Genomic DNA, 954,497 nt, shown 5'->3' with positions numbered 1-954,497 from the left:
CCACTAAAGGTAAACTGAGTTAGAAGTGATGGCAATGTATTCAAGAAGAAACATCTAGCAGGTAGTTGGCAATATGGACACTGTGGCAGGAGGTTTTTTTTTTACCTCAAGACGGAGCGGGGGTTCGTTGTCTTGCTACTTTGAAGAATGTAGAGGTGGACACAAAATGACCAGCAGGCAAAAGTTTACTGGAGTATAAGATCAGAAAGGAAGAATAGTATGGAAACGCTCTATGCAGTGAGGGGGACTTAGAAAGTAAATACCTGCGACTATAGGCAAGGGTTTTGGTCATCGCCGCCTTCCCTTCCCCCTCATTCCTTCTCAGGTCATACTCTTACAGGCTAGACAACTCTAGGTGCTGGGTTGTCCATACCTAATTGGCTTGTTTCCATTGTATGAGGTGTGGTCGATGGCCATATGCTTCCTTGTGGGTCACACATTTTATTGTCTAGATATTTTTAGTCAGGTCTTTTGTCAGGTTCCTGAGGGAAACCTGAGTGGGAGCAGGTGGTGTCTGTTACATTCTTAAGAGGGACCTTAACGTCTGAGGTGGTTTGTTGTAATCAGACCCTCCCAGTATTGTTCCAAAATACGTGTTTTTCCCCACCCGGGGAACCTCAGGTACTAACCTTTCCTTCACTGCCTATTGTATCATATCTTTCCCTATTAGAACACTTGTTCTCCAGAGAGCCAGAGTTACAGATTTGGGAGATGGCTAGCGATTGCATTTAGAGTTACACAGGAGTCTGGACACAATCTCACACTTTTCATGTGCATATGAGGAATCTGAGCCTGAGAGTGCTTCATCACTATAGATGTGCTGCCCACCTTGACCCCCAACATCTATTAAATAAAAATGGAGAAATTCACATTCTATTAGCAGATATAGGAACAGACGACACTAACAGAAAATAAGTGGGAGAGTACTGGTGATTGTTGAAGTCCTACTGTGTACTATTACTTTACAAATAGTTATGTACCAACTATGTATCAGGCACTGCTACATTGGGTGGGTTTAATGGTGAGTAAAACTGGACATGTCCCAGAGGAAATGAAAGGATGCTGGGGTGCAGACAACTGAGGGAGTGTTCTGTGATGTCAGGCCGGAGGTAAAAAAGAGCCAGACTACAGAACTTGTTGAAGGATTAGAGCCAGACTACAGAACTTGTTGAAGGATTCTGAGCTTTATCCTAAAGGATATAAAACATCTAAAGATTGTAAGGGATTTTTCTACATGTATCTTCTCATTTAATCCCTATAACAACCCTGTAAAGTGGATATTATTAGTATCCCATTAACACATGAGAAAACTGGGGTTCAGAGAGATTAACTGACCTAAGAGCTACAAGGAGTAGAAAATGATGGGAGGGAGAGAAGGCAGGCAGGAAGGGCTATTCTTAGGGAAGAGTAATTCATACTTTTTAAGGGCCTACCTTCTGCCAGAAAAAATATGTTTCCCTGTACATTCACAACACCTTTGCAACGAAGGTTTAGTTACTATTTATTTAATCAGAGAAACTGAGGTTGCGCATAGAGAAGGGGAACCAGGATCCAAATCCCCAAACCGTCGGGTCCACAGCTGTTGTAAAGCGCTGCCTGTAACAGGCCTGGGCGTTTTAATGGCTCTTAGGAAGAGAGGTTGGTGAACATGTAAGGGACAGGAGGACGAATGGGGGGAGGGGGAGGGGGGGGGAGCTCAGCGTTGTCGGTGGCGTAAAGACCCAGGCGGTGATTTAAAAGGAGTCTTAATTAGGAAAGGAGGCGAGAAGGGCTTTGAAGGCGAGCCTAAGGAGCTTGCCTTTTGCCGGTCAGCAGACACAAAGCCATGCATTATGCCAAATACTAAAGAACAGCAAAGCCTCCTGCGGTATTTACAGCCCACGTGTGGCCGTCCCGCCCGTCCGGCCCCAGTTTCGGTCCAGCCCGAGGCGGCGGCCTAGAGGCTTCATAGGCACGGTTTACATGATCCTTTGTGGTCTTCCCACTCCCGGTTCGCGGCCGATTCCAAGTCCCAGAAGACGAAGGACGCTGGACTCGGCCAGCACCCTAGGTGGGGTGTGTGCGCCAGTGCAGGGCCGGACGCACCTGGGACGGCTGTGGCGCGGTGGGTTTGGGCGGGGAGGGGGGCCGGGCCTCAGGGAGGAAGCGCGCCGCCCGGTTTGACCCCGGCGGCGTTCCGTACCGTCGCGGATTCGGCGGCAGGAACATGGCGGCCGCGGCCCGGCCGGTAACGGAGAAAGTTTCCTTCGAGACTGGCCTGTACTAGTGCGTGTGGCCTCAGGCCCTCGACCCCCCTCCTCCCGCTCCCGGCGTGCCACCTTCCCGCTCCGAGTCTCAGGCTCAGCCCCAAGGACCCTCCCTTTTCTGTGTTGGCCCCAGAGCCGACTCCGTGGGTTGAGAGAGCATTGGTGGCGGCGGCCGAGTCAGGTAGGGGGGTCCGGGTGAACAGCGGGGTGGCGAGACCTGAGCACAGACACCGCCCAGGGCTCTGCATAGTTCGAGCCCCAAGCTCCGCCCAGCCGGTCTTTTGGGGCCGGGATTGCCATTAACTGCCCCGGGAGTAGTTGACGGTGGGGGTCGGAGGATGGAAGGTGGGGTGTGCCTTTCCGTATCCTCCGTGATTAACCAGTCAGCTGGGTCCGCAGTTGTGGTTGCCTTCTCCCAAAGTAGAGGGGTGGTAGAGAACAGGCGGGCTCTTTCTGGAAGAATTGCTGTTGCTGCCCCAGTACTGAGAGATTTAATATTTAAGGTGCCATTCTTCTCGTATTTAATGGGCCCAAAGAGTTAACATGAATTCATAGAAGCAAAGCTCTGGAATTCCCCGCCCCTGGCTGTTCAGTATGGTTCTTTTAGCTTTTGAAGCTTCCCCCTAGATGGGACAGAAATAGTTTCTGAGTCCAAAGCTGATGCAAATGTTAAAGTGTGGCTTTGACTCTAGTGAGCCATTCCCTAGAGGGAGGACATGGAAGAGAACTAACTGGTTTGGAAGAATTTGGATGAATTCAGCGAAGGATAGAGTAATTCCAAACATTTATGGAATCTCCCTTAGCTCTACTGCTTATGAGCCGTGGGATATTGGACAACTTCTTTATTCTCTTTGTGTATTAGTAAGTGTCCAATAACTAGCATTGTTATTATAGTTATTTCTGTATTAGACTTTATTTCTTCAGGTATTTGTTGAATACCTACTTGATTCCAAATTTCTGCTAGACACGGGTACACAGTAGTAAAGACAAACTTTCAGAGACCTTGTGATCTAATAGGAAATGCAGATATTAAATGATGATCAGTATTCTGCTATTATAGAGGAAGTGCAGGGATCATATGAATGGGTCAGGGGTGATCTCAGTAAGAAAATGATTTAAGTTACACCTGAACAGTAGGAGTGAGCCAGGTGTGAGGACTGGGTTGGGGATAGGAGGAGGGAAAGGAGTATACTTGAAGAGGGAATAGCAGTGGTGTAGTACAGAACTGAAAGGTCAGCGTGGCTGGAATACAAAGTTCAAGAGGAAGAGTGGTAAGAGATGAGGCAGGAAAGTTATTCACAGCCAATATGGCGAGTATTATAAGGCATTTTAAGGAATGTAGACTTTATTGGTTAAGATGATGGGAAGCCATTGGCAGGTTTTACATAACAGAGTGACCTAACAAATTTTTGGTTTTAAAAGGGATGCTTCTTGGAGCAGGCGAGAGTAGATACAAGGAGATATTTAAGCATGAGACAATGGTGGCCAAAATTGGGATTTTGACTTTGGGGATGGAAAGAAGTAGAAACATTTAAGATGTGTATAGGAAGAAGGATAAGACTTGGTGAGGATTAAATATCGGCGGTGAAAGAGAGGAGGGTTAGAGTAGTATGTGTGTTTTATAAAATAGGCTCTGGGAGTTATTAGTGAACTTCCTCTATGCAAATTGACTCTTCTCCATTTTTATCTGTCAAGTAATTTCTCATTGAATCAGCTAATCGCAGACAAGTTGAAAAGATTGTGATGCTTTGTTGCTTTACTCTCTGATTCAGCCAGCTTGTCTTTTGAAGAAGGTCAGAATATGGAAAGACTGTGTAAACTAGCCATTTAAAAATATGCTGCCATGGTGATTTTGGCAGTGTGGTTGCGTAAATTCTACAATATGGATTTATGGGTACAATTTACGTTTACCTTTTTTTCTAGGTTTTACTCTAAGAGCAAACAGAGTTGGTGCTTTTATTTCTATCACATAGATTAATATATGTGTGTAATTAGGGAGAGAGAATAATTGAAACATGGAAATAGATGAGATTGCTCATAGAAAGTATATAGTGAGAGAAAAGCCTAAACTTGGGATTGAATAGCCAAAGGATGGATTGAGAATGAAGAGTCTGCAAGAAGACCTAGAAGGAAAGATCAATGGGTTAGGAAGAAAATCTGGAGTTTAGTATTTGAAAGCTAAAGGGCGGACAGGTTTCAGAAATTGAGAGGAGTCAGCAATGTCAAAGGTTGTTTGAAAAAAGTGCAGGATAATAAGTGAAAAGTACGCATTGATTTTAGGAGCTTACCGCTCATTTTAGAATTTGGCAGAGCAATTTGTTGTATAGTGGGAACCATTGTTTAGTGGTGGGAGAAGTGCAGCAATCAAATAACATCTGTCAAGAGGACAGAAGACTAAACTTGGAAGAGAAGATGGGGATGAGTGAGGATTGTTTCTATTGTTTCTGGGTTTTGGTATTTTTTTTTAAGTAGTTTATTTTTGGGAGAGGGGGAGGGGCAGCGACAGAGGGAGAGAGAATCCCAAGCAGGCTCTGCACTGTCAGCATGGAGTCCCACGAGGTGCTCTATCCCATGAACCTGAGATCATGACCTGAGCTGAACTCAAGAGTCGGGTGCTTAACTGGCTAAGCCACCCAGGCGCCCCGGTATTATTATTATTACTTTTTAATGTTCTATTTATTTTTGAGAGAGAGAGAGAGAGACAGAGTACAGGCGAGGGAGGGGCAGAGAGAGAAGGAGACACAGAATCCGAAGCAGGCTCCAGGCTCTGAGCTGTCAGCACATAGCTGACGAGGGGCTCGAACCAACAAACCATGAGATCATGACGGAGCTGAAATCAAGAGTCAGACGCTGGACTAACTGAGCCAACCAGGCCCTCCACCCCAGTGTTATTTTTAAAAAGAGCTTTGCAGAGCCCCGGGGTAGCTCAGTGGGTTAAGCATCCGATTCTTGATTTCTGCTCAGGTCATGATCTCACAATTCATGGGTTCGACCCCTTCATCCGGCTCAGCGCTGACAGGGCTGAGTCTGCTTGGAATTCTCTCTCTGCCCCTCCCCTGTGCGCATATACTCTCACTGTCTCTCAAATAAACTCAGACATTTGCAAAGCTCTTTTAAGTGCTAATGGATAAGAGTGGGAGTTTGGAGAGAGAGGAGACAAGTTCTGGAAGAGGTAGAGGGAAAAACATATCTAATATGGCTGAAAGATTTACCCTTATATAGGGAAGGGACATCCTTCTTTTCTTGTATCAGGAGATGTAGGTTAGACATGGGTTTGTAGGGTTGGAAACCCAAGTAAGCTCTCTTCAGACACCTCTGTCGGAGGCAGTCATATAGTGAGAATGCAGTGAGAAATGGGTGTCAGAGATTTGACTAGAAGAAGAGAGGATGATAGTCACAGAGAATGGAAGAGTGATTTGAGTGGCATCCATTTAGCCTGGTGTGTAATTTTTTGTTTTTTTTCTCCAGCAGTGTTCAGTTGTCTAAGCCCAGACTGTACCATCAACTGAGGATACATATGCCAACATAGTCACTGAATGATTATATAACATACAGGAGTGATGTTAAAAAAATACAATGTATTCTAGATTTTTTTCAGTGTCTTAAGCTTAGGGGAAAAAAGGTAAAACCAAAATAAGGTTTTGTCCTTCCAAACAGAGGAAGACATTTTCTTTAGTGTGTATGGTATCATAAGTAAGAAATGATTGGATGAAAATGTAATTGAGGAAAATCAGAATACTTAAATAGGATTATCTGTAAAAAATATACTTGATGAAGTAGAATTAGTAAGAAGTGGAATTAGTAGTAGTACTTGGAACATCCCAGAGACTGTAAGATTGTCACTCATTGACATTCTTCTCCAGCCAAATGGATAATTAACATTAATTCCAGGTTATCTTATGTTTCTGTCAGGTCTTTTAGTGTCCTATGAAGAAAGTATAAATAAGCTGATCACAAACAAGTCATTTTTTAAAATTTTTATCCAGTTGGGTTCTCCATGGATATTTAATGTGACCGTGAACTGTTGAATGGATCAGTTCTTTTGAAACAGTGTAGTAGAAAATTTGAACAGTTATCTGGCAGATAGTTAAAGCATTTTTGACCACTGTCATGCTTTAAGTGCAACTTTTGGGGGGCACTCAAAGATTGAAATAATTATCTGGGTCCTTTAACAAATAATTGTTAACTTTTTAAAAGTAAAATTATAAGATTTTTAATTTACAATAAATATTGGTTAGCATTTCAAGTTGACAGTTTTAACTAGAAAGTTCAGGAATTGGTTTGCTACAGAGATAGTATCTAGATTTAGAAAGGAGGTTTGATAATCCAAGTAATTTAGTAGAGACAAAACTACAGGGAAAATTACAGATTAACTTTAGGGACTAATTTTAATACTTTACTTCTAATAAGTATATTCGTTAAACAATGTAAAGACTAAGATTTTATAGCATGTTAGAGCTGCCTTGTAAAAAGATGTAGAGGATTTTAGGCAGATAGTAATGGTTGCTATTATTGGGTATTAGTGCCTTTCAAATTAAAGATGAGGATGAAGTCCATCATTCTTTTTAGCTGCTGAGTAGCCTGTGATTGTGCCAAATCCATCTGCTACAACCTAAGCCAGGTTGAATATCTCATATTTGCCTGTAGTTGAAAAATCAAATATTGAAGCAAGAATGGCTTAGTCTCTGGAAAAACAGTTTCATTGGTGGTGATTTAGTCATACAGTCTTAGCATATGTTAAGTAGAAAGCACTGCCATTTTGGTTTGAATAAAGTGAATTTTTAAACCAGAGACAGTTACCATTAAGATACATGCAAGTCAAATTTAAAACTGGGTTTCAGAAGAAACTGTATATTTCATTTATTATTTTTTACAAAGAAGATAGGTGGAAAGGGTGAATTATATAAAATTAACACTGACATATATATTTTTTTCGTTTTAGATCACTATAAACAAAAATTCCACCAGAGGAAATGCGGAAATAGGAGTTACGGATACATTGGATTTGCTGGATGAAATACAAGCAGATAATTTTTGAAACGTGGGGAGAAAGCCCAAATTGCCAGATTACATGTGTAAATCACTGCGTTACTGCTTTAGTCATTGTCTCTATTTAGCAATGACAAGACTGGAAGAAGTAAACAGAGAAGTGAATATGCATTCTTCAGTGCGTTATCTTGGCTATTTAGCCAGAATCAACTTACTGGTTGCTATATGCCTAGGTCTTTATGTAAGATGGGAAAAAACAGCAAATTCCTTAATTTTGGTAATTTTTATTCTTGGTCTTTTTGTTCTTGGAATTGCCAGCATACTCTATTATTATTTTTCAATGGAAGCGGCAAGTTTAAGTCTCTCGAATCTTTGGTTTGGATTCTTGCTTGGCCTCCTATGTTTTCTTGACAATTCATCCTTTAAAAATGATGTGAAAGAAGAATCAACCAAATATTTGCTTCTAACTTCCATAGTATTAAGGATATTATGCGCTTTGGTGGAGAGAATTTCTGGGTATGTCCGTCATCGACCCACTTTACTAACCACAGTTGAATTTCTGGAACTTGTTGGATTTGCTATTGCCAGCACAACTATGTTGGTGGAGAAGTCTCTGAGTGTCATTTTACTTGTCGTAGCTTTGGCCATGCTGATTATTGACCTGAGAATGAAGTCTTTCTTAGCTATTCCAAACTTAGTTATTTTTGCAGTCTTGTTATTTTTCTCCTCATTGGAAACTCCCAAAAATCCAATTGCTTTTGCATGTTTTTTTATCTGCCTGATAACCGACCCTTTCCTTGACATCTATTTTAGCGGACTTTCAGTGACTGAAAGGTGGAAACCCTTTTTGTACCGTGGAAGAATATGCAGAAGACTTTCAGTTGTTTTCATTGGAATGATTGAGCTTACCTTTTTTATTCTTTCAGCATTTAAACTTAGAGACACTCACCTCTGGTATTTTGTAATACCAGGCTTTTCCATTTTTGGAATTTTCTGGATGATTTGCCATATTATTTTTCTCTTAACTCTTTGGGGATTCCATACCAAGTTAAATGACTGCCATAAAGTGTATTTTACCCACAGGGTGGATAACAATAGCCTTGATAGAATCATGGCATCCAAAGGGATGCGTCACTTTTGCTTAATTTCAGAACAGTTAGTTTTTTTTAGTCTTCTTGCAACAGCAATTTTAGGAGCAGTTTCCTGGCAGGTAAGTGTATATATAGTTTGGTTTATTATGTCAGTACCTATGATGTGTGGTTAAATCCTTCAAGAGCTAAATTATTAGAATTCAAAAGTCATGTCCTTTTCAAAAGGAGACTCTATTTCCTGGTGCTTATTTTTGTTCATGGAATTGAAGTACTGAATGAATAGACAGTATAATTTAGTTTGTTCTTTAGCAGAGAGGTACCAAGATGTTAGGAATACTCAGCAAGTGACACGCCTCCTACCTTCTAATTGTTTTTAAACACTGATAAAGATCTTTAGAATATTAACATTTGAAGGGTGCTTAGAGATTGCACTTTAATCCTTTCATTTCACGCCTGAAGAAACTGAAAGCCATTGAAGACATATCCAGAGTCACTGGTACTAGCCTTAACCATGTTAACTAGCTCCTGGTCTTTTTACTACAACACAGTTTTTTTTTATATGTATAAAGCCATTTCCTATTTAAGTAAAAGGTGATTAGCTATATAACATTCCTAAGAAAGAAAAAATGGGTTTCTTTTTTGCTGCCCATGATGTTAAAAAAAAATAAAAAGGTCTTTTGTAGACAAGGATACTCAAATTGCATGGTTGGAGTTTATATTAACAAGCCTAGTCTTCCGTTCTTTGAACATTTATTGACTGCAGTGTATGTCAGATACTCTACAGGTTGCTGAAGATCTCAAGGTCTCTGTCTGAAAGAAGTCACAATGTCTAATGGGAGAGGGAAGAGGCAGGCATATAAATGATTATTACAGTGAGAAATGCTGTAGTTTGAGTACATCAGATTAGGATGTAGGATAAAAAGGAAGGTCACCTGTACTTGGTGCAATTTTCTTCTTCGCTGCAGTTGCTACAGAGTGATTTTTGGATGTGAGTGTTTAAAGGGGGATGTAGAGACTTGCCTGGGCATGGTACCTTTTTGTCAAGTGTGGGCTAGGGCAGGGAGCCAGTGTGGAAGTCAACTAAATGATAAAAACATTGTGGGTGTTGCCTGAGACCATCTTCCTCATTTGCCAGTGCAGGGGACTATTAGAACCATGATCGTGATGATGATGATGGAGGATAATGTCAGAAATTCCTAAAGAGTTCTACTTCCTTTCCCTACCCTCTATCAGGTTAGCTCCTTTTCCACCCTTCCAGCGCTAACTACTTTGTTTTTGTTTTTGTTTTTGTTTTTGTTTTTGTTTTGAAGTCAGGCTCATTCATGCTTGACACCTTTCCGGATCATCAAATCCTGCTAACCAATTATTTTGTAAGTCACTGTACCTTTCTTGTTTTCTTATACCAGTGGTCTTCTTATATCAGTAGTATGTGTACCACTGGAGGTACGCAAAAGCTTTCCAAAGACTATGTCAGCAAAAATGATTTTGAGAGAATCAATTTCCATATTCTCTCCTTCCATTCTACTCTTTTTTAAAGTTGAATTACTTGAGACTGCTTCTCAATTTAGGCGTGGAGTGGTATCTCTTTGTGGCTTTAATTTGCATGTCTCTAATGACTAATATGTTGAGCATCATTTAATGTATTAGTCATTCACTTGTCTTTGTTGTTGAAGTATCTATTCAAATCTTTTGCCCATTGTAAATTGAGCTATTTCTCTTATGATTGAGTTTTAAGGGTTCTTTTTATATTCTGCATACAAGTCCTTTTTTAAGAAATCTATGATTTGTAAATGTTTTCTCCCAGTGTGTGACTTATCTTTTTTTCTTAATGACACATTTTGAAGAGTACAACTTTTAAATTTTATGAAGAACAATTTACCAGCTTTCTCTTTATGGACTGTGCTTTTAGTACTCTATCTAAGAAGTCTTTGGTCAACCCTAGGTCACAAAGATTTTCTTCTATAAATTAGTTTTCTTTAATGATTGTATTGTTTTAGCTTTGATATTTAGGTGCATGATCCATTTGGCAGTAATTTTTGTCTATGGTATGACGTAAGGATCTAATTTTTTTTAATAGGGCTTTCTAATTATTCTAGGAAAAGACTATCCTTTCCTCTGTTGAATTGCCTTGGTGCCTTTGACCAAAATCAATGAAATATAAATGTAAGGCTTTATTTTTGAGCTCTCTTTTTTGTTCCATTGATCTATGTGTGTGACCTTCTACTAGTACTAGGCTGTCTCACAAGGTATTTTCTAATTTCCCTTAAAATTTACTCTTTGACCTTTGGGTTATTTAAAAATTGGTTGTCTGATATTGCGATATCTGAGGGATTTCCCACGTTTCTTGGTTATTAATTTCTAATTTAATTACACGTGATGGGAGAACATAGTTTGTATGATTTTAGTCTTTTATTAAGACTTGTTTTGTGACCTGGCATGTGTTTGATTCTGGAGAAAACACCATGTTCACTTGAAAAGAATGAGTATTCTGCTGTTATTGGGTAGAGGGTTCTATAAATACCAGCTAGGTTAAGTTGGTTGTTATTCTTCTCTATCTACATCTTTGTTGATTTTTTGTCTGATTCCATCAGTATTGAGAGAGGGATATTGAAAATCCTCAGTATAATTGCCAAACTGTGGGTTTATCCTTTCAATTCTGTCATTTCTTTATGTATTTTGGGATTCTGTTCTAAGGTATCTATATTCATCTTTAATTACTATATCTTTCTAGACCTTTTTATCATTATAATAAACAGCCTAGTTGAATAGTTACAATACAGACCTCATAGCTCATAAAACCTAAAATTTTAACTCTCTGGCTCTTTACAGAAAGTTTGCCAACTCCTGTTGTAGGCCAGTGCTTCTCAGCCTTTAACATGCATTGAAACCATGTGGGGATGTTGTTAAAATTCTGAAGATTGAAATTGATTTTGGGAAAGAGCTTGAAAAAATTAAAGGTGATGCAGAAACTCCTGATCAAAAGTATACCCATTGAGTAACAAGGTATTAATTTAGCTATTTAAGAGCAACATGCATCTACCTGAGTTTTGTCTGCATTCCCCAATTAGTTACTATTTGGTCACTGCTGCCTATGATGTAGGCATTGTGTCTTTGATGCAATTAAATTTTTTAAACTTAATTTAGTATTTTGTGTATAGATTTCCCAAACCGTGCTCTGTCCAGTGTTCTGTGAGATGTTAATGAGTATACTCAGAGAAAAAGTGTTAGAAGAAAGAGAAACATTTCCACACTTACTTGACTGTGAAAATCTTGCCTCTACCCTTCATTAAGAGGTACCCCCAACCATACCTATAAACCTCTGTGTGAAACAATTTAGGAAACACTCCACTGGATTTATAGAAGTTCTAACCCTTTTGATTGATGAAAGCATCAGAAAATTATATAGTGAAAGGCAAAAAATTTGAGTTTTATAAGGCCAGGACCGCTTTTGGCATAACATCATTGTTAATCCAAGTAAATTTTAAGTCCTATATCAAATTCTTTAGATTTTAATTATTTTTTAAAAATTGACCTATGTTTAACATTCCTAAATGATATTGATACTGATAGCTTTGTAACAATATAATACAAACCCATTTTTTCATATCCTTTAGTGAATTTCCACTGAAAAAATAGTTCCATTGATTGGGTGGGGGCAGACCCAGTGTAGGAGGAAAAAAAAAAAAAAAAGGAAGAAACCTTTTGAGAAGATTGGTCAGCCAAAGATAGGATCAGTGAAAGTAGAGGTAGCTTGAAATCTAGTGTAGCTAGGAGCAAAAGATAAGCACCTGGACTAAGATGATAGTCTTCCCTTTAGCACAGCAATTTTCTCCTAAGATCTTGTTGAGAAGTAAAATTTAAAGAGATCTTGAAATAAGTTGATGAGATGTAGAGTTGAATAGTGTTCTGATGTGGTGGATAGTCTAAAAATGTTAAAAAGATATTGAGAGAATAAAGGGAGCAGATGGAAATGTAGGATGATGGGGTTTATTGAGTTAATGACCTAGGAGCATTTGGAATTTATAAAACAGTTTCTAGTAGGTTAATTTTTTAAAGCATATTTTTTAGGAGTCAAATCTGTGGTTATTTTACTACTAGAGGAGTAAAACCAAACAAAAACATGAGATTTAGCTTCCTAGTGGAGTACAATTGTAGCTTGGACCCTAATTTCCAAAAACGGGCTTGGCCACTTTTTCTTATTTTAAGCTTTTTTGCATGTTAGTTTTGGGTTCTGTTACTTTTACTTAGCTATAATATAAAAATTTTTCTGTTAAGGAAAAATTTGCATAGAGTATTATTCATCATTTTCAGTGTATAATTCTGCAGTTTTGACCAATACATATAGTTGTGTGACCACCACTACCACAGTCAAAATATAGAGGAGTTCAGTTACCCCCCAAAATTCCCTTCTGCCCCTTTGTAGTCTGTCCCTTTCTCAACCCCCAGGAGTTGACAACCACTGATCTGTTTGCTCTCCTTAGACGCTTTCCTTTCACAGAATGTCATATGATGAAATCATACAGTATATAGCTGTTTGAATTTAGCTCCTTTCACTTGGCATAATTCATATAGATTCATCTATGTTGTTTATATTTATTCCTTTGTATTGTATTATATTTATTCCTTTGTATTGCAGCAGTATTCCATTATATGGGTATCTCACAGTTTATTCATTACTCACTTGACTGATGTTGAAATTAGTTTTTGGTTAATATAAAAGTTGCTGTAAACATTCATAGGGTTTTTTGTTAAACTAAATTTTTATTTTACTTGGTGTGGGATTGCTGGGTCATGTCATAAATATGAATAATGGGGCTGCCACGGTGGCTTGGTCGGTTGAGCATCTGACTCTTGATTTTGGTCGGCTCAGATCATGATTTCACAGTTCATGATTTTGAGCCCCGCATCGGGCTCTCTGCTGTCAGTGCGGAGCCAGCCTCAGATCCTATGTCCCCCCTCTCTCTACCCCTCCCCTGCTCACGCACACATGCGTGCAGGCTCTCAAAAATAAGTATTTAAAAAAATAAAATAAACATGGATTATGTTTAATAAATTATCAAAATGTTTTCACAGCAGCTGTACCATTTTGCGTTCTCACCCGCAGTATATAGGAGTTCCAGTTGCTCCACATAAAAACCGGTGCTTGGTATTGTCTGTCCGTTTTTTTTTTTAACCATTCTAATAGGTGTGTGGTGGTAATTCATTGTGGTTTTATTTTCAGTTACCCCCGTAACTGTTGATGTTAAGTATCTTTTCTTGTGCTTGCTTACTATACTATGTCTTCTTTGGTGAAGTACCTGTTAACATGTCTTGGCAGCTTTTAAAATTGTGGATTGCTTGTTTTAATAGTAAGTTCTGAGAATTCTTTATCTATTCTAGATAGAAGTCCATTATCATATATATGACTTGCAAATATTTCTCCCAGTGTACGGCTTATCTTTTCTCTTAAAATGTTTTTTGAAGAGCAGAAGTTCTAAATTTTGCCACAGTCCATTTTATCAGTTTTTTTCTTTTAAGAATCTTTTGATGTCATGTCTAAGAAATCTTTGACCTCACTTGAATAGAATCTTAGCTAATCCTACATGGGTAGCTTGGTTTTTTGTTTTTCCTTAGTTTTACTGAGTTTAATAACATTGTCAGAATGAGTCAGTAGTATCATTCTAAGTCATTTACATTAAAAATCTGGAATTTTACCATTAACTTCTGTTGTGTTCTATTCATAATCTCATTCTAACTTTAAAATGGAACATTACAGCTGATGTTTCCTGCAATTTGTATTATGTTCATTGAATGTGCTATTTACTTTCCTCTTTTATCCTTTTTTTTAAAAAAATAAGTCAATAAGACAGACTTACATAGTACCACAACATTTGGTGCTAGTATTATTGCTCAGCTATAGGCTTTTCAGAAATTGTGATAATTGATAATTCACATAAGGATAAAAGGGGAAGAAAGCATCCAGATACCCAAGGAAGTATACCCCATGGATCACTCTTATGTTTAGAGATTCTCTCTCATTATCATTCACATGAGATTTTATGTGCCTTTCCTTGCCAACCATTGTCATTTGCAGATTCCATGGGAGTTTGAAGCAACTTTTTGTAGAAGCCTTTTGACTCAAATCAGAAAAACCATAATCATAGTTGATTTCTCTATAGGAGAAACAATGGCAATCACTGGGTGTGACAGATGGAACAAGATCAGCCCCGCATTTAAGGAAGGGATGAAATCCACAGATGTAGGTAGCAGTTTCATTTCTAGCAAGATGGCAGGATCAGCCATATTACTTCACTTGGCTTGGGGAGCAGGGAGTTTTCAAATCTTCTGCCAAAACTAGAAGTGCACATGTTTCATAATTTTTTGTTTTGTTTCATTTCTCTTCCTAAAGTTTTGAGCTATTTTCGTCTAGATGGCAAAGGGTGGGGGGGCACAAATTCTTTTTAGCTAGAAAGCATTCTTTTAATTTGATGTTTCATCATTTCTGCCAGAACATTGTGAAGCAGGAGTACTTTTTTTTTTTTTCCTAAAACACCAACAATGGTCCTAATTTTGTTTTTCTTGAAGTAAAAACAAAGTATTTCATCTTTCCCCTGGATGATATTCCAGCTTTGAAAAATCTTTAAAAATTTTAATGACCGGAGAGAATGTTTTCCATTTTAATAATAAGACTTACCATTTATTAACTGTTTTCTATGTGCTCTACACCATTCTGTGTACTTTGTGTGTTCATTTAATTCTCATGACACTCTGAGATAGGTACCGTTATGATTCCCATTTCATAGATAAGCATGATTGAGAGGTTAGGAAACTTCCTCAAGGCTGCAGAGCTGGTATGAATCCAGGCAATCTGCCTTCACAGCTCTTAACCACTTTACTTAGTTCCATATATTTTTAGAGTTGGAAATGAGCATAGAGATTATTTAATGTAATCTCTTTATTTTGCCCATGGGAAAAGTAAGATTCAGTAGACTGAGTTTGATTCCCATACCACTGTTGTTTCACCTTTATTAGGGTTGTAGTGGAAAAAATGTCTATTTTTGCTGTTTCTGTTTTGAGATACTCAAAAGAAGAAAAAATATAAGATTTCTAATGCATTTAGAGAACTTTAACTCTACATCAATATCTCCTATCAGCAATAGTCATTTAGTTGAAAAAATAATCATCTTTGAGATTTCTGCTGGCGTGCTCATAATGACTTGATTTCAATTTGAAAATGCTTCACTGCAAATTACAGCTACCATTTATTGTACTAGCCATATTTCACGTATTTCTAATCTGTAGTATAAGCTCACAAAATAAATATTAGTCCCCTTTTATAGATTGAGACTCAAAGGTTAATTAATTTGTTCAGGTACACACAGATGGTACATGGCTGAGCTAGGATTGAACCAAAGTCTAACTCCAAAGCTTGAGCCCTTTCCACTAGACCCTATTGCCTCTGTATAAAGAAATCACTTGACTTTAAAACTGTGAAGTAGCTTTCCTAATGTTCTTAAAATTTCCTGTACTGAACACATTTTTGGAGGTTGCCTATTATTTCTTAAATATGGGTTTGTCACATTAAAAAGCATAATACCTCTATTAATATAGTGTTTCTTAGTTGGAATTCCATTTTCCTTAGATTTCCATGTACACTGTTTACTAAATCTGGTTTACTTAATGTGGCTGCTACAAAAATACCTCTAAACGTTAATTTTATCTCTTATGTAAATGCCATATTTTTAAAAATGAAATTCCAACATTGATATCTGTATACTGCATAAAGAGATTTGGTTCCTATTATCTGAGAAATTTTATGATATGAAATGGTTGAATATTTTGACCATGACTTGAAAGCCTAGCTGAATAGAGAATAGCTAGTTACTATTTTTATACAAAGGATATTACTTACAGTTTATTGGTCTGCTAGTATGTTCAGATTCTATCTGCTTTAAAATTTGAATCATGTCCTATAGTTTGATAGTGTCCATAGGGTGATTCGGAGAAACAAAGCCTGAAAAGTACCTACACTTAAAAGTTTTGATTGGGTAAGTTGATCATATTTATTACAGGGAGTTGTTTAAAATATAAGAATATACCAAGAGTCACAAATGCCTTTTAGGTTGAAGCTGTAAACGTTTGCATGCCAGTAAAATTGAAGCTTTCTGAAAATGGCAAGTGGCTAAAACATCCTAAATATATTTTTTCTCCCCTTGGACATATTTGCCATCTGTGAAGACTGCTAATATTTTTGTGTTGCCAAACTGCTCACTTTTATTTGTGTATGTTATCTTGATAGTATATTTAATACTGTTTTTTTCTAAGCTTGCTTACTCAAAATAACCTAATAAAAATGTTTAATGGTTTTTTTGTCAAATTTGACTTTTAAAAATTAATGACAATATAAAATTACCAGTTTTCTAAGATTATAATAACAGATCATCTGTTGTATGCAAACCATCTGTGATCAGTAAACCTCTAAATATCTGCTTATTTAGCTCTATTATATTAAATATTATCAGTGTTGTATAACTGACATGAGAGTGTTGAATAACATCACTATCAGTTAACATTTTAATTGGAATTTTAAATTATTTAATAAGGCTTCCTACTTAAGGTATACACAGACTGGCAATTGAAGTTTATCATTACTGTAGTTCATTGTTAAATTATAAACTGTTCAATGCAATGCTTTTTTCTAACGGTAAAACTATATTTTAATTTCACAATAAAAATCTTAGATTTATAAAATTCTTTAAGGTAATTCAAAAGAAGTCAGTGATAACCATTGGTATTGTATACACATGAATATTTAAACAAAGGGTAGTCTCTACCCTTGACAAGATTTGATAAATAAGGCCAAACTTAAATATTTCTGGGTCAGCTTTCGGAAATGGAAATTTCCATTCTTTTTACTGTAGGAAATAGGAAAGATGCGGAGATAGAAGGTTAATAAGTAGCCTTAACTAAAGAAAAATGTTTTGATTAAACAAAATGAGAATTGAACAATTTTTTTTTTTTTTTTTTTTTTTTTTTTTTTTTTTTTTAGAGAGAGAGAGAGAGAGAGAGCTCCTGCAAGCCAGGGAGGGGGAAAGGGAGAGGGAGAGAGAGAATCTTAAGCCTGACATGGGACCCTATCTCAGGAACCATGACATCATGACCTAAGCCAAAATCAAGAGTTGGACTTAAGAGCTTAACCAGCAGAGCCACCCAGGTGCCCCAAGTTAACATTTTTTGATGGTATAACATTCTCTTACAATTTGCAGTGTCAAAGTTTAGTTCCCAACTCTAGAATATCAAATTCCTTATTTATGAATTATCTTTAATATGTATTTCTGTATGTCCTGAAATTTCCTAGTAACTTAGTACAAAAAGGCTGCTTACACACCTGAACTTCTCATCCTTCTAAAATCTATCCTGATTTTAGGAAAAATGTATAGGAAATTTTTTTTAAGAGGGTGATATTTTTTTCTAATTCTCTTTTTTAAATCCTTTAATTATGTCTGTATAGTAAAATAAATAAATCAACATACCTGCAAGAATTTTGAGTAGACCAGTTTTATTTGGCCAGAAGATCTTTTTTTTAAGATTTTTTTTAATGTTTATTTTTGAGAGAAAACTAGTGGGGAAGAAGCAGAGAGAGAGAGACAGACAGAATCTAAAGCGAGAGAGAGACAGAATCTAAAGCAGGCTCTGTATTGCCAGCACAAAGCTGGATGTGGTGCTCAAACCCATGACCCATGAGATCATGACCTGAGCTGAAGTCAGACAACTGACTGAGCCACCCAGTCGCCCCAAGCCAGAACATCTTTTAATATGTGCCTTAAATAAGTGAGACAAATACCGTATGATTTCACTTACATGTGGAATCTAAACAAATCAACAAAACTACAAGACTCTTAAATATAGAGAAAAAATTGGTAGTTGCCACAGGGCAAGTGAATGGTGGGGGTATGGGCAAAATGGATGAAAGGGATTAAAAGGTACAAACTTCCAGTTATAAAATAAGTAAGTCACAGAGAGGAAAAGTATAGCACGGAGAATATAAATAATATTGTGAAAATGTATGGTGATAGATGGTGACTACACTTACTCTGGTGAGCACTGAATAATGTATAGAATTGTCAAACCACAGTGTTGTACACCTGAAACTAATATAACACTGTAGGTCAATTATATTTTAATAAATTTTTTAAATGCCTCTAAAAAAAAGAAAATGTATGCCTTTAGGCAGCAATGCACTTTCCTTTAGAATCTTTACCACTATTTATCACAGCTGCTTCACATAATCCTGAAGGTGTTTATGACCCTTGCTATAAATGGTAACATAGTGAATTAGTTTCTTATATTACCATCTTGATCAGAAAAGTACGAGTTACATAAAGTTAAAGGTAGAAATAATAAAGTTGTCATATATTGGTCATGTTATTTAGTAATTCTTTTATATGAATGGCTGACAAAATGTAGAAGTAATCCTTTGATCAATTAAACCCCTGTACACAAAAGATTTTTTGTTATACCGGAGCAACATATGCAGTAAATGTTTGGAAAATAAGAAAGAAATGAAATTATTAGTATTTGTAGATAAGATGACTACCCGGCAAACCGAAGAGCAAACTGAAAAATCAGGTGAAAATGCTGTAGTAATAGTTGTGAGAATTGTACTGCATCTTTAACATCGTAAACTCTCTCATAAAAGGTTGATTTGGTTGATAGAGTTATCATTAACCTAGCCAGTATAAAAACTGTGTAAATTCTCTTGGAATTGTATAATATAAGTACTATAAGAAGAAATAAATGGTGTATAGTGAGAATATATATGTTTAATACTATTCAGGTAGCAAATAATAACATGTAAATATAAAAAAAACAATCAATATCCTAGAAGTCAGTAATCAGAAAATGCAATAGAAATCATTCCACTCATAGAACAACAAACATGTGGTGCCTGAGTGGCTCAGTTGGGTAAGCATCTGACTCTTGGTTTTGGCTCAGGTCATTATCTCACAGTTTGTGGGTTCAAGCCCCATGTGGGGCTCTGCACTGACAGCACAGAGCCTGCTTGGGATTCTCTCTGCCTCTCTCTGCCTCTCCCCCTTGCTCATAAGTGCTCTCCCTCTAAATTGATAAATAGGCTTAAAAAAAGAACAATAAACATAAAATGCCTAGAAATAGATTTAAAAGAAACTTATGACATTTTTACAAAGAAATAGAAAACTCCAGTGAAGGTTTTGAAAGAAGACTTGAATAAATGAAAATACACGTCATACCTTCTGGGATAGTAATACTCAACACTGGGCCCTGTGGACATGTTAGTGGAGGAAAGTTTAAATCTGAACTGCACTTCTATTTCCATCAAGAGGAGCAAGTCAGTCTAGAACTTCAGAGGTGGGGTCTCTGGTAAATTACCTCCCATTTTAAGATGACACACTGAAGGAAAAGCGTGAAGCTGTGTACATTACAGGGTGCTCATGAATTTGTATCCTGACCTTGTGTTCTGTTAGTGATGGGACCTGGATTAAGTGGTCCAATCTGGATTAAGATACGTAGTTGTAATAGCCCCAGCTCCCTGGAAGGAACCAACAAAAATCCTCTTGGAGAAAGTGGATTATTCTAGGCCTGAAATATATGTGTGTGTATTTTTGCATACAGTGTCCTGCTCAGAAATATAACCAGAGACACACACACACGGTATCAAGAGCAAGAAACAGCAGGACCAACAGACAGATGACCAAAAAGTCTTGTGATCATGGAATTCTCAAACACAGAAAACCATCATATTTACAAAGCTGGAAAAAGCAAAGATAGTACATAAAGTTGGAAACTATAAAATAGTGACAAGGCAGACTTAAAAATAGCAAGTTTTAGAATCCTAAAAATACCTGAAATTAATTCATTGCACAAGACTAACGTTAGATAAAGCTGAAGTGAGCATTAGTGAATTCAAAGATACATTTCAGAAGAAGCTATGCAAGAAGGAGCACAAAAGAAAAATAGGGAACACACAGAGGAGTAAGTCTCAAAAAAGGATACAATGAGAAGGTCTCTATTTTATTGGAGTCCCAAAAGAAAGGAGGAAATAAAGGCCAAAGGAAATATTTGAAAGGACAAAAAGACCAGTGGAACAGAAAAGAGTACAAAAACAAATCCCAGAATACTTGATTTATGATAGAAACATCACTGTAGAATAATGTGAAATTGTTGAGATTTTTTGGGTAATTCAGTGTACAGTTAGAAAAAAGTGAAGTTGATTATAATCAAACAAAAATCAATTACATTTGGATTACAGGCCAAAAAATGCAAAGGTCAAGATAATAAAGCCATTAAAGGGTAATGTAAAATAATCTTCTTGACCTTTGGGTGGAGAAAGATTTAACTTACACAAAATGACATTACAATTAAAAACATGCTAAGCAAAAAACAGCATTAAGGGGAGGAGAAAGGCATTTGCCATATATCCCAAAAAAGTCTTACCTAAAACATACTGAGAGCAAAACAAATCTGTAAATAATAAAAAGGCAGTCCCATGGAAAAAGGGGCAAAATAGTTAACACTTCACCGAAGATGAAACTTAAATTATCAAAGGGATTTAAAATAATAATCAGAGAACTCAATACTTATTCTGGTTTTATTACAATAGAAAATTAAAAGGAATCTAGCAATAGGGATTCAGCTAATTAAAATTTTATACATATGATAGTAATGCCATTTCTTCTTTATACATGATGTAGAATTTATTAATAGGCTTACAATATATTAGAAAGTTTACAGAATATTATCCTACGTTGGTAAAAAAAATGAATATATATATTGTGTGAAGTCCGATAATATTTTAAAAAGCATGTGTAGAGGACAGTATTTGCAATGATTTTAATCACTTATCCTTTTACTTATTTGTGTTTTCTAATGTTTCTAAATTGAGCATGTACTATATTTTATGTAATTGAGAACACACAATGTACCAAAAATAGGGTATTATATCTGTTTTTCGATTATGGGAATCACCTATTTTTTTATTAAAATTCTGATGGAATCAATCATCTGTTAGCATTAGAAAAATGTGTGTTCATGCACAGAAGCACAGAACCGTATATAATATGTCCAGCAGCAACATAGAAAGAATGTGGAATAATATCAGTGTTGTAAAGCTGTAGATCAGGACCCAGTGACTGTCATCCTTCCATTTTCTTTTCACTTAAATGGGTCCTTTATTTATTTGTTTATTTTTTATATCAGTGACTACCCAATCTTGCCTCCTCTTTTTAATATTTCTTACTGCCTGCCTTTTTCTCTTCGGCTTTTAGGATGCTTAAATACCCTTTATATATGACATATTATGTATATGCATATTTATAACATACGTAATATATATGAATATATTTTTAATATATATTACACTTTTTTTTTACAGTTTTGTATTTACAGTCTAGAGCTTTTAAAAGGAAAACTTAAAAAGTTTAAATATAAGAATGGGGTTCATTTTGATAGCTTTAGAATCTTAAGTTTTCTGTAAGATTTTACTCACTTAATTTTGAACTTTTCACAGGAAAAACAAGCCCTTTCTAAAGTAACTTTTCTGATAAAGTAATGGAGTATATTATTTGAAAGGCAGCTATGCTCAGCACTACCACCAATGCTTGAATATGTTATTTGAAAAGTGACTAAGAGCATGTGGTTTTTAACAGGAAGGGATTTGTTTTCTGGCTTTTTGTGTCATATCAAGAAGGTTACATTTGTGTTCTCTTTTTTAGTTTGGGTGGGATATTACCTGACAAATTAAAAAAATATGATGTGCCATATTTGCTTTGCCACAACTTCCAGGAAGCTTCAAGATTAATTTAGGTTTCATTGCTCATCCATATATACTTCTCTGCTTCAACTTCTAACTGTTTTTAGGCTATTGATTATTCTTTTAATCTTATTTGGAAATAGGGAAAATATATAAATATGCATGTATATAAATATATGTACATATGCACACACATAAGTGCAGTCACACACTGTATAAACATGCTGTTTTAAATTTCTTTTAGACAACAAATGGAATCTTCCTGAGCATGTTTCTGATAGTTTTACCATTGGAATCCATGGCTCATGGACTCTTCCATGAATTAGGTAACTGTTTAGGAGGAACATCTGTTGGATATGCTATTGTGATTCCTACCAACTTCTGCAGGTATAGTAATCTAGTATAATTTTCCTAATATTTGTATGAATATGAATATAAAATGTGATAGCTCATTTTTTCAAATGTGTAATATTTTCAAAATATAATACTCTTGCAGTTCTTTTTAATTTACCCCAAATGTTTAAAAACTTGTATTTATTCTTGGTAATGATATAATCTTCAGGGTCCAGTTAAAAAAAATTTTTTTATAAATGTGATTAGCTTATATTTGAGCTAAAAATGAGAAGATATGATTGTTCTAAGAAAAGGTCCTACCCTTTCTTTAGAAAAGGTCCTACCCTTTCTTGTTTAGGAAAATGTCCTGTGAAACAACATGGTGAAATTTAATAGATGTATACGGGACCTGAGAGCCCTAAATTCTAGTTCTGTGTTACCCTAGGCAAATCACAACTTCTCTGAACTTCAGTGTCCTTATCTAAAATGCAAACAGTAATACCTGTTCTTCCCATCTTAGAGGAATGCTATGAAGAGCTAATGAGAATATGAATGCAGAAACAGTATGCCCATTGGAAACTGGCATACAAATACCAGGAATTCAGGAAATTGGCAATGAAGTTAAACATATTTGTTTGAGGGGTGCCTCAGTGGCTCAGTCAGTTGAGCGTCTGATTTTGGCTCAAGTCATGATCTCACGATCCGTGAGTTCAATCCCCACGCCAGGCTCTGTGCTGACGGCTCTGAGTGTGGAGCCTGCTTTGGATTCTGTGTCTCCCTCTGTGTCTGTCCCTTCAGTGCATGCACATGCTCTCTCTCTTTCTCTCTCAAAAATAAGTAAGCATTAAAAAATTTTTTTAAACATACTTGATTGTAGTTTTATTCCAAACATAATTCTTGTCCCTAAATGTGTAGCAAATTGGTTTAATCTGTAAAAATTGCCACATTAAAATATTTTTCATAGTTAAGTACCTTGGAAATAGAAAAAAATAGTTCTTTGCTTTTTTTTTTAATGTTATTTATTTGTTTTGAGAGACAGAGTGTGAGTGTGTGTGCAAGGAGGGGATGGGTAGAGAGAGCGGGAGAGAATCCCAAGCAGGTCCTGTGCTGTCAGCACAGAGCCTGACCTGGAGCTCAGTCTCACAAACCAGTAAGATCATGACCTGCGCCCATATCAAGAGTCAGACTCTTAACCAGGCACCCCTCTTTGCTGTTGATGTGTTTTGACCACCAAGTATTCTTCATACTTTCCATGGTGGCTTTTAGGGTGGGGTAGGGGGAAGACTTGAAATAAAAAATTGATTTCAAATATTTGACATAAAAACCAAAAATAGACTATTTGTAGTAAACATTTTCCTCCATGTTAAAGGCTTTATAAAATTGCAAATTCTTGGGGCGCCTGGGTGGCTCAGTTGGTTGAGCTTCCGACTTCGGCTCAGGTCATGATCTCACGGTCTGTGAGTTCGAGCCCCGCGTCGGGCTCTCTGCTGACAGCTCAGAGCCTGGAGCCTGCTTCGGATACTGTGTCTCCCTCTCTCTCTGCCCCTCCCCCGCTCATGCTCTGTCTCTCTCTGTCTCAAAAATAAACATTAAAAAAAAAATTGCAAATTCTTTGAGAAGTAAAAGAAATAGATTTAAAAGGGTCCCATAAAGAAGTGACAGCTCAGCAGAGAGAATATGTGGAAGTAGTAATTTGCACAGATTTTTATTCTAATTTTTGTTAATGTGTTGCTTATTCTTTTACTTTTTGATTGCTAAGTGTTACAAATACAAAATAAGAACAAAATGCCTTATTATTTTAATGAAAACTAGTGTTATTTGAATATTATTGATAATACCTGCAGCAAAATGTAAAGTTTTCAAAATTACTTAAATTCCTTTTCTGGATGGGAGTGATGATTTTTTTTTTCCACTTCAATATTGATATTATTTTGATTCTTGTAGCCTTAAGACTTGGTTTATCATCTTTACTAGAGTACCATTTTATGTTTGTTCTAGGATCAGATCTGTCTTTAGTTAGTGTTCAGTAGTATAAGGCAATGGACCGAAATTTTAATAATTGTTTTAAAATGCCATTTACTAACAGATACTTTCTTCTGTCATTCATGTTCCTTAAGTTAGTAGAACTTGAATGCATTTTATAAAGACTGTGTCTTTTTTCAATATAGAAATAAAAAACATATTGCTTCCTTACTTTGTTAAAATTTTTTTCTCAAGGAAAAAAGTTCTTTCGTTATAGTTCCCATGTGGGTGTTCTTAAAACACAGGGTAAAATCAATATAATCTTACTTTTAGAAAGTCTTATTCAATTATCAGTCATTTGGGAAAAGGATATGACTATAGAACAAAGAATAGTATTGTCAACATTTGGATATCTTTTCCTAGCTTTCAGTTTGGTGATTATTTTAATCGTTAAAAATGTAACTTTTAGAAACTAGCCTTTGATGTTCAAGCTTAATTCTTAGCACTGTAGGAACTTTAGAAAAGATGATAACTAAACGGCACGATTTTTAAAAATCGTGCCATTTAGTTATCAGCAACTATTACGATTCTTAATTATAAATGAAGAATAAGAATGTAATATAGAATGAACATTCTTTAAACACCAAAATCATCTTTTTTTTTTTTTTTTTTCCTTCAGTCCTGATGGTCAGCCAACACTTCTTCCACCAGAACATGTACAGGAGTTAAATTTGAGGTCTACTGGCATGCTCAATGCTATCCAAAGATTTTTTGCATATCATATGATTGAGACCTATGGATGTGACTATTCCACAAGTGGACTGTCCTTTGATACTCTTCATTCCAAACTGAAAGCTTTCCTTGAACTTCGGACTGTGGATGGACCTAGACATGATACATATGTTTTGTATTACAGTGGGCATACCCACAGCACAGGAGAGTGGGCTCTTGCAGGTAAATGCACCTCTGGCAATTTCACTTTTAGGAAGATAGACCTATTTGTGGAAATATACCCTTCACACTCAAACATTAAATTTCCAAAATTCTTCATTTTCTACTTCACAGTTTACTAAGTATACATAGAACTTTTTTTTTCTTTAGCATACCTGTTTAGCATAATATTAATAATCTCTATAAAGGTTTTGAGAATTATGTCTTGTATTGATTAGGAGAAAAAAGATCTGCTTAATCTGAGACTTATTGTCAGTTTCCCTTTAACGTATTTTCAGAATTATTAAATACAGTTACATTTTTCAGAAGCTGATTAACTTGACTAGTAGTTCTAAGTCTTTAAATGTTATGGAAATTGATTTCCAAGTCTTTAAATGTTAGTTCTGCACACATCCAGTTTTGTTTATGTTAGAAAGCTCACCAGGATTTTAAATAACAGGCTATGTGATATGGTGGGAGTAGCACTTAGGTCAGGAGACCTTGGTTCTGGCCCTGATTTTGCCACAACAGTGTTATTTTTGACAAGTTACCTAACTTCCCTCAGTTTCAGTTTTCACATCTGTAAAATGAGGGAGTAATCCTAAATCTCCCTGCCAAGGGTAAAATGAGATCTATTTTATATGTAAATTTGTTCATTGGGCTTTCTAACTAGATTAGAGAGCATGTAAGTCATGGGCTTTGTTTTATGAATTATTTGCACCTAGCACAGATCCTTGCATGTACTAGGGATCCTTAAGTAACTGATAGATGGATGAAATCATTGAATCAATCATGAAAAAGAGTAATTTTCTTATTTTATGTTAGAAATAGTTCTTCTAGAACTTAATTATATCCTGCTTTTTCTCATAAATATTATAGATGTTTTATACTAAGAACATGTACAAATAGGAAAATAGTGGGGCGCCTGGGTGGCTCAGTTGGTTGGGTGTCCAACTTCGGCTCAGGTCACGATCTCACTGCTCGTGGGTTCGAGCCCCGCGTTGGGCTCTGTGCTGACAGCTTGGAACCTGGAGCTTGCTTTGGCTTCTGTGTCTCCCTCTCTCTCTCTGCTCCTCCCCTGCTCGTTCTCTCTCTCTCTCTCTCTCTCTCTCACTCTCTCAAAAACAAACAGCAAAAAAAATTTTTTTAAAAATAAAGTAGTAAAATAGACCTAACATAAGTAGAAACTGATGTTCAGATGCAGGACTTACATAAACAAGTATTGTGGAAGGACAAAGGCAGAGCTCCCAACACAACTCCAGAAGAAAGGGAACAAACTCAAGGTTTAAAATAGAGCTGATTTTAAACCATCATGGTCTTACTAATTTCATGCCAGATTTATAACCAGGGTTTTATCATAAAAGTATTGTTGTAATTTTTAGTTTTACAAGTAAATATTTAATAACTTAATGGCTGTCTAGGAGTAAAGGCAAAATTTATTGGGCACATTTGAAGCATAGTTACTATGCTTGGTACTTGATATACGTTAGATTTAATCTTTACTTGAAATACTTTGAGGTAAGTACTGTCACCTCTGTCACTTCGTTTTTCAAAGAATAAAATGAAAGCTTAAAGTTGTTACCTATCTCTGGTCATACAACTGGTAAGTGAAGGCACTATGATTCAAATCCAGACCTGCTTTGCCCATAAAATATGTTTTTCCCCATTGTACCATGTGCTGCCAGAGACAAAAACCATTAAGGTAGAGAAATTGCATGTTTTGGTTAAGTACGTATTTTTGTTAGCATCGTTCATCCATTTTTGAAATACTGTAGAAGAGGGTAGTCAACATCAAAGTTAGTTGAATATAGTTTGTGCAGTATTTTACTTGACCTTTTAACTTTTTAGAACTCAATGTAGAAAACCCCTTTTTAACCTTTATGACTATTTTAATTCTAGGGAAAGTATAGCATTCTGTGTACTTTCCTTAGAGCACAGGAGAAAAAGTTCTATTCAATTCAAAAATCTTGACAGAAATAGAATTTCAGAGTTAAAACTACAGATTGATTATTGAAAACTTATTGCAAGGCTTATAATAATAAACTCTTCCCAAATCAAATGAGGAAAAAGGCATAATTTTGGTGGTCATGCATGTATCCTTAGTTATTTTTAAGTATTTTAAAAAAGTAATATAAAAAGTAAGCTTGTATGTGTACATAAAGGATTTATTAGTAAAAACATTTTTCAGAAAGTTTCTATTTTTCCTCTTAAATCTTTTAAAATTTATTTCAAGTATCTTTTATTTTTTAATTTTTTTTGATGTTTATTTTTGAGAGAGAGACAGAGACAGAGACAGAGCAGTCGCGGGGGAGGGGCAGAGAGAGAGGGAGATACAGAACCCAAAGCAGGCTCCAGGCCCTGAGCTGTCAGCACAGAGCCTGACGTGGGGCTTGAACTCATGGACCACGAGATCATGACTTGAGCTAAAGTCGGATTTCAACTGACTAAACCACCCAGGTGCCCCTCAAGTATCTTTTAAAAGATGTCTTTAGAAATAAATTCTAGATGTTCAGTTCACTATTTATATCAGCTTTTTCTTTTCATAGAAACAATTATAGACATCAAGATAAATAACATAGTCATCAGTGTTCTTAAATTCATTATGAGTTAGCAATAATTTATGAAGACTTAAAAACTCTATGGTATGGCTTTATTTTAGTTAAATGTCTAGCAGTTACATTCTGGAATGGTATCTTTATAATATTTTTTAAATTATGTCACCAGTAAGTTAACCATTATAGAATTCCTTTCTTAGCCAAGATTTATTCTTGTATGTGTAACTTTCTTTGTTGGAGACATTATTGTAAAAAGTGGAAAAACACAATGGAGAAAGCACCACTTAAGATGGCTTTGCCTTCTCCAAGAGGGGTAGGTGTAGGTTCGTCCCTAATTCGGCAACTTTATACTCTCTCAGCTTGAGGCACCAAGCCCATAGGTAACCAGGTCGAACCAGGGGCAGAGGCAGAGCCTTCCTTTCAGTCACTTCCTGCCCTGGGCTGCCAGAGACATAGCACTCAAAAGCAGATAGTACTCAAAAATAGTACTGAGCACCCCTGCTCTGAGGAAAATGCTTTAATCCATTCCACCCCACGTGACAAAGAACTTTAAGCCCTGAGAATTTATTAATAGTTGTCTTTCTAAAAACCTGTAAAATAGGAAACATCATGACTGGATTTTACCTGAGTTAGCAAGTTAAGAGCAGGTCCAGAACTAAATACCATTCTGAAAAAGAAAATTTGTGTTTGCCCTTATATCACATACCTTTACTCAAAGTGCTTCTTAGAATATGTAGTCTTCTTACATTTATGGGGTTTCATAACATGAACCTGATATTTTTGCCTCTTTGTTTGAGGGTAAAAAACAATTAATATAATGACCAGAGAGAAATAAATGGAAAAAAAAAAGTAGGTAATCTGTAAAGCAGTTTATCACCGATAAATAAAGTCTTTAAAAAAACAGTCTCAATTACTTTAACCACATTAGATGGTTGTTAGCTGAGATAAATGTAAGTACTTTGCATCTGGGCCAAAAGCCAAATGCAACATAGATCCTATTTACAGGAGAGAGTAGAGCAAAAACAAAACAGAAGAGAAATATTCATTGAAAAGGCTTTAATGCTCCTTTAAATCTCTTATTGATATCTAAAGAGCATGTATATAAGAGAATTAGTGTAGAATGTGCATTTTAGAATATTTATTGAAATAGTTGTAGAAGGCAAGTTAGACAATGATGTTTTGTGGCAGATGGAATTTGTATAATAGCTCTTGTAATCTGTATCATTCCCTGATCTCTAGAGAAATTGAATAGAACTGGCAATAATGAAAAGTTAGTATTTCACCATATAATAAAAGGTATCTTCTGGAGCTCTCTGTGAAATAACACATTAGTAATATGTGGAGGGCATATATTGAAATAGTGCCTCTGAAATGATAAGCAGGAGTAGGATATCAATTCATGAAACAGCTTTTTCATTGTCAGAAGTCTAAGATACAGCAGGCTGAAAAGAAGAGTATTAATGATACATAAAGAATTTGTGCCCTGCGTCGGGCTCTGGGCTGATGGCTCAGAGCCTGGAGCCTGCTTCCAATTCTGTGTCTCCCTCTCTCTCTGCCCCTCCCCTGTTCATGCTCTGTCTCTCTCTGTCTCAAAAATAAATAAACGTTAAAAAAAAAATTAAAAAAAAAAAAAAGAATTTGTTATGCCCTGGCTTCAGAGGTCATATTACTCATGGAGTCCAAATTCTAAAGGATTCCCGCTCTCTCCAGTGTTGTCGTTTTGTTAGTTTAGCAAAGAGGATGGTTGCTCTAGGTAGAAATACGTATCTGAGGTTGTTGGAGCTTGTGCTAGTAAATTATACCATGTTAACATTTTTTTCTAATCATAAAAGTGACATATATGTAATGTGAAAATTGTGGAAAATACAGGAAAGTGTAACAAAAACCACCTAAAATCCAAACACCCAGCAATAACCACTGCAGCTATTTTTGTAGATAGACTTCCATGTCATGCTTTTTCTCCTAGTATCATATTTTCTCATTATTAAAATGTTTCTATAAATACCATTTTATTATAAAACTCCCTCAGACTTTATTTTCATTCCCCTGGTTGTTTCAGATTTTACACTGTCTTAGCAGTGAGAGGAAGATCTTTATAAGTAATTTTTGTCCCCCTTTCTGCCCTTTCCTTAGGATAAATTCCTGGAATTTGAATGATTGTATTAATATTAATGTACCATTGAGACAGAGCCAGGAGTAGGGTGAGTGAGGATGGCAATTGCCTAGGGCACAAAACTTTAAGAAGATGCCAAAAATTAAATAGTCAAGATAGATAGTGTTTTAGAGCAATCTATCTAAAAATCAAAATTAACAAAAAAACCTATGTATAATGAACCAAATGTAAAAACTACTAGCTGTAAGGCAAATTTGCTTAGACCTTTCTGGGTATGTACACATATATATTTAAATCCTGTGTTGTTTTTCAGGTATAAAATGAATTTAAAAATCCATTCTAAACACACTCTTGGTACAGGTAGGAAAAGCGTTTCTTTTTCCTTAGGTAGGTGCCTACATACGCAGCAAGGTAACATTAATTTATCAGTGATGTAGAACAAGGGTCGACAGACTTTTTCTGTAAAGGGCCAGGTGTTTTTGGCTTAGTAGGTCCCAAGGTCCCTATTGTAACTGCTCAGCTCAGGCATTATAGAGCAAAAGCAGCCATAGACAGAATGTAAATGAATGTTATTTATGGAAATAATAATATGAAATTTAAGTCTCCTATGATTTGCACTGTCACAAACTTTTGTCTTTTGATTTTTAACCATGTAAAAATGTAAAATCCGTTCTTAGCTCTCAGGCCATACACACACAGGTGGCATACTGAATTCGCCCAGGAGCCATAATTTGCTGCCCCTGATGTAGAAGATTAGCTTTTAATTCCTATCACTAAATATTAATTTTATCACTAAATTTTAATTTTTTCACTAAATTGAACCTTAGAAAACAATTTTCTTAATTATAACATATCCCTTCTTTTAATGTAATAAGGATTTTTTTTTTTTACCTGAAGTTGAAAGGTAAAACTTCTTTTTTTTTAAAAAAAGAAAAACTCCTCTAAAAGATACTTTAAAAGGAAGTTCCATCTATTTTTTTTTTTTGCCTACATATTTAATTTCAAGAACTTAAAAAAAATATACCAAGAGGAGCGTTCAGAAATTATTATTCTGTTGAATTTTCTTTTGTTCACAGGTGGAGACATACTGCGCCTCGACACACTTTTAGAATGGTGGAGAGAAAAGAACGGTTCCTTCTGTTCTCGCCTCATTATCGTGTTAGACAGTGAGAATCCAACCCCTTGGGTGAAAGAAGTGAGAAAAATCAACGATCAGTACATTGCAGTCCAAGGAGCCGAGATGACAAAGACCATCGATATTGAAGAAGCTGACCCACCACAGCTGGGCGACTTCACAAAAGACTGGGTAGAATATAACTGCAACCCCAGTAATAACATCTGCTGGACCGAAAAGGGACGCACTGTGAAAGCAGTGTATGGTGTGTCAAAACGGTGGAGTGACTACACTCTGCACCTGCCAACGGGCAGTGACGTGGCCAAGCACTGGATGTTACACTTCCCTCGTATCACGTATCCACTAGTGCATTTGGCCAACTGGTTGTGTGGTCTGAACCTGTTTTGGATCTGCAAAACTTGTTTTCGGTGTTTGAAAAGATTAAAAATGAGTTGGTTTCTTCCTACTGTGCTGGACACAGGACAAGGCTTCAAACTTGTCAAATCTTAATCTGGAACCCAACGTGGAATATTACTGAGAGTTCATACTACCGGTCATCACTAACTTGCCATTTTTTGTATATTATTTTTTTATTTGTGAAAAATATCTTGCTACTTCTGTAGCTTGTTTCACTTTGTCTTTTCTCAAGTAATTATGGTGTATGTAAGATGTTGGGAATAAGCATTTTATCCTAAAGTATGTAAGGAGTCATAAATGCCGATGCTGTGTACATGCATAAGAGATGTTAAAAATAACAATGCACTTTGAGGAATGTTTGCATATGCCTCCGATTAGAAAGAAAACACTTGTCGATGCTCTGCAGTGGCCAGTGAAGAATTACTAATGCCTTATTTTCTAGGCATAGGTTAGAGAATGTAGACCAGACAGTTTGTTTCCTGTTATAAGTAAACTTTGAATTTGCTTACAAAAGATTATTTTTTTGTGAACAGTAGGCTTGGGTCCAAGACCATTTAAGAATTACAAGCTCTTAAAAAAGAATAAAGGAAGAAACGAGTGCACAAATGTACTTAGGGTCTACCACATTCAGATGTCTTGCTTGTGGCCTCTTACCAGTTTAGCAGTGAAGCCCAGATCACTGTTTAAGATCAAAACATTCTTCATGTAGGTAACTGTAAGAAGCTAGATGCCTACAAATTGCTCCTTCCTGCACTACCGTGGGGGCTCCGAAAGCACTGGCAATTTTAAGAGTTTTTCTCAGGGTAACAGTGTTTTAATGAACAATGTTTCCAGCTACAAATTTCCTCCAAATAAATTGTCTTCCCTTTCAAAAAGTAAACATTTAAAAGAAATTTAGCAGTTTCTCACTGATTTAGGCTATTTTCATTCTTCAGAAATGATTCTGATCTCTGTGGAGTTAATGCTATGTCATGAAAAATTGTTTTTCAAATCTTCCATTAGTGATGACATTTTTTCCTACTGAAAGTCAAAGGATTGGAAACAGGTCATTTTTTTTTTCTTGTATACATGTAATGTATTATGTTAAAAAAAAGTGTTCATGTTGGCAATTTTAGTTATGCATAATGGTGTGGTCGTAATTTTTAAAACTTAATTCAGTGTTTTGTCTGATTAAAGCAGGCACTGATCAGGGTATCCCCTAAGAGGTAATTTACCTCCTATTCCCTTCCAAAAATTCTTACATTCTAAATTTTCATATCTGAGAAATAACAAGAGGGGAGTGGAATTAAATTAGGGGATAATCTAATCTTTGTTGTTTTAAGTAGTGTGACTTCTCACCATTGAAGCCATTTTTCCAGCCTCAGAGAGGGGAAATAATGCCTCTACCATTTTCTACCTGGTGACTTGAAAATTGAAGTTTTTGTTAGGTAGAAGTCACTTAGTGTCAGGGAACTTGTATACCACTATCTATGCAGCATTGTTACAGTCCGATTATTTCTGTGTTTAAAATAAGACTTTCCTAATGCTTTCAATAAAATATTAAAAATTAATTTTTCATGTAATGTGCAAAAACAGTTACTGAATGATTTTAATATATCAAAAGTGATAGTCATAAAAAATACCCATATATTAGAGTTCATGGTTGGTAGCAGGTTGATTTGAAGTTTTCCAATATTTGGTTATGTATTTGTATCAACATCCAAATGAAATAGTACAGCAGAAAAGACACGAATTAAAATTATGAGCTTATAGCTACAAAACAGTTAAATTAACGTTAAATAGAATCTTTTAAATTTCCAGGCCAATATTAAGCAAATTAACTTTAATTAAAGCTGTCTCTTTACTCTGAGAAAGCCAGATATAAAGGTATATATTCTGCATTCTTTATAACATAATCTCAAGATGGTACTAAAAATCAGATTCAAAAGGTAGCCTACAGATGACTTTACAGCCACAAAGATAATATTTTGATAGATAATTCTCTGTGACGAAAAAAGTTCTGAGCTAGAAATGTGACTTGAGCCAATTTGTTAACCACAAAGTTACAGAATATCCACTTTGATGAATTCTTCTCCTCAAACAAAAAACTATAAAATGACAAGAGGTAACATCCTAAATGAAAGCCACCATTTTAGAACATCAAAGTAACTGACAGTATGGAGAAAGTATTTATAGGAGGGATAGATTGATTGGTTACTTTAACCCAAAGATTAAAAACTAGATCTGACAATTAATAAAGCCAATTTTCTTATGGCTTTCATTTTATATACCATATGTTTATGAAGAAGTTACTTGGAGTGGTAGGAATTATTTTAGAGCAAAACCATACCATCCCACTAAAAAACAGTTAACATGGAGATGTTTATCAACCTAACAATGACTCACTTTGTCTCCTTATATGATACATTGCTAAAACCACAAAAGCACTATCCCCTAAAAAATGTCTTTTAAAAAAGTGTATACTGTTCTGTGATGAATTAAGGAGTCAAGTTCTTCCTCTTCCTATAATTTTCAGTTACGCTATTATTTCATTAAAAAATTTTCAGTTTGCTCTGACTAAACTCTTCTCTGAGATATTTGGATTTATCTTTGCATAGCTTTCTATCTTGCTCTTCTTAATAAATACAAAATTGTACAGAAGACCATTTTTATGACCATTGTTTTCATAAGTCTATTAAAAATTGCATTGCTGATTAAAATGCATTTATATTTAATGTGTTAGTGGGTAGATTTTTTTAAAGTAAAATCTTCATTAGAATCTATTTGTAACTATACATTTTGTTTGTAAATTTTGGTCTAAATATATTTGCTGTTTTGGGTACTGTCTTTTTATATGTATTCTTTCACATTTAGAGCTTAGGCTCCTCCAAAGTCATGTTCTACATTACCTTTCCACAGGTAATGTGACAGTTAACATTATGCCAGAAGAAAACGGTTTAAGAATGTGGTTAGGTATATTTCATAGAAAATGCTCAAAGGAGTTTGATATGTCAGTACCTTTGGGGCGCCTGGGTGGCTCAGTCGTTTGAGCGTCCAACTTCAGCTCAGGTCATGATCTCACAGCTCGTGAGTTTGAGCCCCACGTTGGGCTCTGTACTGAGGTCAGAGCCTGGAGCCTGCAGCCTGCTTTAGATTCTGTCTCCCTCTCTCTCTGCACCTAACCCACTAGCATTCTGTCTCTCTCTCAAAAATAAACATTGACAAATAAATAAAAGATATGTCAGTACTTTTGAACACCTCTATTGGAAACATACTAGATTATCCTCTCTTTTCAGGGAGAAGCTTATACATCTTGATATTTCTGGTACACAGTTAACCCAGAAGAGTGTCTTGCCCATAATAGGAGGTATTCAAGAAATATTTTTGAGCGAATTTAGAATCCTAAAGAGAAATTAGGATAACTTGATTGTATATTACTTAAGGTTCTTTACGATTTTAAGTGGATATTTTATCCAGATCCTCATTAAGTTGATAATTACTAAAGACTATTACAGAATCAGTGAAAGGAAAACATCTCACATTTTCTAAAATATATTTTTTCTTACTAAATAAACTCCATGCCCAATATGGAGCTCAAACTCGTGACCCCCAAATCAAAAGTCCCATGCTGCACTGACTGAGCCAGCCAAGTGCCCCAAACATTTCACATTTTTAAAGAGTAGTAAGTGTCAAGATCAGAAAAGGAGAAACTCAGGTTTGAATGAAAACATAACTGATGTCATAAAAAGATGGCTTTTTGTTGGTTAATTTTTATTAGGATTTTTATACGATTAAGATTGAATCTTTGATATCCCATTAGAAACATATAGATGGTCAGAGACTTCTCACAAATGGAAATTATTGAAAGAAAGTCTGATGAACAAAGAAATTTGGCTCTGCTCATCAGTGACAATTAGACGATAAAGTCAGAAAAAAATGGCCTATAAACATAAACAGGTTCAGAACAAGCTAGGGAAACTACAAGTGTCTCAATTTTGGAGTATCTTCCCTATTCACTAGTTGCAATATATAGATACAAAGTATGAAACAAGTAGTAATTGCTATGAGCAACTATTTTATTGACAGTAATTTACATTTATGTGTATTAGGAAGTATTATTCTTAGACCAAAGTTGATTCAAAATTGAAAACGATAGGTTAATCACTATGTTTTTAAATATTAATACATAAAAACAATTTTGATTGATTAAAAAAAATCAAACTGAGGGGCCCCTAGGTAGCTCAGTCAGTTAAGCGTCCCAACTCTTGGTTTTGGCTCCGGTAATGATCTCATGGCTCGTGGGTTGGAGCCCAGGACGACTCTGCACTGATGGAATGGAGACTGGGATTCTCTCTGCCCTCTTTCCTAGCATGCTCGCTCACTCTCTCTCTCTCTCCCTCTTCCTCTCCCTCTCTCTCTCAAAACTAAACATTAAAAAAAATCAAAGTGACCAGTCATCTTATGTGATGACCTCTCGGCATTTTATAAGTAGGAACTTAATTAGAATAAAACAATTTTAGTAAACTTTTGTTATTGCTTTTGATCTTTACCTAAAAATATTGATCTATCCCAAATCGAAGGTTTTAGTAGTGTGCCAAGGGTAGGTGAAGAACATGGTATAACTTCCTAGACCTCAATGTTTACTACATGTGAAGTAAAAGTATTCTTATATTAAAACAAACCAATGTGTTGATAAGCAAAATTTACGTTACTTTTTAGCATAAAACAGAAGATTTAAAAGTCTTCTTTTTAAAGAAGCAAAAATAATAAAGCACTTTTATTTCTGTAGCTGGCCATTTGTTCTTCCCACCACAGCACACTGAAGACTCTTTGAATATAATATTGGATGTTAATGACACTGTGTAGAGAATTTGTTTTAAGAAAAAAAATTCATCTTCTGGCTTAGAAATACCCACAGCACATGAATTTTCTCAAAACAGTGTTGTTTCTGTAGATTTGGAATTTCAGATGGATGCCATTTTAATACAATTTTATAATAGACATTTCTAGGTTCTTTGGAGTCTTTTTGTAAATTGATTCCTTCTACGTAAGTAGATATTGGTAAAGAAAATGGGGGTAGGGTTTTAATTTGTGATCCACATGCACTTACATTAATACCCATTCTCCCCTATTTCTTTTTACATAATTAAAAGAAGTACTCCTCTTTTTCCCCAACACCTAACCTTCGGATTCCTTTCTTTTCTACATAAAGCAACTAATTCATCACTAACAATAACAATGACAATGACTGTCATCTGTTGAATTATTTTTATGTTTGAGGCACTGTGCAAAAGCACTTGTGTTTACAAGATTTCTTTAAGTCCTCACAACCACCTTTTATGATTGATATACTTTTATAAACGAGGAAAGTGATGCAATGAACCTAAGTAACTTACCCCCAATGACACAATCATGGCTAAGAAATTGGGTCTCAGACTCAGCTTTGAGCCAGATTTTGTTCTGAGGATCCCCACATGCCAAGAAAAGGAAGGTTTTACTCTCAAGTATAAATATCCCAGACTTTCGAGAACTTTTTTTTTTTTTTGAATTTCAGTTAACATACAGTGTTATATTAGTTTCAAGTGCACAATATGATAATTCAACAGTCCCATACATGGCACCCTGTGCTCATCATGACAAGCGCCCTCCTTAATCCCTATCACCTACTGAACCACCCCCACCCTCATAACCATCAAATTGTTCTCTGTAATTAAGAGTCTGTTTCTTGTTTTGACTCTCTCCCCTCTGCCCTCCTCACCCCCCCCCCCCGTCTCTGTCTCTCATTTTTTTTTCCCTTTGCTTGTTTTGTTTTTTAAATTCCGCATATGAGTGAAGTCATACGGTATTTGTCTTTCTCTGACTGACTTTGTTGAGTATTTTGTCAAGGGGCCAAACACCTGGCTACAAGCACATAAGTATACCCAAGAAGGGCAGCTGGTCAATATAAAGACCTTTGATTATTAATTGCACTAATATCAGCCTCACTTTTTAGCCCCTTCCTTAATTTCTCAGCAATTTCTGATGCTGAAGTCTTTCTGGGGTTGACCCGGACTGATCAGAGTTCCTCCTCAGAAGTATTTTCTGTGGGGCTACTAGGCCACAGCTTGCTCCTCTCTGCCTCCCGGTTCACACTCTTCTATCACTCTTTGTCTTCTCAATGTGTACCGAAATCACTGGTCTGATGAAAGACCCTCCCTTTCTCTACATCTTGATGCTATCATGTTCCTTTACTATTAATTGTTCCTTTACTATTAATTTAATGGGAATTGGAGATGATATAAAGGCATGTGTTCACTATCTTGAACTTGAAGCGAATATAAATTTCACTTTCACTAAAACATGGTGAAATTGACTTCTGGTGAGGACATAAAATACAAAAGAACTCTGATCCACTGGAAACATGAGAAAAATTCCAGATAAAATAAACATACTCTTTATTGGAGCTATTGCAGAGTACTATATATAAGCAAGTCTAGATGAAATAAATCTTAAAGAGAGAGGAGTTCTTCATAAGTAAATACAGACTGAAGCCTTTTTTATACCTGGGGCAAATGACTGTCTGGGTGCTGGTGATTTAGAAGTGGAACTGCCATAGAAAAGATTTTGCAGAAAAGAGGAAACTGGCTGAACTTTTGATAACATTGTGGGCTGGTGAAATGGGCCTGAAAGGGCATTAAAAGCTTGACCCAACAAGCATGCCCCCTTACCCTGGAATTTTTCCAAGAAACTGGCAGTGGAGGAGGGCTCAGAAACAAAGAGAGTGTATGTAGCTTTGCACATGACACTTCATTGCCAGAGCTGGAACCACATTTGAATCCAAACTAAAACTGAAATACAACTCTCACTCCAGTTCAAACATTAAAATGATCAAGTTGCTCAGTCTCTTGACAGAGAAAACAGATAAGGCAGCTAGGGATTGGGCTTAACTGAAGGTGATCTCAGTCTAATTAAAGCTGCAGCCAAGCTCTAGCTCAACTGAACTTGTGGAGAATTCTGAAGGATAAGTTCCTCACCCTAATCACCAGTGAATGAAAGGCATGCACTCCCTCAACAAACACGAATTAACACTTTACTCTCCACTGTACTTTTATGGACAATACAGAATACATATTTAAAAATTATAAGACAGGAAGAGGGGAAGAATTGGATCCATTATCAAGAGTAAGCAATCAACAGGAAGTTCTAGCCACAGCAATCAGACAATAAAAAGGAATAAAAGGCATCCAAATTGGTAAGGAAGAAGTAAAACTTTTACTATTTGCAGATGGCATGATACCATATATAGAAAACCCTCAAGACTCCACCAAAAAACTACTAGAACTGATAAATGAATTCAGTAAGGCCACAGGATACAAAATCAATAGAAATCCATTGCATTTCTGTACACTAATAATGAAGTAGCAGAGAGAGAAATTAAGAAACAAGTCTTGGGGTATCTGAGTGGCTCAGTCAGTTGAGTGTCTGATTCTTGATTTCAGCTCAGGTCATGACCTCATGGTTTATGGGATTGAGCCCCACATCAGGCTCTGTGCTGAAAGCACAGAGTCTGCTTGGGATTCTCTCTCTTCCTGTCTCTCTGCCCCTCCCCAACCCATGCGCATGCACATGTGCTCTCTCTCTCAAAACAAATAAACCTTAAAAAAAAACCAAAACGGTTTCATTTATAATTGCACCAAAATGAATACCTAGGAATACACTTAACCAAAGAGGTGAAAGACCTGACAATTACAAAATGCTGATGAAAGAAATTGAAGATGACACAAATAAATGGAAAGATATTTCATGCACATGAATTGGGAGAACAACTATTGTTTAAATGTCCAAACTACCCAAAACAATCTACACATTTAATGTAATACCTGTCAAAATACTAACAGCATTGTTCACAGAACTAGAATAAATAATCCTAAAGTATGGAACCACAAAAGACTTCAAATAGTCAAAGTAATCTTTAAAAAGAACAACAAGGGTGCCTGGGTGGCTCAGTTGGTTGAGCGTCCAACTTCAGCTCAGGTCATGATCTCACAGTTTGTGAGTTCAAGCCCTGCATCAGGCTCTGTGCTAATAGCTCAGAGCCTGGAGTCTGCTTCAGATTCTGTATCTCCTCCACTTTCTGCCTCTCCCATGCTCATGCTCTGTCTCTCTCTGACTCTCAATAATAAATGTAAAAAAAATTCTTTTTAAAGAACAATAACAACAAAAAAGAGGGAAACAAACCATAAGAGTATCTTGATGATAGAGAACAAACAGAGTTGCTGGAGGGGAGGTGGGTTGGGGAATGGGCTAGATGGGTGACGGGTATTAAGGAGGGCACTTGTTATGATGAGTTCTGGGTGTTGTATATAAGTCATGAACCATTGAGTTCTACTCTTGAAACCAATATTGCACTGTATGTTAACTAACTAGTATTTAAATAAAAATAGAAAAAAAAATAACAAAACTTAAAGTATCAAAATCCCAGATATAAAGATATACTACAAAGCTGTAGTAATCAAGACAGTATTGTACTGGCACAAAAATAGACACATTGATCAACAGAACAGGATAGGGAACCCAGAAATAAACCCACATTTATATGGTCAATTAATCTTTGCCAAAGCCTGAAAGAATATGCAATGGGAAAAAGACCCTCTCTTCAACAAATGATGTTGGGAAAACTGGAGAGCTACATGACAAAGAATTAAACTGGGCCACTATCTTTCACCATACACAAAAATAAACTTGAAATGAATTAAAAACCTAAATGTGAGACTTGAAACCATAAAAATCCTAGAAAAGAGCACAAGCAGTAATTTCTCTGACATCAGCCAGAACAATTAATTTTCTTGATGTGTCTCCTAAGGCAAGGGGAACAAAAGCAAAAATAAACTATTGGGACTACATCAAAATAAGTTTCTGCACAGTACAAGATATGATCAACAAAACAAAAAGGCAACCTACTGAATGGGAAAAGATATTTGCAACTGACATATCCAATAAAGGGCTAGTATCAAAATTACATTAAGAACTTATACAACTCAACACCAAAATGACAAATAATCTAGTTAAAAATGGGCAGATGAATAGACAATTCTCCAAAGACAACATACGGATGGCCAACAGACACATAAAAAGATGCTCAACATTAGTTATCATCAAGGAAATGCAAATCAAAACCACACTGAGATATTACCTCATACCTATCAGAATGGTAAAATAAAAAACACAGGAAACAAGTATTGTAGAGGATGTGGAGAAAAAGGAATTCTCATGCACTATTGGTAGGAATCCAAACTGGAGCAGCCACTGTGGAAAACAGTATGGAGGTTTCTCAGAAAATTAAAAAGAGAACTACAATATGATCCACTAATTCCACTCCTGGGTATTTACCTAAAGAATATGAAAACACTGCTTCAAAAAGATATATGTGCTCCAGGGTTTATAGCAGCATTATTTACAAAAGGCAAATTATGGAAGCAACCTAAGTGTCCATTGATAGATGAATGGATAAAGAAGATGTTGTGTACACACACACACACACACACACACACACACACACACAGGAATATTATTCATCTACAAAAGGAATAAAATCTTATTTGCAATAACATGGATGGATCTAGAGGGTATAATGCTAAGTAAAATACATCAATTTAAAATACCATATAATTTTACTCACATGAAATTTAAGAAACAGGACAAATGAACAAAGAAAAAAAAAGACAAGAAAACAGACTCTTAACTATACAGAACCAACAGATGGTTACCAGAATAGGTGGATAGGGGAACTGGTGAAATAGGTATAGGAGATTAAGAATACACTCATCATGATGAGCACTGAGTGATGTATACAATTGTTGAATCACTATATTGTATGCCTGAAACTAATACAACACTGTGTATTAATCTTACTGGAATTAAAATAATAAAAAAATAGAAACAATAAAAGAAGGTAAATATTTTTTAAAAAGAGTACGCAGTCAACAGACACTTATAGGTTACTGGAAGACAAGAATGTTTTAAAAAATTAAAGTGTGTTGAGAAATTTATAGGGAATAATGGGTACAATAGGCAAAGAGGAAATTTCAGAACCAAATAGATATTCTAGGAGTGATAAATATATTAGAAACAAAAAAATACCTGGATTGCACTCATGGTGGGGTGGACAGTCCCTGGCATGGGATATCATAACATGTCAGAACCTCAAAAATGAGTGATCTGGCATGTGTTAAGAAGGATGCACCAGGGATAGGGGAGAGAGGATAATGGAGACAGGCTACACAGGAGAGATTTACCAAATATAAAAATTTATTAAGGATGATAGGAGCATATTTTTCTGTTGAAAAATGGAATTGCAAACATGGAAATGTGGAGAACTATAATAACCCTTAAGATCTTGGGTCGGAAGAGGAAGTAGTTGATAGAGAAATTAATAGAGATGTAAATATGTGTAAACATTTATATATGCATATTTTTCTACATATAATCCTTAGCTTTGTCTGTAAGAGAGCTTGAGATTACCAGTGCCCAAAAAGCAATGAATATACCTATATCCCATATTGTGGCTTCTGAATATTATTCTCCACTAAAAGAAACCAGGGCTCTTTGGAGAAATAACATTACTTCTTGTAACTTTTGCTGGAGTAGCAAAAGAACAAGATAAGCCTGGAATATCTGTTAGTTCCAGAAAGCAATCAATACTCAAAAAATAAGAGGTAGCTGTTAAAAAGGCACAAATGTCAGTTTAAGGTAACTCCCAATGGCCAGAGGTGGGACAGTTTGAACAATAGACAATGATAGTAACAGATTATATCCAAATGAGTAAAACAGGAAACTATGTGCCCATTCTGATATACATACATACATACATACATACATACATACATACATACATACATAAAAACTTTGATGAACAGGATAGTTATATTAAAACAAAGAGGCATAATAAAAAAAATTAATAGAGGAGATAGAATACTAAAAAAGAAACTGATTAATTCAAAAGAATGTAGGAAAGGAGAACAAAGAAACAAAGAACCAATAGGACAATAGAAAATAAATACCAAGATACCAGATTTAAAGTTAACATTATTGGAGCACCTTGGTGGTTCAGTCAGTTAAGCGACTCTCTTGGGCTGAGGTCATGATCTCACAGTCTATGAGCTTGAGCGCCGCATCAGGCTCTGTGCTGAGAGCTCAAAGCCTGGAGCCTGCTTCAGATTCTGTATCTTCCTCTCTCTCTGCCCCTCCCCCATTCACACTCTGTCTCTCTCTCAAAAATGAATAAACATTAAAAAAAATTATAAAGTTAACATTATTGATAATTATACTAAATGTAAATGGACTAATTTCTTCAATTAAAAGTGAGAGACTGTCAAACTAAATCAATTTCTCAGCTTCACCTCTATTGACATTTTGGACCACATAATTCTTTGTAATGCACCATGTGCATTACAGGATGTTTGATAGCATCCCTAACTTCTACCCACTAGGTGCGAGTATCATCACCCCTTTCCCTTCAGTTATGACAAAAAACAAAATTGTCTCCAGATAGGTGTAAATTTGCCCTGGGGAACAAATTCTCTCCTGGTTGAGAACCACTTCACTAGATGAAAAACAAGATCCAACAATATGCTATTTACAAGAAATATATGTTAAATACAAAGATACTAATAGTTTTAAAGAAAAAGGATGGTGAAAAGATGCAAATATGAATCCTAAGAAAGCTGGTATGACTACATTCATATCAGCCAATTCAGAATTGAAATCAAAGAGCATTTTCAGAAATAGAGATATTTCAACATGATCAAAAGACCTACCTATCCAAAGGGCTTAAATGTGCATGCACCTAATAACAAAGTTTCAAAATATATGAAGCGTAAAATGACAGAGACAAACAAAAAGACAGATCATAATCCTGTTTGGAGATTTAAACACTGCTCTCTCAGTAATTGCTAGAATAACTAGAGGAAAATCACTAAGGTTACAGAAAATTTGAACAACACTTTTAAAAAATTTGACTTAAATGCTATTTTCAGAATAGTACACCCAATAACTGCAGAGTATACATTTTTTTTCAAGTGCACCCAGAATATTCACCAAGATAGACCATATGCTGGACCAAAACACAAGTCTCATTAAAATGCAATGACTGCAGTCAAAATATTTTCTATGACCATAACAGAAATAAATTAAAAGTCAATTATAAAAAGCCATCTAGAAAAATCCCCCAATACTATAAAGTAACATACTTTTCAGTAACTCCTGGGTCAAAGTCACAAGGGAAATTTAAAAATGTTTTTATTATATGTCAAACTTCTTTAAAATACTTTGTTTTTTATACCCCTGCTTCGCTGGTACTTTAAACAAATTCTAGAGTAAAGCCAGCATTGAGGCAATATTATTTACATTGTCCAAACACAAAATATAGAAATTTATTTTTTACAGGTCAAATGATATCTGGAAAGAGTTTGTCAGTTAATATATGTGGTAAAGGCATATTTTAGGTAACAACCAAACCACAGAACTTTCTCCAAGGATATAGAATATATATAAGAAACTTGAAAACACTTTTCAAATCCACGGTTCCTGGGATCCCTCTTGTAGAGAATTATAGAACCATGAAGGATAAAACCTCTACCACATGAGTGAACTCAGACCTTCCTCACATAGAGCCATTCTCCCTATCTCTTGAAAGAAGACAATGTTTCAACAGAATACCTGGGCCGACTTTAGAAAATGATTCTTCCCCTTGCATACAGTTACCACCAAGAGATACAGTTTAGCTTATTCTGGAACTTAAATTTAGACATTCCTACCATAGGAATGACAGCTTTTTCCTGGCTGAGAAAAAAGGCTTTCAGGTAAGAATTTCAACAAAATCCATGATTGCTTTTGAAGCACTTGAACTACTTTGCCCCAGGTCTTTACATTTGACGCTTCTGGATAATGCATGAATGCAACCATTTAACTTTGGGGTCATAATTGCCAACACTTCCACTGGTCACACTTGCTACAGTAGATTAAAAAGCGATTTTTCAGGTCCAATAGGCTTTCCATAGTCAAAAACAGGGGTACATTAAAACCATTCAATTGCTTTGCTTGCATTTTTGGGCATACTTTAATTTTTTTTAGTGTTTATTTATTTTTGAGACAGAGAGCATGTGAGCTGGGTAGGGGCAGAGAGAGAGGGAGACAGAGAATCTGAAGTAGGCTCCACGCTGTCAGCACAAAGCTTACATGGGGCTTGAACCCATGAACCATGAGATCATGACCTGAGCCAATAGTTAAGGCTCAAACGACTGAGCCACCCAGGTGCCCCACTTACCCTTCATTTTTAACTTCCCACCTATAGGAATGGAAAGCTTGAGAAGTTAATAAGTGTTATATTTACATTCTGTCATTTAGAAGACAGGGGGAAAATAAATTTTAAAATTTCAATGATCCTTTATTTTATAAGCCAAGAAATTGTTTTCTTTGAGTACAGTGGGTATTATGATTGCAGAAAATTGTGGTTAACACTAGATTTTTGCAAACAGGGGGTTTCTAACTAGGAATTATCTTATAATTTCAGCTATGATGTAAAAAGGAATGATTTCAGTGATGGATCTTGATCAAGTAGAAATTTTATTTATTTTTTAAAAATATTTGTTTATTTTTGGGAGAGCATAAGTCAGGGAGGGAAAGAGAGAGGGAGACAGAGGATCCCAAGTGGGCTCTGTGCTGACAGGCTGATAGCAGTGAGCCTGATGTGGGACTCAAACTCATGAATTGTGAAATTATGACCTGAGCTGAAGTCGATGCTCAACATACTGAGCCACCCAGGTGCCCCAAGTTGAAATTAAAAAAAAATCTACATCTAGACTTTCATAATAAAATTGCAGGGGAAAAAAAAAAGAAATCTAAAGTAGTTACATTTTTTTTTAAAAGACTGTATCTTTAAAGAGGCAAAACGTATACAAATAGTCCATTTCAGTAACAGCAACAAGAAAAATCAAAGAACAAAAGAATTATGTAATCAACATGCTGAGAGAAAATAATGACTAACATCTATACCCAGCAAAAATATCCTTCAGGACTGAAGATGAAGTAAGGGCATTACAGGCAAAAATTGAGAATTTGCTACCAGAATATCTTCAGGAAGGAAGGAAGTGTATTTTGGGGCAGGGGGGAGTGCAGAAGAAAAGGATACCAGTTAAAGGACTAACTGTAGAAGGAAAGAATTTCAAAGAAAGTCAAGGGGTCCCTGGGTGGCTCAGCCAGTTAAGTGTCCAACTCTTAATTTCGGCTCAGCTCCTAATCTCATGATCATGGGATTGAGACCCGGGTCAGACTGAGCCTGCTTGAGATTCTCTCTTTCCCTCTCACTCTGTCCCTTGCTGCACATTCTCTCTCAAAAATAAAATAAAATCTTCAAAGAAAGCCATATAGAAGTGTGTAAATCTAAATGAACACTATGTTAAGCAATAGTAAGTCTTGTGCAGTATAAAATACAGAGAAAATTAAAATAAAGAGCATATGCAAAAATAATAACATACTGGTTGTGTTTTCCTGTGGGAGGGTTAAAATACTAATTACCTAGTAATTTCTAGGGTAAAAAGTTGCATAAATCTGTTCCCATAAAATAAGGACTATCTTCAGACTGATAAAAGGAAAAAATGGAGTAAAAACCATCACTGACTCTAAAAGAAACCAAAAAAGGGAGAAAAACAGAACATAAAATACGCATGATATATAGAAAGAAAGTAGATTTAAAGCCACATTTACTGTTTTAAGACTTTTGAGGAGAGAATCTGGGAGTATGACAGAAAAGAGAGTCATTGAGTTCAACAATATGCCTTGTTCTAAGACTTCCTTTTTACAAAGTTCCCGTAAAGTTTGAAAATCACCATTTCTTAAATATTTTGGGAGCCCAGAGCACCAGCAGGCCACTCTTGCCTATCCTTTTCATCACCACCATGAACCTGCAAGGTAGGGTTTTTTTATCCCCATTTTAGAGGTGAGGATTGCCTGAGGTTGCTCAAATAGTAAATGACAAAACAGGATTCAAACCAGTTCAAGTTCATCCCAACCTCAACACACTTCCCACAAAGACACAATTTCCACCATTTAATGAACATAGGTTAGTCATGTTATTTAAATATATCCTAAGTTCTTAATTGCCTAGAAGAAACAGATGGACAAAAGTTTTGCAACAAACCCCACTTTAAAAAAATTCAAATTCCTGAGATTTCTCAAGCTACAAATAAATAGATCCTTAAAACAAATGTGCCAAACTTAGGCTATAGTCCTGTGTGCAGCTACTCATATTCAAAGCATTTTGGAAATGCTATGCATCCTATATTTTTCCATTCTGTGCTCCACAATGCATATGCATTTTGGTTTCTATTTGGGTCTCCATTTAATTCTGCTAAGAATATGCATTCATTTCTTGTTAAAACTAGAGTTTTCATTTCTGAAATGATTTATACTAGAAGACAATGTAATTACATTAGAAGACATTTTAATTTGCAAATTCATTTCCAGCCAAGATTTGTCCAAAATAAAATCTAATTTATGCCAAAGAATATCAAACCTGCTAATCAATTCTCTTTTAATGACTTCCCAGGAAGAAACTGATGTTGGCTATGATTCTTTACACCGCAGTTATAGTCCAACCATATTGCTTTTTAAAAGTATTCAATCTATTTTTATACACTTTCAGAATTAGGAATGCTTCATCTATTTACCACAAAATGAGAACTTTGTTGCCCAAATGATACAAAAGGAAGATTTTGATCATTCTCCTTCAGGTCACTTATTTCCGGGTACATTCACTTTTATTTTCTTCACTTTTTTACTGCTTATTTCCTAATACCTTCTATACTGATCTGTTCACTGTATTTTAATATATAATATAATGCTGAAGTGACTGTAGCTTGTCCCAAGACTATTGTAAGAGAACAAGTTGGAGAAAGAAAAGTTGTCACTAGAAAAAATAAACAGATGACACACTGGCCCTTAAACTCTGTTTCTAACGGAAAATCCCGTGCAATAGATGAAAAATTACCAGAAAACATGAACTGCCTCATTAACTTTATGCCCAAGTTATATCAGCAATTGATTTTTAATGCCTATGTTCATCATATGAGCTTCTACCATTCTTTATATATGTATTTTAAATTAGGCTTTATAAGATGAACTAGTTACATCATCATGCGTACTACATTATCTATATAAAGCATCTCAAAGAATAATTCACAAAGAAGCAAAAACAAAACTGATGAGCAGTGTTGTTTTGTGGGACAAATTACTAATTATGAAATGTTGAATGTGGCAGCTATAATTGATATTTTATTTGAAATGACCTTAAAAATTGGCAACATATCATGAAGATACTTTTGGAAAATGAAGATACCATTGCTTTCTTTGATTGTATTTCTATGGTGTCTTTCAGCCAAGGTTTCTTCTGGCAATATCGCAGTGAGGCCATCTGCATCACTAGGTATTTGTCACTGGTAGAAAGATAACAGATTTGGAAATTGTTGCATGTCAGAACAAAGCAGATTAAAGTGAGCTGAATATATTAATTTTCAAAGTGGATTATGGAGATGCCAATTCCACAGACTTAATAATTCATTGGGCTTTGTAGAATTTCTTGTAATAATTTTTTTAAAGTCATTTTTTTTTAAAAAGGTAGAAAATGAGGTTTTAAACATGGTTTTGTAAGTTTGCTCTTACTGCCGGGCAAAACTGTTAAGGCTAGCTTTGCCGTTACTGGAACTAAGTTAAAAATAAATTTCCAGAAGCCAGATTGATTTGGGAGATATTTTTGAATTTACCACTAGAGAATAGCTTAACACTGACGAACAGCCAACCTCTGTTGAAAGCCTTGACATATGTTAGCCCATTTAATCTTTTCAACAATCCTATAAAGGAGGTACTATTATTATCGATATTTTGGTGGGGAGTAAATGAGGCAGGGAGGTAAGCTAACTTACATAGGTCACTCAGTAGGAAAAGGAGTGATTGAACCTGGGTGGTCTAGCTCTGAAGCCTGATTCTAACCACTGGCCTAAGCTGTTGCTCTTTAACTGAAGTGTTCAAATTGAGGGTAGAATGCTCTCTTTCATTAAAGGCAAAGAAGAATATGTGGGGAAATTCTAGTATATGCAGGAAACCTTGAAGAATCTGCAAAATGGAGCCAATCACAAACCCGATTAGTGCACTGTCAGTGGATTCTTCTCTCACAAAATACTCACCCTGTAGACTTTCAGCCTCTGACATTTGAATTCCTGGTCAGGACTGTGATCATCTCATTTAACCCTCACAATAACCCTACAGACCACAGTGGATTATCTTCATTTAAATTGACACATGACGGGGCACCTGGGTGGCGCAGTTGGTTAAGCGTCCGACTTCAGCCAGGTCACGATCTCACGGTCCGTGAGTTTGAGCCCCGCGTCGGGCTCTGGGCTGATGGCTCGGAGCCTGGAGCCTGTTTCCGATTCTGTGTCTCCCTCTCTCTCTGTCCCTCCCCCGTTCATGCTCTGTCTCTCTCTGTCCCAAAAATAAAATAAACGTTGAAAAAAAAAAATTTAAAAAAAAAAATAAATAAATAAAAATAAATTGACACATGACATGGACATTTTGCAAATGAGGGCAGAGGACACCACAGATATTCTAAAAATAACAAGGGTTTAATATATTTCTACATTCCTTTTAAATAGTTTCTTATGAAAACTTTTACCTTAAAAACTCAAGACCCCAGAGGCGACTGGCTGGCTCAGTTGGTGAGCATGTGACTCTTGAGCTCGGGGTCAAGAGGCCAGGGTCAAGTTTGAGCCCCATATTGGGAGTAAAGTTCACTTAAAAATGAAATTAAGTTAAAATTAAAAAAAAAATTGAGACCACAGATAGTAACATAAAGTTATTCTGATAAATAATTTTTTCTAACATGGATAATACAGGAGAAACATGGGATAATGATGTCAAGAAATGTGGAAACCCGGTTGGATCAGAGACTATTTTTCCAAGTCCAGGGAATCTGAAATTGCAGGAGTAGAATTACAAACCTCATCAGGAAAAGGAAAAGTCCTCAACTGGGCTGGTGACCTGGCAGGACAAACATTTTTAGCTGTTTTACAGAAAAATTAGAAACAAGAGCTTGTATCCAGGGCCCTGTCCCCAGAGAAGTGCCCCTTCCCAGAGCAGCTCTCCGTTCCTGGCACGTCTACTGTCTCCTGCACTCACCCTGAGGGCAGCACCACAGGCTGTGATCGCGGTCCCTTGGCCTTATCTCAGCATGACAAGCCCTTGCCTAATTAAATTTTGTCCTCATTCCCATTCTACTGTTTTGTGCAATCTAATATTCCCTGTGACAGATTCCAGTCACAGTGGGCTGCCTGCCTTGATAGGACATTTTAATCCCCAGTTATCAATGACTTTTTTTTTCTTGGTGGTGGTGGCTGTTAGCGCTCTGGTTATCATTATGTAAGACAGTTTATAATGCAAAATAATAAAATAATCATAAGCATCATCAGATGAAAAATCTTTTTGTATAGCGTAACATCTTTTCTGATATTCCAATTCTCTACCTCCATGATTCCTTCTTCCACTGGTTTTAAACCTGGTGTGTGGGGGGAGGGCAAATATCAAAGTCACCTAGGAAAAGTTTTAAAGAACCCATACTCACCTGCCCTGCCCTTCTGCAAGACTATATTACGTTGATAACCACCATTCTTGAAAAATATGTAGTACAGCCTGTATTTCCTATATTCCTCAAAACTCTTAAAGCCAAATGAGTTTCAATATCCTTAGGAATTTATAGACCATTTTTCTTTATGACTGGGAGGAGGGTTCTATGCTTAAAAGCATTTATGTAACAAGCTTTCCTTAGCATAAGTAAAAACATCCTGTTTTATATTAAGTACGATCACATAACAAGACGTATCAGTATATATTTTTACAGCAATTTTAAAGATTCTCTCATACCTAAATTAACAAAGCTGCTGTTAGTTTTTAAAATCTTGTTCAAAGGGAAAAAAGTAATTAAAATGTCCTTCTTTTGATGTACCAAAGATTATTCAACAGTATTCTCTGAGGGTTATAATAGTAAAATTATTTCCACTTTGCTTTTGTATTTTAAGTAGTCTTCCCACCCAGCACAGAGCCTAGTGTGGGGCTGGAACTCATGACTGTGAGATCAAGACCTGAGATGAAATCAAGAGTCAGATGCTTAACCAACTGAGCCACCCAGGTGGCCCATATTTCCACCTTGCTTTTAATTCAAGGATATCTTAGCTCTATTATTTTAGATACATAAGTCCTTTGTCATTTCCTATATGTCCAATATGGCTTTTCCATCCAGATATTGGAAGGTGCTACCATGCTTAGGCTGGTGGGCCTCAGTTGAATGACAAATGCAGGTGAGACTGAAGAAATGTTGTGTCTGTTTGCTCCAACTGTCATTTCTTTTTCCATTATCTCTTGCTATCTAATTTGAAATAGCCACCATTAAAATTGCACCTCTCTCCCCAGGTTAGACACTTAGGAAATTGTTGGGAATCTCTTTTATTAGTTGCGGCAGCTTTGTTTTATTTACTTACAACTTATACCCCATGTATCTCCAACATATTTGAGGTGGTAAACAATAAAATTAGGTCAATTATGGAAGTGAAAAGTAACCTTTCCCTTTTTTCCTAATAATCCCTCCAAATAATAGAAAGTCCTAGTCAACTTTGATTCAACCTTTGTTAAAATTATAGGAAAACATAAGCCACAATAACATTTGATTATTTCATGTTGGAATATTCCAGTGATCTCAAGCACATAGGAAACAAAGACACCGGACAGGTAAGGGAAAGGTTTTACTGAGAATTAAATGAATATGTCAGTTATAAAATTTTTGTTGCTCAGCACCAAATCCACCCTTTTTACTGTGTTACATGATGTCAGAATGGGGACTTTGCAAGCCAAATTTCTGCTTTGCCAGCTGGCTCCCTCTTAAGCTCTGCCAACTATAGTGTGTGGGTGTGTCTGTGTAGGTAGTGATGTTTGTGTATATGTGGTGTATGTTTGCAATGATTGATATGTATGTGGTGATGTGTGTGTGGTGTGTGTGTATATGGTGGCTTGTTTATATGTTTGGTAGTGTGTGTGTGTGTGTGTGTGTGTGTGGTATGTGTGTAGATGTATGTGGTATGTACATGTGGTGGTTATGTGGTGGCAGTAGTGATGTGTGTGTGTTTGTGTGGGGAGGTGATAGAGGGAGAGTGTAAGTTGGAAGGAGAAAGAAGGAACCACTTGCTTTCAGTGTGCTTTCTGCTCCTGGGAGCATCAACCCAGAAACACCTCCTCACCCCAAGATGACACTTCCTTCCCATGACATACACTTGCAAAACCCTAACAACACTTCCTATAACCACACTTCCTCAGAGATACCCAGGACCAGTTGCCTGGAGACTCTTTGGAAATCTGAGATTCAGCTCCATTTGGCTTCTTCACCAAGTCTTTAAGTTAAGTTTTAATACATCCACCTTTTCCCTTTGTTTACCTAGGCCTACAGGTGGAAGCTGCTTCCTATAGTTGCTTCCTCATTTTCTCTTTTTGGCTTTTTGTTCACTTAATTCACTTTATACCTTATTCTTCATGTATTCTCTCAGTTAAATGGCTAGTGTGACTCCTGTCTCCTGACTTGATCTTAATGGACAGAATGGATTCCAGCCATGTCTCTCATTATGTTCACTTACATGAAAGAGTACGCCTCCTAAGCCACTCATATACTTTTCCTGAGCAATTAATGCAAAGATGTTCCCATGATATCCATTTTTTTAAATAAAATGTTTCTTTTAACAAGGAAGCATGTAAAATAGTTTTATTCATTTTTTTGACTCTTGGTACTTATTGCAAAGATTGTAATTTATATCCTTTGAATGTATAAATGCGTTGAGTTAGACCCATGACTGCATGAATCATGTATGGGTCAGAAAAGCCCCACACCGCTAGGCTAATTTTTATATTTGATAGCTTGGAAAATAAAATGAAGACAATGGTCCTAGCAGCTTAAAAATTAAGCCTAACGAGAAGTCTGGTTTCTTTAGTAATTTGCTAACAGAGTATTTAAAAACCAAAGCTCTAAAAGGTTGGTAGAAAGATGGCTAGTTACATAAAGAAAAAGGTAATTATGTCAAGAGTCAATGATTATATTTTATCATGAAGGTTTTCTGGCAAGCCATGGAAATAGCATTTCTTTTATGAATAAGTAACATAAAGTTCATCTTTTCTTCCAAAGATTAGTCCATGTATAATGGGAGGGCACAATCACCTAGGCTCAGGAGTTTTTAGGACTAACAGGAAACACAGACCAAGAGTGCCAAAAATAGGACGATACAAAGGTCAGAATTTTAGGGTACAAAAGACTCAGATTTTGAGTTCAAACACAAAGCAGGAGCCAAATTTGCTTTTTGAAAATATAAACAAAATTGATAAACACCTAGCCAGGCTTCTCAAAAAGAAAAGAGAGAGGACCCAAGTAGATAAAATCATGAATGGAATGGATTTATTACAATCAATTCATCAGAAATATAAGCAATTATCAGAGAATACTATGAAAATTGATATGCCAATAAACTGGGCAACCTGAAAGAAATGGACAAATTCCTAAACACCCACACACTCCCAAAACTCAAACAGGAAGAAATAGAAAATTTGAACAGACCCATAATTACTAAGGAAATTGAATCAGTTATCAAAAATCTCCCAACAAATAAGAGTCCTGGACCAGATGCCTTCCCAGGGGAATTCTACCAGACATTTAAAGCAGAGTTAATACCTATTCTTCTCAAGATGTTCCAAAATATAGAAATGGAAGGAAAACTTCTGGACTCATTCTATGAAGCCAGTATTACTTTGATTCCCAAACCAGACAGAGACCCCACAAAAAAGGAGAGCTACAGGCCAACATCCCTGATTAACATGGATGCAAAACTTCTCAACAAGATACTAGCAAATTGATTTCAACAACATATAAAAAGAATTATTCACCATGATCAAGTGGGATTCACTCCTGGGCTGCAGGGCTGGTTCAATATTTACAAATCAATCAATGTTACATTAGTAGAAGAAAGGATAAGTACGTATGATCCTGTCAATAGATTCAGAAAAAGCATTTGACAAAATACAACATCTTTTCTTAATAAAAGTGCTCAAGAAAGTCAGGATAGAAGGAACATACTTAAAGATCATAAAAGCCATTTATGAAAAGCCCACAGCTAATATCATCCTCAATGGGGCAAAACTGATAGCTTTCCCCCTGAGATAGGGAACACAACAGGGAGGACCACTCTTACCTCTGTTGTTTAACATAGTGTTGGAAGTCCTAGCATCAGCAATCAGACAACAAAATGAAATCAAATGCATCAAATATTGGCAAAGAAGTCAAACTTTCACTTTTTGCAGATGACATGATACACTACATGGAAAACCTGAAACTCTCCACCAAAAGGCTGCTAGAACTGATATATAAGTTCAGCAAACTTGCAGGGTACAAAATCAATGTATAGAATAGTTGCATTTTTATACACCAATAATGAAGCAACAGAGAGGAATCAAGAAACTGATCCCATTTACAATTGCACCAAAAGACATAAAATAGCCAGGAATAAACCTAACCAAAGATGTAAAAGATCTATATGCTGAAAACTATAGAAAGCTTATGAAGGAAATTGAAGACACAAAGAAATGGAAAAACATTCCATGCTCATGGACTGGAAACATAAATACTGTTAAAATGTCAATACTACCCAAAGAAAGCTACACATTCAATGCACTTCCAATCAAAATTGCACCAGCATTCTTCTCAAAGCTAGAACAAAGAATCCTAAAATTTGTATGCAACCACAAAAGACCCCAAATAGCCAAAGTAATATTGAAGAAGATAACCAAAGCAGGAGGCACCACAATCCCAGACTTTAGCCTCTACTACAAAGCTGTAGTCATCAAGACAGTATGGTATTGGCACAAAAACAGACACATAGACCAATGGACTAGACAACCCAGAACTGGACCCACAAATGTAGGCCATCTAATCTTTGACAAAGCAAGAAAGAGTATCCAATGGAAAAAAAGACAGTCTCTTTAACAAATGTGGCTGGAAGAGCTGAACAGCAACATGCAGAAAAATGAAACTAGACCACTTTCGTACACCATACACAAAGATAAACTCGAAATGGATGAAAGACCTAAATGTGAGACAGGAAACCATCAACACCCTGGAGGAGAAAGAAGGTAACAACCTCTTTGACCTCAGCTGCAGCATTTTCTTTGTCGACACATCTCCAAAGGCAACGGAATTAAACGCAAAAATGAACTATTGGGACGTCACCAAGATAAAAAGCTTCTGCACCGCAAAGGAAAGAATCAACAAAACTAAAAGGCAACTGACAGAATGGGAAAAGATATCTGCAAATGACATATCAGGTAAAGGGTTAGTATCCAAAATCTATAAGGAATTCACCAAACTCCACAACCAAAAATCAAATAATCCAGTGAGGAAATGGGCAGAATACATGAATAATTTTCCAAAGAAGACATCCAGATGGCCAACAGACACATGAAATGATGCTCAACGTCACTCCTCATCAGGAAATACAAATCAAAACCAGATACTGCCTCACACCAGTCAGAGTGCCTAAAATGAACCAATTGGGAAACTAGATGCTGGTGCGGATGTGGAGAAATGGTAACCCTCTTGCACTGTTGGTGGGAATGCAAACTGGTACAGCCGCTCTGGAAATCAGCGTGGAGGTTCCTCAAAATATTAAAAATAGAACCACCCTATGACATAGCAATAACACTACTAGGAATTTATCCAAGGATACAGGAGTGCTGGTGCACAGGGGCAAATGAACCCCTATGTTTATAGCAGCACTTTCAACAATAGCCAAATTATAGAAAGAGCCTAAATGTCCATCAACTGATGAATAGATAAAGAAGATGTGGTTTATATATACAATGGAATACTACTTGCCAATGGAAAGAATAAATTCATGCCATTTGCAGCAACGTGGATGGAACTGGAGGGTATTATGCTAAGTGAAATAGGTCAGTCAGAGAAGGACAGATATCATATGTTTTCACTCATATGTGGATCTTGATAAACTTAACAGAAGACCATGGGGGGAGGGAAAGGGGGGTTACAAATAGAGAAGGAGGGAGGCAAACCATAAAAGACTCTTAGATACAGAGAACAAACTGAGAGTTAATGGGGGTGGGGTAGAGGGGAAAGTGAGTGATGGGTATTGAGGAGGCCACTTGTTGGGATGAGCACTGGGCATTGTATGTGAGCCAATTTGACAATAAATTATATTTTTAAAAAATATATTTTAAAAAAGGTTACCTTAACAGTGGAGGGAAGAAGACAGTAGAAGAACATATTCAAAGTGCTGGAGAAAAAAATTACCAGTCAAGAATTCTGTACCCAGAAAAGTTTGAGAAAATATATATCTGCCTAAAAAGAAATAATAAAGAAAGTCCTTCCTACTGATAGGGACTTACTTAGGATGGTAATCTGACTGTACAAAAAGAAACCAAGAGCACCGGAAATGGTAAATATGTGGATGACTATATTTGGTATATATTTATGTTTTTTCTTTTAATTACTTTAAGGACATAAGCTTGTATAAAGCAGTAATTATAACCCTGTGTTGCTGAGTTTATAAACTAAATTGATCTCTATGACAATAATAGTACAAAGAAGGAGAAAGGAAAAGAAGCTGCAATGGAGCAAAATTACTTTATTTTATCAGAATTAAGTTTATATTCACCTGACAGAGAGAGTGATACATTATGACATATATAATCTTTAGCACAACCACTAAGAAAATAACTCCACAAGTATCATTAAAAAAATTGGCAGAGAAATGTAAATATCATACTATACGATATTTGACACAGAAGGCCACAAAGGAGGAACATATAAATAAGAAATACACAAAACATCTAGAAGGCAAATTGCAAAATGAAGACATATTTCCAGCAAAAGCAATAATTACATTACTGTTATTACACTCTAATCAAAAGGCAGAGATTTTCAGGCTGGATATACAAAGCACCATCCTGTTATATACTATCTATGAGACAGAATACAGATTCCAAGACAAAAAAATTGAAAATAAAAGGATACTAAGGTAGTTGGAATAGCTACATTAAGACAAAATGGACTTCAAGAATTCTTACCAGAGACAAAGATATTTTACAGTAAGGAGTCTATATATCATAAAAATAAAGCAATTTTTAATTTATACTTGCCTAACAAGAGTCTCAAATCAGAAGAAATAAAAACTGACAAAATCCAAAGGACAAATAGACAAACAACTATAGAGATTTCAATGCCCCACTTTCAATAATGGATAGAACGAATAGACATAAAAATCAAAATGGATCTAAAAGATCTGAACAACACGATCAATCCATTTAGCCTGGTGTAGATTGTAATAAATTAAGATGCATATAACCACCCACATTCCACCCAACAGAGAAATACAGAGTCATTTCAGGTACACGTGGAACACTCTCCAGGACAGACCATATGGAGAACTAGTATGTCCTCTGACCTCAGTTAAATTTGATTATAAATCAATAGCACAAATAAATGAGAAATCTCCAAATACTTGGAAACTAAATAACATGTTTATAAATAATCTAGGAGGCTAAGAAGAAATCACAAGGCAAGTTAGAATTTTTTTGTGACCCAAATGAAAAAAAAAGCACACTTAAAAATGTATAGGATGTGGTTAAGGCAGTACTTAAAAATAAACATATAGCTCTAACTTACCAATATCTAAAAAGAAGTGTCAAAAATTAATAATGTAAATTTCTTCTTTAAGAAGAACAAAGAGCAAATTAAACCCAAAACAAACAGAAGAAAAGCAACGATGAGCAGGGAAATAATGAGGAAGGAAAATTTCTAAACTTATTCAAAGAGGTTAATTGTACCTTAATACCAATACCAAAGACTTTACAAGAAAGGGGAAAAATAGGGTAGCATAAACAGACACAAAAATTCCTGACAAAATACTAGAGATTAAATCTAGCAACATATAAAAAAGATGACCAGTGGGATTTATCCCAGTAATGTAAACTTGGTTAACAAATGAAACCCAACTAATGTAGTACAGCATATTAATAGAATAAATGCAAAAACACATGCTTATCTCAAAAGACAGAAAAGTCATTCATCAAAATCCAGCATCAATTCATGATAAAAACTTAAACTACAAGTAGATTTCTTCCTTAGCCTGATAGAGGGAGTCTACAAGATGTATTAATTGCCTCCTATTCACCCTATTGGTATGGGAGGGATTCTTACCCTAAGGTTCTGGGGATGACTGAACACACACCACCTGGTCTTGACAGATGACATCAGTGGCAGTTTATTAGTCACATATGCTCACTGCCCCAGAGAGGAGGACACTCCATGCCATTAAAGGCCAAACAGTACAGTGGAGACCAGAGTGAATACCCAGGAGCTATTAAGAGGCAGGCTTTGTAGTATTAAAAGGGTGAGTTGCCTCAATGTGCCTGCAAGAGAATGTGATTGGCTTGTTTGAATAATTCCATGGGCTGGCAGGGAACTGAAAGCTGAGACATAAGCATGAACTCCACCTGTTCTGTTTGATAAGGAGGACTGTTTAGCTGTGGGACTTTATCCATGGGAACAGAACAGGAAGGAGAAGTTGTGGTTAGGCCATTTGAGGTCCTCCTAATTTTATAGGATAAGACAGCACATAATGCTGAAAATTTTAGTCTTTAAATCACAAACAAAACAAAACAAAACAAAACACAAAACCCCACAACTCTCCCCACGCAAAAAAACAAAACACAACCAGATAGCTAACATAATACTTCCTAGAGGAAGAATGAATGTTTTCTTCCTGAAATCAGGAAAAAAGGAAGGGTATCCATTTTTACTACTTCTATTCAACATGGTACCAGAGGTTTAGCCATCATAACAAGGTAAGAAGACAAGTTAAAGTCATTCAGATTAGAAAGGAAGATGTAAAACTGTTTTTATTTGCAAATGACATCATGTTATATGTAGAAAACCCTGAAGAATCTATACACATGCACACACAAACTACTAAAACTAATAAATCAGTGTAGCAAGTTTTCAGGATACAATATGCACACAAAAAAATTATATTTCTATACGCTAGCAATGAACAATCTGGAAACAAAATTAATTCATTCACAGTATCATCAAAAAGAGTAAGATAAAAATACTTAGGAACAAATTTAGCAAAAGGGACACATACCTGTATGCTATGAACTTTGCTAAAAGAAATTAAAGACCTAAATAAATGGAGACACATGTTTGTAGATTGGAAGACTGAAAATTTTTAAAACAGAAATTCTCCCCAAAATTATCTATAGAGTTGAATCAAGTCAATGTCAACGCTATCAAAAACTCAGCAAGGTTTTGTTTTTGTTGTTTTGTTGTTTTGTTTTGTAGGAATGGACAAGTAAATACTAAACTTGTATGTAAATGAAAAGAACCAAGAATAGCCAAAACAATTCTGAAGAAAAAAAGTGGGAGGCCTTACACTTTATTTCAAAGCTCATTGTAAAGTTACAGTGATCACAACAGTATGGCGTCAATATGAGAATAGACAAATAGATCAGTACAACAGATGAGGAAGTTTAGAAATAAACTTTTGCCTTTATAGTCAACTGATTTTTGACAAAGTGCTAAGCAATTCAATAAGAAAAGTCTTCTCAGAAACAATGCACGAACAATTGGGTATTCACAGGCAAAATATCAGTTTAGACCCTTAGCTGACACCATACGGAAAAATAAACTCAAAATGGATCATAGATCTAAATATATGAGCTACAAATATAAAACTTCTAAAAGAAAACATAGGAGAAAGTCTTTGTGACACTGAGTCAGAAAAGATATCTTAGACGTAACAACCAAAGCATGATTCACAAAAGAAACAGTTGATAAATTAGACTTTAAATTTTTAAATTTAAAACTTTTCCTCTTTAAAAAGTATCATAATAACAAGATAAGCCACAAATTAGTAGAAAACATGTGCAAATCTCATATCTGATAAAGGGTTTATATTCAGTATATATAAAGAATCTTAAAACTCAATCATAAGTAACCCAATTTTAAAATGGGCAAAAGGTTTGAACAGACATTTTATTAAGAAAATATATGAATAGCTAATAAGTCCAAGGATATGCAACAACTTGTCATTAAAAAAATGCGAAGTAAAGCCACAATGAGATACCACTCCACACCCATCAGAATGACTAAAAAGAAAAAGACTATGAATACCAAGTATTAGCAAGTATGTGAAGAATCTGGCATCCTTTCAGGTTGCTGATTGGAATGTAAAATGGCACAGCCACTTTGGAAAACATTTTGGCAATTACTTCAAAAGTTAAACAGTAACTTACTATTACCATAATTAACTTACAATTATGTAGCAATTTTGTCCCAGGTATCTACCCAAGAAAATGAAACCTATCAGTATAAAGACCTATACATTAATATTCATGGCAATATTATTCATAGTAGCCAAAGAATGGAAACAATCCAAATGTCCACTGGCTAGTGAATGGATCAACAGATACAGAATATTTTCATCAAGGATCCCTGTGTTGTCTTTTTATAACCACACTCCACTCCCTATGCTACTGTACCTCCTGCCCCACCTCCTTCTTCCATCCCCTGACTTCCCCCAACCACCATTAATGTATCCTCCATTTTTATTTGGTGATTTCAAAAGTGTCATATAATGGAATCATATACATAGTATGTAACCTTTTGGGATTGGCTTTTTTCTCAGTATAATTCCCTGGTGATTCATCCAAGTTGCTGCCTATCTCAAGAAGCCATTCTTCTTATTTCTGAGTGGTATCCCATGGTATGAATGTACCACAGTTTAACCACTCAGTGAAGAACATTTGGTTATTTCCCAGGTTGTGGTTATTAGGAATAAAGCTGTTATAGACATTCATTTGTAAGTTTTTAAATATTTATTTATTTATTTATTTATTTATTTATTTATTTAGAGAACAAGCAAGCAGGGGAAGGGCAGAGAGAGAGGAAGAGAGAGAATCCTAAGCAGACTCCACACTCTGTGCAGAGCCTGACAGGGGGTTCCATCCCACCACCCAGGGATCATGACCTGAGCTGAAATCAAGAGCTGGACACTTAACCAAATAAGCTACCCAGGAGCCCCTAAGTTTTTATATGAGGAGTTTTTATTTCTCTGAGATAAATGCACAAGAGTGCAACTGCTAGATTGTATGGTAGTTTTAGGTTTAGTTTTTTAAGAAACTGCCAAACTATTTTCCAGAGTGGCTGAGAATTATCTTTCAAAGAGTAGTTCTGCTTATTGTTAACACTGACCATACAAGAGAAAGAAAAGGAAAGCACATTTTTATTCAAGCTTAGGTCTTTTATAGGAATAGGAAACTAGAATCCTATTCAGACCCTCTTATTATAGCTTAATTAATGAGAAAAGGTGACTGTACCATATTATGAGATATCTGTGAAAGAAAAGCATTTTATTCATAAACACAAATGAATATTTCATAAGTACTTTTAACATTGACCTAGGAGCTCAATATTGGTAGTACTTACATGGTATATTGATGTAATATTTGGCATTGAGCAGATTCTCAATGTTTAGCTCAACAATTTTTAAATCCAATATGGGAAACATATTCCATATAGTCCCAATATGTAAACCTGTTTATCTTGGTTTACTTTTACTAAAGAACAAGCTCTCAGAAATCTAGATGCATTTTATCTTCCCCCAAAAAGATAAACTGTAGCATGTGAGGTTGAAAAATAAAAATTTCAGATTTCTGAATTTAGAAGATTCTAAACCTTGAGACATAACATTCCCATTATGAAATCATTACTGCACAGAAAATGGCCCACTATATTCTTCTGAAATCTGAAATCAACAGGAGTTATGTGCAGAAGACATTCATGTTCTACCTGCACAAGGCCACTCCCAACCTTGAAGCTTTTCAGTTCATTAAGTATTTATCCCTTAAAAACCATATTTAAAAGTCATCATGGGAATCAACCTGCAAGCACACTATTCAGTATTTTCTTCTTTCTCCACTTACCGGCTGTTGAGTTTCCCACCCATTCCAGTTTAGCATTTTTATGCTATTCTCTACACAATTCTATCCAGCCACATCTAAATATCTGAATGCACAGAGATCACAGCTTCAAAGACATTTGGTACAGGACAGGTCCCTAGAAATCCTATTATCACTGTGAGGTCTGCTGGATCCTTTTGTATAAAGATCACTTCCAATCCTTAATGACATTTCCACCATTGGTCTTCCCAGGTTAGACTGCTACACTGTTTTTCTTTGTTCCTATCATCCTCATCCATTATCAATAGTAATTTTCCCCTGTAACATTTGTATTAATTCACTATTGTCATCTGAACAAAATTTTATTTACATTATTTTTTTCTAACTAGCCTACTAGTACTCCTTCCTTTTCCATAATTACACCCTTCATGGTGAATTTTTATTTCTCATTAATGTGTTATAATAGTGGCTTAAGTGAAGGAGTTATAGCTTTTCCTTATATTCAACAAATATAACACATACTCACAGAGTGGCTACTATTTCCACTGTGATCTCTCTGCAAAGTCTGTGGTAAGAAAAATGGATATCTTTCCTGCCCTAATGGAACCTACAGTCTAATGGTGGAGACAGTAAGCAGATCATCACACAGGTAATTAATTACAATGTTAGCAAGCATGTGAAAAAATATACTAAGAATGTATATATAAAGGGACTCATTGTGGTGTGGCAGGAATTATAGACTAGAAAGAATGACATTCATCCTGAGATGTGAAAATGATTCGGAGTTAGCAGAATCAAACGGAAGACAAAGGATATCACTTAAGTAAAAAGCTTTAGCATAGTTAAGAATGCACTGAAAGTCAATGGGCCTGGAACTCAGAGCCAAGAGTAAAAACCTGGGGAGGAGAACAGGAGCCAGATCATGCTGGGTTTTGTGGGCTCTAAGTTTCATTCAATTTGCAGGGAATTCGAAAAATTTTTAAGCAGGGAATTGTCCTGATCAGATGTGCAGTTTAAAAGGATCACTCTTAGAAAATGAAAAAAAAAAGTAACCATTCTAGCTTAGAATAGAGGAGAATAAAAGTAGATGAAGGGAGGCCAGTTAGAAGCCTTTTACGGATGCTCAGGAGAGAAATGAAGGATTTCTTGGATGAATGTGTTGGTACCAAAGAAGAAAAATACCTTAGAGGTAAAGCTAATAAGATGTGGTTTTAGCCAGGGGTGCCTGGGTGCCTCAGTCAGGTAAGCATCCGACTTCAGTTCAGATCATGATCTCATGGTTCGTGGGTTGGGAGCCCACATTGAGCTGCGTGCTGAGAGCTAAGAACCTGGAGCCTGCTTTGAATTCTGCGTCTCCCTCTCTGCCTCTCCCGCACTTGCACACACGCTCTCTCTCTCTCAAAAATAAATAAACATTAAAAAAAAAATTTAATGTGGTTTTAGCTAGAGTAATGGAGTGGCTTGGATAGATTTAGGGTTTATGGCTTCAGTTTGGGACGTATTGACTATGGGCTAGAATGTGAATTCCATGAGGACAGGTTTTTTGCCTATTTTGTTCATTGCTGCATCCCAGTGCCTTGGGAGACATTCAAGGGGAGATGTTGAATAGGCAGATTAATTATATGGATTTGTAGCTCAGAAGAGAGGTTTGGGCTGGAATTTAAAATGTGGGAGTCAGCAGAATATAGATGCTTTCAGCAGCCAGAATATCAAGCTCCACTGGGGAAAGCTGAAGAGTGGAAAAGGCAAGATCAAGGATTGGTGTCCAGCTGACTTGTTAACAGCTCTCTGCAACACTATGTGATTGCCAATTCATTTAGGGATCATTCTCATCATGTTGAGATGAGTGAGACCCAATGTAGTCCATGCTCTAAAGGGGGTGTGGAGGTGTTTAAGGTCACAGTGTCTCCCATATGCATTTAGGTTGGGCCTGTCCTATAGGAATACTAAGCTCTTTGTTCTGTATTATTATTCCTCTCTCCTTACTCCTTTTTTCAGGAGAAATGGGTGGGAATAAATTAGACAAATAGTTACAGTCTAAAATGCAAAATGATTGCATGGCTGAATTGTCATGGAAGATAGATTTTCTGCTTTAACCCTTCCAACAATCAGGTCCCAAGTCAGGCCAGTAGGATGTACTTTTAGCCAGAAAGGCGTTTCTATGTCCTTTATAACTGAGATATTTTCTCTACCTGTCTGCATGACAAAGTCCTTCTTTCTTCCAGTTTTTCTGGAAGAAGTCCTCTCTCCTATATATCCCTCTTCTTAATGCACCCAGAGCGGAAAGATGTTTGGCAATCTCCTACGTGCACTTGACATATCAGTTAACTAAATTTACTGTGTGTGTGTAGTGGGGTGCCTTTAGACATTTTGTGTTATTCTTTTTACATGACATAGGTGTCATCAGCATCTTTGATATACTACTCATCTAATGAGTTTTGAATGTCTGCATTTCCACTTAATTTCTCCTTAAAAATTGTTTAATAAAATTACATCGTTACATAGGATGACCATTGGTAAAGATGTAACACTTCTAAAACCCAAACTGGTTAGAATTAGTTTAGAGCTACTTTCATTTTTAGCATTACTTATCTCCTATAGAAATTAATTTTAAAATGTAATTTGTTTATTCTATCCATGTCTCAATGTCATTTTCCAAGACAATGTACTTGTTAGAATGTAAACTGTCCCAGGTAACCAATATAAATTATCACTAAAATGGAGAAACCAGAATCCACTAAGAGTTAAAAAAAAAATAGAAAAGGAAAAAGAAACAACCCAGAGAAACTTCTGCTCAATGTCCACAATTAAGCTTTTTTTAATAATCAAGAAAAAGGATTTTTTTCAAAAGAAAGAGATTACAGATACATTCTGTTTAAGATCCTCTCATCAGTACATGACCTCCTAAAATTTTCTAGTTAATAAAGTTCATGAAATAAATGTGACTATTATCATAACTGATTTTATAACATTAGTTGAACAGATTTTAAATGTTCTCAAATACTATTAACATACTCATTACATGATCTTTAGAAAAATACTGTTAGTCTAATGAATGCATTGTTAGCCCAGCGAAATGCCAATAGGTTATTCTATAAAATGGGAGTAATGATGCTTACCTCCTAAGACTTCCATCTGAATTAAATAAATTAATATTTAGAAAGCATTCAGAACAGCCTCTGACACATTGCAAGCCAAATTAGTGTCGGCTGCTACTGCTGCTGTGACTACTTACAAAGAAGTTCATGTTTATCTGCATTTGAGATACCCTCAGGGTGAGGATTACAGCAATGTTGGCATTACAATTATTATTATTTTGGAATAGGTTACGTTGGTTACCAAGCAGAAATTCTGCATATAAATCAAATTATTTTTAAGGGACTAGAAGAGCCACTATTGAAAAAACTTCCTTAAGCACTTAATTGCTTTTCCAGGAATGCTGAAGATGCCCCTAAGAAAGTTAAGTTTCTCTTCTGTCACAACATTCCTCCACCAGCTGTTTCTGTTTGCCTCTGTGACAGCCTGCTTGAGAATGGGTTCCAGTATGAGTTAGAAAGGAGTATGTGGCAAGACCAGAGGTGGCTAATGACCTTGGCTAATACATCTTTCAAGCCTGAAAATGGTTTACTTTTTCCATTATCAATCATTCTTACCTTTCCTAACATGATCACATGCTAGTTCTCAGCCTCCTTTCCCACCCTTATGATTATTCCCTGTGCCCACTCGGAGTTTGTCTACCTGACCCTCAGCCAGTGTTTGTCCTGGCCCCCCACAATGCTTCCTGGACTATCAGGTCAGGCTGACCCCTGGATTGTATCTCTGAACTGCTCTACCCTCTTGCTTGACTCCACACTCTTTATTCAGACCCTATGGTAGGTCTGTCTGTTGCTGGCTGCACCCTAGCATGAAAGATAGTTGAGGAAATTGCTATGGACCCACAGGTTTCTGTATCTTTGATGAGTTAGGAGTCCTAAACTCCTCATGCTTCCTGCCCTGGATCTTCTTTGCCTCCCTGAGCATTTTATATAAGAAATCCAAGGAGTGATGGACATGCTGGTGGGTAGTTATGAATTATTGCTACCCCCTTCAAAGTGGTTTTATCCCTCTACCTCTCTCCATGTAATATAATGTTCAGTGAAGAGCTGAGTTAGTTTCTTTTTGGGCTCCCATGATAAAAAGGGACCCAACCCCAGCCAGACTGAATTGACCAAGTTTTTCCAAAAAAATCAAGATGAAAAGCTCTCCAATGTGGTTCAATTCCCCATCATGCACACCAGGGCAAACACTGGGGAGCACAGCACACTGGCCGGGTTTTCTGCCTCACTACAGTCACAAACTAAAACAAGTTAGATCCACAGCCCCACTTCTAGTAAGAGCTTTACTCACTCCCATGGGATGTCCAAACTTAAGGATTATTGATGCTTCTGAATCCACATAGACCTATAGCTGTTGAGCCAAATCTCAAGAAGCAAGTAGAGGTCTTTTCCTCTCTTCCATTGCTCTTTAGCTGCAAAATTACTAGAGCCCACTCAACTGGAAAGAACCTACCACTAATTTTCTCAAGTGATCCAACCAATGGAACATTCAGCGATAAAAAGTAATGAATTACTGATACATGAACCGACATTGATGAATCTCAATGTAATTATGTTGAGTGGAAGCTAGACAAAATAAGAATATACACTGTACAATTCCACTTACATAAAATTCTAGAAAATGCAAACTAATCTATGGCACAGACAGTGGTCACATGAAGTTGTGGAGGGCCCACAGAAGGCAAAGGAAGAAAGGATAACAAGGTAATACAAGGAAGCTGTTGGAGTGATGGATATTTTCATTATTTTGACCTTGGTGCTGGTTTCATGGGTGTACGTGTGTCAAAACTTACCAAATTGTCCATTTTAAATATGTACTATTGATTGTATGTTAATTTTACCTCAATAAGACTATTTAAAAAGTGTACATCCATACCCAGCAATTAATATGGTATAGGATATTACTAAATTTCCTAATATTAAACGAACCCTATGTTATTAGAATAAATCTAATGTGGTCATGATGTATTAGTTTTTAATGTGGTATTGGACTCTGTTTGCTAATATTTCATTTTTGCATTTATCTCCCATTTCTTTAAATAGCTATTTTATAGTTGAACTATTGCATTCATTTTCTCAATTCTTTATGATCTAGACCTATTGTTTGTTGTATTTTCTGAATTTCACTCATTAGGGCTTGTTTTCTTATGTCTGGTGACTTTACACTGAGAATTTTTATTTGTTTTAATCAAATATACTGGAATCCTGAAGGCCTTGAGTAGGAGATGCTTCTCCGGGATGAGTATTTGCTGATGTCAGGCAACAGGGAGCACTTCCAATCCAGAACTAAGTTATCTTTCAGATTGGGATTTTCCTGCTTGTGGGTTATATAAATTCAATGCAGAGTGCAAATTCAAACCCCCAAATCACAAATCACACATAACCCTCTTATCACAAATGGATAAGGTTAAAAATTCTCAGAAGGGATGTCATTCTTCCTCTCAGCTTCTCTTCACTGCCTATTGGATTTTTTTTCTTACACATTATTCTGTGGAGGTCATAGCCCTTTCAACAAGTTATGACTGTATATGCATCTCCAGTTATGTTTCCTTGTTCTTCATGGACATAGTCTTAGCTTTTCATTTCCTCAACAATTATAAATCTCAACACACAAGATTCTAGGTATCAGCGTTTGTTCTAGGGTAGTCAGGCTTCTATGTTCACTTTCTCCCCTGATGTCAACTCACTGTTTTGTTTTTTTCTTTTGGCTTTTGAGAATTTTCTTTACTTTCTTGCAAACTCAGCCATTTTTAAAAGTATTTTTGTTGTTTAGGACCTATGTGTATTTCAGCAAAATGGCTTTTCAGAAGATTTTACCCATAATAATGCTAAACATGGATCCCCTACTCTTTCTTTGGTATGAAACCTTTCCACTAAAATGGACCTCTGTGTAAAATATAATCAGGTCAGAAAACCATCAGTAGATGAGTACAAGTTCCATCCACATTTCTTAAGGCTATGCCATTGGGCTTTGTAAGATCCTAAGGACCTTTAGATTTTGGTGAATACTCTTTCCATTATTTTCTGGACTGCTGATTGTGGCCAGTGGGGATGGCAGATACAAATATCAAATGCTGATGGTACTCTAGCATGTTACCAAGGATGAAAGTTGTGACGTTTACAGTTCTATGATTCTCCCCTCTTGCTCAGTTAGGTACTGGTCATTAGGATTTGCACACTTTATTAAATACTCATTCACTGCATCATGACTAGTGACCATAATCACTACACCATTGAAACAATGAACTCTAACTCAGAGGATCACGGAAGTCCAGCTGGCTTTCTCACAGCAAAACATAACTTTTGCTTTAGCATCACTGTGATTTCTATGAAATATGAAATATTCCTAAGAGGATGAACCAGATAAATCAAGTTGAGCTAAATAGTTCTCATCAACCTGCTATGAAGGATGCAGATCATGTGTGAGAAGCAACCCTGCTGGTTCATAGGCCAAAGTTTTCATGTTCCACCTGTGGTGGAAAACCCAAGCCAGAGAGAGGATCAAGACAAAGATCAAGGTGCTTGGCATGGTGCAATTACTAAGGACCACTATTAAGAGCCACACCTGTTCTTAGTTACTAGGTCTTGAATTTTTTTCAGCCATTCCCAATGACCTTTCCATGTGTGTGTGTGTGTGTGTGTGTGTGAGTGTGAGTGTGAGTGTGTGTGTGTGTATGTGTGTGTGTTTCCAGGCTAGATCTAACCAGAGACAGAATACTCCCATCTGGAAAAGAGGGGAATAAAACCAAGGAGAGAGGGCATGGGGCTTACTCAGTGCCTATGCCCTGACCCTGCCATTGCCACACTTCTCCTCCTCATTGCTGGCCTCTTCATCTAGTGGTACTCAAATTGATGTATGCATTAAGACCACAGGGGAACTTGCTAAAAATATTCTTTAAAGGTCCTTGTCCCACTTTAAAATTAGTGAGAAACTGAGGGCGGGGTCTGGAGTGGTTAGTAAGTTTCTCAGTGGCCACACAGGTGGTCCCAGCACCACACATTAAGCCACTCTTAGGTTCTGGGCTCTAGCTTACTGGAATTACTCTTGGCCCTCTGCTATTTGTCCACCTTGTTTGCCTGACTTCCTACTCATATCTGTTCAGACTGATCTATTTGGCTCCCCCCTCCATTTCCCCTCCAGCCTTTATCCAGGGTGTAAGTCCTTGCTTCAGTGGCACTGCTTCGGAGCCTGTCTTTTGCATGCAGGCTGGAACCACCCCTGCAGCTGATCCTATCTGTGCTGGCTGAGGAATCCAGCTCCTGACCCAAAACCAATGAGTGATTTTTCAGGCCTGGCCATAGGCAATTACAAAGTCTCTACCTGGCAGGCCTCCTGAGGAAACATTGCCCTCTCCACTCCAGACTTGGTGCCCAGCCAATGCATTAATGCCTCTGAAGGGAGCTTCAGTCAAGGACTCAAGTCCCTGTAGCTTGCCAGGCTTCTATGTATATTTGCAGTCCTAGCTCAGGCACCCTTCAGCCAAGGTGACTTTGTGGAGGGCTCCTTATTGGAGGAGGACCTTGAAGACACTTTCCTCCTCTCTCAGACCAAGTACTCTGTACTCCTCCACTCCTAGTCCTCATTTCCACCGCTTCTTCCCCTGTAAAGGCACACTGTTCTATGGAACAAAATGGAACCAGGGACAATCTTCACCTTCTCTGGTTTTAGCCTCTTACACGGTGGCCATAAGTGATTAAAGCCTTCGCTATTTCTTCCATTTTGGCCTATAGCCTTAACTGGCTACACTAACACCTAACAGCTCACTTGTCTCTTCAGTTTAGCTAAGCTCCTGATACTTGAGATCCTGAGCCAAAACAACTTACTTTCAGAAACTGAGAGATGATATAATTAATTTCTGCTGTGCCAGTTTTTAAGCTGCTAATTTGTTACACAGCATTAGCTAGCTAATACTATTATTTTTCTACTTCTTGTGTCCATTTTGACTTTGAACCATTTCAAAGTGTTTTTCGCATCTATTATCCCACTTCTTCCTAAATACAATAGCAAACACTTAGCTATAGGAAATTTAACTTGGTGCCAGGCACTACATTAAGTATTTAACAGACACTGAGTAAATTGCCACAACGCTGAGATGGCTCCTTTTACTACCTCTGCTTCATAGAGGAGACTGATACACTAGATGCTAAATAACTTGCCCAAAATTACATATATAGAAGTGCAGCTAGGATGAAAATCCTAGGTCCTACAAGAAACTAGAGCACAGAGAAGAGATGCTATTTAGACAAGGTCACAAGCAGGCCAGTATAGGAGGCAAAACCAGGACTCTGGCCCTGATTCCCCTCCATGAGGCTGGGATAACTGTTTGGGACCGTGAACAGACTTGGAAACCATTTGCAGCTTCCAGCTTGGCAGAGAGACCTGCCCAGAGGTTTGGCAGCAAACCACTCAGGTGGCAAAGTCTTCTGCACCTCTGTGTCTTCATCTATACCCCGGGGACAATAATCTGACTGATGACATGGATCAGGTCTTCTCATGTGTCTACTACATCAGACAAAACTCACTTCAGCATGGCAGGAAAGACAGTAAGGAATAAAGTAAAACAGACATAGAGTTGGGACTATTCCAAGCAGTGTCTCCATGGGAAGATATGCCACACGGAGATATGCTACAACTGCAGAGAGAAGGAAGATTTTAGGCAGGTGGTTTTCTGGAATTCAAAGTTCACTAACTTTAGACCTATGAAATGGGCATTCATGAGGATTCGGGGAAGCACTGAGCTAAAGCTGCACAACGTGGTATAATAAGGAACTGTATTTACCCATGTATTTACAGGATACTGTTGGAAGTGGGGTGCTTAAACTATTTTAGAGAACAAAGACTAAAAACTCTTAAATTTTTTATAGCACTTGAAATGCTCTCTGTGGAAATGAATTTGACAGGCTCTAAAGGGGAGTTTGCAGAAAATCAGATTCCTTGGGGCACGTGGGTGGCTCAGTTGGTTAAGTGGCTGACTTCAGCTTGGGTCATGACCTTGTAGTTTGTGTGTTTGAGCCACACGTCAGGCTCTGTGCTGACAGCTCAGAGCCTGGAAACTGCTTCAGATTCTGTGTTTCCCTCTCTCTCTGCCCCTCCCCTGCTCATGCTCAGTCTCTCTCAAAAATAAATAAACATTAAAAAAATTTAAAAAAAAAAAGAAAGAGGGGCGCCTGGGTGGCTCAGTTGGTTAAGCGGCCGACTTCGGCTCAGGTCATGATCTCGTGGTCCGTGAGTTCAAGCCCCGCGTCGGGCTCTGTGCTGACAGCTCAGAGCCTGGAGCCTGTTTCAGATTCTGTGTCTCCCTCTCTCTGACCCTTCCCCGTTCATGCTTTGTCTCTCTCTGTCTCAAAAATAAATAAAAAACGTTAAAAAAAAATTAAAAAAAAAAAAAAAAAGAAAGAAAATCAGATTCCTAGGTTTTTCTTGCACATCCTGATTGCATAAATTGTCTGTGGTCCTGGGAAGCTAGTTCTTAAAGCACCACCAAGTGATTTTGTTTGGGGATCTCTGCTAATTATAATCATTCACCTTATCCATTTATCGTTATCTATTAGTTATTAACAGATACCTTAAGGACTTCTGGTCCCCAAATAATTGAAATTTAGAAATGCTTTGTGAAATTTCTGACTACTAGTTGTTTTCACTGGAACTTTACTGATTTATCAGTACTGCAGTAACAGCAGATTAGTAAAACATCATCTGCAACTTGTATTCTCCCATTCTGCACAGAACTTATGAGGACAGAGCTCCTGCAACTTGAAGACTCAGCCCCAATGCAGGCTCTCAAAACAGTCCTTAATCAGTAGAATTTAAGAAATAAATGCATACACTACATTATATCTGGATGTCCTGGAAATGGTCCTTGCGCCAGGCTCATGCCTTGTGTCTCAAATCCAATAGCTAAAGCTATACATTCTTGTCCTGGCACAGCAGTCTTTCCAGGTTCATTTTCAATTTCATCAATGGTATTTTTTGTGTGTTCTGATCCCAAGGGCTGAAACTCCACCAGTGAGCCAGCCATGGATCTTTTGAGCTTTTTGGCTTGACCTCTGACCTTTACAGCTACAAGTTTCCCCTTTCTTCACTGATTACGTTTTATCGTCCATCAAGGTAACTTTCTGAATCAAATGCCACACTCTGCTGGATCTGACTATTCTCTATGGCCTTCCCCCACCCAGTTCAAGTTCTGACAGAGACCGTATATCTTACACTCTTGGAAATCCCCAAATATACAGGTTTTTTGAAACAGTATCTTTGGCATATTTAAGAGATACTAAATCTCTTTGGTTGTAATCACTTACCAAACAAACACTTCTGAACAAATTTAAGAAATGAAATGAGCAGGGTGCCTGGGTGGCTCAGTGGCTTAAGTGTCCAGCTCATGATTTTGCCTCAGGATCATAGGACAGAGCCCTGCAGTGGGCTCAGCACTATCAGTGTGGAGCCCACTTGGGATTCACGCTCTCCCTCTTTCTCTGCCCCAACCATGTGCTGTCTTTCTCTCTCTCAAAATAAATAGACTTAAAAAAATAAAATATTCTACTAAAATCAAAACCCTCACATTTTTAACAGAATTTTAATATTCTCTTTTTAGGGGAAAGCCCTTTGTATCTTATTCAAATTCATGAAGAATGGATGACATTTAAGATGTCTCATTATGCTTGCAACATACAAATATACAGTTTCTTAAAATGGCTTCCTGTCAAGTACATATGATTTCTCTTTGTCTGCTGTTAATGTAATTGACTAAACACTAGATTCCACTGATTATGCTTTCCCTTGTAAACCACTTACTTTATAGGCATAAGCAGCTGTGTTTATGCTTCTGTGATTTTCGGGTTTCATTATGAAGTTTCATCATGTGATTCAAGAGCCATAGGCAGTATAAGCACCCAAGCAGCAGCTGGCAACTTTTTACTGATAAAAGGAATATTCCATCAACACTTACATACATTGTATAGAAGGATACATATGTATCCAGATGCATATGTAAAACCATTGCAACCACGTTAACAGTGAGATGTGAGCAGAAAGAAAACACTATTAACTTTACAGGCAATCATTGATCAACAGTCAAAGACCTGAATTTAAACAAGAACATAAGCACTTCCTCTCCTTCCCCTCTCTCAACCGAGAACTACAGAGTTTTGTTTTTTAACCTGGGAGTTTGGTGTTAAGTATTCAATAGGGGTGGTATAAGAGAGGTAGGCAGAGAGACAGCAGAGGGAGAAAGGCTGACAGAAAAAGCAGCCATCAAGAGTTTGAGGTGGGGGGCCCATGCATGGTTCAGTCGGTTAAGCAACAGACTCTTGGTTTTGGCTCAGGTCATGATCTCACGGTTTGGTGAGTTCAAGCCCTGTGTCTGGCTCTGCACTGGCAGCATCGAGCCTGTTTGGGATTCTCTCTCCCTCTCCCTCTGCCCCTTCCCCAGACTCTTTGTTTCTGTCTCTGTCAAATAAATAAATAAACTTTAAAAGAAAAAGAGAGAGAGAGAGAGAGAGTTTGAGGAGAAAATTCATGCAGAGAAATATGGAAAGGAGTAGCAAGGAGAAATAGGGGAACTAAGGTACAGGAAACAGAGAAGCAAAGAGGCCCACACAGCAGGTGTTTGTTATCCAAGCCTCTATGACACTTTATTATTGTGTCTTCTCTTTTTTTTCTTTGTTAGCGGGATAGAGTTTTATCAGTTTTATTGATCTTTTCCAAGAACCAACTTTGGTTTTATTGATTTTCTCTATTATTTTTGTTTTCAATTTAATTGATTTATGCTGCAATGTTTATTATTTCTTCTGGTTGCTTTAGGTTTATATTACTTTTCTTTCTCCAGTTTCCTGAGGTGGAAGCTTACATTATTATTTACATTATTACTTACATTATTATTACATTATTGCATTATTATTATTATTTATTATTATTATTTCTTGTGCACTAGCCACTCAACACTATATAATGCCCTCTAAGCAATGCTTTCATGGCATCCCACAAATTTTAATAAATTATATTTTCATTTTTATTCAAGGTATTTTTAAAATTTCTCTTGAACCTTCTTTAAGCCATGTTTAGAAGTCTGTTGTTTCATCTCCAAACTGGGGGATTTTCCAACTCTTTCTGAAATTGATTTCTAGTTTAATTTCATTATAGTCTAAGAGCATACGTCTTTCAAATTTGTTGAAGTGTGTTTTAACTGGCTTACCAGAATGTCGTCCATCTGGGTTAATGTTCCATATGAGCTTGAGAAGAATGTGTGTCTTGCTGTTGTTGGATGAAGTATTCTATAAATGTCCACTGGATATACTGATTGATGGTACTGTTTACTTTAACTACATTTTTACCGATTTTCTGCCTGCTGGAACTGTCAACTACTGATAGAAGGGTGTTGATGTCTCCAACTATAATAGATTTATCTATTTCTCCTTGCAGTTCTATCCATTTTTACCTCATATTTTGATGTTCTGGTTGTTAGGCAAGTAGATAGTAAGGACTTTTAAGTGTTCTTGAAGAACTGACCCCTTTTGATCATTATATAATGATACTCTCTATCCCTGATAATTGCCCTTACTCTGAATTCTGCTTTGTCTGAGATTAATACAGATACTCCAGCTTTCTTTTGACTGGTGTTAGCTGTGGTATATCTTTCTCCGTTGCTTTGCTTTAAATTATCTTTTTATTTAAAGTGGTTTCTTGTAGACAATATTTAATCGGTCTTGTTTTTGTATCCACTCTGACAGTTTCTGTCTTTTAATTGATGTATTTAGACCATTCACCTTTAAAAAGATTATTGACAGATTAATACTGATCAGTTGTGTAACTGTTTTCTATTCATTGCACTTACTGCTGCCACTATTGTTGTTCTTGTTCTTTCTCTTCTTTCTTTCTTTTCTTCCTCCTCTTCCTTTCTCTTCCTCTTCCTCCTGTCTTTCTTTCCTAACTTCTATGGTTTCTGCTTTTAATTGAGCATGTTATATGATTCCCTTTTCTCTTTTAGCCTATCAATAATACTTCTTAAAATTTTTTTAGTGGCTACCCTAGAGTTGACGATATACATTTTCAATCCCAGTCCACTTTCAAATAATAATAGTATACTGCTTCATGGATAGTCTGGGTACTTTATAACGGAGAATGCTTAATCCCTCCTGTCTGTCATTTACTTCACATACTCATATACCATTATCATCAAACACATTGTTGCCATTATTATTCTGAACAAACTGTTATCTGTTAGATAACAGATGTCTATGTAATTTTCCTTCTTTCTGAGCAACTTTTTTTTACCATTTGCAGGCCAAGTCCATGGGCAACAAATTCCCCCAATGTTCATTTGTCCAAGAAGGTCTTTATTCCTCCTTCACATTTGAAAGGTGATTTCACTAGATACAGACTTTAAGGTTGGTGGTTTTCAGCTTTATTAGGATAGCTCTGGAACAGACTTTCGCTAAAAGCGTGGGTCTAATTCTTAAGGCCTGGCCTTTCTGACATGTCATCAGGATGCCTGGGGTGATAGCATTTTTTCTGGGCCACAGCTATAATGCCTCCCCAAGTTGCTCAATCTTTAGAATCTTTGTTTAAATCTCTCCCTCATTGTAAATACCCTCTGTGTAGTCTCACCTCATGCATGTTTAGGACACATAAACTTCTATGCCCCTCCCCCACACTGCTCCCTACCCAATTCCTACCCCACACATTGCAGTGATTTTTATCTTCCCCAAATTGAATTTCTTCCAAGCAGGACTTCCACACTCTGCTTGGACTTTATCTCACTGTGCCACAGTTGATTAATTGTTGCCAGGCAGAAAGCCAGGGTGATTATGAGATATTATCTGATGAGTTTTCTTTTCAGGGATCACAGTTTTATGCTGTTCATTGTCCAAGAACTGAAAGCAATGGCCTCATATACTTTGTGCAGTTATATGATTTCTTACAGCATGAAAACTAATCTAGTGCCAATTACTCTGTAATAGTTAGAAGCAGAAATGTTCCTTATTCAATCATCTATTCCCAGTACCTAGCACAGTTCTTGGCATTCAGAGGCAATCAACAGGAAATCAGTACATGAATTAATGTGTCCATCAGTGAATTCAGGGAAGGAAGAAAAGAGGGTGAGGGGGGGGGGGATTAATTTTGAGAGCATTTGGGAAACATTAACTGGACAGCACTGTACTTGAGCAAATTAAAAGTTTTAGTATGGACTCTGACTCAAACTCAGAAGAATCAAGAGTCAGACTTAATATCTTTTGGGAAATAACATATTCCATAATGGTTGATTCTTTATTTGTCAAATAATATATATTGAAAATCCCGAGTCAAGATTTCTGGTTTAAAATTCATCTTACATATCATGTAATCAATAAAGTAGTTCCAAGGTAAATGAAAGCAAAATGGATTTTATAATATTCTGATTTAGAAGAATTGTAAGATTTCAGTGTTCTACTGATAGGTATTTTTTGAATATTAGCAACTAATAGGCTAGTGTCACCTTTTGAAATCTTTTCAGTTTTGAGGAAATCCTTTTCGGGGATTTTTAAAGACTGCTTTCTATTTCAGATATATGTTTCTGAGTATTATAATCAACCAATTAATTATGTCATTAAAATATATTTATTATTACTACATGATGAAGTAATCACTTTACTTTTTTGAAATAGATTATAGACGAAGAATTAAGCAGTCTTATATTTATCCATTTATTTTTTTAATTTTTTTAATTTTTTAACGTTTTTATTTATTTTTGAGACAGAGACAGAGCAGGGGAGGGCCAGAGAGAGAGGGAGCACAGAACCCAAAGCAGGCTCCAGGCTCCGAGCTGTCGGCACAGAGCCCGGCGCGGGGCTCGAACTCACAGACTGTGAGATCATGACCTGAGCCGAAGTCAGACGCTCAACCGACTGAGCCACCCATGCGCCGCTCCATTTATTTTTACAAAATATACTTAGCCAAGACATGTATAAAGCCTTAAGTTTTCTGTTTAAAATCATTTTATCTTCAAGCTCTCTATATAATATCAGATGGTTTTCTGTTTTCAAGTGAGAGTTCTAGGTACTACAGTTCATTTAAATAAAAGCCATTTCATTTTTTCTGGATTTAATTTGATTTTTCAATTATCAAGCTTTGTCTTTTACATTGAAAATGCGATCTTGCTAATATTTTCTGAAAATGAAATGTATAACTATATTCCAGAAAAGTTTTAAATATGATACTGTTATAGAAGAGAATAGGCAGGATAACTTTTCTTATGCTCAAGCATAAGCTAGTGAACTATATTTAAGGATAATAAAAATATTTTATAATGAAGAAAATAAGATAAGGAAAACGAGAAAGATAAAGATTTGCAGATAAGGAATCAGGATAGAAGGGTAAACACCTCACCTGACTTTAAAGTCTTCAAATACTTACCTGTTATAAAATTTTGGGGCCCTAGTAGTGGGAGAATTTGTCAAAAACTTTTTTGCCTTGAATGATATTTTATTTTCAAGTGAAGATTGAAGGATACAGGGAAAAGTATCTTCACGTGGTCCTGAAAGAAATAAGAATTATTCATTGATAAAAAATAGATTTCAAGGAGAGAGTATATAAAGAAGAATAGCCTGGGGGCACTTGAGTGGTACAATCAGTTAAGCGTCTGACTTTGGCTCAGGTCATGATCTCCGGGGTTGGTGAGTTCGAGCCGGAGTCGGGCTCTGTGCTGACTGCTCAGAGCCTGGAGCCCGCTTCAGAATCTCTCTGTCCCTCCCCAACTCATGCTCTGTCTCTGTCTCTCAAAAAATAAACGTTAAAAAATTTTTTTTTGAAGAATAGCCTGAAGAAGAGAAGGTTAAATAGGAATGTGCAATATCCTTTAAAGGTATGTATATGTGTTAGAAAATCTCCAAAGATAGATACTAAGTGTACCAAGACAGAGTAAAAAGATGAGAGAAGCCTGACCCAGAGACCAGACATTTCATAAAACTGATAGCACAGGTAAACTTACTGATGTTGACACTCACTGTCTTACCTAATAATATTGCAAAAGCACAAGAAGATGTTTGATTAAAGCACTGAAATAATGCATAGTCTGAGACAAAACAAAGAAAACTGAAGATGCAAGCAGAGTCCATGTGTTGGATGTATTTAAACCATCGCAGCTTAATTTTTTAACCAAAAATGTTGAATACCAATATCATGAACACAATATTTGCAAAATCACAGTTGTTGTAATATAACTTGCCAAATGGGAGCAGCAGACTAGTTGTTTTTTGTTTGATTGTTTTAATATTGTTGCAGAAAAAGCATGAATGGCTCTCTTTTGGCATGCTAATACATGGTGGTCTTTAATTTCTCCTCTTCCTGCTTATTCTTTTCTCTTTTGTTTACTACTGTTCTTTAGAGTCTCCAAAAGGAAAAAGCAAAGAAAAAGAAAGACAAAGATGCTTGATTTGATTGTCTAATGGAAGTCTATTGCGGCTTAGAATCTATTTTCAAGCAAAATTTAATCAAAATATTGTTACATCTGGGTAAAGAAGTTATAATGATTTCTATTGTCTCTTTATTCTTTCTTGAATTTTCCACATTTTTTACAATGCTCATATACTAACTCTGTAATCATAAGCAAACAAACAGATTTAAGGAACTCATGGGTCTATTTCATTCCAGTTAGGCACTTTTTTTGTTTCACTCTCCCTTGGATATTAGATCATCACACCCTTATGAAAATCTAATATTAATTTTAAAATTCTTTAGAGCATTCTAAATAAATTGCTTGTCTTAAATACTCATTATAATCTGAGCACCTTTGGCAAACAGAGGATCAAACACAACAGTCTGTCCCAGGTTTGGGGGAGGAGGGACAAGAAGGCTTTATGCTAAAGAGGGATGGATACTTGTAAGGATCTTCCAAACATTTTAAGAATTCCAAAAATAACATGGATGGTGAAAAGGAGAGAGAAAACTGAGCTTAGAAAAATTCTGAGTAGAGTTGAAGTGGATTAAAGCTAATCAGCGGTTTTGTAAGGCTTTACATAAGGTATTTAGCATCCGAGGAATTAAGAAAATCAATTATATCCTGATATATTAATACAAGGTAAAGGAAAATGCTAAGTTGAAATGACTCTGGAATTTTCAGAACTTATTGTTATTTAATAAATAAATATATTTATATATTATAGAAATATTAAGGAATCAATAATAAAGGAAATCAATCAATAAGAGGGGAGATACAGAGAGACATGAAGACCATAGTTCTTGGTATACATATTACATATGGTGGATTGTTTCTATGTTTATTCTACTTTTTTTTTTTTTTTTTTTTAATTTTTTTTTTTAACTTTTTTTGTTTATTTTTGAGACAGAGAGAGACAGAGCATGAATGGGGGAGGGTCAGAGAGAGGGAGATACAGAATCTGAAACAGGCTCCAGGCTCCGAGCTGTCAGCACAGAGCCCGACGCGGGGCTCGAACTCACGGACCGTGAGATCGTGACCTGAGCTGAAGTCGGACGCTTAACCGACTGAGCCACCCAGGCGCCCCATGTTTATTCTACTTTTAATTAAGGATTTTTTTTTTTCCTGAAAGAGACGGTGGATGATTTTGTCACTGGTGAATCACAGAAGTCTTACTATTAAGACAAAGAACATTGTCCTGGAGTTCTATGTGCTGTCTTTGAAAATGTGCTCACCAAAGCATCAACACAAATTTTCTATATCATATCCTTTCTATACTCCAAAGTTTGTTGAGCAGTGTACAGTGTTAAATTGTGAATTTTTTCCTTTAGTAACCGAAATATTATTCAGGATGTGTTTTGTTGGTATTTTAAACAATGAATCAGAAACAGCATTCTTTTCTAAGAGTCTAATAGTTTAGCACTATTTTTTAGCACTTTTTCTAATCGTTTAGCATAATCTTTTAACTACTTGGATAGCAAATATACATGCAAATATACAACATACAAACACTACTGTTAATGATTTGACTGCTATGTTTCAGAGTAGCCCTGCTTATTAATACAAAAATACTAAATACAAAAATACCTAGATTATAAAATAGCATATTCAGACCAATACTTTCTAACCAAGGTTATTTACAGGTTCCATTAACTATGTGGTATACATGCACAACATTACTAACAATCTAATAATGACACATAAACAGAAATTGAATTGCTGTTACTATCTCACCAGATACTTCACCCACTAATGCCTAGAAATCTGTGTAAGTCTTGATTTCTCCAACTCACCTACCCATCCCAGAAAGCTTCAAGTATGTTGAAAGGAAGCTCAGGATTAATGGATTGATATTTATAATGGTTAAAGGCACATCTAAATCCTATTTCACCTACATTTTGTGTTAAATTGGCTTCAAGATTGGGAAGATGAATATGAATATGCCATTGTTTTGTGCTGGACTAAGTCTATTAATAGTAATGCTATTGGCTAGAAATGTCTGGGGGCACTCACTCACCTGGGCCTGAATGAGTTTCCCACAGACCTGTCCCCTTTCCAAATCAATGTTACAACTGGATCCACCCTTGTGGTTCTTATGCACACAATGGCCAGGGGATCTGGTTTTACTGGAGTTGAGGAGAGCAGTCAAGAGTTTTGTGGGCTTACTCTTTATGGGCAAATTTAAAGCATGAGACAGATATTTAACGTATAGGGAAAAGACAAGTAACCCAAATGGTCAATTACAAAAATCGACCAAGATCCCAAAAATGGTTTATCTTATATAGCCATCTTTGAAGTGGACGCCTCTTTGAAATGCATGTGTCCACAATCAAAGCTTAAGTCAGGCACTTGTATTACAAGATCATAAGAACTATGATCTCTTTAGGGCTCTTCACAAATATTCCTGTTCTCTCAACTTGTGGATAAAGGATAAGAATGCACTTCCTCTTGAATTCAGGTGTGGTGAGATGACTTGCTTCGGTCAACCAAATAAGATTGGAAGTGATCAGGTGATATTTTGTCACATTACGGTCTTCATCTGTCTTACTACTTTCTCTTTTTGGGGAGGAAGGAGGAGTGCCATGTATTATTGGGCCGACTTAAACAATGCAGTAAGAACAGTTTAGTGTATTAATTTTTTTCTTTAGTAATGAAAAATTTACGGTTTTAAATTTTCCTCTAAGTTTTCACTGGGTCTCAAGTTTTTGTAAAGTGTAATGAAGCATTCTTTTCATTGCTTTCTAGAAGTTTATAAATTTTCTTTTGATTTCTTCTTTGATGTAAGGTTTATCTAAGAATAAAATATTTACAAAGTTTCAAAAATTTTTTTAATATTTATGTATTTATTTTTCAGGGAGAGAGAGAGAGAGAAAGCAAGTGTGTGAGCAGGGGAGGGGCAGAGAGAGAGAGAGAGAGACAGTATCCAAAGCAGGCTCCAGGCTGTGAGCTGTCAGCACAGAGTCCGACCTGGGGCTCGAACCCATGAACTGCAGGATCATGACCTGAGCCAAAGTCAGACGCTTAACCAACTGAGTCAGACGCTTAACCAACTGAGCCAACAGGTGCCCCGAAGAATAAAATATTTAATTTCCAAGAGTTATATTTTTGGTCACTCTTTTTAACATATTTCTGGTTTTATTGGATGATGAGAAAAGAATTTGAACTATATTTACTTCTTTAATAAGGTTTTCCTTACAGTTGTAGCATAATCAGTTTTTATAAATCCCTTCAGGAATATATGAGACAAAATTTATTTTCTATTAAAGAGCTTGAATACAAGTACAGACTCTATCCACTACATCACATTTTAAAATTATATATTTCCAATCATTTTTTTTTTAACGTTTATTTATTTTTGAGACAGAGAGAGACAGAGCATGAACAGAGGAGGGTCAGAGAGAGGGAGACACAGAATCTGAAACAGGCTCCAGGCTCTGAGCTGTCAGCACAGAGCCCGATGCGGGGCTTGAACTCACTGACTGCGAGATCATGACCTGAGCCGAAGTCGGCCGCTTAACCAACTGAGCCACCCAGGCGCCCCCCAATCATGTATTAAAGTCTCACACTATAAATTTATTTTTAAAAAGGTCCCTCTGTATGTGATAGATTTTGCTTTATATATTTATCTATGTTGTTTGACTCACACAGAATTTTGACTGTGCATTTTTCATAAATTGTATCTTTTTCATTACAAATTACCTCTATAGTTTTAGTGTTTTTACTCTAAATTCTACATTATTTTATATTGTCTACATTTTTTAGTTTATCTAGTATCTCTTTTTCCACTCCTATATTTTCAACACTTCTTTCATATTTTAAATGTGTTTCCTGTAAAGAATTTACAACTAGGTTTACTTTTTAACTTAATCTGATCTTCGCTGCCCTTCAGTGGAGAAAGTCCACTTATATTTAGTGTGATGACATTTATTTTAGTTTTCTATCATGTATTCTACTTATTATTTATTTTACATTGATTTTCTATTTTGTTTTTATTTTTTATCAGATTGATCAATTTGTACCTCACTCAATTTTTTGTCTTATTAATTTGAAAGTTATTCTATTTATTTTATTTTATTTTATTAAATTATTTTCCTCTCCTCTGGTCTTATAAAAGGCATATACATCTTTACTTCTATTTGAATACAAGATGCCACAAAGACGCTATTTTTACTACTCCTCCCCCAATAAAATGAGATCTTTAAATAATTTCATTTTTCCTTATTACTTACTCTCCTCCCCCAATAGATAAGTACTTTGGCTTCCCCAGCCCTACCCCTTCCTACTCTTTACTAACTCTTGAGTTTTGCTGATATAACTTACTACACTTAATTTTAAACTATTTTTAGAATATCCCTTACTGTACATCTCTTCTGTGTCTATGGTTTTACTTACAATCATCTTATCCATTTGAATTTCAATTGAATAGGTAATGCTTATTTAATATATAAACAATTAGTGTTCATCACTGCATTCTTATGTCTTTGATTTCCCATATTTAGAATTTTGATGTATTCTATGGCATTTATTCTTTGTTTTTGTTAGTCTTGTTAATTTCCACTTGCATATCCTCAAATATCATTACTTTGCCTTGACAAGTGAATAATTTCTCAACTATATATAAGATTTTCAGATTGAAATTCTTTACTCTCAATAGTCCCCAGATACTATTCTACTGATTTTTAGCTTCTAGTGTTGCAGTTGAGAAGTTCAAAGGCAGTATAATTTTTCTTTACTTTATGGCTAGCCTGTTCTTTTTGACAGAAAGTTTTAAATATTTTCTATTTGTCTTTGAAACTCAGAAACTTTCTATGATATGTCTAAATATAGGTCTTTCCTTATCAATCTGGCCAGGAATGTGGCGAATATTTCAATCTAAAAATTCAGACCTTGGGTCACCTGGGTGGCTCAGTTGGTTGAGTGTCCAACTCCAGCTCAGGTCATGATCTTACAGTTGACGAGTACGAGCCCTACATCAGGCTCTGTGCTGACAGCTCAGAGCCTGGAGCCTGCTTTTGATTCTGTGTCTCCCTCTCTCTCTGTCTCTCCCCTGCTCATGCTCTGTCTCTCTCTGTCTCAAAAAGAAAAAAAATAAATAAACATTAAAAATTCAGACCTGTAGCTCAGGGACAGTTTTCCTCTTTAGCTTTCATTGTAGCCTTATCTTCATTTACAGATTTACTTCTCACCTGGAACTACTATTATTTCCAGGTTTACTTTCCTAGAGATACTAATTCTCTTACCTTTTCTCTAATGATTTATATCTCATTATACTTTTGTTTGTGCTTTGAAATATATTGTGGGTCAAATTGTGTCCCCTAAAAGATATGTTGAAGTCTTAATCCCCAGGACCTATGAAATGTGGACTTTTTTGGGAATGGGACCTTTGTAGATGGGACCTTTGTAGATGTAAATAAGTGAAGATGAGGTGGGCCCTAAATCCAATGACTGATACTGTTAGTGGGAGAGAAAAATTTGGAGACTCAGAGACACAAAGTAGAAGAAAGCCATGCAATGATGGAGACAGAGATTGAACGTCAAAGACTGGAAGCAACCACCAAAAGCTAAGATGAGGCAAAAAAGGATTCTTCCCACAGAACCTTCAGTAAAAGTATAGTCCTGTTGATTTTTTGGACTTCTAAGCATCCAAAACTATAAGAGACTACATTTCTGTTGTTTTAAGCTTCCAATTTATTGTAATTTGTTACAGCTGCCCTAGGAAATTAATGCAAGATAATTCTCCTTCTGGATATTCAAGGTCACTAATTCAAGTCATTTTATTTACTAAATCACTTAATTAAAGAATTATGTTTTGTTACCATTTACAAAATTCAGAGAGTATTTTTTTATGGTTTCCACTTGGATCTCCTTTAGTCATGTTGATATTTTATAACTCAAGTTTTTAATGTGTCTTATGTAACAGCTCCACTTCACTAAGCATTTGGTTTTTTGGCCCAATTTTCTTTTCTTTATACTAGGTTCCCTTAGATGTTATTTTTCTTAATTGACTGAGTTCAGGTTTGATCTGAAGGTACCCTAAGTGAATGGTGGCAGGCAAAGTGACCTCTACCCCTGTGGGCTGATGATCATGATGGAGTAGGCAAGGGGATGGTTCCCTGCTAAGGTACTGGTGATAACTTCTGCAGCTTAACATTCTTATATCCAAACTTACAAGGGCAGGATAGGTTTGGCTCATCCATTCAGCAACTGCTTAATCTCCTGGGAATCAGGAAGACATGATAGGTTCATGATGGACTAATGTTTCTTTTTCTACAGAGGGCTTAGCTTCTTGAGGTCATGCTCTTCTCAGGGTCCTGTGGTATTTGGTCCTTACCTAGGAGTCTATCCTGCTTTCTAGGTGCTTTCCCAGCCAAGAGGAAGAAAACTTCTCTTTCTTATACCCCAGCAGTATTATTTTGTACCCAAAGTATTTATACTGCTTTAGTTCTAAATTTTGAAGTAGTGAGAATAAATAGAGTCAAATAGACATATGGATATATAAGTTTAACAATAAATAACTTGCTACTTCTGGCATTCTAGAATGGTTATAAGCTAAAAACCTTGAACATGGAGCAAGGATAGGGAACAGGTTACAAAAGAACACAAACATCTCACTAGAAAATATATAGGAAAACGTAAGAGTATTTAAGCATCATTTGGTTAACTTGATGTTATCTTAAACTGTCTTATAAATTTGGCCTCTTGTTTAACATAAAATAATTTTAATTCTATACAAATTCAGTAGCCTCTTTAGAATAATATGATTTGTCACAGCGCTGGGTGGCTCAGTTGGTTAAGCATCCACTCTTGATTTTCGCCTAGGTCATGATCTCAGGGTTGTGAGATCAAGCTCCACATTGGGCTCTGCACCAGGCATGGAATCTGCTTAAGATTCTCTCTCTCCCTCTCTCTCTGCCCCTCCCCTGCTCTTTATTTCTCTCTCTCTCTCTCTGGAAGGAAGGAAGGAAGGAAGGAAGGAAGGAAGGAAGGAAGGAAGAAAAATATGATTTGAAAATAAATCTCTGGGTTTTATTAGCTGTGGTATTTATGACCTTGGTATATGGTTTCTTAGAAAACAGTTTTTGGAGATCCAAAATGGCAGAGAAGTAGGGGGATCCCTACTTCGTTCCCTCATCCCTCAAACACAGCAGTGTTGATGCCAAAGGACTTTGAACTCCAAGAGTTCAGGTAGCAAAGTGACAGAGATGCCTCCAGGTACCCACTGGGACAACCTGGCAGGCCATAGGTGCGTGATTGTGAACTGGGAAAGATAAAACGGGTGGTGAAGGAGTGGAGGAGAGGGAGCCCTTCTGCAGAGAGACAAAGGGAGGAGAAAGAGACTGGAGAAGTGTAGGACTGTATCTGCATGAGAGAAAAACCAAAGACTAAGATGGAGAAAGATCCAATCTCTAACTGTGGGGCTTTCCCCAGACTGGGACCGGTTGCCCTGTTCACACACCTGGGGAGGAGGGGAGCCAGCCCCGGGGTCAGTAACTAGTTCAGAGACGCAATCTGTAGTGGGAGAAAGCAATCCCATCCCTGGAAGGTATATAACCGACCCAAGGACAAAGACTGTCTGTATTCACCAGCCAGAGGCAATATATCAGCGGGGCAGAGCAGCACCTCCCCAAAACTAGGGCGGATGGAGTGGGAACCTTAAAGACATTGAGGTTTAAGCCCCAGCCGAGCACCAGGGAGGAGCAGGAGTCTGAGGAGTGGGACAAACCAACGTGTTCACACCCATGACACTGTGAGGACAGCCTGAACAGAGTGGTTTGGGACTCCCGATACGTGGAGCAGAGACTGGCGTGTTGCCATTTTTTTCCCCATCATCAACAAGGTGGGGCCTCAGGGAATGGGCAGTGGGCCCACGGTGGAGGTGGGACTTGCCTACACCAAACCATACCCTGGGCCTGGTAACTGCATATCTACTGGAGGAGGATAGATGCTGATGAAGAAGACAGCCCCTACCCCAGACCAGCTCTGCCACTGGTTCCAAGACACCCAGTGGTTTTGCATTGCCTGATTTAATTCTCAGACAATTGTTATTATAAATAAATATATATATTTCCCTTCCTTTTCTCCTTCTTATCTCTTACCTTCTCCAGTCTGGTTATTCTGGTTGTTGGTTTGTTTAAGCAGACATATTTAATCTATTCTATTTATACCTGTTCTACACCTCCTTCTTTGTTTTCCTTTCTCTCTCTCTGGATTAAGCCATATAGTTTCTCTGCTGGTCAATTTTATTTTATTTTATTTTCCTTTTCCCTACCCCTGTCATTTCTCCCTGTGTATGACATAAGGCCTCTTCCATCAGCACCACCTCTGTTGTTTATTTGTATCCGGTGTTACTGGTTTTTTGATTTTGGTTTGTGTGTGTGTGTGTGTGTGTGTGTGTGTGTGTGTGTGGTTTCTTTGTTTGTTTTCCTTTCCAGGGCTACTTCAATGAAAAAACCAAAAGCACACCTGATGGAAGGTCCAAAACATCACTACAAGTAGGGATATAAAGTAACCAAAGTCACAAGAACAGAGAGCAAGTAACACACTCCAAAAAACACCTCCTGAAGGGCCAGTTCCTAGATGTGTATGACCCCTCTTTAATATAGTAGTGCTTGCAGGTATAGGGCACACAGCAAGCTTTTAACACACATAAGAGACAGAAAACTAGCCTAAATGATTAAATGGAAGAGTTCTCCTCAAAAGAAATTCCATGAAGAAATGACAGCTAAAGAATTGATCAAAACAGATATAAACAATATAATTGAACAAGAATTTAGAATAATAGTCATAGGATTAACTGCTGGGCATAGAAAACAGAAAGAAAAAAGCATAGAATACAGCAGATAATCTATTGCTGCAGAGATCAAGGAACTAAAAAATAGTCATCATTAATTTTTAAATGTTGTAAATGAGGTGCAAAATAAACTAGAGGCAGTGACAGTGAGGACCAAAGAGGCAGAGGGGAGAATACGTGAAATAGAAGATAAATTTATGGAAAAAGATGAAGCTGAGAAAAAGAGAGATAAATAAATTCTGGACAACAAGGAGAGAATTAGAGAACTAAGTGATTCAATGAAATGGAATAATATCTGTATCATAGGAGTTTCAGAAGAAGAAGAGAGAAAGAAAGGGTAAGAAGGTGAACTTGAACAACTCATAGCTGAGAACTCCCCCAGTATGGGGAAGGAAATGGACACTGAAATCCGGGAGGCACAGAGAACTCCCTTCAGACGTAACTGGAATCGATCTTCTACACAACATATCATAGTGAAACTGGCAAAATACAAGGATAAAGAGAGAATTCTGAAAGCAGCTAAGGACAAACAGGCCTTAACCTACAAGGGTAGACACATAAGGGTAGTTGAAGACCTATCTACTGAAATTTGGCACACCAGAAAGAAGTGGCAGGAAATTTTCAATGTGCTGAATAGGAAAAATATGCAACCAAGAATCCTTTATCCAGCAAGCCTATCATTCATAATAGAAAGAGAGAGAAAAGTTTTCCCAGACAAACAAAAACTGAAGGAATTCATCACCACTAAACCAGCCCTACAGGAGATCCTAAGGGGACTCTCTGAGCAGAATGCTGCAAAGACCACAAAGGACCAGAGACATCACCACAAGCATGAAACCTACAGATAACACAGTGACTCTAAACCCCTATCTTTCAATAATAACACTGAATGTAAATAGACTAAATGCTCTGACCAAAAGATACAGGGTAGCAGAATGGATAAAAAAGGTAAGACCCATCTATTTGCTGTCTACATGAGACCCATTTTAGACCTGAGGACACCTTCAGATTGAAAGTGAGGGGATGGAGAACCATCTATCGTGCTACTGGAAGTCAAAAGAAAGCTGTAATGGCAATACTTATGTCAGAAACTAGATTTTAAACTAAAGCCTGTAACAAGAGATGAAGAAAGGCATTATATAATAATTACAGGGTCTATCCATCAGGAAGAACTAACAATTATAAATGTCTATGCACCAAATACGGGAGCCCCCAACTATATAAAACAATTAATCACAAATATAAGCAAACTTATTGATAAGAAAGTGATAATTGCAGGGGACTTTAATACTCCACTTACAACAATGGACAGATGATCTAGATAGAAAATCAATAAAGAAACAATGGCCCTGAATGATACACTGGACCAGATGGACTTGACATATATTCAGAACTTTTCATCCTAAAGCAGCAGAATACACATTCTTCTTGAGTGCACTGGGAACATTTTCCAAGATAGATCACATACTGGGTCACAAAAAGGCCCTGAATAAATATAAAAGAATTGAGATCATACTGTGCACACTTTCAGATCACAATGCTATGAAACTTGAAATCAACCACAGGAAAAGTTTGGAAAATCTCCAAATGCATGGAGGTTAAAGAACATCTTACTAAAGAACGAATGGGCCAACCAGGCAGTTAAATAAGAAATTAAGAAATATGTGGAAACAAATGAAAATGAAAACACAACAGTCCAAACCTTTTGGGATGCAGCAAAGGCAGTCCTAACAGGAAAATACATTGCAATCCAGGCCTATCTCAAGAAACAAGAAAAATCTCAAATACAAAATCTAACACACCTAAAGGAACTAGAAGCAGAACAACAAAGAAACCCAAGTCCATCAGAAGAAGAGAAATAATAAAGATCAGAGCAAAAATAAACAATATAGAATTAAAAAAAAAAAAACAGTAGAACAGATCACTGAAACTAAGAGTTGGTTTTTGAAAAAATAAACAAAATTGATAAAACCGTAGCCAGACTTCTCAAAAAGAAAAGAGAGAGAACCCAAATAGATAAAATCATGAATGAAAGTGTTTATCACAACCAATCCCTCAGAAATATAAGCAATTATCAGAGAATACTATGAAAATTTATATGCCAACAAACTGGACAACCTGGAAGAAATGGACAAATTCCTAGACACCCACACACTACCAATACTCAAATGGGAAGAAATAGAAAATTTGAACAGACCCATAACTAGTAAAGAAATTGAAACAGTTATCAAAAATCTCCCAAAAAATAAGAGTCCTGGGCCAGAAGGCTTCCCTGGGGAATTCCATCACCCATTTAAAGCAGAGTTAATACCTATCCTTCTCAAGCTGTTCCAAAAAATAGAAATGGAAGGAAAACTTCTGGACTCATTCTATGAAGCCAGCATTACCTTGATTCCCTACCCAGAAACAGAGACTCCACAAAAAAGGATAAGTACAGGCCAATATCCCTGATGAACATGGATGCAATAGTTCTCAACGAGACACTAGCTAATCAAATTCAACAGCATATAAAAATAATTATTCACCATAATCAAATGGGACTCATTCCTGGGCTGCAGGTTTGGTTCAGTTTTTACAAATCAATCAATGTGATACATCACATTAATAAAAGAAAGGATAAAAACCATATGATCCTGTCAATAGATTCAGAAAAAGCATTTGACAAAATACAGCATCTTTTCTTGATAAAACTGCTCAAGAAAGTCAGGATAGAAGGAACATACCTAAACATCAGAAAAGCCATATATGAAAACCCCACAGCTAATATCATCCTCAATGGGGAAAAACTGAGAGCTTTCCCTCGGAGATAAGTAACACGACAAGGATGTCCACTCTCACCACTGTTGTTTAACGTAATGTTGGAAGCCCTAGCATCAGCAATCAGACAACAAAATGAAATAAAAGGCATCAAAATTAGCAAAGAAGTAAAACTTTCACTTTTTGCAGACGACATGATACTCTACATGGAAAACCCGACAGACTCCACCAAAAGGCTGCTAGAACTGATACATGAATTCAGCAAAGTTGCAGGATACAAAATTAACGTACAAAAATCGGTTGCATTTGTATACACCAATAATGAAACAACAGAAAGAGAAATCAAGAAACTGATCCCATTCACAATTGCACCAAGAATCATAAAATACCTAGGAATAAACCTAACCAAGGATGTAAAAGATCTATAGAAAACTTATGAAGGAAATTGAAGAAGACACAAAGAAATAGAAAAACATTCCATGCTCATGGACTGGAAGCATAAATACTTTTAAAATGTCAATACTACCCAAAGCAATCTACACATTCTTTTTTTAAAAATATAATTCATTGTGAAATTGGTTTCCATACAACACCCAGTGCTCATCCCAACAAGTGCCCTCCTCCATGTTCAGCACAATTCCAGTCAAAATTGCACTAGCATTCTTCTCAAAGCTAGAACAAGGAATCCTAAAATTTGTATGGACCACAAAAGACCCTGAATAGCCAAAGTAATATTGAAGAAGAAAACCAAAGTGGGAGGCATCACAATCACAGACGTTAGCCTCTACTATACAGCTGTAATCATCAAGACAGTATGGTATTGGCACAAAAACAGACACATACACCAATGGAATAGAATAGAGAACCCAGAGCTGGACCCACAAATGTATGGCCAACTAATCTTTGACAAAGCAGGAAAGAGTATCCAATGGAAAAAGGACAGTCTCTTTAACAAATGATGCTGGGAGAACTGGACAGCAACGTGCAGAAGAATGAAACTAGACCACTTTCTTACACCACACACAAAGATAAACTCAAAATGGATGAAAGACCTAAATGTGAGACAGGAAACCATCAAAACCCTAGAGGAGAAAGCAGGCAACAACCTCTTTGACCTCAGCTGCAGCAATTTCTTGCTCGATACATCTCCAAAGGCAAAGGAATTAAAAGCAAAAATGAACTATTGGGACCTCATCAGGATAAAAACTTCTGCACTGCAAAGGAAACAATCAACAAAACTAAAAGGCAAACAATGGAATGGGGAAAGATATTTGCAAATGACATATCAGTTATATAAAGGGTTAGTATCCAAAATCTATAAAGAACTTATCCAATTCCACACCTGAAAAACAAATAATCCAGTGAAGAAATAGGCAGAGGATATGAATAGACACTTCTCCCAAAAAGATATCCAGATGGCCAACAGACAAATGAAAAGATGCTCAATGTCACTCATCATCAGGGAAATACAAATCAAAACCACAGATCCCACCTCATACCGGTCAGAGTGGCTTAAATTAACAACTCAGGAAACAACAGATGCTGGCAAGGATGTGGAGAAATGGGAACCCTCTTGCACTATTGATGGGAATACAAAGTGGTTCAGCCTCTCTGGAAAACAGTGTCGAGGTTCCTCAAAAAATTAGAAATAATCTATCCTATGACCCCGCAATAGCACTGCTAGGAATTTATCCAAAGGATACAGGAATGCTGATTCATAGGGGCACGTGTACCCCAATGTTTATAGCAGTGCTTTCAACAATAGCCAAATTATGAAAAGAGCTTAAATGCCCATCACCTGATGAATAGATAAAGAAGATGTGGTTTATATGCACAATGGAATACTACTTGCCAATAAGAATGAAATCTTGCCATTTGTAGCAAGGTGGATGAAACTGGAAAGTATTGTGCTGAGTGAAATAAGTGAGAGAAGGACAGATATCATGTTTTCACTGATATGTGGATCTTGAGAAACAACAGAAGACCATGGGGGAAGGGAAGGGGAAAAAATACAGAGAAGGAGGGAGGCAAACCATAAGAGACTCTTCAATATAGAGAACAATCTGAAGATTTATGGGGGGTGGGGGAGAGGAGAAAATGGGTGACGGGCATTGAGGAGGGCTCTTGTTGGTATGAGCACTGGGTGTTGTATGTAAGCGATGTATCATGGGAATCTACCCCAAAAGCCAAGAGCACACTTTACACCCTGTATGTTATAAAATAAAATAAATACAGAGAACTGAAGGTTTATGAGGGTGGGGGTGGGTTACATGGGTGATAGAAATTAAGGAGGAATGAGCACTGGGTGTCATATGTAAGAGATGGATTACTGGGTTTTACTCCTGAAGCCAAGACCACATGGTATGTTAACTAACTTGAGCTTTTAAAATATCTATGTCTTTATTTAAATATCTAGCACTCATGGATAAGATGATAACTTAACACCCAGGGTAAACAAGTGAATTTTGTTCTTAAAAACTATGATTTCCTTTTAAAAGTAACTTTTCTTTTTTTAGTTGTATCAAGATAGCAAGTTTTCCTATTCCTTCCAACTTTCATCAAAGTAAAAAAAATGTATTTCTAAAAATAATAAATTATTAACAACACTAGAAAACAATATGGAGGATCAAAACTGTTGAGAAACACCCAAAAAACGAAAAGTAGACAGGGTCAGATCTCTGGAGAAAAAAATAGGAAATGATAGCTCAAAACAAGCCCTAAAGAAAAGATTGCTGTGGCTATGGAGTTAGTTTTAGAAAAGCTTCAAGTTCAGAGTCAAAAGACCCAAGGGATGAAAAGGAGTCACTTTGTAAACTTCAAGGTGGCCAAGTGGGCAGCTGCAATTGAAACACTGTCCAGTCCCCTGCTTGCCCTTGCTGAGCAGAGTATGTCTTCTGGCTGTGGGACTCTGTTTGTTCTGGGATTTTTTTGATGGTGGATGGAATGGAAACTAGCTAATAAATGATATCTTCCCACAGGCTAAAATAAGAATTATCCCTCTAGTATCAGCAAGGCAAAGCAGTACCCCAGTTAGTTTTACTGTTTTACTACTAATTTTACTGTTTAACACACCTCCAGGAAATGAGTCCCAGAAGATAAATCATGGCACACCCATATCAGCATTATGCCTTGCTTTCTCCCACAATTACCAGAAGCAAGCTAAATAGAATTGCCAGATTGTCAGACTGAAGGATGAGAGGCAGTAGCACTTATTCACATTTCTATTGATTCTATGTGAAGTTTATCTGACTAGACTAACATGCCAGACCTCCTCTATACCAAATTGTCCTCACACTTTTCCCACAGCTTAGCTTATTGATAACATATCTGCTCCAGGATTAGGAATTCCTATTTGTTTCTTGTTAATAGTATCTCTGTGAATCTTGTAAAATAGAACAAAGGGATATCAATATCAGTGTAATCTGAAGTTAGTACAGCCTAGAGATGTTAAGAATGATGTTACATCAAATAGTAGAGTTAAGGAACAGTTAACTTTTGTTTCATTTTAAAGCAAGCTTGCTCAGAGGATATAACGAATCCAGACTGTTCCCATCTCTATAACCACCTCCAAAGAGGCGTATCAGTTCTGTCTATCTGTTACCATTTATATATATCTGGAGGATAGTGTTCTGTTTCTTTCTAGCAGGAAACTAATCTGGGTAATGCATTGCAGCAGTCCAGAAATGCTTGGGCACAGATCTTCAGCAGAGCTTTGTCTGACAAAGAGGTCTTTGCTCTCTCATAGGGAAATTGTTAGCCACAAAATCAATTAGGCATGCATGTTAAACATTTGACTTTATGCCCAATGGGAGCCCTAAAGGTTTCGCTGCAATCTTGTTATCAATCCTAACTGGAATGTGTCTACTGACCAGAAGACAAATATTATTTAAGACAAAGAACAAAAAGTAATAGAATCAAATTTTCAGTTTGAGTAATCCTAATTCCTGCTCTTTTGGTTTAGCAAATTCCTTTTTTGAATTAAAGAGTTCCTTCTACTATAACCACAAAAATGATAAATGTACATAATCCTCTATCTCCACTATATCAACATGTTTGTACAGTGCAATTCTCTAGATGCTTTCCCCATCTTGTTTTCAGTTCTTATCAAATGATCTTTTAAAAAGAAAATTTGTCTAAGGAGAGTAAGGAGATTGGGAGGGAAACTGTGAATCTTAAGAATTAGTAGTACAGGGGCACCTGGGTGGCTCAGTTAGTTAAGTGTCTGACTCTTGATTTCGGCCAAGGTCATGATCTCATGGTTCATGAGATCGAGTCCTGCTTTGGGCTCTGCACTGACAGTGTGGAACCTGCTTGGGATTCTCCCCGCCCTCCCCTGCTTGCTGTAGATATGCACTCTCTCTCTAAAAATAAATACATAAACTTAAAAAAAAAAACAGAATTAGCAGTATAAAGGAGGAAAATAAAACATAGTATGGCTACATTGCACATGTTAGAGATAAGTAATGCTCTGTGATGCATGATAATCATCTGGTAAATTTAGAATCTAATGACAAATTGTAAGTTTAATAAAAAACACTCTGTTAAATGGCTTTTTATTTATTGGCTCTCCAAATTCCATTTTTACTTTCCAGCAAGCACATCAATATTTTTTTCACACTGTACCAGACTTTATTAAATGCATACTGTCCAGGAGGATGCTGTATCTTGATCACTTCTCCAGAGAGAGCTGTGATGACTTCAAAGAATGTCTGAAAGGACAGGTCTGTGGTCTCCACTGGAGTGGCACCCAAGGTCATGAATGTCTACTCCTGCAGTTACGGCCACTGATGTAGGGAGCCATATTCTTTTTTTTTTTTTTTTTTTTTAATATATGAAATTTACTGTCAAATTGGTTTCCTTACAACACCCAGTGCTCATCCCAAAAGGTGCCCTCCTCAATACCCATCACCCACCCTGCCCTCCCTCCCACCCCCCATCAACCCTCAGTTTGTTCTCAGTTTTTAACAGTCTCTTATGCTTTGTGTAGGGAGCCATATTCTGATGTCTGGAGGATGCAAATGACTCTCACAAGAGGATACATGTGTGGCAGCGAAGGTTACTATAACAAAGAACCACAGACTGGGTGGCTTAAACAACACAAATTTACTTTCTCATAATTGTGAAGACTAGAAATCCGAAATCAAGGTGTTGGCAGGGTTGGTTTCTTCTAAAGTCCCCTCTCCTTGGCTTACAGATGACTATCTTTCCCATGTGCCTTCATCCGGTCTTCCTTCTGTATGTCTGGGTCCCAATCCCCTCTTTCTTTAAGGACATCAGTCATATTGGATTAGGGCCCAATCATATGATCTCATTTTACCTTACTTTCCTCTTTAAAGGCCCTATCTCCAAATACAATCATGTTCTGGGGTACTGGATGTCAGGAATTAGGGGGTGGGTGGGAGACACAATTTAGCCTACAATAGTAGTCTTTTCCTCTTTAGTGGAGGGTGTTCAAACAGTGAAATCTGCTCCATGTTGCAAAATTTGCCAGAGTCAAGATGATCATTTATTACAACATTTATAAGAGCTGGGAAGCTTGTACAAACAGAATTTGCATCAGGATTAACTCTAAAACTGACATGACATCAATTTCTCAATCCCTAACTCCCACTTCATCTTTTACGTTGGTATTATAAGGTTAGGAGAAGAAAACTATGTTAGCAGAAATAAAGACTAGTTGCTTTTCTTCATGTCCCCAAATTTTCCTTCACTTTCCTAGATTCTCAGTCTCAGGACACAAAGTCCTTTCCATGTTGGCTCCCTCAACTTCCCTTTTCCTACACTCCAAGTTCCTTTGTACCTTTATCCATCCTATCTCCTTCCCACCATCCCAGCACCACCTCCTCTACTGTGTCCTTGCTTCCACACTCAATCTTAACATCCAAAACCTTTTCCATCAATGATTGTTTCCCATCGCCCCTGTCTCTCCCTCACCAGGGAGGGACCACACGTCTCTCTTCTTCACTGGGTATTTCTCTTCAGATTGCCAAAACAAGCTTGAAGTTCCAGTATTTTTCAAGTAAAACAAAACACAATTTCCCAAATGATGTGCTATCCCGTCTCTTCACTGACAGAGCTCCCGGGATAACCGTATACTAGAATTCATTTGTCAGTCATCCTCCTTAGTCCTGGTTCAGAAACTGGCACTGTTAACATTTTCCTGAAGCACTTTCCTCCTGTGGTTTGTTCTGGCCCTGCCTGTTCTCACTCTCCCTCCACAACTCAGCTCTACATCCAGCCCTCTTGCACTGTGGCCTCTCAATATGAGATCTCATCTGCTCCCATGGCTGCAATATAAACCTTTGCTTAAATATTTACTGAATCAATATAATGTGCTTTGACCTAGAATCCTGACCCACACTGCCAGCCATTTCCTATGCAGCTCCACCTGGAAGTTCACCTGGCACCTTCAAAACAACATGAGCAACAGTGAATTGTTCATTTCCCCAATACCCACACCCATTTTCTAACAAAAAAAAAAAATTGCAATTTTTTAAAAACCAAGAGAGAAATGTAACAGAAACCTATAGATTAAAGAGATTTCAGACACATATCAACTTTGTGGATCTTACCTTGAATCTGATGCAAACAAATTGGGGGAAAAAATTATATTACAATCAAGGAAATATGAACACTGACTAGATACATGATAATATTATGGAATCTTTGCTAGATTTGTTTAGGAGTGATGATGGTATTGAAATTATGTTTTAAAACAGCTTCTCTTGGGGCGCCTGGGTGGCTCAGTCGGTTAAGCGGCCGACTTGGGCTCAGGTCATGATTTCGCGGTCTGTGAGTTCGAGCCCCACGTCGGGCTCTGTGCTGACAGCTCAGAGCCTGGAGCCTGTTTCAGATTCTGTGTCTCCCTCTCTCTGACCCTCTCCCGTTCATGCTCTGTCTCTCTCTGTCTCAAAAATAAATAAACGTTAAAACAGCTTCTCGTTTTGAGATATATAGTAAAATATTTATGGATGAAATTATGTGATATACGAGATTTTTCTTTTAAAACCTCTGTCAGAAAAAGGAGTATGGGGAGGCGCCTGGGTGGCTCAGTCGGTTGAGCGTCCGACTTCAGCTCAGGTCATGATCTCGCAGTTCATGAGTTCAAGCCCCTCATCGGGCTCTGTGCTGACAGCTCAGAGCCTGGAGCCTGCTTTGCATTCTGTGTCTTCTTCTCTCTCTGCCCCTTCCCCGCTCATGCTGTGTCTCTGTCTCTCAAAAATGAATAAAGTTAAACAAAAAAAAAGAAAGAAAAAGGAGTGTGGTTTCATAGATGAAATAAGACTAACCAAGAGTGGAGTTGGTGATGGTCACAAAGGAGTCCTGCACATAATTACCTTTACTTTACTATTTGTTTCTCATAATAAAGAAGTTTTACAAATCAAGAAAAGGTTTAAAAATGAAATTAAGTTAAAAAATTACACTCCCTTCTCACTCCCCTAATTTACTTGGCAGAGCTTTCCTCCATTGTTTTTGTCATTTTGTTATTCTTCACCTTCTCCTCCCCGCCCCCACCCCTCAGCAAACATACAGGAATGCATTCAACCCACTTTGCTTTCCTTCCCAAGCATACTTGTTATCTTCCTTCTCTGATTTTTCTAATCACCACCCGGGTTCACAGGGACTTATTTTTTCCCCCCATCTATAATAAATTTTGGGCTCCTGAACCCTGGTTTTCCCAAGAGCAAAGTTTATTCTAACCAGAATAAAATAATATTCTAATTCCACTTGTTTTCCCAGACCATTACCTACGGACTTATTTGAGAAAATAGAACCATCTATGGGGGACTTGCTACCTAGAATGAAGCAATTTTGACCTTGGAATTGGTGACAATGAGACTGGGGAAAGTTTGGAACTTGATTCGCCATTTGCATTCCAAACTTCAGTTCTACTTTTCTAATAACTGTTCAATAGGCAGAGACAGCTGAGTGTATTGGTTAAGAACCAAACAGCCTCCCAGCTCCAGGGCCTCAGTTGCCTAAGTGAAATAAGGAAATAGTTGCGCTTACTCCACAGGATCATTATAAGGATTAAATGAGATAACACGTATAAACTGCTTAAAATTGTGCCTGGTGCATACTAAGTGCCATATAAAATCAGTAAAAAAACATAATTCCTTTGCTAAGTTAGCAAAACCTTCTGTTAATAGGAACTGCTACATCTCATTGGTTTTTTGAATGTTCACATTAAAAAAAAAAAAAAAAAAACACTGGGTTGTGAGGTTTTTCCTAAGTTTCCAAAGATAGGTGCATGCCCAAGAGATGCCTAAGAAAATTTTTGAGAAACAAGAAAATCAGGACTGCTCTTAAAATTGTTTCCCTAAAAGTAATAAGTTAGGCTTTATTCATGTTCAATATTCAGAGAGACCCTGGAGTCCTTATTCCTTCCACTCATAAGTCCATCCATATGACAGTAAAATGTCTTAAAGAAGGAGTAAGCATCCTATAATGCAATGGAGGGTAATGGGGTGTAACTATGATATTCATCCTCATTCATTAGCTTTCAGGGTGATACAGTGTATTACAGCTATGTGTGTTGGGAAAGGGAGTTCACAGATTACATTCTATAATCTTGATGAAATAAACTTCACAAAATGAATAAACAGTTTAAAAAGATGTCTGCAAAGAAAACAGAGAATCAAGACAGAACTAATAAGGTAAATGCAGGCCAACAGTAAGAAAATGGCAGACCTGATACTTCTATTCCTGGTATAAGCCCTTGGCAGCCATATTGCAAGGTAAGAACAATGATGATGAAATTACATTTTCACAAGAAGAAAGAGAAAGAAGAAAGAAAGAAAGAAAGAAACCAAGAATATTATTTGAAATATTAGAATATACATCTACACTTGTTGAGGATAAGCCTCTAACTTCTAAAACACACAGAGCTCCTATTTTGTCAGTCAATAAAGAAAAAATGCATCAGAGAAGATAGATAGATAGATAGATAGATTTATTTATTTATATCCAAGTTAGTTAACATACAGTGTAGTAATAGTTTCAGGAGAATTTAGTGACTTATCACTTACATATAACACCTAGTGCTCATCCCAACAAGTGCCCTCATTAATGCCCATAGAGAAGATATAGTCCTAACAGTAAATGGCTTCTTAGCTTGAAAAAATGTTTTGTAGGAAAACTATGTTAGGTAGAACTGCTACTTTGACTGAAGACATTTTTTTAAAAAAATGATTCTAGGTCAATATTAGTACTTCAGCAAAATACTAAAGTTACAAGTGAACATTGTACTAAAGCATACAGCAAGGTATTTAATTATATAAAAAACAAGACATTGAAATACAGTATCTTACTAATATTTTGTAAAGGATGAGGAGCTGATAGTGAATTTTAAAATTGTAATCAGAAGTTCACTGGTTACCTCACATTTACGAAGGCTACCAGATTTAAAGATAGTAGACATTTCTCTTTTACAGGTACAAATTTGTTGACCACCTCTGTGATGACAGGTGGCTGTTAAGTAGTATGCTGGCCATCAAGTGTTTTCAAACACATAAACACACCTAATCTGCTGGTCCTTTAAAGGTTAAAAAAAGAAACAAAAGAAAAAAGAAAGGACCCGATTTAAGGAAACTCTTTCAAAATAAATTGTGCTATACAAATAGTATTTTGAAAATGTTTTCCATGCTCTGCACTCTTTGAGGCAAAACAATGTAATTTATCACTGACAAATTTTTATATCTGAACATTAAAAAAAATTATAAACAGAAATTTATAATTTGTTTTTAAATCTTTCAAATAAAGAATTTCATTGGCTTTTGAACCCCCATTTAAAATATATAAAAATGCAAAACTATCTAATTTAGTTTACAAAAGCAAGTGATGGGCATAACAGATAAAAATTCACTAGTCAAGTTTCAACAAAAGCCTTTGGTTCACTATTGAAAAGAAGTGAAAGTGAGTTAGTCAGTACATCCAATGATGTGCTTCTTCCATCTAGATCTAGAGTTCTTTAGTCAGTGTTTTTCCAGCTAAAGCACCATTAAAATGATCTGTCAAATAAAATGAAAGAGATCCAAGCCTTTAAAAATAAGGAAGCATTTCAATTACACTACTCTCACTAAAAATATTAATATAATTTTAATCACAATATGATGACATAATATTTTGTAAGAACAGTAAGATATTTTATACCATGAATATATATAAAGTATGTCTTAAAAATAGTTTATTTAAGAGAAAGACAGATACCGTATGTTTTCACTCATATGTGGATCTTGAGAAACTTACAAACAGAGAGGGAGGGAGGCAAACTGTAAGAGATTCTTAAATACAGAGAACAAACTGAGGGCTGATGGGGGTGGAGGAGAGGGGAAAGTGGGCGATGGGCATTGAGGAGGGCACTTGTTGGGATGAACACTGGGTGTTGTATGTAAGCCAATTTGACAATAAATTATATTAAAAATAGTTTATTTCAAATTACCTTATCATTTAAAAATGTATATATTAGTAAATTATGTATGATGTCCATAATATTAGTAAAGCACATGTATATGTGTATATATATATATGTGTGTGTGACTGTGTGTCTGTGTGTGTGTATGTGTGATATCCAATTAATTAAAATCAAATTCCACTTCTGGCAAGACACTGTGAGAAGTTCCACAGACCTACTCCCTAGTGAAATAGGTGAAAATTGTTTTAAAACAAAATTTAAGTTGGGAAATGGTTTTAAGGGCACACAGCAAATAAAGAAACATTTATTCAGGATTTCCTATAACTTTGTAACAACAGAATTTATGATATTTGAATTAATACCTCTGTCTCCCCTATCTCCTCACAGCTCAGTGAGACAAAAACTACTCTCCAGATGGGTACATAGGGTTCCCTCTCCACCACATCCCAGCTAGAGGGCTATCATCTCAGGAGAAGCAGGATGTCAACATTTCTCATCCTTCCCTAGGTTACCTACTACTGAAGCTAAGCTCTGGATGACTACAGTTGAGAGGTGAGGGTTCCCTTCTTCCACCTATTACCCGCTGGTGAGATATAGGCTCTATCTTGTGTGCAGCATGCTAGCAATACAAGAGCCAAGATCACCCTTGTCATGACTCATTTGTGGTTTTTAATCAGTGGTTCCAAGCCAGGAGAGGCAAGCTGAGAAGACCTGAAGCTATTGCCATCACCTCCATTAAGCAGTCAACTCCTACAGTGAAGGTATCAGTCTGAGAGAAACGCAAGAATGTCCACATCCCCAGATCAAGCTCTGACTCAAGAGTTTGCTCAGAGTGGGAACTGGGACATAAAAGAGCTCCAAATCTCTTCCTAAAGTAACTGACTTCATTTATAACAGACTGCAGAGAAGTTAAAGCCTAAGCATCCTCTCAAAAACATTGAAGGTGGTGGTGAAAGGCAATTGGGAAGAGGTTGATAGATTCATTAGAGATAAAAAGCTAAACTGCATATCACATAGTTTGTCACAGAGAACAGACAGCTAGGGTGAGATATCTGGGAGAAGCTCTCCTGGGCTCAGTAAAAATCTCAGCACTGACGTGGAGTATCCCTTCAAAGGAGCCTGAATTTGACTGGATCAGACAATGATGCAATTTATGCCCCAGGACATGTTGAAAATTTAGAGCAACCAGACAACAGTACTAGCAATTAATAGATGGGTATGGTCATAAAGAAGACAATCTAAGAGAACCATCCCAAAACCCAGGGTAACTATTGCCTTCTCAAGTCTGCACCTTCCCCCTGACTCCTCACCCTGTGGAACAACATCAGAGACTTCATACTGAGGGAGGAAATAGACTTCACTAAAAAAAAAAAAAAAAAAAAAAAAAAAAAATCTAGCCAGCCACTAAACAAATAAGCAAGTAACAATGAACAAGCCCTGGTGTTGGTGAGGGGGACTAGTATCCAGAATTGCTACAATATATTTTCTACAGTGTCTAGTTTCTAACAACAACAAAAAAAAATACATGATCAATATCTTTAAAAATGCATACGATACAAACTGCCTATAAGACCAACCAGATGTTGGAATTAACAGACAAAAACTTCAAAGTAGTTATTATAAATATGTTCCAAAACTAAAGCAAATTATGATTGATTAAGGAAGGTGGTGAATATGGAATAATATATAGAATTGTCAAATCACTATACTGTACTCCTAAAACTAATAGAACATTGTATGTCAATTATACTTCAATAATAAATATTCTTGGGGCGCCTGGGTGGCGCAGTCGGTTAAGCGTCCGACTTCAGCCAGGTCACGATCTCACGGTCCGTGAGTTCGAGCCCCGCGTCAGGCTCTGGGCTGATGGCTCAGAGCCTGGAGCCTGTTTCCGATTCTGTGTCTCCCTCTCTCTCTGTCCCTCCCCCGTTCATGCTCTGTCTCTCTCTGTCCCAAAAATAAATAAACGTTGAAAAAAAAAAAAAAAAAAAAAAATTTAAAAAAAAAAAAAAATAAATAAATATTCTTAAAAAAAGAAGTAAAGGAAGGCATGATAACAATGTTGCATCAAAAAGAGAACACTAATAGGTTAAAAATTATTTTGAAAAAAAAATAAACTACCAAATGGAGAGTACAGTTGAAAAGTACAATAACTGAAGTGAAAAATTCACTATATATAATAAAAGAAACCTACAGACCAGTATCTCTAACAAACAAAGTCAAAATTCCTCAACAGAATATTAGCAAAATTGAAACTAAAAATATATAATAAGAATTATACATCATGACCAAGTGGGATTTATACTGGGTAGGCAAGGCTGATTTAATAATTGAAAATCTATTGATGTAAGCCATCACCTCACACCATAAAGACTAACTACAAAAAACCTATAGCTAACATCATATTTGATGGTGAGGAACTAGAAACTTTCCTACTAAGATCAGGTTCAAGGCAAGATCTGGTTCAAAGTCACATCTTTTCAACATCATACCAAAATCCTTGCTAATGCAATAAGGCAAGAAAAGGAAATAAAAGGTATACAGATTTGGAAAGAAGATATGGAAATGCCTTGATTATAGATGACATAATCATCTTGGTAGAAAACCCCAAAGAATTGACCAAAAAAACCTCTCAGAATCAATAAGCAATTATAGCAAGGTTGTAGGATACACTATTAGTATACAAAAGTCAAATGCTTTCCTACATACCAAAAATAAAGTAGATTGTGAAATTTAAAACACATTATGATTTACGTTAGTACCCCCCAAAATGAAATACTTCAGTATAAATATAACAAGATATATATAAGATCTATATGATGAAAACTATAAAACTCTAATGAATGAAATCAAAGAACAATATAAATGGAGAGATATTACATGTTCATGGATAGGAAGACTCAATATTGTCAAGTCGTCAGTTCTTCCAAACTTGATCTATATATTCATTGCAATCCCAGTTAAAATACTAACAAGTTTCTTTTAAGGGATATCAACAAAGTGATTCTAGATCTCATATGGAAAGACAAAAAATCTATAAAGGCCAACAAAATATTGAAGAAGAACAAAGTTGAAGGACTAATGCTATCCAACTTCAAAACTTACTATAAAGCTACAGTAATCAAGACAGCATGGTACTGACTAAAGAAGAAACAAATAGATCAATGGAATAGAATACAGAGCCTATAAAAAGACATCCCATAAGGGTACTTAACTATTCTTTGGCAAAGGAGCAAAGGTAATACAATGAAGCCAAGATAGTCTCTTCAATAAACAGTACCAGAACAAGTGACATCCACATGCTCCAAAATGAATTTGGACAGAGACTTTACATCCCTCACAAAAATTAAGTCAAAATGGATTATAGACCCAAATTTAAAATGCAAAACTATAAAATTCCAAGACGAAACATAGAAGAAAACTTAGATGACTTTGAAATATGGTGATGCCTTTTAGATACAGTACCAAGGACATTATCCATGAAAGATTGATAAGTTGGACTTCATTTATGTATTCATAATTTATATATTTATACAATATATTCATAAAATGGGTTAATAGCCATTTTAACTAATTTAAAATGCGTATGGGCGGGGCGCCTGGGTGGCTTGGTCGGTTAAGCGTCCGACTTCAGCTCAGGTCATGATCTCACGGTCCGTGAGTTCGAGCCCCGCATCGGGCTCTGTGCTGACAGCTCAGAGCCTGGAGCCTGCTTCCGATTCTGTGTCTCCCTCTCTCTCTGACCCTCCCCCGCTCATGCTCTGTCTCTCTCTGTCTCAAAAATAAATAAACGTTAAAAAAAATTAAAAAAAAAAAAAAAAATGCGTATGGGCAAAAGATCTGAATATAGATTTCTCCAAATAAAATGGCCAATAAGCACATGAAAAAGACGTTCAATATCATCAGTAATATGATAAACACATACAAAACCACATACCATTTCACACCCACTAGGATGGTTAGAATTAAAAAGTCAGATAATACAAGTGTTTGTGAGAATGTGGAGAAGCTGAACTCTCATACACTACTAATGGAAATGTAAGATAGTGCAGCCAGTTTGGAAAACATTTTGGTAGTTCCTTCAACAATTATACATAAAGTTACCATTTGACCTAACAATTCTGCTACAGAGTGTATGCCCAAAAGGGATGACAACTGTACATTCATACAGAACCTCAAACACCTTCGTTTATGACAGCACTATTCATGATAGCCAAAAGATGGAAACAGTGCAAGTGTCCATCAGCTGATGAGTGGATAAATAAAATGTAATATATTCTTATGATGGAATATTATTCAGCCATGAAAGGAACAAAGTACTGATACATGCTATAACGTGGATGAATCTTGAACATGTTATGTTAGGTGAAAGAATTCAGTCACAAAAGACAAAATATTATATGATTCTATTTATAACAAACGCCCAGTAAAGGCAAATCTATACTGACAAAATGTACATTAGTGGTTGCATATGGCTGGGAGAAGTGGGAAAATGGGATAATTAAAGAATATGAAGTTTCTTTGTGAGGTGATAAAATTGTTTCAAAATTGACTCTGAAAGTGATTGAAAATATACTCCAAACTATTGAATTATACGTCTTAATTGGATAAATTATATGGTGTGTGAATCATACCTTAATAAAATTGTTTTTTAATAAAAGAGTGGAAATTATGTTTCATAAATTTTGTTGCTGATAGCACACAATCAAAAAAGATTGAGACCGCTTATTAGATGCTCTTGATGAATAGGTATACTAAAAATATAATCTAATTCTCGACAGCTCTATCACTCTTTACAAGTTATAAAGTAGCCTCACTCATAATTGTGGTTGTTAATGAGCCAGTACATGTTCTAGTAAAGAAAGGTGAAACTCCACAGATCAAATTGAAACCAATTCCAGTCTCATTATATACAAGAAATAAACAGAAATAAACAGTATAAACTCTAATCTCTTTCATTCTCATTTCCTTCACCAAATGCCAATCTCTTGGCCAGGCTGTTACAGATCAGTAAGACAGACTGCCTATTATCAGTTTATTTGTGTTCTTATCAGTCAATAGTTGGGCTTCCCCAAACTCCGCCCCCCCCAGCTCCTCCCTTTGTCCTTTGTTTAAATTATGTGCACATTTTGTGGACAACACTATCCTAGCATAGAGGTTGGCAAACCCTTTCCACAGAGCAAGCTTGTAAATATTTTAGGCTTTCTGAACATCAGGTCTCTGTCTCAATCACTTAACTCGCTGTTACCTTGTAAAAGAAGCAGTGATTTGTTAATGAATTAGCATAACCGTGTTCCATTAAACTTTAGAATGAACACAGAAATTTGAATTTCATATTCTTTTCAAGGGAAAAAATTGGGGGAAAATACTATTCTTCTTTTGATTACTTTCAACCATTTAAAAATATAAAAACATTCTTAGCCCATGAGCCTTACAGAAACAAATGACTGGCTGAATCTGACCTATGAGTCATAATCTGCTGACCCCTGTCTTTGACTAAGACTGAATAGAGAAATAACTAAACAGGAATTTCTCAAGTGATTTTTAAGGTTTAAATACATTAATTTACCTCACATATCCTACTTAGGCCTCTGGGTGGAGATTGGGAAGAAGAAATCAAAAGCATTGCACTGTGATTTTAATATTTAAAACCTCTTAAAAAAATAAAACCTCTTAAATCTAATTATGTACAATTAAAAATAATTCCAGCATTGTCTGAAAACATAAATATAAACAAACAAACAATCCCCCAAGCTGCTTGGTAATCTGCTTGACAAGCTTGTAAACTGAAAATTGATTCTCATCCTCTTCAACTGAGTGAATTTTATAGTCACTGTAATGTTGAAAACTAGACACGAGGGGAAAAGATTATCCAACCATTCCCAGGGGTCAATAGCAAACACTTTCTTCCCTTTCTCTCTCTCTCTCTCTTTGATTTATGATCATTCATAACCTTACACTTCCAATCACTGTTACAGAGGTTGTAGCTAAGTAACATAAAACGAATTGCTTTGAAAAAGGTGAAAAAGTCAACCCATCAAATTATAATTTTACTTTTTACAAAGCAGTTTGACTGAATTTTCAAAAATTAACTGACACGAATTATCCATCACACATACACGTAGCAGAGACCCAAACTTGTCTTTTGTTTCTGCCTGTCCTGGTAGCTTTGCTTCTAGTTGAAAAACTACATTTCCTTCTAAGGTCTTGGAAATCAACACAGATTTTCTAATTAACACTTACTCTCAACTTTACACATACATATCTAGATCTGAATGTATACTGCTAGAAGATAAAGTCTATCCTTCTGATAGTTTTACCACTGTAATAGTGTGAGGAAAGTCTAGGGACCATAACAATCTAGAAGAAAGACAATTTTAAGACAAATTTTGTTTACTCTTTTGGTTAACTTAATGTGATATGAACTGCACACATTTTTATTTAACGCAAAAAGATGAAATGTTACTCATGGTAGAAAAAAACATTAACACTAGATGAAATTGATATATTTTCCAAATACAATCCAATACAGCCATAAGAAGGGAAATCAGGGGCACCTGGGTGGCTCAGTTGGTTGAGCATCTGACTTCGGCTTAGGTCATGATCTCAAGGTTTGTGAATTCAAGCCCCACATCAGCTCGCAGCTGTCAGCACAGAGTCTGCTTTGGATCCTGTCCCCCCTCTCTCTGTGCCCCTACCCTGCTTGCACTCTCTCAATAATAAATAAACAATTTTTAAAAAAGAAGGGAAATCATATTGACATATACTGCAAGGCAATCAGATTATGAATCATGTCATATTTAGTTCCACTGAGGGACCCAGTACATTTACATTTCTTTGGTGTGATAATACCTATGCCTCTTTTCCATGCGTTTACTGAAGTGTATTTTCACTTTCCTGGTATCATTATCTTTTTCTATCTTCAGTTTTTCTCTAGGCCTTTTGGACAAATTTAGAACAGAATGTGTTGTAACCATGGTGAGTCAGGGGTATAATCAATGCAAAATGAATGATCAGAATGAGTTTTTTTAATGCTTACAATAATCCCTTCAGTATATTGTGATATCTTTATGAAAATGGTTAATGAGATTTTAGAGCTAAATGACCCCCAGTGGGAAAAATGCAAAATAAAAATTTGATGGGTATAAGCAGATGAGTTAAATTCAAGCTTTTCTGGGCTTCAGAAAAACTAACAGGGTCTACTGAATTATGAATTTCTTCCCTAGGCAAGTCAGGCTCTGACTTTAGGAATTTCTATAAGAAAACAACAATCTTGCATTATTTTCAGTCTGAAGCCAAAATATTCTTTTGAATTTGGGTTTAAAAACTTATATAACATCCCTACAGCCACCAGATACCGAGCTCAGGGATGTTGCACAAATTTAATGTAGATACATTTTAAGTACTCCAACACTGGCAAAGATACAAATGGGTGTACATTTTAGTAGTTAATTGAAACCATCTCCAACTGTTCTAGACATTTGGAAAAAGACCCAGTCTCTGTGATTTAGCCATCTAATATACAAATGCCTGGGTATTCACACCCTACATGTGTTCTCTCGACCCATGTGTTCGAGTCATTTATAGTTGCTAGCAGTGATGCACACATCATAGTTCTGATAATAAATCAAGGGAAATAAAACCATTTGATGGATGATGGTGTAAAATTATTACCAAGAGCTCTCAAACTCTTTCTAAGCAGGGAAACTGTATTTTCAAACAAAATTATATGTGGGATTCCCAGAGCAGAATGTAGATTTTTAAAAATAAGAGCTTACTGGGAGGTCTGGGGGACTTAGTAGGTTAAGAATCTGATTCTTGATTTTGGTTCAGGTCATGATATCATGGTCATGAAATCCAGCCCCTTGTCTGGCTCTGCAGTGACAGCCGGGAGCCCACTTGGGATTCTCTCTCTCCCTCTCTCTCTGCCCCTCCCTCGCTCTCTCTCTCTAGATAAATAAACTTAAAAAAATAAAAATAAATAAAAATAAGAATTTACTTTGTAAAGTACATAAGCAGGTAAGATAGAGTCTCTAAATTAGGATTTACCCACCAAGGCCCAGCCCACTAGCTGTTTTTATACAGCCCACCAATGAAGAATGGTTTTTATTTTTTTAAGTTGCTGTGCAGTATGAAAAGAAGAACAACATTCCATGAGACATGAAAAATATAGGAAACTCAGATTTCAGTGTCCATAAAGTTTTACTGAAACAAATTCATGGTCATTTTTTAATCTATTGTGTATGGCTGTTTTCACATTACAAGGGCAAATTTGAGTAGTTATGACAAACACATTATTGCCAACCAAGCCAAAATATTTTTATCTGGCCCTCTACAGAGAAAGTTTGCAAACCTCCTCTATAAAAGAAAACGTTTTAACTCATTTCCTAAAAAGATTTTACAACAATCTGCATTCCTCTTACACGTGGGTAAGTTCTCCACTGTGCCAGTTATAAATGTTCCTGAGAATTACTCATCCCATCTACTTGAGGGCAAGTTTCATCATTGGTAAGTTGAGTATGTGACTGCCCAGCTTTGGGCAGTTTGGCCCTGTGGAGAATTCTGAATGCCTAAAGAACTTACAATCTAGCTCAAGAGAAAACAGATGTTCCTGGGGCACCTGGGTGGCTCAGTCAGTTGGGTGTCTGACTTTGGGTCAGGTCATGATCTCACAGTTCGTGAGATCGAGCACCATGTGGGGCTCTGTGCTGACAGCTCAGAGCCTGGAGCCTGCTTCATATTCTGTGTCTCCCTTTCTTTCTGCCCCTTCTCTACTCACGCTGTCTCTCTCAAAAATAAACAAACATTAAAAAAAGAGAGAGAGAGAGAGAGAGAGAGAAAACATGTTCTATTCTACATTCAATCAAATGTGAAACAACTCTTTTCTGTGGTTTCTATCAGGAAACCCTCATAGTAGGCTTATATGTAGAGAGCTAATCAAAGGAAGTTTGGGGAAAATGGAAGAGGGAGCTTCCATTATAGCAAAGGAAATAATTTCAAAATGAATATCAAACCTCATGTTCTTAAAGCATTCTACATGTTGCTTGGCCCGTCCCTTTATTCTTCTCTGTGCTCTCCCTTTCCCAATTCTGTCTCTAATGCAGAGGCATCAGGTATTTTTCTTCTGCCTTACTGCTACTGACCCATGCCCTCAAAGCCCCATTTTTTCACTTCAACCAGCTTATCAAACGTTTGTTCTTTCCCTAAGAGAAACTTTGATGTCACTTAAGATAATACTGTGAAGGAAGGAAGGAAGGAAGAAAATGGAGGAAGGAAGGAAGAAATGAAGGAAGAAAAGGAAAACAGCATCTCAATTGGGAAAGGGAAGGGAGAAAACAAGCATCCTTAGTGAGAGCAGCATGAGCAAAGGTTTGGAGACAGGCATTGGGCAGTGAAGCAACAAGCTAAACAAAAATGGAGTTTGGATAATAGAAGTTAAAGGAAGTTACACCTGTCAGAATGGCTAACATTAACAACTCAGGCAATAACAGATGTTGGCAAGGATGTGGAGAAAGAGGATCTCTTTTGTGCTGCTGGTGGGAATGCAAACTGGTGCAGCCACTCAGGAAAACAGTATGGAGGTTCCTCAAAAAACTAAAAATAGAACTACCCTACGACCCAGCGATTGCACTACTAGGCATTTATCCAAGGGATACAGGTGTACTGTTTTGAAGGGACACGTGCACCCCCATGTTTATAGCAGCACTATCAACAATAGCCAAAGTATGGAAAGAGTCCAAATGTCCATCGATGGATGAATGGATAAAGAAGATGTGGTATATATATACAATGGAGTATTACTCAGCTGTCAAAAAGAATGAAATCTTACCATTTGCAACCACATGGATGGAACTGGAGGGTATTATGCTAAGTGAAATGCTTAGTCAGTCAGAGAAAGACAAAAATCATATGACTTCACTCATATGAGGACTTTAAGAGACAAAACAGATGAACATAAGTGAAGGGAAACAAAAATAATATAAAAACAGGGAGGGAGACAAAACAGAAAAGACTCATAAATTTGGAGAACAAACTGAGGGTTATGGGAGGGGTTGTGGGAGGTGGGATGGGCTAAATGGGTCAGGGGCACTAAGGAATCTACTCCTGAAATCATTGTTGCACCACATGCTAATTTGGATGTAAATTTAAATAAATAATAAAAAAATAAAACAAGGTAATAAAAAAAAAGAAGTTAAAAGAAGAAAGATCAGGCAAGCAAGAAATTATGGCCCAAGGATATGGCAATGAAGACAAAATTTAGCAAAGAAATAGAGAATCATTGTAAGTTTTTGAGCATAGGAGTGGCATGATGAAATGAGCACTTACTGAATGTGGATACTGAGGCTAGATTTAAGGGGACACACTTAAGAGTGTGATGAGAGAATGATGTAATAGTCTAAGCATAATATAATAAGAGTCTAAATGTCAGTGGGAACAATGGCAATGGAGAGAAAAAATGGCTATAAGGATTTTCTAGAGAAAAATTGATGTGACATAGCTTTGGGATTGGAGAGGAAAAGAGAAGATCATAAGATTTGGGCCTGGATGACTTGAAAAATGGTAGAGACATTATCAAACATATTACTATTTTTAAAATAAATGTATAATTTACAACTTTCCTACTTTCATAATGGAATCCAGTCTTCTTATAGAAAAGGCACATACATATATACACAGGGAAGTTAAATTAAAACAGAGATCTAAGTTAATAGGAAAAAAGAAAACTGAGGGTGATGTAATCCTCTTCCTGAGTACTAAATTTAGCTCTGAACTCCCTTGCAGCTGAGGCAGGTGGCTTCACAGCTGTGACTATCTATATCATTCTTTCCAGAGACCATCTCCTGCCTGGTAATAAATTCTGGAAGAAATCACACTGATCTTTACTGAGTATTATACAGGCATGCCCCATTCTATTGTATTCCACTGTATTGCACTTCTCAGATACTGTGTGTGCATATGTGTGTGTGTGTGTGTGTGTGTGTGTGTGTGCGTGTTTTACAGATATTGCATATGAAGGTTTGTAGCAACCCTCCATCAAAGCAAGTCTATCAGCACCATTTCTCCAATAGCATTTGCTTACTTTACATCTCTGTGTCACATTTTGGTAATCCCGCCCTGCCCCATATTTCAAAGATTTTTCATCATTAATGTATTGTTATGGTGATCTGTGATCAGTGACCTTTTTAAAAAATATTTTAACATTTATTCATTTTTTGAGACAGAGAGTAAATGGGGGGCGAGGGCGGTGCAGAGAGCAAAGGAGACACAGAGTCCGAAGCAGGCTCCAGGCTCTGAACTGACAGCACAGAGCCCAACATGGGGCTCGAACTCATGGACAGTGAGATCATGACCTGAGCTGAAGTAGGAGGCTTAACGGTCTAAGCCACCCAGACGCCCCTGTGATCAGTGACCTTTGAGGTGACTATTGTAATTATTTTAGGGTGCCATGAACCATGCCCATATAAGACTGAAAACTTAATCAATAAAGGTTATATGTGTTCTGACTACAGATGTGGTAGAAATAGCAAGAGAACTAGAATGAGAACTGGAGACTGAAGATGTGACTAATTTGCTGCAATGTCATGGTAACATTTTAACATTGAGGAAGTGCTTCTTATGAATGAGCAAAGAAAGTGGTTTCTTGATAGACTTTCCTCCTTGAAAACTCTCTGAAGGCTACTGAAATGACAACAAAGGATTAGAATATGACATGAACTTAGTTGATGAAGCAGCAGCAGGACTGGAGAGATTCCAATTTTGAAAGAAGTTCTACTGTGGGTAAAATGCTATCAAACAGCATCACAGGCTACAGAGAAATTACTCATGAAAGCATCAATCAATGAGGCAGACTTCATTATTGTCTTATCTTAAGAGATTGCCACAGCCACCCCAACCTTCAGCAACTACCACCCTGATCCGTCAGCAGCCTCAACACTGAGGCAAGACCCTCCACCAGTAAAAAAAATTATGACCTACTGAAAGCTCATTTGGTTGGTAGTTTTTAGCAATAAAGCATTTTTAAATTAAGGTTTGCACAATTTTTAAACATTGTTACTACACATTTAATAGATTACAGTATAGTGTAAACATAACTTTTTAAATTTATTTTTGAGAGACAGAGAGAGCAGAGCAGGGGAGGGGCAGATAGAGGGGACAGAGGATCTGAAGCAGGCTCTGCACTGCCTGACTTGGGACGTGAGTTCATGAACTGTAAGATCATGATCTGAGCTGAAGCCGGACGCTTCACCGCTTCACCGACTGAGTCACTCAGATGTCCCTCAACATAACTTTTACATGCACCAGGAGACCAAAACTTCCATTTGACCCACTTTATTGTGATATTCATTTTATTGCAGTAGTCTGGAACCCAACCTGCAACATGTCTGGGATATGCCTGTAATAGATATAGTCTCAGTAGTAGTTCCTTAAAAGCTATAGAAAAGGTTCTTTGTATGACTGATGAATTGATCAATACTTGAGAGCATCTATGGACTCAGTCTTAAGTCATAGTGCTGTGAAGTCTTTTCTAAATGAAATGAGGTTGATGTGGATCAAGTTGGGGGGCGGGTAACAGTCTGCTCATGGCCAGGACATGGAGCTGGGCTGAGGTGGAGAGGCAAGTCATAGCATATCCCTTCTTGCACTAGAGATACTCAACCTGAATTCTGGAGCAAAAAGGGAGATACAAAGACCAGGTCCAAGAGAGAAGGAATATGAGGACAAAGTCTAAGAGTGAAGCTAATTTGCCATGTTTCTTCAGGAATCTCTGGTCATTTCCCTGTCTTCTCTGGGGTCTCATTGACATAGAACAAACAGTCTGTTACCTTGACAAGATCCTCACCAGGTTAACCCAAACCACCTTTCATTGCAACAGGAAATTATCATATGTGTCCTCTTCCCAATCTGTTCCTTGGCATGTGGGACGTGAAGGAATGCCAAGGGTGTAAGTGTGGAGGGAGGGTAGACCTGGGCAGTCACATGCCCTACCCAGAGTTGGCCAGAGAGGAGCATGACCCATGGAAAATCTTAGAATGAGAGTGTTCTACAGTCACAATTTACCTCTATTTCAATTGTTACCATTAAAATGTTTTTAAACACATCCCTTCAAAATTTTCAGAAAAATACAGCAAACCCTAGGCTGAAACAGAAAATGCTTGCCCTCAAATCACCCTGTCCTTTCTTTAACAGCACTTATCACACTGTAATTGCTTGTTTTCTTGTCTGTCTTTCTGGCTGAATAATAAATAAGTTTCAGAGGGCAAGACCGTGTAACCTCATTCCTCACTGTATCTCTGGCACCTATCATTTGTGTTCAATAAATACTTGTTGATTAATGTTGAACAAAAGCCTTCCCACATCTCTCTGCTTTAGCTATTTCTACTGTTCTTAATCCTGACCCAATTTCTTCCTAGGCAAAGAGACTGTCTCTCATTCGGACTTCAGAGGCTTGAAGCTGGAGGTTTGGAATCAAAATTATTGTCTAGTATTTTGTTTTATTAATTTTTAGTAGAGTTGTATTAATAATAAGGGTATATATCAAATATTCTTTTCTCTCTAATCTTCTCTATTTCCTATACCCTAGTTCTTTCAAAAGAAAATTCCTGTGCTTAGTGGAAATCCCTACTACCCTTTTGCCTAAATTTTAAAGAAAACTAATGACAACATGGCATTTACTGAATGTTTACTATATGCCAGCTTCTGTTCTAAACACTTCATAAGTTTGAAACCATTTAAAACTCTCCCCAATTGGGAGGGGAGGGTGGGTGATGGGTATTGAGGAGGGCACCTTTTGGGATGAGCACTGGGTGTTGTATGGAAACCAATTTGACAATAAATTTCATATATTGAAAAAATAAAAAATAAAAAAATAAAAATAAATAAAAATTAAAAAAATTAAAGTCAATCATTTACTTAAATAAAAAAGCAATTTCCTAAGAAAAATAAAAATAAAAAAAATAAAACTCTCCCCAATTCTATGGGGTAGGTAGTTATTATCTCCATTTACAAATAAGGAAAAAGAGACAGAGAATAATTTATAATTTTTTTAATGTTTACTTATTTCCAAAGAAGAGAGAGACAGAGCATGAGTGGGGGAGGGACAGAGAGAGAGAGAGAGAGAGAGAGAGACAGATCTGAAGCAGGCTCCAGGCTCTGAACTGTCAGCACAGAGCCCGACACAGGGCTCGAACTCACAAACTGCGAGATCATGACCTGAGCCAAAGTCGGACGCTTCGGAGTTACCCATGGGCCCTGAGACAGAGAATAATTTAAAGAGGTGCCTAAGATCCAGGGCTATACATACAGCTGTGCAAATTGTACACCACACAACTCTAGTGGGCACCATTACATGCCCTATACTGCTGTATGCAGTTGCTTTGCCAAGGCCACAGAGCTGGTAATCAGTGCAGATAAGATTCTAACCCAGGCACTCTGGCTCCAGCCCTTACCTTTTTTTTTTTTTTTTTCAATATATGAAGTTTATTGTCACATTGGTTTCCATACAACACCCAGTGCTCATCCCAAAAGGTGCCCTCCTCAATACCCATCACCCACCCTCCCCTCCCTCCCACCCCCCAACAACCCTCAGTTTGTTCTCAGTTTTCAAGAGTCTCTTATGCTTTGTCCAGCCCCTACCCTTAACCATTACACTAATCTAGGGCTTTTTCCTTTCACATAATTTGAGCGAGCCCCTGTGGGGTTATGCTTGGAGTTGGCAATATCGACCCCTCAAAGCTCACTACTGGTGAGTCCCTGATTCCATCAAGGTCACTTCTTTTATATTATTTGGGGACTACTCATTATCATGCATATTGTTTTTATAATCTAGTTAAACAGAACCTCCAAGTAGCTAGAGCTATGATGGGTAAGTCACGGGTAGAAGCTGAAGAAATAAGAGACTTTTTTTTCTTTTTTACCTTCCCTCATACCTTATAAAACCTTTTTTTTTCTTAATGCTAGCAGGATGCCTGAGGTCTCCTGTAAGTTCTTAATGCCAGCGTAGCAGAGAATAAAAATAAGCAGAGTTAGACTGTTCCAGGCCAGTGGTTCTAAACATGTAGTTACACTAGCAGCAGCAGCATCACCTGGGAGCTAGGTAGAAATGCAGAATCTCAGGCCCACCCCCGATATACTGTATTTTAACAGGATCCCCACGTGATCGATGTACACTTCAGGTTTGAGAAGGACTACTCTTGTCTCTTATTTGCTGTGCTGTGATATAATCCCTTGTCTTCACCTCTTAAGTCCTCCATGCCCCCAAACCTGTGATACTACTCCGTTAACTGCAAGAGACTCGTATTCATATTATTTTGTGGGATTGCAGAAAAGCAGGCTGTTCCATATTTGTGTTGGTGTGGGGCAGACAGAGCAGACTAGCTGAAGGAAGCAAGACATAGAGGAAATCAAGAGCTTGGTAAAAGCAGGAACTCAAAGCAAAAGATGAGGAGGAGAAACACGGGCCCCCAAATTTCCAGTAATGTGGAAAGGGGCAGGGTTGCTGGTTCCGTGTATGGTATGGGATGATAGCTATTGTTAAAGGAAAAATGACTGTTCCATGCCATTCATGTTAAAGGAAGAAACTCCTAAAAAGTAGGAGAGGAGGACTCGGAACAGGTATCTCTAAATTCACATTCAATTCTCTGTATGTTCTATATGTCAAACTTGGTTACTTCCTCATTCTAAGGAAAGGCATAAATATTTCTAGAAATAAATCTTTTTTTTCTGAGATTTCTGGTTTCAGTTAATCTGTATTTATAACTAAAGTCTCCATATAATGAAAATCCTAACTTGAATAATTTTAGTAAAGATCTTTCCATTAACTTCAATATAAACAAGGGCAGAAGCAGGACAAGTGAGTGACATATTTGTGCTACAGCCCAGGCAATGAATGGATGCCTCAAATGGATAATGAGATTATATTTGACATATCAGCTCTAAATAGCTTGAAAAAAATCTATTGGAATAAACCTGAGTTTGTCAATCAGAAATTCTAAAACATTATGAGCTCGATCAAGACTCATTTTCATTAACTAATTTAAATTTTTTTTTAACATTTATTCATTTTTGAGAGACAAAGAGAGAGCATGAGCAGGAAGGGGCAGAGAGAGAGGGAGACACAGAATCCGAAGCAGGCTCCAGGGTCTGAGCTGTCAGCACAGAGCCCAACGCAGGGCTCGAACTCACGAACTGCGAGATCATGACCTGAGCCAAAGTCGGACGCTCAACCAACTGAGCCACCCAGGCGCCCCTTAACTAGTTTAAACAGTACCCTTCCTCCCACCCCCTTGGGGAATCAAGTGTCCTAAACAGTGCAAGTTTAAGTTTACGTTGAAGAAATGTTTGTTTTGTAAACAATCTGCTTGATTTCCATTTCAGAAAACAGTACTGCACTTTCTTAAATAAACATACACTTGCTATATGATCTGGCCATCCCACTCTTAAGTATTTACCCAACATAACTGCAGGAAGATAGACATACACAGATAGTACATAAATGTTCATAACACATTTGCAAGAGCCTGAAGTTAGGAAAAAGAAAAAACAAAAATAAAAACAAAAAAAAAAACCCACAAATGTCCATTAACAGGTGAATGAACAAACAAATCACAGACTATCCATACAATGGAATACAACTCAACAATAAAAAGCAAAGAACTATTTATATACATTAACAACATGGATGGATCTCAAGTTAAAAAGAGTACCCACTACATCACTGTATTTTATAAAACTCTAGAAAATGCAAACTAACCTGTTGTGATGGAAGGCACATTAGTGGCTGTCTGGGGAGCAGGGGCTTGGAAAGTGAACTACAAAGGGGCATCACTTTTGGGGTGATGGGTATATTATCTCTATTGTGGTGATGGTTTAACAGTATATATGTAAGTCAAAGCTCATAAAATTGTGCACCATAAATATATACCATTTTTGTCAATGAACCCTCAGCAAAACTGTAAGAAAAACATGAAACCAAAAACTGTTTTAAAAATAATTATCAGCCATAAATTAATCACAAAAACACTAAGTGCTACATATGTTCAACATTTTTAAAGCAAAAATGAACCACACCCTCCTATTTCATAGAAATCCTTCCAATCAATCTTACGTACCAATGGAGCCTGTTTTATTTCAGCATATTCCAATACTCAGTGGGTAGACCACTGTCATTTTGGATGCTAGAGTGCTTTCTTTGTGTCTACATAAATTTTTTATTGAAATGGGCCTGAGAACAGAGGTCGTTCTCTGTGGTTGTGAGAAAAGAGATGCCCCCGCTTAAATATGGCATTTTGTTTGCCAAAAGTCTGGTTGCATGTATGCTACATGCATTGCAAGCTCATTTATCAAATAAGATAAATCTGTGAGAGCACTTTGTAAATTGTAAGACACTAGAGAGGCAGAAGTTGTTACTGCCACTGCTTCTGTTGCTATTAATTAACCAGGATGGTGACTGGTGATTATGAATTCATTTGATCAATACAATAGCTAATTCAGCAGACTCAAAGGGCAGAGTGAACCGATTCATTAATAATAAAGTTAACATGAACTGATATAGGAGTAAATGAGGTATACATTCTGTAGGTACACACCGCAAATGGGTGTGACCAGAACTGCTTCTTTCTTCTCTAAAGGAGTTATAATATTTATACATATATATACAGGTATGTGTTTGGGAGGGTATGTACATATGGCAGCCCCAGGGATTATTAAGACTATAAAGAAATAATAAAGTTAGGTATAAGCTCTGGTCAATGAATGCCATAAACACCTAACAGGAGGTCAAATAAATGACTCTGAAATGAGAACCCCTCTCATTGGGGTGCCTGGGTGGCTCAGTTGGTAAGTGGTGGACTCTTAATTTCAGCTCAAGTCATGATCTTATGGTTAGTGAGTCAAGTCCCAGGTCGGGCTCTGAGCAAACAGCGCAGAGCCTGCTCGGGATTCTCTCTCTCCCTCTCTCTCTGCCCCTCCACCACTCTCGCCCTTGCTCTCTCAAAAATAAATCATAAACTTAAAAAAAAACACTCTCACACTTTTCCACACATTACAGAGGATCATCTTTTTATTTTATTTTATGATTTATTTATTTATTTATTTATTTATTTTGAAATTTACATCCAAATTAGTTAGCATATAGTGCAACAATGATTCCAGGAGTAGATTTCTTAGTGCCCCTCACCCATTTAGCCCATCCCCCCTCCCACAACCCCTCCAGTAACCCTCAGTTTGTTCTCCATACTCTTCTGTTTTGTCGCCCTCCCTGTTTCTATCATCTTAAAACAAAGATATCTCACAATCTCCTGTGTTATAGAAGCTTCTCTTTCTACCCCCTACATTTTACCTTTCCTGTTTTGTTCCTGACTTCCTCCCTTTAATTCCCTCCGGTCTGCTGTGCTCTTGTAGGATAAAATCAAAAGTTCAATTTTCTCTGCCTCTTTCTCTTCCTAGGCCTTTTCTTTCCTGCAGGGATAATCTATGTCAATCAAATCTTTACACATCTCCTCCTTTCACAAAGTTTTCTCAGAGCAATGTCACAATGCTAAGTTTTGCTGTTATTTGTTGTTTTTCTTGCTCATTTTGAGGACAGCACACACAAAAAGATCTTTGAGTGCTTCCTTATTTGCACATTCCAAAGAATTTGAAATGAAAACATATTTCTCTGCTTCTTAGCTGAAGCTTTAAAAACCTGGAATTATCCCTGACTCATGCCTCTCTTACATTTCTGAGCCTGGAGAAGGTCTGGGATTATCTTTCTTATACCTGATTCACCTTCTCAATTCACCATATAATGGATTTAAGAAAAAAAAAAACAATCACTATAGTAATAATTTAATTAGTGGAAGCCTTATAGACCCCAAATTATGAACAACGTAACATGATGATATAAATGTTGGATTTAGATTTTAAATAGCGTGAATGTTTGTATGGAGAAAAGAGTAAATGACTGGATTATCTGGTAGCACTGGTAAGAACCACAATACCCTCTTAGCCTCATAAAGATAGAGACTTCTCTCCCACAAACCTGTTGGATTAGCAGTATCTCTTTGGCCAGCCATGCACACTGCTTGCCGTGCTGGGAACTGATGACTGAAGAGGTCGTTGTGATTGAAGGAAGCATAACCCAGGGTCCTGGAGGACCTTCAGGATGCTGAGATCTTGGTCTCTATTAGCATGGACTGAAGAGCACCCAGCTGGAGAGACTGCAGGATATACCTCCCACACACAGGGGAACCCTCCCACGGATGGAAGGAACTAACAAAACTTCTATTTTTAACGTGAATGTCTACATATATGACTGCTCTTTGTTGTAAGATGCAGCCAAAAGGTAAAACATCTGACGTGACCGTGCCTGTCCACCATCAACACAATCCACAAACCAATCCAAATCCATGTGATTTTCCTTCCAAATATTCATTTCATTATTTCTCATTACTGTTATCCAGCCCACGCCTTGGTTTTATTCATGTGCAGACTATATAGCTATCTTAAGAAAGGCCTGCCATGTGACATTCACTTTATATACATTTTTATTAATTCTCACAGTAGCATTGCAAACCAACAGTAAAGCTTTTACAAATGAAAAATGGAGGAAAGCTATTATTTTTGTCTGCCTAACAACCCCTGTCTTTCCCTCATCATCTTTTGGGACACTGCTCCTTCCCCATCCATTTGCACAGTACTAATGGTAGTGCCCTTGCCCCTCCTCCCAGGCATGTTTAGGTCAACTACGAAACCACACACTCCTGGCCAGAGGGATGGTCCAGGACTGCCCTGAAAACAATGACACAACAACAACAACAGCTTTGCACTGGCAACTATTTCAAATGTTGTAACTATTTTAAGGCACTCAATCCTCACAACAACCCTATGACATAGATCCTAATATTTTGCTCCTCTATCAGATGAGGACATGAGACACAGAAAGGTTAGGGAACCTGCCTAAGATCACAAGCTAGCTCATAAATTCTTTTCTCAGAATTTAATAACTGTAGCTAAGGGAAGAGTCTGTTCTTGCTGGTGAAAGAACTAGGAACAGGTGAGTGGGCACAGTCACCAGTACCCACCTTCATTACTCCATAGTGGAAACCACCCTGCACCCTGCTCTTCCTCAGAGATGAAAAAAGTTCCCACAGGTTTTAAATCTCTAGTTCCATTTCTTGAATACCACTGCCCCCAGCCCCAGCTGCCTCAGTTCTTGTTTTCCCAACAGTTGGCTACTCAGCTCTCCCTTAGCTTTGGAAGTCAATCCAGTAATTGTCCAGTTTTAAAAATTCTGTTTTTAAACCTAGATTTAATTTTCAATCACTTGCTAGCAAATGATTATTGACCAACTGCCTTGAAAACAATGACATAGAAAAAGGAGCCTCAGAGAGGCTAGGCTTTTCTGATTTGAAAGCACCTGTCTATCCTGCCTGACCACATACACTCCTCACTGACCTGCTGTCCAAAGAATCACCACTGCAGCTTCTTCCACTCACCACTGCACAAGTAGCCTTTCTTAAATACTATTTTCATCACTCTTCAATTTCGCCAATAGTTTCCCACACTTTCTGATGCATCAAATGCACTGCCTCTGCCCAGTTTTCGATGGCCTCCAAATCAGGCCTCACTTAAATTGGAAAACCTTCCTGCCATCTCCCACCCATCAAGGACCTAGCCCAACCCATGTCTTACACACTTCTGTTATTCCTTCACTCAAGCCCTTTCAAATGACAAAATCAAACTCATTAATGACACAGTTCAAGTCTTGCTCCTTTCCAGAAATCCTGATTAATCATTAATAATTTCTTCAACCAAGAGTACTGAAACCACTTTGTTTGGAAGCTAATTTAACAAGGCAAGTGGAACCAGTGTATTTGTCTTCATATTTATAAATAGTTTTATTTCATTTGTTAGCTATTTCATGAAAATACTGCTGATTGGGAAGTATGAAATTGGAGTTATTTTAAAAAAGAACAACTGTAGAATAGATTCCATTTTAAGAAATTGTGAAGCTGACTTCCTCGATACTTTTTTCTTTCAGTGAAATGGCTCATGTTTTAGTTTCTGTTCAGTGAAAAACACACCAGAATTCAGATAAAAATCCAACTATGAAAAAACAGCACTATGACTTTCTCCAAACATCTATTTCTTAGCTGAAATATATTGCCTTTCCTACAAGGAAGGCGTTCAAAGCCCTTTCTCTGAGTAAGGTGAGCTGCTCCCCCTTATGGTCTTCAGGGAAGCTGGGTTTGCATCCCTCACATCCCAAAACAATTCATTCCTTAACACACTCAGGAATACTGCAATCCAATTAGTAGCAAATCACAAAGCCCGCTAATGCCAGGATCCACAACCACCATTGTCCTTCAAAATGCTATTTATATCTCCCTTCTTCTGAACTTCAGTCTATGTAATCTTTTTTTTCAGTAAAAGCTGCTTGGGTCCTTGCGTTGGAACCATTTATATTGAACTTAAGATCTCCACTTTTCCTAGATAACACTCTATACAAGCCTTGTTTGACTTGTTCTCTAATCCCCACAACATCCAAAAGTGATTTTTAAAAGGTAAATCAATAAAACATTTAGAAGATGATATAGGAAATACCCTCGTGCCTCCAGGATAAGAAAATGACTTCTTTAACAGAATGTAAAAAGTACTAATATTAGGTAGAAGCTAGATGTGAGCAGTGGAAGGAACACCCCCAGGCAGAGTCCCTCGACCTTGATGTGGGGGAGGGAATGATTACAGAGACAGGAGCGGAGGGGAGACAAGAAGAGTGATAAATAGGTTACACATTAGAAACCTGGGACACAACATCCAGATCCTGCTGCTTCCAAGACCTTGGGGCTGACAGACCAAGAGCCCCAGGTGCAGAGCATGGCCCTCCATCCCACTGGAGAAAGACTGCCATGACAGTTCTGGTACAAATCTTGTCAATGGTTGAAAATGATTGGAAACAGCCTCCATTAGAAACCACCCCCTTGTGTGCCACAGCTCCTCCCAGCCCAGAAAGTCCCAATAGTGTCCAATCCCCAAACAACCTCTGGGCTGGTACCGTGTTGGAAACCTGCCTGCTCTCCCACCTTGAGAGTGTACTTCTCCTTTAATAAACTGTTTTGTGCTTGCTACTTTCCTTCTGTCTTTATTCCACTGCAGAATCCTCGCATAAATCTTTACCTAGGGAATCCAAGAACTGAGACTTCCATTCATACAATGCAGACACTCCTACTGGTAACACTAACAGCAAAGGGAAAAATTGACAAATTTGATTTCATTGAAATTAAAAATGTATGTTGATCAAAAGACACATTTAAGACAGTAAAAAGGCAAGCCACAGACTGGGAGGAGATATGGGGATACATATAACTACAAAACAATAGGAAAAATCAGCCCATTAAAAAAAATGAGGAGGAGCCTTGAAACAGCACTACACACACACACACACACACACACACACACACACACACACAAAAGAAAAAAAGAAAAAAGAAAGAAATCCAAACAGAATGTTAAAAGTGACAAATTTCATTAGTAATCAGGGAAGTGCAAATAAAAATGCAGTGAGATATTACTAATCACCTACTGAAAGAGTGAAAAGTCAAGATTCAGAATAACGTTTGTATAACGAAGTCTCATATACCACTGGTTGAGGCATAAACTGTTACCACCATTTTGAGAAAAATTTGGCATTGTCCACAGAAGTTGGAATATTTATTCTACGACATAGCAATCCACTCCACTCCTTTTGATATCTATCTATATCTATCTATATACACATATACACATACACACACACACACACACACACACACACACACACACACACACACGCGTGTTTGAGCCCCACATAGGGCTCTGTGCTGACAGCTCAGAGCCTAGAGCCTACGTGAAATCCTGTGTCTCCCTTTCTCTCTGCACCTCCCTCATTTGTGCTCTGTCTGTCTCTCTTTAAATAAACAATAAAAAAAATGTTTTTAAATGCACTGTGGAGCAAAGAAGAAAGAGAGAATTGTATGATTGTATTTACATGAAGTTTAAAACTCAGGCAAAACTAAACCATAAAAGGTAAGGATAGTGGTTACTTTTAGATGAGAGAATTCATTGAGACGTACAGTTATGATCTATGTAATTTTCAACGTGTTATGTTAAACTTCAGTTAATAATATATTAAAAATTATTGGTACTAGCAGTTAAAAATCGTTGGATTTCTCACAACATTTTCAGTAGAACAATTTGGCTAAAACCAGGTTTAAAGTTTTTACAGAAAATGAAAATAAGGAAGAAATAGAGATAGATAAATGTTGAAAAGAGGGGAGCAACCAGTACCAGATCACCCAAACATAAACAATGGACCAGCCTATCTATGTGCATATTAAATTTGTCTTTATTTTCACGTTAGTGAGAATCTCCACAAAGTTGCTCTACTTCCTATTATTTAAATTAACCAACCATAGTTAACCATAAACTGAATAATGAACATTTATAGCCTTATCTACAGAGACAAGAAGCATTTTCAGTTTGAGAGAGAAATGGCCAATAATGAAGCAAAAATAGTTTTGAGTTTGCATTAATATTATATAACTTAAAAATTTGTTTTTAAAATAGTAAGTATTGAAAAGTGAGTTTTCATGATCAATACAGTTTATCTTAAGTTCCAATAGCAATATGTCTTCAGTATTCCTGTTCTGTTTTGCACATTCTGGATAAGATGATTCAGCAACACTTACTGTAATTAAAAACTTAATATAAATATAGGAAATATACTCCATTATAAAAGTTAATGCAGAGGCAATTGGAACAAAATAAATTTTCATTAAAAAAAGTAATTAATAAGAACTTTGCTGTCCGTGTTCCTAAGTCTGATTTCCTCATGAGAATTAGTTTTTCAGTCTTCCATTTTGGAACTTGCTTACTTTCTTTTTATATAACACAAAGAACCATTATCACTTAATTAAAACTATGCCATTAAATAAGTGACCTTTCACTTCATAAGACTTGGTGCTAAGTTTGATTCAAATTCCAAGTTTAAAGCAGTCTTAGCTGGAGGCAGAGGTATATTTGTGAGTCTCAGATTCAGGGAGCTGGCTTTAATGCAGCTCTTTGTGAATTAATGTTTTCTGCCTAAGTCATGTACTCAGACTGCACATCTTTAGGAATGGTGCCCCTTGGGAGGGATTGCTGAAACCCTAAGTCACAAATTTGATTGAGAGTATTAAATCAATCCCATGGTCACAAAGCTATCCAAAATATTTTGAAATGTTGATCAAATTTTCAATTCCATACAATCATAATTTATGAAGGTATTCTCCAAATGAAAGTCAAATCCATTTTGGAAAAATGCCAAAAGTGTAAACTTATTAACACAAACCTTTTTTTTTTAATTGTTATGAGGTTAAGACTACTGGATCAAAGGACATGATAATTTTCCAAGCTATAATTATACAGTCAGGTTGCCTTCCAAAAATATGAATAGTAGGTTCTTTTCTGTGTGCTAGATTCTTTTTTATTTGGATTTTTGACCTTTTTTTTTTTGGCATCTTGTTGGCGGTGGTGGAGAGGGAGAAAGGGAGAAAGGGAGAAAGGGAGAAAGGGAGAAAGAGAGAGAGAGCAAGGGAGAGGAGCAGAGAGATAGATAGATAGATAGATAGATAGATAGATAGATAGATAGATAGAGCGAGCCTTAAGCAGGCTCCATGCTCAGCACACAGCCCAATATAAGGGTCCATCCCACAACCCTGGGATCATGACCCTAGCTGAAATCAAGAGTCAGATGTTCAACTGACTGAGCCACCTAGGCACCCCTCTTTTTGGTATTTTAAATTATACTTACAATGTTAAGATGAAGCCATTGCCACAATACATTAATGTATTCATCTCTCAAACACGTGAAGCAAAGTGTCTCCAAAGCCCCCTGATAAGACTGCTACAGAGATGCTAAAATAGCCCTGATTCTTGTTCCTTCTGAAACCTGGTGAGCAAATTCTTCTAATACATTCATCTTTTATTGGTCTGTTACTTGCAACCAACAACCTCTAACTGAAATACCTCCCTACATGTAGGACATTTGCAGATAATTCACCTTTCCATTTGGACCTTAAGCCACAAAGAGTAAAGATTAATTAAGACAGACCTAAGACAAGGGAGTAGTTAAGATGCTGGAGCAGCATGGAGACCCTGAGCTTGTACTGTCCCTGAAATGCAGCTAGACCAGCACCAAATAATTTTGAACACATGGATATTGATCTGAGGATTAATGCAACAGTCTGCATAACTTGAGCCACAAAACTCAGCAGGTACACAGTGTAGAGAGGTGAACTGGGGGAGAGAAAATCCATGGAGGGTAGGGAGGTTTTTTTTTTTACAGAGAACAGAGAAAGAAAAAGGGGAGAGTGTGGTGCCCTGGGATCATGCAAGAAAATCACTCCCCCTGAAAGTAGCTAGAGAGAAAGAGAGATAAAGAGTGAAACCATTCACAGGATACTGAACTAGAAATATGTTCCCCAAGACCATTGATTGGAAGAAAGGAGAAGGTTTCAATACCACCAGGATTCTATCAACATTGGAGCACAGTGTTTGAAGTTTCAGAGTTCAGTGCCTGGGAGTGCTCTGGTGAGGAAGTAGGGAGAATCCCCAGGAGAAGACAATGTGGTCTGAGGAGTCCATGTGCCACATGGGGAGAAGCGGTTACCATGCTTGGAGTGCATTTGGTAGAGGCCATAGGGCCTCCCCACGGGCAAAGGTCCTAGTGACCCTGTGACCCTGGAGAGCAGCCATGTTTGCTGGTATTGAGACAAAGATGCCAGAGTGCAGGGAAATGTGGCACCAGCTGTGTTTTGTGATTTGCCTTATTCTTTGAACCTCTGCCACTGCACTATTACATCAATATTTTCTGTGGCAAGCAGGCACCCAGCCACTGCTCAGTGAGACCAACCCTCAGAAAGTCAGCATGGGTCCAAGCTGCAGGGGCTTCTGAAGTGTGGGGTTTTGTAACACAATGCCATCTGAGATAAAACTGTGGAGGGAGGTGATTCCTGGCAGACAAACAGCTTAGACACGGGTAGGGTAGAGGCAGGGAGTGGACAGAAGCCTAAGACAAAGGAGGGGTGCTTGATAGCAGGTCAATAAGAGTGCAAACTTCCTGTGCCAGAGACTAGGGAGCTGGGCGAAGCCATTTCTACCTCTCCCCCATCCCCACACACAGGGGTCCACCCCAGTAAGCTAAGCTAGTGGAGAATGGAGCTGTTACACCAAGTCCCACCAAACTGCACCCTCCAAGCACATCCCCCAGAAGACAAGCACAAATCACTCCACCTGCTTAGTGTACAGACTATAGAGTGTTTCATAGTTTCATGAGGGAAAACTGGATGTAACTTCATTTGGGTTTTATTCTGTTGGGTTCACTTACTTGTTTGTTTTCTTTGCTTCTATTCTTGCTTACATTGTTTTCTTTTTTCTTTCTTTCTCTTCTCTCTTTTTCTTGGATACAGAAAAAGAAAAATTTGTTTTTGTTTTTTTACTTTATCTTTTATTTTTAAAAATTTTTTACTCTATTTCATTTCTTTTATTTTATTCAATTTTATTATTTAATTTTTCAATTTTTTCTTACTTTTTCTTTCCTTTCCATTTTTCTCTATTGTATCAAGCTTCTTTCAACAAGAAGACTGAAACACACCTAGTATCTAGCTTCCTTTATTTATTTTTTTGTTTTGTTTTAAATTTTTTAATTTTATCATTTTTTTTTGCTGCATCCAAAATGACAAAATGAAGGAATTCACCCCAAAAGAAAGAACAGGAAGATATGACAGACAGGGACATAATCAACACTGATATACTAAATGTCTGAACTAGAATTTAGAACCACAATAATAAGAATACTAACTGGGGTTTAAAAAAACATAGAAAACACCTTTCTGTGGAGATCAAAGAAATAAACTCTAATCAGGTTGAAATTAAAAATGCTATAACTGAGGTGTAATCTCAAATGGATGCCACAATGGCAAGGACAGACAAAGCAGAGCAGTGAATCAGCAATATAAAAGATAAAATTATAAAGAATAATGAAGCAAAACAAAAGAGGGAAACAAAGACAAAAGATCATGGTATAAGACTTTGAGAGCTCAGTGACTTTTTAAAAAGGAAGAACATCCAAAACATAGGAGTCCCAGAAGATGAAGAGAGAGAAAAATGGACAGAAGGTTTATGTGAGCAATTAAACTGGAAAACTTTCCTATTCTGGGGAAGAATATCAAAACCCAAGAAGCACAGAGAACTTCCATTAGATTCAACAAAAACCTACCATCAGCAAGGCATATCAAAGTCAAATTCACAAAATACACAAACAAGGAAAGAATTATGAAAGCAGCAAGCGGAAAAAAGTCCTTAACCTATAAAGGAAGAGAGATCAGGTTCACAGCAGATCTATCCACAGAAATTCGGCAGACCAGAAAGGAGTGGCAGTTTATATTCAACATGCTGAATTGTAAAAATATGCAGCTAAGAATTTTTTATCGAGCAAGGGTGTCATTCAAAATAGAAGAGAGTTTCCCAGACCAAACAAAACAAAACAAAGCCAACAACAACAACAACAACAAAAACTGAAGGAGTTTAAGACCACTAAACCAGCTCTGCAGGAAATTTTAAGGGGGACTCTTTGAGTGTAGTAAAGATGAACAAAACAAAAAAGACCAAAAGCAATAAAGACTAGAAAGGACCAGAGAACATCACCAGAAACTCTACAGTTAACATAATGGCACCAAATTCATATATTTCAGTACTCACTCTAAATGTAAATTGACTAAATGTTCCAATCAAAAGACATGGGGTATAAGAATGGATAAGAAAACAAGACCCATCTATATGCTGCTTACAAGAGTCATTTTATTTTATTTTATTTAACCAAATATGAAAGATTTATTTTTAGAGGACTCCTCTGCAATAAAAATACCACTTGTTCGACTTGTCAGAAAATCATATTGTGTAACAAGAAAAATTGTATGGACTATCTAAAAGTCAACACTGTGGCATAACCTATTGTTTTATTTATTTATTTATTTTGGATTTTTTTTATTAATATGAAATTTATTGTCAAATTGGTTTCCATACAACACCCAGTGCTCATCCCAACAGGTGCCCTCCTCAATGCCCATCACCCATCCTCCCCTCCCTCCCATCCCCATCAACCCTCAGTTTATTCTCAGTTTTTAAGAGCCTACAAGAGACTCATTTTTTACCTAAAGACACCTGCGGATTGAAAGTAAGGGGATGGAGAATCATCTATCATGCTAATGGTCATCAAAAGAAAGGTGGAGTAACCACACTTATATCAAACAAACTAGATTCTAAAATAAAGACTGTAACAAGAGATGAAAAAGGGCATTATATCATAACTAAGGGATCTATCCACCAAGGAGATCTAAAAATTATGAATATTTATGCTCCCAATGAAGAGAAACCAAATATATAAATCAATTAATCACAAACATAAAGAAACTCATTGATCATAATACCATAATAATAGGGAACTTTAACACCCCACTTAAAACAATGGGCAGATCATCTAAACAGCAAATCAACAAGGAAACAATGGCTTTGAATGACATACTGGGCCAGATGGACTTAACAGATATATTCAGAACATTTTATCCTACAGCAAAAGAATACACATTCTCCTCGAGTGTACATGGGACATTCTCCAGAATAGATCACATACTGGGTCACAAATCAGCTTTCAACAAGTACAAAAAGGTCGAGATCACACCTTGCATATTTTCAGACCACAATGTTATGAAACTCGAAATCAACCACAAGAAAAAATTTGGAAAGACTATGAATACTTGGAGGTTAAAGAACATCCTACTAAAGAATGAATGGGTTAACCAAGAAATTAAAAAGTACATAGAAGTCAATAAAAATGAAAACACAACAGCCCGGAACCTCTGGAATGCCACAAAGGTGGTCATAAGAGGGAAGTAAACAGCAATCCAGGCTTTCCTAAAGAAGGAAGAAAGGTCTCAAATACACAACCTAATCTTACACCTAAGAGAGCTAGAAAAAGAACAGTAAATAAAGCCCAAAACCAGCAGATGAAGGGAAATAATAAAAATTAGAGAAGAAATCAATGATATCAGAAAACAAAACAAAACAAAAAATAGTAGAACAGATCAAAAAAACAGGGAACTGGTTCTTTGAAAGAATTAACAAAACTGATAAACCCCTAGTCAGACTGAACAAAACGAAAAAGGAAAGGACCCAACTAAAATTATGAATGAAAGAGGAGAGATCACAACCAACACTGCAGAAATACTAATAATAGTAAAAGACTATTATGAGCAATTATATGCCAACAAATTGGGCAATCTGGAAGAAATGGACAAATTCCTAGAAACATATAAAATACCAAAAATGAATCAGAAAGAAATAGAAGTAGAAAAGAAATGGAAAATTTGAACAGACACATAACCAGTAAAGAAATTGAATCAGTAAACAAAAATCTCCCAAAAAGACAAGAGTCCAGGGCCAGATGGCTTTCCAGGGGAGTGCTACCAAACATTTAAAGAAGAGTTAACACCCATTCTTTTTGAAGCTGTTCCAAAAAACAGAAATGAAAGAACCATTCTATGAAGCCAGCATTACCTTGATTCCAAAATCAGACAAAGATCTCACTAAAAAGAACTACAGACCAATTTCCCTGATGAACATGGATGAAAAAAATTCTTAAAAAAAAATTTTTTTTTAATGTTTATTTATTTTTGACAGAGAGAGACAGAGCATGAGTGGGGGAGGGATGGAGAGAGAGAGGGAGAGACACAGAATCTGAAGCAGGCTCCAGGCTCCGAGCTCCAAGCTGTCAGCACAAAGCCCGATGTGGGGCTTGAACTCACAGACTGCGAGATCATGACCTGAGCCGAAGTCGGACACTCAACCGACTGAGCCACCTAGGCACCCCTGGATGAAAAAATTCTAAACAAGATACTAGCAAACCGGATCCAACAACATATTAAAAGAATCATTCACCACAATCAAGTGAGATTTATTCCTGGGATGCAGACCTTGTTCAACATCCACAAATCAATCAATATGATATATCACATTAATAAAAGAAAAGATCAGAACCACATGATCCTCTCAACAGATGTAGAAAAGGAATTTGACAAAATACAGCACCCTTTCTTGATAAAAACCCTCAAGAAAGTAAGGATAGAAGGAACATACCTCAACATACCTCAATATCTCATATATGAAGACCCATAGCTAATATCCTCAATGGGGAAAAACTGAGAGCTTTCCCCCTAAGGTCAGGAACACACCAGGGATGTCCACTCTTACCACTGTCCACTGCTATTTAACATAGGGTTGAAAGTCTTAGCCTCAGCAATCATACAACAAAAAGAAATAAAAGGCACCAAAATGTACAAGGAAGAAGTCAAACTTATACTCTTCGTGGATGGTATGTTACTCTATGTGGATAACCTAAAAGATTCCACCAAAAAAACTCCTAGAACAGATACAAGAATTCAGCCAAGTCACAGTATATAAAATCAATATACAGAAATCATTTGGCTTTCCATACACCAATAATGAAGCAAATGAAAGAGAAAACAAGGAATTGATCCCATTTACAATTGCACCAAAAACCATAAAATACCAGGAATAAACCTAACTAAAGAGGTGAAAAATCTAAACACTGAAAACTATAGAAAGCTTATGAAAGAAATCGAAGACACAAAAAAATGGAAAAACATTCCAAACTCTTAGATTAGAAGAACTATTGTCAAAATGTCGATACTACCCAAAGCAATCTACATATTCAATGCAATCCCTATCTATCAAAATAACACCAGCATTCTTCACAGAGCTAAAACAAACAATTCTAAAATCTGTATGGAACCAGAAAAGACCCCAAATAGCCAAAGCAATCCTGAAAAAGAAAACCAAAGCTGGAAGCACCACAATTCTGGACTTCAATATGTATTACAAAGCTATAAACAAGACAGTATGGTACTGGCACAAAAACAGACACTTAGATCAATGGAACAGAAAAGAGAACCCAGAAATGGACACACAAATATATGGCTAACTAATCTTTGACAATCAGCAAAACTAAAAGGCAACTGATGGAATGGGAGAAGATATTTGCAAATGACATATCAGATAAAGGGTTTAGTATCCAAAATCTATAAAGAACTTATCAAACTCAACACTCCCCAAAAAAAAAAAAATCCAGTAGAGAAATGGGTAAAAGACATAGGCACTTTTCCAAAGAAGACATTCAGATGGCTAACAAACACAGAAAAGATGCTCAACATCAGTCATTATCAGGGAAATACAAGTCAAAACCACAATGAGATACCACCTCACACCTGTCAGAATGGCTAAAATTAACAACTCAGGCAACAACAGATGTTGGTGAGGATGTGGAGAATAAGGGACCCTTTTGCACTGCTGGTGGCAATGCAAACTGGTGCAGCCACTCTGGAAAACAGTATGGAGATTCCTTAAAAAGTTAAAAATAGAACTACCCTATGACCTGACAATAGCACCACTAGGTATTTATCCAAAGGATACACGTGTGCTGATTTGAAGGGGCACATGCACCCCAATGTTTACAGCAGCACTGTCAACAATAACAAAGTATGGAAAGAGCCCAAATGTCCATCAACTGATGAATGGATAAAGAAGATATGGTGTATGTATACACACACACACACACACACACACACACACACACACACACACTGGAATATTACTCAGCCACTAAAAAGAATGAAATCTTGCCATTTACAACAATGTGGATGGAACTAGAGTGTATTATGCTAAGCGAAATAAGTCAGAGAAAGACAAATATGTGATTTCACTCAAATGTGGAATTTAAGAAACAAAACAGAAGAATATAGCAGAAGGGAAGCAAAATTAAGATAAAAACAGAGAGGGAGACAAACCATAAGAGACTCTTAAATACAAAGAACAAACTGAGGGTTGCTGGCAGGGTGTTGGATGGGGGGATGGGCTAAATGGGTGATGGACATTAAGGAGGGCACTTGTTAAACTCAGCACTGGGTGTTAAATGTAAGTGATGAGTCACTAAATTCTATTCCTGAAATCATTATTACACTATATGTTAACTAACTTGGATTTAAATTTAAAAAAAAAAGACAGATGTAAGAGAAGTGTGAGTAAGTAAATATTTGGCTATGTTATTCCATTTCTTTGAAGACTTGACTAAGTAGGGATGAATGGACTTGCAGAGTAATATCCTCAAAGAAACTGGCATTTCTGATCCAGATGTATAAAGGCTGGGAGGAGGTAATACTAAAAATAATAAATAAGTAAGTAAGTAAGTAAGTAAGTAAGGATTTGGATTGTCTGAACATGAAAGAGATTGGGGCACTCCTTGAGTATAAAAGTAGTTCAAACATGATAAAAACAAATTAGTGTTTTATAGAGTAGGCACTAAAAGAATACAATCTGTCATCTTAAAAGGGACAAAATTTCAGAATGATCAAGGCAAATAGTATAGTAGAAATTTTCATTAGAGAAATAATTCAATAATTTTTCTGTTTTCTCAGTAATAGTACCTTTTTGGTCTCCCGTTGGCAATTATTTATTTTTATATATTTAAAGATTCATCATCATTTATTTGAAAATAAAAATAGATTTGACTATTGTTAAGCAGAAACAGCCCCAAAATGGAGTCACTTGCTAAACCCCACCTTCATACCTAACTTAATTGCAGTTTCAGCCTGTCCCAGCCTGATTTGAAACCAATCAGTGTGGAATTTCCTGATCAGCATTTGGGAGATAATCTGCTTGATAAGACCTCCTACCCTTTCCCCTAAGGGAAGGTGACCTTGCCTGAAACAATTCTGTCTTTTCTTTTGTTAGTAACTTTCTTGTCCTGCCCCATTTCTGCCTATAAAAGACTTCCATTTTTAGGTGCTTCTGGGAGCACCCTTCTGTTTGTTAAATGGAATGTTGCCTGATTCATGAATTGGTGAATAAATCCAAATAGGTCTTTAACTTCACTAGGTTGGTATTTGTTCATTAACATTGCACATCGATAATATGAAAAAGAAAGAAAAAGGTTAGAATATTTATGGAGGCTAAACTCACAGAGAATCTAGAGTCTTTGAGGCATGTTACCCCATTCCAAGGTGCTTTCTCCACACCAGCCCCTTGCTTAAATCCTTTCATGACCTCCCATTGCTCTCGTAATAAAACCCTAAATTCCAAGACCTTGATATGGTCTGGCCCCTGTCTGCATCTCTAGGTTCACATCACACCATCCCTGTCTGACCCTCTACACTCCAACCATGCTGTTTTCTCTCAGATCCTCAATCATCTTGCTCCCTCTAACCACAGTACCTTTATATATGCTCTCCTCCTTCCCAAGATCATCCTTCCTCCACATTACAATGCCCCATTCCCAAATTAACTTAGCATAGACATTATTGCTCAGGGAAGGCTTACCTGCTCCAGCAACCAGGATAAACTCTTTAGCTCCTCACCCTCATATCACTGTACTCAATCAGGCTGTAAGTACACAATTATTTTTGTAATTATTTGATTTCAATTCTTTTCTACTAGACTGTAAGCCACATGAGAGGAGGGACTGCATCTGGTTTTACCTGCCCTTTTATCCCCTGCAACTAAAGCTAGCTGTGGTATAATGACTTGACAAATTAAGGAAGGAACCAGTTCCCTTGGTACCAATGTCAGGAGCAGAATCCTGGGCTGGTGACTGGAAGTTTGAGTTTGTCTAACTTGCTCCTTTTTCCTGATACCCAGATATGGGGCTGAGAGAAATATGTGCAGGGCAGCCTTCCATGGGTTTGCAGTTCTGCAAAGATCTATAGGACCTGACATAGGTGTAGGTAGTGATGAGGGACCATAAGGCAAACCGAGGGCAAAGCACAAGCTAGCAAACCATCCCCTCACTCCCAGGTGGGATCTGTGTGAAATTCCTCAGGCACTCCTGGCTGCCCAAGAACAAAGGAAAGGACAGAAAACAAATGGTTAAACTGATGGTCTCCATCAGTTTACAAGTATCTCATCCATGGCCTAATCTCCAGGAACTCCCTACTGTCTTAATGATAATGCTTTGCTAGAGGGAAAATTTTAGCTTGACAATAGCTAGACCTCCAGAAATCTGGGAGTCTTTAGCACGTGGAAATCTCTTTAAGAAACTTGAATTTATCTCCTTCCATAGTATATAACTAGTCACTCTTCACAACCCCAGTGCAGCTCTTTCTGCCCACAGGTCCTGTTCCAGTGCTTTAATAAAGTCACCTTTTTTGGACCAAATATGTCTCAGGAATTCTTTCTTAGCCATTGGCTCTGGACCTCCATCACTCCAAAACCCCATTAGGTAGCATTCCATGCAGCCCTCTCTCCTCACAGGATTTAAGCAGATCCAGAGTGTTTGTTGGTAACATGTAGATGACCTTGAATTATTGCTTCTCATCTCTCAGAGAAAGCATTGATGGGCTAACAGGTACAAATAGAACATGCTTTGAACCTCTCTAGTGACACTGGAAGAAGGAAGGTGATGAGAAGCACTGTTTTGACATTCTTCTGTTTTCTAATTTCTTTAGGTTCAAGATCAAACATCTAAAAATATGACTACAGAACATGTACCCCAATGTTTACAACAGTACTTTCAACAATAGCCAAATTATCAAAAGAGCCTAAATGTCCATTAGCTGATGAATGGATAAAGATGTGGTTTATATATACAATGGAATACTACTTGACCATGAGAAAGAATGAAATCCTGCCATTTGCATCAATGTGGAGGGAACTGGAAGGTATTATGCCAAGTGAAATAAGTCAGTCAGAGAAAGACATATATATGTTTTCAATCATATGGGGACCTTGAGAAACTTAACAGAAGACCATGGGGGGAAGGGAAGGGAAAAATAGTTACACAGAGGGAGGGAGGGAGGCAAACCATAAGAGACTCTTAAATACAGAGAACAAACTGATGGTTGATGGGTGGTGGGGGAGAGGGGGAAATAGGTGATGGACATTGATGAGAGCACTTGTTGGGATGAACACTGGGTGTTGTATTTAAGCAATGAACCATGGGAATCTACCCCAAAACCCAAGAGCATGCTTTACACCCTGAATGTTAGCCAATTTGATAATAAATTATATTTTTTTAAAAAAACAAGTTAAAACAATAAAATAAAATTCATATGCTTTCATATATATACACATATATATGTGTGTGTGTATGTATATACATATGTATTTGTGTGTGTGTGTGTGTGTATGTGTGTGTGTGTATATATATATATGTATATATGTATATATGTGTGTGTGTGTGTGTGTGTATAGAATAGGTACAGAGACTGGTTCCAAGCAGGCCACCAAGAGCAAAGAAGATCACCAGTTTAAGGATGCATAAGTACCTTCTTTATCATAAAAAAATTGGATTAGCAAATGGAAAGGAAGAGAAGTGGAACGAAAAATGCTTGTTTTAAAAATAATAATGCACAATTTCCAGGCTGGGGAACATGTGGGGATTTGGGAGTGTGGCACCCCTGGAGAGGGCATGTAAGCTCCATGCCCTTTCCCCCTGCGTCACCCTATGCATCTCTTCCACGTGGCTGTTCCTGACTTCTATCCTTTTCTAATAAGCCAGAGATCTATCTTTTATGCTCTTGAATGCCTCAAAGTTGAAGAAGTCTAAGTTCATCTTATACATGACAGAACTGAGCCTTCTAGGATATTTTCATATCCCTAAGAAAATTTACATCTGTCAGATTCCAGAAATTCAAGCTACATTGACTCAGTCTCAAGAAGACATCTTCTTCACGGATATGACTGATAATAAAAAAGCAGTTGCCATACCATTTTACATCACCACCAGCAGTTTATGGGTGGATCATTTCTCTGCACCATTACCAACATTTGGCAGTGATTCCTCATTGCCCACCTTCCCGTCCACACTCCTGCCCACTGCCATCCACAAGTGACATACCTCTACCCCAGAAGAATCCACAATGCTTACATGATCTACCCACTCAGACATGAAGTGAGACCAGGGCCTGCAGGATGCACAGGTCTCCATGGCTCTGGAGGAGACCAGTCTTTCTTCCCATCCTCGAAATCTTCACAATTTGCAGGAAGCTCCTGATATTAGTGTAACTAGGACTCCTGAGAATCCTCAGACTTTCTGCTCATCTTCCAATGCCACCACAGCCACCTCATCAAGCAAATCAGGTGTGGGATCCAATAACCAAGAAGAACTAAGATAGCGCTTCACAGTCTGGGCCAGCCTCCGAGAATGCACCATAGATGAGAATGATACCCAGGTATCAAATGAAAGAACCAATGACAAAGGCAGATACATTGAAGATTATCATCAAAGAGTATGAAGACTGCTTCACCGAGATCCTCCCGGGAGCCTCTGAGCACATGGAGGTGATCTTTGGCCTTGCTGTGAAGAAAGTGGATCCCATCAACTTCTCCTATGACCTCCTCATCAAACTGGGCCTCATATATGATGCGGTTCCTAATGGTGAACAGAGCATGCCCAAGCCCAGCATCCTGGTACTTATCCTGGGTATGATCTTTGTGAAGGGCAACTGTGCCACTGAAGAAAATCTAGGAAGTTTTTAATTTGATATAGATGTATTCTGGAAGGAAGCACTTTGTCTTTAGGGAGCCCAGGAAGCTCATCACTGAAGATGTCATGAAGGAAAAGTACCAGGAATAACAATAGGTGTTTCTATAGTGATCCTACACAATTTGAATTCCTCTGGGGCCTAAGGGCCCACAACGAAACCACCAAGGTCAAAGTCCTCGAGTTTCTGGCCAGGATTCATGGGACTGATGCAAGTTCTTTCCCATGTCAATATGAGCAGGCTTTGCAAGATGAAGAATAGAAAGTCTGAGCCAGAATTTCAGCCAGGCCTGTCTCTACATCTGTGGCCACTGCACATTCTAGTGCCAAGACTAGTCATTGCTCTTGCCCCCAGTGAAGCCTGAGGCAGATTCTCCACTTCATTTGAAAAGGTCAGTTAGTGATCACAGAATTTAGGTCTGAGGTAGGGCAGAAAGGAACACAGTACATAGCCCTATATCTCCTATTTGAAATGTGTAAATTGAAATTTTTTTTTTTGGAAAATTTGTACTTTTTATTTTTTGATGTATGTATTTTTCAAATATTGTTTCTTTCAGTGTAGGTTCAATTAACTTCAAATTCTCCAAGGTTATGAATGATATTGGTCACACATTTAATGCTGTAATGAGCCTTAATGGGAAGAGTTTTATTTTGTAAAAGAAACTGTGAAACTATCCATCTTATTTTGTCATCTAGAATAAGAACATGGCATTGCTTTAGGCATTTCCTTGGAACTATGAAAAAATTCTGCTTTAAAATAGTTGGGATCAATAGGAAAAATAGAGAAGAAAATCTAAAAGATGCTCAAATCTTGGCATTCCTATTCTTTTTTTATTTCTTATTCCATAAAGTTAAAGGATACATACATGGATTCACTTAGCTCTTTCAAGAATGTATAATAAATAGATCTTAATAAATTAGAACCCATGCTTACTGGGGGGAAAAAAACAATGCAGAATTTTATTTTCTTTTGCAAAAATCTTGACAAAACATTGAAAATACAATCATGAAAAGATATTAGGTTAAGATAAACACAGCAAGTTTTCCTGATTCAGTAAATATAATAGCAGTTAATGTTCTTCCACGGTACAGCTATTTAGGTAGAATGCATTTTAACAATTCCAGACAGTACCATTTATGCCTGCACCTTTCCAAACGTACCTAGCAATTTGCATGCAGCATTTTTTTTCAAAGAGCAAGGGAAAAATAAACTAGTAGCTAAAAACAGAAGAGAAAGCTGTTGGATTCAATGAGAGTTTTGCATTTGAATAGTTGGGTGTGAATCTTTAAGTACTATACTGATGGAATATGAAAAGCTTCTTTCTTATTTTAAGTAAAGATAACTTAGGGGTGCCTGGGTGGCTCAGTCTGGTTAAGCATCAGACTTCAGCTCAGGTCATGATCTCAAGGTTTGTGGGTTCAAGCCCCACATCGGGCTCTGTGCTGACAGCTCAGACCCTGGACCCTACTTTGGATTTTGTGTCTCCCTCTCTCTCTGCTCCTCCCCTGCCCATTCTCTCCTCTCTCTCTCTCTCTCTCTCAGAAATAAACAAATTTTTTTTAAAAAAAGTAAAGATAACTTGGATTGCCAAATATTTTTTTTCTCCTTAAAGCCCAGAAATTTGATGCAAAATTTTCATTTGAATTTCAGGCAAAATTTCAATACCATTTTGCTTTAAAAATACAATCACCAATCTATTTCTCCAATCTGCAAGGTAATAACATGGAAAGACTTCTCTGAACTTTCATCTCTATTATCAATAATGACTGGATCCTGCAGGATGTATCTACATGAATGGTTTTCATCCAATCCATGAAACCAGGTTGCAAATGTATAAAATTTGTATTTACTTTCTTCTCTCACTAGATCACAGGCTCTGTGAGGGCAGGGATTATCCGAGTCATGACTGTGCTTGGTACTCAAGGCCAGGTGTACAGCAGGCAGGCCATGTACTTCCTTGTTTAGTCAATGCACAAGCAACTGTTCATGCTGAGAAAAATTATTAAATGATTGAGGAAAAACCTCTTCTGTATCTTCTAGAGAGGAACTGTATATAAGTATTTAATATTTAGCATGTAGCATTCATTTGAATCAGTCCAAGTGCCTAAAATGAAATTCATCCGCTGCAATTCTCAGGGCTGAGATTTGCAGATGTCCAGAAGTAGCCTTGTGTGGGGAGTGAGAAGGGCAGGAGAGACCATGGACTGGAAAGAAGGACTGTCTACCTGGACAAGGAGCTGAAGGTTGTGATGGAAACACGCACACACACACATACACTGATGCTTTAAACCTAGTAGGTCCACACCGCTCAAATGAATAGTTTCCAGAGCTGGATGATACCTGTTATAACCTGTCTGTCATTCAATATACCCTTAAAACTATTGTGGAAGACTCATTCTTCATTCCAAAATAATCTTGAACCAGGCTGATAGTGGATTATAAAATGAGATCCTGCCCTTGGGGGCTTATGTGCTACTAAGTGGCAGTTTGGTGCAGAATTTAAGAAGCCCATGCCCCAAGCCAAGGTGACAAAACAACAAAAGTAGCAAATAACAAACAGTCAGCACTGTTAATAGGAAAGAATCCCAAACTCAGACCTTACATTTTGAGAAATATTATCTTAAACCAGAACAATCTAGAACAAAGTGAAAAGAGAAAAAGCCAGGAACCAACATGCTGTAGAATAGAAGGAAACTGATGAAGAAAGGAGACAAAATTCTGAAAAACGAAACCAAAGCAAACTATTAACCGTACTTTGAGGTTACCAGGACGGTAGTGTGGCAATCCGTGAGAAAAATGAAAACATCCCAGGATGAATCCTTCTTCCCTACCATCAGAGAAGAGAGACTCAGCCCAGGCTGAAAGAATCACACAGACTCTTCTGTCAGCAGAAGAAAAGCAAAGAGAATGTAAGGAACAATGTTTTAAGGATAACAATCTTGACAACACACACAGGCTTGACCAGATGGGAGAAAAATGAGAATAAGGGAAAGTCCTGAGGCTACAGAACCTGTGAATCAGATAAGAAAGAGCCCTCCCAGGAAAAAAAAAAAATAGACCCCAAGTTACAGAGTGACCTTTGTGTGGTTTTGGAACATAATTTCAAGTTGAAAGAACACAGACTGGATATAGCTTTCCAGGCCTGAGTCTCCTTTCCTCCCCAGGCTCTCAGATCTTGGTGTGGGTGCATGTTTATCCCAAAAGATTGAAAAAAAAAAAAATTAATTAAGCCTATTTCATTATAAGAATGAATTTTTTTGGAGTAGCTTAAATTCTTCTCATCTGTTACAGCACTTACTTGCCACAGGAATCAGCCTCTTCAGGACTGTTGAAGTCTGTAACACCCACAAAATGCTTATTAGTTGGCATATTTTACAAACCTATTAAAGAAAGAAAATGACACCTCAACTGTATTATGTGAATTGCTAACACTTCATTAATGATGCCTAAATGCAATGATCACTTAGTGAACAAAGATGTAAGAAATTTTTATCTCAAAAGTCATTACTGTTTTAAGTTATGAGTTTGTTTATGGTGACTAATTGTATACTTATTATTATACAAACTCTATTTCCACGGTACAAAAAGCTGTTTTACAATTACAAGCAATCTAACAAATGAATCTGAATAATTTGATGGTAATGTAAGCATCCAACTATTAGTCTTTTTATCAGGCTCATTGCTTCGTTGCAGTAAGAAACCTAATTGTTCAGAAATATACAGCAGAAATGTTTTACACTCATGGTTACTAATTTTTTCAAACAATACCAGGTTGAATTTTTCTACTAATAACTCAATAAAAGCAAAGTAAGCTGCTTTATTAATTGAAGCCAGGATTTTAGCGGCCAGGGGTTATGACTGGATGGTTTTAATAACTCTCCACTCCACTGCATTGTCAGAGGGTATTCATTTAATTCTATTACTTTAGAGTGTGCAAAACCTACACAAGGGACATTTTCTCTTGTTTTTCCACATTTCTTTCTTCTAGAAATGTGAACGTTGTTGGTGGTATCCTATAACTTTCCATTCTGGCAATTATTAAATCTCAAAGTTAAGGTCAAATCTGACGCTCCAAGTACTCCTTAATTCAAATTAGAATGTTTCATGTTGAGGTGGCTTCTTATTCTTTATAATACTAATAGAGAGAGAGAGAGAGACAAAGAAATAGAACCTTCTTGTATGAGACATCTGAAATTTGGAGAGTTGGTTAGACTTTGAAGATAAATTTCAAATACTATAAAGTCATGGAAAAGGTCAATGTGTGTGTGTTGATATGGAAAGATCTTTAAGACAAACTGTTAACAAAGCAGTTTGCAAAACAGTATTATATCTTCCTGTTTGGATTTGAGTACCTTTAAAGAATATGAATCCTCTTGTATTAACCACCTGCTTACACCTCCTGGAAGGGTATATCCAAAACTGCTACTGGCAAGAGGACTGGAAATCAGCAGTATATGTAAGATTCACCTCTCATCCCTAACACCCAGGTTCTCTGGGTCTTTCTACCCCTTTCTCTGCCCCATGTCAGTTGCCTTTACTTTCCCTCTTACTGTTCTCACATGCTAAATATTGTTAAGCCCCAGAGCCTATGCTAAGCTCCTTTCTCTTCATTCTCCATTACTCAGGACCATGGCTATCGATATCCTCAAAAGCTGATGACTCTCAAGTCAAAATTTCTATTCTTTATATATTTCAGGAAATGTTGAATCATATAGCAAATTAGCCACTTAATATGACCACATGGTTCAGTAATGGCATCTCAAATTTAATTTGACAAAACAAAAAAATAGAACTCTTGCTTTTATCACTTAGTCCTTTTCAACTGAACAAATTAAACCACTCTTCCCCCAGTTACATAAGCCAAAGTCCAGGAATTATCCTTGATTTCTCTTGATTACACCCAATATTCAATTTATCAAGGATTCCTTCTAGCTTTGTTTTTAAATTCTCTTTTACCCATCCATTTTATTCTATCTCTTTGACTAGAGTTCATATCTAATCAACTATCATATGTCGTGTGAACTTCTTATCAGAGTCCCTCTCCTGCTCATTTCCCTATAGTCCACTTCTCCCACGGTACCCAGAATGACCCAACTTTTTCTCTTTCTCTGCTTAACATACTCCAATGGCTTCTCATTGCTCCTGGGACAAATCCTTACTTTTTACCCTGGCTAGAAGCCCACAAGCCTGGCCTTCGCCTCGCTCTATGACTTCGTCTCAGATTGTTCCAGCCCTTTTCCAGTAAGTTCCATTCACACTGGCTTTATTTTGGTACTCAAATAGACCAAGCATATTTCTACTCTTGCATCTTTCCATTACTGTTTCTTCTTTCCAAAATCTCTTTTTTTTTTCTTGTCATTCAAACCTGTAACAAAGACTAGTACTCAGAAGTGGAATGTTATCCTAACAACATTAGGACACTGTGGTGGCAAGAAGATTGGACACAAAATGTGGTGACTCTTGCTATGCTGCAACAAAACTTTTGGTGACAGTGTCTCCTGTGATAATTTGGAAGATTAATCATATGCCTATCATGCCTACAGCTCCAAGGGAAGCAGCTAAAAACATCCAGGATATCACTACGCATTTGCAGCTCCATGCCACTTTTTGGCAAGTTATTACAAGAGTGAGATGACATCAGGCAAGGACTGGCCAGTGTGCAAAAGGTAAAAGAATAGGGTATCCATACATCCGGGGCTTGACAAGGTTGGAGAAGCATAACAGGGTCTGCAAATCCCAAACAAGAGGAGACAAGATTGGTTTTGCTGACATCATTTTTCAAAAACTTTATATGAATGCAAACAAAGGAAAAAAGCAGCGATTCTCAAGTGGGCACAGTTTGGCCCACCAAAGAATAGTTGGTGATGTCTGGAGACACTTTTGGTTCTTGCAAGTGAAAGAGAGGGAACTACTAGCATCTTCTGAGTTGAGTCCAGGGATGCTGTTCAACATCCTTCATGGACATGAAAGCTCCACGTGATACAGACTTAACCAAGACCTGAAACCATAAAACTCTTATGAAAAGCATAGGGGAAATTTTCTTTGAAATTAGTCCTGGCAATGATTTTATGGATATGACACACAAAGCATAAGCAACAAAGCAAAAATAAACAAGGGAACTGCATCGAACTAAAAAACTTCTGCACAGAAAAAGAAACAATCAACAAAATGAAAAGGCAACCTAAAAATGGGAGAAAATATTTGTAAACCACATATCTGAGAAAAGGTTAAAATCCAAAAGTAACTCATACAAGCCAATAGCAAAATCACCATCACCATCATCATGGATAAAGGACCTGAAGAGACATTTTCTCAAAAAGGAAATTCTATGGGCACCTGGATGGCTCAGTTGGTTAAGCATCCAACTCTTGATTCAGCTCAGGTTGTAGGAGCCCATGATGGGCTCCGTGCTGAGCGTGGAGGCTACTTAGGATTTTCTCTCTGTCTCTGTCTCTTTCTTTTGCCCCCTCCCTTGCTCACTCACTGTAAAATTAAAAAAAAAAAAGATATTCTAATGGCCAATAAGTACATGAAAAGGTGCTCAACTCTATTAACCATTGGAGAAATGCAAATCAGAGCGACAATGTGACATCACCTTAAACCTGTTAGAATGACTAAAATCAAAAAAGAGAAGAGATAAAAAGGACTGGTGAGGATGTGAAGGAAAAGAAACCCTGTATACTGTTAGTAAGAATGTAAATTAGTACAGACATTATGGAAAACAGTATGGAGCTTCCTCAAAAAACTAAAAATAGAACTACCATATGATCCAGCAAACCCACTTCTGGGTATACATCCAAATGAAACCCAATCACTATCTTGAAGAGATACCTACACCCCCATGTTCATGGCGGCATTACTTACAATAGCTAAGACATGGAATCAACCTAAATGTCTATCAACAGAAAAATGGATAAAGAAACACACACACACACACACACACACACACACACACACACACACACACAGAGGAATATTATTTGGCCATGAAAAAGAAGGAAATTCTGCAATTTGCAACATAAATGAACCCTGAGAGCATTATACTAATCGAAATAAGTCAGGGTAAGATAAATATTGTATGATCTCAACTGAACTCACAGAGACAGAGGACAGTTGGTGGTTGCCAGGCATGGGGGATCAGGGTGGGGGAAATGGCTGAAGGTGGTCAAAAGGTACAACTTCCAATTATAAGATGGATTAACTCTGGGGACGTGAGGTATAGGATGGTGGCTATAGTTAACAATAGTGTACTGTATGTTTGAAAGTTGATAAGGGAAAAGATTTTTTTTTTGATAAGAGAAAGATTTTTAAAGTTCTCACCACACACACAAAACTGCAACTCTGTGAGGTGATAGATGTGTTAACTAACCTTCACATGGTAATAATTTTGCAATATATACATATATCAAATAATTACAATGTGTATCTTGAACTTATACAGTGTTATGTCAATTATATCTCACCAAATCTGAACTTAACTGATTCAAAATGCCAGTGGTGCTGAGATTGAGTAACCCTACATAAAGTTGTGTGGCAAAGATCAGATGAGGTTGGACTGCCTACCTAATAACACAGGTGCAAGAACTGTGTGGCAATAGATTAGACTGAAACTAAAGATCTAGAAGTCTAAGCTTTCTAAGTCGTTTCAAGAGAGCTCAGGAGAATCCCACAGGATTATATCTGATTGGTCAGGAATTGCATTTTCCACAATACCAAAAGATAGTTTCATATCCTGCAAAGTGGGTTTGTGGCAAAAACAGGACTATATGCAACTCATTTCATGCTTAATTAATGGTCAGGTGCCATTCATGTGACACTGATGTAACAGGTATAAAAATTAATGTTTCCTTTAGACATTTTCCAAATACTTAAAATTGAAAAGGCATGTTAGAGTATTATACTTTGAGAGTTTATGTGATACACCTTTACATCAATCATGTACTCAAGGTCTTCTTTTTCTGTTTTATCATTTTTGTCTAGGCTAATGCTATCATGAGGGAATGATTTCTAAATTTCTCCCCCCAAATTTATAATTACTAATTTTCACCTCACATTTCATATTAGGGTTAAAACTTTAGATAACAGGGGGTGCCTATGTAGCTCAGTTGGTTAAGTGCCCAACTCTTGATTTCAGCTCAGGTCATGATCTCACAGTTCATGAGTTCAAGCCCCGCATTGGGCCCTGCGCTGACAGTATGGAGCCTGCTTAGGATTCTCTCCCTCCCTCCCTCTTTCTCTTTCTCTCTGCTCCTCTCCTGCTCATCCACTGGCACTTTCTCTCTCTCTCTCTCTCTCTCTCACACACACACACACACACACACACACACACACAATAAATAAATAAACTTAAAAAAAACCTTTAGATAACAGAAGGAACATGTATTAATTTACAATTCATAATTTCAAAAGCTTTTTGAAAACTATATTTGCCTTTCCATGATCTTCACTCTCATCAAACTCCTTATTTTCATCTGTAATAGACTTGATGATGGCTTCTTTGAATATTAAGGTACAAATGTGAGAAGGATTTAACCCAAGGCCATAGTTCAAATAATAAAAGGCTCTTTTCCTTTCTTTGCATGAATTCCACAGGAAAGCCCTAACATAGCACACATCCTGAAAAACATAAACATCATGAGAAAAGTGGTTAATCATTAGGCTTTCTAAAAACGGAATCAAAACAAACAGAAAAAGACACCAGGAAGGCTAGTGGAACATAGGTGAAGGAGCCCCACTCCGGGATCTCACAGATCATCATTTTTGTCCCACGAGTTACATCAACTAAGAGGGCTGTACTAATTTGTAGTCATGCAGGTTGTGCCCTGGAAACTCAGGGGCACCATTCACATGGTCTAAACTTAGATCATGCAAATGATGCCTCTCAGTGTTGGTGTCCTTTACAATCTGATAGCCCTGGAGCCCAGATTAATGAATCAGTTCCCTGGATCTGAGGTTCCTCATCTGCAAAATGAGAGAAGTGGAACAGTACCTTTCAGGCTTCTCAAGCTACAGACTTAACAGTGACTTTCTCCAAGTGTTTACATTCCTTACATTCATTAGCTCTGCTTATCTTTTTAGAAAAATGCATACATTGGTGACAAATTGTTAATAATGTTAATATCACACTTTGTCAATCCATTTCAAGTGAAGTTTTTAAAGGCACAGTTTATGAAGTCAATGTATAGTATCATGTTATTGATTATAATAATTTTTAACTTACTCAGATCTCCCTAAATCTCGTTCTTGTATCCCAAGGTGCACCATTTCCACTGACTTAAAAACTAGTCAGGGAGATACACGGTGTCACAGACACACATAAAAAAGGAAGAAGTAATAACAATATCTAAAAATAGCAAGCAGAGATGCTAAGGAAAAGAATCATAGGAATCATTATAAGTCATTTATTTTACTTTTAAAATTTGTCAACTGTTGGGTTCAGAATGTCCAAAGAAATAGCTTTGCTTCTCTCACTTGCCCTAAATCAATATAGAGAATGTCAAGAATATTTTTCCATAGTCTCTCTGTACATTTTATTGTCAAGGACAAAATGGATAATAAATGCATACAATATTCTGATTAATATTCATTTACATAACATGTTCATAAATGGTTATAATTCAGTCAAAGTCACCACAGGACATGCTGAAATTCTCACACATTTATGAAGTGAGAAAAAGCTGTTAAAATGAAAATGGGCCACTGGAGTAATCTAAAAGCAATTGATGGCAGTAAAGGGCCTACTACCTGAAACCAGACCAGAAGAGGTGGCTTTGGACATAGTTTGCACTGGAAGTGAAGATGGGCAGATAGAGAAGGGCTAGAGAAGAAAGCAGATGATTAATCTGAGTGGAAAATAGGCTTTAATAACTCTTTACTTCTTTGAATAGAAAACTAATAAAATGTTTGAGAAGACTTTGACAAAGCTTAGTAAGATAAAATACAATTGTTTCCCCCTCAAAACTTAATACGTTAACTGTTTGTATTCCCTGGGGAAGAAAGTGAAGCTTGTCAGGATTTTTGCCTCCTAGGCTAAAATGTTAGGTATCTATTGCTGAATAACTAATTACTGCAATACAAAGATCCTGGCCTGGGCTGAGGTTCAACTAGGGAAAGATCCACTTCCCTGCTCATGTGGTTGTTGGAAGCATTCACTTCCTTGCAGCTACATGATTCACAGAGACTTACTTGTTCAAAAAGAGCAAGTGAAGAGACAGAGAGAGAAAATCTACTGGCAAGACAGAATCTAGTAAAATGTAACACAGTCATTATAGTGACATTCCATTGTTTTACCCTATTCTAATGGTTAGAATCAAGTCGTAGGTCCTGCAAGAAAAGGTAATAACACCAGGAAATGGGGATCATGGGGACCACCTTAGAGTCCATTTGCCACAGTCTAGCCTCTGGCCATCAGAGATTCATATCTCTTCCACACGCAAAATACATTTTCCTCTTCCTAAGATTCCCAAGAGGCTCAATGCATTAAAGTACGAACACAAAGTCCAAACTCTCATCATCTAAATCAGGTCCAGGTACAGATTAGGCTCCTGGGTACAACCTATCAAGTACAGCTCCTGAGAAACAATTCTTCTCCATAGGTACATCTGTGAAACTAAAGTTATCTGTCCCAACACACCCAACATGCCATGGTGGGACAGGTGTAGGAAAACAGCTCTAGACATTCCCATTCATAAAGAGGAGGAAATGGGAGGTAAAAAAAAGAGTTACTAGTCGATAGCAGTTCAAAAATCAGTCTAGCTAGACAAAAGTTGGGAGTTCCTTTATTTAGTTTCAACAATTCTCCATGGTCCAGTCATCTGGGATCTTGGTTCTGCCCTTTGAATCATCTTTCCTTTGTCATAAAGGATAGCAAATGTTTACAGCCAAGTAGCTTTATCAGTCTACTTGCTGACAGGAGAATGTTGGGAGTCTAACAGCCTCTTTTCATTTTGTACTCTCTCTTTCCACCTAAATGGAAGTGTGTCTGCTGAAATAATTTTCTCAAAAATTTTTTGTGTCTCCCATGGATTTCAATGGGGGCTCATTCCATAAGACAAAAGCTACACCCACAGATCTTTCCAAGATAACATTTTTTCTATCTTTGGCTTCCATTGAGATGCATGAACAACAAACTAAAGCCTCCTAGAGTCCCTGATCATTTCTCTACTGCTTCCTCATATCCAATTTTTCCACCACAAGGAAGTATTAGAAATTCCTCATCTCTGAGCCTGTTTCTTCCATTCTCTTTCTCCTAACTGGAATGTCTTTTGTCCACTTCTAACTGTTGGTGCACACATGCATTGGTTAAGCTGCTTAGTACTCAGGAGTGGAAGTCAGATCTGCTCTCAACTCAGCTGCCTGTCAAAATATTGGGTTCTACTCTACCTACACAGATTCTTTCTAACTTGGGATCTTAGCAAAAAATATAACTTTGGCCCATCTGCTACAAGAGAGCTATCTATGGGAAGCTTTAGGAAAGATAACACAGAATCTGTTTTCCTCTAATTATATTCAATTTTATTCTTGATTCAATTCATATCTTTGGTTTCTGGTTCCTGACCTCAAGTGCAGCCCTGACCATGCTCCCAATTTGGCTTCCCCCTCACTAACTTTAGAATACTTATCAGAGCTCAATACTTGCTTCTAGCTCAAATCTGGGCCAGATCTGAAGATAGCGCCCCTCCCAGTTTTTCTTCTCCTAAAGTCTCCCACCTATGAAAACCAAAACTCATCTCTTTGGAGCATCATGTCAGCTTTATCTGCACTCTACCCTATGTAGAGAATTTACTAAATCATTCATTCACTCAACTAATGTATCCTTACCTTCTGTTATGTGCTTGGTACACAGTGATGAACAAGACATGGCCTCTGTCCTGAGTGACTGACACTCTAGTGAGGGAGACAGATGTAAGCAGTTAACAACCAAATGTTTACAACATGCTACAGAGAAGATTTTCAAACAAAGGCTTTCCAGACTGAGGAAATTAAAATAGTTTGCTGTGTCTGAATCAGATGTGAAGTGCATAAAGTCTAAGTTAATAAAGCTAGGAGAATTAAAGGTGGGTGACCAGTTACTAGCTCTTAATTTTTCAAATTGAAAGAAATCTGGATCTTTTGTGGGCAGTAAAAAGCCACCAAAATTTTTTTATATGAAAGAAAAATTTTTCATTTTTTGTTTTAGAGAGAGCCTAAGTGTGTGTGTGTGTGTGTGTGTGTGTGTGTGTGTGTGTGTGTGTGTGAGAGAGAGAGAGAGAGAGAGAGAGAGAGAGAGAGAGAGGTAATCTTAAGCAGACTCCATGCTCAGCACAGAGCTCAACGTGGGGCTCAATCCCATGACCCTGGGATCATGACCTGAGCCCAGATCAAGAGTCAGACACTTAACCGACTGAGCCACTCAGGTGCCCCTGAGAGTAAAAACAGTTCTAAGTACCATTTGGGAAAGATAAGTTTGGTAGAAGACTGTCAAAAGCTAATACAACAGTCCAGGTGTAGAAATAAAGAAGGAATCAACTTAAGAAGCATTTTAGAGATTTAGTTGACAGAAGGTGATAGTCTCTGGATGAAGGAAAGGGGTGTCTGAAATAGTTCTGAGGTGTTTCTTTTAGGTAAATTCCTGAAAGATGAATCAAGATGAGGAACAGAGGAAGAGATGCAGACTTGAGGAGAAAGGCTCAGGAATGTGGGATCTTGTGTGAAATTGGATATAGCATCAGGGTTAGAGCTCAAGTTATTTACACCACTCTCTGGTTAACCCAAGAGGCAGATTTCTCTCCAAGTCAGGTTTTAGGAGATCTAGGAAGTGAATGATAGAAATAAAGTGAAATCTTCATTCATCCTCCAAGGGATGAACAACTTGGATTTAAGTGCATCTCTTTTGGCACACATAACATGGTTTTACTAAGTGGTAAAAATAAATAAAATAAAGTTAAATTTAATTTAATTTAATTTAATTTAATGCACTTTTAAGATTGCAGTGCTTTAATCAAGCTGATTGTTTATGAGTTATAAATGTAGAAAAACATCTTAGTATAGGAAACACTTGATATTTCAAAATAATGCCTTTTTGTTAATTACTGCTTATGTACAGTGACCATAAGGTCTCTTGTGGAAACTTAATTTCATAAAGGAAACAGGTTGAAAATACAGCCCAATTCAGAGGGAAATGATGCATACTGCATGAGAATATGCTATTCTTGAAAATATTGGTGTGTGGAAGAAAGTTTCATATTTACAGCCAACACTAGAGCTATTCTGGAAATAAGAATATCATTTATACACTATAAATTAAGAATTTTATTGTTAAAGCATTATAACAACATTGCAGAAGATTTGAAAAATAGAGGGGGAAATATGTAATCTTATTATCCTTAAATAAGTTACAAACTATTTTATATGTCCTCTTTTGCTTTTCTCTACATAAATGTATAGGGTATAACAGCCTACACTCTATTTCATATTTTCACTTTGTATTCTATGTAAGGAATTTCTGTGTTTCCTTTCCCTATCATTTCCACTAGTCACACAATCTTCTAACAAGTAGGTCTACCCTAATTTACCTAGCATGATATTATTGCTAGGTACTTTTTTCTTCCAATGTTTGTCATTATAGAGAATACTGAAATGCACATCTTCCTCAACAAGATTTTCCCCCTTATTTTAGTTTAGCTTTGTAAGGTAAATTCAATAAATTGGCTTGCTAGTTAAAATGCATAAAAGTATGCATCTTTTTATGGGTCTTGATTTTTACTGCCACATTGTTCCTTAAGAAGGTGGCATTATTCATCATCCCACTTGCACAGTATAGGAGTACCATTTTCAGGGTGCCTGGGTGGCTCAGTGGGTTAAGCATCTGACTCTTGGTCTTGGCTCAGGTCATGATCTCATGACTTGTGAGATCAAGCCCTGCGTCAGGCTCAGCACTCACAGAGCCGAGCCTACTAAGGATTTTCTCTCTCCCTCTCTCTCTGCTCTTCCCCCACTTGTACTCTCTCTATTAAAAAAAAAACAAAAAAACAAAAAACCCCACCATTTTTATTATACCTTCTCAATCCTTTTCTTTTTTTTTTTTTTTTTTTTTTTTTAATTTTTAATGTTTATTTATTTTTGAGACAGAGAGAGACAGAGCATGAACGGGGGAGGGTCAGAGAGAGGGAGACACAGAATCTGAAACAGGCTCCAGGCTCTGAGCTGTCAGCACAGAGCCCGACGTGGGGCTCGAACTCACAGACCGCGAGATCATGACCCGAGCCGAAGTCGGCCGCTCAACCAACTGAGCCACCCAGGCACCCCTCAATCCTTTTCTTTAATCTGAGTGGAAAACAACTTATTTTGCCTTTTAAATTTCATTTTATGACTAGTAACCACCAACATCAATTTGTCTCATGCTTACTGTCTGTATTATGCCACTAGAAAGTAATCTTGAGCACAGGGATTTTATTTTTCTCACTGCTGTATCTCCAGCACCTAGAAAAGTATATTCAATAGATACCTGCTGAATGGAAAAACTGTGATACCACTCTTAACCCAGGTTTCTCCTATCACTTTCCTCTACTATTTATAGTTTCCTTAAAAAATTATTTAATAGACAAAAATATAATCTACATAATATGACAAACTTGTTTATCTTTCATTTGCTATTTAATTCATAAATGAGAGAACATTTTTGACTGCGAAAACCTCAGCAATATGCTTGAATTCCTCCTACACAGTTTAAAGATGCTATTCTAGGCTGGAGTGTCCAATCTATCTTCCCAATTCATATAAAATTGAGATTAAACATTAAAATACCAAGACATTAGACTGTGCATTCAATAAAATCTTTGGGCCTGATGTTGAATCTGGTGGAATTCTCCAAGCTGGACATCAAAGTCTGAGTCAGCATGAATCTGTGGGGCTAGAGAGTCTTCAAATCCAGTTTGTATGTTATCGTGTATGAGTTTATTAAACAAGTCAACAGTTTCTATCTTCAAAATTCATGTGGGAAGAAGAACCATGAAAATAGTTTTCTTGTGTGGCTGGCTAGAAATAACAGCTTTGGAAACAGAAAGCTGAGTCATTTCCTAGCTCCATCACTGATCAGCTGTGTGACTTCTAATAAAGTGTTTAATCCCCCTCAGCCTTAGTTTCCACATTTGTAAATGACAATAATATTATTTGCCTTCTGAGGCTGTGAGGACTGAATGGGATCCACAGGGAAAGTAGCAGCACAGTGCCTTACATAATGGAGAAACTCAGTAAAGCAGTTAGTTCCCTCCCTCTGCTCCTTTCACCTTAAGGTAGTATAAGGATTTCAGAGGAGTGAATTTGAATCCTAGTTCCCTCACTACCAGCTGTGTGCCCTTAGGCATTTTATTTATCACTCTGTGCTTCCACTAACCCGTAGTGCCAGTCTCCTAGGTTTCTCGTGAGGACTAAGGGAGATAATTCATATGCAGTGTTTAGCACTTTGCCTGCAGATGCTAAGGGCTTAGCAAAAGAGTTTATTGTTAGTAGTAATAATATCAATGTAAGTAAAATGACAGTGGAGAACAGTGAAAAGGGCTAATTTCTCCTTAAGCTTATGATATTAGATACATATCTGATGTAAAACAAAAGAAAAATTCTGTTCTTAACAAAAGTCTCTCATTTACATATTTGAGAGTGATGTCATCACTTTAGGAAACACAGATGATGCTATGGTTGGTAGGATTTGTACCTTTCTTCATTTTCCAAATTCTCAACACACAGTGCATATGCCCTCTACAAGCTGAAAAATATTTACTTAACAAAAAAACATGAGGCAGCATAAAATATTCAGAAAAATGGTTTATCGTACTGCCTGATGCGAACCCAGCAGTGCATTGTTTCTGGCCTAGAGTATTTCATGTATTTTACATGATGTCCTGTACGGCTGCTGCAAACATATTGGCTGTCAGTCACCTTCAAATAAATGTGTTGTGATAAAAACCAGCACATTAGAGTGCCACAATGTGCACGTTTTTGAAAATTCTAAGCAATAGCCCCCCAGGTTTACCTTTGGTATGTAGGCAATTTTGCAGCGTTTAATTGCTGTATGGCTTTCTTGTGGAAATTCAGGTTTTAGAAAGCGACTGCCAGATGAAAATGTCTCACATAGAACAGAAAGATAAAAATGGTGTCAAAGTACTTAAGGTTTTTTTGGATTTGGTATTGTTTCAGTGTGTGTGTGTGCGTGTGTGTGTGTGTGTGTGTGCATGCTTAAGTAGCAAACTTTAGGCTTAGTTTCAACTACAAAACATATTTTTTGGGGCGCCTGGGTGTCTACCTTGGTTAAGCGACTGACTCTTGATTTCGGCTCAGGTCATAATCTTGAAGTTTGTGAGATCAAGTCCCATGTCGGGCTATGCGATGACAGCTCAGAGCCTGCTTGGGATTCTGTCTCCTCTCTCTGCCCTTCCTCTACTCTCTACTCTCTACTCACTCTCTCTCTCTCTCTCTCTCTCTCTCTCACACACACACACACACACACAAATTCTCTCTAAGATAAATAAACATTTAAAAACCCAGATATTCTTTCTGACCCTTTTCTAATGTCATCCACGACATCAGGTTTAAGTTGCATCAGTCTCTCCAATGCCACTGAGAACAGACCAGTCCAAAGACACACAAGCTGAAGCAAGCTTGCAGTTCTGTGATGACACTTACACAGACCCCTGCGCAGTGCAGCCCCAGCCTCGCTAGTCCAGGAGCTCAGTAGCTGGAAATTGCAGTCACATTCTTTTGTATTACAAACTAGCTTACAGTTCCTTCTTGAAACAGTGACACACACTTCCTACAGGAGCAGTACAGGTAGAAAAATCACAAGGCTACCTCCAGCAATGGGTCTCTATGGTAATGGGCTAAACCACCCCAAATTATACAAAAACTCATTCTTAAAATCTCAACCACTGTTATTTTCAATATTGTTCAATGCTGCAAGTTATGTGTCACAATTTTAAAGTCTTTAAATAGATCTCTATTTCCAGAAGGAAGATGTATTTCTTTCTGACACTAATGATTCTAAATATGCTCTTATTATATCTAACAGAGGCATTGAAACACCCAAAGCACTGAACCAAACAAACCAGGCACAGCTCATTGTACTCATGGAGGATTAAAACCAAACAAACCAGGCACAGCTCATTGTATTCATGGAGGATTAAAAACAAACAAACCTCTTCATTTGGTCTCACTCCATGATGTGGCGCTTGTGCAACAAGTCTATGGAAGTCTATGGAATCTATGGAAGTCTATGGAGTCTATCGAAGTCAGAAGACAGTGTAATGCTTTTAGCTGACTCTATCTGTTGTTCCAAACCCACAGTGAGACAAAAAATAGAGACCTATATTCAACTCAAACCTCCAGGCCCAACTTGGAGCCTCCCTGCTGGGAGTCACTCAAACACTCTGTGCCTCAATTTCCTCCCCAGCCCTCCCAGATAAGATGAAATGAGCCAGGATAAATTCCTGAGATCCTTCTCATTGTTGACATTCTGTGGTTCTCTGACTTTGCTGGTACAGAAGTTCTGGGCAAGATTTTGGGGGCTTGGCCCAGAAAGCAACAATTCACCCTTTCTGTCTACCCAAAACAAACAAAAACATAGCAGAAATGAAACAAAATAAAATTTAAAAACAAATAATACAAAATGAAGTGTAGGAATATTTACTGATATTTATACCTAATATTTATAATAGTTTGTGGAGGTCATCAATTACCACCTACTTCCCAAATCTGTTTTTCCTCATTCATCACTCTCTCCCATTTCTCTGAAAGACTTAACCATCTTTATTTTGTGTTCATCCTTTGGGCAAGTGGGTCTTAGCCTTCCTCTGATTCTCCTCCCACCTTTATGACTGTTGTTGATTTGTTTTTAACGTTTTATTTATTTTTGAGACAGAGAGAGACAGAGCATGAACGGGGGAGGGGCAGAGAGAGAGGGAGACACAGAATCGGAAGCAGGCTCCAGGCTCTGAGCCATCAGCCCAGAGCCCGACACCGGGCTCGAACTCACGGACCGCGAGATCCTGACCTGAGCTGAAGTCGGCCGCTCAACCGACTGAGCCACCCAGGCGCCCCATGACTGTTGTTGATTTTTGGTTTCTCTTCTTTTCTCCCATCTTTAACTGTGTATTTACCATAAAGTTCATTTTCTCTACTCTTCTTTCTGCATGTGCGCTTGCGTGAAAAAAATTATACTTTCTTATCTATTAACCTACCTTTTTCCTGTTAAGGATTCTCCAATCCCTATGCACAGCACAGGTTTCTACCCCAATCACATATGTAAATGTCTAGAGGACAGATATCTTTATATCCTGATGTACATCACTCTAATATTTTCTTCTTCTCCATTTGCCAAGAAAAATTCAGTCTGAATCATGTCCCCAGTTCTCTCATTTTCACTGATAACACTATTCTTATCTCAAGCCTCTACTAGAAAGCTTTGGCCACCTTTCTGTAATTCTGCTGTGGTTAAGGGGGTCAGGATGCCTGTGTTCACATTTCAAGGTGAACAAGTTATTCCACCTCTCTATGACTCAGTTTCCTCATTTGTAAGATGGGGATGATAAAAATACCTACCTCACAGGAGACGTGCAAGAGATAAAATGCTGCTGTATTGTAAAGTGTTTAGCACAGTGTCTGCCATATACTAAGTTCAGTAAAAAAAAAAAATAGCTAACCAAGCAAACAAAAACACTGAAGTCTATTAATGCCAGGAGAAACAACAAGCCCTACAAGAAAGGAAATGTAATAATCGTACACTATGCATGGGACATCTGTGAATCATAACTGTGTCCTAATGATGCAAATACTAAATAGGGACTTAACCAAAAACTGTGAAATAATTACATCGGGAGGACTGAGACGGGGCATTACATGCAGAGTACATGCAGCTGGGAGACTGAGTATGTGAGAGAGAGAGAGACAGAGACAGAGAGACAGAGGTTGTCTGTGTCTGAAAGAGATGATTTAAGAGAGCTAAATCATCATCTCCCAGGGTAGAAAGCCAATATGTAATGTCTATAAAAGAAACATAAAAAAATAGCAATATAAGCATGTTATTGAGAAATATACAGGTAAATTCCAGGAGAAATCATTAAATAGAAAGACTAGAAACAGGAATCAGGGTAGGGATGAGATATATCTAAAGGCTACTCTTTGTTCTTTAAAAATCTTATAGTAGTATTTTACTTAAACACTATATCCAAATATTACTTGATAAAAATAGAAAATTTTATAGTAATTCATTAAATCATGGATTATGTGTTTAGAGGTCATATGAATCTTGAGAAAATGCTGATATGTGAAGAAGGTATTTGTACATTTTAATTGCCCACAGTGAACTTGTAGTCTAAACTAAAAATACAAACTGATTCAGAAAATGGTTAGGAAAATTCATGATAAATTTAGAAACAAGGCATAAAAAAATGTATGGAAATCTGACTGCTTAGCCTTTTTAGGTATCATGAAAAGCATCATGATCTCTGAAAAATATCCCTTATCACTGTTAGGAACAGAAATCCAGATTTAAATCTGACTGGCAATTCAACAAGCAGTGTTTCTTCATGTGGTGGTTAGGCCCAAGATGGTTTTGGTAATAGTGTCCAAAATAATCTTTGCAAATAATCTTTTCTATTTAAGCATGAGACTTACCATTTTTATTGTTTTATAATATTCTATAAGATATCATTGCCACCAACACACTTGGAACAATACTTGGAAACCAATTATTTGTAAAGCATATTGAATCTCTTTCAATCTCTGATTGAAAGCACAACTTCAGTACACTTTAAAGATATCCTCTAAATATGTACTGCCTAATAAATTTAGATGGGTTTGCTATTCTTCCCTAGAAACACAATGAGATCAACAAAATTTACAGTAATTAGTAGAAAAGAGGAATTCAAAATCTCCAGTTAATTTTTAGTAATTAATGACTTAGAAGATGATTTGTTAAGATGGTTAGGTGAAGTTAAGATGGTTCAGAGGACTGGGAGAGCTTTAACTGGAAAATGCCTTGGGACTGATCTTTGCTTTGTTATGGTCTATTCCAATGAGCTTTTGAATATCAATCATATCTCAGAAGTCGAAAAACCCCATCTCTGCTATTGAGCTCTGAACAAGGAGGGTGGCTTTCTGAGGAGCAATACCACTAAGATCCTAAGCAAGTTCTGGTTGGCAAAATGGAGGGTTTCATCATAGAAGATACTCAGAAACAGTTCTTAAAATATACATTCAAGCACTTGGTGTAGTTTTTGTTCTATCTCTTTAGTATCTTCAGGAGGAAGAAAATAAGTTAATAAGAAGAGTTATTCTGACCTGAACATGTGAATGAATGAAAATCATCCGGAGGGCCTCAAAAAGGTGAGTGCTTCTAAAATCAACACTGGGAATGCCAACACAAGAAATACAACAGGACTTGATGTGATTTCTTTTCACACTTGGGTTACGAGGATGCCGGTGAGCACGTTTCCAGAAACAGCCATGAAACAAGTTTGTGTGCTCAGATGTTTCTTTCTTTTCCCCTAAGAGATGGAGTTTTGAAGTATTACAATGAACTAAGAATCGTTTTACACTTTGCTTTCTTGCCTAAAAGTCACACCATCTTGGTTCCTAACTCTCCCCTTTGTCAGACTGTGAAACAGTATTAAAAGAACTCTAAATCTGCCTCTGTAATCCCCACATTAAAATTTGCATTTGTTTTAAATTCAGACTCATATTTAAAAGGCTTTTTTCAAGGTTTAAAAGAATGAAATTCATTAACAAGGTGATACATCCATACTTAATTCTCCAACCTGACTCCTCGAGGAAATTGTCTGTGAGCTTTCAAAAGTGCTCATCCTGGGTCATAGCCCCAGAGATTCCAATGTACAGCCAGGGTATTCAAACTTTTATAAGCTCCCCAGAACAGTGTAACATGCAACCTCGCATGAGAAACCCTGCCCTGGAGAACGGTGCTCTCAACGTTACAGAGTTTGTATGCTTATCACTCTCATTCCATTGTACACTCCTTGAGCCGGGTGGATAGGTTTGGCTTTCTGTCTATGACTTTGAATTCTGTTTTGTTTTATTCTTTGTAAAGGTGAACCCAGTAGAATGATGCTGCATAAGTCATTTAAGGAAGGCCTACAAATAACACATCTGTTTGTGATCCAGTCTCACTGGTTTTTCTGAATTACAAACCAAAAAACCCTATTTTGTACCCATAACAGCTCTTAGTTCTTAGGAAATAGTTCTTAAGATAGTTAGGATAATAATAATCAACAAAACTCAATAATGAAAATCATAATATATACTTTGTACTTTTCATCCCAGAAATTCAATTCTATTTTCAAAGACCATCTTATTACTACCCCTAAGAAGACTCTTTGACAAGATAGTCAGAAATTACCAGCTGAACCTAAGGAATGTCAGGGTTGGATATCTGGTATATTTCTACTTGGTTTAGAATGTCCAGTCCTTCCTAAAATTGGAAGGAAAGGGGGAGTTTATTGGCTTGGACATATTAATTTTTAGAATTTTATTTTCATCCTTATAATTACATAGGAGAGCCTTATTTTAAGAGCAATGAAAAGTCACTGAAGTCTCTTTAGTAATGACATGATTTCCCCATAGGAAAACTGGAAGAGCACCAAGTAGAAAAACATGAATTCCATTTGGGCTACTGAATTTGAAATGTCTTTGAGACACCCAAGTAAACATGTTAGTCAGTGGCTGCTCTGTGAGAAGAGAAGGAAATTTGTAGGCTTCTACAAAGAGAAGGTAATAGAAATTATGGGCAAGGTGAAGGGGACTTGGGAAAGAGGAGAATTGGAAGAATGACGAACTCAGACAACTCAGCCATGATAAGAGAGCAACTAAAGTGTAAAAACCTGCAATAAATACACTTCTAACCCAATCTCTGGCCACACTTCTATTTACTCCCTGTATAAAACTAGAAGTGCGATTATTAAGTTAAAGAGCATTTGAAGCCTCTTGATTCAGAGTGACAGCTTTTCAGATATACCGACTTTCCTCTCCCCTCACCAACACTACGATCTTGGTCAACTTGGTTGATAAAAATGTCATCCCACTGTCTCGGGCAACTGTTTGAAATAATTCACATTATGAAGCCTAAATGGTGTTGCTACATAAATGCACCCAAGAGACTCCCAAATGCAGAAATGTATTTAAACTGGGACTATGTAGCAAACATCATAAATACCCAACAAACCTGCTGAATTAATTTGAAATCAAAACATGATATTTGTTTTTCCCAGTTTCTTTTAAGTGCAGGTTCCGGTATCTGCTTTCCCGGTTATGTTAAGGTCCCAAGGCTGCTCAGCTGGTTGGTTCAGGCAGAGCACCTCTAAGAATCTGTCCTCCAGCAGCCACTACCAGGATGCTGCTCAGCGGGACGGAAACTCAAGACTGGTGTGTCCCAATTTAGCTTGGAACTTCACAATCATCTTATTAAATATTTTTAATACTGCTTAGAAAATGTGTAAGCAAAGCCTAAGATATTTCTTTGCCAATCAATCAGTATAAATTCACATATAAATTTACTGATGTGTACTCGATTTTCTGGTTACCCCAAGATTAATGCATCACACTCCTGAATATACTGTGATTAACTTCAAAGCCTTCAGGGTTCGCTGTCTAATCTTAATGTGACTAGATCAGGGTTTATTCCAATTGACATCTTTCTGGTTGTAGTACATAAATTATTTTTCTTAAAGGAGATTGCAGTCTCTTGTATTTATACTTTTAATTGAGTCCTTTTGGGATAGTATAGACTGAAAAGAATGTTTTACATGGACCACGTTTTAAAACTGGTTCTTCCTCTGTTACCTGTGGATCCTGTTACTGTCACCAGCTCACTAATACTCTACTTAAAAGGTCAATATAACTCTTTGTGTAGAAACTGAGACCCTCCAATCTTCACTCAATCAAGGTGATTGGCTTGGCCTGTTTTGAACTTGTTCTAGTCACTATATGTTGCTTCAAGTTTCTACGTTCAAGTTACACATTTGCTTCTAGTTGCTTTCTTTGGGGAGTGGGTACAGACTTCTGCTTGGATTTGAATACTGACATCACCCCTCAAAACCCACATGATCCCAGGAAGATTCTTCAACCTCTCAGCTGCCTTAGTTTCTTCATTGGTACACAAGTGGTAAATACTACCTATCTCACATTAAGTAGTAAAAATATGAATTACTGTCATTTTGCATGGCTGGGGTTTTTTTAACGTTTATTTATTTATTTTGAGAGAGAGGGAGAGAGGCAGAGGGAGAGAGAGAGAATCCCAAGCAGGCTCTGCACTGTCAGTGCCTAGACCAACATGGGGCTTGAACTCATAAACTGAACTGTGAGATCATAACCTGAGCGGAAAAGAGTCAGAGGTTTTACCCACCGAGCTACACAGGTGCCCCACCTGTTTTTGCCATTGCTTGCTGTTGTTACTGTTTGTTTTATGGGTGATGGTGGGGTGGTTGGTGAGCAGCGTACCACTTACAACTGTATGCAGTTTACAAAACAGCCACAAGAATAGTGACCCGTCCTTTCTAATTTGTCAGCCTTGCTGACTGAGAGGCTGAGATCTTGGTGCACTCTGGCTTGCCAAAGCAAAAGCAAGGCTCATGGGACTCTCTGGCACTCATTTCCCAGAGACCATAAGTACAGCACATACCCAGGAGTCCTCTCTGAGTATACATACCAGTAAACACATGAATCTGGGCATATAAAATTCAGCTCCCTGCCCCCTACGAAATAGATAAGCCATAGAATCCCCTCCCCCTCCCTCTTCTCCCTCTCTCTTCTCTCTCTCTGTCTGTCTCTCTCTCACACACACACACACACACACACACACACACACACACACATCTGGTCGGACAATCAAGAAGGAATTTGAGAGCAAGTCTGAGGTTGGGAGGCCATTTGGAAAATTAGTGCAACCATCTCTGGACACTTGGAGGGGTGGGGATGGGGGTGGGAGAACAAGTAGGGAAACAGAAAACGATACATTTACAGAGGTGAAAAAGCATGAACAGTACATTTTTACATGTTTTTAACGTACCATTTCTAAAGCAGACATGACATTGGAAACAGCATCTAGGGTTATAACCATGATCTACAGGGCAGGAAGGGCTTTTCGGGGACTGGAACCACCTAGCTGGCCCAGCCTGCATCCCTCACTTCACTGGGAGCTCGACTCTGCAGCCCCTGGGGTCCGGTCTTCATGGGTTACCTTAGTCAGGAGCGTGTGCTGGCTGACCAGGGCCCCAATGCTGGCAGAGCAAGGACTGCCTCGCCCACTGCCTCGGGCCTGCTAGACAGGAACAGGTGACTCATATCTGACAGGGACATCTGCCCGAGGCAAGTGGCAGTGGGGGTGTGAGGGAGTCATAAGAGCCCTCCTGGGCACTTACATCAGCATCACAAAGGGACCAGCTCACCTGGGGAGGGGCAGAAGCCAGGGTGGGGGACAGCGCCCCTCTGGGAGGCCATGGAGACCCCAAAGGGCAGGCTCTGCAGGCGCAACCTGAATTCTAAAACAAGCAAACAAAAGCTCTTTACTTGAAGCACATCCATGCCAATATTGCCAGGTATAAGCCTTACTGCTGCCCCCATTCTATTAATAATAAAAGACAAAGCTGTGTTGTTCCACTTTCTATTTTTTTCCTTGCTAGAAACTCCCTCCACCCCTTCAGAGGAGACTTGTCAATGAAAGTCTTCTTCCCCACATTGCTTTCCCTGACCCCGCCCTGTCTGATCACCTTGCCCACTCATACCTTTGGGAACCTCTTTGAATGTCACTTTTGTTTCCGGACAGAGCCCTAATTGGAAGGCCCATATTTGCCTGAAATTCTTCCCTTTTATGTATACAGTCTGAAATTCACCTACTACCACTAAGCTACCTATTTAAAATGCAAATACTTCTGCATGGGTAGGCAGTCTGATCTACCCAAATTAGAAATGTTCCATCAAGTTGGGTTTTCCTAAAAAGCCAAGAGGGCAGTTTCAGAGGGAAGTTGTACAGAGGAATCCGTGCATCTTGGTGGACCAAGGTACTTGGGGAGAACAGCCTTGCCCGCCTACAGCCATGCTGTGCAGGGAATTATAGTTACTTTAGAAAGCATGGGCATCCAAGGCTCCAGCAGAAGGAAAGGAGTCCCAGGCTCAAAGGCTCCTTTCTTGTCTCACCAGACCCAGATTGTGGATGTGGCTTCTATGGTCAGGTAAAGAAACCACAAGTTATGATACAAACACTAACCTGTTACAAAGATTGTGAGCCAAAAATAATTATTGAAAAGCAAATTAAGACCTCACCAAAATCTGCAAAACAAAGAACGAAGACTCCATTCACAATATGCAGTAAAACATGATAACCTGTACTCCACCTGCCCTTTCCACACCTTACACACACATACCAGGAATGCCCCTTCAGATCTTCTCTCACACATCACACTCCCCCAAACTCGCACCCCAACCCAGAAAGAACAGGTCTTCTTTTGTTTTCTTCATCTGTATTCTCTGACTGGTCTGGATGAAAAGAAATGTTGGCTTTCATTGTAATTCCTTGATAATAAACTTTTGTCTAAACTGTCAAGAAATAAATGTGTCACTAGAGAAGAAAAGAGAGACGAGAGAAAACAGACTTTATTTTCTGATAAGACAAGGGTGTTGATTGTCCTGTCTTCCTAATGTTCTATTTCTTTATGGTTGGTTGCTTTGCATTTTTTCTAAAACGCAAGACACATATTCCAACCTCCTTGTTAACATCAGAACAGTTTCCATTTTCATTTGGAGAACTACACAATGTTTGATTTTTACAGTCCAGGAAGCTAGTGACCATATAATCATCTTCAGTTCCTAAAATTAAGCAGAAAGATAAACAAATAAGCAAAAACAGGGACTATATTTACTTGTGGATATATTCACAAAGTTCTAGAAGAGAGTGCAAATATGAAGACTTGTGGAATCAGTGGCAATGGCCCATGGGAACAAAATAGCTTTTAATCAGGATTTTTAAAAAACGCATTTTAGAAGGAAGTGACAGGGAATTCAGTCACTCCTGACTTGGAGTAAAAGACTGACTGAACTTCCTTTGGATTAAATAAGGCTGGCATTACTGGATAATCCTAGGACAAGGACCAGAACTGTACTTTCTAGAAGATCATGCCACGCTGGAAGGACATGATGGATGTCCTACCATTCCAAGCAGGTAAGGACAAGCAGGTACCTAACGTGTAGGTGCAGTTTCTCAGGATGTTCCAAACTGAAATCCACATCAATGACTTCCTCTATTCTCCACTGTCAGCTACCTCACTCACCCAGGGATCATTTTGGAACACAATACCATCAGTATTCCAAATTACTTTTTTCTCCACTGCTTTTCCTTTGTCTGAATCTTCTAATTATTTAGCTTAAAAAATATATTGTATTCAACTTGTAAACTACCTTATATATTCAGGAATGGGAAAAATATCTATTGAGAGACAGTAAGGTGGAGAGAAGAGTGAAAAGGAGAGAGAAGGAATAGAGAAGAAAAGAGAATGGTAGTTTTCTGTGTTGCCTTTGTCCTCCACTAACACACAGCACTTATCATCACCGTGCTCAGAGCACAACATGCCTGCGAGAAAGAGAAAGGAAAGAATTATCCTCAGCGTAGTAATCTATTCACATAACTTCAGCTGTCATATTTCTGTGGAAGATCCGTCACAAGCTTTCTCCTGGTTTCCTATCTCCGCTTGTCTGTCTAGTAGATTATTTCCACTTGGAGGTTTTACTGTCACTTCAAAGCAACCATTTCTAAAATCATATTAACTGGCTTCATTCCCAAACCAGCTTCATTTTCTTGCAGTCGCATTTCTATTAATGGCAACAAAATTTTCTAAATGACTCAGCCTAACCCCCTAGCACCATCATTGTTGCCATCTTCCTCCTTCTTCTCACCTCCACGTCATTAATGTTTTCATCTTCCTGATGAATATATATATATATGTATGTACGTGTATGTATATATATATATATATTTTCTCTCTCTCTCTCTCTGTCTCTCTCCTCTATTCCTTCCTTTCCATTCTTAACCCCATTAGCCCTTTATCACTTCATGGGCACCTGGAGTTCTAAAGATAAACAACTGCACAGTTCTATCTGGGCTCATCTTGATTCAGGATATTCTGAACTCAATGGAAAAAATTACCAAAGGGAATAAAGAAGAGGTAAAAACTGTCATGATGATGATAATAATGTTCTTGAGCACTTACTATTTGTCACGTACTTCTTCAAAGCTCTTAACATAGATTAACACAGTTAAGTCTCACAATAAAACTCTACAAAACGGATACTATTTGTACTTTCCTCATAATAGGTAGAGAAACATGACAGTGGAAATAAAATGTACATGGTGTTCTGGGAGTTAGAAGACCTGAGTTCAAGGTTTCAAAATCATTTTGTAAAATCATTTGGCAAAACAGATAAATCTATAAATTCTTTTTCTTGGAAATAATCTAAGATTCTATTTCATTGCTGAGATGTGAAATTTAGTATGACATAGAAAGGGAACCCTGGAATTCTCCAAATTCTTTTCTATTTCCAGGGTCATTCATAAAGAAACAATGATTCATTCATTCAAAACATTCTTGAGCACCTACAATGTACCATTACCAAAGAATGGTTGTTGTGTCATTACATTGAGCCTTCTCATTTGTATTAGCTTTTCCCTAATTATTGCTAAAGTCTTACCTGAGGCAGATAACAGGCCAAAGAAAAGAAGAGCTAAAAAAAGGAAAGGAATCTTCATAGCAAGTCCTCTCAGAAGCAACTAAGTGTCTCAAAAAGATAAACCAAGGTAAACGGAGATGATTTCAGGATCAGAATCCCTGTACTTCGAGACTTTCCTGGATGAGCTGGACCTTATATGACTTGGTCTTTCTTAGATTTGTGGGGATCCAACTCCTCATAACTCCTGTATACTTCCTATTTGTTTAATCATATTATGACATGCATAAGCCCTTATTACATCTTTATAACACTTTTTACTCATCCATGTCCCTCCTCACTGTCTCAGTGACCCACCAATAGGACTTAACTGGGAGGCCTCTTATCACTTGAAGGATCACTTGAGGGCTCCCTTAAAGTTGGCACTGCCTTTCCTGATGCCCACAGTACTCCCTCCCTACAGGAGCAGTGCTTTCCCTTACCTTACATATCTCTTTTCCTAGTGTGGACATCATGTTCACCAGTGGTGCCTTGAATATTCTCATCAGGTTGTTAGTAAATCTGAATCTTCACAGCCCCCAACCCACCTTCTGTCCTGCAGAGTCCAGCAAGCATTGCTAAAGATCATCGTGTGATTATGCTAATGTTTAATGTTCATATCCTTTCAACAGGGCCCTGGTGGTGGCTTTCCCATTTAGAGGGACAACCACAAGGAAAGGGATTATATCTTCTCTGACCCTGTGCCTACACAGTATCGTAACATAGTAGTACTCAGAGAAATTTGTTGAACTGTTGAAATGACCTATTTCCCTACTTTTTTTGTTAGTCTTTTATTCACTCCTCTCGCCCCACTGGAGCTCTTCATATCAGAACTAACCTTATCCCTCCCTTTTCATGAAGATAACTTAAAATTCCCCTCTTATTTCTCCCTTTACTGAAAGTACTGAGCCATCACTTGCCTATTCCTTCTCACATTCTATCCACATTAAAATATCTTTATCTTTACTTCTATCCTTTTTATCTTCTGTTTCACAAGAAATAATCACTTTCTCCTTCAAAATGGGTGTCATCTTCCCAGGCTCTTTCCCTAATTCTTTTCTATCATGTCCCTCAATCCTAAACTTCACAATCCTCCACCTGTTATGTAGACCACAAATACTTACAGACTGATATCATCTTGGGTCACAATGGCTTTAAGTACTTCTAAAGATGGGTGGGGAAGTTATGTTTAATGTTGGGCATAGGTGGTTATTGCAGCCCTTAGCACAACATAAGAATCTGTCACAAGAAATTAATGATGAATTCTTCAAGTTATAGTTATTATTTTTATCATATATTTTTCAAAAATAATATATACACAAGAGGTTAAAAATTAACATATTATAAAATTGGGTTGTGACAAATAAGATACAATTATAGGTAAACTAGATATGGGCCACAAATTGTGGTTGAATTTTATGCAGTAAAAATAAGAGAAACTTGGGGCACCTGGGTGGCTCAGTCAGTTAAGTTCAGGTCATGATCTCACAGTTCACAAGTTCGAGCCCCATGTAGGGCTCTGTGCTGAGAGCTCAGAGCCTGGAACCTGCTTCTGATTCTGTGTCTCCCTCTCTCTCTGCCCCTCACCCACTTATTCATTCTCTCTCTCTCTCTCTCTCTCTCTCTCTCTCTCTCAAAAATAAATTAAAATATTAAAAAAGATTTTAAAAAGAGAGAGAGAGAGACTTGATAATTACAGAAGTCATCAGGCCAAAGCAATCTTAAGAAAGAAGAACAAATCTGAAGCTATTACATTTTCTGATTTCAAATAATATTACAAAACTGGGTGGGGATGTGGTTTAAATAGGTGACAGGGATTAAGGAGTGAACTTGTTGTACACACTGGGTGATGCATGGAAATATTGAATCACTATATTGTACACCTGAAACTAATATTACACCAAATGCTAACTAACTAGAATTTGAATAAAAACTTAACAGAAACTATATTGCAAAGCTATAGTAATCAATACAGTATAATATTCGCATTAAAAACAGACACCTAGGGGTGCCTGGGTGGCTCAGTTGATTAAGCATCCAACTCTTGATTTCAGCTCAGATCATGATTTCACAGTTTGTGAATTTGAGCCACACATTGTGCTCTGCACTGACAGTGTGAGTCTGCTTGGGATTCTCTCTTTCCCTCTCTGCCTCTCCCCTGTCATGCCCTAACTCTCAAAATAAATAAGTAAACATTTTAAAAAGTTTTTAAAAAACCATAAAGATCAAAGGAACAGAATAGAAAACCCAGAAGTAAGACCATGAATATATGGTCACTTGATTTATGATAAAGGAGTCAAGAATATACATTGGGGAAAGAATAGTCTCTTTAAAAAATGGTGTTGAGAAAAGTGGACAGGTGCATACAAAAGAATGAAACTGGACCACTTTCTTTCACCATACACAAAAATTATTAAAAATGGATTTGCATGTAGTACCTGAAACCATAAAATTCCTAAAAGAAAACATAGGAGGAAAGCTCCTTGACATGGGTCTTGTTGATGATTTTCCAGATTTTAAAGCAAAAGCAAAGGCAACAAAAGTGAAAATAAGCAAGTGGCACTATATCAAACTAAAAAGCTTCGCACAGCAAAGAATATTATCAACAAAATGAAAAGGCAACCCACCAAATGCAGGAGAATATTTTCAAATCATAAATCTGATAAGAGGTTAATATCCATAATACAAAGAACTCACATAATTCAAAAGAAAAAAAAACAATTCAATTTAAAATGGGTAGGTGACTGGCTCAGTTTGTTAAATATGTGACTCTTCATTTCAGATGTGTGAGTTTGAGTCCCATATTGGGTGCAGAGATTACTTAAAAGTAAAATCTTTTAAAAAAAAAAAACAACAGGCCAAAGATCTAAAAAGTCATCTTTCCAAAGGAACATATAGATGGCCAATGGGTCCAAGGAAAGGTATTCAACATCACTAATTATCAGGGAAATGCCAATCAAAATCATGAAGAGAGATCATCTCACACTTGTTAGGATGGCTATTATCAAAGATAAGAAATAACAAGTGTTGGCAAGGATGTGGAGAAAAAGAAATCCTTATGCACTGTTGGTGGAAAGGTACATTGGTGTAGCCACTACGAAAAACATCATGAAGGTTCTTGAAAAAATTAAAAATTAAACCATATGATCCATCAATTCCACTTCTGGGCATTTTTCCAAAAGAACTAAAAACACTAACTTGAAAAGTTTATGTCACTCCATGTTTGTTGCAGTATTATTTACAATAGCCATGTGTCTGCATGTTCCTATTTACAATAGCAATCTAAGTGATCCTTGATGAATGAATGGATAAAGATGTGGTGTATACATAAAATGGAATATTAGTCATACATTAAAAAAAGGATATCTTGCCATTTGAGATAGCATGAAAGGACCTTGAAGGCATTATGCTGAGAAAAATAAGTCAGAGCAAGACAAACATCATATGACCTCACTTATATGTGGAGTCTAAAGCAATACAAGAGCATAACCAAACCAAAAAACTGAACTCCTAGAGAAATCAGATTGGTGGTTGCCAGAGATAGTTAGGGTGAAGGTGGTCAAAAGGTACAAATTTCCAGTTATACAATATATAAGTACTGGGAATGTGATGTAAAACTTGGAGACTACAGTTAATAATACTGAATTACATATTTCAAAATTTCTAAGAGAGTAGATCTTGAAAATTCCCATCACAAGAAAAATAATTGTAAATCTGTGGTGATGGATAGTAAGTAGACTTTTTATGGTGATTAGTTTGCAATATATACAAATATCAAATCATTATGTTGAACACCTGAAACATTATGTTATATGCCAATTATATTTCAATAATTTTTTTGTTTTAAAAAGCAATTCAGTAAAGGAAGGCTCTATGATGCCAAATAATATGTCCCATGTTTGCAACTAAGTATCTGACTCAGTCAAGTTTTAACATATGGAAAATCTTTAGGCTTTCGGAGTTAGAAATTCCTTTTAGAATTTAGTGAAATGCAGGCTCTGCCTAGAAAAAAAAAGAGAAATCCGCCCATGCACTTATCCATAAAAGTCCACGTATAATGCAAGAAGTTTTCACAGGCTCCCCCCATCCCCAGCCAATTCCTTAAGGATCCATGAATCCCAGGTTCAGGACCTCTGCTGTAGAAGAAACCAGATAAAACAGGAAATAAGAAATCTAAGAGATCAAAATTCTGTACAATACTAGAGACTCAGAAGATGGCCCACAAGCTAGACATCAAGGGATCATGAACCAGAAAACTCATTAAGACTGAAGGATAGGGCATGGCTATCATCTTACTCTCAAGATACCAATTTCACATAACCTATGACCACACAAAAAAATAATAATCCAAAAGATAAGAAGTGACAAAGATGCCCCACCTCCTTACCTCTTCCTTCTCCAAATAGACTATCCACCAGTCACAAGACAACAACAACAAATCTTTAATAATCAGAACACCTTACTATCCTATTCAAAAATCCCCTTATACTTTCTAAGACATCAGCCAAATCCAGGGCATGACCATTCTGAGGCTTTGAGGGTAGGTAAATGGACTGTAGTTAAAGTCTATTAGAAGTTTCATAAAAAGATATAATAGTGGTTGTTGACAAAGGGGAATGAAAGCAAATACATGGGCAGGTACTGCCACCAGGATAAGGGGTAGAGACTAGATTTAACTTACAAATGTATTAGTTAGGATTAGTTAGGTTTAGCTATGAGAAATATAAATTTAAAATAACAGTGACTTAAACTTGTTAGAATTTAATATGTTTATTATTGACTTATTTTGAGAGAGGGAGCATGCACGCATGCACCTGAGTGGGGAAAGGGCAGAGGGAGAGAGAATCCTAAGCAGGCTCCGCGCTCAGTGTGCACAGAGCCACATGCAACTCTCCATCTCATAACAGCGAGATCATGACCTGAACTAGTATCAACAGTGGGAAGCTCTAATGACTGAGCCACCCAGGCATCCCAATTATTTTTTCTCTCATAAAGACTGGAGGTTAAAACAAACAACTATTCAGGGCTAAATGGTGTTTTCATGATTGCCCATCTCCTCCCGTCCTGTTAGTTTATCATACTTAAGACATGGACCCACGATGGCCACTCAAGCTTCAACTATCTGCATTCCAGTTAACAGGAAGGAAGAAGTATAAGGAAGGACATACTCCTTCTCTTTGAGGATACTTCCTGAAGGTTGCACATAATGCTTCCACTTATATCTCATTGACTAGAATATAGTCATATAGCCATACCTAACTGCAAGAGAGGCTGGGCAATTTAGTCTTGATTCTGGACAGTCATGTGCTCAGCTATAAATTAGCAGTTTTACTACTAAGCAGCAAGGGGATAATGTATATTGAAGAAGCTAAGTTAAGACTACAGATACTTTACATGGAAAACCAGAAAGACTCCACCAAAAAAGCTGCTAGAACTGATACATGAATTCAGCAAAGTCACAGGATACAAAATCAATGTACATAAATTGGTTGCATTTCTATACACCAATAATAAAACAAGAGAAAGAGAAATCAAGAAATTGATCCCATTTACAATTGCCCCAAGAACCATAAAATACCTGGAATAAACATAGCCAAAGATGTAAAAGATCTGTATGCTGTAAACTATAGAAAACTTATGAATAAAATTGAAGAAGACACAAAGAAATGGAAAAACATTCCATGCTCATGGATTGGAAGAATAAATACTGTTAAAATGTCAATACCACCCAAAGCAATCTACACATTCAATACAATCCCAATCAAAATTGCACCAGCATTCTTCTCAAAACTAGAACAAACAATCCTACAATTTGTATGGAACCACAAAAGACCCTGAATAGTCAAAGTAATATTGAAAAACAAAAACAAAGTGGGAGGCATCACAATCCCAGACTTTAGCCTCCACTACAAAGCTGTAATCATCAAGACAGTATGGTATTGGCACAAAAACAGACACATACACCAATGGAATAGAATAGACAACCTGGAATTGAACCCACAAAAGTATGGCCAACTAATCTTTGACAAAACAAGAAAGAGTATCCAATGGAAAAAAGACAGTCTCTTCAGCAAATGTTGCTGGGAGAACTGGACAGCAACATGCAGAAGAATGAAACTAGACCACTTTCTTACACCACACACAAAAATAAACCCAAAATGGATGAAAGACCTAAATATGAGATAGGAAACCATCAAAACCTTAGAGGAGAAAGCAGGCAACAACCTCTTTGACCTCAGCCGCAGCAATTTCTTGCTTGACATGTCTCCAAAGGCAAGGGAATTAAAAGCAAAAATGAACTATTGGGACATCATCAAGATAAAAAGCTTCTGCACAGCAAAGGAAACAATCAACAAAACCAAAAGGCAGCTGATGGAATGGGAAAGATATCTGCAAATAATATATCGGATAAAGGGTTAGTATCCAAAATCTATTAAGAACTTACCAAACTCCACACCCGAAAAACAAATAATCCAGTGAAGAAATGGGCAGAAGACATGAATAGACACTTTTCCAAAGAAGACATCCAGATGACCAACAGACATGAAATGATGCTCAACATCACTTACCATCAGGGAAATACAAATCAAAACCACACTGAGATACCACCTCACACAGGTCAGAGTGACTAAAATTAACAACTCAGGAAACAATAGATAGTGGCGAGGATGTGGAGAAATGGGAACCCTCTTGCACTGTTGGTGGGAATGCAAACTGGTACAGCCGCTCTGGAAAACAGTGTGGAGGTTCCTCAGAAAATTAAAAATAGATCTACCCCATGACCCAACAATAGCACTGCTAGGAATTTACCCAAGGGATACAGGAGTGCTGATGCATAGTGGCACTTGTACCCCAATGTTTATAGCAGCAATTTCAACAATAGCCAAATTATGGAAAGAGCCTAAGTATCCATCAACTGATGAATGGATAAAGAAGATATGGTTTATATATACAATGAGATATTACTTGGCAATGAGAAAGAAAGAATGAAATCCTGCCATTTGCAGCAATGTGGGTGGAACTGGAGAGTATTATGCTAAGTGAAATAAGTCAAAGAAAGACAGATATCATATGTTTTCACTGATATGTGGATCTTGAGAAACTTAACAGAAGACCATGGGGGAAGAGAAGGGGAAAAAATAGTTACAAACCAAGAGAGAGGGAGGCAAACCATAAGAGACTATTAAATACAGAGAACAAACTGAGGGCTGATGGGGGGGAGGGAAGGGGGAAATGGGTGATGGGCATTGAGGAGGCCACTTGTTGGAATGAGCACTGGGTGTTGTATGTAAGCAATGAATCACAGGAATCTACCCTCAAAACCAAAAGCACACTGTATGCACTGTATGTTAGCCAACTTGACAATAAATTATATTTTTAAAAAAGTGAATGTCAGCTATGTCAGTCTCTACCATGCTATAAGATGCTTATCAATATTCTTCATCTCTCTACAATATAGAGATACCATGTCAACATGAAAACAAATGGGGAAAAAACACAGTGCTTGTCTGGGGATTTTAAGAAGCTTTATCTTTATAAGATTGGATTTTATATAAGCTTCTGGAGGGAGGAAGGGGTCATTCCCAAGGAAGCACATCCAAATCAGATGGGAGAAGACCATGAGGAGACAGAAGCATGGGACTTTATGTGTATCACAAGACTACATAAGTTAGGGTCTGACAGGACAGAAGGATACATGAGCAAATACTTTTAATAGAACATAGCCAAATGTAGTGAAAGAAATATACAGAGTGTGCTTTGTCAGTCCTGTCTGGTTCTCATCCCTACACAGATTCTCCCTCTGCATCTGGCACTATAATCAAGCCCTCCTTTAACCAATAGAAGATTGTCTTGGATCTTGACATTTTCTAGTAAAAATATTCAGATCTACATTGGCACTAGAAGTCTTATTTTGATTATGCATTTGGAGAAGGAAGGAAGTAGAGTCTGTACAGTGCAGTGGCTAAAAGCACAGATTCTAGAGCCAGACTACATGAATTTGAACAATGAAATCTCCAACCATGTGATCTTGAACAAGTTATTAACCTCTGCATGCTTCAGGCTTCTTCTCTCTAAAATGAGGTTAATAAGAGAACATCCCATGTTATTTGAATCTGGTTGGTTCCTGAATTAAAACAGAAATTAAGATACTATTTGTATCTACCTCGTGGGGGTGTGGCGTAAACAAGCTAATGCAAGTAGGATGTTATACAACATGGAACATTTTAAGTGCTATGAAAGTGTTTCCTATTGTTCTTAGGGCTGTATTTTACCCACTAGATGAGAGTCTCAGCACCCCAACATGCATCCGCCCTCCGGTGTCGATCTGGTGGCAGGGGGCAAGGATAGCTCACATTCTGGGCCTTCCCAGCTGGCTCTGTCTTACTGCTATTAACTAGGTCCTACTCGATGGGTCCCTCTTTGAAAGGACACTAAAGACAGAGGACATTTTTGACCTTTAAGAAGAAGACAAATGACATGTTTCAGATCTTTAATAGGTAAAACAGTAAAGTAGAAAGTAAAAACTTCAATTAGAAAGAACAGGTTAAAAAATAAAACCGATGCACCCAAACAAATTAAAGGCTTACACAGGAAGTCCCTTTGTGGTCAGGGACTATATCTATTCAATTTACCAATATACCAGAAGGTAGCACAGTGCTTAACATAAACATTTTAATACATTTTTCTTGACTAAATAAATAAATGGTGAATACCTTAAGATGTTCTGGCAATTTATTTCAACACTATGATTTAAGTCACAAAGAAGTGAGTAGAAACTTCAGGCAGTTTCCTTGTGTTTTCTCAGAGCTAGCCCTGCTCCCAAAAGGGAAGATAGTAAAAAGAATCCCACCTTCTCTACACTCCTCACCAATGGCATCTCCAATGAGGAACATTTATGAATGGCAGAGGTTTGCTTTCAATTCTTTGATACTCTTCCTCGGAGCCTAAAGTTTTCTTTTAAGTTTTGTTTTCAAATTTAAAATATAATGTAATAATATGTCTTAAAATATTACAGCTCATTCTTACTCTGTATGGGTCAACCATTTTTTCTGAGTCTTACACAGCTTTAGTAACATATATTTGGCACTTTTTTTTTACCCCTGTAATAACATGCCTAAAGCAAAAAAAGATAATCTATTTTTAATAATCATATATATATCTCTCAAATTCAAAATGCTTAGGGATGAAGAGGTGTTTGGGGATTTTTAAATAGATAGATAGATAGATAGATAGATAGATAGATAAGTAGATACAATTTTGATCTGGACATGGCAGCTGTTTTTAATGAGAGATTTGATGCCATGGTACAGACAAACCATCTAGCTTAGGTCAACCCTATAGAATGGAGCTTCTGTGAAACAATATCTAAAGCATCAATTTGAAGGGCTTTATTGTAGTTTCAAATGCCTTAAAACAGATGAGGACTACCTCTCTTCCATGCACTTTTTTTTTAATTGAGGCTTCTGACCTGAATAAAAATCCATCAAAAGGCAATTCTTATATTAAAGAAGAGTAAAAAATATTCTGCATTAAAAATTAGAACGGGGAACATCTAACTATTCAATATTTTATTGCTGTACCATATTCAGTTAAGGAGGTAAGATTGAGTGTGAAAGATGGGGGTGGAGAAATCTAAGACACAGGGTAGATGAAAATCCAATATTCATCATATTCTTAAAGAACAAAACTTGAGGAGATTCATCAGTATTATTTTATGCTATTTCTAACCTCAGAAAATCCAACTTTTTTTTTTACAATTATTTCTATTTTCCTAATTTTAAATTGGGGGGAAAAGCAGACTTTACAAAAATTTATGACCACTGAACGAAAAATGAACTTTAATATATTAATCACATTATCTAAGTGGTTTCCATTTGGGTCCCACAAAAAAAATTTCTGAACAAACATAATCAAAAACTTCTTGAAAAAAAAATTTTTTTGAGAGAGAGACAGCATGCATGAGAGTGCATGCAAGTGTGGGAGGGGCAGAGGGAGAAAGAGAGGGAGAGAGTGAGTGACAGATTGAGAAAAGAGAGCAGTTTCCACACTCAGCTTCACACTCAGTGCAGATCCTGATGCAGGGCTTGATCTCACCACCAGATCATGACCCAAGTCGAAATCAGGAGTCAGAAGCTTAACTGACTGAATCACCCAGGCACCCCTAGTCAGAAACTTTTAATAAAGAAATGGATGGGGCACCTGGGTGGCTCAGTCAGTTGAGCTTTCGCTTAGGTCAAAATCTTGCAGTTTGTGAGTTACAGCCTCACACTGGACTCACTGCTGTCAGCCTGTCAGCAGAGTCAGCTTTGGATCCTCTGTCCCCCTCTCTTTGCCCCTCCTCTGATGGTGCTCTCTCAAAAATAAGTAAACATTTTTTTAAAAATTGGGAAAGATGATAATTTCCAAACATGATGCTAGTTGAAGCTTTGGCTGCACTCTTGCAGCGATGTCTGAAGTCCAATATAAAACTCTTCCCACAGTCAGTCTTCTGTTCCTCTTAGCATTATCTTGGATAAAGCTTTTTTTCCTCCAACTCATCAACAGGATACTAGATAAATAAATTGTGACTCGTTCATCAAAAGAAGTTAGAGTAGTTAAAATTTATAAACTGAGGCTATATGTATTTTCACAGATAAATCTTAAGCATAATTGCTCAGCAAAAGGAAAAGCAATTTCCAAAAGGACACATATAGTGTGATCCAATTACATAAGTTTTAAAAACAGCATAAAGTCTGTGCTGCTTGTGGGCACATATAAATGTAGTAAATAGAAAAGCATTTCTACTACAATTTAGGGCAGTAGTTATTTCTGGTGAGGGATTCATAAGAGACTTAATACCTGAAATATTGTATCCCTTAAATTATCTGAAGCAAATTTGGCAAAATGTTAGGATTTGTCCAAGTTGTATGGAGAATATAAGCATATCCATCTCTACACTTCCCTCTTTGCTTGATATAGTTTATAATTTTAAGAAAAAATAAAGTAAATAAGTTAATAGCTCAGATCAATAAGGTAGAAAAACAATAATAAAATACCTCAAGAGAAAGAAAAAAAAAGGAATTTATAAAAGATTAAATTTAAAAGAATGGAATAAAAAATATAAAGGATTAAAATTGGTCAATAAAATCAAATGATCACAATCTACAAAGTCCCATAAAATAGGTAACAGCTTTGAATCTTTTTCTAAGAATAAAAGAAGAAAAATAAACACTATGCATAATGAGAAAAGATATATCTATAGAGGACATTGTTTAAAGTCTAAAAGAATACTAAACTTTCTAATACTGATTAACTTGAAAATACAGATGAAATTATATAAGTTATATTATATATTATGTTATATATAATATACATTATCAGACTGAACCAAATAGGAGAAGAAAAGCATAAATATAACAATAATTATAAAAATAATTGCAAGTGTTGTCCAAGCTCTCGCCCAAAAATAGGCTCTGGTCCCAGATGGTTTTATAAGTTTTACTAAAGATATAAAGGGCAGGTAATTACTATGTAATGCAAATTCTTTCAGAGCATAGAAGGCATGCAAATCTTTCCATATTATTCTATAAGAATAGCCTAGCTTCATATCAAAAATAAGGATAGCTCAAAAATAGAATATTATAATTTCATTTTTAAATATAATCATAAAATTTTAAATAAAATGTTATCTAATTGAATCCAGCAACTTATATTTTCAATAATATATCAGAACTATCAGGGACATTAGTCATCTTTCTGGCTTACTCAGTATCTGACAAACTTTCTGTTGTTCAGGGAATTCCTAATCTCCCATCAAAGAGGCTGCCCATGCCATGTATTTTCTTTCCCAGTTTCTCCTTAAGTTTAAGTAGGAGGTACATGACCTAAGCTTTGCCCATCAGATACCACCACTGAAGACTTTTGGTTGGACGCAAGTGACATGAAGAAGTAGGGACTGCTTAGAATCTGTTTGTTGGGCAGTAGAATCTATATCCAAGTACATCCAAAAATGATGGGGCCAAAGGGCATGTCTGCTGTCCACCTTAGGTAACAAAAGTTAGGGTGTCAGTGGTCAGTTGTTTCTGCAGTATGTCTTTGCTGGACCAGTTCTTGAAAATAATGTGAGACTTTGTTCTGGACCATGTAGCCTACAAGACTGATTCTTTTAACTTTCCAGAGATTCCAGGAGTTTCTTGATAGCTTTTAATAACTTGCTTTTCTACTTAACTAGCATGAGTTGGTTTTGTTGTTTGTAACAACCATATACTAATATGTTGACAAAGGATAATTTATTCAAGGATGCAAAGATAACTTAATAAATCTATTGATGTGATTCACTATATGAACAGATTAAAGAGGAAAAGCTAAAGATTATACAACCCAAGACCATTTGATGAAGTTCAACACCTCTTATTGACTAAAAACAATATAACACAAAATCTTACCAAGCTAGAAATAGGATTTTTTTAAATTCATACAGAATATTTACCAAAAACAGAGAACAAGAATCATGCTCAATGTAAACGCATTGGAAGTACTTCCACTGATGTCTCTAACAACATAGAAATGTCCAACCTCACCAGGGCTATGTATTTAGCCATGAACGTGAGATCCTGTCCAACACAATTGGACAACTAAATAAATGAGATAAATAATAGAAAAGTAGTCAAACTGTCATTCTTTGCAAAGGAATATGATTGCTTACTTAGAAAATCAAGAGAAACCCACTGATAAACTGTTAGATTTTTTAAAGGGGTTTAGTAACACAGGCAGATATAAAATTGGTGTATAAAATTCTATGGCACTGTGACATACTAGTAATAACCAATTGTTTTAATATGGTAGAAAAACTACCATTTGTAATAGTAAAAGAAATGTAAAATATATAGGATGTCACCTATCAAAAATTTTCAATGTTTATATCCTTAAAGGATATAAAAATATATTCAAATAAACACAGAGTTCCAACTTTTCTTGTATTGTTTCTTCAAATTGGTCTTTTCATTTAATATAGTTTCATTCAAAATCCCAAAAGGAATTTTGTTTTGTATATAGGTTGACAAGCTGATTCTAAAATTCATCTGGAAGAAAAAGTACCCAGTAATATTGAAAATGTTTGCACAGGAAAAAGAATAAGTGAGGAATGATCCTAACACTTATTCAAATATACTATGGATCCTTGACAATAAAAACAGAGTTGAACTGGCACTGAGATATACAAAACCAAATCAAGGAAATAGACTAAAGAGTCCAGAAATTACTCTTCAGATATATGAAATGGAATACTCAATGAAACTGATGTCTAAAATCCGTGTAGAAATGATGAACTCTTCTAAATATGGTGTGACAGCTAACTATACTTTAAAGTGGGGGAGAATTAAATCACTTTTCCTACCAATAGTAAATATCTAAGCAAAAAGGGATTTAAAAAATGAGAAAAATTTTAAAATCTTTAGAAGGGAAGGGACTTCTTAAGCAAGACACAAAACCCAGAAACTACAAATAAAAAGGCTGAAATTTTGGACTACGCTGAAACTTAAAACTTCATATGGTAAAAGGTACCATGAAGAAAGTTTTAAAAGGGGGGAAGCAAGGACAGACTATCACAGAATAATAATAAAGAACAGATGGGGATATGTATCTATAATACATAAAGAGCACATACTCATGAAAAGAAACTTACACTTTTTCACTTATTATTCCATATACTTCTATACTGTTTCCATTCCCAGCAAGAAATTTTTCATATACTGTTTCATAATCAAAAAGCTAAAAAGAAATTTTAAGGTGGGAAATATATCACTCTTCACCAAGATTGTCCATCTCAGCTTTTCTATTTTAAAATATCTCAAGTTTGAGACTTCAAAATCTATAAAAATATTCCATCTACTCAATTATTTAAGTTTAAAATAATCTTAATTAGAATGAGGAAACTGCACAGTATATATGTCTGTTCTTTGTTGAAACATTAACAAAGTAAAATAACATTACCATTACCTGCAGTCAAGATCAATTTGCAACTTGGGCTGCTTTAATATTCTTAAACTATAATTCACAAATTCTAATAAATAGCTTATAAACAGCAGTGCTAAATCATACAAAAAAAAACCACTTAGGATACCAGAATAAATTAGTGGCATTGTCTCTTATTAATATGACTGTTTACCACAAAGACAATCTTGGAAACAAATTCCCACACACTTGGTGTTTTGAAATAACAGAAATCTATTTTCCCACAGTTCTGGAGGACAGAATCTGCAATCAAGGTGATGGCAGGGTTGATTCCTTTTGGAGGTTCTGGAGGAGGACATGTTCCATGACTCTCTCCTAGCTTCTTATGGCTACTGGAAATCCTTGGTATTCTTTGGCATGTGGATACCCTCTAATCTCAGCCATTGTTTTCACATGGCCTTTTCATCCTTTTCCCTCCTCTGTATCTGTGTGTCTCTGGGACGTCTTTTTTTTTCTGTCTTTCATAAGAATATTTATTATTGGCTTAAGGTCTATCCCAAATTTAAGATGATCTCATCTCAAGATCCTTAACTTAATTATATCTATAAGACCCTATTTCCAAATAAGGTCACATTCACAGTTGCCAACCTTAGGACAAAGACATGTCTTCTGAAGATACATAGCTTAACCCAACTACAGGCATCAAGGCAGGATAGATCCCTGGGCTAAGAAGACTGGAGAAGGCTGAATGCATGAGATGACACCTGAGCCTTGAAGTATGTCCAAGAATTTGAGAACTCAAGAGGAGAACACAGGACTTTAGAGAAGGAGGAAAATGTTAGAAATGTTGGGTCTGGAGGAAGGGCAGTGTCAGGAAGTAGTATTTCTCGGGGAGATAGTTAGAGGCTCTACTAGCTTACTAAGGATGTGTCAAATTATGTTTGGATACTTAGCAGAAAGCCAGAAAGGTTTTCTAAAACACAGAATTAACTAGGTATATTATTCATAATAAAGTTATTTGTGTCTAGAAATAACAAAATCTCCACATGAGGGTTTTTTCTTTGAGATTTTTACTTCTATAAATTATTCTAAAATGTTTTAGATTATTATTAATGGGAAAAACGAATTTCCATGGAAAATTAGATAAAAACTGGTTGCACTGAAAACCCATTGCTTGAGCTAGAAGGTTAGGGTTGTACATTGCAATGATGTACTTGGTTAATTTGCATGAACAGTTCCATCTAATTAGCAGGTGCGGGCCAGTTGATAACCTTTTGGTAACTAGCAGTGGGAAGGACTATCAACTCTTAAATCTGTGGGAGACGTTGAGGGTGGTAGTTAAGGACAATAGTTATTAAACAGTCTTGCTTCAAATCTTGGCTCTACTCTTGTTCGTTTACTGGCTATGTAATTTTAAGCAAGTTGCTTGATTTTCTAGTCTCTATAATAGGAGTAATAATACCTAAGTCATATGTTTGTTGAGAGGGTTAAATGAGATGTTATGTTAGTTTCCAGGGGCTACCGTAACAAAAGACCATAAACTGGGTAGTTTAAAATAACAGGGATTTAGCATCTCACAGTTGTGGAGGCTAGAATTCCAAAATTAAGATGTTGGTCAGACCATGCCTTACTCTGAAACCTGTAGGAGAGAATCCTTCCTTGACTCTTCAAGCTTCTAATATTTGCTAGTAATCCTTGGTGATCCTCGGTTCACAGATGCCTCACTCCAATTTCTGCCTCTATCATTACATGGCCATCTTCTCCCTGTGTTCCTCTGCTCCTTCTGTGGAATCCCTAATGCTGGCTTAAGGCCCACCTACTCCAGTATGACTTCATTTTGGCTAATTATATTTGTAACTACCCTACTTGCAAAGAAAGTCACATTTTTAGGCACTTAGGATTTCACCATATTTTTGTGGAGGCACAATTCAACCCATAAGAAATGGTATGTGAAAATCCCTTTGCTCTCAACAAATAATCAACATTTGCTACTGTCTTGGAGGCAGAAGAAGGCAACAATTTTGATATAAACTGACATTATATTATCTTAGACTTGGCAGACATTTGGTAAATGTTGTTGATGAGATGGTTTTGTATGTATTTATATTTTTATTTTAGGAATTTAAATAAGCAGAAAGTATCTTTTTGTGTAAATTTTTTAATGTTTGTTTATTTTTGAGAGAGAGAAAGAGAGACCACAAGAGGGGGAGGAGCAGAGAGAGAGGGAGACACAGAATGTGAAGCAATCTCCAGGCCCTGAGCTGTCAGCACAGAGCCCAAAGCAGGGCTTGAACTCACAAGCCATGAGATAGTGACCTGAGCCGAAGTCCGACGCTTAACCTACTGAGCCACCCAGGCGCTCCAACTGAAAAAGTATCCTTAAGTACAAGAAGTAGTCCTCTACTTCTCTTGTGTGGTTCAGAGTTTACAAAGATATTTTATAAGAGTTTAAATGCCAGAGAATAAATAACATACTTTTTAAGCACAGTTCTAAAAATTTAAAGGCACATACAATGTTATAAAACTTGTTTATGTTTACAATAAAAAGAAATCTGAAAAAATAATCTGACATAATCCCACCTTCCTTGAGGTAAGAAGAGGCTTCTTCACCTTATTCAGTGACAATCTTTCTATTAATTCTTCTAGTAAACTTTTTTTAGTCCTAACAGATTCTTCCATAAGCTACCCTTCCCCATGTTGCTATATACTCAGTAGTACTCATTTTCCATTTCCAAAAATGAAAAGAAGAAGAACGCCATTCCTTGTAAACATTTTTATAGTGATTTTAAAATACAAAAATCAAGGGCACCTGGGTGGCTTAGTTGGTTAAGCATCTGACTTCAGCTCAGGTCACAATTTCACAGTTCATGAGCTCGAGCCCCACGTTGGGCTCTGTGCTGACAGCTCAGAGCCTGAAGCCTGCTTTGGATTCTGTGTCTCCTTCTCCCTCTGACCCTGCCCCACTCCTGCTCTGTCTCTCTCTGTCTCTCAAAAATAAGTAAACATTTATATATCCAATGGAATACTACTTGGCAATGAGAAAGAATGAAATATGGCCTTTTGTAGCAACATGGATGGAACTGGAGAGTGTTATGCTAAGTGAAACAAGTCGTACAGAGAAAGACAGATACCATATGTTTTCACTCTTCTGTGGATCCTGAGAAACTTAACAGAAGACCATGTAGGAGGGGAAGAAAAAAAAGAGAGAGAGGGAGAGAGCCAAACCATAAGAGACTCTTAAAAAACAGAATAAACTGAGGGTTGATGGGGAGTGGGACGGAGGGGAACGTGGGTGATGGGCATTGAGGAGGGCCCCTGTCGGGATGAGCACTGGGTGTTGTATGGAAACAAATTTGACAATAAATTTCATATTAAAAAAAAAGAAAACCAAAAATAAATAAATAAGTAAACATTAAAAAAATAATAAATAAAAGAATCAATGGGAGAAGTGCCAAAATTGAATTAAGTCATAAGATTTATCAAGATGAAAATCTCCCATTCAGAATTAAATGGCTGTAAGCGTTCCAGAATCCGTTGTTAAATACAAAGTCAGTTTAATTATCAGACTAGGAAATATATGTGAGGAAACTTTTGTATTGAAATCTTATTATATTTCCTTAAATGTACTACTTAATGTTATATCTGGGACAAACTGCAACTTTAGACCTGAAATTTTTTTCAAAACCAATAAATGGCAAGAGACAGACTGCAAAAATTTGGGAAAGGTACACTGATGAAAAAAAAATGTTAAATGAGCAAATTTAACCATATATGCTGACCTTAAGCAAATACATAATGGAAAAAAGCAAATGAAACTAAGATGGAAGGCAATGTGAAAAAAGAAGAAAGAATTACTGTCTTCTGATAGGAACAAATTAGGCATAAGAACTCAAGTAGAGGAAGATGGCCCAAAAAGTCTGGGAAAACCTTTTCCTAGCAAGATACCTCTCACAGAATGGGAATTCTAGGAATGTTAAAGGGGAGAAAGCCAGGCAGAAGGAGCTGGAAGATGAGGAAAGTGGCATCAAGAAGGAAAAATCAAGAAGGAAAAATATTTACATTCATTGGTTTTAGCAATAGTTAAGATACTAAGGCCAGTAAGGAGAACTGAAGCCTAGACTGAAAATGATTCACTCTGTTGAAAGGTAAAGAACAATTTTCCCAAATGTACCCAGAAGTTTATCTTTATTTAATCTTTGATGTCTGATAGAAGTTGTCAACACACAGCAGAGTGCACTTAAACCAGAGACTTGGCAGATCTGGGTTATAGGCTTGTTTCTATCTCTTACCGGTTCTCTCTTCTCAGCTAAGCCACAAAAGCTCTCTGGTTTCCAATGCAGCCATTAATGATTTGTTTCTCTATGCATGATTCAGTGTGCAAATCTAAAATCTAAAATTGTACGACTCTGAGTTTATGGATTTGTTCTTTTAATGGAGATGGATTCTGTGAATAGATACACACATGCATGCACACACGCACACACAAAGTGATAGTCAAAATATTTCACAACCAGTTCAGCATCAACTAATCATGACAGAGGCTGGATGCAAACAACCAATATGGCCAGACCAGTGCATGCCTCCTGCGTATCAGCTCTACAAGGAAAAAGATGAAAACATGGGTAAGCTGTTTTGAGTGTAAAGGTGGGTTGTTCATAAATTCAGTAAACCAAATCTATATTTGCACCCTAAAAATGCAATCCATGTGTAACTGTTCACCTGGCAGTATCCTTCCTGCATTGTAGACCTAGGGAGCAAGAGGAAATATATATAGCTTCTGGGAAGGGAGTGAAGGAGGGAGGGAGAAACTTCTGCATTTCAGGATCATGATTCCTACATGTAGCAAAGGTTCTGATTAGACCAAAGCCAGAACTTGGAATCGCTTAGCAAGCAAATACTGGTTCCCATCCTCTGACCTATACAGGCACTAGGGAACCTCTTGGGGAAAAAAAAATCTTAAACCATAAATCAAATTCAGATGTTCAGATTCCAAAGACTCATCTGATGAACCAGGCAAGAATGAGGGGAGCTGAGAGAATCTCCCCTTAGAGAAGGAAGAGTCTGGCATGAGGCCAGATTTAGCTAGAAGAGCAGAATGGTTCCAGATGCAGCTAGGTTCCAGTGTACAGCTTCAAGGCATTGTCCTGGGAGTAAGAACATGGCCTCTGGACTCTTCTGATAGGGGCTTCTGAACTGCCTCCAGCATCACCTCCTTTGTAACCTTGGCAATTACTTAGCGTCTCTAGACTTCAGTATCTTTACCTGTAAAACGGGGATGCTAAGTGTCACAGACCATGTATCATAGGGTGGCCATGAGGATAAATGGAGGTAATGCATATAAAGCCTTTGGAGAGAATTTAACGCATTTTAACCATTGTTACCCTGGAAGTCCAGGTACATTTGGAACAGGAAACATGAGTTGTTTGTGCATAAACTGAAAACCCAACAATGATAACTGCAACAATCATGAGAACAACCTCACTATATATTCTGTATCATTTAGGGACCCTGCTTAGGGTGTCCTACCCCCATTCTACTCAGTCATGTCCCTCCTTAAAAGAAAGTATTTTTCTTTTCCCTTCCAAGAAGGTAGCTTGGGGTTGGAGAATGTTTGGATTTCTCTCCCTCTGGGAGGAGAATGTGAAGCTTTTGATTTAAAGGCTGAAGCCCCCAGAGCTGGATTGTCTGAGGGAAAAGAGCTCCTAGCCTTGAGCGAGGAGGAAACGGCTGACCTGAGGGAGATGGGAAACAATGAAGGAGCAGAAAGGGGTGCTTGTTCCCCATTCCCATCAGCACTTCAACTTTTCTAATTAAACAAACTATCGTCAGAGAAGAACATCTTTATAAACAGGTTGAAGAACTGGTTGAGAGGTGATGACAGGGTTGGAAACAAGAACTATCTGGAAAACAGGTGAGGCTACATGGCACTACCTAGGGTCCAAGTCACAAGTCAAGGATGTCATAGATGAAGAAGGCCTGGATTAAGTTAGAAGATGGAAGGAGGATCAAGGTCATACAGAATCAGGTGCCAGATCAGCAACCCAAAACAAGACAGGAGACAGCTGTCGAACCCTAGGTGCATCTGGTCTGCTGGCTCCCCCAACAATGGAGCCAATGAAAGACTGACCCTATGAGAGGGGTCTAGCTCAAGTTGATTATTTTGAGGTTTTTTCCTATGTCATGAATTGATATAAAAAATTCCATTTAGCGGGCACTGGGGTGGCTCAGTCGGTTAAGCAGCCGACTTTTGATTTCAGCTCAGGTCATGATCTCATGGTTCGTGAGTTGGAGCCCCACATTGGACTCTGTGTTCACAGAATGGAGCCTGCTTCCTCTGTCTCCCTCTCTCTACCCCTGCCCCACTCATGCTCACTCTCTCTTTCTCTCTCAAAAATAAATGTGGAAAAAAAATTCTTTTAAATGCCGTTTATAGCCAAAAGCCACTAAATTGTTAAAAATGTCATAAGTAAGTTCTCAGAATTAATAAGTCAACTAGAAACAAGTGTATGCTCTTATCAAGAGTTAAATATGCAGTTTGGGTGAGGATTTGGGGCCATTAGATATATAATCACAAAGACACTTTTGTTTTTGGATGAGAGGATTCACTTTTGGTTTTGAAATGCAAAAATTGCCATCTTTATTTTTTCTAGTCTACTCTGTGTCCTTATGCGATACGAGTTCACAAGTAAAAGCAGTTACCATGGCAGCTAGAGACCTTCCTTTCATAAAAGATAAAAGTCAGTAGTAATGTTTTAGACCCATTGTTTTCAACTCTGTTCCTTCTATAGATGTGTCTTCCCCATTAATTTTACAGCATTAAGATGACCCACAACACACTTAAACCCTTTGCTTTGAATATCAAGATGACTCAGCCACCCTGTCCTGTAAATAATAAGGTTTCGACATTTACAGATTACTCCTGTCAACTAAAAAGCGGTTAAAGTGAAAATTACACAGTCCTGGCAGACATTCATGTGACCTAAGGTTTGGGTTTTTTTCTTGGGATTTATAACTCTGACAGTTAATTTTGTGGGCCTCCTTTAAAGCCTGTCATTTAGCACAAATTGACATTTAAGCAGCTTTTTAAAGCTCTAGTATAAAAATGTTAAAACAGCCTGGGTTTTTTTCCTATTAACATCACCTATTATTTATTATCATAGTCAGAGAAGTGAATCATCAATTTCTCCCTTTCAACATTTTTTTAGGAATTGGAGGCAGTGGGGAAGATAGGACATCCTCAGTCAATTTTATTTCCTTCTTTGAAAAGAAAAAAAAAAATAAGCTTCTTAGATTAACATTAAAATCTTTTGTACAAAAGACACCACAAAATGAAGAAAAGATACCACTGAGTGTTGTGGTGCATTTAACAGCAGAGGGTTAGTGTCCAGAATATATATAAATTTATATTGTATAACATATATTATATATATATATATATATACACAATTTTACATACAATATAAAATAGTACATTATAAAATATATATATAATATGCAAATATATATTTCTACAAATTATTAGAAAAAATAAACAACCCAATAGGACAATGGGAAAGAATATAAAAGTAGCAATTTACAAAAGAGAGTTTGAATAGCCACATAAAGGGGCGTCCGGATGGTTCAGTCGGTTAAGCGTCTGACTCCTGATTTCAGCTCAGGTGATGATCTCACTATTCATGAGTTCAAGCCCCACAATGGGCTCTGTGCTGACAGCATGGAGCCTGGAGCCTGGAGCCTGCTCCAGACTCTGTGTCTCCCTCTCTCTCTGCTCCTCCCCTGCTCGTGCTGTGTCTCTGTCTCTCTCAAAAATAAATAAACATTAAAAAAATTTTTTTAACTGGTCTCTGCTCTCGTATTGGCTGGCCCCACCTCCTATCCAAAAGCCATACCACTTTCCAGCCAAATGTCTCCCAGGCTTGGGCTTGGAGGGTGTGCGCAGGCTGTGATTCTCATCAGTCCAAACATGGAGAGATGAACCTACGGCTTACCTGGGGCCAGCAGGAAGGAGGCAAACCAGTAGCTGAGGGTTCTAGAGAAATCTTGGCCTGTGGAGATCCTTGCCCCCCTACTCTTTTGGCCGACTGGGAAGTTACAGAGGAGCCAGGCAGGTGCCCAAGTCTCCCTGTCTTGAAAGATGGGAGAATGACACCCTTTGCTACTATTTTGTTTTCTTTTTAGGGATTGTATTTTCTTTTTAACTCCAAGAGCATAGAGCTTAGTTAACCTGAAGGGATGCACATTTATTACAAAGGGCCACAGAGGGACTTCAGTCACATCAGTATAGAACTCAGTCTCCTGGGGCACCTGGGTGGCTCAGTGGGTTAAGTGTCTGACTTTGGCTCAGATCAAGAATCTCCCAGTTCCTGAGTTTGAGCCCCACAGTGGGCTCTGCACTTACAGTGTGAAGCCTGCTTGAGAGTCTCTCTCTCTCCCTCTCTCTCTCTGCCCCTCTCCCACTCACACTTTCTCTCTCATAATAAATAACTAAATTTTAAAATAAATAAATAAAAGTTTCAAATGCATAAAAAAAAGAAGAAGAAGAACAACAACAACAACAACAACAACAACAACAACAACCACCCAGTCTTCTTGGAAAGAGAAAGAATAAGGCCCTGGATGACAAATGTGGGGAGGCAAAAAGGAACTTGCTACATGTAGTTCCCACTACGTCATCATGTTAAAACATCATAAGGCAGCAACACTGGTCTTTCTTTACAGGATGAGGTCTCTGCATGCTTACTTCTCCCACAACATTGTGATTCAGGAGAATGGGTCTCTTTCTTTGTTAACATTTTATTTATTTTTGACAGAGAGAGAGAGAGAAATGGAGTGCAAGTGGGGGTGGGGCAGAGAGAGAGAGAGAGAGAGAGAGAGAGAGAGAGAGAGACAGAATCCTAAGCAGGCTCCAGGCTCTAAGCTGTCAGCACAGAGCCCAACATGGGGCTCGAACTCACAAACTGCGAGATCATGATCTGACACAAAGTCGATGCTTAACCAACTGAGCCACCTGGGCACCCCTGGGTCTCTTCTTGAAATCAGAAATTGCTTGGGTGGAAAACATATCCACAAGATTTGGGTAAGGCAGACCATTACTTGTTCAGTATTTCAAGCTGAGAAAGATGAGTTAATTCTTCAGGGAAATAATTCTATGCTTGTTCTGAATTCAGGTGCTTCCATTCAAAAAGCCCTAATAGTTAAAAACAAGGATATCAGAAAGGTTTGGGATATTCTCTGTCTCTGATAAAGGAACAATACAGTAGGCAGATTAATAACATCTGGGAGCTGCCCAGCTATGGAAACAATGAGATACTGAATGATACTTAAGACCCATCTGTGACAAAGAGCACAGTTGAGTTCATCTATCTTAAGAAAAAAAAAAAAAAAGATGTGAGGGTAAAATAAAGGCATTTTGAGACCACTTTTTTCTAAATAATTCTTGGGTTAAAGCAAAAATCCAAAATTACGAATAAAATGAACAGCAGAGTCCTACACTTCACATCTGTGGCATGCAGCCAAAGCAATACTCAGCAGGAATGTACATTCTAAGTGCATTTATTAGAAAACAAGAAAGACAGAAAATAAATGCATTAAACTTTCAACCTCATGATAATACAAAAACAACCAAACCAAACAAAAAATTAGGAGGAAATTTAAAAAGATAAAAACAGAAATAGACTGAATAGAAAATAACCCCAAAAGGCAGACTGGATTAATTAAAATAAAATTAGTTCTTTGAAAAGCCCAATAAACTACACAAGCCTCTGGTAATTCTGATGATAGAGAGGGAGAGAGAGAACACCAGAAATAAGAATTAAAACATAGCCAAAGGGGTTCCAGAGTGGCTCAGTCGGATAAGCGTCCAAGTCTTAATTTCGGCTCAGGTCATGATCTCCCAATTGTGAGATCAAGCCCTGCATCGCGCTCTGCACTGACAATGGGGCGCCTGCTTGGGATTCTCTCTCTCCCTCTCTCTCTCTCTGCCCCTTACCTGCTCACGCTCACGCGCGCACTCTCTCTCTTAAAATAAATAAATAAACTTAAAAAAAATTTTTTTTTAAATAGCCAAAGATACAGATAATATTTGTAAAATCCAAAAAGTTGTATCTAACACTTATACCATTAAACTTAAAATTCTAGAAAAAAAGAATTGTTTGGGACACATAAATTATCACAATAATATTAACGACAATGTAAAACTGAATAAACAGCCATAGAAAAACCTGAAAACCTAATTTTAAAAAAAAATCTACTCTTTAAAAAAGGTATCAGTCCCAGACCATTTTATGGGTGAATTCTACATAACCTTTAAAGGGCAGATTTTTTTCGCACGCTTTATTTAAATTGTTTCAGGACGTAGAATAGATATAAAATTCTTACTTATTCTATAAGGCTGGTATAACACCAAATTGAGTAAAGACTGCCCCAAATACCCTTTTCTAAATCTCATATAATGAAAGTAAAAATATTTTTCTTTTCTTTTTTTTAATTTTAATGTTTATTTTTAAGAGGGAGAGAGAGAGAGAGATAGCGTGGGGGTCGGGGGAGGAGCAGAGAGGAAGAGAGAGGGAGACACAGAATCTGAAGCAGGCTCCAGGCTCTGAGCTGTCAGCACAGAGCCTGACACTGGGCTCAAACTCACAAACCACGAAATCATGACCTGAGCTGAAGTCAGAGGCTTAGCCAACTAAGCCACCCAGGCACCCCTAAAAATATTTTTCAAAAATTACAAATCAAAACTGTATTAAAGGAATGATATCTCATGACCAAGGAGAACTTCAAAAGTGGCTAAATTGTTAAACAATGGGGAATGTATTAATTCTTTATAAATAGAAAAACAAAATCTATATAATTCTTGCAACAGAGGTTGAAAAGGAGTTAAAAAAAAAATCTCAAACCTATTTCTGAAATAATCTCACTAATCCAGAAATAACATGAGACTAGGGTGCTTTGTAAGAAATTAATGTGTCTTGTTCTCACTCCTCTAGACACATTAGATAGGAATAAAAGATAGTTTTACCCCTTTTCAAGAGGATAGCCAAGCCATGGCCAGGTTTTCCTTAACCCAAACTGGGATGGAGCTTTTGTGTCTCCAAGCTAGTAACGGAGAAGTTAGCTCTCAAGTACTGGCTACCCTGGAGATAATCAAGCTCTGATAAGGAGATCTGGTTTAACCAAGGGATTTAAACTAGACTATACAAGAGAAGACAGAAAAGGCTTTTGACTTGTGGAATTTGAAAGGCATGAACGGCTCTCCTGAAAACTCAAATGGGGAAAACACTGCCGTTTTTAAAGAGGTGATGATTTGAAGGGTGGGGAATGGCTTAAGTCAAATGGAATGTCACTCTGGCTCCGAGTTGGCAGGGATCCTGTTGTTGCAGGGATAGATGTCAAGGCTTGTAGAAGCTGAGCCAGCAGGACTGAAACCCTGGATGTTTGCTGAGGGTTCCAAGTGCTCTGCAACATACTGTGCACTCTCATGTGGTTTATGTGCACACGCACACACACTTGTGTGCATATACACACCCATGTGTGATGTTCTGGATTTGGCTTATCAGTTGTCATGATGAATGCATAGTTGTCATGAAATATTTTTAAGACTATGAGAACAAGAGAATTTTATCAGATGGCCAAATATAAGATTAACGTATGGAAGTGACTGGCTTTCCTGAATGCTGGCATTAACCAATCCGCAAAATAAAGAGAAAAATATTCACTGACACTAGCAACAAAACCTATTACACCTGTTGGAATAAACATCATAAAAAATTCCAACCTTATGAGAAAAATGGATTGGTAACACAAATTTCCAGCATATTTGAGAAACTTATTCCATGAGAAGACAGAGATGCATCTGATTTAACTGAGAGAGGTCCTCCAGTTGAAGGAATTATCTATGTGTAGACAATTCTTAATGCTTAAAAACTAAGTCATGTGATGGGTATCCGGGTGGTTCAGTCAGTTAAGTGTCCAACTCTTTGTCTCAGCTCAGGTCATGACCTCGTGTCTTGCGAGTTCAAGCCCCGTGTTGGGCTCTGTGCGGACAGCTCAGAGCTTGGAGCCTGCTCCAGATTCTATGTCTCCTTCTCTCTCTGTCCCTCACCCACTCATGCTCTGTCTCTGTTTCTCAAAAATGAACAAATGTTTAAAAATTTTTTTTAAAAATCTAAGTCATGTGAAATAGGTATCCTTGATAAAATTAAGAGGGGGGAGTAATTTGGTGATTAAGTTTTAAGGCTTAATTTCGTTTGGTGCTAAATGAAAAGTACTGGTCACTGTTATGTCCACTCTCCATTATTCCAACAGAGACTCAAGTGAGGGGTGTCAGATGAGAGTAAAGGTTAACTCAGTAGATCTCAAAATGTGGTCCTCAGATCAGCAGCATCAATATCAGGTAGGAACTTGTTAGCAGTAAACTCTCAGCCCGCACTCCAGACCTACTGAATCAGAAAGTCCACGGATGGGGTCCAGCAACTGTGTTTCAACAAGCCCTTCATGTGACTCTGACCCCCAGTCCACAGTCAAGTTTAAGAACCATTATACTAAGGCAAGCAGTCATTCACATGCAACCAGTTAATGGATTTAATTTAACCAGCTATTTCTTGTTTATGTACCAGCAGAAAGGAGGAAACATGGCAGAAAGGAGAACTTAAGAAAGTTTTTGCTATTTCTCAAATACGTTCATGTAAATAATATTTAATAGGGAGTACATAAGTGAAAATACTCCTTTTATTTTAAAGAGAACAGCCCTATTTTGGTCTCTGTTGCTTCTTAGGCTTCAGAGAATCAGTGGAAGGACCAGGACCAGTCTTCACAGTGACAAAGCAGGCAATTTTTGATTGGTTGTGACTTGAGGAAGATGCTCCTGGCCTCAAACACGTGTACAACCAGAGGCCACATAACTAAAAGTCCACTATCAGAGACTAACTTTTTCCCCCGTAAGTGAAGCACTTCTCCGAGTGTTCTTAAAAATTCAAATCCCCTCTGGAGGAATACACTTAAATTGTCACCAATCTGAATCAACCATGAATTCCTTAAAAATAGGCTTTTCTTCTGAAACCAGGGGTCTAGAAAGCATACGCAGTAAGGCCTTGTCTGTCTGGGTGGGAAATAAAGCTGATAGGAAAAGTGGAGGCATTAGTCTTTGGAAATAAATTTCCACCTTTTCATCCACTATGTACTTAACATTCTTCAGAATCTAATTCTGGTGCACCATTAGATAACTCCTCTATCCCCTCAATGCCTCAGATTCTCAGATGTTTAAAGTCTCATAAGTTTAGAGTTTTAAAAGTACTTGGCAGTCTTTAAGCGTTAAATATGTGGAGAGGAAAAAAAAATCACATCAGTGTATGGGAGATAATCATTCTGGCTAACTTCACTCATTACTCCTATTATTAGTGCCAATCTAAAGACCATCTAGAGTCCTTGGTGAGATTAGAGAAGTCATTTGCTGGCACCCAAGTATTGTCTCCTGGTGACAGCTTATTTTACCCAGTGAATGAAAAGGTTGATTAAGTTATAGCCAAATATTAATGGATGCTCAAAGCCCTGATTTATTATTGTGGAGACTGAAGCCATGCCAGGTGGAGACAAGTCTTATTTTTCAGTAACCTATACCACTCATACTGTTTGGTTTACATATGGTTGTTTTCTTCAATATTCCTTTAAGATGAGAAGAAAGAATTCCTTATATTTTGTTACAGAACTGAGTTAAGTGGTTAATTAATAACTTGGACAGCAGCTTTAAACCACTTTCCCTGCCGTCTAATGAAGAATAAGATGTCTCAGGATTTTCTTTCTATTCTTGGCAGCAGAGCTGCTGAAGAGATAAACAACCAGAGCAGCTAACATAAATCACGCTCAAGGAGATAAACTGCCTGACCTTTTGGGGGAACCATTTACACTTGTATAACACTGAAACCCAAGGCACTCAAAACACTTGGGGGAGGTTACTAGGCACACACATTTTTAAGTATTTAATCTTACCACTCATTAAGCGAGGAAATAGGAAGAAAGAGTTATGAATATACTCTCCTGGACCTAATACCACAGTAGGGAGAAATCAAAGAAAGCCAAATCTTTTTATACCCTGGTTTCATTCATTCCTCTCTCTCATCTTTTCCCTTTGTAGGCAGTTTTCTTGGTGGCAAAGGTGGTCATGGGCAGCAATTTTTTGTTCTCCATGGTCACCCACACAACACAAATCTTGTTCCTCAGAAGCTGGCACTACCATTCACCTGTTGCTCAAGGCTAAGTCCTAGAATCATCCTGGACTGGTCTCTTTTCCTGCCCCCCTCCTTAGCCCATCAGATCAGCCACGTCCTACCTCCAATGCATATACGTCAAACCCAACCACTTCTCAACACCCCTCTCTACCCAAGCGCCAACATCTCTCACCTGGATCCTGATTCTTCCCTTGCTCCCTACAGTCCACTCATCACAGAGAGTCTGATTCATCTAAAATATGTCAGATTTTATGACTACCCTGTTTCAAACTCTCCAGCAACTTCTGAGTATAATTACAATAAATTTCAAATTCTATCACAGTTCCTAAGGTTCTGTCTCTTTATCCTCATCATGTTCTCCTTGTCCCCTCAGTGCAGATACACCAACTTCACGGGTCCTCTCTTGGGTCCCTCAAACATACCTAGCTTATTAACTTCCAAGAGTCCTCTCCCAGAAAGCTCATCATCTGGATCTTTGCCCAGCAGGCACCTTTTTATTATTCAAATCTCAGCATACACATTACCTCCTCAGAGAAGAATTTTCTGAAATGCCTGCCCATGCCATAGCTCAGTCATTTTATCACCTTATTTGTTTAAATTTTCTTTGGATCACTCACCATACATGATGTTTTCTTATTTATTAAATCTCTATCTCTCCATACTAGACTAGAAATTTCATGAAAGCAGGGACCTTGTTCCCTCATGCTTTAATTCCTAAAGCCCAGAGCAGTGCCAAGGACAGAATGACATTTGATACGTATTTGCTGAAGTAATGAATAAATGAATAAACCCTTCTGACTCAACCCCCCTTATAAAAGTTTCAATCGTATATGTAATGCTAAGAACAATCAATTCAACAAATATTTTTATGTGTCTACAAGTGCCAGGCACTGTTCTAGGTGTTTTGTTGGAGCTGGCTTCCACATATCTACTAAAGTTGAATAAAACATGGTTTTGATCATAATAATATACCAGTTAAGTTCCACTTGAATAAAAGCCCAACTTGAGTAGCATAGGTTACTGACATGAATGTTGCCACTGGGCTGCCAAGGTCACCACTAAAAAGCACAATCTTATCATTGCTTCTGTAGAAACAAATCACAGAATGTCTTTCCTTAGGATGGTCAAGCAGAAGTGCATCTACAGATATGCAGCAGTAAGGAGACAAAGTTCAAGTCCTTGGTCTGCCATTTACAATGCATGTAACTTTATACCTCTGTGCCTCAGTTATACATCGTTTAAAGCTAAGAATATCAACAACTTTCCTGCCTACTTCATAGAGCTAACAATCAAAGAAATACTGTAGGTAAGAATACTGCATTCTGAAGACATATGTGGTTTAAGATTATAAACATGTATATGTTCATAAAGGATAACAATGAAACAATTTATGAATTATAGTTACCACTTAGACTCAATTAAGTCACATTCAATACAAACTATTACTCATGAGAAGTAAAAGTAGTTAGATCTTTCCAAACACATTTGTTTATAATAGATTTCCCCAACAGAGCCTCATTTCCAGGGCCCCTTCCTTGCACCTGTCCTTGTACATGAATCCACTACCTAAGAAGAAGTCTCCAGCATTTGGGATGCCCATAGTTATGAGCAATGTCTCTTCCTAAAGAGAAAAAACTGAGAATATAGTCCAGTTATGACTGCAGTGACACACTTAGTGGCCTAAAATTCCCCAAATTATTCCTTGCTGAAACTAAATATAAACCACCAAGGGTGAGACCAGTCAGAGAGAATAAGTCATGCCGAATCCCCAGTGTTGGCACAACATGCATATAGGCCAGGATAGTCCCCTTTGATAGAACGTTATCTATGTATCTATGTAGTTCTTAGGTCTCTTTGGATGCTGTGTAGATGCTCATAATCAATAAACTTCTCCTCCCACATAGTTTTGCCAGCTACAGATTTGATAAAATGGAGAGAAGAGCCATCTTAAAAGTCTAACTTTAGTGACTTTTTGACAAATAATCCTAGACAAAACTTAACAATATATTTTTAAGTGCTTTCTCTTGACTATCTTACCTTGGAGGCTCAATCTACTGTTGCTCTGTCTTTCCAGTTGAAAGTCATTCGTATTTCATCAATTATTAGGCACCTGTTTCATTTGACAATTTCTTGAGGCTCCTTCTTAATTATTTAAATACTCAGGAATATAAACTAAATAAACTTGTGTGAATGTCCAGCTTAAAAAGCCTTCTAGCAATTTTCTCAGATATGCAGTTTGAAGAATTGCACCATAAATGTGCCACAAATGTGTAAAGAGAACAAAAGTCTTCAAAGGGGAAAATAAAAGGTAATTCCAGTCTAAGTATCCATTAGAACTGCTTGAGAATATAATCTAGATATTAGGACTCACCCTTCTTTCTATCTTACGTAGTTCATCCCAAGTTCATCCTCTTTAGCCTCACTCCATCTAGACCTTGCAGGGGTCCTACAGTAATACTGGTTTCTGAGTGACCAGAGTGTATAAGGAGACTCTTGGTGAAAGGAGAGGATAACTTCAGAATCAAGAACCTTGGAGCCTACCGAATGCTGCCCCATTATGGTTTTGCAGGAGGTTTCAGATGTTGTCTCAATTTTGGGTCTGTATCCAAATTCCAGAGCCCGTGTTGGGTGTCTGTTGATCTAAACATCTATACAGATTGGCAATCCTATGTGGTCCAGAATATAATTCAGAACTATGCATGTGTGTGGTTGTGTGTGTGTCTGTATGTGTTTTAGGAAGGAGAACAAAAGGTTTTATTAGAAATTAAGAACCAACGATCTCCACTATCTGTGTTCTTCTAGTTCCTACATTCTTTCTAGTTTGACTCACTGCCTTGCTTCAAACTCAGTCTTCAGGGTGTACCCAGATATAGAAGTACAACCTCACTCTGGCCTGTTTGGACAGCTCATCTCATTCCAGTCATTGTCTATCTTTATCCATCATCCCTCTGGGCACCTTCCTAGCCTCCCACTTCTCCTGAGTCTACTTTCTTCTTTGCACACTTTGCTACAGCTTTTGTTCTTGATCCTAATGTCAATTGTCGATATGCAAATTCATGGCTCAACCATACATGCTTATCTTTGACCCAGTTCTTATGATCCTACTCACTGTAAACACTATTTTCTCTCACTGATTTTAAGTACATTATCCTAAACAGATTTCATTCACTCACCACTCAGATACTATGAAAGGAAAGAAAAGTATCCATTTAATAAAAATTTTAAGTTTTTGATACAATGTGCTCTGTGGCCTGTTGATTTGGTCAGGAAAAGGACTTTTCACTAAATGTTCGTGGTTTAGACATAACATAAACCAATCATGACAGGGGTTTTGCATTAGCTATCACGGTCCATAAATAAATGCTTGAAATTGGGCAATAGACTTAAGAAATAAGGAGCCCTCAGGCCTAACAGGTAACTATTGGGAAAAGCCCAGTATATTACAGCATTAGAGTGAGGATTTAGATGACCTGAAAGTCCTACCTGTACAGATGAACTATTTCATCCAAAACTCAAGAGGAAATGTACCTTTAAATTCAGTAAAAGATCATACATCCTCATAGTCTGATTTCTGGCTTTCATATAATATACAAATGGTGTTATATACTGCCATAACTAGTAACTTTCCTGAAGATAGCAGCCATGTTATTAGCCAATTAAAGTTGAATAATCTAAACTACATATATAATATAGATTACATGTATTTATAAATATAATAATTTTCTTATTTTAGATAATGTCCCTGTATGTTTTAAGCAGAACTCTCAGACTCCCAAGATTCCTGTCCCCTAGTTATTCAATCAGATGCTAATCTAGGTACTGTTATAAAGAGATTTTTAAGATGTAAAGCCCCAAATCAATTGACCTTTAGAGGCAGAGGCTATATGGACATTCCTGACCTCATTGCACAAGCCTGTAAAAGCAGCATTTTCTCTGGCTGGTAGTAAAGGGTGAAGTTCCAGAGATGTGAGCGTGAAAAATAATTTAATGCACCGCTCCTGGTTTTGCAGGTGAAGGGGCTGCATACAAGGACAAGAGAGCAGCTTCTAAGAGGTATGAGAGACCCCCCACACCCACCCAACAGCCAGCAAAGAAATGGCAATCTGAGTCTCATAGCTGAAAGAAACTGAATTATGTCAACATCCTAAATGAATTTGGAAGTATATTCTTCCCCAGAGTCTCTAGATTAGAGATCTCCTTTTCCACAGGCAAATCCCTTGATTTCTGCCTGTGAGACCCCAAGCAGAGAACTCACAGGAGCCCCTGTCATATTTCTGACCTGCCCAACTCTGCTAATAAATGGGTGTCATTTAAGCCACTAACTGTGGTAATTTGTTACACTGCAAGAGATAACTAATATTCTATCCTTCTGGGACCTTACATGCCATGCTTCTTTTGTATCTAATATTTTAGTGCAGCTTAACACAAAGACTCAAAATTTGGCTTACAAGGAGAGACAGCAAGGCCACCAGGTGACTTTCAAGAGAGGTCTGTTGACCATTCTGAAGAATGATCATTGGTTGAGTTACAATGAGCTATTGTACGAAAAGGACTGACTTGGCTTCAATTACAAGTCTAAGTAGAAGAATCAGCAGAACCAGCTAACTAAAATGACTCTAACAACCATTTTCTAGACTGGAATGCATATTAGGAAGTTTTAACAGAGTTGTTGGATGAAATTAAATGCTCAATTTTAGAGCAAAGGACTTTCTAATAAAAGCGAGTGATTGTGAAAACAAAGAGGTGGAACTGCATTGAATGATTCCATGGAAACATTCAGGTAAATTCATACCTAGGGGCATGCCAAAGTAGGTTTCAACATTGTCACCCAGCACATCTCAACATTGCTCAACTGTGTTTACCTTTCCCCAACTTCCTGCCTTCCTCTCAAGAGAATAAACATAATTGGGTGACGAGGAAATTGGTGGTCTACAGGGACCACAAAGAAAGTGCATTAATCAGAATTCCACTGGAAAAGCAGTACAGAGCTGCTTCAACTCATAGTCTGGAAATAGCTCAGCATGATTCTCCAATTAAAAATTAATCAAGTGAGTAAGACCCTGCAATACAAAACAGCAAAAGAAAATTAAACATCTCCCCAGGGGAAAGCCCACAAGTCATAAAAAATTAAAATGTAGAACTGTGAATATTTACAAACATAATTTACAAACTTAAGGTTGTTGATGACTCATGCCCAGGGCAAGATCACAGGTCCTTAGAGAGCTTGAAAACTTTTCAGGGGTCAAGACAACTTTCTCTCGCCTGAGTTTACACCAGAACCACCACCTGGAGGATGATGGGGGCAGTTAATAAAACAAAGACTCTCAGTACCCACCCCCAGAAGTGCTGACTCAGAAGGTCTGGAATGCAGATGGTCTAGCTTTGGTAATTGTGACAAGCAATCTGAAGGGATTCTGATGGGCATCTAATCTGAGAATCACTGTAATAGCTGCCAGCTTCACAATTGTCTACAAGTCTGGGGCCCTCACAGTGTAACACACTGTTTATTGCTCTGCTGCTTACTCAGAAAGTGAACTTGTATTTGTAAACACTCAGATGTTTTCCAATTTTTTTCCCAGTTACAAATGAGATTATCCCAAACAGAACTAACTTTAGGATAAACATTGGTGAATAAACTTTTCCCATTGCTATGTCCTTCATTCATTCATTAATGCAACAAATAATAAAAAGCTATTATATGCGAGGCACTGTCCTAGAGATTCAACACAAAGTAAGTAAGAAAGAGCCCCTGCTCTCAGTCTAATGACAGCCTAATGTCATTAATAAGCAGATGTAATATAGTTTGATGAATGGCAGGATGGGAAAAATACAAGCATCAGAGAAAGAGTTGTTGGCAGGAGGAACAACACGTTCAAAGCCTAGAGTTAAAAAGGAAGCCTAGTATGGTAGAAGAGAGTGTGCGTGTGGATAGATGTCTGGGTGTGTGGACATGCACAATGAGTGTTAGAGGGAATAATGAAAGATGATGTTGGGGAGAAAATGGGGCCATATTATGCCTCCTTAAAAATAATCTCATCTTGGCAAAGCAGGTTGGTAAACTTGCCCAGAGCCATTATCCAACAGACTCTGTACACATCAAGATAAAAACAGTAAGACTACATACTATTACACGGGGTGTTTTAAACCCATTAAAGTCTTCTAACAGCTCAACACTTCCTGATATAGCAGTTCCTGTGTAAATTCAGAAAGAATTAGGACATTTTTCCCCTTTTTCCATTTGCCTAACAGTTTTCAGGAAAAGTTGTCAGAGAAGATAATTGATCTACAAAGACAGTATTGTGCACATTGACATAGTGCCAATAATGTCATGCTTCTAACTGACAGTATTCATGGAGTTCAGAAGTCATGATCCAAGTGTCGATGAAAGAAAACAATGTCTTCTAAATTTTACATATTCTTGGGGGTGGGGGGAAGCACCAAATAGAGCTGCAATTCCCTTTGAGTGGCTTGTTCTGAATTTAGGAAGCCATCTCATCTCATTCAAGATAATGCTCTTCTGGACTAGAATGGAGATTTGAGCTGTAGTTCTAGAAATAAATAATTTGGAATGGGGAAAAGATAAGGCATATCATCCAATATTTATAAATGGAAGAGAAAGTGTGAGAGTAAATGAAACATTTGATATAGCAAGAAGGAAGTAATTGGTGTCACTCAAGGGAAGAAGTGATGCTGATATGCAGACCAATAAAAGTGAAGACCCCAAGTGAATTGACGTAAGCAAGAGATCAAGCTTAGTCCATGAGCTGGAAATATTTCACTTGCTCTTCCAGAGCAAATTCAGTCTTCAAGCTTCTCTTCCTTTCTCTCTGTTCTGGTGGCTGACTTATATGAATTGCATCAATGGGCTATTATCTTCTAGTTTCCGATTTGGGTTCAGCCAAGGGAAGGCACTAGTAGAAGATCAAAGTAAGGTAGAGGAGAATAAAACTAGGTATTTGATTGCTTGGCTATGGTTTGATTCTTTGCCTCTACCAAAGGCCACAGCATCTGTCAGACAGACTCACAGCTGCATTCTCTCTCTGGGGTTCTGGTAACTTCTATCTTATCTTGCTGTTTCAAGGCTAGGATGATATGGCTCCCTATTATTGTAAGCCCTGTAGTGCTTCATTCCTTGCTGGTTCACTTTGACCTGAAACTTTGTAAACAGTTCTTTCGTTGAACTCCTCTCTAAGTGAGTTACTTACTCATTACTCTAAGTGAGCCATTTATTTCCTGTCTATATCCTGACTGATACAACCTGCTATGGACTGCATGCTTTTTATATTGACAATGGAGAGTTATCTTGACTTTCAGAGGCAGTTAAAACAATAACTATTGTTATTAACAGTTACATAGAAATTATAGTTCACATATGCTCTTTTCTCATTCTCTACCCATGACTATTAAAACTGAGACCTCACCTGCTCTATACATAATGAACATACATAAACATAATGAATGGAATAATAATATACACAATGAATCTAGATGTAGATATTTTCTACCAGGTCTAATATTCTTAAGAATCCAAGAGCCCAGGGGCACATGGCTGACTCAGCGAGAAGAGCATGCAACTCTTGATCTCAAGGTCATGAATTCAAATCTTCAAATGCTGGTATAGAGGTTACTTAAAAATAAATGAGTAAATAAATATGGGGCACCTGGGAGGCTCAGTTGGTTGCATGCCCAACTCTTGATTTTGGCTTAGATCATGATCCCAGAGTCATGGGATCAAGTCCCGTGTTGGGCTCCATGCTGAGCATGGAGCCTGCTTAAGAGCCTCTCTCTCTGTCTGTCTGTCTGTCTCTCTCTCTCTCTCTCTGCACCCTCCAGCCCTTTCTCCCTTCTCAAGCTCTCTCTCTGTAAAATAAGATATAAATAAATAAATCTTTAAAAAAATAATTCAAGAGCCCAAATGTTGTATAGTCTTTTAAAGTTGAATGAATTACAATCTCATTATATAAACTGGCTCTATTTCCTTCTTCTGAGCTCCAGGTTCTTCAAATTAGCTAATACTCATTTTTCAAGCTTTCATACACACTCACCTTATACAGAGAGCCAAAGGGCTTAAATCATTGAATATAAAAAAATTAGATTTATGCAATCCAAATCTCCTTCTACTCTAGGTATATCAAAAATAAAACAATTGACCCCCTCCCCCCCCCTTAAATTGTACACAATAAAGACACTGTCTCCTTTCAGGAGAGGAATCATCATCACTGAAAGGGATATTCCATATGTGAAAGAATGAAATTTATGACCTGAAGATATGACTTATCATGAATAGAACCTCAACTTCCCACTGAGTGGCTTACCCCAAATTTAGCAAGCCAAGCTCACAAGTTCAAGATAAAACTTTTCTAACCAAGTTTCAGACAAAGTGTCTCTAGAATGGAATGAATATTTGAGCTATAGTTCTAGTAAGAAATAATTTAAGGGTAGGATGGAGAGATGAAGGAGACTGTCAATATGTACAACAGAGAGAAGAAAGGGGTGCCTGGATGGCTCAGTCAGTTAAGCTTCCGACTCTTGATTTTGGCTCAGGTCATGATCTCATGGTTCGTGATTTTGAGTCCCACAACGGGCTCTGTGGTGACAGCATGGAGCCTACTTGGAATTCTCTCTCTCCCTCTCTCTGCTCCTCCTCCACTCATGTTCTCTCTCTCTCTCTCTCTCTCTCTCTCTCTCTCGCAAAAATAAACTTTAAAAAAAAAGAAAGAAGAGAAAGCATGAGAGTAAAAGAAACATAATTTTTCAATAAGGAAGTAATGAGTGACATTCGAGGGTGTATCTTATGAGGGGGACAGGTATGTACCAAACTATTATAATGAGGGGACAGAAAGGAAATGAAGACAGTGATCAAAGCTCACACACACACAAAAAAAAAAGTGGGTGAAAAGAAGGAAAAAGATCACTGTAGTGACAGATTTATCTATAGGACACTATCAGCTCATTTTGCAGAATTTTATTTTTAATTGATTCAATTATCATAATAAATAATGGTTTTTGACATCGACCTACTCATGATTAGCTCATGATGAATTTCCAAGCATTCAGAAGTTTACTTATGAAAAGGAAAGAACTATAACTTGTGCTACTCTGCACTAATGCCTGGCAAACAGATGCCCAGACCATGTGCCTCAAGTCAATCACTAGTTCAACCAAGTGACAGCAAGGGCTAAAGACCAAGAGAAGGTTTTTCATGTTAAAAGAGACCTGTGTACTTTTGAGAGAAAAAAAAAAAAAAAACAATGGATAGAGGAAAGCAACCATGTTAAAACACCTGGATTAAAAGAGAGACATAGGAAAATGTTCTGAGGGGCAATGGCCAAAATGACACAGGAGCCTTCCCAGGACTTCTCCCCACTGTTTCTAGGAATTGTTTCCATGCCTTCTTCTCTTCATTGCCAACAATCTTCCTTCCCCTTCAACTTCCCAGTGCTTCCTTTCCATTTCTTCTTTTCCTCACTTCACTTATCTAGCCACAATTTAAAAGTGAAATAAAAATAATGCTAACTCTTGTAAAATTATATTAAGTTTAATAACTAGTCTTAAGGTAAAAGCAGTCAAATTAAATGTTTTATATTTATCTCAAAATTTTTTGTATTTTACTCTAGAATAAATGTTTTTCTTCTGTGCAAAAGGCAATATAAGAAAAACTTCATCCAAATTTAGACTCCTAGGAAAAGAATTTGATTTTTGGTAGACAAGGGTGCAGTTTGTGGTGAAAAGCATTATGATATAGTCATAGTAAAACATGTGCTCCAAAGTTCAACAGACCTGCCCTGAAATCACAGAGCCACCATTTACTGACTGTGGGACTTGACAAGTTTCCTCATCTACAAAGCGGTGCTATTACCTTCCTCTATAGAGAGGCCCTAAATTTTAAAAGAGGGTATGGTAAAATTTGAACCTAGTACCCAGCACAGAGTAAACACTCAATAATGGTAGCCAGTGCCATTATTAGCTACTTTATATGTCCTAAACTTCTTGGACGGATGAATTAAGCCAAGAAAATATTCACCTAGACATTTAACTTCTTACAGCCTTAGTTTGGTAAATTTGCCACCTGCGTTATTCTCATTATGCTCATCTAAGTTTAAAAAAAAAAAGAAGAAAAGAAAGAAATCGAATCAAATCCACTCTGTTGCTAATAGGCACAGAATTAACTACTGATTGCAGTCAACTGCCCCAAGATGTAGCAGTGCTGGAGAAGCAAAAGGTGCATGTATTGATTTGACAGTTTGAGAGGCAAATAAGCACATCAATTTTAATTTAACTTCCCAAGCATGTAAGCTGTCACTCACGACCATTGTTATGCCAATTATCTGGCATTAAATATTGTTATGATTTCTGACATCAAATCCATAGGAGAACACAGCTTTAGAGTGACATTTCAGTGGAAAATCCCCAGTACTTTCCCTCTGCAGTCTGGGCTGGTGAGGTTTAATTAAACAGCCAAATTACAAGCTGCCTCAGAAGATTTTGTAACAAAATTGCTGGCTGGCCTCTAGTGATAATGGTGCTACAGACCACTGCTTATTGTCACATGAGCTTACTTGGATATGAGAGGATTGGTCACTGATTCAGTAATAGAAGCCAAGACTTTTTATTGCTGTCATTTCTGCTGTTTACATTGACAATGAAAGAACGAGATTTAAAGTCTCAGTTGTTCTCACAAACATGCCCAAACATGGAAAAGCATGCATGGGGAAGTACCCATACTTAAAAGGTCACACATCTGAAAATCTACTAAAGGTTACATAATGTATAGTCTTAAGGAAATTGAATTCAATTCGAAATACTAATGAAAAATATCGTTTGGTCTGGGCTCAAGCAAGGCATTTTTGAGCCTCCCTGCCCCTGGTTGCCAGCTCAGTCCCAGATGCTTGTAGAACAAGAGAGGCCAGCCAGTTCTTCAGTTCTGCTCATGAGTAGGGATTTAAATGGGGCATCAGGCTCCCTGCTTCAGCAATAGATTGCTCCCCAGTGATTGCTCTGGATTTTTAGAGCTAGAAAAGCTTATCTGAGGATTCTATCATTCCTTTCCACCTAGTGACATGAGCTCACAATCTTCTCCTTTTTCTTAAGTTTACTTATTTATTTTGAGACAGACAGACAGACAATCCCAAGCAGACTTCACACTATCAGCACAGAGCCCAACTCAGGGATCAAATTCACAAACCGTGAGATCATGACCTGAGCTGAAACCAAGAGCCAGACGCTAAACCAACTGAGCCACCCAGGCGCCCTTAGCTCATAACCTTCTAATTAATATATATTCTTCAGCACCTTTCTTTATTCTATTTCACACATCTCTTTTTAAGTCTTTTGAGGCTTCAGTCTACTTTTTCAAACTAGTATCAGTCCTCTCTTGTCCCCTATTTGGTCCAACTCTGCCCTTCTTTTCTTTAGTCACAGTGCCAGCAGCTTATACCGCTCTAAAGTCTATAAGACTATATGAATAAGCAATCTCTGGTTCAGGTTAGAGTGTGAAAAAATAACCAAAAGCAGATTTCTTTGTATTATGGTTAATGGATTTAATGGAACTCCTTTAAAATATGATATCTGAGGGGCGCCTGGGTGGCTCAGTCGGTTAAGCATCCGACTTCGGCTCAGGTCATGATCTCATGATCTGTGAGTTCGAACCTGGCATCGGGCTCTGTGCTGACAGCTCAGAGCCTGGAGCCTGTTTCAGATTCTGTGTCTCCCTCTCTCTCTGCCCCTCCCCTGTTCATGCTCTGTCTCTCTCTGTCTCAAAAATAAATAAACGTTAAAAAAATAATAATAAAATAAAATATGATATCTGAAAGCTTCTTCTCCCACTATTACCACTCAGGAATGTCTAAGGTGGCATTATATCCTTCTATTTACTTGGCCTCTTGCCTTGCAAATCTTTAGGATTAAAATGTGAAGAAAAATCAATGGGATATATTATTACACCTCTTATTTTAAAAATTTATAATCATGACAGTGAGGATTGTCAAGATGGTCTAGAAAGAGAAAATTTTGTCCAAGAATCTTACTTCTAGTACCAAATCTTTCACCCAATATTCTAGTGAGAGTCACTCAATTATTCAAGCAATACATGTGAAATGATCTTTGACTGACAATGAACATTAAATTACCATAAAACTTTTACCCATTAGTAAAATAGTTGCCCATTTAGAGCTCCAATGACAAACCTCATTCCTATTTCATTTTCTCTCATAGTCATGAATACGTCACAGAGACAGCTCTGGAGCTATACTGCCTTGGTTTGAAACCACCAACTCTTTTTAACTGTGCAACTACAGGCAAGTTTCTTAACCTCACTGAGCCTCAAATTCCTTATTGGTAAAATAAAGATGGATAATAATAACATTACTGAATAGAGTTCTCATGAAGATTCAACAGTTAATATGTGTGATGTATGAGAACTCTGCCTAGAACAAATTAAGCACTCTATTAGGGTTAGATACTCTAGGATACCTGTACCACAAAGGTAGGAACTTGGTCTCAGTCCTGGGACAGTGCCCAGCATAGAGTACATGCTCAATAAATATTTGCTAAATGAATGAACTAGAATATTCAAGCACAAAAATAGTTCGTAAAAATCATTTTTATTGGGGTGCTTGGCTGGCTTAGTTGGTAGAGTGTATGACTCTTGATCTCAGGGTTGTGAGTGCGAGCCCCACGGTGGGAATAGAGATTGCTTAAAAATAAAATCTCTTTAAAAATTATTTTTATTATTTTTTGTTTGTTTACTTAATATTTATTAAACACCTATTATGTACATTTTCCAAATACATTTCTGTTAACGTAATCCATACGAACAAGGACAGAAAGTAATGGAAATATAGACTCCACCAACATTGGTTATGGTGACAAGTTGCAAATTCTGCCTGCATCTATTAATACTATAAAGAAACTTGGTCTTTAAGCAACTGCCTGTGGTTCCAAGTTGCAGACCTAATTAACCAAATAAGAAAACATGTATTTAAGATTTTCATTAGTTTTCACTCCTAATAAGTACAACCTAAATGCATTCCCCCCTATTCTTCCTTGAAATAAACTTGTAATAGATTATTTCTATCTTGCACAAAATTCTTGGGATATAAAATCTAGTGGTACACCATGATTTGCTCAACTATTGGGTAGTTCTACAGTCATATGTCAGTAAGTAAATAATTGTGTGCTGATCATATACAGTTGAGTCAGAAAATGTATACTAGTTCAAAAGCTCATAATTCTATATACCAGGTTAATTTAAGTATGCACCTTTAATCAGTTTGAGCCTCAAGAATATGACTTATAATACAATGTCCCTCCAAACTGTCAGTGTTTTCTATTCAAAAATATGTCAATTATTTCTCATGTTTTATTCACTCATTAGAGAAAATATTTGTTGAGCACTCACAATGAGCTAGGCCCTCTACTACATATTGGGGATAAAACACAAATATAGTACCTGCCATCGTGGGATTTATAATCTAGTTCAATTTATAGATGGTAGTTTCGTATTTGTATTTTAAATTTTGTTATTTTATCTCATAACATTATATAATTTAATTTACATTCTATTGTCATAAGAATAGTAAAATGAAGCCTTAATTAAAAACTTCAGTGTATTTGACAATAAATTTCATATATTAAAAAAATAATAAAAACTTCAGTTTATTCAACCATCATTTAATTATTTCAAATCATATCTGAAATCAGCACAAGCCAAAAGAAACTATTAGTTTTGATAACTCATAAGCCTGATTATCTGTGTCAAGATAGGCTCTTACAATAGAGCTCCCAACTATTTTTATATTTATGGATTTGAAAGGAAAGAAAAACTTAAAGTTGGATTAAACGTAACAAATTCACACAAACTGGAGGGAGGGCAAGTCTAGAGTTCATAGCATACAGACCTATAGTCACACTGCTGACTGGGGAGGGAGTAAAACGGGGCTGCAGGTCTTAGGAAATGTTCATGAGTTCTTTAGTAAATAATTAATCATTTGTCATTAATATATTCATTTGTACTATTCAAATACTATAAACATAGTTTATAAATAAGCTTTTGAAAATAGCTTATTGGACTAAGGGGTTCCATTCAAATAAGCTACCCATTTTCTTTATTTACATGATTAATATTCATATCAAACACATTTCTTTAAATGCAGAGTTATCTCCTCACTCCATTCTGCAGGTCAGAATTATCACCAATTCCAATGAAGTCTGTTAATGAGGTGTTTGTTTTTGCAAAGAGTGCTATTCAAACCATTACTATACATCCCAAGTAGTTTATAGAGATTTTTTATTACACAGTCAAGTATGTTTACAGGGACAACATGCCCTTGTCTCCTTACTATTTCTCTTTGCTTATTTACTCAATGATTTGTGAAGTGAAATATACTACAAAAACTCTTAGTAATTATGGGAAATTACTAAGGTTCCTCTGTATAGTATTTCTCATTATACTGTAACAAGAGTTCACAGAGAAGTCATTTATGTAAACTACAGATTAAGACTGTGTCCAGGTAATGACAAAAAGCTTGGTAAACCCAGTCTAATTTCAATTAGTTCAGAAAAAAAGAAAATTGCCCAATGTTTGGTTGAGTGTATAGGCCAATGATTGGAAATCTTTTGGGATCGAAGACCACTTTGAGAATTTAATGAAAGTTGTGGATCCTCTGACTAGAAGAACCGGGCAAAGTGAAGAACTTGGGGGTGGGGGGGTGGGGGGAGAACACATGATTTTTCACTTTTCAACCAGTGTATGTGCATCATTAGTCTTCAAATGCCAACACCTCGTTTTCCAAGCTCTAAATGTTTCTACCAGTATATTTATTAAATAAGTTCAACCTGACCCACAAATTCCTAATTATAACTTGAAATTAAGGGCATGCCCCAGAGTTGCTTTACTCCTACTCTTACCTAAAAGCCTTTACAATTCTAATGCTTAGAATAGTAAGTCTCCCAAGATATCTCATCACTGAAGTTGGTGTTCTGAGACCCTCTTGGCCCTTCTCAGGGTGGAGACCTCATATTAGTGATTCTATGTCTCCTCTTTTGGAAGTCTGCAGGTCTCCCATGGTCACTGCTCCCCACCCCCTTCTTGAATCTGACCCAGCACCCCCCACCACTTTCCCTTCCACATGATCCTCTTGAATTCTCTAAAATCCCTAAGCAGTGAACACTGTACCTTCAACATCTTCTCTGAACATACCCTTCTCCTCTTTGCCTTAAATGAAACCAGGCTATCTTCTAAGGGCATTACTTCCCCAGTAATCTTGTCAAAGAGAGGATGTTCTTCTCTCACACATCCACAAAGAAAAGAGTTAGAAGGTAGATTTTCCTCCATGCTTTCCACAGCAACCTCAAATCATTTCCCCCTCACTTCTATTGCTTTGAAGCTCATGCCAGCCAGCTATGATAACCACTCTACCTCGTCAATGTTATCACCTCAACTCCAAGTTATTGTCCTCCTTTCCTTGACAAGATTAAATCCTGGATTCTACATTCTAGATCAGAGTCTTTTTTATCACCCTTACTTTTGTAATCATTCTTAGTGATGGTAACATCCACATGGATGACCTATCTTACATCTCAGTTTAACTGCCTCTACTGCAGGGACTGTTTCTTCCACACCATCTCAGCCAGCCATTCCCATAACCATATTTTGGGTACTGTCATTATCTTTTCTGCAATCTCAGTTTCAAACATCCCATTTCTGGCCACTAACTTTCATTTCTTTGAGCTTACTTATTCTATTAACAACCTCTTCCACTGCTACAACGTTTAATCTTGGCCTTTTATCTTTTGCTGAAATACCCATCTCCTGTCTTCAATTACCTTTTTTTTCCAACCTTATATGCTATGGTCCACTGGCACTATCAATCCCTTGACACACTCTCTTTAAAGTATACTATTCTAACAAAACACTGATTGAACATGAATATCCATTTTTCCTGTGTCTTGAGTGAGGCTAGAGATAATCACTTAAATTCATGAATACAAATCTTATATGGGCACATAACACTTCTTGGAATGTCTACTATGTTTCCCTAGTAAGCTCACTTTTCCACTCTCTAAGACAATTATTTCAAACTTCCTCCCCTCACCAAAACCTTCTGTACTGTAGACATTAGATGGAAACTCTCACATCCTCACCTCCATATGTAAAACCTACCTGTGTCAACACCTGTTTCTCCTCCTTTCTTCCCATTACAATGGAAAATTTGTCACTCTGCTCCTCAAAGGTTAATCTTTCCTTTAGGTTCTAGAACCCTTCACATCACTCTTGCAAGTTAGTGTGCCCCTCATAAATCATACAGATTGGTGAGGATGCTTACAGGCTCATGGATTCCAAATGCCAGAAGAAGGATTGTTCTGTCTAAACTATAATGTAATCCAAACCCCACTATACTTCCCTTAAGTATCATGTCTGGATCCAATTATGGAACTACCCCAAGAAAAAATCCATATGAACCAGCCATGCAGCAAACCTGGAAACCTTGTTTCTCCATCTCAGGCTAGATACCTATTTTGTATAGGAATTAGCAAAGAAGCCCTGGATCCCCTATGACATGGGGATTGAGGCACCAAGCTTTCCTCCTTGGAAGGGACATAAAGATTTTGACCAACCTTTATAATATCCTATTCTTACTTTATAGCAAGACCATTCGTTCATATACTTTCTAAATTCTGCTGATACTTGTTAAAATCAAGAATTTTAGAGCCAGTGAGGAGATTAGAAATTATTCATTCATTCCCATTTCAAAGGCTCAGCAAAGCAGAGTTGATTAGGCTAACATCACACATTAGAAAGTGAACACAGTATCAGAATCATGTTCTCTAAGACAAACTATTTCCACTATGCTACTTATAATTGTGGGCTCCATGGAGTAATAATATTACCCTCAAAGTACTGTTTTGTGAGCATTTGACTAAGACTATGAAATAGATTTATGGATTCACCTAGTGGGTTCCATGTGGATATCCACAATAGCAGACTAGAAACCATTCACCAGTGTGTAAAAGTAACAATCCAGGAGTGGACCAACTTCTTATATTACTTCTTCTGAACAGTAATCTCTATCGTGTCCTGACTGTGAAAGAATTCCCAATTCTAGATAACTTCGGCCTTAGGAGTTGCATTTATATAGTTGGAAATATCTGGAGATGGTATGCCTCAGCCTCCTCTTTGTTTTTATGCAAACACGGGGAATTTTTACAAATTAATTTCATATTTTAAAAAATAATAAAATAAAATTAGTTTCATCTTATAGTTCATCATTCAGTCACCAATTAAACAAACACATACTGAGTACTTGCTATTGTTGAAAAGAGTGCTAGACACTGGATTTACAGACACAACTGTGATAAAGCTCCAACTCTCAGGAACTCAAGATCCCAAATAGAGGCCCTTGTAACACTGGTGTAGTGTTGCCACCTTGGAGGGTTAGCACAAGTAACATGCTATTAATAACAAAGTACTTAAGTTAGTGAAATAGTTACTTTGAAAGATTAGAAAGGATTCAGTTGTCCTTATAATAACTTTGTACTCATTAACCAGCATCATGATGCCCATTCCTGAGTAGGAATAGAAGGGGTAGCGTTATGATTCACAAACTGCAGATAATCCACATCTTATCTTGCCTTTGCTGTGGTCCATCATTTGGATAAATCCATGGGAGCGTGTCAACAAATGAAATTCATCTATCATGGGTCAAAGTAGAAAAAAGTGTTGACTAGCTCTAGCATGGAAGTCAAGTGGGAAAGAGAGACATGCAGACAACATTTGCAAGACAGTCTGTTAAGTGCAACCATATGCCCCTGGTATATGCACGGGAAGCTTTGGGCATGTAGACAAAGAGAAAAGGTCAGAGAAAATTGTACTGATAGGAGAGAGAGGTGTTAGGATTAGAGAAAACCATGCCAAGGCATAGCTAACAGGGTAAGTCTGATCAGGAAGGGCAGAACCAGGAGCTGGGTTGGAACAGCATGGACAAGGCACAATTTTAGAATTCTTGATTCCATCAATCTCAGAATGAGGCAGGGATGAGAATGTAGGCTATCTAGTTAAACTGGAGAGACCTAGCAAGATTCACAGTCCAGTATAGAGGCTGCAACTTCCAGAGATACAAGTCCAGCAGGGGCCAGGCAGTATGCACAGCATAGCCAAAACCTTGGTGGCACCATCAGATTCAAGATTCAGGTTCAGCGTTTGGACAGAAAATATGGAGAGGGGCTCTCTGCAGCCATCACAGGGCACAGGACCACAAAACAGCAGGGGCAGGATGTTAGTAAAATCAAGACAGGACTGTCTGATCTCTGTCCTAAGCTCCAATTTTGGTACATGGTAGGTAAGGGCTAGTAGGTATGTGCAACTCCACAGAGTCAAGGAGGGAGCAGAAAAAGAACAAAGAGATATCTCTACCACTGAAAATCTCACGGTATGAAAAAGGAGAAAGAAACATGCAAGCAAACAAGCACCAGAGATTCTGTGATAGAAGTTTGTATAAGGTGCAGAACAGAGTGCAAAAAAGAGGGAGTGGCCAATTCAGCCTGGGGAGTTTCGGTAAATGTTTCAAAATGGAGGTGACCAATGAATAGACTTGGAAGATTAATAGGGGCTTGCCTGGCAGACCTTGAAAGGAAGTAACAACTGGGAAAGACACTACAAGCAAACGAAGCATGAGCAAGAGTTAACTGGACACATGGAGCAGTCTGGAATGTCCAGGGACAGCATGTGCATGAAACATAGTCAGAACTGATTGCATAATTGGTGGAACCAGTGAAGCAGCCAGACCTGAAGAAAGTGCAGAATGGTGTGAGATTGGGGATAGGGCTTTACTGCGTAGATCACTAAAGGATTTTTTTTCTTAAATAAGGATTCTTAAATAAGAATTTTAATTCTTATTTAACAGCCTTATTAATACATAATTCACATACAATATGATTTATTCATCTAAACTATACAATTAATTTTTAGTATATTTCTAGATACTTCAAACTATCACTAAAATTTTATTGTGTGTGTGTGTGTTTACCATGTAATTTGGGTTTTTTTAATGAAATTTATTGTCAAATTGGTTTCCATACAACACCCAGCGTTCATCCCAAAAAATGCCCTCTTCAATACCCATCACCCACCCTCCCCTCCCTCCCATCCCCCATCAACCCTCAGTTTGTTCTCAGTTCTTAAGAGTCTCTTATGCTTTGGCTCTCTCCCACTCTAACCTCTTTTTTTTTTTTCCTTCCCCTCCCCCATGGGTTTCTGTTAAGTTTCTCAGGATCCACATAAGAGGGAAAACATATGGTATCTGTCTTTCTCTGTATGGCTTATTTCACTTAGCATCACACTCTCCAGTTCCATCCATGTTGCTACAAAGGGCCATATTTCATTCTTTCTCATTGCCACGTAGTACTCCATTGTGTATATAAACCACAATTTCTTTATGCATTCATCAGTTGATGGACATTTAGGCTCTTTCCATAATTTGGTTATTGTTGAGAGTGCTGCTATAAACATTGGGGTACAAGTGCCCCTATGCATCAGTACTCCTGTATCCCTTGGGTAAATTCCTAGCAGTGCTATTGCTGGGTCATAGGGTAGGTCTATTTTTAATTTTCTGAGGAACCTCCACACTGCTTTCCAGAGTGGCTGCACCAATTTGCATTCCCACCAACAGTGCAAGAGGGTTCCCGTTTCTCCACATCCTCTCCAGCATCTATAGTCTCCTGATTTGTTCATTTTGGCCACTCTGACTGGCATGAGATGATATCTGAGTGTGGTTTTGATTTGTATTTCCCTGATGAGGAGCGATGTTGAGCATCTTTTCATGTGCCTGTTGGCCATCCGGATGTCTTCTTTAGAGAAGTATCTATTCATGTTTTCTGCCCATTTCTTCACTGGATTATTTGTTTTTCGGGTGTGGAGTTTGGTGAGCTCCTTATAGATTTTGGATACTAGCCCTTTGTCCGATATGTCATTTGCAAATATCTTTTCCCATTCCATTGGTTGCCTTTTAGTTTTGTTGATTGTTTCCTTTGCTGTGCAGAAACTTTTTATCTTCATGAGGTCCCAATAGTTCATTTTTGCTTTTAATTCCCTTGCCTTTGGGGATGTGTCGGGTAAGAGATTGCTATGGCTGAGGTCAGAGAGGTCTTTTCCTGCTTTCTCCTCTAGGGTTTTGATGGTTTCCTGTCTCACATTCAGGTCCTTTATCCATTTTGAGTTTATTTTTGTGAATGGTTTGAGAAAGTGGTCTAGTTCATTCCTGGGACACAGGGCTGGTTCAACATTCACAAATCAATCAACGTGATACATCACATTAATAAAAGAAAAGAGGGGCGCCTGGGTGGCGCAGTCGGTTAAGCGTCCGACTTCAGCCAGGTCATGATCTCGCGGTCCGTGAGTTCGAGCCCCGCGTCGGGCTCTGGGCTGATGGCTCGGAGCCTGGAGCCTATTTCCGATTCTGTGTCTCCCTCTCTCTCTGCCCCTCCCCCGTTCATGCTCTGTCTCTCTCTGTCCCAAAAATAAATAAAAAACGTTGAAAAAAAAAAAATTTAAAAAAAAAAAAAAAAAGAAAAGATAAGAACCACATGATCCTGTCAACCGATGCAGAAAAAGCATTTGACAAAATTCAGCAACCTTTCTTAATAAAAACCCTCAAGAAAGTCGGGATAGAAGGAACATACTTAAACATCATAAAAGCCATTTATGAAAAACCCACAGCTAACATCATCCTCAGTGGGGAAAAACTGAGAGCTTTTTCCCTGAGATCAGGAAAAAGACAGGGATGTCCACTCTCACCACTGTTGTTTAACATAGTGTTGGAAGTTCTAGCATCAGCAATCAGACAACAAAAGGAAATCAAAGGCATCAAAATTGGCAAAGATGAAGTTAAGCTTTCACTTTTTGCAGATGACATGATATTATACATGGAAATTCCAATAGGCTCCACCAAAAGTCTGCTAGAACTGATACATGAATTCAGCAAAGTTGCAGGATACAAAATCAATGTACAGAAATCAGTTGCATTCTTATACACTAATAATGAAGCAACAGAAAGACAAATAAAGAAACTGATCCCATTCACAATTGCACCAAGAAGCATAAAATACCTAGGAATAAATCTAACCAAAGATGTAAAAGATCTGTATGCTGAAAACTATAGAAAGCTTATGAAGGATAAGTTTACAAGAATTGAAATTATACCATGCATACTTTCAGACCACAATGCTATGAAGCTTGAAATCAACCACAGGAAAATGTCTGGAAAACCTCCAAAAGCATGGAGGTTAAAGAACACCCTACTAACGAATGAGTGGGTCAACCAGGAAATTAGAGAAGAAATTAAAAAATATATGGAAACAAATGAAAATGAAAATACAACAATCCAAACGCTTTGGGACGCAGCAAAGGCAGTCCTGAGAGGAAAATACATTGCAATCCAGGCCTATCTCAAGAAACAAGAAAAATCCCAAATACAAAATCTAACAGCACACCTAAAGGAAATAGAAGCAGAACAGCAAAGGCAGCCTAAACCCAGCAGAAGAAGAGAAATAATAAAGACCAGCAGAAATAAACAATATAGAATCTAAAAAAACTGTAGAGCAGATCAACCAAACCAAGAGTTGGTTTTTTGAAAAAATAAACAAAATTGACAAACCTCTAGCCAGGCTTCTCAAAAAGAAAAGGGAGATGACCCAAATAGATAAAATCATGAATGAAAATGGAATGATTACAACCAATCCCTCAGAGATACAGACAATTATCAGGGAATACTATGAAAAATTATATGCCAACAAATTGGACAACCTGGAAGAAATGGACAAATTCCTAAACACCCACACTCTTCCAAAACTCAATCAGGAGGAAATAGAAAGCTTGAACAGACCCATAACCAGTGAAGAAATTGAATCGGTTATCAAAAATCTCCCAACAAAGAAGAGTCCAGGACCAGATGGCTTCCCAGGGGAGTTCTACCAGACGTTTAAAGCAGAGATAATACCTATCCTTCTCAAGCTATTCCAAGAAATAGAAAGGGAAGGAAAACTTCCAGACTCATTCTATGAAGCCAGTATTACTTTGATTCCTAAACCAGACAGAGACCCAGTAAAAAAAAAGAACTACAGGCCAATATCCCTGATGAATATGGATGCAAAAATTCTCAATAAGATACTAGCAAATCGAATTCAACGGCATATAAAAAGAATTATTCACTATGATCAAGTGGGATTCATTCCTGGGATGCAGGGCTGGTTCAACATTCGCAAATCGATCAACGTGATACATCACATTAATAAAAAAAAAAAAGAGAAGAACCATATGATCCTGTCAATCGATGCAGAAAAGGCCTTTGACAAAATCCAGCACCCTTTCTTAATAAAAACCCTTGAGAAAGTCGGGATAGAAGGAACATACTTAAATATCATAAAAGCCATTTATGAAAAGCCCACAGCTAACATCATCCTCAACGGGGAAAAACTGAGAGCTTTTTCCCTGAGATCAGGAACACGACAGGGATGTCCACTCTCACCGCTGTTGTTTAACATAGTGCTGGAAGTTCTAGCATCAGCAATCAGACAACAAAAGGAAATCAAAGGCATCAAAATTGGCAAAGATGAAGTCAAGCTTTCGCTTTTTGCAGATGACATGATATTATACATGGAAAATCCGATAGACTCCACCCAAAGTCTGCTAGAATTGATACATGAATTCAGCAAAGTTGCAGGATACAAAATCAATGTACAGAAATCAGTTGCATTCCTATACACTAACAATGAAGCAACAGAAAGACAAATAAAGAAACTGATCCCATTCACAATTGCACCAAGAAGCATAAAATACCTAGGAATAAATCTAACCAAAGATGTAAAAGATCTGTATGCTGAAAACTATAGAAAGCTTATGAAGGAAATTGAAGAAGATATAAAGAAATGGAAAGACATTCCCTGCTCATGGATTGGAAGAATAAATATTGTCAAAATGTCAATACTACCCAAAGCTATCTACACATTCAATGCAATCCCAATCAAAATTGCACCAGCATTCTTCTCGAAACTAGAACAAGCAATTCTAAAATTCATATGGAACCACAAAAGGCCCCGAATAGCCAAAGTAATTTTGAAGAAGAAGACCAAAGCAGGAGGCATCACAATCCCAGACTTTAGCCTCTACTACAAAGCTGTAATCATCAAGACAGCATGGTATTGGCACAAAAACAGACACATAGACCAGTGGAATAGTATAGAAACCCCAGAACTAGACCCACAAACGTATGGCCAACTCATCTTTGACAAAGCAGGAAAGAACATCCAATGGAAAAAAGACAGTCTCTTTAACAAATGGTGCTGGGAGAACTGGACAGCAACATGCAGAAGGTTGAAACTATCACTACAATTTTAGAACATTTCATTACCTCAGAAAGGAACTCACTACTCCGTAGCTTTCAACCCACATACCTTATGTCCTTCACTAACCTTAATCATCTGTTAGTCTATTTTCTGTCTCAATAAATTTGCCTATTCAGGACACTTTATAGGAAGTGGAATCATATAATATGTGGTCATTTGTGACTGGTTTCTTTCATTTAGTATTCTGTTTTCAAGGTTCATCCATGCTATAGTACATATCAGTATTTCATTACTTTTTATGCCCAAATAATATTCTATATTAAAGTGTGATATACCACATTTTGTTTATTCATTCAGCTGTTCATGCACATTTGGGTTGTTTCCACCTTTTGGCAAATATGAATAATGCTACCATAACCACTTGTGTACAAGCTTCTTTCTGGACGTATGTTTTCATTTCTCCTGAGCATATACCTAGGAGTGGAAGTGCTGGATCATATGGTAACTCTACATTTAATCATTCAAGGAGCAGCTAGACTGTTTTCCAAAATGGTTGCAGCGGGGCGCCTGGGTAGCTCAGTCGGTTAAGCGGCCGACTTCGGCTCAGGTCATGATCTCGCGGTCCGTGAATTCGAGCCCCCCATCGGGCTCTGTGCTGACAGCTCAGAGCCTGGAGCCTGTTTCAGATTCTGTGTCTCCTCGCTCTGACCCTCCCCCATTCATACTCTCTCTCCATCTCAAAAATAAATAAACGTTAAAAAAAAAATTAAAGAAAAAAAAACAAAAACAAAATGGTTGCATCATTTCATAATCCCACTAAGGGTGTATGAGGGTTTCAACCTTTTCACATCTTCATCAACACCTGTTATTATCATTATTTTTTATTATACCCACTCTACTAAAAGTCAAATGGTAAAAAATTTTTAAGTAGAGAATAAAAATTTTAGTTTTAGAAGGATAACTGTAACATCAAGATGGGAAAATAATTGAAATAAAGAGTAGGAGTAGAGATAAAGAATTCTAATAGTTATTGGCTGCTTAGGAAAAATAAATAAAAATGGTACTATTGCTCCAATACTTTCTCTACAGTATCAGAGTCTTGACTTCATGTTGTTTCTTTTAAGAATTTTTTTATCCTAATCATAACAATTATCATGAAAAAAATGGGGGTCACTTTTTGAAAATATGCCCCAAAGGAGCCAATACTTCCCTACCTACCAAGTTTCCAGTCTCTTCTCCAGCCTTCATATCGCACCCCACCCCCATGATACTTCTGGACACGACTAGAGGCAGTTTAGTTTAAAATGCAATTCCCAAGGATTAGGCAATTGATTGCCTCTAGAATGTGGGAAAGAAAGAGGAGAGGAATCTAACATTCCCTGGTTTCTGACTGGGGTGACTGGCTAGTAAAATAGCTCTTGTTACTAAGATGCAAAAAGAAGACCAGGGGAGGAGAGTTAGGGACAGATGAAGTATTTGGATTTAAGCACGTTAATATTGCTGTGTCGGAGGGTATCAAGGGGGAACGGCTTGGAGGTAGCTGGATAGAAGTCCCCAAGGTTGTAGTTCAAAACATCTGTTTCAAAAGCTTAAACAACATGGCACACAGAAGCTCAATATTTGCTAATTTAAAATGCCTAAAATACACTGTACAGCTGGCTTTTTGCAATGGTAAATTGAGTTTGAAATTAAGAAACTGTCCCAGGTACTCAAAGGAAATTTGGGGAGGTGTCTCAGTAAAAAATAAATTACAGCTATGTATTTCCCCAGTTCTCTTCTGTTCTTTACTGGTGATTTACACCATGTTTCAAAATCCAGAACCAATTACAGACTTCCCCAGATACCTGAATTCATTCATTCATTCAGTCATTCGACAGAAACTTACTGAGTATGAGGTACTATTCAGGGGCTCAAGATGGCAGTTTTTGAACAAAATAGAAATGGCCTCTACCCTCTCACTACCCCCACCCCCCATTCCCTGCCATGGAGTAAACTCCATGGTTTTTCTCACTCAAAAGCTATTCCTTTTTCTAGGAAAGGCAATCATCTAGCATCTGGAGTTGACCTAGGTAGGAAGATTTTAATTCCAGCATCAAATAATTTTATATATATATATATATATATATATATATATATATATAAAAATTATAATTATATATATATTTGAAGCATAATTGACATATAGCATTATATTAGTTTCAGGTGCACAACATAATGATTCAGAATAATTTTTAATAACTGTTTAAACCACCTTAGAAGAACACCTTTAAATGCCTGGCAGTTCTCGTAGGATATTAAGTTTCATGAACAGCATTAAAAAAATGGTTACAAAATGGTTTAAATCTCCAAAGGATGTATTTTTAATTTTCTAAAGCAGGTAAGAGGTGAAAAGCCTTGTTTAAAAAAATGAAATTCAGATAAATGTTACACACAAGACTATAAACACCACAGCAGTTTGCCCCTGGCTCAAAAAAAAAAAAAAAAGGAGAGAGAGAGCAACATTGATGTTTGTAAGATTTTTCTTTTATATAATGGTGCAGTTTCAGTGATAAAAATCACTAAAACTCTAGGCTGTTCAATTAACACCTTTTTAATCAAAAAGTAATAGCACTTTGCTAATTTTTTATTGAAGTACAATTTACATATAACAAAATTCGCTAACTCTGAGCATACAACTTAATGACTTTTTTTTTAAGTTTCTTTCTTTGAGACAGAGAGCCAGAGAGTGTGTGCAGGAGGGGCAGAGAGAGAGGGAGGAAGAGGGAGGGAGGGAGAGAAGGAGGGAGGGAGGGAGGGAGGGAGGGAGGGAGGGAGAGAGAGAGAGAGAGAGAGAGAGAGAATCCCAAGAAGGCTCCACTCTGTCAATGTGGGGAACTTTATGTGGGTGGGGTCTTGAACTCATGAACCCATGAGATCATGACCTGAGCCCAAATCAAGAGTTAGATACTCAGCCACCTGGGTGTCCCGCAGTTTGATGACTTTTGACACATGTATACAGTGATGTACCCTTCAAAAGAATCGAGATATAGATCAGTGCTGTCCAACAGAACTTTTGGCAATGATGGAAATATTCTGTATCTGCCCTTTTCAATATGGAAGCCACTGACCACAATGGCTATTCAATATTCAAAATGTGGCTTAGAGACTGAGTAAATGAATTATTACCTTTATTTAATTTTAATTAATCTTAATTTAAATAACTACATGTTACAAGCGGCTACATATTAGTGCATGGCATTTCCATCACCCCAGAAAGTTCCCATGGCTATCATCTAGCAATGTTGCTCCAGTACCCTCTAGTGACAAAGCCTAGCATTACACTAACTGGCAAAGAGAAATGTTTACAGTTTGCAGCTCCACTGTTAACATGGCCAAGAATAGGAGAGAAAATAGATGACTTATCTGAAAGGTGTATGTTTAATTGTAATGAATTCCAATTTATCCATTTTTTTCTTCATGCTTTTCGCATCTTGCCCTAGCAAACTTTGACTAATGAAAGATTGTAAATATTTACTGTTATAGAAGTTTTCTAGTTTTAAGCTCTTACACTTAGCCCTATTATCTAACTTCTGTTAAAAACTTTATACAGTGTGAGGTAAGGATAGAAGTTACTATTTTTGTATATGCGTATCCAATAGCTTCAGCATTTGTTGAAAAAAAAAACATCTTTTCTTCCCTCCAATGAATTATAATTAACACAGTTTTCAAAAATCACTTACCATGTATGTATAGATTTATTTCTGGATACTTTGGTTTCCAAGCCTATCCTTATACCAATTAAACTACCTTGATTATAAGTAGTTTCATAGTAAATCTTGAAAACAATTAAAATGAGTTCTCTAACTGTTCTTTTTCTTACTCAAGAGCTGTCGCATTTTGCTTACTCAAAATTTGGCTATTTTAGGTAATTACAAGTCCATATAAATTTTAGGATCAGCTTGTCAATTTCTACTGTTTTTAAATTTCCTAGTGAGATATTTATTGGGATTTTATTAAATCTATAAATCAGTTTGGGGTTAATTGACATCTTAATTTATGCTACATCTTCCAATCCATGAACATGCCATATCTCTCCATTTATTCTAATCCTAAATCGTAAATCCTAAAATTCCTCAGCAGTGTTTTGTACTTTTCCTCAGTTAGTATTCTGGGCATTGGAAAAACTAAAAATTCTTACCCCTTCAGGTTCATCAGGGATTAAACTCTCCCCTGGCCTTCATCTATTTTGGACCTTTTCCACAACTGTAGTAATTTTTTTTTTATTTTAACAAGCTTTTATAATTATCTGCTTGGAATTTGTGGGGACCACTTCACCTCTGTATTATTAACAAAATCAAAGTTGGTAACATTTTATTTCTTTTTCTTTCTTTTTTTTTTTTTAAGTAGGCTTCATACCCAACACAGGGCACAATGTGGGGCTTGAACTCACAACCCTGAGACCAAGAGTCAGAAGCTTAACTGACTGAACCACCCAGGTGCCCCGGTTTTGTTTCTAATTTTCCAGTCTTTTCATCTTCATTTATTTCTTTCTCTTTTTTAAGTTTTATTTAAGTAATCTCTATACCAAACATGGGGCTCAGACTTATGACCCCAAGATCAAGGGTTGAATGCTTTTCCGACTGAATCAGCCAGGTGCCCCTCCTTAACATTTTAATACAGAAATTAACCAATCTAGAATAAAAATTTGAGATTCTTTCTGGTCCAAGTTCTATCAACGTTTTCAGGGTTTAAGCTGTTGAATATTATCTATCATGTTATGATGTTTGCACTACTATAACCTCTTAGTGTTAGCTACAGTCTGAAATGGGAAGAAAATAAACAAAATAAACAGTTTCTACCAAAGTTCTTATATTATTTACAAATTACCCAGATCATAACAGACTCGCTGACCAGGAAACTGAAAAATTGTAGTGATACTCTTGAAATGCTAAATTATAAAGCATAGAAATATCATCACTGGGGGGCACCTGGGTGGTTCAGTTGGTTAAGCATCCCACTTTGGCTCAGGTCATGATCTTGTGGTTTGTGAGTTAGAGACCCGCATCTGGCTGTCTGCTGTCAGCACCCAGCTCAGTTCAGAGCTTCTGTTCCCCTCTTTATCTGCCCCTCCCCTACATGTACGCACTCCCTCTCAAAAATAAACATTAAAAAATAAAAAGAAATATCTGCAGTGGAAGATGAGATAGTGAGGAGAGAGGGGAGTCCAAGTAAATATTTTGAAATGTTATCTGAACTCTTTTATTTCTTACTTCCAGTAGCTCCTCTTGCACTGAAATTCCTCTCCTCTGTTTCCCCATTCAGAGGGCAGCAAGAACAAAGAACAAACAAATTGCCTTCAGGTTTGTGCTGTTACAGCAGAAATGAAGCTTGAAAGAAATGAGTTAACATACTCAGCTTTTGGGGTACAACTTAGACTCAAATATTCAGGCAGAGACAATATTCTTATTTAACTATTTCATTTTATTAAAAAACATTTGACTAGGTAATATATGCACCTAGTACAATCTTCATAAAGTACAAAAGAGTTTACAGTGAATAAGGTCTCCCTTCCATTCCCTCTTCCCCAGGAAGTTCCCTTTCATATTTTTTTCTGACTTTCATAGTTTTATTTTTACATTAAGGTTTGATTCATCTGAAAGGTATTTTTTTTCAGCTTTACTGAGATATTACTGACATATAATTTATGTAAATTTAAGGTGTACAACATAATGATTTGACACATGTATATATTGCCAAATAATTACCACAATAAAGTTAGTTAACACATCCATCACCTCACATAATGATCTTTTTTTTGTAGTGATAATATTTAAGATCTACTCTTCTAACTTCCAAGTATGTAATATGATACCTAATTATACATCTGCTGTACAGATCCTCAAAATCTATTCATCTTATAGCTCCAAGTTTATACCATTTGACCAACATCTCCCCCTTTCTCCTACCTGCCTAACCTCTCCCAAAGACCATTCCACTATTTCTGAGTTTGGCTTTTATACATTCTACATATAAGTGATACTATATAGGAGTTGTCTTTCTTGGATTGAGTTATTTCATTTAGCATAATGTTCTCCATCCATGTTGCTGCAAAAGTCAGGATTTCCTTCTTTTTATGGCTGAATAATGTTACCGCGTGTGTGTGTGTGTGTGTGTGTGTGTGTGTGTGTTTGTGTGTGTGTGTAGCATTTTCTTTATCTTTTCATCCATTAGTGGACACAGAGGATGGTTCCATGTTTTAGCTATTGTAAATAATCCTTCAGTGAACATGAGGGTGCAGATGTCTCTTCAGGATACTGATATCATTTCCTTCAAAAATATACCCAGAAGTGAAATTGCTGGATCATATTGAGTTCTATTTTTAATTTTTTGCAGAAACTTCATACGTTTTCCACAGTGGCTGTACCAATTTACATTCCCACCAACAGTGCATGAGGGAACCCTTGTTTCCACATCCTCACCAACGCCTGATATCTCTTGTCTTTTTGATGATAGTCATTCTAACAGGTGGGAGGTGGTATCTCCTTCGGGTTTAGGTTTGCATTTACCTAATCATTAGTGATGTTGAGCATCTTTTCATGTACCTGTTGGCCATCTGTATGTCTTTTTTGGAAAAATGTCTTTTCGGTTCCTCTGTCCATTTTTTAATCAAATTGTTTTGTTGCTATTGAGTTGGAGGGGTTGTTTATGTTTTGGATATTAACCCCTTATCAGATAGACGGTGTGCAAATATTTTCTCCCATTCCATAGGTTGCCTTTTCATTTTTCTGAGTGTTTCCTTTGTTGTGAAAAAGCTTTTGGTTTTACATAGTCTCACTTATTTGTGCCTTTATATTTTCAGTGTTAAATCCAAAAAGCAGTGCCAAACCAATTACAAGGAGATTTTTCCCTATGCTTTTCTTCCAGTAGTTCTACCATTTTCCCAATCTGACATTTAGGATTTTAACTCATTTTGAGTGGATTTTGGGGAGTGGTATAAGATAGGGTCCGGTTTCATTCTTGGCATGTAAACAGGAAGTTTTCCCAGGACGATTTATTGAAGAGATTCCTTTCCCCATTGAGTATTCTTGGCTTCCTTGTCAAATATTAGTTGACCATATATATTAGAACTTATTTCAGGGCTCTTTATTCTGTTCCATTGGTCTAGGTGCTTGTTTTTAGGATAGATAACACTATCATGCTGTTTTGATTCCTACAATTCTGTAATAAAGTTTGAAATCAAGAAGTGTGATGCCTCCCACTTTGTTCTTTCTCAGGAATGATTTGGCTAGTTGGAATCTTTTATGGTTCCATACAAATTTCAGGATTGCTTATCCTATTTCTGTGAAAAATACCACTAGAATTTTGATAGACATTGTATTGAACCTATAGATAACTTTGGGTAGTGTGGACACTTTAGCAATATTAATTCTTCCAACTCAAGACTATCTTTCCATTTATTTGTTTTCTTCAATTTCTTCCATCAGTGTCTTATAATTTTCAATGTACAGATCTTTCACTTCCTTGGTTAAATCTATTTTATTATTTTTGTTGCTATATAAACGGGATTGTTTCCTTATTTTTCAGATCATTTTAATGTATGGAAACACAATTGATTTTTCTATGTTGATTTTGTATCCCACAAATTTAGTGAAATCATTTATTAGTTCTAACAGTGTTTTGGTGGAGTCTTTAATATTTTCTATATATAAAATCATATCATCTGCAAAACAAGACAATCTGCTTTTTCCTCTCTGATTTGGATGCCCTTTTTTTTTTTTTCTTGCCTAATTGCTCTGGCTAGAACTTCCAGTACTGTGTTGAATGGGAATGCTAAGATTAGACATCCTTGTTCTGTTCCTGATCTCAGCAGGAAAGCTTTCAACTTTTCACTATTAACTATGATGTTAGCTGTGGTTTTGTAATAAAACATTTCAAATGAGATATACTTATTTTCCCCATTTTTATATCATGATTAATTTCATGTTGTTTTGTTTTTATGTGGTGAGCAAAGGGTAATTTTAACTTAGAAAACACTTTAATCACTTCCTTTAGTCACTCAAAGAATACCTACTATATAGCAGGCAATACATTAAGTATTGGAAAATGGAGATGCTTATTTTGATAAAATTTTTACTCAAAATTTATTCTATGACATATTATCTCTGGAAATAAAAAAATTTGTCAACAACTTTACCTATGAGGAGGAAACTTTATTTTTACAGTCTACACTTCTTCACTTTTTGAATTTTGTATCCTACGTCTGTGTATTACTTACTCAAAAAGTTTGGTTTGTAAAATCCTATGTATCCCATAAATCCTCTAGAAAATAATTTGTAACATGTAATGGGTTTTTATATCTCTTTAAAAGTTGTACATTGTAGCAAGTTAACAAAGGCTAACAAACTTTTCTGTTTATTCATCTTAAATTTTTTAAAGAAATGAGCCTGTTGTGTACTTTGATTTGCCAACCAGCAGAGTTCAGTATTGGTTACAGAGGATCTTATGACCCTTAAACTGTTCTTAATTAACCACGACAGCTCCAAGGGGAAGACTCTAGTGTGTAACATTCTCCTCTACTTGAAAATCAGCCTACTTGTATTTAGCATCAGTTCTTCCAAAGCTCCCCCATGGCTCTCCAGCAAGTCCTACTTCCCATGTTAATGTAGCATCTCATTCCCTATGTCGATAGAAATTATGAGGCCATTTTTCATCAAATCTCCTTGCCCTGCAGCACTCACCTCCATCAATGAGAGCTGTAGCTGGGAGGAACTCAGCAAGGTACTGAGGAAATGAATCTTCTGTGAATACTAAATATATTCAGACTAAGCAATGAAAGAACACCTGATTAGCTACTGTTTCAGTTGCTTAAAATGAATTAAAATGTTGATCACACTCAGGTTCTAAGAGAAAAGAGAAGACGGGTAAAATATCACACAAGACACTTGTTCTGAGGGTGGTATAAAGGGGTAGTCTAACACAGAGGGTTCAATGCCAAAGGCTTATTTGGTTTGTGATAAATCACAGAAAGGGGTTCAGATCTCACTGAAGTATGTTGAGGATTGAAAGAAGTCAACATGGAGCAAAGAGACTATTTAAAAGATTGGATTAAGGCAGTAAGAGTGGGATAGAAAGGACATGCCAACTATGTTACACATCAAGAAGAAAGATCTAAAATATAATGACCAGGAGTGCCTGGGTGGCTGTCAGTTAAGTGTCTGACTCTTGATTTCAGCTCAGATCATGATCTCACAACTTGTGAGATCAAGCCCTGTGTCGGACTGTGTACAATGACAGCACAGAGACTGTTTGCAAATCTCTCTTTCCCTCTCTCTCCACTTTTCTCTGTCTCAAAATAAAAAATTAAACTTAAAAAAATAAAATAAAAATGGCCAGTTAAAATAAATGAGACCTGAGAACTGACTGGTAGTTAAAGTATAGAGATTAAAAGCAGGACTCAGGAACCAATGAATGCTGGCTATTACTAATAATTTTGGCTTAGTAATACTCAGAAATATCAGCTATTAGTATTATTAATAATATTGTATGGGAACAATGAGACAGGGATGACTCCCAGGTTGCTGGATTGAATGCCTGGTAAACAGACATGCCTTTCACTGGGCTGAAGATACAGAAGGGAAACCAGGTGCGGGTGAGAGGAGGGAAAGATGAAAAGGATGCTGAGTTACAGGGGCCTGGGGGAGCAGCTAGCGAGAAAAATGCATGTGTGGCATATGTGACAACTGTGGTCAGGAGACGGGTTAGGATCTAGAAACATAAATTTATGAGCAGTCACAAATAAATGGTAGTTGACACCATCAGAGTAAATGAGAAGGAGAGGACAAGGAGAAACATGTAGAATGTAGAAAAGGGTAAGAAGGAAGACCAGAGAATTTAAAGGGAAACCAGGAGGGGACAGTGACATAGAATAAAAGAGGAGTCTTTGAGACAGAAATGTCTGATCAGGAGTTCCTTCCTCATCAGATCAATCCAAGAGAAGTTTTGCCTAGAAAAGCAGGGGTTTTGAGGTCTTCTCTAGGACCTCAGGCCCTAAGTATCCAAGAGCAACCTCTGGGTACACCTGAAACCACCCACCAGCCTTCCTGGAACTCTCCGTGGCAGCAATGGCCTTGGACAGAAAAGTCCTCCTGTGTTCTATTAGCTCAGGTCAGCCAGGGTTCATGGCTTCCATGAAGGAGAGAATTGATCCCACTGTTCAGCAGCTGGCCCAGGTCTGCCTCACGTCAGTGGGAAAAGTTTTAGAAAGCATAGAATCCTTCAAGGCTCACAAAACAACCTGCCTGTTAACAAATGAATTTGAGATTATAGCTATATGTTGAAGTACAAAGTTGACACTCTCAAACTCCTCTACATTATAGTAGTAGAGTAATGCCTTATTTGTATAAGTGAATTTTCTAGATAAAATTTACGGCTGTAGGAAGTAAACCTTTAATTATAGCCATTTGTTATGTATATCTCACTAAAATTTTCCTACTTTTCCAATACACAATATGCTGGACATAATATACTCTTGCTTGTAAACTCAAGATCGTTGCTATGATTATTACGTACAATTGTAAAAGATGGAAAGGATGAGAAGTAGCATTTATTATGTACTTGTTTTGCATTGTTGTGCATTTATTGCACTATGCACCAGATGTAAAATACTTAACGTTCTCAATGATCCTATACATTAGGCAGTGTTATCTCCATTCTACAGATAAAGATACTCAGAATTAGAAGGATAAGTTGTCCAAAATCAACTATATATTTTAGCCAGAATTTATATTTAGTTGTATCTGATTCTAAACCCTTCCTATTCCCCTTCCTATGCTTTCCCCTCCAACTTTTGGCAGTTGTTTCCTACAGCTATTTCTTGCTGGGGGCTCCCTCAAGGACTGTTTACCCCAATGACTAAACAGGCCAGGTTGTTGAGCTTTTACAAGAGGATTTACCTTCTCTCTTGTTACAAATGACCATTTTCAGTATATCAGCTTCAGCAGTTATCCCTCCCTGATCCTGGTATCTTTTTTTTTTTCCTGAAACCTAGGCAACTTGCCAGAGAAATTCAAATTACTAATTTTATTAAATGAGTAACATAATTTAACACAATACTTAAGAATGGCTTCACATCTCTCCTGTGAATTCTGTTTTCATTCCTTCTTAGACACTTTTCTTTACTGTCAGATTTGTGTCTGTGCTCAAGAAAGGTAAAGTTAACCAAGTCTAACTAACCAGGCAAGTCTAAATATTAGATAAATTAATGGGGCACCTGGATGGCTCAGTTGGTTGAGTATCTGACTCTTGGCTTCGGCTCAGTCATGATCTCACAGTTTGGTTCGTGAGTTCGAGCTCTGCTTCCAGGTCCTCACTGACAGTGTGGGACCTGCTTGGGATTCTCTCTGTCTCCTTCCCTTTCTGCCCCTCACCTGCTCATGTACTCTCTTTCTCTCAAAATTTATAAATAAATTTTTAAAACTTCAATGTTAGATTAATCACTTAGTGTGCCCAACAAGAATTCCCTGCAATCATTTGTCCATATGTGGGCCATAGTGATCGGTTCAGAAAAGGGCAGGTACCCAAGTCAAGCAGTCAGAGCCTTTCTTGGGCTCTCTCTGGCTAGAACTAGCAGGAAAGAGATGCCCCTGTCACTGGAGCTAATACAAGATGGATTCAGGGCTTTCAACCACTCTCTGGAGACAGCTCACTGCTGTAGTAGAGAATAATTGCCCCTCACAAAGAGAGCAGAGACAGACAATGGAGAGAAAGGGGATCCAGACAGCCTTAGTTTCTGGATCCAGTTATTCCTAGCTCTGCAACTGCCATGATCTTATAGACTTACAAACTTCCCCTCCTTTATCTCAAGCTAGTTATCCATGCGTTTCTGTCACACATTACTAACAGACTCTTGACCAATACATGCAGGCATTAGTCAACAATGGCAGTTATTAACTTAGCAAAAGTTGCACATTAGAAGCATCAAGAGAGTTTTTAAAATCCTAATGCCCAGGATGAATCCAAAACCAATTATATCAGAATTTCTAGGGCAAGGAACCAAGCATTAGTATTTTTATAAAGCTCCCTAAGGGAGTACAGTGTGGATCTAGGATAAGAATCATTGTTCTGGAACAGCTTTTATTCTAAGTAGTCTACCAAAAACCAACAACAAAGGGTGAAGCTTTGGAAACATTTTCATTGAAGTAAAATCCAAAAGAACAATTGTCATTATTCCCTGTATTATTCAAGGTATACTGAAAGTCATAATTGATGCAAGAATACTTTTTTAAAAAGTTGTGTGAAGTTTAAAAATAGAATGTGGAGAGACAAAGTTGTCACCTTTTGGAGAAAACATGATTTCCACATAGAAATACAAGAGACCTTATAGACAAACTGTTAGAATCAGAAAGGTGGCTGGATACAAAATCAACACATGTATGAGGTGTCAATTCTCTTCGAATAAATATATATAATCAATGCAAATCCAATAGGACTTCTCACAGAACCTGACGAGCTCAACCTAATATTCACTTAGAAAAATAAAAGATCAAGAAAAGCCAAAATGAGTTTAGAAAGTAACAAGTGAGGTCTTGCCTACCAGATAGAATTTTTTTTTCTCTTTTCAATTATATTTTACACACATGTGCCTGCACACACACTTATTTATACCATGTATATCTACTCACACTCCAGAGATGAAAGGAGTGTGCATTTACCAATACAGTAAATAACAAATTAAAAACAATAGAAAGGCTATAAATAGGTCAACACATATCCAAAAACATGATAGGTGACAGAGGTAGAATTACAAATCACTGAGGGGAAAAAAAGGACTAGTCAGTAAATTGTACTTTATATGGGGGAAAAATAGATCTCTGCTCCCACAATACACAAAAGATAAATTCTAAAAGGTTTAAAACACTCAATTTAACAGCAAAACTTTTGAATTTTAGAAAAACAAATAGAAAGTGTTTTCGTGGTCTTAGGAATGGAAAGAATTTCTTAAAAAGGATTTAAAGTACAAATTACAAAGAAACTCACTGGTAAATGCAGCACCATTTAAATTTATAACTTTTATACAACACAACACCCAAAAGAGAGATAAGTCACAAAATGAGAGAAAATATTTGTACTGTGGAAAATCAACAAAAGATTAATATCCAGACTATCTAAAGAACCCCTACAAATCAAGAGGAAACCCAACAGAAAAACAGGCAAAGGATGCCTTATATTTCTGTTTGTAACCGGATTGCTGTGGCTAAGACTCCCAGTACTATGTTAAATAACAATGGTAAGAGTGGACATCACTCTTGTTTCTGGCCATAGAGGAAAAGCTCGATTTCCCCATTGAGAATGATATTAGCTGTGGGTTTTTTATATATGACCTTTAATATGTTGATATGGTATGTTCCTCTAAACCTACTTTGTTGAGGGGTTTTTATCATGAATGGATTACTATGGGCAGAAGACATTAATAGGCATTTTTCCAAAGAAAACATACAGATGACCAACAGACACATGAAAAGATCAGCATCACTGATCATTAGAGAAATACAAATGAAAACTACAATAAGATATCACTTCACACCTGTCAGAATGGCTAAAAAGAACAATACAAGAAATAACAGGTGTTGGCAAGGATGTGAAGAAAGGGAAACCCTCCTGCACTGTTGGTGGGGATGAAAACCGGTACAGCCACTCTGAAAAACAGTATGGAGTTTCCTTAAAAAGTTAAAAATGGAACTACCCTATGATCCAGCAATTGTACTTACAGGTATTTATCCAAAGAATACAAAAATACTAATTCAAAGGGATACATGCACCCCAATGTTTATTATAGTGTTATCTATTGTAGGAAATAAGTTTGAGAATTCTGTATGCTTGCACCAATGGGTTAACAAGGCTTAGGGCAGAAAGCCCCCACAGGGCAAAAGTGCCCAGGGTTAGCTAATAAAAAGGTTGCCTTGTTAGCCTTGAGGCAGTGTGCTCCAGCAATCTTAAACTTTGGAGATAACAGCTAGTTAGCTGTATCACCTACAGAGAAACACTGTCTATCTGGTTTCTGGTGCCAGTATATCACTGTGGTTTAATCTCAATTTCAAACATTACTCACCCCCCAAACATTTTGCTTCTTACACACAAAAGTTAATAGTCACTACCTTATTGTTTCCTTCTGCACTTTCCACCACGTATGTAAAACCTTGAGAGCTTAATAAATACAGAGTCAAAACCCCTGTTGAAGGCTCTTTTCTCCTCCTGGACATTAGCCTTTCTCATTTTCATTTCTGAGTCCGCTCTCTTGCTGGACAAGAGAGAACTCCAGATTCAAAGTCTGCAACAATCTATAATAGCCAAATTATGGAAACAGCCCAGTACCCATCAACTGACAAATGGATAAAGAAGGTGTGGCATATATATCCATATAAAGAAGAATCCATATATATAATGGAATATTACTCAGCCATAAAAAAAAATTTGCCATTTGTAATTACATGGATGGAGCTAGAGAGTATTATGCTAAGCAAAATAAGTCAGTCAGAGAAAGACAAATACCATAAAATTTCACTCATATGTGGAATTTTAGAAACAAAACAAATGAGCAGAGGGAAAGAGAGAGAGAGAGGCAAACCAAGAAACAGACTCTTAAGTATCCAGAACAAACTGATGGTTATCAGAAAGGTGGGGGTGGGGGTTAAATAGGTGATGGGGATTAAAGAGTGTACTTGCTGTGATGAACTCTGGGTGTTGTAGCTAAGTGTTGAATCACTAAATTGTACACCTGAAACTAATATTGCACTGTATGTTAACTAACTTGAATTGAAATAAAAGCTTTTAAAAAAGTGAAAAACAGGCAAAGTTTAGTGGGAATGGGCAAGTCACAGATGAAACTCCATCAACAAATGTATGAAAAATATAAATTTAAAATGAGATATATATTACTCCCATCAAATTAACAAAAACTTTATAAAATGACAATCACAAATTTGGGGGAGAACATGAGAATAGGAAACTCTCATAAGCAAGTGGTAGCATAAATGGCCGAAACATTTTAAAACAATTTCCACTTGTCCTAAAACCCAATGATTCTATTAGGAATATATATGCTAGAGATACTATAGCACACATGGACTAAGAGATATGTGCAAGCATGTTCACTGCAGCATGATTTGTAATAGGGAAAAAAAGAAGGGAGAGAGAAATGTAAACTTATAAATTATGGCATATTTATGCTGGAAACTATACAACAGTTAAATGAATGAATTAGAGCCACATACACCAATATAGATAAAACTCAAAAGCATACCATTCACCCTTAATAATAAAATATTTAACAAACTAAGAATAAAAGTAAAGTTTTTCAAACCATTTCAACCCATGAAAAACCCACAGCTAACATTATATCTAATCATGATTGATTGATGCTTTCCCTTTAAAATCAGGGACAAGAGGGCACCTGGGTGGCTCAGTCAGTTAAGCGTCTGACTCATGATCTCAGCTCAGGTCTTGATCTCAGTATCATGAGTTCAAGCCCCATGCTGGGCATAAAGCCTACTAAAATAAAATTAAGTAAAGGTAAAGGTAAAAGTCAAAGAAGTGAAAGAAAGAGTAAAAGTAAAAGTCAAGTAAAGTAAAATAAAATAATCAGGAAGATGACAAAATATCCATTCTTGCTATTTCTACTCAACATTATACTGTAGGTTCTGCCCAAGGAAATTATGCAGGAAGAGAAGGAAGAGAAGGAAGAGAAGGAAGAGAAGGGAGGAAGGGAGGAAGGGAGGAAGGACAGATAGGCAGGCATCCAGATTGGAAATAAAGAAGTAAAACTATCTCTACTCATAAATGACATGATCTTGAATATAGGAAATCCTAAGGAATCTGCTAAAATCAAGTAGGACCAATAAACAAATTTAGTGGGGTTGCAGGATACAATATCAATATACAAAAATCAACTGTTTTTATATGCACTTACAATGAACAATCTAAAAATAACAAAACAATTTCATTTACAATAGCATCAAAAAGAATAAAATACCAAGTAATGAATTTAATAAAAGGAGTGTAAAATTTATAATCTGAAACTATAAAACATTCTTAAAATAAATTAAAGAAGATCTAAATGAACAGAAAACATCCCATGTTCATGGATTGGAAGATTCAACATTGTTAAGATGGCAATGGTCCCCAAACTGATATATAGATTCAATACTTACTAGAATCCCATCTGGCTTCTTTGCAGAAATTGAGATGCTGATTCTTAAATACATACGGAATTGCAAGGGACTCAGAGTAGCCAAAACAGTAATAAAAAGAAGAACAAAGTAGGATCACACTTCTCAACTTCAAAACTTACTACAAAGCAATGGTAATCAAGACAATGTGGTACTGACACCAGGATAGACACATAGATCAATGGCATAGAATTGAGAGTCCAAAATAAATCCATATGTCTATGGTCAAATGATTTTTGGCAAGGATGCCAAGACCATTCAATAGGAACAGAATGATCCTTTCAACAAATTGTGCTGAACCAAGTGGATAGCCAAGCGCATAAGAATGAAGTCAACCCCTCCTTCACACCAAATACAAAAACTAATTCTAAATGGATCAAAGACATAAATATGAGACCATAGATTCTTAGGAGAAAACAGAGATGAATCTTCATAACCTTCAATTATGCAACAGATTTTGAGTGGGGGAAAGGAATAAACAAACTGGATTTCATCAAAGTTAAAAATGTGTTTTAAAGGATACCATGAAGCAAGTGAAAAGACAAACTATAGAATTAGAGAAAATATTTGTAATTCATATATTTGATAAGGAACTTGTATCCAAAATATACATATAACTCTTAACAGCTTAATAATAAAAAGGCAAACAGCCCAACTTAAAAATAGGCAAAGTATCTGAACAGACATCTCTCCAAGGAAGACATAAAAATAGCCAATAAACACACACACACACACACACACACACACACACACACACACACACACAAAGATGCTCAACATCATTAGTCATCAGGAAAATGCATATCAAAATCGCAATGAGACACCCACTAGGATGGCTAACATAAAAGAGTTAGATAATAACAAGTGTTGGTGAGGATGTGAAGAAATCACAACTTTCATACAATACTGATGGAAATATAAAATGGTACAGACACTTTGGAAACAGTCTGAGACTTCCTCAAATGTTTAAGTGTGGAGTTACCATATGACCCAACATTCTATTCTTAAGTTCATACCCATGAGAAGTGAAAACATATGTCCACACAAAAATTTGTTCATGAGTGTTTATAGCAGCATTATTTTTAATAGTCAAATGATGGAAACAACTCAAATGTCCATCAATGAATGAATGGATTAACAAACTGTAGTATATCCATATAATTCAATTATATATGGCCATAAAAAGGAATTAAACGCTGATACATGCTACAACATTGATGACCCTTGAAAGCATTACACTAAGTAAAAGAAATCAGACATAAAAGATCATATATTATGATTCCATTCCTATAAAACATGAATAGGGAAATCTAAGAAACATAAAGTATATTGGTGGTTGTTTAGGATTGGGGGTGAGACTCTCATGGCTAGAGAGTTCGGTTTTACTTGTCATTTAAAATAAAAACAAACACATCACTGATTGTTATAAAATACTACTATCAGGGAAGCCTGGGTAGCTCAGTCAGTTAAGTGTCCGACTTCAGCTCAGGTTATGATCTCATAGTTCACAAGTTTGAGCCCTGCGTTGGGCTCTGTGCTAACAGCTCAGAGCCTGGAGACTGTTTCAGATTCTGTGTCTTCCTCTCTCTCTGCCCCTCCCCTGCTCGCTCATTCATTCATTCATTCATTCATTCATTCTCTGTCTCTCAAAAATAAAAAATAAAAAATAAACTTTAAATAAATAAGTCATAAGGATGGAAAGTACAACATAGGGAATCTAGTGAAAAATATTGTAGGGACACCTGGGTGCTCAGTCAGTTATGTGTCAGACTCGATTTTGGCTCAGGTCATGATTTCACAGTTCATGGAATTGAGCCCTGTGTGGGGCTCTGTGCTGAGTGTGGAGCATGCTTGGGATTCTCTCTCTGCCTCTCCCCGTGCCCTTCCCCTGCTCTCTCCCTCAATAAAAAGGAGAAAAAATATATATTGTAATTACATTATATGGTGGCAGGTGGTAACTACATTTACTGTGTTAAGTGTGGCATAAAATACAGAAGTGTCAAATCACTATGATGTATATCTGAAACTAATATAACATTGTATGCCAACTATACTTTGTGACAAAAAAAAATTTAATGATAATAATTTAGGCAGGAAGATACATTTCAAGATAATGGGTTAGCTTTGGGAAAGATAAAAAAGAAGTGAGTAAAATTACAAAGGGGGCTTCAACCACGTCTGCAATACTGTATTAAATATTAAAGCCAAAGCAGAATAATTATGTAAAACCATAATGGTCTTCTTTAAAATTTTTAATAAATCCTTTTTGTTAGCTTTAGCAAGAGCCAACTTACTAAAGCAGCAATTATTCTAATTGCTACGTTGATATTGCCAAAGTTTATCTTAAGAGAAACAGAAAGTCTATGAGATGCCTCTACTTTGTACCTTTTAAACAAAAATACGGACTTGGGTCTACAGTTAATGAGGATTTGCTGTACTTTACATCTTTTGATCTTCTTAATCTCTCTTTCAAACTCTTTGCAGTCTCTACCCTACTTTACTAAAGTCCTCTGACCAAAAATAGGTGTAATATAATCTTACAAATGTCTAACCAATGGAGTGATTTTCATATTATTTTTATCCAGTCCAGATTCTGACACTTTTCTCCCACAAGTAACCTGGACTATACAGGCTCAGGCTCAGTCTGACGATATTCTGCTAGGTTCTCTGGGTTAATGCTGAACCACAGACAACAACTGTGGTACCAGCATGCATCCTGATCAAAAAGCTGTAAGATTGAGAATTTATTTTGCTAGATTTCTAGGTCCCGCAATAAAGGAATTACAACTCTTCCAAGAGTATTTCAAGTGCCTCTTGCAAACAGAGTCAAAAATCCACTCCAGATCTCCTGTCACTATAATCCAATAGTTTTAATGGAGTTCTTCAAAACTTTGTCTCTTCTCTCCCTCCCTCTCCCTGCCCCTGATATGTGTGCCATTGTTCTCAGACAGAAGCCACAATGCCCTGGCAGAAGAGACCATCAGTAGATTATAGATAATGTCTGAAATGTCTTTGCAACAGATTTTCCCAGTTTCAAACTAATGAAAAAGGACAATTTTTTTTTTTTTAACTGCATTGGATTTCCATACAAAACCCACAAATTTGCCAAGGGACAAATATTTAGAAGATAATATTTGCTTTTAATAGACAGGATTTAAAACTCTTTTTAGAGTGCCACTTAAGTGTTTTTGAAAGTGTTTCTTTCACGGCCAATTTATATTTTACATGAATGAGTCCTTGTTTCTTTCCAGTGGCCAGAAATAAACCCCGGGTCAATCTGGAAACATAGAGAATGGAGTCACTGGGAGTGATTTATGTCACCATAAATATAATAGATATGAATTGTCTCCCAATTATCTAATACACATATTTCAAAATAAATCCCATTTGAGCCAACCCCTCCTCTGCTCTTAAGAAGACTGAAAACACATTAAATATTTGTGGATTATCAAGGTATCCAGGTCCGTCTAGTCAAACATTCCCTTTTTAGGGATGGAGAAAGGCCCTGGGAATTAGCTCTTTCCTGTTAAGAATTTAGCCACCAGTATCATACTCAGGCAGATTACTTTAGCTGATTTAAGCTAAAACTCCAGAGAGGACATGGGCCCCGAGGGAGCTGGATGAGATGGGTATAATTTGGTGGGAGGAGAAAGGGAAAGAAGGCTCCGGAACAAACCTTCTGTACAGGCAGTCCTGTGTGGACATGAAAGTAATCCTCATCCATCCCACACCTTTATCTCTCTATTTATGGGCAAAATGACAGTCTCACTGCCAAGGCCTTCCCCACTCCCTAATTAGCTGTCACATTCCTGTGGCTTCCACAGCAGCTCGTACAGATTTCCTTTGTAGCTACTAAGCAACAACGTATGCTGCAGAGACTCTGGCCCTTCTCCCTTTCTGAAAATAAAATAACTTTTAGATGTTAAGATCTCTACTGAAATAATCTTTGATTTAAAAATTAAAATCAATATATATACATGGTATAAATAATAGGCCCTGAACTTCTCATGAAAAGCAAGCATTTCAGGATGCCTAGCTTGCTCAGTCAGTTAAGCCTCCAACTCTGAGTTTCAGCTCAGGTCATGATCTCATGGTTTATGGGTTCAAGACCCACATTGGGCTCTGCACTGATGGTGCAGAGCCTGCTTGGGATTGCCCCCCCCTCCCTCTCTCTCTCTCTCTCTCTCTCTCTCTATCAATAAATAAATAAACTTGAAAGAAAGAACGAAAGAAAGAAGAAAAGCAAGCATCTCTCATCCAACCCCTTCTGATTTCCAGTCCTGTTCCACAGAGACCACCACTTGAAACCAATTCTGGTTTGAGTTATTCGGCTTATTACCTCAGTATCTTTAAAGAATGTTCACATACTGCTATTTCTTGATCAACTGTAGGCCATGTGAATCTGTGGACTTCCTGCAGCAAGCAGGAAGGATTCAGCTCATACCAGTACCCACCTTCCCTCCTCTTGTGTCCCCATCTTTTACATTTAGGTCACTACCTGTACTGCTTCTATCGCTTACCTTTATAATTTGAAAGAATTAAATTGCCATCTCTCAACTCCATAGTTTGTACAATGAAAATATTAACACCTCTACCCTAATGTCCACCTCATTTTCCCCTCCCCATCTATTGACAGCTACCTTTTTGCTTTTCTGCTGTTGAAGCTGATACCACTTATCTTTTGTTCCGTATCTCTTGTGTGCTCTACATTTTTTTTTCAACGTTTTTTAATTTTATTTTATTTTATTTTTGGGACAGAGAGAGACAGAGCATGAACGGGGGAGGGGCAGAGAGAGAGGGAGACACAGAATCGGAAACAGGCTCCAGGCTCTGAGCCATCAGCCCAGAGCCTGACGCGGGGCTCGAACTCACGGACCGCGAGATCGTGACCTGGCTGAAGTCGGACGCTTAACCGACGGAGCCACCCAGGCGCCCCTGCTCTACATTTTTTAAATGTGGTTGTTTCGAGTCAAGTGGTTGCAAAAGCAGGGTATCAGAGCAGGGTCGTTTTGCAATTGTGGTTTTGATTTAGAGCCAAATTTTGATGTCGTCATTTGGACACAGCTTTATCAAAAGGTAAGCATTCTCTATTTTTTTAAACAAAAATTAGAAATGTATACAATAGGCTTCCCTAAGCCTCATACCACCCCTGAACCTAAAAGGGTGGGAAGATCTATATGACTGCGGATTGCTTGATTTTAAGACCAATGCTTAGAGAGATGCCTATTGGGCCACCTCAAAATGTCATCAACCTTTTGTCTTCCCCTACAGTCATTTTGTCGCAGCCTATATCTAGAGGGGAATACTGGAAGATTCAATTATCTCCTGAATTTGGGACAGGGTAGGCAGCCAATCTAAATAAAAATAATAGCAAAAACTCACAAGAGAATATGTCTAGCAATGTAAATAGCCTTATGGGGAAATGTAGTAAAACTGAAAAGAAAAATGCTTTATAAAAACGAAAACTTGCCTGAAAAAGCCAGGACTAAATCCCCTTGACAAAACATAAACTGTAAAAAAAAAAAAAAAAAAAAAAAATCCTATAATCTCTAGTTCATCTCTGGTCTCCTTAGAAAGCTACAGAAGAGTTTTTGCCCTCTTTTTCACACATACTGGCCTACCATCAATTTAAGTGACTTCCTAAAACTCAGTAAGAGTGCCAGAGTCACCACCATAACCCAGTCCCATGAAGCTTGAAAATTAGTATAAGATAAAAATCAGTCTTGGATCCTGCACCACACGTTTTCATTCTGAAAAACATCACTGTGCCATATTTTAATGAACACACAATTCTGTAACACAGTTTCCAAAGTGTGTATCATGGTGAAGCTTCAGTGTACTTGACAATTTGTTAATTCAACTGGCCTCCTCTAATGTTCATTACTGTTTTAGATAAAAATGTAGTTTCTCCTCAGAAACGAAAGAGAGTGGACACCCCTTGTCAAGATACCCATCTACATATGAGTTGCCAGGATACTTTTGAGAAAGAATAGAAGAGGAAAAGGATATAAAACAAAGAGTACAGTAGTTGTTTAAACAAACAAAACAGAACCTGTTTCAGCTGGGCTTGAACATTTGAGGCAGTAAATTTGCATAAGACCTCTCAAACAGAACCTGCTGCTGCCTCAGCTTAATCTTAAAAACAAAGATTCCCGCCTAAATCTCAGCTGCCTTAAGATCACCTTGGCCAGCCAAGTCAGCTACATCATTTGGGTTTTAGATCTTGCATCAAACAAGAATTGCTTAACAGGCAATTCCATGACAGTCTCAATAGGACAGTCAACATAGAACTCAAGTGGGAGATGATACAGCAAACTCCAATTAGACTAAATATTCAACAACAAGAAGAAGGGAGCTTCTAGATCAGAAAAGCAGAAATGAAAATAAAGAGGAAACTGCTTTGGAGAAATGAAAGTCCGAGTGAGTGCTTGCAATGACACTGAGCTGCCATGAGGAGGCTGAGATGGAGACATGAATGAGGATGTCATTCCCTTTTGCTGGGCTGTGCAAGGGAAGTTGACCACTTCCAGGCAGCTGCTGAGAAACAGATGGAGAGGCTGAAGAAGATCCTTGGGGGTGGTCAGGAACTTTCAAGGAAAACAGTTCCCTCTGGATATCAGTGATGTTTGGCCTCTAGGTCAGGTAAGGTACCTAAAGTACTAAGACCAATTGATGCGGGAATTAAGGTGAAAGTAATCCTCTTAGTGACCCCAAGAAGCTGTATTATTCAAGAAAAAAAAAAATAAGGGCAAGCAGAAAGCTCTGGCATATTAATCAACATGTGTAAACCTTTTACAACCATATGAGTCCCCAAGGGACCCAGAAATGCATCCTCATTCTATCCTGATGCCACAGCTCAGGATTTTCTTTCCTTCTCAAAGGGTTGCTATGGGAATCCACCTTTCTTCTACTCTGAGTGAGATTAGATACTCAGGTTTAATTGAATAAACTTATTCTCTGCTATGTACAGTCTTGCTTCTATTCTCTGTTTTCAAAAAATTACCAAAAGCTTTTTTTAAATTTTTTTACATTTATTTTTGAGACAGAGAGAGAAAGAAAGAAAGCAGGGGAAGGGCAGGAGAGGGAGAGAGAGAATCCCAGGCAGGCTCTGCATTGTCAGAGCAGAGACCAATACCAGGCTCGAACCCACGAACCGTGAGATCATCACCTGTACTGAAATGAAGAATCCGACGCGTAACCAACTGAGCCACCCAGGCTCCCCAACCAAATGCTCTTATGTGCAAATTAACCCAACAAAGTCCGAGTGAAAACTGGAGGTTACAATGGAAGGAAAATATATAGGGATGCCTTTTATTCCCTCTTATAAAAAACTGAAAAGATGTTCACCCACACAGCTTCTTGCTACCTAACCACTTGAAGCTCCCATTCAGATCCCTCAAACTTCCAGAAGGAATGGGCAGAAACAATTTTTGGAAACAATCTGTCTGTCAAATATCCACTATATAGGTTTGTCTTTTGCAAATTTTAGTACTTCCATGTGTGATTATGGAATGAACATGGTGCAATGAAGTTGTGCAACATGGGGGCCCTGAATACCTCATACTCCAGCATTCATTTAATCATTCATTTAGCAAATACTTTTATTGAGCACCTACTATATGCCAGGCTCTGTTCTAGAAACTAAGAATATAGTAACACAAATGGCAAAGTTGCTATATTAATGTATTTTACATTCCCATGGGACACAGAGACTATAAAAAATATATATATAATTTCAAATAGTAGTAAGTGCTATAAGGAAAAACTAAAGTTAAGGAAAATTGCAGGTCAGTCCAGAAGACAAGCAGGTAAGACATCTCTAGTAATAACTAAGCAAAAACCAGAATGATATGAAGGAGCAAGCCAAAAGAAACATGAATTTTATTAGAAGTTTGATGGAGGATCACCTGGCTGGCTCAGACAGTAGAGCATGAATCTTGATCTTGGAATCCTGATTCAAGGCCCATGTTGACATGCAGAATACTTAAAAAAAAATGATGATGAGGAGGAGGAGGTTTGATGGAAAGTCACTGCAGAGCTTTGAGCAAGTGAGTGAAATGGCTCACAGGTTTTTTTTTTTTAATGTTTATTTTTGAGAGAGAGAGAGAGGGAGAGAGAGAGAGAGGGGAAGAGGGGCAAAAGGAGAAAGAATCTCAACCAGGCTCTGCACTGTCACCAGAGAGCCCTATGTGGAGCTTGAACTCATGAGTCATGACCTGAACAATAATCAAGAATCAGACACTCAACAGACTGAGCCATCCAGGCACCTGACTCACAGTATTTTTTAAAGGTCACTCTGGCTGCTACAGGAATAGAGTTTAGAGGGTCAAGGGAGTTTGCAGGGAAAGGAGTGAAAATGACAATGACTCAGGAAAATGGGACAGAGTGAAGGAGATATATGGTCAGAATCAGGATATATTTTGAAAATCAAGTGTAGGGCCGATGGATTGAATGAAGAAAAAAGAGGGAACAAAGATGTCTATTAAGTGTGTGACCTCAGCAATTAGATGGAAGGAAGTACCATATACTGTACTGGGGAATACGAGAAAGGAGCAAGTATTTGTGGGAGAAAGAGAATAGTCAGCAGTTTTGCCTAAGACATTTTAAGTTTGAGATGCCCATTAGACTTCTAAATAAAGATGTCAAAAGGCAGATGATACCCAAATCTGTAGCTTAAAGTAGAGGTTGGAACTGACTAGAGATACAAATTTAGAGATCATCAATAATGTGTAACATGTCAACATTAGAATGAAGTTTCCTACTGTATCTACTTGACCAATAAAGCTTTGTATTCTATTTACTTTCCTACTAAGAAAAAGTACCCAAGGCAAGTTTAAAGGCTTTCTGCAAAGAGTGAAGTTTACCAATGTCTGAAGATCTTCCAAAAGCCATCTTTTAAGGGACCATCCAGGGCTTTTCCAACTAACCCTACTTTTTGAAAAGTGGAAACTGCCTATGCCCCTGATCTACTCATAATTTTAGAAACGCCTTTGGCAGAACTGTCCTCAGCTCACCCGCTTACCTGACCATTCTTAGAGCTATGGCTCAGACGAGCTTGCACTGGTGCTGTGATTTACCTAGCTCCATTTGACCTCCTTTCCACTTTCTATTTAGTATCCACACAGAGAATAGATTTATTACAAGCATTCAGAGATCTTGCAAAGAAATCAAGGGCAAAAATTCAACAAAGACTCCAAGAATCAGGAATGGGAAAATCATCAGGACTTTCCATCCTTCTTCCTTTGTGGTTCTTTGTGTTTACTTTGTTCTTCCTTCTCAGGGAAGGAAACTTTCTCATGATTTACTTTGTCCTTCCTTCCTTCTTTTCTGGTCCATATGGAGGGATATGACCACCCCACAGATAAACCCAAGTCACTTGTGTAATTGACTACAGCACTGACTTTGAATCTTTTCACCACTTACCACCCACACCTCAGGCCTTATATTCAAGTCATGTGCCCTGTGACTGAAGTTCCACCAAGGGGCAGAGTGCATTTATCTACACTGTAATGTTAGGTTCAACCACTGGCTTATTAGGTCAACAGAAAGAGAGGTAAAAGCATGCCAGTTTCAAGCCTGGACTCTAAAGGCCTGCTGTATTTCCACTTGCACCCCTATGCTGAGCCATTGCTATACATCTTAATCTGTTCAGGCTACTATAACAAAACACTATAAACTGAGTCACTTATAAACAATGCACATTTATTTCTCACAGTTCTGGAGCCAAGGAAGTCCAAGAGCAAGACACCAGCAGATTCGGTATCTGGTGAGGACTCACTTCCTGGTGTGTAGGCCAGGTCTTTTTGCTGTGTCCTCACACGATGGAAGGTGCAAGAGATCTGTCTGGGATGTCTTTAGTAGAAACACTAATCCCATTCACGAAGTCTCTACCCTCATGACCTACTCACCTTTCGTAGCCCCTACCACCTAATACCATCTCCTAGAGGGTTCAAATATGAACACAGTGGGGATCACAAACAGTCACATCAGAGCACCAGGAGTACATGCCCAGCCTAAGCCACTGGTTCTGAGATGAGGAGTAAAGGTGCACATAGCAGAGCTGCTCATTAGGCCCAGATTAAATCAGTCAAACATAAGCATAAACAAACATTGATGGTCATGTGACTATGGGATTTGTGACAGTTTTCCAGCATTATTTTTTCCAAAGTTAACTGATACATGGTGCAGTTTATAGTCATTCACAAAGACTTATCTGTGTCTGAATCTCAACTGTACTTTCTGAGGAAAGAGACTACAGTAGACTCAGTTTGGGTTAAGTGTCCACCCCTCTGGCTAGAGGACATAGTTAAGGCTCTTAGGATAAATCTGGCTTCTGAGTGTCACCCCTATGGATCAGGAGATAGTTCTCAGATAAAAGTTGGGGGTAGAAGGGTTATTATGTACAGAGCAGGCACCCAAAAGGAGTCTATTCTATTTTCTGTACAAAGTGCTCCCTACAGCGAGAACTGCCTGAAGGTAAATGTTTCCTATGACAAAAATCGTCTCCTGCAAGAAAGTTTCACAAGAAACTTATCTTTGAAGAAAAAAAAAGAAAATAGCACTGTTCCTTGAAAGGGAAAGATAGAGAGCAAATAGAGATGTTTAAATGCTCTTAATCACAGGATTGAGGTAGAATTTGATCAATGATTGGCAAGGAAATCAAGCTTGAAATGTAAGGGATAGCAAATATTTTCAGCACTGAAATTCACTTCTGGGAATCCCATGGCCACTGGCCATTAGACGTGGAGCTGAGTGTGGCAATGGATAAAGAGTTGTCTCTTAATGAAGAAAAGGAACCAGCGTATAAAGGTCAAGTTGAGACATAATCACAACCATTTCAAATTTAGTGAGTACAGAGGTGATGGTGGTCCTTTACTTGAATGGTGAATTTTAAAGCAAAACTATTACACTATAAAAAAAATGGATTATTCAAATTAGCTTCATGGTAACAAGAAAATTAATTCGTAAGGCTCTAAGTTGTTTTTTGCCTTAAAGGATTCTGTTTCCTTTAATCACTTTTGGAGGAGATAAAAAGAGAACTTTTAGATTTTGAATATTCAAATAGAAATGTTTGTAATCGGGGCACCTGGGTGACTTGGTTGAGTGTCCAACTCTTGGTTTCAGCTCAGGTCATGATCCCAGGGTCATGGGATCCAGCCCCACATCAGGTCTGTGCTAAGTGTGGAGTCTGCTTGAGATTTTCTCTCTCCCCCCCTCTGCCCCTCTCATGCTCTCTCTCCAAAATAAATAATTTAAAAATGTTTATAATATGCACATAGCTTCATTTGCATCTAATATTTAAATAACTGTTATTTTCCTTTATATGTCACTTCTAGTGAAGAAATGGCTGATTATTTTACCTACTTACATAAATATAAGCAAACAGCCACATATATACATATATTTTAAATACTATGATTAAACCCACTATGTGCTGATATTTAAATTGTACAAATAACACCAGATAATAAATCATAGGCAAATGGATGAATAGATCTTTGAATACATGATGTAACTCTGAAAGCAATGCAAGATACTTGCCAAGAACCAATGCTTTATGAATGATTCCCTATTGGGAGCAATAAATAACAATCACTAATGATAATGAGGGCATTTGGGAGGTACATGGTATCCCACCAAATATTTGTCAGGCAAGCAATAAAAATTTGCACGAAGAATCTAACTTAAAGAAAGAGCTGCAAGAAAATTGAGAAGAAATAAAAAGCTGTTCCAAATACTTTATAAGATATCATATTGGGACCAGAGTCACCTAGCAGAAGCAGCTGTTCAGAGAGGTTAGGTTTTAATGAAAGCCTGGGACATCTGGTTTTTAGCTTCCTTTTTTTTCCCCTCAGCAAAAATCCCAGAGGCAAAGCAATTCAAATGGCTGCTACCTACTCTGAAGGTGGATTAGTTCCTCACCCCTTGACCTACTGAATCTGATATCCCAAACTAGACTAAGAATCTCTATTTTTAATAGGCTCCCCCAGTGATTCTGTTGTGAACCAGGTTTGGAAACCAGTGTTCTGGAGGGGAAAATTAAAGCTATTGTTGACACATTCAGTCCTCTGTCTATAGCAGACCTCAGAATCCTCAGGAAACAGGAATTGCCTTTTTTAACAGTTCCCACTCTTTTCCCCTCCCTCCTAAGGTTTAAGACTCTACCTAGAAACTCTCTTTCATCAGACACATAGGAGAAGATGTTTCTATTTTTCCACTGCTTTTTTTTAATTGTTGAAAAAGTGTCAAGTGAAAAAGTGGATCCATCCAAAGACAGGAGTGATTTGGGATTAAACTGGTACAGGCCCTGGACAAGTGAGTCTTTAAATTATTCATTCGGGACTATGATATGACCACAGACATGGTTTCCCTCTTAAATGTTTTTGTAAAACCATGCTGGTGCTGTTTGGGGTTTGGAAAAAATATACACACCACACTAAATTCATAACTCCTTCATTCTCTGTTTATTCACCTTTTAAATTATACAGCCCTAACTGCATCATGTTGCCTACCTAGGATTATGCTAATGACAAACTGCTAATAAGTGAAAAACTAAAAAGACCCACCATCTTCCTACGGGGCTTTCTGACGAGCAATCAAGTCCGCACTCACTTAAAACCCCACTCCAGCTGCACGACTCCCAGCAGCCTCTGCAGCCCCCAGGTGCCCTGCCAGCTCCAAGAAGGCTGGCCCTGGTGGAGAGTGCATAACTGAGGGGTGGACAAAGGCAAGCAGAGAAGTCCTGCTCTTTTGTAAGGCTCTCCTCTGAATCTCCTGTTACAATTTGGATCTTTCTCTTAATGTGAGCCAAGTCATTAAAGTCTGAAAAACCTATACTTGGGGGCCTAAGGATTTTTAGATTTCCAGCATGGTTCCAAGGATAAAATCTCTATCTCTGCAGTGCCTGCGTGGCTCAGTCAGTTGAGCATCCAACTCTTGACTTCAGCTCAGGTCATGATCTCACGGTTCTGGAGATTGAGCCCCATGTCAGGCTTTTTGCTGACAGAGTGGAGCCTGTTTGGGATTCTCTGTCGCCCTCTTTCTCTGTTCCTCCTCCTCTCACTCTCTCTCTCTCAAAAATAAACATTAAAAAAAAATGTCTATCTTTAGGGGCACCTGGGTGGCTCAGTCAGCTGAATGTCACACTCTTGATTTCTGCTCTGTAATTCCAGGGTCATGAGATTGTTGGGCGCACACTGAGCATGGAGCCTGCTTAAGATTCTCTCTCTCCCTCTGCCCCTCTCCCTTGCTTGCATGCACTCTCTCTTAAATTCTCTATCTCTGACACTTACACAGTTTTTAAAGGTAACTAAGAACAAATCAAGACAAATTCAGGACACTGCAAAAGGAAGAGGACAAAAAGAGAAGCCTACAGAATATCCACTCCTGGGTTTAAGACGTGATGCAAATAAAATGGAGAGAGGTAGATCTATCATTTACATAATACACACACACACACACACACACACACACACACACACACACACACACAATTTATGTCAATGTGGGGGGCAGGATATACAGTAAGCGGGAGGTTGGGTATATCCCAGGAAGAAAACAAGAAACGCCACTGGGAGCAGACCACCCACAGTTCTGTTTGTATGAGGAACAAGAAGCCACTTTCTAAAAGTCTTCCTCAAGGAGAGGGGAGTAAAATTATACAAACTTGACCCAAGAACATTAGGTCAGTTTAGGAAGGGAAAGGAGATTTAGGGACACTTGTTTGCCTGAGTTCCAGCAGATGAGCCTGAAATAAAAGAAATGAAAAATAAAAGATTTCACCAAATTTTCAGTTAGGAATAGAACATTAAATAAAAAAAAAAAAAAAAAAAAAAAGGCGTTCTGGAAAAAGTTAAAAAGGTCCTCTGACAGCCTGTATAACAGAATATAAAGGAGTTCAGGATCCCTTCATATCCCACTTCAGAGGAATGTGGAGCTCATTAGAGCAGGGAGATCTAGCAGCCCAGGCATGAAGTTGGACCCACCTCTTTCTGGAATAGAAGAGAGGTAGGAGAGAATGACGGGCGCCTGAGTTCCTCACTGGGTGACAGGTGACATTGCCACACCAGGGGAAGGAAGAGTAGGCAAGGTGACAGAGAGGGCTAGCTCCCAAGCACATGCAAAGCATCTCAGGGTCTTCCTGAACTAACTGCGAAGGTCTGAGAATCGTACGAGTTTCCACAATTATAGATGGGAGCAGAGCTAGACAAATACCTTTTTTCTCGTATGTTTTGGCCCCATTGTAACCTGCAGGAGGGCACAGCCTGGGAAATAGGAATCATCCCATTTTAATTTTTTTTTTTTAACGTTTATTTATTTTTGAGACAGAGAGACAGAGCATGAATGGGGGAGGGTCAGAGAGAGAGAGGGAGACACAGAATCTGAAACAGGCTCCAGGCTCTGAGCTGTCAGCACAGAGCCCGACGCAGGGCTCGAACTCACGGACTGCGAGATCATGACCTGAGCCGAAGTCAGCCGCTTAACCGACTGAGCCACCCAGGCGAATCATCCCATTTTAAAAGAATGTGATGACATCATCAAAGGTAACTCATATCTTGAACTAGCATGTAGCATTACCAGTGAGTTAAAGGAGACATATCTATGAGTATGTACGTGCATATACACATATGTACACATATGCATTACGACTGAGCTCATGTGTACTTAAGTGTATATACTCTTCTACGTACCTTCTTGGGCAGACATGACAGATCTTGCTGATGGATTTGATGACAATCCAGGAGGTAAATCGCGATGCCCTTTATGAAGAAAGGGATACCAGGAGAGGAGTCAGATTGGGTCAGTGGGGAGCTACAGACAAGAGTTCAGTTCAGGACATGTTCTGAGATAGAAATGCTAGTGGATACACGATGTATTCAGAAGAGAGGTTGGGTAGAGATGTCAAACTGGGTGTCACTGGCACTTAAAGTCATGGCCCTACACCTGTTGGGAGGAGCACTGGGTGTTGTATGGAAACCAATGTGACAATCAATTATATTTAATATTAAAATAAAATAAAATAAAATAAAATAAAATAAAATAAAATAAAAATAAAAGTCATGGCCCTAGATGAACTCTCCCATGTGGAGAGGACAGAAGAGGAAAAAAAAAAAAAAGTATCTGAGACCAGAGCCCAGGGGAACTCCAATTTTGTAGCTAGATAGATGCAGTGGAAGATTGAGAAACTAAGCTGTATGTTTAATTCAATAGAATTTCACAGTACTGTGTTTCTCCAACTTTAGTCCTTGGGATACACTGTGGAGAAGGGGTTTTCTGATCAAGTCATTGTGGGATAATGCCACATACAGAGCTCCCCCGGGGGACCTCAGAGTACCAGACTTACATCTGCAGATGAAAGATTCGAAGATGTCCTACAATGAACAGCTTGGTTTTATTTAACAGTATTTCTGAAGTCAGGGATTCTCAAATAGAGGCCTCAGATGAGCGGCAAGACCATCACCTGAGAACTTGTTAGAAATGTAAGTTCTCATCCCCACTCACCTGTAAGCGATCAGAAGCTCTGGCGGTGGGACCCTGCAACCTTTGTTATTATTCTGATTTGTGGTTTGAAGACCAGTCCTACTAAATACTGACCCTTTTCTATTTTTGGCAAATAACAGTGTTTTCCAAAGTGATTTTCATGGAAAATATTGTTATTGCAAACTCTAGTTTTTACATTCTTAGGTCAACAAACCTTAAAGTGAGGAATTACTATTGAGGATTAAATCCACTATCTCACCATTTACTTGTTTGTGGCTAAATCAACATGCCAACAAGTATTTCAGTATTTCAAAAGGCTTTATTTGCCAAGAAGTAATGTGTGGTTATCTACTGATCTAAGATACATCTAAAAATATTTTTTTACACACAAAAAAGTGATCTTTTTTGCCTCCCTCAACAGGTGACATTATCTAGCCCTGCATTATCCAGTAACTTAGCCATTAGACACATGTGGCTATTTACATTTAAATCGATTAACATTAAATAAATCAAAAATGCAGTGCCTGACACATTAGCCACATTTTAAGCACTATCCACACGTGGCCAGGGGCAGTGCAGATTAAAAAATGTGTTGAATATCCCTGATTTAGACACTAATTCCTTCCTCCGTTATCCTTCAATGTCTCGCCGTCAACAGTGTAGCAAGGAGAGCCACTGCGACGCCTGAGCGTGATCCTCGTTTCTCCAGACAACATCCGTCCTCACAGAGAAGACAGAGCAGATGACGATGAGCACACAAGAACGTCAGTGGTGTGGCACTTTAGGCTCGAAAAGTTCCCCTCATTTTTCTGCGCAGAATTTTAGTTGTCTCCCACTCCTAGTCCGTAAAAGTTCTCCACCTGCTGCCCAGGAAACCCTCTCCGCTCCACTCCTGCACCACCACCGCTGCTACTGATGTAAAGTCTTGTCAACCTCAGCACCCAAGACACCCTAGTCATCCAGCACTTTGGAAACCCTTTTCCAGGCTCAGGCACCCACACTTCCTGACGCTTTCTCATCCCCTTCCCAGCCTCCTTTGCAGGCTGCATGCAGTCATGTGACCTAGGCTCCACCAATCGGTGCACCTACGAGAGATTGCAGTTTGTAAGAAAACAATGCAGTTAGGAGGCAATACCCAAGGCCCTGCAGGACAATGTGCTGGCAAAGATGAGGGAGGGTGGCAGTAGAGACAGGCAGCTTTCAGAGGCCGCAGTGACCATGATCTGGAGGCAGTGCCCCATGCCCAGCGTCAGCAAGATCCCAATCCTGGCTCAGCATGGCAGGAGGGCCTCCAGTGGACCAACCCGCTGAGAATAACTCCTATCTTGTTCCTGGGTGTAAAACGGCCAGGTCCCATTCTCTGGTTTCTTGGAAGTCCTGTCAGTTACTTAGTATCTTTTAATACATTCCTTTTGAGCTGAAATTTTCAAGAGTGAATTTTGTTGCTTATAAATAGTGTCTGTAGCAGAAATTCCTACCAAAGTTGGAAAGAATTATCTCCACAGCATTTATTCATTGATTATATGACTTAGATTCTCTGCCAGAGAGGAGATACCAACACTTGCAGGACTCATTCTCCAAGGCCTTCCAACTCAGGGAAAGAGAATGATCAGCAAACCAAGAAGAAGGTGGCCATGACAAAGGTACAAATGTGGCATCATGGAGACCTAAAGGACAGGGAAGAGGAGAACAAGTTGAGAGAGTCTTCAAGAAGCTGAACCTTGAATTGTAAAAGATAAACAGGTTGTGCACATGCAGGCAGGCAGTAGGACAAAGGCAAAGACAAAAGCATGATGAAGGTCAAAAAGGCTATAAGAGTCTTCCTTATGACAAAGTATGGGGTTGGGTGGGGACAGGAGAGAGTCTCAGTAACCAGAAAAAAAAGGCTAGATAACCTAATAATAACAGCTAACATCACCTGAGTGCTTACTGTGTGCACTTCTCTAAATAGCTTACATGGCATTAACTCATTCACTCCTCGATACCACTCCAGGAGGTAGATAACTCTATCACCCTTATTTTACAGAAGGAAAAAAACAAAAAACAAAAAACAAAAACTGAGGCAGAGTGGTAAGTGACTTGCCACGGGAGCAGCAGAGAAGGACTTTTACCCTCTGATTCAGCTCCCGAGTCCACATGTGTAAGCACTCCATGTCACTAAAGTCAGGTGAGAACCAGTTCAGAGAGGAATTTATGTCCCATCCTAAGGATCTCGGATGTGACTTTCTAGCAGCACTGGAAGATTTTAAGCAGATGAGTGGAATGATCAGACTTGTGTTTGAGGAAAATGCAAAGTGTTTACAGAGGGGAGGGCAGCAAGAGGGAGGGCAGCTAAGTAGGAGGACGTTGCTCCACTCCCTACACTCACACCCACCCCCATACATACATTTACACACACACACACACACACACACACACACACACACACACCCCTCATCCTGGGGCCTGCCACACAAACCAAGACAACACAAAGGGGAGTTTTTGGGGACAGGATCCAAAACCAAGGAAGAGTGACTTTAAGCAGAAAAGTTCAAAATGGACCTTTTTTGGAGCCATAGCTCCCAACTTAGCAGCTTTGTGACCCCCAATAAATTAGTTAACCTCCTCAAGCTTCAGCATCTCTATAGAAGTAGAGAAACAAGATGAAAATCCCTACTGCAAAACTCAGCGTAGAGTCACATGTGTCCCCAGAATTCAGATTTTCTGCATCTTAAGACAGTAACATGTTGTCCATACCATATATTATGCAACATACCCAACGAGGTCTGACACAGTCTCCTACAATCAAGTCCATTAATATTTCTACAGCAAAACATATGAATATTCACACCAAGTAGGATAAATCGAAACTATAAATGGTCTCGCGTAAGTTCAAATTATGGTTTCTTATCAAAAGATTTCAAGTCATGTCCATTTCAAATAGAGTTGTGAAACACTTGAGGTTTTCAAAGCTTTTGGGATTTCAGAACTGCAGGTAATATTTGCTTCAGAGTTTCTGTAAGAATTAAATAAGTAATGCATATGAAAGCACTTAGTATCTGTTTTCCCTCACAAGTGACAACAAATGTGACCCAGTATCCCAGTTAGCCCAAGTACCTCAACTCTGCCATTTCAAAAACCCACCAAAGCTGGAGAAATCTTCACTCTTGCTTTTGATCATGAATTCTAATATTTATGGTCTATCAGCCCTACCACCAGTCACAATGCCCATTTCACCATTCTTCGTGGGAATCCTATCAAGTCTTCACGCCAAGTGTCCAAGTTCCTAAGGTGAGTGCTATAGACTGGCCCTGCCCTCCCACTCCCCTGCAAAGATCTGTCTGCAGGGCCACCCTGGAAGGTGTGAAGCTGGGGAAAATCACACTGTGGGAGACCTTCCCCTGTATCCACAATATTTTTTAGGGCAAAATATTATTAAAATCAACAAAAGTAATCGTGAAGTGTAAAAGACGGGGGAAAGGGCCAGAAGAACACATTAAACCTAAGTAAGGCAATGGTGAGTGAGGAAATCTTTTTGGACTGTATACCATGGACCGCACGCAGCACTGCTGGGCCACCGGCCCCACCGTAAAGACAGCATAGTTTCTGCCTCCTCTTCTCCAACTCTCCCTTCTGTTCCCTTGCCTCAATCAGAGTTTCGCTGAATCATCATCACTATTACCGTCATGATCCTCCCATGATACAGCACTCTAAAATTTACTTGGGACTCTGACATATATCACCTTACAATTGGGACCTATGTCTTTATCCTTCTCTTCTGCCAGGCACTGCCTCCTCAGCCAGCCAGCCTACTCACAGCAGGTAATTTCTGTGAAATGCTGGTTGTTCTGGTTAGCGGAGGCCCTGGAGACAAAACATCAAGCCACACATATCAATCAAGACACCCACAGACCAAACCACCAGCGCCATTTTGTGTGTTTGCCTGGTTGGATTTGCAAGGCCACCATGGGCTGGAGATCAAGCCCATCATGTGGAGGAATGTTAACAGACTGTCGGCAAAGAAAAGGAGAGAGGCTGTGTATTGGCAGTTCCATCGCCATTACCAAGAATAATGATCCCTAAACCTTGACCGAGCATCAGACTTACCCTGGAAAATTCTCTAAATCCAGATTTCCAGGCTTCATCCCAAAAGATTCTGAGACCACAGATGTGAGGGGAAGGCTGAGAATCTGTACTTTATTATGCTCCCCAGATGATTCTGATACAAAGGCAGTCTTGGGAACCACTGACCTAGAAAATCAGGAAACACAAATTACAGAAAAATCACTTGAAACATACCAAATTCTAATTTCTGGCAACTACAAAGTCTGTGATCGCACTGGAGGCAGAAAGGAAATGGCCTTGGAATATTAATACAAACAGCTATAATAACTATTCACTTTGGATAACCTTTAGATAAATGACATGGAGTCTCTGCAAAGGAAGCACAAAATGTTAAGATGTAAAGCCTAATATGAGGCAGAGTGACAAATGAATATTGGTTATCTAGAAGAGGCTTCTAGGCAGCTTATATGAAGGCTTGTTACTGGTTCTTCCCCTCAGTCTCTCTCTTTTTGCTCCCACTCCCCTCCCCAAGTGGAAGCTGCCTTCAGTTGCAGGATGACACTTCAGAAATCAAATGGAAACCGAAAAATTACTTCTCTGGTTAGCATCTGTGTGGCAATATGTTTACTGCCTCTATTCAGCCCTGAGCTACTGCCAGGGAAGCCAGAAAAGAGGGCAAGAGCTCTATTCATCTAATTACTCCAGCAGAAGAAAAATGTGTTAATTAACTGACCTTAATAATTCATATATATCCGAACCGAGGGATCATTAGACTTGCGCGAAAGGCCTGGCATCTGAATAAAGAATCCTCAGAATGATCTCAGGGACAGCCTCATTTTAGAGAGGTGATCTATTTTTGTTTTCTCAAGAACAAATCTACCACCTCCAAAATGATTGAAGAACCTTTCTGCAAATTATGGGTTTGCTGTAATACCTTGATTCCTCCAATTTCCTCAGCCCCTCCGGGGAATGTAAAATATTTTTAGAATCACAACAGCCTAACACATTAATTGGATTTCATTATGCTGGCTGCTGATTGGAATGCTATACAGTAAAGGGGAATGTGACTGTGTGTGTCCTCTACAGACTTTCAAATCAGCAAGAGGAGGGACAACGGGTCCCGCTTTTCTGGGGGGTTAATACAATCATTCAAATCACAGCCTCCTACCAAATATGCTGCTGCATAGAAACCAGCCATGAAATTAGTTCAATGAGCCTCAGCTCGTGAAGTCACCCTAAGAAAGAGAAGGGAAGCTGATAATCTCATTCTCGAAGATAGTGGAACACCCCCAAGCAGGTATATTATTGACATTTGGCTTTCTGGGGGCTTAGCAGGCAGGGGTGGAGATCCATCGTAAGTCCACATAGAAAGGAAGGGGGAAATGAATCATGCTGCATTTGCGATTGGGACATTTTCCAAAAGCGTTTATTAAACAATATACCAACATCATAGATGGAGGAGCATATAGATGGAGGCTGGCAGTCTGTGTTGCAGAGGACAAACAGGGATGGTGAATAAAGAATGACAGGAGGGTCTTCAGCGGGTCAGCAGGACACGGTGGTGATGACAAAGATGGCGACTGGCCATGGTGGCAGGGGAAGAAGAACACCTGCCCCTGGCAGCGACTTCAGCCCATCCGGCCAAGGCCAGCACTGCAGTGTGTGTGCTGCAGCTGAGCCCCAGAGCCAGCAGCAGGGCCAGGGGACACCTGCCTCACCAACCAAGGGGACCTTGCCAGAGGCCCAGCTGGAGGTGGGAATGGGCTGAGAGGATGCCAACACGCAGGACCCCTGTCCATGGGATCCTGAGTGTTGGGGTGTGTCGCCCCCCACAAAAATTCATGTTGAACTTCCAATGCCCAGTGCCTCAGGACGCGACCTTATTTGGAAATGTTGCAGATGTAATCAGTGAAGACAAGGTCATACTGGAGTCAGGTGGACCCCTAATCCAGTATGACTGGTGTCTTTATAAAAAGAACACCACGTGAAGAGACAGACAGAGGCCTGAGAATGCCACGTGAGGATGGAGTTCTACTGCTACCAGCCAAGGAGCTGTCACAAGCTATGGGACAGACCTGGAACAGATCCCTCCCTAGGGCCTTCAGAAGGAGCATGGCCGTGCTGACACCTTGATTTCAGACTCTGGCCTCAAAAACTGTGAAACAAGTTTCTGTTGTTCTGAGCCACCCAGTTTGTAATATTTAATTACAGAAGCCCTAGGAAACTAGCTAACGGGCCTGAGGAAGAAGGCTTAGAGTGGGTAGGAGAGGGATTGATCCTCTGGCACTAGAATCCAGCTGTCGTGGTCCAGAGCCCAGTTCAGGGATCTTGGACAACTTGCTAGCTCTTTGAACCTATTCCTCCATCTATAAAATAGGGTTGTGTAGACAGTGCCTGTCTGTAGCATTTTTATGAGAGTTAAATGAGATAATGCTGGTCACATGGCTAGCCCTGTGCTGACACATACTAAGCAATCGATGAATGTGTGCTAGCTCCTGTTAAAGGGCTACACAGTCAAATTAGCAAAGTGTGGGTGACAGTGGACAGCCATCTGTAATCTTTTTGCTCTTAGGCTTTACTTTGTACACTGCATGAACTGTGGTGTGCTTTTTCTAGCATGGCAGCTCAAATTATTTATCTACATGGCTGATCCACAAACATCACAACTCTCCTCAAATCCTTTCCCTATCACTGCCTCGCTAGACGACTCCTAGCTTGCAAATCTTCCATCAGTCCATGTCTCCGCATCTCCCTTCCTCCCTGCATCTCCATCCATCTCTCCCACAGCTTTCCCTCCTGGGAGGGTGCCTTTTCCTCTTTGCCCTTTCTGCTGGTTTCACCCACCTCCAGCTAGAAATCTTTCCTGCTCTCTAGCTGCTCTGCCTGGAGCAACCTCCCATTGTGGGCCCTCCCCCCTCCTTTTTTTAAGCCCCTTCTCATCCTACCTTCTCCTCAAAAGCACATCCACATCCAATTATAGTGAATGGAAATAGGAGGCAGGTTCCCACTTACACCTAAACATCATCAACTACCTTCTAAACCCAACCCACCCACTGCTGATAAAAATAAATCTTTAAAAAATAGAATGAGTCAGTTGAATCCAATCTCTCTTCATTGAACCAGAAAGAGCTCTGTCTCCACATCCTGCACAGAAACACGGCATGTGCAAGATAGGGAGGTCTGTGCGGGTAACTGTTCATGAAAGAAAGCTGCTGGGAGGTACCCCGGGCCCCCTCACCTTCCCTACCCCGCATCAGTGTCTACTAGATGCTCCCAGGAAAAAGGCAGAGGCAGAGAAGCCAGTAAGTCATCTGCAAACATACAGAAGGGAAGCCAAGTCACACAGGCAATCCCCTATTTTCTCCACCATGCTACTCACCATGAATCAACCTTTTGGGATCTCTACCCACCTGTTATAGAAGCATCATCCAAGATGTGGGCTGCATCAAGTGCAGCAGTGCACAGATTTGTGGTGAGAGAAGTTCTTCTCTTTACCCAACATCTTGCTATCAATTAACAAGTAGTAGTAGATGATTCTTATTTTTCTCTGACAGTACCTATTTCTTTTGGGGAACTATTCTTTTTCTGTTCCATATGAGTCTCATGATGCAATCAAGCAAAACCACACACACAGAGTGACAAAACTGACCTCATCCCCCTGGCAACAGTGATTAGTCAAGGAATAAGCAGATGATCTACGGTGGACTAACCAGAGTCCTCCCCTATGGTGGCATATACACACAGGGACAGAGAAGTGCCTTTTCCTACTGGAGTTGCTAAACAGGGTGTTTCCATGGGACTTTCATTATCTATCATCCTCACCACATTCAGAGACAGTCTGCAGGAGGTGGGCAACCTATAGAGCAAAGGTAGAGGTAAGAGACTGACAGAGATATACACAAAGACATAGCAACATCATTTGAGCCTCTGGATCCAGTCAATCTTCAAGCCATATCCCCCACCATCAGAATTACCACCACCAAGAGTTGCAGGAGCCCTTTTTTATTAAATTCACCTGGAGTTGGAGTCCTACCTCTTGCAACTAGAAATGATATTGAGCCTCTGGCTTCTCGTGAATATTGATCCATTTTCTCCCCAGATTTTACACACCAAGGGAGGGCTTGGTTCTTCCAAGTCAGACAAAAACTCCCCTCACCCCTTTACCCAGAGCAGGGGCCAGCTTACCTTACATTAACCAACTAAGAGGACCCACTCCAATGAATCTTCAATTAAAGATCTGGTTCCATGTGATTCCATTAAGACTACAGCTGTCAATTTTTCAAACACAACAAAACAAAACAAAACAAAACAAAGGCTCAGAGAAGGCACCCTATGGGGCACCTCGTTATACACCTGGAGGCAAATAGATGCATGAGGGGGAAGTCTATCATTCCATATGCCAGATACAGCCACATCTCTGTTCTAATTCAAGCCTTGCAACACAGGTACACAGTTTCCAATCTGATCTCTACTATGTTGAGGCCTATTGATTAAATTTCCACTCAGGTAATTCTGGGAGAAGAGTTGAAGGCAAGTGTGAAGGTAGGGGCACCTGGCAGAGCACAGGGAGGATATTAATAGTGGCCAGTTACCTGAAGAGTGTGTGAGAGTGAGACGGACTTTTAAGGACCCCTCTCAATAGGCTTCTCCCCCTACTGAAGACTCTGCCAAGGGTATGGGGAGTTCCGAGAACCAGGACATTTAGGAGGCCCATCTCCTTTCTGCAATCCAAGAGGCACTTAGCCAGCCCATCTGTGCAAGGAAAGGAGGGGGGACTTGCAAGCTTTCAGGAGAATGAAAACTTGGATGCATTGCTTCCTATGGCTCAGAGGTAAGGGAAGGAGAAGTCCCCAGTCTTGTGCCTCAGCTCATCCTGTTACCTCCCTGAGAGCCTGGACATGTTTGTTTTCCAGCCTCCAGGAACATCTTCTGAGGGCTTTATAGAGTCCCATTTACATCCCTGGTTTCACTCTTACTTAGCTTGCGGTTTGCCTGCCATCATCAGGAAAGCTCTGGGCAAAGGCAATTCAATGACTGTGTAGACAAGATGGCCCAGGGGTCTTGGGAAATTCTGCTTCGTGGGGAAAACACAGAAAGCACAAGCACACCCAGGGGAGGCATTTGTGCTCTGTTAATCCCCAAAACATCTTTACAAAGAAAAATTAAAGGCAAATTTAGACTAGAGTTAAGTAAAGGATATTACAAACAGAAAATGTTATGGGTGTGCTAGGAAAATGAACATTTGGAAGTTCCTTAACAAAGCCAGTCTGAGATCTGTGTATCGTGTGCTCTGAATTATCTGCCAGATAGCTCTGGGACTTTCGAAATTAAAACTGAAACGGGGGCAAAATACCCTAAGAGAAATAAACCTCAAAGATTTTTTTCATTTTATTAAAAAATAATCCACGTCCGTGTGGTATCTAAAACGGTACAGTGCAAGGGAATGGCTCAAAGTGACAGGTTTGTGATTGAAGGCATCTATGAAAAGAGTGATTCCCCAAAGTGCCTGGCAGGGGGAGCTGTGCAGAGGGCATTTTCCTAACCTGAGACTTGCCAGGCGGAGAAAGCCGTGGTTCCCGGTGCCCTGGAAACCCCATTCAGTCTTTCCCTCTCTCTTCAGGGCCTTCCCACGTTTGCCATTGGCCTCCACCTCCCATCCTACTGACACAGACCTGGCCCTGCCACTGCCACTGCCATTCTGAAGCCATTTAACATCCTTAGATAGTGAACCATCACCCCAAACCCAAAAGCCGAATTCATGACCATGCTCCCTTCTTCCTGTCCTCCCTACCTCCCAACCAAGTCTACTTCTTGGCTTTGTTTCTGATAATAGCACCTCTGTTCTCTCAGTCACCTCCACTGAAACCACCGAGTTACTTTTTACTTTCCTTCCATTCACCCTCCCCCTAAACCTACTGTGGAGTAAAGAATTAACCTCAGGCAAAGAGAGGTGTGACCTTTGCCTTCAGTGCCCAACAAGTGATCTCTAGGCCCTTCAGCTGTCCTTCATGATGAGAATGTCTTTGTTTACCTAGGGACCCTCAGCCATAGCAGATAATCTAACAGCATGATTGCAGAGCACTAGATAGGAGGTGGGTTAGGAAGTATTTCCCAAAGACGGACACAACAATATCTTTTACCCCACACTCTCTTTGGATCCCTGAGCTGACTGTGTAAGGGATCCAACTATTCCAAGGCTGTCATGTCGTGAGGAAACGCAGATCACAACAAGAAGCCCTGGGTTGGTGCTCCAGTTCACAGCCTCTGCCAGGTGCCAGACAAGTAAGGGAAGACACTGCCAGTGATTCCAGCCCCCAGCCATCAAGTTATCCCCAGCCACTCACGTCTTCTTGGCTGAGGTCCCAGACGTTGTGGAACAGAAGAGAACTGATTCCAATGTGTCCTTCCCAAATTCCTGATCTACAAATTCTGTGAGTGTAATAAAATGGCGGTATTATGCCACTAAGTCTTTAGCCAATTTGTTGCCTTACACCACTAACTGATACACTTTTCCAGCCACACAGGTCTGGGTTGGGCTTCCATTCTCTGGACTCCCATGGCATCTTGTACTTTTTTTATTCTACCTTTCCATACGGAATGGTCATTGCCAGCTTGCTCATCTGTACCCCACACTGGGCATCACGCTATGAAGTCAGAGACTGCATTTATCTCTATGTGTCTATATCTCCTCAGCATTCTGCAAGACGCCTAGCAATAAATAGGGAATAATAATCATCCAACAGATCCCCCAATAAGATGATGCCACAAGAGCACTAAAAGAGCTTTTGACGATTGGCCAAAAGCATCACACAACAGGAAAAAAACAGTCCAGAATATGCACCCGGTGAATCAGATGGATCATCTTCTTGTATGAAAGGAAGCACCCCAGGGGCACCTGGGTGGCTCAGTTGGTTAAGCGTCCGGCTTTAGCTCAGGTCATGACTTCAGCGTTCCTGGGTTCAAGCCCCGTGTCAGGCTCTGTACTGACAGCTCAGAGCCTGGAGCCTGCTTCAGATTCTTTGTCTCCCTTTCTCTTTGCCCCTCCCCCACTCATGCTCTGCCTCTCTCACTCTCAAAAATGAATAAATGTTAAAAAGAAAAAAAAAAAACAACTTAAGAAAGGAAAAGAAAAGAAAGGAAACACCTCAGATCAGTGTGAGGGTTGACAAGAGCCCAAGCCCAATTCCACCACAAAACCAGCTTTCAAGGTGTGAATTTTTCATAAAAGGAAGGCAAGTCTGCACTGGAAGATAGACCCAGATAGCAGAAAGGCTAAAGGGTCAGGGCTTTGATTCTGGGTGGAAAATTATACTGGGAGTTTAAACCACAAAGGGACCCAGAGAGAGAAACAATGCCTCGCTGACCTTTATCTAAGGCCTGAAATTAATTATTAATCATAGATCCTGACCCACATCTACTGAGCTGCATCCTATTTCAACAGAGGCCTTTATGGTGCTCAAAAGATTTAGGAAAAGGGCCAGGGTGTCACTCTGGGCAATAATGAAGGGATCAGGAAGATTCACTCCCCGGATTAGGAAAAATTAACGTTTGGCTAAACTGCCAAGATTTTATTTAGAAAAACTTGATGGGAATGAAAACATGTGAATTCCCTGGCCAAGTAAAAACCTGCAAAAACAAGGAATATTATCTGATCTTATTTCCTAAATAGAAGTAGGAATAACAGATTACAAGAATGTTGGCGGCATATGAAATAATGACCTGCCAACACAATAGCATGTAAACAAAGCAGACAAGGGAGGTTAGGTAATAGAATGAAGATTTCTTTAAAAAGAAAACTTGAAGTTCAATTTAAAAAACTATTTCCAGGGTTGTGTAGGTGGCTCAGTCAGTTAAGCGTCCCACTCTTTACTTCGGCTCAGGCCAGGATCTCAAGGTTTGCATTGTCAGTGTGGAACCTGCTTGGGATTCTCTCTCTCTCAAAAATAAACAAATGTTTAAAAAAAAAAAGTATTTCAACAGTAGAGAATTGTATGTTTTGACATTTTTCTCTCTTCAATGCTCTGGGCTTTCTTTCTCAAAACCACTAATATGAAAAGGAAGGCGTTAATAAAATAACCAATTCTGACAAATGGCAGAGCGGCACGCTTGCCAAAAGATATCATAATCAGAGAGGACTGGGGCCTCATCGAGGTCCAACTTGGTGCTTTAAAAATTCACATCCATGGGGGCGCCTGGGTGGCTCAGTCGGTTAAGCATCCGACTTTGGCTCAGGTCATGATCTCGTGGTCCGTGAGTTCGAGCCCCGCGTCGGGCTCTGGGCTGATGGCTCAGAGCCTGGAGCCTGCTTCGGGTTCTGTGTCTCCCTGGCTCTCTGCCCCTCCCCCGCTCACACTCTGTCTCTATCTCAAAAATAAATAAACTTTAAAAAAATTTTTTTTAATTCACATCCGTGTTTGTCTACGGGAGTCTTTCAAGCTGAGAACCATGTCTTTTCTCTTCCCTCAAGCTTGAAGAGTCAAAAATTTACTAACTTTTTAAACATGTAATACATTCACATGATATAAAATTCTATGGGTACAAAAGGGTAGAAGCTGCAACTAAGTTTCCCTCTAAGAGTGCTTTTTAAATGCCCAGTTTTATTCCGGAAATTTAGAATCTCTGATGCCTTATTTCGGACCCACAGCAAGAATAGCATCAGGAGTCATTTTCTGTGTTTGTACCAATAAAAGAAATCTATTCAATCGATTTGTAGTGTTATTATTACAGTCACTTTGTGTCTTAATTCAACTCTTCTGAATTTACTTTCCCTCCTCACCATATTTTGAGACTTATGACCATGGCAAAATCCTACCACCTAGTGGAAAAATTCTCCATCCTTTGCTCTGAATCCTTTTTACAATTTAGAACACATTAGCTGTTAGCCATTAGCTACGTATGTAGGTCACTTTGAAAACTTTAAAGGAATAAACTGTTCAGACACTTTTAATAAATGAAAGATGCTGTAGATTTTGGCCTCAGAGGCTTCAGCAATGTTTCCATTTCTGAGACAAACAATAGTTACTGGGACCTGCAGAGATCTACTTCCATTGTTGAGACTTTTTTCATTTTTATATTCATTTAGTGTTGATAACATCAAGATATAGGCACCACTGGATGACATCAGGCACAATATTAATCTCTTGGACATGTTAAGGATGGTAAATTCATCTCCACACCTGTCTAGCAGTCACTGAAATTGAGAAAGAAGCATGTCTTTCACAGACTTGAGGGAAAAGACATGTTTCTTTCTCAATTTGAATGACTCACAGACAGGTGAGTAGATGTGAATTCACCATGCTTTCAGTAGATTTTGAGGTTGTATTTCACAATGGCTAGACGAAAATTCTATGTGTATTCACAGACAGGGATTTTCCAATGCTTTATTTAGTTTGACTACCCCATCACAGGCAATAGTTTTGAAGGCACAAAAGGTGATGCAGAGATTATGTACTAAGGCTCCGACCAATACATCAGAGAAGAGAAGGGGAGGAGAAGAGAGAGAACAAAAATAGTTAAATTTTCCTGAAACTGCAGTCCATTCTAAATCGGCATGAGTTGACACTGAAAGAAAATAAGATCTTTTCTCTTTTCTCCTTCTTCCAGATGGAATCTTGGGTTCAGGTCATTCAATCACTTGCCTCAGACAGCAAAGAAAAAAACAAACAAACACCTGCCAATAGGGACAAGGAAGTAATACTCCCAGAAGTTCAAGGTCCTACCTTACATTTGTGATGCCTTGTCTGTTCATCTGTTTGAATATCCAGGTGCCTGCAAATCTCTTTTGGCATTTGATTCACTCATTTTGGGATTCCTACACCATGAGAAAGAGTTGTCCCATCTCCCCAGACCATCTTCAACTTTCATATTTCACGCTACAGAAATCATTCACCTCAAGTCCACCCCCCCCCCCACCCTATGAGTGTCCTTCATATAAATGTATGTCTTCCTTGGGGTGCCTGGGTGGCTCAGTCAGTTAAGCATCTGACTCTTGGTTTCAACTCAGGCCATGATCTCACAGTTCGTGAGTTTGAGTCCTGCATCAACTCTGTGCTGACAGTGTGGAGACTGCTTGGGATTCTCTCTCTCTCTACCTCTCTCTCTGTCCCTACCCTGCTCTTGCTCAGGCTCTCTCAAAATAAATGAATAAACTTTAAAAAATAATAATAAAAATAAATGTGTGTCTTCCCTTTTCCTCCTATCTCCTCAGTCAAGGAAAATATTGGTTATCTCCTGTCAACTCCCTCTCTCCCTTTTTAAATGGAGGCTTGATATTTTCTGGATTATCTTGTCTTAATGAGGAGGTAAGTTCACAAATACTTTCTTCTCTCTTCAGCTCCCATTTCCATACCACACTCTTAGTCACCAACACCAATGTCCATATTCAGAATTTATGTTCTAAAAAGTCTGAGCCAAAACTAACGTTATCTCTTCCTTCTCTCTTTCTTCCATCAAATTTGGTAATTGAATATCCATATTGATAACTCCTTGGCATTCCCATTTTTTTTGGCATTCCCATTTATGAATAAACTTTAGCATTCAGATTCAGATATCTCCAGGAGGAGTTCAATGGAAGGATGGAGAATAAAGCAGTTGGGAGGCTTGACTGAGGAGTTTTAGAGTTTATGACTGGCTCATAATAAAACCTTTTCTCTGAGAACCACCCTGCAAAAGCCATGTTCATACAATATGGTCCCACACCCCAGTTCAGTCATATGTCAATAGACCAAAAATAGTCACCTGGTAAAAACTGAGCCACAGATTCTCCTAGAAACTTGGAATGGAGTTCAAAGAGATTCAGGTTGTTTCTGGAACTGAGGACATATAAACTTACAGGCTACCACCAAGTTTTTACACAGTAAAAGATGGATCTGCAGAGAAAGAAGAATGAAGCAGAGACAAAAGAACCAGACCAGAGAAACTTCCCATCTGTTCTTCCTCGTTCTTAGGTCTTCCCACTTCCTATTGGAAAACAATTTTAATGCTTCATGTGGTGTGTGGATCTGTCGGTGGTGAATTCTTTCAGGTTTGTATGTCTGGAAAAAAAATGTATTTCTCTTGTTTTAAAAGTGATTTCTGCTGGGTACAGAACTTTGGGTTGACAGTTATTGTTGTTTTAATGTTGGTACTTCACAAGTATTGTTTCACTATCTTCTCACTTCTCACTTTGTTTCCCATGAGAAATCTGTCATCCTTATCTTTGTTCCTCTGTATTTAACATTTTTTATTACAGATTTTGAGCAACTGGATTACAATATGCTTTCTTCATGTTTCTTGTGCTTTGGTTTCACTGAGCTTCTTGGACCTGAAGATTTTTAGTTTCCATCACATTTGGAAAACTGGGACCCTGTATTTATTCAAATATTTTTTCTTCTCTCCTGTGGGGACTCCAATCACACAAAACTTAGACTCCTTGGAATCAAGATATAGTTGATGTTCTGTTTACTTCTGCTCTCTCTCTCTCTTTTTTTTTTTTTTAATTTTTTTTTAACGCTTATTTATTTTTGAGACAGAGAGAGACAGAGCATGAACGGGGGAGGGTCAGAGAGAGAGGGAGACACAGAATCTGAAACAGGCTCCAGGTTCTGAGCTGTCAGCACAGAGCCTGACGCGGGGCTCGAACTCACGGACCGCGAGATCATGACCTGAGCCAAAGTCGGCCGCTTAACCGACTGAGCCACCCAGGCGCCCCTCTCTCTCTTTTTTTAATGTTTATTTATTTCTGAGAGAGAGACAGAGTGTGAGTGGGGAAGGGGCAGAGAGAGAGACACACAGAATCCGAAACTCCAGGCTCTGAGCTATCAGCACAAAGCCCAATTCCAGGCTCAAACCCACAAACTGTGAGACCATGACCTGAGCTGAAGTCCCATGCTCAGCCAACTGAGCCACCCAGGCGCCCCTGCTGGTTTCTCTTTTTGTCGCATGTTTCATTTTAAATAATTTTGATGATTTTGCCATCAAATTCACTGAAAATTTCTTCTGCAATGTCTAATCTGCTGTTAATACATCCAGTGTATTTTTCATCTCACACCTTGTAGTTTTCATTCTAGAACCTTTAATTTGGGTCTTTTTTATGCTTTCCTTTTCTTCAGCTTTTTAAACGTATGGAATACAATTCAAGGCAGGAAACTGGGACAATGGTAGGGCTTACCTTGTTTGTTTCCACTCTCTAGAGATAATAGTCCTTCAGTGCCTGATGCCCATTATCTTGACACCACAACTGCATATATCTTGGGGGACAAGGGAATGATAAATCCAGTCCTAGCTACTTTGTCTTGATCAGAAGCAGAAATCCCTTCTTCCAGTGCCAAAGACCTCTTGTTTGGCTTTTCCTTGGATTTCAGCACACTAGCCAATGTCTTTTGAAAAAAATTCTCTTTTGGCCTAAGCAACAGTATCTGATACACTGAACAAGTAGAACTCGTGGAGTTTCATCATAACAACAACAACAACACCTGAAAACTATATTTAAATCTCTTCACTGGGAGGTAACCATTCTTCTCCTGATCTTGGAAAAAAACTCAGGGCAATCTATGTAGAAGTTTTCAATATTAGTACCCTCCCATGTATACATCACCCTAAGAAGGGACAAAGAAAGCTAATAGCAGAGGACATCTTACATCTCTAATATAGGTGATAGATTGGCAGGAAATTTGGGAAGTAAAAAATGAAAATAGGATATATAAATAAGTAGCTACAATGAATTTATATAATATCATAGGCTACACATAAATCTTTGATCTGACCTAATACATGTGGCCCTCCTTACCACAACACAACCATTAAGACCAAAGAATAAGTTGACATGGAATCAAAGAATGTCAAGAAATAGACACAAAATCAATCAAGATTAAACTAAAGGTGAGTGCTAATTAAAATAATTTGGAAGTAAAACTCCACCTAAGAAACTGATAATGAACAGATGTAGGAAAGGATTAAAAAGAGGAAATGCCAAATATATTTTAAGAGAGGAGCCAATTATGAGAAAAGAGTATGGATGTAATTTGGACCATAACAATGGATGAGGGTTGGTGAACCATCCACGGATAAGCTAGGTCTCTTAAGATAAGGCAGCCAAGTGCTGCCTACACATCCATGACTCCTTGAACACCACACTCCATTTTAAGCACTTTATTTGCTGAGGAACAAATGAAAATTGGAAAGAATCCAAGGAAAACTAAAAGTAATCATAGAAGAGCAGTTTTTTTAGGACAATCTAAATTAATTAAAGATGGAAAATCTGGTTAAAAGACAGTGAAAGCAAAGAAGGATGCATGGATGAAATTTAGTCATAAAACCAGTGCACAAATCCAAACAGGAAGAGAGTATGACAAGAATAGGAGGACAAAAGCATTAAAACTAGAAAAACCTATAATACAAAGACAGTTGGGGTTTGGGGCAAACAAACAAAAAGGTGTGAATTACAGGGAGCACAGCCTAGCTTTGTGAAGGAGAGAGGACTTACTGGTCAGGTATCTTTTTTTCTAAACTTCTTGAGTCAGAAATGGAGCTGAACACTGAATAAAATGCAGGAACACAAAGACTTTCTTGTCTCCAACACAGTTACAGTCTCCAAATCAGTTTCATTGGCAGTGAACCCAAGCAGTTGCACAGGAACCTGTGCAGGACCATCTTGAAATTCTCAATAATTTACAAAGGGCCTGAAATTTCATTTTGTGCTGGACCCCATAAATTAGAGAGCTGATCCTGCAATAAACTCCAGACTATAAAAAATTTTACCACTACTCACAAAATGTCTTTTCCCTCCACATCTAAAATTACAGATAAATCTAGAGAGAGAGTAACACAAGAACAAGGACCATCCATTCAACTCTTTGCTCTGCAAGACCTCTCCTTCTGTCATACCTGCCAAGTGAGCTTTCCCCAGTCTTCCTTCCCCAAAATAATAAGCACAAGGACAATGGATTCCTCCACAGAGGTCACTATGTGTTAATAAAGTCTTTCTTTGGTCAAGTGATACCTCTAATCTTTCCAGATTAAATCACATTTGTTCTTGCAGAATCCACACTCTGTTTCTGGTGAGTAAAGAACTACATTGGTAGAAAGGAGAGCAGGCCTGCAAGGCCTAAGATATTAAAGATTCCTTATCCCAAAATAGTATTAATAAGTAAGAAGTTGTAAGAAATACACATGCACATAAATATATTCTTATAGCTACAAACTTTGATTTATATATGCAAAAAGTCCCCCTCTGTGCCAGACACTGTCAGGCACTGGGGATTCAAGGATAAATAGAGCAAAGTTTCTAACCTTATGGCAGTTATTGTCCAGTCATATTAAATGTGTTCAGTTTATTTAAGTCCAGATACTGAACAGGCAGTTCGTTCTTTATCTGAAGCACAGTAAAAAGATCTGGATTGAACAGATATATGGAAATCATCTATATATAAATGGCATATGAAACCATAAAATAAGCTAACCCAGAAATAGCATGTAGAGACAGAAGAACAGTGGGCAAAGCCCCAGGGAATGGCAACTTTCAAGCGGGAGGCAGAGCAAGAGGGGCCTTGAATGGAAATAGAATGGAAACCCCAGGAGTATAGAAGGAAAATCAGGAGAGTGTTAACCCAGAGATCAAGGGAGTAAACAGTTTCATGAAAGGAGTGATCAACAATGTCAACTCCAACAAGAAGGTCCACTAAGAAAAGGTTTGAGAAATGAGCATTGGATCTACCAATGAAGTCATCTGTTATTAAACCTTAGCAAGGACAGTTTCCACAGATAGGTAGAGGTGAATGTCCAGTTGCAGTGGACTATAAAGAATGGACATGAGATCCAACTATAAAAGACAACGGGCGGAGCCCACCATTTTGAGAGCTCCAGACAAAAAGGAGAGTCAGAAACAAGGCAGTGGCTAGAGGAGATATCGGGAGAAGTATTTATTAGGAAAGGAGAGACTTAAATGGGTATCAGCCAGAAGAGGAGCTAGTGGAAAGGGACAGACTGACTACAGAGAGCAAGCTCCCAGGTTAGAAAAAGAGACTGAGATCAAGGACAGAAGGCAGTGCAGTGCACACTGATCTGAATCTTGAGGAAAAGCCACAGACGGGGTGAGGTTGTAGGTAGGCCTGTAGAGAGACAAGACAGTCATTCAGAGAAATTCTCCTGATGGCTTCAGTATTCTCTCTGAAGGTAGGGCAAGCAACCAACCCAGTTTCCTGGGAACAGAAGGCTTTCTTAGGACAGTTGGTCAGCCTATTGTCTGCTCGAGGGCATGCCTTCCCTCCCCCGCCAAACCTTTCTAGCTCTTATTCTCAGGGTCACAGAATTTGGGTTATGCCCCAAATGGTTATGCCTTTTGTCATAACCATGTGTGGTAATCATATCTTCCCACTTAGGAGTAAGCTCCATGAGGGTGGCATGTCTGCCTGGTGAAAAGACACGGAGTTTGATAAATTCTTACTGCTTTGTAGAGAGATACTTCCCAAAAGACCTGAAATAAGGTTACCCTGTGCAGACCTTCCTAAAAGTGAGATCAGAGAATTTGCCAAAATTCAAAAAAACTATGAACCCCTCACCAGAGCTAGGAGAAAATTCCTTGGCATCGAACCCTGCTCTCACCTTTTTGCTGTAAATAAGAAAAATAACAGCCACCCTCCTTAATTAAATGTTCCAAGTACTAGGCATCATTTTGTCCAATTATTACAGCAACCTTATGAGGTAGGATTATTCCCATTCTATTAGTAAATGACCAAAGCTCAGAAAAGGTAAGTAATTTAGCCAAGGTCACACAGCTGGTGAGCAGCAGAACCAGATTCAAAGGTAGGTTCTTCATCTCCAAACCACACATTCTTCACCTCCGTCTAGGTGGCCTTCTAGCCTAATAGCCATTTCCCCCAGACGTAAGCTCTCAGCTGTTCTATGTCCAATATAACCATTCACTGTCCCTTGGATATCACACACTGGATTTTAGCTCTTGCCTTCTTTCCTCCCTTCAAAGTGACCTCCTTCCTCTGAAATAACCTACTGCCACCAGGTGTCCCTCCTCTCCTGTTAGTGAGCACCACTTTGTTCTAATTGCAAATCAAGCAATGCAAGCAAACTGGAAAGACTTCCTAGCTTAATTCAATTACACAAATTCACATTATTGAGCAATATGCTTTCCCCTGAGGAAGCCCAGATGAAAGAGTCAAGAAAACACAAGTACATAATGACAAGGCAAAATCTGAGTGGTTCAGATGAAGTTCTAGGTTCAAAGGAGGAACAGATTGCATCAAGTTGATGAAAGATTCCTTTGTGACTTCTACAAGTAATATGGAAAGAACCTAGGTTTTCTACCATCTGTACTGAAGGTTTAAAAATAGGTCCTAGATTGTACCTCAAAGGCTACCTAATGTCTTTTCTTCCTTGTTTATTTCTGAGTCTATAAGAAACCATTTTTGAGCCCTTGGGTGATTCAGAAGTTGACCCCAACTCATCAATATTAAAGAAGTTTGGGAGAGCAAGGATGTGGAATAGAATTATAATTTACTCTGTGGTGATATTTAAAACCACTTTAGGACATGGAAAACCAGACATTTTTAGCATTTGAGGAGCCATAATTAAAGTATTAACTGCTTTTTCCATTGTTTGGCCCCTTTGTTGCTCCCTTTGTTCATCAGACAATAAATGCTCTGTGGCTGCAGCTCTCCACATTCAGAAAGAATATTCCTGATGGAACAAGCCTGTTACAATCCATGTCTTTGAGGATTCATGCATGAATAATGCATTATGCTTTGAAATTTAAAAAGGGACATGAGAGTCAGAGGAAGCCAAAAAAAACAAAGAAAAATTAGGATCATGACTTCCTTTCCCACAGCCCATGCCTTCTTATGTATCAGGGAAGACAGAACAGCCCATGTCTTCCTCCATCTGGGAAGACTTCAAGCACTGCCGCCTTGCAAGTGGGCTCCTCACTTCACACCATGGCTGCTTTCTCTGCCCTTATTCACCTTCACATCCTACTGCCCCCATTCCTGGTCTGAAAGCAAATGTCTACAGAAAAATCCTTAGTATTTTATTGGCAAGACCAACTTTGAAGGGAAGAAAGAAGTAAAGCAAAGCAAAGCAGAGCAAAACGAAACAAAGGTAGAAGTTTCCTGGGGCGCCTGGGTGGCTCAGTCGGTTAAGCGTCTGACTTCAGCTCAGGTCATGATCTCGCGGTCCGTGAGTTCGAGCCCCGCGTCGGGCTCTGTGCTGACAGCTCAGAGCCTGGAGCCTGTTTCAGATTCTGTGTCTCCCTCTCTCTGACCCTCCCCTGTTCATGCTCTGTCTCTCCCTGTCTCAAAAATAAATAAAACGTTAAAAAAAAATTTTTTTTAATAAAAAAGGTAGAAGTTTCTGGGAATTTCCTTCCAACCAGTTATGTGACTTCCTAGAGGTCCAGTTTGATTTCTTTTCGATGGTGGGGGACATTCAGGGGCAATACAAATTAACTCTTGCAAAGACAGAAAATTTAACTACACTTAAGACCAGTTGTACTGTCTTTGCAGTTTGAAGAGATGTATCGCGCTGAATTAACGGAGTCACTACTCATTCCCCACCGCTTGTTTTTGTTCCTCAGGTGCTCAGGATGGAATTCATCATTCACCTCACTTCATTGGCCATGACTATCACTGGTTTCAGTTAATTGTTGAATATTTTGGTATTCTCTTTTTTTTTTTTATCTCACCACCTCTGTAGAGTTGTTTCTAAGTCAGGTATAACTGTTACATCAAGGAGGAGGGACATCTGACCATTCCTCAGCATTAATGCTAATCCCTAGGGAACATCCATATTCTGTCAAAGGACCCATACAATGTCTTCAGCTGAATCTACTGAAGACAGGAGGTTCTCATTCAAAATGAAGACAAGGTGGACTCTGACGTAATGAGCGTGGATGGGGCAAGGGCAGGGCCATTCTCACGAGCAGCCGCCAGCAGCACTATCTCAAGCAAAAATCTAAAATCTGAATCCTTTGTGTCTTTAGATCAAGATCAAAGACACAACATTTCAATGTATGTGAAAAGACAAACTGCTGGACAGTCTACCAGCCTGTTCAGGTTTTCAAGTCTCACATTTCAAGTAAGCCCATAGGTCATGCTATCACAAAGCTGCTACTATAAGAATAATCCTCTTCTGATCTCCTGGGGCAGGAAGTGGCTTCTCCTCAGGTGCCTTACCTTTCAGGGTTCCTGAGTTCTTACATCTGCTATCAGGAAAGCTTTCAAGGGCTCTTCAGAGCCCTTAAGAGGAATAGCCTCTTAACCTGGAGCCTAAGCCAAGTGCAGTTGAGAAGGTCTGAACATGGATGGTGGGTGGAGAGGAAGGAAATGAAAAGTACAAAGTGTTCTTCTTAAGACATTTGTGGGTCATTTGACAAAAGATCATTAGTGTTCCCTGGAGATTAAAAATATTATCCAGGAGCACCTGGGTGGCTCAGTCAGTTAAGCATTTGACTCTTGATTTCAGCTCAGGTCATGTTCTCACAGTTGTGAGATTGAGCCCCGAGTCAAGCTCCATGCTGAGTGTGGAGCCTGCTTGACATTCTCTCCCTCTCTCCCTCTCTCTCTCTCTCTCTCTCTGCCTCCCTCCCCTCCACCCTCCCTCTCCCTCTCTCTGCCCATCTCCCACTCATGGTGTGTGTGTGTGTGTGTGTGTGTGTGTGTGTATGTGTGTCTCCCCCAAAATAAATTAATAAACACTTTAAAAAATATTATCCACAAATGATCATGTGGTCCCCCTTTTAAAAGTACAATTTATTAGCGAATTATAAACACTACAGAGCCTGAATAACTTATCAAATTTCCTGTTCTCACTGGAAGCAATACTCCTCTGTGTTACATAGGAGCATCCTAAAAATCAAGGAAATTGAGGAAGTGAAGAGAGGTCAAGACTACACTGTTACTCATGTGCAGGACCAGAATCCAAACCCAAGTTTACTCCAAATCCATGATCTACACAGCCACCAATCCAAACAGCGCCAGACCCATCACCACAGCAACTCTTTAAACACGTGAGCTTCCTATCCCACTCCCTGCCTTCTAGATCCAAATCTCTGAGAGTAGAGTCCAGGAATCAGGGGCTTTTTAAAGCCTCCCAGGTGCTCTCTCAATGGACACGCTGTGAACTGCTATCTCCTGTTTGTGGTTACAGGTCGATACTGGTTTCTTCCTCTTATTTGCACATTCTACCCTCCCCCCCCCCCCCCCCACCATTTCCAGTGATTACAATTTACTTGTTCTGTTGACCAAATAGAAAACAAGAGAGTATTTTTAAGTATTTTTTTCAGGCTGAAGTAATCATCTAACCCATTTTTAAGAAATCAGTCTCCTCTTGTGATTAAAAAAAGAATGTAAAGAAACCAGCCAAGCCGTTAGCAACACAACGCATTAAATGCTTCCGTCTGTTTTCTCTGGCTATTCGTAATTTAAAAGTAAGAAACATGGGGGTGTTAACCAAACCTTTCAGTTCAGGGAACAAAGTTTCCTTAAGAAGTCTTAAATGCCAAGGCCTGCCAGAGTAAGACATTAGGACAGAGTATTAGAATCAGGTGCTGAAGTATTGCTATTAGACGCAGTTGACGTGGATTTATTTGAACAGTTGTTCCTCATAAAATCTTCATGCTCATCAAAATGCCCTCCATCCCCAACCAAAGGTAATGTCCCATCTGACTTCCCCAGGCTGGAAAATAATTGGTTCCTAACGTACCATATGACATAAGTGAGAAGCCAATTTGCAGAAGGAACCGCACTTTGGCTCCTCTTGGGTCCTCTGCAGCACCGGCTCAGAGAAGCCCAGCACAGCCCACACTACTGGGTACGGCATATACTCTCAATTCCCACTTGTTCCAGGGAATCAAGTTTGTTCTCACTTGCTTTTTCATCACGTCTTTAAACATCATTTTCACCTTCAAAAAAGTAGAATATCTCCATAATGTTTTCCCCATAATTTTTTTTTTTACTGAAAAGATTTTATCGTCACCAAGAATAAGGGGAAGCACAGGTGCCAATAAGAATATTTTCATTTTTCCTCTGTTTCAAAAAATACACTTCCTGACTCTGTGAAAAGATAGCTCCTGGTCCTTTCTCTTTTTCACAGCTTCTTTTGCACAAACTCATTCACAAAAGAGATAGATTGCCAATCTTTTCTGATCTCTCTTTTGCTCATCCTCGACTGAATTTAAATTGGGGTCATTACGTTAAGGTGGAATAAAACTATTTTATACACCCTAACTCAGAGAGGTCCTGTTTCCAGTGCAATTATCTTTCTAAGCAATAACAGTGGGATAGAACACAATGTTTTGTGCCATATTTCTGAAGGCACCTCTGCATGACATGCACACCAATATTCTTCCCTTTTCCACAGGTTATTTTTAGTAAAACAATTGTTTTGTGTTATTTTTAACCCTCCAGGTTTGCTTTGTTCTTACCCAAAAGCCTTGCTTTGGAGATTGGTGTCCACTGGAAGAATCTCGGACAGATGACCTTGGTCTTTTCCGGAGAAATCAGTAATGTGTGTCCGCTCAATTGCAGCTCAGCAGCCACACTGGGAAGCTGGGGCCTCCTGGTTCCAGGTTACTCTGTGCCCCAGTGGCCTCCAGGTGTGAACAGCAGAGTGTGGTGGGAAGGGCTGGGCCAGGCTCACCTGCAGGTGGTTGTCAATGTAGAACAATTTGAGCAGGTGGTTGTCAATGTAGAACAATTTGAGCGGTATAGGAAGGTGAAATATAAAGTGCATGGCCCTGGGGGCAGAAGATGTGTATAATCCTTCCATCACAGTACAGCCCACTGTCAGGAAAAAAACTTCTCTCTTAGTCTCTTGTGAACACATACAGAGTCTAAAGAACGATACAAAATGTTCTTTTCCTATCATGGCAGGGCTCAGATCAGCTGTCTCTTCTGTTTCTTTTTGTCCTCCTTTGCCTCACATTAGTGTACCAGCTCCCTCCTGCCATTGAATCTTGTGGTCAGGTTATTAGTGCAGGGCAGACAGATTTCTGGCTTCAACTCAGGTAGGCAAATGTGGATCCTTACGTTCTTCAGACTAGCTTATTTGGTAAACAATAAACCCTCCTGCGTTTATTGATCACCTCTTATAGCACAGTAAGTTTTTTGCTAAAAAGCTCTTACCTTATCAGATGGGCCAGATGAGATAAGGATGCTATGGTCTTAAACAGTGCAGCAGAAAATGTATTTTGGCTTTAAGTCCCAAAGATTTAATGTAGAGGTTTAACTGTAGTGGGTTATTTCCACTATACGATACTTACTACTTTGAACATTAGTAATAATTACAGTAACAGCTAGTAGTTACTTTCTTTCCGATAGCTTTAAGTCCTTTACCATCTCTTTTAAGCCTCCCAACACTACTAAGAAATAGATTTTATAATTATCCAATTTTGTTTATGAAGAACCAGAGGTTAATTTTCCCAAACCCATGGTAAATAGTGGCAGCAGAATTTGAACCAGGAAGCTGGGCTCCCCAGCCCCTGTCCCAGCTGCCATATTTGACTGCTACGTAGGCACAGGGTACCAAGTTTCAGTAATGCAGGATGAATACGTTCTCAAGACCTTATGTCCAGCATGGTGATGACAATCAACAAAACTGTATTGTATACCTGAAATTTGTTAAGAGGATAGATTTTAAATATTCTCACCCCCCCAAATGTGCCCCCAATACACAGATGGTGACTGTACAGGTGATGAATATGTTAATTAGCTTAATTGCGGTGCTCATTGAACAATGCATACATATATCAAAACATCAAGTTGTATACCTTAAATACGTACAATTTTTATATGTCAATAATAGCTCAAGAAAGCTGTTGAAAAAGAAAGAAAAAACAGTTTCATTTAAAAAATTCTCCAAATGTTAACATGTACCATGGTTATTTTATACACACACACACACGCACACCTTTCTGAACCTTTTTGGGTTTGAAGACATGATGTCCCTTTGTCCTTAAATGCTTCCATGTATGTTTCTTAAAAACAGGCCAGTCTCTTACATAATCATGATATAATTATTAAAATCAGGAAATGAACATTGACATAATACTATTATCTAATCTACAAACCTTATTCAGATTTTGCTAGTTGTTCCAAAAACAGCCTTTATGGCAAATTAAAATCCCTGTGCTGAAGGAAAAAAAAAAAAAAAAAAAGCCTACATGTGGACAAATAGCCACCCAACGTTTCAAAACAGGGTCAATGAGGGGTGGGGCGGGGCACCTGGGTGGTTCATTCTGTTAAGCGTCTGACTTCGGCCAAGTCATGATCTTGGGGTTCATGAGTTCGAGCCCCATGTCTAGGCTCTGTGCTGACAGCTCAGAGCCTGGAGCCTGCTTCGAATTCTGTGTCTCCCTCTCTCTCTGCCCATCCCCCACTCATGCTCTGTCTCTCTCTCTCTCTCTCAAAAAATGAATAAACATTTAAAAAAATTAAAAAAAAAAAAACAACACAGGGTCAATGGAAATTGTTAATCTGTGAGGCCAAATATCAAGAGCTCTGGTGACTGGAGTTTTCCAGGCTGTGACCATGGCTCCATCCGTCTATGTTGTATAGACAGGCCAGTGCAGATTCCAAAGAACAGAGCCACAAAAGACAGGTGAAATGATTTATGAGACCCTACTTCATGCTATGAAAATTATAAATTTATTGGAACGAAGATCATTTGTTACTGGGCACAAAATACACCCACTGTAAATTGAAAGAAAAAAAAAACATAACAAGTGCAAACAGATTCCAGGGAAGAAATGGGCCTATATATATATATATATATATATATATATATATATATAGTTTGCACACAGTACATATATATGTATATATATATATATATATATATATATATATATAATGCTTATTTATTTTGAGACAGAGAGTATGTGCATGAGTGTGAGTGGGTGAGGGACAGAGAGAGGGGGATAGAGACAGAATTTCAAGCTGTGCTCTCAGCACAGAGCCCCAGGCAGGGCTCAATCTTATGACTGTGGGATCATGACCTGAGCCGAAATCAAGAGTCAAATGCTTACCCAACTAAGCCACCTATGCTCCCCAGAAATGGGTAAATTTTTAAAAAGTTGTTGCTTCACTTCTTCTGTCATTTCTACAATAATGTTACAACAAATCCTGATAAATTATTTTGCTACAACCCATCAACAATTCAATAAGGATTTCCCAGTGAACACAAATTTTAGATTATTAACATAGCCTATATAGTATCTATCAATTTAAGAAAGTGAGTATCCAGGACAAACGTTTTTGAGTGCAAAAATGTGTAAGTAAAATGTCTTGTGTTATTTGATTAATTATTTAGTGTTATAAAATGTATGTATGTGTATGTTTTTACCTTGGGGGTCAACTGACAGGTCTTTGACCAACCCAAAATGACAGAATCACAATACATTCATCAATAAACTTGTGCAATATATTTGTATTATATAAAAGATTTTCTAACACTGTGATTTTTGTAGTCAATTATTATTATTATTATTATTATTATTAGAGAGAGAGAGTGAGTGAAAATCCCAAATAGACTCCATGCTCAATGAAGAGTCCAAAGCAGGGCTTGATCTCAAGACCCTGGAATCATGACCTGAGCCAAAATCAAGAGTCAGATGCTTAACTTACTGAGCCACCCAGGGGTGCCAAGATTCATTTACTTTTTTAAGCTTATTTATATCACACCATGTTTTAGATCATAAACTGTATACATTACCTTTTGTGCTAAAACAGAGCAGGTTCCAAATATTCCAAATATACAATTTGCTACTATAGTTTAGTAACGACCACAAACCTATCAGGTTTCTTCAAAATTAATCAGCAGAACATTGAAGGAATATTTTTTTTCATGAGAAAGGAAGCCAACTAAGCTTATATAATTTATATATAACAATACATTCTGTTTGTTCCCAAATCGAACAGAAGTTCTTCTAAAGTAGATGGTTTGCACACAGTAAGAGCTCAATAAACATTAGTTGAATACATTAGTCTCTCTCTTTTGACCCCCACCCTACCATTACACATATAACTACTGCTAGCAAATACCAGAACGCAACTAGCTCTGAAATCCACCCACCCCCCTGTCCCTGGGGAAATAAGAGTAAAAGTTTAATCACCTGAGCAAATTTTCTTTTATTGAAAAGAGTTAACACCTGGTTCCCTTGAAAACACATACTTCAATGAAACCATGAGGCTGTCACAGGAATTCATAAAGATGCATGAGGCACCATGAACCTCACTGGCACAGGGAACTTGTTCTGGTGATGAAAGCTCCTTTTGTAAGAGAAGTTGTACGTACAGAGCCAAATTCTCTGGCTTACTATTGGTTCTCCTCCATAACGGCCACCCTTAACCCCAATAAAGCAGAAGGACACAGCATACAACGAGCCCTTTTTCTGGTTGCTATCCCCAAACCCCTTTGCCTTGGAGTCGCTCCCAACCCTACAGCATTAACTTGGCCCCAGGGTTGGGATCACTAACCAGATGGTCTGTTGCCTGCAGAAATGCGCATGCTCAGTTCATAAGCCCGTGCACACCCAATAAAGCGCGGAGCTCAGGTCCTGGCGGCTGCTTTTAGAAGCTCATTTCTTTAGTTTTGTTCCGCGTCCAGTTGATTGAGTCGCTTTACAATCATGCTGTTGATTTTCTTAAGATCGTCTATGTCCTTTCCCTCAGCTGTTAGTCTTCTCGACACATCATCCATCTTGTTTCCAGTTTGAACTTCAAAACAGAAAACAGACTGTGTTACATTGATAGCCAGTGTGTTCCGTCGGGACCCGCTAGTGCCTTGTGTTGGTGCTTAGCCAAGCGCTGAAAGGCCCCCTTGGCAAGTCCCCTGCTCCAATAACCCACGCAGCCCACAAGCCCGGGAGAGAAATCGCCGAAGACTAAAGCTGTCTACCAAAGCGCATTACTTTTACAATTTATTGTGCCCAGCCTCGACTACCTTTGGCAGCTCCACACAGATTTTGGCTGAGAAACTTCACTGTGAGCCACCAAAGGAAACCACCAGCTAGTCTCATTGGGAGCATATCAGAGAAGTGATTGTTACATCGTCTTCTTAGAGCGCTCTTCTCCAGAGGTTTTTGGCTCCTCGTTGGGAAATGAGGTTTTCTGGGTTTCAGCCTATTTTGACATAGCTCTGCTGGTTCTGAATTACCAGCCCATAAATGAACATGTAGTAATTCCCCTCGGACCATCCTAAGAACAGAGACTGTATTTTCAAAATAAACAGAACTCTTGGCAACAAAATAAGCTATGGAGGTTACTCCATACTCATCAGAGGTTAAAATTTCCAGGAAATGCAGCAAAAAAATCCATACTTAATATTTGAGCTTCTTATTATTTCCATTTTAAGCAAGTTTTTTTTCCCCCAACTAATGTTGCTGGTAGTATGCCACGAGGCTTAGTGGATAAACTAATGTGGGAAAGTAAACTAGATAGAAGAGCTTCCCCTTCCAGGCTTGGGACGAATGGTTGCCCAGAAGCTGCTTCTTCCCCATGTCTGCAAAACTATGCTGGATGAATTATGGTCTAAGACATGAAGGAAGGATCTTAATTGAGATTAACTACAGAGCCAGGCAGAAAAATCACTTGCTTCTGGGGAAAAATGTGAAACTGAAGTAAATTCATAACACATAATATCCTTTCCCCTCTTGGGAACCTCCTAGTGGAACATAAGTCAAACAGAGAAGGAAGCAGCAGCCGGGCTGGCTTGAGTGTGTTCCACGATACACTGATTCCAAATTAAATTCCAAAAAAGAAAAAGAGTTCCATGTGCAAAAATGTTAGAGAAAAATTTTGCACTGATCTGCCTCTTGGAAACTCACAAGAAGTAAAAAAAAAAACAATTTGAGCATTATCTAACTCAGCAATTATCAACCTCCTTTGACCATAGAATCCTTCCCTCAGGCAACAACAACATCCCAGGAACCTAGTATTCTCTGGAATAGACTGCTTGGCCACTAGAATTTGTTACCAGAGGCATGTATAGTAATCTACTCTTGTAGCCCATTATTCCTTTTTAGGAAAGAGATTATGACAAAAACATAAGGTCCAATGGTTTAATAAGAATGTAATCAAGTATAAAATAAGTCTTTTCCCTCTTACATAAAAATACCAGTTATAAAGAATACAGGTTCTTTCACGTCAGTGAAAAGACTACAAATTTGCACTAAATCCCACTGAGAGCAAAATGGTTTCTTTGTTAAAGATGAGCACAGGCCAAGTTCATTTCCAGAGGCCTGTGCCAACTCCACTCTGAGGCTGAGTTAAGGTTTGTCTGAAAACCACAGGAAGTCCTTGTTTTATTTCTTCAACATAGGCAATGGAGGGCAGGGAAGCTTTGGAGCCAGACAGGTCAGGGTTTGAATCTTGGTTCTGCCTCTGATTAGCAGGGTACACATGGAGAGGTACATTTCTAGGTCTTAGTCTCACGTCAGTAAAATAGAAATACTAAATACTATCTTAAGAGGTAAAGATGTAAGATAATGAATTTATGTATCTGGCACAGAGCAATAGCCCAAAGAAAGACATTCTTCTTGGGGTGCCTGGGTGGCTCAGTCGGTTGAGTGGCCGACTTCGGCTCAGGTCATGATCTCACGGTCCGTGAGTTCGAGCCCTGCGTCGGGCTCTGTGCTGACAGCTCAGAGCCTGGAGCCTGTTTCGGATTCTGTGTCGCCCTCTCTCTGACCCTCCCCTGTTCATGCTCTGTCTCTCCCTGTCTCAAAAATAAATACGTTAAAAAATAAAAATTAAAAAAAAGACATTCTTCTTTGTTCATATCTTCTTTTTCTTTCTTCGTATGACTTTGCTCTCAACGTAAAACACCAGCAGCAAATATAACATAAATCACATTTATACAAGAGGGGTATAATGACAGTAATAAAGTGCATGCTCTTTGAAGTCAGGCAGGAGTGTCTTTGGGCCCTGATTCGGCACTTATTAGTTGTGGACCTCAGGCACGGTGATTAACCGAAGCCTCAGTGTCAGCACCGGTAAAACCAGAATAATAGTAGATCGTACGACCTAGAGTTGTTACGAGGTTGTGAGCAAACAGACATCAAGTGTTACTTAGCACAGTGCCTGGGAAAATGAGTGCTCGATATATAGCACTTCTTATCATCATTACCTTTAACCTCATTACCCGTCGCTCCACAGAAGAGAGAAGTTCCTTTGGGTGGCTCTCCTGCCGATAGGGATATCTAAAATTTCCTGCTAGTTTAACTCAGTCATTACCCCAGATGGGTGTGGCAGAATGATATTTGGAGCATTAATTTTTGTTGGTATAACATTTCAGAATTCAGAGTAATGCATGGGCTTTTTCTGGCCCTGAAGATTCAGGAACAACCCACATCCAATGGACAGTCAGAGACAAGGGCACCATTATTGTAAGGATAGTTCCCATTGAAGCTTTTAAGTTGGAGAGGGCATGGACTGGGCCAGAGAGAAGCAGTTAAATATCCCACCTCCCCACCTGCCCCGACCCCAGGCTAGATAAAAAGCCAGAAGGAGAAAGGAGTTTGGGGAAGAGAAGGGGTCTGAGGCTGTAAAAGAGCCACACCCCCTGCCCACCTGTCTCCCCCCATCATCACCACCACTACCTCCTTTAATCCTGAATGAATTTAAATTAAAGGCCTTCCAAAGACATGGGCTCCACTTCTCACTGAAGATTTTTGAAGGCTACAGGGCCTGCAAAGCAGGAAAGGGCAGAAGAAATAAATGATGGTTCTCAGGACCCAGGGGAAAAGGCGTGGTTCAGGGCAGCAGGAAGCTGAAATAAATCCAGATAATGGCCCACAGAGGTTAGCTGAGAGAGAGAACTGATGGGCTTGAGGGGAGAGGGCAACCCACAGAAGGAAAGGACAGCACCCTGCCCCTGCCAAGGCAGAGAGGAGAGTGGCCCTGAGGTCTGGGGGGTCTCGCCATGTGGGACAGCCCAGCCACCACTCAATGGCAGAGGTCAGGCCCAGGCTGAGAGCAGGGAGGGCAGGTCGTCATACAGCCCCGGGGGAGTGTCAAACAGGAAAGAAGTGGCCTCATCACCTCCCCAACACAGCCTCTGGGACCTTGCACAAGCCCTCAGTGCTTCCAATAGATTTCTGGGAAGTGAGAAAACCTGGGAAGGAGTTTGAAACCTGAATGTGACTCTATGGTAGAGACCTGAATTAATGGAGCAATTACGTACTGGATTAAGAAAAACTAGAATCAACATTTGACAGCCAGGGACTCCCAAGTAAGAAAGGAAAGTTATAGAGACACCTGGGTGGCAGTTCAGGATCTGACCCTTGATTTTGGCCTAGGTGGTGATCTCACGTCAGGCTCTGCTTTGTCAGCCTGGGATCCTATCTCTCCCTCGCTCTCTGCCCCTCCCCCACTAATGTGCTTGTGTTTGCTCGCTTTCTCACGCTCACTCTCTAAAAATAAATAAATAAACTTTAAAAAAAAAGAAAAGAAAGTTATAGAAATATTTAATGTCCTTGTTTGTGAACTTGTGGCACTGTGGTCTTACGTCCCCAGAATCACAGGGTCAGGCACTTGCCGTCTGTCTTTCCAGTGTAGCAGCGATTGCCAAAAAGCATGGACTCCTCACAGGAGCAAAGTTAAACAACCAGCAACAAAGTAAGAGCATTTAGGAAACGAGAACGTGTCAGTGGTACTTACCTATTAGAAAGATCACGAAGGAAACCAGTGCCAGACTGACAATCAGCACAATTATCAGCCCCATAAAAAATAGACTGTGACTTCCGTTTCCTGAGTTAGTGCCAACGTCTGGGATTTTCTCCTGGAGAGCTAACATGAAACAAACAAAAATACCTATGACAAAAACTCCTCAGGATCCACCTTGCCAGCAGAACTGAACAGTCCCCCACTGTTAAAGACCCGAGTAAGGGATACACCCGTTTTTCCCTGTGATCACCCTGGAAAGTGACTTATGTCATAGGAATGTCTTTGGACTTATGTCTTTGGTGCTGTTTGTGAATTTTTTACCTTCTTCATCCTTGGTAGTCAAAAAAATAAGCAGGGTTTAGCACTCTCCTTGGAAAGTTCTTTGAAGATGGTGTTAATACTGAAGAGGCAGGACGTGGGTTTTCTTTGGATGGGTAGGAGAGGATATGTGTGTTAAGCTTTCAGAGTGATGGAGACTGTATTGCCCTCTTCTCTGAAGTGACAGGGGAGTAAAATACAGCTGGCTGGGACACCTATGCTGAGTGGAAGGCTGAATGCTCCAGGGTATCTCCCAGAAATGCCTTTCACCATAGGAGTAAGTTAAGCTGACATCCATTTAAATAGAAAAATGGCCCGGATGTATCTGGGTTTCTCAGAGCTGTCTTTGGGATGAACCTGCTTGGCAAACAAGGTTCTTTTAAATGTTGTGCAGTTACACTGAGACTGCAAGTATGCTTATAAAGCAGCTAAAGCATGAAGTGTCTGCATTTGGCCATCATTTTGTAAGGCCTGTTTGCCTAGGAACACCCAAATTAAATTAAATAAGCACTGTAGGAACTTGGGGTCATGGAGACCATTAACTTCCTTTCTGTATTCTCTCCTACTTTGCATCGGTCCCACACACTGTGCTACCTGATAATAGCTAGGTGGGTGGCTTAGGTCCTGGGCCGTGTAAATACATCATGCGTCACCCCGCAACAACTTTTGCTTCCTAATCAAAGCAATGGCATAAGCTGGTACCCAAACACCTATTCCTGCGGAGACTTGACTGCAGTAGAAGCAGATGAAAGTCTGAACCCATTAAAATGAAGAAAAAAGCAAGACCTCAATTAGGATTTAGAAGGGGAATAATAGATATAAATTTGGAATTACCTGAGTTTAGAATGGAATGGAACAAACGACTAGTAGAAAATTAAGGCCTGTGTTTGAAAGTCAGAGTTTAAACTGGAAAAATGGGGCTCAGAATGATCTGAGAGAGCTCATTCACAATATTTAGGGAACAAAGTACACATTTAGTATTTAGAGGATTTTTGTTTTGCCTTTCTCCTCCTTTTTTAACCCTTTAATTGGGACCATTTGTGATTTTTAAGTAGAAAATGAAGTTGACTTCATGCCCCCCCAAAATTTGATGACTTCTTGAAATCTGGATGAATGTGTGGAGCATTTTCTCAGCAATGCACTACAAAGTAAGACTTCTCCTGGAAAGTGGGCACCACCGTGACCTGGCCATGGTCTCTGGAAGGCACGACAGCAGCCAAGGGGGATGAGCAAACCTCTTGGAAGACCAGCACTGCAGTTTCCCTGCCCTTCCCGGGGAGAAACACTCCACAGAAACTTCTCAGAACTCTTGAAGACATATTCCAAATCTTGCTTAGGACCCAAGAAAGCCCATAAGCCTGTCAAATATTAAGAGAACTAACACAAAAGTTGACTAATAATAAAAAGCATTTCCAGCACTGAGCTGTTCCTAATGCCCACCCTGCCACCCACCACACCCACAGGTCCAGATTAGCCTTTACTATTTTTAGGGGGCCTAGAAGCCAGGAAGAGCCAGCAAGCCCGGGAGGCACACATACGGAGCAGATGCTGTGAGCCAGCAGGACAGAGGGTCAGTCTGTTTAAGTCATTTATGGAATCCACAATATAAAGCTTTCGATCTTCAGGCATGCCTCGAGAGCTGGTGTCCTGGGAATGATTCATAGTTCCTGGAAGAAAACACTGACACTAAACAGAAGGCCGGCTCTGGGAGCCCCCCTGCACAAGAATCAGAGGCCACAGGAAGCTGGACAGGCACGGAAAGAACCACCCACATGCATTATTTCCAGCTGAAGGTCTAGAAAAGCTGCGCTTGTCCAGAAGAAAATATTTCCCTTTGGGGACAACGTTGTACCTATTCTTTTTGCTTGGCTTGCCAGGAAGCTCAGACTCAATTGTGACACCCAATGTGAGCCCTTTATACCCTGCTTATCTGAATATCCTCTTTCCTTCTCCTCAGATTTCTTAATTCTCGCTATTTTCCCTGAGCCTGCTTTTTAATTTTGTAATTTATTTTATTTCATTAATTTTTTTAAGTTTTTATTTATTCATTTTGAGGGAGAGAGAGAGAGAGAGCACATGAGCATGAGTTGGAGAGGGGCAGAGAATGGAGAGAGAGAATCCTAAGAAAGCTCTGTGTGGACAGGGTGGAGCCCGATTCAGGGCTCAAACTTATGAGGAGTGAAACCATGAAATCATGACTCCGGCTGAAGTAGGTTGCTTAACTGATTGAGCTGCCCAAGCTCACTGAGGTGCTGCAAGAAAACTATTTTAAAATAAATTACAAAATTAGGGGCACCTGGGTGGCTCAGTCAGTTAAACATCCGACTTCAGCTCAGGTCATGATCTCACAGTTCATGGGTTCCAGCCTCGTGTCGAGCTCTGTGTTGACAGCTCAGAGCCTGGAGCCTGCTTCAGATTCTGTGTCTCCCTCTCTCTCTGCCCCTCCCCCACTTGTTCTCTGTCTCTGTCTCTCTCTCTTTCAAAAAATGAATAAAAATTGAAAAAATAAAATAGTTTTCTTTTATCACATTGTTTATATTCTGGTGAGATGCCTCAAATCCTTTGGACAAGAAAACTATGTATAAACATACGGAAAGGTAAAACTAAGCTAGTCGGCCTGTGGCCCAAAGACAGATTGTGAGAGGGCAAGAGAATATTACCGCAAACCATCCTAATTGCATGAGGCTTTAAAACATAACTGCGATTTTTACATTCTCGCTCAATATGGTATATATGAGTCTCCACCTTACATGTATTCTTTAGCCATTAGATGCTGGCAGGGAGTCCTCAAGACAAAAATCTTCGCAGGCTAGGGTGCTATAAAGAGGAACCGCGCAGCGGATTGGAGGCTAAACTCCGGGACGTCTGAGGGCTCTTTCCTCCGAATTTCCTTAGATTGAGGCCACTTCCATAGTAAAGAATTTTAAAACTGAGGTTGACATTTAAGGTAATATTTTCTGATGACAGCACTTCCAGCAAACCTGAAAAGCCCGAATGGGTTTCTTTATAAAGTCTGTTTTATTAGGTCTCTTCTAGCACAACAGAGAACGTGTGCCCTTTTAATTACATGAAATAAAGGGCTCTAGGAAGACAAATTCAAATTACCATCAAAACTGTCTCTTTCATGGTGGTCTCTCTTCATAAAATGAGTCCAATGGTGACATAGGGACTTTTTGATGTGAAAGGGACTGTAGACACGCTCTAGTCTGGCCCCCTCCTTCCCACAGAGGAGGAAATGGATGCTCAGCTGGTGAATGCCCAACACCACACATTTACTTAGAGGCAGAGCTAGCCGGAAGCAGACCTCTTGCTTCAGAGTTCACTGTGTCTTCCCTTTCCTCTCCACATCCCTCCCTCACCCTCTTCTCCTTTTATTTTTTAATGCTTATTCATTTTTGAGAGACAGAGCCTGAGTGGGGGAAAGGCAGAGAGAGAGGGAGACACAGAATCCAAAGCAGGCTCCAGGCTTCAAGCTGTCAGCACAGAGCCTGACGCAGGGCTCGAACTCATGGACCGCGAGATCATGACCTGAGCTGAGGTCAGACACTTAACCAACTGAGCCACGCAGGTGCCTCCCTAACCCTCTTTCAAGACTTGGCTCAAACCTCATCTCTCGAAGAATCAACCTGCCTTTCCTTTGTGCTTTTGCTGGATGCGGTACCTTCTTCCATCAGAACACACATTCTATTTTACAACATTTACTGCTTACATCTTTGACTTTCCTGGTTGACTGAGAACTCCTCAGGGTGGGCACCAATCCTATTCTTCAAATACTCAGTGTCAAATGTATAAGCCATGACTTACGTTAAGTTGGAACAGCTAAAATATTTTATTTACGATCTGAAGCTCACCATTTACAAAAGAATTTGAGGCAGTTAATAATAAATGCAATGACAGAAAGAAACTGAGGATAAAAATCCTCATGTGATATCTATCTGGACTCTGGTAAAGTCAATAAACTTTGTGCCTTCATTTATATGAAGCAACACACTGTTTACTTCCAGTTAACATTAAAAATCTTTCCTTTAATAGCAGTTGCAAAATGAAGAAAGATAGAGTTAGGAGAAAACAAATTCAGAAAAAAAAAAGTTGCGAACACCTACAGATCTGAAAAAGGATCAGCCATTTACTAAACAGGGTAAACTGGGGGCGCCTGGGTGGCTCAGTCGGTTAAGCTGCCGGCTCAGGTCATGATCTCACGGTCCGTGAGTTCGAGCCCCGCGTCGGGCTCTGTGCTGACGGCTCGGAGCCTGGAGCCTGTTTCAGATTCTGTGTCTCCCTCTCTCTGACCCTCCCCCGTTCATGCTCTGTCTCTCTCTGTCTCAAAAATAAATAAACGTTAAAAAAAAATTTTTTAAATAAACAGGGTAAACTGCATCCTCAAACATTAAAAACCAGGAATTCCCCAGTCATACCTAAAACCCACTAGTACTTGTAAAAAAATATGCTCCTGAAACCCTAAGAAAAACATGGACTAATTAAACTTTTTATCAGTCAAAGCTAATAACTAAACAAGGTGTTCCAGGTATCCTGAAATTTTAATTAACAAAAATATGTAATTCTCAGAGTATTTTAGATTAGATATTACTGAAGCATTGATATTGATATTACTGAATTCCAAATATACTTCATGGAATAGTCCTAAGGGAATGACATGAAGTGATCGTTTTTTAAAAAGCAGCAGCAGCATATAAAATAAAGGAGTCTTAGAGATCAATCAAGTCTTATCCTTTCACAGATAAAATCATAAGCAATGACTGATGCATGGTCACAGATTCTACTCTTCCAGAAATGCTTTGTATTTTATCATCTCTTATACTTTATTATCCCGAGTACTAATATTTGATGAGCAATAAAGGTTTGTATGTTACATCATAGAATCATCATTCCAGCCATGGCTTCTATTTTAGGCGTGGTGACTGGCACGTGGTTCATTTTTGGATCTCTGACTCAACGTCCTCAAGCCTTAGCTTCCCCTTTAGGAATGGAATTGCTATTGCTCAAATCTCATACAGGAGCTTCAACAACGGTTACAAAGTGGAGGAACAACTAGAAAATCATAGCCACAAAAACTAACCTAGGAGCAGTGCAGCTAATTAAATCTCCAAATGATCAGCCTTGCTACTCACTGAAAAAGGTGATTCAGTGCAACAACAAGTCCAAAATCACTGAGGCAACAACTTAGAGTAAGCTATGACGTGCCCGGAAAGTAAATTTCTTCCTCAGGGTAAAGTCATAATATAAATAGAGGCCATTTTCATGTACTTTTAAATGAACTACAACATGCAAATGAAAAATAACTAGCAAAGAAAATGGGATTGGGTGTCCGTGGTTCATGGCCACCAAGAGCCTATAAATGGCTCTGTGAGTAAATGGATCCAGGATCACATGCCCCGAAGCCAGGACCCACTGTTGTTGACACCAGTTGCTGCTATCTCTGGCATCTCCATATAAGGGCACCTGGGAACAAGCAGCAGGGCTGGAGAAGCCAAAGTGTTACTAAATTCTGCATCACAGTAGCTCAACCCTCCTCCCTAACTCTGGTGTGCAAATTTGCTCACTATTCTGAGATTGACCAAAGCAGTATCCTTTTAGCGGAGCCTTTTCTAATCCCTTGCACTGAAACATGTAAGTAATTTCATTTTCCTCCAGCTTAGATCACGCTCACAGCTCTTTTTATCATTTGAGAATTCTTTGACCAGCTACAAATAAATATTCCGACAAAAGAGTTGTCTATGAAAAATTGCTTTGCTCTTTATTTTTTCCCCTGGGTGCTTGATATCAAAGCACAGAAATGACACACCGGTATTGCTTGCCACAAAATCCAAATTGTTATAATAGGGTTTAATTCAAAGCTAATAGGAAGCTTTATTGAGTGAGTCATGGTAATTTGTTCTTTAATTCCATTTCAGAGTCAGTGCCTCTTCACATTCAGGAATTAATTTTTTAAATCAAGTCTAAATCATTTCTATCAAAAGTTTAAAGCACAGAGCACATGCAACAAAAAACATCCCAGCCTCAAGAATCATAATTCGGTGTCGGTAGAGTAATAGCATGCAAATTACTTACAAAAAATGTGAGCTTTGACTGCTAGGTTACCAGAAAAGAAAAGAAAGAAAAAAAAATACTATTCAGAAGCAACTACAGTAAAACTTTCTATGAATTCTGTAGTCCTGTCTTTGCCTTCCTTCAGCGAACGGGTGCTCCTACAAGGCCCATAAACCCCGGCATGATGTTGGTCTATATTTAGTGTTAATTTAGCCAAGCAGTGTAAGATTTCCAAATACTTTTTATGCAATGTCTAAGGTTTTTAGGGACTATATTACTGAAACTATGCTTTAAAAAGAAAAAGCCACCATGCCTTGATTCAATTGGTAACTGTTGAGGTTGTTATTGGACCGAAGTTAATGTCCTTATTTGGCTGATGGGACCGGGTAAGCAGACACATTTCTAGCACTTCTGCCACGGTATGCTCCCATATATAAATATCCAGTAGCGGACCGGAGCTGCCATTCTGACAGGACTCCAGACCAACCAGAGGACTGCAATAAAGAGCGACAGAGAAAGGTTGTGATACTAACTGGGATGATGGCACGTCAGAGAACTCCGGGTGCTTCCAGAAGCTACAAAAAAAGATTGCGAGTGGGAGATTGTATGGCTACAGACCCGCTGCAGAAGAGAGAAGCACTGTGTCTCATCAACTTCCCTTTCTACTCAAAGCCTTTATTTATTCTGAGTTTTTATGCATCCGCTTTCTCAGAAATGCCAGACTTTCTCTCATGGGGTTCCCGCACAGGCACGCCAAGGAGCGCCTGCCCTCTGGTGTACAGGAGAGGAGCTACAGTGAGGACTGCCATCCTGTGAGTCCCATTCGCAGGCTACAGGGACAAACTATCCTGGCAGGACACTAAGGGCTGGGCAGTAATCAGATACGCAGTCCTTTCCAAACCTACCTTCTTCCATTGCACATCTAGATGGACACATCTATGGATCTTTGAAACAGTTTGTACGTCAATCAGAAAATGTTTGCTTCACGGAACTTTCTTTACATTTATATTTAGTATGGACCTCGGTCTACATTTAGGGGAAAGGAATGCCATTTCCTTAAGCTTCATCTGTACCAGGGGACCAGTTCACGGAGGAAGCAATATAACTAGTAACTGTCTCCTCAGAGGTACGTTATACATTAAAAAGCTATGCCAAATTTCTTGAAAAAATGAAAATGTTTGTTTGCTGTTATATTATCAGCCTGTTTATAAATCTCCTAGCTACCTGATCAGTCTTAAACCATCAAACCTCTGAAGAAACAGCAGCCTCATTCTGAATATGTACTATGTACGTTTTTCTCACTCCTGTAACCTTACAACCCTATCAGTCCCCCTTCAGGGATGAGGAAAATGTAGCCTAAGCAATTCCTTACCCCAAAGTCTGAATTCAACCATATTTTACACAAGGGAAAGGGATGAAAAGTTCTTATGGCTTGCGATTAATTAGACTTCTGGAGAAGCACGTGAGAGCAAAGAAAGATGACATACATACCTCATTGTATCTATTACGTACTTGAAAGATCACATCAAGAAGAGTTCAGTCATAAGAAGAAAATAGGTATTCTCACCTGAAATAATCTGGGGGCACTTTTAAGTATTTCTTGATTTTTATATGAAACACTTTATTTTACCATATCTAGATTCAACTCCCAGGAAATTCAGTAAATGCCATCACAGCCTTGAATCATGGATGCTGGTTGCTTCAAAATTAATGCTTGAGCCTCAAAACATTAAGAACTGAGTAGGCAGGGACCATTTTAAATTCCTTTAAACCAGCAAGATTAATCAAGAACCAAGGAATGAACTGGTTCATATGATATGAACTATCATATACCATTTTGCTACTTTTGAGAAAACTCAATTATTTTTATACATTGAAGCCCCAGTAATCCTTGTCTAGCAACTATCCATAAATTTCATGAAGATGTACCCATCCATAAATTTAATATACAGATTAACTCATTTCTCTCTTCTTCCTCCTAAAACCCCATTAAAAAGGCAGAATAGGAATTAAAATTAGAAAACCACAAGAATGAAAATTGGAAGAAATAATACTGAACAAGATTCCAACAAATGTATTGAATACGGAAGAGAGTAGTCATTACCCGCATGTGTAGAACGGCAGAACTCAGGCGGGCTTAGGAATTGGAGGCAAGAATGAAGTATGGAGCTAAATCCAGGCAGGTGATTTCATAAAGATTGAAAAACTGCGTTATAGAAATCTACCCCCCCCCCCAAATAAATGATTAAGAAATAAAGCCAGAGGCTCAATTCAGCGGTTCTAGTTATTTCATGGAGTTCCAGGACAAAGTGTGTATGTGTGGGTTTTGTGTGTGTGTGTGTGTGTGTGTGTGTGTGTGTGTGTGTGTGTGTAGGCAGAGGGTAGGTGAGGGGGGCTGGGCGGGGTCAGGGCCCACCAAAGCACAGTTATCGCTGAATTTTTACAACTCTAAAGTACCTCCAGTAACAAAACAAAGAAATAAAAATTGCACATCACAACAGTTTTATTACAATAGAGTGAGGTCTTCAAAATTCTGAATTTGATTTTCTACCTAAAATTTTATATACCAAGCCATATTACCTTTCAGGCATGCGGTAGTCTAAGTAATTGAGCCTCTAGGCACCCCTTCCTTCACTGAAGGAAGTGTTCTCTACCAAGCAATCTAAGAACAAAGACACAGGGTCCAGAAAACGTGGACTCCAACCCAAAGGAGGAAAACATATCCCAGGATGATGAAGTCTCAGAAACAGTTGTACATATACATGGACAAGAGAGAAATTAGTTTAGACTGAAACAGGTATACGGTTGGGCTTTGACCCTGTGGAAAATTGATCTTAAAAAGTTTTATGTATTTGGGACTGTTTCGGAAGAATTAGTGATGTAAATGTAAAACCAACACAAAATGTTGAGAATGGTAAGGAAGCACAGGCAACTCAATTCAGGAATGAACATAGAGATATGGTCACTATAATCCGACGATGCCAATTTAATGGAAAAATACCAGAATGAGAAAAAAGGAAAAAGGAAAAATCATCTATCAAATAGGAAGCTGTCAGATGTCTAAACATAGTAAACCAGTAACAGTATAAGCATATTACTTAGAAATCTGAAACCAAGGCCCTAGGAAAAACACCAAAGGCTGAAACGGCCCCTGTGAAATGGAAAAGGATGCAGCAGGGAGCTAACTTTCCCCCTTACAATCCCTGAGGTACCATTCAACTATGTATATACATCATCTTAATAAAAATTTTTATTTAAAAATAGTATACATACATGAAATTGAAAATTTACGGGCAATAACTACTTGCAATCGTTTTTCCAGGATTCTGACCTACTTGGGAGCACAAGAAGGTGGCAACAGCGAACTCTGGTTCTGGATTCCGAGGCAGTTTTCCTCTGCACCAAAACTGAGAGATGGGACTCACGCTTGCCGCAGCTACAGGGACTCTACAGGCCAGATAATACGGTTTCAACAAGAAGCTACATCACACGTCCCAGGAGTTGTTGAGAATGTCGGGGAGGAAGAGCCCTGGTTTGGGAAGAACACCTTCACGGATCTGGGCTCTTCTCTTGTGTACAGGTTACCCCCCCTGAAGCCTCTTATTACTGTTTTCTGCACTAAACCCAAACAAATCAGTAACTAGAATCCCAATGAGGCGCTAAGTATTATTCTACAGTGATATACCCAATGACATTGCTACATTCTTTCATCTATCTTCATGCTTCCAAATATACAAGTGAGTTTTGTCTCTCTCCCCCTATCTAGGTTGGTTATTTTGAACTTTGTACCTCAAACCCATAAATGTTTCTTCTACTAGAAAAGAAGCACTTTTAGTGTGAAAAGATCTTTATTTCAAAATGTAAGACTATAGCAGGTAAAATGTGTTACTGCCCTCAGAGGTCAAGGTTGGCAGCCTTTCTGGCATATGCTGAACTCCTCGTGAACTCCCACTAGCTTTGGTCTCAAAGACCAAATGGCCTTTCAGAGTAGCTCTAAGGTCTCATGCTTCGTCAACCCCAGTGACAGAACTAAAATGATTAGGTCCCATTTAATAATTAAAATATAGCAGAATTCTAAAAGAATTAGCTCCCAAAATTGTATCCAAAACTCACTTGTCTAGTATATTAAGTACTTTGTATATTTACAACATTTTAGTCAATATTTTTGGACAACTACAGTATAAGAAATTTAAACTTGGGTGATAGGTTTCCTCATTATGAAATCAAGTACAGTAACATATTTTTGCTCTTCATAAATAGAAATGACCAAACATTACAAATACTTTATTTATGTTTACTGATTATATTTACAGAGAATATTCAATAACCAGAACTCACCATTTGCAATATTGTACATTAAATTATAACCCCTGCTACAAAAGCCATCTATGTTAACCCAAGATAAAAACTATCTCTAGTTTAAATACATTAGAAATTACCAAAAAAAAAAAAAAAATTAGAAAGTGATCTTCAAGTGCCGAAAATCTAGAAGAATTCTCCAACATCTGCTCTCTTATCTCGACATTTGCTTCGAGCTTTTGTTCGAGCTTTGAAGGCTGCAGAATTATACAGATGCTGAAATGAAGGAAAGGAAAATACAAGTGAATCACTAAAGCTTAAAATATTCTTATATTTTAACATTTTAAAATCATAACATTTTAAAATCATAAAAATGTTGTCAAATGTGTGTGTAATAGCTACATGCCTTCATTCATTACTGGAAACAATTACAAATGATACAATAACTTTAGAAGGTTATTTGGCAGTACATATTAAAGAGTCATAATCCAGCCCTGTATTCCCATGTAAAGATTTCGTCCAAGAAGGGATTCAAAAGAGAAATATATGTAAAGATATTAATATTAAAATACCTAATCATCAATTATGTGGCTATAAAAATGATTAACTATAGTCTATAAAAATATAGTTAAGCACTTCCCACCCACTAGTATGGCTATAAAACAAAAAAAGCCAGAATAAAAAGTGTTGATAAGGATACAGAAATTGGAACTCTCATACACTACTGGTGGGAATGCAAAATGGTTCAGTCATTGTAGAAAACAGTTTGGCAGTTCCTTACAAAGTTAAACACAAAACTACCCTATGACCCAGCAACTCCACTCCTATGTATATACCTAAAAGAACTGAGAACAGGTCCTCTAACAAAAACATGTACACAAATGTTCACAGTAGCACTATTCACAATGGCCAAAAAGCAGAAACAAGCTAAAAGTTTATCAACTGATAAAAGGATAATCACGTGGTGTATCCACATGATGGAGTGTTATTCAGCCACAAAAAGTACTAAAACACTGGGACATGCTAGAATATGGATGAACATTGGTAACATGAGGCTGAATGAAAAAAGTCACACAAAAGGTCACGTTTTAGGAATCTATTTACATGAAATATCCAGAATAGGTAAATGCATGGAGACAGAAAGCATATATCAGTGGTTGCCAGCAGCTTGCGGGGGTGGGGAGGGATGAGAAGGGAATGTTTAATGGATATAAGTTTCCTTTTGTGGTGATGAAAATATTTTGAAACTAAACAGAGATGACAGTTGCACAACATTGTTGAGTATACTAAATGCCCTGCATTGTACACTTCATTTTTTTAATGTTTATTTATTTTGAGAGTGAGAGACAAAGAGAGAGAGAGAGAATGCACACATGAATAGGGAAGGGGCAGAGGGAGAGACAGAATCCCAAGCAGGCTCCACAGGGTCAGCACAGAGCCCGACGCGGGGCTCAAATTCATGAAAGTGTGAGATCATGACCTGAGCTGAAATCAAGTTAGACACTTAACCAACTGAGCCACCCAGGCGCCCCAGTGAATTCTACACTTTAAAATAGTTTATTTTAGGTTATGTGAATTTCACCTCAATAAAAATATAAAAATATAATTAAGGATTTTGGAAATGTTAAGTGAAATTACATTAATTAGTATTTAATGTTACAAACTCTCTGAGCACATGTTTTCTCAGCTTGCAAAATGAATCTGGTACTTACTAAGTAGGCTTAGTTATCTGATACAAAAGACACTGTGTACTGATTCATAACTATAAAAAGTTAACAGAATAAAAGAAATCAAGAAAGGAAAATAATTTCTGTGCTAATAGGATTATAGATAAAAATTATTCATTATAACTCCCGATACTCTAAATAAAGTGTCTACAATTTTAATAAAGCGTCTACAATTTTAATACAGCTATTCTGTGTCTGAAACATCATAAAGCACTACAACCCCATAGACTCCGCTAAATACCTATCACCTGGTATAATCAAAGCCTCGGTCTACTTTTCTTTGATGCATTGAGTTCTGATGAAAACAAAAACAAAACCTACCCTTTCAAAACGTGAAATCTTCATGGTTTTAAGTGTTGCAGCATCAAGCATCACTGGGGGTCCAAGTTCAAATACATTACGAAGGAATTCATTTGACTTCGGTAAAACAGAAAGGTAAATAAAATCAGGCTCATTATCAAATATCAGCTCTTTTTTACTACATAAAGTGAAATCTGATTAATAGAAGTTATGTGGAGCTTACAAATAAGTACTTGGGTCACTTATTTTCCTCTCTTTATGAGACTAAGTTGTTTCCAATGCCTCGAATCCAAGAAAGTTACATAAGCAAAAGTCGTCTACAAAACTTACAGATGCTCCACCAAAAAGTTGCCTACTTATGAATTCTACTTTAAAAAAAATAAATGCAGCTCTGTACCATGCTGAAAGCATCTCCATATCCAACTAACTTCAAAAGCTCATTAAGTGAACTACATTCCAAAATGCTCCCTAATTTAAAAACAAACATACAGAAAAGAGGTCACTCACACTCACCTGCAAATGGTACTGCATTCCTGAACCAAGAACTTCCTTAAAGGTGTCATAGGTATGTTTTTTGACCCAGCAATCAATATACATACGTTCAGGACCAAATTTAACAGTTTCTGTTGGAAAATCCCGTTCCTAGCCAACAGAAGAACCAAAAATTTTAAGAGGAATGAAAATGGCTTCACAAGATCCTACAGAAACACAATTTCTAAACAGACACATTTACAAGTAAACAATATGGTTTAAACTGCTAACTCCGATACCTCCACCCCTGAGATGTGAACAGACTAGCAAGTATTATCCTAATATAAGGGTACAGAACTTGTCTATTTATAGTAGACTTGAAGGCACAACCAAGTTCGGATAAATACTATTGGCAAAACCACAGTGTTGTGAATGTCTTTAAATTTCAGTAACACTCAACAAACTTGAAGAAAAAAATCAGGTATCTATATTGGTCTACAAATACAGGGTGAGGTGGGGAGAGAGGAGAAGGATGCTGCAAGACAAGTCAGAAGACAAGATGCCCCCACACACCAGGAGTGAAACTGAGAAGAAGCGGGGGTCAACGGAAGGAAGGGAAGATAAATGGAACTGACATAACAGACCAACCAAAAAGTAGAGTACCAGCAACAAGAGGGCTCCAAGGGTCTCAGAGCAGACTTACTAAAAAAATGAGAGGTTAACAAATGGAGTTTAAGACTTCAGAGATGGAACGATTTTTCCAGAAGACAATTTCTAAAGTACAATCATGAGTGGGAATCTAGCGAATCAAGGAAATAAAGGAAATGGAAGTAAAGATCATTGAAACAAATACAGGAAAGGGCCCTCCAAATGTAGAGAGGAGTCACCCAGAACAGGGGCAGAACTTGGGATGAAAAAAAACTGGCTGCTCCATTCTTTAATGAATCATGATTATGAAAGAGTAACTAGGAAGAGAGCAGCTGATCACCACAGGGACAGAACAAAGGAGATGGAACTTGACCACTTCAATCAGCTCCCCGACATCTACCTAGCCCCCTTCCTTCTCAGCAGACACATTATATAATGTGATAGAAAAGAACATGAAATCTAGACTTACATGGGTGTGCCATTCACTGGCTTGTCATTTTGGCAACTAATTTAACCCCTTTGGGTCTGTTCCCTTGCCTGTAAAGTGGAGCCTTCAATACCTATACCACAGAGTTATGAGAAGTGTTAAGATAAAGCATGTTTGTGAAGCACAAACTGCCTGGTCTGTCACAACAACTGAAAAAACACCCAACAGGGTTCTACTATTTCAGCCGTTCTTATTTCAGAAACACTGAGACACCAGGAAAGAGCTCTGTCTAAACTCATCTGCATCATAACCTATTCCTCTCCTAAATCTCTCCGATTCAAGGCAAATCATACTCCTAATCTATCATCATACCCTCAAACTAAAATTATAAACTTGTATTTTCAAATGCTCCCTTCTCCACTGGTTCCTTCTCCCATAAAGGGAGTATCTAAAACACCCAGCATCTAAAACAAAACAAAACAACAAAACCCTCCCACAATCCAGTGATGGACCCTTTCCCCTTCCAGTTACAGCCACGTTTTTAAAAAGAACAGTCAAATGGGGCGCCTGGGTGGCTCAGTCGGTTAAGCGGCCGACTTCGGCTCAGGTCATGATCTCGCGGTCCGTGAGTTCAACCCCCACGTCAGGCTCTGTGCTGACAGCTCAGAGCCTGGAGCCTGTTTCAGATTCTGTGTCTCTCTCTCTCTGACCCTCCCCCATTCATGCTCTCTCTCTGTCTCAAAAATAAATAAACGTTAAAAAAAAAAAAAAAAAAAAAAAAGAACAGTCAAAACACAACATCTCCACTGCTTCACTTTCCAATCCCCTTCAGTCAAGCTTTCCTGACATCCTTCTACTGAAGCTGCTCTTATAAAGGTCATCCACCAATGACCGAATTGACAAATCCAATGGACAATTCCTTCACTCTCTCTCACTTGACCTATCTGCAGCATGTGGCCCTGTTGATGGCACAGTACAATGGGTTCAAATTCCAGCTGTGCTACTTACTGTTCTTTCTGCCTTTGGTCTCCATTTTTCCTTAAAAAAATAACTGTGTTGCTTAAGTGTTATAATGGAACAGAAATAAGAAAACTTTATATCAAGGCACCTAACGTATTAAATGCTTGCTGATTAAGAAATACATGAGCTTAAAGAAAGATTTCCAGATGAAAAGAAAGGATGGGCAGCAACAAGCACACCTAAAATGGAGAACTCTCCTCTATGGCAGTTTAATCAGCTTCATTGAAAAGATCCATCAAGGAAGCAGGGTCCTTCAGAGAAAGCTGGGTTCCAGTGAAAGTTAAGAAACAAGAACACTTAGCAAGGCTGTGAGGACAGACCTTTCTTCAGCAGGTACACTGAAGCAGAGCTGGAGAAGAGGGAACCCAGGCAAAGGGCAGGGGAGGAAGGGAAATCCTGAGGTGGAGAGGGGAGGGTGGAGAAGGCCTAAGGGGAGAGCACTGCAGGGAAGAATTATGAGGCAAAGAAAGGGCTTTCACTTGTAGGAGGTGCTGGGCAGGGGTTGGGGCACACGAGAGGCCTGTGAAGGCTGGTGTGCACTGTGATCTGCCTTGTGTCTTAGGACAATCAGTGCTGCGTGCTGTGGCTGCTCAGGTTGAGGGGCTTGTCAACAGGGTCTGCTCAGATCCTGCTGAGCCTTAAAATCTTTGATCCAGAAAGGATGCATCAAGACAGAAAATCTAACATCAGGTCTAATCCAGAAAACACAGAACACTCCATTATCTTATCTTTGGCGGTGACATTATCCAAATAGAGGAGTAGTTTGTAGTTATTCAAGAAAATGCCTTGCTTAATTTGGGGACACCACCACACTAAAATTGTAAGATCAAAAGGATCAATTTTTAATATAGATGTCTGCTCGAGCTTGGGGGCTTTTATTTTTCAGATTCTAAAAACCAGAGTAAATATAAAATATTACTATAATGTTAATTAGAGTTAGCATTAACTGGAATGCATAGATCCCTGAAGATCTCTATACTAATTTATACCCTAAGTTTTACTTGGATTAAAATGAACAAAGTTCTTAAGCAGGCTATGCATGAGAATCACTGGATTATTTCAAAACTGGACCTGAATGGGATCTTAGCATCTTTACTTTTTTTAATTACCATTCTAAATTTTCATATACACGCCAGGTTGAAGACTCTGGTGACACACTTATTCTTAAATGAGCTGCCCTATTGGATAGTAAGAACCTGAGATATTTATCCTTTATGTGCAAGAAATATTTCTTACCTGGTCAAACCAAAAAAAAAGGAATAAAAGAAAATGTTAATGACTTTGGTATTCTCCACAGTAAAACTGCCCTTAACCTGCAGTTCCTTTTAACTGTGCCTTCTAATCGAATCCCTGAAGGTTTCCAAATCAATTTATTTGCCAGGTAGATTGAAACAGGTTAGAAGACTGTAGAAGGTACTCAAGTAGCAGATGATTTTAAAACATTACTTAAATGCTGGGTTTTGTTATTTCAGTTTTTAGCACCTAGGCTTCCTAGGGAGAATACAAAGGTCTTTGCTTAAAAGTACTGACGGGTAGGCAATAATTCACTATTCACAGAGAACGCTGTACTAAATATGTATGTGCTAAGCACCACTGTTTAAATGATGAGAAGTACAACAAAGGGAAATACACTTTGTATTTTTTAAACTAAGAAAAAAGTAGCTTTATGCATCAAAATGAAATTTGCCTTTGTTTAAAAAATATATATATGTTTTAAAAATACCCTCCAGGCTTAAAATGAGGAAACTATTTTGATCAAAGGTGAAGTTCAACCAACAAAATGACCCTATTGCCAAGTTTAGCCTAAAACAATCTCATTCAAAATGAGTAGGCATTGTAGCATTGAGAGACCTACCTCCACTGCCCTCAGGATGTCTCTGAACACGGACCGCTGCTTTCTCTTGTCCACTTTGGCACGGTGCTTGTTTCCATCTGTAGCCAAAGCCCTAAGCATCTGAGTCAAAGACTCCATGTCTTCATAAAAAAAGTCCTGGTCAGGAAAAACAATTTTAGTTTGTTATTGGGTTCCTTTCCCCCGCCACCACCACCCCAACCTTTCCTAGCGCTAACAAAGAACAGTCCACTTTGGAAATCACCCAGCAGTGGTAAAAGGAGCACCACACATCTTGGAGCTCTTTAGAGATCTTGGCACACAGGCACACATTCACACATTTATAGCATCGTGCGAAAATTTTAATCCAGAAATGGTGACTACAAGATGATACACTACCACTAACCAATTAACATTCCCCTCCCAACTATATCCAGATACAGTCAACAAATACTTATTGTGTTCCTACCGTATTCAAGACATTCCTGGGATTTCAAAGTTCAGTGGAAGTCAGATACCACAAATATCAACACAGCTTCTATCCTTTGGCTCTTCAGTCCCCAAAGCACACAATCCCAGAATTCCAAATATTCTTATTCCCAAAGTACAAGCTATCAGTAATGCTTAAAACACCTAATTTTTTACTCTTCATTTTTCAAATAAGCAAGCATTTAAGTCAGGTGTACACCTCATGTACTTAAGTTACTCAAGCTAAGAAGATATTTTAATCCCTTCTGAAGAGAAGCCACAAAACGTACTACTATTTGCTACTGCCCTGATTTGACTGTGAGTTTCCTTGTTATAGTTTAACAATGGCTATACTTTTAAGAAGTACCTTTGAGTGTTCTTATTCCCTATGTACATTTTATAAACACATTAAAAAATGATTCAAAGTTATTTAGCTGACCAAAATTAGAGCAGACACTTAGAGAAGCCAGAAAGTAAACAATCTCCAGTTCCACTTATTAATGGCTGTTTAATATTTTTTGCATTAGCTATAATAATCATTTAACTTGTTCTATTAAAATAAGTAGATCTTATTCTGGATATTCTTCAAATTGTATATATAATTGTTTAAGCTCAAAAAGCATAAATGCAATTTCTTTTAAAATCTAAAATGAAAAAGATTATTAAACTGGTAGAGATTTTATTATTTAAAATTTATTATTACTGGTGGAAAATTACAACTGATACCCCAACTTTTAAGTACATATTTTCTTATCGTCAATATTTCAGAGATTGTGTATTATTAACTATTTCAACAAGTTTTCTTCAAATGTTCCAAATCAACCTCCTATGTCTGAGTAACTGGAACAATACCTTAAGATTTGCATCTAGAAAATCTACTACCAAAGCTGATGAGGTTTTATTAAAACAGATGAAAGTCATGTTTATCTCTATGTATATAAATTCCAATGAATGTGATGCTTTCATAAAGTTTTACTTGTAGAAACAAGTACATTTCAGACACTGGAAGTTTCCTACTCATTTCACTGGCTACTCATTCTGTTACAGTATTCTCAAAGAAAAATGTATGGAAAACCTTACAATACATATAGGAAAATAAACGAAATTAAGAAAACTCTAGATATTAACTTAACTTGTTTTAAGAACTGAGAACCACTGCTAGTCTGACCCACCGGGGACATTCGGCTATGTTCAGGGACATTTTTGGTTGTCATACCTGAGGAAGGAGCAGTTGCTACGGGCATCTAATGAGTAGAGGCCAGAGATGTTGCTAAACATCCTAAAATGCACAGGACCACACCCGTACCCTCTTCCCAACAGAAAATTACACAGCCCAACCTACCAACCATACAGACGTTAAGAAATCCCAGTTATTGATCTCTGCAACCGATAAAACTCAATCTAGTTACGGTATCAATCACTGAGTTCAATATAGTACTAACTTGGAAAAAACAAATGTTATATATTGTAGGGAAATGTCTCCAAAACATTTGGGCATTAAAAAGAAAGAAAATATAAAATAAAAACAGTCCATAAATAGCATCCGAAAGCCAACTTATTGGGGCTTAGGGTAACTATATAGTAAACTATATATCCAGGGACAAATGAAAATTGGACTCTTGGGGTACAAATAAACACTTTAACTCCTATCAAATATAAAAAGAAAATAGCAGAATCATGATCACACAAGGGTGTGCGTCTGTTTCTCTCCTGAAGCACTTCCTTTGTCAGGTTAAGCAGGGTATAAAAATGGGAGAATCAAGGAAGGTCTATGCTATATTTTGGTATGTCTTCCAGGGTCAGCATGTTATCTGGCTCCCAAGATCTGTAACTCTGCCTAGTGAACAGTCTCGGTCTTATTGTAAGTTATCCTAGAGAGCTCCTAAAAGGCCACTACTAGACCACTGCCAGAGAGGGGAAGTAATACTCAGTTTAATCAAGAGTTAACAGTAATAGCTACCACTTATACTGTACCTATCGTGTTCTCAACAACCTTATGAGGTAATTACTATTTTATTCTGCATTTCAAAGATACTGATACTGAAGCATAGAGAAGTTGCCCAAATTATCCAACTAGTAAGGGTAGAAAAGAGATCTGAACCTGGGAGTGTGGCTCCAGAGCACACACCTACCTATGTGGTTACAGAGCAAATATGCATAATAAACTAGAGAGAGAGCTCTCACAATTTCTAATTCGCCATGGAAACTTACATTAGCAAAGGCTCTGAATATTTCCATGCCATGCATTTGCTACTAAAACCACAATTTAAATCAGCCTATGTATTCATCAACACTTGGTTTAATTTTTTGAACGCCCTACATCTACTCCTACCCAATACCACAAACTCACTTTCAAAAAGCTTACTTAACAAAAATAGCAAACAAAACACTAGGTTCTATTCTGTAACTCAGTTCATTTTTGTCCTTAGATAGGGACTTATCCAAACATGTTTAATCTGACCTGAGTTCTAGCTCTCTCTATCTCCTACAATTTATCAAACCCGGAGAACAAAGAAGATATGTGAGTAATAAGAAATGTATGTTTACACAATTATTTTAAAAAATCCAACATGTATAATTTAAATTGTATTATTACTTTACTTTTAAGATACACTTCAAAGGAAAAAGCAAAGAAATTACCATTTATAGCCAGTAGAGTAAAAGAAAATTAAAAAACTGGGACATCTGGCTTCTATGCCTTGAGGTTAAGGAGCCATTAAGTAGCTCAATAAAATTAAATTGATTGCTAAGCTTGAGTCCAATTTCTCCTAAGTACATTCATTCGCTGACAGCATTAATAGCTTCTTTCCATTCTACCTGCTAGCTTTCAAAAAAAAAAAAAAAGGCAGGGGGAGGTTAGAGGAAGCCTAATAAAGACACTTCCTAGATAGAAGTTTTAAGAGCCTAAAACATTGTTTTGGGTTTTTTTCCAGTTTATTTTTATTTATATTTTGAGAGAGAGAGAGAAAGAAAGCAAGTGGGGGAGAGGCAGAGAGAGAAAGACAGAATCTAAAGCAGGCTCTGCACTGTCCGTGCAGAGCCCGATGCAGGGCTCAAACACACAAACCATGAGTGCAAGATCCGAACTGAAGTCAAGGTTAGATGCTTAACCAATTGAGCTACCCAGGCGCTCCAAGCCTCAACATTATTTTTAAACATAGGACTAGAATGAAATGTGAAGAACAAAGGCGACAGAGATATTATTAATCCTATTTGGAATTATTCACTATTAAACAACACATTTAATTCCAGAAAAGGTTTCATTCCAGAAGTATAGTTGTTGTCTTTACATTAAAGAGCACCTAGTAAGTAACCAAAGGTTCACAACAGGGGATACAAACTAGGGTGCCAAACATCCCAGTTAGCCAGAGACGAGAGGTTTCCTGGAACACAGGGCTGTTAATGCTAACCTTAGAACAGTATCAGGCAATCAAGTAAAGCTGGTCACCTATCACAAAATACCTTTGAGAGCCAAATTGAGTAACAACATGACAAGCAGACAGTGGATGGGGAACTACAAAGCACATGTCCCAGTCTAAAGGTCCATGCTTGTTTCCAGCTTTGGCTTAGAGAAGTTAAACAACAATGATTAAATTTATCTGATCCCAAACCTATGTTGACTTAGTATTTCATCCACTTGTCTGACATTTATTATAAGGCATCCATGCCTGAATCACCTGGATGTGTCCCATGCCTGAGAAATCCAAGCAGTTCCAAACAGATTGTAGTAAACAACTTTCTCCATGGTAACAGTGCCCCTAAACTTGAGTTCTATAGACAGCAAGGGTAAGTGCAATAACGCTCAAATGTTGCTCTACCAACCCCTACTGGTTTATGCTCTTAAAACTTGTATCATCACTGCCAAGAAGCAGGGCAATCAATCACTTGGTTTTCAAGCTGGTCATACTCCGAAGTTATCATCTAACTCTTAATTATGAAGATAATGATAGAATCACAGTCCTTGTGATATAATATTTTTTTCTCTATTCATCAAATACTTACACTCTCCATCCCTCTGGCCAATTCAAACATAAGTGCCAAAGATTCACCAGCAGCTATTCTCATGTTTACATCATCAGAAGACAGGAGGCTTGGAAGTTTATGGAAATGCCTAAAAAACAGTTAGTCATTACTATGTGAACACAGCCAATCATGTCAATGTATGTTTTCATAAAATATGAAACAAAGAATACATACATCTCAAGCTTTTTCTTCACTTCACTGATCGGGCATATGGTCAACAATAATGTCCATGCGAGAAGCGAGCTAATGTGAAGCACTGTATTAGGGGTGCTGCAAATAACATTAGTGTCTTTCTCTTTGAGGTAGGACTTGGTGAAGACATTTTCCAAACATTCCAGAGTTGAATACAGCTCCTAATGCATAAGAACATTAAATAAGGTAACCATCTTAAATTTGAAACGAGCAAATAACTGGGTCAAAGGTTTTCTACTTACAGTAATGTCATCTGTAGCAATAAAACAGCAAACACCAAAGCAAGTTGCACACTAAAAAAAAAAGTAAATATAGACATTAATGTTTGTAATTTTCTTACTATTTCTGTATCTTCCTGCTTTTATAATTCAATGTGAAAATTTTCTTAACTACATGACTATAATGTTCCCAAGCAGAGTATAAAAAGAGAGAATATAGAATCAAGAGTTAAGGGAAGTGGATTTCAGCTCAAACTATGCTACCAAACTGAGAGTATGGTTAAGTTCTTCTCTTTCTCTCAGTTCTTCCATTAATCCAGCAGACAGTTTTCAAACTTCCAACTCCAACTCAAAGAAAGAGATGAAGTTTGCACATTGGAGATTAAGAAGCCTACTCTACTAAAAACGTTTAAAATACATTAAGTTTGTTACAAGGCTTTTAAAACCATTTATGTTCATTTGTTTTTACATAGACTCTACTATGAAAACTTCCAAAAGAAATCATTTTTCCAGAAATAAGCACAGTAGGAGCAGAAATCTCCTCCAGTTTAATAACTCTCCTTGAACTTCCACTTAAAGAAGGATCTCATTAATCCAGATCCCATTGTTTTCCAAGTATACTGAAAAGCGGTCAGGAATCCTGTAACTGCCTTTTGTTAAGGGGGAAAAAGGAACGATATAGGACTACAAAGGTAAAGTTACTTAATAAAATGGACTCGGAAAACAAAACATATGCAACCATGTGCTTGTAGCATAAATGGGAGCCATTAATTTTCAGAACACTGCTCTAACAGATCATATGAAAACAATTTATGACTTATGACATTTTATTATTGTCCACTTCCCTTTTCTCCACGTTTTCATTAAAATTCTCATGTTGTTCCAAGTGCCACTAAAGCATTAAGTCTTTAAAGTCACCATTCGCACACCCAGGTTTCAGTTAGTTTGGATCTGGTAGCATAAGGACACTTGCGGCATTGATCTGCTTTGTGTCACTATTTTATTTTCATTATTTCATCCTGGTAAAAATTGGACATTGCTAAAGTTAAAAAGTAATCTAGGTATTATTCTCAGTAACAAAAACTTTCAATCTGTAATCCCTTGTCCTGAGCAAGCAGCACAGGCCAAGACCCATCTCTCCTTTCGCTGCCTCAAAGAGAAAAAAGGTATATTAACAATTAGAACTGCCTACATCCCTCTGCTAATATAAGAACTGTCAAGGAATTTTTTAATTCATGGCAAGCATCAAGCATATTTTTTAAAAAAATGACAACAAACTCATGCATGATGAAAATTAAGACATCGCTACAAGTACCCACCTAACAGGGTTTTCTGTCAAACATTTCAAAAACACCTCTCCAGTCCTGCATGACTTAAAAGTTGCATGAAACTACCCAAAAAGGGGGCAAAGAATGTCAACAGCATAAGCTTGTATAGCCATTTTGGGATCACTAAATGCTAGAGAGCAGAGATTCCTAGGAAGTCACCAAAATTCGATTTCTTTGCCTCTGGGGGAAACAGCCTCACTATACCCGGCTTCCATACAGCTGGTAGACCAAGGAACTGGCCGCTAAAGGGATATGCTCTGGCCTGAGCATATGTCCTCTTTTTCCCCTTCCAGCTACCATAGCTGCCATATGGAGGACCTAAAGGTAGGGCAGAGCCACAGGGTGGATGGATAACCAGGGTCTCTGACTACTTACTTACACAGTGACATGAGCAAGAAACTTTTATTAAGCCACCAAGATTTCAGGGTTTATCTGATATAAAGATCAATGTCAATTACTTTAAGTAATATTAAAGAGAAAGCTTGAAAACTCACTCTTAAAAGTATTAAAAACTTGAACTGGTTCTCGTTAGGAAAACAGCTTACGATTCAAATCTACTAAGATTAAATTCTTATGATGCATTAAGATTCTTAAGATCCATTAAGATCCAAATCTACTTTCTAAACTCAGAAACATGTTTGTGATAATCACTTAAGCATACCAAAAACAAACAAAAAAAAAACAATTTGAAGTCAACTGTTATATTTCAAACAATTAGAGAATGAAAGTTTTTCAAACCCCAAAACTAGATGAGGATCTCACAAGTTACAGATTCCTACATCAACCCAAATCCACCCATGGAAATAGAGCATTCAGCTTTTCACAAGGACTTGTCGGCCACACCAAGCCAATTTTTTTAACACCTATTACATTTCTTAAGAGTAAAAAATAACCACCCAACAAACACTGTTAGATCACTTCTTTAAGTTCCAACCAAAAAAACATTTTTTTAATGTTTTATTATTTAATGTTTTATTCTTGAGAGAGAGCACAAGCAAGAGCAGGGGAGGGATAGAGAGAGAGGGGAACAGAAGAATCGAAGCAGGCTCTGCACTGACAGCAGCCAGCCCGATGTGGGGCTCAAACCCAAGTCGAGGTCAGACACTCAACAAACTAAGCCATGCAGGCACCCCTCAAAATTACTCTTCAATCATCCTAAGTAACCCAATAGAGTATTCCCTATTAGTGTATGACCTTCAATTTCAAAGGTGTAGATATCTATCTGGGCTATTCTATGGCATCAAAGAAAATTTAAGAAAACAATTGTTATGCTAAGTCTGTTCACTCAAACTAAAAGACAAATGAAAATAAAATGTTAATTACAAACCTGCTAGTTTAAAAAATCTAACTTTCCTAGATCATTCATCAGAGTCACTGGCTGTCACGCCTAGATAAATTTATAAACTAAAAAAATCACATACTTACAGTTTGCCTAGCCTGGATACTAGCTGTTCCATCACAAATTATTTTCTTTAGGATTGGTCCAAGAGTTTTCAAAACTTCTTCACTTTCGATCCCAGGGCCCAACTGAATACACAGAACAGATGCTAGTGCTGCAGCCGCACGCTGCTCATCACTCTTACCTACAGAAAAAACAACGGTGCAACCGTGAAAAAAATGACTTTGAGAAGACTACCTTATTAAGACAGCCATTTCCCAAATCTGTACAATTCCAGAATATCATCTACCATTTACAAAACCCATAGTACGTTCCAAGTTTTGACCTGAGCAGCACCCTAGTGAGCTCAAACTCTGGGAACAGACCTCACTCAAATCCTATATCCACACCACTTACTAGCCAAATGACTTATTCTCAAAACATATTTCGTCAGAAGTAAAATGGAGATCAATACCTATCTTAAGCAAGTACTATAACAAAACGTGTTCTGTTTTACAAATAACGTGTTTCAGCTGATTTGACCTTCCAAACCTTTCATGTACTCACAGAACTGTGCTCAGGTAGCCTCTGCATTAATCTCTGAAGCATTTCAGATGTACACAGCCCGTGAGAAAGCCTAAACCTTCAGGGTCCCCCCTGCCCCATCCCAATTTTTTAAAAATAAACAAGGTTAAAACCATACAAAAACTACAGACACCAAAGGGTTTGGGCAGATTATAAATGCAAATTACTACCTGCCAAACAAAAAAATTATAAAATAAGCAGACTGGAATGGAATTTTTAGAAGTCATCTAATCCAACTATCATTATAGGAAAATAGTTTCAATGTAAACACCTCTATAAAAGCCTTTGTAACATCTCAGAAAAGCGGGCTCTGCTATCAACTATACCACTAAGAAGTTATATAACCTTAGACCAATCTCCCATTTCCCAGGCCTTTATTCTGTACAATGAGAGAGGTGGAATGGATGAAAGGTTTCCAAATACCCATTCATTGACAAAGCTTTCACGTAAGGTAAAATGAGAAAAACAAAGACATAAAGCTAATAAAGCTCACTCAATTTAAAAGAGCATGTGGGCTTCCCACATTCTGGTGCTAAAAATATTTTGTTAACAAAGAGATAATGATGAAGAGTCATTATCCTCACAATGTCCTCACTTGGCAAAATAATTAAGCTGGCAGCCCCAAGTCTTTTTAATTTTGGTGGTTCCTAAAGCTGAAGTCTGGTGATACTAGATTTCATCTTTAATGTCTCTCTTCATTCTTTTTTTTTTTTTTTAACGTTTATTTATTTTTGAGACAGAGAGAGACAGAGCATGAACGGGGGAGGGGCAGAGAGAGAGGGAGACACAGAATCGGAAACAGGCTCCAGGCTCTGAGCCATCAGTCCAGAGCCTGACACGGGGCTCGAACTCACGGACCGCGAGATCGTGACCTGAGCCGAAGTCGGACACTTAACCGACTGAGCCACCCAGGCGCCCCTCTCTTCATTCTTAAAAGTTCTAGGATTACAACAATATGAATTCCAGAATCTCTACTACAAAGTTCTAGAATTCAAATATCCCAAGGAATATCCTAAAAATGATGTCATCTGCAGGTATGATTGATGTTTTAAGTGCATGCAAGGGAAAATGAGCTATGTGATTATAATACTTTTTTAATTTCAGAAAGATGAAGTGGGATGGTTTTTTTAATAATGGCTTTTGTTGACATCTGACACAAGCTTTCAAGACTTTCTTCTTTGAGAATGGCAATTACTTCTTGCAATACAAAAAAAGGATGACAATCCACCACAATCCTAGTGTTAAGCTGCCTATTACATAAATAAAAACAAAGTTTCTAACAAGTCTCATTTTGAATTTGAATAAGCATAGTGTGTATTCCTTGACACCTAAAGTTAAAAGAGTGAGCCAGTTTTCTATTTCCATTAACAAAGGTTACTGCCAAGAGGTGGCAAATTCCTTTTTAGTTCTGTGACTCTGACTCAAAAATAAGGACAGTACCTTTTTTCAGGCAGCGTTCAATGCTGTCAGTCAAAGTCATTCTTCTTTCCAGAATAAATTCATAAAGCATTTTTGAAGCCAGTGCATTTTTAATACCTTCAAGAGCTGCCTGCCTGGTCTTCGCACTATTTAAAACAAAATCAAAGATCCAGCTGGAGTGTACCATAGGTCAATGACTTACAAAAACTCCACTAGTCCCCTCTACATTTCTATTGACAGACTTGTAAATCATTTTCTTATGTAATTGTCATCAAGCTCTAACCATTTTTCAGTAATTTAATTTTCATACAAAATTCATCTTATTACACAAAGATTTTGAGCTGCTTTATAGAACATTTTTCTGCTTATTCATCTAATAACCACAAGTTTAAATGACCATATAATATTTTATAGTTTCAATGTGCAAGACATGTTCTCTTGTAGTACATATTTAAGTAAAGTCACACTTTTTTTTTCTTTTAACACTTTTATTACAAAAGTCTAGAGTTCATGTTTGCATCTCCAGGGCTTTTTAATTCTGTGTGTTGTAAGTCAACTTTAGAACTACTATGAAATAAGAAAATTTAGCTTTGCTATTTTTCATGTAGGCAACAAAATTAGTGGACAAGAGGCTTAAAGCCGGGTTTAGCTGTTCTTTCAAGCTGAAAATTAACTGTTAATCCAATGAATCCATTTCAATTATAATCAAATACAGTTATGTGCTATTATGCTAGTATAATGACTAATCCGAGTCCATCTAAAGTCTACTGGTATGTTCCTATCCACATTAGAAGTCCAAAGGAACAAAAAACATTAAAACATCCAAAGTAAACAAATCAAGATCAGAGAAGTTCAGAGAAGTGGATACAATATACACGGTGGCTGGCCAGAATCCCTGACATAGAAAGAACAGTTTCCAGTAGTTCCTACCTCTTATCCAGGGTCAGGTCAATGAATCCCTTCAATTTGTACTCTACGTCTTCTTGAGTTCCTTCCTCATCAAGGACTTCTGGTCCTAAGAAATAATATAAACTAACCATTGTAATTTAAGTTAAAAAAAAAAAAAAAAGCAGATGGGGAACGGTGATAGTATGCTTTAGCTATAAGAATTCTTCCACCTAAAACATCCTTTATCTAAAGTTTCAAATTTAAATTTAAAACTCATACCATCTTCAGCAAAGCTGGAAGGATCGCTGTAACCACTGCAATGGCTCATTGTTTCAATCGATGCATCCTCATCACTAAAAGGTTGAACATTTCGATGCTGGCCACCTATTAGGTAAAAGAGGGTCAAAGGAGATGACTGTGTTGCCATATATACAAATATTTAAGTTGGGAATTTTAAAATTTACTTAGGAAAAATCCATTAATAAAAACCCAACCTTACTTAGGTGAAGAGATGATTATACTACAAAAAACATACTAAAATATTCCTAAAATAAGTCAATTCACCTGTTTTTCAGACCACCAACTGTTTACAATCTACATCAATTTCAGAAATGTCAAAAACTGGTATTATGGACGAAAAAACTATTTCCAAACATGACATTAAATCATGAAGACGATGAAAATAGATCCAGATAGAGTATGAGATCATAGATCATAAGAATAAGAAAAGTGTATTTTTCAAGGAGAATGACTGAGCTTAGTGAACAAATATGACAGTAAACAAACATGGTAAATGGATTAATTTTTAGGTTACCTGCCACATGAGGAAGAATTAAGACATTAAGGAATGGTAGTTTTAAAGAAAACGAGTTAAGAGGGAAAAACAGAAGTAAAATAGAAATTTTGGTATTTAATATAAAAGCCTGTTATATAGTTCACCTCTAAATAAAGGTTAACATATCCAACACTTTAAAAATATCAGGGCTGTTACTAGAAAAATCTTTTTTAAAACTAGGATCTCTCCTCAAATTAACTTAAAAAAAAAATAAATCCATAGTTAAGTGGGGTTTTTTTGGCAGGAATTTGATATTAATAAAAGTACTGCCCAATCATGAATTACACTGAGCAGTGAATCAAACTACATCCCAAATTCTGCCCCCAAAATGACTCTAAGTCACCTGATTTCTTTGAGCCCAAGTTTCCTTATCAGTAAAATTAAAGACTGCACCAAACATCACCAGGTGCATATGTTCAAGAAATTTACCACCTTAAGAAAAGTTGTTGTTGTTGTTGTTGTTGTTGTTTAAATCCTCTCTGACTAAAACTGCTAAATTTAGGGTTTTTTCTAGAGTTTTTTTTTTTTAATCAGAACAGAGATTTGCCTGATTTTTAAATCAATATAAAGTGGCAAGCGGCCTTCAAATTTGCTTGCTATCCCAAAGGAATAAACTTTGCCAATCAAAGTAGGAAAGCATAAAGAATAAGCAGTGAAGCCAAGATACCACAACATATTAATCAGAGTCCTTACGGCAGGAATAAACAAACACATAAACAAGGATCTATGACATCATTCTCTATTTCTGGATCTATCTTCATTGTCTTCATGATGTGAAGTCATGGCTATGGTTGAGAGTCATCTGAATAATACTAACATTTATTCAACAATTCGTATTTTTTTCCTTTTCATATTCAGTCTATTTCTAAACTGCCAAGAAACGTATTCTATACAACATTTACCCCGCTCTTTCTCTAAGTTTCAATCAGTTTCCAAGACTCCAGGGAAAGAGAAGTTAAAGAAAAACCAAGAAAAAGAACCATGTATGAATGCCTGATATCTAGATCAAACTCACCCACCTTGTGTTCCCAAGTAATTTTAATTAAGTAGCACTCTAGACACATATAGTCCTTATTTCTTAGGGGGCTGACTTAAAAGGTTTTGTTCTTTCACCAAAAAAAATGCTCTCTTCAAATTAAGTGCTATAACTAGTATGCATACTTGTCAATTTTATCAGCTTCCTAGAACTTTGCATGAACTTAGAATTTAAATGGGCAACCAATTAAAGTGATAGAAAAGTTGGTTATCTTTTAGTTGTACATGTTAAAATCTCATCTGAATCCCATCTCTTCTAGGTGTCATTTAAAAATACCAATAAGTAAGTGGCTTATAAATTAGTACAAGTTTGTGACAACTTTTTATCTCTTCTATTCGATTATTATTTATTCACTTGAGTAATACATTCACATGGAATCAAATTAAGGTTTTAAAAAAGTAAATCCCACCTGCATACTCCATTTAGCAGAGGTGAGCACAGTTAACAAGTTCTAGAGTAAATTTCCAAAGACATTCAAAACATGTACAGTTTTATAAACTAATCAAATAATTCTTTTCCACTTACTTAAACATGCTAAAATTCAGTGTTTAAATATACTTTTTTTTTTCCTGAAAATAATCAGGCTGATTAAAGATCAGGAAAGAGCCTAGAGGTAAAATTTGAAAGGCAATCCTCCACTGCCACTTGAGGTTATTCTGCTAGTACCACGAAGAAAGGAAGCTTAGACAGGAAGTTTCACAGGGAAAAAAAGGTTTGTTTACGATTCAAGGAAGCCATTAGTAACATCGTTACAAATTTTAAATGACTTTGGCTTGCAGCTCTGCACCATTTATTCCATCAACAAAAGTCAAGCTTAAAGGAGAATAAACTAAGAGCCTTCCAGACAGAATTGATTTACTTCAGAGGAGGAAAAGGTTAACAACAGAAAAGTACAGAGGTATCCTCAACTGACACAGAGCAATCATATGCCACACCAAACTAATTTTGTACTTTACATCTTGATCAAAAATGAATTTCACGAATATCGAAGGGATACAATCAAAATAAAGAGCGATATGAAGAAAAAAATTGCACTTATAACAATCCATTCCTATTGTCAATTATTAAATGTTTAATACATGAACACGAGTTTTCGTGCTGCTATAAATCCTATATGAAAGCGCTTTAAATGCTAGTTTCCAATCATCCTTCTTGTTAACAAGAAAATTGGGCTATTCAGTAATGAACAAAGGCGTATCATTCTGTGGGTCGGATTTGCAACTCTGTTGACAAATACATAACGGCTGGTAGTTTCGATGGGATAATGTCTGAGAATATTCCAGTATTTAACTTCAAAATCTCCATCAAAAAATTGACTTCACCCAATTTAACTTAATACTCGATTTGAGTTTAGTGGTGTCTCGTAGGACTTTCCGCTTTGAAGTCCTTTATTCTTACCCCTATAGTTACTAGCACAGAATCATTAATTCATTGAAGCACCTACCCATTCAGGAAAAGCTTCAACTTTGCTGTGAGAACACAAAAACCCAAACTTTTGGCCAACTGCAATCAGAGCTCCTCGCCACCCCGCCTATTCCGGCCTCAGAGCACAGAACCTATAGAACGCAGCACAAAGGAGAACGCGACTTCTGCCCCGGGGAGGAGGTCGCCTGGACCGTCTGGCCACAAGAGGAGGAGGGGGCTCGGGATTTCTGCAGGTGCCAGTCAGGGGTAGGAATAGAGCCTAGGCTGGGACAGTGGCCCCAAGCCTCCTACGCCTGCGCCCAGCCAGATGGACACGCGGGATGCCCAGGAAGGCAGCGGAACGGGATGCCACACGTGCGCCTCTGCGTCACGTCGGCCCCACAGCTCAAGGTCCAGGCCTCGTGACGCAAGAACCCGGCCAAACCCGCCGGACGTTTAGCATTCCCGAGAACTCCATGTTGGAGTCTGGGGGTCAAAGACGACCACTGACAGCCCAGACGCAAATCCTAACTCGACCCCACCCTCCGTCAGGGCGAGCTCTGAAGAGCAAGCACCAGCTTCTGAAAACAGTGCCTCTCCCGCCCAGCAACCCTTCACCCCCGACTCCGACCCACTCTCAGACCCTAGGACCTATTCGCCCCCCTCCCCGCCCCCACGGCCGGTGCCTAAGAGTTCGGCTCGAAAGCCAGATCCAAATCGCGCGAGGTACTGTCGCCAGGGCATGCTGGGAATTGTAGTTCGCCAGCCAACTAAAGCGCCCAGCCAACACAAATGTCTAAAGGGAAGGAACTACAAATCCCAGGCTGCCCAAGGCTAAGAGACTCGCTAGTCCGGCCGGCAACTGGGATGCCGGCGACGGGGATACCCCCTTACCTGCTGTCGCCGCCGTCGCTGCAGCTGCCCCTGAGCCGCTGCCACCACTGCCACCGCGGTGGGGAGTATTCCGCTTCTTATTCTTCGGCATCGTGGGACGCCCGGTGCCGCCTAAACTCAGGGCTTAGCAAAGATCAGCCGATGGAGCTGCACTTTTTACTCGTGCGTCTGTGTGGAAGGCGGCTAAGAGGCGAGTCTTCAGCTAACAACAGAGGCGAGAAGCGGCGGGGGTAAGAGTGGGCGGTGGCAGCAGCAGAAATCCCGGTGAAGAGCTGTGATCGGAAACGATACATGTTTCTCTCTAGCGCGGGAGCTAAGGCGGGGCGGGCTGGGCCACGACGCCTTAAGTAGCAAGACCGCCGCCTGTCGTCACCATATGTGGGCAGGACTCGAACACCCAGTAACCAATCCGTATAGATCTCCCGACCAGAGTCCTACCTCCGGCGGCTGACGGATCCTGACTACCAATCCCATGTCGCAAGTCTTCCGGCAGCGCCCAGGGAGTGACTCTTAGCTACCGCACTTAATTGTGGGAAATGTAGTAGGCCTTTGGGGCCGGGGAGGGGTTGGCCTTCTGTCTCCTCCCAACGGGCTTGCCTCCCACCTCATGACCCCTCCCCTGCTTCCCAGCAGCCCCGCCTTGGAAGAGACTGAGTTGATCGTGGGTGATGAGCAATGCAGGGAGTATGCATGATGACGACGGCCAGCTTCCAACTGGGAGCTACGCAATCAGCTTAGCTCATCTTTCTCCAGAGGCTGGAGTTCTTCTGTTTAACCTTTACCCTGCTTCTCTGCAGTCTCGCTCGGGCACAGCCATACCCCTGCTCGAGAACACCCCCAAGGTTTTAGTTGTTGGATTCGTTTAGCGATCACCAATATCTATCATTGAGCTGTGGTTCAGGGCTGTGTGCACCTCCAAAAAAGGTGTGCTTTAATTTACTTAGTCGTGTAGTTTGTGTATTTCTCCTATTACAGACTAGAAAGATCTGGCGATTCAGTGTCGCAGGAGTCGTATTTCTACACAAGAATGTGTCGTTTAACAATTATACCTGCCGGGTCAGTCTGGTTTCTGAGAATTTAACAGATGGTAAAACAAACATAAACTATAAATACCAATATTGCAGTGTTTTTTATTTTCCAAGGTGCTCCTAGATATGTCTTCCTTGTTACATTTGTTATTTATTTAGGACCTGTTATTAGTTGTCATGCTTATGACAGACCGAACTCACTGACTCACCTCAATATAGGTGACTCATCCCCCACTGCACCTCTCCTGAGCTCCTCTTATTTTCAACTGCCTGTAGCACATTTCCACCGGAATGTTCCACCTGCACCTCAATCCAGTATCACTAAAACAAGAACTGTTTCCCTCTTCCTGTCTGCCCTTTGTGTGTTCACAGTACTACTATCCTCCCATATGTCCAAAGTAAAAACTCAACTTCAGGGGCACCTGGGTGGCTCAGTCGGTTGAGCCGCCGACTCCGGCTCAGGTCATGATCTCGCGGTCCGTGAGTTCGAGCCCCGCGTCGGGCTCTGTGCTGACAGCTCAGAGCCTGGAGCCTGTTTCAGATTCTGTGTCTCCCTCTCTCTGACCCTCCCCCGTTCATGCTCTGTCTCTCTCTGTCTCAAAAATAAACGTTAAAAAAAATTAAAAAAATAAAAATAAAAACTCAACTTCATACATGGTTCCCCTCTCTAATTAATGCCCTCCCAAAACAATGGGCTTTACAATAAAACTCAAATTCATGACCCACTCTCCAGTCACACGTGGCCTCAGTTCATACCTGGACACTTAAAGATCTTCCAGTTGTTTCACCAAGGTTTCGTGCATGATGATGCTGCCAGGTTTATTTATGTATCCCTGTCTTACTAATTCACTAATTTAACAACTGTTCAAAAACATTCCTTGGTTCCATTACTAATATGTGAAATGCCAACCCTCTTAGCCTGGCCTGGACTCCCTTTCCAGCTCCATCTCTCACTGCTCCCCCCATACACATCCTGTTCTTCAGCCACACTGCTCTTGCTTGTCATTTCCAGGACACAACTCTGCTCTCCTATCTCCATTTTCTCTTTCACATTGTTCCATGTTCTTGTAACGTCCTTCCTCCCACCTTCACCTTACAAAATTTTAGCCATCTTTCAAGGTGTAGCTCAAATCCCCCACCTCCTTCACGAAGCTTCTAACCAGAATTGTTTCTTCCTCCTCACAACTCTCAGCACTCTTTGTAATGCTCTGTCACCACTAATTATATCACCACAGGCCACACAGCTTTTTCTAAGATGCTCTTCAGGGCGCAAGAATTCAAGGTAGCTTTCATTTTGCTTAACCCTGAAGCAGCAAGTAAACTACACAGACCTTGTAAACCAGATAAGGACGCAGGTTGGTGGACATAGCTCACACTAATTTCCCTCCCGATGACTACACATCTGAAGCCTGGTGGCCTGGGTGCACATTGAGTGAGATGACCCTAGGTTGGAGAAGCACAGAACTCCGTAACTTTTATAAACCCAGACTCTCCATCATCCGGAAACAACTAATACTACACATAAGGCAATAATCTTGCTACAGTGTGAGCCCATTACCCAGGCTTGATGTCCGGGTTCCAGACCTTGAACTTGTACTTCGCCTGCATGTGAGGCATCTTCCTATTATCTACATCCATATTCATGTCCACTTACAGGCTTTTCTTGGGCAGGCCCAGCCACATCATACACACACTTGTTTTACGTTTAGTGGTGAACACATCTGTCATCTAATAAAATTGCCAGGTCTCCAAGAACAAGAACCTTGTTTTCATTATTCCTACTCCTCATGGCATATAAAGAAGTGCTATCTTTGTAATTACAGTCGGTGTCTGTTAAATGAATGGTTAAGAAATAATTGTTGACTAGATTTCTCTAGTTCAAGAAAAGGGAGATACGTTACATGCATGGAAAATAACTTTCAAATTACGAACTCCAAGAAGAACTTTTGATAAAATCATCTTAATATATTTTTATATCTATAGTTACCTCAGATATGTACAAATACCAAGAAGATTTAGTCACTGTCCTCATTACACAGTGGTCCTTAACATATTGGTTTTACAACATATTTAAAGAAATTATGAGACTCCAAACAACATTAAGTGAGTCACCAAATGACTACAAATAGCAGGAAGAAAGGGGAACCCAGGACACAAGGGCTTTTTCCTAGCCAGGCTTTGCCTGTTTATTCAGGAAAGAACACCTTCCTTGGGGATTTCTACCTAGGTCTCACTGGCCAGACTTTTGTCACCTGACAGTCCCTGACCTAAAGGGAGTCTAGAAGACAAGGATTTTTAGCTGGAGTTATTGACAATCAAAACTGCGTTCTGTCGATAAGAACGAAGGGGAGATCCTGGATGTAGAGTAGGCATCTAGCAGTGTGTTCTTCATGTACTATGAGACAAAGTCTTCCCATGTTCTAACAAGTATCACATATTTGTTACCAACTTGACATTATGTGCTGTCTCTCACCTCTTACCAGTAGTAAGATGTATCCTCCTCCTAAAAAAACACAACCTACTACTCAGTTTAACATTCTGTCTAACAGATATCACTATCATGGTAAGCATACTCATTGTTGTAAAAATAGATTTTAAATTAATCTGAATTTGTCGGCACACCTGAGAAGAGTTCTAAGCTCTCATGGGGTCTATATCTTGAGAAATGTGGTTCAAGAACAATTAACACAAATAAGACTTGGGTATTCAAACCTCCCTTGAAGGCATAAACATAAAAGGTTTTCTTTGAATGTCTTCAGTCATGGCTTCCTTGGGATTCTTTGCATGGCATTAAGCAGAATTAAATGTCTCCCAGATCCAGCTAAGACTTACCATAACCTAGATCCTACCTATCTCTCCCAACTCACCTCTCAACACCTAACAACACAGTCCCTTCCCTTCTGCCACATGGAACCCCTGGCAGGTCTCAGAGCTCATCATGCTCAAGCTTCCAGGCCTCTCCCACTCCTTGCCCACTATGGCACATTGCCTAAAGTGTCTTCTTTACCACCTCAGACTACAAAGTTTATCCCCTGCTTAAGACTGACAGCCCTCCCTCACCCCTGAGCTTCCACGATTGCATTCAGATCTCAGCTTAAGTGACACATCCCTGAAGAGGCCTCCCCTACTCTCTGTTCTAAGGTAGCCCCCTTATCCCACCTACCACCACCCCACCTATGTTATTCTCCTAAAGCACATCTCACCACCTAAGGTTTCTCAAGTTCAGTTATTGTTTTCTCTTGTAGAGTGTTTTCTCTAGTACAATGTTAGAATTATAAGAAAAGAGATTTTGTTTTACTTACTGCTGTATCTTCAGTACTGGTACTTAGTAGATGTTAAATTAATGTTTACTGAACGAATAAATGGATAAATAACTGAATGTCACTCCCCTGGCTGAAACATCCTTCTCCACAATCTCCCTTCATCCTTTAAGTCACAGATCCTGGACCTCCCTCCCCTCCCCTGTCAGATTTAAATGTCTCTCTTCTATGTTCCTATAGTGCTGTTCCCTAGAACAGCAGTAATTATATGTATTATAATTCTTGGTTACTTGTCTGTTTCCCCATCAGACACAAAATGGGCAAAGTCCAAGATCATCATTACTGAATCAGACACCAGAGCTTTACAAGCATGTGCAGCACCTTTGTGCAAATTAGAGGCCAGGGCACCCAGCTTGATGAGTAATAATGAGCTGGAATTTAACCCCCTCTCTCCCTTCATCAGGGAACAACCTATCCATCTGTACACAGGGGCCCTGGTAGACAGTAGTTGTTTAATTCTGTGAGGGAGTGAATTTCCTCTGTATCTGGGCAATTTTCTTAAAGACAAAGAAACTAAAGTTGGGAAAAGGATGACACTAACAATTATCAGAAGTCCACTCTGCTGCTGGTGCTTTTCTGGTTTTTTCCTTTTTTTTTTTTTTTTTTACCACTTTATTGAGGTATGATTGACATACAAAAAGCTGTGCTTGTTTGATGGATACAACCTGACGAGTTTCGAAGTATGTATATGATAGTGAAACCATCACCACAATCAATGCCATAAACATACCCATCACCTCCAAAAGTTTCCTCCTACCTTCTGTGTGTGTGTGTGTATGTGTGTGTGTGTGTAATAAGAACACTTAATTCTAGGTTCATTTCACATCTTATATACTTCTTACACTGTATGCATGACAGATCAGTTTTAACATTTTGTGGATAAAAACTGGGCTCAGAGAGGTTTTGTCAGTTCCCCAACGTTGTACCATTATCAAATAGTTTGTGATTGAAACCCGGGCCCATCTGATTCCAAGGTTGTCCTTGGCTGACCTGGGCCACATGGGGCCCTGACTGCTTCTTCCCAGGAGCCACAGGTTATGTATGCTGTTCCGCTAGGACGGGCCCATGTGGGCACAATCTTGCCTTGTTCAGCCTTTTTTTGGTGTCCTTTGACCGCTACTATTTCTGATTGCCTGTTTGTTTGGCAGATTTAGAGTTTTCTGATATTTCTAGGCAATAGCAGAATTGTATTATCAAATAGCAATGTTATTCAATCAAATAATTTTTTTATGTTTATTTTTTGAGAGAGAGAGAGCATGCAAGCAGGGGAGTGGCAGAGAGATGAGGGGAGACAGAGGATCTGAAGCAGTCTCCGTGATGAGAGCAGAGAGCCCGATGTGGGGCTCGTCATGACCCACAAGATCATGACCTGAGCCAAAGGCCGACTGAGCCACTCAGACACCCCTCAATCAAATAATTTTTTAATGCATTATCACTTGTTATGTTTTAGGTTATGTTGCTTTCTTAACAGTTTTACAAGTTTTATTTTATTGCCAGGAATGGTGATAATGCAACATGCTAAATATGAAGTCCCTGTTTCTTTCTTTTAAGAAGAGATACAGTGGCAAAATTAGTTAAAGCTCCTAAGCTTCCAAATATATTTTGTTTGCTTTTTCTTTTTGTTATGTAGGAGACATTTCTTTGGGTTGTCAGTTTTGAAATTGCATACACTTTCTCTAATGAAATTTCTGAAAAATAAAAGATAATAAGGTTGTCAAAGGTCTTCTAAGAAGAGAATGTTGCTTATCTCACGAAGTTGTGCTAATATCAATAATACAGTATAAGGCTATGAGAAAAGAGGACAATGAGCTGTAAATACTATAATATACACGTGCAGACCATGTTTATCACAGGTTGAATTGAAGGGGCTTTGCATGGCAACAGCATATGTATGGATTTTCTTTTCTTTGAAGAGAGAGCTATCATTGGACTTTTTCATTTGGATGTCCTCCGATACTTCATACCCAACATAATCAAAATCAATTTTTTCTCTACTGACCCCTCTCACCTAAAATCCTCAGCCAGTTCTCCTTACCTCACTTTCTCTGTGGTAGCACCAATCTTCTGGCCAAATAACCAGAGAATCTTAAATTAAAAAAAGACTTGAGGTCATCTACCTCAAACTCCTATCTCATCTAGGAAACACTTTGGCAACATGACCAAGATCCTGATCTCTAACTCAGTCTAGCAGATCTCTAACTCAGGGTTTGAGTCCTGGCCACACTCCCTACTATGGATTCGTGAGCAAATCACTTCCCCCTCTGTGCCTTGGTTTCAATGAGAATAATACTAGAACCTATTTCACGGACTTATAATGAGGAATATGTGAAATAATACATGTAGAGCACTTAGCCCAGTGCTAAGTAACACACAGTAAACAATAAATGTTAGTCTTTAACATTAGCAAAAGATATTTATTCATCTTAAATTCTGCCAGTGCTAAGCATTGCACAACTTTCAAGACAGATCATTCCAGTATTGCACAGTTATCATTTTAAGAAGTCTCATATTTCTTCAACATTCATCAGGTGTCTGCTATGTGTAACATATAATGCTAGAACCTGAGAACAAAGAGATGAGTGAGAACAGTTATCTGGCCTCCTGAAGTTCCTAATCTATCAGGAGTTCAGCACCAAGTGGCCTGTAGCTGTCCTGCCATCACAGCCCTGTTGGAGGTAGTACTGTTACATTCCCCAGTGATTTGACCAATGAGATCCTTCATCTACCCCTGAGCAACTAGTCCACAGGCTCCCCAGGGAGGGCAATCCTCTCCTCTGCAGCAAATCACTTTGCCCTTGTGGACGTCCATTTCCTTAGGTATAAAAGGGAGTAAATAACCCTGCCTATTATGTCACTGGATTGTTGTAAAAATAAAATGAAATCATTATGTAGTCTTTGTAATCTGTCCAGTATTCTATAAGGATGAGATACTCCATGTGTTAAGTGAGAGAAAGAAAGGCTTCTCCTCATGATGCAATTGTAGACAACAATCAGCAAGGGAAGATCTTCTGGCTAGGAGCTGGTAGACAGGGTAAGAGGAAGAACTGCACCAAGCCTCCAAAACAGACTTCGTAACAAGGACAAGACTAGACTGAGTCAACAAGGCATCCGCATTGCTCCTGAAAATCTATTTGGTGGCCATGTATTTTGTTGGAAGGTCAACCAGGTTTTAGATCCAGACAGACCTAGAATCACAATGCTTATCTGCCACTTACTAGTCTAGTCGGATGACCTTATGCAAGCTACTTACTCTAAGCCACAGCTTCCTCATTTGTAAATTAGATTCTCTCTCTTGGGAATTCAGAGTTAGAATTTAGAGACATTAAGAGCCTGGACTAGTCCTTTCAGCAGAGGGGATGTGATGTCAAGGAATGTAAATTAGCTCTCTATCATCATGAAAAAACAAGAAAGCCAGTTCCCATAGAGAAAAGAAACAGACAGGACTATAGAGAGAAGCAGGGACAAGAGATGGGCTTCTACCTTCAGACAGCAGAACTTCCTAAGACTCAGCTGAATTTGGGTTCCGGGATCACCCCTGAACTTTTTTTTTAATGTTTATTTTTGAGAGAGAGCATGAGTGGGAGGGGGCAGAGAGAGAGAGAGGAAGACACAGAAACTGAGGCAGGCTCCAGGCTCTGAAGTGACAGCACAGAGCCCAACACGGGGCTCGAACTCACGAACAGTAAGATCATGATCTGAGCTGAAGTTGGACACTCAACCTACTGAGCCATCTAGGCGCCCCTCCCCTGAACTTTTAAAATAAACCCTTTCTGGGGTGCCTGGGTGGCTCAGTTGGTTAAGCATCCCACTTCAGCTCAGGTCATGATTTCGCTATCTGGTCCGAGTTCAAGCCCCGCGTCAGGCTCTGTGCTGACAGCTCAGAGCATGGAGACTGCTTTGGATTCTGTGTCTCCCTCTCTCTCAGCTCCTCCCCCACTCATGCTCTCTCTCTCTCTCTCTCTCTCTCTCTCTCTCTCAAGAATGAATAAACATTAAAAAATATTTTAAAAAGGCTGCAGAAACCTCTTACTCAACATGTCTCCGGAGGCAAGGGAAACAAAAGCAAAAATGAACTACTGGGACCTCATCAAAATAAAAAGCTTCTGCACAGCAAAGGGAACAATCAGCAAAACTAAAAGGCAACCGACAGAATGGAAGAAGATATTTGCAAACGACATATCAGATAAAGGGTTAGTATCCAAAATCTATAAGGAACTTATCAAACTCAACACCCAAAAAACAAATAATCCAGTGAAGAAATGGGCAAAAGACATGAATAGACACTTCTCCAAAGAAGACATCCAGATGGCCAACCGACACATGAAAAAGTGCTCAACATCACTCATCATTGGAAATACAAATCAAAACCACAAAGAGATACCACCTGACACCTGTCAGAATGGCTAACATTAACAAGTCATGCAACAACAGATGTTGGCAAGGATGTGGAGAAAGAGGATCTCTTCTGCATTGTTGGTGGCAATGCAAGCTGGTGCAGCCACTCTCAAAAACAGTATGGAGGTTCCTCAAAAAACTAAAAATAGAACTACCCTACGCCCCAGCAATTGCACTACTAGGTATTTATCCACGGGATACAGGTGTGCTGTTTTGAAGGGACACACGCACCCCAATGTTTATAGCAGCACTATCAACAATAGCCAAAGTATAAAAGAGCCCAAATGTCCATCGGTGGATGAATGGATAAAGAAGAACTGGAGTATTACTTGGCAATCAAAAAGAATGAAATCTTGCCATTTGCAACTACGAGGATGGAACTGGAGGATATTATGCTAAGCGAAATTAGTCAGAGAAAGACAAATATCATATGACTTCACTCATATGAGGACTTTAAGAGACAAAACAGATGAACATAGGGAAGGGAAACAAAAATAATATAAAAGCAGGGAGGGGGGCAAAACAGAAGAGACTCATAAATATGGAGAACAAACAGAGGGTTACTGGAGGGGTTGTGGGAGGGGGAATGGGCTAAATGGGTAAGGGGCACCAAGGAATCTACTCCTGAAATCATTGTTGCAGTATATGCTAACTAATTTGGATGTAAATTTAAAAAAATAAAATGAAAAAAAATAATAAAATTAAAAAATATTTTTAAAAAATAAAATAAAATAAAATAAACCCTTTCTTTATGCTTAAGTTATGTCTAGTCAGTTTCTATTTCTTGTAAGCTGGAGTGACTGATAGTTTCTTCTTGGCAATGCCCTGTTTCCTTGAGTCTAATATTTCTTGGAGACCCAAGAAACTGTTCAGGCAGCTGTAAATGGGACTTGCAAAACCTATCTTCTGCTCTCAGATGAAAGGCAGTAGGAAGTAGGAACAGATTCTCCAACACTTTGGAGGCATGTTAGCATTTTTCTAAATTATGGAGAATGAGTGAACTGCCAAATTTCATTCATCATCAGTGATATTTATTGTGAATCAATCCAGCCAAAAGAATTCTAAAGAGCTAGTTTAAAAACCTAAACCAAACTGAACTGGCCATACTAGGTTTATCACATTGAAATATTTATATTAATTAGTTCTAAAATTATAATTATTTTATTAAAAATAAGAGAAAATTGGCTATTGAACACATTGATAAAAGACTGAAAGTTTTATTAATAAGATACATTTGGTAAATATTTTTTCATTCCATTCAAGAAAGGCTTTTGTAATTAATTTGTAACAGACACCATTGATTGCCTACCCCAAATGTATCCAACCCTCCCTCCTCATTCACAAAACCCCAATTTTGTCCATTTTTCCAGCCTCCTTTGAGCGGCCATTTGCTTCAGGGAAGGCTGGACCTAGCCTCAGCTGTAGGCATTGGGTCATGAATGATCCCATGATTGATTCCTCTTACACATGGTTGGTTTAGTCTTGGACACACAATATAATTATAACCAATGAGGTGTAAAGGGTGAGGGGTTTTGCAGAAAGACTTCTCCTTCCCAAGAGAAATACAAACAAAGAGATGGTTTTCTCTTTCTCGGGATGTTGTCATTTGTGATCAATGAGGGCAAACAAAGCTAATATACCAGGAACTACAAGACAGAAGGATTACAGAAACTGGATGAGATTTCTGAGACACTCAGTTACCAAGTGGCACAACCTACTACCTCTAGACTGCTCATTATGTGAGATAATAAAAGTCCTGAATATTTAAGTCAAGTTTAACTGGAGATTTCTGTGACTTGGGGCTGAAAGGATCCCAACTGATACTGTTATATCTAACAATCCCTTTAAAATGATGGTAGCTAAATAAATAAATAAATAAATCATGATGGTAGCATTTGGCGATTTCTAACATTCTTTTTTTTTTTTTTTTTAGAGAGAGAGGGAACAAGCAGGGGAGAGGGGCAGAGGGAGAGAGAGAGATTCTTAAGCAGGCTCCACACTCAGTGTAGAGCCCAACACCATGACCCTGGGATCGTGACCTAAGCCAAAATAAAAAGTTGTACATTCAGCCAACTGAGTCTCCCAGGCACCCAGTTTCTAACATTCTTATATGTGCTTAAAAGTGAATTGAATAAAAAATAATCCCTCAACTGTTCCCCTACAACCCTTAAAAGTCCCCTATGTTCCAAGAAAGAAAATGTCTTTGAAATTCTCACTCCTGTCATCTGCTGTTTTGTACACAGAAGGTGTCAACATAGTGCCACTGCCCGCTTCATGCCACCTCCACAGAAGTCTGTCCAAGGACACCCGTTAAAACACTTTATTTGGAGAATTTCCTTTCCTTCACTCCCATTACTAGTGGATGTGAGTGTTTTCTGAGATTTTTTTTCCTAGTATCCTTTTCTTTCTCCGTCTTTACCATTCCGAATTAACAGCGACCTTCCTTAAGGCAAATCCCATCACCATCTCCATGAAGGCTTTCCAAACCCCACCTCTGTCCCTACAGATGAACTGTCCCCTCCAATATGGTAAAAAGGGCATTTTCTGGAGTCAGACTCTTAGGATTTGAACCTTGGCACCACCATTTACCAGATGCAAGTACTGAATCTGTGTGCTTCAGTTTCCTCTTCTATAAGGTGGTACTAATCAATAATGCTTCTAGTGTTATTGGGAGAATTAAATGAGACAATGCACATTAGCATTTAGCACACACCAGGCACATAGTAAATACTCCATAAATGTAATAATTATATGATTATTACAGAAAATCTGATTTCCATTGCACCACATTCTCAGTATTTTTCTTTATCAGGCTTTGAGTTATTTGCATCTAATTCATTTTTGAAGCTTTAGCACCTCGTACTTGCCTGAAAAGTACTAGGCACTCTATGAACACTTTCTGATTCATTGACCATGTTACTGCCTGGCTCATAATCCTTCATTGGCTCCTGATTGCCTGTAGTATAAAATCCATCCACTTAACATGATTTACAAAACTTCTGATGTCTGGCTCTTACATGTCTATTCTGTTTCATCTTCTACATTCCAGCTAAGCAAGACCATTGTAATTCCCCAAACATTTCCTTTAACTGAGAATGTCTTCCCAGGCCCTTTCTCCAAACCTGGTAGATGTCTTTTGATATTCAAGACCCAAATCAAGTATCTTTTCCCACAAAGTCTTTCCTGACCATCTTATAGGTGGCCACCAAGTCCAGAAACACAGGCAAATATGTAATAGTTTTGTTGGCATTATATTACATTATGGGATGAAATAATACATCTGCATTTCGAGACTTTGTGGGCACCCTGTAGCTAGAACTGATCCCTCCCTCCTATGTGCTGCTACGTTATCTTTGGTCTCTTTAATGAAGCACTGATCACCCAGGGTGCAACACACAGAGGCCCTGCCTTATTGATCTGTGCATCCCAACCACCCAATTCTGTGATTGACACAGGTGAGGCACTCAGCAATTATTTGTAAATAAACAAAATGTCAACAATTATTATAGATCATCTACGCGTTAAGCTAGGAAAACTGCTAACCACTGAATCATTGATAGTGCACATCTCTAACATGCAAATCCTACCTGCAATCACTTTCATCCTTGTTGCTTCGGATAGTAAAGCAAAATGCTTGGCATGTGCCCTGGTGATTTCATACTGCATTGTTTTGTTTTTGTTTTTTTTTTTAAATTTTTTTTTCAACGTTTTTTATTTATTTTTTTGGGGACAGAGAGAGACAGACAGAGCATGAACGGGGGAGGGGCAGAGAGAGGGAGACACAGAATCGGAAACAGGCTCCAGGCTCTGAGCCATCAGCCCAGAGCCTGACGCGGGGCTCGAACTCACGGACCGCGAGATCGTGACCTGGCTGAAGTCGGACGCTTAACCGACTGCGCCACCCAGGCGCCCCCATACTGCATTGTTAATATTCAGCTTTCACTTGTGGTTAAAACATGTCTCCTTTGAACAAATACTTGCATGTTTTAAAAAGGAAAAAATTATCAACAGAATAAACTGAATAGAACATTTCAAAATTAATGATACATTAATATATGAATGTTCTTATTGATAGGAGAAAATTAAAATTTTACAAAGAGCTATTACCTAAACTGACCACATAAAAGTATTGCTGTCAAGGTCAACTTGAACTTACATTGGTTAATGGGGCTCATGTATATACTTGCAGTCAGATCATGTGGCATTACAACTAGCGAACTAGCAGTCACCCACCACCTCCACCTGCAGCAGATTTCCTCCGGATTATGGTAAAAATCCCAAGCCAGTCTCCTCTCAGCAAACTCTCTGATGAAATAGTATTTCTTAAAGATGACATTTGGCCAGAAAAATCAACACTTAACATGACAGTTTCATGAGCTACTCTGTGAAGTGGAAGACAGCCCCCGGCTAGTGATGAAAACCACATTGTCAGATGCACGCTTTACAGTTGCACACTAGCTGGTCTAATGAGGGAACCCTTTAGAGGCTCTCTCTCTGCTTTAATAATGACTCATTGTCCTGGGAAACTTCACTATCTATGATAGTAGAGTAGTTTATAATTTCATGGTCACTATGACAATTCGGAACCTTTAAGAGGCTCCAAATCTGGAAGAAGTTATATTTTCAATTTGATTTTGAGTAATGCAGTAATGCCAACATCACTCACTGAAATCTAAAGTAAAATTATTGTCATCCAATAAAGAACTACTCTGTTCATCATTGATCCAACCTATAAAAGTCAACTTGCAAAGTGAGCCATAATGAATATGTATCCACGGCACAATAGCACCCCAAACTAAGACTGCCAAGTTGGCACTTAAAACCCCTGAGATGAAGTTGAGAAAACGACACAGGGTGATTCAAAAAGTATCGCACACTTCCAAAGTGGATTACTCAGTAACCAGGTAATATACAATCATGTACATGTTAAACTGTGGGTGACCTTTTAAGTGTCTGCCCATAGGGAAAATATTAGGTTTTGACCACATGTTATATCTGTTAAGTGTTCAATTCTTTTTGAATCATTCCATACAAAATTATGGTTATATTAATCTGAGGTCCAAAATGGGATTAGATGGGCTGTGAAATCCCTAAAATTATATTTTATTCCATATTACAACTTGTCTCTATGTAATAACAGAGAATCAATAAAATTTCTCATTAACAGATTTTACATTAATATTAGTAATTACTTAATTTAGTCTTTTTTTAATGTTTACTTCTTTGAGAGAAAGAGAGAGAGAGAGTGCAAGGATGGGAGGGGCAGAGAGTGGAAGAGAGAGAATCCAAAGCAGGCTCTGCGCTGTCAGCATAGAGCCTTATGTGGGGCTCAAACTCACCAAGCGTGAGATCATGACCTGAGCCAAAATCAAGAGTACCATAACTGACTGAGCCACCCAGGCGCCCTTAAATTTAGTCTTTTTCTTTTTACATAAAGGTTCATTTTATTTTATGTGTTTTATTAGATACCAAGACAGAATATCCCCCCCGTCTCTCTCCCTTCCCTTGCTTGTGCTCTCTCTTTCAAAATAAATAAATAAACTTTAAAAAATGTTGTCATATTAAGTACACTTCATTCAATACAATCCCTATCATAATACCAATTGTGTTTTTTCACAGAACTGGAACAAATAATCCTAAAATGTATATGGAATCTCAAAAGACTCCCAACAGGCAAAGCAATTTTGAGAAAGAATAAATCTGAGATATTATGCTTTTTGATTTCAAACTATACTACAAAGTTATACTAACCAAAACAGTATGGTACTGGCACAAAAACAGACTCACAGATAATGGAATAGAATAGACAGCCCAGAAATAAACCCACATTTATATGGCCAATTAATCTATGACAAAGGAGGCAATAATATATAAAGCAGAAAAGACAGTCTCCTCAACAAATGGTGTTGGGAAAACTGGACAGCATCATTCAAAAGAATGAAATTGGACCACTCTCTTATACCATATACAAAAACCAATTCAAAATGGATTAAACACTTAAATATAATACCTGAAACCATAATATTCCTGCAAGAAAACATACACAGTAAGCTCTTTGACAATGGTCATACCAATACTACTTTAGATATGTTTCCTCAGCAAAGAGCAACAAAAACAAAAATAAACAATTAGGACTACAACAAATTATAAAGCTTTTGCCCAGCAAAGAAAACCATTAATAAAAGGAAAAGTCAACCTACTGAATGAGAGAAGCTACTTACAAATGATACATCTGATCAGGGATTGATACCCCAAATATATAAAGAATTCAACTCAATAATACCAACAACAACAAAAACAACCTAGTTAAAAAATGGGCAGAGAATCTGCATAGGTATTTTTCACAGAAGGCATACTGATGGGCAGGAGGCACATGAAAAGATGTTCAACATCACTCATCATCAGGGAAATACAGATCGAAACCACAATGAGATACACTTCACATCTGTCAGAATGGTTATTATCTAAAAAGACAAGAAATACCAAGTCTTGGCAAGGATGTGTAAAAAAGGGAACTCTATTGCACTGTTGGTGGGAATGTAAATTGGTGAAGCTATTATGGAAAACAATATGGAGGTTCTTCAAAAAATTAAAAATAGAACTACCATTGATCCAGCAATCCCACTTCTGAGTATTTATCTGGAGAAAATGAAAACACTAATTCAAAAAAATACATAAATTCCTATATTCATTTCAGCATTATTTACAAGAGCCAAGATATGGAAGTACCCCAAGTGTCCATTGATAGATCATTGAATAAAGAAGACGTGGTATGTATGTATGTATGTATGTATATGTGTGTATATTCCAATATTACTCCACCACAAAAATAATGAAATCTTGTCATTTGCATGTACATGGATGGACCTAGAAGATATTGTGATAATAAAGTAACTCAGATAGAGAAAGACAAATACCATATGATTTCACTTATATGTGGTATCTAAAAAAAAAAACGCATGGATATAGAGAACAAACTGGTGGTTACCAGAGAGGAAGAGAGTTGGGGGATGGGTGAAATAGGTGAAAGTGGATTAAGAGGTACAAACTTCCAGTTATAAAATAAATAAGTCAGAGGGGTGATGATGTACAGCATTGGGAATACAGTCAATAATATTGCAATAACTTTGTATGGTCATAGAGGGTAATTAGACCCATTGAGGACATAATTTTATAATGTATAAAAATATCAAATCACTATGTTGTACACCTGAAACTAATATAATATTGTATATCAATTATATTTCAACTTCAAAAATAAAAAGTACACTTCAACCCTGGCTCCTGCAGCACCATTATCGTTATTCCTGCTGTAGGATCCAGGGTCACTGTTAGCCCACAGAGAATTTTTTCTAACTTATCCAAAATTTTAAAAGTCAGAGTGCCTGGGTGGCTCAGTCGGTTAAGTGCTGGACACTTGATTTTGGCTCAGGTCATGATCTCACCGTTCATGAGTTTGAGGCCCGCGTCAGGCTCTGTGCTGACAACTCAGAGCCTGGAGCCTGCTTGGGAATCTCTCTTTCCTTCTCTCTTTCTGCCCCTCCCCAGCTCACGCTCCATCTCTCTCTCTCAAAAATAAATAAACATTAAAAGACTTTTTTTAAAAAACTGTATTTGATTCTAGGATGCACATTTTTTAACAATTTAACAACTCTGGAATTGATATTTCTTACAGTGCTATCCCCAGTTAGCAACTTAATAAATTTTATATAATGGATACATTTGCTAAGGGAAAAAAAAGGGGGTGAAGTGAAATAATTCTAAATTCTATTTTTATATCTCACTCAGAATCACAGGTTATTTTTCACTAGAAAGAGGACACCTTGTAGATCTATCAAATCAAGCACTTTTCCTTGTCCACTTTTCAAGGAGTCATTCGACTAAAATAATTCCTCCTCAACCTCAAAGCACTTTGTTTATACTCCTCGTGTGGCCTCGTGCTCTTCTGCTTTGTACTGTGATTGTATTTTGCTTCTCTTGCCTATAAGCTCCCACAGGGTAGGGCCTGTGAACCTTTGTCTTCTCTGCTACGCAGGGCAATGACACAATCAAGTGGAAGCAGCCTGGGCTCTTGGAGACAGGCTGACCTGCATCCAGGTCTTGGTCCTGCTGTCCACTAGCTCTATAATCGTGAGCAAGTAATTTAACCTCCCAGAGCCCCATTTCCTCACTTATAAAATGGAGAGAACACTTAACCCAGGGGATTGGAATGAAGGCTTCAAAACGAGTTATGTTGTAAAGGACTGGCTTTTTGTAGGTTCTTTGCAACTGACTGTCCAGTATATTTTTTCAGAGGTGGAATGAGTTCTGGAAACAGGCAGATTTACATCCAGGCTTGGTCACTTATTGTGTCCCCTAACTACCCATTACTTCTTTACGCCCTGGCTTCTAAGCGCCATGAAGGTCAGATGCTGTCTGTCTCATTCACTCTTTGTCCTTAGCATCTAACACAGAGGCCGCTGTTGTTGAATGGACCAGTGAATGAATAGAAAATGAAAAATCATTCCTCACGGCACTATTGTGAGAATTACAGAGAATGTAATGTATATAAAGTGCTCATCGCAGTTACAGTGCCTGGTAGATGGCAGGCACCAAAAACTGAGTTTTGATTTTCAAAACAAATAGACACACACACAAAAAATAGGCTGTAAAAAATGCTGTGGACATTCATGCCTATGTATTTATCGTGTAATTACAGGAATAGGCAATAGAGGACATGGCTAAATGGCTAGCCTGATGACTAATACATTCTGTAAAATTGTGCTTATACCTCCAACACAACACTATTCTAGGAAGCAAGAGTCACTCATTTGTTTAGTAAACATTTATTGAGCACTTAGGATGTGGAGGACCCAAAAGAGATAAAATATTTCTGAACAAGTACATCTCTGTACTTGCTTTCCAAGAACCTGAGGTCTCAGGTGACTAGAGATCCCATGTAAAGTAAATTCAAAAAGATCCCAGTGAACATACAGGACACTTGCTAGCCCCTTTCCTCTTTATTTCAGATATTACCTTCATAACTGTGACCTTTCTGGTCCCACCCATTTAGACAGAGGGAGGTAGTGCCTGTGACCTTTGTCACAAATACAGATAGTATAGAAACTGTGAGTCTGGAGGTCAGGACGAGGGAGGTTCCTACTGTCCCAGATATTCCCCTCCCATCATTATAACTCCATGGGAAAGAGGGCTGTGTAGAAATAAAGTCTGGGTGGAGGGAGGGTAAATTGCAGCTGTGAGTCTAAAGATAAATGATTATACCTCACCTGTAACCTGGCTTCTTGGTGATCTCACCTAAAATATTCCATACTGATGTGTGTCATTCCTCTTCTCCGAGAATGATCATAAAGTAGACTCCATCAGCCATACCGGAGTACCATTGGTCCAAGAGAAGGAAAAAAGTCCAGGGTGGTCATGCTTAATTATCAATTTGAATTTTGTTGTCACCTATCTATATATTGAGATCCTTAATTCAAAATATAATGGGACACAGTATTAAAACAATGTTATAGGTCTTCATACAATCCTCTCTAGGCAAAAAGTTCTAGGCAGTAAACTTGAGGCCTAGCCTTAAGCTTCCTCAGCCTCCTGTGTGCCCTCTAAACCTTTAATGTAAGCAGATTTCTGGCTACAACAGGGAACACAGGACACAGTGAGTGGCAGCAACACTGCCTGAAAAATAATGAAATTTTACTACGACCAAAAATGCAACAAGGAAAGAAGGGAGGGCAGACAGAAGGTAGGAGGGAAGGGAGAAGAAAGAGAAAGGCAAGAGATGATAAATTAACCTGACAAGGTCCAGCCATATCAAGGATTAATTATGTAAAACACTGAACTGAAGGAGCTCTAATGTATGGCCCTTATATCCCTACTGAGCTTTGGGGGGCATCTGTATTAATTAGCTGAGGAATATGATGCTGAACCTATATGAAACGGGATGCTGGGAGAACCCTTTATTTCAGACACCAGACTACATGAGTGCCCAGGGTCACTTTTGGGGGGTACCAAGCTGCAAACAGGTGGTGAGAGTCTTCAACATCCTCCTTGGTCTCTATATATAAAATACCTTCTAGGGGCACCTGGATGGTTCAATTGGTTAAGTGTCTGACTTTAGCTCAGGTCTTGATCTCAAGGTTTGTGAGTTCAAGCCCCATGTCAGGCTCTGTGCAGAGCCTGCTTCAGATCCTTGGTCTCCCCCTCTCTGCTCCTCCACGACTTGCACTCTCTCTCTCTTTCTCAAAAAAAAAAAAATACCTTTTAGTCTACCCCTTCCACTTGGGCAACTCCAAATGGAAGACACAGAAGTGGCATGAACAGCAGCTGGGAGGGAGTGTGTATGTGAGAGGGAGCTAGGGAGTTAGCCCCTTCCTGGACAGATGCTCACTAGTGTTTGTTCTGGGTACGCCAGACTTCTCTCGTCTCCAAGGGCAACAAGGATCAAAACTCCTGTCATGTGTGACAAAAAGGGAATTTTTCTCTTAACAGGTTCTCCTTCCAGATACTTGTAAGAATCCTTGAGGAGTGCTTACTTGCTCTACATATCCGTTCTGGCCACTATCTGTCCCCAGCCAGGCTTCAGCTCAGCCCTCAGCAGGGCACCACTCCCTGTGTCCTAACCACCTTCCCCGGGCTGCTGCCCAGCTTCCCCTTCTGCTTTACTGCAACCACAACTCATTCCCCTGCCTGAATCCCTCCCGGCACCGTGAAGGTCAAATGGCTTACGCCAACAGAAGAAAATTACAATATAGAAAACAGTATTTGCCCAAGAAAGAACTGGGCTCCCAAGTCCTCCTCCTGCACCACGTTACATCTGTCCCACATTTCTTAGTATTACCATTTTTTGCTTTCCTTGGTTCACAACCCCTTCTGTGGATTTATGGCACGCAGACCTAAATCCATTTATCCAAAAGAAGTCCTTAGGCCTCCGCAGGTGCTGTCAACCCCACGACACCTCTGATTTGTATCTCCCAACATGGGACAGAGAGAGGGAAAGACTGAGAAAGTAGGAAGGAGCTGAGAAGAAAGGTGTTGAAAAATATCTGGTATGAAATATCAACACTGGGCTCTATGGGTCAGAATAATCTCCTAATATCAACATTCTATCTTTATTTGTTAAATATATATAACAACTTTTATCCATCATAAGTGATCTTCTTAAAAGAAAAACTGAAGGACTGTCTGTTAAAATTTAACAAAGCTGAAATTTTTGTAACATGAAGCCATATAGTATGTCCTTTTATAGAAAAAGGCTAGGCTTGCCTTATCTCCAAAGAAAAAAGGAACATGGTGAGACTGCCTTGTTTATGGGGACTGCTAAAATAATAAAATGATTATTATGAGTCCCATTTTGGTGTGTCTGGGTGAGAATTTGTTAAAGCAGAAGGGGCATTATGGGAAAAATGCTTAGGAAGTGAAATTAGACATTTCATACATGGAGTAGCAGCTGCTCAGAGAGCAGAGAAACCCTCAGAAATCACTTCTCAGGTGTCAGTGCAGTAAACAACAATGAACACAGCTCTTCTCTCTGATGAGAGGATGGTTCGGGATGCTGTGACTGCAGATAACAGCACATTATATTCCAGATATTGGAACGCTTGAGTGATTAATAGTCAAAGGTTTAGAGCCCAGAATGACCATTCTAGAGTGCAAACTGCCTCTGACTCAACATTATCAAAAACAGAATTGAAAAGCATAATCCCATGGTAGATGTAAACCAGGACCAAAATAAAAAGTGATGCTTGCTTACACAAGGAAGCTTTCTATAGGTATGAGATAATCCAAACACCAGCTTTTACTGGATAGCCAAGTCTGAGATTAAACAAGTGTTTAAGGAAGAAAAGCCACAACTGGAATAAAAGCAAAGCAGAAAGAAAGAAAGAAAGAAAGAAAGAAAGAAAGAAAGAAAAAGAAAGAAGGAAGGAAAGAAAGAGGATTGGTAGTAAGTAAGAAAGTTCAATAGAGGGGTGCCTGGGTGGCTCAGTCAGTTAAGTGTCCAACTTCAGTTCAGGTCATGATCTCACAGTTCATGGGTTTGAGCCCCGTGATGGGCTCTGTGCTGACAGCTCAGAGCCTGGAGCCTGCTTCAGATTCTGTGACTCTCTCTCTCTCTCTCTCTGTCCCTCCCCCACTCACACTCTGTCTCTCAAAAAATAAAAAATAAATAAAATAAATGTTAAAAAATCTTAAAAAAGAAAAAGAATATTTGATTTGAGAATACAAAACCACTGGGACCGTTCCCAGAGCCTTTGAATGGGCCCACACAGGTAAGGAGGGCTCAAGATTAAGCTTTCTTACCTTCAGAATAAGCTACCTTACAGGTAAGTGATAGCTTGAAGCCACTAACACTATTGCCCAATCTATCCGACCACCCAAGCAAGAAACCCAGGAGTCATCTTTGTTCCTCTTATTTCCTCTTCAGTCACCAAGTCATGTCCATTTTACCTCCTGAAAACGTCTCAAATTCCTTTCTTTCTTCATTCTTAATGCCAATACCATGTATCTAGCCATCTCCTTACTTACTCTACTGCAAATAGCTTCCTAACAGGTTCCCTGTTCCTATTTACCTCTCAGAAATTCTTGACCCTAACACCCAGAAAACTCTTGTCTATCTAAAACGTAAATCTACATTACACACATCTAGTGAGTACACTTCATTAAAGCCCCAGTCAGGAGAAAGGTCTAAGCTTCCTTAGCATGACAAGCAAGACCTCCATGACCTCATCTTTGTACCTCTCCACCCTTGGTTCTTCAGAGTATCAACAACATATTGCCTCTATTTCCTTGTAAACACCTTGAAAGTGTTCGCATCGAGGCTTTGGTTCCTGGCTGAGCTCTTAGCTTGGAAATACCTCCCTTCCTCATCTTCCTCTTTTCCACCCACCTCAAGGTACTCAGCACACTATGTTAAGAGGACTTGTTTCTTTCTCCCTTTTCCTCTCTGCTCCAGACTGTCATCAACTTGGGGGTAGGGGCCAGGTCTAACTCATTTTCGTATCTCTAGCACTCAGCAGAATTTGGTTCTCACTCGATTTTTTTTTTTAAGTAGGCTTCATGCCCAGGGTGGAGCCCAAAGTGGGGCTTGAATTCATGACCCTAAGATCAAGAACGAGCTGAGATCAAGAGTCAGATGCTTAACCGACTGAATCACCCAGATGCCCCACTAGATTATTTTCAAGCGAACAAATTAATGACTGAATCAATCACTAGATGAGTCATTCTCTGTAGACAAAGCAGAGAGAGACAAGAGAATAGAGAATTTAGTTCTGGGCTATGCCCATTACTGTAGGTAAGAGAAAGAAAAGAAGGCAGTTAAGCATCAGCTATATCAGAAAAGTATAAGGATTAACAGGAGTTGTGTCATCTCCTATTTATCATTAAGTTATAGTTTTTACAGGGAATGTGTACTATTGAAATAATAAAGAAGCTTATTAGGGTACATGCTAAGCTGCTTAAAACAAAGAGACCCCAAAATAAAATGATTAAAATACAGTACAAGTTTATTTCTCTCTCACGTAGAGATGAACAGGTGATCAATGCAGGGCTCGTGGAACAGCACTGCAGTGCTCAACATGCCAGCCCTGTCTCTTGACTGCCAGTTTCCAAGGCTGCTTCTAGTCAACAGTGAGAACGAAAGAGGAAGGACAGGACAAAAGCAATAAGCTGCAGGGTGCCTGGGTGGCTCAGTCAGTTGAGCGTCTGACTTCTGCTCAGGTCATGATCTCGCAGTCTGTGAGTTCAAGCCCCTTGTTGGGCTTTGTGCTGACAGCTCAGAGCCCGGAGCCTTCTTCGGATTCTGTGTCTCCCTCTCTCTCTGCCCCTGCCCCGCTCATGCTCTGTCTCTCTCCCTCTCTGTCAAAAATAAATAAACATTAAAAAAAAATTTTTTTTTTTAAAAAGCAGTAAGTTGCCCCCAGCTCCTGGCTAAATATCCATATCCAGCTGCAAGGGAGATGGGGAAATGCAGTCTCCAGCTGGGCATTGATATCCCCAGTGAAGATCAAAAAGAATGAAATCTTGCCATTTGCAACCACATGGATGGAACTAGGGTGTATTATGCTAAGCAAAATAAGTCAGTCCGAGAAAGACAAATATATGATTTCACCCATATGTCGAATTTAAGAAACAAAACAGGTGAACAAAGAGGAAGGGAAGCAAAAATAAGATAAAGACAGAGAGGGAGACAAACCATAAGAGACTCTTAAATACAGAGAACAGACTGAGGGTTGCTGGAGGGGTGTTGGGTGGGAGGATGGGCCAAATGGTGGATGGGCAGTAAGGAGGCCACTTGTTGGGATGAGCACTGGCTGTTACATGTAAGTGATGAATCACTAAATTCTATTCCTGAAATCATTATTACACTATAGGTTAACTAACTTGGATTTAAATTTTTTAAAAATGGAAAAATACATGCCCAGCTAAAACTCTGGGGAGTTTTATTCATAAAAGAAGGAAAAAAGGAGAAAGGAATATCAGGGACAACGGGTGGTCAGATGGAAAGTGTCCTGTTCTGTTTGCTTTCTACAAAACAGAGAAAAAGAGAATGTTTTAGTAAAGCAGTACAAGCAGAAGCCAGATTTCAAGGAACTAAGAGTTACTGGGCACTGGGCAAATGAAGAGAAAAAGTGCAGACCATTTATTCAAGGGTAACAGTAAAATGGAAGTAGAGAAATAGGGTGATGAGAGAGGACTTGAGAGTCAAATGAGATTTTGTTTTTGTTTTTCTTGGAGGAGGAATACCTGTGCTTGTTTGAAGGTGGCAGAAGTAAAGATCAAAGATGCTGGAGAAGCCATACACCTAGCGATGGCCGCCATGCTAAGTCAGAAGCTGAGGGAAGGGTGAGAGGCCGGTACAGAGACATGGACACTGAAGTGGAAGGAAGGCAGGTGGGAAGTGGACACTAGCCACCAGTTCACCAGCTCTCCCACTACAGAGTCCCAAGCCCCAGACTTTCCTGTCTCTAATCCTACCTAACCACATCCCCTAAAACATGACCCAGTCCCATTTTCTACTCTGCAAAGTCAATGAATCACCTAGACAAGAGTTTCAACAAAGATTTCAAGGGACACTGTGCCTCCTGCTCACCTCTTTATTTCACTGAGTTAATATTCTTAATTCAAACCGGACCGATTACCCTCTACATTCCCACAGCTAAGGATATAGAGGTGGACAAGACAAAATCCTTGCCTTCATGGAATGTGACTTTGAGCACGACATGCACATTTCAAAAATAACCTTCTGAAGACAATGCCCATCGTTTGCTGCCTGACCCAGTTACTGCCATATGAAATTTTCAGAGAGGGTAGAAGATGGGGCAACAGTATGACACGTGTGCACGTGACACAGAGTCACATTGAATATACACCTATCCTCTGGCGGCTAAAACAATACAAATGTAGATAATAAATCCGTATTCGCATCTACATAGAAAACGGAGATAACAAAGCAAGTCCATCTTGAACAGATGTTAATAGGTAAACAAGCCTTTAGGTAGGACCTTAAGTGGCCACAAAGAGCCAGTGGTTTTACCACCTTGACTTTCCACCAGCCGCATAGACTTCCCTCCTTCTGTCCTTCCCTTCTCATCACATTCCTGGCCCACTGTTTGCTTTCAATTTTCTTCAAGTTCTCCCACATATGATCACCTTCTGACTTTCCTTTAAACTCAGTGGGCCATTTCTAATCTCTGCCAGGCAGTAGAGGGTACAGGTTAAGAGGACACATGGACTCCTAAGTGAAAAGGCTTGAGTTACACTCTCGGTCCTCAGCAATTTAATAAACATACCTGAGCCTCTGTTTTCTCATCTGCAAATGAAGATAATACCTACCTGTGGCTTGCTTCTGAGAATTATAAAGGATGTCTATGTAAAGTTCGCACAATGTCAGCACCTAGCAATCACCAAAAAGGGTGATAGTAACAAGTAATCACTTGTTACTACGTGAGGATGTACCCAAATAAAGTAGCTGGCATCAGCCCAAAGCCTGACCAGTTCAGGCTGTTGCCCCAAGTTAAAAAAAAAAAAAGTAATAAAAGAGCATTAAATACTGGGATGAATTACACATCCCTCCTGGAATGCCCTATTGCTATGTAGACATAGAATGAACCAGAAGCCAGAAGGAGAACAGTCCGGTTTTAATAGGAGTCAGCCTTGCTGGGTCTCTGGGGTTGGCCTTATTAGTAATAATAGGGAATGCTGAATCATCCCACCCAGGGGCGGGGCAGGGGTTGCAGGGGACTGACAGCTCTCCTGGCTGGCCTCCCAGGGGAGCATTCCAGGGCCTACTCGTCCACTCTGATCTCCTGACCCACTTGCACCTGACCTTTTCTTTGTCTCGCCCAATTTAGGCTCTCATCTCTTGCCCACTGATCAACCTGGTTATTTTCCTTCTCTGGGCACAAGCCTCCTGGCTTCAGTTCTTGAGCCACAGCCAAATGGGCAGGTGCTCTTACTGATACCTGGGGATTTCCACCTGTGAATCAGGGGATTCCCTGAGCAGAGGTGCTCTCTTCCTGAAAACACCATTCAAGTTGTTCTTTTATAAGAGTTAAGTGAGAGGGAGAAGGAAGCAAATAAAAAACCTGCTCATAGCAGAAATGGATGAAAATGAAGCAAAAGAAAACAATTAGAGATGTTTTCCAGAAGACAGATGAACACAACTACTTTATCAATTTCCTAATCTTATCTGTGCAATCTAAGGGTGCTGCCAGAGTTGTAAAGATGGCTTGCCATCCATTCTCTGCTATAAATTCTCCTGATATTAAGCATCAATTTTGGTAACTGATTGACCCTTGCTCTGTGCTGTAGGAGTGTGAGATGAATGGTTTGTTCTGATTTCCAGGCTTCAGAGCGTCACAACAGTCTACAGGTGTCCTGAGTTACAGAACTGGTCAACAACACTCTAAAAAAAAAATCCAGGGGCGCCTGGGTGGCTCAGTCGGTTAAGCGGCCGACTGCAGCTCAGGTCATGATCTCACGGTCCGTGAGTTCGAGCCCCGCATCAGGCTCTGTGCTGACAGCTCAGAGCCTGGAGCCTGTTTCAGATTCTGTGTCTCCCTCTCTCTGACCCTCCCCCGTTCATGCTCTGTCTCTGTCTCAAAAATAAATAAACGTTAAAAAAATTTTTTTTTTTTAAATCCACATGGGAAATGTATTTCAGCATCTTTGTTACTGAATAATCTGTATTGGCAAAAGTCCCTGCCCTTCGAAGTCTTGGGTATACTGCTCCCAGCCCCCATGTTTCCTCCTAAATCCCCACTTCCTATTTTCTCAGTTGTGAAATGCCAGGTGGTTAGAAGGAATGGTTAGAAGTCTGATACACACGGACTGAGTGGTCACAAATGCCTCCTCTGTCCCCACTTCTCTTGCAACCCTGACCACAGTCCCTGCAAGTGACAGGAGGTGGGAGTGGCTGCCAGGTCCTAAGAGTACTAACCACCAACTCTACCATTTCCTTCCCTCTTGGGTTTCAATCTCTGAGAACTATCGCCTGTCCCCTCCCCCACCCTCAGGTGATGCAAATGTAGCCATCCCATCGTGGGGATGGACACTCGCAAATGTGTGGACATCTTACTCCAATCCACACTGATCACCAAGGGTGGCTGTGGCATGGGTGAGTGCTTCCTGCCTCACTCCTCTATGCCTGACTCTCCAGAAAGGCTATCAGAGAGGATGCCTTCCCAGCAGAGAAAGGATGGCTCTCGTGTTAGGAAATCCACACCCCCTGCTCTGCTCTCTCTGCTTCACACACAGGGCACTCTGTTGAGCCATTCGCTGACCTCCAGATTGTTCTTATTGGTCAACACTCTAAAAGTGTTGCCACCTGCTCACCAGGTCCTAAAAGTTCTGACTTCAACATTTGTGCTAAAGACCAAGTCCTCAGTTTTCATTCTTATTCAAATTTGTTTGCAGACTAAATTTTTTTTCAGGCCCTGGGTCTGTGTGTTTGTATTAACTCTCCTGGTTGTTAATGAAATGAACTGACACAACTCGTTTTTTTTACTTTGACTTTTGTTGTGAGGTATTATTGAGAAACAGCACAGAATCAAGGAAGGAGAACTGACAATTTTTTTTTTAACTATTAACAGTCATACAACTTGTTTTTGTTAATGTTTTCTGATCATAAAACTATTGTATAATGATTTTACAAGACACGGAAAATCCAGGAAAATTTAAATCACCAAGATAAAAAGCATAAAACCCTCACCACCCCACGGCAATAACAGTCCACATTTTCATAGATTTCCTTCCAAATTCTTTTCCCTACAGTTTTCAGTAGGACGAGGAAGCCTGTTTTTATTAATAGCACCCTTCAGTGAAGAACTAGGGTTTGCCAAGAGTGTGACACACATTTGCGAGTGTTTCCAACAACTCTGAAATACAGGTGTTGCTGAACTTGTGGGAACCGAGTCCTTTCTAGGACTAGGTGAGTTAATACTTTGCCTGCGTGAGGATTCCAATCTACGTGTCTCACTCTCAGGGCAAAACCTTTTAAGAAATGGATTCCCAACTGAAGCCTTTTAGTGGATCTTATGGAGAGAAGGAAATGCACAGAGAGCGATGTAGGAAGGCTGATGCTTTTCTTAGTCATATCTATCCAGTTTATTACTAAATCAGACCTACTGAAAGAAATCTCTTCATCTGGATATAGCCATTTTCAAAGGCAGGTTGATTTCTCCATGAATCCAAAATATCGCTGTTTGTCACTGTCCATGGACTAGAAAGAAACAGAGAGAGAGCTCTGAAACATCTACAAAGCAGCTCAGCTGGGAGCATACCGAAAGAGAAAGGAGAGTAAATCTTTGACGGTTTGGGCCACTTTCAACACAGAGTGAGCCTGGGCAGTGTCTTGGCTTCTAGGGACTTCCAGCTGCAGATAAAGTCATGGCAGCACTCTTCAGGGCTATTGGCCAGACATAAATAAATGACAGTGGGGACAGAAAGGTAGTTGTAGTTCTGCTAAAAACATTTGGACTTGGATAAAAATATGTATTAAGCAATCCCTGCGTTAGCCATCCCTGTATAAGATCTGGGGCATTAATAAGCACATAAATTAATAAGCACATAAATTAATAAGCACATAAATGGCTTCCCTGCCCACAAAGAGTTTCATTCAGTCAACCAATATTTATTGAGCACTTACTATGTGCCAGACACTATATAGAATGGATAGAGATCCCTGTCCTGTAGAGCTGGCTGTTCAGTGGGAAAATTATGTTGAGACAATAATTGTAACTGAGACAAGTTGTGCAAATTCCAGAATCCCATCATTTGGTTATGAAGTTCGGGCTTTACTGGGGAACATATACAGAGGGCTAAGAAGAAGAGGCATGGGGTCCCTCAGTCTGCTCTTCATTTTAAATTCATGTGTTTCCAGTATTAGGGTTTGCTTTTATTTTCCTTTAAATTTCATTGTATTATGATTTTTAAATAATTAAAAAAATTTTTTTAATGTTTATTTATTTTTGAGACAGAGAGAGACAGAGCATGAACAGGGGAGGGTCAGAGAGAGAGGGAGACAGAATCTGAAACAGGCTCCGGGCTCCGAGCTGGCAGCACAGAGCCTGACGCGGGGCTCGAACCCACGGACCACAAGATCATGACCTGGGCCGAAGTCGGATCGGACGCTCAACCGACTGAGCCACCCAGGCGCCCCTTAAATAATTTTTTAATGTTTATTTATTTATTTTGAGAGAGAGATAGAGAGAAAGAGCAGGGGAAGGGCAGAGAGACAGGGAGACACATAATCCGAGCTGTCAACACAGAGCCTGACGCAGGGCTTAGACTCGCAAACCTTGAGATCTTGACCTGAGCTGAAATCAAGAGTCAGACGCTTAACGGACTGAGCCACCCAGGTGCCCCTCGTTTTATTATGATTTTTTAAATTTATAAAATGTCTCCACTGTTCACTGTATTTAAAGAAGTGTCCCCTCCATCTCCATCTACACAGGCCTTTTTCCTGCTTCATCTAGAAAACCATTTTTACTAATTTTTTTACTTATCCTTCCAAGAGCTTTGTTTTTGGCAGAAATAAGCAAACATTCTTATTTCTCCTTCTTTATTACACAAAAGACTGTATCCGATCTTTATCTTTTATCTAGTCTTTTGTTCTGAATCTTGTTTTTAGAGAGCTGTTTCTTTTTAAAGCTTTTTTACACAGCTGCTCTGTTTTCTATTTTGTTTTATGTAATAAGTTCCCTATTGATGGATGTTTGGATTGTTTTTAATCTTTTGCGATTTTAAGTAATGTCACAATGAATAACTCCCTGCACATAGTGTTTCTAATTTCTAGAGATTCTTGAAAGTAGAATTGCTAAGTCAACAGGTGAATCAAATGTAGCTTTTATTAGTTAATTCCAGATTATTCTCTCTAGAGACTGCACCATTTTGCACTCCCAACAATTATGACAGCGACTGTCAACATCCTCACCAACAGAGGGTATCAGCAAACATTTTGAGTTTTGTTGATCAGAGAGGTGAACAGAACTTTTTTTTGGTATAATTGACAATGTTACATTAGTTTCAGGTGTTACAAGGTAGTGATTAGACAAGTTTACACAACATGCTGTGCCAGCCAGGACTGTTGTAGCTACCATCAGTGAGTAGTAACAGTTTTAAATACTTTTAAAATTCATTTTCCTCTTAATATAAGCAAGATGGAGTAGCTTTTCAGATAGTTACAGGCCATTTCCTTTTCAAACTGTTTTTTAATTTTAACCACCTGTTCATATTTTTTTGTCCATTGTGCCTCCTTTTCAGGAAAAGTACTTTGGAAACCTTTTTGACTCTGGGGAGAAAAAAGGCCTCTTTTAATGTGATCACAGTAAATCAACTTGGGGAGAATTGGCATCTCCCTGATGCTACAGTGTCTAAGCCAAGAAGGTGGGATGTCTTCTTATTTGTTTGTCTCTATTTGTGTTTCACAGAGTGCTTTAAAGTTTTCTTCCTATCTGTTTTGCACATTTCTTTGCATTCCTTTGGTAAAACCACAACAGGATGCAGCTGAACGTGACTGCAGAAAAACCCATGATCATGCTGACTGGTCTTGCTTTAAATTTATTACCACAGACCTCAAGTGGTGCCTTCTCATTCCTAGCCAGTCATGCTGCCCTGTCCTTCGGCCTCCAGCTCCCCCAGACAGCTATTCACACCCTCTCCCTTCTCCACCCCCACCCTCATTCAGCTGATTGTCCTTCTTGTACCTCATGGAGAAAACAAATCGGAACAAAACAAAAAATCAGAAGAGAACTTTTGCAGTTTTCCCTTAGGATAAAAATGCCAGCCACCAAATTCAAATCTTTCATACATCCTTCCTCTGTGGGAAGAGGGTGGAGGGTAGGGATACAGATTAATAAGGGGGGGGGGGGGAGGGAAGCAGACTTCCATTTAGATGTAAATGGGATAGTAGAAATCCAAGGGCAGCAGTCACTCAGTAGCCTACCCCAGAAGCCCAGACTGGTGAGAATTACATGGAAGAGGAGGCAGGGCAGTGGGGTCTCCATGGTAGCAGGACCTAAACAACACCAGCCCGGGGTCACCGCCAGCAGAATAGCGGCAGGATACAGGTCTAAGACCATGAGCTGGTTTGCTCTCCTCCACTGGGCCCACAAGGGAAGGGTGGACCTTACTCAGAGGTGTGTGCTCCATCCTGGCCACGGCAGGTGGACTGGAGGATGCCTGGGAATGCCAGTTTCACAGCAAGAACGAAGGCCCCCTCGTCATTCCTATTAAAGTCTAGGTGAGGACTTAGTTGCCATGACTGAGGTCTCTTTGGAATCCATCTGATGGGGTTGAAGGCCTAGAGACTGAAAGTCACCCTGAGAAAACAAGACAAACACCAAGCAATTAATAAGACAGAATGATACAGCTTATTTATATTTACAAACTGATCCATCGACTAAATTATGCAGTAGCAGCAGTTCAGAAAGAGAACAGTATTTAATAAGGTGCTGATCACAGATTGCTGTGGATAAATACAAAAGATGCTTGAGAATGGACAGATCTCGTAGCTGCAGCCATCTGGTCATGGATATCTTGATAAAAAGCAGCCGTCTAAAGCTGGATTTTTATCTCTGGCATAAGGATTGTTAGGGGCTTTTGCCACATAAACCTAGGAATGAGCAGGACAGAGGATGTACATTCCGTGACCAGAAGATACCGAATTGACATGTTTTTTAGGAAGGTCTCAATTTAGCCAGCAGAGGGCAAAAGAGCACAGAAACCATTCCAAGATTGACTTCCTGAGGAATGTTTGGAATAGAACTGTATAGGTCTCTCTGCAAAAATAAACAACAAAAGCCACCACAAGTGTGGTTCTTTTGAAAGAACATATTTAAAAACAGCATGTCCAAGGCAGTGACTGATTCCTGCTGACATTGGAACAAATTCTTGCTTTTTTAATAAAAAAGTTAGAATTTCTTTAAATGATGCATTTCTTTATGGATCCTTAAATGCCTGATAAAAACATAGGACTATGTCTAAATAATTTAACCTAAATTTTAAGAAATACTTTTATCTGAAGATCCCACAGAAATAAAGTCTCTGAAACATTACCTCAGAAATGGGTTTCTTTTCCTTTTTCTTTTTTAAAAATTTAAATCCAAGTTAGTTGACATATAGTGTAATAACATGGTCTCAGGAGTAGAATTTTGTGACTCATCATTTACATACAATACCCAGGGCTCATCCCAACAAGTGCCCTCCTTTATGCCCATCACCCATTTAGCCCATCCCCCTACCCAACACCCCTCCAATAACCCTCAGTTTGATATCTGTATTTAAGAGTCTCTTATGTTTTGCCTCCCTCTCTGTTTTTATCTTATTAGAAATGTATTTCTTTAAAGAATGTGATGCTATGGTAAATGTGCCATGCAGTGACATTTGTTAAATAAACTAACAAGCATCAAAATGTTAAAGGGGTTGTTTATTAAAGACAATTATGTATTTAGCCTACACAGCCTGTATAGGGTAAGTAAGAATAGAGGTGGGAAGGCGGAGAGAAGAAATTGTCCTTTCCAACAGATAGAAGGCAAAAGCAGGCTTAGACCTCAGCCAGATCCTGAGGCCAGTGGTCATGTGTCTATTCCTTCCAATAGCCATCAGCTCCTCCCTTGGTGCCGTTCACTTCTGTCATTGTAAAAAGTATATTTACTATTCAAATGCAACTTCAAGCCCATGGTTTCCAGACCCAGATAGAGAAATTGCAACAAGGCTTCACCAGGCAGAAGGTTAAAATACTTATTCTGGGCATGTCAACTGAGTATCAAAGTCACTGGGCTGGGAAGTCTGAGAACCAAGTTTCTGGCTCTAAGGTGGACATTATCTGCGTAAAACACTGAACCTCTCTGATCTACAGTATCTTTCATCTACAAAATAAAGGTATGAGACTAGGTGATCTCAAAGATCCCTACCAACTCACAGATCCTAAGATTCTGTTTATTTTGTCCCCATCTTATACTTCTCCATCTCAGTTGATATGTGAGTTGGTAAGACTATAGGATGCTAGCCTCTGCTCAAGAAAATATGTAATTTAATAAAGAGCTCTTAAAGACTCTGAGGAAAATAATCCCTACCAATAGAATTTCAGATCTGGAAGGAGGCTATAAGGAAATTTATCTGCTGAGTAGACGATTTTGGGGTCATTCAAAGCATACTTTTATTTTTTATTTTTAAAGATTTTCTTTTTTTTTAACGTTTATTTATTTGAGAGAGAGAGAGCGTGAGCAGGGGGGATGGGCAGAGAGAAGGAGACAGAATCTGAAGCAGGCTCCAGGCTCTGAGCTGTCAGCACAGAGCCCAATGTGGGGTTCAAACTCATGAACCACAAGATCATGGTTCTGATCTGAAGTTGATTTGCCAGCCAAATGCAACTGAGCCATTTAGGTGCCCCTTAAAGGTTTTATTCTTAAGTAATCTCTATACCCAATATTGGGCTCAAACTCACAATCCCAAGATCAAGTGTTGCATGCTCTACTGATTGAGCCGGGCAGGTGGCTCCAAACCACACTTTTAGAGGCCAGCTTTAGGCTAGACATATAGTCTGCTTTTACACATCACAAGGCTTACTGACACATAATCATTAGGGCTCCCAGGTCACTGAGCAATCAAGGCACTAACCAAGGGAACCGATAGAAGGCAGGATGGCCAGTTCTAACACTCCTCCATGCAGTGGTGTGAGAAGCATTACCTTCTGTCCAAACTGGAAACCATCTGTCACAGCTGAAAATCATTCAGCTCTAAGTAACAGAATATTCAGCCACAGAAGCTTAAACCACAAGGAACAAGAAGCTCAGAGCTAGGGTCCTCCAGGGATGGCCAGCAGATCAGTGGTTTCATTCACAGAATTAACACCTGATGGTTGCCAAGATGTCTGCCAGGTTCTAGGCAGCACAACCTCACCAAACAACTCTGTAAGCAGGGAGGGGTGAGCAGACACATGTAACTTTCTTCTCCTGCAGCTTTTGCTCTTATTAGGGAGGAAAATCTTTCCCCTCGCCTACTTACATCATTCAATGGTCAGAACTAGATTACATTTAGTTCTTAACAGTAATGGATGCCAGAAAGTGCCAAGATCAAAGTGCCAGCCAAATGCAAAAATCCTCCACAAAATACTAGCAAACCAATTTCAACAACAGCATAGTAAGTGGATCACATACCGTGATTAAGTGGGATTTATCCCTGGGAAGCAATGATGGCTGAACATACACAAATCAATAAATGTGATACACCACATTAACAGAACTGAGAATAAAAATCATACGATCATCTCAATAGATGCAGAAAAAAGCATTTCTTTTATAAGGCACTAATCCCATTCACACGGGCTACACCCTCATGACCTCATTACCTCCTAAAGATCCCACTTGAAATACCATCACACTGGGGATTAGGGCTTCAACATATGAAATGTCGGGGGGGGGGGGGGGGTCGGGTAACAGACATTCACCACCCACCAAAAGAGTTTTAACATTTCATTTTCTACTCTATTGCTTAGCTTATTGTGTTTCTCTTGTTCTTCTGTGAAAAGAAGGGTCTCTGTGTTGAATAAACAGCCAGATTATTCCCAGGGAAGCGATTGGAGACATTTCCTTGGGAAGACTCTCTTGGCAGACAAACAAAATGCACACTGTATGTTTCTGCAGCAGCCCGACAGAGTGCAGCACAGCACTGCTCACACCCTTCTGGGGACGGAGCTGTACCAGATGTCAAATTAATTTCTTCTTTCTGAAATGTATAACACAGTTCATTCTGGGCTTCTGTCTGTTCAAGAATTTAGACCCAGAACCTTAGACAAAGGGATTTTAATTGCACGCTGATAAAATGTCAAAACTATTGTGCATAAGATACACGTGCATTAAAACAACAACAACAACAACAACAACAACAACAATGCCTCCTGGATTACAAGATAGATTTCCCCCTGTGAGTGGAATCCATTTTGTAACTCATCAGAAAATCTTCAACCTGCAAGCAAATTCTTATAAATCATTTAGACCGTGTCTTTCTACTTTCTGGACTGCACAGTAATACAATGCACTAAAATGAGTGGTCTGCAAGTTTGGCTAACCTATTTTTAACTTTAAGTGGTAATTTTTACCTCCCTGTGAAAACCTTAATGATGAATAAGGGTTATTGTTTGAGAAAGTTGCTTATTCCGCAGAACACAGCTGTTATGCCTCATGTTAAAGCATGAAGAGCTGAATCAGAAGGTCACCTTCTCTAACAGTCTTTCTTCGCTTTAAAAAGAAACACCCAAAGACAAGGAAGTGGCTTGATTTTCAAGGTCATCCAATGAAAGAAAAAGAGTTGCTCTAGGTTAAGGGAGAGCTTTTCAACCAAAGCAAGGTCCCAGAATTGCACCCAGAATAGCCAGGGTGGGCTCTGGGGTTTACAGAACAATTGCTAGAATTACCTAGAAATACAGAATCATCTCCCAAAAGGGAAGTTTTCGTTTCTATGGGGTAAGACACATTCTTTGAGGGAGTGATTAATGAGGCAAGATGCAAAAGGTCCGAGGCATTTGTCTGTATCCTAAGTCTAGCACTTAAGCAACAGGCAAAAATGTATCTATACATTTCCATTTGAGGGGTTGGAGTGCCCTTTAGGCACCTGGCTTCCTCTGCAGTCCAACTGGCTCTTCTCCATTTCAACAAAACGGCTCATATATATCTCGGTTTATAAAAACCTGTTCAACAAGTCTGAAGTTACACAACAGGAACAGACACCCCACTATTTTCATGATCAAATTACAAGTCTCTTAGCTGCCAGGAGCTCTTTCACATGCAGCCTGAAGCGGAGAAAACCCCTCATTCCTCTGTTAGACCCTTCAGGGCCTGTGGCCTCCTTATTTTGGTCATTGGTGATTGCAAGTGAACCCGCAGGTCACACTAGGGGGCTCACCACTGCTTTCAAGGAACCCTGCGTCAGGCGTGGGGCAGGGGGAGAAGCTCCCTGGGTGCGAGCGTGTACTCCTGAGCTCATCAGAGGTTACAGCTAAGCACCTTGGAGCTAAGATGAGGTGTCACTGTCAAGGCAAGAGTAATTGCTAGGTGTTTAAATAAACTTTTCTGAAGGTCATCATGCAAGCAGCAAATTACAAAAATACTAGGAGTGCAGCTCAGTGGAGAATCACTATCAAGGGGATGGATCACAGGGGGATTTACTGAAGGAGCAGCCAGCCTACAATCAAAGGTTCTAGGGGGAGGGAGTGGCCAGTGAAAAGACTGCTGTGAAAGCAGAGTGCGAAAGCTTGACCCGCGTCCCCCAGGGTTTGAAGAACATAAAAACCGGAACTGACTCTCTTCTGAAAGGCGTGAGCCAGCGGGGGAAGAGAAGGGTGGTGGCAGCAAGTGGCACTTGTACAGCTGTGGACAGGGGCACTCATTTTCCAAACTGACATCACACAGGCTCATCACACTGTCATCATCTTCATGGGGTCCCCAAAGGATGCCCGTTGGGACGAGGAGAACCAGGCAAGGACCGGAGGGGGATTCGTAAGCAATCAGAGAGAACTGTACTTGAGGGGGGAAATCGTGTAATTGGATGGAAAGGGGAGAGGAGTCCAGAGAAAGTCCTCAGGAGAGAAAGCCCAGCATTCGGACCTCTCCATAACAAAGGGTATCTGCTCTCTAGGAGAGGACTGTGTGCAGCTCCAGCTAAGTTCAAAGGCAGGCCATTCTCCTCCCACCATCCTCTTGCACAATTAAACCGTGTGGGAGGCTGAGGTGTGGAGCAGAGAAGCGGATGGACAGACCCTCCCCCGCGCTGGTCTGTGGGGCCTCAGGTCAGCCTCGGGCTGAGCACAGAAGGTGGAGGTGGGGAGATGATGTAAAACTTCGACTTAGTCAAGATAGGAGTTTTTAATACCTGAAAACAGCACTCTTTTGACAACTGAAAGAGACCAGAAGCGCATGTCATTTGCCCAAGATGTCCACAGAGCCAGAAAAGAAAATCCTACGTGGTGTTTGAGGGCAGCTCATTACACAAACTGGCTACATAAGTTTGACCAACCATCGCCAACAGATGAAAAAAAAAGTCTACTGGCCCAGAGGCTTTGGATGTTTGGGGCAAGATAGAGGAGCCTTTTAACTATTATAAGAGGGTAAGAGCAAGGTGACATGAGAGTGTCCCTGGAACTTCAAAGCAGGAAACATTAAAATGACAGCTTGGACACCTTAACCATCCTAAGACTAGACACAAGTATTTGCTGAGTATAGCCCAGGTTTTCTCCAGAAGCTAGCAGAAAGAACCTCCTTCCCTGGTTATCCCTTAACTACCTGGCCCTGTCACACCACACCTGTGGTCAAATATTTCATTTCAGGGGCTTCACTTTCAGAGGCAAGTGGCCCAAAAGTAATATGAGAATTTTAAACAAAAGAAGGAGATCCAAAGGCCTGATGAACAAGCATGTGGAAGGAACCTGGGGTGCTGAATCTGGAGACTTAAGGAGTCCACTTCGAGGGCTGTGGCCTGCATCGTGGTGGCAGTCATCGTGTGTGCCTCTAGATGGCACACCTGCCACTTTGCACGCAGTTAGGGGGTGGATGGTTTTGTCTTCAGAACCTTTGTGTCAAAACCCCTCCCAGCTGTCTTTTAGGAGAGAGGGGTCATCTTAAGACCTAATAAGCAAGGCCATTCCCTGCTGGGGAGCTCCCTCTCCCTTGAAATGCCCAGTGTCAAGGAGAGAATTTTCTTCACACACGGAATTGGAACTCAAGGCTGAGAAGCAGGCGAGGAATGGAACTGGATACCGTAGGACTCGTTTTCCTAGGTCTGCTTCTCAGGGAAGAAGAATGTTCAGAGTTGGCTCCTGGGGGGCAATAGGAGAGATTCTGGCTTCTAATACATAGGGAGGCTGGTCAGAAAGTAAGAAAAAAATCCTAGCAAATCTAAACAGGTCATATAGAATTCCATTTAATAACTTCAAGTTGTTTTCAAGGCCCTCAAATTCCCATATTCCAATTTGGAATTGCCAAGGGGTGTGGGAGAGGGTTCTGGTCCGATGGCTCTTAGGGCATTGGGGGTGAATAGTGGACACTAGCAGAGAAAAGGTTCTGAAGCGCCAGGCAGAACTGCTTGCTTTTCTCATCAGCCACTCAACCAATGTGGGATGTCATCACGGAAGCCTATGGGAGACAATGTTGAAATATGTAAAGAAAAGGGTCAAAACTCTTTGGCGAGTAACATCTTAAATCTCACAGTCATCTAAGAACTCTTGTCCCCTACTTCATCTCCTCCTTTTTCAAAGCATCTATAGTATATTTCCAGAGCAGGCATGAAAATAAACAACAGTTTTTATGTCCTTTCAAGGAATCATTTTGAAACCTGAATGGTAGATTTATGATGGGGATTTAAAATGGACTATCCACCCTAATGTAATGCTAGTCTTTTGGTGCAAGGATGATGTGTACCGTCATTATCACAGGATCTTTGAACACTTTTATTTTTATTTGTAGTGGTGATGAGCTTAAACTAGTCCACTCAACACTCTCCTAACAAACACATTTTGCGAGGTAGCAGCTAAGCTTAGATGTGTAATCAATCCGTAGAGGGGAGCAAATACACATGTACAAAGAAACGATAAGTATAAATAATATTTATTGAATGCTTAATATGTGCCAAGCCCTGTTCTAGTATTTTATTCACATGCATCGTCTCATTTAATCAGCACAGTAGTCTAATAAGATATGAACCATGAGAAACTCCTTCTTATCCACAGGAAGTACATTCTAAGACTGCCAGTGGATGCCTAAAACCACAGATAGTACTGAACCCTGGATATACAATGTTTTGTCACATACATACACCTGTGATAAAGTTGAATTTACAATTTAGGCACAGTTACAGATTAATAACAATAACTAAAAATAAAGTAGAACAATTATAACAATATACTTAATAAGTTCTATGAATGTGGTCTCTCCCCACCCAATAGCTCATTGTACTCACCCTTCTTCTTGTGATAATATGAGATGACAAAATGCCTACCTGATAAGATGAAGTGAGGTGAACAACGTAGGCACTGTGACCTTCTGAGGCTACTCCTGACCTTCTGACGATTCATCAGAAAGGACCATCGGCTTCTGGACCACAACTGACCGCAAGTCACTGAAACGGCAAAAAAACAAAACTGCCGATAAGGGCAGACTACAGGATCATCATCTCTCCTTGCTATGGATGAGGAACCATCTCTGAGGCACAGAGTAGTTAAGTGACTATTCCAAAGCCAAACAGCTTACAAGTGTTGTCGTTTGCATACTGCCCAGCCGTGTCTGTTATTTTGTATCCATTCACACAATAACATAATAGTTCAACGCCCCTAATAATAGCACCTCCAGGACATGACCAATTTGCTCCCATATATGCAATTCTGAAATTTCTCCATACACCTCCCACCCAGCCTTTAGCCAATTTAAAACAGCTTAACACTAAGTGGGTTTGATTTAATGAAAATCTTAAGAATGAGTTCAAAGTTTCCAGTTAATATTTCTGAATGTACGCTGCTGTTGTGTTCGACATCTTAAAACTTTTTCTTAAGAATGGTTCGGTTATGCGATTTTTCCCTTTAAGACAAATGAAAAGTCTAGATATGTTCATACGTTATGGGCTGTAATTAATTTCACTGTTCAATTTCCTCTAAAGATAAGATACTTTTCCTGCCTTATAACACCCACTCTTCACTGCTGGTTTCAATCTTGGCAACATTTACATAAAATACTATACCAGTCTCCTCACTCTGTCCCCTGAGACCTCATTCCTCCCCGTCCGTGTGACCCAGCATGGGCCAGTGGCAGGGGTTCTCACACGGTTTTAAATCATTTGGGACAAGTTATAGTTGAGACTCGGATTTCTGAAACAACAAACTGGACACAAAAAAATAGGCAATTAGGGTCAGATTGCTGTACTTAGGAGAGGGAGGTTTATGTTTGAATAAAATGGAAGCTCAGTGGATCTTAATGTTTGTGGAGCCTAGGGCTAGAGTAAAAATGTTGGTGAGGGTGTGGAGAAAAGGGAACCCTTGTGCACTGTTGGTGGGAATGTAAACTGGTGCAGCCAAGATGGAAAACAGTATGAAGATTCCTCCACAGTTAGAATAGAACTACCATATATGATCCAGCATTTCCGCTTCTGGGTATTTATTTGAAGAAAATAAAAAACCGACTCAAAAAGACATATGCACCCCCATTTTCACTGCAGCGTTATTTACCGTAGCCAAGACATGGGAGCAACCTAAGTATCCATCAATGGATGAATAGATAAGGAAACTGTGATACTCCGCCATAAAGAGAAAGAAAACTTGCCATTTGTGACAATATGGATGGACCTAGAGGGTATTATGCTAACTGAAATAAGTCACAGAAACACAAGTACCGTATGATCTCACTAACACATGGAATCTAAAAAATAAAAGAAAACTGAATCCACAGATACAAAGAACAGAGTGGTGGTTACCAGAGGCATGGGTGGGAGTAATGGGTGAGGTGAAAAGAAGGCACAAATCTCCAGTTATAGGTAAGTTATGGAATGCAATGTACAGCATGGTGACTACAGTTAGCAATGCTGTATTGCATATTTGAAAGTTCCTAAGTTGGTAGATCTTAAAGGTTCTCATCACAAGAAAAATAATTTATAACTATGTGTGGTGATGGATGTTAACTAGACTTATTGTGGTGATCGATTCACAATATATACAAATATTGAATCATTATGTTGCACCCCTGAAACTAATATAGTGTTATATCTCAATCATACCTCAGTAAAAGAAGAAAACACTTCTTTCAAAATGTTCTATGAAAATGAAACAGCAATACAACAATTATAATGAATGACTATTAAAAAGAATTTATTGTATCAAAGAAATTGTAACATAAAATTTTACCATCCCAACCCTTTAAAATTTTTCTTTAAATGTTTATTTATTTTTGAGGGGGGGGGGAGGGGCAGACAGAGAGGGGGAGACACAGAATCCAAAGAATCTAAAGAAGGCTCCAGGCTCCGAGCTGTCAGCACAGAGTCTGATGCAGGGTTCCAACTCATGAATCGCAAGATCACGACCTGAGCCAAGTTGGGCACTTAACCGAATGAGCCACCCAGGCAACTGCATCTCAACCATTGTTTAATGTATTGTACAATATTATTAACTATATGCACCTTGTGCAACAGATCGCCAGAACTTTCTCATCATGCAAAGTTGAAACTCTACACCCATTGAATACGTTCCTTTTTGCCTTCCCCCCGTCCCTGGCAAATACCATTCCACTTTCTGTTTCTAAGAGTTTGACTACTTTAGATCTTCATATAAGTGAAATCATGCTCTATTTGTCTTTTTGTGACCGGTTTATTCCAGTTAGCGTCCTCAAATTTCATCCATGTTATAGCATGATTAGTGATATTTTAAGTTATTTTTGGAAATATTAAATCTCATTACATTGTTTTATAAAAATAAAATTATAATTTTTGCCAGCAATGGAGGTGAGCCACTCAGATCTCACTTCAAAGAGAAAAATGGCCGAGAAGTGTGCAGTTATCAATGGCCTCTCACCACACCTTCAGGATTTGCCTCAGTGTGTGGCCAAGGATGTGCCATCCCAAGGGAGCTGTCAGTTAGAGGCTGTAAGGAAAGAAGATGAAGGCTAGCCATTTCTGCTCAATCTAAGACTCCCCTATAGGCAATCTTTGCACCAGAGATCCCCACTGTGCTGGTCAAAACTTTCTCAGAAGTGTATTGAAGGCACAGGCCCTTCCTACCCAAACTTACTTCCTTTCCTCTCTTCTTTCATGGGTGTCAGACCTACATTACGGCCTGAAGGCTTTCTTGACCCACTCCTCCTCCCTTTTCCTTTTATCTTTAATAGACATTTCCCCCAGATAAATCCCTTGTACTTCTGCCTTTGACATCCGCTTCCTGAAAAACCCAAATTGGCACAATTTTCTAGCATTTAGTATCCATGTTAGTTGGCAGTGTATAGAATTAGTATTTCATTTTATTCATGTCACATCTCGGCCCACATAAATACAATAAATACAATAAATAAATACAACATTTAAAATAACATGGACACTTGGCAGTGCCGAAAAATGGTATTTTGTTGTACGAGATTCTATTACATTCAAGATACCTGAGAGGAGGCATTCAAAAATTAATTAATTTGTCTTCTCTCTTTTTTGTTGTTATTTCTTCTTTTTTCTTTTCTTAAGTTTATTTATTCATTTTCGAGAGAGAGGGAGAGAGAGAGAGAGAGAGAGAGAGAGAGAGAGAGAGAGAAAGGGGGAGGGGCAGAGAGAGAGGGAGAGAAAGAATCCCAAGTGGGCTCCATGCTGTCAGTGCAGAGCCCAATATGGGTCTCAAACTCACAAACTGAGATCATGACTTGAGCTCCAACAAAGAGTCAGCCGCTTAACCAACTGAGCCACCAGGCACCCCAATTTGTCTTCTCTTTACTAAACATTTCTGCTAGTCACATTCTCACACCAAAGCAGTATCTATCTCCAATGTCCATAGTGGTAAAACACACAGACCTTCAGGGCATTCAGAATGCCAATGTCTATTATTTAAAAGTACTATGGACAAAAGATGTGGATAAAGATTTCCCTGGGTCCTGAACAGTATTAGCCCTGAAAACAGACATGTAATATCACAAGTTGTACTAGATGAGAGCCAAGATCTGGATCTCAGTGATGGAGAACCTTATGTATTTACCATGCCTGTGAAAGACATGTGTCTAAAGCACAGGATTCAGGAAAGGAAACCACATTGCCTGGATCTAAAGATGGTGCTGGCACTTTAAAATGTGTGTCCAGACTCGTGGGGCAGATGGTGGGGTAGGAGGACCCTGGGCTCACCTCATCCCACAGATACACCTAGATAATACCCACATCAGTGCAGATAACCCAGAAAATAACCCAAAGACTGGCACAAAGTCTAAAAAATAGACTCTGCAGCTAAATGTACAGAAGAGGCCACATCGAAGAGGGTAGAGATGCAGTCGGGAGCAAACTGACCCAAGGGCACGACCACAGGAGGAAGAGATGCTGAAGGATCAGAGAGGGGAAAGGATCAGACCACACCCCTGGAATCCCAAGCACTGGACACCTGAAATGGGCTAATCATTCCCCATAACATTTGGCTTTGAAAACCAAAGGGACTTAACTTCTCAATTTCTTACAATGAACCGGGCTTAACACCTGGAACTTTAAACATCAGCACATTTGAATCTCAGAAAGTTGAGGGGTGATGGAAAACTAAGTAACTGCCTTCAAAGAGACAGCATAACAAACATCCCCACTGAGATACAGCACAGAAGCAGCAATTTGAAAGACAGCTGCGGTGAACTGGAGGGAGATTTGTTTGCTAATCTCAGGGCCCCTGCTGGAGGGACAGGGATATTTGGGAGACTTCCTTAAGAACAAAGTGGCTGGCAGGTTCCATTTCCATCACTCAGCCCCAAGCCTAGATACACAAATCAGCACAGCACAAACACTCCCTACCTACCTTGCTAACATTGTCCCCACCCTCGCACACTTCTGTGGATCTGCCCCCTCCAACCTGGCCCCCGCCCATAGCAGACCTGCCCAAACCTAGCTAACATTGCAGACCCCACCCCAGTGCTCTCCTGCATCCACCCTATCCAGTAAACATGGAAGTATGCAAGTAGCCCCAGTAGGGGTCAGCATCACTCCAAAGTGATTCCTGCTGGGGGGAGGGGGGGTACGGAGAAAGGGAAGATAGCCACACACACCAGTCCAACTGTGGCTCTAGCAGTAGGCTGGGGGCAGGCATTGGGTCTGACTGCTGGTCCTGCTTTCCACCAAAAGCTTTTCATACAGCAACACAGGAAAAGTGCCCTGTAGTTACGTGCTACTGCATCTTTGGCAAATGCCTGATCTGACTGAACTCAAGCCCATGGCAGCCCCAGACTTGTCCACTAACACCACAGGGACCAGACATCGCCCACGATAGGCAAAGACAATCACTGCAGATGACTAGGCTGAAGGAAAAAGTGACTCAGCTACAACAGCAGAGTGCATGCAACACATGTAGGCAAAATCCCTGAAATGCCGGGTTCTGGTAAACAGGGGATATTGCACTACAGGGCACGAAAGGACTTCTTCATAGACCACTACTTTCAAGAAAAGGATACATAGTTGACTTTCCTAACACATAGAAACAGACATGGAGGGTTAGAAAAAATGAAGAGACAAAGGAATATGTCCCAAATAGAAGAATAGGACAAAATCACAGCAAGAGCCCTAAGTGAAATGGAAATAAATAATATGCCTGATAAAGAATATAAATAAATGACAATAAAGATACTCACTGGACTTGAGGAAAGAGTGGAGGATATCAGTCAAACTGTTAACAGAGAGATAAAAAAGAACCAATCAGAGATGAAGAACATAATAAATGAAATTAAAAAAACATTAGATGGAATAAATAGTAGATTAGAGGAATCAGAAGAATGAATCAGCAATCTGGAGGACAGAGTAATGGAAAGAAACCAAGCTGAGCAGGTGAGAGAAAAAAATGTTATGTGTGGCTGTGCACTGCAGAAAAAGTTCTCAGACACTAGACTGAGCGGATGTGCAAGGCTGCCTCTGTGAGAGAGCAGCAGCACAGTAGACTGCACATAGCCTTTATTTCATATTTCCTTAGATATAAGTATCAAAGAATGTCAAAGCAGGGAAAGAGAACACAAAGGATCTTTAGACATTAACCAGACATATACCTGGTGGCTATGTGAAGGCATGCCGCGAATATGCGTAGTTTCAAGGAATGTCGGGGAGTTACAGCAGGTTTTGTATCTTAACTGTCCTTTGGGGGATCATGAAGCTCTGTATCTCATAGTGCTATTGCATTCAACAGCCTTGAGATCAGAACATTGCTGACATTTCAGCTATTGCCCCATTCACCTTCTAGGACTTACAATACCTTCTCTGGAAATAATTCCACAAGTATGCAAAATGAGAAGAGACTTAGGGAACTCAGAGATACCATCAAGTGTAATAACAGTATTATAGGGATCACAGAAGGAAAAGAGAGAGAAAAAGAGGAAGATATAATAGCTGAAAATTTCCAAAATGTGGGGAAGGAAACTGAAATCCAGGTCCAGGAAGTACAGAAAGCCCCCAACAAATTCAATCTGAGGAGGTCTACACCAAGACACATAGTAATTAAAATGGCAAAATGTAGGGGTAAAGAGAATTTTAAAAGCAGCAAGAGAGGAGCACCTGGGGGACTCCGTTAGTTAAGCATCCAACTCTTGATTTCAGCTCAGGTCATGATCTTGTGGTTTGTGAGTTCAAGCCCTGCATCAGGCTCTGTGCTGACAGCATGAAGCCCACTTAGGATTCTCTATCTGCCTCTCTCTCTGCCTCTGCTCTACTCACACTCTCTCTGCTTCTCAAAATAAATAAATATACTTTAAATAATAATAATAATGATAATAAAAGTGATAAATAGATAATCAGAAATGAAAAACATGATGAGTTAGCAAAGATATTAAACATTTATTATAAATATTATAAATATTCATGAAGGTAGAGAAAAAACAAGACCTTCATGAGGGGAGGAATGGAAGATATTAAAAAGGTCTAAATGAGACTTTTAGGGATGCAAAATACAATGTCTAGATGAAAAGTATACTAGATGATATTAATAACAGGTATGATGCTGCAGAGGAAAAGATAGCTGAGCTTGAAGAAATAGCAGTAACACTATCTATGATGGGCAGAATTCTAAGATGGACTCCCAAGATTTCATGCCCCTGGTGCACAATTCTCATGTAATCCACAGAACTCTGGTGATTATGTTATGTTATACGACACAGATGATCCTAAGCAGAGAGATTATCCGGGCAGACCTAAGTACATGGGTTTTTTGAAAGCAGTGGGTTTCTCTGGCTGATCACAGAGGGAAAGTTACAGATCCAAGCAAGAAAAGTATTCAAAGCACTGTTACTGGGTTGACAATGGAGGGTCACATGTGGTAAGACATACTGGCAATCTTTATCTGATAAGATCAGCTATGAGCTGAAAGACAGCAGAGAAATGGGGACCTCAATTCTACAACCCCAAGAAAATGAATTTTGTCAACAACCAGTGTGCTTGGAAATGGATGCTGAACTTCACATGACAGCCTCATCCCCAGTCAACACCTTGCTTTCAGCCTTGTGAGATCTTGAAGAGAGACATGTTGTGCCAGACTCTGACTTATACAACTATGAGTGAATAAACTGATGTCATTTTAAGCCTCAAAGTTTGTAGTAATTTGTTATATAGCAATAAAAAACTATCCATGAAGGAAAGAGAAAAAAGATTAATAAACACACAAGCATCAGTGACTGACTGTGAGCAATATAAGGGATTCTAGTATTTGTGTAATTAAAGTCCTAGAAGAAGGGGAAGGGCATATTTAAAGATGCAATAGACAAAGTGTGTATAACATATAGCCAAATTATGCCAAGTATATAATAAATGCAATTATTATTATGCAAAATTTACTTTCTATTCAATAGTTTAGCCTGGGTGCCTCAGTCGGTTAAGTGTCTGACTTCGGCTTGGGTCATGATCTCATGCTTTGTGAATTCAAGCCCCGCATTGGGCTGTCTGCTGTCAGCACAGAACCTACTTTGGGTCCTCTGTCCTCCCTCTCTCTTTCCCCCTCTCTCTGTCCCTCCATCCCCCCCTCAAAAATAAATAAACATTTAAAAAAACTGGGTGAAGTAGAAATTAGTTCCTATTTAATTTACTGAAAGAGAAATTACTATATGAAATGTATTGAACCTATAAAAAATAGTATGTAGATTTTATAGGCTCAATGCCTAAAAGTTGATCATGCGGGGCGCCTGGGTGGCTCAGTCAGTTAAGCGTCCGACTTCGGCTCAGGTCATGATCTCACGGTCCGTGAGTTCGAGCCCTGCTTCGGGCTCTGTGCTGACAGCTCAGAGCCTGGAGCCTGTTTCAGATTCTGTGTCTCCCTCTCTCTCCGCCCCTCCCCTGTTCATGCTCTGTCTCTCTCTGTCTCAAAAATAAATAAACGTTAAAAAAAATAAAAAATAAAAAATAAATAAATAGATAAATAAATAAAATAAAAGTTGATCATGAAACTTGACCTGACACCAATCATTTTCTAGGAGATTATCAGCAGATTCCTGGCCTCACAGAGCCTCATTTCATTAATAAATGTCCAATATTAACTACTATGTAAAAACAAAATAATTTATTAAAATCAAGACTATCTGCTAAACAACCATTTCAAAAATATAAAACTCCAGTGCCATTGTTGCAGGAAGCCTCTGTGATAATACCTAATGATCTCCACTATCTGATATTCATGCCCTTGCATACTCCTTCCCAGAATGGAATTATTGGCTCACTTGTAATGAATAGAATATGGCAGGAGTGATAACATGGTACTTTTGAGATTAAATTATAAGACTGTCTTCTGTTTTGGGTTCTCTCTCTTTCTCTCTCTCTCATCACTAGCCCACTAGAAAGCCAGTTGCCATGTTTTGAGGCAACCCTGTGGAAAAACCCAACTGGCAAGTGATTGAGGCCTGTCAACGAGCACATGTGTGGACTTTGGAGGGGATCCCAGTATTATCACCAGTTGAACTATTGTGTGAGACTACAACCCCAGCTGATAACTTGACTGCAACCTCCCAAGAGACCTGGAGTCCGAGGCACCACACCTAAGTACACTTAAGCTGTGCTCAGATTCTTGACACACAGGAATTCTTTTAAGCCTCTATGGGTTGGGAAAATTTGTCACACAGCAGTAGATAACTGATACAAATTAATTATTCAGCAGTTTAATCTTTTTCATAAAGAAATTCTGAAGATCTTTTTTAGATAATATAGGGGAAAATAATCCTACCTTCTACTTTGTGTACCATAGTATTTTCATGGATCTGTAAGCAAGTCAACATGTATCAGGTTATTACATGAACATTCAAAATCTGTAGTAATTTGACACCATAATGTATTCAACTATTGTCACCAATGAGTAGTGTGATACAGAGAACAGAGTTTACCAGGAACCAAAGTAACATTTCCACCATTTAACTCTTGTTATCATTTTCTAATCTTAGAGAATTATTAGGTTCTTTTAAAAGTGTTCCAGAGAGATATCTTTAATTGCTGGTGTTATGTTCAAGTTAAACAACTTTCTACCCACACAAATGGGTAGAATTATATGACTCACTAATTCTCCCACTGAACAGAGCTCCACAAAACCTTTTGGTCATCTGGCTCAGCTAGCACCTTTGGGGTTAATAACCTAAGGCTCTCTGGGACCTAATAATTATATCAGACAAATATATATATATATATATATATATATATATATATATATATATATATCTCCTCCTAGCTAAGTAATATCGAGGCTAGAGACACGAGACAAAGAAGATGATGATGAAAATAGCATTGGTAGAGCAGTTTAATGTTTACAATATTATTTGTCATTCACAGTTTTATTTGTTTCTCACCAAAAATCCTGTGTACCTAGATGTTTTGATCATAAGCCCTTTTCACCATGCTTATTCTTTGTTCTGTATCTAGGACAGGGTTTGATAACTCTGGAATTCAAAGACATTTGACTCAAACAGAGTAACTGTTAATTCCATAAGCCATGAAATGCCTGCATAAAAAGTAAATAGATCCATCATAATGAGAAAAATCCTATACCCTACTGTCTTCCCAACCTACTCTTGGCTGGACTTTGAAATTTTTTCTGTTCCATATTGCTTAAGACTTTTTTTTTTTTTTGAGAGAGAACGTTTACTCTGGCTTAATGAGCCAAATTCTTTGAGCCAACAGCTACCTTCCCTACAAGCCCATAAACAAAATTGACCATATTTGTTACAGGAAAAGGCAGTCCAATGACATGGTAATGACTGCCTACTGTGGAATTTTCATCTCCTGCAGAAATTTATGGCCCCATTCACCACAGCATCATATGCCTCCTAGAAAAAGAAGCAATGAGTAGTTTATTCCTGTCTAGAAATTGATGTGTAGCCAGGGGTAACATGTGCACATTCACATCTGCCTAAAGCAGGGTGTAAAATGTGCCCATGAATCAAAGATTCTCTAGTATTTTTAAATCACAGAAAGTCAGAACTAGCTGCCAGAGGGAGGCTTTGGTAGATAGGCAGCACTTTGCTGAAATATGTGCCTTGATCTGTTGTTCCATTTCCTGGACTGGATGTTCTGCACAGGTCCTTTTGACCCTAATGTTGTAATGCTTGTGGACCAGCTGAGTTCATTTAAGGAATCTTCCTAAGCTGTGCTAGTAATGTGTTGAATCCTTGATGTCATCTGATATTTTTCATGGGTGCTTTGGATGATGAGACACAGTATACATGGAAGAATATTACAATATAACTATGGCAGGCAAGGAGTCATCAAACCTAGTTGAAAAAAAAAAAGGAAACTGGTTGAATGAAAAAGAAAACATTACAAAATAACATGTTTGGCAAACACCACTAGTGGAGTCCCAATTTCCCTTCCCCACTATTTCCTTTACATTAGAACCCCTGATATGAAACAGCCATCTGAAACAAAGATATTTCTCAGTAGTTCATCAGTAGATAAAGTCATTTGTTATGTTCTGGCCAATGAGATATAAGCTCTAGGGTTATGTGCAATATCTTGGAAGAGTCCTGCTGGCTCAAATTGCAGACAAGATGACCGGAGTGCAAGTAGCCATCCTGAACCACGAGGTGGAACTTATACGCCAAGGATGGCGGACCAACAATACGGAGGGGAAGGGATCCCTGACACCATGCATGCTACCTCCAAACTTCATTTACATGACAGAAAAATAAATAGTTATCTTGTTTACATCACGACCATTTTGGGTTTTCTGTCACTCACAGCAGAATTAATACTGGTGACAAAGCAAGAATATTTGTATCCCATTTTAATAAAGTTATTTAGGTGTGTAGGCATGTGTGTGTGTGTGTGTTAGGCCCAGCCACCCAGCATCCAGTATCCCATTTTAATATCACTCCGATTTCCTTTTAGTGAACTACCCCTCTACTGCTGTGTGATGCCATGGTGGCTGGTCATGAATACATTCTCTGTTTAATAGATCCAAGGGGGTCTCTAGAATCTCCTTTCATCAAGTCCTTCTTCTCACTCCCCTGTTTCAGTGAGAGTGTTTTAAAGCTCACTCCTAAGTACTCTCCATTTCTTGATGGTGCTCCTCCACAAAGGAATTTATCATCCCCATCAGCATCTGCTACAACTATAAACAGATGGTTCACAAAATACATCTCTAGCCTGAACCTGTCCTTTGAATTTTGTATGCAGGTTATCAGTCAGGACCCTGGCAGAAATGAGTGATACACTCAGATTGCCACAACTTGAGTGGGTAGACAGGATATGGGGAAATTAAAAGAGGTAGTGCAGTGTTCTGGAACAAGCAAGAATGCAGCCAGACCCTGGAGAGACAGGATTTGGAGGGGAGGGCATCTCATAAGAGCTGTGATCTTTGGTTCTGGGATGCAGCCATCCCACAGCAACTTGGCAGGGGGGAAGCAAGGAAAACAAAGACCCACCTTACTCCGCTTTCTCCTTTGATCTGCTAGTGTACCCCACTAGACTAACCTGATCTGAAGCCAGAGGCAAAGGGAGTTTGTTGATGCAGCTCAGCTTCCCGGGGCTGCAAGCAGGGTGGAGAGGTCCAGAACATGTGTGGCACAGCCCATCTAGTCAGCTGCCTACTTAACATCTTTTGCTGTCTCAAGGCACCTGAAATTCAGCCTTCCTCACAGCACACCATTCATCCAGCCCCTTCCAGGATTTGGCCAACCTGCTCCTCTTTCATTGTTCCCAGGAAATGGCACCATTACCAATGTATTTCTGCAATCCAGAAACGTGGAAATTATTCCTGGACCCTCTCTTTCTCTGTCCATCCATACTCAGTCTATCACCAAGTCTAGGTACTTTTATGGAACCTAAATTCAGCAAAACAAAATCCATTTTATCCTAGGACTTTGAGTCTTGAGAACAAAGGTGCCGGCAAGGAAGGAAGGCCAGGCCAGGACCACTCGATCCCTGTCTATTATAAGCTCTGTTCTTTTTTGTTTGTTTGTTTGTTTTGTTTTGTTTTGTTTTTTTAATTTTTTTTAAGGTTTATTTATTTTTGAGACAGAGACAGAGTATGAACGGGGGAGGGTCAGAGAGAGAGGGAGACACAGAATCTGAAACAGGCTCCAGGCTGTGAGCCATCAGCACAGATGCCTGATGCGGGGCTTGAACTCATGAACCGCGAGATCATGACCTGAGCTGAAGTCAGATGCCCAACCAACTGGGCCACCCAGGCGCCCCATAAGCTCTGTTCTTTAGCCTCTCTTCAAACTTATAGGACTCCTATATTCTTCCAGTATAGCCTCTTTTTTTGGTCAATTTAGTGTGAGTTATTTCTGCTGCTTGAACAACAGTCTTAATGAATAAAGGAAAATGTTTAATTAGGAGGCTGAGAAAGTATGTGCTCCTCAAACATCTCATCACTCTTTACAACTTACAGGATGTCTGAAACTATTCTCTATTTTTACATATCTTCTCCAAAGAGAGGCATTAATGGATAATTTTGTTAATTAAAAGAATGTAAAGTAGAGCTATGTATAATTCAATCATAGCATGGGCCCATATGTCAGCAATGGGCATCTCCCAGAGGATGGATTAGAGGTGATTTGTGTTTTCCTCTTTGGGTCTTTGGTCACCATGTTTTCTACCATAAATACTTACTAGCTTTGTGGTTGGGTTTTACAAAGTAAGCGAACATCATCTTAAAAAACAAGCTAAATAAACTATAGTGTATTGATGCTGGAATAATAATAAAAATGCTTTAATATCAAGGCAAATAGCAAGAAAGCAGCTATTACAGAATCGTATCAAAAGACAAAACTAAGGTTTGGATTTTGGATGGGTGTTTTAGTGATACATACATGCACACACTTGAACATACACACACACAGTGGCTGAGGTCACTCACTCAGTGTGTATACAGTTATTGAGTGTCTGTTTGTACTGTCTTGCTTATACTTGAAACAAGTTAATTGTTTGACTAATAGATTGTACCTTCATTCTGTGTCCATATATAGCACAGAGCCTATACAGGTCTCACAAGTACAAATGAATGAAGACTTTCATTCTTGAAACACTTATGGTCTTGTGTGGAATTACACAGTGTGGCCCGTGAACCCCCTGTATCAGAGTCACCTCTGATGAAGACACCTAAGTTCCTCCCCAGGAACCAGAGAAGTTGACAAAGTGAAGATGAAATTTAAGCCTGATTTTTTTTTTAATATTTTGATTTTTCAAAAAATTTTATGTAATCAATTTTTTAAATTTACATCCAAGTTAGTTAGCATATAATGCAACAATAATTTCAGGGGTGGATTCCTTATTGTCCCTTACCCATTTAGCCCATTCCCTGTCCCACAACCCCTCCAGTAACCCTCTGTTTGTTCTCCATATTTAAGAGTCTATTATGTTTTGTCCCTCTCCCTGTTTTTATATTATTTTTGCTGCCCTTCCCTTATGTTCAGCTGTTTTTTCTTAAAGTCCTCATATGAGTGAAGTCATATGATTTTTGTCTTTCTCTGACTAATTTTGCTTAGCATAATACCCTCTAGTTCCATCCACATAGTTGCAAATGGCAAGATTTCATTCTTTTTGGGGCACCTGGGTGGCTCGGTCGGTTAAGTGTCTGACTTCGGCTCAGGTCATGACCTTGCAGTTCGTGAGTTTGAGCCCCATGTCAGGCTCTGTGCTGACAGCTCAGAGCCTGGAGCCTGCTTTGGATTCTGTGTCTCCCTCTCTCTCTCTGCCCATGCCCTACTCACACTCTGTCTCTCTCTGTCTCTGAAAAATAAACAAATGTTAAAAAAAAAGTTAAAAAAATAAATAAAAGATTTCATTCTTTTTGATTGCTGAGTAATACTCCATTGTATATATAAACCACATCTTCTTTATCCATTCATCCATCGATGGACATCTGGGCTCTTTCCATACTTTGGCTATTGTTGATAGTGCTGCTATAAACATGGGGGTACATGTGTCCCTTTGAAACAGCACACTTGCATCTCGTGGCTAAATTCCTAGTAGTGCAATTGCTGGGTCGTAGGGTAGTTCTATTTTCAATTTTTTGAGGAACCTCCATACTGTTTTCCAGAGTGCCTGCACCAGCTTGCATTCCCACCAACAATGCAATCCTGTGGAATATTTTAATTTTTTTCAATATTTACTTATTTTTAAGAAAGAGAGAGAAAGAGACAAAGCACGAGCAGGGAAGGGGCAGAGGGAGAGAGGGAGACACAGAAACCCAAGCAGGCTCCAGGTCTGAGCTGTCAGCACAAAGCCTGACATGGGGTTCGAATTCAGCAACTGCAAGATCATGACCTGAGCCTAAGCTGGATGCTTAACCGACTGAGCCACCCAGACACCCCTAAGCCTGATTTTTAGTGATATAAGTAGATAAAGAATTAACTGGCCAAAGAAACAAGAATCCAGCATTCTAGGTAGTATAAACAAAAAATATTTCAGAACATAATTCTAGAGCTTCCTAATTCAGTAACTTGTAAATAATGTGTCATAATAACAGCATTACAGACTTATACTTCTGCTACCAAGAAAGTGTCCATGCTCAAGTTAAAAGCTGAATGCTGGCACTGTCCATGGCCTGAATAAGTAATTAACATATTTATTAATTGTCCTCCTGTTTATACTTCAAACAAGTTAATTGTTTGACTAACATACTGCACCTTCATTGTAAGTTACATGTGACCAATAATAAGCTGGACTTTTATAGCAATCTTTGAGTTAGACACGTCCTATATTTTACCCCTGGAGCCAAGTTCAACAACACTATACTAACACTGCCTTTGAGTTCATAAAACATCCAGAAAACTTACATGTAACTTGTCTTTTAAAAATCAGCAACTGAAGTATTAACAAAATGGTTATTTCAAAATCATAACTCCCCAAGCTGCTTTTACTTTGCCTTAATTGTAGTTAACTCATTCAGCCATTTATCTATTGATTGATATATTCAGTCATTCATTCAAATATTCATATACACAGAACACTGTATACATGTGTAAGAAACTGGAGATTCAATGGTAATTAAATCCTTCCCTCAAATAAAAAAGCTCACAGATAAGTTTACAGATAAAACGGATATGAGAGATAGCATGTGATAAATGCCACAAAATTAAAACATACAAAGTACTAAGAGAGCTCCGAGGTGGGAAAGCTAGCTGCTACCTGGGTTTCACAGGACAGCTTTGCCATTTACAGGTCAGATAATGAGGGAATAAAGCTGACAGTCTCAACGTCCAGATATGGGAGTGGAAGAATCAAATAGATGCTTGGAGTCTGGGTAGCGATAATGGAAGCCAAGAGGAAGAACAGCTTTTGAGACGGGGAGTGATGAGTTCTATTTAGGGCTGAGTCTCATATGCTGCTGGGATATCTAAGGAGATATGAGAGCGGGCAGTTGGGAAAACTAGTCTCTGGCTCTGGAGAAGGTATAGGGCTGAGGGTCACATGGTCAAGGTTGGAATCAAGGCTCACTAACAACTCAAAATGCGGCCTAAGTTGTGTTGTTAAGCCTCTTTGATCTTCAGCTTCTTCCTCTGCAAAGTGAAAATACTGTGTTAAAGCCAAGGTCCCCAAAACCACAGGATTTTAGGTGGTCCACACAGAAACTTCGTTTTACTATTTTGTATTTATTTTTTATGTGTTAAGAAATATTGCGTAAGAAAACCTTGATTTCACTGATGTTATTTCTTTGGCTAAGTGAAGAAAAAAAAGCATGTTGATTTTTAAGGAATATTATACAGGCAATAGTCTGACAAGGTGGAGATTATAAAGATAGTTTGCAAATGCTAAGTTTGGAAAGCCAGATTTTAGTTGTCTAGAGGTGCTTGATACTAAATAGTCCTAAATTCTCTAGCAAATCATAGGTTTGATGGTATTTTCATAGGTGGAAATGGAGGACTAGATAAGATTGTCATGAAAAGGGGGCTCAGGGCAGAGCCTGGAGGATCCTACAATGAAGGAATGATGACAGGAGGTGAGACTGGGATGTGGCAGTCCTGTCAGCAGCCTCAGATGGAGGTGAGGGGTGCTGCAAGCAAAGAAGAAGGCCAAGAGGAATGGCAAGGAGCTATGCTTCTGTTCTTAACTCTGAGAAGTGGGAAGCAGGGAGGTTGCCCTGTGTAGAGGGAGCAGAAGGCTGGAGGAGACAGCCAGTTACTTGTACTTCACGTGCCGATGGAAGTACTCTGATCCTATGATTCAGTAAGCTGAGACTAAAGCATGGTGACATTAACTGCACCTCGTAGAACAACAAACTCAATCACATTCTGAATCAAATGTCCCACGCTCTGCGTCTGCACCTACTCTTTTAAGTGTGGGCAGTTCATTCCAACTGACATTTAACTGGTGTCTAACCAGTTCCAGACACTATTCAAGGTAGTGGGGATTTAGAAATGGACGAGATATATTTACTGCCTCAAAGAGCTCACAGTGTGGAAAAGAAGGCAGATATGTTTACAAATAAATTAGAATTCAGCATGAAGCGTCTCATTATAAAATTATGTGCAAGAAACAGCAGGAGGAGACAAGAGAAAGTGTAAAACTCTGCTTGGATGAGAATGGGAGAAGAGAAGGGGGGTAGTCAGGAAAGACTACCCATATACTGCATACATGACTCTAAGTCATAAAGGAAATTTTACATTTTCAGACACTCTAAGATTTATTCATTCAAACAATATCTACTGAATGCTTATTATGTGCCAAGCACTATTCTAGACACTAGGGATAAACAGCAAACAAAAGTGATTTTAAAAATCCCTGTACTCATGGAATTTACAAGCTAATGAGGGAAAACAAGTGACAGATCAGCAAATAAATAGTTTGTGAGATGGTGGTCAAGTGCTAGGAGGAAAAATAAGACAGGAAAGGAGGACGAGAAGGGCATGAGGTAGAGTGAGCTATTATTTTTAAAAGAATAGTCAGGAGGAAGTCTTAGTAAAAACAGGACCTTTGAGCAAATTCCTGAAGGAGGAAAGGAAGCAAGCCATGTGGATTAAGAGGAACAGTGTTCCAAGAAGAGGGAAGAGAAAACGCAAAGGTTCTGAAGTAGAAGCATGCCTGGCATGTTTGGAAAAGCTTGGAGCAGAGTGAGTGGGCACCAAGGAGCAACAGAAAAATAGGTTGGAGAGTTAACATAGAGCTGAATCAGCTTTGAACAGAGTGACAGGCTTTGGAAACATCATCCAAGTATGTATGTCCAGTGGCTACTGGACTCTTTGAATCTGGAGTTAAGGTGAGAGGTCTGAGCTGGGGGTACATGGTGGATAGATGGTATTTAAAGTCCTGAGCTTGCATGAGACCGTCAAGGGAGTGAATGTAGATGGGGAATACAGGTCTGTGTTCTCCTAGAAGCAAGGAGACCTCCAGTGTTTCGACATCATGACAATGAGGAGGAACCAGGGAAGAAACAAAAAGAAGAGAAGAAGGGAAGTCAGGTGAGTGCAGCATCCTTGAAGCCCAGTGAAGAATAGTTTCAAGAAGGAAGGAGTGATCACATATGTCAAATGGGTCAGATGTTGCTAAGGGGTCAAATAAAAGGAAGACTAGGAGTTTCCCACTGAATGAGCAGTGAATGTACACGTGCTTGTTGATCTCAATAAGACAAGTTTCCATAGACAGTGGGAGCAAAACCCCCTTCCTTAAGGGTTCAGGAAAGGAGAGTAGAACTGGAGCTGGGAAGCATAGACAACAAGAGCAACATCACTTCCAGGCATTCACCCATTTATTCATCAACCAGCTATCTATTGAGCTCCTGCTACATGCTAGACATTGGGATGAGTGCTAAGGACACAGATGGTGAACAAAACAGACATAGCTATTCTGTCTTCAAGAATCTGAAAATCAGACCAGTAAGCAAGTGTTCACAATACATATAAAACTACAATGGCAGAGGTAGGTACAGGGTGTTTGGGAGGGTGTAGAAGGGAGACACCTACCACAGATATTTCCAGTGAGAGGTCAGAGAAGTTTTCCTATAGAAGTAACATCTAAGCTGAGACCTGAAGTGAAGAAATTAGCTAGATACAGGCAGAAAGTGTCCTGCCTTCTCAACAAAGCATGAGAGCCACTGTGCTTCCAAGTAATTTACATAGACCTGCAATTAAAAAGCCCAGATATTTACACAAGGGTTGATGCTTCCCAAGGCACTATCCACGCATTATTTTATGTGACCTTTACAAAAATCTGGAGATGTAATCAGTGCTGTGCTATTATCACTGTATTACATGTGACCAAGTTGAGGTACAGAGAGATTAAGTAACTCCCTGTCTTAGTCTGGGCTGCTATAATAAAATATCATAAACTGGCTGGCTTATAACAACAGAAACCTATTTCTCACAGTTCCGGAGGCTGAGAAGTCAACATCAAGGCTCCGAAAAGATTAGGTGTGTGGTGGTTCATAAATAGCTACCTTTTCACTGTGTCCTCACATGATAGAAGGGGCCAGAGATCTCTCTGGGGTCTCTTTTATAAGGGCACTCATCCCATACATGATTTAAACTCCCCCATGATTTAATCGAATTCCAACCCCACCCCCCTCCTAATACCATCACATTGAGAATTAGGGTACAACATATGAATTCCAGGAGGACACAAACTTTCAGGCGATAGCATTCTCTGAGGTCATAAGACTGATATCTCAGAACCAGGTAATGAACTTGATTGACACATAGTGAGCACTCAGTATGTGCCTGACAATATTTTAATCACTTTACATGCGTTAACCTGTTTAGTCCTCACAAAAATCCCATCATCTCCATTTTACAGATAAGGAGACTAAGCCACTAAGTTAAACCTTGCCCAAGTCTTCACAGCAAGTAAGTGGCAGAACCTAAATTCAAACTCACATAGCCTGCCATAAGAGCACGCAGAAACACCCACCATACTATACTGTCCTCTGAGAGGTATCAGCTGTTACTGAGCCATGAAGAAATGCATTTGTATATGGATCAAGGTGGGAAAGATGCTCTTTCCTGATATCCCTATTAGAATGATCAAATGACCTCTATGAAATGAAGTCTGTGATAATTTTGTACAATCTTGTTCAATTATGTGAAATTCCCATTATCATGGAAGGGATGGATGTCTTATTTCTGTGACTTGGGAATTGTCTTGAGGTTCCTCTAGCTTTCATTGTCTTCCAGCACTCAGAAGCTCCCCAGAGCCTGCATAGCACGTACAGGGGACAGTCACACATCAAACACAACAAATGCAGGGATCCGACTGTTTGAGGAACACATTGGCAATGAGACATCTAAGTGAGGGTTGTTTTTTTTTTTCTTGTTTTTTTTAACGTTTATTTATTTTTGAGACAGAGAGAGACAGAGCGTGAACAGGGGAGGGGCAGAGAGAGAGGGATACACAGAATCTGAAACACACTCCAGGCTCTGAGTTGTCAGCACAGAGCCCGACGCGGGGCTCGAACTCACAGACCGTGAGATCATGACCTGAGCTGAAGTCGGATGCTTAACCGACCGAGCCACCCAGGCGCCCCGGGTTGTTTTTTTTTCAAATCAGTTTCTTCAGGAGAAATCTGATGCTACTCTTGGTCAAAATGTCTTTGAAACTTCTCTTCCACTCAGTCACTATGGCACGTAGAAAACACTCATCCTTACAGCAAGGAATTTTGGAAAAGTTTAAAGGAATTTACAGCCAATTCTGTTGGTCAAGTTTTTATTTTTAACAGTTTTATTGAGATCTAATTTATAACCATAAAATCCACCAATTAGACATATGTCAATGATTTTTTATAAATCTATAGACTTGTGCAACCATCACCAAAACCCCAGTTTTAGGATGTTTTCATCATCTCATAAAGCTCCCCAGTGCCTATTTAGATTTTATCCCCACTACCCTAGGCAACCACTGATCTTATTTCCATGCCTACATATTTTTGTTTTCTGATTTTTTTTTTAAATGGGATCATACGGTATGTGGTTCTTGTTCCTACTCATTTCACTTAGCATTATGTTTTGAGGCTCATTCATGTTATAGCATGCATCAGGACTTTGTTTCAGTATATCACTGAACAGTGTTTCCTTGTATGGATATACCACATTTTGTTCTTCCATTCACCAGCTGATAGACATTTGAGTTGTTTTTAGTTTGGGGCTATTATGAATGCTATAAACCTTCACATGCATGTCTCTGTGTGGATGTTTTATATCTGTTGAATGGGGGTTTTTAAGCATACAATTCAGTGGTTCTTAGTATTGGCACAGAGTTGTACAGCACTGCCACCATCTAATTGCCGGACGTCTTCATCATCCCCAAAAGACACTCTGTACCCGGTTAGCAGTCACTTCTTATTCCTCCTTCCTTCTGTTCCCTGGAAACCATGAATCTACTTTCTATGTATTTTACCTATTCTGGGCATTTTATATAAAGGAATCACACCATGTGGAGCTTTTCGTGACTGGCTTCTTAGCATAATGTTTTCAAGATTCACCCACGTCATAGCACGTATCAGTGCTTCAGTCATGCTTAGTGGCAAATACCGGATTCTGTGGACACCCCACACTTCATCCAGTCATGAACTGGTGCACATTGGGGTTGTTTCCCCTTTTTGGCTATTATTCATAATGCTGCTAGAAACATTTGTGCACAAGTTTTAGCACGGACGTGTGTTTTCAATTCTCATTTCTCTGGGGTATATATCTAGGGGTGGACTTGCTGGGTCATATGGGAACTCTATGTTCAACTTTGTAAGAAATTGCTTAACTGTTTCTCAAAGTGGCTATACCATTTTACATTCATTCAGCAATGCATGAGGGTTCCAGCTTTTCCACAGCCTCGTCAGCACTTGTTATTATCTTGTTTTTTTACTAGCCATCCTAGTGGGTATTGGGTATTGATGAGGTTTTGATAATATTGTTTGGGTAAAAGTAAGTAAAACTAACACCACCAATAAGAACTAAAAAAGAATACCAGAGATTGATAGCAAAATAAAAAAGGAACTTCTGTGTGGCACACATAATGTGATTGTTAATAATTTCCAAGCAGGTGCTTCCTAAGACTCTAGAGTAGCAGTAGCATTGTTTGCCTGAACATGGCTTTCATGTGGCTTTGAGAAGGACAACACTAATGTCTCCCCACATCTATCTGAGGAAGGAGGGGTTTGTGGATTTATACACTGCAGGTACAAGGGTCAATTAGTCTGACTTCTTTGGAGGGCAATTTCGTTAGTAAGTTTCAGAAGCCTTAAAGAGAACAATTTCAGCTCTCAGAATGTGTCCTGAGAAAATAATCAGAGACACACAAAATTTATGCACAAAGATGTTCATCACAGTATTATTTATAAAGATAATTACTGAAGGCTTTAAATTCTTATATTTTATATCTTCTTCTTTGTTCTTGTATTTTTCAAATCTCCTATGGTTCCTTTATATAATCAAAACAATTCAGAATAAATGCCATTTCTTAAAAACCCTACTCAGTCTTCAGGGTCCAGTTCAAGGCTGCATCTTTCTTCATACCTTTTTCAATCTACCAGTGGTTCCTCCCTTCAGGCATTCCAGGTGCAGGTAGGGCTGGGTCTGAGGCAAAACACACTAAGAGAAGGGTTGCTCATAATGACAGAGATACATCACAAAAAGTGACTTTTTAACCAGGTGTCTAACCATTTAAGAAACTGATTATACTTTTAGATATTCAAGAGTTAGTTTATTAATAAGAAAAATTTTCTTTGCCCCAATGGGTCTATGGAAATTCACTTTTAACAAGCCTAAAAGGGGTTAAGCATACTTTTGATGCCTCCTACTAGCATAAACTGGAAACATTCCTGGGTGAGTCTCCAGAGTAAACTGCTGGGTTACTCCAACAACTAAGGAGACAAAACTGTCAAATTCAGACAGTGATCCATGGCTACATTTCAGAAAAAGGACTCGTTTGTAGGGAGCTATCAAATAATGACTACTTCATAGTAATAACTATCCAACAACAGCCTTGCAACTTTCCAGAAACTCCTTATTAAACCTTGGGGTGTTATAAGTACTTCATGATTTCCCTACCCAAATGAGTAGTCTCACTAACAAGTTTTAACTGATAAGGTAGAACTTTTGTCTCATCCAGGGAGAAAATCTGTGAAAAGAAATGAAATGTATATGTATGTATACATACATATGCATATTACTATAGAATTTAGCATTGTTTTATCACCCACACTAAAATATCTAGGCAGGCAGCCAAAAACCTCAAAATATGCTTTCTTTTGGCCCAAATAAATAATAATGAATAACTTTAAAAAAAGTTCATTATATTGAATTATAATCAGCAACATGTAAGTATGAGATTATTGTGTTATATATTTACGCACTGTTCAATCAACTACTTTAATTATAATTTTGGTTATGTTTTCTACAATAATAAAAGAAAAATATCACATATCACTAGTGGATTATAACAACAGGCATAATAATGTCAAGTAACACCCTTGAGTGTGAGTCCATAAAGAAAATTTACATGTAGCATTGTCTAAGAACACTTTAGAAAATATCACATCAATACATATTTTTTTAATTTTTTTTTTTTTAAATTTACATCCAAATTAGCACATAGTGCAACAATGATTTCAGGAGTAGATTCCTTAATGCCCTTTACCCATTTAGCCCATCCCCCCTCCCACAACCCCTCCAGCAACCCTCAGTTTGTTCTCCATATGTATGAGTCTCTTATGCTTTGTCCCCTGCCTTGTGTTTATATTATTTTTGTTTCCCTTCCCTTATGTTCATCTGTTTTGTCTCTTAAAGTCCTCATATGAGTGAAGTCATATGATTTTTGTCTTTCTCTGACTGACTAATTTCACTTAGCATAATACCCTCCAGTTCCATCCACGTGGTTGCAAATGGCAAGATTTCATTCTTTTTGATTGCTGAGTAATACTCCATTGTATATATATACACCACATCTTTTTTATCCATTCATCCATCGATGGACATTTGGGCTCTTTCCATACTTTGGTTATTATTGATAGTGCTGCTATAAACATGGGGGTGCATGTGTCCCTTCGAAACAGCATACCTGTATCCCATGGATAAATGCTTAGTAGTGCAATGGCTGGATTGTAGGGTAATTCGGTTTTTAGTTTTTTGAGGAACCCCCATACTGTTTTCGAGAGTGGCTGCACCAGCTTGCATTGCCACCAACAATGCAGAAGAGATCCTCTTTCTCCGCATCCTCGCCAACATCTGTTGTTGCCTGAGTTGTTAATGTTAGCCATTCTGACAGGTATCAGGTGGTATCTCATTGTGGTTTTGATTTGTATTTCCCTGATGATGAGTGATGTGAAGCATTTTTTCATGTGTCAGTTGGCCATGTGAATGTCTTCTTTGGAGAAGTGTCTATTCATGTCTTTTGCCCATTTCTTCACTGGATTATTTGTTTTTTGGGTGTTGAGTTGGATAAGTTCTTTACAGATTTTGGATACGAACCCTTTATCTGATATGTCATTTGCAAATATCTTCTCCCATTCTGTCAGTTTTGCTGATTGTTTCCTTCGCTGTGCAGAAGCTTTTTATTTTGATGAGGCCCCAGTAGTTCATTTTTGCTTTTGTTTCCCTTGCCTCTGGAGACATGTTGAGTAAGAAGTTGCTGCGGGCAAGATCAATGAGGTTTTGGCCTGCTTTCTCCTCGAGGATTTTGATGGCTTCCTGTCTTACATTTAGGTCTTTCATCCATTTTGAGTTTATTTTTGTGTATGGTGTAAGAAAGTGGTCCAGGTTCATTCTCCTGCACGTTGCTGTCCAGTTTTCCCAGCACCACTTGCTGAAGAGACTGTCTTTATTCCATTGGATATTCTTTCCTACTTTGTCAAAGATTAGTTGGCCATACATACATCAATACATATCTGAATGGACTTATAATACTAGGCAAATACACTAACAAACAAACCAAACATTCCCCTACTTGATGAAAATAGCAGTACAATGTCAGTTAGCAAAAAACTTTGCAACAGAGAGAGAGAGAGAGAAAAGGAGAGACAGAGAATCAGAGACAGAAACAATATGAGAGAGAACAGAGGGAATCTAAAAAATAAAATTTCAGGTATCAGGTCCTGGAACAAAATAATCTTAAAAATGTTCTCTTCACTACATACGCCTCATAGCTCTTATTCATATTAATGTACAGTAATCTGTATTGCTATATTGTCATTCATTTTCATTGATAATTGAAATTATTAAACTTCTTTTCTTAGCTATAAGCACAAATTGAGCACTACTAGTGAAATGTTAGCAAATCCAACATTGAGATGTCACATATCAGAGAAATGGCCCATTTCTGACAACCATATATCCACAGTGCTTGTATCAGGTGACTGTGTTTACAAAGGAAAAAAGTGTTCCAAAGGTCCTCTAACCAACAGTATAACGTTGTGTGTTGTGTACCACAGGCCTTCAGTCGATAAAGAGGGAGAAAGATTGGAGAATTTGCTAAGCACATGCACAGAAATCAAAGATCTTCCAGAAATCTTGTGTTTTTTGAAAAATGAAAAGAGACATAAAGGGTTATCCTTTTTGAATCCTGTACAGTCAACCAGATACAGGATTTAACTAATCTTAGAATGTGTTCCTCTTCTGAAATAGAGAAATAGACCTCATAATAACAATGCCATTCATATCACATTATACCAGGACAACTGATGAGTCAACAGACGGGGCTTCTATACTATTTGAGAAAGGCCACGTCAAACCTGACCCAGCTCTTCATGCTTTCCCTGCAACTGTGTCAAGGGACTGCTCTGTGGTCGGCTTGGCCCGGAAGGCAGGTGGGAGGAAAATCAACTGCCATACCACCTGCTGTTTCTGCACAGAAGACCCCCCCCTACCCCAGGCTATAGGAGAGTCATCCAGGAAAAATACCCTACCCTCAGATCTGGGCATAAAGAAGGAGTGGGTGGCTATTCAAGGTCTTTCAGTTTGACTTACTGCACCACTAAAAGTAGTGTTCTCTTTTAAGGGATTAGGTGCTAAGAATGCTCAATTCTTTTATTACTTAAAAAAAAAAATTTAAGGTCATTTATTTATGTATTTTGAGAGAGAGAGCACATGCACGCACCAGCAGGGGAAGAGCAGAGAGAGAGGGAGACAGAGAATCCCAAGCAGGCCCCACACTGTAAGCTTGAATCCAGGAACCACGAGTTCATGACCTGAGCTGAAACCAAGAGTCTAACGCTTAACCAGCTGAGCCACTCAGGCGCTCAGTTCTGATGACTGCCAGAATTAAGACCTCTGATAATTAGGGAAATTGGGGTGAGCTGCTCCTGCTGGTACAATCCTGGAGTCCATCTACCAGAGATAACAGTATTAACGTAAGCTACTTGGTTCTAGCCTGAGGCTAGATTTGGGCATGTGGGACACAGACACTTGTGAAGGTCTCGTGTGGATGGACCAAAGTCTCTTGGGATATGGCCTGCTTTGTTTCCACCTTCCCCTTGACTTAGTGTGACTGACTCTCATCATCTTTCTCATTAACCACTTCTCCATGTTCCCCCTTCAGCTTCCTGGCCCAGGAATAATCTTTAAACAATCAGGTATCTCAACTATCTGTAATAACTATCTGTAATATATGCACTATATATTACAGTTGGAAGACCAAGTTGCAATGAAAATAGCTTAGCCAACATGAAGACTCCATGATCCTAAAAGCTATAATAAAATCATTCCTGAAATATTTAATGTACATTACTATTTGCTCGATACCGATCAAGATGCCAGGAATTCATCAGTCTATAAAAGAGATGAAATCCTTACAAGGGAAAAAAATAAAGTAGAAAAGAAGAATAAAGATAGGTGAGTGAGTAGACTACAGTAGTAAGGGAAGATTTCACTATGGAAGTGCTACATTTGAGCAAAAACTGGAAAAAGATGGGTGAGTCGCACGACACCCAGAAGAGTGTTCCAAACAGAAGGGCATCAAGTGCAAAGTCCCTGAGTATGGAGCATGTCTGGCATGTGCAAGAAGAAGCAGGGGGGCCCAGGTGCCGGGCTCAGAGTAAGCAAGCAAAAGAAAGGCACAGAGAATAAGGCAATGGGGGGGTGGGGGCAGTGCATGAGGGTCTCATAGGGTCATGGAAGGACCAGGGTAGAATGGGGACTCACTGGAGCATTTCAAAGAGATAAAGGACCCTGTTAAGAGCCCTTTGTCTGTGACTGGTCACTCACAGCACTCTCACAGTTGGCCTGATGGTTCCCAAACTAAGTACAGGTGAGCTTTCGAGAAGAGAGAAAGAAGAGGAGTAGGGTGAAGAGTAGAGTGGGCACAGGTGGTGAGGGATGTTGTGATAAGGAGCACAGAAAGAACATGGGGTCACAGGTGCTGCCAGTGAAGGAGTGATAGCCATCACTGAGATGGAGGGGTACATGAGCACAGGCGTTGGAGAGCATTCACACTGGAGCCAAACCCCTAACCCGGCTTAATAATCCAATATGTTCTAAAGGCTAGAAAAATCACAATTTTGGCTCAAAAAGTTAAAATATGACCAAAAGAGATGAGTTGTTTTTACTTTACTTGTACTTTATCATGAAGCTACACGATCTTTGGGAACATTCTGCCAGATGTGTCCCACCACTTATATTATTTGTGTCCCACACTGGTGGCTGCTCTCCATGACAACTGTAAGCTGAGTTACATATAACTATGTACCAGTTATTATGGGTGAGATATTAAACATTCATTTTATAATCAGCTGTTGGAATATCCCAAGACAGACAAGTATATAAAAGAGGACAAATTTCAAGGTCCAGTCCTGGGCAAACACAGAGAGTGAAAGATTTCTGTTCAGCAATGTCAGAAAAACTGACCAATCAGCACTGGCCCCTGTCCTTGAGGTAAAATAGAGGATCAAGGACATAAAGCCCCTGGGAGAGGCGGGGCGAGTGTCTTTTGTGGGGGGCCCTTACATCTTCTCTGCTTATTTGATTCCCAAAGGAATGTACATTGACTGCGATTTTTTGTCCTAAAAATGCTAAGAAGGATAAAGTAAAATATTCTTCCTCTCTAACTCCTCTAACTACATGTAGTCACAGTACATGGATGCTTTTCTTCTAGACTGTTTTCCTGCGCATATATAATTCCTTACTCATGAATATATATTTCCTATACTTTCGCATTACACACACAAAGTTATTTAAACAATGAAACAGTAGGTATTCTTTACATATTGTTCTACCCTTTCCCCCCTACTTAACTCTTCATTGTCTTCTCTTCAGATTAGGTTGTATAGATCTGCCTCACTCTTTTGTTTTTTTTAATAGATTTTTTTAATGTGTAAAATATACGTTCACATACAGTTTAGCACATTAACCTGTTTTAAGTGTACAGTTCAGTCACATTAAATACACTTATAATGTTTTGTGCCTAATGCTTAAGAGACAGGACAGCAGAATTGTCAGACATGGGCTTTGGAGTCAGTTGGCCTGGGTTCACCCCCTGGCTCCCATGCCAGGAGCAATGCAACAGCTTCCACATCTGTAAAATGTGGCTAATGGCCTCATCTATCTCACCGGAGTGCTGTGGAGATTAATACTTAAAGGACTCAGAAAAGGGCCTAGTATGCAAGGAAGTTTAGGTATAGGACAAATTATATTTAACTATAAGTATATATCCTACTTTATCCAACCAGTTCCCTACAAATGGCCAGCTAGTATATTTTGGTGGCAGCTGGAAGGCTGAGAGAGCACACCTGAGCGGACCTCTGTGACCACAGGGTACTGTTGGCACAGAGTGGAGAAGAAGGGTGAAGGAGAGCATGCTACAACCAACAGGGCAGTCGTAAACAAGGAAGGATCCCCCACCCCAGCAGAGAAACACTGCCTTACTTTTTCACACTACACTCCCACTTCCAGTAATTTTCCCCCACAGATTTACTTGCACACAAAGAAAATGATAAATGTAGAAGTCTATTCAATGTAGTTTTGTTTGTAGTAGTAACTGATGGGAAATAATCCAAATGTCCTTCTCGACATGGGACGAAATAATAATACACAGTACATTCATACAATGGAATGCTATGCAGCAGTTTTAGAAGCTTGAGAAACTAGGTGCCTGCGTGGCTCAGTCAGTTAAGCATCCAACTTTAGATTTTGGCTCAAGTCATGATCTCATCATCCATGGGATCAAGCCCTGCCTTGGGCTCTGCAATGATGGCATGGGGCCTGCTTGGGATTGTTTGTCTCCCTCTCTCTCTGTCTCTCTCTGTCTTTCTCTCTCTCTCAGAAATAAACTTAAAAAAAAAAAAAGATTGAGAAACTGCTCCACGTACTATTTTGAAAGATTTCCAATACATATTAAATTTTTTTTAATGTTTATTATTTTTGAGAGAGAGAGAGAGACAGAGAGCAAGCAGGGGAGGGGCAGAGAAAGAGGAAGGCACAGAATCGGAAGCAGGCCCCAGGCTCTGAGTTGTCAGCACAGAGCCCGACGTGGGGTTTGAACTCACAAACTGCGAGATCATGACCTGAGCCAAAGGCAGCCGCTCAACCGACTGAGCCACCCAGGTGCCCCTCCAATACATATTAAGTGGAAAAAGAAAGTTTAGAGTGATATACAAGGTCTGCTAACATTTCTGTAAAAAGGAGGGTGGTAGATAAGAAGCCACATTTACTTATGGTCTTATTTGTGTATGGAATACAAGAAATTAATAAATGGGGCTATCTGGGAAAGGCTTTGCAGGCAGAGATGGGAATGTGGTGGATGGGATTAGGGTGGCAATTAGAATTGTTAATTATGTGCCTTTTTCTAATTAAAAAAATTAGAATCTATAAATATTGCACTTTTTTCTTTTTTTAACTAAGGAATGAGGCATTTGTGGAATCTGGGACAAGAGTACCAATGCAGGCCTACATACTATAAGTCTATAAATGTAAAAACTATAAGTCAAGGTTACAAACTGTTAAAATATGTTCTCTTCCCCTACCTTGACAAATAAACTTTCTTCATGACAAAAAAGATAAATAAGTGTAAAATTTGAAAGTTGGCAAAATATAAAGCACAAAAGAATTACAAATTATTATTGTGTATATCTGCATGGCCAATTGATGGTTTGGTGATGTTTAAAAGAGTAATAAAGATATGCGTAATTCATAAGGTATTTTATATTTATTCCACACAGTTTTTTCTTGCTTTCATTTCAGTATAAACACATTATGTAGTTATAATAAAGATTTTCACATAATTTGAGTGCTACTGACAGTAATATCAAATTAGAAATCTTTCTTGGGTAATTGAAGTTTTTAGGTTTTTCCTCTTAATTAGTTTGAACTTGAAGAAACCACTCTGCTCAGGCAGAAACAACTGGAATTTTCAAAAATTTCATAAAGCAATACTTAGATTGGAAATAAATTATGAAATCTGATATCATGTTTAAACATGATAATGGGATCTTTATTGCAGAAATAATAATATTTAAATATCTCCTATAAATCAATACCATTCAATTGCCTTTTTCTTCATCTCTCAAAGCAATATCTGGATCTATGTAGTATTTTTTAAATTCTTCTCATTTCCAAATTTCCAATGCTAAGATATTATAAGGAAACTAGAAATAGTACACCTCCTGCAGTATCTTGCTTCAAAGGACTCAAAATCTTAGAACATGCCCATGTCTTCTTGAAGTATGAATACCATTGGTTTCTTTTAAATTGAGAGACCACATGGCGCCTGGGTGGGTCAGCTGGTTAAGCATCCAACTCCAGCTCAGGTCATGATCTCATGATTCGTGAGTTCGAGCCCAATGTTGGGCTCTCTGCTGACAGCTCAGAGCCTGGAAGCTGCTTCGGATTCTGTCTCTCTCTCTCTCTCTCTCTGCCCCTCCCCCACTCCTACTCTCTCAAAAATAAATGAACACTAAAAAAAATTTGTTTAATAAACTGAGAGACTACATAAATCAAAATAAAATAAATTATAAAAATGCAGCACCTGTAATCCTGAAAAACTCAATCACTATTACAGAGATTGATAACATGGTAAAAAAAGAACTCTGAAGTACATTGACACGGGTGAGGATGTGGTCAGTATAATGCATGCAGCAACAAACCATTATTCTTTCAAAGTATCTCAAACCATAATAGAACTGAAGAAATAATGGCAAACAATTTTCCAGATCTGCTAAAACCACACAGGAAAACCCAAACCAACAATCTAAGGCAGATGGAGACAGATGCATAAGCCTGGGCAATAAAACCTTCTCTAAGAAGGTTACTAGGGAAAGAAAAATCTCAAGTCTCAGAAGAGAGGGTAATTAATCCAATAATTTTAATGAATTTGAGCTTCTTGCTCCAATGTTTCCAGAATATTCATGTGACTGTGATCTGGACAGTATGATCATTTATTTATAATATAGCAGCAAGGATCTGATATAAAATTATAATATTCCAAGAGTACTTTATTAAAATGTTTTTTTAAAAAAAATGTTTATTTATTTTGAGAGAGAGAGACAGTGGGGGAGAATCCCAAGCAGGCTTCATGCTGTCAGCGCAGAGACTGACACAGGGCTTGATCCCACGAACCAAGAGATCATGACCTGAGCCAAAACCAAGAGTAGGATACTTAACCAACTGAGGCACCCAGGTGTTTTATGTAGAGTAAGAATTTTATATTCTTATTAACCACTCACTTATTACTCATCTTAAAGCTAACTGGGTAAAAAAAAATGGTTATTCGGAAGCAAGAGGAAAAAAGATAACTGAGGGAGGCCATCTATACAGAAAAAGGATTAGATGAAGTGAACACTGATTGGATTGATTATCAAGATAGACCCATATTCATTCATAACCCCTATGCTTACTTCTCATAGCATGAGAATCACATTGTGTTGCAAAAGGCTTTTTATGTAATTGCCTCATCATTATACTATAAGCTTACAGGTAAGGATGGTGACTACTCTGTTCTCCATTATGTCTCCAGCAATTACACAGGGTCTAACACACAGTAGATACTGGTAAATGATAACTGAAAAGGTGGATGGATAGAAGGAGAGAAGGATGGATGGAGGGAGGGATGGAAGGATGGATGGATAAATAGGTAGGTAAGCAGGTGGGTAGATTAGCTCATGCATCAGTGGTGTTAGGGAGCTATACATTCCTTGGCTACAGTAAATAGGAAAGTTTCTTCACATTCATGCGAAGTTGGACAGCCAATGCCACAGCCACAAACATTTCTCAGATACCATTAACCTCTCCACAATGGTTTGCTAAAGTTCCCAGTGTTTACTTAAAAGAAATTCCAAATATTAGAAGAGAAATCTTAGAAATCGAAACCTAAAAAGTGAAAAAAAATGTACCACTTTCTTTTAATTGGCAATACCTTTTAGAGTTAGCTCTGGTCAGGGTCAATGTAAAGGAAGCTTTTTTTTTTTTTTTTCCTTTTTTGAGGTAATCTTGGATTTTATTCATTTTTTTATTTTTTGCTAATTATTTATTTCACTGTGACTTGTCACACTGCTATTCAATAAATCACCTGAGTAGAGTAAGATTAACTGAGAAATAATTCACATACTATATGATTTATTCATTTAAAGTATACAACTTAGTGATTTTTAGTCTATTCACAGAATTATTCAACCACAATGAATTTTAGAACATTTTCATCATTCTAAAAAGAAATCCCATATACATTTTTTCCTTTCCCCAGCAACTGGAAACCATACATCTACTTTCTATTTCTATACATTTCCTATTCTGGATGTTTCCTCTAAATGGAATCATACAATATATAGTCTTTTGTGACCAGACTCTTCCATTTGGCATAATGTTTTCAAGGTTCATTTATATTGTAGCATTTGAGATGTACTTAATTCCTTTTTATTGTTGAATAATAATCCCATTGCATGAATATATCACATTTTGTTTATCCATTCATCAACTGATTGACATTTAGGTTGTTTCCATTTTTTGGCTATTAATCATGCTGCTATGAACATTTATGTACAAGTTTTTGTGTGGACATACGTTTTCATTTCTCTTGGGCATATAACTAGGAGCAAAGTTGCTGGGGCATATGACAACTCAATGTTTAACCTTTTGAAGAACTGCCAGACTCTTTCAAAGTAACTGCACCATTTTACATTCCCATTAGCAAGGGATGAAGATTCCAATTGCTCATTCATTCTTGTTTTCATCTGTTCTTTTTTTTTTCTTTTTAAACAAGACAATCTTGTAAGGCAAAGTCTGACTCCTGGGCCCTCCTATTCCCTTTTCTATTAGATTCTCTCTCTTCCTCTCCCCTGCTTGCACCCATACACACACACTCTCTGTATCTCATAAAATAAAATAAAATAAAATAAAATAAAATAAAATAAAATAAAATAAAGTAAAATAAAGTAAAATAAAATAAAATAAATAAATAAAATAAAATAATTAAAAAATAAGAAAACCCTAAAGACTCCACCAAAAACTACTAGAACTGGGAAATGAATTCAAGAAGGTCACAGGATACAAAATCATTGTACAGAAATCCATTGCATTTCTATACACTAGTAAGAAACCAGCAGAAAGAAAAATTAAGAAAACAATCCCATTTACAATTGAACCAAAGAAAATAAACTTAACCAAGGAGGTGAAATACCTGTACTCTGAAAACTATAAAACAATGATGAAGGAAACTGAAGACAATACAAAAAAATGGAGAGACATCCTGTGTTCATGGTTTGGAAGAACAAATACTGTTAAAATGTTCATTCCTACTACTCCAAATAATCTACAGATTTAATGCAATCCTTATCAAAGTACCAACAGCACCTTTCACAGAATCAGAAAAAACAATCATAAAATTTGTATGGAACCACAAAAGACCCTGAGTAGCCAAAGCAATCTTGAAAAATAAAAACAAAGCTGGAGGTATAACAATTCCAGTTTTCACATTATACTACCAAGTTGTAGTAATCAAAACCATATGGTAACAGCACAAAAATAGATACATAGATCAATGAAACAGAACAGAGAGACCTGAAACCATAAAAATCTTAGAAGAGAGCACAGGCAGTCATTTCTCTGACATCAGTTGTGACAACATTTTTCTAGATATGTCTCCTGAGGCAAGAGAAACAAAAGTAAAAATAAAATACTGGGACTACATGAAAATAAAACACTTCTGCACAGCAAAGAAAACAATCAACAAACTAAAAGACAAGCTACTGAATGGGAGAAGATATTTGCAACTGTCATTTCTGATAAGGGGTTAGCATTCAAAATATATAAAGAACTTGTACAACTTAACATCCCCTGAAAACCAAACAATCCAATTAAAAATAGGCAGAAGACATGAACAGACATTTCTCCAAAGAAGACAACCAGATGACCAAGAGACATGTGAAAAGATGCTCAATACGATTCATCATCAGGGAAAGGCAAATCAAAACCACAATGATTATCACCTCACACCTGTCAGAAGGGCTAAAATAAAAAAAAATAAAAAAAAAACAAAAACAAAAAACAAAAAAAAACCCACAAGGAACAACAAGTGTTGGAGGGGATATGGAGAAAAAGGAACCCTCATACACTGTTGGTGGGAATGCAAACTCGTGCCAGCCACTGTGAAAAACAGTATGGAGTTTCCTCAGAAAATTAAAAATAGAACTACCAGACATTCCAGTGGTCACACTAGTGGGTATTTACCAAAAGAATACAAAAACCTAATTTGAAAGGATATATGCCACCCCTATGTTTACTGTATTATTTACAATTGCCATATTATGGAAACAGCCCAAGTGTCCAAAGATTGATGAATGGATAAAGAAGATGTGGTACATATATAAATGGAATATTACTCAGCCATAAAAAAGAACGAAATCTTGCCATTTCAATGATACAGATGGAAGTAGAGAGTATAATGCTAAGTGAAAGAAATCAGTCAGAGAAAGTCAAATACCATATGATTTCATTCATGTGTGGAATTTAGGAAACAAAACAAATGAAGAATGGGAAAAAAAGAGAGAGAGAGAGAGAGAGAGAACCACAAAACAGACTCTTAACTCTAGAGAACAAAGAAATGGTTACCAGAGGGGAGATGGATGGGGGATGGGTGAATAGGTGAAGGGGATTAACAGTATACTTACCTTTTCTTTAAAGTGAGTTAGTTAGTTTGTTTATTTGTTTGTTTATTTATTTATTTATTTATTTATTTATTTATTTATTTATTTTGACAGGGAGGGGTAGAGAGAGAGGAAGAGAGAGAATCCCAAGCAGGCTCCACACTGTTAGCGCAGAGCCCGACATGGGGCTCAATCTAATCACCCTGAGATTGTGACCTGAGCTGAAATCCAGAGTCGGACGCTGAACTTACTGAGCCACCCAGGTGCCCCAACAGTACACTTATCTTGATGAGCACTGAGTAATATATAGAATTGCTGAATCACTATACTGTACTCTGAAACTTACATAACACTGTATGGTAACTATACTGGAATTAAAATTTAAATAAAAAATTGTATGTCCTGTGGTCAGGGGCATGCTGGATATCCCTTCCCATGAGAAAGACAAACTACTCCATCTTCACCAATTATCACAACGATGGATGCGCAATGGCTGGTAGGTGTCTTTGGGTTCTAGAGGCATAGCGTTCTACAGCTAGCAATACTTGTATGGCCCGTAGATTGAGTGTAGTGAACGACAGCTAGATTTGAGAGCTGTAGAATAGGAAAGGGCTCTGCAACAAGCCCAGACTGCAATGTAAGCAGCCCTCCTGTTTGAGTCACATGACTCAATGAATCCCTTGGTGTTGTAGGTGGCAGTGGGAGGAAAATATGCTGTGCCAAGTTTGTGGCAAGCCCCATTGGAAGAATCACAACATAGGCTCTTGAGGTTCAGGAGCAAGGCCATGCCTTCTTAAAAAAAAACAAAAAAACAAAACCCAAAAAACTGGTATGCTCCTGGGCACTGGTAGAGACAGAATGCCTGACATAGGACACCCAAGTGACCAAGCTTCTAGAGCTGCCCATCCTAAGCCCCATTAAGACATAGTATTGGACTGGCCTAATAAGTATCCTTCACAAAATGGAAATGGTATGTACCAGACTGAGCATGAACAGGACCAGAGGGCATAAGCAAGTTGCATGAGAAAGGAGACCAGATGTCATGGTACCCACTACCCAGGATCCCTCCCTCAACTCACGCTTATGGCTGCATGGGTGATTCTGTATGACTAACTGAAGAAAGAGGAGAGAGTAGTTGATTTATAGATGGGTCAGCTCAGTATTTGTAGGCAACCTGAAAACGGACAGCAGCTGCCCTTCAGCCTCACTCAGGGGTGGCCTTGCTAGACAGTGGTAAGGGGAAATTCTTCCAGTGGACAGAACTCTAGGTACATCTGGTTATTCATTTGGTGTAGTAAGAGCGATGCCTCAACATTAGACTATTTATGGATTTGCAGGTGGTAGCAAATAGGCCAGCCTCTGGTCAGGGGCCTGAAAGGAAAAATATCAGAAGATGGGGGATAAGGAGGTCTAGAAGAGGCATGTAGTTAGACATATGGGCAAGGGCATAAAGTATGAAGATTTGTGTATCAAATCTATGAAGATTTGTGGCTCAGTCGGTTAAGCTTCTGACTTCAGCTTAGGTCATGATCTCCTGGTTAGTGAATTTGAGCCCCACATCGGGCTCTGTGCTGACAGCTTGGAGCCTGGAGCCTGCTTCAGATTCTGTGGCTCCCTCTCCCTCTGCCCCTCCCCTGCTCATGCTCTCTCTCTCTCAAAAATAAATGAACGTTAAAAAAAAAAAAAAGATCTGTGTATCATCTGTTGGCATGTATCAGACAGTGTCTATCACAGAAAAGGCAATAAGCAGTCAAGTAGATAAAATAACCAGGCCAGCCAATGCCTGCCAACCTTCATTATCAGCTATCCCAGTGCTGGCATATGAATGAAGTAGCCACAGTGGCAAAGACAGAGGCAACACCTGGGCCAATAGCATGGCCTCTCACTTACCAAGACCGATCTTACAACTTTGAATGTAGGAGAAAAGGCCCAAGGTTAACTGTCGCCATTGCCGAATATCCAGCAACAGAGACCACCACTGAACCTCTGATATGGCACCATGCTCCCAAAGAGACTAACTAGCTAACCTAGATGGTTAGCAAATTAACTGCAGCAAACTGACTACATTGGGCCCCTGCAACTCGGGCAAAGGCCGGCAGTTCAGGAATAGGCACGTATTCTGGGTATAGATTTGCCTTTCCCACCTATGGGCCCCAGGCAACACTCTCAAGGCTTACAGAGTATTCCAACCACTGGTATGAGATCTCACATAACATTGCATCAGGCCATGGGACCACTTAACAGCAAAGGAGGAGCAGGAGTTGGCCCATGATCATGGGACTGCAGCACATGCACATTCCTCAGAAGCTGCCGGCCTGAGAGATGTTGAAACAGTGTGCTGAAGGCACCAGGTCAAAGGCATGATTCTGTAAGGATGGGGTGCCGATCTCTAGAATGCAGCATATTCACAGGATGAAAGACCTTTATATGCTGTCTCCAAGAGAAAGAATAGATGGACCCAGAAATAAGGGTGGAAGCAGGAGTGGACTCACACACCATCATCTCAATGATCCTGCCACACAGAGATTTTGTGATTCCTGGTCTCTGCAGGGTTAGAAGACCTAGCACTCCAAGCAGCCACACTTTTGCCAGGGGGTACAGGAAAAGTCTCACCCAGCCATCTTGAGCTCCCTGTGCCCAGGAACCATCAGGAAGAGGAGAACTTACCATCATGGCATGGCCTTTGATCATCAGGAGGAGGCAGGCCTATTGTCACACAATGAGGACAGGAAGGAACATGGGTGCGGCCCACTTGGGCACTTTTTGACATTCCCCTGCCCAGTTGTGATGGTACACGGGCATGTGTAGCAGCCCTGGCTTAAGAAGGGCACGGTGACCAAAACCTTACACTTCTTGGGATAAAGATCTGGGTAGGTCCAGCACCAGGTAGGCCACTGAGGCTGGGGCAAGAAGAACTTAGAATAGACAGTAAAAGAGGGAAGACAATGAAGAGTAGTTCGTCCACTCACCCCCCTCTTCCAGGTTCCCCTCAGCAAGAGAGGCTCAGAGAGCCATAGAGGAATTGTGCCGCCAATGGGTTCAGAAATGAGGCTCCTGAGCTGGGAGATTATGATAGTCAGAGAGCCATATCACCCGCCTCCACTTCAGCAGCCAGTCAATTCGGCAGGCAGCCTCCAGCTGTCCCATTTTACAGCCGCCCACGGAGACCTAGTGAGGCAGGAGGATGAAGGCATGGCCTTTGCAGACCGGAAGAGGTAGTGTCAGCCCAGAGCTCCGCACGTGATTGGCTGTAGCTGGGCAGGCCCGCCAGCTGCTTCCACCCACTTCCCTCCCCAGGTGTGGGTCACTAGTAAGTCTTTGGCAACCCAGACTCCATGTTAGCATCTGCTTCTGCAGAACCAACCTGAAACGAGGAGCCCAGCAGTATTCCTTTAGAGTCCTCTTTTTCACCTTCTCCCATCCACTTTCTTCCTAAATATTAACTGCACCAGTTTTCTCTTTTTTTTTTTTTTTTTTTTTTGGAACTTCTCCAAAACACTCTTTCTTAATGCTGGGACCACACAGCCCCAAGTGGGTTACAGGCTTCATGCCCACCGGGCAGAGAACCACCGGGTTCTGGGGCATAAAGCCCTCCTCCACCCCTCCATCTCAAAGTGCATTTCTTCTTTTTCTTCTTCCACAGTCACTGCCAATCTCCAGGGGAGGGAAAGCCCTGGACAACTATAACGCTCACAGGTTATCTTTTTGGGCCAATCACATCTATCCTATCAATGTAAATTAGTGCTAATAGTTTAATGAAGTACACCCCAAGAGGTATTTGCATTTAAAAAAAAGTGATTATCCAAAGAATGCTTCTCTAATGGAGAATTTCCGGCAGCAATTGTGTAATAATAAAGTTGAGCCTTCCCTGTATCTTTCCAAATGCACCATTACTTTGCCTGCCCTCAGCCCCTTGGCTCGCTGAAATACCAAAGAGCATTAAAACAACAAAAATAACAAATGACTGAGTCCTTATTACATGTTAGCCATTGGGTTGGGCCTTTTACATTCCTTTAAACCCCACACCAACTTCATTTCAGATAAATAGCCGAGGCTTGGAAAGCCTAAGTGGCTCCCCAAGGCATGCAGCTTGGAAGTGGTAGAGAGAAAATCCACTCAGCTATTTTGACTGCAAGTGCCCGGCCCACTGGAAGGGAAGGAAAGCCGCTCCCAGCTGGCACACGAGCGCGGTGCCATTAGCGACAGCTCAGCGGCACACCACAGAAATCATCACACACTTCGTTGTTGAGTTATGTCCAAAAGGCATTTTTCACCATTTAGGGTCTGAAATAAAATACCAGACTGTGAAGAAAATGTTTGGGTGGGACATTCTTAGATCAAATGTCTAAAATTTTCTGTTAATTTTCATACCAAGCTTTAAAGCAATAAGGAAGCCATCTATCTACATGTATGAGTGCTTTGAATTAGGGAAAAAAAAGCCCCATCCCCCCTTTTTGGGGGCGGGGAGCTGCTATTTAGGCAATTTCACTCAGAGATCCAAATGTAGATATTAGCGATGGCCAGTTATTTTAGGGGTGAGCTCAGATGGAACAAAGATGCTATGGCCTCAGCCTTCCAAGGACCACAGTGCTTGAGCCCCAGTGAACGGGTTTGGTTCAGTGAATGACAGCTGATGTGACAGAGGCAAAGCATGTAGAAGCCGCCTTCCCTCTAGTACAACATTGTCTTTCTTCATGAGTACCAGTTCATCCAGTAGTAAGCAAGGGGACTGTGGAAAAATGGTATTACAACCATTTCAGTAGGTTCAGACCCCTGGTATCTCCTTGGTAAAAATGGCAGAGCTTTAGGGACAGGGTAGAGTGGCTATGACCATGGGAATAGTCAGAATATTTCAACCATTATCGTACAGTAAGGACTAAAGAGGCCAAGTAAAAGTGATCCCTGGAGGTAGGCAGCAGGACACCACAGCCTTGGAGTGGTCAGGGAGGCACTAAGCATATTTCCCAACAGGATAACAGTCCCTCCCCCAGGCTGTCTGAGCCACTTGTAGCGTACACCTCCGTAGATGGGGAGAGGTAGAGGAAGGATGGGAGACATGCAGGACAGCCTCAGGCACGCAGAAGCCTTGGCCAGTTACAGGGCCCTTTCCCTCTAGCGCTGATCAAGCCTCCTTAGTGCCAAGGTGGCTGGCGTGGTAAAAGGGCATCCAGAGAGCTTGAGCCAACTGATATGGAGCTTTTAATGTTGTAATAATGCACATTGCTGTACTGGTAGCAGCTCTGGATGTGACACATGGGTACATGAGAGCTTCCTGAACAACTCTGGTGTTATGATCAGAAAAATCTCTGAGCTACTGGTCATTTCTTCCAGGGGCCAGTCTTCAGGAACTCCATGGATGCCTGGGGACTTGCTATACACACTCAGCTAAAGTTCAAAATATGCCTATGGACAGAAATACCCAGGGCAGATATAATCCAGGGCTAGGTCTTAATCCCTAAGTGAACCTGAACCTTGTCATGACCAGGAGATGCCTGTCATTATATCAGTTTCTTCTTATTGACAGAGTTAGTAAATAGATATCATCTCAGGTGCTTGATGCACTGTGTTGAGTAGGATTATAAAGTTATACCCAGTCTCTGAAAGAAAAAGTCCCATCAATAATGTAGTGGTGACATCCTCTAGATAGGGGTGTTTTGCTTTGTTTTTTTTGTTTTAAGCTTTTTGTGTGTGTATCATGGCTACCCTTTGTCACCTAGTAAAGACTATGAACACCTTTTCAGAGTAATACTTTTCAAAAAATAAAATTAAATACAAAGGAAACCAAATATGTTAAACACGGCTAACTAAAAGCACTAGAAAATATTTAAGATACAGTAATATATGTGCATTTTATTAAAGCATTCAACAAGAGCCAGTGGTGACCCGAGTAACTATTGAATTTTAACATACCAATGAGTATAAATGATATTTTGAGATATCTACAAGAGTTGAATGTGATATGAATGTATCTGTGGTTTCTGTCATCAAAAGCATTGCTGGGGCAGTTGGGTGGCTCAGTCGGTTAAGCGTCTGACTCTTGATCTCGGCTCAGGTCATGACTGCATGGTTCATGGGATCAAGCCCTGTGTCGGGCTCTGTGCTGACAGCACAGAGAGCCTGCTTGGGGTTCTCTCTCCCTTTCCCTCTCTCTCTCTCTCTCTCTCTCTCTCTCTCTCTCTCTCTGCAAATCCCCATGCTTGTGCACTCTCTCTCTCAAAATAAATAAAGGTTAAAAAAAAAAGCACTGTTAATTCTACAATGATGTGTTGCCTACATTCATAGTGGAAGGAAATGCCTTCGTAGTGGAAGGAAACATTTCAGTTTAAGGTTGGTGAAAATAAAGACATCATTTTTGCCCATTCGTGTTCAGAGACTCCTTGAATTCTAGCCATGGATCTGTTGGAGAGGGGAGATCCAGGGACCCCAGGTTTCTAACCTATAACTAAGACTGCAGCATAGACTTGACCTCTGATCTGTCATGTTGTTCTCTAACACATCCAGAACGGGTGGAGAAAAAGGACCAGGACCAGTCACTGAAGTCCAGAGTTGTGCACACCGGCATCTAAACCCTGTTTACCTAAATATACATCATCCCATGACTCTGATGGGGGGTGGTGGTGGGGCACACAAGTGTCCTTCCCCTATTGTGTTAATTCTCTAGAAAGTTCAGGTTGCCCCAAGGTCCACAGAACAGAATTGCATACACCAAGGATTCAGGCACTTGTGACCTGACAATTCCCTGTTGCGGTCTGTAAGTCTGGAAGTCATCGCCGACTGCTCTGGGTATGGTTGAGCCAGAAGAGAAGGGGACTCCAGATCTGCCCATCTGCTAGATCTGGCAGTAAGAGCACATGTCATGGAGAGGAATGGCTGACACACCCATCTTGACTATGTTTGTGAGAGTTATATCTTCTTGCAGGTTGATGAATTTACTCTTATCTCCTGGTAAAAAGTAAGACTGAAAACAGACCATTTTCCAGACAAGGACCTTTAAATAAAAAATCAGCAGTAGACTTTCACAGCGGCATGAGTGTGGTAAAATGGGATTAACACTTTTACAATATGATATAAAACTCACATTTGGTCACGACCATTTATTATATTGGAATTGTACCTATTATTTCAGGGGAGAAAAAAGGAAACGGCTTCCACCTGGGACATCAAATGATGTTGCTGTGAGAAAATGTCAACCCAGCTTTCTGCATAGTTGCCGATAAATGCTCAGAATTTTGTTGGCTTTTATTAGGCCCCTCTGAAACTCCAGAAATTGTGGAAAATGACCACAGACCTTGACCTCTGAGCTGTCTACCCAACATTTTATTCCTTGACCTCAGGTTTGCTCTGAAATCACCTGCACAATAAAGTTCCGTTTAGATCGTTCATTTGACTGTTCCCGTCTCTGTGTAGTGAGATAGCAAAGATTTACTCAGCAGTGTGGTGTTCAAGAATGCAAACCCCATTTGGCCTCCCAGCTCTGAGGACTCTGCACTAGTTACTAGTGACAGCCCCTAGAGGTCTATAATTGACTTGTGTGAGCTATGCTTTTGCCTATAGATCTGCTGACCGCCACTCCCCATCTAACAAATCCCAAGGATGGGACAAGGATAAGTCCCTTCATTTCTATTTAAAATATTGGAAGATAGAAGGGGCACTTGGGTGGCACTGTTGGTTAAGCGTCTGACTCTTGATTTCAGCTCAGGTTATGATCTCATTATTCATGGGTTTGAGCCCCATGTCAGGCTCTGTGCTGACAGCACAAATTCACTCTCTCTCCCTCTCTCTCTGCCCCTCCCCAGCTCACACATGCATGTATGCTCACTTTCTCTCTCTCTCTCTCTCTCTCTCTCTCTCAAAAATAAATAAATAAACATTTAAAACCTTGGAAGGCTGGGGCACCTGGGTGGCTCAGTCGGTTAAGAGTCTGACTTCAGCTCAGGTCATGATCTCACAGCTTGTGAGTTCCAGCCCCATGTCGGCCTCTGTGCTGACAGCTCAGAACCTGGAGCTTGCTTCGGATTCTATGTTTCTTCTCTCTCTCTCTCTGCCCCTCCCCTGCTTGTGTTCTGTCTCTCTCTCTCTCTCTCTCTCTCTCTCTCTCCCTCTCTGTCTGTCGCTCTGAAAAGTAAACATTAAAAGAAAATTGTAAAACCTTGGAAGGCAGAAAAAATTCTGTCAGGTGGAATCCTTGGGGCCTAATAAGATTGGGACTTGCTCTTCCTCAATTAATCCCTGCCTAAGTCACATTTCTCCTTGTACTCAGTCAATACTCGCCAAACTCTAAGTCTATAAAGAAATAAAGAAATGTACCTGAACTAAATGACTGAGATCAGTATGCAGTATATGGAGAAGTAGGCTGGGAGAAGATATTCCAGCTTAGTGATGATGATGCCATTTCTTAAGTGCCTCCACATCCTAGAAACAATTATTTCTGAGCTTTCTATTCTATACCATTGGTGCATAAGTCTGTCTTTATTCCAGTACCATGTTGCTTTGATTATTATAGCTTTGTGATATGTTTGGAGATTAAGAAGTGTGAGATCTCCAACTTTGTTCTTCTTTTCCAGGATTGTTTTGGCTATTTGGGTCCCCTGAGATTCCACGTGAATTTTAGGGAAGATTTTTTTTCTATTTCTGCAAAAAATACCATTAGGATTTTGACAGGAGTTGCATTGTGGAAACTATGTTATACATTTTAAAAATATATTCTCATTTATTTCTCATTATACCCTGCAAAATCAGTACTATTATTATTTCCAAAATACACATAATAAAGTGGAGGCATGTGTATATTAAGTAACTTGCCTATGGTTATACATTTAATGAGAGAACCAGGTTTTGTACCCAGACAGCTAAACTCCAAATATCAGATTTCACCATCATCCTGAACAGCCTTCTCACTGAGGATTTGGGTAATCTAAAAAGTTTCTGCACTTCTATATAAAAAGCGAGGAAGAACCAGAAGGAACCAGCTACTTGTTCACCAACATCCATTCTCCCTTTCTTTAATAATAGAATCCCGAGTTTGGTTGGCCACATGTCCACCCGGCTGGTGACCACATGTCCCAGTAGACCTTGTAGTTAAGCGTGGCTTTTGTGAATAAGTTCTGTCCAGTGGGATGGCAGTGGAAGTGATTTGTGCACTTGCCAGATGTGTACCGATAAAGAAACACTCCTACATTCTGTGGCTCTTCCCCTTCTTCCTCCTGACTGGGTTAGAAGCTCTGTGCAGAGAAGGCCAAGTGGCCCTACCACCGTAGAGGACCTCAAGGCTGTGATGAGAGAGACAAACAGACCCTGAATTAAGCCAGTGTATCCTTGGGTCTCTTTGTCACAGCAGTGTAGCCTCTATCTTAAATAATAGTCTTAGCTTTGGGGAAAGTTTCACTTGGAATTTTTGTGTTCTGGAGCATCTGGTTGGCTCAGTCAGTAAAACCTGCAACTCTTGATCAGGAGGTCATGCATTCAAGCCCTACACTGGGCATGGAGCCTACTTTTTAAAAAAATGTGGGGGCGTCTGGGTGGCTCAGTCGGTTAAGCGTCTGACTTCAGCTCAGGTCACGATCTCACAGACCGTGAGTTCGAGCCCCGCGTCGGGCTCTAGGCTGATGGCTCAGAGTCTGGAGCCTGCTTCCGATTCTGTGTCTCCCTCTCTGTCTGCCCCTCCCCCGTTCATGCTCTGTCTCTCTCTGTCTCAAAAATAAATGTAAAAAAAAAAAAAAAAATTAAAAAAAATGTGTAATTTCTGTGTTCAGGAAAATGAGGTTTTCAAACATTTACCTGAGAATAGAAAAGCACTTGCTGGTACTTTTTTTTTGAACTTTCTTGGTAATTTTTAAGTTCTACTTCCCAATCTACTACCTTTTAACAAAGATGTTAGCACCAAGCTATAGAAACTAGGGCATGTGCTTTGAATTTGTTTTCCAGTAGTAATCACGAATGTTCATCTAGCTAAATTATTTTTACTTTGTTCCTAGGATCATCTGCTTTTGTCTGTGGGGTGTCTTGGTTGGAGTTGGGGATTGGGTCCCAGAACCCAGGACAGGACCTAGCCAACTGGATCATCCCAGCAGGGAGATGGCAGTCTGCCTGGAAACACCCACTCTGACAGCTTTGACTGACATTGTATATGCTATAGGATGGTTGGTGTTCCTCACAGAGAATGCCATGCTAGGGTCAGGACCTTGTATGTACAGGTGTCACTAGCTGCTCTCCAGTGATTCACATGTAGTAGGAGTTCAAGAGACGGTGCCCTAAATTCACTGCCCAGATGTAAGTTTCATGTGATATCAGAGCTGTCCTTAGGGAGGGTAACGTTTAGAGCAGTTCATGTGAACAAAGACTTTAAAAGACTTTTTTTTAAGGAAAATTTCAAACATATTCATAAGTAGAGAGATTAGTACGATGAGCGCCCATGTCTGTGAATGTTTTTATGTAGATGAAGTCAAGTTAAAAAGAACATCAAGGACAGCTTTGAAGAGGGAAAGAATTTGAGAAAGAACAGACAAAGGAGGTTGTGATAAAAGGGAGGAGTCCTGCGCAAAGGCTCTTTATAAGTTGAATGATAAGAGAAACAGGGCGACAGCACACTTTGCCCTAAAAACACTTTGGATCCCTCCCACAGAGTTTAAGAGGAAATCAGTCATAACAAAATAGCTAATATTTATTTTATGTTTCCTATGTGCCGAGTACTGTTTTACAAACTTATTAGGTAGCCATCTGTATTATTTCCCTATTACAAATGAGAAATTTGTGACTTTGAGATGTTAAAGTTAACTTTCTTAAAGTCATGTCTTTATGGCTGATAAATGTCAGAATGAAGAGTTGAACCCAGGACCTTTTGACTCAAGAGTCTCTACTCCTAACAATATGTCTGTGTTTAAGTCTGGTCTATGGGTTTTTGACCCAATGCCACTTAGGGCACTTGTTAGAAAGGTAGATTCTTACTCCCACCCTAGACCTAGTGCGTTGGAAACCATGGTGCATGACGTCTAGGAATAGGCATCTGAAACAAGAGTTTGTTTTAAATGTTTATTTATTTTGGTGGGGGAGAGGAGAGAGAGAGAGAAAAATGAATGGGGGAGGGCCAGAGAGAGAGGGAGAGAGAAGGAATCCCAAGCAGGCTCATGCTGTCAGCACAGAGCCTGATGCTGGGCTTGAGCCCTCAAATCGTGAGATCATGACCTGAGCATGACCTGCTTAATTGACTGAGCCACCCAGGTGCCCGTGAAACCAGATTTTTATGTCCATCCAAGTTTGAGAACTGTGGCATCACGACATGTTGATGTATAATCTCCATCAGAGCTTCTCTGAACTTTTTTGATTCTACACCTTTATCTATAAGATGTTGAAAAGATATTCTCTCAGTATTCTCATTCTTTCTTCAAGTTGTATGTATTCTTTATAAATTACTTATTATAATTTAATATACAGATACTGTTGTTCCAATGTATTATGTATACCATAAATATACACAAATGAAACATTTAAAATATCCCCTGAATGCATGCCTTCTTCCCTTCTTGTAAGAACACTGGTCTATAGTCCGTGAAATACAAATTTGTTATCCTATTTTATTTTATTTTATTTTTATTTATTTATTTTTTAAAATTTTAATGTTTATTTATTTTTGAGAGAGACATAGACAGCGTGAGCAGCAGTGAAACAGAGAGAGAAGAAGACACAGAATGCGAAGCAGGCTCCAGGCTCCGAGCTGTCAGCACAGAGCCCGACGCGGGGTTCGAACCCACAAACTATGAGATCATGACCTGAGCCAAAGTCAGACGCCCAACTGACTGAGCCACCCAGGTGCCCCTTGTTATCCTATTTTATCATGCCATCTATATCAAGAGTCATAAATAGGAACTGGCCCTCAGACAGGAATTATAAATCAGGAAATTTCACATAAAAATACAGATTTCTGACTTCTTTTGAAAACAGCCGATATGGCCATGTGGGCCTGAGTTTGCCATGCTGTGATTGGCAAGGGCTGCTTAGGGACGGTGAGCTGGCCCCGAGCAGCGAGCCCCTTGCGGGGAGGGTGGGCAGGTGTGCCTCCAAGCACTGCAGTCTCTGCCTTGCCCACCTCCCCCGTATTAAATACAGACCTGGTGGACATTTAAACCTTTGATGTCAGATCTCCTGCCAAGACGTGAGGACTTTTTATTCTACCCTAGCATGAAGATTGTCTTCATCTTGGTGTGCTGTATACTGCCAGGTAATTTTTACCCCCGACTTTGACTTTTAAAACCAATCATCTTAGCTTGACCCATATGAATTTGCCATTTCTCTAGGTTTCAAATGCTAAAAATAAAGGAATTTTACGGGGTTCAAACTAATTATAAGTCTGCTTATTGAGTGCACCCCAGTGAGAGTTTGTTTTGATAGCGCAGGTTATTTTGATGGCTGAGGTAATGAAATATACTACTGAAAGAAAAAACTTCACCAACCAAGGCATTTATAAAACATGATTAACATTGTCACTGGTGATGAGGAAAACAAAGGCAAGAGAAACGTAGCTTAAATGAAATCTCCTTACAGCTTGCAGCCCACTGATAGACCTGAAACATTCAGAGTGTGACCTTCCCTCAAGGAACTCATGGCTGCCTTAGTGCATTAATGTTTTTGTTTTATTAAAGATGAAAAGTAAACTTATCCTAACAGCAGCTAGTCACTCAAGATCCTGAAAGCCTTGCTTTCAAACTCCTTAGAGACTTACACTATCCCTAACCCCCATTAACTTAAAAGTATATAACCAGTCACTCCTCACAATCCTGGTGCACAATCTTTCTGCCCATGGGTCCTGTCCCATGCTTTAGTAAAATCACCTTTGTGCACCAAAGACATCTCAAGAATTCTTTCTTAGCCTTTTACTCACAAACTCCATCAACTGGTTTCAAGGGAGATTTAAAATAACCACTATGTCACTTTCTGAGGAAAAGAATAGTGTGCAAAGATGAAAATTATCTTATACATTAACAAGCCAGATTCTCTCCAGAGCTGAAACCATTCATTGATTGTAAGGTAGGGACTTGAGAAGGCAAAAAAGACTCATTAGTGTCTCAGGATGTCATTAGTTAGGGTGCCTGTGTGACTCAGCCAGTTAAGCTTCAGACTCTTGATTTTGGCTCATATCATGATCTTGAGGTTTGTGGGATTGAGCCTCATGAGGGCTCCATGAGCCCCATGAGCATGAGGTCCATGCTGACAGTGCAGAGCCTGTTTGGGATTCTCTCTCTCCCTCTCTCTCTGCCCCTCCCCCACTCGCGCACATGCATTCTCTTCCTCTCTCAAATAAATGAACTTAAGAAAAAAAAAGAATGCCATTGGTTAAACGAAACACTAAGTTTCACCCTGAAGTTTGTTTCTCCATTTGTAACTGGGCTACTACAAGGTTGTCTTAAGCTCTGACTGCTTCTGGCACATCCAAAAAGAACACAGAATCAGCTCCAGAAGCCTTGACAACAGGTTTTTATCAAGAAATTGTTTTTCCTAGTCATAATGAATTTTATTAGAAGGAATAATTGCCTCAAAAAAGAACTGATAATGGTTAGAATTCCACACCGAACAATTAGTTAGAGACTAAAAGAGATCAAATTGTCTTGGTAAAATTTAGATCTGCAAATAATTGTCTAGGGAAATTGGATTTGACAAAAACAATGGTCACAAAGAAAAATGACAATGGCAGAAGTTATAATGGATACAATCTGAAGGATGTATTAAATACTTCCTGTACAATTTACACAAAACAGAATTAAATTCTTTTAAAATAATTTAAGTAAAATAAAAGGAAGTATTACAGAAAAGTTTATAAGACAGAACAGGAAACTGATCAAGGAAATGACCTGGCTTAATGGAACTCATTGCAGAAAATGTATTACATCTGCATTCATAAACATGGAATTCGAGGGACCATGGTCTAAACATCATCCACTTGGTGCAAATGGTCAGGGCCACACTCTGGGGACTGGTGGGAGCTGGGGAAACTGTCCCAGTTCCCACCAGTAGGCAGCTTCTCAAACCCAATGGAACTAGGGCACATGTGTGGAGACAGCTTGGTTGATTCTGCTCAAACTTCATAGCATACCACTAAGACAGCTATGTCTGGGCACTACCTATTTTCCAACCACCTACCCCACATTGCCCTGATCTCCATTTAAACTGGGTGACTTCCCCAGACTGGGTTCCCTGGCTCACACCATTTTCCCTGCCTGGCAGGTCATCTTCCAGTGTCATAATCCATACCATTCCTTCATGACTCAGGTCTAGCTCCTCCTCATTACCTTCTGTGTGGCCTTCATCTCCCTGCAATCCAGACTTTGTCCCTCTGAATAAACTCCTACTAAAGTCACCAAAGACTCTCTGTTGCCAAATCCAACAGAAACTCTCAGATTGCATTCTCTGCCCATCACTTCCTCCTTCTGGTAACCATTTCTTTTCAAGTTTCCATGACACCCTGCCCAGTGAAGCTCCATCCAAGGGCAATGCCCAGAAAGGGATGCAGCTGTGGGCCATTATCAATTTACACCCAGGTCAGCTGGGGGAATGAGGGCCTCAATCCGATAGGAGGGAGCTGGGCAGTGTCTACCACATGCCTCAAACTCAGCAGGTCCAAAATAATATGCATTTTGTTCCGAACATTCTACTTCCAAATTTTTCCTGATTTTTGTTGCCCTAGTTGAAGCCATCAGCTCCTGATCAGATTGATGTTCCAGCCTCCTTCTTGGTCTGCTTGGTCTACTCTAGTTCCTCCTTTCCACAGCCACTTTATTTCTTAAATGTTTTTCCCAGTTTTAATGAGAAAAATTGATATACATCACTGTATAATTTTAAGGCATATAGCACGATGGTTTGATTCACATATATTGTGAAGTGTTTACCACAATAGGTTCAATCAGCATCCATCATTTTATAGAATAAAAAGAAAAGAAAAAAGAAAAATTCTCCTTGTGATGAGAACTCTTAGGATTTACTCTTGACAACTTCCTATGTATCGTACAGAAAATGCTAACTATCGTTATCATGTCGTACGTTACATCTCTAGTACTTGTTTCATAACTGGAAGTTTTTACCTCTTGACCACTGTCCTCCAATTTAACATCGTGCCTCTTGTAATCACAAGTCTGATCTCTTTTTCTGAGTTTGTTTGTTTTAGATTCCACCTGTAAGAGAGATCACATGTTTATCTTTCTCTGACTTATTCCACCTAGCATAATGTCTTCAACATCCAACCATGTTACTGCAAATAGTAAGATTTCCTCCCATGCGCTTTTGGCTTTCTGATATTCCATTGTGTGTGTGTGTGTGTGTGTGTGTGTGTGTGACTATCTATCTATCCTGCAACTTCTTGATTTATTCATTCATTGATGGACACTTGGCTATTATATGGACACTTGGCTATGATGTCTTGGCTATTATAAATAATGCTGCTATGAACATGGCGATACAGATTTATTTTCAAGTTAGTATTTTAATTTCCTTTGGATATATTCCTAGAAGTGGAGTTGCTGTGTCATATGGTGGTTCTCTTTTTAATTTTTTTAAGCATTTTATTTTTAAGTAATGTCTACACCCAACATGGGCTCGAACTTACAACCCTGAGATCAAGAGTCACATGCTCCACTGACTGAGCCAGCCAGATGCCCCTTTCTTTAATTTTTTAAGGACCCTCCATACTGTTTTCCATAGTAGTTGTAGGAGTTTACAGTCCCAACAGTGCACGAGGCTTTCCTTTCCTCCACATCCATACCAGCATTTGTTCTCTTGTTCTTTTGATGATAGCCATTCTAACAGGTGATATGCCTGCACATTATGAGGTGATATCTCATTGTGGTTTTAATTTGCATTTCCCTAATGACTGGTGATGTTGAGCATCTTTTCATGTGCGTATTGACCTTTTGTGTATCTTCTTTGGGAAAATGTCCAGGTCCTTTGCCCATTACAAGCTTCATTTTTAATCTTTTTTTATTGTGGTAAAATATACATAACATAAAATTGACGATTTTGAATATTTTAAAGTATATAATTCAGTGGCATTAATTAAATTCACAATTAAAAAAAATTTTTTAATGTTTATTTTAGAGACAGAGAGACAGAGCACAAGTGGGGGAGGGGCAGAGAGCGTGGGAGACACAATCTGAAGCAGGCTGCAGGCTCCGAGCTATCAGCACAGAGCCTGATGCAGGGCTCGAACCTACGAACCATGAGATCATGACCTGAGCTGAAGTCAGACACTCAACTGACTGAGCCACCCAGGTGTCCCTTAAATTCACAATCTTGTGCAACCATCACCATTATCTATTTCCAGAACCTTTTCATTATTTAGACAGAAACTCTGTAATGATCAAACAGTAACTCTCCATGTCCCTTTCCTTCCAACCCCTGGTAACCTCCAGTCTACGGGCTGTCTCCCAGGAATATTTTTAGGGAGGACAACCATGTGTCTTTGTCCATGAAAATATCCTCCAAGTCCTCTTCACCCTCCCTCTGGTGCTGAGAAGCCTGCCCACTCTCTGAGCCCTGCAGTCCCTCAGGAACTCCTACCTTCTCCCTGTGCACCACCGCACCAGCTTCTAGCACATGGCCTTCTAGATTCCACACAGCTGGCAGCAGAGTGCAGTCCAGCTTTTGTCTCAGGGCGAGCAGCCTCTTGGCATTCTTGAGAGTAAAATTTTCCATCTTAATCAATCCCAGAAAAATGTGATGTCCCCACATATTTATCGTCTAATTTTCTCCTCAGAGGCGAGAGCGGGGAGACATCAAATGCACATTTGCTTGTGGTACCAACACTCTTTCCAACTCACAGCCTGGCCTTCCCCTAGTTCCTTTCTCATGGGGTGCTGAATTTGAAAGTGCACTGGCAGCAACCAAGTGAGGGTAGGACTATAAAGTGGAATGGGACAACATGTGGAGATGGTGAAACTGAGGCCTGGATGATAAGAAGACATTAATGTAAAGAGCCTGGGCAAGAATATACAGACAGAGAGCAGAACGTGTGTGAAAACAGTGAGGTGGGAAAAAGGGTGGTCTGTTCAAGGAGGCCTGGTTGACTGAAGAGTAGTGGGTGTGCAGGAGAACGGCAAGGGATGAGGTTGGAGATGCGGCTGGGGACAAATCATGAGGGCTGTGTCATCATGTATGAAATTTATACTTGATTCCATGTTCAACGGGAAATCATGTGTATTAGCTCAGACACTTTCACTGTATGTAATAGAAAACCACACTGAAAGGGTTTAAGCAATAAAGGGAATTTATTGGCCTGAGTAACCAAAAGTCCGGAGGAAGACTGCCTTGAGCTGAGGTCTCTGGTTTCATCTGGCCTTTCCTCTTTGAGAGTCCTTGGGCTAGTTTTTCTCAAGATTGCAAGTTGGTTTTGGCAGCAAGTAGGGTACCTATTTCTTTCTTTTCTTTTCTTTTTTCTTTTTACAAGGACAGGGAGAGTCTGTCTTCTGTTAGCCATTTAACAGAATCCCTCACTTCACTTTGATTGGTTCAGCCTGGACCAGTCACAGTGAGCGCCTCTCTTCACAACCCAGTTTCTGCAGTGAAGCTCCATTCCAGCCAGGACTTCCTCCTTCCCGAAGCTAGGGCTGGAGTCAATCCCAGCTGGCATGCTGCTACTCAGAGAGGGTGGAGTGGTTTCCCCCCAAATAATTTGGAAACAATTAGGAAGGAAAGAAAGGGGAAGTGGGTGCTGGGTAAGTAACCCCAAGAATCATTATACCATGGAAGGATTGTTAAAGATCACTCTCACTGCTATGAGGACCACAGACTGGAGGAGCCAGCAAGGAAGGACCGAGGCTAACTAGGAGACTGTTGCAGGGGCCAGTCTGGGGGTGGCGGTGGTACAGACTGAGATGCATTTGGGGGATAGAACTGACCGGACTTCATGATGGATTGGGTGATGGAGGAAGTAGTTTTGATCAGACTCTGAGGGGGCTCAAGTGCCAGGCTTTGGATCTTATCTTTGTAGGCGATGATGGAAGCTGTTGGAGTGGGTTGTCTTTTGTAAGAGGAAGAGACTAAGAATTTTTGGGTTTTGTTGTCTTTCATTTTCTCTTCCTCCTTTAATTTTGTCTTTAGTTTTTACGATTTACCACAACACATTCATTTGCTCTTCTGTTTTCCAAATGATGAAAATACCAAAATCATAACCTATGATTTTATTAGATTGATTTGTTGCTTACCCAGGATCCAAGTCCACTGACTGAGGATTATCTTCAAAAAAACTGTTTCCTGTAGCGTAATTTTCTAAGCCTAAAAGAACTTAGCTTCACTTGAATCTTAGAGCAGTGTGAAATTAATATTAACTTAGCTGAATGTTTTCAGTTTGAATTAATATGCTTGCAATGTCATTCAATCGCACAAATTGCTATCATCAGGAATTGAACATGCTTTAGCTTTTCAAAGTATCAATTATAAAGCCTAGGAGTTCAACTGCAGCTCCCGGTTTAATCCTGTAGCTATCCATCATCTAAAGCTTTTTGAAATTGTTGAATTAAATTTCAAGGATGTAGGGTGGCTATTTTTGCAGACCAAGCAAACAATAGCTGCTGTTTGATGCCCTTGATGGAAGTAGACTGGTGTGTTAATTTCTGCACATGAGTTCAGCAAAGCACTTACATTTTAAAGAATCCATTCTTGTTCTGATTCCAGTTCAAGTCAGTCCTTTCAAAAAGAATTGCTGCTATTCCTCTATTCATTAAAAAAGTTCACGACACATAAGGGAAGGGAAGCAAAAATAATATAAAAATGAGGAGGGGGACAAAACATAAATGAGACTCTTAAATACAGAGAACAAACTGAGGGTTGCTGAAGGGGTTTTGGGTGGGAGGATGGGCTAAATGGGTAAGGGGCACTAAGGAAGACACTTGTTGGGATGAGCACTGGATGTTATACATAGGGGATGAATCACTGGAATCTAGTCCTGAAATCATTATTGCACTGTATGCTAATTAACTTGGATGCAAATTAAAAAAATAAGCAAATAAATAAAATTTAAAAAACAGTTCACGACTAGGCTGTGTCTCATTTTAAATCCCCATATATTATTTTGTCCTTAAAATACAAAATACTTGGTGGAGTTTTTTTTTTTTTTTTTCTTTTGGACAAGTCCCCATCTCTCTGTTTCTCAGTTTTCTCATTATTTCTTTACCCTTGATGAGGATAAAAATTCCTGATTAGATAGCTCATAACATTGTTTTGAGGGTCAGGTCAGATGATACAGGGGAAAGTTGTGAGGATGGCTAAATTCTACATAAAATGTTTACTCGTGTGGTCATGCATCATCTATAGTTGTAGCAGCTACTGTTGGTGACTTTTTGCATTATGGCTTCCTCAGTCTTTGTGAGGGACACTAGACCAGAGTGCAAGGCAGGCCAGAAGTGCCAGGGAGTTTCTGCCCTGGGAGCAGTCTTAGATCGGTGACCAATGGGGGTCGGTGGATAAATATCTCAGCTTTTTTGCCCTTTGGTGGTAGGGGTGGCTGGAGGGCAGCTCTAAGTGTTCTATGTATTCCCCCCAGAGGTCCTCAGTAAGGTTGAGCTTCAGTTCTCATAGCAGTAACTTTTGCATTAATGCACACTTTTGTGTTCTTTCCGTTTCATGTTTTACTTCCTAAACTGAGTTTACCTCTCAAATAAATGATCTGCACTCAAGTGGTTTAAGGTCTGAGTTTGGTGGAACTCAACTAAGATCCTAGTTCTAATGGTCTTTCAAAGAATATACATGCAGCTAGCTCACCAACGATAACCTAGAATTTTCTGGCTTTGTTGCCTAGCCTCAGTCCTGGATTGGAACCAAGTCTATTTTTGCCCTAAGAGTATTTACCGGTAATTCTCTAAGAGGTGATTTCCTAGTAATCCTGACTATACCTACCATCCCTTGAGAGACTGTGTACCTTCGAGAGGGGTCAGCTGGTACATGAGTCACACAGACAGAGATGAAATATTGCCTTTACTACTAATAAAGATGCTGTTGGAGAGCATGGCTTACAGTTGTGGGCCCTAACAATGAACCGCAAAGTTAGGCAGATTTATCCAGTCACAGACAGTGTTGGATAGCTGGAGGCCTCCAACTTCACAGGCGGAGGCTGCCACTCTAAAGTTTGCCTAATGGAGGAGCAGAACAGGATGTGTTCTCTCTGCAGACAGATCCGAGAGAAAAAAGGAGGAGGAAGGGGTTGAATCATATGTGCCTAGTTCCTGTTCCAGTCAGAAAATTCATTCTCCTCCCTCACAGCAGTGACAGGGGGAAGAAAGAAACCAAGAAAGTTATTATAATGGGTTCCTTTTCTCATTGTAACAAGACGCTAGGGAAAGAAGTTCCTCTTTCCAACATTCACAGGGTTTTTTTCCTCTTAGCTCATTGGGCTTAACCATTAAGCTCAAGGCCATCCAAGAATGTGACCATCTCCTTGGCAGGAGATCAGCAGTCTATCCTAACAGTGCTGCTCCCACCACAAGCACATCCCCTGACTTTTCCCATCTGAATGGCTGAAGAGCATAGCTACGGCCCTCAGAAGGCGACTCATTGACTGAATTTCAGGGCCACGCTGAACCCCAGCTGAAAGCTCCCCCTTTCATTTTGCAGCCCTAATTAAGTCTAACCATGTTGTTTGGACAGTCTATCAGAGGTTCTAAAAAGAGATTATATGACAATGTAAAGATATTTCAATAACAAAATTTCAGTAAAATATTGATGCCCCCCAATTTAAATATAATTCCTCTACCATTGTGAATTTCCCAGGGAGGAAAAAGTTCAAAGATGAGATTCTCTTGCATGCTTGAGTTAAAGACAAAGACATTAGAATATAAAACTCATCCTTCTGATGATTCTGATTCTGCTCGTTCTGAACTGGGGGGTTCTTCATGCCTTGGATAGCACTGTGGTTCTATCAGCAACCTGGACAAGGTCCCACTAGAACCACTAGCGTGGCTTTTTTCAGAATCTCAAAAGTTAAATTATACACCAAGTTTCTGCTATGCCTCGCTTTTTTAAAGAGTATCAATCAAAACACTTAACACCAACATAGCTAAGCAAAAGAAAACAAATCAATACCAAGATCTTCAATTATCAATGAAAAATGATGCTCCCAGAACAGAACCCTGCAATTTCCATAGTGACCTTGATTTCAGCTTCAGCAGGAAGCTGAAGTCCTTGATCTGTAAATTTAAACTCAATTGGGAGGAATCTCCCCCAAGAGGTTAGCATTGGCAACATGCTTTACCATTCCTGTGGGAAGAATCGACTACTATTTCTCTCAGGTTGACACAGGTGACCGTAAGAGATCAGAATATGCCACCCCAATATTTGCCACTCTGGCATAAGGATTATTTTGAGCTGAAAGCAAATGAGAAAAAGTAGGCATAGGATGAGCTCTCTGTGGTATCCTGTCTACCTGAAAACAAGATGGTAAATTCCCCTCATGAAGGTATCTCTTCCCTCCCCCCACCATTCTCGTTTCCACACCAGGAAGGGAATGACAACCTTATCACTAGAGATGAGATGGCACCTTGAAGGAGTCTACACAAACAAACCTTACTAAGTACCCCTTACCTATCATTAATTTCCATATATTTGCCTTCCTGCAATATCCTGCCCCTAGAAGCTCAAAGTCTTTTTCATTTGTCTTGACACTTCTTTTGTTTAAATGGTACAAGAGCACCCAAGCTTAGCTATTTCTTGTTTCTTTTTTCTTTCTAGGGAGTCCCTTCACTGTGTAAAACTTTTAATATCAAATAACTTTGTATTTTTTCCTCATATGAATGTCTTATTAGTTTGCAGAACCAACTGAAGAACCCTAAGAGGGCAGAGAATTTCTCTTCCCTGTGATATTTGCATTCTTGCAAAGTCTAGAAATATGCAGCGATGGCAAGCCCTATCGAGGGTCTGCCTGGAGAGGTCTTTCTTTCCCATCTTGCACCTTAAGAACTTTTTAACTTTTCATTTCCCTTTTGAGCCCTTCGTCTCCAACATCTCCCACCTGATCCATGAGATGTGGGCTTTAAATAACCACATGCTTTCCACACTGGCTCCTGCTGTTGGGTCTTTGTTGTGGAATGACATGCCTGGAAAGCCTGTCCTGTAAGGGTAGTTTCCTCTTCATCCCCTTGTTTCAACTGGGAAATATCCTCAGCAGATTCCTGAACTAAAGCTGCTATGGACATTTCTGCAGCTGACACTCTAGATTCAGCTGTCTATGACAAAACCCCCCAAATAACAATGGGAAGGTAGACATTTATTTCATTCACATAAATGTCTAGGTCAGTGTTCCCGGGCTGGTGTAGCCTCCAGTCAGGGATTCCTTTGACACTGCTGCTCTCAACAGTGTCAAATGCATGATTTGACCAGTCTGTCCCGTATGCAGACATCTTTGGCAACAGGAGCAGGAAAGGATGAAAGGAAAGCAGAGGGTGCCATGTCTAGTATCTTAAGGCAGACTATTAGAAGCTGTCACAGTTGACTTTTCTGTTTACATCTCATTTACCACAATGGAGACACACAAGTATCCTGAGCTGCAAGAGAGGCTAGGAAATGTAGTCTTCATTCTAGGAAGCCATACACCCAACTAAACTTATTATTTAAGAAAGGGAGAACGAATACTGGGGGCAACTGGACTACCAGAAAAACTGCACTGGTGAAGACAGATACCACTGCGGAGCCCTCAGCCGTCCATCCCTTGCTTTTGATTGGTCCAGGCCTCCAAGAGTATTTCCCTCCCCTCTGCCTTTGTCAGCAGTAGTGGGTATGTCCTGGCACTTGATTTCCCCTCTATACCTTTCAAGGAGGAAGAGCTGGGTTTGTAACAATATAACTTACCTCTTAAGTCAACTCCTTTTCTTAATACTCCTTCCCTAATATAGGCCTAATATTTGTAGAATCTGATGCCTCCTTCTCTTTCTTTTTTCTTTCTTTCTTTCTTTCTTTCCTTTCCTTTCTTTCCTTTCTTTTTCTTTCTTTTCTTTTTTCTTTTTTTTTTCTTTCCTTTCTGTCCTGGACATGCACTTAACCTGACATTCTATTCTAGATTTTGTTTAATGGGGTCTTCTGTTTTGAGAGATAAATCACTAGGTTCTGGTTTGCCAAAAGCAACCATTGTTAAAAAAAAAAACCTTGGCCCCTCACTCTCACCTTTCAGAGTTTGATAATCAGCATGTATTTTCTCATTAGGCTAACGGCCAATCCAGGCTCAGATTCATTTATCACTGTTCTGCCTGGCTCTCTGATACGTTTCTTCTTTCTGGTTGGCTTCACTTAAGAGTCTTAATTCTCAAAACTTGTCAGGTGTGTTCCCTCTGGGCCTAGGGAGCACTGGTATCCCTATTTATAATTTTAGTGACATCTGGAAACCCATTCAGTATTCCCTTGAATAGTTTACTTCCACCTGACTGATCCTTTCCTTTTGAACTGTCCAACCTTTCAGGGTACACTTGGCTTTAGTGTCTCAGTTTTTAAGAAGGAGATTTCAATGGTTCTTGCCAAAGAGTCTCTTCTCTGTGTAGCTCTAAGAGAGTACTTTGCCAATAGTGGTCTATCATCTTGCTCCCTCTGAGAGTCAGCACAGTTGGCTGAGATTTTGCTTCTATTGTTGTTTGATTTTTTTGGGACCAAGTTATTATTTCTGAGCTAAAAAAAAAAAGTACCCTCCAAAACATCTTAGTCATTTAAAAAAATAACCTCTTATATGAATTAAACCTAAGTACATCATCTTTTCCCTTTTACCTGTCCTTCAATTTCATTTTTCCTTATATATCCATCTGATCTGTTCTCTAAGATCTCAACTTTATCTCCAAAAGAGCTTTCTCCTTCACACGCAAATTATTCTTAATTTTGTTCTTTCATTGCGCTTGTTCTAAGATTAAAACATATTCTAGAAACACTCTAGACATTCTCTGATTTCCTGAACAAATCTGATTCCTAGAGACATAAGGTTCTAGGCACAGACTGTCTTATTAATCTTTGATTTTAAAACAATTTAAATCATGGGCGTCTGGGTTGCTCAGTCGATTAAGCGTCTGACTCTTGGTTTTGGCTCAGGTCATGATCTCATGGTTCACGGGTTCGAGCCCTGTGTAGGGCTCTGCGCTGATGGTGCGGGGCTTGCTTGGGATTCTTTCTCCTCTCTGCACCTCACCCACTCACTCAGTCTCTTTCTCTCAAAGTAAATAAATAAACATAAACTCAATTTAGATCAATTGCGTCTTTAATTTAGGCATTTTCCATTATAATAAGGGCTTGCATTTCTCTGCTTGGTTTTTAATAAAAGCCTTGTGCAGGTGTCTGCAAAGCTGGAGGCTTGGAAATCTAAAGCCATGGTCAGAGCCTATATAACTTACAAATCCAGTCAATTTTGGATCATATGGTAGGACATTAGGCTTGAGACTCTGGACAGTCTATATTACTTCAAGATTAGTCTTTGGGCACTGCCTACACAGACTGGTACTAACAATTGAAAACTAGAACTTAAAACTCCAGTGCTCCATAGCACACATGCTGTGTAAAGAACCCACTGTAAAAGAAATGATAGAATTAGAAAAATCATCATTTTGCAGCCATTACAAAAAATAATAGGTAACAATTACCAATGAATACTAAACTGGTTAGATGAAAGACCGATGGGGAACTTTCTAAGAATCCACTGGCTGACAACACCTGAGTGGACTGTCAATTCTCACATCCCTAAAACTGGTACATGGATATTACGTGCCTGGTGTGATACAACAGGGATAGTACTTCTTATAAATTATCCTTGACAAAAAATAATTTTGAACACAAATTTACTGGAACTTCTTACATCTACCAGTCTGCAGGAGAATGGGTGATAGAGGAAAAAAAAACTTTATCAATAATTTGAACACTTCATTTGTGATTTGCATGTCTTCCTTATTAAAAAAAAATTTTTTTAAAGTAATCTCTACATCCAACATGGGGCTCAAACTCATGACCTTGCGATCAAAAGTCACATGCTCCACCAACTGAGCCAACTAGGCACCCCACATGTCCTCCTTATTATAGATAACCTAGTTTAATGAAATGAGATCATTTATAATGATTACATAGTAAAACGTTATAGCCCAAAATACAAAAAGTCCTCACTTTATTTTTTAAAAAGTACTTTTGAAAAAATTTATTTCACCAGGGTCTAATCCTTTGCTGATGTTCAAATTTAAACAATTTTTCTGAGTCTGTCTCATAAGCGAAAAACATGAAAAGTTGCTTCTGTGGCATTTTCTTCTAGTTTTTCAAGCCCTCATGTAGTAGCAACTGGTTCAAAATACTGGTTTGTTTCAAAGCATGCAGTTTAGATGTATCTTCGCTGATGATGGTGATATTTCCATTTTGTTCCTGAGCTGTCAGGTCACTTTCACTGTCAGACAGTGTACATAGTAGAATATCGTTTTCATAGGTTGGAAAATAATACCTGAAAACAACCAAAGACATGTTGAATAAATCCAGAAAAGTTTCTAGGCAAATGAACATACACGTTACTGTAATTCTGCCAGGTTTCTTTGTCAACAGTTTCAACAGCATTTTGCAAAGGTGGTATGGGGAAATAACTTGTGAATTACTTTTACTTTGACCTCTACTGGATGACATCATTCTTACTAGTATCCTTGCTAGCTGCCCATTTGGCCTGTGATTCATATTCCCACAGAAACTCACTACCTGAAAAGGCAGCTTACTCTAGAACCGAGCAGCTCTAGTTGCTAGGGATATCTCCATAGATAAGGCTAAAAATGACAACCCTTTCATTTTTACTCTAAGTCCCAGTTCCTCCCTAGAGGTTAACAAAATTCAAATATGGCTACTCTTTCGTACATTAATCCTTCATATATCTGATGAAAACAATTTCCCTTGAGAGTGTGTGTGTGTGTGTGTGTGTGTGTGTGTGTGTCCTTCCCAACCTAATCATTTCTGGTTCCTTCATTCTAGGTGAACAAAAATCAAACATCTACAGAATTTTAAGTCTATTATTCTGGTTCCTTTTCTGGGCACATTTAGGAGTTAGCTCTGGTGTATCTCTAAAGATTTCAACTTACTTAACGAGAATTATAGGAACAGGGTCTCAGGTCAATCCAGAACTGACTTTGTCTTTCACAAATCTAGGATTTTTTAAAGACGAAAATCTAGCGCTTTTCGGCTAGTGTTCGGGGGCAGGGGTGGAGTGGGGAGGGGGTGGTGGTGCAGATTTAACATTCTCTGAGAGGAACGTCCAGGTAGCTAGAACCCTATAACCTCTCAGAGGTTCCCTCAGCTGAGGTTGTCCAGACTGATATGAGGACCAGCCCAGAAGGCTGAACTGGCAAAGGATACCTGGCAGTCTGATACCACCTACAGAGGTATAGATCTGTGGGCCAACGGCTTAACATTTATAAAGTACTGAGATGCAAAGTATATACCAAAAGCCCTAATAGTTGGATGTTCTTTGACACAGTAATGTTATTTCTAGGAGCTTATCTAAATGAAAAATTAGATCAGTGTGCAAAAATGCAGGCGTATGGATAGTCATGGTGTTACTATTTATAAGAACAAAATGCAAGAAGTAATCTCACTATCTAACAAATTAGGTAGATCTAGTGAATGGGATATTTGGCAACCCTAAAAAATGATGCAATAGATGTATATTGGTATAGAAAAATGCTTACAATATTCTGTTAACATAATTTTAAAAATTGATACTTCTATATCTACATCTTTATCTATCTTCATACCACAAAATCTGAAATAGTTGGTTACATTTATAAAAGGGGGATTACTTTAAAAATCAGGTTTAAAATATATATATTTTTTAATGTTTATTTATTTTTGAAAGAGAGAGACAGAGTGCGAGTGGGAGAAGGGCAGAGGGAAAGGGAGACACAGAATCTGAAACAGGCTCCAGACTGAGCTGTTAGCACAGAGCTTGATGTGGGGCTCGAACTCACAGACCACAAGATCGTGACCTGAGCTGAAGTCGGACTCTTAACTGACTGAGCCACCCAGGCGCCCCTTAAAAATAAGGTTTTTGAAAATTTTTACTTTTTACAATAAACATACGTTTCTCTTTTATTTAACTGAATAAAGGAACAAATAAGGGCTATGGAGCAAAGAAGTACTGAAAACATAGGACATTAAGGATATTGAGCAAAGAATTACTCACTCTGGTTGATCCCATATCTTTCTTTCAGGAAGCAGTGATGTATGTTTAGTCTCTTCCATGTGAGTCCTTAACTCTGCTTTGGACTTGAATTTCACATGGCAACTATAACATCTACATTGGTGAATTTGCCTTCGAATGAAATTGACCAATTTTACTTGCTGATAGAAATTCAATCCTGAAAATGACAGTTTACAGAATCACTAGACAACTGGTCAGACCCATTTTTGCAAAAGAGCCACTTCCCTTTATTACCCAACCTGAAGAGGCAGTACAATTGTAAAGCATAATAATAGATATCAAATAACAACAGCCAATACTCATATAGGGCTTATGTGCTAAGCACTGTTCTAATCATTTTCCATGTATTAATTAATTAATACATTTAATTCTTGAAAAAGTCTACCACATAGGTAGTACTACCATGTCCACATTATGTGTTAGGAAACTGTCCACAGCTACACAGTTTGTAAGTGGTTGAGGTAGGATTTGACATATATACATAACTGTAAGGACAGCAAAGTAATGTAACACTTTCCAGAGTCTAGGAAAATAGTCAGTGAGCTGAGGTGTGGGAGGTAAACTTTCTAATCTTTGAGCCATTAGCAAGTCAGTAATTTACATCTTTATGCCCCTAATCTTTCTATCACAGTGACACTGAGGATGATGCAATTGGGTACATCTGTCTATGGTAAATAATCTAGCTACATTGCCAAACAGTGCAGTAGGTGTTTTGTATACATTCTCCACTCCCTGTAACAGTCTGTTGACCTGAGGCCTTATGTCACACAGCCATTAAGGGCTGGGGCTGGAATCTGAACTCTGACTTCCAAATCCATGGTCTTCCCATTAGCCCCTTCCACTTTATGAAAGATTCTAACCATTAACTTGTGTTTTATTTGAAGCATATTCATATATGTAGGAAAGAAGGAAGACCATATGAAACCAAAAACCATATTTGAACGTTACAGTTCAAAATGGTTGTGAATCACTGCTTCAGGCAGTCCTGCTGAGACCATCTGTGGAGAGACACATTTTGGCTGTGCACTCCCCAATCACGACTACTGAACGCAGGCATCGTCTACAGAATAGTGTATAAAAATGCAGCATCATGGAAAACAACTTCTGAATCAAACTTACCAAGTTCTGACTTTATTTTGAGGAGATCAAAATCGTGTGCTTCCTAAAAAAAGGAATGAATATCTGTGAGTATATAAATTATTTAATCTTTCGGGCTGAAGTTATAAACAGACAGCTTATTCATAGGAGTTTGAACACTGTTGAATGAAACTCAGTCTCAGTTCATCATCTTCTGCGTCTGAAGTAGTCGAAATGTAACTGTTTCCCTCCCCACATCCAACTACTTTTTAAAGCACAGTCCAAACAAGTCATGCCAATCAGCTAAAACATTTTAATTATTCACAGTTTGTATCTACAGTTTTCACAATTTACTATGTATGCATTCTGCAGTCTGACAAAAGTATCCCCAGTCTCTAGTAAGACGTGGCCCTACTTACCATACTGTGCGCCTGGACTCGAATTATGGATATAGGTCCTTTGCTACACAAGCAGATAGGTGATTTTGCAAATCTGCTTTTCATTTTATGCTGTCAAGTACACTGCTTAATGCAAATTTCCCTTCACTCACATCTTCCCACAAATTACATTTCTTTTGATTTTTACAATGCAGACTTATTTTATTCTGTTCCACTCCTGCAATCGTCCATCTGGGTAAATGTTTGAACTTAAAAGCTTACAGAGAATAAAGACCATCTAACTCCCTGTGAAGGCATTTAGTGTCACATCAGAGGCAGGATGATTAGGAACGCCATTGACTCTTTATCTCCGAAAGTGACTGAGCAGAGGCCATGGACACGGGTCAAGGGTGTTGCAAAGGGGATTCCTACACAGGGTGGGGGGCTGAGACTTCCTTCAGTTCAAAGATTTTAGGATATTATGAATTAATTTTAAATGCTAGAAACTATACACACAATACTATCAGCAACCTGTTTCAGAGAAAATTACTCTCTGCTTTCATAAGGTAAACGCTCGTGGCCTTTTGAATACCTTCTAAGTTCTTACTTTACGGAACTGAGAACAGTGCGTCTGAATGAGAGTGGGGAGAAGGTGGGTGAAACAGGATGCTCTGCATCACGGTTGGCAGAGACGGCCGGGGGAGGGTAGGGAGAGCATATGAGAATCATCCGGCAATATTTTTCTATTATAATCACCCCTCTCCCCCCAAGCTGCGCTACCGTCCTGAATCATTAGATGTCCCCCTTCCCACCCCCACCGTGCAGCTTAGGATCAGAGGTGTTGGGAGTGTGTCGTCTCTCAGATACACTGGCATGAGAAAAAGGTTTAGAATTATTACCTTCAAGCTTAATTGTAACATAAAAATGGCATCCAGAAAAGAACACACAGGCTGGAAACGCCCTCACATTTCTTCCCTCCAAATCGTTTTAACTGAAGGAGCTGCACAGCCACACCGTGCACCGTCTCTGCCTGTGTCCCCCATCTCATCAAGGGCTTTGTGAAGGGCAACTTTCTCCCTTCTGCTCTCCTTACCAGCACAGGAAGCAGTGGAAAAAGACTTAGAACGTGTCTGTATCTTGAGCACTGTTAATCATGGATACAGGTCCTGCATTCTAAATAAGAATTATCTACAAAGATCTGAGAGGAAGGACAGCACGAATGGTCTGCGAACTCCTATGCTGACCTTTCACATAGGTCCAGTGCCCTGTACTCAACTGTCCTGAGTTCTGGTTCTCCTTGACGGATCTGGCGGTCTCTTGTTTTGCTTATCGCATTTTTAGGAACAGGATGACAGAAATTAAACATAGAAACTGATAAGACTGCTACTGCTATCAGCCACCCTGCCAGAAGAAAACAAAATTCAGACGAATACAAGCATCTTACCTCCATGTGGACACATAATTTCTCAATTGTTTCTGCTTGCTTTTCACAAAATAGGCAGACAGCAGAGTCAGGGCGCTCTTCCCAATCAGACCAGTCGCTGTGTTAAAAAAGAAAATAGTAAATACGGAGATTCCCCTCACACAGTCACTTGGTATTACTTTCTCCTCCCTAGGAAACCCTGCCAATCTCTTTCAACTCTGACATCGCTGTAAAGATTGTCACATCATATTATGACTTTTTGATACAGCTTTTGAAATTCAGAGCAGCACCATGAAATTAATATAAATAGCGAACAGGTGCTGCTCCATTTTCTTCTATCTGCTTCTCTTCTGAGCAGCTATTTCACTGCAGAATCAGGATAATGTCTTTCTGACACAACCAGGTTTAATTTGCAAAGGAGGCCTATCAGAGATGCGATGCTTTCTCTCATTAGCCACAACCACTAAGTACACACGCTGTGAAGTGTGAGGCTGGGAGTATGTCTCTGCATGACAAACGGTGTGTTTTAAAAAGCAAATCATACATCCTTCATGTGAGAAATGCTGATCATTCAAATGGGACAAGTGTTAAATCTGGTGGTAGACAGAGAAGTTAAAAAATCATACAGGACCCATATTACCATTCCTGCCGACCCACCACCCCCTGCATTTATTTTTGGAGATACTGCCAACTTCTTCTCATTCCTGAGCCTGGAAAACTGAAATTCCAGGAGAGAAAAAAAGGCCAAACGGCTTTGAAGGAAAAGCGGATGAGTAACAGGGAATCCTTTTAGGTTGAAAAACACATGTCTCAAGCCTGTAACTCCAAGGAAAGGAGCTGTGAGTTTCCAGTGACTCGAGTTTTCAGTGACTCAATGGGATGAACATGGAACATGGTTAACTCCACTTCCATTATATTCTCTAATCATATCACTTCAAGGTCTGGGCACCAACCAAGTGAACAAAACACCAATGGAAGGTATTTTTCTCTGCACTGTATTTTACCTGTGTGTCCAATTAACAGTTTTAAAGGCAAAACACTATTTAGTTAGAGTAACAGTTGCTTTAATGATTTTCATGCCGAAGTTACTTTGAATTCAAGTTTTTGCACTGATACATGGAAGGATGGATGGCTTAAAAAGAAAGTCTTTTTTATTTCTATTCTCTCTTCAGAATGATCATTTTAAACCAACTGAAGAAATGTTTTCCTACTCTTAAAACAACCACAATTAATTAGCAGCAGTAACAAGTCTTACTCTTCCTGATGGTCTAGCAACTCCCGATCATCTTCCAACTGAACTTCCTCCCACGATTTTCCAAGTTCCTTTGTGGGAAGAACAGAAGGATTAGAGAGCTGGAAGAAGCGGGGTGAAGAGGAGAAAGGAGAGAGAAAATAGACACAGAACTTAAAAAAAAAAACCAACCATAAAAAACCCCCACAGAAACTCATACTCGGTGGTCTTAAATCAATACACGTAGGATTTATTAAAACAGTTATTTCGGTGACAAGGAAGGATGTATCCTAAAACATTTTTAATGTTTTTCTTTTTGGAGAAGCAGCAGTATTTTTTCAATCAAATTCCTTTCTCTTAAATGTAAACCAACATTTCTTAACCCTGGATGCACATTAGAATCTCTTGGGGATCTTTTTAGAAATCCAAAAATATCTCTGGATGGGGACCCTAAAACACTGTCCTAGCTGGACTGTTTCTCCTTGAGGTCCCCTACAGTCTATTTTTCAAATAGCAAAACGCCAATGATCTTTCTAAAGGACAGTGATCTTTCTAAAGGACACTTCCCTGTTTGTATAAACCCTCCCATGGCTTCTTAACCACATGGAGGACAAAATTCAGAGACCTTACCATGGCTTGTAAGATCTCCACGTTCTGCCCTGGCTTCTTCTCCATCCCTTAGGTCCCACCACTTTTTCTCTGGCTCAGTTTGCTCCAGACACATCAGTCTTTTTGCCTGAACACAGCAGGCTCACCTCTCCCCAGCTCCTGTACTTGTTGTATTCTCTGTCTGAACACTGCTCTCTCACATAACTGCAGGGTTCAGTCATTCTGGCATCTGCTTAAATGTTACCATCTCTTTTTCTGACTACTCTGTTAAAACTACACCCTTTCTCCAAGCTACTTTTTATTCCCCTATTATGTTTTTTATTTTCGTTAAAGCATTGATCACTACCTGAAATCAAGTTTGTGTTATCTATTTGTTTTCTTATTCGCTATTTGTTTTTTCCACCAGAATGCCCATGAGGACATGGACTTTGTTCACTGTTACATTTCCAGACCCAGGCATACAGTAAGTACTAGAAAGTATTTTTAAAATTAAATTATAACTGAAAAATCTAACAATTCAATGCCAATTTAGATTCTATCTCAACAGGTTTTTGTAAGGTGATTAAATAAATTAGTTAACGTATGGGTATACCTCAGAAATATTGTAGGTTTGGTTCCAGACCATCAATATAAGGCAAGTCAAATGAACATTTGGTTTCCTAGTGCATATAAAAGTTATGTTTATATTATACTGTAGTATTTTATGTGTACAAGCATTTTATCTAAAAAAATAATGTACACACCTTACTTAAGTACTCTGAGAATTACCAAAATGTGACCCCAAGACATGAAGTGAGCAAATGCTGTTGAAAAAATGGTGCTGATAGACTTGCTCAAAACAAAGTGGCCACAAATCTTCAATCTGTAAAAAAATGCCTGTCTGCAAAGTGCAATAAAACAAAGGACGCCTGGATATAAATACATGGTACCAGGCAACAGTAAGTACTCAAGTATCTACTCAAATCTCTTTTATTTCTCACAGTTCATGGAGAAGCTCTACCCATTTAGGGCTGTGTCTGGCAAATTGAGTCATAGTTTCAGCAAAACTTTATGGAGCGTTGAGTAGAAATCATTCCTTTTGGCCCAACCATTTCTCTTTTCTATTCTTGAGTCATTCTCTTGTCTTTTCTTCTCTCTCCATCCAACTTTCCCACTATGCCATGCAAAAGCAGAGAGTACATTAAAGAGGGATGTAGGAACAATAATGGACACCTTTTCAAGCAGCTAAACTATGGTTACAGTCAAGATTGACCTGACCTGCCACAAATACAGACATCCTTGATAGATATTCCTCCTTTGGAAAAAAAAAAACAAAATTTACTCTCAGTTATGAATATTTTTTTCTCTAAAAAGGTATTCATTTAACCAAAAACAAAGAACTATAAGGTCCATTATGATTTAGGAAAAAAGAAAATCTACCATTCATCAACTTAATGAGAGGTTTTGAAGCTGTCATTATCTATCAGCTAAATGATGCATAAACTCAGACACGCAGAGATTTACCATAATGTCATTAGAGATATTTAATTTGGAGTCTATAATGTATTTCCCAGAGTTGTCACGAAATGTCTGAACCTCATTATGGACACCAAGAATGGCCTCAAAACCGCCAACAGGATCTTTGTTAGTTGGAATTTTTGGCGATGAATTAAATCTTTCATGGATTACTTGGTCTCTCTGGACTTGTACTTTAAGGCCATTGCTGTAAGATATTAATTCAAGGAAGGACCATCTATTACCATTTTCAGTGATATGGGCAAATGTTGTTGATCAATAAATGTTTTGGCCAAAGAGACATAAAATATCTTTCAGTATCAAACTTCCAAACTCAAAGCATCATTGTGCAATTTTCTCAGTGTTTGGTAGAACACGTAGGAATTCTTCTAGGCAATACAGCACTAACTGTTTACCATTTGAGAGGAAAATGGAACTCCGTGATCATTAGTGTAGTAGGTAACAAGTGATTTGCAGGTGACATTGGCCCAGACTTTCCTAGAATGCTCTGCCGTGTACAGTCGAATATATATAGTTTATTATGGAATAAGACCCAAAAAGAAGAAAAAAAAAACAAAACAGAGCACAGAACTCCCTAATTAAGATTCTGTGCCTGCTAATGAATCATGTTAGGAAAGCAAAGAATTAAAAAAAAAACAAAGTTTGGAAGGCATGTCAGTAAAGATGTTCAGAACACCCCCTCAACCTCCTGCATCAGATGGTTTATGATCAATGAGAGGGTGGACAAGAAAAACATAAAAAAAAAAAATCCTCTTCACCCAGCACCCCCACTGCTCCACACACAAACTTCTATGTACTTACACAAAAAACCCATCATAAACAGAGAAAGAAGTGTCTTAAATGTTAATAATTTCAGTAGAGAGAACTATACCAAAACTATGAAAACAGGTTAAGAGCCCAATTCTGTTACAAATGGCTCTGTATATTTTAAGAATAAAAAAATAGAAATCAAAAAACGATAAAGCCACAGCAAAAACAGTTTCCTTTAGGAAAATTCAGGGCTTGAAACAGGAGTACCTTAGGAATAGGCAGCTGAAGGCTCAATGATGATGTACACAGTTCATTTCCCTCTGAGGCAGGGGAATCTGAATGTGAAACTGCCTGTGAAATTGTCCCCTTGGCCATCCCCCCTAGCCATTGAGCCCTTTTGTTTGTGAGAAAACAAAGAAAGAACCCGTAAGTAGGTAATCCAGAATACGCATAGGGACTTTTTATGTATTTGCAAGTCTGTTATTATTCAAAAACTGATATGAATTATTAAACATGGAAATCATCTCACCTAAGGAAGAAAAATGTATGTGTCAATTCGCTGAGCTCAGGAGAGCCAAAACCAGCCTCTGTCCTTAGCTCTCTCACCTTTGATGATTATCAGAGGGCATCTTGCCAGGAATATCCTGGATGCTGCCAGCACTGCTGGCCTGGAGATTATGTTTGGAGCGGAGGTGAGCAACTCTGTGGGCCCATGACTTAATTACTGCATTAATGTGCTACAGGAGAGGTCCAAGCATTAACTTCATACACCCCATTCCGAGGTGCTGAAATTACGTGCTTACATGCCTGTCTCTCATACCAACCTTTAAACTCTCTGGGAGTAGGGACTTAAATTAACCACCTTGCCCATAATATTTTTCTTCCTCTTCCACCAGTTTGTACTCAAATGTTTGTAGAATGTATAAAGCCAGTTAAAGTGACTCTTACAGGGAAGAGGATGTGAGAAATGGGTATGCAGACCCTGACGACTAATAACAATAGTTCTCTTTTTGGCCCACTTTCCTCAGTCATGTAAGCCTTTTCCCTCAGAGGAATACACAGTGAATGTCTCTCAGTATTGTTTTTCCCATCTTTGAAAATAAAGCAATGTCATTATTCATTGCTTAAACTCTTAGAAGAATTCATTCTTCATATTAAATATTTTTATGAAATATTAAATATTTTCAGTAATGGGGTCTAAAAGAAAACTAAAAGCATGCTGAGAAATCTCTGGGCCTCATTTTTCTCTAACTACACATTATTAATATTGGGAACAGTTGTTTATATACTCGTTCTATTTGTTATGATGCCTTTTATTTACTACAGTACTCAGGATATTATTAAGGTTGATACTTCTGGTAAGCACTTCTCTATGTTAGGACACTTCTACATCTTTAGAGACTTTATTAGCTTCTTCAGTCATTTTTTTTTTTTTAATTTTTAAAAAATTATTTATTTGCTTTTTTGAGAGAGAGACAGAGTGTGAGTGTGGGAGGGGCAGAGAGAGAGGAAGACACAGAATCCGAAGCAGGCTCCAGGCTCTGAGCTGTCAGTACACAGTCTGATGCGGGGCTTGAACTCACAAATGGTGAGATCATGGCCTGAGCTGAAGTCGGATGCTTAACCTACTGAGCCACCCAGGAGCCCCTTCTTCAAACTTTTTCTGAGTTAAGTTTACATCATTCCAAAATGCTACAGCTAATCATAATATATTTTAGGTTTTGTTAAGAAAAAATTTTTTTAATGTATGCTTATTTTTGAGAGAGACAGAGAGCAAGCAGGGCAGGGGCAGAGAGAAAGGGAGACATAGAAACTGAAGCAGGCTCCAGGCTCTGAGCTGTCAGCAGAGGGCTTGAACTCACAATCCATGAGATCATGACCTGAACCCAAGTCAGAGGCTTCAGACTGAGTCACCAGGCGCCCCTAGGTTTTATTTTTTTAAATCATTCTTATTATTGTGGGCTATTTACCTCAGTGGGGAAGCATACAGGGCTAAGAAGGCTAAGGTTGTGGGTCAGAGCCCTTGAGGAGCTTGTTGAAGTCAGCTTTTCTTTGACCTTGAATCACTTTCTAGTTTGGTACAAAAGAGAACAGGCAAGAAGGTGATCATTATGAGTTCACCACCATTACTTGACCAAAAACTCAACCAACAAAGTAAGAGGTAGGTACTAGTATTATTTCAATTGTAAACATTGAGGAAAAATTATAAAATGGATATACAGAGAGGTTAAGTATTCTGTTCTAACTATGTGACCTTGGAAAAAGACCTGTGCCTAATCTCCTAATCTATAAAATGGTGATAAAGATAAAACCTGTGACATAGGGATATGGTTAAGAGTAAATGGCTTAATATAAAAACCCAAGATGGTGCCTGGCACATATCAAGTACTCAAATGTTGCTAGTTAAAAGAAAAAAATTACTGCTATTTATCACTATTTTTCTAAAGTGATTTAATTTTCATTTTATATATTATTAAAGTCTTTATATTCTCTTGAAACACTTCTCTTAGGGTATGATTCATGCCACATGACATCTGGGCAGTCAGTGGGCAGTAAAATCTAGTATGCTCATCTAGAGACAGCTGGTCCTTGTAGATAATTTCAGTTTTGACAGACACACTACTTGATGCCCAGAGAATAAAGTATCATACTTTTCTAAAAGTGCCAGCAGAATTTGAGTGAGCAGTCCTTTTGAAGTCTCCTCTAAAAGGTAAATACCTCCAGCTATATAATGTTCCGCTAGTCCCAAGGTCTTGAATATCATTTTAAAAGATCCCTGGAAGGAAGTACTGTTAAATTGCTTCCACAGCTTTCTGCAATAGGTGGTATTTCTTAGGGCTAACACTGAGGTCTACTCCCCATTGGACTGGGCTGGCCCTGAAGCAGCGTTTGTTCTAGGAATGAATGACTGATTTCTAGAGAAGATTGAAGGACTCAGAGGGTGCCTTTGCCTTTAGCTAGTTGTAAAACATTTGTAGCAGATCATGGCAACCTCTCGGAGTCAATCTTCAAACACATGTCAAACTTGCTTCTCAAGGGGAATTTTACTTTAACGCTATAAGGTTTAGTTAGAACAGACAAAAATTCCACCCTCCAGCAGAGAGTTCCAACATATTTCAGGATATGCTTGTTTCTGCCCAACAGATAAAATGGTTGATTATAATCAGTTATGCCTTCTGTGGCTACTGAGTTTGATTCTAATTTCCTATTGCAAGGAAAAAAATAATTTCCATTTGCCTAAGAAACATGTCGCAAAGAGAACTCTCTAGCTTTCTTCTAATTCCAGCGGAGAGTTCCTTAACTCCTTTCTTTAAACGAGTGGATCCTCTCCTTTGTAATGTACAGCACCCCCCCCCCCCCCCCTGCAAATTCAACAGACTAGGGCAGGGCACTAGCACTCCCAGTCACTGTGTCATTCAGAATCCCCTCTCACATTTCCAAATACCCCCCCAGTGACGCGTGCTGCACCAGCTGAATATGTTCTCTTAACCAAAAAGGTCAGCAAGTGGTTTTGAGGTTTCTAAGGAAGGAAAGCTTTTAATATATTTAAAATCCTTGACATGATAACTCCATTATTACGTTCTATTAGCCAAACAAATAAAAGTCCTCTTGCCTAGTGAAATGATTTGGTTTCTCTAAAATTTCCATCAAAGATATGCTGGCCAAGGAGGATGATGCTTTTTTTTCTTTATGGGGAAGGGAAGATTTTTTTAAAGGGGAAAGAGGAAAGAGTAAAAGATTGTTTTTTTTAAAGGGTTATCTAGCATAGCACACCTAGCACATCCAGCTGTCAAGAGATGTTTTTTGTAGAGAATATAGTCTCTGGACTCAAGGTAATAGATAATATCACAAATGGGAGAGAATACGTGGATATCCAAGTACCTTATATCTATTATTACTTTTTTTTGTTCAAGATCACTACGAATCCTATAGGCATGACATTTTTACTGTGTAAAATTCTGGCAAATCAAAGACAAACCAAATCAAGTTGCGATTTATAAACGAACCATTTTAAAGCTAATCACTGCTTGAAAGTGTCCCTTGATTGCATTTTGACCTTTCTACTAATTGCTTGTTTAAATATTAGACAGCCCTTGGAAAGATATTTGTTCGTGGATATGCAAATTTTAAATTAAGAAGAGAAAGGCTTACCAAATAATTGATGACATAAAATCGGTCATATTCTCTGTTCTTAGGATTGATCCTCCGATGCTGTTTTTTCCTCATATGATCTTTAAGCGTATTTTTGTCCCTGAAGGTCTTCTCACAGTATAAGCACTGCAAGCTAAAAGAAATACACAAACGTTGACAGATTACACAAGTCTCTTGGATAGTTGCTGCAATAGCCCTTTATTATTAAGTCTTATGATTATCCATTTTAGGTCACAAGGAATCTTCAACTGGGATATGACATCCTTGTTGGAACCCTCTCACTTTATTCCTTTGACTTTGTGGGATGCATGCGTGGTTTATTTTGTAGTTGGCTAAGTTAGCCAACTTGGCTATGCAGTTCAAACCGTGACAAAGATAGCTAAGATCCAAAAATTATTTTAGTGTTTTCTAATCAAATGATCTCTTCTAAAAATGAAAACATAGGCATGTTCTTCAAATAATTATGCTGATTGATAACTAGCATTGGTTGCCTCCATTGAGTACAACAAATTAGCCCATGCGTAGATTTGCAAGGGTTAATTCCTAGTTCCAGTACATATTTAACTATGGGACTTGGTCAAGTTACTTGCCCTCTCTGTTGTCATTCATTTTCTACTGAAAATGAACAGATTGCTAATAAAATATCTTCCTCATCCTACGTCTGACAGTTCATATGGCCTGTAACTTCTCCCTAGCAGTCTAGTTAGAGTTCTACTTGGAGTCACACAGGTTATGTCTAATCTTCCTTCCACATGAAAACTCTCAAATGACTGAAATCAGTTCAAATTTTGAATTCTTGTGTCATCACTACTAAACACCCTTTTAACCATTTCTTGTGTCACAGAAATAACTATAGTTTATGGGATAAATAAACTAATTAGGGATATTCATTATGCTAATCTTGCTAGAAAATACATCTAGTATTATTTTATAAATGAAGGATCATTTAATATGAGTGAAAAGACTTGTAGTGGAGTTCTGGTACCAGAATTTGAATTCAGAACTTTTAATAACAGATCTGTGTCAATTAATACATTTTTCTTAATGTTATTGCTTCAAATATTGTGGGCTGAGATTTTATTTGAAAACAAAACCCAAAAACCAAAAAAACCTAGGTTGTGAGAGAAAAATATTGGGCCCTGTTCTAGAAAGAAAAGTAGATAGATTTTTGAAAGCCATTTTAGTGACCCAGACAATTTCTTCCTTACTTTAACAAGCTAAGCTCTAGATACCCATGGTCACCAGAATATGACCTTAGGAAAAGTGGAGTGTTATGATATATAAATGTGAATAAATACTAAAAGGTAAAAGAATGGATATAGTATGTTATGTCTGATATAAAGCTGAATAACATACAATTTGACAATATATTTACTAAATATGTGAAAACTTATACTGTAAAGCAAAAGAATTACGAATACAAAATTAAAAAATGGGGAGATACTAATGAGGAGATACATATAAAGATTCAAGGAAATTTATAATGTTTTATTTCTTTGGTTGGACGGAGAGAATACTCTTCTACCCTATATACTTTTTTATGGTATGTACATTGTTTGGTATATATGATACTTTTATTTAAAAAATGGTAAAAGGCAATATGATCTAGACAAAATGAACAGCACTGTGATGCAAAACGTGAACTTTTCCAACATGAGAAATGAGAAAATTCCATTTTGTTAATTACTTCTTTTAGATTAATTTTTAAAAATTCCCAACAGACATTTAAAAAAATTCCCAACAGAATTGAAAATTAAAATAACTGCAGGATATGTTTCGTGAAAAAAAAAATACTTACTTGTCGAGCTTTTTCTGTAATGTGCACAGAAATTCGTTGCAGTTTACAATGTTGTCTGGCAAGCCAATGTTAAAAGCATGTTCTCTGGCCATGTGGTTCAAAAGAACAGATCTAGGAAGAAATATGAGCAATTTATACTATTTATAAATCATCTAGTAAAAAATCAGATCAGGAATAGCATTTTCAAAATGATAACACTAATCAGAAGTACATGCAAAGGTTAAACACTACAACACACTTTTGGGCTATGAAAGAGTGATATGTTATAAAGTATTTAAGTACACATAAAATCACATGAATTCTTTGTAAAGTGAGTCCAAATTTGTTCCATTATTTGCCAGTGGACAGGAATATACTCTATGTATGAATTAGTTTTCTCTCCTGTAAGTGAAAAAAACATGCTTTGCTGACTTTTCCAACTTATCATGGGAGGAGGAAGAGACAACTGCCAAAGGGAAATATGTCCTGCTATGCATGTCCTGGAATCAGAGACATTTAACTCACTATTGGACAGAGATCTGGAACCCACCATTCACACATCAATTATATGCAAGGGTTTTGACATACTGAATACACAGTCACCAGGCTGTTGAATAGTTTATGTGGAAAAGGAAAATTTTATGTAAATTTATCTAAGTTTTAGATAGCAAAAATGCTTATGTGTAAAAATATGTTATTCTTTTGGGCCATTATCACAACTTTATTTTTATGTATGTTTGTATGTGATCCCTCATCCAACATGGGGCTTGAACTCACGACACTGAGATCAAGAGTCACATGCTCTTCCAACTGAGCCAGCCAAGCACTCCCTTTATCACAACTTTAGTTCATAAAATAAAGGTGACAGTTTTGGGGAACTCATTAATACACAAACCATTGATAGACTATGTATACTGATACATTATACAGTTTATTTTATCTACTTTGACACTTAGCTGACCCAAAATAATTGTTTCTAGGATTATTATTTTTTTTCCTTTAGAAAATGAAATAAAGCATCCATCCCTATGAAAATGTTGTTTTTTTTTTTTAACTATGTAGGGTCACACTTATTAATCTCATTGTTAATATGCTCTGTTTGTCTAAATGCTTAACTATTGACAACTTTGAATAAATAAAACCAGTATTTTGTGGAGTATTTCACAGTACCTTTTGGCACATATTTTTCTCTATGCCAACTGACCTATATAAGAATCAAATCTTCATTAGTGGTGTTCTAACATCAGTGTTTCAATCAAAACATTTTCTGAATTCTAGCAAGTACTTTATCTGTAGCTATCCTCTCCTTTTCAGTGTTTTCCAGACAATAATGCTCAATAGAATAACATATTTTTACACATAAGCATTTTTGCTATGTAAAACTTAGATAAATTTACATAAAATTTTCCTTTCCACATAACTTTGTGAGTTCGAGCCCCACATCGGGCTCTGTGTTGACAGCTCAGTGCCTGGAGCCTGCTTGGGATTCTGTGTCTCCCTTTTTCTGCTCTTTCCTGTTCACACACAACATTCTCTCTCTCTCAAAAATAAACATAAAATAAATTTTTTTTTAATGTTAAAAAAAATCATGTACATTTGTAGGGGCACCCGGGTGGCTCAGTCATTTGAGTGATGGACTCGTGATTTCAGCTGAGGTCATGATCTCACGTTTTCATGAGTTCAAGCCTGCAGAGCCCACGTCAAGCCCGTGTTGTGCTCTGGCACCAGCAGCACAGAGTGTGCTTGGGACTCTCTCTCTTTCCCTCTCAAAATAAATATTTAAACATTAAAAAAGTTTAGAAAATGATGTACTTCTGTAAATATTAACTATTGTATAATGAGAAATCTGTCTGGCCTTTGTCCTTGATTCCTGGCATAGAGCTTCTAAAACCCCAGGAACTTACTATTATCTTTGTTATGCTAAGGAGGCAACTCACCATAGGCCCCTAGCTAGCTTCAGAATGGGGGCTGGTCAACAGAAAGACTAACAATGTGATTAAAAGATTGAGATTCTGAGCCAGTCAGACCTCTAGAGACGGAAGGGGTCTGGAGACTGGAGATGGGAGCAGTGTAGAGATTAAATTCAATGACTGAATCAATCAAGCTTATAAAATGAAGCCTCATTAAAAACTCTGGGCACCAAAGCTCAGTGAAGATTCCTGGTTGGTGAATACCTTGATGAGCTGGGTAGGTGATGTGTCTTGATTCCTTGAGGAAAGGGCATAGAAATTCTGAGTTCAGGACCCTACCAGATTTTGCCCTATACATTTCTTCATTTGGCTGTTCCTGATCTCTTCACTTGGCTGTTCCTTTATAACAAAACTGCAATCCTAAGTATACCACTTTCTGAGGTTTGTGAGTCATTCTGGTAAATTACTGAACTATGCAAATTACTGGCAAGAATCTGAATTTTTAGCCAGTTGGTCAACTGAACTTGTGGCTGGTGTCTAAAGTAGAGGCAGTCTTGCTGGGAATGATGGATGCCCTTAAACCTGCAGAGTCTGATCCTAACTCTGGGCAGTTAATGTTAGAAATGAATTATAGAATGCCAGTTTGTGCTAAGGAATTACCAATACCCCAGTTTTTGTTTTTGGGTGTTTTTTTTTTTTTAGATCTTTATCATTAAAAAGTTGTTTTTTTTTTTTAAAGTTTATTTATTTGTTTTGAGAGAGGACAGAGTGAGCATGAGCAGGGAAGGGCAGAGAGAGAGAGGGAGAGAGAGAATCCTAAGCAGCCTCTTTGCCGTCAGCACAGAGCTCGATGAGGGCTGCATCTCACAAACCATGGGACCATGACCTGAGCTGAAACCAAAAGTCAGATGCTTAACTGAGTGAGCCATCCAGGTGCCCCTAGATTTTTATCATTTTTAATATTCAAAAGTCAAAACATCAAAAACTGCTAAAGGTTTAGGGTTAACAATATAGAAGGGTGTGTCTGTAGTAGTTCATTGTACATGGTCTTGCCTGTCAGCCAATTTAAAAAGTCCTACAACATTAAACACAAATTTATTTCTGGCATTAAAAAAAAAAAAAAGAGAGGCAAATCAAGAAATAGACTCTTAACTGTAGAGAACACACTGATGGTTACTGGAGGGGAGATGGGCAGTGGGTAGGTTAAATGAATAATGGGTATTAAGGAGGGCACTTGTGATGAGCACTGGGTGTTGTATATGGGTGATGAATTACTATATTCTACACCTAAAACAAATATTTCACTGTACTGGAGACTAAAAAGTTGGAAGAAAGTAAAAGAAAAAAAAATTTTAAAGTTACTCCTCTTTTCTGCTTAGAGCCACTATAGTCCATGGTTGATATTAGGCATATTAGAAAAAAATTACTGGTAATATAGCAAAGGGTCCTGAGCCAACCGACAGAACTTAAATTACATAAGCATTATGGGTGTTTTGATGAGTTTTCAGATGAAAAACAATAATATTTAAAGACATGCACAAAGGCAAACCTGTTCCCGAAAAATTCCTCATTGCAAAACATACAAATACCATGAAAATTGTTATCATTTCTTTCTTGCTGCTGTTGTTCCAGAATTTCTTTCTGTAAAACAGAAACAGATATTTGATATTATCTTTAATAAATGCACAGTTAGTTAATGAAAAATGTTTTAGTCTAGATGGGAGGAATCTGCAGTAGAAGCACAAAGGGAGTATATGAATTCTGATAATATTTCACATTTCTACATTTCTGTCCTTGTATCAAAACTCCAAGTCTATACTGTTAAATGCTAACAGAACACTCCATTTGGATAGCTATGCAGGAATCTCAAGGTCAACTGGGTCTCATTATCCTTCCCTACCCTGGCTTTCTTCCTGTTTTTATTAGTCAACTCCTGTCCTCGCCCTCTTTCACCCAACTGCCGCCCCCCCTGCCCCCCACCTCCCGAACAAAAATGTGGTAGCATTTTTGACTTGCTCCTTTTTGTACTTCTCAGTTTAGTCTGTAATCAAGTTCTGATCCATTTTTCACTTGAACTATCTTTGTGTTACTTCTCTCCACCATTCACAATATGATTACCCAGAGTCTAGTTTTTAATCAGTCATTATGGGATTACTATAAATAAGTCTCCTAGAGGTCTCCCTGATCTCAATCCTTTTTTTCATCATATCCAGCCTTTTTTGCTGCCAGAAAAACTTTCTTAAACAATGTTTTCATACACAATTATCTTGTTCTTCAACTCAAATATGTTTTGGTAGCATCTGTTCCAATCAGGGTGGTTCCACACACCATTTTTCCTTGAGGTCATTTTATTTCTCTTTGCTTTTTGCCTCTTACAAAATCTTACCTGTAATTAGGATTCCCATTTCTATCATGCAGCCATTTCTACTACTGTAGAGTTAAAAGCTCAGACTCTGAAAAACTGAGCAGACCTGGACTTGAACTCTGGCTCTCACTGGTACTCAATATTTTATTTAACTTCTTTAATCATCAATTTTCTCATTTTTTTAAAATTTTTTTTTAACGTTTATTTATTTTTGAGACAGAGAGAGACAGAGCATGAACGGGGGAGGGTCAGAGAGAGGGAGACACAGAATCTGAAACAGGCTCCAGACTCTGAGCTGTCAGCACAGAGCCCGACGCGGGGCTCAAACTCACGGACCGTGAGATCATGACCTGAGCCGAAGTCGGCCGCTTAACCGACTGAGCCACCCAGGCGCCCCAATTTTCTCATTTTTGAGATAAAAAGAAATACCACATGACAAAATTGTTTATATGATTAAATCATATAATTTATGTAAAGAGCTCAAATTGTTCATGGGTCATTAAATGCTGGATATGATTGTTATCCAGCCAACTTCAATTTCCACTGTTTGTTACCCATCATCTTTGTCAACTGTTTGCCTGCTTTGCCTTTTGAAGGGTTATGAAAACTTCTTGAAAAGAAAGTCTTTATGCTGTTCTTATAAGTGGCATACTACTCCCAGCTTCTCTAATATCATGGAGCTCAAAATAGTAAAGTTTATAAAGTTTATTGTTGAATCTATGAATATTTACAGAATAGCATCAAAATGAGCTCATATCTAGAAGCTTAATAGATTCCATGTGGCATTTCTGGAAATGTATCACCAAACATCTAGAACTACTAATTCACTTGAAGAAAAAAAATTAAGAAATTACCATGATAAAAATCAACTCAATGAACTGGTTTCAGCCATGATGGAATCATGTATATCCCACCTACCCTCCGCCTATAAAATAAGTGGCTTCATATATTTTATGTTTTCAGACATTGGATAATAGACAGTACAGGGTTGTGATCTGTAAGAGAAAAAAATAATACACTGCCAGTTTTATGCTGGGTGGTATTTTCCAAATTGCAACATAGGGAAGTTAAACCCAAATAAGATGCAGAGCTATCTCACTGGATGAAGGTAAAAAAAAAACAAAAAACAAAAAACAAAAAACAAAACAAAAAAAAACCGGAGTCAGGATACTAAAAAGCGAGTGTACCTTGTGGGACAAGGTACTAGAGAGGAGAGCTGAAGAGGAGCTGAGGAAACCTGAACTACTCTACTGGGATTCTTTGCATCTCTGTCCAAATACTGAGCTGTACATGTACCAAAGGACTCTATGAGTCCTGACGAAGTACTTTCCAGGGACTGGGAGGCTTACTGGAGATTCCGGAGGTTACAGCACTGGACTCTGCTGGAGTTCTGACATACGGAATGAAAAGATCTTGCTCAACACTTCAGGCATATACAGCAAATACAAAACAAACTTTTTAATTTTTTTCCCCCTAAAGTTTATTTTATTTTGAGAGAGCATGTGTGTGTGCACGAATGGGGGAGGGGCAGAAATCCAAGATCGAATCCCACAGGGCTCGAACTCCTGAGCCATGAGATCATGACGTGAGCTGAAATCAAGAGTCGCTTAACTGATGCTTAACCAACTAAGCCACCCAGGTGCCCCAAAACTTTTTAAGGTTATGAAGGTCACAGTTTTATGGTGGTAGCAAGTAGACAGATAAAAGCAAGAGAAATAAAAGGGCGAAGGCTGATGTATCAGAACATTTTAATTATTGCTTTTTGAATTTAAGTGAACCTTACATCAAAAATGAAATGGACAGTACAAGTCAAATAAAAGAGGTATCGGAAAAGGAAACTTTTACAAACATGCATTGTTTAACTGAATACAAAACAAAACAAAAAACACATTTTATAACCCTATGTCAACAACACTGTTAGCAGCAAAAACAAAAACCCAGCAAATAAAGCTCTTGATAAAGATCCCTATCACTACTGGTGCATTAAGGCCAATCATGGACCTTCTCTGCCTGTTCCTGTTTTCAGTGCACAAGACCCATTAGTGCTCATTAAAAGTCACCATTCTGGCTTGTATTTCTCAAGCTTGTGATGATATAACCCAAATTTGGCTAAAGAAAAATCTTACTCAACTTAATATCTCCTTGGTTTGGCTCAGCACAAGTACAAAAGACTTGTGAGTCTAAACCACAGTGATGCTAAGCTATCTAACATTTACTTTGGCCAAATTTCAGTTTTATCAACTGACCGTGAATGGCAAAACCTCAGTATAAACACTAGAAGTGATAAAAATTGATTCTTCTTAGGAGAGTCTAATTTACTCTTTGGTATGTTCGAGCCAGCACGGGATAGTCAGGACAGTAAGAAAAATCACTTTAAGGGCAAGTAACTAAACCCAGGCTGTTTTGTTCTGGAGCCCCTCCCTTAGCGTGAGGGCATGGGACTAGTATATCCATACAGTCTACAAGCATAATGAGAGAGACAAAGACTCTAGAGTATCCTTGGTATCCCTGGTCTTGCAGGCCCCATACAACTCCTTTAATTTTTCCCCAGGTTCATTTCTTTAAGAGCTGCCTTTTGTGCACAGAACAAACTCTTTTTAAAACTCCTTTCCAGACATTCCTCCAGAGGCAGCTACTTAAACCATTTGTTGCCCCACCTCTGCTTTTTGTTGATTTCATGTGCATAAGACTTTTCTCATTTTAAAATGATCAAGTCTAGGAAGAGGAGAGAATCCAAAAGAAAAAGAATGAGTCCTCCTGTCCATTTTTCCAGTTTATGAAGCTCGTCTAGATTTGATAATATTAAAATGAGAAAAATCTCATGCACATGAAATCAACAGAAAGCAGAGGTCCATAAAGAAAAATAGTTTTTCTTCTTTCTTCCTTCTTCCTTTGTAAAGCTTGGTATCTGATTAGTTGTAGCATATATTTTAACTCACTTTTGGACAAAAAAATATAATATTAAGAGACAATCCATACAAAGCTTCACAAAGATGTGTAAATCAAAGCCTACCTGCTTTGTGGTTTTATTTTTCTAAAAAAAAATCTCATGCTGGGTAGATATTTATTCAGATTTTATTCATGGATTTATAGAATAAAGGGATGAAGAGAATGTAACAGATGTTATGTGTTTGAACTTCTCAAACTTATCTGATGAAATCAGATGAAATTTTCATTACAAAATAGGCTTGGATAAAAACCATAGTTGTAAGAATACAAGATCAGCTTATCTATTAGGCAAAGAGTCATAATAACAAGCTGTATTTTTGTCTAATTGGTTTAAAATGTCAAGAATGGTAGCGAAGAGGTCAGGGCAGAGTGTTTCATCTTTATTCATAAGCTAAAGACAGGAAACATTAATGAAACAACAGATATAGCAGATGGCATTCAATAGTCATGGGACTAACATACATACATAGGTAGAAAATGAAAATGTGAGTAAGGCTGAAAGTTATAAAAGTCAGCAATTCAGGAAAAAGCAATTTAGAAAATCTCAATTTAGTTAAGTATTTGTGTACAGGAAAGCAGAAACTAATGCGTAGAATAACAAATCCAATGGAAATAGCATGCATTACCATAAGGAAGTAAAACTAAGGCTAATGTTATTAGTTATAGATAATCAAAAACATTCTATAGATACTGATACACTGGATTGACACAGAGTTTCCCATCTGCACAACTGCATGAGTGGCTGTGAGAGAAAACAGCACACTCCAAAGGATCCTCCCCAAGTTAGTCCACAGGCAGAAGCACGGTGGAACCTGTTAGGCATTCTCAGTTGGGGAGATCAGCCGAGCTCTTCCAAAAGAGGACACAAAAAACATCCCTACTAAAGTTAGAGTGGTGGCCCAAAGCCTCCAGAGAAAGGCAGCAGTATCTTCTAGTCCTACTGCTTTCTATTTCCAGAACCATGGATTATCTCTGAGGTCTTGGGGATTATTTCATTCACACCTCCACCTTGGTCCAGTAAGTATTTCAGGCTGCTATGAAACAATGGAGCATAAAAATGAGAGTAAAATAAGGATAAAATAGGGTAGGGTGGGCATGTAAATTGAAGATTAAAAAATAAAAAGAAGAAATATGTATGTACAAATATGCACATACACAAACTAATTCAAACCTAAAGGTAGATCCCAAATTTGGCTATCAGCTTTAGTAGAAAGGGTAAACAGATCAGAAGGTGGGGGCGGGAGGGGGGGGGGGGGAGTTGTGCAACAGAGTTTGACTGGCTTTGTCCCCTATTCTTGGGAGGTAATGTCTAATCCCCTGGCATTTCTTGAGTGATTCATGTCCTTGTTATTCGGGGTGAGCCTTTAACAGCACCTGATACTTAATGCTAATGAGATAACTCAGGATGGAGGCTGTCATGCCAAAAAGTCCAACCACCTAGTGGGTTAGGGCTTTGAGCCACATGATCTCAGCCTCACCTCAGAAAGAGGGGGAGAACTGGAGGTTGAGTTCAGCTATGTGGTCAACCATTCAGTCAGTCATGCTTAATGAAGTTTCATATGCTAAGTGAAGTTGGTCAGTCAGAGAAAGACAAAAATCATATGACTTCACTCATATGAGGACTTTAAGAGACAAAACAGATGAACATAAGGGAAGGGAAACAAGAATAGTGTGAAAACAGGGAGGGGGACAAAGCAGGAGAGACTCATAAATGTGGAGAGCAAACTGAAGGTTGCTGGGGGGAGGGGGGTAGTGGGAGGGGGGATGGGCTGAATGGGTGGGGGGGCATTGAGGAATCTACTCCTAAAGTCATTGCTTCACTGAGTGCTAACTAATTTGGATGTAAATTTTAAAAAATAGAAAATAAAGCTACAACAAACAAAAACCTTTGGACACCAAAGTTTGGTTAAGCTTTCCTAATTAGCAATACTCTGTGTATTGTCGCACACTGATGTGCTAGGAAGGCAAAAGATCCCTGGAGACGAAAGCAACCTTGTGTTTAGGACTTTCCCAGATCTCTTCCTATGTATTTTTCTGTCTGGCTCTGGTTTGTATCTATTTTTATAACAAAATTGTAATCATATGTATAGTGGTTTCCAGAGTTCTGGAAGTTGTGGGGTAGGGGAACCCCTGAATTTGTAAGCAGCTGGACAGGAGTAAAGGTGGCCAGGAGATCCCCCAACTTGCGGCTGCTGTTAAAATAAGGATAGTCTTGGGGCGGGGGGTGTCTGTGCTTTGTGAAGTTTGGCTTAACTCTGGGGAGCTAGAAGTCACTGACAATAAGTATACAATGTGATCTAATGGACAATATACTTAGAATAAATAGGCCAGACAACATGGACTATTTCTCATAATGATCCTCAAAACAAGCTCACTCCAAAGCACATTCCAAAGCACATTCCAAACTCAGTGAAGTGCAGAGGGACTGGGGGAGAGTTGTGATGCAATATAGATACCTGCTTCCTCCTGATTGGAGGTTGAAAGTTTAAGTCTATTTAGAAAACTACTGAACTCAAACAATTTCCCCTGAATGTGGTTTTTATAAATATTGGCTGGTAGTAATCTTGACTTTGTCTTTCCAGTAAAGCACCTGGAATGTTAACTTTCCTCAACTCTTGCTTGGATGCAGAGCCACAGACCTTAGAAGGTAATCAGGAGATATTTCAGTTGATACCCTCGTAGAAACTGCAGAGTCCTAAACATGGATTGGAGCTTGCATGACAAGTCATTTAATTCTTTGTCGAAATGACTCGAGAACAGCCACACACTAGGTAAAAATTTCTCTAAAACAATCATTTTTAATCCCCACTCCCACCATCCCAACACTAGCTACTGGCCTCTAAAGTTGTATTCTGTTTATCATGGTCACAGAATTTTTAGCATGGATGAAATTTTAAATAAGGTGTTACCAGTTGCCTTGTCCCGAATGGGTGGGTGGGTGGAGGGTTGTCAGAAAATTACCCAAATAACACCTGGAAATGAGTGACGTAATTTGCTAGCATATCCTCCAAAGACAAACTTCTGGCAAAATGTATACCAAGATAACTAAGTACAGGAATTTATTGATGTGCTTATCACTAATAACTTGGTTAAAAGATCAAGATTGGGCACCAAACAAGAATAGATTTTAGAATTTATTTATGACAACTAGTTAGTTGGGTCAGTTGTCTCTTCAAGCTATACCTCATTCAGTAAACAAATACATGTGTGTGTCTCTTTGAACTCTGTGAAAGAAAAGCATCTACTTTAACTAAAAGTGCCACTTAATCACTAAGATATTAATTAAAATAAAGCAGATGGAAAAGGAGGAGTTCTCCTCTGCTATTGTGCTTAATATTAAGAAAGCCACAATGAGAAAATGCTGGAAAATCAAAAAAAGAAAAGAAAAAGAAATCATTCCTCACTTAGAATCCAAAACTTTATATACTTGCACCTGGAATTGTACACTTTATATATATTTTTAAGTTGATTTGTTTATTTTGATAGAAAAGAGAGCATGCACATGAGGGGTAAGGGCAAAGAGAGAGGGAGACAGAAAGAATCCGAAGCAGACTCTGCACTGTCAGTGTGGGTCTCGAACTCACAAACTGTGAGATTATGACCTGAGCTGAAATCAAGAGTCAGACACTTAACCAACTGGGCCACCCAGGCGCCCTAGAATTGTATACTTTAGAAGAGTGAATTGTATTTATGTGAATTATATCTCAATAAAGCTGTTATTTTTTTTTTAAAGGAAAAGAAAAAAACCCTGAAGTCACAAGGCAACCAGACAAACTGAATTCCAAAAGGTGATAAACCTGTCTGAGGAGAGGCAGGGGCACACATTATTTCCCCTTTGGCAGAACACAGGAGGAAAAGACAAGTAGAAGAAAACAGCTGAAATTTTATAGAATTTTTAAAGGCTAAGTCCCTGGGAACCCTAGACATAAAAGGGTCCAGCTCTTTTCCACGGGTTTCCTCCAAGTTCTCAGGAGAAAGACTGGGAGAAGGGGGGAAGAAATATGAACAACAGCCCATCGGTGGAGAGCAGGCACAAAACCCCACTTGCTTCCTGGGGACATTCTTTAGCATTCAAAGCAAAAGCCAGAAGCTGCCAGGGGAAGGACCCAAAGCCTGCATTGCTGCAGAGCAGAGGCTTGCCACTACCATGGGAGAGGGCAGGAATGCGGAGAAATAAAATCTTGTATCTGAGTTCTTTCTGAGTGTGCAATAGTGCTTTGTGGTATATGAGCTGGATATGAAAACAGGACCAGGAGATCCTACCTGGCAGTGTGTCAAGCAAGTACGACAAAGCATTTTTCTTAGAAAATTCAAGAAAGTTATAAGCATGTGTTAAAAGATTTAAATATTAAAAAAATAAATATTTAAGATATTTGAAATTTATGGAGATGAAGCTTATCTTCCTAAAAGATGGCGTACGTCCAGCTGCAGCCCGATGGGATGATAGGGAAAGAAGGCTGACAAGGAGACCTGCAGCACTGCCCCTTAGGGTCATTCTGTTCCCTAAGATGCCTGGGGACCAGCAAAGGTCCAGAGTGCATTTATTTTTTTTACTCATATGACGAGATTACAAAAGATCATACAGTCAAGGAAAGAGATGATAACATGAGAATTTAGAGATCTTAGAGGAGTTAAAACCCCGAAAATAATCAATCCTGGAACAGTTTAGAATTTAGATTTTCTTAAGTTTCAGCCATCAGTACAAGTTCAGGGCAAAAAATGAAACAGTAGACAGTCAACAAAATGGGGGTTTAAAGAAAAGCATTAAATATTAAAAACTGCATCAGTCAGATGCAGAAAAAGGTCTGTACTGTTGATATAAATGAGTCACAAAGTACTTGCTTTCTTTTGAAGTGACTTGGTTACAATACCAGAACCCAGACTGCACACCAAATGGCAAAACCCCTAATACATATGGAACAATGATGAGCCTTTTCTTTTTAAGAGTGTGAACATTTGCAGCTTCTAAGTACAGCACTGGAGATTCTGGGCTGGCATTCCTTTGAGAAACTGACATCAAGGCCTGGAGAATGGCACCTCAGCTATCGTTGGTGATTAAAAAAAAAAAAAAAAAGAAAGAAGGAAAGAAAGAAAGAGACCACGGAAGTTTGTGTTATCTACTTCCTGTTCTCCAATGCCTTCTACCACCAAGAAGTAAATGAACTGAAATTAACATATAGAAGGTTGGTTGGTTATTTATTTATTCATTTATTTATTTATTTATTTATTTTTGGTGAAAACAGGTGACTTGGACACTCCAGTTGGCTAAAACAAATGTCATTTACTCAGCAAAACATTTCCCAAATGTTAACTAAAGGTTTGATTTTATACTGGGCACTGCAACCTATGACTTCTTTTTGGTTATAATCTGGAATTCACAATCGTTTTAAATTTTTCCTACTCACTGAGAAAAGAGTTTTCAGTAAATTAATCTGTCAATATTAAGTTTTGAGTGTCTACACCGTAGCTGATAGCTAAAGCTAATCCTCTACCGACACCAATTTTTCCCAAATCACTTCGGTCATGTGAATTCCAAAAGCATTTCCAAAGCATTCATTCGCCTGCAGTGCCATTCTAGAGGCTCACCTCAGGTATCAGCTTCTCCAAAAACTCTTCCCTTCCTCTTCAGGAAAACCATGAGATTTCGGAGAACAGTATCGCAAGCAGAGCAAATAGCAAGTGCAAGTGCAAACAACATGAGATGCTGGACAGAGCTTGGTGTGTCTAAGGGACAGGGATGGAGACATGGCCACTGTGGCTGGAAGCAGTGATCCAAGTGGGTGAGAGAAACAGGCACTAGACCCTTTGGGATCTTGGTAAGGAGTCTTGACTTTTACTCCAAATAAATTTGAAAGTATTGGAAAATTTCAATTATTAGAGTTACATGAGTTGAATGAGTGAACAGCATATGAACTACTGAAACAGTCTTCCAAATGTTTCAGACTCAGGAAGGATAAAAACTAACATCACCTTCTCTTGTTCTTTCTGCCTTTTCTCATATCTTCTGACAATAAGCAGGGTATTTTCATTTTGATCTCACTCAGTTTTGGTAAATGCTTATTTTTTCTATCACATCCTTTATCTAATATAAAAATTCAGTGTAAGGAAATTAAAGTACAAAAATCTCAGTAAACTTCCACTAATTTAAGGATTCGAGAACAAGTTTGATTAACAAAGTAAAATGGAAATGAAGACATTTTGTGTAAAGATACTGATGTATAGTTTCAACTATGTTCAGAACAGAATCTGCCTGCAAGTTCCTTAAATATGTTAGAAGCCCTCTGAGTAGGGGTCAAGTAAAAAGCTACTCATTCTCCCCAAAGAATTCCTTTTTAAGTGTCAAAAAAATGCCAGGTAGCTCCAGGAAAGACTAACCTGTCTGCCAGAATCTGATGACTTCAGCACTTCAGCATTCTGAATTTATGTTAGCAATATACACATACAGGATACTTACTATACTTTAACAAAAACACACCTCTGCACATAGAGGCAGGAGTAGCTGTATGAAAGCAAGGACTCTCAATGACACAATACCATTTCTTAAAACAGAACAATAAAATCCACTGTTCTCAGCAATTTATGAGAGCTGAAAGAAAGTTCCCTCTGACAATAATATCAAGGATCTTAATAAATAAATGAGAAAAGATATGTCAAAGACTAAAGCAAGACAGTAAAACATAAAAGCCAGAGAGAAATTTCTTAACTGGTTTATGATATATACTCCCACAAATCCACGAGGTTCGATGTGACTAATATTCCACCTTTTTGAAAGACATCAGCACCTCCTACCCCTTCTGAAACTGCAATGATAACAGCAACAACCATCTGCTTGCTACATAGGATAGAAAGACAGCATTTTTATTCTACTTAGAGTCATACTGAAGTGTCTTCTGAAAAGAAAGGAAGAGACAGGAGAGATAGAACATCTAGAAGAATTAGCTACTAGAGAAAAAAATTACATAAAGGTAACCGTTACACGGAACAGACCATTACTATGAAAAACAGAAAAGCAGAAGTACAGAAGAAAAAAAATTGCAAGAGTTAAACACATGAGAATTAGAAAAGCCTCATTTCTATTTGTACTAAAGATATGAGGGAATCTAGCCTAGGCAAAAAGAGGAAGAATTAAAAAGTGGAAAGGTGGCTATAGAAGACTGCAAAATGCCCACCTCTGACACTAAAAGAGGAGAGAGCTATGGCACGGATCAGCACAATCATAATACTCCGTCAAAGGAAGTATTTTCTTGGATAAACTCAAGGTCAGGGATACCCCTATGTTTCTCTAAAGATAGGGGAAACTCTGAAAACACACCATCTTCAAGTTTTAAAAGAAAATGTAACAAGCTTAGGCCCAAAGGAGTAAGAAATCTACCACTGATTTAAGATAATAAAGAAATTGGATTTTCTTAAAAAAATATTAGCAATAGAAACAAAACACTATTATTTATTTACATATGTATTTATATACCATTCTTCCAATTTTATTCGTTGTAACAAATGTCAGTTTAGAAAATGTCACTTCTGCTTCCAGAAGTAGGATCACATTGGATAAAGGATTCTGGTACAAGTGGAAAAAGAATGGCGCGTGGGGGTGGGGTGGGAAATAGTAAAAGTCTGACTTGCTTCTCTTCCTTTTTCAGTCAGTAGATAACTGTGGCCTTGAACATTTCTCCCAGCATCTTTGGCCCTGTATTTTCTATCTAAACAAAAACAATGATATCATCTTACTGGTCTCACAGAGCCAATGTGTATAAAAAGTGCCATGTAAATTTCAAGTTCTGTTGAAGGAGTTCAAAGTGGTAAACTTGAGAATTCAGTGTAGTATAGTTTCAGGCTGAGTTTTCATGTTTCCTGAACAGAAACATTAACTAATCTGAAGGTTAAAATCACTCAATGGTCATTTTTGCTAACTTGATCTATGTTGATTGTTAACAATGTTACAATTCAAAGGGAGATATCACATTATATTTGGGAAACTTATTCTAGATGCAATTAGAGGGCTTGTCCTTTCAAGGGTAGGAATTATGGAAGAAAGGTTTAAATGCAAAATGACTTTTTACTTTGAAGACACTATAGAAAGTAATTTAATACTTTACTAAAAATCTCTAAAATCTATAAAGAAAAATGGCACGAGTAAAAAAAATCTTAGGCGGAGACATAGAATTTCATTTTGTTGTTTTATTGTGGGGGGAAAGTGGAATATATGAAGTAGCATTAAAAACTTTTTTTTAAAAATTTTTTTGTAATTGTCATAAAACATTTATAGTTGTCATGAATTACTGCTTAAGTTGACATTTATAATAGTGATTAAAAAAAAGAAACTTCCATGCAGTTAAATGGATATTTCCTCTTATCCTAATTTAATTAAAAGTTACATCTTACTACTGAGACCTATGAATGCCACATCTTCTCCCATAGCCAAATTGAAAAACTAGTGCTTTTTAATGCTAAAGTGTAACCCAGTGATTAAAGATGTCTGCCTTGATACTTTATATCCCTTTTAAAAATCAGGGACATCTGACTCTATGGTTTTATAGAAATATCTCACCAACACTTAAAGATTAAAATTAAGTTAACTCTTTATTTAAAAGTTTTTTTTTTTTTTAATGTTTATTTATTTTTGAGAGAGAAAATGAGTGTGAGCAGGGGAGGGGCAGAGAGAAAGGGAGACACAGAATCTGAAGCAGGTTCCAGGCTCTGCACTGTTAGCACAGAGCCAGATGCAGGTCTCGAACTCGTGAACCATGAGATCATGACCTGAGCTGAAGTCGGATGCTTAACCAACTGAGTCAGTCACCCAGGTGCCCCTTAAGTTAAATCTTTATGAATAAGGCTGAGAAGATACAAAGTAAACATGACAGTCCCAACTCTTAAGAAGCATCTATTCCAGTAAGGAAGATAGATTTTTAAACTAGCTATAATTGAAAAGCCAAATAAAATAGTGCATTAAAAGAGCTCAACCGAGATTATTAATTCTGACAGGTGGCATCCGGGAAGCTTTTGTGGCAAATGTGGCATTTAAGCAGTATCTTGAGGGGTATGTTATTTATACAGGTGGACAGGTGGGGCTGGTATTACTGGGTGATGAAGCAGAGTCCTGAAAGTATCTAATACACTTAAGTAAATGTGAGACATGCAGTTTTTCACTAGAGGGCAGGGAATGTGGCCTATTTCACCCACTGCTATAGCAACAACATCCAGAACGCTGTCTGCTGCAAGATAAATATTTATTCAATAAATTAATGAACTGACATTGGGTAACTGAAAGGTAAAAGACACTGACATACAGACTTAATCCAGAAAATCTTAAGAATATATAGATAATAGGGGCGCCTGGGTGGCTCAGTCGGTTAAGCGTCCGACTTCAGCTCAGGTCACAATCTTGCGGTCCGTGAGTTCGAGCCCCGCGTCGGGCTCTGGGCTGATGGCTCAGAGCCTGGAGCCAGCTTCCGATTCTGTGTCTCCCTCTCTCTTGGCCCCTCCCCCGTTCATGCTGTGTCTCTCTCTGTCTCAAAAATAAATAAACGTTAAAAAAAAGAATATATAGATAATAAAGACCATTGCAGGTTTTAGCAGAAGAGAATAAAATGATCTGCTATATATTTTACTATTAAAGTTCTGGAGGTAATGCCAGTTGATTGGAGAGGTAAGTCCATTGGGAAGGCGAGATAAAAGGCACGAGGATTACAAAGAAGGGTACGGATATGGGACTCAGAGGTGGAACTGACAGGAATTAAAGATGTTCCTAGAAATTTCCCAATTGAGTGATTAGGAGAATGGTGGTATCATTACAGAAGAAAACAGGCAAATCACACACTTCAGTAGAGAAAGAAATAAGTTCAGTTTTAGGCACATTCAACTTAAGGTGTTATTGGAAATCTGTATGGAGAAGTTTAACATAAGGGCAGTTAGAACTGGGGTTCAGAGGTGAGCCAGGATGAAAGCTATAAACGAACTCAATCAAAAGGTATTTATTCTAACTGCCTACTCTACACCAGCACCAGTATTTGAGCTGTTAGTGTAGCGGTAGTAGTTATGAGAGTACACAACCTGGATGAGAGACAAGACCTTGAGAAACTTACATACACCCACTGAAGAGAAAAGAGCATAGAGAGTCACTGGAGGACATTAAGGTAAAATGGTGAGATCAAGGGAACACTTTTAAAGAAGAAACTTAAGAAATGAATGTATACAACCTATTAAACTCTCAAGAATCTTTCCTAATTCTGTAGTTCCCTTCTGAATACAAATAAAAAAATTCAAAGAAGTGATAAATAGGAATTAAGCCTTTCAAAATGAAAAATAGGAACACATGAAACTCACAAATGTCTCAAGGAACCAGTGGTCTAGAAGAAAATGAAAAAAGAACTATCGCTCTAGCCTTAAATCTGCTATGGTAAGATGAAGTGAATCATTTAGACTATATGTCTCTAGCTACTCACACAGAAATAAGAATTAAAAAAAAATGGAGTTTGGGGAAAAACACCAATATGAACTTAGCAATATATTGAGTACTACTGAAGGATACTTAAATATAAGACACAACTCCTGCCCTCAAAGAAGTTACAAAGTCAATATGAACTCAAATCATGTGAGTATGAACTCAAATCCTATGAACTCAATAAAGAGTTCCAAATGAAAGAGTAAATATCAAAGAATAATCCACATACAAGTTACCATTAATGCAAATCAGGACAGCAAATGCCACACTAGTACTCTAGTTTGAGGGTCCTCCTCATGGACTGGAGTTGAGATGCTACTGATCCTGAGCTGAGTTCACTTAAACACAGCTTAGATTATATACCCATTACCATAAAGCAGCTTGACTAGTTTAAAGTATATTTTCCAGCAGTTAGATTGAAAGTCTGATGAATGAAGAGAAAGTTTGGTAAAATACAATCAATAGCAAATAAGGAAAGACTAAATAAGGAAAAACTGTCAAGCTGTGGCAGAGTCGTTGACTTAACCCTCTGGGTGTATAATTCTATTAGGAGGAGTTCTTGGAGAAGAACAAGGGCATAAACCTCTTCAAGAGTTCCAATACTTGATAACAAAGCACCTTTCAGGAATGGTACACCAATGCATATTCTTAAAATTGGTTGAAAAAGTTCTTGTCCTTGGGGCACCTGGGTGGCTCAGTCAGTTAAGCATCCGACTTCAGCTTAGGCCATGATCTCTTGGTTTGTGAGTTCGAGCCCTGCATAGGGCTCTGTGCTGACTGCTCACGGCCAAGAGCCTGTTTCAGATTGTCTCCCTCTCTCACTCTGCCCCTCCCCCGCTCCTGCTCTGTCTCTCTCTCTCTCAAGAATAAACATTAAAAAAAAAAAATGAAAAAAAAAGTTCTTGTTCTTGATGGAATAAAGATGTATTATTGCCTTTAATGAAAGCTGTTCCATTTGATCAGTTGGATTTCATCTGGAAATGCCTATTACTGATGTGTAGAGCTCATAACATAAAAGAGAGATATTTTGTCATCAATGCAAACTCCTAAAGGAAGGTCATCTACACCAACCTCATGTTTCCACACTATAGAGCGTAAAGTTGTGATGAAATGACTGACTGCAAATTTAGCCTGTCTTCCTGCTTTCTGGCAAATCTTTTCTTTTTGATCCTTTGGCCATGATTCCCAGTGACAGCCAATTGGAAATCTCTGCTTTCCCTAAACTCCATTGTTAGCCTCAATCCTTTCCCTACCCTGACCTGTCAGACCATGAGCATCCACGATGGAGTAATTCACAGAGTCCAGAATAACAGTAAGACATATGGGAAGTTGAATAAATTACTACTAGACTGTCATGGCACCCCTTACAAAGACATGTATCGGGCACACTTGGCTTAAAGTCCCAGCTCCGCTTCTTGTTCACTATGTCGTCCTGGGCAAATTAGTCTTTCTATGCCACAGTTTCCTCATCAACAGAACAGCATTTAATAGCTACTTCACAGGGTTATTATAAAGGACCTAAGGCAAGGCATGGCATATGGCTGGCACTCAGTAATGGTTAACTTCTTTCCATATCTCCCAGTTGGTCTGCTCTTTGCCAGGATTTATCAGCTTTAAGTGGATTTTTACAGAGCTCCACTTCATTTTCAGAGACAGTGAGGAGACATCGATGGGTCTTTTCTATCACAAAGTAAATGTTCCTGGCACTGAAGGATTTCTACAATTTAATTACATCACATCTCTTTAAATCCATCCCATACTCCTCCTCCAAAAATCTTTCTACCATAGCCAGATTAGATTTAATCAATTTTCCTGACATCTTGAATATTTAGATCCATAAGCACTTTTCTTCCCATTTCCACAACTCACTAATTATCCAAATCCATTTCGTTGTTAAGACACAGTATTATTAGTGTTATTTGTCTACAACATTTATTGAGCACTTTCTATGTGGCAGATACTGTTTGTTCTAAGTGTATTACATGCATTATCTCAATCTTCACAGCCCTATAAGATATTCTATCATCTCCGGTACTGAGATAAGAACACATATTTGCTTTTCTCTCTAGACTGTATGCTTTTTTATGTCATGAACTGTGCCTTGCACTTAAAAATTTTTTTTTTTTAATGTTTACTTATTTTTGAGAGAGAGAGAGAGAGACAGAGCATGAATGGGGGAGGGTCAGAGAGAGAGAGGGAGACGCAGAATCCAAAGTAGGCTCCAGGCTCTGAGCTGTCAGTTATCAGCACAGAGCCTGATGCGGGGCTCAAACCCACGGACCGTGAGATCATGACTTGAGCCAAAGTCAGAAACTCAACCAACTGAGCCACCCAGGTGCCCCTCATTTTTTTCTTTGTATGATCATGTAGGTAAGGAGGAATTCAACAAATATATTCATATGTATGAACTGACTGCAATTTCACATTTTGCTTAAGCTGCTATAACACTTTTATCAAATCTATCACTTTGTCAGTCTATAAAGTTGGTAAAAAGGTGTGCTGTTGTAATTTATAGATTACATTATATATTATTACATTACATTAAATTATATTAATTTATATATATTACATTATATATAAATTATATATATTTTATATTTATTTATATATTTATATTTATTTATATTTATATTATATATAAATTATATTAATTTATATATATTACATTACATTAAATTATATTAATTTATATATATAAGAAACATATATTCAGTCTTTGTCCTTGCACATAGCTCCTAAAATCCGAAGTGTTGAGACCTATAAAAAGTGTTTTTTGATATGTTAATGAGGTGACTTTTGGAAAGCACTAAGCTAAGGATGAGGAATGGTGGTCAGTGGAGCCAACCATGTGATTACGGGATTGGAATTTTGGAGGGGAGACGGGATGGAGACTGAATTCAATCACCAATGGCCAATGAATTAATCAGACATATCTTAAGTAACAAAGCCTCCATAAAAAACCCAAAGGGACAAGGTTTGGAGAGCTTCCATGTTTATGAACCAGAACGCATCCATGTGCTGTCTTGCCAGGCCTCAAACTCTACAGGGATAGAAGCTCCTTTGCTTGGGACTTCATCCCATGTAGCTTTTCAGCTGGCTACTGATTCATATTCTTTGATATCCTTTGAAATAAACAGGAAATCTAGTGAGTAAACTGATTTCCTAGAGTGAGCTCCTCTAGCAAATTAATCAACTCAAGGCAGCAGTGGTGGGCGGGGGGGAGGGTCATGGAAACCTCTGATTTATATAGTCAGTGGGTCAGAAGCACAGGTAACAACCTGGACTTATGACTGACATCTGAAGTGGAGGGCAGATTTGTGGGACTGAGCCCTTAACCTGTGGAATCCGATACTATCTCTCAGGAGATTGTGTCAGAATTGAGTTGAATTGTAGGACACTCAGCTGGTGTTGGAGAATTGATTAGTGATTTGGGGAAAACAAAAACAAAAACAAACACATGTTGAAATTAGTGTCAGAATCTTAAAAGGTCACCTAAATTTTATAGATATAGTATTTCTAGGGACTGTATCTATCTGTAGACATACAGTAAAGATTCTGTGTATGTGGTAATAGTGATGGGTGAAGCAGTAGGGTTTGATACAAAGAAATCTTTGGGGGGGGGGCACCAGGATTATGTCAGTTAGATCAATCTTCATTAAGGCCACTGTGAGCAACAGTGAAAAAATGCAAAGCAATAAACAATTATGAATAAGCACAAGCAAACAAAATCCATAAAATACGACGGTAAATTCATCCTTGTTTTGTAGATTTCTTAAGACATCACAATAGGGAAAGAAGAAAAACTTAGAGAGTCCTGTTTCTTTACTGGTTTGGTGCTATAGTAAAAGCCTAATTTTTCTTACATATAAATCAACATCTAACAATATCATCTCTCCTTATGTGAGAAATAATCATTTGGGATGTTTACAGAATATAATGTGCTTCAGGAGACTTTCCTTTTTTTTTTTTTTTTTTAATGTTTATTTATTATTGAGAGATGGAGAGAGAGACAGAGCATGAGCAGGGGAGGGGCAGAGACAGGAAGAGACACAGAATCTGAAGCAGGCTCCAGGCTCTGAGCTGTCAGCACAGAGCCCAAGGCGGGGCTCTAACTCACAAACTCAGATCATGACCTGAGCTGAAGCCAGAAGCTTAACCAACTGAGCCACCCAGGCGCCCCATTCAGGAGACTTTCTTAAATCCTACCGACTGAGCCACCCAGGCACCCCAAGACTTTCTTAAATCCTAGGACTATGGTAGATAGGATTTATTTTATTCTTAGATGTCCTGAGAATTTAGTAGGAACACTGAAATCACAGTTCTGTTTCATAACGTTATCTAGCCCAATCCAAAGACACTGGAACACTTAACAGGTAACTACTAAATGAAGAGCAAGTCACTTTCAAGTAACAGTTGAGACTAAATCACAAATAATGGAAAACTGCATATTTTTAAGCAAAATTATTAACTTAAAAAAAATGAGCCAATTTCTGTTCAACTTACGAACATAAAATTTTTCACACTTATATATAGTTACCTTTTTTACAGACCAAAAATGCTGAGATATTCAAATAAGCTTGCTTATGATTAAGGCTGAAAATGAGAAAGGCTACTGTGATCAAACCATATGCTTAATTCATAAGGAGAATAAAAGAAGTGCCAGTGTATAGCACATTCCAGTGAGGAGGAGAAAAAAAGTTAATTAATTCAACTCAATTTTAGCTGAGGGCATTTTTCCACAACTGCTGAACCCTAGCATGTGCCAGGTAGCTAAAATTACACTAAAATGTGTAAGCCCTGTTGTTATTTTAGAGATAATCCAGGAAGCAAAACAAAGCCAAAAATTCTCACTGCATTTTTAACATGAAATACTTTAATTTCCAATCAAGTGGATACTTTTCTCATTTTAAGGTCTTTTTGTATTGTTTCTTTTGTGCATGAAAGTTTACAGGTTAAAAAGTGAAAACAAACAAACAAAAATAACAAAAGTGATTTTGCATGTATTTCCAACACACTGTTCACTCTCTAAAATAATTCTTACCAGTCTTTGTTTCTGAAGTTCCTCTCTAAGTACTCTATCTTCTGGCAAAACATCACATAACAAAAAGTAATTGTCTTGTTCTTCTGTTGAGAGATTAGGAAAATAAATGAGAAATGATATTTATCATCTTTTCCCAGGAAGATTTATTCTTTTAAAAAACATATATATATATATATATATATATATGTCTATTAGAATCTTTCTTCTGGTACACAGCTCTGCTTTAGCTTTATTGAAGTCAGGCAACATAAACAGAACAATTTAATTTTAGCTATCGTGAAAGTGAGAATTCTAATATAAGAAAGTAAGATTATCCTTTGAATTTTTGCATTGTAGGGAAAAGACAGTAGCTAAGATGTATACTTACCAAGTGGAGCTGTGGAATTGATTCTTATCACACTACAAAAATCTGTCACGGGCTGTTCAGTGAACCTTTTCCTCCAATATAAAATGTACCTTAGAATAATCAAAAAGAAAGGATGGTAAGAAGACTCAATATACTACTTACTTTAGAGTGATAGGGTTTGATAAGAACATTTAATTATCCCAAAACAATAAAATTGTTGACTGATAATTGCTAGAAAATTTGTAAATGGAAAGGCAGCAGAGCATTGTAGAAATATGAAATAAATATTCAATGAAATGAAATTACTCTGTAAAGGAATGGAAATGATTAAACTTTACTATTCCCAAATTCAATAAACAGATATATGGGAACATTAAAAATGATTTATTTTTATGTGATAAAGAAGTTTTTCTGAAATTGCATCTATGTTTATATGAATTTTAAATGTAACAATGCTTAGACAGGCTTTATCACACATTTTCCAATACAATGAAAGCTGGGTGGTCATCTTATACACAAAAAGTGTGGGTTCAGCTTATCATGTCGGGTCACCAATTGTGGGTTCAGCTTTTGGTTTGTCCAGCAAGGGTGAGAATGGCAGAAAGGACGGATTACTCAAGACTCCACAAGAGAGCTGAGAGGGAGGCCAAGGGAAGTCTCCCTGAGTTGCTCTCAGGCTCCCATATTTATTAGGCATAGATTATAGGGAAAACATTGTGCAATGTCAGTGGCTACGTGCCAGTAAGAAAGTATACAAAGCATGCAAAAAAACAAGGCATTCCCAAGACTACAAAAGAGCAGATGCCGAAAGCAGGGTGGAGAACAAGATAAGATATTCCATAGATAACTTGGTCTAAGGAATTCATGAGCACAAGCAGGACCCAACCCCTATATAGATATTAACCAGATATTGGTCTGCATTAACTAGATACTGGTCCCCTGTTTTCAGCAGGGTGAGAAAGCAGTGTAATGTGTTCCCTATAATCTCCTTAACCAGGACATAGCTATTTGGTTTCCCACAAAAAAGAACTGAAAGCAAAATAATAAGGCAATGAGAAGTCAGTCTAAATTCTGACTTCTTATATATATTATATAAGTTATATATAAATTCAACATATATATAACAAGACTTCTTATATATATTATATAAGTTATATATAAATTCAACATATATATAACAAGACAGAGAAATTTCATTTGTGCCCACTGTCTGAAATGAGGCAGATCATTGGAAAAATAACCAAGCTTATAATTCCTGTATCTACTGAGCAGAATTAGAAGAAGCACATTGGCTAAATTTAAAAGCAAAGTATAACACCCAAACCTGCATTATCTGATGAAAGGAGGAGTAAGATGACAGGATTCAACAAGCTGTTCATCTTCCCATTTATCTAACAAGATTTCTACTGGCAACTGCAATCTCATTATCAAATGGTACCAAGAAGAGAATGTGGTCTCCTTCATGTGGAGAAAGGCAATGGAAAGGTTGACATTTCATTTTTAAAATGTTTATTTTGAGAGAGAGTGCATATTCACGCATGAGCGTGGGGAGGGGCTGAGAGAGAAGGAGAGAGAATCCCAAGCAGGCTCTGCACTGTCAGTGTGGAGACTGATGGCAGGGCTTGAACTCTTGAACCATGAGATCATGACCTGAGCCAAAGTTGGAAGCTTAACTGACTGAGCCACCCAGGCACCCCTTAAATAGCTTGTTATAGCAACTAGCAACATTTTGCACATAGTAGTAGGTTAACAAGAATTTTTTTTTTTTTTTTTTTTTACTGTTTATGCATTTTTGAGAGAAAGAGAGAGAGAGAGAGAGACAGAGAGAGATAAAGCATGAACAGGAAGTGGGGCAGAGAGAGAGGGAAACAGAATCTGAAGCAGGCTCCTGGCTCTGAGCTGTCAGCACAGAGTCCAATGCAGGGCTTGTACTCGTGAGATCATGACCTGAGCTGAAGTCAGATGCTTAACTGACTGAGCCACCCAGGTGCCCCCAAAAAATGTTTTTAAGAGGTAGAAGAGCATTTAAAAATTCCTGTAAGGTTCTCTAAGTAGACGTCAACTCTCCATATTTTGTCTCTTTTTTATTCTTACTTCCCCTTTTCTTAACATTATTGTCCCGACCCCATAGTCCTCTACAGAAAGGGCATTCATGTACTGGAAAAAAAAATTGGTGCCGGGAGAGAGGTCTGAGAGAGAGAACTGTGACACATATAAATATAAACAGATGACAACACTGAGTATGGAATATATAAGGAAAAGAAGTAAAAGACTAATGTATGAAAATAAAACCACGTTTTCAGTTTTTTCTTCTCATGTACAACCATACTGAGGACCTGGTTGGTTAAGTAAGCAAGGAGAGAACTCTTTCCTTATAGAATAGTGCTAGACCTTATCTTAAGAGATCTGAAAATGACCTATCTGAAGCTCCAACTCAGCCTCAAGCCATAAATACTGACCCTATGTTTAGCGTGTTGGCTTCCATATTAGAAGTGTCAGATGCAGAAGGCAAGTGCGTATCAGATCCATCAACACATACAAAAAGAAGAAAGGTATCTACAAAAGGCTGAAACATTATTCTTTGGTCACTTGGGGCAGCTACAGCACTTACACAGCTACTCTTATTCTCATTTTCTTCCATTCCCCAGCGGTTGCTTAACCGCTCCTTGCCCCTTCCCCTGGACAAGGGGAGAGACAAAAAGGGAGAAATAAAAGGCAAGAGACTTAAGAAAATAAAAATGGCATTCCTAGCCATTTTTCTCATTCTCCCCTCAGCATATTTTCTATTGCAAAGTGGTGCCAGGGATGAAGGAACACAGGAGAACCTCTACTCCTGTCAGGAACAGAAGATGTATTGTTCTTCCAAACTGTACTACACAGCCATCTATTTTCATGAGAAATCGAATCCATACAGTGGAACTGGGTGCCGAGGTAACAGAGTTAAAAAAAAAAAAAAAAGCCAGGAAAGTCAAGTTCGATGTGAAGTTTCATCATGGCTACTGATACAATACAATACATGGAGAGGTTCTTCATTCCTGATTACATTCCACTGAAGGCTATCTGGGTGATATTGAATGCTAAGGCATCAGTTAATCCGTCTCTTCTTCATTTTTTCTTATTTGTCTAATTTATTTAAAGCTAAAAACGCAATCACTCAATATTTTTTATTTATCTATCTATTAAATTTTTTAAAAAATGTTTATTTTTGAGAGAGAGAGAGAGAGAGAGAGAGAGAAAAAATGCGAGTGGGGGAGGGGCAAAGAGAGGGAGACACAGAATCCAAAGCACGCTCCAGGCTCTGAGCTGTCAGCACACAGCCTGACGTGGAGCTCGAACTCATGAGACATGAAATCATGACCGGGCTGAAGTCGAACACAACCGACTGAGCCACCCACGCACCACTGAAGTCACTCAATATTTAATTTTTTTTTAATGTTTATTTTTATTTTTGAGAGAGAGACATAGTGTGAACAGGGAAGGGGCAGAGAGACAGAGAGAGAGAGAGAGAGACAGACAGACAGACAGAATCTGAAGCAGGCTCCAGGCTCTGAGTTGTCAGTGCAGAGCACGATGTGGAGCTTGACCCATGAACCATGAGATCATGACCTGAGCCGAAGTCAGATGCTTAACCAACTGAGCCACCCAGGTGCCCCTGCAGTCACTCAATATTTAAAGGCAGCCAAGAAATGATATGTGATATGAACCCTTTGTTTGAAAAACAGTAATCAAAGCATCTCGTACTTCAGTGAAAAGCCATAAAAGTAATTAGGTCATCAGCAAATACTTTTTTCTTTTAAAGAATTTCAATCATGTTTCACTGAACTATCTCATGAAAAAATCCTAGTAATCTTGCTTGCCCAGCCTCTCACTGTAACTGGTGTGCTTACTGACAGGCATAAAGATTTGAGATATGGTTGTTAATTAAATAGCACTGAATTAGTGGAATTTAATATAGAAAGGGGCAAGAATTAAGGAGTTAGCATTTATCTTCTAGGAAAATTTTATTTACTGAATAAAGCTAGCAAATAGTTCAGTATAAATAACTATGGTAGATGGCTCAAAGGAAAGATCTTTTGTTTTAACATTTATTTATTTTTGAGAGAGAGAGTGCAAGCGGTGGGGGGCGGGGGGGGGGAGGGCAGAGAGAGAGGGAGACACGGAATCCAAAGCAGGCTCCAGGCTCTGAGCTGTCAGCACAGAGTCCGATGTGGGTCTTCAACCCAAGAACCGTGAGACCATGACCTGAGCCAAAGTCAGATGCTTAACTGACTGAGCCATGCAAGGGCCCCACAAAGGAGATTTTTACTTTTGTTTTATTCTGAGAAAGTTTTACTGTTAACTTTTTTCTGATCAAGAAGATGTTAAATATATTTAACATGAAAATTTATAGCTTCTTTCTTGTAAAGCACAAAATAAGTCTATCTCATCTATTATTTATCATCTTTATTACTCATTGTACTCAGAAGAAACAATTCCTGGGAAGTTATATATGTGTATATACATATATACACACATATACATAAATACATATACATATATATGTAAATACACACACGCACACACACCAGTGACTTTTCTGAAGTTCGGAAAAAGTCCTATGTTAAGAAGATTCCAACTGAACTCTTATCACAAATAGTCAATGTTTACATTGTTTTGGAGAGGAATTTTTAGTTTCCCTAAATAGTAGGAGGGTATTATCTAAAGGAGACTGGATATATTAAAAAATATTTAAAAGTAACAGAGTTTATTTACATACATTCTTAGTCAATTTGAACTAACCGCAAGAGTGAAACTTATTAGGAGGATGGCTGACAAGGAAAATTTAGGTTTCCAAATTTAAAGTACATGTTAACCACACACTTTATTTAGAAAGCACTTATATATATCAGCTATGTATTTTTTCTTTTTCTATTTTTTTAAAGTTTATTTATTTTGAGAGAGAGACAAAGAGACGGGGTGGGGGGGGGGAGGGGCAGAGAGAAAGGGAGACAGAGAATGCCAAGCAGTCTCCATGGTGTCAGCATAGAGCCCAATGTGGGGCATGAACCCATGAACTGTGAGATCATGAACTGAGCCGAGAGCAAAAATTGGACACTTAACTGACGGAGCCACCCAGGCGCACCTGTATCTTTTGCTTTTTAATTAAGGCACCTATTTTATTGCATAACTGCATTTAGAGGGCGACCGATTCCAACATTTAACTATTGACTTCTAAGTCTGAGACCTAGTAAATAATTTGATTTTCCTGTCCACACACTGATGAGATTAATATCAATGATACAAAAGAGAGATTAGTACAAATATAGCTACTTAGCTATCATACATAAGAACAAAGGGAAAATACAAACTCTGATTTAGATATTCCTCACAGATTTTAGGAGAAAGAAAACCTTAATGTTTGTCAATTATCACTGGTAGATCACCATATTTTTCTCCAATTCCTGGGGGAGAATTTGCATTTACATGATAAAGCAGAGTAAAAGAAGAGATGACATCAAAGAGAAGCTGAGTGATTCAAGATTTAAAGATTATCTCAGGGCACCTGGGTGGCTCAGTTGGTTAAAAGTCCGACTCATGATTTTGGCTCACTAAGCACCCCCACACTGGGTCAGCCCGGAGCTGCTGTCAGCTTGGGATTCTCTCTCTGTCCCTACTCTGCACTCAGGCATGCTCAAGCGCTCTCTCCCTCTCTCTCAAATAAATAAACACAAAAAGAGAGTATTTCATTTGATAGTCTTGACAATGGTTGCTTGATAAGAATTTGAAAATTTCTAGCCCAAACAGTATCTAAAACAAAATCAACAGATCTGACTACATACAACTAGATATCATATATATAAGGAAGCTCCAAGAATACTCCCAGGACACACACACACACACACACACACACACACACACACACACAAAAGCACAAATATTTTAACTGAAAATAAAGATTAATGAATGAGAATGAGAATGAGAAGAATGAAGTTCTTCCTCTGAAATTGTGTAATAATTAGTTTATTCAACCAGCTGGTGGCATATATCATGCACATAATTCCCCTTTGCTATTCTGTTCTATCTCTGCTTCCCGACCAGGTAACACCAAAATCTACTCAAAAATTGCAATGCTGAGTGGATATGGGGGCCATAATAATGCAGAAGGTACTCGGCAGACATTCTGTATTGGTGCCAGGCAATTGAGAGGAACCTGAAAGGTTAGAGAACAACACCCCTGTGGGCCTTCTGGCTATTCCAACTGGAAAACAAACTTATTCTCAAGGTTTAGAAGTGTTAAGGATTCTAAATTAAATTTTCTCAAAAGTTTTATTTCGCAAATGATAATTAGAGTTTCAGAACAGCATAAATGCCTATTGAAAACTCAAGCTATAGTTGCAGAAAACTAACATTTCAAATATATCTTTTGTAATAAAAATAGAATAAAATTTTTGGCTACCATCTATTGGATATAAAAGATGTCTCAGGTACTAGTTGGTGCTATATGCAGCACCTGTTTTATATAACACTCACCAATCTTATGTGAGTCAGCGTTTTCCCCTTTTACTGATGAGGAAACTGATGCTTAGAGTGGTGAAGTAGTTTGCTGGACATCACATGGTTAGGAAGTCACCTAAGTCTGCGTTCAGCTCTAGGCCTGCTTGGTTTCATAGTCCACTCTCAGTAATATAGGCTGCTGCTTTGCAAGACCCATCATAAGAAAGAAACTGCTTGCTAGGAATGATGTGGTCTGGCAGATATAGAGTTCAGATGCAGAGATGTTACAACATCTGGGTTACTGCAGTGTTTTGTAGAGAAATCAGGGCAGAATATCTAAAAATGGGTCCTGGCCAGCTATACCAAAATGTATGCTTTTAGTAATTGTACAAAACCAGTTAACTACCATGATAGCATGTACACAGAAAACGCTTCCAAATGTCAACTTGGACTTCCAAGTGCCAACTAATAACAGCATGAACAAAACTACTTCACTCCATTTGCTTAAGAAAAGGCATTTCTCTTCTAAGAACCAGGAACTGGAAAAAAAAATATGCTTATATTACTTGTCTGTTGGTATGGATATTCTAAGTCAGGTGCTCATAGATTAGAGTTTAGCTCACTTTGGGTCCTAGCTATATAGGTGAGGTTCCTACATTTCACACATGCCCAATGTTGGCAGTTCCCGAACCACTTATCTCTTTCTGTTCTTCATCCTCCTCATCCTCTTCCCCTCAGTACCTCAGTTGACTGATGTCAAGCCTTTGGTTTATTGAGTGACCTCCCCCTGCCCCTACTTTTTTCCTGGTTTTTGTCAGAAAACCAGAAAAATGCTCATCACAGCACTTAAGCTGAGAGTTCTTTGGACAATATCCTTTTGGCTTCGCAGGCTCCAACCAAGGATCCCTGTTCCCAACAATGCTTGAAAAAGAATATGAATTTTCACATTTGCACAAGAATAATTTTATATATAAGCTTATATATAAGTTATGTCTTTCCTTTATGGAATACTGAATTTAATTCTCTTATGGCCAAAACCAAAACTTACCTTTGGAAATCAGCAACCAACTTGACATCAGCTATGACCATCTTATGTTCAATAATCATGTGCTTCAGAAGTTTGTCTTGTTCATCCATAGGAAAATGTTCTTCACAGAAAATACAAGGCACAGATGGAGAACCTTCTAAAGCGGTGGTGCCACCTGGACTTTCTGGCAGGGAAAGCGGCTCCAGGATACAATCCTTACTGTCTGGGAGAGAGAAAAAGCAAAAGCAAGGAAAAAGAAAAAAAAAAAAGAAAAGAAAAGAAAAGAAAAAAAAGAAAAAGCTGCAATCAGCTCTTTAGAAGGATGATTGCATTAAAAGGAAAAATCCACAGTGCCACAGTGCCAGAGAGCAAGATATTTTATTATCATTTTAAGTAGATTCTGCAACCTAGAGGCAGGGAGTTGTGCAAAGCAGCTCCAACTCCCCATTTGCTGTCTTGAATGGGGGAAACCCATTTGTCAGAGCAGCTGTTCAGGCATTCTTGGACACTGGCCAGCGGCAGCAATTCCGGGGGTACTTGCAAGGGGAAGGCTGCAACATGCTGGGTTAAGGTTCTATGGCCCAATTGTGACCTATGGCCGATAGTCGTCACACTATGGGAAGTAAATGGTATATTCTGAGGCTCCAGATGATACCAGGCCAGTCTTTTAAGCTGCTTCCTGTTGCACCTGCAAACTCTTTCCTGTTTGATTATCTGTCACGTGCAAAGAAGACAGCTCTCACATTGGGTTGACACAGCATGTGCTGGGTGGCCCAGGTGGTAATTTTTGATGTTGATTTATGTCTACCATTTGCCTGTTACACAATTATGTATCTTAATTCAAGTTCTTATGAACAAAGAGATGAATGATCATTTACTAGACATACACGGTAAACATTTTTTTCTGTGTATATTATTCATTTCCCTAACATCACCTATGGTATCTTTGAGAGTTGAGCTGTGTAAGATCTATAGCTCTGAACTCATGCCTCAAACCACCGCCAGGTGTGTCAGGAGCCCTCTTCAATGCTCCAGGGGGAAAGACTGGATCGGTCACCTTTAGCTGGCAATTGAGTAGTTAGTAACTGGGCAACTAGCTTAAGACATTTAGCATCTGAGGAAGGGCAGGAAACCTTCAGAAAGAAAGACAGTTATACCACAGAAAAGCCTTTGGAATTAGCTTACTATTAATTTTATTTCTTGTTTTTATCTTACTTTAACTTGTTTCTAACGGCCTTCTTAATTGCATAATTCACTGAATCAGTTAATGTTGCACTGCTGACCATGGCCTGAGAACTGGACAAGCATTCATTCACTCACTTAACGAAAATCAGCTGAGTATCTACTGAGTGCTGGTCTTTTCTGCTTAACCTTGCATGACATGATTCTTATCATCAAGACTGAAGTGATTGCAATTTGTTAGACGGTACAAATAAGTTTAAAGGATAAAGAGAGAGAGACGGAAAATGTATAGGGTCTATGGGAGCATGGGGACAGAAGAGTCAACTGAGCTGGAGTGGGAAGGTGTCCCAACGGACATGTCCTCTAATACATCACTCACAATACTCTGCTCATATTAAAGTATGCTAAATTAAATTTTTATGTTAGTTCCATAAAATTATTTAATACCAGAAAAGGTGGAAATAGGGTATACATGACAACGGAGAGAATATTTAAAAACGTATAAGCACTTTAGAAGCACTATTAACAAAAGTGATGTTACCAACAATTATATTTATTAAATTACATAATGGAAGCAAGGAGTTCTGAACTTATACAGTTCTTCAATTGTAGGTTATATCCTTCAGTTGTAGGTTAAATTCTGTAGGAACTTAAACTCTCATGCTAAAAATAAGACGGGGAAAGAGACATAGGTAATAAACACATGAAACTCTGTATTTTACATCCACTAGAACAGGACAACAAAAGACAGCATATATTCTAAATAGAGGTACCATTAGTAAACATTACATACCATCTAGAAAATAACAGGTACTGTCTTACACCCTTCTCCCCGAATTTGAATGATATGTGTAAATTCATTTTGCCTGATTGCAGAAAACAATGTATTAATCATCACCAATAGCAAGAGCTAACATTATTAGGTATCTGATATTTGTAAACTACCCTAGCAAAGGGCTTCAGGGCATTTTCTCAATTAATTCTCGCTACCTCATTCAGTTGGTACTATTATAACCCTCATCTCCCAGATCAGACTACTCAGACTTAGAAAAGTTAAATCAAGTGGCCTAAACACACAGCAAGTTAAGCCTAAATTAAAACACGACATTATTCTGCCTCTAGTTCCAAAAGGCATTTTCCCCAAATCTGTGTTTTTCTGTAATGTGTATATTCAGTGCCTTTTTGACTTGGTACGTATTTATAAGTCACGCTGAATCTATGCATTCTGCCAGTGTCCTGCCGTGTCCCTGATACTAGTTCCACCAGCAACTCTTACACAAATCTCAGTAGCCCACATCCTCCAAAAATCACTGGGTACAGTTTATCTCTGTCACTGTATTCTTTCCTAATGTTTCACTACAAACTCTCTAATCTTCTTCCGAGGTTCATTCCTCCTCCCTTTTGTATGTTCAAGGCCCAGTTTCTCTTTCTTCAAATTATTTCTAAGAGAATGAAACTAAATGTTCATACACGGTAGAACCAAACAGCGTGTGGTTACTGTAAAGGCATACAGGAACAAAATCCTAAGTATGCAAATTTCATGTATGAGGAACCTGTGGTTTAGGAGATACTAAGTCATATTTGGGAAGTCGAGTTACTATGTAATTCAGAGAATAAAAATTTTAATAGAACATTTTTGGACAAGATTTTAGTGTTCTGACTCCTTAATCATTAGCATCATGTTCAAATTTATGACAGCAGTGATCAAAAGAAGCAGTTTGTTTACCTATGTCTTTCTTTCCCCACTTCAGACTGTTAATCGCTGGAAGGCAAGATGAGTCCTGGTCATCTTTAATTACCTGGCATGCACACTGTGTTACTGCATCATGACTGCCACTGCCACTGTGGGTTAATTCTGTGCCAGGCACTGTTAAGCCCTTTACATGTACATTATTAACACAATTAACCTTCACAATAACCCTATGACAGAGCTTCCATTCCTTTTCCTATTTTATAGTTGAAAAAACTGAGGCACTTAGAGACTAAGTGACTTTCCCCAGACAGCTAGTAAATGGTGGAGCGGGGATTTGAATCCAAGCGGACTGGCTTAAGCATGAGCACTCTTACCCTACACGTAACACTGAGGAAGTTGGATGTTTTCCGGTAGGAAGTAGAGCCACTCCTATGTTTACACTGATTTGGGGAGAATGGGTTGTGAGACGTAAGTCTCCAGATGGGGAGACTGGCAGTTGGGAGACTACTGCAGTGTCCAGGTTGGAGGCAGCCATGTTAGCAGTGCTTGGAGGGAATGGAGAGAGGGGAGGATGCAGAGATTGCAGTGGCAGTTCTTGATTACTGGTTGGCCAGAGGGAGTGAAGAAGCCTGGGATGCCTTTTAAGATTCCGGCAGGGGAGGCTGTGTGAATGAGGGGTACCAATCACCACTTTAGGAATGCATGGGTAGAGGCACTTTTTTGTTCTGTGAGAAGGACAGATAATGAGTAAAGCTTTAGAAGAGCTCAGGTAATCTGCTCCAAAGTTAAACATTCCTGACATGGATTTTGGACAAGGCCAGTAGTGACTGGAGTCTCATGTGATGCATTTACGTTATTTTCTTTGTTTGCCAGCAACCCTCCTCCCCCAGTCCTCTTGAGGGTTTGACTCACTCCATCTCTCCATGCCCAACAATAGCAAATATCCCTATTGCAGTTAATTATTTACATGTATATCTGTGCCCCTCGGGTAGTATGGTAACACCTCAGGTCAAGGACTAAATCTTGTTTTCGTATCTCTGGTGTACACTATAGTCCCTGAAACATAGTACCATCAAAAACATGGTATTTGATATGTGCTTGAAAAAATGAGTAAGACCAGAGATACCTAAAACTAGAGTTATACCTTTGACTCAGCTTTTAGGTAAGTTCTATTTCAGGGAACACCTGTGGCTGTCTGTATTTAGGGGAACTTCTTCTGCCTCAGATTGAGAGCAGTCCAGAATAATTATAGCCAAATTTTAGTACTGTGGGCCTTGGTATAATGAGCCCACTGGTAATAAATAATGATGTAAAAATTATACTAAACTCTAATAACAAGTATTACTGAGTGTAATAAAAGTATGTGAGGTTTATTTAGGGATTTTTAACTTCCTTTTTTATTTTTCACCCATGCTCACCAGTAAACAGAGATAAGTTGCATTTGGAACGCAGAGTAAGTTATACCACTCTAGCAGAGGATGTTTCTATAGCAAAGGCCTGAACTCAAGTATATATTTTACTTTAGAGCAATGGTTTCCAAATCTGGAGTGCTTTTTAAAAAGTAATGATTTCAAGGCCTTATTGTTAGACTGACGAAATATAACTTTTACCGAGCAGTAATGCCTAAACTCAAGTCTGGGGATCAATGGTTCAAGGAATGATTCCAAAGGGATTGTGGACATCCTGATCATACGTTAGAGTATGGGTATTTTGAACTCACAGCAAGTCTGCAAATCAGGAATAGGGCCTGGTGGCAAAGCTTACTTGATAGTGTATTCTGTCCTAAAGAGAGCCTCTCAAACTCTAAGCACTGTGTCAGCATAAACAACTTAGTATGATTTGTCTAACAGGTTGTTTATTTCTAGCTGTCATCATAAGAATCATAGCTACACCTTACCATGTGGTAAAAAAATAAATACAGAAATATAGATTTTTTTTTGCTACAGTGACCTTGAACTCAAAAAGGCAAAAGGAAATAAACTCTATCTAGCTCCTTTCAGCAAAGAGGCAAAAGCATCTTGAAAATTCTGGCCCCATATCTGCTTCACACATTTGTTACAAATTAACAACAACAAATTATCTGCTCTAGTTCTCACTTTGAACAGCAACTCTGTTTAAATGAACTGTGAAAAATACCATCCCAAGAGAGCTGAATTTTTGAGGAGATCCTATGCTGATTGTGAACAATTTTATTGACTCTGGCTAAGATCCTCAAAGAACCACATTATTATTCTAAGATCATGCTTCTCAAACTTTTAACATGCTTATAATTCACCTGGAGACTTTGTTAAAGTGTAGATCCTGATTCAGGAGGTGTGGTGACCGGGGAAACATGCCAATCCAATCTCCTGTCGCTATGAGCATAATTGAAATATAGTCTCAGGTGCTGTGCTCTGAAATCCTACTTGCACTGAAGCCAAGCTTTCCACACGCTGCTCTCAGTAAATGATTAGAGCCAGCAGAAATGGTAATGCAGGCTCATTCCTGTGAGAGAGAGAATTTCACTGACATATGACAGTGGCTGAGGACTCTCAGCAGCTTGCCAGAAATGTGCTTACTTACAACTGTGTTGCCGTCTGAGACTCTACTCCACTGCCCTTCCTTCCCTCTTTCCTTCACAGGGGTCAGACCTACATTGCTACCTTCTCCAGCACTCTCTCCCTTTTCCCTCCTCTGGTGTCTTCTCCCCAAATCTCTTACATGTCAAATCCCATCTTGCTGTGTGCTTCTTGGAGGACATGAACTAATAAAGTAGGTCTAGGAGGTAAAAAGTCTTGAAATTCTGCATGTCTGAGTTTCCAGGTGATGTCAGTCTGCTTATCCACAATCATACTTTGAGTAGTAAGGTTCTATTTAGGGAACAAACCAGTCATGAATTCATATTTTTATCTAAGTGTTAAAATGACAACCCTAGACTTTATAGTGTATCATTCCTGCCAAATAGATAAAAGCTGCTGGTGCTTTGAAGGATAAAGAAGAAGCTTCTGAGGTTTCTGTCCTCCTTAAGTCAAATGAGAAAGAAAAGCCTGTATCAACAAATAATTGACGAGAAGGCTTTCAGCCTTCCTTCATGGGGAATTGGAGAACACCTCACACATCACTCCTCCTTTAAGGAAGTACCCACACTTTGCTGTGTACACCACCATAATATCACTGCTAAAACTCTGAAAAAAAATATAAAGCGGTAATTTGGTGATAAACTCGACCCAGATCAAATAAGTTTAGTTGTGACTCTTATCACACTCTGATAATCTAATTGATAATCATTATAAAAATTGGAATATGAAGATGGGCAGGGTTTTTGTAGTTTTTGTAGTTTTAACTTGCTATAAACAAGCTCCTAATTTCAAAAAAAAAAAACCAACAACAAACCCATTTCCTTTACAGTTGTCCTTTATTATATTAGTGTAATTTCTTTGATGATAGCTTTCTTTAGTATTTTATCAACTCTGGATATTTTCATGCCTGTTCTCTAAGCTTTTGATTAGAACAAACATCATATCTTTCCATAGGCCTCCAATGCCTACTCAATGTCATTTATTGTATCTTAGTTTTACTCTGGAAGTAAAACTTAAGAAGTAACTTTTATTTCTAAGTTCTTGAGGGTACTTCTCACTTAAACTAAAAACATGGCTTTCTACTTCCTAAGTAAGTCTGTCCCTTAATTTCTAAGAGTGCGCCCCCTAACAGATGCATTTGGAAAATGGAAAAGATTGGTTCTAGTCTTCTTAACAGCAATCTATCTCTAAAGCTCAGAGTAAGAACATAAGACCCTTATGTAAATACCCTTGGGCTAATAATTTATTATGTAAATTATTGTGGCCTAATATTTAAAAAATTAATTTACTATACAAGCACTAAGACTAGGGGAATACGGGAAAGGGAGATGAACTTCGGTGAGCGTTGTTACACATTCTTGACACCACTGAGACTGCTGATGAAGGTGTGCTGAATTAGTACGCTCAAATATAGCTGGCAGGTTTGTCACAGCCTTTGGTATGGAAACAGGGTTATAAACACATTCAACCCTTAAACTTAATAAGCGCTTTGCCTAGAAATTTAAGGAGCTAATTTAACACAAGCAAGAAAACTGTAAAAATGTTATTACAACATCACCTATACAGCAAAGTAATAGAAATCACCTAGGCGTCATGCAAATGAAAAGCAGTTCTTTAAAATATGGCTTGTATGTGCTGTGTATTATGCATGTGCTAAATGACAACTATGAAGACAATGGAGAAATATTGTAAAACATGTTTGAAATTTATTAAAAAGAGCTTAATCCACAATGAACTGCACACAATTCCTCACACACACACAAATATACATGTACATACACCCACATATAAGTACAAGGCTTGAAAGAAAATATACAAAAAGAAAAACTATGAGAGATTTTTCTCTACAACCAACTTTCCCTAACACTGAAAATTTTTGAAATAAAAAGCATGTCTTCTGACAAGTTACTCAATGTGACTGTGACAGATAAAATTAAGAGAAAGAAATAAAGCAAGTATAATTTTATTTGGCTACTAAGTCTTGACATTTTAAGATGAAAAATTTTGATTACATTTATCATTTAAAAAGTGAGCACCTGCTATGCACAAAGTGCATGCTAGACACTATCAAAACTACAAAGATTATTAATATAGAATCCTTATCCTGAAGAAACTGTTAGTCTAGAGGAAAATATGAGACAACTATACAAATAATTATAATACTATTCAACATATGCAAAGTTGAAGGTTAAGGGATATGGAAGGAAAAAACCTCAAATCAGGAGAAATGAAAGAGAATCTTCATGGAGGCTTCTTGAAATGGTAAAGAATTCCAGCAAGTATATATATAGATAGTTAAAAAATCAAAATAGTCCAATTAGTGCTAGAGTCTAGGTAGGAAAAGGCAGCAAGAGTAGATGGATCACATGTTGGTGCACCTTAATGCTGGTCCAAAGATTTATATTTAAATTTGGAAGTGGTGAGGAGATTCAGAAGGTCTTTAATTAAGGAAGTAATATAAGGTCACAAAACAAATCTTATTAAAATGAAAATGCAACAAACTTACAGGATGAAGCAAAAAAATAGGACTAATAGGGAAGCTTAGAGCGGCAAATAAGTTAAAAGGAAGAAAGATCGGGGCGCCTGGGTGGCGCAGTCGGTTAAGCATCCGACTTCAGCCAGGTCACGATCTCGCGGTCCGTGAGTTCGAGCCCCGCGTCAGGCTCTGGGCTGATGGCTCGGAGCCTGGAGCCTGTTTCCGATTCTGTGTCTCCCTCTCTCTCTGCCCCTCCCCCGTTCATGCTCTGTCTCTCTCTGTCCCAAAAATAAAAAAAAAACAAAAAACAAAAAAAACGTTGAAAAAAAAAAATTAAAAAAAAAAATTAAAAAAAAAAAAAAAAAAAAAAAAAAGGAAGAAAGATCTCATAAACAACCTAACTCTGTAACTCAAGGAATTACTCAAAGAAGAACTAAGCTCAATGGTAGCATAGGCGAGGAAATAATAAAGAAGGACAGAATGAAATAAAGAATAGAAAAAAATTAACAAAATTAGAGTTGTTTTGAAAAAGTAAACATAATTGACACACCTTTAGCTAGACTAAGAAAAAATGAGAAAAGACTCAAAATCAGGTATGAAAGAAGGGGAAATTATAACTGATACCACAGAAATACAAGGATCACAAGAAATGGCCATGAATAATAATATGCCAGCAAATTGGGTAACTTAGAAGAAATGGATAAATTCCTAGAAACATACAACCTGTCAAAACTGAACCATGAAGAAATAGAAAATCCGAATAGACTTATGAAGTGATTGAATCAGTAATAAAAAAAAAAACCTTCTAACAAAGAAAAGCTAAGGAACAGATAAATTCACAGAAGAATCTACCAAACATTTAAAGAAGATGTAGTGCTAATCCTTCTCCAAAACATAAAAGAGGAGGGAATACTCCCAAACCTGACCAAAATCAGACAAAGACATTACAAGAAAAATAAAATATCCCCAATGAATACACATGCAAAATCCTCAACAAAACACTATCCAAATTCAACAGTGCTTTAAAAGGATTATACACCATAACCAAGTGGGACTTAACCCTGGGAGGCAAGAATGGTTCAGTATATGAAAATCAAATCAATACGATACACCACATTAGCAGAATGAAAGATAAAAATCACATGATCATCTTAATAGATGAAGAAAAAGAATTGGACAAAATTCAACATCCTTTCATGATTAAAACACTCAACAAATTAGGAAAAGACAAACACTTCCCCAACATAAAGAAGACTATATATGAAAAGCTCACAGTTAACAACATATTTGACTGTGAAAAACTGAAAACTTTCCCTCAAGATCAGTAAGAAGACAAGGATGCTCACTTTTGCCACTTCTATTTAACAGAATACTGGATGTTCTAGCAAGAGTAATTAGGCAAGAAAAAATAAAAGGCATCCAAATCAGAGAAAAAGTAAAACCATCTGTTTGCAGATGTCATGATTTTATATATAGTCTACCAAAGATTTTACACACACACACACGTGCACACGCACGCACACACACACACACACACACCATTGCTTATAACTAATAAACAAATTCAGGCAAGTTGCAGGATACAAAATCTATAAGCAAATATCAATTGTGTTTCCTGAAGACACAGACTAGACATAATGCCAAGATGGAGGTATTCACTTCAAAAGAAACAACAAGAAGAGGTCACAGCCAGGGATCTAATCAAAACAGATATAAGTAATATGCCTGAACCAGAATTTAAAACAATAATCATTAAGATAGTAGCTGGGCTTGAGACTAGCATAGAAAACACCAGGGAGTCCCTTACCTCAGAGATTAAAGACCTAAAAACTAGTGAGGCTGAAATAAAAAATGCTGCAACAGAGATGTAAAACTGACTGGATGTAATGACCACAAAAATGGAAGAATGAGAGGAATGAATAAGTGATATATAAGATAAGATTATAGAAAATAATGAAGCTGAAAAGAAGAGGGAAAGAAAAATACTGGATAACAAATGTAGACTTGAGGAACTCACTGACTCCATAAAGCATAATAATATTCATATCACAGTAGTCCTAGAAGAAGGGAACGAAAAGAGGATAGAAGCTTTATTTGAGCAAATTATAGCTGAAAACTTCCCTAATCTGGGGAAGGAAACAAATATCCAAACCCAGGAGGGACAGAGAACTCCCACCACAATCAATAAAGCAGGCCAACAGCAAGACATATCATAGTAAAATTTGCAAAATACAGAGATAAGGAAAGAATTCTGAAAGCAGCAAGGAAAAAGAAATCCCTAACCTACAATGGAAGACAAAATAAGTATAGCAGCAGATCTGTCCGCAGAAACTTGGCAGGCCAGAAGGGAGTGGCATGATATATTCAACTTGCTAAATGGTAAAAATATGCAGCCAAAAATACTTACTCCAGCAAGGCTGTTATTCAAAATAGAAGGAGAGATGAAGAGTTTCCCAAACAAACAAAAACCAAAGAAGTTCATGACCACTAAACCAGCCCTTCAAGAAATATTAAAGGAGATTCATTGAGTGGAAAAGAAAGACTGAAAACAACAAAGACTAGAAAGGAACAGAGAAAATCTCCAGAAACACCAACTTTACAGGTAATACAATGACACTAAATTCATATCTATTAATTAATAAACATCCTGAATGTAAATGGACTAAATGCTCCAATCAAAAGACACAGGGTATCAGAACGGATAAAAAAACCCCAAGATCCATGTATATGTTGTCTAGAAGAGACTCATTTTAGACCTAAAGACATCTGCATATTGAAAGTGAGGGGATGGAGAACCACTTATCATGCTAATGGACATCAAAAGAAAGCCAGAATAGCCATACTTAAATCAGACAAATTAGATTTTAAACCAAAGACTGTAACAAGAGATGAAGAAGGGCACGATAGCATAATAAAGGAGTCTATCCAACAAGAAGATCTAACAACTGTAAATATTTATGCCCCCAACGTGAAACACCCAAATAAATGTCAATTAATAACAACATAAAGAGACTCATCAATAACAACACAATTAACAGAGGGGACTTTAACACCCCACTTACAGTAATGGACAGACCATCTAAGCAGAAAATTGAAAGCAAACAATGGCTTTGAATGACACACTGGACCAGATGGACTTAACAGATATATTAAGAATATTTCATCCTAAAGCAGGAGAATACACATTCTTTCTGAGTGCACATGGAACATTCTCCAGAACAGATCACACACTGGGTCAGGCCTCAACAAGTACAAAAACACTGGGATCATACCATACATACTTTCAGAAGACAATGCTATGAAACTTGAAGTCAACCACAAGAAAAAATTTGGAAAGATCACCAATACATGGAAGTTAAAGAACACCCTACTAAAGAATAGGATACTCAGGAAATTAAAGAAGAAATAAATACATTGAAGCAAATGAAAATGAAAACACGACAGTCTCTTACTTCAGAAGAGAGAAGTATACAGCAATACAGGTCTACCACAAGACTTTTTCACCTCAAATATACAACCTAACCTTACACCTAAAGGAGCTAGAAAAGGGACAGTAAATGAAGCCTAAGGCCAGCAGAAGGGAAATAAACATTAGAGCAGAAATAAATGCTATAGAAACAACAACAAAAAAAACCAGTAAAACAGATCAATGCAACTAGGAGCTTGTTCTTTGAAAGAATTAATAAATTGAAAACCCCCTAGCCAGATTTATCAACAAGAAAAAAGGACTCAAATAAAATCAAGAATGAAAGAGGAGAGATCACAACCAATACCACAGAAATACAAAGAATTGTAAGAGAAGGCTATGAAAAATTATATGTCAACAAATTGGGCAAACTGGAAGAAATAGATAAATTCCTAGAAAGATATAAAATACCCAAACTGGGGTGCCTGGGTGGCTTAGTCAGTTAACCGTCCGACTTCGGCTCAGGTCGTGATCTCACATTTGAGCCCCGCCTCAGGCTCTGTGCGGACAGCTCAGAGCCTGGAGCCTGCTTCAGATTCTGTGTTTCCCTCTCTCTCTGCTCCTCCCCTATTCGTGTTTGTCTCTCTCCCTCTCAAAAATAAATGAACATTAAAAAAATTAATAAAAAAATACCAAAATGTAAACAGGAAGAAATAGAAAATTTGAACAGACCCATAACCCGCAAAGAAATTAAATCAGTAAACAAAAATCCCCCAACAAACAAAAGTCCAGGGCCAGATGGCTTCCCAGGGGGAATTCTACCAAACTCTGAAAAAGAGTTAATGCTTATTCTTCTCAAACTGTTCCAAAAAAATAGAAATGGAAGGAAAGCTTCTAAACTTACCCTATGAAGCTAGCATTACCTTGATTCTAAAACCAAAGACCCCACTAAAAAGGAGAATTATAGGCTAATATCCCTGATGAACATGGACACAAAAATTCTCAACAAGATACTAGCAAATTGAATCCAATAATACACTAAAAGAATTATTCACCACAATTAAGTGGGATTTATTCCTCGGCTGCAAGCATGGTTTGATATTTACAAATCAATGTTATATATCACATTAATAAAAGAAAGGATAAGGACAATATGATCCTCTCAATAGATGAAGAAACAGCACTTGACAAAGTAGAGTACCCTTTCTTGGTAAAAATCCCCAACAAAGTAGGGATAGAGGGAACATACCTCAACATTATAAAGGCCATATGTGAAAGACCCACAGCTAATATCATCCTCAATGGGGAAAAAGAGAGCTTTTCTTCTATACTCAGGAACAAGACAGAGATGTTCACTCTCCACTGTTAATTTACCATAATACTGGAAGTCCCAGCCTCAGCAATCAGACAACAAAAAGAAATAAAAGGCATCCAAACTGGCAAGGAACAAGTCAAACTTTCACTGTTTGCAGGCGACATGATACTCTATGAAGAAAACATAGGAGTCCACCAAAAAATTGCTAGAACTGATATATGAATTCAGCAAAGTTTCAGGACACAAAATCAACACAAAGAAATCTGTTGCATTATATACACCAATAATGAAACAGCAAAAAGAGAAATTGTAATTGACCCTATTTTGACAACTGAACCAAAACCCATAGAATACCTGGGAATAAATCTAACCAAAGAGGTAAAAGATCTGTAGTCTGAACACTATAGAATACTTATGAAAGAAACTGAAGAGGACACAAAGAAATGGAAAAACATTCCATGCTCATGGGCTGGAAAAATACTGTTAAAATGTTTGTACTCAACCCAAAGCATTCTACACATTTAATGCAATCCCTATCAAAATAACACCAGTATATTTCACAGAGCTAGAACAAACAATCCTAAAATTTGTATGGAACCACAAAAGACCCCAAATAGCCAAAGCAATCTTGAAAAAGAAAAGGAAAGCTGGAGGCATCATAATTCCAGACCAAGCTATATTACAAAGTTGTAGTCATCAAGACAGTATGGTACTGGCAGAAAAACAGACACATAGATCAATGGAACAGAATAGAAAACCTAGAAATGGACCCACAACTATATGGTCAATAATCTTCGACAAAGCAGAAAAGAATATCCAATGGAATAAAGGCAGTTTCTTCAACAGATGGTGTTGGGAAAACTGGACATAACATACAAAAAAAAAAAAAAAAAAAAAAGAACCTGGACCACTTTTTACACCATACGCAAAATAAATTGAAAATGGATGAAAGACCTAAATGTGGGACAGGAAACCACTGAAATCCTAGAGGAGAACATAGGCAGCAACGTCTTTGACCTCATCTGGAACAACTTCTTACTAAACATGTCACTGGAGGCAAGGGAAACAAAAGCAGAAATGAACCACTGGGACTACATCAGGATAGAAAGCTTCTGCATAGGGAAGGAAACAAAAAACAAAACTAAAGGGAACCTATGGAATGAAAGAAGATATTTGCAAATGTAATATCTGACAAAGGGTTAGTACCTGAAATCTATACAGAACTCAGGAAACTCATAATAAGTAATCCAGTGAAGAAATGGGCAGAAGACATTAATAGACACTTTTCCAAAGAAGACATCCAGATAGCTAAGAGATGCATGAAAAGATGCTCCCTCATCATTAGGGAAATACAAATCAAAACCATGATGAGATACCACCTCACACCTGTCAGAATGGCTAAAATAAACAACTCAGGAAACAACAGATGTTGGCAAGGGTGTGGAGAAAGGGGAACCTTCTTGCACTGTTGGTGGGAATGTAAACTTGTGCAGCCATTCTGAAAAACAATATGGAGGTTTCTCAGAAAGTTAAAAATAGAACCACCCTATGACCCACTATTGCACTACTAGGTATTTCTCAAAAGGATACAAAGATACAGATTCAAAGGGGTACATGCACCCCTATGTTTATAGCAGCATTATCAACAATAACCAAATTATGGAAAGAGCCCAAATATCTATCAACTGATGAATGGATAAGAAGATAAGGAAGATGTGTACACACACACACACACACACACACACACACACACACACACACACACACACTGGACTATTACTTAGCCACCAAAAAGAATGAAATCTTGCCATTTCCAACAACATGGATGGAGCTACAGTGTATTATGCTACGTGAAATAAGTCAGAGAAAAACAATACCATATGACTTCACTTATATGTGGAATTTAAGAAACAAAACAGATGAACATAGGGGAAGGAAAAAAAGAGGGAGGCAAACCATAAGAGACTCTTAAAGACAGAGAACAAACCGAAGGTTGTTGGAAGGTAGGTGGGTGGGGGATGGGTTAAATGGGTGATGGGCAATAAGGAGGGCACTTGTGATGAGTACTGCATGTTATATGTAAGTGATGAATACCTAAATTCTACTCCTGAAACCAAAAAAATAAAAAATAAAAGACAAAATAAAAGTGACCTTTTAAACAAATTAACCAACGAACTTCATGAATGTTGGCAATGTTGACACTATAAGGAAGTATTTTTAAAGATCCTAATTTTTATATTTTCTCCATTACAAAAATATTTCTTAAAGTAAAAAAACTCAAAACTCACTTCCTCCAAGAAAATGGCTTAAAAAAAAAACAACAATGCACGAGCAAGAGTTAAATTCCACAAACCTGTAGTTACTACAGCAGTCTATTTTATAAAGAAACCTACTCTAAAGTGACCAAAGCAGTACCATTTTAGGTACATAACTTAAAGAATAATAGTGATATTTACATAATGATCATTATTGTGCCTGAAAAATTAGCATTACGCTGGTTTTAAATTATGTAAATTATAGATTATTTAGTTTGATCTTCCTAAAATTATGTAAACAAGGAGAAGCAGACATTATTATACATATTTCAAATTCAAAGAGGCTGACAATCAGAGGGAGGTTAGGACAAAGCTAATAGATTGGTGCCAGGATCAAAACTCAGATCTCCTGCTCTTGATCTAGGACTTGCCCACTACAAACTCCTAACATTCCTGCATTAGCTATACACTTCACTCCTGCTTGAGAACTGTAAATACTCACTAGGGCACTAAGCCTCAGTTTTAATGATTAAGTTACAGAGGCCAAGAACTTTTCCGTTCCTATGTCCTAATTCTACCAACTTTCAATTGTGAAGAAGAGAGCCAATTGGCTATCCTCTCCTTGAATGCAAATATCTTACAGAGATTGGTCAAATTTTCTGCACAATCCACATCATATATAATAAACTTTCTTATAATGAAATAACTGGCACACTTGCTGATAATCTGAAATACACATTTCTGTTACATACTATAAAGATTGGTGACAGTACAACACAAAGCCAACTTATACTTTACTAGCTGAGAAGATATTAATGTGCACAATAAACACTTTTTTAACTGAAAATAATTCATATAATTAAATAATAATTCATATTATTTATTATTTATTAATGAATGAATTAATTAATGAAGATAATATAATGAATGAATTATATTATGAATATAATAATTCATATAATTTATTTATTTATTATTGAAAATAATTCATATAATTAAAAGCATAGGAAAAGTGATCACAGTAAGAAATTATGTTATTTACAATCTCATGGCTGGCCACATATTTGTAGCTTTTAAAAATCTCCCTTAGGTAATCCTGATAACAGTGAAGATTGAAAATCAGGGCTCTAAGGCACACTGGTAAATGATTATGTTAATGGTAGAATTTCAGCTACTGTATGTAATCTTCAACCCTTTTACAACTTTATGAGTCTCTTCTTTAACTGCTAATATTTATAGAAGGGAGTATACCATATGCCTCTATTTTCCAAGTTGTATTTCACAAAATTTGACACATTTTTCTGCTCTCCTCCCCAAATCCCACGGTCAAATAAAAATCCTGTTTTGTTAAAAAAAAAAAAAAATCAGTTACACTTCTACATACTAATTGTGAACCTTCTGAAAATGAAATTAATAAAATAGTTTCATTTAAAATAGTATCAAAAAGAGTAAAATATCTGGTGCATGGCTGGCTTAGTCATTAGAACATGTGCCTCTTGATCACAGGGTCATGAGTTCAAGCCCCAAGTTGGGTGTAGAGATTACTTAAAAAAATAAAATATTAAAAAAAAACCCAGTTAATAAAAAAGTAAAATACTTAGGAATAAACTTAAACGGGGCACCTGGGTGGCTCAGTGGGTTGGGCGTCCTACTTTGGCTCAGGTCATGATCTCATGGCTCATGAGTTCAAGCCCCATGTCAGGCTCTGTGCTGACAGCTTGGAGCCTGGAGCCTGTTCTGATTCTGTGTCTCCCTCTCTCTGCCCCTCCCCACCATGCTCTTTCTCTCTGTCTCTCAAAAATGAATAAACATTAAAAAAAATTAAAATACTTAACCAAAAAGGTAAAAGACTTGTACACTAAAATCTACAAAATAGTGATGAAAGAAATTGAAATACAAATAGTTGGAAAGATAGCCCGTGTTCATGGACTGGAAGGCTTAAAATATCAAAATGCCTACATTACCCAAAGCAATCTACAGATTCAATACAATCTCTACTATCAAAACCCCAAAGGGATTTTTTCAGGAATAGAAAAAACAATCCTAAAATTCATATGGAGCCACAAAGGACTCTGAATAGCCAAAACAATTTTGAGGAACAAAGAGAAACAAAGCTAGAGGCATCACACTTTCTGACTGTAAAACATAACACAAAGCTATAGCAATCAAAACAGATGGTGCTGGCATAAAGACAGATATACAGAGATCAAAGAACAGAACAGATAGCCCAGAACTAAACCCACACATACACAGTTAAATGATCTTTGACAAAGATGCCAAGACTACACAATAGGGGAAGAAGGATAGTATCTTTAACAATCACTTGTTAAAGAACACCAATGTTGTGTAAACTGGATATTTACAAGCAAAAGAATGAAATTTGACCTTACCTGATAGCACACACAAAAATCAACTCAAAATGGATTGAAGACTTAAATGTAAGACTTGAAACTATGAAAGTTCTAGAAGAAAACATAGGGAAAACCTTCATAATAACATTGGTCTTGCTAAAAAGTCCAGTCAACAAAAGACACAATAGGCAAGTAGGATTACATCAAACTAAAAAGCTTCTGCGTAGCAAAGTAAACAATCAACAAAATAATCTACAGAATGGAAGACAACACTTGCAAACCATTAATCTGATAGGGGGTTAAGCATCAAAATATGTAAGGAACTCATACAACTTAACAGCAAAAACAAATAACCAGATTAAAAAAATGAGTAAAGGACCTGAACCGACATTTGTCCAAAGACATACAAACAGCCAACAGTATATGAAAAGTGCTCACTACCATTACTCAGGGAAATGCAAATCAAAACCACAATGAGGTATCACCTTATAGCTGTTCGAATGGCTATCACCAAGAAGACAAAAGATAAGAGTTGTCAAGGGTGTGGAGAAAAGGGAACCCTGTACACTGCTGGTGGGAATGTAAATTAGTAGTCATGATGGAAAACAGGGTGGAGGTTCCCACAAAAATTAAAACTAGAACTACTACATGATCCAGCAATTCCACTTCAGGGTATTTATCCAAGAGAATTGAATTTGCACTCCCATGTTTATTAAAATATTATTCACAGTAGCCAAGAGGTGGAAACAACCTACAGGTCCATGAATGTATAAAGAAAATGTGGTATTGATATATAATGGAACATTATTCAGCCTTAAAAAAGGAGATTCTGACATATGCCACAACACAGATAAACCTGGAGGACATTATGCTAGGTCAAATAAGCTAGTCACAAAAGGACAAATGCTGTATGATTCCACTTATGTGAGGTATCTAAAGTAGTTGAATTCATATAAGCAGAAGATAGAATGCTGGCTGTCAGGGGCTGGGGGAGGAGAAAATGGGGTGTAACTGTTCAATTGAGTACAGAGTTTCAGTCACACAAGGTAAAAAAGTTCTAGAGATCTGTTTTACAACAATGTACACATACTTAAAAAATACTATGTATTTGGTTCCAGTCCTGGACAAGTTACCGAACCTCTCCTACCCTGTTTCCATACAATGGATTAACCATAATGCTCACCGATAGAACTGTTATGAGGACTAATTGAGGAAATTAATGTAAAGCACAGGGATATGCTCAGCGAAGGTTAGTTCCTACTGTTACTATTGATAATAGGTATGGCTATAAGTTTAAGTATGGGCCTTATCTGCGTCCATGTGTATTAGAAGTTCCTAGGGATTAACTCAGAATATACATTTTATGGCCCTCACATAGACCTAAAGGATCAAATCATAGGAGAGTAGCACACATTTTTCAAGCACAAGCTCACTTCCTAACTATTTACTTTTAGGTCCTGATTATATTGTTGACATTCAGAGGCTTTTGCATTATCTTGATCACTTTGTTATTTCTGTAGCACATTACAACAAAAGAAAATACAATGAGATTTTTAATAAAGAGATAAGGGAAGTTGCAGAAATTTATACTGATAGCCTGAGTTTTCTGAACACGGAGGTCTCTGGCCATACTGAAAGGCAAGAGCTTAGGGAAAAGTGGAAAAGATTAAGAACTACTACTATGGAAAAGGCAGTGTAGACACAAGATTAAAAAAAATGACAGTAGACTGTCCTGAAGGCCCAGATGAGGTTAGCTAGCTGCCTTTGAGACACATATATATTTCAGGAAAAGATTTGTGTTCTATGCCTAAAAGCGGCTGATTTTTCTTATAATATGTATGTTCTGGGTTGTCAAATCATGTGGCTCTACAAACACATACACATATATACATAATGGTAAGATTCTTAAGTAGAATATTTTAGATACATCTAACCCCGTGCTGTCCAAAGAACTTTCTGAGATGAAGGAAATATTCTATATCTTCTCTGTCTAATATGGTAGCCTTTAGCCACATGTTCCTATTGAGTATTGAAAATGTGGACAGTGAGACTGGGGAACTTTAATTTTGTTTAGTTTTAAGTTAAATTGCTGTAAGTGATTATTGACTATCATATCAGACAGAGCAGATCTAATTAGTGCCAAGTGCTTACTGTTGGGTCCATAAGCACCTAGGTGATTCAAAGACTCAGGTCTGTGGAGTTCAATGTAAAACTGTATTCAAAATTATATGTATGTGAATTTTTCTGGGAAGGTCTTTTGATTTAATAGATTCTTAAAGAATTCTGGGGACTCCAAACAAGTTTAAAAACCACATATCCTGTCAATATATTTCTATCGTTTAGTCTAACATTTTTATTTATGATGTGTGTGTGTGAATAGTGTCCTTATGTTGGGATTTCAAACAATTAAATAACTAACTAAACCACAATTCTGCAGCAGGATTTAAATTATCTCACTTTGTAGTCAGAGCAGAAGGAGAAAGCCTGAAGGCAGAACAGGCATAATTATATAGGATATACTATAGAAACTACAGCCAAATTCCTTGGGAAAACTGGTTTTTAAAGCTGGTTATCATAGTGCCTAAAATCTCCACCATTAAAGTTAACCCTCTGGACTATGTGTTTCTGGAAGTAAAATGTTACCTTTTACATAAATACAGGAATTTACTACCAACTGACAACAGTCATTATGGGATGCTTTATCGACGGGGATACATATTCCAGGAAGTCTCTAATAGGACCAGATTACTACATCTTGTCTACAGTAAAGATTTGAGAAAAGGCAGCACGTTTTTCACATAGAATCAGGATTAACACCTCTCTTGCTCCTCAAAGATTTCTTTTTACATTCTTATTCTATGAAGAAAAAGTGTCTTAGGTGTTAAGCTCTATAGCATATTCTATCACCTAATTATTTCTAATGAAACAGGTATGTTCAGTTTATACACAACCATAATCAACAGCAAAGATGAGTCAGAAAAAGACTGGACGATAATATGCGGCAACCAGCCCACTGTAATGTTAGAGCTGTTACCACATCCAGTCTTTCTAGAAATACTCAGAAATTGCTTTCTCATACATCTTCAAAGCACTATCAAATCCCCCCAGGATGGGCTTAGAGGTTGATTATTTGTAGATCTACTCTTTTTGTCTAGAAAATTCTCAATTAGTTTAGGAGCTACTAAAATATGTAGCTTAGGAGCAAACCACATAGTAGACTAGAGGTTGTAGAAATAGCTTGATTTCTAGTCTTACTATGGCTAATGAGAGAATACTGATTAAGCTCCTTTTCCTTATTATACTATAAAAACACCGCAGAGAAATTTTGGCTGCTGCCTCCCTTCCACGCTGCATTTCTCACTTTCAAAACTACCTAGTAGTGAAAATGTGGTGATTTTCCTCTCAAGCAACTTCGGTGCACAACTGGGAAACTAAACGGTATACTGGTTTCATTTCTTGGCTATAGGTTACATGTTTCTGGATTATACATGATACCTTCTTATCTACTCCATAAAGAGGAATTAGCAATGTCTACTTTAATAATGCAGTAGTAACAATGTTACTTATTGCTTGAAATGTTTCCAAATAGCAGCAGCTGTATGAAATATTACAAATTCATGACATTTTAGGAGGAAATAATCCTAGGAAGATAAAGCAAATGGATAAAAATAAAGCCTTCCTTATTAATATGATAAATGATTAATTTGTAGATTTAAATCAGACAAGATTTCTACTGTTAAAAATATCTTTCAAACATACATGGCTAAGTATTCAGTTCTGAAATATTTTAACTCTAATGTTTACTGCTAATGAGAGATTTAGAATCCAAAAGGAGTTGGAACAGAGGATAAATGACTATACTTTGCTATATGATTACTTTAAATATTTCTTCACACCTTCTACTACTTCTGTACATTATCAAAGATATTCTAGAGTATTTAAATATAAAGCTACTACAAATTCTTAGTTGATAGGGATAGGACCAGGAATGCTGGGGTTCTAGGTGGAATTCAATGAAATATGTAAATATATTTCATTCTAAGAAGTAATGGAAACAAATGGGAACTAAGTCCTCAATTTTATCCCCTTTCACCAGCAGAGGACAGTAGTCAGGGGTCAGACATTAGGCATTTGGTAATCTAAATATGGAAATAAACAAAAAAAGTCATTAACATTCTGACCTCAGTTAAAGGTAAATTTGATTAACAAGAATGACTTATTGCAAACAATGCTGGTGATCCTGACAGGAGGGCCAATGTAACAAAAACATTGTCAATGTCAAACAAAAGTCTTTTTGTCAGGAATGAGGAAAGGACAAATTGGTGAACACTTGTTTGCTTATTTATTTACTTTAATGTTTATTTATTTATTTTGAGAGAGAGGGAGAGAGAGAGAGCACACGAAGGGGAGGGGCAGAGAGAGAGGGAGAGAAAGAAAGAATCCTAAGCAGGCTCTGCATTGCCAGTACAGAGCCTTGATGACGGGCTTGATCCCATAAAGTGGAGATCATGACTTGAGCCAAAATCAAGCACCCTTGGTGAATGCTCTTATGTACTGAGATCTCGGGGGGGGGGGGGGGGGGGGCTGGGGGTGGGGTGGGTGGGGACATGGAATGAAGGAAGTACAGACTCTGGACTGAGAACGATTTGACTGGTGGGACACTTGGGTAGCTCAGTCAGTTAAGCATCGGACTTTTGATTTCGGCTCAGGTCACCATCTCATGCTTTATGGGATGGAGCCCTGTGACAAAGCAGAGCCTGCTTGGGATTCTCTTTCTCTCTCTCTCTCTCTCTCTGCCCCTTCCCTGCTTGTGCTCTCTCTCAAAAAAAACAAATAAACATAAAAAAAAAAAATCTGACTGGATATTGGCCTGACTTATGCCAATAATAACAACAAACTGTCTCTAAATAAGTGGTGCCCAGGAGAAATTTCACAGTGCATCCATAGAGGTTGGGTTTGACCCACTTTAACTGATTTGATTTGACAGGCAATTACTTTGGAATTAGTATTCTAGTCAATATTTTAATGAAATGGGTTGGCAACTTGAAAACCATAAATCACCTATCTGATATTTCCTAATAAGTATAATTAGTGCTTCTGATAGAACCATAAATTTCTGATTTGTGAGACTAATACAGCTATCTCTCTACTTACAAACTTAAATAGCTATGTCATCTTTTTATTTTAGTATTTGATGTCTTAATTTATCAATTAAACATTTTTTAATAAATTGTTTTCATGAAAAAGGTTAAGAATGATAATCTTTTAGACACAGAAAAACACATTAATAAATATGGACTTTTCAAAAGTACCATATAACCATTGATTTAAACACTTATTTTAGAATGTTTGAATTCCTAAATATTTGAGATATATATTAGATATACTGAGATATATGTTAGACATTAAACATATATACTATAAATATATATTTATGTATATATACATTTGAGATATATATGTACATCTATTTTAGATATCAATTAGTTCCTTGAAAAAAATTGGTTTTTGTCTTTCCACTCAATGGAAAATGTTCTGTTTTGTTGACAATTCTACAAATGCAATTCTCTCTTTATGTCCCAAACATATAAAGTCAAGTAGTTTCAAATCAGTATCTACGTTGAACAAATTTTTCATGCGGAGAAAAGTCATTGAGTATGTTTTCTGCTCTCTGGACAAACAATTCTGCTACCTTAAACAGAAAATACCACAACAGATTCTTAAATTGAGATAATATGCTAATTCTTTTTTGATCTTTGGGTGAAATGTTAAAATTATCAATTGCTAACTTAGTCTAACTTCTTTAGAAGAAAACCTATTATTAATACAATGGACCTTGGCCTTGATAGTATTTACTAGATTATTCAGCATTGGTTAAATCAGCTGAGATTCTATCTGCTGGATTTTAATTGTTAAAATAGTGAAAGACCTCTTTACAACAGCCTTCTCAGAATAAAGCAGCTCTGTAATAGCAAGGCTCTAAGGGATTTGAATATGAAAAATTCATTGTATCACCCCATTTTTAGATTAAAAACAACAACAACAACAACAACAACAACAACAACAACAACAACCTCTATACCCAACGTGGGGCTTGAGCCTACAACCCCGGGATCAAGATTCTCAGGCTCTACTGACTGAGGCAGCCAGGTGCTCCTGTATCACCCCACTTTAAAAACATGTCTTCTTAGAAAGTAACTCTCTCTTCCACCCCACTTTTAGGCAAAAGACTGTGCTAGATACTGAGGAACAAATGAAAAATAAGAGTGACCCTGTACTCAAGGAACCTTTCCACTAGGGAAGCTGGTCATGCTCAAAGACACATCTCACACAACTTAGAAAGTAAGGAACACCACAGGGAAGAAAAGAACAAACCAAGTAAGACACTGAAGCATTGAATTCATTTCCTCAGTTCCAATCACATGCCAGACACCTGGGTAGTTGTTTGGCCTTTGAGGAATTTTACAAATCCTTTTTCCGCAAGTTACTTAGACCCTCCAGGATTTGGACTGCTTTTATAAAGACATAGTTATGAAGTCATTCAAATGTCTTCAGGACATTAAAAAATATATAATTGCCATTTGTCCAATGACAACCTCTCTTGTATTTTCAGTGAAATTTAGTATGCATCCCATCTCCATGAAACAACATAATCTACAAATATGTGACCACATCACAAAATCACTGGACTTCCAATACAAATCATGAGGGAATAAAATGATGCTAGACAATAAAACCAATAGATTTTAGTCCTAGCATTTCAGATATAGTAATAATTTTTCTGTATTATGTCACAATTATAAAGATAAATCAAAAAGTGATATAGTAAATCTTGTATCTCTAAAACACGGTGGAAGTCAGTTAACATAAATGGTACATGTTGCAAATTACTCATGAAACAGCAAACTCTGAATTTCGTTGGCAGTTAATCTGACCAGCATGGGCTTCATTGGAATGTCCAAATGCAACATGAATACCTTTAGTTATTTGTATTTTCAGGCAGTGATTCTCAAGCCTGATAGTACATTATGAATCAGCTAGAGAGCTTTTGAAACATGATGATGTTTTTTACATGGAGATTCTAATGTAATTACTCTATGGTAACTAAGACATGTTTCTTGTTTTTTTGTTTTTGTTTTTTTCAAAGAAAGGCAGACAGCTACATGCAACGCCTTATTTGGATGTGTCTGGAGTCTTGTTTTTATAGAAGACGTGTTTTATATGAAGCTACAAACTACTGTTCTAAGGAAAATCTGATGTGATCAAGTTTATGACTTTATTATTTAGTATAAGTATAAAAAGCTAGACATTTTAGGGAGAAAGAGTAAAAAATTGTTTCTGGTTTTGGGAAAAACATCTTTCTGATAGGTTTTAGAAAGTATATTTTGTGAAAATCAAATTGTGTAGATTGTAAGCTGACTAAAAAGAGAAAGGACTTTATTTTTGAAATGTAATCAAATTAAAGCCTTTACGGATACAATATGCTTCCATAATGTGAGTCGGCTTATACACATTTGATAAACTAAAGAATAATGTCAGTATAATACAGAAGTTGTATTGTGTTACTTGTTTTTTTCTAGTAAAACAATGATTTGAGTCAATCAGGGCAAGCATTCTCATTATTTATTTTTTTAAATATATTTTTTTTAATGTTTATGTATTTTTGAGAGAGGGAGAGACAGAGTGCAAACTGGGGCAGGGCAGAGAGAGAGAGGGGGACACAGAATCCGAAGCAGGCTCTAGGCTCCGAGCTGTCCGCACAGAGCCCGACACGGGGCTTGAACTCACAAACCGTGAGATCATGACCTGAGCCGAAGTCGGACACTCAACTGACTGAGCCACCCAGGTGCCCCAAGCATTCTCATTATTTAAAGAAAGTATAAGCAATATAGGAAGATCCTAAACAAAAATACTGAAAATTCTAGGAAGGAAGGGCTTCAAAACCTGCTACCTATGGGGTACCTGGCCGTTTAGTCTGTAGACAATGCAACTCTTGATCTTGAGGTTACGAGTTCAAGCCCCAGATTAGGTATAGAGATTAGTTTAAAAAAAAAAAAAAAGAAAATAAAATCTTTAAAAACTAGAAACAAAAAACTGCTACCCTTTCCACTTTGTTAAGTTGTTAAAGGAAGCTGAGGACCCAGATGAGGAAGGTGCAAAGATATCTCTTCTTGTGTTTAAAAAACACCCGATTAACAAAGAGTCTTTTCAACAAATGATGCTAGAATGAGTGAACATCAACATGGAAAAAACTGAATCTAGACACAAATCTTCACATCTAGACACAAACCTAGACATATCCTTCACAAATTAACTCAAAATGTAGCAAAGAGCTCCTTGTAAAACAAGAAACTGTAAAACCCTTAGAAGATAACAAAGGAGAAAACCTTTATGACCTTGAGTATGGTGATGCCTTTTTAGGTACAACAGCAAAGACATACTCCTTGAAAGAAATAAATGATAAGCTGAACTTTGTTAAAGTAAAAACTTTTGCCCTGCAAGACAATACCAAGAAAACTAGAAGATAAGCCACAGACCGGGAGAAAAGATTTGCCAAAGACACATCTGCGCTGTCAGCATGGATCCCACTGTGGGGCTCAATCTCACACACTGTGAGATCATGACCTGTGCTGAAGTCAAGAGTCCGATGCTTAGTTGACTGAGCCACCCAGGTGCCCCAAGACATGAAGGAATCTTAAATGCATATTACTAAGTGAAGGAAGCCAATTTGTTTTTTTTCTGCCTTTCCCAAGTTTTTACAAAGAAGCCCCTCTGAAAAGGCTATATATGGCATTGATTCCAACTATATGATGTTCTGGAAAAGGCCAAAACAATGGAGATCATACAAAGGTAAGTGGTTACTAGGAGTGGGGACAGATGATTAGGTAGATCACAGAGGATTTTTAGGGCACTGAAGATACTGTGTACAGTAATGATGGATACATGTCATTATACATTTGCCCAAACCTTTAGAATATACAACACCAAGAGTAAACCCTAAGGTAAACTATGGACGTTAGGTGATTATGATATGTCAATGTTGGGTTAAAAAAATGTACCATTCTGGTGAGTGATGTTGATAATGGGAGAGACTATTCATGTGGGGGGTTGGTGGGAATATGGGAAATCTCTGTACCTCCTTTTCAATTTTGTTGTAAACCTAAAACTGCTCCAAGAAAAATAAAAGTTTTAATAACAAAACACCTGACTGATAGAAATCTACACTGAGTCAGTAATTTAATTTTGATGAAATTGGTCTTTGTTAGGAGCAAATGTCACATTTTGAAGGAGGCAGCATGAATTCCAGAGTTCAAGGATGTAAAGAATCAACTGAACCTTGGTTTTGAATGTAAATCCAGTGGTGATTTAGCTTTGCTACTCTTTTCATTAGGACTGCTCTGGTTACAAAGTTCTGTTGGTTTTGAGTGATCTGTCTCCAACCCTATGTCCCTCATGAGATCTGTTATTTTTATTGTGTGATTTTGTAGAATGCAGTTTTTCAGGAATGAATATAAGGTTACTAGGGCAGAAGCACCTCTATTATTTGTGGACAGCAAAGTATTTTTAGGGCAGAATACACTGGGACTGACGAGGGCATCTACTGGCTAAGTCTGATAATACAGTTCAGCTTTTAGACTTTTATAAGCTCTTTAATAAAAGAAGGTGGGGCTGGGGAATCAGGGTACTCTAAACACTGAAAAAGTGCTTCCAGGATAGCGTATCACTGGTTACCAGCTAACAAAGACCTAGAATCAAAACCCCGCTTTAAAGATAAGAAAACTGTGACTTAAGAAAGCTTTTTTCTACTTCATTTGCATCCTAGTAAAGCTTTCCAAGCCTTCTTATACAGACCAATGCTCATTATGCCGAATGACTGCCTATTTTAACCGTTTTGGTATTACATTATAACTAAGTCAACAAGGAGGTTTTGTCTTTTCCCAATGCGGTTCCAGTTTTATTCTGAAAAACAATGAGGAAATAGTGTCTTTTTTTTTTCTTTAACCAAAGCTGCTTCATAACCAATTTTACTGAAATGGATCTATTCTCAAAATACTCAGATATAATATTGCCATATGTAGAGAGATAAAAATATCAAACGGAGAAAGATAGTCTAGTATTACTCAACAGTCCCAGTGTGTAAGATCTGGGGTAATGACTCATGGAATAAAACACTGATATCAAAGAAATGTAGTCTTTATAATGAAGAAACTCAATTTGCATTAAAACAAAATGCTGAAGTGACTGTGTATCTTAAGTTATTAACTTGCAATCAATGAAACATAATCAGATGTTTACATAAACCAAATAAAACAGATATACAGTAATTATCTTTAAAAAATTGAGAGTGGGGCGCCTGGGAGACTCAGTCAGTTGAGATTTCGACTTCGGCTCAGGTCATGATCTCACAGTTCGTGGGTTCAGGCCCCATGTCAGGCTCTGTGCTGAGTCTGGAGCAGAACCTGGAGGCTGCTTCAGATATTGTGTCTCCTTCTCTTTCTGTCCTTCCCATGCTTGCACTCGGTCTCACTCTCTCAAAAATAAATAAGTGTAAAAAAAAAAGTTTTTTTTTAATTAAAAAAAATTGAGAGTAATTCAAAATAAGCAAGCCAAGGAAAGATTATACGTACTGATAAAACAAGAGCAACACATCCATAGCTTTGGTATGTTTTACTCTGATATAAAAGTATATGACTTCAGAAAATCTTCTGACTTTGGATTTGAATTCTGGATACACAAAAAAACATTCAGAAACAATGAGTTATAAACTATTCTTTGTACTTCTCGCATGATAAAATCATTCCAAATTCCTAGTGTTCACCAAATAATCTTAGTGCGATAAAGTTCTATACAAAAAGAACAGAGAAAGGCAAAAACGCAACACACTGTAAATCCTTAAGGAAAATATAAATTTACTTTCATGTCAAATTGTCATGTGTAGGTACCTTTGACTTTCCAGAAATGCCACTCGACACCACTCAGACTTGGGTCTTACACTGGGCCAGCGTTAATAAAAATGCTTAGCTTTCCCTAGGAAAGGAGAAGGGGAGTTCCTGCTGCTGGAGAATTTCAATCATCTGTAGGAGCATGTAGGGAAATCTTGGGGGAGGATCTTGGTGAGGGGAAGTGGCTGCCACTGCTATTCTGAAAATGCAATGGGCTCAGATTTGTGGAATGAGGAAATGTCAACAGTGGAGAAAACTGTTTTCCTCTCTGCCTCGTAGGTTTGATGCCTCAAAACTCCTAGTCCTCTTCCAGTCAGCAAGCAATGAGGTACATTAACCAAAGAAGAATGGAAAAACAAGAAAGGGGAAAAATGAAGAGGACTTTTAGATGCAGGCAGGAGGAACGCAAAAAACAAATAGAAAAACAGCCAGCAAAGCTACTCAAATATTAGCAATTATTAAAAGGGCTGTTCATGGCCCTTCTTCCCTTGCTTCTTTATTTCTCAACGTCTTCTCATTCTCAGCTCTGACTCTGTGAAGCTTTAAAGCATTTAAGAAGTACGACTTTTTGAGCAGAATGTAATTATTTCAAAAGACCCTACAGTTAAAACAAAACAGGGCAAAGTCTGATTGATGAGACTGATAAAAAATGAGACCAGAATCAAAAGACACTAGGTTTTCCAAATCCCAGTACTCCACTGAACAATGATCACTGATTTTCTATGACAGCCACTAAATAAAACGTAAGTTTTATTGCATAACATAATGCAAAATAAGTTATTTGGACTATATAAAATAAGCTAATGGGACGGTGGCATAATTCTATTCAACATATCTAAAAAGCTTAAGAATATATTAAGAGGATAGAGTAGTGGTCAGAGGAACCTATTGCAAAACTGAAAGGTGCTTCATTCTGAAAATCACCGCCAGTTGTCATTTTTGCTGTGTTCTAAAGAAGTATTTACAATGGAAGAGGAGGATATTGCTATAATTTGAGAAGCTTCATAACCACTCTTCCAGGTGAAAGCCACTGGGGTGAACAACTCGTACTCAAAGAAGAATAAAGAACATAAAGCTTATGAATATTAAAGACATAATTCCTACATATATAAAAATATATACATTTTTGGTGCAATAAGGGATTATTAGGAAACTTCAAGGATGAGTTCTTATGATTTCCAATAACTTCATAAGAGGAGACCAAGAACTATAAAGAGCCAAGGGATAGTAAAAATAATTAAAAAATATTTTAATGTTTATTTTTGAGAGAGAGAGAGAGAGAGAGAGAGAGAGAGAGAGAACATGAGCAGGGGAGGGGCAGAGAGAGAGGGAGACATAGAATTTTGAAGCAGGCTCCTGGCTCTGAGCTGTCAGCACAGAGCCTGATGTGGGGCTTGAACCCATGAACTGTGAGATCATGAGCTGAACCAAAGTTGGATGCTTAACCCAGGCACCCCAAGCCAAGGGATATTTTAGAAAACAAGGAAAACACACCATTATTGGCACTGCTAGTTTTTGGTGAAGCAAATATTTTAGAAGTGCAATACAACTTAGGGTTCTCAACAAGGTTTTCAATGTTTCACACACCTAAATTTTATTACTATTTTCAAAAGCCAGTTTATGATATGCTGATGAGGTTTTCAAATATTAGAAATTATAGAACTTGTCCCAACTCTTACCCACTGTGTTAAAAAATTCTTCATGTTTTGGTTCATGATTTTATAGCCAGTGATACCCCTGGGCCACGGTTATTGATCCACTGGTCAGACAGCAACTACACAGTCATCTTAGGAATTAAAAAAATAAATGTAGAAATGTTAATAATAGGAGGCAAAGTTGTCTCTCTCTGGAAGGCAATGATAATACTGTTCACAGCTTCTACTTGTCCTGATCATTTAAATCAGTCAGTAACATATCTGCTTCTAGTAGATTCCTTCTATACCCTTCCCTCTCCCAGTGCTGACCCTTCTTTTCTGTAGAGAGGCACTCAGTCCTGTTCTGGGGCTTTCATTTTTCTTCCTATTCAAAATATAAGGAACAGCTCTGAATTATCTTATGCACTTCTTGGTTGACTGACGAAATATTTTGATGAAAGGCCTCACTAAACTAATTTGAGGAAGCCATACAGTCTTCTAAAACAAAATTTCCACACTACAAAAATGAGGATACAGTTCATGGTAGAAATGAAGGTTAAAAAAACACAGATAATACAACCATTCAGAAATAATCACAATTAACTTTATGATGATTTTCTTCATATTATCTCTACATACATTTTTTTTTTTAATTTTTTTTTTTTAACATTTATTTATTTTTGAGACAGAGAGAGACAGAGCATGAACAGGGGAGGGTCAGAGAGAGGGAGACACAGAATCTGAAACAGGCTCCAGGCTCTGAGCCGTCAGCACAGAGCCCGACGCGGGGCTCGAACTCACATACCGCGAGATCGTGATCTGAGCCGAAGTCGGACGCTTAACCGACTGAGCCACCCAGGCGCCCCATACATTTTTTATTAAAAATCCAAAGTATACTTTCTTGATACATGCATTTTCACTTAATATGCCCCCATCTCTCCAGCTGCAAGAGCTCCTTATTTCCTTTCTAGAAAGGCATAACCTGAGGAGGCCCTACGACAAGTGTGACCTATTCCTGGGTAGGGATGCAGCCTTTGCTCAAAAGTTTCTTTTAACCAGAGGCAGACTGGGGCCCAGAGGAAACAATCTGCATTTTACTAAGATCAGGGTATTTTTTTTTTTTTAAATCTTACTGAATAATTTATTTAAACTTTCTTTCTGCCCTTGTCCCAACTCTTTCAAGCCTCAAGACATTTCTGTAATACTTTCATTATTAGACAGCAATCAAGAGCAATTATCCCTTTCAACTGACCTAGAGTTACTATGAATAATTACTTAACACAAATTAAATTGCTGAGTTTGAGTAGGTGGTATAAACAATCTAGTGTTTGTAACCAGTGGTAAGTGAGCCTGGGGGACCAATGATGTATCAATGAGTAAAGAGTGTAGTTTTTATAGTGTGACCCTTAGACCAGCAACATCAGTATCACCTGGAAATACATTAGAAATGCAAATTACTGGGCCCCAGTCTAGGACCAACCAAATGAGAAACTCTGGGAGTGGAGTCTAGAAGCCTGCATTTTAATAAGCCCTCCAAGTTAAGAACCACAGGCCTAGAGATCTAACATCTTAAGCTCTTCTAGAGAAATTCTTAAGTTGTTTCACAGGATTTGTGATTTGTAAGGTGCAAGGGGGACAGATGCAAACAATAGGACTGGAAAGGAAGGCAGGTAACTGGTCAGGGAGAACTTGTTGCATCATAACCATGTTTGGACGTAGTAAAGTAATTCAGGTTTCCTCCTTGAGTGATTAGGACCAGACCTAATTAATTAAATTCTGCAGTAAGACCCAGAGCAGAGTCGCCAGGTGGTGCTTACATACACTGATCTTCAGAACCTGCTGCCCCAGCCTGCACTGTTGCCTAGAAAGGGTCACTGTAGCTTCTAAGATGTGGCACCTTCCTGTCTAATCCAGTCACCCTCAAACTCACGATATGCCTTATGTTTTCTAGCAGAAAGAGCTATTTTTATTGGTATTATCTTACCTCTAAACCTGGAGGTGAGACTCTAACAGAGAAATACCTTTTTTTCTTTTTCAAGCAGGCCCCACAACCCAATGTGTGGCTTGAACTTGTGACCCTGAGATTAAGAGTCGCATGCTCTCTCAACTGAGCCAGCCATGCGTCCCGAGAACTACCTTTCTGAACAGAAGTAGTTCTGAAGAGAAGGGCCTGAACCTTCATGGAATCTGAGAACCCAGGCGACTGAATAAAAAAAATGTGTATATACACACATATATTCCTCGGGGGAAAACGTTCACAGCTTTTACAATTCTTAAAGGTATCTGTGATGCTCATAAAAACATAAAATCCAAACCAAACCCACAAAAAAGCCCACTTGTCCAGAAAGCAAATGGTGTCTATTTAAAATTTTTAAAAATGTGTATTCATTTTTCAGAGACGGAGAGTGACAGAATGTGAGAGGAGGAGGGGCAGAGAGCAAGGGAGACACAGAATCTGAAGCAAGCTCCAGCCTCTGAGCTGTCAGCACAGAGCCTGACACAGGGCTCGAACCCATGGACCGTGAGATCATGACCTAAGCTGAAGTCGGAAGTTTAACCGACTGAGCCACCCAGGCACCCCAAAATGGTGTCTATGTAAAAGTGAGATGAACACTGTATAAATTGCTGATCTTGTGGAGCTGTGTGTTAGGCACACACACGTGGAAACGAATGCCATGTACTAAAGAACGCTGAAGAGTGAGACAAATTTGAGGTGCTACACTGTCCCAATGTGATGATCTAATGTAAAAGCTGGGGCTTTCATAGTTGAGGGGCTTTTACTCTCTTCAAGGCCAGACTGATGAAGATGATAGTTTGTTTCCTAGCATTATGCTAGGAAATTTATATATAGTCTCTGATTTAATTATCAGAAGCATCCTATGACACAGGCAGTTTTGTTATTAAAGAAGTGAGAGAATCATAAAGATTTTTTTAAAGTTTATTTATTTTGAAAGAAAGAGAGAGATGGAGAGAGAGAGAGAGAGAGAGAGCGAGCACACCAACAGGGGAAGGGCAGAGAGAGGCGGGGACAGAGAGAATCCCAAGCATAGGGCTCGATCCCATGAACCTCGAGATCGTGACCTGAGCTGAGCTCAAATGTCAGACTGAGCCACCCAGGCACCCCAAGAATCATAGACAGCGTTAAACTCATCTCATTGGGTCAGTGACAACTCTATAGTGGCAAGAGCTTCATTCATTAACTATACTGCCATAGCTAAATACCCATGCACTCCTGCTTCTGAGACCCCGCCACTCCCCTGATTCCTACAATTCCCCAAACCTCAAATAATCTGCAGCCTGCTTTGTTCAGAGGGCCTGTGTGTTACAAGCACAGGTCTCTACTGCCCCCAAGAGCAGTAAATCTAGCTTTTTTGTTTCAGATACTGAGTAGCCAGTGACTTCTTCCTTGACCAGAGGAAGATTATACAGGGTTATAAACCCATTAAGATTCAGGAGGTTGGAATCCAGGCAGTCTGACTCCAGATCTGAAGCTTTTAAAGTTATTATACTCTTCTCAAGCAAATATCTTAGTATTTGGATTATGATGATTTATATGGAGACCCTGATTTCCCCCGCTTTTTCTTGACCATAGAAATGTTATTTAAGTACAATATATGGTAACTTATTATTGTGTCTAATTTTATTCTTCTACAGATGCTGTGAATGTGTTAAGTCCCTAGAAAGTTAAGCAGTATTATCCAACAATTTTTACAACCCAAAATATTCATGTTTAAAACCTGAAACACATTTAAAATATAATAATTTCTTAAATGCTAAGCTACAAAGAGTTTCTAAATATAAATAACAACACATGTTTCTACTAATAAGACAAAACATATCTTAGAAAATATACTTTCTATATTGTTTACAAAACCCAGAGATGATCCTATGGCACACATTTTTTCTGTCATTAAACTACTTCCATTGATCCATTTAACTTATTAGCTTTTAAGGTATTAATTTAGAAAATAAATCATGTACAGTAAATTTTTCATAAATAAAAAAACTGACACATAGTCTCTTAAAAAACTTGAAACTAAAAATATCGTTTGCCATGGGAACTGAACGTCCAGGTTCTCTTGGTAATGACAATATACCCTATGATGTTCTCCTCTTGGCTTTCTTTCTGAGCTTTAATATAAAACTAAAAATTCTTGGCCAGTAGCTTCCCCATTTTAATATTCATAAATCTGGGCAAGCAGTCTATAGGCATGGCTCAATAATAATCTTTTTTTTAATTTTATTGCTTTTTAAAATGTCTCAGTAATTTGGGAAACAGAACATAAAGGGAGATGAACTCTACTGAGCCTGCAAAACTAGAAGGGCAGATTGTAGGAAGGAGGAGAGCTATGAAATGCAAGCAGGCTGAGAGCAGTGTACAGAACTCATTGTAGAGAAATATAAAGTAATGAGTTAGGCAACACTAAGTTCTACAAAGAATGAGTACACCCTTGGTACTCATATGCTACAAGACACTGAACAGAAGAATAAATGTTTTGTAGAGGACAAGACTCTAAACTTTCAGCACAGTGTTTAAAAAACTAAATAGAATTCTAAGATGTGTATTGCTTTGGTATAAGTCAGAGGATGTTGTTTAGAAAAGAAATAAGTAACTTTAGATTGAACAAAGGTAGTTCAGGTCACCTTGTTTAAAAAAGTTTTCTAATACAGAATATTCAAGTAAAAGCAAGCAGAATGACACAAGCTTTTTGACTACAGGCTTTGATACCCAAGAGGATTAAACAAATGAGCACTTGTGTCTTTTAATGCAGAGAAGATTATGAAGAAACTCATGAAAATGGACACAATTCTAAAGGGACCACGAATGTTAAAGAATACAAGGGTGGAGTGGGGGGGGGCAGGTAAATGTTACATGTAATACTCAGAAGCATGAAAACAAATCAGACAAGAGATTAACATTAAAACACAAGATTCCGTTTCCATCTTCAACACAAGTTACCATTCTTTTCTCTAAGAAAAAGCAACACTTGGTTATCAATAAGGGCCTAAATGAAGCAAGCACTTTTCTTAATTTGAAAACAAAAAACAACCAGAAAGTAGACAAGGCTAGGCATATGAAATGCCATCCATTACCTCTTTTTGGGAATTAGCAAAGTTATTTTGCATTTTTATATAGGCAGAAAACCAGAGTTGGCTGGTAGGTAAGCATACTTTAGAAATGGTGAAATGAGACACAGTTGGTCTCCAGGTACATTATTACTAGTTTTAAAGGAAAATGTCAGAGCTGAAGCTTCATTCCAATCAGCCAAGCACCTGGTGGGAGCTGACATCAGATAGCCTACAGCACAGGGGAAGCCCAGGAGGAAATTCAAAGACTAATGCAGTGCCCAAAAAGGCATCTTTAAATTTTATGAAGCTACTGAATGCATGAAGTCTTTTGGTGGCTGGAATCTCCCACGCTGCATGAGAAACCTATAAGCAGGAGAAACCACGGGGGCAAGTTCATTGTTAGGGGTTATGGTAGCCTATCATCATCACAAGCTCTTATTTCTTTCTCATGCACATTCCTGTGACTGGATATGACCGACATTAATAATTCTACCAAATCCAGAAAGAAGACTAAAAGAAAAAAAATGTTGCAAATCTGTAATAGGTGAACCTCAGATGAAAAAAAAAAAAACAAAACAACACACTCATTCTATGCTGTAACCATGCATTGTGGAAACCCACCCCAGAACAGGTACAACTTTCTGACTCCATCACCTTTGCTCTCTTCCTAACATGCCTGCCCTTCTGATTTCATTCTCTTCTTGCCGCTGTTTTAGAAAACTGATGCATTCCTTATACTCTGAAATGTACTATGAAGATTAAAACTTATCTGGTAACTAAGGGTGATCCCTTCCTTTTTTTTTTTTTTTTAAACGTTTATTTATTTTTGAGACAGAGAGAGCATGAATGGGGGAGGTTCAGAGAGAGAGAGGGAGACACAGAATCTGAAACAGGATCCAGGTTCTGAGCTGTCAGCACAGAGCCCGACGCGGGGCTTGAACTCACCAACCGTGAGATCATGACCTGAGCCGAAGTCGGACGCTTAACCGACTGAGCCACCCAGGCGCCCCGATCCCTTTGTAATATTACTGCCCATATAAAAGCAAGACTGAGGGCTTTATTCAAGAATTATTTTCCTGTTTATTGACAGAAAAAAAACCAGAAATGACCTAATATCCACCAGTTAAAGAATGATTAAATGAATTACAGATATTAAGTCACTAAAAATGTGTTTTGAGAGATTTAGCAGCATGAGAAAATACTCAGGAAAAATTATACAAAAGCATATATATGCTATGATCTCTATTTTTTAAAAAAGTACGTAACATATTTTTAAGCAAAAAGAACTACCAAACAAAGAAGACAAAGCTAAGCTGGACGAGAGAAAGGAATTCCTTTTGTCCTCTTTGCCCTCTTTATCTTTAGCTATGCTAGAAGCCTTTAAGCCCATATATCAGGAAATTTGCCCAGATAGATGCATTTACCGATTTGGTAATTTTTTAAAAGACAGTTTTTTTCTTAATGTATCTGTAATTGCTTTGTATCGGTGTATTGCCGAATTCACCTTATCTACTGACTTGGTATCCGGGAATCACCAAGAAGTTATTCCTTTTCTCAGGAGGGACATACTAGAGGTAGATGGTCCAAAGTAAGGACTGCTCACTTTGAGCTGTTACTTTTGTGCATGTGCTAGCACATTTAGATCTGTCCCTGCCCGTGTCTCTAATAAAAGCTCTGTACATTCAAATCTCTCTGAAAACATTGCCTTTTTCCTTCTCCTCTTTTAAATAAAAGTCCCTTTGGATACTATAAGCAAAACCATAAAAAGCAAGCAAAGAAACAAACTCACTGAATAGTGTCTCTGGAATTAGAGTTCTTAAGTAACTTTTTTAGTGGTTGCTTAATTCAGAAAATGCATCCCTATCAAACTACAAAAAAAAAAAAAAATCTTTTTGCAGATTTGAGGGTCATGATACTTTTTATTCCTAGACTTTATTCTTGTGTCAGTTAGAGTTGTGAGTGTTTCAAGAAGAAAACTGATTTTCCTTCTGAAATTTGGAATACAATGAAAACAAAACTCCATCAGTTGGCCTTTTATAATACACGGTAGAGTAACAAAACAATTTAGTTTAATACATGCAAAAATAGAAAAATTCATTTTATTTTATTATATTTGGGGATAATGCAACAAAATCAGAACATCTTCTGGTATGTTAAATGTCTCTCTAATTAAATCTAGCAGTTGAATGAATCAATTCATTAACAGTAAGCCTAGTTGATTATCTTATTAATACAGATGGTTAATATCAGGAAGGAAAGAATAAAAATTTCAAAAGTAAAAAAACTATTGCAAAGTGACGTCGGCATCAGAGGGAATACTATTTGAAGCAAAGTGCTAACAACTTAGCTTTTTTTTCAAAGATTAAAATCAAAATCAATGTGTTAACTGGAAAGAAGAATATTTATATAGAGTATTTTTTAATGCCACAGAGGCAAGCTGGTAGCATGGGATAAATATGTAGCTAAAAATGTTCATTTGAACTACAGAATTATTATTTTTGTGCCAAAACAGTAGAACATGGCAAAAACATTTTTAGCAGTTTTTTTTATTTTTATTTTTTTAACGTTTATTTGTTTTGAGAGAGACAAAGAAAGCTTGAACTGGGGAGGGGCAGAGACAGAGGAGAATCCCAAGGGGATGAAGGGGCTGGAAGTCACAAATCTTTGAGCCTATGACCTGAGCTCAAATCATGAGTCAGTTGCTTAACTGAATGAGCTACTTAGGCACCCCTAGAAGTTTATATATAAAGGCTATATAAGGTTTCCCCATAAATTGCCATTTTTTAAAAAGTTTTACTTATTTATTTTTGAGAGAGAGGAGAGAGAGTGTAACACGAGGGAGGGGCAGAGAGAGAATCCCAAGCAGCCTCTGTGCTGTTAGCGCAGAGCCATGCACGAGGCTCGAGGGTTGAACTCAGGAACCATGAGATCATGATTGGAGCCGAAATCAAGAGTTGGATCCTTAACGGACTGAACCACCAAGGCACCCTGCCAGTTTTATTTATTTATTTTTTTAAATTTCATATTTGAAAGTGCCCAGCTTGGTCAATAAGAATTAAATTTTTATTGTTTTAAATTAACTAATATTAATAGGAAAAATGATTAAATACTTCATTTACTCATAAGCCACATATTTGGCAAATTTACCTTCAAAACAGGAGCACAGTGCTAGGAATAAGAAACAGGATGCTCAGATAAATTTGAATTTCAGATAAGCAATGAATACTGCTTTTAGTCTAAGTATGTCCCAAATACTGCACACTACTGTATAGAAGCATGTCCTGTGCAATATTTGGAATATATACCAAAAAAATTAGTTGTTTATCTGAAATTCAAATATAACTGGGCCTCATCCTTTATTGTCATTTGTTTCTTCTGGTAATGCTAACAAGGAAGGAAGCAATAAAGGCTCTGTGTATTTAAATTAGATGCTAAAACTCATGCCCTTACCTCATGGGTGCCTTGGACTCTCTCAGAGCCTAGAGATTGGCAACCCTCATGTCAAATCTAACTTCGTGATGTATTTTATTTAATACGTACAATATTTTAATTTCAATTAGCTACCATCATTAAAATGGAAAGAGTACACATTAAAAAAACTTCCAGATTCTGATAACACTGAGAGCTCATTCGCACATGTCAATAATCCAGATCTGGATGGCTGCTTTCCTCAGACAGGATAGGTATGTTCCTGTTTGCCACCATATTCACCACTCCCTATGATTCCAACATCAAGCTAAAGGAAGTAAAATATCAAAGTGGTCATTTTTCACCCGCTTGCACCACTTCTGTTACCTGACAGGTCTCTTGTAGTTCTCTCAGAGTTTGTGGCCTGGGTTCTGCTCTATACTTTTTATGCTCAGTTCTATCCATCACAGATGTGAAGCCATAAACTGTGATATGGAGAGAAGATGAAATGCTGCTGAAGTCTATTTCTTTTACTAGGGTTTTCTTTTTCTGGAGAGAGAGTGTGTGAGTGTGTGAGCAGGGGTGGAGGGGTAGAGGAAGGTGGGAGGGCAGGGAGAGAGAGGGAGAGAGAGGGAGAGAGAAGGAGAGAGAGGGAGAGAGAGGAAGAAAGAGGGAGAGAGAGGAAGAAAGAGGGAGAGAGGGAGAGAGGAAGAAAGAGGGAGAGAGGGGGAGAGGGGGAGAGGGGGAGAGGGGGAGAGGGGGAGAGAATGAATGAATCTTAAGTGGACTCCATCTCACGACCCTGAGATATGACCTGAGCTGAAATCAAGAGTCTGACGCTTAACTGAGTCACCAAGGTGCCCCTCTCTTACTAGTTTCTAAGTTTGGTGAAGGTAGGAAGCTTGATGAATGTCTGTTTTGTGCGATCTTCTGGTTCTAACACTCAGCCCAGTGGCCAGCACCCAGTAGTTGTGGGGTGAATATTTGTTTAATAAATAAATGATCACCAAACAGGGAGAAGCAAAAATAACTACGATAACCAAAAACAAAAAAAGTAAAGCAAATAAGAAATATCTGATATACAATCAGTAGGTAAAACACATGTTCATTATGTTGACAGTCATCAAGAAACAATGTTTGTAGTCAGTGACTTATGTAATCCCCCTGAAAATTAACTACTCAACATAATAATCTTCAGAAACCTGGTAGGATCCTTATACAAAACATTGTATTGTTTTCTGAGATGTTGCCAGATAAATTAAAGGGCATTATAATCCATTACCCCATAGAAAGAACGTAGAATTTAAAAAAATTTCCCAATTCTAATCATACTCCCCTAGTATCTCAGAGTTTCGATGAGTGTGGAAATACAAAGAAAGATTTTTGCCCCAAAGGTCCGAACAATTTGGTCCAAGAATTATGGCAATTATATATCTCAAGCAAGCACAAAAACACTCTATCCTATCCTCTAGCTTAACACTTTACTAATGCAGTTCCCTGGAGATTTTCTTAAAAATGGCTAACACATCCTTCCTCAACAGTAGAATCTTTCCAGATTCCTGGAATATAGTAACTTCATTTAAAGGAGGAATATAGTAACTTCATTTAAAGGATTTTTGTTATTTCTGCAGATAAGACATTAAAGAGATAATTTTGGGGTACAGCAATAGCTGAAGTTACTACAGCTGGGAGAACAGGACACAAAAATTTCAAATCAGCTTTCAAGAAAATCCCTAATTTGTTATGCCTATAACATGTAAAAAACTCCATTCATTCCAAAATATTTATTGAAAATCTACAGTATACTAGGCACCAAGCTAGGATAAAAGACTAAAGAGATGAAAACATGGATCCTGCCCCCAAAGCACATGCAATTATGGCATTTGTTATAAATAGTTATGTGCAAGGTGTAAGGAAAATCTAGGGGAAGAAGAGCACCTAGGTCTGCCAATCAAAGTCTATGAAGGTACTGGAAATAAGACTTTAAGGGCAAATATGAATACTATATGGGAGGAGCAAACCTACTTGTGGACAACAGGGAGACAACGAACACTTCAAGGGGAAATACGGCAGAAAGGCAGAGACAGTATATTTAGAGAATGATGAATATTACTAATATTCAGGGATCTGACTGCAATAAGGAAGCAATAGCAATGGTTCTCGTGGAACACAGAGAGGGTCTGAAGTATCAGCAGGAGCAAATGCCATGTATTTCTCAGGCACAAGTGGGTGGTTAAGAGTCACTCTGCTGCTACTGTTTCCTTGGACTTAGAGACCCATGGAATCCTGACCAGATGAACATTACTCCTTGATTTCTGAATCTGGTTTGGCTGTTTTTTTTTGTTTGTTTGTTTTTTGTTTTTTTTTTGTTTTTTTTTTTGTTTTTTTTTACAATGCCGGATGGCCTGGCTTTCAAATTGGACCTGTCAACAAGTGCAACTCCTTAGGTTCTGTTTCAACATCCTGGTTTACTGGTAGCTCAGTTTCTGCAGTAACCGGCAATTTTAAATACCTTAACCTTTACATTGCCTTTCCAGCTCTAAGTTTTGCCTGGATCTCAGAGTTCTGGGGCCTACCTATCTCTTACTTTACACAACAAAGTAAACTTGTCCTTTTTTGCAATTCTCTATTACATCTACTTCTTTTTTTTTGTTCTGTAAGTTATGGCCTCCAGAAGATTCTTGTTTTTAATGCCTGCATCTGAAGTGTTTTAGAATATAAAGGATGGCTTATTACAAGCTGAAAAAGCTCTCTTTAAAATTCTCCTTTCAAAAATACTTGTCATCATCCACACGTCAAGACAGAAGAAACAATAACAACAACAAAAAGCCCTAGGGGGGAAAACACATGTTTTTGCAGTCTAAGTCATTACCTGTTATCATACTCAGTGCCAATTACTTAGCTTTTGCTTACGCTAGTTAATAATGGATAAATAAGGACTAGGAAACATTTCTTTTCAGTAGCTGAAATCAGACACTCTCCACTGCCCTATTCTATCTTAACACAAATTAGTATTCAGCTAATATTTCTAATCATGTTGGCAGAATCCATCAGAAACTGGATGTGGTGCTGTTGCCCTGCTACAGAGTACTGTTCACTTCGTAGGTCAGTGGTTCTCCAACTTCAGTATGCATCTGAGCACCTGGAAGACTTGTTAAGCCAGAGGGCTGAGCTCCATCCCAACCTGCCGATTCAGTAGGTCTGGGGTGTGGCATGAAAATTTGCATTTCTTTTAATTTTTTTTTTAATTTTTTTTTTTTTTTCAACGTTTTTTATTTATTTTTGGGACAGAGAGAGACAGAGCATGAACGGGGGAGGGGCAGAGAGAGAGGGAGACACAGAATCGGAAACAGGCTCCAGGCTCCGAGCCATCAGCCCAGAGCCTGACGCGGGGCTCGAACTCACAGACTGCGAGATCGTGACCCGGCTGAAGTCGGACGCTTAACCGACTGCGCCACCCAGGCGCCCCTCTTTTAATTTTTTTAATGTTTATTTTATTTTTGAGACAGAGAGAGACAGAGCATGAACGGGGGAGGGTCAGAGAGAGGGAGACACAGAATCCGAACAGGCTCCAGGCTCTGAGCTGTCAGCACAGAGCCCGACGCGGGGCTCGAACTCACAGACCGCAAGATCATGACCCGAGCTGAAGTTGGCCGCTTAACCGACTGAGCCACCCAGGCGCCCCAAAAATTTGCATTTCTAACAGTTCCCAGGTGATGCTGATGCAGCTGGGCAACCATGTTTTGAGAACCACTGTGCTATACCAACAAGGGGGTGTGAATGTAGGGAAGGAGGTGGTATCCCAATTAAGCTTTCTCAACCTTCTAAAAAGCGTCTCTAAATTAGACTGCAATTCTCCTCAGACAGTTTAGGAGGTTAAGTCTTGATCACGGGAAAGATTCCAAAGTATCAATTCCTTTTAAGGAAAGAAAATAATAAATGCAACTGTGTTTCATGGCTATTTTAACAGAGATGCTCTGTGGGAGAGCTTAAGATGTTGCAGTTTCATTAGCATGATCCAGTGTTGCTATGGGGACCAAGTGGAGCAGATCATCAGTACACAAGAAAATGAAAAGAGGGGAATTGGTGAATTAAAAACCAACCAACCAAACAAACAAACACCAAACATTTCAGAGATAATAAAGCCAAGTCATATAGTCCATTATCTGGCATTTATAGAAATTAAGGGATAAATTCTCCTTTAATAATGAGATACAGTCACATGTATCTCCATCTTTATTAGATGCATAATTCCTCTGTGATTCAGGGAGGGAAGCAAAAACAAAATCTTTTAAAAAGGAGGAGAAGCAAACGGCATTAGGGGTTTTTATCAAGCACAGTTACGCACGATGATCTTGAGGCTAGTGGCTATGGGAAAGCATTTTATCCAGGTGGATTCAATTCTGCACAGTATAGAGATGAAAGGCTCAGACACAAAGCTCTGGGGACTGAGAAAGGGAGAAGGTAGGTGGATGGCCTGCTCTCAGTCTCTCAAAAAATTGCAACTAAGAGCCAGAGACAAAGGAAGAACTTGAAATAAACATCAGTCCTCCATCTAAACCATCTTGTACTTGCTACTAGGGTCCTTTCCTCAAGTCTGCTTTTATCACATCCTAAGATTAAAACCCTTGTATCTCTGTATTTTCTTTCTCAACAAATCTCAACTTTCTTGCTTGCTTTTCTAGTTTATGTTTAACTGTCTATCCACTTTTCTTTTCCTTTAAAAAAATTTTTTTTTACATTTATTTATTTTTGAGAGAGAGAGAGAGAGAGAGAAAGAGACAGAGTGCGAGTGGGGGAGGGGCAGAGAGAGAGGGAGACACAGAATCTGAAGCAGGCTCTCCAGGCTTTGAGCTGTCAGCACAGAGCCCGACGTGGGGCTCGAACCCTTGAACTGTGAGATCATGACCTGAGCTGGAGTCGAAGTCAGATGCCCAACCGACTGAGCCACCCAGGTGCCCCTCCGGTTTTCTTACTCAACCTCATTTCTCACAATCCTCACTACTTCCTTTTTCATATCAACCTGAGGAGGAATTCCTACTTGGAGCTTTCCTCTCCCTGTCAGACCCCACGTTTATTTGCTAAATGTAATGATTTTTAACTGTAATCCCAGATGCCTCAGATCCCAAGGAGTTCTACTGGGGATGAAGGGACTGCCAGAGCAGACTGCAGCTTGGCCTCCCACACTCTCTTTAACCAAAGAGGCCTGGATTTATAGGTTTTATATACTGGATTTTGTGTAAGGTAATTTGGAAAATAGTTTCATCACCTAAAAAAAAATTAAAAAAAAAAACATAACTGAGAAATACTGCTTTCTAAAATACCAAGTCATGTGCCACTCAACAAAATATTGTTACTGGTACTTCTGCTTTACATGTATATGTTCTGTCTAATAAATTATACTGGGTGCTCCTTATAATTACCTTATCTTTCTTTTCCCATTGAGCTCAGCTCAGTGCTGAAGAAAAGCAGTGCATTCCGTTGACTGATTCATTTTCAAATTCATTTTGCAAATGATCTGGTAAAATTCATATGGAGGTGAGTGACACAATGTACTGCCTCTCCGTGAGTAATCTCTCACATTTAAAAAAAAACAGCTCTTGACAGAGGGTTGTATGTAATGCAAAAGAAAAGATCAATAAAGATATTTTTTTTAATCAGCAGCAAACCCACAAGGATGGATTTTTGAGAAATAGAGGCCTTTCCAATGGCACTCAAAGCAGGCCATCTAACTTTGCAATTAATTTGTGAGATTCACCTAGTTTTGTGACATATTGCTTATTTCTCAATCCCATTCATGCCTTTTGGGTTTACACAACTTTTTTTGTATACTGATGCACAAATATATGAACTGGTCCATTTTGTTGAACTACATGCATTGCAAAGATCCATTATTTAAAGTTTTCTTATCTCATTTAAGAAATACACAGCTAATTAAACATTCATTGATATGATCATTTCCTTGGAATTACAACTTCGTTTGAAATACAAAAGGCTAGCTTATTGCAACTGAAGAGAAGACAAGGCCACCAAATGGAATACCGAACTGAGAATAAAGTGCCTTTGTCACCATAAGACTCTGCTGTTCTTAAGCATTTCCTTACAAGGGTGAGTGAACAGAGTAGGGTAGCATGGTAATATTGTTCCTGGACCCAGTACAGACATAGAGCTGTGTTTTGTTTAGTCACTGAGGGGGGCGGGGGAGGGGGAAACAAAAGAAAAAAAAAAAAAAACCCAAACTCTTTTCTGGTAAAAAGTTACATTATACATATATGCCCAAGTGTCTCTAGGAGAAAAACAATTTTGTCTGATTCCTGAAGTCTGTGAGAGTAGAAGAGCAAACCCAGAATCTTCCTCACTTCTTTCCCTCTGTCTGCTCTTTCTTCTTCTGCTCTCACCTGGAATCAAAACTCTAATAAGAGAGAATATGGTTGGCGCTTTAGCTAGCATTCTCTCTTACCTTTATGCTGCTGCACAGGCCCTCAGAGCCTACAGATCCCAAAACAATGTACAGACCAGCTGCTGTCAGTGCCTTGGGGTAGGGGTGAAGGGGTAACTGAAAAGAAGAAATGAGGACTTGAAGAATGAGCCAAATGACTGGGAGAAGAGTGGTCACTAACTCTTTGGAAAACCAGAAAAAGAAATAATTTTTTTAAAGGGAAGGCTAAAAAAGAAGAGTGTAGGAAAAAATTGTTTTGGACATTATAAGTAGAAGCATTTATTCAAAAGATATATAATTTGAGCTCTTTTGTGCCAGTAACTAGGTAAAGTAGAAATAAAATAAGAGGATTTATGCTACTTTTTCTAGATAACAATGGATAGAGCACATTTTATTTCATTTGTGAAAACTGTTCACAATTGCCTTTTGAAATTTTTTCTAATCACATAAATAATTGCATATAATTTGGGAGACCTTATTAAATTATAAAAATTATGTTTAACATATACATCAAGGTTAGAGATAAAAAATGTTTATTAATGTTTCAGAAAACATATCAACTAATCACATGACCATAAATTCTAATCTAGATACTTTATTTTTTTTACAGATTTTATTTGTTTAAGTAATCTCTGCCCACAATGTGGGGCTCTAACTCATGACCCTGAGATCGAGTTGCATGCTCTACCGACTGAGCGAGCCAGGCACCCCTAGTCTAGGTATTTTAATAAAATTGGGCAACTAAGTGACATTATAAACAAAGAGATTGTTGGGTATCTTACCAGAAAGAGGTAATGAAGAAAAACATATACAATATTAACAACAACAACCAAAAAACCCCCAAACATCTGGTTAGGGAATATGCTTCTATTTTTTTTTTTCTACTCTTTCTTTGTATATACAATTCATTTCTAGAGTTTTTCTGTTTTAATTCGAAAGAAGGTGAAGTCACTGGGACCCAGAATGTCAATGGGTCCATCATGACGACAAGAAGTATATTATGATCTAAAATTACAACAACAGAAAAAAACCAACTTCAAACATCAAGAGGTTGCATAAACTGAGAACCTAGAAGGAAGAATGCTTGTTACGAGAAATGTGGGTGAAATAGTCAGAAATATAAATATCCATACATTTAAATCAGGTTTAATACCTCACTTATTGTTGTAGGAAATATTTGCACAGAGAGACTCTTTGACAGTGTGTTTCAAAAATTGCCTTTTGGGTTCTATTTAAAAATATTAGATTGTACTTAATTTCTAATATGGAATGTGGATGACTGTCAGTGGAAGAGGATCTGTAGAATTTTTAGGGTTGACAAAACTTAGGTATTTACCATAGCACTCACAACCATTTCAGCTTTTTATTCTAAAATTTCCTGCCAACTGTAAGTGTGTATGCTTCATTAATACTGACTCACCCAGAAATTCCTTTTCCCTCCTATACTTATGTGTCCAACTACAGAAGGAAGGAAGAGATTACTGAGCCCAAATTTTGAAAGGCTATCAGGAACCTAGAAGGTTATTTAACTACTCAATCTCTAAACACCAGAAAAAGATTACAGATACCACCAGCCCGGATTAGTACCTAGGTCTAGTGTAGTAACCAAAGAATAGTATCTAAAAATAGCCCATTATGAAGCGATTTCAAGAGACTATTTATATGCTAAAATAGTTACTTCCGGTATGTATCTTTCTTTTGATGTACTCTGATATGGAAAAATCAGCAGGTAAGTAAAAAAATCTTGAAACAGGGGTGCCTGAGTGGCTCAGTCAGTGAAGTGTTTGACTTCAGCTCAGGTCATGATCTCTCAGTGAGTTAGAGCCCCGTGTTGGGTTCTGGGCTGACAGCTCAGAGCCTGGAACCTGCTTCGGATTCTGTGTCTCCCTCTCTCTCTACCCCTTGCCCATTCACATTCTGTCTCACTCTGTCTCTCAAAAATAAATAAACATTAAAAAAATAAAAAAAAAAATTCAAACAGAAGAACAAGGTTGAAGGTCTCACACTTAACAGATTTCACAACTTCCTGAAAAGAACTATGCTAATTAACACAGGGTGGTACTGGCAAAAGACCAATATAGATCAATGGAATAGAATTGAGAATACATAAACTCTCACATTTATGGTGAACAGATTTTTGACAAGGACGCCAAGACAACTCCGTTGGGGCAACAAGTCTTTCCAACAAATGGTGCTAGAACAACTGGATATCCACATAGAAAAGAGAGCCGGATCACTTCCTTATATCATGCACAAAAAGTAACTAAAAGTACTATTCATTCAAAGCAGAGATATTTAAAATGATAGCACAAGAGGATTTTTGGTGAGATATAATGATAATGCACTAAGGGTAAGTAGGTATAAGAGTTCTAGTAACAGTGTTGATTGTTAAAAACTAGTTGTGACTTCTGCATTTTGCTTTGTAGTTTGCTCATCTCCTAAATGTAGCTTAGGTGATAAAATGAGATCAAGCATTGAACAATGCTCTAGAAAATATGACTTGCTAATGATGTGGGAAGGACTGTGAGGGGAAGTTGGTGTAGTTAGTGGCTGTTCTAGGACAGTAGCCTACACTAGCTAAGAGGTGGGGAGAAAGAAGATGGAACCAGAGGTGCCTCAGTTTCAGCCCTGGACTTACAGCAGACAGATGTCTAATCTCATCCAAAAGGCAAGTGTCAAGTCAGGAGTAACACTCACATCTCTTACTAAGCATCTGAACATAAAATGTAAGAGCAAAGTGAAGTCCATAACACGAGAAACAACAGGTGTTGGAAAGAAGAAAAAGAAATCTCCATGCACTCACTGTTGGTGGGAATGCAAACTGGGGTAGTCATTCTGGAAAACAGTATGGAGGTTCCTCAAAAAGTTAAAAATAGGGGTGCCTGAGTGGCTCAGTCAGTTAAGCATACTGCTCTTCATTTCAGCTAAGGTCATGATCTCAGGGTCAGGGGATCGAGCCCCATGTCAGACTCCATGCTGCTCCTGGAGTCTAATTAAGATATTCTCTCTCTCTCTCGTTCTCCTCCTCCCCAACTCATGCTCTCTTCTCCCCAGCTCACGCACTCTCTCACTCTAAAATAACTTTAAAAAAAAGTTAAAAACAGAACCATCCTATGAGTTAGCAATCATATTACTGGGTATTTATCCAAAGAATATAAAAATACTAATTCAAAGGGATACATGCACCCTTATGTTTATTGCAGCATTATTTACAATAGCGAAATTATGGAAGCAGCCCAAGTGTCCACTGATTGATGAGTGGATAAAGAACATGTGGTATACACATATACACAATGGAATATTATTCAGCCATAAAAAAAAATGGAATCTTGACATTTACAATGACATGGATAGAGACTATAATGCTAAGTGAACTAAGTCAGAGAAAGACAAACATCATATGATATCACTCATATGTAGAATTAAGAAACAAAACAAATGAGCAAAAGAAAAAAAAAGGAGAGAGAGGGAAACCAACAGAATTTTATAGAGAACAAACTGATGGTCACCAAAGGGGAAATGGGTGAGGGGGATGGGTGAGAAAGGTGATAGGGATTAGGGAGTGCATTTTTAAAAATGTTTTTATTTATTTTTGAGAGAGAGAGAGAGAAAGAAATGGAGGAAGAGAGCAGGGGAGGGGCAGAGAGAGAGGGAGGCAGAGGATCTGAAGTGAGATCTGTGCTCGAACTTCAACGAACCATGAGATCATGACCTGAGCTGAAGCTGGATGCTTAACCAGGTGAGCCCCCCAGGTACCCTGAGGAGTGCACTTGTGATGAGCACCAGGTGATGTATGGAAGTAGTGAATCGCTATATTGTACACCTGAAACTATATTAACTGGAATTTGAATAAAAACTTTAAAACACACACACACACACGAGCAAAGTCTATCACAGTCACAATCCCCAAATGGGAAGTGACATCAGAAAATGATAATAGAAATGAAATGTTAAGAAGGGGAAGTGTTGGGTTACCTTTTGAGTGTTCACAAACAGTAAGAACATTTCATAGAAAAGGTGAAGATGATATCTAAACTAAGTCTTAAGGAATGAGTAGGGGGTTGTAAGGTAGAAAGGCAGGAAAAAGACATAGGTGGAGAGAAAACAGGAGTTATGGTTAGACTGGTGAAAAGATGATGAATTCTCTCAAAATATGCAGAGATAATGGAAGTGGATTATTCAAGAAAAGTGAGGCTTTTAGAACAAGGAGCCATCACTCTGAAGATTACAAGGTATCCCAGTGACTACAGATAAAACTTTAGTGTGGTAACATAGCTGAGATAGGAATAGCATCATTAGATTCTTCACATGGACACTGCATAAGACATTTGATACACAACTGAATTCAGAATCAGGACTCAGGATCTTGAGAAAATATCATCCCTGAGAGCAGTTACAATTCTTGTCTATCTCTTACGGTGCCTAGATTGTCACCGGCCACTACTACCATGTGCTACTGTTTGTGCACATACACATGCCTACACTTCCAGTAACTCAGAGAAGTGGCCTCAACTCTCAGTACTTTATCTGTAATATGGCTTTCAAATTAATTCACAGTGGGAAAATCAACTCAAAATAGGAAGAGGTGCACTTAAAAATCCAGAGCATTATCCTATATGAGTTTAAGTTTTAATCCACAAACTTTTTCAGGCTACTCTGTTCTAATCTCCAAATGGACATACTTTATTGGATTTCACAAGGTCTCTTCTTTTGTTTAGCTGATATTGTGTTCCTTTTCCTTGCAGTTCACATTGTCTGTCTTCTCTTGAGACCTTAATCCCAATTATACCAACCCCCAATTGTATCTTAATCCCCAGATCTCATTATTCACTTTAAATATCATCTGTTCCCTCTTTAATATATGACCCTTATGGGACAAAAGCTTGGAAATCACTGTAGTTAAGAGGGGAAAGTCCTTTTGGAGGGGGTGGCAGCCCGTGGATGCTGTTGTTGTTCATCAAGGGAGCTAAGAGGAGAAAACAGCAGAATACTTTAAATTGATCCCAATCTTCTTTCCTAATGATGTGGAAACTACCATCATAATAGACCAGCCTTTTCTCACCCCAAATACCTATTTCAAGCAAATATACTTGGTATCAGGAAGGAAAACATAAAATAAACTGTAGACTGACCAACTGAAAGATTCTCTGAATGAGGAAAATTCTATGGTTGTCTTGATCCCAATACAGAATATAAAAGTACCATGATGATATGTTTGCTTACTTTCAGAAATAAATTGAGTTGTTATTCATGTTAAAGAAAACTTAAAGAAAAGAAACAGTAAAAACATTCATAGGCAAGGAAATAATCTGTTACAAAAATAAATTATCAAAATAGAAAAAAGAATAGAGAATGGGGAGATGAATGGAGCCAAAAACAATCTGAAAAATTGCAATCCATCATTAGAACCAGATAGCATTCATCAGACTTCAGAGGTACCTGAGCTAATCACCAAAAAATGCAGTTTACCATTAAAAAGAAGTACCCTAGTGGAAAATTAAGTACCTCTGAATATTGGATAAGGATGACCTTGGACTTTTATCAGTTGTGCTAAACCAGAATGAAGGATCTGTAGTAGATACGTATCTCAGTTTTCAGTAAGAGAAAACATACAGCAACAGACCAGCATTTTACCTTTCTGGTTAATCAGACTAAACTTCACTCCAATTAACACATCAACATTTAAAAATGTTTACAACAAATCAACATTTTTATTGCACATACACATACACAATTTTAAATACACACAATCACCACCCCTCCCAAATGATGTGGGGTCTTGTTTGAAAATTCTTAGAAGACTGGAATAAAATCTGGAGCTTAAGGGGTGCCTGGGTGGCTCAGTCATTAAGAACCTGACTTTGGCTCAGGTCATCATCTCATGGTTCATGAGCTCGGGTCCTACGTCTGGTAAACTCGAGTCTTGAGTCTCGCATCTGGGTGAACACGAGCCCCGCTTCGGGTAAAAAAACAAACAAAAAAACCAAACATAAGCCCTGCTTCCAGTGAACCCTCTTCTCCCCCTCCATTCCTCCCTCCCTCCCTCTCTCCCTCTCTCTCTCTCTCTCTCTTTTCTCTGCCTTTCCTGGGATTCTCACTCTCCTCCTCTCTCTCTCTGCCCCTCGCTCACTGGTGCCCTCTCTCTCTTCTCAAAAAAAAAAAAAAAAAAAAAAAAAAAAAAAAAAAAAAAAAAAAAAAAAAAAAAATTAAAATCTGGAGCTTAATTATGAGTATCCTGCCATGGATCAAAACAAATATATAGCAATGCAGGGGTATATGGCCATTTTTAATTATGGAAAAGATAATTTTTCTTGGAAATAAAAATTTCTTAGAAACAATCAAGAAAAAAATAACAAAAAATTACTTTCATCTGGAGAATAAAATTTAAATTGCAGATTTCTTTAAAAAAAAATTTTTTTTTTTTTTTTTTTTAAGAGAGAGACACAGAGTGTGAGCAGGGGAGGGGCAGAGAGAAAGGAGACACAGAATCTGAGCTGGCTCCCAGCTCCAAGTTGTCAGCACAGAGCCCAATGCGGGACTTGAACTTGTGAACTGCGAGATCGTGACCTGAGCCGAAGTTGGATGCTTAACCGACTGAGCCACCCAGGCACCCCTAAAAGTGCAGATTTCATGTGAGCACTCAGTGAATAGGCTCAAGTCCTCCATCTGTGCCCTTTTGATTATTCTCCTAATGTTGATCTCACAACTGAGGAGTAGTTACAAGCAAGGAAAAATGAAAACCCTCAGGTATCTGTGATTGAAAAACAGCAGATTAAATTAGTGGGGACAGGCAATGAGGAGTCTTGAGTGAGGATATACTCTCATTTTGGGCTTTTTCCTGGAGGCAAAGAGAAATCATAGCTGACTTTTGAGCCGGAAGGTTACATGAGAGTTTACACATTTCCGAAAGCCTTATTTACCCTGACATCCAGTTTGAACTGCTTAAGGAACATGCACTATTAACAAGAGCCTCTGGACTACCTGTCCTGCCTCTACGTATGCATCGTCACGTAAGGACTGCCACAAAGTCGTTCCTATCCAGCAAATCTGATTCATGTTACTCACTGACCTAAAACACTCCCCATCACGTAGGAGATAATCCAAGTTCTTTTGCCAGGTACACAAACTCCTTTTTAATAGAGCCCTGCCCCCTCTTCAGCTTTGTCTCCACCACATCATTTTAGGCTGTATGTACCTATAGGGCACCTCCAAGCCTTTCCTCATGCAGCTTCCTCTATCAAGAAGGTCTACTTTACCTGGCAAAGACCTTGGCCTATGTATCACCTCCTGGAGAAGCCTACCTAAACCTCCCTGATAGGTTAGAAGCACACATGACAGAGTGCTTCAGTGTGATTCTTCCACTGCGCTTCTGCATTATTCTCCTCTTAAGTAGCAAGTGTCTCCTTCAGGGCAGGGACTGTGCCTTGTTCTTTCTGTGCCCTCAGGACTCAGCACATAATTAGTGTTCAATAAATGCTCGATGAAACACAGAGCCTAAGAAGATCAAAAGTGCCCTTTTTGATCAGTAAGGTGAATTGTCTGTGTGCTCTCTTATTTTTAATTAGGAAGAGTCTACTAACTGCTTTTGCAGACCATTTGGCCTGAAGGAGAACAAAGATCCAAATCTTGAAACATCCACAGTCTCGTAAATAAGGGCCTGAGCACTGGACAGTTTCTTGGTTCTTCTAAGATGGTTATGACACGTAATCTTGAATCCCATTTTATCTCTCACTACTTCTCTCTTTACTCTGGAGTGCTTTAACCAGTTTCTGAAGTCTCCCTGGATGACACCTGGCTCTTCCTCCCCCTCCCCCCATAAGCTCAGGTATACTATCCATCTACATGCCTGCCAGAGTCTTTCCTAGTCCTCTGGTCTCTCTCACTTCTCTTGTTTTTTTTTATTTTTTGAGAGACAGAGACAGACAGAGCGCTAGTTGGGGAGGGGCAGAGAGAGAGGGAGACAGAGAATCTGAAGCAGGCTCCAGGCTCTGAGCTGCCAGCACAGGGCCCAATGCAGGGCTCGAGCCCACAAACCGTGAGATCATGACCTGAGCAGAAGTTGGACACTTAACAGACTGAGCCACCCAGGTGCCCCAGGTCTCTCTCACTTTTTCCATGAAGCCAACTATGACCACCCCTTTCAAGAAAATGTTTTGTTTATTCATTCCTCTATCCACTAATGGGAGCTTAGCATAGTTACTGACATGTGTGTCTCTTCTCCACTTAAGACTATAAGCTCAAAGAAGACAGAAACACAGAAGGACACAGTTGTGTCCTTTTAAAACATTTTCCAAATGACTTATCCCTATGTCAACCCCAGCTCAAGTATTCTATAAATATTTAGATTAACTGGTAAGTGACTGAGTTTAAAGGCATACTCAGGATACAAAGGCACTAATCAGTAAATCCAAAGATGGTCACTTCAAACACATTAATATACCAATGCTTTATTCATATAACCTTTTACATTTTATAAAATTCATCTCTTAAACACCTCACTAGTAAACTGCCAGATAAGAAAGATTATTATTTCAATGTTAGTTATAAGAAAACAGAAGTTCAGGCAGTATAATTTATTTAAAGTCACACATCTAAAACATGAACTGGATTCTTCTGTCTGTAAGTTTAGTGTTCTTTGCACTACACTATACTCTCAAACTCAGGAAGAGACCAAATTTCAGGGGCTGTATGTACAAAGGACAATAGCTATCAGTTAACAAAAGGACTTAGCATGTACTATGTAAAATCTGAAGTACCTAAATGATAAAAGATAAGGAAAGTAAAAAGTAACAGTGATGGAAAAGCCCCAGCATAAAAAAGACTACCAATTTTTAATAAGCTCTATCTGATTCCTCGGTGGTAACCTTCTAGAAAGTTTAATATTCATGAGAACAAAGTCAATGTATAAGTCCCAATGTCCATAAAGTCCAGTAGTAGATACCATGTTCTACAGAGTGCTAGAGAGAGAGAGAGAGAGAGAGAGAGAGAGAGGGAGGCGGAGAGAGAGAGAGGACCTTTCCTCCCCAACTTGAAAACAAGCACTTACCTGTACACACACTCCTTGGCTGGATCAGAAAGAAGGCTATCTGGAAATAAGGGAATATCTTCAATATATGTAGTGGAGTGAATGGTAACTCTAGAGATACTCACCTGGAACCTCAGACTGTGACCTTATCTTGAATAAGGGTTTCTACAGATACAATTAAGGTAAATATCTTGAGATGAGATCATCCTGGATGAGGGTAAGCTCTAAATGCAATGACTGAAGTCTTTCTAAGAGACAGAAAAGGAGAAGACAAAGAGGCATGGGAAGAAGGCCGTATTAAAACAGAAGCAGAAATTGGAATTATGCTGCCACAAGCGAAGGAATGCCCTGATGCCGCCAGATTCTCCCTTAGAGCCGTCAGAGGGAGCCTGGCCCTGCTGACATCTTGATTTCAGCTTTCTGGCCTTCAGCACTGTGGCAGAATAAATTTCTGTTGTTTTAAGCCACCCAGTTTGTGGTAATTTGTTACAGGCAGCCTTTGAAAACTAAGTATATCAGTTGAACTATTTGAATTAAAATTTCTTTCTCCAGAAGCAGGTAAAGGGATTCTCCTAAGTAACTATATGATTAAGAAGTATATAGCTAAATCAATCTATGGTTCAAGAATGGCTTTACATAAAAGGCAACACTTCAGCTAAGATTTTAAATATGAATAGGACTTAACCAGAAAGACAAAGGGAGGGAGTTTACATTTACAAGGAGGGTTACAATATTTATAAAATGTAACTTATGAAAGCTGTAACTTAAAAAAAAATGTTGCCCAGTAAGTATATGAAAGTGTGTTTGAGTTTCCACAAGTATGTGTGATTTTCACAGCAGAGTCCAAAGATCAGCTAATATTAATAATATTATACTAACTTTTGATATCTATCTATACATAAGATGAATTCAGAATCTGATTAATGTATAATCACAAGAGGTAACAACAAACATGAAACTTCAGAAAAAGGTGGAAAGACAAAGAGAACAATTTCACTTATATGCTGCTTGCCTAAATCAGTTTACTCTGAAATCACATTTTAAGTGAGAATCCTAAAGAAATGGAGATTTGCCAGTTGGCTCTGAATACTGCTAACTAGAAGTGAATAACAATGGTCCAATGAATCATTTCTAAGCTATTTTAGAAAACCTTTCATTAAAAAATTCCTCTACATCACACTTGTGGATTTTACATCAAAGAGCTGCCTGGATTCATCATTTCATTAATAAACAGTAATTCAGAAACTCTGACATTTCTGACAATGATGCCACACATAGGCAATTAAAAAAAATCGCAACCAACCTACATTCTTCAAGTCAATGAAAGTTGATAGAGGAATGTAAATTAAATTTTTACAACCTTAAATAATGTATTAAATAGCTATGGTTACCTGACTTAATAAGAAGCACAGGCTTGAGTGCCCTGGAACAGTAGGTCAGAAATTGGTTACTTTAGGGACACATTCCTTTTCATTGTTCAATATTCGAATCTTAATTCAAATGTACTGAGAAAGGGATACTAATATGAAAAAAACAAAAGATACTGATTTGAAGAGTTCTCACATTGTGCTCAAGGGCTAAGTTTTATTTATATAAATACTTACTTCATTACTACCATAGACATTTTCAAAAGAACTCTGGCTTTCTGGATATAACGGGGGCGAGGGGATGCTCCTTAGAGGATGTTACATCTCCCTGAGGGAGAACAAATAGTGTTTTGTTTTGTTTTGTTTTGTTTTAATCCTGTGCCTACTACTCTATGCTTATTCCCCGCCCCCCCCCCCCCCCCCCATTAAGTGCTTGAAGTAAAATAGGAAAGCTATAAAAATGAATGACAATGGTTATTATTATATACACTGGGTGACTGATCTCTTTTTGAAGAGGTTTACAGATGAACTCTTTGGGAAATCTAAGCTCTTAATAAATACGATCTGCTTAAGAGGAAGATGACCCTGACTAGCATTTCCCAAATCAAATTCCATGGAAGACTGGTATCCCATGAAATGTTAATGTGTGCTATTTGAGAAAAAGATAGTGGGGTCAAATATTTGGGAAATGACAGTATAATATTTATCTCTTGGTCACAAAAATTAGCAACATTAAAGTCTTGAAGGAAGCTATAAGTAGCTGAAAATTATTTGATCATGAAATTCTTTGTGTAAAAAGGTATTACAACATTCTTCTGTCTTATAATTAATTCTTTGGACTCCTGAAATATTGTCCCTAAAACCATGAACAGCATACTAAATTTACATTAGCCCCACCCACGTCAATCACATAGATGAATAAAAACAATGAGAACACAATTTTATATGAAATCTCTCAAAAGCAAGACAACAAAAAATGATTTTTTTTCAGTCCATTACTTAAAAGTTTAATTCATTTAGGCTGTAATAATGTGTAAATTCATATGGCTGGATGTATTTGGAGTTTCAAGTAATGAAAACAGAATTGTGCTATTTATAGAAACAACTATAAATACTGATACCTAAAAATATCGCATTAACAGGGGGGACATTACTAACATGATCTGTTCTGCCAATAATTTCTAAGATGTTTCACAAGGAAAAAGATCAAGAACAGGAATCTTTCTCTGGGGCATCACATTCCATGTCATCTAGGGGTCATGAGAAAGAAAGGGTGTTATTACCTTATACTTGAGAATTATATTACAACTGGTTGATTATTCAGGATTAATGAGCTCAGGGTTAGGAGTTCAGTGGCCATATGGGCAAATGTAATGAGGTGCCTGGAGCTAGGCCTCTGCCAACACTGCCAATCAGCACGGCAGGGGTCTCTAAATCCACTAGCAGTTTGGCTCTGCTCCAGCAGGGGACCACCTCAAGACAGTGGCCTCATCTCCATCTGGGTCTGGGATGCTAGTCATTGTTGAGCATGTGACTAATTTCTTGGAACCAAGCCTCAACTTGCATACCTTTTCCAGCAACTGAGTCCTCAACTGGTTGCCCTGATTCCATAAGCTGTCTGATCTGACCTCCATCCAGAATCCATGTTCCTTTTAACTTAGGTCTTTTAATGGCTTGTCCTTAAACTCCAGTTTATTTGTGATTGCGTTCTTGCTACTGATAAAGATTCTCTCCTTAACCAGACTCTGGCTTCCTGAAGGCTCCTCTGAATCCTTTTCTTCATTAGGCCTTGCTAGCCCAGGTTTTACAAGAATTCTAAGTCAGTTTAGAGAGAATCCCCCATTCTCCCTATCTGATGAGGTTCCTCATCCTCTACTATCCTCTAGGTCATATCTCATTATCTGATATTTCACCCTGGCTTGCCTTTAGCAAGAATCTTGTTAAGTCTGTTTAGCCAGAATCCACCTGATCTTTCCTCTTAGTAATTTTCCACCTCCCTGCCCCCAACCTGCTCCTTGGCTAAAAATCCCCATCTTTCCTTGTATTTGGAATTGAGCACAGTTCTAGACCCGTTTAGACTTAATTGATGCCTATTTTATCATCTATGTGGCCTTCTCTGCCTGCAGTCTCTTCCTCATCACAGGGTCTAAACGGACACTCAACCTATCAATGGTAGAATCTTCATATATCACCTGCTGTGTCCCAGCATATTTTTCTAGTTTCAGGAATTTCTATCACCTGACTTCATTAACAGAGGCATATTATTAAATTCTAGTGTGAGTCTTCATGATCTTTTTCTTTGGCAAATACCCACACTTCCTGACTCATCCTGCACTCTTCAGTACATTGTTAACCTGACTGAACTTTGATCTTGTCATTCTCTTCCCTCAAGACTGCAGAGTCAGGATCTAATGTCTGAGAGTAAATGATCCAGTTTGAACTTGCCTTTTCAAACTTCTTTTCACTGCTCCTATTTACCTACTATTCTCTCCAGGCAAAATGAACTGACTTGTTATCTGCCATACATGCCCTTAGTTTTTCTATTGTACTCCCTCCCTTTGCCTAAGCATGTGCTAAATGCTCTTCCTTCTTTATGTCCAAATCTTATTCAACTTCAAGACATAGTACCATCTGCTGGGCTTAATCTCTTTCTGACTCAACTCCATCTTGATCACTCTGATGGTCCTTAACATTTTCTACCTTGTAAAATAATTATTTATGTGCTTTTAAAAGTGTTTATTTATTTTTGAGGGGGGGGGGGAAGGGAGGGGCAAACCGAGAGGGAGACGGAATCCGAAGCAGGCTCTGAGCTGCCAGCCCAAAGCCCGATGTGGAGCTTGAACCCACGAACCGTGAGATCATGACCTGAGCCGAAGTCGGACGCTCAACCGACTGAGCAACCCAGGTGCCCCTATAGTTATTGATGTGTTTCTTATATCTTCCCTATTAAGCTGTAAGAGCCTCAATGACAAGAGCTATCTTGTTTTCATCACTGTATATCTACAGCATTTAGAAGAAGCTTGCACATATGCTTAATAAAATTTTCAGAATTAAGTCTCAGTACTATTAATAGCTCTTTTAGAGGCACCTGGGTGGCTCAGTCGGTTGAGTGTCTGTCTTTGGCTCAGGTCATGATCTCACAGTTCATGAGTTCAAGCCCTGCATCAGGCTCTTAGCTCTCAGTGCAGAGCCCACTTTGGATCCTGTCTCCCTTTCTCTCTGCCCCTCCCCTAGTCACACTCTCTCTCTCAAAAATAAATAAAACATTTAAAAAATAGCTCTTTTAGATTCACAAAAATGGAAAGGAGAGGGGAGAGAATGAGATGGGATGTGTCCTAATGATCTAGCCATACTCTCTTGGAGTAGAGACCCTAGAAGTCATCGATTGCAGTGGTTCTCCACAAATTTTCTACGTTAATATATCTGGTTAACTCACGTGTGCAATGAGATCTTAAGGGAATATCCAGATATATTTCTTTTTTACACAGACTCTAGGATATGTGTAACTGGGTTCCCTAGCTACACCTACCTTCTCTTTCTTTTATTGATATTTGAAAGATGCAGTTGAAAGGATGCTAATATAAATGAATTATCTCATCAATTACTCATTACAAACCATGAGTGCAAATAACTTCTCTAAACTTAGACAGTTAGAGGCAGAAGTAGGATTAAAACTCAGGTCTCTGCCTCCTTGTCTAGTGAGCTTTCCATGAAACAATACTATCTCTGATCACTGCTGCTAGAAAAAAATCCCAGTCTTAGTAGGTTATTAGCATTACTTTCCTTCATGTGGGTGCATACTTATAAAGCTTTCAAAAATCATTCACAAACTGGTTTTTAAAAAATTCCAATAAGCTTCCAGACTCTTTTTCATCTTCTTTTCCTACCCCTGCCCTCCTCCATTTGTGGAAATTAGATGTATGGTGCTTTAACAAAGAGAGCTTGATTGATGTTGTGTTACTGATCAACAACAGTTCTTGCTATTAATTGCTTTATAATGATAATTACATTTAGGAGTACAAGATATTCTCTTTTCTAATTGGCTATTACTGGTGAATAGCAGCTTGTTACATAACAGAAGATTGTGTTAAATAAATAACCACAATCACAATGCTGAGGTCCTTCGCTTAAAAAACAAATTGCTCTAAGTTTTTGGATAAAAACACTAAAAAATTTTTTATAAGGCAGGGTCTCTATAATTACTTGGGGGAAGATTTGTCTTTCAGTTAAGAAAAAGCATGACATGAGGACAGTGTTAGGGAAACCAGGAGTCAGAACAGGCATTTCCTTTCTTTTAAAAATAAACACATTTAAAAGCTTTCAGCTCCTCAGTCAATACAAACAAACTGCAGATTCAAATGCATCAACTTCTTCCCACAGTGTGACATGGAAACAGAAAGGCCTCTCCAATTAGCTCTGATAAAATATAATTGCAAAGCCCCACCAACTACATTGAAATGTTCCCATAGATAAAGCCAGGGGCTCTTCCTCATTTGTGCTGCATGGGACCCAGTCACCACTCAACCAACACCAAGTGCCATCACAGTGTGGCACTGTAGAAGATGTAGGGACACCAAGGTGTATGTGACAGTCCTTATCCTTAAAGGCTTCCATATAATAAAATCAGGAGTATGTCTCAATTCAAACTGTAATGTTGATTAGTTTGTAATTATTTACAAGTTATGTCTAGACTTTTCTAGTAGCAGTTGTCATAATAATAATGAGCTTAAACAACCTGTGCAAGGTCACACAGGTTGTAACTGGCAGTTACTTCTGAATCCACTTTTTTCCAATTCCAAAGACCCGCCACAGCTTCTTATGATACATCCTCAGCAACTGCTTCGCTCCTCCCTATATTCACTGCTTCACTCAACCTCCCAAAAAGGTAGGACTTAACTGCAACACTTTTGTCTGTTTTTTAAATTTAACTGCAGCATTTTTATGATGAAATGGGAGACTCAGAGGTTCAATAATTTTCCGCATGTTCATAGTGCTACAAAGCAGCAAATTCACAATCAGAACCCAATATTTCAGACTTCGAATCCAGTTTTTCCTCCCACACATTTTTACTCAATGTAGTAATTCAAAGGTACGAAAACATGGGAAAAGCCCAACAGTATCCCACATTGACTTATACCAGTTGAAATATTCTACCACTTCTCAACTGTTGATACCTCTTCCCCAAAGGAAGCAAAGGTCTAAATCCTGTTTAATTTTAGAAACTTTACTTGGTTCCTAGAGCTAAGATGGCACCCAGCCTCAGCTGACTAACTTACAAATAAATGACACAGGCACAAAGAGTAGTGGCTGAGTTGTAAACAAAGGCACAAGAGTGGTCAAATCTATCTCCACTTTTGGAAAAAGCTGCCCTGCTCACGTTTGGGTCAATGAGGTCAGTGGGAACATACATTTCAGGAAGAGACAGCAATTTGTTAAGATGCCTTCAGTGAAATACCAATCCATTTGGAGTTTATTAAATAAATCATAGTAAAACTGAACCCCAACTCTATGGCAAAGTTCTCCAAGAACAGGTAACAGTAACATTTAAAGATTCAATCATTGGAGATGGCAGTATACTATTTTGTATCTATTTACTCATGGATTTATGTGTAGGAGACAGTATAATTTTTATTACATGAATCTGATCGATATTATCTTCAATTGTTCAAGAGCAGAAGTGTATGGGTATGTGTTGTGGAGGACAGCACTGTTCTTTTGCATGAATGGAAGGTCTTTGTCAACATAATGAGAAGTGTATGTAAATTCTACGTCTGATAGTCCAAGTAATCCCTCAACAGAAACCTGGTCATGAAATAGAACACAATAAGGTTGTAGCACTCAAAATCATCACCTGTATCACCTGTGGCACACGTGCCAACGATGTGCCCATACCTGTGTCTGAAATGAGTCACCATTTATTTAAGACCAGGCTACTGTATCATCATCTCACTCATCTTTTCAACATTCCAGCAAGACAGATAGGATTTTACCCATTTTACACATGAGAAACTGAGGTTCAGAGGCTGATTACCTTGCCTATGGCTGGTAAGTAACCAGGATTTGATCTTACATTGGCCTGACTTCAATATGTACACACATCCTCTTTTTCCTATAGCACATTGCCTTCCTATAGGAACATTAGCATTGGAACATAATTAGGTCTAAGGGAAGTCTGTTTCAGACGTTATCCAATGGAATGTAGTTGCTATAAGACATCATTATAACAGTAAGTAGGATAAAAGTTCTGTTTCTGTTGCTGTGTGTCCTTGTGCAAGCCACTCTTGTACCAGTTTCTTGCACTAGTTGTAAATGGAAAGGGGATAATACAAGTATCCACTTCAGGGATGTTGTGAGGATGAAATGACCTAAGACTTGTGAAAGCATTTGAAACAGTACTTGGCACAGTTACTGTTCAACAAATATTAGCAGCATCATTATTATAATATCTTCTTTTATAATTTCCTCTTAATATCCTGCAAGCTAAGCTAGTTCCCAAATATTTTTATAGGAAAATAAAGGATGTTCTGAAGGAGGTTTCTATAATTTTTTTTCTTCCGTGACATTCTCCAGATTGTACCTTGCAAGGCCATCCCAGTATGCAAGATTATCTGAGCTTCTTGCTGACTCTGAACGTGGGTGTGTGTTTAGGGAGCTGGGGGTGAGGGGGCAGCACGGGGTAAGGGTGAGAAAGGGTATGAAGATAATATAAAAGGCTTTCAGAGCGCATAGTTGCAATACTAGTACAGAGCACAAGCAGACACCCTGACAACTCCCGGGAATGCAAGGGCAGCCTAAACAGGTATCACCAACACATTCCTAAGCTTCTCCCCGGTTACACCACAATTCAGACTGCTTCCTAAGTAAATACAGAATCAGAAAGCAGGCAGTTTCATCGTTCATTTAGGCATATCTTTATATTGAAAACAACTAATAGTTATTCAATTCCAAGCTGCTAAAGGGAAATGTGCTGGCATGTCATAAATACATAATTGAATGAAATAATCACAACTCTGCAAGGTAGGTATTATATTTTCATAAATGTAGCAGCATAGGCAATAGTCATACACAACTGATAAATACCAGAATTGACATTTAAATACAGTTTTTCCAAGATAGGGTCTAGTTCTCTTTCCACTGTCTTGTCAAATGTAGGAGACTGGATTTAAGCATTAATGCTAGAAATAAGATGACAAACTGTGGAAAACCAGATAACTGCCATGCAGATGATGCGACACCGATTTCAAGGTCTATGCAGCAGTTCATTAAGTTATGGGTTCAAGGTTATAAAGGACAGATGTAAAGTATTTTTTTTAATCATTATCTATACAACACTAATACTTTACTTAAAAAAAGACTGGAGGGGCACCTGGGTGGCTCAGGTCATGATCTCACGTTTTGTGGGTTTGAGCCCTGTGTTGGGCTCTGTGCTGACAGCCTGGAGCCTGGGGCCTGCTTTGGAGTCTGTGTCTCCCTCTCTGCCTTTTCCCTGCTTGTGCTCTCTCTCTCAAAAACGGATGAACATTAAGAAAGGAAAAAAAAAGAAAAAAAAAAAAGAAGAAGAAGAAGAAGACTGCAAATTTATGTCAAAAGGCTAATTATGACTACCTGTGACAAAATATCATCTTCATGATGATATTTTCTGCATTTTCTAGTTGGTGTGCATAACTTTCATAAACCTAACATATACTCAGTTTTTTACTTGATTTCAATTCCTCTGCGTAAAATAGCTGCCATTCGAAGTACTCTGAATAAATTTCAGATACATTTTAACCATTAAACTGTTAGAGTGTTCACTTCATGCAACTCTGATAAGCACTGGCATAAAAGTAAAATAAGACAACTCTTACCCTCAAGAAGTTCACAGTCTACCAGGGAAGACAAAGCTGCCAATAAATAACTACAGTCTGCTATGCTAAGTGTGATAATGAAGATGCGGGAAGGAAAGCAGGGTGACTGAAGATGAGGCTGGAAAAGTAGATTAGAATCTTAAATGCTATGCAGAGAATTGAGATCTCATTACATAAGCATTAGAGCCACACTGAAGATTTGAAGTGAAGACGCATTCATACATTTGTGTTTTGGAATATGCATTTAAGGAGGCAAAAGTCAAGAGTATGTGAGATCAACAGGAAGGTTTTGCAATCATCCAGGCTAGAATTCATTTCTTGTTAAACAATGATTAAACACTGACAGGGTTCCAAGACAGGCTTGGGTAGACAAAACCAAACATGTCAAAGTTCTGGTCCCCAAGAACACAGTTTGGAGGATGGGGGACACAGTAACTCAGCAGCAATGGTGAGGGTTAGAAATAGAAGAGTGGCTAAAGAGATGAAGAGAAAGAACAAATTCAAAAGATTATTTCAGGCACAGAAAAATAAGTCCTAGTAACTGGTCAGGTTCAGGACCTGAGGGCAAGATAGGAATCAAGGATGCTCCCTAGGTTTCTAGCTAAGGCTTGATGCTACCTATCGAAATAGCAAATATAAGAATGAGGAGTTGACACCACCCGCTACCCCCATTCCTTCTAGAGATACTGCAAATGCGTTAACAAGGTCTCCAGAGGAAACACATTCTAAATCCAAAGCAGCATTCCCATGATTGTCATCTACTGAGCATGCATTTGCAGGGAAAAAAGTTAACTATGGCAGATTGTAATATGGATGCACAGATTAACCCTGTCAGAAATCAGCTCCGTCTCAAACATTTCCTAGAAGTATTGTCAATTAATAAACTATATGTACTATCTTACTGCCTCTAACTAAAAACAGCAAAAGAAAAAATACCAGTAATACATCCCAAAGTGTGAGAAATTGAGTCCATTTACCATCTGTTGTAAACTTTAGAGGACAATATGAAATCCCAGTTACAGTTCAAATGTATGCAAAGCAGTGTTGTGCAAGATCGGGGGCTTTCCTGGTGAGGGACGGAGCCTCAGATCTCAGGTAAGGTGCTATCCCTGCCTGCACACCACTCAGAGATTCATTCTAGCAGAACTCTTCTGCTCCAGGATATTAAGTACACAGGTTGATATTTTAATTAGAACCATAGTGAAACCTCCTAAAAGAGGCAGTTTTCAGGAAATTAATGATTTTCAGGGAAAGATATTTTTGAGAACCTAAGTAAATGCTTAACAAAAAAATATGAATATAATTTCAGTATCATTATTTCCAGCTGAAATTTGTATCACACTTTGCAGGCTTTGAAAACAATTTAGATAAAGTTACAGAATAATACATAGATTATTAAGGGGATTTTTAGTGACAACCTTACAAGAAAGACATAAAACTCAACCATTAGCTCTCCCATTGACTGATAACAATTAGCGAGAATACTCGTCAATTACGAACCACAGTGAGGAATTTTTTTGTTACAGATACTTCAAATTCACTGCTGCTCCATACTGTCGTCGAAAAGAAATTGGAACCTAGAATTATGCTTTACAGCACTTACTTAATTCAATCCAATAGTCATTTAAATATTGGCCCTTGATTAATGATTTCCTCACAGTAGGTAAGCACAAGGGAAAAGGACATTTATATATTACTAATAGGAGTGTATGCTGACGTCTTTCAAAGGGAAAAATCTGGTATCTATTAAAATTTTAAACCTGTGTTACCTTTGATCCTGCAATTCCTCAAGAAATCCTCAAGAAATTCGTTCTTTGCCAGAGGGGAAGGATATGTATATGAAGTTGCTCACTACAAATTACTGAAAAACTAAAGCCACAGTACATGTTCATTAATAGAGGAATGGTTAGAGTATGGTACATTTGTATTATGGAATACAACTGGCAGTCTTTAAAAAGAAAGAAGCAACAAATATACTGACATGGAAGAAATATACAGATCATTGGGAGAGAAGGGGGTGCAGATCTTTGAGCTTACATACAATGATCTCTTTTTATTTTTCAAAATCAAAACAATACAGATGTGTGTCATCTAGGAATATGTCAGAAAGAACACACAACAAACTTTTAACAGTCATTATTTTGGGAATGGACTGTGTGGTGGTGGAACTTTCATTTAACTTACACACCTCTGAATGGCTTCAAATATTTATAATGAAAAATTTCATAATTTTAAATAACTAATGATATCTAATTGTCCAACAATGTTTTTGGAAGAAACTCCCAATTTTCTTTTATATGAGTTAATCCGTGGGATAAATTCACCAAGGATTTCATCTTTAAATGTTAAACAGGTAGCCCTCTGGAACTTTGAGAATCTGGAAAACCTTAATAGTATCTTACCACCAAATAAGAGCCCCCAAATGAAATGGTCAGGTGTGGGCTTAAGTATTTCAAGTCAGGAGCCTATCAAAGATTTCTTTGGTAGAGGTATTAAAATAATTTCAGAGATAGGTAGTTCCACTGACGGGCAGTGGGAGGAGACTGCACTTTATCTCTGTGCTGAGATAAACACTCAAAACTAAATGTCAATTTAATCGTGAAAACAAAAACAAAATAACCAAAAAAATCTCAAATAAGGCCAGAGAAACCTTAAGCCCCCAAACCATGTCAAATAGAAAAAGACAACTTGTTGGGGCACCTGGGTGACTTGGTGGGTGAAGCGTCCAACTTCGGCTCAGGTCATGATCTCAAGGTTGGTGAGTTCGAACCCCCGTGTCAGGCTCTGTGCTCACAGCTGGGAGCCTGGAGCCAGTTCTGTGTTTCTCTCTAGGCCCCTCCCCTGTTGGTGCTCTCTCTCTCTCAAAAATAAATTAACATTAAAAAAAAAAGAAAGAAAGAAAGAAAAAGACAACTTGTTAAATTACACAAGACAAAAAAAGAAGGGAGGCGGGCGGGGATAGATGCACTAAAGGTAAACGAATAGGGCTAGGCATCCTCAAGACAATCAATCCCCCTGGCAGCTTTCAAAGTTTGGTTTATGATCTCTATAGTGGATCAGAGGGCAACTTCAAAGACAAGTAGCGTCAAAGTAGTTGCGATGATTTTCATAACCACCCTCAAATTTTCTCTGAAGCCAAGACTGCAAAATACCATTTCCTTTCCTCTTTCTCGGAGAACTCAGCATGGGTCCACATTCAATCCTGGCGATCGCCTGGGGCGGTCAAGAGCTACCAAAGAGGCTGTGAGAGACACTTTCTCTTCAGATGCCGCTCTTGCCAGCAATTGAATAAATCTGTAGAGTGGAGAGAAGTGACCAATCTACAACCGGAAAACCGCCCGAATACAAGTAAAACATATCTCCCGAGGCCAAACCAAGCAAACCGAGGCGGAGGCAGGATACCGGAGAGGAGAGAGCTAATACCGGAGTTACAATCACACATGCGCGAACGTGACTTGACACACACCCACCCGGCAGCAAGCGCAAACCTGGGAGCTCCAAACCGAAGAAAAACGCTCAGGGAGCTTCTCTGGTCGCCGGGAAGCCCATTCCATCCCATTTTCTTTTCCCCACCCAGACAGCCGTCACCAAGTATCCGCTTCCGACCCCACACCGCCCCGCTGGGCCCCTCCCATGGATCCCTGGCGCTCAGGTGGCTTTAGAGCTGGCAGGCTCCTGGGGTTTGCCTGGCGGTCAGCTGCAATCCTGGTCGGAGAGAGAGGGAAAAAGACCACTTACGGTTCAGTGGAACCGTACTCACCCTCATAACTGACACTCCCAGATTCGCTATGGTTGCTCTTGCAGTCCTCCTCCCCTCGGGCAGCAGCCCCCTGGGTCTCGGGAGCAGCCATTACAAGGCAGGCGAGAAAAGGGAGGGCAGCTGGGCGAGCCCGGAACCAATGGAAACGCGACTGGAGGCGAACCCCCCCATCACCGCGGGGTTTCCTCCACGTCCACGCCTCGCCATCACGTTCTAGGCCAATAGGACACGGAGAGCGGCGCCTAATCCCCGCCCCCAACCGCTGATGCCACGCCCCCTTCCGTGATGGAGCGGCCCAGAACTACAATTCCCAGCGTGCTGTGGGGACTCTGGGACAGGGAGGGCTGGAAGAGGCGCTGGCGGGCGGGGGTGCGCCGGAGAGTACCCTGGCTTGTAGCTTAGTTCAGTGAATCAGAACAATGACTGCGCCGCCGGGTCCCCAAGAGCGCGTCGGAGGACTGTGAGCAGCCGCCGCCGGGAGAGCGGCGGGCGGCGCAGCCTCAGCGGAGCGGTGTCACCGCCGGGCTCGGGAGCCTCCAGCGCAGACCTTGCCTAGCGCTCACAGCCCGAGCGGAGCCGCGGGGCTTCAGCGTTGCAGCCGCTACTCGGGAGCTGTGCATTGTTGTGAGACGGAGAAGGCGCGGGGATTACAAAGCCGGAAGACCCCGGACCCCCCTTTAGCCATGTGGATACCTACGGAGCACGAGAAATACGGCGTGGGTAAGTCTCCGCGGGGCGAACTTTTATTCCGCTCTGGCCCGAGCGGGTGCGCATTTCGCGTCCTTGCCCCTGCGCCCCTCTCGCTCTGCCGGGCTGGAAATGCCTAATTCTGGCATCGCGCTGCGGGTTTGGGGCTTTGCCGAGCCGGCTCCGGGCAGTGGGGTATGCGCTGGGGTCTCGCCCTTCACCGCCCCATCGGTGCTCCCCGCACCGGCTCCCGGAGTGCCGGGACGGCTGGGGGAGCGCGCGGCCAGCCCTCCTGCTGCGGGCTCTGCCTGCGGAGTTTGGAGTGGCGACGGGGCGTGTGTGAGTCAAGTTGAAGAGGAGGGTGAACGGCGTTCCGCTCCTCTCCCTCCTTATCTTTCTTCCCCAAAGAGGGCAGTGGGCTGCAACGATTCCCTGGGGTGGAGAGAGAGACAACAAGTACTGCGCAGAGAGAACACCCCCAAAACAGAAGGGGAGGGGGGCGCAAAACCTTCCCTCCGGCTCCCTTCGACATTCCCGGAGTGCGGAATGTGGCACTGTCCTCAAAGGAGCCGCTCTGACAGACCGAGCCTGACCCTAGCTTCCTTCCTTCCTCCTATCCCGGGTTTATGGGGTGTGAGTGTTTAGGGGCTGGGGGGATTGTAAATTTCAACATCTGCGCCTCTTTGGTCTTTGGAGGGGAACGGGTATTTCAGCAATGCTTTTACTTCTGGCCACCCTCTCGGCCCGGGGTAAGCGCGTTGGGGGTTGGTGGAGGACAGCTGTGGAGTGATAATGGGGAAGGGGAAATCAGAAAGCCTTGGGTCTTCGAGGCGAGGAGACAGCTTTTGGGAAAGCATTACCCTGACACTGGCTTTCGGAGGAGAAGGAACAGGGTAATGCTCGCTGTTCAGTGTAAAGGTGAACAACAAAGGACATTAATGTTGACTGATGAATACAGGAGTCTCCCTTCCTTTCCCTCCTCCCATTTCAGGCTGATTACAGTTCCTGTTTTTGTTGTTTGATTTCAGCTGGGTCGCCCCTTGACAGTTACTCCTTTTAAGGTTGTGGCTATTAAGAAGCCAGGCTCTCTGACAAGCCTGCAGCGGCCAAATGCAATTATAACCTCTCAGAAGGTTTAACAGGGAGAAAGCATTTTGGATTTTACTAACAGTCTTTATTCCCTATAATGCCCCGTTCTGCTGATTGGTGTACTTTTTCTTTTTTTAATTGGGTACAGATCTAGTGATTTAGACGATGTGTAGGTATCTGCTTCTGTTCTAAATTAATTTCCCTGTAATTTAGACAATGTGGAAAGCCTTTCCAGGGAATCTTAGTCATAGGAGATTTTTTTTTTAAACTTTGCATGGGAATAGGACTTTGGAGTCCACTGAAAGGACTGTAAGATTAAACAAAGTCAATGAAAGCTAATGAGCTTTCTTTCTGTTTGTGACTGTTCAGCAAGACAATAGTTTGTCCTGGACCCACCTTTGGGAAGGGGTTCCAGCCTTCCCTCTCTTCAAAGTGTGATGGGAACCTTTGCCAGGCACTGTCCTGGCAAGGAGTAGATGTTGGTGGTTGTTATTTTCCTTCTGTCCACTTTCCCCCACCTTTTTGGGTAGATTAACCCTTGCTGGGAAAGACATTGCCTTTGCTGAAATGGTGAGGAACTGGAGTGTCCCCTTGTCACTGGGTTTAACACTCATTGGAAGAAACAGACCCATCCAGCAACACTGTCCCGCTTGGAGTCGATCCCAGATGTTGCTTTCTTCCAAGTGTTAAATTATACAGATTATGGATGGGATTTATTTTCTTGATTTCTTTATGTGCCAGGTCACAGCTGGGTGCTGGTATTGATTAGTTTTTCTCTCGCCTTTCTTTATAAGCCTTGGGCAGAGGCTTAAAACACACTCTGGGATTTCCTGGAATGGCAAACCGGATATTATCGGTCAAATGTTTTGGGCTGCAGCAGACACCTTGCTTTTGGGTGGTTGTAATTTGGTTGCAGAGTAGGGGGAGGTGGGAGGGTGAGCTCAGCGTTGGGAAAAGGAGGTTGAGATGAGAAGTGAGGACAGAGGTGGGTCTGCTCATTTATACAATATCACACATACAGGAATGTTAACCATCTTTTATTATTAATTTTTGAGCATTTGGCTTATGGAATGCTTAGCTGTTTTTTAGAATCCATCTGTTAGGCGTGTGCATTTGTGTGTGTGTGTATGTGTGGTGAAAATTTTGCTAGGATACTTAAGTGTGGACTTTATTTCTCACCATGGAGAGCACTATTTGTAGCTGTCTATGCTGCAAGTTTTTTGTTTTTTTTTTTAACCTTGGCTAGTGCATGTGCTTTCTTTTCTAGTTTTTATAAATACGAAAGAAAAGATACTTTATAGACACAAATGTTTGGCTGATATCAGGTGTAGTAGTAATGTAATTCCTCATTCTATGAAATAAATTAGTCTTTGTAACTTGGAATACCTGAAGTTTTAATGCAAATTGTATATTTTTCCAATGATGCTTTTTATCCACCATCAATTATATATGAGATAATTATGTGTCTTTATGTTTCAGTTTCAAGCAGCGTTGTAAATATGGATAAACTTTCTTCAATGTCATGCCTAGTAAGATGTATCAGAGATAGAAATTCCTTTTCAAACCTGACATGTGGGCACTCTCCCCACCCAATTGGTGGATGGTTTTAAAACAATGTCTGCTTAATTTTATACCAAAGTGTTCTGATTCTAGGGAATTAGAAGATATAGTGATAAAGCTGTAGTCCTGAGGGAGAGGAGACCTTGTCTCTTTAAAAACATATTAGTAGGCACAATGATGGACATATTTTATCTTGGGAAATTCTGGGTAGCTCTTGGCCCAAAGCTAGACAGTGCTGCCAGCTGGGTGACCTTAGGTAAGTCACTTAACGTTTCTGGGTCCCAGCCTCTTGGTCAAATGAGATCAAGTTCCTTTCCAATATTCTTTAGAGCTCTTCCAAACAAATGTGTCCTTTGGTTAGAAAGATACCTCTATGGTGTAGAGATTGTTATAAAGAAAGACACTTCTGTTGTGACACATCCCGCATCGTTTTTAACCAGGATCAAAGGTAAGCAAAAGCTACCTGGCAGGCTGCCAGAACCAAGGTGCTGGTTGTTCATTTTTCAATCTGTTTGATTCTCTCTAGTAAGAACTCCACGCGCAGTGCCAAAAACGTTCTTGGTAGCCCCCTCACAAATTTCCTTATGATCACTACCTGCTTCCCGCATGCCCTCATCAGACATCCCTCCCTTTCCTCCCTTAAAGGGGTGGGAATTAGTCACAGAGAAAGTTATGCTAGGACTGTTGCATATATATTTCTGTGTTCGTTTATTCAGCAGCCATTTCTGCACAGGGTTCCCAGGTGAGCCAGCATATCTCACTAAGCTGCAAACTGCACCTCTCAACCCCGGCCAGATGTTTTACATGTGTGCGCCTGTTTAAGCTTAGAGGGATATTATGTGCTGGATTGATCAGTGCATAAAATTCATGAGCCTGACAAGAAGCAAAACTCAGAACAAGCTGATCTGAAGGTTATGAGTGTCATTTTAAAAATGACATATTTAGTCCTTGTGTCATCGAGTCCTCAAAAGAATTCCTGTCCTCCATTTCTCTTGAAGTGTTCTGCTCTCATTCAAGTAGGAATCCCATTCCTTTTTAAAGCTCTCTCTATTTTAGGGGAAGCGATACCTTCTATTATTATATGGAATCTTTATGATACCTTTTCCTTGAAATGGGTGCTTTAATGGTAGCTTGTGTGGAAGAGTTGGAGTGAGTGTACCTATCTTCTTAGCTGTTTTCAGTTTCTTAGGTATTAGTGTATTAGTGTCTTAAAATGTTTCCTCTTTGTGGTACCATGGTGTATCCACATAACGTGTATGGATAAATAATGGTATGCTGCCCGAAATTGTGACATTTAGAGCCTGGCACAGGATTCTATTTTTTTTTTTTTTTTTAATTAATTTTTCTGAGGGTGGTGGGAAGGGCAGAGAGAGAAGGAGAATCTCCAGCTGTGGGGCTCAAACTCCTGAATCATGAGATGTGACCTGAGCTGAAATCAAGATTTGGTTGCTTAACCGACTGAGCCACCCAGGTGTCCCCAGGATTCTACACTTAAATGGAAGGTGAAGAGGAGTGATTTATATCCGTAGGCCAAGTACCATTGAAGAGCTATGCAGGCAGCAGGATGGCAGCTGATGTCCTTGAGCTGGCGGCCGCCTGTGGGAATGGTGTATACACATGTTTCCCTCTTCTGGTCATTCTACTAAGTGAAGATTATTTCACGAGGCCCTAGAAACACAGAGGTGCTGCCTTTCCTCTCTTTATTCTTGTTTTTTTTTTTCTCTTTCCCAACCCCTCCCCCCCCCCCCGTGCCCCCCTAAGGTGGTATGGTAGATACTGCAAAGGAGATTATACAGATTTTGAGAAATTTTAGACTTTCTGGTCTCCAACTGTACTCTTAAGGAGACCACATTTTCAGAATTATCTTTGGATGTCTGGATTTCTAGCATAGTGACTTGATGCTGCAAGCATATATGGCAGAGTAACATCAAACTCTAAGGAAACCCAACCAAAATTCTATAACCATAACATATTAATACCATGTTTTATAGTTGAAAAAAAATACAGTGAAGTTACTTTGTTCGGGTATAGTCTCTGAAACAGAATGGTAAGTTCCATTTAAGGGATGAGGAAGCATCTTCACAGAAATTAAGTGACTGATTCTACGTCGTGGCTTTCAATCTTGTTTTGGAAATACGCTGAATAGAAGACCGTTTTATTAGTCCATATTATCATCCATAATAGGAAACACCTCTACTTTTCTCATCTAATGTAGATACACAAATACCATTAGCACCAGCCCATACACATACAGTGCAATATTTGCTCATATTCTGTGTGGTGTTCTATTCTTTATCATTAAAAAACAAAACAAAACAGAACTCATCACTAGCTTGACTTAATGACTCCTTAATGGATCCTGACCTACAGTTTGAAAGGCATTTCTCTAGGTATCACATTTGCGGTACAGGAAGGACTGGAACTCAGACCTTGTTGGGTTTCTACTCGAGTTCATTCATGACATTGGTTTTGTTGGTTTCTTAGCAGTTAGATATTTGTGCTTATTTTTGACTTAGAGTTTAATAATCATACTTTTTTCCTTCAACATAGTCAAAATCTGCCTTTTTATGTGCTGTTATTTTTAAAGATGTAACAAATATCCAAAGCTATCACATGCACTGTAGAAATCATCTCTCCAAGTTCATGTCTATCTTCCAGTTAGGATCTTTTTGACAAGGGCTGGTATGAACTGCATAGTGGCCAATTTTGGATATTTTCTCCATAATTTCCTTTGAGAATGATCTCTGGCTACTATAACAAGAATAAATAGATTAAGTCTGCTGAGATAAGTTGTCAATTGTGGGATTACCACCCATTATTTTCTGCCTTTTTTCATGTTGCTTGCCGATCATTATTAGAAGAAAAAAGGCAGGTTTTTATAAAAAAACTGGTAATGTATTCGGCCAGAGTATATATAATAGTTAAGAATAAAGAAGTAAAGATCTCCAAACCTATTTTCATCTGAGCAATTAATTTTTTTCTTTTGTCTTTTTTTCTTCCTAAGTAGACTCTATGTCTACTGTGGGGTTTGAACCCACAACCCTGAGATCAAGAGTTGCATGCTTTACTGATTGACCCAGGTGACCCTCATTTAAGATATTTAAATTTACTTGAGGAACAACTGTTTTTCTCTCTGACATTTATTTATTTTTAAAATTTTTGTACATTTAAATTTTTCTTAAGTTTTTATTTAAATTCCAGTTAGTCAAGGGATGCCTGGGTGGCTCAGTTGGTCAAATGGCCATCTCTTGGTTTTGGCTTAGGTCATGATCTCACAGTTCCTGAGTTCGAGCCCCACATCAGGATCTGCACTGGTGGTGCAGAGCCTGCTTTTGATTCTGTCTCTCTTCCCTCCTCTTCCCTCCTCCTCCATTTGTGCTCCCTCTTTCTCTCTCTCTCAAAATAAGTAAACTTAAAAAAAATAAAATAAGTTCCAGTTAGTTAACATACAATGTAATTTTAGTTTCAGGTGTCCACTGCCTCTGGCTTAAAAAAAAAAAAAAGTGTGCTAAGATAATCACTGGATAGCTACTCATTAAATAAGAACCACCAAAAAAGGTGTTAATATCTTTTGGTGATAAAGTTGCAGTAAAACTGATATGGGTTATCCTACTGGTTATATTAAATACAACCAGATCTTTTTGGTTATATATATGTGTGTGTATGTATATATATATAAATGTATATTATAATATACATATATATTATATATATTAATATATATACAGATTTTATATATATTATATATACGTATATTATAATACACATATATATTATATATATATTGATATATATATACATTTTATATATATTATATATATATATATATATATCCAAAAAGATCAGGTTAGTATTTAATATAACCAGCATGCATTTACGGAACACTTGATATATGTGAAGTATAGTTCTAAGAGCTTGTCATGTGTTGTCATTTAATCCTGTGACAACTCTGCCGGAGAAAATTCAGTTATCACTCACATTTTGTAGGAGATTGAGTCACAGAGATTAAATAACTTGTCTAAAGTCATACAACAAATGGTGGAGCTAGAATCGGAACCCAGAAAGTATTACAGGGGAACTGCCCCATGACCCCCTGTGCCAGGATTGCCTCATACAACAATTATTTGTAGGACTTTGAATCTGTGATCCCACTCCTCAAAGTTTATATGAAAAAAAATCAATAGGAACAAAATTCTTTAAGTACGAAGTTATTCTTCACCGTGTTGTTTGTGAAATAACATAGATGCCAGTTATTTATAGTTTAACCAGTTTTGGTTATTAGCACATCGGAGCATCATATACTCATGAAATTGGTCAATTTCATAAATAATACTGTTTCCCAAATATATTTCATGTATCAAATATTAAGTGACCAAAGAAATCAAAGTGAATATCGACTATGCCTGAAACTATAGAAGGTGTAGCACATAGAGAAGATAGAGTTAATGCACAGATGAGAATAATTCTTTTGTTAGAATACGGGGATTATCAAAATTCTTTTTTAAAATTAGTTTATTTATTTTAGAAAGCAAGGGTGAGGGGTAGGGGAGAGAGAGAGAATCTTGAGCAGCCTCCATACTCGGTGCTGAGCCAGATGCAGGGCTCCATCCCACGACCCTGGAATCATGACCTGAGCTGAAATCAAGAGTCGTATGCTCAACTGACTGAGCCACCCATGTGTCCCCAGCGAATTCTTTTTTAAAAAACTCCCTTTGTTGGAAATAGGAGCAGTATTAAAGTTTATATCACACATATTGGTGCTTGTAGAAGAGGGGGCTGGCATAAAAATGAGAAAATTGAGGTTATTGCAGTAGATGAGTTTAGAGAGACATGCTGGAACCAGTTTAGCAATCCTTCCATGGCGAAATCTGGAAGGATCTAAGATGGTTAGAAGACAGGAAATAACAGGGCTTGGTAATTGGATGGGAAGAGTTAGGGAAAGGAAGAAGTTGATGTCCCCCCAGGTTTCTGGCTCCAACAACTGGGTAAACATAGGTGGTTTCAACAGATGAGACAATTTTGTAAGCAGCACAGGTTAATGATGTAAGATCAGGAGTTTCTTTGGCCACCTGGAGTTTGCCATGTCTGTCAAATGTTCAGGTGGCCATAGCTGGTGGGCAGAGTCTGGAGCAAAGGACGGAGGCTCTGGACTAACCAGTATGGTTAGAAAATTATTCAGTTTATGAGTGATGACTGAAGTGGTCGACCTACATAAGACTTTATTAATTGTATTGATTTTGATTATGTAGTCTGCCTGTTCATTCTAAGTTTTAAGTGACAGCCCCTAAATTTCCAAAGAGCAGTCATCATGGAGCACTTTATTAATATGGGTACAGGGTATTCTAAAGGAAGAAATATTACCTGTCCAGGTAGAGTTGGTAGTAAACTAAATTTTATGGTCTCTTCTTGCTTCTCATTAGTGCCTTGCCTGGCTAAGGCATCAGTTATCTCTATTTCTGTGACATTTCTCTCCCAAGCAAATATCTCACACCAGATTGGGCATGTTTGTGAGATTTCACCAACAGGATGTTGAAGAACAGAATGAACAAATATTTCAATAAACAATGTTTGCACACCCCTCAAACAGTATGTAAGTGTGTGCGCTCATCCAAATATGGGAAAATGCTCAGATTTCCAAAACAATATATTAGTACATACAGGTTTTATGTGTGTGTGGTAAATATATAATACTTCCTACGAACCAGAAGGTCAGATTTGGAATTCTTGAAAGTATACCACTGTACTCCTGAAAACACGTGATTGGAGATAAGGGATTCTAGCCTCAGACAGCATTGAGTTCCCCTCCCCGAATGTAGCCTGTCATAACTTCTCACTGAAACGTCAGTAGGTGGACACAGGCAAACATTGAGAATATTAAAAATTACATCTGACAGAGAGTCTATTGCCAAAATTTGGGAGTAGTTTCCCTAAGGCAGGTGGAATTGGATTAAGAAAACTAGTTGGTGGGGTGCCTTGGTGGCTCAGTTGGTTGAGCGTCTGACTCTTGATTTCAGCTGAGGTCATGGTCCGAGGGTCCTGGGATTGAGCCCTGCGTGGGGCTCTGTGTTGAGTGTGGAGCGTGCTTAAGATTCTGTCTCCCTCTGATGCTCTCCCCTGCTCACACTAGCTCTCTCTTTCTCAAAAAAAGAAAATGGATTGGTGAGAGGAGAGTTTCCTTCATTAAGCAGAACACCTTCAGTGACCTGGGTAGGAAGATCTCTCATTGTTCTCCCCAGGTCACCAGTTAGAGGTCAGGTCAATACTTTCAACTTGGAGTGTTTCCTTTATCGCCTGGGGCATCTATGGTCCTTCTCTTTCCACCCCATCTTTGTATTTCCATTGAGGGATAACCACTTCCAGAAACTACTAGGACGGGGTGGGTGGGTGGGTGGAAAGGAGTCTATGGAAAATGCCACTTTACTTTGTCTTTGAGAAGTGTACTGTGGTCTGAGAAAAGTGATTTCATCGGTGCCCTTGAAGTGCTTCAGTAACAAAGCATGATGGATTTTGTAGTTTTGCCTACAGTCTCTTGGTGACAGAGAAGGAAGCAGTGTGAGAAGAGATGATCCTGTCTGAATTGCTGCAAACCATTGCATGTGGTACATGATGGCTTCTAGCTGGGAACTTAGAGCTGTGCACATCAACTAGATTTCGAAGAAAGGCCTATAAGGAGGACTCAGCACAGACTTTTCTTTTCAGCACTGTTCAAAGCACTGCAGGGAGGTTCAAGACCCAAGGCTGCATCAGTCAGCGATCACATTTGCATCCTACAGAAGAAGGAAAGCAACTAAATCTGGAAACAGGCATCTGTCACTTTGTAATAAACTAAAACATGAGTGTTTCTCAGCTGGGGAGGAAGAGGGGCGAGCATGACATTCATATGGGGAGGCTGTTGGAAACTGCTAATACATGTGTGCACTATCCACCCATACTCATGTCCCCTGAAAGTGTGCCAGAAAGAGAAGCTTGGTGAGAGGGAGGTTGGTGGGAATGCTTCTGGATATGAAATTAACAGGTCTTCTTCTAGGTGAATTTGATAACCTTTCCTCCCCCGAGTTGTGAGCCATTTCATAAACCAAGCAATTTGTTTATTTTTATAAGAGTATTAATTGGACATTAGCCTAAAAATGTCTCCCTGGAATCTTTAGGCAGAAATGTAAAGATTTGGTTCTATATCTTTTTCTTTTCTCCAAAATACAGGATCTTATCTGTCACTGGTGACCAGAGGTGAACATGTTTTGTAAACATGGGTGTGCGTGGATGTGGGGCAACTTAAACATAGCCCCAGCCTGGGTCCTGGGGAGAGGAGAGTGTTGGTTATTCTTCTGAGGTTCCAAAGTTGGTGGGGCTTCTTTGATAGCAGACCTAAAAGGTTAGCTGGATTCTCAAAGAAACAGGGAAATCCAAACATGACTAAGTTCTAGAAAGAATGAAGGTAGGAGAAATCACTGAGATTTTTCTCCAGCAATCTGGATGATAAACACTAAAAAAAGATAGGAGCATTCCTACAAAATTACACTCCCAGTTAAAGTTTTCCCTTTATTCAATTTGCTTTTTTAAGGAGAATTAGATGTGTATTAATTGCACTCTCCATTTCACTTAATACTCCCATCTGTAATTCATAGAAATTGATCCAGACAACCAGGCAAATATAGATATTTGCATTCTTGGCCCCACATTAGAAGGGGAAACATTATGTATAAATCATGTTAAAAATATGATGTGTTTTGAAATGGGAAAGTACTTAAGAGAATTGAAGAGGTGAGATACAAAATAACCTGGTGTTGTGCTGTTATAATCCATTGTTTCAGTTGAGAAATGGCATTGTTTGTTTTGACTTTGTATTTTTAATAATTTCCAAAATTGACATTTCTTTCTTTTGTAATCAGAAGTAATTATATATAGTCTTTTATAAGCTGACCATTATTTCCTATATAGAGTTTCTTCTCAGGATTAGAGGTTAGACTGATGGAAGTTGAGTCTGGAATGCATGAGTTTAGTTTGTCATCTATGTCCAGGAAGTACTCTGTTCTGGAATTTCAAAGTGGCTTTCCTTGGTATACCGTCCTGATTACTTGTGATGTCGCTGCCCTGTTCAGTCTCCCTTAGCCACAGTGAATCTGTGCTTTCAGATGGCCTTGAGGTATATGTCTTTGAAAAAGAGCCCTAATCCTTCTTTGAAAAGGAGCTTCAAACGAACTCACTTAGGATAAAAATGCCGTTCTCTCCATGACGTATTCGTTTAGAAAATGGATGTTGGTGTCATTGCTCACTTCTCCATTGTTCTGTGAACTCTGTCCTGTGAGACTGTGGGCCCTGGGATAATTTATGCAAGAGACTTATCAACAGAGAGAGTCAACAATTCGAAGAGGTTTTATTTAGCAGTCAGGGGGATAATTGCTTATTCATGGGTGCTTTGGATTGAATGTTTATGTCCCCCTAAAATTCATATATGGAAGCCGTAACCCTCAGCATGGCTGTATTTGCAGTAAGGAGGTAATTAAGACTAAATGAGGTCACAAGGGTGGTGCCCTGATTGGATAGGATGAGTGTTTTCTTAAGAAGATACCCTGGAGAGTTTGCTTGCTCTCTCCACAGACCTGCACCTAAGAAGGGCCATCCACAAGCCAGGAAGAGATCTTTGACCAGAAACCCATCCTGCCACCCCTTGTTCTGGGACTTCTTGCTTCTAGAACATAGATGTGAAAATAAATGCCTGTCATTTAAACCACCTAGTCTATGGTATTTTGTTATGGCAGCCCGAGCTAATGTAATGGATCTGAACAGTTTTGGGCTCTAGGAAGAGGGACAAAGTGAACAGGTTAAATCCTGGACCTCAGTGCATTGCCCTAGTCAGTGTAGGTCCTTTCCATGGCTGAGGTTGGACTCCCCTGGCCCACCCTCAGAAGCACAGACTTAATTGAGTCAGACTGTTTGGTGATGCTTATCTACTCCAGGCATATGTTTATTTGAATAATGGCATTTTTGTGAAGTTGCTCACAACTTAAGTCATCTTAAGTCATCAAATCACTTTGGGTGCCTGCAAAGCATCTAGAGAAGTAGGTTCTCGAGATGCTTCCTGTCTTCCTGCTACAATTATTTATACAGAACTGACCATTTAGGTTAGTGTTTAAAATAGGTAGATGAGGTTTTACTGTATGGAAATTTGGTTGGAGACATCACTTTGGTGTACTTCGTTTTAGAAAGGCCTGGGTGTTGAATACCAGGTCCCTGAGGAACATAAAACAATATTTGGGGAATCCCCCCCCCTTTTCTGTCCTTTAGTAAGTTTTTCCTGATAGCAGATAGTACATCCCTCTGACACATTGATGGAGAAACTTAAATTAGATGATTATTTATTGGGTATGCCTACTACGTATAATGTAGCGTACTAGCTTAATGGGGCTTACAAAGAGGTATAGATCTGGATCCATGAGCAGGCGAAGAAACTAGAAATGTGTCATAGTTTTATCTCATTTAATTTATACATTTATTCAATGTAGGTGTATCTATTTTTTTTAAAAATTCAGTAAGGCAGTGCATAAACAGAAATCAGTGTGAAGGTTAAGAGAGATATTTCCCTTCAAGCTTTAAAGTGAAGATAAGGACTTGGGTGGTGGTGTTACTCACTTGTGAGCCTGAGGAAACACCCTGAGGAGGGAGTGTCTCATATCCTGGAAAACTCAGAACTTGTACAAAAGAATACAAGTTTCATTTTAAGATACTCTGCATAGAAGTGAGTCACCAGCTGCCAAGATTGTCCAATATAAACACCTGAGTGGTGTTGCACTTTAAATAGCTGGAAAGCCTTTTTCCTCTTCCTACTGGGCATTTTCCATAACCCCCCCCCCCCCCCCCCCCGTCCCGTATTCCTATCACCTCACCAGGGTTAAGTACTTTAGACAATGCACAACTTTTTTTTTTGTTTGTTTGTAGTTTTCTTCTAAGATTGAAACTTAGAGGAAGAAAGATGGATTGAGTATCTCTTACTCTCTTTCAAGAGAATTTTATAGTGATAAATGTTTACATTATGGGAAACTAAGAGTGGATAAGCAGAGGAGAAAGTAACATGAATGCTTGTGGGCCTAGGTCTGTGTGATTGGCCCCATGCATGCACACTGAAACCTTAGAGCAAATCTAGAGACAGTGAGTGATTTGTTCAAGGTGACCCAGCTGGTAAGTAGTGGAGCTGAGATTTGGACACACTGTGCAAGTCTGAAGCCCATGGCCCTGTCGTGGTACCACATTCCTACATGCACACAGGCAGGCCTACAGTCAGAGTCTGGAGGCCTAGCCCCTGGCTTTGGGGTTCCATGGACAGTGGTGAAGAAATTGCTTGCCATTCTTTACTTTTTAAATAAGGTGTTGGTATTAATACCAGGAATATGTGCAGTGAGTGCAGGTATCCCCAGCTTTGCAAAAGTTCGCCTTACACCACTTGACTTTCAGGACAGACCTATACTAGTACCTGTTTTTGCTAACCGAAAGAAATCCAAAGAGGATTTTACTTTTACGAAAAAAGGCGAAAAGTGAAAATAGCGCTCAGCATTTGTTTTCCCCAGAGTTATTATACAGGCAGCGCACAACCCCCTGGCTGCAACTGTGGCGCCACCAAGGGCCTTTCCCAGGAACTACGTTCAGCCTCTCCGCATCAAGCCGCCATAGCTCTGTGAGCGGCTCCATTTATTTCATGCATCCTTTAGCAAGGTGTGTCCTCATGTATTAGGAAAGTCTAAGAGAGGTTATTTTTTTAAAATCTTTTTAAATGTTTATTTATTTTTGAAACACACACACACACACACACACACACACACACACACACAGTATGGGGAGGGGCAGAGAGAGAGACACACACAGAATCTGAAGCAGGCTCCAGGCTCTGAGCTGTCGGCACAGAGCCTGACGGGGCACTCGAACTCACGAGCTGTGAGACCATGACCAGAGCCAAACTTGAACAATTAACCGACTGAGCCACCCAAGCACCCCAGAGAGGTTATTTTTTGAGTCTGTGAATGCTAAAAGTTTTTGCATGTAAATTAATGGTAATTGCTTCTTTGCCTTATGCCATTTCTGCTTAAGAAAGTTTTCATAGGAATGCCTTACTTTCTGATAGCCCCGTCGTGTGCTGCCTGCCTACGGGTGGGGGCTATGGTAGAACACAGTGGTGCTGGAGAGGCCACTGGATGGGTCAGGGGTTGAAGATGGTGCCAGAAGGGTGTGGGGAAAAGGGGGTGGAGAGCCAAGGACCAGACCATGCTGTGTGACCATAAAGGAATAGAAGTGTGTATCCATGAATGAGGGTGGACTTGGCCAAACCTGATGAGGAATAAGGAGGAACCCTGGAGTAAAATCCCAGGTTCTCAGTGACTGAGGGTGTTATGTCTGGGAGACTAGAAGGAGGAGAGGTAGAGGGGAGAGAGCATCAGCATTGATTCTAAGAACCATGGAAGCCCTGACGTGTGAGGCTTTTGGTTCTGATGCTGAAAGCCTTTGCTTTGCATGGACCTGGGCATCTCACTCTGCCTCATCTGTGTTTGGGGAAGCCTCATTTTGCAGGGCCAAGCAGCTGTTGCCTTAAGGGACCTTGGTGTGCTGGATTGGTACCTCTTGTTTGAATTATTGCGTTCACCTCTTAATTTGTCTCTTGGCCTATAGTCTCTTCTTTCTCTAGAAATGATCTGCAGTAAACTGCGAGCAATCTGTTTTGTAAAGCAAATTTGTTGGTGGGGTTTATCTGGAGAAACAATACCTGCAATGTCTCCTTTGCAGTTAGAGTAGAGTCCACAGTAATTTCATGGCTCACAAGGCCCTTCCTAAATTGGCCCCTGTCTCCATTCTGGTTTAGTGTCAGGTAGTTCTTCCTCCTATACCCTGGGCTCCATCCTGGGGAACCACTGATAGATTCTCAGACTCTAGGTCCCCATGCTTGCTGGAACTTGCCTTGCTCAACCATCCTCCTTCCCATTCTTTACTTGGAAAGCCTAAATGCGGTGTCTTTTCTCTAAGAGCTGCCATTTCCGACTCCTTGCTGTAATGAAAACACTTGCCCTCCATTCCACATGGATATCTGTAGCTGCCTGTCTCAGGGCCCTTCCTATTGCTGTGTGACACTGTCTACCATTGCTAAGGCTCCTGAAGCCTTGGAAGCCAGAGATGCTGTGCTGTTCAGCTTTGACTTCCCTGCCTGGTAAATACAGAGCTAACTTTAACCAGGCTTAGTAAGTGATGGATCAGGGAATGAGTGGCGTCTTAGTCCATTCAGGCTGCTGTAACAAAATACCACAGATTAGGTAGCTTATAAACAACAGAAATGTGTTTCTTACTGTTCTGAAGGCTGGGAGCTGAAGAACAGAGTGCCGGCATGGTCAGATTCTGGTGAGACACTCTTCAGGATTGTGGACTCCTTGCTGTGTCCTTACATGTTGGAAGGGCCTGTGGAGCTCTGTGGTGTCTCGTTTATAAGAGCATTAATCCCATTCTCGAAGCTTTACCCTCATGATGCAAGCAAGCATCTCCCAAACACCCCACCTCCTAATACCATCACATTGGCTATTAGGATTTCAGTTTACAAATTGTTGGTGGGGGAGGGGCTCAGAGTTTCTTATCGTAGTGAATGGGTTCCTTGGAAGAGGGGGATATCTCTAAGCTTAGTGCGTTGCAGTTATTTGTTAAGTTTACATAGCAGGTTGTCCAGAATGTGTAAACTAGACTCTGAGAAGATGAAGCAACTAGACTGGCTGGGGAATCCCCCCAACACCCTGAAGTGCTGACCCAGAGGAAAAGGAGTATTTGTCAGAGAAGTGACCGGGTTTGCCAGGAGCATATGAAACCACGTACATAAACTCTGAAACATACAGTATGGTTCTCTTTTGTGACCATATAAAATTGGCATTTAAAAATCCACATAGAGGGGCACCTGGGTGGCTCATTCGGTGGAGCATCTGACTCTTGATTTTGCCTCAAGTCATGATCCCAGGGTGGTGGGATTAAGCCCTATGTTTGACTCTGGGCTGAGCATGGAGCCTGCTTGAGATTTATTCTCTCTCTCTCTCTCTCTCTCTCTCTCTCTTTTTCTCTCTTTTTCTCTCTTTCTCTCTCTCTTTCTCTCTCTTTCTCGCTCTCTCTCTTTCTCCCTTTCTCCCCCCCTCCCTCCCCCACCTTCTTTCTCTTGACCCCGCTCACTCTGTCTCTCTCTCTCTCTCTCTCTCTCTTAAGAAAGAAAATCCACATAGAGAATAAAAGCAAAAAAAAAATGTGAGTGCTATTTCATGAAGACATCGGCTGGTAACCACCAAACTCTGAGAAGACAGGACTGGATTTTTTCTATTATTGTATTCTCTGCTTAGTATAATAATGACTACATAATTTATAATATAATTTATAATATGAAAAATAAATTTTATTTGAGTCGATGTGGGTAGGTCTAAATTTTTCATGGCCCATTTACAAGTGAAGTCTCTATGACAGCCTGTGGCTGCTGGACTCCATTTACATGCCGGAAGATACTCAGACACACCTGTTTGTCACATGGTCTGGCCACCATGTAATAGGTGATTGTCGAAGGTCTTCTGGCTAACACAATATCTTAGATATTTTTTAAAAGTTTTCATTTTAATTCCACTTCGTTAACATACGGTATCATATTAGTTTCAGGTGTATGATACCGTGATTCAACAGTTCCCTACATCAACTGGTGTTTATCACCACAAGTGCACTGTGTAATCCCCATTACCTATTTAACCCATCCCTCCACCCACCTCCCCTCTGGTAAACATCAGTATGTTCTCTACAGTTAAGGACCTGTTTGTATCTAAGACATTTTTAGTACTTTCTGCAAGTTTCAGGTCTTTTCCAACTTGTCATTGATCCCACTTGGCACCAAAAGTTTCATACTGTTGCTTTTTAAGAATAAGAGTATCCTGAGATTGCAAAGCTGTTATCAAAAGACAAAAAACACAAAACTGCTACCAAGGATGCATTTAGCCTTTGGTGAGAAGCAGCACTGTCACTCTACTATAACCGAAAAATAAAGGGATCTATGACATGTTGAGGAGATAGACTACACTTGTTGTTTATAGCTTCCCATTTTTTCCCCGTGAGAACAGCCTTATTCATTAGAACATTTTATTAGAAGCCATCTGTCATGCCCTATGTATGGTATTGCAGGTTGTGCTCTGCACAAGGTGGCTGGATTTGGGAATGTTGTCTCTGAGAAGGATGCTCTTTCTGATTTGCACAGTAGTGTGATAAGAGCTAACAGGAACCCTGATCGTTGTCCTTAATGACCGCCTTGATACTGATTAGATAAAATTGTAAAAATAGAAAACAAATGTATTAGGATAAAATGCTGTTTTTATTGGCTTTGTATGTTGGGGTCTTATCCAAGAGTTCATTAAAAAAGAAACAAAAATAAGAAAACATTACTGTGAAAACTCAAGTTTAAAAACCACTCACTTGGCAAGAATGCCTTGGAACGAGACTAGAGCATTGCAGCTAAATTTCTGTTACAGCAAGCTTTGAAATTACTGTCCGAATTCTGTTGACGAGCTTTCTGCTTTTCGGGGCGGTGGAGAAGTCTTCTGGCTTGGGAGGTACGAATTGTGATGGAATCATTGCATTTTCTATGTGGTACAATTTGCACCATTTATATTGATGCAGTAAAGCTTTCATGTCTGTAAAAAACCATTTGTTTGATACCATCATACCATAAAGAACCTAATTCGGAGAGCTAACAGGGGTTTATCTTATGAGAACAAGAGCCTAGGGTTTTAATTTTGGTTGTTTGACAATAACTGTATGAACTGTATGAAAGTATTTCTCTCTTAGGGACTTCTTAGGGCCTCTCTGTGAAGTAAAGTTGGATGAAGTGATTTCCAATATTCCTTGAAATTCTAAAATTTCACTGTAAGGAGAGATATCCTTGGGCACTTCTGACTAGATGTCAGTGAAACTGACTGGAATAGTCTGTATCTGAAATGTTTTAGTTTGTGTTCAGGTAGCTGAAGTGTATGAGATAGTCTTGTGGTCTCTTGTGCCAGACAGTTTACTGCTTTTTACAGCTTTATGCGTTACCTCAAAACTTTTGGCAATTTGCAATGGGATTTGGTTATGTGAATTTTGGTAAGTGTTTGATAAATATCACATTAAGCCACTCTATTTCCCTAAGTCTTTGTATCCCTAATAAGGCATTGCCAGGATTATTAATTTATTCAAATGAATAAACTAAACCCCATTGTCCGTTTGTGAGTCACATTGTACCAATTCAAAGAAAACAAATTGGTTGAGGGGGTCAGATTTGCAAATAATTATTTCTGAAAGACCTTTTTTTTTTTTTTTTTCTTTTTGAGTTGTGACAAAAGAGCTCAGGGATGAAAATACATCACACTTAGCTGTCAAAAAGAAAAGAATCATCTTAGATCTCATTTCACATCCAAATTATAGCACTCTGAGACCACACTGTGCAAGACTGGTCAGATTCCACTGACTGGTTGAGATTACTTCCCTAATTGGAAAAAATTAGGACTATTCATCATTGTGACACAAGGCAAAATGTCATCATGGCATGACATCCTTATTTTCCACCTGAAAAATGGTGGTTTCTGTGAGGGAAACCAAACCCTCCTTTCCCCACTCTCCTTCCCATTTCCTGTCTGGCTCAAGTGGCCTGGAGTAGATCAGACAAAGAGTTGCAAAAAGCGGAGGGCACAGAAACAGGAAGAAAGCTGTCGTTTGGTTTTATTCCACAGAAACAGGTGTGGAAATGAAAATAAGGTGGAGTAGAAGGAAGACTTCATAAGCTAAGGAATTCTATCCTTGCAGAGACATTTGAAGTTATTTGCATGTAGGTAATTGATGGAGATGAAGTCTTTTTAGGCATGGGGACATCAAAGTGACTGAATTCTGAATTTTCATTTTGTTCCTCCTAGATCCACTCAGAAGGGAAATGGTTTAATCAGTTTGCCAGGATTTTCTGAGGAGGATAATAATTTTCTAACTATAGAAGTAATTATGGTTGTAACACATGAATTATTTTGGTATCGAGTTTTGTAATTTCTTAACATTTTGGCATACTTAAAATTTATTTGGGCAATTGCACTTTTTAAGCAGAATTTAAAAGAGAAAGGCAACTAAGTGATAAATGCTAGTCTGTCTCATGGTTGGCTTCTTAAAATATTTGTTCTACCCCCGCCCCTGGTGTCATTATTAACTGCTTTTTTTTTTTTTTTTTAAAGAAAAGAGAAACAAACATGAATGTGTATAAAAATGTGTAATAAGGGACCTCCCTCTGACTTACATCTATTTTTTTTTTTTTTTTTTTGATAGCTGTGGCGTTTTTGCTGGGTGACTTCTGTTTCTCTGCTAAATAAGCCACATCTTCTGTAGGTCTCTGAAATTATGTCACCCTCCAGAGTTCTTGCAGTACTCTAAAGGGGGTAGTGACATTTTTTGTGTTTTTCGAATTTCCAAAGGGGAAAACTATTGTGCCATATTTGGCGAACATTGGGTCCAAATCCTGCAGTTTTGCTGCAGGTGTTTCATTAAGCACAATGGGAAGATTCTTGCATTTACATTTCTACCTTAGTACTAATGTTAGTTTGAGGTCAAATTGTTAATGTAACCGTATTTTGTGATGATATAGACTATTACAGGCAGCTCCTCGTTTATAGATTAATAGTAAATGTGTACTGAACTTTTACATTGTCAGTCACCATGCCAGGGTTGTGTACACATTTTGTTCTGTGCTCATGACAACTACATGATACTATTTTCATGCCAGTCAAATGAGAAACTGAGGCACAGAAGTGTTACAGAACCTGCCTAAGATTTCAAGGCTAATAGGTTGTGGAACTCTGATGTGCTGTCACATTCCAAAGCCCAGTACCTTCACCACTACGTTAGGATGTCTCCCCAGTTGGGTCTTTGTTGCTCATTTGTTTGGCTTTGGGATTAGGTTGGTGGTGGTCGTGGTATGGGACTTGGGGGTGTCAATTGCCCTGAAGTTAAACTGTTGACCAAATCCATAGTTACAATGGCAGCACGTGTTACCTCTTTTGAAACCAGGCAACTCCACCTGGATGAATGAGTGTAAGGTGTTTACTGACACAGAGCCAAGGCTAATGGTTGGACAGCCTGTGATTTTGAGACCTTTGCAACGGGTTGGGCCCTTGATGATCTGTTCCTTATTGAGAGTGTGCATGATGTCCCAGTGAGGTTCTCCAGCCCAGCCCAGCCCTGCCCTGCCCCTGGGCTCATCAGAATTGAGTGTGGGCTGAGACTCAGCTGAACAGGGAGTGCTTTCAGGAGCCTGGTGTTGTAGCATCCCTAAATGTGCAGCTGGGACGGACACACCTACCAAAATGACCCTTTCCCTCAGCTGCAGCCAGTGATGGCTGGTACCTCCCCATCATCATCTGCCAGGTGATGTACAAAAGATTGGATTTCACTTAGGAAAGTCAGTGTAGTACAGTGCACTCATAATGTGGGAAAGGGGAGTTATGAAAACGGATTGCACAACAGAAGAGACCTGGCAGATCTTTGGATGGGGTGGAGGATAACACCCTGACTGAAAGTCAGGTATTGTGGTCACATTGAGTGTGTCTTTTATTTCAAGTGACTTTTGCCCCAGGTAGCTCACTGAGGATGGCCCATGCTCTGCCTCCATTGTGAAGCCATCGGGTCTGATAGAAAATGACTTGAGTGCTTAAATTAGAACTTTCCTGCGTGTAGACTAATAATACCCTGTTCCATTGATATGGGGCTTTTTATTATTTGTAGCTTTTCTCACTTGTCCTCTTTGATTCTTTTAGCCTCTTAGGAGGTAGATAGGAGGAGATCGGTCCCATTTTAATGCTGAGACAGTTAAGGCACAGGGAATGAAGTGACCGGCAGAGCACAATGTGACAGGTCAGGACAGCCCAGCTCTGCTTGTTTGAAGGACGATCTCAATTTGTTCCTTTGTCTACGTATTTCCCCTAGCTGCGGAACTTTGACCATTTGCCACATGCTTTGTACACGTGCATGTCTGTGTAGTGGACTGGACGAGATCCTGATGGGTGGCCACCATGTTTAGACGAGAAGATCTGCGTGCCAGCCCATACTTTGTTGCTGTCTTCCCCAGACCAACCTCAGCCTCCACATTGTCAGTGCTGTGTGTACTGGTACCCTGTAGTTCAGTATTGTTGGTTTCCTATGGATTCCTTATGATTTTTATAGCCCATGTCAGTTTTATTTAAAAATTTTTGAAGTGTGGGAATGGTCCTAAGCTTTAGTTTCTTGCTCTGTAAACAGGGATGATAACACCTGCCTTGCTTATTCACAGGGTAATCATGATCAGGGGAGATCATTCTTGTGAAGCCATGGAAATTATAAAGGGCTTTACAAACATAAAACATTACTATGGGTGACCTTAAGGTCAAGATGGAAATCAACTCTAGTTGGAATAATTTGTCATGATACCGCCCATAAACCCTTCTTTCTAGGCCTGCTGGAAGCCCTTTGGAGGATTTGGGGGGTTCACACAGGTATTTATGAAGGAGCAGAAAGATTTATAAAGACCCTTGGGAAAGGCCTAGCTCACACTTGTGGGAGCCTTTGTCCAAGGCATATGACTGTAAGAGCAGGGCTCTCCTGTCAGGAAGGAGTCACAAGCTGATCTGTAGGGAACCAGGTGTTTACAAGGTGGGTCAATGTGCCATGCTGCCTGGCACTAGCCCAATACAGATAGTAGCTTATACTTTTGCACAGAAAAAAAAAAAAAAAGTCACTTTGGAGTCTATGTTTTATTTTAAACCTCAAGACAGATATTTCCTTTGTAATGCTCCTGTGTGAAGGTAAAGTGGAGAGAAAGTGCCTAGAGCAGTGTCCACGTGAAGTGCCCAGTGATCATGCAGGAGGGAGGGAAGGAGGGCTTGGGAAAACCTGACCCTGCCCAGATGTCTTAGCAAGTTACAGTCACTCATGCAGCTATATCTGTGCAGTATTTTCTGATGTATGAGTTCCTCCTTTGTGCCAGGCACTGTGCTAGGTGATGGGTCAACATTGGGGAGGGTGGGGATTTTGGATCTCAGGAAGCTTAGAAATTTACTCCTCCATTAAGTATGTGTTAGGTACGTGTGTTAGGCAGTGCACTATGCCGTTGGTACAGAGATGAACAGTGAATGCCAAGGAGTTCAAACCTTCATGGAGAAGACAGAATGGATCACTGATTGTGTTCTTGGGAGAGGCACACAGAGGAAGGGCCCCGTATATCTGGGCAGGCCAAGCGTGTCCTGGGAGCTAAGGCTATTTGTAAAGAGTTGCGAAGTAATTGTTGGAGTTAAGTAGGTGGAAGAATTGGGGAAGCATGTTTTTGGTTAAAGAAAGTGTAAGTAAAGGCAGGTAAGCCTAATGGTGTGTGTGGAGTGGCTGGGGAGCTGGACTAGATTGCTGCTAAAAGATTGTTATCATAGTATTCCTACATGTGGCTGATGCATTACCTTATTCCAATTTAAGTCTTTGGCTCTCAATCCAACTGATCCCTTCACCTGTCACTCCCAGGAGTATTGGAAATGAGTTATTTTTGATGAATAGAGTGATTGCGAAGCCCTAGTGGTATTCATTGGACACAACTGCAAATGCTACCTGGCCTGCAGTGGAAAGGGCTCTTCCATCCCGAATGCCTATGGCTTCCTCTTTGAGAAACCCTCATAGACCGAATCCCATAATGTGACAAGGAGGTGAGCATGCATGCTGTTCAATTAAGGCAGGAAAGCCAAAGCCTCACAGTTGGTGAGCCATCGGTAGTGTCTGGAGTGCCTTTTCTATTAATATCTTTTGTTTGAAATTTCTTTTGCTGTTTCTGGTTTCCAAGTTTTATTGCTATTGTGCCTTAATTCTAGATAATACCTTAGTCGATAGTATCTTTGTTAAGAGGAAACACTTAATTCTCCTCCTATTCCCAAGTGGAGGAACAACATTAAAGAAACAGCCTGTCCTTTCTCTGTCCCTTCTATCCCCCCCCCCCCCCCCCTTCCTTACTTGATTGGCTGTTGGCTGGTTACTTGGAGAGAATGTATTTGGCTGGTCTGGCTCAGTCCCTCCTTAACAATGGTATCTGTTCTTGCAGAGTCTGCCTTCTGATTTGTGAGGTTAGTGGTGGTGTGGGAGGCCTGCATGTTTGTGACTTAAACTCAGTACAGGAGTGTTAGCTGGACCCTGTGTACAGTGATGTGGTTTGTGTACTGCACAAAGGGAGCAAGTGGTGGCTGGAAGCCTGCCAGAGCTCCCTTGTACCCAGCCAGCTGTGCTGGAACCCAAGCTGTTCCCTCTGCTCATTTGAACAAGAGCATTGTGTAGACCAGTGGCCACCATGTTGCACAACTCCAGAGGGCACTGTTGTGTTCTCATTGCGTTCTACGTCTGCTGTTCTAGATCTTACATGTTCTGCCTTGGTAGTGAGCAGGACGTGTTCACACCCAGCTGTGTTGGTCCTTGTGGGGATGGTTGCTAGCCGACATTTTTTTTTGATCCCCATTGGTTTGACAGTGGATGAAAGGGGTGTTATTTATTACTTTACCTGGCCCTCTAGTTTCCTTAGTGAAATGAGGCTTTGGTGCTCTGTGAGCTCTAGATTTTGTGTCTCACACGACATACATTTTGCACATGTTTGTGACTTAAAGTTCATAGCGTATGGGGCACCTGGGTGGTTCGGTCAGTTAAGCATTTGACTTTTGGTTTCGGCTCAGGTCACGATCTCAAGCTTGGTGAGTTCGAGCACTGCATCAGGCTCTGTGCTGACAGCATGCAGCCTGCTTGGGCTTCTCTCTCTCTCTCTCTCTCTCTCTCTCTCTCTCTCTCTCTCTTCCTGTTTCTCTGCTCCTCCCCTGCTTGTGCTATCTCTCAAAAATAAACAAACTTAAAAAAAGTTCACAGCATAGAAGAGTATGGAGTATGAAGCTGAAGGTTCTCTCCACCTCCCCTCTCTCTCCTTTTTGTAAGTCACCATTGCTGATGCTTTGGAGGAGAGTCTCTTAGATCCTTTTCTGTTCTGTTGCTGTGTGTGTTTTTAAAAATGGGATCATGGGGCGTCTGAGTGGCTCAGTCGGTTAAGCATCTAACTCTTGGTTTTTGACTTGGGTTCTGATCTCATGGTTTCATGATTTCAAACCCTGTGTGGAGCTCTGTGCTGGCAGTGTGGAGCCTGCTTACAAGTTTCTCTTTCCCTCTGTCTCTCAGCTCTTCCCCCAGTCAGACTGTCTCTGTCTCTCTCAAAATAGGGAAACTTAAAAAAAATTTTTTTTAAATAAAAATGTGATCACATTAAGTTTTCTAACTTTTTTGACATTGTATTTTTCCATAGAAGCATATTATAAATGTAGCTATCTTTATAAAAGTAATATATTTTTAAAGATTTATTTAAAAAATTATATGTAATACTAATTACCATAATACTTAAGTATGAGGCTCACTGTGTGTCTGCATTGCTCTAGGCCCTTACCATGACAGCCCTGTAGGGACAGGTACTTTAAGTACCATCTTTCAGCCCAAGAGAGTGAGGTACAGAGATCACATAACCTGTTTAAGATCATGCAGAGCAAGAATGTAACATTGGTGTTTGAAGCTAGAATGTGTCATGGCTCCAGAATGCATATTCTTAGATCTGCTTAATAGCATGTGGCATAACATTCAGAAGGTGCAAAAAGTTAGTGATCTGATGACAATTGAGGTACCTGGCCATTTCCCTTAACTTCTCATCATCCCTGGGCAGCCAGGGATTGTGAGTTAATTGTGAGCCACTTGGGAATATATGCCCAGACTGCACTATAGACCTGTTAATGCAGAAGGTGGTACATGGGCATATTTTTTTTTTTTTTCTTTATACCAGCGAGATGCAAATACATCTGTTGTCCATCCATTTTAATCCTGTAATCCTGCTTTCTATCACCCTTTATTTAGCTCCTGGCATCCCCCATTCTACTTTTTGCTCTCTGTGTTTGACTATTTTAGATATCACATGTAAGTAAAATCTTGGAGTATTTGTCATTCTGTGTTTCTCTGACTTAGCATAGTATCTTCTAAGTCCATTCATATTGTCAGTGACTGGATTTGCTTCTGTATTAAGGCTGGAAAATATTCCACTGTACGTATATGCCGCATTTTCTTTCTCCATCCCTGGTGGATGTTCAGGTTATTTTCACATCTTGGCTATTGTGAATAATTTACCTTTTCTTTTTAATAGATGTGTACTGTTACACAGTAGGAATGTATCATAATTTATTTAAACACCTCTGTGGTTTCCAATATCATGCTATTCTAAACAATGCGACCTTCAAGATGTTTGTTTATTACATGCAAATACGTGCAGTCATGTAACTACACATGTAAATATCTCTGTACAGTATATTCCTGGAAGTACAATTGCTGTGTTAAAAGGGGTGCACATTTACACTTTTTGTAGATCTTGACAAATCTTCCTAGAAGTCTGTACTATTCTATGCTCCTACCAATGTCCTAACTTCCTCACTTCCTTGGTAGCATTGGATACTATCTCGAATAGTGTATTAGTTTGTAAAATGATGTCCGTATACCAAATGAGGGCAATCAGCAGCATTTGAAATTAGTTATCTTTAGCTTATCCAGTCTTGATAGGATTCACTTGCTCAAGAAGAACAGTTATGTGCAAGTTAGGCAGATACTCCCTCTTTTCTAAGAAATGTCTTCCATTCTTTTTCTTTAATAATGCAGTTACTATGAAGCATTTTTATCAGGTTCAGGAAAACACTCCATCTCATCATCAACCCAAGAAGCTTTCTAGAGGGGCAAGCAGTTACTGATGTGGGAATCTGGACTCTGTGACCTCCAGTTCATAAACCAGCCCACTGTGCAAGCCCCTCTTCCTCAGGTGGTGAAATCATGCATAGCCACCAAGTGCTGGGTGGTACCATGAGGAGTCCAGCTACTCAGACGAAGGGTGCCATCATTGGGACAGTGCCTCTTACCAACTGACAGTGAGCTCGTGCTGTCAACATGGAGTTACCTTTGGGGCTTGCTTTTTTCTCATCGGTGCTGTCCCTTGAGAGGGGCGCACTGATTCCATTTCTGAGTGCTTGGGCTCCACAGGATCAATGCACCCTTACTTGCAAGCCTGGAAGAGCAGAATTTCTGTCTCATCCACCCGGCAGATCCTAGATTGTCTTGTGTGGTGTCAAAGGCTGTTGGCTAAAGGAAAGGGGGATTTTGAGCATCAGGGGATGCTGTGCCTCCATTTTCCTGAGGCCTCCGATCCTTGGAATGCTTGTTGGGAGGTTTGCCGGGGGCAAGGTTCCCCAGGAAGTTTTGCAGCCTCCAGGGGGGTCTGCGTTGAGGTATGCTGGCTCCTTGCTGTGTTCTGCTGTTGCCCAACTTTGGGCTCAGTGGACACCATTTCCTTGGTGTGGCCAGTTGTCCACATACTGAATGATGGGTTCCCGGTGCTGACAACTGCTCGGTGGTTGACTTTGAAGCTATCAAGTTTTAGTTTTCACTTTGCTATTTTGTTTTCTAGTCAGGTTCTGTTTTAGCCTTTGGACTTACTACGGAACAAGGAGCTGATGTTGTCCCCCTCCCACTCCTTTTAAAACCAAACTGACAACTTGTCAGTTTACTGACAATGAGCCAGAAGTTTGTACAATAGGGAGAGTCTACACTGAAAGTGTTTATGTTTATCCTAAAGTAATGCGAGTGTACATTCAATATTCATTATACAGTTCACATGCCTGTTTCCCCGGCAAATGCCTGATTTTGACGGTTTTCAACAAAGCTATTCTAATCTCCTAAATCTTGACAACAGAACTGCCAGCTTTATTTCCATATTTCTAATTAAGCTAGCTTTTTGTGGAGTGTGGAAGAGCTGGTTTTGAGGTGACTTTATGTCAGTTAAAAAATCATGTTGTGATGCTAGAAAAACTTCCTTTTGAGGCACTTGTGTTCTCCTTGAAGGACTTCTTTGTGTGCAACCTCTGTGTGTGTGTGTGTGTGTGTGTGTGTGTGTGTGTGTGTGTGTGTTTAAAAAAATTGCTTGTTTAGGGGCATTTTCTGGAAACTCCCTAACAGGTAATGATACATTACCACTGTGTTACTTGATATCTGTAAGACAAGGTTCCTAGAGACTTCACTTAGAAGTTTTTCTCCTGTGGCCACTTTCATTTCTATTTCTGTTCCTAAATAAGTGCACTAACATTTTGAGCATTTCTTAACATAACTTCTGAGGACCTGGATAAACTCAAACACAGTTTTTAAAAATGTTCATTCATTTTATGTCTGAGGTTGCTGTGCTATCAGGTAACCTTTATAATAGATATTATCCTGATTTCTCGTGGGTTGGTTAACATAGTGAGATCTTCACCAAAGCTTCTGTATTTGGTGGGTGAGCGCTTCTGTGGTTCTCAATGGAAGATGAAAGGGTCGATTCAAGGGAAGTGTCATGGATGACAGATAGAAAAATTATTTGTAGTTTTTAGATCACTTTTCTTAAACGTGCGCACAACCAATCATTTGCATGTGACTGGCTGCTACCAGCAACCAAGTGATGTCATTGTCATTGTAGTTCCTGCAGCTTCTTCGTAAGGCTGGGCACTCGGCGTATGTGAAGTGTCTGGTGGTACTTGAGGGGTGATGTGAGGAGACCGTTTATTCTCAGTTCACCTCCTTGAGTGTTTCTCTGTGGCTTCCTCCTGGTGGGTATTTCGGTTCCTGGCTAAGTTGTAGAGGCTGGCAGCAGAGAAGTTGAAGAGGTTTACAAAGCGAGTCTTTGGAATATGAAGGGAGATAGAGGTACTACTGCTGCTGATTTTATCTCACAACTCCCTTCTCCCCTTGGGTCCCCCTTGCCCTCCTTGACTGTCTTCTGAGAAAGCCCTGGGCTCATTTTAAATTATGGAGTGACTTAGGGCCACTCAAAATTAGGACAAAAGGCATACCATAAGCCTTACTTGCTAAGTGCATGGGTGAGTGATCTGGCCAAAGTCCTGATTATATCCTGCATCAGGGACACATGTGCTGCTGTAACACATTGTCTCATTTCATCCCTAACCGTGACCGAGGGAGATGAGGCCTGAAGCAGCCTTCAGAAGGGTCTTAGGGAATGAGAGAGTGCTTTTGGTGTCATAAGCCACTTTGGGATTCTTCTAATCTTGATGCTGGGTACTTAAAAGAGTTTGTTTATTGGATCGACCGTGGCTCTGCAGCCTTTCTGCTAAATCCATGAAAGTCCTAGGGGACGAGTGTTACAAGGTGTGTTGTGTGCATGAAGCATGCATGTGCCTGCATCCGCACACATGCAGCTGTGCTAAGCAGATGACGACTGGCAGCCGTTCATGCCCAAGAGACTCCCCATGGTGTCTCCTTGGCATGAAGCACAGCATTTCTGTAAAGCAAACCTAATGCCGTGTTGATAAAGATCTAGATTTCCCCAAAGGGTCACTTTTCTTAACTTTATAAAAGGGCTTTATTTCAAATTTTTGTGAAAAGAAATCAATATTTCCCTATTGATTCCCTATGCATATCATCTATGAATTGACTTCCAAAGAAATTGGTTGACAAATGTGTAAGAAGATGTTTTATTTAACAACAATAGCCACTATTACATGAGCAGTTCTATTTGTCAGGCACCAGGGTAAGTGCTTTTAAATGCTTTATTAGCTTGTCTACTTCTCACAATAGCCTTGTGAGGTAGATGTTGTTATTATCATCCCTATATTTTAGAAGAGCTATGTGAGGTTTGGAAAGATTACCTGCTCAAGGTCACACAACTATAGTAATGGGTGATACCAGACTCAGTGCCCAGGGCTCTCTGACTCCTGAACATAAACTCTGAGATTCCTCAGCCTGTGCTGATTGTGTCCTGATGTCTGTAACAGCAGAACAGGTACCACTTTGCAGGGGTAACATAGGTTCCCAGTGTCTCTGCCTCACGACTTGGTCTGGCTGTGATTGCGTGCCCAGGAGCTGAATTGTCGGACAGGGATGACTGGAATTGGAAGTTGGTTGGTTGATAGGAGAATTATTTTTCCTTCTACCCTCATCCCTTCACTATCCCTGTTAATCTAGGGCAACTTAGGATACAAAAGGATGACCTTACCGAAGATCTTATTAAAAGGCTGCTCATACCTAGATGATCAACATCTGTGCGGTGCTTTCATTAAAAACAAATACAAACAACTGCACTCACTGAACTTGTTTTATTTTATGTGCAGTCTCAATGCTGAATACAGTACTCTCAGCAAATGCACTTGGTTAAGAGAAGTAGGTACTCAGGAGACAGCTTACTATAATGAGTCAGTTTCTACATTGTTACTGAGCAGGACTTAGTGGTTAGAAGACTCTGGGGGGTAAAAATTGCCGTAATTAAAATACAGTAATTGGCAGGTTAGTGCAAAAAGGTTTTTCTGTTTTGATTCCAGAAAAGCCAAATAAGGGCATTGTATGTATGAGATTTTTTTTTCCAGTACATTTTTTTCAGTGCCAACAAATAGCCATTAAGAATTTCGTATCGTTATTTCTAATGGGAAGGTAAAATGAGAGGTCACACGGACACAGCTGCATGATTCCTGCACGAGGGAAAAACAAAGCTGCCAGCCTTGTGTTGTCTTTGGAGTCAGGGCCAAGTAGAATGCTGTGGGTCAAGGGGCGATCTTTAGACAGGGGTTCACAGACCCATAGGCTTCTAATGAGTACAAGATGGTGGTCTGGGTGGATTTCAGGGAATAATTTCCAGATCTCAACTTCCGTATATATTCTTTCTTTACTACCTTTAGGTCTTCTCCCACGGATGGTAGAAAGGCCAGTCTCCCATGCATTCCTAATCTTAAGAGGGTACTCTTCAGACCCTGCGCTAGAAAAACTCCTGGACTCCAAACAAAGAGATGATTGAAATAGCGGTGTTGGTGTTGATGAAAATTAATGACTCTAATGACAGGATAACAAATACTTTTGCAATTCAGGTGGCATTCACTTCTTTATTTTCCGCAAATTGAAAGAGGACTTAATTGAGTTGTCAGTTGATCATTAAAAATAATTTTGATGATAGATCACCCTGAGATTGTTTCTGGCGTATGTTCCAGGAGGAATTCAAACTATTGAGGAAAATTATTACAACACATTTAAATTTCCATGTAGTTATTTGTGTGAACAAGTTTTCTTAGCCTTTAGATTAATAAAGGGGGAGGGGCAGATAGGAATAAAACTGATGAATAATTGTGTCTCATTTTCATCTACAAATGCATAATTTAATTGGAAAAATTCATTTGTCTTCTTAAGCGATGCGTTTCTAAAACAACTAATTTTTATTTTTAATAATAATTTATGAAACATGTAATATTTATGGTTTTGTCAGTTGTCTACAACTAAAAATAGAAATCCAGACCCCCCCCCCCAAAAAAAAAATGAGAGTCTTATGGCCACAGGAAACTAAAGAAATTCACATTTATGTTTTCATGTAGGTAAATCTAAAAAGGCCTTATGACCATAAAATAATTTCTGTGTAAGTTTTTAAAGTTTCCTGTGTCCATAAGATATTTACACATATATAACATTTTTCTGTGAGTTATGCATATGTGTTATTTATACTTTATTTGCAGAAATATACATTAGGATGGTTAATAAAACTTTGAAATATACAAATATTTTACATTAAGACAAAATTCTGTGGGGGAACTGGAATGGAACTACAGAAATCAAAGAGAAGAAGGAACAAAGTAAATTTCTTTTTCTCAAGAGCTTTTTCAGTTTTTTTTAATGAATAATGGTAAATAGCAAATAGTTCTGGTGTTTTGATTTAGTTGAAATCATTGTAGAGAATCGTGTTACATTTTAGTTTTCAAACGTCATTATATGATACCTTGGAAATTAGATCCTCTTAACTATTTAAACTTGAGATCAAAAACTTCAGCTGTCAACTGAAACATGGGTGAGGGGAAGCATAGTTGTAATTCTTTTAGTAGGTGTGCAAGCACAAACACTGGGGAAAACTTGAAGACACAGCATCCTCTAGTGACAACCAGGTACCATTCATCAGGTAATACAATATGGATTGTATATGTGACAGAGAGCCCTGAAATCAGGAGGTCTCTGGAGACTTTTGGGGACACATGAAGAAAGGTGTTGGGAAGAGCATCTTCTATCCTAAGGTGGTGGAGGAGAACTTTTAATTAAAATAGTTAATAATTATTATTACTTAAAAGTCTGCCTTTATTCCCTATAATCATGGTTTCTTTCATACATGTGGAGGTGTGTGTGTGTGTGTGTGCGTGCGCACGTGCGTGTGTGATGTTTGGGTGTGATAGTGAAGAGAAGGTTTTGGGTCCTTTTGCTAGACAAAGGTAAAAATCACTGAGCCTGTGATTCTGTACAAGGTGGCTCTCACATGCATTTCCATGATGGAAGGTCAGCAGCCCATTATTAGATTGAGCAGTGAGTTGGATGGGCTTCTGACTCGTCAAAGCCATTGGGAGAGAAAAGACAAAGCTAGAAAAAAACCTGTGTTTCAAGGATCACAGAAGTCTTTTCCAGATGATGTGTGCATGTGTGAGAAACTTGTTTTCAGACAGTAGGAGCCATCTTAGATTGTGTACTAACATCTGGTGGGTAGATACCACAGACTCTGATAGCCAAATGACAAGTGGAAGGTTTTCAATTGGTCAGGGTGGGAGTTGGCAGATGGTATGGTCCTGGCCATGGTTCAAACCACACCTGGCAGGCCGAGACAGGGCAGAACGCAGGTGGAGAATCAAGAGGGAATTGGTGTGTGGTGGAAGGAAAGAGGAGGGAAGGTACGGAGGAGGGAAAGGCCTGCACCGGAAGGACCAGAGTGATCCTCTCTGAGGCATGCCTGTGGGACACCTACCGGGATCCAGTCCCCCAGTTGACAGGACGCATAGATACCCTACTTACTCCGTTAACTTACTTTGGTCACTGCATTGTTGGACATAATATGCTCATGTATACTTTCTTGGGGGCCATTTTCCACGTGGAATTGCCAATGAACACGTCTTGCTGTGGGGTTTAGCTGCACCAGCGCCTGACCTTGGGCATTTCCGACCTTTCCTTCAGCAGGCATAGCTGTGACTGGGGTCTCCAGCAGGTCTCTGTAGTGTGTTCAGAGTGTTTGGTAGCCTTTGGGAGCAGATGATTCCTAAATATTGCCCAACTAATAACTATTTAGAAAGCCACGCTAGATCCCAGTGGAACCCTTTTGAACTAACTGCTGACTGCCTTTAAAAGAGCAGCGCAGGCTTCAAAGCCACTTCTGTTTTGCTCTGTTATTAATCTCTTTAGGAAATGATTCCTTTGGGAACCAGGATAAGAGGACCTGCTGCCTACAAAACAGCTGCCTGGCCACTAAGTCTTTAGAAAGAGACAATGGAAAATAATCTAGTACAACAAGGTCTATTGTCCGGAAGTGACATTTTCCTCCTTCCCTCGAGTTGAAACATGGAAAAGTAATTATAAATTGGGGGCTGGGGAGGCACCAGCCCTTATTGCTGTTTCTCTCTCACACAATGCACAAGGGAGATCATGCTTTTTAGCAGTTTGTTTCCTCCCCGGTGTTTGGACAGAATGCCTGTAAAACCTGACACTAAATTAATCAGGCAAATGTATAGAATGTCAGAGGGATTACATTGGATTCTGGGTAATCATTGGTTGGCCTTTGAGTTGTTGACATGCCAGATGTCTTTGGTATCAGTGAAATGATAAATGTCCATGTGATCAGACTGGTTGTCATGAAGGGCTCACAGGAGCTAATTAAACTTCTTTCTAGTTATCAGGTTTTGTTCATATCTGAGACTGTGTCTTTTGGACAAAGGTGTACCTATGGGGGTCCTTTGAGACAACAGGCTGTTGTTTTTACCTATGCATCTATAGCAAAAAACAAGATTTAACACTTCATGGTTGAAAATGTGGGGAAAAAATGTAAAGAAACATCTATCTATAATGTCATTACCAGAAATAACCTACTGTTATTCTTTACATTTGTGTCTCTACATTTTTAAGTGTATTTGATTCATTCTTTTTAATGACAGTATCATATAATATTTACCATTTGGTATTATGGTTTTTCCACTTAATGATAGATGGCAAGCTAATTAATTTATCTCTAGTACAGAAGATAAACACTTGAAAACGTGAATTACTATAATTTTAGGTAATTAGTGTAGTCTAGCTTTAGAGGAGGAATTGCCCTGATTTTTACCTCTGTTTCTTATGCTGGCAGTGAGTATCTAAAAGTCACTTGTGTTTTTCATACAATGGAAATGAGAAATACCTGGCCTTCATCTGAGATTAGATGCCCCAAACAGGTGACTTTTCACTAGAGATAGAGGGCAAGCTGTCCCAGAAATTTGGGAAAACTTCTTACAACAAAATAGTGCAGGACCTAAGAGAGCCTAGCACATTAAAGTGAGCCCACGAAAACGAGATAAAGCCTCTGGCTTTTCTTTTTCTAGGAGTGTTTCTCTCTTTTTTTTGTGGACATTTCCTTTGGCCAAGTGAGTATCCTTTGGCCAGCTTTCTACATGGAGGACATTTTCTTTAAATTGCTGTAAAGAATCCCAAATTTCACAGCACTATAAACTTTCTGGAATATTTGCTTTAAGTTTCATTTGGACAGTGTCCTGGGCTGAATTGTGCCCTAGAAATTCATATGTTGAAGTCCTAACTAACCCTCAGTACCTTAGAATGTTGACTGCATTTGAAGACTGAGACCTTACACAGGTGGTAAAGTTAAAATCAGGCCTTTAGGGTGGGCCCTCAGCCTCTCTGACTGGCGTCCTTAGAAGAAGAAATTTAGACATAAAAAGAGACACCAGTGGGATGAGTGTAAAGAGGAATAAGCACGTGAAGACACAGTAAGAAGACAGCTGTCTGCAAGCTAAGAAGAGACCTCAGGAGAAACTAACACTGCAGACACCTTGACCCTGGGCTTCCAGCCTCCCGAACTGTGAGAAAATAAATTTCTGTGGTTCGACCCATTCACTCTGTGCTATTTTGTTTTGGCAGCCCTAACAAACTAATAAGGCAGCAGAAGAGTCATTTGACGTATTTGGGGTATGTTTTCCAACTACAACAATATGGCAAACTTTTCCGTGGGGAGTGTGAAGAAATCACGTTAGGAGGGTAGGGCATGGGATAAGCGGAGGTGAGCACCTAGCTGGGATGCAGGTTTTTGGGAAAGTTCTAGTTACCGGATCTAGTGGTTGGTTCATTGTGTTCCTTTATATTATTAGGCTTTCTAACTTACATTGTTTAATATTACGTGATTTTCCATGGATCAATATTATGTTAAAGGTTAAGGAAAGACACTAAATATGAAACAAGGAAAAAAACCCTTACTTACATGGATCATATTTAGTGAAATAAAATAAGACATTGTTAAAATTTTTTATTACTATCATTTACTTAGTTTCTTTTTTCAAAGTCTAGTTTAAGCAGATTGTAATTGTATTAATTAGTTATTTCTTTATGGGAAATATGCTAATTACTTTTCCACTTAAGGGGAAAATTAATATCAGAAGTGAGCCAGTCAGCCTTGCCAATGTGATAAGAAAATACAAAAGCTTATGACATTGAAGCGTGATCCTGAAATATCTGTGCTGCAAGGAGGGTCAGGAGTATTGCTGAAAGGTTTTCTAATATTTAGAATTGAAAATATTTATCATGCTCTGGAGAGTAAATTGTGGGTATTTGGTGGAAGTGGGTCTAATCTACGTTCATGTCAGTTTAGCCTATGCGTGTATGTGCGTGGGTATATGTGTGTGTGCTGTGTGTGTGCAAGTGTGCGCATCTGTGTACTGTGATGGTAGAGATTTTTCACATAGATCACATTAAAAATTTTTTTTCCCATTTTATTTATTTTAGCGAGAGAGAGAACACGAGCTGGGGAAGAGGGGCAGAGGAATAGAGAGAGAATCCTCAGCAGAGAGAATCCTCGGCAGAGAGAATCCTCTGTGCTGAGCACAGAGCCTGATGTGGGGCCCAATTTCGTGACCCTGGGATTATGACCTGAGCCGAAATCAAGAGTCGGATGCTTAACCAACTGAGCCACCCAGGCACCCTCATAAATCACATTTGAAATGCATGGCAGTGGTTGGAAGATACAATGTCTGTCTAGATCATTGTGCTAGAAAAACATTCTTCTAAGCACACGTGGTACTGCTTCTCATTGTATACTGTCCTCTGAGGCAGTAGCTGACAATATTACTGTGCATCTCGGTATTTTGATAATTATTCATAGGGAGCACTTGGCTTTCAAATTCTGGTTTTAAAATTTCTTAGATTACTTGAGCTTTTGGATGCCTAAGACTTCCCTTTTTAGCATCTAGTTAAGAATATTTCTTGGGATGGGGCGCCTGGGTGGCTCAGTGGGTTGAGCGTCTGACTTCGGCTCAGGTCATGATCTCACGGTCCGTGAGTTCGAGCCCCGCATCGGGCTCTTTGCTGACCGCTCAGAGCCTGGAGCCTGTTTCCGATTCTGTGTTTCCCTCTCTCTCTGACCCTCCTCCGTTCATGCTCTGTCTCTCTCTGTCTCAAAAATAAACATTAAAAAAAAAAAAAGAATATTTCTTGGGGTGCCTGGGTGGCTTAGCCGGTTGAGTGACTGACTTCAGCTCATCTCATGATTTCATGGTTATTGGGTTTGAGTCCTGTGTTGGGCTCTGTACTGGCAGTGCGGAACCTGCTTCTGAGTCTCTCCCCCTCCATAACCTGTGTTCTTTCTCAAAATAAATAAATAAACTTAAAAAATTTTCTTAAGAAAATATTTGCTAAATGTGTTAAGTGTCTTTTCTCCGAGTATTCTGAATATAGCTTGACATGTTGTGTAAATAATCAAGGTCATCGTCATGAAAGCAATTCTTGTTCTGGAATGTAATGATGTCTTGGGAGCTATTGAGTTAAGTATAATTTACCCCTACAATACACCCTAAATGTATATGATTTTTGAATGTTTTCCTTGCCATTTATACTTTCTTCCTCTATTTTGTTGTCACATCATCGCTTATAATTTTCTTTGCTGCTTTGTAGCCCCTTGCCTCCTTATAATTTGCTGTGTCTGCTTGGCTTGTGGGAATGGGGATTATAATAATTGAACTTATAGTGGTTGTGTATAAATTAGCTGCCTAAGAGAGCGGAAGAAGCTGTACTTCAGGAAAAAGTACAAATGGAGTGTGTGATGTCTACTTGAGTTGTACTATTCAAATTAATATACTGCTATGGGGTGCCTGTTGTAGGTGAGCCCCACCCAGTGCTGGCGCTGGTGAGCGCCATGAATATTGGCTGGCAAATCACACAAGTGATTTGTCTTCCTCCTCTCTTGTCAGCTATGACCACTTTTGCAGCTGAGAAATAAAAGTTTGTGCTTCTCTCAGTTTTGATTTGTACTTTCAAATAGAGGTCCTAAGTCTTATCAAAGTCTGCAAGGGAAAGGCGAGGCTAGTCCACAGATGCATAATTGAGGCTCCTGTGCCTAATTCTACATCCCTTAGCTACCAGCATGATAGGTTTCAAAAATTTCTTCGTGAAGTCAACCACAGAACATTTTATAATCCCCTTACCTACCCTGCCCCACCCCAAAAGTGCTTCCTTTAAAAGAGCAGATATTTGGTTTGTAAAATTCTCAATTTAATCCTTCAGAGACTTAAGTGATGTTTTTGTAAGTGGTATTTCAATTTCAGTTTATAAAATTTCATCCTTTTAGCTTTGTTACTACTGATTTTGCTTGGAAAACGATAGCTTTGGAGCAGTAGTGATAAAACAGATGTATGTGTATCTTCCTGAAAGGACCACCCAGGGTGCTGATTTTTTTTTTTTTTTTTTCCCTTAGGATTGCCATGCTTAACTTGCGATTTTGCATGGACTTCTGACCCAAACTGGGACAACAGATGTACCTTGATTTTCCTCCTCAGTGATTTACAACATCAGCTATAGTCAGCACTTACCTTGCCTAATTCCTTGTGTTGCTTGACTATGTGTATAGAGGAATTTCTGTGTATATGCTGGCATTTTGCCCAAAATGAAGAGTCACTTTCTCCAGAGACTTTGACTTACACAGCTCCAAACAGTACATCCAGGTGAAAGCACAGATACCAGAATGGGTATGAGAGATGAAAAGACATTTTAAAGTTGATCAGTACTTGATATTTTACTAGTAAGTACCAGATAGCTTTTATTACACATGAAGAGAATATTTTTAAATACTCATGAATAATAGTGTTATTCCGCCAGAAAATGTGATGTGTGGTGGAGTCAATGATTCAAAAATGATACAGTTTTCTACTTTTGATATAGATGAATCATGCTCATGACTGTATTATGCATCGAAACCAATAGGTTTTATTTTTTTTTTTTTTTAAATTTTTTTTCAACGTTTTTTTTAATTTATTTTTGGGACAGAGAGAGACAGAGCATGAACGGGGGAGGGGCAGAGAGAGAGGGAGACACAGAATCGGAAACAGGCTCCAGGCTCTGAGCCATCAGCCCAGAGCCTGACGCGGGGCTCGAACTCACGGACCGCGAGATCATGACCTGGCTGAAGTCGGACGCTTAACCGACTGCGCCACCCAGGCGCCCCAAAACCAATAGGTTTTAAAGTGTAGGGCAGTTGTTCAAGGTATGGAGGGTGAGGAAGGGGGGTGAGATTTATTGTCATAGGAGAAAGTCAAGAAGTTTTTAATTTTATAGTGATGCAATTCGAAGGCTTAAAAAGATCTGAGAGATTATTAGTACCTCTTACCCCTCTTCAAAGCCCAGAGTAGTTAATTGAATTTCTTAAGTTTACTCAAGTTGTACTTGAATTAGCAATTGGAGAAATAGTAAAAAGGCCCAGAGGCCTTAAAATGAATCATAAAGGATGATTACTAAGAGTGACTTAAAACAGTTTTGATGATTCTTTGAATATATATGACCCATCTCACCAGAGTATCTGTCTTAGCTGTTCTTTATTTTGCCATGAGCATTTTAAATTAATAGGCTGATTTTCTAATGTTTGTTATGGCATTAGCAGATTCTATAATCAATGAGTATTTTTTTGGCCATGCCTTTTCTTGTCTTTCACAAGATTTTACTTTTCTTATAAATGTGGGACTGGTCACTGGACAGCTGTGCACTGGGAAGTTATTGGCAACCTTGGTCCAGACTGAATTCAGGCTATGTGGCCGCTGGCCAGAAGCTTGACAAGGTTAACTACTTGACCACCTGCTTCTGTTTTTCTGTTTCACTTGCAAATGGAGGTGGTTCTTATTCTGGCATTAACATCAGTTCAAAAAAAAAAAAAAATCCTTGGAAGACCTTGGAAAGGGGAGGCAGATGAATGACCGGGGTTCCTGGTTTTGTTCCCTGAAGAAGAACGACTTTTAATTGAGATCCTGCGACTTTGCTTCAGCTATAGGCCATTAGGCTGAATGAAATTTTGTCTGCAAAACTTTTTGTAGTTGAGAACTATTGGAGATGTGTGCGATGGGAACCTTGAAAATTGTAAACCACTTCACATATTAGATTTCAAAAGATAGAATTATCAGAATTTATTCTTCCAATTAACTAGTGTGACCTAAGAGAAGTTACTTTAAATAGTTAATCTCTTTTTCAGTAATACTGCCGTTATTGGAAACAGGAATTTATTATGGCCTTATAAGGTCAAAAAAATTGTTTTTAGCTTTAAGGGTTGTAGCTGGTTGTTATACCTGATTATCTTGAGAGATTTGTGATTTGAATTTAAAGTCAAACCCGCTCTTAAAGGGTTTGATTTGAAATGTATTGTAGGCTCTGAAGGCATCTATCTCAGTGACAAGATAGGACCGAAGTTATGTAAGTCTTCCTGAGTGGTTGCTTCAAAGAAAATAGAACAAAACACTTAATCTTGGCAAGGTGTTTTTTTTTTTTTTCTTTAATGGCTTAGTTTTATTAGATCATCTTAGAATTTTTTTTTAACATTTATTTATTTTTGAGACAGAGGCAGAGCATGAACGGGGGAGGGTCAGAGAGAGAGGGAGACACAGAATCTGAAACAGGCTCCAGGCTCTGAGTGGTCAGCACAGAGCCTGACGCGGGGCTCCAACTCACGGACTGCGAGATCATGACCTGAAACGAAGTCGGACGCTTAACCGACTGAGCCATCCAGGTGCCCCTTAGAATTTTTTTTTTTAACGTATATTTATTTTTGAGAGACAGAAATAGAGCACGAGTGGGGGAGGGGCAGGGAGAGAGGGAGACACAGAATCCGAAGCAGGCTGCAGGCGCTGAGCTGTCAAGCAGAGCCTGACGCGGGGCTCGAATCCACAAACCTCGAAATCGTGACCTGACTTGGACGCTTAACCAACTGAGCCGCCTAGGTGCCCCAGCTAGATCATCTTAGGCTTCCAATATGCCTTTTCATCTCTCAAGATACCCGGTTCAGGTTGTGCAGTGGACAGCGGTGTTTAAAGGATCTCCCTTTCTTTGCTTTGTAAAGACGTGATATTAAAAAAGAAGCAGTAGCTGGCATGTGATTTTCCTCTTGGGAAGAGAGAGAAGATCTGACACAAATGGTAGGGAGGAATGGCCTCTTTCTTTATTCTTCAGTAGCAGCAGCGATACTATAGGTTGTGCCTATGCTACAGGGACCATAAGGTGGCATTTAATTCGAGGAGGGGTCACAAGGCATTCCAATGCTTGGAAGAGGGTGAAGAAGGTGAAAAGAATGTTTAAGTAGTAGTTGGTTAAGATCATCTTTGAATTTTGGAATGATTTCTAGGTGCTCTGATTTGCCTTGGTGTACTTCCAATGGAATTTAACCTTATGCTTAATTCAGTTTCTCAGAGAAAGATACAAACTTCTTTATTTTCCTCATGTCATGTTAAGAAATGCACTTGATATTTAAATATCTAGATAAGAAAATAGAGTAGTAGTTCTCATATTGGAGTATATTATAACCCAGGGAAAGAAGTCCACTTTATAGGCATGTAGTGGACAGTTTTTGTTCCTAGTTATAGATTGAAAGCCAAGTTGATACCTTGCTTAATATTAGTATTAATTAGAGTTTCTGCTGATGTTAGTACTTAAAGATTTTTTTTACTCCTTAATGGATAGTTCTGTGTCCCATAAGGTTTTAATAACGTGTCTATCACCAATAAGTGACATTTTCCCAATAGTCTATATAGTGGAGCTCAGGCAGATCCTAGTTTATATTCTGGCTTTGCCAGTTAGTAGATATTTGAGCCTTAGCTTCCTTATCCGTATAAAGGAATAACAGTACCCCCCCTCAGGATGGCCATGCTTATTAAGTGAGGTAAAAAGTGTGATGCATTTAGCACAATGGCTGGCATGGCACACTAAGTGCTTTGGAAAGGTTTTTTAAATTAATTGTAAATATTGAGCATGAATTAGGCTCTCTGGACGGTTTTAAGATTGGTTAGGTGAGATGAATATGCGTCTGTTTGACTTTAGGTAGAGCACATAGGCTCAGAGTATATTTGTACAAATGAAGTAATGTACACTTAGTATAGTTCCTGGCATAGGTGGGTAAGTAATCCAGACAGGTTACAGAACAACTATGATTATTGTTATTTATTCCGTTTTCAAAAAGTGTGCCGAATGCATACCTTATTTTTTTTAATGTTCATTTATTTTGAGAGAGTGAGAGAGTGCCTGTGTGCATGCCCACACAGGTGAGCAGGCAAGGGGGAGAGAGAGAGAGAGAGAGAAACAGAGAGAGAGAGAGAGAGAGAGAGAGAGAGAGAGGGAGAGAGTCAGTCAGTCCCAAGCAGGCTCCATGCTCAGTAAAGAGCCTGATGTGTGGGGCTTGATCTCATGACCATGAGATCACAACCTGAGCTGAAATCTAGTCGGCTCCTAACCAACTGAGCCACTCAGGTGCCCCTACTTTATTGATATGGCTATATGTATATACTGTAAAACAATAATAAAATAATTATTAATATGGCTATACATAGGCTATAAAAACAATAAAAGCATATATTTAAAAAACACTAAGTGCTTTATAACCAGTAAAGATGTGCAGGGTAATCTTAATGTGATCAGAATATAAACTCCTTCAAGGCAGAATCTTTGTGTATTTTGTTTGTTGCTGTCTCCTCAGACACTAAAAAGTGTCTGACACATCATAGATGCTCAAAAAATTTGGATGAATGGATAAATGTGTGCTAAACTAATTTCAGAACATGTACTTGTCCAGCCTTTTGCAGTCCTAACTGATCATGAATTTTTCCATAGCATAGTGATTATGAATTCTGGCCCTAGACAACTTCAGCTCATATCCACTTACTGGCTGAGGACCTTGGGCATTATTTACTTCTGTATGCCTCAGTTTCCTCATTTCTATAATGGGGTGTAACTGTACCTACCTCCTTTGCTTATTAAGAGTATCAAAGTAATGAATATTTGTACAGCACTTAGAGGACTGCCTTGCCTCTATTAAATTCTGTGTAAATGTTAAATGATTAAGTAAATATTGAATAAATAAAAAAGGCTTCTCTTTGGCTCCCGCTGATTATGTCCACTGAGTGGATGTACAACCCAGAGACTGACCTTGGCTGACATTGACATGATTTCGCAGGTTCAAGGAGAAGAGCTAGGTCAAATTCCTCTTCCAGAAGTTACGCTTGGCAAGTTGGAAAATTAAGCCAATTAGCTGTTGAGAAAGGTGGTTTACAACCCAGAGAGGAGGGTGGCCATTAGAGGATGTGTGCTACAAGGGATGCCATTGTCTAGGGCAGCAGTGAGAGTGGAGCATATTGTACAGAGAAACAGAAGAAGTGGAGAGGTGGGGGGGGGGGGGGAGGTGAGGCCATGTTAGGGTGGCTGCTTATATGTAGCATGCACTTCCTGTTCCTCCCACCACACATCTTTTTGTATTATAACTTGAGTGAAGCTCTGTTCCTGGTGAGACAAAGGACCTGGGGTGATTAGTTATGCACAACAACTAGCTTGGCATGTCTTAATTTGTTTCCCTTTATTTTTAATTTTTTAAAAATGTTTGTTTATTGAGCGACAGAGAGAGAGATAGCATGTAGGAGTGAGGAGGGGAGGGGCAGAGAGAGAGGGAGAGAGAAAATCCCAAACAGGCTCCACACTGTGAGCACAGAGCCTGACTCCGGGCTCAATCTCTTGAACGGTGAGATCATGACCTGAGCCTAAATGAGAGTTGGAGGTGTAACTGACTGAGCCACCCAAGTGCCCCAATTTGTTTCCCTTTAGTAATTTTTTTTTTTTGTTTGTTTGTTTGTTTAGAAAAATAACCACCTGTTTTAGGATGTGGTAGTAGAGGCAGCAGCTACAAGGAAGGACAAATTCACATTTGCCTCCAACACACTCAGGCAGTGTTAGGTTGCTTACAATGTAACAAACACAGAAATCTGTTAGAAAGCACTATTGACCTCTTTGGTGAAGAGTTAAGTATCCCTGGATAATTCAATAGTACTTGAGAACATGGTGTGTTACGATGTAAGTGACTAGATCAATAAGAAAAGGTTAAATTGTGTTCACTATGGCTTAAAAAAACCTAAGGTAGAGAAGCATTCAGTTTGTTTTGGGAAGGTTTCCTTTCACATTGAATAAATTTTAAATCAGATGAAGTTTGGACATTGTATGAATCAGATTTCTTTTCTTTCCAAGTGATAAAAACCCATCTTGAAAATGTTGCCTCATGTAACCAGTAGTTCAGAAATATGGCTGGCTTGGAGCAAAGCAGTACTCAGGAGGTTACAAGGAATTTCTTCGGACTCTGTTGCTTTTGCTGCAAGTCTCCATGGTTGGGTCTTTTGGATAAAAAGAGAAGAACCCTTCCTTCCATTATCTGTCTACAAAATTAAGTGAAAGCATACAGGACCTGCTTGGGTCACATGTCTACTTGTAGATATACCACTGTATCAAGGAGGATGTTGGTTGTGATTGGTCTGGTCTGGGTCACATGCTTCCTCTGAGGCAAGGGGGCTGCTTTATTATGAGTGACAGCCCCACCAGGATGTGCCGAGTGGAGGAGGGGAAGCTCTCTAGGGGAGGACTGTTGGCAGGAGAGAGACTTCCACTCCAGGGAAATGAATGGCAGAGTGTTTGTTATTCAGGAAACCACTCCTCCAGAGCTCTCCTCTCTTCATGCCAGATAAATGAGGTTTCACACTATTTGGAGTTACTTGCTGTCTTTGGGAACATGCAAAATAAAAATTGTTATGCATTAAAAAAAAAAAACCGTACTTACACTATCATTTTCTTAAATCATTTATTTTTAAATAAAAATTTAAAAACATCTATAATGGAAATTGAACCTTTTTTTTTTTTTTTTTTTACTAGCTTTTAAACCACCATGGTAGTAATGATATAGTCCATTTCTGCCCTCCACATCTTAAGAGGAAAGTTGAAACCAATCTGGATAGGGACTAGCAACTTTGAGTTCAGGAGTCTTTAGTTGGGATGCTCAGGATGAAGGCTTTTTATCATCCTTTACTTACAGTCACAGTGGAAAGAGATTCTTGGCATAAAGGTCCTCTAGTTTTGTTATGCCACATTAACCAAGATGTGTAAATGTCATAAGTGAACTATTGATATTGCCTAAGTGGTCCAGAGAGATTGTTTGAGAGCTCGAGTTGTTAGGCCCAGGAGAGCCTAACCTACCTTCTTTCATAAATAAAGCATCCCTTATAGCACGTAAATTAGCCCAATCTCCTCTAGACAGTCAGCATGGACTGCATTTTGTTTTACCCTAAAAGGCTTTGCTGCATGAGATTCAAATGCAGAATTAATAAGCTGCTTTTGTGTTTCACAGGTTGGTACTATGATAAAGACAGATCCTGGGATCAAAGCAAAATCCTCTGATTACCCTTTCTAGTCTAATTAGAATTTGTTGGAAATAAAACCTTCCATTAGATTTTCCATGCTAGATGTGAAAGATATGTTTAGCTTTCCTTCCTGTGACTGTGTGCCCAGCTAGATCGTTTTGTGCTGTTGGCTACCAGGTTACGTGGTGGAGTGGAAGGACTGGACTCTGCAACAGACGGATGTCCCATTTTGTTTTCTAAATAAGAGAGATTTTCTAACTGCAAGTTCACTAGTTCACAGAAATCTTTTTTCGACCTTGTTATTATATATTGGGCTTAGATGGGTAGTAATAAATATGTTCAGTATTGTAGAAATATTCATGTATGGGGTATATTTCAAGAGTAACTATCACCAGATAGACCTCCTAACAGGAAAGGAGACAATGGGCAATATGCCCCTGGAAGCCTTTTCTGTACGTGTCCACTTTCAAGGCCAATTTTTAATTATCAAAATCATATGATTCACTTTCATTGTTAATTATTTCTGTCTGCTGACAAATATTAGTTACATATCTGTATTAGAGTACAGGAAGGGCAAGATCATACTTGATCCTGATGAAGGGCCGTGGGTCTGGCCTTACAGAACTCGAGTACACATTAGCACATGAAAATATTTGCCAAGCCTGCATTCTCAGGAGAAAGTTGTGTAACGTAAATGGATAGATGTGGTGATAGGTTCTTTATTAGAGGCTATATCCAAGTACAAGTAATTTGTTTAGAAAGATAAATGTATAGAAAGCTAAAGTTTAACAAATTATTGTTCCCTGAAGAAATGCTGTTTTCTTTTTCCTTTTATTATTATTATTATTTTTATTTTAGAGAGAGAGTGTGTGAGCCGGGGAGAGGGGCAGAGGGAGAGAGAGAGAGAGTCTTAAGCAGGCTCCACACTCAGCGCAGAGCCCGACTGTGGGATCGTGACCTCAGCCGAAATCAAGGGTTGGATGCTTAACTGACTGAGCCACCCAGGCGCCCTGAAGCCTTCTATTTTCTTTCCTACCTTGGCCACTGACCTGTTGCTAGGGAGATGATGTGCCTGTTGAAGAAGACCACTCAGTGGGGTTGAGAAGACTTCTAAGTAACCTCTGACTACATGTTCAGATTCTTGATGATTTACTAGGAGATGAAGTAGTTTTCAGAGAAACTGAACAGGCCGGTAGACTTCCTTTGTGCTATCTGCTCCTTCTCACTTTGCTGATACAGATTCCACACCTCCCTTGGGGCTTGCCTCTACTCCTTTTCTCCAAAGAAAACTTTCCCCAGTAATTTTGTGGAGCCTGGAGTGGTCTTTGGTGTCTGAATTCCTGTAGCGTTCTAACGCTTTAAGAGCTAGAGATCACACCGTCTTGTTTGGTTCTCTGGTACTGTGTGAATGTCCATTGGCCTCCCCAATGATCTTATCCCACCAATTCAATCTGTGGAATGTTTTCAAAAGAAATAGTGGATCATCTCGTTTGATATTCACAAGAGCCCTTTGGGAGAAGTACAGCAGGAGCTTATATTGGCAGATGAACTGAGGCACAGAGACCTGGCTCCTGGAGTCACATTTATGGAACATCTGCTCTGAATGTAATTGCCCTGTGATGGACGGATGGATGCCAGTAAAGGTGATGCGCAGTCCTTGTGATATAGAAGCTTTCAGTCAAGTCAAGAAGAGAATTTGGGCACTATTATGTAAAATAAGTGACTGTTCATTTTGTGGAGAATGGGAAGGGAGCATTGTTTGGTGGGATAAGGAAGACTTCTAGGGGAGAAGGGGGTCATACACATGCTGGATTTCAACATATGCATGACTTTAACAGATATAGGACATCACTGTCAGGGAGATAACAGGGCAAAAGAAATAAGGAGGTATAAGCCATGTTTTGAGAAGAGGAAGTAGGACTATTTGACCAGAAGGAAAGGTTTGTCTAAAGAAGAAAATAGGTCAGAAACTCTGGTTGGGATAGATGATGGAGGATCTTGCAACCAAGGATCTTGGTTGGGCCCAGAACATGTTTGAGGGAGAGAGCAATGAGATAAAAGATGGGGTGGTGGTGATTCAGCAGTGAGCTAGTGGGATGGGGAGAATGGTTAAGAGGCTGTTGCAGAGATCTACCTGCTAAGTAGTTGGACAGGGGTGATGGGAAGAGATGGTGATGCGAGAGGGATAGAGAAGGAGGGAGGGACAGTCCCTGTTGTGTGACGGGATGGGGGTTGGGTGTGTAATCTGTAGAGTGGCATAGATTTGGAAAGATATTGGAGCTTCATTCCAAGAAAAGATACCATACTTCCTGGAAGGACATGTTTGTGGTGATGTATGCGTAGGTAGAACACCAAAGGGTTCCGTTATACTCATGGACCTTAATTGTGTCTTTCTCTTTGGCTTCTGTAACATCCTCCATAGTATCCAGCACGGAGCAGGCCATTTTACCAATACATAGTGACTTCAGGAATGAGATTCTTTTAATGAGTTTGTGGTAACAACTTACATAAAGCTGGGCTGACTCTTAAGTGTAAACCTTACACCATGGTTATAGTGAATGAGAACATACCAGGACTATTTTAAAAAGTTAGGGAAACATGATTTTTTAAGCAGTGGCAGGAGCTAGGGAGACGTCCCTTTATAACTAAATTGTTGAGATGCTAATTAAAAATAGTTTTCAGCCATTTATTACAAAAGACTCCTTACAGACTTTTATTGGACAAACCTTTGGACTTTGCCGAGTTTAGGAAAAGTGATAGTTTCTTAGAAATTTTCAGGATTTGGCAGTTAGCCTTGATAGATTTCTTATATATGAATAAGTAGGTTTCAGCATTTTAACAGATTGCCAACTATTATTTTGAAATGTAAACATATACGTGTTTATTCATATGGAGGAGTATAACTGGTCACCTGCAGGTCATTTTTTAAAATCTTACAAAACTTGTTAATTGGATCAACAGTATAATCCATTGTCTTTAGGAGTCCCAAAGATAACGAGAAAAGCATAACAGAACCTAAAGGTATAACTTAACCAAGTATATTAAGTACTAAGCTTACTATTGTATCTGTGTTTCTACTTCATTTGTTCACAAAGTACTTACTGAGTTCCTACTATGTACTAAACTGTAGGTACTGGGGGCACAGAGGTAAGCAGACCTCTCAGCACCAAGTCTACCCAAGTTTCTAGCTAGAAACTTGGGAACTACCCTTGTCCAGTGGTTCCAAAGTGTGTTCCTGAGACCAGCATCATCAGTATCAACTGAGAACTTGAAGGTGAGGCCCAGCAATCAGTTTTAACAAGCTCTCCCTAGTGATTCTGATAAAGGCTCTTCAGGCTGAGAACCATAGATTTTTTTTTTTTTTTAAGTTTATTTATTTTGAGAGAGAGAGAGAATTCAGCGGAGGGGCAGAGAGAGGAAAGAGAGGGAGAATCTCAAGCAGGCTCTGAGCTGAGTCACTGTTGAGCCCAATGCCCGGCTCTATCCCACAAACCATGAGATCATGACCTGAGCCAAAATTAAGAGTCAAGACATTGAACCAACTGAGCCACCCAGGTGCCCTGAATCATAGACTCTTAATCAGGGCTTCCATGAAGAGAACTGTATGTTAGTGTTGTTAGTTTATTTTTAATTCTTGTTTTAAAGTTTGTTTGTTTATTCTGAGAGAGAGAGAGAGAGAGAGAGAGATAGAGAGAGGGAGAATCCCAAGCAGGCTCCCCACTGTCAGCTCAGAGCCTGATATGGGGCTTGATGTAAAGAACTGTGTGACCACGACCTGAGGCAAAACCAAGAGTTGGATGCTCAACCACCTGAGCTACCCAGGTGCCCCTCCTTTTAATTCTTTGTATTTTACTTTGCTCACTTAACATTTTGAGAAATAGTCCTGGGCCTCAACAGACTGCAAAAATGATATATGGCGCAGAAAAGATTAGTTAGGAATCCTTTTGGCCTGCATACCTTTCTTTTTTCCTTCTTGCTTTTTTCTCTCTTCTGCATCAGTTCGTGAAATCCTGTGAATTCTACTGTTGAGGTACCTCTCAAATCTTTTCTTTCTTTTGTATCCCTGATGTTATTAATTTAGCTTGAGGCTCATTTCCTTCTTTAGGTATTGGAATCACAGCCTGAGTGTCCTGCTTCAACAGGCTTACTGCTCCCTTAACTCATTCTCGCCACCATAGTCAGAGGAATCCCTTCTAGGTATGAATCATGTAACTTCTTATTGGTCACATGGGATCAAGTCCTCATTCTTTAGAATGGCTTACAAGAAGTATTCACAGTCTAGACTTTGTCTGCATTTTCAAGTTCCTCTCACTGTACTTTAACCTTAGCAGAAATTATTCTACAGTTCTTTCTACCATGATATCTCCACCTTTGTGCTGACTGTTCCTCCACCTGGACTATCCCACCCTTTTTTCCTTGCCTGGAGAACTTGTGTTCACACTAAAGTTCTATAGCTAGATGTTCTTTAGCAACCCAGGCTGTGCCAGCGGCTCTGTTCTCTGAGCTGTTGGATTTTTCCTTCAAATATTCATTCCAAAAATTAGTTGACTACAGACTTCATATTTTAAAAATCTTTGGTACCCAATGAAGACCTTTCAAGCAGATTACTTAGGTTCGTAGTTGATACAGGAGGGTGCTTCTCTGGCCTTAAAATGTTCATACCTCTGGGGAGCAAGCCAACAGCTGGTACAGAACCTGATATGCCATCATTCAGGGTAGGGAGACGGAGATGATGTCTCCAGTGGCTGCCACAAGGAGAGTGTGGGATGGGCACTCTGTAATCACTCTCATTGTCTAGTTGCCAGGCTGCTGGGGGCCAAAACACATTTGAGGTATTGTGGTTTGAGTTCCTGTCTCAAATGATGGGAAATGGAGATGACTGGGGCTCAACCACAGTGAATAACTTTCAAAACATTTGTGCCCAACCTCCCAATATAAAAGTCATACATAGTCATTATCAGAATCTAGGGAGATAGGAGAAAAGTTGGAGGGGAAAAAATTATATGTTGCTCTATCGCCTAATGAAAATAGCTGTTATTATTTTTTCCTTTTTCCATGTTATTATTTTTCACTTTTCAAATTTCACTATGTTTCAAATTTACATGTAATGGAATGGAAATTTCCAATTTCCAAATAAATTTCTTGATTATATTACAAACTTCTTACTAAAGATTCTTTTAAAAGAATGTTACTTTATTTTTGAGAGTGAGAGAATGAGGGTGGGGAGGTGCGGAGAGAGAGGGAGACAGAGAATCCAAAGCAGGCTTGGAGCTGTCAGCGCAGAGCCTGACACGGGGCTCAAACTCATAAACCGTGAGATCATAACCTAAGCCAAAGTCGGATGCTTAACCGACTGAGCCACCCAGGTGCCCCACAATAGATTTTTAATACATGTTTTAATGGCTACATGAAATTTCATTGAATGAATATGTCCTGCTTACTTATGTCATTCCACTGTAATGGAATGTTAAGGTTGTTGCCCATTTTCTTTCTGTGTAAATAAAACTACATTATCTTGAATAGTGTGTGTGTGTGTGTGTGTGTGTGTGTGTGTGTGAATAGTCTTTAATCTCTCTAGTTAAGTATATAATTAAGGATGTCAGTAATTACTCTTGAACTCCATTTTTTTACTTTTTTATTTTAATTCCAGTTAACATACAGTGTGATACTAGTTTCAGGTGTATGAGATAGTGATTCATCACTTCAGTACATCACTTGGTGCTCATCCCAAGTGTACTCCTTAATCCCCACCAAATACTGAATACATTCCCCCACCCACCTCCCCTCTGGTAACCATCAGTTTGGTCTGTGTAATTAATGAACTCTTTCTATTTTGCGATCAAACATTTTTTGAGAACTAGAACAAGGCTGGGTAATTCTTCCCTTAAACAGTAACATTATCTGCTATTTGTGAAGACTACATCATGTAAAGTAACATGTAAACATTTTAGAGTCTCTATTATAAAATGTTATGCTTGTGAGATAAGAGAGGAACATACTTGGGCTCTGGCTCATTAATAAAGTGTGGTTGTAATTAGGCAAATATTAAAAAAATGAGTACAGTCTATAATTCTTTGATGGCTTCAGATAGAAAATGTAAGTCCAGATGTGATTTTCTTTTCATTACCTTCTAAGGAACTCAGACATTTTTATAGATTGTTGATGAAGTATCTCATAATTGCCTGGTAAGTTCCAAGTGTACAATTGTTTTAGATTGAGAGAATGGGGGAGGATGGAAGGGAAGAGAGATTAACGGTTTTTCGTGTATGTGCTAGACCTAGTGAGAGGGAACCCTTTCCTGGGAAAGGGTTTCCCCACCATCCTGAGAAGGTGGCATTGAGATGTCCATTATGGATAGAGACGAAGATGCCAAAGCTCTGTAAAGTTACCTTTCAAAGTGGTGCAGCTTGTAAGAGATCCGGATCTGTTAGCCTCCAAAGTCCCTCTTCTTTTTGTTACACCGGGTGCCTCAGGGGCCATGTGCCCTATGGACAAAAAACTGGGCTGTGATTTTTGTGTGGAGTGATGTCATTACACTAGAGCTGGGCTGTTCACCTGTGGCTCTTTACACTTAAATCCAAATAAATTGAAGTAAAAATTAAAATTCAGTTTCTCTGCCACACTATCATATTTCAAGTGCTTGATAATCACATGTTGCTAGGGGTTACCGCATTGGATAGTGCAGATATAGAGCGTTTCCATTATCACAGAAAGTTCTCTTGGTCAATACTGGTCTGGAGGCTGCCTCTGGCAAAACCTTTACGGGCTCCTATCCACTTCTTGAGAGAATCACTGGTAAATCTATAAATACTTCTTGGGGACTTTGACTTACACTTGCTCTTAGCCACTCACACACTCACACCTTTCTGAACTCTGGAATCCATGCTGTCCACAGTCTGGGGCCTCCTGACTGGAAGAGGGAGAAGGCTTGCATAATCCACTGGTTGGGAATTGCAGCTTAACCATAATACTAGTAGATACGGAATATTACCTAAAAAACGTTTAAAAAAAATAGCTCAGACCATGAGAAGGGTAGTGATTTCTATTTCTTTTGCATGATAAGTTCCAGACTGTTGATCTGCCAGGTACAAATTATTATTTTAAATTCAATTAATATTTTCTCAACACAAAGTCTTAATTCAGTTGAGGAAGGATAAACCAAATTGGGGAGGCATTAGTGAGAATTGAAATTCAGGATGTACTTGGGTGAATTTTGAACATAGTGAAATTAAAATCCTTAGTAATCTGTCTTCAGGAAATTTTTGTGACACAGGCGGTCGACATTTTAAAGGACTTAAAAGGGGTTTTAACCTAGTGTCTATGTATTTTATTACTATGATGTTTAAAAGTAGTAGGACCAAAGAGAGGCAACGTTACATAAATGCAAAAGTACTTTACCGTGTATCTCTAAGAAGCCATGTAACCTCCCTGAGCTTTGTCAATTTCCTTATCCAATTCTTCATCAATAAATTGGGATAATGCCATTTGCCTTGCCTATCAGAGACATTGGCGACTCAAATGAAATCATGTATATAGTTGCGTTTGGCAAACAACCAGTGCTGTGCACATGTTACTATGGCATCGTTTCATGGGTCCCCTCTTTTCTGAACCTTTTTTGAAATCTGAACAACAGCAAGGTATTGCCTGAGGCCCAGCTCTCCAAGCGCATTCTCTGTTGTTCTGTATTTCTCACATGCGCTCACAGTGAAGGACCTTATTCTTATTAGAGGGTCTGTAGTGATATGATTTACATGATGAAAAATAGTTTGTTGGAGGAGGAGGAATCTTGGTGCCATGAGCTGTCTTCCTTTTATGAACTCGTTCACCCTGAGCCAATATTCCTGGGAGATGAGAGAGCCTTTATCTCATGGAGGAATAAATACCAGTCTCCGTCTTAGCACTTCTTTAGCAGAGAACAGTTGTCTTGATATATAGTAGACAATGCTCTATGCATCAGCTGCCTTCTTTATTCATGAAAGGGGGAAGTTATCTAACACTTTTTACCAGTTAAGTCTAGAAGGACATTGTGACAAATGTAGAACATCATTGTAGAATTTCATGTTAATCCGCATTTCAGAAAGCAAGCATGAAGACAAAAGAGTCGTTCAAACAATATCTAAGCAGTATGGAGATGTCGTTCTTAGCTGGGAAAGCAGCAGACTCTTGATTAGTGATTATTGTAATTCTCAGACCTGTACTTTGTTCAGGTATGGTGTCATTTATCTGACCTAAGGAAAGGTTACTTAACCTTTTTATCTAAAAAAATACTAAAAATATGCCACATCATTAGATTATTTTGACAGGAGGTTAGTCATCTATATCAAATGGTTCATTTTTATTATTTCCAGTTTTTTAAAAATGTTTGTTTTTGAGAGAGAGTGTGCAGGGAAGCACAAGTTGGGGAGGGACAGAGAGAGAGGGAGGGAAAATCCCCAGCAGGCTCTGCACTGTCAGCACGGAGCCCAACTCGGGGCTCCATCCGGTGAACTGTGAGATCATGACCTGAGCTGAGATCAAGAGCCTGAAGCTTAACCTACTGAGCCAGCCAGGCTGCCCTGTCATTACTAGTTTTTACCCTGGATGCTGATGCCACTGAGGTGCAGATGCTCTCAGTCCTGCAAAGGACCTAGTTTGTTGCCTCGCACACATTGCTTGCTGATTTCAGTGACTGGGGTTGGTAGAAGTTGGAGGGTGATCTCTTTGTTTTGCTAGGACAATGTGTCCTTCACACACACCCCCATTCTATATTGGAACTTGCAATTAATTTTGCAGTTGGAATAATGTTATAAATAATGGGTTGGTTCCCAGAATGGGCCACCAAACTAAATTAACCCATAATATGGCTTCGCTGAGAGAGAAACATATGTGCTGGGATCTGAAGATGTTCTCAAACATTGCCTTAGAGCTAAATTTTACACAGTAATTCCCCAATTCTACACAATAAGTTCCCAATAATGTAAGTTGGGAACTTTTTATTCGTTTTTTAAATATAACTTCCAAATAACTATCCTATTTGTTAAACTTTATTTCTGGCTTCTTAGTGTAGGGACTTCCTCCTTTCATAGGAACTTGAACCTGAAAGCTAAAACACATAAAAATTTAGCAACTGGTAGAAGCTGAGCTAAATTTAATGTTGTCTGCTTATTTGCCAAAGTTTTGCTAAAAAAGCACTGTGGCTTTAATTTCTTTTCTTTTGATTAAATGCAATTTTAAAATGGTCTCATTTTATTGATTCACACTGTTTTTCCTTTGTTGTAAGGAGAATTCCTTAACGCAGCAAGTCAGGACGTAGTGGTGGTAACAAAGGCATAAGTCTAAGAATTTATTGTGCTATATCCTGCAAAGGTAAATAAAATTTGTTGTAAAATACTGTTCAAGTATAAGACAATAATATAAATATTTCCCATCTGTCATTCCAAATTCTGTTGTCTTTAAATTGCTATTGAAACTGGTATTGGTATCTTGTGTGATTACTGGCTCTATCTGTGGCATGTTTTTGAAATGGTTAAACACAAAAATACGTTTAAATTCTTATTATATCATGGACTCTTTAAACAGTTGTCCTCATAGGATCTTAGTTGGGATAAATGTTGATGTTTTCATATTTTAGTTAAGGACTTAGGACATATCCTTTGGCTTGGTGGATGTAAACTGAAAATACTCGGAAGAGCCCATCTTTGGTATGTTTCGAGTGATGGATGAGTTTTTTGTGATTTAAAATCTTTGGCAGGGTCATCAGGAGGGCATATGCCCCTTTTGTTTATTTTTAGTTGAATTGAGGAAACAGAACCTTCTCATACTGCAAACTAAGAAATGCTACACACATTGCCTTCCTCTTGGAATCTGTGGCTTGCACCCCGTCACACTACAGAGCTGTGTCTTTAGGAGGCATGCCGTGTGGCATGTGGGGCCAATTATCATCACCATGACTATTTCATTTGATGGGAAAATCTGTAGTAAATCAAGAATATTAAGTCTATTTGTTAATATTGAAATCTTTAGAAGGCAGCTGTGCTGAAACTGTTAACTGCTTATATTTATACAAGTTGGTTAAATGTGAATCCTGTCTGTCATGGAATGATCTTATTGTCCATTTTCTGAGGTTGTTACTTACATAGTAAATGGAAGAGTCATTTTTTCTTGAGCCTTTTTTTTTTTTTTTAAAGTGAAGTTGAGCATGTGCCTTTATATAAATAGAGCATTTGAGAAAATGGCATTTATTATTCCTTTGTATGTCTTCTAATGGATTTTAGTTTTTCTATCTCAGATACAACTAGCATCTCGTCACTGCATCTTATCCTGAATCAGCTAGAATTCATTTTCTAACATACTAGCAGCAGTTTGGTGCTCTAGTTAAGGATAGGAGGTTCTGCATTCTGCATCCGTGTGTGCCTGCTGTGTCTGCCCATCATGCTTGATCTATAGCCAGACACAGGTTCCTTTTCAGTAATAGATATGCGTAGGTTGTTGGGTCACAGAAACCTTTATGTTAACTTATACCTTTTTCCTTTACCTCTCTACTTCTTGCTGAACTTCCCTCATTTTTGAAAAAAGACATTCATTGGATAAAAACAAAAACAGCAAAGCTCTTTTAAGAAGAGCATTCAGTGACCCTCAATAACACAACTTTATGTTTGCTGGATTTAACCTCTGCATAAGAATGAGATTCCAGAAAGGATGCTCCACTATAGTGTATGACTCAGGGATGCATATTGATGAGGAGCTGCAGACATAAGGGTGTCCATCTGAATCTCGAACACGCCTGCGTTCCCATGGAACTGAAATGGATCCTCATGCAACTGTCTTTTACCCTAGTCATGTGACAGTTGTGGTACAGTGTGGATGCTGTTGAATCACTCCCCTTTTTACTACTAAGTAACATCTACTGTATTTTGAGTGAGTACCTAGCATGCATTATTTTATTCACTTCCTGCAATCCTCTAAGGTAGATCTTATTGCTGTTATACACAGGAGGAAGCTAAGGTTGCAGAGGCTAATATAGCTACTAATATGGGCTGCCATCTCAGGGTCACATGCTACAGCCCCAGGCTTTAACCACTAAACTGCCCTGGCTGTAGGTACACATCTTTCCTGTGGTAAAACTGCTTTAGAGAAGGGTATTGCATCACCCCTCCTAGGAACTGGCCCCAGGTGTAGTAAAAGCATACAGATTTAAGTTACTCTCCCCATAGTTGAATGTCACTTATTTTATATGTGCTGTGCTTAGCGGAGATAAGGAAGCAGTGCTCCCGGCACCCCCCCCCCCCCCCCCCCCCCCGTGTAACCATGGAAGACCAATCTTGGAGGGTATGTGTGACTTGAAACAGGGAACCTTGACAGTCTGTCAGCATCCCCACTGCGCCTGGGGCCAAGTGGTTGTCTTGTAATTAAGTTGTGGAGATGCTGTGGTCTTGGTAATGTTTTAGAAGGAAGTGGCCAGGAAACAGTGTCTGAATATTTGGAAGCCCTGAGAAGGGGCTGTCGTCACACGTGGGGGCTTGGAAGCTCCTGGGGAAGTCACCCTAGGGCTGAGAGTGGTGGGGAGTGCCGGTGCATAGGGTCTGGAGCTGTGTCAGAAAGTAGGAGCACGGGCCAAGCAAGAGGTGAGCTGAGCAAATGTTGGAAAAGTACCTCAGGGAAGACCTGTGAGTGGCAACTAGGATGCTGGACACTCCAACATCTGGAGCTTTGCAGGGGGAGCAGAGATGAGTTGGTTTTGAGATCGTGGGCTTTGTTTTCATCTTTGAAGGAAATAATTCGCAGTGCTACATAAGTGGGTAAAGCAAGGCAAGGTTATCCCTCAGGTGAGGGGTAGAGGCTGAGAACCAATGAACTCAAAGAGTCTGGAACTGGTATCCGTGGAGAAGGACTCATTCATGAAGTGAAAATAATTGAATCATTTGAGACATGTTACCCATAAATTACCTAATTATTGGGTAATTTGTCCCCTGATAGTTCTGCCAACTATATCAAAATAGTATGCATTTACCACTGGATTTGTAATATGCAGTGGACATTTTGGGAGATGCTTGGTCATAAAGGTAATGTTAGAGTCTTAGGAGGAGAAATTCCTCAGGCAGGGAAGTATTTCAGAGCTCTGGAGTGTGCCCTAGGTTCAAATCCAGATTTAGGCTCTTACTGGTTTTGTTATTTTAGGCAAGTTACTTAACTTCTCTAAGTCCACATTTTCTTTTCTAAAACGTCGGACGGTGATAACACACCGAGTGCTTTTGTGAGCATTAGATAGTGCGTATGAAGCACTTCACACCTTGTTTGGTCCAGGGTCAATGTTTAGCAAATGTCAGCAGCTGTACCGTCTCTCTCCCATCCTCCCTGTCTTTTGATCACTTGGCAACTATACCTGGCCCAGACACTTCGTCTGGGGGCTACCTTTGGGGCATATTTCACAAGCCTTTGATTACTGGCCTATTGATGAGACCAGCAGATCTGGGGCTTGACTTGGAAGCTCGTCCTGTTTATCAATAGTTTTCATCTTTTTTCCAGTTGTACTGAGCCCAGAAAGGAGACGTGTTAGAAATAATATCTTCTTCTTTTTTAAAATAAACTTTATGTTTTTAATGTTTTATTTACTTTTGAAAGACAGAGAGAGAGCAAGTGGAGGAGGGGCAGAGAAAGAGGGGGACACAGAATCCAAAGCAGGCTGCAGACTCCGAGCTGTCAGCACGGAGCCTGACGTGAAGCATGAACCCACGACCGCGAGATCGTGACCTGAGCTGAAGTTGGACACTTAACCGACTGAGCCACCCAGGTGCCCCAGAAATAGTATCTTCTATGAGGGACACATTTCTTTTCAAGGCTTAGGTGAACTTCTGTTCTCTTGTCCATGATAGAACAGTTGGTTATCTTTTTGACAGCCTTTTATTTTCTGTGAAATAAGGATACATTGTATAACGTTCATAACATTCTCTCCTTTTCTTTTAAATTTCTTCATGTTTTATTTTAATCTACAGAGACTTTAAGAAGACCCTATATTCTCATATACAGAGAGGTTGTCAGACCCGTGTTGGCGTGGTAACAGAAAAGTTACGACATGTGCTCTGAATCTGTCCTCTGGAGGCCCCAGTTGCCAAAAACAGCCTATGGGCTCAGTGCTTGAACATAGCGGCAGTGGTATATTCACTGGGAAGTGGAGACTCTGTCATGACAAAGGGATGGCATTAACACTGTCTTGCAAATCCTGGTAGTGGTCATGCAGCTGCATCATCTCTTATTCCGTAGATGTTAATGAATCGTAAGTCCCTGTTGACTGGCAGGAAGAATTGCCCTGGAGAGTCTCTATACCCATATGCCAAAAAGAGAAGTACTAGCAAATAGCACTTATTAGTACTTTGGAAAATAATTCAGTAAGTGGTGTTCAAATAATCAGGAACAGAGCAAGACAAAGCAGTAGGGCTTAGTTGAGAGCCTGGTCCCTGCAGCTGAACGGTTTGGATTGAACCAAGCTCTACAACCTTGTAGTTATACATTCTCAAGCTAGCCATTCAACCTAAGCATGATATTTTCGATCCTCATAACCACATAAAATCACTTATACTTTTTATTCAATTCTGAGGCATTCTACCTCTCTGTACACACTTCAATGTCGGAAAATTATACGTGTCTTGAAATCAATGGATCCATTTAATGTTGTCACCTCTCCCCCAAGAAGGCTCTACTTAATTGATGTTGCAATTAAAAAAAACACAAAAACTGTTGTCTTTTCTCAAGGAAGCATGATGACTCATGGGTCCACACACATGTGCTGAATCTGTACCCTGTTTGAGAAGTATTAAACCGGTGGCTGGGAATGAGGGCGATGCCCGACCTATCCATTGAAGGCAGAAGCCGCATGCTCAGTGAGTGAAGCCAGAGCCTTCACCTGAGTCCCAGGGAGCTGAACTTTGGGGCTACAAAGTTCACAAAACACACGAGTTTCTTACCCATGAGGGTCAGTAGGTATGTGTCTCCTCATCACTGAATTGAATTTGACATTGGATTTGCATTAACGTGAACTTAGAGGTAATTCCTTTAAGAAGGCTGAACGTTTTAGAATCCGGGAAAAATAACTGTAGTAGGAATTTGTAGCCAGGGAGCCTATGAACAGAATTCCAAGGTCTCTGAACTTGGATGAGGGAAAATAAATCTTCGTTGTCACTAATCCCTAGCCAAAATTAGCTTTCCCTTCAAATGATGAATGTCGACAACAAATCAGGGTAGTAGTTAGCATTGGAAATTACAGGACTTGTGAAATGTGACAGTAAATCCTGTTATTCAGTGTCTTAGTAAAGAAGAACAAATTCTGGGGTACCTGGGTGTCTCAGTCGGTTAAGCGTCCGACTTTGGCTCAGGTCATGATCTCATGGTCTGTGAGTTTGAGCCTTGGATCGGGCTCTGTGCTAACAGCTCAGAGCCTGGAGCCTGCTTCGGATTCTGTCTCTGTCTCTCTGCCCCTCCCCTGCTTGTGTGCGCGCTCGCTCTCTCTCTCTCTCTCTCAAATATAAAATAAAAAAAAACATTTAAAAAATTTAAAAAATAAAGAAGAGCAAATGGGACTATTTCAGAATTTGTTTTTTTTTTAAATTTTTTGATAACTATATGTCAATAGATTTGTGTTCCTTTGTAATCCTATGTTTTTTATTTTTTTAAAAACAACATTCTGAGCGGTGCTTGGGTGGTTCAGTCGGTTGAGAGTCTGACTTCGGCTCAGGTCAGGATCTGACAGTTCATGGGTTTTGAGCCTCGCAGATGGCTCTGTGCTAATAGCTGGGAGCCTGGGGCTTGCTTTGGATTCTCTGTTTCCCGTCACTGCCCCCCCCCCCCCCCCCGCCCCTCCCTCACTTGTGCGTGCTCTCTCAAAAAAGTAAATAAATAAACACGTAAAAAACAAACAAACATCATTCTCAGAAGAGATTGATGGGTTTCCCCAGATTGCCAGGGGTGGTCCAGAGTAAAAAAGTTAAGAACCTTGTTTTCTGGTATTTTGCCTCTATGTTAGTTCCAATTCTCAGCCATTCTTCTGTTTTCTTCTCCACCATGTCCCTTTGCCTGCACTCTGGACAGCTGAGATGTGGACTTTGGAAGGTTGAGTATTTATTGTGTTGCTGGCATCTTCCTGTATTTTTGACTCTGGAGATGAAAATTGTTTGCCTCTTTTGTCTGTGGTTTACACATCTTAAAAGAGGAGACTGTCTTTAGCTTTTCTGCCTCTTCAGTACGATGCTGTCTACATAAACTTGCAGTGAAAGGTGTTGGTCCAGTGACAGTTTATTGGAAAGCTGGATGCTGTGAAAACAAGACACAGAAAGCAGAGGACATTTAGGGAGTGTGGAGGAGAGGGAGAAAGAGGATGTGTGTGTACAAAGCGATAATATGAGGCCCGAGGGGAGAGCTGGTGGGGGCTGTGAAATGAGATGGGGAAATAGTACATCGGGTGGAATAATAAGGAGATGGAGAAGTAATTAAATTGAGGCTTTCCAGCCTACTCCTGATGGAAGCTTCTCCTTATCAAAATCTACTTTTGCTCCTGGGAACTGTCTCTATGTAGTTAAGGATGGATTCTTCACCCGTGTCTTCAATTACTTAAATTCAGTATGGAGTTTTCATGACTCCAGGCTTTCTGTGAAGGCTCCCTTACCTCCCAGGTAACTCCCTTATTTTAGTTCAAGTTGTTGCCAGAATCTTCTGATGTGGTGTGTCCAGACTTTATATCGAAAGCAGAGAAGCAGGAAAACTATTGATTTGTAGGAAATAGTGTCTATCTTTGAGGATTTGGAAGAGTTGGGCAAAGGGTAAAAACCAGTTCAAAAGAAAATATTTTTAGGTAAAACATCCAATAACAGAATGTTGAATCTTTGTTAGGCCAAAAGGGAAGTGTTACAGGTAAAGTGGATGCAGAACAGAATTTAAAGTGATAAGTACGCACTGATAGATCTTTAAATGGCTATGTTGAAATAGTCTAGGGTATTAAAAGAATTGTTCTGGTAATAGTAGAACCTAGGTTTGGGTTGCCTCAAGAGCACCCAAAACATTTTTTACTTACCATTTGGGAAAGACGTGTTTTTTTTTTAATGTTTGTTTATTTTGAGAGAGAGAGAGAGTGTGTGCACGTGCATGTGCATGCATGAACGAGGGGGGAGGGGCAGAGAGGGAAAGAGAGAATCCCAAGCAGGCTCTGCACTGTAAGTGCAGAGCCCCACATTGGGCTTGATCTCATGAACCGTGAGATCATGACCTGAGCTGAAATCAAGAGTAGGACGCTTAACCAACTGAGCTACCCAGGGGCTCCCAAAGACAGTTTTGATGAATGGTTGGGTTTATGTGGATCATAGTCTCTAAAAAACCAATAACTTACTGCTTATATGTGTATGTTTCTTTAAACAAATTTTTTTTTAAGTTTATTTTTGAGAGAGAGAATGAGAGTGCTAGCGGAGGACGGGCAGAGAGAGAAGGAGAGATACAGAGACAGAATCTGGAGCAGGCTCTAGGAACTGTCAGCACAGAGCCTGACGTGAGGCTTGAACTCACGAGCCATGAGATTATGACCTGAGCCGAAGTTAGACACTTAACCAGCTGAGCCACCTAGGCACCCCCATATATGTGTATGTTTCTAATGACAATACTGAATTCAGATTGAGGGTAATCTGAACTAGGGACAAGACAATATATATAAACGCCATTAGACAGGAACTATATTACCTTCAAATACTTTTAATAACTATATCTACTATAACAAACTCTTGTCTAGTATGTTAGTAAGGGTTCTAGTCTAATAAATAAATAAGATATCTTAGTCATATGCCATTTGTAGGTAGAAGTGTTTATAAAATGCTTTGGGGTTTTTAAGAATGTCTCTTAAATATTTGGAAAATCATTTTTATTTGCATTATTGGTTTCCCTATCATATCTTTTCTTTAGAGACAATGTTAAAATTTTGGATAATGTTAAACTTACCTAAGTTATCACGTGTTACTGAAAAAAATAAGATGGGGTGAAGGTATACACAAGGCTGTTGAGAACATTAGTTCTCAAATAGTCTTTCTGTATCAAAGTTTTTTGTCACATGGACCACAGACCAACTTAGGAAGGTATGCAGTTCTTGCCTTTTATCTGGCACTCCCGAAATCAGGGTAATGGAGAAGTGGAGGTGGGGGGAAGGGGGCTCAGTGTTGCCAGTTTATTAAGGAAAGTGTGGGTAAACCCTTTGCAGGATGACCAAGCTCTCGGGACCTCTGTAGCCTTGGTCTGGAGACTTTGAAACTCCTTTCCATGCCAGACTTAACAAACAAACAAACAAACAAAAAATCCAAAATTATTTCATAAAGTGTAGTGAAGCATTTAAACTCCAGCCACTTCCCAAAACTGAAGCTTTGTGTAAAGTCACCTTGGGTTTCTGCTACAAAAACTGATGTATGTTACTGGTATTTGATCAGCACTGCCCCATTGTGATTTTAGACATTGGATCTTCACATTTGCTGCATCCACGTCTGGCTGTGGGACGCACATTTTGTCCTGTTAGAATATGGTAACTTCCAGTCTACTTCTCTCATTTTCTATATTGGAAATAAACATTTGAGCACATTCTAATGAAGTAATAAGCAGCTTAAGAGAAGTTAGAGGACATTGAATAATAGATGCTCATGAATGTGTTTTTGCATACTTGATCTCATACCTTCCTCTCCCCATTTGTATTTTTTCTTCCAGCTCACTAAGTTCTGTGACTTGTAAGTTGTGACCTGGACTTGTGATTTTAGAGGAGAAGTCAGATGACAATAAGCATTTTCTTGCAATAAGCATGCAAATCTTGTTTCTAAAATCATCCCTGGAGTGTGTGTATGTCTAGTGGAATGCAAAGCTTCCTAGAGAAAGGATGAAATTAGGTGAGCCTGAAGGAGGTATAAAAATCCTGTTTAATGATCCTGTTAGGTTTTTTTTATATAGATTAAGGTTATTAAATGCGGGATGGTAAGCCCGCCTGGAATATCTCACCCTGTGAGTAGCCGGTTTTGGCACTATAAACCGGGAAGACTTCTTCTGTGTCTCTGCGTATATAGTATTGTGTTATTGCAAGCCCTAAGGCCCTTTTCCTGAACAACATATGCTTACATGTGGCTCAGTTTTATGTGAGCCAAACCAATTTTCAGTCTAGTATGGGAGTTTATTAGTGCATGCGTGTGTGTGTGTGTGTGTGTGTGTGTGTGTGTGTGTGTTGTTCAAGAGAGATTTTCGGACCTGGGTAATGAGACAGGGCCAGTTAAAGCAAAGCATTACTTAGAGATGTGGTTCAGTGATCACAGCCGAACTGCAAATACTTATGTTTATAAAAAGCCCTCATTACAGACCTTGAGTAGGCAAATGTCTTCTATTTGCACTTGCCTTTCTTTTCTACAGGGCTTTCCTGATGCTTGTTCCCTCTTCTCTCGGGGACTGTTAACCTGTATCCCTCCGCACCTTGCCCAATCCCTGCCCTGGCACCTTTAGCCTTCCTCCTTTACCCATGTAAATCTTGTTTATACCTCCTAGAGAGCTGCCCTTACAGAGGTACAAGAAAAATTCTGCCTTCATAGCTTACAAAGTGTGGCACTTTAAAAAGTTGTAACAAGCAAGAGGTGTTTCATAACCCAGTAGAAAGAAGCTCTCTAGTGATGAAATCCAGGTCTATGGAAAAGGAGGTCATTGTGGGTTGGGATCCCTCTTCTCACACCTTTATGCTTTCCCTGTCCTGTTAAGTTCCTTGATGTTTGCAGGCATCCCAAGGAGAGGGAGCCTACTGCAACGCGCTTCAGAGGTATGGCATTTTGGTGTAGGGTGTGATTACGGGATACCTCTGATGGAAAGACGGTTGTAAAACCACCAGTGTATTTTCTCAGCTGTGCCAGAAATCTGGGTAAAATGAACATTAGACTATTAGTTTTGGCGTCATGATGCTGAACCACAAAGCCCTGTGGCCACTGCCCTGGCTACTTGCTGACCCGGTATCCCGGAGAGACCCTGGTCCTCCTAGACCTGACTCAGGCTGCAGCTGTGAGCTGCAGGCTTGGTGCCATCCGTATGGGCAAATGCAGGAAATGCCAAATGGCCTGGCAAGTTATACTGTGGCCTTTGGATCCTCTCTGAGCCATATGGTGCTAAAATGTCAAACTGTTCCCGAGTGTGGGCCATGATTGAGGAGGCTAGATAGAGACTGCACATTTCAGAGAAAGGATCCGCTGAGGCTTTTACTCCCCAACCGCTTTATCACTTTGTTACTTTCACCAACGTTGATTAAGTAGCGTTTGGTTGATAGTGGGCTACTTAGGTTGTGGGAGATACCAAAATACACAATAAAATAATCAGATGTTAATTTTTGGCGAGGATTCTATCTCCCGTGGTTCATGTAAATTGCACTTAAGGAACTGTCAGTAGAGGGAGGTGAAATGTATGGGTGATTTACACATAGATTTTAATGGGAAGAAACTGTCTTAGAAACTGAGGAAAAATGAAGAAACTAAGTCTCCCAAAAAGATTGTTAACATCCTTAGGTTGTGGTGGCAGAGATCTTACCTGAGACTATGCCTTGTCTCCGTTTCCATTTCAGCTTCTTTGTGCTATCTTCTGGCAATTGCCCTTGTTGATGGATTGACATAATGCCTTGAGAAGTTTACAGTACGTGTAGGAAAAGAAAACATAACAGGGACTTACAGATGATCCTAATCAAAACATCTACAAGTGCTAAGTGACTGAGGCCAAAGGGAATGTGGAAGTCCAAAGGGAGAGAGAAGAGGCTGAGTGATGTGGTTCAGATGAGGTTAGTCCTGGCAGGCTTCCGAGAGGAGATGGTCGGGCTTGGGTTTGCCCCACGTAGCTCTCCTCAATCCCAATCTCTGGGCCTTTACGGAAACATGATTTTCTCATAGCACAGGATATCTGACTGGTTGGAAAGAACAGGAGAAAAAAGATGTTTGTACAGAGAGTCTTCCCCCCTGATAGGTTAGGGAGTCTCAGACGTTTACATGTGTCACCAAATGCAGAGAATGAAACACATATGTCAGTCTCAATTGAAACCTATGAAAAAGACAAGTCATTTCATGTCCTGGATAGAGATGCTGTAGCTTGAGAGATTTTTTGACTCTTATGAATCTTTGCTGTCTTTTCAATTTCAATAACTCCTTCCTGTTTTGGTTTATAAATACTCAAAAAAATTGTTTTGATTGTACTTATCCATACTCGACCATATGTAAGCTCAGCTGTTTGAAGCATTCTAGACAGCCCGTGTACGTGGCAGTGTTGTGCCGTTTCTGGGATGGGGTGCTCAGGAGTCAGCCTCTTCCTGTTGCCCCTGGCTGTGGAGGCCTCATCTGTGACTGGTATTTAACCCCAAGCTGGGCAGTCCTATGGGGAATTGCTTCAGGTGGCCCAGACAAGGTGTTCTTTTTCTTTCTTTAAAACTTTTTATTTTGAACTAATTTTAGAATGACAGAAAAGTGTCAAAACTTGTACAGAGTCTCCTCACATCTCTCATTCATTCTGCCCCCCCAAATGTTAACATCTTTTTTTTAATATATAAATATTTATTTATTTTGAGAGAGAAAGAGAGAGAGAGTTGGGGGGGGGGGGCGGTGGGGTTAGGGACAGAGGGAGAGAGAGAATCCCAAGCAGGCTCTGTGCTGTCAGTGCAGAGTCCGGCACAGGGCTAGATCTCACAAACTGTGAAATCATGACCCGAGCCGAAGTCCAGAGTCGGACGCTTAACAGACTGAGCCACCAAGGCACCCCCCCCCCCCAAATGTTAACGTCTTATAGAACCATGTAATTGTCACCCCTACGTATCCACCGTCAAAGAAAGCCTCACATTCGTCCACAAGAAGAGGCATGTAAGAATCTGCTTTGTTGTTGTGCGCATAATGCAAAGTAAGTAATAACAAACAAATGGAAAAGTCCCTGTGTGATTTGTGTGTGATGGAATGTCACGTAATAATAGAAATAAATAAATGTCAGGTGCACCATTTGAGGGAGTAAAACCAAGGTGTAGATGGGTGTCCACACCTTATGATACCATTTACCTCAGTAGGGACTTTGAATAAAGCCTCACCTTAAGGCACACAGCAGTACTAGATGCTGTATATGCGTGTGAAGTAACAGTGTAAGCACTAGCACATGCATGTGAATGATTACACCTAAAATCCAGGATCCTGGTTACTTCTCTGAGGTGTAAAGAATATGTGTGAGCTGTCTGTTGTACTTGTGACGTTTAATTTTTTAAACTCAATGGCAGGATCTCTGTGGATCACTGTTCATTTTCTGAACTTTGTCAATGACTAAAATGTTTAACCTAAAACTTAGATAACAATAATGATGCCAAAGCCCATCCTGGCCATTCACTGGAGATGCGCTCGTGATGATTGTTCCTGAGGGAGCAGTGCACCCTCAGAGTTGGAAGGCAAAGGAGAGAGGCAGCAGTTGATTTATTGGCTCTTCTACGTGGGTGAGACGTTCACCACGTCTGTAGTTTTCTGTGTCACGTGACCGTTTCCATGACTGGCGTTACAAGCCTAGTCTAACAAGTAGAAAAAAAAAAAATTAAGAGCCTGGAGCTTTTCAGGGAAGCAGAGTTGTCTGCTGCTCTGTACTCCTCCAGGGCTGATGGCCCGGGAGCCCACTCACAAGCCGTGTGGACTTGCGTGAGGTGTTCAGCCTTCGGTGGTGCAGTTTTGTCATCTGCAAAAGGGGCATAATAATAATATGGATGTTTTCAGGACTGAGTCAATCAATGCATGTGGAACCTGTAGAGCCTGTTTTCTTCTCTCCCATCTGGTTCGCGGACTCCTTTTATTTGATTTCCAGAGGATTGGATTACCAGATACCTTAAATTTGAATTCGCTACCTGTCCTTAAGAATTGGGTGACAGTTCCATTTAAAAAGCATGTATTACTGGCTGCTCTTGAACAGGTGGAATGTATAGGGACCCTGGTCCCTGTTGGCAACACTGCTGTTAACTGTAGGTAGACAGGTACCCGGCTGAGTGTAGTTCTAGCATTCCCTTATGTCTCCTGGACACCGAGGCAGCCCGTTTAGTGCCATCTGTTGTCTAACAGCCACTCTGCCCGGTGACATCACCTGCCTGGCCCCCATTGGCATTTGAGTTTGCAGCCTCCATTTGAAAAGGTCTGTACTGATGCAAATAGGGAATTGGATTACGTGCCAGTAATTGGGGCTCTCCAGAGAAACAGAACCAGTAGGAGATTTTATAAATAAATATTCTCTTCATATTATACCATATATATGGAATATATATGGAATATATATGGAATATATATATATGGAATATATATGGAATATATATATATGGAATATATATATATGGAATATATATGGAATATATATATATGGAATATATATATATGGAATATATATGGAATATATATATATGGAATATATATATATGGAATATATATGTATGTATATATATATATGGAAACCCTTGGGCAGCAGGTGATGCCACTATCTCGAGGCAGAATTTCTTCTTTAGGGAAATCTCCGTGTTTGCTCTGAAGGCATTTCAACTCATTGGATGAAACCCTACTCACATTATCAAGAGCAATTATCCCTTTACCTGAGTCATTAAATATACTTATCAGCATGAATGTAAAAAAAAAAATCAAAGAGTAATTGTCTTAACCTAAAGTCAGCTGCTTGAAGATGTTGACGACATTAACAAAATACCTTCACAGCAATACCTAGGTTAGTATTTGGTAGAATAACTGGGTACGATAGCCTAGCCAAGTTGACACAGGAAACTAACCATCACAGAGTACATCCTTTTGAGCAGTCTTGTAATATATATGTGGCAGCTATAGAGTTTTTTCTGTCCTTTATACTAGAGGATTGTGGTAGCATTTAGGATTTTTGAAGGGGTTGAATGTTAAAAACTGTGGGAACCCTTGAACTTTGCAAATAAAGCTGCTGTGTCTGGGCTGGGATCTGTGAGGCAGGAGATTGGTGATCGATGATGCAGGATGCTTCCTCGGGTGGGGGATGACAGGGAAGCTGGGTTTGGTAGTCCTGATCATGCCATTCAGGGTTGGGAATAGTCATGAGTAGACTCTCATGGGAGTTTAAAGGAAGACAGGGCATTTAGGAGGGACTAGATTTGTTCACCAGCTGTAGAGCCTCTTGCAAACCAGGTGTACAGGTGTGTGTTCTTGCTGCTCAAGGTCAGGTATTAATACGGGTCCTGCATACATATCACTACCATTTGCCTCATGTGGCTTTTTGTGCATTGGAAGGATGCCAACAGGGCTTAAAAGGAATTCTCCCAAAGCCTTCTTTGTTTGTCAGAGATTTGTGTAGAGCTGCTATCGAGAGGCTGAACCGCAAGACAAAAGCAGTCCTTCCATGTGTGTGTCTCTGCTTTTTTTTTTTTTTCTTCTTCTTTTTTTAATGCATCGGGTAAGATGATTTTGAGCTCGTTTTTTTTATTTTTGTTGGTGGCGGAGTAGGGACTTTGATTAAAGTCTCAATACTCCATTTCTACATGTCTTTACAGAATTCACAATTACTTAAAAACACTAATATATGTGTTTTATTTCCTTGAAAAAATAAACTGACTAGAAAATCTGAAATTAATCTTAAGGAAGGACACAAAAACCTCAGAAACTCAGCCCTAGAGTTTAATCTCAAAAAGTACGTTTTTTTGTGGAACGTCCTGAGATACTGCAGAGCAAACATGTAAGAACAGAGTCTGGGCTCTCGTGTGGTCTGAACATTGCTGCGTCAGAGTGAGGGGCAGTGTCTAGTGAGGGAGGTGGGGGATGGGGGCACCAAGATGTCTACATTTCAGTGTTTCTTGTACTAGGTGAGAGCACAGAGCCTTGTATTGGTTGGTTTGTTATTCGAATTGATCTTCTACTTTTATCCTTCAATGGAACCTTGCAGATTCGCCCTTGGTTTTTCTTGGGAGAATTCTAGCTGAGGTAGTGTTTATTCTTGGACTCGATCGCAAGCTTTTGGGAGAGAACAGCAGTGAATCTGGGCTTGGGAGCTATGGTGTCCTATCTTGGCTCAGTTGGTCCCTTAGTTTAACAGCCTTAAGGCAGTCACTGGGGTCCCTTTTCCTTCATCTCAACCACAAGGGTTTGAGTGGGATGGTAACTAAAATTCTAGGTACACTGTATTTTACTTTCTCTATAAACTTGTCTTGGCAAAACTTGCAGCTTGAGTGGAGACTCTCATGGTCCCTTGTTCCTCTGCTTTTTTCCCCAGCTAACATCCTCTCTGTATTCAGTGCTGCCCAGTGTCTGTCACATCAACGGCTTCTGTCAATGTCTCGGCCGTCTTGCTCTCTTCAAACCCCAGGCTCTGCCATCACCTTCTTCCTCCTCAGTCATTACCACTGCCCTTTCGGCAATCTTTATTGGTTCTCTTAGTTGTGTGGCCTTGACTTTATTATATTTTTCAGGGAAGCTTTTAATTATCACTGTTGATCTGTAAAGCACTTACTATTTTATCACACCTGGCTACGGAAAGTGTCAGCCTGCCACTGAATTTGTTAATTTGATACTTTGCCAGCTCCCTCTCCGTTTAGGTTAAACAAGAGAAATCCCGTTCTCTCATATTCTAAGGTTAGACTTAGGTATTATTCTTTTCCTAAACTATGTCTTTTCCACAAATTGTTCTTTATATTTCACAAGTGGTAGTCTTGATGAAACTGCCACATAAAAAACAAAACAAAACAATGGGAGTGACTCCTGTTGGGATTACTGGTTATTGGTACCAGAAAAGCTTTTTTTCTTGCAGCAGACTGCCTTGCTTTGGGGATTAATAATGTTTAGGGGCGCCTGGGTGGCTCAGTCAGGTGAGCATCCGGCTCTTGATTTTGGCTCAGGTCATGATCCTGGGGTCATGGGATCAAGCCCCACACTCAGCGTGGAGCCTACTTAAAATTCTCTCTCTCCCTATCTCTTTCCCTCCCTCCCCCTCCCCCACCATCCCTCTCCCCACTTGCACTTTCTCTCTCCCTAAAATAAAAAAATAATATTTTTGTTCAAAGGAATCATTCCTTTCGGGGTGTACTTTTATGCTTCCTGCTCACCAGGCAGGAGGTAACTTCTTTTGTCATTTGAGAGGTGGCCAGACTCCGTGCCATGAGCAGTTGATTTGGCTCCATTCCATTAGCAGAGGCCCTGAGTTTGAATGTGCGTAGTTTGGTTGCGGGAGCTGCTGCTGTGGGTGCCAGCGGCTTCTTGCAGGAGTGGCCAGCTGGGGCAGAGTTGGCTGTGGACAGGGGTGCTGTGAGGCGTGCTGCGGCGTCTCCTCTCACAACCTGGGCCTGTGATAAGCTCTTCTAATCTGTTTGGAGTCAGGAACCAGTCCTGTTCTCTTCCAGTAGGGTATTCTGCCATTCTGGTGTTCATACTTGGTCTCCGCCTGCTACCCGAATATGTAAATTGTAAAATTCCCTCGGCCAGTGCTTTCTTGATCATTCTACTTCAGCTTTACCAAAGATAGTAGCCCATGTTCTCTATTCACAAAGTAAGGGTAATAATTGTCCTCCTGTATTATATTCAGGCCAAACCACTGAGAACATACTATGTGCCTTTCTGGACAAAAGATTTTTTAGAAGGATGCTGACAAATTGGAGTGGATCCAGAAGTGGGCAAGTTTTAGAAACCATGCCCTATGGAGGTTGATTGTAGGGAAGGAATTATTTAGTCGCGTGGTAGATGATAATGGCTAACAATTTACCAAATGTTGATTGTGTGCCAAAACTGGGCAAAGGGCTTTGTGTGTGTTATTCCCTTTAATGCACACAGAAAGAGCCTGTGAGGCAGGGATTGTTTTTAGCCCCACTTTACACATGAAAGAACTGAGGGACAAGGATCTTCACTCAGGTCAGGGTCAACCACCTAGTACATGGGGGGACTGCTGTGGGACCCAGAGTGACCAGTGATTGTAAGATGCATCATTTTTTTATTTGTATTTATAAACAATTATAAGAAAAATTGCTGTTATGACACACAATTTATGGTAAGGCCCCCTCTGCTTTTATAATTTTAAAATGTGAAGAAAGCGTGTCTTAGATGGAAAAATGTTGTTCTGTGTTCTTCTAGATTTGGGACCGAAGGACCAAGCTGTAGGAAGACTTTAGTTCAAGGAAATGGTTTCTGCCTTGTCAGAGCAGCTGAGAAATGTAACCTCCTGCGTCAGAGGGCTTGACACATAGCAGGGGCTCAGTGTAAAGTTCCCCATCATGTAAGTGTCGACACTGGCCAGAGGATTTTTCCTGGATGATGTAAAGGGGTTTAGGCGATTGGGTAGAAGGTGAAATAAATGAACTTGTAGTACCACCCTTTCAGATCCTCACTTTTTTTTTTTTTTAATGAAATACAAAGGGTACCACGTAGCAATCACAAAAAATAGAAAATGTGCTTAGCAATTGTTTGTGCCAATCATCCATAGAAGCATGTGACCCATGCTTCTTTCTTCCTTTTCTTTCTCTTCCTTTTTTTTTTTTTTTCCCTCCCTGTCATTCAAAAGCATGGCTGGTAATATTCTATTTTATTTTACTTTTCTCTCTGGTTAAATCCAGACTTTCTGGCTCACAATCGGAGGCTTGCTCCACTTGCACCCACCTCATCTTCCCTGCTGTTTGTTTCCCCTCCAGATCTCATAGCTGATTCCCATTGTGCTTCCTGTTGAAAAGGAATTACGAGCTATCATAAATGAAAACTCTTAGCACCGTGTCTGCATACACATCAGCCTTCTGGGAAATGTTGGTGCTCTCCGTTTTCTCATTTCTCCAATTATCCATTCATCTCTGCTTTTCAAAACCCTATTCATCCTTCAAAACTCCATTTACATTGGATCTCCAAAAAGACTTGCATGACCACATAAACTAGTGATAATTTGTGTCTTCTAGACTCCTAGAGTATTTTGTTTGTATCATTCTGATGGTATTTACAACATTTGACCTTGAACTCTAATTATTTGTATGTGGTCTTTTGTCCTCTGGTCTTTTGTCTTGTAGACTCCTAGAATATTTTGTTTATATCATTCTGGTGGTATTTACAACATTTGACCTTGAACTCTAATTATTTGTATCTGGTCTTTTGTCCTCTACCTGATTATAAACTCTGAGGGTGGAGACCAATCCTCTCCACATAGTCCTCCCACAGAGGGCTTGCCACATAGCAGGTGTTACATACATACACTTGTGAGTAAGTGATTGAATTAGTGAATTTGGTAGCAGAGTTATCTTTTCATAAATGTCTAGATTAAGCTAATAAAAATTATTCTGTGTTCCCTGAGTGTACTGTACTTTTATGTGGGACTGTGAATCGTGGCATGATTTTAGGCTGAGTGATTTTTACAAGACAGACTAGGACTGCAGACGAGAAATAAACCACAGAAAGAACAATCTACAAGCAGATAATGGCTTTTTGTTTGTTGCTAGTTCTTCATTGTTTCTATACTTAACAAATTTTAAAACACTTATGTTAGAAATAAAATGAAACAAGTTTTTTTTCCCTCAATTTCCTTATAGATTTAAAATTTTGCAAGCTACTGATTCATGTTATGAACCATAGTGAGGTAAAAATTTATGAAAGCATGTTTAGTTTATAGTTAGTTTGGGCCAATCTTTGGAAATTGGCCCAAAGAATTCTCCTTTCAACCTGTGGCAATGGTGTATGACAGGAGAAATCTGATTAGTTCTTGATTGTTTTGCTTAATCCTTAGTTTTCTCCTTTCAGCTGAAGATGTAGATGAGTATCTGGGGGCAGGTGGCTTGGAACTGGGATGAACGTGGAAGGGAATGGACGAAGGTGGTTGGGATGGTTGGTGTTTCTTATTATTTTCTCTACTCATTAGCTTTGCCAGTTGTCCTTTTATATATTCCTGGGAAAGCAACAAAATTCAATTTTTTATCATTATATTATGGGGGTAGTTTGGTGGGAGGAATGTTTAGAATTTTATGTCACCCTTGGAAAAGAGAGAGAAAAAGCTGCTGGGTCTATTTTTCTTTTAAGTTTTTGATGGTTGAATTTCTAGTCTAGATGTTCTGTAATTGGTTACATAATAGTCTGCATGCAGCTTAACCAAGACAGCAATCGAGTGGATGGAATACTGAAGCTTGGATTGATGGCTTTCTGTTGATTAAAGGACATAAATTAAGAACATGCTTTAGGGAATAGAATTTAATAGATAAGTTTGGCTATAATTGGCTATTGGAATAAGTTTAATGTGTCCTGTGTAATTTTCCCATTCCGAAAATATTTTTTTCTCGAGTACCTACTATATGTTTGGTACTGTTTAGGGAAGAAGAGAGAGAGAGATTGAGATTTTAATGCCCTAGTTTTGACAAAAGCATAAAGAAGGAGAGAAAGGGAAAGCTTAGATACTAAAAAGTCATTGACTTTCATGGTTTTAGCTATTTTTAAATGACTTAAAGTTCACTGCATCTTTATCAATGAGCTTGGATCATATTTACTTGAAAAATATACTGGCTTTTAGTTTACCAGTATAAAAGAATCAATTTAAAGAGCCCTACTCAGAATAAGAATGTCTTAGTTACAGCAAATTGTGTCTTAGTTAGACCAAAATTGATTGACCAAGGATTTAGAAAGAGTAAATTATATGGAAAGGACTTTATTGATTAAGGATTGTATTTGCATTTAAATTTTATTTGTGTGATATCTTTTAAGGGTGAAATAAATTTTATAGCAATCAGGGGTGAATAGTGATTAATAAAATTACTGAAGTAAATATATTTTTTTGTCATGACATAATACTGCTGCTCTGAGAAATGGAGTACAGTTCATTGAATCATTGGCCAGGTCTTTTCTTTTTTTTTTAATTAAAGACGATAACACACATGAAGGTTTTTTGAAACATGTACCTGGATATGCTTATTACTTTAAAATCTATCTTTTTGGCCTTAGATGTATTTTCTACTATAACTTTTTAAAGTTACATTGAAATATCAGTGCAAACACTGACACAGTTCATTGGGTCCCTGCTGTGTCCACATCTGACGTCTTGGGAACAGATTACTTTGTGACTTCAGGAATTTGGTGGTTTTCGATAGTGGATTTACCTCTCCCTCAAGCTGTTGGTGTCAGTGGAAGCTTTCTGCGAGTGAGTGAGGAGGAATGTTGTTATTGGAGTAAACCCATTCTATTAATCTCCTTTGTCTTGAGACTAAATTCTAAAGGGTATGGGACTTGGTCTAATTAAAATTAAAATGATTCTGAAGCACTTTAAGGGAGTGAAGAATTAAAAGTAGTGTGAGTAGTATGAATAGTGCATTTATATTTTTCCAAAGACCAAGTTGACATCACTCAGAATAGGGGCTATTTTACTTTGAAAGCCAAATTCTAGCTTCCACTATGGTGCAAGTTTCAGCAAATAATAACCTGGCAACATGTGATACATTGTGATATTTTCTTTTCCATTCTAGTCCATTCCTGTGCGCTCCATCCATTCAAAAAATTGATTTCATAAACCATTTTAGGAACCATTAATGAGACGTAACTCAAAATTTGTGAGACTCCGATCCAAAATGATGATTTTCCACAGAATCAATCTTTGTCCTTTAGAAGCATGCATTCGGGCAGCCTTTTTATACCATATTCTTTGTCATTCAAAGAGGTGCAGAATTCAAAGATGTAATGATAAGATTAAACCAGAAAGCACGGCTTATTTACTTGAGGAGGTTTAAGAGAACACATAACAAAAACATTTGTAGAATGGCAGGATAAATGCTGCCTGGACCAGCCGTGGATTCCATTTTGGTTTCTACCTGGCTACAAAGAACTATACCTGGACATGCTTCTACATTTCAGAGACTCAGTGACTCCAGTAGGTACATACATGATCATATCACCCTCGCCTGTCACCTCCTCTCCTTCCAAGTCTTGTTATTTTTTTTTAATGTTTTTATTGTTTATTTTTGAGAGAGAGCGTGTGCATGAGTGGGTGAGGGGCAGAGAAAGGGAGGGACAGAGGATCCTAAGTGGGCTCTGCACTGACAACAGTGAGCCAGATGTGGGGCTTGAACCCACGAACTGTGAGATGATGAGCTGAGCCGAAGTCGGATGCTCAACTGACTGAGCCACCCAGGCGCCCCGTCCCCCTCCAACTCTTGAAAGGAGAGTTAGGACCTGTAGCCCCATTCTCATTAGGTTGGAATGAAGACCTGGAAGTCTCAGGAGAACTTCAGTGTTAGCTATGTAGGTAATTGTGGAGTTGATGGGTGTGTGGTGATTCTGGAGTTTGGGATTCTAAATGCTAAGAAACCTGAATACTAAATAGATTCGTCCATTTCACTTCACATGATCAGTTGAAACTTGGGATTGAAACTTGGCACTTCTGACAGTCAGGATTAGTTTATGTGGGTCTCATGCTTAATGAATTCTGCAAGGAGAATGGGTCTGTCAAGCCATGGGGGCCAAGTGCCTAAGAAGAAGTATAAACTGGGAGTACATTTCCCTGAGGCCAGGCAATATTCTGCTCATCCTTTACTAACTGTTCTCCCTGTATTCCATGCTACCTCCTACTTTGTAACCAAGGACATTGAATGCAGCTGGAAGGGCAAGACTGAAGGCCTTTAAAATTGTTTTTCCCTTAAAGCATTTATCCATACTCCTTGCTGTGTGTATGCATGCCTGTGGTCTGTAGCTTCCTCCTTTAAGGTCCTTTCAGGGGAGGGATGCCATCAATCTTTGTGCTGTTTCTAGATACCATCTCCGTGTGAATGTTTGTTGATTCTATTTTTAACATTGCATCCTTTGTAGGAGCTGCCACCAGGCTGGGATGACCACATGTCCTGTCCACCGCCCCCCCCCCCCCCCCCCCGCCCCAGCCTTTTCCTGGTTAAGGTCCATTCTTTTGTTCGCGATAGCTAGAAACCCTTTTGGGATGGCAATCTGCTTAACTGTGCTGAAACAAATTTCAAGTAAGACTGTGCCTTTGAAACTGTGTGGTTTAAGCCTCTTCAAGAATTCCTGTAGTTAAGACAAAACAACCACAGAGAAAATGACCTCTGGTTCTGAAGCGGGGGGCCAATTTACATGGGGTTAAGGGATCGTATCAAAGTGAAACTAAACTAAACACGAGGACAGTCTACTGTTTTCCTAATGGTCTGAGAAGCTGCCAACCTGCACTCCCACATCCCTTTCATCTTAGCCCTCACTACAGATAGTAATAAATGCTTCAGAAATGAGATTTTTTTGACGCTTTCAGGCCCACAATGATAATAAGCGGATGAAGGCCCCTTGTGTATGAGATTGTCTTCTGCCTCCCATCAGTCTCCCATTGTCTTCTGCCAGGCATCAGCTTTCTTTCCAGGGATGGAATTTAAAAGCGTCTCCTCCTTCTCCCATACCAGTGTATCAGTTTGAAACCAAGCAGTTTGTTATGACCATACTTGTTTTTTTTTCCCCTTTCTCCTTTCTTGGGTCACTTGGGTCATGTCTTTCTCTCCTGTCATATCTCTTACTTGCCCTGTGACATCTGTGCCATATGATTTTTTGTGTCTTCCTCTTTAGCTAGTATGGTACTTGGTTCATTATAAGCACCTGATAAATGCCCGTAACAAAAAATAAGTGAATGAATAAATAATGTCTATATCACATTTTAATTGTTTCTTGCATTGCACCGTGCATGCATTTGTTCATTCGTTTACTCAGAAAACATTATTGAGAGGCACTGTCCTAAGGATTGAGGCTATCAAGAGCTAAAGGCAGTTATTAACTTTCAGAAAGCCCATAGTTTATGAGATGTAAAGGTTCTTGGCTTCTTCTTTGTTTTATAAAAGCTGTGGACAATTAAGTACCTCATGAGGTGGATGATTCACTCTGATATTAGTCCATTAAGTTAACATCCCTGTATCCTGCTGGAGTTGCTGGCCTCCCTGGGTAGACAGGAGATCACATTACTGCATATATTTGATGCTCTGGTTTTTGTAGACCCATTGGTCAATCATGGGTCCAGGACATTTGAAAACAATCTCAGGAGCTGTAAGGAGAGCTGATCCCATCCAGCACATGGCATATAATTCATACTCAGAGTTTTAGATTAATTCAGAAAGCAGAAGACAGCTCAAAACTATAAGTAGCAGGATCACATTTGTTAGTTTTAAGACATATTTATGGGAGATGGCATGGCATTTCCTTGATAACATGGGGTTTTTCACTATTATAAGCCTGTGTATTTTAAAGCTAACTTGACGTTGGGAGAAATGGCTCTATTTATTGTCTAAAATACTGGAAGTCAAATGGATTTATTTTTGGTAACTTTTACTGATGTAATGACTTGACATAAAATAAAGACTCTGTTCCAGAGATTGTGAATTACTGCCCATGTGAATTCAACTTTGCAGTGCCGTTAATATTTTACTGCCACAGTGAACAAAGCTGTTAAATCTGAATCAAGAATTACTGGCTCCTTTTGGTAGGACATCACTGTATTTTTACTCACTTCCTGTACATTTTACTTCCCCCCCCCCTGAAATTAACAACTTAAAACATGGCCTAAATATGTTTTGAGAGTATAGACCTTTGAGAAAGAGCAAGGTTATATCAAAAAAAATTTTTAAAAATTGGAGTATGTTACGTGAGATTCCTTTAGCTTTTGTGTATAATTTGGGCTAGTGTTTTTGATATCTTTCATCACTGGCTTACTTTTCCTTCCCCAGAGAAAAATCCACTTGCTTCACTTAGAAAACCGACAAAGCATTGTGTTACCATAAGTAATAGGAAAATTGTTAGCACCGTGATACCTTGTTTATATTAGCTAGCAAAAGGTGTGCGTGGGAGGAGGAGAAATATAACCTAGATATCTTAAACAAAATGTAAATAGAAGTGTTAAGAGACCACCTGTCATTGGTGGAGCATGGCAGATGTGTGCCCATGAACTTGAAGACTTTGCACCTATAGCATGGCACTATGGACCTTTAAGATCTGATGCCACTGCTTTCCCACGGATATGTTGTACTATCGTCACACTCCCATCCCCCTTGCTGGCAGGTCTCTGAGCCTGGGGTGCTGTCCTAGGCCTGTGGCTTCCTGGAATGCTCTTTCGTCTAGTTTTGCCAGGTGACGTCCTCCTCAACCTTCAAGCTCTGCTCAGATTTCACTTCTTGGAGGAAGCCTCCTATGACCTTTCCAGGCAGAGTCAAGTGCTTCCACGTCTAGGTGCAATGAAGGCCTTGCTCATTTGGATCAGGATCCCGAGGGACTCAACCCTGAGGGAATGGCTTTGCTGAAAGCCAAAGACTGTGAATATATTCAGACATTTGCATTTGCATTTTCTTCCATTATATAAAAGGTGTGATAGAGAATTGCATGATGACTTAAGTGACATGGGTCATAGTCTTCCAGTCTGCTGCTAGTTTGAGGAACTTTGGGGAAATCACAACCTCAGAAAAGAGCAATATTTCCCAGCCTGTTGACAGGTATCTACCTATGGATGAGCTAAAAATCTGCTAGAAGCCTTTGTTGTTGTTATTGTTGTTGTTTTAGCTTCTAATCTTGAAATGATTAAAATTCTAGACTCACGGAAGGTTACTCACACATGAAGAGTTCCATGTACCCTTCACCCAGCTTCCCCAAAGAGGATGCCTTATTTAGCTGTAATACAGCATCCAAACTGGAACATTGATATGGGCATATTACTGTTAACTAGACTGCATACGTTGTTCAGTTTGTACGTGCACTAGTGTATATGTGTATAGTTTGATGCAGTTTAACCCCATGTATAGATTCATGTAATCACCACCACAATCAGGATAAGACTGTTCTGCCACCACAAAGGACTCCCTTCTGGTACTCCTTTTAAGTGCACCCATGTCTGCACTGTGTCTGCCCTGCTAACTTCTTGTCCGTCCTCCATTTCCATAATCTTGTCATTTTGAGAATGGTGTACAAGTAGAATCATGCTGCATATAATCTTTTGAGATGTTTTCTTTTCCTAAGCATAATGCCTTAAGATCTGTTGAAGTTGTTGCTTCTATCTATAGTTCTTTTATTGCCGAGTCCTGATTCATAGTATATAAACCAGTTTATTTAACCATTCATTCCACTGAAAAACATTTGGGTTGCTTACAGTATGGGGCCATAATGATTAAAGCTGTTGTGAATGTTCATAAACAGGTTTTTGTGTGTATATAAGTTTTTGTTTCTCTGGGATAATGCCTATGAGTACAGTTATGAGGTCATGTGGTAAGTGCATGTTTAGTTTTACAAGAAACTGCCCAATTGCTTTCCAGAGTGACTATACCATTTGACATTTTCATTGCATCCCAGTAATGTATGAGAAGGCTCAGTTTTTTGTTGTGCTTTTTTATTTTTTGAAAGTTTATTTATTTGTTTTGAGACAGAGTGTGCATGCACAAGTAGGGGAGGGGCAGAGAGAAAGGGAGAGAGAGAGAGAGAGAGAGAGAGAGAATGAATCCCAAGTAGAACCCGATGCAGGGCTTGAACCCACGAACCATGAGATTGTAACCTGAGCCAAAGTCAGATGCCCAACTGACTGAGCCACCCAGGCGCCCCCATGGGGCTCAGTTTTTAAGGTAATAGTACCTTAACCCTGACAAAGTCATCTGAGGTACAGGATTCAGAATCTGCTAGGACTGGAAAAGGAGACTACTGGTGTCTTCCCTTGCCAACAAATATGAAGGGGCTGTCTAAATTATGTGTTTATGGTGCTATTTGTCTAAATGAATGTTTTTAAATAAGGAAACCATAACTGTAGATGCTCTTTGCAAAGGCACTTCTGCACATACTATTGGTTATGTAATATTGGTTTACTTTGTTGTTGCTTTTTGGTGTTGTCATTGGCAAACATTTAGTGTGACACTGCTGGTAAAAGACACCGAAGGGGGACACCCTGATCTAATAGGCGGATATAAACTTGGGGGTGATGAAGCTGGTGTGTAACTCACAGCTCTTCCCCATTTTAACTGCAGATATTTGCGCTTTAGCTTCGTCTTTAATTTGGATATGATAATAGCTAATTTGCTGGGCTGTTGGGCCTGAATAAGGTAATAACATAGCTTCCTGGATTATAGTAGATACTCAGGAGATCTCTGTCTTTGAGGATTTTAATGTTAGGTCTTTTTGATTAATTTTCGTGTTGATTAAAATTGCTTCTGTTTTCATGGACCCTAGTTTTACAAAAGAGAGAAAAATCCATTGCTATTTATTTATTTATCCATTATTTCTTTCTTTGTTATTTAAGTATTCTTTAATAAGAATAGTGATGATGAACATCCCATTTATTGGTAACATATTAGGTGTAATGCCATTGTCTCATCTATACTCCATAGCAGATCCATGAGTAAGTATGCTTATAATACCCTTTTTTCAGATGAAGGAAACCAAGGCTTAGAGAGGCTAATTAACTTGATGAAGACTGGTATGTCTTGGAATTGTAACCAAACTGTCTTGTCTCTAGTGCTCTAGTCATTATTCTTGATCTCTTTTTCAAATGCACTTCCTTTCATGGTACAGGTGATAACTGACGTGCCTTAGTTGCTAAATTTATTGTGAGCCAACCTACTGAGAAGTACTTTCGAACTCTGTCCAGAAGTCAATGTAAGCATTGACTATGTAAGCAACCACACATAATTCAGAAAGAAAGGATCTGACTAACCTTAGTATGTTTTAAATAACTGGTTTGGATTTTTGAGAGGCAAGATGATTACTCTAAATGACATGATAGAGAAGGCCTGGGGTCACCCTGTGGGGGAGGGAGAAAAGCATTGTCTCTGAAACATATGATTTTTTCCCCCACATGCTGTAATTTAAATCGTAAGGATATTATAGAAAGTCGTAGATATTATGACTCAAGTGAACTCACCCATCTCTTCATCAGGGATGTAACTTTTATTAAAGTGTATAGTTCATTATTATTTATAATTTCAATTTTGGTGGAGCTATGGAATCTCAGATTTGTGGTTTTCACAGAGAAGCCCCAGTTTAACTAGTGCTTTATATGCTTACACATGAAGCTTCCTTTTGAAAATGTGGTGATATTTGGGAAACAAATCGCATTTTTGGTATGAGTATCTCATCTCGGTCTGTTTATTTCTTATCACTTTTCTGCACACTAACAGATTCAAATACAGCCTATGTTTTAGAAACTTAAGCAGGCTATAGTTAGGAAAGTGATTAAAAAAAAGAAGAAACTAAATTATACATGAAGTTTATCCATAAATGTATCACTTTAAAGAATGTGGGTTTGTTCCTGGAATTAAAAACAAAGATATTGAACAAGTGTTTTCTTGTTTGTTTAATGATATTTAATGAATAGCTCCTATGGGCCAGGCATTGTGCTAGGCAGTTGATAATACATTATTTTATTCTTAAAATGGTCTTATGACGTAGTTGGTGATATTGTCTCCATTTTATAAATAAGAAAATGAGGCTTCCCAAGTCACGTGGCCAGTGAGTAGCTAGACCTCTCTTTGCTTACTGCTCTTCTGTTTCCAGCCCGTGATCTTCCCTCTCTTAGACTGGAGGAAGGAAAAATAGGGCTGGGCTCTGTTCCTTGGCCAGAAGAGGCATTGTGCTGGAATTATCCTTTAGTGTGACTGTGAGGTCATGGGTAGAATACTTGTCATTTTATTTCTTATTGAAGTATAAATGGCAACGTTTTTCCATGTGGACCATTTCTCACTCCTTACATATAAGAAGCTGTAGAGAGTGCTGGTTTATGATGTCACTTTAGATGTTTTCTCCATGGTCCAGAAAACTAAAAACCTTATTCTCATGATAAACTCCTGATTATAATTAGCACAAGGACAGAGCAGTAGGGGTGCCACCTAACTATAGAAGATAATAGAAGAAATAGAAAAAAATAGAAGATTCCTTCTATCTAGATACTGTGGATAGATTCCTTCTATCTAGATACATTCCTTCTATTGTGGTTTGGAACATATTTTTTAGTTTTGAAAGTAGATTTCCCTCTTTATTACAGCTGATTTGGGATGAATGAAAATTTAGTTTACCTGCCTTGAATTCTAGCAGATGGACGTAGTAAAAAGATAGTTCAAGGTCCTACTGGATCCAGAATGTAAAATTTACCATGAGTGTTCCAGGGTTAAGAGGTTTCCTATCTTGACCTTGATAGCAGAAATTCCAAGTGTGATTTACTTGAATTAAAGAAATGATTGATGGAAACTGGATTTAGTTAACGAGGTCTTTATTTTGACTTTAAGTCAAAGGTTTGTTCATGGTACTTTTTGCAAAGACAACCATCCTTTCGTGTTACTCTTTTGTGATGCTGATTTTTTTTATTGATGCGTATGAGAGAATTGTAAGTGATCTTGCTTTTGACTTTATCATTAGAGAAATAGAGGGTTTATTGTGTGTTTAATTACTTAAAGACAAAAACCTAGTCTTTATAATGAAATGGAAGATAAAGTACACAGCAAATAACACACAAAAAGGATCAAACAAAATATAAAAAATAAATGTACATATTTCTGTCATCTCAATGAATGCATTTGGGCTAAACATTAGAGGGTTCAAATTCAGATTGAGTTTTTAAAAATCCAACTAAAAGCTGTTTATAAGAGATAGTCTTGCAACATGGTGACCCACCTCTAAAGTAGTCAAATTCGTAGAAATAGAAAGTGGAATGGTGGTTTCCAGGAGTCGGGGGGAGCAGGGAAGGCAGAGCTGCTGTTTAATGGGTAGGGAGTTTCAGATTTGCACGATGTAAAAGTCCCCGTTTCACAACAGTGTGAGTATACTGCACACTACTGAACTGGACATGTACAAATGGTTAAGATGGTACATTTTATGTTTTGTTTTTGCCACATTTAAAAAACATCATGACCCACCAAAACTTAAAATAACAGGCTAAGATCTGTTAACAATGGCAAGTATGACATTATTAATACCAGACAAAGCAGAATTTAATTAATATTGTTTGCAACATTTTTTTTTCACTCAGGAATAAATGCAAATCAAATACTAATAGAACTGCATGGAGAAATTGATCAAAGTATTTTTGCGGTGGAGAACTTTCATACTCTATATTCAAATGGAAGGGAACTGCATCTGTTTTAAATAGGAGATCAATTATCATTTTGCACCAGGAATGTCATCAGTGACTTTTGTGGGAGCAGTTTCTGTGGCCAGATGTGGTCAGAAACCCATTCCTCACATAGAAGAATAACAAGGAACCAGAAGGAGGGGACCCACAGATCCTAAAATACCTGTATGTTGGTCTCTGAGTCTTGCTGCTTAGAGTTATTTTCTCTGCTGATTGTTTGCAGATGCAGTCTAATTTGTGAAAGGTAGAAGTCTTCAAACAGTGTTTTCTGTTTTCTCTCATTCAAGTGGATGAAGGGTTCCTACATAAGGATGATGGAATAATAGAGGTGGGAAGCTTGGCAGAGAAGGTTCTGAAAATTCAAGGGAAAGAAAGAACCTAAGGTCAAGAGGTTAGTGACTGTGGACAAAAAGGAGACACACTTTGCCCCCTGTGGATTTGTAGGAGACTATGCTAAGCACCTTGTCAGTGGAGAGTGGGTGTAGATCTTCTTAAGAATCTCTAGGAACCTGTGCTCAACAGAAAAAAGAGAATCCATTGCGGGGCATCTGGATGGCTCAGTTGGTTAAAGTGACTGACTTCGGCTCAGGTCAGGACCTCACGGTCCCCGAGTTTGAGCCCCATGCTGGGCTCTGTGCTGACAGCTCAGAGCTGGAGCCTGCTTCAGATTCTGTGTCTCCCTCTCTCTGCTCCTCCCCCGCTCATGCTCTCTCTCTCTCAAAAAAATAAACATTTAAAAAAATTTAAAAAAAAAAAGAATCCATCAAATCTAGTCACAGCATGAAGTCCTTCTACTGTCCCCAGAAGGGAGAAGACTGCTCAGAATTTAGAGACTCTTTATTGAGAGGTTCAGAAGATGCCATATTTAACGTAGAAATACTATTTGAGACAGGAAGGAGGCATGAGATTTGGAGTCAGGTGAACCTAGGTTCAAATCCCAGCTTTGCCATTTTCTGTGTTATGGGATGTTGGACAAGTTACTTAACCTTGCAGTTTGATTATGAGGATATAACATACATAAGATATATAGCATGGTGTCTGACATATAGTAGGTAGTCAGTAAGTGAGAACTGCTAGTTCCTAAATGCATCCTCTATAAGCTGACTGTCTGAAACCAAGGCCATCGTGGAGTGGTGCTGGAATCGGAACCCAGGTTGTCTGACTTCAGAACCTATACTTGGTCACTGCCCTGCACTGCTTCGTTATCAAAGGGCTGCATTTCTTGTGTAGGATGAAGTTGCTCGGACCTGGCGTGCATGCTGCCATAGACGCTACATTCCAGGAAGTATCCGGTTCTTGGGCCAGCCTTCATGTGTCTGAGGTGCCTGAGGGCCGGCCGCATGGTAGATTGTAAAGCCATCCTGACATCGTGAGACCATGTTGGGTTTTTAACTTTGGAAGGCTGTTCAGTTCTCTCTCTCCAGTTTTTTCCCTGTCCTCAGGCATTTCTACCCTCCCATGCACCTCTGAACCTAGAGCTTAAGTCACGGGGACAGAGGCTAAGGCTCCAGGCTCCAGTGGGAGTCAGGTAGAGGCTTCTGGCAAAGCCTCTGGAGTCCTGCAGTTCATTCCATTCCCTGTTTTCCTCTGCCCCTTTTCCCCCTTTGTTTCTTCTGCCATGGCTTCCTTTTCTTGTCTTGGAGCGGAATTCCTATCTCCTCTCCTGCCCTGGGTCCTTGATGGGATGACGTAACTCCTTGGCTGTTGTCTAAGGATGTTTTTACTGCCAACAGTTGTTGGAAACAGTGAACCTGAGTGACTAGCTCTGGCCCTGTTGTTGTCTCTTTTTCACATAGATGCAGTCTCATTAGGAAAAGGTGAAGATGTATGAGGGCTGTTTGTGGGCACTGAGCATTTAGATTTCTAGGGAAGGGCACATCCACATTGAGGGGGAAGTGAAGATTTTGTGCATCGTCTGGGTTAGTCATTGAAGAAGTCAGACTGCAAATCCATGCACACAGCAGATGTAAAGTTTGGGAAGCAGTGAGGGAGGTGGAGTGAACTGACAGCTACCCCAGTTTTGTTGCCTCCTTGCCACTGTGTGTTGGGCCAAACCCATGTTGTTTCATGGGTTAAGGACAGGCCCTGGACTGAGGTTCTAGGAGTTAGAAAAGAAGATGGTCTTGCCTCTCAGTCTGCATCACAGAGAGGAGAAAGGTGGGAAAGGGTATGAGAGAAGTCTTAGTGGCCACCCAACTGCGAGACTTAGGATGCAGGCTTTTTTGCAATTATTTCTATATATAATATAGAGCCATTGAGTAATAGTTATTCTGGTTTTACATAAAGTGTGAATTTTATGTAAATTTGATAGAATATTTGGGCACACCGAGGGGCCAAAATGTTCTTCTGAAATTACTCTGAAATCTCACTTGTTTATTCTAGCCACCATCTTGCCTCTGTGCCTGCCTCTCTCTCTCCTCTCACCCCTCTCCCCCTCCCTCCCTCCCTCCCTCTCTCTCTCTGAATGATTTTCATTTGAAGCAGTCCAATGAAGTCTGGTTAAGTGTGTCAATAAATTGCTCGATAATTCCCATAAATTCTCTAAAATTTAAGAAGGGGAAAATTGAATATGGCGTAAGTAAGCTCCAGGGATTTTGAGAGAAACGATCCCTTCAATCTTGGTTCTGTGGTTCTGTTGTCATTCTTTTGTAAATAAGAGATCTGCAAGCAGATCAGAGATTTGTGTGGAAAATGGGTGATTTGATGAGGGCGGCAAGAGTTTCTTTATATAATAGGTCTGTCTCTTGTGCTGAAAATCTTACATGGATTTTTCTGACTGTGGGGGAAGAGCCCGTACCTACTTAATATGGTGTGAGAATAAATTTTAAAGGTGGTTAGATTGGAGAGAGGCTCTTAATAAGTGCAGTGATGTCTTTGTTTGGATGTCCATGAGTCAAAGCAAAAGAAGAAGCGGGTCATGAAAGCCTGGTCTTGGACCTAAGCTTCTATTTTGAGTAAAAGCCATATATATAATCAGTTCTGCTATAATGCAACTTCTGTGTTCCTAAAAATCACCATGCTGCCCAAAATTGCATAATAGAAACCACAGCACTTAGGGGCAAAATAGGGTTAGGGACCCAACATTCAAAAACGTGTTCAGTGACCCATTAATAGAAAAGGAACAAAATAAAAATGGTAGCATGGTTTTACACATAAATGGTTAAGAAATACACAAATTCTACAATAAATGTGGCACTTTCACTTGAAAAAGGCCTGATGTTGCTTGTGAAGGTGGGTTTCAGAGGGCCGCAGCTTGTGAGTTAACTGTGGCATGGTGGACTCTGGCTGTGGGAAGCCATCACAGGGAAACCATCGGTGGCTTGTCTGTCTGTCTGGTAGACTTATATGTCATATAACCATAGAGACAGTAGGTTAATAGTTGCCAGGGCCTTGGGGGAAGCAGCATATGGGGAATGACTGCTAATGGGGGTGGGGTTTCCACTTGGGGTGATGAAAAAGTTCTGGAACTGGATAGGGGTGGTGGTTGCAACAACATTGTGAGTCTGCTTCGTGCTACTGAATCGCACACTTTAAAATCGTTAAAATGTAGGGGCGCCTGGGTAGCTCAGTTGCTTGAGCATTCGACTCTTGACTTTGGCTCAGGTCATGATCTCATGGTTCATGGGATCGAGCCCCACATGGGACTCTGTGCTGACAGCACAGAGCCTGCTTGAGATTCTCTCTCTCCCTCTCTCTCTGCCCCTCCCCTGCTCGCATACACATGTGCACTCTCTCTCAAAATAAATAAATTTTAAAAAATAAAATAGTTAAACTGTAAACTTTGTGTAATATGTATTTTACCACACAAACACACAAAGCGTATGTTGAATTTGTGTCCTGGGAAGAGTGCTCTGCTTGGTACTACAGGGGACACAGTAAGAAGTGCAGCAAGGTGCCGTGTCAAAGGATTGTTGCACCTTAGTTGGGAGCTGAGGTAAATGGAACAATAGTTAGGTTATAAGACAGAATGGAAATGTGTGATGGCGGAGGTGAGAACAATAGGCTTCAAGTTTCCCAAGAGGGAGTGTACCTGTCCTTTGGGAGAAATCCAGAAGGTTTTCCTCCAGGCAGTGGCACATAAGATGGTCTCGCTGGGTCTGAACTGAGTGTCATGTAGGAAGCTCTAAAAATACCTGTTCTCAGGCCTGGCCGTGTTCAAAGTAAATCAAAGTCTTTGAAAGGAGGGGCTTAGCAATAGGTATTTTTGAATAGAATCCCCAGGTGATTCTCACTGGCAGCCAGGGGTGAAAACCACAGGTCTGAGGAACTATTGAATATTGACAGGTGCGTTCTGTGCAGAGGAAATAATAGAAGCAAATGTCCAGCTGGGAGAACCTAAGTTCTTTTTGACGAGTCAGAGGGTATGTGTGCAGGAGATGGAGGCAGAAGAGGCAGTTTAGGCAATCTCGCAGTCTCTTTAATGCCAGGGTAGGAATCTGCGGTTAATTTTGTCCTCAGTGGGGAGCACTCAAAGGATTTTGATGGGGGCAGGAGGGATAGATATCTGTACTTGCTCTTGAGATAAGTGACTCTGGCAGGATTTTGAGATAAAAATTATCTGCTGCGTAGATTGCTGAAGATAGGGAGGCCTATTAGGAATGAATTTTAATGATCCAAACCAGAGGTTCTCAGAGTGGAGTCTGCAGGCTCCTCGGTGTCTTCCTAAGATTCTTTTGGGAGAGGGTCTGCAAAGACAAAGCTATTTTCAGAATACTAAGATGTTACTTGCTTTTTTCGCTGGGTTTGGCATTTGTGTTAATGGTACAAAAGCAATGCTCGGGAAATCTTTTGGTGCCTTAGTGGAAATCAAGGCCATGGCACAATCCGTACTCATATTTTCCACCACCTTGCCCCTGCAGAAAAAAAATATCATTTTCACTTAAGAATGCCCTTGATGTAGCAATAAAAATCTCAACCCTTGGGTTCACGTCTTTGTAATATTCTGTGTGACAGAATGGGAAGCACTCATAAAACACTTGGGCATACTAGAGAATGTCGGTTGTCTTGAGGAGGGGCACTTGCACAAATGTTTGGGTTGCAAGCTCAACCAGTTGCTTTTTTCAGGGAAACACCATTTTTTCATGAAAGACTAATAGACATATTATAGTCTTTCAGATTTGGATATTTGGCAGACATTTTCTTGGAAATGAACAACACTAGCCTGTCACTTCAAGACATTTGACAGCAGTTATTGCCAATGATAAAATTACCCCTTTCAAGAAAAAATGTGAATTTTGAAAAATCTGTCTTTACCACGGTGAATTTACTAGTGTACCCATACTTTAAAAGTTTTCTGATGCGATATTTTGGTACTGTGTAATGAAATACATCAACATTTGGAAAATCTGCATTATTAAGTGAACCAATATTTTTCAATATTAGTCATTGGGAGTTACCTTGCCATGAGCGCTTGACCAAGATAGCTAGTTTGTTCATGACCTCATTTAGGACATGCAAGGAGGTAGGTCAGATTTTCAGCATTTGGCACCTGCTTGGGGGATGGTCAGTTGAAAACCACAACAGCGGACAGATGTTTTGAGCTCAATGAACTTAGAAGGCAGTAATACTTTTGTTTTATGTTTTTTAATGCTATGTTATTTAAAAAAAATTTTTTTTTAACGTTTATTTATTTTGAGACAGAGAGAGACAGAGAGTGAACGGGGGAGGGTCAGAAAGAGGGAGACACAGAATCTGAAACAGGCTCCAGGCTCTGAGCTGTCAGCACAGAGCCCGACGCGGGGCTTGAACTCACGGACCGCGAGATCATGACCTGAGCCCAAGGCGGCCGCTTAACCGACTGAGCCACCCAGGCGCCCCAATGCTATGTTATTTTAAAGCAACAGCTTTATCGAGATAAAATTAATATACCACCCAGTTTATTTAAAGTGTACATTTCGGTTGTTTTTAGTGTATTAATAGAGTTGTGCAGCCATCAACACAATCAATTTCAGAACATTTTCATCACTGCCTCCCCCCCACCAAAACAAACCTCCATGCGCACTGGCATAGTCATATCCATTTCCTCCCAAACCCCCAGCTCTAGGCAACTAGTCACTTATTTTCTGTGTCTCTAGATTTGCCTATTGTGGGCATTTCATGTAAGTAGATACACTATGTTGTCTTTTGTGTTGGGCTTCATTTACGTAGTGTGATGTGTTCAAGGTTCATCTATGTTAACATGAATCAGTACATCATAACTTGTTGCAGCTGAATAATATTGCACTACATAGACTATACCATCTTTTTTCCTATCAAGTGTGCAGAAGTGTGTGTGTGTGTGTGTGTGTGTGTGTGTGTGTGTGTGTATTTATGTTTGCAAAGGATTTTTAAATTTTTAATACCAGTGCAGTTAACATACAGTGTTATAGTAGTTTCGGGTGTGCAATAAAGTGATTCAGCAATTCTATACATTGCTCAGTGCTCCTCATGGTAAGTATGCTATTCACCCTTTCACCCATCTCCCCCCACTTTACCTCCCCAGCAATAGTACTTATAATGATATAGGGAAGTTAAGTGAGGGTCCTGGTTGTGGGGAGGGTAAAAAAACCCCGATGTTTTGCCTTTGGCTGAGTCCTGACATGAAGTTTTCTTAACTCCTTCAAATGTGTTGAGAACAAACTAAGCTTACTGAAGCTTTCTGTTTTGGGAAGACTTGTATGGAGTTAGATATAGAGAAATCAATTTTCAAAGATTTTTTTTTTCCTTCTTTTACTTACCTTAATGGTCATAATATCCTTTTTTGCCTCCTTTTTAAAATCATTTTTGGTGCCAAAGTTAATCCCCTAGGGGCTGCTGACCTCATTGTCAGAAGCCTTGGACTTCGCACAGCCACCCTGTGCTCCCCAGCCTGGCGTTTACAAGGGTCACTCAAGACTCCCCTTCCTGGTCTCAGATACTGGTCTTTGTATTTGAGAACTCAGGAACAAATCTCTTTGGTTTTTAAACTGCTAGAACTGGCCAACACCCCACTTCTGCCTTGGGAATTCACTAATAATGGCTCCTTTCACTGTAGCCTCTGACCTAATTTGTTGCTGTTTTTTATTTGCAAGCTCGTTTTTATTGAATATGCAATTGTGTAATTTTCCTTTTCCTATTGGTAATCCCCTACTGCCTTCCAGGGATCCTCCTTTGCAGAAAATCTGTGGTTTGCTGAGTTTAAATCACCTCCCTTGCAGTGATCGCCCACCAGGTCCTTAGGACGGTGTTAAATGCCAGGTGATTGGACACAAAAGCCAGTGAGGTGGAAAGGTGAAAGACAGGCAGGCTGGTAGCTGGAGCTGAAAAGAACAGAAAGACTTATGAGAAGGATATGCCTACAGGGCTTGGTGCAGTTCTGTGGGTATAAGCGCCCTGGCTGTTCTTCCCTTGAAATCTAGTAAAATCCATATTGCTCATTCACAGTTTATTCAGAGAGAGGAATCTTCTTGATGAATGTGGAACAGTCATCCAGGTTGGAGCTGAGGATAAATATAAAGGCCCTGGGAAAGTATTATGAATATCATGTAGACCATTCATCTCTCCTTTTCATGAATGAAGAAGCCGGTATAGTAGTTCCCCATTCTCCACAGGGGATATGTTTCAAGATCCCCAGTGGATGATTGAAACAGTGGGTAGTACTGAGCCCTGTATATACTATGCTTTTTCTGGGGTACCTGGGTGACTCAGTTGGTTAAACCTCCCACTCTTGATTTCAGCTAAGGTCATGATCTTGCAGTTGATGAGATTCATTGCCACGATGATCTCTGTGCTGACAGCATGGAGACTGCTTGGCATTCTCTCTCTCTGTTTCTCTCTCTCTCTCTCTTTCTGCCCCTCCCTTGCTCATGCTCTCTTTCTCAAAAATAAATAAATGAACATTTAAAAATGAGGAAAGCCTCGGTGACTGTCTTAAGCGTCCGACTCTTGATTTTGGCTCAGGCCAAGGTCTCACAGTCGTGAGATTGGGCTCTGTGCTAGGCGCAGAGCCTGCTTAAGATTCTCTCTCTCCCTCTCCCTGTGTTCCTCCCCTGAGCACACACATGCACACTCTTTCTCACAAAAGAAATAAAATAAAAAAATTCACTGAAAAATGGCAAAAGATGGCTACATATGTAAAATAAAAGTTGCTGGCTGGATGAGGCGCCTGGGTGGCTTGGTCGGTTAAGCGTCCGACTTCGGCTCAGGTCATGATCTCACGGCCTGTGAGTTCGAGCCCCGCATTGGGCTCTGTGCTGACCGCCCAGAGCCTGCAGCCTGTTTCAGATTCTGTGTCTCCCTCTCTCTCTGCCCCTCCCCTGTTCATGCTCTGTCTCTCTCTGTCTCAAAAATAAATAAACGTTAGGGGCGCCTGGGTGGCTCAGTCGGTTAAGCGTCCGACTTCAGCTCAGGTCACGATCTCACGGTCCGTGAGTTTGAGCCCCGCGTCAGGCTCTGGGCTGATGGCTCAGAGCCTGGAGCCTGTTTCCAATTCTGTGTCTCCCTCTCTCTCTGCCCCTCCCCCGTTCATGCTCTGTCTCTCTCTGTCTCAAAAATAAATAAACGTTAAAAAAAAAAATTAAAAAAAAAAAACGTTAAAAAAATTTTTTTTAAAAGTTGCTGGCTGGAATTAAAATACAGTGACTGCAAATGATTAGCAAAAATGCCCCACATAGGTGGGAGTTCAGTATATGGTAAATGATCTGAGTTTAAACTGATGAATTTCAATGAATTTGTAAAATTAAAGTGTTTTCTTCCACCTGATAAAGATACCCCCTGAAATCAAAACTCTCACCGATGTCCTAAGGACAAGCAGACGGAAATCACAGGAACTAAGGCAGTCCCTCATCCCCTCCCCACAGAAAGCAGCATCTTCATGTCCAGTGCTTGCACCTCAAGCCATTACTCCCCAGGCTGAGGTGGCTGTGTCTCCTCCAGTGTTCTCACAAACCCTCCTTTAGTGTCATGTTTTCTACCTGCGTGCTGTCAAGAACCAGCCATTGAGCTGTAGCAGGACCAGGTGCCCCAGAAATGATGAGCTGAAAGGGCCAGTTCCTCCTGTTCCTAGATGACATCCCCTACTGTAGATGCTTCTCAGAAATGACTACACCGTTTTCTGAGGTGGCTCCCCTGAATATTCTGTACTGCGCTATGGAAAGACCCGAGGGTGGATGTCAAAAGGGCGAGAGGGACTTGCAGGAGAGGAATAGATGGGACATAGGTGAGAATTCTCTGCTGAGGTGTGGGTGCATCTGGATGGGGAAGGTGCAGGCATGTGTCTGTGCCTTTCACCATGGAGAGGTAGGTCAAACGAACCCTGTGGGGCAGCTCCTTGTACAGCACGTGAGCTGCATGCCGCCTCCGGCTGACCACCTGTCCAGTTTCCCCGAGTGGTGGGTGCTGTGTACATAGTGTGAGTGTCAGAAACATGGCAGTGGGAAGTACCTGATTTGAAAGGGTGGAATGAAGAAGTCACACCAAGCAGAGATGAAGTTGCCCCTGAAAACAGGGCCTCCGTCTTCTTGGCTGAGAGATTTCTGGATGACCCCCACTATGTGTGATGGTTGTGAGGTGTGACCTTTTCCCTGCCCCATCTGCTGATGAAAGCGGCCTGAAGATCCTGTTTGCCACATGCTTGTCCCTGGACAGGCCCAATGTCAGGGCCCCAAAACGGGTAATAACACAAAAATGTTCCCTACCCCATTTAAGTTAGTATCTCAGCATATTACAGTCTCATCATGTCTTTGAAGACTGAGACACTGAGATGGATGGGTGGGACTCAATGCACAGAATGTGGAATGTGTGTAGATAGACATATGAGGTGCATGCCACTGCAAAAACCAGAACGAGATACTCATTTCCTTGGACTTTTATTCTAATCATAATTGAGGTCTGTGTTAACAATGTTTTGGGTCAAGATACTTTAGTATTTAAAGGGTTTTTTTGTTTTTTGTTTTACCTTTATTGGCGTTATCTGTGTGTGTGTGTGTGTGTGTGTGTGTGTGTGTATTTTACGTTTTTTTTTTTTAATTTTTTTTTTTTAACGTTTATTTATTTTTGAGACAGGGAGAGACAGAGCATGAACAGGGGAGGGTCAGAGAGAGGGAGACACAGAATATGAAGCAGGCTCCAGGCTCTGAGCTGTCAGCACAGAGCCCGACGCGGGGCTCGAACTCACGGACTGCGAGATCATGACCTGAGCCGAAGTCGGACGCCCAACCGACTGAGCCACCCAGGCGCCCCAGAAACTTACGTTTTAATGAAATGAAACCAATCAGTATCAGGAGACTTGGAGGTTTGTATTCATGTTGGGCAGTTCTTTGGCTTCTCTGGGAGGGCATCCACAGATGACTTTGCTTCTGGATGCAATGCTGGGTTTAAAGATGATTTTACTGTAGCTTAACAGAAAAATGGTCCTATATATAGAAGTACACCTGGTTGCTCACAAATACGTAGCATTTGTTCAATAACTAGCCTCCCTAAACTTTCTTAAAACCCAAGGACCTTCCTTTTTTGCTGAGACACAGTATCCCTAAAAATCAATACATTCTTATTTTTAGTTCACTAGTTTTACCTTGAGAGAGCAGGTGGGCCGGGAGTTTCTATCATGAGGGCTGGTACCATTTATGTGACAGTTGGATTGCTTGACTTTATATAGCATTTTCTTCAAAAGAAGTCTTGATTTTTATATTTAAAAAAATTTTCCTCCTCTGTGTGTCATTTGGAGCTGCAGAGAAATTGAGTTGGCCACAGGTCTACCCCTCAGTGCTACTTCAATCCTAATTGGAGCAAAGATGTGTGATCAGTAGGGATCTTTGATCTTGTGTTTATGGCGGTTTGAGAACGGCCCCCCTATTTCTCACGCCTGTTTTTCATTTGCTTGGGGAAATGGCATTGAGAGGCGGGCTGTTTGGAGCTACTGCTGGAGTGCTCGTGGGTGCCAGTCTGCCCATTCTGCTGTACTGGGGAAACCCTAGCCTCCTAGCCATGCAACTGGGAAGTCACCATGTGGCCTAAAGGAAAGAAACTTCTCTTATCGAGAGAAATCCTTCAAGAGAGGCAAAGCGCTTTCTTCTCATATCAATCTTTTGAAATGGGATTAGAACTGGGATATATTTTGTTTACTTTTCTCCTCCCTCAATAAATAAAACTGGGGTAAACACATCCCTGGTCCTTAGCAGCATTTAGAAATAAGGAGTCTGGCTTTATTTACTGCAAATTAAAATCCCCTACATTCTACTAGATTATGTCCGTAAGAGGCAGGATTATTGCATCCATTTTCATGGTTTCTTTAACAATTGTTGGATTTTCATTGGCATTGAAATGCAATCACGTGGGCATTTTGACATTTGTCTGCAATAAACAGAAAGAATGTAATTAAAGGTCAGCTCCTGAAATGGGTTTTTAGTGTATTTTGATATCTGTGGAAACCTACATGTTTGGCTAGTGTGCTTTACATGACTTAAGTTTTTAAATGCCCTTTTAATTATCTAAGTTTCACTGGGGTCTGCAAATTAAGGGAGTATAAACAAATGTCTTGTTGCCAAGAGAGTGATCTAACAGTATCCTCAATGGTCTAATAATAACTAGTGTAATTAATGCTGTAAAATATTCTCATTTATTAACTGAGGTAGAAATGTCAATTCAGAGGGAGAGTGGGTGTCTCCTTGACTTGTACTATCAAGCTTAGAGACATAGGAGGCTTCAAATGAGGGATTTGTTGATTTCCATCACTTTCTGTTCAGTTTCCTAGAAGGATATGTATCACTCCAGAGTTGGGCGTGATACCTAAGGTATTATGGAATGAACATGAATTTGGATATTCAGGATGGTATCCTTTTTTTTAGAGAGTAGCATTTATTTTTGTAAGTTCCTCAGAATTCAGACTAGCTTGCAGTGAAATCATATCACTGTATCTAAGCATGTAATTTCAGAAGTGTTTGTATCATACTAGTCTTAGAATTTTACAATTAATTATACTTAGAACATTAGTGTGTATGTGTTTTTTTTTTTAAAAAAGAAAAGCTAAGACACTTCATTTGCTTCATTGCCCTATATATGACGCTTCTCCATATTCTGAAATAGTCCTTCCTGTTGCAGTTAAAGACTGTATAATTGATAATTTCTTTTTTATTTGCAGTCTTGCCTCTACCAAATTCAGGACCTGACATTCAGAGCCCTTGCTGTATGGCTTTAAAAGGGTCTTATTTCCTTGGCCACAGGAAATGAGGACATGACCAACCTGGGCAACTGGCTACTTGCCAAAGAGTCTACTTGCCACCCTGAGATCTTGGCCCATTCCTGTAATGATTTCTGCATTCTTCCTGCACCTTCAGTTGTCAGAATTCCACCCAGCCATCCTAGGCTTCTTCCATGAAGGCTTTCTTGATACCTTTGATTAAATAAACTATAACTTTCCTTTTATGGTATGTATCGTGACTTCCCCCAAAGAGTAGCTGTATCAGTTGGCTAGGGCTACCATAACAAAATACCACAGAGTGGGTGACTTAAACTACAGAAATTTATTTTCTCGCAGTTTGGGAGGCTGGAAGTCCAAGATCAAGATGTCAGCAGGTTTAGTTTCTCCTGAGGCCTCTCTTTTTGACTAGCAGACTTATGTTTGTGTCCTCACATGGCCTTTTCCTGTACACATACCTCCCTGCTATCTCTTCCTCTTTTTAGAAGGACACCAGTCAGATTGGATAAGGGCCCACCCATATGACATCATTTAAGCTTAATATCCTCTTTGAAGGCTTTCTCCAAATATAGTCATATTCTAAGGTACTGGGGGTTAGTACTTCAACATATGAATTGGGTGGGGAGCGGAGGGAACCAATTCTGTCCCAGACAGAGGCTATTTATATGTGTCTTCTCTTTCCTTTCCCTTATTTGATTGTGAAGTATTTGAACATAGAGCCTTGTATAAATGGGCTTATCAGGTCTTAGTTTAATGCCTCATATATAATAAAGAGTCAATAAATATCTGTTGAATTTAATTTTAATTAAATTAACTCTTTAAAAGTTTAGTATAGTTATTAGGCTTTTATGGAAATGATCGATGACCAATACATGATACTTAAAATTTCTTTATGGATTTAGCCAAATGTTGCCAAGTAATTTATAAAACAAAACATTGCCAGAACAATGGCTGGCAAAAGCTGGCAAACAGCTTTTATCAGAAACCTGCCTAAAAGAAAGGGACGTTTACTGTGTACAGGACTTGTATCCATCTACACCTGATGGTACCATGTTCTTTTAGGTTCCATGGTTCAGAAATACACCTCCCAGTGCTGTACCTGAATGTTGGGCTGTCTTCTCTGGCTGAAGACTGCATACATATCTTAATCTGTCCCGGGCTGCTCTAATAAAATACCAGAAACTGGGTGGTTTATAAACAACAGACATTTATTGCTCACATTCTGGAGGCTGGGGAAGTCCAAGACCAAGGTGCTGGCAGATTAGGCGTCTGGTGACACCCACTTTCTGGTTCATAGACAATTGTCTTCTCACTGTCCTCACATGGTGGGAGGAGCAAGGGCGTTTTCCCTGGCCTTGTTTTATAAGGGCGCTGATCTCATTCATTACGACTCACTCTCCTGACCTAATCACCTCCTAATACCATCACCTGGGGGATTAGGATTCAATATTTGAATTCTGCAGGGACACAAACATTCAGACCATAGCAGTTGGGAACTGCCAGATGGAATCTGCTGCAGAGTCCATTGTCCATTATGTGTTTTCCCATCCTTCATATAACGATAAAGCTTATAAGAAACTTACTTGAGAATTTGGTGGCTTTATGCTTTTGCATCAAGGAGGCTTACTACAACATTGTCAACTTTGCCATGGTTATTCAAGTTAAGGCATACATTTATAATATTTGCATTTTAACTTTGCTTTCATGGTGATTTAAAAAAAACAATTTTAGATAACTATACACTAGTAAGAGTTGTAAAAGTAATTCATAGAGATTCTATATATCCATTACCCAGCTTCTCTCATGGTTAGTTGGTATCCACTTTTTTTTTTTAATGTATGTTTTATATTAGAAGCGTTTTAGATTTTCACATTAATTTTTCAGTTTGTTTTTCTAAACTTATTGTTATGTTCTTTCTTGTAATTTTTCATACCTTAGAGAAAAGTTGAAAATATGTAACACCTAGGAAATAAGGAAAAACACTTTTGAGTTAACCTAACCTTGTTTCAGATCACCATGCAAGGTGATAGAGACTAGGAGGTTTTGTCCTTGGATATAAAACCAGAATAATGTCCTCAATATGATTTCTGACCTGTTTCTGATAATGACGAATATTTTTCCGTTTTTTAATGATCCCAGAAGATTATTAAAATAATCTCTAGGGGATAATCTTAAATGGTGCTTTAATCCCTTTCTTCATTCCTAATGGTTATTCTTGAACCTACCACCTCCAACATTATTGATAACACCCTTGTTTAGTAAATAAGCCCGTTTAATGCTTATTATTGATCTCACACCATTTAGCATCGGTTAATTATATACTACCTTATATCTTTCCAAACTTACTTTTTAGTCTGTTTAGATTATAAGCATTTTAAAACTTCTGCCTTCTACTTTTTATATTCTTTCTGTATTCCTTAGCAGAAATTTAAAGCACAGGAGGTCATTTTGATATTTTTCTCTTAACAAGTAGTATTTTATACTTGTTCATTCTAAATTATGCCGTCTAGTATAAGGCGGAAAAACAGATTTCTATTTTTTTTTTAAGAGAGAAGTAAATTCCTCTTTTTGTTTGTTTATTTATTATTTTGAGAGAGAGAGTTTGAAGGGGGAGAAGTGTAGAGAGAATCCCAAGCAGGCTCCATATTGTCAGCATAGAGTCTGACATGGGCTCCATGTCACAAACCATGGGATCATGACCTGAGCTGAAATCAAGAGTCCGATGCTTAACCGACTGAGCCACCCAGGTGCTCCAAAGAAGATTTCTTCTGATGACTGATTCTCAGAGTTTGGTAGCAGTCAAGGTTAATTTTGAATTTTGGTGCTTCCTTTGCAATCAGAGAGCCACATTTCGCAAGTCATGGCCTGCAATTATGTGCAAAAAAGCTGTAAAGGTCCTGAGTTGGGAATTTCCCCCCCCCCCCCCACTTCTTCTTGTAGTGCCCTACTCTAATGATTAGTTTGCGAATGTGGAGCGCATGACTGGTTAATGAGGCATTCTGTTTCAGTGGTGTACTTAAAAGTAATTCAGTAATAATTGCTACATGTTATGATTCATATTCCAGAACACACAGTAGCAATAACACATCTGTTGTGGAAGTACCATTATAAGATGGAGAGAGCATTAACCTACCTAACCCCTGTTCTCTAATGACCACGATTCTAGGAAAAAATTCAGATTGAATTTTCCTGAGGAACCCACCTACAACAGTGGCAGAGAGAGGAGAGGAGAGCATGGGATGCTGGAGATTGGATTTAGGCAGTCTTTGAAGACCTGGGTCCCAAAGGAATAGGTAGGACTGGGTCCTGGGTTTCAGAAAAAGGGAAAGATTTTTTGGGCTATTCTTAGGGTAAGAGCAGTCATGGGTTTATCATGTTGTAATACTATTATGGATCATCTTTTACCAATCTACCCTGCCCTAAGACTGAACCTCTGATTTTTGGGGTGGTCTTTTTTTTTTAAGTTTGTTTCTTTGTTGAGAGAGAGAGAGAGAGAGAGAGAGAGAGAGAGATTGAAAGATTGAGAGATTGAGAAAGTACGAGCAGGGTTGGGGCAGAGAGACAGGGAGAGAGAGAATCTCAAGCAAGTTCTGCACTATTGTTGCAGAGTCTGATGCAGGGCTTGAACTCATGAACTGTGAAATCATGACCTGAGCCACAATCAACTGATTTTGAGTTGCCCAACCAACTGAGCCATCCAGATATCTCAAACCTTTGGTTTAAAAAAGGGCCAAGACCAAATATTCTGCAGGTCTGACTCTCCTGGCTAAATAGGCCTCCTGCTGAGGCCAAAGGATGGTCCTTTGGTTTTTACTTCTTGGCTCCCAGGAGCCTGAGGCTCGGACTAAAAAGGGAGGAATGTGGTGCTGTGAATTTGTCATTATGACTTCTCTGGGTTCAAGCTCTCATTCATTTTTCAATACCTCTGCACCTATAGTCTTGTTAGAAAAGTTCCACCTTGCTCTTTGCATTTGCTCTCCAAGTTTAGGAATTTTGATCTGGCAATTTAAAAAACTAATCATGCTGTTTTCCTAAAACACTGTGGGGAAAAATGGGTATAATTTGTTTGTTAAAAAAGTCCAGGGTTCTATGTAAATTGAATTGATTTTGTAGATACGTTAGCACTCAAAGTGTTTGGAATATTTAATGGCACTTTTCTAAATGTTTGACTTACATTAACTCAGTTATTCTTCATAACATTTCATAAAGTTGGTACCTTTCCAGCCAGCTACAAAATGGCAGGATTGGGGTTTGAACCCTGGAAGTTTACTCTGGAGTCTTGTCTCTTAACCACTATGCTATGCCTGCTTTCAGACATCACAGTGTTTCTAGCTTTTTTTTCCTCACCCACATACTAGTTTCTCATTCACTTGGTCACTAGTCTTGCATTTATTGAGACCTGCTATCAATTAGATGTTGTGGTCAAGGATATTTCCTTTCCTCAAAAATCTCAGCCAGGCAGTGGGAGACAGGTAACTATGACCCAGAATAAGGAGTTTGGGAGTAGAAGGAGCGATCCACTCTATTTGGGAGTGTGTGTGTGTGTGTGTGTGTGTGTGTGTGTGTGTGTATCTCAGGAAAGGCTTCAGAACATCAGGTTTTAAAGGAAGGGCGAGGGATAAGGCCTGAACAAAGACCTTAAGAAAAATTGGTCAGCAGGTATAAAATGTAGAAATTTCAGGAATGAACTGTAGATCTATTTGAGGGCAAAAGGAAAAATGATTGTAATTGCCAGTGTGGGAAAGGCAAAAAATATGGTTGGATGGTGAGGTATTCGAGCTAAAAAATACCAAGGGAGAGGGGTTCTTAGGGATTTCATTGTGCGGAAAATCATAACAACAATAAATACCAAATTCAAATGAGAGAATTGCTTTGGGAAGTTGGCACTGGGTCATGACTTTTCCAGGGCTGATTGGTAGCCTTTGTAATAAGCTATTTTATTGGTGCCATTTGTCTTTTGACATAAAAGTACTTGATGCTAAGCAACCATGTGTAAAAATCAAGCCTCTCTTCTTTATAGCACATATTTCACCCCTCTGGGGACCAGAGCTGTGGTGTCATAGGCAGGGTCACCATCATCTTGATTCAAAAGACATTTTGAGGGTTATATTATGGATGAGTTTCTTAACTAGCATGTGAAATATATAGTAAACCAGCATGACCTTATCCTGGGATAGTAGAGTTGAATTTATACTGGACTGTCTTCTTGTGATAAAATTGCTTGTTAATTCTGAGTAGATGACATTTCTCAGTGGGTTGTTGACTATAATTCTCATCTTTAGAAGTGGTGCCAAAAGTGGAAATCTTCTCACTGTGTCACCCCACCCAGTCCTTTTGTGCACACCCAAATTCAGTTCCTAGGAGACTCTTAGAATAGATGAATGGCTATTCCATAGAAACATCTTAGTATTGCTTTGTTCACTTGGTTATTTAAGTCTGAATTCAAAGATCAGAGTTTGGAATATAAATCATTCTTTAAGGAAAGAATTTATTTTAAATGCTTCCCTTAGCCCTGAAAGTGGAAGAGAGAGAGAGAGAGAGACAGAGAGAGAGAGAGAGAGAGAGAGAGAGAGAGAGAGAGAAGGAAAGAGGTAGGGAGAAATCATGAGTTTTCACTAATCACAATTTCTGACCTCATCTTTCCCTTTGGTGAACATTTGGATGTCTACAATGTGCTGGGCCTGAGGATACAGGACTGAATGTCGTAGAGTTCTTGAATTCACTGAGCTCAGATTCTCATGGGGAGAGATAGATGTGAACAAACAATTCCATTGCACTTTTATATATGCAATCCTTGATGTCAAGTGGGAGTCAAGAGGAGGGAAAAGCTATGTCTTTTTGTGACAAAGCTTTCTGAGGGGATGGGAGCGAAGGTGGGGCCCTTGGGCTGAATCTTAAGAAAGAAGCAGTTCTTCAGGCAGGCTCTTGGGGGAAGAAGGGGGTGTTTTCAACCTTAAGTAAAAAATGAGAGCATCCAGGGCACCTGGGTGGCTCAGTCAGTAGAGCGTCTGACTCTCGATTTAGGCTCAGTTCATGATCTCACAGTTTCATGAGTTCAAGCCCTGGGCTGGGCTGTGTGCTGACAGCTCGGAGCCTGTTTGAGATTCTCTCTGCCCCTCCCTTGCTCACATTCTCTCTGTCTACCTACCTACCTACCTACCTACCTACATAGATACATCATACATAACTTAAAAAAAATTGGAGCATCCATGCCCACTTGCCTCTGTTGGAGGACAAATTGACTTTCAATAGCTACTCTGTATCTTCTTGTCAAAGGGAATAGATAGCCTGATATACTGTTAAGCCAGTGTCCAAACCCATGTCAATCCCATATTGAATCTCAGGGGAGTGCCAGAGATCTCAAAAAAAACATGCTGTAGATAGAGCCAAGAGAACTCTGTAGTTAGAGAACTAACTTATCTTTGGGTAGAATTACATGTAATTTTTCCTTGGAGATAGTAACTTGGTGAAGCAATTATTAAAATTAGCTAATACCTGAATGGTAACTATGCCAAAATATATGAAATGCTTCATGCATAATATTCCTTATTCACAGTTGGAAGGAAGTATGATGTTTGGCATATGTAGGTTTGAAACACAGCTCATTTTCATTGCCAGGATTTATTTTTGTTAAACTATTTTGTGGAGTCTAAAAATAAAGATATGGCTGTAAAATTATAATAGCCTAGAATTAAAAGGATAAAATACTATTTGTGAGTCCTCGTTGTGCAAATATTTATCAGTGTTTAATTTGTGCAATAATTCCATGAAAATAAAACCTGTTCATTATTTTTTCATTGATTCTTAATTTTATACCTTACCTATAATCATGTCCGTAGTAATATATTAATTGGCTCAATGAAACCAAATATATTTCTAAGTATGAGCGAAGGGGGAGTTTTATCTTCTCTTTTGTCCATCTAGCCTGTTGTCTATTTAATTGCATCTATTACTTTTCTTTTTTCTTTTTAATTTTTTTTTTATAACGTTTATTTATTTTTGAGACAGAGAGAGACAGAGCACGAACGGGGGAAGGGCAGAGAGAGAGGGAGACACAGAATCGGAAGCAGGCTCCAGGCTCTGAGCCATCAGCCCAGAGCCTGATGCGGGGCTCGAACCCACGGACTGCGAGATCGTGACCTGAGCCGAAGTCGGACGCTTAACCGACTGAGCCACCCAGGCGCCCCACATCTATTACTTTTCTTTTAGGCACATGCTGTGGGGTTTCTGGGCCAGCTTCATACTTGGCTGATTTGAAAGGCAAGTTTCTCTGATTGATGTAAGGTCTGTGCACCTAAAAGAAAGTAGTGTTTGTTCATGAATTAGGTCAATCGATCTATCACTTTTAATGAAGGCCCACCGTGTGCAGTGATGGTTGATTAGTGGTGAACAGAACTGTCCCCTTTCTTGAGCTCATGGAACTGAGAGTGAAGTACTGCAGACAGGCAGTGAATGAGCAAAAAAACAAGTAAGTACATAGTTATCAGTTGTGTTCAGGAACACAATAACCTGTGTTTTCCTGTTAAAGAGAATAAGGAGTTTCTGTTAAAGAGAGGCATGTGTGTGGGGGGTCCTACCAAAGACCTGGTATCAGAGCTGCTGTCTGCTGATATTTCAGTGCACTATTATTTATTTGCCCTTCTAGGCTGTAAATGGTGACAGTTTTAGAACTTTTAATCTGCACTTCTTTTTTAGGTGTTGTAAAGTGTTCTGGGACTATTTAAAGTTCGGTATATGTTAATTTGGATCTAGTATTTATCTTCAACTTGTGTGATATATGCATGCATATGTATATATTGACTATGTACCACTAAAGGAAATTATATATAATGTAATTATATGTAATTTAATTGTTATATATATGTAATTTATAGAGTAAAAACATAAAATTTCCCTTAGCAGTTGAATAATTTATTTTCAGAGAATTGGAGCAGAGGGAGGTGGATTATCTTTGATGTGGATTAGTTTTTAGTGCTTATGCCTTTTGATTTTGCCATTTACACATAGTCAAGTCATTTCTAATCACTGCAGTGTGGAAACATTGGAGACACAGCGGGGGAGAGGAGACAATATTTCCTGAGAGGGCATACTATTGGTACGGAATATTTAAAGCCCTGGTTGTATAACAGAATTTCAGTGCCGAAATAGACAGCGGAATGCCTCGAATCCCACTGAGGCATGTCTGCTTCCTGTGGGCAAACGTCTGGTGTCCTGAACTTCGTTAGGACTGGAACCTATTCTGGCATTCTGTGTTTCCTCCTGCATCTCAGCCTGACGAGTCAAGCAAGTTATTAAAAAGCTGTTCTCGGCTTAGGTGGTACCTATTGACCTTGGATTAATAGGCCCAGAACTTTTAAAATGTTATGTCCATGTATTCACCTGTGTGATGACTACAAACAGTAGTGATGGGAATAGCAAAAGCATTTAATGACTAAGCTTGTCGCTATAAAAATGTTCAAAACATGTTTAGCCTACAGAGGGCTCATGTAGCAATCTGAATCCTCATCCCTTTATCTAGAGCTTTTAAACCTTCCAGTATGTTCAGACCTTTCCCTGGGATGTGGAACCCATCTTTCTTCCAGCCAAGGAGGTTGAAGAATCCTTAATTTGATGGTTTGATGACTTAGTACCAGAACTCTTGTACTATGTGTTCTGTTGTGGTTGGTTACTTGGCTTCTATTGACTCAATTTCTCTTTTCCTTTGGACAAGAATTTGCTCTAGTTGTGGTCACCAGGTCCTGTGTTCCATTCCCATGCCCTGCCTGGGAGCGTTCCATCTGATAAGCATTTCATTTATTCTGTATTGGTATTGTGTATCGGTATTCTGTATTCTGCTTTTTTTTTTTTTTTTTTTTAATTTATTTTTGGGACAGAGAGAGACAGAGCATGAACGGGGGAGGGGCAGAGAGAGAGGGAGACACAGAATCGGAAACAGGCTCCAAGCCATCAGCCCAGAGCCTGACACGGGGCTCGAACTCACGGACCGTGAGATCGTGACCTGGATGAAGTCGGACGCTTAACCGACTGCGCCACCCAGGCGCCCCTGTATTCTGCTTTCTATAGACAGACAGGCACCCCCATTTCCTGGGACTGAATACTATCCTATGAGACCCTGCTAATCTCCCTCTCTTACACAGACTACTTACTTATCTGTTGTGATACCAGTCACCTCTCTGTTCGTGCATTCCACAATACTATGCCCTATGGTCCATTGGGAATGTTCAGTTGCTCATCTCTGTGCTGGCATGTCTTAGGTCTTTCTTGGTCTTCTCACTGGTACTTTACTAATCAGCTACATCTTGGTCTTTGGGTTTGGCCAGCACCAAATCTCATTCAGTCTAGAGTACCTCACTAACAATTTAACGTTGTCGTGGCTACTGAGTGGAATTCAAAAGCATTAGAATTGCTTGTGTCTGAATAAACATTTATTTATTTATTGAATACCAACTGTATATAAGGCAATGCTTGGTGTTGTGACAAAGAGGCAAGTGAAGAGTGATCCCAATTTCTAGAGCCACATAATCAGTTGAGAGAATTAGTACATGATACACATGTGATGGATAAGATAATGCCACCCTCCAATTACACATACAGAGACATAATTTTATTTAATTGTAGAACTTGCCTCAGAGAAACCTAATTATACCCATGCATTTTCACTTCTGGATACACCTAAATTCATGAAACTTGCTTGTTCAATCTTGTTTCATGGTTTGTTTCTTAAAATTTCTTGGATTTATTTTGTCCCTCTCTATAGCAGTGAACTTTATAAAAGTATTTCAAATTATTATACATGTTTTGGAAAGAATGAGGCCATTTGTTGTTGGAGTTACTACTCCGACAGTTAGGAGAAAAAAAGGACTTCTGTGAACTGTTTGCTGAATTCTCCATCCATGGGATTCATAGAGCCACATAATTGCAAGAAATGTCTTGGGTCACATACTTACATATTCTGTCTCTTAAGAGATTAAAATGTTGAGGTTTGACTCCCTTTTTGTCCTATTCACCATTTCTCCTTCAATTTTAAAGTAAATCTAAACTAAGTATTTCTTATAGCAGTTGAAATCCCTTACCTTCCCACACTGCTTCTCTCCTAAGCCTTTTATATTCCTTTCGTGACTGCAAGTCTTTGTCCATTTCTGGATAATTCAATATAATTCTCCTAGCTTATTGTATTGCCTTCTTTGATTCCAACTTGTCCATGCTCTATATAAGATAGGACTAAATTCTGTCCTATACAATTGGAATCCTGATCAACAGTAAGTAGAAGGATTTTTTTTTTTCAGAATTGCAAATTATTCTTTAGCTGTAAAAAGTTCACAGTAAAGTTCCTGTTAAGATCATTGAAATACACAGTGAAGAGTTGGTGATTTTTCAGTTTCAGAACTTTGTTTGTTGCTGAATCTGCCATTTTCTATCCTACACATTTTTAAATCCTTACATATACGTTTTATTTTAATTTTTTTTTTCAACGTTTTTTATTTATTTTTTGGGACAGAGAGAGACAGAGCATGAATGGGGGAGGGGCAGAGAGAGAGGGAGACACAGAATCGGAAACAGGCTCCAGGCTCCGAGCCATCAGCCCAGAGCCTGACGTGGGGCTCGAACTCACGGACCGCGAGATTGTGACCTGGCTGAAGTCGGACGCTTAACCGACTGCGCCACCCAGGCGCCCCTATACGTTTTATTTTAATAGACAGTTGCTGTGTTTTGGTTTCTTTCAAGTTAGCTACAACTAAGCTGGTCTCATTTACAAAGTGTCCTTTTCTAAGCTGTAAAACAGATAAAGATTAGAGATTTCCCAGGTGTCAACTCAGCATCTTTGGAAGATGTTTTGACCTAAAATATCTCCATCTGATATGGCTCTCAGTTGAGGAGGAATGGACCTCGCTGAGATGGAGTTTTATTTCTCATCTCTGCCTTCATCTATTTAACTTGTCACTGCGTCACAGAAGAAAATGTCCTGTGGCTCATTCCTGAGCCTTGATCTGATAATTTTGTATTTTTCCCCCTTGTGATAACTATTAATTTAACCTATAACAAACTAATGTCATTCAAGGAGAAAATTATTTTAGTGGAAGTAAATGAATTACACTTATTTTACAGAAAGATGGCATAAATACGCTTTTAAAAGAACCTGTTGATGTATATTTTTATATAAATATTTCCCAGTCAGTTGCCGATATTTCAGTATGTTTTTCTACCTACTTCAGGTAAATGAAAGTCTTTTTTTTTTTTTTAATGTGTATTTATTTATTTTGACAAGGAAAGAGACAGCACAAGCTGGGAAGGGGCAGAAAGAGAGAGAGGGAGAATCCCAAGCAGGCTCCGCACTGTGAGTACAGTATGTTTTTCTAAGGTAGAAACTGAATTTATAGTTTTTAAATTTCAAAAATAACCATTTTTGACGGTTCTGTGTTTTTTATTTTTCTGTATATTCCCGGAGCCATTAATTTTTTTTTTTTTTTTTTAAAGACCAGCTTTATAAAGCTTATTTCATGTTAGGTGGGTATAGGAGATTCTGTTCCTTAAAAATTAGGATCAAAGTCACTGGATTTTTTGTACTAGTCTTGGAGGTGATATATTATAGTAATAAGAGTTTCCTTAAGAACGGCAGGTTTGCTTCTACTGTGTTTCTCATTTAAAACAAAAAGCATCAAGGGGCGCCTGGGTGGCGCAGTCGGTTAAGCGTCTGACTTCAGCCAGGTCACGATCTCGCGGTCCGTGAGTTTGAGCCCTGCGTCAGGCTCTGGGCTGATGGCTCAGAGCCTGGAGCCTGTTTCCGATTCTGTGTCTCCCTCTCTCTCTGCCCCTCCCCCGTTCATGCTCTGTCTCTCTCTGTCCCAAAAATAAATAAAAAACGTTGAAAAAAAAATTTAAAAAAAAAAAATAAATAAATAAAACAAAAAGCATCTTTGCAAGCTACCAGTTCTACTGCGGCGATGTTTAAACACAGAAAATACGCTTGCTTCTTAAAATTATTGGTCCACATGAATCAGTCAGGAGATGACTACTGCTGGAGTCCAAAGTGGTAAGATTAATAGAATGTTTCTTTCCTCTTTTGAAATGTGTGATGACTTTTATTTATTTTTATTTATTTTTTAATGTTCATTTATTTGAGAGAGAGATTGAGATTGTGAGTGGGGGAGGGCAGAGAGAGGGAGACACAGAATCTGAAGCAATCTCCAGGCTCTGAGCTTTCAGCACAGAGCTGGACAAGGGGCTCGAACCCATAAACCATGAGATCATGACCTGAGCCCAAGTTGGATTCTTAACCGACTGAGCCACCCAGGCATTCCAAAATGTATGACGACTTTTAATCTGTAATATTAAGTGGTAGGTTATTTCTGTGAAGATTAATGATGATTTGTAGACCAGCTTAAGTGATAATTTTAACAAGTTCGTTGCCTGGAGAGAATTCATCACAGTGTTAGTAAGAACAGTGATTTGTGAGGAGTAGGAGGTGGAAGGGGGCTTTGAGAGAAAGCATATATGATCAGAACTGCTTAATGTTTATTTATGACCAGGTGACCATTAAGCAACTCCTGGATAATATTGTACCCACTTACATCCTTTGAAACAGCAATGTAACTATCTGCCTGTTTAAGAATGCAGGAACATACCTTCACCACGTTTGGCTTATTTTCTTTTCTGTCCTCTGTTGTAATTATCTCTGCATGTGCCCAATCTTCCATAATAATGTCAATATGTGAAAAGATAGAAATGGTGACTCCTTTGTCATTAAACTGGAGTTTGATTCCTCAGGACACTGAGTTTCTAGGCTGGTAGGGATTTCAGCATTCTATCCCAGCTTCTCCCAAACGCTTACTGAGAGAGCAGTACCTCTCTGACATCCTGAGGCGTGTGGGGGTGTAATTTACTGGTGCCCGGAGCCTGCTGTCTGTGTATGTTATTCCATCTTCTTGGGGAAGGAGGACAGTGCAATTTCAAAAGTGGAATAGTGATTATGGCTTTCTGATCCACTGCTGCCTGTCGGGCATGTTAAAAAAGAAAAGGCAGTGAAGTTTAATGCAAATTGTGGTCTTTTTGAGGCAGGGTCATCTTTAGCTGTTTCACAGTGCAGTAGCCTTTGGAGAAACTGTTTTTCACTTGAAGTGCTTTCAGATGTTGCTTTCAAGAGACTCAACGGTTGGGGCCCAAAGTCCTTGTGCAGGTCCAAGGACAAGCTGGAGCCCAGGTTCTTCTTGTTTAGGTGGAGTGAGGCTGTCACTCCCTTGGGTAGAGTTCTGGGATCCTTGACATCAAAAGTGTGCACATGTCAGATCTGCAGAGAGCTGTTTTGTAGGCACATAATTGGATTTCAACATCTTTATCTGCTGGAAAGTGTAAAATATCTCAGAGCGTTGTTGAGGGGATTAAAAAATGAAATGTGAAAACCCTAGAATAGTGCTTTCTACATGGTAGACCATAAATCACAGACCAGTGTAGCATGCGTATACTCTGTAGTGGATGAAGAGGAGGCAGAATGTGAATACGGATAGTGTGTTAGGCAAGAAATAGTTCATGCAGCCCCTGGCGTCTTCATCCATTAAACAGAGTTATTGCACAAGCGGTCTTGGTGCGGATGTCGTGTGAGCAGACCTGAAAGTGGGCCTTGCCTCTATTGATGACACAAAACAGCCTTCAGCAGTCAGCTTGGGGAGTGCTCCCCTGCGTGTTGGGTTATTGTGAGAGTCAGAACAGCACAGCTGAGACAGAATGCAATGCGGCTGGCGGAGGTGGTCAGAAAGGGAGACAGGTAGGTTGAATAGGTTGCTCCACTGATACTCCGAAAGAGACAATAAGCTTAGGAAATGGACTTTACAGCTTTGATGCTTTTTGGTTCTTGATGCCTTGCGAAGGCACAGGGAGGATTTTGGGTGTTATTTAGGCACTCTTACTTGTTTCCAATCTCAGGAGGCTGTGTATTGTTAATGGTGGGCTTAAATGGGTATAGTCTTCTTCTCCAGGTGATGAAGGACCTGAGAAACACCCTTGTGAATCTCTTCTGCTTTCTTCAGGGCTGGAGAGTTGGCGGATGTGGAGATTGCCCTATTGATCACCTGTAGCACGGGTGTGAAATTCAAGTAAATCTAATCTACAGCTCTGGAAAGGAGGAAAAGTGATGGATCTCAGGTTCCAAAGATCAACCTACTAGAGCAGCCCTGTCCAATATGCCAGTCACACATATTATTAGAAAAAAAATTTTTTTAATGTTTATTTATTTTTGAGAGAGACAGAGACAGTGTGTGAGTGGGGGTAGGGCAGAGAGAGACACAGAATCTGAGGCAGGCTCCAGGCTCTGAGCTGCCAGCACAGCCCCATGCAGGGCTCGAACTCACAAGCCATGAGATCATGACCTGAGTCGAAGTCAGATGCTTAACCGACTGAACCACCCAGGCGCCCCAGTTTTAAATTTTCTGGTAGCCACACTAAAAAGTTACCAAAAGTCATAAAAGTAAAAAAGATGAAATTAATTCTGGTCATATTTTATTTAACTCAGTATATCCCGCCAAATATCCTTTTAATGTGTAACAGCATAAAAATTGTGATGTTCTGTATTCTTTTTTTTAGAAGCAAGTGTGTCTTTTACATTGAAAATGTTTAAAAAGCACTATTGAGCATTTACTAAGTATCATTGTAAGCTCTTTAATTGCATTACTATGTTTAATCCTTTCAGTTACCCTATGTGGTAGACACTGGTATTATTCCCATTTTATAGATGTAGAAACTGAGACAGGTTAAGGAATCTTCCTAAGGTCACAGAGCATCTCATTAGCAGAGCCAGGATAGTCTTCGGCCATCCAGGTCTGCATCGTGTGATGTTAACCATGAGGATATTATCCAGCCTCTTTTAACACAGACCTTGGAGGTAGGAAACTGAACGATCTCAATGGGTGGAAATTTGGCATTGAAAAGAGGGAGTGATGCTGGAAACTGACATCGTCTAAACTGGCATCTTGGAACTCAAAAGATGAAATAGCTTACCAGAACCCTGGTGTGGTGAGCTGCCTGTCTGCACCACAGAATGTAGAACTGAGAATCCTGAGGGTTTCCTCTTTATTTGTCTGATTTTTCTTCCTTCTTGCCCAGGGTTTAGCTTGCATTGTTAATTCATTGAAATTGTGTCCTTTCGGGATTTTTTTTCTCCAGGGGTGGTGGCGATAGTGGTGGAATGTTCCAGTCCTCCTGAGGGCTTTCGGTTTCCCTTTCCCGGTGCTGTTGACCACATGAACTGTGACAAAACACCATTCTAATCTTCGAATGATATTTAACCTTCATGTGCTTCACACTTAACATTTAATGAGGTTGGGCAGGATGGCCTGGGTTCAGCATAAACCCTGTCAGGGTCAGTTACATGTGACTCTGGAGCTGGGTTTTATTGACATTTTACGTGCCAGCGTTGATTGGGGAGATTGCGCCTGTTACCACATCCTTATTCCTGATTCTAGTGGGGAAGCTGGCATTTGCCAGATTTGGGGCAACCACTGTTTTAACAAGAGGGACCTGTGTGTGTTAACACTGCTGCATCCCCACAGCCTTGACTTTGGTAAGGAGAAACAGCGATTGAATGACTATTGAATGAATGAATTTTAGTGCTCTCAGTTCCATTTTTTAAAATTCTGTTTCATTGACTCTGATATTGTAGAAAACACAACTTCCCTCAAACTTAATACAAAACTATAATTTTAAAAATAAAGAAAAAGAAAAGAGACAAGATAAACATGAATTTTAAATTCAGAATTATACACATTTTGTCTACCTTTTTTTATCTTTTCCTGTTTCTGGAGAATTTTAAGGCGCATCCTAGATATGATGTCATTTTTTGTGTTTTTCTGGAGAATTTTAAGGCAAATCCTAGATATGATGTCATTTTACCTTAAAATTCTTCACTATGCATTTCTAACTGAGAAGGACTATTTAAATTTTTTTTTTAATGTTTATTTATTTTTGAGAGAGGGGCAGAGAGAGAGGGAGACACAGAATCAGGTGCCAGACTCTGAGCTGTCAGCACAGAGCCCAACGTGGGACTCGAACTCGTGAAATGTGAGATCATGACCTGAGCCAAAGTCAGATGCTTAACTGACTGAGCCACCCACGCATCCCCAGGACTATTTTTAAAAACTAATTATCATTTAATCATTACATCTAACATAATCAACAGTTACTTCAAGAGTTAGTATTAACAGCTAGTCCATATTTCTGGTGATCCCACAAATGTGTTTTATAGATGATGTTCCCTGCCTGGCTCCAATTTAGGATTTAAACACAGTTCACATTTTGCAATGATTATTGGGTCTCTTAGGACTTTTATTTATTATTGTCCTTCCCTCCCCTGCTGCTGTTTCCCACCCCCCCCCCCCATGCCATTGGCTTGCTGACAAAATGAACTCACTTGTAGGTTCAGATGTGTTTTATTGCTGATGGCTTTCTTGCAGTGTATGTTACCCTTTCACCTGTTCCTCTAGAACCTGTAGATTGGATATTTGAGCTAGAGATGTAATTAGATTCAGGCTTGTTTGTTTCTTTATTCCTTTGGCAAGAAGATCTCTTCAGTGGCACTGTTCACTTTTACCTTCCTTCAACAAGGACCTGATGTCTGGCTGCCCCTCTTGGAGTGGGTTTACTCAAGATACTCAAGATACACAAGATCAGGGGGCACCTGGGTGGCTCAGTTGGATGAGCGCCCAACTCTTGATTTCGGCTCAGGTCATCTCATGGTTTGTGAGATCAAGCCCTGTGTCCGGCTCTGTGCTGACAGCACAGAGCCTGCTTGGGATTCTGTCTCTCCTTCTCTCTTTGCCCCTCTCCTGCTCATGATCAGTCTCTCTCTCAAAATAAATAACTAAATAAACTTAAAAAAAAAAAAAGCGGTTCCCTGCTCCACTGATGTTAGGCTTGGTAACTGACTTACTTTGACCAATGGAATCAAATCCAGATGTGACACAAACACCGCTGGGCTAGCCCTCTTGTATCTGCTGTCGCCATCAGAAACGCTTCCCTTGGTTTGCTGCCCCTTCACGTTGGGCCCCAGAAGAAGTATTTGTGGAATAGACCTAAGTCTACTCCACAGGGAGGACCCAAGCCCACGTAGGCATGCAACATTGCCTAGGACGCTCCCAATCAGCATCCTAGAGAATGAAAATGAATAAAAATTATTTGAAGCCACTGGGTTATGGGATGGTATGTTATATAGCAATAGCCGACTGATGCAGTCATAAAGAAAAAGTTAGAGATGTTTAAATTGCCTCTGTTTAAGGCAGTTACACTTTGAATAAAATTTCTATTATAAGCTATGAAAATATTTTGTAGTTTAGCATTTGAAAAGATTAACTTTCAACTGACTGGAAAATTCATTTATATGGAAAACATCCCCAAACCACTATTAACAGTGTGATGCATAGTTCTTATGAGTTGTGTGTCCAGAAAAAGAGAACAAGCACTTTCTTTAAATAAAGTCTGCTTAGCTTCGCTGAACAGTTGTACCAGACCCTGAGTTAATACACGTTCATCAGGTTTCACACTGCTGACTAGCAGTAAGAAACGGTCACATGAAGCTGTGGGCTGAGAACATGTTTTCTTCACATCCCACAAATAAACCAGTGCAGGAAATTTCAAGACCTGAATAATGAAAATGAAAGAAAATCCTCATTTTCATAGAAAACCCTCCTTTATGTCTGCACAGAGTGAAGTAACAGATTCAGAATGAATGTCAAATCCCAGGTCTCATGACTTGCTACCATTTTATTCTACCACTTAGGAAACACTTCCCATGTGTGGCAGGCTTTGTGCTGAGTATTTCACCATTATCATTTCAAGCGATAACCTAAGAAGTATGTATTATTACCATATGCACTTTATTTTTTTATGTTTATTTATTTGAAAGAGTGCACATGCAGGAGCTGGAGAGGGAAAGAGAGAGGGAGAGAGAGAGAGAGAGAGAGAGAGAGAGAGAGAGAGAGAGAATCCCAAGCAGGCCCCACGCTGAGCACAGAGCCCAACACAGGGCTTGATCCCACAAACCATGAGATCATAACTTGAACATAAATCAAGAGTTAGACACTCAACTGACTGAGCCCCCCAGGCACCCCTTAACTATATGCACTTGAGAGAATGAAGAAGCTAAAACATAACCAGCATGAGTAGCCTGACAAAGCCAAAGAGCTAAGAAGTGTTCAGGCAGGGATTTGGAGGCAGGCTGTCTTACTCCAAACTGGTTCTCTTGCTCGTATCCTATACCGTGAAAAAATACGTCTAAATACGTAAAATACGTCTTCACTGTGACATCAGAAATTGCCATGTAGATATTACCACAAAGCCATCTTCCAATCTTTTCTCCTCAAATGGAAGATATCTAACATGGTAACATTTAAAGAAATACTTCATGACTCCTTCTTAACCCCCAATGCTTACATATAATCAAACCATCAGGATGCTCACAGAGCAATTTCAAAAACCCTTCAGAAATCAGTAAACAAAATTAGAGATTAAAAAGCCATACCTTACTTTTCAAAGACTGGTGGGATGTACGAAAAAGACACAAGGCTTAAAGTGGCTGGGAGTGGCCTAGGCAATGTTGCATGCCTACGTGGGCTTGGGTCCTCCCTGTGGAGTAGACTTAGGTCTATTCCACAAATACTTCTGGGGCCCAACATGAAGGGGCAGCAAACGAAGGGAAGCGTTTCTGATGGCGACAGCAGATACAAGAGGGCTAGCCCAGCGGTGCTTGTGTCACATCTGGATTTGATTCCATTGGTCAAAGTAAGTCAGTTACTGAGCTTAACATCAGTGGATCAGGAAAAGAATACCCCTTTCATGAAGGTGGAGAGGGAAAAACTTTGCCAATCAGTAATCTAATTTATCATAATAACCAGGGTCATTGGCACGATCACCTAACATGGTTTGATGTTATATATAGTTATTATATTTTACCTTTGAAAACTCTGCCATAAATCCTACCTTTCAACCTGTTTCTTCTGTACACAGATAACCAAGTTTTTTAAGAATCATATTTATGTAAGGAGAAATAAACTTTACATGAGGATTTGAGGCCTTCTTTTGGGAATTGAAACATTTTCCTGGATGTTCGGATACTTGGTAACCTTTTTCTTTACTTTTCTCTGTACAGTTAGTCTCAAAAAGGATCCCTACTGTCCCCAGGAATTTGACTTCTGTGAGTAAGGGGTTAACTCAGCATCTAAATGTAAACCTCTAGGAAATAGAAGTTAATTCCATCTGTCATAGTAACTAGGTCATGTAGTACACTAGTAAGTCTAGAATTGTCAGATTCTAATCTTTTATCTTCAACCAGCTCACAGAACTTCCAGGGTCCAATGACTTAATCTCTGGGTGCTTGTAAATGAAACCAGGGGAGATGATGTGAAAGCCAGAGACAGTTGTGGGGGTATTCACATATCAAATACAGTTATTTTCAAATACTTTACAGTTTTGTTAATATAAAGTTCTAATTCCTAATCATTCTGCCTAAGCTACTTTGAAATCCACCTTAGTGCAGTGGATGGAGAAAGGGTTTATTAAAAAGATTAGTGTTATGAACCTATAAAAAAAAGTACATCATAAAAATTAGAACATTTATTTTGGTATATAATCAATGCTAATTATAATTGGTACTAATTTGAAGTGTGCTTAATCTGTTCACAAAGCAGACCCAGTGGACTTCAAATTGACAATTTCCATAATGAATTGAAAGTAACAAAGTGGTTTTTATTTAAATAAATTTCACAATAAATGCTATTTCCTTAATTAAAATTTATTTCTAACTAAATCACCTGAGCAGGATTTTTACCATGTTTACAAAATTATTTATTTTTCAGATGCATGAAAAACACTGCTAATGTCAGATAGTTGCTTTTAATTTGAAATGTCTCAGGAAGTGATATGGTGGTTAGTATCTTTCTCTCCCTTCTCTCTCTCCTTTTTATTATTTATTTTTTTATTCAGAGCCTTAAATGTGCTAAATGTATCTAATCTACGAGTAGGAGAGAGAGGTGGAGTTGCTACTATCCTTAAGTGCCTTCCCATCTCCATTAGTTAAATGTTTAATTTAACAATACATTCTTGGCAGGGTTTTCCAGTCTCTTACAAGGAAGAAAAACCAATTTTGTAATAAACTACAGTTATGATGTTTGATTCCATGGGAGATGCCAGCCTGCTGAGGGATTTCCAGTTCTACCATCTCCCAGTAGAGGGAGGAAAAAGTAGCTTTTGTACCACAGAGCTCACCACCTATATTTCTACACATTCTTCCTTTCCCCTTGACTTTCCTGATGAATTATCAACTTCCTTACCTGGCATGTTCTTGATCTTCTGGACCACAGATGAAGGTGTAGTGGTGACTGTAATTCTTGCTACTGATATTAGTATAATTGATGAGAATTTCAGGCTCAGACATGATGTATTTCCCATTTCACAAAGCATGGTTCCATTAGCCTAGATTTCCTCTCACTCCAGTCATGAAATAGGTTTTTAAAAGAAGTTTTTCATGTTTCTGTATTTCATTCCTAGTGCTATTATTGCTACTTCCTGCTACTATTTATTCAGTGTTTATTTCATGCCAGAGACATGCCATAAAGTCTCCATGTATAATTTCATTTAATTCCCACGTCCCTCTGCAATAGGTGTTGTTAGGATACCCATTTGACACATGAAGATTCTGAAACCCAGGGAGGATCACCAATTTGCCCTATTTGTTACATGGCTGGTAAGAGAGGCAGCAAGGGCTCCGAGCCAAGTCCATCTTCCTGCGGAGCCTGTACTTGTGAGCACTATGCTGAGTGCCCCATTGCTCTGTAATCTGCCTCCTTTCGTCTTGGCATTTGGAACTAGGGTACCTTAGGTAGTTTTTCCTCCTTTCCTTCTCAAGGCCCAAGTTCAATTAGCATCTTTCTTTTGACCCCTTAAAGAAAACAGCCGTTATTTATTTAATAGACATGTGCTAAACATCAGCTGTGTAAAGAGTGCTTACGGCGTTAGGAAATGGAGCTATGAAGATTTGTTTGTTTCTGTTAGGGTCTACAAAACATTTGAGGTAGCTGATAAAATATATATACAATAAGAAAAGGATAAAAATAAGTCTCGGAGATCAGCCAGATAAAATGACTTCCCTCAAGCGGGCTGTCTGGAAGAGCCCCATGTTAGGGTCAAGCTTTGATGTCCTTTATTTGTCTACCTGGTCTGTTGTGCAGGGCGTAATGAATACTCCTGGGGGCACTTGGCATCTCAGACTTCCCTGGAGGGCTCTGCCCTCACGCTGAGCCCTGGATCCAGGCCATCTTGATTCATGACCACAATGACCAGCATCTCCTAAAGATTTCACAGTGTGCAGAATATTTTCACAGGGGTTGTCTTGTTTGTTCCCTACACCCCTGACAAGTAATGGTCATGTGGAAACTGAGTCATGTAGTACAGCCTGCCCACATTCTGTGAAGCTCTTCAAACCTCACTGCTTCCTTGAACTGTCCGCCGGACTTCATTCCTCCCTGACGCAGGGTTCTTCCTGTTTCAGTTCTTCTTGCAAAGGCTGTTGATGACACCACCGTTCCCCTTCATGTCTCGGCATTTCTGTTAGTGGCAGACCCTCCAGACACCTACCACAGTGGTCATTTGTGTCCTGTTACAGTTTCTTCAATATTGTTGAACAGCAGCTCGAACAGTGACTTAAATCTGCCTTGTCGTTTCTCACACTCCATCAACCATACAGTGTAAGTTTTTAATGACGTAAGTATAAACGTTGAAACCTCAAAATCCCTCACTATCTGCACCAGTTCCTAGTTTATAGTATTCAGGTGATCGTGGACTTTGTGGAGCCTGAGGAAAATGACGGAAGGTGTGTTCTGGGACACTGGTCATCTCAAATAGTTGGATACATTCATTGTGTAAATATTCCTGGAACAGAGGAACTGTGTTATTTGTGCCAAACAGAGGTGAAAACAAAAGTCTACCCTAAGGTCTGTCTTCATTTCAGCCGAATGGGAAGTGGTGGTCCTTCAAGTTGCCACAAGTCCGTGGCTGATTGTAACTTCTTCTTGAGCAATTTAAGCTGGCACAGGAAATCTGAGAGATGACTGAAGGGTGCGTCAGGGAGCAAAATCTTCTGAAACATCTTTTAAACACGGAAGTGGCAGATATGCAACATTTCCTTATGGATCTTAGAAAACATCCTAAGTGGAAAAGGATCCTCAAAAAATTTATTTAAAAAAAAAGCATTTTCGGTTCCTTTGAGTTGTGTTAACATTTACCCTTTGAAGTAGAGTTGCCAGATTTAGCAAATAAAAGGTACAGGACACCCAGTTGAATTTTAATTTCAGATAAACAGTGAAAAAGAATGTGTATAAGTCTGTTCCCTGCAACGTTTGAGGAGTACTTATACTAAAAACTTCTGTGTTACTTTTCTGAAATCTGTGTATAACTGGGTATTCTGTATTTTATCCGGAAATCTCATTTTCAAGAAAGTTTATTGATCCACAGTTAGGTCAGTTAAGAGTGTTATTTTTTAAATGTAAATGATGTGTATGAAAATCAGTTGGTCTAACTTTAGCTCTTCTGATAGAAACTTAATATTAGGGGCGCCTGGGTGGCTTAGTTGGTTAAGCGTCAGATTCTTGGTTTTGTCTCAGGTCATGATCTCATGGTTCATGGGTTCAAGCCCTGCATTGGGCTCTGTGTTGACAGTGTGGAGCTTGCTTGGGATTCTCTCTCTCCCCCTCTCCCCCCTCTCCCCCCTCTCCCCCCTCTCCCCCCCTCCCTCTCTCCCTCTCTCCCTCTCTCCCTCTCTCCCTCTCTCCCTCTCTCCCTCTCTCCCTCTCTCCTTCTCTCCCTCTCTCCCTCTCTCCTTCTTTCCCTCTCTCTCCCTTCCTTGCTTATTCATTCTCTCTCTCAAAATAACTAAAAAAACGTATTTTTTTTTTTTAAAAAGGAGAAACTTAATTTTAATTAGCTAAGGAAGCCCAGGAGTTTAAAAACCGACCTATCTGAAGTCAGTGCAATTAAGTTAGACTTAAAAAGGAGGTAAGGAATCCTAGAAATAGGAAAGTAGGATTTATTGTTAATATTCGGTCAATATCTGTTTTCCTTCACCTCCATTTCCCCACTGCTCCTAATTCTGCCCCCTGGAGGCTATAGAAAATAATAACGATGGCATTACTAATGATCTCCAGCCCCTGTTGAGATCACTTCTGTGCCGGGCACTCTTACAGTGTTTGTTTTAGTTTATTTAATCTTCATGACAGACTTTTGAGGTAGGTACTTTTATGATTTCTGTTTGTTATCAGTTAGGAAACTAAAGCACAGGGAAGCTAATTAGCTTAACCAAGGACACATCTCTTTGTCAACCCTTGAAGTGTTTTCTCTTTTGTAGTCTTAAGGTTTCTACTGAACTTTTTTTCTTTCTTGTAGGACAAAGTGTCTGGACTCCTTTCTACCCTCGTTCAGCTCTGGGCTAGCTGTGGTTTGTCAGTGCCCTTGAATGTATTATGGCTCAAATTTAAAAGTACATTTTATGTGTAATATAATTTATAAGTAGGGTACATTGGGATTTTTAATGGCCTTTTTACTGGATGCTGTGCCCCAGGATTATATGAATTTTTATTTTATCATATTATTTGGTGGTAAATGTGCTTTTTTGGGGATGGTAAACGTACTTTTAACAGATTGAGCTTTTCTTCAGGTAAAACTTCTAGGTTCCTGATCTAAACAAAATGCAAGCAAGTCAAGTCTTCTTCAGTTTCTGTGCAGTTTTTTTTTTTAAACAAATGCATAGGAATTCACTTGGATTTGTTTAATTTTTAGAAATTATTTCATTTTACCTCATTCTTCCCGCCTGCTATCTTGTCATAGAATAAAACATAATGATGGTAATGATATGTGTTTAGAACAGAGATCCAAGCCCTGCAGGAAAGTGCATGTATGACTAAGTATTTCCTGTGTGTCCTTACTTGGACATTTCTAGTCTCTGCCTGTCTTTTCAGTTGGCTTAAGTGGACAGGCAATAGGGTCATATCAGTGTGTCAGGTACTATTTGTCCATCTTGTCTCAGGGAAGAAGGTTGGAGCCACGTTATAGCATTTTTCTTCGTTATAACCTGACGGACTCTTAAATCACCTTCCTTTGATAATCCACAATGATCCTGCCTAGTTAGGTATATTATCCCTAAATCACCATGTCGTTCTGTGCCCTGCTTGTACTTGTTAAGTTTCTCCCAAAGTAGTAAGACTGTTATTCCTAATAGTTTGATCTTAATAATAAAAGTAGCCATGAGTTAATAAGAGGAAGAAGTATTTACCTGGAGAATTGTAAACCATTACTGTTTCATGTAAGAAAACATGCAGCTCTTGTGTTCAAGCCCCGGGTCGAGCTCTCTGCTATCAGGGCAGAGCCCACTTCCTCTATCCCCCTCTCTCTGCACCTCACCTGCTCACACACTCTCTCTCTCTCACAAATAAATAAACATTAAAAAAAAATAGAAAATATGCAGCTCTAATGGTATTAGATAAGCTGGGGACAGAATGTGAGAAAAAAGGCACTCTTTTTTTTTTAAGGAAAGCTCAGATTTAGATCAACTGAGAAAGAATCTTCTCCCATCTCTTAAAACTGAAAGAGAGATAAAATTATGTTCATATACCCAAAAGCCCTAAAATTTCAAGAAGGATCAAATGCACTTCTATGTCCTGAGTTGATCATCTTTCAATATACCATTAGTAGAGAACAGCTTTCTGTATTTGTCAACATTATCAATAATTAGTGTAATGTCTGTGTAGATGTGCTCAATAAATATAATAGTCATAATTTCACTCACTTTGGCTTATGCTTTTAATGAATAACTACCACAAAGTGATTAACATTTATTCTGAGTCTGTTTGACAGTTTTTAACTACCTTTCGTCATTAAGTTTATTGATTACAGTTCTTTTTTCCCAAAGGTATTAAAAAGAATACTACTTGATAAAAATTTGAGAGTGTTATGGAGAAAATTGTAAGTATTAGTCATTGATTTCCAGTACCAACATCCAGCCTAAAATGTCGCGTTGATACTACAGACAAATAGCTGGAAGGATAAAAAATACACATATACACACATATATAAATAAATTACAGGTGCTCTTTGAAGGCAGTCTCTTACACACATGTTTTAAAACATGTTACTGTGATACATGGTACCACAATTCATTATGGAACACTTATAAGTGATTTATTACGAAATATTTTTTTCTAAATACTCATTCCATCATTCTTTAGCGCAAAGTATAAATGATTCATAATTCTGTTTTATAAACAACATATTTTTAAAGGACATGTTAGTTTGTGTAAATATTTAAAATATGTTTATGGTATCAGAAGTATAAAAGGAAAACAGTTCTAATTTGGTTTCCTTTTATATGATTTGTTTTTCCCATTGTGTAGGTGTGAATACTATTCCATTTTTGTTCTCAATGTTCTGAATGATCTCAAATATGTTGGATTTTTTTGCTGGTAAGATATTTAGCAACCTGTGTACCATTTTCACTTTTTGCATGACTTAATTGACTGTTTAGTTGGTCATGTTGGGGATGGAGGAAAGATTTATCCCCAAAGTTACTTTAATCAGAAAAGCGTATTGCTTTTGGGTTTTGAACTTCTGACTACTGAGCAACCTTAATCTTATTTGTTGGATATTGGTTGGCATTTAGTGGCTCTTTGCCCATCCCATTGACTTGTCTCTCCCTTTTTTTTCATCTTGGCTTCACAGTGAATAAAATCAAACATGTCAGGGTGCCTGGGTGGCTCAGTCAGTTGAGGGTCTGCCTCACGATTTTGGCTCACGTCATGATCTCACCATCGTGAGACTGAGTCCTCATTGGGCTCTGTGTGGAGTGTGGAACCTGCTTGGGATTCTCTCCTTTTCCCTCTCTCTCAGCCCCTCCCCTGCTTGTTCTCTCTCTCTCTCTCTCTCTCTCTCTCTCTCTCTCTCTCCCTCTCCCTCTCTCCCTCTCCCTCTCCCCTTCTCTCTTTCTCCTCCTCTCTCTCTCTCTTTCAAAATAAAAAAAATAAACTAAAAATTTTTTTTCTAAAGGCAACATGCCCAACTACTTCACATACACACCTTGACACTTCTGTTTAACAGATCCCTTGGAGAAAAGAATCTCCAAATGAGACTCTCTTTGTTTTATGCTATGGAAATAATACATGTGCTTGTCAACCTTTAAGAAATACTATATTTAGTTATCTCATAATTAAATGTAGTATTTTTTCCTAAAAAACAAAACGTGTATATAATGTATAGCTTTTACCTATATTTTTCGACAGAGAAATGAGACTTATGACCGAATGAGCAGTTAGTTCTAAACTTCACTTTTAAATGAAAAATGAATTAAAAATAATCACATTTTGTTTTATAAAACCGAACATACTTTACCTAGAATTTAAGGCTCATTTATAATCATACAGGAATAATAATCAAACTCTCCAATAAGATGAGTGTTTGGGGAAATGTGAATTAAACCAGCCACTGGAGAATGGCCAAATATTGCAAAACATATTTTGAAAATATCAAGTGGGCCTTAGGGTGGAATTTTCTGTAAATAATCAAAAAATCCAGATGTCTTTGATCATCAAATCTGTGGAAGGGTGCCAAGGTGTCCTAAGCTTTCCTCATCTGTCTTTTTTTTTAAATAACCTATTTAATATAAAAATGAGTTCCAAAAATGTAAACTATTTTTGCCAAGTCTAGTTTGTCTTTATGAACTCTGATTTTCCAGATCCTAAATTAATGAAGAATCTGATTTCAAAATATTTTAAAGACCCTCCATTCTCTTCCCTAGTTAGCTCAAATCAGCAAGTGTATGTTATGTACATAATGTGAACGAGATGCTATGTTTGTTTCCAAGGGATATAAAAGTACATAAATCACACTGTTCACCTCAAGTTACTGCGAACTGTTCTAACAAAATAGTTTCATGTAGTATGTGTTCTAGAGTTCCTTAAATGAATATCTAAGAATACTGTATTTTTGGCATATAATTCAAGAAATGTCTTAGGAATTTTTACTCACTGACAGATTGTAGAAGAATATAGGAAAAGTGTCACATGTGACACTTCCCTTTGACAAAGTAATTTTATGATCTAGCTTCAGAAAGAAGATAAAATAACCGATAATGTAAGGATATGAGTAAGTAAAAATTGTATTATCCAGGAGTTCAAAGAAAATCAACTTAAGAAATCAGTAGTCATTGCATTTATTTGGGTACTTCATTTGAACTGGAAGAGTTTATTCCTGGTATACTATTCATTTCTCTAGGGATCTTTCTTTCTTTTTGTTTTTAATAAAGGCAAAGATTTGACCCACTAACATTTACATACTCAAAAGTTTCATTGTGGTGATGGGTGTGTATGCAGGAGGGTGGTTGAATCTATGTAGAAGTACTTTGTAATGAACATCTTTAGTTCCGAAATTAAAGTTGTCATACCACTTTTTGGAGTGCGCTGAAATTCCATTGTTTGCTGCCAAATTTGGGAACCAGTTATATTTAGTGATACAGTATTTGGTGAGCTGTGTCTGCATTTCCTGTTAAATTACATAAATCTTTAGGGGACAGACTTTGTCTTAGTATTAACCTTTCTTACTGATCTCCAAGTTCTCCTCTATTCTGTACTTCCCCTGTAAGCTGTCCACTACACCACCGTCAGCGCTGTTCCATCCCAAATAGGGAACTGCGTGTGAGTCTTCAGTAACTCTGTACTGTCTACAGAAAACATTTCTTAGTAACAGCAAAAGCCTGTATTCCAGGTTGGCCTCCTTTCCCGCCCCTACAAAAATTCTTTTCATGAGAAGGCTCTGCATTTTCTGTGTGGTTGTCTGTTGTATTTTCTACCAGAATGTTCCTTTCCCCCTTTTTTCTAGTGGATGAATTCTTTCTTGTCATGTGGGGTCCTGATTCAACTATTAGCTCTTTAGTATCTTTCCTTGGCCCCACTGTTAGAATTTTATTCCATGGTCTGTGTTCTCATATTTATTATAGCATGTTGTAGATAGTTTATCAGCCAGAGTGTAATCAGGGACAGTCACCACACTAGTTATTTGAACAGAGATACTTTAATGTAAAGAATTGTTAACTAGGTATAAAGGTGTTACCAAGGAAACTGACAAGGTGAGAGGAGAACGCTGAAGTACCAGGAAGGTTGCAGCTGTAGGGGAGAGGTTAGGTTATTAAAATTTAGCAACTACAGAATTGAAACAGACTGAGGAGAGGGTGGTGCTCTTGCCGAGTTCAGAACAGGGTTCCTGTGTGCCTGGGATCCAGCAGCCAGCCAGCTGGTGCTGAGATGACAATGACTTTTTAACTGAGCGTGAGAGATAATTAAATATCTTCCCTGTGTTTGACTATGAGCTTTTTGATATTGGAATTGTATCTAATGTATCTATTATCCCCAAATCCCCCAATGTCTAAAATCTAAATCTTTTCATAACTCATTTTAGAGTAAAAGCTAATCTATCCTGCTGATAATAATATTCATACACGTTGCTGCAGAAATATTGATCTTGAATGGACATCTGTGTGGGAAGGTTAGTAAAACATGATGATTAACCCAACTTACTTTTTGAAACCTGGAAAAATACTGAATTACACAATGCATCTGGCCCCATGGTTTCAGATAAGGGATCTGGATCACAAGGGCATATATAATGGCCTATATATTATAGGTAATGTCTTGTGGAGGTGTTAGAAAGATTCAATGAAAAAGAAATAGACTTTTGACTGAGTTACTACGGTTATATTGTTTTTCAAGCTGGTAATTTGGTCATAGATAGTTTTTTTCACACACGAGAATTTCTAAAGAGGTAATAAATTTATGAGCTCCTTGTAGTTCCTGAGTGTATAGAATTATTATGGTTTATTAGAGCTTTGCAAATGAAGATGGTAGCCCTTTTGTTAGAGCCTTTGAGAAAGAAAACGGAAGGTATTTCAAATTCTGAAAAACTAAATGGCGTTGTAGCAGGTTATGAGTCAGGAATTCATTTTCATATTGGTTTATAATCAAGGAAGTTGAGCAGGATGAAGAAGTATGCATTTGCTTCAGATTCTGAGAGTCGAATTCCACTAAAACTGTAAACATGTAGAAAGAGGAGTCATTTGGGTTTTCATCAATCTAATCTTTTTAACTAATACTTGGGAGGTGAGCCTCGACCCTTCCTTTGACAGGATTCAGATGGGAACTCCCTGCTAGGTTTATTTCTGTCTGTATTACATACTGCTTCTAGTGCATTTTCCTCAAGCTAGCATACTTGTAGTTTTTTCTGCTATGGGCAGGGACATTCCAGTATGAAGATAAGAATTTGGCAGGTAATTGTGAATAAAAAGTATTTAAGAGAATTTGAACTACTTGAATTCCTTTGAGAAGATTGAAGACTACTCTGTGAATGTAATGCTCTTACAATTTGTATTAACATTCCTAGTGAATTAGAATCATTCTGGAGTTGATTCCAGTTAAAGAAATAATAGAAGTATGACCATTTTTTAAATTGTTTTTGCTTTTGGGTGCGAGAATAATAAAGATTCACAATTTAGATCTTGGAGGGTCAGGCAAATTTCACACTATCCTTAATGATGCTAAGGAATTCTTATATTTCCCCTTCAGTCAACATTTATTGATTTTTCTGACATATGTAAGTACGTTCTGTGAGGCAGGGGCTGCGGAAGATACAATAGATAGAAATTCTTGACCTGAAGGTACTTCAAACTGTTTTCGGGGAAGAAAATAAAAACGAACGAGAACTAAATAGTACTGATGAAGTAAATAATACTGGTTGAGGACAATAGAAAAAAATTGTGTAAGAGCAATCACGTTCATTGCCAGTGTCAGATACCAGCAAAATTGCCAGATATTTTAGGAGGAGGGTACCATTGTGGGCTGTGGTAAACTCACATCATGCCCAATGTTACCATTTCGAAAACAAAATGACTTTGTAGAACAAATAGTTTTTTCCTTTGTCATATAACCCAAAGCCCTGTTGGTTTGGTTGAAAGAAATTCAGTGCAGTGAACCGTCTTCTACCCAGTGCTTTAAGTATTTGTCTGCATGAGGTAAGCATTAATAGTTACTCAAAAGAAAATTCAAAGAAGTGTGGACCATCCAGCTAAATCCTCTTCCTCCCTTCCTAGTAAAAAAAAAAAAAAAAAAAAAAAGCCTTCAGGCAATTGCCATTTTTGCTTTGCTATTTTTCCTGTTCCCTCTTCTTTGCCTGTTTGACTGTTTCCAGTAAGTAATTTCTTTCCCTGTGGAGTTTTCTGCTTCCTCCCACTAATGTGGCTACTCTTAACCTGTGCTCTGACACTAGCCCACATGTGATTCTGTCATCACACATCTCCCACCACTAATGGTGATGATGGATGATGATGATGATGGTGATGATGACGATGACAATGGTGGTGGTGGTGATGATGATGTCCTCGTCTTAGTTCACGCTGCTATAACCACTTACCATAGACTGGGTGGCCCAAATGACAAGTATTTATTTCTCACAGTCTGGGAGCTGGAGGACTGAGACCAGCTTGCCAGCATGGTTAGGTTCCTGGTGAGAGCCCTCTTCCTGGTTTACAGGGGCTGTCTCTTGCCATGTCTTCACACGGTGGAAAGAGAGCTCATTAGCTCTCTGGCTTCTGCTTACAAGGGCACTAATCCTAGTCAAAAGACTGGCAGATACTATTTTCCCCATTTTACAGATAAGAGAATTATAGAAGTTTAGCTGTTTTGCTTAGTCTTCCAACAAGAGGTGAACTGATATTGAAATGTTGGTTTTCCTGTAGAGCCATACCTTTTAACAACCACACTGTGCTGCTTTTCTCATTAGACTGAGAGCCCCTTGAAACCAAGAATTGTGTCTTTCGTTAATAATTGGCCAAGTGGCTGCCTGAACGGGAAGATGAGCAAAGTGTGAATTATAAAAGTATTTAGCCTACATAACCAAACATAACACATTCTTCTCAGGAGAAGAGCATCGAGCCATTGTCCAGCAGATGACAAAAGTTCATTGTTTTATTCATTGCCTGTCAGTATTCATGTCAGGCAGCAGATAATCATTAGGTGTTCAGAATAGCTGGTCGTTGTTATTGAAAGTACTCAAGAGTGCATTTTATTTTATTTTATTTTGTTATTTTATTCAAGAATGCATTTTAAATGTCAAGCACATTCACTGCTCTGAAGGAGACACATTTTGTCTAAGTGTGGAATTAGAGATAGAAGTTGGGAATCATCCTGATGATATGATATGATATGATATGATATGATATGATATGATATGATTCCTCTTTTTTGTTTTCAACTGTTTCATTGGGGTACTTTCATGTTAGGTCATCAGAGAAGTGACCCTCTCGTGTAACACTGGGAGAGTAATGCAGATATAGAGATCCTGCATCTATCAGAGGGCAAGAAGGATCTTGGGACCATTAACTCAACCAGAGTGTAATTGCCTACAACGTTCAGGGCACGGTGGGAGGTACTTGGGGATGCATGGATGAGTAGGACTCTCTAGAAAGGTGAGTCTCCTTCAGGCCATTGTGGGGATTCCTTTCAGGGAAAGTTTCTTTCACGGGAGGCATGTTTTTCTTTAGGTTGCCTTATGGGCTTCCCCTTGCTTAAGATGAAGGTAATAATTATAATAATAATTTGTATGTATTTGTAACATGTCTGGAACGGTTCCAGGCACTTTATGTGAATTATTTTAAAAAACATTTCACAATAAACTTATGGGATAGATAGTATTACCTTATTCTATAGGTGAGGAAACTGAGGCTTAGTGAGGTTAAAAACTTGCCCATGTTCACATACCTAAAGGGATGGACCTGAAATTCCTACTCACAGCCAGTGCTCTTAAGCACTCTGCTACCCTGCCTTGCTATGTAACCCAAGCAACCTGGGGAAAAAAAGAACTGTCAGGGTCAGGGCATGGTCTTCTAACATCATTTGATCTTTTCAAGGACTCATTGAAGGACATAGACACCCGTCCCATTTTACGGTTAAGAAACTGACCCAGAGGGGTTGTAAGACTGAAGTCACACTCTTCTTACTAATCAGCAGTACTGTGTTTGAATAATAAAAGTCCAGTTCTCCTTGTCTGACTCCTCAATAGCAATTAAACAAACAGGAATAACGTATCATGCAGGAACAGAGATCTAGAGTTTATTATATTTTCCTTCAGTTCGTTTTTCCTTTCCCTCATGGTGTGGGACATGGATGGTTTTCTTGGCTCTCTATGTACATAATTATGTATCTGCTTAGAGATGACATCTAAGTGCAGTGATTCATGAGCTGAGACTAGATGTAGTTGCACTGTCGCCTGAGTCCTATGTATCTTTCACCAAAAATGCTGATAATTAAGCTGCTGGTGGTAGCGGACAGCCGGAGTTGTGATAGGTGTCTGCTGTAGTTTTCCACAGCAGTGATGTGGCAGGGCTTTAAGACTTTCCAAAGATTTCAAGTGGTGGCCTTTGAAGGCATGTTTTGTACATCTATCCTTCTCTGGGGAGTTTTCTACTTTCCCTTAGGTACTGGAGGCGAGTCAAACCTATCAGTTCTACAGGAGTTGTCAGGAAACCTGTCCCTGCCTGTTTCCTGCAAGTAATGTGAGTAATGCTGCTTCGCAGCAGGCCCCAGGACATTACCATGTCATTTACACATTTTCCCCTTTTAGCCCTCTGGTTATCGCCCAGTGAGAATGCAAAAGACTTTATTTTCTCTCTCAGTATATTTTCCATTCCTTTAAGACTTAGCTGAAGTACCTCCTCTGGGAATACCTCCCGGGTTGACTCATTCCCATACCCTCTCTCCTGCCTATTCAGAATGCCTCTGTTGCTCTGGCCAACCCTTCAGGAAGGTGCACTCCCTCCATGGCCTTTCTGGCCAGGTTCTCCACATTAGGATTTTGGAATGTTTTGTTTGGTATCGTGGCAGTATCCGGTTTGATTCCAGGAATAGGAATCTTTTTTTTTTCTTTTAAAGTTGCATATTTATTTTTTCCTGGTCATAAATTTAATAGTGTTCATTGTGTAAGATTTGTAAAAGAGATAAAAAGAAAGTATGTGAAATCACCCGTGAATTCACTACCTGTAGATAACCAAAGTTAAGTATCTTGGGCCATTTGCTTTTACTCTCAGGTGTGAGAGGCAGTGTGTGCTTATTCTGGGCATCTGATGGTCATCATTTTGGACATCTGGGTAGTGCCATGACACTCCCTTAAGTCTTTTTATGTTTTTAATCCTTTGTCAGAAGCCCCATTTTGGATGCCTGGTATCATATCACCTGGTGATGGCAGTGGCTGTTCCTTAGTGATTCCATGGCCAGCGTTTGTTTGATCTCAGAACAGTTTATGTGATAAGTTGGAGGGAAAATAGTATCATGACACAAAAGTATGGAGAGACTTTAGTTTTGGAGTGTACCCGGGAGATGATGTAGTCCAGTGGCTCCAAATCCAGCTGTGCATGAGAATATCTGGGGAACTTGTTAAACTGTTATCATCCTGGGCCAATTGAAACAGAGTCTCAGGGCTAGAGCCTGGGAATAATAAGCCCCCTAGGAGGTGCTGGCAGCCCAGCACCATTTAGTGGACTAGAATTTGAGAGCCAGTTCACTGAGCTTATTCATCAAATATCTGTTGAGAGATCACTGGGAGCCCTGCACTTTGCTAGGCTTTGGGAATATAGTGACGTCCAGGGTAGACATGGTATTCTCCCTTATAGCGTTCATGTTTTACTAGGGAAGACAGTGAAATACCAAGTTAGCAACAGTAATCATTGTATCATAGTAAGTAGTTTCAAAGTAAGGCACTGAGAAAGAATACTTTTAGATACGACGGTCAGGGTATCCTCTCAGAGAAAGACACAAAGTCTAAGGAGTTGGAGGCTAAGAAAGAGCCATATGTACAGAGTGTGGGAAACGTCCCTAGGCTGAGGCATGCCACACATGGACCCTGATGTGAGCAAAAGCTCAGCATGTTGTAGGAATGGGCCAGCGGTATATGTGCAATGTGGTGAGAGAAGGGAGAGTGCAGAGATGGGTTCCAGGCTGTTCTCACTAGGTACTCAAGTCCCCGTGCTGGTGACTGGTAGAATGAAGGCCAGAGCCTACCATGTGGTTGCACGCCCAATCAATGCTTTCTCTGCTGCTGGATTAGTCAGCTTCGCCTGCTATAGCACAGCATTACGGCCTGGGGGGGCTTCGATAACAAGTTTATTGTTTCACATTTCTGAAGGCTGGAAATCCAAGGTCAAGGTTTTAGCAGCGTTGGTGTTTCCTGGGGCCTGAGGTTTCTTCTGGCAGATGGACACCTTCTTGCTGCATCCTCACATGGCCTTACCTGTACTTGTGTGTCCCTGGTGTCCCTGTATGTCTCCTGGTTCCGTTTTCTTAGGATACCCTAATCACCTCACTTTAACTTAATTGCCTCTTTAAAAGCCCTGTCTTCAAATACAGTCACATTTTGAGATACGAGAGATTGGGCCTTCAGCATAGGAATCTGGGGCAGGGCACAGTTAACCCCTAAAAGCTGCCTTCCCGTAGTTGACAGAATGCCCCATTTGTCATAGGAGCCAGTCTAACAAAGCAAAGCACCTGTTTATCACCTGGTACTAGGGCCAAGAGGGAATTCTGTATTATCACAGTAAATTAAATAATTAATTCAGGTTTTTAAATTGAAACACATTAATACAGATGGAGGGGTGGGAAGTGGTGTGGAACTGACTTTATGAGATTTTTGCTCCATTGGTTGGGACTTTTTGCAGTTTTAAAACCTTTCCTTTCCAGGGAATTCTGTATCTGCCAGGGTTTTTTTTTTTTTTTTTTTCCCCTTTCAAGTTTATTTATTTATTTTGGGGGGGGGGCAGGGAAAGAGAGGGAGGGAGAGGGAGAGAGAGAATCCCAAGCAGGCTCTGCATCGTGAGCATGGAACTTGATGTGGGACTCGAACGTAAGAACTGTGAAATCACAACCTGAGTTGAAGTCGGACACTTAACTGACTGAGCCACCCAGGTGCCCCAAGGGTTTTTTTTTTTTGATACAGATAATAGAAACCACCCTAGCTGGTTTAAGTGGGATTTATTATGTGATATTAGCTGTTTTATAGACTATTTGAAAAGATGCAGAAACATGCTGTAGGCTAAATTTCCATGGACATTTTCTAGAACTACCCCACAGGACTAGGCTGACAAGAGAATGCCACCAACTCCAGAGCCACATTGCCTCTGCTGTGACCCACACAGCACCCACACCTCTGTATCACCTGTGCCAGAAAAATGTGTGTCCCGGGCCTGTCTTTGTTTCTTCATATAGTTCACTTCTAAATCAAAGCTCACAGCTGAGTGCTGGAGCCTGGTCTCATGGCTGCACTCAAGCTGTGAGGGAGGATTCACGGTATGGGGAGGTGTCAAAGATGGCCCCCTCCTCTTAAAAAAGACGAGGAAGAACAACATTTTGGGTGCCCACAAATGAAAATATGACAGATACTCTCTAAATCCACTTTTTCCAAGATACACTGACATTTGACATCTCCTAGTCATACCACGGCAAAGTTGTAACACGTGAGCAGGGACTGTGTTCATTGTGACCTCTTTGAGAGGGTGCGTGCAAGTGAGATACAAAAAATAAAAAGTAGGAGATAAGGCAGGAAATCGTAAAGAGTCCCGTTAGTAAATGCCCTTCATTTCTGCAGTTGCGTTATGGGAGATAAAGGAAGGCCAGAAGCTTGTGAAAGAAAGGCTGGTGTGTGGCAAACACAGACCTGGCGTTTGAGAGCCTTGGAGCTTCTGTCTTGAGGCTCCTCTTGAACTGGTTTGGTCACAGTGGAAGGTATTGTAGATGTGTCCACCTCTGGAATTTATTTTAAACTGGGGGATCCTCTTTGCTCTATATCTTTTAGGTGGATCCTACTCGTTTTCTGCATGTAACCTTTCTGTCTTTGGGTGGGGGTGGGAGGTCTAGTGCACCCCCCACTAGAGCACTAGTGGGAGGGTGTGCAGATGGCACATCCACACCTGAGTGTACCCATGATGTAAAGGCAGGGAGAGCTGTTGCACTATCGGGAAGGGCACAGCTAAAATCATACAATATGTATTTCTGTGTATGCATGCATTTGCAAATAGAATTGTTTAAAGTCAACCCTCACGCATCTCTCATGGTATCACCGTTTTTGGTGCTGAAGATACAGCAGAGATGAGGATATATTAGCACTTCTTGGTGGTCATTACAATATATTCATTAAGAAGTGCTGTGTAAAGCGCTAACGAAATATACACCCATTGACAACTGCCTTCACTTTGGAATCAAATAGAAGATTTAAGAATCAGTCTTGTTTTTACTGGAGTCCGAAGAGCTCCTTCAGAATGTGTTGTGAATGTTTATGGTTCTTTTTCCCACTTTGATGACTTCCTTTGTGTGCTTCTTTCGTTTTGAAACTTACTTTGGTTTACACAAAGTGAATTTCAAGGGCAGGAGGAATGGATATTCATTGTGCTTTTCTTTCAACTTGTGTACGTTTAAAACTTTTAAAAATATGGTGGTCATAATGATCAATATTAGTAGGGCAGAATACGTATTTGGAGTGTCTTATGATCAGTAAATATTTATTGAGTGAGTAAATGAATGAATGATTAAAAAAATACAAACCTATCTTGGAGCCAGATCTGGATTCAGGTGTCTGCTCTGCTACTTACTAGTTGTATTATCATGATCTCTCTAATCTTCAACTTCCTCATCTTTACACTGTATAATTTTAGGTACTGCATATGCCTGTTTTAAGGATTAAGTAAGATAGTGTTTGTAAAAAATGTGAAATGATGCTGGTTTCTATCATGACTTTATTCCCTTCTGGGAGAATCCCAGTGAATATTAACATAACAAAGACACTGGGAAGTTCTCCAACAAAAGAACCTGTTGACATTTTGAAAATTATATACCCCATTTTTCGTTTGAGTGGAACATTATTAACATGTTTCTACAATATTTTCCACAAAATAAAATTTGGGAAAGGCTACTGTGAATCGAAGTCACATTCATCAATCTTTTTTTTTTTTTTTTTTTAAAGGAAAACATTGGTGTATTTCTTTTTAAGACTTTCAAAAGTGGCCAAAGAGAGCTAATAAAGAATTTGCATTGGCAGGGGCAGGGGCAGAGGGGTGGGGTGCATCTGGGTGTCTTGAGCATCTGACTTGATTTCAACTCCGGTTGTGATCCCAGAGTCGTGGGTTTGAGGCCTGTATCCCTGTGTGCCTAAGATTCTCTCCCTCCCTCTGCCCCCACCCCCCATTCACATGATCTCCCTCTCCCTTGAAAATAAAATCAAGTAAAATAAGTTAAAAGAATTTTCTGGGTGCTGAACTGTCTTTGGTATCACATGGAAGGATGAGGGTGGTAGCAAGCAGGTGACATGAAGGCTAGTGTGTTGTAGGCCCAGAGCCCCCCCTCTCCTCCTGGGCATCTGTCTTGAGTTACCTCATGAACCAAAACCTGGCCCTCAGGGACAGTCTTTTCCAGTGTGGCTGTTATTCTCTTCGTGACTGTGAAGGTCTGTGATTTAATTCTGCAACTGCCTGGTGTGGTCGTGTGAAGGAAACTCTGCAGTCCTCGAGGGCATTGAGCAAGCCAGGCAGGGCAGGATGCAGCTGTTTTCCAAAGGGTGGATGGCAGTCCTTTTTGTCCGGGAGGCTGTAGCCTTGAATCCATCCAAAGTGGTCATTATGGGAAAGGCTGATTTATACATGTGTGATCGTCATCACTTGGTGGGAAAGTCACCCGAAGATGATGGGGAGAGGTGTGGGGAGGGAAAAGTGAGTAGTTTTCAACTCCATTCTTTCTCTTTTATATTGGAAAGTTCGTTTGTGTGAAATAAAGGAACGCACAAAGGGAAAACATGGTGAAGTAGGACATGAGGGATTATTCGCAGTTATCTCAATACATTTTAAGCTGATAAACTCAAGCCATTCTTTTCCTGTTAGATTTTGCTTTTGGCCTTTAAATGGCTCAAAAATCAAGGATGAAAGCTCACCCATTCTTTTTCTTCGTAGTTCCTCCTTGAAGGAGTTGGAAATAAAATCGATTCTCCCTTGGAGCTGGCAGCCCTTTTAGCCACCAGTGACCTTGGATATGATATCAATTCTTTCCATTACACCAAAGGCATTTTCTAAGGTTTCTCTTAAGAATTTCTTTAACGTTTTCTGTTGGCTCTTAAATGTATTCTCTTCTTATTTGGAGTTGGTGTAGACTCTGACAGCAGTAGTAGTGAGTGGTTATATCTGTACAGCGTACTGCGAGGGAGGTGAGTAAATGCCAGTATCTGAAAAGGAAGATTTCTCAAACTTTTAGACACAGCCATTGGAAAGTGTCCGCATTTCCACTTCTAGAGCTCGTTACCCCTGTCCCATGGCTTTCATTTTATTTTCTTTTGATGTGTCCATGTTTATGTTAATTTTTATATTAATCAAAAAAATTATTGCTTTAGTCAACCATCCCTATTAAATTTGGTAGAGAGACTTCTTTGAAGAGACAGGGTTGGTTCGTCAGGGATGTATATCTAAAATTCTCTTTGATTATGTTCTATCCAGAGTTGGTAAAATAATTGTAAGTCACTTTTGCCGTTAAATGAAAATGAAGGAAAATATAGAATGATGATGATCATCATACATTGGTTTGATAGGTGAAAGGGAATAAGTTCCTAAATTCTGCCATGATGATTTTATATTCATTGAATTGAAGAAATTCTGAAATGCTGCAGCATAATTTTATAAATAGGAAATGATTACATGTGTTTAAGAACATTATTGTGATTTCTGCCTTTGAACATCCTGAATGGTTGAAACAAGGTTACCCTCCTGAGTCTACTGAAACAGAGGCCAGATCAGAGGCAGAAAGCTCTGATCTCCTTACAGTGGAGCTTAACCTTTTGCCCAAGTCAGCTTTTCCCTCAGTTTTGATCTATGACTTGAGAGCTTTTCTTCTCTTCTGTGAATCGTAGCTCCCTGTCTTTACTTGTTAAAAGGACAATGGGATCCTTGCAAATGCGGGAAGAGGAAGCGGAAGTAGGCTTTGACCTCTGTCAGTGTACAGAGGCTTCTTTTTCTTTCCTCTCCTCTCCCTTTCTTCTGTCCAGCTTACTTCATTGTCTTCTTGCTCATTATCTCACCATGTCCTCTGTAAGACAGCAAACAAAATTGTAATCAAGGCTCTTGCCTGACTGAAGCTCTGAGAATCGGTTACATGAAGCCTTTACTCAGGGGACTCAGTATTTAATGTGTTCATGATTGGGTTAATGAAACAGGGAGCAGGTGACAAATTTAGTTTATGGAAGCCCCATGCATGATAGTAGGTATTTGAAAGGGCGTAAAAGACATAGCAGAGATCCTAATCAAGTAGGGTGGCTTAGATGAAAGGTCACCAATGAAGTGTAATCTGAATTATGCTTGGGTAATTTATAGTATGAAAATAATTTAGGCATATTATATTATGTCATCACTTCTTATTGCTTTGGAGCCTTCATGAAAAAGAAAAGGCAGTATTTGCTATTCCTTATAACGGAGGTTTTGATGATTTATAAAAAAGAAAAAAAATTACCTGGACTGCATATTATAAAAATACATTTACCATGGTAGGAATGAAGATAGAGGAACATCAACAAGGGTGTGGGAGCAGAGATAAGATGCCATTACTGGTACTGGAATTCTTTCTCTCCAAGTACCTTTCCAAACATTTTCCAGATATTTTTACTTTATATAGTTCATACAGTGGCTTATTTCTACTAGTAAAACTCCATTGATAGAAAATGAGTCTGCAATCCCAAAATAAGTGTTTTTATTCTTTTTAAGCATAATATAAAGCACTTATAAAAATGTTCTTATAGGAAGAGATAAAAGTAAAATAAACTTTATCATTTAATATTTATTAATACTATATAACCCCTTTAGTCATATAATATAGTAATGCCACTGTATTGAGAGCAGTGTTTAAATACAGTTCATTGCTTTTAATCTTAGCTTATTTCTTTGTGACATAGCTATTTGAAGATTGATTTCTAAGTATTTTATTATCCTTGGCCTCATTGCTTTTTTTTTTTAATTTTAATTTACATACAGTATTGCACCCATTTTAAAGTATTCACTTAGATGAGTTTTGGACTAAGTTTTTTGTGATATTTGAGTTTAATAGCTGATCCCTAATACTACAAAATATTGTTAGATCATAGTTCACTATTAAAAATAATGGGTATAAAATACATATTTCAAATAGTTTTCTTCATTATTTCAGACTTGTGTTGCATGATTTGTTTAGCACTTTTATTTTTCAGATCGAGTTACATCTTTGATTTTTACCTGGGACATATGGTTGATTAAATCCACAAAAGTGTCAGTTTTACCGTTTTTTGTTTGTGTGCATGTGTTTGTTATTAGTGTTACCCTTAATCTCTGTTTTCATCTCAAGAATCTTTTTAAGCGTTTGCCCATTTGTAAATGAATTCATTTATGCTGGTATAATCTTGTTTGTAAATCCACTTAGCCAGGCCCAGGTGCTTTGCTGTCATTCACACCATGCTAAAAGTGAAGCACTTCATGGGCCCTTCCCCCTGGGGGGAGTCCCCCTCTCCTCTCTGGATGCCTCACAATTCCAGCACCATATGACTTACTGCACCTGGGACAGTTTGGACTACACACATCAGGAGAACTTAATTTTATTCTTAAGGTAGAAAAATTATATATACATATTTTGTATACACACACACAGAAATTCTAACCTGTTCTTCTGTGCCTCAGTGGCTCATCTTGTAGACCTAACTCTGTCAGTGGTTGTCAGTTTGTTTACCATAAAGCTACGTAACCCTTTTTAAAAATAACTTATTACAGAGAGGCCAATTATGTAAAACGAAGTCGAGCTGCTGCTGTTGAAACAGTGTTGAAGAGCTGGAATCTCGTCTGCCTTATTCCTTCCCCACCTGCCGCCCGCCCGCCTCCCCAGCCAAAGCTAGCAGAACACACTTGGATTCAAGAGAGGAGGGAAAACATTTTCTCAGATGTCACCATCACGTCTCATTGTGCTTCTCCTTCGCCGTCTCTTGCATTTTAGCTTATGGACACTGACGTTCTTGTCAACAACCATTTCCCTCTTTGCCTTTCTTTCAGAAGAGCTTGGAGCCAGTTCCATCTTTTGTACTAAACATACGGTGTGAAGTTCCATCTGTTCCATCTTTTGCAATATATGGAAATGCACAGAATACATTTGGGACATCAGGCCCACTCCTGGCTTTCTCTTCCTTTCATCCTTATATATGCTTTTGCTTCATGTTTCTTTAGTTTATATTTTCTTTTTATATTAAACAAACGAAATTTATTTTAACTTCCCATAATATATATAGCTTAAATTATTTTAATCCCCTTCTTGGAATAAGTTCAAGGGTTTTGACAATATCGCCTATTTTATTGTTGTCCAAAAATGAGCTGCAATGTTTTTGGAAGAGAAGTTCTGAATAAATTTTAAATGAGCCAATTCAAAATGTAGTGAATGACTTATATAAAAGATTTTGGGAGCAGAGGCAGGTAAATCCAATGATATATGAAAGTCTTTTTTCTACCCACAAGAACTGGAAAATATATAGTTGTATTTATTATTTTGTAGAATTTTTTGGCCAGTGATTGCTAGCTGAGAGGCTAGTTGACAAAAGAGGAACATCTGGGTTCTCTGGTTTTAACTTGGAAGTCAGTTTATAAATGTGTGACTTCTGTGTTGTTTTTGGCAACAAGGTCAGAATTTTATTTTATTTTTTAAAAATGTTTATTTATTTTTGAGACAGAGCGAGACAGAGCATGAACGGGGGAGGGGCAGAGAGAGAGGGAGATACAGAATCTGAAGCCGGCTCCAGGCTCTGAGCCCTCAGCACAGAGCCCGATGCAGGGCTCGAACTCACAGACGGTGAGATCATGACCTGAGCCGAAGTCAGACGCCTAACCGAGGGAGCCACCCAGGCGCCCCATCAAGGTCAGAATTTTAATGCTGGGATTACCGACTGGGGATTCTTTCCTCTGGAAATTGGAGTGAGTTGTTGTAGGGATACATGGAGACTTATGAAGGTATACAGTGATAGATCTCATCATTTTTGAATTGGAAAGCAGTATTAAGTAAGTTCTATCCAGGGAATTTATGGTTTTGCAGTCCCAGACCTAAATGCTGGGGGAGTCATAATTTTGTGACCCCATTCAGAAATTGGGGTATTCATTTTCTGAACCTCACTATTCTGAATATGTTAATTTGTTCATCAGTCCCTGGGTCTTCAGAGGAGTGCTTCCTAAGAAGAGCTTTGAGACTTCACATTGAGGATGCTGGCGAAGCTCAGACGATGACTCCCTGAACGTGTGTTGTTTGCCTCTCCAGCAACCAGGGCCAGTTCCCATTTTCATTTGCAATTTGCACTCCTCTACCCCTCCTCTAGGTGCTTGGGTCAGGTTCCGTCCCAAATGATTGACTCTTGGTGTGAGGATTACAATACGGCTGACAGTGCCTTTACCTTGGACTTTCTTCCTACAGGTTCTGATAGACGTGATTGGATAGATTTAGTAATTGCATGCATACCATTGAGTGGGAAAGCAAGGAAAATTCTAAACTGTCAAAACAAATTTTCATACTGTGTAGCATAAATTCAGTATGGGTGAGTGTTTACAGAGAGCCCTTTATTATTATGATGTTGGTGACACTGTCATTGTTAACTATCATTAACAATCTAGGTGATGCCTTGGGTTGTACTAGCTAGTGGTACTTTCCTCCCTGAGAGGGGTCAGGATTACTTCTTGGACTTTTGAGTAATAGGGATTAGAATGGGGATGAAATGAGTGGACTGATTTCTTTTTTCTTGTAGAAAAATGTGTTTAAAGATACACACATGGAGTAAGTCATAAAAATGAGATGAATAAGGGTGTTTTTACTTGCCTGTTTTTAGCCTTGTGGTACAGTCTGCAGCAGTGAGTTCTGACTGTCGCACCTTGCTTGTCCTTCCCTTGAACTTCAAACCCTTGAACTTGATCTGGGAAGTAGGATATAAATAGCACCCTGGGGTCTTGCATGTGGCCAAATATTGTACTATAATTAGGAAGGTTTATGGCCTGCCATTGCCTTTGCAGAATGATGGCTGGTCAGTAAGAATCGGTGCTTTTTTTTAGCTCTAGGCTTTGAATGGTTAAGAGAATTGAATCTCATTATATAGGAGTCCTTTGAAATAACAATAATTGAAATGAATAAACACCAGATAGGGGGCTTTTTAACTCCTTTTTAACTCCTGTCTGTTTGGTGAGATAGAGAGCAGAACAAGGAATTGGAATCATATGGGTATGTTCTGTCAACTGATTCTAAAATGGACAGACTGTATATGTTGTATAAATTATGCATGTTGTATTGGGCCTTAGTTTGTAAAACTATAAAATGAGATTGATGAAGGGAGGGATGAAGAGCTTAATAATATTGGAGGGGACTGTGAAATCACTGCAAGGACATATCAAAGGAGAGTGGTGAAAGGGGGTGGGTATATAAGCCCAGCTGCTTCTATGAGGAAAGAACAACCATGATTGCTAGTGGGTAAGTGGGAAGCAGTGAAGCTTTTTGTAGAACAGTTCGGGGCTGAGACTAGGGCATTAATACCGAACGTAGAGATACAGATGGTAAATTGGTACATTGGAAACAGGTCTGGTGATCTATCACTGGAAAAAGATAGCCTTATAATGGACTTCAAAGAAATATAGCATGGGAATCTGTAATACATTATGTGCCCCAAAAGGGAGAAGAAATGGAAAATAAGAAAGAATGTTGAAAGTTCAAAATTCTTCTGAACACAACATGTATTTATAGAGCTTTCTTTAAGAGGAATATTAGGGTTTGGATATTAAAAGAGAGCTTAAGAATGTATATCTACATATATGTACTTCTATATAATTATGTCTCTCTATATACATACTTATGAATATAGAGCCCTAAATACACGTATAGATTTATAGGGATCTGCCTAGCTAGACCCTTTCTTAGGTTTTAACTAAAAGTAAGCCTTATGAGAAATAAATTATAATAGTCTTAGGAATATGTAAGAGTATTGTTTTTGGTCTTTAAAAATGCTTGAATATTTTTCATAGCAATATCAAATCATCTCATGTAATAACCTATCGTTTGAACAGCCCCTGAGGTTCTCTCCTTCATGCTCTCAAGTTTTTATTGAAAAAACATTTGCAGCCAGGTGCAAATTAAATTTTTTTTACTATTAGAAAATGTCATGCTTTTGTCTGATCTTTTCCTGACCTATTAATGGCTTCTCTAAAAATGATTGCAATCATTTTTGGATATCTTATATCAGAAATTAACATCAAAAAGTATGGAGCCTGCGTATTTTCCTAACTTCTTCTTCACTCTTCCTGGCTCCTCTTAAGAAAAGAAGTCATTTAAAAAGAATCTCTAATTTAGTGTCATTGATATTTCCCTTCATGAAAGTATAATGTGTATGCAGAAACTTCAAGGCTTCTTTTAATCTGGTGCCATTAAATTTACCTTCTATTGTATGAGTAAAGCCTGCTGCTGAAGTGTCCTACCTCACCTCTCTGAGAGTTTTTAACCTTCCATCCTGAAGGCGATGAGGAATTCCAGACTCATTCATGAAGACTTTCCTCACCTCACACCCACTCTCCTTCTATTCCATTGCCCTACCTTCCTAAACCTTAAAAATGACACTTAGTTTTTTATTGTACACTAGTTGTTCTGTGGGTCAGCATAGTAATGTATAGTACAGCAATATTATCCAGCACTTATATATATATAAGTGCTGGATAATATTGCTATAATTATTTATATATATATATATATATATATATATATATATATATATATATAATACTAGCTTTTAAAATTTAAATTTAATTTTTTTATTTATGTATGTATTTATATATTTTTTATTTTTTAAAAAATTTTATATATTTCGAGAGAGAGAGAGGTCATGTGTGAGTGAGGGAGGACAAAAGAGAGAGGGAGAGAGAGAATCCCAAGCAGGCTCTGAACTTTTAGAATGGAACCTGACACAGGGTTTGAGCCCACAGACTGCGAGATCATGACCTGAACCGAAAGCAAGAGTTGGATGCTTAACTGACTGAGCCACCCAGGTACCCCCGTGTAATACTATCTTTTTTTAAAACTGTGGTCAGTGGCCATATTTTACTCTTAGAATTTCCCCAATGGTTTGTCTTGGCACAGGATGGATTTTTACAATTCACTGATTCATCAGTATAATGCCATAATCGGAGATTACTAATTTTGAAATACTGAGGTAAAATCAACCCATAGATGTTCTAACTTCAGAATTTGGATTTTAGTAATACTTGGCAATCTGAATTTGTCTTGACAACCTGAAATTTTACCTAGATTTTTAAATCCGTGAAAAATCAGAATGGAGATGAACAGTTTCTTATTGCGAAAAAAGTATGCACTTGAAACTGGAGCTCTCCTTTCTTTCTTTCTTTCTTTCTTTCTTTCTTTCTTTCTTTCTTTCTTTCTTTGTTTTAAACACTTGGCTTTTGTTTAAGAAGTATTGTCAGTACTACTTTTATAAGTCACTCATATCAATGACTATATTTAATTTTCTACATAAATAGTTGTTTTATAATATGGACGGCCAGCTGGAGTCTAATACCCAAAAATATTTGTTTCTAGACCAGTTTAATGTTACACAGTTGACTGTTGGATAGTGCAGAGGTTAGGGGCACTGATTCTCTCATGCAACCCCAAATCCACATATAACTTTTCTGATTTCAGAACTCAACTAATAGCCTATTTTTGGCCTTACAAATAACATTGTCGATAAACACATATTTTGTATGTTATATGTATTATATACTGTATTCTTACAATAAAGTAAGCTAGAGAAAAGAAGATGTTATTAAGAATATCATAAAGAAGAGAAAATACATTTAGAATGATGTACTGTATTTATGGGAAAAGTCTGTTTGTCAGTGGACCCACACAGTTCAAATTGTGTTATTAAAGGGTCAAGTATATGACATATGTGGATTAAACAGAATACTAAAAGGCTTTTGGGAAAGTAGACACCAAGTTTAGGATGGTTCTGATTTATGTACACTTCATTTAAAGTCAGGGAATAGACAGAGTGGCCTTAGCATTGGATGGTAACAGAGCTACCATCATAGTCCACGTTCCTTTTGTCTCAGTTGGAGGCCTCCCTTAAAATTTAAACAAAAACAATGCTGGTCCAAAGATAACCAATACTCTGAAGACTTAGGAGAGGCTCCTTTAAATTCTGGGGGGAAATGCAAGATCATATTTATGAAGGTAGTTCTCTCATTTTGGAAGGAATGCTGAAACAGACACAGTGACCAGTAAAAGGAGAGGAACATAACGATTTTTGAGTTCTTCCTCTGTATCAGACATTATGCTAAGTGTTGAGGAAAAATCATCTTGCCTCCTTCAAATAAAGGTTTAAGAATGCTTATAATATAGATGAAGATATGAAGCTCTAAGGGGTTTCATCTCTTGCCCTGGATCACAAAATTAGTCGTGGTTAGGCTAATGTTGAGATTTAGGTCTGTAGGCCTCTAAACACCACACTCTTTCCAGCATATCTGGCTTCATCTCACTGTAATTAATTTTGAAGCTCTGTTTTAAGTAGGTAAATATTTAGTGTTGTTATATTCTCTGACTGAATTGACTCTTTTTATCATTAGGAAATGACGTCATCCATGCTAAATTTTTGTGCTCTGAAATCTACTTTGTCTGATACTACTATAGGTACTCCAGCTTACTTTTGGTTAATCTTGCTTTGTTAAATTTAACTTGTGCCTTTATATGTGAATTGGTTTTCCTTTAGCAGCATGTCATTAGGTCTTGATTTTTTGTGTGTGTGTATTTACTTATTTTGAGAGAGAGAGAGAGAGAGCATAAATGGAGGTGGAACAGAGAGACAGAATCCCAAGCAAGCTCCTCACTGTTGGTGCAGAGCCCAATACAGGGTTTGAACTCACAAATTGTGAGATTGTGAACTGAGCCAAATTCAAGAGTTGGACGCTTAACCAACTGAGCCACCCAGGTGCCCCAGGTCTTGATTTTTTTTATCTGGTAATCCCTGCTTTTTAATTGGATGTTTAGACCATTTGCATTTAATGTAATTACTGATATGTTTAGATTTTTTAACTATCATCTTGCTGTATGTGTTCTGTTTGTCTTACTGAGTATTCCTTTTCCTCTTTTCTGTCTTCTTTGGGATTGACTATTTTTTTATAATTGTATTTTATCTTTTCTATTGGCTTATCAACTTTTGTTGTTGACAACCAAACTTTTGTTGTTGATTATTTTTTAATGGCTACTTTAAGTTTTTAGTATACATCTTTAACTTACAGTTTACCTTCAAGTAATGTACCACCTCACATGTAGAATAAGAACTTAAGATAGTATACTTGTTGCTTTCCTTCAGACCTATTGCCATACATTTTATTCATACATACATTTTAATGTTTTAATTTTAACGTTTATTTATATTTGAGAGAGAGAGAGAGAGAGAGAGAGAGAGAGAGGGAGAGAGGCACTGCGTGAGCAGGGAAGGGGCAGAGAGAGATGGAGACAGAATCTGAAGCAGGCTCCAGGCTCTGAGCTGTCAGCACAGAGCCTGACGTGGGGCTCGAACCCATGAATTGTGAGATCATGACCTGAGCCGAAGTCAGATGTTCAACCGCTTGAGCCACTCAGGCGCCCCTGCCTTTTCTTTCTTTGTTTCTTTCTTTCTTCTTCTTCCTTTTTTTTTTTTTTTTAAACCACTCATTAAAGTTCCTAGAATCTAGCAAATAACAAGTATATACAGCCCCACCCAAAAAACAACAACAACAACAAAAAAACAAAAGGACAAGCTTAAATGAGATGTAGGTTTTCAGTTGACACGTTCTGTTTATTTTAAGTACAGTTGTTATTCAAGGGACAGAGTGTTGAATAGTCATCTCCCTGAACAGTAGTTCCATATGCCATGAATGTAAACTTAAAAGTGGTAGCTTAAAGGGAACTTGCTTTCTTTCTACTCCATGGAAGAAATGCTGTTATTTTCTTAACTTCACATTATAAGGCCTGAATTTTAATATCCTTCCCCCACCCTCTTTTTAACTTTTGGCAAACGGCAGTTGACCTATATTCCCTCATCTTTTAAATGGTAACATTTGCGATGGCAGTGCTTTTGATGTCTGTTAGGGCTTTTTTGGTCAACAGTGCTCTCTTGAACAAAATGGCATGCTTTCACCAGCCTATCAGATTTAGAGACATGGCTTCTGAAACTACTGGTTCTTACTCTGTTATGGAAAGTAGTATGTTTCAGGGTAAAAACAAAAAATGCTCCTGTATGTTTGATAATTATTATTGACTGGTTATTATCTTTTAGGCAAGGGCTAAGTTTTGAGTGTGTGGATGAAAAAAAAAAAAAAGGCTTGATCCTTGTTCCCTGTTGATAACCATTTAGTATCAAATGATCATCATAACACATTGTGATAATTATTTGTTTGTTTAATAAGTATTTACTGAGAATCTGCTATGTGTCACATACTCTTCCAGTAGGTATATTCATAGCAGTGAACAGTTCTGAGCGCTCATGGAAGTAATACTTTAATGAGGCTATGAGGGAGTGGGGAGTACAGGAAATGCCGTAAAGTAAGTTAGAATAATGGGATAGATCTTGACAGTGGGAAGGTACTATTTTTATCTACTAGTTGGGAAAGCCTTTGTTTGTAAGGTGATAGTTGAGCAGGGACCTTAAGTAAGAAGATTATGCAGTTGTCTGAGGGAAGGGTGTTTTAGAGCCGTGTACAAAACTAGAAAATGGGGTTGTGCTTGAGTGTAACTGAAGAATCAGAGAGAGACTGGAGTGGCCAGTGGAATGAGCAAGCAGAGAATTTCAGGAGATAAGTGTATGAAGATGGTGAGAAACCGTATCACCTGGCCCTTTATTAGCATGGTGTGAAGGATGGTAAAGCCCCTGGCGGATTCTGAGTAGAGGTGAAGCTTGAGGAATTCTGGTATTAGAAGTATCCCACTGATTGCTGCCCTGTGAAGCAGGGAGGAAATTTGGGGGTGATGTGGGGTGGTTAGAAGCTGTTTAAACAGTCCAGGTGAGATTCTGAAGAGCTCGGGCTCAGATGGGGGAAGTTGTGTGATGACAGTGGTCATTTTGGGTTATATTTTGAAGAACTCATCCTTGTGTTTGCTGAAGGACTGGATGCACAGTGTGAAGAAAGAAGAGAATCAAGGATGGCTGTAATGTTTTTGGCCTTGTACTGGTAGAAGAGAGCTATGTGTAGTGGGGTGTTTAGGAATGGGGTAGGACCAGAGAAGGGGCAAGTGGTATGAAAGAATTGGATTTTGGACGTGGTATGTTTGAGGTACATATTAGACCCAAATCGAGATACCAGGTAGATGCTTGGATGCATGAGTGAGAGGAGAAGTTTGGGCTAGAGAAAAAATTTGTTATGGGATGTTATGATGAAGGTAGAAGGACCAAATGCGTGTGGTTTGAGCACTAGACAAAAATATTATTTAACATTGTCTAAAAAAGAACAAACTTTATGCAAATGAAGAATCTGAAGCCTAGGGAAATAGAATGGGGTGCCCAAGGGTGCACAGGTTGTTGGTGAAACCCATGTGACTGAGTTCATCATCTGTTTCTAACCTAGCATGCCGTTTGCCGTTCGTGAAGCTGTAGTGATAGAATGGGAGAAATCCCACCTACGAAAAAGCAAAGACAGTAAACCGTGGTGGTGGGTGGTGTTTAAGATCACAAACTCTGGAGCGTACTTCCTAGGTTCCGATCACTGTGTGATCTTACCTAAATGACCTAGCTTCTCTGGGCTTCAGTTTCCTTATTTGTAAGTGGGGTTGATAATAATACTTACCTCATAGAGGAATTGAGAAGATTAATTGACATGCATGACATTAATTGACATGATATATGCAAAGCACTTCAATAAAACCTGTTAAATAGTGCCATCCAAGTGAATCTTCAGCTCTGATAATATTAATAATAACAACAATAATTACTATTAATTTTTTTTTCTAATTAGTTACACCAAGTCTGCTTTTTAACCTGAGTGTCTGTGGCTCAAGTGCAAAATAATGTAGCCTGCTAAATGTCATCTAAGATTCTTATTTCAGGATGGATGCTAAGAACTTTTTTTTAAAGTTTATTTATTTTTGAGAGAGAGGAAGAGAGGATGTGTGCATGTGCTTGAGGGGGAGAGAGAGAGAGGGAGGGAGGGAGAGGAAGAGGGAGAGGAAGGGAGAGAGAGAGAGAATCCCAAGCAGGCTCCATGCTGTCTGTGCAGAGCCTGACGCCTGACTCATTTTCTCAAAACTGTGATCTTACGACCTGAGCTGATATCAAGAGCTGGATGCTTGCTTAACTGACCGAGCCACCCAGGTAGCCCATGGAAGCTAAGAACTTTTGTTACAACTCCTGGGAGACCCAGACTTGGCTTGACATCTAGGGGTATTCAAATATTATGTACAAGCCATGTCGAAATCAAATATTCTCATATCCCTTCTCTTTACAGTTGTCTGTTCTCTCCCTGATATTTGGATCTACTGGTGCTCTTAACTGGTTGATAACAAACTGCTCTTCTGCATTATTTTGTTCTTTAAATTGACTGTGTTCTGTGAGAATGGCTTATCTGCCTATTTGTTAAACATTGATGATTTCCTGACACCTCATTTTTTCCATTGATGGCTTTTATGAATAATGCCTTTTTGATAGAGATCTTAATCTTTAACATTTTAGGCAATGTCTTGATTATCTACACTGTAACCTCTCATTGGAGTGTTGTTAGGTTATCATTGCATCATTGTGTACAGATCAAAACAAGTAAGTTCCTGTTTTTAAGACCCTATCCTTTGTGATTAAGAGTTAGTTTGTAGCAGTTTCTTGAGGGTAGAAGAATTAAATATGACTTACTAGTAAAACATATATTTTTCAGGAGGATAATGAGATTATTGCTAAGGATTTTTTTTTTTTTATTAAAAAGAAGATTTAATGACAGAATTTTGGTGAAGACATGTACAAGTCTCTATTTCGTTGGCTAGATGACAATGTCTGCTTATTTCCTTCTTATGCCTGACATACTGAGTGTCAAGTAAGGTGAGTTAATAGAGCCATTATTGTCCATAGATGATTGGTTATTCATATAGCAAGCAGTGGGACAGCATTCATTTTATTTTGTATAGATTGTGCATTATCAACTAAATGCCTCCCTCCCCCCAGACCCTGATGTGTTTGCTCTAGTTTTTGTCACCTGGCATTTGTGGAATTTTTACTTAGCACATATTCATCTTCTACCCTTTTCCCATGTAACAAGTTTTATATGCCTTTGCTGTCTTGGATGTGAGTTTTATCAGTAGTGTTTGGTAACTTCTTGATCCTTTTTCAATGTCTGTGGTCCAGTAACCACTTTTTTTTGACGTGATCTTCCTGTTCTAAGACAAATAAGGCCTGAGGGTGGAACATAGTGTGTTTATCTCCTGGTCATTGATTCCTTTGGACTACAGTGATGTCTGTTCCAGTGAGTGCCCTTGGGGCAGAGGAGGGTCACTAAAATGAGAGATAAACATCCTCCGAGGTTATTACTCTTTATCACCTTGCAGCCATTTGTTTGCATTCCATTAGGGGCTGGAGAATCTTTACATTGGCAATGTGCTCCTCTATGAGCCCACAGGCTGGCACTCTTGACCCAATGGGCTCTCCGAAAGTAGGTTATATGGTACAAAGACGGGTAGTCTGGGGTCCAAGTTAATGTTTTCTCTTTGCCATTGAATCATAGAATTTTAGGGTTGAGAGGGTCACTGAAATCATGGAGGTTTGGTTCTTCATTTTTACTGACAAGGAAAGGAAACTCCTAAATGGGAAGTGTCCTTGCCAAATTGAAAGTTCATAGGAATACAGGAACTATAACTATAATGTCTTTTGAGTCCTGTATTATGCCCATGGTGAAATGGAACAAGAAGCAGAGTATTAGAGTAGAAAGAGCATTGGGCTTGCAATTTGAAGATGGGGTTTTAATGTTCAGGTCTATTGTTACATAGTAGTTGTGATTTAGAATAATTAACTTTTTGTTTCTTGAAATTGTTCATTATCCATTGAACGATGGATTTGTCATTGACCCTCCTTTTACCTAAAATTCGTTGTCTATTCATATACTTTGAGTTATGCCATATTTTGATACTTAAAATTTGCTCAAGGTTGTGAATTGTTGCAACATATTGACTAATATGGAAATAAACTCTGACCCCATTTTCTTCTCTTCTCCCACTTCCTGGAGGTCAGAGGAAATATATTTTTTAACGTCTATAATTGTATATTCTTATCTACTTTGACAGCTACACCTCAGGGTCTCACCTCTCCTGAAAAGAATTATAATAATTGGGCATTCTGTGACCTTCCTGTCACAACAGATGGGTGCTTGAGACTCTGCAAGGATTTTGTCGGCAGTGTTCATCAGTGTTTCCCTGTAAAATCTAAAGAAAATAGTTCATAAGATGTCTCAACTAATGGTTTCAACTTGGGGTTGTATCTCAGGCTGAACTGGGTATGTTATCACGGTCTTACTAAAAAATAATACTTGGTTTTTGTTAAATTGTAAAAAATAAAATAACAATTACTTCTAAATTTGCCACCCAGAGATAACTACTTTAAGCATTGTATATACTTTGTCTTTTAAAATGCACATTTATAGAATCTAATACATATAATTGCACATACTTAATGCATATATGTATAATAACTGGATATACGGTTGTAGAACATGATCCTTTCACTGAATGTTATTCGTGATCAATTTCTTGATCAATTTCTCGATCAATTTCTCATGCAGTTAAATTTCCTTCTGTAACATCATTCTTAATGCTAGTGTTCCTTTGTATAGAACACCATGATTTGTTTAAACAAACCCCCATTATTGAACATTTTAAACCAAAAGCACAGAGTCTACCTGTGGCATAATTTCCCCTGTTTGTGTCACTTAAATTTGATGACGTTTTTATATAGAATTCTAATCATAAGATAAGATTTGATAGCAAATAACTAGAAATTTAACTTCTGTCACTTGAGAATCCTGTTGGAGGATTTCTATCTTATCACATATTGTTATTTCATATTGATCTTATTAAATTTTCTCTGTGAAATATTTTGACCTCACTTTAAATAGGGTTAGCGTATGTATATAGAGAGTATTTTCTCAGCTACCGGGCTCCATACAAGATGGCTTCAAGCTGTGCCTAACTCACTCATACTTTATTAATGAAAACAGCAGTATGTATAAGGTAGTTGTAGTAGAATACACCTGATGTATGGTGAGGGCTAAAAATTCAAATGCTTATTGGCGCACGAGTGGGAAGGACCAGGTGAAAATAATAGGAGTAATTGGTTATGTTTTTCATCTAAAGGGGTCAGTTATTAGTTAAATTGTTAATCTGGGAATAAGGATCCAGAGTAACAGAATTTTCTTATTTTTCAAGAAAAGCTGGAAATTAAACTAATTTATGCAAAAACTCTTCATTCTTAAATGTTGGCTATAATTGTTGTAAAACATAGCGGTAAGGAAGGGTGCCTGGGTGGCTCAGTTGGTTGAGCATCCAGCTCTGGCTCTTGATTTCAGCTTAGGTCATGATCTTGCACTTTGTGACATTGAGCCCTACATTGGGCCCTATGCTGACAGTGCAGAGCCTGCTTGGGATTCTCTCTCTTCCCCCATCCCCCACTCACTCTCATAATGCTCTCTCTCTCTCTCACAAAATAAATAAACTTAAAAAAAAAAAATAAAGATCCTCATAAAAACAAAACAGTGCTAAGGAAACAGGAGAACTCTGTGGATTGCATGTAGTCCACAAGTGTTAGATATAGAGGTAACCTGGGGGGCAAGTCTTCAGCTCTTTGGGAATCAGGAAATTCTTTGTAAAGAGAAAGTTTTACCTTGTACACTCATTTTTCCAGGGTTACTTTAAGGATGGGTATGATATATAAAAACCAGAAGATTTCAAGTAGGAAATTACTTTAAAGGAAAAGAAAGAATGACAGTTTAAAACTAGATTTATGCATTTCTAAGACTCCCAAATGAAATTCTCTTTAAAATCTTCCATTTTCTGCATGGCATAGTAAGTGCTTGACAATTCAACCTTGCAGCAGGAATTGTGGCAGGGCTTCTTATAGTGTATGTAATCAGTAAATATCTTTTCACTGAAATAATAATGTAAGAGTTGGAGACAGTTCTGATACCACTTACACTACTTAAGTGTGGAATGCATTTGAAGTGCATGTTTCAATATGGATGATGATTCTGGGGGATCTCAGAGATTCACTGAGCCTGAAGCAATTAGAATATGTCCTGGTATATGAATGTTAATACTCCTAGCTTCTCTGTTCTGCTTCCCCTGTTTAAATCCCTTTCCTGTTATTTAGTCTTTGTTGTGCAGAGACTAAACCACCTCTCAGAGGAGAAGGACTAGCCTAAAGTGGACATGAATACCTCTGTGTGGGAGAACTTGTTGATAGGCACCATTTCTGAAGCCCAGAAGGCCATTTGATTGGTCCAATTGGTCTATAATATGTTGCTTTAAAAAAAAAAAAATTCCCCACTCAATGAAGTAGACATTGTCCTGTTTATTGTCACACAACATTAGAGGTGGTAACTAAGGAGCAGGGACTAAAGTCAACTCTAGCTGGTAGGAAAGTTACGTCCTTTCCATAAAACCCAACAGGGTTTGACTTAATTCCCTGATTGAGGATTACCCAGATTTGGCTTGGATTTTACATTGTTGTTACTGTGTCATCTGGAAGAGAAATATGGTCCCACTGGTATTGGTTTTCAGGATACATACTCAGTGACTGTATAAGGTGTAGCCTGTCCAGAAAACACTTGAAGTTCCACAGCCAGTGGTGGCACCAGAGTGACAATACTGCCATCTACAAGTTGTTTGCTCTTGGCTTCACTTGACGTATCGATCTTCGGTCATCATCCATTTGTGTGGCATGGTGACATTAGTATTTATCACTACTAAGCCTCTTCTGTTGCTCCTCCCTACAAAGTTTTTGAAGTGTCAAAAGTCCCCAAAATAGAGATGATCTGTCTATATGCCTGCTAATTAATTTTTCAAAAGGACTTTGATCTCACCTCCATTTTCTTCTCTGTGCATTTGTAACAACAAGTAATGACTTCACAACATTCTAAACTAAGGGACATGCTCCTTTTATAAAATACAAAGAATGTAGAAAAACACAAAAGAAGACAGTTACAAATTATCCCCAAATTATCATACCTGCCAGAAAGAAAATATTATTTGTGGAGAATTAGCCTCTGCAAATTTATGACTAGAAGAATGAATGAGTGGATAGGTAGGTAGGTATGAATAGTGTGTTCATGTTGTGCATGCTGTTTTAGAATATAAAGCATTACATGTAATAAAATGAAACTGGAGGGATTTTTGAACTTCTGAATAAGTATCTTCATCATAAAAACATTCATATGTAAAATAATGCCTCCAAGGTAAGGAGAAGAGTTAAGAACCATTAAGTTGGGGTCATCATGTTACAACTACCATGCACGCATCAGAATGGCTTGAATTAAAATACTGAAAATACAAAGCTTATATGAGGATATGGAACAACTGGAAGTCTCCTCTACTCTTGGAGGGAATGTAAAGTGATAACAGAACCTGTAGGAAATTGTTTCTTACAAAATTAAGATGTTAGGGGGCACCTGGGTGACTCATTCAGGTAATCCTCCATCTTCCGCTCAGGTCATGATCTCAAAGTTCATGAATTCAAACCCCAAGTCAACCTCTGTGCTGACAGCTCAGACCCTGGAGCCTGCTTCTGGTTCTCTGTTTTCTTCCCTCTCTCTCTCTGCCCCTCCACCACTCATACTCTGTCTCTGTCTCTCTCAAAAATAAATAAAATTTAAAAAAATTAAATAAAATTAAGATCTTAGGATTCAGTAATCCACTGATATTAACTCCCAAGAAATGAAACCTAGTGCCTACAAAAAGATATGTGCAAGAATGTTCATAAGTATTTAGAAACAATTGCCATTAACAAAATGTGGGACAGCCATACAATAGAATTGTATCCATTAATAAAAAAGGAAGGGACTGTAAAGGTACACAGCAACAAGGTTGACTCTCATAGACATTATATTGAGCAAAGAAGACAGACACGAAAGTACATATATTATATCCATTTATATTATGTTCAAGAGCAAGGAAAATTGGTCTCTGGTGAGAGAAGTCAGAACAGTGGTTCCCTATGACGTGATTGGTTGTCTAGGATGATGTCTGTTGTGTTCCGTATCTTCACTGGGGTATTGGTAAAACAAGTATATGTATTTGTCAAAACCCATCAAATTGTACACTTAAGGTCTATGTACTTTATTATGTATAATTATACCTCAACTTAAAAATTTTTTAAACAAAGTAAATTTAAGCATTTTATATATTAGGGATTATCTTCCTGTGAAAAAAACAAGAAGAATGAACAAACTGGTGCTTCCTCCCACTGCCCCTTATGTTGCTTGAATTCGTTTTTCTTTTTTCAGGTTTTAGAGCATTCATACTCTGATGTGCAATCATAATCCCCTAGTTGTTTAGTCTTAGTTCTATATTTAAACAGATTCTGTGCTCACCACAGGTCCTTTTGCCACAGTTTTTCCATTTCTGAATTCTTTATTTTGATTCATCTCTTGTTTATACAGATTTCATGGTCAAGTAGTTTTTTTGGTTTGTTTATTCTCAGGGAATACTCATGAATTGTCTATTTCCTGAGTTTTTAAATGTTTGCAAATGCCTCTGTTTTGCTTTTATACTTGAACTGCAAATTAGCTGTATTTAATAATATAATATTCTTGGGTCATATGTTTCCTTTTGTAAACACTTGGCCCCACTATCTCCTGACATTGAACATTATTATGAAGGTATCTGTAGTCAGCCTAGTTTTATTGTCTTTCTGCCTCTAGTAGGCAACTTGCTTTTTATACTTGATGCCTGAAAATTTTTTTATTCTATTTCAACAACTTAAGCTACTGCTTGAATTCTTTTCCATTATGTATAAATTGTCCCTGGCATGAGAATGCCCTTTTGATCTGCAGGTTTGGTTCTTCCTTTATTTTGGAGAGGTTTTGGTGTGTTATAATTTTTTGTACTCCAGTTTTATTATTTAAAAAAAAATAATCCCCGGGGGGCTTCGGTGGCTCAGTCTGTTAAGCATCCAACTCTTGATTTTGGCTCCAGTCATGATCTCATGGTTTGTGAGATTGAGTCCCGTGTTCAGCCCTGTGCTGACAGCATGTAACCTGCTTGGGTTTCTCTCATTTCTCTCATTTCTCTCTCTCTGCCCCCTGCCCATGCTCACATGCCTGCGCACTTTCTCTCTCTCTCTGTCTCTCTCTCTCTCAAAATAAATAAATACAACTTAAAAAAATTAATTCTAGTATAATTAATATCCAGTGTTGTATTTGTTTCAGGTTATAGTGTATTGATTCAACAATTCAAATGCAATCCCCTGCAGGCTGTTTTCTCTCTTTCTCTCTTTCCATGATTAGGACTCCGTCCCTCCCCAGCACCCACAATTCTTTTCTCCCTTGAATTAACTTAACTCTCCATAGTTTCTACCTTCCATGATGTGGCTGATTTTCTCCCTTTAGATGTGCAGTTCTCAGTCCTCAAAATGGTTTCTTGGATGTTCAGAATGATTTGATGTTTTTGTTTGTTTGTTTGTTTAAGCTGTGTTTGAGGAATGAGGCAAACATAGGGTCCCCCTACTACTCCGCCACCTTAACTCCTCTGGTGATTCAACAGTTCTATACATGACTTAGTGCTCATCACAATAAATGTACTCTTAATTCCCTTCACCTCTTTTAGCCCTCTCACCACCCCTTCCCCCTCTGGTAACTATCAGTTTGTTCTCTATGTAGAGAACAAAGAATCTATTTTTTTTTTTTGATTGTCTCTTTTTTCTTTGTTTACTAAATTCCATATGTGAGTGAAATCATATGGTATTTGTCTTGCTCTGACTTTATTTTACTTAGCATTATACCCTCTAGATCCATCCATGTTGTTGCAAATGGCAAAATTTCATTCTTTAGCAGTGAGGACGAAGTAATAGTCCTGAAGTAAGATTACTGTAGGACTGAGTAATATTTCATTGTGTGTATGTCCGTGTAAACACATACATCCATACACCACCTCTTCTGTATCCATTCATCTATAGATGGACACTTGGGTTGCTTTTATAATTTGACTGTTATAAATAATGCTGCAATAAACATAGAAGTGCATGTATCTTTTCAAGTTAGTGTTTTCATATTCTTTGGGTAAATACCCAGTAGTGGAATAACTAGATCATATGGTAATTGTATTTTTAATTTTTTGAGAAAACTCTATGCTGTGTCTTATACTGGCTACACCAGTTTGCATTCCCACCAACAATAGATCACAGTTCCTTTTAATTTGTGGTCTGGTTTTTGAATATGAATGCTTCTTTTCTCTTTGCCCCGTGTGTGTGTGTGTGTGTGTGTGTGTGTGTGTGTGTGTGTGTGTGTTACTTCAAGAACATCAATCATCCTTACATTTGATTATCTTGATTCTCCATGTGTCACCTTCTCTCTACTTCACTTAATGTTTTTGTCTTTTCCTGCCACATTCAGCAGGATTATCTCTAACCTTTACTCTGTGCCATTAGATTTTCATCTTTTACCCTTTGCTGTTTCTAATTTGTTTACTGGCTACCCAGTGTTGTTTTGTTTTCTGTGCCTCTCCTTATTTCTGCTATCTTCCTTTCATTTTGGCATTTTGTTCTATCATCTAGTCTTTGAGTACTTGTTTTGCAGACTTAGTAGTTTTAGGAAGTTTTTATGAATGTGAAACCCTCACTGAAAGTCCGGTTTCTAGGGTGATGTCCCTTACAGTCTTAGTTCCACATCTGTAGTTTGCACATGAGACCTTTTTCTTGAATTTTTTTGTTTTAGTATAGCCTGTAATTTGCCCCTATTTCATCTCACTCATGCATAAGGAGACCACTCTCCACAGTATCTGTTTGTTCTGATCAAATAGACATGAATGTACCTGATCCTGTTTCTACTTTATCCAAGACTAAATTGACTTTCAAATTGCTATGTACAATTTGAGGGCTGGCTGTCAGCCTTGCTGCCGTACTCATAATCCAAGGGCATGAGAGTAAGGAGAGTGGGGGTCAGCTGGACCGGAGTACAGTCTTTGCTGGAGGATCTGGACCTGGGATGACTAATGATCCTGGTATGTCTGGAGCTCTCCTAGATTTAGCATTCAAAATGCCAAATCCCAGGAAAACCTCTTAGTCCACCAAGCCAGGATGGTTGGTCACCTTACTGGGATATTCTCTTTTCTACATATATTTTTATTAAGTTTATTTATTTTTCGAGAGAGAAAGAGAGGAAGAGAGAGAGAGAGCATGAGCAGGGGAGGGGCACAGAGGGGGCAGAGGATTCGAAGCAGGCTCCATGCTGACAGCAGAGAGCCCAATCATCAGAGAGCCTGATGAAGGGCTCAAACTCGTGAACCACGAGATCCTGACCTGAGCCAAAACTGCACCCCTTCTACGCATTTTTTAATAACCTAAGCCTGCACCACTGCTGGTTAACTTGCCCCTAACTCTGCTTAGTATTTTGGAACGTGGCAAGCCTGGGGCACCTGGGAAGTACAGGATTCTAGTGTCAAACATTTTTTCTTTTTTTAAGGACTTCCAATTGAGCTTCTCTCCAAGTGAGAGCATTTAAGTGAGAGTGTTCGGGATTTAGTCAATTCATTCCTTTTGTTCATTACCACTTCTTGGGACGAATAACATGGGCAGGACTCAGAGCTCTGCTGGGTCTTGTTTCTTTCTATCAGGGATCCTGCTTCAAAAGATGGCACACACACAGCTTCCTTTTTCCTTGTTTAATCACTTTATTTAAAAAAAAATTTTTTTAATGTTTTATTATTTTTGACAAGGAACAGGGTGTGATCAGAGGAGGGGCAGAGAGAGAGAGGGGGAGACACAGATTGTGAAGTAGGCTCCAGGTTCTCAGCTGTCAGCACAGAGCCAGACTCGGGGCTCGAACTCACTAACGGTGAGATCATGACCTGAGCCGAAGTTGGAGGCTTAACCAACTGAGCCACTCAGGCGCCCCTCCACGTTTAATCACTTTAAAAAGATTCTTAAAATTTCTCATTAGCCGTTTGAGGAAGTATGTTCAGCAGTCTTGTTTGGTTCCTCTATTGTTACCCAGTCCATTATAAAACTTTGGTTCTCTCAGTTGGCCACTTGACTTAACCTTGTATCTTCTTTCTCCTTCTCCCTTCCTGCTCCCACACACACACACATGACTCAGCTTCTCTCTCTCCCTTCCTCTCTGTCTCTCTCTCTCTTCCCCCCTTGTAGTGAGTGAAAATATTAGGCTCTTAAATAAAAAATAAAAGTTTGAGAGGGAGCTTAGAACCCACACCCAATCAAAAGCACAATAGATTAGCCCGTGAATTGAAAATGTGCTCCTTTATTGCACGATTTATAAATTTAGATGCTATCATCGAAACTTCTATTTCTAGGGATTGTGTCACACTGAGTACTATATTTAACACTGAAACATTAATGCTGATGCAGGTTTTATGTTGAGTTTACTTGTTCTCTTTAAAGATTGAATTTTTTTTTAAGTGTAAAGAAGTTTTTGATCCCCCAACATTGAAATATAATGGCTAAGATTTCCAAGGACTGTGTTATTTGAGGCAGTGAACATTAGGAACCAGTGCCAGCTACCTGTTCTTGTCCTCTGCAGAGCTGCCTTAATAATCCTGTGTCCACACAAGCTGGTCAAGCAGTCACGACCCATACAGTCAAGAAAAAGAAGCCCCGTCTTAACTGATAGGGTGAGGAAAACAGTGATACCCTGTGACTGATACATCCTAAAAGAGGGTATGTTTGGGGATGAGAAAACACGTGTATATTTCAGAAAGAAATTTAAGGCATACCTTGAAAAGTGTTGGTGAATTCATTAGCAGGATGTATGTAGCATGTACATCAGGGTAAAAGGTGTTGGCCTTTATCCTCTCAAAGGTGTTTTGGTTTTTGTTGTTGTTGTTGTTTTGGTTTTGTTTTTTATATTGTTTGGCTTCCTTTTGTTTTAAGGAATGGGATGGGTAGTATTCAAAATCCATTTATAAATTTGAAGTTTTGTGCTTTTTCATCATTTTCTCAAATCCTCAAATGATAGATAACAAGAGAAATGGTCGTTAAAAACATTTTTTTAATGTTTTATTTACTTTTGAGAGAGAGAGAGAGAGAGGCAGAGTACGAGCAGGGGAGGGGCAGAGAGGGAGGGAGGTACAGAGTCTGAAGCAGGCTCCAGGCTCCTAGCTGTCAGCACAGAGCCCAACACAGGGCTTGAACCCACAAGCTGTGAGATCATGACCTGAGCTGAAGTCAGACGCTTAATGACTGAGCCACCCAGGTGCCCCTGAAATGGTCATTTTTATATTTGCTTTTGTTAGCCTGTTTTTTTCTACTCTAGAAAGATAAAGAAGTTTGTTTGCCCTCTCTTTGAATTCTCTTGTATTTGTCTGTCTGTATATTGTATTTCTTCTGGAATTATTTGCCTTATATTGAGCTTTCCAGGAATACATGCAATAAAAAAATTGGTTTAAAATTATACCTTAACATCTCATTGGATTGTTTACTCAGATTTATGACTGCTGAAGTAGATGCATTTAGTTAGAAACAACTAAAGTTAGAAACAATTGCAGAGAGTTTTATTTGCATTGTTTAGCTAAATAAATGAGTGCTATAACACTTCCCTTCTTCTTTCCTTTGGGGATATTATAATAAAAGATTTTGTTTCTCTTGGAGATAAGAGTGTTTTCTCCTTATGGAAAGCAAAATATATTGGAGAAAATTGTTCAACTGATACTTAAATGTTCATTTGAAACTATGAATGAAAGGCAGTGCATTTATTTTCATCCCGTGTCTACCTTTCCTTCCTTTCTAGGTAAGGGGGGGGGGCACTGGGCAGGGGGAATGAGACAGTAAAAGTATCATATGTAGGCTCTCAAATCTGTGGCTGGAAACACAGTCTAGTCTACCTTCCAGTCACAGCCTTACTTGCTGTTTTATATGGCGTTCACATAACGCACAGGAATCTGACTGCAACACAGTATCGTGTAGTGAGGAATTCAGAATAAGATCCTTCCTGAGGACCTTGGTGTCTTGCAGTGAATACCAAAAGGCCCTTTTTAAAAGTGAAGCAAGCAGCCCCCAAAATGGAAGCCAAGAACAGCCTTCATGTGAGACCTCACTGTCGAAATATGTGAGAGATCGATTTAGAAATTTAATTAGCCTCGTTGTATAAATAACTTCTTAATTGTATTTGGTGTTTGTAGCCATTCCCTTAGGATTTTCATTTTAACGTAGGCAGCACCTTAAGCCTCATCACCCATCACATATTTTAGCTGATGGTGCGATATTTCGAGATTCTCTGTTTGAATAGATATTTTTGTACACTCTCTTCCTAAATATTTCATCATTTTAATGCAGTCAAGATTTGGTCAGAATAGCAAAATACTGACTTTTCCTCCAAGATGATGTACACATTGTCACCCATCACACTTTTCTTGCTGTCAATATTTTTTTTAGGCCTGCTATGACCTACTTAAGGGTCTCATGACAAGATTACAAATCGTGGTGAAGTTGGTGCTGCCGATTGCAGTGAATTCAGCATTGGCACTTGTGTTTCCCAGTCTTGTTCCTGTGGAGATCATGGCCAGCCTTGTCGTGCAAACCCACTGCCTTCTTTTTTAGGTAGACATGCTTTTTGCTGTGAATCTCGGGAAGGAATGCCATTTGATTTGATTTGAATTTCTAGCGTATGCTGTATGTATCTCCTAGCCTTTTGACCATCTTAGTGGTATGCTCACCTCACCTTAATTCTGATTTGTCAGCCTGTCCTTTAAGTCTGTCTTTCGAGGGTTAATCTAATAGTTTCAAAAATGTTCTTGGAGTGAAGCAAGAAATTGCCCTGCAGCAATGAGATTAATTTGAAGAGGCTTGAAATGATGAACCACACATAGCAAATTCTCTTTGAAAAGAAGTGTGTCCCTGAGTTAGAGCCCAAGACAGGCAACAGGGGGGAGTGGTGTAAGAGGCTCTGACTTGATTATAGGCTATAAAGCAGTGGGCGCAAGGGGAGGTTATGAATACTGGGCCGGGTGGGAAACATTTGTAGGAAGTTGTAGGAAGGTATCATCTGTCTTTAACAGTATGGAACTTCTATGAAGAAGGACAGAAGTCAGGGAGAGAGGGAAGGTGGGAAGGAAGATGGAGACAAGGAGAACCGTGAAGAATCAGAGAGGGGTGCCATAAGAATGGGGGGGGCACCTGGGTGGCTCATTCAGTTGAGTGTCTGACTCCTGATTTCAGCTCAGGTCACGATCTCACGGTTCGTGGGATCGAGCCCCATGTTGGGCTCTGTGCTAACAGTGTGGAGCCTGCTTGGGATTCTCTCCCTTCCTCTGTCTCTGCCCCTCCCCTGCACATGCTCTCTCTCTCTCAAAATAAATAAATAAACTTAAGAAAAAGAAGACGAAGAATAGAGTAGAATTAAAGTTTCCTAAAGACAAACCCTTTGGCATCCTACCTTAAGTAGCTGAGAGAGTGATACTCCGGCACCACTGAAGATCAGCAGGCAGGAAAGGGAGTCAAGTGACTTCATGAAGGATGACCCCTTAGTTGGTCCGCAGTGAATTAGGTGAAGGTCACCCTTGCTTGCTGGGGATCTGTTATGGACACAATATTTGTATTCTCCCAAAATTCATATGTTGAAATCTAACCCCGTTGGGATAGTGTATGGAGGTGGGGACTTTGGAGGTCATTAGGTCATGAGGGTGGAGCCTTCATGAATGAGATGAGTGCCCTTAGAAGAAGAGGCCAGAGAGCCAGCTTGTTCTTTCTGGAAGAGAGCTCTCACCAGAACCTACCCTGCTGACACCCTGGTGTCAGACTTGCTTCCTCCAGAACTCTGAGAAGTACATTTTTGTTGTTTATAAGCCACTCAGTCTATGGAATTTTGTTATAGCAGCCTGAACTGAGACAGGAACTGAAACAGCCCCTCTTTTCCGCAGGCTTGGATCCAGTGTCATCCTTACTTGGCTTTTTCATGGTTGCTGGTGTCCCTTATTTTACGGCACAGTTGTTGGTAGGTCATGGCCATGGTTGCATAATGTCTCTGCTATTCATGTAATGTTCCTGCTCTTTCCCCCTTAGCTCTATTCTGGCTTGGTGGCACTAAATGAAGGGGACAGACAGGCATGGGTTCACCATGATGAACTACCAGTCACCAGAGAGTATAAGCCAGTGACTTCGCCCTTAAAGTGCTCTGGCCCTTGCCCTACATTGTGTCCATGAGTATTTGCAAGTATGTGGCCGCTATTCTTGGCTACGTGCGTCACTTTCCCCAAATTCAAACTAGCCTAAAATGTTCATTAACTTGAGAAATCTGAGGTGCTGACTGTTGCTGGATCAGCTACTGGCTCCAGGAGTTCCTTGTACTAACAGAGCTCTCTTCATCCCTCTGGGAAGGTTTCTTCTCCAGCAAGTTCTTTCTGTGTGGCTCTAGCCTTTCACACCTCTTGGAGCTCAAAGTCCCACAAGATGAAAGCTCCTCTTTCTCATCAGCTCTGGCTGAAGTCAGAGGGAAGAATCTGCCAGATCTTGCTCAGTGCCTGGCTGGAGGGGATTTAAGCTGTATGGAGCCTTTTGCCTCTAAGCTACAGGGATTGCGAGGGAAATGGTTAGAAAAGATAAAAGCGCTTTGCACAGTGTAGGTTCACCTTGTTAATGTTTCATGATTTTTGTAATTTCAAGGTGACTTGGAAACACTTGGAAACTGTGAATTCACCCTTGAGCCGCAATAATTGAGGCAGCATTAACACTGCCAAGTGGATTAGGTATGGTTGGCTCTGGAAAGGGATTGTATTTGTTCAGATGGTTTTGTGTGTCTCAGATTTGAGCATTCACTGTTCAGAAGCATCCTGAGCTCACATCCCAGCCCGCTCAGTCTTGATGTGTGTTCTCCTTGGGAAACAGATACCTAGAACTTGTAGTTCCACGCCCACATGTTAGTGTGGGCTTAAAAGGGCATCTTTTCTGCAAAATCAAAGTCCTGGTCCTCTCTGTTGGTCTGTATGAATCTGAAGCCAGAATTTGAATTAGACACCTGACATGCCAGTAGCAAAGTTCTTAATACCGGTAATGTTTTTCCTGCAGAGGTAGTGGTCTCCAGCTTAACTGCTTTGCTTCTATTAAAAAGCAGATTCTTTAGGGTGCCAGGGTGGCTCAGTCGATTGAGCATCTGACTTTTGATTTCGGTCAGGTCACCATCCCAGGGTTGTGGGATTAAGCCCCACATTTGGCTCTGTACTGAGTGTGGAGCCTGCTTAAGACTGACTCACTCTCTCTCTCTCTCTCTCTCTCTCTCTCTCTCTCTCTCTCTCTCTGCATCTCTCTCCGCACCAGCCTCCCCCACCCCACCTGCTCACATGTGCTCTCTCTCTCAAATAAAAAAAATTTTTTTTAATTCAAAAAATTTTCAAAGAAGAAAGAAAATTATTCAAGCCATTTTTTTTTAATGTTTATTTATTTTTGGGACAGAGAGAGACAGAGCATGAACGGGGGAGGGTCAGAGAGAGGGAGACACAGAATCAGAAACAGGCTCCAGGCTCCGAGCCATCAGCTCAGAGCCCGACGCGGGGCTCGAACTCAGGGACCGCGAGATCGTGACCTGAGCCGAAGTCGGACACCCAACCGACTGAGCCACCCAGACGCCCCTATTCAAGCCATTTTGAACCAGAAAGTTACATTGGTAATGATTTAGACATCCAGATAGTTTTTGAAATATTACAGCTATTTAATTGTCATGAATGTTTAGAAAAACAATGAGTTGTGACACTGTTTAGTTTCCGCCATATTTCTTAAAAATAATTTCTTTCTGTGATGCATCAGTAGTTTACCCTTGTACTTCCAAGGATTAAATGGGATGAAATTGGTTCATAATAGTATCTCCTGTCAACGCAAGCAAACAAACCACCCAGTGAGTGCAATTACCGTCTTCATTAACACTGCTGTCTGTTGGAACTAATGAATTTCGATGTTAAGTTCAAAAGTGACTCCTGGCTGACATTTTAGATTATCCAAATGAATGTGACAAGTTCTATCCTTCATGTTAGCATGGAAGTTCAAGGGTTAACAACAGTTCCCATCCAATGTCGATTTGACTTTGCAACAGATATTGCAGATACTAAGTGCTGGTCCAGTGCTGAAAATGAATGATGACATTTTATGAATTATTTTTCCGTGTTTATTTTTACTCCTGGAGGCTGCTTAGGATTTTCATTTGTACACAACAGATTCATATCCAGGACCTACCCGCAAAAGAAGCAGTTCTGCATTGCATAATTTGAGAGGTCCAAATGGTGTTCCTATCTCCTTTTGGAGCCTAGTGAATCAGAGGTGCTGGGTGGGAGGTCAGGAGGGTAGATGTGTATTCTTCCCACCAAAGCCTGTAGCTGAAACGATGATTTTCCGTGAGACTGGCCATTGAGCCTCTCTGCTTGCACATTCATAATGATTAGCTTATCAGATTTGCTTCAGATCTCATGGGCCCTGGTGAGACACAGAAGCAAGGGGATGAGCAGGCACATTTCCAAGCTGGGTGCCACCAACTCAGTGACAGATTGTTCAAGGGCAGCTGGAAGGAGCCGGATGCCAAGAGATAAAGGAGGGAAGACTCAGAATGTACCTTGCTTGTATTGTAACACCGTAGGAACAGCTTTGCTGGCTCTCCGATGTACACAGGGAGTTGGTTGAAAATCCTAGCCCTGGCATTATTATTTTTAAACAATTGGGAATCTGAAAAAAAAAAAAAATTCACAAGCACACAAGCAGGACGGAGTTGTAGTATTGTTTAGTGTGGAATGTGTGTCCTCTGTGCCGAGAGAGGAATGGACGAAGGGAACAGGGTGAGGCAGCTCGAGCCTTTTCATGCCGGAGAGTGGAGCACGGCCATGACTGGCCATGCAGAGGGTGATCAGAGATGTTCATTCTCCTGGGAACTGCCATTTCAGAAAGGTTCTTTCAGTGCGAGATCCTAAACACAGACAAAGGAATTTTGTACAGGGGAAAAGCTTTCCTCCTGGGTTGAAATTTTTCCCATTGATTTCAGCCACGTGGTGATTCTTTAAATGAAGGTCTTTTTAAGGTATTAGTAGGCAGTTGCAGTCCAGCTACTGAGTTCTGCTGGGATCATGCCAGTGAGATAAGGTAGTTCTGTGCTGAGATCGGATTGGGGCGGGGCCCAGGGGGGTAGTTTTCAAACAAACACCCTTTGGTACTTTTGATGCAAGCTCTCCGCCTCCGCTCTGCCAACAAAATGCTTTTGCTCTTGGGAGAGTTGTATGTTTTCATAGAGGTCTGTGAAGTTGCTGGAGCCCATTTCTTATTTTTGCTGCTGCCTTTCAGGTTCTCACCCTAAGAGTCTCAGCCCTTGGAGAGTTTGGACCTGGACCGTACTCCTCTGTTGGGACCTTCTTCAAGTTAGTCTTTAAAAAAGTTGATTCCCCAATTCCATTGCCTTCTCTTCCCTCTGGGACCATACATTGTGCTGTAGTGATACCTACTTGTGGGTCCCTGAGTGGCTCCCTGTTCCTTTCCCCTTGCCTCTACGATCCTTTCCATCAGTTAAAACTCAAGTCAGGTGTTGTGCTTGTTTTGGAGGCGTTATCATCCGTCTCCCAGATCTGTCAGTAAGCATCTTCTCTGTACTGCTCGGTTCATACCTTGAGTAGCATCCTCAAACTGCATCATAACTACTGGGCCACACGTGTCCATCCTTCCCTAGACTGTGAGTGTGGGGAAAGTACTGTGATTTATCCACCACATGTCTCAGCCTCTCTGCCTGGCACTCAGATGACCATTGAAAGGGAATTGGGTCTTGTGAAGCAAGTTAAATAACATTTGAATAAAAAGTCAAGTTTTTTTTTTTCCCCTCCCTTCCTGAGATTATGTGTTTTTTAGCCCCCTAAACTCAAAGCTCTTTGGTCCAGCACAGGTTCCCAGCACATGAGTGTCCTTTTTGTTTTTTAATGCCTATGTACTTATTTTGAGAGAGAGTACACGAGCAGGATAGGGGCAGAGAGAGAGAGAGAGAGAGAGAGAGAATCCCAAGCAGGCTCTGCACTGCCAGCACAGAGCCTGATGCGGGCCTGGAACTCATGAACTGCTAGGTGACCTGAGCCTAAATCAAGAGTCAGATGCCCAACCACACTGAGCCACCCAGATCCCCCTGTTTGTTTTTTTTTTAAAGTACATTTTATCTTCTGCTTTGACCAAAGTACTAGAAGCCAAAGGAGTTTAGTTTATTATTTGCTTATCAATTTGCTACAAATTATTTTCTATTTAGTTAACAGAAATTAGAATCCATAAAGACAGGAGTAAAGCCTGCCTGTGTACAAAATTCTTTTGTCTGTGTTTAGGATCTTGTACTTTAGAGCTCTATGAAAGCATCAGATGTTCCAGCAGATTTGTGGGTTGAAATATCTCATTTATGATTTTCAACAGTTGCCCCCAAATTAGACAATGCTAGGGAGTAGCAAGTGAGGTCATCTAAACTCATTCTGTCCTCAGCTGGCACAGCTGAACTGCTTCCGAGGTAAAACTCTACCCTGAGCAACACCGTTTCCAGCGAGAGCTGATCTTCCACCTTCAGCCCCTTGTGATCTTTTTGACGCTCTTTAACTTGAACTTCTGTTGCTCTTCTCCCATCAATTCACAGTGCTCTGGAATTGCGATGACTCAGATAGTTGTAGTCAAAGGAATTGGGTTTTAGAGCAGGGGCGGGAAACCCGTTCTGCAAGTGGCCAGATGGCAAATGTCAGAGGCCCTGGGTGCCCTACAGTCTGTGTTGCCTCAGTCTGTGTCGTACGTCGTGCAAAGCAGACCTAGACAAGGTGAGCTTGGTTGAGTCTGGTTATGGTCCAATAAAAGTTGACGGATGCTGAAATGTGAACCTCAGAAAATTTTCCCATGTCACAAATTACAGCTCTTTTTTAGATTTTAGTCTCAGTGTTTCCAAATATAAAAACCTTTCTTACCTCATAGGCCTTATAGAACCAATTGGTGGGCTGGATGTGGCTGGTAGTGAATGTTGTGCTGACTGCTGTTCTAGGGGACAGTTGTAAAGGTGGTATTGGGGCCTTTATGAAGCACCTCTTACGTGTTAGATAATGTACTGAGTGTTAGACAAAGTTCCGGGAACTTAAAGTTGGGTGGGAAAGACTGATACTTGTATACATACAGGGGTGAGTTTAGAGGGGTTTGCTCTGGGTATAATGGGGGCACCAAAGCAGGACAGCTACTTACCTGATTCTTGTGGGTAGGGAGATAGCCGTGTGCACAGGAGTAGGCAGGGAAGGCTGCCTGGTGGAGGTGACATCCTCTTAATTGAATTCAAAATGATTTACAAAAGAGTACGCGGGGAATGAAGCTGAAGGCTGTTCACAGTAGAGGGGCACATATGAGACAGTAGGACTTAAGAAACATCATGAGTGAGAGGAACTGCAGGATCTGGTGTTGCTGATACAGTTTAAAGATTGTAAGGGAGGAGGCCCCCAAATAAGGGGGTACTGGGCTGGGCCACAAAGGATGCCGAACTCTCCCTCAGCAGTCATGAGGGTGGGCACTGAAGGCTTTTACAGGGAAGAGACATGACCAGCGCCACCTGCGGTGGGTCGTGCTGGCACCCGCACCTGCACGGAGGGAGACTCAGAGGCGCTGAGGCAAGAGGGAGCATGAGGGTGCCTGAGAGAGGAGTTTGTCACAGTGATGGAGTCGGTTATCCTCTCCTTGGCTGCTCTGGTAATTCAGCACTTTGAACTAAGTCGAAAAGGCCAAGAAATACCCCAAATAGCCCACATAAACAGTGTGTTGCCACCATCCACACAATACAGATCAGAAGCTGGGTCTGTATTTATTGCTGGTCCTCAGCCAGGGTGTCTCTCAGCTTTCAGTGATCTCACGCATCATATAGAGTGGACTTGGAAGCTCAGTGACAGTGAAGGGACCTCAGTGAGAAGAAGGTAGAAACAGCTTTTTTATCCACGACCCGATGGCTGTCCCCCAGCACGGTGCCAGCGCACGGGAGGCGCTGAGTGAACCCTGAGAATTTGGCTTATATCAGCATCTGGAGGACATCTGTACTATCATCGCCGTCACCAAATACTTTAGGTCGGTCTTCAGCATTTCTGTTGATGAGTGCTTTCGCAATGACCAGCTGTGTTATGCAAACCAAGTTTCTAAACTTGGAAATTTGGTTATTTTGTAAATGTATTTAGTAGCATGAAATAATGAGGAAGAAGTTGTATCACTTGGATAATTTTGTGAAAGATTTTGTATCACTTTGCTAATTTTACATTACACATGGCTAAGTACAACAGGTCTTGATAGCAGCAGTGCTCCTGAGAGCCCAATGCATGAAAAGAACCAATGTCTGTCAAGGAAGAGGAGAGGAGAAATTTTGAGCAGAGGCATGGCATGGCCTGTCTTAAATTTTAGAAGATTCACTCTGGCTGCCATTAGGGAGAATTGACTGAACACCAAGGCTTTAGAAACAGGGACAGCTTTGGAAGGTGGTTGCAACAATCCAGGGTAGCGATGATGGGGATTTTACCAGGCTGGTATTAGCGGAGGGGAAAGAGGTGGTGGACCAACTCTAGATGTACTTTACAAGTAGGCAGCAGGATTCGTTGGTGGGTTGGTGAAAGGATGTAAGAGGAGTGAGGCAAGGATGACTTCTCGGTAGATCTGAGCAGCTAGGAAGGGCAGTGCGCTTTCCTGAGATGGAGGGCTGAGAATATAACGGGGTTGAGACAGGGGGGTTGGGTCAGGTGGGAAAAGGAGATTAAGAGTTCAGTTTAATGGAGGTATCAAGGAGAAAGTTGAGGGTACTAATCTGGAATTCAAGGGAGAAGTCTCAACTAGATTCCCAGTCCATTTGGGAATCATCAGTATTCAGATGATATTGAAGGCCAGCAGGCTGAGAAAGACCTGGTGACACCTTAATTATATACCTATTAAATTTTAAGGCAAATTGATTATCTTTATGAAGTCATTTGATTAGAAAATTGAAAGCATTGTATCCTTGATCATGTCTTTTCAAAGATAGATACTCTTCCTTGAAAAGCAAGTCAAGGTTAGCCAACATGTACATGATAAATACTGTCTTGTCCCTGAAAGGCATAAACAAAGTGGTTTAGGAAGGAAAGATGTTGACCATCATACGACTGACGAAGCAAGGTGAAAAGACTCTCTTTGGTACTGGTATTACTTGGTCTCCCTACTAGCAATTAGCAGCATTAAATATCAAAGCTTTAGTTTTTAATGACATGAAGAAAGCTATGCTGTAGATTAAGAGTAAGTCTGACTTCAAGAATTATTTTTATTAATTCCTTAAAGACATAGTATGTACTGACAAGTTGAGGATTTTCCTTGCAGGTGTTTGAGTTGCAAAAATAATGCAGTATGAGTTAATGTACTACCACCATTCAGGGATCGAGAACAAAATGCCTGTCTTTCATTAGTATTCTAGTGGTTGGGTTCCAGGAACAAAGTTTAGGGAAGCAAAAAAGAACCCTTTACCACTACCGATTTCAAACATGGTGGAAAGCACAGTACCCTAACACTTCTGTTTTCTGATCCAGAAGGCATGATGTTGTCTGATACAGTACTTTCTTACTGAGGTTTTGCCCCATGAGAAGCAGATGACATATCTTTATGAATGGGAGTGTAACTTTGCCCCATTGCTTGGACTGATTTTCTTGATGCTTTTTACGACTTGAATGGAAGTCAACAAGGAATCTTTAAGGGGGAAACACAGGGGCCCTTGCCAAAGTTCTCTGCATTAACTATGCACCAAGTACATCTTACAGCTTTCCTGCTTCCACTTCTGTATGCTTCCCTCACTTTTATGTAGCAACTCGGGAAATCCTGTCATGAAGGCTACTTAGAAAGCTTTCTATTTTACTAGAAGGTATACTTGAATCTTTGGGAGCAGTTTGCAGACTTTTGGTTTCTAGTGTTTAGTAGGCATTTGCAGCCAGGAAATCACAGAGACTAGGCATTAACTAAGCATTTCATCAGGAAACATTCCTTAATGTTAACTACTTGCCCGGTGACTACAGCAGTCGTGCTGCAGGCGGAAGCAATGAGGGCAGCATGCGTCCCGGATGCCCGGGTGTGCCCATCACGGTGCCGAACACCCTCCACACTCGCTGGGAACTCCTTCTATCTTCACCCTACCCTGTGGAACAGATACTGTTATTACCCCAATTTTACAGTTTGAGGAAACTTGCCAAAGCGAGGTTAATAGCTTGCTTGAGGGCACACGGTTAATAAGTAGCAGAAATGGGATTTTTAACCCACCTATGCAGAAGTGCAGGTGATTCTCTTCTCCACAGCTGAGGTATCTGTTCCCTTCTGTATTACAGCTGGGACATCCATCAGCCGACTGGGATTTGAACACTCCCAGGTACCATTCTCACTCAAGCTTTGTGACTTGTCTGGGCCCAACTTTCCTCCTCATAGAATACAGGTAATAATACCTCCTGCAGGGAGTTCCTGAGAGGAATGATTGTTATATGTTTGTGGGTTCTCCTGGCTCAGGACAGAGAATGGTACCCAGTCTATGGTGGATGTCTAATAAACATTTACTGAGTGGGTGATTATAATTTGCTAAGCACATACTATAGCATCCCCTGGGAGAAACCCAGGTGGGACAGAGGAGAGATGGATGCATGTCAAGAGAGAAAGGTAAAATTGTTACTTGTCAGTGTTTCTCGTGCTATCGTGATACAGAATACTGCTAAGTAAATAGTGCCCCTGCCGATGTCTAGCAGGCTTTCTCAGCTTATAATTTTGATGTTACTTAGGAGCATAAATAATCAAGTGAATGTTTTATAGACAAAGCATTTTGTGTGCCCTTAACATGATGTTGGGCTTTCTGGGGCTTGCTCTAGCCTGCTCTGTAGTCTGGTGTGTAGTCCATTGGTTCAATAGCCATCATCTTATTTCAACTGGGCAAACAGAGAGAGGGTACTCTGCAGGATACCCATATGGAAGAGCCTTGGTGTGAATTAGTGAAACATTAGAGGAAGCCTGAATGCCCATTGATAACAGAATGCTTCGGTAAATTATGGTCCTTCACACTGTGAATCTCAGGCATTACGTTGTTATCAGGAATTTACATAATATCGTGTCGTTGAATGCAAAAGCAAGTCATGGAGGAATATGTATTAGGTGAGCCTGAATTTGTTGAAACATAATAAATTAAAGTTTAACAGTAATGAATAAAAAATACTATGTGAGAGGGAGAAGGAGAAAGCGTGAGAGGGAGGGAAAGAGAGAGCGAGAGCAAGAGAGAATGAACTCTTAATTCCAGTGAGTGGGATTGAGAAAAGGTGGCTGGAGAAGGGGTAGACATTCCTTTGCTACTTTAGATAGTTTTGTGATGTTTTAGTGTTTTTTCCAGTAAACATGCATTAGTCGATATTCTAAAAATTAATAAAGAAAATTGTAGGGGCGCCTGGGTGGCTCAGTTGGTTAAACGGCTGACTCTTGATTTCAGCTCAGGTCATGCATGATTTGGGAGTTCGGGCCCCATGTCAGGCTGTGGGCTCACAGCTCAGAGACTGCTTTGGATCCTCTTTCTCCCTCTTTCTATTCCTCCCTGGCTCTCTCTCACAAATAAATAATAAATGTTAAAATTTTTTTTTAAAAAATTTTTAAAAAGAAAAAGGCTTAGTCCTTTTTTAATTAAAAAAATTTTTTTTGTAGAGTCATGTCTGACAGGTAGGAATGGTTTGAGACTATTTGGAGGAAATATTAGACCAGAACTCCCTGTGCAGTAAGTAAATGAAAAGGCATAGATTTTAAGGAAACTGTTACAGATGGGAGGAAAATTACTGAGTAGATTTGGGTGAATTTATGGAAATGATGGGATCCTTTGTGGATGACAGACTCACGGAGTGGATTAGCCTAACCTGTCTGTTGGAGGATGTTAGACTTCCTCCTGTACTGCCAGTAGCCTAAGGAATTTTTATTCAGCTTACAGTTGAGAACACTGTATGAAATTCACACACTACTTCTTCCTTTTTTTGAGCTACTCAAAGGATAAACAGGATTGATGTTTTTACTTATTTTTTCATTTGTATCTACCCTTTTTGTTGTTGTTGTTGTAGGTATAGGCCCTTTGAGAACAGATATATTTATAACATTTTATATCTCTGGGACTCACCTTACCTATATACAACATGGCCAATAACTAACCGGTAATTTTCTGAACAAAGAACATGGATTTGCTGAAGTCCGTGCTCTAAAGCTCATGATACTCATTTGAGCAGTTTATGGATTCTTTTTTTAAGTCCATATCTAAAGGGCTGATTTCTGAACTGAAACACTTTAGAAGAGAAATATTATAATGGCTCTGGGTATCACCTTTAGTCTTCCCAGTGCAATCTGACGTTAGTCTCCCAGTGTGGGCAGGACGTGGTAATGGGCTCATCTCCCATCCTCATTTGCCCCACCTTAGATCTAGTTGTTGGTGAGAGCCTTTGCGACTCAGCTCACAGTCCATCCAGCCTGGGCTCTGGGTCATCCACTCCATAGCCTCTGAGGACCTGGTAGGAGTGTGATTCTGTATTTTCAACTGCCTTCTTCTGCCCTCTCAAGAGGGAGAGACTGTCTTGAGGGGAGGCATGAAAGCTAGCTAATTCAGACCCAACTTATTAACTATACCAGGCTGCCATTTTCACTCTACTTTGTTATGATTGCTGCCCCTCCCAGAGTACCATGGAGCAGTGGGATAGACCTGTTTGCTTTGAAATTTCCAAACTCCTTCAAGGAATCTCTCTGCAACCTCTCTCTCTATTCATGGGTCTTGACCCCAGTAGGATACCAGACAGGCCCTATGTTTGTTATGCCACCCTTTGGCTTGCCCCTTTTGTCCTCCTCTCCTCTTCTCTCCCTTTCTAGAATAGAAAAGCTCTTCTTTCAATGGTGGGAATGCCTTCTGTATCTTCATGTTCTGTATCTTAGAGCAATGACTGAGTCCTCCAGGTTCTAGTTCTTGACATTTGAAGGACAGCCTAACGAGTTTAGAAGATGCTTATCCCAGCAAAGCAGCCAGTCTTTGGCTAATGAAAGCCTTGATTTTCACAACTATTGACTGGAAAATGAGCAAGCTTGTTTGGGAAGTAGGAGACTGAGCATCTCCCCCTTTGCTCTGTTGTCCCTTGGAAACAAAACTCCTTCCCCAGTGGGAGGAGGGCTTAGAGGCACAGGCAATCACTGGGAATGAGAAATACAGATGATAATGTGTAAACATACTGTCCAGCTATAGAATCAAATGTGTACCTATGAATCCAAGAGACCTCCACCTCCCCTACCCCAAATTTCCTGATGTTAAAACTTACTCATGATCCTATTCTGTTAAGTGGTGAGTGTGTGGAAGAAGAGAGGGGCTCTAGAGAGAGCAGTGTGCTTTTTGATTATAGGAGCCAATTCTAACTCCTTAAAACTGCACTATTTTCCAGACCCTTGAGTCTTTTGGACATAAATCTGGAGATAACATTTATCTAAGCTGGGCCATTATGATTACCAGCTATCACACCTTCTCATTATGTTCTAGCTCCCTGACTCTTATTGCCTAGCTTTTGTCCATTTGTTAAATTCTTTTTTTTTTTTATTTTTTTTTAATGTTTATTTTATTTTTGAGACAGAGAGAGACAGAGCATGAATGGGGGAGGGGCAGAGAGAGAGGGAGACACAGAATCGGAAGCAGGCTCCAGGCTCTGAGCCATCAGCCCAGAGCCCGACGCGGGGCTCGAACTCACGAACCGTGAGATCATGACCTGAGCTGAAGCCGGACGCTCAACCGACTGAGCCACCCAGGCGCCCCCGTTAAATTCTTTTTAAAAATTTGCTTGTCAGGTACAAGTGGCTCTTTGGCATAGAAAGCAAAATCTATTTCAGGCTGTTTTCTGAGCCCTGTGATCTTACAAGGCCCTTGGGTTTGGGATTCTGAAGTTTTCATCATTTAAGCCAGAGACTTCAATAAATGATTGACATCTACCCATTTTCAAAAACAAATGTCAATTCAGAAATTTATTTTTCACAAGGCCACTAGGTGCAAGCTGCAGACTAAATAAAGAACATCAGGGATTCAAACTAAGCCGGTTGTGGGGAGTTTTTTTTGTTTGTTAAAAACAACCAGAAGGACTGCCACAGCCAGGCAATTGTGTGAAGCTGAACTTTTTCACCTTGGGAGTTTGCGATTGATGCACATTAAGTCGCTTGACATATCTTAAATCTAGCAGGACCCCACTTGTCTTTGGGAAACTGACAGAATGATCTATTATTTCTACGTATGGATCATGAACTAAAAAAGGTTCAATCTTAAGGCAAAGAAAGGGAAATAATAGCTTGATGGAGGGAAGGGTGGGTACATTTTAACCCATCTGTTTTGATGAGATCTTGGATAATATGTCCTCCTTGCCTGGTGTGTTTGTCAGAACTGGGGCAGCTGGTGGGGAGGAGATGATGGAGAGGCACTTAGGGACTTGTTTTGTATCTGTTTCACAGCTTAAAACACAGTATAGGAAAGTTTCCCCTGTAATGTTTAGTATTTTTAACTGTGCAGCTCCAATTGTAGATTGGAATTTCCTGACATAGCATAGCTTAGTTCTATTATCTCCTAGGTAAACAAACAAACAAACAAACAAACAAATGACCTTCTTGGACATCCACGGTTTTAAGAACTCCAAGGAAAATGCAGAATTCTTAAAAACTGCATCCTCTAGTAGGCTACTCCAGATTCATTGAAAGGGTTCAAAAAGCCACAAATATTTCTCACACAAAAAGACCCTCTAACTTCGTGATTGAAACAACTTCCAAGAAGCATGTTCATCTGTTAACTGATACTTCATTCAGCTGGAAGAGCTGGAGTTAGGGGAAAGGACAGGGACATTTATTGATATGGTTTACAGTTTTGTATTTGAATTTTATGAGAAGTTGACAAGTTCAGAACTTTTAAGCATATTATTTTGGATTCTTGGTAGTCTGTTCATTCATATGAAGAAAGAAGATATGAAGATAGGAAGATCCATGCATTTATATGAAGAAATAGCTGCATTACTCACTTATATGGGTTGCTTTTATACTTTAAGAATCCACTCTATTTACCTATATTTATTATTAATAGTGAAACTTATAGTAAATTGTCAGTGTTTTATAAGGCATAATTAACATACGGCTGCCACCAGAGGCTATAAAAGCAGATACGTTTAATGACAGTCACTAATAAAAGAAGAAAGAGTCACATCTTCTTACATGGACTTTTCCTGTAGGTGTGATTTCTAGGGCTGCTTAGGAATTCGAGGTCCTAATTCTTCTTTTTGTCAAATGGAATTATCTTTAAATTCCCACACACTGATGGAATTACACATTCCATGGTCATTTTAATTTTTGTATGTTGAGGTTATTTTGGGCAGTTGGAGATGGTCTTCCAAAAAAATAAATTTTCTGTGTTGCCTGAAATTTTTTTCTCTTTCTAATCTTATTATCTTTGAATGAGCACTTGTTATTTCACTCTGCACTGGCTAGAATATTAAAGGCAGTCACTTTGTATGTAAGCCCCAAGGGCATTCACATTGTCAGATTTAGTTCATGACCAGACTGAGTCACCTCCAGTGATACTCAGAAAAATAAAAACAAATGCAAAATTATCATTCAGACCAAGGAATTGCAATAGATGGATTGTTCCTAATTAGCATATTGTGAAATAAATGACTGGTTTTGGCTCTAACACCAGACCTGTTGTCTGTTTTTAAAGTTATTTTGGAAAACTTATCTAGTTTATTTGGTGAGTTTGATTGTATAAGGGGAAAGAATAAATGTTTACAAAGTTTTTTTTCTTAATTTTTTTAATGTTTATTTATTTTTGAGAGAGAGAGAGAGAGAGAGACAGAGTGCAAGCAGGGGAGGGGAGAGAGAGAGGGACACACAGAATCCGAAGCAGACTCCAGGCCCCAAACCATCAGCACAGAGCCCAAAGCGGGGCTTGAACTCACAAACCCTGAGATTGTGACCAGAGTTGAAGTTGGATGCCTAACCGAGCCACCCAGGTGCCCCACAAAGATTTTTAACCCTAGCCCAGCACAGTGATTTTCATTCTTGATTTAAAAAAAAATGAGATATATTTGCATGGGAGGAATATGGCTGGTGGTGGGGTGGGGAGGGGTGTAGTTTTTAAAAGTTTCTTATAAATAGTGCAACAGTTTGCTAACAAAGAATCAAAGTATTTCAATTCTTATGGACAACATCTGGGATCAATAGCCAAAATTTACAGTGAGAGAAAAGGGTTGGGAAGCAGTTGCTTCATTAGTTTATAAAATTGGAGAAAACACTCTCCCTAGAGAAACTTGGTGCCCTCTAAAAACCCTGAGGAAGGATTTAAAAGTTCATTTATAATTGATAAGTGCTGAATTGGTAATGTTCATTTTTATCCTGGTTCCCTGATTTGGCCATTATAGTTTCATGAGTTTTGCCTTAACTTGTCATTAAAAATCTCAAAGATAAACTGGCAGCATTTCTTTTTAATATCTTTTAATTTTAAAAATAGTAATTGAGGGGGAACAGAAAGGCTTCTTAGAAAATTTATAAAGTGGAAATAATAGGGTTAGATGAATGTTTTGGGTAAAATAAGCCACACGAATACCAGGTTTACAAATAACCTATAATGCTGTGATTTTTTTTTTTTTTACTTTAATGTTTATTTTTGAGAGAGAGAGGGAGAGCACAGACAGTGGAGGGGAAGAGAGAGGGGGATACACAGAATCTGAAACAGGCTCCAGGCTCTGAGCTGTCAGCACAGAGCCCAACATGGGGCTCAAACCCATGAACTGTGGGATTGTGACCCGAGCCGAAGTCAGATGCTTAATCAAGTGAGTCACCCAGGCGCCCCTGTATAATGCTGTGATTATCCCTTTAAGGCTTTTGTAATCCTGCCACTTCGCAAATCTAAAGAGTGGCTGGGGTGGACACCTATCAGACCCTAGACGACATAGGCGTGCATTCTCTCAGCTCCCACTGGTCAGGTAATTGTTGTGTCTGCACCAGGTATTGAGGTAGGAATGGACTTGAAAGAGAGAGGTGGTCTTAATGTAAGTGTGTTCCTCTGGGGAAAAGGGAAATGACGGAAGAAAAGCAAGATGTATTCATAATTATGCCATTTGTGTTGGGGGCACTGAGCAGCATAGCTGGATCACCAGGCCGTGGCAAGTGTAGTGTGGTGCCCTCTCTAGGATGGAGGTTTTCTAGGAGACCAGGATGAGAAACTTGTTATCAGGAAGGAGTTAACTTATGTCCATTGTCTCTCCACACTGGCTACTACCTCTCCACCTCCCCCAAAGCGTACCTACTCTACTGAAATCTCTCCCATCCCCTAATTTTCATTGCATGCGAACTTATAATTGAAGCTGCTTAATCGATTAAGTAGGCTATTATGTGGTAGCTTGAGAATCTACTCATTGATTCTAAATAACCAAATATATAACATTTCTAAAATGTAAATCACCTGTAAGTTAGAGATTCACTGTAGTTTGTAGTCATTGTCGTATTTTAAGTTAGATTTTAGCAATCAATTCTAATACAGCATGGGAAAGAATTAATAAACAGTAGTAGCTGCTGTGAACATGAGGGAAGCCTAAGACCTTGACTAAAAATGAGGATTATGGCACCCAATTATTAGGAAGTATTATGGTACATGGTTACGCGGAAAGTGTTCTCCAGAGAAAGCGAACCAATGGGATTCTATGTGATTTATGATTTATTATATATTACATATATGACATTAATATACAATTATAAGGATTTGGCTCATGTTGTTATGGAGGCAGAGAAGTCCCATAATGCAAATTTCTGAGAACTGGAGGTCCTAGCTGAGGCCAGGAGAAGACTGATGTTCCAGCTTGGCAGTCAAGCAGAGAGGTTGAATTCTTCCTTCTGCCTTTATTCTTTCAGGCCCTCAGTGGGTGATGCCCACTCACATTGAGGAGGGTAATATGTTTTACTCAACTCACCAATTTAAATGCCAGTCTCTTCCAAAAACACCCTCACAGACAGACCCACAAATAATGTTTAATCTGGGCACCCTGAGTCCCAGTCAAGTTGATAAATAAAATTAGCCATCATAGAAAGCTCGATTCCTTCCGTGAAATAAATTGAAATTTTACCGTGATTCTCTTATTAGTCACCAATAAACATAGTAAAGATAAAAGAGTTGAATTCAAACCTGCAGATGGCTGTAGTTAATGATAGGGCCCATCCAGTTTTCCTTGAAAACGTTGGGTTCAAACAGTTCAGAAGCTATCTTTGACCAAATACACACACACACACACACACACACACACACACACTCATTGTTTAAGGGAGTAGTACCTGAAGAGGTCATGCATTGTACTGAAAATTGGGCCAAAATATTATTTATTTTTCACTTTCTAAAAAAATGAAGGTTAAAGTTTTATTTTGTTTGATATGACTGGGTCATCTCAAGGATACCTCTGGTAGCTGTGAGGTTAATTTTATGTCTTATGCTTAAAAAATAAAGACTAAAGTCAGGATATTGTGCCTACTTCAAAAAGGATCCATTGTAGGTTTTGACTGCAATTAAGATAATTCAGCTGTGTCTGGATAACCCTATAAAAAAACATCAGAGTTAAATGGCTAAGGTTGCAGGCAAGAATCATCAATGTATGCTATAGAAAGTATGATGAAAATAGTATATTTGCATAGTAATTTGTTAATTACGAAGGAAAAACTAGTAACTCTGTAGTGGGAAAACCACTTTACCCCAGTGATTAAGGTTAATTAATATCACCAGGAATGAGATACATTGCCATTGTATATACCTCCTGATAAGGTACACTGAGCACAGCACATCATCACTTCTGTGGTATTCTTGCCAAAATTGCCTATCCTACATTTAATCATGAGGAAACATCAGACCTAAATTTAGAGACATTGTGCAAAATAACTGGGCAGTATTCTTAAAAACATCAAGGTCATGAAAGACAGAAACTAAGATAATGTCAAATCGGAGGAGACTTAACAAGATAACAGTGAAATGTAATGTGGAATCCTGCGTTGGATCCTTAACCTAGAAAAGATATTAGTTGGAGAGTTGGTGGAATTTGCAGATGATCGGTAGAATAGTTGATAGCATTGTATCAGTATGGACTTCTTGGATTTGCTAAGTGTACTATATTTATTTAAGATTTTAATGTTTGATGCAGTGAAGTTAAGGATGTATCCATTTTTGTAAGTTTCTTATAAATCTGAAATTATTTTAAAATTAGAAGTTAAAAAACATTAGCAGTAGGCATTTTTTTCCACACGAGAATAAATAGAACTACAAGTGTGTCCCTGTGTGTACATTTAAGTCACTGGGGAGGGGCACCTGGCTGGGTCAGTGGGTGGGGTTGCAACTCTTGATTTTAGGATTGTGAGTTCAAGCTCCACATTAAGTGTGGAGATTACTTAAAAATAAAAATCTTAGGGGCTCCTGGGTGGCTCAGTCAGTTGAGCGTCTGACTCTTGGTTTCAGCTCAGGCCGTGATCTCATGGTTTCGTGGGTTCCAGCCCCACGTCAGGCTCTGCGCTGATAGCACAGAGCCTGCTTGGGATTCCATCTCCCTCTCTCTCTGCCCCTTCTCCACTCGTGCGCACTCCCTCACTCTCTCTCCCTCCCTCTCTCAAAATAAATAAAGAAAATTTTGAAAAATTAAAAAAATAAATAAAAATCTTTAAAAAATAAAAATGAAAAACAAAAGTCACCAGGGACATAAAATAACTGTATTTTGTAGGAGCCAAAAGATAGAGGAAAATTCTTTCTCATGATTTAGGAACTCCATGAGGCAGGTGCCAAGTGTTATCTTCAGCATTGTATTTCTAGTGCCTACCGTGTAGCTGGCACATAGAAGGTGGCTGTTGGCTGAATAAATGAGTACATTGCACACCTTGGTGATTTCATTCCAGTGTATATTCAAGGAATACTTTCTGAGTACCCACTCGGTGTCAGACATTGTGCTAGGTGTTGGGAACATAAAGGAGCTGCAAAACTAGAGGTAATGAGTTTAACTAGGATGTAAGTGGGAGGAGTGCCTAGAGTAAGCCTTCCTTGAGGAGGATCCTTGAGTGTTTTTGAAGAACGCCTGATAGGGAAAGGCAACAGGAAGCCAGAATCCCAAGTAGAAGGAAAAGCATTTGCTCAGTCGTAGATAAGAGCTTCAGTGTGACTGGTGAATGTGGTTTATAAAGGACAAGGTTGGTTGGAAAAATGTGTAGGAGTTCGATTTGCGGGGGGGTGGGGGGGGAACCTTTGGACTTTGTTTTATTTCTCCATTGACCTGTTTACTGGCTTCCCATTTTCTAAAGAAATTGTCTGTAGCTGGTTTTCAGTGGCCAAAACCAGTCAGAACTAGTGTTTGTTCAAAATTGGGGGTGGGCTTCGTTAGCAGAGTAGAAAGAGAAGGTACTAAATAGGAATGTAGAGTTTGGTTCTCTTCAGATGGGAGTTGTGCAATTTGCACAACATTGGGAATGAAAGCCCAACTTCAAATTGGAGAAGAAAAAAAAAAAGTCTGGAGGAAAAATTAGAAATATGCAGGCTTCACTGTGTGATGTGAATGTTCATAGATGAGACAGGGCTGGATATTAGTTTGGACAGAACATTGGAAGAGGCTGCGAGGACAAGCTGGGCTCTCCCCACTGTGGGACAGCCTGGGAGTCATTCTGCCATGGTGCAGAAGGCAGAGATGCTGGGGCCCAGGAATGCCCTTCGCTTCTCCTGGGCTGTGTTGTGACTGAGTATTTAGTACTTGGGGAGAGAAACCAGAGGGGGGAGGGAAAGGCACAGAAGGATAGAACAGTGTATTTTTTTTTTTCTTTCTTCCCTCCTAGCACAAGATTACAACAAAAAAAAATCAGGAAATTTAATCCTGTGTTTCAGAAATTCTCCTAAATAACATAATTTCCATATTAACTGCTTCACACTGGAAAGAGGCTATATATATACGTATATATATATATATATATATATGTATATATATACACCCTATATAATCTATCTATATACACCAGATGCTTGGTGGTAGATTTAATGTTTGTTTGGAAAATGGTATTTTGCTTCTTAGTGAAAATTCTTCACTTGGATCATGGGGAAAGCAATGCGTACTTTCTGTTACTTAATTCCACTTTGTGACCTGACGGGCGAATTGTAATTTTTCCCGCCTGATGCTCTCTGTTATTCCTCAGACAAATATTGTGACGCAGAGTGAATGTTTAAAGCTGAATCTCCTTCCAATCCTAGCCCTGCATTTTAGGAAAATCCCTCTTGACTCTGTTATTTTCCTTACCAGTCTCATTTGCCAAAGAAATCCTGTTTTATCAACTTTTTTCTCTTTCTCAAATGGCTGAGGCTGAATCTTTCTAAGTTTGACTTGTTAATAATGATTTCCAAGAAGCTATAATAACAGAAAGAATTTTTGACTTACTACTGAAAATGGAAACCTTATTTTTGCCTATGACAGATTCAGGTTCAGCCTCCAAATTACTGGGTAGCAGTGATGATGAAAATATAATACCCTATGTTCCTTACATTTTATAGTCTTACAAATCTTATTCTCATAAATTTGTTTGATCCTTGTGACATCTCTGTGAGCAAGGCCAGACAGGTGATGTCATCCCAGGATGGCAAATGGAAGGACCGAGGACCACGTGGTTCATAAGCATGGAACTAAGCCCCAGGCCTCCAGTCTCTAACTTTGTCTCCTTTTCCTAAGTGCTGGGATGCCTTTGAGATAATTGTTTAAACTCTGTCTCTTCCCTCCTCTTGGCTGGCACTTGGCCAAAACCATAACCTTTTCTATCATCTTAAGTTGTTTTTAAAAGTACTGATAGGCGGATGTAATAATTAGTTCAGAGTTTTATTGTTTGACCTTTAATTGTTCTTGTAGCCACTTAGGCAAATGCCTTTGCATTTGTAACATTAAAACCAAGGTGAAGAATACGTTTGTGACTCTGGAGAATAAAAACGGTTCGTTTACTGCCGCAGTGACAATGTCTTCAAATAAATCTTCATGTGGAATAATTCCCTCCTAATATCATTGATTTGTTGCCTTGTTTGTCTCTTTTCCTCTTCTTTTTCTCTATCTCTAAAATGGGAAGTGGAAGTACCTACATCATAGAAGATTAAATATAATACATAAAGAATTTAGCAAAACCCTTAACACAAAGTAGTAATTTTAATAAGGTTACTTTCCTTATCCCTTGAAAATAAATTTTGGAAGACATAAATTCTGAATGGGTAAAGCTTTGAAACTGGTAGCAGGTTGGGCTTTCTGGAAAGCAGACTCTGAGCTGGAGATGAGTTTGCATGATGTTACTCAGGGAGTGCTCTCAGGATTCACACCCATGGACGGGAGTAGAAGGAAGCAGGACAAGGCAGAAGAAGAAGTTGACCTGTGATGCAAGCCTGGACAGCCTTCGTCGCTTGAGCTAGTTGTACCGAGTTACAGCATGAGGATCTGGCCTTCTAACTCCCACCCGGGCAGTCACTAGATGCAAGCCACCCTGGGAGGAGGGCGTGACCTTGGGCAAAGCAGCCCTTTACAGCTGAGACAGTTCCGGAAGGGGGCTGGCAGCCAAGGGCTGCCTGCCCTAATGCTCTTAGCAGCTGGACGGATAAGTCATGCATTTCTGGAGAGGGATCTTGGTATTGCAGCAGCCACTACCACACTTTATGTTTACCTTGAATCCAAATGGCAGTGGTTCAAGCAGAATGAAGTTCCCTATCCTCTTCACAGTCAAGGACAGCAATACATTTTCAGGTGATACTTGTGAAGTGTCAGAAATGAATATGTTTTATTCAATACGCTTGTGATTTTTCACTCAGTCCAGAAGGGAGTCATGGGACGTGCTCAAGTCCTGACCGTAGTAACTGTGGCATATGAATGGATTCCTGCTTGTAAGTGTGCCTGTGCTTGTGCTCTCAGGTGTGGCTGCAAGGTGTACTGGGGGCGTGACCCACTTCCAGAACGGAGCCAGATCCCAAGGTCATGGCAAGTCTGAGGATGAGAAGGAGCACAGCATTTCTTTCATTTTCTTAGTTCATTTCCAGCATCAAAGCAGCATTCAGGAGCTCCCAGTTTATCTCCCCATCCCACATTCATTTAAATTTTTTCTTCATTCTTTCTGAGCCACCTGCTTCCACAGCCCTGCTGTCATACTGATAGCCAGGTACCTATAGAAATCTCCAAGTGATGACCATCTGCCCTCAAGCCCTATTCCAGACAGCTATTAAGAAAGAAGAGTCTTGGCTTCGAGTAGTATTCTTTTTTTCCCCACCACATTTGGTCTCTCCCTACAGGCGGATATTGTACATGTGCACAGAAGGTAGCCCCTTGTTTTCCTCTGTAGTTCACCATTTTATGAAATAGAGTCCCTGGAAAGAATTTCTCATTAATCCCCTTTCCCTTTTCTCTTTGCTCCAGCTCTTATCCAGGTTCTTCAGAAGTCCACCAATGACACTCAAAACTAATCAACCTAACTATAGATATATCCATGGCAAGCTAGAGCTGAATGTACAATGTGAAATGCATGCAGACATAGGCAAGAACCAGTTCTAAATGTGCTCTGCGCAAGAGTTTGTTTAGCATGCCTGCACAGTCCGTGCCTGCTTCATCATTGCCTTCTAACTGCTACTGCTGTGTGTCAAAATCATACAACTACTCACATCAATATGGTTTTTTGTTTGTTTGTTTTTTTGGTTTCTGGTGCAATCATAGCACATGTTTTTGTGGCAAAAAAACAAGGAGTTTCATTTTTGTATCAAACAGGATTCTTGGGCTAATCTCAGAACTTGAGACCAACAATACCATGTTCTGTGTTGTAAATAGTCAGATCACAGGTGACCTTTCAGACCACAATCTGTTCATGAGTCAGAGATACTATTACTAGAAAGACGAAGCCAAAACTCTGACTTTGAGAGATGAGTTTCTTTCCTTTATGTCAGAAGGGACAAAGCATTTTCATTATTATTATTATTATTCTTTTACGTTACATTCCATTCATCTTAGATTGTCAGCCCATAAAGGGCAAGGGCAGCCTTTGCCAGACTTGAATTGAATTGTGGCAAGTAGAATCATTGTAAATACTGTTTTGACAATGACGATGAAGAACTTGTTATTGTCTGCGAGGTAGACCTACTTCATTGACTTCAAGTAGTTTTTTAATTATTTTTTTTTCTGTTTTTGCTTTGAAAAGTTGTAGGACTCTGTGATTGAGTTTCTCTGTGCTGTTTAAAAGTTTTAAGTAATGAATTTGTTGTTTGCATGGACAAACAGTATCATTGAAACTGAGGTATGGGTCTCTACTTCACAGAATGATTTTGCTTTCTTTCTACCTTCTTCACAGAAAATACTTATGAGTCTCTATGAGGTTGTTTCTCCCAGCCATTTAATTTCAAATGAATTGTTAATAGGTATTAAACTGATTATCATTATATGAAGGAATAACATTATGAATGATAAAAGGCAGCTATTTATGGTATGGCTTTCAAGATGGCTATGCTCTACACTTAACATTTTCATCTTAGGTAAAAATTTTAAAATCCTTGACTCTAACTTAGGTTTATATGCATATTTGTTAATCCAAATTAATTTTTTACGTAATAGCAAATGGGGAGAGATGAACACAACACCATATTTGGAGCCAAGGAAATCCAAGGAAATCAAATCGAATAGTTGAAATATAAAAATTTTCCTGATGCCACATGCAGAAACGGACACACACACACACACATACACATACAGACGAGAAACCCTGCAAAACCTTAAACCCAAAGGTGACTGAATCAAAGGTAACTGGTGGCATTGTGGACATTGTATTGAGGAAGGACATCCAGGGAGGCATCCCAGAAGGCTTTACAGTGGCCCTGTTGAGGGATACAGAGAAATCCACCTTGTAATAGCAGGATGAAGCAGGACTGTCAATAGACTACTATTTTAGACTAACATTTCAGAATGGGTGATTGGGAGAGAGAAAATAGCTGGATTTGGTTAGAGGATGGCAGGATAACGGGTTCAGTTGGAAGTATGCTCGGTTTTAGGTGTTTAGATATGGGAACAGAGATCTACAGTTTCCAAGTTTGTGTCAGATTCTGTGGGCACAAATCAGAACTGGAGAGAGACTTGGCAAACCATTTGTCAACAGGTGATTCTAGAAGGCTTGGCTCTCTCTCCAAAAAGGAAGAATGTATATGGATAGGAAGGAAAAAGTACAGTTTAAATAATTGAAGTATTCATTAAATGACTAGAATGTACCTAGTGTGTAGTAAATTATTTCTGATAGGTGCTTTATTTAATCCTCCACTACCTTTTACAATTCCTTTATTGTTACCCCCATTTGCCTGAACAGGTAATGAATGCAGATTTTGAGAGGTGCCTTTACTAAAATGAAAAAGCTAATAAGTGTTTAAGATCTGGGTTCAAACTCATGTCTCACAATACCAAACTTGATGCTATTTGCCTACACCCCAGCTTTTATGCCTCAGCATCTTGGGCATAGAATGCTGGATGACACCAACATTTAAGAGAGCTAAGAAAGGAAGGAACTTCTATAGAAGAAGGCTGGGGAGTGTGAGAGACCCAGTTCAAGAGAGGATAGACTCCTGAAGGCGATATGCAAAGTCACAGTTAGGGGACTGGTGACTTCAGTAGAGCAGTTTCAGAGCACAGTGAGGGCTGGATTGAGTGGGGTGAAGTGTAAAGGGAGGGGAAGAAATGAAGTCCATGGATGGTACTACTGTGTTCAAGAAGGTGCTGAGGGCTAGGAGAGAACATGCAGCCTTGGGAGTTACAAGGGCATTTGTGAGTAGTAGGAGCTATATACAGATCTGTGCTGGGAATTCTGTGTGCTTAGATCTCTAAGCGGAGCAGTGTGGAACCACCAGGGTTGTGAGCAGTCGAGGTAACTTCATGAATGAAGAAAGGCAATTCTGGATGCAAGCTTCTTCTGAAGTCTTTTAAAGTGTTATCAGTCTACTGTGTCTTCAGTTGTTGATCTCTTGTAAGAGCTCTCTGAAAGTTACTTGAGATAATCTGTCAAGATATACAGACCCTTGATTATTTTTTGAGCAAACATCTTCTAGTACCTCAGTATGAGGTCATATGGTATTTATGGTTATAGTTAGAAAATGACATCATGGGGGCACCTGGGTGGCTCAGTTAAGTGTCAGACTCTTGGTTTTGGCTCAGGTCGCGATCTCACGGTTCATGAGATTAAACACTGTTGTCAGCACGGAGCCTGCTTGGGATTCTGTCTTTTCCTCTCTCTCGGCCCCTCCCCAACTCGGGTGTGCACACTCTCTCTCTCAAAAATAAATAAACTTTAAAAAAAAGAAAAAAAATGACATCATGAATTAGTGCTTGTCTAAAATGTTCTAACTTGGTTACTATACCATTATTTTCATCCATCTCATGTACCATGGGTTATGTTTTCTGTCGTGTGTTTTGATCTCTACTGTTAATTTTGTTTGGAGATTACGGAAGAGTTTTAGACCTCTCTAAAAGCCCATTACTTATGGCATGTTCTGATTTTTGACAGATTCATGTGTTTCTTCAAGCTTTTAAAGTACGTTCACAACAGTGGCAATAATTTATTTTGGGGATTGGGGTTGTATCTAAATCTCACTGTCTAAGACAGAATTATAAAATGGATTTCCAAAATTGTGGTCTTTTAAAAACCATGCAGTCAAAGCATTTACTACCATTTTTTAAAACGTGAATTGCAAGTTCAATATGATGCTCATAGTATTTAACAGAACATGTCTCTTCTTTTTCGTGTGTTGGGGTGCATTTTTTTCTATTTCTCCATCCTTATCTCCTTTTTGACTCAGGCATTGCTCTCCTGGGGGGAATCACTGTGCTTCAACCTGTCTGTAGATCCTCAAGGTACCCAGAGGTGACTAACCCATACATACTTTCTCTCTGGTTTTAACATCCTAGTCCTGTCCAGCCCTGTGAAATGTTTCAGAAATCAGTCTCTAATCACTAGGTAAGGCTAAATGGTGACACCCTACTTACCCCTGGACACACACGCCCGATTCCAGGAGAGTTAAGCCATATGGGGATTGTCATCATGGCTCTGTGTTTAATGCTAGGAGAGGAGTCCAGTCAGAGTTAAATAAATTGTTACTATCCATTACTACTCAAGAGACTGCTTTCATGCCACATACTTGGTTAAGCTCTGGGGACATGCTCGTATAGTAAACAAATAGATGCAATCGCTTCTCTTGAGGAGTTTATAGTCTGGGGAAAAGAAATCTCTTTTAAGCAACATCATAGAAATGTAAACCAAGCTTCACAGCAAGAAAGATAGGCATTCGTCATTTGTTATTGAAAACGTATTTTTTGAGTAACTATTACGGGCGAGGTGTCTGGATGAAGAGTGAATATAGCAGTAACAATGGCACAGGTCTTTCCAGGGCTCTTCAGGAAATATCTTTGTCACACAGGTTATTGAGTGCTAGTGTTGATATTTTGTATTGTTTTAGTAAATTCCCTATCTTTGAAATTCGTATTTGTAACACTGATTTGACCTGGAAGTTGGTAAAGTATGTAAGACTGACTCTCTTCAAAAATATGTAACATTTAAGCATGACAGCAGGTTTTAGCTCTCCAAGTGTACTTCCTCTTCACATTCATTTTTCCTAGTCGGTAACATTTAATAGTAAGCAGTATAACTGGCTGTAACCAATATGATTATCTTCATATATTCTATAACATTTCTTGCAGTTATTGCCAGCTTTCGAGGAACGGTACCATATGGCCTGTCATTGGAAATTGGAGATACAGTTCAGATCCTGGAGAAGTGTGATGGTAAGTGGGCTAGTTACCCCCCTGTGGTTTGAAGCTATATACCCAACCTCCTCACCACTGGACAGTTCGTAATGTTTACAAATTCTGTCCTCCTCTTGATTTCTGGAATTTTTCCAGTGGTCACAGTGAACCATTTTGACAAAGTTTGTTTCTTGCAATGTCTGGCTTATGGGAAAGCATGATTTGCTATTTTTAAGCTGATTTTATTGTTCCTGATGTTATGTCTTTATATTCACTAGATGCCAACATAGAAAGCAGTTGAGGCTACTGTATTTGTGGGAGTTCGTGATTCAGTGCCAAACTAGAAGGTCTTTGTCAGAATCTCAAGTGTCTTGTAGGTGCCCAGGACAGGAAGAAACATACATCCAGAGCAGAAATGGCTTCTGCAAGGTTAGGTAATCAGAGGCCTTGGGGAAGGCTTGAGCCAAGGCCAACTCTGCTCTGGTCCTGCAGTCCTCTCTCCACCCCTAAATTTGAACTAAAGTTATTCAATGCATTTGAAATGTTTGTGGAATATACTATAAGAATTTTATGATTATTATTGATTTATGCAGCATGTAACTCATTAAATCAAGATACTTAGTATGTCGTCAGATGTTTCCATTCCTGTAAATGGACTTGAACGCTAGTATTTAAAAAGATCCCAGTTGAAATGACTACTCTTTTTTTCTTGTTAATAAAATGGCCACATTTTAAAGCCCTTCTAGTATATCCCAAAATACTCATTTTCTTCTGAAATGCTATCTTCAGTAGGAATTTATAATACGATAACATCCATGAAACTGTATTCCCCAAAACAGAACTATTAAGTTCACTTATAACCTGGCATTAAATGGTGTTAATACATGAACATTTATTCTGCCCACTATAAATGAAATCTTTAAGAATACAGGTTGTCTAGCTGGCTCAGTCGGTTGAGCGTCCGACTTCGGCTCAGGTCATGATCTCACAGCTTGCGTGTTTGAGCCCTATGTCAGGCTGTGTGCTGACAGCTCAGAGCTGGAGCCTGCTTCAGATTCTGTGTCTCCCTCTCTCTCTGCCCCTGCCCTGCTCGCTCACACTCTGTCTCTCTCAAAAATCAATAAATCTTAAAAAATTTAAAGAAAATATATAGTAAGGTCTTTCTTGTTATTGCCAGATGCATTTTGTCTATGTTTACTTTGTGTACAGGTAAATATAAAATCTGTTTTGGAATGGTGCATAAAAATGGGCTTCATAGCTAATAGCTCCTTTGTAACCTAAAAACCTTTCTCTGTGATGTAATTGGACAGAGACCTCTGTATGAGATTTTTGCAGTTCTCAAAAAGTTTTGGTTTCTGTTAGAATAATTATTTAACATTGGATATATTTCTTGGATATGTCTTTCAGGGATATAATAAATCCTGAGATATACAGTTTCTGCTCAATTCATTCTGCTTGCTTCAGACTGATTTTAAAGCTGTTAAGTATGACATTTTACAATATATCCGTTTCAGAAAACTTATGAGGAACAAAAATATTTAAATACAAGTTCAAATATTTCCTTTTAAAAATTCAGTTTGTTAAAAGGTCCAATTCAACAGAATATTTGTTACATGGTAAAATAATTTCTTACCAAGAAACAAAATGGTTCTGTGCTTGAAGAAATTCTAAGTTGAAAATAATACATTTATAGGGGGCTATCTATTTACCATATATATTCATATATATGCTCTGTGCTTGTTTTAAGCAGTAAAAAGATGTGTTACTCTTTAGGGATAGTGCTATACAATTGATACAGAATTGCTTGGAGGTTAAGTCATAGGCATTCTATAGAATAAAAATTAGGGTCAGATCATTACTAGAACATTTTGCTGATAAGAGTGCCCATCACTGTTATTAATGGATGATAACTGATTTCCCACTTCTTATGCTATCAGACTGATCCTAACCCTAGATGATGGGCTGAAGGATGTGAAAATTCACTCTATGACTGTTGGCTGAGCCCTGTTGTTTGGTGATAGGGTCTGGACCTTGTAGTCAGGCAAAGACAAATTGGAAACATATTAAATCTTTTGCAGATTCTTAAATTTCCCTGAGACATAGTGTATAGCCTTTTATAAAAGTAGAGAAACTATACTCAGGTAAATTAACCTGCCCTAAATAAAATAATAAGTAGCAAAGCCAGAATTTAAGCCCAATCTTTTGATTCCAAACCCTGTACTTCTATTATGCATGTTTCTATTTTTCATATAAATTTCCATTAGAATTTTTAAAATACTTGTATTAATAGAATACTTAAACTAGTAGTCTCTTGAGCTATAGTCCAGCTTATTTCCAACCCCCATCTTTTCATACATAGAATATTTACATATAGGGTAAAATTCTATCAGTAAAGGACAGATTGATTTGTAATCACTTTTCTTTAAAACATTACAGTGGTTTAATCAAAATAATGACCATGATTATTTCTCCACAGGCTGGTACAGAGGATTTGCTTTAAAAAACCCAAATGTCAAGGTAAAAAATATTACTCCTAACCATAATTACAGAATTTTTTTAAAGTTATTTTATTTTATTTCATTTTACAGTTGTAATTACAGTTGGAAGTCTTAGTTGAAATGCCAAATGGCAATTCAGATTTTCATAATTTTGAAAATTCCTTTGAACTTGGATTATCATTAAGACATGCTACTCAAGTGGTAATCCAACATAGCTCTTGCAATTTGTACTGAGAAGACCTTAATAAGCTCATTATATATAAACAAAATCTTTTTGAAGTGTTAGTTTAGCAGAGGGCAAAATTAAAATTCAAGGGGAAATTAAAATTCAGGGTAAATGGATATTCCAAAAGAAGTATCAATTAGAGGTATTTAATCTTTAAGTTTTCTGTGGTTTCATTTGTAAAATAGTGTGGAGAAACACGTTTATTTCAGCAACCTTGTCCCTTTTGGGTTTGGGCAGGTGAAACATGGGGAAACCATATTATAAAGAGCTTCCCCTTCTTACCATTCCAGACAGAAGCTAAGACTCCTTGTCCTTTATATGTTTATATACATCCTCAGGAATTATAATAGGAAGTAGTATGATTTTTGTTTTACCTCTCATGTGTATACTTTATGACTTTGGAACTAATCCTTACTATTATCTGTGACTCTGCTTTAACTTCTCAATCCTTTAGCCATGCTTTGTACATTCTGTAATACTCTCTTACATGTCATGTTCACTTGTTGGTTTAATTCTGGCTTTATTAGGATTTTAGATAAGAAATTGTATAATTTCTTATTCTCAAAATATAATGTAAGTAATCGAAATTCTTCTGCCTGCCTTTCTGCTTAACTATACCTTTCTCTGGATCATCCAGCTGTATGTAAAAACTGTATTTTTATTTATTTTTGGTCATTCTAAAGGAAAGCCTGAGGGGCAAAAGAGTATAGAAATTTCATATTTTTAATATTTTAGTCCTTATTTAAAGTTATTTTTGGACATCTGCAAGGCACATGCAAATATAGTTTTAGTACTTAATTATTTATTTAGAATAATTTTGAGAAAAATAGGACTTATTTCTACCACTCTTCTAACCTCAAGTTCTGACTTTTTCTTATTAATTATAATTACTCTGTTTGTTAATCCTACCATTTTGAGTTAATTTAAATTTTGAAGGAAAAAAATATATTTTTAACATGTATATCTGTTTATTACTGTTGTATGTACAGAATTTGCTTATTAAATTTTATGTTATCCTTGGATCCACAATGGTGATAACATATTCAAATGGCATTTGCTTTCCTAAATATTTAATTGAATTTGTCATTTGATTACACATCAAAAATCATTCAGAGGATATTGTCATTTAATGGACAATAAAATTGATGCTAATTTTTTTTTTATGTTGCTTCTTTCAACATCCCATTTAGAACAAAGGAACAATTGCCTTGTCCTGTCTTTTCTCTACAATAAAAAGCTTTAAGCTAGCGTGTGTCTTTTGTTTAATTTTTGTTCCATCAGAATGCAGCCTGCTGATTAACTCCTGCTATGTTTTCATCAGAGATCTTCCATAACACATAATATATGTATTGTCTCTCGATTCACGGTGATTTTTTTGTGTGTCTGTATTTAAAAATAGCCACGAGTGTTTGAGAGAGAAGTAAGAGAACAACTACCAAAACAAAGAACCCTCTTTGAAAATCATGCAATATTAAAAAAAAATTTAATTCAGTCTAACATGCTTTCTATTCTATGCAGAATTCCTGAAAATTTTTAAATAACTCTGTTTTGTAAAGAATAGATTTTTGAGTGAGATTTAATTTTTTTTTTTTTTTTTTTTTTTACTATATTTGCTTCAGAGAATCCCTGAATTTGTAAACTAGTCAGTGGTGGAAAATAAAAGGATGGGTCCAGTGTGATAGAGATGTTTTTTCCTATTTCTGATATTGCTCTGGCTGTATGACTGTAGTGTATGCCTATGACTTGTGAACACCCTTTCCAACCCCCCCAACCCCCCCCCCCCCCCCCCCTTATCCAGCCACTAGCACCATAACCTTCATGTTTTCTCTTCCAGGGTATCTTTCCTTCCAGCTACGTTCATTTGAAAAATGCCTGTGTGAAGAACAAAGGGTAAGAAAGGAGTTTTATTAATGGAGGATTTTCACAGAACCATTGCTTATTTTAGAATTTGAAAGGCTTAGTAATTGTCTTGAAAAATGAACTATAGGAGATCATGCCATTGTCTGTGTTGTCTGGTGAGGGCGGTTGGTGGAGACAATTTACTGCACTCCGTCTATGTGTGCTAGACCTGAAGAGAGTCTGAGGGCACCAGAGGTCTCTCATTGTCCACAGATCATGGAATCAGCCTAATTGTAAGCACAAGGAGTGGGTTCTTTTTGGTTTTCTGCTATATAGGAAAGCATGTCAGTCAACCCATGGAGTGCTGAGTCATGTCTCAAACCCTGGGAATTTCCTAGATTTACCATTGATTATAAGCACCCAAGACTGACTGTTTTTCCCTAAATGGGGATAATACCATGTTTTCGTGTCACCTCTTCACAAAGCCACTCTTCTATTTTAGGGAATGGAATTTCTGTACTTTGTTTGATTGAGCTCATTGATCACCTAAGATTTCTCATATATTTTAAAAGTCTTTCCAGTCTGTTTGCAAAAGTTCTTGAAGTAGCTGTCAGGATAGCAGGGTCATTCAAATAAAATACCATAGTATAAAACGGTAGAACTTGCTTATTTAACTGCTTATCATGAGCGGGTGATTCGTTGTAAGTGGACTGTGGATTTGGATCCAAACATTTGCTGCCAGTGCCATAAGAAATATGCCCTGGATCACTGAATGATTGTCATTTTATGACAAAAGAAAGAAGACAGATTCGACTGCAAAATTACATTTTTCTTCAAATAGAAAAAAAAATAGCAATTTATTTGAATTATTAAAGCACATTTTAAAGTATAGTAAATGAGATCTTCAAATTTGAGTTTTACCAAGAAAGTTCCAAGGATGCTATTTAAATGGATGATTCTTATATCTACTGTCTGTAAAGGTAGAGTATTGATCTAGTGAAATAATCTCTGCAGGTGGCTGAGAATCTATGGTATAAATACATTCAGAGTTTCCTATATGGATAAAACTTAGAGTCTAGGAGATCCTTATACTATATGTCTTGTATGTATATGTCTGTTACTTTTTTTAAAGTTTATTTACTTATTTTGAGAGAGAGAGAGAGAGGCAGAGAGACAGAGGGAGAGAGAAACTCCCAGGCGGGTTCTGCGCTGTCATTGCAGAGCCTGAAACAGGGCTCTATCCCACAACACTGGGATCATGACCTGAGGTGAAATCAAGAGTCGCGGCTCAACCAACTGGACCACCCAGACACCCCTATATGTCTGCTACTTTAAGCAATATTACTATCATTACTAGTAGCAGTAGTAATTATTTAAAATAGATTAAAAACGTAATTCTAATATTAATATTTACCACTACTACTGTTTTTTTTTTTTAGAAAGTTACCTTTTTTTTGGTCTTTTAATGTTTATTTTATTCTTGAGGGAGAGCCCACGCGAGTAGGGGAGGGGTAGAAGGAGGAGGACAGAGGGTCTGAAGTGGGCTCTGTGCTGACAGCAGCAAGCCCAATGCGGGGTTTGAATTCATGTACCGCAAAATCATGACCTGAGGTGAAGTCGGATGCTCAATTGACTGAGCCACCCAGGGGCCCCTACTACTACTGTTTGAATAAATGTGTGTCCTTTGGGAATGTTGTGCAGCTGTAACCCACCAGAAATGAGTCAAGCAGAGTTATCAGTCCTTTTGGAACCCTCCCACCAGGCTCACTTTGATGCTGTCCAGCTCCCCTCAAGTAAACCAGAGGAACCTCTAGAAGATATTTAAACCATAAGCTTACTCTTTGTTCTGACATTTCTGCCCTAGTGATCTGGGCTGGACAAGGTGGAACCCCCAAGGTCTCTACCCTGACCCTTAAAGTGTCCACCTGGGCAAACCCATGCAATCAGTTTTCCTTGTTGCCTTTGTCCCAAGCCCAGCCCTATGCCTTCAACTCTCCAGAGCAAAGAGCCACTCAGCCCACACCTTACACTCTGACCAAGGGAAAGAGAGGATGTTAGCAAAGATGATAGCAGTCCTCACTTGACCCGTTGGAAGTCCTACCTCTCAAAGCAGATTGGGTGGGACATTATCAAAATAAATTCCTTCTTTTATTTATAAATTTTTGTCCTAGGCAGTAACTGGTGTGTATCTGACCCCCTTCCCTGAGCCTGAGGAAGTTTAAGCATGTATAAAGTTGTCTCAAAATTTAGTTGTGTAAGTTTAAGACTTGGTTGTGGGTTCTCTGTGTGATACAGGGCATAATGAGCATTAAAATAGCAGAGAACACTGAAGGTAGAGCCCACAATGATTTTCAAAAGAAGAAGAAGAATTTGTTATTGGAATTGATTGAGACCCTAGATTCTAGGACTATTAACTGGAAGAAAAACTTTAGTCTGAAAAACATTTGAGAACACATATTGCTAGATGATTGCTTTCCCAAAGAACTTGTTTAGGATTTTGATGTTGCCTCTCTTACTGCAAGATTAGCAGCTTGGGGTGCCTGCCTGGGTGGCTCAGTTGGTTAAGCATCTGACTCTTGACTTTGGCTCAGGGCATGATCTGGTTCATGAATTTGAGCCCTGCATCGGGCTGTGCACTGACAACCTGCTTGGGATTCTTTCTCTCCTCTCTCTGCCCTCCACTTCCCCTCACTTTCAAAATAAATAATAAACTTTAAGGAAAGAAAAAAAAAGAAAAAGAAAGATTAGCAGCCTGATGGCCCACTGGAATGAAATTGCTGCAAAGTATATCTCAGAGTAACTAAGCAAAATGTAATTTCAGGGGCAACTACTTATGACTACTGGAACATTGATTTTTGCTTTTGGTGTAATTAAGAGGAAACAGCTGCCTCGTTGAAAACAGAGATTTTGTGGAGCTTCTTAAAAATTTACATTTTGGTGGAACAAATCCCAAATCAACTTCTCACAGACTGAATTGCCTTTACATTCAGTCCTGGGTTTCAGAGCTATGTAGGGCTGATGGGGGTCCTTAAATTAAATTATAGTTGGTGAACAGCGAGGCCACTTCTGTATTGTTTAATTGCTGCTTGAGGTCATGCCACTTTTTAAACGTTAACTGGGTTGTCGGGTTGTCCTGGAAATTCATCGTTCCCTTCTTGACCTTACATCTGATCATTTTATAATCTGTATCTCCAAATATTCATCATTTAAATTGCAACAGCTGCTTCAGAAGCAAAATACATGAGCTACCATTTGCAAATGCCACATGTTGACTTGAGAAAAGGTTCTGGATATGTCGCAGTTCATAAACTACTGTTTACTTTTATTTCTAGGTTTAAATCCCAGTTTTCCATTTTCAGCTGTGTTTCCTTAAGGTCTAGAAAGAAGGGGAATATTAACAGAGCAAGTATTTTAACAGCACTATGAAATGAGGAAACAAGGCTCTCTTGGTAAAGATTTTAGTTTTCTTACTTGCTGTCAAGAAGACTTTACAAAAGACAATTATACACCCTTTGGATATAACATCACAAAGGAGCTACAGACCAGTTATTAGCCTCATGCTAAGAAGTAATTTTCCCTTGATCATCTAGACAACCTGGTTCACTGTCTTAAGATGTTGTCACCTTCTGCATATTATTGTCCTTGAAAAAATACATACTCAATGTTAAGAAACTAATCCATCACATAGCAGGTAACACTCTTTTGAAAAGTTGTAATAATAGCCACTTAGGCATTTTCACTTGAAACAATTTGAAAAAAGAAAAAGGTTGTTATATGTCAAAGATAGACACAGAGGGTAAATGAAACCTTCTAGATTTTTTTTTTTTTTGTCCCTATCTTCATGTATCTTCTCAACATCAGAACCACTGTATATATCCTAGTAGATGTTGGTATGAATGTTTTCCAGTATGGTTGTGACTTGTGGAGAAAAAACAGGAAGAATATATTACCCTAATCAGAGAGAAGAACATTGTGCAATGGATGTTCGAATATTTATGATTTCAGAAGCTCTTAAGCTCTATGATGCATAACATTAATATACTAATTTTTTTTTTCATGGTCCCACTTACAGATAATAAAAATGAAGTGTTAATAAGGTCAAGTGAGTGTTCAGGGGCGTCTGGGTGGCTCACTCGGTTGAGCATCAGACTTCGGCTCAGGTCATGATCTTACAGTTTGTGAGTTCGAGCCCCGCATTGGGCTCTCTGCTGTCAGCACAGAGCCTGCCTCAGATCCTCTGTCTCGCTCTGTCTCCCTCTGTCTCTCTGCCCCTCCCTACTCACACACTCTCTGAGAAATTAATAAACATTAAAAAGAAGAGCAAGGGAGTGTTTAATCTGTACCTCAGTGTGTAGATATTTATAATACTAAGTCACTTTGCATGTTTCGAAACATAATATCCTGATCATCGAACAAGTCTGTCATTGTCTTTGAGTCCTATGGTCATAATGCTTAGAAAGCAAAAGCCATCTCATAGTTGATGCGAGCTTGGTGACCTCATGTTACATGAAGGCTTTTGGGTTTGGGGAGGCTAAATGAGTTGTTCAGCGGTCAAATTGTGGCTGGAGCAGAACTCTTCTGTTAATGTTGCTTCTTACCACACTCTTCAAAGTTGACGTTGATGAAGTGGGTGGTCATTTTGGTATTGCAGTGCCATGACCCACATGACATCCCTCACACAGGTCTATGATAAGATCCTGATTACTGTGTGCAGAACCCAAAATAATTAGGCAGTTTCCTTTTCTAGTTTTATCTTTTAGAGGATTTAAAATAAAATTATTGTCAATGATAACGACCTGCATACTTCGTTTTTCTTTTTTAATTTCACAGACAATTTGAAATGGTTATTCCCACTGAAGACTCTGTTATAACAGAAATGACATCGACATTAAGAGACTGGGGAACCATGTGGAAACAGCTCTATGTGGTAACTTTTTAATGGCATAGTTTTTCGGATAGAGAATCGTTTTAAGAATACTTGAACAAGGGTAAGCACTGACTAATAATTGAGCACCTGCTGTGAGGCACTTGTACTCCTCCAGAAATTGGAGATACAGAGCCTCACAAGACATAGTCTTGTTGTAATCTGTGTGTCCGCTAATCATGTGTTTTGTGAGTTCTTCTTCAAACTGTAGGAATGTAAAACATGATTTTTCTGGCATCTAATCAAATAGAATGGTTTACATGGAACTTGTGTTAGGCTTTCTGAGTATTTTTGATCTTCAAAGAAAAAGAAATTCCTTTTCAGTGCAATTGGAGTATTGGTGGCATTTTATTCTAATTTTCTGTAAATGATTCAAGTGTACTGAAAATGATAGACTCCTTAGGCAGAATGAACAAGAATATTCTAAATATACAAGGGAAAGGAATGTTTCTTGAAAACCAGGGGGGTGGTCCATGTTTGGGGGTTATGTTTTTATGTACGTATTTACTTATTATAACAAATTGTCTTTATTGAGAGCTTAACTGTGTTGCAAACCCTTTAGAAGTACTCTGTATGCAGTATCTCATTTAATCCATACAACCACTCAAGGAAATTGTGACCGTGATCATTCCCAGCTTACTAATGAGAAAAATGAGGCAGAGAGTGAAGTACAGTACTTGCTCTGAGCCAAGCAGCTGGAAAATGGCCGAGTGTGGATTCTTAGGTGAATCTAGGGCCCTCACTTTGGATCTCTGAACATGTCTGAGGAAGATGAATGCTATTTCTCCTTTTATTTTCAAAGACGTTTATAGAACAGCTTAATCATTTGAGGGGATGCGTTCAAAATACAAAGGTGTACTTAGCCTGACAAAATGATTTGAAACAGCTTGTCAAAGAGAAAATCCAAATTAGTGAAGGACATTGGCACAGAATGACAGTTTTTATTGTCTGTTACATATAAAATGAAATAGGATATTTCACTGAAGCAAGAAAATCTTGAAAATAAAACCCCTTTTGATGTTGGATTTCTCTGACCATGCCCTCCTAGAGCTGGTGGCTTTAGGACTCACTACTAAAATCCACAGGGCAGTCTGAGATGAAATGCCAGTCTAAGCTTTGCTAGAATGAGGTAAATGCAAAGTCAAGATAACTGAACTCAGGGGCTCTGTGCTGAGAGGCAGCAAAGGAAATGCAGATGTCCCTTTCAGGTTTTTTTTTTTTTTTTTTTTTTTTTAAACAGGAAGAATATAAAATCCAAGTATTATTTCACTTAAAATAACATTGTACATAATATTAACGTGGAAATGAAACTATCTGAAATGTTCAGGTCATTGCATCATTTAAATACCCAACATACGAGTTATAAAAATAATGGCAGTGTAAGTGTCATCCATTTGTGGAGCTAGAGCACCAGCACTTTCCCTTTTATGAGGCTGCTTGTGGGGAACAAAGTTGAATTTCCTCTTGATTCTGCCTTATCTAGCTATTTTTACCTGCTTTTCAGGTTGCAGGCATCTATTTTGGGGACATACTTGATTGGCTTGAAAAATCTCTGTGTTGTAAGCTCTAGGAGTAACCTTCCAGCTTTTTAATGTCCTGAGTACTGGAGATGGAGAGAAAGTTATTTAAAAGTTCCCCCAGATACTGGCATGGTAGTCTGTTATGTTAGGAACAAATATGAAGTTTAACCTGGAGAAAGCAGATTTTTGACCTTGAACATGAGGTTGACTTGGCTATTTATGTTGGGCCTTTTGGTTTCTCTCTTCCTGATAAGAGTGTTTCAAGCCCAATGTTTTAGTTCAGATTCATCATACTTGAGCATCCATGTTCTTTTCCAGTGTTTTTTAAGGCACCTGGATTCTCCACTGGAAGATGTTTGATGAGGATAATAATATCTTGTAAATTGTAAGCAGTTTATGAGATAGACTTAATAGTAGTAGAACATTTAGCTTAAAAGCTCATGGTAAATACTTAAGAAGTGCTAGTTGCTCTTTTTAATGTCATTGGTAAGAGCCTAAATAATATTCTTTAAAATATCACTTAATAAAATATCAGTAACGTAACCACAAAAAGCTTAGGAGAAATACAGCAGCATCTTTTACTAAGTACTTCTGTGCAGGCCTTTGTCTCAGTATTTTATATCTTTATTCCCTGGGGCTCTGCCAGATTGTTTTTATTCCCGAATCTTACCAGAGATAACCCATTCAGGGTCCCACTCTAACTGGTGAAACTTGAGTCTGAAGGTAGATCTGCTGCCCCAGAACCTATGCTCTTTTCATTTTGAGGCAAATGAGAACTTCCCCATTCTCTAAAACACTACAATACTCACAGTTCAGTTTTGGCTACATTTCTGATGCATTGCAGGAACTTACAGATAATCTTTTGTTCCAGGTGTTTAATATTTTACCCTACCCTTTTCATTTACTGTTAAATCAAGAGGATTTTGGATGTTTCTAAATAGTCTTCATAACTGTCCAGTTTTTCAAGAATCATCATTTTATGACTAGCTGCCAGACCAGATAGGTACTGGTTCCACACATTAGGAGAGCAGCTTTGCTGCTCAGGGCTGAGGTATGTCCGTTTTCCTAAAGGGAGAGCTGACCAGCTGGTTTTCATTTTTCTGAGGGAACCGGCTTCCTTCTCATCTTAGCGTTCTCTTAAACTTAGGTACTAAAGGGGACATCATTAGAAAATTAAGCCCATCCTCCTGCACGACTACAAAGCACCTTCCCCAAGAGCAGGGAAGGTGACTCTCGCCCTGTGACAGTCACTGCAAGAGGGAGCTGCCTCTCCATTTTCTTGCACAAGACTTATTTTATATCTTCCTTATGTACTTTCTTTGACTCTAGTGGACCTTTCCTCGTGACCACTGACATCCTCAAGGTTTTCCTGATCTTCCCTGATTGTTTCCCGTGACCTAAACAGAATCTACCTCTCAGGATCCACAGTATATGATCTCCTATAAATCACATTATTTTTTCATTCATTCTCCAGCGGCTGGGGCTGCCCAAGACAGACATGGTGTCTGTGGTTGGGAGCTTACACCACGTGGAAAACACAGACACTGAGCAGTGAATTACTAGAAGATTGCATTACAGTGTCCCTTTAATGACTTGTATGGGTGTGTATTAAATGAGTAAAGAGTGAGAATAGAAGAGCAAGCTCAATGGAGTGCTTTAGGAGTTAGGAGTGTGATTATTTGTATCTCAGAAGACCAGGGATAATATTATGGAGAATGCTTCGTGTTTCGCCAGCACATTTGTTTAACCTGCACAGTACATTAAAACACTTTAAGTCAGCAAGTATTGATAAGGCAGAAGACATTTTTTTTTTAGACTGAGGCCGTTCTTGTGCAGGCCTTCTGTACTTTTTTTTAATTTTTTTTTTCAACGTTTTTAATTTATTTTTGGGACAGAGAGAGACAGAGCATGAATGGGGGAGGGGCAGAGAGAGAGGGAGACACAGAATCGGAAACAGGCTCCAGGCTCCGAGCCATCAGCCCAGAGCCTGACGCGGGGCTCGAACTCACGGACCGCAAGATCGTGACCTGGCTGAAGTCGGACGCTTAACCGACTGCGCCACCTAGGCGCCCCAAGACATTTTTTTTTTAAATAAAATTAGAAAAATGTGTTCTGACTGAGCCTCTGTACCTACCCATCACACAGAACTTTGATATTTCTAGAAGTCTATCATTGTAGAGAACTTCAGATATATGAAAATCTCAATACTTTAATGTCCTGTATTGATGTTTTAGTAGAAAGTTAAAGCATAGCTTCTGGTTAAGAAAGATGAAGGGCAGATACTGAGAAATGGTTTTTGCCCTAAGCACATGGGTAAGAGATGTAGAGTAGCTTTTGGTAAAGACACAATATTTGTAGAGGGCTTATTCTGGACCAAGCCATATTAATAATGGCCAACATTTACGTGACATTTATTCTAAGCCAGGCATTATTCTCACAGTTTTAGTATTTGAACTCATTAATCTTTACTGTGACCCTACCAGGTAGTTATTATGATACTCCTTCTACAGATAAGAAAATACACACAAAGAGGTTAATTGCCAAAGGTTTTTCAACCAGAAAATGGCAAAGCTGGAATGCAGGTTAATGAGTTGGGCTCCCGAGTCTGTGCTCTTCGTCACTGTGCTGTACTGCTCTCTTCACAAACATTGTCTCCAATCCACAAAACAACCTTACGGGGAGATCATACTGTCTCTGTTTCACAAATGACAAAACACACTCGCAAGGCCTATAAAACTAGTAAGTAGCAAAACCAGGATTTGAAGCCAGGAGTTTAACCCATCTTCCTTACATTAAGCTGCCTTGCTTAATGAATTTCTCAGGGGAGAATATCTTGAATCTACATGAATGTTTAACAAGTAAGAGGGAAAACACCATTTTTTTTTTTTTTTTAGAGGTGTGACTAGTGACCAGAGAGTAGCAGTGAATGAGTCTGAGAGCCCTCGGTGTACGCAGCTTATGATGGGAAATACAGTAAACATTAAGAGCAACATGCAAGAAATAATTAGGAAACAGTATTTTCCTCTGAATTGGCCTTAATTGTATGCAGCCAGTTCAGAGAAGGGGGATGAGAACATGGGCAAAAGTTATCAGGGAAGATTCCTGACAGAAGTGGAATTCAGGTGGAGCCTTGAAGGACATAGAATTGGGAGAGAGCTACAGAAAGGAGAGTTTGAGATGGAAGGGGAGACAGGGTGTGCAGACTCCGGGTACAGAGGCGTAGTGAGGACGCTGTCTGTGCTGGGGAGTCTTAGAAGTGAGGTAGACTCTTGGGCAGAAGAGCAGCATCGTGAACCTGGATGAAAGCATGTAGAGTGGCAAATGTAATTGACAACACGAGGGGGGAGGTGTCTGTTGACAGAGAATCTGTCAAGCGCAGAGAGGGTAATAAGCAGGACTTAGCCTTCCCTTTCCTCCACGGCTACCTCACAACTCACTATGGGGACTGACCACCGATTCCACATTTGTGTCCTTCCCAGAGAAATGAAGGCGATCTCTTCCACCGGCTGTGGCACATCATGAATGAAATCCTGGATCTGCGGCGGCAGGTGCTGGTGGGCCATCTGACCCATGACCGGATGAAGGATGTGAAGCGCCACATTACTGCCCGCCTGGACTGGGGCAATGAGTGAGTACTGTCCATCACGGGGGATGGAGGGTGTCTCTGGTGACAGATGCCACTTAGGTGTGAGCCACTACTTGGTAATATCTCCAGAAAACACCATATGGGGCTTTTTCAGCTTTTTTCCGTTTGTGTGCTTAGTGCAGACTGTCACTGGTAGAGCTGAGCACCGCATCCTCTAGGGCTGGTAAGGGCGACAGGAAGTTGTTTGTTCTCTAGTGCCCTGTGAGGTCAGATGGCATGCATGTGCTCACAGAATATGAAATGTTTACAGGGATCAACCAGATATGGCTTCTGCTAAATAGGTCTTATTTAAAAATAGGCTTTGGGTTTGGCATGTGTATTTGCTTTTAATATATACCACTTCCGTACCATGGTAATATGTCACCAGAGTAATCTGGAGGGAGACACTAATGCTAACAGCTCCCATTAAAAGTCTTAAAACAGGTGCACCGGTGGGGCATTCATTATTGCCCTAATTCCGCCTGTGTGTATATATTAGGCTCTTTGAGGAGCTGCTTGGGAGAACTCCGTAAAAAGCAGACCAAGATTTACTTTTAAATAAAACTCTAAGTGACTAATCTAAAATAACAGCCAAGCACTGTAGTAAATCTCATCACTTAAAGCTCTAATCAAGGCTCATGTTGTACTAATACTAAGTATGAATGTTAATATGTGAGTGAGAAATTAGAATAAGCTTTGACTGTGATCCTAGGCTTGTTGAAAGAAGTTAAAAGATCCCTCAATGTCATATTTGGTCATGTCCTCCTTCCTTTCCTCTCCCCAAGTCCCCATTTGCTGTTTGGACCTTGAAAGGATCTTAGGACTACAGAATGAAAGAAAGGCAGGCAGAAAAGGAGAAAATGGCCAGGCATATACCACAGATAAATTTGCCTCTTACTGAATCTGGAAAAACTGATTTGAAGCTAGTGTGCTTTTTTCTCTGAGCATAGGAAATTATTTTATCAGAAGCCACTTTTTCTTAATTATTCTTTTTTATTTTTACTTTTAATTTTTAAATTTTATTTAAAACCAAGTTATTTAACATATAGTGTAATAATGATTTCAGGAGTAGAATTCATCGATTCACTGCTTACATAGAATACCCAGTGCTCATCCCGAGTACCCTCCTTCATGCCCATCACCCATTTAGCCCATCCCCCACCCAACATGCCTCCAGCAACCCTCAGTTTGTTCTCTATGTTTAAGAGTCTCTTATAGTTTGCCTCCCTCTGTTTTTATCTTATTTTTCCTTCCCTTCCCCTATGTTCATCTGTTTTGTTTCTTAAATTCCACATCTGAGTGAAATCACATGATATTTACCTCTCTCTGGCTGGCTGACTTATTTCGCTTAGCATAATATACTCTGGCTCCATCCATGTTGTTGCAAATGGCAATATTTCATTCTTTTTGATTGCTGAGTGGTATTCCAATATGTATATATATATATATATATATATATATATATATGTATATACACACACACACATATATACATACACACCACATCTTCTTTATCCATTCGTCAGTTGATGGACATTTGGGTTCTTTCCATGATTTGGCTATTGTCAGTAGTGCTGCTGTAAACATTGGGGTGCATGTGCCCTTTTGAATCAGCACTCCTGTATCCTTTGAGTAAATACATAGTAGTACAATTGCTGGCTCATAGGATAGTTCTATTTGTAATTTTTTGAGGAAACTCCATACTGTTTTCCAGAATGACCGCACCAGTTTGCATTCCTACCAGGAGTGCAAAAGTGTTCCCCTTTCTCCTTGCCAACATCTTTTTAAAAAATGTTTATTTATTTATTTTGAGAGAGAGCATGCATGCACAGTGGGGGAGGGGCAGAGAGAGAGAATCCTAAGCAGGTTCCACGCTGTCAGCGCAGAGCCTGACTAGGGGCTTGATCCCACGATCCTGGGATCATGACCTGAAACTGAAACCAGGAGTCAGACACTCAACTGACTGAGCCACCCAGGCACCCCTCAGAATTCACTTTTGATTCTGCCAAGATATGAGCTAATATAGGTATGAAGATAGGAACCTGCTAACACATTTTAAATCTCATTCTCACCCAGAGTCCTTCTGCTGTTTTGTAGAGCAAGATGTGCCATTCAGCCTTTTTACAGATGACGGGTATGGTAGCCCTAATTTATCTCTAGGAGATTCATTCCTGTGGGGTGTAAACAACCCAACGTGTGGAATGGCAACAAGACACTGAACTAGGAATGCTGCTTTTTTAAGACGTGAGACAAATTCCTGAGCCCTTCTTGACTTTACTTTCTTCATCCATGGAAGGAGTAGGTTGAACTCAATAAGGTCCAAGGGTCTTTTCGCTCCAGGGCAACATGATTCCAAACACACAACGTTTCCTGAGGAACAGAGCTTGGCAGCCATTTGTGCTGAGCCTTCACTCTTGTGTTGTGAGATGAGGCAGCCCGGGCAGGGTAGATCTAATGGTTGCTGGAAAGGGACCCATACTGTCTATCATGTGTTTCTTTTTTTATTTTGAAAAAAACTTTGAGTTTTCACTGAATTATATTGGCTCTTAGTCATTATGGTGGTCTAAGTTTAAAAAGTAGTTTGTAAATAGGAAGAAAGTTGGATGAAGTAGTTTATCAAAAATAACTTGGAAATATAGAGCAGGCAAGAAGATGATACTTTTTCAGTTTTAGGAAGAAAGATGATGACAGAGGGAAAAACGTTAATTATGACTGAATCATGACTCAGTTTTGACTCACGTAAGTTCCAGCTTGTACTTTGGGCAGTTGTGTGGCTAATTTATGGTAAGTTGGTAAAACATGGATGCATGAAAACGAGCAATATAATTTATATAGCTCATCCTCAAATTCGTGAATTTTCTGAGGTCTCATTTTGTTTTCTTTGAGCAGTTATTTGAAAACAATTTACAGCGCACAGATTGTGCATTTACCTTATTCTTGTAAGTATAAATTAGTTTTCTTATTGAATAGTGCTAAATGAAAAGCAAATTCAGATAATTCTATTCAATGTTAAGCTAGATCATACTGTCCTACAAAATTATATGTCAGCATGTAGATCTCTGGATGAACACAAGTTTAAGAATGTTCGATCTTGGTGGACAGCCTCTCGTTTGCTGTCCTGCCTGCCACTCCCTTGTGGTATATTCAGTAAACTTCTGTCTCCTTTCAGGAGAAACAAAAAAGAATGTTCAATCTCAAGTTATCTATCACACTGCTGAAGAGTGGTAAAGGGAAGCCCTTAGGATATGGGATGCTTGAGAAGAGGAGGAGGAGATACTCATTTTATTCCCTAACAGGGCCATGAAAAGAAGTGTTCTCACCTGGAGGCATCAGAGTTAAAATAATGGTACCTGTTTTTGTTCCCCATAGCATCCTGTGCTGTCCTTTGACTTTCCTGCTAAGATCATACGGGAGGGAGAATCCATTCATCCTTCTTTCCTGATGTCCAGGAACAATTTAATGACTGCATTGATATAGAACTTGACCCTCCCCTCCCCACTCTGGTTTCCTGTATTCTGAGAGTTCTTTTTCCATTTTCTCCCTTCCCACTTTGCCTCATTTCTTTTTATCGTTTTGAAAGTTTTTTTTAAAAATGTTTATGAGAGAGAGAGAGAGAGAGAGAGAGGGCGAGAGAGAGCGAGAGCATGAGTAGGGGAGGGGCAGAGAGAGAGGGAGACAGAGAACTCGAAGCAGGTTCCATGCTGTCCGTGCAAAGCCCAACATGGAGCTCGAACCCAAGAACTGTGAGCTCATGACCTGAGCCAAAGTTGGACACTCAACCGTCTGAGCCACCTAGGCACCCCCTTCTTAGAGGTTTTAAAGCCCTACCCTGATCCTGTTCTGTGAGCTAAGAAACCAAACAGTGGGAGAATTACTCTTTTAAAAAAAATTTTTTTTTAACATTTATTTATTATTGAGAGACAGAGAGACACAGAGCACGAGCAGTGAAGGGGCAGAGAGAGGGGGAGACACAGAATCTGAAGCAGGCTCCAGGCTCTGAGCTGTCAGCACAGAGCCTGACAATGAGGCTCGAACTCATAAACTGCGAGATCATGACTGGAGCTGAAGTCGGATGCTCAACCGACTGAGCCACCCGGGCTCCCCGGAGAATTATTCTAAGGATATACCTAGGAATTAACAAAACAAAATAGAAACAGATAAAACTCTATTCACATAGCTGGGACTCCAGGAAGCCAGAAGTTCAACAATCAAAGCCTTATGAGAGAAAGAGACTTGCAGGTTACAGACTTCTGGGGCCCAAAGCCCAGGAGGTTTCTGGACTTCATACCTGCTCCAGAACCTGTGCAGCTCGAGTTGGTCTTTATTCATTCTATAGTGATATAGATCAGCTGCTCTTCACGTATCTTTTCTTCCTCATGTCACATGGCTGATGCTCTGAATTTCTAGGTCCAAATACTCAAAGAAGGAATCTCATTGAAAGCCAGTATCTATTATTCCTCTTTAGACTGAGCATTTTATACCAGCCTCTTAAAGCTACTGGCCAGCCCAAGGATTATTTGCCTGCAGGTCAGGTGCCTATGTGTCGGCCAGTCAGGTGTTGCTTGGGAAGGGGAGATGATCAGATGACTAGACAGCCTCAGGTCTTCTGCGTGCCTCCCAGCAAAGAATACGGGTGGGACAGTTTCTCATAGGAGTTGTGGGTGAGGTAGGTGGCATGATTCATATGTGGGCATAAATCTTCTTTCCTTTGCTAGATAATCTTTCCTCAGCAATACTGACCTGGTGTCAAACGATGCCTTAAAATTGTAGTGCAGTGGTTCTCTCTTGGGAGGGGGTAGAGAATGGGAAAGAGACCCTATCAGAACCCCTGGTGAGGTCTACCAAGGGGGCTGTGTTAGTATGCTACGGCCGCCATAACAAAATACCATAGACTGGGTGGCCTAAACCACACATGTATTTCCTCACAATTCTGGATGCTAGAAGTCCATGTTTAAGGTGCCAGCAATTTCAGCTTCTGGTGAGGGCTTTCTTGCCGGCTTGCAGACAGCTGCCTTCTTGCTGTGTCCTCACATGACCTATCCTCTGTACCTGCCTAGAGAGAGAGAAATCTGTGCATTCTTCTTATGAGAACACCAGTCCTATTGCATTAGGACCTCACCCTTGGCACCTCATGTAACATGCGTTACCTCTTTATAGTCCATGTCTCCAAATATAGTCATTATGGGGTTGGTCTTATTGGACTCCTACAAAAACATTTTGGGAGGACATATTCAGTCCATAACAGGGAGACATGGTTATTTTAAGAATCAATCATAGTGCTGTTTGTGATTTGAAAGTTCAACAAAAATTAGAGAATGGGAGTGTGTTTCTTAAGTTCCTCAAAGAGAAACATAATTGAAAAAAAATCAAACTTTTTTTCATGTCTGAGCCAACTAGTGCCATCAAGAAGGTCACAGATGTATAATCTTGAGAACAACTGTCCCTCAGGGTAGCTGGGTCAGTGCCTGGTTTGAAGCTAGTGCAGAACTAATAAATTCTACTCATGAAACCTCCATTGACTTTTGGGGGAAGGACAGAATTTCAGGATTTTTCCCTTTTTTTTTTTTTTTTTTTTTTTTTTTTTTAAACACACAAGTGAGAAGCTGTGGTTTTGTAACTGGAAAAGCCATGGCGGAAGGCATCCATGTTAGAATGATGTTGTGAAAGGGACAGAGATCAAATTATCCTCTGAGAATTACATGTGAGACCTGGAATGGGGTAACTGATGGGAGCCTAGGGGAGACACAGTATCTTGACCTTGATCTCGAGGGCATTGCAAAGCCATCATGGTACCTTTGGGATGGTCGTGGTTGGTTAAGTAGAGGAATAGAATGATAGACCGTTGATATCAGTGTAGTAAAGTGGTGTCCCTGGGGACCAGTATGTTAACCGAGGTCACCAGAGGGAAACTGGCAGTTATACTTCCTTTCCTCTCTCTTTGGTAGGACATCACAAATCCTTGGTCCTGCTGAGGCTGGATGTATAATCTTAGAACACTTCTCAGTCCAGTAAGCCACGTGCGGTCACCTAACACAAGAGATCAAACTGTTTTGCCGCCCCAGGCCTAAAACTATGCTGCCTTAATTCCTCTCCCCTGCCTTTCCTGAGTTTGTCCTAATAACTGACCCCAGAACTCGCTGTGACTGAGGACTGCACGCGTGTTGCCAGAGATCCACATTAGAAATATGTTAGCTCTGGATATGACTAGGTGTTTTAGTGCCGAGTATAGTCCTAAAGGCCAACCTCCCCTCGTCTCAACTCCAATTTCTAGAACAAAATTATGCCTTGTTCTTGTTTCTATCCCAGTCCAAGGTGGAATGGTTCCTGTGGTGATAGTTTGTGGGGTGCTCATGGCTCCCCACCACACAGCATCAAGGCCTCTGGTGCCAGTCCATTCCCCTGATTTACCTGCCTTCGTCATCTTGTGTTTCTCAAATTATGTCCAGGGACCACCTTAGCTATGCTAGATACTCCATCTGCGGTAACAAGTTAATACAAGGTGAAAAGTATGAGAGAAAGAAGCATGGTGGGTGACATATCTAATTTCAGGGTGATACAGTAAAAATGATGATGTTTTAAATATATTCTGTAGAAATGACATTTCCCCCCAACTTTTGCAATGTGTTTTCTAGACAACTGGGACTGGACCTGGTGCCTAGGAAGGAGTATACGATGGTGGATCCAGAGGACATCAGCATTACAGAGCTCTACCGATTGGTAGGTACAGGAAACCTTGGCTCATAACCTCACTGCTAATTTTGTGGTTTCCATGGCACTCTTCGTACTTGATTGATTTTGTAAGAACAGGATGTTCCAAGTTTAATTTGGAGCAAGTAGAGAATTGAGAGCTGAGGTGACCATGCCCCAAGTTAGAAAACCGAGGTACTTTCCCTGTTTGAGAATCACATGACGTGCTCCGCTGAGCTCTCAACATTTAAATACTGGGAAGTAAAACTAAAGAAGTTTTAAGTTCTTTTGCACATCTTTGTAGCTTTCATTAATCTAGTGAAATGCCTACAAGTCATACATATTTGTCTGTGTGTTTCACAACAGGGCTGTGACTAATGACATCCAGTTATTGATCCCCAGCATGTTACCCCACTCGGTCCTCCCATTACCACTATGCCCAAATACCATAGAAAGTGTCTCCTCCATTGTCTCCAACTGCTGGTGTCACCCCCACCCCTCCTAGACCCTAATCCATCTTAAGTGCTAAAGTCTGGTAATAATCCTAAGATATTTGATCATATTGCCCACCATGGAATCACCTGTGACTTGAGTTTTCTTCTAGTTACATGGTAGGTTAAGGTTCACTTATTTACTTGGCATCTAGATTCCCCAAATCTAGTCCAATCTACCTTGTATTTAGCCTTGTATTCTTTTTTTTTTTTCAGTGTTTATTTATTTATTTTGAGAGAGAGTGAGAGAGGGCATTTTTTATTCATTTATACATAGAACATTTGTTCATTTATACATAGAGCATTATTTGCATTTTGAAAATGTTTATTTTGAGAGAGAGAGATAGAGGGGAGGGACAGAGAGAGAGAGAGAGAGAGAGGGAAGCCCAAGCAGGCTCTGCACCATCAATGCAGAGCCTGATGTGGGGCTCGAACCCCTGAACCATGAGATCATGACCTGAGCTGAAATCAAGAGTTGGATGCCCAACCGACCGAGCCTCCCTGGCACCCCTAGCCTTTTATTCTTAATACTTGCATAAAAAATTAACTAATCTCTTGATATTAACTAGGCCCTTTTAAAACCCCCAATAAAAGAAAAATGTGTTTGGGAAGGGCTTTCAAAGGCCAAAGCTCCATGCATCTTACAGTGATGCTCAAAGGAGTACCTTTTGCAAGATCCTGCCTCTTTTGGATAGCTTCCCAAGCTTACAATATTCTTCATAGAATATTGGGATTTTCTTCGCCTGAGATTATCTGTTTCTGAAAAATGAGAGGAAAAAATCATCAGTAAGCCCATTAGGGCTTATGTCTGATTATAGAAAGCAATTCTTGTACCACTTTTTTTCCTTAGTCGCTCATCTGTTTGGATTATCTACACTTTATTATATCAGTTGGAATTAGTTCTCTTTTTTTGTAGAGAATTTCATTCACATTGAGCTTCTCGAGAGTGATGTCTCATGTGGCACACCTTTGTGCCAAAGGTGGTACACCTTGACCTTTGCGAGTCAAGAAGCAGGAAGTTTGTGGCATCAGTGCTAAGCAGAATATTGGGTACGTAGCAAAAACACAGTTAAAGGTTAATTGGAGGGAGGCAGCGAAAGAGGAAGGAGACAAAGTAAGAGTTTTCCAAGGTAAAATTATCACTAATTCTTAGCTTGTATAACAAATAAAATGAGTATAATTGATTTGCCAGTCATATCCTTTAATGAGACATCTTTATTTTAGTTGTTTTATTTAACTCATTAAGCATCAAATTTGTCTCTCACTTCTGTTTTTTAATCTCACTCAATTTGAAGTTTCTTCAGAGTGGGCACTGTCTTATACTTCATCTGTTATGCCCAAGATAATCTTGTACAGTGCTTTGTACTTAATAAGCAATCACTCACACTATTTTTGAGGTTGTTATGGTATTATGAAAAGACCAGTGGGTATAGATCCAAAAAAGTAGATGTGAATTCTTTCTCTTCCCTTTACCAGATCTGTGGTCTTGAGCTGATTGCTTAGTCTCTCTCTCAAAACTTCAATTTCTTCGTCTATTAAGTAAGGAAATAATTCTTACCATATTTGTTATGAAGATGAAGTAAGAAATGCATGTAAAATACCTTTGCTTGGCAGTTAATGTTGCCAGAGCACCTAAGCATTTCGTTGATTTTCATGCTTCGTTCACCTTTATTTCATCCTTATTAGGCAAAGTGGCAAGAATAATTGATACCTTATATGGTAAATGTTAAGACTAGATCTGGCTGTGGCCAATGAAATAAGTAATAGAAGCTTCAACATAATACAAATTTCTTTCTTTCTCACAATATACAAGCCAACAGGCAGGAAGTTCTGGGCTTGTATGTGCTTTCATGGTGTCAAAAGTGATACAGGCTCTTATTTTTCTGCTCTAAAGTACTTGGCTTCCATCATCAAGGATACTTGAATGTATAATATAGCTGCAAGAGCTGTAGCCATTACGTCCACTCTCCAGCAGTAGAAAAGAGGTAGGTTCTGCTCAGTTCAACAACTTGAAGGGAGCTTTGCTGGAAATTCCACACAACATTTGCAGTTCCATTTCACTGGCCAGATCATACTAGTCACATCTCCACATTTAGCTAGGAATATCAAATATTTGATAAGCAACTAATAATGTCTTAGGCAAATACATTTTATTTTTTCTAGTTTGATTCTCTGTGTGTGTGTAATTGTATCTTTGTTCCTTTCATTTTGTGTCTTATACGGGATGGCAAATTGACTTCTTCTCTTTCAACATTCTAATTTGTTAGTGGTGGTGCCAGGAGTGCTACGTTGATAGGACCCTAGGGTCTTACCTGGACTCGGATGGACCAGCAATGACTGCCACAGGTGGAAGAGACTGCTGCTGATGAGCAGTGACCACCATTCGAGGGTGTTTTTCATTTTTAATACCTCAAAACCTAGCCCCAACTCTTCATTTGGGATTTTACATGAAATTTCTCCCAGTAGTGGTTGTATTTTACTGTTCCTAAAGCAAACAATAGCCCAAGAAAAATGCAAATTATTATAAACCTCAGAAGGACATGTTACCTTCAAGCTTCAGGTTTCTGTTTATATCCTGGCGTAGCAATACTTCACATTTTCCATAGCACTGGTCTTTTCCTGTGGGTAACATATAGTGAGTGACTTCCTTACCAGGAAGAATTTTGCAAGTATCACCACCAAACCCTTTTTGTTGTTGTTGTTGTTGTTGTTGTTGTTGTTGTTGTTGTTATTTATTGTCTCTTAGGGATCAAGGGCCATGGCATACAGTAGAGGTTGTTTGTTACCACTTGTCTTTTAAATGTCTTCTCCATGTTCTATTTGAAACACAAGTGTTTGCACCTAACTAAATCCATACATTATCATTGGGGTGGGGGGGGAGGAAGTCTTTCTTTAGGTTTTTGATAGCCCATTAGCAGACCTTTCTCACCCGATTATGTTCATCTAAGCAGTTAACACATGCTAAACCTCACAGTGTTAACATATGTCCACTTGGAACTTTTGGTTTTCCGCCAAAGGCCAGATCTCAATACTTCTATAAATAAAGAGAACCGTAGCTAGATTCTCTGGTTATCTGTGCATGCAGAGTATCTTTTTACGAACCTTTCTTGGTTTTATAAGATCATGTTAGCTGCTTGCTTTGTGATCCTTAGTGTATGGACCAATGGTTCTCAGAGAGCAGGGGACATTTGTCAATGTCTGGAGACATTTTTGGTTGTCACAAATGGAGATGAGGTGGGATGGGGGTGAGGAGAGGTGCTGGTGGGTAGAGGTCAGAAAAAGCTGCTAAACATCCCACAAAACCCAGGACAGCCCCACAACACAGAAATATCCTGCCCAAATTATCAGTAATGCTGAAGTTGAAAAACCATGGTATAGACCATTCACCCAGTAATTTATACATTATATGAGGACACAAAATTTGCATACCTTAAATAAATCTTTGGAATGAATCTCTTTCTTTCCTAATCAAAAATCTAGTTAAACTGTAAGCACATTTAGAGTAACTGATAGGTGCCTTTTAACCATAAATTATTTCTGAGATGGATTTTTGTCTGTTTATTACAACTGCCAAATTATCGCCCTTGATGTGTGAACATGCCTTTTTAATTTTGTTTTTGTAATACTGTTTTCACAGAGATATTTTTAGCATTTCTCCATAGTAGTGAGTTTCCAAGAGATAAATAATCATAACCTACTTAAGTCCAAATCTCTTCCAGACCTGGAACAGTGGTGGGTGAAGGGAGGGGGGACTTTAGTGCAATTTGTGAGGACACACGTCACATGTGCATAATCAGGGTGGAAGCAGGCAGGCTTATTACAAGCATGCATGCAAAGATCCAAGGTTGCAAGGCAGTAACTGCACAGGAGATGCAACAATGCATTTTTTAGTCAGCTGTGATTTGCATGTCTTAGCATATGATCTCAATCAATAGTTTTCAACCCTCATTGCACATTAGAATCACCCGGGGAGCTTTTAAAACTATCACTCTCTTGCCCCCCCCCCCCCCCCCATCCCCTAGAAATTCTAATTTAATTGTTCTGGGATAGGTCCTATGCATAAGTATTTTTTAAAAGCTCTCTTGGTGATTCTAAAGTGCAGCCAAGGTTGAGAACCACTGATCTAGATATATTGAATTCCTTGCATGAGTAAAGGAGCTTTCCCCCCCTCCCCCCCTGCCAGGGCTTAGTTTTTAGTGAATGTCATGACTGATGCTAGGAACTCTGTGCTATTTGAAGACCAGACAACTCCTTGAGGTCCTTTATTTAAATAAGGTTTTTTTATGCCTGTTTTTCCCACTCTAGTCTTTTGGTAGTCATTCATTTGTTCACGGTACTTGGTGCGGTATTACCCTGAACTTTCAAGTATACCAGTAGATAGTTAGCATTTTTCAGAAAATAAAAAGGCTCTCTGTGAGTTAAAGAGATGTAGTTATGTGAATGTATGATGCTTCTTTTGCTCTGTTGAAAAAGAATTTTGAAAGAGCAATATAGAGCAGCCTTCTCAGAAAACAATGCTTATGCCTTTTTTTTTTTTTTTTTTTTTTTTTTTTTTTTTTTTTTTTTTACTGATAGAATATTTCTCTGCAGGAAGCTTTTTCTAGCAATTATGACTAACACATAACACAATGCTGAGGTGCACTTTACAAGAAAGTGTACTTAACTTCACTTTCACAGAGAGACGTCCATTGTACCTGTTGAGTATACAGTGATTACAGATGCATTTGGTTAATTGGGGTTTTAAACTGTTTACTTTTTGAGTAGTTCAAATTAAAGATAAAAGCATGAAAAAATCATGGTAATTTCATTGTTACATTTACAACTGTAAGTTTAGATGGCATATTTTTCCTTTCAAATGTTGGTCAGTCAGCACTTGTTGAACTAAGAAACATAAAAGGATAACTAATGTACAGAATTATGTACCTTAACCATAAGCAAAGGATATTACCTCATTACTATGGAGTTAATTCCTGAGCTATTTTTTTTTTTTAATTGTCAGGTCACCCAAAAGAGGTGGTCATTAGTAAGTCTTTGTTAGGAAAGCAAAAGTCCTCCACATTCTTAGCACCTGTTCTGTGAATACACAAATGTTTGTGTATGTTTTCCCCATGCTCTTACCCTGAATCAGTTCTCCTCAAAGGTGGTCCATGAACTAGCTGGACCATGAACTGTTTGTAGTTGGTCCAAGTACAAAAATGGTGAGTAAAGGTTTAGAAACAAAAAAATATCTGTTTATAGTAGATTGAGGGGAGAACAAGCTGGTTTTTTTCTCTACATAGTCTGAGAAGCACTGTCCGAGATGGTTCTTCGGCCCGGCTCACTCTTTGGCTCTTGGCCAAAGTATCACTGTCTCAAGACGCCTCCTCTGACTGCCCGGATGCAAAGGCAGATTGCTTCCTTATAGATGTTCATGATAATCTGGTTCTTCCCTTCCATTCGTCACAGTGTATTTTTCCATCTGTATGTGGGATGATTTTGCTGATGTCTGCTCCCTCTGGTAGATAAGATCTGTGAAGGTAGGGGCTATTTCTGGTTTTCCTCATCAGTGTGTTCCCAGTGCTTGGCACATAATAGACATTTAACAAGTATGTGTTGCCTGAATGATCACACGCATGTTCTCTTCACCCCTGAAACCACGGGTGAATCCTTTCCTCCTTTATTTTGTATTATTTCCCACTTCTGATTCTGCCTCCCAAGTGTAGCCCATGTAGCCATATTGAGGGCAGAAATGAGATGGATATGGATGCTGTTCTTCCCCTTAGACATCTCACTGACTTGCCCAGTCTGCCTGCATATAGCTCCACTGCAAGTTAGAAATATCTTCTTGCTCTAGTGATTGAATATCACTTGCCACAGCATGTCTCAGAAAACTACCACAATTTTGCAATTGAGTATACATAAAAGGACTTTGAACTATGACAGATGTGAAGTGACAGCTGCACTGTTCAACTGCCATCAGTGAAATGACCAGACAGATTTAGTCTGGTTTTCAAAAAGAATTTGTTAATGTTTATTTATTTTTGAGGAGGGTGGGTCAGAGAGAGAGAGGGAAACACAGAATCTGGAGCAGGCTCCAGGCTCTGAGCTGTCAGCACAGAACCTGATGCGGGGCTCGAACTCACAGACTGCAAGATCATGACCTGAGCCAAGGTCAGACACTTAACTGACTGAGCCACCCAGGCACTTCTAGTCTGCCGTTTTAAAGATGACTAGTAATTTGTTCTCACCTCGGAAGCTGATAAGGGAACAGTAGAATCTTTTGAACTTCTTACTTCATAGATCTACTCAATAAGTTGGTATCTTTTTTTTTTTTCTTTTTTTTGGTAAAGCTTATTTATTTTGAGAGAGCAAGAAAGTGCAAGTCGGATAGGGGCAGACAGGGGAGAGGGAGAGAGAGAGAGAGACAGAGAGACAGAGACAGAAAGAGAGAGAGAGAGAGAGAGAGAGAGAGAGAGAGAGAGAGAGAGAATCCCAAGCAGGCTCCACAATGTCAGCCCAAAACCCATTGTGGGGCTTGAACCCACAATCCATGAGATCATGACCTGAGCCAAGGTCGGACTCTTAACTAACTGAGCCACCTAGGCGCCCCAAGTTGGTATCCTTTTAACATTAATGATTAAAAACCAAATTATTAAAGCAAGATTCCTTAATGGTCTGGAAACTTCATGGTTTCTTATTTTAGGAGTTGGAAGAAAATTTGGAATGTAACATCCAAATAGATGCCAAACCCACAGGAAAAAAAAAATGATGGCACAGGACAACTTAATCATACTGTAGCTATCTAGTTTTTGGATCACATTGTTTTCTTCAGTCCATGCTCATCATGTTCTTGTTGTTGGGGGTGTCCTTCAGATGGAGCACCGACATCGGAAGAAAGATACCCCAGTACAGGCCAGCAATCACCACCTCTTTGTGCAAATGAAGAGCCTCATGTGTTCTAACCTGGGAGAGGAGCTTGAGGTCATCTTCTCTCTGTTTGACAGTAAAGAGAATCGGCCAATCAGGTAACGGCACATGAAAACCTGCCTTGAATGTTTTAATGTTTGAATGGTGAGTATTTGTAATTGGCAAGCTTTGGGATATATGACGTTGCATACTTTAACTCTGTCAGCCACTATTTTCTCATTTGTAGAACTGTGTGAATTTCTAAGCTTGCCTACCCTCTGGAGGTTCCCATGAAAGTTAGATGTGTGATGCCTATAGAAGTTCTTTGAAAAACTCAAAAAGGCTCTAGAACCATGATAATTATTACTAAATGAAAGTATGGCATTGATATCAGGTCTGTTATTTGAGTTACTTGGTACTGATAATGCGAGGAACACGTAATCTTAACTGTTTTATTATCAGGCTCAACGAGTTTTATTTTTGAAAATTTCACTAAACAATTACATTATTCTTATCCTATCTGTATCGGGTAATATTGAGAAAGACGTAAATACTTGGAAGCCTTCCCATTAGAATTTTAGAGCTGTGACATAGTAAACAGTTTCACATACTTTTTTTTCTTTCTAAGTTCTCAGAGTCTTTTCTGAGGGCAAGTTTTCAGTATATAGGAGAAACCTATAGTGAATATTTTGGTTGTCTTTCAAAGGCCTCAACCCTTGTTGAGACTTTTTTGTGTTTTGAAATCTTTTAGATTTGTTTAAAAGCTGAACACAATGCACCCCATCTTTTACCTTAAAAATTTTAATTTATAATTTAAATCGTATCACACAAATCATACATAATGACCCAACTTTACCATATTTTTTAAAAATTATGCTTACTAAATAAATGCTGACAGTTTTAAGTAACTCTGAGCCACATATATTGTTTTATAAACACACATAAATTCTGGAGTATTTTTTCCTGGTAAAAAATATTTTTTTTCCTAAGAAATATGTGTGAAGTTTACTTTTAATGCATTTATAGCCATAAAATCTTTGGTGAATTATTTTATATGTTAATCATTACCTACTAGTAAGAGGACTTTTCTGGACAGACGACTATATCCATACAATTTAAAGATAGCATTTTGGGGTAGAAAGGACAGAGTTTATGAGATGTGTAAATAACTGTGATAATAGTTTCAAAATCTGCTTTACATACTTTTGGAGGAAATGAATCAGTGAGTTAGAAAACTTTTCCCCCTTCACAAACCAGCAGTACTAAAAAGGGAAGAAAAAAAGGCTTGAAAAACAGATCCAAGTTACAGCTTAGCACTTGCTTTAGAAATAGGGAAGATTATTTAGAGATAATACTTGCTAACATATTGAAGTCTGTCTTAGCTTGGTTTTTCCAGGTAGTTTAACAAGTTCCTCATAACATTGTATAATATGTTGTCTCTAAAATAGTTAACAAACAGTGAGAATGTAAAAGGGGCGCATGAGGTCACTCTTTTGCTCAGGCTTATTAGGCTAAGGTTTTGAGGGCTACAAATTCCCCTTGGCCACTGATGTTCACATTGCATTACTATAGGAAGTGCATTAATTTAATTTAAGATTAATATTGGCTGGTCTCGTGGTTTCGTCGGGAATCGACAGAATTCCCCTTGTTTTGTTCCTGTTTACTTGGTGAAAGTAGGAAAATAAGCTGGGTACAGGAGCCTCAGAATATGTTTTTGCAGTCCCCAAGTTCAGACCAGGAGCTGGACCTTTTTCTTAGTCTGTGAGGTGTGCCGGCCTCCCCCTTCTCCCTCTGCCCATTCTTCCTCTTCCCCTCCCCTTTCTTCTGTCACACGCACGCCTCTAATAAACCACCTGAGAGGTAATGACCCTAGAAGAAATCAAGCCTAAATCCTTCTTCATTGCTTCTACTTACTGAGTTTGGCTGTTGGCTCTCACCTCCCAAACTCATTATCACCGTAAAGATGATCTGCAAAGAAATGAATAAGAATGAAAATATGTGCTTAGTAGGTGTTAAAACAGTCTCACGTTTATTTGCTTGGCTTTCTGAGGCCTTGGGCAGCGTAGTGATTGTTCTTTTAAGGAGCTTCTAAAACCTTGCTGTGAGTGGCTTGGGTTCCATTGATGGCACAGGGCAATATCACCATTAACTCTTGAAGAGGCCTTAGGGTGCACAGATCTGAAGACTGGACGTGATTGTGGTCTTCCCAGTTGACTGCTGCTTCCCTGACCTCTTCACTCACCTCTGTCTTTTCCTTCATCTTGAAACCGGTGACAGGTCTGGCTTCCTTTATTGCTCCCAGCATAGCTAATGAGTGTAAAGTATTCACATCTTCTCAGGAAAGAGTATCAGAAAGGTAAGATATGACTGTGAGACTTCCTTGTGTTTCTTCTTAGGCCCAACAATGGATGCAGTATGGGATGTATGGTATTTTAAAATCAACATGCATGTCTTGTAAAGCTTCCTTTTTTTTTTTTTTTTTTTAAATAAAATTTCAGACGTGAAACAGTAGAATAGTATCGTACACGTGTACCTGCCTTCAGCTTCAACAGTGATCATCTCAGGCTGGGTCTTGTTTTAACCACACCTCTTTCTGGTCCTCTTCTTTGCCCCCAGATTACTTGGAGGCAAGTCCTCGACATCCTTTTATTTTTGTATGTAAATATTTTGGGGTATAGCCCTAAAAAGCAGAACTCTAAAGAAATTACTAAGAAATGAATATTCCCTTATCATCAGATATCCATATCCAGGCAGTATTCAGTATTCCCATATTGACTCAAAATATAGTTTTACAAATTCCAAATAAGGAGGTTGTAACTTATAAGATCCATATAAAATCCATATATCGTAGCTGGTTGTTAAGTTTCACAAGTCTCATTTCACCTTTTTTTCCCCCTCTCTCTTTCCCTCTTAGATTTTTTTGTATTTCTCTTTTGAGGAAACCAGGTCATTTGATTTTTATTTTTCCTTTTCTGAGTTCAAAGTCCAGCCCAAGTAATGAAAGCCCATAGACAAAAGATGGTATGTTTAAGTGAATGCTTTTGTTGTTGAAGATCATTAGTGCTCTAATTTACAAAAAATAAAACACATTTTAAGTGTAATCTGACAGCATTATCCTATTAATCACAGGAAGTTACCTTGTCCTGGTGTAACTAGAGTGACTGCCATGTGCAAAGCCTGGAGAAGAGTGATGATGAGAGGTAGATGTTTATTTCTCCCACAAGGCAGACAACTGGTTAGGACTTTTTTTTTTCTTTTTTTGTTTTAACTTTCCTCCTCCAAGAAGCAAACAGCCAGCATTTATTGAACACTAACCATTTTCCAGACTTCTTTCTAAATGCTTTAAAAATATTACCAGCACTGATTTTATAGGGAGTGAACCAAGGCACAGACAGGGTAGGTAACTGGTCTAAGCTTATAGACCCGGCAGGAGGCAAAGCTGAGCTACAAGCTGGCAGTCTGTCCCATTCTACCCTGTGGGCCTCAGTCCTCAAGGGCTTCAGTATTTACCTGAAAGTTTCCATGGTTGAGCAGGATTTTACTGGCCAGAGTTAGAACTCCAGAGACTGATAGTATTAATAATAGGTTGTTATAAATTACTGATAATGATAATACTAGATCTAGGCAGAGGGCCTCACAAATACTCTGTGCTCCAGAAATTGGTTTTCTGAATTGAGTCCTCAAAATACTTGAAGAAAAGCGAAGTAGCATTGGCTCACCCCGTATGCCAGTGATAAAAGTCATAGCGGTACTTGGAGACGTCAAATGCAAAAGGAGACAATGTTTGAAAATGGTCCCCTTCTGGTTCACTCAGTGGAACAATGACACACATGGTATCTCCTCAAAACCGAAGGGTACATTTTCCGAAAACAATCTTAAATTGTCACTGAAGTTGGGCCATACTTAGGAAGCCGGTTAATTTTACCTGAAGGGACCCCAGAATGTTAGGCGTCTGATGCATGTGGCATCCAACTCTTGCTGTAAGCATCTGTAAAGATTTTGTCTACTTCTGACACCATCTTGCTAACGTACACCGACCCTGTACTTCTTTTCCAGTTTCCCTTCCTCATTTGTCTGTGTGACAGCACCGACCCGGAGAAGCCTGCAGATAAAGCTGCATTGGACTATCAGCAAATAGAACACGCTTTTATGTAGTTGAGTTTTGTACAGTCTTGACATGATATAGCACTGTAAAACATAATTAGTAAAAAAAAAAAAAGAGTTTGAAAAATCTAGTTTTATATGAGTAAAATGCTTTTGGAGTGAATCTATCTGGTTGAAAGTTTGTCATTTCCCCACTCCACGGGGGGATAGCTGGAAAAGTCAGGGAGTCATTTCCCTAGATATTATCTGTAACTTTATTTTATTTTCTTCTTCTCTATTTATTTAACAAAACACTCATATAATGCTTATGATGTGCCAGGCACTGTTCTAAGCTCTTTTAAAAATATCTGTTTATCCCTTGTAACAACTCTCTAAGGTAGGGACTTTTAATATCCCCATTTTTTTATGGATAGGGAAAGTGAGGCCCTGGGGTTATGAGTAACTTGTGCGAGGCGACACAGCTGGTATTTTAACTTGTAGCCTCATCAGGTGTCAGTACTCTTAACCGCTATTCTCATCTTCTTCAGTATTTATCATATTCTCTTTTCTTTTTCAACCAAGGTTTACTCACCAGTGTGTAGTAAGGGGTGTGTTGAGGTTTTGGTTCTTTTTTTAGGAACCTGGAGTGGGAGAGACTTGAGCTCCATTGACAGGAAGGATCCACTAACAAAGGAGAGGTTACACTCAGGGGAGAGGGGAAGTAATTGCTGGACCAGTGTCCCTTTGGAGGCATCAGGAGACTGGTTTGAGACTGCAGGTGGGGAGATGAGCCATGGACCAGTGACAGGGAGAAAAGAAAGGGTATGGATGTGCATAAACTGAACTGCAGGATTGGGAATATCAGGATATACATATATATACACACATAAATATATTTATATATAAATACAAACATACATATATAAATTTACATGTATATATATGTATATGTATATATAAAGAAATCAAACCACTTAACATTATATGCTGCAAATGTGTCTCCTCTGGCTGGCATTTGAAATTGGGTGTTGAACAGTTTGGTGACAGAAATACTCCTAGCATTTATGTTTTCCGTAGGCTGTACAGCGATGCATATGTGTATTCATTCATACCTTCCCTGTACGGACATGTGTCACTTAATCTACAACAGACTATAAATTACATGGGCCAATGAATATGACATAGCTCACTGGCTGACTACTTCCCTTTGTAACTTTCATTACTTTGTTTACTGATGTACTGTAAGGCTTCATTAATTAAAGCTGTAAATTTGTTTCAGGACTAATCTATTACTGTATTTCATTCTCATCAGAGAATATATTTAATAGGGTCTCACTGCCACACATGGGTACTTAGCTTAGTACAAGACTGCTCATGCGTGCACATTGCTGGCATGGGCTTTTACTTGAGAAAATAGCGGCAGAGTAGTACTTCTGGAAAGTCTTACTCTGATGACTAAATTCCAAGTCTTCTCATAGTAATGAAATTAAGATAAAATTTAACTTTCTGTTGGTACCTTGTTCACATTCTTTCCTGAAGTTCTGTATTTTTCCTACAATCATACATGTAAACTCTCCATTTTCCTTGAAATGCTTCATTCCATGTAAAATTTATACTGCCCACAGTCACCTTCTTTTTTAGTATATCATTCTAGTTCTGTCACTTAAGAAAAAAGTAAGTAGTGAATATTATTGGTGAGGCACAGGTTTCTTATATGGATTCATATAGGACTATGAAATAGATCTGAATTTATGTTCATCCTCAAGACACATATCTTCCTGTATAGTGGTGAAGGCACCACTATATGGTATGTAAGTGGCTCAGTTCTGGTGTCAGAGGGTCTGGGTCCAAATCCTGGGTTTTTAATTCCGCAGCTGCATCAACCTGGGTAAGTTAGTTTGTGTCTCTTACGGTTGTTAACTGTGTGCTAAATGAAGATGATAATAACACTTTCCTCTTGGGACTATTTGAGGATTAAATGAGATAATAGATATACTTCTTAGCATAATGCTTGGCACTTGTAATTGGTCAGTAAATATTGGCTATAAAGATTATGATTTTCAAAAACCCAAATAGGAAATACAGTTTAGCATAACCAGAAATGATACATGGTGTTTGGTCTTGAATTCTTGACATTTTACAAAGAATTCTTGTTGATTTTTTTTAGGTACATACTGTTAAGGTTAGGTAAGATTCAGAGAGACTTAATAGTAAACAGGTAGAATGGCATCAGGGATGTGATTTGCTTTAAAATACTTCACATGGGGTGGGGGTGGGGGCATGAAAAATAAAGAAAGAATAAAGGGATAGATGGAATTAGTGTGATGAAATTTAGTGGTTGTGGATTCCCTGTGGTAGGTATATGGGTTCTTGGTTTAACTTTTAGCAGTATAGTGTGTATTGTTAATAAATCATCTGCTTCAGATGTTTTATGCCTGTAGGCAAAAAAGCAATGAGAGCAAGCATGATTTACAGTCTCTTTGAAGAAGACTGGTTTATTAGTCTGGTCTAGTCGCTAGTTGTGTGAATAGTCTGGATTCCATTCTGCCTAGAATAATATTCCTACGCTTACATAAACTGAAAATAATATTCTTCATAATATATTTGACAAAACTTAGGAGGAAATGTTTTCCTGCGGTCTAAGACATTCAGTATTCTATAACACGTGTATCATAGTATTACCTTTAAAGTATAACCTTTGACTTATATATAAAGCAAAATAGCAGCTTTTAGATGATTAATAAGGATTCTGTGAGAGGAAGTACCTTATATGCTCAAGGAAAGTCCTATGTCTTCGTTAGGATCAGCTTCTCAGAAACTCGGAATTAGTACTGGTTTGTCCTCTCAAAGGTGAGGAAATGGAACAGTTCTGTGAAACCTTCTGTGAATGGCATGTTCCTTCTAACCGTTTGCCTGTTCATTCATTCACTCGTTACACAAGTACATGGGAGGAACTGTTGTGCGTCAGCAGTATGGGGTGATTCAAAGGAGCAAGTGGCAGAAGGGATTCAGGATGCAAGTGAAGGACTCTACTTTGAGAGGAAGGGCACTCCTTCTGACGTGGAAGGAAGAGAGGTGAGGGCAGAAAATGGACAGAAGATGTTGAGATGGAAAGGAGCGACTGGGTTTGTGGCCTTGACCTTTTATAGGTAACGTTGGAAAACAATGTCCGCTATCATTGGGGAGCAGAAGAGAGGATGAAAGGAAATTGAGGGCTGAAAGTGAGTTACAGGAACAAGGTAGGTGGACTCTGAGCAGAAGTGTGATAGGAAACGAGATGGAGAGGAGTAATTGAATTGTTGAGTGTGGTGAGACCCCTCCAAAGAGAGACTTCTGAAAGGGGTAGTGCATGCTTGCTCCCAGGTTACCCAGCTTTTGCCAGAGGTGTTCAGGAAGTAGGGATCAGAAGCAGGTGATGGGAGTTGGCGACTGGAACCTCAGAGTTGGAAAAGAATGAGCAGATTGGGAATCTAGCATAATGATGAGGAAAATAAAAAAAAAAATTAAAACTGTAGCTTCCGATAGGTCTCTTCAGAGGCAGATGTGATCTAATACTAGCCGTTTCATTTTTTAAAGAAAATTAAAGAAGTGGAGTTTTGTTTTTTGTTTTGTTTTGTTTTGTTTTGTTTTGAAAAATTCAGTTCCCGGGAAAATTTTTCAAGAGCTTCCAGAAGGCAGCTGTCAAAGAGCATAGTTATTCAGCCCAGACTAGGAAAAATGCTAATATTTTTGTGTATGTATTGTAGTACATAACACAGTTAGGAGAGCAGATGAGATTTTTTTAATTCTCTGAGCACTGTGCTAGAATTTCTCATTTCATACATCATTTACAACTTATTATAGTGTGATCACATAAGTTCAGCATTTATATTTTTGTCATAAATTAGGAGCATGTATGGTTGTGAATGTTAAAAGAGAGCTGGCATAGATCTCTTCTTAGAGTCTTATGGTATAAAGCTAACTCAAAATTGTAACCTCTCCAAAGCAAAGCAACAATGTCGAGAAAACGTCTGGCCATACATGCAGGGGGCACAACTCTGCTTGAGAACAAAAATAGATGAAGAAGGCGTTCAGCGATTCTCCTTGGACTGTGGCAATATCAACTATTCCATACGGCCCAGAGCGTTTCCTGCTGTGTCTAGACATGTTGGCACACATTTCACTGTGGGTGTCTGTACATCAGTGACCCGCAGTGACCTTCCCTGGGGCCTCCTCTTTAAAGGCACCACTGCTTTCCACTCTGCCTCTTCTTTTCCATCATTTAATTCTTCCAGCAGGTGCGTGAACGTTGGGACTGTTGTCACTTTGGAGTCGATCAGACTTCGTGGTTTGCTTCCCTTTGGTCATACTTCTGTGTCACATATTAACAACAACAACAATAATTGCTTTAGAGATGTGGTGATGTCTTTAATAGGAGACATTTTAAGAAATGGACCAGGAGGAAGATCTAAAAACAAAAGAAGCAAAGAAATAACTTCATTCAAGCCGAGAACACCCAGGTAGAAGCGCTCCATCCACTCTTTTTCCCTGTAGTATTTTAAGAGCTGTACGATATCAATTATTTTTCAAATTGCAGATTAATACAGTATTATAATAATAAGTGGCTGGAAATTCAAGGTGGCAGAAAAGTGGAAGCTCATAGAGTCATTGGGTTGACAACTGGCTTTCTCATTCGCTTTAGCTCTCTGCACTTATTCTGGCTACTTGTCTCTTCTTACTTAAGCCATGCCATGTCATAGAATGCGACCAGAAGGTCCTTTTACCCTGATTCCTGTGTTTTAATGGTTTTTATTCATTTTGAGAAGAAGAGAGAGAGAGTGAGAGCGCATGAGCAGAGAAGGGGCAGAGAAAGAGGGGAAAGAGAGAATCTCAAGCAGGCTCCACGCTGGGTGTGATCTCACAAACCATGAGATCATGACATGAGCAGAAATCAAGACTTGGATTCTTAACTGACTGAGCCGCCCAGGCACCCCTCCTGTGTTTTAAAAGATGACCAGATTGGTGTTCTTTTCATCAGGATTCTGGTCATCTCATCAGGATTCTGCCCTGTGTTTGCTGCTTGTAGAGAATTCAGATTTAGTTGTCCTAAGTTCCCCACTGAAGAGGTTAGGGTCACACATAGCACTCCACCTGTCAAGGACTTCTTTGGTATTCAGTGCCATTTCTGTTGTAGGAAAGTGATACGCTGATAAAGGAATTAGAAATGATACGGCACCTCTTGGCTCCGATTCTGAAGAGACTTGATCTTCTCAGCTTCTTTTTGTGCCCACAGGGCGGTCAGTGATATGGTTAAAGGAAGCTTACAAGTCTTTTATTGTCATTGAGGCAAAACATTATAAGATCATTCCATTATTGTCTTCATTTTTGCTGCCATCCTTCTATTCCAGTGGGGATGTGCTTATGAGTAAGAGGGAGAAGTCAAGGTGTTGAGGAATGTTGATGGGCATGTTAGTCTGTATTAATCAGAAGTACATTCTCAGACCTGTACCTATGGGAGCATCATTTGCAAAATCTGTCATGCTAAAAAATCTGAATTAAAAATGGCAGATACATATGCAGTGTCTTTTCCTAAGTATTTCTATTTAGAGGCTTTTAACCACAAGTTAAACAGAGACTGTGTCTTCTTTTTGTTTCCATTGAGCATGATGGATTTCACACTATTGCTGTTGAATCACTGATGTTCATTCATTGAACAAACAATTACTGCTGTTTTCATCAGAGCCAGGCATTGACCTGGGCATTGAGGACACATCAATGAATAATACAGAAAAAATAATTCCTGCCCTTCCAGAACTCAGATTCTAATGCTATTGAGCTTTAAGTCAAGAACTATTTTTAAAAGATAGTTTCTGTGCCACCTCTTTGCATTGTAACTGATATGCTGTTTCCATTTCAGAAGAATATTTGCAGTGTCTAACATGATGCTTTCTAACCTTTTTAGTGCCCTCAGCTTCTTCGCAAAATTATAGAAACTGCAAACCTCTACAGAAATTAATATACCTATTCTCATACACATTAACATTTGTGTATCAGTTAAAAAAATTTTTTTTTGTTTATTTTTGACAGAGCATGCGTGTGGGAGGGGCAGAGAGAGAGGGAGACCCAGAATCTGAAGCAGGATCCAAGCTCCGAGCTGTCAGCACAGAGCTTGACGTGGGGCTCAAACTCGCCGACTGCGAGATCATGACCTGAGCTGAAGTCAGATACCCAACCGACTGAGCCACACAGGCGTCCCTGTATATCAGTTTAGAGACTTTGTAGCTGCCTGGTTAAAATAATAATAATAATAATAATAATAATAATAATAATAATAATAATTTGACCTTTAAAAAGCTCCAAAAGCATGTAACATCTGGCTAATACATAGTACTTAATAATCATTTAGGAAGTTTTCAGTTTTGGGGCGCCTGGGTGGCTCAGTCTGTTAAATGTCCGACTTCAGGTCATGATCTCACAGTTGTGGGTTCGAGCCCCACATCACGTTCTGTGCTGATAGACAGAGCCTGGAGACTTCTTGGGATTCTAAGTCTCCCTCTCTCTCTGCCTCTCCTCCACTCTCATTCTGTCTCTCTCTTTCAAAAATAAGTAAACATTAAAAAAAAATTTATTTAGGAAGTTTTCAGTTTTTAAACTTGCAATGAATCCAATCTGTCAGTAAACTGATGAAAGGAAATTTGATTTTTCTTATTTTCTTTTAAAACATAGAACATCTTGGGGTGCCTGGGTGGCTCAGTCTGTTGAGTGTCCAGCTTCCGCTCACGTCATGATCTCCCAGTTTATGAGTTCGAGCCTCACAGCAGGCTTGCTGCCCTCAGCCTGTCAGCCCTGATCCCACTTCCCATCCTCTGTCCCCCTCTTTCTGCCCTTCCCCCACTTGGGTTCTCCCCCCAAAAAAAATAAATATTAAAAAATAATAAAATAAAAAATAGAACATCTTTCTAATTAATATATGCATGCAAGATGTGTTGTACTTACTGGTTTTGCAGGGCTTGACTTATTTCAGGTTTTGTTATTTATTCTGTTTTCATTTAATACTTCCTTGCAAGGAACTGCATGCTTCAGCCCAGAGTACTTAAGCTTGGGTTTGCTTTATTTTCAAGATTCCTTATTACAAATGCTTTCCCTAACAAAAAGATCAGAATAATTACTGTACATAGACCAGTGTTTTTTCCCTCATGAAGTATCAAAGGTAGAGTATTTACAATGATCAAGTTATGTAAATTCCCAGAAGAATAAGCATAAGCTCTTCTGCCTACATAGGTCTTCTTATTTCTTGGTTCTTATTTGTGTTGATCAGATCCTATCATTGCCTACTTTTCATTACTTCTTTGAGGAACTTGTTTTCTACTGAAATTCTTAATGAATTCTCTAGAGATAGATGCAAGCAAGTATTTTCCTGAGTGGCTCAACCAGTGTAGCTATTTCTAAGAATTTTACTTGTAATCAACATTGGGATTTCTGGGGTCTCAAATCTTTTGAACTGTTTGAACTTTTTACTGTTTTTGTCAAACCAACAATCAACCCAGATCATTTTTTAAAACTTCCTAAGTCAATGATGAATAGCACAATGCCTGTGAAACAGCAGGTGATCTGTACATCACTTATTTATAACTTTAAAAAGCAGTGAATTTCTTTTTTGATTGAGTTTTACTTTTCTAGAGAGAGTTTCAGTTCAGATAGCTGTATTCTCTGCAATGAAAACTAACATGAAATGCTTTTAAATCATCTTAAGTAGTAAGAAGGAATCAGCTTGATGTTCCAAATTGGCAATAGAGTTGACTGTAGTTTAAAAAATTATGTCCCCTTGTATCATCCAACTAAAACCAAATCCTTTGCTGTCCTGACAAAGCTATCACATTCGTTGGTTGCTTAGTCCTTTGCCCTCAAATATTTGTAAAGCGAATCTGGGCATGGACATTAATTGTAAAAAAAGGAAAACTCAGAATCTGCTCTTGAGGTAAAGTCCGGGAACCTTGGTATTGAGGATCATTCTCTTTCCATTTCCCTTTAATCAGAAGAGCTCATGACCCTAATGTTGCTTTAGTTTTAAAATTAGAAAGCACATTAATAGCTTTATCTAGGAAGTCTTGCTTGAGAAGTTGCTTTCATACATTGCCAAGGAAAAACTCTGTCCCTTGTCTGGTCATGTGGTTGGGAGAAGAAAGGGGAAAAGTCTTTGACTTGAAGATACCAGGCCTGTGTTACCTGTTTTCTGGTATGTATGACTCATAAAAGATAGCCAACCATTCTAACTCGTTAGGGCCTGGGGCACTTGGGTCAAAACAATGGTTCTTTTTTTTTTTTTTTTTTTTTTTTTTTTTAATTTTTTTTTTTCAACGTTTTTTATTTATTTTTGGGACAGAGAGAGACAGAGCATGAACGGGGGAGGGGCAGAGAGAGAGGGAGACACAGAATCGGAAACAGGCTCCAGGCTCCGAGCCATCAGCCCAGAGCCTGACGCAGGGCTCGAACTCACGGACCGCGAGATCGTGACCTGGCTGAAGTCGGACGCTTAACCGACTGCGCCACCCAGGCGCCCCAAAACAATGGTTCTTAAACATGTCTGGGCTTTTAAACATACGGGAGCTTTTAGGTCCATCCTGACCTAGTAATTCAGGATCTCCAGGGAAGGGCCTGGCTTTTACACAGCTCCCCAAAGCATGTTGTGCACACCCAGGTTAGGAGCCCCTGGATGACAAGGCCAGCAAGTTCCTCTGTTTCCCACTGGACATTCCTTTCACCTTTCCTCTGTGCCACAGTGAGCACCGAAGCTCTTGGTCCAGGGGCCCCCCGCGGGGCAGCCAGCACACCTTCCACCTGCTCCCCAGAGTCTTGCCTGAACTGCAGCAGCACCAGCTCCTGGGGGTGTGGGGGCGTTAGCCCCCGTTTAGGAAGCTGCTTGAGGCTTCCTGTTTTGAGTTGTCCACTGCCACTTGTTCTAGGATAGAGCACAGTAACGGTTGCCCTCAGACTGTCAGAAGCATCTTACCCTGTTGGTCAGTCAGAAAGCATTTGAGAAAATGCTGGAGAAGCAGTGACACAGAAGCCTGAAATCACTGTATATTTGATGTTCTTGCCTTTTGGATAGAGGCTCTGGAGCCAGCAGGGCAGAACCATTCCCTCATCTCTTCTCACTTTTCTTTCTTTCTTTCTTTCTTTCTTTCTTTCTTTCTTTCTTTCTTTCTTTCTTTCTCTCTCTCTCTCTCTCTCTCTCTCTCTCTCTCTCTCTCTCTCTTTCTCTCTTTCCTTTCCTTTCCTTTCCTTTCCTTTCCTTTCCTTTCCTTTAAAAAAGAAAATTAATGTATGTTTGTTTTTGAGAGAGATACAGAGACAGAGTGTGAGTGGGGGAGGCAGAATCTGAACTAGACTCCAGGCTCTGAGCTGTCAGCACAGAACCCACACGGGCTTGAACTCACAGGCTGTGAGATAATGATCTGAGCTGAACTCGGACCCTTAACCAACTGAGCCACCCAGATTGCCTTCTTTCTTTCTTTCTTTCTTTCTTTCTTTCTTTCTTTCTTTCTTTCTATGTTTATTTTTGAGAGAGAGTGTGTGCACGTGAGCAGGGGAGAGGCAGAGAGAGAGAGGAGAGAGAGAATCCCAAGCCGGTTCTGCACCCCTGATGTGGGACTTGAACTCACGAGTTGTGAGATCATGACCTGAGCCCAAGTCAAGAGTCGGACACTCAACCAATTGAACCACCCAGGGACCCCTCACTCTTCTCTTTCTATCTTTTGGCTCCCACTATTTCCTCTCTGGCTCCTGGTGCATCTCCCTTCACTTCTTATGGTAGAGTAGATGATAATTGTTATTTCTATCCACAGCACCGTGAACTTTAAGACCAGTGCTTTTGCATTTTCCAAGGTACCAGATGGAGTATTTTTTGGTCAAATGGTTTCATAAAGTATGAGTGTTGAAGAATCAGACAGTTCAGGGTTTTATTTTTCTGATTAGCTTACCAGAACATGACCATCTAAATGTTTTCTGTCTTTGGTTACTGTTACTCTTGGAGATCATCCATTTATTTCAGTGATTTAACTGTTCAGCATGAGTTTAGAAATATTCTTCATAATTTTTTGTAGCTTGATCAGAATCCTAATCTTTCACATTACATGTTTCAACCAAAGATACTACCTGGTCATACATTTTTGGATGAAATAGGGGTTGTGTAACTTGCATACCTGGAATCACTAGGCAGTTTTGCTTTTTTAGAAGAGGGGGGTGATATGGAGGTAAACATGAATGTGTACAGAGAAACAGAAAAATCTCCTTGGCATTGGCCATTCCTAGCTTTAAGTGTGTTGCTCTTTGAAGGCAACTGATTATCCAAGGAACACCCTATGAGAGAGCCACTTGATTATTCAGAGGGTTGGGAGCACCCTGGCCTGCAGGCCTCCAAAGACCCTAGGCCTTCCTACAGAAAGGCCTTCCTACAGAAGGGCGATTGCTTCTCAGTGGATATGATAGGCAGAGGAGCAGGAAGACAGGAGCATCCTATCTTGCTGAGAATGGGAGCAGAAGCCATCAGAGGGCTTCAGACCCCTACTGTAGACCCCATATATTTTGATCACTGGTAAGTACTTTTCTACCAAACCATGTTATTGAAATACACTCTTCATTATCAGAGGTCTCATAGAGGATTCAGAACACATTAGCACAGGTGAGTAGGTTCACAGCCATAAACTCCCGAAACATGGATACATTTGTTCCTTTATTTGTTGTTTTCAGTTTCGTGCGTTGTCACTGTTATTTCTTATTTTACTGAAAATATTCACAATAAAAAGTCCCCATTCATATGACATGGTTAGTCTTACTCTTCTTTGTTCCAAATAATCTGTTCTTTTAAAGATGGCATAGCATTGTGGTTAAGAGCTGAGACTCTGGAGTTGGGCCCTGAATATTGATTTCCTGGCTCCACACTTGCTGACCATGCACGTTTGGCCAATTTGCTTCCTATCTCCAAGCCCCAGATTTCTCCTGTATAAAGCAGGGATGGAGGCAGTTCCTATCATATAGGGTGATTGTTAGAATTAAGTAAGAAAATCCATGTGAAGTGTAAGTCATGGTGCTTAGCACAGGGTATATATTTATTTATACTATTTTTCCCCTGGTGCCATGCTGGGGGTGCTTAGATACATTCTTACTTCATTATCTAGCTTTCCTTAAATTCTTGTTAGAAGAAGGCAAGTCATAAATAATAAATAGGATTTTTTATTCTTTATTTCCAAAGAAAGATTTTGTCATTGTTGATTTATAATATGGAATGATTTGTAATGGCTCACACACGGAATTCAGGTGGACACTAAATTTCTCTGGCAGTGAAATTTCCTCTGGGAGAACATGGCAGTATATGGAAAAGTCAAATGAGGATATTTTTCCTTGCTGGTAATATCAAGTCTCATTTCTCAGTGTTTCTGGAAGTGTTTCTATTTGCTTATTCATTCTTTGATGATGAAAAAGGACGCAGTATTCTCATTTGGAAGTATATGATGTCACTGTAGATTTTTCCATTACTATATATTTAATATAATAAAGATATAAAATGTACATGGGAACAAGGTTAAAGTCATGATCTAGAATCTGGGGGTACCATGAAGGTAATTCAGTGACTCACATCTGGTGGGGAGGCACCACTGATTGAAATGTCTCTTTGGAGAATTTTGTACATTTCTCTACTACAAAATAAAGGACATTATGGGGAAGAGAGGGAAAGTTGGGAAGGGAGATAAAGCTCCCCAATTATTTGGATTTTGTTGTATTTTTTCCTAAAAGATTGTATTTGTTCAGTGTTTAATTAAACACTGAGGAAGTACCAAATCATTGGCCACCAGCTGGGGATGTAAAGGTTCATGGTGATCCCCTTGTACTCTGGTTACTCATAATGTAATAGAAAGAAATACACAAACCTCTTATGATTAAGAAAAAAACATGAATATGTAATGGAGGTATTCACATCTTATCATAGGACACTTTTAAACTCACAAAAACTAGTTGTGTTTTCTCATCAGAGATAACCACTGTTTTACTTAAAATAGAGTCTCCAAAATGCCTTTGTGCGTGGCCACCAAAGTTTGTGAGAGAATTGTAGAAGGTGTTCCAAGGTGGAATGCGAGTGACTTATTCGGTTCCCAGCCTTGAAGGCATACGTTTTGGTTTTCTCCACACATGGGATCAGGGGTATTTGTTTGTAATCCAAAGATTCTGGAATGTGTTGCTCTAGGTCTTTGGTTTACTCTGAAACCATTTACTGATTAAACAGTTGCTGTATTACCAAAGCTGAAGAGAAATTCATTTGAGTTTGTGTAAGAATTTGTCACTAAGTGAATAAAAAAAAATTTTTTTTTTTTTAAATTGGCCACAAAGGTTTTCTTTTTCCTTTAATAGAAGTCTTAAAAAAAAAAAATGCACGGGTTATTTTTCCATAGTACCCATCGTCAGTCTATTTTTATCTCCCCCTTAAAGCATGCTTAAACTATGGGATATGTCATTGGCTTAGTACATATTGATATTCTTTCTGAAACAGGATATGATATAGTATAATACTTGCATAATCAGGATTCTGTCTAGACTGGTGAAATTAAAATAGTGACAGAGCAAGAGGAATCTCTTTCTGAAATAGAATACTTGAGGAAACACTGCTTTACCAGGATATTGATGAAGCTTGGAAATAAGGAGTGGTATTTTATATCCGTATTAAAGTTAAGGTTTTAATATCTAGAATGCCTTGTTGACTTTTGTATATTAACCTTATTTGGTACTCATCATTTTAGACTCACCTGTCAGAAGATAAAATGAAATTTGTTTTAAACATTCCAGTAGGAATAAGGAAGAGCCTCAAACATAAGTGCATCTCAAAAAAACAAACAGAAAACACATATGAACTGGCACATGCTCTCTTTGATACACAAGAGGGGATAATGGTCACAGTGCTTGTGTTTTGGGCTGAGATATAATGTATAAACTTTCTTTGATGGCTCCGAAGCAAAACCAAATAGCATTCTTAAATCTCCAGAGTTTTGACTAAAGCCAAGTTCTTAAATCATTTTGGAATGTTGCGTTTGTTTAGTAAAATAATTTATTTTTCTAGGTATGTTTCATTGAACAACCTAGTAAGGAACCATTTTAAGCCAGAGACAGCTCTGAAATCTGCTAAATCAGATTTTCATTTCTTTCATTCCTTTGAGGCCAGGAAGGGTTTGGGGAGAGTGACCCTGTATTCTGGAGACGAGGCTTGGCTGAGTCAGTGGGTGTCTCAAGCAGATGAATGACTTCTCCCTTATCTCAATATTCTGGAAATATTTGCTCAATATTTTTCTATAAAGCAGAGACACGGTTTACATAGCATTTAAATAAAGTGCAAAGGTTTTAAATTAACACGTGGTATAGAATCCATCCTAAGCCACAGGCCAGCTCTGTGATCTTGGGCAAAACTATTTACTATTTCTCAGTTTTCCCATCTATAAAATGGGTATAGTAATAGTGCTGTTTTTATAAGGGCATAGTGAGGATTAAATGAATTAATCCCTGTAAAGTCCTTAGCAGAGCAGCCACCAAATGGCAAATTCATGCAAAAACAGTATACCTAATATGATTAAGTATAATTCACTTGTCCTAAGATGCAGTTTTACACATTTCCTTTTAGCATGTCTTAATCTTGAAATAACAGTGAATTTCCTTCCACTGTGAAGAAAGCTGACAGCCTCCTCCTTGAATTATCATGATAATCGGATAAGATTAATGTAATTTTGCACCCCCAGTTGGACCTGTCATCCCCACTCTCTCTTTCAGAATCATAGCATATGGGAACTTGAGCTTCACTTGAGAACCTTACAGCAATTTATATTCTCTTCATCAGACCTTATCAGCCACCACTCTGGAAAACAAAACAAAACAAAAACAAACCCATAGGTAATAGGTATGGAAATGATCCCATAGCAATGGTCATTGGTTCCCTTTTCTCATATGAGAGGTCAGGAATAGGCATAGCTTAAAAAAAAACAACAACAAGGTAAGCGAGGTAGCTGAATCTATTGCGTGCATCTATCTAGATTTAAATCGCAAAAGAGAATAAAGCTGTTCCAAAACAGCCATAAATTCAAATCCATATGCTTCCTTAGAGATGTGGTTATGGCTTTCATTTCTCCCTTTGTATAAGGAAGGGAGATTTTGGGTGACAGAGCCATTATTTAAGGCAAAAATCGAGTGATGAAAACGCATAGAGTTGGTAGTTCTGCGCCTCACCAATGCTCCACACTCCCTTTCCCTGCTCATTCCCTAGGCAGAAACTACACTAACCAAGGCCACACTGTGTGCTAACACCACATTCTGTGGATGTTGGCTGCGTGTTTTCTGCCTGAGGCAGGCAGCCATTTGATTCTTTCATAGGCACCAGGGTATTGAAATTCAGAAGCTCAGGGTAGCTGGTAGATTCATTTTTCTTGGATTGATATTCTTTCTATTTTATTTATTTATTTATTTATTTATTTATTTATTTACTTATTTACTTATTTATTTATTTAAATATAAACAGGGTAGCATTACCTTGGATCTAAGTGATATCCACAAGCATTTATTGACTTGAATTAGTGGCTGATCAGTAGCATTTGTGTTTGCATTAGATTTGGGGACCCTGTATATTCAGATGCAAGTTCTGTGGGGGGTTTGAGTTCTCCTGTTCCTTTGTGAACCAAAGCAAATTCAAATTTCATTTCTTGGGCCTTCTCTTTGTGTTTTGGATTATAGACTTATAAGAGCATAAAATATTAAACCGTATAATGGATGGTTACCACTGAGAATGGTGTATGATGTTTATTAAATACTATCACACAAAACATGAAAAACAGTCCTCTTAGGTATGAACTCAGTTAGGTCCTGTTTTTTCCCTTAGTGCACTTGTTTTTACTTTATAGAATAATGATATCACTGATATGAAAACCTATTCTTTTAAAAGTTAATTTTTTGTTTGCATATATATTTATGTTTTCTGCTTTTGCAGTTGCAGTTTGCCTGTATTATCAGAAATGAAGCAAATGTTTATTGTCCTGGGCATGCGCCTAATTTACATAAGCAATTTTGGCATCAAATGAAGGACTTAATAACTTTTGAGTTTAACTCCTTAGATGAAGAAGCAATTAGAAGAGTGATGAGTCCTTAGATATTAAATAATCTTCAGAATATTAAACTTTTTTTCTCTTGTAGTGAGAGATTTTTCTTGAGGCTGAATAGAAATGGACTTCCCAAAGCCCCAGATAAACCAGAACGACATTGCTCTCTCTTTGTGGTAGGTGGATCTTGTTTCATCTAGGAAGCAGATTCTTGCACTTGTGCTTTATTACTTAAGGGAAATGAATTACTGTGAGAGAAAATAGTGACTTTGCCTAAACTTTGTAAATAACACATAAAGTACATTCGTGCTAGGAGTTCTTAACACCACCATTGATAGACACACCTCTGTTCCTTTGGTGCATGTTAGAGCCTGTTAGATTCAGCGTGGCATATGGTATTTAGAATATACTTAGTAAATGTTTAAAGGATGAGTGAGTGAGAGATTAAAATAAGAATGGACTTTTTAAAAAAGCTATTATTTGACATCAGTAGACTTACAGTGTAAAGTTCATTGTAGTGGCATTTTTACTTATTTTTTTTTAAGCTTTTACTTAAATTCCAGTTGGTTAACATACAATGCAATATTAGTTTCAGGTGTACAATGTAGTGATTCAACACTTCCATAAAACACCCGGTGCTCATCACAACGAGTGCACAACTAATTCCCATCATTTCTTTCACCCATTCCTCACCCACCTCCCTTCTGGTAACTATCTGTTTGTTCTCTTTAGTTAAAGAGTCTCTTTCTTGGTTTGCCTCTCTTTTTTTTCTCCTTTGCTCATTTGTTTTGTTTCTTAAATTCCACATATGAGTGAAATCCTATGGTATTTGTCTTTCTCTGACTTATTTTACTTAGCATTATACTCTCTAGCTCCATCCATGTCCTTGCAAATGGCAAGATTTCATTCTTTTTTATAGCTGAGTAATACTCCATTGTATATATACCACATCTTCTTTATCCATTTATCTGTTGATGGACACTTGGGCTGTTTTCATAACTTGGCTATTGTAGAATGAGCTTTTTTCTTTTTAAGCATTATTTGACATCAGTAGACTTACAATGTCAAGGTGATTGTAGTGGTAGTTTTACAATGACATTTGAATTATATGCTTCTGCAAAATTCCATTAAGAATGTTGACATTATCTTGGTCTTTCTTCTGTTATTTGTGAAAATAATGTGCTATTACCTTTAAGTGCTTTTGCATAAATTATGAGTTTTAAAATAATCACACTTTTTTTTTTCTTTTGGTAGGATTTGGGTAGCAGCGAACTAAGAAGGGACATCTATATCACTGTGCACATTATCCGAATTGGTAAGTCCAACACTTGTCAGTGTGATAGGGACACAGCAGCGGCAAGAAATGTTGAACAGTCTCTGTGGTGATGTGATTTCTTTGCTATCTGGATGAGAAAGAAGCGAAAGCCAGTTTGGAATCCAGGAACCACCGAATTTGGGACATGTTCCCTTGCCTCCCCAAACTCACATACAACCTCTTCATGCATCATAAATAGATTTTATTCTCTTTCCATAGAAGTCATTAGGTCGTCGTCGTGCTTCGTTTTGTTTTATTGGACTCCCTAAACATATTTGATTCAAAAGTTGGTGTTTGTCTTTTTAAATTCTAATTCCTGTTAACAGCACAAATCGAACTTTTCGGATCTGGGTTTCCTACAAGTTTATGAAGATTTTATACTAATTGGCATTTTCAAAAGTGTGGAATGCCACAGAGCATTATTGCAGAAAGTGCTACAAGAAAAGGGTTATGAAATACTGAACGCTGTATATTTTTTCCACTTGTGTAATATCATCAGCTCATAAAAGGGTCTGAGAAGCCCTACAGGGAAAAATTGAAATGCCTCTCTAACTTGGTTGGCCCAAGATTTCTCCATATTTGATTTGACTGTGGAAACATTTATATAATGTAACATTTACTAACATCTTGCAGAGCCTACTTTGGGTGTTCTACACTGAACTTGCACAACAGACCCAGAATATTTTCCCTCGTTTTTACTCATAAAATGTCTCCAAAAGCAGGTATTTTATGGCAGAGGAACTAGGTAAAACAAGGCATTGTGTAGCCTACACAGTGTTTCTATTAAAAGCCAACCAGCTGATACTGGGAATTGGTTCCCACTTCTTCCCTAACTCTGGTATATTATCTGCTCGCGAATGCTGCTGCAGGACAATAATACATCACTGTGCAATCCTGCATAGTGATCTTCATTTTTATAGTCTTTTATCTTATGAATATGATAACCACATTGTGCATTGAGAGAGACTATAAAACATGTTGCCGTTCCAACATAGATTTTCTTTATATTTTTCTCATAAAAATGAGTTCTGAAAACCCATTTTCATTTTATGCTATTTTTTTTTTTTTTTTAAATTTGAGGGGCAGTTGAAACAGAAAGAACACTGTTTTTGGTTTTAATTTTCTTTCTATAAGTGAGTATATGGGGGGGGGGAGGAATTGCAAAGAATCTCTTTTAAATGCTGGAAAAATTGGAATGCATGCTGCAGTGGATTTATGAGATCAAGCTTTTGTGTGTGCCCAGGATGGCAGGGGTGCAGTCTATGCAGTCTATTAGGTAATTTTTCGTGTGTGTGTGTGTGTGTGTGTGTGTGTGTGTTTATTTCAAATGTGTAATGCCAGTTATTAATGTAAAATGTGGTTTTGGATATTTTCATAGAAACATTGCATTGGAGTATAACTTTCTACAGTATTGAGAGAAACAGTAAACTCCTTTTGCTTTCCGAACTTTTTAAAAGTTATCTACAGGTTGTTGGTGGTAGAAACACATGTGGCAGATGGACTCCAGGTCCTACTTGCCTGTGGCCTGGGTGGCTCTGCTGCTGAGGGAGCCACTTCTGTCGTACCGGTGACACGGCTGTCTTTTGAACACAGGGTGTTGGATCAGTGATTGCATGTTTTACTAAGATATTTTTATGATCGTTAAGTCGTCAGAATGAATGTTGAATCAGAAACTACCTGCACCCCTTGCCCCCACCCTGAGCTTTGGCCAAATTAATGCTTCACTGAGATTCCTGCATAAACTGCCTGATGGTTGGGCACATTTACTAGTGTGACATCTTGAGACCGAGAAGGAATGATAAAGGTAAGAAACGCTGCGAAAGGGCGAGACTTCATCTGCTGCAGTGAAATTGAAGAGTGGAGGATTCTGGTCTGTCAGGGAGAAATACTTCTTACTTTTTCTTGAATGTCCCTCGTACCTGCTTTAGTAAGAACAGGGCACGCTGACCCTCACTGGCTGCAGAGAACAAGAGCGATAGCACCTCGCCTCGGAATTTAAGCCCAGATCTTTGGTTAGAAGAGGAGGGAAAAAGAGAGAAATAAATAGCTTTAGATCCTCCTGCCGTCCATCCCGCTTAAGGTTTTTCCATCGCTGTGTTTCTCCTTTTGGCTTTAGCTGGTTCCCAAAACTGTTTACTAAATATCGCTAAATATTTTTACCTTCCCCACGCCTGCCTGCCTGCCTTTCTGCCTAGAGAATTTTCCTAGAAATCTGACCGGAACTGTGAACTTTGATTAATTCTAGAGTTGGAATCACCAGGGCTGGCATCAAGTACCGTTTTTGGTGCAGGACTGAGAGAAAAGTTTTAGTATCCAGAGCTGTGGTGCCTGCACAGCCAGAAAAGACAACTTGAAATTGAGTGTCTGAGGACATGAGTGATGTAGAGGCTCAGCAGTGAGGGTGTAAGGCAGTCAGAGAAAGTGGCCCAAACCTCACGGCGGCTCCTCAGGTGGTGAGAGAGCACTTCCTGCATCCCCCTTACTTGGCTGTCCTCACCAGGCACCCACAGCTTTTGCTTTTGTGCAGTTCTAGCCACAGTGGGTCAGAAAATTGGGGCGATATGCCTACCCTGCATCAACTTCTAGGAATTTACAGCTGGAGGAGTCTGTGTGGGAATAATCATGTTGAGAGTTTCAGGGGTTTTGTTGTTGTTTGTTACCACTAAACCCCTTGTGTGATGTTAAGTAACTTTGAAACACTCCACCCAGAAATCTTATAATCCCTGTGTCGGCTTGTGTTAACAAAGGGAATGATTAAGAAAAGAATTTGTAAATCATGGTACCGGTAAAGATGGGAGTATATATTTTATCCTAATCTAATCTGTAATAATATTCAAAATAGAGGTAAACTAGACTTTTTTTTTTCCCATTTAACAAGTGAACAGAGTTTTAAATTTATTTGCCAGTTTTGTAAGTAAAAGTATGACTTGTTGATAAATTCAAATAGGACCTTATAAAGTGTTTGGTTTATCAGTGTAATTTATATGAAAACGTGGGTTGAAATTTAGCTACGTATTACAGCATCAGATCATGAAAACACGATTCTTTGAATTTTGCACATCTAAAAAGCAACTTATTTTGACCATGTTGTAGTTTTTCCATGCTATTTGTAAGCATTTCCCTAAAAATGATGCATTGCTAAGGTAGTTTTACTTTATTGCTAGTGAATGGAAGCCAAGTTGGATATCCCCCCCTCCTTTTTTTTTTTTTTTTTTTTAACTTTTAACATTGGATTTGGGAAGTGTTGGAGTCCTCTAGATGTCCTGTGGGAGAATTTTGCTCAGATGGAAAACAACTTATATATCTGTTGCCAAACATCTGGAAACAGATTTGCATATTTTTTTCATTATTTTCCCTCACATTAACTTGTTATATTTCAGCTTCAGTATACTTTCTGCTTTCTGTCCTCAGACTAATCCACTGGTAAATTAAATACAATAACAAATTAAAGCAGTATCTCAATAATATACTTAAAAATATATAACAATTTAAACAAGTTGCAACTGTGTTGGAGTGACAGCCATCCTGGGAGATTGCAGCCATTGGCTGAGTTCTAATCAGCCTGAGCCCTGGGTCAGGAAAGGGCATGCATGTTCTTTTGATCATCCGTGCTTCCTTGTTATATCTTCAGGGTTACTAAACTGCTTCCTTTCAAAGGTGAAATATTTGAAATAGTTCTTTAAACGCGGATCTTTTTAAAAATTTTCTCTTAGATGGAATGGACACCATTATTGCATTTATTGACCTGGACTTCCTGGGTCGCCTAAACAAATCCTCAGGGGGAGGGTTCCCAAACATGGGACCAACACCAATCTTCATGTTTCAAAGATGACAGCTGGTGCCCAGAGTTACAGCTATGAGCCCGAGGTCACACAGTGAGGTGCTTGGCAGGGAGAGTCATGAACTGAAGCAACATCCTCTGTGTCCTTTTAATTGCCCGGTTGTGTTTTATCTGGCCGATGTATCTATTTAAGATGCACCAGTCAAATGGCTCCATGGGCTGTGTTTGCTTTTCAATTGAACAGGTCGAATGGGGGCAGGAGAAAAAAAGAATGCCTGTAGCGTCCAGTACCGGCGACCCTTTGGCTGTGCGGTCCTTAGTATTGCCGACCTGCTGACAGGAGAGACGAAAGATGACCTCATCCTAAAAGTGTACATGTAAGAAGCACGAACGCAGCGGGGCCTGGGGTGGGTGCAGAGGCACATGTGGCTCTTGTGTGGCAGATGCTACTCCATTTCCGTAATGGAGGGGCAAGAGATGGGTTGAGTTTAGGAGCCACTCCTTGAAAACATTCTGTAAACTCTCTACAAGTGAGCCCACAAATCACCATTCACCAGTCAGAGGAATCACGAAATCAAGACTCCAAGAACCCAGATAGATTATCAACTGGGGAGACCATCTACTTCACAGAGCACCTCCTGTGAATTTAAAAACCTGACCAGTCCTTACCCTCAGAGTGTTAGTTTGTTCTTGGAAAATGGACATAGTTTTTAACATAAACTCATTAGAATTGGGAACAGAAAGCTCAAGTAGATGATTTCTCTTCTCTTTCACATAGTATTAGTTTGCTAGGTCTACCCAACAAAGTACCGTGAAGACCGAGGCTTAAACAGCAGAAGTTTTTTGTCTCACAGTTCTGGAGGCTGCAAGTCCTAGATCAAGGTGTTGGCAGGGTTGATAACTTCTGAGGGCTAGGAGGGACAAATCTATTCCATGCCTCTCTCTCTTACTTTCTGGCGGCTGCTGGCAGGTTTTGGTGTTCGGTGATGTGTAGCTGCACTGCCCAATCACTGCCTTCCATCTCTGTGTCCACATTTCCCCTTTTTATAAGGATGTACTTACATTGGGTTGGGTCCTACCCTAGTGACCTAATTTTAACTTGATTACCTGTATAAACTCCCTATTTCCAAATAAGATCACATTCTGAGGGCTTAGGACATCAATATTCTTTTTTGAGGGGAGAGAGACAGTTCAACTCACAGCACTCCACTAAGAAAATCACTTAATGTATCCCAAATCCTAAGTTAGTTGATTTTTTTTTTTTTAAATGCACATGGTTTCAGATCACCCCACCCTGAGCATCTCCCCACACTTTTAGAAATTGAGAGTTGATCTACAGGGATGTCCTCACCCCCCGGGGGTGGGGGTAGGTAGGGCAGTGAGCGTGGGGTTTCCTCATTCCTGGTTTGAGGACCAAACTGCTGGCCATATCCATGAATGATTGTGCTTTAGTTTCTGTTCTATCTGTGGAGTTGATATACCCAATGTATGCCAGTAGTTTTCGTAGGTTAATACAAGTGGCCGACTGCCTGTGGGATATAGACTTCAAATTGCTTTTTGACGACTGCTGGAGGGTTTCATGGATTTATCTGTTCTCCACCCAGTGCCCCCAGGACCTATGCCACACATTTGCTAATTAGTTGAGAAAGATTTGTTTGTAGCCTGTGGTTTAGGACCAGAAACTCTGTCTCTTTTAAGAAGGATAAAACATGTGACCTTGATTTTAAACTTGAAAACTTCCGGTGAAACAAGTGGGTAGTAAAGCTCACTACTCTTTTTATCACGTGGCAGCCCTCAATTTTGGCTGCTGGGATTAAATCCTTGATACTTTGAATCTTTGATACCTATGAATCTTTTCCCAAACCCTCCTGGGGATCATAAAATACAATGTATTTGAAATAATTCTAATGCTAATGACCACTATTTACTGTGTGCTTACTATGTGCAGGGAACTGTGTTAAGTATTTTCCATGTATCCTGTCACGTTATCCTGATGACATACCCGTGAAGCAGATGCTTTGGCTCTGTTTTCCACATAAAGGGACAGAGAGGCTAGATAATGCCCAAAGTCACCAGGCTCATGAGAGTGGGATCCAGATTTGAAATCAGGACTGTCTGACTCCAGAACTTGAGCTGTCACATACTGAGCCCTATGCTTTTGGGTGTTATTTCACACCACTGTCTAGTAATGTGATAATGATGCTATTGTGTGGCGTTGCTTTTTAAGAAAATAAAATTCTCACAATCACAGTCTCATCATTTCTGAGCAGTCTTTCCAGGTGTGGGTAACAAGCACTATATTTATCTTGCCATTGAGAACGCTGGGGACCGACAGTTGCATGCATCAGCCTTGATTATGCAGCTAGCTGAAGAAGACCCAGGCGTTCCAACTCTGCCTATGAGAGATGCTCACTCTCATAAAAATAAATTGTATTGCTTTTTGTGGTTGTTATTGTCTGTGTTTTTATAAGCATCAAATAAGGTTTTAGGTTATTCTTGCTGGTAGAGAGATCCCCTTAAAAATGCCACGTCAGCAAATTATGAATCTGTTGCAGGAGGAATGCTAGCCAATCAAAACACTCACTGTAGATTAAGAAGAAAGTGTGATTATAGTAAAACATTTTTAAGGAAGTGCCTGTTAGAAATAATTTGGAAGAAATCTCTATTTGTTAATGTGACTGAATCCCTAACCCATCTGGGACTTAAATATAGAAGAGTAACAAATACCTCATCTGAGCCTGGAAGATATTTCAGTCACATACTTGAGCTTTGATTTTACTTAGAGTTTTGTAGGTGAAAAGCATGAATTCTGGAGTCACTTAACTAATAGGAAGCAAGCCATCTTCCTTCCACACTGAGCTGAAATAAGAAAACTAGAGACAGGATCTACTACTCAATGGCAATTTGACGTCTTACAGCTGGACAGGTGGAATGGTTTCATTTCATCTTAATTTCCCAGCCTTCTAAGATTGATTGTTCTGTTTGGTACCCTATTGTTAAGTGGCTTGAAAATGACCTCTGTCATGTTCATCCTGGAAAAGCCTGTGGGGATGAATTAAATAAATATGTAAGCAAATTGTGAGTGTCAGGTACAAAGATCACAAGGAATATAAATCTGTGGGACATTTTGATTGATAGTGTATAGAAGTTTGATATTCAGGATCCTTGGGAGGGAGCATTTGTGGCTATCAAAAAAAAAAAAAAATAGTAGTGATTTCTAAGCATATTCAGATGAGGGAGGCTGTCCCCAGCCTAATGGCAGTAAGAAGGGGTAACCAACCTTGACATTTAGGAATCATGAGGAGTTGCCAGTCAGAGGGCCATCCATCCATTCACTGATGCAGCTCATGCTCTTTAAGCACCCATGGTGTTCAAAGTCCTGAGGGGACACACATTTACAGGATCTATTCCTCAAGAACCTTCAAAGTTTTCTAGGTGAGCTACAGCATGCGAACAAATAGGACATAAACTAGGAAGTGACAAGAGCTGAAAGAGCAAGGTAGAGATGGCTGTGAAAGTAAGAAGATGGAACGATGCCTTTTAGCCCAGAAGAAGAAAAGCTGGGGGACTTTAATTACCCTTCCGTGCAAGGGTATTTTTAATCACCCCAGTGCAACTTGTGTTAACCTCAGTTGCATTTTGCTTGATTTGTTCCACTTTGATGCTAGCCAAATTTAGTTATGTTACAGTGGGTGGAAACTCACTAATGAGAACTAACAGTCATTGAGCATTTACTATATGCCAGGCATTATCCTAAGCCCAAGCTTATTCAATTGTTGTATGTTACCCCCATTTCACAGATGAAGAAATCTAGGCATAGGGAGGGTAAATAACTTGCCCAAAGACATAACTCAGTTAATAGTGAGGGTTTGAATCTTAGTCTGCCCTGCCTTCCACTGTGTACATTGTTCCTGAGATTTTGTGGTGAGAGGGACTGTCATCATTTGTGAGTTTATAACAGCCACTTCTGGCTTGAAGTAGGTGGTCATGCATTTACCAGATATGGGCACCCTGCTCATCATGGGGCAATTATGCTAAAACTGGTTGTTGGGAACTCCCCAGGAGATTTAAGGAAGTTCATTATGGTGGTCATTCCAAAAAGAGCAGGGGTACTGTTCAGATCTTTGTTTGATCTCATCCATCATCCAAGCTTAACAGAGTGTTAATGTTTTCATAGGTGTAACACAGAGAGCGAGTGGTACCAAATCCACGAGAACATCATCAAAAAGCTGAACGCACGTTACAATTTGACAGGCTCCAACGCAGGTGAGTGTGGGGGGCTGGCTGACTCTACCTCCACTCTTCATTTCAGTCCTTTTATTTTATTTATCTTTGTAAGAAGGAAGCAAACTGCCTTTTGTTTATGTCTGCATTCACTTCGTAACTTTAAAAAATGGCAAGTCAACAATCTCGTATGTCTCCCTGTGCTTTGATAGGTTCGTAGCTCTAACTCTCTTTAAAAAGTGTATCCTGTTCTGGTTTGAAACAAAGCAGAGTACCTGAATTTGTTTAAAAATACCAAGTCTTGAGGCCTCTTAGCTGTTACCAGTTATTAAAAACCAAATGACAGATAGGGTTGGGTTCCTGACTGTTGTGTGGAATAGGTTTGATGGATGGAAATTGGTCAGTAAGGTCCAAGAAAAACATGCTTCACTGCCTATAGCTGGGAGCATCATTATGCACTGTAGAATAAATATTCAGGTTTATGCATTGAAATTGAATAAGAGGGTAAATGAAACTGCAGTGGCATATGCAGAAAAATGTATGCATGCTTATTAAGGGAACTGGAATATATAGCATTGCAAGTTGTGTATAATATGTGGTACATAGTCTTATCCTAATAAATTCATAGAGTATATTACATAGCATATAGTGACATCTTTAAGTTTTCTCAGTGGACAAAAACTTGGTGAACATTCTTTGTTCCCTGTCCCCGCTTCAAACCGTGTGGAAACAAAGTACGTAGCTATATGCTTTCAGTGATGTCAAAAACTTCAAATTAGGTAATCTATTATTTGAACTGAATGCTTTGTTTTTAAGACTGGCTTTTAAAGTAATTGGGATATAGATATTTATGTTCTAGTCCAACTTGCCTGGTAATGTAGAAGATCACAATCTAAACTCAGACCACCTTTTTCTCAGACCTGTGCACATCTCGTTAGGCCAAACTGACCCACAAAGAAAAAGTAACTGCAGACAGAAACTTTCGGGTTCAGGGACAGCTCTAAGTGTTCACAAGTCACACCTATGGCAGCATTCAGGCTGTAGTGAGTGGTGAGGTCAGTTTTCCCCTCCTTTTCCCAAGAGTTGGGGAGGTAACTTGGGTTTTATCTCATTCACATAATGTCATACATCGACCACTAAATAAACAATAGACCTGGAGCCCATGAGGGCAGAGTCCCTAAAGGATCAGGAGGAGATAGTAGAATATATCATGAAGTTCTATACTTCAGAAACTGGTATGTATACTTGTCTTCACTTTTTCTGTGACCAGTTGTGTATGGACCAAATGATTTAATTTAAACGTACCTCACAACAAACAATCCTAAAATTTGTATGGAACCACAAAAGACCCTAAATAGCCAAAGTAATCCTGAAAAAGAAAAGCAAAGCTAGAGGCATCACAATCCCAGACTTCAAGCTACAATACAAAGCTGTAGTCATCAAGACATTATGGTACTGGCACAAAAGCAGACACATAAATCAATGGAATGGAAGAGAAAACCAAGAAATAGACCCCAACTATATGGTCAATGAAATCTTTGATATAGCAGGAAAGAATATCCAATGGAAAAAGATAGTCTCTTCAACAAATGGTGTTGGGAAAACTGGAAAGCAACATGCAGAAGAATGAAACTGAACTACTCTCTGATGCCATACACAAATATAAATTGAAAACGGATGAAAGACCTAAATATGAGACAGGAAACCATCAAAATCCTAGAGGAGGACACAGACAGCAACCTCTGTGACCTCTGCTGGAGTAATGTCTTACTAGACACATCTCCAGAGGCAAGGGAAACAAAAGCAAAAATGAACTATTGGGACCTCACCAAGATAGACAAGCTTCTACACAGTAAAGGAAATAATCAACAAACCTAAAAGGCAGATGGGAGAAGATATTTGCAACTCTGATACCTGATAAAGTGTTGGTATCCAAAATCTATAAAGAACTTATCATACTCAGCACCTAAAAAACAAATAATCCAATGAAATGGGCAGAAGACATGAATAGACATTTTTCCAAAGAAGACATCCAGATCCCTAACAGACACATGAGATGCTCAGCATCAAACATCATCAGGGAAATAAAATCAAAACCACAATGAGATACCACCTCACACCTGTCAGAACAGCTAAAATTAATAACACAGGGAACAACAAGTGTTGGCAAGGATGCAGAGAAAGAGGAATCCCCTTACACTTTTGGTGCGAATGCAGACTGGTGCAGCCACTCTGGAAAACAATATGTAGGTTCCTCAAAAAGTTAAAAATAAAACTACCCTATGACCCAGAAATTGCATTGCTAGGTATATACGCAAAAGATACAAAAATGAAGTTTTTAGGGAGTACATGTACCTGATATTTGTAGCAGTATTATCAATAATAACTAAACTATGGAAAGAGCCCAAGTATCCATCAACTGGTGAATGGATAAAGAAGATGTGAAGTGTGTGTATGTATCGTGTGTGTGTGTATATATATATATATATATATATATATATATATATATATATATAAAATGGGATATTATATATATTGGGACATATAATGGGATATTACTCAGCCATCAAAAAGAATGAAATCTTGCCATTTACAAGAACATGAATGGAACTAGAGTGTATTATGCTAAGCAACACATATCAGTCAAAGAAAGACAAATACCATATTTCATTATTGTGTGGAATTTAATAAACAAAACAGATGAGTGCATGAGAAAGTCAGGGGAGAGAAGAGAGAGAAACAAAGTACAAGAGACTCAACAATAGAGAACAAACTGAGGGTTATTGGACAAGGATGACTGGGGATGGGCTAGATGGGTGATGGGTGTATTAAGGAGGGCACTTGTAATGAGCACTGGGTGTTGTAAGTAAGGGATGAATCACTGAATTCTCATGAAATCAATATTGCACTGGATGTTAACTAACTAGAATTGAAATAAAAATTTGAAAAAGGAAAAAAAGATGAAAGGCTTTCTAATGAAAAACTGTGAATTAGAGATAATTAAACCCTAGGACATTGTGATAGTTAATTTTGTGTCACCTTGGCTAGGCCATAGTACCTAGATATTTAGTCAAACATTATTCTAGGTGTTTCCTGAAGTTATTTTTAAGTGAAATTAACATTTAAATTAGTGGACTTTGAACAAAGCAGGTTGTCCTCTGTAATGTGGGTGTGCCTTATCCAATCATTTGAAGTTCCTGCTAGAAAAAAGCTGACCTACCCATGGAGGAAGAGGGACTTTTGCCTCCAAACTGCATTCCCACTTGAACTGCAGTATCAACTCTTCCCTCAGTCTCCAGCCTGCCCCTCTACCTCCGCAATTGCTTGAGCCACTTCTCTCTCTCATCTCCTCTTGGTTCTGTTTCTGTGGCTGATTAAGACATTCACGGTTCCATTTTTTACAAACATCTTTTCTAGTCTTTATGGCTAGATTTTGGGGGTAATTTTGGGGGGTGGTGTATATTGTCACTAACTGCATACGTATAATTGTGTATTCTTTTATTGCTTTAAAAAAATTTTATTAGGACATTTTCATCTTCCTTGTTAATACAAAGTTTTAATAAATGTCAATTAAGCAGCTCCAAACAAGCAAACAAACACTCAGTAAGATTTCAGAGATACCACTTTTTTAAAGTTGGGGCACCTGGGTGGCTCAGTTGGTTGGGCAACCGACTTCGGCTCAGGTCATGATCTCGCAGTTTGTGAGTTCGAGCCCCGCGTCAGGCTCTGTGCTGACAGCTCAGAGCCTGGAACCTTCTTCAGATTCTGTGTCTCCGCTCTCTCTGCCCCTCCCTTGCTCACGCTCTGAGTCTCTCTGTCTCTCAATAATAAATAAACGTCAAAAAAAAACTTAAGCTAATCTTGCCAAATTTATTGGTAGACTTCTAGGCAAATCCTAGTTAGTTTTGTTCTAAACCTTTTGGGTTTCATGATACCATGGACTATTTTTTATCATTAAATACCCTGTAGACCTGTGCTATCCAGTTCGTTGGGCACTAGCCACACGTGGCTATTGAGCACTAGATATGAGGCTTATTGCACTGGGATCGAGGTGTGCTGTCATTATAAAAATACATACTGGATTTCAAAAACTTCATACTTAAAAAAAAAACATAAAATATCCCATCAATAATTTTTCCCATCAGTAATTTTATATTGATTACATGTTGAAAGACAACATTGTGGAGACATTGGGTTAAATAAAATACATTACTAAAACTAATTTTGTTTCTTTTTACTTTTTTTACCATGGCTACTAGAAAAGTTTTAATATAAATTGGTGGCTCAAATTGTATTTCTATTAGACAGTGCTGTCCTGGACTTGATTTAAATGTTTGTTTTGTTTTGTTTTTTCAGTTCTTTTCATGCCTCACAAACATGATTCATTATGCCTTGCTCCTTTCCTGCTGTGGGTATTTAATGGTACACATTTGTAGCCATTACGTATCTTGTGGTTTCTGCCCACAAGGGAGAGTCCCTCTACTCCTAATTTCCCTTCATTGACCTCCTGTGTGAATAGACACATATGAAACTAGCCCCAGCTTGCAGTTTTTCCCATGGATTGCCTTACTGTCCCTGCTGTCACAGATGCAGTCTTGAGTAAGCAGGATGTGTTGATCTGCTCCAGTAGATTTCTTTGCCAACTCCTTATGGACTCCGAACCCTTTTCCTCTTTCCAGTGTGCCTTTATGCAGAACAAAATTCCTCAGTTCTTACATTATTTAAAAATATCATTTTCCAGACTCTGATGTGATTCCCAGTTGCCTCTAGGATCACGGTAAAGGTCTCAGTGGTGGGCTTTGATTTATACCTCCAGATAGATTCCTAACATAACTGATTCTGTATCCTATGAGGTCAGGGTTCCACTAAAGCCAAACTGCACATTTCTCTCTGCTTATATATGAGAGTCATTTTATAGAGAGTGTAGCCTTTAAGAAGAGCTTTGCCTCTGGAAATAAGATGCCCTAGGTTTGAATCCCAGTTTTACTGGGATAATAGTAATAGCACCTTCTAAGGGCTTTCAGAGGGATTGAAAGAGAAAACATATGCAAAGCATGTAACACAACACTTGATGCATATAAGTACCTGTTCATTGTTAACTATTATTGTTTTCCCTCTTTGGAGTCATCATTGCGTCACCTTGTTTCATTTTCTCAAAACGGATCCTGATTTGATCTCCTTAATGAAGACTTTGAGAGTAACACAGTTGGATTATTGATAGGTTGGATCATTGAACTGGTCTTTTCCATTTATCTCTGCTGATTTGATTGCTAATATCTCTTCCCAGGTCTTTTAAATTTAATTGTTTTCCTTGTGATAACATAGATTAGCTCCAGGAAGAAAGGGCAGCACATCTTTTTCCTTGCAAAGTTCTAGGTGTTTAGACGTGCTCCCCATATTCCACGTGCTTTGTCAATTTTATTGACCTATGGATCACTTACCCTTGCTGGAATCCTGAGTGAGACTACCAGTAAGTGACATCGAAACCACCTTATTCCCTTAATGCTACCTTTTCTCTTTACAACCAACATACTGAAATGAAAAACTACTTGTTGCATCTTTGGAAAGAGTGAAAGAAACCATTGTACTGTGGAGCCCTATGTAAAAGTTTCCAGCCTTGGCAGAATCCATCCTCCATTTTGTTGCCTACTGTAATATGTAGATTGACTTCTACTGTAGAGCCCTGTTTTCCTGTTCTTATGATCACCTTTCCCCATTCTTCTTTTCAGTCTGAGCCCCAGCCAGCTGCCAGTGGCCAGCATCTGTCTGCCTTCTATTGCTCTGGTCTTGCCACTGAAGTTTCTAGCCTTCAGTCTTGGTGGATCATTGCTTGATGTCACCTTGGTCTATTCATACCCTTCTTGTAGAAAGACAATTATGAGAAGAGAGGTATTCAGGAGCTGTTTGGCTTTATTATTGGAAGGAAGGCTCTCTAATGACTTCCTTAAACATAGTGGAGGAAGCAAGGGTATACAAAATTGAAATTGGAGATTGGGATGCCTAACATTCAAACTATCCCAGTGGGTCGATATATTGACTTCCATTGTTTTCTCCTCTGACTATGGGATTGGTGATTGAATGGAAGCAGTACAGTCAGAGGTTTTCAAGAGAACTGATTTTATTCAACAAAGTATGGGGTTTTTTCCTGCTTTCCTCCCACTATTCCTTGGTTATTGGTACTTAAAAGAGAAAAAAGAATAACATTGAAATTAGTTTTGGAAACACATTCTACCACCTAATTTCCAGGTCCTTTATGCTTCATTGATGTCTTCCTGTCTCTTAGAATTGTAATCTTGTCTATTTAATAAATAAAGGGATTTGTCTAGTTAACTGACTCCACCCCCCACCTTCCCCCCTGCCCCTTACCTAAAACTTACCTTGCAAAGGTACATTAACCACTATCTTTGTTGAGTTTCGAAACTGGGAGAAAATTGGGAGAGATCCATTTAACTTTAAGGAGAAAAAAAAAAAAAAATCTATGGTTAGTCTTCGTTAGCTTGAGTAATTTGAAATTTCCAAAATTGTGCTCTGTGGGAATTTTAAAATCCAAAAGTAATATTGTAAGAATTTGAAATTCTAAAAATAGTCATGAAAATGAGCCTGGTTTTGGTTTGCTGAGCAAATGGTTATTATAAATGTCACCTCCAATAGATGTTAGCAATTGAATCCTAGGAATGTGAACTAAGACTGAGCCACTGTGATTTACTGAGGCAAATTCAGTTCTGTGACTTGAAGTAAATTGTGTAAAAATCATTGGCTCTGGTTCAATGTGTCCTGAGAGAAACGTCAAAATCTTTTCATATTATCTGAGTATTTATGAAATCCTATTTCCTATAGTTTGCACATGTAGTTTACAACTAGAAGAAATCATATTGACTAATCACATCACTTTCTGCAGTCTTTTTTTTTCTTTTTTTGCCTTAGCAAGATGAGCATCCGTGGTTGCATTCCTACCAATTGTACGTTGTAACCCCAACAGCAGATTAAAAGGAATTACCTAGATGAGGAGCCCATCTAGAGGCTCTAGATGGAGGGAGTGCAGTTTAATTCTGTGCAGGAAGTGAACATTGTTCTTTGTTTGGCTGAAGTGAAGAGACTTTTGACAGTTAGATTGCATTTTTGGGGTTGAGCATCCTCCCCTTACAGAGCAATGCAGCCATTTAACTCCGTATTATTGAAGTATAATTCTTGAGAACTCTATTGATGCTTCTGAATTTTGAACACTGCATTTAGAAAATTTGCTTTCTAATATTGTTAAAAGAAGCTGGTACTTATTGGCATCATCGTTTGGCTGGAAATGCAGTATGTGACCTTTTTCTGCACCTTTGAAACTCCCTAATTGTTAAACCATGCTCTCTTTATTCTAAAGTTGTTTTTTTAAAATTTTCAACTACATTTACTTCCAGAAAAGTTACATGATTAGTACAAAGCATTCCTAATTTCTCAAAGGTTAGCATTTTACTACATTTGCTTTATCCTTCACTCCCTCACAGTCACTCATTCTCTCTCTTTCTCTCTTTCTAGTTATTTAGTGTTACTGAATTGGTATAATCCCTAAGGTTGCTTCAGTGCCTTTAATGTTTATAAATATGTGTGTGTACATACACAGTATACATACAATACACACAAACACACAAATATATATGCATATATCATACACACAGCACATACATTTTTCCCCCTGAACTGTTTGAGAACAAAGTATAGGCATGATTCCTCTCTACCTCTGCTTACTGTATGACATGGGACCGTAACTAAAATACAATGATCAAATCAGGAAATTAACATTGATGTAACGTGCTTATCTATAGGTCTTACTCATATTTTGGCAGTTTTTTTGACGGCCTTTATAACAAAAGAAACCCAGGCTGTACTGCACGCGTTTGTGCTAGCTTTTCAGTTTAATCTAAACTTTAAACCATTTACACTTTAAACCATTCTCTTTGAATGACCGTGAAGAAAAAAAAAAAAAAAAAGAGTTCAAAATATGGTATTAAATGATGCTCTAAGATGTTTTTAGGAGCAGCTGGGTAGTTCAGTCAGTTTAGTGTTCGACTCTTGATTTCAGCTCAGGTCATGATCTCGTGGTCGTGTGGTTGAGCTGCGTGTCTGTCAGCACAGAGCCTGCTTGGGGTTCTCTCTCTCCCTCTTTTTTGCCCCTTCCCAAGATGCTTTCTCTCTCTCTCTCTCGCTCCCTCTCAAAATAAATAAATTAAAAAAATACATTTTTAATGCTTCATGCTATATTTAAGAAAACCAAAGTATAAACTAATAGAAGTACTGATTAGAGCTTGATTTTATTCTCTAAATTACCTGTATTTTGCTAACTTAGATATAATCACTAGCAATATTGTTAGGAAAATTTGCTATTTAGAAAAAATTTGCAGTTTATAAAGGCAAGTATTTGAATAAATTAAAAAATCGAAAGTTATACTCATATGAGTATGCATAAGTATACATTTAAACAAAAATTTTTTTAATGTTTACTTATTTTTGAGAGAGAAAGGGAGTGTGAGTGGGGGAGGGTCAGAGAAAGGGGAAGACACAGAGTCTGAAGCAGGCTCCAAGCTCCAAGCTGTCAGCACAGACTCCATTGCAGGCTTGCAAACCACGAGATCATGACCTGAGCTGAAGTCAAATGCTTAACTGACTGAGACACCTAGGTGCCCCGAGTATACATTTTTTAAAAAGTAGCTTCCAGCCACTGGCTTATTATGTGCTTCGTGTTTTGAAAAAAAATTACAATAATAATAATTATTGCATAATAGTAAAAAACAAACCACTTTTCCACCTTGACCGAATCCTCAGTATATACCATTGAAATGTTGATATCCAAAAATCATAAAATAAGGATGGAAATTTCAAGGTGAAAATGTTCCAATGTTAAGAAGGAAATGTGAATTCCCTCTGAATGGTCTCATCCATTCCTATAATTACAGCTTCCAGTATATGCCAGTGGGCCACTCTCCATCCTCATTTTTGGTCAGTAATTTTCTTTTCTGGATAAAACTCAATGAAAATAAAAAATTTTAGACATCTCTTAAGTGTTTTAGGTTGATGTTCGATAACTTATTATGTATTCCTTTAGTCTTATTTTTGCTATAACTGTGAGCAATGGGCTAACCACTTCTTTAAAGAAGACATGGAAGTCTTCCCAAAACCAGAAATAGCATATCTGTGGGCTAGCAATTATAATTACAAGAGTATTTGCACATACTTATCCCATTTACATGTTAGAACACAGGCCTCCCAATGGACAGGGTTACCAATTCAGAGATCACAGGGAGTTGATTTTCAGAAGGTGAGCCTATAGTCAAACCCTTTGATTATCCTCAATGGTGTCAAAATTGCATCGTCTGAGAGTTAAGTTGATTTAAAGAAATAGCAATAGGCACATTCACAAACTGAATAATACTGATTAAAAGTCAGAAGTAGAGGTGGGACTATTAAGAGAGAAGAGTGATTTTCTTTTACTTTATCTTTTTCTTTTCTTTTCTTTTCTTTTCTTTTCTTTTCTTTCTTTACTTCTTTCTTTCCTTCCTTCCTTCACTTTAAATTAGCTTTGAAAGTACATCTGAAAGAATAGATACATCCTCAAATTTGAGCATTGGCAGTGTTAATGGTACCTTGTCTAGATTTTCAAGATGGCAGTGTTAACTGACAGTTGTCCTTTGGGTAATCTGGTTCTGCTGGCAGAGGATTAAAGCAGCTAGGCCCCTCCATCATGTAATTAAAGATTCAGTAGACTTCTAGTGCTGTCACACGCCCGTTTTATTTCTTTCTCTAATCTGGCTCATTTTGACGTTCTAGTGTCTTCCTAGTGCTTCTGGCTTTTGCTCCATCGACTCATTTTCCAACAGTGCTATCTCACTTGACAGCACTCTTACTAGATATTTGGTTTCCTTTCTTTCCTCTACTCCAGAGACCATGAGATAGATCCTGTCTCTGACCTCTCTGTGTGAATACCTCGCTTGATCCCACCAGGATTTTATTACTTGCTGCAGCCAGGATCTACTCCTGGAAGTTCTCTCTGGCTTTGAGTTGGGCCCACATTAGATAAATGCCTGTAGTGTATTTATTTTAAAAGCCAATTATCTTACCTCACAGACCCCACATATAATATCCTAATACTCAAAGCAAAACTCTGATGATAGATTTTGTAAATCAAGCACATGAGAGGGAATAGAAGTAAAAATTCTTGCTCTGATAATAATGAGGTCTGAAATATTTCATAAATAAGCAGATTTGACTGAAGATGATTTTATGACAGAATCTAATAATACTCTCTTTTGCAAGTTTTGCTGCTACCTCATGATGGTTGTGATTTGGTAGTTCACATTTAGAAGTCCTAGCAATTATGTTTTACCCTTAGCCCCTACCTCCCAAACACAAAGGATGAAAATACTGTCAAGAAATAGTGTCTTTAGAGTTTTGCTACAGAAGAGCAGCATGAGGAGCTGCATAGACCCACCCCAAACAGAAACAGCTGCAACTGGTAAGGATCATATATTTAAAGAGTGCTAAAATCAGAACATTTTTTTAAGAGCATACAGCATGTAAAGAAATACTTATTCAAGAGTCCTACTAAATCTTGATAAGAACAGAGAGAGTTGGTGACCCTGTGCCACTACCCACTTCCTCCTTTCCACCTGCCCCTGCTCAGCATGATGGAAGTTCTCCTCCAGGCACGTGTGGCTGAGAAGATGGGGCTGCTTCTTCCCTGAGCTCTCAGTCAAGGGATACAGTGTCTGACTGAAGGGTGATGGCTCCTTGTATTTTTCAACTCCCTTAGCTCTGAGATGCAGAGGCTAAATTTCCAGCCAAAGTGGCTGAGAGCTAGGGGGCCTCCCTTCTACCCAGCCCCCATTCACAGGGCAGTGGCTCTGCCTGAGGTACAACAGGCCAGGAATATTGGGGCAGCACTTGCCCTTGCCCAGCTTGCTCACTGGATGGAGGTGCTGCATGAAGAGAGGCAAGTTGAGAAAATCGGAGTTACTGCCCCAGTAAACTTGAACCTTGCCCCTTGAACCTTGTCCATGAAGCAAGAGTGTGACTCTAAAGAATAGCCTACCATATCCACCTCCAACTCTGGAATAAGGGGTCAAAGATTTAGCTCAGGGAGAGAGGCAGCCCATAAGGAGAGAAAATTCAGAAGCTCTTCTGTAAGGAAATGACTTTATTTGAAACAGAGTATTCAGGAATTTAAGCCTGTGGGAATTCTTGAGAATTCAAGAAAAAAGTGTAGATTTTAGAAAAGGGTGGGAGTTTTTTTTGAAAAAAAAAAAAAAAAGAATGAAGAAAAATGAACAGAACCTTAGAAAAATATACCATCAGTGCATCAACATAAAAAAAAATGGGGATACCAGGAGAGAAGAGAGAGAGAAAGGAGGAAGAAAAGTATTGGGAGATATACTGGCAGAAAACTTCCCAGATTTGATGAAAAATATTTATTTGTACATCTAGGGAGCTCATTGACTTCAAGTATGATAAGTAGGAAGAGATCCACACCCAAATATATCATAGTAAAAATGCTGAAAGCCAATGACAGAATTCTTGAAAGCAGCAAGAGAAAAACTACTCATCATATACAGGGGAACCCCCAGGAGATTACTACCTGATTTCTCATAAAATACAGTGGAGGTCAGAAGGCAGCGATAACATATTAAAAGTGCTGAAAGTTTAAAAAAAAAAAAAAAAAGTCCACCAAAGTGTCAATCAGGAATCTTATACCCAGCAAAACTACCTTTCAAAAATGTAGGCAAAATAACAACATTCCAAGACAAAAATAAGTTTTTGCTAACAAATGTGCTTTGTAAGAAATACTGAAGTTCTTCAGGCTGAAAGCAAGTGACCCAGACCATGATCCAAATCCTCATGAAAAATAAAAAACACTGCTGAAGGTTAATTATACATTTATAAAAGACAGTATTGATGACTGTTTATCCTCCTTTCTATTCTTTTTTTAAAAACTCACAGCAGTTTTTTTTTTCAATTTATTTATTTATTTATTTATTTATTTATTTATTTATTCATTTATTTTGAGAGAGAGAGAGAGAGCATGAGCAGGGTACGGATGGAGAGAGAGTGAGCGAGCCAGTGAATCCTAAACAAGCTCTGAGCCATCAGCATAGAGCCCAACACAGGGCTCAAACTCATGAACTGTGAGATCATGAGCTGAGCCAAAATCAAGAGTCAGATCCTTAACCGACTGAGCCACCCAGGACCTCTTTCCTGCTTTACTCCTTTCTTTTTTTAGCTAAACTTCCCAACCCAGTACACAGCCCCATTTTCTATAGTTTCTCAGGTCAGATACTCAGGAGTCTACCATGATTCCTTATTTTCCCTCATTCCCTCACATGTAATATACCGTAAAGACATGCATTCTTTTATGGCAACATATAGCTTCTTTATCACTTTTTCCATCTCGGTTGCAACCATATCAGCATGACCCTCCATTATTTCTTGCCTTCATATCTGTAATGGCCTTCAGTTGTGCTCATCAGTTCCGCTTTTTACCTTCCCAGCCCCATTTTCCAAAGAACACTAAGAAAACTTTCTTAAAACACAAATTCTCCAGTGACTTCTTGTTGCATTTAGAATAACAATAATTAATTATGGCCTCCAGGACTACTGCTTATTTTTCTGGCTTCCCCTGTGCTATTAGGAATTTCCCCATCTTCACGTATGTCTGTTTGTACACCATTGTCTACTTGTATTGTTCACTTGCGTCTATGTCAGATCTCCAGTAATTGAATATTGTACATGATAGACAGATTTGCCCCCAAGGCCTCCATAGAACTTCATCATTCAAATATCCAGAAGATTTACAATACTTGGCTTAAACTAGTGGTAAGTGGGTGTGCCTTTTGAAAGGAATATCGTCTTTGTGTATGGCACTTAGGGAATGTTGAACATTTTTTTGATGGAAGGTAATTTGTTGATATTCATGGTAGGGAGGAACAAGAACAGAAACAGTGATGTTGTGTAATAATAGTCGGGGCATTGTTAACAGCAGCTAACATTGTTGAGCATGTTCTTTGTGCCGGGTATCACCCAAAGTATTTTATGAAGTTGTTATCACTATTAACTTCATTTTACAGATGTGGAAACCAAAGCACAGAGAAGTTAACATTTGACAGAGTCATGAAGCTCTATGATATATTTCTTAACTTTCACACTTAATCATAACATGTATTTATCAAATGTATTTGTCATTTTTTATTTTTGCTTTGCTGTAAATTCACAGCTACAAGTTATTTGGTTCATTGGTGGCAAATGGCTGATATAGTCTAAAATTAATTTTGCCTGCTACTTACAAATCATGCTGTGCTTGGCATTTTTATATAAAAGTGCAGAATTTCATGAATTTAAAAGGAACCATCTTAAGGATTGAGTTAACTTCAATTCCTGTGAAATTAGAGCTACCAAATAATCAACCACATTTGATTCTACAGAAAGTAAGCCTTTCTTTCCTACACTACTGCTCTGTATGCTGAGCATGAGAAATAGGTTATTTTGTGACAGACTCTAGATTAATTAATTTCTATGCCTTTGTTTAAAATTAGATATCATATCATTATAATTGGCTCTTAAACATCTAGGCAGATAAAAATGTTCAGTTTAATGATCGCTTCTTTTAATAAGAGGAACAGTTCTCCCTTAGCAATTTCATTTTTGGTATGTATATTAAGGACTGGAAAAAAGTGATTGTAAAACATTATTTATATATTTTGTAAAATTAAAAATCTAACCTAATTCTTCAGCTTATTGGTTGTCATAAATTCCTGTTTGTTTTTTTAATCTTCCCTGAACTTTCAAATTCCCTCAGTAATTTTTCCTTATTTTAATATTGCTAGCATATGCTTAGCCCATTCTGCTTTATGTTTTATTTATATGTGCATGTTTCATGTTCAGTATCATATATATCCTTATATCCCACCTTCCACCTTCCTCTCAAACTGGAAGTTCTCTCCATACCCAAAGTGGGCAGGTTGAATTGTGGTTGGAATAAAATAGTGTACAAATAAAATTTTAGTTCTTAATGTAATTAAAAAATTTTTATTTGAGTATAATCGGTATACAGTGTTACATTAGTTTCCAGTGCACAGCACATAAAATTTTACAAGTGGCCCCAGCTCCAGAGATAGCAAGTAAGATGAGGCTAGAGAAGTTGGCTAACTAGGAAAAGAAGAGAAAGAAAAATACAGCTCTGTGAACATACTCTGTGTCATAAATGACCACTCCTGAAAGGATAGGGCTAATCCTCAGGATTAGCCCAATTTCTAATTGGAATGGGTGAATATTTGATGAGTCTCTCCCTTGTAGTGATGAGTAGTTTCTTCATCTTAGTGCATTATTTCTTATTGTTCTGGTGACTCCATCCTGTTGATTTTTGTCATGATAGTTAAGGGCCACAATAAAAATAGGATCTAGAGTTTCCTTGACTGAAAAATAATTAGTATTGCAAAAGCTCTTTGTGTGTTAGCCCTTTTGGATTCTTGCTATATCATGTTTTTTCTTTGTCTTATTGAAAGTATACCCACGCTTGAATGTTTCATGTTGAGTGTTGTGGGTATTTTTTTCTTTTTAATTTTTTTTATGGAAACTGAGTTGGTGATTTAGGAAGAGCCAAGTACATTATGGTGAAGCCCTCAGTTCATTTGGCCTTTCCAATTCTTGACTATCAGTGAGCTCTTTAGTGTGAAGAAATTGAGTCACCTCAAAATGATAGTACCTTCCCCTCTCCTCCAAATTGGTTTCACTGGGCAAGACAAATGAAATCATTACACCTTGGCCTTTAATCTATAACTACTAAACCTCCAGAATGAAAACTGCCATACCTTCTAACTAAATTTTAGGATGTGTTCAACTCTTAAATGCAAGGTTTTCCTTCTCCCTCATAGTATTTTGTCTGTTTTCCTCTGTTATTTTCTCATTCCCTTCCCTTATCTACTAGCTGGCTCCTCCCTGTTTTCCCCTGAATGGGTCCGCTCTACCCTTTTGCGTTCCTCTCATCTCTGTAGCGCCTACTGATTAGAGTACATTGGTTCTTCCCTAACACATATTGTTTTTCTATCTTGGATTTTATTTTCTTTGTTTTTTGGGTTTTTTTTTTTTTTTTTTGCTTTTTTTTTTTTTAACCCATCTTGGATTTTCTTAAGCATTATCTCTGACTGAATGCTTTTCTTCTTTCATTGTTTTATCTTCTGTTAAGTATTGTTTATGTTAAAAAAAAAAAGAAAAAGAAAAAGAAAAATCACTGTTGGTTAAATGAGTTCTGGCTCCAGTAGGGCAAAACCAGAATCCTAGTCACTTTCTTTCTTCTAGCCCCTACGCTGAATAGCATGATGTCTTTGCTTCTCATTTCCCTTCAGATTTTTTCTTACTTTACACATTATGTTGCCAGTGCCTCTGATTAGATCCTTTGATGAGAAGTCCTAGTAAATTGATCTTCACTTGCAAAAAATTGTAGGACCTCAAGAATTTTCTTAAGTCCATCTGACTCTCTGTGTGAAAGCATTGCTTATAGTACCCCAGATTTGAAGTGTTCTCCCCAGCATGAGGAACTGTTCTTAGGTACCATGTCTGGCATGAACTGCCCTTCTACATATATCAGCTTCTGATGATGTTAATGGTGATGGTGTGGGTGAGTATTTTGGAGGCAAAAGGACAGAAGTGGGAAGAGAACAGAAACACCAGTAATGAGGTGGGGGTAGTGGGAGAGTGTGAGTCAGGAAGAAATAGCTGCTGGGACAGATGGATTACAACACATGTTAGTTTGTTTTCATTTTCCTGCCTTTGGGTTTTAAAAGGAGCCAATAGCACCACATAAAAGTATCCCAAAGCTACACAAATTGTGTCGCCATCAAACCATCCAGACCAGTTATTCCCCCCTCCTTCATTCCTTGTGATTATCGAGGGACAGATGCTCCTCCATTCTGTTGCCTTCAGTCTCCCAACTCAGATGGAGTGGGGCGGGGAGGGAGATAAAGGATAGATAGGTAAAAATGGCTTGAAGATTTAGTTAAAGTTCCTGAGTACCTGCCACATTTAACCAAATTCTGACAACAGCTCTCTGACACATTCTCTTAGACCCACACACCAGAAAGTGTGAGGACATAATGATGCAGTACTGTCCTGCCGTTCATCTCTTAAATCTTTGCCCCTTGGGTATACCTCATCAGACTGGAACCCCAGGGAAGGCTCCATCTTCTCTATGAGCCTATTTTTTTTTTAAACAAAATTTCCTGATGTTTTAACCACTTTATGGAAAACCAAGCAAACAAACTAACAAAACACTTCTTCTGTTGTTCTTACTGTTGAAGGAGAATGAAAGGAAAATCCTAATGTAGATATGTGGTAAATAAGCTTTGCATTTCTTTTTGATTCCAGCATGAATGTTGTCATGCTTATGGTTCATGTTTGCGAGAGCATTGTAGTACTGTAAATGATGAATGGGGAATGGTAACTTGCACATGGTAAGTAATGATATAGGTAGAGAATCTTTGGAGTATAGATTTATCATCCTCTTAACTCCACCATCCAGATTCATTTTAAAATTGTGTGCAGGTTAATTATGACTGGAAGTTTTAAAAATAAGTCCCCTTTGATTGGCTTCATTTTCTATCACTAATGGAAGTAAGGAACCCTCTTTCCTTTCCTTTCCTTTCCTTTCCTTTCCTTTCCTTTCCTTTCCTTTCCTTCTTTTTTTGTCTTTCTTATTTAAAATAATAGAAAAACAGTAGGGAATTAAAAAACAGAAAGAGAAGTAGCATCCCAGAAATATACAAACATATTCACAAAAATACAGCATTAATTTCCTTTCTGTACTTCTTGCCTGGGAGTTGGGGGAATAAGTTACGAGAAATGTGTCATTCATCTTTTATATATCCCACTGTAGTAATGTCACTGTAATTGGCTTTTTTTTTTTTTAAAGATAATTTTACTACTTTACTGACTAAATGCCTTTTTGTTTGTGGCCTGCATCCTGCTAAATTCTTCTCAGTAGAAAATAATGCCATTATGAGTTTCTAATGTGTAGAGTATTAATATAATCTTACTTTCATTATAATAACCTTTGTTGCTTAAGTTTTAAGAAAATCTCTGAATATCCTTAAAATCCTTGAATTATTATATGACTCTAGATTTGTGTACACCTTAATGATATTGTTAACTTCATAGGTTTTATAGAGTTAAAAGAAATTAGAATTCCCATTTTGAGATCAGTGTCCTCTAGGGCTAGGTAGCAGTCATCAGTTGCTGGCATGAGTATCGGAGTGGGGTCATTTCTTCTGGTGGGGGGCTGGAAAAGAGGGTGTAGGGGCCAGAAGTCACACTTCTTAATGTTATGTTCAAATTTTTTCCAGTTGCTATGAACCTTTTTAAACAGGGGAAAAGGGAAAACCCAAATAGTCAAGTTGGAAAAGTGTTCTCTAGAAATTACTCCTATAGATTCTGTTGATTTTGTCTGAATATTAACCTTTTGTTTTAACAATGCCTTCATAGTTGTGGGCTTGTTGAAGCAAGCTCAGATTTCCATTCATGCTATTTCTGTCCTATTTTTTACTCTGTTATCTCTCATTTATTTTAGGTTTAGCAGTTTCCCTACAGCTATTGCATGGAGACATTGAACAAATCAGAAGAGAATACTCATCAGTATTTTCTCATGGAGTGTCTATAACGAGAAAGTTGGGTTTTTCTAATATTATTATGCCTGGTAAGTGATGTGGGATGGACCGAGGGTTGACATATGGGTGTTATGTCTGTTTTTGACACTTGAGAAATTTTTCAAATTTGTCAGTTTCAAAGAGTTCAAATGGACCATGCTAAAGAAGGAAATGAGGTGTATGATAATAAATAAGCAAAAGTTTTTAAAAATATCTTGACATTTTTATTAGCGTGGGTAACTTGTAGGGTCATGTTGCATTCTTTATGACCATGATAAGAAGGAAAACTGAAATAGTATCCAGAAAATACTTCCTTTGGTAGAAAATGTTAGTGAAGTCACTAAGGGGAAGTCCTTACAGGTTTTGATAAGAATAATTATTGGGCAGCAGCTTCACCTTCCTAAAGGATTTTTCTACCCAAGATATATATATGTAAATCAGCAGCCATATACAAATACCAAATGTTTTTCGCCACCTTTCCTAGTTCTTTTTGAGATGTATTTTTCAGGTCTCTTTTAGCAATGTAAAAGGACAAAAAAAGTAGGGGGGGGGGAGGGTTCATTTCTACGTGCAGAAGGTAGCAGTTAATGAGAATCACACTATCCAAGTAAATGCCAGATAGTAGTATTTCTCATTGCCCCTCATCCCACCCTCCACAACCAAGAGAAAAGTAGACCAAATGAAATAATCTCAAACTGTTGACAGTATTTTTAGAAATTATATCCTGTAAATCTCTGTTTAAATCCCACCTGTGGAAACAAGTGCGGGAAGTTGCATCTGACAGGGCCTTTGGCACAGCTGTAAGAATGCTGCTAGGACTGTCGTGGATAAAGACCTAATGTGATAGAGAAAGTGCCTGGCATTGCCCTGTTGCAGCATCTTGTGATGTCTCTGTGCAAACCTATTCCTGCGGGGAAGGCTAAGAGAGCCTGGAAAGTTTCCTGAGGTGACCTGACCTGGCTTAAGGACCCATTCTGCTTGAGCATCTCATGCTACTCTTGTTGAAAATGACTGTGTATATAGAACTGTTGACTTGGTGGCCTGTGATTCAGTGGCTCCTGCACCCCTTCATTATTTCCTTCAGTTGCTATAAATAACTGGTATTTTCCTTTGTAACAAAAAAAGAAAAAAATTCATGCCACTGGGAAGCAAATTGATGGGCAAATCTAATATAAAAAACATATTTTCAGACAGAATGCAGACAGCTGCTGGAAGAATTCCTCAGCTTGGTCTCTGGGCAGTATCATTGAGAAGTGGAAAAATATAAAGCAACATGACACTTCACCAGCTGAATAATTGTCTGGGATGTGCTGTGCTCATGCCGCCTTTGTCTGGCTTTAATGATGGAAATGAACTTTCTCTGGAATAAGGCTCGCTCCTGTCCCTTTGCTGTACTACATTAGAGCGGCATTGGTCCCCCTGCCCAGGGGATCAGTCCTCGTGGACACAAGTCCGCATGCCAGCGATGCCAAGAGATGATTTTTAAAGCACCTGCTTCTTTTTCTTTTCTCCTTTTTCTTGGGTGGCTGCTTAATCTTCCACATTCGATGAAGAAGGGAGAGGTGTGTATATTTACACAAACAGCTGAAAGCAGCTTTAAAACTGAGTGGAATTTTTTTTTTACATTGCCAAACATGTGTTCATTGTTTTGTTTCCCTTTGTTATTTTCAGAATGTTGAATTGTCAGTTAATTCTGACTGGTGGCTCTAATGAAAACTTGAGCTGAATTCTTCAATGAGACAATGTAGGAGAACAACATTTCTAATGTCAATGTTGCACTGACAGTCTGCTGGCATGATTTTTTTTCTTTTCATTGTCTAGACTCATCTTTCCGAATTGATTTGTGTTCTGCTAGGGGTCAGGACAGGTGAGGCCCATGCTTATCCCCACAGGACAAGGTCATCAACATAGTCGCTGCCTCTCTACAGAAGGAGTTATCTGAGGTCTTGACACTGATGGGAGCATACACAAAACTTCTGCTGAGGATCATAGGACGTAATCAGTGCCAGACTCTTTTTGGAACGGGGAAAACACAGAAGCAGAAACTCTCCCCTTGGTCTGGCTATTGTAGGGGCACGTCTCTAAGATGTCACCTAGTGTGAAAAGGTGATCTGGCCATGTGCTTTCAAGCTGCATGACCCTTCCCTGTTGTTAAGTGTTGGCCATCCAGCACTTTGTTTCTTATGGTGTCCAGTTTTCAAAGAATATAAGTCACTTTCTTTGAAGCTCCATCACTGCTACGTACAAACCAAATAATTCTGCAGAAAGTTCCATGGTCTGGTCTCTGGGCCCATGATGGGGAGAGCAGCAAAAATATTTCAATCAGTGCTCTCCAGTAGAAATGTAATTAGAGAGCCATAAATGCAATTTTAACTTTTCTAGTAGCCACTTTCAAAAGAGTAAGAGCAAAGAGTTGAAATTAATTTTAATAATATGTTTTATTTAACCCACCACATCCAAAATATTATCATTTCAATAGGTGATTCATATAAAAAATTTTTAATGAGTTATTTCACACTCTCTTTTTTACCCTCCATCCCTGAAGGCTGGTGAATATTGTACATTTATAGCACATTTATTTCCAGCCAAGTCACATTTCAAGTACTCAGCTGCCACATGTGGCAGTGGTTACAGTATTGGACAGCCTTCCTCTAAATGTCTTAACAGACTGTGCAGAGTAGGACCTGGGCCACTGCTGAATATCGGGAAGGACTAAGTTTCCATCCACCAGACATTTTGGAGCAAAGCTAGCTGATGTGTCAGGAATGTCATGGAAGGTCAAGCTGTGCCTCCCCCAGCCTGAAGGCCCATTCTGACTGAGTTTATGGTTCTTTTAGGCAGCATGATCATTGCTTTCATCATTGCCTCGTGACTTTGTCTTCCCCATTTGTGCATTGTCCCCTTGGAAACTTGTTCTCATGTATCAACTGATTAAGCTGTCATTGTTTGTTAGGGTAAATTCAGTCTTCGTAGGAGATCTTTGAAGCTCCTAACCCTGAAAGGAATTGAATAAAAGTTGTGGAGTGATGGGAAAGGGAGGGGTTGAAATTTGGGAGGTAGAGGCTCACTTTGAAAACAATTAGCAGAACCCAGGTTTCAAATGGCTGCCAGTGGTAGTAGCTTTGATCTTCATCTCAAGATTTATTTAAGTTTAGTTTTCAAGTGTCATTCAGAGTAAGCCTCCTTTTTCTTTGGGTGTTAGGTGATCACATAAGTCAAATTTCTATTTGGTCAAAGCTGACTAGATAATGATTTGCACACTGGGGTGAGAGGAATGTTGTGCATATGTTTGCCTCGTGTTTAAGGGGATATGAAGTTCTGTTCTTTCAAGTATAAATGTTATTCTTTATCACTTACTGACAGAGACATATCAGTACATGGGACTGCCTGAGATAAGCCTTCTTTTGGCAAAAGCAGGTGGGAACCAGTGTGATATAATTCAAACTTCCTTAAAAATACATCCTAAATCTAACCAAAGCTCACCACCCCTCACTCCAAGTCACTGGACCTCCACGCATGTAACCACTTGCCTGAGACCTGAACCCCATGATCATGCTAGAGGAGGGGGTTGTGGACTTTCAACCAATGAATTCCACGGTGATCCAAGAGGTGGAGGTTAAGGATCATCTGGGTTATACTGAGGTGGGATTCCAGCCCCAAATCAGAATGGTGAAGGAGCTGGCACCTCCAAAAGTTTGAGGCTTACAGGCCCCATTACACAAGGGTGTAGGACTTTCCCCAGCTGGCCCTACCAGATATCCTTGTCCTAGAATATCGTGGGCATCAGGGAACCACAGCCCATCTCTACTCCTGTCTTTATGCAACACTGTTCTGGCAAGACTATCATGGATGCTATTATAGCATTTGCCATTATTTTCTTAGTAGTCCACAAAAATTGAAAAGCTACCCCCCAAAAAAGTTCAATACCTCATAATACTCTCCTAAAATAAGGCAAAACAAAAATGAGAATGACACAAAAAGGAGAAAAAAACATTGATAAGTTTCACCAAAGATGCACCATATGTGAGAAATCCAAAGTTCAGTTTTCAGCCCATCCATAAATTTTCCCTTTCTGTTTTCTGCTTTGATTTCCAGTTACCTGGGTTCCTGTCCTGTCCTTGCCCTCACCCATGAAGTTATCATTAAGTGATAGAATCTTGGGTATAGTTGGCATACATAATACATGGTAATACATAATACAATATGTACGAGCTTTCTATAGCTGCTCTTACAAATCACCACAAGAGGGATGGTTTAAAACACCACAAAAGTCTTATCTTGCAGTTATGGAGATCAGAAGTACGCACAGGTCTGGCTGGGCTAGAATCCGGGTCTTTCGGCAGGGCCGCATTTCTTCTGATGGCTGTAAGGGAGAATTCATTTCCTTGCCTTCTCCAGCTTCCAGAGATTGCCTGCACTCCTTGCCTCATGGCCCCCACATCATTCCTATGTCTGCTTCCCTCATCATACCGCCTTCTCTGTCTCTGGCCCTCCTGCCTCCATTTCCCTCTTTTACATTTTTTTTTTTTTAATGTTTTTAGTTTTGAGAGAGAGAGGGGCAGAGAGAGAGACACACACACATACAGAATCCGAAGCAGGCTTCAGGCTCTGAGCTGTCAGCACTGAGCCTGACGCGGGGCTCAAACTTGGGAACCGCAAGTCAGGGACCTGAGCCAAAGTCGGTCGCTTAACTGACTGAGCCTCCCAGGTGCCCCTCCCTCTTTCTCTTATAAGGACCCTTATAATTCTTTTGAGCCTACCCTGATAATCCAAGAAAGTCTCCCATCTCAAGATCCTTAACTTAATGAATAATCACCGCAAAGTCCCTTTTCGCTGTGTAAGGTAACATATTCACAGGTTCCCAGATTAGAACCTGGACATCTCTTTGGGGTACAGGAGGTGTCCTTATTCTGCGTGCCACACGCCTGAAGGGCCATGCAGCCCAGCCATATATCCAGTGCATGGATTCTCCCTCAGGTTCCTAGCGATGGTTTTTCAGGCACATAACTTGAATGTTGATAATGACCCGAGAACACAGATCTCAAAATGACCTCTTGGTGTTGGACTAGTTTCTATCTATTGGGTTGAGTTTTTCTGCTTGAAACCTCAACATCTTTAAATTCACTTAATTCTCTTGTCACCCTCATCCCTCCGCTGATGGGCTCTGAGTCCTTTCTCTGTATTGTTTATGGTCCAGATGATGCCGTTTGTGTCTGTCCCTGTCCTGTAAAGATGGTGTCTAGAACTGAAATCAGTGCCTCAAGTCTGATCTGACCAACACAGAGCAGAGTAGGACTAATACCTTCCTTTCTTAAGGCACTGATCTTCTGGCGAAGAAAGCTGAATTACACTAGGTTATTTGATGGCCATTGTCACCCTGTTAAATTACATTTTTCATGCTGAAAATACTTGATTTTAATGTAAACTTAGAATATGTTGGACATTTCTTAATATTTATACACCTATTTTCTTATCTGTAAGATGGAAAAATAGGGCCTTCTTTTAACCTTGATGTGAGCATTTAATGAGCTGTTCTCTGTATAGCACTTGGCAAAGTATGGAACTACCATCTATCTACTACCGCCACCGTCATCATCATTGTCATAATCTCAGTCCATGAAATACCCCTCGTCTCAGACACTTGTCGATTTGTTTTTAACGGAAGGGCAGGAACTTTTCCAGTTCCATAAATATTACCAAGTACCCAGCCCAGCTAAGGCACTTGGCTAGCCTGTGGCTGAGTGCAGTAGTTTACTTGATGTGGTGAGCTTGGGCTTTATCCATGGCATTCCCAGCATAGAATCAAAGATCAGGGTTTCAGCTAATAATGGAAACCTCTTGGCTATTGAGGTCAAGCCATAAATCGATCCCGTTTGACTGTAATCACTGAACTCTTTTGAATTTGTTCCCATTGTTGTGGCCTTATATTTATCTGTCTACAGTGATATTTTGCGAAGCCTTCACGTGCAAAGCCAGTGGGCCTACTAAACAGAGACAGGTGTTATGCACATCAAATTTACAGAGTATTAAATTTGAGAGGTGCAAGGTGTTAATAAACATTGTCAGGAAAATAGCTTTTCACACTAGTGCTATGACTCCATTTCATACTCACTTTATGGTTTCTCTCTTAATTACCCAAGATGCTTTCTTAACAGCATTTGGGCTTATTAGTTTTCTCCAGAGCTGACCTCAGGTGTATTGATTTTAATTAGCACATTTCAGCTTTATCCTTCTGCACGTTTTGGCAAGATACGGTACGTGGCAGTACTGGAACATAGCAAGCTGCAGAATTCCTGGGGAGACATACGTAGAATGTCATCCAGGAGAAATGTTCTCCTTGTTGTGTATTCCCTTTTCAGAGAAATCTTATTTGAGGCTAAAAGGTTTGCAAAAGAGGAAAAGGTTGCAGGGATAATGACCATTAAAGACCAGAAAAGTAAAGCATGTGCCTAAAGTGTTTGAATTTATGAATGTATGTATTTCAGAAGTTCTTCTGTAAGTCACAGAAACAGTGTAACGTAACAAAGTAGTCTTGTCCCTCCTACCACCTCTTTTACCCCTGCCTCTGTCTTTACCCCACCCCCATTTTAATAACTCAAAAACTTGAGGCCTGGAGGTTTATATTACCCCATCTAGACGGATACCACACAGAGCAAACAGTAGAGAGAAAGAGACTTGAGTCCAGATCTTTGATTCTAATCTTCCTGTTTACCCTACATCCTTTAGGCTTATCTGAATTCACAATCGCTTCTGAATTCAGAAGAAATAGAAGAATCCAGCTACGGTGTAAGCTAAACAGGCTTTATGGATTGGTTTGGGAAGCTCATGCCATTTTCAACTTTTCTTCTTTGCCAAAATATACCATAGCTTACTCACATCTCTCATCTTCTCAGTGACGTCTTTCTCATGAAACACCCGCTTTCCCTGTGCCCCTTCTTAGTCTTATTATCCGCAGAACTTCCTGTTATTATGCAACATACTATATATTTGGCTTCTGTATTAAAGACCTCCCTATTACTGGAATCCAAACTCTGTGGGAAAAGGATTTTTGCTTTGTTCACTGCTGGGTCTCCTAGGCCTAGAATAATATCTGGCATGTAGTGGGTACATGGATGAAGAATTTCATAGCTCTGGAAACACATTAATGTCTCCACCACCCCTATTCATCCTTTAGGCCTAGCCTACAGACTGGGGAAAACAGGTCACCTTACAAACCTCCCTCATCCCTTCTTGCTTTTGATAAAGTCAGAGTTGCCCTTCCTCCCAAGAGATGAGAGTGGAAGTCTCCTTCGCAGGAAACACTTATTCTTGGTTTTGCAGGACAGCTAAGCCCCGTGTGGTTTGGACTAGCTAATTACTCATTATGAGAAATTCCTAAAGTAGAAAGCCCTGTAGCCATACTTCCCATCACCCACTGTATGTTTTAGTCTGTCTGTAAGCAGAGCTACTCATTATGTGTCACCTATTCCAAGAAGCAAAGGAATTTTGCTATTGTTAACAGACATATTTTGCTCTAATCTGCCTCGATTTGAGTGTTGCTTTTTTATCTGCCGAATCTGTTAGTGGGGGAACTATCGTCAAGAATTTTTTCCCAAACATAGTGTTGAAATAGCACGTGTGCCGACCAGTAGCATATCAGGCCTATTTTGATTTTGTTCAAATTGGTTGATTTAGAGGCTGGAGTTTGTGAATGCACTATTAATTTAGTAATGGTATTGTTAAATCATTAAAATGCACTTTTATTAAGGGTGTGTGTGTGTGTGTGTGTGTGTGTGTGTAGTAGTAGTCTTTTAAGTAGCAAACTTAAAATATTTACTCGCCACTTTGTAAAAAATAAAAAAAAAAAAAAAGAGAGAGAGGTGGTTCAAACAAAAACCTACAAAGCACACAGATATAATTTTAAATGTGTTGAAATATATTGGTTTTCTCCTGGAATTCCAAGTTCATTGCCTCCCCAAATTGATTTGTATGAGAGAACTAGAAATTCATAAGCCAGAGACCACTGTATCAGTTATTTCCAATGTGTTTTCTACATACTCTTTATAAAGGGTGGTTTAGATTTCATCCTTTATGGGACTTACTTATTTTCTCTATTTCATGTCCCGTCTGTTTCCTGGTCAGTCCAGGTCACTGGCAAATGATGCCATCATCAAAAGTTTGTCTTAATGGAGGAAGGTGACCAGTCACACTGGTATTCCCCCATGGATTTGAAAGTTAGGGTACTTTCTTGTACACACTGCTGTCAGGAAGTCTTAAAAATCTCCCAATTTTGTGAGCTTACTTGTGTGGTTATGTTTCTTCTAGTGATCTGCTTTTTTGTGTGGAAAGGTTTTTTTTACTAGGAAAAAATATATATATTGCTTTTGATTCTTCTAATGTTTGAAAGCTATATTAAGTAAAAATGAATTCAATGTTGCCAAACTTACCAGTATTTATCTTCAAAAACTTTCTGGTAACATTGTGTTTACTTCTTTCTCACTCACTGTTTACCCATCATCTAATTCTCATAGGAAAGGTAAAAGCATGCTGTCAGTGTGTTTGCCTAAGTTTGGTCATTGGCATCAAATTTCTTTTTTCTTGTGGCAGTAAGTTTTATAAATAACCAATTGAGAAAAAAAAATTGGTGTATGTGTTCATAGAATATGGCAGTTCGGATCTTATTTGTGTTATAGCTTGATGGTAAGGAACAGTTAGCCAACTTTGTCTTGCATAACTGAATTATTCTACATCTGTGTTCATAAAGCCTAACCTGGATTCTTCCAGCAGTGAGATCATTTTGTCTGTGAATTTAGAAAAAGATTTAAATTGTAACTCTACCCTTTGCAGTCCTGTCATTTTATTCCATGTGGGTCTTTCTTCTACTCTAAGTGTTGTGTCTATAAAGTATTGAGTCTGGCTTCTTTGAGCCACCCTGCTAGGCTGTCATTTTGTAATCACACCTCATAAATGAAATGAGGGAAATATTGAAAAATGGTGAGACTTGACAACACCTTCATTCTTCGTCCCTGTATTCACCTCCTAAATGTACATTTTCAGTGTCGCAACTTCAGACCGGCAGAGGCTGGCCTTTACTTTTCTTGGGTATTAGCAATGAAGGTGGGGGCCCTTTTATAAAAGTGTAAATATAATATATTTTACTTTTATATGTATGTTATAGCAGTTCATTTTATGAACTAAAGTTTTTCTTGATAGAGTACTTTATTATACTTACAAGATATATATATATATATATAATATATATATAAAATATATATGTATGTGTGTGTATGTATATAATATGTATATATTTATACATACACACACACATACACTCACTCACAGAAACATTTATCTCTAAAAACATGGTTTTAATTTTCCTACTAGGTGAAATGAGGAATGATTTGTACATCACTATAGAAAGGGGTGAATTTGAAAAAGGAGGGAAGAGCGTGGCCAGAAATGTGGAAGTCACTATGTTCATTGTGGAGAGTAGTGGCCAGATCTTAAAGGTACGTGGATAGTGGGTACTTTCTGGTAAAACAATTCCACATCATTGTTCGGGGTTCATCTTTAATGTGATTGGTTAACTTCTGATTTACAGTCTTTTCCACCTTATGTTTCTTCTCCGCCCCAGGGTAGTTTTCTTCCCTTTTTTATTAAATCACTGAAATACCTTCCAGAAGAGACAGTAGAAGAACAGAGAGGCTTTTACAGTTTGATTGTTTAAGGAATCATGGCAGTAATTTCCTCAGAGCAGCTATTCCTTAAATGTTGCATTTTTAGTATCACCCCACTCTTCCCCTTTCATCTGTCATACTTTTGGAGATGAACACTTTGTCTTGGGCGACTGGTTAAAAAAAATAAAAACTACCACATTGAATCCTGTCTGTTTTCATTTTGGTCAAGACAGGGCTTGAGGAATGGGGTGCTGTTGATGATTGGGGTGATAGGAGCAGGTCCTTAATGGAAGGAGTGTTTCGCGTGAGCCTCAGGGAGGCCGTGTGCATTTCTCAGGGAGGCACCGAACAGGCTTGTGACTGCAGCAGGTTGAGGACTTTGCCGCATAGTTGAACTCCAAATTGGGCGTGCAATTGCCCATTTTGCACTTGTCACAGAGGTCCACCCCTGGCTCCGGAGGCCCTGGGAGATGTGCACGGGGATTAAGTGGACACACTTGCTAACAGATGCAAGTGTAGAACAGCGAGGGCCCAGGGAGGGCCTACATGAAGTGCTGTTTGGGGAGCAGGCAGATAGAGCAAAGCAATTGCTCTGCTGTTTTTCAAATAATCTTTCATTGAAGCTGTCTTTAACCTGCATGTTTCCTTTGTTAGGATTTTATCTCCTTCGGCTCTGGAGAGCCCCCAGCTAGTGAGTACCACTCCTTTGTGCTTTATCATAACAACAGTCCCAGGTGGTCCGAACTGCTGAAACTTCCTATTCCTGTGGATAAATTCAGGGGCGCACACATCCGCTTTGAATTTCGGCATTGTTCCAGTAAGTGTTTTCTTGGGGCTGGCTCTCTTGTGTGGGGGTAGTGTCCTTACTGAGCTATAGTGACCATGTGGGCTACTCTGCAGAAAGTATGACAAACCAGAGACCCTGGAGAGGGAGAAATGAAGGGGAGTGGAGTCCTGAAAGGTGAGTGGGCTCACTTCTTCTCAAAGAACCAGTAACGTCTGTGGAAACACACAGGAAGGACAAGGAAGGAAAAAAATACCTGTGGAAGTCTACAGGGTTCTTCTTAAGTTGTTCATTTTCATAAAAATGAGTTGATCACTTTCATAGTCTAGAAAGATTAGAAAGGGGAGACACGCATTAAAAACGTGTCTGGCTTATGGTGTTTGGGGCAGTCCTGACCCACCTGCTGCTTCTCCAGCAGAGAGCTCATCCAGCTCTCAGACACCTCCGGGGAACCCAGGAGGAGTTTTCTAGGCCTGTAAAGTGCCTAGGAAAGCCTCTGACTGGCTCAGATATATATCTGATTTGCATATACCTGCATCACAGTGCATTCTCAGACAGTATTCTAATGACAGGCTAGTAATGTCAGTCCGAATAGGCCTTAGAGATGACATGAAGTAATCGCTTCATTTTACAAATTTAAAAAACCCAAGATGTAGAGATGTTATAGGTTTTGCCCATGTGAACATTGCTATCCCTAAAATTGTCATTTCTTGACATCTCTATTTTAATTCTCCTCTCAAGCCCCTACTCCTGGCCCGCTCCAGTCCCCAGTCCAGGGATCTTCTGGTATCCCTGTGTCCCTGAAATGTGTCTTAGACACTACCAGAAGTGTACCTTGTGACTGGAGAAGGTTCTGGTGAATCTTGCTTCAAGAACAGTGTAATACATGGTAGGTACAAAAGAGTCACATTATTGGAGAAGCAGCAGACTCCTCTTTAGTCTGGAATGAATGGGGGCATTGCCAATAGTTGAGCGGTGACTTCACCTGAGCGCTGTGTAGTGCACCAGGATTCAGAGAGAAGAGAAGGACTGTCCACTGCAGGGATGATGGCATGTTTTTGGAATTGGCTCAGGAAGGTCCAGTAGTTTTGCTTTTGTGGACGTTTTAGAATGTAGGGAGTTGACTAGCAAGGTCTTAACGTTCTTCTAAATTCCCAGAGGAGTGTCATGGAAAGGACTTGGAGGGGGAAAGCATAAAGCACTTGGAATGGTGCCATAGCATTCCTTCCCCAATCCCTGTTACCAGTTCTCAGTTGAGCCTCATATGAGCTTTGAGCTTTAAGGTAAGAAAACGATAGAGGAAAGTAAAGATGAACTGAGAAAAAAGGGAGAAAGCATTTGGAGAAATTTAGACAGAGAACTTGGAAAATGAAATAAAGGCTATTTTCAGTAAAATGTATTACATCTGTCCTCTTGTCCTTGTACTTCAAACATTGTTCACAGTGTTTTTTTTTTAAATATTGATTGTTAAAATTCAGAAGAAATGGCACAAGCATGAAGAAGAAAAATCCCCATAATCCCATCAACTATGAATAATCAGGCAATCATTTTATCACATGAGCTTCCAGATATTTCTCTGTATACATGTATTTATTTAAAAAGTATTTTTTATCATGACATGCATGTTGACTGAACACCTACTATGTGTCAGGCACGTTACTGGGCATTGGAGATACATGAGTGAACATAGCAGAATACCTCCTCTCATAGAGCTTTTGTGCTAAAAAGGGGAGACAGACAATATCTGAGCAAATAAATACATACTATACCAGGTAGTGATAAGTGCAGTAAAGAAGATTATATTGGATTTAGGTGCTGGAAAGTGATGATGCTGTATTGTTATTTTACAAAGGCTGATCAGAAAGGAGCTCTCTAATAAGGAGATGTATCAGCAGCAACCTAAAAGAAATAAAGGCATGAGCCCTTGGGTATCTGGGGAAAGAATATTACAGGCAGAGAGAACAGTGAATACAAAACGCTTAAGGTTGAAACCTGCTTGGCATTTTCAAGGAATAGCAAGGAGGCCAGAATGAGCAGCTGGGAGAGTTTGGAGATGAGGCCAGAGACAGAGCAGGGGAGCCAGATCCCATATTGTCTTCTAAGTCATGGGGAAGACTTGGGACTTTGTTTGCAGGGAGGAGAGCCATTAGAGGATTTAGATTAAGGAGAAGCCTGGCTGCTTTGAGATGAGAGGTTGTAGGTGGGAATAGAAAACCATGTAGGAGGCTTTTGCAGTCCCCCAAGTAAGAGGTTAAAGTGGTTTGCATTAGGACGGTAGTAGGCCAGTTCTTTTTTGCAGATTTATTGATAGACTAGATGTGAAGGAAGGGGAAAAGTCAAGGATGACCCTGAAGATTTTGGCCTAAGAATGAAGTGATCATTTAATGAAGTGGGGGAAGGCAACAGGAAGAATCTTTTTGGAGAGCAAAACCCAAATATTACATATTAAATCTGAGAAGTCTTTTAGACATTAAAGATGTCAGATAGACAGTTGAATGAGGTCCAAGCTGGAGACAAACTTGAGGACAACACAGGGCCCATTGTTGTGCTGTAAATACTTAATAACCAGCACTTGGCCTGGGGGAGAGGAGAGCCCTGAATTATAGTATTTGCTGATTTCCATCAAGTAAATGCTCCCACCATGGCTAAATTCAAGCTACCAACATGACCATCACTGAACTTGGAGTTGAGGATAGATGCACACTGTCATCTCCTGTGAGCCAGTACAGGCCAGCTCCAGCATATCACCAATGCCCATGATTTTCAGAGCCATGAGACTGGATGCAATTGGATTCCTAAAGAGTAAATTTAGATAGCAGAGGCAAGTTCAAGGGTGGATTTCTGGGGTACTTTCACATTTAGATCTTGAGAGAATGAGAAGAAGCCATTAAGGAAATTAAGAGGGAGTAGCCAGTGAGGTAGAAGGAGAATCCAGAAATAGAATCCAGGAAGTTAATTGAAGAAAGATTTTCAAGAGGGGAATTGATCTGATATGTCAGGTGCCAATGATAATTAAGTTGAGGACAGAGGAATTACCACCCCGTTTGGCATCATGGAAGTCATTGAATCTGACAAGTGGTTTTAGTGGATTTGTAGTGATGAAAGTCTGGCAGGAGTGAGTCCAAGATTGAGATAGAGGAAAGGAAGGGCAGGCAGTAAGTACAGACAAATCTTTTCAGAAGCTTTGCTAGAAAGAATTCAAGAGAGCAGAGATATGAGATAGTAACATAGTAACTATAATGCAACTGGGGTCACAGGAGGGTTGTTGTTGTTGTTGTTTTCTTTTTTTAAGATAGAGTTCTAAAGCATATTTGGTGGAAATGATCTGGTAGAGATGGGAAACTGATGATGTAGAAGAGAGATGGGACAAGTGTAGGAGGAGTTCCCTTGCATAAAGGGAGCATGGGGTCCAGCGCTCTGGGTTGAGTGGATGATGGAGGCATGGTGCCGGAGAGCCGAAGCAGGTGCATTCCTCAGTGGAACATGTGGGAGTCCTCTCTGCATCCGCTCAGAGTGAGGGAAGGGCTGAGGTATGGGAGGCTTGAAAAGGGAAGAGGATGGATGAAATCACCATCTAGAAAAGTGAAAAAGTGAGTTGGGTAGAAATATGTGGAAGGTTTTCCCAGCTAAGTGTCCATCTGCGGTTAATGTGCATTAATTTAAGTGAGATCGGTCTGGCATAGGTGTAAGTGCAAGTTGGGTTTTGACCCACAACATTATAATGGGAAGTGTGGAGGAGTAGCTGGTTGAGGGGATCCTAAGTGATCAGAAGGGTGGGGTGTAGAAATGGGAAGTGAGAGCTGATGGGCGCAGAGAGAGGGTCAGTAAATCTGAGGTCCCTGGGCACAATTGTTGGAGTTGGGGTATTAGAAAAAATGAATTGGCAAAATTAGGAGGTAGAATTGATAAACTTAGGGTCCTCATTAGTGAAAGGGGATCATATTGTGCCTAATAATCCATTCAATTTATTAATGCTGAACTAGTAACTTGGGACAGAAGACCATGTACTTTAAACTTTGCTATTTAGCTTTTTTTTTTTTTTTTTTTTTTTTTTTTTTTTTTTATAACAAGGCATATTTGGGGAAACTATTGCTGTGTTTCTTAACCTTTGCTAATTTTATTCATTCACAGAATCTTTTTAGCCTTCCAAATTGAATACCAAAAACCACACCAAAAAGATAGTGACATAAATTTAGGAAATTACTTCTCAGTATGTGTTCTCCCCTAAATCATGAGTTACATAGCCAGCTTTCTCATTGATGTAGAAATCTCATCCTAGAGATCTTCACTGTGCTTTTCATTTCACTTTTAAAAACATTGATATTTTCCCAGTTTCTTTATGGGGTTGAAATTAATAACTTTAAAAGAAAATCCTTTGCTATAATCACATTTTCAGGGGGGCCCCCATGCTAGAGGCCAAAACTGGAGAGGCAAAATTACTATTCTCTGTGTGGTGCCCCACTCCCCTGTGGCTGAATGCCAGAAGCAATCATGAGGAAATGATGTATTACTAAAGCCTCTTGTCTGAACTTCAGGGTCACCATATCTCACTCCTCTAGCTCTAATCCTCATTCCAAAGCTGGACTCTTCCATCAAGTATAACTCTCCACTTGCACACATGAGTGGGAAAGAATAACCATCCAGCCCCCGATAGGCTGCAAGGCCCTGGAACTCCTCCCTACACATCCAAATACAAGGAGACAGTCCAGTTGAACCAACCAGTTTCTTTTAATGTTTTATCCATTTTTGGAGAAATGGAAGCTTGTTGGAAAAAATTGGAATGGTACTCAAGATGTAGAGCAGGTTACCCAACATCATGTGATCTCATTTTCCCTCAGTTTCCTTCTCTACAAATAATTGCCAATGATACTTGACCTTTCCAGCCATTGTAATTCTTCATTGGGCATCTGAAAACCTCATTGCCTCATTTCCATCTTCCAGAATACTCCTGCAATAAACTCTTCTTAAACTATAGATTGTAGTTCATTTTGTTTTCCAGCACGTCCAAGATCCCAAGGAGGTAGCTTCCATAGGGCTGTCTTCACACAGGTGGACATAGGGAAGGTTCTTTTATAGACCAAGGCAGAGCTTAGAAACTACCTTTGCCCAAGTAGTAAGCAAAACATTGAGCTTCACATTCATTCACTCACTTCTTCATTTATTTAACATATACGTACTGAGAATCTACTATGTTCTTGGTACTTGTTGAGATACCAAGCTCAGAATAAAATAAAATAGAAGGATCCTTCCCTCAGTGCTGCTTACACCTGGAGACAGAGGGGAGGATGTGATGAGAAAAAATAGGCAATCCAGAAATTTTTTTAAAACATAATTTCAGAGAGTGAGTCCCATGAAGAAAATTAGTCAAGCAGCATAGTTTGGAGATTATGGGGCAGGAATATGGGTTGGAAGGTGGCTACTGTAGATAGAGGTCTCCTAAGAAAAGCTGTTTACTGTTGTGTATAGGGAGCTGCTGAATGTGGATTGTATTTCTGGATGATCACACTTGTTGGCAATCTGTGAATCCGAACACAGGTCTGTAAATAGGCGCTTAAAGAAGCAAATAATTCTTTTTTTTTCCCTCACAGCAAAGGAGAAAGGAGAGAAGAAATTGTTTGGTTTCTCCTTCGTCCCCCTGATGCAGGAAGATGGTAGGACTCTTCCAGATGGCACTCATGAGCTCATCGTGCATAAGGTAATGTCAGTCAGATGTTGACGATGGGCCTGAATTATTAATTCATTATCTTATTACCACTCTGGAAAAGAGAAAAAAATGACTGAAAAGAATACTCTTTTGGAAGATTGCTAGCAAGGAGTGTATCTTTTTTAAGGCGTTGTCTCTGTATTCTATGTGATCCTAAAACCTCTTTTAAAGATGATTTATATCTTTTTTAATTTAGGTGTACATATGTGGGTAACCCTATGTGTTGACATTAAAGTCCTTTCTGTTGTCCTGAGAGGATTAAATAACCTTACAAATAAGGTTTTAAAATTTTCCGTTGCATACCTGCTTTCGGATCTAGATCTATATACCCTCAGGAGTGAATTTAGCAGAGTCATCATTACGTGTTTCTTATCCTCTGCTCTCACCAAGCAAGTAGAGAATCGGCAGTTCTTTGTCATAACAACTTTAGCGGTTGTTACTTTCTATTCTGTGCGTCAAGAATTGTCATAAAAGCTTTGGGAACAAAGTATACAGCAGTAGGCAATAAAAAGAAAATTCACAAAACAAGAGCTCCTTAGAAGCTATCCAAAAATACTATTAATGAAGAAGTATAGAATAGAAATACTAGTAACTATAAAACAAAGAATTAAAAGATACAGTTTTCTCCAAAATATTTCTCCTTTGCCTTTCTCTGTCTCTGTGATCACATGACTTTCCAGACTAATCAGTTAATACCTGGGCTAACTGGTTCTGCCCACCTTCGTCTCGTCTCCAGGTTTCATCCCATCAGGGTGACCTATCTAAGGTGTGCATCTGACCAGGCCACTTCCCAATTTAACCCCCCTGAAAAACTCCTGACTTCATAGAAAATAAATCATAGGCTTCTCAGAATTGTGCAAGGCTTCCCAACCCCCTACTGCTTCACCTCTCAACATTCCTGGATTTGATGCCATGGCCACATCCAGCTCCTAGTTCCTTCCCCCACTAGATGTTGGTTCTCTCTGCTTTGCCTCTGCCAATGGCACTCCTGGAGTCTTCTCTTCCTCTCCCTCTCCCTGTGGTTAACTCCTGCTCATCCTTGGATGCTCACTTTGACCACAACCTTTATCAGAAGAATGGTCCTCACTCTCTGCCCCTACTCCCTGTGTTTCTAGCTGGTCAACTTCCCTCTTCTGAGTTCTCAGGGTTTCTGCACACATCTCTTACCATTGTACTCATAATATTGTCCCATAGTTGTCTGATGCTCCCTCAGTTTACTCCAATAGATTTATGAGTCCCTCAAGAATGACAACTTGGGTCACAGGGGTTCTGGCACATGGTAGATGTGCAACAAAGATGTATTGAATGAATTAAGGAGTACAAACAAAAACTTTCTTCACGTTGGGATTATTGCTAATAAAATGAGGGATGATGCACAACAACCTGGCAGCCTCCCCTGGTATGTGCATGCATGTGTATGTGCATATTTCGTTAATCATTCATTTTCTAGTTATTTGTTCAATGAATTTACTGACCACAACTACAAGTCAGTCACTATTCTAGGTACTGGAAATATAGCGGCTAACAAAATAGTTAAAGTCCCTTGTGTTTCTGTCCCTTCTATTCCCTCTACTTCAAAAAGTGACTTAAAGAAGCTTACAGTGTTAAATACAAAGATGGGGCACTGGGTGGCTCAGTCGGTTAAGAGTCTGGCTCTTGATTTCGGCTCAGGTCATGATCTCAGGGTTTGTGAGTTTGAGCCCCCCTAGATCTCCATGCTGGCAGTGTAGGAGCCTGCTTGGGATTCTCTCTCTCTCCCTCTCTCTGTCCTTCCCCTGCTTGCTCTCTCTCTCTCAAAATAAATAAACTTAAAAATTAAAAAAGTAAAATACAATACTGAGACAAAATATTTTAAACTTTTTTAATATTTATTTCCTTTTGATAGAGAGAGAGACAGAGACAGAGACAGAGTGTGAGTGGGCAAAGGGCAGAGAGAGGGAGACACAGAATCTGCAACAGGCTCCAGGCTCTAAGCTGTCAGCACAGAGCCTGATGCAGGGCTCGAACTCAGAAACGGTGAAATCATGACCTGAGCCAAAGTCATACACTTAACTGACTGAGCCATCCAGGTGCCCCCAAAGACAAAATATTTTATTTTTTTTTATTTTTTATTTTTATTTTTTTAATTGAATATCTTTTAATTTATTCTTTTAAATTTACATCCAAATTAGTATATAGTGCTACGAAGATTTCAGGAGTAGATTCCTTAGTGCCCCTTACCCATTTAGCCCATCCCACCTCCCACAATCCCTCCAGTAGCCCTCAGTTTGTTCTCCATATTTATGAGTCTCTTCTGTTTTGTCCCCCTCCCTGTTTTTATATTATTTTTATTTCCCTTCCCTTATGTTCATCTGTTTTGTCTCTTAAAGTCCTCGTATGAGGGAAGTCATATGATTTTTGTCTTTCTCTGACTAATTTCACTTAGCATAATACCCTCCAGTTCCATCCACGTAGTTGCAAATGGCAAGATTTCATCCTTTTTGATTGCCAAGTAATACTCCAGTGTGTGTGTGTATGTAAATGTATGTATATATATATATATACACACACATGTATATATACGTGTGTGTGTGTGTGTGTGTGTGTGTGTGTGTGTGTGTGTGTGTATATATGTATATGTATATACCGCATCTTCTGTATCCATTCATCCATCAATGCACATTTGGGCTCTTTCCATACTTTGGCTATTGTTGATAGTGCTGCTATAAACATTGGGGTGCATGTGTCCCTTCGAAACAGCATACCTGTATCCCTTAGAAAAATACCTAGTAGTACAATTGCTGGGTCGTAGGGTAGTTCTATTTTTAACTTTTTGAGGGACCTCCAGACTGTTTTCCAGAGTGGCTTCACAAGTTTGCATTCCCACCAGCAGTGCAAAAGAGATCCTCTTTTTCCGCATCCTTGCCAACATCTGTTGTTGCCTGAGTTGCTAGTGTTAGTCATTCTGACAGGTGTGAGGTGGTATCTCATTGTGGTTTTGATTTGTATTTCCCTGATGATGAGTGATGTGGAGCATTTTTTTATGTGTCAGTTGGCCATCTGGATGTCTTCTTTGGAGAAGTGTCTATTCATGTCTTTTGCCCATTTCTTCACTGGATTTTTTGTTTTTTGGGTGTTGATAGATATGAACCCTTTATCTGACGTGTTGTTTGCAAATATCTTCTCCCATTCTGTCAGTTGCCTTTTAGTTTTGCTGATTGTTTCCTTCTCTGTGCAGAAGCTTTTTATTTTGATGAGGTCCCAGTAGTTCATTTTTGCTTTTGTTTCCCTTGCCTCCGGAGACATGTTGAGTAAGAAGTTGTTGCGGCCAAGATCAAAGAGGTTTTTGCCTGCTTTCTCCTTGAGGATTTTGATGGTGTCCTGTCTTACATTGAGGTCTTTCATCCATTTTGAGTTTATTTTTGTGTATGGTGTAAGAAAGTGGTCCATGTTCATTCTTCTGCATGTCGCTGTCCAGTTTTCCCAGCACCACTTGCTGAAGAGACTGTCTTTATTCCATTGGATATTTTTTCCTGCTTTGTCAAAGATGAGTTGGTCATACGTTTGTGGGACCATTTCTGGGTTCTCTATTCTGTTCCATTGATCTGAGTGTCTGTTCTTGTGCCAGTACCATGCTGTCTTGATGATTACAGCTTTCTAGTATAGCTTGAAGTCCGGGATTGTGATGGCTCCTGCTTTGGTTTTCTTTTTCAAGATTGTCTTGGCTATTTGGGGTCTTTTCTGGTTCCATACAAATTTTAGGATTATTTGTTCTAGCTCTGTGAAGAATGCTGGTGTTATTTTGATAGGGATTGCATTGAATATGTAGATTGCTTTGGGTAGTATCGACATTTTAACAATATTTCTTCTTCCTATCCAGGAGCAGGGAATATTTTTCCTTTTTTTTTGTGTGTCTTCTTCGATTTCTTTCATAAGTTTTCTATAGTTTACAGTGTATAGATTTTTCACCTCTTTGGTTAGATTTATTCCTAGGTATTTTATGTTTTTTGTGGTGCAATTGTAAATGGGATCAATTCCTTCATTTCTCTTTCTATTGTCTTCATTATTGGTGTATAGGAATGCAACTGATTTCCATGCATTGATTTTATATCCTGCAACTTTGTTGAATTCACGGATCAGTTCTAGCAGTTTTTTGGTGGAATCTTTTGGATTTTCCATATACAGTATCATGTAATCTGTGAAGAGTGAAAGTTTGACCTCCTTCTGGCCGATTTGGATGCCTTTTATTTCTCTGTGTTTTCTGATTGCTGAGGCTAAGCCTTCCAATACTGTGTTGAATAACAGTGGTGAGAGTGCACATCCCTGTCATGTTCCTGACCTTAAGGGGAAAGCTTTCAGTTTGTCCCCATTGAGGATGATGTTAGCGTTGGGTCTTTTATATATGGCTTTTATGATCTCGAGGTATGATCCTTCTGTCCCTACTTTCTTGAGGGTTTTTATCAAGAAATGATGCAGTATTTTGTCAAAAGCTTTCTCTGCATCTGTTGAGAGGATCGTATGATTCTTGTCCTTTCTTTAATTGATGTGATAAATCACATTGATTGTTTTGGGGATATTGAACCAGCCCTGCATCCCAGGTATAAATCCCACTTGGTCATGGTGAATAATTTTTTTAATGTATTGTTGGATCTGGTTGGCTAATATCTTGTTGAGAATTTTTGCATTCATGTTCACCAGGGAAATTGGTCTATAGTTCTCCTTTTTAGTGGCGTCTTGGTCTGGTTTTGGAATCATGGTGATGCTGGCTTCATAGAAAGAGTTTGGAAATTTTCCTTCCATTTAGAAGTCAGTAAGACAAATAGAGTTCAATGTACTAGAACTAAAAGTTCAATGTACTAGAACTGTTTATCTAACCATTAGGTGAGAGGTGCTTTATGTAAGATATATGACAGGCGATGTCTTTAGCTACAGTTTTCCAAAAAGCATAATGGTACTTTGTATGAGTGTTTGTGATATTGCCTCTGTGTAACATTAAATCTTGACCCAGAAAAGGCAGGGCTAAGGTCATTAAAACTGAGCTTCCAGCTTCCTAATAATATATAGAAGAATGGATCACTTTCATATGGCATATCAAGTATGGGCTTTCACACCTACAGGTCAGACAGTGTTTGGGGGCAGGTGCTAAGTGTCCAGTCAAGTCCAGGTTGACTCCTCTAAATGAGTATGAATAATACCAAGATTCATAGTTGATTTTTAGAGACATCATTACACCTAAAATGCCAGGTGGACAGGGAGTGGAGCTTGCTTCTCCGCAGAAACATTGAGGAGCTCAACTGGTACCGACTTCCAGACAGAGAACCACATTTTTTCTGATACCAGTTGCCTGTCATGGGCCTGCTGGCAAGGGCAAAACTTTTCTCAGAAGTAGAGCTTTGAATCTGCTCAAGCCCTTATACAAATTTTCATGGGTGTGTTTAGAATTCCGATCCATAAGGCATAGGAAAATTCATTTATTTGAGCTTGAGCAATTTAAAAGACAGGTGTTCCCAGTGATCTTCCTCGACCACAAAGGAGGCCCGGGATGATGTCTGTAAGTTGTCTAATTCTGGGCAGACCTACTTTGAGTAGACCCATCAGGAAGCATTAGTTCCATAGAAGAACCATAAGTAGCTATGTTGTCTTATGATTAGGGTTATTCAATGTTGCTTATTTGAAGAGGTGTGGGATACTTGCCAACTCTAACAACTTTTGTTTTTAGTCTAGTTGATGCCATGGTTTTCTTTTTCATAGTACTGAGCCAGCAAGTTCACTTTCAGCCTGAGGCCACTTGGAGTTTATGATTGTAAAACCATATTATGAGCATAATGCTTATCCTTCTCCCATGGCAGGAGGGCACACAGCATGCTGATAATTGCAGTCTTGAATTTACTATTTTAGAAGAAGTAGAAAAGATAGGAGGAGGAGGAGATTTCAAATCATTGAATAAAAAAAATAGCCCATTTAATAAGTAGTGATGAGATGACCACGATGGGTATTGGAGCAAAAGAGCTACCTTGCTTCTTCTAACAAAACAAGTTTCAGATTAAAGGTAAAAAAAAAAAATTACAAAAGCCTTAAAAATATGACTGAACATTTTATAATATTCAGGTAAGGAGGGCTTTTCTAATAATGGCTCACAGGTTAGAAATCAAGTACAGAAAAAAACTTGTCAGTTTGACTGTATAAAATTTAAAACTTCTTTGTTGATGAAACCGTCGTAGTCAAGGCGGAGAGAGACATGAGAAGCTCTGACAGTGGGAACACAGCTTGGAAAGGGTGGCTGTTCCCAATTCACCGTGAATTCTTCCAGATCAGCCCCCATGAGAGCTGTTGGCAAGACCGCACCATTCTGCCTGTCACACCACTTCCCTCTACTTAGCAGAGAAGACAGAAGCTGTCGGACAGGATCTTGCCTCACTTCCTGTGCTGTCTCCTTTACCACCTGCAGGCTTATCTGCCTCCTTCCCTTCCCTCCTGCATCCTGTCTCAGATGACGGGACAAGGCTCCTTCTCTCCAAGGGTCATTCTTCCACCTGCTTCCTTCAGGATCTTCCTCCCTCCTGACTCCCTGGAGACTCTGCTCCTCCCAATGTCCCCTCTTCCTCCTGCAACTGTGTCTGCTTCCTTTCTTCTGGCAGTATTCTCTCAGATTAATAAACCTGCTCAAGCCTATTTCTTAAAAACAAAAACAAGACTTTTTAAATAGCCACACAGTCCTCCTTCCCTTCCCACCATGGTCTGTGTGCATGAAAGGCCAGTCTTCCTTCACTGTCTCCACCTTCCTGCATTCCATTTGTTCCTCACGCTGCTTTTGTCCCCACAGCTCAAATGAAGTTTCTCCCTCGAAGTCACTAGTGCCCATCCTGGGTCACATAACTCTTGTTTTACCACTCACTGTGAGAGAAATTTAAAATGCAACACCTGTAAAATTCAAAAAATTAAAAGTAAACTGATAAGTTTAGCATAAAAGCATGCCATGCTGAACAGAAAAAGGAAAACAAGGCTAAGGTAACTTAATAGGTGGACTTGGTCTTAACACTGAAGGTTATTAATGTGACGTCCAGAAAGCCCCTTCATTCTAACAGATTATACCAGCATATCTTCATTGTTCCCACAGTGGCTAAAGCCACTGGCCGCTTTCAGAATCTTTCCTTACTTCCTTGTAACATGTAACACTATTGATTACCCTTCCTAAAAACCCACATTCCTTGGTCTGCTTTACAATGTTCTCCTGAGCTCCATCCTTCTTCTCTTTTGAGGACCTGTCTCTCTTTATCCACCCTTTACGTGTGGGTGTTATCACAGCTTTCATCCTTGGCCAACGTGTGTGACTTCTATAATCTAAAACCGTCTCAGGCTATTCCATGGGTTAGCTCACCACGTCTCTGCTGATAGGAGCCACACTGGATTTCCAGCCCACAGCTTTTACCAGCCTACTAACCATCTACATCTGGCTTTGCCAGGGACACCTCAAACTCAGCAGGTCCCAAACTGAGCTTTCCTCCTGCCCCCACTCATTGCCGGCTATGGACAGAAACCCACAGTTTTCCTTGGCTTTTCACATACATCCTCCATATATAAATAGACGGTTGCAGAACTTCTCAGCTCTACCTCTTTGGCTGTACTTAATCTAGGGAATTGAAACCAGAGGTGAGTATTGGAATCACCTTGGGATTTTCCTAATTGAGAGGTTTAAGGCAGTTCTGAGGCTTTTTGTTTTTAAGTTTATTTATTTATTTATTTTGAGAGAGACAGAGACAGTGTGGCGGGGGGGTGGGGAGAGAGGGAGAGAGAGGGAATCCCAAGTAGGCCCCATGCTGCCAGTGCACAGCCCGACGTGGGGCTTGAACTCATGAAACTGTGAGATCGTGTCCTGAGCCAAAACTAAGAGTGAAACGCTTAATTGACTGAGCCACTCAGGTGCCTCCTGAGGCCTTTTTGCATTGAAAATTCCCATGCTGCAGCCTTACTAAAGTGCATATAGTTGTCACAATATACTTGTGCCATAAAAAAAAGAAAAGGTTGTTTATAAGACATTTTAGACTCACAGAAGAATTGCAAAAAATAGTACTGAAAATTCCCATATACCCTTCACCTAGCTTCTCCTTATTTAACATCTTACATAACCTTAGCATATTTATTGAAACTACGTTAACCTTTGTGCTGTTGCACTTAATTGCCATGGCTCCATAGTCTCATGTATGTGCTTTTATTCTCCCGGTGCCTTTATATCTACCATTTCTTCTACATAAAATGTCACTCCCTCATTTGCTTGGCGAGCCTCTGATTCTGTTTGACTGAAGTCAAACAGCCCCTCTTCCATGAGGCCTGATTTCCCTTCCCCAGCAGGGCTGGAACCCAGTGGCCCTTGTCACAACTTTGTCATGGGATGGTGCAGAGGCCAGATGCATAATTCCCTCAAGGACAGGGACTTTGTTTATTTCTTTGGTACATTCTTAATACCAAATTAAAGGACTGGCGAATAGGAATTTAATCAATTTTTAATAATATCCTTCAGGATGGCTAATTATACTGAAAGAGTCCCTAAAAGAAGGTATTTTGCTGCCACAACTATTTAAATCTGGTTATGATTAACGGGTAAAATATAGTGCCAACTGGATTGTCTAACTCACTGTATTTTTTAAATTTAATTCTTTACTTTCTGTAGATTACAGACCCTTAAGTTGATTAATGCACTCTGGATTTCAGTATGTGTTTATTTCTGCATAAATTATAGATATGTTCATCGCTCCATCACATAGCTTATATTATTGCAGATACCCCGTTTCTGGAACACTGCTCAGGACTGACCAGGGCAGCTCTCTTTCACACAGCTAAAATGGTGGGCCAAACAAATAGTCTCTGGCACAATGCACCATTCATTGCTCTATCAACTGGCTTCAGCCCTGGCCCGAGGAATAGTCTGTGAGCCAAGCTGTGTCATCTTAAAGCAGATTGAGACCACCACCGCTTCCCAGAACCTGCTTTTAGTTCTTCTGGGAGAATCTGAGCACATTTGTCCTGTCAGGTCTGATTTTAATCTCAAGTGTAGTCAAGCAGAGGGCTGGTTCTTACTTCTTCCTGTCTAATTTGTAATAAATTAACTTCATGCCATTTTGAGATGAGTCGCACAGATCCCAGCCTATCGAAGCAAACACAGAGAATTGTCCTTTACTGTGACAGTGACATTGTTTTGTTCCTGTAATCCAGCAGCAGCCTCAAGAGGCCGTGGTCATGTTGCCTCGTTTCTCCCAGAAAGAGTGGCTCAGTTAATTGTCCCCTCGTCTATCATCATATATCTGTAACACAGGTAATACATTAGCTGTGTCTGTCACCAGGGAACAGGGACAACAGGGTCTTATTATTCTCATGTCCTCATTGCCTTGTTCCATGCCTGCATAGGATTTATAGAAAAAAGTTGTCCTTGTGCCCAAACAAAAACAGTTGTTGCGCGAGCATCCCCAGAATGCGAGCGATTCATATTTCACCACTCATCTAGTGTAGACGTATAACTGGATTGTACCATGGTGACAAAACCACTTTTCAATATATGTGGTACAGCTTGGTGGGAAGCTGCAGCTTTCTGGTGGTCAGCCTCAGACTCAAGAGCATTCCAACACCCAACCATGGCTCTTGTACCAGTATTTCCAATTAACACACGGGCAGTGCCACACCATACAGCTTCATTTCTGTGAGCTAATTGACTCTTAGGGGAGGTGGGGGAGGGGGATTGTTCATACCCATTTGTTTTCTCCATTCCATACCCTGGCTTGGAATTGCCCTCTCAGCACAGATACTTCTCCCCACTGGCTGTAGAAGGCCCAAGGAATTTACTGCTTATTCTTCATCACTACCTGGCTTTTGCTAATGAACTGTGCATTTCCTTATGAAAGGCTGGACAACGTTTATGGCTTCAGCTCTAAAGGTTGACACCTGCCCCTACCCTAGGCCCACCTTCTAGAACCCCGTTTCTATTCACTGCTTCTCAATTCAGTTTCTCTTCAGTAGATTCTGTTTCATCAAGTAAACGAAAAGATGATCTCTCACTCACATGTTGTATTCCCAAGCTCTTGTGTCATGCCTTACCTGCTCCTGGCTGGCCTTGCTCCCCACTGCATCCAGGTCAAGTGATCCTACATGCTCCATGTGGTTTCAGAACAGAGCCTAGTCATCTGGCTCTTGGCCTCATAGTTTTATATGACATGAAACCATTTCAGCAGCACAGACGACTCGAAGCTGCCTCCCAGAGTATCTCCCACAAATACACCTTTTTTTTTTTTTTAAAGTGAAATTTTTGGTCTTCCCTAGCCTTACCCACCATTCAGTATGTTACCTATAAATCAATGTGTACTTCATTATAGCAAAGTTCAAGACTTGGTTAAAACACCATCTGAAGGAGGCAGTGTTCTATAGTAGTTATGAACAGAAATTGTGGTTCTGATGATGTGACTTTGGGCAAATCACAAAGCTTCTCAGGTTACAGTGTCCTGCCTCATGAGGTTGTTACAAGAATAAGAAAATGCATTAAAGTGCTTTGCGGTGCCTGATATGTGGTAAACCCTCGTAAATGGTAATTTCTGGGATGGCTTTTGAAATCTCCAGTGTTTGTATGATGTGTTAAGGACGCATGCTGAGAACCTCAGAGAACAACAAAAGATTTGCTCTGAAATTGTTCTGTGCAATTTCTCAAGGCCACTTAAGTTCTTCAGGAATAGATTAAAACCTCCAACTCTAACCCCATACCTAGCATTATCTCCTTTGTCTCCTACTGGACAAAAAAAAATCGGTGTTGAACCCCTGGCAAATGTTATCATCAAAAGGTTCATAGAGACCAAAGAGTGATTCTCTGCTTTACTTTACTGAATTACTCCACCTCCCCTTCCCCTACCACACACACACGCACGCACGCACGCACACACGCCTGGCATTTTTAGCAGAAGGTCTTGAAATAACTTTTGTGTCCTAGTATTTGTGTTAATTCTTGTATTTGTACTTGACTGAGTGTGATGGAGTTTAGCTATAAAAACTGTCAGGTGTCACACCTCAGACACACCTGCTGAGGTCTTGACCCCCCAATGCTGGGGGAGAAGTGAAGTGAACCAGGGCTAGCGACACTGATCCAGCCACAATGATTGGCCCAGGAGAAGGCAGTCAAGTCTTGTATTCACAGTGCTCCCTAAGCACATGACACAGTCTTTGTATCATCAATCACAGAAGTGGTCAGTCCATGACTACCGGCGGAGCTAGATGAGCGCATCAAGCAGGAATTCTAAGACAGTGCCGGAAGTGTTCACAAGCTAGGCAATCATTCGATGGGTGGGGGGATAAGAGCTTTATCTATAGGGGCAGAATTCCTGTGAACAGATGGAGCTTGGCAGACTAGGGCCGGCTCTAGCTCCTGAGGGGGAGGCCTAGAAATAGCTGGGCAGTATGTCTGCTGAGTTTGCACGAGACTTTAGTCACAGTAGGAAGTGGTGGTTAGACAGATGGAGCACAAGTCAGGCCAAGGATGGCAGACCAGAGCATGTTCCTGACCCCACAGACCAGACCCAGGCAGGAAATAGGGGCAGTGGGATGCGCTGTGACTCATGCTATGACTTGCTGTGTTCCAAGCCCTGACACCAAGAATAAGACGGGAGGGGATGGCATTCTAGGCTTCCAGAACATTATTTTGCCTAAGCACTTTTTCCGAAGACATTTGAAGTGTTCACTTTGTTATGATTCTCTAAACTGTATATGTGTGTTTCATGTGCTCTGCTGTCTCTATGAAATATCTCACAGTAATAAAAGAAAGCATTTGGAGTTAAAACATTGGAAGGGTATTATAGAGGTTGTTTATTGTGTTTATAGGTACTCCTGATACTGGGCAGGTTTGCTAGTAAGAACATCTTGTAATCTGATTCTGTTTCTCTGAACTTGTTAGGTCTTTCTTAAAGATTTATTATTTTAAAATTTAGAAATATTTTATGAACCACACACAGTATTCTAGAATACCAAAGGATTTTGTGCTTAACTTCCTTCCTGTGACCAGGACACTAGCCTTGAAGATGTTTAAAGAAATTTTAAGGAATAAAACTCATATGAGTTTTAAAGTTTATACTCAGAATACCCTAAGTTATGCCAGTTCTATATCTGTTCAAATATTTTTTTCAGATTTGTAATCAAAAATCACTTTCATCATTACAAAGAAGTATAGAGATAACTCAAAATAAAATATAAACATTATAATCTCGTTACCTGGATGATGTTAACTATTAGTCCTCTAGTGTGTATCCTTCTAGATATTTTTCTGCATGAATTTTTATACCTAAATGACATTATAGGGCAATTTTACATTTATAATAAAATGGAGAGGAGGATGTAAATTTCTTATTTACACATGAATAACCTCTCCCATTATCAAAGTCTCTCACCAGAACAGCACATTTTTTACCAAGGATGAACCTACTTTGACATATCATAATCACCCCAACTCCGTAGTTTACCTGAAGATTCACCCTTGGTAGAGTACATTCTATAGGTTTGGATAAAGAAATAATGCCATATGGCCATTATAATATGATACTGCCCAGGTGTGCCTGGGTGGCTCAGTCAGTTGTGTGTCCTACTATTGATTTTGGCTTAGGTCATGATCCCAGGGTTGTGGGATCAAGCCTCACATTGGACTCCATGCTGAACATGGAGTCTGCTTATGATTCTGTCTCTCAAATAAAAAATGAAAATAAAAATAATTAAATTAAAAATATAATAATATTATACTACCCTACAACTCCTCTGTGCTCTGCCTACTCATCCCTGCTCCAGCAGCCTCTGGAAACCACTGATCTTTTGACTGTCTGCATAGTTGTGCCTTTTCCAGAATGTCATATATTTCGAATCATACAGCATGTAACCTTCTCAGATTGACTTCTTTCACTTGGTAATGTGCTTTTAAGGTTCCTCCATGTCTTTCCATGGATTGATAGCTCATTTCTATTTAGCACTGAATAATATCCCATTGTCTGGGTGTACCACAGTTTGTCCATTCACCTACTGAAGGACATCTTAGTTGCTTCATAATATTTACATTTTGTAATCTACTTTTTCAGTTAATGGTTTTCCAATCACTGATTTTTTTTATCTGATCTGGAGCTTAAGTCAATGTCTAAACTGAAAAAAAAATTCCTTTTCAGCACATGGGTCCAATTCTGGGACCATATGTTGCACTTGGCTTATGTGTTAGTCTAGAACAATCCCTATTTTTATGACATCAGACTTGAAGAGACAAAGCCAGACATCCTGCAGAAGTTGCTGCCTTCTAGTTGCTGCCCTATAGTATTGTTCAACATGTTATTCTGTTCCTTATATTTACTATGAAGTGGAATCTGTAGTTGTGGTAGATTCAGGTTCAACATCTGTAGTAAAAATACACTGTAGATTATGATATGTTCCTTTGTACTGTCCTGCAGTGGTATAATGACAACCTCATCCCCCCATGTGTGTGTGGTTGTATTTGTCCTCTTGCCACTGGGAAGTAGTCTTTGTGTTGCTACATGGCCATCATATTAATATTCAATTCCTTTTTTTTTTTTTTTTTTTTTACAAGGAAGCTTTACACCCAACGTGGGGCTCAAACTCATCACTCATAACCCCCTCGAACTCATGTAATCAAGAGTCAGCACCCCAAGTGACCAATTCTTTATCCAACAATTTTCCTGATGATTTAAACATTAAGTGACAGCCCTTGACTAAAGAAAGAATTTCATTAGGGGGCACCTGGGTGGGTCAGTTGGTTGAACTCCTGACTCTTGATTTTGGCTCGGGTCATGATCCTAGAGTCATGGGATCAAGCCCCATGTTGGGCTCTGTGCTGAGTCTGGAGCTTGCTTAAGATTCTTTCTCTTTCTCCCTCTGCCATCTCCCCTGCTCGAGTTCTCTCTCTCTCTTTCTCTCTCTCATTCTAAAATTAAAAAATAAAAAAAATTACATTAGGGATATGAAACTGTATTTTCTAAATCGATAATTCTATTTACACTTGTTAGCTCACATTTTCTGTAGAGATTTCTGTCACATGGTGGGACTATTAGATTACCCAGAAAAAGTTTCTTTTAATTTGTCAGTTTTCAAAGTAAGAAGCTGTATAATAGCCTCACATGAGATGTTGGAATGATTGAAGCATTTTTTAAAATCCTGTGGTCACTGCAAATATGATTTCTTGAGCACTTCCTCTGTATCAGGCACTGTGTGAAAGGCTTTATGGAACCTAATTCCTAGGACAATACACCAAGGTTTTAGAGATAGAAATGGCAATCTTGCATGGTAACGTAATGCGTTAGAGTTATTCCTGTGAGAAGTAACGGAACTGGGATTTGAACCCAAATCAGTCTAAGCCCACAATCCGTGCTTAATTCCTTCTCTACGTTTTTGTTGTATTTTACTTAAGAGCCAAATTCTATTTGTGATGCTGTTTGGAATGTTTCCCAGTTTATCAACAATAGAAATGAAAATTATGCTTAATAATTTTCATGAGGTCTCTTACCCTTCCTTTTTTAATTTTGTTCTTAATATTTTTAACAGTGTGAAGAAAACACAAATCTTCAGGATACTACCCGCTACCTCAAACTTCCCTTTTCCAAGGGCCTCCTCCTTGGAAATAATCATCAAGCCATGAAGGCCACAAAGGAGTCTTTTTGGATAACATCTTTTCTCTGTTCCACAAAACTCACACAGAATGGTAACGTATAACACTGTTTTATTTGAAAGCCCTTGTACTTAAGTACTCATGTGAATTTTGGTAGGCATATTTAATAAACACCAATGTTATATTTAAGAACTTGGCACTAGAAAAATTGTCAGTCCTTCTGTTGGTGATTTCCAGTAAAATGGAAACATTTGTGACCCAGTGGTCTGTTAAATGCATGTAATTTAAGAACCTCAAAATTATCCCAGCATCGAAACCCAAGTGTACAACCCTTCAAAACCCAGCTGCTTTTAAAAAAGAAGAAAGAAGCAGAGACAAAGACTACCACTACCTTAATCTCGCTTGTTTTATAGTTCCATAAACAAGGCTAATTGCAGGCTTTGGAATAAAGGCTGTTTTTTGTTTAATTAGATGGATATTGCTTTTCTATTCTAAAATACTTTTTATGTCAGTGATTGTTTAGCAAGTTATGATTAATAAAACAAGCTCTTCTCCTTGGAAAATTGTCATGAAAACATCATCTGCAATGAAGGAAGGAAATGAAACATTTCTGAGTTCTGCATGTTTGCTCTGTAAGGCTTCTGGCTGGCATCCTGAATGCCATATTAATAAGTCAGATTCATTATGATGAGGAGAATTACTTCATAATCAGGTATTGAATCTCATAAAATGTTCCTGTGCCTAAACATTTGTAAGTTCTCTTAGTTCTTTCTTCTGTGTCATAGAACAGCATGTGTAGTAGCAAGTGTATTTCTTCTCTTAGAGCATGGCCTCAGAAAAGCAGCAAAATGTAGCACTATGATGTTGGCTTCTTTTAAGAGACTTCTCAACTTCTCTTGCAGTGCTGCTATATTTATTTAGGACTTTGGCAAATGATTCTTTCACATTTGTATTAGTTTTTGTTCTCCTCTTCCAAAAATATTTTTGGAGAAATGTTTTTAAAAAAACAACTGCGTATTTTCAGTAAATTTGGTTGAAGAGAGTTAAGAAATTTCAAGACGTTATCCATATTCAGGGATCAGTTATTTTAATTAAATAAAAACTTCACAGACATAACTCTGTAATGTTCATAAAGCTTTCACCAAAACTTAGTTGATTTTTAGGGTGCCAGTCTAGAGATTATGAAGATAAGAAAACAACCTGCTTTGACTCACTTAGATAGAAATTTTATTTATCCTATGTGGATTAGTTGTGTGTGTGTTTTACAGCCCGGGTTCACATTTAACTGATTGCCTCTGGTGGAGTAATTTCAGGTTGTCTTAGTTATCTTTTGTTCTCGTAACAATTACTGTACATTTGTTGGCTTACAACAACAAAAATGTATCATTGAGCAATTCTGAAGGTCACAAACGTGAAATCCTTTTCATTGGACTAAAATCATGGTGTCAGCAGAGCCACACTTCTGGAAGCTCTAGGGGAGAATCCTTTTGCTCACCTTTTTTAGCTTCTAGGGGCCACCTGTATTCCTTTACTCGTGGCCTCTCCTCCATCTTCACAACCAACAGCATAGCATCTTTATGTCTTTCTGACTCTGACCATCTTCCCTCTGTTAAGGATCCTTGTGATTACATTGGGCCCACTAGATATTCCAGGATAACCCCCTATTTTACGACCTTTAACTTAATCACATCCGTGAAATCTCTCTTGTTGTGTAAGGTGAACATATTCATAGGTACCAGCTATTATAACATTGACATCTCTGGGGCCATTATTCGGCCAACCACATAGATAATCCTAACAATAGCTTATCTGCTGTCAAAATATTTGGCCCTGCAGACTTAATTTGTTGTTGTTCTCCAGTTTAGGATGTTAGACAGAATTGTAGACATAAGACAGAACCAAATCCTAAAAATTAGAAGTTGCTACTTTGTAAAAGCAGACAACATTTTCAGGTAGATATGGATAAATAAAGCCATTCACCAAATCATTATTCACCAAATGAAATGAAAAACATTTCATTAGATGGAAGGTAATGCTTGGCTCAGATTTGGACACTAATAAGTACTTAATTGTTCGTTTGACTTTGATTCCCCTTATGAATGTAACACAGCTCAGAATGAACGGGGAAATAAATACTGTATTTCAAATAGATGGGAAGGAGGAAGGAAATTAGTTGATCTTTCTGAAATTTACATGCTAGGCACATATTTCTGTGTGGAAGTCATCCAGTTCCAAATTGGAATTAAATTGCTTTGTATTCATTTTACTCAAATTGGAAAACATACAAATCCATTTCCAGTACAATTGGGTATTTAGCAAGTGATACGGTCTCTAGCAACAGTCTCCTATAGCAGCTTTGTGTTCCAGGATCCCTGAGGTGTGCCTTTCTGCACATGCTCTGTAGTCCAGTGTTGTTCGCGGGCAGCCTACCAAGGCTGGGAGCACCCTGTCGCAAGTCTGTGACTGCCAGATCAAGCAGACATTTTAAGATTCTTGAGAGTAGGGGTCAGGGAAGAAATGATTGTACTTCTTTGTTATCTTCCTTGGGCTGTTAAACATGACTTTAAAAAAAAGGCTAAAAATAAAAACAGTGCTTAAATTTAGCCTAACAGCTGTATGGTTGCTGACTTCCCCAAATCTCCTTCTCCCTCAAATAGTGGGTAGTTCATTCACTCTCTTCCTGAGAGTGTGATTTAAAAAAAAAAAAATAGGGATTATGTCCTCCACCTGTTTTCTAGCTCTTGGTAGACTAGGCATACAGCATACTCTTAAGTGCTTTTTGAATAGAACGTTTAAAATACACATTTTCAGTAGTAGGTCATAGTTCCTGATTTGCAACTAACGATTCTTCAGATAGCTAAAATAGAGACCCTAAGAGATAACAATTTTGACTTAATTCTGAGCAGTTTGTACACACGATTAATTACATCCAGATGAACATACTGCTTTATTCCCCCTTTTCTTCCATTATAAGCAGACTAGAGAGTCATCAGATTTCTTGTAGGACAGGTGAATAGCCCCATCCCGATCTGATTGTCTGGAACTGTCATCTGTTCTCCACCTCTGCTGATGGCAGTGCTGTTCCTGATATCTCACAGCTGCCTCTGGGGATGCCTCTTTCTGGCCTGCAGAGCCACCTTCTTCCTCTGCACACACTCCATTCCTCAACACTGGACCATGCCCTAGGCACCCCTGCAACAGCCTAGCTCCGAGGGGCAGGCAAGAGAGCAGGGAGCTGCACGGAGTAAGAGGTGGAATGGAGGTTGAGTTGGAAGTGAGGAGTGAGGTGCAGGGAAAATGCACTGGGGAACTGTAAGAGAAGGTGCCCAGGAAGGGAGGCATCCTGAAGTTAGATGCAGGAAGTAGGAAGTAAGTGGGAGGGAGGCAACCAATAGATGGGAGAAGAATGCACCTGCTACGTCTGCTCTGGCAGGTCTCACTCTATTGGACTATCTACTATTCTATATATAACCAATCATTTTTTAAAAGGCACCAGCCATATTTCCAGGATGTCTGAGTTGGACATGAATATTGAACATTTTCAGGCTTTTCCATTATGAAAATATCATAAATATCTTTTTCAAAGTCATTATTTTTAAAATTCCCTCATTTTTAATTCTAAACCACCCCGTTTGTTGTAGATAAACATTTCCATTTAGTACTAAATTTCTCACTATTAAGTCCTTTGTGAACTTTTTCTCTTGAATCTGGCTTTGGTGAAAGTTGTGTCTCTTTCCTCTTAAGATTCATACACTCTTTCTCATCTCTTTTTACTACATCACATTTTCTTTTTCATCACAACTGCTTCTTCCTTGATTTCCTGTGTGTGTGTGTGTGTGTGTGTATCCTTTTGGTTTTTGTTTCCATGGTGGTCTTTTTTGTCTCTCAGCAAGTCCCATTTGGGTTTCTCTTGAAACGAATGCTTTCAACTGGATTTCTCACTGTTAAGCCTGGAAAATCCCTCTTAGCTGCTTCCTTGGCTGTCCTAGTCTTGCAGCCCCACTGAGCCCTGGGAAGCCAGCCCTGCCAGGTTCCTCTGCTTTTTGAGCTTCCTGCATACACAAGCCTTGTTAGTTCTTACTGCTCTCATTGGACTCCAGACACGACTGTCTCCTTGCTCCCTCTGGGGACTAGTGAAGGTGGACACCATGTTCAGGAACCTTTCTAACTTCTGCCCAGGAAAGCTGGGGGAAGAATTTTTACCCTCACCAGGTAAAGAGGTTCTCAGAGGACCCTGCTAGACTCGGGCCAATATGTTGTCAGTTTAGGAAGGGGCGGAAATTGAAGAGCTGGGTCCTTCCAGATAGAAGATGACCATGGAATCCAGGAACTGGCCCTCTCAGGTCCATGGGCTCATTAGATGATCCGACAGTTGACTAGACCTTTCATCATTGTGCAAGGGACCTTCTAGTCCTGCCAGATCTGGGTCACATTTGTCAAAGAAGACCTTTATTGCCAGGTAGAATTGGTTGCTAGGGAGAGTGCTGTGGGGGGCACAAATATGAGGAAAGCAGATTCCTGACCCTCAAGAAATTCCCATTTTAATGGGAAGAGGCAGGAAATGATTCAACAAATATTTATCTACTGCCTGCTGTGTACCTGCTCTATACTGGGTGCTGGGATACCATAGGACCAAACTCAACATTTTTTTTCTTAGAGTTTACAACTAGTAGGGGTAAAGACAAATAAACAATTGTAATAGTGAGGTCAGTGCCACTCTGAGGTGAGGGACAGTTAGCTCAGTCTAGAATTTTCAGGAAAGACTTCTTAGATGAAGCAACAGCTGATCTGGGAACTGAAGGTAGAGTAGGAGTTTGTAAGTCAAGAGCCATTGAGAAGGGATAAATAATTAGAATATGCTGTAGTGAATGCCATCTTAGCTAGTCAGGGTCTAGGAGGGAACCTGAAGCTTGGGTGACCAAGAGGGGTAGGCAACGTGTTTAAGAATCTAGCTCTGCCGGTGAAAAATGTTCATTTGAGGGACTGTTCTCTACCAAAGCAGCTAACCTTCATTTTCTGTTTGGAAAGGTGATATGCTTGATCTCTTGAAATGGAGAACTCACCCTGACAAGATCACAGGCTGTCTCTCTAAACTGAAAGAAATCGATGGCTCAGAGATAGTAAAGGTATATGTTAGTGTGTTGTCCCTCTCTTGGAAATTCATGAAATAGGGACTGTTTGGAGGGGAAGGACAGATGATTTTTTATTCATCAATTTACTTCTTTATCTAACAGTTTCTGCAAGATACACTGGATACCTTATTTGGAATTTTAGATGAAAATTCCCAAAAATACGGGTCTAAAGTGTTTGATTCTTTGGTGAGTTTAAATTCACTTTAATCATAGCTTAACAATTTTGTCTCTCATTCTTGACTTTCATAAGGCTGTTTTTGAAATACTCATTCAATAGTGCACGAGTCACTTAAAAAGAACCAAAAAATGTATATATGTCTTGATTTGCATTCAGTTTTACAAAGCTCAATTTTCTTTTTTAGGTTCACATAATAAATTTGCTGCAAGATAGCAAATTTCATCATTTTAAACCTGTAATGGACACTTACATTGAGAGTCACTTTGCTGGGGCACTTGCATACAGGTAAGGCCTTTATCTTGTAATTGGTTTAGAAGCAGTTTCTTCTGAGCTTTGCTAGGCAGAACCATTAGGATAAGAAAATTTAAGAAGAAGTGTAAGAAGAAATAAAGCACAACAACTGAAGTGTCTCTTGAGTCAATATCTTCCTTTCTCACACATCTTTTTTTAATGGCTGCAACTTATTTTGATTAAAAGAAAAAAAACTTTCTGAATTCTCTTCCTAAAACCTAAAATATAAAGTTTTTTTCTTCATGTCTCTATTTCACTTGATACTCTTTGGTCCAAAATATGTGGTTATTTCAGCTCAAGCCCATTTAATCACCACATGCCTTGCTGATTCTGGAAGTCTTTAAGAAAGAAATGTGAAGGGAAAACAGCATTTGCTATCATATCTTTTTAAACTCATTCATTCATTCATTCATTCATTCATTCACTCATTCGTCTGTTAATATTTACTGAGTGCCTACTGCATGCCTAATGCATGCTGATTAATGTGAAGACCTGGTTCCTGGCCACAAGCAGTTCAGCCATGGACTCTACCCTCTGATATCAGCTGCCGTTTTAACTGCTCTTCCTTTCCCATCAGCTCAAATTATGCAAGCAAGGCTAAAGTGAATGAGTAATGACAAGCCATAGCTCGTACCTGCCTCCATGCAGCCTAGCTGATAATTGCCAGAAGGCAACAGCTTCTTTCTGTGCTATGTATAACATCTTCCCGGCCTTTGGCCCTGCTTATGCACAGCCCTGGAATGTTCCCCAAAGTTCTTTCTCCCCATTCTAATACTATCATTGCTATTCTGCCCACGTTTTTACCTTACTGTACCTTAAGCACCTATGGCTGTGCACATGCACAATCATGTATTCCCAGCTGTGTGTTAAAAAACACTGAATCATGTTTTTGCCCTTTTTCCCCCATCATGTGATAGATAAAAGATAATAAGTAATCAAATAAGCATTCGATCCTGTTACCTTGGGTACTCCCTAAAAGGCACGTGAAGATTTATGCCTCCAGCTTTTAAATGAAGGGAGTTTTTATTGAAGACTTGACCCTCTGTCAACAGGATTTTTAGAGACGGTGAATGAAATATCAGGGATAGTTGGAAACATCGGCCTGGCTCTGCCACTTGGCCTAACATGTGGGGCCCTAATATGAGGGGTTACCACTTGCAACTGAAATTAGCATTGGAAGCTAGAGAGGAAGGGTGTAATTTCTAACACTGGATGTTGGCCAGGAGAGCAGGATAGTCATTCCTAAGAAGACAGATATTGCCTATGCAGTCTTCTTGGGCTGTGGATGGTCAGAAACTCACTGATATGTTATCTTCAAAAGAACATTCCTGGTAGCACCTGCCTGGTGGCCCATCCATGTATTCTTCCCTGAGTGAGAGAAAAGAGGAGCATTTTTAAAAGCTTGCTCTGCTTTCCTGAAACCAAGAACTGAGCAGAGTTAAAGGTAGCAAACCTGCAATCTTGAAAATTGGCTTTTTTTTTTAATTCAATTTTTGTTCCTTAAGAAAAAGAAAAGAAAACTTGGCCTTTTTTGAAATTCTCTTACAAAGGCATACTGGGATGGGAAGTTTTGTTCTTCCCAAAGGTCAGAGAATTGGCTTTGTAAACCCATGGGAATGTGATTCGGAGTAGGGAGATGTTCCCTTATCCTTTGCCGCACCGCCCCCCTTTTTTTAAATGTTTATTTGAGAGAGAGAGAGAGCACGCATGTGTGAGTGAGTGGGGGAGGGGCAGCACAGAGCTGTCAGCACAGAGCCCAACGCAGGGTTCGAATCCACGAACCATTAGATCATGACCTGAGCTGAAGTTGGACATTAAACCGACTGAACCACCCAGGTGCCCCTTGCCACACTGCCTTTTGCCTCCAACTGAATACTTCATCCAGCTGTTCACATGGTCACAGGTCATGGGGGAAGAAATCCCAGTTAACACTTGTTCAAGGTTGACCATGACAGCCTACTTCAAGGCACTTTCTTGGCCAGAGACCTTTTCTCTGATACTTGTGTTCACCCGTTGGGAAGCTTTGCCGGAAACAGCAGGGCCAATGGGATATGTCCGTATTGAGGGAATCTCAATGGGAGGAAGTGTTTCTCTCTTGAGTTTCAAATTTTTTTTTTTTTCAACGTTTTTTATTTATTTTTGGGACAGAGAGAGACAGAGCATGAATGGGGGAGGGGCAGAGAGAGAGGGAGACACAGAATCGGAAACAGGCTCCAGGCTCTGAGCCATCAGCCCAGAGCCCGACGCGGGGCTCGAACTCACGGACCGCGAGATCGTGACCTGGCTGAAGTCGGACGCTTAACCGACTGCGCCACCCAGGCGCCCCTCTCTCTTGAGTTTCAAAAAGGGGTAGTGATGTTGATGTACAGATGCCTATTAAGCATTTCAGCAGAAAAATATGAGAAGTGAAGGAAAAAGAATCCTCCTTATGATAAAAATGTTTGATTTCTTGGCTTTTAACTGAGAGCTAGACCAATTCTACCTTCTGTGTATTTCTCCCTGTATTTTAGAGATCTCATCAAAGTTCTCAAGTGGTATGTGGACAGGATAACAGAAGCAGAACGGCAAGAGCACATCCAGGAGGTGTTGAAGGTAATGACGTGGTGTCGATAACAGATAATGTAGTCTACCAGGGCTGTTGCACCATGATGCCTCAACTAATTGGTTTCTTCTACACAGACAGTAATTGATGATGAAGTATTACCAGCATTTCAGTTCTTCTACACAGACAGTAATTGGTGATGATATATTACCAGCATTCCAATTCAAGGATCTTAATCGGTTTATGCTCCTCCAGAGCTGATGAAATTTGAAAGAAACTTTGCCAGGCTTGCCCACTGGATCCTGCCTGGGATTGAATTCTGATCTCCAGGATACTTGGAGTGAAGTCTAGGAGTGGCAGGAGGGAGGTTTATGAAAGAAGACCACAGATAAGCAATTAAGCTTGAAGTTCCTGCACCCTGGCAGAGGCCATTTGTGAACCCTTTGTCTTAAATTTTGAGAGAGAATACGGTAGCTTAGCAGGGATCACAGTGAGGAAGCCTGAGGTTTTACTGGGTCTCATGGCTTAATGCTGCCGACATCTCTGGGCGTTTGTGCTCAGTTGTAAACGGAGATGCTAATACTTTACTTGCAAACATGTTCATAAAGACTACAGATCTTTTTTTTTCATAATTTTTGTTAATGTTTATTTGTGAGAAAGAGAGACAGACACAGTGCAAGCAGGAGAGGGGCAGAGAGAGAAGGAGACACAGAATCCTAAGCAGGTTCCAGGCTCTGAGCTCTTAACACAGAGCCCAATGTGGGGCTGGAACCCACGAACCATGAGATCATGACCTCAGCTGAAGTTGGGCGCTCAACCAACTGAGCCACCAAGGCGCCCCAAGAATACACATTCTTAAAGGGATTGTTCAATAGCTGCTCTGAGAATCCTCCGATTTCCTATTTGCTGAGTACCACTCTATTTGATGCAGCAGAAAAAAAAGTAGACAGGTATACGTTTTTAAAAGCAAGTATTTTACTAATTATAAATTAATCACCTTGGTGTGATTGAAGGTACAACACTAAGTGGCAAGAGTACCTGCCAGCAAAGCACAATAAATTTTCTGAAATAGACCAGCATCTCTCTGTTAACTAAATTGAAAAACTATCTGAGGATCAAAAGCATTTAAGGTTCATACCTCTTGAGAATGACACAGAATTTTTAAATTATCTATACATTTTCTCTCATTAGCGTCAGCAAACAAAAAGGCTCTTCTTCTACAAGTAAATACTGTTCAAAAATCTCAGGGGGTCTTAAGTGTTTTTAAATCAATAATTCAAAAATCTAATGATGTCCCCTGGTTTTTATGCCATGTCATTGTTAAATACTCTTGGTTTCCTTTGAAACTAACTTTTACAAAATTTTGTTTGAAGGCACAAGAATATATTTTTAAGTACATAGTTCAATCTCGAAGGCTGTTTTCCCTTGCCACCGGTGGACAAAACGAAGAGGAATTTCGCTGCTGCATTCAGGAGCTTCTTATGTCGGTCCGTTTCTTTCTTTCTCAAGAGAGCAAAGGGTCAGGAGCATTATCTCAATCACAGGTAATTTTTTTGCATCTCTGCTGAATAAAACAAAAATGAGTCTAGTTTATTTGTTTTTACATAGCAGTGTAAGTGAATCCATAGCTCCAGTTCCTATTTGTAGCGTCAGCAATTTTGCAGACTTTTAAAGAGTCCCCTAGCTCCCGCGAACCCGCAGAGCAGAAGTTAGGCTGGCTTTCCTCCGCCTACTCTCACTCTTCATGGGACGGCTGTTGGTCTACAGCAGGCTGGGTTCAGTTCTGAGTAGACACGATGTCACCATCGGCCTTGGGGAAGGAAGTTCACTGGAGCCGATCTGGTTCTGTTGTTTACGCCAAGCCTCGCACTGCATTTTAATCTGGCAACTTGAGACTCATTATATCGCACTTGGCTAAACTGCATGTTGCTTTGTTTTATTTAACTTGACCCTAATCGTCCTGGGACTGAATGACCAATGCTGAGGAGCGGTTGCCAAATGCTATTACCTGGAGTAGCTCTACGTGTTTTGTTTCAGAACAGGATTTATCCACTTTCCAAATAACGTGGCCTTGAATGTGTTCTCAGCGATCATTCTCAATATCTTACTCTACATTTTCTTAGTCCTTCTTGTACATTTTTAGTTTCTAGTGACTTGAGTAAAAACTTGTCAGATGGAGAAGCAGCCTCTTTGCTGCCATCCCCTGGAGACTAAAAATTTATAATCACTGAGTATTGGGACATAAAGTGGAAGATAGAAGACAAAACTAGATCCATTTGAGTATTCTTATAAGTTGGTGCCATTTGACATTTGGAAAGCTTTACATATAATGGCAAAACACCAGAAATGTACCAACCCCCCAGTAATAGTACTGTGCTTTTTCTGACTTTTGGGGGACTATTCTTGTTAATCTCTTCTTTGCACAAATGGACTGATCTTACATCTGGGCAAGGGTACAACTCAGCCTCTTTTAATGACATTTTGGCCTCTGGTGCCAATGGTACAATCACTGTGCTTGGGGAACTTGCCACATCCCTCAAAGTCCAGTTGCCCACTCGCCAAACCCTCTTTTCAGCAGTTGATATTGGAAAGGATAATCCAACAAGCCAATCATGTATTCGTTTAGATCAAAGTTCTTAAAAGCTCACTACTTTTATAAAAGCTGTTGTATTTGAGACTATCTGCCTTAAACCTTTACCGGTTTCAGGGACAAAACTTAGCTGATTCACATCTGAAAAAATATTCTCTTACTTCTAAGATTAATCTTAAGTCACAATTTCTCAGTGCAATGCCTTCCTAGGGACTCAAGAGGTTTATTCCTTCTCTAAAGTTAGAGAAATCTTTTTCCTTAGTTATGTTTCTGCTGCATCCTGGTAGTCACCCCAAGACGTGGGCCACTGTGGAGCAGCACAGTGAAGAGTGGGTTTCCTTTTATGTTTAACATACTGATTTGCACTGCTCTTGATTCTCTAATCCCCAATCAAGGCAGTGAAACAACTTTAGTACCTCCAAAGAACCATGTTTGATTTTTCTCTTTTTTTTGCCCTTAGTTTTTTATTGACACGATATATAAAATGTATGTAAAGTTTCCGAATATCTTAATAAACTACTGAAGTCATTCTATTATTTTGTGTACAATCCTATACTCGTAAATTCTGATGTGATAATTTCACTTTGATGCTAAGGGAATTCATATAAAATGACGAAGTGGTTAGTTTTTTTTTGTTTTTGTTTTTGTTTTTTTAAGCAAAGTGGACTTTTGTCCTCTGTGTTTTGGGAGAAAGAAGAATACTGTACACTTTTTCCCATTGTAGGTTTCCTTTTGACCCCACACCTTCTTAGCTCTCCCTTCTATGAAGGAAGGTGTCATTAATCTGACCCAGTGTGTGACATTGACATTGCTGCATAACAAATAACCATGGGCTTCATGGCTTTAAGTAACATCCAATTATTAGCTCACAGTCCTGTAGATCAGAAGTTTGGTTGGAATTTTTGCTTAGGGTCTCCTACAGCCAGTATCAAGGCATTGGCCTTGGTGGCTTCTTTGGAGGCTCTGGGGAGGAATTCCCTTTCCAAATCTTCCAGGCCTTTGGCAGGAATCAGTTTCCTTGTGTTTCTAAGACTGAGATTCCCATTTGCTTTCTGGCTATCAGCAAGGGGTTGGGGATGGAACGGGTTCTCTCAGCTGCTAGAGACCATACACATTCCTTGGTATTCTTCAAATACCATTCTCAAAGCCAGCAACGAAAAGTCACATCCTTCTCATGCTTCCAATCTCTCTGAGTTCTCCTACCATGAGCTAGAGAAAACTTATGTTTTAAATGCTCATGTGTAGGGATGCCTGGGTGGCTCAGTTGGTTAATCATCCGACTTTGGCTTGGGTCATGATCTCGTGGTTCGTGGGTTTGAGTTCCACATCAGGCGCTGTGCTGACAGCCCCGAACCTGGAGCCTACTTAGGATTCTGTGTCTCCCTCTCTCTCTGACCCTCCCCTGCTCACGTGCTTTCGTTCACTCTCTCTCTCCCTCTCTCTCTCTCTCTCTCAAAAAAAATAAACATTAAAAAAAAATTTAGGTGCTCATGTGATTAGGTCAGGCCCATATGAATAATCTCCAATTTTAAGATCAACTCATTAGTAACCTTTATTATAGCTGCACAATTCCTTTTGCCATGTAACAACATAGTCATGGGAACACTAGGAGACAAAGGTCTTAGGAGTCATCTTCAAATTCTGCCTATCCTGTCCAGAGCCAAGGATATTCAATGGTCTGAATTTTACTCTTAGGCTGTCTTAAAGACAAAACTCAGTTTCTGTTTTGCAGTTTTGCCTGTGGGCTACAACTCAGGGACATTTCTGTCTTCTGAAGGCAGAACAGCCATCCCAGAAAACCTTTCTACTAGATCAGTTTATAATGCCCCACAGGCCTGGCCATCCTGGTTCCACCGGGATGATCATTTAGTTATCCTGGCCTAAGCCCAGCTCACGAATGGCTCTGTCTTTGGGAGTCCTGCCCCAACAGGATTGCCCACTCACTCAGCTCTTGGAGCTGTGGCTCTTGGTTTCTCCTTCTACAGACAGATGCCTCCACGAGAACCCCATGAGAAGAACAATGTCAGAAGGAGTTGAGACCCAAGACTCTGCCCTAAATTCCTAATAATTATCTTTCTCTATTTGTCTTGGCTCTCAGGAAGGTCAAAAGAAAATTATGCTTTTCTTTTTATTTGCACTAAAAAATCCTTAGCTTACATATCTTGGTACAACTGTCTTGATGCCCTTATCACAGGTTCTTGTTCCTTTATCCTTTTTTAATACATGTATCTTCACTGCACACACAAATACTTTTTTGAAGTAAAGAGCTAGATATGAAGAATTAATGGGTAAATGAAAAGATTCCTGAGGAAAATCGATGTAGTTGACTTTTCAGTTATGAGAAAGCTGGGCTCATTTTATTGTATCTTATTTTTTTAACTTCATCTGTATGACTCAGCTCTCTGCAGAGTGAAATGAAGGTTATATAAATACAGTCTTTAACAGAGAATACCAAGTTATTAATTTTAAATGTATTCAAATAAACCTATCATGTTTAAGAGTCGAGGAGAACATAGCTGTTGATTGTAGCACCTGAAGCATTTTGATGGTTCTGGCATCAGAAACAGGTCTTGGCTGTTCTAGATATTTTTGCTGCTGCTGTATAGATAAATTCCAAAACACACGAATTTGAATTTGAGTCTATGTTTGAATCATCAGCCCATGTAGACTCGACCTACTTTGTTTTGGTGTCAGATCTCATTGGTAAGCCAGCTAGCTCTTGAGTATCAGCATATTAGAAACATGTGCCTCCTTCCCCTACTTGGTAGACTTAAGGCTGCTCGACTCTTCCTTCCATTGCCCTCCTTTTGTGGAATTTAAAAGACTCGGCTTGTTTTGATGTACAATCCTAGTCCAATTTGTGCCCCTTAGGATTTGATATTAGCATCTTTTTTTCCTTAAAAAATGATTATCCAGTTTCTTTACTTATATAAAAAATATTGTTCTTAGTACGCAGTTCTGGGGTTACAGTAAATCTGAAAGCATCCTAAAGGTTTGTTATAATGATCTTTTCATTTTACAGGTGATAAACTAAAACCCAAGGGGCTAAAATGACTTGTCCAAGGTCATAGAGTTGATTAGAGACAAAGCCAGTAGTACATATAATCTGGATCTTCTGATTCCCTGTCTTGTTTTTTTTTCTTTAACCGTAACTTCATTGCTTTTGTCCATGTGTTTGGTTTCTTCAAGGTAAATGTGATTTATATGAGCACTTCAGAAAGCTTCTCAAAAGAGAAATGAAATAGAAGTTACTGCATTCCAGGTCTTGGTGGAGCATTCTTTCCATTTGATCGTCCTGCATTTTGCTGATTCTGTGGGATTTTTTGCCAATCATTTTGCTAATGTCAGTGATTTTCCACAGTTTCTCACTTTTATTATATGGCACCCTTGCACATTTTAAAACATTGTTCTATTTTGCCACACTTTTTTTTTTTTTTTTAATTTCAGCCTTTTAGCTTAGGTACCAGATACATTTTACATTCATTTTTTTAGCATTCAAAATTATTTGTCATAGTCTTAAACTCAATGACATTTTACAGCAAATTTCTCAGGGTGTATCTTGGAGTTGATATAAATTTCTTCCTTTTAAGGCTGTGTTTCTGAGCTCCTTCCCAGCTGTGTACTCAGAGCTGTTGAAGCTCTTTGATGTCAGGGAAGTGGCCAACTTGGTGCAGGACACCCTGGGCAGCCTGCCTACCATCGTGCACGTGGACGACTCCCTGCAGGCTGTGAAACTGCAGTGCATCGGCAAAACCGTGGAAAGCCAGCTTTATACCAATCCAGGTAGGGTGGTGAGTCTCTTGAATGAAAGCTGTCACTTACCTCCGGTAGTCACAGGTCAGCAGAAGCAATTAGAAAGAGGAAACACAATTACTGTCTCAAAAGCATTGTGTATTTGGATGGTAGAATAAATGTATTAAGTAGCCAAATAGAACAGTCTGGCTATTAAAGCTTTATTTCTAGAAAGAATGAAAACCCTAATGATTAAATTACTGATTCTAATCACAAACTAGTTGGGACATCAGGTATGCTTATTTTCTTGCCTAAGAGATTTCATTTTTTTGTTCAACAAAATTTAACATTTTATTTCGGGAATGCTTACAGGGACCTGATAGGATTCTTCTTTGTCTCTTTTGTTCTTAAAATTGTCCCTTCAATTTGTGTTCTGAAACTGAGTGAAAATTTTGATGTATTATCAGTTTTTATTTTATCCTAATAGCACGTGATCAATTACTAAATTGATTTTGTCATATCTGTTATTAAATCCCATTGCCTTTTTTCTTCTAGTTTTTCCTGAAATAAATTACCAAACTCATTTTAAAGTTTAAGAAGTTTCTGTGCTATCAGCAAATAAACTTTTCAAAATTGATTCTATTGAGAGTTATCTTTCCACATGAATGCATATGTGGGTATAATATTTTTGAAATAGGGTTTCAAATATAGATAATAAAACTTTTATTACATATTTTATTGTAAAACATTTTAAACATACAAGAATAAAATAGTATCAGATGAGTAAATCATTAATAAATCTCTTTTTTTTTTTATCATGCTATGAGATATAGCTCTAGTTCATTCTTGTTTATACTGTGGGATGATATTCCACTATGAATGAATTTATCATGGTTAATTTATTTTTTTCTCCTATTGATAGACTATTTGTTTCTGGTTTTTGGTTTTGTGTTTTGTTTTTTTCTCCAGAAATAACACTTAAGTAAATAAAAGAAAATTCAAACCTTCTCATTTCTCCCCAGGAAAACACACCTCATCCTGGAGAAAAGATATTTCTTGCAGTGCTTTTCAAACTCTATTCCTCAGAGCCATAGATGTTCTTCTGCAGTGATCAGGGTCTCCTCTGGGGTTGGGAACAGGGGGGTGGAGTGGAGGGGGTAGAGGTCCAAACCAGGTACCTGGTATGACTAGACTACCAATTATGCTTTTACCAAATGAAGAAAAGTTCATCCCATCTCAGAGGAATTGGTAGTTTCTGCCACGTTTCTCCCTCACTGACCAGTTAATTCTTTGTTCGAATAGAATCTGATACCAAAAGGGCAATACAGATAATGAAAATTGTTCTCAAACGGAAGGGCATTATTTGAGAGGACTGTGTTCATTGCATGCCTCTCCGGGATGTGTTCTGTCTATGGACTCAGTGCCGTGTTGATTACTGATGCTTAGTTGGCAGTACAGAAACCAGGACTAAAAAAATACAAAGAGAAGTTGTTTCGATCCAGGAGGAGAGATATGGGTCTTTGTGGGAGGTGGTGAGATTATTTCTTGGGGTGGGGGGTGGAAGGACCCAGGAGACCCAAGAAATGTAGACCTTAGAGGGTCTGTGCTGGTGACCTTGGAGAGAGGCTCAGAGCCAGTGTTGGGAGGTTGGTGACTGTCACTGTGATGCAGAGGGGGAAGAGGAGAAGACGAAACCTGCCTCTTTTGTTATGTGGGGCACTCCCCATGGAAGATAATTATGGAGAAACAACCTTTGAGAAGCAAAAGCAACTCCCGATCTGTGGAATACTTAGAAGCACATGGATGCTAGTAAGAGGAAAGATTTCCATCACTGCCCCAGGGGGTTGAAGTTTGGCTTGATGTTGAGTGATTCACCATTGGAGAAGACAGAAACTTACCACGTATAAATGGCAATGCACTTTGAGAAAAAGGCTGTCTTCATGGAAAAAAATAGCATGCTTACCTGAGAACTTCCCAAGACACAAACTATACTCTATTTAAATTACCTGGGACCCCACACTAATGGTGGGGAAACCTGGAGAGTATTTCTAGTAACTCCGAAATTCTAAATCGGAAACTATGGACTTAGTCTATGGACACAGACTTTGTATATGACAGTTCAGTAGGGCAGAAGTACCAAATTCTTCTCCCTGGGCTAAATTTAAGGTGTCCACAGAGCTGCATTCCTTTGTGGAAGGTCTAGGATATTATCTGTTTTCTTGCCTCGTACAGTTTCTAGGGGTCACCTGCACTCCTGGGCTTTTGGCCCCTTCCTCTGTCTTTGAAACCTGCAGTGTAGCATCTCCAGATTTCTCTCTGACCCAATTTTCTTGCCTCTTTCACCTAAGAGGACCCATGTGCTTACATTGGCCCATCCAGATAATCCAAGATAATCTCATCATCTCAAGATCCTTAATTTAATCACTTCTGTAAAGTTCATTTTGCCATTACATATTCACAGGTTCTGGGAATTAAGACATGGACATCTTTGGGAGACCACAACTCCGTCCACTCCATATGGGTAAAACAGACTCAAAACCAAGGCAATAGCTCAGCTGCATATGAGGAAAAAACAAAACAAAACAAAACAAAAACACTTAGAAATCTAGGAGTTTTTTGTTTTTTTTTTTAATGTATTGAAAGTTTAAAAAATGAAACTCAGGGGTGCCTAGGTGGCTCAGTTAGTTAAGCATCTGACTTTGGCTCAGCTCATGATCTCACGGTTTGCATTGGGCTCTATGCTGACAGCTTGGAGCCTGGAGCCTGCTTCAGATTCTGTGTCTTCCTCTCTCCTTCCCCCTCACTGTTCACACTCTGTCTCTCTCTCTGTCAAAAATAAATAAAAATTAAAAAAAAATTTTTTTAATGAAACTCAGAAGTGCTGCACTTGTGTGAGTACACATACATCTTAGCCAGAAGGACGTTACAAAAGATACTTTCCTGATTTAAAATTAAAATCTACAATAGGACAAGGTAAAGTGCAGATGAGGACATTACAGGGTGTTAACAGGATACACATTCAATCAAAGATAAAGTGCTTAGTTCTTGACCATTCTTCAGATCATAGAGTATGGCAAAGACCGTTGCTACTCTGAGCTTAATTCTAATCGGTAAAGAAATGGCTAGTGAGATAGATAGAAGTGAGAAGAATCTGAGAATGTGACCTTATTTTCTGAGAGTTCATAGTATCCAAAGAAGGAGTCCAGAGTACAGTTGGGCCACACTTTTGAGAAAATAAATTTCAAAACATTTTGGAAAAAAAGACCTTAAATGTTACAAACTCCCCAGAAAAGACAAAAAATTCTCACAGTTGTCTTTGTGCTAGAATCCTGCCTTAGAGTTCTCTAGAGAAACAGACCCGATAGAGGCTATGTTTGTGTGTGTACAAGGTTTCTTGTATGGGATGAGCTCAGATTATGCAGGCTGAGAATTCTGCTGTTGGTCAGCTGGAGACCTGAGGGAGCCAGTGGTGGAAGTTGCACTTCGAGTCTGAAGGTCGGAGAAGACTGACGTCTCTGCTAAAAGACGGGCAAAGAGAGCACGTTCTCCCTTATGCCTCCTTTGTTTCTATTCAGGCTTCAGCGCATTGGTTGAGCCCACCCGCATTGAGCAGGGCAATCTGCTTTACTCAGGCTCCCAATTCAAATGTAACACCCAGGATATTGTTTAACCAAATTTCTGGGCACCCCACAGCACACTCAAGTTGACCCATAAAAACTATCACAAATCCCAAGGAGAAAAAAAGCAGAGGATGCATGCATAGGTATCAGAATGATTATAGAATACTCCTGATTGAGCTTAGATTAAAAATTAATACAGAAAAGAGATGGAAAGAGGAACACCATAGTCAATACCAAAGACGGGTATGAAAAAACATCATGGGAAGAGTCAAGCCAGGTTGAGTTAAGGGTCCACGGACAGCCTCAGAGCTGGAGCCGTTTCATAACCAGGCAGAATTAGCTCTGTTAGTCACACCCCAAGTTCAGAGTCGAGGGCATATGGCCAAACCTGAAGGCCATAGCTAAGATTTGCAACCTACATAGATTGGCATTTGACATATAAGTCATCTGGGGTCTAAGCAGACATATTTAATGTGTAAAAATTGAACAACTCATTTTTCCCTCTCTCCTCACAAATCTTCCTGTTTCCTGAGGGCCAAGAAAGGGTCTAAGTTTTGGAGAGGACCACTTTGGCAATAGCAGGAAGAGTAGAGCTGACGTATAGAGGTTGGGGAGGAAGGTGGAAGTGCCCCTAAAATCATAGTTTACCCTAACTTTTATTTGTGTGAAAATCAATGTAAATGGCAAGACCCAATTTAAACTGTGTTCTTACCTTTCTGCTGAAATCTTTAAATTGACTGGCGTGAGTAAGCACATTACATGGGAATGGTTGAAAGCTGTATCTTCTCGTTTCTTACACATCACCCGTTCACATCTGCACTGGTTTTCGGGGGGGTGGGGGCGGGGGGGCAGCGGGCTGGGATGTGTGCCTTGTATCCACTGCTACAAGCAGCTGACCAATCTGTGTTGACATATAGGAGTAGCTGTGTTCCCCTGCTGGCTCAGGGCAATCACTGGCAGAGGGAGTCACTGCAAGCCAGACTGTGACAATGTGCTGTCTCACTTCCTGTTTAAGCCAGGTTAAAACATGGAGACACAGGGGGCTCCATTTCCGCTGCTTCTCCTATCCAGTAGACTCATGGGGCAGTTCATTCATTTATTCAACAAATGAGTATTGCAGCCAGACCCCATGCCAGGTATGATGCTAGAGATATTGCAGCTAGTGAAACATCCAGCCTCCGCCCTCAGTCTGCTGCTAGTTTACCATGAAAGCTGACTTTGAACAAGGAGTTATGATTTGATAAGGTGCAGCAGTTGTGACCCGGGGAGGGAAGGCGGTCCTGTGTAGTAGGGAGGCATGAGTGAGCCTTGGGGTTCATCCCACCCACTCCACCTCAGTTTGTGGTCCATGTGCCGACACCACCCTCACAGTTGTATTTCTAGGCAACTGGATATCTCCTCTGGGCTCCAAACCTGAGTAGCCGTCTGTCCTCAGCTTCTCTACACAGATGTCGCACAAGCTCCTCAAACCCCTTTTCCCTCTCAGTCTGTTCCTTCTGTCTCAGTATATGGCAGCACCAACCCCTGGAGCTCTGAGCTGTCCGTGAAACCTTCCTCTTCCTTCTGCCCTTCATCTCCACCTCTGCAGAGACTATTCTTGGGCCTCTGCGGCGGCCCATATCTGTGCCTCCCCCTGACCAGACACAGGTCCATCCCACACTGCCGCCTTGCCTGCATGCCCTTGGGCATGTCCAGACTTGCTTCCCTCTCCTTTTGCCCATCCATGTGTGCAGCCAGAGTTCCCTTCCAGAAACTCACACCCGACGATGTCACTCCCACCTCCCTTGCTCACATCCACTGACTGTGCTCTGTTTTGAGGACACAGAAGAGGATTGATCTTGCAGGCCCTGTCGCCTCACCCTCCCCACCTGCCTGGTCCCATCTCCTTGTGCTTCACTCTAGTGGAACCCACACTTTCCTGCTCCTCTCTGATCTTAGGTGATCCTTGTTCACCCTGCTGGGCTCAGTAACTCGCATCTTCTGAATCATCTCCAGTCTGCCCTGCTCACTCAGTTCTCGCTCTCATAATCTATTTCTCATGCCTGTTTTGCTTTCTGCTTCTTGGATCACATGTTAGGGCTGTAACTGAAAAAAGAATTGGATTTTAATTGTTTCAAGTCTGTCTTCACCCCTTGCTCCACAAGGAAAACCTCAGAGTACAGGGACTTTATCTGTCCTCATCACGATGATATTTCCAGCTCCCAGCACTGTGTCTGGTGCATAGTAGGTGCTCAGTAGAGCTTTCACGAATGAATACTATGTTCTGGGTCACACATTAGGAATCAGGATAGAGCAGCAATCGGTATTGAATAAATGATATGCATAAAAAAAATCTTACTGGAAAAGCAACCTCTGAGCTAAGGATGAGCATGAATATGACAACAGAACAGCTTGGGCTGTGGGAAGCCCGGACCAGAAGCAGAACACAGTTGATAAAAGTAACAAGTGGGCATAGCATCTGTTGAGCCTTAGAAAGGGCGCCCCGTGGTGGAGGCATCCAGGGTGGGAATAAATCTGGGGAGTGAGCTCTAAAAACCACACTCAGAGATCATCTCTAGGCCTCTACTGTTGTTTTCCCTCTGTGATCCTGACATTGTCTGCATGAGAATGTAGCCCCTGTGTTGTCTGCCCTTCTTTCCATTCAGGGTCTGCCCTCCAGGGTGTGAAAGGCTCATTTGCAAGTTTTGTTGCTATCTGTGACATTAGCATTTCAGTTATTGGTGACTCCCAGCGGTTAATAGCTGCTTCTCCTCCTTCCTAGCCCCACACCCATTGGGAATTACTAATGGGAGCTGGCTTTATCCACTCACGTGTGTACTGGCAAAATAAAAAGTAAATGAGAGTCACTCCTTTATACACTCCACGAGATACATAATACAGTGAGCTGTGTCTGAGATGTAGAATATGAGCGTGTCGACACTTTCAAGGACAGAAACTGCATAACAGGTTCTTTTGCTAAATGTATGGGAAGTGAGTGTTTGTTCAACTGCAGGTTTTCTTTTTTTCTTGGGTCCTGCTTGATGAGTCCAAGTGTTTCCTTTTAAAGGTAAGAATTAGCATTTTAACCAGTCAGCGAGTTTGGCATTTCCCCACCAATTGTATCATTTGCATTGGCTGACATTGCCCTAGTATGGAGAAAAAGCAAATCTGCAATGTAGGTAGTCCTATATTTCTTTTTATGCACACCACACACGAATTATTTGTCTACCTGCCTCGCTTTTTTGCAGTTGGTATTCTCTTAACAGTTGGTTGCAAATTGAATTTTTAGAAATCAAATTCTGCTACCTGCAGGAACATACCAGATAAGCTTTATCTCCTGTTCTAATTAATCATCACGAGGCAGTGACTCCTGTCATGTAATTTGTTAGTTTCTTTTTCTTGGTTCTCTTTGTCAAGTAATTGATTTATAAATAAGTATTTAAGTTTCCTGGTAAGGCTTAAAGGCTTTAAAGGAAGCCTGCAGTGCATTATTTCACAAGTTTGGAGTTTAATGTTCTGTGTTGCTGAAAGTGAAGAATGGCTATGCCTTGTGTGGTTTGTTGTGATGGTAAACCTATGGCACCAAACCTTGTGTTGATAAACCAATCATGCAAACACTGATAATGGTGCTTTCCCAGCTGTGAATATTTTGCATGCTCTCTGATTTTTATTAGGATAAAGAATCATATTCTTTATGACATATGATATATCTTATACTGACTAGGAAAGAATCCACTACAGTGCTGAATTGAGTTGGTGAGGTTGGCCATCCCTGCCTTAATTTTGCTCTTAGGGAGAAAGCTTTCAATCTTTCACTGTTAACTATTATGTTAGCTAAAGGTAGGCATTTCATTATAATGCTCGTTATCAATTTGAGAAAATTACCTTCTATTCTTAGCTTCCTGACAGTTTTTATCATGAATGGATGCTGAGTTTTGCTCATTTTCTCTACATATGTTAATATGGTGAATTAATGTTGATTGACTTTCAGATATTATACCAAATTTGCCTTAGTGATAAATCCTATTTGATCATAGTGTTTATATATATATATATATATATATATGTATTTATATATATGTATTTATATATATATGTATTTATATATATAAATATATATATATAACTAGATTTATTTTGCTAAAATTTTATAAAGATTTTTGCATCTATGTTCATGAGAGATAGCAATCTATAGTTTTCTTGTAATATCTTTGACTAATTTTGGCATCAATAATACTGGCCTCAAAGAGTTAGTTGTGTTCCCTGTTTATTTTCTGGGAGAATTTTTGTAGGCTTTGATTTGATTTTTTTCCATAAATGCTTTATAGAATTCATAGAAGCCATCTGGGCCTGGAATTTTTCTTGTGGGAAGTTTCTGAACTATAAGTTCAATTTCTTTACTAAGTATAGAGTTATTTAGGTTGTCCATTGTTGCTTGAGTTAGTTAAGTTGAATTATTTATGCAACTATTTAGAAGATACATGAGTTTTAATAAATCAGGAAAAATCTTTCTAAATTGCTGCAGAGGTGACATCATTTAGAAAACCAAGACGATCAGGGCACCTGGGTGGCTCAATCGGTTAAGCATCTGACTTTGGCTCAGGTCATGATCTTGCAGTTTGTGAGTTCAAGTCCCACGTCTGGCTTTGTGCTGACAGCTCAGAGCCTGGAGCCTGCTTCAAATTCTGTGTCTCCCTCTCTCTCACCCCTCCCCCACTCACACTCTGTCTCTCTCTGCCTTTCTCTCTCTCTCTAAAATAAACAAACATTTTAAAAAATTAAAAAAGAAAAAGAAAATCAAGCAGATCAGGGAAAGGAGCTAGGACATTTGCAAGTGGGCATATCCATAAATAATATGACAATTATAGTCTTAACAAGAGTTTTTTGCTTATGACGTCCTGTTGAAAAGTAAACTCAGGACGATAAGCATACTTGTTACTTTTTCAAAAGATTGAAATATATACTGCATAAGTTAGTTACGTTACTGTTTCGAATACTTATTTAATGACAAATTAGGGATAAATATAAGACTTCTAGTTGATAGAGAAATGATCCTTATACAGTCAAAATTCTTTATTTATGGATTTCCTTATTAAAATGTGTTTGTGACCTCAAAATCAATACTTGTGACCCTCTCACGTTCATTCGTGGACTTGCACAAAGCAGTGAAATATTTGAGTAGCAGAATACACAGATTCCCAGCTGAGCTCAAACACTGCAATGCTCTGCATTCCCTTCCACTCTCATGCTCGTCTAACTAGAGGATGGAGCAGTAGGGGGCAGTGCAGCGCAGTGCAAGAAGCTCATCTCCGGGGCCAGCTGCTAGAGTTTGAATCCCAACTCTGGCCCTTCTTCGTGGGGTAGCCTCAGGCAAGTCACTTAGCAACTCTAAACCTCGTGTTCTCTTTTATCAAATAAAGAAAATAGAATCTACCTGGATGAGTTGTTTTTAGGATTTAATATCGTTACCTATGTGGGATATGCATCCTATATTATACACACATATACTTCCCCGAGGAGAAATGATTCGTTATTTGCCATTTCATGGTTTTCCAGTGACTTGTTCCAACTTAAAACTACCATGAATAACAAGAATCGACTGTACTTACTTTTCTTCCCTGGTGAAAGTATACAAGTATGATTTTCAGATGTTTAACAAACCTTGCTTTTAAGAGAAACACTACCTGGTCGTGAAGTAACAATATGTATTTTACATATTGCTAGAACTGATTTACCAAAGGTGCGAAAAGGGTTTTTGTATCTGTGGTCGGTAAGGGAATTTTTTTTTTAATTTTTTTAATGTTTATTTATTTTTGAGAGAGCTAGAAACAGAGTGTGAGCAGGGGAGGGGCAGAGAGAGGAGGAGACACAGAATCCGAAGCAAGCTCCAGGCTCTGAGCTGTCAGTACAGAGCCCGACACGGGGCTCAAACTCACGGACCACAAGATCATGACCTGAGCTAAAGTCGGCTGCTTAACCAACTGAGCCAGCCAGGTGCCCCAAGGAATTTTTTTTTTAAATGTGTAATCTCCCAAGTTTATGAGCCTGGGAGAAGAGATGACAAGGCATAAATCTCAACAGTTTTAACAAAGATGAGTGGCAGCTGACAGACGAGAGAAGGCTGATGCACACAGGTGTGTGGTGTTGGAGAGGTGCCAAGAACAGGCTAGTTTATACTACAGATCCGCAGATGGTGCAGAACTGTTTCAGAAAGGATCAAGAATTGAAAATAGCAGGTATTCAGGAGCACCGGACTGGCTTAGTCAGAAGAGCAGGTGACTCATGATCTCAAGGTGGTGAGTTCGAGCCCCGTGTCGAGATTATGAAAAATAAATAAACTTTACAAAAAACGAAGAAAAATAAAAAGAAAATACAAGGTATCTGAACATTAAGGGTGCTAGAAATAAAAAAATTGAATAAAAAGTCCTTAGACAGAATAGTCAATTTAGCCAAAAATGGAGAGCTTACCCTCTAAAGAAAGTGAATGAGATGTGCCTAGATTCAGGAGTTCAGAGCCTGCTAAATTTGAGAATGAGGCTCCACACCATAAACAGGGCCTCACAATTAAACAAAGAGACCCTCACCTGCCCCTTCTTTTCCTGATTTCAAGTTACTAGAAGATGATGGTTTCATGCTCCCCAGAGAGGAGTTTGGCAGATTCCTCTGTAGAGAAACTGACAAGCCCAAGAAAAGGCATCTTGGATTCTGAAATTTGAGGGTCCCCTGATGAAACATCTGGATGCCTTCCCTCCTTGCTGTGAAGCTTCACCAGTTTACAGGCTTGCCGAGGCACTGTTGTGGGTCCCCCCCCACCCAGTTAGCATGTTAGTGACTTGCTTGTAAAGACACACAACAATCAACAGATACTGTAGGAAAACCTTAAATGTGAAAGCAGAGGCCAAAATGAAGAAACAGAAAAAAGAACTTGAAAGAAAAAGATAATTGAAGGAGAAAAAGAAATCACAAAATTGTCTCCCAACTAACCCAGAAAGAGAAAATAGTGCATCCGTGAAACAAGAATGAAACCTTCTGTAAAAAGAAATAAAGAAGGAATAATAAACAGGAAAGGCTGCATAATAAAAATGCAATACCTCTTTGAAAATTATTGGGAATTTCATCATGGGAGCAGCAGAGCATGAAACCAAGTGTGGGGCCCTTCTGAGCACAAGGAGCTGTGTGGTGGCCCAGGTGGAAATAAGAACGAACTCTTGGAGATTAAATATAGGATAGCAAAAACAAGAAAATTGAATAGAAGAGTTGGAAGATAAAGAAGTTGGGCAAAAAGATGGATAAAAAAATCAAGAAAAGAAGATATTTTAAGAGATTCGTGATGTCAGTGTAGTCAGAGTTCCAGACTGAGGACAGAAGAAATAGAGAAAAGGAAATAATGCTGGAAGTACTTCAAGGCAAGATCCCAGCGCTGCAGGACATGAGTTTTTGTAGGTTTCAAGGGCCAAAGCAAGGCACGTGGTCATGAAAATTTGAATTACCAGGAATAATTTCCTGAAAGCTTTTAAAGAGAGATAAACAAAAGTAAAACAAAAACTTGGTCATGTGCAAAGCACTGGAAATCAGAATGGCAGCAAATGCAAAATGTTAATTTAGCCAGAAATTGTGACAAAAAAATTTTTTTTTCCGAGACTGGGGAGAAGACAAGAGGGTAAGAAAAGCTAAATTTTCACCTACTATAGTAAGAAGTCACTGGATGGTCAGTCTCAATGAAAAATCAGAAAATGGCCAGATAAGCATGCCATTTAGATATTTGGAGGTAAAACAGACAATTTAAAAAAATAACCTATTTTCAGTATAAGAGTCAAAGACTTCTTGAGTGCAGGAATCATGGATTAGGGAAACGGACTACTTTTTTTCCAATACCAATTATGTAGCTTTTCACTATGTGTTAATTGTTTAACCAGTACAGTTAGAGTAGGTATGGATGTGTACAAGGTTGGCGTGGGCCTCCATAGATGTGACACTAATGCTTCTGTTCTCTCCAGATTCCAGGTACATTCTCCTGCCTGTCGTGTTACATCACCTCCACATGCACCTGCAAGAACAGAAGGACCTGATCATGTGTGCACGAATCCTTAGCAACGTATTTTGTCTCATCAAGAAAAATAGCTCAGTGAGTAAATACAGATCATAGTATGTAGTTCCCATCAAATGGCTTCTGGAAATAAAAACTCTCAAGTTTTCAGAGAAACCACACTGAAGAATAACCCTCTGAGACTCTCACTTTTATTTCCAGCTGGGTTGGACATTTTGCTATTCTTCTGAAATATTTTTTTTAACCTTGTGAGATTGCTGTAACCCCAAATAACCTCCTCAACTTGTATTTCAAGAAAGAACTGAATACCCAGTGAGAAAAATTAGAAATCTCAAAGCCTCCCACATGTGTCTTTAATCTTGATATGATGAATACTCTGTGGCAGGAATAAATTACTGCCTGTAAAATGAAGTCTTTTGGGGCCCATTCTGTGGAAGGCTGCATGGTGATGCTCAGAGCTTGGCCATGGCCCTTGGGCCCATGGCCCTTGGTTCCCACAGAAACCGTAGAAGCAAAGGAAGGGCCCAGGAGACCAAGGATGTCTTGCACTACAGTCATTACCCAGCCCCAACAATAATACTGAATTGTCAGGGGCTTTGGGAATTCCTGTGGATGTACCTGACTCTTGGTGCTGTATAGTCGCATTAGAAGATACAGGGCAAATAGCAAAAAATCACATGCTTACTTAGAAATGAGGACAATTCTTTGGATACTCATGTTCATGGCTCATGGGACTGATGTGAAATCCACATGGAAAGGGTGTCCTGTTCTAGTTCTGTCAGCCTGCAGCCATGAATTGGCATTTGCTCATCTTTGACAGCTTGTACAGAGCAGTGCTGAGACTCCTGTGCCTCTGCCTCCCTGCCATACACTATATAGTTTCCCCATTGTTGTCTCTCTTACCTAGGATCGCCTTCTGAAGGGCTCAGCAGTGAGCTGGCTTGGGACCCCAGTGGACATAATTGAGAGAGGGCCCCCCCGCACTGTGGGAACAAAGTTGACACTTGAGAGGAGAAGGGCAGAAACTCTGTGTATAAAAGTATAATAAGATCTGCATGGGGAGGGACAACTGATTTTTCCACATCCCCGTGATCCCAGGCCCCAAGGGTGATCTGGGACTGGGTTGAAGAGTGACAACAGGGAGAGAATGATAGTTTTGCTTTAAAACTTTTCTATGTCATTCACTAAAGAGTAGCTATGCTGTGCCTAGTTAGAATGTTTTTATAAACCGTAATTCTGCTAAGTGAGATAGTTCACTGCAGAAAACTGAAAACAAGTATCAGCATAGTGGAAAAGATTTTTTTTAATTTCCCCTGTCTACTTCAGTTTGGAAGTTTGCAGTCACCTTTTGGACTTATCTGATAAGAAATTCAGAACAGAAACTCTGCCCTAGAGGGGAAACTATGGTAGTTTTATCGGAAGTGTAAGAAAGTTTATCATAAAACCGTGGCCAAAAAGCTCATTCAGATTCACACTTTGTAAAAGTTTTTCTTTGTGTGTTTGGAAGACAGTCTCCTTGGTAGAGAGCCGGAGTACACAGAGTTTTGTCTTGTGCAGTTGTAATCAGAATCCAACTCCGCTGCATACAGTCAGAGAAGAGCAACTTGGGTTTCTCTCTCAAGTCCTGGGGGCTTGGATAGTATTAATTCTCCTTTAGGGAAGCAGTCCACCGTGGCCATTGACATGAGGTCCAGTCTGGAGCTCATGGTATTCATCTATACTGAATGTTGTACAGTCTACACCTGTAGAGCTTTTTAAAAATCATTTTTATAGGAATAGTTGTTTGCACTTAAATAGAGTTTTAGAAAATAACTGTGCAGCTCAAGAAGAGTGTATGTAAGCATAGTCTCAAATAAAAAGAATTAAGGACTTGGGGAACCAAGAGGGACTTTCAGTGAGGAATCAGACCCAGAAAGGCATCCGACTTGGCCACATCCCACACTGTGTTAGTGCACAGCTAGTGCTCTGGAGTAGTTTGATGCTTTCCAGGACATCACCCCACCTTGTCATTGGCACCACTCAGGCACCACTGCACAGCCTAGCTGGGTTCTCTTGGGTAAGCTGTTAAGTTCTCTGTGCCTTTGTTTTCTATAAAAGAAGGCCATTTACTAAGGTGATATAGGTGAGGTCCAGGTCTGTCAAGTTATCCAGTTCTCTTTTTGATTCCTGATTTGGAAATGTGGTTTTTTCCCCCCTTTTCCATTACAGAGAGATTAATGCACATATTCAGCCACAACTGCCTGAACTCCTTATTTCTTTCTTTTAAGGAAAAATCTGTGTTGGAGGAAATCGATGTGATAGTGGCCAGCCTGCTGGACATCTTGCTGAGAACCATATTGGAGATCACCAGTCGACCTCAGTCATCTGGCTCCGCGATGCGGCTCCAGTTCCAGGATGTCACTGTAAGATCCTAAAGCAAATGGCACGTGGAACAGAACATAGTTGTGCTTGTAAAGGCTTCAGTCCCTTTGAGGGTGGGTTACGCTAGGAATCTGGGAAATCTGGCCTTGGGGGAGTATCCGGTGTGCATTTCAAATATAGATGAGGCTGCTTTCATTTTGCCAGGGAATAAGAAGCCTTGTTTGTTGAAAAGATCATGGACTAAAATACGTTTAATTTCAGAAAGCCAAATTTGTTAATAGCTCTCACTTTGACCAATTTAAATTGCCTTGATGTTTCATTCTCTTTTCATCCATCAAATTGCTTGAGGAAGTAAGAATAGTGAAATCGAGGAACAGGAGTCAGGGATCCTGAGTTTTAATTCTGGATTTTACAGTGTGAATAGTAAGGATCTTAATTTGGGGAGGCTTCAGTTTCCTCAGCTATGAGATGAGAAAGTTTGACTTGGTAATTTCTAAGTAACCTTCAGTATTCACTGTTTTATGAGTCCACTATAATATAATTTATAAAATATTAAGAAATAACCTATTTGATAGCTTATGTATATGTATATATTTTCATGTGTGTGTGTCTATAGAGATGATGGATGGATGGATAGATTTCTACTTAAAACTCAAATTCACCCCAATGTTTATAGCAGCACTCTCAACAATAGCCAAATTATGCAAAGAGCCTAAATGTCCATCCACTGATGAATGGATAAAGAAATTGTGGTTTATATACACAATGGAGTACTACGTGGCAATGAGAAAGAATGAAATATGGCCTTTTGTAGCAACGTGGATGGAACTGGAGAGTGTGATGCTAAGTGAAATAAGCCATACAGAGAAAGACAGATACCATATGTTTTCACTCTTATGTGGATCCTGAGAAACTTAACAGAAACCCATGGGGGAGGGGAAGAAAAAAAAAAAAAAAGAGGTTAGATTGGGAGAGAGCCAAAGCATAAGAGACTCTTAAAAACTGAGAACAAACTGAGGGTTGATGGGGGGTGGGAGGGAGGGGAGGGTGGGTGATGGGTATTGAGGAGGGCACCTTTTGGGATGAGCACTGGGTGTTGTATGGAAACCAATTTGCCAATAAATTTCATATATTGAAAAAAAATTAAAAAATTAAAAAAAAATAAAATTAAAAAAAAAATAAAACGCAAATTCAGTTGACCAAGAATGTTGTTTTTTTTTTTAGGTCTGTTGAAGAATAGTCTTCAAAACATCAGAAATGGCAGTAGATGCAGTAGTTTTCATATATATTGACAAAAATGTCAGCTTTTAGCCATTATTTTTATAAATCCTCCATTACAGAACCTTGTCTTAAGACTATTGCCTAGCCCTTGATGAAATTAATTTTTACTTTTACTTAAAAAGATAAAAAGTCTGCCCTGACTCTCCTACCAAGTTCTCCTGACTGTTTCAGGATGGCCACCTTACATTGAATTTTATTTTCTCTGCTTTCAGAGCTGAGATTCACCTAAGGAAACCAAGCCGTGAGTTTGGGAAATAAAGTTAAACTCTCTCTTTTAACAAACTAAGTTTAAGATAGTATGAAAAACTTCCTAATACATGCACTAGCTGTACTGCCTCATTTAAACAAATAGGAGCAAGTGATTGTTTTCTCAGTTTCACGTGGAAAATAGTACCTACCTCATAGCGTTAGCTTAGTGTATTACTTCGTGTATTACCAAGTGCACTACTTGGTCCATAGTAGAGGCTCAAAACGTGTTGTTGCTGAATACTACTGGAGTTTATTTTTGGTTTGAAGGTTTTTTTTTTTTTTTTTTTTTTTTTTTTTTTTTTTAAAGTTTATTTATTTTGAGAGAGAGACAGAGAACAAGTAGGAAAGGGGCAGTGAGAGAAGGAGACCCAGAAATCCGAAGCAGGCTCCAGGCTCTGAGCTGTCAGCACAGAGCCTGACGGGAGGCTCCAACTCCAGAATCGCATGATCATGACCTGAGCCAAAGTCGGCCACTTAACTGACTGAGCCACCCAGACGCCTGGCTTGGGGATTTTTATATTGAATTTTTTTTATTTTGTTCTTTCATGTTGTTTCTTTTTTTAATATGTTTATTTTGAGAGAGAGTTTGTACACATGTATGTGCTTGTGTGTGTGCAGGGAGGGGCAGAGAGAGAGAGGGAGAAAGAGAATCCCATGCAGGCTCCACGCCATCAGCGCAGAGCCCCACATGGGGCTCAGTCCCATAAACCATGAGATCATGACCTGAGCCAAAATCAAGAGACACTTAACCGACTGACATGTGTCCCTTCTTTCATGTTTTTTTTAATTAACCTTTTTTATTCTGTGATAATTGTAGAATCACATGCAATTGTAAGAATTATTACAGAGTTTCAAGAAATATTACAGAGCTTTTACCCAGTTTCCACAATGGTAACATTTTAGAGGACTATAGGACAGTATCACAGCTAGGATATTGACATTGATATAGTCAAGACACAGAATATTTCCATCACCCTAAGGATCCCTCATGTTGCTTTTTTATAGCCAAACCCACTTCCTTCCCATTTCCACCTCTTCCTTAACCCTGATAATCACAAATCTTCTCCATTTTTATAATTTTGGCATTTCCAGCATGTTGTATAAATATAATCATTTATACATGTAATCATGTAATAGGCTTTTTTTCTAACTCCACATAATTCTCTGGAGATTCATCCAGGTTATTTTATATATATATATTTATATATATATGTGTGTGTGTGTGTGTGTACACATAAATACATAAATATATAAACATATTTGGTTTGTTCTTTATTATTGCTCAGTATTGCTCAGGTGAAGGACACCTGGGTTGTTTTCACATTTGGCTATTATGAAGAGAGCTGCTATAAATGTTTCTGTACCAGTTTTTATGTAAACATAAGTCTTCGTTTCTCTAGGATAAATTCCTAGAAGCATTGTTCTTGAATTGTATAGTAGTTGCATGTTTGGTATTTAAAGAAACTGCCAAACTGTTTTCCATAGTGACTGTATCATTTTACATTCTCATATATGCAATGTATGAATGATCCAATTTCTCAGCATCCTCTTCAACATTTGGTGTTGTCATTTTTTTGTTGTTGTTGGGTGATGTATTCTGTTAGATAGGTAGTAATATCTTACTGTGATTTTAATTTGCATTCCCCTAAGGGCTAATGATGCTGAACATTGTTTCTTAGAATTATTTGTCTCCTATATATCCTCTTCTGTGAAATGCTTCTTCATGTCTTTTTCCCATTTTCTAACTAGATTGTTTTTGACTGTTGAATTTTGAAGGTTCTTTGTATATTTTAGATACTAGTCCTTTATTGAGAATGTGGTTTATATTTTTTTCCCTTTCTATAGTTTGTTTCCTCATCCTCTTAACAAGGTCTTCTGCAAAAAAAAATTAATATTGATGAAGTCCACTTTGTCAGTTTTTCCTTGTATGCATCATTCTTGTGATGTCAAATCTAAGCATTATTTTATCTACCCCTATATCCTAAAGTTTATCTCCTAGGTTTTCTTCCTAAAAGTTTTAGTTTTATATTTTACATTTAAGTCTTTGAACCGTTTTGAGTTAATTTTTGCATAAGCTGTGCCAGATAATTCTAACATTCTTTTTATCTCAATGTTGACACTGATTCAGTCCTTTTTCATTCAATTTGAGATCTTCCTGGTTCTTGTTATGATAAGTGACTTTTGGCTGAAGTCTGGACATCTTGATTTTACAAGACTCTGCATCTTACTTAAACTTACTGTTTCAGCTGGCTTTATGGGATACCACTTGGCAGCAGAAGGAGGTGGTGTTATGACATTATGGCCTGACATAGAAATTCGCATTCCCCATATTGTCTTCAACACTGACCATTGAGCAGGAAAGCACCTAGTCCCTATTTGGCTTTATCTCAGAGAGGTATTAGGGCATCTGTGCACAGCTTCGTGAGAGTGCCAGTCTCAGCTCTGCATTGCTGTGGGTGAGGCCACAGTTTTTTATGGTGTTCAACTGGACTGGACCAGTTATGACTGAAAGTTTCGTCCTGGTAAACTGCCCCTTTCCTGATCCTTTGGCCAAAGAGTGTAGGCTTTTGTGGGGGATTTTTGTTTGTAATTGTTGGTGTTTCAGGGTGGCCAGCTTCTCCAACTTCAGGTGTGGGATATCTGAAACAGAAAGAAATCCCAGAGAACTAAATATTATGTTCCTCAGGTCCCAAAGTCCCTGGTCAGACTGCTCTCTTTTCTCCACCTTCAGACTCTTCTTCTGTTTTATATGTGATAACAAGGTTTTTATTTATTTATTTTTATTTATTTTTTTAATGAAATTTATTGTCAAATTGGTTTCCATACAATACCCAGTGCTCATCCCAACATGTGCCCTCCTCAATGCCCATCACCCACCCTCCCTTCCCTCCCACCCCCCATCAACCCTCAGTTTATTCTCAGGTTTTTTTTAATTTTATTTATTTATTTATTTTAATATGAAATTTACTATCAGATTGGTTTTCATACAACACCCAGTGCTCATCCCAACAGGTGCTCTCCTCAATGCCCATCACCCACCTTCCCCTCCCTCCCATCCCCCATCAACCCTCAGTTTGTTCTCAGTTTTTAAGAGTCTCTTATGCTTTGGCTCCCTCCCTCTCTAACTTTTTTTTTTCTTCCCCTCCCCCATAGTCTTCTGTTAAGTTTCTCAGGATCCATATAAGAGTGAAAACATATGGTATCTGTCTTTCTCTGTATGACTTATTTCACTTAGCATAACACTACAGTTCCATCCATGTTGCTACAAAAGGCCATATTTCATTCTTTCTCATTGCCACATAGTATTCCATTGTATATATAAACCACACCTTCTTTATCCATTTATCAGTTGATGGACATTTAGGCTCTTTCCATAATTTGGCTATTGGTTGAAAGTGCTGCTATAAACATTGGGGTACAAGTGCCCCTATGCATCAGCACTCCTGTATCCCTTGGGTAAATTCCTAGCAGTGCTATTTCTGGGTCATAGGGTAGATCTATTTTTAATTTTTTAAGGAACCTCCACACTGTTTTCCAGAGCCGCTGCACCAGTTTGCATTCCCACCAACAGTACAAGAGGGTTCCCGTTTCTCCACATCCTCGCCAGCATCTATAGTCTCCTGATTTGTCCATTTTAGCCACTCTGACTGGCGTGAGGTGGTATCTGAGTGTGGTTTTGATTTGTATTTCCCTGATGAGGAGCAACGTTGAGCATCTTTTCATGTGCCTGTTGGCCATCTGGATGTCTTCTTTAGAGAAGTGTCTATTCATGTCTTCTGCCCATTTCTTCACTGGATTGTTTTTCAGGTGTGGAGTTTGGTGAGTTCTTTATAGATTTTGGATACTGGCCTTTGTCCAATATGTCATTTGCAAATATCTTTTCCCATTCCATTGGTTGCCTTTTAGTTTTGTTGATTGTTTCCTTTGCAGTGCAGAAGCTTTTTATCTTGATGAGGTCCTAATAGTTCATTTTGCTTTTAACACCCTTGACTTTGGGGATGTGTCAAGTAAGAAATTTCTGCGGCTGAGGTCAGAAAGGTTTTTTCCTGCTTTCTCCTCTAGGGTTTTGATGGTTTCCTGTCTCACATTCAGGTCTTTCATCCATTTTGAGTTTATTTTTGTGAATGGTGTAAGAAAGTGGTCTGGCTTCATTCTTCTGTATGTTGCTTTCCAGTTCTCCCAGCACCATTTGTTAAAGAGACTGTCTTTTTTTCCATTGGATATTCTTTCCTGCTTTGTCAAAGATTAGTTGGCCATACTTTTGTGGATCCAATTCTGGAGGCTCTACTCCATTCCATTGGTCTATGTGTCTGTTTTTGTGCCAATACCATGCTGTCTTGATGATTACAGCTTTGTAGTAGAGGCTAAAGTCTGATAGCAAGGCTTTTAAAGTCACACTTAGCAGGAGGGACAGGTAAAAGTGTATCCACGCCATCTTCTCCAAAGCAGAAGAAAGTTCTCCTTCATTATGGTTTTGATGGCAACATTTTAACTGCTGCCTGGCAATACAGCTCTAACATGGTTTTAAAATTGTAATAGCCCAGCCAGCAAATAAAATCAGAGCAAACTCTGAAGGTGGATAAAGACTGCCTGAGGTCAAAAGATAAAACACCTTTTCAGAGTGTTTGGTATCTTCAGGCTGGGTTGTCAGTGACAAATCTCTCTGGGATATGCATGGCCTTCAGGCCTTCACTCTGTGATAACCAGTGTGCGTTAAGAGATTTGAAGGCCCTGAATCAAGTTTGCAGATGAAGTTGGGAGATGAGCAGACAGGATGATCATCCATTGTTGTAAATTTTAGGAAATTCACATGAAGAGAAATTTCCCGAGCATCGCCATGTAGCACCCCCTCCACTTTCCAAAAAAACCCAAACTCTCTCAAGGTATGTCGATTGAGATTTGCTAGGAAACCTGCACTTTAATTATTTAGCACCTTTGATTTTATGCCTGAAGACGTTTTTTTGAGGGTACTCAGCCGATCTGGTGTGAATCCTACTTTGCCACTTCATCCCCTGCGTGCTCTTGGGCGACTTACTAATACCTCTCCACTTCTGTACCTTATCTTTAAAACAAAATCATTGCACATTTCTTAAAGTTAGTGTGAGGATTTCATCAGATCTGTTAACTGATTAAACAGTATCAGTAAACGTGAGCCATTAGTTACTGTGGCGGCAACAATAGTCTAGTGTTATTATTACTGCTGAATAATGAGGGTGTTATAGGTAACGCCATTATAAGTAATTCTGTGGTGAGACACACGAGCTGGTCATTCACAGGGTCAGTTCTCTGTGGGCACGGAGGACTTCGTTTCTTCACCATTTTCTCCTGGAGAACATGGCTCTCTGAATAATAGGGTGTGTTTACATGGCAGTCCTACATTGAACACTTTTCAGTCTTCGCAGCAAAAGTGCCCACAGTAAGTGGACGTACTGTGGGTAAAGGCAGGTCCCACAGCGTGTCGTGGTGAAGTGTTCAGTTCTCTTCCAAGTAGCTTAGCTGTCACGCTGCCCCCCCACGACGCGAACAGGAGGACTGGCTTCTGCTGTATCATAATTCGAGATAACAGGAGCCTTATTTTTACTGTTTAAAAGGATTGTACTTTTTGTTCTTCTACCAACTGTTCTTGAAACTTTAAAATGCTTTCTCTTACTGGAGAGAAAAAAAAAACACCATTGTAATTGGTTCTTTTCAAAAATCTAGTTGTATGTGGAAGCAGATTTTATAAAGCAGTATACATGGCCATTTGCTCACACCCTCAAGTAATTGGACTCTAGGGTTCCTTACAATTTATAAATGCTTCTTTTCTTTGCACATAATTTGGTTTAGCACCATCTGTAGTGCAGGTGACCCAACTCAGCATAGGCCATGTCTAAGAAAGATACTCTGATGGACTTAGCTGAAGTTTTCATGCCCTGTGGGCGTGTGGTCAGGGGATGGGAAGATTTTCAGGAGAATTGAGTAAGAAATTTCTGGAAAAAAAATAGTACATAGGTATAATAGAAGATTTCATGAAGACTATTGTTGTAGCCCTCTAATACTCTTGTTATTCACAATTATTAATAGAAATATCCTTTGTACTCAATATAAATAAGGTAGACGTAAGCCACTGAGACACATAGAGTTTTAAAGCCAATTCATACGTGAATAATTCCCAGCATCCTGATGTTGGCTAACATTGGTTTTTATTTATCATTTTAACAAATTGTTGACTCTTGGGTTTTCAGACAGATACTTCAAATATTTTAAAAACAAAAAATCACATTATGGACAAAAGTACCTTAGTAAGATATTGGACATCTAAGCTTTTTTTCTGAGTATGGTCAATACACAATGTTAGGTTTCTTTCAGATGTACAACTTAGTGATGGGGCAAATTTATACGACGGTAGCTACCATCTGTACTATTCCATTACTCTTACAATATCACTGACTGTATTCCTTACACTCTGCCTTTTACTCCTATGATTTACTCATACCATGACTGGAGGCCTGTATCTTCCTCTCCCCTTCACCCATTTTGCCCAGCCTTTCACCCCCTGTCCCCTCTGGCAGCCTTCAGTTCTCTGTATTTATAGGTCTGATTCTGCTTTTTGTGTATTTATTCAAGTTTTAAAGATTCTATTTGTAAGTGAAATCATACGGTATTTCTCTTCCTCAGTCTGGCTTCTTTCATTTATCATAATAACCTCTAGGTCCATCCATGTTGTCTCAAATGGCACAATCTCACCCTTTTTTTAAGGTTGCATAATATACCATGTTTTCCTTATCCATTGGTCCATCAATACACACTTATATTGCCTCCATGTCTTGACTATTGTAAATTGTAAATAAGGCTGCAGTAAACACAAGGGTACCTATATCCTTTCGAATTGGTGTTTCATTTTCTGTGGGAAAATACCCGATAGTGGAATTACTGAGTCATATGGTCTTTCTGTTTTTAATTTTTTGAGGAACCTCCATACTGTTTTCCACAGTGGCTGTACCAATATCCATTCCCACCAACACTACACAAGGGTTCCTTTTCCTCCACCTCCTCTCCAGCACTTGTTGTTTCTTGTCTTTTGGATTTTAGGCATTCAAACAGGTGTGAAGCGATATCTTATTGTGGCTTCTATTTGCATTTTCCTGATGATGAGTGATGTGGAGAATCTTTTCATGAACTCGTTGGCCATCTGTATGTCTTCTTGGAAAAATGTTTATTCAGGTTCTCTGCCTGTTTTTAAACCACACTGTTTAGGGGTTTTTTGGTGTTATTTTTATATTTTGGATGTTAATTAAATGCCTTGTTGGGTATATCATTTGCAAATATCTTCTTCCATTCAATATTTTGTCTTTTTGTTCTATTGATGGTTTCCTTTGTTTTACAAAAGCATTTTATTTTGATGTAGTCCCAGTAATTTACTTTTTAAAATATATTATTTTTTTTAATGATTATTTATTTATTTTTGAGAGAGAGAGAGCAGGGGAGGGGCAGAGAGAGGAGAGAGAGAGAGAGTCCCAAGGAGGCTCCATGCTGTCAGCCAGCGCAGAACCCACTGCAGGACTCAAATTGATGAACCATGAGGTCATGACATGACCTGAGCTGAAATCAAGAGCCTGATACTTAACCAACTGAACCACCCAGACACCCCTCCCCCAATAGTTTATTTAGCTTTTGTTTCCCTTGCCTTAGGAGATATACCTAGAAAAATGTTGCTGTGGCCAATGGACACCAAGGCTTCTTACAGGTTAAATGTGCTTGGAGTTCCTAAATAGATTAAATGGATGAATAAAATGACATTGCACAGTAGATATTGGGGTTAACAACACATTGTAAATGTGCCACAGATCAGATACCAGGGTAAGCTGTTTGCAGTCTGCACCAGATGTGATATATGTAGATACTGACCTGTATTCACAGACGTGTTCATGTGTACACTGACTATAAGGACTTAAATAAAGTCTTGTTTTTTGAATAATTTCTCTTCTTATTACTAAAATTATTGCAAGTATATGTAATTCTTTCAACTTCAAGGTATATTACTATTCACAGGATGGTATGTTTTAGGAATAAATGTTTTAGGAATAAACATTTTAAAGGTATTACTGTAGTAGCTATATTAGAGATAGTGTATGTAGGATGTAGAAAAACTAAGAGATAAGAAAAGGGTTTCTACTACGTAGATTTGCATTTTTAAGTTGAGATTTAATAGGATAAAACATTGGACACTGGTTATCAACTGACAGATTCTTATACGTCTATTTATATTTGAAATATAACCTCAAACTTGGGTACATTATCTCTGTAAAATCAAATCAGTCTCAGCAGTAGGAATAAGAACCAGAGATACTTGGGTTCATATCCCAGTTTCACCATTTTCTCACCATGAAACTTGGGATAAATATCTTAACCTTAGCAGATCTTAATGTAAAATGAAATTAATAGTGTTCACCCAACAAGGGTCTAGTAGGGAATGCATTTGATAATGTAATCAAACCTATACATAGTGCCATTCCATAAATTGATAGTGTTGTCATAATGTCTTTTTTAAATTTTATTAAGGTGTAGTTGACATTAAAAAAATGTACATGTTTAAAGTATACAGTTTGATAAGTTTTGATATATATTATACTTGTAAACCATTATCACAATCAATATAATTGACATGTCCATCACTCTCAAAAGTTTCCTGGTACCCCTCTTTATTTCCTCCATCTTGCTTCTCCATTCTACCACATCCCCAGGCAACCACTGACCTTTCTGTTAGTACAGATAAGTTTGCATTTCTGGGATTTTATGAACAGAATCATACATTACATAGTCACTGTTGTTTTTGCAGGGGAATGTGGCATTTTGACTTCCTTCCCTCAATATAATTATTTGAGTTTCACAATATCCTGACTACCATAGCTTTATAATTTTTGAAGTCAACTAGTGTAAGTCCTTCAACTTTATTCTTTTTGTAAGGTGTTGTGATTATTTCAAGTTCTTTGCATTTCCATATGAATTTTAAAATCAGCTTGTCACTTTCTAAAGGCCCACTGTGGTATTGATTGTGATTATACTGAATCTTTATATCAATTCAATGAGAATCCATATCTGAACAATATTAAACCTCACAATCCATGAACATAGTATATCTTTGTATTTATTTAGGTGGTCTTTAATTTTTCTCATCAGTATTTTATGATTTTCAGTGTGCAGATCTTACCATATTTTTATCATATATATGACTAAGTACTTCTGTGTTTCAGTGGTATTATAGATTATGTTATGTTAAATTTCAGTTTCTGATGACTCATTTCTCATACATAGAAGTAAAATTGGTTTTGGTAAATTTATGATCCTGTATTCTCAGACATTGATTAATTCACTTAAGTAGTTATAGTGACTCTTACAGATTCAATAGCATTTTCTCTGTCCATTTTTTTATTCCTTTCCACTCTGTATGCCTTATTACTCATTCTTGCTTTATAGCACTGGCTAGATACCTTTAGTGCAGCATTGATAGAAGTAGTGAACTGTTTAAGCTTCTGAAAAGTCTTTGTTTTGTCTTTCTTTTTGAAAGATTTTTGGTGAATAAAAAGTTCTCTATTGATAGTTGTTTTTGTTCTTTCAGTACTCTAAAGGTGTTACTCCATGGTCTTCTAGCTTGTATTATTTCTTTTTTATTTTTTAATTTTATTTTTTAAAATTTACATCAAAATTAGTTAGCATATAGTGCAACAATTATTTCAGGAGTAGAATCCTTAATGCTCCTTACCCATTTAGCCCATTCCCCTTCCCACGCCCCCTCTAGTGACCCTCTGTTTGTTCTCCATATTTATGAGTCTCTTCTGTTTTGTTCCCCTCCCTGTTTTTATATTATTTTAGTTTCCCTTCCCTTATGTTCATCTGTTTTGTCTCTTAAAGTCCTCATATGAGGGAAGTCATGATTTTTGTCTTTCTCTGACCAATTTCACTTAGCATAATACCCTCCAGTTCCATCCACATAGTTGCAAATGGCAAGATTTCATTCTTTTTGATTGCCAAGTAATACTCCATTGTGTGTGTGTGTGTGTGTGTGTGTGTGTGTGTGTGTGTGTGTGAGAGTGTGTGTATGTATATATATATATATATATATATATATATATATATATATATATATACCACATCTTCTTTATCTATTCATCCATCGATGGACATTTGGGCTGTTTCCATACTTTGGCTATTGTTGATAGTGCTGTTATAAACATTGGGGTGCATGTGTCCCTTCAAAACAGCACACCTGTATCCCTTAGATAAATATCTAGTAGTGCAATTGCTGGGTTGTAGGGTAGTTCTATTTTTAATTTTTTGAGGGACCTCCAGACTGTTTTGTAGACTAGCTGCACCAGTTTGCATTCCCACCAGCAGTGCAAAAGAGACCCTCTTTCTCCGCATCCTCGCCAACATCTGTTGTTGCCTGAGTTGTTAATGTTAGCCATTCTGACAGGTGTGAGGTGGTATCTCATTGTGGTTTTGATTTGTATTTTCCTGATGATGAGTGACGTTGAGCACTTTTTCATGTGTCGGTTGGCCATCTGGATGTCTTCTTTAGAGAAGTGTCTATTCATGTCTTTTGCCCACTTCTTCACTGGATTATTTGTTTTTTTGGTGTTGAGTTTGATCAGTTCTTTATAGATTTTGGATACTAACCTTGTATCTGATATGTTGTTTGCAAATATCTGCTCCCATTCTGTTAGTTGCCTTTTAGTCTTGCTGATTGTTTCCTTCTCTGTGCAGAAGCTTTTTATTTTGATGAGGTCCCAGTAGTTCATTTTTGCTTTTGTTTCCCTTGCCTCCAGTGATGTGTTGAGTAAGAAGTTGCAATGGCCAAGGTCAAAGGTTTTTGCCTGCTTTCTCCTCAAGGATTTTGATGGATTCCTGTCTTACATTTAGGTCTTTCATCCATTTTGAGTTTATTTTTGTGTATGGTATAAGAAAGTGGTCCAGGTTCATTCATCTGCATGTCACTGTCCTGTTTTCCCAGCACCACTTGCTGAAGAGACTGTCTTTATTCCATTGGATATTCTTTCCTGCTTTGTCAAAGATTAGTTGGCCATACATTTGTGGGTCCATTTCTGGATTCTGTATTCTGTTCCATTGATCTCAGTGTCTGTTCTTGTGCCAGTACCATACTGTCTTGATTACAGCTTTCTAGTATAGCTTGAAGTCTGGGATTGTGATGCCTCCTGTCTTGGTTTTCTTTTTCAAGATTGCTTTGGCTATTCGGGGTCTTTTCTGTTTCTATACAAATTTTAGGTTATTTTTTCTATCTCTGTGAAGAATGCTGGTGTTATTTTGATAGAGATCGCATTATATATGTAGATTGCTTTGGGTAGTATCGACATTTTAACAATATTTCTTCTTCCTATCCAGGAGCATGGAATATTTTTCCATTTTTTGGTGTCTTCCTCAATTTCTTTCATAAGCTTTCTATAGCTTTCAGTGTATAGATCTTTGACCTCTTTGGTTAAATTTATTCCTAGGTATTTTATGTTTTTTGGTGCAATTTTAAATGGGATCGATTCCTTGATTTCTCTTTCTGTTGCTTCATTGTTGGTGTATAGGAATGCAGCCAATTTCTGTGCATTGATTTTATATCCTGCAACTTTGCTGAATTCACGGATCAGATCTAGTAGCAGTTTTTTGGTGGAATCTTTTGGGTTTTCCATATAGAGTATCATGTCATCTGCGAAGGGTGGAAGTTTGACCTCCTCCCAGCCGATTTGGATGCCTTTTATTTCTTTGTGTTGTCTGATTGCAGAGGCTAAGACTTCCAATACTGTGTTGAATAACAGTGGTGAGAGTGGACATCCCTGTCTTGTTCCTGACCTTAGGGGGAAAGCTCTCAGTTTTTCCCCATTGAGGATGTTATTAACTTTGGGTTGTTCATATATGGCTTTTATGATTTTGAGGTATGATCCTTCTGTCCCTACTTTCTTGAGGGTTTTTTTTAAGAAAGGATGTTGTATTTTGTCAAATGCTTTCTCTGCACCTATTGAGAGGATCATATGGTTCTTGTCCTTTCTTTTATTGATGTGATGAGTCACGTTAGTTGTTTTGTGGATATTGAACCGGTCCTGCATCCCAGGTATAAATCCCATTTGGTCATGGTGAATAATTTTTTTAATGTATTGTTGGATCTGGTTGGCTAATATCTTGTTGAGGATTTTTGCATCCATGTTCATCAGGGAAATTGGTCTACAGTTCTCCTTTTATTGGGGTCTCTGGTTTTGCAGTCAAGGTAATGTTGGCTTCATAGAATGTGTTTGGAATTTTTCCCTCCATTTCTATTTTTTGGAACAGCTTCAATAGAATAGGTGTTAACCCTTCCTTAAATGTTTGGTAGAATTCCCCTGGAAAGCCGTCTGGCCCTGGACTCTTGTTTTTTGACAGATTTTTGATGACTAATTCGATTTCCTTATTGGTTGTGGGTATGTTCTAATTTTCTATTTTTTCCTGTTTCAGTTTTGGTAGTGTATATGTTTCTAGGAATTTGTCCATTTCTTCCAGATTGCCCATTTTATTGGCATATAATTGGTCATAATATTCCCTTATTATTGTTTTTATTTCTGCTGTGTTGGTTATGATCTCTCCTCTTTCATTCTTGATTTTATTTATTTGCGTCCTTTTTCTTTTTGATCAAACTGGCTAGTCGTTTCTCAATTTTGTTAATTCTTTCAAAGAACCAGTTTCTGGTTTCATTGATCTGTTCTCTGTTTTTTTGGTTTCAATAGCATTAATTTCTGCTCTAATCTTTATTCTTTCCTGTCTTCTGCTGGTTTTGGGTTTTATTTGCCCTTCTTTTTCCAGCTCCTTAAGGCGTAAGGTTAGGTTGTGTATCTGAGATCTTTCTTCCTTCTTTAGAAAAGCCTGGATTGCTATATACTTTCCTCTTATGACTGCCTTTGCTGCATCCCAGAGGTTTTGGGTTGCGGTGTTATCATTTTCATTGGCTTCCATATACTTTTTAACTTCCTGTTTAACTGCTTGGTTAGTCCATTCATTGTTTAGTAGGATGTTCTTCAGTCTCCAACTATTTGTTACTTTTCCAAATTTTTTCTTGTGGTTGATTTCAGGTTTCATAGCATTGTGGTCTGAATATGTACGGTATGATCTCGATCTTTTTGTACTTGCTAAGGGCTGATTTGTGTCCCAGTATATGGTCTATTCTGGTGAACGTTCCATGGGCACTGGAGAAGAATGTATATTCTTCTGCTTTAGGATGAAATATTCTGAATATATCTGTTAAGTCCATCTGGTCCAGTGTGTCATTCAAAGCCATGTTTCCTTGTTGATTTTTTTATTAGATGATCTGTCCATTGCTGTGAGTGTGGTGTTGAAGTCTCCTACTATTATGGTATTACTATCAATGAGTTTCTGTATGTTTGTGATAAATGGATTTATATATTTGGATGCTTTCACATTTGGTGCATAAATGTTTTACAACTGTTATTTCTTCTTGGTGTGTAGACCCCTTGATTATGATATAATGCCCTTCTGCATCTCTTGATACAGTCTTTATTTTAAAGTCTAGTTTGTCTGCTATAAGTATGGCTACTCCAGCTTTCTTTTGTTGACCATTAGCATGATAGATGGTTCTCCAATACCTTACTTTGAATCTGAAGGTGTCTTTAGATCTAAAGTGGGTCTCTTGTAAACAGCATATAGATGGATCTTGTTTTCTTAACCATTCTGTTACCCTATGTCTTTTGATTGGAGCATTGAGTCCATTGATGTTTACAGTGAGTACTGAAAGATATGAATTTATGTATGTACGTATGTATGTATTTATATATTCATCTTTTCTCCCCTCAGAGAGTGCCCCTTAAAATTTCTTGCAGGGATGGTTTAGTGGTCACAAACTCCTTTAATTTTTGTTTGTCTAGGAAACTTTTTATCTCTCCTTCTGTTTTGAATGACAGCCTTACTGGGTAAAGAATTCTTGGCTGCATATTTTTCTGATTCAGCACATTGAATATATCCTGCCACTCCTCTCTGGCCTGCCAAGTTTCTGTGGATAGGTCTGGTGCAAACCTGATCTGTCTTCCCTTGTAGGTTAAGGACTTTTTTTCCCTTGCTGCTTTCATGATTTTCTCCTTGCCTTAGTATTTTGTGAATTTGACTATATGCCTTGTTGATGGTCGGTTTTTGTTGAATCTAATGGGTTTTTGTTGAATCTCTGTGCTTCCTGGATTTTGATGTCTGTGCCTTTCCCCACGTTAGGAAAGTTTTCCACTATGATTTGCTCACATAACACTTCTACCCCTATTTCTCTCTCTTCCTCTTCTGGGACCCCTATGATTCTGATGTTGTTCCCTTTTAAAGAGTCACTGATTTCTCTAATTCTTAAATCGTGCTCTTTTGCCTTAATCTCCCTCTTTTCTTGTGCTTCATTATTCTCCATAAGTTTGTCCTCTGTATCACTGATTCTCTGTTCTGCCTCATCTATTCTTGCTGCTGTGGCATCCATTCGTGATTGCAGCTCAGTTATAGCATTTTTTATTTCATCCTGACTAGTTTTTACTTGTTTTATTTCTGCAGAAAGGGATTCTAATCTATTTTCGACTCCAGCTAGTATTCTTATTATCATGATTCTAAATTCTGGTTCAGACATCTTGCTTGTATCTGTGTTGGTTAAATGCCTGGATGGCGTTTCTTCCTGCCCTTTCTTTTTGAGTGAATTCCTTCATTCATCATTTTGAAGGGAGAAAAGGAATGAAGTAGAAAAAATTAAAATTAAAAAAACATTAAAATTTAAAAAATATTAAAATTAAAAAATTAAAAATACACACACAAAAAATCAAATAAATGATGCTAGATCCTAGGTGTGTTTTGGTCTGGGTGTTGAAAGTGGCTTGATAGATTAGAGAAAAAAGGGGGAGAAAAAAGAAAAAAAAAGAAATCATTTAAAAATTTGAAAAAATGAATAATACACTGAAGTATTATAACTAAAATGTAAACTGAAGTAAACTAAAATGTAAACTAAAAGTAAGGTAGAATTTGAAAAAAGTTACACAAAAGTACAGAATATAGTAGAAAAAATTAAAGAAAAATATTTTTAATAAAAATTTAAAAAATGAATTTTTTCTCTTTCCTTATTCAAGAAAAAGAAAAGAAACAGAAAAGAGAAAAAAGAAAGAGAAAAAAAGGAAATTGTTTGAAATTTGAAAAAGTGAATACACTGAAGTAGACTAAAATAAATGATGGAAGTAAAATAGAATTTGAAAAAAATTACACAAAAGTAAAAAATATAGTAAAATATTCTTAATAACAATTGAAAATAAGAATGAATTTTTTCTCTTTCTGTATTCAAGAAAAAAAGTGAAAAAGAGAAAAAAGAAAAAAGGAAGAAACAAAGAGAATTGAACACATGGACCTGCTAACAGATTGAAATACTACTGAAATTACTGTTTTTCCCTAGAAGTCAGACTATGAAGGGCTTTATTGTCCATAAACTAAGCAGGCAGTGAGACTTGTGTTCTTGAAGAGCTAGGTTGGCCCAGTTGGGCAGGACTTAGTGTAATGGCTCCGTTCTTCACTAGATGGCACTGCTAGCCTACTGGGGTGGAGTGTTGTGGCCCTCGTAGGTGTGTATGTGCATGCGTGGGAGTGGTGAAAATGGCGTCACCCAGCTACCTAGTCTCTAGTATCAGAACTCTGTTCTCCCCAATCAGCAATCGCCCACCGATCCTTTGTCTTCAGCTTTCATCCACTCCCCACTTTTACTCTGTCCGTGACCAAGCCCTAGGTAGGACCTCTCTCCTAAGTTTTGTCTCAGATGCGGCTGTTTTCCCTGGCACCTTACTTCTGAGGGACTGTGGCTTTGACCCGTTCCAACCCTCCGCAGAGGGTCTTACCGGGCAATGGCCGAATGCCGGCTGCACCCAGGAACATTCGTGGGACCATGCTGCTGCCGGTGCCCCGAGACTGCACCCAGGTGCCAGCTGCCCCAGAAAAAGTTCACGAGATAGTTAAGCAGCAGTGTTTCAAGGATTATGGAAAATCACAACCCACATCTGGCACCAGGCTTCACCCTTAATGACCTTGTTCCAGCACCAGCGAATGTGGCCATTTTCTGGGGTCTGCTGGGACCAGGTGGCCTCAACAGTCTCTACCAAAGTTCCTTCCAGCAGTGGAACTGCTTTTCCCCATGTGGCCCAAGAACCTCCTGGACCCCGCTCTGCTCCTGGGGGTTTGCCCTTCCCACCAGAGCACTGCCAGGTATCAAACTGCAGAGTTGCAGACTCTGCACTCCCCTTGTTTACAGTCTTAATGGAATTTAAACCCTCTCTTTCTCCTTTCTCCATTTTTAGTTTAGTCCCTGCGGCTGTTTCCAATTTTTTACTTTTTCTCCAGCTGCTTTTGGGGAGCTTTTCCCATATTCCCCCCTGTCCCCATCTCCATCCTCTCTCCACCCGCAAAGCAGCTCCCTGCCCTCTGTGGTTTCTCTCTCCCCATGTTCACCTCTCCGCGCCGTGTACTGCTGAGTTCTGTGGTTCAGGTTGTGCAGATTGTTATGCTAATCCTCAGATCAGTTTTGTAGGTGTGCAGGATGGTTTAGTGTTGGTCTGGCTGTAATTCATGGACGCAAGACACACAGAAAACTTCCATGCTGTTCCGCCGTCTTGGTTCTCTCCTAGCTTGTATTATTTCTAAAGAGATTTATCTCATCCCTATCTTTGTTTCTCTATATATAACGTGTCTTTTTTTTCACTCACTGTTGTTAAGATTTTCTCTTTATCCCTGGCTATCAGCAGTTTTATTATAATTTACTTTTGTGTATTTTCTTTCATGTTTCTTGTGAATAGGAACTATTGACCTTTTTTGATACATAGGTTTATAGTTTTCATAGAATCTGAAAATTTTCACCTTTATTCTTCAATTACTTTTTCTACTCTCTCCTCTTTGAGATCTGCAATTACATATATATTATGCTACTGGAAGTTATCCTATAGTTCACTGATGCTTTTTCTTTTTTGTTGTTGTGGGTTTTTTTTTTATTTTTTTTAAATGTTTTTATTTATATCGAAGGAGGGGGGGGGGGGTGGGGTGGAGCAGAGAGGGAGACACAGAATCCAGTGCAGGCTCCAGTCTCTGAACTGTCAGCACAGAGCCCGATGCGGGGTTCAAACTCACGAACTGTGAGATCATGACCTGAGCCAAGGTCGGACGCTTAACCGACTGAGCCACCCAGGCACCCCTGTTGTAGTTTTACTTTTGGAGAATTTCTAATTCAAGTTCAGTAATCTTACCCTCTGCAAATGTCTAATCTGCCAGTGGTCCTATTAAGTAAATTTTCATGTCACACATTATAGTCTTCATCTCTAGAAGTTCAATTTGAATCTATTTGATATCTTTCATGTCTGAAATTAACATGTTCAAACTTTACTCTAGTTTCCTGAATATATAGAATATAGTAACAATAACTATTTTAATGCCCTTTACTTTTAATTCTGTTATTTATGTTTTATCTGGATCTGTTTTTATTGATTTTTTTTCTCCTCATTTGCATCATTATTTTCCTGCTATTTATTTATATGCTTGGTAATTTTTCTTGAATGCCAGAGATTGTGAATTTCATGCTTTTGAAAAGTGGATTTTTTTTAATTCCTAAAAATAGCTTTGAATGTTGCTTTAGCATGAGGTTAAATTTCTTAGGAACTGTTTGATTATTTAACACCTTGCTTATGAACTTCTTTAGGTAGGATCAGAGCAGCATTTATTCTAGGAGTAATTTTTCCCTGCCACTGAGAAAAGATCATTTTTAGTATTCTAATTGATTCCCTAATAATGGCAAGGTTTTTCCAGTCTTGCTGGTGAGAAAAGGCACTATTCCCAGCCCTTTATGAGCACCAGATACTGTTCTCTCAGTCCTTTAGGATATCTTCCTAGCTTTGGGTTGTTTCCTCACACACATGCACTAAAATATTAACCATTGTGCCCCTGAATTTTCTATTTCTTGTGTTAAGTACCAAGAATGTCTTTGTTCATTAACAAAGTATTATATTGTGCTTAGAAGATAGATTTCTGCTAGCCCTTACTAGTTAGTTTCTTAAATATTTGCCCTAATAAGCATGCAGGAATAATTATCTGTCATACTTGTGTGTGATAATTATTTATTCTCATGCAAGAAGCCAGCCTGCATCTTTGGCCACCCTGTGTTGTCATTAAGTAGCATCCTCAGGCCTCCCATGGCAGCTGGTAGGGATATGTTTGACTGTCCTGGCTTAGCTGCCTCTGTTGGAAAATCCCAATTTCTGAGAGGCTTTAGTCTCTAATTTTATATGTGAGCCCATAGTCTCTTTCCATGTAAACACACACAGGCACACACACGCACACACACACACACCAATTCCCAATTAAGGTACATTTTTATAAATTTAGAGTCATTACTGACTGCCACGCCTGTTGTGTTCATTGTGTTTTAAATGTTATTGTTCTCATTAAAAGTAGATCATTTTTTGCTGAGCAAAAAAGGTTGCATCAAAGCACAGATACTTTATATCAGATTTACTTTGGGAAATGCAAGTGATAGCAATTTTATGGATGCTACTTTTTTCATTATTAATTTTTAAAAATTGACTTTTTAGGAGTCAATCACATAGCACCCAAGCAACAAAGAATTACAAACTATTTTTATTTTTTATTTTTTTAATGACGAACTATTTTTAAAAGGAGTTTGGAACCAACATTGTAATGTATGGCTTTCTTATACCCTGAAAATCAGCAGACCAGCACTCAGATGAGTTGGAAGAGATTATGTGAATCCAAAAATGAGCATGAAGTTACTGGAAGAGCTTTGGAGTCAGAAAGATGTAGAGATAAGTCTAGCTCTTTCACTTTTTAGTGATGTGACTTTGGACAAGTCTTTTAGCCCACTGAACCTACAATTTATCTTCTTTGAATAAATATTATACCCCCTCATAGCATTGATAATGAGGTTCAAATGACAATGAATGAAGGTATAGTAAATTCTCAGTAAATGGCCTTGCCTTTTTTAAGTGTGTGAGGTTGATTTCCTAGTGAAAAGCTTCCACCCAAGTTAAAAAAAAAAAAAAAATCTCCCAATTTGAAAATGCATGTATACCAAGTAAAGGGTATTCATCAGAGGGAAAAATTTTGACCATAATATTATGGTTGGTTTAGATTAAAAAGACTTCACAGAGTGACTTTAGATCCTCATGGGTTTTTTAAAAAAAACACTTAAAAAGTGTTCTATTTGAGGGCAGTTCAAGGTAAGTTACTGATGTTCATTTTTGCTCTCATTAAAAATTATGTTGTTGTTGTTGTTTTCTTTACATTAGGGTGAGTTTGTTGCTTGTCTCCTGTCCCTATTACGACAAATGACAGATAGACATTATCAACAACTTCTTGATAGTTTCAATACAAAGGAAGAGTTAAGGGTAAGTGACACTTTTTTAAAAAAATTTCCTGTATCATTTTAGCTTTCCTTGTTCACATTCATCATTGTTCAAATAGTTCCTTGACAGTTGTTTTACCTGTTTCTGTTAAATCTATGCTATTTTTTCTCACCTTCATCCACATGTCTGACTATCTTGGCTCTTTAAGATTTTCAACTACTCAAGCAAAGCAAATTAACTTTTATTTTATACAAGGACATAGGCTTTGAAATACCTGTCAGCAAAATCCAGTAAACTAGAAACACAATCACAGACCTAATAAGACAAAAGCAAATAGAGTAACTCTAGTTAGGTAGACTTAGGAATATTGGCCTTATAGATGATAAGGAAGAATATATAAACCTATTATCTGATTTCATCACTCTAAAACCACAATGAGGAGTTCTGACTAGAGAAGCAGAGTTGTGTTTGATATTCTCTATGAGCTACAGTCTAATCACTATGCTGTGCTAGTGTGACAGGCTGACATTCAATAGAAAATATTGATGCCAGGTTTATAAAAATTCACACTTTGCTGAGATTTATGGAACTTCAATACTTCCATCATGGTGTTCACTAAAAGCTTAGAAGTTGATTGTCCTCAGTTGGAGGAATGACCTGTCATCTGTTCTTATTTACTTTTATCTCTCTTCCGTCTCTTGAGTTTTCCAGGCATCTTCATAGGTAAGCCATCATAATGGAAGGAGTACTGATATGCCAGGTGGTGGAGAATTAGAGGACCATAGAACAGTCGCGCTGCAACGTTGGCGTGACCAGAAGCCTTCACAGCACCTCAGGGGGAGATTTGTAGATTTTTAAAATATGTATCATGCACAGGAATCATTTACCTTTGATTTTTAACTGCCTGGAAGATGTTGCATGACCTCAGAAAAATCCTTTAGTTACCTTGCAGCAGATGACAGGCTGAATCATGAAACAAAGAGAATAGATTTGGGCAGATGTAATCTTTCTAGCAGTCAGTCACTTGGCATATACCTGTGCCTAACAATCTGTTTTTCATGATTACTTTCAATCTTGAGTTTAGAATTAAAAACAGATAAAGGACTTTAGATGATACCCACTCTAGATACAGAAATCCATGTGGCTAAAAAGGAAGATAATTGTGCAGTTATTAACATTCTTCAGAAGTTGAGTATGTAGCACTATTAAGGAGCTATTAGGCTTTACATAAGAGGTCTATGACTTCATGTTTCAAACTTTCACATAAGAAAGGATACTTAGTTTTACAGAGCCTAGGAATTAAAAAAATAGCCGAGAAGCATGCATTGAAAACCATGGTGAATTTAATCTAGGTATTGAGTTTTATGCCTTATTATTCACATTAATAACAATAGAGCAAATGGAAGTAATGAATAAAGTATTTTATATGGCCTTTCCTCATTTCAGTCATCTACACACCTTTTCAAAATTTCCTACTTCAAAATTAACTAGGCCTTCAGGCCAGGAAAATTATTTCATGCTCTTAATTACTTCATCTGTCCTTCAAGAAATACTGATTGAAAAATTCAGGCATGCTAAGCCCTACTAGTTTTATTATGTAGCCAGGAACAAATTGTCCAGTCCCTGTAGGGGGAGAAATCAGGCAGGTAATAGACATTGACCCCACAGTGCTCCAGAGCATCTAGGAATTCCTGCCAGGCCAAACTCATGACATGAGGAAAAGTCCCCAAGGGAGCTCTCAGCTGAGAGCTAAGAGATGAGTAAGAGTGTGCTGTACCTGTCTTTGGTTAGATCTCTCACCTAAAGTGTCCCCAGAATGTGCTGACATAGCATACTCCCTGCGCTCACAGTTATTCAAATCTGGAATGCTTTAGTTTATTTGTTTGGGTGAATCCCAACCCCTAGCCACTAGATTATAAGCTCCTTGGTGTCTGAAGCTTTGACTGGTTCACTGCTGTATCCTCAGATCCCAGAACATGCTCACCACATTTTAGGCACTCAAGAAACATGTGTTGATTGTCTGATAGAATATAGACTATGAGGAAGAGAGGTGTAAGATACAGTGCTCTGAGAATGTGTGTGGACTTTATGTTGAGGACATCTGGAAGCTGTGGAGGGTTTTAAGAAAGAAAGGAGAGCCATGATCCCATTTCAGTTAAGAAAAACCTGCTTGGTTGCACTATTGAAAATGAATTAGCCAAAGACAAACAGGAAGCAGAACTGTGTAAAGTATCTGAGGCAGAATAGTCTGTGCTAGTGATGACTGTGGCCTGAAAGAGAGGTGATCATGATGGTAGATTCTAGAGTCATTTAGGAAGTTCAGTTGACAGGTGTTGGTAACTGATTTCATAAAAAATAAAAAAATAAAAAATAAAAAAATAAAAAAAAAGATGAAGGAGTGAGAAGAGGTGAAGGAGAGAGAAGAGTTGAAGATGAATCCCAGGCTCTCTGACAACAGGCCAGATGTAGGTGCCACTCACTGCATGGGGAACCAAGGAGGTATGGGTGTACAGGTTTGGGAGCAAACATAAATTCAGTTTCAGCTTGAGTTTGGTCACTTGAGGGACATTAAAATGAATGTCTTATAAACAGTGTCTGAAGTTCAAGAGACAGAGCTAGGCTGCAGTTGTAGATTTGGGAATTATCAGCTAGTGAATAGTAATTGATAGGGAAGTAAATGTGAACACAGAAGAAGAGTGTAGAGCATGTAATTGAAGAGCTCTAAATAGAATCCTAAGCATGAAAGGGGGAGAAGTGGTGAACAGTACTGGCTACTGCAGGGTGGTGAGGCGGGATCATAAAAGGGTCTGTTCCTATTGTTGATGAACTTGATGAGCAATTCCAATACAGTGGTGAGGGTGGAAACCAAGCTGTCATGAATTGCAGAATGAAAAAATGAAAAAGATACAGTAGATGCATGCCATGTTTCAAGAAAGGGAGGACAGGTGTGTACTAAAGGGGAACTTGGATGTCGTAGAAATATTTATTTTGGAGGAGACTTAAGCATGTTTGAATATGGATGATTAGAGCTGGTGGAGGAGAAGCTGAAGACATAAGGAAGAAGTGCAAGGGTGGTGAGGTTCCCCGCAAAGGCAGCAGGAGGGGACAGAAGTATCTGTGACTAGGAGGAAGATCACCTTTCCAGTGTAAGAATGAAAGGGGAGTAACTGGAGTGAAGGCAAGCTAAAAGTCATTTTTTTTATTATTATTATTTTTTTTTACTAAAGGCTAATTAGTCATCCGGTTTTAATCTGCATTTTAAAAGTTCAGATGTCACCTTTTAACAGATTTTTCTTGTTCTCAGTTTTCTTAAAACCCAAATATCCCTGGGGCGCCTGGGTGGCTCAGTCGGTTGAGCGTCCGACTTCGGCTCAGGTCATGATCTCACAGCTTGTGGGTTCGAGCCCCGCGTCGGGCTCTGTGCTGACTGCTCAGCCTGGAGCCTGTTTCAGATTCTGTGTCCCCCTCTCTCTCTGACCCTCCCCCATTCATGCTCTGTCTCTCTCTGTCTCAAAAATAAATAAAAAACGTTAAAAAAAAATTTAAAAAAAAAAACCAAATATCCCTATTTATGCTATTGAAATCTAAATTACAAGATCTTTTAAAAATAGTAACACTGGTCCACTGTCCCTTATGCAAAGTCCTTAATATTAAGTGCATTTTAGAAATTAGAATCTTTTGACATTTCAGAAAGGTAATCTATATGGTGCACATACTATATATGGGCATAGCCACTCTAATCAAAAATCTTAATATTTGTGCAGTTAAAAAATATTCACTCCAGGTGAGGTTAAATAAAGACTGAATAGTTCAGGTCAGGTTTTGCTGCCAAATGGATTATCACCAACATTTTAGACCACTTTGAGCTTTGGCTATTGTGGTAAAGAGCTGAGAACCTCAAACGGTAAACATTTATATAATTGTAAATCTTAGTACATGCAAGGTACTGTTCTAAAAGGTTGATTAATATTAACTCCCTGAATCCTCAGAAGAACCCCCTGAGGTTGGCACTATTACTATTTTATTACAAATGACAGTTACTTGATTCAACAAACATATATTGAGCACAGTGGCTAGACATTAGGGATATCAAGACGAGCAAAACAGTCTTTGCTAGTCTTAATGCTTTCATGTTATTAACAGCATCTAAACCATTAAGTTATAATTGAGTGGGATGTATATAAACAACAGTGATGATGGCTGATATTACCTCCTCACCACCACCCCCACTGCTATGGGCCAGATGCAGCGCTAAAGACTTTTCCTACAGTGCCTCATTTTACTCCCGGCCAACCAACCCCCAAACTCCTCCCCCTGCCCCACCCCCACCAAGGAAGTAACTGAGAGGGCCTGCAATTCTATTAACATGTGAGCTCTTGTTCACGCAGCTCAACTCACCTTTTCCCTAAACTCGAATGACATTTGTTAGAAACCAAAATCTTCGCTATTAAATTGCATAAAATTTCATTTGTCCACTCTTTAAAAGTAATAAGGCAATTCCAGTCATGGAGATGAAAGGCCAAGTTAATGGAAAGAGTTATTTGAGGGTTTTGTATCTACCTTTAGATTAGAAATGGAATATATAATACATAAGGGAGGGCAGAGCTTAGTAAAGTGATAGTCAATGGAAAATTATAACTGCTATTGGGATTAGACAGGAAGAATCCCATTTAACCTACTAGTTAAAAGTGATCAAAGTATATGTCTGTCTCCCTTCCACATACATGTTTTCTGATCCCCAGAGGGAGCTACTGTTAACACATAAGGTTGTATCCTCATAGATTATTTTTTATGGTATATACACACGTATTTTTAATGGAATATAGCATTCATAGTAGTTGCACTTTTCCACATAGTAATATGTCCTGAACATTATAGAGCTTGTTACATCTTTTATTCTTCTGAATCTCATTGTATGGATGCTAAATAATGTAATCATTCCCCTTTTGTTGGGTGTTCAGGATGTTTCTGATTTTTGCCAATGGAAAGGGTATAGTGGTGAACATCATGATAACACATCTCTCTGTGCTTGTGGCCTTATTGCTGCAGAATGAATTCCTGAAGTAGAACTGCGATATGTGCACTTTAAATCTTCATTAATACTGACAGATTAGATGTTGAAACATTCAGGTTAACATTTTTGTTGTTCTTTATCCCTAGCATCACTGCTTTTTTTTCTTTACTCTTATCAATTCAAAGAAAGATTTGGCCTAGCATTTCACAGTGGTTCTCTAAATGAAAACAAATTTGAAAGTATGTAGTTCTCGTATTTACTAAGACTATTGGTGTTTTTACTCCATTCTTGCTTGAAGAATCAGGACCTCTCCAGGGTGATTCTTGGGGTAGCTTCTGACATTTTGGACAGTATGCCATTTCTTCTCCTTGGTCCTCGGGTGCTATGTGTGAGTGGTGTAAGTAACAATGTCAAGAGAACTGTGTAGGACCAAGGACCCAAGGACTGGTACTCTGCATTATTTAGTTCTTTCCTTTTGTAGAATGGCATTATTTTAGAAATGAACAAAAGCAAGACAAGGAAGTGATTAGGGTTTTTTTTTTCCTCCTTCTGTAGTCAGTAACGTTTTATTATACACCCACCTTCTACTGAGGGCTAAAGTTTTGTCCATATCCATGGTATTTCTGGTACATAGAGAGCAGTGAGTTTCCTGTTCTTTGTTGATTATGACTTTTCAAATAGAACTGTGGGGATCCTGCTTAAATGTGATATTATACATGTTCTGGAAGTTAAGTACAGCACTATTAAAACCTTTCATTGTCTCTCATATACTGGCCCACTAGCTTTCCAAAATTATATCTGATCACATCACAGTCCAACTTTAAAGCCCTGAGGACTTCATATTCCCTGTGGGACAAGACCCAGTCTTTGCCAACATCATCCCTGTCTTCAGTCTACCTTACATTCTCAGTATCCTCTACCCTCTACTTTCTTCCAAACACATCTCACTCTAGCCACTTAAAATTACTTGGGTTTAATTCCTCCGAATCTTTTTCTTTTTCTTTTCTTTTCTTTTTTTTTTTTTTTTAATCTACCTGAAATGCCTATTCCACCACTACTCATTTGCATTACTTAATTTGTACCCCTATTAATCCCTTCCCTGATTTTGACTCATTCTGTAAAATCCAGCCTAGGAATCTCTTTCTTTATGAAGCATTCACAGAATACAGTGCCCACCACCCCCTCTTCATGATAACATCCAACATTGCCTTGTAATTGTTGTCTCCTTGACTCCTTGATGACTGTGCTCTGTGAGAATAGACACCATGTCTTTGTGTCCTAAGCACAGAGCCTGGAATATTATATCTTTGTTCGTTGAAACAACCCTCTCAGTAAATGTCTGCATACCTCACAAACCATCTTTTTCCATATGATTATTTCAGCTTATAGTCTTTATTATAGAAAAATAATTCTATAGCTCTTGAAGACTGAAGACCACTTGGGAGTTATTTTTACATAATGTGCTTATTCAACTTTAAGGGTATGAATTTCACTGTGATAATGATTATTAACACCCTTTATTTGAATTCAAACTCCATATCAAGGGTGTTACACATTTGAAATTTGTGGCAAATTTTTAAAATAATATTCGACTCTACTTTAAATCGTAAGTAAAGGAAATGTGTTCCTAGAAGGCTCTGTCCCTGTTCATTGCTTTTGACACAAGGAGACTGTGTGCTGGTCTATCTACCTGGTGATGCTTTATTTTCTTGAGTTCTTAATTCACGTTTCATGTCTCAGAGTTCTGTCTCCTGTCTCTCACTAATTCTGTTTCGTGAACTTAATTTCTATCCTGTGCTGTTCACATACCACAGTCTTATGTGTAAACACAAAACAATTTTTTGTATGACACAGTCAGAAAATGAATGTAAAATACATTTAATCTTCTCCCACATCTGCATAAAATACATTTAATTCTTCTCCCACATCTGCATGAGACCCCTAATAGCCTTCTCATCGCCCTCAGGGTAAACTTCCATATTCCTTACCATGAAGAAAGAATGAGATTTATTTACCTTTTATTTATCTTTCTTCTATTTGTTTATCTTTGATTGGTCCCTATCTATCATCTGTCTGTCAGCTTTTGATTTTTCCCTTCTTATCTTTCACCCCCATTTCTTGCCACTCCCCACTACAGTCCAGACAGCCCTGTGTTGTCTCTTGCCTTTCAAGCTTGGTGCTCTTCCCTCTACCTGGACTACTTGGTCCTCACACTTCCCCCATTGGTAGCGCACACATGTTGTCTGTGTGGTTTTTAGATACACATTCATCCCTCCCACCAAACCGTAAGCTCCATGAAGGCGGGTGTCACATTCAGCTGATTGTGGTATGACATATCGCAGGCCCTCCGGAACTACTCTTGCATGAATCAATAACAGAATGTATCTTACCCCACTAGGTGTAACCCAGCATCTAACACAGTGCCTGGTGCTTTAGAAAGCACCCAATATTTATGGATGAATAAATGTTAGTGATAATTTTGAAAATCACAAAAAATTGCTCTTGCTTCTTGTCTTTTGAGAATGGAACTTTTTATCATTTTGGTTTTCATATGAACTTCCTTTCTTAAACCTCTTGCACTGCAGAAAACGTGCTTCTGTAACATACCACCTCCCTGTTTCTTTTTTTTTATTTGAACCTTGATTTGAATAAAATGGGCAATGCAGTTAAGTTACCATGTTGTGCTATTTGAAGTAAACAAAAAGAAACTGCTCCCAGGCTACCAATTTTCAAACAGTGGCATATGAAACCCTTATTTCTTGCTATCCAAACAGGAATATTATTGTACCAACGTTCTTTTTTTAAATTATGGGAAAGATCTGTTAGTTATTGTCATGTGTGCAAAATAACTTCATATATCTATGCAAAAGTACTTATTCTGTGAAATGATCAGAGCTGAAAAGTATTTAGGGAAATACCGCTGTATTTGGGGAGAGCAGGCAGGAGGGTGGTGTCAAAGAATCTAGCGTTCAGATGTTAGTGCTTTAAGTACTGGGACTGAGTTTGAAATGATACCTGTTACGTGGCAGTTGACAATAAATACTTACTGAACTAAATTACATGTAAGTGCTACAGTGGAAGGTATTTGTGTTACCATCTGATGAAACATTAGCCTACAATTTAGAAATAAGGAAACATTTTTGTCTATTATATGAATAGATAAGTGATCATATTAACTTTTTTAAATCACCCCTAACCACAAGGGACCTTAAAGGTTCCACATTTTCCAAGGATGAGAACTCACTCCCAGGCAGATCAAATAAATTGCCAACGTCATTGAGTTAGTTTGTTGCAGATCCAGGATTAAAATCCAGATTTTCTGATTGTTAATGTAATGTTCTTGTATTTTTATTGTAAGATTTCCACAATGAATGTGTTTGGCTCTATGAAGGTAGGTGAAGCTTGCGTGGATACCATAGAGAGCTATTTGAGATGCCAGAAAGTTCTCTCAGGGCAAGTAAAGATTTCTGTCAATACATGAGCATTGGCACAATGTCACATGCTGCCACACTTTTTATTTTGTGAGATAACTGGGAACCAGAAAATGAGATGGCACAGAAACAGGCTGTCTCTCCCCAGCTCCTATACCTGGAATAACTTTCCCTTTGTCCCCAGCACTGCAGAAGAAGAACAACCAAAGTTGCCAGCCCAGGAGGTAGATACCCTGCCTCCTGTAGCCACTTTTTCAGTCACTTTTTTCTCTGTGCAACCGAAATCCCTCTCTCCTACCTTCCCCCCTACAGACACCCAAGCACTAAGGGTGCTACCTCCATTTTCCAATTGTCTAAAAGTTTTGAGGAGAAAAGATGAAATTTCAATGTTATAGAAATTATTTCAACATTCCTAAGTAATTGTAGACTGTGAGATGTGACTTCCCACCTTCATGATTTTTTTTTCTATCTAAGCAAGTGCAACAAGATAGAAAACTGAAGTAGGATCAAATTCTTTGAAAGGTAAATGCAAACATCCGTTTTTGGAGGGAAGATAATATATTCATGTCTGGGACACCCAAAAGAATAAATTGAAAAACTTTTTGGAGTAAGTTTTAGAAATGCATCAAAAAGGGCTTCTCACAGTTTTAGTATGCTAATGACCTACTTTCTCAAGAGAGGGCTAGAATGTGAAGTGTTTCCCCAAATGATCTGACCTGCAATGGAATGCATTTGGGAAACTCTTCCTACATAAGAAAAATCTGGCCATTTAAAGAAAAGTGACCTACTGGGCGCATTTCCACATGGTACATACTACATATCAGTCTATGTGTGTTGATGCCAAAGAAGCTAAAATAAATCCTTGTCAAAATATTTATGGGCTTGATCAAAGCTGTTAGAGTATGTTAAAAAACCACACACACATACACACAGCCACCAGATGTTCCTTATATTTTCAGATTCTAGCTATCTCCTCATTATATGAATGACAACTGTAATCTTATATTCAAGCAGCTTACACGTTTAACATAGTGTGTTGTTGGGTTTCATATATAAAACTCCTGTGTTTGTTTTTTTGTTTGTTTGTTTTAAGCATCACCATACTGTTGACTTCAATCAGATTGGCAGCGAGATGTATTTTCCTAGCATTGCTTAAGGTTACCAAGAAATCTTTGTTTTCTAGTTAATAAGTCTAAATAAAAGCTAGATTGAGCCAATTTCTTTCTGATTGGGCACGCTTTATGTCACTCATTACATGTAGTGTGTTATCTCCTGGAGTTGCCTTTAAGTATAAAATGCTGCAACATTTGGCACCCTATTACTTGTAATGTTTTAAGAAGAGGTATTTCTGTGTCTGGAAATAGCCTCCTGTCAAGAGTGTTTCCAGGTGATGGGTTTAAGGATAACATCTTAGTAAATACCACTGCCCTCTGGCATGACATCTCTGTGAAGAATTCTTTGACACTCATAGCTACTAAGCACTCACCACTGGGCTCGGCCTAGCACACATCCTTATTTGAGTGTATTCCGCATAGCATGCTCAGATTCTGTAAACCTACATGCATACTATTAATACTATATCTTCAGAATGCCCTCTAAGAAACATGGGTGTTTGCTGAAAATTCTTTTTAATGAATATAACTTTCTAAATTTTGACACTTAAAAGGAAGGATTGTTGATAGTTCTCTCGATATGAGAAGTTCTGTTGTTTAAGACTATAATAAAAGAAGAGAACATATTTGCCTGCTAAGCCAGTCTTCCCCTTTATTTATAAAACTCTAAATGCTTAGAGCTTGTGAAGAGGAATGAAAAGCCATTCCCACCATTTATGAGAAAGAAAAGAGAACATTTGGGAAGAGTAGCAAACCACTTGGGTGTTGAGAATGGGTAGGACGATGATTCTTTCTCCTGGTGAACTATGAAAACATGGCTCCCTTCTCTGTAGTTTCTTTGGAAATGGTAACAACAGTGCTGTGTGTGTGCGTGTGCGTACGCGTGTGTGTGTGTGTGTGTGTGTTGACTGTTACAATAACTCAGTAAAATGGTCTATTTCCTTCCTATCCAAGGATTTTCTGCTGCAGATATTTACTGTGTTCCGAATATTGATACGCCCAGAGATGTTTCCAAAGGACTGGACTGTTATGCGCTTGGTGGCTAACAAGTAAGACATTTAAATTGATGACAATTGCAGCTCATTGGAGAGGAGGCACAAAATGAATTTTTTTTAGTCTGATCTCAAATTTGAAAGCTTCAAATCCAGGGATTCTTGTCCTTTGACTCTGAATTAACTTGTCTCACTTTTTAAAAAGTATTACTATTCGTTTTAAATAGGTGATAAATGAACATAGTTCAAAAATCAAGTAATATAACAAGAGTATACACTGAAAAATCTCACTCCCACCTTCCATATTTATTCCTTACCCCCAGCCTGTAATAAACACTTTTATTTGTTTCTTGCATGACCTTCCAGTGTTCTTTTCTGCCTGGCAGGTGCGTAATACAGCACGTTACTTTTTCCCCTAAAAAAATCCTGGCAGTCTTTCCACATTAATACTTAGAAAGCCCCTCATGTGTTTATGTTTCTTTTTTCTTTGATAGTTGTATCATGTTCTATTGAGTAGATGTACCATTGTTTACTTAACAAGCCCTGTTGCTGGCCACTTGAGTCATTTCTAATCTTTCTTCATTCATTTTAACTCAGTGGAATACATTAAGTGTCTACTATGTACTCAGCCCTGGGAATAAGATATGACCCCTGAGTTGGATACATAAAGATTGAAGTTCTTTTATACAGCCAACTGAGAAGGCTGGTAGACTACTGAAAATAATGCTCTCAGCAAAATTCAGAACTAGAGAAGACATTTGGGGAGATATTGACATAAAGATGAATCTCTGGAAGTTGATAAAATTGGCTTGTATTAGGCACATCCAGGGGGAAAAAATCAAACATTTGACGTCAGTACTAGAAGGAATAGGAGCCAGGAAAAGAGATTAGAGGGCAGCCAGAATGGCAGGAGCTGTCCCAGAGAATACAGTGTCATGGCTTTATCTGCTGTCATGCTTCCTGTCTCTGTCATCTCAGGATACAGAATGAAGGTGAAGTTCTTCAGGAAACTGGCTGATCTTTACTTCCACACTTGTCATTTACCCTGTTTCTTGAACATTCTTTCTTTCAAGTCTACGTTTGCCTGCTTCTCCTTCCTCCTCTTGTCCAGCCCCGAACACCTTCACATTCAGGATAACAGTTGAATTCTCCAGGTGTCTAGCCATAGGCCAGAGATACCATATGTCTTCCCCAGATGCCAGGTATGATGGTGGTAAGAGCCACAGTAATATAGGGTTTGATTTTGATAAGATGTGCCTAATATGGCTTCTGCTGCAGTCTACATTTATAGATGTGGAGGTGTTAAAATGATGTGTTAAAAACTTGTGAAGTAACAAATAGTATAATATGGCATATTATATTTTACATAAGTACAGAAGAAGCTTTTCCATTTTGAAGACTAATTGAGATTCCTGAAATAGCTCTCTTTAGAATTTAGCATATTTAGTTTGATATCTGTGAGTAGAATCACATATCTTTTTGTCTGGATGTCCGGAAGCCACAGATTTAAATGGGAACTATTTGTCATGTATCTGGCCTTATTACCAAAGATCTACATGCTGGGTACATGCAGAGGGCTATGAAATAGTCCAGGGAGCCATCTGGGAAGAGGTCCAGGCTGCTGACATCATCATCATGCAGCATCATCATTTGGTCATCATGTCTGCCCTGTGTGCACAGGGATATTTTGCCTTGAATTAGAATGTTTAGTGGCAGAAATTCAAACCAAAGATAAATTTGACATTTTGTTCCTTATGCACACAGGCTCTGCTTGAGCTTCCTGAAAATCGTGACCACAATGTGACTTTTTTAAAGTAAATACTGTCTCTCTCTACTTCACCTAAAAATCTACACTCCGTTTATGAAGACTTCATGGTCACACAAATGGGTAACAGACTTAGAAGTATAGATTCTGCTTTTGAGTAAACACACAATGTTCAATATTTTTATCTGGTGCTAATCAAACAGGAGCACAGTTACTTTGAGATGAGCTCTGTGTAATACATTTAAACAGAAGATACTCCAAAAGCAAATCCAAGGAAAAGGCCATCAGCCTTTGCTAAATGCGATGACATCATGCCCTTGCCACCCAAGTCAGTGCTGATAAGAAGTGAGCACTGTTTTTCCACTGGTGATGGCAAGTCCGATCTAATTTTTCGAGAGGGCTCCAGGGTCTGGTAGAACTCCTGCAGAGTTGAAACAGACACTGCTCTTTGCCATTCTGCTTCCCTCTCTTCTCTCCATTCAACTACCCTAGCCATTTCCCGTTCAAATTATGAAGCCATATGAGATTTTCCTTGCCTTATGAGTGCAATGTGTTCCAGAAATAAGCCTTCAACTCTTCCTGCTTTATCCATACAGGTATTAGCCACGTAATATTGGTAGAAAACTAAATTTCTGAAAGATGTTAAGGATATTTAAAATATGTTGAAGAACGTACACTGGAAAGAAAACGTTATCACTTTGCTAACTGTGTAGAAGCAAGTTGGAGGAGCTAGGTCTACATCTCTCAGGTTGACCACCTTTCTTCCATGGTGCTACCTTCCTTAGGTGGTTTGATCAGGGCTCCTCAAAGAGGCATTTTGACCCAAACTCCCACTTTTACTACCCACTATGTGCTTCATACATGCCAAATTGATAGTAACTAGCCGAGAAGTCACACTGCCCTACCCTCGAACTCAAAATATGCATTCTTTTATGTGCCGATCCTTTCTTCCTGTGTGTTCAAGTAAGTTAAATGCCTTTAACTTTCATCTACAAACTATATTGTCCCAAACCATGTAGCTTCCCTGCTTTATGTGAAGTCCTACCAAAAGCTATGACCAGACTCTTGGTGATTAGTATGGTCTTGTGTGGTTTATTTCCACCTGAATGTCTAATATTAGGTAACACAGTAACTGCATCCAGGCTAAATTTCACAAGGATAAGACATGTGACTCTCTAGCTTGTGTGCAAAGCTGTATTGTGCCCACTGTTAAGTTCTTGGTAGATGTTTCTGATGAGAACAACTGCTCAATTTGAGAAAGAAGGAACATAAGGGAGATGAAAATTAAGTACCAAAAATACAGGACACTTTGAGACAAGCTTCTTTCCACCCCCTTCCCATACACATTGCAAAATACAGTACAAAAATAAAGTCACAGTTTTATACATTTTCAAAGAGATAAATCTTATAACAGACTTGCTGCTGAGGAAAGTAAAACCTTCTGGCCTACGAGTTGAAATTTCAGGTCCTTAATTTATTTATTTTGTGTACATGGTGGCTTCAAACCTAGGATACATTTTCTTTTGTGCTTTTTCTCATCAAACCCTGAATTATTTAGTTGACTATTACTATTAGCTAATTTAGCTTTCATATGAGATCTATGTAGTGAATAGGTGATTTATGGAATCAAAGATTCTTAGGGGAGGTCATTCATTTCCTGACCCATCCATTTAGCAAATCTTTTTTGTTGCCTACAGTATAAAATAAATTCCATAAAAATAGAACACAGTTATTTGAAGATGTTTATGAAAGGAACTTTGCTCTGTACTGGGATTGGAGAGCTCTTTCATTAGGAAGTCAAACTTGAGCTGAAAGCTAAAGCAGGAGTTAACAGGTAGACAGCAAAGGAAGAATGTTCTTACCAGCAGGAAGAGCATATACAAAGGCCCTGTGGTCAGGATCAATGTGGCACATTTAAATGCACCAAAGGACTGTTACTATGGCTGAAACATGAGGAGAGAAGGAACCAGTAAAGATGAGGTGGGAAGATGAAGACAGGGCCCAAATATTAGGGAGTAGAGAAACATGAAAGAAACCGAGAAGAACCAGTTAGTAGCTTAATACAGCAGTGCAGGTAAGAGATGCTGATGGCTTGAACAGGTGGATAGCAGTGAAGGTAGTAACAAGAACAATTTTGAAGATAGAGATGACATAACTTACAGGTGACTGAATATGGGTGGAAGAGAAAAAATGGAAGATGCCCTTTAGAATTTTGGCTTGAACAAAAGGATGAATGGTAGTGCCATTCACTTTGGTGGGAAATACTGAGAGGAACAGCTTTGGTGGGGGGGAGGTGAAGAATCTTACGTTAAACAAGTTTGAGATGCTCTTAGGTATCCAAGTGGAAACATAGAAGAGGAAGCTACCCATGCTTATATGGAGCTGAGGGAAGGGGTTAGGGCTGATGATGTGCATTTGAGGGTCACCAGCATATGGATGGTATTTGAAGCCATGGAACTGAATGAGAGCACCCAGAAAGGAGTGTAGACTGAAAGGGGGAAGAGTACTTAGAACAGAGCTGTAGAGGATACTGCTATTAAAGGTCAGGGTATGGAGAAGCATCCAGCAAAAGAGACTGAAAAGGAGCAGCCTGTGATTTAAAATGAGAACCAGCAGACTACAGTGTCCTGTGAAGTAAGTATTTCATGAAGGAAGGAATACCAAGAGCTGCTGGGAGGTTGAAGATGATGAAGACTGGCAGTTGACCCGGGATTTGGCAGTGCAGTGTAGAGATTGATGACCTTGACATGTGCTGTTGCAGTGGACCGATAGAGAAAGCTTTATCAGAGTGAATTCAAGAACAGGTAGGAATTGAGAAAGTGAAAACAGGAAATATAAGCCGCTCTCTAGAAGTTTTGCTGTGAAAGGGAGCAGAGAAATGGGACTATATCTGGAAGGAATTAGGAGACTAGGACCCTTTTTAAAACATGGAATTATATAGTATTTTGGCTTATAGATAGGGCTGACCCAGCAAAGACAGAAATACTGATGATACTAAAGAAAACAGGAATAAGTGAAGGAACAACTTGGGTAGGCAAGTGGGGATATCGAGAACTGCCTGTTCCCTCTCCACAGTCAGCTTGCACTGGAAATGACACCAGCCATGTAGGCAGTGCTTTTTGTGGTAAGACTTTCTCAACAAAAGAAGCTCTGATCTCATGCACACAAAGAAATCCTGACCTTAGCTAGGAGCATTGGCATAGTAACAGGAGGGAAGACAGGGTATGTGATAGTGATGATGAAAAAGTTGGATGGTAGGGCAGCTGATCTGTTAAGCACCTGCCAACACCACTACCACTGCTTTTCGTTCGTACTGGTGGTGTTTTTCTTGTAGAGTTATAATCCTTAAACAATTTTCCTGTCCAGGGGAGAGAGAAGATACTGATTTTTGCCAAAACTATCTATTAGTAAGATGAATGTGCCACACTCAAATAGTTATGGCAAATATTTACACAAGAACTTCCCACATGGTCCCTATCCTGGTGAGTTGGGAGGAGCTGGCAGGAAGAATGAATACATGAAAGGAAAGGTTTCCTTAAGATCTGAGCCTAACAGGACAAAACTGAGGCTGCTGACATGTGAGTGGCTTTCTGCCACTGCTGCTCAGTGGAGAAGGTCAAGGGAGTTGTTAAAATCCCTCCCTTTCAATCCTTGTTCCATTCTTCCTCACCCACACTGCATGCTTCCTTGACTAAAAGCAAAAGCACTTGGCTTCCTGCTTCCTTGTTTTGGCTTATGTTGTGCCCTCCACTTGGAGTGTCTTTGCTTCTGTTCTTTAAAATATCTTTCAAAGGGGTGTAAGATGTTTTACAAGCTTCTCATTTTAGAATTACCTACTACAGCAACCAAGGATAACAAAGCATAGGTTTAAATATAGTTGTGAGGCTACAATAGAACTTATTGTGGACTAGACCCTTGGTGAAACAGTGGTTAACAAGGCCAAATTCCCTAAACATCACTGCTCTCCAAGTCCAACCCGTCTGTCTTGTCTTCTCTCTGCAACACAGTCCCCAAAATGAAACAGCGTAATCAGGTGCATGAGAATCATCTGGCTGGGCCCCACCTTGAACTCACCAGGCCATGGATGGTGGTAAGGCCCTGAAGTCTTATGAATACTTGAGGTGATTATCATGCGCTCTGAAGTTTGAGAATCACTAGCTTGGATCAGTCCCCTTCATGGCCTTCCAGGATTTTCATCTGCCCCAAGTGTCTTTGTGTTGATCCCTTCTGCCCCCATTAACACACCAGATTGTAGGGAAGCTGTCCTCCATGAATAGATTTCCTGAGGTTTTCTGTGTGTAAACATTAGTGTTGTTGATACCTAGTTTATCCACAAAGGGGCTTCTCCCAGTCCACCTATCATTTGTGGAGGTGGGCTTTTGCTTGAGCACATTATCATCTTGGAGTAGTTTTCAAACTGACAAATTATGAGAAATGGGATTTCTATAGCAAGGAGAGAGTGTTACGTAAAAAATACTTTCTAAATGCTAGAATCAGGTGGCAACTGAAAATCTTGAAGCCATAACTTTGACTTCCTGTGCACTATTTCCTCTTTTATGTGTAAATTTTATTGTGCTGTGCCCACAGATTACAGCTGTCAGAAATGATCCTTGTGGCTGCGTTTTTGTGGCAGATATCAGTAATTTGACCATTTGTAGTAACAGATTGCAAACCTTTCTTGGCTATTGAATTGGAGTGCTGAGATTTGAAATGTCCTTAATATTCAGAAACTGAGTCATGAGTAAAAGAATAAAACCAAAGGAGCCACATGATTTTGGATAAATTGGAACAAGTAAAGAAAGATCCCTAAACACCACAGGTATCAACTGTAATGAAGGAGCAATAACGCATAAATGCCTTCAGCTGGCTTGGGGACATGTGTGCCAGGATACTGACTCAGTGCTGAGTTACCATAAAAAGCTCTCAGAGCTGCCTCTGTGTCTTGGGCTGAATGTTATAAGCATAAATGAAAGGCATTTGAAGTAGACTCATTTTAGGTCTTTCTAGCCCAGAGGAGTCTTACTTTTGGAGATCTTACTCTCAGCATATCAAATATATTAAATAGATCCACAAACCACATTTTACTGAAGAAAAAAACACTTTTTACATTTTGCTTTTTAAACTACTAGCCTACGAGTAAATTATTTAACTCCAATTGGTTGTGATTTGTCAGCATTTCTGTGCAGTTGGGAATTCTTGTGAAGATTTTAAAAGTAACCTATACTTTTTTTTAATACAGTAGAAGTTACTGAAATGTGAAATTGAACATTTAATGAAATCAGTAATGTTGCATTCTCTGGAAGTGTAATTAACCTTTTTTAGTTTTTATTTTGCAGTTTAAAATTTTGATCCCATTCTATTTTTTCAGGTCTCAGTATTTTCCAAAGCTCTTCAATAGCATTCCGTTTTCTGATAATTAAGCTTTAGTTTCATAAAATAAGTTTTGGATAGACTACTTTCTTTGGACATTTTAATGATTTCTTCAGTTGTCATCATTACTTTTGCTAGTGGCTACTGAAAATTGCCACTTTATGCTATTTTCAGGTGATTTCTGTCTTTAATAGGAAATTCACTGATGATACCCTGCTGTTTTGGGGGTTGAAGACACCGTAGGACTTTGCAATTTCATAGGCTTTGCTTATACTTAACTTTCCTAGTAAGGTTTGTTGAAAGATGTAATTGACATATGTGAAATGAACATGCATGTACCACAGTGCTTGCTCATGGTAGAGCAGGTACCCGAGGCATGGTGGTTTTCTGCTCTTTCCCTTTCTTTACCCTGAGCTTCACATTCAGTCATCCAACCCCTTAGTCTCATTAATACTCTCCTGTCCCAGGAGAAGGCTCTAATAGTTTTCCAGCACATAACAGTAATGAGCCTTTATGTCCCTCAAAGACTGCAAATACTCTTCTGGTTAGTAAATATCCTTCTAATCTATGTTTCACCAATAGGATAATCAAGGTGTGAAGTTGATGGGGTGTTGTTTCATTTTATTTGGGGTCATACAGCTCTACTCTTCGATTCCAAATCCTGTGGTGAGAACTGGAGTCCGATCACATCACAAACTCCCATCAGGCATGCATCTCAGCAAAGGCCAAGGAGGTTTCCGAATGTCAACCATGTATATATACCATTTGTGTATGGTATTTTGGGGAGTGGCCTATCTCGTTTCAGCATAATTCTGTATGTAATATGAAATCAACTGGATATGTATTCAGTTTTGGATGTCAACTACTATAGCTGTAAAAAGGAGCAGGTTTTGAACAAATTGCAAAAGTCTAGAGTTAACCAAGAATGCTCACCAAACCCTTCCCTTTTACTCTCCCCAGCAAGCTACACGTGACTGCATGTGACTCCTTGTCAGGCCTCCCCTACTTTCTATAGCCCTGAGATGCCCCATTCTCTGAATTGCTCTAACAGCCCCTGGTAGTTTCATACAGCATAGTGCTGGGTTATAGACAATTTCACAGTCTGTAATTGTTTCTTTAGTGGCATTCTGTCACCAAGAGAGAGGGAGTCTGCCTTCAGGAGCTCTTGCATGCCCCCTAATACCTGGAACAGGGGAAACAGAGAGAAAACCTATAATAAATATTCAATATATTCTTTCATTTTATCTATTTCTTCTTTAGGCTCCATTTCTTTTTCTGCATTTTTTTAAAGTGTGGCTTTCTCCCATGTTCATCAAACATGGAATATTATATTTGAAGTAATCATTTTGCTTTCTTCAGAAATTAATAATACCATAAAACATCAGGAGATTAATGTATTTCTGCCTGAGTTGTATGAATTCATAGATCTTTATATCATTTTACAAAGAACTTAAGTGATTGATTTTTTTTTTCTTTTTTTACCTGGTGTCCCTTTTCTCTGTTTCAAATATGAATTATCTAATATTGTCCCACATTGGGGGCGCCTGGCTGGCTCAGTCAGTAGACCAGGGGACTCTTGATCTCGAGGTCATAATTTCAAGTTCCATGTTGGACATAGAGATTACTTTTTAAAAAATTAAATTAAGGGGCCCCTGGGTGGTTCTGCCGGTTAAGGGTCCGACTTTGACTCAGTTCATGATCTCTCGGTTCATGAGTTCAAGCTCCGCATTGGGCTCCGTGCTGACAGCTCGGAGCCTGAAACCTGCTTCACATTCTGTGACTCCCTATCTTTCTGCCCCTCCGCCATTTGCTGTCTCTCTCTAAAAAATAAATAAACATTAAAAAAAATTAAATTAAAAAAAAGGTATATGGTATTCAAATAATATTGTTCCACACGCTTTCTATAGGGTTTCTTTTATCTTAATTGCTTTTTTCTTATCTAATAAATGATTTTCACTAATGCAAAGTTTTGACCTTAAAATGTTCTTTTTTTTTTTTATCACTAGTGTTATTATTACAACAGTTCTATACCTGTCTGATGCACTTCGTAAGAATTTCTTAAATGAAAACTTTGATTATAAGGTAAGTATCAATCTGGATGACTATCCTGCCTGAGCTGAAATCTATTACCTTGTACTTGAGGAAATTATCTAATGTATTTTCTTGCTCTTAACAATAGGAAAATAAATTTATTCCACCTCCCCTATACCCTAAATTTATCTTGGGCCATTGTAGTTTTCATTATGAATAATATTCGAAGAGTTTTCATTATATTTGTCAACAAGTTAGGGCTTTTATCCTGCTTGTCAACCTACTGGAAATCATAGTGCTTAAGAGGAGGTCGTTCCGTGTTGTTACTATAAATTTTCATTCGTCTTTCCTGTATGGTCCTTATGTGTGACAAAGGGGACTTAGAACATACGTTTTTAAGACATTTTTTAAAATAGACTTTATATGAAGAAAATGTTTACAAAGTCAACACTTCAGTTCCTTTACTTCTCCATCTTCACATTTTTTTAGAATGAATTAAAAAATACATTGAAAGATAGGTAAAATTCTTTAAGGCAGAACTGTCTATACATCTATAATTTGTTATGCCTAACAATTCATGATACATTATTTTTTAAATGGGAAATGATAAATGGTAAACCAAGATGGGCAGTGGCTATTTTGGCTTCCCTTCTTAATGATATTTTATATTTTTGGCATCTTTATTTCTTATTCTTTCTAATTAACATTTTTCATATTAAACATTTAAGAAAAGGTCCACATTTGGATAATTACAAGGTGTTTTAAAAACCGCAAATGCAGTAAAGACCTTTGGAATTGAAAGGTTGCCTAATATATCTTTATATCATATCATACAATAATAAATAAATCAAAATATCATGATCACAGCTCTACTTTTTTTTATGTTTGTTTATTTTTGAGAGAGAGAGAGACAGAGACAGAGACAGAGAGAGAGACAGAACATGAGTGGGGGAGAGGCAGAGAGAGAGGGAGACACAGGGTCTGAAGCAGGTTCGAGGCTCCAAGCTGTTAGCACAGAGCCTGATGCAGGGCTTGAGCTCACGAATTGTGAGATCATGACCTGAGCCAAGGTCAGACAATCAGCCAACTGAGCCACCCAGGTGCCCACAACACTCCTTTTTAATACTCAAGTTGTTTCTGCTATTTTATTCTTATAAATTTCTCTATGTACCTTCTTAAAAAATCAAACTTGGTGTATGTCTCTAGTTTTGTTTTTTGTTTTTTGTTTTTGGATAAACATCTGTAAGTGGAATTGTTGAGTTAAAGGTTGTACCAGTTATATTTGATTGCTTACATGTATGCCAACCTGGAATTATCGACTAAATTAATATTTTGTGAAGCATCTGTTCTTGACTTTTGTTCATTATTTTGCTTAGTTTTATCATATTCTTTTTTGTTTGTAAGAGCTCTTTATATATAAAAGATATTTATAGTGTTTCTCCTACTTATTTCTAATTGTACTTGGTGTCAGTGGAGAAGTAGTGTCCTTTCATTATGTCATGTGTTTGGGTTAAGTTTATTTTGGGGAATTTTATTCTGATCTCATTCTGATGCTGTTTTTAATGTAAGAAAACTTAGACAAAGATTTGTCTGGGCAGGGAATTTTTATATACTGTCTGAATTTAAAGTTGTTAGCATATCCAGAGAAGTGTACGCCTTTTTTTTTTTTTTAATTCTCCATTAAAAGGAGTTCCAAAAATGAATTCTTACAGGAATAAAGTAACCCAACTTATACCGCAGCTTCCGTGGAGATACTCAGACATATTATAAGAGAAACGAAACACCTACCATTTAACATATACCAGAGAGCTTATGAAACCTAGGATACGGCATTGGCACAGTGTATAGATAGTGTTTATTTGCTTTACTTCTTTGTTCCAGCAAATTTCAAGCATATATACAAGTAGAGAGAGTAGTGTAATGAACCCCCATATACCCATATCCAGCTTCAACTATTATCAACACAGGGTCAATCTGATTTCAACTATGCCCACATTCCTTACCACTGTTGAAGCAAAGCAAAGATATAATGTCGCTTAACCTGTACAAACTTTTGTAACACTATAGTATTTAAATATTTTGTTCTCGTTCTAGATTTGGGATTCCTACTTTTACCTCGCAGTCATTTTTATAAACCAATTGTGTCTACAGTTAGAGATGTTCACACCTTCCAAAAAGAAAAAGGTGTTAGAAAAGTAAGTAGTAGTGTATCACTGGGTGCAATTATGAGGCAAATCAAATGTTGTGCCTTTAAAAGGGTGTTTGGTTCAAGTGATTCTTAACTCATGTCCATAACTGGAAACAACAATGGAGAGGCAATGAACAAGAGGGCAAGAATCAGTCTTTTCTGGAAATTTTGAACTTACTTACTGTCCTCAGTCTTTCAGGAATCAGTGTACTATAGAAGTAAATACTAGGTATTTATCCAAAGGATACAAAAATGCTGATTTGAGGGGGCACATGCACCCCAATGTTTATTGCAGTGCTATCAACAATAGCCAAAGTATGGAAAGAGCCCAAATCTCCATCGACTGATAAATGGGTAAAGAAGGTGTGGTATATATATATAATGGAATTTTACTCCACAATCAAGAAGAATTAGATCTTGCTATTTGTAACAACATGGATGGAACTACAGTGTATTGTTCTAAGGGAAAGAAGTCAGTCAGAGAAAGACAGATATCATATGATTTCACTCGTGTGGAATTTAAGATACAAAACAGATGAACATAAGGGAAGGGAAGCAAAAATAATATAAAAACAGAGAGGGAGACAGACCATAAAAGACTCTTAAATACAGAGAATAAACGGAGGGTTGCTGGTGGGGTGTTGGGGGGGTGGGGGTATGGGCAAGTGAAAGAGGGGCGTTAAGGAGGACACTTGTTGGGATGAACACTGGGTGTTATATATAAGTGATGAGTCACTAAATTCTGTTTCTGAAATCATTAGTAGACAATAGGTTAACCAACTTGGATTTAAATTAAAAAAAAAAGTGTAGGTTAAAGAAATGTCTAAAAATATAGGTGAAATCAAGAAAAATTTTTGTTGAAAATAATGACATTTACCTTACATATGTATTAAAAGAGTGATAAAGTGGGGAATAAATAAAAATTAAAAAAAGAATCAAATAAATTAAGGGACAGATCTTTTTTATTAAAGGATTTATACAAGAATTTACATTAGAAGCATTACGACACCTACATTAAACATCTTTAATTAAAAACATAGTGTCTTTGGGGCGCCTGGGTGGCTCAGTCAGTTAAGTGTCTGACTCTTAACTTCGGCTCAGGTCATGATCTCACATTTTGTGGGTTTGAACCCTGTGTGAGGCTCTGTACTGGCAGTGTGGAACCTACTTGGGATTCTCTCTCTCTGCCCCTCACCTGCTCAAATACCCTGTCTCTCTTTCTTTCTCTCAAAATAAATAAACTTTAAAACAAACAAAAAACATTGTGTCTTTTATTTTTATTTTTTTAAGATTTTATTTTTTAAGTAATCTCCATACTCAACATGGGGCTTGAACTCACAACACCGAGATCAAGAGTCACATGCTCCACCAGCTGAGCCAGCCAGCCACCCCCCAACATAGTGTCTTTTAATTCACATTGATAGTTTATATCTTAAAGAGACACAAATACCTTTTGTTCTGAAGGCTTTGTATCAGGTTTGCTTTTTGTTTTATTTCAGGTATGGTGACATGCGCGTCACAATGGGTTGTGAAATTTTCAGTATGTGGCAAAACCTAGGTAAGTAATGGAAAGAGAAGCCACCTCCATTGTAGTTGATCACTGTACTTTTTAAGTGTGCAAATGAAGGACAATTTACCAATGACGGCATTTGAAACCAAGTGTCTATATCAATAGTTATCATAGAAAGTAATTGATATTTTGGAATTGAATATGGTTATAACTAATTTTTTAAATTGGTACCTGTCTGAAAAATCAACTTACCTTTGTGTGTTTCATTATTCATGAACAATAAATTTTATAATCTACCAATGCACCAATAATACATTTTTAGCAATGAGCTAATCTTTCAGAATTTGGGATTGTAACAACTCAAAGTTTCTAGAACTCTGAATTGAGGCTATGAATCATAACAAATTTAGAATTAACTTGATGAAGCATTGGCTTGTGCACCAGTACTCTTAAAAACTTGACAGCATGGATCTATATCATAAAGAGTATAGCCAAAGGATTTTAAAGCATCTGCAGTTGCTAAGATACTATTAGATTCCATTTTGTTAATGACACAGCAGATAGAGCATTTTACTATAGTAAATTGTTGACCCTGACCTGGTTGCATGGAAAAGAATAATATTTGGAAAATAAATTGTTTTACAATCTCATTGGCATATGGTTTCTTTATAGAGATCCAACTTATTTAATTTTGTATGCTAATTGTGCAAGTTTATAGTATTCATTTACTATTACTGCACTGTAAATTTCTCCTTGCAATTCATTAAAGTGATGGGCTTATTTGAATTGAATATGTAATGATCTAAAAGTATCTTTTCTCTTGGGCTCATCCAAGCACAACTTGGAAATGGCAGGATTTGTTTTCTGTAAATGAAAATAGAACCATTATCATTTTACTTCATGTGACAGAATGATTTTTGACCAGGATCTGTATATATACATAGTGATATTCATAGCAATTTGAGGAAGCCTTGTTACATATAATTGAGCCCCCTGTTCAGTGCTTGCTGGTAATTTCAGCAAATAAGTGAGTTAGCATCTTGAAAGCAATCTCCACCTGTCTAAGGCCAGCTAGAAGAAGTCTATGATGTATCTTTAGATTCAGCTCAAAAATAGCATCAGTTTGTCTTACTTGATGAGTACCCCTCTCAGTCTTTATGTTTTGTTAATTCTTTGTGGTGTTTTTCAAAAGCAGATAAAGCCCTGTACTGCCCATATTGCATTTGGCATTAATTTAACAAGATGTTTTCCAAAGAATGCTGCATTGGAATGCTGTTGTGGTTGATTAAATCCTTGTCAGAGCTCAAATGATAAAACCAGGACAGATTCGTTTGAGTTACCAGAATGTTAGAAAACATGGCAGATTTCCCTTTTAGATGAATATTAGCCTTGCTAATGGTTATGTGGTTGTTTCCACATAAATCTTTACTCAAGCCAGGATAGCTATGCACTTAGGGCCATGACCATGGGCTTGTTAAATAAAGCTGGTGCCTTTGGTCTCCCTAATGATCTCATGATATACTTGATAAACTTTTCCCAGCTATTTTGTCCTTAAAACAAAAATATTTCTTTTTTTTTTTTTTTTTTTTAATTTATTTTTGGGACAGAGAGAGACAGAGCATGAATGGGGGAGGGGCAGAGAGAGAGGGAGACACAGAATCGGAAACAGGCTCCAGGCTCCGAGCCATCAGCCCAGAGCCTGACGCGGGGCTCGAACTCACGGACCGCGAGATCGTGACCTGGCTGAAGTCGGACGCTTAACCGACTGCGCCACCCAGGCGCCCCAACAAAAATATTTCTACCTCTCTGGTTTTTGTGTTAAATTATTTCTTTGTTTCGCTCAAAAATCTAGACAATGTGGAAAATCTCTGGAACATATGGATCCCCCCAACACATGATCATGTCAGTAGTCTTTAGAACATCGGCACTCAAATGGACCTGGAGCCCCAGCAGCATCGCTGGGAGCTTGTGAGAGATGCAAATGACCTGGCTCCACCCCAGACCTACTGAAACAGAATCACTGGGAGTGGACACAACTGTGTTTTAATAGGTTCTCCAGATGATTCTTGACTAAGGATTGGAAAGCACTGCTTTAGATACTATCCCCTTTCTTTGTTTTCCCAGCCCTAAAGACTAGCTCTAGCTTAGTTCTAGCAGTCTGTTAGAAAAGGCTCATTATACTCAATACAAATTCCCAGCATGACATAGTTCAAATACAAGATGAGGGTAAATTTTCACCTCATTCCTTTGTTTTTGTATTATTTCCCTGGAGTTGTGTCCTGACTTTTCTAAGACTTCCAAAACATAAGGTGAATTTTAAAGGTCACTGCTATTGTACAACAACTAGACTTGGGAAATGTTTAGAAGTGTTAAAGCCTCTCTTGCGACATGAATTTTTACAAAATGATAAGAAAAATTAAGGATTCGGAGTGCTATTTTAACACCCCTTAGAGACCTTAATTCAGCTTGTTACTTAGGAATCTGAAAATATATTTATTACAATTTGGTTTATGGAAGATGTCACATTGAGTGTTTAGAATGCTAAAGATTTTATTCAGATGATTATAGATGTCCATTTCTTAATGGAACAGGCCAACAAATTCAATGTAACATAATTCATAAAGCCCTGGCTATGTGCAAGTTATTTGGAGAGATATAACAAAAATGGTCCATGTCTGTACAGAGCTTAGTTTTAAAATGTTACATTTTAAACCTTTTGTCCAGTTTCTGTGAGACAAGAAAAATCTTGATAAAAACCAATCACCATGTTTTAGTAAAGCAAGTAAGCTTTATGATTTTATAAATCAAGATCCTCAGTAATTTTTAGTAGATATAAAGAACGCTAACTTTTAGAAAGTAAATTGCAGAAAGGAAATAATACTCAGAGTAATTAATACATTTTTGGCCATTTGAAACTACCCAGTTAGTCTAATACAGAAACAAAATTTTACTGAACAATTTTTTTATTATTATTATTATTATTTTAGACAGAGGGAGAGCTTGGGAGAGGGATGAAAAGAGACAATCTTAAGCAGGCTCCATGCTGAGCATGGAGCCTGATGAGGGGCTTGATCTCATGACCCTGGGATCATGACCTGAGCCCAAATCAAGAGTCACATGTTCAACCAGCTGAGCCACCCAGGCGCCCCTGAACAATATTTTTCAATCAGATTTTGTCATTAATATTTACCTGGAAGTGTGGAAACTCTTTCATATGCTAGGAACAAGTTGGTTCTTCCATTCTGTTGAGGACAAGGAATAAAGGGCACATGTAATTTTGTCTGCTTTTAAGCACAAAGCTGTACGATTTCCGAATCTGATCATTATATCCCTAGATTTACCTATGAACAATGGACCATATAGCGATTATAGGTTTAATTTTTTGAGGAAATGCCATACTGTATTCCACAGTGACTGTACTACTTTACATTCCCACTAACAGTACACATGAGTTCCATTGTCTCCACATCCTTGCCAACACTTGTTCTTTTCTCTCTTTTTCTCTCTGTCTTTTTGAGAATAGCCATCCTAAGGTGTGTGAGGTGGTATCTCTCTGTGGTTTTGATAAAATACTTTTGAAGAGTAAAGACCAAGTAGTGAAAAGTGAATACCTTTTCTTAAATGTGTTCATTTCCAAGTGGAAGGACTAAAAATGTTCTGTCAAGACAAGGGGAAAGAGAAGGGGGAAGGCATAAATCCCCGCCCCCTAATTTTATACATTAGCACTATACTTACAAGAATAGTCTACAAAGAAAGAAGCTAGTCTTGACTACTGTGTCCCACCTTTGGCATTCATCATGCTTCAAGGTTAAGTTTTTTCTTGCTATTTTTAGTTGAACTAACATTCTTACTAAATATAAAGTGGGCTCTTTTTTCCACATTTGCAAACACAGCGTCTTGTAACTGCTGTAGAAAAATCAATACTTCCCTAACAGGCTGTTCTGTGCCCATAAATATAAAACTCCAGCAGCCCAAGTAGCAGATGCCCTAAATACTTCAAAACAAGACCATGTGGCTGACAATTAGAGATGGGGAAAGTATACTAAATCTTCAGTTTTAAAAGAAATCATTTAAATAAAGTTTATTTTGCTGTTGTCATACATAGCTCAGAATTTTGCTTTGCTGATTGGGGAGGAATTAGGTTTACTATAGTGGAGAGCCTGTTCAGGTTTGCATAGGGTCTGTGTTCCCAGACTATGTTTTCACCAAATAAGGCTACCTTCATGCATTCCTGTATAGTGATTTAAATGTAGGTGTGGCCTGTCTACTGTCAGTAGAAAATCAGGCTACAAAATAGACTGTATGGACTTAGTTGGATTGTGATTAAAAGAAACCAACTATAAATGACATGTTTTAGGCCGATCAGAGAAAGTTTAATTTAGGCTGAGTTTTAGATTAAGGAATTATTGTTTGCCTTTGTTAGGTGTGGTAAAGGCATTGTAATTCTGTGTGTGTGTGTGTGTGTGTGTGTGTGTGTGTGTGTGTGTAAATAATAATGTCCTACCTTAAAGATGCTTACTGATTTGCATACAAGTAGAATGATATATCTCAGACTTGCTTTAAAGTACCCTAGAGGGGGGAAAATAGTTGCGGTGATAGACGAAACAGGATTGGCAAAAATGTAGATAATTGTATGGGGCACCTGGGTGGCTCAGTCGGTTAAACGTCCGACTTCAGCTCAGGGCATGATCTCACAGTTCATGGTTCGAACCCTGCGTCAGGCTCTGTGCTGATAGCTCAGAGTCTAAAGCCTGCTTCGGATTCTGTGTCTCCCTCTCTCTCTCTGCCACTCCCCCACTTATGCTCTGTCTCTCACCATCTCTCAAATAAACATCGAAAACAAGTTTCTTTTACATGTAGGTAATTGTTGAAGCTAGATGATGTGTATGTGGGGATTTGCTTTACTATTCTTTATAATTTTATGTATATTTAAGTTTTTTCAGAGTAAAAAAATGTTTTATTGAAGTATAGTTAACATAGAGTTATGTTAGCTTCAGGTATACAGCATAGTGATTCAGCAATTCTGTACATTACTCAGTGCTCCCCGGGATAAATGTGGTCATCATCTGTCACCAAACAATGCATAGTAAAAAATTTTTGAAAGAAGAAAATCAGGTTGTAAAATGTCTATAAATAGAAGACTTTTTTTTTTTAAAGGAGATTCAAAAATACTCAGGCAAGCAATGATAAATAAAGTAAGTGCATGCTAATGCTGTTCTTGATTAGAGAGGGCCAAAGGATGCCAGACCCAGGAAAGATTAAAAAGGAAGATGATAATGTCGCAGCTCTGAATCTCATTTCACCAAGCCAGGGAGGACTATTCGGGCTGGCAGGGAATTCAGTTTTATTTTGTCTTTCTTGCCACTTCTATTACCCCTCCTCCACACATACCCAAAGGCTGTGCAAAGATTTGGTGTCTTACACAGTCTCAAAACTGTGGGGAAGCCCTCCTGGTTATTGGTTACATGATGCATATATGGTCCCTTCAGTCCATGGCTCTGTGAGGGCATAGCATCCATGGTAGACCTGGAACCTCTGAGGCCATCCCTTAGGGGCAGAGTCATGGAATGGGTGTAAGGCCTGCTAATCTCAGGATGGGCTGCAAGTCTCCTTCCCTGCTTCTCTTTCTTCCCCTCTTTTGCCAGAATATCTTGAATAAGCATTGAGTAGGTTAGGCTTTTCCAAATGACAGTGTGAGTTTTTGAGTTCAGGTTGCTTCTGCTTTCTGCCCTGATAAAAATAACCGAGGAAAGCAATCCCAAAAGCTGGCAGCTAGTTCCCTGCTTGAAATGTGTGTATTGGGAGGATGGGGGAGATACAGGGAGAAGAACTAGGGATTGACACTTCTCTATATTCTGCCACAGTGAGCTTGTTCAGTCTTGAAAGGACTCATTCTTTTGGAGGAAAGTGTACAAGGTTAGATTAATAAGGAAGTTTCTTCTGATGAATAAGAAGGAGGTGTTCTTGCTTGAATGAGGAGAACTAAGGAGTCCCTTGGGAAAGATAAAATGGTACCTGGATCACAAAGAAAGGTAGGAGAGCAAAAGGAATTATAAGCCAAGTTTATTCCTCACACATAATGGGTATGAATAAGTAATTAAGAGATGGTGAGAAACAAATTACTTTTAATGAAACCTGAAAGAGAAAGGAAAAGACTGTGTGGTTTCAGTGTTGGAAAGGATAGGGACTTTCAGATAGGCTGGGGGGTGTGGCTTGTGTCCTGCTAATGTCCCTAGCATGGAGGAAAAGGGATGGGGAGCCACATGGTGAAGATTGCTGAACTGTTTCTAGGCACCTTCCAATCGCAAAATGCAGTGACTTTACAAATACCTGCTTGGGTTTGCCTGTCTTTGATCTCATCCATCATTTTTTCCCCCCAATCTCCAAATGTTTCCTTTCATTTTCTTTTAAAAACCCCTCTAAAGCCAATATAAATTTAAAGTCCATATTTGCACCCCGGATTTATATATATCCAAGCTCTTCGGCCACACTCATGCCTTCTAGTACAGAAAACAAAATAGAGAAAATGACAATTAATGCAAAGGTATTTAACTCCAAAATGTGCAAGTAACTCTGGATGGTATGAATTTGTGTATATTTGACTCTTGCATAAAAAAAGACCAAAGGTAGAAAAGAATAAGGGGAAACTATCTTCTTGCATGAAGCCAGCTCCCTTCTGCTTGGCTTCCTAACCTGTTCTATGGGTTTTAAATGATTGCTTTCAGTGTCACATGCTTCAGATGCTAAAAGTTAGTCCTTATTATCAAAATGAAACTCTGAGATTTAACATAGATGATTAGTGTAATGAACTGAAGTCAACATTCATTTGCTAGATGAAATCATGTGTGTCCACCCCACCCTCTACCTTCCTTTCCTCGGAAGTATCAGTACCATACCTTTGTGTACTTTGGTAATTATACCATTTTGAGTTCACTGTCGTTACACTGTAATCTTTTTAGAAAATTGTTACATTCTTTTTTTTTTTTTTGAACTACCATTTAGTTTTTTGTTTAGGCTGTGTGTTTATTATGTTTAAAAACATAAGAAAAATTATATGATGCGTGGACCACTTTTTTCATATATAAAAAGTGCCTATTATTTTAACCACCCAGAGATAATAACCTTTGTGGTTAACATTAGGGGATAAATCTTCTTGACTACTCACCATATATATATATATATACACTATACTACTACATACACACACACACACACACACACACACACATGTTTTGTCTTTTTAATGGAGGAAGTACCCATCCATACTGTATTTTACCTTGCTTTTTCTTTTTTTAAATTTTTTTTAACGTTCATTTATTTTTGTGAGAGAGACAGCGAGCGAGCAGGGAGGGGGCAGAGAGGCAGAGAGAGAATCTGAAGCCGACTCCTGAGCCGTCAGCACAGAGCCTGATGCAGGGCTTAAACTCACGAGCCCTGAGATCATGACCCGAGCTGAAGTCGGACACTCAACCGATTGAGCCACCTAGGCACCCCATACCTTGCTTTTTCAGTTAATCGCATTGAGAAACTTGGCCTGTTATCCTTCCTAACCCTCATTTTTAGTGACTGCATAAAAAATTCAATGTGTGACTATATAATAGTATACATAACCAATTCCTGATGATTTAACTTTTGGTGTCATTTTAATTCATCATTTTTAATTTGTGGTGTAATTTTTAATGGTATCTTACAGCTTTTTTTAACTGTGAAAAAGTAAATCCCTAGTTTTTTAATATAAAATGATAGAGAAATATTAATCAACATATGGAAATTTACTGTTTATATATCTGCTTAGGGAAATATATTCTTGCCTGGAGAGACAACTCTAATTGCATGTACTCCTAGCAATCATTTTAAATAAATTGAATGATATAAATTTTCTGAAATCTTCTTAAGATTGATATACTGAAACTTGAATGTTTGATTCAATTTAGGAGAGCACAAGCTTCATTTTATCCCTGCCTTGATTGGCCCTTTCCTAGAAGTGACCTTGATACCACAGCCAGATCTCCGGAATGTCATGATTCCTATTTTTCATGACATGATGGACTGGGAGCAGAGACGGACCGGCAATTTTAAACAGGTAGGTGGACGCGCTTCTCAGAACAGTTGAAAGAGTCTCAGTTCTGCTTGAACTTCTCTGAGCTACCAGATTCCACTCTGAGTTGGGAAATAAGTATCGAACAGGCTTTCAAGGGACCTAGATTCCAGCCTTGCCTGCCTTCTCCCGTTCATATGGCCTTGGTCACCTCTCCAGTTCGTGTTCCCCCGAGCCCCTGTGGAAGCCCTAAAATCCCTTTCAGCTGAAAAATTCTGCAACTTCCAAGTCTTTGTTAAAGAGCTGGCAGAGATTCTTTTTGTTCCCAGTTGGCCACAACACAGAGGAACTGGAAGGTTAACGATTCTTACAATCATCGGCCTCTCAGTGGTTCACACATTGCATTTGGTGAATGGCTTAGTTTTGACCATTTGGTGCACAGAATGTTTTATTGCTTTTTGCTTGAAGCATTGAGAATTAATTTAAACAGGAAGGCAGTGGAAATTCTTGCAAAGGAGTTTCTGAAGAGACGAGCCTATCATTTCTCGTTGACTAGGTTCTGCTAGGTCTGCTCCAGTTTTGGACAGAATAAATGTTTTTATTACAAAATCAGATCACGTAAGAAATCAGCTGACTTGCCATGCCAGGTTACTCAAGTTAGAGATGGTAGACTGTCCCGCACTAACTTGTACACGCTCACCCGTGTGAAGGATCTGGCGCCCCCCTTCACGCACTGACTTGTACACGCTCACCCGTGTGAAGGATCTGGCGCCCCCTTCACGCACTGACTTGTACGCGCTCACCCGTGTGAAGGATCTGGCGCCCCCTTCACGCACTGACTTGTACACACCCGTGTGAAGGATCTGGCGCCCCCTTCACGCACTGACTTGTACATGCTCACCCGTGTGAAGGATCTGGCGCCCCCTTCACGCACTGACTTGTACACGCTCACCCGTGTGAAGGATCTGGCGCCCCCTTCACGCACTGACTTGTACACGCTCACCCGTGTGAAGGATCTGGCGCCCCCTTCACGCACTGACTTGTACACGCTCACCCGTGTGAAGGATCTGGCGCCCCCTTCACGCACTGACTTGTACACGCTCACCCGTGTGAAGGATCTGGCGCCCCCTTCACGCACTGACTTGTACACACCCGTGTGAAGGATCTGGCGCCCCCTTCACGCACTGACTTGTACACGCTCACCCGTGTGAAGGATCTGGCGCCCCCTTCACGCACTGACTTGTACACGCTCACCCGTGTGAAGGATCTGGCGCCCCCTTCACGCACTGACTTGTACACGCTCACCCGTGTGAAGGATCTGGCGCCCCCTTCACGCACTGACTTGTACACGCTCACCTGTGTGAAGGATCTGGCGCCCCCTTCATGCTTCTCCCAGTGAAGCCTCTCTCAAATTTTAGAAATGATTGTCAACGTTCTGAGCAAGCTGAATGCATACACAGCACCCTCCCACTGCCAGAAGCATGGCTTTCTCCTGTATCCATATCTACATTTCTTTTCAAGAAAGCTAATCACTGAACAAAAGGCTATTTTAAAATTGTTCTCGTGTGTGGGGGGGGACCCCACTGTCCTTTCCTTTTGTCTTCATACCCTTATTAGAATTTGATTCAAAGGAATAACTGAGCTTAGTCCTTTGACAATGTCACATATCCCTCCCAATCTGTCATTGCTTACCTCTCTCTGGCCATGCAGGGGTGTTTCATTTTCTGTCTCTGCTGCCTCAGACAGATGAAGGGGCTATTTCTGCTTTTTCTGATACTCAAGGCCTAAAGGATTTACATTCTCGAAGATATAAATGTTTTGACTACAGTTTTTCAGGAAATATGTCCTTTCTCTCTCATGTAGCTTATTGCTGACTTAGAATATTTCTATGGATCTACCATCTGTACATGGATAAGGCAAGTTCTCATCTTGAGCAGAGAGATTTAGGGCAACCTCGAACTGTTTTGAGAAAGAAAAAAAATATGAAACACATCAAAGATTTAAATTAACGTCTGTGGGTATGTTACTCTGCTAATGTTCTTACACATATAGTGATTTTTTTAAAAAAAATAAATAAGTAGGACTTGCCAGTTTTTATAGCTCTTAAAAAAATTCACATGTTTAAGCGGGGCTGCAAGCATTTGTGTTTGAGTCAACAGATAGATGTCTTTGGTGGCAGCAAACGCTACCCTGCCGGGAGTTTGAAGTTGTGCTACTCTATCTAAATTAGCCCCTAGAATTCCAAGGGGATATCTGCTATTAACCGCAGCTTATGATAATGTTGCTTTCACAAAATTTGCTGCCTTTTCCCTTGCAGACTTGAGTATGTTTCAGTTTGCCTAGAAATCCCACTTTGTGAAGGGAAAGAAAGGGAGTAATATTTGGGTATGTTTCAGGTGGAAGCTAAGCTAATCGACAAACTGGACAGCCTGATGTCAGAAGGCAAAGGTGATGAAACATACCGTGAGCTCTTCAACAGTATGTGAGTAATATGTTTATCTCATGTTGATTCCATCCAGAGGATTTTGTGTCCGTGCTTAGCAGCTGAGAGCTGCAAAGACAGCTTGGGTCTCGCAGGAATGCTTTGTCTTTGTGGAGTGTGAAATAAAGGATAATTGCCGAACTCTGGCAAATGGATCTTATTGTGTTGATGATTAGACACGTCTCCTTATTTTAATCTCTGATGAGGTCAGGTCACATGTGTTATGTAACAAATCTCACTCTTTTCAAGCCCCAGAATTAAAACCAGGCTGCAAGATAATGATTTTAAGTAGGGTTAACGGTGGGGGTGGTGGGAGGGGCGGGGCGTGGGAAATGGTGTGATTCTCGAGTTCCTGTGCAATGCTTTCCAAAGCAAGATATCCTTGGCTGATTTGTTGTTGGGGAAACTAACATAGTTGGCATGTTTTTCAATACTTGATTTAATTCATCGATATCCATTGCTCACCCAGCATTATTAATTGCTTTCTGAATGTTTCTTATTAGAATATCACAGAAGCAAGTCATTTTTAGTAAATTCCCTAATTTGGATTTGAATGGAGGCTAAATACCACGAGAGTACTGTAAGGAGACTTTGAAGTTGTCCTTATGGACAGAAGGGCAGAATGTGACCAAGTGCAGGATGAATTGCTTATACCAAGGTTTCATCCGCTGTGTGAGATGGCCAGAGAGTATATGTGAGAGTGTTTTAGTATTTTAGGAGTTTAATTCTAACACTTGTTTTCTCTACATTTTCTGTGGATCTCAGTCATTTTCAGTCCTAGGATATTGATAAAGTGCTTCTATTTGAAGGAAGGACTACCTCATTGTGCTTGGAGAATGTTTGCACTTCTTTCAGAAGTGCAAAAATAATTCAGCGATACCTTTTCTATTACAAAATATACTCTTACTTGTATTTGTGCCTAAGTGTCACGTAAAACTATTAATGCTTTTGGGGCACCTAGGTGGCTTATTCGGTTAAGCGTCTTGATTTCAGCTCAGGTCTTGATCTCAGGTTTGCGAGGTCAAGCCCCACGTTGGGTTCTGCACTAGGCATGAAGCCTACTTTAAAAAAAAAAAAAAAAAAAAAAACTATTAATGCTTTAAAACTGATAGCCAAATGCCAAGTTGTATAATTCATTTTATGATTAATTTAGAAAAGTAGATATATTAGTATACAGGTTTACAAAGTATTATTAGTGACTGATAGATTTAAACTTGCCTGATTGAAAATCATCCCTGAAGCTTTTAAGAAAATTACATTCAAAGGAAAAGCCAAGAAGGGGTATACAGATTTCCTAGGATGGTGGTGGGTGATGATAAAATACATTCTTTCTGCTGATTCCTAAACAAAACCATTTTCTTCTGATACTGTAATTAAACTGGAACTTTTAGTAATTATTCACCAAGCCCTCATTCATTCTAGTGTACAAAGCGTCTGTATTTCATGACAGCTGGAGTTTAGCAAGAATTCTGATTAAAACCTCATCCAGTGTAATAAATTGCCTTTGAAAACTGCTCTCATTTCGGTTACTAGTCCTTGGTTTGAACAAAGAACTAAAATGAGAAAGCAGTAAGTGAAATGAATCTCTTGAGATTTGTGATTAATTATGTATAATAAATCCACAAGATTAATAAATACATCATTTTATAGTGCCTCTTATCTACTTTAATAAAGGCCTATAGCATGCAATTTGGATTGTGTATAAATGTAGCTTTGAAATAGAAGATGTACCTTGACATTAGAATCAAACTAGCAATTAATATATTAAGCGTCTATAGTTAGGACTGTTTCAAGGTGCCTGATTCATTCAATGGAGATTATTTCTCTTTTGTGATTTTTAGCACATTATTAGAAATGTTGCTATAAATATTTTTCTTTCATGCCTTTATATTCAGCATATTGGGATTAAATAAAACCTAAAAGTAATAATTAAATATCATTACCACCTGAGCTCAGAAAAGAAAGTGAAAATCTAGCTGTATTTCAGGAAACAATAAAATGCTTTTTTGGCAACAGAAATCACAAAGACTTAGTATAAGCACCTTGAGTCACTGCACACGTTATGAATTAGGAATGTAATGATACAGGCTCTCATTTGCTGTCTGTAATTCATATCTGAAACTTCATAAAATTTGCTCGGAAGCTGAATGTAGCTCACTGCTTCCTTAAAATGTAATAGTTGCCCAGATAGCCTCCTTAGAAGGAGACTTGACCTTTGTGTAGCAGTTTCCTTCCCAAGAGCTCACTTTGCCTTTCATCAACCCTAACGTTATCTTCATTTACCCATACTACATTTTTTTGAAATAAGTAGGAGTCAGGATTTATTATTTTTGATAATGCTGAAATTGTAGGACATAGACACCAATAGTGGTATATCCCAAATAGAGTATCAGAACTAAATTCTGATTCCCTTGGCTCCACTTGGTTCACCCATTGGGTTTCATTTATCGAGCACCTCCCTGTGCCGGGTACTCTTCTAGGGCTGGGGGCACTGCAGTGACTATGCTGTAGGAGTGCACAGTAGGGTTTCCAGAAGAGATACCATCACTCTCACTTCTTCCTCATATGTTGCTCTAAATAATTAAATAAGTCTCCAGATTCTTTGAGGGTCTTTATTTAGTGATGGCACATTTAATTTTAGTTTAGAGACAGAGCATTAGCTATGCAATACATATTTTAGGCATCTAACACTTTGGGTTAAGAAGAGTGTGGACAGGGGCACCTGGGTGGCTCAGTTGGTTAAACATCCGACTTTGGCTCAGGTCATGATCTCTCAGTTTGTGAGTTCGAGCCCCACATTGGGCTCTGTGCTGGAAGCTCGGAACCTGGAGCCTGCTTCGGATTCCGTGTCTCTCTCTCTCTCTGCCCCTTCCCCTCTCACACTCTGTCTCTCTCTCTCAAAAATAAATAAACATTTAAAAAAATTTAAAAAAAGAAGAGTGTGGACAGACACAGATGTTTTATGTAGGCTTGATGGCCTCCATACCATTGCATTATGATAGAGAAGTAGATTTAGGGTCAAATCCTACCTCCCCTGTTGATGTTCTTTCATAGGGTAAGAGCCTATTGAGCATAATGTCATCCTACAGGACTGTGGTCTATCGTGCTCTCCAGTGTTATGAAGGCCCATTGCCTATCAATTAGCAATAAAAAAAAAACACCCTGCACTGTTATTAGAGGACTCCCCTGTATATTCAACATGGGCCCATGTGCATGATTATAGACCAAATAAAAATACCCAGTCTCACCCAAGTTATCTAGAAAGACTCATCTCTTCTTGCTGATAGGTGCTCCTTCTCAGTTTGTATCAGGTAAACTGGGAGAACAAGCTTCTGGACAGAAAGAACAAGGCTGGCTACAGATGAATTGGGTTCTAGGCTTGGTTCTAACCTCTGGGTCTCGAATTAGTCAAGGGAGTGGGATCTGCAGGGCTGTGCCTCTTCTTACAAGAGGGTTATGTAGCTCTGAGTTCTCACTGCATCAAGAGGCTGTGCAAATTAATGAAATTCATGCCCACAAAAGAAGTCTCTATGTATTTTTAGGATTATTACTTAACTTGAGTTGTTTTTCAGCCTGTAAAGTATATGAGGTGTGGGCTGTCACTTGGGGAAATTTCTACATCATCCTGCATTACTTTGGCATTCATTTGACTACTTGGTTCAATACCAGTTTGGCATTTAAGCTCAAAACAGGTGCTGTTCAGAGGTCATTTTGTTTTGTTTTGTTTTGTTTTTAAAGAAAACACATTCTAAACAAACTAGGGGACCTTTCCTGGGGGATTATTGAGGACAGGCTCCATCCCTTTATGTGCTACTTCTCTCCCTCCCTCCCCCAACTTAATCTAGGAACCAGTTCAGAATAAACCAGAAAAACAAATGGTCAGGGCTGAACAGGCAACAGATGAGAAGACAAGACAGAAGGCTGGGCACTGGAATGGCAATAGCAAGAAGGGGGAAGGAAAATTGAGAGACAACATAACATAGGAAGGAAGGAAGGGAAGGGATGGAGGGAGGGAAGGAAGGAAGGAAGGAAGGAAGGAAGGAAGGAAGGAAGGAAGGAAGGAAGGAAAGAAGGAAGGAAAGAAGGAAGGGAAAGAAGAGGAGAGGAGAGGAAAGGAAAGGAAGGAAGGATGGAAGGAAGGAAGGAAGGAAAGAAAAAAGCAAGCAAGCAGGCTTTGGCAGAATAGCTTTTTTCTTTAACATTTATTTTTCCTCTAAGCACAACATGTGATTGGGTTAGATTGCACTTGTGAGAAATGTTTTCTCTCTCAGTTATTCTTGAAACCAAGATGAAAGGGAAACAAGATTTTTTAGACAGAAATGATCATTAAATTCGGAGGGGAAGGGAATGATCCTCACGTTGCCATGCCTATGTTCTTACTTTTATCTTTTGGGGGAAGTTCAGTCATAAAGCCTTTGCCAAGTGTATGCTTAATTTGCCAAGGGGCAGGAGTGAAAGTCAAACCTATCCTAATTATTGTGATTATTATTATTATTTTGTGTTTACATAGTGCCTGTGCTCCAAGGTGCTTAAGATTAGGGGAAATGTAGGAGGAGAGATGAGGTTTGGCACTTGTCATCGATCTGCTGTAACTACCACATAGACAATCCTCTGTGATTAATGACAAAATGAATGAAACTGTTGAGTGAGTGCACAGATAGTACAATATGTATTGAGTGGGCAAATGTGAAGGGAAGGGAAAAAACGCAAAACGTCATACCGTCTGTACAAGGATTTTCCTCTAGCAGTTGCATTGCAGTAAAATTGCCTGGATGAAGATGCATTCCACTGAGAGGTAGGAAAACATTCTTATGTGAATAAACCAAGATTTATTTTAAAGGAAACTTAGAGGTACTCCTGTTTTCGCTTTTCATAGTGTTATTTGCTGTGGTAAGGCTCAAGCCTCTGTTAGTGTAAGAAAGAAGCTAGAGGGAAATGTCTTTGATCTGTGAGGTGCTTGTATATTTTGAAAATATGATTATATGCATGTGTTCGTATTTTATGACTTGGATAATCTGAAAATCAATTTGCTTTGTCAATGCTTCCTGGATTAGAATTCCACTATTTGGTCCCTATCCTAGGTAAGACATTGTTTGCAAATCGTGCTACTTGTGAGATGTTGCAGTGGTTGCTAAGGCATTTAAGGTACTGATGAAAGTAAAATGGTTGTCATGGTGACTGATAAAAATAAATGTTGAAAATGCCCTGGGTTCTTTCTTTTCCAGTCTACTAAAGAAAATTGAGCGGGAAACATGGAGGGAGAGTGGCGTTTCATTAATTGCCACTGTAACTCGTCTAATGGAAAGGTTGTTAGATTACAGGTAAGCGAAGTCCCATGTTTCCCAGATGCGCTATGCTCCAGGTAGAAAATCAAAGAGTTAGAATACAGTCAACTTTCCGCTTGAGTTAATCACTCAGAGAGTTGATAATCAGACCACAGAACCTTGTGCAATAAGGTGATGGACTTCTAACTAGCTGGTTCTAAGTTTTTGATTTTTTCCCCCTTTTTCCTCCCTTTTGTTTTGGTTGAAAGTTCTTTCAAAGTCTTAGTGAATTGAGAAGGTTCTCAGAGTCTCATTAGTAAAGGAATCTTTTTTGGTGTTTAGACTCAGCCGTAGAACCAGGAGATCCATCGATTTTAGGCTGAAGACAGTATAACAGAGAATTGTACAGTCCTGCTTTCTTATGAAAGTCGGGCGGTGTGTGAAATGCACACTGTTATCTTTCATAGATGCAATTTTTTTGATTTTTAAATTATCTAAACTGTTAAAGCATGGTATTTTTCTTTTACAAAGGGGAACCCTCATTCTCATTGTTGATGGCCAGGCATCCAACTGTTTCTCAACCCACTGGAGGGAGGTGTATAAGAACACATCTTCACTCCTTTTTCTCCTAGGGCACCCTGTCTATTGAGAGGGAGCATAGTCCTTCTGCAAAGTGAAATTCTCAGCAGAAACTGGTGCTCAGAAGTGTCTGAGCTTCCAACCTCGCCTAAGATCATGCAGCCTGGGGCATTCTCCTGGTCCCCAGAGCCTCTGTCTCAAGGGCAACTCAATGGCAACTTGCAAGTTGCCTCCGGTCTCTGACAGTACTTTTCCCAACCCCTTTAAAAGAAGAAACTGTGTTTTCCCCTAGGAAGGAAGTTCCGAGTTCTGACTATTGCTTTTTGTTTTTAGGGACTGCATGAAAATGGGAGAGGTAGATGGCAAAAAGATTGGCTGCACAGTTAGCCTTCTGGTTAGTAAACTATTCCCCCTTTTCCCCTTATATCCTAATGTTTGTTTTTTCATCGAAATGTTGTTTTGTTTGTTCTTAGTTTGCAGTGTGCTTTTATCTGGAGGTTTCTTAGAAGAGTTTAGAAAGTGTTTTCAAAAGAAGCACAGCAAGCTTCAGGTTCAGTTTAGTCCCAGAAAATTCTCAGCTGCGAACATCGCAGAATGCTCGCACCACATCCCCTACAGCACTGTGAGATCAGAGTGATACCCTGTGTTGTCCTGTGGCCCTGCTTTACCATCCAGAAGTTTCTGGTTGCTTTCCTAGAAAAAGGCACAGTATCCCCAGATAAAGGTATCTTTACTTCCGTGTAGATGGTTTCTTCCTGTCCTCCTCCTTATATTCATTTCACATTTTAATGAATATTAGTCATTTCTTCTGTGACCAAAGACAGTTTATGTTTAACGCACTAATTTTCACTCTCTAGCTTGTTTGCAAATTAAGTTTCTAATACCATTGTTGTTAAGGTTTGAATTATAAGTAGGATGACAGGATAATTTGTCACCCAAACAGGACATTTTTTAGAGTAAAACAAGTATTATGTAATAAGGGAAACAGGCTAAACCAGAATTGGCCTGGAATACTAAATTGTATTAAAATATCCTCACCACTAACTATTAAATAGGGTGGTATTCTCACCACAGAGCTAAAGAATATCCAGACAGAGACATTCTTTTTTATATATTTTGATATAGGGTATAGTGAGGCTTTTGATAGTTTCCCTTCATCACATTTGAAATACAGGAATATGTGACTGCCTCCAGTTCTAAATTTGTGAGTTCCATGGCTTCTTTTTCTTATGTTGCAGAACAGACAAAACCTCACCAGCTAGTCTAAGTCCTTGTACAGACATTCCTGCCCTGACTCTGATTGCTTGAATCGCTCATGTGCCAGGCTGTTCTCTATTTGCCAGCACCTTGGAAATGTTTTTTGCCTCCACTCTCGCTCTGTCTTGTTCTAGCTCACTGGCTTTAGTCTTTCCATTCTGTTTGGTTCATTCCCCCTAAAGTCTACCTTCAACACTCAGGTACTGAGTTGAGACACTTATGCTGTCTTAGGACTGCCTTGTTACTGGTTCCCCTCCTCTGTTTTCTCCCTGCACTGGCCTTCGCCTCTGCACATCTGCCTGCATCCTTCTTTACATTACCCACTGCTCGTTCCTCACTTTGAATTCGTGTATTGCATCTCCACCTCCAGTATCAGTCACTAAAAATAGTGAGACTCAAGAGTCCTCTCTCAGGCCACATCTTGTTGTGCACTTTCTTCCACAGCTTTTCTTTTGTCCTCAGACTCAACAGTGACCTCCGGCCATTAGGCCAGACTCTTGAGGTCAGCCCACTTACCTCTCCTCTGAGCTCTCATTTCTAACCTTCAGCATAGTCATCCCTACTTTTAAGTCTCCTCTGTGTGTTACCCCAGTGTCTTGCCTGCTATTGCCAGCCATTGCCACGTTTGAGATCCTCAGCCTGAACTGCTTCTGTGTTCCTCTCTGTGCATCAGTGTTTGGGAAGAAGAGCCAAGTGCTCTATAAGCTTTCAGTCTTCTTAGCTCGTCTCTTTAACCCCAGCTTTTCGGCAATACTGGTCACAAAGTCTCATAAATAACCTCGAAGGACAACCTTTACCTTTTTCCAGAAGAATCTCCTTCCCTTGTGTCCATCTTCTTCCACAGTGTCTTCTGTGTGGAGGTAAACAGGTACACGCACAGACTCTAGGCTCATGTCCTCAACTGGCAGAAAGGAAGAGATTGTTTCCCTGGATGAAGGAATGAATGCTCTGCCCAAAATGTGTGTAGCCCCCAGTAGGAATGAGCCAGAGATTTAATAAAATCAGGGGCCCCAGCAGGATTTACCTGACACAGAGAATGTAGCCTGCTGGCTTTGCACTAAGAACAGCCTCTATAGAAAATGTTAACATTTTGAAAGCAGTTCTAATTTCAAACTAGCACAAGAATGCTTATTATCAGAGTACCAAATGCGTAACTTTGAAGCTAATCTTTTTAGCTTCTAGTCCATATGGAAAGTGCTTGATGCTTTGTAGCAGTAATATAGTTCTCTTCAGCTACTCACTTCGTCTTAGAGATTTTTCTCAACTCTTTGGAAAGATTATTTCCAGATTGTCTTCCAGAGAACTCTGGCTTCCTTCACAAGATTGAAGTTAAAAGTGTAGTGTTAAATTGGTAAAAATGCATAATCTTTGACATGACTAATACTAGGAAATGTAATTATTATTTTGTTCTTTGTGTCACAAGTTTTGCCAAACATATATGAAAAATTCTCATCTGCTGACTGGAGAAATTTCTTCTTCTTTTTCTGCTTTTTCTTCTTCTTCTTCTTCTTCTTCTTCTTCTTCTTCTTCTTCTTCTTCTTCCTCCTCCTCCTCCTCCTCCTCCTCCTCCTCCTCCTCCTCCTCTTCCTCTTCCTCTTCCTCTTCCTCCTCCTCCTCCTCTTCTTCTTCTTGTTCTTCTTCTTCCTCTCCCTCCCCCTCCCTCTCTTCCTCCTCTTCTTCTTTAAGGAGAATGATTCATTTATAGAGCGATCACTTATTTTGTTCTCAAAGAAAGCTTCTTCTTACCAGAAAGCTATTAGAGCAAATCATCCCTTAATAATTTAAAAAACCCGCTGTGAGGTTGTTAGACTTGTGTTGATGGTACACCAATTCCTGCTAATTAAAATGGTTCGGGTTATAAGACGAGAGATGTGAATCGCATTATTTACTTAGTTTTTTAAAGAATGCCAAGATCTATAGGAGACAAGAGGAAAAGGAGGAGGATAATGGTATAAATTGGAAGGAAAAAAATTTATGATACATTCAACTAAATGTCAGTGCCTCAAGGTTGTAAGAGTTCTCCTATTGAAGAATAGACACCTATTAGGTAGTGGACAGAAAGTACATTTGACAGAAGGTCCTCGGGCTTTAAGCCGAGTACATTTTAAGCAGCCACATTGGCTAGCTTGGTTCATCGCCAGAGCCCTGTCTCGCTAATCAGTTTCAAAGATTTTCAGAATTCCTGGCCTTTCCCCCTTAAAGAAAACCCATCACTCCTTCAGGTCAACAGATTTATCCCCTTCTCACTGTTCATTTTCCTTCTTGCCCATACAAGCTAAGATCAGTCAACAATAGTGATAGTGGTTCAGAAGACTCGAACAGGGATTTTGTAATGTACAGTGATCCGCTAACAAAAAGTGCCCCATTTAGTCTTACAGCATGCTGCTTGTGCTGGAATCTAATGCTATGTACATTTGTTTCCAAGTTTACTAAGTTCAGGGAGGGCTAGTGTACTTTGTACAGTGCACCGAAGGAAGACATGTGGATGTTTATAGCTTATACCTTTCAAAAGCCAACATAATGTGTCCGGGTATACTGAAACTGTAACACAAGTAGGAAACGCAGACTGATACCTTAAAAATAAAGAGCATTTTCATTGACCCTCTTTTACATAATTCCTCAGGAGAAGAAAAATGCTTTTACATCATTTTTATTCATCCTTACCAAAGATGTTAGAAAACATTTTTTTTCTGTAGAGCAAAATATGTTTGAAATCTGAAATTAGCTATCCTTTGAATATCGATGGTCAAATTTAATAAGCGGATTAATTTGTTATATATTTTAAATATTTTTTTTAGTTGAAGAGGCAGTAGAACCATCAAAAACAATATAGAGGGTACAAAAGAAATGTGAATCAATGGTAGTAACACCCCCCCAAGAGTTACCAGCTTATCCAGTAATTGCTAGGTAATGTTTACCACAGAGAGTGTTGCATTAAAACTATAACACTGGGCCTCCTTACTTAATTTTTAACAAGACATTTATATGGAAAAATGCGTCTGCTGTCTTGGTTTAAGACACAGACCTTCTACAGAGTGAAAGGCAGCCGTTTGCAGGCCTGACTGTTGAAGAACTATCCACACTTGTTTTCTTTTGTACAGAACTTCTATAAGACTGAACTGAACAAGGAAGAGATGTATATACGCTACATCCACAAACTCTATGATCTGCATCTCAAAGCCCAAAACTTCACAGGTAATTCTGTCTTTTGGCTCAGGCTGGGGGAAGTGGGCTGGACACCGGTGTGTTATACATGGAAGCTCCTTTGCTTTTTAGAATCCGAGCTGAGGACTCAAGCATTTCTACTTTAAAATGGACCTTTTTCATTGGATCTGTGTTTCTAAGCACTCCGTTTTAATTTGTTTATGGGCTTTTGTTTACTATATCTCTTGGTATCGTTTTTTAGAGATTGCTTTTGGGGTTAAAAAATACATACCTAACTTCTCAGAGTCTACTTAGAGTTGGTATTTTAGCCATTTCAAATTAAGTAACGTTATGTTGTGGTTGTCCTATGTAGTATCATGTGTGCATATGTGGAAAACCCTATTGGATAATGCCTTAATTTTTACTTTGAATGGTCATAGTTCTTTTTAAAAAATTAAGAACATTAAATAGTCTATCATATTTGCTTACATATTTACTGTTTTTGTTGTTCTTTCTTCATTCATGGAGGTTCTCACTTTCCCCCGTTACCATTTTCATTCATTCTAAAGAACTTGTCTTCATATTTCTTTTTAAGTACATCTAGTGGTGAAGAACTCTCTTCATTTTCCTTCATCTGGAATGTCTTTATTTTACCTTTATCTCTGAAGGATATGTTTGCTGGATATTAAATTCTAGGTGGGACAGTTGTTTTGTTTCAGGACTTTAAAAATGTTGCTCTACTGTCTTCTGGCCTGCATGGTTTTCAGTGAGAGGTCTGCAGTCATTTGTATTCTTTCCCTGTAAATAATGTATAATATTCTCTGGTTGCTTTCAGGACATTATCATTGGTTTCCACTAATTTCTTTAGGATGTATATGGGCATGGCTTTCTTTATCCTGTTTGGGTCCACTGAGTTTCTTGAATTTGTAAACTTATTTCATCCTCCAAATTTGGGAAGTTTTCAGGCATTATTTCCTCAAATATATTTTCTGCACCACTCTTTCTCTTTTGGGACCCCAGTGACATAAATGTTAGGGCTTTGGGTATTGTTCCATAAGCTCTTGGGGCTCTGCTCATGTGTTTTTCAATTTGTCTTCTTTCTTGTTTAGATTAGATAATTTCTGTTGATCCATTTCCAAGTCCATTGACTCTTTTCTGCCATTTCTATTCAGCTACTGAGCCTTCCAGTAGAAGTTTAATTTTTGTTTAATTTTTGCTTTTTTGTGGGTTTTTTGTTGTTGTTGTTCGTTTTATTTTGTTTTGTAGCTTCAGTTTCGTTGTAGAGAACTTGTATCTTTCTCTTCAAGAGTGTTCACTTTTACTTTAAGGCGCATGGTTACAATAGCTGCTTCATAGTATTTATCTGTAAATCCAACATCTGAATCTTGGGGTTGGCATCTGTTAATTAATTGCCTTTTCCCTTTGAGATGTGTTTAGTTATCCTGTTTCTTTGAATGTCAAGTAATTTTGGGTTCTATCGCAAACATTTGTAATATTATGATACTCTGGGTTCTGTTAAAATCTTCTGGAGAAGATTGACTTTTTTTATTTCAGCAGACAATCGGTCCAGTTAGATTTGAACCTCAAGTCCTGAACCACCTTCTGAAGGTTGTGATTCTGATGTCGGTATAGTTTCTAATGCCTCTACAGTACTATTCAGGTCTCACCCACATGTGTGTCACCCAGGAAGAGCCTGGGAACTGACCAGAGGTCTGTCAGAATCTTGATTATGTTGATTCTGATCTGTTGAATGTATGTGCTTCTTGGGGCACTGTACAACAAATATAAAAATGCCTTTCTCTACATGCCTCCTCTCTGTGATGGTCCTCACATTTCCTACCTCACAGAGATTCCTTTTCCTGGCACTCTTGCTTGCTCGGAACCAATTAGTCAAAGCCAAGCCTTGACCCTCTACACACTGTAATGCACTTCAGACAGTCTGTCTTCCTGGGGACCAGGCAGTGAATGTAAAAAAAATAACCCATCAAAGCCAGTGCTGCCACTGTGTTTGTCCTCACTGTCCCCACTGCAGGTGTGCACTGTGTTCCTGGGATTCAGAGGAGGGTAGAAGGCTCAAAAGTACTCCATCCCACAGGAAGATCCTTTCCTCAATCCTCTGACCAGAAGACCTTTGCTTGGAGTTTTTTCTGCCCATTTCCATTTGTAGTTCCAGGAGACAGGACAAGCTAAGCCAGGAGATTAAGAAAGGCAAACAAAAACAAAAACAAAACAAACAAAAAAACCCCACACTATTTTACTGTCATTCTTTGAATATTGATTTTCTTACTTTGCCTACCCCCTTTTATTTACTTGTCAGAATCCTCCAAGACTTGCCTTATATATTGAGCCTAGGTTTTTAGTTACAATCAGGGAAAAGTACAGTGCCTACTACATCGCAACCAGAATAAGAACCCTTTAACTGGGTTTAGGAACTTAAATTTCAGTCCTTTGCCACACTGTTCTTCCCAGGAACTCCTGATTTGTGGCCCCTCCTTTAACTTTAAAAGAATGCAATCCCGAGATGCCGGGGTGGCTCAGTCAGTTGAGCATCCGACTCTTGGTTTCACCTCCAGGTTGTGATCTCATGATTCATGAGTTCGAGCCCCGTGTCGGGCTCCATGCTGACTGTGCAGAGCCTGCTTTGGATTTTCTCTCCCCCTCTGTTTGCCCCTCCCCCACTCACTCACGCATGCGCATGCTTTCTCTCAAAATAATAAACTTAAAAAAAAGCAAAAGAAAGCAATCCTTTCTGTAATGGTGTGTTTGCCAGCATTTAAATAATGCCTCCAGCTACAGTTTCACTCTATCAATTAATAGAAGGTCTGTGTTTACTCAGTTTACTCAGTGTGGAGACTTTGATGTTATCTTTGGTATCTCTCAGCGTCCCTCAAGTAACCATTCACCCATCCACGATGTTCTATTGATTTCCCTTCCTAACAGTCTCTCAAAACCATTTCCTCTTCATTGTTCACCCTCACCCCACTGCCTGAGTTAAGGCTTCATCGGCTCACACCCGGACTGTTTAATTATCACCAGAGTTATTCTCTAGAGCAGGGGGGTGGGGGGCAGAAAACTACTGCAGACCAACCACCTGATTTTCTAAAGAAAGTTCTATTAGAACTCAGCCATACTCAGTTACTTGGATATTGTCTGTGGCTGCTTATGTGCTACACAAAAGGCAGAACTGAGTAGTTGCAACAAAGGCCATGTGGCCTGCAAGCTAGATTATAAATTATTCGCTGTCTGGCCCTTTAAAAATTTCACCAACCCTTTCTCTAGATGTAACTGTTTTCAATTGATGTCTTCTACAAAAAACAAGTTTAAGCTCTTTACTCAAGGTCCATCGTAATAAAACCAACACCTGTCTATTCAGCCTCATCTTCCCACTTGTACATTCCTTGTCTTCATCCTTAAGGATGTGTTCCTTTACCATCTTTTCCTGGAATTTTTTTCCTTTTCTTTTCCTCAGCCCCTCCATGCTCCACCACCCCTCTCCCATGGGCTGAGTTGATGATTCCAACTCTTTTCCCAGTGCATTTTTTTTCCAGATATCCATTAAAGCACTTATCACATTATTTTTATTAATAGTTCTATAAGGTGTGTGTGTGTGTGTGTGTGTGTGTGTGTGTGTGTGTACACCTAGATAGGCAGGTCGGTAAGTAGGTAGAGATATCCAGTTGAAAGGTGAATTCCTTGAGGACAGAGATGATGTTTTCTTCTTCTTAGTCTTCTCAGTTTAGTGTGCAGCACTGTGAGGGTTAAAAAAAAAATGCATCACCGATAAATTTACTCAGTTAAATTTAACACCTGCAGAGATTTTTCTTCTTCAATATCAGTAATTCCTGAGTCACTGAGGAAGCCCCAGTCTTTCTTCACACAGATGTGCTGATGGTTTTGATTAAATAGACTAAGATTTTGCAGGTATGCTGTCTGAGAGTTTCAGTGACCATTTTTAGAGTAGTTAGTAGCCATATTTTGAGAGAAATGGTAAAACTAGTTTTTATTAGCTATGAAAACCACCTAGTGGACTTGTTTTAAAGTCCATTAAAAAAAGAAATGAGGGAGGGAACTGAGGACAAGCTTTTCCAGCTATGTACTAGACATAGTTTGGTTCTCTGAAACAGAGTCCAGATCTGATTCTATTTTAGAAATGGGAAAATTTTTTTTCTTTAATTTGTTCACTGAACTTGCAGGTTTTATGTTCCCCGAAGTCATAAGAAAGAAGTCCTTTCCCCATGCAACATTTTATTCATCACTTCTCTGTGTTCATTTTTGTGTATCCTTGAAGAAAGTGAAAATAATGGGAAAACTTTTCTAACTTTTCTCTTTGTAAGATTCTGTTGAAATGGCCTAACCCTTTGCAGCCTTTTGTGACCATACTCTCCATTCCTAATTCATATCTAGTTTTCTCTTATGTTTTTTTTGTCACATATGGTTGTCCTCACTGTATATTTGTCAAGGGGATGGCCCCTATTTAATTATGCAGTGATGCCTTTTGTTCAAAATTATAAATACTTTTTAAAAGATCGCTGGAAATTTTAGATGTGATTCATTCTTCCCTATTCAATGCATGATACTGTCTTCTAAAGATGCAGAAGAGTAACTATACAACATATTACAATAAAACATCTACAGTTTGCTAATGTGTTTAAAATCAGCCTCAGTAGTCTCCTGTGTTGCTTACGCCTCAAAGGTATATACGTTTTCTTTCATGAAAATTTTCTATAGCTTCCTTTACACACACCATTTACCCCAGATAGACATCATCATTTTCCTGAAGCAGATTCTGAAACAGGTGTAATTTATTTTCACTTCTTTCTGTGTCACCATTCAGTCATTTGTCAGCCTCTCCTGATGGCTTGCCAAACCTGCATATATTCCGGGACTTCCCAGTGGCATACCCACACCTGATTTTCTGCCCATGCCCTGGACTGCCCCAGGGCAAGCATGATTTGGAAAGCAATTTAGGGACTAAAAAGCCATCATTGCCCACCCCCTCCCCTGCTTTTAAATTTTTTTATTGTGATAAAATGTACGTAACATAAAATTTACCATCTTTTTTAAAATAATTTTTTAAATGTTTTATTGTATTTGAGAGAGAGACAGACAGACAGACAGAGAGTGAGTTGGGGAGGGGCAGAGAGAGAGGGGGGCAGACAGAGGATCCAAAGCAGGCTCTGCACTGACAGCAGTGAGCCCGATGTGGGGGCTTGAAGTCACAAACCACAAGATCATGACCTGAGCCGAGGTTAGATGCTGAACCGACTGAGTCACTCAGGCACCCCTAAAATTTTCCATCTTAACCATTTTGAAGTTTACAATCCAGTGACATTAAGTATATTCCCATTTTTGTGCCGCCATCACCATTCTCTATCTCCAGACCTTTTTTGTTTGCACACACTGACACTTTGTAACCATTAAATCACTTCCATTTTCCCCCGCACCCCCTCCTCCCCCAGTCCCTGGCATCCACCATTCAACTTTCCATCTCTGTGAATTTGACCTTCATTACCCTTTAAGTCACTCCCCATGGGCAGCTGAAAAGCTTCAACTGCGGGAACGGGTTCACTCGGTCCTTCTCATCCTTTTCACTATAAAATGATTAATTGCAAGGATATTTTTGAATGCTCAGGTATTGGGGAGACACAAAAGAAATTTGAGAGACAAAGTGATAATTCCTGAGCTGTATATTAAGAGAAAATAGGAGTTATTCACCAGTGCAGGGGAAGAGCTTGAAGGAATAGTCTGTGAGGGACTGCAGGCGTCAGTCCATGTGGCCAGTGAAGGGAACCATGGATGGTTGACATGATAGGAGCAAAGTGTATAGACAGAGGAACAAACACATGCATAGGGCTTTCTTAGGTGCTTGGCATTTATTATAAGGATAGGTGGGTAATTAAAGATGAGGAAATCATCTCAGGAAGTCTCAGAGAAAACTAGAAAACTATTCAGATACAGCACAGATCTGACAATCATTATTGTTATCATTCTTGTCCCATAAAAAAGCAGTCTTCCGTGGCAACCTACATTGTGGTGCTTCAGCTGTTTCTGCATCTGCCAGTTAACCCACACCCTTTAGCTGGTGCTCTCTCTGTCCGTGTCACATTCAACTTCCGCAAGAAAGAATGTGGCCAGTACCCGTTAACAGAAGGTACCTCCATTCCTGTTTGGACAGCTTTCTTGTACGAGCTGACAGTTGGGTCAGGGGGCTCCAACCATGAAGGCTGGAGGCTTCCCAGGAGAAACAGTGGCAAGTTCCTTCTTACTTGTACTATGTGGAGAGACAATGGGAGATGTGAGCAGAGAGGCTGGAAGGGACCAGATCATGGCCAGCCTCCTCTGTGGCTTTCGGAGGCATACATTTATTGTTAGCTACTGACAGTTACTGGCTACTGTGTATCAGGGGAACCATGTGGTCCTTCCCCTTAAAAAATCATATTGATAACAGTGTGCAAACTGAACAGAGAGGAATGTGATTCTTCGTTGGTCAGGAAAGCTTCTGCAGTCACCCCTGAAAGCCAGGAGACTGAGGTCACCAAAGATAATTAAAAAGAAAAAATGCCAGAGCCTATGCCTCACAGGACTTCCACATGTAAGACGCAAAAGAAAAGTGATAGGGACCCAAGCCTTCCTTATCACAGCTACATTTTACACACTGAGATGGCCAAGTCATAGTAGTAAGACCACATGCTACTTTAGAGCTTTATGCGTAGTTACTCTTCAGGCAAATCAGTGAAGACCAATAATGACTATTGATACTGTGTTAAAAGTTACTATTACATCTTTTAAGAAACATACGGGGGTGATCATTAAATTGATTAATAACATAAAGGTTTGTCCATTTTATTCAATTTAATAAATGAATTGGCTATTACAACGTTAGAGGGAAAGAATAGTTATCGTGGTCCTTCGCCAGTGACAGTGGAACCCCATCTGTTTGGTCATATTTAAGACTCATGAATAGGGGCACCTGGGTGGCTCAGTCGGTTAAGCATCCGACTTCGGCTCAGGTCATGATCTCGTGGTCTGTGAGTTCAAGCCCCGCGTCGGGCTCTGTGCTGACAGCTCAGAGCCTGGAGCCTGTTTCAGATTCTGTGTCTCCCTCTCTCTCTGACCCTCCCCCATTCATGCTCTGTCTCTCTCTGTCTCAAAAATAAATAAATGTTAAAAAGAAATTAAAAAAAAAAGACTCATGAAGAGACCTGCAGAATGGCAAGTATTCTATTAAGTGCACTACCTGTCAACTGTTCTGAAGCCTACAGGTCACCGTTTTCATGTGTGTATACAGAATATCACCCTTTACATGTTTTTTTCAAGAAATCCCATATCAAACATGTAGTGACTTCAGTAGCCATTACTGAAGATTTGTGGGGCCAACTGGGGGTCATACCATATAACACATAACAGTCTTCTCTCTCTGTCTCTCTTGTGTCTCTCTCTGTCTCTAGCTCTCTTTCACACACACACACACACACACACACACACACACACACTTCATACTAACACTTCTTCTGCCCGTTCTAATCCCTCTTCTGTTGCTTGATTTTTTTTCTTCTTTGCACTTAGCTCCTCTCTGGCTTCTTTGCCCTAAATTCTGCCAACACCCTGACCCTACCCTTGAGCTCCATTTTCAAATTTTAAAGCCTTCTGTTATCAAGAAGAATTTAGTTACCATTTGTTGTTTCCTAAGCATGCCCTTTGAAAGATGCCCATGGTCTCACCCCAAGGGATTTGCCAGCGAACTTCCCTAGCAATCAAAGGCATGTCTATTTCTTTGAACCATCTCCAATAAGATTTTCTTAACCATTTTTATTAAGCCAGCAGCATACAGGCATTGCATAAAAAAGGAGGGTTAAGAAGAGAAGGCAAGAAAGAGAAAGAAAGAAGTGGGGGAGGGAATGAATACAGGGAGCCGAAAGAGGAAGTACAAATCTCTGATAATTCTATCTTCCAAGGGGAAGCCATCACCTTCTTTTGCATATATTCTGAACATTTTCTTCATTATCATGAAATTCAGAAAATATTTTTTCCATTTTGTTCTAAACCAGCCCCATTCAAGGGGAAGTTGTTTGGGGCCCTGTCTCAATCATTGCCTTCCCACTTGGCTTGCAGAGGCTGCCTATACTCTCCTGTTATACGATGAGCTGTTGGAATGGTCTGACAGGCCCCTTCGGGAGTTCCTGACCTACCCCATGCAAACAGAATGGCAGCGCAAGGAACACCTGCATCTTGCCATCATCCAGAACTTTGACCGAGGCAAAGTAAGTAGCCCTACCCACCTGTGGCCTCACCCAACGTGGTTGTGTTGCTGTCATGTTGCCTTTCATTTCTAGTTTTCTGATGCCCACGTCCTCAAGCCAGGCACCCTCAAATTTTAATATGCATTGAAAACACCCAAGAGTTTGTTAACATGCAGTCTGTTAAGATTTCCAGGTCCCGCCTCTAGACATTCTGATTAGGTATGTCTGGCCTGCGGCAGGGGATTTTATAACTTTGACAAGGACTCAAGGAGATTCCAATGTGTACAAATTTGGGGCCATGCCTTGAGAAACACTGATCTGGAGGTTTTGACACCCAGGTATTTTATTCTCTAAAAAACCATGTTACCACCCCTCACCTGCCTTCCCAAATTGGTATGTGTTCTGCCCCATCCCACTTGTTTTGTTTAAAGAATTTTACGGCCTCCCATCGTATACTTAGAGATGCCATGGGGTCCTGAAAAACCTCACTGACCTAATGATGTCCTTTAGCACATCACCTCACTCCACCCCGTCTCCCTCTTGAAGGGCTTGCAGTACCCTTTAAAAAACACTTATGAATCTGAACACAGTTGTTTATTGACTTGAACATTTGGATGCTTTGGTGATACATGTCTTAGATTTAAATCTATCTTCCAAATTGCCAAGGTTAAACAGAAGACTAAAACACGGCTGTCATTCTTGTACAAAATATAATTGCATAATTTCATGGAAGGGAATTGCCTATCTTCCTATATCTTCTCTTTCCTATCTTCCTTTATTATTTATCTAAATATACTGACATATCATTTGTTACATTAATAGCAAGGAAATGCCTTTGTATCCTCCTTCGGTGGAGTTTCCATCTGTAGGATAAGCTGTTAAAAAATCTCTGTCCACTCATCTTGGCCCTTCCAAGAGGTTTGTGCTAGATGTGGCATTACAGACTGTGGCCCCTGGGTCAAATGGCTCACTGCCTATTTCTGTACCATCCACATTCTAAGAATTGCTTTTACATTTTTAAGTGTTTGAAAAGTACCATAAGAAAAAGAATATCTGACAGGTGAAAATTACATGAAATTCACATTTCAGTGTCCATAGATGATTGCTTTATTAGAACACAGACAGGCTTATTCATTGTGGCTGCTTTCGTGCTTTAACAGTGGAGTTGAGTAGTTGTGACAAAGGCTGTATGGCCCACAAAGCCTGAATTATTTACTGTCTGGCCTTTTGCAGAAAGTTTGCTGACACTTGGGCTAGATGAAAGAATTTTTGCTTTTCTGCTGGAAATTAACCAGCTGGGTTAGATCCTCACAATTTACAAGTGCAATTGAGCCAAGCAAGGAATCGAGCTTGCCAGCTGTGGATAATTGGGCCTTAGGGGTCAGTAGTAATTCCCTCCTTAGCACGGAGGGCCTATTTATTCATCTACTTGGCCATTGTGGAACTGTAGTTATTTCAAGATGATGACTCTGAAATGACACCAGAAAATGATTCTGCACCATATGTTAATGCCTGTTCTGGTGGATCATATTTTCTTACTTCCTAAAGAGTTTTAATAATTTGCATGTTAATTGCATGCTGTTTTCAAGCTTAAAGTTGCAGTGATACTATTAAAGGTAAATTATAAAGATTAAGAAGTAAGGCTGGATGATCTGAAAGCAGTTACACCTTGACCTCTGGGTGGAAATAAGTAAATGTTGTGGGATCACGAGCATTTATATCGTGTATTTGTCCACAGTGTTGGGAGAATGGCATCATCTTGTGCCGGAAGATTGCAGAGCAGTACGAGAGTTACTATGACTACAGAAACCTGAGCAAGATGAGGGTAAGGTGCCCGGATGCATCCTAACCAGGCTATGGCATCCTTTTTTGATTAGCTTTCCAGTATCCTTCTATGAAATTAACTTTGTGATCATCTCGACATGTCTTGCAGAAAGCTTTTTTAAGTCTTTCCTCTGAAACATACTCAGCTATTTATACAGAGAAATAGCAGATGCTTTTGATTAGTGCACAAAAGTGAGCCCTTGATCCATGTGCAAACATCAGGTCTGAAATATACAATCAAATCCATGATTAATTCTTTTAGTTTACTGACGAAAATCTCCACACTGTTCAAGAGCTTCTCACTTGTACACAGATCTCTGTAACAATATACTATTGTTAGTCCCATAATCTGCACAGCAGAACAGTAGAAATGGCTAGCTGACCCATTTGTACATATTTGAGGGCTAAATTGTATAGGTGTCCACTCTAGCCTCAGCAATATGTTTTATTTGCTACACCTAAACCAAGGTCTTAGTACCCAAGAGCCCAAGGAGTTCAATATTCTGTGTCCCTGAACGAAACGTTTTGTCCCTTCTGTTCTTTTCCGATTCACACAGGTCCCTCTTGCACTGTTAAATCCTTATTCTTCAGAGTCATGAGTGTTTTGTGTCATCTTGTAACACCTCAGCTCTTCAAGGTTTCTAAAATAGGAAGCAGATTATGATGTTCCCTTTTAATTCTGAGGTAGCAGTTGAAGAGATGATATTGTAAACCTTTAACAGTCTGCAAAATCCCATACCCCACAAGTAACTCACTCAACCTGCAGAAACCGGCCCTGTACTACTGGTGTAGTATTTCATGTCAGTAGTTCATCACTATTTCTCCTAACATGAAGACCAAAAAGAAAAAACCTTGTTTTAACTTCAGTCCATCATGCTGGCTGGCTCTGGCAGGCACTGCAGTTTTATATAAAAACATCGCTGTGCTTCTCTTGGCATACTGTCCCTGTAACAGAAGCGAGGTTACAATGTTTACCCAGGAGAGCCCTTGGGTATCATAGTCACTAAGATTTTTATAAACCCAAAGCATTACACTTCATGCCAACTGCTCTTTGGGGTGCTGTTACTGGGGGGCAGAGGGAGGGGAGAAGTTTTCAAGTGCAATATTAGTCTTTCTCTATAAACCCTGGGGATGATAATATCATGGAAGGAAAACTATAAGCTTTATGTGCTTCATAGTTCCAACATTGTCAGAGACACACTTAAGAGCTTTCACCCCAGACAGCACTTTGCACTATGGGTCTCCTTTGGTTTGGTTTATCCCTGTCCAACCTGTGCAAGGTTGCACCTTCCAAATGTCCTGAATTACTGTGACCAAGGAGAACCAGATCCACAGGTGGGTACATCCAGCGTGAGAGTTCTCCAGGAAGATTTGGCCTCTAGTAGTTCATTTTTTTTTTTAATTCATGTCACTTGTTATTTAATTGTGAAGATAATATTTTCTTGATGGACCTTGTGCTTAGAAATTATTTTCTCTGGTGAGAACATGTAATAATATTTGATTCTTAAAAGCAGGGTCAGAAAGCCATAGCCTATAGGCCTTGCACAACTGAGGAGTTGTGATAGACCATATGGCCTGCAAAACCTAGAATATTTATTCTCTGTCCATTTACAGCATAAGTTTGCTGATCCCTGCCTTAAAGCATAAAAAGGGAGTGAAATCTTCTTTTCTGCAAACTATAGTGAAGTTCTCCTTTATATAGAAGAAACACCCTCTTTTATAAACAAGTAGAGCTGAAAGATGAGATAAAATTATTAGAACCTCTCCTTTGCTTTGCTAGATGATGGAAGCCTCTTTGTATGACAAAATCATGGACCAGCAACGTCTTGAACCAGAGTTCTTCAGAGTTGGATTTTATGGGAAAAAATTTCCATTTTTCTTAAGAGTAAGTTAATACACTATTTAATTTGCTTTTATACTTCCAATATAGATACCCCAGTCAAGAACATCAAGATGTTAATGACATTTTGTCCTTTTAGGACCATAATATAAGAGATTTTTGTTTAACTTTTTAGTTTGTAGACAGTGTACTAAATCTAGACTGCCTTGTTTTGAATAATTCACCAAATTATCAAACATTTCTTTGATTTTTCATCCTAAATTTCTAAGGTGACTATATTTTATGAGTAGTCTTTGCTAATTATAGTTGTTCCCCTGTGTGATTGACATTTACTGCTCTGTTTAGTCTGTGATTTCCATGTAGTTTGCACTAGAGAAAAATGGTGAGGCACTTCAGATGACCATAAACCCTGCAGTCTTATGTCCTCTAGAAACTCCCTCCAGAATCATGGGAAGAGCCCAGTTACCACTTTTGTGAAAAGGGTAAATGTCACTCAACCAAAAGATCCCATTTATTGCTAGGATAAACTCTTTCCACCAAGGAAAATCTTCCAGACATTCCAAGGTACCTAGTGGATCATAAAATATTTGACTCTATTCTTACCATGGTTCACATTGTGCCAAGTTGTATCTTATGTGCTTGAAGACTTATTTAATACTTGAGTGTGTCACATATACTCACTTACATAAAAACGTTGGTCGGGAGAGGAAAGCTTCCTCCCCAGGCAACTGAGAAGTATCTGGAATAATTTGTGTATTGAGTGAATTCATTACAAACTTTAAATCCTCGCATACAAATACTTTGGTATTTGTGTTGCCCTGAATCTTGCTTTAACTACCAGCACCTATAAATGAACATAGGATAGGGGTACTTGAAGGATAATGGAGAGGAGAAAGATTGGATTTCATTGTTTGCTTAATAATCGTTAACTTATCTGCCTTTTATAATCAAAGTTTTATATGTATTTATTCATTTACTTACATATAAAGTTTATATATATACATAGACACCAAATAGAGATATAGGTATAGATTCCAAAATATCCAAGCACCATAGGCAAAAATTCATTTTAGTATTACATGGAACAAACACGGAAATGACAGGTTGATTGAAATGACCTATTATTTTGGTGCCACGCAGATGCAAGTAAAATCTCCTTGTCGGGTTCAAAAGAAACCAACGTGATAGTCTACGTGGTCCAAAGGCTGACTCTGCAGATGGACCTACGGGCAGAGGAAAGCTTGATTCTGGGTCAAAAACAGAGACAGGTTTAGAATACTTCCTGACTTTGAAAGACTGCTTTAAAGGTGGACATACTAAGCACAGGACTGTGATCAGCACCCCGCTGCCAAGTGCAGGTAGCCCGCATCCAGGTAGTGAGCGGAAGTGTGGACATTCTAGAATTGTGAGCAGTGCAGGGGCTGGAGACCCCACAGGAGGGTCCAGACATGACTCTGGTGCCACAGACCCCCTTCTTCTCTCAGCTCAAAATCAAGTGAAGTAAAAGATTACATTTTCTTCCACATCCTACTCAGGGCTAATCAATCCATTACATACAGTGGGTACAGAGTTTACAGATCATAATATTTTAGATGGCCTTCAAAAGTGTTTTCATTTCTTTTAAAGATCAGAAGGGAAAAATGAACTGTTTTCGTGGAAGAAAATGTTATATATTAAATTGTATATTATACATTAGACTATTAGGTATATATTTGTCCTCATACCAAATCAGTCTCTCAGTATGATTTTTGATACTGTTTTATAGAGAAAGAGGCCCACAAAAGTCATATTGTGGCCCTGATCAAATTCTGAGTGCAATAGCAAGTACACTCAATGTGTATCTAGTAAATAAAACTGTGATAAATAAAAGTGTAAAGTTTAAAAAAAAAAATAGAAGTAGTTTAGGAGCCACAATTTTAAAAGGACTTTAGCAAATTAGAATACTGAATTGGCTAATAGAATAAATATTGTTAGGAAGTTAATTAGAATAAGTCAACCTATGTTATTAGTCTTTGCAAAACAGCTTTTCCTGGAGCACCTGGGTGGCTCAGTCACTTGAGTGTCCAACTTCAGCGCAGGTCATGATCTCACAGGTCATGAGTTCAAGCCCCACATCGGGCTCTGTGCTGACAGCTCGGAGCCAGGAGCCTGCTTTGGATTCTGTGTCTCCCCCTCTCTCTACCACTTGCCCACTTGTACTCTTGTGTCTCTCTCTCAAAAATAAATAAGGACTTTTAAAAAAATTTTTTTTTAAAAACAAAACAAAAAAACAGGTTTTCTAGGTATAGATGATATTTTCTTCAAAATGAAAGAGAAGGGTTACCCTCTATTGGTTTCTAAAAGGCACCACACCCTTCAGAATCATGGGGCTGGACCTCTTTTTAGGAAATCAGATTCCAGTCTGTCCTTCAATTTAAAAATATGCAAATTTCAACATTAAAAATTTCCTCTTCATGGAGGTGCCTGGGTGGCTCAGTTAGTTAAGCATCCAACTTTGGCTCATGTCATGATCTCATGGTTCATGAGTTTGAGCCCTGCATCGGGCTCTGTGCTGACAGCACGGAGCCTGGAGCCTACTTTGGATTCTGTGTCTCCCTGTCTCTCTACCCCTCTCTCACTCATGGTCTGTCTGTCTGTCTCTCTCTCTCTCTCCCTCTCTCTCTCTCCCTCTCTCTCTCTCCCTCTCAAAAATAAATAAACATTAAAAAAATTTTTTACATAAATAAAAATTTCCTCTTTGTGATCATTTTCAAGATAATTTTTCAAGTTGAAATAAATTAATACATTTGTATAAGTGTACGATTTAAGTAGTTTTTACCCTCTTGGAAAATGGGTTCTTTATTGACAATTTCTTTACGCACAGAATATCTCTGCATAGTGATTTGGAAAGAATAACTGAGATCAAGGATGAGAGAGACATTTGCTTTTCATTGTATGTCCTGTACTGTTTGGGATTTTTTTTCTTTTTTTTTTTAACCATTGGTGTGTAATTCCTTTTCAAAAGAAAAAGACAATGAAAAAAAATTTTTTTTAAGTATTAACAAAGGTAACCTAGCAATTCGACTCCTGGGTATATACTCCAGAGAAAATATATGTCTACACAAAGACCTATACACAAATGTTCATAGCAGCATTATTCATTATTGCATAAAAGTGGAAGCAGCCCAAACGTCCATTAGCCTATAGATAGAAAAACATACGGTATATTCATACAATGGAATATTGAGCAGTAAGAAGGGAATAAAGTACTGTTACATGGTACAAAGTGGTTCAGCCACTTTGTAGCATATATTAAGTAGAAGAAGCCAGTCACAAAACACTACATGTTGTATGATTCCATTTATATGAAATGTCCAGAATAGGCAAATCCACAGAAACAGAAAGTAGATTAGTGGTTGCCAGGGGCTGGGGTGGGGGATAGGGGTGCAGGGGCAGAGGAAACAAGGAATGACTGCTAATGGATAAGAGTTTCTCTACAAGGTAATGAAAATGTTCTCAAATTCAACAGTGGTGATAGTTGCTCTGTGCATATACTAAAAACCTTCAAAAGGGTGTATTTTATGGTATGTGAACTATATCTCAAAGCTGTGATGAAAAAAGTATTGATCGAAGAGATGTTTAATTCTTTATTTCCTGACAACTCCAATATCAGATGCCAAGTTTATTTTTATTTCAGAATGACTTTTTAACACCATTAAATGATTATATGCTTAGAATAACCCCTGATTTTACAACCTGCTCGAAGATTTAAGCATTGCTTTAAAAATGTTGCAGTTATGGGGCGCCTGGGTGGCTCAGTCGGTTAAGCGTCCGACTTCGGCTCAGGTCACGATCTCGCGGTCCGCGGGTTCGAGCCCCGCGTCGGGCTCTGGGCTGATGGCTCAGAGCCTGGAGCCTGCTTCCGATTCTGTTTCCCTCTCTCTCTGCCCCTCCCCCGTTCATGCTGTGTCTCTCTCTGTCTGAAAAATAAATAAACGTTAAAAAAAAAAAAAATGTTGCAGTTATTAGAACAGTCAGATACTTACTTTGGGACTTCTGTAATATGCAGGAATATATATCATATATATAGTCTTATTTTATCAAGCAAATCTATTATCTTTTGAATAGAATTTAAAAAAAATAGTATCAGAAAGTATACTTTGTTTTATCTAGAAAGTTTTAAATATGGGATTGTTAGTTCGGCGGGGGTGGGGGGGGGGGGTCCTGATTTCTAGGTAGTCTGTCTTAGCCTGTATTACCAAAGGATTGTGATTTATTTGGAGGTTTGTGAAGAATTGTGGCAGGTTTTCAGAGCCCATTCCCTGCTCTTTTTTCTGCTTGCCTCCACCTGCCTTTTCTCAGCTGCAACCCTGAGCCCCCTGCCCCCTGCCCCCTGGTTTCTGACTTCCTCCAGGTGACTCAGAGTTCTTCCTTAGGGCATTTTGTGTAATTATAAGAACCTCTGAGAACCTTGGGCCTTAGCTCCCCAAGACCATGAACCACGCCCTCTTTCTCTTAAAGATCTTCGGGGCATGTCACCTACAAGCTTTCGTGGTCCCCATAGCTGCTAGGAGTTTTTTCTGGATGTGTTAGCCATGTTCAGTGGAGACAGAGCTCAGGCCTTGGTCTCACACCTGAGTTTGAATCTAATACACACGGCCTAAGTACATAAAGATCTTGATCCGTGGTTCCCAATTATAAAATGGAGCAGGATGTGGGAATGACCCCCTCACGTTTGTTGGGGTTAAATAAGATATATGCAGAGTACCTAGTCAGTGACTGTTTTCAACAGTTGTAACTTCATTATTATTCACCTGTCAGGAAGAGTTCCCTCATATCTAACCTGACTTCAAAGGTGCTTTCCAGAAACCTGCCCATCTTTCCAGCTCTTTAGACTACCTCAAGGATAACCTTCACCATTTTTTGCCTGAATGAGAGGCAGTCCCAGCCCACAGAGTGCTTCTATATCTTGTAAAAGAAAACAAACAAAAAACAAAACAAAATAACGTCCAACATTTAGCAAGGCCCTAAAAATCCTAAGTCTTATCTTGGGCCAGTTAATAAGACTCTCGGCTACAGGAAGCCAAGCCCAGTTTGTTACGGCGGGGAAGTTTCCCATTCCGGCCCTGCTGAGAGCAGGAATACAGACGGTGATAGTCTTCCTTTTTTCCATGCAGGAATCCAGTGTCGAGGATCTGGTGTTGATCTCTGTGGCCTTTATAAAAAAAATGCATTAACACGCATTTTTGGAGATTGCATTTACTTTCTTTTCCTCCAAATTGAGAATTCACCCACCAAACTCTGATATCCAGCTTATCAAAAAAAAAAAAAAAAAAAAAAAAAAAAAAAAATCTTTAACACATGTGCTCATTAGCATTCAGAGAGAACATGATTGCTTTGTTTTATACTTCGGTGCTCTGAGAATCAGATGCCTCTTTGCACCTCATGCACACAAGCTTGGCACATACTACTGAGTCTTATCAAAAGCAGTAGAAAGTGAAGCTCATGATCCTTGCCCTGCATTTTTCATATCTGGGCAAATTTTTCAGACTGTGTCAGTGTTTTGGATTTGTTGTTGTCGTTGTTGTGACAGTCTATTGATGTGAGGCATATGCTCCCTTACTGCCAGTGCCCTCTTTTTTGGCTTCTCTCTGTAATTAATGCACTCGATTATATGGCTCTAATTTCTTTTTTTTTTTTTTATTTCTCCTGCAGAATAAGGAGTTTGTGTGTCGAGGGCATGACTACGAAAGGCTGGAGGCCTTCCAACAGAGAATGCTGAATGAGTTCCCCCACGCCATCGCCATGCAGCACGCCAACCAGCCTGATGAGACCATCTTCCAGGCAGAAGCTCAGTGTATCCACACCTAGGAGGGGCTGCAGTGAGTGCAGTTAGAGCCGCTGGCCATTAGCCGCAGCGCATTTTCGTGCAAGGCTGTTCAGCCTCTGGCCCCCTCTGCCATAGCCATGCTCTCACTGTCTCTCCTTCTCATCATCTTGATGTCAGCTTAGCTCCTTCTGAACAGAATGTTCTGGTTATTATCACAATGTCAGTTGAAAGGAAATCCCTTAAGGATTCTGGTAAAGAATTTTTTCCTTTCAATTAAAACTTTTCTGTGTCTCAGACCTGCTTTTAAAGCTCCTTTTAGTGATCTCCCTCAGAATAATTTTCCTCCAACATATCCTGTGGAAACTGCTTCAGTTCGAGGAAATGATAGTGTTATATTTACTGGCACATATCATTCACCCCCTTTTTCTGTGATACTTTTATTCTGGAAGGAAGGAAACAAGGTACCTTAGTGTCTTTGGGGGAACTCTTAGCCGTGGCATCCTGGACAGCCTTTAGTGATGGCTGTGTAATTGAAACTCCCATTGTCTAAATACAAACAATCCAAATGAAATTACACAGGCATTAGAGACAAAGGGAATTCACCCCAGCACTCCTGTGTGATGGCTTCTGTCTTCCTGAAACTTATGTTCATAAAGAAGACAAGAAACTCCCACTGATAATTATGGATACCATTTCAAAGTAGAAAATAAAATGCAATAGAAGCAAGAAATTCCATAAGGGAAAAGATTTTGCTGTCCTTCTTAGGATGAAAAAAGAAGGTGTAAAACATACAAGTAAATATGATACCCCTCTAATGTAATTTTTTAAATATCAACTACACCAGCAACACTCTGCTTATCAGTAGAAGATTTGGGAGAGTGATAGCTTAAGTGTGGGAAGGCTGGAGACACGGAGCATCACACAGGTAAATACAAATCACTGTCACAACGGGTTCCTGTCTTTGGTCATGGTTGCATGGGTATTTATACATTATTATACAAACAAATTAAGAGGGGACATGCATAGACTAAGGATAAGAGTGTCTCTTAAGCAAGGATTACAGTTAATGTAAGTCTAAGTACCTAAGATCCAAGCCATAGCCACTCACCCCCACCAAAAAAAAAAAAAGAAAGAAAGAAAGAAAGAAAGAAAGAAAGAAAGAAAGAAAGAAAACAAATCAGTGATAAATAAATTCACAAGTTATAGACATTTAAACAGATACTTTGTCAGAATCACCTACCTGAAACTAGTTCAAGGCCTGTAGTTTGAGAAATGATTTGTTGTCAACTGAGTTCTTGGCACCTTCCTAGCAATTTTTAAAATGACTTCGAACCAATGGAAACACCAGATTGTTACCCATCCTCTTCTCTCTGCCACGGCTCAGCTCGAGCCAGATTTCCACCGAGTTTGCCAAGTTGGGTTTCCTCCTTGACTTTTTCATCCTAGATTTACAGATATATGCTGTTACTCCCATTCCGGAGAGCCAGGAGGTCCTGCAGAGAGAGGGTGTTCCGGACAACATCAAAAGTTTCTATAAAGTGAATCATATCTGGAAATTCCGCTATGACAGACCATTTCACAAGGGCACCAAAGATAAAGAGAATGAATTCAAGGTATCGTGCAGTTCTATTACACGTGGTTTCCTGTGAGAATCTTGGGACAAGCCGCTCGATAAATATTTACTCAGAATAGAGTCAGGTGATAGAACCAGAAGGGAGGAGAAATCATTTAGTCTTGTTGATCTCAAATTCTTCTGTGTATCAGATTGAGTCAGAAATCGGAGTCAGGAATCCTGACTCAGTAGGTCTGAGAGGAAGCCCTAGAAGCAGCTTTTTTTGTGACCGTGCCGGTAGTCCTCAGACCAGCCTCGGAGATGTCATGATTGAGCTCAGCCCTCTCATTCATTCATACGGAACCAACTGTGGGGACCTCAGAATATTTGTTCTGAGATACCACAGACCACAGTGAGTGAAGAATGCTTAATCAATAGGGGAAAAGAAGATTCGGAGACTGGAAGCAGCAGAAAATTTCTGTGTGATCTTCTGCTTTTTCTTGTTAGAATGATGTGTCATTAGGACTTGTGAGAAGACACAGGATAAAAGCAAACCATAGACTCCTTGCATGTGCCAGTCCGTTGTGAGTAGTTGGAATATGCCTTACCGTCCAGAGCTCCCTCTGGCCGTCTCTCAGCTCCACAGGGGGAAAGGGGCATGATGGTCCCACAGACACATTATAGTCTCCTCTTTCCTTGACACTGACAAGGCAAGACCAGATAGATCTCTGTTAGTCACTATTTTCCCCCATACAAAGAATGCAAAACAAACTTATTATTGTGGGTTATTTGGCTTGGCTTCTTTCATCACAGAGTGTCTCTTTAAGCTGGGAAACATTCTCCTGATACTGTTAGCAATGACTGTCTGATGTTGATTCCCCTTGTGGCCTCTGCCTAAGTGCCAGTTCCCAGTGTGCCCAGCAGTAGCTCCAGGAGTTAGGCATGGCCATTCTGCAGTGTTATGATGGCCCTCAACACAGCCGTCCTCTGTGCAAAGAGGTCTGATGGCTTAAATATCAAGGCAAAGAAACTATGGGAAGACAGAACTGGGAGGTTCCTGAAAAGATCCATGAGCGTTTTCTAGTCCTTTTGGATACTTCGATTTTTGTTAGCGTCTCGCCAAACCAACTAGTGATCATTGGTTTATGCTATGGTTTTCACCAGTTGTTTACACTGAACAAGTCAGGGATCCACTGGAGTCAGGCAGCTGACTTGCTCAGGGTCACATTCTCATTACCCATACACCCTACACCTTCTGGTATCTTCTCCTTTGCTTTTTCTGCTGTACCACCTTTCCTCATGGCTATCACTTTAAGTATTTATCCATGGTATAGCAGTCCTCCTAGAAAATGATGATAAATCTGGCTCCTGCTTCCTGTGCCGACAGCCCTTGGCATCTGGCTCCAAACTGCCCCTCCGGAAGCCTCATCTGCGCCACAGCCCACCCACTCACCCTCCTCTCAGCTCCCGCAACATTGAACTTCTCTTCTTCATCTCCTGCCATGCCCTTTTCGCAAGCAATCGGGGCCTCAGCGCAGGCTGCTTCCTGCTGCCTGCAGCGCTCCCCCCCCCCCTTCCTCCGCCTGGCAAACTCCTACTCACTCTTCAGCATTCCACTCACGTGTCACCTCCTCTGAAAAGTGCTGTCCTCCTCCCACAGAATGAGGTGCCTGCCTCCTTCCTTCTGCTTCCCCCAGCACTTCCAGCATGCCTTTCTCTTTGCCCTGAGCCCTTCCATATCTGCTTACCTCCTTGTCACCACCAGAAGGCTTCCAGCCACTGTCACAGGGGACTCTGCCCAGTAGATCTTGGCTGACACGAAGAAATCCTCCTGTTTTTTGTTGTTGTTGAATACGTGGCATTCTTTCAGGGATTTTGTAAAGTATATCATTCTCTTGAGAATATACTTTGTTTAAATAAGAAAAATGAGGCATGGGTACAGAAACATGGTTGACGAAGGTGAAATCTGTCATCAACAGCTGCTCTTATCAAGGCGGCCATGCCTTCATGTGTCATGGGGATGCTCTTCCTGACCAGGGGAAGCCTCCGCTCTTTAAATACAGATCCTCTTGGGTGGTGGCAGTTCAAACGTGCATGAGGAAGTGTGCACGGTGAGGAAGTCAGAAGTTCTAGCAGGTGGGGTCTGTGCTGGCTCTACAGGTGACTAGAATATACCTCTGAGCAGGTCATGTTGCCTCCTTGATGCTTAGCGTCTTCATCTTTAAAATAGAAAGATGGAGCTCCATGATTCCTCCTGGGCCTTTCCTCCTTTGGGATGTTGTTATTCTGATCCTGTGTTGACTAGCTGATACTATTACCCCTTCCAGATAGAAATGACAAGCCCCAAGACCTGAAGGAGTGAAGAGAGTTTAAATTGGAATTTGAAAGAAATTGCAAAGGAAATAATGGGATGGCCTATTACTCTATTTGAAGCTTGTTGTCTGAAGTAGATCATTTATTGCACACAGGAAAAAGTGTCAGACAACATAGAATGGCATTATTAACCTAGCTTCAGCTATACCTTACGTGGTAACTTCTTGAGTGTGAAGGGATTGCCCACGTGCTAGAATGAATACTAAGGAAAAGCTTCCAGAAATCAGCAAACCTGACCAAATTGATGGCAAACATTAGTGATAGCTCAGTAACTAGAAAGAAGGGACACTTGGGGATTTAATTTGTTTTGTATTCCGTAGAGTCTCTGGGTGGAGAGAACATCATTATACTTGGTGCAGAGCTTACCTGGAATTTCCCGCTGGTTTGAAGTGGAAAAGCGTGAAGTGGTAAGGATCAGAGCTTATTCTCAAGTACTTTCCCATCACAGTTGCTCACTGGGAGTCCCGCCATATGTCAGTTGCTTCTGCTGTTGACTCCAAGTCCATGGAAGCACATATAAGTTAGTGAATGTTTATGGTATTGACCGCTGTGACTGAGGCTTTAGGGGAACATTACTGTTCTCCTAGTCTGGCCGGTCAGAGGGATTCTCCAAAAAATAACTACGACTGCAGCATGTAAACAACTCAGGCCCTCGAGTTAGGGGAGCTGGTATTTGAACTACTGCAGGCTAGTGGGGAGGGGTTCTCTACCTTATCTTATTTAATCACCAGACCAAAACTATGAGGTATGTATTTCTATCCCTATTTTTACAGGTCTTAACAAGAAGTTAAAAGCCTTTGCCGGAGGTCTCATGTTAAGATGTTGAAAAAGGATAGACTCAAACCCAGATATTCCTGCCTCAAAAGCCAGTTACATCCAACTCTTTTAGCTCAGTTTCCTTACCGGCAGCCTGAGGCTAGTACAGAGCCCCAGCACTGTATCTGACGCACTGGAGGTCCGTGCTGTTACCTTTGGCAGTAGAACAGAGGCTGCTGAGTTGGTCTCACTGAGCAGTCCTGGATGAACACCAGCTAGAGACCCTTGGGTGTCATTATAGAACCTGGAAACTGCAGCACCTGTGTCCCCTTCAGGTTGTAAACCATGCCCCCGTTCGAGCCCCCAGTTCTGGGTGCTGACAGCAGCTACGTCCAGGGTGAAACCTCGCCTTGCTGCCTGTGCTGTTCTTCAGGCTGGCTGCACCCTGATGGCAGCCCTGCACCCAAGCAGCGTCCCTTCTCCCTCCTTTGGGACGTCCGTCCTGGCTGAGGCCAGCCCTCTGATGGCCGGAGTCCTCTAGCTGATAGAAGACGTGGCAGTTGTGAAGACATCATTTAACCCCTTTCTTAGGTAACAGGCTCATTCCGTCAGTGCGTAAATAAAAGCAGCTTTTGCCCAAATGGTCTTCCAAGAATGCCTCGTCCTGCCTGAAATCTCACTAAGCATTGAAACCACTCAGCTTATCATGCTCATTGAAGCTAAGGATCTAGTGGCATTTTCCTTTTACAGTGCTAAAAATTTCATATGGCTTCCTAGACAAATGGAACTCAGTTTATCAGACTGCCTTAGTGCTATTGTATTCTTGTAGGTTCTGAGTCCAGGGTTACCACTGATGTACCTTGGTGCCTTCCATAGAAGAGGAGAGGTTGCCCAACAGTGTCAGAAAGTCTTAGCCTTGTGCTTCCCGCTGAATGGCATGGGCCCAACCCACATCGCTGTTCTTAGTCATCTACCCTGCATTAATGATTCAGAGAGCCATTTCAGCTACTTACTACCCAGAGGGTTAAATTCTCTGAGGTCTCACCAGTGGCCCTAACCTTTGAAGTACTACCCCCTCACACACACACACACACACACACACACACACACTACTCATAGAAAGTACCATGCTGATAATGATTAAAGAAGCATTACTAAGCACAACCTTTCAAACATCAGCTGCTTACTTTATTAGAATATATAATCTTACATTCTGTCAAACAGAACAAATTTAATTGGGCTACTTTGTTCTCTGAACACAGCCCACTCATGACAACGTTATGTCTTTCTCTTGTTCCCACTGCCTGGGATGTCCTCACCCTCTATTAAAGTTGCTGGTTTACTACTTTACTTTAATTCATGGTGTATGAGGCCCTTGAGATCAGAGGCAGTAGGTACTAAGTACATATATGCCAACCTGAACTGAAATTCCTTATGTACGTTGTCAAAATCTGAAAGATTCTGAAAAACCAAAGGTGTTGTCATAAGTTCAGCTCCAAAACTCAATTGGTAATAAACCTAACCTGATCTGCTGTTAGGACCATTTACGATCTTTATTTCACATAGTATGAATATTCATATGTTTTACTTCAGAAATATTAAAGCATTGGTTAAAAATAATCTTACATTTTAAATAGTTACATAATAAACTATCTGTGCCTTATATTATGTTTCTAAAATCTGAAATTTTCTGAATTGTGAACCATCTGGTGCCAAAGGTTTCTGATGGGATTGTGGGCCTTTATTCTCTAACCCATAGCCCCAGAGTTTATTATCCCATTCTTGCAAAGATAGCAAAGCCTTTGAAGTACTGTTTTCTCAGTAATTGTTTTTATTGTTTTGAGAACAAATAAAAAAATAGGTACTTTCCCCCATTAATAAGTAAGCTCATTTAAAAATTTTTAAACAAGATAAAAAAAAACCACAAAAGAAATTTGTGATGACTTTTTAAACTCCAACTAAAGATAATGAGAATATTTTCACATCTCACATTATATCCATCAGAAAATCACATGGCTCTCCTTTCAAAATATATGCGGAATCCAGCCACTCTTCACCAGCCCCTACTCATAGCGCCATCTAGTGTCTGATTTCTGCAGTAGTGTCTTAAGTGGTCACATGCTTCTACCCTAACCCCTTGCAGTCACTTCTGTGTACAGCATCCGGTGTCCCTTTTAAATTTAAGTTGTATCATACAAAAATAAATACATAACAAACCTGATGTACCCATCATTTTACTTAAACAGCTGTCAAAAAGGCCAATTTTGTCTCATCAGCTCCATCCTCTTTTACACTGGATTATTTTGAAGTAAACGTGACCTCATATCATCTCATCTATAAATAATTCAGTATGTATATTAACAAAAAAACATAACCACAATAACGAAAAAACATAACCACAATATCATACGTTATCCCGTCTTAAAAAATGAACAGTAATTCCTTGACGTAAAATAACCAGCGTTTACACTTCACCAAGAGTCTGTTTCTTTTATGAGTTTTTGTTTATTTGTTGTCTTTTGTTGTTTGAAGTCAGATCCACATCAGGGCCATACATCGCACTTGGCTGAAATGTCTTCTAAGGTCTCTTTTGATTTGTAGGTTCTCCCTGAATTGCTCTTTTTCCCCTTGCAATTTGCAGCCTGCGAACCAGTGGGGTAATTTAACATGTTTCTTTGCCCCTATACTTTTTGTAAATTGGCAATTAGATCTAGAGACTTGATAAGATGCTGTTGTTATTATTGGTTTTTGTTTATTATTTTTTTTTGCAAGAGTACTTCCTAGGTGGTGTTATGCTTCTGGTTGTCTCTTTTTTGTTGTTACATTGGAAGCCACTGATGATCATGGCCCCAGCCTACTGAGTGTCGCAAAATGGTAAAATACTTTATCACTCCTTTTTTGTTTATTCATTAGAACACTTCTGTAATGAGAAACATTCCCTCATCGACTATATGATTACCCTGAGGTTTAGCAAAGGAAGGATGACACCCTACAGAAGCGACCAGAGAAGTTTTTTGTTTGGTTGGCTTTGTTTTATGTATCATTCGTAACTCATGGGGTTAAGCATACTGGGTTGTTGTTTTGTTTTTTTTTTAACTCATTGTAATTGTTACTCTTACTGATTTTCAAGTTGTTCCATTTTGCCCATTGGGAACCTCTTCAAATTGACTTTTGAGTCTTTTTTACAGTATCCAAGTATTCGTTGTTACTGAGCTAACACATAGGACTGGATTGTCAAATCAGATGTGGGAATCAGCATCAAGCTTTACTAATAACTTTAAGGCAATCAAGAGGCTCATATGAAGCAGAGAGACATCTGAGACCTCAGGCCTTGGCCTCCAGGTCCTTCTTTCTCACATCAATAATAATTTGGAACAGATGGAGTCTCTAAGTGAAATTCACGGGATCCCTCATACACAGGGTACATTTAAATTATGAAATTCACATTATGAAATACTCCATTTTATACTGCAGACAGTTATAAAACTTACCTGGGACATTATGTAGGGAATCCTATATCGTGGCTTATCAGTTTTATTACTGAAAGCAATTCTTAGTTGGGGACACAGATACCATCTCCTCCTTCTGGCAATTAGTCTTGGACTGTTTACTTGAAGGTTCAGTTGACAAGGGGATAAGACCAGATCACCTGCCTTCCTTTCTGTTCCCCAAGGATATTCCTCCATTAGAGACAGTGAATGAATCACAGGCCAGCTGCTTTACTGCCTTCCTCCCAGCCGCCTTCCTGGCTTACTGGGATAACTAGGTTCTCCATTTCTCCAATGACTCCTGTTTCTTTTTGGTGGTAAATGGCATTTAAAGATCACAATCCAGGGACAAGAGGAAAATAATCTTTCAATGAATGTTTTTTACACATTGTTTTTCACATACTTCTTTTGACCATCTCCTTAGAATAATTTCCCTAGAAATGAATTGGTCTATCAAAGAGTCCACAATTTAACCTTTGATTCATGGGCCAACAATGGCATGTATCAACTTCTGTCTTGTCTGGTGGGGATAACTGTTCTTGAGAATACCCATTTTCCCACCATCCTCTCCAACACTGGGGGTTATGTTATTTTAATCTTTAATAATAAACCAAAAATGATCATACTAGGGTTTGTTTGGGTTTTTTTTTTTTTTTTTTGGTATTTGTTGAATGCAAGTGAAGATGATATTTTTTCATATATTTATTTCCTCTTTCTATTTATTTTGTGAATTATAGCCTTTGGTTTTCTTCAGTATTTGAGAAATAACAATAATTTATCAGGAATATATATGGAAATATTTCCCCAAGTTACTGTTTGTCTTTTGCCTGTGCTTGTTGCAATTTGTTTTTGAATTTTTTCATATTAATAGCATTTGAACTTCTAAAGATGAGCATGAATTTTTTTCCCCATTGGCCAAAACACAATATTTTTCATCTTAACCATTTTTAAGCATACAGTACAATAGTGTTAACTACGTGTGCATTATTATGCAACAGATCAGTTTTATCTTGCAAAACTAAAACTCTATCCATTGAATATTTCCCCTTTCTCCCCTCCCCAGCCCCTAGCAACCAGTGTTCCATTTTCTAAGATGTCTGACTTTTTACCTTTTAGTCCATCAGAATTCTCAGACTTTTCCTTTATGATTTAGGTTTTATGATTATAAAACAAAGGCTTATTGTCCTAGACAGTAAATACTTATTTACCAGCACTCTGTAAAGAAACACAACATTGCCAATAGCACCCTAGAAGGTTCCCATGTATTCCTTCACAGTCACAAGTCACTCACTTTCCATTACAGGTCACCACTATCCTCACTTACCTGGTATCCATTCCCTTCCTTGGTTGGTCACCTAAGTTTATGATTCTCTAAAACAAGTCAATTTAGTTTAGTCTGGTTTTGAACTTGATGTAACTGTATCATAGTGTATATATTCTCTTGTAACTTGGTTCTGTCACTCAGTATTATTTGTCACAGTGTTATTACATGTGACTGAAGTTTGTTTTCACTGCTGCATACTCTTCCATTGTGAGAACATACCACAATATGTTTATGCATTCTCTTATCAATGGACATAGGGATTTTGGAGACATTTATGACAATTTTTGTACATTTCTTCACACACATGTACATACATCTCTTACTTTTTTTCTCAAACATACGCTTGCATAGAATTGCGAGACCATAAAATATAATAAAGATATCTTTAACTTTAGCGTTTAATGCCAAATTGTTCTCCAAAGCGATTGAAACAATTTGAACTTCCAGCAGCAGAAATTGAGAGATTCTAGTACTCTCATTCTCACCCTCATTTGCTATTGTCATATTTATTTTTGCCATTTTGGTGAATGGTTAGTACTATATTATTGTGGTACTGTTTTTCACTTTTTTGATCACAAATGAGGTTCAACACCTTTTCATATATTTATTGACCACTTGGTCTTCTTCCTTTGTAAATATAGTGCCTGTTTAAGTCTTTTGCCTATTTTTACTGGGTTGTTTGCCTCTTCCTTATTGGTTTATAAGAGTTCTATGTATATATTCTGAACAGGTATACTTATATCATTTTGATGTTTTTATTAATGCTTCCAAAAAATGTACTTTGAGATCAGAATCACTTCTTACTCATTTTTGTATAATTCTCCTGATGCTCCTCATCACACATTAGTGGTCAGAAATGAGATATAATTCCCCAATTCCTGCCCTCAAGACCTGAGTAAGATCTTACTGTAAGTTGAAGGGAATTCTGCCCTAACTCATGGATTGTGCAAGAACAAACTGCTGTTGGGTCTGACTGATTGTAGGTGGGTTGTGGCATGGTGTATCGAAGGCTATTGAATGCAACTTACAATGCTTAATAAAAATCTTTATTCTTTTGTTATAAAAAAAAGAGTTCTATATATATTCTGGACAGGGGCTTTTTGATGGTTTTCTAGGTTATAAATACTTTCTACTTTCTGGGTTATCTTTCCTTACTAGTCTCTCTTGATGAATGTATAATATTAATTTTTACATTGTCAAATTATTTTCATACTTTGCAGTGTTGTTTTATGATGATGTAAGTGAACTTTAAAAGTCCAGTTTGTTTCCTTAACTGAAAAAAAGACCACAATATTTAAATGTGTTTATTGTAAGATTGAATTACTTTATAGCTAAGAGCTTGGCAGACCTTCTCTTCAAAGACAATGTCAATGACAATAATGGCTCCAATGTTAAATATTTGAAGAACATTTTCATCATTTTCAGTTCGGTCCCCCATATAAGCTAGAATTTTTAAGTCATTATAATTCTCTTTGGCTCTCCTTCAAAAAATAGATCCTGCAGCATATATGATTAACTTATTTTCTATAACTCCCAACTGAGTACCATCCTGTGCCACCTTATGGTGCTGTTATATATGCATATGGGGTCCATATGGGCATATGTCCCATATTCCCAACTGGGTTGAAAGCATCTTGACATCAGAGGATTTGTAAATGCATCTTTGTATCTCCTGTGGTGCTTTGCATTAAGTAAGCATTTAGAAATGTGATAATAATATGCAGGGCCCCTGAATATTTAGCCCTTCAGGAGAAAAGATAAGTGAGTTTTAACAGGCATGAGATGCTTAGATTTTCTTTGCGGGTTACATTGATTGTTGCAGTGCTAATATGGGATTGATGATTGCTGATTATCCAAATCACATTTCAACCAATCAGTATAATCACCTTCACTTTGCAGACCTTCGAATGAACAGCTAATTTGTCTTCCACATCCTGTCTGTTCTACTGTATGGCCCCTGGTAGAGATATTGATGGGAGCCGAGGGGGAGCACAAATCATTCAGAACATGGATGATCTACTTTCTTCTTGAATGTCACAAAATCCAATATATATTTATGCCCATTTGCTTCTCAGGTGGAAATGAGTCCTCTGGAAAATGCAATTGAAGTGTTGGAAAATAAGAATCAGCAGCTGAAGACTCTGATTAGTCAGTGTCAGACAAGACAGATGCAGAATATTAATCCCTTGACCATGTGCCTGAATGGAGTTATAGATGCTGCGGTTAATGGTGGAGTTTCCAGGTATCAAGAGGTGAGGATTAGGTATCATTTGAAAGTTTTTAAATGTGATTTCTTAGGGCTTCAGAGGTTTTTTTTTTTTTTTCAAAATATGTGTGCATATCCACAAACTAACATAGGGCTACAATTGACACAGAGCTCTTTGTTAAATAGAGCAAACATATAGTCATTTGTGATGCACACTTACTCCATTTTTCCAATATATGACATTTTTGAGGATAAAAGTGTGTGTGTGTGTGTGTGTGTGTTCTTGGATGAATAAAGTAGTAAGGGTATCAGCATTATTTAATAAATGTCTACCTAAAACCATTTCCCTGTGCAAAGACGTTCACAGGCATAGAAAAGTTTGATCTTCTTTAGTAGGTACTTTAAACGGACTTTTCATCTTGGTTTTAAACAGAAAGTCACAGTAGCTTACAAGGTGAGGAGGCTGTCATTTTGGTCATACTGAATCTTAAAGCACTTCGTTTTAGGATACAAAGCTTATTGATTTGATTTGCTGTTTGCTTAGTTTACCAAAGATTCTTATTTATACAGTCCCTGCTCTTCCTTGAACAATCCTTTTCTTTTGTTCTCTTTCTGACCAGCTGCCTTCAGTAGGAGTCATTCCTTCTGCCCCAGAAATGTGGTTCACAATGGTGTTTCTTTAAAGATGCCAGGTCCATGGGTCACCTGGGTGGCTCAGTCAATTAAGCGTCCGACTCTTGATTTTGGCTCAGGTCATGGTCTTGCAGTTCATGAATTTGAGCCCTCCATTTCTCTCTTGGGATTCTCTCTCCCTTTCTCTCTGCCCCTCCCCTCCACAAAATAAATAAATTAAAAAAAAAAAAAAAAGATGCCAGGTCTTTAGAAGCAACTATGTCTTTCACTTTCTTTTTAACTCTCCTGAAGTAAACTATCCCTTCTCTTTCTAGGCATTTTTTGTCAAAGAATATATCTTAAGTCACCCTGAAGATGGAGAGAAAATTGCACGGTTAAGAGAGCTGATGCTTGAGCAGGTAGGTGGGGACAGAAGCCAGTCACCTCTCTCTCCTGCCGAGATATGTGTGCATGGTTACCCAGGGACCCATCTATGTGGTTCTCTCCATCGGTGTTCTAACAGAAGCAGTCAGTCAAGGGTTATAGATTCATCTGTAATGTGTTCAAAATTGCTAATTTTCACTTTAACTTTCCACTTTGATGCAAAAGTAAATTTAACAGTGAGTAAACTATGGCAGCCCCTTATAACAAGCAACCTCATGTAGTCTCTTAGAATAGTGCTTGAATGTTCTCTCCCTAAAGACTTGCTGGAGGCTTGATGCCAACTTTTCACTCAAAATTTTGGACTCAGATAAGTCCGGGCCAGCTCAAAACAAATGAATAGATAAATGAATGAGTGAATGAAGGCATGAGATTCTGCCTTAAATGTTATAGTAAGGGAGCAATCAATAGACTTTGCTTTAAAACAGTATCATGTTTTGCAGACTAAGTCTGTAGGTCATATGGTATGGACAAAACTAGATTCAACCCTATCATTTCTACTCCAAGGAAGCATAGTTTATTTTTATTTAGTGCCATCAAGTACAAAGAACTAGAGTCATCTCTTGCCTGCTGCATTCCTGTTGCTGGCTCTTGGCCTGAAAATGGTTTGAAAACCTCTGAGGTAGGAGGCATAATGGTTATTCCATAAAAAATGGAATACATATGATAAAACGTGACCAGAGCATCTCTTTCTACTTGATAATACCAAATTAATTAACAAATAAGGCATTCCCTTTTGGATTAGAAAATGATGAGGTTGTTTCTGATTCTAGTCCATATTTTATGCTCTGCAGGCTTAATCCACAGAACTTAATACTAGGGAGAAAGAAGTGACCACAGACAGGAACTGTGGCTGGAAGAGGGCCAGGTATGCAGCATCTGGAAAAGAGAAAGGAATTACTTTAAGTTGACCTGCAAAGAAATAGAGAATAAGTTCCTACTGTGGTTCTGGGGATGATGTCGATACTAGAAGTGAGCAGGTTAGGTTATCCAATTCTTAGGATCATGGAGTAAGTGTAGCCTTTGTTGATACTCAAAAATCTGTATTTAACCTGAGCACAATCTCTTGTGAGTGGTTTGCCTCACTGCAGGACTTTTACTTGCTGTATTCAGTCTGACTGAATTCATTCCCCAGAATTAAAATTAAAAGGGCCAAGAAGGCTGTCAAGAAAAATAAAATCAGGGAGCACCTAGGTGACTCAGTTGGTTAAGTGTCCGACTTCGGCTCAGGTCATGATCTCATGGTCCATGGGTTCGAGCCCTGCATCAGGCTCTGTACTGACAGCTCAGAGTCTGGATTCTGTGTCTCCCTCTCTCTGTGTCCCTCCCCCAATCACACTCTGTCTCTCTCTCTCTCTGTCTCTCTCTCTCTCTCTCTCAAAAATGAATAAACATAAATTAAAAAAAAAAAAGGAAAGAAAAGAAAAAGATTACCAGGAACCTTTGTTTCCTCCACATCCTGCCTGATTATGTTTGTAGGGCCTTGTGGAAAGAGCCTTGTTGGGGGAAACTTTAGATCTCTGTCACAGGACAATCAGTACAGGTGACTGCAATGTGACCTTGGGCAAGTCATATCACCTTTGCCAGACTATAGTTCAAAATAATTTTTACATGGTATATGATGAGCCTACGAACCAAGAATTCGATTATATTTAAGGAAAAAAGGGGAGAAGAACTTTAAGTTTAAAAAGTTTGTATTCAATTTTAAATGTAAATGGTAAACACATTTTCATAATAAAATGGAGGGAAAAACAGTAAGGAGCACTAAAGCTATGGTGCTCTTTATAAATACAAATGCCAGACTGGCAATATGAAATGCAAATAAGAATGAAAAAAGAATTATTAGCTCAAAAAATCTCTAGTGAATGGACATGTTTTCAGTCCTAGGTTAAAAACATGGGAAATGGACAATATTCTACAATTTTTAACCCACAAGAATGTCACTTTTACATGGTTCTACCTAATATAGTAAAAAAAAAAAAAAAAAAAAAAAAAAAAGAAAGAAAAAGTGCAAGTCCTTAAAAGCAGATGCACCACAGCCAGGGTTTAGGTTAGTGAGGGCACCATGCTCCTCTGGACCTCTGTGAGGTTCAGATAAAAACTATGTAGTAGACTCGGGGACACACTGCCCCACTGGCTCTTCCAGAAAGGACTTGTTGCCCCAGCTGATGGGAGTGGTGGCCATCAACAGATACCTTTGGCTCTCAGGTCCTTCAGCTATTGCCTCAGCTACAGAGCACTGCCTGCCCCAAGATGACCGTCTTCCTGGATGGCCCACATCCCATGACTGCGGAGGAGATATACAGCCTGGCCATTTGAGCCCAACAGAGCACAACTCTGACAGCCTGTTTGAGGCCCACAGCCCCCCTGGTGTCAGCAGAGGCTGACGTGACTGCCCTGTGCCTTGGTTGCTTTCTCGTCAAGTCCTGCTTCTGCCCCTCCCTCACACAGACAGGGATTCCAGGTGACTCCCCAGTAAACATCCTAATCTCCATGCCAGAGTCTACTTCTGGGAGAACCCAACCTTCAACTTGATTTGGACAAAAGAGAGGTCGCCTAACAGCATGTGTTTAAAATGGAGACTGGATTCCTACCCAACATACAGTTGACCCTTGAGGTCAACTCTTCCATGTCCTTCCATCCCTCATCAGACTCTTCCTTTATGTGTCAGACATACATTCCACTCTTACTATTCCTTTTAAAGGTGTCATTGGTGTTTAAGGTATTTTTATCTTTATGATACACTGGCAGTGGGTAGGAGCTGCCATAGTCCTGTCCCCATAGGGAAAGTTCTGGAAGCTCTAACCCACCAGGCTCAGTCCTGAGCTTTCAGTCTTGAATCTTCCCAAGCCATGAAGATAAAAACCATGTGGTAATGGTGTGATTTGCTTTCCTCTCAGTCAGTGCAGTTTGCTCTTTTGACCACTGTAGTATGGGGCATTTTTTAAAATGTAAAAGACAGCTGATACTCAAATCAAAGGAATTAAGCACTGTTAATAGCTGAAGAACAAAAGAAACTGGAATGCTTATGTCCATCTCTTGTGGGTCCACACAGCAAGAAACTATTTAAGTAGGAGCTGCTTCAATTATTGCATTATAATAAGTGAATGAGAATAATAGCTTTTAACAAAAACAAAAAGCGTAGCAACTATTATAGAATTCCTGTTCCTGTTTTACTTCTGTGTCCCCCTCTACAAATTTGGGAATTCTGGGGGAGGGGTGGATGGGAACAGAAGAACCTGATGGAAGAGAAAAGGGTAATGTGGAAAAGGGGGTGCCGTCCAGGAAAGAGATACCTCAGGGAGAAGTACCTGATCCCACTAATAGGGAGCCGCTCCTTCCCAATCCTGACCAGTGCAGAAGGGGGCCAAAGGGACACATACTTGCTTAAGAGGGTTGTTGTTACAGATCTCAGATACATGGGAAAGAAACTTAGGGTACCAGGGAAATGAAGTCTTTGGAATGAGAAAGACCTAAGTTTGAATCCCCATTTGTCTTTTAGCACCTGCAAGAGCTTTCTGATCCTCACCCGTAAGTGAAGGATTGTTCCCGTCTCGTGGGATTGAGAGGATTCACAGTAACGCATGCACAATGCATGGTACAGTGCTTGACCCCTTAGCAAGCACTTGGTAGAGTTACCTATTGACGTTGAGTTTCTTCCTTATTATCAAGGCACAGATTTTGGAATTTGGTTTGGCCGTGCATGAGAAGTTTGTACCTCAAGATATGAGACCCTTGCACAAAAAGCTGGTGGACCAGTTCTTTGTGATGAAGTCAAGCTTAGGGATACAGGTACGTACACAGAGTGTCCATAGGGGGCAGTCTGACCACTGCCATTTGCTTTTCATTAGAGGGACGATGAAGTATCCAATAGTGACATCTTTTGGTTTTTCTACCAAACTGCATCATTTTACCAGGGAGTCCTCCAATATTAAAACTGGATTATCTTCCGTGTGCCGTGTTCAGCTTTTATGAAAACCCAAAAAGTAAGGGCGAGAAAGCTTAATAATAATGAAACTTAACATTTATAACCTTTTAGCCTTGTCACAGTATACTAAAATACCTCACGAGTTTCTTTGCCCATGTAATTACTCTTAAATATGTGCTTTACTACATCTCTAGGAGTTCTCTGCTTGTATACAAGCCAGTCCAGTCCATTTTCCTAATGGAAGCCCTCGTGTGTGTAGAAACTCAGCACCTGCTTCGATGAGCCCAGATGGTACCAGGGTAATTCCTAGACGCAGGTAAGTCATATTCTGAATTATCTTATAATTTGGCATCCCCACAAGATGATCTGGAATGATTCTCTCATTCTTTATGGCACAATTTGTCAAATACGCTATTTCTTAATGAAATAATTAACCCGCAAGGCAGCTGCAGACATCTGCCACTGGTAAAACAGCAACAGCATGAGAAATAAATAAACTCAAACATTTGATTATATTGAGGCAAACAGGAGACAACAAAATGGAATGTATATTTTTTTCCTTTGGTTTTATACCATGCCAGCATGTGATGAAGTGCAATTCAGAGACTGAGTTAATGACCATTTTTTTTCCCCCAAAACAGCCCATTAAGTTACCCAGCTGTCAACCGATATTCTTCCTCCTCACTGTCCTCCCAAGCTTCTGCTGAAGTAAGCAATATTACAGGGCAATCAGAAAGCTCTGATGAAGTCTTTAACATGCAGGTACTTGATTAGCTTTTTAATCGTCTGGTCGTGTGTATTCCTTTTCTGTCTCAATCATGAGAGTTTCCGTTCACTCTGCTGTGCTAATGAACAGATCTGCGAGCAAGAACTTGAGTTAAGGACAAACCTTTAAACACTCTTACTGCTTTGTTGGTCTCTGGAGTCTACAAAGATAGTCCTCTCAAAACCGCCCATCTACTCTCAGAAGACATGAGCAAGAATGGGAAAGGCCGGGCAGAGTTAGCTTTGGAACTTACCACTTCATTTGGGGACTCTTGGAACATGTCACCACATGCTAGCTGCCTCTTAGCGTTGCTAAGTGGCCTTTTTGCTTCACAATACATGGTTGAGAGGTCCATTATAACATCTCTCTACCTAGGTACACGTCAACAAATTTTCATAATCAAAATATTTTTACTAAAGGAAAAAACATACAGTTTATAAGGACATTAGTCAGTGTAACTCTTGCAACACAGAATTTTATTCAGACACTGCTAATAGGGCATTCATAACAATTTAGTAGAACAAGCTGAAATTTTCCTTACCACTGTCTTTAGAAAAGGAGCATAATACATATTGCGGAACTCATGCCTTGAACACAGTTTTGGAGAAAACAAGAAGGAGTGTTTTCTGCCTTTTAGAAGCGCTCACCTCTTGACGTGCCCTAGGCTGGGAGTCTTGCTGCTTGCACTTTAGTCCAGGAGTGTGCTGCTGCCTGGTCCTGAGTCCTAGTATGTCGCCAAAACCAGCACGAATGTGTTCCCTTGGCAGGAGTCAAAATCTCGATTTTTTTCTTTTCAGACTGTTTTGTTTGTTTTTAAATCTTGGATTCTTGATTAATTCAGACAGGCTTCCTTGTTGATCTGAGATTTTTTTTAGATTTCTAAATGGCTTTTCCTTTTTGTCTTTTTTTTTTTTTTTGGCTACTTGAAAAAAAAAAAGGACAGTGATTTTGTTTTAAATATGTCAGTGTTGTCCGAAGCCTCCAAGCAGTGTGTGATAACAGCTCCCATGTATTTCCAGCCAAGTCCATCTACCTCAAGCTTGAGTTCTACTCACTCTGCTTCGCCTAACGTGACAAGTTCTGCCCCATCGAGTGCCAGAGGTCAGTGCCAGGGCGTGGGGTAGACTGAGGGTGCCCGCGGAACCTGCTGCCCCCGCACACAAGCCCCGTCCTCCAGACTGTTCCAGCTCCACCCCCTGATGATCCTTCCTTTCTTCTCTTCCCAGCTTCCCCTTTGCTGTCTGACAAACACAAACATTCCAGAGAAAACTCTTGCCTGTCTCCAAGAGAGAGACCATGCAGTGCCATCTATCCAACACCTGGGGAAACTTCTCAGGTAGTCCTTGTGGGACGGAGATACTTAGAAAACAAGCAAATGCCTGGAATTGCTTACATGTCTCTGCAGAGAAACGCCGTACCTGCCAGAGGCAACCAGATGGGCTGTGTTAGATAACAAGTCTGTCTGAGTGAAGAGTGAACCTCTGTCCCATGCCCATTGCTCGCAATTTCTGTTGGAGCCATATTTCCTATACAGATACAAGTGTTGTTGCTTGAGCAGTAAAGCTGAGCAGAAAATGGGAAATGATCTCACCCTCCTTGACCTGACCCTGTAGTTCACTGCTGCTATTTAAACGTTACAAGGGGTAATTAGGTGGATGAGTTGGAGTGTCTGTTTGCATGTGTGCATAGCAGAAATTCGGAGCGGCTTTTTATGTTAGCAAAGGACCGTTCAGAGAAGCATGATCTATCCAGCAGCCTCTCTTTTGACCTCTACCTAGTTTGAGAAAGCTTCAGACTAGGTACCCAGGAGTGCAGGGCCAATTTCTGTTCACCTTTGCCATTCTTCTGTACTACATTGAGGGAGAAGCAGTTGAGTGCCCAGGCTTTCCCTGTACGCCTCGGGAGTAAAGCACTGCGGCCCTCACGCCCTGCCTGGCCTTGGTTTTGAAGTGGTCCCTCTTGGTCCCGGTGAGGGCAGGGCCAAAGGCCTGGCCCTCCAGGCACTTCAAGGGCCGTGAAGGGTGGTTCCAAAGGTGAAGATTGTTGGGTAACCCTGGGTTTTACCAATGCTTTGGAAATAACTTAGGAGTAGAGAACTATACTTATTTATGTTCCAGCTAATTTTTCTGTTTTTCTACACCATCCTGGCAGAAGTCTGTAACTGCATCTGGAAATGGATGAGAGCGAGTGGGATGTGGCTTGATTGGTTTATCTTTGCTGATTGTATAATCTTCCCGAAAGCCCCAGGATACCTCATCTGCACAACACTGATGTCTCGCAGAAATTCTCTCTGAGTGCGTTTGGCTGAACTAGCTCCCCAGTTTTATTTCCCTTTGTCACTTGGTGTTGCGAGGGAATTTCACACTCTGTTCCATCGGCTCCAGGAGTGCGTGTTGCCAGCATGGGGACTCTGAAAGCCTTCCTTGATTAGCCTCCGACGTTTCCACTTTTGGTAAAATGTGAAGCAGTGTGTAGTAACCAAAAGCTCAATGCTACACATTGCTGTGGTGCATCTGCTTTTAAGGACTTGCACTTTTTCTTTCTTTTTTTTTTTTTTTTTTTTTTACTATATTAGGTAGAACCATGTAAAAGTAACATTCTTGTGGGTTAAAAATTGTAGAATATTGTCCATTTCCCATGTTTTTAACTTAGGACTGAAAACATGTCCATTCACTAGAGATTTTTTGAGCTAATAATTCTTTTTTCATTCTTATTTGCATTTCATATTGCCAGTCTGGCATTTGTATTTATAAAGAGCACCATAGCTTTAGTGCTCCTTACTGTTTTTCCCTCCATTTTATTATGAAAATGTGTTTACCATTTACATTTAAAATTGAATACAAACTTTTTAAACTTAAAGTTCTTCTCCCCTTTTTTCCTTAAATATAATCGAATTCTTGGTTCGTAGGCTCATCATATACCATGTAAAAATTATTTTGAACAAAAAGTTTCAGTAATGAGACAATCATCTCATTTTCTAGAAGGTCTCACATGACAGCAAACTGCACCATAAAAATAGACTCTTATACCTTTCCAGAGGCTGCTGTTTAATCATATTGGAGATGGGGCGTTGCCACGCAGTGACCCAAATCTTTCTGCACCTGAGAAAGGTGGGTATAAAGCCAGTCCCTTCATCAGTCCTGAACTGTGGAAGGGTGTGTTTTGTCCTCATTTCCTCCAGTCTCCCGTGTGTCTGTGTGGAAGGCAGATCTTCAGATCTTTAATGATCCGGACTAATTTGCCCCTTAGGGGATTAATGAAAGACCGCCATTGATGATGCATTCTTTCAAAACTGTTTCCTTGTGGGACTGAACAGCAGAACCTGAGCAAGTTAGGAACTCCTCTGTTTAATGGCTTCTGGTGTCAGGTCACCAAGGCAATTCCTGTGTTCCCTGAAACAGAGTTGCCAATTAGGTACTTGTTTAGCAGGGGGAAAATAGCACCTTCCCAGATTGATTGCCTGGTCCCCCCCTCCCCCGCCGGCCCTTTGTTTCCTTCACAAAGCTCACTCTGCCAGTTCTTCTGTTGTTTGTGGGGACTCACATACTATTTAAGAATTGCAATCCAGTGCATAATGGAGTGTGCCCTGCCTCAAGGTCACACACAAAATGAGAAACACATGCATAGCAGTTAATAGCCAATTAGCATCAGTCTGTGCAACACAGCAGAAGATGAACAGCAGATTAAATGTGATTTCGTCCACTGTGCAGGTGGGGGCTTGCAGTAGGTCCCCCACTTGCCTCTCTCAGGGTCAGGCCTCAACAATCAAGTGGTCCCGTAAGCCAACGCATCAAGAGTCACTAATGAAATGTTCCCGTAAAGTGCACTTTAATTGTCCTCATTAAGAACTAAACTGTATTGTCATTTGAGTACACGGGTAGATTAACATTAAAACTTTCCTTGGGAGATTGAAATCAGTGAGAAGAGAGCCAAAATTATTTTAAAACACAAATTTTGCTTTAACGTTACAAGTCAGATATTAATCTTTGCCAGGAGAGCTTATTATTTTTCTTACCGCTTCTACCAAAGAAAACCACAAAGCAAATTTAAAACCGAGCAGAGAAAAATTATTTTAGGAGTGGTAATTCCATGCCATTAAATGAATGTGGTCATTTAGAGTAAAAAGTTGGAATCCTACATGTGTCCACCAGATGGCAGCGTCTGTCCAGGGAGCAAGCCGCAGGAACTCTGAAGTCTTGCTTCTGTAAACCTTCTTTCATAGCAGCTATTTATAATCTTGTGTGTCTTGCCCTTGTTCCTAACAGGGTTGTTCCATATTTCTACATCTTACTGAAGCATGGAACAGGCAAATTACAAGAAAGTAATGATACTGTCAGCATTCCAAATTACTTTTTTCAGGACACACTTCGGTATAATCCATTGATTTCAGTAACAAGAGTTCTTTTCTCAAAGAGTTGGTCATCAGGATGGTGTAGCATTTTAATTCTGCCAGGTAGTTGAAATATTAGCCTTTCGCTGCCTTCCCCCTTGTTGGATGCCACTTGTCCACAAATTGACACTAAAACCCAAGTTTTAGAATAGTTTAGTGACTACATCCTCCATCTGTTATCCAGCATCTAAACACATTTGTAATTCTCAACAAGATTCTATGCTCTTGTAGAGATTGGTAGTTCTGTTGGACTGCTTGAGGGGAAATAAACAGACATGCTACCACCCAATTAAATGTCAACTATAACTGTGAGGTAAGCAATTAAATGAAGGCCTAGTATTTAGGAGGTTTCCTGTTATTGTTGCTGTTGTTGTTTTTAATCCAGTTGATTTTTTCATTCTGGATAATTTGACTTTCTTCTAAGATCGCAAGTGTCGGAGGGGCAAAGTGGTCCATGTGTTTTTAGCTGTGTTATTCCCTTCCAGCTGTGAATCCCACCCCTAGCAGCTGGAGCCTGGACAGTGGGAAAGAAGCCAAGAACATGTCGGATAGTGGGAAAATTCTCTCTCCCCCTGTCCCTCCAAGACCCACACAAACTGGTGGGTATTTGAAGCCTTTGAACAATCACTTTTATAAAAGCACTTTTATGACTACTCCAACTTGTCGTGAATTCCTCAGAGAAAAGTGGGCATTGGATGTCTGAGGTAAAAACCTTAGTAGCTGCATAATTCATTTACAATGTTTTTCCCCTCTTTCCTGAACTTCTCCCTATACTAAGTCAAACAGCGCTCCATTCCTTATCAACTCCATACACAGATTTTGTAGAATGTTCTCCTGCTCGGCACCGTCCTCGGAATTTGGGGAGGTGCCCTAACCTTGACCAGCCAGTAGTGTTTTCTCTGTCCTTTGCTTGAACCACCTCATTCCTGTCAAGCTCTGTGAAGGCAGCCACTTCACTCTTACTCAGGACTGATGCCAGGGTTTCACGTTGCCCCTAAATAGGAATTGACTACCAGTAACTTAATAGGCTTGTGGGGAACAACTGACCTCACATCCGTTGCTGTCCCTTGCATAGAGAAGTCTGTATTCAAGAGGGAGATTTCTTAAGGGGTTGATTCAGGGTGATGCATCCCCTCCGGTGATGGTTTAAGAAGCAAGTTCTTAGGCCTAACCTCAGACCTACTGAATCAGGAGATCACCATTTTTGGAGTAAAGCCCTGGAATTGGTATTTTACCAAAGCTTTCTAGATTTGGAGAAAATTTTTAAGAATTTTTTTTTTTTGTGAGTTGATAGCAATAACAGGCACCCTTTCCAACTGAATAAGCCGTTTGCTCAGTGAACTTGATACGGTACAGCCTTTAAGACCTGCTCTGCTGACTTTACCTATGCTAGTGATGGGGAAAGTCTTTTCAACGGTCACATATGTCTAGAGTAGTTTTGAAGCTTTACAGATACAACTGGCCTAAATAGGACATTTCCTTCATGGATTTTTCTGGGTTGATCACTCATGTTTCATTTGCTGTATAGTAGCATCTCATCTTTCTGTTTTCTTTTTTAACTAAGCAACTTTCTCTGTCTTTTTAAAATACACTGTGTGCTACCCAGTGTATTCTATACTTGCCAAAACTAAAAGTCACCAACAGGTTTTGAAAGGCTTGGGAGATTTTTAGACATAGTAAGAAGTAACTAGGCTTAATTGGTAATCTGCATTAGAATACCATTGTCACCCTGGACAGCGGAAAATGCATCAATCAAGTAATTGGTATCTTATTCATGATGTACATATAGTCAAGCATTCTCCAGTTTAAATTTGGATGTGTCATGATGTTGGAAAGCATTTTCAAAGGAACAGTAATATTGATGGTAGTTAAGTTCCTAGGCCCATTCAAACTCGTAAGTAGGCAAGGATACTGACCAACTATTTTAGGCCTCTGTGGGAGAATGTCTTTCTAGAGAAACATCTCTGGATATGCTGTGGCTGCGAGGGCTGCTGTGGAGTCCACCGTGGTGGGGCCACTGAATGCCTGGGTCAAGACGAAGCAGATGGTCAGCTACAGTAAACCTGGACTTGTGCCACACACAGCAGTGGAAGAAATACAATTCCCAGTCAGGATCTGTTTCTCCAAGCATACGTGATTTTCTCCCATAATCAACACCCACCGGGGACAGGATAGGAAATCTAAATGCTGGTGCTGGAACGTGGCAAGTGCCGGTGGCATGCCCTTAAGTGTGCAGGGCAGAGCAACAGTGGGCCACTCTCTCTGGTCCCCCAGCACCCAGAGCACACAGGTGACTCACCTCTCCCGATTGAACCTGGCAGGACCACCCTCCCTTCTGCACTGATTGCTTTCCTGGTCTGTCCTCCTGTCATCATCCGTGGTCACTGTTGGGGGATACGTAACTGTCTGTCTTTGTTTCCTTCAGCCTCTCTCTAGTTTTCTTAAGCGTTGCAAACCTCACTTTGACAGCTGGGAGAATGGCAGCTTATCACAGACCAAGAAACCCTGAACTCACTGAAACCTCTGTAGGTGGAATTGGGAAATCTGTCTCACACTCACCGCATTGACTGCATCACGGCAGCTCTCCGTGTGCGTGCTTATGCCTCAGGGGGCTGAATTTGACCTACAAGCACACGGAGCAGTGCCATCACCCGTCCTGAATCCCAGGTGTAGGGTTGAAAGTCTAGTGGGAGAAACAAAGAGAGAACACTTCTTTGCCATAATGATGAAATTCATAGAGAACCACTTGCACTCCTGCCCGCCCCCCTCCCCCGGCCAACTTCCACCCCACAGGTGCAAAGAGAAGACCTGAGTAGGAGCATTAGGGAGGTAAACAGAAAACTTCTCATTTCCTGTCTGGATGTGGCCAAGTATCTTCTGTTTTGGGAGTATTGGGATATGAAAGTGGAGGCTGGTAAGAATTTATTCTCATGGACCCTTTCTAAGTTGTCTGGATACCCTGGGTCTACCCATTGCTGCCCGGGTCAGAGTCAGCAGCTATCCTCCAAAGACTTCTCTTCAGCACCTCACACCTAAAAGCACCTTTTGAAATAGATTGGGCAGTGGAAAAGCATCTGGACTTTGCAGAAATGGAACATGGGCCCAGTTCGAGCCTCTGTCACTTCTGTAGAGCATCATGTATGCTCTGGTGACTTTTCACTAATTCTCCCCTGGCTTGGTGCTGCCATCCTTTGTGAGGAATCTATTTTGGAAAGGTGTCACTTTCTCCCTTACCCCCCTTGCCTAGGAGGGCCTTGGGCACTGGGCCATCTGTAGGAGTTTGTACACAGAGGGCATTTTCAGATTGTCACCTTTCTGGTTTTTGAAAGGATTTCTCTCTGTTTACAGCTTCACCAGCAAGACATACAACGTCAGTATCCCCCTCGCCTGCTGGGAGATCTCCACTGAAGGTACAGACTCTGACTTAGACTCAGGCTAGAGACTGGCCCCACATTCCTTCTTTCCTTAGGACTCCTCCTGGTGTATCACTGAAGTGCTTTCATTGGTATAGACCAGACAAAGAATATCTAAAGAAGGGGTGGAGGAAGATTGGAAAGAAAATACTAGACTTTGCTTTTAGAGAGCTGCCTCCATGAATGAAACTGTTTGTTTGTTTTTATTTAAAAAAAAAAATTTTTTTTTTAACATTTATTTTTGAGACACAGAGAGACAGAGCATGAACAGGGGAGGGTCAGAGAGAGGGAGACACAGAATCTGAAACAGGCTCCAGGCTCTGAGCTGTCAGCACAGAGCCTGACACGGGGCTCGAACTCACAGCCCTCACAGACCACGAGATCATGACCTGAGCTGAAGTCGGCTGCTTAACCGACTGAGCCACCCAGGCGCCCCGAAACTGTTTGTTTTTATATTAGCCTCATTCCCCAAGTCGGGAAAGTGAGAATGTACAGACTAGAGTCTGTGTATACACTGAACTAGGAAAGAAATATGGTCTCAGTGTATTTCCTAGGATGTTTTCAGTTTGCTCCTTTGGTTTAAGGGACATCAGAAAAAAAGAAAAAGAAAAACAACTTGAAAAACTTGATAATGAAGACCTAGTAAATGGTCTCCTGTACCTTTTTGCTTCTATCAGCCTCACCCATTTTGACAAAGTCAGACCCAACTTCTTCTCTTTTAATATTTTATTCTAAGGTTTTCATTTACAGTAGAGATATATACTTGATAATAAAAAAAAGTAAAATGAATTCAAAAATTTCTAGGAAACATTGAAAAGCTTTAAAGATGAGACGTTTAAATTGATATGTAAACATAGGCTATTTAACATCTGTAAACATACAAAATCCCTCATGAAGATAAAGAATAATATTTGGTCTCTATCCAAATTGAATCAGATTGGCTGCAAGGATTGTCAATACCTACAGACATTGGTGTTCAGAGCTGCTGCACCAGAGGCAAATACAAGGTTGAAGTGACTGTGAAAAGAATGACTTTGTGTCTGAGTGAGGATTTACATGCTCCATGTCCTTTTTGTTGAGGTATTTCTAGCTAATGTGAAAGAAAAAGACAAATTAGCTTCTAAAAACATAGGGGCAGGTCATGATCCAATGCATCTGGATGCTAAGGATAGTTGCTGATAGAAACTGAGAATCTGGAAAACAAAAGCCCCAAAATGGAGAAAATTGCAAGGAAGTGTGATTTCATTTGCATTGCCAACGTTTCTGATGTAGAAATTTGCTGGAGAGTGCAAATTATTTGCTAGGGTTTTTTTGGGTTTTTTTTTTTTGTTTTTTGTTTTTTTTTTTTTTGGTCATTCTGCAATGCAGCTGTTAATCATAAGGTACATGTGACTGCATTCTCTCTGGAAGCCACGGACCATCACGTTGACGTGATGGGAAAGAAAGCAACATGATGTTTCCACATCTTACATGTACCCTTACTCACAAGGAGCTCCCACATATTGCTAATGCAATTAACATCTGCATTTTCCAACTTGCTTTTGCAGAGTAGTAATAACATGGTAAGTCACAGAGGTTGATTCTGTAAAAAGAACCTAAGGGATGAGAATGTTCAGGTAGCTACAAAACACTCCTATATAGGAAGGTGGTGTATACTTTCTCTGCAGAGCTGGTGAGGTTCTTATTGGCCAGGTGTAGCTTTCTAGCCATATCTCTACAAAAGGGGTTTGAAAAGACAACGGAACGTTTGTTTTGTAACTCCTGCGTTATGTGAGGGGACACACTGCTACCCAGTTATGACCTTTGCGATGCATAGAATGTAGTTTGCTGCCTTAACTTAGTTTTTTTCCAGCAATTAAGTGATGGAGTTAATCCTCTGGAGAAGGCTGAGCTTACCTGCCTTATTTTGAACTTGTGGTCTAATTTTTGTTAACGAGCAGTGCATTTGGATCTCTTAATTGGTGATGCTTAATTTTAGGCTCCTGCTAATGAACACATTTGTGTCTACCAGCATTAGTTGAGAGACCAAGGTAAAGTTAGTCTAGGATAACATTTGGCAAAAATGTGTCCCATACAACATTAGTTATGGACCATTATGTGATAAACAGAAAAAAAATGGTCTGTGGTCAGATACGTGTAGAAAACACTGGGCTGCAAAGTCCTTTCGTTTTCTTTATTAGAAAACTTTAACATGCTACTATGCTTTAAATGTACTCAAGGAGTGCATAGTATGTGTTATTTCCCAGTAGAACCCTCCTTTCACAGAGCATCACTTAGGACTCATTTTCCATAGGACACCTGATAGGGAAGTAGCAAATCCAGATGCCAACAGGGTAGACAGCTGACATGAATGAGCGAAGGAGGCTGGTAGAACAGTGTGGCGAAGGCTACCGTAAACTGAAGAGTTCGTGCCCCGTCTCAAGGGGAAAGCCCCTCATCAGCTTCAAAAATTATCTTAAGAAAAAGCAAGCCATTGTTGCTAGAACTTCCAGGGTTTTTGTTTTTTTTTTAATCAAATGCCAAAAAATGTGGGGGTTTTTGAGAAATCTTCCTCTTTAAAAAAATTAGCAACCAAGTCAGGGTTTTAGAAAACACTCCAGATGCAACAAGTCCTGTGTCCAACTCTCGAGCCTGAGAGCTACGCAAGGGCAGCTCCAGGTCAAGGGTCTGGGGTGGGAGCAAACTCAAACACGGGCCTACTGTGCCTGCCTCCTCCTCTGGAGGCCTTTGCTGGGAGGCCTGTCCCCGCTCCGACTGCCCTGGCTGCTGTCCTCCAGTTCTGAGCCAGTCCCTGCTGAGCTGGAAAGGGAAGATGATAATGCCAGAGCCTTCCGTTGCTGGTTCCCTGTCTTCCAAATCACAGGACTAATTATATGCCTCTGAATTTTCTTCCTGATTACATTTGTCCTCTTTCTATCCTGAAAATGGGCAGTGAGGTAAGCTTGGATGAACGTTTTCCGTGCTGAGAATACCACCACCTCAAATCCGAGTCTGGGGGTTTGCCGTAGGCCAAGAAGGGCTGCCATTACCAACCACCACAGCTTGGGAGGCTTAAACAAGAGAAGTCTATTTTCTCACAGTTCCTGGAGGTACAGGATCCCCAAACAGCCGTCACCAGGCTTGGTTTCTCCTGAGGCCGCTCTCCTTGGCTGGCACATGGCCCCCTTCTCGCTCTGCCTTAACGTGGCCTTTTCCCTGTGTGGCCAAATGTCCCCTTCTTATAAGGATACCAGGCAGGCCTACCCCGAAGGCCTCACTTTAAGGTACTGCCTCTTTAAAGACCCTGAGCCCAGATGCGGTGACATTCTGAGTATTGGGGATTAGGGCTTGAGTTCAGGGGCCTGGGAGGGTTCGTGGTACAGCCGGTGTTCAGGATGGCCATGACTTTTCTCTCCTCTGCCTTTCCCCTTGCATTTGGGCAGGGCTCGGTGCAGTCCTTCACTCCCTCTCCAGTGGAGTATCACTCCCCGGGACTGATCTCCAACTCCCCCGTCCTGTCGGGCAGCTACAGCAGTGGCATCTCTTCTCTCAGCCGGTGTAGCACCTCGGAAACCTCAGGCTTCGAAAATCAGGTGAACGAACAGTCGGCACCGGCGGCGGGGCCGGGCTACAGCGGGCCGGAGGAGCCGGTGCGCAAGGAGAGCAAAACGCCGCCGCCCTACAGCGTGTACGAGCGGACTCTGCGGCGGCCCGTCCCGCTACCTCACAGCCTCTCCATCCCGGTCACGGCCGAGCCGCCCGCGCTGCCCCCCAAGCCCCTGGCGGCGCGGCCCGGCCACCTGGAGAACGGGACCCGGAGGACTGAGCCCGGCCCGCGGCCCCGGCCCCTGCCTCGCAAGGTCTCGCAGTTGTGAGTCCCTCTGCGAGTCCCCTGCCAGGAGGCCCGGCCGTTTTCAAGAGAATAGGCGGTAGGACCAGGAGATGTTTAGTGTAGGCACTTTAATAACTTACCCAGATTCGTCTTTCAGTGAATGGAATTAAAACCTGCTTATTAATATGTTGCACAATATTAAAAGTTACTGATCTAAAACGCCGGATGTTACATGGAGTATGGCTGACTTTCCTTAAAACGTTTCTCCTTTGGAAGTGGTAAATAGTGCTGAAGACTTCTTTTGTATCTTTTTATGTTCCCTTTTTTTTATCTAGTTTAATCTTAAAACCAATACGAGATTGTCCAACAATAGGACGGGTGATGTTGTACACTTTTTACTGAATACTTGATACTCCGAGAAAGCTTATTAAGTCAATGCACATCCTAACACGACGGTCCTTACTTTAGAAGGCTTCTTCTGTATATAAGGGGAGGTTTCTCGCTCTTTCCATGAGAAGACTGATCCGTGCACTTCAACAGAATCACAAGTTAGCAGGCTCATTAGACAATACACTTAAGGGGTTGCAAGAAATAGGGCTGCAAGTTGTTTTGTTCTTGAAACAAGAGTTCTTTAAGGTTGCTTTTGACATTGACCACTGTCTGCTTTCTTCAAACTCTGCTTTGTGAATTGGTTGGTGAATCCTTTAGCACCCTGACATCATGGTATCTACTGTATTTCTTTTCAAGGTGCAATTTACTTTGAGAGTTCCAATCGGCTAGATTAGGCAAAAGACCCCAGGAGAGATGTTTACTTGAATCTTGCGCAAGCTTCCTTACTTGATCGTTTCCTCTGCAGCATATTTGTCACTGAAGAAGCGCAGATGTTCACGTGTTAAATGGGCACAAATTAATGTGTCCCATTAACAAGAATTCAGGAATCAATACAGGACAGTATTAAATCAATAGCGTAAATGAAGAAAAAAACCTTAGAGAAAATATATTAGCATGATTAAATGGAAAAAGGACTTTCAAAAGGCAAGGGCATTAACTTTTAATCCTGCACCAAATAGAAAATTCTTCACAACTCTCCAAGCTCCTACCGGAGCTTGTCTTCTTAGCTGATCCTGTCTTTGCTGATGGGTGAGATGGCTGTAGACCCCGCTGGCTTGAGGACCGACACACAGCATCGCAGATCTAGGTAGGGATGCTGATGCCCCAGTTGCAGACATGTGGAAAAAGCACCTTGTATTTAGTAATGTATTTTGTAGCCTTGTTTTTTTCTTTTACTGACTGTTTATAACACTCAATAAATATGAACTGTATTTTAAATCACACTGTTAAATATTTTCCCTCTTTTGTTGGGAAGCTCATTTTAGTTTAACCCCATTTGTTTTTGTTGATAGCTTACCTGGAAGGCAGTGACCACTTTTTTATATTCTCTTAATGAAACCATTCAGCAGGTATACGCTGTTGAGGCTGGTTATAGAGGTTTTCTATAATAAATGTTCAAGTATTTTTGTACATAACTGGTTAATTTTAATAAGAGATACCATTATGTGTAAAAAAAAAAGTAAAAATAAAAGCAAACAGTTGTGGATGCAGTATGATTGTTATAATTATGCCAAATACTTTATGTATGGAAAAAGAATATTTGTACATATGTGCTTTTAACAATAATTCTGCCATATTGACTTTACAATTTTGAATGTCAGAAAAATTAATATATGTTAAATATTTATGTTTAGTGAAAGTATTCATAATTGAGAAAAGGAACATCCGAATTTTAGCTTTGTATCTTGCAAGCTTTGCAGTTGGAAATTTCTGGAACTAGCGTTTGCCTTGATGATAACACTTTGTGTTTGTAATCACATCCTTAAATACACATACACACACACACATAGGAAGCTCCATATTCCTGTTGCTTTAAAGAAGTAAAGCCTTCCATTTAAATAAGTTGACATGCATATAAGATAACAAAGCTTCTTTGATTTCCTTTTCCTTTGTAATTTAATAGATTGTTGACTAGTGCTTGGGCACAGTATAAATCAGTGTTATTTGCTCTTGAAGCCCTTTTTTAAAAAGTTTTTTCTGGCAATGAACAGTTCAATTTATCATGTGCGTGTATTTCTGAAGCAGCTATATAGCAGAACATTTCAAAAGATTCTGTTAGCTCAGATGTTCATGTTGGTTGCTGCTGAATGGTAAATATTTAATAAAATTACCTGATTAATCTTAATATAACTGTCTTTATTACTGTCATCAGTGTATCTTTACCTGAAATAGAAGCTTTGTAAATCTCTTGTCATATCGTGAAATTTTTGAACTTCTTTGTTGATAGATCCTATTTTGTTGTTATTGTGCCTTGCTTGATGCACTTCTCCCTACAAAGCATATTTATACGTTAGAGAAAAAAAGTTAAAAGATAATGGTATTGGTTACTACCAATAGAGAAATGAGATTTACCTGGGTGATAGACTGTTAATTGACTTACCC

At 39.1% G+C, this 954,497-nt stretch overlaps 7 protein-coding genes, 1 long non-coding RNA gene and 1 pseudogene across 24 annotated transcripts; 3 read left to right on the top strand and 6 right to left on the bottom strand.

Annotated features, from left to right (window-relative positions):
* The first annotated feature begins 1,690 nt into the window (after window positions 1–1,690).
* TMEM168 (transmembrane protein 168) lies at window positions 1,691–33,073 on the top strand. 2 transcript variants are annotated; one of them, XM_060632910.3, is made up of 5 exons: window positions 1,691–2,427; window positions 7,189–8,445; window positions 22,339–22,481; window positions 25,069–25,343; window positions 31,064–33,073. In XM_060632910.3, the coding sequence occupies exons 2-5, from the start codon at window positions 7,318–7,320 to the stop codon at window positions 31,609–31,611; spliced, it is 2,094 nt and encodes a 697-aa protein (XP_060488893.1). In that variant the 5' UTR covers window positions 1,691–2,427; window positions 7,189–7,317; the 3' UTR covers window positions 31,612–33,073. The 2 variants fall into 2 exon arrangements, with proteins under 2 accessions (XP_060488893.1, XP_060488894.1); XM_060632911.3 differs by lacking the exon at window positions 1,691–2,427 and adding an exon at window positions 2,946–3,107.
* Window positions 2,442–161,230, bottom strand: LOC144614805 (uncharacterized). Of its 9 annotated transcripts, none has more exons than XM_078440415.2 (6): window positions 160,699–161,230; window positions 156,963–157,168; window positions 139,951–140,032; window positions 126,431–126,501; window positions 77,065–77,185; window positions 2,442–2,869 (listed from the first exon to the last, which is right to left on the bottom strand). In XM_078440415.2, exons 1-5 carry the CDS (start codon window positions 160,808–160,810, stop codon window positions 77,105–77,107), a joined length of 552 nt encoding a protein of 183 aa, XP_078296541.2. In that variant the 5' UTR covers window positions 160,811–161,230; the 3' UTR covers window positions 2,442–2,869; window positions 77,065–77,104. The 9 variants fall into 9 exon arrangements, 5 of the variants coding, with proteins under 5 accessions (XP_078296541.2, XP_078296534.2, XP_078296548.1 ...); XR_014137315.1 differs by lacking the exon at window positions 2,442–2,869 and adding an exon at window positions 47,798–47,966 and having other exon boundaries at window positions 126,431–126,493; window positions 139,942–140,032; XR_013552990.2 differs by lacking the exons at window positions 2,442–2,869; window positions 156,963–157,168 and adding exons at window positions 47,798–47,966; window positions 133,492–133,554 and having other exon boundaries at window positions 139,951–139,987.
* On the top strand, window positions 135,729–136,913 carry LOC132676938 (melanoma-associated antigen B16 pseudogene; annotated as a pseudogene).
* A 1,033-nt stretch (window positions 161,231–162,263) lies between the features above and the next one.
* On the bottom strand, window positions 162,264–164,810 carry LOC132674915 (uncharacterized). Its single transcript, XR_009608642.3, has 2 exons — window positions 164,370–164,810; window positions 162,264–162,494 (listed from the first exon to the last, which is right to left on the bottom strand). It is a non-coding gene; the product is annotated as an uncharacterized LOC132674915 (long non-coding RNA).
* Window positions 164,811–275,686: 110,876 nt separating this feature from the next.
* LSMEM1 (leucine rich single-pass membrane protein 1) lies at window positions 275,687–290,776 on the bottom strand. The gene is made up of 4 exons (XM_060632908.3): window positions 286,635–290,776; window positions 282,104–282,232; window positions 280,242–280,370; window positions 275,687–276,299 (listed from the first exon to the last, which is right to left on the bottom strand). The coding sequence occupies exons 2-4, from the start codon at window positions 282,225–282,227 to the stop codon at window positions 276,169–276,171; spliced, it is 384 nt and encodes a 127-aa protein (XP_060488891.1). The 5' UTR covers window positions 282,228–282,232; window positions 286,635–290,776; the 3' UTR covers window positions 275,687–276,168.
* Window positions 290,777–290,893: 117 nt separating this feature from the next.
* IFRD1 (interferon related developmental regulator 1) lies at window positions 290,894–312,111 on the bottom strand. Of its 2 annotated transcripts, none has more exons than XM_060632906.3 (12): window positions 312,005–312,111; window positions 308,115–308,219; window positions 307,878–307,962; window positions 306,969–307,093; window positions 304,991–305,148; window positions 302,262–302,312; window positions 302,002–302,180; window positions 301,807–301,915; window positions 297,361–297,495; window positions 293,453–293,581; window positions 292,961–293,056; window positions 290,894–291,188 (listed from the first exon to the last, which is right to left on the bottom strand). In XM_060632906.3, exons 1-12 carry the CDS (start codon window positions 312,093–312,095, stop codon window positions 291,099–291,101), a joined length of 1,353 nt encoding a protein of 450 aa, XP_060488889.1. In that variant the 5' UTR covers window positions 312,096–312,111; the 3' UTR covers window positions 290,894–291,098. The 2 variants fall into 2 exon arrangements, with proteins under 2 accessions (XP_060488889.1, XP_078296555.1); XM_078440429.2 differs by lacking the exon at window positions 312,005–312,111 and adding an exon at window positions 311,151–311,944.
* Window positions 312,112–312,138: 27 nt separating this feature from the next.
* LOC132679394 (uncharacterized) lies at window positions 312,139–312,531 on the bottom strand. Its single transcript, XM_060632909.3, has one exon. The coding sequence runs from the start codon at window positions 312,295–312,297 to the stop codon at window positions 312,139–312,141; it is 159 nt and encodes a 52-aa protein (XP_060488892.1). The 5' UTR covers window positions 312,298–312,531.
* A 96,019-nt stretch (window positions 312,532–408,550) lies between these two features.
* On the bottom strand, window positions 408,551–521,857 carry ZNF277 (zinc finger protein 277). Of its 4 annotated transcripts, none has more exons than XM_060632905.2 (13): window positions 521,717–521,815; window positions 460,138–460,346; window positions 455,009–455,210; window positions 447,508–447,596; window positions 447,141–447,223; window positions 427,894–427,985; window positions 424,456–424,566; window positions 422,658–422,790; window positions 415,656–415,723; window positions 414,422–414,518; window positions 412,643–412,685; window positions 411,506–411,680; window positions 408,551–409,786 (listed from the first exon to the last, which is right to left on the bottom strand). In XM_060632905.2, the coding sequence occupies exons 3-13, from the start codon at window positions 455,095–455,097 to the stop codon at window positions 409,600–409,602; spliced, it is 1,167 nt and encodes a 388-aa protein (XP_060488888.1). In that variant the 5' UTR covers window positions 455,098–455,210; window positions 460,138–460,346; window positions 521,717–521,815; the 3' UTR covers window positions 408,551–409,599. The 4 variants fall into 4 exon arrangements, with proteins under 4 accessions (XP_060488888.1, XP_060488887.1, XP_060488885.1 ...); XM_060632904.3 differs by lacking the exon at window positions 460,138–460,346 and adding an exon at window positions 472,263–472,334 and having other exon boundaries at window positions 521,717–521,803; XM_060632902.3 differs by lacking the exon at window positions 460,138–460,346 and having other exon boundaries at window positions 521,717–521,857.
* A 182-nt stretch (window positions 521,858–522,039) lies between these two features.
* DOCK4 (dedicator of cytokinesis 4) lies at window positions 522,040–954,245 on the top strand. 4 transcript variants are annotated; one of them, XM_078440457.2, is made up of 53 exons: window positions 522,040–522,436; window positions 706,030–706,113; window positions 708,551–708,591; window positions 710,633–710,688; window positions 715,468–715,564; window positions 720,561–720,709; window positions 727,339–727,423; window positions 734,737–734,888; window positions 754,051–754,132; window positions 755,211–755,271; window positions 759,297–759,429; window positions 763,230–763,318; window positions 780,867–780,992; window positions 790,306–790,430; window positions 791,253–791,415; window positions 796,971–797,077; window positions 811,622–811,778; window positions 816,714–816,811; window positions 816,920–817,003; window positions 817,180–817,280; window positions 819,797–819,878; window positions 821,202–821,372; window positions 826,009–826,201; window positions 837,747–837,874; window positions 840,064–840,198; window positions 860,998–861,096; window positions 871,566–871,660; window positions 880,745–880,820; window positions 882,864–882,964; window positions 884,457–884,515; window positions 892,402–892,550; window positions 894,902–894,987; window positions 900,042–900,068; window positions 900,213–900,308; window positions 901,164–901,224; window positions 905,189–905,282; window positions 913,344–913,492; window positions 915,210–915,296; window positions 917,076–917,180; window positions 922,830–922,971; window positions 924,391–924,557; window positions 927,190–927,276; window positions 934,513–934,689; window positions 935,591–935,674; window positions 939,369–939,488; window positions 939,819–939,940; window positions 940,266–940,332; window positions 941,410–941,491; window positions 941,617–941,726; window positions 943,428–943,500; window positions 945,266–945,379; window positions 948,129–948,190; window positions 951,616–954,245. In XM_078440457.2, the coding sequence occupies exons 1-53, from the start codon at window positions 522,400–522,402 to the stop codon at window positions 952,045–952,047; spliced, it is 5,859 nt and encodes a 1,952-aa protein (XP_078296583.1). In that variant the 5' UTR covers window positions 522,040–522,399; the 3' UTR covers window positions 952,048–954,245. The 4 variants fall into 4 exon arrangements, with proteins under 4 accessions (XP_078296583.1, XP_078296574.1, XP_078296577.1 ...); XM_078440448.2 differs by having other exon boundaries at window positions 940,266–940,386; XM_078440451.2 differs by lacking the exon at window positions 900,042–900,068 and having other exon boundaries at window positions 940,266–940,386.
* Window positions 954,246–954,497: the final 252 nt, after the last annotated feature.

This window comes from Panthera onca, chromosome A2, assembly GCF_046562875.1.
Source record: "Panthera onca isolate mPanOnc1 chromosome A2, mPanOnc1 haplotype 2, whole genome shotgun sequence".
Lineage (NCBI taxonomy): Eukaryota > Metazoa > Chordata > Mammalia > Carnivora > Felidae > Panthera > Panthera onca.
The sequence above is the reverse complement of the archived record's forward strand: the minus strand, read 5'-3'. Positions and strand labels throughout refer to the sequence as shown.

Bases quoted from the DNA above. Each gene is read 5' to 3' on its own strand.
- TMEM168 (XM_060632910.3), top strand. From the start codon at position 7,318: ATGTGTAAATCACTGCGTTACTGCTTTAGTCATTGTCTCTATTTAGCA. The intron at 8,446-22,338 runs GTAAGTGTATAT...AATTTCTTTTAG, and splicing joins TAGGAGCAGTTTCCTGGCAG to ACAACAAATGGAATCTTCCT. The intron at 22,482-25,068 runs GTATAGTAATCT...TTTTTCCTTCAG, and splicing joins ATTCCTACCAACTTCTGCAG to TCCTGATGGTCAGCCAACAC.
- LOC144614805 (XM_078440415.2), bottom strand. From the start codon at position 160,810: ATGCAGGCTGGGCCAGCTAGGTGGTTCCAGTCCCCGAAAAGCCCTTCC. The intron at 140,033-156,962 runs GTCAGAATAACT...TTTCTTTAATAG, and splicing joins TCATTCATTCACATGTTCAG to GTTTGTAAAATATGCCAACT. The intron at 77,186-126,430 runs GTAAGTGAACCC...TATTTCTTTCAG, and splicing joins GAAGCAAAGAAAACAAACAA to GACCACGTGAAGATACTTTT.
- LSMEM1 (XM_060632908.3), bottom strand. From the start codon at position 282,227: ATGAATCATTCCCAGGACACCAGCTCTCGAGGCATGCCTGAAGATCGA. The intron at 280,371-282,103 runs GTATGTGTGCCT...GTTTCATGTTAG, and splicing joins TGGCTCACAGCATCTGCTCC to CTCTCCAGGAGAAAATCCCA. The intron at 276,300-280,241 runs GTAAGTACCACT...TCTGTTTTGAAG, and splicing joins CTTCGTGATCTTTCTAATAG to TTCAAACTGGAAACAAGATG.
- IFRD1 (XM_060632906.3), bottom strand. From the start codon at position 312,095: ATGCCGAAGAATAAGAAGCGGAATACTCCCCACCGCGGTGGCAGTGGT. The intron at 308,220-312,004 runs GTAAGGGGGTAT...TTTACCTAATAG, and splicing joins AGCGACGGCGGCGACAGCAG to GTGGCCAGCATCGAAATGTT. The intron at 305,149-306,968 runs GTACTGTCCTTA...TTTTTTCTGTAG, and splicing joins TGAACGCTGCCTGAAAAAAG to GTAAGAGTGATGAGCAGCGT.
- LOC132679394 (XM_060632909.3), bottom strand. From the start codon at position 312,297: ATGTATCGTTTCCGATCACAGCTCTTCACCGGGATTTCTGCTGCTGCC.
- ZNF277 (XM_060632902.3), bottom strand. From the start codon at position 521,807: ATGGCTGCTCCCGAGACCCAGGGGGCTGCTGCCCGAGGGGAGGAGGAC. The intron at 422,791-424,455 runs GTAAGTATTTTT...TATTTCTTTTAG, and splicing joins TTACAGAAAAAGCTCGACAA to CTTGCAGTGCTTATACTGTG. The intron at 411,681-412,642 runs GTAAGTTTGATT...TGTCATTTTCAG, and splicing joins CAAAATAAAGTCAGAACTTG to GATTGAATTTCTATCAGCAA.
- DOCK4 (XM_078440448.2), top strand. From the start codon at position 522,400: ATGTGGATACCTACGGAGCACGAGAAATACGGCGTGG. The intron at 710,689-715,467 runs GTAAGAAAGGAG...TTAATTTCACAG, and splicing joins GCCTGTGTGAAGAACAAAGG to ACAATTTGAAATGGTTATTC. The intron at 759,430-763,229 runs GTAAGAAGCACG...ATGTTTTCATAG, and splicing joins CTCATCCTAAAAGTGTACAT to GTGTAACACAGAGAGCGAGT.